The 1,027,666-nt window shown below is 46.5% G+C and overlaps 2 protein-coding genes across 2 annotated transcripts; one reads left to right on the top strand and one right to left on the bottom strand.

Moving 5' to 3' along the window:
• Window positions 1-160,796: 160,796 nt before the first annotated feature.
• PGRMC1 (progesterone receptor membrane component 1) lies at window positions 160,797-230,866 on the top strand. Its single transcript, XM_085608052.1, has 4 exons — window positions 160,797-160,945; window positions 161,308-161,607; window positions 213,003-213,158; window positions 228,499-230,866. The coding sequence occupies exons 2-4, from the start codon at window positions 161,319-161,321 to the stop codon at window positions 228,600-228,602; spliced, it is 549 nt and encodes a 182-aa protein (XP_085464178.1). The 5' UTR covers window positions 160,797-160,945; window positions 161,308-161,318; the 3' UTR covers window positions 228,603-230,866.
• A 161,802-nt stretch (window positions 230,867-392,668) lies between these two features.
• On the bottom strand, window positions 392,669-1,009,013 carry LOC146829386 (A-kinase anchor protein 17B-like). Its single transcript, XM_085608051.1, has 5 exons — window positions 1,008,658-1,009,013; window positions 662,811-663,604; window positions 470,363-470,481; window positions 468,664-468,898; window positions 392,669-401,272 (listed from the first exon to the last, which is right to left on the bottom strand). Exons 1-5 carry the CDS (start codon window positions 1,008,749-1,008,751, stop codon window positions 399,452-399,454), a joined length of 3,063 nt encoding a protein of 1,020 aa, XP_085464177.1. The 5' UTR covers window positions 1,008,752-1,009,013; the 3' UTR covers window positions 392,669-399,451.
• Between the last annotated feature and the right edge of the window lie 18,653 nt (window positions 1,009,014-1,027,666).

The following is a 1,027,666-nucleotide window of genomic DNA, read 5'->3' as shown; positions in this document are numbered from 1 at the left end:
CGACAATGGACCCCAATTTCGATCCGAAAAGTGGAACAAGTATGCGGAACGCAATGGGATTAAATTCCTACATACCGCTGTGTACCACCCGTCGAGCAATGGACAGGTAGAACGTTTCAACAGGGTGCTCATGGGGTCCATCCAAGCAGCCATCATGATGGGGAAAGATTGGGAGAAAGAGATACAGAACACGATGTGGGTCTACCGCATCACCCCCACAGGCACGGCGTATAGCTCATTCCAAATCCTGAGCGGGAGACACCCCTTCACTTAATGTGTGTAGGGAGAAGACGATCACCAGCAAATGGTCTCCAGCGGTAGTACAACACAACCTGGAGAAGGCCCAGAGAGTGTACACGGGGTACTACAACCAGAGAAGGAAGGTCAAAGAAGCCACTCTTGAGAGAGGGGAGTGGGTGAGAGTCAAGTTAGCGGTACGAAGGAAGAAGGGAGACAGCAAGTACAGTCCACCTCTACAGGTGAAGGAGGTGTATGAGAGAGCCGCCTTACTCAGCGACGGGAACGTGTGGTCCCACGACCGCATGGCGAAATGCAACAAGATCCTAAAATGGCCAGAGGAAGGGAACGAGAAAATACCCCAAGAAACATATACAAAAGACAAGGAAGGGAGTAAACTTCCTGAAGGAAGAGATATACAGGAGGAAGAGAACAGCGAGGAGCAGGAAGATCCGGGGATGAAGGAGTTGGAAGAGTTACCGGTGGAGGAAAGCCGCAGCCCGGACAGAGTGGGGCGGGGTGACCCCCGAGGTATGGAGGGGAGCCCAGCTGGAAGTAGCGATCCTGGAAATTCCTGCACCCCGGTAAGGCGCACCCAAGCCGGCAGAGCGATTGTGAGGCCTAGCCGCTTCAGACACTTTGAGCTAGAGTGCACTCTAGTCCTCGCACGCTACGTGGCTACGTAGCGCGCGAGGGCAGAGCGCGCAATAATGCAATGCGCATGCGCGAACTGCGGGAACGCCATAGAGCGGAGCCGCGGCAGCGAGTAGGTCGTGCTTGGCCCGGCGCTCTCTTGTGTATGACCAATAAAGTATAATTGGAGTTCCTGCAATCCCTGGAGTCCTGTGCTTATTGAGGGAGGTAACAGCAACATTACAAAGAGGGCGTGAGATATCAGCCAGTTGCAGAATTACAGTAACAGAGATTAAGGCAGACAGGCATGATACTGAGAGGAGGCTATACTCAGATATGGAAGGTATAGAAAGGATGGAAGGTAAGACAAGAGTCGCTGAAAAAAAGGAAAGGAATTAAACAGAAGTCAAAATAAGATTTTCATGCAGGGTTTTAGCAGTATAGAGGGAGACGGCTTTCTGAGATAGCAAGCAATCAGAGTATGTAGGCTGTATAGAGAATAAGAGTCAAAGTACTTTTCTACCCCCCTGCTTTTTCCAGCAGGCATGATATGTAGCATTCATGACCAATCTGTAGGGTATTACCATTGCAATAACTGCCCTTAATTCCTGCTATCATTATTATTATTATTAGAATTTGTATGGCGCAGGGAATCATCCCCAAGGGGATCTCTTGGCGCCTGAGTAGCAGACGACAGATTGAAAGTGATCGTTGAAACATCCAGGTTTTCAGCTGTTTCTTAAACTGTGCTAGATTGGGACAGGCTCGAATCTCATCTGGCAATCTATTCCAGAGGGTGGGGGCTAGGTGGGAAAAGGCCCGACCCCCCCCCATTTTAGCTTTCCTGAATCTCCGTGTGCAGAGCAGTTTCCGAGTCCTCGATCTCAATTGACGCACAAGGGTGTAAGATTTTAGTTTCTTCATTAGGTATGCGGGGTCCGTGCCCTGAAGTACTTTAAACACTATACACAGGAGCTTAAAGACTGCTCTCTTCCTAATAGGAAGCCAGTGCAAGAGAGGTAGTGACGGGGTGCATACAGGTTTGTTGAGAGCAAGACGCGCTGCTGTGTTTTGGACAACTTGCAGCCTTGATAGTAAGTCTTCCCGTGTTCCTACTAATAGCGAGTTTCCATAATCTAGTCTAATGACTAGAAGCGCCTGTATGAGGGCCTTTCTGGCCGCTAGGGGGATCCACGGGAAGATCTTTCTCAGCATCCGCATTATTCCAAAGCAGGTGCCTGAGACAGTCTTCACATGCTCCTCCATGGAAAGTTTATCATCAATTATGATGCCCAGGTTCCTCACTTGCTTTTTTGGTCCAGGCGCTTCCCCGAGTTCTGTAGGCCACCAGTCTGCAGACCACAGTTCCTCAGCTTTCCCAAACAGCAGGATCTCCATTTTTTTGGAGTTAAACTGCAAGAACTGCCCTTAATTCCTGCTATCTGCAGTTGCCTTGCGCTCTGTTCAGCTTTTTTAGCTGTGGCTTCCTGGGGTTGAAGGGTGAGGTAGTCCTCAGGATTTCCTTGAATTGGTTTGTAAACTACATCGAAAGAGTATTCCTGTAACTGCATGAACCACTTTTCAATGAATGGTGGTTACTTGGATGCTGATCCATGAAATAATGGGACCTGTATTCGGTGCATACATGGAAGTGGTTTCTAAAGAGATACATGTGGACATCTTAGCAAACCTGCAGAATTGCTATTGCTTCTTATTCTATGTGTGAATACATTTGCTTTGTCTCTGTCAATGAACTACTGTCATAGGCTACACAGGCCCTCTGTTTGTTCGTCTACTGTTGGAGCAGGATGACACCTAGGCCAAAACGACTGGCGTTAACTGACAGTTGTGTGGTTTTTTGGGGATGGGGAATTTCATTGGGGTTTCTTTGGACTGTGTTTTTTTCATCTCTTGGAACACCTGCTCTTGCTTCTCCTCCCATACCCATGCAGCATCTGATTTCAACATGTCTCATAGTGAGTTTGTCAGTGATGTCAAGTTCTGTACAAAAAGCCCACAGTATGTTGCCATGCCTAGGAAGCTAAGAACCTGAAAGATGTTCTGAGGAGGTGGCACTGGCTTGATATCATTGGCTGTTGTTGGGTTAGGAGCTACTCCTTCAGCAGTGAATCTATAACTGAAGTATTATGTTTCGGACTTGAGGAATTCACACTTTTTAATGTGCAGAATGAAGCCACTTTCATTTATTCTGTTCAGTAGCACCTGTAGGCAGTCATAGTGTCGTTCAACAGCATGTCCATAAACTAAGACGTGATCACTAAAGTTCAGGGCCACTGTAGACCAGAGAGCACCTCTTTTTTTAATACAGAAAAATATTAGCCACATTTTAGATGCCAAGTTTGAGACCTGTATACCTTTAGAGACCATTAGGAGTGGAAATCTTCATGATGTAGCGAATTGTCCTATGTAGTCAGGGCTGGTGATATTCAAACTAAATGTCAGTCTTGGAGAACAACTTGGCTCATTTACCTCTGCAATTATGTCATCAACTGTTGGCATGATGTATGTCAAGCTCTGTGAGTCAGGCTGTGGAACCGAAGAGAATCCTGCTCCCTCTCTGTTGGTTGGTAGGGACACTATGTGACACAAGCAGTGAGCCTGAGAGGAAAATGGGAGGGAAGTGAAAGAGAGAGAAACAGGTGATAGTCGTCTACTTCTGAGGATGGGTGCAGATAGTATGATGAAGATTGCATAACATGGCACATAAACAAAATATGAGATACAGGATAAAGATGTGAAGGGTAAGGATTCACACATCAAATACAGGGGTGTAGATTACTGAATTTCATGGCAGAGCCCCGCACTGACCTGGATACTGATGTTGAACAACTGGAGACCACAGAATCCCACATTCTATAGAATGGTAAGGAAGGGAAAACGGAGCAGTACCACAGACAGGGGGGAAAACAAGAAAGATGCAATATACAGAACTATACAAATAGGACGCCATGCAACTGCTGGACATGTTGCTAAGCATTTAATGCATGCTGCAGCACACCTAAACTACTCTCTCTACCTACAAATCCCTGGAAATGGTGAGCTTAATCCTGAAGTGACTACATGTACACAGGTTAATAGTCTAGCTCTTATTCTTAGACCCAGAAATCTTTCTCCTCCCCTCCTCTCCCCTCCCCTCCCAACCCAACTTATGGCCTTTTATTCCTGATAATACCTGGGACTTGTAGTTTACACGATTTATTCCTTCTCAGTCTCTGAACTTTTCCACACAAGGTCTCTTGACAAATTTCCCTGAATTTCAGATCTTTCTGCTGGCTTATTTGACAATGTGATTGTCTCACTTGATTTCCTTGTTTGGCATCCGCATGTCCACACATATTCGGACTACAACGGGCTGTACTGTTTGCATGCTATAACTATCGGGATTACACAGGGAGTGCACCCCTCTACTTTCTTAATGATTCTGGTTGCCTCTAAAGCAGGGGTCTGCAACCTTTTATGTAATCAGAGCTACTTATGTTCAATGAATATCATCCTAAGCTACTGTTCTTACTATTGTAATAGTGAGCATATCAGACAAGTTTACATTAGCGACCACCCTAATCAAGATTAATAGCAGTGATCACCTCGGTGCAACAGACAGGGTTGCCACCATAATGTAAAAAAGAAAGGTTTTATGAATTTGAAATGCCTCTATATAGGTAATACATAAAAGCCATAGCTATAATACACCTGGTACTAAGGTCCTAAAGTTTATAATTTTTCTCAAATCACCAGCTTATGATTTCTGAAAATATGTACATTTTGATCTCAAAAACACTCTTTTCAATTTCGATATACATATAATAATTCAACTTAGCAAAAGCTTATAATTTAGTACTCTGGGCTGGACAAAGGAGAGCTACTGACAGGTAGCTGGGGCGCCACCAGTAGATCACAAGCTACTCGTTGGTGAAGCCTGTTCTAAGGTGTTCAGTTCTTTCTCATCTTGCTGTCTCAAATATAGATCTAAACAGTAAATACATCAGAGGGTCCCTGTACTCAAAATATAACGGGGCAAAATCGCAGTGAAGGTACAATTCAAAAAACACACAAAAAACCCCAATAAGAGAAATAGTCTATCTATCCCACAGAAGACAAACAGTCTGCTATACCATTATTTTTGTTTTTATTATAAAAAATATAAAGTTATGTATCAATTTTTCTCTTTGAATAAATCATTTCATTTTTCTGTTCAGAAACATAACAACAGGCCAGCTATTAATCAAGCTAGGATCGACGAAGCAATACAACTATTGAAAGGTACATCGACAATCACAACATCACATCAAAACAATAACAATTAGTGCAGTGTATACAAATGTGAATAATTCAGTGAAAACATACAAAACAATCAAATACAGATGAAAAAATAATACAAGAAACATGAAAGAGAGAGGACGGGGAGTCCCTAAAAAGGGGAACATAGGGAGAAGTCAACAAGGGGTGGAGGAGGTAGGGCTGGAAGGCTGGAAGGAGCAACAAAAGGGTATCTGAGGGGAGTCCACAGGTGCGGGAGGATCATGTTTTGCCTGTGGGCAACTGGGCTATTGGAAAAGGTGCGGCCTCTAATGCGGTATCAAATTGCTAGGTCTTGCTCTCCCACCTGAATATAATCAAGTTATGCAGAGTTCTTTTACTGAGTTTTAAGTCAGCCAGAGAGATTTCAACTGTGCTCTGGATACACAAATTCCAGTAGATCAGAAATGTCCCTGTGGTAGTTGCTTGATCAATGGTAAACACACCACACACCTTCTCAAAACCAGGGCTAGCCACTCTGGCTTGAAAACCACTGAGTTTCCCTCATTAGCTCTCTCTGACTTGTCATTGGACGGAGTTAGTATTTCAACCATCACCTCTCTGACCCCGCCTCAATCTCCCTAGGACCCATTACGGATAAGCATGCTTTCCTACTCAGTCCTACCTCATCAAGTAATCTGTTGGGATGGGACATTTTGCGCAAGCTTAACTGCAGGGTGCTCTGAACCCCCAATGGTGTCTACGTCAATATACCCCAGCACCGTGAGCTGGAGGTGCTGACTTTGCTCTGTGAGAATACTGTAATTTACTGTGCGTTCCCATTCCGTGTATATCTGAGCTGATGTCTGCAATTCTGAGAGTGACTAATGTAATGGTCTGTAGTGAAAGCTAGAAGATGGGGACAATCGGAGGGAGGAAGGATCCCTGACTTGATTTACCTGCTATTGCTGTAACCTAAGGGCCTCACAATAATTAAAGAACTTACCTCCTACCTGAGTGGCTCCAGACTCGTGCATGAAGATCCTGCTCTCTAACTACAGCATTTTGGTGATGAGTTTTTGAAGGACCTGCATGAAAATGAAGCACGACTCTGGTAGCAGTTGGGAGGATTCTCTGCCAGAGTAGGAGAACTGTCAATCAATCAATCAATCAATCAATCAATCACGGAATTGTAAGCACGCTACTCACCCGTGAGGGTCTCAAGGCGCTGGGGGGGGGGATCCGCAGATCTGTTTAGCCGAAGAGCCAGGTCTTGAGGGTCTTCCTGAAAGTGTTCAGGGAGGGGGCGCGTCTGATGTCTGCCGGTAGCTCGTTCCAGGTCTTGGTTGCAATGTGAGAGAAGGATCTTTCGCATGCTCTGGCTCTGTGGATGCGCGGGGTTTCGGCCAGTGCGAGGTTGGAAGATCGGAGGTTTCTTTTGGATACGTGGAAGTTGATTCCGTTGTTGAGGTATTTGGGTCCGTTGTTGTGTAGGCATTTGTAGGCGCGAGTGAGGATTTTGAAAGTGACTCTTTTCTCCACGGGGAGCCAGTGGAGACTTCGTAGGTGTTGACTGATGTGTTCGTGTCGGGGGATGCCGAGGACAAGTCTGGCAGCGGTGTTCTGTATTGTCTGGAGTTTGCGGTGTAGGGACTTGTTGATGCCGGCATAGAGTGCGTTTCTATTGTCCAGTCTGCTGGTGATGAGTGCGTGGGTGACTGTCTTACTTGACTCAGGGGGGATCCATTTGAAGGTCTTGCGGAGGATGCACAGGGTGTTGAACCAGCTGGAGGTGACGGCGTTGACCTGTCGGTTCATGGTGAGTGATGAGTCGAGTACGATGCAGAGGTTCTTGGCGTGGTCTGAGGGGGTAGGTGGGCTTCTGAGGGCGGTTGGCCACCAGGTGCTGTCCCATGCAGAAGGGGTGGTACCCAGGACGAGGACTTCTGTCTTCTCGGCGTTGAGCTTCAGGTAGCTGTTGGTCATCCAGACTGTGATGTTGTGCATTCCTTTATGGAAGTTGAGTTTGGCAGTGGTGGGGTCTTTGGTGAGGGAGAGGATGAGCTGGGTGTCGTCGGCGTAGGATACGATGTTAAGGCGGTGTTGTCGGATGATGGCTGCGAGGGGGGCCATGTAGATGTTGAAGAGGGTGAGGCTCAGTGATGACCCCTTTGGCACTCCGCAGGTGATTTTTGTGGGGTCAGAGAGGAAGTGTGGGAGTCTGATCCTTTGGCTTCTTCCGGTGAGAAATGATCGGATCCAGTCCAGAGATGTTCCTTGTATGCCTGCGTCGTGTAGTCTGGCGACTAGTGTGCGGTGGGAGACGGTGTCGAAGGCTGTTGATAGGTCAAGTAGGATGAGGGCTGAGGAGTGGCCTTGGTCCAGGAGGGTGTGGATGTCATCTGTGGCGGCGAGTAGGGCGGTCTCTGTGCTGTGGTTGCTTCAGAATCCGGATTGGGACGGGTTGAGGAATGGCGTTCTCTTCAATGAATCGTGTCAGTTTCCTGTTGATTGTTTTCTCTGCAACTTTGGCTGCGAAGGGGAGGAGCGAGATGGGCCGATAGTTCTTGAGGTCGGTGGGGTCAGCTGTGGGCTTCTTGAGGAGAGGTCTGACTTCTGCGCGCTTCCAGTCATCTGGGAAGGTGCCTGTTTTGAAGAAGGTGTTGATGGTGCGTTGTAGTTCGGGTGCGATGGCAGCTGTGGCTCTGTGGTAGATGTGAGGGGGACAGGGGTCGGTGGGGGCCCCCGAGTGGATGCTTTTCATGGTCGAGGCGGTGTCTTCAGCCGTGATCGGTGTCCAGTTGGAGATGGTAGGCTGGCTGGTGTTTCTGGGGGGCGGGGGGCCATCTGTGGCACCTGGTGGATGGTCTGTGAAAGACAGCGAGTCTTCTAAGACCCTCAATGTTGCCTGGTGCAGGGTTCCACCTCTAATTCACTTTGGGTTCGCTATTAAAATAATGAGGCAAGCGCTGGAAACTGGAAGACAAGAAAAAGGTTTAGTTCTCATGAGGAGATCACGTCAACTGCAGACACCGGGATGTCTGAGGGAGGTGTTCTGCTGATAACTCCTTTGGCTCTTCCTTTTATACAGGTTTGACACAATGCATTTGTTTCATCAACATGGTTACACAAGCTTGGAGTCCCCGCCCCGGGCAGGTTGTCACAAAAGCCCAACAGTATTTCTCTTCCCACCCAGGTCAAACAGACAATCTTATCTTGCAGCTGGACCTTGCTTCAGGGTCTAAAACATGTGAGACCGGCCAGATCTAAGAGTCCGTTCTGTTGATAAAAACAGGTCCCATTGTTGGTAAAAACAATTCTTACTGTTTGCAGTGCAATAAATCATGTTGCAGGAGTCTTTTTGGTGTTTGGAACCTGTTTGTGTAACTAGGTGTAGTGAGGGGTAGTGTTCAAAGGTTTGCCTGTAAACAGAGATGAGAGGAAAAACGAGTTTGTGGCAGCAAGTGGTGCTGAGGTTTGTTGCGGCAATAGAGTTTCTAGACCCCAGCACACATACCAGGTCGGTCAGAGGGTCAGAGGGATGCTAGTAAGGGCAGGGTGAAACAAAGGTGGCCAACAGAGTACAAAATGGCTGTGATAGATTAAAATGACTGTAGCTTATGTGCACATAGAAATTTCCACCAGACAAGATGGCGCAGGCAATGTTCACGATTGTCGTTTTGCTTTTAACAGGTCGATGAAGTTGTCGTAGAGGTTTTTGATCTTGAGGTGGAAATAGGTTCCAAGCTTGTCACAGAGGTCTTGGGATGATGTCTGTGGCTTCACTGCGTGGGTTGGTGAATTCTTGAATGACACTGAAAAGGTCCTTGGAGTTGGTGGAGTTGGCCAGGAGTTTGTTGTGGATGAAGTTCCTTTTTGTGGCGCTGATCTGGTTGTGGTAGTCCGTCATGGCGTCCTTGTAGGTGGTGTGATTTGCAGTTGTCTTGGTGTTTCTCCAGTTCTTCTCCAGGCGTCTGCAGGTGCACCTGGCTTCTTGGAGAGCGGTGGTGAACCAGGCAGCTTTCCTGATGCGTTGTCTGTCGGGGTTGCGTAGCGGGCGAACTCGTCTGTGCAGTCAGAGATCCAGGTGTGGATTCTCTGGCTGCGTTGTTTGCGTCGGGTGCCCAGGTGTGGTACCAGGTGATACCGTGTCTTGGGTGAGGGTGGAGTTAAGTTGCTCTTCAGTAACCTTGCTCCAGTTCCTTCGCGGTGGGCGTGAGGCTAGTTTGGGTGCCTTGGGTTTGTTGATGGCGAAGTGTACGCAGTGGTGGTCGGTCCATGGCGGCTGCGTTGTGTGGCTGAATTGGATGCTGTTTCCTGCCGCGAAGATGGGGTCGAAGGTGTGTCCTGCTCTGTGGGTCGTTGTGTTGACGAGTTGTTTAAGTCCGATGCTGGTGAGGTTGTCATGAAGGATAGTTGAGTTGGGGTCACTGGGGTTGTCGAGGTGGAAGTTCAGATCTCCAATGAGTATGTAGTTTGTTGAGGCGATGGCGTTGGGTGCGATCAAGCCGGTAATGGTGGTGGCGAAGGGTGTTCGGGGGCCGGGGAGTCTGTAGATGAGGGTTCCTCGGAGTGTGGCTTTAGGGGTGGTTTGGATCTGCAAGTGCAGGTGTTCGGCGGAGGGGAAGGTTTCGCTGGAGGTGGTGAGGCGGAAGGTGCTCTTGTGGGCGATCGCGAAGCCCCCTCCTGGGTGGTTGGGGCGGTCTTTTCTCTGGATCTTGTATCCATCTGGGATGGCTGTGATGATGTCGGGGATAGATAGATGGGATAGATGGAACTGTGAACATGAAGGACTAGTCTGGAGCCACCCAACCTCAAATCAACCATCAAGTGATATCAGCACTTGCTGATGGGAAGGAGGAGCCCAATGAGGTGGAGGGCAAGGTTTCGTCAGGACAAGACGCCAGCTTAGGGGAGTTTAAATTGAGATGATGTCTCCCAGTGAATAGCTCAGAGTTAAAGATAATCCTAAATAGACAATGTTATAAGGACATTGTGTTATACCCTTGAATTCGTAGAATGTTGGGGTTTACAACTTCTATTGCTAAGGTTGGAATGGTGGGGGACCTTCTGATAGGCAGAGGGAGAGAGCGGTTGTAACAGTTCGACTGCGGGGGGTCTGATGGTGACTTGTTGTTACTGACCTTGGAAAATAAACCTTTTAGAATGATTCCTGGCTCCAGAATTGTACCTCACCACAACATAAATTGGCAAGGAGCTGGTGGTAGTCACCGTCTGGTCTATACCCATTTGGCTGTCGCATCTCAGCTTACAGGGGGTGCGCCTGGGGCCCAGGAACTTGCTGTTGTTTCGACAACTGTCAATCTGCTCGGCACATCCGCATACGCACATTATTCCTCCGACACTGACTACCTGAAGAGTTTCTGTGTAAAGGCTGGTGCCTCTCCCTCTTGGTTCGCCCCCTCAATCAGCCCCACTGGCTTTTAAAACAGCTGGCAGCACCGTTGGTGGCCATTTGGATGGCTGGGGCACAACTTAGTGTGAAAAGTAAGCTGTGGTTTTGGGGTTACATTGACTCCAGCTCAGTTTTATAACACAAGCCCTAAGTACTATTGAAACGACGTCAGTTAGTGTGTGTGGCGACCATTTTAGCAGAATAAGCTGTCTTCTATTCAGTTACTTTGAAGCCAAGAACTTGTATTTTGTGTTTTTTCTCTCAAGGCAAACTGCTTCAGTGGTTGCGGTGACAGGCACACCTTGAAAATACTTTATTTGGTTTGGTGCTTGTGGTGACATACACAACATTTCTGTTTTTATCAACTCACAGTACCAGCAGCCAGCATATTGCTCAAGACTTCACTTATGTTCAGGGTTGGTGTTTGATGTTCGCTTTGCAAGTTTGACTTATACATTTTAATTTCTTCATTCTTCAGTGCCATTGTGAAATTCGGCAACAGTTTTTCTGTTTCGTTTGTCAAGAATCCAGAAAGATCCGATCGGTGGTGAAGCTAAGTGTTGCTGTTTTCTACAGTGACACACACACCTTTTGATCACACTTGTGTCACTCATTGACGTGATGCAGTTGGTAAATCCACCTCTGCCATTTTTAGAAAGTCCAGCGCTACCCCCGAAACAGTGGAGAAAGTGGTTTGATGCTTTTCGGTGGCTATTGGTGCATCTCGTTTTCAACTTGGAAGAAAAAAAAATATTGTTACATTCATTGGGGTTTGAGGGCAGAGAGGTTTTTAAACACCTACTAGATTGTGAGGTGGTGGATGGAGAAGAACTTGCCGAATATCAAGAAGTTGTAAAAAAATCAGAGTTCAGATTTGATGTGCAACCTCGCTTAGTTGTGTTGCGCAATACATTTTTAAAGAGAACACAAGCACCAAGTGCATATACATATGTGAATGATTTCCGTAATTCAGTTCACAGAATTAGTTTGAAAATTTTAATAACCAGTTAACCAAAGATCAATGTATTGGTCATTGTTACGATAGACACACCCAATAGAAATTACTCACAATGGGCAATCCGTCTTTGGATGATATTATCAAGGTTGCTAAGAATATAGAACCTTCTCAAATTTTTATGAAAGAGTAAAATGATTCCCAGAAGGTATTAGTAATATGTACATTTGTTAAGCAGAACTAATGAAAATCCATATATTTATTAACAAGGTTATTATACACATTTATACAAAGCAATACACATATGTAGGTACACATATATAATCCAAATAACTGATTATATACACAGTGGATCTTATGTTTGGGGGTAGAGAGTTCCATGGGTTGGCTGCCTGTACAGAGAAGGATATGCCTCCTATGGTTTTTTCTTTTATGGAGGGATTTTGAGGCGAGGTGCAAATCTAGAGCGAAGGTTCCTTTGTTGAATGTATCTGGTGAATTTATTCCTGATGAAGAGCGGCCCTGTTCCATGTATCGCTTTGTGGGTGATGCAAAGCAGCTTGAATGCTTATCTTCTGGCAACCGGTAACCCAAGTAGGGCCTTCAAGGCCGGAGAAATGTGGGCATGTGGCTTTATATGTAAGAGTAGTCTGGCAGTTGAGTTTTGAATTCATTGTAGTGTTTTCATCGTTGTTATAGATGATCCATGGTAGAGGCTATTGGCGTAATTGAATTTTGACAGAACAAGAGAGATAGTAGCCTGGACCTTGTGTGAAAATCCCAGGTAGGGAAAAATGCATCGCAAAGTTTTTACAGTAACAAAGCTGCTAGGTTGTCCACTTGGGTATTCATTAATAGCTTTGATACCATGGTAATTCTGAGTCTTTTTATTTCCTTAGATACTTTAGGAGGAGTTCCCAGATCATCAGGCCAGGCAGCGAGCGGGTCATAATTTTTACAATTACAACACATGTGAGTATTTCCGTTTTGGAAGCATTCAATTTGAGATGGCTCCATGTCATCCACTGATCAATGGTTCTGAGGCAACTGAACATTTGTGAGTTTTCACTGTCTTTGGAGCTTTCCATTTTAAGGAGTAGCTGTGTGTCATCTCCATAGTTATGGCATGTGAGGTGAAATTGATTGATCCGTGCTTTTAATGACTTCATGTAGATGTCGAAAAGCATGGGTGAGAGGCTAGAGCCTTGAGGGACCCCTGCTTTTGTGAAGTAAAGTTTGGATGAGAAAGGGGGGTATGGATGACATTAGTTCTGTTTTGAAGGTAGGATGTGATCCAGTCAAAAGCAGTCCCCTCTAAGCCAGCTTTGGGGAGTCTTTGTATTAGAGTGTCGTTGTCAACCTTATTAAAAGCAGCTGGGAGGTCCAAAAGAAGTAGTTCAGCAACCCCGTTCCAGTCAACTGTGTTCTTAAGGTCATCCCAGATGGCAGTGAGGGCAGATTCTGTGCCTCTTCCCGGAATTAATCCTGTTTGGAGAGCTGAAAGTATGGAATTATTTTCAATGAATTGTGACGTCTTGGCGAATGCTGCTCTTTCTATCAGTTTGCCCAGAAAAGGTCCATTTGTAATTGGTCTGTAGTTGTCGGGGTTTAGCGGGTCTGGGTTCGTTTTCTTTAGTAATGGGCGTATGTATGCCTTTTTAGGTCATCTGGAAATATTCTTGTAGTCAAGGAATTGTTGATTCTTCTTCTTACTGGTGTGGCAGCAGAGGTAGTTAGAAGAATTTTCTGGAAGGTTTGTGGTGGACACGGGTCAAAAGGCCTACCAGCAGGCCTGCTTGCTTTGACCAGGTCCATAAATTCATTGTGTGATATTTGTTGGAAGGAATGCATAGGCTGGGTTAGCCTATTCTTGGAGGGATGTTTTGGAAAAGGGTCGGTGCTAGTGTTTTTTCTTTGTTTTAAATAGGAGTTCAACGTGTCTGCTTTGGTTGTGTAATGATTTGCCAGTTTGTCTGTGAAATCTTGAGTAATGGGATGAGCTGTTTCTAGAAAACTTGGTTTACGAAATTCTTTGAGAATTTTATAGAATTCTATGTTTACACATTTTGCTTTTTCTATGCCACTCTACACCACTGCACTTTACGGTGTGCCACTCAACTCTGCACCACTCTAGTCTACGCCAATGGACTAAGTACCAGTTTACTCAAAACCAGTGCACTCTACGCCAACTACCCCGCACCACTCACAGGCACCCTGGATCCTGGGTGGAGATTACAACTGTGTGCAAAACATAGCACTGGACAGGTCCCACCTACCCCATCCGACATCCCCCATTGTAGTGCAGGCAAAGCGGTTTACAGCATGGGCACAGCACTGGTCCTTGGCGGATGCTTGACGAACCCGGAACCCTACCACCAAACTCTATTCGTTCCACTCCAGACCACATGACCTTAGAGTGCGCCTGGACTGTTTCCTTTGGTCCCCTACCATCCTACCTATCGTCTCAGACACTGACTATTTAGGTAGAACCATATCAGACCACGACGCCCACACGATAACGATCCGATGGCGCCCGCCACACCCTCCTGTCCCTAACTGGCGCCTCCCTAGGGATAGTCTTGACGACCCGGTTTTTAAACAAACTCTAGCGGATCACATCCGCCATTATTTCCAGGAGAACACAGGCACGGCCACTACACGCGTGCAGGAGTGGAATGCTTTCAAGGTCGTAATGCGGGGTACCTGCATTCGCCACATCACAGGAGTCCGACGGGTTCTGGAGCGGGATATCCAGAAGGCGGAACAAACGTTGGCCGAGCTCACCAAAGAGATCAACCCGGCTAACGCCACGCCGGCTCAGATAGCTAGCACCGAGACTGCCTACGCGGAGGCGCTGGTAAGTATGCGCCGGTATAATTTTGCGGCATATGCAGCTCGGGTCCACAAAGAAGGCGACCGGGCGGGCACGTTATTGGCTTGGCTTGTCAAGCAGGATTCGAGCCTCCCGCCCATCACGGCCGTTCATAACGCTCAAGGCACTCTGTTATACTCACAGGACCTGATCCTCAAGGCCTTCCAAGAGCACTACACGATATTATATGCCAGCCCCCTTCCCCCGGTATCGGATGATGTCCTTTCCGAGTTTCTAGACCACTTCAGGCTACCCCGCATAGACCATGACACACGCCAAGACCTCGACGGACCTATCAGGGTGACCGAGATTAGGCACGCAATGAAGGCGCTGGCTACCCACAAGGCTCCTGGTTTAGATGGCGTTCCACTAGAATTTTATCACTCCTTTGCGTCCCAATTAGTCCCTCAGTTGGAGTCACAATTCCAGGCAGCCCTAGACGTGGGGGCCTTACCCCAATCCATGCGCGAATCAGTCATAGTGTCCCTTCTCAAGCCGGATAGAGACCCACATCAACTGGGCTCCTACCGACCCATAGCCTTACTGCCAGCAGATTATAAAATTTACGGGAAGGTCCTGGCGGATAGGTACGCTACGGTCCTCCCGCAGCTAATCCACCCAGATCAGAACGGATTTGTCCCAGGCAGGCATACCTCTTATAACATCCGGTGGCTGTTCCATGTACAGGACCAGATACGGGAGCGGTTTCCCCGGGCAGCGTGTCTGGTGCTGGACCTCGAAAAAGCTTTCGACACTATCTCATGGGCCTACCTGTTTCGGGTCCTACAACGCATGGGCATAGGACCCAGACTGCAAGCCTATACTCAGCTCAGCTACTCCGAGCCTAGCTCCAGAGCGCGAATAGGCTCCCTCATTTCGGACTCCTTTCCAGTCCGCCGTGGCACCAGACAGGGATGCCCACTCTCCCCCTTGCTTTTCGCAATGGCGATGGAGGTGTTGGCGACTCTGCTCCGCCCAGCGTTGAGGAGTGGGGCATCCCAATCGGTGATTCTACCCACTCAGTATCGTTATACGCTGACGATGTACTTATATATGTCCGGGATATTACAGCCGACTTAACTCCTATATCACGTATCCTACAAGACTTTGCGGAGGTGGCGGGACTCCGGGTCAACTGGCCGAAATCCACTGTCTATCCCCTAGTGCAGGCTATGCCCCACTGTCAAATACGAATGGGTAACGTGGACATCTCGTGGAGCCCCCAAGCGTTTCGCTATTTAGGAGTTAGACTATACCATACGCCGCAAGATATCTATGAGTGGAACTACCGCAAATTGATGGGTAGCATTCGATCCTCGGTCCACTTTTGGAAAGATCTTCCACTAGCGGTCATGGGGAAGATAGCGGTCGCAAAAATGATCCTCGTCCCGCGCCTGCTATATCTCTTCTCCAATCTTCCGGTGGTCGCCCCACGATCTCTATTTCGCGAGCTCGACACCCTGCTGGGGACCCTCATCTGGGGCAATGGTCGCCGGCGTATTGCTCTGGCAAAACTGCAACTGCCCCTCGACCAAGGTGGGCTAGCGACCCCATCGTTTGAGGCGTATTTCCTGGCCGCCCAATTGCTGTGGGTGTCACGCTGGACGGCGGGCCGGGCACAGGGGGAGCTGATCACCACGACAGGGTGCATTCAAACCCCTACTATTCACCGCATGTTGCTGCCAGGGGCAGCGCCGCTGCCAACTAAGCCCCTCCAAGTAATGACTGCGCGCGCCTGTCTGGCACGTGTTTATCGTATGGACCGGGATGTGCCCCTGTACTCCCCACTTCTGCCACTGATAGGGTTCCCCAGGGTCCGGGTGCATTATACGGAGAGAATGCTGCAAACATGGACGGATCACGCCGTGACAGAGGTGGGGATGATGTTTTTTGAGGGACACTTGCAGACTTTTGACGCACTGGTTGACGATTTCGAACTTCCCAGGGGACAGTTCCTACGGTATAGACAGCTCCTCACGGACTGCCACAGGCAGTGGCGTGCGATTGACACGGAACCCCCCACACACCCGGTCATCCATTTTTTTGAAAACATAGTTTATTGGTTTTTTGTACAACCACATATAGATCCATACAAACTGTTTTTGCCTAGTTTTCCACATGCTCCCCGAGGATTAATCACAAACCCCCGGTAGTCATACAGTGCATAATACAAGGTCATGTAAATCTCTCCAGAGCTTATGCGTGAAACAAACAAAAAACCCCTCCATACCAAATACCCTACCCCTAAACACTATGAAAATTATAAATTCCCTCCCCCTCCCTCAGTCCTCACCAACAACTCAGGTGGCCGCCTCTGTCCTCTGGTATCCTGTGGAAATTTAGTTTGTATCTGAACATTATCTGCGCCATCTTGTCTCTCCCCAAGCGCCACACGCAGAAAACGCGCGACGGCCATTTTAGGCACCATGGTCTCATTGCCGATCGCCAGCGCGTCCCTCAGGCGCTGCAAGCATCCCCCGCGCGCCGGCCACCCCCGTTCTCTAATACATGGGCCACGAACCCTCTCCTTCTGCGCGACCCTGCCATGGAACCACATCCCGCGCCTGACCAACACCTCCTTTCATCCCATACATGGTCATACATCCTTTTGATAACCCCCTTCCTCTGCGCCCGATTGTCCGAACCGATCCCAGGCCATCACCTAGCCCTGCGGATGCAGTTTATTGCCCCTACTGTAAGGGAAACACCTCACATCAAAGGGATTACAGTAGATCAAGGCCCCCACCCCCTGAGACCCGACCAGTCGCACACACCCCCGGGAATTGGCGGAATGTCCAGCTGTGTGATAGCCATCTCCTACTGTGGGTGGGGTGGGGACTTCCACTGTAGATATGTGTGGGAACGAGCTTGAAGTGGGGATTCCAAGGATGTCTTTCCGTACATCAAAGTCTCAACAAGAATGTGTAACGTGTAATAAAGCAATAAACCTGTGTATAAGAGGCCAGGCCTCAGAGATGTGGTTAGAGCACCTCGAGACGATACCTTGCTGTCCGATCTGATGTGTTCTGCTCCGACGGAATAAAACTTTGTTTCCTGCCTTCCAGTCTCCGGCGCCTGCCTCTTTTGTTGGTTAATCATCGAATGGTATAAGAGGCGATTACCGCCGGGCAATACTTGAAAGGTTATCGACTGAAACTGCCGCTACCATTTAACAATTGGCGTCCCAAACGTGGGGCCCATCAGCGACACGTGGATCCAATGAGAGAGGTCCCAACGACAGAGTGAACGACTGCAACGATCGGGAAGAGCTCCTGCCCGATAGACCCTCGTCTGGCAGCCGATCATCCGAACTTCACTGGTTCCGAGCAGACCTCTCTCGAGTGATTTACGGTCCTGACTGGGAACCATCAGGATTGCCGCGGCAAATACGGAGAGTAGAGGATGATCGGGCGCTGGAGGCGGAAGACGAGAAACTGTCCATGCGGTCCGGGTAAGGTCGTATAACACGACAAATTGCGAAACGATTGATTGATTGATTGAAAATACTAGTAGTGCTTATTTGATTGTTCTTTTTGAGATATTCGCTGCCTACAAACGGGGAAGAGTAGAAATACTCTCTCTCCCTTTGCAGATAGTGAAGGGTAGGTAATGCGGACTTTTGTCCCCCTTTGTAACCTGTCGTGCCTATTTTTCTCCCCACTGATTGATTGTCCGAACATTGATTGTTTTCGACGAATAGTGCTTTTTGAGATATTCTCTGTTTGCAAAGAACGTAGAATAGAAATATTCTGTCTAGTCTTTGCAGATAGTGAAGGATAGGTAACGTGGACTTTTGTCCCCCGTTGTAACCCATCGTGCCTATCTCTTTCTCACCATTTGATTGAATGATTGTCCGAACATTGGTTGTTCGATATTGGTTCTTTGGAGGTATTCTCTGCTTACAAATAACGTAGAATAGAGATATTTTGTCTAGTCTTTGCAAGCAGTGAAAAGATAGGTAGTGCAGACTTTTGTCCCCGTTGTAACCCGTCATGCCTATCTTCTCCCCACTGATTGATAGTTGGTTCTGCCCGGACCGCTTATTAGAGATGAACCATCCGGCTCCACTGGAAGGCACCCCTAATAAGGACATGTTTACTAAATATGGACTAGTCGCTGTAGCTTATAGCAAACTATGGCATAAATATACAAAGAAGGACTCCGAAAGTCAGTGGCCACTGATGGGATCCTTTGATGACCATAAAATAGAAACGCTAGAAATAGCTCTACGTAGCAATAAAACGACGCCCACTATGCTCGACAGTTTCGGCATGTGGCGCAAAGAAACAACGCAACGGAAAAAGAGAGAAGAAGTAAAAGCAGAAAAAGAACTACGAAAGGCAGCTCACCTTGTCGCTAGAAAGTTAGAGGAAGAAATAAAGGAGAGAAAGGAAGCTAAACAAAAACAAGAATCTGAAACGTCAGGCCAGTGCCCTGTTAGGACCCCCTCTACGCTCTACCCTGAGTTGCCTTCCAAGCAACGGGCGAACGATGAATTGCTATTAGGTCCTCCGATCATCTACATGCCCCCTCCATACACTCCCTCCCAACCTATAGTGCAGCACCCACAATCCCCGAACGCAAGCGAAAGCAGTACCAGGGCCTCGGTCTACACGGCCTCCGCGCCGGCCGAGCCTCTTGTGCTGAACACAAAGTTAGCAATAACGTTAGATGACCCCGAGACGAGAAAGAAAGATTCCGCCAGAATGAATCGGCTAACAAAGGGTGAACGAGCCGGAATCGATAAAGTAGTGAGAACACTAGTAGAACGGAAGGAAAGTGAGGAATATTTGACAGATGTGTATAACTCGTTTGCCGACAACCACAGACGACACTTTGTCGTACGACTTTGTTATCACACTCTGAATGCCTATGAGGATAGGTACCAGGATAGAGGTCCTGAAGGCTTAGCAACCTTGTATAGAAAGGTTGATATTGGGGAAGAGGGAGAGGGCGATGTGACGGACCTCTTCACACGTACACTCGAAGTCTTCCGACATCTTAAAGAACACAGGCAGACGACCAAGACAGAAACCCCCATAGCGACTGAACCCAAGGCAGGAAAAGCTGATACCATGATGCCCATCAAAGAAGCCGCTCCTTACTGGGTCCCCCCAAGAGGTCAGGGAACACACGATGACATCAACCACCAAGATGCGAAGGGAAGAGTTGTATATAACTGGGTCTATCAGCCATGGGACCGACAAGACATCCTGACCTTTAGAAAAACCCTACCCGACTTAAGAAAGAACCCGACTGCCTTTTACACAGAACTAGGTACGGCCTTAGGTTCAACTATAATGACCTTGGCGGATATCGATTTGTTCTTCGGGTTATGTCTGCCGGCTGATGTGTGGAAGCAAATCCGGAAAGTCGACCATGCTGAGCCGTTCGGATATACCTGGGTACAACTCGATACCATAGACAAGCAGCGAGAACCTGGACAGAAACCTCTAAAGGCCATATTGGAACTCCCAGACAAGATTGTTCAGAAATTAAAGACCCTAATCCCAGAAAGGAAGGTAGACTGGTCGATAGTGACGGCTTGCCGCCAGAAACCCCAGGAGGATGTATCCGAATACTTCTCTCGATTCGAGACAGTGTTTTCCGATTATAGTGGCCAGGACATGACCACTGCAACCGGACATCACCTCTTTGTCCAGAATTATGTGAAGGGTCTGTCACAGGAAGTCTCCCAGAAGTTACAGACCAGCGAGAGTAGTTAGGCAGCCTCCAAACCCGCGGCTATCCTCCAGATGGCCCAGTACTACGAACACCAAAAGAATGAGAACGATAGGGCGTCCGAGAGAAAGAAAAAGGAGCTGAAGGAAAGGGTAAAATAGCTCTACGTAGCAATAAAACGACGCCCACTATGCTCGACAGTTTCGGCATGTGGCGCAAAGAAACAACGCAACGGAAAAAGAGAGAAGAAGTAAAAGCAGAAAAAGAACTACGAAAGGCAGCTCACCTTGTCGCTAGAAAGTTAGAGGAAGAAATAAAGGAGAGAAAGGAAGCTAAACAAAAACAAGAATCTGAAACGTCAGGCCAGTGCCCTGTTAGGACCCCCTCTACGCTCTACCCTGAGTTGCCTTCCAAGCAACGGGCGAACGATGAATTGCTATTAGGTCCTCCGATCATCTACATGCCCCCTCCATACGCTCCCTCCCAACCTGTAGTGCAGCACCCACAACCCCCGAACGCAAGCGAAAGCAGTACCAGGGCCTCGGTCCTCACGGCCTCCACGCCGGCCGAGCCTCTTGTGCTGAACACAAAGTTAGCAATAACGCTAGATGACCCCGAGACGAGAAAGAAAGATTCCGCCAGAATGAATCGGCTAACAAAGGGTGAACGAGCCGGAATCGATAAAGTAGTGAGAACACTAGTAGAACGGAAGGAAAGTGAGGAATATGTGACAGATATGTGTATAACTCGTTTGCCGACAACCACAGACGACACTTTGTCGTACGACTTTGTTATCACACTCTGAATGCCTATGAGGATAGGTACCAGGATAGAGGTCCCGAAGGCTTAGCAACCTTGTATAGAAAGGTTGATATTGGGGAAGAGGGAGAGGGCGATGTGACGGACCTCTTCACACGTACACTCGAAGTCTTCCGACATCTTAAAGAACACAGGCAGACGACCAAGACAGAAACCCCCATAGCGACTGAACCCAAGGCAGGAAAAGCTGATACGATGATGCCCATCAAAGAAGCCGCTCCTTACTGGGTCCCCCCACGAGGTCAGGGAACACACGATGACATCAACCACCAAGATGCGAAGGGAAGGGTTGTATATAACTGGGTCTATCAGCCATGGGACCGACAAGACATCCTGACCTTTAGAAAAACCCTACCCGACTTAAGAAAGAACCCGACTGCCTTTTACACAAAACTAGGTACGGCCTTAGGTTCAACTATAATGACCTTGGCGGATATCGATTTGTTCTTCGGGTTATGTCTGCCGGCTGATGTGTGGAAGCAAATCCGGAAAGTCGAACATGCTGAGCCATTCGGATATACCTGGGTACAACTCGATACCATAGACAAGCAGCGAGAACCTGGACAGAAACCTCTAAAGGCCATATTGGAACTCCCAGACAAGATTGTTCAGAAATTAAAGACCCTAATCCCAGAAAGGAAGGTAGACTGGTCGATAGTGACGGCTTGCCGCCAGAAACCCCAGGAGGATGAATCCGAATACTTCTCTCGATTCGAGACAGTGTTTTCCGATTATAGTGGCCAGGACATGACCACTGCAACCGGACATCACCTCTTTGTCCAGAATTATGTGAAGGGTCTGTCACAGGAAGTCTCCCAGAAGTTACAGACCAGCGAGAGTAGTTAGGCAGCCTCCAAACCCGCGGCTATCCTCCAGATGGCCCAGTACTACGAACACCAAAAGAATGAGAACGATAGGGCGTCCGAGAGAAAGAAAAAGGAGCTGAAGGAAAGGGTAATGATCGCACAGTTGCAAGGGGTGACCATAGGAAGGGAACCTCCCAAGGGAAACTACCAACGACTGCTCCTAGAAAACTACCCCCTAGAGACCATGCACCCACACCCTACGCTAGACGCAGGGACTTAGACGAGAATCAGTGTGCGTTCTGTAAAGGGTTCGGACACTGGAAATCCCAGTGCCCGGTCCTTCTGGATATGAACAAGAATAGGGACACAAGAGACATAGCAAACAGCCCCAGAAATAGAGGACAGGGACGAGGGTACAAGAACGACACCACCAACGACAGGCCAGACAGACCAAACACCTTCGACCGCCCCCGACAGAACCAGTGCCAGCAGTCCGACTACGAAAACACCCATGACTTTGCATAGGACCGCCAGGGGCAAGGGAGGGATCCAGTCGAACTCCGTGTTGACCAGCAAGGTCCTTACGTCACTGCTAAGGTCCTGGGCACAAAGTCTCCATTTTTGGTAGATACTGGGGCGACACGTAGTGCGCTATCTAAACGGCTGATCCCAAGGGCACCCTTGTCTGGCTCACATGTAACCTCAATAGGCTTTGATGGAACGCCCTTCACTAATCCCTTGTCCGCACCAATCTCCTTTGACTTGGAAAATAACACCACTGACACGGCATTTCTGCTCTCCTCCAACACCCCCGACGCCATTATGGGTCTTGATTTACTAAAACATTTCCGGGCTACCATCAGATGTTCCCCAGACGGAGTTCGAGTCATACTGCACGATAACCCAGATCTGTTCAGGCCTTGTCTCGCACGACGTATGTTCTCCATAACCGATGCTGACCTGTCCCTACTTGACACGTTACCCACACATCTATGGGCTAAAACCGACTCAGACGTAGGACGCATGGTGATCGACCCTGTACACATAACTGTCCGACCGGACGCAGTGCTCCCAAAGCTTCCACAGTATCGGATATCGCCCGAAGGCGAGAAGGCGTTGGTGGAAATCATCCAGTCCCTAGTCGATGCAGGAGTGGTAGAAGAAGTAGTTAGTAATGTTTGCAACAGCCCTATCCTACCCATTGTTAAGAAGCAAGGCGAGGGAGATGAGAAAGCATACCGCTTCATTGTCGACTTACGAGAGGTTAACAAAGTAGTCATACCTCAGTACCCCGTAGTTTCAGATATCACCACCATCCTCACCCTGATTCCATCCACTGCCACTACCTTTACCGTTATTGATCTCAAGAACGCATTCTTTTCCATCCCCATCCACCCAGACAGCCGCTACCGGTTCGGCTTCACCTTAAAAGCCCGTTCGTACAGATTTTGTAGGGCACCACAAGGCTACACTGAGAGTCCCAGCATATATAGCCAAGCCCTCAAGAGACAACTGGATGCAGTTCAACTACCGGACGGAGTGGTGTTAATACAGTACGTCGATGATATTCTTTTGGCGGCCGACACCACTCCGCTTGCAGTCACAGCCACCATCCACCTCCTCCACTTCCTCGCGGAGAACGGTCACAAGGTCTCCAGGAAGAAGTTGCAATTCTGCCAACCCCAAGTGACATACCTAGGCCACCTCCTATCCAAAGATGGGAGGAAGCTTACACCTGACCGAATTCAGACCATCCTAGAAACCCCTGTTCCCAAAACTCAGAAGCAAGTGCGGTGTCTGGTAGGCCTCACCTCCTTCTGTCGACAGTGGTTGCCAAACTTCAGTCTTATTGTAAAACCTCTGCTTTCCCTGTTGGCTAAAGATGTCCCCTTCCCCCTCCCCTGGACACCCGAATGCCAATACTCTTTCAAAGAATTACGAGATGCCCTTTGCTCAGCACCAGTCCTAGGAACCCCAGACTACACTAAACCTTTCTCCCTCTTCACCCACGAAAGGGAGGGATGCACGTTGTCTGTTCTAACCCAGTCCATAGGTCCCAAGCAACGCCCTTGTGCCTACTTCTCTGCCACTCTTGACCCTGTAGCCAGAGCTTTGCCCGCCTGCCTTCGAGCGGTAGCCGCCGCTGCTGTCTCTATCCGACAAAGTGAGGGGATCGTGCTTTCAAACCCCCTCACCGTGCTAGTACCCCATGCAGTTGACACCCTCCTGAACCAGACTAAGACTCAACACCTGACTAGCGCACGACTGACTGGTTATGGACTGACTCTGCTTGCACCCCACATCACGTTGAAACGATGCACCACTCTGAACCCAGCCACTCTGCTACCTCTCCCTGACAATGACACCAATGCGTCCCCTATACATGACTGTGTGTCGCCTAGTAAACCCACCTGCGTGAAGTCGTAGTCCCAATCCACAGGAACGACGAGAATACCCCCCACACTCTTGAGGCCAGTCCACGGAAGCGTGAACCTGTTTACACTCTAGCAGCAGACTGACCCTGAGAGATGTGGGGACAAGGTTTGGAAGAGCTCACTTGAATCCCCCAGCGGGCGTTTCCTAATAAGCACAGCAGAAACAACCTGCAGCAAAGACAATAAAGACAATAAGAGTAATTACTCTCTGCTCTCTCATAGGGTTGTAAAACTATCAAACTGTCTAAGTTAAGGTGAACTAAACTCTACCCCGTTTCCCTCTTACCAGCTGGACATCTCGTTAAGCTGCAAACAGCGACTCAGCTGGGACTTGGAGGAAGCAGCAAGGCAGGGGAGGAAAATCCGCCAGGCAATGAACAGGAGATCGGGGCCACTGTTGGAAACTAAAAAGGAGGAATACTACACGGGGTAAATTCAGACTTGGAGGCTCAAATAAGACTCTACAAAAGAGTATAAATGAAAAGAAGAGGAGGATTTCTTTAGGCTTCAGAAACCCTGTGAGTCAATATCGAAAGAAACAAAATGTGACCAACAGGCCTATGTACAAGCACCAAACAAGTGCCAAGAAATTACTTGAGGATCCTCAAAGGAATTTCCTAAACGCGCACTAAGCGCGTGTAAAAATAAATACAATCCCCTTCAGCAGATTACAAGGCGCGGTGAGCTCGAATACAGGAAACAATGTATCCGACTGACTCTGCTGACGCCTAAGGCTCTGGGAATGCAACCGCTCTAACCGAGCGTAAAGGAATGAGGAATGCAACAATGTTGCAAGTTCACCGCGGTCGCGTTGCTCAGTACAACACACACGACTGCATCCAATTGGAGACGGGGAGAATCAGGGATTAGATACACATACCAGGTTCTGAGAGGGGCATGGACAAAGGAAAGGTTGCAGAACAGCAAAGGGGCCTGGACAAAGGAAAGTTTGCAGGAGAACAGCAAAGCGGGCTCCCTAGGACAACAGGAACACAGCGAGGAGGGGCGTGGACTGAGGACTCTACGAATCTGAAAGCCAAGCACCGGTTTGCTGCTGAGGAGAGCTATTTAAGGGAGAAACTCAGTGGACACTCCCTCCACCACTTGCACTAAGGGAGCGTCTAAAAAGTACAGGTTGTTATAGCTTGCACTAAGGGAGCTTCTAAAAAGTACAGGTTGCTATTCGCTTCTTTCCCTGAATCCCCGCAAGGACACAAGAGGCTTGTCGTGTAACACTGTGTGACCCTCACCGATGAACAGACCAAGAGTAGGGTTGACCTCCGAGATACTGCCTTCCCAGATCCTGACGGAGAGCTGTGGGTAGATGGCTCATGCATCAAGCTCCCCGACGGCACCACCTCAGCCGCCTATGCAGTCACCACGGCAGGAACAGTTGTGGAGACAGCCCGCATCACACAGCGATCCGCACAGGCGGCTGAACTGATTGCTCTCACACGAGCATGCATCCTAGCAGCGGGGACAACCGCAAACATTTACACCGACAGCCAGTACGCCTTCGGGGTGGTTCACCACTTTGGGCTCCTATGGAAGGAGAGGGGATTCCTGACTTCCCATGGCACACCCATCCTACATGGAGATCTAGTCTCCGCTCTGACCGAAGCAGTCCTACTCCCCATACGGCTAGCTGTGATCAAATGCCAGGCACACAAAAAGGTGACGGACATTATAAGACAGGGAAATGCGCTGGCTGACATCACTGCCCGAACCACAGCCGAGAATAGGTCAACAACATGCATGTACGTGACCAGGTCACAAACTGAAAAATGGAAGGATGCTAGGGAAACCATTAGAGACATACAATTGGCCAGCTCACCACACGAATTGACTGAATGGGCACGGGTGGGATTGAAAGACGATGAAGGCTGCTGGCGAACTAGAGACACAAACAAATGGTTGCTACCTGACTCATACCTGATTCCCATGCTGACCATGACACACTCCCCCGCACACATAGGGTCTGCCCCCATGATTGAACTCATCTCAAAAGTCTGGCACAACGACAAAATCCCAGACTCAGCTAAACGCCTAGTCCAACAATGTCTGATATGACGCCAACACAACCCTGGTAAAGGAACTGCTGTACCCCGGGGAGGGTTTGGGGTTCCTAGTCACCCCTTTGAGGTCCTACAGATGGACTACATTCAGTTAGAAAGGTGCCAAACCCTGAAGTACGTGCTTGTCGTTGTGTGCGCCTTCAGCAAATGGGTGGAAGCCTACCCAACCCGCGACAACACTGCTATGACTACCGCAAAAGTACTACTGAAAGAATTCTTCCCCCGTTACGGCCTTTGCCGAATTTTGTGGAGCGACAACGGCCCCCACTTCGTAGCCGAAGTTATCCAACTCATCTTAAAGGGGTTGGGTGTAAAACAGAAGTTTCATGCGGTCTTCCACCCCCAATCTGCAGGCTTGGTTGAGCGACATAATGCCACATTGAAACTCAAACTAGCCAAAATAGTTGCCACCACAGGACTGAAATGGCCAGACGCCCTCCCACTAGCATTGCTATCAATGCGTTCCACTCCTACCAAACACCACTTAACCCCCTACGAGGTCGTCTTCGGGCGACCCATGAACCTTTGGACTGCACCAAAACCAGCATCCATTCACGACGTCCCGGACGTCCTCATGTCTGACTATCTGTACAATCTAACTAAAACGGTGTCTGTTATCCATCAGCAGGTGCTGCAAGCCATTCCCGATGCTTCCAGGGGCCCCGGACACGACATCCAACCCGGTGACTTTGTCCTAGTGCGCAACTTCCAGCGCACCAAGAGTCTGATAGCCCCGGTGGACGGGCCCCCTGCAAGTCCTGATCACCACCCGAACAGCTCTTCGAGTGGAGGGGAAACGTAATTGGCTGCATGCACACCACTGCAAGAAGGTATCATCGACCCTGATGACCACCGACAACATCACCGCCCAAGAGGAACTTCTGGACAAAGACCGACCATCCCTGAGCTGCTACCCGAATACAGAGACACTTGAATTGACTGAATATCCCGATCCCACTGTGCCATCCAAAGAAGGGTATAACCTACAACGAAAGGAGGGAACTTCGGCTAAGCAGACCACGAACTAAGTTGAAATCTCAGAGCGGTAGCCTAGTCACCTCAAAGGCCTCCAGGAGAGAAACTAAACAAAGTCTGTGGTTCTGCCCGCTACCGAGTCCCTTGAAGGTGATGGAAGCGCCCGACATGAAGATGATGGAAGCAACCGGACGTCCGAAGATCCACTACAAAAACCCAAAGACTGACAAAATGCACAGCTCAAAGACTATTGCACTTTTTATTACCCTTCTCCTTTGCCTCCTTCTCATGGTCACTTTCTGGATCATGGAAGAAAACGCACCCGCTCATAAGACATTGCTGACCACTGCTCAACCCACCACCATGAAAGAACACCATCTGACTTCACTTTCACCCCAACTCCGAGAAAGACGTAAGGAGTTCTGGAATAACTCTTTTGTGCAACTGCTCCACCAACACAATCTTGCCGCCAATGCCACTAACTGCTGGATCTGTGGATTGCTACCACATGCCACTGGACATTCTATCCCTTTCATCCCTTCGCCCTTCTCTGTCCATGGCTCCTGCCTCGCTTGGCTAATCCTCCTGCAAGAAAGTTACAAGGACAACGCCATTTCCGGCAAAACTGTGTCGCACTTCTATCATGGGTTCTGGCTGAACCAAACTGGAAAAACCTCTGCCCCCTTTTGTCCTCTGAGATCAAACACCTCTTTCCATATGGACATCCCTGCCAAGGAGCGAGTTGAAATGCAGGTGTTCAACAACCCAGCCAGACCCACCTTCTCTTACCTCCGGAAACGAACGGCCGCCACCCTAACAGTGGCCCTATCCGTTGTCAACATCACAGGTCTGGTGTGCCTCGAAGGCCTAGGAACACAGCCGGTAGGCCACAGTTCCTGTCTCATCACCCGAACATTGGACTCAGTTGACCCACCCTCCTTTGTTACCTCCCCAAATATGTACTTCGTCTGTGGTACTAAGGCCTACACCTGGCTTCCGAAAGGTTGGGGAGGCACCTGCTACATCGCTTTTATCCTTCCTCCAACATATGTGGCTCCAGCAAACCATCACCGGCAGAAACGTGCAAAGGACATTGTACAAGCCGACTCCACTGGAGCACAGTTCATGGATGCAGTAAAGGGACTTGTTCCACTGTGGGGTCCAATGGCAAACAGCCGTGCCATCCGGCACCTAACCCAGGCAGTCGAAACCACAATGAACATTACAGCCGGCATCCTCACCAACCACACCGCTGAGCTTCAGGCCGTCCGCCTGGTAGCTCTTCAGAACCGCCTCGTTCTAGACGTGGTTCTGGCTGATCGTGGAGGAGCATGCCGCATCATTGGGTCCAGCTGTTGTACCTACATACCGGATAACTCACCCTCAGTCTACAAGGCGATTGAACACCTCCACAGACTTTCCGCAGAGGTTCATCAGGAGCAAGAAGGATGGTCGCTTGGGAGTTGGTTTTGGGACACTATTAAAAGTTGGGGGTGGAGGTTGTTTACATTTATCATGATACCAATTGTGATACTGTGTGGGTGCTGTCTGGGGATTCAGTGCTTGCCACCTTTATGTTCACTTTTCACGAACTACATCTGCCCTAAGACTCTGAACTTTGAAGCAGAACGAATGAAAGCCCTGTACGAAGTAGAAGTACGTGGTATTATGGGGATAGATCCGAACTAAACAAGCTGGCGAGATATGTTAAAAGGGAGGACTGTGGAAATTTAGTTCGTATCTGAACATTATCTGCGCCATCTTGTCTCTCCCCAAGCGCCACACGCAGAAAACGCGCGATGGCCATTTTAGGCACCATGGTCTCATTGCCGATCGCCAGCGCGTCCCTCAGGCGCTGCAAGCATCCCCCGCGCGCCGGCCACCCCCGTTCTCTCATACATGGGCCATAAACCCTCTCCTTCTGCGCGACCCTGCCATGGAACCACATCCCGCGCCTGACCAACACCTCCTTTCATCCAATACATGGTCATACATCCTTTTGATAACCCCCTTCCTCTGCGCCCGATTGTCCGAACCGATCCCAGGCCATCACCTAGCCCTGCGGATGCAGTTTATTGCCCCTACTGTAAGGGAAACACCTCACATCAAAGGGATTACAGTAGATCAAGGCCCCCACCCCCTGAGACCCGACCAGTCGCACACACCCCCGGGAATTGGCGGAATGTCCAGCTGTGTGATAGCCATCTCCTACTGTGGGTGGGGTGGGGACTTCCACTGTAGATATGTGTGGGAACGAGCTTGAAGTGGGGATTCCAAGGATGTCTTTCCGTACATAAAAGTCTCAACAAGAATGTGTAACGTGTAATAAAGCAATAAACCTGTGTATAAGAGGCCAGGCCTCAGAGATGTGGTTAGAGCACCACGAGACGATACCTTGCTGTCCGATCTGATGTGTTCTGCTCCGACGGAATATAACTTTGTTTCCTGCCTTCCAGTCTCCGGCGCCTGCCTCTTTTGTTGGTTAATCATCGAATGGTATAAGAGGCGATTACCGCCGGGCAATACTTGAAAGGTTATCGACTGAAACTGCCGCTACCATTTAACAATCCTACTTTCCGAGGAATATCTATGTGTTGAGTTATATGATGTACCCAGCTTGTTCCGGGGCTATCCCCTCATCCCCGACTCGGTCTCCGCCATCAGCATACGGTTCATAATCTCGTAGTGCCTGTACTAACGCCTCCCATGCAGCTGCCGCTTCTAGCGCCTTATCGTCGTTGCGTCTGCACTCCCATTGATACCGTAACGCGCCCTCACTGGTGGCCCATTTAAGAAAGTCCCCTTTCCATCGTTTACTAGTGGGACCCACTGTTGCTTTCCAACGTTTCGTGATTTCTTGTTTCGCTAAAATAAGTCCCATATCTATGAATTTGCTCGTGATCTTAGTTTAGGGCGTGTGTGGGAACCAGTGCAATATACTAACGGCCATATCAAACACCAGCCGCCTCTCTGTCACCTCGCTCAGGGTATCTCCCACCTCTTTCCAGTAAAGATCCATCGCTGGGCAAGACCACAGCATATGATCCAATTCCACCCCAATTCTCATGCATCTGGGACATGCCGCCCCCGCAACCTTAAAATATCTCTGGATTTTCCCAGGTGTCAAGTAAGCTCTGTGAAGGATATAGAAGTGCACTTGCTGGAACCTTGCGTTCCTCGTGCTCTTCCAGGCTCGTCGCACTTTCTGCGCCCAGGCTGTCTCAGGGATAGCTTTACCTAGATCAGTTTCCCACTTCTCCTTCAATTCAGTTAGGGGCGGTAGGTTTTCCAGAAGCATTCTAGAATATAGGCACGTGATCGCTTTGAAAGTCCCTGCCGTCATCATGGTGTACTGGCAAGCCATCGACGTCTTAGGCTCCATCAGCCCCTCCTGCCAGTGTACCTGCATCGCTCTGGTAAGCGCTGCGTGCAGCAAGAAGCCTCCCCTTGGTAAATCAAACCTCTCTTGGAGAGTTTGGTATGTCAGCAGAATCCCGTCTTCATACAGTTCTCCCACCACCTGCAGTCCCGCTTCTTCCCAGAGTTGTAATTGCGACCAATCGCCCCCATGTGGTAGTGCCGTCAGCATCCCCAGCGGCATCTCCGGCGCATACAGATGTAACATTCCCGCCCGCCGTTGGGACCGGTTCCAGCAGAGTCTGAAGGTTGTCTCCTCTGTGAGGAGGTCCCTGGGCTCCAGTCTCTGCTGCAGGGCAATATAGGAAAGGACATGTCGTGGGGTACCCCCTCCCTTCGTATCCTCCGGGCCTCGGAATACCCGCGCCACATTCTGGGTGAAGATCTGCAATTGAGCCGGCAAGTAGTATAATTCAAAGTCTGGGACCGCCAGCCCTCCCTCAATCTTGGGTCTTATAAGCGTTGCCTGCGCTACTCTACGCCTACCCGCACCCCACAAAAAAAACACCACCATCGATTTCAGCAACCTGAACGTGGAGCCTGGAATCCACACCGGGAGTGTCCTAAAATAGTATAATAATCGAGGGAGTGCCACCATTTTCAAAAGGGATATGCGGCCTGTCACCGACAACGGAAGGGTGGCCCAAAAGGCCATACTCCCTCTTAATGCTCTCACACTGCGGCCCACATTTCCCTCTAGTATATCTGCCATCGTGTGATAGATGTGTACGCCGAGGTAGTTCAAACAGGTAGGTTCCCAGCGCACCGCGCGAGCCATGTCCGGTCTAGTTTCCCCTTGCCTCACCGGGAACATGCATGTCTTAGCCCAATTAACTCTCAGACCCGAGATGTCCCCAAAACCCGAGAGTAAGCTCTCTGCTCCCGCCAGTGCCCTATCGGCGTCTTCAAGGAATAGTAAAAGGTCGTCTGCATAAAGCGATATATGCTGCCGTCCGTCTCTGCTATCTAGGCCCCCGTAATAGTGACCTGTCCGAATATTAGCCGCGAGGGGCTCCACCGCCAAGGCAAACAATAATGGGGAGAGCGGGCATCCCTGCCTCGTCCCGCGTTCAACCAGATACCTCGGGGAGATCAATGAGCCCGTTCTCACTCTAGCCACTGCCGAAGTATATAATATCTTCGTCCATTGTAGATAACCCTCTCACACCCGGTCATCCATGCGATCCTACAGATGGGGCCTGGACGCCACTTAGTCACTTGGATCTATAAAGCCATACGGACTCTAAGGCAACCCACACTTGCACCCCTCAGAGAATACTGGGAAACCGACTTCCGCAGACCACTACATGACAGGGAATGGGCCAGGGCCCTTGAGCACACCAAGAAGGTATCCCGCAATTACCGCTTTAAGAATATACAATTGCACATCCTGCATAGGGCATACCTCACTCCCGAAAAACTACAGAAATATTTCCCTGACAGCTCGTTTGCTTGCCCCAGATGCCTGGAGCCCACTGCCTCTTTCATACACATGTTCTGGGATTGTCCGACACTTCACAGTTATTGGTACGCGATCCACACCGCCCTTCGCACGGTTACGGGGTTACAGGACTTATACACATGGGAGGCTAGCGCCCTGGGTATCCTTAGGCGGCACAAGCATGAGAAGGTGGAGAGGCGGTTTGCTTCCCTGGTGCTCCTCCTGGCCAAACGGTGCATCACCATGCACTGGAAGACACCGGAGGGGCCTCCTCTAGCGGCATGGGTGGGCGCAGTCAAAAAGTGGGGTAAGGCGGAGGAAGCATTACTCAGAGCGGAGGAAGCCCAAGGACGTCGCAAACACCCGATTTCCATGCCCTGGGCCATGCTAATGCATTCCTTCGCGCAGGAAACAATAATGGTGGCGGGCCCACAAACGATTCGTCCCCCAAGGGCCCCTATGGCCCATGAGCCCACCCAGGGAGACGTACAAGGGGTCCAGGCGCCCGGCGGGTCATAATTGTGGAATGCGACTGTTCCTTCATTATGCCTTCACACGGGCAGTGATCAGCGCTCCCGCCTCCCTCCTCCCCCCCGCGCCCGCGAAACCCCAACAATATACCCTGCAATGGTACAGCTCTCAGGCGCAAGATTACTACTGCTCATCATCCACTACATAGTGCACCCCCCAGTTCACATATCCCCAGTTTGTTGATGGTTAACATGTGGCTGCAATCCCATAGCCTCTACGGTAAAATACAAAGGGAAGTAGGCACACCTAGTGGCCCCTGCAGGGCGCGGCGACCACCACATGTGCTAGTTGGGTATACCTAGGCACAGGCCCCGAAAGCCTGTCTGCAGCTCATAAACAGAGTGGAGACCCACATACCCTAGGCTCACACGCTCCGAAGTCCACACAGGCCGCGATTGAGCGCTCCTGTTTGTAGGCCTATATCAATCGCATTACCAGATGTGCTATTGTATGTACTGTTTTTATAAATGCCAATAAAAAGTGTTTTAAAAAAAAATAAAAAATACTCCGCACCACTGCATTCCACGCCACTATAGTCTACTCTGCAACACTCTATGCCACTGCATTCTATGCCACTGCACGCTACGCCACTCTATTCTACTCTGTACCACTGTACTCTTCGCCACTCTACTCTGCACCACTCTACTCTGCACCACTATACTCTATGCCACTCTACTCTATGCCATTCTATTCCTTGCCACTGCACTCTACGACACTCTACTCTGCAAGATTGCACTCTCAGCCACTAAACTCAGTGCTGCTCTACTCTGGACCATTGCACTGTATGCCACTGCATGCTAGGCCACTGCAAGCTACGCAACTCTACACCATTGTGCTCTAGGTCACTGGGCTCTACACCATTCTATTCTACCCTGCACCACTGTACTCAATACCACCAATCTCTGCACCACTCTACTCTATGCCTTTGCACTCTATGCCACTGCACTCAACTCTACACCACTCTACTGCAATCTACGCCATTACATTCTGCATCACTTCACACCACTCTAATCTATTCTGCACCACTGCAGTCCACACAAATGCGCTGTACACCACTGCACTCTACTCCACTGCACTCTACGCCATTCTACTCTATACCTCTGCACTCTACCCTGCACCACTATACTCTACCCTGAACCATTTCACTCTATGCCACTTGACTCAACTTTTAAACAATCTACTCTACGCCACAGCACTCTACTCTGCACCACTCTACTCCTCTCTACTCTGTCACTGCACTCTACGTCAGTGCACGCAACACCATTTTTACTTAAAACCAATGCACTCTACGCCACTGCACTCTACCCCAATCTACCCTGCACTATTGTACTTTCAAAAAAATAAATTATGTGGATGCAGCATGATCCTCAGATACAAAAAATAGCCCTTTACAATTTACAAGAATGCAAAGAAAATCAAATGTAAAGATGATACGAAACCATTCAGTTCTTCCAATAACCCCTCCCAAAGTTCTATGAAATATTAAAATCAATACAAAATGCATATCTACTCCTCCCAATTGTCCCAGATTTTAGCTATTTTTTTCATAGACCCTATACGTCTTCCATATAGTCCTTCGTATGTATGCACTCTGTGCATTTTGTTAATCTCCTGGGATATTGAGGGAAATGTGTCAGATTTCCAGTTTGCTAATATTAATGATCTGGCTGCCATCATGGAGATAAATATTAACTCACGCTGACTGAAAGATATATCTCCCGAGTGGGCTAGTATCCCAAACATTGGTCTGTATGCGTCTGGTGAAATATTAAGCATAAGGTTTGCACTAATTTCCACAAATACGTCTCGCCAGAACCCCATAACATGACTGCAGGTGAATATAATATGGAGACAGTCCCCATTCCTATTGCTACATCTAAAACAGTTAGGCTCAACCCCTGGATAACGTTTATGCATTTTAGCTGGAGTGTGATACAGCATCCATTTACTTAAAAAGGAAATACTTCCTCAATTGGCAGCTCGCACTGCTTTAGCGCTGATAAAAAAATATTTCCACTGCGAAAAATCCTGCTTACGCCCTGTTGTAGATTTAATTTGCTGTAAAATCTCTGCTATTAGCATCTCTTTACTTTTAGAATGCAGGAATCTGTACCAGTTTCCTGTGCCCATAAATTTAGACAAGAAGTAGGCTGTACTAAGGGGTTTTGTAAAGGTTGCCTCCCTTATCACAAAGTCCGCACAACATTTCTGGTTACGAAGAAAACTAAAAAGAAACGAGGGAGCAGAATTCAAGTTAACCAGTCTCTGTCACTGCGAGAATTCATTATTATGGAAATAATCTTAAATCCTCCAAAACCCCAGCCTACCCCACCTATTGCACATATGAGTAGAGTAGATAAGCACAAACCCAGAAGCCTACAATCTGCTATTTTCAACTGGGAGTGAAGCCTAGGAATTTCCCATTTTTCCCACATCCAATTAAACCTTTCTATAATAACACGTGGCGTCTTATATCTTGACATCTTTGGAAGACATGGGATTTGTAAAAAAGGAGCTAAACCAATTTCAGATGGTTTCACCATTTGTTCTAAATAAAAATTAGCATCAGTAGGAATACTAGAACTCAATCTCACAAGCCAATTGAGAAATGAAGCCCGATAATAACACTTCATATCAGGCAATGCCAACTGTCCATCCTCAAGATCCAGCTGGATAGCATACATTTTTTAATATGGGGTTTTTACCCTGCCAAATAAAATATAGAATAGCCATATCTATGGATACGAAAAATGACTAGTAAAAATGTTTGCAAACACAAATAATAACAATGGCAGTCTACACATTTTTAGGTCTCGTGTGCCTTGCAGGGCAGAGCCCTGCTCCGCCTCAGCGAGAGATTTTGTAAGAGAGGACTTTGAGAAGAAGGCTTTAAGCCCCGCCTCTCATTTCCATTGGCTGGCGTCACCGTTTATGCTAAGCGGTGGCCGACCATTGGAAATTAGGGTTTTCTGTTCACGCCCTTTGTCTCCGAGCCGGACTGGCTCGCCTGCTTCATGGCTGATGTGAAGCACTTTCTTATCTTTATGGGGCCATGTGTTTGAAACACATGGCTCCATAAAGACAAGAAATCCCCATGCTCCTGCTGCTGCGCTGTCCTCCTTTCATTTTCGGGACCACACTTTTTTTTCAGCTGTCAGCAGGAGCTTGAAGCTGTTCCCCTATTTCAGCTTTAAATGAGGTTTGATGTCGTGTGTGCTTGCTCCCACTGCATTGTGCCTCAGGTTGTGAATGATGATCAGCAGTACGTGTCCCACATAAGTGTGCCTCGAAAACACTTACAAATCGTTTAGAAGGCTTTGCTCTGGCCTGCACTGGTGGGTAAATAGTGACAAGCCTTAAGTAAACTGAGCAAGCGCTAGATGCGTGCGATGCCCTGTGAACTCAGTGGGGGGAGGGGGCACTAGTGAATGAATACCTTTTGCTTCACAGCTTCTGACTGCTTCCACCGTGAGCAGACTGAACGAGGTTTCTCAACAGTGACGCTTATTTACCTTGCAGGCTTGGGCAGGGCGCTTCAGGAGGGCCTGGAGGGACGGGTACCCCACCTGTTCTCTCCGGTGTGATTGCTCACTCCTGTCCTGCACTGCGAGACGGCTCCGGCGCGGATCATTAGACAGAGCTGTGGCCACCTCGTCCCCGGGGCGCTGGCCACGGAGGGCATGATCAAGGGCCTGGAGGTTTACTTTGAGAATGGCTATGGAACTCGAGGAGACGAGCTGGATTGCTTCTGGCAGAGCCCCCCAGCCTGTCTGTACGCGCAGACACAGCCCATCTGCGGGGGAGTGCCTCTGGGGGCAGAGTGCGTCAGAGGGGGCAGGGACGCTATAAGCTGACAGCTAGAGAAGAGCTCGCGGCCTCCCACTACACAGCTTCAGGCTATGCCTGTAATGTTGTGCCTGTGATGCAACAGGCGCAGAGCGTAAGCGTAAGTCACGTGACTTACAATTCAATAAAAGCTGGTCGCGCACGTATGTACGCCACTAGGGCTACGACGGCAGGCTCAGCAGTAACACCAAACTGGCTCTTGTCATTTGTGTAGGCCGCAGCCCCTAGTCGTGCCCCACGGGCAGTCCTAGGCCCGCTTGTACCGCAGCGGCAGCCCTAGGACATCACAAATTGGCGACGAGGGTGGGCGTGCCCTCGCCGACGAACCGCGTGCTGGTGTGGCGGCCACGAGCACTGCCTTCGACTCGCGGCGCTCGTGCCCCGGTACGTGGTGTTCGGCACCGCCCCTATCGGTGCATGGAGCGGAGCGCCCGCTGATTCAGGCGGAGGCGCTGCTGTCGGGGGGCGCTGTCCCGTGGAGAAAGAGACACGGTGACGCGACGTGCATCGTCCTACCGCCCAGGTGATCTTGGCCTTGCTGCCTGCGGTGCCACTTCGCTTCTGGGCCCTGCTATCTGCAACCACGTGTAGGCCCCTGCAATCTGCCACCAAGTGACACCTCAGAGAGGGAGCTGCATCAACGAGCCCAGTGAGTACCTGGGTGTCCCTGACTACGAGAGGGAGGGGAGAGAGCAGGCCCCCCATACGAGGGGGTCGGACTGTCCCACACGGCAGACAGGCCCATTGAGTGGAGGGGCAGAGGACCTCACCTACAGCAAGTGTCCTGGTCCCGGCAGAAGAGGGACGTGAGCCCCAGAAACGTGACCAACATACACACGCCACAAAGCGTCACAGAGGTCAGGAGGGGCCTAGTCACAAGGCACAGCAGTGAAGATGGCCACAATACCGCCCATTGAACCATTCATAGTGGTGGGGTCGCCCTCATCGCTGGCGGCCAAATGGAAGGACTGGGTGGACCGCCTGCGTATCTTCTTTGAGGCCACCAAGGTTCACAAGGACCAGAAAAGGGCAATGCTGATACACTTGGGAGGAAAAGACATTCACAATATCTTCAAAACGCTAGTAGAGGCCACTCCCAAGAGCCACCACACACTAATAAATGCCCTCAATGAACACTTCGAACCGATGGCCAACCAAGACTACGAAAGGTTTATCTTCCGACAAGCACGCCAGCTTCCTGAAGAGTTGTTAGACACGTATCACGCCCGCCTGAAGAACCTAGCGTCCACGTGTGGGTTCTGTGATGAAACAGAAGAAATCAGGGGACAGATCATCCAGGGCTGTGCGTCGGCCAAGTTGCGAGAGCGCATACTAGAAGAGTCCGGGAAGCCCCTGGCGGAAATACTAACCATGGGTCGGACCAAAGAGTTGTCAAAAGCGGGTGCGGCGCACATGGAGGCGGCTCTCCAAGCACCGGTAAAAACCGAACCGGTAAATGCGGTAACGACCAAACCCCCACAGAGGTGGGGCAAGAAAGAAACGGGAACCTCCACACCTGGCGGCCGAGTGCCTCGCGAAAGGCAAAAGGTGTTCGGGGTGCGGACGGTTTAATCACTTTGAAAAAGTGTGCCGGTCAAAGAAGTATCGCAAGCCCCGCCAAGTGGCAAATACTCTCAAGGAAGATGACCCAGGACCCAGCGATATGGACAATGATGAGGAGGAAGAGAGGGTAGTGCACAAGATCCACATGATTGGCACCACCACCCGAAAGGCGAGACGCCTACAACAATGCAGCAAGCGCGTAGGATCCCAGGAGGTCACCGCAGTCGTGGATACCGGGGCCACCATCAACATCATGGCCTCCGCCCAACACAGCACCATGAACCCAAGACCAGCCCTCCACCCCTCGACCATAACTGTATTTGCATATGGCCAAGACGCTCCTTTGAGGATACGAGGACGGTTCCGAACGACCATATCCCACGGCACACAGTCCATCACCACCAACGTCTACGTCACCGAAGATGGTCAGGGGATGCTTCTGGGGTGCCGAGCGGCCGAGGACTTGGGAGTCGTAACATTTGCCTTCGGGGTGCACCAGGAATCCCTTCAGCACCTCCTGGCCGAATTTGCGGATTTATTCCAGGGGATCGGGAGGTTCAGAGGAAAAGAGATCCACCTCCACATTGATCCTACGGTCCAGCCTGTCGCATTACGACACCGGCGGATTGCGGCCCTTCGTCGAGGAGGAACTCAAGAAATTGGAGGCCGCTGGGATAATTGAGAAGGTGTCCGGTCCCACCCCGTGGGTGTCCCCGATCGTTGTCACTCGGAAGCCCAAACAGCCAGGTGCGGTGAGGATCTGCGTTGACATGAGTCTGCCCAATGTTGCGATCAAGCGGGAATGTCACATTACCCCCACGATAGACGACCTCATTGGGGAAATGGCAGGAGCCTGCTGGTTCTCCAAATTGGATCTGAGGTCTGGATACCATCAGCTGGTGTTAGATGAGGCTTACCGCAATATCACCACATTTTCAACGCATGTGGGGCTTCGGAGGTACACAAGGTTGAGGTTTGGGGTATCCAGTGCCGCGGAAGTATTCCAGAACATCATACAGGAATTGATTGCAGACATCCCTGGTGTCATCAATGTCAGTGATGACATTATGATACATGCCAAAACCATCCAAGAACACAATGAACGCCTCCTTCAAGTACTACGCTGCCTGAGAGATGCAGGCCTCACCCTTCACAGAGATAAATGTGAATTCCTACGCCAAAATTTGCAATTCTGTGGCTACACGTTTTCCATGGAGGGAGTCAACCCAGACCCGGAAAAAGTTTGGGACATTAAAGAGGCCGTCGCCTCCACCAACGTCACCGAGGTCCGCAGCTTCCTCGGCATGGTGAACTACTGCGGGAGGTTCATCCGGGACCTGGCCAACCTAACACTACAGCTGAGGGAACTCACCAAAGAGTCCACCACCTGGAAGTGGGGCCCCGAACAAGCCCAGGCATTTGAGAAAATCAAGGAGGCCCTCTCGGAAGCCACCACACTGGCATTCTTTGACCCCAGGAAGCTAACCCTAGTCGCAGTGGATGCTGACCCGGTAGGATTGGGGGCGGTGCTCCTACAAAGACGGAACCCGAATGAAGACTGGGCCCCTGTGGCGTTCGCCAGCAGATCCCTCACTGAAACAGAACAAAGATACTCCCAAATCGAAAAGGAATCCATCGCTATTCACTGGGGGTGCCGCCACTTTCACCTGTATGTCTACGGGAAACCATACGTAGTGGCAACGGACCATAAGCCGCTTGTAGCCCTCTTCTCAGGAACCTCGGCCAAACCACCACCACGGATCGAGAAGTGGATGCTACAGCTCCTGAACTACAATTGCAAAGTAGAGTACCAACCCGGCTCCAGGAATCCGGCTGACTACCTATCCCGCCATCCCCGGGATGCCACTGATCAGGAAATGGAAGATACAGCAGACACCGAAGAATACGTCCGGTGCGTCACCGCTCGATCCTGCCCCATACCAATTTCCATGGAAAGCCTACGGGAAGCAACGAGCCAAGATGAATGTCTGCAACGTGCCAAGGGAGCCCTGCGGAATGGCAACTGGCACCAGGCCAAGGAGGAATGGAGGAGTCTGACGGTCAATGCACAACGGATTATGGACAGCCTGCACCATGTCTGAGATTAGCTCACCGAAGATGACACGGGGTGCTGAGGGGACACCGGCTGGTGATCCCGACATCCCTAACCCATCGGGTGGTGGACCTTGCACACGTTGGGCATCAAGGTATGGTCAAAACAAAGTCGCGGTTTCGCACTAAGGTGTGGTTCCCGCTGATGGACGACCTCGTAGAGGCCACGGTCCGGGCCTGCGCGGCGTGCCAGGTCACCGGGGAGACACCCCGACCTGCAATTGTCATTGTGGAACCTCGGCCGAGAGTTCCGTGGTCCCGAGTGAGTTTAGACTTTGACACTCTCCCGGATGGGCGCCATACCCTGGTAGCCATCGATGACCACTCCAAAGACCCCGAAGTTGAAATACTATCAGCACTCAGTGCCACAGAGGTCATACCAAAACTCGAGAAAATCAAGGCCGCACATGGACTCATGCAAGAACTGAGAACGTATAACGGATCCCCTTTCCAAAGCCAAGAGTTCGCCTCGTACCTGCAGGCTCTAGGCATTCACCATCGCAGAATCGCGCATGACAAGGCCCAGTCTCTAGAGCTGGCTATATTCACCTTTCTCCGGAGCTATCATCAAACGCCACACACGACCACTGGCATAGCCCCAGCTCATCTGATGATGGGACGGGTAGTCACCGACTCAATCCCTCATCACCCGGAGTGGCAGCCGGAAACCCCAAGGACAGCCTCATTGATGCCCGGCGACGGAAAGCGCATGCTCATGTCAGCCTCCGGAGCCACAAAGCCACACATCCAAAGAGGGGATGTTGTGCTTCTCAAGAACCGAATCACCAGGGGCAAATTTTGTCTGACCTTTTGAAAAAGAACCATGGACGGTGGTATCCGTCAGAGGAACCTGCGTCGTTGCCACTCGAGGGAGAGAGAGAATAACAAGGAATGTATCGCATTTCAAGAAATATCACCCTAAAAAGGTCCAGGCCGTCCCCCAACCAAGTGGAGAACAGCCTCAACACGAGACCGGTGGAAGATGTCAGGCCTAGTGGAGAAGAGATGGGCCGGTCATGGAGGATGCCGGAGAGCCCGAGAGCCCGATGTCAACTCCACATCGAGGACCTGCTTGCATAGCGGTGAACAATGACTCCTATTCTCAAGGGACTTTGACCCCTGCCGGTCTGCTGGATGACGGGAGCGGGGACTCCCAAGGCCGTGGTAGGTCGCAATACAGCCTGAGGGGCAATCCTGAGCCCTCCTGTCGGTTGAAAGACTACTTCACGTAAGACTGTTTTATTTTACCTTGTTTTGGGGTTCGAACATTCCTTTATTGGTTTGCGCTGGGCTGGGAGCTAACCCCGAGAGTCTAGCAGTAATGTTGTTTTGATGTTTGTTGGGGAGGAATGTAATGTTGCGCCTGTGATGCAACAGGCGCAGAGCGTAAGCGTAAGTCACGTGACTTACAATTCAATAAAAGCTGGTCGCGCACGTACGTACGCCACTAGGGCTATGACGGCGGGCTCAGCAGTAACACCAAACTGGCTCCTGTCATTTGTGTAGGCCGCAGCTCCTAGTCGTGCCCCACGGGCAGTCCTAGGCCCGCTTGTACCGCAGTGGCAGCCCTAGGACATCACATATGCCTCTGACCCTGGCACGCAGTGTTCGCACGGCACTCTGTACCCCTGGATGCGGATTGCCAAGGCCCAGCAGGTCCAGCGAAGCAGATGCGGAGCTCAGTACACAGATGAGCACTGCCCGGCCGCCACATCCCTCACTGTCACACAGTTGCCACTCACCTATCTGACACACAGCCGCCACTCACCTCACTGTCACACAGTCGCCCCTCACCTATCTGACACACTGCCGCCACTCACCTCACTGTCACACAGTCGCCACTCACCTATCTGACACACAGCCGCCACTCACTTAACTGACACACGGCTATCATTCACCTCGCTGCTAAGCGGGCACCACTCACCTGACCGCCCCCGCAGCACTCACCTCAAAGCCACGCAACCACCACTCACCTCACTGACACACAGCCACCATTCACCTATCTGACACACAGCCACCACTCACCCCCACTACTCCCGGCGGAGCATTCACCTCACAGCCACGCAACCATCAATCACCTCACTGACACACAGCCACCATTCAGCTCACTATCCCCACAGCATTCACATCACATCACATCCACGCAATCACCAATCACCTCACTGACACACAGTCCTTATTCCCCTCACTGCCATGTAGCCACCGGTTACCGTACACCTCCACTCACCACACTGAGGGTGTGACTTAACGGCTAGAGCGGCCGAATTTGACCCTGGGAAACCAGGTTCGAGTCTGGCGGAGGCTCAAGCATCCTGTGATTCTGGGCAAATCACGTAATCTCAACTCGCCTAAAAAACATGAATGTGTACATCTGTAATGCAACTGGTGTTCATGTAAAGCGCTCCGATGTCGAGTTAGTGCTATATAAAACAGAAACAACAAAAAACTTATTCTAAACAACTATCCCTGGCCGGGCTTGGCTCCGCTATTCCCTTGTGACTTTTCCCTCAGCCGGGCTTGGCTCCGCTGTATGGTGTGGTCGGGACTCCATCCCCCAGCAATCCCGCTTCTGACGAGGACACCGCTGACGCTACTTCCAGGTGCCAGGAGGCGCATAAAGGCCTGTGTGGGGCCGAGGCCCTTGTGGAACTTATTCTAAACAACTATCCCTGGCCGGGCTTTGCTCCGCTATTCCCTTGTGACTTTTCCCTCAGCCGGGCTTGGCTCCGCTGTATGGTGTGGTCGGGACTCCATCCCTCAGCAATCCCGCTTCTGACGAGGACGCCGCTGATGCTACTTCCAGGCGCCAGGAGGCGCATAAAGGTCTGTGTGGAACCTCGTCCCGCGGGACGCGCGCGGGACAAGCCCGGGGCCGTCTGTGGCCGTCCGGGGCCAGAGGAGGCTGGGCTGGGCCACCCTACTGATATTATTGAACTGAGTAAGAACGTAGATTTAAAGTTTGTTAGGATATTACTATATGTGACCCATGTCCATATATGCTAGATATTATCTGCTGGTTGCTCCTACTGCTATCTAGCATATATTTTGAGATTATCTAATCATGACCAGACGTCGAGTAAAACCTTTAATGGATAAAACACATAATTCTATAGATACGTATCTGACCAAAGCAGTTAGTGCTCTGGCGGAAGAAATAGATCGTACTGAAAGACGTATTTCAATGGGAACAGGTACAAGGGGTGGGGAACAAGTTAGTTTGATTGCAGAGATCCACACAACTAGGGAGGAAGGACTGACTATTACAGATTGGGTACCGGATATGACATCTGACATAGCTATGGCTGACATGGAGAACTTACATGTCTCACGGATTTCAATTACACCGAATTTATCTAACTCACCCCCCTCGCCCCGGCTTATAAATTCAACTAAAGGGGGCAAAAGGAGAAATACAGGCCAGGGAAATAGCAGGTTAGCCAAAGAAAAGCAAACCGTCACAAGAGGGACTTCGATAAAACAGAAAGCTGCATTGAATAATGAGCAATTCAAGTGTTCTTTCAGTATGGAGGCTCTTATTGAGGAAATAACAGAGTTAATCCGGCCATTACATGAAAAAATTGATAACTTGACAAGAGAGGTACATAAACTTGATGGGTACATGGATAAATTTAGATCACAAGACCAAATAGTTAATCCAAGAGACCAGATTAACGTGATTACAAATAATGTCCCCACCAATTTGGCAACCAGTAACTCGCCAAACCTAGCGATGGCTGGCCCTAGTATAGGTATGATTACAGCCAGAAATTCAGATAATGGAAAAAATTTAGAGGTACCAAATAACTTACCTTACGAGAAAAGAATTATGCCACTGACAGGTAAGGAAAATCAAAGGAAAGAGACCCTGGAGCAGGCAAGAGGGTCACGTAGCATAGATAATCCCAAAATTACTGATATATCAGCAGTCATTAACTTACCACCAGAATGCGGGGCATATGTCGCTGTTCTCTCTAATGTACCTAAATTACGGGAAGGTCAATTAGAAACCAATGAAACTCTAAAAAATAAAACACTGTATTGGTTATCAAAAAATTGTGGCTTTCCCACAATGGGGGCTGATCAGATAATACTTACTCAAAGAGTTGGATGGATAGGCCCATTACCAAAAAAATTTGATGGTGACTGTATAATAATTAACTTTAGGTCACCAGGTTGGGCGTACAAATCCCGCAGATGGGGGGAGCATACTATTCTAATACCAATTCAATGCTCCCATTAGTATCCTGACCTACATGTTTTTCTATCCCGTTGTCTAATAAATTCCAGCCCTTGAGCCCTATGGAGGATAATGATTGACGTGAGAGACATGAGGGTGTATCCCCAAATGAAGAAACAGATAGGAGGGTATTTTATAGACCAATCGAAAGGGGAAATGAAATCAGTAAAGAACAACTCCCATATATAGACCCCAAGCAGGTGGATATAGGTTGTGATAGCACTGGGAGTAAAGACCTCGTTGTTATAAATAATTTTAATGAGATAGTAATTGGGTTACAGAATGTAGTGACCCAGGTGAATGTAGCCGCAACTACAAATCCTACCATTAGCCAAAGAATGCCAACAATAATACAAGGGGGTTATACACTTATAACATGGAATATTGCAGGCCTTGGTAAAAAATTAGATGCCCCTTTTTGGCAAGACTTTATCTCCTGTGGCAATGATTTTATTTGCCTACAGGAAACGTGGAGTACAGTCCTGGTTGTAGTTGAAGGATATTCCTCATATTGCTTGAGTGCGACACCTTCCATAGCAGGAAGAGCTAAGGGAGAATTGCTGCTGCTTATATCAAATAAATTACTTTGGTGCAAAATTATAAGCTACTCATCCATTCATAATCATAGCCAAGTACTGAGATTCGAGTTCCCAAAGGGCAAGGACTTGGTTTTAATTAACTATTAGAATTCTACCTTTACCAATGATAGGGGAGAATCATTAGATGCATTGGAAAAGGAGATAGATAGGGTATTGGCACTCTCTGGTAAACTTGCCATTATTCTATGGGCTGGTGATTTTAACATACGAGCATGTCTTTCAACACAAACTAACTGATGTGGGTTTATGAAAGCCAATAGTAATATTAATGGGAACAATGATGACTTGTTACACTTTCCTCACTGTAGATATGGTATGATTTTAAATATGATAATGGCAAAATTCGACCTCGATTTATTAGATTGCTCGATGAGAAAGGGCTATATTAAATGCCCAACTTTCACTGGGCGGAATGTTTTCAGTAACATAGATCATATTTTAATTTCTAAAAATAGTTTCTATACTGATCTATGGATATCTGAACAGGTGGTGAGTGACCACAATAGCATTTCTATAGTACTTTTAGACTGGGGTAATAAACGAACACCGAGGAATGTATCTTGGATATTCTCCCTGTTAGGCCTAATGGCATGAGAATTAAGTGGGTCGGAGTAGATCCACCCAAAGTTCAAAAGGAAGTGGTCACAAACTGTAGAAAAGAAATTGATTATTGCCTCAGTGAAAAGGTCCTCCCTGATATCCTGTTAGATGCATTCTCTGATATAAACAGATCAATTAGGAGTTTACTAACCAAAAGTACTACAAACTCGAAAAAAAACTGTCTCGAGGTGGTTTGACTCAAAATGTACCCTTGCATTACAGAAACTGAAATTGGCGCTGGGGACCAAACCCCGAAATCAATTGTATATACATGAGTTGCGAGTTGAATATAAGCAAGTTATATTGGCCCACAAAAAAGAGCTTCGAGCGGATGCATGGGACAAATTAAGTCTGGCAGCCAATACTAATAACAGTAAACTTTTTGGGGAAACTGTAAATAGTCCCTTCCTAAAAGACAATTGCACCCCAGAATTAACGTCCTATGTGAATTGTACAGAATGGATCGAACATTATACTAATATTTTTAACCCAGACAGGGTGCTCCCAACTGAACTTTCAAATGACGATTTTACGTGGCCTACATTGCCCATGTTAATTGACGTGGAAGAAGTACAGAAAGGGCTAGTATAGTAAGGGGGGAAAAGCACCAGGTCCGGACGGAGTCCCAATCGATTTATATAAGAACGAAATGGATCTATGGGCCCCAATCCTTACGAGGGTTTTTAATATTGCGGCTCTAGGGAATTTCCCAATATCTTGGGGTCAATCATTAATTATCCCACTTTACAAAAAGGGTTCCCGCTCTGAAGCCTGTAATTACCGTCCAATATCTTTATTGGATTCTTCAATAAAGGTTTTGAGCAGGGTTTTCTTAAAAAGATTGGAAACCTGGGCCTTGGACTATAAGATTTTATCTCCTGTTCAATATGGATTTAGGAAAGGCCTAGGTACCTTAGAACAATGTGCGAACCTTGATTTGCTAATTAATAAATATACATCAGTGAAAGGGGGTAACTTGTTTTTATGTTTTGCTGATTTAAGCAGCGCTTTTGATTTAGTGGACCACTCCCTTTTGTGGACCGTACTGCTTGAATCTGGGGCCCCGAAAGAGATAGTATTCTTTTTGGCACGAGTATTTGAGAGACTATCCTGTAGCGTACGATATGGGCCAACCGGTGAACAAACCCCATTTTTTGATGTAAGAAGAGGTATCAGGCAGGGGTGTGTTTTGGCCCCCCTTTTATTTTCTTTATTTATTAATCAAATAGCCACGGTTTTAAGTCAGATTTCAGCAGATGCACCAATGATAGATAAAAAGGCAGTACCAGTATTATTATATGCCGACGATGCTGTTTTATTATCTCGTTCCCCGATAGGCCTTCAACGGCTCATTAATAATTTTACAGATTTTATTAAAGGCAGGAAACTCTTAATTAATAAATCAAAAACTTTTACTATGACATGTGGCAAGAAGTCGAACTCATCAAGGTCCTTTTTTTAAGATGGTTTTAAAATTCATGCAGTTAAATCTTTTTGCTATTTAGGTATTACTTTTGCTGGAAGTGGTAAATGGACCAATGAACATGAAAATATCAGATATAAAATGATCAGGAATACGAATGGCATATTTAGGTTTGCAGCTATATTAGGGGATCGGAGGGTAAAGGACATGGTGAACATATACAACGCAAGATGCATCTCCTCAGCCCTGTATGGGACTGGAATATGGGGCCATTGTCCCGCCTCCACTGAGTTAATTCATCTGGAAACTGGTCTTAATTATATTTCCTACCTGGTTGCTTTGCGCCCCTTACTTTTATGGCGTTCCATCTGGTCTAAGAGTGAAACTGAGTTCACACAGTCTATAATTAAGGACTGTTTAAAGTTGGACCTTTGTTCCCGTATACCGTGGATAAGTTACATCAACCACTGGTATAACCTTTTATTTGATTTTAATATCCTTGATGAGTCCGAATATCCAATAACATTATCTAAAAAAGAGATAAAAGATTCTTTTATGTCCTACAAGAGGGGGGAACGAGTAAAAAAATTAATTGGGATCCAAAGAACACTTGTGTTTTATAGGCAACTTGAACTCAAAAGTGGGCTTCAGCCGTATTTGGTAGATGTGTCAAGATCTTCGCATCGATTTGTATTAACACGCCTTAGGCAGGGAATTGCTCACCATCTCGTAGCCTTCCCGGTTATGGGAAAAAGCTCCAAAGTAAAGTGCCCATGTGATAATATTTCTAAACAGAGTTGCTGCCATTTCTTACTATTTTGTAAATTTTATGTATCACTTAGGAAATGTTATTTAAAGCCGATCTTATTAAAATATAATACCCGACTAACTGTAAATGCTATGAAATTACTATGTAAGTTTGAGAGCCCAGATATTTGTTTTTATGTAGCAAATTTTATAATGAAATGTAGAGCTGCTAGAAAGTCGATAGTACTATGAAATTCTGCTTTAAATTGTAAATTTGCACATAAGCATGTCACTTTATAGCGAATTTGCACAGTTTCATGTACTGTAACAGTTAGATGGATATTTGCACATCTGGATTCTGGATTCTGGATTCTGGCATCTGACACTTTATAGCATAACGCACTTTGATGTTTTTTTCCACGAACATGTGTTACAATAATTGTATAGGTCGAGGAATACTGATAAATTTGTGTTTATAATGATTATACATGAAGAGGAGTACCGATATTTTAAATTTTGAATTTTACATATGTTGATATAATTGTTTAGCTTATATGGTTGTGTTATGCAAACCAAATAAAAGCTTTTGAACTGAACTGAACTGTCCTACAGCTATCTAAGCTCACTCCTTCGGAGCCACCACTGGCATCCCTGCCATGCAGCCCTCACTCACATCACCACCCCAGTCTTTACTCATCTTACCACCACAGAGCCTTCACTCACCTTACCTGCACACATCCATCACTCATTTCAGTGGCACGCCGTCGCCGACCCCACTCGCCCCACTTTGTATTGCAGTCACCACGCACCTCACTTCCACACAGCCACCCCACCTCACCGCCATGCAGTCAAAACTCACATCGTTGCCTAACAGCTACTACTCACCACAAGCCATCACTCACCTCACCGCCACGCAGCTTTCTAATGTGGTTAAAGAGGGACGCTCAGAGCACAAGTCCGTGATTGTTAGATTTGAGAATTTCCGATTGACAACTGCACATTTTACAATATGAAAAATTGGAATTATATTTACAAATAAAATAAAAAATGTCCCAATACAACCAATTAAACAGTAAGACACCTCACGAAAATGAATCAAGTTGATTGTAATATTCTACTATTAAAGGAAACAAACATTTGCTACACGTCTACTAGTTCCACATTTACGGACGTGACAGGGACAGTAAATATACTGGCTTAATTCCTTCTACGAAAGGCATGCTGCGTACAATAATAATGCATTAACTTGTTTTTCGGGAAGGTGCCCCACACATTTACTACTTAGCGCAGTTTTTCTTCTAGCGCTTGCTTTTGTTTGCTGTTTGGAGCGCTGTAAATTACAGGTGCCACTATTGTTATATAATATCGGAACCCCGACTCTTATAAATAATAAATGTATTTTCTTACGTTTGAAAAATAAAAAGGGGTACGTGTAACGCAGTAAAATTTAATTTTGGTAGAACATGTAACACCTTTAGTAGGAAGACAGACCGTTGAACAATACATAACCTACAACGGTTATTTCATAATAAGTGGAATAAATACCGTCTTAATTACATTTTTTACCTAGTGAATTGCTCTTGACAGTTCTGTCTATAATGCTTAACGCGCTGTGCTGTTGGCGGGAATGGTCGTCGCGGTGCACGCGTGCTCATATTTGATTCTGACATCTTTGTGGTTTAGGAGCTTCTGTGCTATGCCAGTGCTTTAAATGGGCCGGTACTGTCAGTTACGGAGTACCGGCAATTTTTTACTTTTAGAGAGGGAGAGTACCGGCACTTCTCAAGACAGACGTAATACTTTTAATTGGAAAGTACCGGCACATCTCATTTCAAGCTCTGGCTATCACTTATTTTGTGTTATCCTTAAACGAGATAATAGAAGGCTGGCAGCCTCCACATAAGGCAGTGGGTTTTGTAGAAGATCTAATTAAACACTGCTTCATACATTTGTGTGGAGAGTTGACAGCTCCTTGGACTTCCCGGGCGAGGCATGCACGTGCTGTAGCATGTGAACTGTCGTTTCATGGACCTCCGAAGGATGAAAGTTCGTGTCTGTCCTGATCAGAACTAGGGCGTAGCACACAGTCTTCTGGAGCGGGTGCATTAATCCTCTCTGCTAGTTCAACGTTCTTCTTGGACTATGAACTGGTCAGGTTCAGTACCAGTGCACAGAAGGCAGAGCGCCGGCTGTGTCTTTTGCGGAATGTGCACTCTGCCGTGGTCCTCCTGTGCATGCACAGGATAGGGGTTTTAAGGAGGAAAACAGAGAAGGGAACATAAAAAACAAGCATTGGCATAGCCAATAGGTCTCGCCTTTGGGACCTTATAAGTGTTTAGCCATGCAACAGTTGATGTTGTTGCACCAAAGATATTGTGCTGGATAACTAAACACTTAGGGTCCCAAAGGCAAGACCCATTGGCTATGCCTAAACCCTCTACTATAGCAGCTAGAGGTGTGGTGGGTGTTGACATGAGCCACTTGGCTGATAAGGCACTAAAATGTTGACTCTTTTGAGGGCTTCGTCTGTCTTCAGGTTTGCAGAACAGAAAGAGCTGAGGCGTGTAGGCCTACGGCTGACAACTGAGCCAAGTGCGTGAAGGAGACAGAGGATTGAATGAATAAAATGTGGAAAACCAGAAAAGTAGAGGCATCAAACAGATAGAGATACATAGAAAGATAATAAAGTAAAAAAATCAAAGAGGGAAGAAAAGAAATAGATTGCTAAATATAAATGGTGAAATGAGGAAGGGAAAAAGGAAGGAACGAGGAAGGATACAAGTATGAATGGAAGGATAAAACAAAGAAATGTGAAGGGAAGAGTGGAAGGAAGTGTGAATCAAAAGAAGGGTGCAAAGAAGGAAGTGTGGAAGGAAGAATTAAAATAGGGACAGAAGGAAACGGGGTTGGAGGAAAAGAGAAAAACAAAGAAGGGTGAAAGAAGGTTTGGAAAGATGAAAGGACGAGTGAAAGGATGGATGAATGAAAAGAGGACTGGAAGACTGCTGGAACAAAAGATGAATGGAAGGGTGGAAAGATGGAAGAGTGCATGGAAGGGAGTTGGGTGGTTGGATGAGTTGAGAATGGAAGAAAGAAAGAATGGGTGAATGGATGAACAGTGAAAGTATGATTGGGAGGATCGATAGAGGACAGGAAGGAGGGAAGGGTGAAAGGATGAATGAGTGAATAGATGGATATTAGGTGAAAGAATAATTGAAGAGAACGTGATTGATAGAAAAATGTGTGGGTGGATGGAAAGGTGAAATAGTGGACAAATGAGTCGTGGATTGATGAAAATCATCATCTATTCCCTTTCAGACCAACCCCTTCCACAAACAGTCACCCGTGAATGCGGATCATTTCACCTAGCAGTATAGTGTACTACTATTGATATGTTGAATACAAGCCATATTTTCTAAGGCTCCTCAGCTGGGCTACAATCTGGAGTATCTTGTGCTTGACATACTGCAAACATACCTTATAGCACTAATGTGCTCTGTGCTCGGGCCCAGCCTGGTGCAGCCAAAGATGTGTTTGTTGTGGCTCCATTCATTCCAACTAACACGTTATAGCGCTTTTTTCATAGCACTCAAATGCACCTCAGTGCTATTTCATCATAACTTTCAGCCATGCAACACAGCTAAAAGTTATGGGAAAAGCGCTATGACGGCAGGGTTGCGTAGTTAAGAATAACAAGCTAACGAGGAGGGAGGGGGGAAAAGGGGGGGAGAAGGGAGGGGGGTAGTGAGAGTAGTCAGCAAGGGAGTGGAGGGGGCTTAATGAGCCATGACAGAAAGGCAGATGGAGGCTGCGGGCATGCACGCCCACGTGCACTCAAACTTTAGGCCACCAAAAGCCTCTGGTGGCACTTTTAAAAGCCACTTACTAAATGTCTCGAAGAGACAGCATGCGCTGTCTCAGACAAGACCTAAAAAGAAAAGACGAGTGAGCATTAGACCGAAGGGGGAGCAAACACTCCCACTATATAATTGATACCTATGTGACGCGCAGCAGAAAGGTGGCAGGCAGTGATTGGTATAGCGCTACGTTGTCATTTGCAGTGATTCGTATACCACTGAGTTGTCATTTTCGAGGGTCTGATTCTTGTGTGCAGCCACTGTTGGCGATTACACCTATCCATAGTTTTTGGTGGCCTTAGTCAATACTTTACCAGAGAGGAGCCTCGAAGAGCAGGTAAACCCCGCTTAGTTACTTGTATATAGCGCCTCTGAAATGGTCACAATAATATGTATGCACATGATGAATCGATTACGGCCGCGCTTGTTTTAATTAGAAGGGCATTGGCACGCAGTGTGCCAGATGGTGGGCTGGCTGCATTCCAGCTTCAGGTTACTTGTTTCATCGGCTTGGAATGTGCCTCTTTATCACCTCCTGCGCACTCTGTTTAAGTTGCAGCATGACATGGGAGTTTCTCTAAGCCTGGGAATGTGGAATAAAAGGGATCTGTGTCTTTTTAAGCTGCGGGGAGATATCGGCTGTCGTTTCCTTTTCAAAGAAGTTTTGGCTGGTCACACAATATTATTGCAATCACGAAATAAGCACAATAATATTTGATTTGCCACAAGAAATATTTCTCAGAGGTACGTACACACTGTATGGAGCTTGTGTCCAGAATTGCGTACTTTTGGACTAGGATGTTGAGGACTATAGCATTGAAAATGCAATAGGTTTTGCATTTTATTAAGTTAAAGCCATTTGCTTTGCTATACAATACCATTAGCAAAGCAAATGGCTTTAACTTAATAAAAGGCGAGACCTATTGCATTTTTAATGCTTGTTACTAGGGCTATAAGTGTCACGGGGACGTTCTGCCGTTGACTTAACATCCTATGAATTTTACTTAAGGTGGATTTAAAGTTTTGCTTAAACAAATCCTCTCTATTTGTGGTTACAAATGTTATTAGGTATCTTACAGGCATACCAGGGGAGAACTGAGGTTGCATAGTAATAGGCAGTATATCCACAGTAAAGTTAAAATGAAGAGATTCTGAGCATGATTTATCTTGTACCCTCCCATTTTAGAAAACTCTTCTATTTTTGTGACTGTGTTTACTTTTATACGCAGCTAAATAAAGCACCATATCATCTGCGAACAGCTTTCATTTTGATGCTGCAGGAATCGGAGCTTTAATATTAAATTGATACTTGCATAGCGCACTACTCACCCGCAAGGGTCTCAAGGAGCTTGTACGAATACCGCTGTGGAACCCATCCTGGCTTTCCCTGTGAGGCGTCCACTCCTGGGCACCCCCAAGGTGGAGGCCAGGCATCCTTAGCGTTGTGGGGGCCGTTGTGGAGATTAAGCAAGCTATTGCCCAGAGTTGCAGAGTGGGACTCCATGATTGGAATGGCACCGAGGCGATAATTATCAGGTCCGTGGAATTTTTTAGCCCAAGACCCGTCGAGAAGGGGAATTGAACCCTGGTCCCGGGCTAGACCTCTGCATCAGGGTCTGCCGCTCTAATCATTGAGCCACACTGTCTGGGGTCCTGACAGATAGTGCAGGCTAGTGGTTCAATAAACATTGAAAGCAAAATTGGCGAAAGGGCGCAACCCAGACGAGTCCCAAAGGTTATAGTGATATTTCCGGCTGGTTTGCCATTTATGATTATACTCGCCTTTGCTCCTTCACATACATTTTTTACCACTGAAATTAACGCAGCTGAAAAAGCAAGTCTATCAAAAACATTTTACTGGAAGCGATCAAATGCTTTTTCTGTGTCCAGCATTATAATAGCCGCCTCGATGTTCTGTATTAAAAAGTAGTCTATCGCCTGAATTAAATAGTGTGCATTATCTGCCATCTGTCTCCCCAAAAATAAGGCCATTGCGATCCCTATCAATGATCGTCGGTATTACTAGGGCTAAACGATTTGCTAAAATCATTGTAAAAAGTTTATAATCATGGTTTAAGTGGCTGATTGGTCGGTAAGAATTTGCATCTACACAAATTCTGAGAGTGGATTGACATTTTATACACTAATCCCAAGACTAGAGTCCGAGTGAATGGCGATAAATCGGCTGAGTTTCCCATCCAAAGGGGGACTAGGCAGGGATGCCCGCTGTCCCCTTGCTTTTTTCGCTTGTTCTAGAACCCCTTGCATGCCTGATTAGAGCACACTGAGACCTTAAAGGGTTCCAGGACCCCGCGGGTCAGTTGTCAGACGAACGCATCTCACTCTACGCCGATGATATTCTGTTATATGTCACTAACCCGACTAAGACACTCCCAATTATTATGACGGTCACCTAAGAATATGGTAGACAGGCAGGATATAAGATTAACTGGTGAAAATCAGTCCTCTACCCAATAGCAGGCCATGTTGACAGGCAGTCCATACCGGCACGCCTCCCAATGGCCGAGGAGGGCTTTAAGTATTTGGGTCTCTACATCTCCGTAGATGTGACAAGCTGACTCTCCCATAGCATTCAACGAGTCTTAGCAGATTTCGGGTGTGACGTGGCTCGATGGCGATGCCTCTCCCTGACGCTGCTCAGGAGGGCGGCCATGTTTAAAATTATCACCCTGCCTAAGTTACTGTATGGTCTCCAAAATACATATCATAAAATACCAGATGCAATCTTCAGTACCATAAACTCAGAGCTACACACCTTGCTGTGGGACAGAGGACACCCCCCGAGTGTCGCTCCGAACGCTGCAGCGTAGCCAGTATAACAGAGGAATTGCTGTACCAGATATCAGGGCATACTACAGAGCGGCACACCTTGTGGTTCTCAACAAATGGGGACACGCGCCACAGGACCACCCCTCATATGCCCTAGAGAGACTCTAATTTCACAAACGCTCACACCTCCACTACATATATGGGGGCCAAGGGCTTGGAAGCCTTCTACCCTCAACGCAGAGAGTGATTGCGGCATGGAGGGAGGCCGATCGGGAGATGCGCTGGTACAAACGGCTAACAAAATCCACACCACTATGGGAGGGGAATCAGTGCCGCGTATGACGGAACTACTCCGTCATGAGCACACGGCGCCCGTGGCTCGGAGTGGTTCCGTCATGAGCAGGGAACGGGTTAAAGCTTGTTTGTAGTTGTTAAATCCTATCCTTCTCTACCCGTTTTTGCACTTTCAAAAAAGTACTTACTTTACGACTGAAGAATGCTTTTAAAGCCCCCCAAACAGAGAATTCCGTAGCCATATCCATATTCTGCTCTAAGAACCATGGCAAAAAAATTGAACAAACTGTATTTACTGTCACTATTATTTCACCCTGCAGTCACCGTTTTTAAACTGCACATTTCCCCGGTCCACCGCCGATTCTTCGGTTTGCGTGGAGGGAATCTTACGTGCAAACAGGAAGTGATTGCTACTTCCGGCAGACCCAGTAAGTCAGCTGACCTGCAGCTGACTCTTCCCCCTTCATAATGAGATGCCACTCGCTTCGCGCAGTGGACGCGCTTGAGGTGAGACAGACCTCGTAACTGGTTGAATCTAGGAGTGCCTGGGAAAGGGCTCCTACCTCGCACCTTCACCATTTTAAAATCGCTCACATTTTTAAAATTGAACAAACTGTATGCAAAATTGAACAAACTGTATTTACTGTCACTATTATTTTACCCTGCACTCACCATTTTTAAACTGCACATTTCCCCGGTCCACCGCCAATTCTTCGGTTTGAGTGGAGGGAATCTTGCGTGCAAACAGGAGGTGATTGCTACTTCTGGCAGACCCATTGGGTCAGCTGACCAGCAGCTGACTCTTCTCTCTTCATAGTCAGGATGCCACTTGCTTCGCGCAGCGGACACGCTTGAGGTGAGACAGATCTCGTTACTGCTTGAATCTAGGAGCGCTTGGGAAAGGGCTCCTACCTCGCACCTTCACCATTTTGGAATTGCTCGCATTTCTAGGATTGAACAAGCTGTATTTAAAAATTGAACAAACTGTATTTACTGTCACTTTTATTTCACCCTGCACTCACTGTTTTAAACTGCACATTTCCCCGGTCCACCGCCGATTCTTCGGTTCTTCGGTTTGCGTGGAGGGAATCTTATGTGCAAACAGGAAGTGATTGCTACTTCCGGCAGACCCAGTAAGACAGCTGACCAGCAGCTGACTCTTACCCCTTCATAATCAGGATGCCACTCGCTTCGCGCCGGACCGTGGCCCAAATCCAACAGACAGACTGATGTTCACATCCTGCCAGTTCGCCGAGACTGTACCATAATCCAAACAGGCGGCAGGGTGGGGAAATGTCTCTGTTGTGGCTTTTCTGTTGACACTACACAAAGACTAGTAACTATTCCCTCGAGCAAAACAAACAAAACCTGTCCAGTGGCCCCAACTGCCAAAGATTTTACCTTTCTAAACACTAACTGCTGCTCACTCCCAAAGCACAAAGCTGACATTTTAATCTGACCAACGAGCAACCCGACGCACTGTTTCTAACGGAGACCTGGCTGTATGAGAGCGCGGGCCCTGATGTTGCCGCAGCTCTGCCATCGAACTATGCTATAGTTAGGAAAGACAGAGGTCCCAAAATTGGAGGGGGTATAGCCATCATATTCAAAAAAGATTTTCAGTGCAAATTCGAACCCCTAGCCTTCACGAATTGCGAAGCAGCACATTTCAAATTGGCCCTAACCCCTAACTTTACTTTTTCGGGTATATTAGTTTACCGTCCTCCCGGACCTACAGCTTCCTGGGTGGCTTCTTTTCCTACCCTTGTAACCTCTCTGCTCATGAGCTCTGCCAATGTCTCAATTCTGGGCGAACTAAACATACACCTGGACGACCTTACTAATCCAACCTGCATGTCTCTGATTTAGCTGCCATGAACATTAATCTTCTTAACACTGGCCCTACACAAAAGGCAGGTCACTTACTGGTCCCCATTTTTCCAATTTATCCTGAATCTGCTGCTCTCCTGCACTACCATTATGCTGGTCCAACCATTTTTTAACTAAGTTCAGTTTAAACCCACCGATCAATCTTGAGACCTCCTTTCCCTCCATACGGGTACTTAAAAGGGACAGGAAAGACCTCAACCTGACTGCCTTAAACCACCTCTTATGCTCCCAAATACCCATCACTGACTTAAGGGTGAATGCGCTCTCTGATACCGTACACAAATGGCTTTTGAATGCTATAGACACCTGTCTTCCCCTTTCAAATAAAAAGATCGGCAATCATCGTCCACCTGCGCCATGGTATACCGACACTCTTAAAAAAGAGAAAGCCCAGGAGTTAGACAGATGTATGATAGCTGAAAAGGAAGTCTTCATAATTCGAGGGTGCCCCAGGAAGTGGGAAAAGAAATGGAAAGCATGGATACAGAGGGTCCTTATGTACATCCCCACTGGCGGATTTGGCAATACGACGGAAAGAACTTAAAGAAGTGTTAAAACTAGGAATGTAATTCATTGTACGGTTTTTAGAAAAATGTTTTTATGATGCTGCTGCTATACATATAACCCTGTATGTGCATCTGATAAAATCAATAAAATGTTATCCCCCCCAAAAAAAAGAGAAAGCCAATTGTAAAGTGCTAGAACGGAAATGGAGAAGAGACTACGTTCCCGAATCTAAAAATATATACAAAAAGGCCAAAAAACTGTACCATAATGGGGGCGGAGCTTGGCTCGCACACAGAATGGCCGCCTGAGCCCTGAGCTCCGATGCGCGGTGACACTATCCGCCTATTATCCTGCCCCACTACTGCCGGGATTTTGATTTTACTGTGGCGGCCGGAGAGCGGAAGCTGGTCCGCGCTAAGCGGCTGAAAAGCGAGACCCGAAGGGACGCTGTGGCGCTGGTTGTTGCCTAGCGGAGCGAGGTACGGAGGAGGGCCGCCGATCCCCGGGCTCTGGTACCTGAGGCTGCCTGACGACGTGGCCGTGCGTGCGGCTGGACTGTGGGCGGGGTCCTGGTCCCGCGCGTCGCCCTCGCTGCTGCTGCCTCGGAAAGTGCAGCCTCTGGCCACGAAGCAGTGGAGACACGGCTGGGGCAGCTACGGCGACGCTGGAAGGTGCGGAGGAGGAGCGCTGGGGCAGTGTTTGCGACTGCAGCTGATATTGGTGCGGACCTGCCATTGCGCTGCAGCGACCGAGAGGAGTCACGGACCACGCAGCAGAGACCAGATAAGTGGCTGCGACCGCCGTCCCTGAGGAGCGGTGTATTCATCGGAGCGCTATCCGGCTGGGCGGTGGGCCCCCTCTCCCGTGCACACAAGTGCGCATAAGTGGTGGGCCTGGGCTGTGACACTAACTGCACTGGTGGGGCACCCTGGGGCTAATACTAAGCGCAACGGATCCAGCGCAGACACGGCACTTGGGAGTTGCGGCCTCGTGGGGACCACTCTAGCCCACACCTGAGGGACAGCGACTACCACCTTGCGGGGGTGGGTAGGGGGTGGCCGCCCTACGGACTGCCATTGGAGTTGGGCTGGGTTGCGCATGGAAGGTCCAGGCCATTAAGGAGTGGAGATCTGCCGGTGACTGCCGGTCGGTGGCTACGCATAGGCCCCTGGCGATAATTTGGCGGCTGCGGTTAGAGGTGCTGGGTCGCGGAGCAGTGCAAGATGGGCAAAACCGACAAGTCACAGACGAAATTAACTTTTGAGCAAAAGCGCCCCAGGACCCCGGTAGCCACTGAGGGGGCGACCAGCAACGCGCCCGGGGAAGAACAGGATATCCGGAGCTTGCTCCTCACGATGGAAATAGGGTTGCAGACTGGCATAACCTCCCTTGGGGCCAAGATTGACGCCCTTTCGTATCGTATGGACCGCATGGCGGAGCGTCTGGACAAGCATGCGGAGCGACTGGACCAAACGGAACAGCGGCTGGTAGAGGTGGAAGAAGTGCAGACTGCATTGGAGGCGGACCGTGTGAAGATGGGGCGCCTTATACAGGTCCTGCAGGATTAAATGGAGGATGTTGAAGCCCGCTCGCGACGCTGTAACCTGCGCATCACGGGCCTGCCGGAGTCGACGCCCACAGGACGGATGGAGTGCTACGTGGAGAAGATGCTTGTTGAGCTGCTTGGTCAGGGAACATTCTCTACTATGTTCGTGGTGGAGCGAGCGCACAGGTCCCTGGGGCCCAGGCCTCCTCCGGGTGCGCCACTGCGACCGATCATAGCAAAACTGTTGAACTACCACGACAGAGACGCGGCCTTGAGCGCGGCCAGGGAAAAAAAGACGCTGTCCTATGAGGGGTCGACCATTGCACTATACCCGGACTTTACGGCCCGAGTCCAAGAGGCTAGGCGGCAGTTCATCCCGGCCAAAAAGCAAATGCGAGATATGGGACTGGACTATGCAATGCTGTATCCTGCCAAGTTGAGAGTTAATCGGCAGGGGAAAACTCATATTTTCCTGGACTCTAAGACATTGCAGAAGGCGCTAAATGACTGGAGCAAGGAGAAGCGGCGAAGTCCAGAGAAACCGTCGCAGGGAGGCGAGGCGGAGAGCTCACTTGACCAGCAGGACTAATGTTGGTGACCGTACAAAATATGTGGGTGTTTCCTCTGGGAGCTGGGTTCTGGTGCAGCGGTGAAGGCGGTTGGGGATTACGTGACCTAAGCGGCGCAATGTGGGGTGTACATCATCAAGAACTTCTGAGTTAAGGGCAGAGACTGATGGACTGCTGGGGAGGCGGGGGTCCGAGGTGATTGAGCATATTGGTTTTTCGCGAAACCTGGGTTTGGTGGCTGCGATACTTGAGGCCTGGCTGGTCTATCGGAGATGTGCCTGGCAGCGGAGCTTGGGCTCGGCAGTGCTAGATGCAGAGTTAACTCATGTCCCGGTGAAGGAGTGAGGCCTAGTTAGCGGTGCGCGGAAGCTCTGATGCGATGCAGGGTTAATTCCCTTTAGAGACTCAGCACTGAGCGACCTCCGCCCGCGAGTGTGAACCACAGGAGTTATTGGGTTATTTGGTTTGGGGAGGGTAGGGGGAGGTGTGGGTAGTCCCTAGATAGGGAGCGGCTTGTCCGAGTTGGGGGAGGGCTGCTGTGGGTGGGGGGTCTGGGAGGGTGTTTCTTTTGGTTTTGAGCCGAATGTAGTCATGAAGGGTTCATTTCTGTCCATTGCCCACTCTCGAAATTGTGCTAAACACTATTTGCGTGAAGTAACGATGCAAAGACAAGCGAGTAATGTCGACTGAAGCTGCACGTGGGGGCCCGATGGGTTCCTTTAGAGTTGTGACTTGGAACGTCCGAGGCCTTAACGATTACCGGAAAATATGCAAGGTGTTGCACTACTGTTGGACTTGGCCCTTCTGGCAGGTTCACCCCTGAAACTTTTTGCTGTTAATTGTGACCTGGTGTTAGTAATTTTTGGCTTCTGCGCACTTTACCGCTGTGTCCCAGGGTAAAGTGCGTGCGTGTAGTGAGGTTGGCCTGCCCTCCCATAGGAATGCATGGGGGAATGTGTGTGACCCTGGTAGTTCCTAATGCGTGGGGAGTGCAGGTGCGAGTTTGGTATGTGCAGACTCGTGTAATTAAATGCTGCGCGATTATGTGTGCGGCGTTACTGTAGCTAGTATGGACGTGCCACTTCTAGACGCTGGCATAAATGTGCAGTGACTGCCTGGCGTGTGATTGGCTGGCTGAGGTCATGTGATGGGCTAGGGAATCCCCAGAGTCAGGATGAGTCACCCAGTGGTGAATGGGGAGATCAGCAGCCAGATGGGTGGGAGGAGTACACCTAGGACCTGAATAGGGCTGGGCTTTCCCCACACAATGCTGGCTCCGCCCCCTGTGGTGCGACTGATGACCCTGGCCTGCTCTCTGAATAGGGCGAGGGGCTGAGCAAAACAAAGTGCTCAGGAACCGGTTGTAACTGGTTCGCCCCTCCCCTGCACCTTGAAACAAAGGTAAACCTGTGTATAAAATGGGGCTGTGACCCCAAGTAAAATGTTCGTCTTCCTATCCTACTTTGAGGGGGGCCTGCTGCTGCTGGGCGCCAGGAGAGACCGCCACTAGGAACTGCCTCCCTGCTGGAGGGCCCTGTGAGCTGGCCCCTGGGCCCAGTCTTTGCCCCCTGAATCTAGAGCCTTCCTCTGGACCTTCCCCATCCTAGCGCCTTGAAAGCGCTTCCTTTGTGGTGCAGAGCGCTGTGGTTGGGCCAAGGAGGACTGCTAGGTGCCTGTAGCGTGAAGCTGCACAGTGTGGGGACCCCCCGATTTGGATTGCTTTTAAGCGGGTGCCCACCCCGCATCTGTGTCGTTTTGTTGGCAGATTTATTATTTGCGGGTGCCCACCCCGCATTGCCGCCGTTAAGGACTTAATTCCGATAGCGGGTGCCCACCCCGCATTGCGGTGCCCGTTGGCGGGTTCCCACCCCGCTTATGCCATAGTTCGACGGGAGCGTACCCCGAATCACCGCCGTCGCTGAAGAGCCCTGGGTCGCCGCGCTGCATGCGGCGACCCGGAAGTAAAATAAGGCCCGCCTTGGTGTGGGTGGGGCGCTCCCCGAACCAGGAAGCGGACGGGAGCCTACCCCGCGCTCCTGGGATCGCCGAGAAGAGAAGCGGACGGGAGCCTACTCCGCACTCCGGTGAAGACGTGCGGCGGCTTCCCCTGCAGGGCTCCCGCGAGTGGTGAGAGCCCTGCAAAGTCCAGAAGCCCTGCGCCGAGAAGAGAAGCGCCGCCGGAGGGGAGCAGAGAGCCTCCCACCGTGACCGGAGCAGCCGCCAGAGTCCCGGTGAGTGGGGCCGCATGGTGATAGAGCGCCTGACGCTCCAACGACAGGGCGCATTGTTTGTTTAGAGCCTCCCTCGGCTCTACAACGTGTGGGGGCAGTATTGTGAAAGAGTCCCCCAAGTGGGACTCCAACGTTACGGGGGCAAATTTCTTTGTCTAAGAGCCTAGAGAGGGCTCCAACGCGCACCACATTGTTTATTTCAGAGCGCGAGGACGCTCCAACGCGGGGCACATTACTTTACGAGCCTAGAGGGCTCCAACGCCCCCCCCCCCGCATTGTTCGTTTTAGAGCGCGAGTGCGCTCCCACGTGACTGGGACATTGTTTGATTCCGAGCCCATGAGGCTCCCACGCTTTTGGGGGGCGTATTTGTTTTAGAGCCCAAGGCTCCAACATAGGGGAGCATTCCTTTTGTGTTAAGAGCGGCCCCGGAAGGCAGCGGGCCGCTCCAACGTGACTGGGGCATTATTCTTGTGGAGCTTATACGCTCCCACGGGTGGCATCAATGCCCAGAGCCTAGGTGGCTCCAGCCCAGCATAGTGTGTCCTAGAGCTTGCGCTCCAACGTGTGGCATAGTTCATTTTTCCCAGCTGCTCAGCACTTAGTGGGCAGCTGCAACGTTTAGGTGGTGGCCTGTGCGCTTTGCCTTGACTGCATGCGCAGTCTTGCCCTGACTCTGTGGACAAAGGGCGTTTGAGCCCCAGAAAGGCCAGGTTGGCCTGGGGACAGTTTTCTTGCGTTGTGCCCTCACCTAGGGTACATGATTGTTTTTACCTATGTGTGTTGGCGCAAAATGCATTTCCTTTATGCTATGTTTATTGCTAACTGTGCCTAGGCGTAGGAGAGGGTTTTTCCTAGTATAGGTTACAACTAGTAAGTTCATGGTTCCCTGCGTAATATTTTCCTAAAGTGGTTACGGTTGCATAGGTGGTACTTACCTGTTAACAGTGGTTACTGGTTGTGCACTACATTTTCTAATTGGTGCTACAATGATTGTATGTGCTATGTTCTAAAGTGTTATTCCTACCAAGTGTTAGTTCTAAAAGTGCTTATTCCTGACAGTGGTCCATGAGGCCCTGTCCCATGTAGATAATCCCCCTGTAAATTCTGCCCGTGCCAGTTGGTACAGTGTAAATTGTGTGAATATTATCTAATGTGTTTTGGTATAATACAAAGGCTATTTTTATATAATACCTTGTGTGGAGTTTCTTTTGTGGTGGGCCTTGGGTGTTGTTGCTGGGTGCGCGCGTAAACGCTTTACACATTGCCTCCGGGATAAGCCTGACTGCTCGTGCCAAGCTACCAAGGGGGTGAGCAGGGGTTATCTTTGGCGTGTAACTCCCCAGCCCTGACTAGAGTGGTGGTTTCTGCCTGGCTTTGGCACAAGCCCTAGCCATCAGAAATCCCATTTCTAACAACTACCTTAATAGGCATCATATTGATGTGGCTTTCCTACAGGAGACGCATCTCCCTGACCAGAGTCCCATGCTGCGCGCAAAGGGGATACTGGGGAATGCACTGGCGGCTGGCTTCACCACGCATGCTAGAGGTGTCATGATTTGGATTAACCCTAAATCGGCATATACGCTGCAGTTGCTGGCGGCGGACAGTGGGGGCAGGTTTGTGATAGCGCACTGTCAGGGCGGAGGCCTTGATCTTTCGCTAGTTAATGTTTATGGACCACACTACGACTGTCCGGAATTTTATGAATCCTTAATTAACGCAATGCGGCGCTATGCATTACCTCATGTATTGTGGGGCTGGACTTCAACATGGTCAGATGTCCGGGGCTAGATAGGTCGGGGGGTCAGGGTAGAGCCCCGGCTGCTGCAGTCAAGGTAGTTGATAGAGCACTGACGAGTATGGCACTGGTGGATGTTTGGAGAACGCTTAACCCAGCGGAAGGGGGCTTTACACATTACTCGGCATATCATGACCTGCACACGCGGATTGATTACTGGCTGGCGTCGGTGTCTCTTCTCCCGCAGATACATGCTTGCCAGGTTCTGCCGCGCACTCTGTCGGACCACTCCCCTATAGTACTGACACTCTCCCTGCCGAAAAAGACTATTCCGCCCTTTACGTGGCGGTTTCCCCCGTACTCGCTGCTTGATCCCCTCTTTAGGGAGGACATCGTGGAGGCGATAACAGGGTATTTTGAAATTAATGCTGGTACGGTGGATAGTTTTCAAACTGTCTGGGAGGCCTTTAAGGTTTGCATCAGAGAGGTGGCTATGGCGAAACACTCTGGGGTACTTCGTGACATCCGAAGTCGGTTAGCGGCACTGGAGTGCAGACTGGGGGAACTGGAGGTTCGGCAGCAAAGTGAGCTGGGGGGGATACTGCAGAGGAGTTGAAGAAAGCGCTGGCAGATTATCATGAGGCGGCGGATGCGGAGGTGAAGCATTTGGGGAAGTATGCTACTGCCAGGGTTTATGGGGAGGGGGAGAGACCCGGTTCCATACTTGCAAACGTGCTGAAGGTCCGAAGAGGTAAGGCCAATATCACTAAGATCAGGTCGGAAGGAAGGGAACTGCTAACGGACTAAATGGATATAGTCGAGCGTTTTAAGTCTTACTACACAGAGCTCTATGCCTCGAGACAGACTGGAATGGATGACGACATACGAGACTATCTTGACCATATAAAACTGCCCTTCCTAACCAACTCGCACAGGGAATTCCTGGCCCTCCCCATAGAGAAAGATGAAATACTTGAAGCTCTGGCGAGCATGAGGACGAACAGTGCACCGGGAGTGGATGGCCTCACGGTCACGTTCTATAAAACCTTTATAGACCTGCTGCTCCCGCATATTTCGACACTGTTCGATGATATCTGCGTTAAGGGCCAGATGCCGCGCTCTATGTGCGAGGCCATCCTTGTGGCTATCCCCAAACCTGGGAAACCACCGGAGGAGTGCAGCTCGTATCGGCCGCTCTCCCTGCTTAATGTGGATGCCAAGCTGTTTGCAAAGGTCCTGGCCACACGTTTGGCGTTGCTCACTCCGGAGCTGGTTGCCCCGGAGCAGGCGGGGTTTGTACCAGGCAGGAACCTTACTTATAATTTGCGCACCGTGTTTGGTACTATCCAGCATGTTCGGCCGGACTCTAAGGCACTCGCGGTCTTTCTAGATATGGAGAAGGCGTTCGACTCTGTTGAGTGGGCCTTTATGAGCCAGGTTTTGACCAGAATGGGGTTGGGGCCGGTCTTCTTACAGATGATTGGGGCGCTTTACAGGAGCCCTACTGCGAGAATACGCCTCGCGATCGGGTCTCCGATGCGATTCCAATTATTAGAGGGACACGACAGGGATGCCCCCTGTCGCCCATCCTATATGAGATAGTTGCGGAGCCTCTGGCGTGCGCACTGCAGGAGTACCACGCCCTCAGGGAAGTGAGTTTCCCTTCCTATAAGATTGTGGTCTCGACGTACGCAGACGATACTCTGCTGTACGTTCGGGACCCAGAGCATAATTTGTCGTCGGTTCTGCGAGAGGTTGTGCACTTTGGAGCGCTGTCTGGCCTACGCGTTAATTGGTCCAAATCTATTGCTTTTCCATTGACTCCGGCTACCGCAATCTTTGAAATGGATTACCCGCTCCAGTGGTCTGACGACCCGGTAAGGTACCTTGGAATACAGTTGCATGTTGACTCTGAAATAGTGGTGCGCGAAAATTACGGTAGGGCCATAGATAAGCTGGAAGACGACGTTGAAAGTTGGATTGGGCTGCCTCTGTCATTGGTAGGCAGAATATCAATAATGAAGATGGTGATATTACCCCGATTCCTATTTCTGTATGCTAACATCCCTATTGTGCTGCCGCGCTCCTTCTTCGCCAGGCTTAATAAGTCTTTGCTGCGATTGGCATGGGCGGGTAGACAGGCGCGGGTCAGTTGGCGGGTGCTGACATTGCCTTGCGATATGGGCGGCCTGGGGGTGCCAGATCTGGAGCTGTACTACAGAGTGGCGCAGGGTGCCCAAGCACATAGCTGGATACACGGTGAGGAGTCGGTCCCATATCTAAAGCTGGAGAGATTGTTTGCCGATCCGCTGCCTCTTCCGGCGATAATATGCGAGCCGTTGGACCGCAGGGTGGGTTTTCTGGACTCGCTCAACTCCACTAGGCACGCTTGGCATTGTATATTGCAGCAAACTGCCGGGACACTGCTATATTCTCCATTGATGCCCTTGGAGTGGGCGGTGTGGCTGCCTCCTTGCAGGGATAAGGGAGTGATACGAGCACTTCGTGAGCTTGGAGTCCATACGGTGGTGGGGGAGTTGTTCGTGGATGGCGCGGCTAAAACTTGGGATGAGGTGACAGGGGCGGCTGAAGCCCCTACTCTATTGCAACGCTTCCAGTTCCATAGGGTGAGGGGGGCATTGAGACAGCAATTGGGAGACGACATGGAGGAGCCCCCTGAGGTCCTAGAACTGACTTACCTCATTAAACACAAAAGCCCTCGCAAGTTGATATCTCACTTATACAACATTGCGATGTCACAGCGGTCCCAGCAATACACCAAGGCTAGATTAGCGTGGCAAAGAGACTTGGGCACTGTTATAGACGATGCCATGTGGTCCTACTGCTGTGTAGGCACTCGTCGTATCTCTCTTCACGGCAAGCATAGGCTGATCCACTTTAAATATATAAATAGAATTTATTACACGCCGGAAAGGCTGCATAGGTACGGGTTACGGGAGGAGGCGTCATGCGAGAGATGTGGCCATCCAGTAGCGGATTTCTATCATTTGGCGTGGGATTGCCCGGGCATCTTTAAATTCTGGGAAGCTATTTTTCAGGAGATAGGTAGAATAGCTACGCTGGAGCTCCCCCCTGATCCTGCAGTTGCTCTACTGGGCTATTCTATGGGACTACCTAAGGCGGCGCGGAGGCTTGTAGACATGGGACTCCTGGTGGCAAAACGTAGGGTTGCGATGTGCTGGATGAGGGGGCCTCTCCCGACAGTGCCGCAGGGGGAGCGAGACGTGCTTTACTGCTGCACGCAGTCGGACACTTTCAGCGAACTTCTCTCGCCGCGTAGCAGACCGAAAAATTTCTGGGGCCTATATGCAGAGTACCTTAAGAACCGCGCGACGGCGGACACTGGGCAGGGAGCGGAAGGCGAGGTGGATGTGGGGGATGCTGATGTCTAGTTAGCTTTTACGATACCTGTCTTATATCTGAGGTAGCACTGTATTTGAGGAGCGGATATCCTTTTTTGCGCAGATAGGGCGTAAAGACTAGGGCTATCATCACGGTCAATGTCGACACACTGCTGGGAGCAAGGAGTAGAGTAGTGGGGAGGAAGCATCTGAAAAGGGACCACAGGGTAGGACGATGTACAGGAATGGGAATTGCGGATGGGTTGCTGATTAGGAACTACTGTAGGCTCGGGTGAAGGTGGGGAGGGTGTTGGGCGTGTTAACTGAGAAAATTGTGATTTATGGTAGAGAGAAGTATACCGAAATGATGTACTGTGCTGAAATATTGGCGGTGCACAGCACACTGCAAATTTGACGACTGTACTAACAGGTTGCTGGGATCCGGTATGAGTGGTGCTGCAATAACTTTCATGAAGCGGTGTTAGCCGGCCTCCGGGTTGTAGGCGAGAAGCAATGTACATCACAGTGTGTTATCAGTACAAAATAAAGTAAATTAAAAAAACTGTACCATAATCTTTGTAACTCAGCCCGTGCTACGTTAGTCTCTACAACCATCTCTGATGCTTTGCACTGCACGAAAACACTTTTTGGCATAGCCAAGCAGCTGGCCGGCTCAGAGACCTTAGCGAGACCCCCCCCATCTCAATAAAAGTCAATGTGAGGATCTCTCTCTCTTCTTTGTTCAGAAAGTAGAAAAAATGTACTTAGACATTTCGGTCAATTACTGCGGCAGCCCCTCTTAGTCACAGCCTAAACTCTCCCTCCAGCTCACACCTTCTCCACAAATGGCTAACAATACACCCCCTGACCAAGTCAGAGCGCATGATACTCCACCAAATGTTCTGGACTCTTGGCCCCTTCTCAACAAAGACTCTTTTAAAGTTCTCTTAGACAGTGTGAAATCCGGCTCACCTAATGACCCTATGCCGATCTCGGTGCTCAAACAGTTTGAGACACCTCATCTGCGTGTCATTATGGATCTTCTAAATGCCTCCCTACTCAAATCCTCAGTCCCGTCAGCCTGGAAGCATGCCATGGTGACCCCTCTTCTAAAAAAGCCCAATGCCGACCCGACACACTTTCCAACTATAGGCCTATCTCCTTACTACCGGCCTTCTCGAAAATCGCGGAGAAACATATCCACTCCCAGCTTTCCAAATTTGTAGAAACCAATACAATTCTCCATCCATCTCAATCTGGTTTCCGAACAGGTTTTTCTACAGAAACGACCCTATTAGGGGTCACGGAACGGCTGCGGCATCATTTGGACGCTGGTGATACTGTCGCGCTCATACTATTAGACCTAAGCGCGGCGTTCGACACAGCATCTCATTCAATACTTGTAAACACGCTGGAGTCACTCGGCATCTGTGGCACAGCTTTAAAATGGCTAACTTCCTTCCTGGATAACCGTACCTTTCAAATCTTTTCCGCAATTGCCAGCTCTGACAAACACTGCTTACCTTATGGGGTGCCCAAGGGTTCCATCCTTAGCCCCTTACTTTTTAACCTATATGTCAGACCCTTAGCTGACATTGCAGAAGAGGCTGGGTTAACTCTCTTTTCTTATGCTGACGACTCCCAGATTATCTTCTCTCTCTCTCTAACCCCTTCAGGTTGGATTAGGGAAAATAGCTTCATGGATGCACACCAACTATCTAAAACTAAACGGCAAAAAAACGGAGGTCCTGATACTTGGCAAAAACAAAGATTTATGGGGCCCACTACACTGGCCCAGTGAGATGGGTGCACTTCCCCGGCCATCTAGCTACGTCCGAAATTTAGGCGTAACCATTGACGACTCACTCACTATGCACAACCAGGCAGTCAAGGTTGCGGCCACGTGTTTCACCGTTCTAAAGTGGCTCAGAAAGATAATCTGGATGCTGCCAGAGTCTACCCAGAGAACAGTAGTCCAAGCTCTTATCACTTCACGGCTGGACTATGGGAATGTTCTATATTTTGGGTCTTAACAAGGCTGTGACGCGTAGGTTACAAATGGTACAAAACCCTGCGGCAAGACTACTCTGCAGGGTCCCCAGAGCCTCTTCCATCTCCAGCCACATACGGGACCTACACTGGCTCAGTGTGTAGAACCGGATTAAGTTCAAAGCCCTGAGCTACATGTTCAAAATTAAAACTGGCATGGCACCACAGTATCTGCAATCTTTGGTTAACCCCTATGTGCCTGCCCATCACCTCTGCTCATCAACCCATGAGAATTTCATTGTACCCAGATTTAAACTATCCAGGATGGGAGGCAGATCTTTTGCCTACCTTGGCCCCTCTCTTTGGAATTCACTCCCCCAGCTATCCAGAAAGAAACAGTCTCCGCCCGCTTACGAAAATCCCTGAAGCCCTGGTTGTTCAACCAATAATTCTCCCCAAGCTGCTAATATTCCAGCCAGTCCATTCCGGCACCTGGAAACCCTTTTTGGGTAGCTGTTGCGCCTTACAAATTCAACTAATAAATCAAATAAATAAATAAAATATTATAGGCCTACCTGGTTCTCCTTTTGCCATATCGTATAGGGTATCTAAAGCCCCCAGTGAATCTTCTTTTGGGCCATTATAACTCACCAGATTAATCAGTTGATTTGCCACACCTTAATCTACATCCATACCCAGTGCGCACCTGGATCTCTGTAAACCTTAACTATTTCGCATGGCAGATCTCTGGTAGTTAATATTGCAACCCCCTTAATGGGAGCGTTTGAAGATGCATAGACCGCATGTTGAATGTAACATGAGTTATTAGACAAAACAGCTTGGTTTTTTAAATGCATCTCTAGAAAAAAATATTAGCTTGGAGCGCTTTGAACCAAGCTGGCATAGCTTTCCCCTTATATTTATTATTAAGTCAATTGGCATTGCAAGATATAATTCTCACACGTCTATCTGCCATGTTCTGTCAGTGACCCAATCTAAACCTCTTGTTGTCTTCGCTTTGCACCCACATTTTCTAAAATCTCTGCTGCATATTGTTTGAGAAACACTATGGGCCAGATGTAGCAAGCGAAATAGTGATCGCAAACGCTGCAATTCGCAGAATATCAGCGTTTGCGATCGCAATTTAGCTGTGTGCTATGTAGGTAGGCAAATACCTACTTGAAAAATAAGGAATCGCAAACATTGCGATTCCTTATTTTGCGTAAGCATTTAGAGAATCATACTTTGCGATGCCCTAAATGCTATGCTAGTGGGCATCTCAAATTGCAATAATGCCTTAAGGAATCGCAAATTGCCACCAACTTCATGTTGGTGGTAAGTTGCAATTTCCTTTGAAAAATCACTTTTTTGCTTTTTTCAAAGTGCCTTGTGGCACACATACATGCCCTTAGGGCATGTATGTGCGTTACATGTGCATACATGCACAATTCAGGGGTGCTACAGGGTGTCCTTCTGGAACCCTTGCACCCTTGAATTTTCGCACGCAATTTGCGAGTACCTACTACTAAAAATCGCTATTAAGCGCTAAACTGCTTTTACCTGCATCTGGCCCTATATCGCTTTACATTTATTTTCGTCCATGTGATTTTCTCATATTTCACCCCACCCAAACCCAGTGCATCCCCTCTGTACTGTTTCTGAAGCACCACCCGTCCCTGGTCTTAAGATCCAAAAAGAAACGTGATAGTCACATACTGCCCATCTGGATTTATCTGCAGTGTCCTTTTTGCCTACGTGGAACGGAGAGCCACTCTTCTCTCTTAACGTCTCGTCTTCGGCGTTTAACGGCTGATGTCCTCGGAATCCTTGAGGCTTGTATCCAGCTGCCGAGATGAAATGCGGATTCACTAAACAAGGGGCCACTCCAGAGAGGTCAGTTTGACCCAGGTGAACCACTAAAATCAACACCAATTCGCCGCCCGTGGTCCACGGCCGGTTAGTGGCTGTGGCGGAATGCCTTTGCGTATTGTCGAGTTTCGATAGTAACATATGCGACGGATTCGGGGAGACCGATGTTGCGAGCGGCTATACGCCGGCCATCTCGCTATCTTTGCCACTACACTCTATGCCACTTGACTCTACAACACTCCACTCTATGCCATTCCACTCTCCTACACTACTCCACTCTATGCTTCTCCACTCTACAACAATCTAATTCGCTCTACGCCACTCTACAACACTCTACTCCACACTACGCAACACCGTCTTCACCACTCCACTCTGCTCTACACCACTCCACAACACTCTATGCCACTACACAACACTCTACTCCACTCTGACACTCTACACCACTGAACTCGACTCCACTCTACGTCCTTCCACACTACGGCACTTCACTCTCTCCATGACACTCCACATCACTTCACTCCACGCCACTCAACTCTTCACCACACCACTCTATGCCATTCTACGCCACCCCATAAAACTCCACTTTACGACACTCCACTCCACAACAGTCTCTTTTATTCATGCTGATGTTCAACATGGCTAAAACATATTAGCAAAGCCAATAGCTCTTGCATAGGTGAGACCTACTGGGTTTGCCAATGCTTGTTTATACCTGAGGCCACATCTGGCCTTGGGATGCATGATGTGTTCAGATGCAGCTTACACCCTTCCTTCAAAACATTAAACCACTACATCCATGAAATGTCAGTTTGTGTGATATCACTGACAATACAAATTATTATTTGGAAGAATAAGGAATAAAACTATTCCTAACGGCTAGAGCGGTTGACCTCGAAGCTGGGGAACCGGGTTTGAGTCTCTGCAAGGACGCTCAACATCCTGTGATTCCGGGCAAATCACTTAATTGCCCCGTGCCTAACAAAATCAATGTGTACGTCTGTAATGCAACTGGAGTCATGTAAAGCACTCGGATACCTTCGGGCCAGGTTTGCGCTACATAAAACTGCCACAAAAAAAAAGAAATTTTGAAAATTTCAGACCTCTGGTGTGAGCCACAAAGAGGAAAGTAGGCAGGAATGTCAAGTGGTATAACCTGAGATATTGCAACACTACAACGATGAGACCCACAACAAAGGCTCCACTTTAGATGCAATAATTTCCAGAAGTGACATTTTCACCCTTCTATCTATCACGCCCATTGACTGGTCTGATCACCATCTAATACATTTCAATCTCAAGGTTCACGCCTGACCCTACCCAGCCCCTTCCAACAAACGCACGCAATGGAGTTAGAATCTAGGATCAGTGCCTAATTATATCAACTGCATCGCCTACACTCCACGGATGACCTCACTGCCCACTACAGCCCAGTGATGACAGATGTTCTTGACAAAGTGGCCAAGCTTAAACTCAAGAGACCTAGACAATCCAATCTAGATCTTGGTTCAAATTAGATTTAAACAAAGCGAGGAGGCAACTAAGACTGACCTGAAGGCTCTGGAGACAGAACCTCTCACCAGCAGGCCTCTCACTCATCAGTATTGAACAGCTCTCCTAAAAGAAACACATCTTTAGAGAAAAATCTGCTTTTTTTTGCAACCAACTAGACCATGGGAAGAACTGACAGAGGTAGCTCTTCAATATATTAAAACAACAAACTACCCTTACTCCATACCAGGAAACAATAGCCACCAATGAACGTTGCGAAGAAATAGCTAACCTCTTCACCAAATACATTGCGAAAAGTGAACAATCTTTTATGCATGATATTAGTGAGCCACATCAGCCCTCCTGCTCTAGTGACACACAGGTCACCACAGAAACCCCCACCCATCCCCCTAAAATTCTACTAAAGACCGGGGAGGCCCATAAAAAACTCAAGACAAGAATGATCTCCTCCAACTAAAAAACAATGCTAAGTGGACTGAATTCTAAGCTATAACAGAAGGTGAAGTATTTAAGAATATTGTGAACTTGAAGCCCACATTCCATAGTTCTGATCCCCTCCCCTCTGCTCTAGTACAGAACCTCAACCACATCATCTCTCCGTTCTGGACCAAAATCATGAACACCTCCCTCTTCTCAGGCCGGGTACCTGAATCCCTCCAACTTGGCCAAGTCACATCCATTCTTAAAAAACCAGGGCGGATTCTAAAGACCTCAGTAACTTAAGTCCCTATCACCAACCTTCCTTTCCTAGCTAAAGCTATTGAGAAGTCCTGCTACAACTCAGCCAGCACATAGACGAATTCAACCTCCACGACACCTTCCATTCACGATTCAGAAAAGGCTGCAGTACAGAAACTCCTATGCTCAATAGATCAGATGACATCTCAGAACCTTAGATTAAGGCGACTCCTGCCTCCTAATCCTACTCGACGTATCGGCGGCATTCGAAATAGTAAATCATCCGGTTTTACTTGAGACCCTCAAGAATCACGTAGTCAGTTATGGCACAGTCTTGAGATGGCTCGCCTCCTATCTACAACATCCTTCACAACAAATAAAAGTCTACAATTGTCTCAATCAGCCTGCACCAGTTCCACAAGATGTACCACAAGAATCAGTTGTCTCTCCAGCCCTATTTAATCACAGTTGTTCTAAACCAAGCAGGGTTAAATATCACCTGAGATAGGCTGGACAAAGTTCCGATTATAACATTCCACCAGCGGTTACATAAGGAGGAGTACAAATCCAGCTGCCTGTTGGCATGGTTGGTCTGGTCAGACAAAGCACATGCCCCTATCCTGTGGCTCCGAGACTGGCAAGCACGACTTATGCACACATAAGAAGGATTCAATAATCTACACTCCCAACATATGCAGGACCTGTACTCACACACCCAAACAGCAGATACACAGCATATAACTGACTATATCACAGACCTCCAGCTAGGCAGACTGACCCCAGATCAGAGGGAAGAGTTAATGGTCCCACTGAGCAAAGAAGAAATCATGACGGTGACCGAGGACATGCTGTAGGAGAAAACGCTGGGTGGGCAGGGGGGATAGACTACTGGTGGAGCAGACAAATTGTTGGCAGTGTATAATGCACCCTACACAAAGGGCATATTGCCTGATTCTATGAGAGAGACGCAGATCATATTGGTACCTAAGCCACACAGAAACCCTCGGAATGTCTGCTCCTACCGACCAATGTCAATGCTAAACGTGTATGTTAAAATACTAAGTAAAGGGCTAGTGAACTGACTCCTTTCAGTGATCACGACCATAGTCCACAAAGATCAATGTAGCTTCATGCCGCACAGCAGCATCTTACATAATATTTGGATGCTGACACACGTACTTCACACGGTGGGAAGGTCCAACCATGATTGCGCCCTGGCGCTCCTCAACATTGAACAGCCCTTCTTGTGGGACTATTTGTAGGAAGTTCTCAGGGCAATGGGCCTAGGCTAGGTATACATAAAGTGAGTTTAACTGCTATACAAAAGACCATTTGATTGGGTCCGGAGAACACTTATACTTCAGACCAACTCACAACGAGCCTGTCACATGGATGGGTTAGGCCTGGGAAGAAACACTGCCATTTTACATGCACACATTTCTTATGTTGCCTTCTTTTCTACACAATGACTTTTGACACACATTTGTTTGTGTGACAGTGCAGGATTAGTTTCTCTAAAACCATATTGCTTACATTTCCACTTCACACTATCACGACACCTTGGACCTTTGCAACATTTAGTACAATGTCTAAACGTCCATTGTGAAAATGTTGTTTGTTGTTCGTCTGTAAGGCGACACAGCTATCACAAGAGGATAAACAATGACAGCCTGGCTGAGGTCTCGGCACTGAAGCATGGATGCAATAATTATATATACACACACATTTTGGTGTCCAAATCAGAGGAGCACTCTGCTGTCACTGGGAGGTCGCTGTTTATCGGAGTCTCAGCCCAGCTGATTCATGTTTACCCTCTGCAAGGAGGAATGTCCAACTTGTGACCAAGACAGGGACCTGAATACATTCCCCCACAGGTAATGGGGAGTTAGATGATCCAGTAGGGGATTTCAGCAGATCACCCGCCGTAGGTATCTAGGTTAGGAAGCGCATAGTAGGAGTACACTATACACAGGACTTATATGCCAGCATATATATACTGCTTTAGCACAATGGTGGAATTGTTTATCCCTTTCACTGTTCTTATATTGCTAATGACTTCCAATGCTTCTGTCTATTAATCATTGCAGTGTATATCTTCTACTCCAGAATCACAATGGTTCAATAAATACTGAAACGCCCCTTTGTGTATTTCTTGTGTACGCTCGGGTGACTGAGCGAAAGGGTTCTAAATCTCTTACCACGATTCCTTGGTGAGTCAGGGTTGTCATGTTCTGAGGTTGTCACATCCACATGGTATCATCTTAGGTTTAGTGGTACTTATTGAGGCACTGTCAGCTAGCAGGACTATAGGCCAACATATCCTGAGGTGATGCATAGAATCAGTCTGGCACCATCCCAATGTTTATGTTGTCCCACAAATGCACAGTTCCCACTGAGATAGTGGAAGCTGTACGACAAGCCAGGGGACGCAGCAGGCTGCTCGTTGTTGCTTCTACTGATTGCTTTGGCAGGCCGTAGATGGTGCTGTGTCCCTGGGGTATTATGGTTGGACAAACAGCCAATGTGGTATCCATCAATGTGGACGACACGCTGGACTACCTCTGACACCCGATTTTCTTGGTGCCGATCCTGTCACTTGCACAGAGTATATTAATGTTAATGTCAATGATATTTATACAGCGCAGCGGTTACCCGGGGGTGTCCTGGCGTTAGTTACAACACCTTTGGCAAGAAATGGAAGTACGTTTATTGGGCAAAAAAACAGGTTTTCAGGCTTTCCCTGAAAGATAAGAGGGCCGTGAAATTTCTTAATTGAAATGGCAAGACGTTCCAGGCTTTGGCCGCACCGTACGTAAAGCTTCTGCCTCCCAATCGCACTTTTTATATGTGTGGCACTGAGACCAACCTGGCCCCTAATGAACAAAGTGGTCTTTTCGGTATGTACCAGTGGAACTGCTGTTTTAAATAGTCAGGTCCTGTACCTTGCAGCGCCTTAAAAACCAGACAAAGGGCTTTAAAGCTAACTTGGTTCCTTACCGGAAGCCAGTGCAGTTTTTTTAATTTCCTTGTCAATAGGAGCAAACCGAGATGTGCCCGAAAGCAGTCTAGCAGCTGCATTCTGCAGCATTTGAAGTTTATTCAGGAGCCTTTGTTGAACATTAAGATACAGACTGTTGCAGTAGTCCAATCTCAACATTACAAGAGTCGCGACTATTGTTTGCCGGCTGCTCGGGGGCAGAAACCGCAATATTTTCCTGATTGTTTTAATCACATAAAAGATTTTTTACGCCACTGAATTTACCTGGTGACTAAAGGTAAGACTGTCGCCTATTATCACACCCAGGTTTTTCACCTTTTTGGCGGGCGAGGAGAGAGAACCCATCGAATCTGGCCACCAATTCGGAGTCCAGAAGTTAGTATTGTTGCCAAACAATATGACCTCGGTTTTACCAGTGTTGAGTTTTAGGCAGTTCTCTGCCATCCAACTCCCCACTGATATCATACAGTCTTGAAATCGATTGTCGAGTACTGGGAGGTCTCTGGCCTGCGAATAAATCGAGCAAAATGTAACTCTTCCCAATCGGAAGATTATAAAATCCGGGGATCCCGCAGCTACATCAACTGGATATTCCCTGGGAAATCACTGATTTCAGATACCTAGGCATCTGAATCATGCTAGACGAAGCAAATAGCCATAGATTGAATGTGGGGCGAGTGCTACCGGGGCTCCATGAGTCAATTCGATGTTTGAATAAGCTCCCACTGTCTGCTATGGACAGGATAGCGGTTGCCAAAATGGTTGTTTTCCCTGGGTTTTTATATGTCCTACAGAGGGCCACTTGTCCAATTCCTAGCCATGTGTTCACACTTCTTAACCAAGCTTTGACCAATCTGATAAGGGTGGGAAAAAAGAGCAAAGTAAGCTGGACACCCTGAAATAAGAATGGGAAAGGATGGAGTGGAAGTACAGAATCTGGAATTATATTAAAGAGCTGCCCACCTACAGCATGCTGTATATTGGCTAGATTAGGAGGACAACTGGGAGAAAAGACTACTGAGGGGTACCCATGAGAAGGACTCACTACCGGCTGTACTGATGAAGGGTCGGGAGATGCCACAAAATCTAGTGCATGTTCTACACCACATTGGTAACATGTGGCATAGAATCATCATGAGAGTGCTTCCTTATGCGAAGGCCTTGCCTTTATGGGACATCGCCCCCATCGCAAACATGGCTAAGACCATGTCAGGTGAGAAATGGAAAAGATGAGGATTTTCAACGCTTGCGACTTATACCCAGACAATAGATATATCACATTTGAGGACGCGCAGATGTTTAGGCGGGGCAGTTCCTTCAATACACAAAGCTCGCGCATCTAGCCTGGGAATTCTGGACCTCCTTTCCTGACGTCCTACCGGAACCCAATGCCATGACTACGCTGCTAACCCTCCTGGGATGAAGATGCCTGATCACACACTTATACTGGGCGCTGCACACAGATAAACCAGATGAACCATTTCCAATTCAAGTCAAATGGTATGACGTACTTGAAAGTGAACTAACAGACAAAAAGTGTCAGGAGGTGTGCCAGGGAGTCCAGACAGTCTCTAGTAATGTGCAATTTAAACTTATACAATATAACTACATCCACATGCCATATCTCGCCCTGTCAAAACTGCACAGGATATATCCAAACTACCTCTGCCAATTGTGGCCGATACGGGCAGGCAGATGCAGGCTTTAGACAAATGACATAGCAGCTTCAGGGGATCCACACTTTCAGGTAGGAAGTGGTGCTGGAGAGAGGCAAGAACATAAAGGCAGGGACCATATTAACAATCAAAAGCTCCATTCTCAATATCCTCCGAAGGGGAAAAAACTAAAATAAGTGAAGGTCAGGTTTTTCAAGCCAGGCATGCAACTGGCCAAGAGACGCATAGCCATACACTGGGCTAGCCCTAGAGCACCCTGAGACCAGTGCATGGAGGGCGTACTTGATAGACTGGGCAAATGCGGAGGAGGTGCATACACAAATAGTATGAGGCGATGAAAAACTAATAGAAGACCTACAAAAAACGTGAATTGAGATCATACTGGAAAATCTCAGACCCGCTGAGGACTAGACCCCCTGAATGGTCTTGGGGTACTCGAGAGAACTTGAACAATAAGAAGAACCCTATACAGATACGCACCCCAATAAGTAATGGATGCATAGGAGAGGTGTAGGTACCATGGGCCAGGCCAAGGTGCGGCTGGGTGATCCAAATATAGTGCAAACACACTTGCAAAGTAGGTGAGACAGCTGGACCCGGGGTAGGCAGTGGAACTCAGCTGGGATTGTTGTAGAAGTAAGCAGGGAGAAAGTCTGATCAAATTGGTTTTGGTTAAATAGTTTTGAATATGTACATGGAGATACAGAGAACACTGGAAACGGTAACAACTACTTAGTAAATATAATGTGTGTGTCCTGTCTGGATAATTGGATCCTGTGAATTGTCATCCGTCTAAGTACTCCTTCGCTTCCCTTTGTATACTTAAAACTCGATAACAAACATCTTTAAAAAACGATAAAACCACTTTGTGTTGAACATTGCCAAAACTAATATTCTGACTTTTAGTAAAATAAACAGTAAGCACAGCTGAATTATGGCGGAAAGGATCAAGCAAGCCAAAACGTACCAGAGTCTAGGAGTCTGGCAAAATAGTATAGCTGCACATCAGTCATCTCAAAGCAGAGAAAGACAAAGGCAGTTTTTTACGCAATGCCATGTTAGGAGGATGTGCTTTGAGCTGCTCAGCCTCCTTGCTAACTCAATTATTCACATTTTTCTGTCAAAATTAATTCCTGTCCGTGACATATGGGGAAGTTGAGTCTGTGAACAAACTATGCGAGGGCTTGGAAAAATCAAGAGCTATGCAATAAGATTGATCTCTGAGCTACTATCTTTAATGACAATAAGCAAACTAAGATTGGAGTATGGGCCAGTAAATATGTTCTCAGTCAGCAGTTTATAAATTATTGCCACAGATTGTGCCACTCTGAAGGGGACTCTCTTTAATCAGTCCTGTGGAATGAAATGAAACACCTAGATTTACTAAAAGCTCCCTATGGATTAAAAAAACCTGAACATATTTTTGAAGGAATTGGAAATGACAAAAGAATGGGAAATCACTGCAGAATATAAACAGCTTAAATTGTTGGCAAGAGAAAGTTGTTGTCTTTAGGAGAAAATATAGAACATTCACTTATGTCCCGGATCACTACATACAAGTCTTTGTGACCACAGCCTTACCTTCAAAAGCGTATCAAAGCAAGTGCGAGTCACCTGCCTCACTACTGTCCAGACCCCTGGAATGAAATGCTGATAACAACCCCAGCCAGCATGCTAGCTTGTTTGGAGACCATGAGTGAATGCTACAGTGATGATTTATATAAGCAATTAGTATCTAAGGTTGCACCTCAGCCTACTCTACTGGTGTCTGTGGTTAGCTCCCCTGTGCATTTGGATGCATCAGTATCCCCTTACTTAGATTTCCCGTAACCATCCACCACTGTAACTGTGATTTGATTTCTTATGTTCCTGAAATTATTTCCTCCTTTCTCTCGAATACTGGCGAGTAGTGTCTGGGGAGATGTCAGAGTAATGGCCAAAGATGACATCTCGCCCTCCGCACCATGAACACACATGATGATATGTGTTCCTGGATTCTATCCACTTGCAAGACGAGGCCTTCTGAAGCTTGAACAGAGAGTTTTGAAGAATCTGAAGACGCACTGCTATCTCCATGGGTAGGAAGACTTTGCCCAAGTCTATTCTGAACCTTGCTCTGATTAAGATCAGATCTCTTGAAGGTACTAGCTGGCACTGAGGGATGTTTAGAAGGAATCCTTAGAGTAGTTATGGGCATTAGCTGTTCCTTTGATGGTGCATGTATCAACCAGTCTAAATAGGGAAAGATTGAAATTCCTTGTAAATACAATGCGAGCAACCAGGGGAGCCAGCATCTTCATGAATATATTTGGAGCAGAGCGCAACCCGAAGTGAAAGATTCTAAATTGCCAAAGACACTCCTGCATGCAAAATCTCACATACTTCTGATGCTCCTCAGACATTGGAACATACTGTTACACATCCATTAAATTCGAAGGTTTCACATATGTGTTCAGTCTCTTTACGCCTTTTGCAATCCTGATTTCCTCCATTCAACTTGGTATCAAGGAATAGAATTTAGTAAACTCATTTCCCTTCTGCTCCTCTAGCGCTGGAATAATCGCTGTCTTTCTTAGTAGAGACTGTATCTATTCTTCAAGGCTACCCGCTTCGCTTGGCCCTTTGGGGAAGATGAAGGTATGATGCCAGGTTCTAACAAAGGGGAGATGAACTCTATCCGATATCCCATGCTTATTATGCTCAGTGTACATAAATCCAAGAAAGACATTCCCGGACATCCAGGAAGTAATGGATCTTTCTACCAACCTGTAATCCCTGACTATCACCTTCCAGGTAGATGGCATAGTCAGGACCACTGCTCTCTGTTGTGAGCATTGCCTCTGTTTCTTTTGGAATTTCGCAGTGAAAAATTAAATTGAAATTTTGAAAACCCCTCAGAATTCTGACTTCTACGTGGGTGTCTGAACACCTTTTTTCTGCCTAAAAGAACTCGATGATTTGGACAGCTTTTTCCTAAAGGAGAAAGAATGTCATCTTTCTTCAAAAATCTTGGTTAACTTACCTTCTAGTTCAGAGCAAAACAGTCTTGTTCCTCTAAATAGCATTCTCAATGCTGTTGATCTTTGTGCAGAGACCATATCCCAGTCTTCGAGAAAAAGATCGCACATAAAGCCACTGATGCACCGTAGGCTAAAACTGAAGCTCTTATTGCATCAACCTACCTCTGAAATAAATTCAACTTGTTTTGACTTATTTTCCAACAATTCTAAACATTCTTGACCCTCTTAACAGTGATTGAAAAGGTATAAAATCCGTATAATCCTGCCCACAACACCAAGTAAGACCCAGAATAAACCTTTTAAAGGACTGTACCCACTTTCTTTTTAGCTCAATCTTTTAAATTGTTGTTTCTGCTGTGGAAGGTTTGTTTGCGAGGCTGGACACCACAGAATCCACATGGATGGTATTGGTATTGGGTAATTTTTCTTCCATTCACCGAATGGACATAATTTAGCCATAAACCTGGGTAGGTTAATTTTATCCGGGTCTTTCCACTCATTCAAGATCACGTCCAAAACATGCTGCTGCATTGAGACCCCAACACTAGATTTTCTTAAATTGCATCAACGTGTCCTAAAAAGATTCAGTTCCTCCACAGAAAAGCCCATAATTAACATGACTGAGCAGTGGTGGCAACAGTTCTCTCGAAATATATTTGCCCTTCAGATCAGGAGGAGGAGGAAAGAAACCACCAGTGTATTCGGAATCAGACAAATCAGAATTCAAACTGCTTTGATCAGTAATGTCCTTTCCATCTCCCTCATTCTTTAGGATTACATTTTTTTATTGACAAAGAATAAAGCAAATAGTTCACACAGCAAGTCGCCTACAACCCCATCTGGGCCGGCCGCATAAATCTGATATAGAATATCAAACTGCGCCCGAAGCATTAACGTGGTGACCTCTGGGTAAAGGGAAGGTACACAGCATGTCGCCTACAACCCAGAATGAGCCAGCCGCGTGAGGGGACAATCCTGGGGGCAAAATGCGCTAAAGAGTGTACGATATACCCAGTGGGGAATAACCACTATTATGCCAATGATTTGCTGTATGTAGTGGAGACATACCATTTGCTCAGAAGGATGAAAACGAATTAACATAAAATAACGTACCGAATTAAAGAAGAGACCCCACCCAACCCACCCTCTCTCTTTCCGATCCTGGCCGTCTGAGTGTGTGCAGATGCTAGGGAGACCATCATGCTTCAGGGGACTAACACTGTGGTGTCATAGCTTCTCTCTAAGCATGTGGCACTAATTTAAGGTATGCCCGGCAGGTCAGTTATCTTAATTCCTTAGACAGGATACTGATAAATGGGGACCGTATTTTCGAGTACGTTGAGGGATCTGCACTAGCAGGCATTGACAATCATTCCATGCCTAATAGCGTCCAAAGTTGATGGAGCCATTGTCTGTGTTCTGGAAGTTTATTCGAGCCCAAGTTTGCCAAAAGGATCCTGTGAGCAGCATTAAGGGCCATGGCTATCTGTCGCCCTCTGATGGACCGAAGCGGGTAGGTGAGAGCGTTGGGAAGTCCCAGGAGTATGTAAGCGGGGAATCGTGGGATCTCAGTCTGGAAAGCACCGCCTATGTCATTTAACACTAGCTCCCAAAATCTCGTAAGCTTGGGTCAGTTCCACAGTAAGTATATTAGTGAACCGGGCTTTCCACAGCCTCTCCAGCACTGGCCATCCCATAGTGCATTCCACTTTTGAATGCGTGTCGGGTATAATACCATTAAGAGGTAATTTTATAGGCTGTTTCAGTGTGACCCGAGTTGAAGGCTGTGTGATGGGTCCTGAAAAATATGTCCCACACTCTTTGTCAGAGAGGTTGCGTCCAAGTTCCGTCTCCCATCGTCGTTGACCAGGCGTCTTTTGTGTGTGTAATGTTTTCATGAGGAAGCGATAGATTTCAGAAATGAGTTTCTTATCGTCTGATTTAAGGTACAGCCATTTCTCGACGGGGTCATGGGTCTTCTTGTGTTGGGGTGTATGTTGGGACCAAGTACCCAGTGGGCGAGTTGAGTATGCATAAACCTCTTGCTCCAACAATGAATATTGTGATTTGAGATCGTCAAAGGGAATGAGGCCAGTGTGATCGAAAAGGCAACCCACCCTTTTGCACCCACCTGCCAACCAACGCTTAGCAACATGTGACGATAACCCCGGAGGGAATTGCGGATTGGCGAACAGTGGAGTCATCAGAGAAGGGAACGACGAGAGACCAGCGGAATGCCCCACCTTGTCCCAGACCTTGAATGTAGTACTCGTAACCGGAGAAGAGTAGAGACCCTAGGATCTATGAGCTCGCAGGAGCCAGGCCTCCCTCCAAATGTGTGAACCCGCCATTGTTTGGTCCATGAAGAACCAGTGCTTTTCCGGTATGGGACGGTTCCATTCTACCCGAAATCTCAGTTGGGCGGCCTGGTAATACCGCAAGATATTAGGAACCGCCAAGCCTCCCTCCAGTTTTGTGCACTGTAGCAGTTGCTACTGCAGTCTGGGTTTCGTCCCACCCCAGATGAAGCAATCTATATCCCGTTGGAGCTGCCTAAACTCTCCAGGCAGAGGAGAGAGAGGGAGCGCCTGGAAGACAAAGAGGGCTCGGGGAACCACATTCATCTTTACTGCGGCAATCCTACCAAGTAGGGATAAAGGCAGACGCCGCCATCAGTCTAAATAATTACGGATTTTGGCCCGTGCGGTTTTGGGAAGGCTCCGGTCTAGCACAATACCCATATATGGGAGTGCGGCATTCACCCATTGAAACTCATACCATGTGCGGAGAGTTGGTTCTGTGTCCGGCTGGGTGGTGAGATTCAGAATTTGCAATTTTGAGAGGTTCGTCTTGAAGCCTGAAACTGCCCCGAATGCCTCCAATTCAGAAATGATTTCCGCTAGAGAGGAGAGGGGCTGGGCAACAGAAAAAATAATATTGTCGCGTAGAGGCTGACGAGATGCAGATCCGCCCCAAACATAATGCCCGTAGCCTTGGGGTTATCCCGCATCCATTGAGCAAATGGTTCCATGTATAGGGCAAAAAGAATTCGAGAAAGTGGGCAGCCCTGCCTGAGGCCTCGTTCCACTCAAAACCCTTTCAAACTTACCCCATTTACCCAGACCGTTGCACTGGGCACGCTGTATATGCTGCGTATCCAGTTCAAATACCGGCCTCCCAACCCAAAATGTTTAAGGGTCGCAAACAGATAGGGCCAGTGCACCCTGTTAAATGCTTTTTCCACGTCTATTGTGAGCAAGAGTGCTTCCTCCCGGGAACGATGGACTTTGACACACACGCTTGGTATTGTCCCCACATTGACCCGAGGAGATCAACCCTGCATGATCTGGGTCGACCAAGCCCGACATCAGGGGGTTGAGGCGATGTGCCAGAATGCCTGCAAACACGTCGACATTGAGCAGAGATATCGGGCGATAGGTGTGGAAATCTGGAATCATTTCTGATAGCACAAGCTGAAGCCATCTTGGTTGTGGCATCCTTTTTGTTGGCTTTTTAATTCTCCCATCCTCTGCTGCTCATCTTTTTCCCTGCCTGTGCTGTCTATTTTAGTTGACTTCTTGACTCAGCTAAAATCAATATGCATGCTAAGAGTTTGTACCTGCCAGAACACCTGGTCTCAGACTAAACTGTCAATCTCTTACTGCTGCCATAAGCACTCCTGCTCTCCCTCCCACTTTGCTGACTAAGTGATCTCCCATCTGCGCATGTTTGTCGGTAACTATTCCTGTGTAGGCCTATTTGTATCCACATGCTTACCAGTGCAGAAAAAGCGGTATATAAGGCCTGTGTTCTGTAACTTCAATGTACTACCTGAGGTAGCATTTGAGAGTGCTATGTGGACGTGTTATTTGAATTCCAGCTTCAGTGCCAATCTCTATTTTGTTGGTCTAAGGACCCGTGGACAGAGAAGTATGACCCCTGCACCGGTGTGCTCATTAAAAGGCACATGTCCACAGTTGGCGCCCGACACGTGGGTCCTCATCGGAGACGCGGCCCTCCGAAGGAGTGGTCTTGACAGAATAGTGGAATATTGCTGAGGAGAGGTCCTGCATGAGGAGACCCTTCTCTTTGCAGCCAAAGTGATTTTTCCGGTTTTCTTGATTTGACCCTCCAGGTGTTGGCCGGTCCCGACAGAGGTATCCTTTGGCGTTATTTTTGCAGTGACCATTAGGTCGACCAAGAGATTGGCAGTTCGAGGTTGGAGACTCTTGTTTGGTAAGGTCGCTGAAGCGGCACTCTTGTTTGCTTGGCCAAGATTTTGGTTTTGTTTGTTTGATTTATTTTTTGCAAAATAATAAAGGTAGGTAATGTGGAGATTTTTCTCTACTTTTGAATATTTTGAAAAGTAATATTTTACAAAAACTTGGTAGCATGCCTGTTTCCAGCACACTCCGTAGGCTGTGTTGCTGTCTTGGTGGTACCAAAACAGATTTAGAAAGAAGTCAGCCGGCTCCCCCAGAGGGGACACCTAATAGACATATGTATTTCAAATACGGTATTTCTTCCATAATGTATAGTACACTGCAGAACAAATATATACGAAAAAGTATCCTGATCTACAATGGCCAGTGAATGGGTCATTTGACTTAAGATTCAATATGTAGAGCAATGTTTATTCAAGAGAAAAAGTCGACAAGATATGTTTGATTGTGTACGAATGTACGTGAAAGAAGTGCAAGAGAGAGTGAGGAAAGAAGAAGCGATAACAGAAAAAGAACAGCGAAAAATGATATATCAAAAAGCATTGGAATTAAAAAATAAAGAGATGAAGGCAATAAAAGAACAAGAGGAAAGGGAGCGTCGTTTAGCGGTGACTGGCCAGTACCCTGTTCGGCGCCCCATTTATCCCATACTTAATAAACCTCAGGATGATTTCATCTTGTTAGATCGACCTCTGCCCATGTATAAATTTCCCTTTGCCCCTGAGAATGATCTTTCTGAAGAAGAACATCTTTCTTCAGATGATAAATTCTTAGATAAGCAAGATAAGCGGCAGACTCGCTCTACTTTGACTGTTGACGAAAAAGCCACTATCAGATCCACTGCTCACAAAGAAGCTCATGAGACTACTTCTGCCCCAGACCTTGTAGCGATGGTTCAGCAGTGGAAGGATTTAGAGCAGTTATACTTTGCAGAGAAGTTTACATGGGAGGTAATACCTGGTTTTAGAATTTTTTTCTAAAAACTTAGAGCCCAAATGATATTAATTCTGATTATAAACAGTTAAATGATGGAACTTTCCTTTTGTCAAATATACCTGTTTTAATTAGGCGAGTAGTTAAATTAAGACATGATACACTACGTTTAAAAACGGAGCAAAAATCAGCTGGTAAAGTTAAAACTGCACAAACAATTCAGACCCTAGTGCAGAAAGAAGAAGTTTTGGGGACAGACAATGACCCTAGTGATACTGTAGTTACTGTAAAACCAATGCGTGAAGCTGCGCCTTTGTATGTTCCTCCGAAGGGTACGGGAACAAGTGCTGATAAAGATTCAGATAATGCAAAGGGATGTTTTGTCTATAATTGGGTCTATACTCCTTGGAGTAGAGCAGATGTTATGGCTCTTAAAGCTGCTTTGCCTGACCCACGGAAAAATCTGTCCGCTTTCTATCAAGAAGTGGAAGGTGCCATTAGCTCCTGCCACTATGACCTTGCCAGATATTGATATGTTTTTTGGACTTATTTTCCCCCCTGATATGTGGAGAACAAATCGGAAAATAGATGATAATGTAGCATATGGTGATACTTGGGAGCATTTACAAGAAATAGATGCGGCTAGGGAGCCTGCGCATAAACCACAACAGGAGATATTAGATCTTCCCAAAGCTATTGTGACTAAGTTGAAAATTCTCATACCCCCTAAGAAAATAGATTAGACAACGTTAGCATCTTGTAAACAGAAAGCGGATGAGTCAGTTTCTGATTTCTTTACACGATTTGAAGAGACATTCCATGACTTTAGTGGACAGTCATTGACAGATGACACGGGTAAGCATCTGTTCGTCGAAAAATTTGTCGCAAACATGTTGCCAGAAATAGCTAGTCGCCTAAAGGCCAGCGAGAGTTCATGGACTATGTCTTCCCTAGTCTCCCTTTTGACTATGGCCCAGTATTATGAGCGTCAGGAATTGGAAGCAAAAGGCAAAGAGGATAAGAGGGTAAAGGAGTTAAAAACGAAAGTTATGTTGGCTCGAGTATATGGTCCACCATTCAGAAGTGGTGCTAGAGGCGGACGTGCCGTATATACCCCTGGTGTGCCCCCTTTCTCTCGATCAACTTTGTCTTCTGATCAGTGCGCTTATTGTAAATAGATTGGACATTGGTGTTCTGAGTGCCCCCTTTTGTGGGGTCAGCAGTATCAACGGGGTAGAGGAAGTATGAGAGGAGGCCCAGAGAATTCAGGAAATAGGGGAGGAATAGGAACTCGTCCCAGGTTTGAGGCAGTTGAACATGGGCCAAATTATTCTAATACTTTTGATAGACTAAATCAATATCAAATGTCAGATTATTCGGCTGATGGTCTTGGGGATTCTGATTATGCATAGGAATGCCTAGGATGGGGTAAGGAACCGGTTGAGGTCCCAATAGATCAGAAAGGTCCTTATGTTGATGCAAATGTCTTGGGCTCTACTGATCGGTTTCTGGTTGATACAGGAGCTACTCGTAGTGCTCTGTCTAAAAAATTGGTTCCTAGGGCTCCCCTGTCTGGCGCAATGATAACATCAATAGGATTCGATGGGACACCTACATCTAGCCCACTGTCACAGCCACTTGCATTTAGTCTTGATAAATTCACTGCAGCAGATCCATTTTTGCTTTCCCCTACCACGCCGGATAACATTGTGGGTATTGATATGCTCAAACATTTTCGTGCTACAATACGTTGTTCCCCAGAAGGTGTGTGTGTTATTTTAAATGATAACTATCCAATGGTTGACAGGTCTTGTCTCATTAAAGAAGATATCGCTTTGGCATTATTACCTAGTACTTTATGGGCTACATAAGATACCGATGTGGGACAAATGGTTATTCCACCAGTGCATATTCAAGTGAAGGAAGGTGCTTCATTGCCTCGACTGCCCCAATATAAAATATCTCGGGAAGGCGAGGGAGCATTGACGCACATTGTTCAGGATTTGATCAAGGTGGGGGTTGTGGAAGAAGTCCCTTATAACATTTGTAATAGCCCTATCCTTCCTATTTTGAAAAGAGACACTGACACTACAATTTACAGATTCATTATTGATTTACGAGAGGTTAATAAAATTGTGGTGCCCCAATACCCGGTAGTCTCTGACATCACAACACTTCTTACTATGGTTCCTCCTACTGCCACTGCTTTTAGTGTAATTAATTTGAAAAATGCATTTTTTTCAATACCTATTCACCTTGATAGCCGTTATTTGTTCGGCTTCACTTTTAATAATAGATCATACAGATTCTGTAGAGCTCCACAAGGGTATATATAGAGTCCTAGCATTTATAGTCAAGCACTGAAAAGGCAGCTTGATTCTTTTCGAGTGCCGAAAGGGGTGGCTCTTATTCAATATGTTGATGACATCTTGTTGGCCGCCGATACCCCTGAACAGTGTAAAGAAGGATCATTTCTTGCTTCTCATCATCACAAATTCTCTCGGAAGAAATTGCAAGTTTGTAGACAGCAGGTTACCTGTTTAGGTCACCTCCTGTCTAAGGAGGGACGTGCACTCACACCAGTTCGCATTCAGACCATTTTAGACACACCTGTGCCCTGTACTCAGAAGGACGTCCGTGCATTGATTGGCCTTACTTCTTTCAGTAGGCAGTGGATCCCTAGTTTTTCGTACATTATTAAACCCTTGTTGGCCCTTTTGACTAAAGACACTCCGATGCCTCTCCCATGGACTACTGAATGCCAGAATGCCTTCCAACAGCTACGTCAAGCTCTTTGTTCTGCACCAGTATTAGGAACTCCAGACTACACTAAGACTTTCACACTCTATGTACACGAGAGGGAAGGTTGTGCTCTCTCGGTTTTAACACAAACACACGGTGATAAACAACGTCCATGTGCATATTTCTCAGCTGTCCTTGATCCAGTTGCTCGTGCACTGCCTGGTTGTTTCTGAGCGGTAGCAGCAGCGGCTGTGTCCATACGTCAGAGTGAGGGAATAGTTTTGTCACGTAGATTGTTTGTGTTAGTACCTCATTCAGTCGATGCCTTGCTAACTGAAACAAAAACACAGCATCTGACTAGTGCTCGCTTGACAGGATATGAATTGACACTTTTGGCCCCTCATATCACGTTGAAAAGATGTTTGACTCTGAATCCTGATACATTATTGCCACTTCCAGCTACCCAGTCTCAGTCACAAGAACTGCATGACTGTATATCCCTTACTGAAGAACACACAAAGGGCTGTGTTGACCTACAAGATACACCTCTTTCTAGTGTTGATGGGGAATTGTAGGTTGATGGATCCTGCCTGAAATTGCCTGATGGCACTTCATCTGCTGCTTATGCAATTACAACACTTCAGACAGTAGTTGAGACAGCTTGTATCCCACAGAAGTCAAGCAGCCGAGTTGATAGCACTGACAAGAGCATGTGAGCTTAGTACAGATTTGCTTGTTAACATTTACACTGATAGCCAATACGCCTTCGGCGTGGCTCATAACTTTGGGCAGCTATAGAAAGAAAGAGGCTTTCTCACTTCACATGGGAGACAAATAGTGCATGGAGAATTAGTACATAATCTCATTGGCCTACCCTAAGAAAGTGGCAATTGTTAAATGTAGCGCACATAAGAAAGTGATCAATAAAATAGGATCAGGCAATGCTTTGCAAATTACACAGCTCGGGACACCACAATGCAGCGAAGTACCACATCTATGTATGTAGTTAAATCACAGGCTGAACGTTGGCATGATGCCAGGCAAGAGGTGCTGGACATGCAACACTCTGTCTCTGTTGATGAATTAGACCAATGGTCCAAGGAGGGAGCATTGGATGATGAGGGCTGTTGGAGGAATAAAGAAAATACCAAATGGAAGTTACCCACAGCCTATTTACACCCTATGATTCATATGGCACATGGGCTGACACATGTTGGAACATCCTCAATAGCAAAGCAACTTATGCAAGTTTGGGATCATCCAGAGATTGTCAGTATGGCTAAGAAAATAGTCCAGTCCAGTCTGATTTGTCTCCAGTATAATCCTGAAAAGGGAACACGAACTACAACAGGAGGGCTTGCAATACTAACTGCACCTTTTGAGGTCCTGCAAATGGATTATATCCAGCTTGAGCGCTGTAACAACCTGAAGTATGTCTTGGTAGTGGTTTGTGCCTTTAGTAAATAGGTGGAGGCATACACTACGAAAGATAATACAGCTCTTACTACAGCAAAGGTGCTCCTAAAGGAGTTCTTTCCCCGATTCGGCATTTGCCGAGTTTTGTGGTGTGACAACGGACCCCATTTTATTGGGCAAGTTGTTGACTATCTCATGAAAGGGTTGGGAATTAAGCAGAAGTTTCATGCTGCTTTTCACCCACAATCAGCAGGACTAGTGGAACGTTACAATTCTGCCCTGAAACTAAAATTGGCTAAGATACAGCCTTCCACATCTTTGAAATGGCCTGATGCAATGCCTTTAGCATTGCTATCTATTAGATCAATACCACATACATGATCTGGCCTCACACCGTATGAGATGGTTTTTAGAAGGCCAATGAATATTTGGGGGATTCCTAAGCCACGCCCTATACATGATGTACCCTATTTATTGATGAATTTCTATTTGTCTCAGTTGACTGACAGTTTGTCTTCTATTAATCAACAGGTTCAGGAGACTCTTCTAGACAGGTCGCAAGGTGAGGGCCACTGCTTGCACCCTGGCGATTACGTGGTAATCAAGTCCTTCCAGAGAACCAGCTCCCTAGGACCGAGGTGGCGAGGACCGGAGCAGGTACTATTGGCTACCAGGACTGCAGTTCGAGTGACGAACCGGAAGAACTGGGTCCATGCGACACACTGTCAAAAAGTGTTGCAAGACCTAGTAAGCCCAGCTGCATTGGCAGATCACCGCAACATCTTGGTCACCGAGAAAGGACAAGCCACGTCACCTGAAGGATCTGAGGAAGTCTTCCCGGACCACACGATTCCTGGTACATCCCGATATCAGCTGCGACCCAGGAAGAAAGACACTTCGTTGCTGAAAAAGACTGTTTGAGCCACTGTCCTGGGTGGTTAAAGAGTGACGCCAAAGGGGGGTAGTCTTTTAGTGACTATTCGTCTCAATGTTAGTGAAGAAATCAACGCCTGGCCAGGACCTTAGGGCACCATCTGTTTTGTTGTTTGTCGACGAAATTAATATGCCTAAGGAGAAGAAACCAACTGCTGCAAGAGTTTGTAGCAAAAGAACAATAATTGCTACTGGACTTACTTTGACTGTTATTACTGTTGCTATAATAACATGGATTGTAGAGGAAGTAGCTCCTGTCCGAAATCTATTGACTGCTACTACTCCTGTCCCCATTGAACATCATTACTTTACTCTTCCTTATCATGAGCAGAAGCACAGAATGTCCTACCTCAATAACTCTTTCATTCAGATGTTGCACCATACACACAATGCTACAAACGTGCCAATTGCTGGGTATGTGGAATGATGCCAGCTCATCAGAAATAGGGAGGAACACCTTTTATTCCTTTGCTGTTTTCACATAATGGCTCCTGCAGAGTCTGGTTTGCACTATTGCGGGCTTTTCATATCACTAATATTACTAACTTTGATGTAGGAAGACTTAACGCTCAGTTGAATAAAGTCTGTTACACTGATGAGGAAGGAGATCCACAAGCTAAAGGAACTGTATGGGAAATGGAGGAGTATCATCGAGGAAATTCCTCTACACACTATGTTTTCCCCAACACTCGAACCATCAAGGGAAATGGGCCTCCTGTTATTGCTGTTACTGGAGCTCGATCGGATCTTTGTGTAAACAGTATTGGCAATATCCCTGTGGGAAAAAGTGACTGTACTTTAGTGTCAAATATTACTGGAATGAATAATAGCAGTTTTTTGTCCTCACACAACACCTATTTCATTTGCGGAAGTAAAGGTTATTATCATCTACCTATTGGTTGGTCCGGCATCTGCTATCAGCGGCGGTTTCTTCATGAGGGCATGGGGGCGTTGCCCCTCTGCCCCGGCCCCATATTAAACAATTACATTTCCATTTATTAGTCACAGCATGGCCCAGGTGAACTTTGCCGTTTTGTAATGTAGAGTCAGGTGCGGGTGGGCGGAGTCAGACTGACGTGGGTGAGGGGGTGGAGCTTGAATGTTGGCTGTTGACTGATTGTGACGACACTCGGACGCCTTGGGTGGAAGTACGCATGTCGGCTGGGCGGTGTTTTGCTCTGCCCAGTCCCGACATGTGCACTTGATGCCTCGCCTACCTGCAATGATAGGAGCCCGGGATGGATTATATCTAGAGCTCCCAAGTATCCAGATGAGCGTTGGCAGCTCCCGACTGAGCCAATACTCGTGCTGCTCTCCTGCTGTTTATGGCAGTGGAGTAGCGCTGTCAGGTTCCTCAGTTCCGATGTCCCCGGGGCTGTGTTGATGCTCTAAAGGGGCCCACCTCTGGATGACCCCAAGTCCGGCTTGAGAGTGAACACGGACTTTTGGGGTAATCGAGCGGGGGAAGGAAAGGGTGGGGACTGCAGGGAGGGAGATCTGAAAAGCAAAGAAAAGACAAAACACCATATGAGACCCTTATCTATGTATATAGTCTGATATGCGCGTTTGACATGAACACCAGCATCATCTACTCTGGCGCGCCCTCTCACCTGTAAAGCAAAGAAGGTACGTCTAAACATATAGGGGAGAGCAAGAGGCAGTGTCCAGAGGTTTCAGGCAACTTATACCAAAGAAAAGAAAGACCACACATATGGATCAACACTTCAGTGAGAAAAACACATGGAACACGACATGTCTTAGTACTTTCATCTTGCATGTACCCACTTGTGTCTGAACCACCATTCTCAAGCCCAGCAGGTATGGCACCACCCCTTCGTGTTGAGGCTCTCTCCTATGTCTAATAAACGAAACACAAGAAAAGAAACAATAATGAGGACTGGCAGCGGGAACGTGCCTTTTTGCATGTCTTGCTTCTGCCAGTATATGCAGGAAACATGCATCAGAAATCCCACACTCGTCTATGCACACCAAGTGATGGTAGGTCTTTACTGCCTCACAAGACAGCGAATAAACAATAAGGAATTTTGCAACAGATAGCTGTGAGTCATGGGGCTCTCTCGCCACGAGAGAAATGACCGGGCTGAGACCCACTCCCTAATGGGTGAGTGGCCGTAAGGTAGAACCGCTCCTCTGCATGAGACAACCGGTCTCTCCAACAGAGGGGCGATAACGTTTCCAAAGTTAAGTTGCTCAGTGAAACACCCCAAATATTCCGGTCCGCTGAGACTCTTGGTCTCGGAACTCGGTCCTAGGAGGAGCCGTAGTAAGAACCAGTGACAACACGCCGACCTCGGTAGTGTGGATGACTCCGGGGGTGTGTGCAGTCCTCGCTTCCTAATTCCGTCTGCCTCCGTGCTCCTTATTCCAAAACACAGTGCTTTCTCGGGCGCGTCTACTCCAAAAGAATCATCGGCTCCGAAGGAGTCGACCTTTCCCTCTTTACGTCCACGACGGGCGTTGCGTGAGTCACGTGGTACGTCTCTCGCAACGCACGCTGGGAATTGTAGTCTTGGCACGGACGTGGCCTGCCTTCCGCGTATACAGTACATGGTAGGCGGCGCACTGACTCTCTCATCCTGACAAGCGCGAGGATTGGCTCTAGAGTCGTGGGGAGTGGGGCTGCAGCTCGGCCGAGTTGGTGAACAGTGAAGGCCGTGACCGGACTGGAAGGTGAGTAGTACGCCTGCTAATTTTTCTTCTTTAAAAGTGCCTTCCTGGTGCCTCATGTCATTGTAGCTCGGCCGTGCTTAAGACACATTGAGCTCACATTGTATGATCCAACATCTATGAATGGCCAGGTGTTTACTGATGGAAGCGGGGGAGGAAGGTGGGGGTCGGTTCGTAAATCGCCGCAAATCGCATTTCCTCGGCGCTGCTAAGGCTGTCTAGGATTGTACGGAAATAGTAAAAAGCTAAATACTTACTAAATTTGTTAATGCATTATTTGTGTTTTACAACTGACCCAGATATAAAGTGTGCTGGCTTTCTTTATCTCTCAAACCATTTTGCACAATTTTGTATTGTTCTGCCAGGTGCTAGCAATGTCGGAGCAACCAAGTAAATGGCAGGCCTATCTTCATTGGGCCCATTCTCAGTTTATTAAGTGGAGTCATTTCAAGTCACACATTACACTGATAGTTGAAGCGATTTCACACCCTGTTCATGCTAGAAAAACACAGGTAATTACATCAAGCAACCTTTAATCCCCATGATCGGCTACTAAATTTCTTTATTGAAAACTCGAGCCAGTCTGCTGTATGAAAAGGACAAGTGGCAATTAAAATTATCATCAAAATCTACAACTCTACTCACTTTTAAAGATCAGCAATCAGAGATTAATTTTAAATAAAAAGTAGCAAAGCTTCCCGTAAATCTGCAAGAGGCAATACACGATCAACCATTGCCGCCCTTAGTTCATAGTTCTCAAGTGGGCACATTGCATGAGGCTGACTTCTAGCCAGTCCTGGTCACGATCATACATGCAAGGTGGAAGATGAAACTATAAGTCCCTGCTTGCCTTCGGTTATTGGTGGAAACAATGGAGTTGTGCAAAGCATGACAGGGAAGTTGGCAGGTCGGCATTGTGAAGATTTGACATGTATTTTAACCGTATGAGTTGAATAGCAATAGAAGTTCTTTCCATAAGGCTTGGTGTTCCCAAATATCTCTCTATCAGCAAATTATGTTAGTCCAGTGCATTCTGGGACATGAAGTCCTCGCTTTCTTTCATTAGATGTTGCTCCCAAGTTTTGCATTCAACATTTCTTTCTGTTAATACCATGTGCTTACCCAGAAGGCCCTAGACCCTATGCTTGCCGCCTGACGGGCCTCCGATGTAGCATGTGTAATTCTTCTAACACAGCATTGCTGGAAGCAGGAGCTGGTAAAGATATGCAGGTTGATTGACATTCTCGGACATGACATGCAGTATGCTATTGTGAACGCATCCTGAGCCCAGAATGTGTTGGAACAGCAGGAACAAGGCCTTTTCATTGCTTGTTATATCGTGCTGAAATATATGACCCCCTGATCTCTGCACAGCTGTAGTGACTTGGTGAAAATGAAATGCTTTTCTTCAGACTGAATATATTATGGCAGGAGCACTGCCATAATATATTCAAGCCAAAGGTCATGCAACATTTTCTGGCCAAACAATGTACTTACGTGTGGTATTGAAACTTAAAAAATCCTACCTTTTTTGGTCACAGAATGTTGCTATGAATATTATATCTGCCAGTCTGTGTTTCAAAAATAGTAGTTGCTCTTTGTGCCTTTTGTATATTGACACATAGCTGAGGGAAGAAGTGTGTGGCTTCCATGACAAGTGACACTATTGTTGTTTCTTATTTATCTTAAACAGTTACAACAATTTACAAAGCCAATTGTATTGTCCGGTTTTAGGTGTATGTCAGTTGTTGTGTTATATATCTGGATGCAAAGACATCTCAGAAATAAACCAAAATACCGAGCAGTTGGCACATTATGGGAATCACAGAAATGCATTTCATATGTTCCCTTTTAGATAGCCCTCACTTTTTTCACCCTACTCCAAAGTTGATGTCACATGTAATGCAGGACAATGGGTAAGCACACACTTTAAAGTGCTGAAGATGTCGCGCTGGACAATTTCATCATTACAGTAACAGTTTAACATATTAATGTAGTAAGATATGGGGCCGTTTTTAAGGAGTTTAATATTTCAAGAATATGCGTTCCCGTTGCTTTAAAAGCCTAATTTATCACATTCATTTGCTTTAAAATGCACCATTTACCAATTTTTTTTAATTGGAAGGAGGCCCTACCATGGACTCACCTTCGACCCCACGCTTGTCCATTAAGCTCGATAGTGTCTCTCACGTACATAAAAGTCATACCCAACTGTTACGCATCACCACTTTTAAATGTCACCAGCCGCCACTGTCTGCTTTGTGTTGTTTTTGCTTCCACCTGTGTTTTTGGCACCTGCATCTTACCATAAAGACTATAAACTGTATAACGATATTTCTAAGAGTGGATTCAAGAGGACAATAAACAATGATGAGCTGGATCAAACTGATACTGCACTACAGCAGTATATTGACTTTAATTTGCACTATTCTTCTTTGTTGGTGCGGCCTTAAACAGCAGAAAGATCTGACGCTTGACACATGTTGTAGAGGATGTAACCAATCAGACAGCAATGGCGCTTGGAAATATCACAGAAGAACTACAAATTGCGAGAATTGTGACGCTCCAAAATAGGATGGTCCTTGATGTCATCCTGGCTGACCGTGGTGGAGCATGTCGCATCATCGGGAGTAGCTGCTGCGTTTATATCCCTGACCACGCTCCTTCTGGTTTTTTTTTTAAACAATTTTTATTTTCAAGAACAGTGCATTGGTATACATCAGTCATCATTCCCACAATTACACCGTTCACATATGTTATCAGCAGCTGTAATTCACATACGTTTGAACAAAAACATGAGAGATACATGGCCTCTGGCCAAAGACCAACTAGCATCAGGGTACATTGCTGATGGGGAACAGTTAATCTTGACATGACAGATAATATAGGTCTAAGAGTCATGTATTGGCTTGCTAGGAGGTGGTGGGGACACCATCTCAGTTGTCAACTGGTCCAACAGAGTTTGTCTTTCACGCCTCAGTTCAATCATAGGGGAGATACAGATGTTCCCCCTGTACTTGTTCCATCGTCCCCGCTTATGGTCCTATTTCCTGAGGCATCCCCGACCCTTAAACACCATTTTTTCTGCGATCATTGCACTGTCCATATCTTTCACCCAGTCACTTATTAGCGGGTTCGCATCCACCCCCCACTTCTGTGCAATGTTACGCTTTAAGATCATGAAGCCCATCGAGGCCCAAGCCTGTTCGGCCCGGGAGAGGTCTGTGGCCTCCCAGATGTTGAGAATGCAGAGTTGCGGAGATATCTCTATGGGCTTATCACATGTTCTCACCAGTTGTTGGGTGACCCTGTCCCAATAGTGCTGAATCTGCGGACAGTCCCATAATATGTGGAAAAAGGTACCTGTCTGGTTACAGTGCCTGAGGCAAAGGGGGTCAGGGCGCCTACCCAGTCGAAATAGGAGTTTGGCATCGAAGTAGACTCTATGAAGAATTTTCAACTGGATAAGCCGTAACCGCATGGGAATGGCGACCTCCCTGGGGGAGGCTAAAGCATCACGCCAGTCATCTTCAATTTGCGGGGGTTGGAGAAGAGGGCCCTATTGTAACCACCCGGACCCATGAGCCAGCGGTCTGTGCAGAAATTAGGGTCGTCGTGGGGGCCGAACACCCAATTATTGACCGCGCTTAGCTGGGAAGCCTGATAATAGAGTCGGAGATCGAGCAGAGCTATGCCCCCATCATACCACCCCATAGTGAGTTTGGACATTGCGATTCGTGGGGTACGGTCTTCCCATAATAGGCCACGCACTACACCATCTATCTGAGAAAAATAAGAATCTGGGATAGGATTAGAAGTGTTTTGCAACGCGTAGAGAAAACGCGGAAGCGCAAGCTTCTTAAAAAGGGACGCCCAACCAAGGAGAGTGAGGGGGAGAGACAGCCAATGAAGGTCGTCAGACTTGAGGCGTTGGAGAGGCCCGAGCAGGTTGTGTTAAAAAAAGAGATCCACATCAAGGGTGACAAAAATGCCCGAATATCGAAAACCGCGAGTGGCCACCGGTATTTCATAGCCCCTTGGGTTGGGTAGGGGATCACCCGAGAGCGCATATATCTGGGACTTGGACCAATTTATCTGATTTCCGGAGTGGGCACCAAAGATGTGAAAAATATGCAGCACGCGCTGTAGGGATTGTGCTGGGGAGGCCAAGTATAGGAGAACATCATCGGCGAATAAATAGATGCATTCTTCGTGGTCCGCTGACCATTGAAGCCCCCATGTCTCCGGGTCCCCTCTGACCCAGACGGCCAAGGATTCCAACACCAGGGCAAAGAGTAATGGGGACAGAGGGCACCCTTGCCTCATATACCGTCGAAGGGTGAAAGTGGCCGAGCGGTGATTATTGACCACAACGTGAGCGGTTGGTTGCGTATACAGTAGATTAATCCAGCGTATCAACTTGGGACCGAACCTTATGCGGGACAACACGGCGAAAAGAAAGTCCCATTCGATAGTATTGAACGCCATGGTGCCGTCTAAAGATAATAGGATTGCGTCTTCTTTGATAGTATTAAGTCTACCGAGGGCCCCGTTTACCCGTCTTAGATTGCGGGCGGTGTGAGAAGTTGGCCTGGCATATGCTGTCCACTAGTTATAGGGGACACCTTGCACCAGTTCAATTCGACTCTTAAGGTGATAGGTTAAAAGACAACCTTTAAAGAAAGCTATCCTAGTGGTAGCTGTGGAGAGCAGCCTCCAGGCTAAGTCTTGAAGGAGTGTTAAGCTTATTGTTTTACCATAGATAACCTCTTGAATAACCAAATGAAAGAGTAGTCCACACAGGTATATATATAAAATATATGTATTTATTCTAAGAATAATCCCACTAGTCTCTTTATGAAACTGGAGGTAAAGATACAATTCAAACAAGCATTGATAGTTACAATAAATAGCACTGGAATCATAGGGCCCCGGGGGGGGACAAAACCATATATTAAAAAAGTGGTATAAGAACCACGACAATTCTACAGACAGTGCCTAGGGCACTTAGAGTCGCTGGCCCCTTACGAAACCACCCAAGGTAGTGAGGAAGGGGACCCACGGGAGACGCGTGCAGTGGTATAAACTACTGTCGGGATCGCTATTAAACCGTATGGAGAATGTCGCGGTTGGAAATGGCAAGAATCTAAACACTTCTAGCAGGAGTTCAAGTTCAGCAACTTAGAGTTAAGCTCTTGGAGGGCCCACACCCACGACAGTACCGAGGTACCACTGTTACCTGCCCCAGGGAAGCCGGGTGCATAGGTCGTTTTCGATGTCGGGTCGCGATCTCGTTTTCAATGGAAAAAGGTGAAGAACTGCTGCTGGCGTGAAGCGCAGTCCATGTCGTGCAGATTGAAGATGTAGATCTTGAAGGTAAGGACCTGAAAGCAGAGAGGACAGAGTCTGGGTCACGGCACAGTGACCAGGGGGCTGAGGAGAAAGAGCCCTTCAATGTCGGGTGCTTCCAGGGAGAAGATGGGTAGCTTGGATCGGCAGCCACGGGGTCCAGGAGGCTTCAAGGAAGGCCAGCTTCTGGAGGGCGAATGTCCCACGAAGGATGATGGCCGCTGCGGTGTTAGTGTCCGGATTGGATCCACTAAGCCTTGGCAACCGCAACCCACGCAAGGATAACAAAACAGCTACGGTGCAGACCCACGAGAACTGGGCAAGGTCTCCAGCGAGGAGACTGTAGAGCAGGCCTGGAGCAACCAGGGGAGCCCTTTAAAATGAAGATTGACCTCCGCTAGGGCCCACCAGTCGAGAGACAAGGGACCGTGGGAGGCAGCAATTTGGTGTGCGTAAAGATGCGCCCACGGGTCACCGGAGTGGGCTAGGGCGTCGATCTTTGGCTCAGATGATGCTGAGAGGTTGGCTCAATAATGGGCCAAAGCACAACTCCCCCACTGGTCGGGGTCGTGTGCTGTGCAACAGGTGGCCGGTGTCTTGGGGTATTGGGGATCTCGGCACCCACGGGGTCCACGGTGCTGAGCTTTGCTGTGCACACTCACTGGCCTCTGGGATGCTTGGAAACCCACCTCAAGGTAGGCAGAAGTCTTTGATGTCCGTAGGAGCAGTGGAGTTCCAACCGGGTCACTTGCAGTGTTTCAGGTGCCTGCCAAGCAGGGGGGTAACTCCTTTACCCCAAGGGAGATTTCTTCATTCAGCTGTGCGGCAGCAAGTTGAAGGTTCAAGTCTGTGAAGTCCAAGATTAATCTGAGGCTCTGGGGACCCTGCACCCACCTTTATCCAAGGATTAGGGGAGTGTCTAAATCAGAGCCCACCAATGAGAGTTCAGGCGGGAAAGGGTGGCTACACCCTCTCCCCTTTGGGTGTTTTCCCACCTGGGCAGGGGACAGGATGCCCCTGAACCGGTTTGAGGCGGTGTATGCAGAAGTAGGCACTGGAGAAGCCTACGTGCAAGTCTGAAAGTCATCCTATGGTGCACCCACCCAGTTCCAATCCACATAGTCTGTCTGGGGAGGTGGGAGCACCTCCCTGCAACAAGATCCCTATTGTCCAGCCGCCGTGGCTAGAGTTCTGCCCAGCAACAGGTAGCCAGAGTCGTGTGGGTGGCGGGTAGCATCCATTTTGTACTACGTGTGCACTTTTAAATTGGTGTCTAAAATCTGCCGCTTTTACCATATCACCCCTCTAGCAGGGGAGAATCATGCCCTCACTCCCATGGTTGGATTGGGGGTGTGATTCCTACATGTTTGACACCAAACACGACATGGTTCAGTGCAGCCACTCTCAAGTTATCACGCTATTGCGATTACTTATAATGCGGTTAAGAGTATATGGTATGGGGGGGGAGGAGCCAAGATGGCGACCGGGACGGCAGCGTAGACTCCCGGCTCCGTGAACCTCCGCATCCCGCACGGATATCCTGCAAGAGATCCTCAGTCTGCGCTATGCGATCGTGTTTGTGAATGAGAGTGGCACCCGATCGTGTGACTCCGAGGTTTCTGGCTGCGGTACCGCCGGAGAAATGTGCATTTGAACTTTGCGGCCCGTGCAGCCCTGGAGCCTGGACCTCGAGTGGACGCCTTGGCCGGGTGGCAGTTCAACAACAGCGGCCTGTGGTGACTGGGTGGAGTCGGTCCACCGGAGCGGTGCTAACCTCGGCCTGCATTTCGCCGTGGTCGCTCCCACTGCTAAGCGTAGCGGACCGAGGGCATGCCCGGGGGTGCAATTCTCAGATTCTCCGGTGATTGCCCCTGCCTTTGACGGTGAGCTGCCCGGACGCCGCCCGTAGCTCGCCCTGATCCTTGCGGGCTGCTCCCGGATTTTCGCGGGAGCTGGTCCGTGGTGGGGACGACTGTTGCCCGTGACCACGCAACGGATAATTTTTGCCTGCCCCCGGAACCCTGTCTCCAGCGACGTGGACCTCGAGGCGCTTGTCCCTGGGTCCCGGCCCCAATACGGGTCGGGCCTCCCCGGCGGCCATCATGTTGCGATGCAGCCTACCATCCTGTCCACTGGGTCGCAGCGGGATTGGGAGTGTGGGACTTTTGGGAGTGTGGCGGAGCGCTCGCGGAGAGCTGTGCTGGGGTACGGCGACCTCCTAGAGGCCCTTGGTGCCCTTCATTTCTCCTTGGTTCGTGGCGTCGGGGTCTTGGGGAGTAAACTCGATGGTGTGGCATCAGTGTTGGGACAGTGGCGGCCTGCCTGTCCTCAGGTACACAGGGACTTCCCACACTGCACACAGGAGGACAATGTCGCGGCCACCCCTGCGATTAGTGCACAGCTGGACACTCCGGACAGTATGCTACCGTGTGATCGGCTGGCTGAGGTTTTGATCTGTTCCGGAGGTATTGGACCTGAGTGGGAGGTGGTGGCCTCGTCCCGTGCACGGCCTCCGGCGACCCAGGGACAATTCCAGCAACAGTTGTCTACTTTGGCTGATTCCGCCTTCCTGGACCTTGTGTGCAGTGCAGATCCTGGGGCAGCACTGGGAAAGACGTCCCTCCATGATGCGGACTGTGTTGGTACTCAGAGACTTCCACCCCACCTGTGTGCGTCGCTTCCCGGTCGTTTTTGGACACTTCTATACCTGGGAACATCGGACATGGCGCTGGGTCGAGGGGTAGGCATGGGCAGAATTGCAAAGAGAGGTCAAGGATAAGGCTGATCCTTCGGGGGTGGTCATCTAGTAGACGGGCGGACTCAGGGGTTGCGTACTCTCATGACATAGCTATTAGCATATTAGGTGCATATATGCTCCCCATCTCTCTTTGATATGGTCGCTTTTGTGCTGCTTATTGTTTGCTGTGGGGAGACCTCACCGTGCGGGAGGGAGAAGCCGGGGGTATGTTTTGAAGGCCCTCCTCCAGTTTATTATACTTTCTCTACCCCCCGTCTGGTGGGGTTCTTTTCTTACTCCTTTTTCCCTGTTTCTTCTATATTTCGGGTCTAGTTCCAGGGCGACAGGCACACTGCTGGGGGGGGGGGGCCGTACTCATTTGCAGAGGTGCAGGGTGGGGGGTTGGGGGAGGGGATTCTTTAGTCTTTCATCTCTTTTTCCATGGCCTCCTTTTTCTTCTCCGCTTCTTCTTGTTTTTTTCTTTTCTGGGATCAGCGTGGTACACCTCCTTTGTTGTGAATCGTTGCCTTTTCATGTGTGCCACAGTTTCCGGGGTGTTCTCTGGGCGTTAGGGCGGGGGCCTGCAGGCGCAACTGTTTATGATATTCTTCCCCATCCTGAATTTCCTGTGTCTGCGCCATTGATCCAATAGATTGCTGTTTATTGCTTACGTCTATTATTCTGCCTGCCTCTTATCGCTGTTGGGAAATTGTTGGCACCTGATCCTACTGTCTCGTTCCATTATAAAATGAAAAAACCTTTTTCTCCTGGTGTCCTACCTGTGCTGCTCACTGGCCAGACTATACTAGCATGAAGATTCTGCTCTCCGAGGTGCCGCCTGTGTTCACATTTGATTTTTATTGTTCTGATAGCTTAGCGGCCGGCCCCGGGGGGTTGTAGGCCCATACTTGTTATTGATTGAAATGTCAATAAAGGTTTTTCAAAAAAAAAAAAAAAAAAAAAAAAAAGTGTATATGGTATGGCTGCACTACAAACAACCCAGCAATAGTTTTACGAAAGTTGCAGAGGGGCCCTACTCAGGTAGGGGTTCCCCCTCACACATATCTCAGCACCCTGCCTTGTAGGATTAGCAAGGCCTGCCTTAGGGGTGACCTATGAGGATATATGTGTTGTATTAAGTGGGATACAGGATACCTATATCCCTGTAAGGGGTGCAAGCACCACCTTACCCAGACTACAGTAGTGGTCTGGCGGTGTCAGTTGGTATGGCTGTCCCAGGGGTGGCACAATAAGTGCTGCAGCCCCTGGTAGGCCTCTGAGGGACCCATGCCCTGGGTACCTAGGGTACCATCTACAAGGGGCTGATAGGGTGTCCTCAGTATCCAATTGGTATGTACCTAGGGTACTCACATCAGTTTAGAGAGGAAGCAGATAGGCTGGGGTCCTGGATAGCAGGGCCACAGCCTGGCTAGAGTCAGAAAACAGTCAAAACATCAGCACAAAGTTGGGGGCAACTATGCAGTCAATGCAACTCTCCTACAGGCCGTGTTTCTGCCCGGCATGAAGCCGGACTGATCCGGATGAATCACGTCCGTGATATACAGAAGGAGTCGATTGGCCAGGAGTTTGGCCAGGATTTTGACTTCAACGGTCAAGAGGGAGATGGGGCGGTACGATTTGCAGTCATCAATCGGTTTGTTCGGCTTATGAATGACCACTATGGCAGCAGTTCGGATATCGGCTGGGAAGAGTCCCAACTCAAAACATTCTAGATAAAGATTGAGCAGGTGGGTGCTAATATATTGTCGCCATGGGTTTGAAAAGCTCGATGGGAAGCCCGTTTGGGCCCATTGCTTTGCCGGACTGGACAGACTGAATGGCCTTTTGGATCTCAGTTTCTGTGATATCGACTTCTAAGACCTCGCAATCCTGTGGGGAGATGGTGGTCACATTAATTGTGGCCAAAAGATCAGCTGACAGTGGGGCTTGCGATGATTGCGAGCTGTTGTAGACCTCCTCAAAATGAGACGCAAAGGTGTCAGCTCTCAGATGAGGGTCTGTGAGAAGCGTACCATCTGAGCCAGTAATCACATGGACCCACCTAGAAGTCTGTTCCTTACGTTCTAATCACGCCAGGAGTTTTCCAGGTCTTTCCCCCTGCTCATAGATCCTATGCCTAGAGGATAGGGAGCGCATTGTGGCTTCCTCCAGGAGTAGCTGCCTATAGTCCTGCCTCTTGATTTTGAGGCGATGTTGAGTAGCATGGTCAGAGCCGCATTCCTCCAGAACCAGTATATCCGCCTCCAGCTCTACCATCCTTTTGGATCTCTCGACCCTGTGTCCCACCATTAAGGACAGTGCCCTGCCCTTTATTACTGCGCCAAACGCGCCCCAGAGTGTCAATGCAGAATCGACGGAGCCCACGTTTTCGGCTAAATAATATTCAGTCTTTACGGAGAGTTTCTTTAATATGTGGAATCTTTAATGCCCACGGCTGTATTTTAATGGTGCAGAGGTGTCTAGCTCGTTGTATCCCATAAGTCGTGTGGACGGGAGAATGATAAGATATCCTGCGAGCTAGACATGTGGCACTTGTGAAGGCGTGGATGTCCTGAGCGTGTGTAAATATGTAGTCTATACATGATTGGCTACCATGTGCGCCTGACTGAAATGTGAAGTGTGTATGCAATGGGTTAAGCCTTCTGCAGATGTCCACCACCCCCAAGGGCATTAGTAAATTCATAGATTCGCGAGCCCCTCGATGGATCTTGTCGGGATGGGAAGCGGTCCCGAGCGCCGTCCATTGTTAAGTTAAAATCACCCCCCAACATCAACGTACCCAGGGGCTATTCCAGTAGTAAAGCACCCACGTCACGTAGAGTCAGTCTGAGTAATCCTGGGGGAGCATACACAGATACAACATTAAGGACATGTCCCTCCCAAGAGCCTGAGACAGCCGAGTATCTACCCTGGGCATCAGTCCAGGTATTGTCGACTATATATGGACAGTGTTTGGCAAGAAGAATCCCCACCCCCCTGGAGCCCGAGGAGAATCCAGAGTGGACTACCATTTGGTAACCTTTCCTATTCAAGGCCCCGCATGAGTTACCAATTAAGTGTGTCTCCAGCAACATCACTATGTCGATTTCTTGCCTTTTTATATAGTTCTGTACAATCCCACTCTTGATTTTTGTCAGCAAGACCGTTTACATTCCACGTTAATAGTTTGACCGTACGGTCAGGTGTCATCAAACGAGTCAGTGGAGAAAGTGTCTGGCCAGATAGGCCTGTCGATCTGGGGGACGCTGCGGTACCTCATCATCGCGTAATAGAGTATTGGTGGGAGCCAGAGGCGGCGCACGTGAAGCTTATATGTACCAATTACAGTGGAACCTGGAATAGTCGTGGAGAGCCAAGCGAATTTACATACCGATTCAAAACACAAAAGAACTATAACAAACCCCCCTCCCCCCTGTTTCCCTGTGTACACCTCCCCCCCACCCAGCCTCCCTGTATAACGGGTCTAAAAACACCCGCCACCCCCAACTGGCAGAGTGCCTGTTGCCCACCCTCATCGAACTCCGGGAACATGAACAACCCCACTCCCTTGGGCAACAAACAAAAAGTCAGGTGGTTGGCCCCAACCCAAAACCCCGAGAGTAAAACGTGCTAGACAGTTATCAATTAACTTAAATGACAAGAATGTAAAGGTTGAGATCCAGAACCTTTTAGTCCCAGAGAAGAGATAGAGCATCAAGAAAACCATCAAACAGCTTAGGGAAAAACTACGGTCAGAGCGGAACCCTAAGTACCCGCCGATCACAAGTGTTGGAGCAAACTCCATTCGGACCCCTCAATAGTTCTGTGTTCACCGTCATCTAGGAGAGTTTTGGGAACTTGAGTCAGAGAGAGACGGAGATCGTCTTTTTCTTGATGGCGATCTGTGGTATCCTCAGTCACCAGTGTGGATTTATGCGACTTCTTACCAACTGTACGCCAACCATCGAGCCAGTCCCATGCATCCTCAGGCCTGATAAAGAACCAGAGTTTACCATCTGATTTGATCCGCAGCTTGGCAGGGAATAACATGGCGTACTTGATTCCTTAGTCTTTGAGCGCTCGCTTCACCTTCAGGAAGCTCTGGCGTTGTTTCTGGGCTCTTAGGGTGAAGTCTGGGAAGAATGAGATCTTGCTGTTTTCCACAGTAAATGGGGGTGCCGCTCTTGCCGTTTGCAGGAACACGTCGCAATCGCGATAGTTAAATACTCGGGCATGAAGCGGGTGGAGGGCCCCGGCTTAGGTCTGCCGCCGGGAACTCGATGGGCTCGTTCAATTCAGAAGCACTAGGAAAGGGCCCGCGGCTGAAGATGTTGTAAAATGAGCTCCTCGACGAAGAGGTCGGCAGCTTGCCCATCCGCCCGTTCCGGGACACCCATAATGCGGACATTATTGCGCCTCATACTTCCTTTGTATTCATCAAGTTGAATGGCCATCGCCTCGTGGGAAGTGCGTAAGTCGGTAACTTGTTTTTTGAGGAGGGTGGTGTCGGTCACCAGCTCCGCGGTGGCGCTCTTGATAGTAGTTACGCGTTCAGCCGTTTTTCTCATGTCCGCTCTCAATAGGGCCATTTCTGTAGCGACCGTTTCAATCCGGGTTTCGAGGGCGGTACGCACAGTGGTGATTGCCGCCAGGAGATCCCTGTTGGATGGCTCTGAGGACTCACTCTGGGTTTCCGCAGTGGTCGGCCTCTCCTCCAAGGATTTTTGCCACGCAAACCTTTTCAGTGTAGTCTGTGCTGCTGTACGCCCACCTTGGCCTGACACCATGTTCGCTACCACAGAGTTGGGGCGATGATGGGGCAGGGAACAACAGCTACTCACCACCACCTGCCGTGGGGACCCCCACTCGGCCTGTCGGGTTTGGCACGTGGCTCCCTAGCCCCGCTTTGATGTGGCACAAGATTGCACCCCTTCACAACCAGGGACTCCGGACGTTCACACCACCACGCGCCTAGAGGCCTCAAGCGAGCGCCACTCGTGATTCACTGGTGCAATGCCTCTCCGCTCTCACGACCCCTGGGCCTGACCGGGAGCCCTGTAGTGCACGCAATGTAAGGCGGTCTGCAGTGAGGCCCTGAGCTCCGCCGTGATCTTCGCAGTGCGTTGGTAAGTAATAGTTTGGTGTCCGATAAAGTGAAACCTGTACAAGGGTGCAGTTTGGGCACAGCCATTCGCGTGAGGGTTGTCGCTGGCTCCCCGGTACACCCACAGGAGTGTGCCGGTAATTTGTGTAATGGCTGCTATGGTAGCTGGAGTCACAGGGAGAGCCTCATCCGGGTTCCCAGGTGATCGTGGATGAGGGGCCGTGCAGCCGGGGGGGGGGGACCAAGTTCAATGACGGCACTTGTGTCCCCCACCTGAGTGTTTGCCGACCTGTTCCGATGCTCCACAGGTCTGATGGTGGAAATCCACTTCTATATGAGGTGAGGGACCGCTCCGACGCCCTTGCGTGGTAGGCCCCAGCCGCGGCCTTGCGTCGCACTCCCACGCCGCCAATCAACACTCAAAGCCGGCATAGCCGCTCCAGGAAGTGTCGGTGCCTGGAGCCTCCCCTCGGCGGCACCCACAATTTTCCCCGAAGTCGGCTCGGACCCTGGGCTGCAGATGTGGCACGTGTGGCCCCCCTCGGGGTGGAAGATGGGCCGGGGCAAATCAATTAAGACGGATGTTTCGGGAGTGGCGCATCGGAGCTCAGCTACCGTGCGGCCATTCCCGTCGGCAGTTGGCCACGCCACCCCGCTCCTTCTGTTTTTGATGCAATTTCCAAAATGCACAAAATAGCCACTGAAATCCACCAGGATTCAGGGACATGGACTTTGACTGGATGGCTATGGAACATGTTTACTGTATGGAGCTGGAAATTATTGTCAGCCCTATGTATAATTTTTGCTATTCTTTTTACTTGTTGCCTATGTATTCAATGTGGCCCAATGCTCTGTTGAGAGTGCTGTGTGGACGTAGTCCCACTCATGAGTGATTAATAAACTTGTTATTTGAATTTCAGCTTCAGTGCCAATATCTATTTTGTTGGTCTAAGGACCCGTGGACAGAGAAGGGTGACCCCTGCACCGGTTTGCTCCTTAAAAGGCATGTTTCCACATAGGAGCTGCACTGTTCAGGGTCTTTCCCGGATTTCGGGATCACAGAGATGGAAGCTAGCAGCATGGATGCGGTCAGTGAACCGGTCTCGGCAAAGGAGTTGAAAAGGCGGGTCAGAAAGGGAGCTAGTTCAGAGCAAAATGTCTTGTAAAAGATAGCACTAAAGCCGTCTGGACCCGGTGCTTTCAAGGGCTTCAGTCTTGCGATTGCGGCAATCACCTCCTCGATCTTGATGGGTTGGTAAAGCGCGTCTGAGTCCAGCGATGGCAATGGGGTGATCGCAGCGGACTGAAGGTAGAGTAGTGGGTCAGGTACAGCTAAGTGATCTCTCGTGTATAAATTGGTGTAAATTGCCAGGAACTCTGCCGCTATATCTGGGGCGTCGTGTGCAATCAGGCCCGATTGTGTATTGATAGCTTTAAGTGTGTTGGCATGCTGAGTGCTGCGTAAGCAGTGAGCTAGCATCCGACCCCCCTTGTTAGAACTTACATGGAATTTGTGTTTGAAGCGGAGCATAGCAAATTCTGCCCTGTCAAAAATCAAGGCGTTTGAGTTGAAGTCGTACCTGTTCCAATTTACGCCAGATTCGGGGAGCACCTGTACGTTTGTTGATGGACTGAAGTTCTAACACTGTTTTCCTGTTACCCAGCTCCTCTCTTTTATCCTTTCTAATTTTGTTATCATATGCTGATTTTGCACTAAGGGCACCTCTGGCAACTAATTTGAGGGCTTCCCAGTCTGATGAAAGAGGGACCCAGTGTCATTAACCCCTATATAGTCAGAAATCACCTATCTGATTGAGGACACTATATCAGGCGAGTGCAGCAAGGTTTCGAGCAAGTGCCATGGAGGTCGCTGGGAGATGCTCGTGGGAACAGAGAAAGTGAGTGTAATAGCAGCATGGTTGGAGAGGGAGCGGGGTGCAATGGAAGAGTCTATAGTGAGTTCCCACGCCGCAGGGCAGGCTAAGAAATGGTCCAGGTGTGCATAAGTCCTATGGGCTTTGGAGAAGAATGTGTAGTCCTGCTCCACCTGGTGCTGCAGGCGCCAGACATTACGTAGCCCACAGTCGGTCAGCCATGCTAGCCCCTCTGGAGTGAATGCCCCTGTCTGTCCTATCCGCTGTGCAGAGCGGTCCATTCCCCCATCCATGAATAGATTGAAGTCGCTCCCTACAAAAAGTGCCCGGTCTGGGGGCTGGAGTACCCCTGCCAGTGCCTCGGTTAAAAAGGTCTCTTGGTACTCGTTGGGAGCATTAAGCGAGGTGATAGTGAAATGGAGCGTCCCTAGCTGCACACGTAAAGCCAGTAGGCGGCCCTTAATCTCAAAACAGGTACCTAGGACTGACCTTCGAAAGCGGCTAAAGAAAACAACTGCTACGCCCCTCCCCCTCCTCGACGACCAAAACTGCAGTGGGAACTTCCTGGAATGCATTCTGTGGATGTCCTGCGCTAAAAGGTACGTTTCCTGGAGCAGGCAAATATCCCCCTGCGAGTGCTCCAAGAGAGAGAGTATCGCCGCTCTTTTTAGTGGGGTTGTTAAGGCCTTTTACATTTATACTAAGTAGTTTGACCTTCATAAAACAGGTGACAAGGCGAGCTAAGCTTGTGTAGGAAAGTGAGCCAGGGGACTAGCTAAATGGTATCTGAGGGCTCAATGGGAGGGGTGCAGCCACCAGTAAGTGCACACATCGCTATTCCCAAACGTCGTCAGTCAGGAGAGCCCCAAAACATTACCCCAACCCCTCAACAAAAAACAGAGAGTTATAACAAACCAGTAGACCAAAGAGTCTTTCAAAACTTGAAAGTCTGAGTCCAGTGGGGCAGCCACGGCTATCGCAGCCAACTCCATTCGAGGTGGGTCCAAGCCTCCGCCCCTACTACCCTTCTAGACTTAAGCAGTACCTCAAGAGGGGGGATCTGTTTCTTGTTTCTCTCCCCCAGTGATGGAACGCAACACCCTTGAGCTCTCCTTTGCCATGGCTGCTGGGTCTGGTCTATAGGGCGGTGGATGCTGCGAGGTCTTGAAAAAGTTGAAGTGGGTAGCTGCGAAATTGTAGCTTCTGGTCTGATCGGGCTGCTCTAAGGATCGCCTCCTTTTCTGTGAAGTTGTGGACACAGACCAAGATGTCTGCTGGCCGATGGGGCAGTGCCCTGGGAGGGCCGACTCTTAAATCTGTCGAGCTTGATGGTCTTAGAAGAGTTTACTCCGATGATGATCCCAAATAGCTCCTGCACATATCCTTCCAGGTCTGTTCCCTTGATGGAGCAGGTAAAACAACATTTTGTATACCTTCTCTATTTTGCATGAAAATACTAATGACGTCATTAATTTACATATTAACCTATATTAACTGTGTGCCGTGGTATACTAATCAATAAAGTGCACCTTGATAAACATGAATTACACGCGGGACTAATTGCTTGCATGGCAGAATAACTTTAATGACCAACTGTGGTACGCATATTAACAATAGAAGGTGTGGTGATAAGAATTGCATGATTTGTGTTGCTTTTGTGACGTTTTGCATTCCTGCTGGGACCAAACGGTGAGTATTATTGCTTTAAATGTCGCTATAAAGTAGGAAAATACTAATATATAATGTGATTAGTGTGGGTTTAAACATTAGAATCTTCAATGCCATATATTAATTATGTTTTATGTTTCTTTTGCTTAAGTTGGCATTCGGGCCTACCAGGCCATGCGTTCCTGCTGGGACCAAACGGTGAGTATTATTGCTTTAAATGTCGCTATAAGCTAGGAAAATACAAATATATAATGAGATTAGTGTGGGTTTAAACATTAGAATCTTCAATTCCGTATATTAATTATGTTTTATGTTTGTTTTGCTTAAGTTGGCATTCGGGCCTACCAGGCCATGTTATTCAAAATGGAGTTCGGAAGTGGCCACCTTCCTGTGAGCGCGATGTCTACTGCACAGACTCGGATGGCTCCGAAGATCTCCAGGCATCCTCAATTTCAGAGCACAGTGTTCCTTGTCAAGAATAGGAACATGGAGGACTGCCAGATTTCAGTCAGTATGACTGACACGCAAGAACAATAGCCACCTATAACGGAAGGTCGCATTGTCGATACATCGGATCCTTTCACATAAGAACTGCATGACCTAAGGGAATGACATAGCAAATTTTATGAGAACCCAGGACCACGGGAAATAAGGACAAATATTGTAACTTCAGAGGGTTCAACCAATCAAAACATCCCCAATCCAGTAAAATGTTACACGTTCCCTAGAATTTATTATAAAAGGATAGTAGAATAGGGAGGGAGTGTGTGCGTTCCGGAGGGGTGTCCCGAATTTGCGTGATCGACTTGCTTGCACGATTGCTTGGTCCTTTGGATATCTTTGGGACTGTGCTGTGCTGAGCAAAGGAACATTTCGGACTTTTTGAATCTTGGCCTGCATTCGATTGGGACGATTTATCAAAAGAGATTTGAATTATGTAGAGCTAACAGAATTAGAGAAAAGACCCCGATAGCAAGAATAGGTAAATATAAATGTCATGCTAAATTGTGTTGATTAATTAAATTGGAACTTTGTTGACCGAAATGCTAAATTATGCAACTAAAAGCAATTAATTAGATAAACTAAACATTGATTAACAGAGAATGAGTTTGTGGTTCTTTAAATAGGGCATTGAATAAGAATTCCGAAACTTTAATGTGTTTTAGCTGGTTCTAAATCAACCAATCCAACTAATTGGTCCATCGACCAAGTGGTGGAGTGCCTTGATGTTAAGGTTAGGATTCTATGATTATTGATTTATATATGTAAATATTGTAACACATTTCCTTCCCTATAGGTAATAAGGTACCCCCCACATGTCCAGCGGATTCCTCATCCTCCTGTGTGCAGATTCGGAGTGAGACGTATGAGTGTTGGTGTTATGGGCCCCACCAATGAATGTGTGTGTGTGAATGAGTAAGTGCGGTGACGGATCTGTGACGCAGGGAGGATCTGTAAACATTTCGCACCCTTTCCGCTGGATCAGTTTTCCCGGTAGCAGAGTTATGGTTTTATTGCATTGGTTTGGTGATTATTGCTTATTGATTCTTGATTTCTGAATTATTGATTATTGATTGCGGATGTTTGGTTGATTGTTGATCTATGTTCTAACATTCTGTGTTGAAGCGTGTCGCGTTTTATGTTGTTTTTGAAGACTTCTGGGATGTAGGAAATTGGATGCCCTGTAGGTACACGGGGAAAAACGTGTGGCAAGTGAAGTCGCACGGTGTATTGTCTTGTTGCCCTATAGGTACACGGGGAAAACGTGTGACGATAGGAGTCGCACAACGCATTGTCTGGGTTCTAATTGGTAACATCGTCGTGTGTTATCGGTAGGGATTTTCTGTGTGAAAGTGGTGTATGGATAGCGAAGGCCACCTGTGAAATTTCAGCCTTAAGAACAGGAGTCAATTGTGAGCTCTGATTACGCTTATCACTGGAAAGGTAATAGGTCTCCCCTAAGCTTGTAAGAAGGGTAAAGTAGAGGGAAGTGCTACTTTATCAACGAAACAGAATAATTCTGTGGAAGGGCAGAGGTAAGCGCTGTTCTCGAGAAATACAGAATTCTTGTGCGAATGGACTACATTTTCTGTATAAATGTGAGTAAGTGAAATAGCACTCGGTTTTATCGTGAAACTCTGGCCTTAATTCTCAGGAGCAGTGTAGTCTCCACATGTGTTTTATCTCCAGAGAAACGGTTAGCCATTGCTTGTTAGAAGAGTAAGGTAGAGGGAAGTGCTACTTTATCGGCGAATGGAATAATTCTGTGATAGGGCAGAGGTAAGCACTGTTCTCAAGAAATACGGAATTCTTGGGTAAAAGGTCAAAACTATTCCTTTGGTTTAGCGAAGCGGATAATGGTGGTGTTTTTATGTCGTTACTAACAGAGATTTGAGTGAGAGAGAACGTAGAGAAAGTTTGCCGATAAAAATTGTAAAGGAGGGGTCAGCAGAAGCAGGAGTAGCGAGAATAGCTGACATCTGAAAGACCGCGCTGGGATTGGCCAGCCATTAAGAGACGTAAACGCTCCGGATTGGTGCGTTAGTGTAAGCCGCGCTAGGAGTGGAGAAGAGCCAGAGTGACGTAGACGCTCCAGATTGGTGCATTAGTGTGAGTCTCGCTGGGATTGGAGAATTACAGAAGTAACATAGATGCTCCTGATTGGAGCGTTAGTGTGAGTCGCGCTACGATTGGATAAGACCACAGAATAGTCGTAGAGGAAATCTAGCGATACAGAATAAGGAAAATGATGTATTACGATCCACCAGAGAAAGAGAAAAATCAAGAATTTATTTAAAAAGGATAAGCCAATTGTGACTAGGGAAGGACAGATACTTCCCCCCACTGAAATCGCCCGCATCCTTTATGGTGGTGAAATATGGGTACCATACGTGTATTTGGTTAGATAATTGGGCAAAGTATATCAAAGAAGATGGAGTATTAGCATTTTCAGAAAATGGCTCCTTTAGTTTAGCGGTATTAAGGAATTTAAGAGAAAGGATGATGAGACTAGAACCGAGACCTAGACCTACTTAGTTTGAAGCGTTAACAGAATGGGAAGATGAGATGTATGAAAGGGAGCGACAGCGGAGTGGCGGAAGGTATAATTACCTGTTTGGGAGACCGTGTGGACAGGATAATCATGATGACAGAATGAGGAGATGGCGGAGTGCAAATATGGCTGATGGGATGTTCCCTATGAGAAATGCTGAAGAGACTGGTAGTAGAAAGTGTACAGAGAAAAGACACAATACAGGGTCAGAAGGCTACAAGTATGGTGTGAATGAGTTGGAGGCTAATGTGCCCGAGGACATGTTTTATAAAAATCCTCCCCCGTACCAACCAAATTCCACTTTCTAATGCCAAGTGCACCAGTAAAAGAAGCACCGCGAAATAAGAGATTTGAGCCGACGCCACCTGATATAGGGAAAAACAATCCATTTGGGGAATCTGAAAATACACAGCCCATTAGGATGGCAAATGAAAATTCAGCTGAATTGGCTAGAACTACCCTGGAATTAACTGAAAAGATTAGGGAATTAACTAAAAATATGGAAGCCGTAACTGTTCCTGTAACGATAGGACTAGTGATGCCTTTCTTTGATAAACAGGATAGTGAGCATTGTCTAACGATCCCTTAAAACAGTAATAAACAAACTGAAATGGGGAAAAGAGATTCAGGAGAAAATCCATGGGGACAATTGGTAGGAACTTCTGGGTTAAGTACTCCTAAAAATTTGACAATGAGCCAAAGTCCAACAAGTAAAACATTGATGATAACAGAATCGGCACCAGAATCCCCAGAGAGAAGTATAGAACGAGTAAGGAATGAAACAATCCCTGTAGGTCCCACTTCTGATTAACTAAGTGATTGATTAAGGAGCTTACAGCGAAAAGATACCGAACCTCGACCTTTAGATGTGGCGAAATTAAAAATAACTTTGGAAGAATTGATAGTAGGGACTATTCCCACAGAAAAGTTAAAGGCATATCAGGATGAAGAGCTAATGTTTTTTATGTAAAAGTATAACATGGAGGGCGAAAGGTTTGCATGAAAAACTGGAAGAAGTAGCGAGTGAAATGGGTATTGATTTTGAGAAAATAAAGTCATTACAGAAGCCATACAGAATAGACTTTGCTGAAAAAGACATTGAGAATTTGAATACCGCAGGAAGATTGACACAAATTAAAGAACTGATTGTTTTGGTAAGAAAGTGGGGCGACGTAGGCAAATGGAAGAGCAGGTGGCTTCGGAAACGAGACGATGCAACAGACAAGGCATTTTCAGCTTTCCCAGTAAGAGAAAAAGAGACAGTGGTAACTGAATGCCCTATGAGGGAGATCCCAGGAGGAGGTAATGTGCATGTTCCTTGGACTAGACAGGACATTCTATCATTTACCAACGATTTCCCCAGACTTCACGAGAAGCCTGTGGAATGGTATCGGCAGGTAGAAAGGTTTGTCAAATTATCAAAAGTACTATGGATAGATTTGAATGGTCTGTTTGATATAATTGTGCCAGCAGATCTATGGACACAATGTAAAATTACAGTAGGTTGGCCCACTCAGGAATACCCTAGAGATCCTAAAACAGGTGCCCCTGATCCAGAAGTAATGAGAAAATACGAACAGGTAGTTACTTTCTTGGAAAATAAAGTACCTCCAAAAGAAACTGACTGGGTAAAAATTGATAGAACTCACCAGGAAGTAAAAGAATCTGTACATGCTTATTATGAGAGAGTTATTGGCTTTTAAGCAAAACAGTGATGATGAAAATTTGAGTGAGAAAGATTTAAGTCATTTTGTATATCGATTTGTGTATGGGTTGCGACCTGAAGTAAGCAAAATGATAAAACAGCATACTGTGGATTGGCAAAATAAAAAGATAGACGAAGTATTGAGGCATGCAAAATATTTTAGTGACGAGATCGAAGCTAAGCAACATCAGTTAAAAGAAAAGGCCATGTGGGCTCAGGTTAAGGTGGCGGAAAGACAAGAGGCCCACCGAAACCCAATATTGGGAAAGGAAAGGGACAGGTTAGTTTAGATGAAGCTAAAAAGAAGTGGCCGTGTCATAATTGCGTAAAGGTAGGACATTGGAAATCAGAGTGTAAATTACCCCCGAGTACTAATGGCGATAATGCATCATTAAATCCACAGGTGCAGAATGAGGTGAGTTGTCAACCGCAGCGACAGCAGCAGGTTGTTGCCCAACAGTGTCAGGTGCCAAAACCACCTTTTCCACAGACCGTAAACCCTCAGAGATACAGTAATGAGACAGGATTCTACACCGAAGAACAGGTAACTAAGCTGCCGCGCGCTAGTGCTGTTTCACAGTATTGGCTGCAACGCAATGAGAGTGAGTCAGAAGAGGGTTATTGACGGTGCCGAGGAGAGGAAGAAGAGTGCGTACTTGGCGCAATCTGGTAGTAGACCACACAGGCCCTTTTGTGGACGGAAAGATAAATGATGAAAACATTACTTTCCTAATAGATACTGGTGCTACTCGTTCAACTGTTAGATCAGCTGACGTTAAAAATCTTCCTCTCTCGGATGACACAATCCAAGTAGTTGGAGTTTCAAACAGAGAGATAAAAACGTATCTTACTGAACCAGTTAAAGTTAAAATAGGGAAATTTTCCGACATGCACCGCTTTGTCATATGTGACACTAGCCCTGTGAATTTGTGAGGGAGAGACTTGTGTAAGATGAATTGTACCATCTTCTGTACTCCTGATGGCATAGTTTTTGAGACTCCTGATGAGGATGTATTATACAAAATGACTATGGCCAATATGGAACCTGAGGTTACTGAGGCATTTGCTGTATTTGACCCTGAGGAATTGCCTCAAGAGCTGAAGAAAACAGTGAGACCCGAGGTATGAGATTTCACGGGAGAAGACATGGGGTTAATGAGAAATGTAGATCCCGTAAAAATTACTGTAAAAGAAGGAATAAGTTACCCAAATATTCCCCAGTATAAATTGACCCCTGAAATAATTGCAGGAGTAACACCTATAATAGAATGATTGAACAAGGTATTTTGAGAGAAATTATGAGTAGTCCATGCAATTCACCAATTATGGGTCTGAAAAAGCCTAACGGAACTTTCAGGATAGTACAAGACCTGAGAAAAGTGAATAAAATTGTTGTATCGTGTTGTCCTATCGTAACAAACCCTTCTGTGATCCTATACCAGAATCCTCATGATGCAGAATGGTACACAGTCATTGATCTGTGTCACGCTTTCTTTTCCATCCCATTGCACCCTGACAGTCAACAGATTTTTACGTTCCGGTTTGGCGAGCGTACTTTGGCATGGTGCCGAATCCCACAGGGGTATAAAGTCCATCGATATTCAATCAGATTTTGAAGAAGTCCCTGGAAGATTTAAAAATGCCTGAAAGTTCAGTACTAGTCTAATATATCGATGACCTACTGGTGGCATAGAGAACCAAAGAAGCCTGTGTAGTTGATACTGTTGCGTAGTTGAATCATTTGGCGGATGGAGGACTTAAGGTATCCCCATCAAAATTACAATTTTGTCAAAAGGAAGTACAGTATTTAGGCCATAACATTGAAAAAGGGCTGAGAAAGGTGACTGCAGATAGGATCAGGATATTCAAAGGAATGAGAGCACCCATGACTCAAAGAGAGGTGAGAATGTTTCTTGGAATGGTTGGATATTGCCATCAGTGGATCAGCAACTTCTCACTGATTGCAAAACCTTTGGTACGCTTGACAAAGAGTGATGTGAAAGACCCCATTGATTTGAATAAAGAGGAGATGAAGGCTTTTAAACAATTAAGAGACGGTTTGTGTGAAGCCCCGGCTCTCGGAATGCCTGACTATGAAAAGGAGTTTGAGCTCTATTGCAGCGAGAGGAATGGGTGTGCACTTTCTGTACTGGTACAGAAACATGGAAAATTGAGGCGACCAATTGTATATTTTTCGGCTATACTAGATCCTGTAGCTGTGGCGTTGCCTGGTTATTTGAAAGCTGTAGCGGCTACCTGTAAGAGCTTGGAACAGAGTGAAGGAATTGTGATGGGATATCCTGTGAGAGTGTTTGTGCCTCATGATGTGGTGATCCTTTTAACTAGGAGTCGCACCCAGTTTATGACACATAGTCGTCTAACTAAGTATGAGAAGGTCATTTTAGGCGCAACGAATGTGAGCCTTGTGATGTGTCTCAATGTGAACCCATCAACGTTGTTACCTGATGCTGAGAATGTGGAAGTCAGGGATGATGTGGATCATGATTGTCTGGAAGTGCTTGACTTTTGTACCAAACCACACCCTGATATAAAAGATGTGCCTCTGAAAGAAAGTGACTATGTGATGTTTGTGGATGGGTCATGTTTGAGAACAGACAGAGAGATTTTGAGTGCAGCGTACGCAGTGTGTACTGTAGCAGTTGTACTGGAAGTGTCTTGCCTGAAAGGAGTGAGATCAGCCCAGGTTGCTGAACTGTTTGCATTAACAAGAGGGTGCAAGTTGGGAAAGACTCTGAGAGTCACTGTGATTACTGATAGTCGGTATGGCTTTAGTGTGGTGCATGACTTTGGGCAGATTTGGTCCCAAAGAGGGTTTATGACATTGAGTGGAACTCCTATAAGGAATGCTGAAGTGGTTGGAAAGTTGCTTGAGGCGATACAGCTGCCTAAGCAATTGGCAGTAGTAAAATGTGCTGCCCATTCAAAAACCGCAGACTATGTGTCGGCTGGGAACGAGTTTGCAAATGATATGGCACAATATTGTGCGCGCAATCAGAATTCGGTTAATCGAGGCAGAGAAAAAGAAATGAATTCATGTCCCTTACTTTTTACTAACACTGTGAATACATGGGAGGAGGTGAGGCAGTTACAAGAAGAAGCAGGAGATGAGGAAAGGAAACATTGGATAAAATCAGGATGCGCACCCCGAGAGACAGATCACATTTGGGTTTATCGGGATGGAAGACCAGTCATGCCTGATAACATGGTCTCTACCATGGCACAGATGTATCATGGACAAGCACATGTAGGAAGGGATGCTATGATTAGGCTTTTCAAAAAGACATAGTATAATGCCAAGTTTAGACTTGTAGCTGAGAGCCTGTGTCAGAGATGCCTTATATGTCAGCAATACAATCCTGGAAGAAAAACAGTGGTGAGCCTAGGAACGATAGGACGGGAAGGAGGACCTTTCACCAGAATGCAGATTGAGTTCATTGAAATGCCCCCCTGCAATAGGCTGAGGTATGTTCTAGTAGTAGTTTGCTTATTTTCACACTGGGTGGAAGCGTACCCGAATAGAAGGAGTGATGGAATTACTGTAGCAAAACTCCTATTGAGAGAATTCATTCCCAGATTTGGTTTTCCAGTCACGATCGAATCAGATAGAGGAAAGCATTTTCATAATGCAATCATGAAACTGATTTGTGAAGCATTGAATGTACAGCAAAAACTGCATTGTGCTTATCGCCCAGAGGCTTCTGGAGTGGTAGAAAAAGTGAATGGCACCATTAAAAATAGATTGGGGAAAATGTGTTTGGCCACAGGTTTGAAATGGCCCGATGTCTTGCCTCTAGTGCTCATGACTATTAGATCTATCCCTGATAGTAATACTGGATTGAGTCCCCACGAAATTGTAATGGGGAGGGCAATGAGACATGTTTTCATTCCTGTCAACAAACTACTGCCTATATCTGATGACTTGGTGTTGGATTATTGCAAGGGGTTGGCTGATTCCCTTCATTCTGTGTTTCATCAGGTTGGACCGGATGCAACCACTCTTGAAAAGAAGCCAGCTCATGATTTACGTCCAGGAGACTGGGTAAGAGTTAAAGTGCATAGAAGAAGAAATTGTCTGGTCCCACGGTGGGGAAAACCACATCAAGTAACCATGACCACGACGACAGCTGTGAAATGTGCCAGAGTGAAGAATTGGATTCATGCGAGTCATACCTTGCGAATTCCTAATCCAGTGAATAACCCTGAAGAGGAATACTTGGAAGAATCTGAAACCAGTTCCGAGTCAGATTCAGAAGAAACAAAAACAAGACCAACTCCTGGAAGGGGGGAGTTAGAATCAAGTCCAGTTATAGCACCAGAGAATCTACCATTAAGAAGGAGATTGGAGATTTCTGACACTAGCTCAGAGTCAGATACTGAACAAGTACAGGTACATGAAAGTGTAAAAGAAAACAGTGAGGAAACTGTCAAGGAAATTCTAGATAAAGAAGCTCCACATGTAAAAACGAGAGAAATTCCACCTGAGGTCACAGAAGTAGAAGGTGAGGTACTAGATACAGAGAGTAAGGGTAAGATTGTTGCGGAAGACCCTCGAGGAGGTGTAGGGAAACCACACATCCAGGTAGAAGAAGGGACAGTTAGTCAGCAGGAAGATTGCGTGGAAGAAATACGAGGAGGGACTAAATTAGATAGAGAACAAAAAGTTGTGGAGAGAAAATCTACCGAAGGTAAGAGTCAAGGTGGAACTGAATCTGAGGACAGTGAAGAAGAAGTACAAGAAGGTCGGTGTTGAGGAAAAGAGCATGGAGAACTGAAAGAAGTGATAAGGGAAGTAAGTTGAAAAGGCAAACAAAGAAGGAAATTTGGCCAAACAAGGTAAAAAGATTAAGATATCGATTGACACGAGTAAAGTCCTCTAGAGCAGAACAAGTGAATGAGGTGTCTAGTCAAGAAAAATCAAAGGACGTTGATCAGACAACCTTGGATAAGGGAAAACGGACTAAGAAACCCAACCAGAAGTATAAGTCACCAGAATGGACATATGTGGCACTTCCTGAAGTGCAAGAGGAAGCAGACAGCCAAGGAAGTCTAGGTGTGACTATACCAGAAGTGGTTGAGGAAGACGAAGATTCGGTAATCCTGAGAGTTATCTTGTCCGACATCATAGAAGATGCGGATGTTCAGGAAATTCTGAACCAAGACTGTGAGAACGAAGAGAAGAGTGATCAAACTCCAGATTGAAGGGATGAAGGTTTCACAGAGAGATTGAATTACTGAGTAAAAACACATACCCGAAAGGAACCAAGTAGGCGCTTAGAGCCTTGGGTTTAGACAAAACTAGTTGTGAGTAGACGAGGCTAAGTCAAAAGACACTGATCATTTCTGAAATGGCAAACACAGAAGGTAGAAAATCTACATGTGTGTTCCTTTGAAGATGGTGCAAGGTGTGTTGTTGCTGTACAGGATTACTAATGCTTCTGTGGAGTGTATTAGCTTTAATAGTCTCATTTAAAGTAACGTTCGAAACAATAGAAGGTCATAGTGAGAATAAGACTAATATAGAAAAGATTCATGATACTCATCCAACTAGAGTAATAGATAGAACTGATTTACATAAGGATAGGTCCATAACTGATTTTTCTAACAAAGTTTTCTCAAAGTTATTATATGAATATGTAAAAACTATGGATGTGAGAGACTGTTACGTCTGCATATGGAATAACTTGTAGTGTATTAGCAAGTTTGTTTTATAAAACAGGGAAACTAGAATATTATTTTTCTGATGTGGATAACATTTTTTCACAAGTACCCGTAGTTCCTGAATTGAATAAGGTAAAACCTGGTAAAGTTTTAGGTGAATTTTTCTTAGAAACTAGAGAATTAACTTTAGAAGCAGTATTTAAAAATAATCTCACTTGCAGTCTGAAGAGAGAAGAAAAGACTTTTTTAGATATGGTAGAAGAAAGGAGAATCAAGACGCAAAGGAAGATACCTGAGGGAAAGGGAGAAAAAACGGTCTAGGACGTTGAAAGAGAAAAACATTTGAAAGGGCCAGTCCGGCTATGGCTTTAGATTGGCCTCAGAGAGGGAAATTGTGTATTAGAAGAAATGAAACTGTGTATGATAACTATTTTATAGGTGCGAGTGAATGCCATGATATGTATAGGATAATGGAGGGATGGGGATTTAAAGGAGGAAAAGATCCGGTATTCCCATGATTATATTTTATCTGTGGGAACAAAGCTTATTATCGATTACCGGACCATTGGTATGGCCCATGTTACCTAGACCTGGTCTTCCCAAAGATATTTCATGTGGGAAGGGGAAAAGATGGTGCGCATGAGATAGGTAGACAACTAACACGTAGACGGAGGTAAAGTTGGTCAGAAATTGTAGGGGATATTTTTGGAGCACTGATACCAGCCGTTGGAATATCTCTGAATTCACACAAAATTAGAAAATTGTCTACAGTAGTGGATCGCTTATCAACAAGCACTGCTGGAGGGTTTATATTAGTAAATACAGAAATGGTTGCCATGCGAGCCATGGTGATGCAGAATCGACTTGCCCTTGATATTATTTTGGCCAAAGAGGGAGGAGTTTGTGGAATGTTGAAGGTGCAACATTGTTGTACTTATATTCCTGACAAGAGTCATGATTTAAAGAAATATATTTGAAATATTACGGACTTGCATGAGGAGATTGTTCCATTGGAGGTTGAAAGTGTATAAGAGAAAATTGGGAAAGGTTTTTCTACTATTAAAAACTTTTAAATAAAACTAGGTTGTTCATTTATTAGTAAGATTCTAATTCCAATAACCTGTGTGATAATATTAGTATTAATTCTGAGGTTAGGATATTTATGTATTAAAAGAAAAAAAATTACAAAATAACATAAAAAGAAAAGTTGCTAAGAAAAGAGAGAAAGAAAAAAAGGAAAGAGAAATGGGAGACATAGAACTAGAAGTATGGAAAGAGAATATGTATAGGAAAACAAGAGAGGAGGAGACAGGGGAAACATTGATGTGACATAACAAGACTTAAGAGAACTGAATTCATTTCCATAAAAAAATGTATAAAAGTTTAGGGAAATTTGTGGTGATATAAATAAAATCACCAAAGGGGGATTGATGGAGCAGGTAAAACAAAGTTTTGTATACCTTCTCTATTTTGCATGAAAATACTAATGACGTAATTAATTTACATATTAACCTATATTAACTGTGTGCCGTGGTATACTAATCAATGAAGTGCACCTTGATAAACATGAATTACACGCGGGACTAATTGCTTGCATAGCAGAATAACTTTAATGACCAACTGTGGTATGCATATTAACAATAGAAGGTGTGGTGATAGGAATTGCATGATTTGTGTTGCTTTTGTGACGTTTTGCATTCCTGCTGGGACCAAACGGTTAGTATTATTGCTTTAAATGTCGCTATAAGCTAGGAAAATACTAATATATAATGTGATTAGTGTGGGTTTAAACATTAGAATCTTCAATTCCGTATATTAATTATGTTTTATGTTTGTTTTGCTTAAGTTGGCATTCGGGCCTACCAGGCCATGTTATTCAAAATGGAGTTCGGAAGTGGCCACCGTCCTGTGAGCGCGATGTCTACTGCGCAGACTCGGATGGCTCCGAAAAACTCCAGGCATCCTCAATTTCAGAGCACAGTGTTCCTTGTCAAGGATAGGAACGTGGATGACTGCCAGATTTCAGTCAGTATGACTGACCCGCAAGAACAATAGCCACCTATAACGGAAGGTCGCATTGTCGATACATCGGATCCTTTCACATGAGAACTGCATGACCTAAGGGAATTACCTAGCAAATTTTATGAGAACCCAGGACCACGGAAATAAGGACAAATATTGTAACTTCAGAGGGTTCAACCAATCAAAACATCCCCAATCCAGTAAAATGTTACACGTTCCCTAGAATTTATTATAAAAGGATAGTAGAATAGGGAGGGAGTGTGTGCGTTCCGGAGGGGTGTCCCAAATTTCCGTGATCGACTTGCTTGCACGATTGCTTGGTCCTTTAGATATCTTTGGGACTGTGCTGTGCTGAGCAAAGGAACTTTTCAGACTTTTTGAATCTTGGCCTGCATTCGATTGGGACGATTTATCAAAAGAGATATGAATTATGCAGAGCTAACAGAATTAGAGAAAAGACCCCGATAGCAAGAATAGGTAAATATAAATGTCAGGCTAAATTGTGTTGATTAATTAAATTGGAACTTTGTTGACCGAAATGCTAAATTATGCAACTAAAAGCAATTAATTAGATAAACTAAACATTGATTAACAGAGAATGAGTTTGTGGTTCTTTTAATAGGGCATTGAATAAGAATTCCGAAGCTTTAATGTGTTTTAGCTGGTTCTAAATCACCATCAACCAATCCAACTAATTGGTCCATCGACCAAGTGGTGGAGTGCCTTGATGTTAAGGTTAGGATTCTATGGTTATTGATGTATATATGTAAATATTGTAACAAATTTCCTTCCCTATAGGTAATAAGGTACCCCCCACATGTCCAGCGGATTCATCATCCTCCTGTGTGCAGATTCGGAGTGAGACCTATGAGTGTTGGTGTTATGGGCCCCACCAATGAATGTGTTTGTGAATGAGTAAGTGCGGTGACGGATCTGTGACATCGCCGTGGGAGCCCCCCGATGCGAATATTGTTTATCTGGGATCTGTTTTTCAGGTCCACGGCTTGGGCCTGCAGGTCCAGCTGTTGGTCCTGCAGGCGGATGATTTCTTGTTGTAGGGACTCCATTTCCGCGTCTCTGGAAAGGGAGCCTTCTTCCAATGCAGCCACTCTCTCCCCCACCTCATCAATGTGCCGGCATGCCTCTCTGAGCTCCATAGCGAGATCTTTTTTAATTGTTTGAAGGTCCTCAAGGAATTTACGAGTCACCGAGCCGTCCACTCCCACATCTCCACTCGACTGCTTAGGTTCCTCCATGGGGGCTTTCTCTTAGTGGGCTGTCGGGCCCTTAAGCAGCATGTCCTTAACAGATCGGTCTTTCTTGCTTTTGGCGGTAGCCATGATTTCGCGTCACTGCCGCAAAGGAGAAAACAGATGGGGGGGCACTAGGGTGGGAGTGCAGCAACAGCCAGAGCACTGGGGCCACAGAAACCCAGTGCGATGAGGCAGCCTGGCTGTAGCATGTTGCAGGCTGTGGGCTCAACTCTCCATAGAATCGGGAGGAAAATGACCATCAATAGGCCGGGTAGGCCACACTCGCTCCCCCTCCAGAGACCATCAAACTAGGGTGAGGGCTTCAGATATCAGCAGGGCCATAAGGCCCTTCTGATATCTGCAATAAAACAGCTTTGTAACAATAAATTATCAAAAATGAAAATACATTTTTGTAAAATTCATAGCATAATTGTGAGGCAAAAAAGGCAGTCACATAAAATTCTGCAGTTTTAAAAATGTTCAGAATGAACAGAAGACCTCTTCATCAGAAGTAATGGTGGAGATACCACGTGCTGAGAAAAATCAAAATAAAGTAATAAAAATCAGGAAGGAACACAGTTGTAGTTATTTCCTGCTGAAGGAGGCTGAGCCGAACCTGTTCAAGGAATCTCGTCTGTTGCAGTAAGCGCAGTCGGTGCCGGTCCCATAGGCAGCCCACGTGGGTCCCTAGCTCACTGTTGTACCGCCGGTAAAAAACAGGCACCGCAAGGGCCTAAAGCAGCGCCAATGGAGCGCGGGTGAGCTCATTGCAGGGCAATCCGGCAGGGGACTCCAGGCAGGAAGGACCCAGGTGCAGAGAGGCCCAGGGGTCACCGGGTGGGCCAGCAGTGCACACCGCCTACTCCCACGATGAAGAGAGTCTGGGCCCGGCCTGGCCACACACACATCCCGGCCGCTATAGCCTCAGTGTTCAAATCCTTGTGCTACCTCCAGGGAACTTCGGGGGTGCCGACGGCCCAACCGCCATCGCAAGAGGCGATCCCAGGTGCGGGGAAGTATCAGGGAGACAGCACACTCACCGCTGTCCAGCTCTGCGTTACCGAGCCCTCCATGACTCACGGGCCTCATTCGACGAATGCGTTGTCCGGGACCACCGATGCTAGGGCTTCTGGTTCGGGGGGAACAGCATGCCCCTCTCATCGCTCTCGCTTTCCCTCTGGGGTACAATCCACGGATGAGAGGCAGTTCTCAGGCGCCTCTGCCTATACTCCTCAGGGGACTGCTAGAAGAGTCGCGCAGGTTGCAGCGGCCCTGTACGGAGCCCTCGCGGCAGGCCGCCGCTCCCGCTCCTCTCGGATCGTGCCGATTTAAGGTTTTATCGGCGCTGCTTGTTCCACTAGCCTTCGCCGCCCTCCGTCCAGTGCTGAGAGGCCCCCTTTGAGCGCGATTGAGATGGGGGGAAGCTATTTTCGGTGCTTTTAATTGGGCAGGGACGGAGCTTGAGGCAAACACGTCTACTCACTCCACCATCTTCGACACGCCCCTCCCTTATTGTTTAAAGATGCCAAAGTATCCAAAATTATTTTTCTGATCCTTTCTTCGTCTCCATTATCCCCCTGCTTTCAAAAGGAGCAGAAGGAGATCTGGCAGAAAATGAGGAGAAGGAAGGGGATAGGTCTTCTTCTTGCCACATGCTTGACTATTACAAGTTACAAAAACAGTGTAATGCCAAAGCGCTCACCTTAAATGTAGTAAAAAAGGCGCCATTCCATCAAGACGTGACACCAACACATGACATAACAAGCATTTGCAATGCAATAGGTCTCGCAGTTACGCGAGTTTAAGCTATTGACATTGTAAAAAACAATGCCTTTTATTTAGGTTTTAAAAAGAAAACAAAAATAAAAGGCATTGTTATTTTCAATGCCAATAGCTCAAACTCGCGTAACTGCGAGACCTATTGCATTTGAAAATGCTTGTTGCTTCTCAGCATCTGGTCACCCTGCACTGGAAGGGATGTCTTGCTGAACTGATTGAGAGCATCAGCTTCAACAGCTTACAGGTTCACAGATGGTGCTCAGCAAGTAGGGGCACAGAAACTAGGAAAGTAACCCATTACGCTGCATCAATTGTACCTCTCTAGTGAATTACTAACATTGGCAAACATTATGTAGTTCCTGTGGTCAGATGTTTCTGTGGAAGCTTATTCATATGTAATAATGTTTTTCCAAATCATGACGATTTTTTCAAACCAGCATAATTTCTGGTGTATCTCGATGGATAAAATGGATTGATTCAGCAAGGAAAGTGTGGGCCATATCACATGAAAACATGTAGCAAATATGTCCTATCCAAGTCTAGGACAGATGAGACGCACACAGACGCAGTGAAACGCGGCCACTGTAACGCGTGGATTTATGTTATGTAGTGTGATAAAAGGTCACTACGGCTGGTGGACCCCTCTTACACAGGAAATGTGAGCACAGGTCAGTGGGAAAAGCCTGAAGCCAAGGAAAGTCTTCATGTCTGTGTTCAGAACTTTCAAAGTACGTTGTTATCGTAATGCAAAGTCAATGAAACAGAACATTTTAAAAATGGGAGGGAAAAAACAACAATGCAGTAAAGGGATCATATATCCTCGCGATAATCTACAACACACCTTACATCCCACCACACTGTCCTACGTGGAGGGTGGTGCCATTTACACTATGAACTGAGGCGACCTCGAGCGTTCTGGTGAATGTGTCAACGGACGGGCCTGTGCCAATTGGGTTCAGTTCTCGCTTTCCCCAGTACCTTTAAAAGTGACCTTTTAAAGAACGGGAAGGATCACTCCTTTACCTTTTGAAGTCTCGCATGAGCTGCCGTCTGGCCGGGGTTGACATGGGACCCCTGCTATTTTTGCAGCTTCTGGGGCTCAATGCTGTTGGGGGGTCAAAGGGAAGGTGTGGCAGCACGAGGCAGGCAGGTTGGTGAATACCACGCACGCCGACAATTAACAACGACGTCCGCACATCAGAAACAGCATCATTAGTGAAAGCGCGGTGGGAGCACGCGACGCCGTGAGCGTGCACATATGCTGCCCGGGCGCAAGCTCACATCGCCAGACAAGAAACGCCAGTGAGCGTGCACATCGGCTGTCGGGGCAAGTGCACATCTCCTGTCCCCCTTCGGCACCCAAGTCGACAACAATAGATCTCGCCAAGGCGAGCAGCGCATGCACTGTGTCGCTAGGCGAGACCTAAAAAAGAAAGAATGGGCATGTGCACTGGTGATCGAGACGCGCAGGGTCAAGCTTAACGTACATGCGTGGATTTCTGCACTCAGGAGAGCACTATTCTTGGTCACCACTGCGTGGAGGCAAATATTATCCCCTTACATGCAGAATTAAAAATCAGCACCCAGAGTCGACTGATTTGCTATAAAAATGAAAGTAAGTATTCTTATCCCCATATGCTAACCCTGCCAGAATGGTTGAGCACTTTTATAAATATACTTCCCCTGCTGAGACGCAAGCATTGGAAGCAGGGTTACCCCTAAGCCTGGCAGGAGAGGAATCCCTTAATTAATGTAGGGGGTCATAGATCAGATAAAATCCTAGCACTTCCTTGTTCTTGTCCCAGTAGACAGGGCACACAACAGGAAGGCATGGGTAATGCTAGGGTAGTTACATCACCCAGCTGAGGGCAGGAGGGGTAATGGGAAGCATTCATGTTTTGTTTTCTATCTCTGAAAATGGGTACATGAAGAAACGATTGGGACGAGAAACGTACACGTAATATTGCTTTACATACATCAGCAGTGGCCTTATGAACAGTGCACGATAATAATGTTTCTTGGTTCACTCATGTTAACGTTGTGCGGGCATGGGGGTATTCTTGTATGCAGGAGTGCAACTAGACCCGAACTTGGGGAGGTACGGGGGGGGCTAACACTCTCAGTCAGGGCTGGCCCTAGCACTAGTCGCACATGGTGCAACAGTCTTTTTTAGCGACCCCTCTTCCATTTCCTCCTTCTCTATGAATTCCCTCACTACCACTCACCAACAATGCACCTCATCTCTCTACAGCACCTTTCTCACAAACATTTCATTTTTTTATGGCGCTAATCATAGTTTACACGCACTCAGTTCTGTGGTCTGCATGGTACACGTTCTTTGTAGCAGGCACATTAACCCTCTGCACTGTGTGGGTGGCAGGAGTGCCCATGTGAGTGCACGGTGAAAGATGCAAATATGTGAGAGTAGGGTAAGAGGAGTGACTTCAGGGTGAGTGAGGTGACCATATGAATTTGGGTGCAGCTGTAAGTGCAGAGTAGGATGAATTCACGCATGGTTAGTGATGGGCTTGTTTGAGTGAGATTGCAGATGGTGCAGTGAGGGGGACAGGTGAGTGAAGTGTTACATGAGCGCAGGGTGAGTAGTGTGCTCGTGTGACTGCAGGATGAGGTACAGGGTGAACATCGCAAGTGCATTGTGAGTGCAGAGTGATCACTGTGAGTGCAGGGTGAGCGGGTGAATGTTGTGAGTGCATGGTGATCAGTTTGAGTGCATTGTGATCACTGTGAGTGTAGGGTGAGCGTGAAATTGAGGGGCGAGAATGAGGAGTGTGTTGTCTGAATGCAGGGTGCATTCCCAGACACTTGAAGTAACTCAGCTTGTTATTCACAGGGGCGTAGGTTTTCAGATACAAGTTAAACCTTTGCTATTATGGCATTAATCAGGGATAGAGGGTGAAGGAAATATATAATGTGCTGATCCTGCAACAAACTTCTAATCTTATGGTTAGGGTTGCCAGCTCATTATTTTGATGTCCCAGACGGTAAAAAAAATAAGCAGTCACCTAAAGCTGTATTTTCAGCACTTATCTGTGCATACTTCGAACAGCAATTATAAATAGAAAGCACTTTTAATTGTGCTCTAGGGCTGCCTGAATGATACATAACTGATAATTAAAGGAAACAAAGACAGAAAAGTCACATTACAAATGACTACTTACTTTTTTTATTTATAACCCTATTTAGTGTCAAGACGAGGTCTTTGTGGGCTTAAACAACACATGGCTTTCCTTTTTAGGTCGAGCCTAGCGTTGCAGCATGCATGCGTTGCTCGCTCTGCGAGGCATGCAGTAGTAGGGTATGCTGTAGAAGTGCTGTGGAAGCCTCCGCCCATATTTTTCATTGGCTGGTGTCATTGTCCTTGGTAAATGCTGGCTTCCATTTCAATATGAGGCTTCTTAGTCCCTCCTTGTTACAGCCCTGTCTCCTTTTGTGACCGCCCATAATGACTGGATCTTTTATTTGCGGTGTTACGCGGTCTGCTTTATAAGTTGGCGAGCACTATTTTCTTTAATGCGCTTCCCCTATTGCACCCATGACATTGCAGCACCTTTAATGTATTTATTTACTTTAGAGCACGATCCACTCCATCTATAGCGACTGCACTTATTTATTTATTTTACGGCGGGGTCCGCTTTAAAGCGGCCACGCGCTTTTAATAGTTATTTCGTTAATTTACAGCGTGGTCCGCCTTCAGCGGTCACGCACCTTTATTTTCTGCTAAACTTGCTCCCTTTACAGTGTAGTATTTACTTTTTATTTTGAAATCAGGGCACGCTTTTATTGTAGCGGCCGCTTTTTCAACAATGCCTTCACCACACCCGCCCCCATCGGTACCGGAAGAAGTCAACTGCTCGCAGTTGCAGGATGCCACGGGGTCACTTTCGGAGTCAGATTTCACTTAAATGAGTAAGTAGAAATGTTTAGGGGTGGGGGCTCGACTGGAACATTCCAAGATAGTTTTAAGCTGAGTCACAAGTCGTAACCTTTATCATTAACGTCGACGTAGTGTTTCTGTTTAGTAACTTTGTCTGTGCACAACACTGCACTGTAAACTCGCTTTAGCAGCGTGTGGATGAGTAAATCATAGCTTATGTAAGTGTGAAAAAACATCAAATGAGTCATAGGCATGTGCGCAGCTCGGAGGGTGTAGTTATTAGCTTTGTGCATGCCCCACTGCTGTATTAACAATCGTGTGCTCAATTTTTATATGCCCGCTACCAGTGTACTCTTATTAGTGTGATCACAACATATAGGCTGTAAAGTACATTCACTGTGAGGTTAATTTGGGCGTGCACACAATATCACTGTGTGCACGCAGTGAATACTTGACCTGTTCAGGGCTTACAATGCTAAATGATGTGTAAGTGAAAAGGGGCGCTTGTTTTATTAGCTAAGTTAAGTGTAATGCAAACGTGTAATACTCTCCTGGTTTAAAACAAATGCTCACTTAAGCAAAAAAAACTCATTTAATTAGTCAAAGCTAGAGCCTAGATGAATTGGGGTTCAGATGTCCAAAAACAAAAAGCATATGCCAAAAAACACATATCCGGCAGACAACCAATGGCTACTGGTGAACTGGAACTGCCAGCAGGAAACCCACCCTTACAAAAATAATTCATGCATTAGTACTTAGATCCAGAAAGTACCTGGAATTGGTAAGATGTCTTTATTTTGTCACATTTCTGTTCTTTTTGTTCAATAAATCTAATGAATATGCATGACGTGTTTACGCATGGATGGCACATGTGCAAATTGAGTATCTGAATATGCCTTCTATGCAATATTTTATTATTAATGCAAATTGCGCTTGCTGGTTACAAATGTGCGGTCCTACTGTAGAGACAACCCCAGTTGTGTCTTAGCACTGGTGTTTTTATTTTACCAGTGGAATGTGTCTTGTGTTGTCAGCTGAACGTAAACAACCATATGTACAATACCACATATGATGTAACTGGATCTATTATAAGCCATTTGTAACTGGCCAACTGTAACCTACACCCCTGGGGTCTGCCGCCCACTAACCATGATAATTCTTTGCAGAGCGCGGCTGAAAGGATGTGATATGTGGATGGGCATAAACTCTCAAGCTATTTCTATCAGATTAACTTATTTTTAGAGTGAACTGTAAATGTTTTAGCGCGTGAGAGACGTGACCCTACGGCAAATGTTCTAGCGCTTTGAGTTTAAAACGTTTTTTATTGAGACAAAACAAACCATGGGGGAGGGGGATAGGAGGCAGGATACATGGAATACAGTCAAAGAAGAAGGGATGCATCTCCAGAGGGTTGGCAATAGGTGGCGCGGTGGCTCAGGGAAGAACACAGTAACTGAACGCTAGAATTACAAGCTGTGGAGTCCCACGCGCGTATCCGACACCCCAAAGCTGAGCAAGAGCATCCCCCCCCATCAACACCTTAACAGAACACAATCCCCCCCCTCCCATCCCCCCTCCTCCCAGTAACAAAACAACAACACTCCCCCCTCCCCCCCGTCCTATGGTCCCGCATCAAAGCAGCCCTAACCAGGAAGCCCCGCTCCCCCCCCCCTCCCCGGGGGTCCCCATCTCACATGTAAGCTAGTCCGCCGGGGTCACCGGCGGCCTCAGCCTGAGAAGCCTAAGGTACCTCGGGCAGGTGAGCTCCCGGAATTCAGTGGACAGCAGCGCTAGAAAGGGTTGCCATAGCTCTTCAAATTGGTCTATCTCCCCCGCAACCGCAAGCGACAGCTTCTCCATCCCCAGCACATGCCAGAGCCTATGCAGCCAACCGGTGATGGAGGGGACGGTGGATGTGCGCCAGTGGATCAGAATGTTCTGAACCGCAGACCCCAGCGCTATTGCAATCTGCCTACCCCTGCGGGACTTCAGTGGGTACATTAGGTCATTGGGGAGGCCCAGCAGGACATACGCCGGGAGTCGCGGCAGCTCTATCCCAAAGTGCTCATCCACCTCGTCCAAGACTTCTTTCCAGTAGGCGGTCAGCACTGGGCAATCCCATAGAATGTGTGTAAGGGTACCTTCCTGCCCGCAGCTCCGCCAGCACCCCTTGTCAGTGTGTTTATGCATTTCATACAGTCTCTCCGGGGTGTAGTACCAGTATGTGGACACCTTAGTGAATGTCTCCGTAAGGCCCGTGTGATATGCAGAGTGCCGAGCCCGATACGCAATTTTGTCCCATTCCCTGTGGCTGAGTGTCCTACCCAATTCCCTGTGCCAGCGCTCCCTCCCCGGGTTGTAGTAGTGAAACGGCGGGGGTTGTAGGTGTTTGTACAGATCAGTGATCAGTTTAGCGTCGGAGGTCCGAGTAGCCAACCACCGCTCGTACGGTGTAATTGGACGGGCAGCGGTGGCACGCACCTGAGGGCCCAATGCCGAACTTGCATGTAGCGCAATCTGTCCAGCTCCGTCAGGCCGAACTCCTGGCGGAGTTGCTGAAAAGGAACCACGCCTTCCGGGCCATAGATCTGGAAGAGTGCCCTGCAGCCCGCCCGTACCCAGTGGGAGAAAACCCCCGGCTCCATCCCTGGGGAGAAGTCCGGGTTGCCCGTAATGGGCGTAAGCGGCGAAGGGAAGGTGGTGAGGCCCCGGGTCTCGCAGACCGCGTCCCACACACGCAGGGGGACCCGCGTAACAAAGGAAGCGTAAAGATTAGGGGGGCGATGCGTGCGGCGCAAGAATGGAACCTCTTGTAAGGTGCGGCCCGCCACTGCCTGGTCTTGGAAGAGCCAATGTTTGTCGGACTCCCACCTGCTCCACTCCACCAGATAGCGAAGCTGTGCCGCCTGAAAGTACTTACGGAGGTCCGGAATGCCGAGACCCCCCGCTTCCGGAGCAAGCGTGGAGAGGACCCTCTTCATGCGTGGCCTGCGGCCCTGCCAGACAAAGCGGGAGATGTCAGCCTGCATTTGTCGGATCCAGCCCACCGGGGGTTGGAGCGGAAGGGCTCGGAAAAGATATAGTATCTGGGGCAGCACCGTCATTTTGACCGCCGCGATTCGCCCCAGCCAGGACAGCAAGCCTTTGTTCCATCGGCCAAGCTCGTCCTTGATCTTCCTGCTGAGGGAGGCATAATTGGCCGTAACCATCTCCGATAATGTAGGCGCCAGCAGAATCCCCAGATACGGCACCGTGGACGAGGACCACTGCATGGGGAAGAGCCGTTGAAGATCCCTCCTGGTTTCCGCAGCCAGGGATACGTCTAATGCCATCGACTTGCTCATATTCATTTTGAAGCCGGCCACCCCCGCAAAGGCGTCCAACTCTCGGAGGCAAGCAGGCAGCGACCTCCTAGGGTCGTCCAAAGTCAGCAGGACGTCATCCGCGTAGAGACTGACGGTGTGGACGTACTGGCCCATCCGGACCCCGACAGCATCCGGATTATTACGGATCCTCTGAGCAAACGGCTCCATGTAGAGGGCAAACAGGAGCGGCGAGAGAGGGCAGCCCTGCCGCGTGCCGCGCTCGATGGCGAAGCCACCAGAGCTACACCCGTTTACCCGCACCGACGCTGAAGGATGCTTATAGCAATTAAATACCATGGTGCGGAACTTATCGCCGATTCCCAGTTTTTTGAGGACCCGCTCAAGATACGGCCAGTGAACTCTGTCGAAGGCCTTCTCCGCATCAACGGACAACAACATCTGCTCCCCCGAGATCCTTGAGGCCTTCTCCAGAACATGCGTCACCCTCTTGGTGTTGTCAACCGTCTGTCTACCGGGCACAAAACCAGCCTGGTCCGCCTCCACCAGGTCGGGGAGGTGTGGACCCAGCCTGGATGCGAGAATCCCCGTGTACAACTTGAGGTCGACATTTAGGAGCGAGATGGGCCGGTACGAGCCGCAGAGGGCCCGGTCCTTCCCAGGCTTCGGGATTACCGCGACCGTCGCCCTCAGGAGATCCGGAGGGATGGCTCCCGGTTCGGAGAAAGAGTTAAACAGCCGCGTAAGAACAGGGGCCACGGTCGTGCAAAAAGTCTTGTAGAATAGCGACGTGTACCCGTCCGGGCCCGGGGCCTTGCCATGTTTCAGCCGCGCGATAGCCGAAACCACTTCCTCCACATGGATGTCCCGCTCCAGGTGGTCAGCCTGAGCCGGGTCCAGCACCGGGAGGGTCACCGACTCCAAATAGCTATCGGCCTCCCGTGGCGAGGAGGGCTCCTCAGCATACAGCGCCTCGTAGAAGCCGCGGAAAGTCTCCGCTACCTCCGCGTCCCCGGAGACAACCCCCCCATCCGCACCCACCAGTTCTTTCACCACGCTGCGCTGTTGCGCGACCCGAAGCCGGTGTGCTAGGAGCTTGCCACATCTGTCCCCCCCAGTGTAGTAGGCATGTTTCAAGCGTAAGGCGGCGTACTCCGCCCTATCAAGATCCAGAGCGGAGAGGAGCTTCCTCGCTGCCTTCAACTGCCTCCATACTCTCGGCGCTCCCGTACGGCGGTGGACCTGCTCAAGCTCCCGGACTTGAGCTGTCAACTCATCCCTCTTCAGTTGCCGCTCCTTATTCTCGGCTGCAGAGATAGAGATGAATTCCCCCCGTAGGACGGCCTTCAGTGCCGCCCACTGTGTCGCCTGCGAAGTGTCAGTGTTGCTGTTGTGAGTGAGATAGTCCTGTATGACCTCCCCGACGCGTTGTACCACCGATTTTTTGTGTAGAAGTGTGTCCCGGAGGCGCCACGCCCCCCGAGAGGGGGAGGCCGCCGGCCACCGGAAAACGCCGGTGACTGGAGAGTGGTCAGACAGGGTCAGGACCCCGATGTCCGCCGCCGTGGCAGCGGCACGCATCGGTCCACTCACCAGGAGGTAGTCCAGCCGTGAGTAGGTGCGGTGTGCGTGCGAGAAGAAAGAGTAGTCCCTATCCGTGGGGTGCAGGGAGCGCCAGAGATCGTGCAAGTCCATTTCCGCAATCCGGGCCTTCCCAGCCTGGGACAGTTCCCCCGTCTGCGGAAAGCGTTGCGCCGATCTGTCCATCCCAGAGTCAAAGACAATGTTGAGGTCTCCGCCCAAGATAACGTGTCGGTCTGGGGAAGCAGTGACATCCACCAGCGCGGAATCTAGGAAGCGCTCTTGATGCTCGTTTGGGCTATAAACGGAGCCAACCGTAAATGCTATGCCTCCCAGGCGCATGCGATACGCAAGGAGCCTCCCCTTCTGTTCAGCACACTTATGCAACACCTCCCCCCGAAAGGAGCTCGCTAGGAGAATGGCCACCCCCGCCGTCTTGTTCGCTGCCGAGGAAAAGAACTGGGTGGGGAACTTAGCAGAGCGCATCCTATGGCAGTCTCGGGGCAATAAGTGTGTCTCCTGCAAAAGGCAGATGTCCGCCTGCGTCCCCTCCAGCAACGACAGGATCGCTCTGCGCTTCACCGGGTTATTCAGACCCTGAACATTAAGGGTCACTACCTTTAGGCCCGGCATTCCTCGCAGGGATCGGGAGCGCCATGCAATGGATAGGGAATCAGCGGGTGGGGCGCGCGGGGCCGCAGCGCGGGACAAGCCAAAACAAAGCGGGCGTAGACAACATCGGACGGGACCTTCCCAACCCCAAAACAACCCCCTCCCCCACCCAAAACCCAACCTCGGCAACTAGCCATCCCCAAACTCAAACACCCCATAGTCTCAGTCAAGCCCCAAAACGGGCAAGTCCGTAGAAAAGAGCAAAGTGGACGTCCAGCCACTCACCTCCCCCCGCTCCCCCCAACCCCCCCGCCCCGTGCCAAGCATGTTAAGAAGCTAAAGACATCTCCCCCCGGAGTGTGTGTTAGGCCGTCAAGGCCACGCTAGAGGAGCCGGTCGAGTCCCCGGCCGCCGCCCTCAGGGCGTCAGCCCTGTCCGCCCTAATGGTAGGGGAGTCCGGGCGCCCCGCGCTGGTCGCTGAGCGCCGCCTCGTTGACCTCCGCCGATTCCGTCCCTCCGAGGACCTCCACGACGGCGTAGCTCCCTCCTCCTCCGCTGCCGTGAGCCCCAGGACACCACAAATGTCTTGCAAGGAGCGTAGCTGGTGTAATACTCCGTTCCACCGAAAAATCAGGCGGAAGGGGTGACCCCAAGAGTACGGCGTCTCATGCTCGCGCAGAAAGTCAGTGGCAATCCTAAAGGACCTGCGTTTCTGCAGAGTGATGGCGGAGAGGTCCTGGTAAAGCGCCACCGGCCGATCCCGAAAGGTCAGGGGCTGTTTCCTGCGGGCTTCAGCCATGATACGCTCCTTTAATGGAAAGTCGGGCAGGAAGGCCAGAATGTCCGGTGGGGGTGCCGATGGCTGGCGCTGACGGCCAACCCTATGCGCCCTGTCGATGCTGATGGGAAAGTCCGCGGCCTCCCCCAGGATCTCTCGGAACAGGGCCCGCAAGTAGTCCCCCAGATCGGACCCCTCATCCGCAGTCGGCACGCCACGCACTCGGATGTTGTTCCTCCGAGATCTGTTCTCAAGGTCCTCAGAGTGGGCCTGGAGCTCCACACACTGTTCCCGGAGGCGAAGAACGTCCTGCTGGAGATGGACTATCTCCTCCGCTCGCTGGTGGCCCTCCGTCTCCGCCGCTTCCACACGCTCACCTAGGCCCTCCACTTCTCTGCGCACTTCTCGGACCTCGCTGGCCACCTCCCGCTTCAGTGTCTGGAAGTCCTCCCTGAGGGAGCTAAACAGTTCCTCCATAAAGGCCCTCGTGACAGGTGGCTCCCCTCCAGTCACATCTGCCGGAGCCCGGGAGGGCCCCGGTGAGGGCTGTGTCCTGTCCCGCAGGTGTTGGGCCCTGCCAAGCATGTCCGGCAGAGTACGGTCCCCTTTCTTCGGGCCTCCTTTTCCAGACATCGCCAGCGCCGCAGTCGGGCACCGATCCAGGCGCCCCAGGGATGCTCAGCCGCCGGCAAGCACTCGGCCCGGGTATCCCCCACAAGTGAGGTCGCTGCGTCACAGGTGACAAAATGGCGGCCTAGTCCGGTCACCGTCAGCCGCAGGAGCTAGCGTGAGACAACCAAGGGGGCCGCAGCGGAGGGGTCCCAACAGCTCATCCCTCCGGTAGTCAATCCAGCAATAGCGGGAGGTCGCCCGCAGCCAGCAGCCAGGACTCCAGCGGAGGCCGCCACCACCGCTCCTTCGGGGACAAAATGGCGGCCGGGCGGAGCAAGCCAAAACGACTAGGCCCGGCGACACCTCCGGGGCCTCCGAGGCACCCCGCAGTAAAATAAGTGCCACCACCGGCCCCCGATTGTCACGCACAGGGGGCCAGATGATCCGACCCCATCAGAGAGTCCGCCGTACCTCGGCTAGGGGTCAGGGCTTCCGCAATGCAAGGTGTCGCCATCACCAGTCCGAGTGCCGGGGCACCCGTCCCAAGCCTTCCACACCGTCGGGCCCCTTCCCGCCAGGCTCCTTCAGTCACCGTCGAGCGGCGGGCAGATCCCCTCCAGACCGCAACTTTCAGCACCAGGCCCAACCGAGGCGTCCGGACAGCTCTCCAATACGCTCCGCCCCTCGGGCTCGCCGCCGTCGTCCTGTGATCTCGGGCGAACTTTTGGGGGGGTTCCCCCGGGGCGATCCGAACCAAAACAGCACCGGTGTATGCCCCTGATGTTCCGCCACGCTCCTCTCCCGCGCTGAGCCTCAGCGGGGGGAGAGAAGCATAAGAAAAGGGCTTTAGCTTGGCCGGGCCGGAGGAGCTACGGGAGGAAGCGTCCGCTCACCCCGCCATCTTGGCCACGCCCCCCTGTTCTAGCGCTTTGGAGGCATGGCCGTGTGGTTAAATCAGTGTTGGTTCAGGACTTCCCGTTTCCAATCCTGGCTACCCAAGTTGACCAACAAGTGTGATCTTTGCCAAAGTAACACAACCTGGGAAAGTAACCATAAGTAGTCTTAATAAGTAGCATTGGTCCAAGTTCAGCCACGTTGTAGCGCTATGAAAGAGAATGGAGTCCGCTCTTTAGTGCCCTATATAACAAGCATTTGCAATGCAGTAGGTCTCGCATTTACGCGAGTTTGAGCTATTGACATTGTAAATGACAATGCCTTTTATATTTGTTTTCGTTTTTAAAACATAAATAAAAGGCATTGTCAAATGCTTGTTCTTTTGGCAAACCTACTTTATATTCCTTTTTAGGTCTCAGCTGGCAAAAGCAGCACGCATGCGCTGCTCTCGGCATCCGAGAGCTTCTTGGAATCGATACGGTCGAGGTAGGGGACTTGAAGCCCCGCCCCCTCTTCCCATTGGCTCGCGTCATAGCTTAGGCTAAACGCAGGCTTCTCATTGTAAAGGAGGCTTCTTAGTCCCTCCTTGTTGCCGCCTTGTCTCCTTTTGGCCCCGCCCACCAGGATTGGATCTTTCACATGCGGTTTGATACTGTCTCCTTTAACTCTTTTCCACCACATTTGAGGCCGGGCTCGGCTGTGCTGGGCGCTTTCACGTTTGCATATGTTTATTTATTAAAATATTTTGTAGCGCGGTCCGCTAACAATTAGCGGCCACGCTTTTCACATTTGCATATGTTGTTTATTTAAATATTTTGTAGCGCGGTCCGGCCGCGCTTGGTTATTTACTTTATTAGCCAACCCGTGCTCGTTCTCCGAAGAGCCGCTGCAACACTCCGAACCACACCTGCTTCAACCCACTACTGCCAGCAATTCCCCAAGGCAATGACTGGTTAATACTTTCTTACACCATTTCTCAGGGAAGTCGCAGGGACAACGGTGTGATTTAAGCTGCCGGAAACTCGATCTCAAAGTGTCGGTAGGAGCAGACGTTTTTAAACAAAACATTGCTAAATCGTGTGCTCGCTGCTGCTGCAGCAGGCCAATTAGACGAGCTGGGAGCTCGAGCAGGCTGTCGCCAGGCCTAGATGCAAGAACAGCAAACATGCTGGAAAGCAAACAAACGGCTGGACAGAGTGTAGCCGTCGAAGGGCTCTGCGGTGCCGCTGACCGTAACGGGCCAGAGCTTGAAATAGTCTGTGGAGTAATTCACTCTGACATTAGTTAGCAGGAAAGTCTCCACACAGAAGGAGGATAAATAAACCGCTGCTAACATTCGGAGCCACTTTAAGTTGCAGTTAAGCGGCCGAGCCAGGTGTCAGGCAGGGGTGGACCCTCCTGGGGTCACTGGTGGCTCCTTGGTGTCCTCAGCCATTTTTCTGCCTTCGAGCAGGAACATTATTTATTTATCCTGGCGTGACGAAATACTCAAAGTATTTCGTAAACAAAGCGCGGCACTTCTCCCAGAGCACACACTTCTAATTTCCTGTATGCAGCAGACAAAAACACGACCCATTCCATACACACCCGCCCTTTTTTTTTTACTAAGCTCGATACGACCGCAAGATGCCTTTAAAGAAAAACCTTTATGAAATAATGACATGGGGTGAAATAAAACCATATTTCAGTGTGATTACAAAGATAGTGGTGGTAGCGTGAGGTTTTCTGCTTCATGGCGCCCTTACCCATGTACGTGTCATAGCATTAAAGTGTAGCAATACACGTAACAGTAAGTGCTTTACTAAAATGCTAATCCATTTTTTTCTATACAGCACTTTACATTGGGGATTGGCACGTTTCGAAGAACACCCAATTTTGGATAAACTAAATGGGACCTCTTAAGACAAAGTCATTTGCCCAGGCCCACACTATTTGTCAACTGCGTGAGCTGGGATTACCAAGATCGACGTTTCTTAACTATATAAACTGTGAAGACCATGAAAAGCATATCATTCCCTGGTGAAATGTGTGCCAGTGATGTAACTTAAAATGTTGGGAGTCTCAGGTATGGTGATGACCTAAGAACAATAGCTATAACTGGAGGTGCAGTGGACCTCTCGGTCAGTTGTGCTCTGGTATCGCTGCACCTGCTGCACTATTGATAGCTACGCCCCTGATACTACCTACTCTACCAGCCACAATAGGACCACAAGTTGTAATAACACTGCCCGGTAGGGGCACTGAGGGGCTGCCAAGTCTCCACCCTGTTCAGGGTAGCGCCTCGCAGCGCTGGGGCTGCAGGGACATATGCTATGCCCGCAGTGATGCCTGTATGAATTCCAACAAACATGGTCGTCACGATGGTCAGAACTGGACCTGTCCTATTACTACTGACCCTTCTGCGCTTCTGTGCAAGGAAAGGTTTTTAGAAGATATGGACAGTAATTACAGCACCTCCTCTGGACACTACTGGCCTTCGTATTACCATTTCAGACACTCACACAAAGTTTCTGAGCTGCCGAAATACGAGAACTCCAGTAAAAAAAAAAAGCGCAGGCACGCACTAGCATGTGCAGTGAAACATCATGCGGCTTCAATTAAAGCAAAAAACAACATTACATGCAGCTGAGCAGCAGCAGGTCCCTTGTGCATTGAATCTACTGAAATAAGTGGGCAGAACGACCTATTAACCTTAACCAGGGAAAACGCTGCTAACTATTGCCAATGCTTTACTTGGTTCCACACGTTTTAATGACCAACAAAATCAACCGAACAATGAGTGCATTAAGATTTTCACATTTAATTATGAAACATAAATGGAGATATTCTAAAATCCTGACTAATGTCTATTTGAAAATCATGGAGAAAGTATATACACAGATTTTGTCTTCAGAAGTGCATTTTCACAGTATTTCTGTATGTGTAAAGAAAAACACAGCAAGGTGGTAAGAAAGCCCTGGTTGGGAACGGGACTAAAAGGGTTCCGTTTCCCCCCGGTGCAGTCTAAACTCGTCGTTATGCCTTCCATGGGTCAAAAGAGAGGATGTGGCCTAATGGCTACAGCGTCGAACTCGAAGCTGGACCGGGTTCGAGTCTTGGCAGGAACGCTCAACATCCTGTAATTCTGACCAAATCATTCATCTCCCCGCGCCTACTAAAATGAATGTGTTGTCTGTAACGTATTGGTGATTATGTAAAGCGCTCTGATACCATGGGTTCGAGTTCGCGCTATATACAACTCAAAAATGGACGAAAGTGCAACAATACTGCAGATTTTTAAATCCATTCCATTCATAGACTTTATTTCGGCCGCAGAGGCCATAAAAGCAACATAAGTTATTACAATTCACAATTTAAAATAGCCAGATCAAAACGCAGTTGTGAAATATGATATAAAAACATTCATAGAGTAGAGAAGAAAAATGATAAAACTTTCAGTTTAGTTACAACATTTCCTATGTTTTATCCACATAGCGTTGAGAAACCGGGAGACTGCTAACACAATTGGAGGGTGGGTGTCATACTTCAAGACTCTCAGAGCCTTTTCGCACTCCCTAAATACCAGGTTACTACATATGGGCTTAACCCAACATTTTCTTTGTTGATGATATAAAGGACAGAAAAAGAAAACATGTTTTTCGTCCTCTAGTCTATAACCACAGGCCGGGCAAACAGTGGTGTTGTTAGCATCCCACCTAGAGGTGAAAGACCTGAGCGGTAAACTGCCCATTCTCAATTGACAGTACAGCTTCCTAGCAGCCGGGGGGGGAGATCAAATCTAAAAATTCCTCTCTCCTGTAGTTGTCTTTGATTTGGAGGAACTGAGCAGTCAACCTGCCAGTACCAGAACACTCATGCAGGCGCGAGAGGTGGAAATTTCTGAACTGTTCAGCCAGTTTTGCCTTCGATAAGGCCAAACATGAAGCCTCCGGAGAGGCCCATAAATCAGGAAGGCCAATCTTGGCACAGGTATCCCTAACAAATCTCAACCAGGAGATATTCTTGTTTTTGATTAGGGGCCAAACCCCCTTAAATTCTTCTCGGTAAGAGCCCAACTCTGCGTTGGACCAGAGTCTCTTCCAGTATATCAGTGGACGCAGTGTCACCACCTCCTCCATGGGTATCAACCCAAAATCCAACCTAATAGGGACCAACGGAGAGCTAGGGGGTAAACCCAGCAGACTCCTCATGAAGGAATTTTCGGTCCCAATCAGGCTGTGAATTCCAGAATGACCCCACAGTTCTGCTCCATAGATGGAGGCTGCTCTTACTTGGGCTTGGAAGATTTCTATTGCTGGTGCCACTGGCTTGGAAACAGAACCTCTGAAAAGTTTGGAAATTCCCCCAGTAGTTTGGGAAAGTTTTAGTACGGAGTTAGCGATTTGTCCCCCCCATCCAAAATCTTCTTGTAATATAATCCCCAGATATCCGAACGTTTTTACCCGCTCAAGGTGAATACCATTCAGCACTGGGTTTGACCGTGTGTGCTTGGGGGGGTTGAGAATCATAAATTTAGTTTTCGCTAAATTAATCTCCAGGCCTCTTTCAGCACAGAAATCCACAAAACCATCCAAAATGCGCTGAATGCCAGTTGATGTTCGCGACAGCAACAAAGTGTCGTCAGTGAACATCAACGCTGGCACCGTACCCGTGGCAAGTGTTGGCACATCCGTGTCCCTGATACCTTCCAGATGTTTGATAAGGCCGTTAATATATAGACAGAATAGCGTGGGTGCTAGCACGCATCCTTGACGGACTCCATGGTTAACAGGGAAACGATCGGACAACTCTCCATGTTTCCCGCATCTGACCTGGGCGAAGTTTTCCGTGTGGAGTCTTCTCAGGGCATCCAAAAGATATAGAGGAACATTGAGTGCCCGGAGAACCCTCCACAAGTTTTCTCGCGATACCAGGTCAAATGCCGACCTCAGGTCGACAAAAATGAGATAGAGGCTGCCACCCTCTAAACTCTCGGTCTTCCAATGTAAGACCTTAAGTCGGAATATCTGGTCAACAGTAGAGGTACCCTTTCTGGAATCCTCCTGCAGGATACTTAGGATGTTATTGTCTGTCTCCCACGTCTGCAATCGATCCAAAATTATACGTCCAAACAGCTTCTGGGTAATATCAATTAAGCTGATGGGCCTATTATTTGAGGGTTGCAAAGGGCTGCCTTTTTTGTATATTGGCACAATCTCCGCACCGCGCCAGGATTCTGGGGGTTCCGCGCCCAGCAGAATGGAGTTAAACAGGGTGCAGAGATATGGCGCCCATATCTTTGGTTCCGACCGATAAAGGTCGCCGGGAATTTTGTCCAGTCCCGGTGCTTTGTTGGGTATCAGCAGGTGTATAGCGGTTTCCACCTCCTTTGTCGTTATCTCCGAAGCAGCCTCAACTCGACACACTGGTCTGGAGGGAGAAGTAGCTATGGATAGTGTACTATAGTTTGTACCTGAATAAAGGCCCCCATAATGATCTTCCCATGCTGCTGGGGCTATATTAGGGGATGAAGTGGTTCCTGTTTCTTTTCTGCCATTGCTAACAATGGACCAAAAACCTTTGAAATCCTTGGACTGCAAAGTTATTCTTAGCTCCTCCCACATATCGTCCTCCCAGGCCTTTCTTGCCCTTTCCAATGTTAGTTTATACTGTACCCTGAGTGTTTTAATCCTGACTTTGTCGATGGCCTTAATAGCCATAAGCAAGTCGCTCTTCGACTTCCTACACTCAGCAGTATACCACATTTGCCTTTTGGCCGAATGGGCCCTCACGTTCCCAATCGGACAAAATACTTCCGAAAGTTTGTTTACTAGCTGAGAATGAATGTCTACAGGCCTGGTCTCCCTCTCTGTGGAAATACAGTTACACCCAGCTTCAGCCATTCCACTAAGATGAGGCAGAGCAAGACTATAGATTTCTGCCATTTTGTTTGGGCTAGCAACAATGTAGGGCCATCTTACTCTGCGTCTGTTATTATGCAGGATAAGAGGTTGTGCTATGGGAGATACTGGTGTGTCATAGCTACACATGCCCCAGCTACCTAGTTTAAGTGTCATAACTAGGGCGTTATGATCGCTGTCATCCCGTTCTGACACCCGGAAGTCGAGCACCTTATCCCACGATCTTGTTTCGATAAGGATGTAATCTAAAATAGAAGTTTGCCCAACTCTGTTGAAGGTAACATGTCCAGGTCTATCAGAATCAAATCTGCCATTGCATGCCCTCAGGGATAGAGAGAGAGTGAGAGCAAAAATCTGGAGAACCAGAGGAGTGCAGACTTTGACCGTAGGAATCATGGAATCTGGAATATTCCGGTATTCATTTTCCGCCGCTGGATCGTCTAAGGACGACACACTGAGTGGTTCATATTGGCAATTAAAGTCGCCACCCATTATCACGGAGTATCCAGGGTCCAGAGACAAGATGTATTTGTTTAGGTGTTCTATAACCTTAGACTCCCGGCCACCCTGGGAGGGTCTGGAATAGACATTCAGGATAGCCAGGTGATTGTTTCTGGGCAGCTCAAGTAGGATACATTGGATGTCATCTGAGCTAGTATGGAGCTGCCTTGCTGTAGCACCCAGGTGCAAAGCCACCCAGGTGCTAAGGCCCCCTGATGGTCTCCCCCTACCGCTTGTTACTGCTAGTGTGTTGTAAGACACAAAACCAGCCCTTTGGAAATTTTCTAGAGCCCATGTCTCTTGCATTAAACAGACATCAAAAGTATCTATAAAAGTGCCCCAGTCTTCGCATATCAATTTGCTCTTGAGACCTGCCACATTCCATGAGAGCAAACTAATACTCGACTTTGGGTTACTTATGGCCGAGATCAGGTCACCAGCAGATCTATTGGTAGCTGGAGAAATAATTGCACTGTCCAAGGTTTTCTGCACGCGCCCATTTGCCGACCCGTCCATTACTGCCAACCCCCCCAACACTGGAGATATGTATGACTCATTAGGGGGACTCATAGGGTTTTTCCGAGATAGAACCTCCACCACAGCCAAACTATGCGATGTTTCTAGTGGAAGGAGTTAGGTTTCCGAACCAAAGAACCTGTGTTGGTAACCGGTAACCCTTTCTTTTCCCCAGTCGAGACAGTCATCACGCTATAGTTTGGACGTCAGTCCACCTGATCAAGGACACTAAATCTGGTATTGTGGTTAAAAACTTCGAGTGGGGGCGGGCATGATTGATCATAGACTTGGTTTACATTAAAAGGGCAGAGGAGGGGTCCAACCTTACCGATTCTCGAACTATCCACCCAACCCCTGCGGGAATCATCAAGGCCAAAATTCGGAGGTCCCGGGTAAAAATAAGTAAGTGGGAGAGCTTTTATAGCTGAATGGGGACTAGCATAGCTACCAGACTGTATTGTACAAATGTACCTAACAGTACTAGGATCTCTAAAATTAATTACAACACAGTGGCCCGAGGCGTCCTTGACTCTTGGGCCTACCCAATTTATCCGCCTTGCGAATATTATCTCGCTTCTACACTGATTCGGGAGGGGTTTGTTACGGTTCATCCAATGCATACATTTATTTTTTAGGTCGGAAAAAGCCTCCCTAGATCCATGTTTCAGGGTGGGGACACCTACGAGAACCACCACATATGGTACAGATTCAGGTGGAAGATCCAGGCAGGGTAGTTTAGGATCGAGAAGATGCCCTGCCTGCTTATGGGAGGTGGAGTCAGGTTCTCTCGACTCGAGCAGTGGGTTGGCAGTAACATGACTCCCCCCACTCCTTAGATTCCCTGCAGAAGTTGATGAGATAGGGTCATTGGGGGCTACTTGGGAGTCCATACCCGAACCGTTACCCTGCAAAGTAGGTAGTTCCGTTGTATCAATCAATACATTGGGTAGATTGGGAACAGAGCGAGTTGACTCAGCTGCATATTCTTTTGTCCCCGCCCCATCCCGTGTCCCCTTAGCCCCAGACAATTCAGCAAACATCGATTCTAAGTTAGAAAGTCTATTTTCCATAGAGTCAAGTCTGTTGCAAATAGGGCGACAAGTCGCAGTGAGTAACTGTTCCATTTTGGACCAAAAGTCTGTACTGGGTACTAGACCCGTCATGCCCTCAGATCCTTCAGCCGTTAGGTCTGTGATAGCCTCGGGATCAGGATTTCCAGCGTTTGCCGTTTTTGAATTTTTGATCTTTTGTTGGACAGAACTGTTCCGCCCCGCTTGCGTCTCACGACCTGTTCTGTCCGTTTGGCATGGGTTTCTTCAATACGTATGGGTAAGCTGGATCTAGTTGTTCCTACAGGATTCGCGGGTGAAAAAAAGTCAGGCCCAGTGGGGTCACCTCGTTCAAATAGACAGCAGTCATTACTGTTTACCATTGTAGCAGCATTCCCGTTGTCACTCGAGACCGATAAATTAGAGTCCAAGGCTGAGGTAGGCAAATTTGTAACTATGGGTGACTTTGCTAGGGGAATTTTGCCCAATGAAGAGCGTTTAGTAAACTCTTGGTCGAGGGAAAGTCTTTTTTCCATTAGCTCAATTTCCTTCTGTAAGACCGAGGTGGCCCTAGTGATAAAGTTATCCAGAGTTCCAGCCACTCCAGACCCATAGAGAGACTTCCGGCCCTTCCTCGTACCTGCGTTGGCCATTACCTACTGTTAGAAAGTAAAGTGGGGGCAATAACAGAATAATGTGCCTGGTAGGCCTCTCACACACTGTCACTCGCCATCCAATGCGAGACGGATTAGATGGTACTTTCGCTCGCGTAATGCTAACCTGGAGAGCCAAGAGATGTGCCCCGTCCCGTCCCGTCCTCTGGCGTACTCTGACGGGCTCAGACGGGCCCGCCCTTTGCCCGGGCTTCGCCCGCGCTGCGTCCCGCGCTGCGTGAGTACGCCAACGTGATTAAGTCTCTTCTCAGGAGGCGGAGTCAGGAGGAAGAGGCAGCAGCAGGAAGGTGGAGGGCTGCTGGACCTCGCAGTCCTCAGGTCAGGGCTCCTTTCGCGGCAAATTCAGGCTCCCGAGCGGCACCCGTGAAGCGGGGGCCGCGAAGCTTAAAGTAGTCACCAAGGGCGGAGTCAGGAGGAAGAGGCAGCAGCAGGAAGGTGGAGGGCTGCTGGACCTCGCAGTCCTCAGGTCAGGGCTACTTTTGCGGCAAATTTAGGCTCCCGAGCGGCACCCGCAAAGCGGGGGCCGCGAGGCTTAAAGTAGTCACCAAGAGCGGAGTCAGGAGGAAGAGGCAGCAGCAGGAAGGTGGAGGGCTACTGGACCTCGCAGTCCTCAGGTCAGGGCTCCTTTCGCGGCAAATTTAGGCTCCCGAGCGGCACCCGCAAAGCGGGGGCCGCGAGGCTTAAAGTAGTCACCAAGAGCGGAGTCAGGAGGAAGAGGCAGCAGCAGGAAGGTGGAGGGCTGCTGGACCTCGCAGTCCTCAGGTCAGGGCTCCTTTCGCGGCAAATTCAGGCTCCCGAGCGGCGCCCGCGAAGCGGGGGCCGCGAGGCTTAAAGTAGTCACCAAGGGCGGAGTCAGGAGGAAGAGGCAGCAGCAGGAAGGTGGAGGGCTGCTGGACCTCGTAGTCCTCAGGTCAGGGCTCCTTTTGCGGCAAATTCAGGCTCCCGAGCGGCACCCGACCCCTCGGCTTCTCACCAGCATCATGCGCACCAGATTTTTAAATCTTTTTCGGTGCACAAATGCGGTCAGGTAGTAAATCCCAGGTTAAATTTGTGCATGGAGATAAAACCTCAAGTATGTACGAGAGATAAAACAGCAAGTCAGTGAACATTTTGTCTAGATTTGTATTGCCGACTAGAGAGCGCCGGGTCTGGTGGCTCAGTGGACTAATGTCTTTTTACTTACCGGTAATCTTTATTACCCTGATTAGGGTCCTCCCCGTCCCAGTCCTTACAACGTGAGGCAATCCTGCCTCCACCCAGCCAATCACGCCAGTATTCAAAAGCTTACATAAGCCCCTCCCACCTACCGCCATGCCCGTTATCAACAAGACTCCGACACAAACACAGCGGGAGGGTAGAGGACGGGGAGGACCCTAATCGGGGTAATGAAGATTACCGGTAAGTAACAAGACATTACCCCCTCATGGGATTTCCCCGTCCCAGACCTTACAACGTGAGGAACTCACAAGCAGAGAACCAACAAAGAATGCAGAACACCAGGGATCGATGCAAAGCGCAAATCTGTAAAGATCAACGAACAGCAGCGTTCAAGACGCCAACAGAAAAACAGCCAGCAGAGGCATGTAAAACAGCAAGCCGATAATGTAGCACAAATACGTGACGGGACAGCCAGGTGGCCGCCCAACAAACTCCTGTATAGAAACCCCCGGCGCCCCAGCCCAGGAAGCAGACACAGAACGCGTCGAACGACCCAGCACCAGAGACAGAGGAGGCAGATCCAAAGGACTGAAAAGGCAGGCAGACCACCAAACGCACCCACCGACCAACCGTAGAATCGGAAACCTACATCCCCCGAGCCACACCCCCACAGGAGACAAACAGGGCAGGAGAAAACCGAAAACTCCAGGGAACGATGGAGGGAAAAACCATAGAGTCCAGCAAACAACCAAGGAAGGGGGAACAAGGGACCCCCCAGCAGGCAAATCAGGAAGAATTACCTCCAGCTGCCAAAGGAAACGGGAAGAAACCACAGGCAGAAATGCCGGAACAAGCCACAAAACAACCCAATCCGGCAGGAACTTCCAATAGGGAAAAGAAACGAGCAAAGCACCCAACACACCCAACCGACGAGCGGAGGTGATGGCCCGCAAAAAAGCCACCGTAGCGGACAACCAGAACAAGTCCGCTACCAGCAAGGGCTGAAAAGGGGGCAACAGCAGACCCCCCAAAACAGCAGGCAAAACCCAAGAAGGCACGAGCACAGGAGAGACCGGCCCACGAAGCCGACAGCTCAGAAGAAACCGACTCACCAAAGGGGCAAAAACCACCAAGGAGACCCCAGGACCCCGACAAGCACGAACCGCTGCCCACTGAGCAGACAAAGCGGAAGGGGCAAGGCCCTGTAAAAAAACACATCCCTGAGAAAATCCAACACAGAAGCAAGATCTCCCAGCACAGGAACTACCCAATGGGAAGAACACCTAGAGAACAAAGAACCCCAATGACGACCACAGCACCCAAGGGTCGAAGGCCGACGCGACAACCGGATGCCACGAGCCACCACAGAGGAACAGCCCAAAGACGCCAACGACAGCCACACAAGAGCCAGGCCGTTGGAAGCAAGCAACAAAGACAGGTCAAAAATCAGCTGCGGACCCAAAAGCGAAGCCGGAGTCAAGGGAGTCCGGCCAAACCCGACCCCCGCCAGCAGCAGCAGGAGCGGAAACCAAAGACAGCAAGGTCAACAATACAGACACCTACACACTCCCCCTACACCCCCTGACTATTCGGGAGTAGAAAATGGGAGGAAAGGCACACCGAAAGCCCGAAGGCCAAGGAAACGTGCAGGGGCAATGCAATTCCACACCAACTCGAACCAAACAAAGAAAAAGCGAGCACCAGATGGCACAAAACAGAGGACAAGAGGAAACGGCCCAAGCAGCGTCTACGAACGAAAACGCAGACGTTCCCGAACAGAAACTCAAAGCCAACCGCCCAGAGTGAGCCGTGGGAGCCTGTGCCACCAGAGGCACAAGACATACCAATGAGCCACAGCGTCGTGGGAACAAAACACGAAAGCCAGCAGGAACAGAGACATGCAACTGGTCCCCCCAAGAAGGCCCAAGCAACAATGAGCCACCGGAATGTCAGCACAAATCAAAAGACCCGTCGGCCACCAACCCCAAGGACAGGCGTCCAAGGACAACAAGAGGAGAGAAGGGAGCTGAAAACGCACCCCAAACACCAGGTTGGGAGAGCAAAGCCACTAGGCCAAAGTAGGAACCAGAACAGGGGAGAGAGGAACCAGAGCCACGTAACCTGCATGGAAAAGGACCCAAGGAGTCAATCAGAAGAAACACCAAGGACAGGAGGAGCAGGCAAGCCCAAGGAACCACAGCCGTGGAGGCAGCCACCACCCCCTGGATCCACAACCAACCTCGGAGGGCAGAAGGGCGACCCATCAGGACCCGCAAAAGAGTCAACCGGGAAGAGAACCGAGCCGGAGGGAGAAAACAGCCCCCCGCAAAGTGACGAACAGGCCCAGAGAAACTGAAGGCCCAGAACAGGAACCAGAGGAAAAATGGCCAGAACCAATCCGAACCCCAGAAACAGGAACAAGGCCATCAACGCCACCATCGCCAGAATAGCCACAAGGAGGGTGGAAGCAGAAACCGGACAAAAGCCACATAGGGAATAACCTACAGCACCTGGCCATCCCAGGCGGACTCCCATCCAGGTATTGACCAGGCCTGACCCAGCATAACTTCTAAGAACAGAAGAACAGGTGTTAGCAGGGTGGAATTGCCATTCAGCAGAAAACCCGCACAGCAGGAGCCAGCACCACGGAAAAACCTGGAGAGAGGCCGAAAGGCAACACACAAAACAGAGAAAGGAACCCATCCACAGCAAACTGCAGGAACCGCGGACCAGCCGGATGGATGGAACGTGAAAAACAGTCAACTCCCAAATCCAGGGAAGCCAAAAAACAAACACCCACCAGGAAGAGGGGAACGGCAGACCGCAAGGGGAACAACCGCCCAGCGGCACCAACCGGTACAAAGCCCCGGGACACAGAACTGTGCAGAAAGGAACCAACGGGCGCGAGGACCAGGAACAAAGAGGAAGAGGAACCCTGGCTCCGCTCCACCACCGGAACCACCACAACAGTGCCCAGAGACAAAATCAGGCCGACGCCCAAAGAAGAAGGAAAAACGCAACACGGGCCAAAGGAGAACGGAGCAACTATGAAAACAGCCCAAAAAGGGGGACGGCCCCGGAAAGGAATCCGGCAACCAATAGCTAAGACCAACAGGACCCACCAGTCAGAAAGCAGACCGGACCAACAAGCCAGGAGCAACGGATCCGAGCCCCCAAAACCGCAACAGAGACCGGAAACCCTCTACCAGACAAATACCAGGAGTGGGACACAGACCCAAAGAAGAAGAGACGCAACCGGAACCACCAGTTCACGGAGACCCTATCCAGGGCACAACAATATCCAAAGCCCCGGACGACCAACACCCAGGGGGAGCCGCAGGCGCAATGGAGGCCGGGAACCAAACAGAACACAGCCCCTCCCACCACCCGACCACGAAAGGGCCGAGAGGAAGACAGAGCACAACCACACAGACCGTCAGTAGAGGGAGCCAAAAAGCCAAGGAGCCACAGAAAAACAGACAGTGGACCAAGGCACCAGTGGCACGGCAGCAGAGGAGAAGACTCAACCCACCGAGCCAAAACAGGAAGGAGGGCCTGTAAACAGCCAAACAACACCACACAACCCATGAGAAGGATCAGTGAAGTATAGACCGAACAAGAGCCAGCACGCACCCCAAAAGGAGAAGCAGCATATGGAAATGCAGGAAAGTGAGAGACAAAGTCCGCCAGGCGAAACCGCCATCCCAGAAAACACGGAATACCCGGCGTATCTGCCGTAAGCCATGCATCAGTCAGGATATCCAACAGGACACCATGGAAGGGAAGGTCAACCACCACAGAGGAACCATACTGTGCAGAAAAACCCAACAACAGCCAGGGATTTACGGCCAAAACCCAGCATCACCCGAATAAAGACCTTATCCTCAGGACAGCGCACCGCAGGCCCCGGCAGCACAGACTGGACAGCCGAAATCATCAACTGTGTAAAATCACAGATTGAAACTTTACCACCTCACAGCAATTTGACAGCATGGGCAGGTTTTGAAACCCTTCACAGTATCCAGCGCAGCGCAAAAACGTCATCCACTTGCAGAACCAGGAAACTATGTCGCATGGAAACAGCCCAAGCAGGCACAGATGAAGATGCCCCTTCACACATGGTGAGCGAACCCGAGCAAACCAAACAGGAACTCACCACACAACAAAGGAAGTGCCCAGCAACCTCCAAGTAACACTGCCCCTAATCACCAAATCACGCAATGTGAGACTGGTGTAATTAAAGGAAAAAAATATAAGGGCAGCCCTGTAGTCTCCACCCACAGCCCCAGGTCAAAAGACCATGGCCGTGGGGGCCGGACGCTGCACTAGAGCCACAGGGCCGGAACGACCCGGGGCATGGACACCACGAAAACTCCCCGATCCAGCCCAGCACATGAACGGGAAGAGTCCCTGACCCCAGAACAGGAGCGCAGCCGACCGGGGGAGCGGGTGCGCCGAGAGAAAAACACACAATAAAAAATACAGAAGTAAAAAACGGCAAATGAAAACTCACGTGAAAATCACACAGTAAATAATGCAGAAGCATAAAACTGCAAACGAAACACTCACGGCACCGACCTGAAGTAAATCCAAAACAGAAAGAGGAACCGGGAGCACCAGCGTTCCGACCGCTGCTGGAGCAGAAAAAAAACAGGCATGGCGGCAGGTGGGAGGGGCTTATGTAAGCTCTTGAATACTGGCGTTGTGATTGGCTGGGTGGAGGCAGGACTGCCTCACGTTGTAAGGAGGTAATGCAGCCACTGCAGAAGCCTGTGTTCGACCTCATGCTCACAGGTTTGAGTCCCGGCGGGTCACTCAGCTTTTCATCCATCTGAGGTCGATAAAATGAGTACCATTGAGTTGGGAAACAATAAACATCTGTTATTGAGCACCAAGAGACCTATGGGTGAACGTGCGCTATACAAATACTTATGTTATGTTATAGAGCTCCAAACTTGGTAGCCCCTGAGTCAGCTGCCACAACACTAACCAGGTTTATCCGTTGACCCATTGAGGCGTTATGCATCTTCTATCACTTTACTTGGTTTATCCATCTTTAACTGGGCAGCAAAAGGAATAGACGCTGTTCAGTAAGGGGCAGAAAGCAGCATTTAACTTAATGTATGCACATTTCCACAGCTTTCCAATGTATTAATATGTTAAAAAAAAAGGCACAATAATAAAATAGGATTTACAAAGTAATGCATAGTTTCTTCTGGGCTCTTTAGGCAGTCGGAAAATAAAGGCATGGTGTCTATTTGGTGGCCAGTTTAGTGATTTATCAAATTATGAACATTAAATACAAAAATATTTATTACAGATTTCAGAAAGCCAAATTCAAAACTTGGTGCAAGTTATATCACCGAGATTGATGGATGATTGAAGCTATTGTTAAAGAGAATCAGTTATATAATTGGTAAATCAGGGACAATGAATGGCTGAGAAGGACACACAAATATTTTGTAAAAGGTGAATAAATAATAATGTCCTCAGTAGGAGTTGTTTTGGAAGGTTCAACTCAGTAATACTGCACCCAGAATTCCTGACACTGGAGCGTGTGGTACCTCCGAGCTGTGGTAATACCACACCCAGGGATGTGGAATTCCTATAGCCCGACGCCCAGGACATATTGTTTGAGGTCAAGGGCAACAAGTGTTCATGTGTATTTTGTCCTTGGGACAAGTAGGCCCAACCCCCTGCAGCACAAACCCTTTGGCTCCCGCCTTGATTACGGGAACAGCCTGTATGTGGGCATACCAGCCTATGAAACACGTCGCCTACAAGCAATTCAGAATCAGGCTGCCCGTCTTATTCTTCATTTTCCTCGCACTCATCACATTTCCCCTGTACTTAAGTCCCTCCACTGGCTCCCTGTTCATCAGCGATCCCTTTTTAAGCTGGGCTGCTTGGTTTTCCTGGCTCTTGCTCGTTCCGCTCCGGTCTTTATCTGCTCTCTCATTTCTTCTTATAGTCCTGCCCGCCCTCTTCGTTCTTCCTCCTTGGCCCTCCTCAATGTTCCCCGGTTTCGCAAGTCCAGAACGGGAGGCACCCGATTCTCTGTTCTGGCCCCCCGCTTTTGGAACAGTCTTCCTATGTCTTTGCGTGCTATCCCTATCTACTCTCATTTCCGCAAAGCCCTGAAAACCCTCTTGTTTTCTCAGGCTTACTCCTGTTAATCTCTCTGGGTTATTTCTGTGATTGCTGGCCGGAGTTCTCAGCGCCTGGAAGCCGCGTGGCCACAGTGCGCTTTATTAAAAACTATTTTCATTCATTCATTCATTCAGTTTGCAGTATCATATTATGAATCAGAAAAGGGAACTGTCTGCAGTTAAGGTAATATTTTTGTGCACAAGTTAATGCTGTTCAAATTTGTATTTAAGGTTCATTAAATGAAAGCCTTTATTATTAGGGTGAGCGCTCTAAGTAAATATTGTAAGCTCTGACTATATTACTGACAGTGGTTCCAGTACAAAAATGTGTACACACGTTTTCAAACTTTAGTAATATGAGGCTATGTATAATGCTCCCAGAATGCTCTCTGATTTCATGCAAATATTTGCAGAAACTTGAAAGCAATATTGATGATTCTTTGCTTTCAAAATAAAATGTTCATTAAAAAAATGAAAGCAAGAAAAAAAAACATTTAGCTAAACTACTGTAAAATTTCAGGTACCATTTCTTTGCAGCATCATTTAGTAACATGTGTTGATGCATGCTAGTATTTTCCAAAAATATTCATAATGGAAAATCAGTGTAACCAGTTTCAAAAAGATTATGGGAAACAAAAATAAACAAGCATTGGCAAAGCCAGTAGGTCTGAAATTGGTGGTCAGCTTTTTAGTTTTGTCAATGTGTGACTTGTTTTGGCATGGTTTTTGTAAAACCTTATTGGTGTGTAGGCTGCCGGGCCCTCAGCATTATAACAAACATTGGCAAAAGAAAAAATAGTTTTTGGTCTCAAAAAGCACAAATTGCCACAGTAGTTACTGGCACTGAGCAAAACTACTTTGTGTGCTGATATGCTCCTTGTGAAAGAGCAGAAGGCTGTTACAGTGAAGCCAGCAGATACACAGAGAGAAACAGAGGTTTAATAAACACAAAAGGTCATGGTCAACGCCAGACCAAATTAGGGGCCCAATTATTAAAGATAGTCTCAAAAGTGCACCCATGGTATATGTCCTTGCATTAAGTGCCGCTATACAGCTTTCGTGAATTCCCAAGAATTTACAGAAGTAGGAAAAGAAATAGTACTTCAAGAAAATATTTGTGAACTGCATTTTAGCATGAGCAAATATGCATGTGTAAATTTGCTCATGTGAAAATCTGAGTATTGGAAAATTTACTTTCCCTACAACCACTGTTTTTCCCAACTCTGGAAGAAGGTTTGAGTCTGCCATTGTCAGGAGTAAATTTCCAACATTTCTCAGAAAGGGAAAGGATTAGAGAAAACTTGCTGAAAACCCTTAAAACATGCGACTTAAAAGGGCATTCTAACCCTGGAACTATTGCTTACCACCACTACCTTCAGACCCAGTAAGAAGGCGCATGGTGTGAGAGTGGTGAACTATGCCGATGACACCCAGATCTTCTTTTCCTTGGAGGGAGACCAGTCGATCTCCTTAGCATCCTTTCATGACTGCATGCAGGATACTGCCCAATGGTTAAGAAATAACTCACTCCAATAAGACTGAAGTCCTATATTGTGGTGTGGGGAAGGTCCCCCTCCTTTTCCGTACAACTTTTGGCCTCCCCCAGCTACATCTGTTCAAACTCCAGTTGGAACAGTACGTAATTTGGGAGTGATGTTGGATGCGCATCTGACCATGGAAATGCAGGTAAATAAGGTGGTGGGAAACTGTTTTTCCCTAATTAAAGCACTAAGGAAAATTCTTCCGTTACTGCCAAAGACGACCAGGGCGCTGGTCGTTGGTAGTATCATTCTTAGTAGGCTCGATTATTGTAACGTCCTACTATTGGAGGCCCTGAAATTTTTGATTGAGCGCCCCCAAAGAGTCCAAACTGTGGCAGCTAAGCTGGCATTGATGAAACCTCGCCGCTCGTCTGGGTCATTAGCAATGGCAGAACTTCATTGGCTACCCATACTGCAGCGGGTTCAGTTTAAGTCCCTGTGTTTGGTCTTTAAGGCCCTTCATGGCCTGGAACCTAGACCTCTTCATGGGCTCTTCACATGGTACACAACATCAAGGTGCCTTCGATCGGCCACTGCTTGTTTGGTGAAAGTCCCGAAAACTCAGAGTTAAATCACGAGGAAGAGCGTTCAGCTCGGCGGCTGCCAAACTCTGGAACAGCATTCCTTTGGAATATAGACAGATGTCTGATCTGCTACAGTTTAGGAAAAAGATCAAAACATGGCCGTTTCCCAGAGTCTAATGTACTCGGGAGTCGCTCTGCCAGTCCATGTTGTCTTCCCCCCCCACCGCCTGTTGAGGATTTACGTACTAGCGCCAAGATACCCGTTGGGTGATAGCTGCGCTCTACAAGTTCCGCATACAATACAATACAATACAGTATGTAGATCTGCGGAAACGTGGTAGCATAAGGGGATTGCAAGTATTCAAACACTACTATGGTATGAGCCCTGGCATAATCAGAGAGGCTATATCAGCGTTCTTATATAATGAGATTGCTGACAAAATTTGTCGCTGCAATACATGGCACCAAAGGGACAGGTGGATTTCGTTACAGGACAAGTAGATTTATGAAGCAACCTGCTCCATGGACAAGTAGATATTTTATTAAATTCCACATCTCTGCACACCATTACAGGCTTGCCCTTGCGGAATGCAGGATAAGCGAGGCAAACCATGTTTGTGCATGGATTGCCACACGGTTCTTCCACATTTCAGGCACATTCCCCATGCCCATTTTGCCAGATATTTTCCTGGTAATATGTGTGCAAGGAGAACAACCCAGCAATGTGATGTTCCTTGCCAGCTTCAAGCTCGGATTCTGTCATAACCATATCTTTACCGCTAAATCAGTAATTGCCATCGTCAAGTCAGGATGAAGACACAACTTTGCACAGAAAAACCTGGTGATTCAGGCCATTTGCTTTGTGCATCTCTTCTTGCATGGTCTTACAACAGTGGACACCGTATCTGACATGAACTGTATCCTCAAGATCTCCAAGTGTTTTTAATAAAAAAACTGCGATGACTGTATAGAAATGTGTTCAGATCTTCACTAGTGACAGAGTCTTCTAATCCACAAAAAAGGGGCCAAGCATCATCCTGCAAACTGCCCTCTGATTTCACCACTTGATGGGACGGGGAATTTACTTGCCAACATACAAACATTTCTGATTTTCTCTTCATGTCAGGCAGAAGAGAAACAAGTAATCCCAAAGAAAGAGACGGGATTTAAATACATTTTTGACTTCTAACAATTAAATCCTTTTAAACACTCTCCTTCAAAATTATGACAGTAGGTAGAATACATTTAACATTAACAAAGCTATTCTAACAGAAATTAGATTGAAGCAAGTCTAGCTTTTAGCCACTCTTCCGTTTACAGTATATTTGGTTGATGGTTTCTTGTGCAGGGACTCCTTGTTCTCCCAACAAACTAGAAATGAAATTTTACTGTGTGCTTATGGTCTCATTCTTTTACACCGAATGGCCATTGGTCACCACTGAAGTTTAAAGGAGCTCTTGGAATTTTCAAAAGCTAACCACTTTAAATAGTATACACCAAAAACAAAAATAATGGTTTTTACTAAAAAAGAAAACAAGCATTAAAAATGCAATAGGTCTCGCCTTTGATTTTAAAGCCATTTGCTTTGCTATACAATACCATTAGCAAAGCAAATGGCTTTAACTTAATCAAAGGCAAGACCTATTGCATTTTCAATGCTTGTTATGAAATGCATTCTCACACAACGGCAGTAAATGTTAAATGCAAATGTATGGAATAGGCAGAGTGGGGGCCAAGAGGGTACTGGAACCAGAAAAAAACTAAGCCATGGTAACCAGTTTACAAAGGTATGTAAATATCCAAATGGTCTTTATTTATTTATTTTTTAAACCTTTTATTGGATTTTAACATGTTACAAGTCATACAGTAATCAGCTTAATCATATCAATATCACAGAATACCAATAACAGCTGTATGATAAGGGTAGTGGAGTAAGCAATCACATAGTGGAGATATTGGTGGGGGAGGGATATCCCTCCCATCTTCTCCATCGGAGGTGCCGGAGGGTATCGGGCGGCAGTTGGTGGTAGAATTACCGCCGTTCTCCGACCCGTTTGCTCATCTCTAATCCTAAACCCCTGTGTAGGGTATCATTCATAGATAATCCAGTTTTCAAACTAAACTTGGGGGTGTGTAACTCGGGAACTATGAGGCCAGGGGGAGGAAGAGGAGGGAGCCGGGGGTCGCTGAAAGCATGTGTCAGGGTAGAGAGGTCCCATATCCGTACGCAAGCATCGTGTACTTGAGCTACTCTTGGCCAATGCTTTGATTCCGGGGGGATGACCCGGGTGGAACAATCGCCGCTTTGGAAAGGGGAGGGGAGGGTTGGAAGACCGGACACGTGCGCGGACTGGGACGCAGGTAAATCTGGTGTCGCCTGGGAGTTTTGCGCACGTTCAGTGTCATTCGTGTGTGCTTGTCTAAAGTTCTGTAGGAGTGTCGCCCATTTTAAGGATATAGGTCGCCGCCGCATGCCGCGGGCTTCCTCTTGCCGAATAAGATCTTCATCAGCTGCGGCCCACTTCTGCACCGCTCCCCACCATGCAGCTACCGGTGGCCCCTCTGCTCCTCGCCAATACATTGCTACACCGCGCTTGGCCAACAGCACGGCTAGCAGGGCAAATTTGGTCTTCACTTTCTTTTATTTGTTGCGTTTAAAAACGCCTAGGGCACATGCCTCCCAGGTGTGGAAGTCTGTGAGACCAATGACTGTTTGTATGGTGGTGTGCACCGTCGACCAGAGGGTTTGTATCACTGGGCATGACCAAAACATATGAGCAAATGTAGCATCTGGGGTGTGACAGCGGGGGCAGTCAAAGTGGGATGTCGGGTAGAAGCGTTAGAGCCGCGCCGGTGTGAGATAGGCTCGGTGTAATATGTTGAACTGGATGTTTTTGAACCTCTGATTGCAGGACACTTTTTTGTGGTGTTCTAGGGCCATCCGCCATTCACAATTATGAAGGGCGCGTCCGAAATCCTCCTCCCAGCGGAGCCATAAGTGGGTTAGCGGCACCTGTTTGAGTTCCATAATGGATTTGTAGATCCATGTGATATTGTGTCTGCCCGCCCCCATGCGCAATAGCGTGTGCAGCACCTGGTGAGTATTGGGTGTCCCGTTCCCGAGGTCCCAGGTCCGCTCACAGTCCGCTATCAGCTGCCTATGCAACAGGAATTGGCCGACTGGAAGCCCAGTTTCTTCGACTAGGTCTGCAAACGGGATCAAGTGGCTGTTGGAGAACAGGGCCTCCATTTCCGTGAGTTAGAATTCGGTCCAGATTCGAAGCTCTCCCGCAGTGTAGAACCCACGCCCCCTAGGAAGGCCAGCCAACGGTATTAATGGGGAATACAATGGTGCTCCCTTGGACATGCGGTGAACTCGCATGACACAGGCTCTGGCCACCTTGACCAGCAGCGGATGGGCTGGATCGGGTCTGGTGCCTGGTAGGAGCATTTGGGTAAGCTCCGGGACCGTCACTCGCCTGTGCAGTGACACCGTTTCCCCAAGGTTGCGGTGCGCCGTCCACCGTGACATCCACTGTAGCTGCGCCGCCAGAAAATAGGCTTCAAAAGATGGGATGCCCATCCCTCCCTGCTCGCAGGGCAGCTGCAGGGCTGATTGGGCCACTCTGCTACGGCCCCTCCCCCAAATCAAGGAAATGAGTAATGAAGTGAGCTCCTGGAAGAAGGCCCGTGGCGGGACAACTGGAATATTGGTGAAGAAATATAGAAGCCGGGGTACCATGATCAGTTTAGGTAGGGCTACCCTCCCAATGGGGGCCAGGGGTAGGGTCTGCCAGAAAGCCACTTGACTTTTAAGGCCCCGTAGGGCCCGATAGTGATTGCCTTCCAGGAGGTCTCGGTGTTCATGATATAGTCTGACACCCAAGTACCGCGGGGCGTCGCCCGTCCATGCCAGCACGGCGTCTCCAATACGTACATCCCTATGCGGGGTGTGTGGATGCAGGGGGTAGAGAGAGGATTTCTGCCAGTTCACACGGAGCCCTACAGCTTTCTCAAAGTGTACGAGTGTGGTCCAGAGGGTGGTGAGGTCCGCTGTGATGTCTCTAACGTAATCCAAATGGTCTTTAAAGACCTGTGAAAAACTCAGGCATGCAGGAGATAAGACACTGCCCAGCCGAACCCAAGCAATTTGAGCTGCAGCAGCCCCAGCTGAGACACACACACAGCAGGGGTCGGGGGCTGAAGCCCTTTTAGCCGTATAGGCGTTGCACGCCTGCTTGTATGCTACGTTCATGTTTAGAAATTAGAACTTTTATAAAATGAAACTCAATGCTGACGTGTGAAAACAAAACATTTTTTTCATTTTAACTCGTTCCGTGCTCATGACGGAACCACGCCGTCATGAGCCACGGTTGCCGTGTGCTCATGACGGAGTGGTTCTGTCATGCTGCGGCTGGTGGCGGCCACGCCGCCCACGCGGCGCTAATTCCCCGCCTGTGCCGGCCATTAGCGCCGTGGGCGGAGTCATGACGGAACCACTCCGTCATGAGCACAGCCCAACCGTGGCTCATGACGGAGAGCACCGCGCCACCGCGCTGCCCCCCCGCACCCCCAGCGCTGCGGCGGAATTTCCGCCGCAGCGAAGGGGTTAAAGTGTATTTAGCAAATATTTACCCGATTGCTGTGTCATTGACACACTAATACCCCCGTTACGGGTGTTCTGATAATTGGTGTGATAGCTACGGGTGTTCTGGTAATTAGTGTGATAACTATTGCACGTTATAAAATCTGAGTCTGCAAAGTCTGAATTTATCAGGTGCGATAAATACCACCCAATTACGAGTTTTGAAGGAGTAACATAGCAGCCCAAAATCTGCATCCGCATTTTTGCCCAGGTAAATACCAGATTTTGTCACCTATGTTATTTTTTTTTAAACTCATAATTGTGATATATACGTTAATAAATTTTATGAAAATCTAATAACACAAAGGCATAAAAAGCATGGGCACTTATATTCAGGGTACACACAAGCAGATCGCATTAAAAGGCATTTTAAATCTGTGATTGAGCTATTCCAATTCAAATGCAACTAAGCAGCTACGTGTTCTGCTGCGGTGGAGTCTTTTTAACAATTAAAAGCGATAGTGCATGGCAGATTATTTTTCGGACCTGCACTAAAGCCATCCTTGAAGGTAATTCCAAATCCAAAACCTGCATTTCTGGGTTCAGTCGCTCCCTACACGGGACCAGGAAAGAATGTGTGAACTTTGCTCTCCTGACAGCCCTGGGCAGCGACATGGCCTCTATCCAAGGCATGGCCACAGAAAAGGGACTCGCAGCTCACGAGCCCGCGCGCTACCTAGATCCTAGCGACAAACGTCAAAGCCAAACCATTAAATGGTTGCTAACCCAACGCCATCTTAAAATACCTTGTCTGTATTTATAAATCACCACGTGCCTAACAGAAATATACTTTTCACCAAAATAAAGGGGTTAACTTTTCCTATTTAAACGTAACATTTGTCAAGGTTAGTGCAAAAATCTTTAAAAAAATATTTGAATAATAATTTATTTTGAGAATAATAAACTAATTTGTCATGAGAATATAAAAATCTAATGGTTGTTTTTGACGGTAAAGAAACACCTGGAGTTTCAGACAAGAATACAGTGTCACATAAGGCGATGAAGGGTGCTCCTTTCTTTTCCAATGTGTCTACTATTGAGCTTTTGCGCCCCCTACGTCGGTCGTGCTTCAGTCGTGAAACTGCGCAGCTTTATTAGTCATTCTGTAGTGAAGTCCATGCTCCGGAGTTTACTGCTCGCCTCTTCCACCACAGACTGAGATCACACCAGGGAAAGTAGAGGCAGAGGAGTAACGATCAGGTCAAAGTATCTGCAGTTGGTAGCACACCTTCAGGTAAGGGGACAGTATATTTTAATGCAATAGCCATTTACAGGCTGCTGCAGGTATTTTTGGACTGACAGCATGCACAACATTGTTGCAAATAATCATGATTTTTTACGTGCAAACATTGAGTAGTATGTAAATAATCGTGGTTTATTACGTGCAAACATGGTGTATAGTATGTTTTGCAACCGTTTTACACGGCGGCTCAATGGAGGGTTTGTACGACGCAGAACCATCACCGAGGCGGGGAGTGGGTAGATCAGAAGGTTTGTATATTTAGGTGTACTGAAAGTTATGTTTACGCATACTTCCAATGCCGGGGTGCTTGCAACCCCTCCCACACGCATTGGTCTTGTGCTTGTGTCCCGCAGGCACCAGTAAAATGGCAGAGGAGGAGGTCGAGCCCAGCACTAGCATTCTGCACGAGATCTTCACCTCACCCCTCAACCTGGGCCTGCTGGGTGTCATCCTCTACCTCATCTACAAGATGGTGCGGGGGGACCGGCCCCCCGAGGTGGAGGAGCGGGAGGAGCAGCTGCCCAAGATGAAGCGGAGGGACTTCACCATCGCCGAGCTCAGCGAGTTCGACGGGACGCGCAACCCCCGCATCCTGATGGCCATCAGCGGCAAGGTCTTCGACGTCACCAAGGGCAAGAAGTTCTACGGGCCGGGTAAGAGCTGCTGCTGCCGCGAGACTCGAACATGCCAGGGAGTTGTGCAATAATTGGATCATCTGGAACCTCATATGACCTGCTGCTTGGCGTCTCAGTCAAACAAGCATTGGTAGAACCAATAGGGCTCACCTAATTGACCCATTAGCGTTGGCAATTTTTTTTTTTTTAGTTGTCGATGATGTGCATTATCAGCAAATAAAAATCAAGCATTTTGCATAGGTGATAAGTTGGAGTTTAATTTGGTAACAAAAGGAAACAGCATGTGTGCTTACATGTGCCTACATGCAAGCACATTAAAGTTATATATTTGACCAATAGGCACACACACCGTTTAAAAACAGACCTAAAGGCAATATTCTGCTCACGTAGATAAATCACAGGTGCCAAGGCATACAGAAGCCACACGCGCTATATACTACACTATCATAATCGCTACCACTGGAGTAGTGCGGCAGTGGCAGGTCAAATTATGTGGCAGGGTTGATTCAATTATACATCAAGAAGACGCAAATTAAGTGGCGTAATACGGCACATTTTGTAAGAGTATTACTTTATTTTGTCATTTTTATACATCGTAACTCTCCACAAAAATATTTCATCTTGTTTGTACCATTTTAACACTATAATGCAGCACTATAACTGAAAGATGACTAGTAAACCTTTGAAAATGGCTTTCAGCTGCGCAGGAGCACGTGTCGCCACCCTTTTATTATTTGTTGGTCTGTTTGTGGTAGCTTTTTTTTTGTTGCTAAAATCTGCAGATTATGCAACAGATGGTCCGTATGTGGAAACGGCCAGGGCCGGAGAATTGCATAAATTCCATTGGCTCTGATCTATGAGGGGATCAAAACAGCATTCAGAGATAGAAATGTGGGAAAGAGAAAGTGGCAGAGAAAAAGATAAAAACGCAGAGAAAAGGATGGACAAATTGTGAGGAATAGAAGAAAAAAAGGGGAAAATAAATTACAATTGAGTGGAAAAAAGTATGTGTATCCAAAGTATAAACCGAGCGTTAGCAGAGTTAGCATTAGCATACCTGGTACAAAACTTATCAGCGATTCCATCTTTGCCTCCTCTGATTGGAAGGACATGAATTACAAAATGAATAGCAGGGCCATTCTATGAAGTGTTAACAGCTGCGTGAAGATTAGCTGCACGAAATAAAATACGGCGGAATACTGGGTGAAAGAGGCAGAGTACAAAAGTAAACACAAACGTACCAAAGGCTGTCTGCATTTCTCATTGCAATTTGTGCCACTCTGGATTACAGGTTTTGTGTGCTGTGCAAGGAATGGTAATTGTCGAACATATTGCATTACAAGTCCCATGTTCAACAGCCGTGCTGGTGTGCCATTAGGTTCTGTGTAAGTATTTAAAAGTGTATCAGGTGCAGCCTGTAGCTCTGGGATAAGTCCTTGGATTGGGAGCAGCAATATATACATTGTTCATCACTGATCATTACATTGAGGTCGTCCGACCAGGTCTGTCAGAGGGAGAGCGGATAGGTGCAGTCACCTGCATACCAGCATAGATGTGCGTGATGAGCTTGCAAGGGGAGGGGTTAGTAAGCATTTCCTCCAGCACTACTAACGTGGGGGGGAGGGTCTGCAGGGAACTTGTCTTGGAGGCCTCGCAGCGACGCTCGGAGCGGATAGTAGGCCATGGTGTCTAGAAGCGAAGCAGCAGTTTTAGAATACCTGCTGGTGGGCAACAAAGCTGCCCTCTGGATTTACTGTGCCAAAGGAAGTTAGCTGAGTCTGGTGAAGTCGCGCCCAGGACCTTGTGTCAGCTGCAAGCGGCAGCAGCGGATGTCCCGGAATCCGAACGGATGGGGCAAACAGGTGGTCAAGGCGCGCTCTCCTCCGCATCTCACTTCAAGCCCACACCGTGCAGACCACTGTATTCACCTGATGTCGCACTCATCTGACGGGGCCATAGTGAGCTGTCTGAAGGGGGCATTGGGCCACATGGTCATTCTCTGGGGCAGTGTGAGGCTGCTATTGGATGAGGTGTAATAAGTAGTGAACGAAATGCCCCTGGGTGTTAAAGTCTAAGTCAATTCCTCCCTGATCTAAATGGAGCGTCTGCATTGCCCATTCCACTAGTGGTTGTTTGCCAGCCCATGCCAGTGATATAAGGTGAGATTGGAGTTTCTTGCGGAAGTATGCTATTAGTGGGAGAGTGTAAAAAGCGTTCTGACGGTGCAGAGTCCAGAAAGAAGAAGGGGAATCAGGTGGGTTTCTGTGCAGCTTTATTCTAATCAGTCAAAATTATACGGGAGCACAGCCATCCTCGGAGAAGCGCAACTGTTGAATAGCTAATTCTTCAGAGTGGAACGGAGGTTCAACAATGCAACTTCAAAGATAAACATACAGAAAGTTGCGCACGCTGATGGTTACATGGAATGCGGAACACAATAAAGTAATGAACATCAAAGAAAGACATAAGGAAATAAGTGAGCAATACAACATTTAAATGTAATGATGACCCTTTATATCATCTCCTTTTTTATAAAAAGAAGAAATGACCTGTAAAAAGAAAATGAGATTAAGACATAATAATCCTTAAACCTGACAGGGATAGAACAATTGTGATATGTCCTAATTGACCCTGGGGGAGAAGATCAAGCAATTGAGGTGATGTCTTGTGGTGTAGAGATGGGTTGATCAGAGTGATAAAAGTTGTCAGATGAAGTACCTACAGGAAAATGAGAACAATCTTAAACATCTGCAAAAGGCTGCTTAGAAGAGAGAATTCTGTTAGCTTGTTCAGGTAATAATTTGACTACAGCTCTCTTGTTCCACCAACCCTTCTTATCTACAAAAAAAAGAGTGACCCTTTAGAAGTTTTAAGGACCTGAGTGGGAGCAGAAAATTTAGAAGCACCCTTCTTGACTTTGATAGGATTCTTAATCAAAACCCAATCTGCAATTTGAAAATCATGCAAAACTAAAGCGTGAGATAAATTAAAATGTTTTTTCGGTACGTTCTGTTGCTTCAACACTTTTTTTTTTTTTTTTTTTTTTTTTAAACAGAAGTTTGTCCTGGCAGGCTAAACATGAATCATCATCATTTTTCTTAAGGAGCCTAATCCAATTGGGTAAAATGTTTCCATTAGGATTCCTTTTTTTCAGTAATCTAAATGGCGAAATGCCTGGAGTGGAATGTGGAGTGACTAGGTAGGACCAAATTTTTTTTTCTAAGAAAAAGTTCAACATCCATATTGCAGGCCAAAGCAGATTGTATACCTTTCTTAATAAATCTGTTCATCCTTTCGATAAGGCCATTTGAAGACGGTGAGTAAAGAGCAACCTTGAGGCGTTTGATGTCATGAATGGCTAAAAAATCTTGCATTAATGTTGAACAAAAATGGAAGGCATTATCAGTAACAATTTCTCTGGGTGATCCTTCTGATAGAAGCACTCTGCTAAGAAAATTAATAACTGAGCGAGTATTGGGTGTCTCACAAAAGTCAAAATCTGCCCATTTTGAATGATCATCAATGAGAGCAATAATGTAACATTTGTCATGTGATAAGTCGAAAGGGCCAGCAAAGTCAATTGCAAGTTTAAACCAAGCTTCCTCGGGTACAGAATGTCAGGGAATTTTAGTGGTCTTCCAGTGTTTATCAGAAAGTAAACCGGTATCACATTTGTCAATCCATTGAGTGATATTTTTATCAAGCGCAGGCCACCAAAAGAATTCTTTTAGTTTCCTTGAGGTGGCACCTATACCCAAATGTCCTTCATGTACCCTTTGAAAAAATTTAAATCGAAGGGACATGGGAGGAACACATAGATCGCCAAGCATAATAACATTGTCCACAAAAGAAAGTTCATCAGAAACTCGAGCGTGTGATTTTAGGGGAGCCGGAAGAGAACGCTCTTTAGGCCAACCAAAAATTATCATATTCTTGACAGCTTGAAGTGTGGGGCCATTAACAAATGCTTGAATCTAATCTGAATTTGACAGTGTGCGAGAAAAATCGTCAATGGAAGCAACAACACATTCTACATCATCATATTTTGAGTCGGAGTAATCATCTAGCAAAGGTAATCTAGAATGGCAATCTGCTCTGACATTGTGTCTACCAGAAATATGCTGAATGCTAAAATTATATTCTTGCAATCTTGAAAGAATACAAACCAGTCTTGCGGGTGCTTTGCCAGTGCCTTTGCCATTGAGTAAGTGTAGGAGTGGTTTATGGTCAGTCAAAAGAATAAAATGGGAACCCCAAATGAAACTTTAAAATTTTTCAACAGCCCAAGCACAGGCGAGCGCTTCTCTTTCGATAGTGCTGTAATTCCTTTCAGCAGTAGAGAGAGCTCTGGAGGTAAAACCTATGATATGTTCTTTGGAACCAATCCACTGGCAAAGTACCGCGCCCAATCCATACTGACTGGCATCAACAGAGATGGAACACTTAATAACTGGGGTGAATGAAGACCATGCAGGCGCTTCAATTATAACCTTTTTGTTAAGATTAAAAGCAATATCCATTTCTGGAGACCAAAGAAATTTAACCTTCTTCTTTAAGAGAACACGTAGGGGTTGAACAATTTGAGAGTAACTTTGTATAAATCTCGAATAATATTCAGTCCTACCTAGAAAAGATTTCAAGGCATCTTTGTCTTTGGGAATTGCAACACTAGAAATTGCTTGTGTTAAGGAAAATTTTGGTTTGATCCCATTGGCAGAAATTGAGTGTCCTAAATAATCAAATTCTGTTTAGAAAAATGTGCATTTATCTTTGCCCAAAGTAACCCCAGCATCTTTGAAGCGGGATAAAACCTCTTTTAAAGTGTGGATATGTTCTTCCTTATTCTTTGAGAAAATGAGGACCTCATCTTGGTAAGCTTGAACAGAGTCAATGTTTTTTAATAAACAATCCATACATTGTTTTTAAAAATGGCCGCAGAGGCCAGGCCAAATGGTAGCCTCAAATATTTAAATGCTCCAAAAGGAGTAATGAAAGTGGTTAAGTCGGAGGATTGAGGAGATAATGGAATCTGGTGATATGCACTGCGGAGATCAAGCAAAGTGAAGTAATTTGAACCACTGATGCCAGTTAATAGGTCTTGAATTTTGGGCAGGGGATGACGATCAATAATTATGTTCTGATTAAGGAAGCGGAGATCGGTACACAGACGGATACTAGAATCTTTTCCTCACACTAACAATGGGACTGACCCATTGGGATGAATTAGTTGTTTCAATAATACCTTCTGAAACCATTTGGTCTAGTAGTTTCTTCAGATCCTCTCTCACACTTAGAGGAATGGATCTAAGTTTGTGTGTGATGGGTATGGCATTGGGCTTGAGTTTAATCAAATGCTCAATTTTTTTTATTTTACCTATGCAAGTGTTAAAACCTTCTGGAAATTCTAAAATTATATCATCAATGAGTGGCTTCAAATCTTCAGAAATTAAAGAAATTGAAACATCGTTGAGTTGTACCGGGTTTTCTGAGCCCTGCACCAGCTTTAGACCCATTTTAGCGAGATCTCTCCATCCAATAATGTTCTTAAATACCAAACAATTCCTCCCTGAGCACTAAAATAGTAAACAAAACAATAAATGTAAGTAATTTTATTCCTTTGTAAGACCAAATATTTCGATTATAGGTACAGTCGTGTTTAGTTAAAGTATTCCCTGTTCAAAGGAAATCCTTCTTCAAATTATAATTCATCATATATCCAGAACAATTGTAAATACAGCCGTGTTTAATTGCAGTTCAAAGCAAGTCCTTATTCAAATTAGTTAATCACGTATCCAGAAGGTCACCAAATCCAACAGAATTCTTGTTTCATTGAAATTATATACAGTACCAAAGTACAGCCATATACTCCAAAAGCGCAGCCAACACATGTTTTGTCATGCACTTCTTAGTGCATCATGACTTCATCAGGGCTGCAACCCAAAATAAATAACATGAGAACATTGTACCTCTATATGTTCATCTTTATCTAAATATATTTTAACATTAGGACCTAGGTCCAAAATCAAGATTATAAAAAGATAAAGTATAAAGACTAAGTCCCAAATCACCCATAGTGATACCATGGAAAGTATAAGAGAAACAAGTAAAAAAGTTCTGTTGTCAATTGATCATCCTGGTGCACACAGAACCCAAGAGGTAAATAAAGATACTAAAGGTCAAAAATACAAAAATCACCTTCCATATCAATACTCGTATTTGCTCTTAACACTTAATCCAACAAATAAAAGTTCACCAACACTCTGTAAAAGAAAACCGATCGTCCATAAGCCACTATCTTCACTACAACCATCTGACATCTTAAATCCATATTACAGGATTATCCCTCACCATCACTAATAACGGTAATGCATTCCTCTTCCTCAATTCCTAAAGCATGCTCCTGGTGCTTTTCATTAACCTAGTTGGTCAAGATCACCTTGTAAAGGAACTCAAATATGACGCCCCCATTCACGTACGTATTATAGTACTCCTGTTTCAAAGTACACTTGCAGTATATACATTGTCCTTAACGTTAAAATATGGTCCAATTGTTCCAATAAATTTTTGTCGTTCATTGCTTTATACCTTACCTAAAAGTTATCCCAAAACACTTCCTGTACCGATAGTAAATTCTCTCAAAACTCTTGGTATGTCGATAACTTAAGTTATAACGTAGTGTCTGTAAGACAAAGGGACATTTACCCCCATTGTGAGTAGTGCACCCCCAAATCCTCTTTATGTCCACATTCTCCGTTATACCACTCTTCTCACCTTAATTCAATATTCATCAAGTCTCACAATCCGTTAAGTCTTCCGGTACTCACGAGTACGTGATCTGTGAGAGAACACATGTAATGCCTTCAAATTAAATCTGCCTCATCATAACACCACTAATATTTACCATCTCCTACCAAGGAAACCCCAAACTTTAACTCACCAACTACCGACGTATCCTTCCCCACGACAGTATCTACTTCAAATCGTGTACTACTCGTGCGCCATTTTGACATCCCTTTTATACGAATAGTCCCGGTGGGCGCCATGTTTGAGGATATTCGTAAATACTTAAAACCTAGAAATTGCTACTATTGTCCTCAAGCCACAATCCACTATTTCTTGTTAATTACCGCCCCCTACACTACCAGTCCCATTTATCAAGTTTCCTACACCAGTTAAATATATTTCCTAGCCGTACATTACGTTCGTACGAACTGACTCCATCTTCCATTTCTAGTATGTATGCAGCCGTATCTCTTAAAACGAGAGCAATCCATCACTGTAATACCTTACTACATTAGAAAATATCTTATGCCACTAGTTATTCACTCCTCTTTATCCTTGAACGGAATAATTGCAACTCAAGTAAGAACCAAAACGTTTTTTTATATTTATTAAAACGGAAACGACACCGACCGACCGTTAAAATGTATTTAGATACAGATGAACATATAGAGGTACAATGTTCTCATGTTATTTATTTTGGGTTGCAGCCCTGATGAAGTCATGATGCACTAAGAAGTGCATGACAAAACACGTGTTGGCTGCGCTTTTGGAGTATATGGCTGTACTTTGGAACTGTATATAATTTCAATGAAAGAAGAATTCTGTTGGAGTTGGTGACCTTCTGGATATGTGATGAAATAATTTGAATAATGACTTGCTTTGAACTGCAATTAAACACGGCTGTATTTACAATTGTTCTGGATATATGATGAATTATAATTTGAAGAAGGATTTCCTTTGAACCGGGAATACTTTAAGTAAACACGGCTGTACCTACAATCGAAATATATGGTCTTACAAAGGAATTAAATTACTTACATTTATTGTTTTGTTTACTATTTTAGTGCTCAGGGAGGAATTGTTTGGTATTTCAGGTTGTGCCCACTGTGTGGGTACTTGTGGGGTTGTTTGGTAACTAACTTCTCCACCCTTTGAAGCACTACACAATTTTAGTGATTAACTTTGCCCGAATATTTAGTAGTGCGCCCAAGTCTAGATCTGGTTACCAATAGTGTTTAAGTTTCAATAACGTTCTTACCTTTTTAATAGCAACGTAAATTTTAGTGTTGATACATTTACCCAAGCAAGTCCGGTCCGCAATAAAGAAACCCAGCATATCTATGTCACCATATGCTTAGGGAATAATGTCTAACGGTTGTAATGAAACATTTGAAGACTAGGAAGTATCAAAAACAGTCAGAGATGATGGTTACAGGTGCACCAGAATCTGCCATCATGTTGAGAGACCTATTATCAATAATGACTTAACAAGTGGGATCTTTAACGTGTTCAGAGTTAGACAAATCTTCACTAGTATCAATAAATAAAATGATCTTTTATGGAAGCTTTTGAGAAATTAAATCCACGGTATTAATGTCAAGACTCTATAAGTAAGAATCAAGAGAAGAGACATTCATTTCTGAATTTGCAATTGAAGAGACTGCAGAAGCAACCACTTGTTTGAGTTTGTTCAAACAGTGTAAAAATGTCCCATTTTGTGACAATTGGTACACTTCCTACCGAGTCCGGCACAATTGGGACTGTTACCCAAATGTTTCTTGGCACCACACCTATAACAAATAGTGTTAGTTTTCTTATGAAAAGGTTAATAAAATTAGTTTTTTACAGCTATAGCATTAATTACAGAATCATTTTGTACTAAATTGACAGGAGAAACAATATCATTTGAGATACATTTAGAAGAGATGATGGCCCTCTCGATGCTTTTAGCCATGTCTATAACCTCTGATAATGTGCGGTCTCTACAACTCAGGAAACGTTCCCGTATTTTTTAATGAAAACTGTCCACAAATTGATTTCGAATGTACATGTCAAGTGATGCACCAAAATTGCAGTCTGCAGCCAAATTCCTAAGTACTCAGATAAATTCTTCAACTGTCTCATTTGGATCTTGTTTACGCTTCATAAAGTTAAATCGTTCCAGCATCACATTGGGTTGTTTTTATTAAGTCTCTGAACCGCATCTGTGTAGACATTCCAACCATCTCAGTTACCAGGAGGGGGGAATAGAGGCAGGAAGATTATCAAATACTTGACGCCCAGCGCTCCACAAGTGATTGTATAGTATTGTTAATTTGCGTTTTGGGGAGTATTCCTCCGCATCAATTGCGACCAAATAACTCTCAAAACTGCGAAACCACATTTTCCACGATTCTTTCGGTTTACCAGATACCGGAAGAAAATGGTTAAGGTGTACAAATTGAGTATTTGATGCAATATTGAAATTAGTAGGAGGGCTGCAGATTTATTTGTAAATTACTTGCCAAAAGGACTGCAGACTTATTTTTCAAAAGTACTTTGTAAAAATTGTAGAATTATTTGTGAAATACTTTGACAAGAGTCAAATCCAGCAGGTTAAATGAAGTAAAAGTCTTCAAATGTTAAAATGACAATTAAAGGTAATTTTAGTGAAAGGATTACCTTTTATTCTCTATTCTTGAAATTGATGAAAGTGGTGATGTGAATCACACACAACTTCAATTGACGATTTTGCCGATCGTGTGGAATAAACGATCGTGTGTTGACAGGAACAGCTGATTTTTAATTGTGCACTAAAAACAATTGTGCTTTGAAATTGAAGAAAAGATGGCCACCGACGTTGAAACGTAATGACATCAATGAAGGCTAGAGCTGATTATAAAAACTCACATAGAGTGCTTTCAAGATGGTGGCACGTTGCGTGATTGTGGCATCACGTTTGATGAAGTATGCGATGTTGAGAGAAGTACGTCATGCCGGTTGAAGAAAGACGTGAAAAATGACCAATTCCTTCAAAATTGCACCAAAAATGAAACGAAGGTCACATCCGGCTCGGAGAAGAAAGAGAAGTAACAGCGAAGGGTGTACAATCCGCTCGAATACACCCGATCTGTTTGAGGGTATCCGCTCGCAGCCTCAAACAGGTGTTTGAAGGAGGACAAGGCGTTATGTGCAAAAATGGTGAAAATGCTGCCCAGCTCGTCGCCAAATGTAAAGAGCGCTCTGACGGTGCAGAGGCCGGAAAGAAGGCGGCGAATCAGGTGAGTTTCTGTGCAGCTTTATTCTATCAGTCAGCATCACACAGGAGCACAGACGTCCTCAGAGAAGTGCAGCTGTTGAATAGCTAATTCAACAGTTGAAGCTTAAGAGTGAAATGGAGGTTCAACAATGCAACTTAAAAGAGAAACATACACAAAGGTGCGCACGCTGATGGAGTTACATGGAATGTGGGACACAATAAAGTAATGCACATCAAAGTAAGACATAAGGAAATAAGTGAGCAATACAACATTTGAATGTAATGATGACCCTTTACAGAGAGGCAGGTCGATAAACAAGTAAAGGAATTTGGGGAGTATTACCATTTTTGCTATAGCGACCTCCCGTTGAGGTTCTGCGTTAACTTCGACCAGGCGGCTACCCCTTTGTTAAGCTATGTCATTAATCTGCCTTAGTTCTCCCTCCAGAGTTCATCAATATCCCAGCTGAGCCAGACCCCCAGATAGCGACCGGGTCTCGTTAAGTTAATTCAGCACTATGTTTTATAAGTTATTCATTTTGTGAACAGTACATTACATTTAGCTAGCTCTGAATGACACCAGGCACATTTTATTGGTGTCTGTTCTCAAGCATTTCATCAACGATGGTATTAAAATATTTAAGATGTCAAGGCACTGCTAACATAAATAAGATAATAATATAAAACTGTATTGCATATAACACTGCCGACCCCAGGTTTATGCCTAACAACTGCTACTCACACAAAGCAGCTAGCTATATACAGCACCCTTACATTTCTTCTCCCTGCTACAGAAGCTGTTCAGGAAGAGAGCATCAAGAACAGACTTGAGTGTATTTATTTTAATCTAAGCAGCTCATCTCTGAGACTCACCTGCAAGTAATCCTGACTGGTAGCAAAAAGCAGATCTCAGTGGGAGCCATCGCAGGTCTCAGAGGCCACTTGATAGCAGTAGGACGACTGGACAAAGCTTTACTGCTGAAGCAGTCTCTCAGCAGAGGAGCAGGTCAGGGGAGAAGCAACACTGAGGGCAGGGGGAGACACACAGAAGGGAGAACAACACTGGGGCCAAGGGAAAAGGACATGGGCAAGAGAAGAGAGCAACACTGAGAGGGTACAGCATATGCACACAGGCAAGAGAGCAGCATGGAGTGCTGTGAATTGGAGAAGAAGCACATAGGCAAGAGAGCAACGTGAGGTGTGAAGGAAGAGAAGCAACCAAACAAGAGACAGTAACATGGAGCAGGACAGGAAAGCAACACATGAAGGAGACAGATTGAAAGCACATGGTCTTACATGGAGTGTGTAGCTAAAAGAAAACGAGCACTGGCAGTGTGTTGCATTGTGATGTATTGCAGAACATATTTGCATATGTTCTCTGCACATGCTAGGTTGTTATTTGTAGTGCATTCTAGGTTGCAGGTGAATGTTGATCTTGGAACCCCTGGATGCACTACGGCAGTTGTACTAGATCCGTCCTAGCTTCAGGACGTTATGCTGTGCTGTCACGATTAAATCTTTTATATAAAATGCATTATTGGATCTCAACAATGGCGATGAGTTGGTGAGGTATCCTGTCATATTCTGAGCACAGGAGTGCATAACCTCGCCTACCCACAGATTTTACTGGACTTTTCATCGCAATTTGGATCAAATTGGGAAGAGCATATTCGTATGCACCGGCGTTCCTGCACTTTGGATTTATTAGTTGGAGTTTTGAATGATATCAGTACCTCTGTACTGTGGATTGCCCTTTTCGCAGTAATTTCCAGGGGCATGGCCATCAAAGTGAGTTTAATTTCAAATTACCTCGAACTTCAGTTTTCAGTTGCAACAACATATTCCATAAACGGCTCTCCAGGTTTCCACAGCGACAAATGCTAGTGGAATGCATTTGCATGAGTGGCAACAACGTTGCTACATCACTGACGTCTCGCCGACCAGCGTGTGCATGTCATCACGTATGCATCGGCCATCTTTGATGTAATTTTCTTTTGGCAAATACAAGCTGCTGTTCGCCGAGAGCTAACATGAGGATAAGCTAACGTTTCATCAAATTGGCCAGTAAATGTTCATTTTTTTTACTATTGAAAGAACCTTTACCACACACCCAATTTTACGATATAATAACTTTGTGGGGGAAATGAATATGATCAGAAAAAGGACAAAAGTCTAGACTGACATTCCATCCTAGTAACGCAAAAGCTATATTGAACCCCAGCATTTTCGGGTTGGCAACCTTAGTAATTGTGTGCTAACATGCAATTTGAACCCCCAGCAACATTTTTAAAAATGAAGGGCGAACCTTCCATCCCATGGATGAGATGGAAGGAGAAGTTCTTCACTTACATGAGAGCCATAAACGGAGAACGCATGGGAGCTGAACGGAAGAAAAGCTACATTGCCTTGTCCCGGAAGGCCAACAGTTGTTAAGAACATTACCTCAAGTCAGACCTGAAGAACAAAACAAATCTGATGTTTACAAACAAGCCATTCTAAGAATGAAATTAAGATACAAACCCACTACCAGTGTGGCATTGAACAGATTAAAATTCTGCACGAGAGCTAAAAAAAGAAAAGGAATCGTTTGACGAACTTTTGACTGCACTAAGGGCCTTGTTTATGAACTGTAATTTTTGTAATATCACTGATGAAATGATTTGTGATCAAATAATAGTACACGTTAAGAGCAATAAAGCCCAAGAGCAATTATGAGGTATGGGTGACCCCAAGTTGCAAGATACTATTGCTTCGGCCACGGCATTGGAGCAGTCCGAGAAGTGGATGTCAGCAGTTGAGAATGTCAGTGTGCAACTGAATGGTTCTGAGGAACTGTGTGTTGTGAGAAGGATGGATGAGTGTCGTAATTAGGAAGTTAAGCACCTACACTTCTGGTGCCATCCCACGTGCTAATAAGTATGCTGGTGCTAGGAGTTTCAACAAAACAGAAAAGCCAATTATTTGTTATAGATGTGGTAGTGGTACACATAATTAGCATCTTTTACTGAGAGTCCTGCTATCGGCAGAGAGTGCAAGAAATGTGGTAGTGTGGGTCATTTTGCATGTGTTTGCAAGGATTTGAGAAGCAGTTGGAGTCAGAATAAGGGAAAAGGGTCATGCACCACTGAAGTGTGTTCAGTTCAAAGCAAATGCCGGAAGTGTGCAAACGACAAAAGGGGTATTATTTGATCCGTTTTAGAGTTAGGAAGGAGTGTGACGGATGATGCAGTTAAAGGTCCTCCAAAATGTGTAGTACATGTGTCTGGTGTGGACTTAAATCTTATGGCAGATTCAGGTTCTCCCTGGACTATCAGTAGTAGGGAGCACCTCAAAGAGCAGTTCAGGGAGAATTGGAGTTTGCAGGATTTGCATCAATCTGATAATATTGCTGAGAGCTTTGATGGCTCTAAGATTTTAATGGACAGATATAGGTGTGTGGAGATAGAATTCAAAGGAAGAAGTTAACAAATTAAGCTTAATGTGGCTGTGAAAGGGGTGAACATGTTAGGATGGAGGGACCAGTGGAAATTGGGCATAATACTTAATCCCCGGTCCAAGGAGTCCGTGATGTTGTGCCGGCAAGTTGTGATGAACAGGTTTCATTTGCGGGAAAATGCGATGAAGAGATTTGGATTAAGGAATGTTTTAAGAGTGTGTTTTCAGAGGGTTTAGGTAAATTAAAAGATTTTACACACAAGATCAAATTGAAGCATAAAGCTGTCCCTTGAAGACAAAAGCTGAGGGGTGTACCAATTAATGTTAGAAGTGAATTGGATGAAATGCGGAAAGACTAGATCAAAGAAGGGATTATTGAGGAGGTTGAGTCAAGTGAGTGGGTTTCTCCCAAAGTTTTGGACCGCAAGCCTGATAAAAAGTTGCGTTTGTGGTTAGACCTGAGGGCATTGAATGCCAATATATTGATTGATTGTCATCCTTTGCCTAACATCAGTTAGGTTGGAGGGAGCACAAGTCTTTTCCACGTTAGACCTCAGATCATAGTACCATCAGGTTGTCCTTCCTGAAGAGTCCAAAAGTCTGACTGCATTCATCACGCCTCGGGGTTTGTTCCAGTTCACTAGAATGCCATTTTGACTTGCTTCTGTTTTTCAGAGAGCAATGTTTAATATTTTCAAAGACATTGACAAATATATCAAGTGCTTCCAATGTGACATCTTAATATTCTCTTGGAATAAGGAAGATAATTTGAAACACATGATTGAGGTGTGCGAGAGATTGGAAAAACATGGCTTGACACTCAAGGGTAATGAGTGTAAGGTGTTCAGGGATTCGGTGGAATATCTGGGCTGTTCCCAGTCTGGGAACTGAGTGGTGCCAAAAAACTAATGTTGAGGCCATTGTGTGTGCTCCTGAGCCCACAACTAAGGAACAGTTACTCTCATTTGACGGTATGTGTGAATATTCTACCTAGTTTTTGGAATAGTTTGCCATAAAAATGGAACCACCTAGAGAACTGTTAAGGCTAAATGTAAAATACGTATGGTCAGACAAACAACGGGTGGCGTTTGAGAGTATTAAACAAGAAATTGCCCAAGCCCCTACTTTGAAACCTTTCTGTACGGGGAAGGAGTGCATCATCACAGTTGATGTTAGTATGTATGGTGTAAGTGGTGTGCTAGCTCAGAGGTGTAGAAAGGAAGAATGGAATGTTGCTTTCGCCTCTCGCACGTTAAGTGAGACAGAACACAGGTATGCCGTAATTGGAAAGGAATTGGTTGCTTGTGTGTGGATATTGAACACTTCAGGAATTATGTGTGGGGCAGTAGATTTATCTTAAGGACAGATCACAAACCATTGGTTAACATTCTTTCTCCGGGTGGTGTTTGGAATTCTACCATGCACATTGACAGACTAACATCGAGATTGCAGAAATACTGTTTTGAAACCGAGTATGTGCCAGGCAAGAAAAATGTGACTGCAGATTTCCTGTTGAGGTTACCATGTCCAGAGGGAGATTTTAGTGAAGGTAATGAAGAGGAGATAGTTGCCACCATTAAGAATATTGCTTTCAAAGAGTTTGAGGAAATGTCTGAGGAATTGTGGAGAAAAAGTGAGATGGAGGATGAGATCTGGCAAAACACCAAGCAGTGCGTTTTAGAAGGTTGTCCCAGGAAAGGTGAAATCAAGCCGGAGTGGTTACCTATGTATAGAGTTTCAGACGAACTCATGCTTGAAGGAGTTTTTTTTGTTCAAGGATGGTAAGTGTGTTCTACCGGTTGTGTGCAGTAAACCATTCTTAAGTTGTCACACAAGAGACATCCATGGATGTCTGGCATTAAACGCTTTATAAGCGTTCACTTTTGGTGGCCTGGCAAGGACAGAATGATTGATAGAATGGTGAGGGAGTGTAATGTTTGTGCAGGAAGCAAGAAGATGCTAAGAGTCAGAACTCCACCCATGAAGACTAGTGTGTGGCCGGAGTTATGATGACAAAGTTGGCTTTTGATATTTCTGGACCTTTCAGTTCTTTACCTAAAGATTCCCGTTTTGCGTTAGTCCTAATTGACTATCATTCTAAATGGCCAGAGGTCAAATTGGTGGCACAAGCGACTACGGGGGTGGTAGTTGGGTTTTTCAAGGACGTTTTTGCCAGGGAGGCATGCCCATCTGTACTGGTTACTGACAACGGAGTTCAATTGGTTAGTGAGGAAATGGAATCTTTCCTTAAACATTGCAACATTGAACATAAAACCACTGCATTATACGAACCACATGAAAATGGTCAATTGGAAAGGTTCAGTCGTGTGTTGAAAAGATATGTTGGAGAGACTCCTCGTCAAGGAAGCGATTGAAATAATGCTTTGAGGGAAAGGTTATGGCTGTACCGGATTACTCGACATACTACCATTGAAGTCAGCCCATTTAAGTTATTAAAAGGTAGAAGTCCGGCATCCTCTTTGTGTCGTCGGTGGTTCAAGAGGTTGAGTAGAGGAGTAGAAGTGGAATGTAATGTGATGGACATTTCTGAAAAAGTGAGGAGAAAACAGGGCAAATCCAAACAGTGGTATGACAATAAATGGAGAACGAAGTCGCATGAAATTAAGGTTAGAGACTTGGTGAGGATTCTTAAACCGGGTTTCGTAAACAAAGGTTTGCCCAGTATTGGGAAGGCCATGAAAGTGTTCAAAGTGTTTACTAATCGCGTAATTACCCAGGATGGCAAGGTATGGAATGTGAAGAGAGTTACTAAGTGCAAGGTCAGGAATATAAACGGTGAGTACAGGAATGGGAGCGAGGACACGGGAGGAGTCTAATAGTTCTTGGGTGAAGTTTGACAAGAGGGCACCAGATGACCATCATGGTGTAAATACATATGAAGGTACAGAATCTGGTAACGTTAACCTGTTTGAAGGAGTTACTGATTCTGTGATTTTGAGAGTCAAAGGTGAAAGACGAATTAGACAAGTGCCAAAGAGATTTGATCATTTTGTAAAATAATTGTTATTGGCTATTTGTATTGTTTGGTTTTGTTTTGTAGGGGAAGGATGTGTTGCATTGTGATGTATTGCAGAGCATATTTGCATATGTTCCATGCAAATGCTATGTTTTTATTTGTAGTGCATTCCAGGTGAATGCTGATCTCGGAACCCCTGGATGCACTACGGCAGATGTGCTAGATCCTTCCTAGCTTCAGGATGTTAATGCTGTCGCGAATAAATCTTTTATATAAAATGGATTATTGGATCTCAACACAAAGGCTATAGATTTCGCCTATGCAAGATCTATTGGCTTTGTCAATGTTTTAAAAAAAATATGTTGCACAGCAGGACAGCAGGGGATGGCAAGAGGTGGGTAAACAGAACACACAGCGGAAGGATGGTGGGGTGGGTAATTAGAACTGACTGTGAGAGGATGGCAATGGGTTGGTAAAAGTACAGACCGTGCATAGAGGGTGCAGGGTGGGTAAACAGAATGGACAGCTAGAGGCGGGCAGGTGTGTGGGGGCAAAAGAACGGACAGAATCCTCTGGTCCATGTGCAAAGTATTTGCAGTACGAAATGTGCAGTATTGACATTCTGGAGGAATACCATTAATTTTAATATTTGTAGGGCGCAACGAATCATCTCTTGGCGCCTGGGAGGCAGATTACCGGAAGGGTGGTGCTCTAACAAAACAGCCACGTTTTAAGAAGCTTCTTGAATTGTGACAGGTTAGGACATGCTCGCAGCTCCTCTGGTAGGCTATTCCAGTGGGCAGGGGCTAGATAAGAGAATGCCCTCACTCCCATCTTGGTTGTTCTGATTCTGCAGGTACGGAGCAGCCTTTGACTGCTCGATCTCAGGAGGCGCCCTGCGGAGTACCATTGCAGCTTCTCAGTTAAATATGTCGGTCCGTGTCCTTGCAGGGCTTTGAATACCACGCACAAAATTGATCTTTTCCTAATAGGAAGCCAATGAAGGTGCCGTAATAGAGGTAGTGATTGGGTTTGTGGCGGCTTGTTTAAGGCCAGGCGTGCTGCCGTGTTTTGTACAACGTGTAGCCTTGATAACAGATCTTCTCTGATCCCTACCAGTAGAGAGTTCCCATAGTCTAGTCTACTGACTAGAAGCGCCTGAATGAGAACTTTCCTGGTGTGAATGGGGATCCAGGGAAAGACCTTTCTTAGCATGCGTATTATGCCGAAGCACTTGCCCGAGGTGATTTTTACGTGCTCCTCCATCGAGAGTTTGTCGTCAATCACCACACCCAGGTCATTAGCACATTTGTTTGGAATTGGGGCTTCCCCTATTTCTTCTGGCCACCACTCCGTGGACCATAACTCCTCAGCTTTGCCGAATAGCAAGATCTTAGTTTTACTAGAGTTCAGTTGTAAAAAGTTCTTGTTCATCCAGGTAGCGGTTTTAAGCATGCAGCACTTGAATTTTTCTCTGGTCAAGGCAGGGTCTTTCCCAATGGGGACTATCACCTGTGGTTCGTCTGCATAGGAGATCGTACGGAACCCGCATGATCTAATAATAGGGGCCAGCGTGGAGACATAAATATTGAACAGGGTGGGATCCAGATGGAACCCTGTGGTACCCCCTTGTCCACCACTGTCGTTTGAGATACAAACTTGTCCATTTGTGCACACTGTGTTCTTTCTGTCAGGAAGCTATGTATCCAATTGCAAAATATAGTCATTTCGATAACGGGTGGATGCGAAATAGAATTAGCATATTCCAGGAAATACTTGATCCATTGAAACTAGTGTTGCTGTGGTACCAAACGCAGGAGATAGGAAATTCTGTGGATATGTAAAGTACCATGTGCTACGTAAAGGGGACAAATACCAGTTGATTCTATATGTTGCATGCACATCATTGGCATTAGAGTGCGCATGCTTTTAGATAGTTTTGTAGGTTCAAGGACATGCCTTCTGTGTTATTCAAAGCAGTTCATCTGTTGAGTGGTAGAAGAATGTACCTTTTATAGATATTTTGGTTCATCCATCTTCAAAAATACATTCTACCCAGCACATACATATAAAACAGAGCTCTTTTCAACTGTCTAAGTGGTATCCGAGCTACAGTAACTACAACACACGGATGCCAGGTAGTGTCTCATAGGAACGTTGCACTAGTAAGTCTAATCCTTCTGTAGAATCTGTACCTGGAGGCATTGGTTAGGAAATGGGCTTAGGTTTGGCAACAAAAAGGAGAAATATGAAAACCAAAAAATATATCTATCTATCTATGAGTCTGTGTAGATGAAATATTGGAGCATGCAAAGAAATGTCGATACAGCGTGTTAAAGCCCATTGCCGAACTTGTGAAACAGTATGTAAAATGAATGCATAACAATAGCCTTTCGTATCTGTGCTGTTGAGTTTATTTTACATCGTCTGTCGCCCAAAGTTCTGGCAAAAACACACAATCTCAGTGATGCAGACGTTTTCTGACACGATCATCAACTCGAAAAAGTCAGAAGAGAACCCAGTGCTTTATAAACCTCCGAAATAAATCTGGTTCTGTGGTCATTGTAATGTTTCCGAAATTAAATGGGAGTCCTATCACCCCAACAACACATGAAGCTTATGTAGATAGCTAAGAAACGAGGACAGTCGTGTATTTTCAGCCTAGACAGATGTTGATCTTCTGCATCTTGCACCCTTTTTTAGTTATATTAGTTAGTGAAATCGAACGGACTTGTGTAAACAAGTTTGAGTTGATCAACAGGAAATATAGAAATAAGATCAGGTGTGACAGATGTGAGAGCTTTGCTTACAGTGGCTGAACAGGGAATCAAGCCTGACTAATTGCACTTAACGAGGAAAACAACAAGCATTTACAATGCAATGGTCTCGGCATTGTTAAAGTTAGAGCTATTGGCATTGCTCATGACATTATTTTTGTTTTTGTTTTTAAAACATCTCTCTCTCTCTCTCGCACGAAAATAAGACTTATTTTGGTGAGAGAGAGAGAGAGATGTTTTAAAAACGAAAAAAATAATGTCATGAGCAATGCCAATAGCTCTAACTTTAACAATGCCGAGACCATTGCATTGTAAATGCTTGGTTTTGTAGATGCTCGTGGCGGCAGCAGGAGGCACGACGCCCCCGCGAGACCATTGTTTTTCTTTTCAGAGGAACCCATCATTCGGGTCAAAGACATTCCACAGGGGAGGGGGCCGTTTGCAGCACGCGATATCTGCGGCACAATGAGCAGCGTGTTTGCTTTGGGAATTCAGAGTAATTAAAGAGGGACGGGGGGGGGGTGTCCTGGGAGGGACAGTCCAGGTAAAATACCACACCAAGGACCACTGCAGTTATTCCCTTCAAAGTCATTGTGTCACGCCTCGGAGGCCATAGCTTTGACCGTGGCGTGAATTGACAATTTTAGTTCGGAAAAAAGCCCGCTGCACTTCAAGGTAAAGTTCATGATGAACCGGCTTTTCACACTACGAGGATCATAGCTACACTTTGAAAGGCAGACGGTTTAGACGCTTGCATACAATACATGTTGTGCCCCTGCACTCAATGCCGAATGGATGTTTTATGATGGAAGTCGAGCGCTAAGCGCCTCTACCACATGTACGAAGGGAGTCTGCGGGGGTGCAGTCCGTAACCTGTTGGGGTTTTAACAAAAGCCCTCTGGAAACGCTGGCCTGGCTTGAGCTGTGCACCGGAAACACATTGCGCTAGATGAATACATACAAAAGCCAGCTTCCTATTCCACCGGTTTCGTCACTTATTGCACGAGGCGGAAAACGTGTCGGTCGCTTGCAAAACTCCTGCGAGTTCACCCCCTACAAAGCCCAGAGGATTCATACACAAATGCACGCACACATCTATTTACCACCATGGCGCGTAGAGGATAATTACAATTGCGTTTTTCCATTTTAAATGTTTTTCCTGAACTCTGGTCATAAGAGCACTGTACAAACCAGCTTTAAAAAACGCATACGAAGGAAAGATCTGTAGGGGTGATAGCCATTCTAATGTTGCGGCCAAACTGCCCCAGGAGTCGCACCAGGATTTTGAGTTATTTGAAAAATGTCGTCTGTGCTCTCCAGCAGTCTTTGCCATAGCTGGAGGCGGAGGGCGTGGACACGCAAACCCACCCTCTGCAAGCTTAGCTTACCTGGGCTCGGAGAGGCCCGGGCGGCACTGCCGCGGCTGTAAATTGAGCCCTCCCGTACCAGCATTTCGGGCTTCCATTGTGACTGGTTACATCTACCGCACGCACCGTTTCCTGCATACACCGTAATACTGGTGTTTCCGCTTACTGAACATCACTATGCATGTGGACGTTACCCCCTTGAACCCACTATATGGATCTTGTTTTTCTTCCTCCAAACTTATGTTTGGCCCATGTTGTTGATGTCCATGACATTATCTGAAATCATTTCCTATGCACTACCGTTCTAGTTTTTCGCTTTCTCGACCTCTTTCTGGATGGTGTTGCCACTTTTAATTATTTTATTTCGGACCGTTTTCCTGCGTCTTTGTTACTTCTGTTCTGCTTTTCTCTCACTCCGTGTACACCTGGTCGCAGCTGCCTTCGCCCTGCATCATCTGGTGGGTTTGCTTCCTGGCATTCATTCCCTCTTGTGACTGTCCTCTTCAGTCCTCCTAATCTCACCTGTTATCTTTTTATTCTCACATCCCTTTCCCTGTTGGACCAGCTTCTGATTTCCTTGCTATTCCTCTAGCCCCATCACCGATGTTCTCTCACAGACCCTTCTGTCACCCCATCCTCTTGCTGCCCTGCAACGTGCGCCTGCCCTCCTGCCTCTGCCCCAGGTGCTGCTTGCCTCCCTCCGCTGGCGCCTGCCATGCTGTCCCTCCCTGCCTTGCTCTCTCTGTACAGCTCCTCCCGCCCTGGGGCCTCACCTGTGCTTGTGTGCGTGTGGGGGAGGCGCCCTCCCTCGGGCGCACACATGACAGCACAGGCACAGCCCCTGCCCCGGGGCGCCCATGATGCAGGCCGAGCTGGCGGAGCTGCGCAGCCGGGGCACGGCTTGAAGCAAGGAGCCCACCCCCGCCAGGTGTGCGTCTGGTAGGACATGGTAAGTGCCTCTGCGGCCCCCTGAGGGGAGGGTGTTGGGGTATGCGCCCACCTCCCCCTGCCCTGGTATTAGGATAGACGGTACTTAAAAAGAGGAGGAACAGGGGCTGTTTATGACAGGTCCAGCATACATAGCCCAGAAGTACTCAAATAAATAAGAAAGTATGCTGTTCCTAAAGAGAATTATTAGTGAAAAAAGAGATAGATGAGTCCCTGATGTCAGGAGGGAAATCCTCCTTTAGGAAAAAGACCCTCACACACCCGGCAGACTAGCTGTCATATGTCGTCAGCATGTGGCCCAGATGTAAAGTGTCATCATCGGGTCTGCTCCGAATCGGGGCGGCGCTGCAATCCCCGATCGGCGACCCCAAAGGCGCCTTTTAATGGAGATCTTCATTCCATAGTTGCCGGTGGGTGAATGCAAGTGAGGGCCTTAAAGTGAAAAGAGTGTGGTGAGTGGAGTGTATTTAAAAATAAGTAGTGAGGAGCCTGAATAGTGTTTATTAAATGACTGGGGTCCCACTCTTACAATAAAAGCAATACAGTGCGTAATATTACAGTTAGATTGACTGTATTACGCTGTGGTCATAGATGGTCAACATGTTTCTTGCTTAAGTATAGTAACCGCAATTCTTCAGGACCAAGTGATTCACACACTCATTGGTAGTGGTAGTGGCTAATATGGCACTTACCACACATACAGCACCCTAATAAGTGGTGACTAGTGCAGGTTTAGGAAAAATGCCTGAAAAAGAAAAACAGGGACACAAATATACATGTAAAAAAACAATCACATCGCGACAAGCATGATAGGTCTCATCTCTTAACAACTACGATCATCAGTTGTCATGCAAATTCACTACTACCAAGTGTTCAACTATGAGGTGGAACTAGTTGTGAACACCCTATAGAAGTGGGCTAAAAAACGGGAGAAATCAAAATGATTATTTTTGACCATTTCCCACTGTGACTGGTGCTGGGGCAGAAAATTGAGAACGCCGGATGCGTGAGGTGTCTGGTGGCATCGGGGCAGAGACAACAGTTAATTGGGTTCAACCACTCACCCTTAACTGCAGGGCTGAAAAATCCAGCGAGCTGGCGCTGGAGGCAGACACCAGATAGTACAGTGTCCTAATGATACACAGAGCGGCGCCCAGCGGGTAGAAGGTACATCCGCAAGAAAAAGAAATAGAGAGCTGATCATTTAGTAGCATGATCACATAAAAAGGAAATCCGCATAGTATGAAGACCCAGGTACCACGAGGGGATACTTACAGAAGTCCGTAGTACAGGACGCCTATCCACCTACCCTTGATCCACGCCGACTCGGGGGACGAATCTCAGAACTCCCGAAGGGATTATCTAGCGTGGATCAGCCAATCCGGGCCGTGCACTAATTGATACGTCAGAAAGGTACTGGTGGAGAGACTAGCGCGCGAGGTCTACTTCCGGTAAAGGAAAGGGGAGGGATATGTGCGTATGGCAGGACGCGCCGCGTAAACCACAGAATGTGATGACGCGGGGTCACGTGTGACAACAGTGTTACGTGATGAGCCCTTATTGGTTGCTCTTGCTAGGGTTGTTATGGTAACCAAGTGAACTCGTATCAGTCCGAAATGTTTGGATTGGACTTAATTCCACGAATCGAGCCGCGAAAGAATCTTTATATATATGACAAATGCGTGTTGTTTGCACATGGAGTAGTGTCATCGTTGTATTGCCAGTTCGCATATTTTAAGTAGCCAGTTCGAATGTTAAGGAAATTGGCAAGCATATATCATAGGATCTCAATGGGTATCTAATGCAAAGAGATCATATTGTTGACAACTTGCATGTTAGGGAAACTGACATAAGTGTATCAGAGGATGCCTAAAGGTACAAGTCTTAATATGCTCTGGTGTCTAAGAGTCATATGCTTGAACGAGGGTGGATCCACAAAGGTATAAGACGTCTATTGGAGACAGCTAGTTCTGTCACGTCACATATTTGTGAGGCTGTTCCACGGGATGTCCTCGTTCAATCCATCGGTATTAGAGGACAGTCTCATCACCCACCTCTGCTCCAGGGTGAATAGTTTAGTTTTGGTGACATTCTTAGGGGACTGCAGAACTACCCACTTGAAAGAGTCAGGGGAGTGGTTATTTTCACAGAAGTGCTTGGTCATCCTAGTGTTCATTTTTTTGCATCGGAAATTACTCCGATGCTCAATGATTCTCGTCTTCACTGATCTGGTCGTCATCCCTATGTAGGGTAAATTACACGGGCAGGTTATTAGATAGACGCAGTAAGCAGTGTTACAGTTGGTGTGCGTTCTGCATTCCCACGTGGTCCCGTTAGGAAAGACGACGTCTTTGGTTATTTTAGTTTGAGGACATACCACACAATTACCACAAGGGTAATGACCCCTAACGGGAGGAAGGTTCCATAAGGTCGATTGAATGGTATTCACTGGTGGTTTGGGTTTAGGTCTGGTATGTATTAATCTCTCCTTCAAATTGGTGGTGCGTTTGAAGGCAAACCGGGGGTTAGGTATTGTAAGTTCCCCGGTGTGGAGGATACCCCAATGTTTCTTAATGATTTTCTTGAGTTGTGAAGAGTTTGGGGTGTAGGTGATCACACAGGTAAGGCAGTCGTCAGTTTTTTTCTCTCTTGGTTCAAGTAACCCTTCCCTGTTATTGTTACGGGCACGTTTGTAGGATCTCTGGATGTCCCGGTTCTGGTACCCCCTCTGGAGGAGATTGGTCATAAGGGTTATAGACTCCTTTTTGAAGTCAGTAACAGTGCTACAATTCCTCCTAATACGGAGGAATTGACCAAAGGGTAAATTTTGTTTGAGCGCCCCAGGGTGGTAGCTGTTAAAATGTAGCAGACTATTTCTATCAGTCGGTTTGCGATGTAGTGTGGTGCTCATTTGATGATCGTCTAATATGATCAGGAGGTCCAAAAAGGGAAGCTGGTGGTCAGAGATGGTACTCGTGAATTTTAAATATGGATTTAAAGTATTAATCCATTGGCAAAACTCAATGCAGTGTGCTTGATCACCCTTCCAAAGGATCAAAATATCATCAATGAACCTCTTCCATAACAGGATATTAGCTCTGTAGGGGTTCGATTCGTTATGGATGGCTCGTTCCTCAAATGCTGCCATGTAGAGGCAGGCCACACTAGGGGCAAAGGTACTCCCCATCGACGTGCCCTGTGTCTGATGGAATAATTGGCCTTCAAATTCAAAGAAGTTCTCTGTAAGAGCTAGAGTGGCACATTCAATAATGAAAGGGCGGGGGGTAGGTGATACCCATTCCAGATTACTCAGAGCATCCTCTATTACATCAAGGGTAGCCCTCTGGGGGATATTTGTATAGAGGGCCTCAACATCAAGGGTGATGAGGAAGTCAACCTCTCCCTGATGTTGGGTGTCCTCTAGAAGCCTGAGTACATCGGTGGTGTCTCTTAAGAATGAAGGGGTGCTTTGGACTAGAGGTTTGAGAAAGTAGTCTGCAAACTGGGAAAGGGGTTCCAAAAGGGAACCAATCCCAGAAACAATAGGTCTCCCTGGGGTCGGATTTGTGCCCTTATGTATTTTGGGGAGACAATAGAAGTAAGGAGTTCTTGGTTCGCCAATGACTAGGAAGTTAGCCTCTTTTTTCGTGATCCATCCCTGAGTTTCGGCCTGGAAGACCATGCTCGTGATCAGGGACTTGAGCCTGTTGGTGGGATCCTCCTGGATAGGAGTGTAGTATTTCCTGTCCCGTAACTGGCGTTCACACTCTGTGCGGTAATCACAGGTTGACATGATAACCGTTGCGCCACCCTTATCTGCTTGTTTTATGGTGATCAGGGGGTCGTCATTAAGTGAGCGTGGTGCTGCTTCTTCCTCGTTAGTGATATTGTGGAAGGTCGCAGTGGGTTTAGCTTGCTTCCAATCTTTAAGAACGGCCTGTTCATAAGTTAACACCTCGTTAGGGACCATCCCGCTGTGTGGTGTAAAGGTAGACGGTTTATGGAGGCCAGAGTCTTCACATTGACCCTCTGGTCCATCCTGAAAGTAAGCTCTAAGACTCTTTCAAGTGGGTAGTTCTGCAGTCCCCTAAGAATGTCACCAAAACTAAACTATTCACCCTGGAGCAGAGGTGGGTGATGAGACTGTCCTCTAATACCGATGGATTGAACGAGGACATCCCGTGGAACAGCCTCACAAATATGTGACGTGACAGAACTAGCTGTCTCCAATAGACGTCTTATACCTTTGTGGATCCACCCTCGTTCAAGCATATGACTCTTAGACACCAGAGCATATTAAGACTTGTACCTTTAGGCATCCTCTGATACACTTATGTCAGTTTCCCTAACATGCAAGTTGTCAACAATATGATCTCTTTGCATTAGATACCCATTGAGATCCTATGATATATGCTTGCCAATTTCCTTAACATTCGAACTGGCTACTTAAAATATGCGAACTGGCAATACAACGATGACACTACTCCATGTGCAAACAACACGCATTTGTCATATATATAAAGATTCTTTCGCGGCTCGATTCGTGGAATTAAGTCCAATCCAAACATTTCGGACTGATACGAGTTCACTTGGTTACCATAACAACCCTAGCAAGAGCAACCAATAAGGGCTCATCACGTAACACTGTTGTCACACGTGACCCCGCGTCATCACATTCTGTGGTTTACGCGGCGCGTCCTGCCATACGCACATATCCCTCCCCTTTCCTTTACCGGAAGTAGACCTCGCGCGCTAGTCTCTCCACCAGTACCTTTCTGACGTATCAATTAGTGCACGGCCCGGATTGGCTGATCCACGCTAGATAATCCCTTCGGGAGTTCTGAGATTCGTCCCCCGAGTCGGCGTGGATCAAGGGTAGGTGGATAGGCGTCCTGTACTACGGACTTCTGTAAGTATCCCCTCGTGGTACCTGGGTCTTCATACTATGCGGATTTCCTTTTTATGTGATCATGCTACTAAATGATCAGCTCTCTATTTCTTTTTCTTGCGGATGTACCTTCTACCCGCTGGGCGCCGCTCTGTGTATCATTAGGACACTGTACTATCCGGTGTCTGCCTCCAGCGCCAGCTCGCTGGATTTTTCAGCCCTGCAGTTAAGGGTGAGTGGTTGAACCCAATTAACTGTTGTCTCTGCCCCGATGCCACCAGACACCTCACGCATCCGGCGTTCTCAATTTTCTGCCCCAGCACCAGTCACAGTGGGAAATGGTCAAAAATAATCATTTTGATTTCTCCCGTTTTTTAGCCCACTTCTATAGGGTGTTCACAACTAGTTCCACCTCATAGTTGAACACTTGGTAGTAGTGAATTTGCATGACAACTGATGATCGTAGTTGTTAAGAGATGAGACCTATCATGCTTGTCGCGATGTGATTGTTTTTTTACATGTATATTTGTGTCCCTGTTTTTCTTTTTCAGGCATTTTTCCTAAACCTGCACTAGTCACCACTTATTAGGGTGCTGTATGTGTGGTAAGTGCCATATTAGCCACTACCACTACCAATGAGTGTGTGAATCACTTGGTCCTGAAGAATTGCGGTTACTATACTTAAGCAAGAAACATGTTGACCATCTATGACCACAGCGTAATACAGTCAATCTAACTGTAATATTACGCACTGTATTGCTTTTATTGTAAGAGTGGGACCCCAGTCATTTAATAAACACTATTCAGGCTCCCCACTACTTATTTTTAAATACACTCCACTCACCACACTCTTTTCACTTTAAGGCCCTCACTTGCATTCACCCACCGGCAACTATGGAATGAAGATCTCCATTAAAAGGCGCCTTTGGGGTCGCCGATCGGGGATTGCAGCGCCGCCCCGATTCGGAGCAGACCCGATGATGACACTTTACATCTGGGCCACATGCTGACGACATATGACAGCTAGTCTGCCGGGTGTGTGAGGGTCTTTTTCCTAAAGGAGGATTTCCCTCCTGACATCAGGGACTCATCTATCTCTTTTTTCACTAATAATTCTCTTTAGGAACAGCATACTTTCTTATTTATTAGGATAGACGCACAGGTTGCCAGCGCCTGGATGACAATGGGCGCACGGCTCCTTTAAGGGGTGGCTGTGCCTCCCGGTAGCTGAAGGTCATTAAAACACAAAAGCGCTCGGCGCCGCGGTCCAATATAGCGCATGCGCCCTGGCACGAGGACTGGGCGCACAAAGAGAGAGGAAGGCAATATGGCGAGGATGCCTGGCAGCGCGGACTGCGGCACCGGCCCAGTGGCTGCAGCAGGGGGCGCCGGGGGAGGGGAGCCTGGCCCGGGCGAGCAGCACCCCCGCCTCCTCCTGCTTCCGCAGCCCGGCAGCGCAGGCGAGGAGGAGGAGGAAGAAGAAGAGGAGGAGGAGGAGGACGACTACGACATCCAGGAGGTGCGAATGATGATGATGAGGACGATGACATCGAGGAGCTGCTGGACGACGACTACGATGAGCTGGAGAACAGCCGGGAGCCTGAGCTCAAGGAAAACAACATTCACCATCACTGACAATCATTAACAAGCCGAGGGCACCGGAAGACACCACCGCCTTTCTCCGAGGCAGAGCAGAAATGCCTCGGAGAAACTCAGCGTCCTTTTCGGATTCGGGGGCGTGTTTTGCTGTTATCTCCTCCTTGAGACTTCTTGCAAAAAACACGCCCCCCGATCCGAAAAGGACGGAGCCTAATCTGAATGACTGACCTCTTCTCCAATGGCTGGCCAGCATTCAAGAGGCCAGCCAATGGAGAACAGGGGAGAAGAAGGGCGGGTTCAAGCCCCTCTTCTCCAAATCATTAAATCTCTCGACTTCCGGTTCTGCCTTCGGCAGACCGGATGGTCCCGAGACCTAAAAAGGAGGTGAGGGGAATGCTTGCAAAAAATCTAAGCCACTGGCAATTGCTCAGGCTCTCTATGCCCCATCAGACAGGAACCACATTATGTAAACCAGACTTGTCCTTCTCCAAAAAAGACGTTGTCCACTGTTTTACAAAGAGTATAGATGCCAATAACTATTAATGATTTAAGCCGGTTTGTGAACTTTGTATGTTGCGATGTTTTTGCAATGTCAACATCCCCTTAACCATACTACTCGGGAATAATATAATTTTGTAGACCAATTTCAGTGTGAGGACTGATAAACCTACCCTTTTTCCTGACTGGTCATCTCATTTGAGAGATCTAGAGTTTGCATTGTGGTTATAGACACCCACCCATAATATGGAGCATACCATTGAGTTCGTGCTTGGGCCACACACACTGCTAATGTATATTTAATTATACTTGCCTTTTATTTTTTGTAGCTTTAAATTCAACAGTGTAGGCTCTGATCAGTCATCTGAGAAAAAAAACAAAGTATCGCACGTGATTGGTATAAACTCCCTGTGTATTGCTTCGTGGATTTGCTCAATTGTCTCTGTAAAAGCGCATATTCATTATGTTTACTGGCTCTGCGGAGCAGATCATTCTGTCCTTCGATATGTTGGGCCGGCCCTCTTTGAAAAGATGCTCACTTAGATTGAATCCATCCACTTGGCATTTGTCCCATTTAGCTGGTTTTAGACCCAGATTTTCCCATCTGAAAGATCTGAGACAACAGTACATTGTAGAGAAACATAAGCCTCTCTAAATCTTTACATAACCAAGTTCTAGCAAGCTTATAAATAGTATTATTCAAGTAGGGTACAACCGTCAAAAGGAGACTTTCAGACTAATGGAAGCACTCCCTATTCCTAGACAGTCTGTATTAATGCATTGCCTTCGCTGAAACTTTGTGGTTCCCTATTTTGCAGCATAGGATTGTATGTTAGCGCTGCCATTGAACCAGAAATGTTTGTGGGACACTTTGCACCGACTTGTTCTCATGGTTTCTGACAGACTGCAATCAGACCTGCCAAGTAAAACAAAAAATCCACTTTGTGATGAGGGGTTGGGGGACCTTGTGCTGAGATGTACCTAATAGGCACTTTTGCCCCCACCCTCAAGACCCCCTACTAAAAAAGGAAAAAACTTGCTGAGGCTGGTGCAGATGTCCTTGGGGTGTTTTCACACCCCTTGATGGACGTTGGCAGTTCAAAAGCATTGAAAACGAGCTGGAAATTCACTGTTTACAGTGGGTTTCAGCTCCTTTTCCCTGCCACTGTGAAAATATCTGGTCCTCACCGGGTGCATGTGTGGAGGGAGTCAATATTGTGTGTCACACAGTAGCATCCTACGAGTTTGCAGGTCTTTTCTATATATTTTTGTTTCATCATGGGTTGATACGCTTCAACCAGATTTAATCTGGATCTCCACTGTACCCTGGCCCAGGTGCACTGACTTCAAATATGTCTCATTCACTTGATCAACTTGTTTACGGCATCCAATATGACTCCTTGAACTCCCGACAGGTACCTAAGTAGTTTAAAGAGGCAAAGGTGCTTCCATTGTTAAAGTAAGATAGATTTAGATAACCACCCAACCCACAAAGTTTAGACCAGTAGCTCATCTCAAAAAGCACATGGCAGGCCTAGTGAGAGGATTTTTTGAGAAAAAAATACCTTAATGGTTGCCAATGCAGATTTGCGTCCCTAATGCATCACAAAATATATCCTTAGTACTTAAGTGGAGGAGCTGTGGCTGATAGTAAATGGTGGTGTCAGCTTGCTGATTTTATCGCATTTGCCTGCAGTGTTTGACACCATTCACCATGCTGTTGTCTATACCATGCAGCAGGAAGACTGCTTTAATGGATTGGCCCTCAGATGGAAGTACACTGACCAAAGCCCTACCTGAAAAAGTCTGAGGTGATGACACTGTGAGGACAGCTGTATCCGAAGTCTCTGAACTGACTAATTGAACTTTGATCTCTCCGTGAGAGCCCGTGTTAGTGCAGTGTTCAGCCAGTCAAAAAGAATGTTTATATAGACCATTGGTCTTTAAACACATAAAGTCTCAAATTCCATAATTACAATCCCTTAAATAAGCTATATCAAAGGAATAAAACCTTACATAAAATTCCATAAAAGACCAACTTCATTAATAGCGCGGCCTTTCTATGCAGAGTACATTTCATTGTAAATTACCTAAAAGCTATAATTCTATACATTTTTAAGAACTTTTTTTAAAACTTGGAGCATAAACCTCTCAATGGCACATGCTATATCCAAAGAGCCCACTTCAGTTTACGGATCCATAGCTTGTGCACAATTTTCAATACTGTATTTTAAGAAAATTGGGCGTAAACACATTTTCCCTACCTCAAGGACCTTAAACCAATCTAATAATATGTGCAAAGTATCACATTTTGTGCTTTATATACAGGTACCCTTCCCTTCAGTATCAATCATAGCCCCTTTTATCCGATCATTGGCGTAACAGGGATTGATTTTAATCCTTCTCCTTAGTAGTTCATTTCTAAGCCAGCAATTGGGTACTACATTTATATGCAGATATTGCTGTTCATTTTGGCATAACTTAATCCTAAAACCCACAAATATTTTCCCCTCCAGATACTGTGGATCATGGTCTCGGGATATTTCTTTCCCTAATGCCCCAAGATCCCTCTTTGCAATCTCAGTTTGTAAATTCTGCGGGCACAACTTGACTTTTGTGTCTCTGTAAACCTTTGCTATGGTTTCCCTGACCCCCGCTTCTTACTCAAATTCACTCTTCAGTATTTCACTTTTGCACCATTGTGTTTATTTTTTTGCTATTCCCTGCAGCCGAGGCGGTGACCAGAATCTTATTAGTGCCATACGTGGCATTATGTCTCATGATACCATACCGGTCTCCATTCTTACCTCCTGAAGCATCGTGGACCTGGGTAGGGACATTACGTTTTTGAGGTATTTCCCCTCTTAAACATGCTACCCATGTTTGCAACTTACGAATAATAATTCAACTTCATATAGGAACTGCAGTGGTATTATGGCTGTATAAGCTTTCAAAACGGGTCTATCTGACATTTTTCCGTAGTCTTTATGAATTTTTTTCAGACCTCTAACTGAAGCAAGTGCATCCGTATGGGTGTTCCATTTTAAGGCTTTCTCGAACCACACCGCTAGATACTTGTATTCGTTTATCATTTCCAACTTTGTGGAACCTAAGAACCAGCTAGATCTTGTTTGCTTTTGACAAAACTCAGGACCTTAGTTTTGTCCATGTTTATTACGAGTTTTTTTGTGACTGCAATGTTCACGAAACACTTTTTTAATTTTCTTTGCAGACCTAGCTCTATTTGATCCAAGATTACAAGATCGTCTGCATAAAGTAGACATGCAATGTGTTTCCCATCTAGCTTTGGGCTGGCACCCCAAGCCGCACCCAGAGCAGATGGTAGATCAGCTGTGAATAAGGAGAAAACTAAAGGGGCCAAGACGCATCCTTGGCCTAGCCTATTTCCATTTATAATCTTCTGCGACAAGGTCCTCTCTGTATCCAAAATAACCCGAGCCCAATTGTAGCTTTGTAGCTCTTTGATTATGGCTAGGAGGCCTTTAGGAATGTCCACCTATTCAACGTCTTCCCACAATCTATTTCAGTCAATGCCACTCGGAAGTCGACGATGCAGCAGAACAAACTGTGTCCCCCCCCCCCCTACCCCCACCGCTCCACCGACGTTGCGCAGTGGACCAAATGGGAGAAGCAATGATCTACTGTAGAGTGGCCCTCCCAAGACCCCTCTGTTTGGGAGGCACAGTCTGATTTTCTTCTGCCCATTCCTTAAATCTTTCCAAAATTATTTTCGCAAAGACTTTTTCTCCCACATCCAGTAAATTAACCTATAATTTTTCTGTGCCTTTGTCTCCCCGAATATGGATCGTCTTTTAATTGCCCCTTTCCAGCTTTTGGGCATCCGGCCCTCCTCAAGAATAGCAACAAACATTTTGGAGAAACATTCTGCCCACCAATCAGGCCGGGGTCTTTATAATCACCTCCGGGAGGTTATCCCGACCAGCTGTTTGGGTCAAAGTTAAATGTCCCGTGATTCGTTTGATATTACTTGCTGTAAAGAGGGGCCCAATATCCTCCACAGAACCTGCCAAAAATGTGGTTCTTTGTCTCACTGGGTCTGTCCATTTCCCAGACGCTCTTGCTTCAGCCTGACCTGCGTTGCTCCCAACCCTGCATGATTCTTCAGATTTTTCATGGTTGTTCCCTTCCAACAATTCCGTCCCCTTGATCAGTCTGATTCCTTCTTTGAGTAGCTCATGCTCTGCATTTACAAGTGCTGACTTTGCCAACCATGAGTACAACAAGATTTTTGATTCTTCGTTCCCTATTTTATTTTTGATAAATCCCACTTGTCTATGGTCTTTGGTCCCTATATCACTCAGGCTTACACACACAGAAAAGCAACCGGGACCGATTTTAATGGGTTTTGTTTCTTGGTTTCTTCCACCTTTCCCTTGATGTATTGGTTCAAAGTATAGCCACAGATCATTCCCCTTTCTGCTTTCTCTTTCTTGGGAACTTCACCTAGCCCCCCCCCCCCCCCTTCTACCTTTTAGTTATATTTCCTTCTCTTTCCCCATTGTATCCTTGAAGACTTTTTTTTTTCATTCAGTGCAGTGTTAGAAATTGGGTTACTGGTTGGCTGGGGTGTAAGCCTTGGTCAAGCAGCAACCACAATCCTAGTCAGAGTGAGGCCCAAGCAAACCCCAAATGAACTTGTGCTCGACCCTCCCCCCCCCCCCCCTCCCCTCATAGCTTGACACATTTGTACAACACTTCAAACAGCAAAGCAGTGACAATACCACACAAAGATTCCACACCACGTTAGAAAAATAGAGCTTAATTTAATAAATAAAACAAGACAAAAACGACAAAAATCAATCAGAAGAGCCGAAGTTATGAACTTTTAAAGAATAAACTTTACGATAGAACCTAGAAATGGCGCCAACCGTGGCTATCTGGTCACGCTGTTCCAGGTCAAAGACAAAAGTTTGGAGCGCAGGTCTGATGTAATCCCAGATTAGTTATGCTGAAGGTTTACTGTCTCAAGTTTTGTGCCAAGAGTCCTATTAGCATCGGAGAGGGTCACCAGTAGCAAAGGAGACCGTCGCAGCCGGTACTCGGTGTGGTGCAAAGAGCAGGCCGGGAGTTGCGGGAAGGCTGGTGCTTCATACTGGCAGTCCCCTGCAAGCGGTCGAGACGGACTGGCGGCGACTCGTGCTGTTTTTCAATGCGGGCGATGCGAACGGGGCTGTTCGCGGTCGCAAAGAGCCCAAAAGCTTGAATTCCAGAGCTTTGGAGCCACACCAAGGGTCAAGTACCTGAGAGACATCACTTTGGGGTCAGGAACTCACAAAATATGGGTCCAGGAGTAGCTGGTAAGCCTTTTATGTACCTGAGGCTCAGATCTAGAGGCCAGTAGACTAGCTCTATAAGTTACTCTGGGGTCAAGATAAAGTTGCAGGTCCAGGTCTTCCCCAGGTAAGCACAGCAGTTCCTTTAGAGCAGCAGTCCATGAGAGTGGCAGTCTTTGTAGCAGCACAGCATTACGTCTTTCCTGGCAGACTATCCACAGGTCCAAAAGTGTGCTGAAGAGTTGTTGTCTGGGATACATCTTTTATACAAATTTGTGCCTTTGATGTGGGGGGAAGCTTCTAGAGGCATGCCTTTGAAGGGCACAGAGGTCCTGCTTTCCCTGCAATGGCTGCAGAGTAACTAAATGGGGTATGCAGCCTATTGTGTGGAGACAGTATACAGCCTAATAAGGTGTAAGTGTGGCTTGGCCAAATCCTGCCTCCCAACCTGCCAGTGATGGCCCATCCAGTCACACCTAAGTACCTATTGTTTGTGGCTGTCTAGGAGAAATACACAAAGCCCAAGTGCCAACTACACCCAGTCATGTGACCAAGGACTGGCAAATGGCTAAGGCAAGAAGATGCCAACATTCTAACAGTGGTATTTTCCGAATTGTAATTTAAAATCCAGCTTTACAATATTACATTTGGATTGCAGAGATGCCAAACATGAACCAGTTATCTCTTCCCATTTGGAAATTACACTTCTAACTTGTAGTAATGCAACTCGAATGAAGAGCGGTCTTTCAGTAGTGAAAAAACAAATGTGAGTTTCTCACTACCAGTACATGTAAAACTTGAAAGTATATGTCACACTTTTTAAATTCATTTCACTATGACCTCTGGGCTGTCCAGGGCCTACCCTAGGTATGCCAAATGTATTAAAAGTGATGGTTTGGGCCTAGCAAAAGGTTTATTTTGCCAGGTCGAAATGGCGGTTTACACTGCACACACAGGCTCTGCAATGGCAGTGCTAGTCACCACAGTCTACATCACACGAGTATAAGAGTGCTGCTTATACATTTATAGGAAGCTGCCAGTATCCTCTCATCAACAGCAGTAGCAGCTCAGAATAGTACTGTCACACATTGGCTACCACACGGGGGGCTTGTACATAGCAAAACTGACGACTAGGATTGCATGTCAATAGAAGGTCCGAATAAGTCCTGCCGCACAATCGCAGATCAGCATGCTGTATTCTACCTATTTGTGGGGCCATCATTAACACTTCTAAAGCTATTGTCATTCTCCCTGTTGTTTCTCAGATCAACATTGATATCAGTGAATTACTGAACTAACAAACGAACTCTAAACAGGTCTCGACCAATGCCAGGGCTTAAGTTAGTACAAGGAGGTGTAATAGCTAGTGGGAAGTAGGACAGACGAGTCTCCCTCGGCGCTCATTGTGCTAGTGGGAGAAAGCTTGTATAGTGCCTCTAGTCGAAGAGTTGGAGAGCCCTACGTTTTTCCCGACTGAAGCATGTACATTCTATATGCATGAGGTATTGTGTTAATAGCCGCCATATGCGCTGGATTTTTTGGGCTCAGTTAGTCAGGTTTTGGGATATTATTCCAATGCCAGAAAGTGCCATATTTGCGTGAACCATTGTGCAATCTAGGGCAGTGCAGGTTGCTTCCACATGACTACAATGAGCTGTCACACTGCCAGCAATAAACTGGGTCCTGCATGCTACAGCGCGGTCCATGTGAAACCAGTGCTTCTCACTGTCACGCACTAACCATTCTAAAATATATCTCCGGTGAGCTGCCCAATAATATTCCAAGAGATTTGGGCATACCAGACCACCCCTATCGCGAGGTAGCATCAGCAGAGAGTGAGCTATTCGCAGTTGCTTCCCATTCTATATAAAGGCATGTATGTCTCTTTGGAGACCCAGGATATCATCTTGCGGGATCTGCGTGGGCAGCATCTGAAACACATGGAGGACGTTCATTTTTTTACATTAATAAGTCCCAAACAGGAGATGTGTGCCAATTTCTTTCTCCGAAAATCCACCAAGATGGAGCGGCCAAGAGACGGCCAATTTGCTTGGGACCAGGAAACAAGCGTCTCGGTGATGTAGAGGCCCAAGTACTTGATGGAGTCCGGGGACCATTGAAATGGCACATGGTTCTGTAAATCTTTAAACTCCTGGGCTGGGATGGTGAGATAGAGCACAGATGACTTGGACAAGTTAATTGTAAAGCCACAGATGGTTTCAAAGGTCTGTAGGCATTCCACAATACTAGGGAGTGATGCCACAGGTCTCGTCAGGGTGTGTTAAACGGTAGCGGCAGTTTCAGTCGATAACCTTTCAAGTATTGCCCGGCGGTAATCGCCTCTTATACCATTCGATGTTAAACCAATAAAGAGGCAGGCGCCGGAGACTGGAAGGCAGGTTTTATTCCGTCGGAGCAGAACACATCAGATCAGACAGCAAGGTATCGTCACGAGGTGCTCTAACTGCATCTCTGAGGCCTGGCCTCTTATACACAGGTTTATGACTTTATTGCAGAGTTATCATACATGGCACATTCTTGAGATTGTCTTGGAACATGAAAGAACATCCTCGGAATCCCCACTTCGAGCTCGTTCCCACACATATCTACAGTGGAAGTCCCCACCCCATCCACAGTAGGAGATGGCTATCACACAGCTGGACATTCCGCCAATTCCCGGGGGTGTGTGCGACCGGCCGGGTCTCAGGGGGTAGGGGCTTTGATCTACTGTAATCCCTTTGATGTGGGGTGTTTCCCTTACAGTAGGGGCAATAAACTGCATCCGCAGGGCTAGGTGATGGCCTGGGATCGGTTCGGACAATGGGGCGCAGAGGAAGGGGGTTATCAAAGAGATGCATGACCATGTATGGGATGTCGGTCAGGCGTGGGATGTGGTTCCATGGCAGGGTCGCGCAGAAGGAGAGGGTTTATGGCCCGTGTAGGAGAGAGCGGGGGTGGCCGGCGCGCGGGGGATGCTTGCAGCGCCAGGGGAACGCGCTGGCGATCGACAATGAGCGGGGGAGAGAGTGGGGTGCCTAAAATGGTGGCCGTGCGTTCGCTGTGCGTGGCGCTGGGGAGAGGCAAGATGGCGCAGATAATGTTCAGTTACAAGCTAAATTTCCACAGTCCTCCCTTTTAACATATCTCGCCAGCTTGCCTGGCCGACATTCACCTTCGTTAACCCTTCAGCTATAATATCGTTAATGTTTTTCATACATTCCTTAAAGATACAGAGTTTTTAGGGCAGGCAGGAGTAATCTGACACATTTGTACATAGTTACATACAGTTGATAAAGTAGGCGAGGAGGTAGTACATACAAAATTACATCAGCTGCGCCGCATGTCAGGCCCAGGGGTAGGAGGAGGGGAGCTTGTTTGAGCACAAATAGGATACTGTAAAGCAAAAATGTTTCTGGCAAAACAAGGGATATTTCGTACATTACTTAAGGCCCAGACTTCGTGTGGATCAAAAATAGTCAGTATAGTCGTGTGCATGGCTGGTGTTGTATGAATGTCATTATACAAAGTTAGATTTTCTTAACTTCTCAGTGTACAGTCGGAAGTGACTGATGCAACATCATGAAAACTCGATAGGAAGATAGTTAATATAAAAAGGTGGTTGGGAGAGGATTTCAACTTAACATGGGTTCTTCTTTCCAGTGTCCTATTATAAAGAGCCATCACTGGTAAGCTCTTATTGTTGTTCTTCTTTTGTTGGCGCTGTTGAGCACCGGCGGTGGAGCTAAGGTCCAGCTCAAATCCAATTTCTCACGTGGCAGGGTGTGACCATTCGCTGTTCTCCGATCACAGTCCTGTTCCCTTAGCACAGTTCATCATAGGTACTTTGAGACAGGGTACCCGCCCTTTTTTTTTTTGTTCTTCGGTAGTTAAGTCAAATTCAAAATCCATATAAAAGAGAGAGAGAGAGAGAAGGGGTGTGGCGTGCTTCGGGATGCCGGGGGAAGAGGGGGTGGAGTGGGATCGGATCAAAATGCGGACCAAGGAGAGCAGAATCTTCCAGCACTGGGCCCATCAATCGGGCCCGACGGGTTGGGACTTCAGGCACGCTGGTCAGTGAGCAGGGGGCCTCGATATAGCCCTTCGTTCTATCGCTTATCATCCTGATAACGGTGCCTTGTCCTACGCCCTTTTTGCTTCGTCGCTTCCCCCTTGGTGGATGCCATAGATGTTCCATGGTCCGCAGCCAGGCTGTGCGTCACGTCCGACCCCTCTCTTCCGATGGCAGCACGTTATCTTTAAATGAGTACAAGAAACAAAATCTTAGAGAGTTGGCAGGGAAGACATTTACACACTTCATCCTCTCTCCCAACCACCGAGTAGTTGCGGAAATGCTTTTATCGGTTGCTGTATGATTGATGTCTATTAACTCTGATATTAGTGTGCGTGTTACTAATCTATTAATCATTGCTGTGGTACAGGTTTCTGCGGGTGTCCCTGTCCATCGTCTGGCCTTCTAGGTGTCGATTCCTGCGCCCTATAATCGTTGCAGGAAGCCTGACATCTGTCAACCTTCTGGTCTATTAAAAATTCGAACCGGCTTCTCCGGTAGAGACTCGTTCATCTCAACACAAGTTTTGTTAATACACATTTTCCTCCGAGGACTGCTAAGTTTATGAAAAAGTGCGAGGTGCTACTGTCATGGGTTCACAAGTATCCATTTCGGGGAGGAACATAAGCTAAACATTATTCTTGCTGGAGACAATAGGTAACCCTTATCAGTTTAGGCGATGTATTTTTTTTTTTTTTAGAGAATAAGGTCATCAGCTGTTTCGTTCGAAATACTCTTGAGACGGCTAGTATAGGGCTGGGGTTATTTTGGGAGAACGGGGTGCTTTAGACATTCTATTTCGGGGTAATTGGGTGGGGGCAATTCTGGGCGGTGTAGATGGTGTTGTTAAAGCTCTAAAAACGAAAACCACTGACATATAGTCCCCGTGATGAGGGCCAAATTGGGAGACATCAGTCGTCTTACCTGTCCTTTCTTTCTCAGCCAATTAAGCTCAACATTTGTAGAAAGGAGAGGTAGTAACGTGGTAAAGTACGGTCGTTTTGTTTCTGTCAATTTGTTCGAACACCACCGTGCTTCAGGCCAATTATATACTTACCGAGGAGGTATGTGTCGTTAATTTATTCAAAAAGAAAGAGGGCAAGAAAGCCTTGAGGGAGGGAGAGAGAGTGAGAGAGAGAGAGAGAGAGAGAGAGAGCCGTGTGCATCAAGTAGGCTATTTGGCATATGTACGACACAAAACGAGAGAGAGAGACATGGGTACGATAATAGGCCACTTGGTGCACACACAACATGGAGTAGCATGGGTCTGTTCTATGTAAGAAAACACAAGCGGGGGAAGACATAAATTCGGTGATCACGTACACACAAATACCGGATAGGGTGTGACAGTACATGCATCAAGCGCAGAAACTTAAGACGGAGACTCAGGGCTACGTTGAGTATGGGGACCTCTCCTTTCCTGTCCTCTTTCCTATGCATGCTGCGTATTTTCAGTATTTTGTAGTTTATCTTGGGGGGGTGTCGGACCTTTTACTCTCCTCCCTTTGATCGATGGACGAGCACTTCAATCATACGGTGACGCTCTCTTCAAGTGACCCAAGCATGAAATGCATACACATTCATACCGTATAATCGTAGCACACACGCACAATCATACCATACAGTTTTTCATGTTCCCAATGGTGGTCTGCACTTTACGCACTATCCCACAACGTTTGTCTATGTTTTTCCTGATATTGAACACGGTGCGGTCCATGTCCACTCCATTCTTCAGTCGGAACTTCGTCGTGACCTATAGAGGGGAAAAAGAGGGGAGGGGATGTGCAGTATTCAAAGTACCTTAGCGCGCGTAGACACAAAAAAGTTCTACTTACCACGTACCAGGCTAGCCGCAGGAGTGGGTAATACCACAGACCTATTATTCTTTTTGTCCGAGACAAAGATGCTATATTTCATTCATCTCCTAAATTCGGGTTCCCTGGTCGTACATGCATTTCTCAATCGGTCGTGTATTATGGTGCAAGATACCATACCTTGCGTTCGGCATATACCTTAAGCTATGGTTGACCATTGTTTGACAACTCTTGGAAAAAGACAGGTGTGATGGGTACAAATTCCGTTAATCAAAAAGATTCAGGCAAATGGGGTCTGCATTATCTGTTTTCTATTGCTTGGGAGTAACAATCATTTATTCAAAAGAAAAAAAATCTTTATCAACCTATGTGATTTGTCATGACACTGATTCCGTAATTCTTTCAAGAAGCCCTTTATTTAAAACAATGTCAGTATACAAATACGGGCCTACAACCGTTCAGGCCGGCCACGGCGTGAGAGGCGTCGAGTATCATGAGCAACACTATCTTAGCATAAAAGAATAAAAATGCTAAATAAAAATGGGTAGGTCAGCAATCAGTAAGGTTGTACGTACGTTCGGTCAGTACCCTTCCCGTCCCTCTGCTCATCATGTGTGGAAATATCACATACATATCCTTTTAACACAAATGCCACGTGACTGGAACGCCACAAGGAGTTGTAGGCCTCTCCTACATCGGTGCCATTTTGGGGCGAGGTCGGGCCAGTGTACAGTCTAAGTCTTTCCATGAATTAGCTGTTGGACCAGAATTCCTTTCGGTAGTTCGAGAACTTTCGTTAGCGCCAGCTTGCGTCAGCATGGCGTCACCGCGATCTTGTAGCAATGCCGTGGTCCGTTCTTGGGGCGGGGCAGCAGGCGGGTTCTTCCGCCGACGCCTTGAATCAGTCTTTCTCACTGCACCAAGCGGAGGCAAGGTGGCTGCCGCCCGGGGCAAAGAACAATGGCGGCGGTTTGTCCTTACCGGAAGTCCGCGGGAGTCGAGTGCCAATGACTCCCGCAGACTCTGCAAAGCTGAGGGGGCGTTTTGTCAAGGGTGGGGCCCACGCCCAAGCAGACAAGCTTTCGAGTCCAGAATCGTCTCACGGTGGGCTAGGCCTGGATCCGAAGAACCGACCGCCGGAGTCCAAAGGCGGCAGCAGCAGCTCTTCGGTACAGCCACCGGGGTGGGTCCAGTAGCAGCGACAGCAGCAGTTCGGATGGTATCGCCACCGGGGTGGGTCCAGTAGCAGCGACAGCAGCAGTTTGGATGGTATCGCCACCGGGGTGGGTCCCCGATTACTCGGCTGCGGGGGCCCACTCCACGCGTCGGGCGCTAGTGGCAATCCTGGTGAACCCGTGCTTGGGTGGTTGTCCGGCGGTCGAGTGCAGGGGCGCCAACTCAGCCGAACGGCGAATGAAGTGGCAGGGTGCAACTCAGCCGGCCGGCGAGTAAAATGGCAGGGTGCAACTCTGCTGGCCGGCGAGTAAAATGGTTGGGGTGCCCTCATCTGCTGGTGAGCCTCCACCTGGGGAGGCGGGGGAAGCCCGTCCGCGTCGCTTCCCCCCGCCAGGGCACCCTTCGCTATTGAAGGAAGAAGAAGAGAATGGGAAGATCCGCACGGCGTGGCAGACTCCGCCTTGGCGCTGCCAGAGTCTTGGCGCTTCGTGTAGCCTCCGGCCTATTCGCACAGTCGTCCGCCACTGATGTCGATGGATTTTGCATGGCTTTTATAGCCCAAAGCCGACTAAAAGGACCGCCCAAAACAGGCCAATGTTGCAACTTCGAGGAAGGAGAGGCGAGGACGGTGTCACGTGGACGTAAATGCTTTGGGATGCAGGTCGCAGCAGACTGTCATGTAAATAGTTGTTTAAAACGTGTTTTAACCTGTTCATCTTGTCGGAATGTTGTTATACCTATAAGTTATTTAAATGTTTAACCATACTACTTTGTTGGAGTGTTGTACATATTTGCAATCTAGTTAGTGTAATCGGAAAATGGCATTGTCCAATTGCGCGTGATCCTAGTCAAGTTCGGTGACGTTGATGGTGGGTATCAACAGACTTCCGGTTGTGTCTACTGGGCGGGGTGGGTGGTAGGGCAGACATGTTTAGGCAGCGAGAGCGATGGAGCCGGGCTACCTCGTGGCCGTCTTGACCGTGAGCTTGGTTCCTTCCCCTAGTTCCATATATCCCACAAAGGGCTATTTCCTAGCGTTTCTTTAGTTTTGTAGGGTCAAAAAGGATCCTACCAGTGGCCACTGACTCTCGGGGTCCCCCTTTGTATATTTTTATGCCATAGCTTGCTATAAACTACGGCGATTAGTTCGTATTTTAGTGAACATGTCCTTATTAGGGGTGCCCTCCAGAGGAGCCGGATGGTTCACCTCTAATAAGCGGTCCGGGCAGAACCAACTACCAATCAGTGGGGCGAAGATAGGCATGACGGGTTTCAACGGGGACAAAAGTCAGCACTACCTATCTTTTCACTGCTTGCAAAGACTAGACCGAATATCTCTATTCCTCGTTATTTGTAAGCAGAGAATACCTCCAAAGAACCAATATCGAACAACTAGTGTTCGGACAATCAATCAATCAATCAATGGGGAGATAAAGATAGGCACGACGGGTTACAACGGGGACAAAAGTCTGCGTTACCTACCCTTCACTATTTGCAAAGACTAGACAGAATATTTCTATTCTACGTTATTTGCAAACAGAGAATATCTCAAAGAGCACTATTCTTCAAAACAATCAATGTTCGGACAATCAATCAGTGGGGAGATAAAGATAGGCACGACGGGTTACAACGGGGACAAAAGTCTGTGTTACCTACCCTTCACTATCTGCAAAGGGAGAGAGAGAGAGAGAGAGTATTTCTACTCCTCCCCGTTTGTAGACAGCGAATATCTCAAAGAGAACAATCAATGAGCAATACTAGTATTTCAAACAATCAATCAATTATTTCGCAATTTGTCGTGTTTCACGACCTTACCCGGACCGCGTGGACAGTTTCTCGTCTTCCGCCTCCAGCGCCCGATCGTCCTCTACTCTCCGTATTTGCCGCGGCACTCCTGATGGTTCCCAGTCAGGACCGTAGATCACTCGAGAGAGGTCTGCTCGGAACCAGTGAAGTTCGGATGATCGGCTGTCAGACGAGGGTCTATCGGGCAGGAGCTCTCCCGATCGTTGCAGTCGTTCACTCTGTCGTCAGGACCTCTCTCACTGGATCCACGTGTCGCTGATGGGCCCCACGCTTGGGACGCCAATTGTTAAACGGTAGCGGCAGTTTCAGTCGATAACCTTTCAAGTATTGCCCGGTGGTAATCGCCTCTTATACCATTCGATGTTAAACCAATAAAGAGGCAGGCGCCGGAGACTGGAAGGCAGGAAACAGAGTTTTATTCCGTCGGAGCAGAACACATCAGATCAGACAGCAAGGTATCGTCACGAGGTGCTCTAACTGCATCTCTGAGGCCTGGCCTCTTATACACAGGTTTATGACTTTATTGCAGAGTTATCATACATGGCACATTCTTGAGATTGTCTTGGAACATGAAAGAACATCCTCGGAATCCCCACTTCGAGCTCGTTCCCACACAGATCTACAGTGGAAGTCCCCACCCCATCCACAGTAGGAGATGGCTATCACACAGCTGGACATTCCGCCAATTCCCGGGGGTGTGTGCGACCGGCCAGGTCTCAGGGGGTAGGGGCTTTGATCTACTGTAATCCCTTTGATGGGTGTTTCCCTTACAGTAGGGGCAATAAACTGCATCCGCAGGGCTAGGTGATGGCCTGGGATCGGTTCGGACAATGGGGCGCAGAGGAAGGGGGTTATCAAAGAGATGCATGACCATGTATGGGATGTCGGTCAGGCGTGGGATGTGGTTCCATGGCAGGGTCGCGCAGAAGGAGAGGGTTTATGGCCCGTGTAGGAGAGCGCGGGGGTGGCCGGCGCGCGGGGGATGCTTGCAGCGCCAGGGGAACACGCTGGCGATCGACAATGAGCGGGGGAGAGAGTGGGGTGCCTAAAATGGCGGCTGTGCGTTCGCTGTGCGTGGCGCTGGGGAGAGGCAAGATGGCGCAGATAATGTTCAGTTACAAGCTAAATTTCCACAGGTGAGTAAGATGTCATCTGCGTACAAGCTTATCTTATGCACTTGACCACTAAAGGGTATGCCGTTGATCGTGTCTGCGTCATTCGAAATGTCAGTGGGTAAACAAGGGTGAGAGTGGGCACCCAAGCGATAGGGTTCGTGGTCTGCCTGTTGACCAGGACTCGAGCTACGGTGCTACGTAAGAGACCTTGACCTTGGAAATAAACAATTCCCCCCCGCGAAGCCAACCTTGTGTAGAACTGCCTGAAGATATGTCCAGTCAATCCGATCAAATGCCTTCTCTGCATTGAGTGAGAGAAGCCAGGTAGATATATCAAATCTGTGAGATTTTTCTTCCAGGTGTGCTATACTAAGAACATTGTCAGCCCCTTGTTCAGGGCTAATGAGGCCCGGTAGATAGGGCTGTAGTCGGGTAGCTAGAATTTTGGTGACTGGCTTGGCGTCCGTGTTGAGCAAGGCTATCGGGTGATAAGAGGAGCATAGGGACCGATCCTTGCCCGTTTTAAGTATAAGCGAGATCTCCGCCTCGGCCATTGTAGGCGTGAGGCCCGTGTCTTGGGAGAAAGAATTAAACAGACGGAAGAGGTACTCTTGGAGTTGAGCCAGAAATAATCGATAGAAGATCACCGGCAGCCCATTTAGGCCTGGCGCCTTAGCCAGGGGAAGGGCCCATACTGCTGCCCGTAGTTTGTCAACAGTGATCAGGCTACTTAGAAGAGTGACATGCTGTGGCGGCAGAGGTTCCCAAGAACAATCAGCAAGATATAAGCGAAGCTGTGCAGGCAGGGGATCTTCCCGGGAATAGAGGTGTTGATAATAGTCCTGGAAGGCTTCTACTTTGTCCCTCTCTGTCGTGACCCTCCCCAAGCTCCCATACCGTATTTTAGCAATGTGGTTTTGGCGCGTGGTTGTCATATTCTTTGTGCTAGAAGCTTCCCCATCTTCGTAATATCACTGCCAGAGAGCATGTTCTGCCTTTCCTAAGCGGTGGGCGCACAGTTGGCCTCACAGTATGGCTAGCTGTCACTTGGTCCGGCAGGTGGGGGCATCCTTATCTGTGCACTCCAATAGCTTAATCTCTGCTGTCCGTGTTGACTCTATTAACCCTGCTTCTCGCCTTCATGCACTGGCAATAGATGTTATTGTTCCCCCTGATTGTGGCTTTGAATCCATCCCAAAGTGTGTTGAGGGAGGTCTCGGGGAACGCATTAGTCTGAAAATAGTCAATAATTCCTTTATGCATCTCCTCTACATCTACGGGATCACGCAGGTGGTGTGGGGGTAAGCATCAGCACGGTGTGTGCCCCGGGCATTTTGCCGTATCAGCCCAGGCAAGTTCTACGTGTGCATAATCGAGATAGAAATGTCTGAGAGTTCTGCGGCACTTAGGCAGCGGAGAAGAGGGAGGGTGACAAAAGCGCAATCTATGCGAGAGTAGGAAGCGTGGGCATGTGAGTAGAAGGAGTAATCTCGCGTGTCAGGGTGCTTATAACGCCACACATCTACCAGCCCACAGTCATCCATGTCCCTCTTTAAGCGCATGGACATTGCTCCGGTGTTGTGGAACGTCGTCCCGCTTCTGTCTAATGAAGTGTCCCACACCAGGTTGAGGTCCCCACAGACTATCATGTCGCCATCCACCCCTTCAGGTTGCTCGCATAGAATATGCCTAATGTACGTATCTTGGGAAGTGTTTGGGTCATAAAGGTTGAGTAGTATCAGTTTGCACAGTCCCCGGAGTAGATGTAAAGTTAGGTAGCGCCCCTTCCTGTCGCAGACTTCTTTTATAACGGAGGTATAGACACTGCTTTGCAGAGAATGCCCACCCCCAACGTCTTCGAGGACGTGTATGCCCAGTGTTGCTTGGGGTATTTAGGGTGAGCCATTTGGTAGCAATCGGACCCCATTAAGTGGGATTCCTGGAGAAGCAAGACATCTGGGCCGTGCTGCAGGATGTAACGCCAGATTTGTTTCCGTTTATTTGGGGAGTTTAGGCCCCGCACATTCATAGAGATCAGCTTGAGGTCACCCATTATAGGCTGAGGGTTGTGGGGTGCACATGAGACGCGGTATTAACAGGAGGGTGAATACATTTGGGTGTGCAACCAGTTTGAGCATGGGGGGCTTAATCCCGTTCGACCCCCTCTGTCTATAATGATAGCCGATCCACACTTCCGCCCCCATCCTGACAGCTACTCCCAAGCATGGTCCCGCCCAAGGCCAAGAGTAAAGTGCAAGCCCTGGCCAAGTCCACCCCCTCCAAGCCACACAAGTCAGTGCCCATCGCCTCCAGCTCGTAATGTACCTTATACGACCTGTAACAGTAAACCTAATATAACCAAAAATTACAGTCGTCTAACCTGGCCCAATCGTGACCTCTTCGTCATGCGGAGGTTGGCACCGAGGTGTTCCAAACCCGACGGAGGAGTCACCCTCCAGAAGATAGTCATGGGGAGGGCAGCCAACAGGGGTCCCACAGGAGTGTCATATGTCATTATTTGTGGCTCTCATTATCCAGAGGCCCACCCGCTCCAGCAGCAGGTCAATTCTAAAGAGTGTAGCGTAGCCATTGTTCTGTGTTATGAATGCGTATATTCGCCATACACCTGGGGTCACACCGAGTCAGCAGCGGAGCATGACGGGGAGGCGCCGCGTCTGAGCATGCGGCGATGCTGAATAATGTCCCGCTTTGTTTCTTGACAAGATGACTCTGCTTGTCCATTATCAGGTTGCCGCGGAGGGACTGTGGACCATTTAGACTGAAGACCTCACCTGGTGGGGCTCAAAGGTAGAGGGGCACGATCTTTCTGAGAGTCATCAGGGAGCTCTAGCAAGGCCCTGGCTTCTGCCAGCGACCGCAGAACCCGGCGTTTGCCTTCCTAGCAAAACAGGAGAGCGAAGGAGTGGCCCCACTGACATCGAATCCCTTGGGCACGGAGCTTGTCGGTGACCTGTTTGCAGTCACACCGCTTCCTAAAGGTGATAGAAGAGAGATCTTGAAAAAGTTGTATTATATCTCCTTGAGTCTTAAGCTCCGTCTTGCCCCTGGCTGCCTGCATTATCGCCTCTTTCTCTGTAAAGAAGTGGACTCTGGTCAGGATATCTGGAGCGCACTCCGCGTGTCCAGCAACAGCTGCGACCCAATGGGCCCTATCTAAGGTGGGCGGAGAGGCCTCCTCATTCCCCGAACCTCTAGGAGTAGCTCTGCCATAAAGGCCATAATGTTGGTGCCCTCCGCTACTCGCGGTACTCCCCGGATGCGTATGTTCTAGCGTCTCCTATTTTTACGAGGTCTTCTTGCTTAGTTTGTAGGTTAATATTGCGTTCCTCCAGCGCTGCTACTAGACGCCAGAGCATCTCCTGGTCCTCAGACCTCGCTTCAACGGTCCGCTCGAGGTCATCTACTCTTTCTCCTATTTCAGTGACGTCCCTGCGGATGTCGTGCAGGCAGGATTTGAATTCATCCTGGATGGAGGTTATATCCATCCGAAATTCTTGCAGGAAACGGTCCATATATCCCTGAATGATGGGGGCAGAGGACCCGTTGTCCATCATTGGTGAGCATGTGGGGGAGGAGCCACTGCCTCTGTCTGTGGGGCCTTATTCCAAAGGGATACCACCAGGTTGTCCTTGGGCGCTTTGGAAATTGGCATAGTGGGTTGACCAGGTTGGCCACAGTCTCTGGTCCCTCTTCACCTCGGCGTGTTCAACGTTTTGAGGCTTTGTGTGAATTTTGGCTCTCTGAAGGGTGGCGCTGTGCGGATCTCACCCCTCTGTAGCCGCCCACCTTCTCTGGTTTAGCTGGGACCGGGCACAGTGTCTACTGCTTCCTCTAGGGCAAGGTGCCTGAGGTCTCATCCAATGATACAGTGGAGGCCCACTACCCGCCTGACGCAGCGGCCAACCCCCGCCGACTGTACCCCGCACCAGACTTGTTCCCGTGGGGTCGGACAGCACAGCGGATTATCCTCCTCAGTCGGGCAGGGGATCAACTACATCTTTCCAGCTGTGCCAGGGGATCGCCACAGTTCTGTCCACAAGGTTCTGCCAGTTTGCTCTGGTGGGAAGGTGCCTCCCCGCTGGAAAGTTAGGGTAGAGGCTTTCTCCAGGCCGCCTGGCTCTAGTATGGCCTCTCCTTCCTTTCTGTCCCGGGGGGCTTTTAGGATTTGGTCCTAAATAAAGCAAGGGCCCTGCTCTTGAAGGCAATCTGCTTTCACCTTTGGGTGGAGTCCTGGTCTTCGTCGGCGCTCGGCTGCTGCAACCGGCAGGCATGCAATCGGGGCACCCTCACCGCCGAAGCGAGGGACTTCCAGTCTGTGCGTGCAGCAGTGCGTCAGCCACCACAGCCCCAGCAGGCCTATGTCGCGCCGGAGCCCTGCTTTCAGCCGCTGCACAGCTCAACAGTCCCTGGGGCCAAATTGCAGGCTGTCGCTTCCAACCGTAGCTCAGCAGCCTCCGGCTACATCAGATCCTTTTTGTCTGCTCCAGCAGCTGGGAGACGTTGCACGGCGATGACAACGTGGATTGATGGCATTCCGAGCCGCTCACAGGTCTGTTGTTTGGGCGCCCGCACTGCCTCCGCATTCATCAGCACCGCCGAGTCACAGCAGGACCCCCGGCTCTGCCGTGAGTGATCGTCTGCACTATTGGCCCAGACTGTCAGATCTTCGGTGCTCTGGGATTAGAAGGCTCACCTGCAGGTAGGGCAACAGGGCAGCAATCCCCTCTGCTCCGACAGGCCCACGCCGTGTTGGGGCACCCACGGCAGCACCCGGTTCTTCCACCATTCAGCCACGGTGTGCCACTCTGTCTGGCCTTACAGAGTTTCCCAGCGTTAGGCTTAGTGCGAGGCTGGGCTCAGCAGACTCCCATATGGCCCTCTTCGGCAGTGGCTCAATCGCTCCCGGGACCATGATGGCAGCCGTTGCCTCGCCTGTCGTTCAGAGCCTCCAGTCGCACTAAATCTTTCATAGCCACTAGCGACCCCTCCAGCAGCTGCAGAACATTGCACAATACTCACTTTGCGGTTGTGATGGCGATGCAGGCTCTCCACGGCAGTTGGCAGCGAGCAGATGGGCCCCAGGGAGACTGAGAGCATGGAGAGCACGTCTTAATCCATTGCCTTCCAGCCCACGCCTCCCTCCAGTGTTATTATTATTATTTTTTTTAAGTGTTATGTCAGGAAATATTATGCATCCCACAATTTACATTTTCAGAGGGTATGATGATCTTTTTCAGTTCTAGCATTTGCCCTCAAGAATACTCTGTTTTAGTGTTATAAGAATTCAAAATTGGCTTTCCCCTTAAAGGCAATTAAACTTTGTTCTTTACGAAATACCTCATATAGTAGGGTGTACCATAAGACGCTTGTCTCTTTCGAGTACCAAAGAACCATTTGACGGACTGATTACTTTATAAAAATGTACGTAACTTTACAAGAACATGTTCTATATGTGAATGTGTGTGTTTTCATGCATGTATAGGAATATGTAGTAAGCGGGCTCTTTATATACTGAACCAAAATGAGGTACACAGTTTATAGTGTCTTGGCGAACACCAATTGGTTTACAGAGGCAAAAATGATAAACCAAACGCTCTCTTGTGTGGTAATTTGGGCAAGCAGTTAGGCTTATCAGAGGGTAGTGTCAAGCATTTGTTGTAATCACAACACTCAAGAATAAATCCAAAACCAATTTAGAAAAGATAACTCGTAATTTTATACCAAGAACTTCGGTATCAAGTAACTACTATTGTTAGATATGAAATTTAAGTAAATAGTTTAATTCAATGCGTATTTATGCAGCAATGTTACCCAATGAGAGAAAAGGCATATGATGCATAGTTATTTCTGACCGGTTTCTGGGGGTCTCCTTCGGGACTTGGGGTGGTAGGAGGCCAAGGTCCAAAGTACCACCACCACCAGCAGTTACTTGTTACCTGGCCTGGGGCATCCAGGTGCAGAGGTGCTGGTTAGATTGGTAGCTGTGTGCGCTACACTGGTGGAAAGAAGGGGATCACCTAGAAAGAGACTGCAGAAGGGGACTTGGGGACAAGTTCTGGAGCTCCCAATAGGGCTCACATCACAAGAATCCTGGGGACAAGAGGGCACAGCCAGTTCGTTGGTACCCGGGCTTGCAAACTCAGATGCGGGGTAGAAAACTCAGCTGGACTTCTGGTGTCCTAGGTCCTAGCGGTTGTCTGTCTTCACTAGTTGAGGGTGTAAAATCAGGACAGCTGGGCCACTCTGCAAGTGGGTCTCTGTGGTGCTGACATCCCTTGATGGCTGCTCGGTCTCTGTGCAGTGGGAGCCCGGATTGGAGACTCTCAGTCTGCGTTTGCTGCAAGGGGTCCGGTGCAGCTTCGGTTGGTCCTGATGTACTCACTTGATTGGTAGACCATTTAAAAAATGTTTTTATTAACACAGCAATTGTAAGCATTTAATAACATTTGCATTACACGTAATGGAGTACTCATCTTGACCTACATTACAGTATTAACAAATCATATCTGGGAAATATACATTGGTACGTCTCAGAACGGGATCCCAACCGTGAACCGCTGCTGTCCATCTCGTCATTATCTACCTCGAGGCCATAGTACCTTAACCCTGGGGTCCAGATTGGTAGACCGATCTGACCTTCAGGAGCACAGGATCATCTGCCTGGGGGTTGGGATGCTATGTCGAGCTGGCTGGGGAACGACAACTCAGTAGATTGGACTTTGCGGTTTCGGTGCCTGCAGACTACAGGGGAGTAGCTCCTCTACTCCAAGGGAGATTGCTGGCAATTTGCTAAGGGCTGGCAGTCTCTCAGAGTTCTTGGGAGATGATCAGCTTCAGGACAAGTCACTGGTTACGATTGTCGAGATTGGTGCAGGCAGGCATAGTTTGGTGCCAAAAGTCCACTTTCCTACAGTATATATGCCATATTTCTAAATCAACATCTCAATAACCATTTAAATGCTGCCCTGTTGCAATACATTTAAGTACAATCACCTTTTTTTATGTTTAGAACAAAGTGCACAAAATGGTTTACATCCATGGACATTAGAACATTGCGTTCTTTATCACATTGTTCACCGAGGTCTATGATTCACCCATAAACATATTCAGTGTGAGCTATGGTGCTACCATCAATAAATAAGCAGGCCATACTCCTATTATGTGCAATTTGCATTAGGTGCTTAAAATGTTATGGAATATAATAGTGCTTTTAGAACTGGCCACCCAAATATTATTACTAATCAAAAGTACTGTTTTTCGGTCGCAGACCTTTTTAATATGAGAAGTTAATGTTTGAGATCAGAAGTATTGGTAATGTTTAACTTACTTAAAAGCTGTTTAGACACAGTACCTTCTAACCTATTTTGAATTGCAAAACCTGTCTGAAAAGTCAATAAAGCATTCCATGATTAGACCCACTTTGTTCTGTGCTCAGCATGAATGGCTTTCTTGGTACAACCTTTGGAGTTTGAACCTGGAGGTTTATGGCCAGGGGAAAGCTTCACTTCGGGCCAAGACCAAAGTGAGCTAAAGTTCTTGAATTTATGAAAAGCACAAGTTAACACAACATTTTTGTTCCTTTAACAGAAGGTCCTTATGGTGTGTTTGCGGGGAAGGATGCATCTAGGGGCTTGGCTACCTTCTGCCTGGATAAGGAGGCCCTTCGTGATACGTATGACGATTTATCTGACCTCACTGCTACTCAGCGAGAGACCTTGAGTGACTGGGAAGCACAGTTTTCTTGTAAGTGCATTTGTGTCTTACCATTACATGGGCTGCTTTCAGGTATTGACTTTAAATATTACACTTGTCTGTGCTCTTGACTCCAGGCAGGATAATTTAAAAAATGCAGTGTCAACATTTTGGACTTATGAACATTTTTGCTTTTGAAAGTTTCATTTTTAAGACCTACCCTCCCCAAACAATACTACTGCCTATCCTTATGAAACATGCATAGCCTGGATGTATTTAACGCACTGAACTAATTTAGCGCATCACAGAATTAAACTCAAATAGCTTTGATCTAAAACAAGAGAGCAAATGAGATAACCATGTACTGGCTGACTTGCACAATGTGAAACCAGGGAACCTTGCATCAGTCGCAGCTTCCACTTGACCACATTGTGTGATCCTAGCAGTTCTTAATTTAGTAAAATAATGAGTGCAGACGCCCAAATCTCTGCTCAGAAGCCCATGGCCGGTGGTGTTAAAAGTCTGCATAATCTGAAATTTAAAGCATGCTTCTTTAATTCAGTACCAGACACTCCCTGCCCCTTAATCTCACTTATGCAAGTTCCTTCTTTCTCCCTTTGGGATGGTTTTCTAGCTTTCTCTTTCACTATCTTTCCAATTGTGCTTTCTTTTTCCCTCTCTTGCTCTCGGAAAAATATGTGCCAGTCCATAAAAATGAATGACAGTAGCCCCCACCAGCAACCACAAGCGCACATTAAGCGCTAGATCCTAGGCAAGTACCCACTTTTCCTCTATCATTACGAGAGCATCTTGGAAAACCCTCAGATCGGTGTGTGTGCCTCACAAAAACAGGCTTTAATGTTACTCTTTCTATAGTAAAACCCTGTGTAGGCCATGTATTAGGGGCAAGATAAAATGGAAAGAACTTGCATAGTACACAACTACCCTGAACCATTTTGGAGCTAGGACACCAACAAACCAAGTCAAAGAAGTTATAGAAGAAAGCAAACAAGTTCATAGTGTAAATAACCATGTCTTTATGGATTTTCTATTAAACAAAGTGTGGTATTTCAAAGACGCTGTTTCCAATGGCAAATAGTTCTGGAGTTTTGTCATCAAGAAATTGAAAGATTTACCTCCCCAGCGGCTAAGTCTCACTCTTGAAACCATCACGTTTTTATGTGACATGGGTTTAGATGGCATCCAGGATTACACCAATAGAGCCTAGATACTAGAATTGTTGGACATCTATTATGGAGAGCTTCGTGCGCAGGCCAGAGCACTTTTAACATGGCATTCTTCCGTAAGGCTAACCAATGTAACTTAGCTCCTTGGAAAACAAATGATGTTTCAGTGTATTAAAAAAAGGGTGGACCACAGCATTCTGTGCTACCTGTAATCTATTCCAGTATGCCTGACCGATTCCTAGGTGGAGTGCATTACAAAGTCAAGGCGAGAAGACATTAAAGCTAAGACCGTTGTTTTTTGTGAGGAACCGGGGATAAAAGGAAAAAAACACATTCTAAGGATGTTTAAGCATGAAGACGTAACTCAACTAACATAACTTGATAAAGTCAATGAGTCATCAAAGATCAATCCTAAGCTCCTAGCTGATTTAACTGGTGCAGGTAGAGTGCCAAACTCGGCAGGCACCTAGGAGTTGGACCATGCGGACGAGATAACTGATTTATGTCTTGGTTCACTAATACCATCATCAGAGCAGAGGGGGTGGAGTTTCAAGTTTATGATTTGAATCTGACACTTTTAATAATTGCGACTCATTACAATAGTACAGTTTAATATTCTAAAGTAAATTGGGTTTCTAAGACCACATTATCAAGAAATAAGTGGCTTCGAATTTTGAAGAGTCTTTATCTTATATGTACTGGCCTCTCTGAGCCAAGCGACAAAAGACCCCTCACTGACCATCCCTTCCAATGCCCTTAAGATCAGCACTGCTTGTGGCAACCTTGCAGGAGACAGGAATCACCCAATTGCAAAAACAATGGTTTAAAACCTTATCTTCCACTATTTATTTTAAAGATCGGAAGCTCTGCGGGCAGGAAATGTGACCTGCCCGCCCCCATCAACAAAATCTGACCCTCGCCAGCAGTGACACAAGCCCCCATCCTGCAAGCCCACTGGGAAAATGTCTGGTGCCCAGTAGCGCCTTCAGTGCCACCTTTCTTTTGATGGTGGTTGTTCACTAAGGTGAGACACCAGTGGATTAGAACAGTCCATTGGAACAGAATCCACTGGTTCTGTTCGGGACAACTCCAGGGGACTGTTTTCTACTATGGAGTTGAGATAAATATTTGTGTACAAGTGCCTGCACAATACCTTAATAGCAGCGATAGGCACACCATATTGATGTACAAGTGCTGCTAACATCCTACCACCATGGGCAGGCTCAAAGCACACCGAGGTCAGGTCCGTTCACCAGACCGTCTGGATCAAGGGCCCCCGCTAACCCTGCCAGCTTAAGACTCCACCGCTCTGTTGGACGCTATTTTACAAGTAAGGCTCCCTGTTCTCCGTTTTTACTGATTTTTACAGAAAAATACAGACAGAAAGCAATGTGTTATCTGTCTGCATTAATTTTTTTTAAGTGGATAAATATAGAAAAATGTGCTGCTTTTAAGTGACTCTCCGTACTGTCTTTCATAAATTATAGCCCAACAGCTGAGCAGATAGACAGCGTGGGAAATTAAAAAACAGGATGAAATTTCTTTAAATTACAGCACGTGTCAATATACTTTTTCTGCTATGATGCTAGTATTTACTAGTGGATGTATTGTCATGTAATATTTGGCAGCTTAAATAGCTAAAACACGACGGATATCAAAGTATGAGTGCATGTCTATCAGTTAAATAAATATGGAAACTTCATTTATACCCAAAACACAAAATAAATATGGATATATACAGATAAAATGGCCAAAAACTAAATATGGATAGATACAAACAGAAATGTTAAAAAAAAAATACCATAAAACTGCGAGCCCTATTTACAAGCCATAGAAACCTTGCACACTTCAGTGGAGTAACTGATTGAGGAGATGGGGTGGACTTTGGCCTCTGCTGGGAAGATCAACGGAAACTAGCAACCATAGCCTCAGAAACTGAACGCTATATCTCAGACATGATGCCGCAGTTGGCAGACCAGGTTAAGACCACTCACGACCTACTGGACTTAATGCAGCAACTGGAGTATCGGGCAGAGGATGCTGAATGTAGAGCCAGCAGAAATAACATTCATGTAGTGGGCATGCCAGAGGGTTCAGAGGGATCCGAACCTATGATCGACTTTCTGGAGAAATGGGTGAAGTTCTTTACACCACCACTAACCCTCTCCTCTCTGTGGTAAGGGCTTCCCGGTGTCTGCCTGCAGGCCTCAGCCTGGGGCACCTCCCCGTCCAATAGTCGCGAAATTGCTCAGCATAATATAGTAGCTCCATCACAATATTGTTGTTGGACCAACAATGGCTTATCTGCTAATACACAAGCAGCATGATATAATTTGCGTACCTGGAGACCATTATGCTCCCTTTGACTATTACCACTACGCAGTTCATGGTCACTTCCCCCACTTCAAGAGTTCGCTTTTAGAGCACATGTTTGGCCATTCAGCCATTGGCTGCAGGCTCCGGTTTCTGCTTGAGAGTTACTGGTTATATCCCCCTGTTAATCTCTACATGGCACAAGCGATACAGAATTTCTTTTCTGACCAAGGACGTGAGGGTGTCCGGGCGAAGGGCTGTTTACCCTATATATTATAGGCATGACAACATGGACCGTCACCGAACTACCAGATTCCTGACCCTAAATGTATGGGGGATGTATTCGGCACACCGTTGGTACTCTGTATATGCACACATCAAATGACCGCAAGCACATATCTGCTTCCTGCAAGAGACCCACCTCATCAGTGAACTTCAGTGGCTTAGCAAGCGCTTGAGAGGCCAAATCTATGGTACAATGTACTCCTTTTATGCACGAAGAGCCTTGCTATGGATCTGTCCAAAGACCCCCGTTCAGACTCTTTGAACGGTGATTGATAAAGAAGGAAGATATGTGTTTGCAGAAGGCCAACTAGACGGTAATCCAGTCCTTTTGGGAAGTAGGTACGGCCCAAACTCTGAGCATGTGGCCTTCTGGGCTGCCCTATCCCGGATCCTCGCCAAATGGGTGGGCATCCCGTGATTTCTGGGGGCGACTGTAATAATGTCCTGGAACTTTCCCTTGACCGCTTCCATCCTCGCGCACCAGCCCATCAGCATACCCAGTGGACCCAGCAATGGTCCCTCGTAGATGCCTGGAGAACCCATAATTCACACTTTCATCTATTCTCGCACTACTCGGCCCACATGACTTATATGACCATTGTCAGCATTCCGTCCATCATTTGTTTGTTGTAACGCTTTTCGCCCTAAGTGGGATGGGTATTCCCAGACGTGGGACCCGTGCTCACTACGCCACTGGAGTCAAGCTATCCTGGCTGATGACGGCTGATAGCCAGAAACCGGTCCTAGGATGCTTGATTCTGGTCCAGAGAAGACCTGGCTTGGCAGTTCGGGCTGGACTGTTCCCATGAGGCACAGGGTCAAGACTGATTTGCATATGGCCATGTCTAAACTGGGGTGGCGTAGTGGGCAAAAGAACGATGGATTTAACCCAGATCTCTTGACTGGGGGAGAATGTCTGCATTGTCAGCATTCCGTCCATCATTTGTTTGTTGTAACGCTTTCCGCCCTAAGTGGGATGGGTATTCCCAGACGTGGGACCCGTGCTCACTACGCCACTGGAGTCAAGCTATCCTGGCTGATGACGGCTGATAGCCAGAAACCGGTCCTAGGATGCTTGATTCTGGTCCAGGGAAGACATGGCTTGGCAGTTCGGGCTGGACTGTTCCCATGAGGCACAGGGTCAAGACTGATTTGCATATGGCCATGTCTAAACTGGGGTGGCGTAGTGGGCAAAAGAACGATGGATTTAACCCAGATCTCTTGACTGGGGGAGAATGTCTGCATTGTCAGCATTCCGTCCATTTGTTTGTTGTAACGCTTTTCGCCCTAAGGGGGATGGGTATTCCCAGACGTGGCACCCGTGCTCACTACGCCACTGGAGTCAAGCTATCCTGGCTGATGACGGCTGATAGCCAGAAACCGGTCCTAGGATGCTTGATTCTGGTCCAGGGAAGACATGGCTTGGCAGTTCGGGCTGGACTGTTCCCATGAGGCACAGGGTCAAGACTGATTTGCATATGGCCATGTCTAAACTGGGGTGGCGTAGTGGGCAAAAGAACGATGGATTTAACCCAGATCTCTTGACTGGGGGAGAATGTCTGCATTGTCAGCATTCCGTCCATCATTTGTTTATTGTAACGCTTTTTGCCCTAAGTGGGATGGGTATTCCCAGACGTGGGGCCCGTGCTCACTACGCCACTGGAGTCAAGCTATCCTGGCTGATGACGGCTGATAGCCAGAAACCGGTCCTAGGATGCTTGATTCTGGTCCAGGGAAGACATGGCTTGGCAGTTCGGGCTGGACTGTTCCCATGAGGCACAGGGTCAAGACTGATTTGCATATGGCCATGTCTAAACTGGGGTGGCGTAGTGGGCAAAAGAACGATGGATTTAACCCAGATCTCTTGACTGGGGGAGAATGTCTGCATTGTCAGCATTCCGTCCATCATTTGTTTGTTGTAACGCATTTCGCCCTAAGTGGGATGGGTATTCCCAGACGTGGGACCCGTGCTCACTACGCCACTGGAGTCAAGCTTTCCTGGCTCATGACGGCTGATAGCCAGAAACCGGTCCTAGGATGCTTGATTCTGGTCCAGGGAAGACATGGCTTGGCAGTTCGGGCTGGACTGTTCCCATGAGGCACAGGGTCAAGACTGATTTGCATATGGCCATGTCTAAACTGGGGTGGCGTAGTGGGCAAAAGAACGATGGATTTAACCCAGATCTCTTGACTGGGGGAAAATGTCTGCATTGTCAGCATTCCGTCCATCATTTGTTTGTTGTAATGCTTCCCTGATTGAGCATCTCTGCTGCTATCATTAAGCGGAATACACCACTCAAATTCATGCCATCGGCGACAAACCTGGATGTCAGAGGTTCAATCCTTGTCAGTCACAGATAAAGAAATCGCACAAGATGGGGGCCCACCCCTGCGAACCCAAGTAGACATTCGGCAAGCATTCTGCTTTTATTACACCGCATTATATTGGGCGCTACCAGTGCCATCCCCCGAAGGCTATTCAACAATTTCTACATCCTTATTCTTACCATCCACCGCCATCGTACGTGAGGAGCTTGTCAGCTTGATTACCGTAGATGAGGGGAAAAGCAGAATACATGATTTGGCCTGAGATAGGACCCCTGGTTTGGACGGCCTACCGTTCGACTACTAGGACTATTTATCCATCCTTCTCGTGCCCAAATTGGTTGAAATTTATAGTGAGTCCCTTACCACAGACTCGCTAACAGCTTCTCAAGATTCTCTTTTAGTTCTGTTGCTCAAACCTGACGGGGACCCCTCCCAGCTCTCCTCATACAGACCTATAGCTATATTGGGCGCAGACTATAACATCCTTGGATGGGTGCTAGCTGAGCGGTATGTGTAGTTACTACATAAGCTGATCTATCCAGATCAGAACGGATTTGTATCGGGTCATAACGCACATAATACCATCAGACAACATTTCCACATCATGGATCAAGCGTTATTGCGCTATCCCCTAGTGGCTTGGCTCATACTGGACCTAGTAAAGGCAGTGGATTCCTTATCCTTGGACTACTTGTTGGCTAAACATCTCTTAGCTTATACAAGGCTGCTATACACGAACGCTACTTCTCGAGCACATGTAGGCAAGCTGATCTCAGCCTCCTACTCAGTAGGCCTCGGCAGCGGGTCCCCTCTCACCCATCCTATTTACCCTTGCCATGGAGCCCTTGGTGCAGCGACTCCAATTGGGGATGACGATGCCGAGGCATTCTGCTTGACAGCGCGATACATGTAGGTTCGCAATATGAGGACGGCATGCTACTATATCTTCGGGGCGCTTCGAGTGACGTGGAGCCCATTTTGGCAGCCTTTCCAGACTTCGAACAAGTAGCGGAACTACAGATGAACTGGGGGAAATCATCCGTTTTCCCGCTTAGCCGCAATGCCCCACTGCATGTAATCCGACTGGGCACCTAGTCATTGACCTGGGCGACAGTAGCAGGCCTGTATCTCAGGATCCGCCTTTACTACTCTCAGCTGGATCTATTAGACGGCAGTTTACAGTGGGCGTTTACGGCCCTCAAGGCTCACATATGGTTTGGCAGCAGTTGCCGCTGACCCTGGCGGGTAGAGTATTCTCTCCAAGATGATTATCCTTCCCTGTCTACTATACTACTTTGTCAGTGTCCCGGTATTTCCTAAGCAGCAATTCTTTCTTGACTTGGATCAGGAAACAATCTTTATGAAACCAGTGCAGAGGATGGTCCTCTCCCCTTGCATGTGATACAACTACTTCATCCCACCATTAAGGTGGACCGTTCGTGAACCTTCCATGTGAGAGTAGCTCGGGGGTGCTTGGCGAGAGTCTTCCAGCTCACAAAGCACGCACTCCCCAACTCCACCGCTTCACGATGTTCCTGGACTGTTGAGCATTTTACTGCTGACCAGATGGCAACCTGACATGAGCATTGCATTGACCCGGTGGGGGAGTTTGTTTTAAGACGCCCGTTTACTCCCGTTTGATCAGTTGTGCCAGGAATACAACATTCCCCGACTGACTTTCTTTTACACAAGCAGTTATTAGGAGTCCTCAGGTCACCCTATGGGGTGTGATTGAGGCCTCCCACCCACACAGAGATGCATACACTGCACACCACGGGATAAGGACGGCACCTTTTCACTTGGTTTTACAAAGCCATTTGGGAACATACTGAGGTTCCACTAACTCAATGCCGGCAGGAGTGGGAGGAGGATTTGGAGCGCTCCCTATAAAACAACTGAATGAGCACAGGCACTCGAATATCCCCACATTATTTCAAGAAACACACGATTTAAAAGCATTCAATATTTGATACTCCATAGAGCTGACCTCGCACCTTCCCTATTAAACTTTATGTTCCCAACAGCCAACCTTACCTGCCCCAGATGTCAAGCCCAATCATTAGACATTCAACACATGCTTTGGTCATGCCGTCATGCCCCAGTATAACCTGCTTTTATCATTCAACACACGCTCTTAGCCACCGTCACAGAGCACACAACACTCAACTCATAGGAGGCCACAGTATTGGACATATTTCCCAGGAGGGAAAAGCACAGTTCCCCAGATTCGAGGTCGACCGCCCTAGTCGTTAGGCCAACCGCTCTCCCAATGTAGAAGCTTTTCCTGGCTAGCAGTATCTTGAGATGTAGAAGCTAAAGCAATGAAAAGTTGTTAGTAACTTACATTCAAGCCTCTAACCGTCATTACTAATGGCCCTTTATTTGACGCACTATAATTATAGCGCACAGCGAAATGTAATGTGGGCATTGGTACTGAAGTATGTGTATTGGTACCTTTTTGCACACAATACATTCACCCATCAAGCGTGGGTCGTTTAGTTTACCCTAGGGGCCTCCTTTCATGTAGCCTCGCTTGCATGTAGTCTCGCTTGCATGTTGTCATGTACAGTATTATCTCATCTGACCGCTTCCCCTCCGCCCCCTATATTGTGAATGGGTAGCCCTACTTTCAGACAGTGCTGCATGTGTCATGAATGGCCCTTCCATGTCTCCAATCCTATGTATACCCCATCTTCCTCTTCAGCTTCATTAGATCTCCGGTTATGCTGTATTTTAGAAAGCACACCACTTCCTTTTCTTCTGATTTGCGTCCTCGCCACCCTCCACACCTCTTGTATCTTCAGTTGTCACTGTTTGTGGGGCTTGCTTCTTCTTTTTTCACGCCATGATGCACTTGATAACTAAATCTCATGCCTCATGAGGCCCCATATTGTTTATTCCCCTACTGACCCCAATCTAGCACATAGTGATAAGTAATTATCCTAGTCCTGTAATATATAGGTGTCCTGTCTTGTGTATCTGAAAAAAACTGTTAGTTATAGATTCCTTACCTTAGAATTACCTCCAGGCATCCAACTGGCTCCGGAAAGTTTTTCGTCAGCAGTACCCCTGGATGTCGGAAGGTGGCATCTGCCGCCTCCGCGCCCGTCGTCTTGGTTACCGGGATGACGTTGCGGTAGCTATATAGATTGCGCCCTCACGCGCTGACGTCAGTTCTTTCTTTTTCCGCACCAGCAAGCGCAGATCCGGAGAGAGTGGGACCCCCAATCACTTTTTGACTGAGTTTTTTGCAACTTTTGTCGACTTCGTTTGCGGGACCAATTGCGGAGTCATCATCACTCCTCTTCTAAGTCTTCGCACTCTGGGTCAGGTAAGTCGAAGCACAAGAAGTCGAAGAAGCATCGTCGCTCTTCGACTTCCCCTCGTCCGTCGCCCGACGCAACGAAGGGTGTGGGTGGTTTACCCCCCCGGCATGTGGAGCCTTCAGGGTCGACTCCGGCTTGTCCTCCTTTCCCGGGAGCGACCCCTGACCAGCTTCGACTATTTTATGAAGCGATGCACGCCATCTTTGGGCAGCCCGACTCCACCGGTGCGCCTTATGGCCCGTGGACTCGGCTGGGGGCCCTAGGCCTTCAACGCCGGCGGCTTCGGCACCGCAGGGCTCCCTTGGATCCAGGCCTGGATCCGGATTGGTGCCGGTTGACCTCGTTACACCTCCACCGGCACCACATCCGCAGCGATACTGGCTGGACCCCCAGCTGGTGTCGACCCCGGCTTCCGCCCCGATGTGGACACGGAGCTGGACCGGCGTCGGACGACGCCGGATCCGGGGCCAATGGGTACTTTTGTCCCTGTGTTCCACCCTGGCTATTTTCAGCCAGATTGACAGCCAGAGGAGGATGGGAAAGAATGGGAGGGGTCTGGTGACCCTTTGACAGACCAGTTGGAGTACGATCCGGACAGGAGAGAGGAACTGGGGGATGCCAATGGTCTGGATACCTCCCCAGACCTAGGCATGTTGTCTCCTCCTACCGTGGCTACGGAGGAGGGAGCGTCCTACACAGTGGTGTTGTGTAGGGCAGCCAAAACTCTCAACCTCGAGCTTCCTATGGTGGCAGTCAGGACTAACCTCCTGACAGAGGTACTTCAACCGGCAGCGAGCTCTTAGGAGCCACTGCTCCCGTTTAATGAATTCCTCACGGACATCCTTTTGGTCACCTGGTCCAGGCCCAACACAGGGGCTCCTGTGGACAGGATGATTGCCTGACGCCACCGCCCGGCCCCGGGCGACCCCTCTTTCCTCTCCTAACACCCCACCCCTGAGAGCTTGGTGGTTCAAGCCTCCACTTCTAAAGGTGCCTTCCCTACCGCACCACTGGAAAGGGAATCCAAAAAGCTGGACCACCTTGGGAAGGAAATGTTTTCTTCCGCCAGCTTGGGGCTGCAGTCGGTAAACACCGCATGTCTGTTGGGCCGTTACACTCACTCTGTGGGGGATACGGTGGCGCAGGTGCTGCCTCAGTGCCTAGAGGAGGCCCAGGCCATACTCTCCCGTGCAGTTGCCGAGGGGAGACACAGCGAAGTTTTATCTGCTGTGGGCTGGATACCACCAACGCACTTGGCAGGACGATTTCAACGTCAGTAGCCGTTCGACGCTACGCCTGGTTGCGTTCGGTTGGTTTTTCTGGGGATGTCCAATCCACCCTTATGGACATGCCCTTTGATGGCCGCTGCCTTTTCGGCGACAAGGCAGACAAACGCGCTAGAGCGCTTTCAGGAATCTCGGGCTACGGCCAGGTCCTCGGGCCTCTCCACCACATACCCTGCGCAGTCTGCCTTTCGTGGCTACAGAAGGGGTGCCCCGCTACATCCCGCCCAGAGCCACAGGCTGGCGCATGCTGTTGAGCCCCAGCGCTGCCGGGGATGTGGGACCACCGGTGTGGTTCTGTGGGCCAGTGAGCGGGCCAGTCCACCACAGCCCCCTTTGCAGCAGCCTCCAAACCTTCTGAGTCCGATCTTTCAGGGCCACCAATCGCCAGTGGGCGGCAGGATCCACCATCACCTCCCCTACTGGCGCAACATCACGTCGGACAGGTGGGTTTTGCAAATAGTCCAAAGGGGCTACTCCCTCCCCTTCGAGACTACACCTCCCTCCATGCCACCTCCGTACCATCACATGTCCGAGGATCACCTGGCCCTTCTCCAACAGGAAGTTTCAGCACTCTAAGCTAAGGGTGCCATCGAGCGTGTTCCTGCCCCAGAAGTAGGTCGTGGTTGCTATTCCCACTACTTTCTGGTACCCAAGAAGGTCAAAGGCCTGCGGCCTATCTTGGATCTCAGGAACGTCAACCGCTTCCTCCGGAAGGAGAAGTTCAAGAAGTTGACGCTCGCTCAGGTCTTGTCTGCCCTCTACCCTGGAGACTGGATGGTAGCGTTGGACTTGCAGGATGCTTACTTTCACATTCCCGTCCTGCCGACCCACCGGCGTTACCTGCGGTTCACGGTAGGCCACAATCACTTTCAGCTTCACGTGCTCCCCTTTGGCCTTATCAGCGCCCCTCGGGTGTTCGCAAAAGTGATGGTGGTGGTCGCAGCTCATCTACTCAGATCAGCGGTTCCAGTCTTCCCCTATCTCGATGACTGGCTGTTGAAGGCGGGCTCGCCCCAGGCTGTCGTTTCCCACCTCCAGACAACGGCCAGCCTCTTGCATTCGCTGGGGTTCTCCATCGAGGTGCCAAAGTCACACCTGACCCCCTCTCAGATGCTCCTCTTCATCTGAGCGGTTCTGGAAATGACCAGTTTCAGTTTTATCCTCCTGAACAGCGAGTCCGGTATATTCGAGCTATGATTCCAATCTTTCAGCCTCCATCCCGGGTTTCGGTCAGGATGACCCTGAGGCTGCTGCGCCTCCTTTATCCTGCTGGTCGATCATGCCAGGTGGCATATGCAGGCTCTGCAGTGGGACCTGAAGTTCCATTGGGCGCAACATATGGGGAATCTGTCCGATAGCGTCCAGATCTCGGAGGGCACTGCACGAGAATTGCAGTGGTGGCTCACGAACCAGGATTGGATCAACGGCAGATCTCTCTCCCTTCCCCAACCAGAAAACACAGTGGTGACAGACGCATCCCTTCTGGGATGGGGCGGCCACATGGGAGAGGTGGAGATCATTGGCCTCTGGTCTCCGGCGGAGTCCGGGCTCCACATCAGCCTTCTGGAGCTTCGGGCGATCCGTCTTGCACTCAAAGACTTCCTTCCCTCTGTCCGGGGAAGAGTAGTGCAGGTGTTCACAGACAACACCACCGCCATGTGGTACTGCAACAAACAAGGCGGGGAGGGGTCGTGGACCCTATGTCAAGAGGCCCTCCGCTTCTGGACATGGCTGGAGCATCAGGGCATATCCCTGGTGGTTCAACACCTGGCAGGTTCACTGAACGCCAGGGTGGACTAACTTAGCCGCAGGTGCATGATAAATCACAAATGGCGTTGTACTCCGGGGTGGTGCAAGGTCTCTTTCAGCAGTGGGGAGAGCCTTGGTTAGATCTATTCGCCACCGAAGAGAACACGCAATGTCAGCAATTCTGCGCGTTGGAATTTCCAAGGAGGCCCTCATTAGGCGAAGCTTTTCGTTGCAAGTGGAGTTGCGGTCTTCTATATGCCTTTCCGCCTATACCACTTCTTCCCAGAGTGCTGAAGAGGATCAAGCGCGACCGGGCCCAAGTAATTCTTGTGGCTCCGGATTGGGCATGAAGAGTCTGGTATCCCGAGCTGCTCAACAAGGCCATCGATCCTCCGATCAGACTGCCTCTTCATGAGGATCTTCTGTCGCAGCAGCAGGGGGCAATCCTCCACCCGAACCTGTCCAGCCTCCACCTCCTTGCGTGGAGATTGAGCGGCGGCAGTTGACGTCGTTTGACCTGCCTCCCGAAGTCTGTGATATAATCTTGGCAGCCAGGCGTCCCTCCACTAGGACAGTATACGCCTGCAGATGGAATACATTTGTGGCATGGTGCACAGCAAAGGCTGTGGATCCCCTTTCTGTCCCTCTTTCTGAGGTTCTCTTGTTCCTCTTATCATTGGCCCAGCAGGGCTCTACTCTGGGCACTCTTAAGGGCTACCTCTCGGCCATTTCAGCCTTCCTCAGGCTCACTGATCAGCCTTCTCTTTTCAAGTCCCCTGTTGTAAATAGATTTCTTAAGGGCATTACACATTTTTTTCCTCCTGTTCCCTTCGTAGTGCCCCAGTGGGACTTGAACTTGGTTCTGACATATCTTAGGTGCGCTCCCTTTGAGCCACTACATAACTGTCCTATAAGACTTCTCACTTTGAACACTCCTTTTCTGGTGGTCATCACATCTGCGTGCAGGGTGAGTGAGCTACAAGCTCTGTCTTCCAATCCTCCCTTTCTGGCTGCTCATCCGGACATGGTCGTCCTTAGAACTAGACCTTCCTTTCTTCCCCAGGTGGTTACTTCTTTCCACATTGGCCAAACCATCACCTTGCCCACCTTCTTTCTGCCTCTGTATCCTTAGAAAGTGGAAGAAAGGCTCCACAATCTGGATCCAAAACTTGCACTTTCTTTCTACTTGGATCGCACACAACCATTCCGGGTGGACAACCAACTCTTTGTGGGTTACGTGGACGCTAAGCAAGGTCGGGCCGTGCACAAACGGACCATCTCCAGGTGGGTCGTTTTGTACATCAAAGCCTGCTATTCTTTGACTAAGAAAGAGCCTCCAGTGGGCCTGCGCGCCCATTCCACCAGGGCGACTGCAGCCACTATTGCTTTGGGATGAGGAGTCCCCCTAAATGACATCTGTCAGGCAGCTACGTGGGCATCACTGCTCACGTTTACGAGACACTACTGCCTGGACAGCCAAGTCTGGAGAGACGGCTTCTTTGGCCGTTCTGCTCTCCAGGACTTTCTGGTATTCTAAGGTAAGGAATCTCTAACTGTTTCTGTCAGATGAACAAGTTACTTACCTTTGGTAACGATATATCTGTAAGAAACATAAGTTAGTTATAGATTCCTTACCAGCCCACCCATCCTCCCCGTTCTGTGAACTGACTTCTAGGGTTAAGGACATCCTTTTAGAGCCCTAGTTTTGTGCATCAGTGGTCAGCATCTTGCATGGCTCTGCGCTTCTGTTGTGGAAAGACGTGTACAGAACTGACGTCAGCGTGCGAGGGCGGAGTCTACGTAGCTACTGCGACGTCATCCCAGCGACCACGATGACCGACGCGGAGTCGACCAACGCCACCTTCCGACGCTCAGGGGTACTGCTGATGAAAACTTTCCATATCCAGTCTGACGCGTGGGGGTAATTTGAAGGTAAGGAATCTATAACTAACCTATGTTTCTTACAGAAATATCATTAACGCAGGTAAGTAACTTGTTCTTTGGGTATTGTTGCCTGCCCGCCTGTTATGTATGGTCCTCTTCCCTCGGGTTGTGTAGGGGCTGCTCTCTGTTATCCTGGGTTCCCTCCCTCTGCTGTGTAGACACCCCCTGTGCATTATCTCTCTGGAGTGTCCTGAAAGGCCCCTTCATTAAGGTAATGTAGGAGGAGGCTTGGCATCTGTTTACAGCTACAGCAACATAGTTGTTAAGTCTGGCTTTATGTTCTATTTCTATGATTGTTCTTACTTAAATGCCCCAATCCTTTCATCATTCCTGCTGGATGCGTTCAGCAGACATGAATCTCCATACAGTACAGTGTGGCTCTGCTTCCACCTTACGTGGGAGAAGGACTGAGCAGAAGGCACGTGTTGCAAGTGACAACTGATGCCAGCTTACCGGCCCGACAGTTACAGTATTAATCAGTGCAACTGGAATTCTGCAGCAGGAGAGTGCCAAATTATGGGGCAGGGTTTGCTAAATTATGCTGCAAAAAAAGAGGGAAGTATTCTGCCAATTCTACAGTTTCCCAGTACAAGAAAACAAAAGATTTTCCCCGGCCCATCATGGCAGTTGCCACCATTTGCTCCCGTCTGCACCCAGCCATCTACAGCCCGATTTGGGCGCTTATGCTGGGGTACACTCTTGTGCATAGCTGGAAACCACAACACGTGGCTATCTTAAGGGAAAAAACTGGTAGAATTTTCAATCCGTTCTTTTTAGATTTCTTTGAAACCCACCACATGGGGCAGCATGCTTTGAGTTGCAGATATTCACTCCATTGGTGCTCAGTACAGGCTGAACTGTCCTTATTGCACAGTGCTGATAAGCGATTGATGCTACAGTATTTACATAATTATTGTTCTGTGTCTTTCTGCTCGTACATAGTCTGCAAAATATATTTTATTTTTTTTGACAGTCAAATATCACCATGTCGGAAAGTTGCTGAAGGAAGGAGAGGAGCACACCGAATACACGGACGACGAGGACACAAAAGACGTCAAGGACCGAAAAAATGACTAGAAAACCACAAAGAAGAAAGTCTATTTTTATACAATGACGAGCAGTATCACAACAGTCCCATGTTTTTCATTATCCATGTTTTTAAAACACTAATGTTTTGCTGTGGTTCTTGTTCCTCTTGTTCTGAACCTTTTTCTTGCTTGCACTAGACAAAATCTACTCTCAATTCACGGGACACTTTGGTTAGATTCACAGCATTCCAAGAGTAGTTCATATTGTGTAGATTTGTGTTGGAAATAATACTGTTCGTTCCATTGGTAAGATTTGCTTTAATATTTTGTCAGCTCTGCAGTCTACAGCATGGATGCCCAGCATTGATCCATCCGGACCGAATCCACACCGTGTTTTCAGGACATCCACCATTTACACTGGATCCTAGTAGGAACCATTTACATGGTCTGTGGTTATCTGAAAATCTGACCTGGATCAAGCCTTTATGAATACAGGCTGAGCACCCCCTTTTGGCAAAAATGTTTAAGAGGAGAAAGCTGCTTTTTGACTATAGAAAATGCTGTTTTTTTCAATGAAGTAAAAGTGGGAGGGTGGGCTCTTTTGGGGGCAAAGCTAATAGATGAAGTAATACTCTCAAAATAGAAATTGCATGCTAAGTGACTAGATTATTTGGCAAAAAAGATTCCAGGTTTTGACTAAACCTTCCCTGTTCACAAGTACGCATCAACACCTTTGTTTGGAGACCAGAGGTTAAACATCATGCCACATGCTCCGTAGACTACACAGTTTTTCTTCCTAGCTTTCTCTATAAAATCTGTTGTAGAACACAGCACAAGATGAAGTATAAAAGTGGTGAAATAGTTGGATTTTTGATTTGTGACTGCCTCGATTTGTAGGACTCTTCAATGACTTCTTGGTTCGCTTTGTACATTCTCCAAAGAGTTTGCTGAGAGCAGTCGGTTACTCTTTCATACCTTATTTCATCATTGCTTTAAAGGGTTATACATTTTAGTGCCATTAGAAAAGCTAGATTGAAAGTTCTGTGCTGTGGCATGGACATGCCTTATATTATTATGTGGCGGCTTGAAATAGCATAATGTGACGTGTGCTCGAGTCTAGCAATAGGTGCTTTATAGCGCTGTTTGTTGCAAAACGGTACAATTGTAATGGACCATACAAATGTAATAATGTATTAAGCAAGTGCTAGTGTGGGCATACAGTTTGGCATTACACCTGTCTGTACTAGGATAGTGATGTTCGTGTTGTTCTTCTGATTGAGCCTTTGGTGGCCTGGAATGCTGTAGAAAAAGTTGCGGAGGTTTCCTTTTCGAAGCAATTAACACAAACTGGTAGTGAGGGACTTATGTCAGTGCTTAAAGGACCACTAGCCAATTTGATGGACAGCACCTCGCCACAAACATTTAGATACACTAAAAATTTATCATGTGCTCTAATTGAATTTTTTTTTTTTATCTTGTACTCTTGGAGGAAAAGCAAGTGCAGGATTGGCACTTTTTATTTAGTTTCCAGTATTATTAAAAAGAGTACATCATTCTTTCTGTTATTTATAGGGTTACTTTACCCCAGTCTTAAGTGGTCCTATAATTACATTTTTAAGGGAGTACTCCGCAAATTTGCAGGGGTGCGTCAGATGGGTAGTGATTTGAACCATGTGTTGGTGTTTGGCACATCAGTGGCTCATCTGTTCCTGCTTCCCTGGCTAGAACTTGACCAGTGCTGGCTGCCCGGCATTGCCCGTACCACTGCAAATGAGTATCGCAATTTTTCCCAATTATTTTAAAAAGAGACCACGGGCATGCCCTGGCATGCTGTTTATCCAGTGTCTTTTGCTTTAACTGCACATTTGGGTTGAGTTGTGTTCTATTACTCCATATTCACTTAGGTTTATATTTCCCTTGAGCGTTCACATTCCCTCTTCTTTTTGCTTGTGGAGCCTCTTGAAATTGTGAATTGTGCCTTTTGTTTTTACCAATTAGCAAGTGTCTGATGTATGCAAATCATTTGGGGACCTGGTGGGTAAACACTGATTTCCATTCCTCAGCATGCCGTGGGCCGAAGTAGTACTCTTGATAAAAAGGATGATCGGTTCATATGGCAAAAAAAGGACAGAAATTTTGATCAATATTAATGTTAGTTGATGATTGTTTGTCAAGAAGTGGTTGAAAGTTAAATGTTAAAGTTTCATTGTTGTTGGTGCTGCTTACAGATAGAAGGAGAAAGCCATTTTAAATACATTCAAATTGCACATTCTTGTACCTATGAATATTAAAAGGCTTTTACCCAATGGAAAACATATATATTTTTTTCTTCTTCTTTCTAGATGTATTCTTGATTAAATGTCATGGTAACTTTTCTACATGGTTCGGTAGACTGTACATTGTTTGGTGAAAAGCAGTAATGCCTTTGTCTGTGACATTTGTAGGGAATGGGGGAATAGAAGGTATTAGAGAATCGTCACCCCTACTAGACCATTTGCAATTGGGATGTTCAGGAAAGTTGAAAATGAGTCTGACCCGCATCCCTTAAAGAAGCGCTCTCATGGTTTTGATGACAAGATCCGAAAAAAGCGTTTCTCATTGATTTGGTATGAAAGTCCATCAGGACTGTGTCTCAATACTGTCATCCTAATTCTGCAAAGTGTCTAATTTCCTTTGGATTGCACTATGTGGCAATCGCAGCCAGCATGATTCGCGGGCGGTTGGAGGGGGATCGTGCGCGGGAGGGTTTAATGTAATAATAAAAAAATAAATAAACTTACCTTCCTGCCGGCCGGGTCCTGCTTCGTCTCTGCTCTTGCTGTCCAGCCTCCAGTAGAAAGCAGGCAGCCAGGCTCCCAGCCCTAGGCCAATCGCAACGCTGCAAGCAGGGTTGTGATTGGTAGGGATGCTGCCCAGGCAGGGGCTAATGTTCTCCCTACATGTAGAAGGGCAGCGTGCGCATGACTGGTTTGGTCGGCCCCAGAGGGCCCACCAAATCAGTCATACCCACTCAGGAGTGGGCACACCACTCCTCCCCAGCCCTGCTCGCAGAGCAGCCCCGCCCGCCCCCGCCACCAAACCCTTCTGCTTTCTCGCAGTGCGAGAAGCAGAAACATACAATGGTAGTTATTACCATTTTATGTTTCTGCTTCTCGCACTGCAAGAAAGCAGAGGGGTGACGCCCCTCCCCCCTAGGGGAGGAGCAGCCCCTGCTATGGTGAGAAGTGACGTGCAATGGATTGTAGCACTAACAACAAGCCCCGCTTTGCACATATTATTCACCCTTACCAACCAACCTCCACACCCCCTCCTCTCCCGTCCTTGCATGTTTTGCCGCTTCCTCACCCGGTACCTGCCTTTTCTGCCTCTGGGAGTCCTACAGGACTGCCAGTGTCAGTAAGAGGTCGAAGGTGTATGTATGTGGCTCATGCACCTGTGTGTTTATGGTCTTTTGTATGGCATCTGCTAACTAATAGAATGACCTCTTATCATTGCATGTGAACATGCCCAACTTTGGTTTTCCCCATGATGGGAGAAGCATCCGAAGGGTGTTGATTAGTTCCTTAAACTGCATTGTAATTAAAGATTACAAAACAGTTTTTTTAATTTGAAAATAAAAGTTCAAAGATACCCGGCAAAAATTCAAGCCAAACAATATTCGCCGTCAAGCAATAGAGAACGGTCACAGTATCTTAGAAGAACATAGTTTCCACAGCTCAGTTGCAGGGTAGAGTGATTTTGTTTTTTTATGTTCGAGGCATATGAGCTGCAGATTATACACTGTGCATAGATCGCCATCTGGTGTTGGGCCCGGATGTTTGCAGTTTGTTTTTCTTCTTGGACAGTCTTTGGAAGTCACGAGTTCGGTGACTCCTCCTTCGGTCCGTACTGCGCATGGGCTTCGGCTCCATCCTCAGATTGTTTTTTTCCGCCATCGGGCTCGGATGTTATACTTCGTGCTCCGGTTTCGAACCTTTCCAGTTCGACCTTCGACGAAAAATCCTCATCCATCGAGACTTTTCAGACGAAAATCGGCTTCTTCATCTCTTTTCGGCACTTCCTCGATTCCAGGCAGCGGCCTTCGGGCCTACCTCGACTCCGGTCTCGGCCGATGGAAAGGACTCCCTTCAAGAAGTGCCCAAAATGTGGGTCTAAATTTCCCCACACCGATCTCCATCAGGTGTGCAACCTCTGCCTCTCTCCCGAACACGAGGCCCGAGACTGCCCCGCCTGCAAGTCTTTTCGATCGAAAAAGACCATTCGGGATCGACGAGCTCGACGCACCATGGCGCACTCATCGACCTCGGCTCCACCTGACATCTTCGGAGAAGACACCGGAGCTTCGGGACAGCAGCACACCGAACAGGAGGACGACGTCGTCCGCGCTTCCGAAGCCGACGACTCCGACGTGGAGGAGATCACACCGGCGCAGAGGGTCGTGAGTACTCTACCCCCTCCCGCGCCCATACCAAAAGAGACTCCGGTTACCCCTTCGCCCCCGGGCCTAGGGAAAACCAAGCATACTGCTTCCATCACCCCACCTTCGGGCCCGGTGAAAAAGCATCATAAGTCTCTTGGCGGCTCGGGCTCGAGCCAGCCTCCTAGCGGCGCCGAAAAACACCCTTCGGCGCCGAAGAAAACCAGCTCCGTTCCGAAGCCATCGGTGTCGAAACCTGGCCTTTCGGTGCCGACCAAACATAAGTCCCTCGGCACCGACGCTTCCGTGTCGAAGCCTGCCTCGGCGCCGAACAAAAAATCGGAGGCCCCGAGAAAGCATGGCGCGGATAAACCAACGAAGCCCTCGGTTCCGAAAACATCGGCACCGGTAGAGGAATCGGTGCCGGAGGAGCTTTTCACGCCAGATCCTCTCCAAAAGACTTAAACCAAGGATCCAAAGACTGGACATTTGACTTTGTCTTCCAAGAAAAGACAGTTGGACAAGCCAGCTCCTCCTCCACCACCAAAACGGAAGGACTCTGCCACATCCCCATTCAGAGTACCCTCCCCACCACCTCCTCCTCCTCCACCTCCTCCACTCCCTCCATCTCCGCCCCCACCTTCTCCACCCTTGCCTCATTGCTCTCCAACCCCGTCTCCGGACCCTGATGACCAAGGGGATCCATTCTATTATCCAACAGATGCCCCGCAGGACCCCACCCCTCCGGGAACACCTGACCCATGGGAGGATTATCACAATCCAGATGTCCCAGATGTGCCTCAGGATGATCTTTATCCATCCAGGCCATCTCCACCAGAGGACTCCCTGGGGTTCCATCACCTCTTACAACGGGCGGCACATTATCATGGGGTGGAGTTACACAGTGATCCAGTTGAGGAAGACTTCCTACTTGACACGTTTGACATAGCAGATAAATCTACCGCTATATTACCCATGCTTAAGGGGGTGACCAAACATGCGACAGAGGTTTTCAAAGACCCCGTCAGAGCTAGGGTCTTAAACCCCAGAATAGAAAAATACAAGGCAGCCCCCACAGATCCTGCCTATATTAAAGGACCTGCGCCCCTAGACTCATTAGTGGTATCCACAGCTAGGAAGCGCTCTAATTCTCAGTCCTCAGGTGAAGCTCCGCCACCCGATAAGGAGTCCAAGCTCCTAGACGCATCAGGCAAACGCACTGCCTCGCAAGCTGCCAATATGTGGCGCATCGCCAACACGCAAGCGTTGCTGGCGCGTTACGACAGAGCACACTATGATGAACTGGAGGCTCTTATGCAACACCTCCTGATCTCCCGAAGCACCTCCGGGAGCGACGCCTTGCTTTTACGAGACTGCCTGTCTCTTTTAACTTTGTTCTCTTGCCAGCACTGGTGCCTTCCGCGCTCCTACCTTAGCGCCCCTGGATCGCAGCCTCGTCCCTCGCCCGCGCCCCAGACCGCCTCTGCTGACCGCCCCTCCTCACCTGGTTCCCGGTGCGAGACGGGCTGGTTCCTCCATCTTGGGCGGGTCTGGGTGCCGCGGTGCAGCTCTCTGGCTCCTCCCCCCCCGGCAAAGTACTTCTGGCTGACGGCTGACAGCACGCCCAGCCCTGCATCTACTTCTTGATCTCCCGAAGCACCTCCGGGAGCGACGCCTTGCTTTTACGAGACTGCCTGTCTCTTTTAACTTTGTTCTCTTGCCAGCACTGGTGCCTTCCGCGCTCCTACCTTAGCGCCCCTGGATCGCAGCCTCGTCCCTCGCCCGCGCCCCAGACCGCCGCTGCTGACCGCCCCCTCCTCACCTGGTTCCCGGTGCGAGACGGGCTGGTTCCTCCATCTTGGGCGGGTCTGGGTGCCGCGGTGCAGCTCTCTGGCTCCTCCCCCCCGGCAAAGTACTTCTGGCTGACGGCTGACAGCACGCCCAGCCCTGCATCTACTTCCTGATCTCCCGAAGCACCTCCGGGAGCGACGCCTTGCTTTTACGAGACTGCCTGTCTCTTTTAACTTTGTTCTCTTGCCAGCACTGGTGCCCTCCGCGCTCCTACCTTAGCGCCCCTGGATCGCAGCCTCGTCCCTCGCCCGCGCCCCAGACCGCCGCTGCTGACCGCCCCCTCCTCACCTGGTTCCCGGTGCGAGACGGGCTGGTTCCTCCATCTTGGGCGGGTCTGGGTGCCGCGGTGCAGCTCTCTGGCTCCTCCCCCCCGGCAAAGTACTTCTGGCTGACGGCTGACAGCACGCCCAGCCCTGCATCTACTTCCTGATCTCCCGAAGCACCTCCGGGAGCGACGCCTTGCTTTTACGAGACTGCCTGTCTCTTTTAACTTTGTTCTCTTGCCAGCACTGGTGCCTTCCGCGCTCCTACCTTAGCGCCCCTGGATCGCAGCCTCGTCCCTCGCCCGCGCCCCAGACCGCCGCTGCTGACCGCCCCCTCCTCACCTGGTTCCCGGTGCGAGACGGGCTGGTTCCTCCATCTTGGGCGGGTCTGGGTGCCGCGGTGCAGCTCTCTGGCTCCTCCCCCCCGGCAAAGTACTTCTGGCTGACGGCTGACAGCACGCCCAGCCCTGCATCTACTTCCTGATCTCCCGAAGCACCTCCGGGAGCGACGCCTTGCTTTTACGAGACTGCCTGTCTCTTTTAACTTTGTTCTCTTGCCAGCACTGGTGCCCTCCGCGCTCCTACCTTAGCGCCCCTGGATCGCAGCCTCGTCCCTCGCCCGCGCCCCAGACCGCCGCTGCTGACCGCCCCCTCCTCACCTGGTTCCCGGTGCGAGACGGGCTGGTTCCACCATCTTGGGCGGGTCTGGGTGCCGCGGTGCAGCTCTCTGGCTCCTCCCTCCCCGCCACGCTCACTGTCCATCCCCCCCCCATGTGTCCCTATAACATGGCCTCCCACCCTCGGCAGCGCAGCGGACGAGCGCAGCGGGCGCGACGAAGGCGCGCCGAAGTTGCGCCTAAGTTAAGCCCGTCTGTGCCCGTCCGCGACGGGCCGGGACCAGGGGCCACACACCCTGCTCCTCACCTGGTCTACACTGCAGCTCAACTCACTGCTCTGTCGTCCTTCCTCCCTCCTCCTCTGTCGTTACTCCAACATTTGGATTCCCATGGCATTGCCTCCTCTCCCCCCTCCCACCCTGTACCCATCACTCTTAGGCCCATTTCCCGCTCCTCCGACTCCCTACCTACCCCTCGTTCCCTTCCCGTTCCCTCTCTCGCCTCCGCCTACCTTCTTAACACCCGTTCGGCAGTCAAACACCAATCAGCACCTTTCAACCTTCTGTCCACAGATTCCCCCGACTTTCTGTTTCTGACTGAAACCTGGTTTTCCTCTGATTCCCTACCTGATCTTTTGGCTATCCTCCCCGATTCCTACTATGCGCTTCGAGCTGACCGCCCGGCTGGCAAGGTTGGGGGTGGTGTGGCGATGATCATTAGGTCATCTCTTAAATTTCAACTTCTTACCTACCCTCCTATACCCAACGTTGACCTCTTGGTGGCCCGCTCACTCAATCTTTCTGCCCCTCTTACTGTTGTTCTTGTATATCGTCCCCCCCAATCCATGCCCTCTTTTGTTGCTTCCCTTCAGGACTTATTGGCCACTTTGGTGGTCAATAACTCCTCTGTTCTCCTGCTCGGCGATTTTAATTTTTGGCCGGGAGACATTAGGGAAGACTCTCACTCCAAAGATTTCTCCGCCACTCTTCACTGCTTGAACTTCATATCTCATGCCACAGCTCCCACCCATGTTCAAGGACACATTTTGGACCAAATTTGGTCTACACGCTCGGTTATTTCATCCCCTTCCATTCTTCCTTGTGTCTGGTCGGACCACTCCATCATTTCTTTTTCTATTCACTTGGGTGTGGTTGACAAGCTTTCTTTTCCTAAAAAACGTGTAGCCCGGAACTGGAATCAGGTTGATCTTGATTCCCTTTCTCTCACTTTGGCTTCTTCTGCCCCGGCCCTTAATGATCTCCCTTTAGAATCCCAGGCCGAGCTTGTTAACTCCTGGCTTTCTTCCTCCTGTGACCTAGTTGCTCCACTTAACAAGATCAAAGCGGTTCGTCCTTATGACGCGCACAAATGGTTTTCCCCAGAGTTAAAAGCACTCAAACTCGACCTCAGGAGGGCGGAACGCCATTGGAGACGGAATTACAACTCCTCTCTGCGTGTCAAATACAAATCACTCCTTAACGTATACAAAAAGGCGATCTTAGTGGCAAAAACCTCTTACTTTACGGAGAGAGTGGCTCTTGCCGCCAATAAATCTCGGGAAATTTTTTCCCTGGTCCACAACCTTGCCACTTCTGACCGCTCCACCCCCAGTCTTCTTCCCTCACAGTCCCTCTGCTCATCACTCAACGATTTCTTCATAGACAAGATCCTGAAGATTAAAGCCAACATTCCCGTGGTGGCCCAACCTAGCTCTACCTGTCTTTCCTCCCCCCCCTCGCTCTTCCTTTGCCTCTTTTCCTGCTATTTCTCTTGAATTATTTTTTAAACTCCTAGCTAAAGTTAGGTCTGGTTCCCCTGCGGACTGCGCGCCAGCTCGCATCCTCAAAGTTCTCTTCACCAACTGCCCCGCCCCTCCTCTTGCCTTTCTCAACTCTTCTTTGGTCTCTGGTTTAGTTCCTTCTTCTTTCAAATCTGCCATAGTCCTTCCCATCTTAAAAAAAACTGGTCTGGATCCCTCTCTTCTTTCTAATTTCCGTCCTATTTCCCTTCTTCCCTACCTTGGTAAAATCCTGGAAGCCCACGTCACCTCCTGCCTCTCCACTTACGTTGAGGAGAACGGCCTATTGGCATCCCATCAGGCGGGCTTCCGCCCGGGCCACTCCACGGAGTCGGTGGTTCTCGCGGTTCTGGACGAACTAAAGGGAAAAGCCGATCTTAACCTTCCCCAAGCTCTGGTTCTCCTCGATCTATCCGCTGCGTTTGACACGGTCGACCATTCCATCCTTCTCGACCGTGTCAGATCAGCGGGTATTCGGGGCGCAGCCTTTTCCTGGCTTGCGTCCTTTCTCCGTGAGAGATCCCAGGCGGTTCATCTTTCCGGCTTTTCCACCCCCTCCCGCCCGGTCACTTGTGGGGTTCCTCAGGGCTCTTCTCTTTCTCCCCTTCTTTTCAATCTCTATATTCAACCTCTTATCACATCTCTCCTTCAGCTGGGGGTCTCTGTGTACAACTACGCAGATGACCTTCAACTCATCTTCGATCTGTCTTCTTCTCCTGATTCTCTTCCTAAGTTCTGTTCCACTTTAGTCTTTATTTCTGAGTGGATGAGTGCTAATCACCTGAAACTCAATCCGGACAAGACGGAGCTTGTCCTCACTGGTGGTCCCTCCAACCCCTGGTCCCCCGCTTATTGGCCCCCTTCTTTCGGTCCCCCCCCCATTCCTGTTGCCTCTGTCCGTACTCTTGGCATCAAAGTCAGTCATGACCTTTCAATGCACAACCAGATCAGCTCCGTTGTTTCCTCCTGTTTCTTGTCCCTCCGTCTTATTCGGAAGATCTCACGGTTCTTCTCTACTGACGCTCTTAAAACCATAGTCGTGGCCCTTGTCACCTCTCGCCTCGACTATGGAAATGGCCTATATGTGGGTATTCCTGCCTCTGAATCCCGCAGACTTCAGGCCATCCAAAATCAAGCTGCCCGACTTATTCTTTCCCTCCCTAAATCCTCTCACATCACTCCTGCGCTCAAGTCTCTTCACTGGCTCCCTGTCCGCTTTAGATCCTTTTTCAAATTAGCCTGCCTAGCCTTTCAGGCTCACTCCCGTTCTGCTCCGCTTTTCATCACTTCTCTTATCTCCTCTTATGCCCCTTGTCGCACTCTTCGTTCTTCCTCTATGTCTCTTTTGCACATCCCCCGCTTTCGTAAATCCAGATCGGGTGGCACGCGGTTCTCAGTCCTGGCCCCTCAGTTCTGGAATAGTCTTCCCCTTTCTATTCGTTCTATTCCCATCTATTCTCACTTCCGTAAGGCCCTCAAAACTTTTCTTTTCTTCCAGGCGTTCCCCTCCTAGTCCTTCGAGCTGATCCAGGGAGTTCTGACTCAGGTCCCCAGCGCCAGGAAGCCGCTTGGCCGCAGTGCGCTTTATCAAATACCTTTTTTCATTTCATTTCATTTCAAATATAAAGATAAGGCTAATGAACTAATACAAGAGGGAAAGATTATTACCAACACCTCTATTAAATGTGCCCTTGACGCAGCAGACACAGCTTCCAGGACTATCAACACCAGTGTTCTACTTCGCCGCCACACCTGGCTCAGGATCTCAGGCTTTAAACCAGAGGTCCAAGCGTCTATACTAAACCACCCTTTTGACCAACAACACTTATTTGGCCCAAAAGTAGACGAAGCCTTGGAAAAAATGAAGAAGGATACAGATACGGCGAAGTCTATGGGAGCACTACAATCGCACACCCCTAGACGCTCCTTTCGCCGTTCCTCCTTTCGAGGCTCTGGCAGAGGCTACTCTGCCGATAACGCCTCCACATCCTATAAGTCACCTCCTCAAAATACCTTCACAAAGGGCTATCAAAGAGGTGGATATCGGGGAAACAATAATAAAGGCAGGGGCAAAACCAACACCGCCCGTTCTGCCACACAATGACTTTCTCCCGCTCCCCCCCAGACCATTCCACTCCGGTCGGGGGCAGACTACAAGATTTCCTTCAAACCTGGGAGACCATAACATCAGACAAATGGGTGACCCAAATTATTCGGTCAGGGTACTGTCTCGAACTAACTTCTACCCCCCAAACATTCCACCCAGACACCGTGCGATGTCACAAGAACATACCACACTTCTGAAACAAGAGGTACTCTCCCTCCTACAAAAACAAGCTATAGAGCAAGTCCCCATCAATCAGCAAAATTTAGGGGTCTACTCTCTGTACTTTCTAATACCAAAGAAGGACGAGACCCTACGGCCCATTCTAGACCTCCGGCCTCTAAATGCATATATCCATTCAGACCATTTTCACATGGTAACTCTCCAACAAGTTCTCCCACTCCTCTGTCAGGGCGACTTTCTCGCTACACTGGACTTGAAAGACGCATACTTTCATATTCCAATACACCCTGCTCACAGAAAGTACCTCCGATTTGTGGTGGACGGCCAACATTATCAGTTCAAGGTTCTCCCCTTTGGGGTCACAACCGCACCACGGGTGTTTACCAAATGCCTGGCAGTAGTGGCGGCACACCTCAGAAGACAGAACATTCACGTCTTCCCCTATCTGGACGACTGGCTCATAAAAGCTGCGTCCCACCACCAGTGTGTGCAGCATACAAACACTACCATCCAACTACTACACCAGCTAGGCTTCACGGTGAACCACCAAAAGTCCCACTTGATACCGTCTCACACAAAACAATACCTCGGTGCCACTATAGACACCTCAAGAGCCATAGCCTATCCCAACTCAGCCAGAATCGCAAGCATACAAGTCTTGCGCCACAGATTCCTTCTTCAGCACTCTCTCCCAGCAAGAGTGCTCATGAAACTAATAGGGATGATGGCATCTTGCATCTTCATAGTGCCTCATGCAAGACTTCACATGCGTCCACTCCAAGAGTGCCTAGCACGCCGGTGGAACCAGGCCCAGGGACAGCTAACGGATCTGGTGTTGGTGGACGGTCGCACCCATCGCTCTCTGCAGTGGTGGAACACCACAAACCTTTCCAAAGGGCGACTGTTCCTGGACCCGGTTCCTCAGGTGATTCCCACCTCACAGTGCAAGGTGTATGGACGCCACAACAGAGGTTACTCCACATCAATCATCTGGAGTTATCGGCGATCTTTCTAGCCCTGAAATCGTTTCAGAAACAAATCTCAGCCAAGGCAGTCCTCATTCGCACAGACAATATTACTGCAATGTATTATATTCAAAAACAGGGGGGGGACACACTCTCCCCAGCTCTCTCGCTTAGCACAGAGCATATGGAGATGGGAAATCCCACAAAAAATATTTCTCCTGGCACAGCACGTCCCAGGTATACAAAACACCATGGCAGATCTGCTCATCAGACAAACGCAGCAAATGCACGAATGGGAACTGCATCCACAAGTTCTTCACCCATTCTTTCACAAATAGGGGCATCCTCAGATAGACCTCTTCGCCATCCACGGAAAAAAAATGCCCAAGCTTCGCCGCCAGATGCCCACACCCATTGTCCAAAGGCAATGCGATATGGATGAACTGGTCAGGCAAATTTGCATACGCCTTTGCACCTCTCCCGCTAATTCCATTAGTGGTAAGGAAGCTACAACAGCACTCCCTCACACTCATTCTGGTGGCCCCAACATGGGCCAGGCAGCCGTGGTACACCACACTACTACAGCTCTCGGTGGTGCCACATCAAAAACTGCACCTGTCCCCATGCCTCCTAACCCAGACCCATGGAGAAATCAGGCACCCGGACCCAGCTCAGCTCAACCTTGTGATCTGGCTCCTGAAATCTTAGAATTTGGATACCTTAATCTTCCCCCTGATTGCATGAACATTATCAAGGAAGCCAGACGTCCTACCACTCGAGCATGCTATGCCGCAAAGTGGAAAAGATTTGTTGTTTACTGCCGTAACAATACAATCAACCCTTTAGATATATCCATAAAGCACATCATATGCTATCTGCTCCATCTTCAAAGGTGTAACCTGGCGTACTCATCCATCCGTCTACACCTAGCAGCAATTGCTGCTTACCTGCAAAACAGACAGCATTTATCACTTTTCAGAGTACCTGCTATTAAAGCCTTCATGGAAGCCCTTAAAAGAGTAATTCCACCCAGGGCACCACCCTCACCTGTGTGGAATCTAAACGTAGTTCTTACAAGGCTAATGGGTCCGCCTTTCGAACCAATGCATAAATGTGAGCTACAGTTCCTTACTTGGAAAACAGCTTTCCTCGTAGCTATCACTTCCCTTAGAAGGGTTAGTGAGATACAAGCGTTCACTATACAAGAACCCTTTTTACAAATACATCACAGCAAGGTGATACTTCGCACAAATCCAAAATTTCTGCCCAAGGTCATTTCCCCCTTTCATCTTAATCAATCAGTGGAATTACCGTTTTTTTTCTCGCAACCCCAATCTGTTGCGTAAAGGGCTCTACATACACTTGATGTTAAAAGGGCTTTACTGTACTACATACAAAGAACGCAACCTTTCAGAAAGACTAAACAGTTGTTTGTCTCCTTCTCTCCACCGCATAAAGGCAACCCCATCTCAAAATCAGGGATAGCTAGGTGGATTGTAAAGTGTATACAAATTTGCTATCACAAAGCAAAAAGAACATTATCTATTCCACCTAAAGCCCACTCTACAAGAAAGATAGGGGCTTCTATGGCTTTTCTAGGGAACATACCCTTAGATGACATCTGCAAAGCAGCCACATGGTCAACACCGCACACCTTCACAAAACATTACTGTGTAGACATGCACTCCAAACAACAAGCTAGTGTGGGCCAGGCTGTACTAAAGACACTGTTTCAAACCACTGCAACGGATACCGGTGGTCGCCGCTAGGGTTGGGTACTGCTATATAATCTGTGCACAGTGTATAATCTGCAGCTCATATGCCTCGAACGGAATATGCTACTTACCAGTATGCATCTGTTCTTGGCATGTAGAGCTGCAGATCTATACACGCCCACCCGCCTCCCCGGCTACCTGTATCCGTTCCAGTCTTATCTTATTTAGATACAACACACATGGGTTTCTTACTATTATCACTACGCTCCATCTTTTTTCCCTGCTGGCGAAAAACAATCTGAGGATGAAGCCCATGCGCAGTACGGACCGAAGGAGGAGTCACCGAACTCGTGACTTCCAAAGACTGTCCAAGAAGAAAAACAAACTGCAAACATCCGGGCCCAACACCAGATGGCGATCTATGTGCAGTGTATAGATCTACAGCTCTACATGCCAAGAACAGATGCATACTGGTAAGTAGCATATTCCTTTTTGTTGATTCAGTGTGGGGGAAGCAGGAAGAGTACAACTTGTGAAAGGGAGCGTGGGAAAACCTCTGTGGTGGTAACAAACCATTAATAGAATCAGCTGTACAAAAATGATATGTTGATTGTTGTCACATGAGGCTACTGCATCCATGTGTGAAGAACTGGTGGGATGGGGTAGTGGCTGACCTCTGGGCCCCTCCTAGCTTTAAAGTTCACTTGTCATCAAACAAGCTGCCTCACTTTGTCCCCGGTCTTTGGGACATCACTGTTAAGTGGTATCCCCCATATGGTCTAGAGGGCCATCTACAGTGTGGTGATCTCCAGGGACTGGGAGGGCCACCAGCAGCCAATAGGATGGTCATGCCGGCTCTGGGGTTTTGAAAGTCAAATGGGGCCAATCTTTCAAACAGCGGGTGGTCAGGCAGATTAGTATCTTTAATTTTGTGCCTTCATTTCTCGATGGAGAGGGCTTCACTTGATGACCATGCATATATTCACTACCACCTATAATATACGGAGTAAGTACTTGTCCTTTTTTCCGTTGATTTAAAATGTTGAATGCGATTGAATAGGAAGGGTAAAGCTTCATTCTAGAGAGTTTTACCTAGTGTCCTAGTTACCTCCCAGTTTCTTTCAAAATGTTGTCAAGGGAAAGCTCAGAACATCTGGCAAAGTGAACTCTCACATCTTCTCCAGGACCTTTACGACAGAATCTTATTGCAACTTTACATTACATTTTCTTCCATGAGGTTGAACTTGGTTTCATTGTATTAAAAAAGCTGGTCCTATTTTTCTTTGAGGGCGGTTTTAGCCATTTCCTCCGCCCTCTTGAGTCTAATCCTATGCAGGACCGCAGCTTCCTATGCTTTTAATGCCGCTTCATAGTACATAAATAGCAAATATTTTGAGGTCTCACCTTTTGTGTTTGGTTCAATAAGCTCGTTTTTGGGCCTCAGGTCAGTTTATGAAAATTAAGGTGCCAGCTTACTCAGTGGGTAGATTTCTGGGGGTGCATGGGTTCAATCGCAGAGTAATGATTTCTGGACGCAATTGTATACAACTGATACAAGACTTTTTTGTCTTGGTCCCTGTTCTTAAAAGCAAGCATCAGCTGAACTCTGTGCCCTCCCAAGGAGGTAATGCTTACCACCACATTGTCCCTAAGGAATGAAGGGTATTCCCCAATGGCTGTCCGATATTCAGTGTTGAAATGTTCTGAACAAATGCATATCTATAATAAAACTGGGGCAGTGACATCATTATCACATTGATCCTTATGCTTAAAAGGAGACTATAAAGAGGTTGCAAGGGACAAAACTCTAGTATCCGCTCATGAGCGGTGTCCCGTGGTCTTTCAATTTTTTGGCAGCATTTTAGGGCACCTTAATCTTAAAGGGCCATGAAATTGCAGATCTTGTACTTCTCAAGGGCAACTTTGGTGTTCCTTATGGGAAACAGTCGGAACAATTCGGGCAAAGTCACACATGTTCCGACAACGCAAGCGCTACCATGCTTGCCTTAACCACGCATATGCGTGGTTAAGGCAATGTGGGGTCTAGCTGCTGCTGGGCCAAAGCTGGAAGGATCGGGAGAGGACACGGTGAGGGTCAGGTGAGGGTACGTGGGGCCAGGTTTTGGGGAGTTGTTTGTAAGGGTTAGGAGGGTAGTTTTCAGGGCAGGGAGTCGGGATTGTTTTTTGGGCGGAGGGGAGGTTGGGGTAATTTGTAGGGCTTAGGGGAGGGTGGGCTAGTTTTTAGGGCTAGGGTGGGGGGCAGGTAGTTTTTTTAAATTGGGGGTTAGGGTTTTAGGCCTCAGGGCAGTGGAAGGGGTGGAGGCAGTTTTAGGGACAGCGCAGAGGTAAGGGGGATCGGGGTAGTGTATGTTAAGGGGCAGTGTTTCAGGACTCAGGGGAGGGGAATAGGTAGTTTTCAGGGAATGTTTTGGGCCTCATGGCGGGGGTGAGCAGGTAGGGGGTTTGTAATTTAGGGCTTAGGGCGGGAGGTTGAAGTAGTGGCAACCTTAGCCACGCAAACCCCCTTACTATTCATGCCTTTACCACGAATTTACATGGTAAAAGCATACGTGGTTAAGAGGTATTCGTGGTTCGGGCTGCATGGTAGAGAAGCGCATGGTTTAGCCATGCGTGCCTCTATTATACAACCGTGCCCTGAGAATGGGGAGAACCTCATTTTGTTCCCCCCATGTCTATTCTTAAGTGCTTAGCTGTCGTTGACCATGTCTATGGATGCCCTGATTAGTGGCAACAGACCTTAATTTTCGGGACTTCTTGGTGCTTACTACCAGCCTCCCCTTGTGTCATAATGTCCAGAGGCTTGGGGCAGGAGAGACTTTCTCTTTAAATGTATTGTTTGCACACATTTTGTGCAGCTATTAACGACTTTATCCTGAGCCTCAATGAAATATGATAGAAACTGTACTAAACTTACTGGTACATGTAAGGGTTACTAGAAAATGTCAGCAGACATTTAATGTATAGTATAGATGGTGTTGGTAAGCTGGAGGATGATTAGTGGCTATTGAGGATACTTCCACATCCCATCCCCCACTTCTTTATTTCAGGTAGTCAGGAGGGAATTGCCGTGGCATTCCACCAGATAAGCCATTGGTGGGCTCCGTTTTACACCTTGCCTAGAGGCAGGGACTCTTGGTATATCAAACTCTCCTCTGAGGATGTATCTATGTGGTATTTGTATAGTACGAACATAGCCAAAGGACAGCAAAGCGCTGCACATGGTCAAAGGTGAGGATTCAGACATTTGCTGATTAGAGCAAATGCTGGTTTCTGAGAGAGAAGGTGAATGGCCACTTTGTCCTGATGGACACATACCCTTGCCTGTTCCTGCTTTTTCATTTTTTGTTTAGCTCTTTTTTTGTCTTTAGTCTGATTGTGTCCTGACTGCGGGGGTGATGTGCTTGTCAACAAGATAGGTGGTGGCGCCAGATGGGATGGCTTTGTATATGATACAGCGGGTTGTGAAGAGGATGACAGCTGGCAGGGGAAGCTAGTGAAGTTCTGTCAGGGTGGTGATGTGGTCATATATCTGCTGTTTCTTGAGACCTGCTGTGGCATGTAAGATGTACTTAAGGGGGCCTGTGTGGGAGTCTGGAAAGCTGTGAAGCAGGGCCTTGCCACAATCCAGATGTACAAGGGATTAAACGTCTGCTCTGAAGTCGGTCTTTTCTTCTTCAGTAGCGATAGCTGGTACACCAGGCATTTCTTTTTTGGGTGACGTGTTCTTTGGGGGTGAGTTTGGCCTCCATAGCAAATCCTATAGATTTGGACGGATTTGAACCACAACTGTCACCCAATGCTAAGTTTATGTCCTTGAGATTAGTCTGGATTTGACGTTTCTTGTCCTTGGAGAATAGTTGAAATTCTGTCTTGGTGGGGGTCGACCTTCTGATAAGTACAATTCATCCTCGGCTGGATGAGGTGCAGACACTGCTTCAGACCTTTGGTGTCTGAAGCAGAGGACACTTTCAAGTAGTGCTGTGTGTCAATGGCATATTTTTGCATTGTTATGCTGTTCTCAGTAAGTAGAGTCCAGAGGGGTTCCATGTAAAGGTTAAAGATAACCAGTGACAGCGTGGATTCCTGGGTAATTCCATAGCTGATTAGGATTTTCAGGGGATTTATGGTGCCCATTTGAAGGAACTGGTGTTATTTGGAGGACATTGCCGGTGAATCCCATTTAAATACTTTAGGGTGTAAGTTGAGGGTAAGATGTTTGTTGGTAATGTAGGTGGCCAAGAGGTCGCGCATTATCAGGAGGTAGGGTCCGCCTTTATCTTTATCTGTGGCAAATAGGTCGTCATCTGTGATTTGAAAGGTAGCTGCCTCTGTACTGCAGTGTGATCTGAATCTGTATTGGTTGTGTTGCAAGAGACGGTTGACATTGATGTGATCTTGTAGTTGTGCTTTTTCAGTTATATTGCCAATTAAGGGTAAGCGAGTGATTGTCCGGTTGGTAGCTAGATCATCAGGGTATATTGTGGGTTTCTTCAGAAGTGGGGGGGATATGACCTGTCTTGAGAGCTTCTTGATAGATGCATTCAGTGAAAAAGGTGTGAACTCTAGTGTGTAGGTATGGGATTATTTCTCCAGAGAGGGCTTTGATGAAAGATAGGTGAGATATCTTCATAAAAGCTAGCTTGAGTTGCTTGACTATGTCGGCAGGGTCTGCAAGACACGGTGGTTTCATGGTTGACCGTTTTGGGATGTTGTGTGGAACCGTGGGGTGTCGTAGGAGATGCTGGCTTGCCATTGTCTATGTGCTGGTGGATAATCTGGTTTTTTTCACAGAAGAGATTGATGGCATTGTATGGGTCTATGGCGTTTGGGATTGGAGGGTCAGATAGGGTGATGCAGTGCCCTGCTCAGTATACCGTAATGGTGCTATAAGCAAGTGAATCATTTATAAGAAGGGAAATCTCATGTGAATGCACCAGTAATCAGAATGGACTATCGTAACCTGTTTCACCAATACAGATTACTCTGGGCTTTAATCTGAGGAAGATAAATGGACCCCAGCATGTATGAATGACCCTTTGATATTGTAGAAACTCATTTACTATCCTTGGGCTTCAGCAAATTGCCTAACTATGTGAATATGCACTGGAGCAACACTGCAGCTCACTGAATCCTTATTGTAGAGCTATATACAGACCCCACAAATGCAATGTTGGGTGCTACGGTGGGGGATAAAATCACACTGGTCCCTTCGGAAAAATTAGATGATTACTGCTGAAGTCTCTTGGCCAGGACTTTGGCATAGAACTTGATGTCTGCATTTATGAGGGAGATCAGGCAATCTCAAGGGAATTTATCCGAGATGTGTCCTGTTTTATGGATGACCACAATGGCTGCCAAGTCAAGTTCAGGAGGGGACTTGACATTTTCCATGACTTCCTGGTACATGAGAAATTAGTAGGGAGAGAGAATTGATTTGAATTTGTTCTAATATTTGAGTGGGAACCCATCTGACCCACTTCAATCTCTTTTAACATTATTGGTTGTTCTAAGACTTTTCTATCTACCACGCCTAGCGGCTCAATGAGGAGATAGTCATTGAGTGGATTAGAGCATTCATGAGCAAACCACTCCTGTTGCACATTCAGATCTTGATAATAAGTAGCAAAGGCAATATCTGTTGCTGTATATCTGTTTCCCTGTTGGGTCTCATTGATCAGGGATCACACTAGAGGCAACATCTGTGTTTGCCAGACAGAGTAGGTTCCCAGACTTAAATCAGATTGGTCGCACACTGCTACACCTACCAGTCGTGTTCCCCCAATGAAAATGGTCCCTGAAGGTCAGCGTCGGCGGATACACCTATGCTCAAGAGTGCGTGCAAGTATGCGTGGCGTGTGCCATCCCTGGACACGTGTTTCGAGGTAGTTGCCTCTCGTCAGCAGGGAGTAGGAAAATGAGAGTGGGGTTGCTGTGTAAGCTGCTAAAAACATAATCAGGTCTAGTACCTCTCTTAGCGCGCAGGTGCGTAACCATGAGTCCGTCGACTCCACCGGCTCAAGGGAGCCTGAATATAAAGTTACATCAGATTGGTCGCACACTGCTACACCTACCAGTCGTGTTCCCCCAATGAAAATGGTCCCTGAAGGTCAGCGTCGGCGGATACACCTATGCTCAAGAGTGCGTGCAAGTATGCGTGGCGGGTTCCCAGACTTGTCCTCCCACCCACTCATAGATTCATCTGATTGAGGCAATCCTGCACTGCATAGCATCCTCCAAGGAGAGTTTGTGGAGGGAGGCTGTTAGTCACTAGTAGACAGTCAATTCTTTCATCCAATTCAGCAGGGTAGTCCAGTTCGAGTGCAATACCCTTTGCTTTTAGAATGAGCACTTGCTAGTTGTTCTCTTTTTCCTCATAGTGGATTTGGCCTTGCCCCATATCGTGGCTTTTCGAGTCACTCACAGCGTCCCCAGGGATTCTATTGATTCCCACGCTGAGTTCGAAATACGTTTTCAGTTCTTGCAATAAGTATTGTAAGCATTGTACGCAACTAGACACCATGCATTCATAAGCCACATTCGGTGTAGCCCTGCCCCAGGAGTCCGATTGGGACTGGGGAGTGATTTGAGATTCCCCAGGGTAGATTATTCATCACTGTTGTGCATAGCTCTTCTGCAACTGGAGGAATAGCTCATTCTAGACACGCGTCTGTGTGCCAATGAGATGTGGGTGTATTCGACAGCGCATGGGTGCCCTACTCGCCAAACATTGCAGAGGCCCAGGAAGGTTGTCCAGTCTGCCAGCATATGGAGCTCAATTGTGGCTTTGACTCCAGAAGAGTCTAGTATTGCATTAAATTCTCCACTTATGATGGATAGATCCTGAAGTAGTCTGATAACCACCTTTCTAGAGTCATCAAGAGAGGGTATTGCTATTTGGAGGGGGGTGATATACAAACTAATGAGGTTACGATGTTTACCTTTTAGTTGGCCCCCTACCTCAACATATCAGTAACCTGAGTAACAGACATTGGTTAAGTTTTATGGAATAGGACTTGTGGTGTTCCTAGAACCCTTAGTATAACCTGCATGAAATACCTTATCATAGCCTTCATTGGCTAGGATAGGGCAATGTGACCCAGAGATGACGTTGTATGACATTACCACAAAAGCAGTCACATGAGTGATAGTGATTGAATGAACACTAGTTCCCTACTGATGGGTTTCTGAGCCAGGTGTTGTGCATGCACCCCAGTAGCCTTCATGCAGGTATTTCAAAGCTTTATTTATCAACTGAATTGGGAGAACTGTGTATAAGAACGAAACCTAGCAAACCTTCAACCAATTGGTCTTTGTAGCCCAACCCCCCCCCCCCCCAACAGCCCCCAATTCCGCACTTCCACTCCGGAAGTATCTGTTGCCCTCTCAATTCCCCTTTACCAAGCTAAACGGATGAGTCTAGTGAAGGCAGAACTCTCCCCAAAACCTTGTACTGTATAAAGATACCATAATGCTGGCAAAGATGGAGTTGTGTGAGAAGAGAAATCAAAGATGGAGTGTGGCGGTTTCCCCTACCAGGAACTGAGTGCACAGTGCTGGACCACTGTACTAATTCATCCTGGAGCAATGACTGATGATCTTGGGATCCAGATGGTTCTTGAAGCAGGAGACCCTCTTTTTCCCCATTTTGTGGCCAGCTCTGTTTGGTCTCTGTAAAGTCTGATACTATGGGGGCCTCCGTCTTCATGGTTTGCTGCTGCCGGTGTGACTTCCATTACGGCAGAGGTGTGTATATTCCTTCACGGGGGGAGAGTCTAATGGGGGTAAGGGGTGTGACCGGCATTGTGTGTTATTTCTTTCTGTTCTGCTGTCCAGTCTCAGGGGAGTCCAAAAAAGGAGGAGCAAGAGTTGTGAAGCACTTCAAATTTGTCTGGTAACATAAATATATAGGTGAGGTTCATCACCTGCATCTTCTGTTTAACCACATCAAAGGCTAGCAGGTGTAGTCCGGAGCAATGAGGATACAGTGGTCTGGAAAGAAGGTTCCCCACCACTGTGGAGCTTTTAAGGATCACATCCCTGTATTTGTAGTTCAACACTTGAGTGATGAGGGGAAGCACCAGACGAAGGGTGTTGTGGTAGCCCTTTCTTGGTCAAAGCCGGTCAGAAACTTGTCTGATGGTACCAGAAGCTGGTCCAAGTTTCCAGTATCTTTTCCACAGAGGATCCCTCAACTCCGTCTGGGAGCCAATAAATCCTAGCCAATAATCATAAGGGTCCTCCATGCCATGGTCTCAGTGTCTTAAGGTCAGTGTGGCAGGAGACAATGGATTTTAGTTCCATAACTGTCTTCCAGTCCAGCAATGTAGCCTTACATTTAAAAAAACCCTATCCAGTACATTGCATAAGTGTTTCCATGGAAGTGTGACTTTCTTGACAACTTCTCTTATCCTTGTTTCAAGACCTGTTTAGGACACTTGTATTGTGTAGAGTATGATGTCTGTGCTTGATGACTCAGTGGATTGTTGGCTTGGGCGGTGTCCTGGTTGACTTGGGCATCTCTAGTGACAGAGAGGTAAATTTGTGTATTTTAATTTGCGCTTGTGAAGAAGCGGGGTGGTCTCTCCAGAAGTTTGCATCTCTGGGCGGCAAGAGTGGCGGCTCGTTGGGTCTTCATGGCCTGCAGTGTATCAGTTAAGACATTGGCTTGGCATCTAAAATTCCTCAAGACAAGGTGTCATACGGCTTTATACTTTCTCAATAAAAACTGTGCGTTTGTTGGACAACATAAACATTCAGTTGGTGCGAGTCTGATTCCCCTCACCCCCTCAGGAGATGTTGGCCTATAGTTCTGCTAGCTCACTGTCCACCATTTGCACCCCTAACCTTACAGGGTAACAAATGTGTGTGTAACCTCAGAACATGACAACCCTGACTCCCCAAAGAATCATGGTAACAGATCTAGAACATTTTCGTGTGGACTCTCATGCTTACCCAAATGAAATACGCAAGAAATTTACACCCTGCAGTTTCAATATTTATTGAAACTGAAATTCTTGAGTAAAATACATGTGCTGCACTTACAAATAGAATGAAACCTATTGCCATAATTAGCAATACGAGAACAGTGGATAAAATGAATAATTCCACCATTGTGCTAAAACAAATATATGCTGGCATATATGTAGTGTAATATAGTATAATGTATAGTGTGCTCCTACGTAACGCTCCCTAACCAAGTTTTGCCTAGGGTGGGTGATCTACCAAGAATCCCCGCCGGGTGATCTAATTCCCCATTACCTGCAGGCAAGTGTCATCAGGCTGTCTATCTTGGTGTAGAGGACATCCCTTGTGGAGGTGACAGGAATCAGCAGAGCTGGAATTCCGGCGTGTCACGACCTCAAATTCTCAGCAGAGTGCTCCTCTAACTTAAACAAGGAAGTAGATTTGTGTGTATATGTAATAAACAGTGCCCATGTAGGCATGTTTAGGTCTTTGTCAGGCTGCAATTGTTAATGTTTGCTAGATAGGGTCGTTGCGTATCGGGCAACAATAAGTTGTGACATTTGTGCAGTGAACTCTATACATTGAACTGAATATTCAAGGTGTCATGATAGTGTGCCTGCAAAGTTGAAATGTAAGCAAATGCAGTTTCAGGGAATCCTATCCTGCATTGACACATACACAAATGTATGTCAACAGTCACCGCGTTGTAAAAAGAAGGCAACTCAAGAAACGTTAACATAAAAATGGCGTAGTTTCTAGCTCTTTGCACAGAAGGCAAAAAAAGCTATCACTACAAAATGCAAACAATGTTAAAACATGGGCTGTAATATCTAAGAACCCCTAAAAGCTAAAATAACCTTTGCTTTTTTAACACAAAGCATAATGAACGCTACATTAAAAAATAAAAATTAAAAAAGCAACTCAGTAAAAGCATATAAAAGCAAGTTTTAAAAGCAATTTGAGTATTAAAAACAAAGCCGAATTTAAAAAATGTCTCACGACTCGAAATGGCCAGATTGTTTAAATGTGCCGAGAAGTAGACAAAACATTGCTGTTCGCAGCTACTTCAGACGATGATCCCACAGGCACCTATCGAATCAGAACAAGACAACCCGTCTATACTACCCAGTGTTTCTGCAGCCTGAGGGGGACTCCAACTACCTGTTCCAGCCTCCATTTCTAGCCCCGGAGGCGCTTTAAGAAGCCGCGCGGGCGGGTTCGGACCGGGCCAGAGCGAAGCCCGGGTCATGGGCGGGCCCGTCTGTGCTCGTCATTGTCAGAAAGAGGCAGGCAGGGCCACCCTCCCCCCTGCTGGTTGCCATCCTTGTCTCCATCGCTGTAGGATCTGGACCTTCGGACTATCATATGGACCCAAGGTACTGTGTTTATTATTGAGGCCTGTAGTCGGGATTGCTTCCAGGAACTGCTCTCCTCTAATTTTGCTCATTGTAAAAGTTACCTACTACTGTCCTGTGGGGCAGGTTTTGTGGGGTTCTCAGCTTGGCAGTCCTTCTTAATGTCACCTTCTGTTATACTCAAGTATTTTTAAGTAGCATAATTAACATTGCTTTGGGTCATTAGGGCAGATGGGTAAAAGGAAAGATCATGAGAGGGCCCCAGGCCATGACAATGCTAAGAAGAAGAAAAAATCGCTTGACGCCATTTGTCACGAAACTATGGATCGTATCGATTCAATCCTATCAGAGTGCCAGGAGATAGCTGATCCTACACTAAACTCGTCTTCCGATGTAGGAAGTTTGGCTAGCCCCGTCACATGTAGAGAGCTCGCTTGTCGACCTGGAGCTGGGTCTCCTGGCTAATCCTTGCCCCTTACCACCCAATCTTTAATAGTCAAACCAAACTCTGTTAAGACAATCCCACGTATGTTTAAATCCAATCTGAAAGGAAAGAAAAAGGGCTTGGTTAAGGATAAGGGAGCTTGATTCAACCGTGAAGAAGTGCCAAGAGGACATATGTGGGCTGCCCTCTCTCTCCGACAAACACGAGGAAAACAGTCACCCAGGCCCTAGTCAGCAGCAGACTCGACTACGGAAACGCCCTCTACGCCGGAGCCTCGTCCAAGCTCATCAACAGACTGCAAAGAATCCAGAACGCCTCTGCACGCCTAATCCTCGACGTCCCGCGCCGCGACCACATCACCCCCCACCTGAGGAACCTGCACTGGCTCCCCGTCGACAGAAGAATCTCCTTCAAGCTCCTGGTCCATGCACACAAGGCAATCCACAAAACCGGTCCAGCCTATCTCAACAGCAGATTCTCCTTCTACGTACCCAACAGGAAACTCCGCTCTGCTGACCACGCCCTGGCCACAGTCCCACGCATCCGTAGAACCACTTCCGGAGGCAGGTCCTTCTTCCACCGTGCCGCCAAGACCTGGAACACCCTCCCCCTCAACCTACGACAAACCGAAGACCTGCTGACCTTCAGGAGACGACTCAAAACCTGGCTCTTCGACCAGTAGCAGCAGCACCCCCCTCCTCCCCTCAGTGCCTTGAAATCCTCACGGGTAAGTAGTGCGCTTTACAAATGTACTGATTGATTGATTATGTTGTCCAGGTTGAGTGTCCTAATAGGTTTGATGCTTTAACAGCTGATGAAGGTGGGGTAAAAGAGCCTAATCCCAGTGAGATCAGAAGTGGTCATTCCAACGAATTAGTTGTATTAAGGACCTTGGTTGAGTCACTGAAGGAAGAGGTGGTTGCGCTTAGAAGGGAAGTTGGGATTCTTACACAGAGGAATACCTGTGGGGATGGAAACTAATCTTGTTATGGACCCCTTAAAAATTTTTGTTAATATCACCCCTAGTTATAGATAGTGGCTCGATGCAATCCCAGCACGAGCCGGCTGAAATACAGTCTAGAGCCCCTCCGTTAAAATTTTTTCATCAACCTCAAGAACATGTGGAGACACCTCTTTCTAGCCCTAGGGACCGAAGAGTAATAAAACATACATATAAGGGAGTAAGCTTCGGGCTGTCAAGATCTGGGCACCCGGATAGAGGCGAGGTGATCCTGGATGAAGGATATACAGATATGCCAAGCTATGAAGCCGCTCATGGGACAGGGATAGTAAGGGATGGTGTGTACAGAAGGCTGGAGGGTAGAAGCAGCTCTGACACAGTCTACAGTACAAATGTTCCAAAACTTTATAACAGGGGCTATGAAGACTCTGATTCTCTAAAAAAAATAAGGTTATACATTGGTTCAGGTCAGCCAGTCATTGTCACTCAATTATAAGGGATGACATTAGACATGCTGGCAGATTAAATATTCTGGGAGTGGAAAAAGACATAATTGTAGTAAGATTTTTTGATGAAGCCATGGTATCTGGGCTCTTGGCTATTGATTCTCGTACCTTTCCCCCGCAAACACTACTATCCAGATCAGGCACCAACACCCACAAGAAGATGGAGTGACTATGTACAGATCCCCGAGGGTAGAACAAAGAATTGGCCGAGACTAGGCTAAAAGTAGTCACCGATGACTGAAACATGAGGGTGGTTTGTTACCTGATCCCAGGCTGGTCCTTCTTTTACCCGTAACCAACTCTCTGTTGGGAAGTAACTTATCACTCAACCTTGTCCCGTGCCTGAAGCTACAACTGAAATGTATAACAAGTCTCAGAATATATATATATATTCTCAACCTTTGCCATTGATGCCACTTGGAAAAAACGGGGCCGTCCGGCGGGAGGATTGGTGGTTTGGGTAAAGAATGCTGTAGGGAATAAAATCAAGCGCCTCCTTGTGGACTCCCAGGATATTTTGGCTTTCGAGCTGTCCCTACCTGGTGGTTGGAAGGGGACATTTTTTAATGTTTATAACAGGGTGGACTTGGCTGGGGAAGAAACACTGACCCTTTGTACATTGGATGATGCCTTAACCAAATACTTGGATAACACCCCAGCAATAGTTGCTGGTGATTTCAATTGTACTTTCGAGCCTTTAGCTGTAGTCGCCCCAGACTTGACAGAAGATTGGGACAGGGATTGGTCTATTCCTCCATTAAGCTTACTTAAGGTCAAATGGACGAAGAGAAAAGGTCAGTTGTTTGCACTAACACTCCAGCATGACCTTCGAGCAACAAATGGGAGAACTAGATCAGACCCTAACGGTGCCCATACTTTCAACAGACCTAATCACACAAGTCGAATAGATTGTTTAATCACCTCCAACCTATGGCCTGTACTAGATGACATGATCGTGGTAAACAGACACGATAGCGATCACAACCCACTTGTACTTTCACTAAGTATCCCAGATATTGCACAGCCAACTTTAAATGGACATCGTGACCTGGGAGTGCTCTCATCTTCAAATAATCAGCGATCAGTCAAGTAGAGCTGGGTGGAGAAGCACCCGGAGGCGCTGGATCTTGTCAAAAAAAAATCACAAATTTACTAGAGTCCCTAACTAAAATCCCTAGTAAAGATGCTGTTAAGAGTGTAAATCTATGCCACGAGCACCTTTTCAAAGAGGCTAGAGAACTACTTAGCCGGCCTGCCAAACTAGGGGAAGTGTTGTCCATTGCAATGGTTCTAGGCACAAGTCTAAAAGTACATGGTTTAATCAGGACTGCAGTAGGTCAAAGAGGGAGCTTATCAGTGCTATAAAGCGTAAGGTTCACCATGAAATTGTGACTGCTAGAGCCAAGTACAGGCGGGCCATTGACAGTGCCAAAAAGAAGTCGGAGAGCTCACTATGGCTAGCTTTACACACAGCATTAATTGGTAAAGATCAAAGTTCCTTCTGGAGAGAGGCAACTCATTGGCTCAAGGGAGAAGAACCCGAGTTGGAATACAACATACAGCCTGATGAATGGACTGCCTACTTTGGGTCTCTCTATGCCAATGAGAGTGACAGTAGTGGTGAGATGGGTGAGTCGCCAGAGGAGGGGTTGAGTGGGGATTTTGAGCCCCTGATCTTTTCCATAGTAGAAACCCATGTGGCAATCTCTTCATGTGAACCCGCACGTGCCCCTGGTCCAGACAGAATCCCCAATGATCTGTGTAAAGAAGACAAATGCCTTTGTGGTCGGTACATAAATATGTTATCTAACCTGGTTCTGTCTGGAGCTCCTATTCCGCAATTGTGGCAGGTCGCGGAAATGGTGCCCATTTACAAGAAAGGAGATAAAACTAAGCCATCAAACTATTGGCCGATAAGCCTAATAGATTCTCTCCAAAAGATCTTTTGTAAACAAGTCCTGGGGAGGCTCCATGCCTGGATGATGGAATCCCATATTTTAAGTGACCTTCAGGCAGGCTTCCGTTCTAAAGTTAGCACCCTAGATCAGGTGTTCTGCTTCCTCTGCATTTATTGGAAGGAAGTGGACCTTAAAGGGGGCAAATTATACGTGGCATTTGTTGACTTGCGCACAGCTTTTGACTCCGTGCCCCGGGCAGAGCTGTGGAGAGTACTGAGAGAATTGGACATACCGGCAAACCTCTTAGACATCCTAATCAGATTACATGCCGCAAACACAGCCCAGGTCAGGTGGAGCCCAAGAAATGAAGTAACAGAAACATTTCCTGTAAATTGTGGAGTGAGGCAGGGATGTGTGCTGGAGCCCACCCATTTTTCTCTTTTTATAAATGGGATTATTGATTTTCTGGACAGGGATTGCTGCGATGCCCCGAAAATGGATGATCGAAAAGTGCCGCTTTGTTATTTGCGGATAATACTCTTTTAATTTCTAAATCCCCCCCCCCCCCCCCCCCCCCCCCCCAGGGTCTTCAACAACTTTTAAATGATTTTATACAGTTTTGTAACGATAGGGAGTTGTTCTTAAATGAGGGAAAAACCAAATATGATTTTTAACAACCGAGGGTCAAAATTCTCCAGTATATCTATTCATGCAGGTAGCACCCTACTTGAACAAGTTGACGTTTTTGATTACCTAGGAATACGTGCATCCCCATCAGTAAACTGGGATGCACAAAAGGAGAACGCTAAGCTACATCAGATATTCCAATGTAATCATATTGGCAAAATACACAGAAAAACCTAGTCACGGAAGATTGCTCCTGCACTTTAAATTTATAACTCTAAGGTTCTGGGGGGCCTAATGTATGGTATAGAGTTGTGGGGGACAGGAAACATATCGTCTTTAATAGCTGTGCAGAATCGTTTTCTTAGATCTCCGGTTGAACTCCCCGCTAGCACCCCTCTGAAACCTTTGTATATGGATCTGGCACATAAATAATTTAACACAATAACAAAGAGAGGGTGAGGGAAAATCACTCTTGTTCCCCCTAGGAAATTAGTTAAACAACAGAAGAGTGACCAGGGAAAAGGAACAAAAAGAGAGCAACAGCGTGGGCAAAAACCAAAAGGATTTGTTAAAAGAACCCTCACTCACCAACCTAGTTGGTGACATGCTTCATCATTGGGTTCCCACCAGAGAGGCCGAGTGCCTCCCTGGTGTGCTGCGATGCCTGAACTACAGCGGAGCTGGTTTTTGAATGGGAAGGTGGGTGTGAATTTAAAAGGTAAATGGTTTTAACCAACAACTAATTTAATCAAGGCAAACCAAAGACCAATAAAAACAAGTGAGATGGACTGGAGCCGGTTGGTTAGGTTAACCCAAGCTCGTCCAATTTATAATAAGGTCGACATGTTTCTGCTTGTCATGCCAGTTGGCTAAGCATTCATCAGGACCACATGGACCCCCACGGCGGTATGCGCACGCTAAGGCGCACCCTAACCTGTGGAGATCAACTGGTAAAACTTACAGTTCTACCGAAAAGCCATCCTACTATTCCGGGGCTAGTAAGGTCTGTAAGGGAAAGAGAACAGACAAAACACACATGAAGAACAAAGAGACATGACTTTGTTGATTACATTACTGTCCTTTACACGATTGAGTGAACAAATAATTTGGTAATCCCATGCTGTGGAGCGGGAGTGGGTGTCAGATAGCAATTCCAGCCAAAAAACGCCCAAATAAGAGTATTACTCGTCTTGGCAGGGAGCATATAGAAACAACAAAGGAGTTTCTATGAAGCTCAGTACACTAGTTGTGCCTGCGTCCTCTAAATGGTATTCTGTGAATTCAGCAGACATTGTGCAATAGTAGTGGCTATTTAGCCGCTGTGTATGCCGGAAAGGTAGCGGACTCGTGAAAGTGATAGGCATGCTGAAAACGAGCGCCTATGGTGTTTGCCAGGCGCCATTGTTCCAGTGCATGTCTTGCAGTGAAAGATATTAAAAACAGCAGCATGGAAAAAATGATCCTCTTACTCATGTACTTGGTACAACTAACATCATGGGTCCGAGAGGGGGGTAGTGAGCTATAGTATCTGTAAGGGGGGAAAGCAAACAGATAATTACTCATGTTCTGCAGAGATACTGTATAAAAGGTGAGGGGAACCTAGAGCTGTGAAAGGGGGTCCCCCAACTTACTTCCATGCTCGCACACTCCCGCGATCAACCTGGATCTGTCCTGCTCTGCCCGGATGTTGGTGAGTAATGTGGAACACGGAATTAAATACTCCGTGGCTCCCGTCAGATGATTTCCCCTACGTGCGTAAGCGTGTGATGTCAGCGGTTGGGGGCGTGTGTTTAAATGTGAAAACCAATGCGTGTGTTCGTATCGGGTCACAGGGAAGAAGGCGTTTAGCATTGTGTAAACAATTGAATAGACAAACTTTATCAATCGGGACCACATTACTATGTAAACCGGAAGATAGATAGTGCGTCAGGTTAATGAAGGAGCTCATTACCATATTGAGACTACTTACTGAGAATATGGTTCAAATCATGAATTTTTTTTTTTATAAAAACTTCATTAGGGGTATGTGAGTGTAAAAGCATCCTCAAATGCCCTAGTGTTGGGGGCTGGTGAGGGAAATAAGCAATCAAAAGATGTTTAACCCCTTGAGTGCCCCGCCCTTTCCACGCCCTGTGCCGGGCGTTTCATTAGCGGGCGGGGCTCATGACGATATAGTCTCGACATGGGCACAGCGCAACCGCGGCCCATGACGAGACCATCTCGTCATGGGCACTCAAGGGGTTAAAGCTAAGCTAAACGGAGGCTATTCAGGCAGTATTCCAAATGGGTCGACTGGGTCAACAACTCAGTGCTTTAATATTGAACTCCATGGGATATTGTCATTCAATCCAGTAAGGTGAGTAGATAAACCCAGCGTTGTTCTTTCTCAAAGAGTAACTGTTGGATGTTCGGTCCAGGCTTCAATTTTTCAATGACTGACCACCTCAAGTCATTTGTTGTGTGGTTCAACAGTAAAAAATGTTCTGTGAGTCTTGTGCTTACTTTGCGACAACGAATGGTACTGCGATGTTCGCAAATACGCTGTTTGATTTTCCTACTTGTCATGCCGACATATTTCAGTCCGCATGGGCAAGTTATTAGGTATACCACATCAGTGGAATTGCAATTGGTATGCATTTTCTGTATCCATTGTTTTCCTTGTTCAAGTATTAAGTATTTAGAGGGGGATGTCAGATGACAGACACTGCATGAACCACAAGGGTAGTGGCCAACAACTGGGGGGAGGCCCCACGCACTGGCATTCCACCCTTACAGATACTATAGCTCACTACCCCCCTCTCGGACCCATGATGTTAGTTGTACCAAGTACATGAGTAAGAGGATAATTTTTTCCATGCTGCTGTTTTTATTATCTTTCACTGCTAGACATGCACTGGAGCAACGGCGCCTGGCAAACACCATAGGTGCTCGTTTTCAGCATGCCTATCACTTTCACGAGTCCGCTACCTTTCCGGCATACACAGCGGCTAAATAGCCACTACTATTGCACAATGTCTGCTGAATTCACAGAATACCATTTAGAGGACGCAGGCACAACTAGTGTACTGAGCTTCATAGAAACTCCTTTGTTGTTTCTATATGCTCCCTGCCAAGACGAGTAATACTCGTATTTGGGCATTTTTTGGCTGGAATTGCTATCTGACACCCACTCCCGCTCCACAGCACGGGATTACCAAATTATTTGTTCAATCAATCGTGTAAAGGACAGTAATGTAATCAACAAAGTCATGTCTCTTTGTTCTTCATGTGTGTTTTGTCTGTTCTCTTTCCCTTACAGACCTTACTAGCCCCGGAATAGTAGGATGGCTTTTCGGTAGAACTGTAAGTTTTATCAGTTGATCTCCACAGGTTAGGGTGCGCCTTAGCGTGCGCATACCGCCGTGGGGGTCCATGTGGTCCTGATGAATGCTTAGCCAACTGGGCATGACAAGCAGAAACATGTCGACCTTATTATAAATTGGATGAGCTTGGGTTAACCTAACCAACCGGCTCCAGTCCATCTCACTTGTTTTTATTGGTCTTTGGTTTGCCTTGATTAAATTAGTTGTTGGTTAAAACCATTTACCTTTTAAATTCACACCCACCTTCCCATTCAAAAACCAGCTCCGCTGTAGTTCAGGCGTCGCAGCACACCAGGGAGGCACTCGGCCTCTCTGGTGGGAACCCAATGATGAAGCATGTCACCAACTAGGTTGGTGAGTGAGGGTTCTTTTAACAAATCCTTTTGGTTTTTGCCCACGCTGTTGCTCTCTTTTTGTTCCTTTTCCCTGGTCACTCTTCTGTTGTTTACATAAATAATTTAAACATAAGGCAATGTACAGATTGATAATGTTCTTGTTTTATGCTATGGACTGTAGAAGAGCTGGAGACCTACCGAGAGACTCTGTTAGATCTGCTGAGATTTCCAAAAACATCATCAATAAACTGGTTTACCACCCTACGGAAATCTCTGGCAAAATTGGACATGGATGCCTACTGGACAAACCCAGAAACCATGAGTCAAATCTCGAGAGGAAAAAATGAAAGAAGCATTTTGGGTTTCAAAAGAAGGTCTTTCAGCCCCAATATCCAGCCTGACTGAAGTCTTCCTCAAATCTAAATGTTCTCCGTTCTTTGAAACAACCATTCACGAAATTGTTCCACCGATGGCATGGAAAGTCTTTCTGCAGTTTCGTTATAAAACACTTCCCACCAATTTGTTTTGTTCACAATGGTCCAGCAACAACTATTTGATCGATTTTGTGTCCCACTTGCAAAGTTAGTTCTGAATCCATAGTCCATGTACTCTTTTTTTTGCCCGACCTATCAGTCGATGAGGAAGAAATTGATTTTTCCTTTATGCTCCTTAGTAGGCCGGGGGCATTACCTAGAGGTCTTAAGACTTTTGTGTACTGATACTAGACAACCTATTGTATTTGGTCTTGCTAGATTCTAGCATGCTCTTTGGATTAGGCGTAGAAAATTATGTAGCTGAGACACTGCGTTTTGGAAAGCCTTGTCAGAGCAGAATGTAATTTAACTTTTTAAAACATTTGTTTTAACTTGCAGTTGTAGGAACTCTAACCATCTCAATTTGTGTCATACAATTTGCTTTTTTGCACATATGCACTTTATAATTGTCCTGGAGGCCTTGTCAATTTGAATTTGTACTAATGTTTTTATGCTTTTTATTCTATATTCTTTTATCCATACATTTCGGTGTATATTTTTTAGAAAATAGTGCTGTATACTTTTTAGGATCTGTGAGATCGTATTAAAGTTGTTGAAAATTGAAATTGAAAAAATGAAAACACAAAAAAGGGGGCCCGAGGACAATTAAAGACCAGCAGGGATTATCTCCCGAAGAAACAACAAAAGAAACCCTGAGTCTACTGTTCTGGAAGAATGCTAGTGGGTTGTCCCCTTTTTTTAAGGACGGTTTCCTTCACCCACCCGAAGTTGGCACGCTTCATCATAGGGTAACCTCCTTGCACTATGAAAAGTCATAGTGCGGGCTACAAACCCCTCTCTGAGAGGGAGGAGCTCAGGGATGTTATGTTTGTGTTCTAAAGGTGTACTAAATACCTTAAGTGAAGTTGGTGTGGTAAGGGATGTTCAACGAAAATGAATGAGTTAAAACTAGTCCAGAGGTACGCAATTGGATTTATTCTGGCGTTCCCAGCTCAGGATTAAAATTAAACTATAACAGGGAGGAATTAAACCTATCAAAGAGTGTAGTGTGAATCATAGGTTGGCCTGTTTCAGCCCTAGTACCCTCGTGAGAGGTGTGGTGGCTTTCTTCGGGACCTCATGAGTGTTACTACCAAGTATGTGTAACATAAATGATAAAACCAAACAAAACAAGTGGTTGGAGAGGTACACCACTCGGTCAAAAATCTACTGGCCAAAAGTGCCTGTAAGGAGACAACATGTTGCAAATTTCAAACCTACATTATGTGTTGTAAAAAACATAACATTCAGTCGAAATAGTTCTGGTTCACAGAAAGTTTGTGGAACCTGTAATGAATAAGTATTGTTTACTGGGGCCCAATACCTCCAAACATGTTAAGCATGATTATTGGAGATGTACCAACAGTCAGACAATCTACCCCAACTTTAGCCTTGGCACAAAAACTCAAGGTGGCATCAACTCCTACAAATGTAAGATGACAGATGGATATTAAAAACTCGAGAAAGAAAAGAATCAATTGCAAATCAATTCTCACCTGATTGTATGATTGAAAAGAAGGATTTACAGGATCACTCTGGGAGAATCATGCAAATGTATGTTTATCAAAGAAAACCATCTTCATTTGTTGGTATTTACAGTGGAGTGCCACATGTTGACAGACACATCAAATCAGATCTATAGAGCAAATATGATCCCCTCCAGCCCCCCTCAGCAGCTGCTGAAGGAGGTGCAGACAGTGCTGAATCTGCAGAAGTCGAGCCGAGATCCAGTTCACCAGGAGCAGGAACATCACTGGATGGCTCAAAAAATGCATTTAGGAGCAATGAATAGTGCCATTAATGGACCGATCAGTAGGGCAATATCTGGTGACTGAACTGGTTGCGTCACCAAGCATATGGCCAAAGCACACACAAAAACGCACAGAAGACTGGAATACGGCTGCATGCAGTGTAGCCATACAGGCCAGAAGGACCAGAACCATTGTTCATTTAATTCCTGAAGTGCTCTACTCCCACTGTATTAGAGATGTTAAAAATGCGGTGCACCAGCTCCCCAAAATGGTGTGGAAAATTAGTGCAAAGTAGCGACTGTATCTCAGAAGAGTGCCTTGCAACTTGAAGATCAAACTTCTCCTGAGCAGATATTAAGACCATTTCCTTCTGGAACAAAGCACCTTCAAGTCTGCTTAAGGCATCAAAACGCACATTCAAAAGCTTAATCAAGAGCCACAGCATTTTTCCCCTAACTGTACGGGCAGGCGGAAAAGTTCTCTTCCAGGGGATCCTCATCAATAGTCATAAGCATTAGAATACTCCCGCCCATGCGCGGGAATATTCTAATGCTTATGACTTTGATGAGGATACCCCTGGAAGAGAACTAGGATTACAGGTAAGTAACTAATCCTTTTGTACAACAGGTCACGACCACAGAAACCACCACCAGATAGTCATTCCCGTTTTTATGCCACAGCAACTCTGATTCTTCAACATCAAATAACTCCCATTGAGAGCAATTTGAAGGTCCGACTGATCACAGCAGCTTGAGAACCCTACAGATTGCAGGACAAGTTTGCTAAGGATGCATTAAATGTACTGTGCATCAACACTTCCCTACTCTCTAAGGAATGTCCTAAAGTACTATAGCAGTCTGTGCCACGAAGAAAAACTTCAGTCTCTCCATTCCTACAGCGGTATTAAAGGTAAAATCCATGACTCGTTTTCTTATCCTTTCCCTGGCGCTTCATATCTTCCTACTTGGTGGTGGTGTAAACAGTATTGAAAGTGGAATGTCGATATTGGCAGAGAAATAAAGCAGTGGATTATCCAATTCATAGAAGGTGTTTTAGCAACCGTGAATGGTCATTTTTCTAACTTCTCTATGTGCAACATGGTGTATGTCGCATCCTTCCTTGCCATTTTTTTTTGTTGCTGTTTAGTGAGATTGTAAGGTAAAAACAGATACATGGAATTATGGTGTCTCCATGGTACACGACCGGTGGGAAGTGTCTGGAGTGTCCAGCTCAGTTACATGATAGTCCTAAACTGGGATTGCCCATGTTGTTAAGTAGACATGTCATCCTGTATGATTTCTATTGCTGGCGAGACAGTACCATTATCAACTACTGCAAATGCCCTTTGCAAATTTGCCCTGTCAATCTCTGCCCTCTCTCAGCAGTTTCCTGCTGGGAAACCTTCCAAACTTCCTTGTATATTGCATACAAAAATGCTTTTGACACAGTTTTTGAGGACCTATGAGAAAGTCCTGTAGTCCCATGTCATCAGAGAGATGGGACTATTGTTGTTTCACCTGAGACAATGTTGAGGTTTTTAGCCAGTGTTGTGAAGGCACAACTTTCCAACACTAAGTTGGTACCACCCCCAAGTGTTGTGTCGTAATGTGGGTCAGGTCAGCTGATCGTAAACCCTTTTGTATCACCCATTAAACGTGTCTGACATCCGTTAGGGTCTGAGGACCACAATAACCATCTCCCATGATTAGTACCCGATGAACTGTATCTGCCATTGCGAAGCACTGTGTCCAGTGTTTCATCATTGTAATTAGTAAACTGCTGCCAGTCAGCAAAACATGCAAATGCGGGTATCTTTGGTGTGTTCAAATCCTTTATATTATCCAGGCCAAGACATGTTTGTACAGCCTTGTTCAGAAAAATAATTTGTGGTATAAGGTATGCTCTAAAAAAAGCCTCATTTCCCTGAACCTGCCATTCCATAGTTCCCCAAATCGATTTCATATCTGCTGTGAACCACCAAAAGCCAAACCCTTGTGTGGACAGCTGGGAAAGAAAAGATGCATTTAATCATAATAATTAGCACTTCCAGTATACAGTTCATCTGCATTATAAAACGTTGAATGCTCTAGATCTTACAGAATCTCATGCACTGTATTAATTTCCCAATCATCGGAGATTGGACTAAGGGTGATAGTCATTCAATGATAATTTGAACAAATATAGAATTTGTAAAACTTTAGGAGAAAATATGTTCTACGATACACTAATCCAAAATATTTCAGCAGGAACTGGAACAGCAGAGATGTTCACCAGGGAAAGGTCTCTTCGCACTTTGGGTGATGAATAATGGGGTGTTAAAACCATGTTCAAAAGCAGAGTGTTCTGGAAGGTAATGTCCATTCAGAATCAAGAAAAGACTGTTACAAAACGAATCCAAAGGAACAGGAAAAGTAACAAAATTGTAATCCAAAGATATAGCCATGAACTAACATAGTACATCTTCTTCAGCCAAAAGTACAGTACACGCAGTCTGCCTCAAAGAGATGGAAGAGATGAATCTGATGCATCAGAAGAGAAGTCATCATAATTGATGAAGTAGCCAGAGATTGTTCGATCTATTATTCGCAGCTCTGGAACTTCTGTAAAACTTGGAGTTTGCTCGGACCGTGGTACACTGACGTAGACATGATCCATTTTGGGTTGTAGAACAGAAAGAAATATGTGTTTTGGTACAAGTTGATGTAGCAGGTAGAAGAGATTCCTCATCACTAATGATCCCCAGCTGGGGAGTAGAAGCTTTATCAATCAATCAGGACATTTGTAAAGCGCACTACTCACCTGTGAGGGTCTCAAGGCACTGGGGGGTTGGGGGGGGGGGGTGCTGCTACTGCTCGAATAGCCAGGTCTTGAGAAGTCTTCTGAAGGTTAACAGGTCCTGGGACTGCCGTAGGAGGATGGGGAGGGTGTTCCAGATCTTGGCGGCAAGGTGGGAGAAGGTGAGTCGTCTGTTGAGGTATGCTGGTCCGATGTTGTGGAGTGCCTTGTGTGCGTGGGTGAGGAGCTTGAAGGTCATCCTCTTGTTGACGGGGAGCCAGTGCAGGTTTCGCAGGTGGGATGTGATGTGGCTGCGGAGAGAGATGTCGAGGATCAGGCGTGCAGGGCGTTTTGAATGCGTTGAAGTTGTTTCAGGAGTTTGGCCGAGGCTCCTGCATAGAGGGCGTTTCCGTAGTCCAACCTGCTGCTGACGAGGGCCTGGGTGATCGTTTTTCTTTCGGTGGGGATCCACCTGTAGATCTTGCAGAGATGCGGAGGGTATTGAAGCAGGAGGACGAGACGGGGTTGACCTGTTTTGTCATGGAGAGGGTAGAGTCGAGGATGAACCCCAGGTTGCTCGCGTGGTCGGTGGGTGTTGGTGCTGTTCCCAGTGCGGTCGGCCACCAGAAGTCGTCCCAGGGCGAGGGGGTGGAGCCGAGGATGAGGACTTCCGTCTTGTCCAAATTTAGCTCCACTCGGTGACGGCTTTCATTCCTTCGTGGAGGTTGGTTTCGGCGGTGAGGGGGTCCTTGGTGAGGGAGAGGGTCAGCTGGGTGTCGTCGGCGTAGGAGATGATGTTGAGGTCGTGCAGTCGGGCGACGTGGGCGAGCGGTGCCATGTAGATGTTGAACAATGTCGGGCTGAGGGATGAGCCCTGGGGTACGCCGCAGATGCATCGGTGGCTTCGGAGCGGAAAGGGGGGAGGCGGACGCTCTGGGTTCTGCCGAAGAGGAAGGAGGTAGTCCAGTCCAGAGCCTTGTCGCGGATCCCAGCGTTGTGGAGGCGTGTGCGTAGGATGTGGTGGCAGGGGCCCTGATGTCATCGGTGGCGGCAATGAGGGCAGTCTCGGTACTGTGGTTGCTGCGGAACCCGGACTGGGACGGGTCCAGGATGCTGTTCTCCTCGAGGTAGCGGGTCAGTTGATGGTCGTCTCGATGACCTTTGCCGGGAACGGGAGCAGGGAGATGGGCCGGAAGTTCTTGAGGTCCTTAAGGTCAGCCTTGGGTTTTTTGAGTAAGGTGTTGATCTCGGTGTGCTTCCAGCTCTCTGGGAAGGTCGCTGTCTCGAAGGAGCTGTTGATGGCTTTCCGGAGATGGGGTGCGATGGTGGTACTGGCCTTGTTGAAGATGTGGTGTGGGCATGGGTCTGACGGAGATCTGGAGTGGATGGTGTTCATGATTTTGATGGTGTTGTCGTTGTTTATGTTGGCCCAGGAGAGCAGGGGATCGGTGCGGATGGTGTCCGTGGGGACGGAGGTCTCAGTGGTTGTCGGGGTGGTCGTGACATTGAAGCTGGCATGGATGTTTGCGATCTTGCGGTGGAAGAAGGTGGCAAGGGAGTCGCACAGGTCTTGGGAAGGTGGGATGTCGTTGGTGTTGGAGCTGGGGTTGGAGAGTTCCTTCATGATGTTGAAGAGCTCTTTACTGTTGTGTGCATTGTTGTCTAAACGGTTTTTGAAGGAGGCCCTTTTGGCGGATCTGATGAGGTGATGGTGTCTGCGGGTGGCGTTCTTGTGGGCTGCGTAGCTGTCCGGTGTCTGTTCACTGTGCCATTTCTTCTCTAGCTTTCGGCATGTTTGCTTGGAGGCCTGGAGGTCCTCAGTGAACCTGGCTTTCTTGCTGGTGTGTCTGTTTGAGGGTTTCTTGATCGGGCGAGGGTGTTGGCGCAGTCGTCGATCCATTGTCTGAGGTTGCGGGCGGCGGTGTCGGGTTGGTGGGTGGGCTCCGGGTGAGGGTGGTGGTTAGCAGGTCTTCGGTGACTTTGCTCCAGCAGCGGCGGGGGATCTGTTGGGTGCGGTGGTGCGTGGTGGGTTTCCGGAAGGTGAAGTTGATGCAGCGATGGTCGGTCCAGTAGAGTTCGGTGGTGTGGTTGAAGGAGTCGTGGGAGCTTGCGGAGAAGATGGGGTCAAGCGTGTGGCCGGTAGAGTGGGTGGGTGTTGTGACGAGTTGTCTGAGTCCGAGGTTGGCGAGGTTGTCGATCAGGGTGGTGGAGTTGGTGTCCTTGTTGTTCTCGAGGTGGAAGTTCAGGTCCCTGAGAAAGATGTAGTCTGAGGAGGCGAGGACGTGTGTGCTGATGAGGTCGGCGATGGATTCGCTGAACTGTGGTCAGGGTCTGGGGGGTCTGTAGACGAGCGTTCCCCTGAGGGTGGTGTTGGGATCGGTGTGGATCTGGAAGTGCAGGTGTTCGGCGGTGCTGAGGGTGTCATCGGTGTTGGTCGAGACTCTGATAGTGTTCCTGTGGACAATGGCGATTCCTCCTCCTACTCCGTTGGTGCGGTCCCTGCGGGTGATCTTGTAGCCATCTGGGATGGCTATGGCGATGTCGGGTGCCGAGGAGGGGTTCAGCCAGGTCTCTGCCAGGAAGGCGACGTCTGGGGAGGTAGAGTTGAGTAGGTCCCAAAGTTCGAAGGCGTGTTTGCGGGCGGAGCTGGTGTTGAGATGCTGAGGTGGTTGCGTTCTTTCACGGTGGGTGGGTTGGCGGATCGGATGCTGGTGAAGCTGCAGTTCCGGCAGGAGAAGGGTCCTTGGGTGCGCTTCGGGTGGCCAGGAAGCAGGTGCGTGATCATACGGTGTTGAGTGCGTGGAGGGCGCTGGCATCGTAGCGGAGGCGGGCGTCACGGCGTTCGTGGGGGCCAGGGGTTCTGGTGCTGGGCGCAGTCCAGGTGCGGACGGGCACAGGCGGGCTTACCTTAGGCGCCTTTGGCAGGCCTGCTGCGCAGCGGGCGCCATATGAGGGGAGTTGGGAGGAAGGAGCAGCTGGGAGGCGGGAGCGGGCGGTGAATGGGCGAGCAGGGGGTGGGCCGCAGGGGATGCAGCGGTGGGACACACGATCGGGAGCGGGTACAGAAAGCAAGGGGAGAACAGGCAAGATGAGGTGAATGAGAAAAACTCAATACAGAAATGGGGAAAATCAGCTAACATAAATGCAGAATCAGAGACACAAATACAGTAATGGCAAATAAGCAACTGGGTAATAAGGAGCATTACGGCAGTAAAGGAAGAGACAAAACTAGGGGAAACGATTAACAATGCAGGCGTAGAGACACAATAACAATAATACCAAAAGGAGACCAGGGGCGGCGAACTTACGACAGCGGGCTGGGAGGCACGGACACACAGGTGGTGCTGTGCGGCGTGGGGAGCGACCTAACCTGTAAACAGGGTCAAGGGTCGCTTTATCAGTGATCAAAGCATCCAAAGGGATTTCCTTTATGGTAGTGAGAGGAGACCGGTAAATACACAAGAGTCCACACAGTCTACTGTATAGAACCAGCCACATGATGTCGTTTGATGACATCTATTGAAACAAATCACTTGTTTTTGCAGTCAGCAAACGGCAGTCAAAGCATGGTTCTGGTACCTTCAATAACCAGGACAGGTACCGGCGTTCTGTAAGATAGCCCTAATTCTTTTTGTCGACTATTTTCTCCTGGACCTATGTCCCCAATCTTAGGGATCCAACCAGGAACCGCTGGCACTTCCTTCACTCCTCCTTTGCTGTGTGTTTTACTGGGATGTTGCTTTGTGCATCCCGGAAGCTGTTTAGTTCCTGTAAAACATCTAAACGTTCATTTATTTCAAATGGTATTTCTGCCTCCACTGTGCTGGGACCGTCTAAGTCTAGTACCCACATCCTAACCCTGGACAGGAGCTCATAGTGAGTCCAACCACCCAGAGATTTTCGAGGCAGATTGTTTAAGGGGCCACAGTGGTCCAGATAAATGCAAGCAATAAGCTTTTGCGAAATCAATAATGGTGTCTGTGGTGGGCGTGCTATGGTGGAACCCTTCATCTGTTGGCAGATGTCACATTTAAGGAGGAAGTCCATAATCTATGTGTAAAGACCTGTCTTCCAATATTGTTGCTGTAATAATGAAAGTGTAGCTGCCACCCCTGCGTGTGCAGACGCTAAGCCCTCAGGTGCTGCTTGTATTAAACCTAACCGTTGTTCTGAGTTTGGTATTACTTTATCCCCCACTATGGGAATATTAGGAAATGGTATGTTTTGCGCACTAAACTGGTAAGAGTACTTTGTAGGAAATCCTTTCAGCAGGTGGTTGCCGTCGCGTACAGCATTGACAGTCACCATAATGTGTTATATTCCATCTAGGTACCCTATATAGGCACTGGGAACATCATAACCTTTCACCTATATGCTTCCCTACATTACATACAGAACGGTTCTTGGGTACTGACCTTTTGCCCAGAGATGACACTACATTCAAAACGCGGGTTTTCCCTAGTTTGATTCACATACATTATGCATGAGGCTTCTTGGAAGCACAGCAGGATTACCATCTCCTGTATAATATCTCTGTATAAAGTTCAGGCCTGACGTCATCCTTTAGGCCGACGCAGTAAAACAGCAAGGTAGGACCTCTGGGTAGACCTATGGGTATAAATACATCACATCTTGCTTAGGAAGACAGAGGAGACCGTGACTTCCCGGCTGACACACTGACCAGAGACGCTGGGGTTCCTGCATGCAGACGCTCCAGCTATCAGTGGTCTAACATCCCTCGGGGGGTGTCCAACTTGAGACCAGGACGGGGTCCCACATTCTCTAATTCTCAGTTAATGGGGTGGACTAGGTCCTAGAGGGATTCTTGGCATAATACCTACATAGATGCTAGGTATACATAGGTACATCTAGTTAGGGAGACATCGGAGGAGTACGCACTTTTTATAATGTGTTTTACATACATGTATATATTTATGATTTCTGCAAGATGGTAGAACTATACCATCCCTTTACTTTTGTTATATTGCTAATCATATATCTCTGCTACTGTCTAATGGTTGTTGCAGCTCATATATTCTACACTAGAATAACAACTGTTCAATAAATCCTTATTGAAACATCTAGCCTGTTTATTCTGTGTATCTCTGAGACAAACTAAGTGAGCACGAGTGACTGAGCGAAAAGTAGTATATTGTTTCCACGATCCTGGGGGATCAGGGTTGTCATGTTCTGAGGTTGCCAAGAACTATTCTCTCCCCGATAAGAGGAGATTCTAGTGGCACTGTGAGCTAGCTGATACAGACAGGCTAACAAATCCGGTGGGTGTGCACAGAATCAGTCTGCCACCAATCCCACAGTTTAAGTTATCCTAAATGCGCAGATCCTGTATAGGATATATAAGAACTACACAACATGGTGCCGCCAACGTTGGTTGGGTATTTATTTAACAGTAGAATCTGAGTAGTTCAGTCGTGCTATTCTCAGAGACCCCTACTCACAAAACACCAGAGACGTCTGGAGTGGGTAGGCACAAACTCCGCCACAGCTGAGTAGGCTAAAAAATCCTATTTATCAGCTGTTGATTAATCAAGCTTGAAAGACACAGTGTTCCTAGAATTGTGCATTAAAACAGTTTATCTTAGTATCCTTGAACAAAGTTCTTCTTTACAAAAATGACTGAAACAAGAGATAACGAAAGAGTAGATCTACATATCTCAGCCGGAGAAGATGTGGATGCAATTGCGATGGCAGATAAATTCAGACATACAGTCCCCCTGAAACTGTAAGAAAATGGTTTATCAGCTAGGGGTGTCTTAGTAGTTTTCGTGATTGAGGCACACGAATCGAACAAAACAGAGGTATTTTATTCATGGGTTACATTCCAAGCAACAGATGCAAGAACACAGACATTTTACTACTGTACAGAAGGAGATGCACCCACGGAATATTGTCCTTTTGAGGACATAGAGGTTCCACTCACGTACCAGGAACATTTATATTGGTTTAAAGGCGCCCTACCCCACATAAGAGGAAGAGGAAGATTAGGCCTGCTCGGAGGAGAAAGGGCAACATGGCTGATATTAGCGGCCTACACACCACATCTTGACATTGAAACAATGCCACCAGGAGACTTACTCATACAACATAAAGATTTAATAAAAATCTATAGAAACTTGACGCAATTCGTCATGAGGACATTCACTGTCCAACCAGCATTAGTTGCAACAAATGGAACACAATCTCAGGGTACAGCAACTAAAATTACACCACAAACATTCCATGCAATGATGGGAAAAATGCCATCTAAACGTGAATAAATGCCATTCTGGGTAGCTCAGAAAATAACTCCGCTCGAGGCAGTATTCCTGAATACTACCCTGTATAAAAAACACAGAATGCTAACAATCTGCTTGCCCTTTGGGGATAACACCACAAGTAGAGGATTGTACCACTTGAGGAACAGTCTTTGCTGCAATTTATACCAGGACTCATGGTATTCCTTCATTAGCGGTGGTACCAGATGTATTAAGACAAATACAAAACGAGTATGGAGCAGAGCCTGCTCTGAACTTGGGGATGAAGTTGCTAGGTAACTATGCCCAGGTATCAGCCATAATATTAGCTAATATTAAAGGGGAAACAGCGTCAGTGTCTATCCGCCAATGCCTAAGGGAGTTCAGTCCTTTAGAACAGAAACATGAACTACCAAAAATAATTGAAACTGCATATGCAGAATTAGGCAGAGACAGTTTGGGTGGGAAAGCTTTGAAACCACAACTGATGGGCAGTCCTGAAAAGGACACTTCCAAGCAGACACCTGATTCTTCTAAAAAGAAGTGGAATAATAAAAAATAAAAAAACTTTATAGGAAACAGATCTCAATCCCAAGGTAGACCTCCTCCGCAGGAGCCCTCCGAAAAGAGGTACAACCTGGGGAATAGGGATAATATTAGGAAACCTGACAGGTATCGGGATACTGATACATGTTCCTCTCGTTGCTTTCAGGGTTCGAAAAACTCAGAGAGGGAAGGACCGTCAGAAAGACAAGAAGAGCGTACTAAGTCCAGAGACAAGCTGCACGCTCAAGATTAGACTTCTTAAAAAGGAGAAAAACCAAAGCAAAAGCCACAGTTCAAAAAGAAGAAAGTTGCAGGTCTTAAGATCAGACATGCCCAGAATTCTGAAGACTCGACTACTGAACGGGGAATGGGCTCGGACAATGCTAGACAGTGCGGCAGAAGTAACAATAGCTCGCAAGAACCTGATGGAATTTCTGGTGACAGCGGACTTGAATGATTATATCACGGTGGAAACACCCATTACTAGAGTAAGTGTTCCACCTAAAGTATATGAAATAACGCTCCAAATGGAGGGGGACACAAGTAGGAAAGTGAGAGGTCTCTTTTGGGCGAACCTAACGTTTGGCTATGACATTTTGTTAGCTGAACAGGATTGACCGCCAGCATTCGTCATGGATTGCCCTAAAGGAGAAACGATAATTCTACCAGCATTCTCTGACCTGACATGTGCACAGGAGTAGGCGGTAGCATAAGCTCCAGCTTTAAACAAAAACTATGTTGGATGGGATGAGGATTCAACCCACCACATAATTCCTTTAAAAAATACTACAACTGCACAGAGGCACTATCCAATAAAGCAAGAAGCGAAAAAACAAGTCGGGGAGATCTTAGAACAACTCGAATACCAAGGGGTGATTGAAACTTGCACCTCGCCAATGAACAATCCCTTGTCAAAACCAGACAACACATATTGTCTAGTTTTAGATTGCAGACATTTAAACACTTGCACAAAGACGTCTGCAGTCCAAAATGCACACAGTGCCACATTAATGAATAACATTATGCGGAAAAAATACAAAACAACACTTGATATCTCAAATGGATTTTTCTGCCAAAATATAGAGCCTGAAAGCAGGTATTTGACAGCATACTCAGTGCTAGGGTCACAGCGGCAATTTTGTTGACGCCCCCAAGGGTATGAGAACAGCCCGGGTTGTTTTCGGCCAGAGTAACTGAGATACTTCAAAATTTGGATGAAGAGGCATTGTCCTATGTGGATGATATTTATCTGACGGACGATGACCTAGAGGAACACTTGAACAGAGTGAATACCATAATTTTGGGATTTGTATCAGAGTGCTATAAATTTAACTTTAAGAAATCAAAAATTGCCCACCTCAGTGTCCTGTTTTTAGGATATGAGCTTTCAAGTGAAGGGAAAAGCCTGGCAGCCAATTTTTTTGAAAAATGCGCACTGCTCCAACCTCCAAACTCATTGAAAAATTTACTGTCAATTCTGGAATTCCTAAATTTTGGTAGAACATACATTTTGGATTACGCAGAAAGAGTAAAACCTTTCTACGACTTAATAAAACCTGATTTTTCAATCAGAAATTGGACACAGGAACACGCAGGTAAACTTCGTTCCTTACAAGCTGACATGATAGCTTCCAAACACTTACAGACACGCATAAACGTATGCAATCTGTTGATCTGTATAATTGCGGGTCAATCAGGGTACACCTATCTGACATATAATGAAGGTGAAACGGTACCAATTGCATACAAATCACATTTGTACACAAATGCTGAGATGCGCTTTGCATCTACTGAAAAGATTCTAACAGCAGTAAAGACTGCTGTAGTGAGAGAAAGAGCATTGGCTCAGGGGAAACGAATAATAGTGACTCCAGTTACAGCCTTAGAGGCTGCGACAAAGGCAGGCGTTCCTAATGCTTAAGCCGTACATCCAAGATGGATACAATGGGCTAATTCTCTCACCGCAACAGATGTAGAATACAGGTACGACCCAAATTTAAAGACACAAGCATTTCTGCAATATGAACAAGAATATCCTCTACCAAACGAAATAATGCCTCTAGATCAGTATGAATATATCATTTACACTGACGGATCTGCTCAGTCGGCCGTAGGGAGGGAACAATATAGTGCAGCATGCACAATCATTAAAGGTCGCATGCGGGATGGAAAGTTCCGCCCAAGTTGCACAAAAACACAGTCTCTAGTAGACTGCACGGCACAGTTGGCAGAGTTAAAAGCGCTGATACTAGCACAGGTAAATACGGATCGAGAATTCCCCACTCCAATTGTGTGTGATTCCTTTTACTGTGTGCAGTCTTACAATGAATATTTGCAGCACTGGGTTCGGGGTTCAACGATGCAAAAGGTGGCACAATTAAGCTTAAAATGCTATTGGAACAGGTAGTGAAGTTAGAAATCAAACTACAGAGGGCTCACGTGATTCTCACACTGAGTCATCTGCGTGATGGCGTTCACGTTGAAGGGAATTCATTGGCTGATGAAGCCGTGAAGGGGGCTGTTTGCACGGTTTCCATAGCTGCAATCACTTGTCCTAAAACGAGAATAGACGGAGAGATTATGGTAGCTGTCATTGCTTCACGCAAAAACAGCAAAGCACTACCTAAGAAGTTTCCACTCAAGTACTCCTACAAGTTAGATGCCAATAACATTCCATTTGCTCAGATTCCTAGAGTGGGGGATAGAGTAATTCCAAACATGGATTGTAGGTTAGGTTTAATCCTAGCGGCACATGAAGGGATAGGTTCTACACATGCAGGACTTACGGCGATTGTTTCTTTGTTGAAACAACGCTACTGGTGGCCTGGGTTAACAAAGCAGACTAAAGACTATGTCTTGAAATGCGACATCTGTCAGCAGATGAAAGGTTTCACCGTAACACGTCCAGCGCAGACACCACTGTTAATATCTGACAAACCACTAGCGTGTGTTTATTTGGAACACTGCGGCCCCTTAAAAAGAGATGGGCCTTACAGGTATATCATGGTAGAAGTGGATTCCTGCTTGAGAATCATATGGGTGTGGCCCCAGCGCTCGTCTGACGCTCAAACTGTTATAAAAGATTTGCTAGTCTTTATAGGGACATACACAATTGGCACATTACATTCTGACCAGGGCCCTGTGTTTAGCTCTCGGGCTTACAAGGAGGCCATGCGAGGATTGGGTGTAGCATTGCGGTACTCATCTCCCTACCATCCGGAGGGAAATTCGGTTGTGGAGAGAAAAAACCGAGACTTAAAGCAATCTTTAACAGCTAGAGTATTAGGCACGGGTGAAAGTTGGGTAAAACATCTTTATGGAGTCCAGTGGGCTCCTACAAATATGCCACTCCTTACGAGGTCCTATTTGAGACAAGAATATGGGTACCTGATATTGATTGTGAAGGCGCAATGGCGGATGAAAAGCCTATTGACATCCATGATCGTTTGGCTGTTTTACAGGATTTCAAGGAATCCAGGACACAACAAAGTAATGTCCACCTGAAGCAGACCGCTACTGGGGAAGTCAAATCAGTCACGGCAAGACCTGTCTGGATCCCAAAAGCCAGGGATCTTGTCAGAGAGAAAATAGCGGACAAGAAAGAATTTGGGCCATCCTACAGAAAGCCTGTACAGGCTCTAGCAGTGGAAGGAACAAGAACTATACTTCTGCCGCCTCTTGCCGGAAAAAAGGAGAAACGATTTGTCTCAATTGACCTAATCAAACCACAGTATGTGGCCGATACTAAGTAGTAGGCCACATGGACTCCAAAGTAGCAGACGCCCTCCTCTCGCTACAATTCAAGAGGTTCAAACAGAAAGACTCATCACATTCGAAGAGCCTCCTGTAAGGAATGATGAACTACGCAACAATGCCATGGAACTCGTTCCTCTTGAGAAGTTCAACTTCAAACTCAAACTCAAGACAACAAACAAATCGCGATTAGACCAAATACAGATGTCTATGTCAACATGCCTCGACAAGAGCAAAGTAGGATTTCAACAAATCCCGATGCAATTCCAACAATTGATTGAACAGCTTCTGGCTACTTCATAAACTTGGATACGTATTCTTTGGATCCAAGTAAACCTGAAATGACGCCAGCCCAAAAATCACGCACACAAGAAGTTAAAGACTTTCTGAACTTTCTTAAAAAGACTTACCTGGTATCACTGTGGGTAGAACTATGGATAATTACAGGGATCCTTTTCTGGCTATGCCTAGTGATAGTTTTTAGAATGCTTATTAATGGAAAATACATTCGACAAAGCTCTGAAGCCCAAAAAGTGAATTTAATTTTAAAACCACATCAATCATCTCATCGAGAAAAAAGAGACTTGTCATCAGTGAACATTAAAGCAGTTCCTATACCTGGTGGTATAGTTTGGGACAATGTTAATTTCAATGTATTCGGCCCGACCGAATGTTTGAAGATTCCACATATATTTAAAATATCATTGAGTGATATCATTACCTCAAGTACATTTTCTGATGATTGGGATTTTGAAACTGTAAATAACATGTTGTCTGATTTGGAAAAATCTGCTACATTTTCTAATAGTGAAACATTGGAAGGCACGTCAGATTACGATACCATGTATTGTTATCAACATTATGGTCATCATTTTTTGCATAAATCGGCCAATCCTACAAATGTGTTCACACACCACCAGTGGAAACATTGTCCAACACCGCCAAAAGGCAGTTCAAAAACATTTACACAAACGTTTTCATATTTTTCAGGGTTTAATATGTCTGATCCAGGCAGGAACTGAGGCTTTACTTCTCAACTAATACGGGTTCGGACTCCTCGCCAGGAACACTGTGGGAGGCCGGCAAGGTCGTGATAACAGGGGTGGCTAGAGGCTTGGTCCCAGCGAAACGCATGGCACAGAATGCCCGACTCATGCAGCTGGAGGCCCAGGCGGCGCAGCTGGAAGGAGCCCAAGCTACCAATGATAGCGATGACTCCGCTCGGCAGCTTACACTGATCCGCGAAGAGATCTGCCGGATCTCGGTGTAGTCTGCTAAAATGCTTTGGCGCTCCTCTGTGGTGCGTGTGTATGGTTGGGGCGATAAAATGGCTAACTACTTCACAATTTAGTGTCCTATCCCAAAGCCAATCGCATTAGTCCTGAGATTCGGGATGAGACCGGGGTTCACCAGGTCACTTCCCAAGCCATCGCCCAAACTTTCGCCGGATACTACGCGGCCCTCTATGCGGCCCGACCTCCTCAGACCTCCTTGGCGGATTTGTTGGCCGAGACCGTGACTCAGTTGCCCTGCCTTTCCCAGACGGCCTCGGAGACTCTGGATCTTCCTTTCACCCCGGAAGAGATCCATGGGGCTATTTCACGGTTGCACTCTGGCAAGATGCCCGGGCCCGACGGTTACCTCCAAGAATACTACGCGACCTACCGGGACACATTGGTCCCACATTTAGCAGATCTGTTTAAACACGTAGTGGACAAGGGGTCCTTCCCGCCAGAGACTGATGTGGCCACTATTGTAGTCCTCCCAAAGACACAGCCGCCCTCCCTTGCCTGTGCGGATTACCGCCCCATCTCCCTTATCAATACAGAGGTCAAAATATTCCCCACTGCGGTGGCCCAACGACTCCGCCCCCATTTGCAAGACTTGGTTCACCCAGATCAATGCAGCTTCATGCCTGCCCGGGGCAACCGGCATTGCATACGCTGCCTCCACCTTGCCCTTGCACACCGCCATCACCTCACCCCGTATATGGCCTTGCTTTTCATAGATTTTGAAAAAGCATTTGATATGATGGATTGGAGGACGTGTTGGAGAGGATGGGTTTTGGCCCCCCATTCCTACGCCTTATCCGGGTCCTCTACTCTAATCCCAAGGCAAGGGTCCTCATTAATGGCGTGCTTTTGGAGACATTTCCCATCCAGAGGGGCACTCGCCAGGGCTACCCACTCTCGCCGCTTCGATTTGCATTGGCGATGGAACCCCTGGCCTCCCTTATCCGTCAAGATCCCCTCATCTGCGGTTGGGCCTGGGATCCCAATCAGATCGACAAGATTGCCCTGTACGCCGATGACGTCCTTCTTTTCCTAGCGGACCCAGAGAGCTCCGGCTCAAGATGCTAAGAAGCCCTCTCTGCCTTTGAACGGGTCTCCGGCCTCAGGCTCAACCCGGCGAAATCCACACTGGTCCCACTAAAATCATCCCAGGCGTGCTTCGTCTGGCAAACGACTATTCCCCTGCGCAGGCAGTCATTCAAGTACTTGGGAATGTGGGTCGCCCTCCTCCTGGAACTCGAGTGGGCCCTGAACATCACGCCCTTGGTCACCAGGGCCAAGGCGGACCTCAGGAAATGGCAATCCCTCCCTCTCAACCCGCTTGGCAGGAGTGCCCTTTTTAAAATGATGGTCCTCCCCTGTTTCCTATACATTTGACAAAATATTACCACTCATCTCCCAGGCAGTTGGTTTCGGGAATTGGATGGTGCCTTCACCCGGTTTTTATGGGGAGGCCGCGAATGTCCCTAGCACATTGCCGCATACCTCACATGGGGCATGGGGGTGACTAATCTACACCTCTACTACCTGGCCACGAGGCTCATCGTGATCCACGACTGGTTCGCAGGCGGCTGGTCCGACCCGGCGTACCGGGTGGGACTCAGGTCAATGGACTTTACACAGATCCAAGCCTACCTGTCTGGGAGCCCCGTGTCACAGGCTCTTCCCCCGTCACCAGGACGGTGCTTATGGCCTGGCGAGCAGCCTTACGCCACGTAAATTGGGACCGGAAACTCACCAGACAGACGCCTCTGTGGAGTGGGGCCTGGCTGGAGGAGGTCTCGTCTCTCCAGGACTTCCGTCGATGGGATCACGTTGGGATCTCACTATTGGGAGATGTCTGGGTGGGGGACCATATCAGATCATTTGCAGACTTACAACAACGTTACTCCCTCCATTCCTCCCAATTTTACAAATACCTACAGTTAGGGCATGCCCTCCACGCATACATTCCGTCTCCCACCTCCTTCCAAGAATTTAGCCCCTTGGAGGCCCAGGTGATGATAGGGAACCTGGGCAGAGGGGGTGTGTCGCGGATTTATCGCTCCTTGGTGAACAATGGCCCCCATCCTTAGACCTGCTCCGTGCCCAGTGGGAAGGGTGGCTGGGTCCCCTGGAGGACGCAGATTGGAGAGACGCCCTTATGGGCCCCAAGACCTTGCCAACCTCCTTCAAGTTGCGTCTAGTCCAACTCTATTACCTCCATACGGCATACCTCACCCCAGCACTCCTGTACAGCCCCCGCATGCGGCCCTCCCGATCCTGCACGTGCTGCAGCCATGCTCCAGTAGATTTTTACCACATGGTTTGGCAGTGTCCCATCCTTGCGCCGTTCGGGGGGAGGGGGGTGGAAGTTGAACTTACACACACCCTAGGGTGGGAGGTTCCCCACGACCCGCTACGCTTGATCCTGGGGGTGCTTGATGGGCCTTGATGGATCCCGGGCCGATAAGCGCTTCCAGGGAACGGCGGTGTGAAGTGCGATATAGCGGCACTCTAGTCCCAAGCCAAGCCACCTACTATGCGGAAATGGAGATGGGTAGTGGAATGGTGTGGAACCCAGGCGGAGCCCCTCTTCGAGGCCCAGGGTTGCCCCCGAACATTTTGGCAAAATATGGGGCAAATGGTTCAACTTAATGCCCGTTTGAGGGGTTCGCGTGTGTTGTGTACATGAATATTTATAAGCAAGTGTTGTACTCATTCTGCAAGTGCCTTATGAGTCTCTGCCGTCTTCTCTCAATTGTACTTTATCTCAATAATGTGTCTGATTTGCTACCGATGTATCTTTGTTCTCAAAAATCCAATACACATGATTATTAAAAAAAATATGTCTATATTATTATAAGGTTGCACCAACATCAGCAAAGGAAAATATGCTAACTAACACCAAGCAAATTTACTCTTCATCCTTTATTGCCCAGTTGTCCGAACAAGGATTCAACCTATGGAAAGACACAATCGACTTAAAATCAGTCTGGGGTGTCAGAGAATGGCAAATGCAGGTAACGCAAGCTTTATTTAGAGCATGCCTCATCCCTCAACAGATCATGGTTTTGAACGAGACAGTACAACAGACGTCTTGCCTTGGACTAGCCAAGAACAAAGACTTGAACACTGCCAACACCATCACACACCGAGGGTAATATAACATCACAGAAAGGGATTACAATAGATGACATCATACAATACAACAGATCTGACCCCAATTTGAAGAAATGGTTGATTTGGCCCACATACACCAATGGTTGTCAGTCAAGATTCATGGGTAAAACCACAGGGTTTAGTATACATAGGCCAGATCCGCGTTATGTACAGAGAGAACATCCAGGGGTAGTGACATCCTACAGTGTTGGGAAGTTGTGCCTTGATTGGCTAAAAACCACAACACTCACACAGGTGAAACAATACTTATCCTTACTCTCATAAAATGTAGATCCTAGGGATTTTTTACTAGTTCCCAGGAAACCACGTCAGAAACGTTTCACATATGCTGGCATTTATGCTGCCTACAATGAAATCTGGAAAATATCACAACAAGAGGCCGCAGAGAGATTACGGGAAACAGACCGTATAAATCTAGAAAAATCTCTAGCAGTGGTTGACAATGGGTTAACTACATTGACCTCCAGTATATATTCCTAAGGCAACATTGTATCTTCTGCAATAGACCTACTGGAACAAGATTTAGCCATATTACAATACAGGCAATCTCAATTACGTTCTATTATGTTATTAAGCTGGACACTGCAATCTTTGCGTGCAGGCTATGTGCCTTGGCGTTTTATCAACAGCATGTCTCTGTTTTCTGAATACAATCTGACAGATAAAGAGATAGAAATGGCACAAAGGGGAGCAAAATATACACTGTTGCGTATCGAAAAACTGGATAGATTACCATTCACAGTGGCAGAATCACCGACTACGGAATGGCTAATCCATGGCCACATAACTCTACCGGTCACTACTTTTCAGTTTTAGTATTGCTTCGAACAAAAGCAGGCAGGCAGATATGAAAAAATGGGTAAGGAATACATTTAGGAATCATGGGAATTACCATACAGATTTCGATGCTGGAGTGGGGATGGAGAAGTGTTTCTAAGCGGTACCAACTGTAAGAACGCTTTTAGTGGATCACTCATATGTCAGGATATAATGCTGCACGGGGCTTGTAATGGTTCTGTAGCAAACCTGTCCTGTCATCGGAGGGGTTCCTCAGCTGCTGTCATTACGCCAGCATTCGGGCTACTTTCAAATGGGAGTTACTTGATGCTGAACAGTCAAGGCTGCTGTGGAATGCTCCCGGGCATTGCATATCTGGTAACTGTGAGTTACAGGGTTGCTTGTTGTATGCAAGTATTGTTTGCACCAACACATACAGTCAGGGAGGTGCAGTTATGGCCTTCACTGAATGTTTCTTTAATACGGTTTGATACTCCAAGCAGTATGAAAGCCATGCTTCTACAGAAGTCTATGCCCTAAACCTCAGCTCGAGAGACTTTTGATCTCCAGATCGCAAAGTTTTCGACTGAGATACAGACGCTTATTCATACAAACTACCCTTACCATTTCGCAGAAATGGTAAATCGTATCTTTAATATGTCTGATACAAGTGGCATTGTTCACCTATTTAAGACCATAGGTTCAGGACTTGTAAGCACCTTTCAGACGGTACTTGGAGTTATTCATTCACGCCGTATTCGGAAGCATCTTTGGAGGACTTCCGCTGATCCTGTTTCTAATAGCAGGATTCCTGATTGTTTTCTATCTGCTACACAATGGATGTCCCAGTCACCAAGGAGATGGAAAAAGCACTCCTGAAGCGGAAATACTGTGATCGCATGGTACAACATCTAGGCACGCCTCGCCTAAGAGAACTAGACTGCAACTTACCTGTCCTCCAATACCTGTGTTGCGGACAACAATGTGTGTTAGACCTTTGTTTGACACTCCCATCATGTGCTCAACCGGATGTGAATGCTCTACTGGACCCTATAACGGCCCATGTTCTGCAATGTCCTCAGCATATTCCAATGTTGATGGAGGCATTCCTTGAGCCACCACAGGTAGTAACAGCACCTGTTGGTATGGACACCGGCTCCTTCACTGACTCCCAGGCTTTGGACAGCGCACAGGCTGCTCCAGCGCCGGCTCTGGACAGCGTGGAACATCATCTGTGCTCAATTGACGTTCTCTGCGAGGTGCTACAAGGGCCATCTACTGCCGAAGCAAGCAACGAAAAGTTGCGTCTTCCAGCCAGGACACATAAACATTTGATTCGTTTGGTTCGTCGTGTGCTGGAAAGAAATTCCCCCTTTTTTAAAACAAGCTCAAAATTTGGAACTTAATAGCAAAATTGATATTCTTTTCATTTTTGGGGCATACATGGCTTTCTAATGCTTACAGTGCTTTGACTCAGGTCTATATTAATCACATCATTATTGTGTCTTGCAAGGACCATTATTTTTTGTAAAAAACTGACAGCCAATGTCCTTATCTACCTTGTGGGTTCCCTTGTTTGATTTAAGGTATGAGAGTAAAGGCTTCAATGGCACCCTGGGCGGCTGAGATGTGAGGGGGGGTGGGTTGAATAACGGGAGGAGATTGCACCGTGAGCCCAGAGTTAGATGCTGATCTATTCTAATGGCTGTTAGTTGCCAAAGAAGAAGTGGCTGGTTTATGGCTGGGTGGGCTGTTGGGGAAACATCTTGTGTTAAGTTAACAGTCCCTTGGGACAGCTGTGTACGTCCTGGCACAAGCATGGTAAGGCAATCTTGACGGTGATGTTGTGCTTGTATTGTCCATGGGTTGGGGACGGGAAGTTCTTGGAAGTGTTGTGCGTGTGCAGTGATCGGTGGGGATGGGAGTTGGATTGGGGGTCAGATTGGGGGTCCGCAGGCAGGATGAATGTTGAATCGCAATCCTATGACACAGTGGTTTAGGTTCCCCAGTTGGAAAATCAGAGGTCTGGGCACCTGCACCATGCGAGATAGGGTGCTCTCCTTCCTGAAAAGACACAACATCATGTGTGCGTGCTTGCAGGAAACTATTCTAGATGACTCAGGAGTAGCGATGGTGGCAAAAAAGTGGCGGGGTCAGGTATTTCACTCCTCCTATTCTGCATATGCTAGGGGTACGCTGGTTTGTGTGGTGCATGGCACCCCGTTCACCGTTCAGTACATGGAGGCAGACATAGGGTGTCACTTTGTGCTCCTGCGTGGACAGCTATGGCCGTGACATAGCTATACTGAATACATATGCCCCCAACACGGACGAGCCTGCCTTCTACCAGGCAATGCAGGACTTAATAACTACAGAGCTTGGCATACCTTTGATATGGCTGGGCTATTTTAATTGTGTTCTTGACCCTACACTGGACTGCCATTCCCCCAGAGCTAGCACAAAGCCCCGTATGACGAACCAACTGCGAGCAGTGATGAGGGAAATAGGCCTACAGGAAGTTTGGAGAGCACCACACCCAGCCCAAAGGCTTTTCACTTGTTTTTCCCACACACATAACACACACAGTAGGCTTGACAGTGTATTAGTGTCGAAAACGCCTGCATTTCCTGAGGCTGAGGTAACACACTTGGCCCGCTATCAATCAGACCACACAATGGTGTGCTGCGCGGTGCGGTGGAATACCTCCGCTCGGGGTCCCTGAAAGTGGAGGATGCCTCCTGACATACTAGAGGACCAGGATGGAAAGGAGACTCTCTCTCAGGCTCTCTCACACTATATGACCCTTAACTGGAATGGGATAACCTGTAGATCCACTGAGTGGGAAGCACTGAAAGCAGTGATGCGGGCAGTGGGTATGGAGCTCACATGTGGAGTACCATGCCAGCTGCAGAGGCAGTTGAAGGACAAGAAAGATACACTGGCGGAGACCCAGACCAGTGACCAGGTACACCATACTGACTATGCCCCTGAGCGCGTGCTGCACTAACAGATCAGCGACATTTGGGATAGGCTGGACAAATACACGCTCACACGATACCCCCAGCAGCTCCACACTGAAGGCAACAAGTCCGGACACCTACTGGCCTGGATCTTGCAAAGGGAGTGGGCCCCCTCGTTAAAGACCTGCTTGAGCAACTCAGCGGGAGACTTAGTGCATTCTAGAGCAGACATACTGGAAGTGTTTCAGCAACACTTGCAGAAGGTGTATGCTGTGGACCTGTTAGTTTGGACTAACCATTTTATCCTATTCTTGGGAGATTTGCAACTGACTTGCTTCCCACTGGCAGCCAAGAAGGAGCTAGAGGCATGACTATTGGCCCATGAATTCCTAAATGCTTGAGGCATTTCGAGAGCTGCCTAGGTCCAAAGCGCCGGGAGGGGGACGGGTTCCCAACCAAATACTATCAAGCTTATTTGGAGCAGTTAATACAGCCGTTAGTGCAAATATACAATGGGGAGTGAGTGGGGAGTCCTGCCTCCTTTTCTTCGGGAGGGGGATATTTTCATGCTCTTGAAACAGGGGGGAGACAAACGTGACCCAGCGGCATACCGTCCACTCACCATGAATAATTTCAACGTTAAAATTTTATGTATGGTCCTGGCGAGGCGACTGGCCCCTCACATGTCACACCTCATACATGGGGACCAGTGTGGGTCTATCCCTGGCAACTATACAGGCATGAATCCCCGGCGTTTATCGCATGTCATGCATGAGGTACAGGCCAGAGATGAGGACCTGGCGCTGGTGTCCATCGACCTCAAGAAGGCATTTGACACTGCAGATTGGGGCTACTTTCAGGAGGTGCTGAGGGTGACGGGCTTTGGCCCGCATTTCTGTCAGTGGGTACAAATTCATTACACTGAGCCATGTGTGGGGCAGAGCAGGTCAGAGAAATGGACGCTAGAGCGTGGAATGCAACAGGGCTGCCCCTGTCGCACTTACTATTTGCCCTGGCCATTGAGCCCATGGCGGTGTGGGCCTGATGTGAACTCGGGCAGTAGGGTATCCGCATTGGGGAAAGCTCTCATCTAATATCGTTATATGCTGATGATGCTTTGTTCTATATTGCATCCCCCCGAACGGCGGTCCCTAAATTACTATAGCTGCTGGATGAGTTCACTGACTACTCCGACCTGTGCCTGAATAGGTGCAAGTCCTTGCTTTTACCGTTTACTGGGTCTGCGTTGTGAGACTGGACACTTCTGAAATCTAGGCATACAGTTGCTCTTGCGGAGACACAGCTGCTACAACTGAATGTGATTGGGGTGGTCCACTCCTTAAATCGGTCAGTGGCTTTCTGAAACATCTTGCCGCTATCGCTTATGGGACGAGTAGCTGTGGCCAGGATGGTTGTCCTCCTGCATTGCTTGTATGTGCTTCAAAACTCACTGTGCAGCATCCCCATGGGGATGTTCAGGGAGCTGAGTTCATTACTAGTGGCCCTCTACTGAGTGGGCCGATACAGCAGGGTGGGCATGCAGGTCTTAACGAGGCGCTTTGAAAAATGGGGTCCTACAAGCCCCCAGATTGGATTTGTATTACTATGCGGTGCACCTGCAAAACGCGACTCGATGGCTTGACGAGGGAGACAACTGGGAAAAGTGCTTGATTGGAGGCTGTGCCCTGTCAGAGAGGCTTTCGGCAACTTCCATACGTGGTCAGGCAGACAGCGACTGTGTGGCAAGTATTTGTGGAACACGTTTTTGGGCATGCGCCGTTCCACCAGGAGCTAAATGTATAGCCTCTGGCCCCGGTACGAAAAATGATAGAGAGCATGTCTTTCCAAGATTGAAGGGAGGGGGGGACTGTCAGCTGCTGGCGGACTTGTACCTGCACGAGACCTTCATCTCTTATGAACACTGATGCGAGGCGTTTGGCATGGGTCGGGGACAATACCTTCAGCATGCAGACCTCTTGAAACTAGCTAGGGTGAAACAGCCAACACTCCCTGACGCCCCACAGACGACTCAAGCACTGGACATTATGCCCGCATGTGGCAAAGGATGCCGACTGATAATTTGTTGTACAGGGCCATGAAGGACTGATGCGGTTACCCCAAGACCCACCAGGGCACGGGCCGCTTGGGATGCAGACCTATTGGCTTCCATGGATGACAGGGCTTGGAAGGTCGCATGTGCCCTGACCCATACAGTATCCTGTAATGCATGTTTTAAAATTATACACTTTAATTACTTGCACCACGTGTATAAAACCCCAGCAAGACTGTGCCGCATTGACCCGGACCACAATGATGCGTGTCCTAGATGTGGAGTAGAAGGGGTGGACTTTCTGCATATAGCCTGGGGGAGCCCCGAGGTGCGCCAATTATGGACACTGGTGGAGTAGCTGGTATGGGGAGGAACTGGCCTTCGGATTGAGGTCACCCCACAGCATTGCCTACTGGGGCAGGTTCCTAGGCCTAAAAAACACAAGATGGCTTACAAATTGCTGCAACTACTCCTGTTTCTAATGAGACGCAGGATCTCAATAGTGTGGATGAGTAGAAGCTCCCCCTTGATGACTGACCGGTGGAGAGACGTGCGAGAATGATCGATTGCTGAGGAAGTACACATGAAGGCTAGTAGGAGGGACAAGAAGGTGGTCGAGGATCTCATGATATTGAGAGAGCGCTGTAGGGACCTCCTAACAACAGAGGGGGCTGAGAGTGAACAGAACGACTCAAAGGCAAACAGCAGTGGGACGGAACAGGATTAGCGGGGCAACCCCTGAAGAGATCGCCCCCAGGCCTCTAGCTCAGAAATTATTTACGAATGGAAATTAACAGCCTTGTTATCTTTTTATCTATTGTGTAAACTGCTATTGGTCACTCTCTGCCCGCTCGCTGGTAAATGTGCACCCACTGTGTTGTTATTGCAAAATAAAACAAAAAATAAAGGTCATAGGAAAAAAAGAATCCTGTGTTTTTCCTGGGGTCCCGTATGGGGAAACACTGCTTCAAGCGGACTTGTTTTTGAGCAATCCAGAACGGATCTTTTCCCATGACTGCATTGATTGTTTGTGGGCTCCTGCCTGGTGTGTCAGGTTTGCCGAACGTGCGGACGCGCGGAAGCCTAAAGAAACTTCAAAAATGGCTGCCTCCCGCCTCTGACGCATGCGCGGGAGTCAGCCAGGAAGTTAAAAACTTCCAGATTCCGGCAGCTGACGCTTCGCGTTCCGGCATTGGAATCAGGCTACGTTTCTCCACGTCACTTACCTGGCATTCCCGTATTTCCTCGCTGCGTCGGCGTTGGCCATCAGCAACTCCTCGTCGCTTCGGCGTCGGCTTTCCTTGTGGTCGCGGCATCCTCTTCGTTGGATTCAGATCCCTGCAGTCTCTCACTCCTTCTAGGTCCTTGTTCTCGCTCTCCAGTTCCACAAGACTCGTTACCCTGTATATAAACAACACAGAAGGCAAGCCAAAGCTATTTTACTGCACTTTTTACAACAGTGCTAATATATTGTTTACTGAACTTTGTGTTCTACAAATTGCATATACTTATCTAACTGGTGTCCTGTGCTGCGGAGATCAGCTCTCTCTTTCATTTTGTTTTCCTCCTGAAATTAAGAATACATATATTACTTTTTGATTGTTAAGAAGATTAACTGTACTGGAGCAAGTACAAAGTAAAGATTATTCTGGGCATCAGACATTTATGAGTTAGGTGAATTCTCACACTCCATTTAAGTTCATCACTGCTGCATTTTCCCAAAAACACTCACTTACTTACCTTACTGTTATTTCTCCCTAGATGTTTACACTCTCTCCCTCCCCCAATGAAAGTCACACATGGAAGAAGGGAATTAACCAGGTAGACATATATGCCAGAGCAAAAATGTAGTGTTTTTCAGAAGGTACATATATGCTCACCTCTCCCTCTATTTCTTTCTAACAGATTTGCATTTGCTTCACCATCTCTGGTTCCATCAATCCTGATTAGACTGGGGTGCGACGCGGGACCCTCTCCTTTCCTTGTTTTCTTTCCCTTCTTCCCCAAGTTACTATTGATACTTTGACATTGTTGGGTGAAATATGCACATTGGGGAAGTATTGGACTATTCTTCATTACGTGACATTCCTGCAGAAATGTGAGTACACAGAAGTTACTATTAAACCTTGTCAGATTGACAGAAAGAACTCAAGAAGCTGTTTGATAGACATTCTTTTATGCAGTCTGTTGACTCTGAGCTATTGAATCTTAAACAGGGTACAAAGGATCTTCCAACTTATATCTCTACTTTTAACAGGCTAGTAGCAGAGGCTGGTTGTCCTGAAGAAAAATGTAGTGCCCTTTTTTTATAGAGGGTTGAGAGATGAGTTAAAAGATCTCCTTGCGCAAGTAGTCGATCCTCCTGAGTCTTGTACAGCCCTTATAGATCTAGTAGTTAAGTTGGACCACAGAATTGGTGAAAGAAAGAGAGAGAGAGGAAGGACAGAAAGACGTGTGTTTGTCTGTAGAGAGAGAAAGTCAGAAGTCGAAAAACAACCGGAAGAACCAGAACCTATGCAAATAGGGAGCGTTAGAGGACCTCTTAGTGGAGAAGAAAGGCAAAGAAGGCGTGATAAAAAGTTGTATTTATATTGTGGACATCCAGGTCATTTCTTAAGAGATTGTCCTGTTAGGCCAAAACAAAAGAGAATGTCGGAAAACTAGCAAGCCCGGGTTCTCTTGAGACAAAGACTTTGGGTAGTTCAGGTTTCATTGTCTCCCAAACTGAGCCTGTAATGTCATCTTCAAATCACTTTCTCCTCTCCTCTTGTTTTATATGGGGAGAACAAGTTATAGATAGCCAAATAATGGTGGATTCTGGTGCCTCAGGTAACTTTATGGGCCTTCAATGGGCGCATAGTAAGAAGATTCCTATGGTGTCAAGACCTCGTGGGAGGAATTCACAACCATAGATGGTAGCAGTCTTAAATCCGGTCCTGTTTCACAAGCACACAACTGATTTAACTCTGGTTATTGAAGAAATACATCAAGAACTTATCGCATTCGATCTCATTCAATCTCCTCAGTTCCCAGCATTAGTGGGGTTACCCTGGTTACGTCAACATAACCCCATCATAAATTGGACGGAAACTAGATTGGTCTTCAATCCTGAGTTTTGTCAAGAACATGTTTTCTATAAGTTAAATAATTCTGAGAAAGTAGGAGCTCTCTCTAGACTTGAGGTATCCTCTTTACCTGTTCTATACCACGACTTGAAAGAGGTGTTTGATGTGGAAAAGGCAACCAGCCTTTCGCCTCACAGACCTTATGATTGCAGAATTGAGCTTTTGCCAGGTGCTCGTATTCCTTGTAGTAGAATATATGCTTTGACCGAAAAAGAGAACATCTATTTACGAGAGTATCTGGATGAAATGCTTAGAATTGGATTTATTCGCCCTTCTAGATCACCAGCCTCCTCATCTCTCTTCTTCATTCCCAAACGTGAAGGAGGGTTAAGGTGTTGCATAGACTATAGAATGCTTAATGAAGTTACTATTAAAAACAGATATCCTCTACCATTGATTTTTTCCCTTCTTGATCAGATAAAAGATGCTAAGATTTTTTCCAAATTGGATTTACGGGGAGCTTATCATTTGGTGAGAATTAAAGAAGGTGATGAATGGAAAACGGCTTTTGGTACTAAGTTTGGGATGTATGAATATTTGGTCATGCCAGTCGGACTATGTAACGCTCCCTCAGCCTTTCAGTTTTTTATTAATGAAGAGATATGCTGGACCTCTTTGTCATTTCTTATATTGACGACTTATTGATTTATTTCTCGTCCCTACGTGAACATGAAATTCATGTGAGGAAAGTTCTTGAGAGCTTAAGGGACAATCATTTGTTTTGCAAATTAGAAAAATGTCATTTCCATACCTTCCAAGTAGCCTTTCTAGGGTATATCGTGTCCCCACAAGGAATTAGTATGGATCCTCAGAAGGTTGAAGTTATCACCCGTTGTCAAGCACCAAAAAACTGTTAGAGATGTTCAGAGTTTTCTTGGCTTTGTCAACTTTTACAGACGTTTTATTGCTAACTTTTCTGAAGTGGCCTCTCCTATCACCAAACTCCTTAGGAAGGGAGTTACTTTTGTATGGACCCCCGCGGCAGAAGAGGCTTTTTGTAAACTGAAGGAAGCATTTACACAGGCACCCATTTTAAGACAGCCTGATCCTTCCCGACTCTTTGTAGTGGAAGCCGATGCCTCCCAGTCAGCGGTGGGAGGAGTTCTTTCTCAGGCAGATCCAAAGTCAGGATCTCTTCACCCTGTAGCATATTATTCACGTAAACTATTACCAGCTGAGATGAACTATGCTGTAGGGGAAAAATAATTGTTAGCTATAAAAAAGGCTTTTGAGGAGTTGAGGCAGTATCTTTTAGGTGCCAATCACAAGATAACCGTTCTCACCGATCATCGTAATTTGCAATTTCTTAAATCTGCAAGGGCCTTATCTATGAGGCAGCTACGCTGGACGCAGTTCTTTAGTGACTATGATTTCATTATACAATATCAAGCCGGAAAACAAAACGGGAAGGCGGATGCCCTATCTCGATTAGGTTTTGAAACAGACGAATCCCAAATTGAGTCCCCACCCATACTACAGCAGGAGCGCATAATAGGAGTTCTTTGTTCCGAGGAGGAATTTCTCAAATCAGTTAAGGAGGCACAAGAGTCTATAGATCTTGAAAGGTTAGTGGGCCCACATGAGCTTGTTAAAAACGGGACTTCTTTTTTGTTCAAGGGGGTTTAGTTCTTCCCACACATAACTTGCAGTAGCAAGCGTTAGAGTGGAGCCACACCCATCCTCTCTCTGGACACCCAGGATATAAAGAAAACTATGGAAATCCTGAAGAGACTTTTTTGGTGGCGTGGCATGGGGAGGGACATCAACCACTACATTCAAACATGTCAAGCATGTGCACAGGGAAAAGCGTCCCATCAGGCCCCTGCAGGGTTGTTAATGCCATTACCCACTCCACCTAACCCTTGGCATACGATTTCTCTTGATTTCATTGTTGACCTACCAAGGACTGCTCAAGGGAATACCACACTTCTTGTCGTGGTCGACTTATTAACAAAAATGGCTCACTTTATTCCGTTGAAAACGTTAACCCACTTACAAAGTTTTGGCTTCCCTGTTCATTCAACACATAATACGACTACATGGTCTCCCCTCTGTTCTAGTGTCTGATAGAGATGCTCAATTTGTATCCAAGTTCTGGAGAGAGGTGTGTGATTTATTACAGATTGGTGTAAGATTATCCTCCAGCCACCACCTACAAATAGGTGGCCAAACTGAGAGGGTTAACCAATGTTTTGAACAATACATACGGTGTCAGTGTTTACATTCTTCCTTAGACTGGGACGAAATGGTTTGGATCGCTGAGTTTTCCTACAATAACAGTTGTCATTCCCCTACGGCTTACTCTCCTTTCTATTGTTCTTACGGTTTTCACCCGTGGACCATGTTAACACCCCTTTCATCTTCCTGTCCAGTTCCCGCAGCCTTAGATTTTGTAAAACACTTGCAGGATATTCACAAAACAGCAAAGATGAATCTAGACAAAGCTAAGGCAAGGTACAAAGAAAGAGCTGATCACCATAGACGTCAGGAACCGAAGTATACTCAAGGAGACGAAGTATGGTTGTCCACCAAAAACCTCACATTAAAAGGGTTCTGTAAATTCAAGCCTCGCTATATTGGTCCTTACAAGATTTGTAAGGTTATAAACCCTGTTGTTATGAAATTAAGTCTTCCGACTGTTCTAAGAGTACATCCGGTTTTCCATGTCTCTCTCTTAAAACCTGTTTTACCTGGTACTCGTGTCACAGATACCCCAGCTCCATTGTTAATTAACGATGAACCAGAATATGAAGTTGAAGCTATCGTTGACTCACGGAGAGTCAGGCGCAAACTCAAATATTTAGTACAGCGGACAGGCTACGGTATTGGGGAACATACATGGGAACCTGCTAGTCATATACACGCTCCTCGTCTACTGAGGTCATTCCATCGTCGATATCCCGATAAACCCAGACGGGCGGGAGGGCTTCTAGGGGGGGGGGGGTGTACTGTCAGGCTCGCCGAACGCTCGGAAGCCTAAAGGAACTACAAAAATGGCTGACTCCTGCATCTGACGCATGGGCGGGATTCTGCCAGGAAGTTAAAAACGTCTCGATTCCGGCCACTGACACTTCGCGTTCCGGCATTGGAATCAGGCTACGTTTCTCCGCGTCACTTACCTGGCATTCCCGTATTTCCTCGCTGCGTCGGCCTTCAGGAACTCCTCGTCGCTTTGGTGTCGGCTTTCCTTGTGGTCGCGGCGTCCTCTTCATTGGATTCAGATCCCTGCAGTCTCTCACTCCTTCTAGGTCCTCGTTCTTGCGCTCCAGTTCCACAAGACTCGTTCCCCTGTATATAAACACAAAAGGCAAGCCAAAGCTATTTTACTGCACTTTTTACAACAGTGCGATTGTATTGTTTACTGAACTTTGTGTTCTACAAATTGCATATACTTATCTAACTGGTGTCCTGCGTTGTGGAGATCGGCTCTCTCTTTCATTTTATTTTCCTCCTGAAATTAAGAATACATATATTACTTTTTGATTGTTAAGAAGATTAGCTTTACTGGAGCAAGTACAAAGTAAAGATTATTCTAGGCATCAGACATTTCTGAGCTAGGTGCGTTCTCACACTCCATTTAAGTTCATCACTGCTGCATTTTCCCAAAAACACGCACTTACTTACCTTACTGTTATTTCCCCCTAGATGTTTACGCTCCCTCCCTCACCCCAATGAAAATCACACATGGAAGAAGGGAATTAACCAGGTAGACATATATGCCAGAGGAAAAATATAGTGTTTTTCAGAAGGTACATATAGACTCACCTCTCCCTCTATTTCTTTCTAACAGATTTGCGTTTGCTTCACCATCTCTGGTTTCATCAATCCTGATTAGACTGGGATGCGACGCGGGACCCTCTCTTTTCCTTTTCTTTCCCTTCTTCCCCAAGTTGCTAATGATACTTTGACATTGTTGGGGGAGATATGCACATTGGGGAAGTAGTGGACTATTCTTCTTTAGTTGACGTTCCTGCAGAAATGTAAGTACACAGAAGTTACTATTAAACCTTGTCAGATTGACATGTTGTAGCCAGTCAGTCAGTCAAAGTACTTTATTTCGATAAATAAATATCATAAAAAGGCATAGGAACAGTACAATAAATATTACAAGCAATCAACAATTCATACTTTCTAAAATGTTTAAAAAGAGGTCAGTTGAATAAAACATCCTAAAAACATAATTTAGCACATTAAGTTTATATTCTCTCAGATTCACAGATGTGGCATTTCATATAAAAAGTTAAGTATTCAACCATTCATAACATTGTAATATTCGGATTAATAGAGAGCTTCCTTTTCTTAACCCTAACAGCACCCACTAAAAAACTAGCAACATGGAACATGATCCTAGGGGTCTGCAGTAACTGTAAATACAAGAGGGCAGGTTTAACCTGTATAAACCCAGCCTCCTTTAAGATTGGGATCAAGTATTTCTTTCTTAGTGCCGCGTAATGGTCACAGAACATAAAAAAATGCATTGTGTTCTGGGTCGAAAAATTGTCACAATTACACGGCATTCCTTTTTCAGGAATACACCAAGTTGGAAAATGGCCAAGGGTTAAATGAATCAGATTGAACCGAAAACGTGTAAGGAGAAACCGGTGAAAAGGTTGATTTACAATAGATAAGTATAATTCAGGGCCAATATGAGTACTCAAAATGATTCTAGCCCGCACCGATGGTTTCTCATATTCTACTTGTTCTCTTTCCAGACATAACAAATCTCTCATCATGCCTTTAATCAGGCCAATATCTTTGACAGTTATCAATTCCGGGGAATAGAAAAGATCTGGTCTCCCTATTTTAACAAGGCAATTTTTGATGTAGACTAACCAAGCTATTTTATTTACTTTATCCAGCTGCAGGCAGTCTTTTAAAATAATATGGTTGAGGGGAATTTCTTGATTCAACCAAGTCTTTAGCCAGGCTAAAACGGGGGCCATTCTAATCAAATCTGAAATGTAACCCACACCAAGTTCAGTATGAACAATATGTGTGGAAGTAGACTGAGGGAGAGAGAGGACAGATCTAAAAAATTTGTTCTCCGTGACCTCTATACTTTCCATAGAGCAATTACCCCATATCCCACTTCCATATGTGGCAACAGCAAGACATTTTGCTTTATAAATTTTTAACAAAGTTACAATAGGCCTTGCTCCTAGTTTATTCATAAAACCCTGAAGAGCAGAGGATGATTTAACAAGGGCAACGTTTCTATTTTTTATCTGGGGACCCCAGGAACCTTTCTCGTCAAAAGTGATCCCCAGATATGGAAACGTTGCTACTCTACACAATTCTTGCTTCCCACAAATGAAAGTTTTGGAGAGTTTATTTTTATTACACTTACCCATAATCATTACCTGAGACTTTTTAACATTGATCTTTAAGTCCAGGGAAGTCATAAAGACCTCAAAAGCGTCCAATAATCGTTGGAGGCCAACACCAGTACGGGAACGCAAGACAGCATCGTCCGCGTATAGGAGGACTGGGATACCAAGTTCTCCTATACGTGGAATGTCATGGGTGGCATCTTTTAGTGTGGGTTCCAAGGCATTTATGTAAATAGTAAAAAGGAGGGGTGCCAAAATGCACCCCTGCCTAACTCCCCTTTCTGAGTTAAAGTGGCTTGTGCATCGCCCCGCAGTGGTAACTCTAACTGAAGCAAAACCAGATTGGTCGCACACTGCTACACCTACCAGGCGTGTTTCCCCAATGAAAATGGTCCCTGAAGGTCAGCGTCGGCGGATACACCTATGCTCGAGTGTGAATGCAAGTATGCGTGGCGTGTGCCATCCCTGGACACGTGTTTCGAGGTAGTTGCCTCTCGCCAGCAGGGAGTAGGAAAATGTGTGGGGTTGCTGTGTAAGCTGCTAAAATCGTATCAGGTCTAGTACCTCTCGTAGCGCGCAGGTGCGTAACCATGAGTCCGTCGACTCCACCGGCTCAAGGGAGCCTGAATATAAAGTTAAACCAGATTGGTCGCACACTGCTACACCTACCAGGCGTGTTCCCCCAATGAAAATGGTCCCTGAAGGTCAGCGTCGGCGGATACACCTATGCTCGAGTGTGAATGCAAGTATGCGTGGCGTGTGCCACCCCTGGACACGTGTTTCGAGGTAGTTGCCTCTCGTCAGCAGGGAGTAGGAAAATGTGTGGGGTTGCTGTGTAAGCTGCTAAAATCGTATCAGGTCTAGTACCTCTCGTAGCGCGCAGGTGCGTAACCATGAGTCCACCCATGAGTCCGTCGACTCCACCGGCTCAAGGGAGCCTGAATATAAAGTTAAACCAGATTGGTCACACACTGCTATACCTACCAGGCGTGTTCCCCCAATGAAAATGGTCCCTGAAGGTCAGCGTCGGCGGATACACCTATGCTCGAGTGTGAATGCAAGTATGCGTGGCGTGTGCCATCCCTGGACACGTGTTTCGAGGTAGTTGCCTCTCGTCAGCAGGGAGTAGGAAAATGTGTGGGGTTGCTGTGTAAGCTGCTAAAATCGTATCAGGTCTAGTACCTCTCGTAGCGCGCAGGTGCGTAACCATGAGTCCGTCGACTCCACCGGCTCAAGGGAGCCTGAATATAAAGTTAAACTACCTCGAAACACGTGTCCAGGGATGGCACACGCCACGCATACTTGCGACCAATCTGGTTTAACTTTATATTCAGGCTCCCTTGAGCCAGTGGAGTCGACGGACTCATGGTTACGCACCTGCGCGCTACAAGAGGTACTAGACCTGATACGATTTTAGCAGCTTACACAGCAACCCCACACATTTTCCTACTCCCTGCTGACGAGAGGCAACTACCTCGAAACACGTGTCCAGGGATGGCACACGCCACGCATACTTGCATTCACACTCGAGCATAGGTGTATCCGCCGACGCTGACCTTCAGGGACCATTTTCATTGGGGGAACACGCCTGGTAGGTGTAGCAGTGTGCGACCAATCTGGTTTAACTTAATATTCAGGCTCCCTTGAGCCGGTGGAGTCGACAGACTCATGGTTATGCACCTGCGCGCTACGAGAGGTACTAGACCTGATACGATTTTAGCAGCTTACACAGCAACCCCACACATTTTCCTACTCCCTGCTGACGAGAGGCAACTACCTCGAAACACGTGTCCAGGGATGGCACACGCCACGCATACTTGCATTCACACTCGAGCATAGGTGTATCCGCCGACGCTGACCTTCAGGGACCATTTTCATTGGGGGAACACGCCTGGTAGGTGTAGCAGTGTGCGACCAATCTGGTTTAACTCTAACTGAAGCAGTTAGATCGGTATGTAGATCTGCTAAGAGATTAACAAGAGCCTTGTCCAGTCCCAAGTCAAGCAGAATTTTCCATAATTTGGAACGGTTTACAAGGTCAAAGGCTGACGAGAGGTCCATGAACCCCAGGTACATGGACCCCTCCTTAGCCTTCGTGTATTTTTCTATTAATAAATACAAATTCAAGCCTTGATCTATAGTGCTCCTTTTCGGTCTAAAACCATACTGAACGTCTGCTAGGACCCCTTTCTCTGTAAGCCAATCATTCAGTTTTGTTAAAATAACCCGGCCCAATATTTTCACCGATGAATCGATCAGTGAAATGGGTCTGTAACAGGATGGGTCTTGCCTATTCCCCTTTTTAAAGACTGGTATAATTATAGATTTCTTCCAAGAAGGCGGGATTTTATCAGATGAAAGAGTATTAAAAACCTTACATAGTACTTTAGACCAAAATTTCGGGGAACTTTTAAAAACGTCCCCAGGTACCCCATCTGGGCCCGGGGCTTTATTTTTCATGGTCAGGTCTATAGCCCTTTCCACATCTGCTACTGCAAAGATAAAAGCATCCTCGGCAGTGCAGATTTCCCCGACTTCGACTTCTAAGATGCCAATGGGAGGTCCAATATTACATGTTTCAGAGTATATCTGACTAAAGTGTTTAATCCAGCCCTCATCTGGGATGTTTGCCTCTAAGGGAGTATTAGTGTCATCAGAAAGGAAGGGCTGATTTATTTTTTTCCAGAATAAACCACTATTTTTTAGGGTTTCTGGATCTAAAAGTTGAGCCAAAGCATTATCTTTCAGGACCCTCTTTCTTTCTAAAATAGTTTTTTGTACACATTCCTAGCATTTGCTATGTCTGCTCGATCTTTAGGAATTGTTTTTAATGCTTTTAGTAGTACTCCATGCGCTTTAGAGCATTTCTTATCAAACCATCTATTGCCCACTAGCGCCTTCTGGCTAGATTTATCCTGGAGACTACGATTAATTTCTATGCAGATATGATCGAATGCTGATATGACCTCCTTGGGATCTGGACTTTCCGCTAAACATATAGAGACTTCAACCTCCACTTTGGATAAGACCTCTTGAAGAAAGATTTCAGGGACTATTTTTGTCCACTTCAGCCTACGATTCTGGTCTTTGACTTTAAGGTTCGAGCCCCCGCTAACTTTTACTGATTTGAGAGAAATTAGTTCAGTATTCTTTAAAACAAGTAAGACAGGATTATGATCACTAAAAACTGACACCTCTGTATAATAATTTAACACGTTATTTAACAAAAAAGAAGACAAAAAAATATAATCTATAATGGTACCCTTATCTTTGCCCTTAAACGTAGGGGACCTATTATTTCCATCTCCGCAACCAGACTCATATAAGTTCCATTTTGCAAGAAAAAGCTCAAGATAATCACCCTGCCTAGTGTGTTCTGGGTGAGCAGTTGAGGAAAGGGGAGGGCCTTCATCATCCCTCCTAATGCATGGTAGGGTACATAGGTGTATATTAAAGTCCCCTAATACAATTAATTCAAAGGTATTTACATTTATACTATAGACTGACAGAAATTTATCCAAGTCATCCAAATTTTGACTGGTGCATTCATTAGCATGCGAGTTATAAAAATTGACAAAAAGAATCTTGGCCTTATCCTGGGTATAAAGCTCAACAATTAGACAATTTTCGGAACCCGAGGGGCACTGAGTTAGAGTACCTTTAATATCCAGTTTGAAAAGGCTTAACAGGCCCCCCTTAGATCTTCCTGCCAAACTACTAGTGGCTGGATTACAAAAATGACAATAGCCATCCAAGGAAAAACTGTTCATTTGATCCCAAGTCTCTTGCAAAGCAATAATATCAAAAGATTTTAATGTCATTTCCCATTCGGCTATCCCAATTTTGTTCTTTAGTCCAGCGATGTTCCATGTGGCGATCTTGAAGGACGGTGCTAAAGGCTGAGTAGAACTCCCCAAGACATTGGGCAGTCAGTCATTTTCCTCCAAAGAAGATAGAACAGTATATCGATTGTGAAGAGGTAAAATGTTATCGAACTGCCTATTAACCAGCTGAACACGATTTGGCTCCCCACTGATTTGAGACCGGGACATATTCACAAATACATTCGGGGTACATCCAGCTAGCCCTCTTCCATTCTCATTTAAAGGATACCCTTGCACATGTAACGGGCGACATTGGGTATTATCCAGATGGTTATAGAAAAAGCCAAGGGATCTAACACAAACCGAGTTTTCCAGGGTTGGCAAATTGGCAGCTCTGAGGAGAACTGTTGCCACATGTTGTGGGTGTTTAAAATTTATGATAATACAGTCTCCTCTTATATTTTTTGGGCCATTGCCAATCCAGCTAACTCTACGGGTAAATAATATGTCATTAGCAAGGGCACATGGAAATCCACAATTCTGATTCAACCAGGCAAGCGTTTTATTTTTAAGAGCATCATAAGTTTCTAGCTTAGGATCATTCAAACGAGAATCAACCCCTGGGACATTTGTTAGTACCACAGTATATGGTACACACTCCGGTGGGAGATTAATAAAGTTATTCCTCCTGGATTTACTTCTCCCAACAGTGTCTCCCCCTACTATAGTGTCCTGACTACTCCTTTGTACTATTTGTGGTTGTCTAGATGTGTTCTGTGCTCTAGCAGATCCTACTAACGATAAGGTCGAGAATGGGGCATTCTGCGCAATTACAGCTGATGGAGCCTGAACAATAGCCCCTGAGCCAACAACCCTATTACTGACTAAGGCATGTGTAACTGGACCCACTAGATGATTACCCGTGGAGCCCGATGAGCCAGAATGAGGGCTCGACGAGACGGTGGACCGGGTCAAACAAGATTCTACAAGACCTTCCAGTCTGGTAACCCTAAGAAGCACTAATTCTACCTTTGCCACCAGGGGACTAATCAATACTTCCAGTTTAGACTCAAGGATGGTAACCAAGAGATCAATCTGACTTGAATGCAAAGTACTTCCCTCTATACTATTTGTAGGCTCAAGAATATTTCCCCTATTAAGAGTTATTGAGCCAGGTTTTTTAGTCTTCCGACCCCCTGCTTTCTTAACAGGACCCTTCCTACAGGCACGCACCGCTCTCCTTGTGGGAGATTGAATTGGAGGGGACCTTAATGGAGGTGTCAGGTTCTGGACTTGAATAGGTTCGATACAACATTCCTGCTCTACCACGGGTACATCAATAGTTGAATCATCCTCATTATTGGAATTAGCCAGGGCACTAAGAGGCATTGATGAGGGAGATAAACACTGCCTTGTGGGAGATGTTTCTGGGCTGACCCTACTTAATGATAATCTCCTATCTTTGTTAATTTTACTAACTACTTTGACAAGATAGTTATCCAGTGTCCTTGAGTCATTGTTTGTGACCATTTTAGAGGACCTAAGTTTGGACATAATGGGGCCAGCATACACAGGCTACCTAATCAATAGTACCACAGTAACTTGTCCGTTTGCCTGTCCAATTGTTTAGATAACCCTCGAGATAAAACAAAGCCAACAATTGTAGTATACACAAAAACAATATTAAAAATATACGTTACTACCAGTCCGGGATCCAAGTTGCTATACGACGATAGTCCATGGCCCTGCCCTGCCTCCTCCTGCCCCGGACGGCCACAGACGGCCCGCCCTTTGCCCGGGCTTCGCCCGGCGCGTCCCGCGAAGCGGGCCTCTGGGCGATTTGTAGGCGCCTCCTGGTGCTGGCGCCGCGTCAGATCGGCGCGCCGTTGCTGGGGCTGCCGGGAGTTGGAGTCCCGGGGCGGCGACGCGAGAGATGGAGCTTGCTGGCGCAGGTAATGGCACCCCTGGACTCTTGGCGGTGGCGGTAGTGGCGTGGTTCAAGTGGAACAAGTCTCCACAGGTGAGTTTAGCAGCTTCCCCCCCGCTCCGCCGGCCTCTGGGCGATTTGTAGGCGCCTCCTGGCGCTGGCGCCGCGTCAGATCAGCGCGCCGCCGCTGGGGCTGCCGGGAGTTGGAGTCCCGGGGCGGCGACGCGAGAGATGGAGCTTGCTGGCGCAGGTAATGGCACCCCTGGACTCTTGGCGGTGGCGGTAGTGGCGTGGTTCAAGTGGAACAAGTCTCCACAGGTGAGTTTAGCAGCTTCCCCCCCGCTCCGCCGGCCTCTGGGCGATTTGTAGGCGCCTCCTGGCGCTGGCGCCGCGTCAGATCAGCGCGCCACCGCTGGGGCTGCCGGGAGTTGGAGTCCCGGGGCGGCGACGCGAGAGATGGAGCTTGCTGGTGCAGGTAATGGCACCCCTGGACTCTTGGCGGTGGCGGTAGTGGCGTGGTTCAAGTGGAACAAGTCTCCACAGGTGAGTTTAACAGCTTTCCCCCCGCTCCACCGGCCCCTGGGCGATTTGTAGGCGCCTCGTCAGATCGGCAGGCCGCCGCTGGGGCTGCCGGGAGTTGGAGTCCCGGGGCGGCGACGCGAGAGATGGAGCTTGCTGGCGCAGGTAATGGCACCCCTGGACTCTTGGCGGTGGCGGTAGTGGCGTGGTTCAAGTGGAACAAGTCTCCACAGGTGAGTTTAGCAGCTTCCATGTTGTAGCCAATTGTGGTTGTGCAGCTTGAGCAGCCCTTACAGGATTTAACGTTAATGATCGCATAACAAATTGTGTCAGGCTTCTATATATTCTAACTAAACTGTTATATAGTGTTTGTACTTGTGCTGCTGTAAAATTAGTAATATTTGAATGTGATGTGTAGCCGCTAAGACTGGCCATGTTGCTCCATCATTGCTAAGGGGACCAAGTCTAACTTCTATATTGTGTGGTAGGGTGCGCCATTAACCCAATTTTGGTGTTCTTGCTATGTTAGTGGTATTTCTAGATCTTTGTAAGCTGTGTAGTTACCTGGAACGTCAGCTGCAATGTATGTGTGGAACAATCTTGATTGATCATTAGCTGCTGGGACTTTAACCCATGAATAGAACACCTCTGTCCTACATGCTTAGTGACTCTCAACCACAAAGGTAACATCCCCACCTATGAGTGAGAGGCCATGTGGTTGCAGCATCTGATTAACTGCATGTCTGCAGTTTTTAGCTATGTTTATTGTTGCTGGTTCGACCATCAGAGTACATGAAAATTAGAGAGGGTGCCACAATGGAAAAATCCTTTGAAAAGTTCAAGCTTAAACAACCTACAACCAATAGGTAGGGGATCCCTTCTAAGCTGAGGAGGATTTATTCCCTCACACCTCAGACGTCTCCATTTGGTCCGTTTGGTAGGTGAGTAGGGTTCTTTGGATATACAAAAGAAAATTCCTCAGGAGATCCATTAAATAGGAGCCCAAGCTATAACGTTGGTGAAGCCATGTCGTAAAGCTTTATACTTTCTCAGTAAAACTGTGCATTTGTTGGACAACATTTACATTGGGTTGGTGTGAGTCTGATTCCCAACACCCCCTCAGGAGATGTTGGCCTATTATCCTGTAACCTTACAGGGTAACAAATCTGTGTGCAACCTGAGAACATGACAACCTTGACTCCCAAAGGAATTGTGGTAACAGATCTAGAACCATTTTGTTCAGACTCTCATGCATATCCAAAGGAAATACGCAAGCAATACACTACCTGCAGTTTCAACAGTAAGATGTTGGAATAAAATGCATGCGCTGCAATTACTGACAGAATGAAACATGTTATCATAATTATCAATACAAGAACAGTAGAGAGAATGAATAATTCCATTGTGCTGAAACAATGAATATATGATGGCATATATGTAATGTAATATATAATGTAGTGTGCTCCTACCTAACACTTCCTAACCTAGTTTAGCCTAGGGTGGGTGATCTGTCAAGAATACCCACCGGGTGATCTACCTCCCTAATACCTGCAGGCAAGTGTCAGGCTGTTCGTCTTGGTGCAGAGTGGGACATCCTTCGAGGAGGTGACAAGAATCAGCTGAGCTGTAATTGCGGCGTGCCAGCAGAGAGCTTCTCTAACTTAAACAAGGAAGTAGATTTGTATATATAATAAACAGTGCCCATGCAGGCATGTCGAGGTCTTTGTCCAGCTGCAATTGTTTATGTTAGCTAGATAAGGTCGTTGCCTACCGGGCAACAATAAGCTGCGACATTTGTGCAGTGAACTCTATACATCATACTGAATGTTCAAGGTGTCATGATAGTGTGCCCACGAAATTGAAATGTGCACAAATGTATGTCAAAAGTCACTGTGCTGCAAAAATAAAGCAACTTAGGAGATGTGAGCATAAAAATGTCATCATTTCTAGCCGGGCCACGTGACAAAGGTTTGTATCAGTGGCCCGAGGGCAGCAGGGCGCTATGTGTGCAGAGAACCACGGGTAAAGTTCACACAGAGAGTCTGCGGTCCCCTGATGATACTACTTCTGAGTTTCAATTAATTATGACCTCCTCAACTCACCAGGGGCTGGGGGCATATATAAGTGTGAAGTAGTCATACTGGTTTCACCTGATTATTTGTTGCCTGTCAGGGCATTAATCTCTGGCTATTCTATGGTGGCCCCTCAGTTTACATGGGGACCAGTATCAAGGATCTGGCGCCAGTATTATAAAGAAGGGAATTTGTACCGTCTACATCAAGCACATTTTCCCTGCGTTGGGTTGACGGGCCTGCTGGGCAGTTTAAGCCTATTTAGGGCGAAGACCTTCGACCTGACCAGCATCCTGTAATGCTGCCCAACCCAGATATAGATAGCTAGCTTAGTCCAAGTGAGAAAGTGCTAAAGCAGTCATTGTTTCTATTCTAGAGAAATCTGTGTTTGATAAAACTCTGTATTTAGTGCTGCAAACGTGTGTTAAAGACTCCTAAATGTGGTGCAATATTCAAAGGTTGTAATCAAAGCATGCACTTAGGTGAAATTGTGGAAACTGGCATGTTCGCTAGTTTGCCATTGGCCACCATTTATATATACCTTGGCGTTCCAAGTGATGTCTTAAACAACTCGAGCTTTACTCTGTGATTCATGTTACTTGAAACACCTCTTTGGAAAATAATCCATTTATTGACAGTTACCATCTATAATTCGACTTGTTGTCTGTCTTACTACTATGGAGTGGTAACAGGACAGTATGATTATTGCCGTTGGGAGTTAAAGCAGATTTGTATCAAGAACATACATGAACTTGGCACACAATTCATGTTTTTTTAAAATAATTCTAATTTACATATGGACATGGAGATTCCGATTGTAAAACCTTTACTTCAAAATTTTAGGATTTCTGGACAGACGTGAACTACTTGGCGGGATTAGTAAGAGTCCATGGTTTCAGTTTTAAGCGACTTGTACAAGAGATGATGGCTTTGTTAATGTTCTTATCTCTGTTTACCCTTAGAGTAAAACCCCAGTGGTTTATTTAATCTTTTGCCTCTAATCTTTAATTAAAAAATGTGAGGTTTGCATAAACCCAAAGAGCATGTCTCGTAAGGAATTTGCACAAGCCCCAAGCCCATTGTCCTAAATGTACTGTATTGCCTTAGTTTAGGAAAAGCTGTTTGAGTGCACACTTTCTAGGATGGTCCAGTTGGTACAGGTCACCAAACACACAAAAGGCGACTGGAGGATGTTTTTCAATAGGTCTACCAATGCAATCGTTCTGGGTAGCATCCCTATCCATCATTCATTTGCCCCCCACGCCATCTCAGACTAAGCAAATCTGTCGACCCTGTTCTAATAGGAAGAGTCCAGCACCTTTGTGTTATTGATGTACCAGCTGGTATAGACACATTATGTTTGGAGGTTTGGATGTGAGTAAAAGCTATTTACTGATTATTTCCTTTGCATGTGATTAATGCCTGTCAAAAGGTAGGTACACGTGCTCAGCCAAACAAGCTTTGTTATAAAGGCTTACATGTGGGGCCTCTTTTCTAGTAGTAACGCGATTCCTTCATCTGCATAGCAAAGGTTTGCATTATTTAATTTTTACCAGAATGTTGTCAATATTTAGGGAAAAGTTCTGCTTTTTAATAATGTAGGAGAATTGTCTAGGGCTCATCCGTTAATGTATGTGCGGCCGCTTCAGTAATGCACCAAGTGTGCTTCCTAGATTTCACCTATGCAAGAATAGTGTTCTAGATTGCAACCTCAGTCCTGGTGTACACACTAAGCTTTATGGATCTGCTCATATCTATATGACCATTTTCTACAAGTTCAGGTAAAGACGTTGTTACTGTCCTTTCTTATATATCTAGGAGACCAAGAAATTTGAAAGTAGCCCAGCTGTCATTGGTGCTACAAAGATGTGTCTGTAAGATCACAGTGCAAGATGGACTCCCCCCATGAGGATCAGGGTCAGTGCGGATTTATATGAAGCGGCAGACTGGGTAAAAACGATGGATTGGAATGCAACCCAGAACGATTGCCATTGGTTAACCTATTTGCAGGCATTTCTCCCATCACCTTTTTGTATGTTTGATGTAAAACCCTCAGTGGCCACGAATATGCCCAGGCACGGTTCGCTGGCTCACTGTTCCACGCTGTCTAAGTCTAAGCTATACCTCACTGATGAGTCATACCAAGGCAGAAACCAGTCTGAAGTTGCTTGTGGTCCCTTCTGAAGAGGGACTTATTTGCCAGATCTGAATGGACTGTTGCCAAGAACAGCAGTCAGTAATGATTTGTATATGGCAGGCCTCTGTCAAGAGCAGCACAGTGGCATAAAGAATGATGGGCTGTAATGCTACCAAGGGCAATATCCAATGGTCTCGTGCCGGCTGGAACAGCATATAAATGCTACCCAAGCCAGCTGACATCAACTCCTTTCTTTCTGTGCCTTACTATGTGGATCTGGACCTAGCTCCTAACTTTTGCTCCTCAGGCACCGTGATCCATGCCGGTTGCTGCCACATTCCTGCCGAAGGAGCAAGCCAGTCCTATTGTCCAGTTCAGCTGCAAACCGAATCTGTCTCGACCTCGAGTCAGAAAAGTCCCGACGCAACCAGCCCCTATCTACTCTGACTTGGACAAAACAGAAGCTGACAATTTGTTGTCCCGGTCCCAGTAGTTCAAAATCTTGGTGTTTGACTGGACAAGAGTGTTTCTTTGAGTCATCACATCTCTAATGTGGCCACCTAAAAATCCTAGGCTGTTTTTCCGTTTTCGGGCCAACAAACTGTCATGCAGGCCTCTGTGATTTCAAGACTCAGTTACATTGTGTATCTTGGAGTATTGAAAAATCTGCTCAGACGACCTCAAATACTTTGGGACGCAGCGGCAAGCTTTCTATTACATCCCCCAAGTTCTATTCCACTGCCTGCTTCGCAAACTGCCCTGGCGCCCTGTTGAACACTGCGTCCAATTTAAGGCACTGTGTTATGTAGATTAATGTTTGTCAAATTGGGGGCAGAGCTTGCCAGGCTCAAAGATGGCGGCTGGTTGAGCTAGCTCCGCTCGCTGTCTTTAACTATCCGCCAAAATTTGCATTAAACCTGAGGCCCGCCGACCGAAATACTGCCAGGGCAGTGCAGGGAGTTTGGCGCTACTAAAAGACCCCAAGATCTGCTTGCAACTTGAACCCTGGGCCCTGGAGTACATCGCTGTGCGGTCGCCCTCCATGACCCTGTAAGGGGTGCAAAGCGGCAACAAGGCTTCCCTGGACATGTGGGTGTGCTGTCGGCTCTGCTCCTGGCCGACTAGTTACAAGCCTGTGCCCCGCACGTCGCCCCTGTCTCTGGTGCTGATGTGGACCCCGACCGGCTGAGTAACTGGCCCCAGAATGCACCTGGGGCTGTGAGGCAGGCTGGGATGTTGCGCGGACCGCAACTATTAGATCCCGGGGGCGCGGCCTATTGTGGGCCCATGTTTACTGCCGCTGAAGCAGCCAATCGATCCCCCTGATCCGGAGTGTTGCTGGTGGTGAGTGCGGCACTGATGGCCCTCCCGCGCCCTGCCCGGTGCCTTACAGTCCAGAGATGATGGACGGAGCGTTGAAACTTTTCAGACACTCACCCCCAGTTGCAGATCTGGGTTGAATCCATCGTCATTCTTTAGCTCACTTCGCCACCTCAGTTCGGACCCAGCTATATGCAAATCAGTCTTGACCCTGTGCCTCATGGGAACAGTCCAGCCCGAACTACCAAGCCAGGTCTTTCCTGAACTGGAAACAAGCATCCTGGGACCGGTTTCTGGGTAGCACCCTTCTTCAGCCAAGCTAACTGGAATTCAGTGGCAAAGTGCCTTACAGTGTCCCTGTGCCCTGCCTGGGCTGCCCAATCACGGCCCCGCGCTTGAGCGTGGGTGCGGGAGCCCACCTAATCCTGTCTCCTGGCTGGGTATCTCTGCTCCTGTCGGCTTTCGTGCAGTAGTGCCACTCGTTGGGAGAGCAGCCATCCGCTCTGGTTAATGGACAAGGGGGGGCTCTCACTTGGAACTTGCCCCCCCCCCTCCTCAGGATACACTTCAGCATTGGGTTTGGCTGCATCCTTGCCCTGGCACTAAGTTGGTGAGCAGCATACTGGTCACTTGGGCAGGGGGGGTCTCTTTCACCGGACTACACACATCCCTCCTTGTTGGGCTCTATTTGCGCAGAGCGTGACTTTTGCTGGGGCTATTTTCAGTGTGGGTGCTGCTCTTTGACGCTCTCGGCCTGAGTCTGGTGTCTGGGGCATTTCTATCCGCTCCATTTATAGAGTCAACCCCCGATTGCACCGCCTATCATCCTGTGACCATGCTGCGTGCGGCTCCCTGGGGTCGACGACAGGCGTTACTGTCCTATCTGCATGGGCAAGATTTCCACTATGGGCAAACCGGACAAATACCAACCAAAGTTGAACTTCGACCAGTGTAAATCCAGGCACAGGGAAGAGGCCTCTGAGAAGTCGGCTGCTGGGTTGGAGACATTAAGCAGATGTTGGCCACTATGCAAAAAAGTCTATCCACGATCGATGGTAAAATCGACTCCCTATCATATAGAATGGATCGGATATCTGAAAGTCTGGACAAGCAGCCTGGATATGTCAGAGCGGCATATTTGGGAGGTTGAAGAGGCGCAAACTGAAGCGTACAATACCCAAAAGGAGATGGAAAAGGTCTTGACGGCGCTACAGGGTAAAACTGAGGACTTGGAAGCCAGATCCCGACGTAGTAACTTGCGTATTACTGGTCTTCCAGAATCTACTGCTATTGGGGTCATGGAAGTCTTTGTTGAGATACTACTTACTTCTGTGTTGGGTCCTAAGACTTTTTCATCCATGTTTGTGGTGGAGCAGGCGCACCGGTCCCTGGGACCCAGGCCTTCCCCGGGTGCACCTCCACGCCCCATCATTGCTAAGCTACTCAACTACAGGGACAGAGAATTGAGATATGAAGGTTCATCACTCTCGCTATTCCCTGACTTCACTCTTAAGGTCCAAGAAGCCAGAAGGCAATTTGTCCCAATGAAACAAAAACTGAGAGAACAGCACATTGAATAAGCCATGCTGTACCCAGCGAGACTGAGTGATAGTTAACGGTTCGGCAAAGATTTTTTCAGAGCCCAAGTCTCTTCAAAAGGCCCTTAAAGAATGTAGGGTGGGGGATTCGAACAAAAAGGCCTTGTGCACTGGAGAGGGGGCTGCGGGATCGAGTGGGAACTTAAATGATAATGTCTAGCTTTGTATTAAGGCTTTATTGTATTTGGATATGTCTTCCTGACCCCCCTTTTTTCAGATATCCGCATAACATAGATGTTCAGTCCGTTATACCCACTATTTGGCCTACAGTTTAAGTCCACTATGTTCCCTCTGGACCAAGCGGTTGGGACCAACCAGTGATTCGCACAGACAGGGGGTTATTTGAATTCCTACTTTTGGTCTATTTTATCATTTGTCTTGAATAGGCGTTCTCCCCAGGTTGTTAAATCACTCCTTATTAGATGTCGGGATCATGTTTGTTGTGAGATGCTATGTCTGGCAACAATCGCCTCCACGGGTTACCCCCGGATGGTCTGTTGACCTTTTTGTTTTGTGTTTAGTCTCTTGTTTCATAGCGAGTGTTCAGGATTGCTATGGGAGTGTGGGATACAGGTTGCATATGCTTAGTTGGGAAAAGCATTGTGTGGGGGGGGGGGTTTGTTTTGTATTCACAGCCATTGTACACACTAATGATGCGTTAGGATCAGCAGAGAACTTTACATATTATGGTTTGGCAGCAAGAGATGCTAGGAGACTCACCGCATAGCCAACCGGGCAAAATCCAGTTTATTACTTGGAATGTCAGGGGATTAAATGACTTCAGAAAGCTATGCAAACAACTGGCCTATCTTAAGCGTCATGAGGTTGACGTTGCCTTACTGCAGGAGACACACTTAGCCCCCAACAATAGCATGCTTAATAACAGGAGGCTTCAAGGCACGTTCAACTGGGCGAACTGGAGTCGGAGCTCCCGGGTGTAGTATCCCCAGGTGGTGGACTGTAGGAGAGTAGGATCTGCACTTTGCCCCCACTTTATTTCTGATGTATACACTGGTTTCTGGCTATAGTCTGGCTGGGTCCCTGCTAATCAGGGCCCCAGTCTCACTGATCTCTCTAAATAACTTGGTGTGCATATTAGATGCACTAGTGATTGGATACTGTGGTACCTTATGAGCCCCTAGTATATGGTACCTTAGGTACCTAGGGCATTGGTACTTCACAGGCCTACCAGGGGCTGCAGCATGTATTATGCCACCCCTGGGAAGCATTCTCAATCTGACACCACAGGCCTGCTACTGCAGCCTGTGTGAGGTAGTGTTAGCACTCCTCACTGAGGTATAGGTTCCTATATCTCACCATACACACACATATAAACCTATCAGCCACACCTATTGCAGGCCCTAACAATCCTGAGGGCAGGGTGCTTGGTTTACTCTGTGAGGGGGTGCTTCTGCATGAGCAGGACCCCTCTGCAGCTGGCAGAGTCTATTCTCTGTTGCTGTTTGTGGATGCGGTTAAACCATATACTCTTAAGTGCATTATAACCTCGCGGTAAATGCTAACTTTGGAATGACTGCATCAAAACATGTCGTGTTTGGTGTCAAACAACTTGGAATCATACCCCCACACCAGTAACTGGGGTGAGAGTATGATCCCACCCTTCTAGAGGCGATGACATGTACCCACTGTACTAAATGGTAGAAATCTTCTAGAGCCCTGGCATCACAAAGTGGATGCCACCAGCACAGACACTGGGCTGCCCTCCTGCTGCTGACTGAAACTCGCAGTGGAGGAAGCCCAACAAAAGGTATTCTGTCACGGGGAGGTGTCACCACCTCCCAGACAGGATTTAGTGTATTGGGGCTGGGTGGGTGCACTCTTAGAGTGCTTTGAAGTCCTGAACTGGGGGAGCAGTAGGCTCCTCTGTGCATATGCCAGCTCAAACTGGTTCAGGGGCTACCTGCCCCTGCTCTGGCGTGAAACTGGACAAAGGGAAGTGGGTGTAACCGCCCACTACCCTGACCCTCCTAGAGGAGTGTTCATAGAGCTAGTCCCTCCCCTATCTTCACTATAAAATAGCAAGCATTGCCAATGCAATTCAGATTACCCTGGACGACGCTCTACAAAGAAGAATCCTGGCCCTTCGACGTTCCACTATCTCTGGAAGACTGAATAATCTCCCTTGGAGTCAAGGAGTGACTCCCCTGCTTGGCAGGCACCGGTAGCGGCACGTGGTGAGAGTGCTGCTGGGCGCTGACGTGGGGCGTGGGAGGGGCAGGGTGGGGGGTAGTAAACTATGGATTATGGCTGATTAGAGGTAAGTAAGCATATAAATAAATAAAACGAATTTCAATGCGCGCGCTGTATCGCCAAATGCGATGCAGCGCACACAACGAATTTCATTTTATTTATTTATATGTTTACTTACCTCTAATCAGCCATAATCCGTAGTTTACTACCCCCCACCCTGCCCCTACCCCGCCCGACGTCAGCGCCCAGCAGCACTCCCACCACGGGCCGCTACTGGCAGGCACCTATAACTTCAATCAACGGTTGCAAACTTCATCGCTCCCGCCGGAGTCCGAAGTCCCTGCATCCCCAGAAGTGGATTTCCTGACCTCTCGACGGCCATTTTGAGTCCCCAGTGAAGCTGAGGCATCTGGACCCCACGAGTGACGAGGAACAGCAATACCTGGGAACCGTGCACTGATTTTGAGTGCAAACCCTAAACAACATTCTACGAACTTGTGCTTTGGACCATTTGTAGTCCAAGTCCCAAGCAGGTTTTGTTCCACAAATCAGCGGCCTACCCCATCCCGAGTGACCGTGGGCTCCTGTGAAACTTTTCCTGTGAAGGCATCTTTGCAGTTACTTGCCCATTGGCTAGTGACTCACCCGAAGACTTTCCAACCAACTTCAAGGGCTCTCCTGGTTGCTCCAGGCGTGCCCTCATTTACCCTCACTGGGTAAGTCCATCAGACCTTGCTGGTCTGCATCACCGACTATCTTTAGTCCACACAAGACTTGCAGTTGCCATGGCTTGTTAGCTCCAATCTGGTTTCCGACACCGTCATCAGCTGCAGACGTTGTGGGACACTCCGAATCCAGCTGCTGGTCATCGCCGATCCCTCCTGGACCTCGTGAGCGAAGAGACAAATCACCATCGACGACCTGAAGCGACGCGACATCCGTGGTCATCCATCCTGCTGGCCACCGGTCACTGGCAAGTGACTTTGAACACTGTCCCCTCAATTTTCAGGTCCTCTTCATCTTCAATCCACCTTCGGATTCCAGCGGACACCTCTCCAGTCGTCTCAAGCAGCAAGTCTTCATTGGCCTCCATTGAAAACAGCATCGCGACCCGACACCAAAAGACACCTATGCACCCGGCTTCCCTGGGTGAGGTAACTCGTGCACTCCGGTGCCCAAGTGTGTGTTGGCCCTCGAAATACTTAACTTGTAAGTGGCTTGCTTGTTGACTTCTTCGAAGTGCCCTAAAACTTTAAAATACAAACCGTGACTTGCTCCATTGTAACCTATAGGAAACCCGCGGCTGTGTTTAGACACTGCACGCGTCTCCCGTGGGCTTGCTACTTACCTGCTAACACTGCAGTAGTGAAGCCCCAGCGATTCCCAAGGCCCTAGGCTTTGTCATTTTGCAAGTCGACTTTGTTAAACCATTTTCTTAGTATATGGTCTGGTACGCCCCTAGGGCTCCAGCCATATTTGTGCTTAATTTATAAAGAACTGTTGACATTTGAATGTGTATCTGGGTTCTAATCTCATAAAGAGATTAGTGGAGTGTATCTAGAAATAAATACATATATATTTGATATATATACCTGTGTGGTGTCCTTTTCATTTGGTAATTCAAGAGTTTATAAGGTAAAACAAGCTGCTTTACATTCCTCAGAGACTTAGCCTGAAGGCTGCTCTCCACAGCTACCACTAGGATAGCTTTCTTTAAAAGGTTGTCTTAAACCTATCTACCATAAGAGTCGAATTGGACTGGTGCAAGGTGGCCACTATAACTAGTGACCAGCATATGCCAGGCCAACTTCTCACATTGGTGGGCAGCGTGTGGGATTCCAGCTTGCCATTGTTTTACCAGAAAATCTCTAATTGAATTACTAACTGAAAACCACTAAAGGTACTCAAGGTACATATAAAGTCAAGCTAGTATCAATAAGTTCTACTGAACTTAGAGCTGTTTGTGAAGGGATAAGCACACCCTTGCTACAGCTCAAGCTAGGTTCAGTAGGCCTCAACTAGTGTAGGTAGTACAACACTGCACAACACTAGTATGTCTCACCAAGGTGGAGCCAGTGGATCCACCCCATCTCAGTACAAAGACATAGCCTACACTGACCTGAAGGCCTTATGCTTTGAAAGACAACTGAGGGTGGGCAGGAGTCCCTCCTCACAACACCTGATAGATCTGTTAGTAGCAGATGATCTGAAACTGGCTCTAGGAGCTAGTGGGTCTGCATCAGGGAGTGGGTCAACCATAGTCTCTGGGTCTGATGATGGAAATCAAGATGACCGGGAGTCTGTGATTGAAGGGCCAGACTCAGAAGGGTCTGAACAGAACAGAGGAATTCTCCTTAAGAGAGCTGACAAAGTGGGAGAAAGGCCTAGGTCCCCCTCAAGGGACTCTGACCATTCATACCACTCTGGAAGAGAATCTGTTCCACAGAGGAACTCACACTATCCCAGAGAGACTTCCTCTGACAGAAGGTTCAAGATGCTCCAGTATGAGGAAGCTAGGCTTGCCCTCAGAACCAAGCAATTGGCCTTAGATAGGGAAGCCTTCGAGCTCCAAAGAGCTTCTAAGAAGGAGGGGTTAGATACCCCTGGTGGCAGCAACAGTGTCCCTAGAGGCAGAGATTACATTCCAAACCATAGGAACCTGTCCAAGGTTGTTCCTCCCTACCAGAGTGGGGATGATATCCACAAATGGATAACTGCTATGGAGAGGGCCTGTAGAGTTCAACAGGTCCCCCAGACACAGTGGGCAGCAATCTTGTGGCTCTCCTTTTCAGATAAAGGTAGAGACAAGCTCCTCACTGTTAGAGAAGAGGATGCTAATGATTATGAAGCCCTGAAGAGTGCTTTGATAGATAGGTTTGGCTTAACCACTGAACAGTACAGGTTGAAGTTCAGAGACACCCAGAAAGCACAGACTCAGGATTGGACTGACTTTGTTGATTGTGCAACCAAGGCTCTAGAAGGTTGGCTGGTTGGTAGTAGAGTAACTGATTTTAAGGGATTGTATAATCTTATAATGAGAGAACAGATCCTTAATAATTGCCAAAACCAGTAGTTGCATCAGTACCTGGTGTACTCTGATCTGACCTCTCCCCAAGAATTGGGAAAGAAGGCAGACAAATCGGTCAGAACCAGAGTGAGGCAGAAAAACCAGAACCAAGGTGGTGACACTAAGAAGCAAGATCGTAAAGGCTCAGATAAAGGTGGGGATAAATCTAAAGACCAGAAGTCTTCACAAGGGCCCCAAAAATCTGCATCTGGTGGGGAGTCACAATCTGCAAAGGGAAAAGGCCAAAAGAAGCCCTGGTGCAAATTCTGTAAACAGAAAGGGCACTGGACTTCTGATTGTACCAAGTTCAAAGACCAAACCACCACCACTCCAGCCCCTAAGGCAACTATTCCCCCTAGTGCAGTCATTGGTGGAGGTAATACTCAGAATAAGGGTGTAGTAGGGTTGACCCTGGGTTCTGATGTGGACTCTGGCCTAGTCAGAGTACCAACACAGGCATTGCTAGTTTGTGAGGGAGACCTTGATATGTCCTTCCTAGTGAGCCCCAGTAATCTGGGCAAGTACAAACAGCAGCCTATCATAAATGGCAAACAGGCTTTGGCATTTAGGGACACAGGTGCTAGTGTCACCATGGTGGCAGAGGATCTAGTGGACCCTGCACAGATCATCCTGGGTGAAATGTACCAGGTAACCAATGCAAGCAACACCAGGACCAACCATAGCCTGGCAGTTGTGAATTTCTCCTGGGGAGGGGTAACTGGCCTCAAAAAGGTAGTAGTCAGTGCAGACCTCCCTGTCGAATGTTTGTTGGGCAATGATCTGGAGACTTCAGCCTGGTCTGAAGTAGAATTATGGAGTCATGCTGAGATGTTGGGCATACCTGCAGAGGTATTTGCTGTGACCAGGTCACAAGCCCAAATGCATAAAGCTGAACCAGCTCTGGATCCTGAAACTATGGACCAGATGCTACCCAAGAGGAGGAGCAGTAGGGTTAAGGCTGGGCCGCCCCCTCTGTCTCAGATCTCAGATTCCCCTCCTGAGGGAGGAGAAGCAGATTCTGAAGAAGGAACTGCCCCTGGTCAGGTTGAGTTCTTGGGGGCAGGGGGACCTTCCAGGGAAGATCTGAGCAAAGAGCAACAGTGCTGCCCCACTCTTGAACCCCTCAGACAGCAGGCTGCTGCTGAGGCTGCTGGGAGTGCTAGTGGGTCCCATAAGGTTTATTGGGATGAGTGGCTCCTATATTCTGAGGCTAGAGATCCTACCTCTGGAGCCACCAGGAGGTTGGTAATTCCTCAGAAGTTTAGGGGGTTCCTCTTGACCCTAGCACATGACATCCCATTAGCAGGACACTTGGGCCAAAACAAGACCTGGGACAGGCTTGTACCACATTTTCATTGGCCACACATGTCTGAGGACACCAAGGAGTTTTGTCGCCAAGCCAGTGGCAAGACAGGTGGCACAACAAAGGCCCCCCTAATACCACTACCTGTGGTGGGGGTTCCCTTTGAAAGGGTAGGGATTGACATTGTTGGTCCCCTTGACCCACCAACTGCATCTGTGCACAGGTTTATACTGGTGGTAGTGGATCATGCCACCAGGTATCCAGAAGCTATACCCCTAAGGACTACCACAGCTCCTGTGGTAGCAAAAGCCCTCATTGGAGTTTTCTCCAGAGTGGGTTTCCCTAAGGATGTCATCTCTGACAGAGGTTCTAACTTTATGTCAGGATATCTAACTGCAATGTGAACGGAGTGTGGTGTCAACTACAAATTCACTACTCCCTATCACCCACAATGCAATGGGTTAGTTGAGAGATTCAACAAAACCCTAAAGGGAATGATTAAAGGCCTCCCAGAAAAGTTTAGGCGAAAATGGGACCTTTTACTTCCCTGCCTTCTGTTTGCATACAGGGAGGTTCCACAGAAGGGGGTTGGCTACAGCCCTTTTGAACTTCTGTTTGGGCACCCTGTTAGAGGACCATTATGTTTGGTGAAGGAGGGATGGGAGTTACCTCTCAAACCTCCCAAACAGGATGTGATGGACTATGTACTTGGTCTCCGCTCCAGGATGGCAGAGTATATGAAGAAGGCCACTAAAAACCTTGAGGCAAGCCAAGAATTACAAAAAGCTTGGCGTGACCAAATGGCTGTCCTGACTGTTTACCAGCCAGGCCAGAAAGTGTGGGTGTTGGAGCCTGTGGCCCCAGCAGCTCTCCAGGACAAATGGAGTGGCCCCCATACAATTGTTGAGAAAAAGGGAGAGGTCACCTACTTGGTAGATCTTGGCACTCCCCGGAGCCCCCTTAGGGTGCTCCATGTCAACAGACTTAAGTCATATGTGGACAGGGCTGACATGAACTTGCTCATGGCAACTGATGAGGACCAGTGAGGAAATATGAATTTTGTGATCAATTATGTCCCCTATCGTAGACCCCAACGGCTCCATGTGCATGCTATAAGTACATGTATGTTCCCTCCAGTTCCAGTTTTGAAGACGCAAATATATGTGCGTCCACCGTCAACATGTCCTCTTTCAGATCCGCCATGAATGGGTCAGATATTCCATTCCTAAGTATGAAAGGCCACCGACTTTATGTGGTTCACTTTCCACATTTTACAGATTCAGGCGAGTAGGCCCAGAATTCTGTCATCAAGCCTTTTCCTGCCTTCTGCCTCTGAAAGCTCCAGTCTGAGCCTGCATCTGTATCCATGAACTTTGTCCTACTCCCTGCGCGGCTAACGGTGCCTGATCCAGCCTGTTGCCTGCCAAAAAAACTGTATTTCACCTTCAAGATTATCTGCTCCGCTCCTCATCCGATGCATTCCTGTCTAGTAGTTTAGGTAAACATTCCTCCAGCTACCGTGCAAAGGGCCAGGCCTCGCTGTCCTCATACAAGTAATTCATAGCCCCTGTTACCATGGAATATTCCTACCCCCTCACATCTCATGTAGACACTTAGACGCTTGTACACGCGTTAACAGTCAGTATAGAATAGATTCTATCCTAGAGACCTTTTCCTTTTGGATAACACAGTTCTTTAAACATAGGATATTAGATATGATTTGGGATTAGGTTGACATGACCCCCCAGACTTCTGTCTCCACATGTAGAGCTAAATGTCAAGTCCCCTTCACCCTCTAGTTGCACGTCAATCACACGTCATGCGGCTGCGCGCGCATCTCTGCCAAATATTTCTGCTGACATTGCAGGATTCTCTTATGGATCCACCCACTTGTGACATCATGTATAATGACGTTTACTAAATTACGCCCATATGTCCGCCTCTATTAGTTACGTATGCACATTTTATCTGTATTATCAGCTGTTACGCCTCTTGCATCTGTTTCACTGTAATGCATTTCCTATAAAACTGATTATCTGTCAATAATGTATGCCCTTCCTTCCTGAACTTTCGTGGTGATGGAATAGAAGCCTGCAATTCGAATTGTATTTCCTTTGTCAAGGAATAAAGCCTTTTAGAACCTCTAATACCACGGATTCTGCCTCTTATATTTACTGAGTTATTCTTACTAGATTTTACCGCATAAAAAATAGTACCGGTAATGAAATATTTACCACATAAATTGGTGCCCGAATAGGGACACTTTCTCATCTCACGCGCCGGAGGTGCGTTGCAGGCCCGGTCTCCTGCCACAGCTGAACGGTCAAAAACGCGTACCTGCAGGATTTCCTGTATCTCCCTCCGGCCAAGCGGAGGCGACTGAGGCTGCGATTAACACCCAGACGAGGCGGTGAGAAGTGCGAAGTATCCCGACCAGAGCCTAGCTGAGAGAGCAAGATCCGAGGTATACAGAGGCCCGCCAGGTTCCGAAGTTCCGAGTCCAGTCGAGTCGAGTCCAGTCCGGTCCAGTTACAGTTCCGTTCCGAGGCCTTCCGTTCCGAGCTACCCGGTGAGTACCATTACCGGGGAGGCATTTAACGTGCACATAGTCTGTGCCGGTCAAGACGGGTTTGGGTACACAAATCCGGTCTGCACTGTTTCAGCAGTGTATCTGTACTGTTTAGCAGTATATCTAGTATGTCTTGCATATAAATAAGTATTATCTAGTGTTAATATTATGTCAGTAACTAGTTTTCTATTAGTTATCATCGTTCGTAAAACTGTTAAGTGTTAAATGTTTCAATACGTTCTATATATTGTGGTGTGAATGACTGTTCATTATTGTGTTTTCTGTATAAAGTGTGTTCTAGCAACCATCTAAAAATGCCGCTCTTTTCGAAACTAAGACAGATCAAAACTAGAAAAGGGGTACTCGAAGAAGCTGTTCCCATCCCACCTAGGGACACTCCAGGATACTTTATGTATCATAAGCATGGCCTAGATGCCGTCTTATTTCTTGATTTATGGGTGGACTACACCAAGGATTTGCCAGAAAGTCAGAGATGGCCCGCAGCGGGGACCTGGGATGCAGATTGCATCATGAGAGTAGAAGAAGAATTATGGAAAAAGAAAGCCAGACAGTCACAGAAAGATGCCATTGAATTATGGCTTAAAGAATCACATAGACGTACAGAAAAAGCGCTCAGACAGGAAGAGAAAGGTAGAGAGAATTCAAATAAAACCCGAGAAAATCTATTAATTGAGGAAGGTACCCGAGTAAAATCAGAACAAGTAGATAGACAAAGAAACACTCTTATGAATGGTATGTATCCTCTTCTGGCCGAAGGGTTACCTAAGGCTACCCCGGAAATACCAAAAGACTTGACTCCTCCACTGCTCCCGATAAAAGCACATCCCAAAACACATCCCAAAACAGCAAAGGACGTTTTCCTTTCCTCCTATTTAGATGACGTAGCTCCCGAGTATGCTAATGCCATACCACACACACCACTTGCCGATGGTGTTCAACACCAAGAGCATTCGTCTGTACCCCCGCAACAACAAACTCCTACACAAGTCCCAACAGGTCCGTCCGTTTCCACTGTTTTTCCCGCATCTACAATTTCCATTTTACGTCCAACGAATCCTTTCTTGCCCAACACCTCAGATGGTGCTACAGGAGGTACGACAGACATGTTTGCCACACCGCCGCGAAATAAACAAACCCTTAGAGATTTAGCACTCCAACGTACACCCCAATTAGCGACATCCGACATGTTTAAAGAACAGCTTGTCGATTGTAGATATGACCCAGTACCAGGTAAACAGGACAAATTACTAATCTCATCACTACGTATACGACGAGCTACATTGTATTTAATGACGATACCAGGAATGGTTGAACACCTAGACGATATATATCGCTTTGTCCAAACAGGGCGAGGTCCAGAGAGTATTAACGAAGCTATGGAGTACCAGAAAGTGGATGTACAAAGACAACTACTCCGTTTTTTCATAAATTGCGTAATTAGGAATCAAGACAGGCCTGGGGCAGATCATGATACCATGCAAAGACTTGCCAAATGGGGTCAGAACATATCAGAAGAGAAACATGATAGACAGGCGTGTATAATCGCCATGTATCGAAAGATCCGCAAGGAAGTAGAACGAATACATAAAGAAAGACGAGAAGCAGACAGAGTTGAATCAGAGGAAGAGGAGGAGCAAGAATCAGAACAATTAGACACGATAGCTTATGTAGGTAGAGGAAGACCCCATAATAATACTAGAGGCTTTAATGATCCGATACGTCCGATACGTCCAGAATGTAATAGACATTTTCCAAACCCTATGTTAAATACAAGATCCCCTGAACACTTATTCCAAGCCGCTGATAAATCACTCCGAGATCGAAGGGGGTACCACATGCTCGATTCCATGGACGAACAAGAATTAGCCAGGTCAGCAGTACAATGGGCTGACAGTCCCAGCGAATACAATGATGATGTACTTGCACACACGTTTCTGAATCTTGACCCATACGAACAGCGTTTAGCTAGTATATACATGATTCAACACCTCCTTATATTATATAAAAGCCAACACTCCGATCCAGGACCCTTACCTGACATATTGACAGAACTACTCACGAATAAATGGAAAGGGTCAGGTACTGATTTGATTAAAGAAATTCTAGAATTTCGAAACCAATATTTAACTTTCGTATGCCCGGAACACGTTCCAGTTCCCATAATGGGAAGAAAAATGTATCACATAGATAGACAGAACCCGTTACGCGAAGTACACCCAATCAGAGGTGACGGTAATAACTTTACACGCCTGTTTGTGTACACGCCTATAACTAAAATGGAATTATTAGAAATGAAGAAAGTAGTACCCAGCCATGACAAGGATCCAGCAGGTTTCCACCGTGAGATAAAAGACATGTTACTCATGGGTGAGTATACCTACCCCGACATTATGAAAATATTAAAAGTCCTATTACCCGCCGGTGTTTATGAGAAACTCAAAGAAAAGGAATGGGAGGTGGGAGACCAAAAGATAGATTGGACAGCATTAGAAAACGAAGAAAGGGCCCGAGCTGCAGGAGCAGGGCTTGGGGAAAAGACTACAGCACTACCAGGACTACTAGTGCAGGTACTGCCACGTTTATTAACTACGAAAAAGGAAGACTGGGGTGCAATATCAGCCTGTAAACAAAAGCCAGATGAAGATACTAGTGATTTCTATTCCCGATTTGAAAAATGTTTTGGTATAAATAGTGGCATAAAAGCCAGTAGTGAGTCATATCCACATCTGTTTGTGACAAAATTAGTTGAAAATTCTCTGCTGCAAGTCAAGAATAGAGTATTGAAATTCGAAAGTACCTGGCAAGGTAATACCCCATCACAGATGTTACAGATGTTACAATATCACCACAATAGAATTAGAGAAGAACAAGAACATGAACAAAGACGTATGAAAGATACAAAAATGAAAATGCTTGTTGCCCAGTCAGTTCCAGCCGATGGTCATCAAAAGGGTGATTCCGCAGGTCCAACGAAAGGGACATGCAACTATTGTAAACAACAAGGTCATTATATACACGATTGCCCAGTCCTGAAACATAATATTGCTACAGGTAGAACCCAGGAAAGACCACGTCCACCTAGACAGGATCAGAATCAACAACAAATTCCTCAGCATGCACAACCTAGGTTAGCTCCGCAACAATTAGCTCCGCAACAGGCAGCTCTACAACAGACCGTAGCACCACCACAAGTGCAGCCTATTGCTGCAACACAAGCAACGACACAACAGATGTATCAATATGCACAAGCAGATTATCCCGATTATCAGCGATACACATGAAATAGCCTAGAGAGGGAAGTTGGTTTACCCCTTATTGAGGTTCCAGTGGACCAAGAGGGACCTTATGTACATAGTGAACTATTAGGGGAAGACAGAAAGTTTTTACTTGATACAGGGGCAAGCAGAACAACTATAAGACGTAGTGAAGTTCCAGGGGCACCCCTCTCAGGCTCACAAAATATTTCCCTTGGATTCTCAGGAAAACCTATAATCAATGACGTAACACAACCTCTTCCACTTACGGTCGGTCCATTGACACGTACTACAGATTTATTGCTTACTAAATCATGTCCAGAAAACTTGTTAGGTATAAAAACATTGAAAGCTCTAGGAGCCATTATATGTTGTTCTCCGGAGGGAGTACGACTATTCTTACGTGACTTTAAAGGTCACTACGTGTCCAGAGACATGGATCACCGGCTGCAGAATTTACCTACACATTTATGGGCACAAGGCCCCACTGATGTTGGTTGCATGAACATTACACCATATCGTGTCACACTAAAAACAGGAGTAGTACTACCACGAATGCGACAATACAAGTTACCACCAGATGCTGTTGTGGCTTTGCTGCAAATCATTGACGAGCTCATTGCACAAGGAGTGGTTGTCGAAACCGACTCCAATGTATGTAATTCCCCGATAATTCCGATTCTTAAAAGAACGGATCCAAAAGCACCACCAGTATATCGATTAGTTATTGATCTGCGCGAACTAAATAAATGTATTGTACCACAATACCCTGTGGTCCCAGATATCTCTTCATTACTCACAGCTATTGACTCAGAAGCAACGTTTTTCACTGTAATTGATCTCAAGAATGCTTTCTTTAGCGTCCCAATAGATCCGGAAAGTCAATATCTGTTCGGATTCAGTTTAAATGGACGAAGTTTTAAATTCACACGCGCACCTCAAGGATTTACAGAAAGCCCCAGCATCTATAGCCAAGCACTGAAACGAGAACTTGACAGTATCCACATGCCAGTTAACACTGCCTTGCTTCAATATGTCGATGATCTGCTGATCACCGCCCGAAGCGAACCTGAATGTGAAAAAGCGTCACTGATGGTTTTAAAATTTCTGGCCGACAAGGGGCACAAGGTGTCCCCTTCTAAGCTGCAATTCTGTGTCCAGCGAGTTGTTTACCTTGGGCACTCGCTGTCCAAGGAGGGAAGGCAGCTTACACCTGATCGCATCCAGTTAATTGCTAACATGCCACCACCCAAGACACAAAAGGAGGTGCGGGCTTTTATAGGCCTCACTTCATACTGTAGGCAGTGGATCCCTCAATATGCATTTCTAGCAAAACCACTCATCCAATTGACAACACAGGAGGCAGCCGCATCGACTGTCCTCCCTTGGACTCAAGAACATACACACGCCTTTGAAAGCTTAAAGAAAGCTTTATGCCAAGCACCTGTTTTAGCAACACCATGTTACAGTAAACAGTTTACACTCTTTGTTACAGAACGCGACGGTACTGCCTTGTCAGTACTCACTCAGGAACAAGCAGGATCACACAAACCATGTGCTTATTTCTCTAGTACATTAGATCCAGTAGCTCAGGCTCTTCCTGCGTGCCTGAAATCGGTGGCAGCAACAGCTTTAGCAATCAGACAAAGCGATGCCATAGTGTTAGGACATCAATTGACAGTACAAGTACCACACGCAGTAGAGGTTCTCTTGAACCGCACACAAACACAACACTTGACTATAGCGAGACTCACTGGTTACGAATTAACATTGTTTCAGCCACACATAGAAATCAGACGTTGTAATACGTTAAATCCTGCCACACTGTTGCCAGTAAGCGGAACAGATCCATTGGCACATGATTGTGTCGAAGTCATTACTATCACGACGAAACCCAGACAAGACTTGACAGATATCCCTTTGTCAGATCCAGACTTGACATTGTATGTAGATGGGTCATGTATGAGAACAAGTACAGGAGAGTTAGTGGCCGCTTACGCAGTCACAACAGACACTGAAGTCATTGAAACAAATTGTATTAACACTTTGTCAGCTCAAGCAGCAGAGCTCATCGCTCTGACACAAGCCTGTATTCAAGCCAAAGATAAGAAAGTCAACATATACACAGATTCACGTTATGCATTCGGAGTCGTCCATGACTTCGGCGTACTGTGGCGAGAGAGAGGTTATTTAACTTCTCACGGTGCCCACATCCAACACGGACCCCTCATTCAAGCCCTATTAGACGCGATTCATCTACCTACTGCAATATCGATTGTGAAATGCAAAGCCCATACAAAAGTTACCAATATCATTTCTCAGGGTAATGACCTGGCTGAGAGAACAGCTAAACAGACAGCTCAGAACCAGACTCATACAACTGACGCGACAAAGACAATAGTTCCGACACCAACACATTGCATGACAGTTAAGGATCCCGCCCTTGATGTAATTGACATACAGACACATGCTACACCAGAAGAAATAAAGAAATGGACTGAATTAGGAGGGATCCAAACGGATCAAGGATGGATGACGAAGGAAAAATCTATATGGTTTCTTCCCGACTCTATGGTTCAAGTCATCATTAACACAATACATAGTCCAGCGCACCTAGGAGAAAAAGCTATGCTAGACAGCATTCAACACATCTGGTTTAACAAACATTTACGAGCCGCAGCTAAACAGAAAGTACGTACCTGTATGATATGTTGTCAGTTTAATCCAGGTAAAAGCATCCCCGTAGAGCAGGGTGGATTCCAACCTCCCGATCATGCTTTTGAAGCCCTCCAGATGGATTATATCCAGATGGAACAATGTCGAGGATTCAAATATGTTCTCGTAGTTGTCTGTGCTCTTTCTCGTTGGACAGAAGCCTACCCGGTTTCAGATTACACTGCCCCGACTACTGCCAAACAGTTAGTTCGAGAATTCTTCCCACGGTACGGTTTACCACGTGTCGTCTACTCAGATAACGGCCAGCCGTTCTCATCCGAACTGATGAAACACGTTTCCCTTTTGTTAGGCTACCAATGGAAATTCCACTGTGTCCGACATCCCGAGGCAGCAGGTCTCGTGGAACGTCATAATCAAACCCTGAAAATAAGATTGTCCAAAATATGTAGAGAAAAAGGTGTCGATTGGATAGTAGCCTTACCAGTTGCGCTCTTTTACATGAGAATGGTAGCACATTCTCGAACAGGGCTATCCCCGTACGAGGTGATCTTCGGTAGACCACCAAATATGTGGGGGACGCCTATACCTCGCAAAATCACTGATGTTGACTGTAATATGCTGACAGATTACCTGGCTTCCTTGATGTCTGCACTACAATCTTGTCGTTCACAGGTAGCTGCAGCTTTTCCTGATAACACTGAGGTGAAGCCCCATGACGTGGTTCCAGGCGACCTGGTTCTAGTCCGGAATTTTGACCGGAAGACCCAACTGGAGCCTAGATGGAAATCGCCAAAATTGGTTCTACTAACCACAAGGACAGCCGTGAAGATTGAGGGACGTAAAGGGTGGTTGCACTCGAGTCATATCAAGAAATTTTATGGACTACCATCCAGTGTGAATACTCAACCCTGCATTCCCTCACAGACAGACTCTAAGCTCCCCTTGGTTGATCAGTCAAAAACGGAACTTTATAAACTGAAGTTAAGGTCTAGTAAGTCAGACAATTTGATTGTTTAAGTCCTCTCCAAGGTGAATCGGTTGAATTTGTCTCTGACATGTATCCTCTAGACCGGAATCGAGAAAGAAATCAACAGATGCAGCTTAAAAAGCATGCGTATTGTAAATCACTTCGTAGTCACTGCACAGTAACATTATTAATTTTGTTTTTTCTAAGTCTTCTGATCATCATTTCCAGCATACTATTGCACATGTATTACCCTATTTTTAAGCGTGCTTACAATGTAACTGCAGAACATTCTTTTAGCGAGTTACCTCCGCATGAGTTGTCCTATAGATTTGCGCTGCGCAACAACACATTCATTAGTATGTTACATCATTCCCATCAGACCAGCAATGCCACAAATTGTTGGATATGTGGCCGACTCCCTCCCTATCAGAACTATAAGGGAGTTTTGCCCCTCTTTCCATATCCGTTCACACACAATGGCTCCTGTGGGGCATGGTTTAGTTTGATTAATTCCCTAGATTCAAATTCCGCAGTTTATCAAGACAACTGGGTATGGGGAAACCTGAACCTAGTTTTGCTTAAAGTCTGCTACCCTAACAAGGAGGGACTTCCCAAAAGAACAGGAACTGATCTAGAAAATGAAGTATATGGATTAGGTAATTTTACACTTAACCTCATGATCCTGAACGTTGAATCTGAAGCTACACCACTCTTGCCCGCCATGTCAGTATTCCCAGTAAAAGGGGAATTATGTGTAAGAAAGAATGGTTCCATACACATGGGCCATAGTAAATGCACCACTGTAATAAAATTCAGTGATCAAGGCAAGTCTACATTTAGAGCTTCCCGTCATTCCTACTTCATATGTGGCCAGACTGCATATATACGTCTACCTCTATATTGGGATGGTACCTGTTACATAGCATTCCTTCTGCCACCTGTTTTCCTAGCTCCTCCTGATTATCATAGAAATACCCATTTAGTACACAATAGACAGCAGAGAGATCTCCCAATTGTCGATTACACTGAAACAGCATGGGAACAATACACAGATTTCAATAAAGGTTTCTTTCCCTATATAGGTACAGTCACTAATAGTAAGCTGATACGTAGATTAACCAGAACCCTTGAAGCAGTAGTGAACGAAACTACTTCCGCCTTAGGCAATTTAACAGAAGAGCAGTCTGCTATGCGGATTGTTGTGCTTCAAAATCGTCTTGTCCTTGAAGTCATCCTGGCCGATAGGGGCGGAGCTTGTAGGGTCATCGGATCAAGTTGCTGTGTTTTCATACCAGAAAATTCACCGTCAGTATATAAAGCCATAACTCGCCTTCATAAGATTGTGAGCCAGATACACCAGAGTCCAGGCACCTGGACTTGGTCCGGTTGGTTTTGGAGCGTGTTGTCAGCCTGGGGATGGAGAATCCTATCCTTCCTAGGTATTGGCTTTCTCATACTATTCAGTTGCTGCTTATGTCTACAATGTGGGCCAGCGATTTGTGGTCTGTGTGCCACATCGTGTATCCCACATCCAAGTTCTCGTTCAAGATCCCGGAAGAAGAAAGAAGAACAAATGATGCTATATGAGCAGATCGATGGATTGATGAAGATCGATATCTCCTGAGGGTCCGTAGGGGACAAGGAGGGAATGAGGAAATATGAATTTTGTGATCAATTATGTCCCCTATCGTAGACCCCAACGGCTCCATGTGCATGCTATAAGTACATGTATGTTCCCTCCAGTTCCAGTTTTGAAGACGCAAATATATGTGCGTCCACCGTCAACATGTCCTCTTTCAGATCCGCCATGAATGGGTCAGATATTCCATTCCTAAGTATGAAAGGCCACCGACTTTATGTGGTTCACTTTCCACATTTTACAGATTCAGGCGAGTAGGCCCAGAATTCTGTCATCAAGCCTTTTCCTGCCTTCTGCCTCTGAAAGCTCCAGTCTGAGCCTGCATCTGTATCCATGAACTTTGTCCTACTCCCTGCGCGGCTAACGGTGCCTGATCCAGCCTGTTGCCTGCCAAAAAAACTGTATTTCACCTTCAAGATTATCTGCTCCGCTCCTCATCCGATGCATTCCTGTCTAGTAGTTTAGGTAAACATTCCTCCAGCTACCGTGCAAAGGGCCAGGCCTCGCTGTCCTCATACAAGTAATTCATAGCCCCTGTTACCATGGAATATTCCTACCCCCTCACATCTCATGTAGACACTTAGACGCTTGTACACGCGTTAACAGTCAGTATAGAATAGATTCTATCCTAGAGACCTTTTCCTTTTGGATAACACAGTTCTTTAAACATAGGATATTAGATATGATTTGGGATTAGGTTGACATGACCCCCCAGACTTCTGTCTCCACATGTAGAGCTAAATGTCAAGTCCCCTTCACCCTCTAGTTGCACGTCAATCACACGTCATGCGGCTGCGCGCGCATCTCTGCCAAATATTTCTGCTGACATTGCAGGATTCTCTTATGGATCCACCCACTTGTGACATCATGTATAATGACGTTTACTAAATTACGCCCATATGTCCGCCTCTATTAGTTACGTATGCACATTTTATCTGTATTATCAGCTGTTACGCCTCTTGCATCTGTTTCACTGTAATGCATTTCCTATAAAACTGATTATCTGTCAATAATGTATGCCCTTCCTTCCTGAACTTTCGTGGTGATGGAATAGAAGCCTGCAATTCGAATTGTATTTCCTTTGTCAAGGAATAAAGCCTTTTAGAACCTCTAATACCACGGATTCTGCCTCTTATATTTACTGAGTTATTCTTACTAGATTTTACCGCATAAAAAATAGTACCGGTAATGAAATATTTACCACACCAGGAGGAGGAGAGTGACCCTCTCCCTGACCTGCTCTCACAGAACCCTGATGATGGATCAGTTGATGGTGTTGCTTTGGCAAGAAGCCTCACTGAACATCAACAAACTGAATGTAGACAAGTGCTACATCAGTTTAGACATATGTTTAGCCTGACCCCAAGTCAGACTTCCTGGTGCACCCATGAGGTGGACACTGGAGACAGTCTGCCTGTAAAGAGTAAAATCTACAGGCAACCTGACCATGTCAGGGATTGTATCAGGACTGAAGTCCAGAAAATGTTGGAGCTAGGTGTTATTGAGCCCTCAGATAGCCCTTGGGCTAGCCCAGTAGTCCTTGTCCCAAAACCTCACACCCAGGGTGGTAAGAAGGAGATGAGGTTTTGTGTTGACTACAGAGGCCTCAATGCAGTCACCAGGACTGACGCCTACCCAATACCAAGGGCAGATGAACTAATAGACACTTTGGCCTCAGCCAAGTATCTCAGTACATTTGACCTTACAGCTGGCTATTGGCAAATCAAGTTAGCTGATAATGCCAAGGCTAAAACAGCATTTTCGACCCCTGGTGGGCACTATCACTTTGTGGTAATGCCCTTTGGTTTGAAGAATGCACCTGCCACATTTCAGAGGTTGGTGAATAAAGTCCTGACTGGTATGGAAACCTATTGCTCAGCTTATCTTGATGATATTGCTGTCTTTAGTTCCACCTGGCAGGATCACCTGGTCCACCTCAGGAATGTACTAGAGGCCCTGCAGAAAGAAGGCCTCACTATCAAGGCCACTAAGAGCCGGATAGGGCAGAGTCAGGTTGTGTACCTGGGCCACCCTGTAGGTGGAGGCCAAGTTCAACCATTGCAGAGCAAGATCCAGACCATAATGGAATGGGTAGCTCCAACCACCCAGACACAGGTGAGAGCCTTCTTGGGCCTGACTGGGTATTACAGGAGGTTTGTTAAGGGATATGGATCCATAGTGACCCCCTTAAATGATCTGACCTCCAACAAAATGCCAAAAAAGGTTCAGTGGACAGCTAGCTGTCAAAAGGCATTTGATGACCTCAAGCAGGCAATGTGCACTGCCCCCATCTTACAGAGTCCAGATTCCAAAAAGAAGTTCATTGTCCAAACAGATGCTTCAGAGCTGGGTGTGGGAGCTGTACTGTCTCAACTTAATGATGAAGGTCAAGACCAGCCAGCAGCTTTCATAAGCAGAAGGCTGACCCCTAGAGAGAAACGTTGGTCAGCTATTGAGAGTGAGGCCTTTGCTGTGGTGTGGGCCCTGAAGAAGCTGAGGCCATACTTGTTTGGCCCTCACTTCATAGTTCAGACTGACCATAAGCCCCTCCTATGGCTCAAACAGATGAAAGGTGTAAATCCTAAACTGCTCAGGTGGTCCATTTCCCTACAGGGGATGGACTATACAGTGGAACATAGACCTGGGACCCAACATGCCAATGCAGATGGACTCTCAAGGTATTTCCACTTAGCCAAAGTCAAAAAATTATTTATTTCGGCCAATTTGGCCATAAAAGAGTACAGAGTAAAACAGAAGAGGAAAGAAGGGGAAAAGGGAAGGCAAGTAACATTTAAAATCCATTTGTATACACATGGCAATATTTTCGTACAGGCAAAAATACCATCCCATTAAAAAATTTAAAAATGCGACAAGTTCCAGACACTCATTTCAAAAACATTAAAGCTAGCAATCAATATCAATTAATTTACGCCGCTTGCACCACATAGCTAGCAAAAATTTAGAGAGTGCAAAAACAATAGGGCTCAATGAACTAGATTTAAAAATTCTAAAAGCATTCAGGCTTAAAACCCAGATTTCTGCACAATGGGATCAGAAATATTTTCTTGGTTTAGAATATGTTGGACAAAAGAAGAGAACATGAAGCTCATCTTCTAAATCACAGCTACAGCCCGGACAAGACTTATTAGAGGAGGCCGTCCACTTACTTGTGACGGCCTTGAGGGGTAAAGTGCCATGTCGCCATTGGATAAAAAGTTTACGCGCTAAAATCGGGAAGACAACATCCATGAAGTCCTCAAAATAATAAGAATTTTTAAATTCTAAAAAAGAATTAGTGAGGGAACCCACATTAGGGGCCGTGATTAAAAGTTCCAGCTTTTGCCCTTTGTAAATTTTGGTAAACATCTTCCGTGATATCCGGCCACATGCCCTATCTGGGTCTTCCCACATGGATTGTAGTCCTAGACTTAGAAGTTCACGCTTAATAAACGCAAGCCAGGGGATTTTGCTTACACAATTGAGACTAAGGATCTGTTTGAGTTCGTCCCTATAGTTTACAAGATCTGGAGTGGTCCATAATCTGTGCCAGAACCTTAAGGGCTTTACTGCTAGCTCGTTTGCAATAGGCGACAGTCCCAGGTCTAACCTCAGCGGTGTTAATGGAGTGCTCTGAGGAAGCGATAATAATTGCCTTGCAAATTTGGACTCAACTTTAGTAATTTCAGGGGCAACACAGTGACCCCAAACCTCACCCCCATAGAGAGCAGCTGCCCTTGCTTGCGTCTTATAGACCTCCAGGGCAGGACTCACTGGTCTAAAGCTTGATGAGTTGGAAACCTTTAAGATAGCACCCGACAGCTGTGAAAGTCTCATGTGGGATTTGGCCTTTTGCGGACCCCATGACAAATTTTCATGAATTGTAACACCCAGGTACTGGAAGGTCGTAACCCTTTCCAAGCATACATCCCCCAATGATGGATTAGCGCGAGTATACACTGGCGGGTTAAAGATCATGAATTTTGTCTTGTCAGCATTGATCTCAAGGCCTCTGCTCCGACAGAAGTCCCCAAAGCCGTTCAATATCCTCTCAATCCCCATGGGAGATTTGGAAAGCAGGAGGGTGTCATCCGCGAACATGATCGCCGGCACCCTCCTGCCAGCCAGTTTTGGTGCGTCATTGTCAGGGACACTGTCCAGATGAGAGATTACCCCGTTGACATAAAGGCAGAACAGGGTCGGTGCTAAGACACAACCCTGTCTCACCCCCCTGCCAACGGGGAACCTTGGTGACAGGGTCCCATTCTTGCCACAGCGAACCTGGGCAAAGTTCCCCCCATGCAATCTCATAAGTAGCACTAAAACCTGGTGCGGGAGGCCCAGATCCTGGAGGACAGCCCACAGTTTCCCCCTAGGAACTAGGTCAAACGCGGACCGGAGGTCCACGAAGACCATATAGAGGCTGCCACCCTCTACCTTTACCGTCTTCCAGTACAGTAGGATCAGTCGGAAGATTTGATCCATAGTGGACGTATTCCTTCTGAATCCCACCTGGAAGGGGCTCAGTACATCGTGATCCTCCATCCACGTCAACAAATGGTCCAGGACCAATCTTGCAAATATTTTTTGTTGGACGTCGATTAAGCTGATTGGCCTGTAATTGACTGGGAGCAGAGGTGACCCCTTCTTAAATATCGGGACTATCTCTGCCCCCAGCCAAGTACTGGGAATTTCCATGCCTCTCGAGATAGCGTTAAATACGACAAGGACACTTAAAACATGAAGACTCAACTGGTCAAAGTTAGTTTAATGTCCCTGCGTTTGGGGGGGGGTTGTGTAGGAGAGTAGGATCTGCACTTAAGTTGCCCCCACTTTTTTTCTGATGTATACACTGGTTTCTGGCTATAGTCTGGCTGGGTCCCTGCTAATCAGGGCCCCAGTCTCACTGATCTCTCTAAACAACTTGGTGTGCATATTAGATGCACTAGTGATTGGATACTGTGGTACCTTATGAGCCCCTAGTATATGGTATCTTAGGTACCTAGGGCATTGGTACTTCACAGGCCTTCCAGGGGCTGCAGCATGTATTATGCCACCCCTGGGAAGCATTCTCAATCTGACACCACAGGCCTGCTACTGCAGCCTGTGTGAGGTAGTTTTAGCACTCCTCACTGAGGTATAGGTTCCTATATCTCACCATACACACACATATAAACCTATCAGCCACCCCTATTGCAGGCCCTAACAATCCTGAGGGCAAGGTGCTTGGTTTACTATGTGAGGGGGTGCTTCTGCATGAGCAGGACCCCTCTGCAGCTGGCAGAGTTTATTCTCTGCTGCTGTTTGTGGATGCGGTTAAACCTTATACTCTTAAGTGCATAATAACCTCGCGGTAAATGCTAACTTTGGAATGACTGCATCAAAACATGTCGTGTTTGGTGTCAAACAACTTGGAATCATACCCCCACACCAGTAACTGGTGTGGGAGTATGATCCCACCCTTCTAGAGGGAATGACATGCACCCACTGTACTAAACGGTAGTAATCTTCTAGAGCCCTGGCATCACAAAATGAATGCCACCAGCACAGACACTGGGCTGCCCTCCTGCTGCTGACCAAAACTCGCAGTGGAGGAAGCCCAACAAAAGGTATCCTGTCACAGGGAGGTGTCACCACCTCCCAGACAGGATTTAGTGTATTAGGGCTGGGTGGGTGCCCTCTTAGAGAGCTTTGAAGTCCTGCAGTGGGGGAGCAGTAGGCTCCTCTGTGCATATGCCAGCTCAAACCGGTTCAGGGGCTACCTGCCCCTGCTCTGGCACGAAACTAGACAAAGGAAGTGGGTGTAACCACCCACTACCCTGACCCTCCTAGAGGAGTGGTCATAGAGCTAGTCCCTCCCCTATCTTCACTATAAGATAGCAAGCATTGCAAATGCAATTCAGATTACCCTGGACGACGCTCTACAAAGAAGAATCCTAGCCCTTCGACGTTACACTATCTCTGGAAGACTGAAGAATCTCCCTTGGAGTCAAGGAGTGACTCCCCTGCTTGGCAGACACCTATAACTTCAATCAACTGTTGCAAACTTCACTACTCCTGCCGGAGTCCGAAGTCCCTGCGTCCCCAGAAGCGGATTTCCTGACTTCTTGACGGCCATTTTGAGTCCCCAGCAAAGCTGTGGCATCTGGACGCAACGAGTAACAAGGAACAGCAATACCTGGGAACTGTGCACTGATTTCGAGTGAAAACCCTAAACAACGTTCTACGAACTGGTGCTTTGGACCATTTGTAGTCCAAGTCCCTAGCAGGTCTTGTTCCAAAAATCAGCGGCCTACCCCGTCCCGAGTGACCGTGGGCTCCTGTGAAACTTTTCCTGTAAAGGCGTCTTTGCGGTTACTTGCCCATTGGCTAGTGACTCACCCGAAGACTTTCCAACCAACTTCAAGGGCTCTCCTGGTTGCTCCGGGCCTGCCCTCACTTACCCTTGCTGGGTAAGTCCATCAGACCTTGCTGGTCTGCATCACCGACTATCTTCAGTCCACACAAGACTTGCAGTTGCCGAGGCTTGTTGGCTCCAATACGATTGCCAACACCGTCATCAGCTGCAGACGTTGTGGAACACTCCGAATCCAGCTGCTGGTCATCGTCAATACCTCCTGGACCTCGTGAGCGAAGAGACAAATCACCATCGACGACCTGAAGCGACACGACATCTGTGGTCATCCATCCTGCTGGCCACCGGTCACTGGCAAGTGACTTTGAACACTGTCCCCTCAATTTTCAGGTCCTCTTCATCTTCAATCCACCTTCGGATTCCAGCGGACACCTCTCCAGCCGTCTCAAGCAGCAAGTCTTCATTGGCCTCCATGGAAAACAGCATCGGGACCCGACACCAAAAGACACCTATGCACCCGGCTTCCCTGGGTGAGGTAACTCGTGCACTCCGGTGCCCAAGTGTGTTTTGGCCCTCGAAATACTTACCTTGTAAGTGGCTTGCTTGTTGACTTCTTCGAAGTGCCCTAAAACTTTAAAATACAAACCGCGACTTGCTCCATTATAACCTATAGGAAACCCGCGGCTGTGTTTAGATCCTGCACGCGTCTCCCGTGGGCTTGTTACTTACCTGCTAACACTGCAGTAGTGAAGCCCCAGCGATTCCCAAGGCCCTAGGCTTTGTCATTTTGCAAGTCGACTTTGTTAAACCAGTTTCTTAGTATATGGTCTGGTACGCCCCTAGGGCTCCAGCCATATTTGTGCTTAATTTATTGAGAACTGTTGACATTTGAATGTGTATCTGGGTTCTAATCTCATAAAGAGATTTGTAGAGTGTATCTAGAAATAAATACATATATATTTGATATATATACCTGTGTGGTGTCCTTTTCATTTGGTAATCCAAGAGATTATAAGGTAAAAAAAGCTGCTTTACATTCCTCAGAGACTTAGCCTGAAGGCTGCTCTCCACAGCTACCACTAGGATAGCTTTCTTTAAAAGGTTGTCTTAAACCTATCTACCATAAGAGTCGAATTGGACTGGTGCAAGGTGGCCACTATAACTAGTGACCAGCATATGCCAGGCCAACTTCTCACATGGACGCTATTAAAAAACATTGGAAGAATATAGCGAGGAGGCTGACAATGAAGTTAACCATATGGGGAAGTGTGCAATTGATAAATCCCTTTCGCAAGGGAGACAGACAAGGAGCGGTGCTGGTGGCGCTAGCTCGACACCAAAGGGAGACAAAGGGGGTTTCATAGCTGATAGAAGATGATGGTACTATACACAATGACCCTTCTGATATTGCGAATAAATTCAGTAAGTATTACAAAGATGTGTATAGCTCACATATCACAGTTAATGAGTCTTCTGTGCTAGATTACCTAGAACATGTGCAGCTGCCATAGCTATCTAACTCCCACAGGGAATACCTAATGAGGCCACTGGACTCTACAGAGATCTGTATTGCCCTGAATTCAATATTCAATGCGAGATGGCAGTGCTTCGGGCATAGACGGCCTCACTTCTACAAGGTCTACATTGATATGTTGGTGCCCTACCTCAGCAGGCTTTTTGAGAAAATAGGTGACACTGGTGTAATGCCGCAAACAATGAGCGAAGCGCTCACAATCACATTGCTAAAACCAGGTAAATCCCCCAATGTTTGTTCATCCTATAGATTGCTTTCACTCCTCAACGTGACATGTCAGACCCAAAGTCAAGGCCGCTGCCATCTTTTTAAATGCAGAGAAGGCGTTTGACTCAGTTGAGTGGGCTTTCACGATGGCAGTGCTCCGTAGAATGGGTTTGGGAGAGATTTTCCTCAGATTGGTCTCCGTACTATACCAGCGGATAGCTAGGGTGAGAACTGGAAATCATGTTACATCTCTGTTTTCAATATCTCAGGGCACTAGACAGGGGTGCCCCTTATCCCCGGAACTATACACCATCGTGGCAGAGCCCTTGGCGCGTTCTCTCAGGGAGTATCATGGGCACCAGGGAATTCGCTTTCCAAATTACAATCTGATAATGTCAGCCAGCGCTGATGATATGTTACCATACACACGGGACCCTGCTATCAACCTTCCCCCTCTGATTCGGGAGGTGATAAGATTTGGCGGCATCTCGGGGTTAAAAATAAATTGGAATAAATCTATCATTGTCCTACTGACACCTGTTATGGTTCCTTTTGATTTAGAATTCCCATTGTAGTGGACCACTGACTCCGTGAGATACTTGGGTATACAGGTGCACACAGACTCGGAGTTAGTACTGCGTGATAATTACGGAAAAGCGATAACCAAACTAGAGGAAGATATTGAGAAATGGATTAGGCTACCACTTTCTCTTGTGGGTCGCATTTCGCTGATGAAAATGATTGTACTGCCTAGATTATTATTTCTCTTTAACATCATTCCTATGGTAATCCCGAAATACATCTTTAAAAGGTTAAAAGCCTTGATGGCCTGACTGGCGTGGGCAGGGAAATCTCCCTGGGTTAAGATGGACACGCTTGCACTTCCATATTCTATGGGTGGGCTGGGTGCCCCTGATCTCGAACTTTACTAAAGAGCAGCTCAGAGCTCACATGCCTACTCCTGGTGCTAAGGCCCACACACTCTCCCACACCTCCACATATAAAGGACAGCAGTCGACCCATTGTGGCTCCCTAGGCAACATACTCAGCCCCCCAATAGACACTAAGGAGTTCTTGACTCTATTAACTCGACAGTTCATTCATGGCATGAGTTACGAAAAAGAGAAGCAGGTACTTTACTATACTCCCCGCTGCTCCCCCTGGGCTGGTGTCAATGGTTCGCGTTGAGTGTGGAGGTTGTGGTGATTCAATCGCTCAAGGGCGTTCAGACCCATAATATGGGAGATTTTGTTTCTGAAGGTAGAGACCGCACTTGGGCGAGCTTGCTGCCGTGGGGCAGTGTGCTAAAACTCTCCCACAATTTCATTACTTCAGGGCACGACACACCATGAAGGCACTGCTGGGGGACCAGTATCTGGAGCCTCCCGCTCTCCCTTCTCTCACCTACCTCCTTTGCGCTAAATCTCCATATAAGTTGGTCTCTAATAAACACAACATGTCGCAGGAGTACAGTCGTACAAATTATTCTACGCCTAGAGCACAGTGGCAGCTCGACCTGGGCGATCCTATAGATGACAGTAAATGGAGGTGCTGTTGTGAGGTCACCCAAAAGTGTCCTTAAACGGCAGACATAGAGTGATCAACTTCAAGTTTCTTAACAGGGTATATTACACTCCGGAACGACTCCACAGGTGTGGGTTGAGAGACTCAGACTGCTGTGAGCGCTGCGGTACAGGTGGCGCAGATTTGTCTCATGTGACATGGTCTTGCCCCCAGATTGCTGCCTTCTGGAATTTAATATTTCAGGAACTGGGGGAAATGGTAGGAACTCCACTCTCCATTGACCCCCTGATAGCCTTATTAGGATATACAAAGCCCCTGAACAAAGATGTTAGGAAACTCATTGGTTTGGGCTTGCTCTTAGCAAAGCAGCGGATAGCGTTGTGCTTGGAACGCGGCCCTCCCCCCTCAAAGTCTGAATGGGAAAAAGACATGATGTTCTCTAATACACAGTCTGAAATATATAGTGAGCTAATGCCCCCACAGAGCTGACCAAAAAGTTTCTGGGGTCTGTATAAACAGTACCTTGGCAAGATATGTGGGCGAGACTGATGATTAGAGTTATTGCGCTGAATTATGTCACTCATGTAAGGGCGAGATGTGCTGCCATATACGCCTAGTTGTTCTCTATGTACTAGCAACTTGGATGTTGCAGTTGCTCCTTGAGTTAGGAAAGCCAGACAGGGAGGACAAGCCTATTTTTCTTAGGTCCAAAGTTATGGAATTCTCTCCCAGCTGAGCTGAGATTGTATAATTTAATCTCTGCTTTCTGTAGGAAACTCAAAACCTGGCTCTTTTAAACTCTGCCATCCTCAGAAGTTCGCTTCTCTGTTTCTGGTACCTTATTGTAGGGTAGCGCTGAGAAACCCTTGATTGGGTAGCCATGCGCTGTACTAATAATAATAATAATAATAATAATGTCAGGTCTGGACATGACCTATTGTTTAGGAAGACTAGTTTGTAGTAATGTGTGGCTCCAGTGCCTTGCATGAATGAGATCTACAAGCTTCTTGGGTGATGTCCGGACATCCCTCTAGGATGTCTTTTGATGGGTCTCAATTATTCGGCAAAAAGCTGACTCCACCCCAGCACGCTTTAAAGGCAGTATAGCCGCAATGCACTTCCTCTGTCACTCCATCCCCGCAAAGGCTGTATCCCCAACATTTTCTCCCCTTTTGATGCATCGCTAGGAGTTTTGCTTACAGGCAGCGCTAAGACCCTGCACCCCAATAACAGGCATCAGAGTCCTTCGGAGTTGAGGTGAACAGAGCCCTAGCCCGCAGGGACAGCAAACTTCCCATTCCCCCACCCCTCCAGCAGCCCCCTCCAAGCCCTTTGCAGCACACTGTTACTCCTACTTTTCTTATGTGCACCCCTTTTGAACTGCTGCACAACTGTCCTCTGCATCTCCTGATCCCAGTGGCGGCTGGTGACTTTTGAAAGTGGTGAGCGTAAAAGTTCTTTGCAACTTTCACGGCATGAGCAAGGTAGCCACACGGTCCCAGGGTCTGAACTGCAAAATGTAAAACAGAAATCCTGGGACCAGTTCTGTCTTCCCCACTTAACCAAAATGTGTGATCCTAGGCAAATATTTTATCTCACCAAGCCTCCCTTTTCTTCGTTATCACATATGAGTGCACCTTAAAATACACAAGTTCAGGAGTATATGCTCTGTAGAAAGACATGTTCTGTCTGATTTCATCGAAAATAACTTTGCTTCTTGTTAATGTTGCTTTATGTATCAGAAGAAACTAGGCCAAATATACGGTAAGGACATCATAAAGATTTTGGGGTACAATTTTGAATTTATGATCCAGTTTCAACTCTTTCATGCCCTCTTTGGCCAGGTAACTGACAGCACACAGGCGTTTTAAATGTGTTTACATCTAATATTCATACACAGTGACGTGTTTTCGATATTGTAAACAGCAGCAGCTCACTAATATTACTGCGAATAATCTGTGCACCATTTCTCATATGAGAGGTCCTGGGCCATAAGGCTCCCTGGGGATGCTTCTGAGAAGCTCCTCCTCAGTGAGGCTCCCAAACTCACCCTTGGCACGAGGGCACAGTGGTGAGGAGGCATCACAGCCCGACCGCTAGAAGGCGGCCCTCTAACTTCATCTTGAGCAGCACCGCCTCCAAATGGGCAGAGTAAAAGAGAGGAGACGCTTATTCTAAGTAACGTCTGATCCTGTACTGCATCTTATTAGGTCTCGGCTAGCGAAGGCTGCGCTTGCGCAGTCTCGCTCGCGAGATATAATGACTTGGAGAAGAGTGGCTTGAACCCGCCCCTCTTCTCCCCTCTTCTCCATTGGCTGGCCTCTTCAATGCTGGCCAGCCATTGGAGAAGAGGTCTGTTACTCCGAACAGGCCCCGTCCTTTTCAGATTCGGGGGCGTGGTTTTTGCAACTTTTCTAATTATCTCCTCCAGCCAATGGCAAGAGGAGAGAACAGAAAAACACGCCCCCGAATCCGGAAACGCCGCTGCCTTTCTCCGAGGCATTTCTGCTTCGCCTCGGAGAAAGGCAGTTGTCTCTCTCTGATTCTGTCGTGTTTCTTGTTCTTTTTAGGCCCTTGCGCTTCCATATCAACGAGAACGCCATTGCTAGGGATGTAACACTATTCTAATGAAACAGAATATCAATAATTTATTTAGCCTGTCAATGCGGTATTCAGATATCCATTTAGGAGTTTGCCTTCTGCACAGGAAGCTTCCCGGGCGCTGACATTTGAAGGTGAAAGCTTATTCGCAGTGAAGGAAAATCGCTATTTGTGTAATGAGAGGCCAAGCGTCACAACTATCAAGGTCAGATGCAAAATAACAAAGTAATTCTTTGCACGCGGCACAGCACAAGTCGACGAAGACAGTATGAAATGTAAGAGTGGGCGTCTGTGTGAAGTCAGTGGTAAGCGACGCCAGAGAAAAGTCAACATCTATTGCGCCAATTGCAGTGCATTCACAGCTTCTGCTAATGTTTATTACGATTATTTATCTTATCGCAGGCAGGAATCCTAATTCAACGTGCCTGCATCGCTGAACGCCAAGGATTCGAGCAGCTGGCAGTTTGCACCAGAACAGGACGAGTGATAGGACTTGGCAGTCTCTCGATGCCCGGCGCTCGCGCTGAAGGAGTAATCAGAGCAAATGCCAACATTTATTAATGCAGCACACGTTACAGCCTGTTAGAGAGGAGCGCTGCGCGAGGACCTTCAGCATAAAACAGCAATATTGATTGAAATAAACTGCAGTGTGAGTTTCAGCATCCTCGCTCAATACATGTTATATAGCTTCATATTCCATCACAAAGCCTCCCAGGCCCGAGAAACTCGGCAGAGCGCTTTCAGAAATGTCACATCGTGATCTTGGATGATGAACACTTGTCTGTCTGAAGCCTCCCATTTAGCGGTCGATTTAAGGGAATAATAGCCGCAAATGGAAGCTTTTGAATTCTGCCGACTATGTGTATCGCTGCGTCAGTAATTATAGCACACCGAGGAACAAAGAGCTGAGAGGGGCGCTTGTAATTACAAGAGCGAACCCACTGTTTACCGCGCTAACGTGGGAGACCGCAGGACAAACCGTCGCTGGAGGAAGGCACCCCAGGAAGCACGTGTGGCTTCTCATACTAATTTCATTTCTAGGACACTAAAGACCATTCTGGACCGTCGTAACTGTGCAAACCAAAATATAAAGCTGAATTTCGGTGCACAGGTCACACTAGTCTAGGGTAACCAGACGTCCCCGTTTTCCCAGGACGGTCCAGTCGTAACTGATGTTCTCCTACCCGCCAACAAGAACAACAGTACCATTGCCACACAGCAGTGTCAACAAACAGCAACATTTTGCCACCTGCCAGCAACACCAAACTACAGCTCTTTGTCTTATTTAGACCCCTTTGAACCTAGACTCCGGTGCTTCCTCGCATGTCACGTCTTTAGTCCCTGATTTCCCCAACAGCCACTCTAAGATATGTGTGTGTGTGGTAGGCTCTGTGTGTGTGTGTGTGTGTGTGTGTGTGTATGTGTGTGCCTCTGTGTGTGTGTTTCTGGTATTATTTATTGGATAATCTGTGAGCAGTTCTTTTTAGCCCTTCAATTGTGTCTCGTTTTAATCTAAAACTTGAATAGATTTTTCTGCATAGTTTATATCAACCAATTATTAGACACAACATTTCCATAAATTTTAGCTATCTCTAATTAAATAAGTGTTAGCGGGGCCAATAGGTCTAGTTATTACTGAAAATTAAAGCCACGCCGTTTGGCTTTGCTTTCTCGTTCGTTTCTTCCCCTCGCTTTGATTTATATCGCTCGCTATTCTCACCACTTTCTCACGCCTTTCTTGCAGCTTTCATTTTGTTACAATCTGTTGTTCGGCCGCACTCCCATTTCTACCAATCAAAAGTGTATTATTATATGCTGTGAGGCATGCACGGTACCCTAAATATAAACACTGGGGCGCCGTAATCAAACTACTCAGCACATTAAAGAAGCCTCTTTGTTTTTCAAGCACGTAGAAGGTAATCGCGTTTGCGAGGTCTTCTAGTTAAAGTTTTTTTTTTTTTAGCAGTAACCAATGGGAGAAAGCACACTTTCACTCTCAACCAATCACAGCCTTCGCTGCTATCAGGGCAGGAGTTCTGAGCTACAGAAAGCGATGCGTTCCTGACGCATTATCAGGCCGGGTGGCTGTCTTCGCCGGAAGTCTACCCTGGACCTGTCACCTGTGGCCGGATGCTGAGAGCAGCAGAGAGGGGGCCACAGTCAATACAGAAGCTGCGGTCCCCTTCACATGGGTAGACCACGGTGTTGTTTGAGCTGCCTCTGGTCTTGATGTCGTTGAGAGGAACAGACAGAAGGTGAACGGCGCAGCAGGTATTACTGTTTTGGTTCCTTCAGTGTTTTGTGGGATTGTCTCATTTATTATGTCTGTCCCGGAGCAAGGCAGCGAAAGATGCTAAAGATCCCGCTTTCTGCTCATAGATGCGTGTCATTGAAAGGATTAATGAAATGCACCTCAGCGCGTCCAATTTGTCAGAACATTGTGGTACGGGTGGGCTTGGGTGTCAGGAATTGTCCCGCAGAGCAGAACCCTATTGCTCTGCTCTGGCAATGAGCACAAGATGTATTCAGGAGGATATGAGTGGCCAGCATGTATTTATGAAACCTCTGCATTCAGAAAACGTTTGTTACAAAGCTGCTTTACCTTTATAGATATTTAATTCACTGCTACTTTGATGGGGGCTTAAACCAACTTTTACGTTAGATAGATTTAGTTTATGGCTAGTCAGCCCCAGTAAATTTAAGCATAGTAATAACCTTCGTCTATATATGCTACAAAAATGAAAAATGCAACTAAATGACGTTAGAAATCCTAGTGAAGTTGGAACCAACCTTTGTAATCAATTTACAACACGCTGCATGTATTGGAAGTTAGATACTCCTGCATTTATTAATTGTCTTTGTAGTAAAACAGATAACACCGCGCTTGAGACTAAATAGACTGTCATGTTTCATTAATCTAGGTTGGCTGGCATTACACTTTATCTGTTCCCCATTTAACCGTGTGAATTTGATGTAATCCTAACTGAGAAAGTGATTTGTTTTGCGTGGTCAACCCCATTTTTTAAGGACCGATAGATACAGCTGTTTTTTAGGTCTCGGCTAGCGAAGGCTGCGCTTGCGCAGTCTCGCTCGCGAGATTTAATGACTTGGAGAAGAGGGGCTTGAACCCGCCCCTCTTCTCTCCTCTTCTCCATTGGCTGGCCTCTTAAATGCTGGCCAGCCATTGGGGAAGAGGTTTGTCTCGCAAAACAAGCCCTGTCCTTTTCGGATTCGGGGGCGTGTTTTTGCCGAGGTTTTCTCTGTGCGTGTTTTTCTCTCCTCCAGCCAATGGCAAGAGGAGAGAAAAATAAAAGCACGCCCCCGAATCCGAAAACGCCACTGCGTTTCTCCGAGGCATTTCTGCTTCACCTCGGAGAAAGACAGTGGTGTGCTTGTTTTTTAAAGCGGTAGCCAATCTCTAAAAACATGCTTTCACCCAATTCGAGACTGCGCTGTTCCCCAGGGGCGGGTTAAAGAACAGCGGTGGTGCCTGTAAGCTCCGGTTGTGCTCGTGCTCAGTCGTCTGTCTCCCCGAGGTTCGCCGTGGACTTGGTGGGCAGCATTCTTGTGCAGGGCAGGACGCAAGAGTAGCGCTGTCATTGCCCTGGTGTGAGCTTGTAGCTGCTTGCGGTCAGTTTTCCCCCATCTTCTGCTACTATTGTCTGGCTGCCAGATAAGCAAAGCTGTGCTGGGATTTTCCTTCTGCCGTAGAGACCACGTGTTCCATTGCACACTGCTCTTTTGTTTTTCAGTTTTCGATAAGGCGTGTGAAACCAGAACATAGTAACAGTGGCATTTCTGTTCTTGGTTAGTCAGGCGATGAGCATTTGAAAAGATGGGGCTAATGGGGTGGTGGCGTTATGGTGAGCCAATAGATTTTTATTTGTTGCTTTATTTGAGAGTAGGTTTGCTGGTGAGGGTTGTTGAGCACGCGTGTTGCAATATGTTAAACTATGTGGAGACTTCTTTAAGATTCCTAAATTTAAGATTGACTTTGCAGTACCACTAATTGGGAGTGCTTCTGAAGATGTAACATTCATTTTCCGTCTTCTCCATTAACTTGCAGCACCTCCATGTTTTACTTTTTTTTTGGTTTTTTGTTTGTTGTTGTAGTGTTTATATATCGCGAACTCGACCCGAAGGTATCAGAGAACTTTCCTGCTTATTGGTCCATCCCCCTTATCTGTGTGGATGTGCAGTTCATACCTTTTGGGGGTTGCTCTGAACATGCTTGCGAGTTGGGGTGTACTGGCGGCCTTCGCGGGGTAGGACTTTCAACACGTGTTTTGTTGAAGGCGGGGCACATTTCGCAGAGATTTGAACCAGGTAAGATTGTGCTCTGCTCTCGAAAAAAGCGTGTGCAATATATATTCAGAATTCTTTCTCTTCAAGCGCACTCGGCATACTCCTGCAAATCACGGGATGTTTGGGAGATGCAGCTAGAGGTGCTATTTCGCGCTGCTACCCAATTCCTAAGTATGCTTGAATCGGTTAATATTGTCACTGACTCGTTTCTGGACCCCCGCTTTATTCCCAAGATGGCTACCTTGTAGACCAACGAACGAAATCTTCAGCTTGTCGTCCGTTGTCTATTTCCACTCGATCTCCGCTCTCAAACCACTAGATCTCTATGCTCTTTTGTTTTCATTCCGTGTCACACAAGGCCAGACTAGAACGCTCCCGGGGGAAGGGGGGAGGGAGAGCGAGAGGGCAGTCACCGCAACCTGTGCTGCTTTTGCCTTTAGTCTTTCACGTCTTTAGTCCCTAATTTCCCCAACAGCCACTCTAAGATCTGTGTGTGGTAGGGGGGGGGGAGTGTGTGTGTGTGTGTGTGTGTGTGTGTGTGTGTGTGTGTGTGTGTGTGTGTGTGTGTGTGTGTGTGTGTGTGTCTGTGTGTGTGTGTGTGTGTGTGTGTGTGTGTGTGTGTGTGTGTGTGTGTGTGTGTGTGTGTGTGTGTGTGTGTGTGTCTTTTTTTGTAGGTGGCTCTATGCGTGGGTGGCTCTGTGTGTGTGTAACTCTGTGTGTGTGTGCAGGTGGCTCTATGTGAATAGCTCTGTGTAGGTGGCTCTGTGTGGGTGGCTCTGTGTGTTGGTGGCTTTGTGTGTGTGGCTCTGTGTGTGGGTGCAAATGCAATAGGTCTCGCATTTGAGAGCGATTAAGCTATTGACATTGTAAATAACAATGCCGTTTCTTTAAATGTTTTAAAAACAAAAACATAAACAAAAATAGTTTCAGGAGCAATGCCAATAGCTCTAACTTTAACAATGCCGAGACCATTGCATTGTAAATGCTTGTTCTGCCTAGAGTTGACCAAAAGACATGAGAATATTTCATGAAAATCAAGGCTCGGGTGACTGACAAAGTAAACTGCGCCACTGCCATGTAAGTTTCTAATGATGAATGAATGAATGATTACGGTCTTATATAGCGCATAGCTACCCGGAGGCATCCCAGCGCTTCAACTCGACTAGATCTCGGAAGAATCAGGCAAACAGGAAGGTTTTCAACCTCTTCCTAAACCTAAGGTGGTTAACTTCCATTCTGATAGGATCGGGAAGGTTGTTCCAAAGGGTGGCGGCTTGAAGAGAAAAACGCCTGCCTCCCATTCGCACTCTCCTGGTTTAAGGGATTGCAAGCAGCTTCTTGTTATCAGATCTTAGGGCACGTCCAGGATGATATAAGTGGAACATTGATTGAGTCAAGGATGGTCCTATTTTATTAATTGCTTTATGGACCATAATCAAAGCTTTAAACTCTACTCTCTGCTGGACAGGCAGCCAGTGGAGTTGACGCAACGCTGGCTTAGCCGAAGTCCGGCAAGGGACATTCAGCAGCATTCGAGCAGCGCAGTTCTGCACTGTCTGCAAGGTTTTAATAGTTGCTTGTGTGGTGCCTAAATACAACGCATTCGAATAGTCCAGGCGTGAAAGAATCAACGCCTGCACTAGTATTCTCCTGGCCTCAAACGGAAGAAGCTTAATTATCTTCCTAAGTAGTCTAATGATGGCATAGCAAGTCCCTGCCACCTTGCGAGCCTGAACACCAAAGTTTAGGGCTGGGTCCAACCAGACGCCTAAGCTCTTAATTTGTTCTTTAGGTGAAGGCGGAAGGCCAAGATTAGACGGCCACCAGCCCTCTACCGTATTAGATGGTTTATACCCCAGCAACATCACCTCAGTTTTTGCTCCATTCAGCTTTAAGAACGATCGATCCATCCATTCTTGTACTTTGTTGAGACAAAAGGAAAGATTCTCAAATGGAGCATCCTGGGAGGCCAGGGAGATGATAAGCTGCGTATCGTCTACGTACGTTACCAGCTGTACTCCCCAGGGCAGCACCACCTCAGCCAAGGGCCTCATATAAATGTTAAATAGGGTAGGGCTGAGGGATGAGCCCTGGGGAACACCGCACTGCAGACGCATTTGGGGGGAGCAGGCATCGTCCTCAAAGACCGCAAAGGTCCTATCGAACAGGAAAGAGCGCTGCCATTTTAGTGCGCCTCCCCCGACACCTACTTCCATCAGTCTGTGAATCAAGATGGAATGATTCACGGTGTCGAAGGCGGCGCTAAGATCTAATAACAGAATGGCTGCGCTGTTTCCATTGTCCACAATCTTCCTAGCTTCCTCAACAACAGTAATTAGGGCTGTTTCCGTGCCCTGCTTAGCTCTAAATCCTAAGTAACCAAGGATTTAAAGATTTTGAAAATTTCCCTGGGGGCATTGGAGGCCAAATCAATTTTTTCCTGATAGTAGGTTGACTGGGCAGATTTAATTCCTTGTTTGTATTTCTTCAGGGCCAATTTATAGGTGTCCTTACTAACTTCTGAGTAGTTTTTCCGCCATTGTCTCTCCTGTTGCTTACATTGGCGTTTAAGGGCTTTCAATTCTAGAGAATACCATGATTTTTTATGATTGCCACTTCTGTGAGAAAGTTCGCTTTTGGGGAGGGTGGCATCCAGAGAGGACGTTACCCATTGGTTGAATTGTGTATCAGCTACCAAAGGGTCCTGGGTGAGTGTTGGTAGTGTTTCCATCAGTTTCTTCCTCCAACTCTCAGTTGGAAGTTTAGACCAAACCCGTATGGACCTCTTCGTCATGTTGGAGGGTCCAGGCAATACCGATGGGGCAAAGGAGAGGAGCAGCAATTTATGATCGGTCCAGGGAGTATCAATTAATTTCTCAAAGCTAAGAGTATCCAGATTGGTATAACAATGGTCAAGGGTATGTCCAGCTCTATGGGTAGGGCCTACCACTAATTGCCTCAACTGGAGCACTTCCAATCCTGCATTCAGACTGATGCAAGCTGGTGAGTGTGCCTCGTCTGAGTGGATGTTAAAATCACCCAGTAATGTGAAATTAGCGGTGGTACTAGTGTAATTAATAGCGCTAATAGAGAGGTCCTCGCAGAATTGGCCATAGGGACCTGGTGGCCTATAGAGCAGGAGGCCCGACAAGGTGCAAGTGGAGGAGAAGGAAATAGCAAATGTTAAGCTTTCCGCACCTTTTATAGCTGCATTTTCAACCCTGCATCCCAGTGTGGATTTATAAATAATGGCAATCCCTCCCCCCCTACCCTCTGGGCGGTCGTGTCTCAAGATAGAATAGTTGTGGGGTAATGCTCGAACGAGATCTGAGTCTGAGCTATCGCTCAGCCATGTTTCCGTCAAAAATAACACATCTAGATCTCGTTCCTCTAAGAGCAGGGAAATCTCGGTGGCATGCCTTGGTAATGAGCGACAATTTAATAATGCAAGATGATACAGACACAGCCTGTCTCGAGTGCTGATGGAATTCTCAAGGGTGAAGTTGTAATTACATCCGGTACAGGGTGAAATATTCCTTATATGTGTTCGTAATTTACTACAGAGCAGGCTGTCCGTACCTCTGAGTCTAAGTAGCTCATCCCGGCTGTACCTAATCAGAGGACAGAGGCGGTCTGTTCTGGCAGGAGCCCTGGCCCCTGGGCCCGTCCTGGCCCGGACGGGCCCAGACGGGCTTTCCTTAGGCGCTCCTTTGGCGCGAGGATGGCGCATCCGCTCTGCGCTCTAGAACTTGCAATAGTGCGCCTCATACAAAAGGAGTATTTCCAGAGTTCAAGTCTCTAACTTGCCTAACCTACCCCTCATGTACTCTCATGCTGGCTTGAAATATGTATTTATATCAATGTGAAAAAAGATACCCTGCATCTCCATTTTTTCCTATTTAGATATCGTGTTTTCTAAAAAGTGAGTCCTTTGTCTGGATTGATCCAAAACGATCTGAAAGCATTCCGAAGCCATTGGTGACTCTTTTGAGCTAATAACAACATTGGAAACCCCCAGCATTCACCTGAGTGTGACCCCTCACCGAGACTCTGCAGAACAAGTGCGGCGATGAGTCTAGAAAATACCAAACGTGCCATGCCCGCGTGAGGATCGCTGCTTTTTTCTTTCGTGAGTCACAACCCTCACAGACTAGCTGTCTAAACACTTGTGCCAGAACTCTCACACCCCTCACATCAGGTAGGGTGTGACAGCAGTCGGTCAAACCTGCCGCAAGCACTGCACACAGGAGTTGAGGGGCCTCTAACAACTCATTTTAAACAAGGAGGTGTGCTTGAGTTGAGGGCTGCTGAACTGTAGACAATGGTCTGATGTGGCATAATGGAGGCGATTGCTTATGTACCAGTGGCATGCCTAGCATAGCTAGAATTATAGACTCTGTCCATGCTTGCTTCTAGTTATGTGTTTCATGAGATGCAAGCACAGAACATCTTTCCTTTGCTTGCTGCCTACCTCTTTTGACCGATTTTATTTTCTACTGTTCTGCAAATGTTCCTTTCCCGTAAAGTAAAGTAAACATTAGATACATGGCTAACACAGTGACATCCTTTCACAGAATGCAAGATACATCGCTTCAGCAATGAGTGAGGTAAGTAAAAACGTACGTGTGCTCAGCCACGCTCTCTGAGAAAAACTCCATGGATAGGAAACTGCTGGCCCCACCCAGCCCCGTGCGTTAACAGACACTGAAAAGGTGTCTTGAACGGTCTGTGTCTCCATGTTAATTTGAGCAGGTGCACGCAGCTGAAAAATAAGCAGCCTTTATTGCCTTCCCGAAAAACACAGCCAAATGACACGTGAAGGAAAGCAGAGCGAAACTGCACACTTGCCGATCAACGTATTCAGCGGACTTCCCAAGTACCATCGACAGCCTTTTAACACCCATTCGCCTCAGATTTCTGCTCTCCAGGCATCCTGCGTCGAGGAAACACGGTCGGCAGCCATCCCATTAAGCTAATTGGATAGATCCTTGACAGAAATGTTGTAGGGCTTTCATTAAAAGGAAGAGCGACGTGGAAGACACACGGACACGTTCATGAATTGGTGGGCACGGGGAGATGAAGGAATTTGCCCAGAATTAGAGAATGTTGGGCCGATGCCGGACCTGGTTCCTGTTCCCCAGTTCCAAGCAGCTCTGACTGTTAGGGCACATCCTCTCCAGAGACGAATGTGAAAATGCAGAAGAGGTTGAGATTCAAATGACGATCAGGTACATCGCACCATCATTGGCAACCCTCCCCACCCCACCACACGTAGCATGCATGCTAATAAATAAACACACCACACATTATTTTTGTTTGGGTAAAACTGCTGCAGGTTTATTACATAGACAGTTATGTAATCTGGTGGGTTATCTTACGGGCGATCCAAGGGCAGGCAACCATCTGGGCTGCCTGCCCGCCTGATGAGCCAAGCAGCAATGGGGCGAACCCCATCTGTGCTGCCCCTTCTGGTGATCCTCTTCCCGGATCACGTGACACATGGTCCCTTATTACGCAAGCCCCCGGTTGTTCAGGCCCACAACCGCCCGAAGGACTAACGGGGCGCCGACACGGTTTTCCAGGAACCTCCCATTAGGCTCCTGGGCTTTGGCTCTGGCACCCCCTATGGTGCCGCGCAGAGGTACCCTTCTGTACCCATTTGCTTCCAGATCGCCCTGTAACTCCGCCTGCAATGAAAAAGGACAACATTATAACATTCTCTGCCTCCTGCCTGCCACAAACCACGCCAGGTAAGTGGTAGGGTGGGAGACAGCGTGTCCAGCGCGCAAAAGAGGACGTCCAGATGGTGGGGGAGGCATATATACACCTCCCCCTGTCCTCGCGCACAGGAAGTGACGCTCGCCTTGCGTGCCGCAAAAAGGCTGGGTGGGGACTCCTCCCTGAGTCCCTGCCCATAAGGGGGGGTGTGGGGTGCCCCGATGGCACTAGAGGGCTGCCCTCTTAGTGGCCCCCTGTGGGGGCCGCGGGCAGCCGCAAATTAGTACGAGGTTGAGGTGCCCACGGAAAGGTAGACATGCAAAACGACAGGCTGAAAATGGGTCTGAATAAATTGCAAAACAGGCGACTAAAACATAGAAGATGGGGTGGGGGCTCAGGAGCACAAAGGGGAGGAGCCTCGTTTGTCTTCACTCTGCAGCCGTTGATCTTGCTTCTAAGTTAGTCGATACAAGGCCTATACCTCTTGCAGACCTCTAGGCAGTAGTAACGGCAAGCTGAACTATTAGCTGATGGTTCCTTATCAGCGTCGCGCACATTTAAGGGTTAGAAAACTAAAACGTACCTGCAGCCGGGCTCATTATACTTTCGAGAAACACGGAGCAGCTCCAACAGCATCATGAATGTTGCGTCTGCCACCGGCACTTTCCCTAGTTCTCTTTCACCAAACCTGTCACAAAAAGCATTCTCCAAAACACAGCACCACAAAGTTTAAGAGGGTGGCATGACTACAGAGTCTGCAGCTCCGTCCTTCACCTTTCGCAGCAGCCATTGAGTGACGTTACTGACGTGATACTCCAGCAGCGTGAACCTAACCAATCCTGGAGCTGCTCATGAGAGAAGCCACAGGATTGGTTTGAGCAGGCTAACCCAGCGTTCCATGTGAGGCCGGGTGCCTATGTCTGCAATACTGCTGCAGTTTTAACACTGCCTGAATTGCGACAGCCAGCTAATCTGACATGCGTTCTGGAAGCTTCCAAAGTCATTCTGCCGCTGCCATCAGCCTCGTCCTGTCCCCGCCCCCGTTCCCACCCACACACTTGAGTTGTGGTAAAATGGTAGCTGCCTTTTTAGTTAAATTACATTTACCTGCTGTGCTTGCAGCAGGGGGGCGACGCACCTCCGCCCTTTGGGAGGAACTGCCCCAGCCTGATCCTGAAGATGGTCTTTCTCATTGTGATAACTTCAGCTCAGCACAAGCGATCTTCAAGCTCTGTCAGTCCAGCCACTCTACACCACCTTCCTCCTGGATTAACTGGTGCTCAGCATTAGAGCGGCCTTTCTCTCAATGGTTATTACTCCCTTATCTGTCAAGTTGGCAGGGTATGCCCAGACGTGGGTCCCTTGCTCACTTTGCTACTGGATTCAAGCTAGCCTGACTGATGAGGGGTAGTTCCCCGAAACCGGTCCCAGGGTTCTTGTTTCCGGTCCAGGGAAGACCTGGCTTGGCAGTTCAGGCTGGACTGTTCCCATGAGGCACAGGGTCAAGACTGATTTGCATATAGCTGGGTCTGAACTGGGGTGGTGAAGCAAGCTAAAGAACGATGATGGATTCAACCCAGATCTGTGACTGGGGGTGAGGGTCTGAAAGTTTCACAGCTCTGTCCATCATCTCCTTGTGTTTGCTATAATATATGTAAGGCACCTTTAAGGTACCCTTCCTCAGTCCAGGAGACATGGTGTAATATACATATTTTATTAATTTTTTCTCTGAGTTATATATAGTGCGAACTTGACCCAAAGTTATCAGAGTGCTTTACATGAGCACCAGTTGCGTTACACAAGGACACATTCATTTTTGGTAGGCACGGGGAGATTAAGTGATGTGCCCAGAATCACAGGATGTTGAGCGTCAATGCCGAGACTCAAACCCGGTTCACCATTTTGAGGTGGACCCCCCTAGCCGTTAGACCACATCCCCACCCAAAGGTTTGGACATATAAGTGCAAGGCTATATGTCCCTATAGCAGCGTTCCCCATTGAAAACTACTGTATGTGCTAGTGGTCCATAGGATAACATGGGCTACCACCTAGGCACTCTTGAGATTGGCAGCTCGATTATGGTACCACTAAAATATATCATGTTTGGTATAAAATAATGTAACCTTCTCACCCCTGACATGATTCTCGTGTCCTCGGTGATATGGCGGCATGCACCCGGGTGGTACCTTAGAAGTTGCCAACCTGGTTGCCCCCAGGTTTACTGTGCACTGACTGATCATTTGCGTTTTCCAGCACATGTTGCCACCAAGGCAGGATTCTGACCTCCTGCCAGGCAGTGTGATAACTCCCATGAGTCAAGAACAAAGGCTGGGTAGGAGGAAGGTCAAACCTCCCTCTTCCCTAGCAGGGTAGTGGATTGGCACACCAGAAGGGTGAGCTTCAAAGGCTGTACCACCTCTGATATGCATCTGGGCTGTCGCACTGATGAGGACACAGCCCTCCCCTTGCCCCAGGCACACTTGCACTCGGCCAAGGCAGGCAATTAGCTATGCAGAAGGTATACACCTCCAGGAAGGCTGACCACACCTCTAGGTTGGGCAGCCTGACCTGTACACCTAAAATTGACTTCTCCAAACTTTAGGAGGGCAGAAATAGTGGGTTATGGGTAGAAAAGGTGACCTAAACCACTGGATGTGGTCACCTCAGGGGCGGACTAGTGGCCCATTGGCTACTTGCACCCACACCTCCAACTCTCCTAAATCTAGGATTTAAGGGGCCCGTCTGACCTCGGAACCTCAGATCTGAACAACTTACTTCAAGGAAGGACCAAGAGGAGACCCATGTCTCCGACAACAGGACTTTGCCCGCAGAACCAGAGCAAAAGTGGGATACTTTGTCCCTGAGGCAATAGACTTGGAACTGTGTGAATAACCCTCGTCCTTGGCTAAAACTTGACACTCCCGAAGAGAGAGATCCTTGCAGAAGTTAAAAACACCCTCAGTGTCCCCTGGGCTAGTGGCACTATTCCCCTGCAAATGGCAGGTAAAAACACTCACCGGATCCAAAGAATCGCTGGTCATCAGGCCCTCAGTGGGATCACCCAAATCCAGGTGATCGACTGCATTGTGGGAGCTGTAGTCTCGCCGTCACGAAGTTTCAAGCCGCTACCTCACTTCCCCGGAAATAGTGAAGTTCCAGAAGCTTTTTGTCTTTTTTCCCGCTGCCAAGACTTGTTGGTCACCAATCCAGTAACTGCCCCCCACACTCTACGCTGCATTTACAGAGTACACAGTGCAACCATCATCCGACGTCAGCAGCTGTGTACTTGTTGCATTTTGTTTCTTGCAGCACTGTGTAAGTAGTAAAATCAGCACCACCAGTGGCTCCCATTGAGCATTATGGACAGCCAGAACAACTCTGCATCTGGACTCCACAGGATAGGTAAAATGTATCTGATTTTTGTGGCCTGGTCCTGGGGTTCGCATGACCTTAACCCTTTAAGGGTTCCAAGTAACTCGACCTGCAAGTGATCGTTTGTCACCAGTTGATTTTGCCAATGAACAAAATGTTTTTTGGTCTACGTATTTTTCTGCACTGAGTTATTATGACTTCAAAAATCTATAACTCTGGTTATATGTATGCTATTCTGTTCATTCTAGTGTCTAAATTTAGATAATAAATACATTCTAATTTTATAAATTGGTGTTGGATTTCTCACTAGTCGTGTCCATTACTTATACCCATGTTGATACTCTGATATGCTTGCCACATGTTCCTCTAGTAAAGCCTGACTGCCCTTTGCCACACTACCAGGACTGAGCAAAGTATTTATTTGTGTGAATCTAAGGACCATCTTTGGAGTATTGTGATAATATTACATGTTAAGGCTATCCAGCCATACCACATAGTATTCTACTTTCCTACAGTGAGCCATGCGTTAAGTTCAGACATACATTATAACTTTATCAAGCTTTTAATCTAAACCTGAGAAAACTGAATACATTTAACTTTTTTGGCAAAATCCACATGTAACAGGTGCAGAAGATTTCTGATTCTTCTCAATTTGAACTTGGTGTCTTCAAACAAGTACAGTACGAAAAGTTCAGGTCAGCCTGGTCCCTGTTCTGCAAGCAGCTACCGGGAGAGAAGCTGCCAAGAACCGAAATAAGACTATAATGGACTGCTGTACAAACACAAGTAGATTTATGGCATTTAAAGAGAAGTCCACGCCGGGCTCTTTTCACTGCTCTTAGCTTCAAAGACACATTTATTAATATAAACAGTAAAGCTGGAGGAACGAGAATGAACAAGAAGTGTTTGTATCATGTTTTCTCTGAAACTATGCAGAAATGGATTCCAATTTCTCTCTCTCTCATACTCATATATACGTCACTGCTAGCAGAAATAGCTTTGTTAATGCTGATCATAAAATCATGACACTGCCAACTCGAAAGATATTATTTGTGTGGAGGTAAACAGCAGCTTTTGTTTTTATATTTCAGTGTAGCAGCTCAAGAAAACAATAATTGACAAAGCCAGTTGGTCTCGCCTTTGTTTTTTAGTCATGCTGCACAGCAACCAAGATTGGGAAGGCAACACAGGGGGTGGTGGAGGCAATGGGGAGAGGCACACAGATGAGCGCAGTGGGGAGGGGAAGAAGCACGCGGATGATGTAGAGCATCACAGAATGCAGGGGGAGAGAAGTACCCGAGGAGACAGTTTGAAAGCGCATACACTCTCATGAATGAATGAAAAATTTGTAAAGCGCCTGAATCACCCCCACAGGGGTATCTCTGCGCTATGTAGCATTGGTACAGTATATCAGTTGCGGAAAAGTTCAGTTTTCAGACATTTTCTAAAAGTAAGGAGATCGGTACACTTGCGGAGATAGGGAGGTAAGGAGTTCAAATATAGGGGAGCCAAATAAGAAAAAAATCTTGCCCCCGGTACGAGACTTCCTAAAATGGGGGTTAATGAGAAGGGATTTGTCTCCTGAGCGTAAGGATCTGCACGGTTGATAAGGGAGGAGTTTACCTGTTAAATAGCTCGGTTCTTTGTCGTTCAGTGCTTTATATACAATGCAGAAGATCCTAAACTTTATTATTTGACATATTGGGAGCCAATGTAGCTGTCGCAAAAGAGGCCATGAAGATGTTCTGGGTGGCATATTCTGTACCAAATGGGCTGCAGTATTCTGGACCACTTGAAGTGGGGTGCTTAACACCGAAGAAAAAGGTATTACTTGAAAGCAAGCACTGGAGAAGGGATGCCAGCCAATCAGAGATGGAAAAGAGGCAATGCTCCATTGGAGGAACAAACACAAGATAGACAACCTGGAACACAAGGCAGACAAGTGACAGGAAGGCCAACCAATGGTAGGCAATGAGTGGCCTCGAGTACCTTTTTTGTCCTTGGTAAGCCATGGTATGTCTGGCGGATGGACTGTCTAGTAGGCTCAACCTGAAAATGAACATAGATTTTTACTCTGCTATGTTTTCGAAGAAAAGAAAAATGTTTGGCTTGTAGTGTGAGGGTTCTCTGTTATTTTTGTAATGTGTCTCATGAGTAAATCGGCTTTTGAATAATACATCCTCTCAGAAGTCTCCCCCGCTCCAATTTTAATAAACAGCTCTTATATACTTCTTTTGTTGTGCTTGCTGTCTTGTTCTCCAAAGCTCACAGAAGCTGCCCATCTCCCATGCCTATCCTGGTCATGTGCAGATCATATAACGGATTATAGGTGCCATGCCATTGGTGAATTGTGATGCCCCTCTTACCCTGGTCTCCACAGTGCCCCATAGCTGCTCTTCCACTCATCATAAGCAGCTCATACAATTGGTTCCCCAACTTCTCCTGGTACACTGTGCTGCTCCTCTTCCTCTGTACACCTCACCCCGCACTTCAGGCAGCTCCCACAGGGGGTTGGCATCTAGCTGCAGTTGTTCCATACTACAAAGATGCCAGCACTGCTCTCTCTGTTATAGTTGGAGGGCAGGGCCTTCAAACAAGTGTCTGTAGCCACTCAGTTTGAATGTTCTTAACTCATATAGGGTAAATTAGACCCGTAGGGGCATATTTACAAGCCCCTTGCGCCGCCGGTGCATCACTTTTTGTGACACACCAGTGTGGTGCTCCATATTTACAAGGACATGTAAAGCCACCCTGCATGGCTTTTCGTGTGCTTGTAAATACGGCCCCTTTTCACACAGCACTTTGCGTAAAAGTGGCGATCCACGGGTGTTGCTGTGGGTGTTCCCTAGCAACACCCATGGATTCTGCTGCATTCCCAGATTTCAACGTTTCGTGAACCTGAAAATGCATCACAATACTAAGCCTCCCCACGGGAGGCGTAACGAGGCGCAACGAGGAGAAATACATTTTTTTCTCCTTGTTTTTTTCTCTTTCAATAGAAAAAGGAAAACACCTCTTGTGATTGTTTTTGTGCAGGAAGGTGTCCCTTCCTGCACAAAAACAATCATCCCCACAATGCAGGCACCTTTGCACCATAGTGCAAGTGTGCCTGTGTTGGTGCATGGCAGCCAATTGTGCACCAGTGCAGAGGAGAGCTCAGGGATACGTCATATTGTTGTAAATATAATGCATCCCCTTGCTTCAAAAGTAACACAGTATGGCACGGCCAAATGGCTTGCGGCACCGCGCTGCGTTACTTCTTTGTAAATATGAGCCTTAGTTAACGGCACCAGCAGGTAGGTTCTGTCGAGGATTGGACCATCCTCCCACTGTCCCCATCTCCCAGCTTTCACTCCACACAACAAACCATCATTCTATTACTTTATTCAGTGCCAGCATTCCTTAACATCAGCTCAGACATACGGGGAATTGGGACATACAAGATACTATATACTCTTTATCCATGGGCTGAAGAGTATAGTGCATGCACTGCTTCTGTGATTACACAACCAGCAGGGCATGCACTTGAGCATGGTAGTGGCTCAGTGAGCGCAGCATTCTGGTCTCTAGCACATATTAATGTGTAGAATCTCATATCATGTTTTAATGAGAAGGGGGTCTTCAACTGCACTTGTTCCTGCTGAGTGCTACCCGACATGCACTTTTAAAGTACAGGATGGGATGACACAGGGCAAATGCGGGCGCCATTGAAGACTCTTTATGCCTAATGCACTGCTGCTTGTAAACACTGACCAGGTTAGAGGCAAGCTCTACCCTTCAGATCTGTGGTGCTTGGGCACAGCGGCGGAAGAATAAAATGAAGTTACTGCCTAATCAGCCAAGTAATGACCCTATGCAGTATCATCAGTGCAGCAGAAAATACCTGCAACATTCTTGGGAGTGAGTGAACCTGGCCGCACCCAGCTGCTGCCGGCTGTCTTATGTGGTGGCAGTCTGTTCTCTGAAGGGTCACATGACTCTCAAAGTTTCTGCTTCACTTGCAAACAGCTTGCAGTGTTTGCTCCCCTGCAGTGCTAGGACTCAAAGGGTGCACTGTTTTTCCATAGGGTTACTGTTACTAACTTCTCACAGAATTTACTTGGAAGTCTAGCCACACACCTTCATAGAACTACCTCTTAGCCCATCATTGACCTTAAGCCAGTTTACTCATTAGCTCACATTCTGTGTGACAAGGAATTGTTATGTAAATGTAATGTAAATGTATGTGTTTTTTGTAAAGCGCACTGCAGCCGAGGCGTCGTGGCGCTGTAGACCGCTGGGGAACCCGTCCTGGCTATCCCTGTGACATGGTCCCTACTGGGTATCTCCAAGGTGAAACCAGGCATCCCCGGCGAATGTGGGGGGCCGTTGTGGAGATGAGGCAAGCTAATGCCCAGAGTTGCCGAGTGTGATCCCTGGTTTAGAGTAGGCACCGAGGCGAGAATTATCGAGTCCGCTGGCCCTGGTCCACGACCTATACACACCTCTACCATATGTACACTTTAAAAACTGAATGGCTGTCCTGTTGGCTGATTGCAAGATAGGAACAAATTAGCAAACCAGAGAAGGACTTGCCATATTCTATAGACAAAAAGTCAACAGCTCCATCACTTCAATGAACACCAGCAACCATCTAGAACACATGACCTTCAAACTCAGCTCCATGACCACCACCGACTGGCCCTTCTCTACCCTCAGCATAGATCAGTATTCAACTTCTGCACCCTTCTCTGGCACTCACTTCAAACTCCTTCATTCTACTCGGTTACCTCAACTTTCACGTAGAGAATCACACCAGTCTAAACACTTGAGCATATTGGGTCTCACCCAGCGAGTGAACAACCCCATCTATGTAGCTGAACACCTCCTCGACTCTGTATTCACCAACCTCAACAACATCACGGTGGACAAGCCCGTTCCCCTCACCTGGACTGATCAATCCCTTGCCTGCTTCAGCCTGCATCTGCTCAACCATCAAGCACATAACAGATCACAACCTCCTTGTACAACTGGGACAAGATACCCGAAGAAAGTTGGACCACAGACCTTTAATCTCAACACCCACCCCACCACAACGATTTATCTGGAAACTGCCAAGACTGTGTGCTTCATCCCCTCAGGAACGCCTTCAAATACCGGCCCACACTACATTTTTACCAAAGCACTCAACCTCATATGCACAGCCTTCACACCAATCCTCAATAACTCTTTCACCGCCACCACCTTCCCAGACCCGTGGAAACACAACACCATCTTACTGCTCCTGAAGAAACCATTGGTGGACCCAAAGACACAGGCGAACTTCAGACCCTTTCTTTCATCCCCTACTTGGCCAAAGTGTTAGAAAAACATATCAACAACCGACTGGGTGACCAACTGAAAGCCAACCACCTCGTTGACCCCTCCCAATCTGGATTCAGACCTAACCACAGTACCATGATCACCCTCATCTCTGCCTAATCATGGACAAGGGGGACACAGCGATCCTCATTCTACTTGTACCTTCGACACCGTCTCCCACCCCATCCTCACCCTTTGCCTCCACGAAACCGGAATCCGTGGTGCCAGCAGATCAGGTCCTTCCTCCCAGGATGCACCCAAATAGTCAGCTTAGCCCTGTACACATCTACTACCTCCAACCTGATCTGCAGCATCTCTCAAAGCTCCTCCTTTAGCCATAACTCTACTGAACCTCTATGTGACCCCTCTCACCATCATCCACACTCACAAACTCAGCATCATCTGACACCCAGCTCAGCCTCTCCATCTCTGAAGTCACCTCGAACACCCAGGCAAATGTCATTAGCTGCATTTCCAAGGTCATGAACTGCATGAAAACCAACTGCCTGAAACTCAACGCCAACAAGACAAAAATGGTCCTATTCGGAGAAGAGACTTCTCTCTGTATTCAACCATGTGGCCCTCAGAGCAAGTACCAACGCCAGGCTCGTCCAGTTCGGACAGGAACCTAGAGATCATGAAAAACGATCAAATCTCACTATACAACCAGATCAACATGGTCACCTCTACTTGTTTCCACACACACAATCTCCTCAAGAAAGTCTACAGATGGCTCCCCCCAGACACCCGAAGATCCATCACACAAGTGCGACTCGCCAGCAGACTGGACTATGGTAACTCCTTTTATGCTTGCATAATCTCTCAACTCAATAAGCGACTCCAAGTCATAAAGAATGCAGCAGCCAGACTCACTCATAAACTTCAACTCTGCTTGCACATATCCAAACACCTCAAGAACCGCCACTTGCTCTACAAACATCCCTTATTCAATCTCCTCACACACACTTACAAGACACTACATAAATTAGGCCCAGCACACCTCAACAGCCTCATCCAGTTCCACACACCAACCAGGCACCTCTACTCAGCTAACCGTCTCCTCACCCACGTCCCCGGCATCTGCTGAGTAAAAGCTGTGGCTGCATCTTTTTCTACTTAGCCCACCAAACCTGGAACAATTTCCCCTTCTGCATCAGTGCCAGCTCTATCAAAGATTTCAACAAGAAACTGAAAACCTGGCTCTCCCTATATGCTCCACTTAGGGTAGCTCCACCCTTCTTAGGGCATTTAAACCCTCCTGGGTGATATATGCCCCATACAAATAGGAATAACATAACATCCCCAAAAAGCTATAGTTGAATGGAGCTGGTCCACTACCGCCACATTGTCATTAAAATGTTAAAGACATTCATACAAAACAGTAGCTGAAGAGGGATATCCTAAAGCCCCTCTACATGTATTTTTAATTTCATGTTTTCATTATTACAAATGGACAGCAGACAGCTAAAGCTCTCTTTAGGTCACACCTAAAAATGTAATTTTAATAACGGTCTTACTAGAAAATGACGCAGTGCACCGCTGCAAGCCGTCTTGCAGTGCAGGGTTGCGCTGTATTTACAGCAATACGATGCATCCCTGTGCTTTCCTCTGCATTGGCGCATAATTGGCTGGCTAGCACCAACGCAGGCATGTGTGTGTTGCAGGGATTATAGTTTTTGTGCAGGAAACACAAAAACAATAATTGATGGTGTTTTCCTCCTATGTGTGCAGCAGAAGGCCCCTTCTGGCCAGAGTAATGTGTGAAAAGGGGCCATATTTACAAGGCCATGAAAAGTCACTCAGGGTGGCATTGTGTGGCCTTGTTAATATAGCTCAGCATAGTGTGCCACTGAAGCATCAGAAAAAGTGACGCTCCAGTGGCGCAGGAGCCTTGTAAATATGCCTCTTAGTTTGTAAGTCTTACTTTACGCAATTACAACATTCTATATAAATATGAAGGTGCAGAGACGCTTTGGTATTGAGAGCAGATTATGTCAAAATATCCCATTTAGCCTTCCAATTCCCATTCCTAATGCTACACCATAGACACATATAAGAATGAGAATATTATGAGGTTATTTAGTGTTACGCAGAATCAGGATATCCATCAAAAATGGTGGATACTTCGTGCACCCTGTGAACAAACAAGTATTATATCCCAAAGTTAATGAATTGCATATATCAAAAGGTCCATGGCTTTATGGAAGGTCCATTGTTTTTAAAAATGTTTTTTAAGAAATTATGTTTTAGTACCACACATATGCCAGTCTGTGCCAGTACACCAGGGAGCTCACATCCAACAAGCTTGGATTAAGATGACTAATAGCACTCAGGGGGCTCGCATCCAAAAGATGTGGTTCAAGATGTCTCCTTGATCTCAGGGGGCTCACCGCCAACAGGCTCTACCCCACTCCTCTTTATTTTGCATTATCCCTGTCTCTAGCTTTCACTACCTTAGCCTTAAAGCTTACCAGTCTCTCTTTTTATACCTCCAGCTTCCTCTTGCTGTATCTTTCTTTCTAATTTGATTCACCAAATGCAATGGTGACAAATCGAGTAGACGCATTTTGGTGTTCACTGCTGCCATGGGGTATTTATTTGTGACAATGAATGCCCAATAATAAAAACTAATAAAAACTACAATTTCAAGGGCTATCTGTATATGTCTCAATTTTATCTTGTGTACTAGTCCACTTATCATCCATTGGAACCATATCACCCTTACTGAGTCTTTTCCTGCAATGGGACGAACAGGATGGTTAGATACTGAATTACACATAAAATATTGTTGTTGCAAGACAAAAAAACTATATCCAAGCCCAAAGAGAAATGTATTTATCAATGATTGTTCAAGCATTACTTTGGTACTGTTTCGCAACTTGAGTTTCAATTTGTTTTTAACCTTTTCCTGTTTCTGAAAATTTTGCATATCATTCAATAATGTTTAGTCTCATGGTGAACTTGAATTTGCAGAAAATGGGAAATAAATCACTGCTGTTACAGACAGGGGATTCCAAAGAGCATTTGACCACAAAATCTTTAAGATGGCACTGGGCTTTAAAACTCAAGTAGGGTTGCAGTAGAGACCATGACCAGTTTTGTCAGGGCACAGACGGTCTCATTAGGTGTCTGCTGTGAAAGGTTAAAGGACCTCAGCAAAAGCAGTCACATATTGAGTATATGTGTTTCCTAAAAGTCAATTTGGATTTGGGACATACTCATTACCACCTTAAGCATGTGGCTTTGAAATGCTGGTGCGGCTGATCAGTCAATCATGTCATGCTTATGCTTCTGAGAGAAAGAAAGGCATGCTTGTACTTTTAGATGCTTATGTTTATATAACGTATATATGTTGTCTGCATTTTTTATTTAACAAAGGGGAGATGTAGTGTCGTGAGATCATGTGCAGTCGGTCCCTTGTGGTCGCCGACAGACTCCTTACGTAATCAGCTGCGGTGTGTCTGGATGAAGTCAATAAAGTTTATGATGCAATGCGTTCAGTTGATGGTTGCATGCTGAAGAATAAAGACGTCTGCTACTAAGCTCTGTGTGTGGTCATTTATGTGCTCCAGAGCTGGGATGGAGGCGACAGAGCTCACAGCCCTGTATAACTCCACAAATGCCATCTTGTGTCCTCTTTCTTTGCTGCTTTGCAGCCAGTTAAGTGCCTCATTCCCTTCATTACTATATGCGATTTGGCATAATTGATGCTTGCATGATTGTATTTTACTGTTTTTGCAAGGTTTGAATTTGCATAGTTTTAAGTTCGTGGGTGAGCGCCCTTTTTTCTTTACGATTAATCTCTTTACTTAATGTGTTTTTTTCTGGTGCGACACCTTTTCAGAATTTTAGGTTTCAGTAAAGAGAGAACTTTTGCCTCCCGCCTGCGCAATATTGCCGCGTATGTCGTTTCTGGTGGAGTGGGAGCGGGAAGCAAGGACGCGCGGTCCACTTCAGCCACAGTTTTTTTTAGGTCTCGCCTACGTAGCACGCATGCGCTGCTTAGGAGGACCTTTAGCCGTCGTTCTGCTCTGTTTCGAAGCACACACTCGTGCTTGTGGCGGCATCCACCTTGCGGGAGCGCGCAAGGGCGCACCACAAGCACGAGTGCAGTGCTTGAAAATGAGCAGACTGCTTGCGCTTTCACTTTCGTCCGCTCTATCAACCCCCCTCCCCCCTTCCGCCCCCAACCGCTGCTCACCACAGGGCTGCACGCGCCACCAAGCGTACTCTGGTCTCCGTTGCAGCGCCGACGCCGCAGCTCCCCATCTTTCACCGGCACCCTTCTTTCCAACCAAGCATTTCTTTACGCTACTACACTCAATTCACGCCCCTCTCTCTAATAGTTTAAATGTCCTGCATCGTCCCTGCCAAAATTCACTTCTGCACGTCATTTATCTATGTCTTCCCTCTTCTACTGTACTCTCCCACCCTCATCGCGCTCTATCAACCCCCCCTTCCGCCCCCACCCTCTTGTGTCTCAAACAAGTGGATGTGAAAAGAGGGAGCATAGTCACATTGAAAGATTCCAGCTGATGTGTGCACTTCACATGGCAATGGCAAAGTGTGCCCCTCGTGCACGCGCGTGCACACACACACACACACATTCGATCTCCGCGACCCCTACTTCAGGCTTCTTGTTTTAAATGTATTTTCTTTTGAGGTTTTGAAGTCATTTACTCGGGAGGTAGGTGCACCCTTTCTATTAGTTATTCTGCTGCAGGTTTCGGTGCGCAGTCATTTTCTTTGGTATCTTGTTTACAAAAAGAGGAATTTATTGGGGATTTCGAAACTTGCATTTTACTGCAGCGATATTCATTCAGCAACTGCCGGGACCGTGTAGTAAGTATACCGGTGTGGCCTGCGATTCTCTGCTTCTCGTATACTTGTTGGTTCTACCAGTGAAACTATATCACCCCTGCGGCGAGCCGATGTATTTAATGTCTGCAATGCAACTCGTGCTCATGTAAAGCGCTCCGATACCTTTGGGTCCAGTTTGCGCTATATAAAATTTGTAAGATGATGTTCCATATACATTCAATAGGTGTAACGTAACTCACTATGTAAATAGATTTATTTGAGGTATTCCTTGGAAAAATTACGTCTCCATCTGTTAGGGCGCTATGCGATGGTATACATGTTTGCTACATTGATGGGCGTGGTACCAAGTCATGACTGACACATCCAGACAGTTTTGCCATCTTTAGCCAGGAGGACTGCACCGGTACTTTCGATCCCTCACTTCTAATGAGAAGAGTGAAACTACAAGTCCTACCATGCACAGAGTTAGATGTTCCTTGAAATCTATGACTGTTTGAGCATGGCTACGCACGACATATGCAAAACGGCAACACTTCGCGCGCTTCGAACTTCTATGACGTAAGCATTTCGATTCAACGCGCAGCAGACCGTAGGCAGGGTGTTTGTCCAGTTGTGAGTTTCTAAGATCAGACTAAAGTAGGTCGAGGATAACCCAGTTCATCCGTTTTTAAACAACGACAAGCAAAGAACAAGTCCACCCAGTGGCCCAGGGACGTGTTCTGCAATGCTGATGAGAGCCGAGGCAAGCTCCGGCATTCTGGCCGAACTCCTTTGACCCTTGGCACTAACTGACTGGAAGCACTCTTACCTGCTTCAAAACCCGATCCCTCTGATGCTTCAGTTATGTAAGAAACACAAGGGTATGGTCCATCACAGCGCATCTCCGAGGAGTTAAAAGGAGTGACCAGGCTTTCACCAGGGAGTGCACAAGTGTGTTCTGGGAGTGCTGCGCTCGTGAGGACACAGGTGGACCAGGCAGATGGGGAAGACTGACGCTTTTCAAGTAATTATTTACGCTTTGTCTATCAGGGGACGCCTGCGCATGAAGCGGCTGTGAGCTCCCAATAGCACTGTTAGGAGGTCAAGCAATGAAAACTGAATTCTTTTATGATGCGCTATGCTCAGAACGGACGCTGTATGTACCTTAGAGTAAGGATCCGTTGTTTTTTGTCAGAAAGTATGTGAACAGTTTAGATAAAACTTGAAAAAACTTGGAAACATCGTTCCCAATAGATTTCACCCACTCCAACCTGTGCTTAATAACATCAGGCATCATTATCAACAGTCTATATTCAGACTTTAAAGTCCCACCATTTTCCTCTATACACCTACCATCTTCAGCACACTAAAGTAATATAATAGCCACTTAAAGCACTTTACAAAACTCCTCAACAAATAAGTAACATTCCATTGTCCAAGAGCATTGCCTACAGCAAGGAGACAATCTGCTACATTTCTTCATCCTACGGTGTATCCAAATAAGTTTCACCAGGTATCACTTGCGCGATGGAGGCAAATCCCGTTTTCCTTCTTCGGCCTATTTAAGGTTTAAATTCTGTCTCCCTATATTCATTTTTGTGAGGGCGTTTGAACTGTGGAATCAGGTGTAGGCATTAGTCCGCGCTTGAGCTGCACAGAAAAGGACTTGGTACAATTCCTAGAAAAGTTTCTGTTCTATGCGCGCAGACAGTGCCGAGAATAGGGAGGTGTTTTTCATAAGGGTGCACTGACGTCACTGCCTCTGTGAGCCCTGTCCTCAGGGGTGGCAATGGCAATGCCAAGGACAAAAGCTGAACAGTGCCCTCAACCATGAGCACTGTTTACTCCCTGCAGTTCCTACTGCGACAGGGGGCATTAAACGTTTAGTTTTATAAAACAAATAATTTCAGCAGTGAAAGACTCTCGTCCAAATACATAAATGAACAAGCATTTGCATTGGAATAGGTCTCGCATTTACACGAGTTTGAGCTATTGACATTGTAAATGACAATGCCTTTTATTTTTGTTTACGTTTTTAAAACATAAATAAAAGGCATTGTCATTTACAATGCCAATAGCTGAAACTTGTGTAAATGCGAGACCTATTGCGTTGCAAATGCTTGTTTGATATGCACGGGGTTGACTTGCCTGCATGCGCGCCTTCTCCCCATGCGGCTGGCTCAGTGTGGGGCTGCTGAGTGTACGCGTAGGCGGCACGTTTATCCTCACCTTTGCCTCCGACCCCGTGAGCTGTCTGGCGGCGCCCAGCTCATGCTGGTTTGGCAGGGTTGAAATCATTTAGAGGCATTTTACCACCCAGAGTGCTACAGGCAGCTCTCTCCACATTCTAAAAAGTTTACTTTTCCTGTCTTGGGTCCTGTGATAATTTGGAGTGCACACCTCCTTGTGACTCTTCTTAGTGAAGCTTTATATATTTATTCTTTCGGAGGTGCGCGTTTGTCAGCTAGGCAGTCTCTTGACATGCATGATCCTTTTGAAGGGGAGATGGATCAGTACTATGAGGACCCGCAGGGGTCCCTGGAGGAGGATTTGTTGGAAGCATTGGATGCTGGAGTGCAGCAGTCAGTAAATAAGGCCTTAGTTATGGCTCTGGGCCCTATTACTCAACATCTGCATGGCAACACTAACCAATATGGTTGGATATCTGCACCTCTCCCTTTTTACCATTGGTAAGACCCTTCTCTCAAAGGGTTGGATCCCTGCACCCCCTTTTTTCACCAGTGGTGAGACCCTTCTCTCAAGCAAGACAAGTCCAAAGGAAAGTCTCCCAAGGGTCTCCACCAATGTTCCCTCTAATTCATGTTCTCTTTCCGCAGCAATAGAATGCTTGAGAGCGCACTTTCCTCAGTCATCTGCAGAATCCAAAATAGCAAGGAGTCACGATACAGGCAACTGTAGTAAGCGAGATGCATTTTTTATAAGGCAGGAGGAGTAAAGTGACGTTGAAAATAGGATCCACCAAGATTTTATCTTTTATAACTTGAGGCAATGTAGTATTTACTTTCCCTTCTGCTGCGACTCATAGGTAGCACAATAGAGGCTTATTTTCAGTGAAATCAATGCTAAATGAGTTTAAACTAGATGCTAACCACCACCGCAGCACACTGTGTAGCTATCCTGCAATTTGTGGATATACAAATATGTTCTATTCACCCAAACATTGTCAATTTCCTATGCAGAGTGAGCGGGAAAACATACTTGGATAATCTGATATTAAATAAACAACCAATAAACATATAACCCTAGAAGAGTATTTTGGACTAAGGTCTTTCAAATATCTCCAAGAAGATTTTATGGACACTCATGTACAAATAACCTTTAAAATATCTTTAGAGGAGACAAGAATCATGCTTTCTCAAAGCACACGAATCGTAATTACATTGGAAGAAATGTTAGGCAATATGTGTAGAAGCTACAGTGCTGTGTTCTGTTACTAAAGCTCACTTTCTTTCCTTAATACAAGCATTGTCTTTTTTACGGGAAAACTGCTAAAGTATGTCTGTGACATAAAGAAAGCTGTATTATTCCCTACAAAGCAGAAAAATCTGAAAGCGAAAGGCATCATTATTTCCACCTGCACAGAAGACAGGTGGAGTAGGAAAGGCTGCTTTGCTTTCCATTGAACAGGCTGATGGGCAGTTGTTTGGTTCCCTATTGAACAAAAAGGGTGAGCCTGCATTTTTCTCTATAGAAGAAAGAAGGATGGTATATGCTATGTTACTGCCTATAGAATATCAGAAAGGTGGAGCAAAGAAAGTCTGCATTATTCCCCACCAAATGTAGGAGGTAAGGATTTTGGAAAGTTGGGAATCAGAGCAATTTGACTAATCAATCTAGAATGCAAACTAGCCCACTTCTCTTTCAGCCCTGCTTGTCTACCGGGCTACTATGCTGAACACTTCTCCATTCTCACCAGCCACCCATCTTTACGTATTCTGAAATAGCATGGATGACCTTGACTTAACACATACAAACTAAACAAAGACTGAATCAAGCTCATTTGCAGAAGAAAATAGAAATAGACTTATGAACCATACCGCACATTTTGAGAACCTGGACTTCTGTCCTAGGAAACGACAAGTTGCGTTCAAAATCTTATCATTAAGGTGTTGAGTGTTCTTGAGTTAGGGGGAAGGCAGCGATAGTAAAATAAAACAATGATACAGGTACATTTACATATGTAGATATAGTATCAGACTGAGACAAAGTGATATATGCACTTATTGGACATGGTATTCTAATTTAGCTCATATAAGAACTGAACACAAAACTGTGTCCTTTGTTGTTAAATGGGAGGTTAGGAGAGTTTCTCTCCTGGGGCAGACATGAATAATGTATAATATGAAACCTGGGCTTAAATGCCAGCTTCCTCTCTTGACCAAATCGTGGGATCTTAGACAAATCACCTTACAGGAACTCATTTTCCTTGAATGACTAATTTGAGAACACAATAAAGAAATTCATTTCAGAATATACGCTATACAAAATATCACTCTTATTTGGTTTAAAAGGCAATAATGCTAATCCACAAATACCAACAATATTGTTTCTAAATTTATGTTCAGAAACTATTACTTTCAAGGTCATAATAGTCACACTAGTGATCTTTTCTAATGTATTAACATGACACATACACAGATGTCGAAGAAATAGCCTTTTTTAATGTGAAGGAATCTTCATATATTTCCCATGATTTACATGCCAAATCTTTCAATGGTGGCTTGTGGCTGAGGCTTAGCTATATCTAAGAATATGCAGGCTTGCTCACCTCTACAGAAGCAATATCCAGCATTATAACAGCGGGGCATCATGGTAGCTATGCTTCTCAAAGAGTAGCAGAAGAACATTGAACAGCTGTAGTTCACTGTGGATGAACAAGAGGTTGTTCTACAAAGAGTACCATAAGATCCAACAACCTTAATTTAGCCGAACAGATGTGACTGCAGTTGAGTTGGGCTTTGACAGACATCCGGGCACGACTATGGTCGGACTGCCCCAGGCCTGATCTCCCCAGCAAGGTGACTAAAACCCCCAAAGTGGATCCCACCATGGTTACTTTTCTAAAAACGTATTCAAGAGACCCCAGGAAGGGACTTAACCGCACCTGGCGCAGCTGCCAGGATAAGTTGCTTGATGTTACCGTCACTCTCACGAAGATCCTGGAGTTGGCTTTTCAGGCCACAGATTCCACAACCCCCATCGATCTGGGTATTTTGGTGGGATGAGCCCAAAGGTCTATGTGCCAACTAGGCAATGAGAACTCTGCAATTTCCACCGAGCATAGGTGCTCCATTCTTATCAAATTTATCCTAAGCGTAATGGTTTGGCATCTTCAGATGCAGGACCAGTAATGCAAGGACTTCTATTTGGGCCCAGTTTCCAAGGAACTCCCAAAAACTGTAGCCACGTACAGCCTCAGGGTCCCTCAGGAAGGTGTTTCTCCAGTCCCTTTTTGGCAGAACCGCATGCTTCAGGGGGTTTGCTTTCAGCCTGGTTGACTATCAAGGACCACAACAAGACTACTAAAAGCGAGGTAGAGGTGGTGGACATGACACCTCTTATAACTCCACCTTCTATCCTTCTCGCAACCAAGGTGGCAGGGATCACTTCCAGAGAGGTCGCTTCAGAGGACTGCAATGAACCTCCCAGGATTCTAGAGCTATGGGTAAGAATTATTACTCTTCAGAGGTTGCTTTTGTGTCGGGGGCAGAACTGGTTTATTCCTACACAATTGGCAAAGGTTAACCCAAGATGTAGGGGTACTTGAGTCAGTAGAGGGGTTCAGGTTGGAGTTATATGACACTCCTTCCAAGAATGTCAACCCACCGTGATGTATTTTTCCCAACAAGAGCGACATTTTATTACCTCAAAACTTCAGACTTTCCTTGAGAAAGGAGATATGGGGTGACATCTCCTCACCAGACCAGTTTTCTCAGTTCTATCTTTCTAGTAGAATAGAAAGGGGGAAGTTTGTGTCTTATGCTCAATCTGAAGAACTTCAATTCTTAGTTAGTTTACCAGCACTTCAAGATGGAGGGCATCCCTCTTTTGTGAGACATCCTTCAAGAAGGAGATTGGATAGTTTGGCTATATTTAAAAGATGCATATTTAACCATACCAATATTTGCCCCTCATCATTTTCAGCAGTTTCTGTGGTTAGGTGACTGCTAAGAAGTCAAAGTCCTTCCTTTTGGCCTCGCCTCCGTGCTGTTTCACAAAGATCATGAGGGCAGTGGTACAGTCCCTTCGAGCAAGGGATGTACACTTGATTGTCTACCTGGACAACATCATTATTATGGCCCAGAGCCCTCAAACATTTTTTAGTCACTTAGAATGGACGATTCTCCTTCTTCAGGATCTGGGTTTCATTATCAATGTCCAGAAATCGGTTCTTATCTCAGCTCAATGCCTGGAATTCCTGAGTTTTCAGGTAGATTCGGGCTTCATGTATCTAGTTCTGCCCCTCGAAAGGTCCGAAACATCAAGGAGTTGAGGTCTCCATTGCATATGCAGACGATCGATTTTCTGGTGGTTAATAGCTCGGCTTGTAGGGCTTCTAGCTTCTTTGATTCAAGCCATTTTCCCGGATCCTCTCTCCTACAGGGCCCTTCGACGCCACAAGATCCAACACCTCTGCAAGGGTCTCAGTTACTCGGGACATGTGAATTTGTCATAGGAAGCCACAAATGAAATGTCATGGAGGCCTGGAACGGCAAAGCCATCTTTGGATCAGCTCCAGAGATGATTATTGAATCGGACGTCAGCCGGTGAGGCTGGGGTGTGAGATGTGGCACGATCTCCACTGGGGCCGTTAGGCCAAGTCGGAGATGTCCCTTCCTATCAATTGTTTGGAGCTACTTGCGGAGTCTTTTGCAATTCAGAACCTCTCTACCAACAAGATGGATTGTTGCTTCCTTCTGCGAATGTACAACGTCTCCGCAGTTTGGTATGTGAACCAGCGGCGGTTTTTGAGCAAGGGAGCTGGGGCTCCGTCTCCTTTACTTTCACCCCTTTGATCATCCATTGGCAAGTATTAAACAGATCCTTTTAATCTGCTTTAAAAAAGAAATGTGTAGAGGCATCTTTCTTGGAGCCGGTACTGTGATCTCTCTCATGCCACGCCGATGCATTCACTAAAGCTGCTACTTGTGGGCGGGTCCACAGGCTACAGTATTTGCCGGGCTGACGAGCTCACAGCCCTGAGGCTTGTGAGGTCATCAGCCTGGAAAAGGCATAGCCTTAATGACCAATCTCTACCCACTGATGACGTGGGGATTAAATTTGCACTGGGCGTTTTAGCCTGAAGCCCTAATTCACAGGGACTTCACGTCAGTCAGGTAGTGGAGAGGATGGTCACCCCACCTTCTCCTAACTCGTCACAGGGGGGCTGGTTCCGTCCTGTGAGGAATTGGGAAAGGGTGGGATAGAAGCTGGAGACAGGCGGCAAGATGAGAAATCGATTCTGTGCAGTTTGTCATTACACACTGCGCAGACTCGAGGTGTCTCTTCCCGCGCTGCCGTTAATTCCAGGACAGTGTGAACGCCACTCTCTGGATCTCCAGCTCCGCTGTCTGCAGGGGCATGTCGGTGTCACCCAGAAACTTTCCTGAGCAGTGACAGTCCCGAAGTTCCAAGCCAGCAAGAGAAATAAGTAAGCAAAAGAAATGCCTAGCTGGTATTGCTGCAGGCACTTGCACCCTGAATTCGCTGTAATTCTGTAAATAGAATAATGGGAACAAACCATATTGCCCTGACAGCCTTTGTTAAATCAGAGTATGTCTGTACTGAGCGAGTTACTTGCTCTGACTGTTATACCGGAGTCTGTCTTGAGTTGCTTGCTATAAACAAAGTATTATTTGTTTTCAGCTCCGTGAAAGGAGATGAGCTGAGCAAACCTCTCTACCCTTTCAATAAAATACAAGGCAGTGAACCCAGGGGGTGGGGAGGAGAGCAGGCGGGCAGAGGGGAATCCTGCACTGAAACAACACTGCCTGTAATTTAGCTCACAGCATAGTTGTTGGGCCACAGCCAGGATCACAGACAGCTCACTCTTCATAAGTCTGTCAGGCCTAGCAGCAATTGCATATGCCAGTTTGCAGACCTCACCACAGAGTTGCAGAATGGAGTAGTCTTATACTTGTACCTAGTAGGCAAGTGCAGTGCAAACTGAGGGGCATATTATCAAGCACCGGCGTTCTGGTGTGAATCTGGGCTTCTATTGGAATTCTCGGCAGCATATTATCAAGCCCATTATCGCTGCTTTAACATTTATCTTACAACATCAGCAGGCACCCTTAGCCGAACAGTGGGCAGTCACAGTGTCCATAGTTGTAAAGGCAATCCTCATGCCACTGGCTGCACAAGAAGCAGACTCTCCTCTCCACTATATGGTACGGATTACAGGTAAGAAATTGCTCTTACTGTTATTTGGAAGCAGGGGGGCACGTAAACAGGCTTAGGGAACTGGAATGTATATCAGAGCTCCCGACTCCATGCTCTTTTACACTGGAAACACTGAGGTTTTCAGATCACTCATAATTAGGTGGACTCCACAGTTGGTGTTGCCTCAGTGCGCCTTATTAATATCTCGTAATTGTAGCAATACAGTGACTTTGGGCATACTTCATGTGAGTCCTGGTGATGGAGAAGGCCACATCTTAGAAAAAAATGGACTGGACTGGCCTTTCAGGCATTCTGGAACTGCAACATGGGCCAGTGTGTGGGCCATTGTTGTGGTCCGCTAGACTGTGACGTGACCTGAACAAACAGCCAACACAATGGCCCTAACATGCTGACCCTTCTGGCAGTGCCAAAATGCCTGAAAGGCCAGTCCAAGGCTGCATTTTAAGGCAAGAACTAGATAGACAGCATTGGTGTAGACTATGTATTTGTGAAGTTGTGTAGATCATCTTTTCGCAACAGGTAGATGCATATTTGAGTGTTAATCTGCATGGTTAGGAGACAGTCTGAGCACTTTGGGTACAGTCTCATACACATTTTCAAGGGAAGTTTGCTGCAAAATGGTGGATTTGCAGGATATCCACATCAAATTAGGTGACATTCTGATGTATATTTTGGGCTCAGCTTATGTTTTTTTGGACATACTGAAGCATATGTGAGGGGCTATCCAAAGGGGAGCAGCCTCCTGCAAATTTGAGGGGCATTCTTTTATATTTTGCATTCTTTTGAGGAATACAGGTTTATTTTGTGGCTGATTTCATAAGACAGTTTGTGATGCACCAGGTGAATTTCAGGCGTGGTATTTTTGAGATGCATAGACCATTCTGCATTACAGGCACAACAATCCAATTTTTTTTAAATCACAAAACTGTAAGAACATTTCCATTTTCAGAGGCTGAATGTGTGACACTCGCAGACAAATCTGTCTTTTATGCCAATACAATTTGCATACCTGTACTGGGAGTCAATGCTTTCAAGGGGAAAACAAAAGTACATGCTATGATGTAAATAGCTGTTGTCAAAACGAGTCAGGATTGCCTGCTGTCACATAGGTCAGGGATCACTACGTGGCTATAGATTGGCTGCAGGGTACCGATTCTACTTGTAGTTCAGTAGTACACTTGTAGATTTAATGTTATGATATACAACATGACAGGGTAGTTCAGATGTTTCAGTTCCTGCTGCGTAAAACAGTTTATTATTTTAAAGTCACAGTTAAAATCCAGATACTCCACCTTCCATCTGTCTGACCTGAAGACAATGAGTGTCAATATTAAACAGTTGCCAGATGATGTCTTTGTAAGATGAATGGGCCAGTGCTAAGCTTTCATTTAACATCTACAGCATTCTGGGTATTGTAGATTTATTTAATTCCAATTGCCCTGTTACTGTACCAGATTACACAATGTTTATATTATATTGATGTTTAGAGGGCTGACATTTTGCAGTGGCCTTCTTAGAAATGTTTGGACACCGGCACTTAAATTCTATGTACAAATTAAAGCAGTGATAGAAGCCCTCCAGTGAATATTTTAATGTCCTTAAGGCCTGTCTGTAACACTGTGGCTTTTTTACAAATGTATTTTCACCTGTATTGTAAAAAGTACAATTTGTATCATTGTTTAAAACCTTCTTGAAAAGAACATTTGCAGAAAGCCCGAAGAAAAATTAGGCTTTCTCATAATGCTCAGCTACTTTAGATCAGGTCGCCAATTTGAGCCCCACCATTTTCAAAGTTCACTGGCCACCACTGATGTGAACAAGTTGGGGGGACCAAATCCCGCCTTCTAGCAGAGATAGCAAAGGACTTTGGCACTTTTGCTTTCCACATCGCTTGTCGTGGTGGCGAAATATCTCCCAGGCCAGCACAATACACTTGCGGATTGGCACTCCTGTCATCTACAGTATTTCAGCAACTGGAAACTTCACCCAAAAATCTTTCACACGAATCAACGCAGGTGGGGCCCATGTTTGGTGGAGTTGTTTGCCTCTTGTCTCAACTGACAACTTGCATCCTTTTTCAGTTGGCACCCAGATACAGAAGCACAGACCATGGATGCCTTTCTGCAGGACTTGTCTCCCGGCCTGCGTTACATGTTTCCCCCATTTATGATTCCCAGGGTTCTTTCCCAGGTGAGAGAGCAGAGATGATTCTAGTGTTTGTTCTGGAAAGCCTAGGCATAGCTTCCGGTAGTCCTCGATTTGGCATGTGAATACCCGGTCTTGATTCCATGCTGTTGGTACCTGTTGCCTGACCCAGTGGGGAAGCCTTACCCTTAAATCCTCTCTGAACAGCTCTCTCTGTAAGCCTGGAGGGTTTCCAGGAGAGATGGAGTCTCCCAGCCATTTCTCAGGATGCTGTGACCTTCTACGGACAGACATGGTCCGCTGATACGCAAACTCTACACCTCAGCATAGTGGCGTTGGTGTGCTTGGTCCAGTTAATGTGGTGCAGAACCTGTTAAAGCAGATTGTTGTTTATTCGTCATTTTTTTCCTTCTTTGGCATCTGTTGGTATAGCCTCTTGGTCAGTTAACAATTTTAGGTCTGCAATTTCTGCGGGTCATATCCTTTTGGATGGTAAGCCAATTGGTGAACATCCTACTGTATGAAAGCTCTTACGTGTATTCCTATGCCTAAACCTTCCCAACTGAAGTATTCCGTTCTGTTGGACATCAATATTGTTCTAAAGTTTTTATAGAGTTGGCCGGATAGCAGGTATTTATCGCACACGCAGCTGTCATCCAAATTGACAATATTTTTATTCTTAATTTCTTGTAAAAGAGTGTCTTATGTTCGGGTGGTAGATCTATCCGGTAGAGTGTTCTCTTGAAAGTATTTCCTTTGCTACCACTAGGAGAACAAAGACAAATTCCTGGTCTGTTTCTTACTCAGCAATCCCTGGTAATAGTACAGTCTGTGTGGTGCAATGTTTGAAGGCTTATGAGGCAAGTACCAGTGAATTCCATTCTAATATGGGGGACAGTTGTTGATTGCATTACAAAAACTCTTCAGATCTGTAGCAGCTGCACCTTAGCCAGGTGGATGCGTTGGCTGTTGTCAGAGGCTGACAATACTTCTGTTTTTGGAGCACATTTGGCTAAATGGCCGATGGCTCAAAGTCTTTTTGGTTAGGGCTCAGGTTGGATGATATCATGAAAGCTGCCGCCTGGTCGTCCAAGTCCACTTTCAAATCCTTTCATTATAAACCTATTGTGGATGTTGCCTTAGTGGTGGTGGCTCAGCTTTGAACAAGAATAATCGGAGGCTCTAGTCCTGACATAGAATAAAACGTTTTGTAGCATTTGTGAAAAGAATTTTCAATTCTATTAAGGACAAGGGCAGGGCCGGACTGGGAACGAAAACCGGCCCTGGCAAAGTGCTCGGCCGGCCCCCCGGGGATTGGGGGTGCTGCCGTGCTCTTTGCTAGGGCTGGTTTCGGTCGATTTTGTTACAGGGGCCAATTTTGCAGCTAAGCTGCAAAAACGGCCCTGTAACAAAAACGGCCCCGAAGGGCCCAAAACCGGCCACCACCCGTGCGGCGCACCGGGGGATTGCCCGGTGCCCGCTACGGCCAGTCCGGCCCTGGACAAGGAGGTGAAGATTATCCCACTATAGGCTATGTTTGTTTATATAGTTATACTGCTAACATTTGCTGTTTGTTATTGTACTTAATGCCCACCATGTTATTCGTATGCGGTGATGCAATTTTCATTGTGCTGGCCAGTGTTAATGGCTCTAATGTTTCTTTTCCTCACAGAAAACGATGTGAAGTGACCACTTCTTGGATTGAAATTTTGCAGTATTGTGGGTTCTCACTCTCAGGTTCTTGGCCTCAACAGATGTTTCCCTCTTTTATGGAGGTTGTCAATGCCCAGGAGCAAGGGCTTCAAGTTGGTCTTCTGTTGAGCCCTAGTTTCTTCTTCACGTTCGTAAGGGTCCTTTGTTGTAGGACTCCAGAGTTGATGAACAGTCATTTTCCATACCTGGGCAAAGAAAGAGAATACAGGATGGCATTTTTGAAGGTACATAAGGCTGTGGACTATGATTGGTACATGTGACTATGGGTATTTATGTGAAATGTAGTGTTTTCAATTTTACATTTTGATTAGTAAAGAATGAGAAGCATAATTTACGCCAACATGTCCTTAATAGAATTGACACTTTTTATCCTGAATGCTAGAATTATTTTTTATTTTTGCTTCCTGAATCTGCTTTTATTTTGTCTTTCTTCACTCTTGCTGGAGGTCAGTTGAGGTCCTTTCCGAGCCCCATTGAGTGGTCGTCCTTACTCTACTACTGCTGTCTTAGGTGGGGTTTACAAGCTTTCAGTTTCTTGGCTGCGTTTCAGCCTTTTGCTCATGCACAGTCAAATAATTGCAGGCACTGCACTTATGAACAGCAGGCATGCCAGTGGCAAGCCAAAGGCAAGCTCATTTGGGCCTCAGGTCAGAAATGCTGCTAGTTCTTCCATTCAGGTAAGCTGTTAGACTCTCTTTGCTTTGTGGTATGCCTCTCTTGACCAGAACCACCCTACAGATATGGCTGCAAGATACTCTTCTCTGTCTTAAACCTAATCACATTACTCCAAACGTCGGTTAAAATGGCGGTGGTGTTGCTTGTATTTATAGATCACATTGTAATGTGTTTACTTCTTCTACAGTCATGCTTCACCTCATCACATTTTTATCCCTAGCAATAAATGCAGATCTGTCAACCAATTTTAAAAGTATTCTGGAATTGTCACCTATTTAGTTTCATTATTTTCTGAAATGCTGTCTGCCTCTTTGCTTAATAACAACGACTTAGTTGTGCTGGGCGATTTTAACCTCCACATTGATGATTCTAATGATGTCGTGCCACAAAATTGCTAAATATCTGCCAAGCACAAAATATGGACATATTACTATTTGAACATAAGCACTAATGGGCTATACCATTGACCTAGTATTTCTCTTTTGCCCATTCTTTGAATTTTGTATGCTCAAAGCAGCTGGCCTGGACTGACCATAGGATCATATACTTTTTTTATTCGACTCTTGCACAATATTCAGTCTGGGGATCAACCAGTCACTTTGTAATGTGATTGGTCAAAACGACTGGTCCAATCGCTGGGAAACATCTAGTCCCGCATTATCTCTGGATGATCCATCAAACACCAAACTTTTTAATGACTGGTTCTCTAGCTCATCGAATACCTGAGTCCCACTAAATTGTGCATGTACTGTTGTCTAGCCCCTACAGCCCCTTTCTTCTCTGAAGACATAGTCGCTGCTAAAAACTTTGCCAAAATCTGGAGAAAAAGTGAAGGGCGAAGTGAAGGGTGAGGATTTCTTCATAAGACAGAAATGCATGAGTATAAATCATTGGTCCGCAAGGATAAAAACAATTATTTTCATGAGCATATTGTCCAACCATGATGTTTTCTCACTTTCTCACAGCCAGGCCTCCTTAACTGCAGCTGCATTCTGTATTCAATTCGAGTCAGAAATTGTGCTTTTTTCAAGACAAGATCTCTTTACTTATCAATTCATTGCCGTCTTTTCCACTGTTTCCTTCTCAACTACACCCACATGTTCCCTCTTGGATTGTTCTATTATCTCCTGGAGTTCTATCAGCTTAGCTACCACTGACCAATTGGTGCTTAAACTTTTATCAATTTTCTCAGGCTAGCCACTTGATCTTTTTCTGGTTCGACAGCTACAAAAGAGGCCATAATGATTGTTCCTGACCTTACAGTTCTTTGCAACTCTTAACTATCTTCAGAGATTGTTCCTAAATCCTGGAAAGCGTCCCTGGTCATCCCATGCCTAAAAGAAAACCTAAGGCAGACCTCTCCATTATGTTGAATTAACAAACGATTTTTCCAACTCCTTTTGTTTGCTAAAGTTCTTGAACATATAGTTAACTTACAATTGTCTTCTTATTTAGAAGACCACTCTTTCTTGCATCCTTTGCAATCTGGCTACCAGAAAAAGAAATACGTCAGCAGTGACACTTTCCTTGTGAAAGTTTTGAATGATATTCTGATGATTTTAGATTCTGATTGCGCTGCTGCTTAGATTTTGCTTGAGTTATCTGCTGCCTTTGATTCCGTGCCTCATAACATCCAGCTAAAGCAACTTGAAGACATCAATGTCAGAGGCACAGTCTCTAGTTTTCCTCTTTTATAATCCCATCGCACTCAGGAAGTGATTTTTGCCAATTTTATTCCTTCTTTCAAATCCATTAATGTGGGACTAATGCTGACAGCACTCAGATTATTCTCAGACTTGATGGAGATATGGTGTTGCTTCAATACCATTTAAAACTTGTATTAGGGGCGTGGCCAAGATGGCAGAGCGGTAGGACGTGCTTTCACCGGCTCCTGCCCGCCGCCCGCCCGGAGCAGCATTGTGCGGCCCGTGTGGCACGCGACCAGCTTATCGAGACCTGGGCTCCCTGTCCGGGGTGCTCCGACCCTGCAGGAAGCCTCTGGTGGTGGCGGACAAAGCGAGGGCGAGAGGTCGGCGGTGCCGAGCAGAGCTAGCGCCGGCCTTCCCAGTGCCGGGAGGCCTCAACAGGGCGGTGAGCCCCGCCGGGCTGCACTGAGGCCGGCTTCGGAGCTCATGGGAGGCCGCGGCCCTGCGCCCCATCAGCGGTTGCCCTTTGGAGCTTGGGTGGCGCGGGCGCCTGGGGCAGCCTGCCCGGCCAGCGACGTCACCGGAGCGAGCAGTGGTGCCCCCGGTAGGGCTGCGGGGCCAGCGAGATCTCCGGACTGAAGAGTGCAGCCCTAGGGGGCTGCGGCGGCAGAGGGGAGTGCGCCGATCGGGGCGCACCATCGGCCCCCGGGAGGGGGCTGCCTCGGCATTGCAGTGATGACGGCTTCGAGGTCAGTGGGGGCTCCGGGAGTCGCAAAGCATCAGCACGGCCTATGAGGCCTAGGAGGCGACATCGGGGCTCGAGTGGTGGAGGCAGTGGCCCTGCTGCGTGGTGGTGGCGGCTGGAACGGTGCAGGTCGGGGCCTTGGTGAGCAGTGGCGGCGGTGCAGCGGCCGCGACAGGTACAGAAGTGCGGCTGACATCGGGAGTTGAGGGCAGAGACTGCGAGGCCACGCCGGTGGCGCGGGATTGCTCTGGTGGTGCGGCGCCCCCCCCCCCCCCTCATTGAACGCTTGGCTCCCTTTCGGTGTGCCCTGGGGTTGGGGCGGAGCGCGGCAGTTGCGGTGCCTCCTCGGGCAGGCGCGGTGAGGAGCAGTCGGTACGAGGGGATCCCGGGGGGTCCCGGGCACGCGAGTGATGGAGACCCCGAGGTGGCCCTGTAGCGCGACGATGGTACACAGAGGAGAGATCCTACCAGAGCCGGTCTCGGACAGAAGAGGCGACTAGCGGTGAGTGGCAGAGGTGTGCGGCACCCCAGTGCTTCGCCAGGCTGTAACTGCTGATGCTCCTGTGAAATTCCTGGCCCAGAGGATCGGCCGCTGGAGTTGCGCGGCAGGGCGGTGCGGCCCCTCTGGTGGCGGAGGACCCCTCTCTAGTGTGCCTAGGGGCGTTGGCCCGTACTCTGGGTTCTTACTGCAGCCTGGACTCGACTGACTGCGTCCCGGGCCATGCTTTGGACCTAGCCGGGCTGGGCCCTGCTGCTGGGAGTCGGGCCGGGATTGCGCACACGTCTTAGGGGCCCCTGATTGTGTTCTAGTGGACTCTCCCGCGGATTCTTCCTGACGGCAGCGCTGGTCTCCGAGGGGGCTCGGCCCTCCCTGGTTGAGTGCCCCGGGACACCCAACGGAGGAGGGTGAACATGTATAAGACTAGGCCCCCCAAGGGGAAGCCTCTGAAAGATATTTTCGGTCGGCCTCAGTCGCCCGCCGCCATGGCTAGCGTGACACCTAACATTGCGCTTTCCGGGCCTTCTCCGGGCACCGGGAAAGAGCCCATCACAAAGGCTTTCTTGGAGTCCCTGTTCCTTACCTTACGTGCAGATATCCAGTCGGTAAAAGCCGAGTTTGCTGCCGAACTCAAGGACTTGCGTAAGGATGTCGATGGAGTTGGAGAACGGGTTGCCACCCTCGAAAGAGAAAAGCGACACGGCGGTGACTGACACGGCCCTGCTTCAACAAGAAATCCTCAGACTACGGGATCAGAACATGGATATCCAAACACATCTGGAGGACCTCGAAAACCGGTCCCGAAGACACAACATCCGGATCAGGGGGGTCAAGGCCACTGAGGCCACCAGGGACCTGTTAGCTTTCGCCGCGGCCCTCTTCCGGCACATCCTGGGGGGTGCGCCGGACACGGACATTGTCGTGGACAGAGCCCATAGGGTGGGTCCGCCCCGGGGCCCCAATGCTCCACCAGCGGACATCCTGGTGTGCGTGCAAGACTTTAAAACCAAGGAATCTGTTCTCGCCAGGGCCCGAATCCTCCATCCTATTTCCTTCCAGGGCCACACTCCTGTCCTATATCAGGACCTGGCCCTAATCACCGTCCAGAGGCGACGGCAGTTCCGCCCCGTCACGGAGCATCTCCGACAGCGGGGGATCACCTACTCATGGGGGCATCCATTTCGCCTCACATTTCCCCACGAAGGGAGGCTCCACCAACTGCGATCTCTGATGGATGCGTGCCAGCTGCTGGGCCTGGTGGCGCCAGGAGATGTAGACGATGGCGGAGGAGTGGCGTCGGGTTCAGAGACTCCTTCATCTGGATGGCAGAGGCAGGTTAGACGGCGGCACTCTCGTAGGCCGGCCCAGTCGGAGATCGTCCAGAGTCAGCAGGCAGCAGTGACCGCAGCAACGGAGGCGGTGCTGGGAGCGATGACACGGCCACGTGCAGCTAGAGTGCGCCTCGGGCGAATGCACTCTTTCAGCGTCTGTGCTGGCTCTGGGTGGGCGGCGGGAGGGGGGATGCTCTTCCGGAGGCTACGATATGGACCCCTGTTTACTGACTGACCAGTTGTCCTGGGACGACGGACTAGGTTTCTTGTTGTGTACGGTTGGTAGGTTGCTTAGGTTCGGGGGGGGATACCCTCTTTAATTTTTGGTGGGGCTTTTATGTTGAGTTGGGAATTGCGCCGCTCGTCCATCCTTCTTCCCTCCACAGACAGATGGTTTTCTGGTAATACGCTATATCCAAAATGTCTCTGTGTAGTATCCCAGCATAGGCGCTGCGCGCTACGCCTTAGCATGTCTCTCCTCCACACACTGAATGCCCCAGAAACCACTTAATATTTTGACCCTTAATGTGCGGGGACTTAATAATCCGGTTAAGCGTAGGGCGGTCCTTTACTTCTTGGAACACTCAGTCGCAGACATATGCCTCTTGCAGGAAACACATCTCACCCCTAAAGACCACCATAGGATGAAATTGCGCGCCTTCCCCACGCAACTCTTCTCCTCTAACCCCACCAAAACTATTCTGGTCTCCCGTTCCTTTCAAGGTAGGGTCCTGCAGAAGGAGGCTGAGATAAGGAGCCGCTTACTTACCTATCAGTTCCTGGTGGCGGGGGTCTCCTTCATAGTGGGCTCTGTCTGCGCCCCAAATGAAGGTCAGGACAAATTTTTCCACACCGTCCTTACTGAAGCCACGGCCAACACGGAGCGCCGCCTTTTGCTGGGTGGGTATCTGAACTTAGTCTTCGACAACATATGCGACGTATCAGGTGGGAGCTCTCTCTCAGGCGGGCCTGGCCCGCCTTGGCGATCTTGGCTTAGTTGATCTGTGGCGCCATTTTCATCCCCGCAGCCGAGCTTACACACTTCTCGGGGGCACATAAAACATATGCCAGACTTGATTACTTCATTAGCTCCCTCCCACTGCAGGCGCTCGCGACGGGCTCCGAGATCCTTACTGCATCACTCTCAGATCATTCCCCAGTTATGGCCACCTTCCACTTCCCCCGAGTCCATCAGCCACTGCGGCACTTGCGGTTGCGCGACACGCTGCTCCACTCTGCAACTACAGTTGAGCAAATCAAGGTAGCAATTGCCAACTATCTCACCCATAACGCGAACCCGGATATGTCTCTAGCGACAAAATGGACAGCTCTTAAAACCGTCCAATGAGGGGATTTCATAGCCATCTCGGCGGCCAGTAACATGGAATGCAGCCGCAAACGGGCAAAGCTCACCCAGAGGGTGGCAGAACTGGAGCAGATGCACCAACGCACCGGCGCTGCCAGAGCATGGCGGCGGTTGTGTGTGGAGCGGAAGCAGCTAGCAGCCCTAGACCAAGATAGAGCCGAATATGCGGCTCTGCGGCTGCGCCAGTCCTTTTACGTTGGCGGCGATAAATGCGGTTGTCTACTGGCCCACAAGTTGCGAGCGACCCGGCAGCGCCAGGGGGTACAGTCCATTCGTCGGGGCCCAGGGGGAGACCTCATGTCAGGCGATGGGGAGATTGCGGAGGCCTTTCGGGATTTCTACGTGACTCTCTATTCAGGCGACTCCCTGGACCCATCCCACTGCTCTGCCTACATAGAGACCGCGCAGATACCGGCTCTTACCCCGGAGCAAGCTGACCACCTTGATAGGGATATAGGGACAGAGGAGGTCATTGCGGCAATCTCACGTCTAAAATTTGGCAAATCGCCCGGACCGAATGGTTATTCGGCAGCCTTCTACAAAACCTTTTGTGCACAGTTGGCTCCCTTGCTGAGAGACCTGTTTAACACCTTCTCCCAGGATGGCGCCATCCTGGTGGAGATGCTAGAGGCATCAGTTGTGGTCATTCCCAAGCCGGGGAAGGACGCGACATGGTGTGGTGCGTACAGGCCGATCTCTCTACTCAACATTGATCTTAAATTGTACACGAGTATCTTCGCAACCCGACTGGGGCCATACAAGCCCCAACTCGTGGAACCGGATCAGGCAGGGTTCATATCGCAGAGGCAGACGAGTGATAACACCAAGAGAGTCGTCCACCTCATTGAAAAAGTGTTGCGCACAGACGGGGAATACATGTTATTGGCCATAGATGCTGAGAAGGCCTTTGACAGGGTAGACTGGCCATATCTAGAGCAGGTCCTGCAGAGGTTTGGATTGGGGGAGAAACTGCGCACACGAATCCTGAATTGTTACCAGCTGCCCAGGACCACGGTCCGGGTGAATAGACAGACTTCTTCCTGGTTCCCCATTAACAGAGGCACGAGACAGGGATGTCCCCTCTCCCCCCCCCCCTCTTTGCACTACATATGGAACCGTTAGCTCTCCGGATCAGGCATCACCCCCTTGTAACAGGCATTACATTTGGCAGAGATGTACATACCATCAGCCTATACGTGGACGATGTCCTACTGTCTCTCACCGACCCGGTCCAGTCGCTAAGAGCGCTTTTCATCGAACTTCATGGTTTTGGGCAGGCTTCCGGTTTTAAAATCAACATGGAAAAGTCGACGGCACTTAATATTTCCCTTACCCAAAGCACGTTGGCTAGTCTACAATAGGAGCACTCGATACAGTGGGCGGCCTCCTCGGTCCCCTACCTGGGAGTGCAGCTAGGCCCTACCATCCGAGACACTGTCACCACTAATTATGATCGGCTCCGTGCCCACATCCGCAGTGAACTGGGTCAATGGAAGCATCACACCCTCTCTTGGTTAGGCAGAATCGCGGCCACCAAAATGACCATTCTTCCCCAGATCTTATATCTTTTTCAAATGCTTCCTCTTCGCCCTTCGACTGGCTGGATTCAGCAAACTCAAACAGATCTGGCGCAGTTTATTTGGCAGGGCCGCCAGCCAAGATTTAAGCATGCTATAGCAATCCTACCGCCCGAACGGGGAGGTGTGGGGGTCCCAGATCTGCAGCTTTACTTTTACGCCACACAGCTCCGTTATCTTGTGGAGTGGAGTCGTTTGGAGTCTGAGAAGCATTGGTTGTTCCAAGATCAAGCGAGCGCGGCAACGACCCTGCAGGGTGTCCCCTTTCTACGTAGGGCACATAGGCCACCGAATCTCTATGCTTCCTATATTACGGGTACGATTTTGGAGGCGTGGGATCGTACCGCAGTCACACATGCTCTGACAACCTTTCCCTCCCCCTTAACACCACTCTTTAACAACCCAGAATTCCAACCGGGCATGGCGACGAAGGCTTTCGCACAATGGCGGCCCTCTCCCTGTAGATGCCTCGGGCATCTGTTTGACACGGATGGCATTCTTCCCTTCCCACAGATTCGTACAGACTATGGCCTCCCTGAGACCGAGAGGCTCCCATACCTTCAGCTCAGACACTGGGTCTTGCAACCCCAAGTGAAACCTGGCGCCCAGCGCACCCTCACTGCTTTCGAGAAATGGCTTATTACTAGATCGTCAGATAAAAAGTTTATCTCTGATCTGTACAAGCACCTCCTGATTACAAACACGCATACATACAATGCGGGCCGGACACGCTGGGAACGCGAGATTGGCAGATCTCTTACTCACAAGGAATGGGATGACATATACCACAGGGCCCGACATTCAGCACATCACGCAGGCCTTACCGAGACAATGACCAAGGTAGTTACTTACTGGTACTACACACCAGAGCGCCTCCACCGTTTTGACCCCCGCCAGAGTGCTCTCTGTTGGAGGGATTGTGGAGAGGTGGGCACTTTAGAGCATTTATTGTGGAGTTGTAAGCACATTCGGCCGTACTGGGCCCAAATACTGGACGACATAGATGCTCATCTGAACACGCAGCTCCCACGCTTCCCTGCCTACATACTGCTGGGCTTACCAAATCCATTGATGTATCCCCTTAAATCCCGACGGGGGCACCTGATCGCCATAGCCTTGGGGGCGGCCACACAGAACATACTGGCGCACTGGCGCTCCCCCTCCCTGCTCAGGATGGTTGCATAGACTGTGGATGGTACTGGGGATGGAGAAGCTTACTCTGGCAGGCAGAGACTCTGAGTTCCCAGAGCTCTGGCGTCCCTTCCTCACTCTCCTCAGAATTGAATTTAGAGAACTAACATGCCCCCGCTACCTTAGATTGCTGCGTCTGGAATATACACAGATTCCGCAGAAGGCCCTCCCACGCAGATCTACTAGACTGAGATGATCCGCTGTGATTTCGGGCTCTCCTTTCCTTTTCCGTGGGTTTATAGTTGATGGACGAGAGGGGGGGCGGAGGGTGGACACGTTTGGGGAACTTTTTGGTTTATGTTTTTGAAAAGTTATCTTTTATTCCTTCCAATATTCTGTTTCTTACTACGCTCTCTTTAGTAACCTCGCTCCATGCTTCTTACCTTGGTAATGTGATTAGTAGCGGCACTTGTGTCTGTTCTACATTGTACTCAGGAGTCGAGATCTGATTTCTCCCCTTTTATGGTTGATGTGTGAAAACTAGTAAAAGATTTAAACCATAAAACTTGTATTAGTGAACTGTCCAATTGTATGACTCAGACTCGCAATTTAGGGATTATTTTTGATGATCTTCTCTCTTTCGACATTCGTATTAGCAATCTGACTTCCCCCTATTTTTGTCTGCTGAGACTCATCACAAAAATCCTGCCTTTCCTGCTCAATTCCTCCAGGAAAGTCCTGGTGCAAGCTTTAATAACGTCTCAGCTCGATTACTCTAATTGTGGGTTTTCCGTCTCACCTAACCCATTGTTAGTGCATAATGCTTCAGCCCTCCTGATACTAGGTCTCAGCAAACGTTCCCACATTTCTGCCCATCTGACCCAGGTGCACTGGACAAGTTCCAAATGGAGCAGCACATTAAAAGCTCTTCGCCACTGTCACAAAGCCTTTCATGATCTCTGTCGGTACCAATAAATGTTGTCTTTATTCTTATTTTACATGCCTCCTCGTGTTATGTGTTTAAGTTCCCGCAAGTCCCGGGATTCAGGAAAGCCAGTCTGGCTGGTCGGTCCTTTGCGGCAGTGATGACAAAGGCATGAAACGCTCTTTCCCTGAAACTTCAGTTTGAAAAGTCTTACAAAGTGTAACAAATTACTATAAATGCACCCTTTTTAGCACCGTCTGTAAGAGACTTTCCTATGTTTTCAGGTTAAGCCAGTTCCAGAACACCCTTTTCCACAGTAATCATGTGCTTCAATAAAATTTAAAATCAGTCAGTCGATCAGTGTCCTGTTTCAGTAGTGAGATATGTGCATGCTACAGAAATGTAAGAAATATTTCCTGAAAAATCAATAAAAATTAATAAAAAAAATAAAATAAACAATACATCATATATATTCGGTAAGCAATACCGTTGACATTTCTGGAGGGTATTTGTTTAACAAGGTGCCAAACTCGACTTCTGTGAAGCAGCTAACAGTTGCATTAAGCGCTATATAATAAAAGGTTATACATCAGTCACTCACTTTTCTTTTCTTCTGCTATGAAAAGTAGTCATGTTTCTTAACACTTCTAAAAAAATGTGCAAATGCCTGTGGCCCTCACAACAGTGTAACACATGTAATTGTAGTTTTCTCCATAATGAATTAGTCTTAAGTATTGATGGTCTGAATCATAGTTTTGCAACACAACAAGGCCAGGAAGACTTATTATAAATCATTTATTACAAATTATGATTCAATCGATATTAGTTTAACACAAAATAAGGATACACTGCATTATCTACTTTCTACAAATACATTGTTCTAGTCACATCTGAAAAATATCAGGAAATGAAAGACTTAGATCAGAAAAACAAATCGTTTTTCTTGCAAGAGCTTACTCTACTAAACTGTTGAAATCTTGTAAAATAATATTGTAATAACTATGTTAGAATATCATTAACAATAAATGTATTAATATGCAGGAAGGCTTAATTTTGCAAAAATAGCAAATATTATAATATCGATAGTGTCCAAGAATTTGCTATCTGTCCCATCTGGACTCTTGGTTTTCCACCAAAACATAAAATCTATGCTGCATTTTCAGCTGTAAATAATTTCATATATACAGAAAATATCACCAAATATCAAAATGTTTGTTGAGTGCAGATTTGAATCTAGTTGGAGTATAGCCAAAATGCCAGACATAAGTGTCAGTAAACTCCGATTGTGACATACTTAAACTAAATGTGTGAAAACGAAACGCTCAATTGTCATCCATATAACCTGGGTCAGCATCCTTCACCTAGTGACATAATGTGAAACCGTGGCATATGCTAGTATGTACACAGACTGATCGTAAAAAATAAAACAAACATTGGCAAAGCCAGCAGGCCTGACGTTGGTTGCTGGCCTTTAGGATCTATCAATGCCTGTTTTTTTTGTCATGGTTTTTAAAAAAAATGATTGTTGGAGAAGCTACCAGGCCCTCGGCAACCTAGAAAATAATTGACTAAAAAGCAAAAATATTTTGTTTGTGTAAAAAAGCTCATATGTTGCAATTTTACTCCCTGGCAATGAAGATGTGGATGTGGTCTTTGTGAAATAGCAGAATGCCAGAAATCACAGTGAGGTTAGCTAATGGCTGAAGAGGGCTGACCCATTGCCCCATGAAGAAAAGTGTGAATGAAACATAACCAAGCTAATACATAAAGAGTGCTAGCCGAAAGTCTCCTCAAGTAACTATGTTGCGTCAAGAATCTTCAGCTCTTTGAATTTGTCGACTTTGGCAGAGATTAATGTGATTAAGATGAACGTGCTTCAGTAAATTCAATATTTCCTTCAAGATACATTTTTGTCATGTAACCCCTGAGCTTGCTTAGTGCTGAAGGAAGCTTCAGAAATGTATATTTAGATTCATCTTGGTACAGGAAAAATCTAATAGGATACATTTAAAAAATCCCTTCAAAAAGAATGCCACCTAAGCTTTTGGAGCAAATATCTTGTCTTGTGAAGTTTTTCCAAGTGGTCATTTGACCCGAGCCTAACATTGGTGTCTCCTGATGAATGATGAGGCCTTTAACAGACTCAGATTGAGAAGCATCCACTAAACAACGTTGTATCATTGTATGTGTTTAGATTTCCCATTATATTAGGGCAGTCCTGTTGTGCTGGACAGTACCAAAAATACAACAGCTACACTCAATATGGAAAAGGAGTGGTAAAATCCAAGCACTCATAATTGATCCAATGTTTGCCATGAAAAGATCTATGATCATTCTCTACAAACTATGGAATCATAAACTTGCCTCATTAATTATTAACTTACGTTTCTTAAATAGACAAGTGAATTTTCATGACCTTGTTCAGAGAATTGGAACCATTTGATCAAGAAGCAAGGCGTGAAAACTATTATCTCTGTGCTTGCCGAGAGTTCTGAGGCTTTGTTAACCTAGGAAGAGAGTTTTGCTCAAGTATCAATATGTTCTCTGCTTTTTACAACACATAAGCATTAAATGCACTTAAATGTCTTGCAAAATAAGTAATTCTGGGGATGCAGATGGCACAGTAGCATAAAGTAACAGACAGTGCCCAGAGGTCTTAGGTTCAAGATCTACTGAAATAGGCAGGGTGAGGAAGGATGTGGCCACCTAAGGATGACCCAAGTTAGAGTAGGCCAAATGGATAGATAGATCCTGGCGCCACTGGTGCATGTCGGATATAGTGAACTGCGATGGCAGCTGAAAGAAGATGAAAAGGTGGCAAGAATTCTTGGTTAAGTTTAAGAAACAAGTTTGCAGAACAAACCAATGTGTTGGTGAAAAATGCTGGATGGTCTTGGGCATCTGACTGGCTTGAACAATTTAGTTTGTTCAATGGCAACTCGGATTGGCTTGAATGAACAAACATTACACATTCTTGGTGGTAAGAGATTTCCCGATTGCTACAATCTCTCTGTGGCACAAGTGGAAAAAATACACTGAGCTTTCAAACGAACATTGGATTGGAAGTATGATGGATGTAAATGTTAGAACATGTCACATAAAATGTACGACTTGAAGGATAACATAGGTATATAGAAGATTTTGCAAGACCAATATGGCTGAAGAAATAGCATAACACTGTGGGATTCACTGTATCTTATAACTTGCTGTTATAGGCATAATTATCTCTTTGCTCATAACTTGTTTGTCCCCAGGGCATCATTGTTCATGATACTGAAGTCAGTTTTCAGAATGAACAAGTCAGATGAATACTGATTAAAATGCGTAGGTTGCATGAAAATGTTATTAATTGTAATGCTTTTTCAGACTCCTTTTGAATACCTGATTTTTTTTACAACATTTTTATCATCCTGAGAACCTTACTGATATAAACCAGCTCCACTGTGATGTAGTATTTTCAAAAGTTTAATATGGTTTGCCTCTATTAATTAAAAAAAAGCTTGTACAGGATTTTTTACATTTGACAGTGTCTCTTAGGACACCACTCCATGGGGCCTCATGTAGGTAGCCAAATACCGGTCGGTAACGGCCGATTTTCGGTAAATATGCCATTACCGACCGGTAGTCAGACAAGTGAGATGTAGGAGTCCAAAAACATCATTTCGGTAAATATGAGGCGGTAAATAGCGAATCATAATTACCGATTCCTAAAATACCGATTCATATTTACCGAATACATATTTAACGAATCGGTAAATATGAAGTGGTAAATATGAAGTGGTAAAACTGAAAATGACATGTAGGAACAACCGGTAATTAAGAAATCCATGAAAATCGGTAAATAAGAGTCGGTAATTAACACGGACTAAAAGCAGGTGGTAACCATCAACAGTGCATATAAGCAATCCCAAAATGCAACAGCGTGGACAACATGGCCGCTCTGTATGTCATTGCAAGGCGCCTACGTCTACAGGCAGCAGGTCTGAGGATCTGGAGACGGGAGGAACGCATCTACAGACAGCGCATCACACTCTTCCAGCTGACTGATGCAGAGATACATGAGAGGTACAGGCTACACCCCAAAACCATCATGGACCTGATAAGGGACCTGCACCCACTCCTGGACCAGCCAACTAGAAGGGCGCATGCCATACCACCACATGTGCAGGTGCTCTGCAGCCTACATCTACTGGCATCCGGCAGTTATCAGGTGGTGATAGCTGCGGTGGGTGGTGTATCCCAGAGTTGCCTGTCCCGTTTCTTCAGGAAGTTCCTGGATGCCATGATGCAGAGAATGCACCACTACATCAGCTTCCCAAACACACAGGCTGCACTGCAGAAAACCAAAACAGACTTTTATCACATGGCACAGTTCCCCCATGTCATCGGCTGTATTGATGGTACACACATCCCAATCTGTCCACCAGCTGACACAGAGCACATCTACAGGAACAGGAAGTCCACCCACTCCATCAATGTGCAGGTGATCTGTGATGCAGGGAACATCATCACTGATATTGTAGCGAAGTTTCCTGGGAGCACCCACGACTCGTACATCTTCCAGAACAGTGGGATCTACACACGACTGAGTGCCGGAGAATTTGGAGTGGGATACCTGCTAGGTAAGTAACAGTGACGCCCCTTGAAACCTGCAAATCATAGTGCATAGAGCCATGCGACTGATGTTTCCCTTTCACTCACCTAGGCGACAGTGCATATGCCTGCCGGTCATTCATCCTCACTCCCTACCTACACCCATCAACCCAGAGTGAGAGACGATACAACGTGGCACATAAAACAACACGCAATGTGGTGGAGCGCACGTTTGGACTACTGAAGAGCAGGTTCCGCTGCCTCCACAAGAGCGGAGGCGCCCGCCAGTACACACCCATCATCTGTTGCAAGATCATTGCCACTTGTGCAATGCTGCACAACCTTGCCACGAAGAAAGGTACAGATGTGGAACTAACATATTTTGAGGACAACGAGGATGAGTCAGGCCAGCCAGAGGGCAACGCAGCTAGAGTGCCAACTGCAATAGATGGGAGAGAGAGACGGGCAGAGATCACATGCAACTATTTCTGAGTAAGTAAGGGGACACAGCCAGTTGTGGTAAGTCATGACGTAGTTTTAATGCGGCACCACGCCATGCACACAAGAACAAGACAATCTGGCAACATAGCATATATACAAGGAGTAAGTCCAGGGTTACGTCACCCATTGGGAAGTGGCTAAGCAGGGCTGCATCAATGTTTGCGCATACGCGCTGCAGTGGTGGATGGCACGGCTTGTGCATCCTCACTAGAGCCAACCCCAAGCCGCCTGCTGCTCCTGCGTCCTTCTGGAACAGGGGGTGTGATGCTGCTCCTGCTGCTGGTGTCGATGCTCTCCGCAGCATCCCCTGCAGCAGTTGTCGACGCCTGACTAGTTAATAGCACCCCTAGTGCACTTGTCACCTGCACCATCCCCCGAGACAGGTCGCTGCAGCAGTGTGTCAGGCCCTCCTGCATCGACACAGAGCGCCGGCAGAGTAGAGAAGTGGCAGTTGCCAGACGGTTGAGTGCCCTGGTGGTAGTGTCCCTCCTCTGCCGTTCCCGGCGCCGTGCTTCTATGTCAGCATCTAATTTGCTGCACAACTGCTGGATTGATTGGGACATGTCCCGAATGCCCGCTGCCATAGCGCTGATGTTATTGTCCATGTTGACCAATGTTGTTTTCATGACCCGCATGTGCCTCTGGACTGACATGACTGCCTTTGTTTGCAGGCGCTGTTGTTTCAACATTTGGCCCTCGAGCCCCAAGAAGACACCATGGCTGTCAATGGGTGCTGGTGGACTCTGGACACGCGACCTGCGGCGCCCTCTTGCTCCCATCTGTGCTGCCTGTGAGGTGTAGGGCACAGTGGCATGGCTCCCTTCCTGGGGCCTGGTGAGTTCTTCAGGGCCCATGCTGTCGTCAGACGAGGTGTCTAAGGCTCGTAGCCTGGCTGCTGAACGCCTCCTCATTCTCACACCTGCAAGCGGAGATGTGGCCGGTGACTCAAACATGAGTGGCGATCCTGGCTCTGGCTGAGGTGATGCTGGCTCTGGGTGAGGTGATGCTGGCTCTGGGTGAGGTGATGCTGGCTCTGGGTGAGGCGAGGCTGCCTGTGTTGGTGGGGCGGCTGCCTGTGGCCCTGCTCCCTGGGCTGAACTTGTGCTGGCCAGAGGTGATCTTTGTGGCCGGTGTGCCCTCTCTCCTGCAGCATGCCCTGTCCTGCATGATGTCACATCTGTGGACAGAAATGCAACATCGGCTCAGTGTCCCCGAAGGGCTGCATTGCAAGCATCACAATAAATCATTTAACATTCCAATTTGTCCTCTGCCTCCTTGTGCCTCATGTGTGTGACATGCCTTGTTGCCCTGTGCCATTCACTTCATGGTTGGTGTTTCCCTGACTACATCTCCCAGAATGCATTGCCTGTCTGCACTGACACATGTGGACTGGAGTGGGATTGTCGTTTCACAATGGGGGATGTGGGATAGGGGTAGGGGGGGCTACATTGCTGTGCTTTCGTCTTACCTTGTTGTGTGGCGGCTCTGGCAGAGCTGTCGGCATCCCCAAGACCCACAACGCTCTCATGCTCGATTGTGGCCCCAACCAGCTCCTCCAGTTCGGTGAGGGCAGGTGCCCTGTTGGTTCCACCTCCAGTCTGGCTGGCCTCCTTCTGGATGTCGCCCATCTTCCTCTTGGTTACAATCCTCAGGTCATACCAGCGCTTTTTAAGGACCTCTATGTCCCTGTGGGTCACTCCCACAGCATTGACCTGCGCCTGGATGGCCAGCCAAATGTTGCGCTTCTCAGCCTCAGGCACTTGCAGGGATTGCCTCCCAAACAGCTTCTGGTGCTGCTTCACCACCTCCTCCACCAGCACCTGGAGTTCCTTGGGGCTGAATTTCAGCTTCCTCCTCCTTTCCCCTCCATCTCTCTGTGTCCTCTGGCTGGACATGATGTTCTTTTTCCGCTCGCACAGGCACTGGCTCCCTGCCTCTGCTCTGCACTCCAAGCCTCTCCCGTGTCGGCTAATTATGTACACCTGCCTGGGTGTGGCCACTTCCTGGTTGAGTGGGGTGTGGTTGCACGGGATTAGCGATTTCATCAAGTCATGTGATTTTATTTACCGATTCCGTAACAACCGATTCGGTGAATACCACCTCGGTATTTACCGATTCGGTAAATACCACCTCGGTATTTACCGATTTGGTGATTTCCGATTCATGATTACCGAATGTTACCGATTCGGTAAATGTTACCGACTTTTTACCTACATGTAACTTACCGATTCTTAAATACCGATTCGGTACGGCTCGGTATTTAAGAAACGGTAATGTTTATTTACCTACATGAGGCCCCATGTGCGCAGCTTAGGCTTGAAGCACCATCCACCTATGAAACATCATGAAAATGAGGGAAATAACTTAGAGAGCCATAAGTCATAATGTTGGGAAAACTAAACTATATATCAGGCCTGGGCACAGCGGAACTCCGCGAAGTGACAAAAAAATCAGCGGAGTTCTGCAAGTGGTGGAGTGCAGCGCAAACTGCTGTTCGTGCTAATCTTCCTGCCGCTCAAGTAGAAATTCTATCTGAGCAGCAGTTTGCGCTCGCCAACTTACCGTTAGCGGGGAAATAAACTCTGCTGTACTACACTGAGCGGCGTTTACTACCCGGCGAGCTGACCGTAGTGCAGAAAACTCCGCAAACTCTGCGAACGGAGCAGAGTTCAACACCCATTCCTACTAAACATGTAACAAATGTACACACAGTGTGCCCCCTCGTGTGTTGGGAATAGATGCGTTATAGAGTCCCATGGAGCGATAAATCAAGTCCAGCCAGACAGTCTTAAGGCAGGGATAGGCAATTAAAGTTGTTGTGGCACACTTTCTCTCGCTGTTGATACAAAGGTGTTTATCAGTATCATTGTGAACCAGATGACCAACATTGTCAGCAAGGAGTACACTGCCTGTACTAAATAATGTAGGAGTCAACCTTCTTCAGGAACTTCATCTGATTTGGTCTGATCAGATAGCTTGACACATGCCTGGATGAATTCACTGCTTAAAGCAAATACTGCTAGAGGAATTTAAGACTGCAAAAAAGCTGTACGACTACTCCTTGCATAGTACTCTTGAGGAGGAAGGAGATCATTACAAATAAAAAGGCCACAATCAGTGTTTGTTTTCCAATGCCAGTTAATAGCTGAAAGCAAGCATATGGTGTTTACATAAGCGGAAGACAATCAGCTTCCACTAAGCTTTAGGTAGCTTATGCTTAGACATAGTGAAATATTATTAAAGTCTATACATGGAACTTCTTTACCTTCACCTCCTGTACAGCCTTCTATCTGTTGCATGGGAACTGTAACACAGTTGCTTGTACCTGGAGTGACCCCATGGTGAAGAGAGGAACACGTTGTAACTCAGAATAAATAATTATATTAGTCTTTTTTAATAACCACATTTTATTAATTTTAAACTGAACATTACACAGTCAATTTCTATCACCTCAAGGTACAGTACAGTAAGCAGTATCTAACCAAATATTATATAGACTTATGGCCCCCCATTCAGACCGTGGAATTCCTACCACTTGCCGCAGATTTAGTTGTGCTTTTGCGCGCACCACCTCGCCTCGTAGATGGATTGTTCTAACCGGGCACAGCAGTCCACCCCTCTCCTCCATTCCATCAACGAAGGGGTATCCAGCAGCTTCCATATGCAGGCAATGTCTCTTTTGGCCACCAAAGTGGCCACCTCCGTAAATGTCCTTTCCAGACTCTGCCCCCCCGGCCTCTCCAGCAATTCTAGTAGTGCCACTCTGGGAGTGAACTCCACTATGCGCCCCAGAACCTGGGATAGCTTCCTCCCAATACCATCCCAGAAGGAAGCAATTACAGGGCAGGCCCATACCATATGTAAGAAGTTGGCTTCAGCTAGTGAGCATCTACCGCAGTGGGCATATGAGGTCCTCCCAGTGTGAAGTTGGCACTGGGGGGTCAGGTAGGTCATGTTTAGATAGTTGAGTTGAACCACTCTCAATTGGGCAGAGATAGCTAGTTCCATTAGGGCTATACAGGCCTCGCACCAGCCACCTTCATTCAATTCCCCTAATCAGGCCTACCCACCTCTGGCAGAGGATGGAGAAGCAGCCAGGTGCCCAGAGAAAGGCCGCAACTTTTGATGTTATTGTGTGGAACCACCTCCTCAGAATTCGGTGGGAAAAGTTGGCAAGAACATACAGCAGGAGTGGGAGGCTGATTATTTTTTTTAAAGTCACTCTCCCCAAGGGCTTTAGGGGCAGGCATTCCCAGTGACGGAGGTCCCTTTTCAGGCCAGCCATCAGTGGGCTAATATTCAAGCTCCACGTCAACTCCGGGAGGTGGGAGATATATTCCCCAGTATTTAAAGGAGAGGAGACGGACTGTAATCGTGGGACACCAAGTGTGTCCTTCTACGTTTCCCTCAATAGGCACCAACACAGATTTACTCTTGTTGACCCACAGTCACGACGCCTTTCCATACAAGTGTAGGATTTCTAGGCATCTAGGTTCCGAAGATCGTGGGACAGAAAGCAACAGGTCATCGGCATTCCTCTGTTCCATTGCCCAAGGTCCATCTATCCACTCTGGCATTGCTTCTAGAGAGTCTCACCACGGGTTCAATCGCTAAGGTGAATAGAAGTGGGGAAAGTGGGTATCCCTGGTGGTTGCTCCTACGAATGGGAAAGGGCAGGATTAGCACTCCATTCATCCGCACTTGAGCAGTGGGGGTATTATAGTGGAGACCTATCAGTTTGGGAAACTGAGGTCTGAAGCCAGCTCTTCGTAGGACCCCCATTAAAAAAGGCCATGTGACTGTGTTGAACGCTTTTTTGGTGTCGATCAGGAAGAGTGCCGTGGGGTGAGTGATATGATGTACCTGGTAAAGTGTCAGTTGTACTCTACGGATGCAGTGTCAGGTGCTCCTATTTGGCATGAATCCACATTGATCTGGGTGTATCAGATGGCGAAGGGCTCATACCAGCCAGGTCGCCAGGACCTTTGCAAATACCTTGTCTGCGTTTATCAGTGAGATAGGCCTGTATGAGGTGCATCGGTATGAAGGTTGGCCTGCCTTTAGTATCACTATGATGGTGGCAGTGTCCATCTTGGGGGGGAGGGCGGAAATGATCTGTGTTCCACCTCCTCCGCGCAGCATGCTAGGACGCGGGGAGCAGGACGGAGTGATAGCGCTTAAGATATATAACAGAATAGCCGTCTCGGAAAGGAGCCCTGTCTGATTAACTGTCCAATAACGCATCGCTGAGTTATTCAAGCATGAGAGTCTAGTCTAGTTCACGGACCAGGGATTGTGGGATTGAGGGCAGAGGAATATTATCCAGTAATGGGGAGTTGAGTTCCCTTGGTGACCTAGGCGTTTCTGTATACAGCGTCTGGTAATAGTCTTCACATACCTCTGTTCTCTCTATTGTGCATTCGTGGGTACCTCCTTTGGCGTCTCGTATTGCGGGCATGATGCTAGACATTGCGTCTCTAGTGGCTAGCCAGTATAATAGTTTGCCCAACTTATCTCTGTGTTCGCACACTCGTTGGGTGGGGGCTCTTCAGCATTTGCTGGCTTTCTCCAGTGACACTTGTTTATGTCATGGTCTCGTTAGGACGAGCTTGCGGGTTATATCCGTCAAGGACCGACCACTCGCTTGTCGTTCCAATATCAGGATCTGCACTTCTAGCTCTGTCACTTGTGCCAGTCTTTGGGACCCTTGATTCTGTATATAACCCTTAATACTACCTCTAACTGTAGGTTTACTGGCCGGCCACGGGGTTCCTGCCTATTCTACCAAGAAGCAGTTCAGCTTAAAGTAGGCTGTCACTTTCTCCTCTATGAAATCAAAACAGTCTTGGTCCAGCAGGTGCCAAGCATTAAGCTGCCACATTGGGCATGGTCTGAGATACCGTGGGGGTGTAGCCGGATGTGAGCCGCAGAAGAGGGCCGTCTGTGAATAGGAGCTAGATTTGCTCAATGTGTGATTGGGATTTATGAGCGGCTCATGTGAATGTATACTCAAAGAGGTTGGGATACCATTTTCGTCATGCATTACACAATCCCATCTAATCGGCCCATGAGGAGAGGTGGGAAGGTAGTGTGCAGCGGGTTGTCCGAAGGGGAAATTGGTTCGGAAGTATCTAGTTATGGGTCTGGGACCGCATTAAAGTCACCCCCTATAAGTTTGGTTCCTTGGGAGAGGGCCAACAGGAGACCCCTTAGCGCTTGGAGTGTTGATGGGAAGCATTGTTGGGGAACATATGTTGAGATATAGTTATAGTGTCTGGCTTCAGAACAACTTTCAATCCCTACGCACCGCCCCTGAGTCTCCATGTGTGGCAGAGACTGTTAGTAGGAATTCCTTGTGTAGCAGAATTGCCACACTCACCCCTCCCCCTATCCCGAGATCCCTGGAAGTATTCTGCAAGGAACACCCAGTCGTACCCAAAGCGATTTAGAAAAGAACAGTACGTGTCCAGCAAATGGCGTTCCTGGGGCATGACTACCTCTGATAGGAGATGTTTCACATACCTCATAACGGCCTACCATTAATTACGATCTAGTAGGCCGTTTATGTTTCATGAAATGACCTTGATCATTTGGAGGTGTGGGGCAGAGCCCTAAGTGGGCTTTCTCTTGAGGGAGGGGCCGGATGTGCTGATTTCTGGTGCTCATCTAGTAAACTTGAGGTGCATGATCGTTCAGGTGTAGACCAGCAGTGTGTAGTGTTTTGACTGCATGTAAACTCAAATTGAAACAGGGAAACTAAACAACAAACCGCTCCAACTTTCCTCCTTCCACAGACTTCCACCCCTGAAGTATCTGTCATTTTACCCTTAAACATCTACCACTGTAGATGGCTGCCGCCTGTCCCAGTGGAACCCGGCACCTGACGTAAAGGGTTCTGGTGCCCGACAGCAAGTTACAAATGTGAATGACAGAGATAAGAATATTCCCCCATTCTACCCCTCAAGCATTGTTTTGACAGCCAAACTTATCCAAGCAGTCTCTATGGCGCATGCGCAAGGTCTATAGAATGGTCCGGGTGTGCCCCATCCGAGGTCCCCACATGTCAGGTGATGGACTTGAAGTTGTCAACCTCAGTACAAAATAAGTCCAGTGTGTCTGAGAGGGCAGCCTCAGATATGGTAGCCCTTGCTACAGTTCCACTGCTCCGTGGGTTTGGGGAAAATCATTGGTTCCAGGACCCAGGCACCCTCCATCCTGAGCAGTGTCTCTTCCCTCTGGGCAATCTCGTCGGCCTACAGGAGGGTAACTTGTCTCCGATAGGTGGTGACCTCTCCTTGTTCTGCGGGAGCCTGAGGTCAGGAGCTTCAACACCCACACCCATGCCTGCCCCACGATATTGAAGAATTAGGTTGAGGAATGGTATATGAGCTTGAGACATGCAGGGAAGAGCAGCATTTACTGGAGGTTCCAGAGTTTCTATTTAATCTCCTCAAGGGATCGTCAGGACTGCTGGACTACACAGGTGTAATCTGGAAAGATTATAACTTTGGTTTTTGGAGCCTGAGGTCCTGGTGGGTTGTGGCTTCCTGCAGGATGGCATTGTAATCCTGGTGAATGAGAATATGGACAATGATCGGCCTGAGAGGGGTACCTTTTGGCAGTCTTTTAGCTAAGAATCGGTGAGCCCTTTCCACCACAAAGTAAGTTGACAATTTGTATGAGAGTATTCAACTCCGAAGCCACTCCTCTAGCAAGGTGTCCATGCCAGAGGCCTTTAAAAATTCAGGGGGTATATTACAGTCTTAAAGATGCCTCAGCAAATACTAAGGTTACTTTCAACATTAAGACCAGGCACCTTCATTTTATCTCCAGAGTCAAAGCTAGCATCATTAACAAGCACTGAAAGTCACTGCAGAGTTTACCGAACTGAGTACTGAACGTTTTTTGCAGTTCAAATGGTACATGTGTTATTCTGCCAGTCACATACAAATGTATCTAAAGAGGCAGGAGGAAGATTGCAGTTTACTTAAATTTTCTAGTCACAGATGGTTAGGTAGATGGTGAAAAAAGACCGAATGAGCAAAATTGATACAATAAAGCAACAGATCAAGCCTTGGAAGGATTGCACTCACTATGATTAAAATGCTGCCAGTGCGCCTTAAGGTGTGACTTTATGCAAGAAGCTTAAAAGAGACCGCAGGGTTGGTTCCTTTCTCTCTTCAAATCGACTTTCCTTCAAAAGATACCAGGGTTGTCTATGGGTGGCCATTAAACAATTGCTAGGTCTATGATTCTGAGTGTTTTGTGAAAGAATTATAGGCTTGATTTAGAGTTAGGCAGACGGGTTACTCCATCACAAATGTGACAGATATCCCATCCACTGTATTACAAGTGCCCCATATGCTATGGCACTTGTGATGAGGCTGATAGCCATCATGTTTGCGATGGAGTAGCAGTCTTCCAAACTCTAAATCAGGCACTATATTTTTAATCTGTGACTAGAGATCTGCACCATATAAAAATCCATGCTCTCCTTCCGCTGCATCTGCTGTTGCTGAATTCTAGCCTGTTTCTGCAGTCATGGAAATGAGGGGAGTATGTTTACCGGACTGTAGTAATGGGACTGTCTTTCATTACCAATGTTTTAAAAGAGCATCTTGGACTATTGATGATTTTTTGAATTTGGGAGATCAACTATAGATCACACAATCTACATACTGATTGCGTCAAATCTGGTATGAAATGGTCATCATTTAATAACAGACAATTTTGTTGTTTTTGTTGCAGTTCTCAAAGTTCTCAAATTTTGACAAAGAGTGGGATAACACTTTAGTTGGATGCAGGATCTTCCAAAGCTCATTTTTGCAGACAGGGAACATGTTAATAGTCTGGTGGAACGAATGCAAGACTGTAAAGACTGTAGCAGGTACCTTCATTGTTACCCAGTTCTCAAAATATTTTTTTTTCTTTAAAATGGTTACCAGAAGGACTTCCAAACTATGGTTATTTTGTTCCGCAGATACTGAGATGTGGTATGGCAAGGCATCTGGTCTTACAAAAGAAATTACTGGTATGATTGACTTTAGTTAATTTCTGTAGACTTTGAATCATTCCTGAATGAGAACATAAATAGTCAAGATTAACTCTTGAAGGTATGTCCCTTTCAGACACAAAAGAATAACTTTAGACTAGAGGGGCAGATCAGATGCAATCTTTCTGAGCTAGAAGAGATTTGTGTTCTGGATAAGCATACAGTCGGTATTTGTTTGCTTTAAATTTACTGATAAAAATACTAGAGTACAAAAAATGCCATTCTTAGGAAAACTGAATAATATGGGCTTTGAAGTACAGTTAAAAACTAGGAACTATCAATGTTTCAGATGGAAAATATAGTTGTATATTCATTAGAAAACTGTATCTTTTTTGGCAATATTGTTACAGGCACCAGAGCTATAAGTAGCACAAAATTCCTCAATGTTTGTTTTATTTATGACGATTTTGAATAACCAGAAATATGCTTGCTGAGCGAGCAAGTCTGTATATTAGCTATGAAAATCTCCCAAAATATGTGTTTATGCTCTCCTTGAAGTTACTGTAACTGAAGTTATAGCAGGGGTAGCTAAACTAAATAAATGCAGAGCATTGACTCATGAGGGATTTTTGTAAACATAATTAAAACACATTCTATTACAAATTCTGTATCCAGAGATGTCTAACCATTGGACATTGATATGAGTGGCATTAATAAGCTAGCAGCGTTGCTGTGAAAGTTACTTTATATGCCGCTCTAAGCTTTATTTGCAATTATTTCTTTCCAATGAGTGGTTTATTTCCACACCATCTGTACAACTGCTAGAAATGTATTTAGCTAGAAATGTATTTACTAAAGCAAATTGTTAAAGAAACTGGTAATAACATATAGGTGATAGTGAAAAACATATTCCAAGCAGCCACTTTACCAATAGTTTTTATATTTTTACAACCCCTGTTTCTCCTCCAAGTGGTGCACCAGCATTTAAACATTGCTAACTCTTTGAAAAATGAATTATTATGCTCCAAAGCTCCTATGTGTTATAATATTGTAAATAGTTATATTACATTTATTTTTGGGCTACTAACTTATGCTGGCAAAATCACCGTCGTCATAAAAACAGCGCTGCCATTTCAAATAATCATTAAAGTTTTTTGGACAAAAGGAGAATGGTTTTATATTTTCCAGACTGTTCCTTACTATTGGCTGGTTTAGGCACTCGCAGCTGTCAGAGCAATATTCACAAGAGGGTTCCTCACAATGCTTGCATGTGGCGGCACATACACTCGTGTCTTGTTGGTTAGCGCGTAGTCCTCGATGACATATCTGAAATGGATGGTCCGCTGCACCAAGCAGATGTGGAGTTAGTTTTAACTTCACTTTGTGTTGAGTCCTCCTGCTCCTCTCAATCACTCTTTGCAGATATGCTTTTTTCCATGAGTCCTTCTGGAGGTTGCAGAGGTGATTGTGGTAAGCATTGTCAGGGCAGCAATAAGCACCCGCTGTTGAACAATTTCCCTCAATCTTTTTACCATTTATATTTCCTTGAGCTATCTCCTCTTCGTCGGTAGAGTCAGTCTCACTGTTTTGCTCTTCAGACTGCTGTATACTGTTGGGCCTTTTCCATTTTTGCCTACGTTTGCATCTGCAGTGGCCTTTGAGATTACTGTACATATTGCTGAACTGTAAGCCAAAGCCAGGGAACATTTCTTCTGGATCATTTGTTTCATCTGTGCCTGTGTTAGGAAACATGCTGGCTCTTCTTCTTTTTGGGCAAATGGTTCGCTTCTTGACTGGCACTTTCTTACATTCTACTTGGCAATCCTCCTTGCACACTCGTTTAGGCTTCCTTTCTAAGTTCTCCAATTCCTCACTAAAGTATTCGGAATCACTGCTTATCTTCTCCAAAGCATCCTTCAGCTCGCTGGCCTCAGCTGCCTGTTGGTAGGACATTTGGGTCTTGTTTTGTCTGGCTTTGCAACTTGTAAGAGGAATCGCACTGGGTTTTTTGAAAGGGGTGTTTTTCAGTTTGACACTTGTCAGTTTGTTTTTAGCATGTGCCCATTTCCTGTGAAGATCTTTAGTAAACGTCTGGCAAGATTTACTTCCCATGAGATTCTCTGATTTTGGAAGAGTAGTTCTCCATTTGCTTTTCAGTTTTGGGGATGGCTGCTTAGGACTGGGTGAAGCGTTCATTTTAGTGTATGGTTGCCCACAGAGATTCATCAAGCTGATCTGGAAGCCATTGCCATTGTTAAAGACCACCCGCTGCCACCACGCATCACTTTCTGTATTATTTTGCACCAGGCAGACCCGTGCATAGGCTGGATACTCATAGTAATTTAACAAATAATGAATGAACTCATCTGTTTCATATATTTTGGGCTTTTTATAACAAACTGCTTCATTGGTGCCTCCGGAGCCACACCCACTGTAGCTATGCCAATTTCCTCGACCAGTCTGTGTTTCTGTTTGATGGTTGATTTTATGCATTGCCATTTGTAAGGAACCACAATTATAGCTACGTTTGCGTTGCTCTGCTTTCGCTGGTATTCTCTCAGGGCTTTGACTCTCCATTTCTTCACTGGATGTAGTTATCGACAAATCGTATGACGACACCGAGGATGAAATAGAAAGGCATGATTTGTCTTCTATATCCACCTCTCCTTTTTGCTCATTCTCGTCTTCTTCCTCCTCTCCCTCCCCTTCGTAATTTGAGTCGTTTTCTTCAGTGAGTGAGTGAATCTCAGAATTTACTTCCCAATCTAGCTCATCACTCAGAACGATTTCTGAGATCCTTTCTGCATTTTTCACACTTTTCACTTTAGTTGATTGGCAGGTGTCTTTATCCACGTCAAAATTCAGAAGCAGCTCTTTACTGAAATTGTCCAAAATGACATACTCCTTGAAACAAAAGAAAAAAGAAAAAGATTGAGCATGATACAAGTCAAACATATGCAGGGTAACAAGCTATGCATTAACACTGACGTCAAATTTTACATTTATCTAGAGAACATGCATAGTAATGTAAAGACTCAGAGAAATTTAAAAAATCTCCTTTCTGCCTGAGAAACAGCCTATTTGAATCCTATAGTTGCTACTATGATGATTTTGCACTTTACTGAAGATTTATATTAATATAGCAGAAAACGTGTAAGCATCTATATTAGTTCCTGCTATGTAATTGGCAGGTAATCCCAATTCAGCCAGTAACACAAATCAGGATTACGAGTTTAGCAGGTATACCACACTCTTTATTCAACGCCTTCCCAACCTCTGGACATTTCTCTAGGAAAAATCTAGAAAAATGTCCTTGAGTATGAGAAAAGAAACTGCAGCAATTGGTACAGAATAACTTGAACCCCTGGGACTTCTGCACGGTATTCAATGTTCTAATGTTAAGAATTATCTGCTATTGCTTTAGTTTAGGGTTCAAGCTGCTAAACTCTGGACCGCACTTCCAATTCAGTTGAGTTCGAGTCCACATATGATCATCTTCAAGAAGAAGCTTAAGACCTGGCCCTTCTGACTACTGCATCTGCTGTTCTCAGGCTGCTGGTTTAGTTAGCTCTAGGAAGTCCAGGTTGGGTGGCCATGCGCTCTCCAAATGTTTAAAAATAAAAATGGGATGCAATGCCTTGCTGATGGGCCTTTGTAATCAAGATCTGCTGCATTTGTCAAGCTGTCTGATGTCAAGCTCACTTCAATCAGACCACATTTCACAAATCCCAATGACCATGGACTGAAAGTAATGGAAGTCAAAACCATCTTTAATATACTGTGGCAGGCATACAAGGCAATCCACATACAGTGTCCTGTATACCTCACTGAGAAATGTGGATAGCCACCACAGGAACGTGATCCTCCTCGCCTGGAAACCCTAGACCGTGAATTAAATCAGTTTCTATTGTAATCATTCCCTTGTTGTGACATGAAAATGTAGAACTACCTTCCCGTAAAGCTTAATTTCAACTGTGTTTCTGTTTTAAAATATCTCAGACTCTGCTTATAGCAACAATTGCACCTCTAGGGCTATCTGTTGCCTCGTTGTGTCTGTCACAGTCTGAGAGTAAGGTTCTGATTTAGAGTTTGTCAGAATAGTTACTCTGTCACAACGTGAAGAACATCCCATCCGCCTTATTACAGGTGCCATAGATAATATAATGCACTTTTAATAAGGCGGACGGGATTTCTATCAAGTTTGTGATGATCTAACACAGCCCCCAAACTCTGAATCAGGCCCAAGTCTCTCATTATGAGAACGGCATCTTTGTTGCCTAATCGTACAACCACTTAATTTCTGGGATTCCCAGTACTGCTCTGAAAACTCCCGCCATCTACTGCACCTCTTCAGAATTAAGGAGGTTCCTTGTTTGATTCCTTGCATTGCCAAATGGATACTCTATCTGCAATGATGTATGCTATCATGCAGTGTAGACCACTCTAGGGTGAGATTAACAGTTTTTTTTCTATTCCCTTCTTTGTGTAAATATTTGGCAAAAGACAAGCAATTTGTAGAGAGTGGCTGGACAGGCTCTGCTTGATTTTAGAATTATGGCATCCGCTGGGAGTGCGTAGGTGTTTTGACCTCTCTTTAACCTACCTACGCCGCAATACCCATGTACATCATAGCTCTCACTTTGAGACGGGGAAGGGAAGGGCCGTTGGCCATGGTTTAGGTTTCCTGGCTTGGTACCTGAGAAGAATTCCTCAGTTTTAGCCAGTAAACAGGGCCATATTCCCCTTTGGAAATGAATGCAACAGTATGGTAATTCCTGTTCTAATGAGAAGAAGGCTGCATTACGTCAAACATCAAGGTGGAAAAAAATTGATTGCGAAAACACAAGCCTTTAGGACATTTGTAGGTTTTTCACAAGTGGCTCCAGAAGCAGCAATCCATTTGGTTATTGTACTTCTTCCCTCCCCTTTCCCATAGCACCCAACAAGGTGATATCAAAGGTCTGAAGGGAGATATATAAGCCCTTTTATTCCTGTATCTTACATGCTCTATAGATTCCACGTGAGTAAACATTCTGCAGGAGGTACATGAGCATTCTATACTTAATGATCTGAAAATAGCATATCCTGCCGGTAATCCCCTTGAGATTTCTCATGGTTCTTTTGAAAAACGTTCAGCCCAGCTCTAGGGTATCTCACAGGGCACAGAATTCCGAGGTGGTTTCTCTATTAGGACTCTGGGTCTGCGCCCTTCTGAAATTCCTACACTTTTACCTAAAATAACTAAATAGATCGATTTATTTAGATATATGATCATATATCTAAACAAAAAGAATGCATTTAAGTCTGGGCTATCGGTCCCATGCTGACTGACCCACCTTGCTCTGAAGAACTAGACTAGAAGTGAAGATGCTGTATTTGTTCCAAAAGACAAGCAGGGCTTTGGTTCCCTTGCGAAGTTGATTCAAATATCGAACTCAAGCACAAAGAGAGAAATATGTGCTCATAGTAAAGACAGTTATGGAGGTAAAACTGGCCCTATCTGCATGGCCTTAACATTATTGCCAAAAACATGGATTGATTTACAAAAATTAATGCTAAAAATGTTACGGTAATGCATGTCAGTAATTTAGTTGCTCTTTTTTCACGTTTTACTTAATCTTGCATTCCCCAAGAGAGTTAGCTATTTCATCATGTTGGGTTTCTGTTTTTTGTGCGCATCTTATTACTCTTGTATAATCAATACTTTGAGTCATTCCTGGTGTTTATGTGGGGCTTTAATTGAGAGCTCTGGCGCTGAGGCGAAAACTGGCAAAGAAAAGTGACTTTTGAAGTGGGTTTGCCTAGCTGCAGGCAGCAACAATGCAACTCCAGTTGCAATTGAAATTCTGTGTAAATGTGTGTGAAGGGGGTATACAGATGTCAAAATATTTATAAGGCAAAAGTAAAACAAAATAAAGTGCTTAAATATGACTGAGTGTATGTTTGTGGGTGGTGAAGTAAAGGAGATGCAAGGAAGTGCCTTTGGGGGAGAGTGAAAAGAGGGTGCTGAAGAGGAAAGAGATGAGGGTGAAGATGTGCAGGTGGACAAGAACAAGATGTGCAGAGAAAAACAGCATACATAGTTAATATAAAGCGCACATAACTGAAGACCAATACTCCTTCTACAGGCCTCAATAATATTTATTTCACAGTCTTACAATGTCAGAATTGAAACATTTCCAATGTTAATTACTTATAGCAAAACATTATTGTTACGCATTTATCTTAAACAGCTAACAATCATTGACAAAGTCAAAAGTACTGGCAGGTTTTAAGTGTGTGCCAGGTGTATTATATATCTGGATGCAATAACATCTCAGAGAGAAACCAAAAAAACACTTGGGTGGCACGCTATTGGGATCACAGAAATGTGCCTTGTCATTACCACTCAAAATTGACCTGAAGGGACTGCAGAGGTGATGCTGGTGACGGTGGTAAGCTGCGGCGGCCCGTGGTGGACCTAAAGGGCGGCCTTGCAGGCTGTGGGAAATGCAATCGCCGGAACTCCCGACCCCCTGACAGGAGTGGGGTTTCCCCACCCTGGTGCTGCGGGAATTCTGTGCTGGCTGGGGTTGAGGATGCTTATCCCTTGCAGAGACTGCTGCGGAGGGCGGGTGCGAGGCCGTAACCTGCACCAGAGGAACGCGCCCTGCCCCCGGTTTGGAGCGCGGCCTGCTGTGGGCTGTGATGGGTGGCTTGTTCTCTTTTGGTGGGCGCTTTGTCCCTCCATCGATGTGCGGATCATAAGTCATGTGGTCAAAAACTTTTTAGAATATCCCGGATGCCCCTTGCTGCCAGCTGCTGGTGTTGAGGGGAGCACCCAGCGATGAATCGGCCCATCAGCCTTTATGGAGCAGGAACCGCAGCATTAAGGGATCCAAGGACTGGTGGAGGATCACCCTCGGACGTCGCTGTGACTGGCTGTGGCCGCGCAGCCATTCTGAATCCGTGGGTGCCAGCTGTCCTGTGAGTGGGGGCATACAGGTATTGAGCTGGGATCACTTGGTTGACTGGCCTGCTGCAGTGATTGGGATCACTGCAGGTCAATATTTGGAGCAATCCTGCATGGGGACCCGCATGGGGGCTGCCCTGATGGAAGGAGGTGTGCAACTCCCTGGAGGTCAGTTGGGGCCCTAAAGTGAGTGACTTAATTTGATGAGGGCTGTCTTCTGGAAGGTTCACGTTGAGGTCATCTATGCTGGTTGCTTGGTGCTTATTCCGGTGGATCGTCTGGATGTTTCTGTGGCACCTGAAACCTGACCTTGCATATGCATGGTAAAACATTTGTAAAAGCTATTAAGCCTTTTCAAACAAACTTGGGAATACCAGCTACAGCAAGCTATTACCAACATCATGTAATGTGGTCAAAAGTCAGGGTACTAGACGTTTGTTCTTTCATTAAGTATTGGGAGGAAGGATATGAGTCATGCCGGTATATTGTGAGTCAAGAGAGGTGAGCTATGGTAGGAATCCTGACAGCAGGGGTGGGAGCGGGATCTGGAGTGAGACTTTATTATGTCTGTAGCTGAGGAGGTGGGTTCAGACATGAAGGTGCATAATAGGTCCAAAGCACAAGGCGGTGATGAATTGCTGGTGAAGTTCTATCACACCTTCGCTCCTGACCTAAAGGAAAAGTTGCTGGAGGTGAGGCGGAAGTGTCTTCTACTGCCAACCATTAGAGACGGGGCAGTGTGCCTGAAGCTGAAGCCTGGGGGGAACCTACGGACCCTGCAGCATATAGTCTCCTCACTATGCTTAACACCAACCTTAAAATATTATGTGAAATACTGGCAATAAGGCTGGCTGGGGTGGTTCGAGATCTGGTTCATGAGGATGTAGCACCACACACAACCTCCCCAGATTAGCCCATGTTCTGCATGATACCTTGGAAGGGGCCAGGAGCAAGACCTCTGACCTCCTGGTTAGGGTAACCGCTCTCCCCTCCGTCCTTAAGGCACTGCCCCAAGCGCCTTCTGGTCTCCAGACTCCAGGTAAGGTGTTTAAGGCTTTCCTCCACCCGTAGGCTCCTGGCTGCGCCTCATCCCTGGTGGTCCAGTGGGAGAGCCTTGCTCTTCTGCTGGTCCGCTCTGCCAGCCAACTGTTTGTTTTTCTGTTTTTGTCCATTTGTGCCTTTCTATTTTTGTCTATTTGTGCCTTTTTGTCTGTCTGTGTCGTTTATCTGTTGCTGCTTCCACTGTTTTGTTTTTTATTTTCCAGTTTGCCTTTTTGCTCCCTTTTCCTGCTGCTGCTGCCCCCACGGCCCCTCCCCCCCGGCCTGTTCCCGCTCTTACCTCCCAGCTGCTCTGCCTCCCCGCCCCGTACTTTATGCCGGCCGCTGTGTGGCCGCGCCGCTGGCGCGGCAAAGGTGCACCAAACTTAAGCAAGTCTTCGCCTGTCAGTGACCTGACTGCAACCAGCACCAGGGACCCTGTTCCTCCGACCTCCCGACCTCCCGCCGCTATAACCCAGCAACCCTCCACATTCTAAGCCCCGGACGCAACAGCACCTGACGCTGAGCATCACCCTAGGCCCGTTCTCCTGCTGACACCGGTGCCTCACCTTCACACACCTCTGGACCCAGACAGCCACCGCCAACCTACCGGACGCCAGCGCACCCAAACCCCTGAGCTGCATCCTCCTCAACGTATGCTCCCTGCACAGACACGCAGTAGAAATCTGGGACCTCCTCAACACCCTCTCGCCTGACGTCACCTTCTTCTCAGAGACCTGGACCAACACCAGCTGCGCACCCGACATCGCAACCGCCATCCCCCACGGGTACAATATCCAGAGGAAAGGCCACCCCAACTACCCCGGAGGAGGCCTCGCCATCGTTCACAAAAGCTCCCTCTGACTGACAACCTCCATCTCGAACGACTCCGTGCCCCCTATGGAAGATATCCACTTCCAGATCAAGGTTAACCCCAGAACAACCCTACGTGGAACTCTCGCCTACAGACCTCCCGGACCCCACGCCCTGTTCACCAACACCATCGTAGACCACATCGCGCCCCACGCCCTCGCCTCCATGGACTACATACTGCTCGGAGACCTGAATTTCCACCTTGACAACATCAGCGATCCCAACTCCACGCCCTTCTAGACAAACTCGCCAACATCGGACTGAAGCACCTCGTCACAACCCACACCCACAAGGTGGGACACAACCATGACTCCATCTTCGCCGGAGGAATCAACATTAGCGTCAGTCACACCATACAACCCCACTGGACTGACCACCACTCTCCTTCACGAAACTCACCTCACTCAAGCCAACACCACGCCCCCTGCGCACAAACTGGAGCAAGATCACTGAAGAGCACCTCGCCCCCACCCTCACCCGCACTCCTCCCCCCACCATGACCAACACCAACTCTGCAGCCAATGAACTCCGATGGATCGCAGACTGCGCCAACATGCTTGCACCCCCTCAGAACTCCGACAGACAACACACCACGGAAGCCACCTGGTTCACCATGGACCTCCGAGAATCCAAGCACTCGTGCCAACGACTCGAGAAAGCTTGGAGGAACAGCAAAACCCCGGAAACACGCACCTCCTACAGGACCGCCACTACAGCACACCACTAACTCATCAGATCTACGAAGAGGAACTTCATCCAGAACAGAATCCTCTCCATCTCCCGTAACTCCAAAGAACTCTTCAACATCATACAAGAATTCACCAGACTCCCCAGCTAAACCTCTGACGTCCCTCCCTCCCAGGACCTCTGCCACAAGCTCGGCTCCTTCTTCCACCACAAGATCAGGGCAGTCTACAACAACTTCGACGAACAGGACCTAGGCACCGACACAACACCTTCCACAAGCAACTCCACTCAGCCGACCTTCCTCAACTGGACCCCTGTCACCACAGAAGACACCACAAAGACCATGAGGAGCATAAATTCCAGAGCTCCCACTGACCCCTGCTTGCCACACATCTTCCACAGGGTGCCTCTGCCATCGCACCAGAACTACGACGGACAATCAACTGCACCCTCGAAACAGGCATGTTCCCCAATGACTGGAAATATGCAGAAGTCAAACCCCTCCTAAAGAAGCCGACGGACCTCAATAACAACAGGACCATCTCCCTCCTCCCCTTCAGCGCCAAAATCACTGAGAAGATCATCAACACCCAGCAAACGAACTTCATCGAATCTAACGACACTCTCGATACATCTCAATCCGGCTTCCGCAGCAGCCACAGCACCGAGACCGCCCTCTTAGCTGCCATGGACGACATCCGCATACTCCTTGACCAAGGCCATACTGCAGCTTTCATTCTACTAAAGCTCTCAGCAGCCTTCGACACCGTTTCCCACCGCACACTAGCCGCTAGACTCCACGACACTGGCATACATGGAGCTGCCCTAGACTGGATCCGCTCCTTCCTCGCCGGGCGAACTCAAAGAATTAGACTCCTGCCCTTCCTCTCCGAGCCCACCGAGATCAGATGCAGAGTACCTAAGGATCCTTCCTCAGCCCCACGCTCTTCAACATCTACATGGCCCCCCTCACAACTATCGTCAAAAAACACGGACTCCGCATAGTAACCCGTGCCGGTGACACCCAGCTCATCCTCTCCCTCACCAAGGAACCCAACATCACCAAGCACAACTTCCAGGAAGGCATGAAGGACGTCGCAACCTTGATGAGCAATAGCTGCCTGAAGCTCAACTCAGAGAAAATGGAAGTCCTCATACTCAGATCCAGCCCCTCCGTGTGGGATGACACCTGGTGGCCCCCCACCCTTGGCAGCCCTCCCACACCCATGGACCATGCCTGCAACCTCGGCATCATACTCGACTCTTCCCTCACCATGAACCCACAGAACAACTCTGTATCCTCCACATGCTTTAACAACCTCCGCATACTTTGCAAGACCTTCAAATGGAACCCCCCTGAATCCAAGAAGACCGTCACCCACGCACTCATCACCAGCAGGCTGGACTATGGGAACGCCCTCCAAGCTGGCATAAACAAATCTCTACTACTCAAACTCCAGACCGTCCAGAATACTGCAGCCAGACTCGTCCTCAGCATCCCACGACAAGACCACATCACCAAACACCTACAATACCTCTACTGGCTCCCTCTCAAAAATAGAGTGACTTTCAAGCTGCTCACACATGCCTACAAAGCACTCCACAACAACGGACCACAATGCCTCAATGAGAGAATCTCCTTCTATGCCCACAAGAGAAACCTCCGCTCCGCTGACCAAGCCTTGTTCGAAATCCCCTGCAGCCACAGAGCCAGAACAGGAGGCAGATCCTTCTCCTACATCGCAGCGAAGACCTGAAGCCCCATACTGCAAGCATTCAGGAAGAGCCTTGAAACCTGGCTTTTCAGATGACCGGAGCTGCCCGAAACCCCCCACCAGTGCCTTGAGACCCTCACTGGTGAGTAGTGTGCTCTACAAATCCCTGATTGATTAATTGATTGAAGGGGAGGGTGAGAAGGCCTTGGTCTCCCTAAACCTTGAAAAGGCATTTAACACCGTGGAGTGGCCTTTTTGATGGCGGTGTGGCGGGGCATGGGGTGTGGACTCAATTTCTGTGCTTGGATACAACTACTGTATACAGCTCCTTCTATACCCATCAGGCTTGTGGTGAACTTTCTGATGCTTGGCCGGTGGGACAGGGTACTCATCATGGGTGCCCTCTTTTGCCCCTCCTGTTTGCCCTGGCAATTGAGCCTCTTGTGCTGTTCCTGCATGCAGAGCTGGGACCGTGGGTGATCAGGGTGGGTGATAATGTTCATGTTGTCTTGCTATATGCGGATGACACATTGATATATGTGTGCTTGTCTGGGGTGTTTGTTCACATTCTGATGCATCTCTTTGAAGATTTTGGTGAGATTTGGGGTTTTAAGATCCATGCCCGCAAGTTGTTGTTGTTCCCTCTGGGCGAATTGGTTGGGAAACAACTAAATCAGTTGCCAGATGTGGGTCTTCCAAGAAAATTGAAGGGATTTCAGTATTTGGGGAGCTGGGTCACACACGCTGAGGTACCATATCAGCGACTGAATGTAGATAGGGTGCTAACGGGGCTGGAGAATTCCATTAAATTATGGAATAGGTTCCCTCTATCAGTGAGGGGTAGTGCAGCCGTGGCAAAAATGTATTTTCTCCCTCACTGCCAATACATTGTGCAAAATTCCCTGTTTCCCCTGGAGGATCAGTTCTTCCATAGGTTGGAGATCTGTTGGTGTCTCTTTTGTGGGTGGGTAGGCGCAGCCAGGTGGCACTCACAACACTGAAGAAGGACTTGGAGGATGGGGAATGGGCGATCCCGGATGTGCAGTTCCACTGTTACGTTGCACACTTGCAGCATGCAGAAAGGTGGCTTACAGTGTCAGACAATTGGGAGAAAGGGCTTCTGGGAACTGAGTTCGGAGGTGACACTCATCCTCAACTGTTAATGCGAGGAGCCAGGTCGGAGCGCCCTGCTCCGTACTTAGTCACACATATGGCTGGTATATGGGAAAAAGTGGTTTACAAAGTAACTCGGAGAGCCCCCTTCAGTAGGGAATTAAAACTATGGAATTTGACGTTCTTTAGGAATATTGACTCAATTATGTCTAAGGAGCAGTGGCCGGAGGGGGATGTGTGGGAACAGGGGATGTTTGCCTTCATCTCATTTGATGGATACTTTTGGGATAGGACAAGGCCATTTCTTATACTACGCAAAATTGGAAACTGTGGCGAGGGAGTCTGGTCGGATTTTCCTGCGGCGCCCCAGCCCTCTGCGGTCCTGGATGGTCTTTTTGGATGGGGGGAGGAACACCACTTAATTACCCATTTTTAAAGGGTCCTTAGGTCAGATATGCAATCGCACTAATTTTCTGCGTATGGAGTCTGGAAAAGGAGATTCGGGTACACCTCTCTCATATTCGGGCTGGGTGAGCGTGTTGGGCCTTGCCCGCACTGTATCTTGTAACAACATGCTAAAACCTTTACAATTTCATCTTCTGCACTGTACATAAGTTACTTCACATGGCCTCAATAAAATAGACCCCACTAGGGGGTCACATATGCGCATTGCGGGTAGGTTGGGGCCACCATCTCACATTTGGCATTGGAATGTGTGCAGGTTTAGGCTTATTGGGAACAAGTGGTTACCGCATATAGAGTTGGTTACTGGAATTCATGTTCACTTGGCTTCGCTTGATTGTCTTCTGGGAGTGGTGGTGTGCCCCAGGGTATGCACGATCTTCTATAGACTAGCCCAGTTGGCCTTATTGTTGGCAAAGAGGTGGGTGGCCATTGGTTGGATGGTTACGAGGGTCCCACTGTTAACACATTGGCTTTGTGATATGTTGGCGAGGGAGGCGGCAGAGGAACAACACAGGAGAACATCACACACAGAGGAGGAGGAGGGTGAGGCTACACTGCTCTGGGCCCAGTTGCTGGGTATGTTTCAGGACAATGATAAAACATCCTCTGGGGATGGTTCTGAGGGGGAAGATTGACACCTCCTAGTACTATTGGTTTTTATCTTTGCAACCAAGTGTGTAATACTGCTCCTTTGTATACTGCTAAGCTCTTTGCCTTGGTTCAATATCTATTTGCCTTACCGTGTTATTCGATGTGTAGTTGGTCTCACTTGCAGATTCTACCTAATGTATTTATTGACTGTACCTGCCTCTGTAATATATTTGACATAAAAAAACTATTTCTATATGACTTATTGCAGCCAGCAGCTGAGGGTCCCGGCCAAAGCCTGATTACAGCATTTTCTTCCTGAGTCAATACCGCATGCATTTCAAGGCACTGAGCATGCACAGCCAGGGCCTGAAGTTGTCAAGCTGTACAATTTGCAAATTACAGAAACTGATGCAGTAAGATTTGGGGCAGTGTTTAATGTGTTTAATATTTCAACACTATACATTGCCACTGCTTTATAAATCTTGCTTTCCAACTAAATTCATTTGCTTTAAAATGCACCATTTGCCAATGTTTTTTTACATTTTTTCTCAGGAGGAGGACTTCCCCGGACCCCACCTTTGTCCATTAAGCTTGCTCGCTTTGATAGCTACATAAAAGTCATACCCAGCTTTTACGCCACACCACTTTCAAATGTCACGAGCTGCCACTGACAACATGTTCATGTTTATTGGACTGAATGGAGAAAGAAGCCCAGAATCTCCATGACATTGTGATTGATGGTCCGGAAGTGTCAGTGGTGGTCCAAGGCTCTTTCATAACAGTTTGCACACACTACTCAATGTACGACCAGACAACAAACTCTTTCAAAATAATACATTCTTTAAGTTTCAGTTCTGAGACACTGACTATTTGGTTCACAATTGACTTCTACTTTTTGATCCTCAACTGAATAATGTTGAAAAAAAAATCCTGACCTCCTTTATCTAGATTTCCACCAATTAATCCAGCCTTCTCAACACTAGTTTTGGTCCCGTTGAGAGATTCATTCATACTTTTACAAGATGAAGCCTTGTCCAAACCACATATTTCGTCTTCTCAATAACAGCAGAAGTCTAGGCATTCACTCAAAAAACAAACACTGGCTCAGCTAATACATTCTGCACAATTCCCAAATCCTTCCTGCACTTAGGAAATGCACAATGACATGGATTTATCATAAGAAACGAGGATACACTAAGCAAAAACTCTCGGAAGCTTGATGGTTCAGAGTACTGCTGGGGGTATTGCACCCAAAATGATGTTGTGAAGGAGATGAGAGAACGAACAGAAATGAAAGAGTTACAAAGTGTCCTTCATCATATCTATCACAAAACTGTGCCAGGGTACCAGACTAGGTATCCCTGAAAAGACTCACTAAAGGCCCAGAGGGTTCAAACATGAAGAAGGTACAGAACAGTTCAACGGAAACTACAGACACTCATAGAAACGGGAAATACTTCCAAAGTCAGGCTGCTGCACCAGCCACATTAGGACTAGCCCTATAAGCAGCATTCTGGGTTTCCATCAACTAAACTGCAGGAGCATGTCTCTCTTTCTCCCTTACTGGAGTCTCCACAGTTGTAAGCATACTATTAACTTGTAGTTTGTGAATACCAAAAAAATAGTAAACATACAGAAAAGTGTACGTTTTTGTGAATTGGGTCCTCTGCCTTTAGCACATGGTAAGAATTCACAAAGTAAAAGCTGTCCATAGTGAATGCCTGCTCATTAAGCTACACAGATGTCTTATTTTACTACTCCTATAGAACTTTGGAATTAATTCAGCCATGTAACCTACCTCACAAACATTAGAGTGGAGCTTAGAAGCATCCAGTTAGAGGAATTGAGTCTCTCACCCTAAGTGGTGGCTACAAACAGTACCAATTTCAATTTCTCTAAAGATACTGAGATAGGTGTTGGTCAACGGGGAAAGCAAAATCTCCTGTCTAATGTTACAGGACAGATTAGGGACACCAGCAGGACTCCTAAAAGTTGAGCAGAGGAATCAATCCACAAAACACAGGTGGGTAACTGGAGGGATCTACAGAACAAATACACTGACTGGTGCTTCCATAGCATGACGATACCAGAATTGGGGACATGCCAGTGACGCCATAGAGAAGGGTTAATTAGCTACTTCATACTTTTTCAGACTGTTGAAGACTTGCTGAAGCTTCAGTGCTTAGAGCAAGATAGTATGATTTCACAAGAGTGAACTGGCTATATGAGGTGCTCTTTGCCCAGATATACCCTTTTTGCACATGTGTCCAAAGAGTCACCCTTCACAAAGCATTTTTCTCCTAGAAGATTTCCATAAGCTAACCTTCTTTGGATCTTGAAGCCAAACTGCAGTAGCAGAAATATAGTAGTAGTTTGGCCCCAGTACACATAGTCACAGATCCACTAAAGATTTCCCCAGAAGCCTTGGATGAGAAAGTCTGCCCAAGGTAAAATTTAAACTGATGGTGGTCTATACACTTCTCTATGATAGAGACTCTTTGTCAAACAGAGCACTGTGCCAAAATACAAACTTTCTTTAGGACATACTGAAAAGAAGACGCAGAAAAACACTGCAAAACTGTTTTGTTACAATTTCACTTTGGGTAGATCATGGACTGGTTTAGCGATGTTCTTCTGCATATGTTCTCCCCTATGTCCCAAAGCAAGGTTGAATTCAGGCACACATCTCTCTGCTTGACTTAGAGCCACTATTAAAGTCAAGTGGAAAAGCAGTTTGCTCAACTTTAGACATGTTAATTAAAGAACCACTACCTTATGAACAGAGTATAGACGTGTTTGCCTGAGTTTGCATGGGAAGCTGAGTGCCCTGCCTGTGTGGTGCATGTATGAATGCTGTCAGTAAGTTGGAGGCTGTAAGGCTAGGCATGATTCTTCCACCTCTAATGAGGGACTAGGGGAGGGAGGGATCGGCAGAACCAGAGGGCAGGGGGTGTATCTGGGTCAGTAAGACTGGAGGGGTGTACATTTCAGATTGTCGAACATTCACGCAGGCATATTTATTTAAAATGCTTTGTTCAAACAGGGTGCATGAAAGGGGCTTGAGGGGCATAGGAAGGGGAGAGGAATGTGGATTGAGAGGGGCACTAGGTGGGAGTAAACACAATATTTTGTAAAATAACTAACATTTTGAGGAATTTCAAAAGAGAGCGGGAGGCAGTGTGTGTGAGTTTTTTCTGTGTGTATGTAAAAATTCCTGGGGAACTCTAACAGACACCTCACCATACTCGACTGAAACCACCTGTGCCCAACTATTTATCAAAATATACATTTATTAAGGGGGTTTAACACCCTAAACCCCACCTGAAGCTACGCCCCTGCCAGAGGGCATGCTAAACCCTGAATATATTTACCATTCGAGGTCTGCAAACCGGGTTCCGGGACATTGGATAGCCCGGTATTTGGCCAGTCGCATTTGCAAACTGATGGACAAGGATGTGAGGAGCCGCCTTAGGGCGTATTGCCCAAGACCGTCTTTGTACGGTAAAGTTGCTCTGACGCCTGAAATTGATGGTCACATTCATTTCCAAGTTCATCAAAGACCCCAATAAAGGGATAGACCGTTCCTGGAAGAATTGCCAGGACAAGCTGCTGGATGTTCTTGGTCCTCTAACCAAGATCTTGGATATGGCCGAGAAGGCAAAAGACACTAGCAATTTATTTCCCCGGAAGTCCTCTCGGGTGGGCACAGCGGGCTGTATGTTTCCTGGGCAATGCCAACTGCATCCTCTCAACTGAGAGACAACACTTCCTGTTAATCAAGATAGACTGAGAATTGGCTACCTCTGAAGCAGGAGCAGTGGCAGATGGTGGTCTCTTCAGAGAACAGTTTGTGCAGGAGCTGGGTAAATTTTTTTTTTTATTAAACTTTTTATTAAAGCAAGCACAATTTCAGTGATACAATACATTTAAGAGCTGGGTAAATGTGTTACCACCTTCCCTTTGTTGGATAAGATCCAACTATCTATCAAATGGGTTTTCGGCAAGCGTATTTTTGAAGAGGGTGGTAGAGGCAGGGAGCTTCTTCAAGCCACCCATATTCCCCAGCTTCCCAGAAGGTACAGGGAAATTGCAATACCAATTTTAGAACTAGTGATGCTTCGGAGACTTCTTCCCAACCAGAGGTGGTGGCTGTGGATGTGCGGATAGAGGATTTTTCCACGGCATAGCCAACACCCCGGGTGGAATTTCAGGTAATGAGTACCCCTTCTTCCCATCTAAAGGTGGGAAGAATTTGGGTCTCTTCACAGCCAAATGGAGGGAAATTACCAGGGATGCTTGGTTGTTACAGATGATCTGAGGCTTCCTTCCACATTGAGTTCTAAGGCACACCAATACAGAGTCACAGGCCAAGACTATATGTTTTTCCTTAGACGGACAGCCAATTGATTAATCAAGAAGTCATCTTTCTCTTACACAAAGGGGCAATCTTCCCCTCTACTTTACACCCTTGTAGGTTTCTCAGCACTCTCTTCTTAGTAGAGAAGAAAGACAAAGGCATGCGTATTGTAATCAATTTGAGAGCTGGATGGCTGGGAGGTGTACCGCCATTTCAAAATGGAATGACTACATCTCTTACAGTGAAACAAAACAACAGTATCTCAACTGGTATCGTTAGGAAGGACGGTTAGGCATGCAAGTACAATACATTACACAAAGGGAAATTGGAGACTCTAAACCGATTTTTTTGAAATTTGCATTTAGCATCATATATTTAAGAACAGATTTAGAAAATATTTACATACAGTTATAACAGCACTGAAGGCAAAAATGCGTGAACAACCCGAATTGGACTTGGTGCTTAATTGTGTAGGTGACACAAATAGTGGCAACTCAAGTGACAATGTGTGGTCAGCGGAAAACATGGCGCAAGGTGCGGATGTGAGCAAGTATGTACAGTGAATATGGTGGTTCCAGACAATGATTTACAAATTGGAGGAAAAATGACAATAATTTCGTTGAAGCACCGATGGTGCGCCTTTAGTTGCGCTGAGAAGTCGACGACGTTTCGATCCAATTACTCAGGATCATCATCAGGACAGGGTTGTATGATATGAACGGTGCTGGGAGGACACGGTCCCTTGTCCAAGAGTGGCGTTTAGAGCCGGGGGAGTCAGGTATAGGTGTCCGGCGCGTCCCGGAGATCCTTGGTGAAACAGGTATCCAAGGTTTAAGTAATCCTGCGAGCCGTGTCACGGGGGGACATCGGCGGGGGTAGAGGCTCCTTGGTGTTCGAGATCTTGGAGGTGGAGTCAATCCAGTTGCTAATTTCTCTAAATAAACCTTTTAAAGGGGTACTATCTCTCATGATTGCAAGGTGGGTTCAATGGCTTATGTCGGAGGCTTGCATTGATACCTCTGTCTTTGGGGCCCACTCGGAAAGTAGAGTCTTAGCTTCAAAAGCATTGGCAATTGGAGGTCATTTGAAGGACATCATTCAGACGGTTGATTAGTCATCGGATTCCAAATTCAAGAAGTTTTATTAGAAGCCTAGGATGAGGCGGCCTCATTGTCGAGCAGTTTTCACTTTCTCACTAGGAACTGTATGTTTGTTAGGACAACATCAACGTTGGGATGGTGCTAGACTAATTCCATACACCCCTTCAGGATATGTTGGTCGATAGTCCTGTTAGCTCAAGTGCCCCATGAGTACCCCTAAACCCAGTCAGGTAACTATTGGTTTTGGCAAGCTCAGAACAGTAAAACCCTAACTCCCCAGGGAACCATGGTAACAGATCTAGCACCATTTTGCCAAGTCACTCATGCATACTCAGGTAGATACACAAGAAATACACAAAGGGGTGTTTCAATATTTATTGCACCACTGTGATTCTTGTATAGAATATATGCGCTGTTATTATTAATAGATAGAAGCAAACAAAAGTGATTAGCAATATGAGGACAGTGAAAAGAATGAACAACTCCACCATTGTGCTGAAGCAGTATATATATGCTGGAATATAAGTACTGTGTATAATGTACTACTATGCGTTCCCTAACCTAGTTGCATAGGCCGGTGTTCTTCCAAGAATCCCTTACTTGATGATCTAACTCCCCATTAACTGAAGATAAATGTACCCAGGTCACAACTTGGACATCCCTCCTCACAGAGGGTAAACAGGAATCAGCTGGGCTGAGACTCCGAAAAATAGCGATGACATCACAATGACAGTAGAGTGCTCCTCTGATTTGAAAATGGAAATATGTATGTATTTATAATCCATGCTTCCTTATCGAGGTTTCAGTCAGGCTGACATTGTTAATTCTCTTCTGATAGCCATGTCGCCTCATGGACGAAATAACAAATAACATTTGTTCAAGATGTCGTGATAGTGTACTTATGAAGTGGAATGTGTAAGCAATATGGTTTCAGAGAAACTAATCCTGCACTGTTATGCAACCTAATGTTTCCTTATTGCGCAAATGGAATTTAAAAGGTACTACCCGATACTCACATACATACCCATCAACTAACGCTTCATATCTGCCCATTTGATGGTATTGTAGACAGTATTGGAAATGGAATGCCGCAATTGGCAGAGTAATGAACCTGTGGATTATCCAACCCACGGAAAGTGTTTCAGCAACGGTGAAAGTAAACTTCTCTGGTTTTGCCATGTCTAACATAGTGTATGTCACATCTTTACATGGCATGAGTATTTGCTGTTTTGTAAGGTGGTAAGGGGAAAACAGGTTTGTGGTATTTTTATGTCGCCATGGTACGCGGCCAGAAAGTAGTGTCTGAAATGTCCAACTCAACAGCAAATTAGATCTAAGCTGTGACTACCATGTTGTGATGCGGGCATATTATGTTTGATAATGTCAATTGCTAACGTCACTTTGTTTCCCAAGGAATATATTCTAGAAGACAAGGTTTTCATACCGTTGTCAGCCACTGCTAAAGCTTTTGCCAAATTGGCCCTGTCAATTTTTCGCTGCCTTTCAGCAGCCTCCTGCTAAGAAGATTTCCATATTCCATTGTATTTTGCATTTCGGAAGCGTTTTTGATGTCGTTTTCGAGGACCCAAAAAGAAGTACTGTTCTTCCAGGTCATCAGATAGAAGGGACAAGTGCTGTTTCACGTGAGACAATGTTGAGGTTATAGCCAATCAAGGCACAACTTCCCAATACTGTAAGTTGTCACTGTCCCCCTGAGTGTTCTGTCTGAAAGTAACGCAATTCAAGTCTGCTGATCTTAAAACACTTGTTACCCAGGAACCGCGCTTGACCTCCGTTGGTGTCTAACGGACAAACTAGCATCCCCTCTAATTGCTGTCTGATGAATTGTACATGCCATTACATAGCATGGTGGCTATTGATTTCTCATTGTATTTAGCAAGCTGTGGCCAGTTTTCAAAACATGCAAATGATTTTATCAAGATATGACGTTTGTTGCACAGTTTTGTTCAGGAAAATCATTATTTGTGGTATAAGGCATGCTCTCAACAAAGACTTGTTCCCCTTAACCTGCCAATCTTTCGTCCAATCTTTTGTCCCCCAAATTGATTTTACATTGATAGTGTCACTCCAAAAGTCAAACCCTTGTGCAGACAGCTGGGAAAGAAAAGAAGCAGACTATAACAGTTTGGTGTCTGGCAGCATATTTTTCTTTGCAAGTGATGGTGTAAGCTTATAAGAAGACACTGGATCAAGGGGACATGGCTTGGCGCCAATGGAGTAGGCAGCAAGCTTGCGAGCTCACGGCGGTCTGCCATCTGAGATCATCCTGACGCCCTGAGCTGGACCGGGGCCCCCACAGTGCACCCCCGCAGCTGCATAAAGGGAGCAGTGCGCCCCACAGAAGGAGAAATCCCAGACGACAGGCTGAGATCGGTGAAGCTGTGGGAGCCGATCACGGCCGTGAGGCGAGCCAAGATGGCGGCGCATAGCAAAAAGTAACGGATCTGGGCAGAAAACCAGGAAGGAGCTGTGGCAGATCGTAGCAGTGGGTGTCCCCCCTTCCCGCATCACTGCAAGACCTGGAATGCACCCAGAGGTCCCCCCAGAAGTAATGCCAGAGGGGTAGAGTGGGAGCTGATGTGGGCTTGACTGCGACCCCGCGTGTCAGGCCCGAGTGCTGAGCCGGGCGGTGGCCGGCGAAGGAGGGAGAAGAGGAGATGACGGCCGCTTAAGGGATGGTGAACACAGCACTGGCCCCATGAGTTGAGAGGGTGTTGGCAACGTCAGGTGGAGGGAAGCGGAAGCAATGCCAGACGGTCTGGAAGCGGAAGGAACAAGCCCCCCTCCTTGAGGCTGACGGACACTGGAGGACGGGTGCGATAACGAGGAGCGAGCGGTGCCCCTTCCCTGTGACACCTGCGACCTGCTAGACCCCTGGCGGCCCTGTGATATAAGGCCCCAACGAGAGACCAGAATGGTTGGCTGGAGCCCCTACGGAGGCCCTCCCACCGTACAGGAGAGCACACGGTGAGGGGCGGCTGGAGCACTGAGCGCCGCAGGAAAGCGAAGAGAGCTGGTAGGCCCGAGAGATAGGCCCGAACTAGGCGAGTGAGCCTTACAGTACTTGAACAGCCGGTGATTTGATCAAGGGATGGACAGAGTCCCAGCGTGGGGTAGCCGGAGAAGAAGCAGAGCAGCTGGACCCCTCCAAATGTTCCGCCCCCCACCTTGTGGAAATCGCAAATAATCTCTGTTAGCATAAGCTGCAACCATCTTGTTGTGGCATCCATTTTGTCAGCTATGTAATTCTTCCATCCTCTGCTGCTCGTCTTTTTCCCTGCCTGTGCTGTCTACTTTAGTTAACTTCCTGACTCCGCTAAAAGCAATATACATGCTTAAGAGTTTGTAGCTGCCAGAACACCTGGTCTCAGACTCAACTGCAATCTTGTCATATATACAATTACAGAACGCAAGGAACTCCTTGCGTCTTCTACCAGGAACTGCAGCACGCTAACCTTTGAATACGATAGGGTAAGTGCACTCTGCACGTTCTTGTGATGCTATATAAGGCTACTTGGAACCCAATGACACATTGTGGAGTGTTCACATCACATGGTTTTAGTGTGTTTTTTATCACCACGCTTAGCGTGCACCATCACTATAGTTGCACATTTTTTGCATATGAGACGCACCGTATAACTACAACATTTTATGTTTGACATTCTGTAATCATATTGGTCTTCTTTCCCACAGGTAGACCGAGTTGCAGGTAATCTTGTTAAAAAATGCTGTTTTAAAACTTGTTATGCAGCCTATAATGTAGATAGAATCCAATAGGTCCTGATGAATCGCCAGAGTAATTCTCAAACAGGGCGAGAAACATGTTGACCCTAGATGAGGCAGTGTTGACTACCTAGCACATAACTCTGGGCATCCACACTCCACCTCACACTATTTTTAATTAGGTAAGAAGGCCCCAAAATAAACTGATTAAGTGGGCACTCCCCTACCTATTGTAACATTCTCACTTATTCTTTCATCTACATCACAATAGAGCCCCCTACCCTCAATCACCTAACGGCTGTCCGGATAAAAAGATCTCCATAAGAGCGCTCCTAAAAGAGCCCGTTGAGCATTGCACCAGCCGGCCCAACGCAGGAGCAGCCCGATGATGACGCTTCACATCCCAATGGGTGCGTGATTCACGACACCTAGACGGTTGTATGAGGGCTCCAATATCCGACTAAGTACTACACAGACTAGTCACCTGTATACTCTCTTGGTCCGTCTCATTAGCTTTAAGGAACAGCTTTGGTATCAATTTGTTAATCTCTTAGTGCTGCCATAAGCACTCCTGCTCCCCCTCCCACTTTGCTGACTAAGTGATTTCCCATTTGCCCATGTTTGTCGGTAGTTATTCCTGTGTAGGCATGTACCTTCTATTTGTAACTACATGCTTACCAGTGCAGAAAAGTATAAAAGGCCCGAGGTCTGTGTATTCAAGCCACTACCCCCTGGAAAACCTGAGGGTGTTGTATGGACTTGGTCTCACTCATGAGTGAATGAACTTGTTATTTGATATTCCAGCTTCTGTGCCAATCTCTATTTTGTTGGTCTAAGGACCCGTGGACAGATATGGGTCAACCCCTGCACCGGTGAGCCCCTAAAAAGGTTCATTTCCACAGTTTGGCGCCCGACTCGTGGAGCTCATCTGAGACGCGGTCGTCCGAAGAAGTGGTCTTGACGGAGGACTGGAATCTTACTGAGGAGGTACCCTGCATGAGGAGACCCTTTATCTTTGCAGACTGAAGTGCTTTTCCGGTTTTCCCGATCTGACCCTCCAGGTGGTAGCTGGTCCCGACTGAGATCTCCTTTGGCGTAAGTATTGCAGTGACTATTAGGTCGACCCAGAGCTTGGCAGGTGGAGGTTGGAGACTTTGGTTTGGTAAGGTCGCTGAAGCAAATCTCTTGTTTTGGATTTGCTTGGCCAAGATTCTGGTTTTGTTTGTTTGTTTATTGCAATAAACGAAGGCAGGTAATGAGATTTTTCTCTACTTTTGATATATTTGGGCTAAATACTATTTTACTATAATATTATATTTTACTATAATATTTTTGGCATGCCTGCTCTTACCACACTTCGTAGAATGTGTTGCTGTCTTAGAGGTTCCAATATGTATCTAGAAAGTAGTCAGCCAGCTCCCCTAGAGGGGACACCTAATAGGTTTATGTATATTAAATATGGTATTTCTTCCATAATGTATAGTACACTGTGGAACAAATATACAAAAAAGGATTCTGATCTACGATGGCCAGTAAATGGGTTATTTGATTTTAAAAAGGTTCAGTATGTTAAGCAGTTTCTGTTTAAACGAAAGAGTCGACAAGATATGTTTGATTGTGTACGAATGTGGCAGAAAGAAGTGAATGAGAGAGTGAGGAGAGAAGAAGCTATAGCAGAAAAAGAACAGCGCTAATCGATTTATGAAAAAGCATTGGAATTGAAAAATAAAGAGAAGAAGGAACTAAAAGAGAAAGAAGATAGGGAGCGTCATTTAGAGGTAACTGGCCAGTACCCTGTTAGGCGCCCCGTTTATCCCATACTTAATAAACCTCAAGATGATTCTAGTTTGTTAGACAGGCCTCCGCCCCTGTATAAATTCCCTAGTGCCCCTGAGAATGAAGGTTCTGATGAGGAGCATTTTTTTTCAGAAGAGAAAGATATGGATAAACCAGACAGGCGGACAACTCGCTCTACTTTAACTACTGAATGCAAGGCCACTCTTAGATCCGCTGCCCGTAAAGCAGCTTGTGGGAGTGCCTCTGCCCCAGACCTCATAGCAATGGTCAGATTTAGAGCAGCTATATTTTGTAGAGATGTTTACTTGGGAAGTAATACTCAGTTTTAGAAAACATTCTGGTGCTCTAGAGCCCTCTGATATAAATTCTGATTATAAACAGTTAAGTGATGGCACCTTTCTTTTTTTCACAGGTGTGCGATCTAATTAGGCGAGTGGTTAAATTGCAAGTTGACGCATTCCATCTACGATGAGGGAAAAAGACAGCTGGTAAAGCTACAGCTGAGCAAACAGTTCAGATCCCAGCGTGGCAAGAAGAAGCTACAGGGACAGATAAAGACACTAGTAATCCTGTAGTTACTGTGAAACCGATGCGTGAAGCTGCGCCTTTGTATGTTCCTCCAAAGGGAGGGGGAACAAGTGACGATAAAACTTCAGATAATGCGAAGGCATATTTTATTTATAATTGGGTCTATACCCCGGGAGTAGAGCAGACGTTATGGCTCTTAAAGCTGCTTTGCCTGATCAGCACAAAAATCCAGCCGCTTTTTAAGAAGAAGTAGAAGGAGGAGCTATTAGCTCCTGCACTATGACGTTGCCTGATATTGACATGTTCTTTGGACTTATTTTACCCCCTGATATGTGGAGATCAATTCGGAAGGTAGATGATAATGTAGCTTATGGTTATACTTGGGTGCATTTAGAGGAAATAGTTGCTGAAGAGAGCCTGCGCAGAAACAACAACAGGTGATATTAGATCGGCCCAAAGCCATTTTAACTAAGTTGAAAACTCTTATACCGCCAAAGAAAATAGATTGGACTACATTAGCATCTTGTAAGCAGAAAGTGGATGAGTCCGTTTCTGATTTCTTTACACGATTCGAAGAGACATTCCATGACTTTAGTGGGCAGTCATTGACAGATGACACGGGTAAGCATCTGTTCGTCGACAAATTTGTCGCTAACATGTTGCCAGAAATAGCTAGTCGCCTAAAGGCCAGCGAGAGTTCATGGACTACGTCTTCCCCTGTCTCTCTTTTGACTATGGCCCAGTATTATGAACGTCAGGAATTAGAAGCAAAAGGCAAGGAGGATAAAAAAGGTTAAGGATTTAAAAACGAAAGTTATGTTGGCTCAAGTCTATGGTCCCTCATTTAGAGGCGGTGGTAGGGGTGGACGTGCGATGTATCTCCCTGGTGTGCCCCCTTTCCCTCGAGCAACTTTGTATTCTGATCAGTGTGCGTATTGTAAAGAGATTGGACATTGGCGTTCTGAGTGCCCCCATTTGTGAGGTCAGTAGTATCAGAGGGGTGGAGGAAGCATGAGAAGCCGCCCGGGGAACACAGGAAATAGGGGAGGCATGGATAATCATACCAGAATTGAGGCAGTTGAACACGATCCTAATTCTTTTAATACCTTTTATAGGCGAAACCAATACCAAATGTCTGATTATGCAACTGATGGTCCTAAGGATTCTGATTATGCATAGGAATGCCTAGGATGCGCTAAGGAACCGGTTGAGGTCCCAGTAGATCAGAGGGGTCCCTATGTCAATGCAAACTTCTTGGGTTCTACTGATCGCTTTCTGTTTGATACAGGAGCTACTCGTAGTGCTCTGTCTAAACAATTGGTTGCAAGGGCTCCCCTGTCTGGCACAGTGATAACATTGATGGGATTCGATGGGACACCTTCCCTTAGCCCACTGTCACAACCATTTGCATTTAGTCTTGATAAATTCACTGCTACATGTCCATTTCTGCTTTTCCCTAACACGCCGGATAACATCGTGGGTATCGATATGCTTAAACATTTTCGTGCTACAATACGTTGTTTCTCAGAAGGTTTGAGTGTCATTTTAAACGACAACTATCCAATGGTTGAGAGGTCTTGCCTTACTAAAGAGGCTATTGCTTTGGCATCGCTACCTAGTACCCTGTGGGCTACATCAGACACCGATGTGGGTTAAATGGTTATCCCACCAGTACATATTCAAGAGAAGGAAGTTGCTTCGTTGCCCCAATTGGCCCAATATAAAAACTCTCGAGAAGGTGAAGAAGCATTGATACATATTGTTCAGGATTTGATCAGAGTGGGGGTTGTGGAAGAAGTTTCTTACAATACCTGTATTAGCCCTATTCTTCCCATTTTGAAAAAAGACACTGATTCTAAAGTTTATAGATTTATCATTGACTTGAGAGAGGTCAACAAGATAGCAGTGCCCCAATATCCGGTAGTTTCTGACATCACAACACTTCTTACTATGGTTTCTCCTACTGCAACTAGGTTCAGTGTGATCGATTTGAAGAATGCTTTCTTCTCGATACCTATTCATCCTGACATCCGCTATTTGTTCGGCTTCACTTTGAATAATCGCTCATTCAGATTTTGTAGAGCTCCACAAGGGTATATAGAGAGTCTTAGCATTTATAGCCAGGCATTGAAAAGGCAGTTTGATTCTTTCACTGTGCCAAAAGGCGTGGCTCTTATTCAATATGTCGATGACATCTTGTTGGCTGCTGATACCCCTGAACAGTGTGAAGAAGGAACAGTGTTATTGTTATCATTTCTTGCATCTCATCATCACAAAGTCTCTCGGAAGAAATTGCAATATTGTAGACAGCAGGTTACCTACTCAAGTCACCTCCTGTCTAAGCAGGGACGTGCACTCACACCAGACCGCATTCAAGCTATTTTAGACACGCCTGTGCCCCATACTCAGAAGGATGTTCGTGCACTGATTGGTCTTATGTCTTTCTGTAGGCAGTGGATCCCTAGCTTTTCCTACATTTTAAAGCACTTGTTAGCCCTTTTGACTAAAAGACACTCAGATGCCTCTCCCATGGACTAGTGAATGCCAGAATGCTTTCCAACAGTTATGTTAAGCTCTTTGCTCTGCACCAGTATTAGGAACTCCAGACTACACTAAAGCCATCACACTCTAAGTACACGAGAGGGACAGTTGCGCTATCTCGGTTTTAACCCAGATACACAGTGATAAGCAGCGTCCTTGTGCATATTTCTCAGCTGTCCTAGATCCAGTCGCTTGTGCGTTGCCTGGGTGTTTTCGAGCGGTAGCGGTGACAGCTGTGTCCATACGTCAAAGTGAGGGAATAGTCTTGTCACATAGATTGCTTGTGCCACATTCAGTTGACGCCCTTTTAAATCAAACAAAAACACAACATTTGACTAGTCCTCGCTTGACAGGATATGAATTGACACATTTGGCCCCTCATATCACACTGAAAAGATGTTCGACTCTGAATCCTGCTACACTATTGCCATTTCCAGCTACTCAGTCCCAGCCACAAGAGTCACATGATTGTATATCCCTTAATGAAGAACAAACAAAGGGTCGTGTTGACCTACAAGATACGCCCCTTTCTAGTGTTGATGGAGAATTGTGGGTCGACGGGTCCTGCTTGAAATTGCCCGATCGCACAACATCTGCTGCCTACGCAATTACAACACTTCAGACAGTAGTTGAGACAGCTCGTATTCCACAGAAGTCAGCTCAGGCAGCTGAGTTGATAGCGCTAACAAGAGCATGTGAGCTTAGTACTGATCTACTTGTTAACATCTACACCGATAGCCGATATGCTTTTGGAGTGGCTCACGATTTTGGGCAACTCTGGAAGGAAAGAGGCTTTCTTACTTCACATGGGACAGAAAAATGACTTTACATATAAACTACTAGAGAATATTGCCCCACATATACTAACCTCAGATTTTTTTCTCCTATTAGGAGATTTTAATTACCATGCAGAGATTTTATCCGATCCTGATACCAACCAGTTTATTACTAATATGAGATCTCTCGGACTTGTACAACTGGTGGATAGTCCCACCCACTCTGCAGGGCATACACTTGATCTAATATTTACAAACTCGCCGTGTACTATGGTGGAACCCCCATTCCCACTATTATGGTCAGACCATGAACTACTGAAATTTACCATCCCAGCTCAGAAAATAAAAAATGAGCTAAAAACGAATCAAAATAGAGAAGGTCATGGCGGAAAGTCACTTCTAACTTTTAACCTTCCGCCCATATGCCAAGAAGATAACACCGATCTAGTTGAAACTTCTCTTGAGGGAGCCATAACATCTGCTTTAAATAAAATTGCTCCCTTCACTAAAGTTAGATTCAAACCCAGAACCTCATCCTGGTTCACGGAACAACTGAAGAAATTAAAACTCTTCTGTAGGACCGCGGAACGGAAATTGAGGAAAAAGTATCCACCGTATCTATTTGGAAAGCATTAAACAAGCAAAAAAATCATTCCTCCTAATCCAAATAGAAAAAGCAGCAAATTCTAATAAGGAGCTTTACAACATCTTAAAAGAGTTCACATTGCCCCCAGTACAATCATCGATTTCCATCTCACAGAACAGAATATTTTGATGACAAAATAAACATAATTCACAGCTCCTTTCCACTTCACAAAGCTATCAATATCTCACAAAATCACCCCTCTACTCCCCCTAATTCCACCCCCACTCTGGAAGAATTCTCTCTATGCAATCTGGAAGAAGTGATCAGAGCCTTGAACAAAATTAAATCTGGCTCACCTGTGGATCCTATACCACCGCGTTTCCTTCCAATAATGGCACCTGTAATTCTGGACCACCTGACAGATCTATTTAACAACTCTGTTGTCCCTAAAATATGGAAGGCCGCCAGAGTCAGACCTATTCTAAAAAAAAACTACCGCCGATCCAAATCTTCCAATAAACTATCGTCCTATCTCGCTCCTCCCTTACTTTGGGAAGATGCTTGAGTCGCTGGTCAACAGACAGCTCGTCACTTACTTAGAAAATCATGGTCTCCTGGACTCGTCACAATCTGGCTTTAGGGCCGCACATAGTACTGAAACAGCACTGGTAGAAGTCACAGATAACATCAGGCTAGCATTGGACAGAGGACAATCATCTATTCTCGTCCTGTAAGACCTATCGGCTGCCTTTGACACCATCTCCCACAGCATTTTTGACTGAAGACTCTGGGAGATTAGTGTCAGAGGGAAAGCCTTCAAATGGCTGAGAAGCTATCTAACTGACCGAGTCACTGCTGTTCAGATTGACAACATCGTTTCCAGTAACAGACCTGTAAGGATGGGAGTACCCCAAGGCTCTATTCTGAGCCCGACGCTCTTTAATCTTTACGTAACTCCGTTGGCCGAGGTGATCAGATCCTACGGCTTTGATGTCGTATCATATGCCGACGACACTCAGGTCCTGATCACCCTCGGTCCGGACCCCATTGACACGAAAATACGCTTTAAAAATTGTATGACCCACATTGATAGATGGATGAACTCAAACCATCTCCAACTAAACGGAGGAAAGACTGAAATAGTCGTCTTTGGCAAAGCACATGAATACTGGTCTAGTGACTGGTGGCCCCAAACCCTGGGACCCTGCCCAGAGCCAAAGCAATCTGTCCGGAATCTAGGCATCCAAATAGACAATAAATTGTCTATGAAAGATCAGGTCAATCAACTAGTTGGTTCCTGTTTCGGCATCATGCGGAATCTACGCAAAGTTTTTAAATGGCTCCCGATCGAAGCCAGGAAACCATTAGTTCAAGGCCTGACCATTAATCGCATGGATTATGGCACTGCTTTATTGTCTTCTGTATATGAAGACCTCTTAACTAGGCTCCAAGTCCTGCAGAACACGGCTGCTATGCTGAATCTTCCTTCGGGATCCTCCTCGGCCCCTAACCTAAGACTTCTCCACTGGCTTCCTGTCAGAAAACAAATTTGTTTCAAGATTCTCTGCCTAACTCATAAAAACATTTATGGCAATGGTCCCGGTTACTGGAAGAAGAAACTCAGTTGGTATTGCCCATGCAGGGCTCTAAGATCCAGCAATAAATTAATTTTAACTTCCATCAAAATCTGTGCAACCAGAATGGGGGGGGGCGGGGGAGATCCTTCTCTTTCCTCGCGCCTGCTTTCTGGAATAAATTGCCCCTGTACCTGCGCGCTATCTCAAGTCATAATCATTTTTGTGGGGAGCTAAAAACTTGGCTGTTTGACTCCTAAACGGCTCTGCTTAAACCAACACCTGAGCTTCCGCAAGCGTCATGAGACTTTCGGGTGATATGTTTGCTCTGAATAAATATTCCTGATTTGATAGTGCATGGGGAATTAGTACACAATCTCCTTACGGCCTTGACATATCCCAAGAAAGTAGCAATTGTCAAGTGTAGCGCACACAAGAAAGTGACTGATAAAATAGGACAGGGCAATGCCTTTTCGGATCACACAGCCCGTGAGACTGAAATGCAACGAAGTACTACATCTATGTATGTGGTTAAGTCACAAGCTGAACGTTGGCATGATGCCAGGCAAGAAGTACTGGACATGCAACGATCTGCTTCTGTTGATGAAATAGACCAATAGTCTAAGGAGGGAACATTGGATGATGAGGGCTGTTGGAGGAATAAAAATGACAAAGTGGAAGTTACCCGCAGCCTATTTACATCCTATGATTCACATGGCACATGGGCCGGCACATGTTGGAGCGTCCTCAATGACGAAGCAACTTATGCAAATTTGGGATCATCCAGATATTGCCGGCACAGCTAAAGAGATAGTCCAGTCTTGTCTGATTTGTCTCCAGTATAATCCTGGAAAGGGAACACGCACTCCAACAGGAGGGTTTGCCATACCTACTGCACCTTTTGAGGTTCTGCAAATGGATTATATCCAGCTTGAACGCTGTAATAATCTGTAATATGTTCTAGTGGTGGTCTGTGCCTTCAGTAAGTGAATAGAGGCATACCCCACAAAAGATAATACAGCTCTCACTACAGCAACGGTGCTCCTAAAAGAGTTTTTCCCTAGATTTGGCATTTGTCGAGTTTTGTGGAATGACAACGGACCCCATTTTATGGGCAAGTTGTTGATTACCTCATGAAAGGATTGGGAATTTAGCTTAAGTTCCATGCTGCTTTTCACCCACAATCAGCAGGGCTAGAGGAACGGTACAACTTTACCCTTAAGCTAAAGTTGGCCAAAATACAGGCTTCCCCATCTCTGAACTGGCCTGATGCACTAACCTTGGCATTGCTATCCATTAGATCGATACCACATAAACGATCTGGCCTCTCACCGTATGAGGTAGTTTTCGGGAGGCCAATGAATATTTGGGAGATTCCTAAGCCACGCCCAATACATGATGTACCCTATGTATTGATAAATGAATATTTGTCTCAGTTGACTGACAGTTTGTCTTCTATTTATCAACAGGTTCAGGAAACGCTTCCAGACAGGTCGCAGGGTGAGGGCCATGCTCTACGGCCCGGGGACTTTGTGGTGACAAAGTCCTTCCAGAGAGCCAGCTCCCTAACACCGAGGTGGCGTGGACCGGAACAAGTGCTTTTGGCCACCAGGGCGGAGGTGCGAGTGACCAATCGGAAGAACTGGGTCCATGCAACCCACTTTCGGAGGGATCCACATGACCTAGTGAGCCCAGCTGTGTTGGCAGATCATCGCGACATCCTGGACACAGAGAAAGGACAAGCCACGTCACCTGAAGAACCTGCGGAAGTCTTCTCGGACCACACGATCCCTGGTGCATCGCGATATCAGCTGCGACCCCGGAAGAGAGAAACGTCGACGCTGAAAAAGACTGTTTGAGCCACTGTCCTGGGTAGTGAAAGACTGAGTTACAAAGGGGGGTACTCTTTTATTGGCTACTCGTCTCAACCTCAGCGAAGAAACCAACGTCTGCCCAGGACCTTAGGGCACCATCGGTTCTGTTGTTCAACGGCAAGATGAACATGCCTGCGGAGAAGAAATCAACTGCTGCAAAAGTTTGTGATCGAAAGAGTATGTTTAATATTGGACTCACTTCAATTATTGTTCTGATCGCTACAATAACATGGGTTTTGGAGGGAGTAGCTCCTGCTCGACAACTACTGACTGCTACTTCTCCTGTCCCCATTGAGCACCGATATTGTACTCTTCCCTATCATGGAAAGAAGCACTGAATGTCATATCTCAATAACACTTTCATACAAATGTTGCATCACACCCATAATGTTACGAACATCACCAACTGTTGGGTGTGTGGAATGATGTCAGCTCATCAGAAAAAGGGAGGAACGCCTTTCATTCCTTTGCCGTTTTCACACAATGGCTCCTGCAGAGCCTGGTTTGCACTATTGTGGGCTTCTCATATTGGTAATATTACCAACTTTGATGTAGGAAGACTTAACGGTCAGTTAAATAGAGCCTGTTACCCTGATGAGGAAGGTGATCCACAAGCTAAAGGAACTGTATGGGAAATGGAGGAGTATCGCCGAGGAAATTCCTCCACGCACTATATTTTCCCAAACACTTGAACTGTCAAGGGTAATGGCCTTCCTGTTATAGCTGTTACTAGAGCTCAAAAAGACCTTTGTGTGAGCTGTATTGGCAGTATCCCTGTAGGAAAAAGTGACTGTACTACAGTGCTGAACATTACTGGAATAAACAATAGTAGTTTTATGTCCTCACATAACACCTATTTCATTTGTGGAAGTAAGGGTTACTACCACCTACCTATTGGGTGGTCTGGATGATGCTATGTGTCATGTTTGCTACCACCTGTGTTTTTGGCACCTGCATCCTACCACAAAGACTATAAATTGTAAAATGACATTTCCAAGAGTCGATCTAAGAGGACTATAAATCATGATGAGGTGGATCAAACTGATACTGCACTGCAGCAGTACGTTGACTTTAATTTGGGACTATTCTTCTTTGTTGGTGCAGCCTTATACAGCTGAAAGATCAGACGTTTGACACGTGTTGTAGAGGCTGTAACCAATCAGACAGCCATGGCACTTGGAAACATCACGGAAGAACTCCAAATTGCGAGAATTGTGGCGCTCCAAAATAGGATGGTCCTTGATGTCATCCTGGCTGATTGTGGTGGAACATGCCGCATTATTGGGAGCAGCTCCTGTGTATACATCCCTGACCACGCCCCTTCAGTTTTTGAAGCAATTTCTAAACTGCACAAGAAAGCCACTGAAATCCATCAGGATTCAGGAACATGGACTTTGACTGGATGGCTATGGACTATGTTTACTGTCTGGGGCTGGAAACTATTATCAGCCCTATGTATATGTGTTGCGATACTTTTTACCTGCTGCTTATGCATCCAATGTGGCCCGATGTTCTGTTCCCTTTGTGCTTCTACCTGTACCTCATGTATACCAGCTAAACGAATTGTTAAGAATGTAAATGCCTGACTAGTAACTGGCCAAAAAATAAGAAAGTTGATGTTAATTGATATCCGTGATAACTTTCATGCTCCTTCTACTGCATAGCGATGTCTTCAGCATATGCTAAAAGGGCCGTCTGTGGAAATCGCAAATAATCTCTGTTAGCATAACCTGAAACCATCTTGTTTGTGGCATCCATTTTGTCAGCTATGTAATTCTTCCATGGGAACACTCTAACAAAGGGTTTTTAGTGGTCAGGGAAATTACTTGGCGCTCTAATTAATAGACGCAAATGTCTGAATGGAAACTAAATCAGTATGGTGCAGCTAGGTGAGGGGAGGAGCCCTCTAAGCCCTCAATTTTGTGTGGGTAAATCCCTCGCAATATAACATAAAACAAAAACCTAGGCACACATAATAGTAGGTAAACAGTATGTAAGTAAGTACAAGAACTACAGTGTAGTAGCCATAAATGAGAGAAATATCTTCAGATGTGTAGAGTATTGTTCTGTCTTTACATTTTTCTTTAGTTTAGAGCCAATGAACAGAAGAAAAACAGCCGACACGTGTTTCGTCGCATTTGGAAACTTATTGAGTGACTTCCTCAGGGCTGTATATAAAGGATGAATGTCTTGGTCGTCGCTCAGCCGGTGATAATTCCAACCCGGCTGGGCTAAACACTCAAGTAGACTTGGGTTGCTCTATAGATATCAGACGTGCCGTGAAAAGGAACATGCGGCACGTTCTAACAAAGATTTGGATTGGTGGACCAGAGTTATGAGTCACTAATGTGCAGGAATCAAAAATAGACGAGTAGGGTATCTGTAGCCTGAGTAGCGGGGTGCCGTGAGGGAGACTCTGTTAAGGAACGGATAGTTCCAAAGACATGGGAGATCTTCGGCGTGTAAGCCACGGATCCCTCACGGCCGATCACTGTGTTCCCGGGTTGTAATTCTTCCATCCTCTGCTGCTCGTCTTTTTCCCTGCCTGTGCTGTCTATTTTAGTTAACGTCCTTACTCAGCTAAAAGTAATATGCATGCTAAAGAGTTTGTAGCTGCCAGAACACCTGTTCTCAGACTCAACTGTCAATCTCTTAGTGCTGCCATAAGCACTCCTGCTCCCCTCCCACTTTGCTGACTAAGTGATTTCCCATTTTCCCATGCTTGTCTGTAGTTATTCCTGTGTAGGCCAGTACCTTCTATTTGTAACTACATACTTACCAGTGCAGAAAACTCAGTATAAAATGCCCAAGGTCTGTGTATTCAAGCCACTACCTCCTGGAACACTTGAGGGTGTTGTATGGACGTGGTCTCACTCATGAGTGAATAAACTTGTTATTTGATATTCCAGCTTCCATGCCTATCTCTATTTTGTTGGTCTAAGGACCCGTGGACAGATGAGGGTGAACCCCTGCACCGGTGGGCCCTAAAAAGGCTCATTTCCACAAAGTTGGAGAGAGGACCACCTGCCCCGGAAGAGGAGTATAACCCCGAAGTGCGGGCCCAGCACTACTGCCACATAGTAGACCTAAACACTTGAGCAACTACCCGCCAAGCAGGTTGGGGGAGGGGACCCCTCAACTTTTGTGAAGGCCCAACCGGAAGCAAGTGGGGCCACTGGACTGAGTGCCTAGGGCACACGATCGCCCTTGCAGTGGGCGTGCAGGGCCTGAACGTGGCGTAGCTACAGTACACGCTGTGGACAAAAGCCGTGCCTGAGGGAAGGGGCGAATAGCGGGGGAATTTGCAGCAGAGACGGATACGGACGGCAGTCCTGGGGGTGCCCTATGAGCGCACACAGCACCAGAAGCACTACAGACAGAGGAGACACCATGGGGAAGGTCCTCAAGAAGAAGGACAGAGAAACAGACGGACAAACAGATGGAAGAGAGGGGGAAGGCCCAATTCCAGACGGGCAACCCCAGAGACCCTACGCTGCAGGACATACTGCAAGCCATCACCTCATCCAGTGAGCGCCTGGAAACCAAAATAGTCTCGCTGAGCTTAGATCTGGGTCTACTCAGAGAAGACCACAAAAAACTGGCGGACCGCGTCAAGGAAACAGAGGGCCAACTCTCCAAAACGTTGCCAGACATGGTAACCACGAAACAACACCTAGCGGCGCTAGAGACAAAAGTAAAGACGTTGGAATCTTGAGCTGAAGACGCCGAAACCAGGTCACAAAAGAGCACCCTCAGAATCATCGGCCTGCCGGAAAAAATAGAGGGCTGCAATATGCTAGCCTACTTGGAGAGATGGCTGTGGAAGAAGTGCGCCAGACGGCCTATCGAACTTTTTCGCCCTAGAGCGGGCGCACCCAGTCACGGCAAAGCCACCTATACCTGGAGCGCCACCGCGGGTGGTGATAGCAAAACTGCTCCACTTTAGGGATAGAAACCATATCCTCACCCAAGCGCGCCTCAAAGGATACATAAGGGTGGACAACTCGGTGGTGAGACTCTTCCCAGATTTTTCCAGGGAAGCTCCGCGGCAAAGAAGGTCTTATCGAGAGTTGAAACAGAGGCTGCGTCAACTAAACTACAAATATGTCACGCAATACCCGGCCACGCTACGAGTCACCACAGACAAGGGCACAGAGTTGTTCAGGACCTCGTAGGAGGCAGCCGACTGGTTGGAGAAACGTAAAGGGATGGCGCCGCTAAGAGAGCCGGAGAAGGAGAATAAACCCCTCTAGGGATTAGCAGACCGTGAGAGAGAACCTAGCGCCGACACAGGAAAATGCACAGCTCGAACGCCAGAACGCAATGCATGTGGTGGCACTGATCAGCAGCAAGGGGAGAAGTCACGTCTCCCACGAAGGCAGTGAGACGGCAGCGGACTCCGGCTCGGAACACAGATCCAGCGAATCTGAGACATTGAGCGTGGTACTTCCAGATGTAACGCCGCAGACGGCCGACGACATCGCCTAGCTGGGAAGAGCAGAGATCTCTCAAATGCAGGTCTGGAGTGAAGTATGATGCACTTGACCCAGCAATGAGGTACAGGGTCTGTTGATGGGGGGGTGGTGTGGGGGTCCTACGGGGACACTGAAACTGAGAGGCGGCTGCAGAGACTGGGAGAGCAGCGGACGAGCAGCCTACCCCCTTGCAATTGACTGATGAAACTGCAAGCAGTCACTTGCGGACCTTGTACTTGTGGTTTGGATGAGGGATGTTTTCCTGCACATCCTGGGGAGCCGGAGGTGGGGGAAATGTTTAATGTTGATGCGGGGGGGATAACTTGAGTTGCAACACATAGGGAACCATGTACGATGGAGTGAGGAGTGAAGACAGGTGACACAGGTCACGGAGAGAGGTGTTTGGGGCCTAATACTATACCCTAATGGCTGACAAGCAACAGTATAAATGCATGACTTGGAACATCAGGGGCATGCACACAATGACGAAATGCCACAAAGTCCTTTCTTATATCCGGCGGTGGGGAGTCCAGATAGCCCTGTTGCAGGAGGCGCATCTAACGCAGAAAGAAGGGCATGCCTTGCAGAGACGATGGAGGGGTCCGCTTTTTTACACTAGTTACTCGGCGTATGCAAGGGGGTGCTCATATGGATCCAAGCGGGGGACCCATGTCAATTGACAGATTATGTGGTACACCCGGAGGGTCGCTATGCAGTCATAAAGGAACGATAAGAGGGGCGGGAAATAAACATAATTAATGTCTACGCCCCTAATGTGGAACAGTCAGCCTTTTTCGCAAAGCTGAGTCACTGCATACCGCACTACCTGACGGGCAACACTTTAATGGTGGGCGACTTTAACAGTGTGGACAACACGCACCTGTACCGATCCCATCCACCACTCAGAAACTCCCAAGCAGCGTGCACCTAACACGCATTCACCACCTGGAGACATAGCTGGGGACTGATAAATGCTTGGAGGACCTTGCACCCTCACGATAGGAACTACTCCTACTTTTCAGCAGTTCATGAGGTACATGCACGCTTAGATGCCATCCTAAGCTCTGTAGACACACAGCCCAGAATATCTTGCGCGAACAATATCCGATCATAACCCACTTGTTCTGTCTTTACAATGGGGACACCCTCTGGCAGCGATTCCTACTTGGCGACTCTGCCCGGACACCCGGACAGGTCTTCCGAGAGGAGATGAGGGGAGAAATCATCACTACTTTGCGGCCAATGAAGGGATGGCCTCCTCGATGAACGCGGAGTGGGACGCCTTCAAGGTGGTCCTGAGGGGCCAGTGTATAATCCGTACCACGGGTGTCAGGCGTGTCCTCCTGGGAGAAGTAGCAGACGCAACCCTTAGAGAGCTAGAGCGCCGTAGACCAGGGCACTAGGTGCTGCAGCAGGCACTCTTAGAGGCCAAGGAGTAAGTGGCAAGGCAGACAGAAAGGGTTAGATGTTCTGACTATAAGAAATATTCAGAGCGCACCCATGCTGAGCAAGACAAGTCGGGGTCACTTCTGGCATGGCTGGCGAACCCGGTGAGTAGGAGCTAGGCATTACAAGCAGACAACAATTACTGAAATCTTTGCCCGTTATTACGTGAAGCTATATAGGAAATTGCGAGAAGACAACTCCATAGACGCAAGGGAGTACCTTGCAGACCTGCGGATGGCGCGGGTAACTTCTGAAGTGGCAGAGGAGCTGGGAATAGATATTACGCAATGAGAAGGGCGAGTCCCCATTGGGAGTATAGCTAGGAATAAGACCCCGGGCACAGACGGCATGCCGGTCGAGTTCTACGCGACCTATTAAGAAGAGTTGGCATCCCGACTGGTCACAATGTACCAGGAGGCCCGGGAAGCGGGCGTACTGCCGGAGAGTGCTAGGGAGGCCCTTATTGTACCAGTGCCCAAACCCGGAAGAGAACCGCATGACTATACGGCATATAGGCCACTATCCATGCTAAACATGGACTACAAAATCCTAAGCAAAATCCTTGCGATGCGCCTTCTCCCCCACATGCCAGGGCTGGTCCATGCAGACCAGGCAGGGTTCATCCCGGGGCAGAATATAGCCATAAACATTAGGCGACTCATGGTCATAATAGATTCAGACTGATATGACAAACGGGAAGCGGCAGTGTTTGCAGTGGACATTGAGAAGGCTTTTGACAGCCTTGAGTGGCCTTATCTCTATGCAGTCCTTGCTAAGATGGGATTGGGAGGAGGTTTTCTGGCATGGGTACGGCCTAAGGGCAGGTGTGGAGCAACACTTTATAGCTTTATATGCATATGACCTCTTACTTTTCCTCAGCAATACGGCGGATGAACTGAGAGTAGCGAGGAACGAGTCCAGTTTTTACCCTCTTGCGCCCAACACCCCCCTGCCGCCTGAATTGGAGCACCTGAAATGGGAATCTAGCTGCCTGCAGTACCTTGGAGTCAAAATATACCATGGAGCGGCAGACTTATTAGAGGGCAATGTGGGTGGAGCAATCAGATCAGTGAAGTTTGCAATGGAGTTCTGGGGAACGCTACCGCTTTCTGTGGCTGGGCGGGTAGCCGTTTCGAAGATGATAGCACTTCTGCGCCTATTATACTACTTTGGGGCCCTCCCGGTGTGGATCCCACAACCCACATTCAAAGATCTTGACATAACAATCACGTAATTCATCTGGGGGCCGGGGTGTAGGAGAGAAGCACTGACCTCCTTGCGGCGCTCCACGGCAGAGGGGGGCTTAGCGGTCCGTGATTTTGAGGGCTATTACATAGCTGCTCAGCTGTACTGGATGATTCAGTGGCTGGCGGTGGATCGTGACCCAGGGCGGGAGCATTGCCTAGCCGCACCGAATACTGCAACTTTTTCAAAGATACTGCTACGACTGCAGCCCAACACATCCGAAGACACAACGGAGACCAGGGTAGTGGTGCGCTGTTGGGCTAGGTACTTGCGACGAGTAAGTGCCAAGACCCCCTATTCCCCAGATATACCCATCACACTGCTGTGCTATCTGCCACAGAGGGAGTATTGGGCAGGGCTAGAGGACCGGGTAGAGACAGGATTAAAAGTGATGGAGGACCTGTACCTAGACTCCACATTACTACCCTTTGACGAACTACGGGCTGCGTACGACTTGCCGGGAGGCCACTTCTTGAAACATGGGGCCCCCACTAGAGGGATTGGCCTCCACTGGGGACAGGGAGGTACGGAGCCATGGGCCCTAGCAGGGTGCAGATATGTGGCGCTGTCTGCGGGGAGGAGTAAAACAGTGTCTTGCCTCTAAAAGGCCATAAGACAAGACATGCAACAACCACTGGAGCGCTTGCAACTACAATGGGAAGAGGACTTGGGTAAACAGATACCAGAGGTGGAGTGGGATAGGATACTAGAGCAAACCCAGTAGACATCCAGAAATGCGCGCTTCAAATTAATACATTTTTATGTCTTCCATAGAGCGTACTTCACCTCGTCCCAAATCAGGAGATACTTTGGCACGGACACAGCTGCGTGCCAACAGTGTGGAGACAGAGGCACACATAATCCACATGTTCTGGAACAGCCCAACATTACAACCCTTTTGGGAGGAAATAAGACAAGTAGTAGGTGATCTCATTGCTAAAGAGCTCCCGGACGTTCCTGAGCACTTCCTGCTAGGGTGGTTCCCCCGTACGGCCAAGAATAAGATGACAGGGAAGTTCCAGGACCTGACCTATGTGCTGGCTAAAAGAGAGATAGCCAGGAATAGAAAAGCACAGGGGCCCAGGATTACTTCCTGGAAAAAAGAACTTGAGAAATGGGCAGGAGCAGAAGGCAGGTTATTGCTCAGAGAAGCCAGCAGGGGGATAGGCACAATAGATAGGGCCAGAGCGTGGGAAGGACTGGTGAGCGAGCTGATAGCCGGCAGGCAGGACAATGGTAGTGGGGCAAGCACTCCGCAACCAGCGGAACTAGAACACGGGAGCGGGTGAGGAGAAAACCGAATATGGCCCCAGCCAACGATCCGACACATATTGACACCGGAAGCCTGACTCATGGGAACCCAATAACACGCAGGATTGTAAATATCCACTTAACGCATCTCACTGGGGGGGAGGGGGGACATTTCTTTTAAATGGGTATGTTAAGTTAAGCACACCAGGGTGTAATGATTCTGTGTAATGTGTGCAACACATATGATGTATGACATGACCATTGAGCAATGTATTTGTATACTGACTATGTCTTGAAAATCAATAAAATCTGGTTGGAAAAAAAAGAAGACACTGGATCAAATCTATCATAACCAGTAAAATAAGCAAACTTCTGTGAACATTTTTTGAACTACACTACACTGTGGTGGTGTAGGGCAATGTTCTCATTGTGTGCAGTTAAACATAGCACAGGAAGTACTTGCTTTATGCAGGAAATGATGACCATTATGTTGGAAACTGAACAATTCATCAAATTAGATATACCTTCGTACAGGTCATCAGAACAAAACACAATAGAATACCCAAGATCTGCTAGCATTTCATGCACTGTACCAATCTCCCAATCATCAGAGACAATACTATGGGTGATGATGTCATTCAATAATAATCTATACAAATGTGGAATTTGTAAAGGTTTTGTAAGACCATACACATCATATGATACCCTATCCCAAACAATCCTTTATGTGATGAAGAATGTAGTTTCAGAACTAAGTTCACCAGTTGTACAGAATAAAATTCTGGGAGATAGTGTCCATTTAGAAGCAAGAAAAAAACTGTCACAAGCCCAATCCTAAGGACGAGGAAGAGTAACGCAATTGTAATCCACAGGTGTAGCCATGGAGAAACAAAGTACGTGCTTTTCAAAGATAGAAAACACGCAGTCTCATCTATAGCGGGAGAGATGGAGGTGCTGGTGGCTCAGATGAATCAGAGGAAAAGTCATCAAAGTCAATGAAGTAGCCAGAGGCAGTTCAACCTATTTTTGGCATCTCTGCAGGTTTTGTAGAACTGGGAGATGACTCAATCTGTTAAACACTGGCGTAGAAAGCAATTGTATCAGGATTCTGAATTGAAATCCGTGTTTCTCTACAAGTTGATCGTATAGTAGCTGTTGCAGTAATAGGTAGAAGGGATACTTGATTGTTTTTTTTCTGCTATCCCCATCTGGGGAGAGGAAGCTTATTCAGTTATTAAAGCTTCCATGGGAACTTCCTTTCATCAGACCAATAGTGACAAATCTCTTGCTTGTGCAGCCGGCAAGAGGTGGAAGAAGTACCGCATGTCCCCCCTTACAGCTGCGCATGCTGCTGAGTATTGATGCTTTGTCCCTTTGGCAGGCTGCGCAGAACTGTCAGTATAGATGATGTAATCGTACTGATCTATAGGCATTATTTCATTAGGCAGAGGATATTTGAGTTCATATTTCAGAAAGACTTGTGTTTGTAATGTAGTGTCAAATGTGTAGTCTACATCTGTTGGGAGTAAGTAAGTTAGCCCAGTGTACCATCGTGGATGCAATGCTTTAGCGTTTGGAACACTTGCTTTTGTGATGGCCTCTAAGGTCGGTACTGGGGTTACAACAATGATTTGTTTACCATGAGCCAGGGCTTGTTCCCTCCCCACAGCAATCTGTACTGTCAGTATTTTTTCTGTTGGTGCAAAACGCATTTCATCATTAGTATATCGATGCGATTTATATGCAATTGGTACAGTGTCACCTTCATTGAATGCAAAGTAGGTATACCCTGAGGCCCCCGTGATTACGCGCAGCACCAGTTTTGATGTCTTTACACATGTGTAAGTGTTCTGAAGCTAGCATGTCAGTTTGTATGGAATGTCAAATATTTGTGTGTTCCTATGTCCAATGTAAATTTGAAAAGTCTGGATGTATGAGGTTGTAGAATGGTTTAACTCATTCTGCATTTTTTGGAATGTATGCTATGCCAAAATTCAGAAATCCTTATATGGATTGTAACCTTTTCAGCATGGTTGGAGGTTGTAAGAACACACACTTTTCTAAGAAATGTGTTGCAAGGCTATTGCCTTCACTTGAAAGCTCATATCCCAAAAACAGGACATTGAGGTGGGCAATCTTTGATTTTTTTAAAGTTAAATTTGTAGCCCATGTGAGCAAATCCCACGATTATGCGATTGACTCTTGTCAGGTGTACCGAGAGGTCAGCATCTGTCAGATATATGCCATTGACATAAGACAATGCCTGTTCGTAAAAAGTTTGTAATACTGCTGGTACTCTAATTGAAAATAGCCCGGGCCTATTCTTATACCCCTGAGGCAATCCACAGAATTGCCTGTGAGACCCTAGTGCAGTGAATGCAGTCAAATATCTGCTTTCAGGCGCTATATTTAAGCAGAAAGATCAATTCAACATGTCTAGTGTTGTTCTGTATTTCTTACGCATTATGTTGCTCAGTAGTGCTGTGCCGTGTGCGTTTTGTACTGCAAATGTGTGAGTAGCTGTTTAAGTGTTTGTAATCTAATACTAGACGATAGAACTTATTGGGTTTCATATTAATCGATAAGGTGCAAGAATTTCCATTACTTGTTTTTTAGCCTCATTCTTAATGGGGTATTGTCTTTGAGGTTGTGGGGTAGACCTTTGTGGCATTTCATGATAAGGGGAACCGTCATCCCACCCCACATGGTTACGGTATAATGCCAGAGCCTGTGCTAATGCCCACTCCTTGGCCTATGAGTGTTTTATGTGTTCTGGAACGAGGTTGGAGAAGTCAGGATAAATTACTGTTTCTCCATTTGGCCAGTCCATGAACAATTCTGGTGGCCAATCCTTTTCGGCCAAGAGAATGTCATAGCCTAATGACAGGATCTCCCAAATGAGAACTTTAATGGGTGTTTTTATGTCCCCCTCCATCTGGAGTTGCATCACGGTATTTCCAACTGGATATGGTCACTCAGCGCTACTGCCGCCAAACAGTACATTAGGTTTTGGCAAACTATTGTGACCTCTGCATGCTGTCCATCATGGTCACAGCCCACTCCCCATTCAGAAGCAGTGTACTCAATATCTGTGGCATGCTTGACCTTAAGTCCAGCTCCCTGACTTTTTTTTAAATTGAGGTCTGTATGTTTTAGGTTTATCTTCCTGTTTAATTATGTAGTCAGATGAGCATTGTGAGTCCTTCTTCGGTATCACGTATTCCAGGCGGTCCAATATTATCACAGTTAAGCAGGTTATAGTGCTTCTCTGTGGCTTCTGTTTGAGGAGATCCACCCAGTCATTTAATTTTGTCATTTTTTTTTATTATTATCCCATGTTATTTTTGTGGGAGACTTAAGGGCTTACTTCGAGTTGTCTTTTTCAGAACTCATCTTCAGTTGTGGTTTACCTGATTTGGCTCCCAAATATCTTTACTTAGTGTTGTATAGGTTTCTTCGATAGTTTTAGGTAATTCGCGCACCTGTTTCCCGGAGCCAAATCCCTTAGATGATGGCTTATAGCCAACGCTGCTGCTTGCCATTGGAGATGTTACTCAATATAATTGCAGATACTGAGGCAGAATTGCCCATCAGTTTAATAAAAAAATACAGGGCAGGTGCTTCTCTGTACTCATTCTGAATCTCTTTCAGTCCTTCTAGTAAAACAGCTAATGAAGGGGTAATCTGTGTTCTGGTATATAATGCAGCAAAAACTGTACCCCAAGTGGTGCAGTCTTCCACGGAGGGTCATCCCCATTGGCAAGCATACAGTTAAAATCTTGTGTTTTTCCTGGAGTCCCGTATGGGGAAATACTACTTCAAGTTGACTTGTTTTTTGTGCATCCAGAATGATATCTCCTCCCGTCTGTCTTTGGTGTTTGTGAGCTAATGCCCAGAGTGTCCATTTCTGGTTGCACAGCTTGAGCGGTCCACGCAGGATTTAATGTCAATGTTCACATAACTGTGTCAAACATCTGTATAATGTTACTAAGTTTTTATATATGATACGCACCTGTGCTGTTGTCCAATTATTGACATCAAGATGCGGTGTGTATCCGGCTAAGACTGGCCATGTTGCTCCCTCATTGCTAAGGGGGCCAGTCTAATGTTTTCAGTTGTGTGTGGTAGGGCACCATAAAACCAATTTCTGTGTTCTTGGTATGTTAAAGGTATTTCTATTTCTTTAAATGGTGTGTAGTTGTTTGGGACTTCAGCTTGTGTGTAGTTATGAAACAGCTTTGTTATGCCGTCTGCTGCTTTGAATTTAATCTATGAATAGAATACCTGTTTTCTATATGCTTCGGGAGCCTCAACCACGAAGGTAACATCCCCACCCTTAAGTGTGAGACCATGTTGTATCAGCTTCTGAGTAACCGCATGCCTGCAGTTCTCAGTAATATTAAGCACGTTAGGATTGTCTGTATCAGACATAATTATATATGGAATTCAGAGAGGGTAACACAACGGGAAGATCCTTTGAATGGTCCAAGCTTGAACAACAGCCTACAGCCAATACATAGGTTTTATCTTCATCCACAGGGCTATCTACATACCCATAACATCGCTAATCTATACACACTTTCCAAGGCTGCTTTCTATTATACATAAAGAGCATCCCAAAAGATTAGCGGAGGTGGCACTTCAGCTGACACAGAGGATCACTGCATGGTGAGACTTTACCATGCAGCGGACTGACATTTCCTTGAGGGGTATCCAATTTGTGACTATGACGGGCTCCTACATTCTCTCCTACCAGGTAATGGCATTGGATCGTACCTTGGGGCCTTGGGAGATTCTTGGCTACACACTCTAGGTACACAAAGCGTGGGGTTTTCACAGTAGGAGTACGCCTGATTACTATCTTGTTTACATGCCTGCGTATATACACTGTTTTATCACCATGGTAGAACTGTATCTACTATTTACGCTTTTGGTGCTTGTAATCACTTTTATCTGCTTCTGTCTACTGATTATCACAGCACATGTTTTCTATACAAGAATAACATTGGTTCAATTGGTTCAATAAATATATTGAAAATGTTCCACTGTGTGTTCTGTATACTTCTCTGAGCATGAGTAAGCACGAGTGACTGAGCAAAAGGTTCTGATCTGTTTCCTTGAACCTGACGGGTCTGGGTTGTCATACTTAGTGGTTGCCAGAAGCTATTCGCTACCTATTAGGATATGGGGGCTTTATAGTGGACCTGTGAGCTAGCTGGTCTCTAGGCCAACAAATCCTGCGGAGGTGCCCGGAATCAGTCTAGGCACCTCACTCAAAGTTTCTGTAGTCCACAAAACGCACAGGTCCTACGGATGAGTGGGAACTACACAACACTACCACCATGGACGTCTATGGTTAGGAGGTGTGTAGGGGTCTCTGGGTATGCAAGAGAGAAGTATAAGGCTTCTATTAAATAAGAACCAACATTGGGGGCGCCATGTTGTACGGTTTCCACTTTCTCAGTTGGAACTGTATGTTTGCATGGAAAACAAACGTTGGGATGGTGCTAGACTGATTCCATACACCCCCTCAGGATATGTTGGATGATAGTCCTGCTAGCTCACAGTGCCCCCATGAGTACCCCTAACCTTAGTCAGGTAACTAATGGTTTGGGCAACCTCAGAACATGACAATCCTGTCTCCATAGGGAATTGTGGTAACAGATATAGAATCTTCTCGCTCAGTCACTAGTGCATACTCGGGTAAATACACAAGAAATACACAAAGGGCTGTTTCAATATTTATTGAACCATTGTGATTCTTGTATAGAATATATGAACTGCAATGATTAATAAACAGAAGCAAACAAAAGTGAGTAGTAATGTGAGGACAGTGAAAAGAATGAACAATTCCACCACTGTGCTGAAGCAGTGTATATATGCTAGCATATAAGCGCTGTGTATGGTGTACTCCTACTATGTGCTCCCTAACCTAGTTGCCTAGGATGGGTGTCCTGCCAAGAATCCCTTAATGGATGACCTAACTCGCCATTACCTGAAGGTTAGTGAAGGCAGGTCCCTGTCTTGGTCACAAGTTGGAGATCCCTCCTTGTAGAAGGTAAACAGGAATCAGCTGGGCTGAGACTTCAATATTAGCAAAGACCTCGTAATGACAGCAGGGTTCTACTCTGATTTGAACAGGGAAATGCTTGTGCATATATGATCCATGGTGCCATGTTGAGGCTTCAGCCAGGCTGACATTGTTTATTCTCTTCTAATAGCCATGTCGCCTCATATATGAAATAACAACATTTGCGCAATATATGATCAGGCCTTGTACTAAATGTTCAAGGTGTCGTGTTAGTATACTTACGAAATGGAATTTGTAAGCAATATGGTTTCAGAGAAACTAATCCTGCACTATCACAGAGGCAAATGTGTGTCAAAAGTCATTGTGTAGAAAAGAAGGCAACTTAAGAAACATGTGCATGTAAAATGGCAGTGTTTCTTCCCATGGTAGTGTTTCTTCCCGGACCTAACCTAGCCATGTGACATCATTGTTGAGCTTTGATTAAGCATATCTGAGCCTCTGGTCCCGACATAGAATGCAAAATGTCCTAGCTTCCGTGAAGTATAGCTTCAATTATATTAAGGACATGGAGGCGAGGATTATCCCGCTAGAGGGCAACCATGGTGTGCTTACTCGCACTACACAATACCTGATGTTTTCACTCCTGTTCATTAATTCTCAACCTAATACTTGTAGATGCCAATGTTTGGTTAGTTATAGTTCTTGAGTACTGGAATTCTGGATTGCATGATGTCTAATACAGTGGATGTATTGAGTAATGTTGGATTTGTGCTTCCTAGGAGATGAACAGAAATAAGGTAATCTGTGGAAAAGGTTTGGTTCCAGAGTTCAACGCGCAAAGAAAGAGGAAGTGCTGTTCATTGAGCATGTTATTACATTAGGCCAGATCGTCATAATTGGTAGACTGGATAAATTCTACTCGGACTCAGGGGAGCTGTAGTCCTTCGTTGTTATAGTTCAAGCTGCTTCGAATACATGGCTGCTGAGCTAAAAGAATAAAGAATGAGGGTATAACCCTCACCTTCGAATCCATAATAGAATTAAAACGTTCCTTCACTGTAGCTATGAAATTTTATATCGCCTTTGTCTCTGGAAACACAGGTAAAAAAGGAACCTTGTGTTGATGTTGAAGCAAGCACTAGTTCACGTAGTATATGCTGCTTGATTCTGCTACTCAGCCCTAGCATCTTCTGAGACCCACACAGAATGGCAACACAGATTAACACATGCTTGTGTCATAAGAGAAATTATGCGACAGGCAGGTTTTTAAATTACGTTTTTAAGTCAGTCACTGTCTTCTCTGTCGAAAAAGTCCTCTAGTGTTGTTTGCCTCACATAACTGTATTAAGGGTTGCGAACATTGTTGGCTGAGCTGGGCTTGCACAAGCCTTGTATAACCTTTGTTTTTCCGTATGTGTAATAGCTTTTAAGTGTGTGTTTATTTTATATGCCTAGTGTGTTTATTTACTTTAACCAAAGTTAGAATCTTTATTGAGTTCTGTTTTTATTTTTTTTTTAAAGTGCCAAATACAAATTGCTACCTACAGTTGTTATCAATAGTTTTGAAAGAAGCTGCCACGCCTTTGCTCTGTGGTCAGACTGCGCAATGGTCAGGCAGACTGTGCGTCAGGAGAATATGGCTTCTCTTCAGTGGTGCAGCATGATCTGTTAGTATACCACAGCTCCTTATTTCATGCTTCTCATTTTCCCACGCGACCTGTTTTCTGTTGTGCCTGCAATGTGGGGGGGTGGGGTGGGGGGAGAGGGGGTTTCAAGGAGCCAGTTCTAACGTTCAATATGTAAAGAAATTCTGCAAGAGGGTACTGCCACTATGGACCCTAGTTAGTTTTATGTTATGCTATGTTGTTCCTAATGAGACAGGCTACAACTGGAACTTAAAAGCATGGAAGTGGGGTAGGGATATGAAGCTACGCATCACATTGTCTATTCAGCTGCAACAGTATATGATAATCCCATGGCAATGGCATTAGGAACTGAACTAGCTACTGTGTTTTAGACCAATGAATGTTCCTGAATAATGTTGCTGTTCTCTAATTTACAAATACAATTAATGCTTAATATTTATATTTTTAGTAAGGGTCATTTTGTTTATCTTTTTGGTCTGGTGGTGTGTTGCGCATCTGAAGTGCACTGCAAAATCACTCATGGCCAACAACTCATACACTTATTTGTTTCTGATCAATTTTACTGCTACTTTGCTATTTTAAATGCATTTCTGGTGTAATTGCTCATTTTTTAGATAATAATATGCTACATCCGTGCCAAGACTGGCAGTGTCATCTTTTTTTTTTCCAACTGCGAGCGAGAGGGCTCTGTCCGATGTAATTTAGCCACTGTGGTGTATGTATAAACTTGAAGAGGAATAGTTAGTGGTGATGGTCAAGGGATACCAGTTGTGTTTGTGCACAGCACTTATGCAATTGAGGATCTGTCAACGGGTATCCAAGATCCTGTTCCTAGGCAGCGCATACTTTTGCATCCCAGGTAGGGAGCAAGGCAAGACTTGCATGGTAGAGTTTAGATATTGAGTGATCTCCTCCAGTGACTGCGATGAGTAGTGTCAAGGGTGGGAAATTATCTGGTTTTATGGGATGGCTGGGGATCTGGGCCCTGAATGCCCCCGTAAACGCCGCAGCACCAACTGGTCCATTAGAGAAGCGGTTTAGAAACGGCTATCCTCCGTTCGCGACAAGACATGTCCATTTGGGAAAAGATCCCCAATAGTGTTCAGGGAGTACCTGTCAAGGGTCGGTCGGAACAAGGCCTCCTGCATAATGAGCAACCAGGGGTGCACAGTCAACAGGAGGGTGGTGGAGTACAATAAGTGGCCACCTGTCAGTCGGGTCAGCTGCTTCCAAGCCCAACTGGTTGTGGATATCGGGTGCTTCGGGTGGTAGCCTCGCCAGTAGCAATGCAGGCCATGGTGTCGGGTCAGCGAGGTCGGCCCCAGGCCTGGTATAAGGTATCAGAGCATCGGGTTGGTACTAGTGGAGAGCGAAGCTGCACTGGGCTACCAAGTAGTAGAGATGGAAATTAGGGACCAGAAGCCCCCATGCTCATACGGCAGGGCCACTGTTTCCCAGCTACTTCTCTGCCTCTTGCCCCCCAAAATTAGACGTGTGAGTGTGGCGCAGAGTATTGCAAAAACGCATTAGTCAGTGGGATAGGGATGTTATGAAACAAATATAAAAAGTGGGGTAGGACCACCATTTTGACAATGGCTATATAGCCCGCCATTGAGAAGGGGAGCTTCAGCCAGCGTTCATCTCATGTGGTCAACTTTTCCAGCGCTGGACCGTAGTTGAGGCGTATTATCTGCTCCTTGTCTCTGCGGACATGTATTAGTATTAGTGGGAAGGAGACCGTCAGTGTCCCATTTAAACGAATGAGTGCTGTGGGCTGTGTATACAATAGTGTGAAGAGGGCTGTGAATCCCAGTGGGAGACCCATTTTGTGCAGTGCAGCGTGAATGAACGGCCATTCTAGCAATTCAAACGGCTTTTTGGCTTCTAATAGCGCTGCTGCGGCCGGCACAGTAGGGGGAGATTCTGTGTCTTACTGCAAAAAGTGTCAGCAGATTCAGGGCCGTGGATCTTTATTGAGAGCAGTTGGTAAGAGCCGCATTGGTGTGGTCTTTCCCAGGTTTAGGGAGCGGTATTATCATTGCTTCACGTAGTGTGGGTGGGAGGATAGCCCCTAAAGAACCTCCTGATTCCAAGAAGTGTGGGGCCAATAAATGTTTGTGATGTTTATAAAAGATGCCTGAAAACCCATCAAGGCCCAGTGCCTTTAGAGTCGTCCATGGCTTTTATCGCTTGAGTTATTTCTTCCACTGTAAAAGGCTCCCCTGAGCCATACCATAGCTATCTGTTCCAGGTACCTTGTTCTGTCAGCGATATCATCTGTAACCCAGGAGGTGTATAGGTCAGTGTAGTAGGTAAGTATTTTGTTCTGGATACCCAGTGTGTCTGTGACGTGAGTACCGCCTGAACGCTGAAGGGCGGTTATGTAAGATTAGCCCTTGGGGTTGTAGCATTCGAGCCAACGTACAACCCTGTCTTTCCCCCTCCCCATACTTCCTGGCTGTAGCATATTTTCACAGATAGTGTGTTTCTCTCTCGGCCGCCACGCTGAACTCGGCTAGCAGGGAGGCGCAACGATGTATGTGCAGCAGTGAACCATGCAGTGCCTGGCTTCGATCAATCTCAGACTTTATTTTCCTGCACGGAATTATTTATCTCGGCGTTGGTTTGTGTGTGCTACATCGGACCTAAAGTAACATTCGGTGAGACTTGAATCCCGAGAGGGTTCTCTATTCATTTTAGTTTTCGCATATTGTTTTGGTCGCTAAGCACCTTACACTATTTGACCATTGTTTTTCAGCTGAAGATGCTGACACTGGTTGAGCTTTTCAAGCTCATTTTACGGTAGGCTTTTCTCAAGAGCACTTGTGGTTGGTGGTGGTTATACTGCACAGTACTTTTGAGTTTGCCGCTTAGCACCTTACATTATTTGACTGTTGTGTCGTTTTTTTCAGCCAAAGGCGCTGACACTGGTTGAGCTTTTTTTTTTTTGAAACCGTTTATTACAGGTCTTAAAAGTATACAAGTATGGGCCCACAACCTTCCGGCCGGCCGCTAGCAATAGTAGGAACATACGACATATATTCATGGAACACGTGGTATTACAGGAGGAGCATTTCTCAATAGATAACAATGTCGAAAACCACATCATCCAGGCCCCATTATGCGGTTTCATTTTAAATTAAGAACAACAAAAATTAAAACCACACCCACAAGGCAACCCATAATCAAAAATAGCAGCACGTGCTCCCCAAGAGGGGGGATCCCAACTATACACAGAAGTGTGAAGAGGGGGAAGAGAGCAAAGCGAGGACTGGGGGAACCCAATGCCCGGCAGCGGGGGAATGAGTCGGCTAAGGGGATGGGGCTGGCGAGGGATCAGGCAGCAGCGGTGGCACGCAGATACCCCCTCGGTAGGCGTTCCAGGGGCCCCATACTTTCACCCATGTCCCAGGCTTACCCCTCGCCACATACACCACTTTTTCGCGAAACATGCACCAGTCCATGTGTTCTTTCCAGGCCGAGACCGTCGGGGGCCTCTGGGATCCCCACAGTTGAGCAATATCACGCTTGGCTACCATATATCCCAGAGTCACCCACCACGTCTGCGGCGCTGAGTAATCAGTCGGTTCCCACACATTCAACAGGCATCTTCTCGCTTCAGGCAACAGCGCCACATGCGTAACCAGACGCAGCACCTCATGTACACCACGCCAGAACCCCTCTACCTCCGGGCACTCCCACAAAATATGCAAAAAGGTCCCCAAAGCACCACACCCACGCTTACATAACCCATCTCCGGCATAGCCCATACGCAGAAGCTTTGGCCCCGTCATGTAGACCCGGTGGAGTATCTTGAGCTGGACGAAGCGAAGGCGAGCCGGTATGGCCACCTCCTTCGGGGAGGCCACCGCGGAGGTCCAGTCCTCGTCGTCCAACTCCAGCCCGTCGGCAACCCAAGCCGCACGAAGGGCAGTCAACAGGCCCGAGCGGTCGTTTATCAGCTTTTTGTATATAAGTGAGATCGTGCTGTCCGGGACGTGCCCATCCAGCACTCTATCTTCCAGGGGGGAATATTCCGGGATGGAGGCAACGTCCGTGAAGACGGAACCCAGCGCATGACGGACCTGCAAATACCGGAAGTATTCACTGCCCTGCAACTGAAATTCCGTCTGCAGCATATCGAACGTTTTAAATCCTCCCCTCGTCCAAAGATCCCCCACTTTACTGATACCTATTATGTCCCACTTCTCAAAGCCCTTAGAGGTCCACAGGGAACCTAACCGCTCAGACGCGTATAGTGGTGATGCCCGGGTCAAACGGTCCTTCCACCCCATAGCTGCATTGGCCGCGTGCCAGACTTGCACCATGACACGCGTGGGGCCCGTCAGACGAGCGGCGGGCGCGCTAGAATAGAGCGCTCGATTGTAGTCGCCACCTGGCAGGAGCATCTTGTCCATTTCAAAAGCCGGGTTTAAGGCGGGCCCGTAGAGGCCATGGTTAATGGCAGCGAGCTGGGAGGCCCAATAGTACCGTTTAATATCCGGGAGGGCGATCCCCCCGTCAAACCATGGGAGCGTCAGCTTAGCCAGAGCAATGCGCGGCCTCCCGTCCCAGAACAGGCGGCGTTGCAGACTCTCCACCTCACGGAAGTAGCGCGCCGGGACCAAGTCCATAGTGTTCTGCAAAGCGTACAGAAAACGCGGCAGAGACATCATCTTGAACAATGCCGCCCGGCCGAGCGGCGAAAGCGGCAGGCGCCGCCAGCGTGCGACATCTACCCGCAGACGCTGGAGGGGGGGAAGCAGATTCCGTTCATACCGGGCCTCCGGGTCCAGAGTAATGAAGACACCCAGGTACCGAAATCCCTGCGGGGCGATCTGGATCGGACAGCCCCGCGGGAGAATAGGAGCCTCCCCAGAGAGAACATACACACACGATTTAGCCCAATTGATGACGAGACCGAAGTTACGACCAAACGAGTGTAAAACATCAACTAGGACTATAAGTGATTTGCGTGGGGAGGCTAGGTACAGAAGGATGTCATCAGCGTATAGGGATACGCGATCCTCATACTCGGGGGTCCAACGGAGACCACGGATGGAAGGCTCCCACCGCAGCCACTCCGCCAGGGGTTCCAAGGCAAGCGCAAAAAGAAGCGGCGACAGGGGACAGCCCTGCCGCGTGCCCCGGCCCAGCTCGAACGGGGCCGATACTCTTCCGTTCACGACCACCTGTGCCAATGGGCCCGCATACAGCAATTTGACCCAACTGATGAATCCTGGGCCAAACCCGAACTTAGCAAGCATCGCCCAGATGTATGGCCACTCAAGCGTATCAAACGCCATGGTGGCGTCTAAGGACGCCAAAATGGCCGGTTCCCTTATGAATGGGACGCGCGCAAGCACCCCATGCAAACGCCGCAGATTAAGGGCTGTATTGCGATGGGGAATGAAGCCAGACTGGTCCTGATGAACCAGATCTCCCACCACACCGACCAGCCGATTGGCGAGTACCTTAGCGAGAATTTTGGGCTCCGCATTCAGTAGTGAGATAGGCCGATAAGAAGTAACCCGATCCCGAGGCCTCCCTTCCTTGTGGATCACCACGATTGTAGCCAGACGCTGGTCAAGCGGGAGGGAGCCCACTGATTGGGCCGCAAGGAACATTGCGCGGAGGTGAGGCGCCAATGTATCCGGTCGCAGCTTATACAGCTCGATAGGGATACCATTCGGGCCCATGGCCTTGCCAGAAGCGACCGAGCGTATGGCGAGGGCGATTTCGTCGGAGGTGGGAGCGGCGTCCAGCGACACCCTGTCCTCCCCGGACAGGGAAGGCAGTGCGATATCTCTGAGCAGGGCACGGGAGTCCTCTTCCGAGCAAGAAGAGACCGGGGAATACACCTCGCGGAAATACTCCGCGAAGCAGGAGACAATTTCTTCTGGTTCAGTTACACACACACCATTCGTTTTCTCAATCAGCGGGACCACACGATTCGCTCTTTCCTTTTTATCCAACCACGCTATCAGTTTACCAGCCTTATCACCCACATCATACAGCCGCCCCTGTTGCTCTCTACTAAGGCCCCTGGCCGCCTCCGTAACGAGGGCCCTATAAGCCGCCTGCTTGAGCTGGAGGACATGTAGTGTAGCGTCCGTCACCCCATCTTCTAGATTACCCTCCAGCTCCGCTATTTCAGCCTCCACCCGGGTCACCTCCTCCCGCTCGCGCCTCCGGGTGTGGGAAATAAGGGATAGGGCCTCCCCTCTAAGTACTGTTTTGAAGGCCTCCCACAGGGAGATAGCTGAAGGCACTGACCCCACGTTCTCCTCAAAATAGCGCTGGAGGGATTTAATCAAGTCAGCGCGAATGGTGGGGTCGCGCAGGTACCAGGAATTGATTGGGACCACCCTGCTCTCAGCCCTCGGAAAGACATCAACATGCAACAATAGTGGGGAGTGGTCCGAGATACCCCGTGCCAAATGGCGCACCTCCCCCACCCTCCCGACATGGGCCGCCGGGACAAGGACATAATCAAGCCGTGAGAGACTACCATGGGCCCCCGAGTGGAAAGTGTATTGCAACTGTGTGGGATGTTTTAAGCGCCAGCAGTCCACCAATCCCAGTGTATCCAAGAGGCCGGATAGCCACGCCTGTGCCCGGGGGAGGTCCCTAGGGGGGTGACGATCCACAGTTCCAGAAACCACTGCGTTGAAATCCCCCCCACCACCAGAAGCCCCCCCGGAAGGCCAAGGAGGAGGCGCCCCAGATCTGCAAAGGTGGTCGATTGCAACCCCGGTGGGACGTACACTGACACAAAGACAACCACTTTGCCCTCCATTCTCCCCACCAAGACAGTGTAACGTCCCCTGTCATCATGGAGCACCTCATCAATTTCTAACGGGAGCGAGTTCTTTACCATGATACCCACACCCCTCGAGCCCGACGTGAAGCCCGAATGGGCCACAAGGCGGTAGCCACGCCGATTCATGGCGCAGAAGGAATTGCCAATAAGGTGTGTCTCCTGCAGGAAGACCACATCAGGCGAGAGTCGCTTCAGATACTGTAGGACCACACCTCGTTTGATCCTGTCCCCCAGTCCATTAACGTTCCAAGACAACAAAGTCAATTCCCTACCCCCCATCATACACAAAGACCATCATTCGTCCCCCCGAGAGCACAGTAGAGCCTACACAAAAAAAGGGTTGCCTTGCGATAATAACAAACAACGCCCCATCCCTGCCCACCCACCCCAACAAAACTCCCCCCTCCCTGCACCCCTGCATGAGCCCAGACAGCCCCCCCAATGTGCAGTGTGCCTGTCGCCCCATAGATAGTTAAACTAACTAGACCCCCAGAGGAGGAGGGAGAACCCCCAAGAGACCCCACACAACCTCCATAGGAGGGGAAATTAAGCAATCCGACGTATAGTCAAAAGTGGCATCATTTTTGTCCCGAGCGAGGCCTAATATTAGTCCCTCAGTCTTGATCCGGCGAGCCCTCTCCCCCGGCCGCTCCCCCCCCGCCACCCCGATCTCCAGACAGAGTATCCAGCCAGTCCCCGGCCGCTTCGGGACGATCAAAAAAGTGTGTGCGACCTTCCACCTCCACTCGCAGCTTAGCTGGGAAGAGCATGGCGTACTTGATGTTTAGGTCCCGAAGACGGCGCTTGACACCAAGGAAGCTCAGTCTCTGCTTCTGGACCGCAGGGGTGAAATCAGGATAAAAATTAATATCCATATTATCAAGTCTAATCGGTCCCTGTAGTCTGGAGGATTGCAGGATAGCGTCTCTGTCCCGAAAATTAAAAATCCGGGCGATGAGAGGTCTCGGAGCGGCTCCGACCTTGGGCCTTCCCCCGGGAACCCTGTGGGCTCTCTCCACAGCAAAGAATTTACTCAGCCCCCGTGGCTGGAGATGGTTGACGATCAGGTCTTCCACGAAAAGGTCCGCCGCCGCTTCCTCACGTCCCTCAGGCACCCCGATGATACGGATGTTGTTACGCCGGGCCCGACTCTCGGAGTCCTCCAGGCGACGATCCATCAGCGCACTCGCCCGAGCAAGCCGGCGCACCTCCGTTTGCAGGGCCGCCACATCTGTCGTAAGGCCCGATGCGGTGTGGGCCAAAGAATCAACTCGGTCGTTGGTCTTGGAGAGATCGGCCCTTTATCAGGCCAACATCTACGAGGACCGAGTCGATCTTCTGCGCCAGTGTGTCAAAACGCTGGCCCACAGAGGCCTTCATCTCGGCGATGGCGCCCATGACATCCCGCAGAGTCAGATCCGTGGGCAGATCGGGGGCATCAGTAGGGCCCTCAGGGGACTTGCGGGGCACCTCAGGAGATCCCTTCTGGAGGGTATAGCGATCCATGCTGTTGGACTGTTGGGCTGCGCCACGCCGGGTCGATTTTACCTTTGCCCGATCGCCATCTTGTTTCGTGGCCATGGTCCCAGTCTCCCGATCGCACCAGCCACGTCGTGAAGGGCAGGCAAGCCGGTCCACGGGCTCCGGGGGGGTGCCACCCCAGATCTGCGGGGCGGATCACAGCCGGCGGGCAGGCGGGGTCCCCCAGAGAGGCCACACCAACACACAAAGCCCCGTGACCCAACCTCGCATAGACAGCAAGGAGGGTACGAAAGTGAAAGTGCGGGTTCCGCAAGCCACCAAGCCCTGCCCGCCGCTGTTATTCACTTCGTCACTGGATCGCCCCACAACGCAAATCCGGGGTTCGGCTAGGAGAAGGCCGCAAACCTCAATCGGTGGTAAAGTCGGTGTCCGAGGTCCGATTTGGAAGCGGAAAACGGGCGCCACCTCAGCTCGGGCTCACCAACACAGTCCCCTCATCTGGGACAGGATATGTTCAGGATAGTGATAGGAGGTCGCGGAGGTCCTCGGGAGCCTCGCACCTACGCGGCCATCTTGGTTGCGCGCTAGGCTCCTCCTGGTTGAGCTTTTTAAGCTTGTTTAATGGTAGGCTTTTCTCATGAACACTTTTGGTTGGTGGTGGTAAAACTTTGTAGTACTGTGAACCAAACACTTTGGCATGTTATAAATGTTATAAATGTTACTTAGACATTCTTTTGTAATAGTGTCACTCAAATTGTTTTGCTCGGGAATTCTTATGCTTTGGTTTGGGAACCTTCATGTAATGCATGTGTGCAGTCATTCATAGATTATGGATTATGTACTCTTGAGCTCCTCTTTATTAGTGTAATGTGGCTGTTTACTTTGAAACCAAAGGCAGGACGGGTGACGGCGGCCGTGAGTGATTAAACATTAATTACAGAACAAGGTGTATATTTACAGACACCCGCATGGTAGTCGCAGCACTCAGGATCAGTGTAACCTATCGGGTCCTGATCCGAATTTTAATATTGTTGCAAAACTAGCAAGGACGTTACTAGCACATATTATGCTGTAACATTGAAACAATTGAATACGGTTGGATTACAGTACATGTGGATGGACCTTAGATAAATGTATGTGTATATATAAACACATTATACAAGTGGCATCATCATTGTGTCTACACAGACTTTTAAAAGGCTGAGCAACTTTGCTCAATAAGTGATGCACCACCATTGTGATAGCTAATAGGGTTTATGAATTATATATCTGCTGTAAGAGAGACAAATATCTTTAAGTCCTGATGAAGGTGGTGCCCCAATAATTTATCACCACCGAAACGCATCGATGCTCCGTTTTTGGTATATGGTCACATCGAAGGAACCTCTCCATGTCCAATAGTATCATGAAGTGATGGACTGATGTTTTGCTATTGAGTGATTCTTTTTGGAGTAACGTTGTCTTGATGTTTTGATTGTCTCACACCTCATTTTTCTCTCAAGGTTCTTTATATGTTGATTATCAGACTGATGTATGGTACAATCTTGTTTTTAATCTAAAAAGACTTTTTAATTGAAACATTATATATTAATAAATTATTGTTTTAATGTATGGACTTTTGAGTTCTTTATCCTTGTGTACATTATAGTTGTTTTTTGGGTTCATACAGGAATGTGTATGTGTATTCTGAGAGTGCTTGAATGCGTACTATAGCGATATAAAGAAAGATAGTAGAAAATAGATTCACAATAGTTCCAAGAGAGTCCTTACTTCCTCCTCTTTATTAAGCCAGCGCTTTTGACTGAGTATTAGAGAAATGATTGTAATTATGTATATATGTCAATGTTTCAGGTTCCCCTGATGAAGTGCTAGTGGACAGCCCGAAATGCATTGGGAGCATCTTTTATTTTGATCTTGCTGAATTCAAGCATTTGGAACTCTTTTTTAATTACATCTGACTTCACCAGTGATCTTTGGAAAAAAAAAGTCATTGGCTGTTTCTTCAAGTTCGGTCATTTGTTTGGAAGGAAATATACATTGAAGTATTGAGGACTCATCATATTAAGAAGTGTGTTATTGTTAATAATCAACATCCCAATTGTTTAAATTTATGTACACTAATTAGTGACATGCAGTAGTACACTCAGGATTCTCAGATACACATCCGAGGCATTTGCTTTCAATTTGAATTTGGTGGCTAGCAGAGCCACTCACCTGGTGCACACTTTATTCAATTAATTTTGGATGAATTGTTTATTATGTTTGAGCAAGTTTAATTGAGTGCAGTTGAGCTATATTTGTGTTATTACACTTTTAGAAAATTGGCATTTTCTTGCCTTTGGCAGTTAGTGCATGAGACCTGTCTCTGGTCACATGACTGGGTGTACCTGACAGATGAGATTTGTGTATTCCTTCTAGACAGCCACACACAATAGGGTATGCCTGAATGGGCCATTGCTGGCAGGATGGTAGGAAGGAGCTGGGCACAGCCCCACTTACACCTGATTAGGCTCTGCCCTGCCTCCACACAAAGGGCTTCATACCCCCTGTAGTTAGTCTAGATCCAGGGCAGGGAAGGCAGGATGCTTGGGGACTTCAAAGGAAAACACCAGAAGCTTCTACCCCACCATTCGCACAAATGGTTATAAATACTAGGACTCAGACACCAACTCTTCAGTACACTTCTGGATCTGTGGACACTCTGTCAGGAAGAAGGACTGCTATACTGCTGAAGGACTGCTACTCTTCTGCACTCCTTCTTTGTTGTGCTGCCTGCTGCCTGGGTGAGAAGGACTGGACCTGCATTTCTTGAACCCTGAACCCCAGAGTGACTCCAAGGCTAGTTATCTGGCCTCATGACTAGAGCCTCAGGGACAGAAGGCTCCAACAACCTTGCACCTGCACCTGGACTCTGCCATCCGTGAGTCTACCTTGCAAAGTGGTGCCACCCCCAGTCACAAACCTTTGGAAGTGGGCTTAAGGTGCTTTGGAGTGTCTGTGGATTCAGAGAAACCAAAGCATCTTCTCTGCTGCGCTACGCAACCCAGAGCAGAACCAACATATCCTGGCTACTAGTGTGGATTGGACCTGTCAAAAAGACCCACATCTTCGGCGCAGGCCCTCGCATCCAAGTTCAGGCCAGCACCAGACTCCGCATCATAGCCTTCGCTCCTCGGAACCTACGTATTGCATTGGTTGTGCGACGTGTCTTTGACGCGGATCCTTGCAACCCAACACAAACCAGGAGTAAAGGTACTGTGTTCAGCTGGCCTAACTGGGTCCCTGCAGCTGGCCCATGCTCCATCGCTGAGGGTGTAAACTTGTGACTTTGTCCCGGTCCGGCACGATCAGATATCTACACTTGGAGCTTTACGTCTTTTGGAGTTACTTTTACTAAAATCCTATGAACTGAATATTAACGAGTCTACTGATTGTATTTTTGTAATTTTGGTTTTGCTTTATTTATTAAAATCGACTCTATTTTTCTAACTCAGTTGTGGGCTTCTTTTGTGGTGTGTTTTCACTGTGTTACTGTTTGAAGTGTTGCACACAAATACCTTACACATTGCCTCTGAGTTAAGCTTGACTACTCTGTGCCAAGCTACCTGAGGGTTGAGCATAAGATAATTTAGGGTTTGCTTGTGACTTCACCCTGAGAAGAATTGTGATTGATGCTTGAAAAGGGTTTCACCCCTCTCAACCAGTAACCCAGTTTCTTACACCCATCCAAATCTTCCTGGTACATATGTGCCCCAACAGGTTGCAGTATAGAAATCACACACTCAGTTAGTGGACCCATAGAGCATACTGCTTAAAAGTACAGAGAAGTCATGCAACGGGCCCTCAGAGGATAGCCAAAATATAAATAATATTATGTGCACCCCACTTCAATGAATCAGGGATCGCATACAGATCAGCGGAGTTTGAGTAAATTCTCTAGCTAGTATGAGGTAATACTTTGGCAGATTTGTATGCATCCCATTGGGGCACGTATTAATAAGGAAGGTTTGGATGGGCTTATGCTTTTGGTTTGGTCCTGAAGAATATCCAATGGGATGCTTTCAGTGACACATATTGACAGCAGCGGTTGAAACGTTGATGCATTAGAAGATATAGCTTGTACTATTCACACCTAGTGGGGAAGAATAGAATGACAGTAACCCGACTCAGGGTGTAATCAAGTGAAACGTAGCCAAGCTTTGAAAATATTTGATCATTGATCTTTCATAGGTTGAAAACATTTGATTATTGATCCTTCGTAGGATGAACCATTTTTTTTGCACTGCACAAGCACTTTATTTGTCACTTTTGCGCAAGAACATCCTGTTCGATCATGGTTTATTATTACAGTAAAGGAATGTACATTTGTTACATGAGAATACATATTGCATACACGTTTGAAACAAATATTGAACCTTTTGAGTATCATTATTAGAAAGTAATGTGTTTGACAGGGGACCAGTACACAGCTTACATTTTAACTGGCAGCTGAATGAGATCCTTTGTGTGATGGGACATTAAGCATCTAGCTATTGACCTTCTGTCCAACTTCTAAAGGCTTTTTATTACACACAGACATTTTTACACTGAACTCAGAGTTTGTCCATAAAATACATAGGCAAGTTTTGTTAAGAATCCCCTTTGTATTGCACACCAAAGAGAGGGTTTTGCTTTGTAAAACTTGGAGATAGCAGGGGATGAGACGGTTTCATTGGCTTGCTGAGTTTAATATTAACTCTGAAAACAAAAATATGAACACAAATATGCATTTATGCATTCTCTCATGTAAGAATATCGCCTGGTAGCAAGAGCACATAGAAGGCGTTATAGGGAGGCAGTCTTTACATGTTTCAGGGGGTGATCCATTAGCACCAGTTACTGGAATCTGTTCACTTGTAACATATGAACTTTGCAGCTCTGTAGCTTCTAATCAAAATATTAAACATAATAAGTTCATTGGACTAATGCATCTAATATAGAACTCTGTGTGCAACCTGAGGTTCATAGGTTCAAGTAGCCTCATCCTTTTATCATCCAGAGGTTAATAAAATAAGTACCTTTGAGCTGGGTAATAATTATAATCCCTGATATCTGTGCCTATTCTCAAGAAGCAGCGCCTAACCTTTGGGCATTCGGAAAGTGCATGGATGGTGGGCTATCCTAGAGCAGAGAAGTGCCCTATGCCACACAGCTAGATTGGGCCAGTAAATTACTGATTGTTTTTTAACCTTTTTTGAGCCCACTTTTCACATTATGTAAATTGTAAAGTGTCGTCCATCCCTACCCCGTGGAGTTCTAAATTGCATAAGAATTTTTCTGAAAAAGAATAATTAAATGATGTAGACCATCTTATTCGTGATTTCGGTCTTAGTCTGTTAAATAGTTGGCAGCACAATAAATGGTCAGCTAGATATTTCATTTTTCCTGTAACTTTCTAAACGTGGCACTTTCAAAATAGTAATTTAAAATGTGACTTTACCATTAAAGAGGATTTTTCATTGAAATCTCATAAATACCAAACATGAACTGCTTATTTGTTCCCAATTAAAAGCTAGCATTTATTAAATGTAATAAGCAACTCAATGTTATCCTAAGGGACAGGTAGGCCTCACAGTAGTGAAAATCAAATTTAGGAGTTTTTAACTCCCAGGACTTGTTAAACCCAAAAGTACATGTCCAACATTTTAAATACAATGCACCCTGCGCTATGGGCTACCTAGGGCCTAGCTCAGGGGTAATGTGTATGTAATAAAAGGAGAGTTTAAGGCTTGGCAAGGGGGTTATAATGCCAAGTTGAATTGGCAGCTTAAAACTGCATTCAGGCTGCAATGGCAGACCTAGAACATGTTTTAAGGAACTAGTTAAGTGGGTGGCACACAGAGTGCTGCAGGCCAGCTAGTAGGATTTAATTTACAAGCCCTGGGTATATGGTATACCACACTACAAGGAACTTTAATATGCCAAACAGGTGTAAGCCACTCTTAACATGTTTATGGGAGTGAGCACAAGCACTTTGGCACTGGTTAGCAGTAGTAAAATGTACACAGTTATAAGGCCAACAAAAACAAATTCAGGAAAAAATTGGAGAGGTGAAGGCAAAGATTTTGCTGGTGACCCTGCAGTGAGGGCCAAGTCCAAGAAAGGATTAGAAATGTTTCTCTCATCTAAGCATCGATGACTAAAATATATGGATATAATATGCATCATACAGCTGATGTTGTTGGCAAATGATGTGTGTGCAATTCTGAGTGGGAATCCGTGAGTATTAACTTGTGTACAGTACTTTTCAGTTATGCCAAAGACAAAATCAAAACAAAAAAACAATATCAGAAGTGCATATGCATGACATTACAGATAGTTATCTTGGCAAGTGAGATGGAGTTTTAATCCGGTTTCACTAATCACTTATATCTTGTTGTATTGCAGTTTCATGAGAGTCACTTGCATATGAAAGACACCAAGAGTTGGTTACATCCTAAAGGTAAATCCTTTCAGCCTCAATGTTAGATGCAGGATTCAGTGGTGTAAGGAGGGAACCAAGGGCGCTTACAATGCCAAGGAAATGGGCTTTTCACTGACTGCTGTTTAGTTGGAAAATACTGAAATAATCATGGGCATCTGGGCTCCAGTGCACCTACTGCACACCTGATGGTAATATACCTCTGGCAGGATGTTTATAGCTGATTAATAAAAGCTACCTTATTTGCCTTTAGATATTTTATTAATCTGCAGACACCCGTGCCCAGCAGAGTGATATCTGATGTCTCAGTTTTTTCACATTCCCCCTACCCGCTTCTACTATGTCTCACATATCATACTCTGTTCATGCACAGGGTGAATGGCCATATTTTGATAAATGAATTCATTAAAACCTCTATCTCCTCACACATATGAGGCAATCATTGATTTTGCATTTACATTTAGTTCACTTTTTTATTCAGAAAACATGGTTTTAGGTTCCATGTTTCCTGAATCACATGGAAGCTGATTCTGTAAGTCATTTGTGGTCCAGAGGTCTGCTTAGGTGCGCACATTTCCAAATTTACAGGAGTAAGTCCAAGTTTGCGAATCACAAAACACTTGTAAAACACATATTTGTATGTGTGAGCAATTATATTTCTATGGGCAGAGAGGACTTCTAGATTGTTACTGCCCTCCAACGTGTGTTAACAGACCTTCTCCATGGCACATTCTCTCTTTTAAGGACAGGAGTACATTTGGGATGGATAGGCCCATGTAATACCCCTAAAATTGGGTTGAGCCAAAGCAAAGAGGAAGGAATTTTGACATCATTATTGAATTTCAGTTGTCACTTGCTCTCAAAACTGATGCAGCTTAGTTTTTATTTTATACACACCTCTTTAAGGTCACAACCACCACAAGAACACACTAAAATCATTCTTTTTAATAGCAAACTTATTTGTTATTAGAACACAACAATCTGTCGCATGTTTAAAAGTGTCTTGTTTTCCATTCACGTTTTCTTGCACGTTGTCAAGGGATGGACCTGGTCAATGGATTCTAGTTCAGGTTCTTGTCTATCCAAGGTTAGAACGATTCATTCTTGAAGGCAAAGTGCCTTTCCACTACTAGTTAAATGTGTTAAAGACAGCTGTTCACAAAAAAGGGTTGCTAAATGCTGGAGGAAAAGCCTGTTGCACATAAAACACCAGGACGATAGAAGATCAGGGGACGAGATGGCAGAGCCTTAGCAGACTGTGAAGAGAATTCTTGAGACAAGATTGAAGATCTGACTATTGGCTGACTTAAAGGAAAATCCAAGGACCAAAATAGGGACAAAATATAGAGACTAGAGGGCATAGAAACTCCGAAAAATTCTACGGCTGCGTATTGATGCAGTGAAAGGAAGGAAGGCAGTCCTTAAATAGTACACAGAAAGGAAAAGGAAATGGCATAGAAGATCACAAGATGACAGCAATGAAAGATTGGGGAAAAAGAACACAATAAAGAATGCACCTCCATCTTGGAACTACCAGGCGGAATATAGAAAACTGGAACTGGATTTAATTATTTTAAAAGGTTTTTACAAGTTGTCCAGGAAAGTCATGAGGCTGCTGGTGAGTCAAGGGACCAGTCCCTTTCCACCAACCAGCAGAATAGAACTCTAAGCACACGCAGAAAGCCATCTCCGGGAGCGCCAAACATGGTTCCATGATCAGAGCAATCCACGGTCTCTCTGGACTGCTGGTAAGTCTTATCCCCAGACTTTAAAAATGCCAATAACCCTTCTCCAGTGGGAACCCGTCGATCCCACTGTCTTCCTACAGGAGCCCACTGGTACTGTGCTTTAACTGCATGAGTGGGGAGGGCGGCGGTCTTTACATGTTTCAGGGGGCAATCCATCAGCACCAGTTACTAGAATCTGTTCACCTGTAACATATGGACTTTGTAGCTCTGTAGCTTCTAATCAAAATATTAAACATTAAACATAATAAGCTCATTGGACTAATGCATCTAATAAAGAACTCTGTGTGCAACCTGAGGTTCATAGGTTCAAGTAGACTCATCCTTTTATCATCCTGAGGTTAATAAAATAAGCACCTTTGAGCTGGGTAATAATTACCATCCCTGATATCTGTGCCTATTCTCAAGAAGCAGCACCTAACCTTTGGGCATTCGGAAAGTGCATGTATGCTGGACTTTCCTAGAGCAGAGAAGTGGGCTTTGTGCATTAAGTGTGGCGCCCTGGTGAAAGGCTTCGCCCTCACAGAGTCTGCACTGCAAACTATGCAACACTGCCCAAACATGAACTACTTTACCAGAAGTCCCTGAACTCTTGCAAGTGTTGGTTATGGATGTGGCCATCTTAGACTGTCAGGTATAATTTTCCTCTTGTTTCATGGCATCCTTGCTAGACAGTCATGTCGCTGAATTGTTACAGCTAGCATCTTTGCTTCATGGATTGTGATACTTGTTTGGGGAACAAATATTATCTTGCTAAGAATTGCACTCGGTGATTAGTTTGTAAAAACATCCTAGCTGTAGATCCGGAGTTATACATTTTTAAAGGTTTTACCAAAAATTAGCAACTAAAAGACCAAATCGCCAAACATGAACATCTAGTCACATGAGAACAGGTCAAAGTTGAAAAATATGGCTGACCATGATGGAGCATGGGTCGGATACAAGTAGTGGATTGGGCCCGGTCGGCACTTACCTTCGAACTTAGTAGAAATTATAAAGAAAACGTTCTGAGAAGGTAAAGTTCAACTGGGCAAGCCTGCAGGTGGTATCTGAGTAGGCAGAGTCATTGTCAGGGAGCTGCTGGACAAAATTGTTGTGAAGATTTATATGTTCAGATGTAGTCTCTTTTTTGGAAGTTGAAAATCTCAGCAGGATGAAGCTGGAGACTGTAGCCGACGAGAGTTCTAGGTAGCTGGATGAGCCTTTGGCAAAGGAGCGTTGAACAGGATTTGCTGTTGCAAAGAACAACGTAGTGGGAGCTACTGTGAAGTCAGGCTCACCGGCAATTAACCTTGGGCACATAGACAAGCAGGTTGGTCCCGCTCTTCCCTCAGTTCTCAGAGCAATTTTAGCCCAAAATATTTGAAGTCCCAAGTTTTGAATTTTGGCAATCTGGGGACCTTTACCACCACCATTAAGGTTGCAGGGCGAAGTGCCACCATTTGGGACGTTAAGACTCACACAGGCTGGCTCCAGGTGCGGGTTCAAAATGGTGGGAGCCTGTGATGTCCCTGTGGCTCTGAATAGTAGGCCAGAAATCTAGCCCTTGGAGTCACTCTGATAGTCCTGGGTTCATGTCATGAAGCAGGGCTCAAGCAGCAGAGCAGGCCTCTGAGCGTTCACGGCAAGCTCCAGGGAGCAAAGCAGTCCTTCCAGGTGCGCCAAACCAGTCTTGTGGAGTATAAAGCAAGCCACATGCAGCAGGAGGTCCTTTGAGAGTCCTCCCACAGGTCCAGAAAGTGAACTGAAGAATGTATCTGATGGCCAGATTTTTATATCTGGTGCCTTTTTCAAAGTAGGAGAAGGTTCTAAAAGTGTTCCTTTGAAGTTCTTGGAATTTCCTGACTCCCCTGCCTTGGTTCTAAGGCTGGCAGCAGGGGCCATGCAGTGGTGACAAACTCTCAATGTGAAGGCAGTGCACAGCCTATTCAGTTGCAATGAGGGCTGCCCTCAGCTCTGCCCCCGATCTTTCAAGCAGATGGCCCACCCAGGCACAACTAATCCCTCTACTGTGTGACCATTCGGTAGGAAATCACAAAGTTAAACTGCCAAATATACCCAATTATGTGATCTAGGACAGGCTGCAGGCACCAAATAGCAAAGGGCAGGAAAAAATGCCAACTTTCTACGCGTGGCACTTTCAAAATTGTAATTTAAAATGCGACTTTACCATTAAAGAGGATTTTTCATTGAAATTTCATAAATACCAAACATGAACTGCTTATTTGTTCCCAATCAAAAGCTAGCATTTATTTAATGTAATAAGCAACTCAATTTTATCCTAAGGGACAGGTAGGCCTCACAGTAGTGAAAATCAAATTTAGGAGTTTTTTTACTACCAGGACTTGTTAACCTTAAAAGTACATATCCAACATTTTAAATACAATGCACCCTGCACTATGGGCTACCTAGGGCCTTGTTTAGGGGTAATAAAAGGAGAGTCTAAGGCTTGGCAAGGGGGTTATATTGCCAAGTCGAATTGGCAGCTTAAAACTGCATTCAGGCTGCAATGACAGACCTAGAACACGTTTTAAGGAACTAGTTAAGTGGGTGGCACACAGAGTGCTGCAGGCCCGCTAGTAGGATTTAATTTACAAGCCCTGGGTATATTTATCACTTGAAGTTGGGATTTGATGACTTTATGTTATATCAAGTTGAAAGCATTCTATTCCACTTTCTATCTGCCCTTTCCACTGCTACTACAGCTTTCAAAAGTGCCAGTCTCCCCTAGGATCGCCTCATTTTTGTTGAATTTACTAGCACAAGGCCGTGTTATAAACTGCTTTATCAGTAAATGGAAAATATGGTAGACAGATATTTTTAATAATCTGATTTCATGTTTACATTGCCTTATTATTTTTTAATGGATTGGATTGTACTTTATTACTTGTAATGAAATGAAATTGAGGCATGTTTTATATTTGTACAATTGCTTTTATGGATTTTTTTTCATGACTCAGAATAAAGCGATATAGGACTCTGACTAACTGCTATGCACACATAACAAAGGTTGTATTGCACCCTGCTTGCACGACAACAAGTGTGTATTTTGTACCACTGGTAAGATCGGCATACACTGCAGTGAAGTCTTCCTCTGTGCATACCAGTTCACTGCTGTCCATGACTATTGGCGCTTAGGCCTGTTTTGATGCACTTGTTAACATCATATGCTGCCATTTCTGTGCAGTCTGTGACAAACAATTAGTTGAAAATGTTCCTGTTTTGATGCACTTGTTAACATCATATGCTGCCATTTCTGTGCAGTCTGTGACAAACAATTAGTTGAAAATGCTTGAAACAAATCAACAAATGAATGATTTGAAATGTGTGTGGAATAAGTTTATTGGTTAACTTTGGTTAGGCGTGAATTTAAGAATCTACAAGTTGTTTGGGACAATATCTTGATTAAGTCAGGTGGGAGGTAAGGATAAAGTAAGGCGAGGCCAAAATGCAATAAAGCTTGATTGTAGAACTGGACCTAAGAGAGATGTGGAGAGACAGAAAATCCTAAAATACTCCTTTTGGTTGTACAGTTACTGCACTTATATAAATATTGACTCTCTTTTTGTATGCAGCTCACTTCTGTGTAATATGTCAGAATCCAATATTGCAGCATTACAAACTCTGGCTACTCCCAAGTACAGTAATGCCTATGTTACAAACAATGAAAACTAAGGAAATTGACATTAATCCTTTAGATCGGGTGCTGTACAGTACATAAAACAAAACCGCAGAAACAGATTAACAAATATTTTGATATAAGTGGTGGTAGAGCAATTTCCCAGGTTATGACAGGAGATGTCTTCAAATGGGCCAGTCAGAGTGTGGAGGTTTATAACTCAAGCTTCTGATTCAAAAATACACCAAACTCTGAGGAGATAGAACAAATGCTTGCGAACAGTAGGGCCAATCCCACATTACATATACTAAAACAAACAGGAGGGGATCAAAGTGAATGGAGTGTTGGTACTTATGCCAAAGGTAAGAATTTACAGAATATGGGTCTGATTCACAGTTAACTTAGACTTTTGAGTAAATTTACTACTTTTCGGTATTCACAAATTCCAAATTTAAATATACATTTTGTTTTTAGTTACATGTCTCTACTTCCAGAATATAGCAATTGGCTTACTCTGTGGGTGATGTCTCTCCATAGACCACTCTTACTCCTCCCTATTCTCATCCCCTTTTGAAGTAAGTATGCCCCTTTTCCCACCCACTCGAACCAGTTCCACCCACATTTACCACTAAAATGTATACTTATGTATGCAGAGGCTCCACGGTCAGGGTGGAGAGCTCCGCATTCATAAGTATACGCAATTGCGGAGGCGTAAACTCATCACGTAGTTTGTGAATTGTAATTGGTAATACGTTTTGTACTACAAAGTGCAGTTTGTGAATCAGGCCCTCTTTGCGGAGGAATGCACCACACAGAACATATTCACTCTCACTAAGGAAGGAAAAAAATAGAGACTTTTAGACTTTTAACAATATTTGCACACTGCTCAGGATTCAAACAGGAACCGTCCTAAGATATTTAGGTGTAAGAGCCAACAAAGAAGCTCAACAGCAGAAATTAGAGGATGCCTCACAAGCTCAGAAGACATGTAGGCTATGACAATTCTTAAATTGAATACAATCTGAGGATGATGAGGTTGGTGGTGGCTTTTAACTGACCTTTTTAGTGAACCCACTGACAAACCTTTTCAGCATATTTTCCTAAGAGAAATAGTGCAACAAACAACAAAGTAATAGGAGGAATACTGGGATTAATCCCAGCCCCTGGCAGTTGCTTGGGCTGCATTCTGGCCCAACATTTTAAGTCACTATGCCACTCTAGACAGCGACAAGCCATATGCAAATCAGCTTTCATCCTGCTCAAGACAGGAACACAAGCAACTCCAGGCTGATTTCAACTTGCTTATGCTTCATCATTGAGGTATAACAGGTAGCTGTTTGGAAGCGTGAGTATGTGGGTGGAACTGTAAATGTGCAATGCATGTTAACATACTGTGCTTCTGCTTAATGGAAATGTAGTTTATTTTATTTTGCCTTATTTGTTGACCGACAGCAACATTTTCAAACAAAATTGAAATTTGTCAAAGAGCGCCGTCAAAATAGTGAAACTTTGTGTTACATATATTAAGCTGAATGTTGGTTTTACAGCATATGGAAGGGTGTAATAACATGCATGATGTTTCGTTTATTGGTCTTGTGTGCGCTAATTGTCCTCTGTGCAACACTGAAAATAGTACATTCAGAAATAAAGTCAGACTCAAAAACGTATGCTAACAATTAATACATGTAGATCATATACATGCCTATGCACGAAACGGTGGTCACTGACTGAAGTTAGTTATGTTACTAAAATGATTCGTACTTGCACTTTCTCCAAGAGTGTTGTAAGGAGTTTCATGGATTCCACTCTTCTCTGGGCCAATACAAGTTTCCTTTCTTCCCATTCCGCTGTGCCGTCTATCCACAAATCTTCCACTTCACTCTGGCATACGGTTTCAATAGGTTTTTCCTCTAGGTCTTTCTCCTGTAGTGCTTCACATTCATTTTGAGTCTCCTGAGTCTCTTCACATGCAGTTCTTTCTTCATCATTTCCTTTTCTAAGCAAATAAAGCAAAGTTTTTGTTTCACATGCAATCATTCACACGTGCAAGTCATTTTGCTGCACAACCCCCTACAAAGCATAAGAAAGTATTTCAGCTTTGTTAGTGCTATAAAACCTTGCTGTTTGTGTCTCTCTTGCTTTACCTGTCATTGTACCTTGGTATGGGTGTTTGGCAATCCCATCTTCAATGTTCATTTTAAACATCACTCCACCACTGTACTTTGGTCTGAGGTACTGTGGTGGGACTGTAGTGGGTGAGAACAGAAAGCACTACGACACGACCCTTCCTCTCATCAGCAGATTATAAGAAAAATTGGTAGTGGTCTTCTCTGAATAATCTAATGCATTGATTCAGTGGAACACCTAGAAATGCTGGTTGCGTCAATTCATGAATCATTCAAAATATGTATTCATATTAATCTGTATGTACAGACCAGGATCTCTTTATTGATGTAGCAAAAAGCATAACATGAATGATCAAAAGTCATTAATAATTAATTGACGATGCCTGTACAACTGACCAGTTGGACAATAAAATCTATTAAATAAAGTTGTTAAAAAAAATAATAATAATGAATTGATGATTCAATTAATTTTCTTTATATCTTGGGAACCTCTTCTTAAACCAATGATATTGCCACACACATTGAATTTAGTTTTTCAACGTTTATGAGCACTTTTGAGTACACTTTCATAGAAAGTAAAACATATTACAGAATAATTTACTATTAAGTTTATTTACAAAGAGTAGACATTATTTGTTATGTTTTCACGAGTTATCCCATGCTATCTGATATTTAGGCACACCACCACACTGGTCCACATTTGCCTCTTCCAGAACACAGGGATTAGAAAACAAATTCACTGCCCCAAGACCTTTAACCTTAAATTTCAAGGTCAAGGGTGACAAGAGCTTCCCAGACATATAGTTCGAAGTTAATATTCCATAAGCAGTAATTATTGTTTGTTTAAAGCAAACGCTTTCTGGGTCCCTGGAATAGATTCCCTAGCCTGGACCCGTGGAAAGGGATTGGCAGGGTTTTATGGTGTATGAATGAAACTTTGAACCTCACCTGGCTTGACCTGCAATAAGTGGGCACACTCTTTCTTCGGGGATACCCAATGCTGTGGGATGAGTTTATAAATCACCCAGACCATGAGGTTTTGTACCCTCTATTAATGTATCATAGTTCACTCAGGTATTCATGGCAAAGGACATTTCCGTAATCAAGCTGTGATAGAAATGGGATTTGAGTTGACTATGAATGACTGAAATATACAAAAATTACTAAGAATGACTGCATGATGCACAATAGAGCGAGACTTTGAACTTCATTGATACCGAAAGAAACCGGACAATGAAACAGTCAATAATTTGCAGGATGGTTTCATTCACATTTATTTGAGGAAACAAGTTCATATCACAAAATCATTGCCAGTCAATGTGAATTTGCCTCACCTTTCATCTTTCTCTTCCTTTTGATCTTCAAGTTCTTCTTCCTCCAACAGCTCTAGGTTTTCAAGATTTCGTTGATTAATGACCTCTTCACTAAAATGATTGGTTGTATCAAGCATGACCTGTGATAAATACCAGACAAATTGTTTATATGAGGAATTAATCTTTCTCTAGCCCATAGCTTTTTTTCTCTCACACATTAACACATTTAGGGCCTGGTTTTGATTTCAGCTGATGGGATACTGCGCCACAAACGTAATGTACATCTCGTCCGCCAAAATACAATTGCCATAGGATCAGTGGTGGCCGGCATTATTTGTGGGCGGCGCGGAGGGTGAGGAGGGGCATGGGGGGAACAACACATCTACCTTGCCGCGCCGGTCCCGTGTATCTGCTCTCCTCGTCAGACCGAGGCACAGGAAGCACAGAAAAGGCTCCCCTGACCAATCACAATGCTGCAATGCAGCTTTGTGATTGGTAAGCACCCAGGCTCCCCTGAACAATCACAATGCTGCAATGCAGCGTTGTGATTGGTTTTGAGTGTCCTGGTTTGACGCTCAACCAGGGAATGGGGGCTTGGGCTTGTTCTCCATTAGGGCTGTAACGCAGCCGTCACGGAGAACGAGGAAAGTGCGCCCGGAAGGTCTGACCAAACAGCCATTGAGCACTTAGGAGTGGGCAAACCTCTCCTCCCCTGCTCTGAGAGCAGAGCAGCCCCGCCAACCTGCCTGCCCGCAAAGCAGCAGGAAACATAAATGATAATAACTCAAAGTTATCATTTTATGTTTCCTTTACTTTGCAGTGCACTGCTTAAAAGTAGTGGTGCGACGCTCCTGCATATGATATAATGCACTTGTATTATGGCAGGCAGGATATCCATCTTGTTTATGACTGAGTAACCTGTCTGCCAAACTCAAAATCAGGCCCTTAATTTTCAGAGCTATCAGCAAGCAAAAATCAGAAGGGAAGAATTCCATTGATAGTATTGACTTAACAGCAATTACTGAAGCTGTGTACCTGTAATAGTATTTCAGTCTTTTACATGTCTTTGATATAAAAATGTTTTATACAGATAACTGTTAAAGCCCGAAGCTCCTGCATATCCACAAAAAGATATAAGGAAACACAGTGTGGAGTGGATTTGAGACACATCATGTTCGGTCAGGGTGGAACCCAAGACCATACTCTCCAAGGGGGATTCCTCCTCTACCTCGGCCTGTAATGCTTAACACTTGCTGAGCAAAAATCACATTTGTTGGTATTGTATAAAATTGACTACCAGATAGTTCATACTCAGATTGTAGTTCGTGGAACGGGATGGATTACTTTCCTATCCCTCTAGGCATCCCCCAAGTAGGACATCCCCAACAGGTGCCATTTTCGATGACCCTATATGCTCCTTAGACAGTGGAAGAGATCCGAGTCCGAGAGCGGAGTACGCAATGTCACCTTGCCTCGCCACCCCAATGCACCCATCGCCCTCCTCCAAATGAGGACCACCGCCTGGGTCGGGAGGGGGGGGAGGAGGGAGCACACTCCCCCCATAGAGTCTTCAGGGGTATCCATCTGGGATGATGGTGGTGCGGTAGCCCCTCAAGAACCTCTCCAGGTTCTCCTGCATGTACAGGACTACATTCAGTGTAACAAAAATGCCCGATATTGGAGGCCCTGGGTTGCCCAATGAAATGGCCAATTCCCCACCATTGGCGAGGTGTCAGTCCCCAGTGGAAATGCAACAGACTTAAGACAATTTATTCGGAAACCCGCATAGGATCAAAAAAGTATTAACATATCCAAGATTCTCGGTATTGAGTGTGGCGGGTCCGCCAGATAAAGGAGAACGTCGTCGGCATATAGGGAGACTACGTCTTCCCAGCCCGGGTCCCATAGAAGCCCCCTGATTTGTGCGTCCATTCTGATCCATCATGCCAAGGGTACTTTGAGAAAGGCTGAATCGATCCAATATTACCCCATTCACTCAGACCCGTGCCAATGAGTCTGTATGTAGTAGGCTTATCCAGGATAGAAAGTACGGGCTGAAACCCATCTTCTGGAGGACGACCATCATGTATGGCCATTCTAGGGAGTCAAAGGCCCTCTCGGCATCCAAGGCCAAGAGGTCCTCAAGCTCCTGTAGACACAAGCAACCCATCAATCTCCTCAGATTATGCCTTGTAGCTCTATACGACATAAAGCGGACTGGCCTGGAGCAACAAGGGAGTCGATCACTTGTATTAGACGATTTATAAGAATCTTGGCCAAAATGTTAGTCTCTGTAGTGATCAGTGAGATTGGCCGGTATGTGGTACAATAGTCAGCCACCTTTCCCTCTTTATGAATATAGACAATTATGGCTTCTCGAAGGTCAGGAGTCGGGGTGCCTGCTTCCCTAGCCAAATTAAACATGGACAGGTACAGCCTCACCACTTTCGAAGTGACACATTTTTTAAATTCTACAGGGAAGTCGTTTGGACCGGGTGTTTTACAATTTTTCAGCTGTGCAATAGCCGCCAAAACTTCACCCACAATCATCTTTTGTTCCAACGCCTCAGCCCGGTCCAGATCCATGCAAAAACAGTCAAGGTGTCGAGAGATCACCCACAAAAGCCTCTAGGCCCCCTCAGTCATGGGTGGCCTGGCCTTGGTAGAGCCGTTCTGGATATTTCACAAATTCTTGTCCAAAAGCCCGGGGTATTTACCGCAGGGCCATCCCTTCTGTTCTAATGCCACTAAACCAACGTTGCCCCTCCTCCTTTCTTGCCAGCCAAGCTAGGAGCTTGCTGGCCTTATTGCCAACCTCATATATCCAACCCTGAGTGACCTAAAATTGGGCTCTTGCCTGTCGCACCAGTGCTTCATATTCCCACCTAACTTCCCCAATTCTGTGCACCCAATCCCCATCGGGGTGGCCACATAATCGGCATCGAGCTGCAATAATTGCTCCTCTTAATTTCTGGCAATCCAGCTCCCTATCCATCCTCAGGCCCACCCTGCGTGCAATCAACTGACCCTGCAGGACCATTTTATATGCTTTCCATAGGTTGTGGCCAATTGGGCAGTACCCTCATTTTCTGTGAAGTGGCTGGCTGTCGCCATAGCCACCACTGTTTTGGTTTCTCTATCCTTCAGCTCTCATGCACTAAGTCTCCATGTTCCCTTTCGGGTTGGGACATCCATGCAAACCTTGGTAAGCAGTGGCGAGTGGTCTGATAAGCCTCGGGAGAGGAAGGCAGTACCAGAGTACCTAGTCCTCTAAAATGAGGGCTCTAAAAAATAATCTAGTCACCCTGTCCATGTCCCTGTTCAATGTCAGATTGAGGTTGCCCCTAAAAATGATCAACACATCTGGGGAGCTTGTCAGCCAGGCCCACCTATGCTCTAAACTCCTAGATTGTAAACCTTGAGGGAACTACCATGAAACTAATAACACAACAAATCCTCGGGTCTGTGATAATGATGTGTGACAAATACTTATAACGGTATGAATTCTGACACCAAAACTCCCATGGGAAGAGATCCCTTTAAGGACGGATACCCTCACTCACTATAGGTGACATGCTTCATCATATGGGTTTCTCCTCCCAGTGGAATACCTAGTTCCACTGAGAGCTACAACTCCCTCAATGTGAGGAAGGAGCTCAGGGATGTTTTTATGTAGAAGATGCTACACTAACGGGGATACTAAAATCCCATGGTGGATCAGGTTAAATGAAAACGCAGCGCAAAAACAGAAGAGAAGGTGAATTAAAACTACCTAGTGGGAGCAAAACAGACAATCTTTATTCACTTGCTCGCACTGGTAGGGTTAAAAAGCAGCGCAAACAGCAGTGTGGAATTAAACTGCTGGGTTTTGACTCAAGGTCGACACGTTTCAGCCTCAGTGATCTAGAAAAGTATCTAGGCTTACGTCAGGACCAGAAAGGAACTACAAAGCTGCTGCTAAAAGTGAAAAAAAATGTGTAAGAAAGAAATACTAAACCAATAATCCTATGTTTTCTTCGGTATTACTGGACATACCCAAATTTATGGATATTAACCCTCACCTCTACCTCAGGGAAGGGGGCCAGCTCTATCTGTCGGTACCCCGTCGTGTTAAAGGAGCTGCGGCTGGAGGAACTACCATGACCCAATGACCACATCTCCCCATAGCAGCGGCTATGGATAGCAGCTTGATAGTCTTGTGCATCCTCCCAAGTATGGAGGGCTTCCAGTGGTAAAGAGTGGAGAATCTAGATGCCCACCCCTCGGATCCCTTGGTGTATCCCAGATGTGCCAACACTTTGTATCTGCCTCCACCCAGGAACCTGCAATTATTTCCCGAAATAACCCTGTTGACAGGGAAAAAACACGTCCTTTTAAATATTAATAAGCCACACATAAATTGGCCTTGTAGCCCACAGGGTAGGGTGTCTAGTCTTCAAAAGTGGAACATGTAGTAATGTAATGCTACAATGTCCCTACAGTGGTAAGCTCCGAAATGCCAATATATTTATTTTGCAAACTCTGGTTTGTGACAAGGAATGATAAAAAAATCAAATTTAATGGTGATGGTAGGTTTTTAATAAATATCTAGGAAAGAGAACTTCTAAAAAGGTATCTTTTCCCTTTCTGAAGCTCCTGGGTCTAATTTGCATTAGCCTACCAGCAGCTCCCCTTACCAGTACTTGAAATTAATAAGGTGTGAACACTGCTTGCAGAGCAGAGACATTGGCTTATGCCTGGTGACAGGATAGGCCTTGGGTGAGGTATGTGACACCTGTCAGGCAAGGAGGAGCAGCTAGGAGGGTTCTGGATTTTAATTTACTTCACCGGGACAAGGACGAGGCCTGTCCATTCACAGGCCATTTTAAGGGAAAACCTGAGGAAGTGCAGCCTTTTGGGTACCTCCCTGAGTGAGGAGGAGCTGGTCCAGAAACAGGTTGGTGTAGCTGCGGAGGAGAGATTGGCACATTTTTTTAAACACACCCCTGGCTGGCCCGAAGGCGCCCTTCAGAGTCAGAAGGCCTGTGCCATCTTGGATTTCCCTGTGGGATAGTTTGCAGGAAGGCAAACAGGATCTGCTGAAAAAGCGGAAAGAGTTTTACTCATTGGTTAGGGTGTGTCCAGGAGCGACACCTAACCACTGTCTTGTGAAGCCTACAAAACTGGCATCTCACCCACAGTTCAAGGGAACACTTTCTGCACCTGTGGAAGAACAGAATAGGACTGAACCTGTTGTCTTAAACGTGTCAGGAAATATGAAGGGCTGGACCTGCTCCCACTTGTACCCATGACAAATAAGTAGATTCTAAGGGTCAGTTGGCTGAACGTCTGTGTAGCTACAGGGACTTCAAATGCTGCAAGAGGCATTTTCCCTGGAGTAACCAGTGACCAGTTGCAATTGGAAGAGGACTAGAACGTGTTGGTGATTTCTGCTGGACTGAGTCCTGACCGCTAAGAGCTGTTCTTTAAATCCTGGAAGCCTTTGTGGTATACAAAAGAACCTCATCTGAAATGTCTAAAAAATGTGGGCTTTCAAAACGTTTGGACTTCCAGACCTCTGGAGAGCTGAGAACAACCACCCAAGACAAAACCTTTCTGGGCAAGAAAATCAGGTTTGTTGCTTGATAGGCCAGTTCAGCGAACCCAGGCGGCAAGCCTTTCCGACTTCGGTGCAACCTTTTGAGATACTGCCTGCTGCCTTACACCACTGGAAAAATCCGAGCTCTAAAATAGAGGGTAAAACCAAAGTTAGAAATCTTGACCGGCACAAATGCCAGAAATATCTGGACAGACTTCCCTGGGTCCGAAATTTGACTTTTCGTGTTCTGAGCTTTTCTCACCAAAATCAATGGCTTCAGCGGGACATCGCTCAATGCCTATTAGACTTTGCAAGTTTACAGCCGGCTGCCTTGCTCCCCTGGTGGATTCTGATTTCCATTTAAGAGACTAAGTCAAATGAAAAAAACTTTGACAACTACGAACCTGTTTGGTGTAACTGACTTGCACTTCTTCGCGGTCGGTCTGAAATCATATCTAGGTCCTGGTCAACCGCGAACAGTGATTCCTAATTGGCGCTTTACTTTTTCTAGGGACCTTTTATCTTAAATCTTCAAAAAATCATATCTCTGGTTCCCTTTATTGGATTTTTGGCATTATGCTTTTGTTTTTGTTTTATAAACTGAAGTGGGAATTTTAATGTTTTGTATTTTTGACTATTTATCTGTTTGGTACTACTAATTGCTTTATACATTTCTCTAAAATAGGCCGGCCTGTTCTGTGCCATATCTACCACGGGTTGAGCTCCAGGTTTAAATTATTGAAACCTTTGCTTGGACCTAACAGGTCAGTGACTTTATTTCTTGTGGTAGACTGCTTACCACCCCAATAATAAATCACTTCCTATCACAGTGTTTTTAAAGTGAATGCTCTTTTGTGCTACAAGATGTAAGTTCAGTTCATAAACATATAAACAAAATATCTCTCAGATAAATATATGGCGTTCAAGCCTTTTGCTGTGTTGCTGCCTGGGTTGAAGTCTTTTTTGTGCTTACGCTTTATTGTCAGTAGAAATTATTAGGCACTGAGGTAGAGTGACCAGGTGTCCCGGATTTACAGTAATAGTTCAGTTTTTTAAACAGCTGATTTTAGCAAATTTAGCATGTCTCAGTTTTCAGAAAGGGTCTCGGTTTTCAGAAAGGGTCAATTGAAAACAGAGTGTTTATGTTTTCGAATGCTGTAATTCACATTCATTAGGCTAGGGTTTAAAAGTGTGAGCCCTGGTCAAGCAGCAACCACATTCCTAGTCAGGGTAAGGCACAAGCAAACCCCAAATTAACCTGTGCTCAACACCCTGGTAGCTTGGCACAAAGCAGTTAGGCTTAACTTAGCGGCAATATGTAAAGTATTTGTGCAACACTTCAAACAGTAAAGCAGTAAAAACACCACACAAAAAGGAACCACACCAGGTTAAAAAAATAGAGCAAAATGATTTAATAGATAAAACAAGACAAAACCAACAAAAATCCAATTGGTAGATCCTGAGTTATGAATTTTTGAAGTATAAACTGCAATATAGAACCTAAAAGCATAAAGCGCCAATCACGGCTATCTGGCCGCACTGGACCGGGTCAAAGTTAAAAGTTCAGGCCGACCGTGATGGAGCGTGTGTCAGATACAGTCCTAGATTAGCCCTGATGAAGTTTTACCTTCTCAAGCTTTGTGACAAGAGTCCTGTTCGTGCTGGAGAGGGTAGCCAGCAGCAAGGAGGGCGTTGCAGGTGAAAGTTGGTGTGGTACGAAGAGCAGGCTTGGCGTCAGATGGGTGGCTGGAGCTTCGCGGTGGCAGTCCTCCACACGCTGTTGATGCTGCAGTGCCAGGAGATGCGCTGGTGGTGGCTCATGCTGATTTTCGGTGTGAGCAGTGCGGTTACAGTGCAAACAGGCTCGTTCACAGTTACAAAGAGTCCAAAAGCTTGATTTCAAGAGCTCGAGCGCCACACCAAGAGTCCAGGACCTAGGAGGCACCACTTGAGGGTCAGGAACTCACTGAAGACGGGTGCAGGAGCTGTTGGGGAGCCTTTTATGTCCTTGGGGCTCAGATCAGGTGGTCAGCAGACTGGACCTTTGAATCACTCTGTGGTCCTGGCTTCAAGATGAAGTTGGAGGTCCACTTCTTCTTCCCCAGGCAAGGGGGCAGCAGGTCAGCACAGCAAGGCAACATATTCTTCAGGGTTGCAGTCCAGCAGAGTCACAGTCCTTTCAGCAGCATAGCAGTATTTCTTCCTAGTAGAGCACCCTCAGGTCCAGAAGTGTACTGAAGAGTTGGTTCCTGAGGTCCCCTTTTTATACCATGGTCCCTGGTCCTGGAAGGTGGGAGAAACTTCTAGACAGTGTCTTTGAAGAACCCTCCTGCCCTGGGTCCAAACTGGCTGGAGTAACAATGTGGGGTCATTAGGCCCTTTGTTTGAAGGCAGAGCACAGGCTATCCAGTTGCAAATAGGAGTGTGCTTAGCTCCGCCTTCCCACCCTGCCAGTAGAATACCCATTCAGGCACACCTAATCTCCTTATTGTGTGATTGTCCTGCAGGAATTCACAAAGTCTAACTGTCAGCTACACCCAGTCACGTGACCCAAGACAGGCTACAGGCATAAAAGGAACTTGGGCAGTAAAATGTCAACTCTGTGGCAATTTCCGAGTTGCAATTTAAAATCCGACCTCACCATAACTTAGGTTTATTTATCTCTTCCAATTGGAAATTACATTTGGAAATGTAATAAGGCAACTCCAATGTTATCCAATGGGAGACGTTGTCTTGCAGTAGTGAAAAACAAGATTAAGGTTGGGGGTTGGGTCGTGATGGGTGGGACAGTCTGTACAAGTTGTTCATGATATTTGGTAAGTTGCTCCCACTATCTGAACTCTCATTCCTGGCCATTGCACACTGCCCTCTTGGATGTCCATGGTCTACAATAGGGGTCACGTATATGTATTAAATAGGAAGGTTTGGGTCTGGCACAAGGTTTATATTGCCAGGCCGAAATGGCAGTTTAAACTACATACACTTGCTCTGCAAAGGCAGGCCTGAGATATGTTCAAAGGGATACATAAGTGGGCTGCTCAATCAGTGCTGCAGAGCCACTAGTATCCGCAGAAAAGTGGATGAGCTCAGGAGAAACTACTTAGTGTCATTTGGTATCCAAAACAAAACATATGTGTTTGAGGTGCCAACTTAATTACTTATGGTGACATCAATTCAATAAAATCATAAAACCATATATTTTCAAGCCCCATTGTTGGCGATACTTTATTTTCCTTTGCACTTTTTTAAAATTGAACAAAACATTACAACAAACAATTGACAACTTCACAAATATATACAATTGTTATTAACACAAAACAACAAAATCAAGGTAAATTTTGTTCTCTCTCACTCACAATCCTTCTCAACACATGTAACAAATATAATGGTGGTTCTATTAGTCCTATTACAGAGATTTAAATGCAACCAAAAGATAACGTGGGGACATGTAATGATTTCTTTATATCTCCCAATGCAATATCCTATCAAGAATTGGTTAATTCATAATTTCCATCAGTGGATTTATTACTCCAAGAAAGGAAATGGTCGACACGTTTCAGCCTTTGAAATCTTTAAGGCCTCATCAGGACCACAGAAAAAGGGATTTACCAAATAGTCCTTGACATTCTCGAATTAAGTGTAAACACGGGATAATGATTCAGCCAGACACGTTAATGTTCACTGGTGTACAGGGCAGATAGGTGAAGCTGGAAAAATAAATGCTGTCCTCTATATATTATGTTCCATCTGTATGAGCCACACGTTTGTATAAGTAGGAGAGTTGCATGGGGTGTAAAATCCATTGTGAAGCAAGGAGAAAAGCCTTTCTCAGCACCAACCCTAGTGTGAAGTTCGCGGATCAGAAAGTCTACCTAAAAGTATAGAGGAGAATTCTCAGTGCTAGCGTATGAGAGGGGTAGGCCTCACAGCAGTGAAAAACGAAATATGCTGTTTGTCACTACCAGGACATGCAAAACAAACAGGTACATGTCCTACCTTTACTTACATTGCAACCTGCTCAAAGGTCTCCCTGGGGCCTACCTTAGGGGGGTGACCTATGGGTAATGAAAGGGGAGTGTAGGACCTGTCAAGTAGTTTTAAATGCTAAGTCAATGTGGCAGTAAACTGCGCATGCAGGCCTTGCAGTGGCAGGCCTGAGACAGGTTTAAAGGACTTCTTCAGGTGGTACAAGCAGTGCTGCAGGCCCACTGGTAGCATTCCATTTATAGGCCCTGGGCAACTGTTATACCACCTTACTAGGGACTTACAAGTAAATTAAATATGCAAATTGGGTGTAAGCCAATATTACCATGTTTAAAGGAGAGAGCTCAAGCACCTTAGCACTGGTTAGAAGTGCTTAAGTATGCAGAGCCCTAAAGCCAGCAGAAATGAAGTCAGCAAAAACAGGAGGCTAGAAGGCAAAATATTTGGGGAATACCACACCAAGGATGTCAGGTTCAACACAGTCTTATGAGGCAAATCAACTGAATTGGAGTAAGAAACCATTTCAGGTCTCTCGTGTTCAACCTTCATTGGTCCCTGTACTTCTGGGTTTTTAGACACATTCAAAGACTGTTATTTAATCGACTGGTGGTGTGAAAACTGATTATGGAATGTAATAACCATACAACAGATAAACATTCAGGTCATGCATATCAGAATATGAGTCTTCTGAGTTTTCCTGATTTGCGTTCTTTGTCTAGTCTTCTCTTTTTTCTTGTTGGAAGTGTTTCCTTTTCCTGCTTTCTCTGTTGTCTATGTCTTCGCTGAATTAGACTCCTGAATAATCTGTAAATGTTATGGCAAATTGCACAACTGTGGTGTTCTACTACTGGGAGAAAGTGACTATCTATTGTTTGCAGCTATCTCAAGTACATTTTTTTGCAACATACATGGTCTGCATATTTTGGAAAATCAGGTACTCATCTTCAGTGTTTACCACAAAACCTATGAAGTTACATCAAGGTCTTGGCCATGTCTGATGTGCTTCCACTTTGTTGGGATCAACATTATGCTTTCTGTTCATACAGTGTGACCAATATACTATGCACTACTTCAAGATTGTAATTGAACTATGTTCTCAGTTTGTCTATCTCCTTCAACATTTTATTGCAGTGTTCATCCAGAATCCTTCCAAACACAAAGATATCACCAAGATACACCAGCATAAAAGAGTCATGTCAACAAAGGTCTTCTCAATCTAATAATGGAATCTCAATGGGGAACCTTAGATGCCCTGGGCCTACATGTGAATATGTAAACTTGAGGCTTGCAGACGAAGGCCTATCTTTATTTGGTGATCTCATGGGAATTGGGCAGTAAGCTATCTTGAGTTCTATGACAGAAACTATTTGACTGGTTGTTAAATAGCATAAGGGATCATCACCTATGGCAGCTGTGTACTGATCAGGTACAGTTCTATTCAGGGTGTGGCAGTCAATGCAAACTCTCAGGCCATCTTCGTGTAGATCACAATCAGGTAGGAGTAAAGACTTCTGGATAAATTGATGTTTATCGTTGTGTCACATTAACAAACACAGCAAGCTTGATAAAATGGTGAATACGTTAATGTGTTACTCTGGAGTCGAAACTTTCAGGAATGCAATGGACCTTCTTCTGTATAAACTCATCTAGATCACAGTCTGTACTTCCAGCACCTTGCCTGAGAGGAACATAAATGAGGGAAAAGGGGAAATTCTACATAAGTAACCTTGGGACACTTCTTCGAGGAGGATGGCCTAACAGGATAAAAGAGGTAATCAGTGTCTATAATCTTCCCAGTTAGGAAATATTTATTTTGAGAAATACAGATTGCTTCCCTAAACCTGACTTGACTAATTGGAGTTACTATGGTGACCTTTCCCTGTAATGCCAATGTAACAATTGAGGGCCTAATCAGCACAGGTAACCTGTTTTTAGGTAGACTCTGAACCATAGCCTTTTAGTATTGCATTTCAGATAGCTTGTGAAGAGCAGCAAACAACTAGAGAAAATTTACTGAAAACCCCCATCTCACACAATAAGTCAAGACTTTGACTGTTTTTTCAAGAAACTAGATGCCATGAAACACATCTCAACACACTGCCCTTTGTATTACAATATCCAAAGATGTTACTTCTCACAGTCGGGCAGCCATATTTTACACTCCACCTTCCTGTTACTTTACCCGATCATGCGTACCTCATACAGAGTAAAAAGTAACAAACAATTCCCTGTGTTACATTACCCTAAATATATTACATCACACAAGGAAAGGAAAACAACAATTCAGGCTCAAACTTGAGTCGCATATCAAATCATAACTATGGCTAGAACTCTTTTGCCACTGTCACTGCAGCAATGAAATGTTGTCCACCATCAAACACAAAATCAGCAACAACTACCAGTTATGTTTACTGGGTAACAGATATTTCATCACAATAACACTGGTTACCCAAGAGGTAAGTGAGGGACAACTTGAAGTAACTGCCCCAACACTGGCAATATTTCATGCCCAGTTGCGGCCAACGAGAAGCATAACTCTCCTCCTCACAATCAAACAACAAATAAAAGAGTCCCAAAAATCAGCAGCTAGAACAATATGGTGCAAACAATAAGTGATGTGACAAACACTAAATATTCGTCTATTTAAGAACATCTTTTTCTTGTAATTAACGAGCATCTAATAAAACTGATAACAGCACAGCGGACTACTGCCGAGCCTAACTGCTATAGGTATGACATGCCCCGCTTCGTGACTGTTTTAATTAATCATGAATTATCGATTCTACGATATTAATTAGAAAATTACTATATTAATTGTTGGCTATAATTATTGCTGAACGCATTGTGTACATAAAATATTGTGTGATGTACTTTATTGGCATTATTGCAGAATAAAGTAATTTTGACTTGACTCATCCTCACAGTGTAGAAGATCAAGGAAGGACCATATAAGTCAAACACAATTACGAATCATAACTACACTTGTATGAGTGCTTATGAAGACGAGCCCCATACTCACCCGTTTCTCCATTAAAATAGTCTTCTTTGTCCCAAGAGACATGAGACCTAGCAGTAAAATTATGATGTGGCAATCCGCAACAAGTTACCAATAATACCTCCACCTCCAGATGTTTTCACATATACGACTTGATTGTTTTCTGATTAGCATATCGTCAAACAATGTGAAGTAATGTTCTACAACATGGGCATATAACATCCCACTCATTTGTTGAGAATACAAGCATTCATATCAATTTAGCTCTCAATCATACAATCTTGAATGTCTAAAATTCAGCTTTGCAGATTTCAAATCAAGAAATGTCTTCTATATTCTGAAAGCCTGAGCTGAGGCTTGATGAAATACAACTATCTTAATTATTCCAACTAGAGCGGTGTCACAGTTTGTAACATTAATCATGGGAACATAATTGCCCACCATCTTTCTTTCTTTGGTTCTAAGGGGATATGCTAGACCAGAAATCCTTCAGGTAAGATTTCTCCTTAATTTGCTCTCACCACTAATCACTGTCATTTGTGACTTGCAGGAATGCACGCCCTCTCCAATACTATTTTCCTGGTTCTCTGTAAAATCTTCAGTGATCATATACTTTAGAGCATAACATTTCCCACAGCTCCTCCTAGTATTTTGCAAGGATTTCTTCACTTATTTTAAACGTGCCTGTTGCCAAAGAGGATTCATAGTTAGATCCACTCTTTTCTCCGACTAGCCTTTGTAGTGTTTCAATGTGTTTGAAATGGTTCCATTATACATGGTGTTCACGTTCAATCATCAATAGGAGAAGGAGTAGAGACCAGCAACTTTATGAGACATTGGAATCTTCAACCTGATGTAACCAATGTACTCATTAAGAGAATCTACAATACTGTGTTGAGACAGCCACTTTAGTGGTTCAAAGAATAAATGTGTCATGTATTTTCTTTAATATGGCTCATAGAGGAGGGTGGATTCACTCCACATTTCCAGTAACCCAGCCGTCTTTTTCCCCTCAATCCATATAGTTATGCCCATCTTCTGCCTAAACTCTGCAACTGGAACAATATTTTTTCAGTAGATCTGGATTCACTGTGCCATGTTTTGGAGTTCATATGTCTCTAACTGTAGGGTGCACCTTGAATAAACCTCTTGCTAATTTCCTCATAACGCAGAATTAGTTTGGCTCAGTTTCATATGGTGTTCACTGTCTCTCTTGTAGTCAGTGGTTGCCTTGCAAAATGGTACAATATGACTATTATCATCACATGACGACAGAATGTCCATAGTTTTTGTTGTTCTTGTCATTGTCTGTCTTAGGTAACTCTCTGGGCTACTTTGCCCTACAATACTTATGGTTCTCCCTCTGAAGTTTGTGAACCTGTGCCTTGATCAGAATTTGAAAAACACACAAGATGATGGACGGAATGTTGCACATTGGCAAAACATTCACCCCAGTCACAGAACTGGGTTTAATCCATCGTTATTTTGCTCACCAGGCCACCCCAGTTCAGACATGGCCATATGCAAATCAGTTTTGACCCTGTGCCTCATGGGAACAGTCCAGCCCGAACTGCCAAGCCATGTCTTCCCTGGACCAGAATCAAGCATCCTAGGACCGGTTTCAGGGTTTTAACCCTCTTCAGCCAGGATAGCTTGACTCCCGTGGCGTAGTGAGCACGGGACCCACGTCTGGGCATACCCTTCCCACATAGGGTGAACAGCAAAACACACAAGATGATGGACGGAATGTTGCACATTGGCAAAAACATTCACCCCCAGTCACAGAGTTGGGTTTAATCCATCGTTATTTTGCTCACCAGGCCACCCCAGTTCAGACATGGCCATATGCAAATCAGTCTTGACCCTGTGCCTCATGGGAACAGTCCAGCCCGAACTGCCAAACCATGTCTTCCCTGGACCAGAATCAAGCATCCTATGACCGGTTTTGGGGTTTCACCCCTCTTCAGCCAGGATAGCTTGACTCCAGTGGCGTAGTGAGCACGGGACCCACGTCTGGGCATACCCTTCCCACATAGGGTGAACAGCAAAACACACAAGATGATGGATGGAATGTTGCACATTGGCAAAACATTCACCCCCAATCACAGACCTGGGTTTAAACTGGAATGGCATGGTGAGCAAAAAAACGATGGATTTAGGCCCAGATCTCTGTACTGGGGTGAATGTATGACATTGTTCTGCATTCTGTCCATCAATTGTTCATTTTGCATTTAGTCACCCCGAGTGGGACGGGTATGCTCAGACGTGAGTCCCGTGCTCTCCATGCCACTGGAATCAAGCTATCCTGGCTGAAGAGGGGTGAAACCCCGAAACCGGTCCTAGGATGCTTTTTTCCAGTCCAGGGAGGACCTGGCCTGGCAGTTCGGGATGGACTGTTCCCATTGGGCACAGGGTCAAGACTGATTTGCATCTGGCTAGGTCCAAACTGGAATGGCATGGTGAGCAAAAAAACGATGGATTTAGGCCCAGATCTCTGTACTGTTCTGCATTCTGTCCATCAATTGTTCATTTTGCATTTGATCAGAATTTGAGGCAGGATAAGTTTCAGTTTTCTTTGAGGACAAGCATTTTGTGCAAATATTCACAATCTCATCATCTCATCCAGCTGACCCTGCACAGACCCCGTTCCAGTAGTGGTCTTAAACCCCAAAGGATAAGAGTCTAAATGTGTCTTTTTTGGCCTGGGTTTTTCTGTAAATTTGACGAACATCTGCTTCTCAATCAAATTTCCTAGAGTTATTCACAACAAATATCACATCTTGTTAATGTTCTAATCATAGGAAAGTTATAATTTAAAACATTTTAAAAATATTTCATAAACTCACTTTCACTATTTAGCTTATTTCAGTGATTCTAGAGCATAATTTATGCCTGAAAGAACATAAATACAAAGAAAACCTCATTTTACCATCTTTTTCCTGGAGTAGATGAAAGGCCACCACACTCCGATTACTTAAAGTCAACAATTCAACCATGACTTAATGTATTTACTCATTGTATGCCCTCTATCCTACACTTATGATTCAAAAAACGAAAACGGAATTTAGATACTAAACCAGACTATACATTTGTATAACAAGATTTTGATTTTAGGATTGCCCTGTTAAGATGGCAGCTATGTATCATGCTTTGTTATGTGCTCCTGAAGAACAATACAGACGATTTCACCATTTCTCCATGGTTATCCATCCAATAACATCTACATGCAGTACACAGATATAAACTATTATCACTGTTTCTCACAGAATGAAAGTAGGATCTGCTTCTTATGGTTACCCCCACGTTTTGCTTGATGTAATGTTGTTTTTGACTAGTCTGACTGGGATCCTGCTAATCAGGACCCCAGTCTGTCTGCTTTCTCCCAAAACTGTTATGCTATGTACCTAGGTACACCCCAGATTGGATACTGGGGCACTCTTGTCAGTCCCTAGTATATGGTACCCATGTACTCAGGGCATACCCCGGAGGTCTCCAATGAGCTGCAGCATATATTGTGCCACCCATGAGAGACCATTCAAAATGGACCTACAGGCCTTCCGTTGCAGCCTGTGTAAGTTGGTGCATGCACCACTTACTTAAGATATAGGTTTACTATATCTAAGGGTCACTGCACTTAAAACCTATAAGTCGCCCCTCTAGCAGGCCTTTACAATCCTGAGGGCAGGGTGCTTGGTTCTAAGTGAGAGGGTGCCCCTGCATGAGCAGGACACCCCTGCAGCCTCCGGAGTCCATTCTCCTGGGTGGTCAGTGAAGCAGCCATACACTAATATAGAGGGGCATTACGTGACCGGGCAATGACCATCTCGAAAACGACTGCAACAATCCCTAACATGTTTGGTGTCAAACATGTTGGAATCATACCTCCCACACCGGTCACCGGTGTGGGAGGTATGATTCCACCCACCGGGAGAGCCCTCCGTTAAGCTCTCAGTGTTCCCCGTACCAGCTTTCTGGTCCCCGACAGCACAAAATGGTTGCTGCCAACCAAAGACACATTTCTGCCCTCCTGCTGCTAAGCCAATCTCGAGCAGGGAAAGGCAGGACAATAGGCATCCTGTCACAGGGAGGTGTGACCACCTCACAGACAGGATTTAGTCATGTATTAGGACTGGGTGGGTACGCTTGCCAAGTGGCTGAAAGTCTGCATGAGGGGCACATTTGGTGTCCCTGTGTACAGCCCAGTTCAAACCAGTCCTGGGAGCCATTGGCTCCCGCTGTGGCGCGAAACTGGATAAAGTATATGGGAGTAACCCCACCCCTGCCCAGACCCTCCCCTGAGAGGGTCCCCTGAACCTTCCCAACTCTTTCCTTAGGGTACTTACTAGCTTACCTGGGTGTAGGTCTCTAGATTCGTCGTGGACAAGATTCAGAACTGAAACCACTGCACTTCGATCGTCTGGGCACTCTGGACTTCGCTGGGCTTCGTTTGGGCCTGACTTTGTCTCCCTCTCAGTCTGCTGCCTCGTCTGTGCCTGTGCACCATACAGGATCCATGTACGGCCTGTGGAGCATCCAAGACACCTGAAGATAATCTCCCTTGGAGTGAAGGAGTCACTCCCCTGCATTCGCAGGCACCGCAACACTGCTAACTCGTCTGCTGATCGCGAGCTTCTACGGACTCCGAAGGGTTCAACAACACAGGAGGAGGATTTCTGCGTCCCTCGAGACCTGAGGTGCCCTCTCACCTAGTTTGAGGTCAGAATCCCTCATGCACCGAGTACTTTTGCAAGTGCAAATGCTTGTTAGCAATTCTGCAGCAAGTACATTGGGCTCCAAGTAGCCCCAGCCTCTAGCAACTTCTCTTGCAAAGATCTTCAACCACATCACACTGTGTGCTCCGTAGCCTGTTGTTTTGTAAAGCTGCATGAGGTCCTCCTGCAACTCCAGTGTCTTCAATCTGTGGGTTCAGGGGAGGGTGGGTCAACTATGTCTTCTTTGGACTCTCATGATTGCTCTGGGCTTGCTCTGACTCCCCTGCTTGTGGCGAGTCTCCTGGACCTTGCTGGTCCACTTCCTGCAACTTCTTGACCTCATGCGTGGGTTGCTTTTACCAAGGCTTGTTGGTGCTCCCGCCGGGCACCCTACTCCTCAGCACTCGACATCCTTCATGGGACAGCTCGTATCCGGCTGCTGGTCATCCTCAGCGTCGACTGGTCCCTAAAGCTGCAGTGTAAAGGTCATCAACATCTATCCTGAAGCACCCGACATCAGTGGGCATTCGTCTACCGAACCCCTGGTCACTCTCCAGTTACCCAGACTCTGTCCCCTCTGCTTTCAGGTACTCTTCATCAAGAATCCACATTTGGATTCCCATGGACACATTCCCCTCTTCCAGCAGCGGCACTTTCCTGAAGTCCTCCATTGGGTTAGACGGCGGTTTCCACCACTTCACACCTATGCACCCAGCTTCCCTGGTAAAGGTAACTTGGGTCCCACAGTATCCATGGATGGGGTGGCTCTCCAACCTTCTGTCTTCCACTGGGTTTCTTCAGGGTCCACTGGGAAGTGTCCTTAATCTTAAAAAATCCAACCATGCCTTGCATATAGACTTGTACGGAGCACACAGTTGTATATTCACACTGCACACGCTCTCCGTGGGGTCCCTATCTACTCACCTTGGGTGGTTCCTTGGGGTCCCAGCAATTCTATGTCCTCTCGACATTGTCCTGACTCAAGTCGTGGTTCTTATATCACTTTTTTAGTATATGGTTCGCTCCCCCCCTGGGGCGCGCTTTGTATTAGTGCTATTTACTGTAATTTATTTGCTATAGTATTGTGTGCTTTGTGTACATCTCTGTGTGGGAGATACTGGAACATACTAGGGAGTATTATATAATAAATACATATTTTTATAAATACTTGTGTGGTTCGCTTTCATTTAATCTATGGTATAAGATTGCATCCTGGTAAAACAAGCTGCTTTACACTCCTTCAAGACTAAGCCTGAAGGCTGCTCTCCACAGCTACCACTTGGATAGCTTTCTAAGGTTGTCTGAGACCTCATAAATTACCATAAGGGCTGCCTGGACTGGTGCAAGGTGCCCACTTACATTAGTGTTACAACAAACAAATGATGGACGGAATGCTGACAATGCAGACAGTCTCCCCCAGTCAAGAGATCTGGGTTAAATCCATCGTTCTTTTGCCCACTACACCACCCCAGTTTAGACATGGCCATATGCAAATCAGTCTTGACCCTGTGCCTCATGGGAACAGTCCAGCCCGAACTGCCAAGCCATGTCTTCCCTGGACCGGAATCAAGCATCCTAGGACCGGTTTCTGGCTATCAGCCATCATCAGCCAGGATAGCTTGACTCCAGTGGCGTAGTGAGCACGGGTCCCACGTCTGGGAACACCCATCCCACTTAGGGCGAAAAGCGTTACAACAAACAAATGATGGACGGAATGCTGACAATGCAGACATTCTCCCCCAGTCAAGAGATCTGGGTTAAATCCATCGTTCTTTTGCCCACTACACCACCCCAGTTTAGACATGGCCATATGCAAATCAGTCTTGACCCTGTGCCTCATGGGAACAGTCCAGCCCGAACTGCCAAGCCATGTCTTCCCTGGACCGGAATCAAGCATCCTAGGACCGGTTTCTGGCTATCAGCCATCATCAGCCAGGATAGCTTGACTCCAGTGGCGTAGTGAGCACGGGTCCCACGTCTGGGAACACCCATCCCACTTAGGGCGAAAAGCGTTACAACAAACAAATGATGGACGGAATGCTGACAATGCAGACATTCTCCCCCAGTCAAGAGATCTGGGTTAAATCCATCGTTCTTTTGCCCACTACACCACCCCAGTTTAGACATGGCCATATGCAAATCAGTCTTGACCCTGTGCCTCATGGGAACAGTCCAGCCCGAACTGCCAAGCCATGTCTTCCCTGGACCGGAATCAAGCATCCTAGGACCGGTTTCTGGCTATCAGCCATCATCAGCCAGGATAGCTTGACTCCAGTGGCGTAGTGAGCACGGGTCCCACGTCTGGGAACACCCATCCCACTTAGGGCGAAAAGCGTTACAACAAACAAATGATGGACGGAATGCTGACAATGCAGACATTCTCCCCCAGTCAAGAGATCTGGGTTAAATCCATCGTTCTTTTGCCCACTACACCACCCCAGTTTAGACATGGCCATATGCAAATCAGTCTTGACCCTGTGCCTCATGGGAACAGTCCAGCCCGAACTGCCAAGCCATGTCTTCCCTGGACCGGAATCAAGCATCCTAGGACCGGTTTCTGGCTATCAGCCATCATCAGCCAGGATAGCTTGACTCCAGTGGCGTAGTGAGCACGGGTCCCACGTCTGGGAACACCCATCCCACTTAGGGCGAAAAGCGTTACAACAAACAAATGATGGACGGAATGCTGACAATGCAGACATTCTCCCCCAGTCAAGAGATCTGGGTTAAATCCATCGTTCTTTTGCCCACTACACCACCCCAGTTTAGACATGGCCATATGCAAATCAGTCTTGACCCTGTGCCTCATGGGAACAGTCCAGCCCGAACTGCCAAGCCATGTCTTCCCTGGACCGGAATCAAGCATCCTAGGACCGGTTTCTGGCTATCAGCATCATCAGCCAGGATAGCTTGACTCCAGTGGCGTAGTGAGCACGGGTCCCACGTCTGGGAACACCCATCCCACTTAGGGCGAAAAGCATTCCGTCCATCAATTGTTTGTTGTAACGCTTTTCGCCCTAAGTGGGATGGGTATTCCCAGACGTGGGACCCGTGCTCACTACGCCACTGGAGTCAAGCTATCCTGGCTGATGATGGCTGATAGCCAGAAACCGGTCCTAGGATGCTTGATTCCGGTCCAGGGAAGACATGGCTTGGCAGTTCGGGCTGGACTGTTCCCATGAGGCACAGGGTCAAGACTGATTTGCATATGGCCATGTCTAAACTGGGGTGGCGTAGTGGGCAAAAGAACGATGGATTTAACCCAGATCTCTTGACTGGGGGAGAATGTCTGCATTGTCAGCATTCCGTCCATCATTTGTTTGTTGTAACACTTACATTAGTGGACATCATATACCAGGCCAGCCCCTCACCCTCACATTAAATCAGATTTCGTATCAACAATGCCTTTAAGATCAGTACATGACATCTCTGTGTGCTGTACATTAAAACAACATTACTGCACCACCCACAAGATGACTGACCAAACCCACTCCCTGTGCTTTGCAGCCAGGTGAAGGACACTGGCTTCCTTATCCAGACAGATGGTCACGTAGCCTATGTCTGGCCTGGACTCAACAATGTAATTAAGCAGTTTTGACTTAATCTGACAACAACACCCCCTTCCCCCCCCCCCCCCCCCCCCCCCCCCCACCACCAGGATTTTGCTTTCCCATAACTATCACCAGCTCCGGTAGCCAGTTACAGTCTGCAATTGTCTCCCAAACACCTCCAACACCCACAAAGCTTGACAGAAACCGGGCTTGTTCGGTCTACTTATGAAGACCACATCATCCTTTTGAAGCTACATTGGTAAGAACATCAGACCAGGGAGTAGTTGAATGGCTACAAACCGACAATCTGGACTCAAAACATGCTTGAGTGGGAAAATATTGAATAAGCTGACTGCAAGGGATACTAAACTTCCTATGCTGTATCCTTTTGACATTTATGCAGCAGTCACATCCAAAATAGAAATTTTACCACAGTATAATATGCTGTATCAAGGAAGTCAGATTGTACAGTGAGTTCATGGTGTCAGTATTGGAATGGGCTCACCAAAAACAGAATGTTCATTATGTTGACTCATATAAGTCAAGTAAAGCTACAATAATAAGAAACCACATGGAGTTTGTTCACCCAAGATCTGTAAAGGGAAATAGTACTGAAACACTGATTAAGTACACTTTAATGGGATTATAACACTAGATAATTCGAAAGAGAATTAATATATCACTCACATCTTTTGAAAGATCCAATCCTCTTTGTATATTGTCTACTTATTTAATGGTTATTCATAAATCACAAACTGAATATATTTTGAAATACATAGCATTTCTAATTTCTCACTTTGAAAGAAAGGGAAGGCTCTCTTGCCTTCAAGAGGAAACATTTTGCAGCAGTAGTTGGGCCAATTCAATGTTCTTGCACTGTTTAGCAATTAAGTCTGAGTTTTATTGATTTTGATCTGGTCATCAGAAACTGGCCACTATGTTACTCCTTTGTAAGAACTACCTTCTTTATGTTTACTGTAGGAAAATCCTCTGGCATTGTATGGAAGGAGGGGCGATTTTAGAATTGTGATGTCAAGTGGGGCAGAACTAAAACACTGAAATTCTCAAATACAAGATTCCTGAAACGCCATCATCTTTCAACAAAGGTAATATAGTCTCACTCTTAGAGGTATTCGGTATTCCACCAGAAAAGTGACTTAATCATTCGAATACAAATATATCATAGCCAGAACATTTACTACAACAATATCTTAAAGGTAGGTATACAAAGGTAAGCATAGATTTACTTTTCCAAACTATCTCTCTCTCTCTCTCTCTCTCTATATATATATATATATATATATATATATATATATATATAAAATATATATATATAAATATATTCAGATATATGTATGTATATATATCTATAGATCTACATATAATCAGATTATATATTAAAACATGGTGGAAAGTAATTAATTTCATATGTAATCAGCATTGATAAAGGTGAAAACTGAAACGCGTCCGTTCGCAAGATTCGACTACTGTATTTGCTCCCCACGGCTCGCATCAGAGTGAAAGGGCAGGTCACCGACCCCATCCCCATTTCTCAGGGCACCAGGCAGGGGTGTCCCCTATCCCCCATGCTTTTCGCCATCAGTATGGAGCCCTTGGCGGCCCGGCTCTGTCAGCATCACACACAATGAGCATCAGCTATTCAGCTCGTGCCCTCATCATTTCCATGTACGCGGAAGATGTCACAATCTACGTCCATGACCCCCAGATTAATCTTGCGTCTATGACAAGGGAGGTGGTGCAATGCGGCTGTCTATCCAGAGTCCAAGTTAATTGGAGTAAGTCGGTCCTTTTTCCCCTCACAGACGCTACTAGGCCTTTTACTCCGGATTATCCCTTCGTTTGGGCATCTGGCCCATTTAGGTACCTCGGTGTTCGGCTGAGTAGAGATCTGGACCAACTCTGGAGGTCCAACTTCGGCCGGGCCATGGACTGGCTGGAGACCAAGATCCGTATATGGCAAAAGCTTCCTTTATCACTTGCGGGGCGTATCGCCATAGCTAAAATGGTGGTGCTCCCAAATGTTTTATATCTCTTTCTGAACATCCCGGTTCTCCTCACGTCGCAGTTTTTCCGCAAGTTGCTCTCCACCATTATCACTCTGATCTGGGCCAGTCGCCAGCCACGCATTGCCAATGATATTCTTACGTTGCCATTGGTCCGCGGCCGAATGGGCACCCTGGAATTTAAGCTCTATGCGCTGTGTGCCCAGGCAAGCTTCCTCCACTTTTGGCTCCATCCTGTGCCCTTCCAACCCCATGTGGCTGTCTAGGTGGATCTCGCTGTCCCATGGCCACTTCAGGCTGCGCTTTTTCTCCCACCGAAGACTTCGAGTTGCGAGATAGACACGGTTGAGTGGTGGCATTGGGCTTGGGACGGGCTGCGGAAATACACCGGCGCCGACCCATTGTACGCTCCCTCCATGCACCTTGTTGACAGTAACGTCGTTCCCACAGCTGCAGACAGCTGGCATGGCCCACCGCGCAGCCCTCTTAGGTCTCCAAACTATGGTGGACTTTTACCCCGATAATGCGTTCTTCACCGTCCGTAACAACGTTACCCCATTGGATAAACTATTGTATTATCAGATCAGAGCGACCTGCAAATCGGCAAACCCCGCGTTCCCTCAGTCAATGCTGCCCTTGAATTTGTTCACACCTCCACTTCACCGCACAAGATGGTCACCAGACTATACGCCCTCACTTTAGCTGCATCCCCCATCAGCACCGAGCGTGCCCACACCGCTTGGAGCGCAGACCTTTGGCCAAGATAAACCTCAGGAACAATTGCTATACTGCTGTTACCAGACTAAGTGCCTCTCTCCCAATTATCGCCTGCGCCTCATACATTTTAAATACCTGCACCGACTCTACCGCTCCCCTATGTCATTGCATAAGATTGGTCTACTCGACCACGATAGATGTGCACGCTGTTCTGCCCCTGGCGCAGACTTTGCCCATCTGGCATGGCTTTGACCTAGGGTTTCTGCCTTCTGGCGGGATGTGTGCGCAGCTATCAGCGACAGCACACTTGAGCGTATTGTTCCTGACCCCCTGGTGTGCCTCCTGGGTTATGTTAAACACACATCAGACGCCAACCGCAAACTCACTGCGATGCTTCTCGTACTTGCTAAGCGACGGGTGTCCATTCATTGTGGGAGCAGACTGGCGCCCACGGTGCAGGCTTGATTGAACGATGCAACCCACTGCCATACTCTGATGGGTGAATTTTGGGAGCTGATGCCAGTGGCCAGCAGACCCCGGACATATGGGCTCCTCTCATCTCATACCTTCTCCGCTTGGCTGCCTTAGATGACACACCACCCAACCTCCCCAGAACTGACATACCGGACGCTAGGGACAATGTCATTGCACCTGCTCCCCCATTGAGTTCACCCTTGAGTGCCTCTCCTGCTGTGCCTTGATCACCCCTTCCTGGGATTGCACTATGCTTCTTCTGGCCTGCCTTCCCTTCTTTAGACATGAGCAGTGAATGTGGTGTGGATGGGATTCCATTTTTGTCGGAATAGTAAATCTGCCAATGTGGTGTAATGCAAATGTATATGCTAAGTGAGACTGCTGTCCTGTCGCAATGGCAACCTACAAAGTGGTAGATATTTTTTCAGGCCATCATCCTCTTCTGACAGTGGAATGTACATATACGCGCACATGTGACTGTAATACTGCCGCAATGATAACTTGTAATGTACGGTGATTTCTTTCTTAATAAAGGTTTATGAAATATTTTTTTTAAAAAACGCATCTGCTGTTTGGACATATAGCAATCTGTGGGAGTCTCCATGAGTGCCTGCCTCTTCCTTGGCAATGTTTACTTGGAATATTTTGGTGATATTCACCGCAATGATAGCATAGTACTCTCTTCATTGCCCTTGACAATCCTCCGATGTGAAGGTATCTCCGAACAGCTTAAAACATGGTGGAAAGTAATTCATTTCATATGTAATCAGCATTAATAAAGGTGAAAACCGAAACGCGCCTGTTATGTGATATATATATATGTGTGTGTGTGTATATACATATGTATGTATATATATATTCACTGAAAAAACCATAGGTTTCACACACGTTATAGTTAGGAATTAGCAATTAACAAACCTTGCAAATTCAGTGAAAAAACCATAGGTTTCACACATGTTATAGTTAGCTGGACATTTTACTGTGGAAAAAAACCAATGAAATTCCCCCGTTATAGTTAGTGCAGGCAACTATAACTCAAGCGACCGCAATCCTCTGCTGATGACATATGTGTCTTTATGAAAAAAAAATATTTGTAATATATGTATAGCTAAAAATTTATGGAAGAAGACATAGGTAAATAAGTGTCTAAATACAGTATTAGCATCAGCAGAGGATTGCGGTCGCGTGAGTTATAGTTGCCTGCACTAACTATAACGGGGGAATTTCATTGGTTTTTTATCAGTAAAATGTCCAGCTAACTATAACATGTGTGAAACCTATGGTTTTTTCACTGAATTGGCAAGGTTTTTTAAATGCTAATTCCTAACTATAACGTGTGTGAAACCTATGGTTTTTTCAGTGAATTTGTACGGTTTTTTAAATGCTAAGTTACTTTACGCCATTCGTGGCGTGCGCGCCCACTTAACCCAGTTCGTTCCGTGCGCGCACGGTGCGCTTCGCGCACCGTGCGCGCACAGTGAGCACGCGGTGCGCTTCGCGCACCGCGCGCCCACTTTACGCAGTTAGTGCCGTGCCCACGTTACGCTAGATGGGCCATGTACGCACGATGCGCTTCGCGCACCGTGCGCACATGGAGGACATATGATGCGCTTCGTTGTGAAAGGTAATATTTTAATTTTTGACATGTGTATTAAGCAATGCACAAATGGTGCCCTTCGGGCACCAATTGCACATGGGGAGGGGAGAAAATGGATATTAATTTTTTTTTAAAATAATTTTTACCGTACGCGTACGGTAAGCGTAATCGCCGAAATTATCAAAAAAATGAAAATTCCGTTTTTGGCCTTGGGGGATCTTTGGGGACTCCCTCAACATGGCTAGGTGCTTAGGAGCTGTCTAAACAGCCCCTTTACATGTTTTTGCCCTTTGTTTTTTAACCCCCTCTCAGAGTGCGAGAGAGAAAATGGCGGCCGCCACTTCCTGGTTTCGACCGATTCGAATGTTTACTAAGATCTAACAGCCAATCAGATTCACGCTCGCGCACGTCACCGTACGCGTACGGTAAGCTTACCGTAAGCGCACCGTAAGCTGGCTCAGATATATATATTGATTTAAAGGCTATTTTCTCAGGAACTACCGAACAGATTTACACCAGACCTACAAAAGGCACTTCCTTGACCTGAGGACTACCTCTCTGCCAAATTTCAAGTAACTCTGTTCAGCCGTTCGGGCTGTAGCTGTGTCTAAAGGACCTATGGAAAAATGCATGGGAAAAACGCGTTTTGGGACCCCCCTTTTATCTCAGCCCCCGCTTGACGAATCCCCCCGAGACTTTCAGGGTAGGAGCGGAGCGTAAGACCCCACCTATTTTGAAAATTTCGCGAGGATTCGTCGACCGGCGCCAAAGTTATTCCAAATAGAATGTTGCGGTTTTCCTATGGAAACAGGGTCCTAACTATAACTACCTACTGGCGACCGCCAGTAGGTCATATATATATATATATATATATATACACACACACACATATATATTCACTGAAAACAAAAAAAGGTTAAAGTGACATTAAAGTTAGGTTTGTTAATAATATCTTACCTTAAAAAATTCTCAGAAATTCATTGAAACAAACAAAGAAACAAACAAAAATATAGTTAGGTGAAATGTAGTGTTTTAGACTCAAAAAACGACTGAAATTCACAAGTTATAGTTAAACAAAGTAACAATAACTCCTGCCCCAGCCATGCACAGTGGTGTCATCATTGATTGAATTTCAGATATAATCAGTGATGTTGTCAATGCTGAACATGTCAATAGTGATGTAATATGTGAGGTCATAAGCACAAATATTGCTACATGTATTGCTACATGGCTCAAAAACTACTGAATGGATTCACACCAAAGCTCAAAAAGCACGCTTTCTGGGTAAAGATCTAGCTTTCTGGCAAATTCCATTCAGTCGTTTTGGCTGTAGATAAGTTTAATTTTGTGATAGGAAACTTCTTGGGGAAAGTGCATTTTGGGATTACCCCAAAACTTTACCCGAAGGAGCTGATGTGGATGAGACTTTTTGTGTGGAAAGTTGTGGCAAACGGTGCTAAAGTTATAAGCAAACCAAAAAATAAATTTTCCTATGAAAAGGTGGTCCAAACTATAACTAGCCATCATAAATCTAATCTGGCCTATATATATTTCCTATCACAGTTTTGAGGAATGCAATATTTTTGTACTCAATATTCTGATATATAACCCTGAGAAGGGAGGCAGTCTGGAGAGAGTCATTCAGTATAAAGTGTAGGGGGGCAACCACACAACAAGTTAAAGAAAAAAGATAAAATAAAAAGAGAAGATGAAACAAATGTTTAAATGTCAGGCATAAAAGATAAATATGTTCTTTGGTATATGAATGCAAAATTGTTATATGAAAGTCAACTAAAACTACAATTGGAAAGATATAAGTACTAACTATTTGTTCTTCTGTCATAACACTGCAACTTGGAACTGGACTTGGAGCCATGCTTTTCTAAATTCTCTTTCACCTGGTGGTCACGTGATGTATTAGAAATAGCTACAGAAATGGTAAGATAATGTTCTAGACCAACCGTTTAACCTGACAATCTGCCACAGTTGATTAAGCCCATTCAAAATTGAGCCCACAAATGAGCAAAAGATCACCCTGAATTTACACTTAGGACACTACATATTGAAAAGCAGAACATGGATACAATAGTTCAGGTGCCTATTAATACCTAAACAGGGCAATCTGACAAGTCAGGGGTGGTCACTTTCAACCACAATTCTAGACCTCACTACCCACCACGTAGACAGCACGTTGCTACTACAGAAAACCCACTCAACCATCTACTTTCACAAAGGTGGCTACAAATCACTCTTCCAGCAACCATGGAAGCAGGATTCACACTTTTCTAATTGACAACTCTTCAATTGTCACGTTAGCAAGTGTAATGCTTCTAATTAGATAGAACCAGAGCATCATTTTATGCCTGCTGGCAAAGTGATGACCTCAAAACTCTGTGCCGCCACCACCACCCTCAATACCTTTGTGGCCATGCTTCAAAATGCAAGAAGAACTGCCATTAAAAAAAATGTTATTTATACATATACATATCCACATACCAGTCATTGAATGTCTTGGTACTCTCATTGAGATGTGGTTAGATGACTGATTGACGCCTCAAATCATAAGCCTCTTTCCAGCAAATTACTTCATTGTCTAGGTCAGAGGTACAAGAGTATCTATTGTCATTTAGAAGCCACTGTTTCCTGAAAAGTAAAAAAGGGTATGATAGACTTGGTAATTCTTTAGTTGAACAGTTACCTATGTCCACATGGCTAGACTGGCACTAGCGAGGTGTGGTAAATAATTTAATTACCGGGACTTAATTTGATACAGAAACATAATAAAAATAGCTCAGTAAATAAGAGGCAGAATCCGTGGTATTAGAGGTTCGGAATGGGCTTTATTCCAATGGTCGATTCGAATCGGTTGCTCCAAGTTCCATCACCACGAAGGTTCAGGAAGTGAAGTACATACTTTATTGATAATCAATCACTTTTATACAATAGGCATTACAGTGAAGCAAATACAAGAGGCGTAACAATTGATAGTGTGGATAATATATTCATGCGTAGCAAAAATAGGCGTAACTGGGTGTGATTAAAGAACGTCATCAGATGTGATGTCATAATAGGGTGGTTCCATGAAAGAATTTCGCAATGTCAGCAGAAATACTTGGCAGAAATGCGCGCGCAGCAGCATGACGTGTGATTGACGTGCAACTAGGGGGTGAAGGGGACTTGACATTTAGCTCTACATGTGGCGACAGAAGTCTGGAGGGTCAAGTCAACCTAATCCCAAATCATATCTAACATCCTATGTTTAAAGAACTATGTTATCCAAAAGAGAGGTCTCTTAGAGTAGAATCTTATTCTATACTGACTATACTGACTGTTAGTGCGTGTACAAGCGTCTAAGTGTCTACACTAGATGCGAGGGCGGAAATCTTCCATAGTAATAGGGCTATGAATTACTTGCATAAAGACAGAGAAGCCGGGCCTTTGCTCGGTAGCTGGAAGAATGTTTACTTAAACTACTAGACAGGAATGCATTGGGCAGGGAACGGAGCAGATAATTTCGAAGGTGAAATACAGTTTTTGGCAGGCAACAGGCTGATGTCAGGCTTCGTGAGCCGCGCAGGGAATGAGACGAAGTTCATGGTCACAAATGCAGGCTCAGACTGGAGCTTTCAGAGGCAGAAGGCAAGAAGAGTTTGATGACAGAATCAGGGCCTACTTGCCTGGACTGTAAAATGGCATAAGTGAACCATATAAAGCCGGTGGCCTTTCATACTTAGGAATGGAATATCCGGCCTATTCATGGCGGATCTGAAAGAGGACATGTTGACGGTGGACGCACATGTGTTTGCGTCTTCATAACTGGAACTGGAGGGAACATACATGTACTTATGATTCATACATGAAACCGTTGGGGTCCAAGATAGGGGACATAACTGATCAGAAAAATCCATATTTCCACATTCCCTCCTTGTCCCCTACTTGCCCGTTAAGAGATATCAATCTTCATCAATCCGTTGATCTGTTCATATAGCATCATTTGTTCTTCTTTCTTCTTCCGGGATGAATGAAATCTTGGTGGTGGAATACACGATGTGGCACACAGACCACAGATCGCTGGTCCACATTGTAGACATAGACAGCAACTGAATAGTATGAGAAGGCCAATACCTAGGAAGGATAGGACCTTCCATCCAAAGGTAGATAATACACTCCAAAACCAACCGGACCAAGTCCAGGTGCCTGGGTTCTGGTGTATCTGGCTTACAATCTTATGAAGGCGAGTTATGGCTTTATATACAGATGGCGAATTTTCTGGTATGAAAATGCAACAGCTTGATCCGATGACCCTACAAGCTCCGCCCCTATCGGCCAGGATGACGTCAAGGACAAGACGATTTTGAAGCACAACAATCCGCATAGCAGACTGCTCTTCTGTTAAATTGCCTAAGGCGGAAATAGTTTCGTTCACTACTGCTTCAAGGGTTCTAGTTAATCTACGTATCAGCTTACTATTAGTAACGGTACCTATATAGGGAAAGAGACCTTTATTGAAATCTGTGTATTTTTCCCATGCTGTTTCAGTGTAATCGACTATTGGGAGATCTCTCCTTTCTGTATTGTGTACTAAATGAGCATTTCTGTGATAATCAGGAGGAGCTAGAAAAACTGGTGGCAAAAGGAATCCAATGTAGCAAGTACCATCCCAATCTAGAGGCAAACGTACATAGGCCGTCTGACCACATATGAAATAGGAATGGCGGGAAGCTCTAAATGTAGACTTGCCTTGATCACTAAATTCTACTACAGTGGTGCATCTACTATGGCCCATATGTATGGAACCATTCTTTCTTACACATAATTCACCTTTTACTGGAAATATTGACATAGCGGGCAAAATTGGAGTAGCTTCGGATTCGACATTTAGGATCATAAGATTAAGCGTAAAATTACCTAATCCATACACTTCATTTTCTAGATCAGTTCCTGTTCTCTGGGGAAGTCCCTCCTTGTTAGGGTAGCAGACTTTAAGTAAAACTAAGTTCAAATTTCCCCATACCCAGTTATCTTGATAAACTGCAGAATTCGAATCTAGAGAATTAATTAAACTAAACCATGCTCCACAGGAGCCGTTGTGTGTGAACGGGTATGGAAAGCGAGGTAGAATTCCTTTATAATTCTGATAGGGAGGGAGTCGGCCACATATCCAACAATTTGTAGCATTGCTAACTTGATGGGAATGATGTAACATACTAATAAACGTGTTATTGCGCAGCGCAAATCTATAAGACAACTCAAGCGGAGGTAATTCACTAAAAGAATGTTCAGCAGTAATATTATAAACATGTCTAGAGATAGGATAATATATGTGTAACAATATACTTGCAGTAATTATTAAAAGACTTAAGAAAAACAAAATTAATAACGTCACTGTGCAATGACTACGCAGTGATTTACAGTACGCCTGTCGTTTCAACATTTTTCGGGTGTGTTCTCTATTCAGGTCTAAGGGATACATGTCAGAGACAATTCAACCGCTTCACCTTGGAGAGGACTTAAACAATCAAATTGCTTGACTGATTAGACCGGAGTTTTAGTTTATAAAGTTCGGAATTACTCTTTTCAACAAAAGGAAGTTTTGAGTCAATGGGGGAAGACACACGAGGTGTGGTATTCACATCCGATTGTAGTCCATGAAATTTCTTGATATGACTTGAATGAATCCAGCCTTTCCTGCCCTCGATCTTCACGGCTGTCCTTGTGGTGAGCAAGACCAGCTGCGGCGACTTCCACCTAGGATCCAGCTGAGTCTTTCGATCAAAGTTCCTCACCAGGACCAGGTCTCCCGGAACTACGTCATGGGGTTTCACCTCAGTGTTGTCAGGAAAAGCTGCAGCTACCTGTGAACGACAAGATTGTAGTGCAGACATCAAGGAAGCCAAGTAATCTGTCAGCATATTACAGTCAATATCAGTTATTTTGCGTGGTATAGGCGTCCCCCACATATTTGGTGGTCTGCCAAAGATCACCTCATACGGGGATAGCCCTGTTCGAGAGTGTGCTACCATTCTCATGTAAAAGAGTGCAACTGGTAACGCTACTACCCAGTCAACACCTTTCTCTCTGCATATTTTGGACAATCTGATTTTCAGGATCTGATTATGTCTTTCTACGAGACCTGCTGCCTCGGGGTGTCGGACACAGTGGAATTTCCACTGATAGCCTAACAAAAGTGAAACGTGTTTCATTAATTCGGATGAGAACGGCTGGCCGTTATCTGAGTAGACAACACGTGGTAAACCGTATCGTGGGAAGAATTCTCGAACCAACTGTTTGGCAGTAGTCGGGGCAGTGTAATCTGAAACCGGGTATGCCTCCGTCCAACGGGAAAGAGCACAGACAACTACGAGAACATATTTGAATCCTCTACATCGTTCCATCTGGATATAATCCATCTGGAGGACTTCAAAAGGGTGATCAGGAGGCTGAAATCCACCCTGTTCTACGGGAACGCTTTTTCCTGGGTTGAACTGACAACAGATCATACAGGTACGAACTTTTTGTTTAGCTGCTGCTCGTAAATGTTTATTGAACCAAATGTGTTGAATGCTATCTAGCATAGCTTTTTCTCCTAGATGTGCTGGACTATGTACAGTGTTAATTATAACCTGGACCATTGAATCAGGAAGGAACCACACAGACTTTTCCTTCATCATCCATCCTTGATCCGTTTGGATCCCTCCTAATTCAGTCCATTTCTTTATTTCGTCTGGTGTAGCATATGTCTGTATATCAATTACATCAAGAGTAGGATCTTTAATCGTCATACAATGTGTTGGCGTCGGGACTATTGTCTTTGTCATGTCGGATGTTTGCGTTTGAGCAGTCTGTTTAGCTGTTCTGTCAGCTAGATCATTGCCTTGAGAAATGATATCAGTAACTTTCGTATGAGCTTTACATTTCATAATTGATATTGCAGTGGGTAGATGTATTGCATCTAATAAGGCATGAATGAGGGGTCCGTGCTGAATGTGGGCACCGTGAGAAGTTAAATAACCTCTCTCTCGCCACAGCACGCCGAAGTCATGTACAACTCCGAATGCATAACGTGAATCAGTGTATATGTTGACTTTTTTATTTGTGGCTTGAATACAGGCTTGTGTCAGAGCGATGAGCTCTGCGGCTTGAGCAGACAAGGTATTTATGCAATTTGTTTCAATGATTTCAGTATCTGTTGTGACTGCGTAAGCGGCCACTAGCTCTCCTGTACCTGTTCTCATACATGAACCATCTACATACAACGTCAGGTCTGGGTCTGACAATGGGACATCGGTTAAGTCTTGTATTGGGTTTCGTCGTGATTGTAATAACTTCAATACAGTCATGGGCTAGTGGGTCTGTTCCGTTTACAGGTAAAAGTGTGGCAAGATTCAATGTGTTACAACGTCTGATTTCTATATGTGGCTGAAACAATGTTAATTCATACCCTGTAAGTCGCGCTATAGTCAAGTGTTGTGTTTGCGTTCGATTCACGAGAACCTCTACTGCATGTGGTACTTGAACTGTCAATGGATGTCCTAACACTATGGCATCGCTTTGTCTGATTGCTAAAGCTGTTGCTGCCACTGATTTTAGGCATGCAGGCAAAGCCTGAGCTACTGGATCTAATGTACTAGAAAAATAAGCACATGGTTTGTGTGATCCTGCTTGTTCCTGTGTGAGTACTGACAAGGCAGTACCTTCGCGTTCTGTAACAAAGAGTGTAAACTGTTTACTGTAACATGGTGTTGCTAAAACAGGTGCTTGGCATAAAGCTTTCTTTAGGCTTTCAAAAGCTTGTGTATGTTCCTGAGTCCAAGGGAGAACAGTCGATGTGGCTGCCTCCTGTGTTGTCAACTGAATGAGTGGTTTTGCTAGAAATGCATACTGAGGGATCCACTGCCTACAATATGAAGTGAGGCCTATGAAAGCCCGTACCTCCTTTTGTGTCTTGGGTATTGGCATGTTAGCTATTAACTGAATGCGGTCGGGTGTAAGCTGCCTTCCCTCCTTGGACAGCGAGTGTCCAAGATAAACAACTCGCTGGACACAGAATTGCAGCTTAGAAGTGGACACCTTGTGCCCCTTTTCGGCTAGAAATTGTAAAACTGTCAGTGATGCTTTCTCACATTCGGGTTCGCTTCTAGCGGTGATCAGCAGATCATCGACATATTGAAGCAAGGCAGTGTTAACTGGCATGTGGATACTGTTGAGTTCTCGTTTCAGTGCTTGGCTATAGATGCTGGGGCTTTCTGTAAATCCTTGAGGTGCGCGTGAGAATTTAAAGCTGCGTCCATTTAAACTAAATCCGAACAAGTATTGGCTTTCCGGATCTATTGGGACGCTGAAAAAGGCATTCTTGAGATCAATTACAGTAAAGAATGTTGCTTCGGAATCAATAGCTGTCAGTAATGACGAGATATCTGGGACCACAGGAAATTGTGGCACAATGCACTTGTTCAATTCGCGCAGATCAATAACCAATCGATATACTGGCGGGGCCTTCGGATCTGTTCGTTTAAGAATCGGAATTATCGGGGAATTACATACATTGGAGTCTGTTTCCACAACCACTCCTTGGGCAATGAGCTCGTCAATGATTTGCAGTAAAGCCACTACAGCATCTGGTGGTAACTTGTATTGTCGCATTCGTGGTAGTACCACTCCTGCCTTTAGTGTAACTCGATATGGTGTAATATTCATGCAACCAACATCAGTAGGGCCTTGTGCCCATAGATGTGTAGGTAAAGTCTGCAGTCGGGAATCCATGTCTCTAGACACATAGTGACCTTTAAAATCACGTAAAAACAATCTTACTCCTTCCGGAGAACAACATATTATAGCTCCTAGAGCTTTCAGTGTTTTTATACCTAACAAGTTTTCTGGACATGATTTAGTAAGCAATAAATCTGTAGTTCGGGTCAAAGGTCCTATCGTAAGTGGAAGAGGCTGTGACACTTCATTAACAATAGGTTTTCCTGAAAAACCAAGGGAAATATTCTGTGAGCCTGAGAGGGGTGCCCCTGGAACTTCACTACGTTTTATGGTTGTTCGACTTGCCCCTGTATCGAGTAAAATTTTTCTGTCTTGGCCTAATAATTCACTATGTACATAAGGTCCTTCTTGGTCTACAGGGACCTCGATAAGGGGTAAGTCAACTTCCCTCTCTAGGCTGGTTCATGCGTATCGTTGATAATCAGGATAGTCGTACTGTGCGGTCTGGTACAGCTGTCGTGTCGTGGTTTGTGTGGCAGCAACAGGCAGCGCTGGTGCAGCTGGCACAAACTGTATAGACTGTGGTGGAGCTGGCATGGACTGTGCATGCTGCGGGGCTCCTTGTTCATTCTGATCCTGTCTAGGTGGCCGTGGTCTTTCCTGTGTTTTACCTGTGGCGATATTACGCTTCAGGACTGGGCAATCGTGTATGTAATGTCCTGGCTGTTTACAATAGTTGCATGTCCCTTTTACAGGTCCTGTTGAATCACCGGAATGTGTCGTACCCTTTTTATGTCCTTCAGCTGGAACTGTCTGGGAGACTAGCATTTTCATTTTCGTGTCTTTCATGCGTCTTTGTTCATGTTCTTGTTCCTCTCTAATTCTATTGTGATGATACTGTAACATTTGTAACATTTGTGATGGAGTGTTACCTTGCCAGGTACTCTCGAATTTTAATACTCTATTCTTCACTTGAGGCAAGGAATTTTCTACTAATTTTGTCACAAACAGATGTGGGTATGATTCGCTACTTGCTTTTATGCCACTATTTATACCAAAACATTTTTCAAATCGGGCATAGAAATCACTAGTGTCTTCATCTTGCTTCTGTTTACAGGCTGAAATTGTACCCCAATCTTCCTTTTTCGTAGTTAATAAACGTGGCAGTACCTGTACTAGTAAACCTGGTAGTGCTTTAGTTTTATCCCCAAGCCCTGCTCCTGCAGTTCGGGCCTTTTCTTCTGCTTCTAATGCTGACCATTCTATCTTTTGGTCTCCCACCTCCCACTCTTTTTCCTTGAGTTTTTCATAAATGCCAGCAGGCATTAATACCTTTAATATTGTCATAATGTCGGGATAGGTATACTCTCCCATGAGTAACATGTCTTTAATTTCTCGGTGGAAACCCGCTGGGTCTTTGTCATGACTGGGTACCACTTTCTTCATTTGTAACAATTCTATTTTCGATATGGGCGTATATACAAATACACGTTTAAACTCATTGTCCTCGCCTTTTATTGGGTGTACTTCTCGTAAGGGATTCTGTCTGTCCATGTAATACGTGGTTCTTTCCTTGATGGGCAGTGGGACATGTTCTGGGCATACAAAAAGAATGTACTGCTTTCTTGATTCTAGTATTTCTTTAATTAATTTAGTACCTGAACCTCTCCATCTATTCGTGAGTAATTCAGTCAGTATTTCAGGTAAAGGACCAGGATCTGAATGCTGACTCTGATATAGTATAAGGAGTTGTTGAATCATATAAATCCCAGCTAAACGCTGTTCATCTGGGGTGAGATTCAAAAATGTGTGTGCTACTGTATCATCACCATATTTTCCGGGACTGTCAACCCAATGAACGGCTGACCTGGCTAATTCTTGTTCATCCATAGAATCGAGAAAATGATAACCCCTTCGTTCTCGGAGTAATTTGTCAGCGGCTTGGAACGAATGCTCGGGGGACCTTATATTAATTATAGGTGTTTGGAAATTCCTGTTATTATCTGAACATATCGGACGTATCGGGTCAATAAAACATCTAGTACTATTACAAGATCTTCCTCTACCTACATAGGCTATGGTGTCTGACTGTCCTGTGGGCAGTCCTGATCCTTCCTCCTCGCTTTGTTCGAACTGGTCTACCGCTAATCTCTCTTCGTGTAGGCGTTCTATTTCTTTACGGATCTTTCGGCACATGGCTATTATACAATTTTGCTTATCATGTCTCCCTTCTGATATATTCTGGCTCCATCTGGTAAGAATCTGCATTGCTTCCGGGTCTACCCCCGGTCGGTCTTGATTTCTGATCACACAATTTATGAGGAAACGTAACAGTTCCCCCTGTATCTCCACTTTCTGGTATTCCATAGCTCTGTTAATACATTCTGAATCTCGCCCTGTTTGGACAAAATGGTATATATTATCTAGATGCGCAGTCATTCCTGGTATCTTCCCTAGATACACCGCGGCTCGTCTGATACGTAATGATGCCATGATCATTTCGTCCTCTTTGCCGGGCACAGGGTCATATCTACAATCTATAAGAAGTTCCTTAAGCGTGCGGGCATTTATGAGTTTGGGGGTACGTGAATGTGCTGACTCTTGAAAGGTAAGTTTATTTACTCTGGGTGGCGTAGAAAAAATGTTGGTAGCACCTCCCGTAGCCCCGTCTGGGGTATCGGGCGTGAAAGGATTCGTTGAACGCGATACAGCAACTATAGGTGTGGACACAGCTATAGAAGTAGCTGTAGGAACAGATGTAGAAACAGATGTGCTTGCCGGAACTTGTGTCAGGATTTGTTGCTGTAGAGATACAGATACTGGATCTTGGCGTTGAACCTCCCTGGCAGGCGGTCTATGTGGGGCGGGATTAGCGTACTCGGGAACTGCGTCATCTAAATATGAGGAAAGAAAAACATCTTCTGCCGTTCTAGGATGCCCCTTAGGATGTATTTTTATTGGAAACAATGGGGGTGGCAAGTCTTTTGGTATTTCCGGAGTAGCCTTAGGTAATCCCTCGGCCAGGAGGGGATACATACCATTCATAAGGGCATTTCTTTGTCTGTCTACTTGTTCTGATTTCACTCGGGTACCTTCTTCAATTAATAGATTTTCTCGGACTTTATTTGAATTCTCTCTATTTTTCTCTTCCTGTCGGAGTGCTTTTTCTGTACGTCTATGAGATTCTTTACGCCATAACTCAATGGCGTCTTTCTGTGACTGTCTGACTTTCCTTTTCCATAACTCTTCCTCTACTTTCATGATGCACTCTGCATCCCAGGTCCCAGCTGCGGGCCACCTCTGCCTTTCTGGTAATTCCTTAGTGTAGTCTACCCATAAATCAAGAAATAATATAGCGTCTAAGCCATGTTTATGATACATGAAGTACCCTGGAGTGTCCCTAGGAGGAATAGGAACAGCTTCTTCGAGTACCCCTTTTCTTGTTGTGATCTGTCTTAATTTCGAAAAGAGCGGCATATTGAGAACTGATCTGATACTTGATCTTGAACAAACTTAATACAGTAAACACAATAATGAACAGTCATTCATACCACAATATGCAGAACGTATTTAAAACATTTAACATTTAACATTTAACCGAGCAACAATGATGATGACGATCTAAGGAAAACTTAATCACTAAACATAATACTCGACATTATCTGGATTATTCTGAATTTATATACTTGATATACTAGATATACTGCTAAACAGTACAGATACACTGCTGAAACAGTGCAGACCGGATTTGTGTACCCAAACCCGTCTTGACCGGCACAACCTATGTGCACGTCAGAACGCCTCCCCAGTAATGGTACTCACCGGGTAGCTCGGAAACGGAAGGCCTCGGAAACTGAACTGAACTTGAACCGGACTGGACTCGACTCGGGACTTCGGAAACTGGACTCGACTCGGGACTTCGGAAACTGGTGGGCCTCTGTATACCTCGGATCTTGCTCTCTCAGCTAGGCTCTGGTCGGGATACTTCGCACTTCTCACCGCCTCGTCTGGGTGTTGATCGCAGCCTCAGTCGCCCCCGCTTGACCGGAGGGAGATACAGGAAATCCTGCTGGTACGCGTTGTTGTCCGTCCAGCTGTGGCAGGAGACCGGGCCTGCAACTCACCGCCGGCGCGTGAGATGAGAAAGTGTCCCTGTTCGGGCGCCATTCATGTGGTAAATAATTTAATTACCGGGACTTAATTTGATACAGAAACATAATAAAAATAGCTCAGTAAATAAGAGGCAGAATCCGTGGTATTAGAGGTTCGGAATGGGCTTTATTCCAATGGTCGATTCGAATCGGTTGCTCCAAGTTCCATCACCACGAAGGTTCAGGAAGTGAAGTACATACTTTATTGATAATCAATCACTTTTATACAATAGGCATTACAGTGAAGCAAATACAAGAGGCGTAACAATTGATAGTGTGGATAATATATTCATGCGTAGCAAAAATAGGCGTAACTGGGTGTGATTAAAGAACGTCATCAGATGTGATGTCATAATAGGGTGGTTCCATGAAAGAATTTCGCAATGTCAGCAGAAATACTTGGCAGAAATGCGCGCGCAGCAGCATGACGTGTGATTGACGTGCAACTAGGGGGTGAAGGGGACTTGACATTTAGCTCTACATGTGGCGACAGAAGTCTGGAGGGTCAAGTCAACCTAATCCCAAATCATATCTAACATCCTATGTTTAAAGAACTATGTTATCCAAAAGAGAGGTCTCTTAGAGTAGAATCTTATTCTATACTGACTATACTGACTGTTAGTGCGTGTACAAGCGTCTAAGTGTCTACACTAGATGCGAGGGCGGAAATCTTCCATAGTAATAGGGCTATGAATTACTTGCATAAAGACAGAGAAGCCGGGCCTTTGCTCGGTAGCTGGAAGAATGTTTACTTAAACTACTAGACAGGAATGCATTGGGCAGGGAACGGAGCAGATAATTTCGAAGGTGAAATACAGTTTTTGGCAGGCAACAGGCTGATGTCAGGCTTCGTGAGCCGCGCAGGGAATGAGACGAAGTTCATGGTCACAAATGCAGGCTCAGACTGGAGCTTTCAGAGGCAGAAGGCAAGAAGAGTTTGATGACAGAATCAGGGCCTACTTGCCTGGACTGTAAAATGGCATAAGTGAACCATATAAAGCCGGTGGCCTTTCATACTTAGGAATGGAATATCCGGCCTATTCATGGCGGATCTGAAAGAGGACATGTTGACGGTGGACGCACATGTGTTTGCGTCTTCATAACTGGAACTGGAGGGAACATACATGTACTTATGATTCATACATGAAACCGTTGGGGTCCAAGATAGGGGACATAACTGATCAGAAAAATCCATATTTCCACAGAGGAGGTATGCCATTCTTTTGATATAAAATTACATGAACTTTTTAGTGCAGCATCCATCGCCGAAGTAGTCTCTTGGCACTGACGAACGCAATAAAGGCATGGGTGACAGGCTATCTCTTAAGGTGGCAGGAAGCAATGATTATACTGAGGGATAGGCTTCTTATATAGATTTGTAAGGTAGCAAACTCACCCTAGAAAGGGGAATCAAGGCACACTAAAACTCTCCAGAAAGAGGCCAGAAACAGAAAGGAACTGCTGTGGCAGCTGTTAGAACAGTCAGGTCTTCAGTTTCTATTTGGAAATAAGTAAATTGCTGGTAAGATGGCTAGTTGGGGAGGAGGTTCCAATTCTGAGCCACCAGGTAAAAGAAGGAATGTCCTCCAGTTCATATGCGTTGGAACAACTGCGAGATGAAGTGTAATGAAGCAGAGAATTCTAGTCGGGTTATATATGGTGACCTGCTATACAGATTGCAAGGGCCAGCGCCAAAACGTGCTTTGTGTTTTTGACAGAGGAACCTAAAAGTGGTATATTTGTGAATGGTTAGTAATTGTAGGGCCTTGAGGTCAACCAGGTGCGAGCAGAGACATTTAAAACTAGGCAGGTGACAGTGTTCTGTACAATCTGCAATTTCTTTATGAGGTGCTAAGGAATGTCTGCATAGAGAGTGTTTCCATTAAAAAGATGTTTGGTTATCGGGGCTTTGGTAACAATCTTGTGGGTGTTGATGGTACACCACTTGAATATTTTGGAAAGCATTCTGGCTGAGTTAGTAGATTGAGGCAATTTACCTAGCTCTTTTGTGGAAAAAGTGTAATATTTTACTCAGCATAAGCAACAGCCATTTTGGCTATGGTGTCCATTTAAGTTTCCTTTGTAATTGTTTCGTCTTTCCACTCTGCTTATGTTATCTATTTTTGGTGACTTCCTGACTCAGCTAAGGCAAAGTGCATGCTGAGGGTTTATGGTTGTCAGTGCACCTGGTCTCAGATGTTAGCTGTCGACCATTTACTGCTGCCATAAGCATTCCTGCTCCCCCTCCCACTTTGATGACCACATGGTTATTCATCTGCACTTGTTTGCTGATAGCTATTCCTAAAACGTGTTCTTCCTATTTCTGTTCACATGCTTACATTGCAGAAAACCTGTATAAAAGACCTGTGTTCTGTGACTTCAGTGTACTACCTCCTTGCATTACTTGACAGTGTTGTGTGGATGTGGTCCCACTCATGAGTGATTAATAAACTTGTTATTTATTCCAACTCCAGTGCTGATCTCTATTTTGTCGGTCTCTGAACCCGTGGATGAGAGGGTGACCCTGCACTAGTGTGCCCACTTTTAGGCACATTTCCACACTTTGGGCCACCATCCCTTGCACCAAATCAAGGTCAACTTCTCAAAGAGGATCACATCTGTCTTATCTTCAATGAGCTTAAGATAATTGTCTTTCATACAGCTTGCTACTTGGAACATACAGACAGTAAACGTGACCTTAGCTTCTAAGATGTTTTCAATGATGGAAACAATGAACGGGCATTGTCAGCACAAGAGACAATTTGAACCCAAAAGATTTGAAATTTCCAGCCAGAGGGATTATTTAGACATTAAAAAGGTGGGACTACTTGAGGAGCCCCGAGGAACCTCACAAATGTTTCTTGTTATCTCAGAAGAAAATTCCGGTAGACAGACAGATGGGTTTTGTTTGATAAGCAGGATTTGAACTAATTCACAGCAGATGTCAAGATTATGTAGGTGACTGAGCACGGGCATTTGTATTAAACGCAGCCATGAGGTCAAGGTGGCAGATGCACCCTGTTAAAGAAGGCGGCAAAATGTCACCTGGAGCCACTAAAGTGCTGTCTGGGTGCTGTGGGCTGCTTTGAAACCCATTTGAGAAATGTCAACAAGAGGATTTGCTTCAAGGCATTGAGTGAGTTTGAGCTTTTTAATACTTTGACTAGGTAAGACATAAGGGTATGGGTCTATAGCTGCTAAGGGACTAATGGGACATGTTTCCAAATTTCAGACATGGAGGCAGAGCTAAAAGAGATCAGCTAGCGTAGAAAAGAGAAGGGGAAAGAAATCAGAGAAAACAAAATGGATAGCAGTAAGAGGTGAGTCAAGGAATGGAGCGTATCCACTTGGGATTGAATTTTGAAATTGGTGTAGATACTATTGACTTTGCTCTGTAAAAATCCTGAGAGCTGAGAGAGAGCGCTTGGGATGCAGGAATAAACAGAGGTCAGGTTTCGGGCTGCAAAAATTCACTAATAATAAAGAAGATTTCTCTGGATTCATTATTGCTAGAATGGATGCGGTTGATCAAAAAAATGTACTGGCTATAGCAAATCTGCCTCTGAGATATCTTCAGGACTTATTTGTAGGTGTCATTGTTGTAAGGATTATGAGAGTGCCACCATGCACGTTCTAGACATTGGCAATTATATTTGAAGTCTCTGAGACCCTGCGTGTACCATTTAGTGGAAAGGGATCTGTGTGTAGCTGTGGGGGCATGATAAAAGAAACAAGAACTTGTCCAAAACACTGTATATAACATATGCAGTACATCAACAATATATACGGAGCCAGAAATCACACTGTAGCTGTGGGGGCCTAAAAAGGGTGATAGAATCTAAGGGGTCTACTAGGATGGCTGACGGATGGCTGCCGCCGGGCTGGCGGCGGCAGCGATCAGTCCGCGATTGAAACCCGGAAAAACGCCCGTCACATTAGCATGGCGGTGATGACCGCGGCGGTGAGAAATTCCGTGCGCCACTTTTCCACCGGTAGCAGTCAGCACGCATGCCTGGCGGGTGGAGTTGAACTGCTAAAATGGGGCCGGTGCAGGGCCAGGCTCCGCCGGCACGATTATGATGCCGGCGGTAGCCAGCCATTCTGCTCTGGTGGGACCGCCATGTAATGGCATGCGGAGATTGTCTCCTGGGTCCCATTGCGGGCCCCCAATGTTTTGGGGGGTACCCATGGAGCACTGGGGGGGGGGGTACCATGGGTACCCCCCTTCATATCCCTGTACCAGGTGTCAGGCACTGTGCAGTGCAATGCCTGCCACGCAGTGCACGGATATGCAGGACATGCTCCTTTTGACATCGCGGCGGTGCTGCTGGCAGCAGCAACCTCCGTGGTTGGATTTCAACTGCAGAGCATAGTAATTGGGACGGCGGCTATGCCGCTGTCCTGGCGGCAGTCTATACCCGCTACCATGGCAGTCAGAGTGATTTTCTGACCGCCATCCAAATAGACCCCTTAGGCTTTACTGATTCTGCTGTTGAAATCTTCAATATTTGTATTAATATCAGAGCCAGAGAAGAGTGGGGCTTTATGGAGAGCTTCTTCTAAATTAGCCCTGGTATTACTGTTTCATGGACTGGATTTAGAGTTGGCTGAGAGGGGGAAGAGGAGGAGAAACAGGGGAAAATGAGCCAGGGGTGGATGAGGAAGCGGTGAGACCAAGTAACTGGAAGAGAAGTATACATCTTTAGATTACTGATGTAGGTAAAAATGGCGTTAAATATGTGACCCTCTTCATGGGTGAAACAGTTAACTCTTATGGGTAGTCTGATCACCAACAGGTCATCCAGTAAGACTCTGAATGCAGGGTTGATGGTATTGTTAAGGTGGAAGTTAAATTCTCAAAGGAGAAGAACGTTATCATGTTTAAGAAGGTAAGAAGTGATAAGATCAAGGAGCTCAGAGCTGAAATGTTCTTTGGGCCTAGGGTGTGAGGGGGGTGTCTATAAACAAAAGCACCATGCATTAACAGGTGGATACTGAGTGAGAGGCTGAATATCATGTATTCTAGCCTACCAGAGCTTCTGGCTACCAGAATAGAGCTTGGCCTTAATGAATAGGGGCCAGATTAATCAAGGGATTGCACTGCCCTTACATCACGCAGCGTTGCTTAGTAAATCTAGAGTAACGCAAGGCAGCAGAAGTCGCTGCCTTGCGCTACTCTGGGATCACTGACATAATATCAATCACAACAATATCGTGCTACAGGAACATTGTGTCAAAAATATTGATTCCAAAACTATTGTTTTCCTATACTTATAATGGTAAGTACAAAAATATCGAAAAAATGCTTAAATATACATATATAACACTACTATTAAACAATATATGTTACATTATATTCATTTATATGTACATGACTATATACAACATAATGAATATTGACAAAACAAGTGCAAAACATTAAACAAATTACCAAATTAATTAAATATAAAAAACAAAAAGAATTCTACTAACAATATTTAAAATAATTTATATATATATATAATTTATAGCTATACATTTTAGTTTACAATGTGATGTATTCAACATGAAATCATCAAGTAATACATGCCATCATTAGTAAGATTTTAAAATACCAGTTTGTTTGCAGAAAAAAAACCAGCTGTTAGACAAATTAGTCACTAGCACTTAGGCACTTTTTTTCAGCACTATTATTCACTATCACAATACCAGCCTGGCAGAATATTGGCACACTAGAAATTTCTGGGGGAATTTCTCCCTTCATTGCATTTATTTTCTATTTAAGTACCTCGTCAAAAATTCAATTCGATAGACTAGAGGTGGATCACTAAGTTCCATTTCCATTTACCATATATATGTTACATTGACATCATATACAATGCACTTTAGTAATTTGAAATATTGTTAAACACAGTTAAATATCATTTATATCTACGTGTTAATTTCATTCTTTAATATCAATGTATGGTATTTGACCTTTATACAGTTTATATTTGTAATGTATTTTCTTTATGTCTATCGTTTTGCTGGTCATGTGACGTTTTTAATCATTGCACTGTCACTTCAAAAGAGCACAGAGAATACCCCATTATGTTATGGAAACAAGGCTCGCAAGAGCCGAAACGCGTAATGATGACCACGGAGTAAAAATCTAATTTTGCACGTACTTTGGGTCTGTGTCTGTCTTTGGTGTTCGGAATTTTCGGAAAAGAACGGAAGAAAGTGATATATATATATATATATATATATATATATATATAAAACCTACTGGCGGTCACCAGTAGGTAGTTATAGTTAGGCCTATTATCCATAGGAAAATCGTAACATTCTTTTCCCAATAACTTTGGCATCGGTTGACGAATCTTTGCGAAATTTTCAAAACTCGTGGGGCGCTCCGGTCAGCTCCTATCTTTAAAGTTTCGGGGTGATTCGGCAAGCGTGGGCCGAGAAAAAAGGGGTGTCACAAGACGTGTTTTCTCCATATTAATTCCCATAGGAAACTTTAGACACGGCTACAGCCCGAACTGCTGAACGGAATTGCACCAAATTTGGCGAAAAGGTAGCCCTTTGTCCAGAAAGAACCCTTTTTGTTAAATGGTGTAAATGGTGTAAATCCGTTCAGTAGTTCATGAGAAATTAGTAAAAGAAAAATTTTCAATATCTGGGCGGAGCCTAACGACACATCTCATAGTGAGATCTGATTGGCTGTCAGCACTTCCTCCTGGAATTGCTGGCAGCCATCTTGGGACCAATATACATGATAGTACCCCCTTGAAATGCATTGTAGTGAATTGAAGATTTTGAGGGTTACCGAAAGGAGAACTATAAAGGGTGATAACAGACTTTAGGTACATTAGATTTCATTTGTTGATGGTACTATACTAATTTCAAGAATTTTAGTGTGTTCTAAGGTGATTTTACCCTGTGAAAAACCTTCTGCTGGGATATCATGAACCATGTTTGAGAGAAAACTGAAGCTAAAATGAGAGCATATTTTCTGTAAATTCACATTATCTTTCTCAGTCATGTGATAATGAAGTCTGTCATTCTCAGTAAATCATGTACATCCAACAAGGTCAGAGACTGTCAGTTGATTCCTTTATGTTCTACTGCAGCTTCCCAGAGTGTTCTAAAGAACAACTAGAGCGCTAACAGCCTTACTTATGACAAAAGTATGGCACACCTGAAGCCATCTTGATTGGAATAAACTGGTAACACTTAAAACATTTAATTTAAAAAGGAACAACATTATGGGGTTCATTTTGTCATAGAAATTATGGTTAGTGCTGTAGAAAGAAAAATTAGGACATATTTTAAGTGAGATCTCAAATATCTTCCTGTTATATTTCAACAAGAGCAGCCTGTCAGTTGATGCCTTTGTGTTCTACTGCAGCTTCCCAGAGTGTTCTAAAGAACAACTACAACGCTAACAGCCTTACATATGGCAAAAGTATGGCACACCTGAAGCCATCTTGATTGGAATAAACTGGTAACACTTAAAACATTTAATTTAAAAAGGAACAAAATGATGGGGTTCATTTTGTCATAGAAATTATGATTAGTGCTGTAGAAAGAAAAATTAGGACATGTTTCAAGTGTGATCTCAAATGTCTTCCTGTTATATTTCAACAGGAGCAGCCTGTCAGTTGATGCCTTTGTGTTCTACTGCAGCTTCCCAGAGTGTTCTAAAGAACAATTAGAGAGCTAACAGTCTTACTTATGACAAAATTATGGCACACCTGAAGCCATCTTGATTGGAATAGACTGGTAACCCTTAAAACATTTAATTTAAAAAGGAACAAAATGAGGGGGTTCATTTTGCCATCGAAATTATGGTTAGTGCTGCAGAAAGAAAATTTAGGGCATGTTTTAAGTGAGATCTCAAATCCTCTTCTATTTCATTAGAAAATTCTGACATGCAGACTAAAACAATCACTTTCAATACCAGCAGTAGACTTCCAGTTAACTCCCTGGTGAGCAGTAGCTTTACTACAGTGATCTAGTGAACAACTAGAGTGCTAACATTCTGAATTTATGGCAAATGTGTGACACATCTGAATGCCTTCTTGATGGAATCAAAGTAAAAAACTGAAAGCATTTCCTACTGAGGAGACTGCAGTAAATGAGGAAATTAGGAAACTTCATAACAAATAAGTCTCCCAAGATGGCCACCAGAGGAAAAAAGAGCCCAAATGTAGCACAAATGTAGCCCACATATAGCCCAATGACAGAAGTGTGCAAAACACTTTTTATTTTTAGTTTTTCTACAGTTGTATATAGTGCAGAGTGGTCAGGTATTGGAGCGTTACATCTTACTTGGACCCCTTATTGCGTATTTTGCACGAAGTACATGAGATTGATATTGCAAAACATTGAACTTTACGATTCTGTTAACCTGAAGTTGCTCTGAACCGGGCTTTGTAACACCCATTTTTACCTACTGGTTTTAATTAATTCTCACTGTATTGTATTAGGGAAGAGGATTTACTGTTTTTATGTACACTTTTATGACCTATGTTTCTAAATCAGATCGAATAAAGTTTAATGAATTCTTTGGCAGGACGGAGGCAAGGATTATGCATATCTTTCCTCACTTTATTTGCATAGCAGTTCAAAGAAAACGTAACACAACAATCATTAAACAAAAGACTACACAACCCATGAACCATTAGAGGGGTAGTGTCCAAGGCAACTATAGTCCAATCATATCACAGTCCATCGTATATAATATCGTGACGTCCCTTCTGCTTCCTCTTTCTTCACTGCTCTTCAGTTAAGTGCATTCCTTACATTCTTGGCTTAATCTGACGTTGTTGCTGTTTGTGTAGCGGTGTCAACTGACATGGGAAGGGCACCAGGGGAACACTGCAGCGACGCACAAGAGTGCGATAACCGGCACTAAAGAACTACAGCCCCCATGAGCTTTTTGCGGTCCGACGTGGGTGACGTCAGTACGCGCTGAGGCGTTGCGCAGAAAAGGCTTCCGGGGCAATGGAGAGGTGCCGCTTACTCTTTTCCTGGAGCTGCGCCGGCGACGCGAGGAGGCTGGTAAGGCTGCTACGAGCACCACCCTTCTCTTTACTGGTTCGCTTTACGAGCAGCAGCTCTTTCCTGTGTGGCAAGGGCATTGTGCAGCCTTCACGTTGCTCCGTTGGTCGAACCCAGTTGGGCGGTTCATTGCGGAGCAACCTTCCGTTGTGCACAGGTCACGAAGGATAGAACCTCCCTTGCCCTTTCCGGGTCTGTCCCTTTCAAGTTGCCATCCTGGGATTATTGCAGGGCACAGAGCCTGTTCTGGGCTTATTCGCTACAGGTGCGTTTTCTTGCGTAGGAGAACCGGCATACAGCGGTTCATGCGGGGAAAACGTCTACCCGAGTCAGATTTCTACTGTTTGAGACTTGGCCGGGTTGAAGGAAGTAACGAGGAGTTACTTACTTGGGAACTTATCGTTTATTTACAGCACTCCTATCAGTTCTTGTTTATGCATGAGAGACATGAGATGAATCATAGCCCTCAGCAAAAAGGGGGAATCTAGCCGGAAGACCAACGGACACTCTGGCTATGCTTTTTTCCTGATTGTTATCATGTACATAATTGTGTTCGGCCACTGACCAAGAAGTATTGAGGAAGTGTGCCGGATATACTTCGTGTGTTGCCTGTGGGTGTGTGGTGCTTTGAGGACATTGGAGTCATCCTGTTTCCTTGTGTATTCTTTAGCAGGGGTACAGAGAGTGATCAGGAGGGCTCTTCCGCACCCCTGTCTCAGCCGTCATTACTAACCATTTGGTAGGTCAGATTGCTACAGCTACCGTTTTCAGAGAATGCTGATAATGTGGTGTTGCTGCACTTGCTAACTATAATGCTTTTCCTTTAGATCTGACTGAGCGCTACCGCACACCTTATTGGTTGCCCGATTTTGAAGAGAAGTCTCTTTCTTTACAGTTACGGTTCCTCGAACTGGTACTTGGTAAAGTGCGGTCAGGGTAGGAAAGAAAACTGTACTGTTGTTTGCTGATCTCTGTCTCATTATCTTTACAGGTCTCCCTCCCTGCTGTCCCCTTCCATCCCTTCCCCCGCTTGATCACTCCATTGAGTATGTGTGTAATTAGTCAGACCGTGGGGGTATCGAGAGGTGGGCCATAATTGAGCAACGTACGATCCTGAGGATTCCAGGCCACGACAAGCGGTTTCTTGTGCACGTTATTAGCATTATTGCCTTGGTATTGTTTCATATTCCCTGCACAGCAGGCTCTTGCCCGAGAGCGTTCTGCCCCTCGCAGGTACTCCCGCTGTGCACTCCTGTCAGGCACATCTGGTCCGAACGAGGCAGCTCCGTCGAGCTGAGGAAATATGAATTTTTATGATCAATTGTGTCCCCTATCTTAGACCCCAACGGCTCCATGTACGTGCTACAAGTACATGTATGTTCCCTCCACTTCCAGCTATGAAGACGCAAATACATTTGTGTCCAACGTTAACATGTCCTCTTTCAGATCCACCATGAATGGGTCGAATATTCCGTTCCTAAGTATGCCTTGCCACCGTCTTTATATGGTGCACCTTTCACGTTTTTCAGCTCTGGCAAGTTAGGCCCTGAATTCTGCCATCGAGCCTTTTCCTGCCTTCTGCCTCTGAATGCTCCAGCCTGGACCTGCATCTGTATCCATGACCTTTGTCTTACTTCCTGCGCGGCTAAACGGTGCCTGGCCCGGCCTGTTGCCCGCCAAGACTGTATTTTACCTTCAAGTTATCTGCTCCGCTCCTCGAAAAATACATTCCTGTCTAGTAGTTTAGGTAAACATCCTTCCAGCTGCAGAGCAAAGGGCCCGGCCTCACTGTCTCCGTGCAAGTAATTCATAGCTCCTGTTACCATGGTAGGCCCATGCCCCCTCGCATCTCATGTAGACACGTAGACGCTTATACACGCACTAGCAGTCAGTATAGGATAGCCTCTGCCCGAGAGACCTTTCCTTCCAGATAATACAGTTCCTTAAACACAAGATATTAGATACGATTTGGGATTAGGTTGTTCTGACATCCCAGACTTCTGTCTCCTCATGTAGGGCTAAATGTCAAGTCCCCTTCACCCTCCAGTTATACGTCAATCACACGTCATGCTGCTGTGCGCGCATCTTTGCCATGTATTACTGCTGACATTGCAGGAATTCTCTTATGGATCCACCCACCTGTGACATCCTCATAAATGACGTTTCTAGTACACGCCCTTATGCACGCCTATTGTAACGCCTTTTTCATTACGTATGTGTATTCTTATCTCTCTTCTCAGCTGTTACGCCTTCTGCATCTGCCTTACTGTAATGCATTGACTATATATATGATAACCTGTCAATAAAGTATGCGTTATCCCTTCCCGAACCTTCGTGGTGACGGAATCCGATTGCCTGGTTCGAACCAATTCCTTTGTAAGGAATAAACCCCTTTTAAAACCTCTAATATCACGGATTCTGCCTCTTATTTATTCTGAGTTATCCTTATTGAATTTTACCGCATAAATTAAGTACAGGTAATTTAAATTTACCACATAATTGGCGCCCGAACAGGGACTCCTCCCCCACCCCACGCGCCGGAGGTGCGTTGCAGACCCGGTCTCCTGCCACAGCCGGACGGACAACTACGCGTACCCGCAGGATTTCCTGTACCTCCCTCAGGCCAACGGAGGTGACTGAGGCTGCGATCAACACCCAGACGAGGCGGTGAGGAGTGCGGAGGATCCCGACCAGAGCCTAGCTGAGAGAGCAAGATCCGAGGTATACAGAGGCCCACCAGGTTCCGAAGTTCCGAAGTACCTACGTCACGAGTCGAGTCCAGTCCGGTCCTGTCCAGTCCAGAGTTTCCGAGGCCTTCCGTTCCGTGCTTCCCGGTGAGTACCGTTGCTGGGGACGCATCTAGACGTGCGCATTAGTTTGTGCCGGTCAAGACGGGTTTGGGTACACAGACCCGGTCTGCACTGTTTTAGCGGTGTATCTGTACTGTTTAGCAGTACATCCAGTATTATGCAGTTAGCTAGTTTTATTCTAATTATCGTTTGTTCGTTTTAAAATGTTTTAATGTGTTTTAAATGTTGTGGTATGAGTGATTGTTCGATCTTCATTACTGTGTTTATTGTATTAATTGTGTTCAAGTCCGAGTAAGAATCAAGTAGCAAGGTTTAAGATGCCGTTATTCTCAAAATTAAGACAGATAAAAACCAGAAAAGGGATACTCGAGGAAGCCGTTCCCATTCCACCTAGGGACACTCCAGGGTACTTTATGTACCATAAACATGGCCTAGATGCCGTATTATATCTCGATTTGTGGGTGGACTACACCAAGGATTTAGCAGAGAATCAGAGATGGCCCGCTGCTGGGACATGGGATGCAGATTGCATCATGAGAGTAGAAGAAGCATTATGGAAAAAGAAAGCCAGACAGTCACAGAAAGATGCCATTGAATTATGGCGTAAAGAATCGCATAGACGCACAGAGAAAGCGCTCAGAAAAGAAGAGCAAAGTAGGGAGGATTCAGACAAAGCCCGAGAAAACGTATTAGTTGAAGAAGGTATCCGAGTAAAAGCAGAACAAGTAGACAGACAACGAAACACCCTTATGAATGGTATGTATCCTCTTCTGGCCGAGGGTTTACCTAAGGCCACCCTGGAAGTACCAAAGAATCTGCCATCTCCATTGCTTCCGACTAAATTGCACCACAAGACCGCAAAGGACATTTTCCTTTCTTCCTATTTAGACGATGCAGCCCCCGAATATGTTAATGTTCCGCCGCCACGCACACCACCTGCTAACGGCGCTCGACCCCGAGATAATCTGTCCCCACCTTTGCAGCAACATACTCCTCCTTCCGTTCCAAACCTTCCGCCTGTTCCTCCACTCCTTCCTGCACCTATTCTCCCTACCTTACACCCAACAAATCCTTTTGGACCTGGCACCTCAGGAGGTGCGACAGGAGGTTTTCATACGCCACCACCAGCACATCGATTGACTTATAGGGATTTAGCACACCAACGTACACCTCAAACAGCGAATTACGACATACTTAAAGAACCTCTTACAGACTGTAGATATGATCTAGTACCCGGTAAAGACGACAGAATGATGCTATCATCAGTACGTCTACGACGAGTTGCGAACTATTTAATGATACTACCAGGAATGATTGATCATCTAGACAAAATATATCACTTTGTCCAAACAGGGCAAGGTCCTGAAAGTATTGGCGAGGCCATGGCATACCAGAAAGTGGATACGCAAAAACTGTTGTTACGCTTCTTCATAAACTGCCTGATAAGAAACAGAGATAGGCCTGGTGTAGACCCGGAAGAAATGAAAGCACTTAACAAATGGGGTCAGAATATAGCAGACGGAAAACATGATAAACAGAATAGTATAGAAAATATGTACCGAAGGATCCGAAAAACAGTAGAACAAATACGTGAAAGAGAACAGCCTGAAAGAGAAATAGATGCAGATAAGACTGAATCCTCGGGGGAGGAGGAACAACCAGAAACGACAACGGGACAATTACAATTACCAGCTAGAGAAATGATAGCTTATGTAGGTAAGGGAAGATCTTTTAATAATTCAATGCGTCCGATACGTCCAGAAAGTAAGAGAATTTTTCAAGCAGCCATGTCAAATCCAAAGACCCCTGAACACTTATTTCAGGCTACTGATAAAATACTTCAAGAACGAATGGGGTACCATGTACTCGATTCTATGGATGAACAAGAATTAGCCAGGTCAGCAGTACAATGGGCTGACAGTTCTGATAAATATAGTGATGACGCGCTAGCACACACGTTTTTGAATCTTTCACCAGACGAACAGCGTTTAGCTGGTATGTACATGATACAACACCTCCTTATATTGTATAAAGGCCAACACTCCGATCCTGGTCCCCTACCTGATATACTGATAGAACTACTCATGAAGAAATGGAGAGGTCTAGGTACCGATCTAATTAAAGTAATTCTAGAACATCGGCACAGATACAGTGCCTTCCTGTGTCCACAGCTTGATCCAGCTCCCTCCATGGAAAGAAAAATGTATTACCTAGACAGACAGAATCCCTTACGCGAAGTGCACCCAGTTAGAAATGATGATAATACTTTTAGACGCGTGTTTGTGTACACGCCCATAACTAAAATAGAATTATTGGAAATGAAAAAATTAGTGCCCAGCCATGACAGAGATCCAGCAGGTTTTCACCGTGAAATAAAAGACATGTTACTCATGGGTGATTATACCTATCCTGACATTATGAAAATATTAAAAGTATTATTGCCTGCCGGTATTTACGAGAAACTCAAAGAAAAAGAATGGGAGGTGGGAGAGCAAAAGATTGATTGGACGGCATTAGAAAACGAAGAAAATACCCGAACTCCAGGCCTAGGGCTTGGGGACAAAACTAAAGCGTTACCAGGATTGTTAGTACAAGTATTGCCACGTTTATTAACTACGAAAAAGGAAGACTGGGGTGCAATCTCAGCCTGCAAACAGAAACCCGATGAAGACACTAGTGATTTTTATTCCCGATTTGAAAAATGTTTTGGTATTAATAGCGGCCTGAAAGCAAGTAGCGATTCATATCCACATCTTTTTGTAACAAAATTAGTCGAGAATTCCCTGCCCCAGGTTAAGAACAGAGCATTGAAAGTCGAGAGCACTTGGCAAGCTAATACCCCGTCACAAATGTTACAAATGTTACAGTACCATCAGAATAGAATTAGAGAAGAACAAGAACACGAACAAAGACGTATGAAAGACACGAAAATGAAAATGCTCGTTGCTCAGTCAGTTCCAGCTGACGGTCATAAAAAGGGTGCGACACAGTCCAGTAATTCAGCGGCTCCTGTTAAAGGGACATGCAACTATTGTAAACAGCCAGGTCATTATATAAACGATTGTGCAGTTCTGAAACACAATATCTCTACGGGTAAAACCAAGGAGAGACCGCGTCCACCTAGACAGGATCAGATCCAACAACAAGTACCTCAGAATGTACAGCCTATGCAAGCTTCACAACAGACCGTAGCAGTACCGCAGCCACAGCCTATTGCCACAACACAAAACACGACACAACAGATGTACCAGTATGCACAAAATGACTATCCCGATTATCAGCGATACACATGAAACAGCCTAGAGAGGGAGGTTGGCTTGCCTCTTATTGAGGTTCCTGTAGATCAAGAGGGTCCTTACGTACACAGTCAGGTATTAGGGAAAGACAGAAAGTTTTTAATTGATACAGGGGCAAGCAGAACAACTATAAGTCACGACGAGGTTCCAGGGGCACCCCTCTCAGGCTCACAGAATGTTTCCCTTGGATTTTCAGGAAAGCCTATTGTTAACGAAGTATCGCAACCTCTTCCTCTTGCAGTTGGTCCATTGACACGAACTACAGATTTATTGCTTACAAAATCATGCCCAGAAAACTTGTTAGGTATAAAGACACTGAAAGCTCTAGGAGCTGTAATATGTTGTTCCCCAGAAGGGGTACGACTATTTTTGCGTGACTTTAAAGGTCACTACGTATTTAGAGACATGGATCACCGGTTACAGAATGTCCCTGCACATTTATGGGCACAAGGCCCCACTGATGTAGGTTGTATGCACATTACACCATATCGAGTCACACTCAAAGCAGGAGTGGTATTACCACGAATTCGACAATACAAGTTACCTCCAGATGCTGTAGTGGCTTTGCTGCAAATCATTGACGAGCTCATTGCACAAGGAGTGGTTGTGGAAACCGACTCCAATGTATGTAATTCTCCTATCATTCCAATTCTTAAACGTACTGATCCAAATGCACCCCCAGTTTATCGATTAATTATTGATCTGCGCGAATTGAATAAATGCATTGTACCACAGTATCCCGTGGTTCCAGATATCTCTTCATTATTGACAGCTATTGATTCAGAAGCAACGTTCTTTACTGTAATTGACCTCAAGAACGCCTTCTTTAGCGTCCCAATCGATCCGGAAAGCCAATATTTGTTCGGATTCTGTTTAAATGGACGAAGCTTCAAATTTGCACGCGCACCTCAAGGATTCACAGAAAGCCCCAGCATCTATAGCCAAGCACTGAAAAGACAACTTGACAGTATCCACATGCCTGTTAACACTGCCCTGCTTCAGTATGTCGATGATCTGCTGATCACCGCCCGAAGCGAGCCCGGATGTGAAAAAGCATCACTGACGGTTTTACATTTTCTGGCCGACAAGGGGCACAAGGTGTCCCCTTCGAAGCTGCAATTCTGTGTTCAGCAAGTTGTGTACCTTGGGCACTTGCTGTCCAAAGGGGGGAGACAGCTCACACCTGACCGCATCCAGTTAATTGTAAACATGTCACCACCCAAGACACAAAAGGAGGTGCGGGCCTTCATAGGCCTCACTTCGTACTGTAGACAATGGATTCCCCAATATGCATTTCTAGTAAAGCCACTCATTCAGTTGACAACCCAGGAGGCAGCGACATCTACTGTCCTCCCTTGGACTCAGGAACATACACAAGCTTTTGAAGACTTAAAGAAAGCCTTATGTCAAGCACCTGTTTTAGCGACACCATGTTACAGTAAGCCTTTTACACTTTTTGTCACAGAACGCAAAGGTACTGCCTTGTCAGTACTCACTCAGGAACAAGCAGGTTCACACAAACCGTGCGCTTACTTTTCTAGCACATTAGATCCAGTAGCCCAGGCTCTGCCTATGTGCTTGAAATCAGTCGCAGCGACAGCTTTAGCGATCAGACAAAGTGATTCCATAGTATTAGGACATCAATTGACAGTGCAAGTTCCACATTCCGTGGAAGTTCTTTTAAACCGAACACAGACCCAGCACTTGACTATAGCACGACTGACAGGTTATGAATTGACATTGTTTCAGCCACACATAGAAATCAGACGCTGTAGTACATTAAATCCTGCCACACTTTTGCCATTAAGTGGAACAGACCCATTGGCACATGATTGTATTGAAGTCATTACTATTACGACGAAACCCAGACAAGACTTGACAGACATTCCATTACCAGATCCAGACCTGACACTTTATGTGGATGGTTCATGCATGAGAACAAGTACAGGAGAGTTAGTGGCCGCTTACGCAGTCACGACAGACACCGAAGTTATTGAAACGTATTGTATTGACACCTTGTCAGCTCAAGCAGCAGAGCTCATCGCTCTGACACAAGCCTGTATTCAAGCCAAAAATAAGAGAGTCAACATATACACAGATTCACGTTATGCATTCGGAGTTGTACACGACTTCGGAGTCCTCTGGCGAGAGAGAGGTTATTTAACTTCTCACGGTGCCAACATTCAACACGGTCCCCTCATTCAAGCTCTGTTAGATGCAATACATCTGCCTACTGCGATATCTATCATGAAGTGCAAGGCCCATACAAAAGTCACCGATATCATTTCCCAGGGTAACGACCTGGCAGACCGAACAGCTAAGCAAACAGCGCAGAATCGGACTCATGCAACTGACTTGACAAAGACAATAGTTCCGACATCGACACACTGCATGACAGTTAGGGATCCCGCCCTTGATGTAATTGACATACAGACACATGCTACACCAGAGGAAATCAAGAAATGGACTGAACTAGGAGGGATCCAAACAGATCAGGGATGGATGACGAAGGGAAAATCTACATGGTTTCTCCCCGACTCCATGGTTCAAGTTATCATTAACACAATACATAGTCCAGCGCATCTAGGAGAGAAAGCTATGTTAGACAGTATTCAAAACATTTGGTTCAATAAACACTTACGAGCAGCAGCCAAACAGAAAGTGCGTACTTGCATGATTTGTTGTCAGTTCAACCCAGGTAAAAGCATTCCTGTAGAGCAAGGTGGATTTCAACCTCCCGATCACCCTTTTGAAGTCCTCCAGATGGATTATATCCAGATGGAACGTTGTCGAGGATTCACATATGTCCTCGTAGTTGTATGCGCACTTTCCCGATGGACAGAAGCATATCCAGTCCCAGATTACACTGCTCCGACCACTGCCAAGCAGCTGGTTCGTGAATTCGTCCCACGGTATGGTTTGCCCCGTATCGTGTACTCAGATAACGGTCAGCCGTTCTCATCCGAGCTAGTGAAACACATTACACTCCTGTTAGGCTATCAGTGGAAATTCCACTGTGTCCGGCATCCCGAGGCAGCAGGTCTCGTGGAGCGTCATAATCAAACTCTGAAAATTCGACTTTCTAAAATCTGCAGAGAGAAAGGCGTCGACTGGATAGTAGCTTTACCAGTTGCGCTCTTTTACATGAGAATGATAGCACATTCTCGAACAGGGCTATCCCCGTACGAGGTGGTCTTCGGTAGGCCACCAAATATGTGGGGGACGCCTATACCTCGTAAAATCACTGATGTTGATTGTAATATGCTGACAGATTACCTTGCTTCCTTGATGTCTGCACTACAATCTTGCCGTTCACAGGTAGCTGCAGCCTTTCCCGACAACACCGAGGTGAAGCCCCATGAAGTGGTTCCCGGCGATTACGTGTTTATAAGAAATTTCGACAGGAGGAGCCCGCTGGAGCCTCGCTGGCAAACGCCGAAATTAGTACTTCTGACCACGAGGACAGCAGTGAAGCTTGAGGGTCGCAAGGGTTGGCTGCACTCGAGCCATATCAAAAAATTTCACGGACGGCCTTCTGATTTGAACTCTCAGCCCTGCCCTCCTCCACAGACTGACTCAAAACTCCCCCTGGCCGAGAAAACTGCTTCCCAGGAATATAAACTGAAACTAAGGTCTAGCAAGTCAGACAATTTAATTGTTTAAGTCCTCTCCTAGGTGAATCGGTTAAATTAGTTTCTGACATGTATCCCCTAGACCGAAATAGAGAGAGAGATAGACAGAAACAGCTCAGGAAACGTGCATATTGTAAATCACTTCGTAGTCACTGTATAGTGACATTATTGATTATGTTTTTTCTGAATCTTCTGATTATTGCTGCAAGTATACTGTTGCACATATACTACCCTATTTTCAAGCGTGCACATTCTGCTTTCAATGTTACTGCCGAACACTCTTTTAGCGAATTACCTCCGCATGAGTTGCCCTACAGACTTGCGCTGCGCAACAACACATTCATTAGTATGTTACATCACTCCCATCAGACCAACAACGCTACAAATTGTTGGATATGTGGCCGACTCCCTCCCTACCAGAAATACAAGGGAGTTCTGCCCCTCTTTCCGTATCCGTTCACACACAATGGTTCCTGTGGTGCATGGTTTAGTTTGATTAATTCTTTGGATTCAAATACCGTAGTTTACCAGGGCAACTGGGTATGGGGAAACCTGAACTTAGTTTTGCTTAAAGTCTGCTACCCTAACAAAGAGGGACTTCCCAAAAGGACAGGAACTGATCTAGAAAATGAAGTATATGGATTAGGTAACTTTACACTTAACCTCATGATTCTGAATGTTGAATCCGAAGCTGCACCAGTCTTGCCTGCTATGTCAGTATTACCAGTCAAAGGTGAATTATGTGCAAGAAAGAATGGTTCAGTACACCTGGGTCATAGTAAATGTACTACTGTGATCGAATTCAGTGATCAAGGCAAGTCTACATTTAGAGCTTCCCGTCATTCCTACTTCATTTGTGGTCATACCGCATATATACGTTTACCTCTAGATTGGGATGGTACCTGTTACATTGCATTCCTTCTGCCACCTGTTTTCCTAGCCCCTCCTGATTATCATAGAAATACCCATCTAGTACACAATAGACCCCAGAGAGATCTCCCGATTGTCGACTACACTGAAACGGCATGGGAACAATACTCAGACTTCAATAAAGGCCTCTTTCCCTACATAGGTGTTGTCTCTAATAGTAAACTGATACGCAAATTAACCAGAACCCTTGAAGCAGTAGTGAATGAAACTACTTCTGCCCTAGGCAACTTAACGGAGGAGCAGTCTGCGATGCGGATTGTTGTTCTCCAAAATCGTCTTGTCCTTGACGTCATCCTGGCCGATAGGGGCGGAGCCTGTAGAGTCATCGGATCGAGCTGCTGTGTTTTCATTCCAGAAAACGCGCCATCAGTATATAAAGCCATAACTCGTCTTCATAAGATTGCAAGTCAGATACACCAGAATCCAGGCACCTGGACTTGGTCCGGTTGGTTCTGGAGTGTGTTGTCAGCCTGGGGATGGAAGGTCCTATCCTTCCTAGGTATTGCCCTTCTCATAGTATTCAGTTGCTGCCTGTGTCTACAATGTGGGCCAGCGATTTGCGGCCTGTGTGCCACATCATGTATTCCACATTCAAGTTCTCATTCAAAATCCCGTAAGAAGAAAGAAGAGCAAATGATGTTACATGAACAGATTGATGGATTCATGAGGATCGATATATCATGAAGGGTCCGTAGGGGACAAGGAGGGAATGAGGAAATATGAATTTTTATGATCAATTGTGTCCCCTATCTTAGACCCCAACGGCTCCATGTACGTGCTACAAGTACATGTATGTTCCCTCAACTTCCAGCTATGAAGACGCAAATACATTTGTGTCCAACGTTAACATGTCCTCTTTCAGATCCACCATGAATGGGTCGAATATTCCGTTCCTAAGTATGCCTTGCCACCGTCTTTCTATGGTGCACCTTTCACGTTTTTCAGCTCTGGCAAGTTAGGCCCTGAATTCTGCCATCGAGCCTTTTCCTGCCTTCTGCCTCTGAATGCTCCAGCCTGGACCTGCATCTGTATCCATGACCTTTGTCTTACTTCCTGCGCGGCTAAACGGTGCCTGGCCCGGCCTGTTGCCCGCCAAGACTGTATTTTGCCTTCAAGTTATCTGCTCCGCTCCTCGAAAAATACATTCCTGTCTAGCAGTTTAGGTAAACATCCTTCCAGCTGCAGAGCAAAGGGCCCGGCCTCACTGTCTCCGTGCAAGTAATTCATAGCTCCTGTTACCATGGTAGGCCCATGCCCCCTCGCATCTCGTGTAGACACGTAGACGCTTATACACGCACTAGCAGTCAGTATAGGATAGCCTCTGCCCGAGAGACCTTTCCTTCCAGATAATACAGTTCCTTAAACACAAGATATTAGATACGATTTGGGATTAGGTTGTTCTGACATCCCAGACTTCTGTCTCCTCATGTAGGGCTAAATGTCAAGTCCCCTTCACCCTCCAGTTATACGTCAATCACACGTCATGCTGCTGTGCGCGCATCTTTGCCATGTATTACTGCTGACATTGCAGGAATTCTCTTATGGATCCACCCACCTGTGACATCCTCATAAATGACGTTTCTAGTACACGCCCTTATGCACGCCTATTGTAACGCCTTTTTCATTACGTATGTGTATTCTTATCTCTCTTCTCAGCTGTTACGCCTTCTGCATCTGCCTTACTGTAATGCATTGACTATATATATGATAACCTGTCAATAAAGTATGCGTTATCCCTTCCCGAACCTTCGTGGTGACGGAATCCGATTGCCTGGTTCGAACCAATTCCTTTGTAAGGAATAAACCCCTTTTAAAACCTCTAATATCACGGATTCTGCCTCTTATTTATTCTGAGTTATCCTTATTGAATTTTACCGCATAAATTAAGTACAGGTAATTTAAATTTACCACATAATTGGCACCCGAACAGGGACTCCTCCCCCACCCCACGCGCCGGAGGTGCGTTGCAGACCCGGTCTCCTGCCACAGCCGGACGGACAACTACGCGTACCCGCAGGATTTCCTGTACCTCCCTCAGGCCAACGGAGGTGACTGAGGCTGCGATCAACACCCAGACGAGGCGGTGAGGAGTGCGGAGGATCCCGACCAGAGCCTAGCTGAGAGAGCAAGATCCGAGGTATACAGAGGCCCACCAGGTTCCGAAGTTCCGAAGTACCTACGTCACGAGTCGAGTCCAGTCCAGTCCGGTCCAGTCCAGTCCAGAGTTTCCGAGGCCTTCCGTTCCGTGCTTCCCGGTGAGTACCGTTGCTGGGGACGCATCTAGATGTGCGCATTAGTTTGTGCCGGTCAAGACGGGTTTGGGTACACAGACCCGGTCTGCACTGTTTTAGCGGTGTATCTGTACTGTTTAGCAGTACATCCAGTATTATGCAGTTAGCTAGTTTTATTCTAATTATCGTTTGTTCGTTTTAAAATGTTTTAATGTGGTTTAAATGTTGTGGTATGAGTGATTGTTCGATCTTCATTACTGTGTTTATTGTATTAATTGTGTTCAAGTCCGAGTAAGAATCAAGTAGCAAGGTTTAAGATGCCGTTATTCTCAAAATTAAGACAGATAAAAACTAGAAAAGGGATACTCGAGGAAGCCGTTCCCATTCCACCTAGGGACACTCCAGGGTACTTTATGTACCATAAACATGGCCTAGATGCCATATTATATCTCGATTTGTGGGTGGACTACACCAAGGATTTAGCAGAGAATCAGAGATGGCCCGCTGCTGGGACATGGGATGCAGATTGCATCATGAGAGTAGAAGAAGCATTATGGAAAAAGAAAGCCAGACAGTCACAGAAAGATGCCATTGAATTATGGCGTAAAGAATCGCATAGACGCACAGAGAAAGCGCTCAGAAAAGAAGAGAAAAGTAGGGAGGATTCAGACAAAGCCCGAGAAAACGTATTAGTTGAAGAAGGTATCCGAGTAAAAGCAGAACAAGTAGACAGACAACGAAACACCCTTATGAATGGTATGTATCCTCTTCTGGCCGAGGGTTTACCTAAGGCCACCCTGGAAGTACCAAAGGATCTGCCATCTCCATTGCTTCCGACTAAATTGCACCACAAGACCGCAAAGGACATTTTCCTTTCTTCCTATTTAGACGATGCAGCCCCCGAATATGTTAATGTTCCGCCGCCACGCACACCACCTGCTAACGGCGCTCGACCCCGAGATAATCTGTCCCCACCTTTGCAGCAACATACTCCTCCTTCCGTTCCAAACCTTCCGCCTGTTCCTCCACTCCTTCCTGCACCTATTCTCCCTACCTTACACCCAACAAATCCTTTTGGACCTGGCACCTCAGGAGGTGCGACAGGAGGTTTTCATACGCCACCACCAGCACATCGATTGACTTATAGGGATTTAGCACACCAACGTACACCTCAAACAGCGAATTACGACATACTTAAAGAACCTCTTACAGACTGTAGATATGATCCAGTACCCGGTAAAGACGACAGAATGATGCTATCATCAGTACGTCTACGACGAGTTGCGAACTATTTAATGATACTACCAGGAATGATTGATCATCTAGACAAAATATATCACTTTGTCCAAACAGGGCAAGGTCCTGAAAGTATTGGCGAGGCCATGGCATACCAGAAAGTGGATACGCAAAAACTGTTGTTACGCTTCTTCATAAACTGCCTGATAAGAAACAGAGATAGGCCTGGTGTAGACCCGGAAGAAATGAAAGCACTTAACAAATGGGGTCAGAATATAGCAGACGGAAAACATGATAAACAGAATAGTATAGAAAATATGTACCGAAGGATCCGAAAAACAGTAGAACAAATACGTGAAAGAGAACAGCCTGAAAGAGAAATAGATGCAGATAAGACTGAATCCTCGGGGGAGGAGGAACAACCAGAAACGACAACGGGACAATTACAATTACCAGCTAGAGAAATGATAGCTTATGTAGGTAAGGGAAGATCTTTTAATAATTCAATGCGTCCGATACGTCCAGAAAGTAAGAGAATTTTTCAAGCAGCCATGTCAAATCCAAAGACCCCTGAACACTTATTTCAGGCTACTGATAAAATACTTCAAGAACGAATGGGGTACCATGTACTCGATTCTATGGATGAACAAGAATTAGCCAGGTCAGCAGTACAATGGGCTGACAGTTCTGATAAATATAGTGATGACGCGCTAGCACACACGTTTTTGAATCTTTCACCAGACGAACAGCGTTTAGCTGGTATGTACATGATACAACACCTCCTTATATTGTATAAAGGCCAACACTCCGATCCTGGTCCCCTACCTGATATACTGATAGAACTACTCATGAAGAAATGGAGAGGTCTAGGTACCGATCTAATTAAAGTAATTCTAGAACATCGGCACAGATACAGTGCCTTCCTGTGTCCACAGCTTGATCCAGCTCCCTCCATGGAAAGAAAAATGTATTACCTAGACAGACAGAATCCCTTACGCGAAGTGCACCCAGTTAGAAATGATGATAATACTTTTAGACGCGTGTTTGTGTACACGCCCATAACTAAAATAGAATTATTGGAAATGAAAAAATTAGTGCCCAGCCATGACAGAGATCCAGCAGGTTTTCACCGTGAAATAAAAGACATGTTACTCATGGGTGATTATACCTATCCTGACATTATGAAAATATTAAAAGTATTATTGCCTGCCGGTATTTACGAGAAACTCAAAGAAAAAGAATGGGAGGTGGGAGAGCAAAAGATTGATTGGACGGCATTAGAAAACGAAGAAAATACCCGAACTCCAGGCCTAGGGCTTGGGGACAAAACTAAAGCGTTACCAGGATTGTTAGTACAAGTATTGCCACGTTTATTAACTACGAAAAAGGAAGACTGGGGTGCAATCTCAGCCTGCAAACAGAAACCCGATGAAGACACTAGTGATTTTTATTCCCGATTTGAAAAATGTTTTGGTATTAATAGCGGCCTGAAAGCAAGTAGCGATTCATATCCACATCTTTTTGTAACAAAATTAGTCGAGAATTCCCTGCCCCAGGTTAAGAACAGAGTATTGAAAGTCGAGAGCACTTGGCAAGCTAATACCCCGTCACAAATGTTACAAATGTTACAGTACCATCAGAATAGAATTAGAGAAGAACAAGAACACGAACAAAGACGTATGAAAGACACGAAAATGAAAATGCTCGTTGCTCAGTCAGTTCCAGCTGACGGTCATAAAAAGGGTGCGACACAGTCTAGTAATTCAGCGGCTCCTGTTAAAGGGACATGCAACTATTGTAAACAGCCAGGTCATTATATAAACGATTGTGCAGTTCTGAAACACAATATCTCTACGGGTAAAACCAAGGAGAGACCGCGTCCACCTAGACAGGATCAGATCCAACAACAAGTACCTCAGAATGTACAGCCTATGCAAGCTTCACAACAGACCGTAGCAGTACCGCAGCCACAGCCTATTGCCACAACACAAAACACGACACAACAGATGTACCAGTATGCACAAAATGACTATCCCGATTATCAGCGATACACATGAAACAGCCTAGAGAGGGAGGTTGGCTTGCCTCTTATTGAGGTTCCTGTAGATCAAGAGGGTCCTTACGTACACAGTCAGGTATTAGGGAAAGACAGAAAGTTTTTAATTGATACAGGGGCAAGCAGAACAACTATAAGTCACGACGAGGTTCCAGGGGCACCCCTCTCAGGCTCACAGAATGTTTCCCTTGGATTTTCAGGAAAGCCTATTGTTAACGAAGTATCGCAACCTCTTCCTCTTGCAGTTGGTCCATTGACACGAACTACAGATTTATTGCTTACAAAATCATGCCCAGAAAACTTGTTAGGTATAAAGACACTGAAAGCTCTAGGAGCTGTAATATGTTGTTCCCCAGAAGGGGTACGACTATTTTTGCGTGACTTTAAAGGTCACTACGTATTTAGAGACATGGATCACTGGTTACAGAATGTCCCTGCACATTTATGGGCACAAGGCCCCACTGATGTAGGTTGTATGCACATTACACCATATCGAGTCACACTCAAAGCAGGAGTGGTATTACCACGAATTCGACAATACAAGTTACCTCCAGATGCTGTAGTGGCTTTGCTGCAAATCATTGACGAGCTCATTGCACAAGGAGTGGTTGTGGAAACCGACTCCAATGTATGTAATTCTCCTATCATTCCAATTCTTAAACGTACTGATCCAAATGCACCCCCAGTTTATCGATTAATTATTGATCTGCGCGAATTGAATAAATGCATTGTACCACAGTATCCCGTGGTTCCAGATATCTCTTCATTATTGACAGCTATTGATTCAGAAGCAACGTTCTTTACTGTAATTGACCTCAAGAACGCCTTCTTTAGCGTCCCAATCGATCCGGAAAGCCAATATTTGTTCGGATTCTGTTTAAATGGACGAAGCTTCAAATTTGCACGCGCACCTCAAGGATTCACAGAAAGCCCCAGCATCTATAGCCAAGCACTGAAAAGACAACTTGACAGTATCCACATGCCTGTTAACACTGCCCTGCTTCAGTATGTCGATGATCTGCTGATCACCGCCCGAAGCGAGCCCGAATGTGAAAAAGCATCACTGACGGTTTTACATTTTCTGGCCGACAAGGGGCACAAGGTGTCCCCTTCGAAGCTGCAATTCTGTGTTCAGCAAGTTGTGTACCTTGGGCACTTGCTGTCCAAAGGGGGGGAGACAGCTCACACCTGACCGCATCCAGTTAATTGTAAACATGTCACCACCCAAGACACAAAAGGAGGTGCGGGCCTTCATAGGCCTCACTTCGTACTGTAGACAATGGATTCCCCAATATGCATTTCTAGTAAAGTCACTCATTCAGTTGACAACCCAGGAGGCAGCGACATCGACTGTCCTCCCTTGGACTCAGGAACATACACAAGCTTTTGAAGACTTAAAGAAAGCCTTATGTCAAGCACCTGTTTTAGCGACACCATGTTACAGTAAGCCTTTTACACTTTTTGTCACAGAACGCGAAGGTACTGCCTTGTCAGTACTCACTCAGGAACAAGCAGGTTCACACAAACCGTGCGCTTACTTTTCTAGCACATTAGATCCAGTAGCCCAGGCTCTGCCTATGTGCTTGAAATCAGTCGCAGCGACAGCTTTAGCGATCAGACAAAGTGATTCCATAGTATTAGGACATCAATTGACAGTGCAAGTTCCACATTCCGTGGAAGTTCTTTTAAACCGAACACAGACCCAGCACTTGACTATAGCACGACTGACAGGTTATGAATTGACATTGTTTCAGCCACACATAGAAATCAGACGCTGTAGTACATTAAATCCTGCCACACTTTTGCCATTAAGTGGAACAGACCCATTGGCACATGATTGTATTGAAGTCATTACTATTACGACGAAACCCAGACAAGACTTGACAGACATTCCATTACCAGATCCAGACCTGACACTTTATGTGGATGGTTCATGCATGAGAACAAGTACAGGAGAGTTAGTGGCCGCTTACGCAGTCACGACAGACACCGAAGTTATTGAAACGTATTGTATTGACACCTTGTCAGCTCAAGCAGCAGAGCTCATCGCTCTGACACAAGCCTGTATTCAAGCCAAAAATAAGAGAGTCAACATATACACAGATTCACGTTATGCATTCGGAGTTGTACACGACTTCGGAGTCCTCTGGCGAGAGAGAGGTTATTTAACTTCTCACGGTGCCAACATTCAACACGGTCCCCTCATTCAAGCTCTGTTAGATGCAATACATCTGCCTACTGCGATATCTATCATGAAGTGCAAGGCCCATACAAAAGTCACCGATATCATTTCCCAGGGTAACGACCTGGCAGACCGAACAGCTAAGCAAACAGCGCAGAATCGGACTCATGCAACTGACTTGACAAAGACAATAGTTCCGACATCGACACACTGCATGACAGTTAGGGATCCCGCCCTTGATGTAATTGACATACAGACACATGCTACACCAGAGGAAATCAAGAAATGGACTGAACTAGGAGGGATCCAAACAGATCAGGGATGGATGACGAAGGGAAAATCTACATGGTTTCTCCCCGACTCCATGGTTCAAGTTATCATTAACACAATACATAGTCCAGCGCATCTAGGAGAGAAAGCTATGTTAGACAGTATTCAAAACATTTGGTTCAATAAACACTTACGAGCAGCAGCCAAACAGAAAGTGCGTACTTGCATGATTTGTTGTCAGTTCAACCCAGGTAAAAGCATTCCTGTAGAGCAAGGTGGATTTCAACCTCCCGATCACCCTTTTGAAGTCCTCCAGATGGATTATATCCAGATGGAACGTTGTTGAGGATTCAAATATGTCCTCGTAGTTGTATGCGCACTTTCCCGATGGACAGAAGCATATCCAGTCCCAAATTACACTGCTCCGACCACTGCCAAGCAGCTGGTTCGTGAATTCTTCCCACGGTATGGTTTGCCCCGTATCGTGTACTCAGATAACGGTCAGCCGTTCTCATCCGAGCTAGTGAAACACATTACACTCCTGTTAGGCTATCAGTGGAAATTCCACTGTGTCCGGCATCCCGAGGCAGCAGGTCTCGTGGAGCGTCATAATCAAACTCTGAAAATTCGACTTTCTAAAATCTGCAGAGAGAAAGGCGTCGACTGGATAGTAGCTTTACCAGTTGCGCTCTTTTACATGAGAATGATAGCACATTCTCGAACAGGGCTATCCCCGTTCGAGGTGGTCTTCGGTAGGCCACCATATATGTGGGGGACGCCTATACCTCGTAAAATCACTGATGTTGATTGTAATATGCTGACAGATTACCTTGCTTCCTTGATGTCTGCACTACAATCTTGCCGTTCACAGGTAGCTGCAGCCTTTCCCGACAACACCGAGGTGAAGCCCCATGAAGTGGTTCCCGGCGATTACGTGTTTATAAGAAATTTCGACAGGAGGAGCCCGCTGGAGCCTTGCTGGCAAACGCCGAAATTAGTACTTCTGACCATGAGGACAGCAGTGAAGATTGAGGGTCGCAAGGGTTGGCTGCACTCGAGCCATATCAAGAAATTTCACGGACGGCCTTCTGATTTGAACTCTCAGCCCTGCCCTCCTCCACAGACTGACTCAAAACTCCCCCTGGCCGAGAAAACTGCTTCCCAGGAATATAAACTGAAACTAAGGTCTAGCAAGTCAGACAATTTAATTGTTTAAGTCCTCTCCTAGGTGAATCGGTTAAATTAGTTTCTGACATGTATCCCCTAGACCGAAATAGAGAGAGAGATAGACAGAAACAGCTCAAGAAACGTGCATATTGTAAATCACTTCGTAGTCACTGTATAGTGACATTATTGATTATGTTTTTTCTAAATCTTCCGATTATTGCTGCAAGTATACTGTTGCACATATACTACCCTATTTTCAAGCGTGCACATTCTGCTTTCAATGTTACTGCCGAACACTCTTTTAGCGAATTACCTCCGCATGAGTTGCCCTACAGACTTGCGCTGCGCAACAACACATTCATTAGTATGTTACATCACTCCCATCAGACCAACAACGCTACAAATTGTTGGATATGTGGCCGACTCTCTCCCTACCAGAAATACAAGGGAGTTCTGCCCCTCTTTCCGTATCCGTTCACACACAATGGTTCCTGTGGTGCATGGTTTAGTTTGATTAATTCTTTGGATTCAAATACCGTAGTTTACCAGGGCAACTGGGTATGGGGAAACCTGAACTTAGTTTTGCTTAAAGTCTGCTACCCTAACAAAGAGGGACTTCCCAAAAGGACAGGAACTGATCTAGAAAAGGAAGTATATGGATTAGGTAAGTTTACACTTAACCTCATGATTCTGAATGTTGAATCCGAAGCTGCACCAGTCTTGCCTGCTATGTCAGTATTACCAGTCAAAAGTGAATTATGTGCAAGAAAGAATGGTTCAGTACACCTGGGTCATAGTAAATGTACTACTGTGATCGAATTCAGTGATCAAGGCAAGTCTACATTTAGAGCTTCCCGTCATTCCTACTTCATTTGTGGTCATACCGCATATATACGTTTACCTCTAGATTGGGATGGTACCTGTTACATTGCATTCCTTCTGCCACCTGTTTTCCTAGCCCCTCCTGATTATCATAGAAATACCCATCTAGTACACAATAGACCCCAGAGAGATCTCCCGATTGTTGACTACACTGAAACGGCATGGGAACAATACACAGACTTCAATAAAGGTCTCTTTCCCTACATAGGTGTTGTCTCTAATAGTAAACTGATACGCAAATTAACCAGAACCCTTGAAGCAGTAGTGAATGAAACTACTTCTGCCCTAGGCAACTTAACGGAGGAGCAGTCTGCGATGCGGATTGTTGTTCTCCAAAATCGTCTTGTCCTTGACGTCATCCTGGCCGATAGGGGCGGAGCCTGTAGAGTCATCGGATCGAGCTGCTGTGTTTTCATTCCAGAAAACGCGCCATCAGTATATAAAGCCATAACTCGTCTTCATAAGATTGCAAGTCAGATACACCAGAATCCAGGCACCTGGACTTGGTCCGGTTGGTTCTGGAGTGTGTTGTCAGCCTGGGGATGGAAGGTCCTATCCTTCCTAGGTATTGCCCTTCTCATAGTATCCAGTTGCTGCCTGTGTCTACAATGTGGGCCAGCGATTTGCGGCCTGTGTGCCACATCATGTATTCCACATTCAAGTTCTCATTCAAAATCCCGTAAGAAGAAAGAAGAGCAAATGATGTTACATGAACAGATTGATGGATTCATGAGGATCGATATATCATGAAGGGTCCGTAGGGGACAAGGAGGGAATGAGGAAATATGAATTTTTATGATCAATTGTGTCCCCTATCTTAGACCCCAACGGCTCCATGTACGTGCTACAAGTACATGTATGTTCCCTCCACTTCCAGCTATGAAGACGCAAATACATTTGTGTCCAACGTTAACATGTCCTCTTTCAGATCCACCATGAATGGGTCGAATATTCCGTTCCTAAGTATGCCTTGCCACCGTCTTTATATGGTGCACCTTTCACGTTTTTCAGCTCTGGCAAGTTAGGCCCTGAATTCTGCCATCGAGCCTTTTCCTGCCTTCTGCCTCTGAATGCTCCAGCCTGGACCTGCATCTGTATCCATGACCTTTGTCTTACTTCCTGCGCGGCTAAACGGTGCCTGGCCCGGCCTGTTGCCCGCCAAGACTGTATTTTGCCTTCAAGTTATCTGCTCCGCTCCTCGAAAAATACATTCCTGTCTAGTAGTTTAGGTAAACATCCTTCCAGCTGCAGAGCAAAGGGCCCGGCCTCACTGTCTCCGTGCAAGTAATTCATAGCTCCTGTTACCATGGTAGGCCCATGCCCCCTCGCATCTCATGTAGACACGTAGACGCTTATACACGCACTAGCAGTCAGTATAGGATAGCCTCTGCCCGAGAGACCTTTCCTTCCAGATAATACAGTTCCTTAAACACAAGATATTAGATACGATTTGGGATTAGGTTGTTCTGACATCCCAGACTTCTGTCTCCTCATGTAGGGCTAAATGTCAAGTCCCCTTCACCCTCCAGTTATACGTCAATCACACGTCATGCTGCTGTGCGTGCATCTTTGCCATGTATTACTGCTGACATTGCAGGAATTCTCTTATGGATCCACCCACCTGTGACATCCTCATAAATGACGTTTCTAGTACACGCCCTTATGCACGCCTATTGTAACGCCTTTTTCATTACGTATGTGTATTCTTATCTCTCTTCTCAGCTGTTACGCCTTCTGCATCTGCCTTACTGTAATGCATTGACTATATATATGATAACCTGTCAATAAAGTATGCGTTATCCCTTCCCGAACCTTCGTGGTGACGGAATCCGATTGCCTGGTTCGAACCAATTCCTTTGTAAGGAATAAACCCCTTTTAAAACCTCTAATATCACGGATTCTGCCTCTTATTTATTCTGAGTTATCCTTATTGAATTTTACCGCATAAATTAAGTACAGGTAATTTAAATTTACCACAGAGCGCTCCCGCCGGTCTTTACGCGCGATTGGGAATCCGGTCACTCCTTTAGTGTCCTCTTGATACCCAACCAACCCTCGCCAAATTTTGACACCGCTACGCGGTGATTTGCCCACATGGCCACATTAGTGACTAGTACCACCTGGTGGTGGTAACTGGTATTGCGCCTCAGTCTATTCTTCTAACAGCTTCGGGGAAAGCCCAGCTGTTGGAACAGCGGCGAGGGGGCTGCCTTAAGGATTTTAAGGGCATTTGTTCTCTGCTCACACCCTCTGCAATCATGTCTTCTCCAGAAGACCATTTTTACTCCCCCTCCAGGAAGTGGAGGAGGAATAGCCCCCCAACTTCTCCCTCCAGCAGTGGACCAAGCCCTCTCTCTGGCTATTTCTAAGGCGCTGGCTCCTCTTAGGGATCAGGTTGATAAGCTGGCGAAAAGCATCCCTGGGGTGTTCAGTGACCCAGATCTGGTGGTGGCGGGTCCCAGTAGCTCCCAGATGGGGAATAAAAGGGTTGTTAAGCATAACGCGGGGCACTTGGAAGGATTTGATAAACTTACGGAGACCTTCCTCAAGAGTGCGCGAACGCTAAAACATGCACCCTGCCGGGAGGAGGAGTCCGGAGAAAATTGCGACTCTGTCACCACTATTGTAGACCCCGACGGCGGGTTTCCCTTAGAGGGAGAGGGTGTATCGGAGGACGATTTCTCCTCCGATTAGGATAAGAACTTCGGGGCGTCCCTGGCATCCAGAGTCCCACTCCTCTCAGTCCCGGGTTGGGGACGGGGTCCACTCGGACATGTTCGAGCCTACCCAAATTTACCATCCTTGGTCGGCGGAGTGGACCCCTGACACCAAAGTGGCAAAGTATGTGGTGGGGAAAATCCATCAACCCCTTGAAAGGGAGGTCAGGAATAGGATGAGGGGAGAATGCCCCAGGCCCTCACTGAAGGGGAAGGTGGCACACACGCCTGAAATTGATGAGAAACTATGTACCTTTTTCTCCAAATATATGAGGGATCCCAAGAAAGGAATTGATACGTCTTGGACGTGGTAGGGCCATGACCCAAATTATTCAATTGGCGGAGAGTTCAAAAGAGTCAGGATCCCATTTGTCCACAGATATTGTGGCTGGTTGGGCGCACTACCCTAAACCCTAAGACACTACCCCCTCCACTACCCAAACACCACTGCACTACCCTAAACCCTAAAACACTACCCCAGCACGACACCCTACACTACCCAAACATAACTGCACTACCCTAAACCCTAAAACACTACCACCAGCACGACTCCCTACACTACCTAAACACCACTGCACTACCCTAAACCCTAAATCTACCCCTAGCACATCCCCCTACACTACACAAACACCACTGCACTACCCTAAACCCTAAAACACTATCCCCAGTATGACCCTCTTCACTACACAAACACCACTGCACTGCCTTAAACCCTAAAACACTAACCCAGCATGACCCCCTAACCTACACAAACACCACTGCACTACCCTAAACACTAAATCTACCCCAAGCATGACCCCCTTCACTACCTAAACACAACTGCACTACCCTAAACCACTACCCCCAGCACGACCCCCTTCACAACCCAAACACCATTGCACGACCCTAAACCCTAAAACACATGTCCGCGTGGCCTGGTTTCACTTCTGGTGAGAAAGTGGAAGAGTCTGTTTGGATCTAAAGGAGTTCTGTTGTTGGACGGGGCCGGCGCGACACGTCATCAGAAAACATAGCTAATGGAAAGCGTCCTCCCTGAAGTGTGGAGCAGTGCCATGAGAGGTCAACGAGTGTGCGTCCCACCGCAGTATGACCGTACCGCATGACCCATGTGCCGCCTCCAGGGTACGGGAGGCAGACGCGCCATTGCAGGTCCTCTTGAAGACCGTTGTAGCACTAATTCTACATTTTGGTACTAGGGCATTTTAACTTTGTTGTTCCTGCCAGATATAAAGAGAAGATCCTTTGTTATTCAGTGCCCTCGTTACCTTTTTTGTGGGTTGTGGTGATTGTCACTTCGCTGCCCCACCGGTGCACACGACTGGGCACCCCACCTCGTGTGCCATCTGCAGGGCCTTGGCCCTCTGATCACTGGTTTTGGCTTCTGGAGTGGCAACATAAACAGTTGCTCCCAAAGGACTAGCCTGAACACTTAGGTGAATATCCCCTGCACCAGCATTCCGCGGAAATTCTTTCCTAGCTCTCCCACGCGGCACCGTATGACGTCATCGGAGCCATAAGAGGACATCGTCGGCGTGCTGACGTCAGTTCCACCCATTTTTTCTGTGCCACCGATGCAAACAGGAGGACCGAGACATTTTCACATGTATACATAGTATAATAAATATATATATATTCACTGAAAAAACCATAGGTTTCAGGCACGTTATAGTTAGAAATTAGCATTTAAAATAACCTTAGACATTCACTGAAAAAAACCATAGGTTTCAGGGGCGTTATAGTTAGTTGGACATTTCACTTGTACAAAACCATAGAAATCCCCGGTTATAGTTAGTTCAGCTAACTATAACTCGCGCGCCCGCAATGCACTGCTGATGACGTCACATATTACATCACTCATGACATGGTCAGTGACATCACTCATGACAGCACTGATGACATCTCAAATGACATCACTGATGACATCATCCAGTGAATGTGTTTTTTTCTGAAAATTAAATATGTTTTATATATGTATATGACCGATTAAGTGTATCTTAGTGAATACATGGGTTAGTGAGTAATGTTTAAATATGTAAATATCTGTATCAGTCTCTCACTTTGGGGTCGATTCCGATCCGGGTCGGACAGCTCTCCGAGAGCTGTCCGTAGCCTTACCTTGCGACCGACCCATACCCGGAGCCGGTCCGTCCTGTTGATGAAGTACGATGCGCATGACTGCCAAAAATCCGACCGACACGTAGCCTGTAATTCAAGCTTCATTCTCCGTCCGAGCCGTAACTCCTAACACCCAACCGAGTCGCCCGAAATCAGTATTCATAGCAGTTTCCGCCCGGACAAGTACGTTGCGTACTTCCTACGCACCGGACGGGTCGCCACGTACGGCACGTCACAGCATCCGGAAAAGAAGCATATCAGGTACGATTCGTACTAGAACTCAATCCACGGCTACGAGACGGACCACCTTGCAACGGGTATGAGATGGAGCAACAAGCAGCGAGTACGAGACAAACACATCATGAATCCCATCGCACAGGTCATACCAGTACTCTACATCTATGACCGGATCAGGAACAGACGCAGACGGTAAGTCAGACACCCACCACACAAAAAAATGACACGTACCCGCAAACTGTCACACACAAACAGGGGATCCATATCCTGGCCTCTAACAAGAGGCCACCATAGGGTTGTATGGCCAGCACCACTACCACCCCCACCCATAGGGTTTATGTTGCCCATCACTACTGCCACCCCCACTCATAGTGGACCTGTTGCCCAGCACTACTGCCACCCCCACCCATAGGGCTTATGTTGCCCATCACTCCTGCCACCCCTACCCATAGGGACTATGTTGCCCATCACTCCAGCCACCCCCACCCATAGGGGACCTGTTGCCCAACACTACTGCCACCCCCACCCATAGGGACTGCGTTGCCCATCACTCCTGCCACCCACACCCATAGGGGACCTGTTGCCAGCACTACTGCCAGCCCCACCCATAGGGGAACTGTTGCCCAGCACTCCTGCCACCCCTACCCACCATAGGGGACTTGTTACCCAGCACTACTGCCACCCCCACCCATAGGGGACCTGTTGCCTATCACTATTGCCACCCCCACCCATAGGGCTTATGTTGCCCATCACTACTGCCACCCCACCCATAGGGACTATGTTACCCATCACTCCTGCCACCCCCACCCATAGGGGACCTGTTGCCCAGCACTACTGCCACCCCCACCCATTGGGGACCTGTTGCCCAGCACTCCTGCCACCCCACCCATTGGGCTTATGTTGCCCATCACTACTGCCACCCCCACCCATAGGGCTTATGTTGCCCATCACTCATGCCACCCCACCCATAGGGGACCTGTTGCCCATCACTACTGCCATCCCCACCCATAGGGCTTATGTTGCCCATCACTACTGCCACCCACACCCATAGGGGACCTGTTGCCCAGCACTAGTGCCACCCCCACCCATAGGGGACCTGTTGCCCAGCACACCTGCCACCCCCACCCATAGGGACTATGTTGCCCATTACTTCTGCCACCCCCACCCATAGGGGACCTGTTGCCCATCACTCCTGCCACCCCCACCCATTGGGGACCTGTTTCCCATCACTACTGCCACCACCACCCATAGGGCTTATGTTGCCCAACACTCCTGCCACCCCCACCCATAGGGACTATGTTGCCCATCACTACTGCCACCCCCACCCCCCACACATAGGGACTATGTTGCCCATCACTCCTGCCACCCCCACCCATAGGGGACCTGTTGCCCAGCACTACTGCCACCCCACCCATTGGGGACCTGTTGCCCAGCACTCCTGCCACCCCACCCATTGGGCTTATGTTGCCCATCACTACTGCCACCCCCACCCATAGGGCTTATGTTGCCCATCACTACTGCCACCCACACCCATAGGGGACCTGTTGCCCAGCACTAGTGCCACCCCCACCCATAGGGGACCTGTTGCCCAGCACTCCTGCCACCCCCACCCATAGGGACTATGTTGCCCATCACTCCTGCCACCCCCACCCATAGGGGACCTGTTGCCCATCACTCCTGCCACCCCCACCCATAGGGACTATGTTGCCCATCACTACTGCCACCCCCACCCCCCACCCATAGGGACTATGTTGCCCATCACTCCTGCCAACCCCACCCATAGGGGGCCTGTTTCCCATCACTACTGCCACCCCCACCCCCACCCATAGGGCTTATGTTGCCCTTCACTACTGCCACCCCCACCCATAGGGGACCTGTTGCCCAGCACTACTGCCACCCCCACCCATAGGGGACCTGTTGCCCAGCACTCCTGCCACCCCCACCCATAGGGACTATGTTGCCCATCACTCCTGCCACCCCCACCCATAGGGGACCTGTTGCCCATCACTCCTGCCACCCCCACCCATAGGGGACCTGTTGGCCAGCACTACTGCCACTCCCACCCATAGGGCTTATGTTGCCCATCACTCCTGCCACCCCCACCCATAGGAACTATGTTGCCCATCACTCCTGCCACCCCCACCCATAGGGGACCTGTTGCCCATCACTACTGCCACCCCCAACCATAGGGCCTATGTTGCCCATCACTCCTGCCACCCCAACCATAGGGACTATGTTGCCCATCACTACTGCCACCCCCACCCATAGGGACTATGTTGCCCATCACTACTGCCACCCCCACCCATAGGGACTATGTTGCCCATCACTCCTGCCACCCCCACCCATAGGGGACCTATTGCCCAGCAATACTGCCACCCCCACCCATAGGCACTATGTTGCACATCACTCATGCCACCCCCACCCATAGGGGACCTGTTGCCCAGCACTACTGCCACCCCCACCCATAGGGGACCTGTTGCCCAGCACTCCTGCCACCCCCACCCACCATAGGGGACCTGTTGCCTAGCACTCCTGCCACCCCCACCCATAGGGGACCTGTTGCCCATCACTACTGCCACCCCAACCCATAGGGCTTATGTTGCCCATCACTAATGCCACCCCCACCCATAGGGACTATGTTACCCATCACTCCTACCACCCCCACCCATAGGGACTATGTTGCCCATCACTCCTGCCACCCCAACCCATAGGGCTTATGTTGCCCATCACTACTGCCACCCCCACCCATAGGGGACCTGTTGCCCAGCACTCCTGCCACCCCACCCATAGGGCTTATGTTGCCCATCACTACTGCCACCCCAACCCATAGGGCTTATGTTGCCCATCACTACTGCCACCCCCACCCATAGGGGACCTGTTGCCCAGCACTCCTGCCACCCCACCCATAGGGCTTATGTTACCCATCACTACTGCCACCCCCACCCACAGGGCTTATGTTGCCCATCACTCCTGCCACCCCCACCCATTGGGGACCTGTTGCCCATGACTCCTGCCACCCCCACCCATAGGGACTATGTTGCCCATCACTGCTGCCACCCCCACCCATAGGGACTATGTTGCCCATCACTGCTGCCACTCCCACCCATTGGGGACCTGTTGCCCAGCACTCCTGCCACCCCCACCCATAGGGACTATGTTGCCCATCACTCCTGCCAACCCCACCCATAGGGGACCTGCTGCCCAGCACTATTGCCACCCCTACCCATAGGGGACCTGTTGCCCAGCACTCCTGCCAACCCCCACCCATAGGGACTTGAGGTTCCGTGAACTCTGAACCCGTTCAATGAAGGTTGTCGTATCGTGATGATTTTGGTATCAGCGAACCGCGAATGACAAGTGCGGTATGCATGAGTGTTTTCGTCATGCTACACCGATGGATTCACTGTGTATTTGACGATCTAGTCTGAACCTTTGGGTTTCATTTTGTGCAAAACCGCCATTTTGTGGTTGCCCTCACATAGGCTAATGACTACAGGATGACTGTGGCCAAGCAAGCCTCTAGGGACACATACACTTTAGCTTGAGTTCGTGTTGACTCCTGTTTGACCTGAGTCAACTGACCCTGTTGCCCGAGGCTAAACTTGAGCCAGTTCCTTGTTAAGCAGCTGGTCAGATAGAGATCAAAGAGCAGGACATTGTTGATTCTATGACACACGCACACACCCCTCTATCTTGCTTCTCATCTGTTTCTGCTCCTTCCTTTATGGCCTTATGGCCTAATTATTGACTTGGGTTGAGGTCTTTCATGATGGGCCCGTCCGGCCTGTTCGAGCAAGAATGCTGGATTTTTGCCTTGTCATTTGCGATGGGCTGGATAACTGAAAGTGGGTTTGTCGTTATGTGATGCCTCTGTAAATGTCATCCTCTGATTGGTCAAATTTGTAAGTAATTGATGCTAGCCAGGAACGTGGTTTTTGGCATAAAAGACGATGCTCCGCTCTATGATTTTGAGCAGTCTCCTGAGAACATACACCGTGTTGTACTTCTAGGATCTCTGTTACTGGCTGCAGCTAATAAATTTGATCTTTGATGTCACCAAGAAGAATCCCGTGTCTCTGTATCTAAGACAGGTGGACCCGAAGACTTTGGGCGTGTCCCCTGCGCCGCTGGGTTTAAATCCCGATTCTTCAGTTGGCGCCCAACTCTGGGGCGACTTCAGCGGTACCGGTCCAAGCCTGAAGATCGTGAGGAGCTTCGTGTGAAAATTCTGGAGGGAGGCCTACCACTTCATCGACCCCTGTATGTCGTTGTGGTCTGAAAGTCTTTGCTGCGAAGTTCCCCGCATTCCGACGGCTACGAAGGACTGCTGCCCTGACTGTCGCCCTGTCTTGGAGCCCTTTGATGATTTGTAAAGCGAGACGATAGACAGGTCTTCTGGCGACGTCATCGATATTTCAGTTAAGTATGAGTGGAGCGTCTCCCAGTCCTTAGTTTGTTTTGGTATCCTTCGGGATCGCTTTGATTTTGTACCTGCAGGCCCCAAAGCCGAGGGACTCGTGTATTCACGAGGCTATCGTTTTGATATTCCCTTGAAGTTTAAAGCTAGACTAGTGAGCGAAGATGCCTGGTCTTAGCAGACTTGGAAAGATATTTTGTTGTGGTTGTAATAGGGATTCCCGATTGGAGGACTCGTGTCCGGTGCTTCCGATTGGAACTCCGACCTATGAGCTCTATTTAAAACACGGCGTGGGCCCCATCACGTAAAATGATGTATGGATTAGGTATACTAGGAAGGATGGTGTCCTAAAATGGCCCCAATATGGTAGTTATGACACAGAGATTTTAGATAATTTAGAAGTTAGACTCTTCAAAAAGAAAGCCCGGCCGGCAATGTTTGACTCTTTCTGCCTTTGGCGAAAGGAAGCCAAACAGAAGGAAATTAAGTTAGCGAAACGAAATAAGCGTGAACAAGGTATGTCAATGGTGCAAGCTGCTATACAGTTTAGGGATAATGAGGAAGAACAAGAAAGCGAACAGATGTTTAGGCAACGTCAATTAGCGGTAGACAAATGTTATCCAGCTTTGCCGCCTCAACAGCAAGAAGAAAAGAAAGATCTTGCGAAAGATCCTTTAATGTCGCATCTATTAAATTCGCCACCCCCTTATTCTCAGAGTGCTACCGCACCTCCGCCACTTGTAATTGCGCAACCTCCGGTTGTTTTACCTCTAGTGGTTCCTCAACAGCCAGCTCTCCCTCTACTGGCTACTACTGCTTCGGCGCAGCCTTCTCAAGGGCCGCCGTCTTTGCTACCTCCTTCGTCTCCTACTCCTATACCTGTGTTGTCTGTTCCTTCTGTTACTGTTCCGACTTCGGTTCCTTCTCATTCTGCTTTGTCTCCTGTTCTTTTGTCACCTTCTCCTTCTGCTCGACGGAGAATGACTGATGCGGTTGCTAGTCTTTTTTCTCCTCTAATGGGTTCATTGGGTATGTCTCCTGTTGTAGAGCGTAAGCAATTGCGTAGTCAATTGCCTGGTCCTGATGAACGGACAGTGCTGGATCACTTGGCGCGTAAATGGGTTACCTATCCTTCGCACTATGATCTTAAGGGTGTTATGGATGTTTTCCATCAATGGGAAGCACCGAAACAGAGATACGTATTTGATATGATGTGTTCTTTCCTTCGTGAACAGTGGGAAGATAGTGAGGTAGGGCAGACTCCGCCTGAGTTGTTCCGTGTGCAGTCCGAGTTTGCGAAAGGAACTATAGTGGGTCTTGATGTTGAAAGAGCAGTCGCGACATTGTTGTCGTTTAGGAGTGAGTCTCCTTCTAGGTCATTATTTGAGCCTGATTCTTCAGTTAGGAGAAAGGCGCGTCAATATCCGATGCGTGAAGTTCCTCCCGTTTGGAGACCTGGTGATGCGCAAGCTAATCCACCTGTTCTGCCACATTTCCAGCGCGTTTGGGTACATGTTCCATGGAAGCGTGCCGAAGTCCTAGCTCTGAAGCAGACTCTGCCTGATCCACGTAAAAATCCTGCGGGGTTTTATAAGGAGCTATCTCAAACTGCGGGTTCATGTATTATGAATTTGGCTGATATAGATATGTTATTTGGGAATGTTGTTCCAGAGCCTATATGGGGTAAGATTCGTCATACGGATCATGCGCAGGAATTAGGTGATACATGGAATAATCTTAGAACTGCAGATGAAAGACAAATAGGTGGTGCTAAACCCGAGAATGTGATTGCTGACCTCCCTGGTAGAATTATTGATTATATGAAGACTTTGATGCCTGCTATGCGTGTCAATTGGGACAAGTTGTCTGCATGCAAGCAGAAGAAAGACGAAACTGTGTCCGACTTTTTCACTCGATTTGAAGAGACATTTGTAGACCACAGTGGTCAAGACATGAGTACAGAAGGTGGTCAAAGGTTGTTCGTTGACATGTTTGTGCATAATTTGCTTCCCGAGTTGTGCAATAGGTTGAAGGATTCTGAAAGTGCTTGGGCTGTTTCTTCGTCAGCACAGATATTGGCTACTGCCCAGTACTATGAGAATAGAAATAAGGACGAGATAGAGAAGCGGATAAAAAGACTAAAGAATTGAAGACTAAGGTTCTTTTGCAGCAAGCATACCCGCCTCGCAATACCCAGCGTGATTATCAGCAACCCCAACAATATCAGAGAAACTCACAAAGGTTCGAGTCTTCTCAACAGCGTTTTCCTGTAGGCCCCAATCAGTGTGCGTATTGCAAAGAAGAGGGTCACTTCAAGAATAGTTGCCCTATTTTATTACAGCGCACGAATGGTGTTTCTGGTATGAGAGGTCGAGGTGTTCAACAAGCTCCGCGAGGTCGAGGTCGAGGTCGTGGTATGTCTCAGATTGCGCGTTCCCTGCCGCCGCAGAATTCGATGAATTGTTTTGATCAACAGAATGGCGCATCTGGTAGGACGGCTCAGTATTATGCGGACGATTATTACGTTGAAGGTGAGAATATGGGAGGTAATGATTGCTAGGACAGCCACAGACAAAGAGAGGGAGTTGTTTCAGTTCCAGTAGATCAGAGTGGACCTTATGTTGAAGTGATTGCATCAGGTGTGTCAGAGCCTTTTCTGTTGGATACTGGTGCTGCGAAGAGTTCTATCATGCACTCTAGACTCCCTGGCGTACCTTTGTCTGGCTTAACGAATGTTTCAGTAGGTTTCTCTGGCGCCCCGGTTAGTAATCCGATTTCTAGTCCTTTGTCTCTTTCTGTCGGACCTTGTGAATTCAAAGCACCCCTCATTCTGACGACAGGTTGTGGTGAGAACTTGTTGGGATTGGACTTGTTGAAGAGATTGTATGCGACGCTTTATTGTTCTCCTTCAGGAGTACAGCTTACATTGGGAAAGAGAGTGATCTCTCCGATGTATTTGTCTAAAGACCAACTTCCAGCTGAATTGTCTTCTCTTCCTGATTCTCTTTGGGCTACTGGTCCTAATGATGTGGGTCTTTTGGAGATTCCGCCATATGTTGTGACATTGAAGGCGAATGCTAGATTGCCACGCATTCCACAGTATCGTATCTCAAGTGATGGTGAAAGAGCACTCTTGGCGATCATCTCTGATCTGATTGAGAAAGGTGTGATTGAGGAAACGAGAGGTAATGTGTGCAATAGTCCGGTTCTGCCTGTTCTGAAAAGAACCGATTCTTCTCAGCCTCCTGTATATAGGTTTGTGATCGATCTTCGCGAGGTGAATAAGATCGTTGTTCCACAATTCCCTGTCGTGCCTGATATCACCGCTTTACTGACTTTGATTCCGGCTACAGCCACGTGGTTTTCGGTGATTGATTTGAAGAATGCTTTCTTCAGCATCCCGATTGCCGTGGAGAGTAGAGGTATCTTTGGCTTTTCTTTAGGAGGCCGAAGTTTCCGGTTTAAACGCGCTCCTCAAGGCTATTGTGAGAGTCCATCGATCTATAGTCAAGCTTTGAAGACGCAACTTGATTTGTTGGTTTTACCTGATGGTGCGGCCCTTACTCAGTATGTTGACGATCTTTTAGTTGCTGCTGACAATGAAGAGACTTGTAGAGAGGCTACTCTGTCGTTGTTACGTCACTTGTCTGATTTCCATCATAAGGTTTCTCTTTCGAAGTTGCAGTATTGCCGACAAGAAGTTACCTACTTATGTCACCTCTTATCGAAGGAGGGAAGAAGATTGACCCCAGAAAGAATTCAAGCGATTGCGAAAATGAGTGTGCCTACGACACAGAGAGAAGTGCGTGCGTTTCTGGGTATTACATCGTACTGTAGACAGTGGATTCCTAATTTTTCGTTGCTTGCAAAACCTTTGATAGCTCTTACTGTTAAGGATACTCCGAATCCTATTCCTTGGACTGACGAATGTCAGAAGAGTTTTTCAGATTTGCGTGATGCACTGTGTTCGGCTCCTGTGTTGGGTACTCCCGATTACAGTAAACCTTTCACATTGTATGTCCACGAGAGAGAGGGATGTGCATTGTCAGTTTTGACTCAACAGTTTGGAGATAAGCAACGTCCATGTGCTTATTTTTCGTCGACTTTGGATCCGGTAGCTAGAGCGTTGCCGAGTTGTTTGAGAGCTACAGCGGCAGCGGCTGTTTCAATCCGACAGTCTGCTGGTTTGGTGATGGACAATACACTGACTGTGATGGTTCCACATGCAGTGGATACCTTGTTGTACCGTACCAAGACACAGCACTTAACTAGTGTTCGGTTGTCAGGTTACGAATTGACCTTGTTAGCAAGTCATGTGCATATAAAGAGATGCAACACGTTGAATCCAGCCACGTTGTTGCCGATCTCAACTGAGACAGATGATACCGCACAGCATGATTGTTTTCTTAGGACTGAGGAAGAAACGAAAGGGAGGATAGACCTTAGGGACACTCCTCTTGCAGAATGTGATGGTACTTTATGGGTTGATGGTTCATGCTTCAAGCTTCCGAATGGTGATACGACTGCGGCATATGCTGTTACGACTTTGCATACGATTGTTGAAGCTGCTCGTATCCCACATAATTCAGCACAAGCGGCAGAGTTGATTGCATTGACAAGAGCGTGTGTGTTGTCGAAAGGGAAAAGAGTGACTGTGTACACTGACAGCCAGTATGCGTTCAGTGTTGCTCTTAGCTTTGGACGATTGTGGAGAGAACGTGGGTTTCTGACTTCGCATGGGACCAAGATCCAACATGGTCAATTGATGAATGAACTTCTTGAATCTCTTACTTTGCCGTTGCAAGTTGCGATCGTGAAATGCAGTTCGCATAAGAAAGTCACGGATGATGTTGGTCGTGGTAATGCGTTTGCAGATGAAGTCGCGAAAGAGACTGCGAGAGATGTGATGAGTCGAATGTATGTTGCGGGTCCGGCGAGATGGATTCCAGATAGATGTATGTGTGAAGATACGATTGAGAGTGTGAAATCCATCCAAGCTGAAGCTACAGAGAAAGAGTTGAATGAATGGAGAGAAAGCAAGGGTAAATTGGACTCGAATGGTTGTTGGGTTGAGTTGTCAGAGCATCAGCGATGGTTGTTGCCTGATGCGTATGTACTTCCAGTGGTTACGATGGCTCATGGAAAGGCCCATATCAGTGTGAAAGGGATTTGTAAGTTGTTGGCCCCAGTATGGCAAAATGCTGGAATTCCTAAGTGTGCAGAGAATTTGGTCAAGAACTGTGTGGTTTGTTTTATGTACAATCCTGGTAAGGGAACTCCAACTCCAGCTGGTCATTTTGCTCCTCCCACGTATCCGTTTGAGGCTTTGCATCTAGATTTCATCCACATGGAGAGGTGCAACAACCTGAAGTATGTCTTAGTGGTTGTTTGCTCTTTTTCTAGATGGGTGGAAGCCTACCCTTTGAGGGACAATACTGCCTTGTCCACAGCTAAAGCCCTTATTAAGGAATTTTTCCCTAGGTATGGGTTGCCGAGAATGGTCTGGAGTGACAATGGGAGTGAATTTGTGGGTCAAGTGATGAAGAGAGTGTGTGATGGGTTAGGAATCCGGCAGAAGTTCCACGCTGCCAATCATCCCCAGTCAGCTGGTCTAGTTGAGTGCTACAATGGCACGTTAAAATTGAAATTATCCAAAATTCAAGCGAGCTCTGGTCTACAATGGCCTGATGCTTTGCCGTTAGCCCTTCTGCCCACAAGAATGACTGTGCATTCGCGAATGGGTCTGAGTCCTTATGAGGTTGTGTTTGGTCGCCCGGCAAATATTTGGGGAGTGCCGCGGCCGACAAAATTTAGTGAGATAGAACACCCTGTATTGCTTGACTACCTGTACGAATTGACGGCTAAATTGCGTGTTCTGCATCAACAGGTTCATGATACTTTGCCACAGGTTTCTGAAGATCCAGGGCACGCCATTGAACATGGAGCGTGGGTGCTCGTGAAGAATTTTCCGCGAACCAAGAACGAGCAGCCCCGCTGGACAGGACCTTACCTGGTGTTGTTATCTACCCGTTCTGCGGTACGAGTGCACGGTAAAAAGAACTGGATTCACGGCGTACATTGTAAGTGGGCCCCTTTGCCTCTGCCGTACGACCGGTGGGTCCAAAAAGGACTTCCTGATTCTGAGACTGAGACCGTGCCTCGTTTTCTGCCTTTCAGCGATGCCCGTTTGATTGGAACAAACACTGAGCCAGAAAGCGACGATCTTCTTCAAGAAGCTGTGCCTCCATCGAACCGTTTGAACACTGTTGAACCTGAGCTACTTTTCCGAGAACAGACATTGCCTGGCAAAGAGCGTTATAATTTGCGACCAAGAGTCGCGGGACAAATAACAAATTAAGTTCCTTCTTTGCTATTTTTAAGGTTAGCTCCCCTCCGAGAAACTATTTAGATTTTTGTTTTTCGAACCACCATACGGGTTCAGCTGTAGGGTCGCGGTGCCAAGTCCTTGGAGTGCAAGCCGAAGACGTTAGGTCGATGGTTCTGGTTGGTCTAAGGGTGTTCCCTGGACCGACAGGCGCATTCCTTAGCACGGAACACCCATCCGCCGCGAGCAGCGCGATTAGAGGATGGAGTTTTTCGGGATGGAGAGACCTACTAAAAGAATGAGCTTCAAGAGCAAAATGTGTATAATAATGAGTAGAAAACGTTTTTTAATATTATGTCTGTTTATACTGTTTAGTTTAATGATGTTTTTAATTGGATATGTGACATTCTCTATTCAAGTGACATTCATGCCCACTACACAACCCATGCCTCCTCCTATTGTTTCTTCGCATTCTTTTCACCCTCTGCCCGAACATGAGTCCATTAGGAGAATGGAATTCGCTAATAATTCCTTTGTTCAGCTTCTGCACCAACACCAGCTAGTAGTGAACACAACTAATTGTTGGGTGTGTGGCCTTATGCCCCATACTACCGATAAAGGTATTCCTTACCTGGTCCTGCCATTTAGCTACAATGGTTCTGTGTGGGCATACAGAACAATGTTCATTTATGCCCGTGAAGTTAACCCCCTACGTTCTGTTAAGGATAATCTGAAGAATAGTGCTCTGGTCAAGGGAATAGTCGACATGATTAGAGGAATAGGTTCTTATGAGACTAGCCCGAGAGATGAGACGCTAGTGTATATTGGATGGAACGTTACTGGATATGGAGTTAGTCTGAGTGGGAACCAGCGAGCGAAGAGATCCTCTCCGATTTGGATAGTACCCCATCAGGGTCATTACTGTCTGCAAGGTAATGGCAAGAATCCTAGAGCTCAGTTAGGGAAGAGTGTTTGCATTGAGACATGTTTTTGCATTCCAGACTTCCCCATCGTTTCTAGCAGCTAAGGGTACCTACTTCATTTGCCATGACAGAGCGTATACATGGTTGCCCCCTGACTTCTCGGGCACATGTTTTGTCTCGTTCTTGTTACCTCCTACATTTACAGCTGCGGCAGATTACCACAAGATGAGAGTCGTTAGAGGTGTCTTCAGTAAGGAAGATACCGCAGGACAAGAATTGGGAGATTTCTTGAAGGGTTTTCTGCCGTTTTGGGGACCTATGGTTAACAGCAGGAACATACGGCAATTGACGAGAGTGGTTGAGTCCACCATAGTCAAAACTGCCGGCGCCCTTAGTAACTTGACTGCTGAGCTCCAGTCGGATCGCCTTATGACTCTTCAGACTAGAGTTGCGTTAGATGTCATACTTGCAGATAGAGGAGGGGTCTGTAAATTGATCCAATCGAGCTGTTGTGTTCTCATTCCAGACAACGCTCCGACAGTTTTCCAAGCCATTTCCAAGCTACATAAGATCTACGAGTCCGTACATGTGGACGAAGGAGATTGGTCGTTAATGGGATGCTTCTGGGGATTGTTATCCACCTGGGGATGGAAGATTCTGATGGTCATTGGGATGATATTAGCTATCCTTTTCCTGTTCTGTCTTTGTGTACAGTGTGCTCCTGCTATATGTGGCCTTTTTGCTACCCCGTGTTCGAGGAGACCTGTCCAGAGAGAGTTACTAAGTACCAGGATGATGCTACAGCAACATCTTAATGATCTGATGAATATAGACCTGGATTCAGATTGACGTGAGTTTAGGTTATTGCCTATGTAAGGGCAAAAGGAGGGTCTGAGGTTCCGTGAATTCTGAACCCGTTCAATGAAGGTTGTCGTATCGTGATGATTTTGGTATCAGCGAACCGCGAATAACAAGTGCGGTATGCATGAGTGTTTTCGTCATGCTACACCGATGGATTCACTGTGTATTTGACGATCTAGTCTGAACCTTTGGGTTTCATTTTGTGCAAACCCGCCATTTTGTGGTTGCCCTCACATAGGCTAATGACTACAGGATGACTGTGGCCAAGCAAGCCTCTAGGGACGCATACACTTTAGCTTGAGTTCGTGTTGACTCCTGTTTGACCTGAGTCAACTGACCCTGTTGCCCGAGGCTAAACTTGTTGAGCCAGTTCCTTGTTAAGTAGCTGGTCAGATAGAGATCAAAGAGCAGGACATTGTTGATTCTATGACACACGCACACACCCCTCTATCTTGCTTCTCATCTGTTTCTGCTCCTTCCTTTATGGCCTTATGGCCTAATTATTGACTTGGGTTGAGGTCTTTTATGATGGGCCCGTCCGGCCTGTTCGAGCAAGAATGCTGGATTTTTGCCTTGTCATTTGCGATGGGCTGGATAACTGAAAGTGGGTTTGTCGTTATGTGATGCCTCTGTAAATGTCATCCTCTGATTGGTCAAATTTGTAAGTAATTGATGCTAGCCAGGAACGTGGTTTTTGGCATAAAAGACGATGCTCCGCTCTATGATTTTGAGCAGTCCCCTGAGAACATACACCGTGTTGTACTTCTAGGATCTCTGTTACTGGCTGCAGCTAATAAATTTGATCTTTGATGTCACAGAGAAGAATCCCGTGTCTCTGTATCTAAGACAGGTGGACCCGAAGACTTTGGGCGTGTTCCCTGCGCCGCTGGGTTTAAATCCCGGTTCTTCAGACTATGTTGCCCATCACCCCTGCCACCCCCACCGATAAGGGACCTGTTTCCCATCACTACTGCCACCCCCACCCATAGGGGACCTGTTGCCCAGCACTACTGCCACCCCCACCCATAGGGGACCTGTTGCCCAGCACTCTTGCCACCCCCACCCATAGGGACTATGTTGCCCATCACTCCTGCCACCCTCACCCATAGGGGACCTGTTGCCCATCACTCCTGCCACCCCCACCCATAGGGGACCTGTTGCCCAGCACTCTTGCCACCCCCACCCATAGGGACTATGTTGCCCATCACTCCTGCCACCCCCACCCATAGGGGACCTGTTGCCCATCACTCCTGCCACCCCCACCCATAGGGGACCTGTTGCCTAGCACTCCTGCCACCCCCACCCATAGAGACTATGTTGCCCATCACCCCTGCCACCCCCACCGATAGGGGACCTGTTTCCCATAACTACTGCCACCCCCACCCTTAGGGCTTATGTTGCTCATCACTACTGCCACCCCCACCCATAGGGGACCCGTTGCCCAGCACTAATGGCACCCCCACCCATAGGGGACCTGTTGCCCAGCACTACTGGCACCCCAACCCATAGGGGACCTGTTGCCCAGCACTCCTGCCACCCCCATGCCCATCACTCCTGCCACCCCCACCCATAGGGGACCTGTTGCCCAGCACTACTGCCACCCCCACCCATAGGGACTATGTTGCCCATCACTCCTGCCACCCCCACCCATAGGGGACCTGTTGCCCAGCACTACTGCCACCCCCACCCACAGGGGACCTGTTGCTCAGCACTCCTGTTGCCCATCAGTATCCCCAGGCAACTACACAACACATGAGGAGGGCTGAACCACAGTGAGACAGATGTGGACACAGTGCCATACAAAAGTAACCCATCAATGTGCCCCCAACCGAGTCGCCCGGAATCAGTATCCGTAGCAGTTTACGCCCGGACAAGTATGATGCGTACTTCCTATGCGCCGGACGGGTTTGTCACGTACGGCACGTCACAGCATCCGGAAAAGAAGCATATCAGGTACGATTCGCGCCAGAACTCAATCCACGGCTACGAGACGGACCAGCTTGCAACGGGTACGAGTCGGGGCAACAAGCAGCGAGTACGAGACGAACACGTCATGAATCCCATTGCACAAGTCATACCAGTACTCTACATCTATGACCGGATCAGGAACAGACACAGACGGCGCAGACGGTAAGTCAGACACCCACCACACAAATAAACGACACGTACCCGCAAACTGTCACACACAAACAGGGGATCCATATTTTGGCCACTAACAACAGGCCACCATAGGGGTTGTATGGCCAGCACCACTACCACCCCCAACCATAGGGCTTATGTTGCCCATCACTACTGCCACCCCCACTCATAGTGGACCTGTTGCCCAGCACTACTGCCACCCCCACCCATAGGTACTATGTTGCCCATCACTCCTGCCACCACCACCCATAGGGGACCTGTTGCCCAGCACTACTGCCACCCCCACCCATAGGGCCTATGTTGCCGTCACTCCTGCCACCCCCACCCATAGGGGACCTGTTGCCCAGCACTACTGCCACCCCCACCAATAGGGGACCTGTTGCCCATCACTCCTGCCACCCCCACCCATAGGGGACCTGTTGCCCAGCACTCCTGCCACCCCCACCCACCATACGGGACCTGTTGCCCATCACTACTGCCAACCCCACCCATAGGGCTTATGTTGCCCATCACTACTGTCACCCCCACCCATAGGGACTATGTTACCCATCACTCCTGCCACCCCCACCCATAGGGGACCTGTTGCCCAGCACTACTGCCACCCCCACCCATAGGGGACCTGTTGCCCAGCACTCCTGCCACCCCACCCATAGGGCTTATGTTGCCCATCACTACTGCCACCCGCACCCATAGGGGACCTGTTGCCCAGCACTACTGCCACCCCCACCCATAGGGGACCTGTTGCCCAGCACTCCTGCCACCCCCACCCATAGGGACTATGTTGCCCATCACTCCTGCCACCCCCACCCATAGGGACTATGTTGCCCATCACTACTGCCACCCCCACCCATAGGGACTATGTTGCCCATCACTCCTGCCAACCCCACCCATAGGGGACCTGCTGCCCAGCACTACTGCCAACCCCACCCATAGGGGACCCGTTGCCCAGCACTCCTGCCACCCCCACCCATAGGGACTATGTTGCCCATCACTCCTGCCACCCCCACCCATAGGGGACCTGTTGCCCATCACTACTGCCACCCCCACCCATAGGGCTTATGTTGCCCATCACTCCTGCCACCCTCCCCCATAGGGACTATGCTGCCCATCACTACTGCCATCCCCCACCCATAGGGACTATGTTGCCCATCACTCCTGCCACCCCCACCCATAGGGGACCTGTTGCCCAGGACTCCTGCCACCCCCACCCATAGGGACTATGTTGCCCATCACTCCTGCCACCCCCACCCATAGGGGACCTGTTGCCCATCACTACCGCCACCCCCACCCATAGGGCTTATGTTGCCCATCACTACTGCCACCCCCCACCCATAGGGACTATTTTGCCCATCACGCCTGCCACCCCCACCCATAGGGAGTATGTTGCTCATCACTACTGCCATCCCAACCCATAGGGACTATGTTGCCCATCACTCCTTCCAACCCCACCCGTAGAGGATCTGCTGCCCAGCACTACTGCCACCCCCACCCATAGGGGACCTGTTGCCCAGCACTCCTGCCACCCCACCCATAGGGACTATGTTGCCCATCACTCCTGCCACCCCCACCCATAGGGGACATGTTGCCCATCACTCCTGCCACCCCCACCCATAGGGGACATGTTGCCCATCACTACTGCCACCTTCACCCATAGGGCTTATGTTGCCCATCACTCCTGCCACCCCCACCCACAGAGACTATGTTGCCCATCACTCCAGCCACCCCCACCCATAGGGGACCCGTTGTCCATCACTCCTGCCACCCCCACCCATGGGACTATGTTGCCCATCACTCCTGCCACCCCCACCCATGGGGGACCTGTTGCCCAGCACTACTGCCACCCCGACCCATAGGGACTATGTTGCCTATCACTCCTGCCACCCCACCCATAGGGGACCTGTTGCCCATCACTACTGCCACCCCCACCCATAGGGCTTATGTTGCCCATCACTCCTGCCACCCCCACCCATAGGGACTATGTTGCCCATCACTACTGCCATCCCCCACCCATAGGGAATATTTTGCACATCACGCCTGCCACCCCCACCCATAGGGAGTATGTTGCCCATCACTACTGCCACCCCAACCCATAGGGACTATGTTGGCCATCACTCCTGCCACTCCCACTCATAGGGGACCTGTTGCCCAGCACTCCTGCCACCCCCACCCATAGGGACTATGTTGCCCATCACTCCTTCCAACCCCACCCATAGAGGATCTGCTGCCCAGCACTACTGCCACCCCCACCCATAGGGGACCTGTTGCCCAGCACTCCTGCCACCCCCACCCATAGGGACTATGTTGCCCATCACTCCTGCCACCCCCACCCATAGGGGACATGTTGCCCATCACTCCTGCCACCCCCACCCATAGGGGACATGTTGCCCATCACTACTGCCACCTTCACCCATAGGGCTTATGTTGCGCATCACTCCTGCCATCCTCACCCATAGGGACCATGTTGCCCATCACTCCAGCCACCCCCACCCATAGGGGACCTGTTGCCCATCACTCCTGCCACCCCCACCCATAGGGACTATGTTGCCCATCACTCCTGCCACCCCCACCCATAGAGGACCTGTTGCCCAGCACTACTGCCACCCCCACCCATAGGGACTATGTGGCCCATCACTCCTGCCACCCCCACCCATAGGGGACCTGTTGCCCAGCACTCCTGCCACCCCCACCCATAGAGACTATGTTGCCCATCACTCCTGCCACACCCACCCATAGGGGACCTGGTGCCCATCACTACTGCCACCCCCACCCATTGGGCTTATGTTGCCCATCACTCCTGCCACCCCCACCCATAGGGACTATGTTGCCCATCACTACTGCCATCCCCCACCCATAGGGACTATGTTTCCCATCACGCCTGCCACCTCCACCCATAGGGACTATGTTGCCCATCATTACTGCCACCCCCACCCATAGGGACTATGTTGCCCATCACTCCTGCTACTCCCACCCATAGGGGACCTGTTGCCCAGCACTCCTGCCACCCCCACCCATAGGGACAATGTTACCCATCACTCCTTCCAACCCCACCCACAGAGGTCCTGCTGCCCATCCTTCAGTTGGATGCCTACAACAATGTTGCAATTTCAAGTGTTCCATGAAGGTGAAGATTTGAACGATGCGGAAGGCGTGTACGAGTCGTACTTTTGAATGGATTGGCCAGATTCATAGAATGCAACCGTGTTGGACCTATCACTTGGGACACATGGCACAGAGTCTGCCTCTGCAGCACAAATATAAGGCTGGCTGGCCCCCAGGGAGCTCACTTGCCTGCACTACATGCTACTGGACCACATCCCTGCTACCACTGCTGCTGTCTCTGCATCCTCTGGCTCCTGCTATTGCATGTACTCTGGAGAGGGTCCCAGCCTTCACTGAGGAGGAGAACCAGGCCCTGCTGGACTGGCTCCTTCCAGAGTACAGAAAGCTCTATGGGAAACCAGGGAAGCAGGTGAGTGTGCATTCCACTGCCTTCCTAATTATGTATGTTGTCTGACTAGCAGTACTAGCAGTGTGTACACCAGTGACAAGCATTCTCACTGACTACTTTCATCCCCCAAAGTGTGTAGGTACATGTAATGAATAGTTTTCCTGCTGCTAAAGTGCATTATTGCAAGCTTAAACTATCCAGGCATTGTTAACATGTCAGACATGCATGTGATTTTTCCTTCCCCATGGTTGCACTACCTGTGTAATTTATTTCCCTTTGTGATGATGACATGTATATCCAAATGTGTGCTGCACAAATCTGGGGCATGTGTGTTAATGTACTTTTCACTTTGTCCTCCTCACAGGTTGATGCCCACCAGAAGCAGGAGATCTGGCTGATCATCGCCCGGGCTGTTCCTTCTGTGGGGGTTTACAAGCGCCGGATCCGCAACTGCCAGAAGAGGTGGCAGGACCTTCGGGGCTGGACCCGGAGGATAGCTAGAGTCCAGCTGAAGCTGTCACCTCCACGCAGGAGGGGTGGACACCGGACCCTGACTACCCACATGCTCCGTATCCTGGCGGTGGTCTTCCCGGACCTGGATAGGCAGCTGAAGGCCAGACAGCAACAGGAAGGAGGTGAGTCCATGTCTGATCTGTGTACTATGTCTGACATACAAATAGCAGTCTTTTGTCCTGGTCACACTTCCACATTACGTAGGTCTTGTAGTCCCAAACTCAGGTCCCTCGTTTGTGTGATGCACTCTCCTTATCTGTTCCACAGGTGTGGCCCCTCCAGTCTGTCACTAGGGCACTGTGTCCCTGCAGTCAGCTATGCTTCAGGTACCGGTCAGCATCAGTTCCCGTGAATCTGTTGTGTGTTTCATGGGTGGGTCAATTGTTTACACAATGCCTGATATCCGACATGTGATCTGTGTGTGACCTTGAGATGTGTACCAATTGCTAGTCTGACTCGCAACATGTGGCTGGGGTATTCCAAACAAACCCATGCAACAGGGGACTCCAACTTTTGGGCCTCAGGAGTATGTATATCAAGTATGTCACACTTGCTTCGCCACCTGACTACTGTCCAGGGCCAAACACTGTTTCACTTAGTCCTGGCCAGTCATGCTCCCTCAAGGGCATTTAGAAACACTCTGTAATCCCACTCCTGTGTATGAAATTGCAGGTTGTGCTTAGTGACATGTGCCCTCAGGTGTCTGCCTCTGTGTCATTAGGTTGTGGCTTGTTGCTACGTACAACTGGGGTGTCCATGATTCTGCGATGTGACTGTGAGAGACAAGACCTGTGTGACATATAGGTGTGTGATCATCTGACAGCGCACAATGGTGTATGCAACTGTGTCCTTCATGCAGCTGGGTTACATGCATGGCAGACTGTGATGTGTTAATGTACAGGGATTTGTGTTTGCTGAGACTCATATGTATGATTTGCATGATGTGGAGTCTTCTGGGTCCTGGATATGTTGTTTGCATGGGATGGGCAAGTGCGCCGGTCATCTGCAGAGTTAGCTTTACCCCTGAGCTAGGATTGTGAGTCAGTGCATATTGTTGTTGTCTGGATGCCCTGCCCCTGTGACAGGAGACAGTGTTGAATGACTTTCAGGGCATCCCAGTGCCATGGCATTTAACTTGCTATGAGTGAGCCTGCATTGTGTTCAAGTGTGCACCATGCACCCCATTGTGGCATTACCCATCAGGACATGAGTACATCTTAGTGTGTGTTGCTGGCATGCATCCCAAGCATGTGAAATGAGTCTCTGCCCATCCCTTCATCCGGACACCTGTACTGAGTCAGTAGCAAGAGATGTGCTGTGTGTATAGTGACATACTCCTACATGTTCACTTGCAAGTACAATTAATGTGTGGGTGGTGCATGTTGGCACATTGGGGTGTTTATTTTATTTTAATTAATGCGTTTTTATATAGTGCGGACTTTACCCGAAGGTGTCAGCGCGCTTCACAATAGGAACAGTAATTATACATAAGGAGATAAATTACAAGTGAGCATGTTACACAATCAAACGTTACGTTACATGAGGCAATAGTGACAATTGTGCAAGTATCAAGAGCAAACAAAATACAAGAGGTAGCAAACGATACGTTACAAAAGGAAAAAGTGACGTGTCCCAGTTACAAGAGCATACAGAGTACACAAAGGTAAAAAAATTGCCTGGCAGACACTCAAAACACTAAAACAAAAGTTACGTTACATGAGGCAGTGGTGGCTGTTGTGCGTGTATCAAAAGCAAACAAAATACAAGAGGTAGCAAACGATACATTACAAAAGGAAGGGTGACGTGTGCATGTTACAAAAGAGTACAAAGTACAAGTAGAGGTCTAATACTGAACTAAGTGGCAGACACTCAAAACACACTGGGAAGGCACTTCTATAGGCATGGAAAACAGAAATGTCTATAATGAAAGGACTTCCTTCAGAAAATAGAGGGCATGAATTAAGTTTGGAAGTGTCTTTGAAGGAGGAGAGCTTTGAGGTCAGTTTTGAAGGCCTGGGAAGAGGTGGTGGTCCGGAGCTGAGGCGGAAGTGAGTTCCAGATTCTCACCGCGTTGCCTGAAAAGGATTGGGCCATCGATCTTTCCTTCTTGAAAGTGGGAGGTTCAAGCAGTAAATTTTCTGCATTACGTGATGGTCTGGAGCCTCCAGAGAGTTTCAGTTTATTCGCCAGGTAGCGAGGGGAGGAGGAGTGCAAGGCTTTGTGGGTGATACAGGCAGTCTTGTAGATAGATCTTGCCTCTATGGGAAGCCAACGGAGGGTGGATAAAAGGGGTGTGATGTGGTCGATTCTGTTGGCCCCATATATGAAACGAGCTGCTGAATGGAGAACAGACTTCAGGGGGGACAGGTGGGATTTGGGGAGGCCAGTAAGAAGAGAATTGCAGTAGTCCAATCGGGAGAGAACCAGCGATTGGACCAGGGTTTTAAGGTCGTGCTCCGGGAAGAAGCGACGAATCCCCCAAAGAAGGCGCAGTTGGTATCGAGCAGACTTTGCAATGGAATTGATGTGGGAGAGTAGATTGAGTTTTTTGTCGAGTATGACACCAAGGGATTTTGCGCTCTCGACAATGATGGGTTTATTGTTCACTAGATTCATCTGATCCATCCATGATTGCACTGGGGGAGGAGAAAGTGAGGAGGAGGGGAGGAGGAATTCAGTTTTGGAGGGATTCAGGATCAGTCGATGAGTTAACATCCAGTTTTGAATGGAGTCGAGAGTAGAGCTTAGGAGGGAGAGATCGTGAGTGGAGGCCACCTTAAGGTAGATTTGAGTGTCGTCCGCATATAGATGATAGTGGATCCCGGATTTGCTCAGGAGATTTCCCAACGGTTCTAAATATAGATTGAACAGTGTGGGTGCAAGTATACAGCCTTGAGGAACACCTTGACCGACCGCTAAAGGAGATGAAAGACTGTTTGCATCCAACATGCAACGGACATATGTGTGAAAGTCAAGGAGGGATATGTGTGCCATGGTTGATGTTGAGAATGACAATTGTCTTATCCTAAACAGTGTTGGCACTTTGAGCTGGGTTCAGCTGATGATGCCAGGGCTTCCCCTGTGATGTGATGTACTCACTGTGGTGTGTGCAGTCGGTGCAGGTGACTGATGTTGTTCTCTTACTTCCTATTCCTATCCAGATACATCCACGGCCACAGGAGGGGACATCTCCACGGACCAGGAGGAACCACAGAGCCTTACAGGGACAGAGGGAGAGGAGTCAGGTGGACCCAGTGGCACGGAGGGCGAGTGGAGCCACACAGAGGAGTCGTCAGCACCATCACCCCCAGCTGAGGGCCACAGCAGCTCTGAGGATGACTCCCTTGTGGAGGCGGGTGTCAGCAGCCACCAAACCCCAGCTAGTGATGCTGCCCTGCCCCCGCCACCACCACCACCCCCCTCCCATCAGCTCCCATCCCAGAGGTCCCTGTGGGCTCCCATGTTCGTGAGCATGTCTCCTTTGTGCCAGGCACCGCACCCCCTGCCCCTGTGTCCCCTGCTGCCCTGAGTGAGGAGTCTGTGGACTTACTTCGACAGATCCATGTAGGGCAGACGTCGATGCTGAAGGTCCTCCATGCACACACAGGCCTGTTGACAAAACTGGTGTCATTCAGGGAGGGCATTTCCTCGGGCATGTCTGCCCTACAGAGGACCAATCAGTCCATGGCCTCCTCTCTGACGGCAGCAGTGTCCATCCTCCAACAGTCCCGCACCCCTGCACCACCCACGATTCCTAGCACCCTACCTGTCCCAAGCACAGAAACCCCCAAACCAAGGTCTAGACGTGCACACAAGCAAGCGCAGGGGACTGATTCCACACTCACAGGGGCTGGTTTGCAGACACACACACAGTCATCCACAACCACTCAGCAGTCCTCCGAGACCTCTCCCTCCCAGCCCCCTTCCCTTGCCTCATCTGCAACCCCATCCCCCCAGAAGCTCTTCCTCTGTGACCTTGGCCTCTTCCCCACCGACCCTGCAGATCCTGATTACAAGGGGAAGAGGAAGTCCCCACACACAGAAGGGAGTGCCCCTCAGCCCGGACACCCTCCCCCAGGTGCAGTCAGACAGAGACCCCCACCCACAAGTCCCCCCGGCGCCAGAAGAGCAAGACCCCCCCGCCACCACGCAGCTCCAAGGCAAAGTCTCCGTCCTCCATCCCCCAGGCCACCACTCCAGAGGTTCCCCCACCACTCCCTGCCCCAGGATCCCTCACCCACAGATACACCATACCCAAAATACTAAGGCCATCCCCCCCTAGCACTTGCTCCTCCACTCCTGGTCAGACAGTTAGTGCCACTGATGTGGGGACCGTTCCCCCCCTGCCCTGACGACCTCACCTGTCCCCCATTCCGCTCCCATGGATGTAGGCACTGCTTTGGAGTCCACGACCACCCCGTCTGACTTGGGCACTGCAGTGGTGAGCCAATCCACTCCATCTGACCTGCCCACTGGAGTTGTGCCGGCACCCCCACCATCTGACTTGTGCCCCACAGTTGTGACAGCACCCACCACTTCAGTCAGCTCCACTGCAGTTGCAAGTGTCTCGATTGCATCTCCCACCTCTTCACTGCCTCCTTCTGGTGCGCTCTGAGCCGGTCCCTGCAGTGCCTGGCCTGCCCCCATGTATGCCCCTCCGAGGGGATGACCCCAGTCCTTAGCAGTGCAGGCAAGCAACATGTGACAGTTGTCACTCTACTTCACTCCTTGGGATTTGGACATGGACTGGCCATTGGCCTTTTGTTTGCACAGACGTTTAACTTTTAAAATGCTGAATAAAGCTTTTTTATTTCTCCCTGGGAACTAGATTTCGCTGTACATTATGTTGATGAAGTTTAACATGCCCTTGCACCTGTGATGCTTTGTTTACAATGTTGATTTCTGATGTGTTGCTGTGAGGTACTCCCTGTGGTCCATGAGATATGTATCCTATTCTGGTGGGTATCCATGTCATCCTTTGCAGCTACCTGGGTGTGTCAGGATCTACTATTTGTGGACATCTCTCTATGAGCATTTCATTTGCATGGTCACATCTGTGTCTTGCACCTCTGCACATATGATGTGCTTCACATTGTCCAATTTGTCACTTCCACATACTTTGTGCTCATCAACACTGGACCAACAGGTGTGGGCATCATTGTAATAGGAGCAACTGGGGCCTCTGTGCAACTTGCTAGACATATGTTTTGGGTATGTGCAGATGACTTAGGGGAGACTCACATACCCAGGCTGTTGTGACCCGAGCCTTCATTGCGTGGTAACTGATGGCTGACTGAACAAGTGTTCTGCAGACATAAGTGGGACTTGCGGTGAATATGTTTGGCACAGCTGGGCTCCCACAGGAGTTGGGTCCCCTCAAGTAAGTGTGTTGTCCAGTGACTTGGCCTGGGCCCATGGTGTGTGTTGTATGAGCATGTGTGTGTGTCCACATCCCCTGTTCATACACAGACAGTGTTCCCTTGATATGTTCCTGTTGTTGATGCTTGCTGAGTGGTACTGGGTTCATCCCACTACTTTTCCAATGGGCTACCAGATGTGTGGGTGCATGACACACTACTGTTAATTGGTGTATCATCATTGGGATTTGTCAGTTCTTAGTGGTGATGATGTTGTCAGACACAGATGGGACACAGGGTTCCTCAAGGCACCTGTTTATTTGCTAAATCATGTAGTTGTCCCTAGGTGGTAGTTTTCAGTGATTGAGACATTTGTATGTGTGTGTGACTGCTCCCACTTGTCGGGTTCATGGCTGTGATGCTGGCAGGTGTCAGCATGTGTGCCTTGTGGTTCTCCTTGGCATCTGCATTGTCCTGGGACTGTGTCAGGGATTCTGAAAGTTACGTGAGCTTTGAGATCATGGCCATGTACCACATGTGCAGTATGTCTGTCGTTCCCCAGGGTTGTGAACTGTCCTTGTGTGATGTGTCTGTGCACCTTAGTTCCTCCCAACATTCCTGTGTTTGTCATGGGTACATGTGCAATGTCACCTGTCCATGTGGGCTTCACAGATACACATTCTTGCAGTTCAGGATGTGTGGTGTTGAGGGTGGACTGATGTGAATGTTTGCATGGGTGGTCCCCTAGCTCCCGTTTGTCCATGGATGAGGGGCCATGCGGAGTGATTTGTGTTTGTGTATGTGTGATGTACGTTTGTGGCATAGGACACATGTCTGGGTTTCCTAGTTTGTACGGCATCTGCCTTTGTCATCACAGTGGAGGTGTCATGCATGCTTGCGTCACCCCAATGTCTGTTCCCTGGGGGTAGTGGTGTTGTGTGTCAGTCTCTTGCTGTGTTAGTTGGTGTTCATTCCAGCTTGTGTCACATGTGTCTGTTGTGATCCCTCTCATCTCCCAATGCCTGATTGCCCACTGAGGGTGTCCCAATGATAGTTTACTTTTGTATGGCACTGTGTCCACATCTGTGTCACTGTGGTTCAGCCTCTCTCATGTGTTGTGTAGTTGCCTGGGGATACTGTGACACACACACACACACACATGCTGTGTCAGATGTGCAGTGTGAGTTTGCCTGTTTGCATTGGTATTGCTTTTGTGGGCCCCTTTGTCTGGATGCTGTTCCTGTGATTTTGCATGCTGTCCCTGTGAGTCATATCACATCATTGTGCGCATTCATCCTGGTTGTTAGGTGCCATTGCTGGCATGGAATGTGAGTTTGGGATCTGACACCTACAGTCTACACATGTTGTTTTGATTGGTGTGTCTGTTTTCGAGATGTGTGCATGCTTGGTGATGGTCACTTCTGCTGTTGTGTCATGGTACGCTGTATGCATTGTCAGCCCCCATGTGTGGTGCTTGTCTGCACATGGCCGAGAGTGTGTTATGTTTTAACAGCACTGTTGGCCTCACCACATCTGTGTGTGTATGGGACACAACCACTAGTTTGCCCCAGAAGTGTTTGATGTGTTGGGTGCAGGAATCATACATGCTGTTTGTTATTTGCAGCTTTGACCATGATGACACTTACCTTTTGGTAACTGTGATGAGGGGGGTTTAGTCCCCATCACCACAATGCTCAACATCTGCTGCATTTTGGAAGCCCCCACTTAACTTCTGTTCTACACAGTGAGGGGGTGTTCTTTTTACATTGCCACAGTGCTATGGTGATGCTTGCCTTGTGTATGTCACACTCATGTGTTGGTCACACATGTGCTGTTACTTACATTGTATGCTCGTAGCCATAATCACTATTGTGGGCATTTGTCACAGACTACACACTGTTGACATGATGTTAGGGGGATGTATTTTGCGGACATAATTGATGTTGGAGTATGCTGGATGTGTTGCGCACCACCCATCCTATGGGTGGGGGTGGCAGGGGTGATGGGCAACATCAGCCATATGGGTGGGGGTGGCAGGGGTGATGGGCAACATCAGCCCTATGGGTGGGGGTGGCAGTAGTGATGGGCAACAGGTCCCCTGTGAGTGGGGGTGGCAGGGGTGATGGGCAACATCAGCCATATGGGTGGGGGTGGCAGGGGTGATGGGCAACAGGTCCCCTGTGAGTGGGGGTGGCAGGGGTGATGGGCAACATCAGCCATATGGGTGGGGGTGGCAGGGGTGATGGGCAACAGGTCCCCTATGGGTGGGGGTGGCTGTAGTGATGGGCAACATAAGCCCTATGGGAGGGGGTGGCAGTAGTGATGGGCAACGTAAGCCTGATTGGGGGTGGCAAGGGTGATGGGCAACATAAGCCCTATGGGTGGGGGTGGCAGGGGTGATGGGCAACATAAGCCCTATGGCTGGGGGTGGCTGTAGTCATGGGCAACATAAGCCCTATGGCTGGGGGTGGCAGGGGTGATGGGCAACTTAAGCCATATGGGTGGGGGTGGCAGGGGTGATGGGCAACATAAGCCCTTTGGCTGGGGCTGGCTGTAGTGATGGGCAACATAAGCCCTATGGCTGGGGGTGGCAGGGGTGATGGGCAACAGGTCCCCTATGGGTGGGGGTGGCTGTGGTGATGGGCAACATAAGCCCTATGGCTGGGGGTGGCAGTAGTGATGGGCAACATGAGCCCTATAGGTGGGGGTGTTAGTGGTGCTGGCCATGCAACCCCTATGGTGGGCTGTTGTTAGTGGCCAGGATGTGGATCCCCTGTGTGTGAGTACCATTTTGCGGGTATGTGTCGTTTGTTTATGTGGTAGGTGTCTGACTTACCGTCTGCGCCGTCCGCGTCTGTTCCTGATCCGGTCATAGATGTAGAGTACTGGTATGACCTGCGCGATGGCATTCATGATGTGTTCGTGTCGTACACGCTGCTTGTTGCTCCGTCTCGTACCCGCTGCAAGCTGGTCCGTCTCGTAGCCGTGGATTGAGTTGTGGCACGAATCGTAGCTGATATGCTTGTTTTCCGGATGTTGTGACGTGCCGTACGTGACGACCCGTCCGGCGTGTAGGAAGTACGCATCGTACTTGTCATGCCGGAAACTGCTATGGATACTGCTTCCGGGCGATTTGGTTCAGCGTTAGGAGTTACGGCTCGGACGGAGAATGGTGCTTGAATCACAGCCTACGTGTCCATCGTGTTTTTGGCAGTTATGCGCATCGTACTTACTCTACAGGACGGACCGGCTCCGGGTACTTGTCGGTCGCACGGTAGGGCTATGGACAGCTGTCCGACCGGCTATCGGATTCGGCCCTTTAGTTTACTCTTATTCTACAACTAATTGAATTCAGCCTATTCTCTTCCAGGACATGGACTTTTTAATATTTATGTCTTCTGGATATCCTGTATTAATCACTTTTACAAAGATGAATATTTGGCCCATTTACTTTTGTGCCTGGTAAGTATTATTAAATCCTCTTTTACTAAACAATTTTTTTCACCTATAGTTTATCAAATCATAAATTGATCTTATACGTATTTTGTTATCTTCTAGAATTAAAAAATAATAATGGGCTGTGCACACAGCATGAATGTAATCATTGTAACCAATGGTAGGCAATAATTCCGTTTGTTACTATCAACCCAATATCAAATTATTATCGATCTCTGATATAAATCCTCTCATAGCATCACTTTGAAAATTCTATTTAATAATAAGATCCTAAAGCAATTGACCTTTTCATGCCTATGATTTGATATTAACTCCACTAAGAAAATATGAAATATGATTTGACATTGGCTTTTTGAATCTAATAAACCAGTACTCAAAAGTTAATTAGGAAGTAACTGGTCTGTTTGAGTCTGCCACGATAAATTCTGCTTCTCATATAATTCATATTGTTTTAATATTATTATGATCACAAGCTTTTTTAAAGAATCTGCTCAATGTTGGAATTTGAATCATTTTTGTCTTGTAATCTCTTCTGTCTCTTCTCCTTTTGATTTCCTTACTTTTCCTTGTTCTTTTCTGTTAGATTTGGGAGTCTCTGGTTGGCACAGGTAGATACTTGGGACAAGCAGGGACCCTCTCCTCTAGTCAGGATAAGGAGATTACCCTCTTAAAATAACCCCTGCTCACCCTCTAGGTAGCTTGGCGCGAGCAGACAAGACTTATCTCAGAGGCGTTATAGGTTAAGCATTTGTGAACATATACAGTAACTCAGTGACAACACCACAAATGGACACCACACTAGATTTATATAAAAAATAGTGATCTTATATATAAAGACTTAGCACAAGACCAAATAACGACAAAAATGACATACACAGTTCAAGAATATGGTTTCAGAAAAAGTTCTTAGCTTAGCAACAAAATCATCCACCTTAGCATCAATTTTTAGCCAACAGTACCTGGTGATGCGGTAAAAGTTCGTAGCGGTGCTTAGGCGTCGAAAAACAAGTAGCGGCGTCAGTCCTGAGACCTTGGGGAGGTGAGGCGACAACTCTGCAGCATGCGGCAGGCGTGGCGACGAATCCGGTCTGTGTAGAGCGTGAGGCGGTACTTGTGTGGATTTCAAGGCGTAGCTTTTCCGGTAGGATTTTACTCACTAAGGCCCTGATGCGACAAAATTCGGGCCGCTAACAAGCGGGGCGGCAATTTTACTAGCGCTGATCTTAGTTGGCTCTGCGACGATATTCGCAGCGATAAAATTCGGCACGCTAACGAGCGGTGCGATGATTTTGGCTGTCTCTGCGACGATTTCACCCAGCGGTGGCAGGCTCTGCGATGATGTTCGCAGCGATAGGATTCTGCCCGCTAACGAGCGGAGCGGGGATCTTGGCTGGCTCTGCGGCGATGACCGCAGTAATCAAATTCGGCCAGCTAACTAGCGGGGCGATGATTTCACCAGTGATGATCTGGCTCAGCGGCAGCAGGCTCTGCGATGATGTTCGCAGCGATAAAATTCTGCACGCTAATGAGCGGTGCGACGGGAATTTTCTCGCTAAGCCGGCTGTGCGTGAAAAAGTGGAGATCCTTGGTTTCTTTCTTCTTGGTCAGCTTCCCAGCAGCAGGCACAACTTCCAGAGGCCCCACAACTGGTTCCAGCACTCTAGGAAGGACAGAACTCACACAGCAGAGTTCAGGGTGAAGTCCTTTTGTTCCTGGGACTTCTTAACAGGAGGCCAGCTCTACTCAGGCCCTTGGAGATCTTTTAAGCACACGTTGAAGCAAAGTCTTTTTGTAGTCTTTTCTCCTCTCCTTCAGCAGCCAGGCAACCACTGCAGGCCAATCCCCCAGGTCAGGGATAGTACTCCTCCTTACAGCTTTCCCAGTTCCTTCTCCTCTGGCAGAGGTTTCTTCTTGTTAAGCTGGAACTAATTTCTTGGGAGCAGGGTCCCAATACTTATACCCCTAATTCCTTTGTTCCTCTGGGGTAGAGGGGCCTTTGCCCAGCCAGAACCAGTTCCTGAGCACTTTGTTGACATGTCTCTGACTTTCCATTCAGGGTGCAGGGTAGAGACATCAGACGCTCCACAGGAGGTGGAGCCAGCATTGTGGTGGCAGAGCACAGCCCTATTCAGAGTCCAGGTGTACTCCTCCCACCCATCTGGATGTAAATCTGTCTATTCACCACCGGGCTGCCCCAGCCTGTCTCCTGGAATTCCCCAGCCCTGTCACTCACAGAAACCAGACAGCAGATACACATCATAGCAGAGGCGGGCTGAAATGGTTAGGCAAACAAATACCAGCTTTCTAAAAGTGGTATTTGCAAACACAGAATATTAAAATAAACTTTACTAAAATATGTATTTCATTATTCTGATTTCAGGCATACTAAACTCGAATTTCTACCATGTTCCCTGGGTCTGTTAGGATCATAGAATGTAACAATTCTAACAGCCCATTCTGGCCTATGAGAACAGGTAGCCTTGCAATAGTGAAAATGAAAATGGCTGTAATTCACTATTAGGACATGCCACACACATCAGTGCTTGTCGTACCTTATGCTTACAATGCACCCTGCCCTGGGGCCTACCATAGGGGTGAGTCACATGAAATAAAGGGAAGGTTTAGGGACTGGCAAGTGGGGGCACTTGCCAAGTCAGCATGACAGTACCAGACTGCACGCAGGTTCTGCAATGGCAGACCTTAGACACATTTTACAAGGCTGCTTCTGTGGGTGGCACAACCAGTGCTGCAAGCCCACTAGCAGCATTTGGATTCACAAGCCCTGGGCACTCCTGGTGCACTTTACTGGGGTCTGACAGTAAACCAAATAAGCCAATCATGGAATCCAACCAACATATACATTTTGTACAGGGAGCACTTGCACTGTGGCACTGGTTGGCATTGGCACAGTGCTCTGAGCAGCTAACACCAGCAAAATACATGAGGCACAGCAACAAAAAAGTGGAAGGGAGACTCACGCCAAGGTGCCAGGTCTAACAATTTCTATTTGAAAAATTATTGTCTTCATACACTTTGTTTTTTGCTTTTCTAAACACACCTCACATAATGTGTTGAATTACATATTTTTTTAAAAGACTCCACAGTGAAGCTGCAACACTTTGAATGCAATTGTTACAAAACACGTTCGCCTTTGTAGCATATTTTTAAATCCTGTTTTTCAAGCTCTTTTTTTGAACAGCATGAATAAAATGTAATACTTTTGAACATCTAAATAAATGTATAAGACTCTAATTTGTCCTTCAGACATTTATAATAGTAGAGCTTAAAGGGGGCTCTACAAACTAGAGCCTCATTTAGTGGGTCCATCAATGTAGGGTATACCACTTTATTTACTATTAAGGTTTGGGACATGGGAACAAAAGCCTGTATTTTTTCCAGGCAGAGGTAGCATTCCTAGCTACCAAAGTCCATTATTTCACCAACAGTGGCTGTTTTTCAGACGCGTGCATGTGTTTTTTCAATATTCCATGACACTTAGGTCAGATATACTCACTCCAGAAGACCTTCTCAGACACTTCAGCCACTCTTATCATGTGTCTTTCTTCTGACACCCCCTACACAACTCTCAAACTTTTTCTTTCACTCCCATACACTCCAGACCAGATCTTAGAAATCCTCAGTATGCCATAAGAGACCCAAAGGATCTGCTTCTCTTCAAACATCCACAATTGGATGGGTCTGTCAGTCCTCAATCCACATGCAAGCATTTACAGCTAGACATTAAACACCACCTGATGTCCCTCAAAGTCTCTCAGTATATCTTGAGACACTGCCATCCAGCCCTCAAAATACTTCAGCTGGCATTCCAACAACCCATTCGATCAATACAAACCTTGGTTGGCCCTACACCAGCCGCCAAGCCCTTGAACCATATTCAAACACCCTACCTAGTCATTACGCACCACCAGATGCCCCTAGACACTCCTAGTATACATTCAGACAATGTCATCAGGCTCTCTGTGACCCTCTGTCAGCATACTGACAATCCAACTCATCAATGCCTGCCACTAATCGGTCCTCTGCCCACTTTCAGCTATCCCCTGATGTTGCTTAAACAATGTCAGAGGCCCTTAGTTTGCCTTTAGATGCCTGCAGTGGGTCCTTAGACACTACTTAGAGACTGATTGTCTACCTTTAGACATACACAGTCGTGATTTAGAGATCCTCTGCGAGACATGTGATACCCGCTGCCTGCATTTAGATACTTCAAGCTTGTCCCCTGGCTGTTAGAAATGGGCGTCTCTGGTTGGAACAGGTATGCACTTGTGACAAGCAGGGACTCTCAATTCTAAGTCAGGATAAGGGGATCACCCTTTCAAATAACCCCTGCTCACCCTTCAGGTAGTGTGGCGCAAGCAGTCAAGACTATTCTCAGGGCGCTATAGGTTAAGCATTTGTGAACACATACAGTAATGCAAGGACACACCACAAATGGACACCAGTCAAGGTTATATCAAAAATAGTTCTCTTTATATAAGGCTTAGCACAAGACCAGAATAACGTTTAGAAATGACCACAGTATTATTTCAAAGTTCAATGTTCTTGCAAAAAGGCTTAAAATGCAAAAATATGCTTCTTTTACTCAATTCTTCTTTTCAGGCTTTGTATGGTTCGTACCTGGGTGTACGACTCGTCCGCATTAAAAACAAAGAAAGTACGAGTCAAACAATCGGTGCGGACTCCGGGGTCCGGGACGTGCACACTGCGGTGCGAACAGAACAAAGTACCTTTAGTTCGTGGGGTCCGCGACGGACAGTGCGGGACAAGTTGATGGGTCCGGGTCGTAGTTCGGCAGCGTACTCGGTCTGGTGCGGTCGCGGCATCGGGACGCGGCGTTGGTACGGGACCTTCAGGGGTACGGGCGGATGATACGGATCAGCTTGCAGAGTCCGTGGCGTCGGCGTTCGGGCCGTACCTTCGGTGCGGGTTGTGGAAATATGGATTTTCCTGATCAGTTATGTCCCCTATCTTGGTCCCAACGGTTTCATGTATGAATCACAAGTACATGTATGTTCCCTCCAGTTCCAGTTATGAAGACGCAAACACATGTGCGTCCACCGTCAACATGTCCTCTTTCAGATCCGCCATGAATAGGCCGGATATTCCATTCCTAAGTATGAAAGGCCACCGGCTTTATATGGTTCACTCATGCCATTTTTACAGTCCAGGCAAGTAGGCCCTGATTCTGTCATCAAGCTTTTCTTGCCTTCTGCCTCTGAAAGCTCCAGTCTGAGCCTGCATCTGTGACCATGAACTTTGTCTCATTCTCTGCGCGGCTCACGAAGCCTGACATCAGCCTGTTGCCTGCCAAAAACTGTATTTCACCTTCGAAATTATCTGTTCCGCTCCCTGCCCAATGCATTCCTGTCTAGTAGTTTAAGTAAACATTCCTCCAGCTACCGAGCAGAGGCCCGGCTTCTCTGTCTTTATGCAAGTAATTCATAGCCCTATTATTATGGAAGACTTCTGCTCTCGCATCTAGTGTAGACACTTAGACGCTTGTACACGCATTAACAGTCAGTATAGTCAGTATAGAATAAGATTCTACTCTAAGAAGACCTTTCTTTTGGATAACATAGTTCTTTAAACATAGGATGTTAGATATGATTTGGGATTAGGTTGACTTGACCCTCCAGACTTCTGTCGCCACATGTAGAGCTAAATGTCAAGTCCCCTTCACCCCCTAGTTGCACGTCAATCACACGTCATGCTGCTGCGCGCGCATTTCTGCCAAGTATTTCTGCTGACATTGCGAAATTCTTTCATGGAAACACCCTATTATGACATCACACCTGATGACGTTCTTTAGTCACACCCAGTTACGCCTACTTCTGCTACGCATGAATGTATTATCTACACTATCAATTGTTACGCCTCTTGCATTTGCTTCACTGTAATGCCTATTGTATAAAAGTGATTAATTATCAATAAAGTATGTACTTCACTTCCTGAACCTTCGTGGTGATGGAACTTGGAGCAACCGATTCGAATCGTCCATTGGAATAAAGCCCATTCCGAACCTCTAATACCACGGATTCTGCCTCTTATTTACTGAGTTATTCTTATTATGTTTCTGTATCAAATTAAGACCCGGTAATTAAATTATTTACCACATGAATGGCGCCCGAATAGGGACACTTTCTCATCTCACGCGCCGGCGGTGCGTTGCAGGCCCGGTCTCCTGCCACAGCTGGACGGACAACAACGCGTACCAGCAGGATTTCCTGTATCTCCCTCCGGTCAAGCGGGGGCGACTGAGGCTGCGATCAACACCCAGACGAGGCGGTGAGAAGTGCGAAGTATCCCGACCAGAGCCTAGCTGAGAGAGCAAGATCCGAGGTATACAGAGGCCCACCAGGTGTCCGAAGTGTCCGAAGTTTTCGAGTCGAGTCCAGTCCGGTCCAGTCCAGTTCCGTTCCGAGGCCTTCCGTTCCGAGCTACCCGGTGAGTACCATTACTGGGGAGGCGTTCTGACGTGCACATAGGTTGTGCCGGTCAAGACGGGTTTGGGTACACAAATCCGGTCTGCACTGTTTCAGCAGTGTATCTGTACTGTTTAGCAGTATATCTAGTATATCAAGTATATAAATTCAGAATAATCCAGTTAATGTCGAGTATTATGTTTAGTGATTCAGTTTCCTTAGATCGTCATCATCATCGTTGCTCAGTTAAATGTTAAATGTTAAATGTTTTAAATACGTTCTGCATATTGTGGTATGAATGACTGTTCATTATTGTGTTTATTGTATTAAGTTTGTTCAAGATCAAGTATCAGATCAGTTCTCAATATGCCGCTCTTTTCGAAATTAAGACAGATCACAACAAGAAAAGGGGTACTCGAAGAAGCTGTTCCTATTCCTCCTAGGGACACTCCAGGGTACTTCATGTATCATAAACATGGCTTAGACGCTATATTATTTCTTGATTTATGGGTAGACTACACCAAGGAATTACCAGAAAGTCAGAGGTGGCCCGCAGCTGGGACCTGGGATGCAGAGTGCATCATGAAAGTAGAAGAAGAGTTATGGAAAAGGAAAGTCAGACAGTCACAGAAAGACGCCGTTGAGTTATGGCGTAAAGAATCTCATAGACGTACAGAAAAAGCACTCCGACAGGAAGAGAAAAATAAAGAGAGTTCAAATAAAGTCCGAGAAAATCTATTAATTGAAGAAGGTACACGAGTGAAATCAGAACAAGTAGACAGACAAAGAAATGCCCTTATGAATGGTATGTATCCCCTCCTGGCCGAGGGATTACCTAAGGCTACTCCGGAGATACCAAAAGACTTGCCACCCCCATTGTTTCCAATAAAAATGCATCCTAAGGGGCATCCTAGAACAGCAGAAGATGTTTTTCTTTCCTCATACTTAGATGACGCAGCTCCCGAGTATGCTAACCCCGCCCCACATAGACCGCCTGCCAGGGAGGTTCAACACCAAGATCCTGTATCTGTATCTCTACAGCAACAAATCCTGACACAAGTTCCGGCAAGCACATCTGTTCCCACATCTGTTCCTACAGCTACTTCTATAGCTGTGTCCACACCTATAGTTGCTGTATCGCGTTCAACGAATCCTTTCACGCCCGATACCCCAGACGGGGCTACCGGAGGTGCTACCAACATTTTTTCTATGCCACCCAGAGTAAATAAACTTACCTTTCAAGAATCAGCACATCCACGTACCCCCAAACTCATAAATGCCCGTACGCTTAAGGAACTTCTTATAGATTGTAGATATGACCCTGTGCCTGGCAAAGAGGACGAAATGATCATGGCATCATTACGTATCAGACGAGCCGCGGTGTATCTAGGGAAGATACCAGGAATGACTGTGCATCTAGATAATATATACCATTTTGTCCAAACAGGGCGAGATTCTGAATGTATTAACAGAGCTATGGAATACCAGAAAGTGGAGATACAGGGGGAACTGTTACGTTTCCTCATAAATTGTGTGATCAGAAATCAAGACCGACCGGGGGTAGACCCGGAAGCAATGCAAACTCTTACCAGATGGAGCCAGAATATATCAGAAGGGAGACATGATAAGCAAAATTGTATAATAGCCATGTGTCGAAAGATCCGTAAAGAAATAGAACGCCTACACGAGGAGAGATTAGCGGTAGACCAGTTCGAACAAAGCGAGGAGGAAGGATCAGGACTGCCCACAGGACAGTCAGACACCATAGCCTATGTAGGTAGAGGAAGATCTTGTAATAGTACTAGATGTTTTATTGACCCGATACGTCCGATATGTCCAGATAATAACAGGAATTTCCAAACACCTATAATAAATATAAGGTCCCCCGAGCATTCGTTCCAAGCCGCTGACAAATTACTCCAAGAACGAAGGGGTTATCATTTCCTCGATTCTATGGATGAACAAGAACTAGCCAGGTCAGCCGTTCATTGGGTTGACAGTCCCGGAAAGTATGGTGATGATACAGTAGCACACACATTTTTGAATCTCACCCCAGATGAACAGCGTTTAGCTGGGATTTATATGATTCAACAACTCCTTATACTATATAAGAGTCAGCATTCAGATCCTGGTCCCTTACCTGATATATTGACTGAATTACTCACGAATAGATGGAGAGGTTCAGGTACTAAGTTAATTAGAGAAATACTAGAATCAAGAAAGCAGTACATTCTTTTTGTATGCCCAGAACATGTCTCATTGCCCATCAAGGAAAGAACCACGTATTACATGGACAGACAGAATCCCTTACGAGAAGTACACCCAATAAAAGGCGAGGACAATGAGTTTAAACGTGTATTTGTATATACACCCATATCGAAAATAGAATTGTTACAAATGAAGAAAGTGGTACCCAGTCATGACAAAGACCCAGCGGGTTTCCACCGAGAAATTAAAGACATGTTACTCATGGGAGAGTATACCTATCCCGACATTATGACAATATTAAAGGTATTGATGCCTGCTGGCATTTATGAAAAACTCAAGGAAAAAGAGTGGGAGGTGGGAGACCAAAAGATAGACTGGTCAGCATTAGAAGCAGAAGAAAAGGCCCGAACTGCAGGAGCAGGGCTTGGGGATAAACTAAAGCACTACCAGGTTTACTAGTACAGGTACTGCCACGTTTATTAACTACGAAAAAGGAAGACTGGGATACAATTTCAGCCTGTAAACAAAAGCAAGATGAAGACACTAGTGATTTCTATGCCCGATTTAAAAAATGTTTTGGTATAAATAGTGGCATAAAAGCAAGTAGCGAATCATACCCACATCTGTTTGTGACAAAATTAGTTGAAAACTCCTTACCCCAAGTGAAGAATAGAGTATTAAAATTCGAGAGTACCTGGCAAGGTAACACCCCATCACAAATGTTACAAATGTTACAGTATCATCACAATAGAATTAGAGAGGAACAAGAACATGAACAAAGACGCATGAAAGACACGAAAATGAAAATGCTAGTCTCTCAGACAGTTCCAGCTGAAGGACATAAAAAGGGTACGACACATTCCGGTGATTCAGCAGGACCTGTAAAAGGGACATGCAACTATTGTAAACAACCAGGTCATTACATACACGATTGCCCAGTTCTGAAGCGTAATATCGCCACAGGTATTACAAAAGAAAGACCACGGCTACCTAGACAGGATCAGAATGAACAAGGAGCACCGCAGCATGCACAGTCCATGCCAGCTCCACCACAGTCTATACAGTTTGTGCCAGCTGCACCAGCGCTGCCTGTTGCTGCCACACAAACCACGACACGACAGCTGTACCAGACCGCACAGTACGACTATCCTGATTATCAGCGATACGCATGAACCAGCCTAGAGAGGGAAGTTGACTTACCCCTTATCAAGGTCCCTGTAGACCAAGAAGGACCTTATGTACATAGTGAATTATTAGGCCAAGATAGAAATTTTTTACTTGATACAGGGGCAAGTCGAACAACCATAAAACGTAGTGAAGTTCCAGGGGCACCCCTCTCAGGCTCACAGAATATTTCCCTTGGTTTTTCAGGAAAACCTATTGTTAATGAAGTATCACAGCCTCTTCCACTTACGATAGGACCTTTGACCCGAACTACAGATTTATTGCTTACTAAATCATGTCCAGAAAACTTGTTAGGTATAAAAACACTGAAAGCTCTAGGAGCTATAATATGTTGTTCTCCGGAAGGAGTAAGATTGTTTTTACGTGATTTTAAAGGTCACTATGTGTCTCGAGACATGGATCCCCGACTGCAGACTTTACCTACACATCTATGGGCACAAGGCCCTACTGATGTTGGTTGCATGAATATTACACCATATCGAGTTACACTAAAGGCAGGAGTGGTACTACCACGGATGCGACAATACAAGTTACCACCAGATGCGGTAGTGGCTTTACTGCAAATCATTGACGAGCTTATTGCCCAAGGAGTGGTTGTGGAAACAGACTCCAATGTATGTAATTCTCCGATAATTCCGATCCTTAAACGAACAGATCCGAAGGCCCCGCCAGTATATCGATTGGTTATTGATCTGCGCGAATTAAACAAATGCATTGTGCCACAATTCCCTGTGGTCCCAGATATCTCGTCATTACTGACAGCTATTGATTCCGAAGCAACATTCTTTACTGTAATTGATCTCAAGAATGCCTTTTTCAGCGTCCCAATAGATCCGGAAAGCCAATACTTGTTCGGATTTAGTTTAAATGGACGTAGCTTTAAATTCACACGCGCACCTCAAGGATTTACAGAAAGCCCCAGCATCTATAGCCAAGCACTGAAAAGAGAACTCGACAGTATCCACATGCCAGTTAACACTGCTCTGCTTCAATATGTCGATGATCTGCTGATCACCGCTAGAAGCGAACCCGAATGTGAGAAAGCATCACTGACAGTTTTACAATTTCTAGCCGAAAAGGGGCACAAGGTGTCCCCTTCTAAGCTACAATTCTGTGTCCAGCGAGTTGTTTATCTTGGACACTCGCTGTCCAAGGAGGGAAGGCAGCTTACACCCGACCGCATTCAGTTAATAGCTAACATGCCAATACCCAAGACACAAAAGGAGGTGCGGGCTTTCATAGGCCTCACTTCATATTGTAGGCAGTGGATCCCTCAGTATGCATTTCTAGCAAAACCACTCATTCAATTGACAACACAGGAGGCAGCCACATCGACTGTTCTCCCTTGGACTCAGGAACATACACAAGCTTTTGAAAGCCTAAAGAAAGCCTTATGCCAAGCACCTGTTTTAGCAACACCATGTTACAATAAACAGTTTACACTCTTTGTTACAGAGCGCAAAGGTACTGCCTTGTCAGTACTCACACAGGAACAAGCAGGATCACACAAACCATGTGCTTATTTTTCTAGTACATTAGATCCCGTAACTCAGGCTTTGCCTGCATGCCTAAAATCAGGGGCAGCAACAGCTTTAGCAATCAGACAAAGCGATGCCATAGTGTTAGGACATCCATTGACAGTTCAAGTACCACATGCAGTAGAGGTTCTCGTGAATCGAACGCAAACACAACACTTGACTATAGCGCGACTTACAGGGTATGAATTAACATTGTTTCAGCCACATATAGAAATCAGACGTTGTAACACATTGAATCCTGCCACACTTTTACCTGTAATCGGAACAGATCCACTAGCTCATGATTGTATTGAAGTTATTACAATCACGACGAAACCCAGACAAGACTTGACAGATGTCCCATTGTCAGACACAGACCTGACGTTGTATGTAGATGGTTCATGTATGAGAACAAGTACAGGAGAGTTAGTGGCCGCTTACGCAGTCACAACAGACACTGAAATCATTGAAACAAATTGCATAAATACCTTGTCAGCTCAAGCCGCAGAGCTCATCGCTCTGACACAAGCCTGTATTCAAGCCACAAATAAAAAAGTCAACATATACACTGATTCACGTTATGCATTCGGAGTTGTACATGACTTCGGCGTGCTGTGGCGAGAGAGAGGTTATTTAACTTCTCACGGTGCCCACATTCAGCACGGACCCCTCATTCATGCCTTATTAGATGCAATACATCTACCCACTGCAATATCAATTATGAAATGTAAAGCTAATACGAAAATTACTGATATCATTTCTCAAGGCAATGATCTAGCTGACAGAACAGCTAAACAGACTGCTCAAACTCAAACATCCGACATGACAAAGACAATAGTCCCGACGCCAACACATTGTATGACGATTAAAGATCCTACTCTTGACGTAATTGACATACAGACACATGCTACACCAGACGAAATAAAGAAATGGACTGAATTAGGAGGGATCCAAACGGATCAAGGATGGATGACGAAGGAAAAATCTGTGTGGTTCCTTCCTGATTCTATGGTCCAAGTCATTATTAACACTATACATAGTCCAGCCCATCTAGGAGAAAAAGCTATGCTAGACAGCATTCAACACATTTGGTTCAATAAACATTTACGAGCAGCAGCTAAACAAAAAGTTCGTACCTGTATGATCTGTTGTCAGTTCAACCCAGGAAAAAGTGTTCCCGTAGAACAGGGTGGATTTCAGCCTCCTGATCACCCTTTTGAAGTCCTCCAGATGGATTATATCCAGATGGAACGATGTCGAGGATTCAAATATGTTCTCGTAGTTGTCTGTGCTCTTTCCCGTTGGACAGAGGCATACCCGGTTTCAGATTACACTGCCCCGACTACTGCCAAACAGTTGGTTCGAGAATTCTTCCCACGATACGGTTTACCACGTGTTGTCTACTCAGATAACGGCCAGCCGTTCTCATCCGAATTAATGAAACACGTTTCACTTTTGTTAGGCTATCAGTGGAAATTCCACTGTGTCCGACACCCCGAGCAATGGGATGAAGAAAATTATCAAGAAGTACTGGAATCTTGTTGTGAGCGAACTGCCGACCATCGAGGAACCCATCTTCGCGTTTAAACGTGCCAAGAATGTAAAAGACAGTGTTGTTAAGGCATACCTTGAACCACCAAAACCTCGTGGTCTCAGAGAACAGTTGGGGCTACCATCCATCGTGGGCCATTACAAGTGCGGACAGTGCAAAGCCTGTCCTTTGTCAATAGAGGGCTCCTCCTTCCTCCATAAAGACAGAACTTATAACTCAACTACATTCACGAATTGTAACAGCTCAAGTTTAATATACGTGATAAGATGTCCTTGTGATCTCTTATACGTGGGGCAAACAACGCAAAAAATAAAAGTAAGGATACTACAGCACATGAGCCGCATCAGATGCGGAACTCAAGGGGCCCCTATGGTGGACCATTTTCTGGCACTGAGCCATCGACCTGAAGATTTGAAATGGTGGGTGCTAGAGAAGGTCAGTCTCGCGCCAAGAGGGGGATCAATAACTGTGAATCTGAAGAGAAAAGAGTGTAGATGGATTCACTTCCTCAATACTGTCCAGCAAGGACTGAACAGCCTCGAGGAAACATCCAGGGAAATGGGGCAACTATGATACTCCATCTTGCACTCCTTGTTCCACAACCCCAGGCCAATCTGCATTTTGTATACTTAATTTGCTTACTTTTCATCCTGTATCTTACCCTGTGATCTGCTGTCACTCCAAGACAGATCTCAAATTGTTTTTTAATTTGAACTCGATTTATGTCTTCTTATCTGCTTCCTAAGGCATATGCTTTGTAAATAATGACTGTTGTGTTTATTACATTTCGATCCACTCATGCTTCTCTACACAAGGGTTAAATTGACTACGCATGATCCTATGCCCATTAGCACTTGATCTGTCAACCCTGTTGTTGAACACATGTACTGGCAGCCCACAGCCGTTAACGCGCACTTGATTTCAGCTGACCCGCCTCACTGATGTTACTGTGGTTGCCACGCAACCCCACTCGTACACCACTCTGCTGACTTCGATTAGCGATAGACTCGCTTATGATCCGTAGCAATTGCAAAACGCTCATTTCGAACCTCTGTTGCAATTGCTCATGATACGATCCATTCTGTCTCTACACTATCATACAGATTGACAGTTTTGTGATTCATCCTGGGCATAGCACACACCGCGCCCACCGGGCCGCCTCTCCCGGAGATGGCCTCGTTTGCCAGACCACGCCCCCATAACACATGATCGTCCTCAGGAAAGTGGGATGTTTTTCGGATTCAGCTGGAGTGCAGCGCTCTTCGCGCACCATTGGTCGGAATTCCAAGACGCACCGTTGGTTGCTATGCAACGCCACCTACGCGTCACCATGTTGACGTCAGACGGGACAGCGCGGCTCTCCTTCATGTAGCGGCCTGCCTGTCATTCGCAGCTTCTCCCGACTCTGACAGGAGCTGCTGCAGCGTGAATTGTTACCGCTCTCATTCCCAAGTAAGATTTCCTCCCTGTAATAAGTGCCCACGGTCCCGCCCGGCTACGAACCATTCTGATTCATCAATTGTCCTTTCAGAATCAAATAGAAGACGGCTCCGACGCGATTTTTCACCGGATTCGTCCTCACTCATTTGATTTAAGCCCCCTAAGGTGAGCGGTTAAAACTAACATTTAAATTCTGTTTTTTCCCCTCCCCACATGGTCGATTATCTAGCGATAATTCTTGAACTGGTCCTTTTTGACCGCCTTTTCAACCACTTATGCACATGTTTGAATTACATGTCCTCTGTAACCGGCCAACTTACAGGCCACTACCCTTAATTCTCAGCCCTCACCCAATTTCTATAATTGTTCAAATACATTGTCTCTTTGCCTCACGACGATACAGGCCTAGACCTTATGTTGTTCAGTTATAGCACCACGTACTTTGCCTTACAGAGACCACATTTGATGAGGAGCTCTGCGCCTTTGAACAATTCCTTACCAGGCCCTCCTAGACCGCTGGCTAGGTGAGTGGTGTCCCGTATTTCTCGGGATCACATAACCACACGATAATAACACATATCTGACACACGCTTTACTTGCTCTTGCAGGTTACCTATCTGTATTTTAATGTCCTGATGAAGACCCTGCGTGACGAATCAAAGTCGCACTTTTTGGGTTGAAACGTCGACGGAAAATGCTAGGACCAGTGCGAGACCTGCTTTTCATATAATTTCTGATTTATCCATGAAACAGTGTCATTGTTTGCCCTCGATACTGGCCCTTCCCTCACATACTGTACATATAACAAAGTTCTGCATTTGTTCACTGTATATATTATGCACAATTTGGTCACCTATGTCACTCTGTCACAAATTCACTGACTCACTTTACAGTTTATCAGCTTGGTAATCCTGCATTTCCAATGTCATTTGTGCTCTGCTATATAAATGATGTAATTTATATATAAAAATGACATTATATTCTTCAAAACAAGCCTGATCTTTGATTTATATTCTAAGATTGTGTGGTCAGCTTGATTGATTTCCCTTTTATCCTTGACTCGTCCTTTTTGACAAAGCAATTGTTTTACCTATACCCGACAGAACCACTGTTTTCTTATAATAATCCTACCCAGGTTCTGAGGGACACAGGGTCACCCCATTGTTTATATACGACACCCCGAGGCAGCAGGTCTCGTAGAAAGACATAATCAGATCCTGAAAATCAGATTGTCCAAAATATGCAGAGAGAAAGGTGTCGACTGGGTAGTAGCATTACCAGTTGCACTCTTTTACATGAGAATGGTAGCACACTCTCGAACAGGGCTATCCCCGTATGAGGTGATCTTTGGCAGACCACCGAATATGTGGGGGACGCCTATACCACGCAAAATAACTGATATTGACTGTAATATGCTGACAGATTACTTGGCTTCCTTGATGTCTGCACTACAATCTTGTCGTTCACAGGTAGCTGCAGCTTTTCCCGACAACACTGAGGTGAAACCCCATGACGTAGTTCCGGGAGACCTGGTCTTAGTGAGGAACTTTGATCGAAAGACTCAGCTGGATCCTAGGTGGAGGTCGCCGCAACTGGTCTTGCTCACCACAAGGACAGCCGTGAAGATCGAGGGCAGGAAAGGCTGGATACATTCAAGTCATATCAAGAAATTTCATGGACTACCATCGGATGTAAATACCACACCTCGTGTGTCTTCACCCATTGACTCAAAACTTCCTTTGGTTGAAATGAGCAATCACGAACAATATAAACTAAAACTCAGATCTAACCAGTCAGGCAATTTGATTGTTTAAGTCCTCTCCAAGGTGAAGCGGTTGAATTTGTCTCTGACATGTATCCCTTAGACCTGAATAGAGAAAACACCCGAAAAATGTTGAAACGACATGCGTACTGTAAATCACTGCGTAGTCATTGCACAGTGACGTTATTAATTTTGTTTTTCTTAAGTCTTTTAATAATTACTGCAAGTATATTGTTGCACATATATTATCCTATTTCTAGACATGTTTATAATATTACTGCTGAACATTCTTTTAGTGAATTACCTCCGCTTGAGTTGTCTTATAGATTTGCGCTGCGCAATAACACGTTTATTAGTATGTTACATCATTCCCATCAGGTTAGCAATGCTACAAATTGTTGGATATGTGGTCGACTCCCTCCCCATCAGAATTATAAAGGAATTCTACCTCTCTTTCCATACCCGTTCACACACAACGGCTCCTGTGGAGCATGGTTTAGTTTAAATTAATTCCCTAGATTCGAATTCTGCAGTTTATCAAGACAACTGGGTATGGGGAAATTTGAACTTAGTTTTACTTAAAGTCTGCTACCCTAACAAGGAGGGACTTCCCAAGAGAACAGGAACTGATCTAGAAAATGAAGTGTATGGATTAGGTAATTTTACGCTTAATCTTATGATCCTAAATGTCGAATCCGAAGCTACTCCAAATTTGCCCGCTATGGCAATATTTCCAGTAAAAGGTGAATTATGTGTAAGAAAGAATGGTTCCATACATATGGGCCATAGTAGATGCACCACTGTAGTAGAATTTAGTGATCAAGGCAAGTCTACTTTTAGAGCTTCTCGCCATTCCTATTTTATATGTGGTCAGACAGCATATGTACGTTTGCCTCTAGATTGGGATGGTACTTGCTACATTGGATTCCTTTTGCCACCTGTTTTTCTAGCTCCTCCTGATTATCACAGAAATACTCATTTAGTACACAATAGAGAAAGGAGAGATCTCCCAATAGTCGATTACACTGAAACAGCATGGGAAAAATACACAGATTTCAATAAAGGTCTCTTTCCCTATATAGGTACCGTTACTAATAGTAAGCTGATACGTAGATTAACTAGAACCCTCGAAGCAGTAGTGAACGAAACTATTTCCGCCTTAGGCAATTTAACAGAAGAGCAGTCTGCTATGCGGATTGTTGTGCTTCAAAATCGTCTTGTCCTTGACGTCATCCTGGCCGATAGGGGCGGAGCTTGTAGGGTCATCGGATCAAGTTGTTGCATTTTCATACCAGAAAATTCGCCATCTGTATATAAAGCCATAACTCGCCTTCATAAGATTGTAAGCCAGATACACCAGAATCCAGGCACCTGGACTTGGTCCGGTTGGTTTTGGAGTGTATTATCTACCTTTGGATGGAAGGTCCTATCTTTCCTAGGTATTGGCCTTCTCATACTATTCAGTTGCTGTCTATGTCTACAATGTGGACCAGCGATCTGTGGTCTGTGTGCCACATCGTGTATTCCATCACCAAGATTTCATTCATCCCGGAAGAAGAAAGAAGAACAAATGATGCTATATGAACAGATCAACGGATTGATGAAGATTGATATCTCTTAACGGGCAAGTAGGGGACAAGGAGGGAATGTGGAAATATGGATTTTCCTGATCAGTTATGTCCCCTATCTTGGACCCCAACGGTTTCATGTATGAATCACAAGTACATGTATGTTCCCTCCAGTTCCAGTTATGAAGACGCAAACACATGTGCGTCCACCGTCAACATGTCCTCTTTCAGATCCGCCATGAATAGGCCGGATATTCCATTCCTAAGTATGAAAGGCCACCGGCTTTATATGGTTCACTCATGCCATTTTTACAGTCCAGGCAAGTAGGCCCTGATTCTGTCATCAAGCTTTTCTTGCCTTCTGCCTCTGAAAGCTCCAGTCTGAGCCTGCATCTGTGACCATGAACTTTGTCTCATTCTCTGCGCGGCTCACGAAGCCTGACATCAGCCTGTTGCCTGCCAAAAACTGTATTTCACCTTCGAAATTATCTGTTCCGCTCCCTGCCCAATGCATTCCTGTCTAGTAGTTTAAGTAAACATTCCTCCAGCTACCGAGCAGAGGCCCGGCTTCTCTGTCTTTATGCAAGTAATTCATAGCCCTATTATTATGGAAGACTTCTGCTCTCGCATCTAGTGTAGACACTTAGACGCTTGTACACGCACTAACAGTCAGTATAGTCAGTATAGAATAAGATTCTACTCTAAGAAGACCTTTCTTTTGGATAACATAGTTCTTTAAACATAGGATGTTAGATATGATTTGGGATTAGGTTGACTTGACCCTCCAGACTTCTGTCGCCACATGTAGAGCTAAATGTCAAGTCCCCTTCACCCCCTAGTTGCACGTCAATCACACGTCATGCTGCTGCGCGCGCATTTCTGCCAAGTATTTCTGCTGACATTGCGAAATTCTTTCATGGAAACACCCTATTATGACATCACACCTGATGACGTTCTTTAGTCACACCCAGTTAAGCCTACTTCTGCTACGCATGAATGTATTATCTACACTATCAATTGTTACGCCTCTTGCATTTGCTTCACTGTAATGCCTATTGTATAAAAGTGATTAATTATCAATAAAGTATGTACTTCACTTCCTGAACCTTCGTGGTGATGGAACTTGGAGCAACCGATTCGAATCGTCCATTGGAATAAAGCCCATTCCGAACCTCTAATACCACGGATTCTGCCTCTTATTTACTGAGTTATTCTTATTATGTTTCTGTATCAAATTAAGACCCGGTAATTAAATTATTTACCACAGGGTCAGCGGCGACACTTCTCGGCGCCGTACAGCATACGGGGAGGATCAGCGTACTGCGGCTTCTCGGCTCTGAGTACGGCACGGTGCAGTACGTTGGCAGCGTACGGACCGTACCTGCGGGACAGCGAAGCTTGAGTCCGGTGTACAGGGTTCGGCAGCGAGGGATGTACATCTCGAATCGGCGGGGAAGGTTAGGTGCAATGCAGCCGGGAGGGATACGGTGCGTACTAGCGCTTTTGGTTCAGCGTAGACACACGGTGCCGGGCGGCAATGACACGGCTTTGCGGCGGATGTAGTACAAGGCGTACTGGGGCCAAATCCAGCGGGAAACAAGCAAGAATTGTCCAGGCAACTCAGTTTTTGAAGGCAGACGAGTCCAATGGTCCTGGGACTCAGTTCAGGGGGCAAGTTCTTCTTCCAAGCCCTTGGAGATAGTTGAAAAACAAAGTGCAAAGTCTCTTTCAGTCTTTTCCTCTCCTTTCTCAGCAAGGCACCAACTGCAGGCCAATCCCCCAGGTCAGGGAAAGTTACTCCTCCTTCAGCTTCTTCCAGGTCCTTCTAGTCAGGCAGAGTTTCTTCGTGGTTCAATCAGGATCTGATTTCTTAGGAGCAGGGCTCCTACATTTATACTCAGTTTCTTTTGTCTTTACAGGCCAGGGGGGCCTTTGCATAATCCCAGTCCAGTTCTTTTCAGTGAGGAGCACTTTGTTGTGGAGACTCTGGCTTCTTCTTTCAGCAGGCAGGGCAGAGACATCAGACGCTCCCCAGGGGGTGGAGGCAGCATTGTGGAGGCAGAGCACTGTCCTATTCAGAGTCAAGGTGCACTCCTCCCACCCATCCTGGTGTAATCTTTCTATTCACCACCTGGCAGCCCCAGCCTGTCTCCTGAAACTTCCCAGCCCTGTCACTCAAGCTACACACAAAGAAGATAGCCCTCCCCTCCAGAGGCGGACTGAAATGGTTAAGCAAGCAAATGCTAACTTTCTAAAAGTAGCATTTGCAAACACAGGATATTAAAATAAACTTTACTAAAAGATGTATTTTATTATTCTGAGTTCAGGCATACTAAACATGAATTTCTACCATGCTTCCTGAGCCTGCTAGGATTATAGAGTGTTATAATCTAGCAGCCCATTCTAGCCTAAGGAGAGCAGGTAGCCTTACAATAGTGAAAAACGAAAATGGCTGTAATTCACTATTAGGACATGCCACACACCTCAGGGCATGTCCTACCTTATCCTTACAATGCACCCTTCCCTAGGGCCTACCATAGGGGTGACTAATATGAAGGTAAGGGAAGGTTAAGGGACTGGCAAGTGGGGACACTTGCCCAGTCAGCATGACAGTACCAGACTGCATGCAGGTTCTGCAATGGCAGACCTTAGACACATTTTACCAGGCTGCTTCTGTGGGTGGCACAACCAGTGCTGCAAGCCCACTAGCAGCATTTGGAGATACAAGCCCTTGGCACCCCTGGTGCACTCTACTAGGGACTGATAGTAAACCAAATAAGCCAAACATGGAAGTCAATTCACATAATACATTTTTCATAAGGGAGAGCATATGCACCTTAGCACTGGTCAGCAGTGGTAAGGTGCCCAGAGTCATAAAACAGCCAACACCAGGTCAGAAAAAATATAGGAGGAAGGCAAAAAGTTTAGGGATGACCCTGCAAAAAGGCCCAAGTCCAACACTGGCCAACACTCGGAGGTCTTCAAAACATCTTGAAAGACGGTCAGCTTTCCCTCAGTAACAGCTGCTACTTAAACTCTCCTGACCTAATGTTAAAAGCCTTCAGTATGTCCTCTAAGACTACCTGCATGTCCTCTGAGACCCTCGGCCTGTCCTGATTCACCCCTAGATGATACTTACACTGACTCACCTGGCACTTAGAAGTCTTCAATGTAGCAGTCCCCAATATAGCAGTTCCTCAAAGATTGTCTAGACCCTTGATTGGTCTTCGTGCACTGCCTGCCAACTCTCAGCGATTCTCAACTCGCCTTCTGACATCACTTATTGACTCTTAGAAGCCATCAGCCACCTTTCAGACAGGCACAGCTTGTTCATAGACACATTTATCCTGCTCTCTAAGAGTTTCAGAGAATTTCTGTGAATGTGATCTATGAGACACCCCAAGCTGGTTCTACAAAAACCCCAAATGACCTTAAGAGACTGTTGTCATGCCCTACGATACTACCAACAGGCCCATAGAGGCCCTCAGCCAGGCCTTAGAAATATTTGATCTGCCCTGTGACACCATTAGTCCACTCTCAAGACACCTCTGGACAACTATAAAATCACAAAAATTAATATCAGTGATCTTCAACATGTACCTAAGAGACAGTAAGGATCAAAAGACTTCAGAAGCCCTTGTGCTGTCATTGGCTACCGTTGCATCCTTTAGCCCAACTACTGGCTAGGTATTAGATCTGATCAGATATCTGAGATACCCTCAGCCTGCCTCCAGACTTTCGAAGAAGGCTTTTGGAGAGCCTCAGTTAGCCAGTAGATGCTTTCACTCTCCCTTAAGATACCACAGACCCCTTTCAGAAACCATGACTGACCCTCAGTGGCACCCTGCAGGATGTCTGCCTGCTCCTTAGAAGCTTGAATTTAAACCACAGGCTCACCAAGCAATCCCTCCATCTGCCTTCAGACACCAGCCCAGTGTGCTCTTAGACACTTTCAAAATGTCATTAGAATGCATGAGGGTGCTCCCAGAGACCCTTAGACTGCCCCTACCAGCAGCTTGTCCTTATGCGTTCTGAATCAGCCCTCATAGACACTGGTTCCCCTTGAAAACCCCTAATTCTGTGTTCAACCACCCCCCAGCCGGTCCTAACACTCCCCCAGCCAACCCTTAATAGACCAGCAGTATGCCTTAGACACCTACAACAGACCCTTCTTTCATCTTCAGAGACCCCAGGTGGACCTCAGGTTACACCACCAGACAAAACCCGCCGCACTCCTGAGAACATTTCCAGCCTTCATTCATGGTCATTAGAGACCATTTCTGCTGGCTCCCACGCATCCTCAGAGAACTGGCACAGAACTGGTAAAAAATGTATAGGTCTACAGCGACTGAGGGGCAGGCTGCCCCCCCTTATCCTATCCTATGTCTAGGTACCCCCATGCTCTGGGTCCCGCTGTATTCCTCAACCCAAGCAAAGGATAGGGCTCCCTTTTCCTTCCTTGCATTAGCCCTTGCTACAGCATTGTGGATATAAGTTTGAATTTCAGCAAGGTAAGCTGAGACTTTCATTCTTCCTAAGTGGGGAAACCGTGTACCACAAGTATTGGTAATATTAACTTCTCTTCTTTGAGGCATTTAAAAACAACAGAAGCCACTTATATAACACAAGTTGTGCATATCATCAACTTGTTTATTTAACCTCAAACTATTCCCCTGCGAGTCTACCAGGTCACGATGCGGTATGGAATCATGGGTTACCCAGGATCGCCTGCCAAGAGCGCATTCTGATGCCACATTTAATTTGCAGACTCGGTGCCTATGAGGAAATATTGACTTTGCATAATGTGTCCTGCAACCAGCCGACTGCACACAATGCTTGCCCCTCAGGCTCCTTAGGGGTTTAAATACAGGACAGCCCGAACCAGCGCTTGATGGAGGGGACATATTTACTTTCTCAGATCGTAAATTCAACTGTAAAGCTATGTTCACTGAAGCAGCATGAACTGAAAGCAATCCCCTCTGAATAGGAAATTCCAACTGTACTCCTGCTGAACCCATTGCTCTCGGTCACAATGGGTTTATTTCTAAAAGCAGACCTCCCTAATCTGTGCGCACCCGAGCTAGGTTTTGATTACAGAGGGCTCACTTTCAAAACAGCACGCTGACCTACATCCCCATCTAAACGTGCTGTGCTTTGCTGCGAAGTAATCCCTAAAATTGTGTTTTTTTTATCAAAAAGATGTCTGCTCATCCCTGTATCAACTCCGAATAATCCTTGTCAATACCACTAGATGCTGCGTTGTCTAGTGTACCCATGTGCAAGAGGGGGCGCACTCGTTCAATATTAAAACATAGCTGAATTAGACCAATGCAAACTCCATCTTCAACAGATTTCATAGATAAACAAACAAGCAATTGCAAAGCCAACAAATCTGGCCAGTGCAAGAGCCTGATGTTTTCAATTATTTTGGGGGGCAAATATAACCAGTATGGCAAAATAGAATGAAACATAAAAATAAAGGATTTATGTAATGTCGAGATGACCAAGCCAATCAGGTAAGTTGATTAGTTATATTTATTGGAGCTAATATAAGGTACATCTATACAAGCCTGGGACAAACTGCCTCATTGAGAACGTGGAACACAAGTCCTGTGTTCCACATTCCACTAGCGACAGCAAGTTACCACACATTTCCCTTCTTTAAAAATAAATAAATAAATAATTAAATAAAACTCTTATAACCCCATTAAATAAAACTCTTATAACCCCATCGTACATAGGTATGAACCAAAACATATAACTTGAAACATTTCCCAGAATTACATTTCACCCAAACATACATTCATTAATAGTATCGCTAAACGCTACCATTTGATATACAACTTTACAATATAATCTTAATGCTATACAGGAATTGTCCAGACTCTTTGTCCAAGACACTCGTCACATATTATTATGAACTGATACCATATGACATATTACTTTACGATATAATCTTTATGCCATACAGGAATTCTACGAGACCTTTGTCCAACAGATTTGTCACTTTCCCCATCCCTTGACAGAGTAGCCTTCCTTCCAACAGTTATGTTGTCAGAACTGTTAGGTAACGCTACTCCACTGGATATTGAAACTTTCCTATTTGGCATCTCTCTATCAGGCCACAACCACTCAGGAACCTTCACTAATTTGGAAAAACTCCATACATTTCCATCAGATAGTTCAGCAACTTGACTACCTACTCGAAGAACTTTCAAAGGATCAGAAAAACGAGATTCACCAGATTTGACAAACCTCCCTTTTTTCACCCGAACCCAATCATTAACTTTGACAGGTGTGTTGATAACTTTATCCACATACCCATTTGACACAGTACTGTCACCTGAAGATCTAACCAGTAAGTTCCTCATCCACGCTTGGTTTAAATTGGATAAACATTTCCTTCCTCTCATCTTTTCAAAAGGTGATAAATCACCAATGCTTCTAGGAGTATTTCTATAACTCCACAAAACCTCGCTAATGGCTTGATTACAATTTTTTCCATTAACAATGGCTAACTGCAAACCCTCTTTAAAAACCTTGATCCACCTCTCAATGATTCCATTACCTTGAGGGTAATACACAGAAGATTGTTTATGAATAATACCATGCCTGTCCAGATAAGATTTCATTTCAGTAGAAATCAACTGTACCCCATTGTCGGTTATTAAATGCTCAGGAAAACTTTCCCTTTCAAATACCTCATTCAAAAATTGAATAACTATCTTTGACGTTATGTGTGGCACTATTTTAACTTCAGGCCAGTGTGATAACTGATCAATGAGCACAATTGCATAAACAGGATTCTGACCTAGACCTATGGGACCAGCAATATCTAACGACACACTCTCCCAGACCCTTGATGGTTTGGAAGTGGGACGATGTTCATACGATACAATTTTTTGTGATTTATCGCCGATACAACATTCCATACAGTCTCTGACTCTCCTTTCCACCGCTTTATCCATGGCCGGCCACCAAAATTCACTTCTAATCCTACGTTTCATGCTTGTCATACCAGGATGTCCTTCATGCGCCATATCCAAAATGGTTTGTTGCAACTCGGTTGGAACCACTAGCTGTAACTCTCTCATTAAAACATCATCCTTGATGGATAATTCATGCGAAATCTGATAAAATGATCGCATAGCCTCAGGTACCTCACTCTTTTTAGGCCATGATGATTTAATATATTGCATAACACCCTTATGTATAGCATCATTTACACAAGCTACCTTCCACTCCTTTTCTTGAACACAACCATTTGATACTTCACAAATAGAAACTACTTTGTCTAAATTATCATCATCCTCATCAACTTCATTGTCATCATCCACTGGTAATCTTGATAAACAATCTGCCAAAACATTCCTTGCACCTGGAAGATACTCAATTTTGAAATGAAAATCTTGTAATTTATACTGCCACCTAGCAATTCTTGAAGTAGCTTTCCCACAACCTTTTGTAGTAAAAAGATCCACCAAAGGTCGATGATCTGATCTAACTCTAAATTCTGTACCATATACATATTTCCTAAAATATTCAATACCCCACAAACATGCTAGAGTCTCTTTATCCAATGTAGAGTATTTCCATTCTGCTCCTTTCAATGGTCTGGACGCAAAGCCAATTGTAACCAAATGACCTTCCTGAATCTGCATCAAAACAGCACCTAAACCAACATTGCTTGCATCTGAAATGATTATTGAATCATATGCAGTATTAAATGTGGCCAAAGCAGGTGCAGATGCAATTTGTTTTTTTAAATACATAAATTCATATCCACAGTTTTCATCCCAGTTAAATGAAACATTCTTTTTCAACAAATTCCTCATGTGTGTGGTTTTGTCAGCAAAACACGGTATAAACCTAGCATAATATTCAGCCAGACCTAAAAAAGATCTAAGTTGGTCTTTGTTTTGCGGATTAGGTGCTTGCTCAATAGCCCTAATTAAAAATTTTTTAGGAGATACCCCATTTTTATCTATTGAATGGCCTAGATAATCAACCGATGATACACCAAATTTGCATTTTTCTTTGGTTAATGTCAAACTATTGTCCTGAAGAATGCACAGCACCTTGTGTAATGTGTCAGCATGTTCATTGGAATTAGAAGCAAAAATTAAAATGTCATCTTGAAAGTATAGAACATTTTCCATGTTCTTAAATAATTTGTGCATCAGCCTTTGAAATACAGAAGATGCCGAAATTAAGCCAAAGGGCATTCTTTTGTATCTAAAGGCTCCCTCTGATGTTATAAATGAAGTTAGATGTTTGCTATCCTCATGAAGAGCAATTTGATGATAAGCATTAGATAAATCAAGGGTAGAGAATATCGAAGCCCCTTTTAATCTTGTGAACATGTCTCCAATATTTGGCAAAGGATGTCTGTCTACCCATACACTATCATTCAGGTCCCTCAAGTCAACACATAACCTAACCTTGCCATTAGGTTTGTGTACGACGGACTTAACTATAATGAGGATTCTATCTCTTCAATAATGTCCAGATCACACAATCTCTTCAGTTCATCTTTAACTGCATCTCTTAAATGTAAAGGTACATTCCTTACTTTATGCACCTTTGGTACCGCATCATGTTTTAAAATGATTTTATGTGTAAAGATTTTTAGTACACCTAATTCTGTTGACGAAAATACACTTGGAAATCTTTTTTCCCATTCAGATGCTGGATCCACATTAATGTGAGCAATTAAATCTGAATACCCTAAAACTTGTTCAGGGTGATTAGGATCCAAGGTGATCATCAAATCTCTCTGCTGAGGCCAACCCAGAAGACATGAGCCTTCCTTAGCTACATAAACTTTAGATTGAATAGTTTTCCCTTTAAAAGTTAAATCAGATGTGAAAAAACCTACCACATCAATAGGTTTCCTACCATACCCTACTAAATTAATATCTGGAGGTGATAGACATACATCGCCAAATTCTTTAAGCCACTCATCCCCAATAAGTGTGTGTCTTGCCCCAGAATCAGCCATGACTCTTACATCCTTATCTCCAATTTTTATAGTGCAGAACGGAGCATCCCTCATGGTACCATTCACTTCATACACAGCCAGAAGATACTCTTCCTCTTCAAAATCATTTTGAACTTCTTTGACATTTTCATTAATTTGAGATTTTTTTTCTAAACTTTTGTTTCTTATTCTGTTCTTATTTCTACACATTCTTGTGTAATGACCTTTCATTTTACAATATCTACACACTTGACCTATGGCAGGACATTTTCTGTCATTTGCTAAATGACCAGGAATACCACATTTAAAACAAATATAATCTTTTTTTCATGAATTCCCTGAGTATTTAGTCCTGCTTTATTCATCTTGTTTTCATTAAAATTAGGTTTTTTCACCAAATTAACTTCTGCCGCTTTTTGTTCCGCTAGTTCTTTCAAACCCAATTCCATGTCTTCAAAACGATGAGAAATATCAAGAGCCTTGTCTAAAGTCAAGCCTTCTGCCGCCAGCAATTTTTCTTGAAGTTTTACATTTGCCACTTTGTGTACCAATTGATCACGTATCATTTGGTCATGAAACGTTGAATAGTTGCATTTAGACGCTAGTATTCTCAAGTCATTGACAAATGTATCTATAGTTTCATTGACAATTTGACCCCTACTCAAAAATTTATGACGTGACACTACCTCATTAATTTTTTTTTATGTAGTGTTTATCCAATTTTTTAGTTGCATCTTGATAAACATCTCCTTCTTCGTCTGATGAAAATACAATTTCTGTGGTTGGAAGATGACTCAATATATGTCTGCCCTCAGCTCCGAGACAATGTTTTAATATAGCAATTTTCCTTTTTTCTGTATAATCCTCTCCTCCTATGGCTTCCACATATGCTTCAAATCCTTCTTTCCACCTTTTCCATTCTAATGTTGGTTCACCCGGTGATGGCAGGAAAGCGGGAGGAGCATTAAAACCTTCCATTTGCGTATTATTAATACGTTTTCAAGGATTTTCTTAGTATGCACAAATGGAATCCACAAGACTATTTATTAATGCACATCGATTGTGATTTGGCAGCATGAAATGAATTACTATGGATGTGGCCACACTGTTTTGAAACTGTATTGCTTTCATGACATATGCATATGCTAACCAGTTCCTTTTGCTATGTTAGAATTTAATACAACTTCCGATTTGCCACTTTGACTCAATTAATTCTTGTGGATTTGAACGCTAGCATACCACGTCTTGAATCACGTGTTGCATGTTGTCCAGTTCCAATTCAATATGAAATGCCCACAAATCACTGATTATAGCTGTGTCGGCGATGTATACTTATCTAGTACATCGCCGCATTTATACGGACGCACGCAGCCTATTTCAAAGTAAGGCTGCCGCTGGGATGACGTACAAATTCAGTCTCGCACATGCGTTGTATGCAGCCAGTTGCGCATGCGCGGTGTCTAGCCAAAGTCGATTTTTAGATTTTAATTAGATTAAAAGCTCACCGACTGCTTCTAAATCTCCGGTTACCAGGCACACTTTAGATGAGACGGCGGAAGATTCCGAATCCGCCTTCAGACGTCGTCCGTTGCACAGCACAATGTTCGTGGATGACAGCTTCGTGATCTGTATTTAACAGGACTCCAGGCTTGCTCCCGTGTTTTCCAAACGTCGCCAGTGTAATGTCGAGATGACCAAGCCAATCAGGTAAGTTGATTAGTTATATTTTTTGGAGCTAGTATAAGGTACATCTATACAAGCCTGGGACAAACTGCCTCATTGAGAACGTGGAACACAAGTCCTGTGTTCCACATTCCACTAGCGACAGCAAGTTACCACAATTTACCCACCACCTAGTTATCCCAGCCCTAGCACTGAAGTGCACTCCTTTCCAGGCAGCAGTGCACATGTGATGAAGGTAAAATGCTGTTACAGTGCAAGACAGCCAATGACTAAAGAGGGCTGATCCATTTCCCCAATACTATATGCTGTGGTGGGTGGACGTAAAATATGATTCACACTTGCAGAGCCTAGTAGATTAAGAAGGCTGATTGAAAGCCCTGTATGCCTGTATATGTATATCCATTTTTATTACAGATTTTTTAGAAGACAAGAGGCTGGCGAGCCAGCTAAAGCTGTCTCTATGCCAGACATAAAAAGTCTGCATGAGCTCAGCCTTACTGCATTTGAATGGGTTAATTGGTAACCCAATGAAAGTAATTCAAGAAATTGAGGATGACATAGCAGCCCTGTTTTGGTTAATTATACATCTGCATTTAAACTGACCCAGAATCATGAACACAATTAGTAGGATGACCTCCTAATACTAAGAAATTAACAAACTGACATCACAGCATTATTGTAACTTACATAGAGCATAGTGTTAACTTGAGAATGTAAAGATGTGGAATATGGAGGCTTGCTCTTAAAATGTTGCTAGTGAGTAGAATGTTCCACGAGGTGTATAGGTTAGCAGCCTTCATGGATGGGACGTCTTCCATGTACCTTTGTACCTATAAAACAGTTTGATACAGGAACAACTGCCTCAGGTCATACTTCTCTTACAATGGCGATGACGATGGGGTGAACCCCACACTGCTGTACAGAATTTCCTGTCTTTCCTGTTAGAATTTTCTGGAGAGAGGAGTGCGTAATGGATTCGGTTTTCATGACTCTTTGGCCTACCCTGTGTTTTAACAGGTGTTGCTGTAAATGGTGGGGACATGTGAATTGAGGGAAATTTATCCCACGTTTGCTCAACGTACTGTTGTGCTTATTTACTTTTACATTTTAGGTGAGCAGTTAATTTCCTTACCGACTTGCTGCATCGCGCCCTATGGCCCGCTCGGGAGTTGCTTCATTTCTATGGCCTGAATTATGGTCTTTCTCGAGCTGGATAACTCGCACCTGGAAGGTTGCTCGTGAGTCTGGTTCTTTCAGCATGCTGCGTCACAGAAGATCGCCTACTCGCTATGGTGCGCCGTGCGTTTGCTCGCATATTTGGCCTGGTGAAGAAGCTACAGATGGTGCTGCGCCTGTCGCTGTGAGATCAGTCACAGGCATACTTGGTGAATCTCCGCTGGCACTCTTGGTAAATCTTTGCAAGTTTCTGTATCTTTGCTGGTTTACCTGGGAAACCTCTGCCTTTGGCTAAGCTCAGTGACCGGCACACTTTTGATTCCCGCTTGTCACCAGGGGCGGCTCCTCCATGTGGGCGGAGGAGCGTAGCCCCACTGCTTTCTCGCAGTGCGAGAAGCAGAAACTTAAAATTGTATTTTAAATACCATTTTATGTTTCTGCTTCTCACAGTGCGAGAAAGCAGAAGGCAGGGTTTGGTTGGGGGCGGGCGGGTGGACGGTCCTGCTTGAGGGCAGGGGGGTAGTGGCTTGCCCACTGTTGTGGGCGCTGACTGTTTGGTCAGCCCCAGGGCCGACTAAACCAGGCATACGCACTCTGCATTTTCTCATGCAGCCTACATAGAGAAAATGGCCTCCCCATAGACGCCTGTGGGGTTGGCATCCCAGCCAATCACAACGATGCCTTTGCAGCGTTGTGATTGGCTTAGGGGAGGGGAGGGAGGCTGCCTGGGGCTGCTTCCAATTGTACAGAGGAGGACGCAGACTGAGGACGCGGGACGGGACGGCAAAGGTGAGTTAACTTCACTTTTTTTTTTTAAGTAAACCTCCGCTTCCCCTGCTCGACCCCCCTCCCTGCGCGTTCACCCCGCCACCACACCCGCGAGTCATACCGGCCGCAACTGCTTGTCACGCCTGGATTATCAAACATTTCACTCTAACCTCAGTGACCTTCACACAAGTTGTAGTGCTTGTCCCTGCTTGTCACTAGTAGATGTGTTTCTCAATAACTGCAGTGACAAGTCCACTTATTTTGATTCTCGCTTGTCACGTCTTCAATAGGTATGTCTTAAGCATAACCTCAGTGACAGGCAAACTTGCATATCAAATGACATTTTTGTAAATTTACTGTGTTTGGTAGCATACTATGTCAGGGGGTTCTCGGGTGTGAGTCACACACAGTAGTTGGTCACTTTGCAGTTGTAGTTTTTGTATCTTGTGTGAGGTATCCCATTATTCTTCACAACAACGTACTCATATTTTTGTAAAAATGCAAAACATTATGCCACCACTCTTCTTTTTGTTTTCTCCTGGTGAACCAACAAGCAAGTGGTCAAAGTCGAAAAAGGTCTTCTTCCCTAAAGCCCACATCTGTGGAGTCTCGCTGAGTGCTGAAAGGAAAGCCTTGTTGGTTTTGCACTGTTTTTTGCTTGAAGGCCAGGAGGTCTTTGAACATTTGCCTGAGCTTGTGGGAAGTGAATCGGAAGATTTGAATGATTTTGAGGTGTGTTTATGCAAGTTAAATAAACATTATCTGCAGAAGTTAAGCATGATTTTGGAACTTTATCATTTCGGTAAAAGAGATAAAAAACCACAAGAGCCTTGTGAATCATACATTACAGACCTGCACAATTTGGGCGCTACATGCAAGTTTACCAGTGCCCTAGAAGAGCATTTATGTAACCTTACTAGGTTGAAGTATCAAGAAGGTCAAAGATGAGCTTTGGCAGGAAGACGATCTTAAAGTCGACAATGTCTTGCTTGTAGCCAATGCCCATTGAACATTCACTTGAATGCGTGGAAGTTAATGAAAAAGGTAATGGCACAGTGGTTGGAGAGAAAGCTCAGAGTGTAAACAAAGCACTTAGCAAACGTTCAGAAAGCCCTGCTGCTACGTATGCAAAGAAAACTTTCAAAGGGAAGTGTTTTAGATGTGGAAGTAGTAGTCATCTAGCTAACAACAAGTCATGACCTGCAGTTTCTGTTAAGTGTCGCAGTTGTGGGAAAGTGGAACACTTTGCTAAATGTTGCAAGACCCTACAGAAGACTAAACGGATGATGGAAATGGACTTAGCTGATGATGATAGTGATTGTGACTACGATGCCTTGCATTGTGGTGAAGTGGTTCTCCAGGTGGAACAAAATAAGGGTAAATGTCCCAATGATAAAGTCTTGGTCAATGGTGAGCCCATTCAAATGCTGTTTGACCCTTGGGCTAAGATTTTTCCGATCCCAAAAGAGTTTTATCTAGAAAAGTTAAAGGGTCGAGTTAAGATATTTAAGTCAGATATCAGAACCTTAGCATATGGTGGCCAACCAAGCTATTTCTTGGGTAACTCATGCAAAGGGGACAGTATTATAAGCTGGTTCTATCAGAAATACCTCAATGTCATGCTTGATCTGAACAATGAGCCTAGCATTGACTTAAAAAAGACGTTACTACACAAAGAGGTGAGGCTTAATGAGGAGCCTATTGAGGGGGAGCATTAGGAGTTTAAGGAAGTCTTCAGTGATGCTAGGGTGTCTCACTGACTACTCTCATAGGATTGTGCTTAAGGACAATGTCACATCTATTGTATGTAAAATGAGAGGGGGTGGGGTGCTATGGCCCTAAGAGAATCCATGCACTCAGAACTTGACAAGGTGATGAGGGATGGTATAATGGTAGCGACAGAAGCGTTCCAATGGCTTACTCCGGTTGATCCAGCGAGCAAGGCATCTGGAGACATAAGGCTCTGTGTAGACTTGCGTGGTCTGTCAGCTGCGTGAGCCTGTTGCATCGGCTCGGATCTCGGCCTGTGCTGACCCAAGGAGGGGCAGTACTGGGGCCGGAGTGGGAAGCAGTACTTTTGTGTCATCATTTGATCCATAACAGGGGCACTGTTAACAGAGCACCTAAAACTGTCGTATTACACTTTGCATTATTGCTGCTAACAAACTATCGAACTGTGCCTGACGAACTACATGCTTGGTGCACTACGCATTGCGTTATTTTTCCCTTGCAGATTACCTGATTGTAACGTGGCGCATAGCATTATTTCTTCAGTGCACAGTATCTGGTTATAATGTGGCGCAGTGTATTATTTCTTCATTGCACCGTACAGGATTGTAGCGAGACAAATTGCTTTGTTTCTTCCTGGTACAGGGCATGCTGGCAGTGATACACATTGCATTATTCCTTCAATTGCAAAGTACATGACTGTGGCACTGCGCATGGCATTGTTTCTCTGTTGCTCAATACACGAGAATATCGTTACGCATTGCAGTATTTGTTTCCTTTTGCAATACGACTTGCCTAACCTTTTGGAAACGGTTAGAAGTGAGCTTAACTGTTGGTTAGAAGCGGTGGTTGGGATTAGAACCTACCAACCCACGGGAAAAAATACTACCCATTCTTATATGTTGATTTTGTATCGTGTGCTCGTATCATATAATTTCTTATATAAAGATTATACTTATTCATAAAAACTCGTGTGGAGTCTATTTGTGGTGACATCATTGGGTAACTGTGAGCGTGGTTGCACATACTGTACACTCGTGCCTTGGAGTAGGCCTGGCTGCTCGTACCAAGCTACTAAGGGGGTTTAGCAGGGCTATCTCAGACCGTGTCCTTACTTAGCCTAACGTTGAAGCGAGGGGTCGGGGACACCCACCTCCAGCATTTGGTAAGCAATAAGGACCCCCACTTCCAACACTGAGGATATCTCATCCTTACTGTATCCCTCAAGTTTACCTTAGTTACAGAGGTGGCATATCTTACATCAAAGTTGACTTTTCTTTTCATTTCTCTCTCATTTTGAACTTCTTACGACATTCTTTTACCTGCGGAATTGCCTACATTCTTGCAATTCATTCAACCAGGACACAACATCGAGTTGGGTTTTCTGCCCTTGAACAGTTCAAAGGGTATTCTGTTTGTTGTGGAATGAGGTGTAAGTCGATACAGTTTCCCCCTCTTGGCAATCACAACCCTCTAATCTTTGTTCTGAGAACTGGCCATATGAATGGACCCTTTTAACACCCTCATGAACCTCTCTATCGCCGTTAGTCTCGGGTTGATAGAGCACGCATTTCCTGTGATTGATTCTACGCAGTGACAAAATCTCCTCCATTACCTTTGAGGCCAGTTGTACCCTGTTATCTGTTCAAATGCATTCAGGTAGCCCTTGACTACAGAAAATGTCATAAAGAAATGCAACAACCTCAGGCATTTCTATGTTTTGTGTGATACATATCTCGGGCCACCTAGAAAACATGTCCATTAACACATTTACAATTACAACATATAGAACTGACCCGACTTGCACACTACAGGTCCTAGTATATCCAAAGTGGTCTCCTGCCAGGACCTCACCAGAGTTTCTCTCATGACCATAGGTTGTACCCTGGTCTTGCACACTTTGTCACTGGAGCAACACTCCATGCAATCCCTCACAGCCTTTCAACTTGCACATCTATCTTCAGCCACCAGAAGTATATCCTGATATTTTCCTTGGTTTTAGAAATCCCCTGGTGGCCTTGTTGTCCCAAACAAATACGTTTATCCTTGAGCAGTTTGGGAAGTACCAATGTTGTACCTCTCCAAAGAAGGATGAACAGACAGTTCATCTTTTATATTCCAGTACTTCTGAAATTCCACACCCACTTTGTTCTTTCCCAGTTAGCCATTAGAGACCAGCCCAATAGCATCTTGTAGGATGACATCATTAGTAAACAAATCTTTCCATTCTCTTTCTCCAACAATCTCCTCAGTGATTTCACACACTGTAAAATCTTCCATGCCATCCCCTATCCCTTCTTCTTTTCCAGCTCATACAGACACCAACCAAGACAAGCAGTCAGCTACCCTATTCTACATTCCAGGAATATATTCAATCCTGCAATTGAAACCTTGCAGGGCAATCACCCACTTACAAATTATTGTCAAAATCACATCCAAATTCTTCTTTAGAAACACGCCATTCAAGGTGTTATGGTCAGACCTAACCTCAAAAGAGCCTCCTCACAGAAACTTTGTATGTTTTTTTATCGCCCAATTAATGCTCAGAGCTTCCTTCTCAATGACCGAGTAATGGTTTTCAGGTCCAACTATCGCCCTAGATAAAAACATAACAGTCTATTCTTTTCACCTGTTTCAAACCTGCCCCTAAACCCTTTGCACTAGCATCTGTGACCAGAATAGATTGGCCTTTTAGTATCGAAACGTTGCAACAAAGGGGCATTGTTCAACACATTTTTCACATCACAAAACTCTGGGTTAAATTGACGAAAAAGAAGAGCCAAACACCAAAACATCGTCTTAGTAGATCTTAACACCAGCTACCTCTCCTAAGACATTCTCCCTTGCTCTTTGAAAAACAGAGGCAGCTGACTTCAACCCAAATGGTAATCTTGTGAACTTGAATAATCCACAGCACTGTGGAGACTTTACTTCAAATTCGGTGCTCACCCTACCCAGGCACTCCTCAGCAGAGCCTTAGGGTGCACCACGCGTCCGAGACTCGCCGCTTCACGACGACCCGGCGCTCTTCACCAACACCCCGCTTGCACCTCAACACGCACCCTGCGCGTCCGAGTCTCTCCTCTTCTTCAGGTGCACACGATGTCCAGGTGCTCTTCACCGACGCCCTGGCTGCACCACGACACGTACTCTGCGCGTCCGAGTCTCACCTCTTCTCCAGGTGCACACAATGTCCAGGCGCTCCTCACCAATGCCCTGGCTGCACCATGACACGCACGCTGCGCGTCTGAGACTCACTCTTCTTTTGGTGCACACAACGACCAGGCGCTCCTCACCAACGCCCTGGCCTGCACCACGACACGTACCCAGCGCGTCCGAGTCTCACTTTGTCTCCCAGTGCACGCCACAACCAGGCGCTCCTCACCAACCCCTTGGCCTGCACCACGACATGCACGCAGCGCGTCCGAGACTCAGCTTACTCCTGCATGCCCACGATCACAAGGCACAACTTCTGAGGGTCTCAAAATGCAAAAGCACGTGCACACCGTGTTGCTTGGGACTTCTCCGGAAACTTTTATGATTCTGTATTTCCAAACAGGGAGGCAGCTCACCTCGGGCCCTTGGGGTTACAAGACACAGCACAAAGCCCAGTCTTCATCAAGCAGGGGGACCCAGCGCCTCCAAGCACAGTCCCAAAAGCCTCTCCCTTAGTTAGAACAGCAAACTGCAGACCAGCTTCATATCACGAGGCAAGGATTGGTCTTTCCACAGCAGTCTCTTCAGTTGCTCCTTCTTTAGCAGAGGTTACTCTTGACCACATAATGGGTCCAAGCCTTCTCAGTCTCAATCCATATCTGTTACATTTCCACGTTCAGGGGTTTCAGCTCTCATAGTTATACCCCTTAATGTCTTTGAAGTTCGTTTGTGCTCAGGAGTCCCCGACTTCTCCCTAAATCAGTTCTGGGTGTCTCCCTCCCAGTGTCACCTCTCTCCCTTTGATACGGGGGGTCTGAATCCTTAATCACTCAGTAGGCGATGGGTCAATTGGTTTATAGCACCAGCCCAGGCCTTTTCACCTCCCAGGCTTCTCCTCCCCCTACTCTCCAGATGCAGGGCAGCCTGGTGCCATCTCAACCCCTCACCTAGGTCAAGACCTCTCCCAGCTCCTCTCACCTTTCAGTTCCAGACAGATAATCCACATTTCAGCAGAGACACATAGAAATGCCTAGAGCACAAAACTCAGCCACTTTCTAAAAGAGTGGTTTCTGAACACACAGTGACAAAACCACCTTCACAGAAAGATGTGTTATGACACTGTGAGTTCATACATGCTAAACTTCACCTCTCTATTATAAACTGACAGGAAACTAGGCTAACAAACACAACACCCAGCCTCCCCCATTCTTTCCTATGGACAGGATGGCCTTTCAGCAGTGAAAAACGAAATGGAGTGTTTTTCACTGTCAGGACATAACACACCTTAGTATATGTCCTGCCTTTTACCTACACTGCACCCTGCCCAGGGATTACCCGGAACCTACCACAGGGGTGCCCAATGTGTATGAAAAAGGTAAAGTCAGGCCTGACAAGTGGTTGCACTTGTCAGGACAACATGCTAACTTAGCACTCTGCGCGCAGGCCCTACACTGAGGGCCCGAGTTCCCTTCTCCGCGCACCTTTGCATTACTAGCCCTGGCACACACAGTGCACATCACTAGGGACTTTACTAGTAAGGCAAACATACCAATCATGGCCAACCAATCACCATTACATTTTACGTAGGGAACACTTGTACTTTGACACTGATCAGCAGTGGCAAAGTACCCAAAGGATCTAAATTGGCATCTCTATGTCAGGAAAACGGTCTAGGGGGAAAGAAAAAAGTTTAGGGAACTTTAGCCAAAAAGGCCAAGTCCTACACTCAGAAAGGTAGTACCACAAAGTTTTCCTCTCCTTTCAGGGCAGTAAGTTATTTCACAAAGTGGTTAAGCTGGATGACAACCGCATTTGGAATCTAGGTAGGTTTGCTATTGTTTCTCCTGGTCTGGCTTGTCACAGAGTTCCCAAATTTGAGCATGTTGTTCGCCCTGCTCTAAAGAGTAGTAAGAGGCCTGTGGTGCATCCTAGATTTATGGAGGATTATGCTTAGTAATGTTTTTCCTATTTTTAATTTCCTAGATTTATTAAAGATTATGTATAGGAATGTTCTTTGCTTATTTTAATTTTGTATGCTGTATTTCCTTTCTGTCTATACATTCTGTTTATGTTATTTATTATGGCTATTATTGGGGGAAGGTGTGTGGTTAGTAGTATTACTGTAGCTTAGGTAGAGCACAATGGTAACTTGAGAATGTAGAGATGAGGAATATGGAACCTTGCTCTTAGAATGTTGCTAGGGAGTAGAATGTTTTACGAGGGGTATTGGTTGGCAGCCTTCGTGGATGGGACGTCTTCCATGTACCTTTGTACCTAATAAAACTGTCTGATACTGGAACAATTACCTCAGGTCATACTTCTCTACGCAAAGGCATTAGGCCTGGCTCTAATGTGCTAATGCATGCAAAGACAGTTCTCCACAAATCCTGTTTGCATGTGTTAGGATATTATAAACAAAAATGTGAGGAGAGAGAGAGCTGTGGAGACATGAAACAGCCTGATAGAATGGAGGGGAGAAAGAGAAAGAGGAAGAAGGCACGGGAGAAAGAATGAAGAAAGGAGAGGGAGGATAAAGGGGAGGGAGTGTGCAACAAAATTAACAGGAAAGAGAAGGGGAGAGAGAAAATAAGTTAGAGAGACAGAATAAAGGAGAGAGGGAATGGAGGAATGGTGGAAATGCATCTAGTTTGAAGCAGTATGCCCAGAGAGCAAACTACTATGTCTGCCATCGTCCCAAGTTCAACATGATGGCCTGAGAGACTTAAGCACAACCAGGGGTACAGGCTGTCGGCAGGCTTTCAAAATGTAGTAGACACAGTACTTATAGTAGTACATTTATATCTGTATATTACCCACTGGGTAATTATAGTTAGGATTGTGTTTCCATAGGAAATGTATTTTTTTGTGTTTCACGAAACTTTCCAAAAAGTGCTACTTTTTGGTTAGATGGCACATCGAAAGTTTTGGGGAGATCCGTCAAGCGGGGATCGAGAAAAAGATGGGGTTTTTCCTATTAATTTTTCCATATGTACTTCAGACACCGCTACAGCCCAAACCACTGAACGTATTCCACCAAATTAGGCAGAAAGCTAGATCCATCTGTTCAATAGTTTTTGAGCATTAGTGCTTAAAGTGTTAGTTTATATCACACCACGAAGGATTCGTGGACTCCACTGATCTCAAGCTGAGAATACCCTCCTATAAAGCACTGCCCCCAACGCTCCTCTTTTTAGTTTTACATTGTCATGGTCTGAAAACCATTCCTAAAGGATCAAGACCCATATTATGAACATATTCAGCACCCCTCTGCAGTCTCAGAAAATGTATTTGTTTTGGTTTTGCTGAAACTGTGCTGCCTACATTGCATACATTAATTAAGAGAAAGTATGCATTTGTCCATGACCTATATGCAGTACAGCTCAAAAACACAAAAGTCAACCAGTGCTCCGTTCTTAAGCAAAAACCAGTGCATTAAGCTGTTCAAAGGATGCTGAAGGTCATGACATTTTACTGCTTCAGTTGCTTATTCACAGAGCAGCACAGTGGGCTGCCACCAAGGGACCTACAGGTAAGACTATGCATATGGATTTCTTATTAGCCTTCTTCCCTATGACAAGGCAGAGCAGGAATAGTTTCACACTGTAGGAAAGTGCCAATAATGATACAGTGAGCTAGTTGGTCAACATTATTTATTTATTTATTTACTTGAGTTTTATATAGCGCTGGGTAGACCCGAAGGTATCAGAGCGCTTTACATGAGGAAAGTTACATAGGTTACAAGTTACACATTGTTACAGATGATACATCAGTTACAAGTTACATCAGTAGGTTCGTGGCGTGTAGAAGGGTAAGGGGGTAATGTAAAAGGGTAACGGGGAGGGAAATAAAGAGGAGAGACGGAGGAAAGTCTGCCCAATGTCCGGCTGGGTAGGTGACAGCTGAGGGGGAAGTCCACAGCTCATCTCCTCTATAGCTATCAAAGTAGCTCCACAGGGCATCGCCCAACATTTTAAGTTTCAACGGTCGTTGGCAAGATTCACAGGTTCCATGTCATGATGGGTGAGCGGGATGGGGGTGGCGGGTGGGGGTAATGAGCGAGGTCTGGTCGGTGTCCACTATGGGAGCTGTCGTATTCATACCATCTGTGCGGCGTGGCCGGTGTCCACCGCTACACTTCTCTCCTGCTGACCTGCTATTGAGTGCTCTCCCTCGGGGTACGGCCTCATCGATTTGTTGGGCTACTGTCCGAAATGCATCAGGTGCCATTTTAGGGTCAGTCAGGGTCGGGCGTTCCCTACAGCCATTCCTGCAGTGAAAGCCGGTTTCCACAGGGGCAGAGCCCCTAGCCAGAGGGAAGCGTTGAAGTTACGTACCGTATATGATCATTGCTTTCACCATCTTTCCCAGTAAGTTGCTGAGACACTAAACTGAAAATCTGGGCCTCCACTTGGACTAATTATTGCTTCTCATCTTAGAGTCAGGCAAATGCAATTACCAGATTAGTTACTGCTTCTCAGCCCTTGTGTGCACATAAAAGGGTAGAGATTTAGCTTAACCAACATTAGCCAACAGGCTCATGGTGGTCACTTATGTGAGGCACTTCCTATGATTTTGAATATTGTTTGTATAGGGTCCATTGGTACCATTGTTGCTTAAGCATCACACCCTGACATATGGTCTAACTCCGTTTTGTACCAGAGCAGTATTGAACTTTGATATGGGTTACAGGGTCTCTATTTAGAGTGATCACTTAAAAGAGTACTAGGTTGAATGACGTTGGGGCTGTGTTGCTGTAACTGACTTTCTGGGGGGGGGGGCTCACCTCTGTCTTATTATCCCCTAGAGCTCCTGTTTTTGTGGTAGTTTCACATCAGCCAATATATTACATTTATTAAAAAGGTTTAAACCTAATTATTTCCCATAATTCACAGTGCTTATTTAATTTAAAGGCTATTTAACTTCCTGTAGGACCGGGGGTCACCAGGCCCTCTGGGGGTTGCGTGGCGCGAGCAGGTAGGCACCCGAAGGCTTACGTGTAGAGTGACCATACAGCACACACATCCACTGAGACAGGAAACGCACGCAATGACTGACACCACACCAGTAGGTTGAATAAAAACCAGTCAGCTTTATCTAGATTAACGTCAGGTTCTCAAAGCATTTCATGAGGCATAAATCTGGCATTACATTAACACGTCAAACATGGCATTGAACCATAGCGCTGCACATGGCGATTCATTAGAGCATTACACATGGTATTGCATTACAACGCTAGACTGGGTATTTCATTAGAGCGTAAAACATTGCAATTCATTACAGCGCTAAACTGGGCATTTCATTAGAGCATTAAACATTGCAATTCATTACAGCTCTAAACTGGGCATTGAAGCACAACGCTAACCATAACATTTGATCAGAGTATTTCAGTGGGGCATTAACTTGTCCACTCCTTAAGGTATCTATCTGGGCCGTGGAGACAGTTATTCGAAGTGAAGTGGGTATGAGGCCCTCGGTATGATGAGGGGTTCCCCAGGCTTTCCTTATGCCCCAAATCCCTCCTCCTTCGAGGTGCTCGCTTAGCCCTTCACAGGGCGAGGATCGAGGGGGCCATGGCGGCTTTAAATCCCCCCTTCCAGGGCAATGGGGGCCCACCGGCTAAACAAGTACCGGCTAAGCAAGTACCGCCGGGAGGGGCGGGTCCCGGGCCTCTCTCCGGCCTTCCGTCCTCCTCCCCAGGGGTTACCTTGGGCTTCGGCCTCACCGGACCCTTGCGCAGCTCCGCGGCCGGGCGGGGGCTCACCCTCCTCGGAGCCCCTCCCGCCAGCCGCGTGGGTCTCCCGGCGATGTCCGGGCCGAACGGGTCTCAGGGGATCACTGCGGAGCCAAGCAGGCCTCGCGGGGGCGCGCCCGCAGCCGCCAATGGCAGCGCAGCCTGCGGGGGCACGATCACTGGGGCCAATGAGGAAGCGGCGGGGGCGGCGCTCAGGAGATGCGAGTCTCCGGCTTCAGGCCTAACGCGGCCTCTGCGGGATTGCTCGGCCTAACGAGGCCTTCACTGGGTGTCTTCGGGCCTAACAAGGCCCCGTAGCTTGCAGCGGGCCCCGGGAGGTGAGCTTCGTGGGGCCCAGGGCTTAGGTTCTTTTTTTTTGGGGTGTCGTGCTGGCGCCCAGCAGAGGGCAAGCGAGCCAGCCACGGACAGGTTAGTTCAGAGGGGCAGGCCCCACGACGGTGGTGCTTGGGTAAACGGTGGGCGGATCCCAGGGGGGGCAGGGAGCGCAGGGGTGTCACAGCACTGTTACCTGGATGATCCCCCAGTAGTTCTGTGGCGAGTTTAAAAGATCCTCTTCGGCGCTTGTTGATTCCTGCGCCCTTGGGGGTTAGTTTCTTGAGGGGGGGGGGGTTAGTTTGAGTTGGTGACTGAAAAGAGTTCCTCGTCAGGCTTGGTAGGTCGTCCCTGGGATCCCCTCCCGCTGGGCCAGATCAGTGGGCTAGTTCAGTGTTCTTCACTCAACTTAGAAGGCAGCACCTAAGCCCTGTCACTTCCAGTGGTATAGGTCCCTGACTAGGCCTTACCGCCTAAATCTCCTGCGTCGGTTCCCCCAGGTCTACGTCGCCCCAACTGACTGAAAAGTTTCCCTCCTTTCCTTAAGTATGCCCAGGTCAGGTGACCACTCTCTAAGGCGGCAAAAGCAGACCCCACCCTTATTCTAGAAGGTTCCAGCAGGTTCCAGGAGCTTCCCTACTCTAGCTATGGGAGAAAAAAGGCGGGCTGGTGTCGCAACAATGTTGTAGGGTCCCAGCCAGCTCCTGGCAACTAGGGTGCTCCTAAAAAGACCACTCCGCAGTAGCAGGGGCCTGTGGCAGCCATATTGGGAGAAGAGAGCACCTGCACCTTAGCATTGATTAGCAATGGGAAGGCGCTCGGAGACCTAAGGCCAACGAAAAAGAGGGTGGAAAAAATGAGGCAAGGGCAAAAACTCAGGGAAAGACCACCCTAGGGCTGACAGGTCTAACACTTCCCATTCAAATACAAATGTTTAAAGGATGGTTAACACAACCTTTTGTGTTTCTTTCAGTGCTGCTAAAGAAAAAAACTTTCACAATGACAGTGCTGCTCTCAGAGCATTAATCAGCCCACCTGCCAATTTCACCCTTGCATGTCCATTCTTCATGTAAGTATCTCCCAAAGAATCATCTCCAGTGTGTGAAAATAAAGCTTTTATACCCAGAAGCCTGTCATCAAAGCATTCCACTGTTTCACAATGCAGTTTATTTTCTTTCTTTAAATTTGCCATGCTAAATGTAGTGTTGAAGAAAAGCACATCTTAGAATAAATATTTTTAATTTCGTTACAATGTGCTTTGCATTTAAAATTTCACTTGTAATACTACACTTTTTGCCATGAAATCTATTAAATATTAGCATTTTAGGCCCAACAAAAACAGACATCATTAACAAACATATCCCCAATCTCAGCCAAAGAATGAATACTAAATGGATGACGCTCAAATACTCCAAATCTTTCTAAAGATTTCAATGAATAAATTATGTAATATACAAATACATAAAAAGTAGCAAGTGTCATGTCATCCTATTTTGCCATGGAGACTTAAACGGCTGATCAGGGACTGATTAAATCCTGTACTATAAATCACAGTCTCAAGACCTCAAACACTCACCATGCAATGTTAATTGAGTTTGTTTGCCCAAACATCTAAGTTCCAGAGTTTATTAAAATTCTAGGGAGTGAAGATTCCAACAAAACAAAATCATTTTTTAAGATTACTAAACCAAATTTTGAAATGCTTCCGAATACCGACCTTAAAAAGCCAAGCGGAATCTAAGAGATTGAAAGGAATTGAAGCCGTAATCATTCAGTTCATTATTCAGTTTTACTTGTCTCTCACCCAGAAACTGCGAACCTTTATTATTGTGTAAAGAAGGACATTTTGTATCAGGCTGTTTAAATGTGTGGTTAGAGTGCATGTATCAATTGCAACTTTATTTCGTAAATAATCTACAGCCTGCTTTGAAAAACGGTCTAAATGGGTTCTGACTTTTAAGTGTTTTTTCCTCCTTATATTGTGTGTTTCTGGGAACCTTCGTGACTTGAATATTTGGCAGGAAATTCAGAGCAGCAGAGGATGTTCTAAACTTAAATTTGTATAGATAGCGTGACTGCTAAAGTCACGGAAACAGGAACGCTGCGCTCTGAGGAAATGTGTGCAGACTGGGTGGGAAAGGACGGAAAACCAGGAAGCTTTTTCTATTGTTATTATTGTATTGAAGTTATGGCTGGTTGCCAAAAATATTATTATAGGAATGGACTTGCAGCGTGTGTAATTTGAGACTGACAAGTGCTTCTTCTCTTATGGTGCAGTCACTCTCCCAGCTATTTCATTTAGGGAATATTTAATAAACATGCTTGTCCTCCTTTGTTGCAGATCTGGTGATTTTAGCCACATAAAGGATTTTTTCCCGACATCGTGGCACAGCCAACCAAGAGATCCCCTTTGATCTGGCCTGCCACTGGGGAGGTGACCCTTTGGACAACTAATTTAGACGTGCCCATTTCGAGGAGGAAGACAGATGCCCATTGAGACAAAATGTCTGTCTTTTGGATGCCAGGGGCACCGGTCTAGGGGACGTCTGCAGCGGCCAAATAATGTAGGAAAAAAGGGCTATCGCCGATTCGTTGTGAATTGATCTACAACTGTTATAAACTGAGATGTGTATTTAGTTAATCCTGGCAGACCTTTGTTTAGTTGACATGTTGTATAAATATGAAACAGATCATGAGTTATCTTGCATTATCAGAGGTACCAACAGTTTTTTAGTGTTAACTCCACTAGGACAGGAGCCTTAAAGAATAGTAAGAGTTGGATCTACTAGGATACCAGGTAGATTTATTCCGTGTAATATAGATCCATCTGATTTGAATGTAGGTGTGTCGTGTGAAACTCTTGTAAGTCTCCTACAACTTGCCTATTTAAGGTTAACTGAAGGTGAGGCAAAATAAAAGGGACTAGTCTGTCTTATAGTCCACGAGTATTTTCCCCACAAACAGGAATAGTAAGATTTTCCAGTAGATAAAAAAAAATTGTGAGGTCATGCCTTTCTTTAAGAAATCTTCCCCAGGGAGATAGGGAGAGAAAGGGACTCCTTTAGGCCACAAGATTTCCACATTGCCAGGAGACTCGGATAGGATAAAAAGGCATTGTCAGGAATGGGCAGAAGATACAAAGACTTCCCGGGTTCCATTGCCCCCAGATGGCTCTTTTGATAGTACAGTGATAGCCCATGTAATATCCTATATCTAAGGAGCATTTAAAAGAGATAAAAGAACAAAAAGATTAGCATCATTAGACATGTGGAAAATATTCAGTCATGATTCCCATGTGGAATCCGCAGCACCACCCCGACATATTCTGAGATAATTAAAGGGCCCTTATGCCGTCAGGGTATGTATCCATCATTGTTAGTGGAAGATAAGGAACCCACTACCTCAATAGACTCAGTGTACACTGATGTTCCAGTTGTAATACCCCTGACTCATAAACAAAATGACACCAAAGGTTGATGATTTTCTAAACATGGGGGAGGTTCTCTTAAACCTGAAGGGAACAGTTTCCCTAACAGGAGACATTTCAGTAAAATTTAGACAGGACAATAATGGAAAATTGATGGAACAAAATTCAAATGACATATTGGAATAGGCTGGCAGGATTCCCTAAAACTCAAATGAAGGGAATGGATACTATACTAGTTACCCACATGTGAAGTTTGACTTAGGGGCACGATCAAAGATGTATCAGGAAGAGGATAAGGGTTATCGTGACATGACCACCAGTGTAAAGGGAATTCAGAACACAACTGAGAGACTAAGCCATAGTGCTCATGATTGTCCAAATATCTGTAAATCTATATTATATAAGACAGATGAAAAGCCAGTTGTAAGGGATAAAGGATATGATGTAGAAATCAAGAATGTGACAGGAGAAGATGAGAAAGATAATGAAGAGATAAACTCAGTGGGGAGTGAAATCAGAAGGGTTCTTGACCATGAGCGCACGGAATTGTAGCAAGAGGCTGAGAACAGAAATGCAAAAATAATTAGAAGATTAGAGGAACATAGTACCTTTAGAGAAAAATCAAGAGGAGAGCAGATGTTTCCCAGTAGTATAACAAGGTCTGGGCATCCGTTTCAAGCAGAGGGTATGATAGAGTTAGGAAAAATTTCCTCTCGGGCAGGAGCAAGATCCCTTCAGGTACAAAATATTCAGAATGACAAGTTTTATTCAGAGAAAAGAAAGGGAAGGAAATAGCGACTTGACACCCAATGATATAGTAGCGAAGGGAGAAAACAGTTGGTATAATGTTGTCCCATTCACGAATAACCTCGCAGGGTGGACAGAAGGTATGGTGTCGCAAATGAAAGTGTGGCCACGAACAGGATCTTTTGACCCTGAATTGATGAATATGGCTGATTTATGCATTTTTCAAGGTTATGGGGACCCAGACTGGAATTATGATTACATGCAACGAAGTTTGTGTGTGAGGAAGAAATATGCCATAAGGTCTGAGATACCTTATAAGGAACATGGGGAGAGGAGTTGGCCTAACGGCTAGGGCGATCGACTCCGAATCCGGGGAACCAGGTTCGAGTCATGGCAATGACGCTGAACATCCTGTGATTCTCGCAAAATCACTTAACCTCCCAGTACCTAACAAAAAAAATGAATGTGTTGAATGTGTCCTTATGTAACGAAACGGGTGCAATGTAAAGCGCTCTCTTACCCGATTCAGGCCAAGTTCACGCTATATAAAACTGTGTAAAATTTTTTTTCTAAACATGGTGGCAGGAATACCGCAGTAACGCAGATGCAACTGGTGTATAAGACACATGGAGTACAGCCTGTCTATGTTCCACGGCAACACATGGATAAAGAAAATCTTACAAAGGGCCTGTCTCCATTACATGAAGGAGCAGGGTGATAATAATAATAATATCCTTTATTCAGCGGTATTCACAGCCATAAAAGATACACAAACAACGAATAAGAATAATTACCAATCCATTAAAACAATATAATATTACTGTGCAAAATCGCGAAAATTCCTCTAAACATCTATCATGTCTCAAATTTCTTGATTTTAAAACTGCTCATAAAAATTTGCACGAGCCTGGCTGAACCCCAATTCTTTTAAATAAGATTTAAGATACAATTGTCGGGGATAGGTAAAATATTTACATAAAAATACTAAATATAGGGTGTCCTGTGTAGGCCTAGTGTCGAAGCCACAGGGACCTCTATCTTCTGTGTGTAAAACAAAACCTGCTGGGGATGCCACTAAATAGTGAAACATATTTGATCTAAAATGGATAATTAAAAATCTACCGTGGGTACTGGTTAAAATGAAGGGATAAGCCTCAATTTTTTTTCCTGTTGCCTCACTTTGTCATATCTCATAAAAATGTCTGCTCTTCCCAGGGCCGAGCAAGTTTCCTTAACATACCTTAGCCACTGAATTGTAAAAGCTTGGTCAAGTGAAAGGCAATCCACCATTACTGCTCGATTAAAAGATGCCTCCTTATTAGACCAAACATTCACCGAGCCCAACAGGGTCTTAACAGCGACTAGGTCAGCTAGGTTGATGCCTAGTTCCTCGTGTACAGAAAAGGCAGGGGTACCCTGGGGGACTTTCAGCATCCGCCTTAAAAGTTTGTTTTGTGCCGTCTGTAATTTGTCAGCTCCCATGTACTCCCAAACCTCACTGCCATACAGGACCTTGGAAGTACAAAAAGATTGGTATAATTTTAAAATAACCCCTGGGGACCATGTGCCTATTTTGTGTGCATAATTAGCAATTGCACCCATGGATTTTTTTCATATCCCTTAGCTTCCCCTCCTTCATGGTTTTCCAATTTAATTTATCATCGAACAAAATGCCAACGTATGAAAAAGCTGGAACCTTAGCTAGACTATATGTACCTACCTTGTGAGTTTTTAGTCTAGTCCCTCCACTTTCTAACCCCATCACAAATGATTTAGTGAAATTAGGGGGCAGGTCTAACCCATTCATAAAGGAGACAAACCCATCTATTAGGACTTGCAGCTCCAAAGGTGTACGCGCTATAAGGACATCGTCATCTGCGTACAATAGAACAGGTACTGGTCTCCTGCCTATTCTCGGTGTATCGGTCTAGAATGATGTTAAAGCGGATTCTAAACCACTGATGTATAACATAAAAAAGGGGCAAGAATACACCCTTGGTGCACGCCTCTAGAGCAATTAAAATTATCAGTAAGTCCTCCTTTTTTGGTGAACCTGACTGCAGCTGTGGTGTGGGCATTTATGATTGCAGGCTCAACTCCTAACTCACCAAGTATCAACCACAATTTGTTACAATTCACTCGACCGAATGCTGCAGTAAGGTCCATAAAACCCAGTGTTGGACTTGGCCCTTTTGGCAGGTTCACCCCTAAACTTTTTGCCTCTCTCTTAGCCTTTTCCCTGTGTAGTGAGTGTTGGTGGTTTTAGGCCTCTGCGCACTTTAGCACTGTGGGCCAGTGGAAAGTGCGTGCGCGCTCTGAGTGCATGTGGTGAGATTGGCCTGCCCTCCCATAGGAATGCATGGAGGATATGCGTGTCCATGGTAATTCCTGGTATGAGAGGAGTGCAAGGGCGAGTTTAGTATGTATGAACTCGTGAGAATAAATGCTGCACAATGGTGTGCGCAGATTTATGGTGATTGGTGGAGAAATGCCACTTTTAGAAGTTGGCATTTCTGTGTGCTATGTGTCTGCTTGCCCGATGTGGAGTGCATGTCTGGCTTGTGAGTGACAGGAGCTGAGGGGTGTGGGTGGCTCCAGGAGATAGGGTGAGTCAGCCCAGTGGTTAATGGAGAGATCTGTATCTAGATGGGAGGGAGGAGTTGCACCTGGGACCTGAATAGGGCTGTGCCTTCCCTCCACAATGCTGGCTCCGCCCCCTGTGGTGCGTCTGAGCACTGAGCCCCCACCGGACAAAGGGGAAGAGGAGCTGGGTAAACAGAGTGCTCCAAATCCCCCCTGAACCAGTTGCATCTGGTTCTCCCCCCAGCCCTGTGCCTACACACAAAGGAAATGTCCTATAAAAGTAGGGGCTGGGACCCCATGAAGAACCTCTGTTGTACTGTTCCTGACCTGGGGGGGGGGGGCTGCTGCTGCTGGGCTCCAGGAGGAACCGCCACTAGGGACTGCCTCCCTGCTGGAGGACCCTGTGAGCTGGCCTGCCTGGGCCCAGCCTTTGCCCCCTTACTCCTGAAGGGCTTTCCCTGGAATCTGGACTACAGCACCTGTGAGCGCTTTATTTTGCATTTTGAAGAGCGCTTTACTTATTCTTACAGGGCGCTTGACTTTTGTCCTTGTGAGCGCTGTATCTCTGTCCAGGAGGACAGCTGGTGGCCTGCAGCACGAAGCTGCCTCGTGTGGGATCCCCCCCTACTTGGCGTGGGGGAAAGCGGGAGCCCTCCCCGAGTTATTGCCGCCGTCTTTGATTTACGAGGAGGGTGCCCACCCCGCTATTATGTTTAATTTGGACAGCGGGAGCCAACCCTGTTTTGCCATCCTTCACAGGTGCCCACCCCGCATAGTTGCACCTTTAAATGAAAAGAAATCACTGCCGCAGCCCGGGGAGAAGAAGCACCGCAGCCGCAACGCGGAAGACAGACAGCCTTGCCTGGACGTGGGCGGAGCTTCACCCTAGGCCTCACGCCGGAAACAGGAAGCTGAGAGGAGTCATGGAGGCAGGGCTCCTGCAGCCGCGGTGTGAGCCCTGCATGTGGTGTCTTCCGAAGCGGGGCTCCCATAAGTGCGAGAGAGCCCCGCGGTGCCGGAGGAGAAGACCCGAGTGCAGGACCAGCCATTAGTAGTTCAGAGGAGACTTCGCCCCACGCCAGACGGACCCGGTGAGTGGGGACGATTGGGAGGCTGCATTTATTGAAAAGCACCTCTCGAGGCACATTGTCGGTGCCAGGGGTTTCTGAGCGGACCCGCAGGAGAGCGGGCTGCTCCAACGGGGGGGCACTTTGTTTGGAAAAGCTCCAGTGGGGGACTCGTGGCACAGTGGTGCTAGCGTCATTTTCTGTGGGGGCAAGTTTCTGCTTGGGAGTCCCAGATTGGGTCTACTCAGACACGGTGGTGCCCGGGCTCATTTTCTCTACAGCTGCCCTGCCGGACAGTGGGCAGCAGCAACGGTTGGCTAGTTTTTGGACTCCCCAAGCAGCACAGTGAGTGCCAGGACTTTTGGGGCATTCCCACAGCTGCCCAGCGAAGCGCAGGCAGCTGTAACGTTTGGGGCACATTTATTTTGTTAGAGTCCCAGTGGGGGACAGAGGGTGTCAGTGCCCATCTTTGTTATTTCACAGCTGCCCAGCAAGTAGTGGGCAACTGCCACGTTTAGGCCAGCATTCCTTGTAGGCATTTCTGAGTGAGGTAGGAGTGAGATGCTCTCCTCTGTCCAGCGTAATTGCGGGCTTGTGGATTCTGCTGTATTTGCAGCTAGGCCCTGAATATGACGAAGGGCATTTGAGCCCCAGTGGAAGGCCATATTGGCCTGGGGACAGTTGGGTAATGTTAGGCACCGTGATTTCTGCGTAATGTTTGGCCTAATGTGATGTCTACTGCGTGATGTGATTTATGCTCACTGTTATTGCCTCAAAGTGGTACCTTGTGCGTAATGTGTTTATGGGAATGAGGTTTGGGGCCTAATGCCTTTTATGCCTAGTGAGATAATGCTGAATTACGTACCTGTAGTGTCCTCCGGGAGGTGAATAACCAGGAACAACAACGTACGTTGAAAAGGTAGGTTTATTTGCACCTCATCCACCAACAGTCGTCCATCAACTCCTTTCTTTAGAATCCTTCTCTGCGCCCCTCTAATTCACTAATAGAATCAGCACATCATTATAACTTCCAATTCTAGATAAAACCTTTATGGAAGGAAGGAAGATGCGCGCTACCACACATCTTCCACCTCAACACTAGAAATTAGCAAATTACAAACAATTTTATAGCGAGAGATAAACACATACAAAATCAGAAACCAAAACAGCGTAGCGTAAACACACCATGCAACATATGACCCGGATGAACATAACATCCTACCTAAACTGACTTACGACCTAACGTAATCCTTCATGTATACAGGAAGTCTGCGTACCCTTTGACTTATTTCTCTAACATCACCCGAGACACTAGGCAGGTCAGAGAAAGAAGATGAGCAATTAGGGAACTTGGAACCTGAGTCAGATCTGTTGCTACCAATCCGATCAGATGAAGCAATGGGATTTACAACCACAATACGACTTTTGTTCTAAATCCTCCCATCACCCGTCTTAACAGCAGTATTGAATACTTTAATCACAGGTCTTACATTGGTATATTTTGACCAAGGTTGGCACCCCACAGGAGCTTTTATTTTAACCAAATCTCCCACATTTACCACTTGGAACTGAGAGCACTTCTTTTCATCAACATAAGATTTCCTCAAAGACTGTTTCTCTAACTCTCTGTCCCTCCAATTTCCTATTTGATTATCGACAAAACCCTTGTTCAATTGCATCCAACCGGGACATAATAAGATATTGGGGATTCTCCCTTTAAAGAGTTCAAAAGGAGATCTTCCAGTGGTTGAATGGGGAGACACCCGATAAGCCAAGATTCTGTCTTGAAGTGATTCCTTCCAATTCAAACCAGTAGCTCTCGCCAGTTGAATACTTTCTTTAAGAGTCTTGTTGACCCTTTCAATCGCATCATTTGTTTCAGGATGATAAATTGCACACTTTTTATGACATATACCACATTTGTCAAGGAAATTTTTAAACTCATTCGAAGTAAATTGTGGTCCATTGTCAGAAAGAATGCTGTTAGGAAAGCTCTCTCTCTTAAAGGTGTCTTGCAAGAATCCATTAACACATACAGTGGACACATCTCTAATCGCACATACTTCTATCCACCTGGAGTAAAGATTCAAAACCCCTATCAAGTATGGAGTATCACACCATGTAATGGACCAATAATGTCAATTGAAATCTCATCCCAAGGATGATTAGGTAACTTCCTGCACACCATAGGGGTTTGTTTTGTCTTCAAAATCTTGTCACTAGCACAGCATTCAGAACATTCCCGAACCAACCTCTCAATCTCCATATCCATGCCTGGCCACCAAAACTGCAATCTCAACAATTCTTTGGTCCTGCCAATTCCAAGATGGCCAACATGGGCAAAGTTGAGTAACCTCTTTCTTATACCCAACGGCGGAACCAAATTAGTTCCCCTAGTAAGCATGCCATCAACCACTGATAGTTCATCCGAAACCAAGCTCCATGGTTTCTCCAACCGTTTACTCTCTCCCAACATCTCAATCACTCTTCTAATCTCCTCGTCCTTGTTGATTTCCACTTTCCAATCATCCTGAGTGACAGTACCCTCAGTGATCTCACATACATCAACGACCTCACTGTCAGAAACAACATCATCCTCATTGTTCTCACTGAGACCAACCAACCTAGATAGACAGTCTGCCGATCTATTGATAACACCTGGAAAATAATCCACATCAAAATTAAATTCCTGAAGAGAAATTATCCATTTCCTTATTCTAGATGAAATGGAGTCAAGGCCTTTCTTAGAAAACACCTCCTTTAACGGCTTATGGTCAGTCAAAACATTGACCTTCATTCCCCAAACCATGTTTTTGAACTTCCTTAAGGCCCAAAATATGGCTAGAGACTCCTTCTCTATAACCGAGTAATTCCTTTCAGCCCCTCTAAGACACCTTGAGGCACAGGCAATCAGACAATCCCGACCATTTTTATTTCTGAACCAGCACAGCACCCAACCCTTTTTCACTAGCATCCGTCATAATAACAGTAGGATCACCAGGCACAAATGCATGAAGAGCAGGAGCTTTACTTAGTTCCTCCTTGATGGAACTGAACTCCTTCTCACACTCACTTGACCACTGAAACATCACATTCTTTACAGTAAGTTTCCTCAAATTGTGGGTTTTACCAGCATAATCTGGGATAAACTTACTGTAGAACTCTACCATGCCCAGAAAAGACAAAAGTTCTTCTTTGTTGAATGGTTCAGAAATGTTCATGATAGAGTTCACCAATTCCTTCTTAGGGAAAACACCATGCCCAGTTATGCAATGGCCAAGATAATTTACTTCTTCCACACCAAATTTGCATTTGTCCTTTCTAAGAGTAAATCCAGCTTCTCTAAGACGTTGCAGTACAGCTAGCACACGCACATTGTGCTCATGAAAAGTGTTACCAAAAATCAAAAGATCATCTTGATAACATTTTACCCCAGTAAGACCTTTGAGAATGTGCAACATTATGCGTTGAAACACAGAAGCCACGGAGATAAGACCAAACGGCATTCTACGAAATTTAAAAGTGCCCATGGGAGTTACGAAGGCAGTTAGGTCTTGAGAAGAGTCATCTAATTCAACTTGGTGATAGGCTGATGCCAAGTCCAGAGTAGAAAAGTACTTCGCACCCCCCAATGTACTAACCATCTCATCTATGTTGAGTAACAGAAGCCTATCAACAATGACCTCTTTATTCAATGCACGTAAGTCAATGCATAGACGAAGCTCACCACTGGCCTTCTTGGCTACGACAATGGGAGCCAACCATTCCGTGGCTTCAACCGGTACAATTATACCTGCATTTGCCAATTTATCAATTTCCTTCTGTACACTGTTCACTTAACGGAATTCTTCTTACTTTAGCAACCACAGGTACTGCCCCATTTTTTAACTTGATGTGATGTTTATACCCCTTACGACAACCCAGAGTGTCTTTAAATATGTCAGAAAACTGCTCCAAAAACATGAGAGAAGGATCTCCAACCGCTTGTACCTGAACCTGAGGAGAGGCATTAGGGTTCAAACGTACCCCAAGTAAACGTTGGTGAGGCCAACCCATAAGAGAATCACCATGCTTAGCAACGTACACTTTCCCAGCGATCATCCTCCCACAGAGTTCAATAGTAGCTACAAAGTAACCAGACATTTTAATAGGTAAACCACCATAACCCACGGGAGAGAGATCATTCCTAAGAAGTTTGACTTTGTTAGCAAAGTGTTGCATAAAGACATCGTCACCAATCATTGTCAAATGTGAACAGGAGTCAAATTTGAAAACAAGTGATACTCCATCTATATTCACCATATGAGAGGGGTGATCTCCCTTGCTTACATCAACCTGGAAAGTGACAACTTTTACCTCAGGTTGATATTTAGTAGACAGACTGTTATCTTTATTACTTTTGCTTTTGCAACATTTTGCGAAATGCCCTTTCCGACCACAAGTGTTGCAAATGGCCCGCAAACCAGGACAATAAGGTGAATTTGCAAAATGTCCAGATCGACCACACCTAAAACAAACAGGCTTGCCACCAGTAGAGGAGTTGGCTACATTAAGAGTCGTAGGGAGACTCGTATCTCTTCCCTTCACCTCTTTCTTTTGTACTTGACACACCACCTCTTCTACCTTAGTTTCAGTTAATGCACTTTTACTCTTCTCACCACTCAATTCGTCAACGCACTTCATCATGTGCTCAACTTGCTTAGCAATTGTTATAACTTCTTCTAGTGGAGGTTCATCCTTCAACCAGAGTTCCTTCCTGATATTATCATGTGCACATTTCAAAACGAACTGATCCCTGATCCTCACCTCTACCGCAGGACCAAATTTGCATGAAGATGCAAGTTTCCTCAGAGCTGAAACAAAGTCTTCTGCAGATTCATCCTTCTTTTGTCCCCTTAGACCGAAATGATACCTTTCCATTATAGTACTTAGCCTTGGTAAATAATGTCGATCTAATTGTACAATGCATATTTCATACTCATTCAGGTTTCTTCGTTCAGAAGCACTTAGATCCGGCAAGTGTTCTAAAACCTCTTGCCCCTCACCCCAAGACAATGCAGCAACAATGAAAGTTTACGTTCCACACTTAAGTTTGTACCACATACCCTCGCATAATTTACAAATATTTCTTCCATTTTTGCCACTTCACACTAGGTTCACCTGGGCTCGTCAGAAAGAACGGAGGCTATGTTACGTTCTGCATATCGGACTAACCTGTTGAGTAAAAACTATATAAATGTACTATGAACGAACTATTTAAAACACCTAAGTATCTAGGCTTGTTACACAAATTCTCCCACAGATTAAATGCTGATTCAATTGAATATAACTGGCTCTTGCATTTTCTACTCTTCCATTCCACACAAAAATATAATATGCCAGTCTCCCAAGAACTATGAATGAAAAGTTGTAATTGGCCAGTCTGTTATCCTTGCGTAACGTCTCAAGTCAAACTTGTGTTCCTGTACACTTCCATGTGGGTATAAATGTCACCTGTAGTTTCTAAGAAACGATGTTCCCTTCAATTTCCCTTTTTTTCCCCCTTTATTCTTACTTATTCATGCCATAGACACTGGCACCTGCACACGTTCAAAAAATGAAAAAAAACGATCACTTGGAGAGCAGGCGTTAGCTCCTACTTCACTCTTGCCCACACTCGATGAAAATCCACGATGATCTCTCACGAACTCTGCAGCTTACTCCACGTACTTTAACGTTGCCATGTGTGTCTTCCCAATCACACAAAATGGCTGCCAATAATGACGTTGTCACTCCCCATTGGACAGAGTCAAGCCTCGTTTTGGATTCATACGTTGTCACTCCCCATTGGACAGAGTCAAGCCTCGTTTTGGATTAGTGGCGCGCACGCTCAGATCCCTCGCGCTCGTAATCGAGATGATCTCGCGTCAGTCTCGCGCAACCAATATTCCACCACAACTTAACTAAAATAAATCGATTTCCATCCAAAAACGCACCGCTACACCCAAAGTGCGACTCGACTCACGATACCTCCAGAAGATGCTTGTATTCCGACTTCTCTCCTGATAGATGAGTCGTTAACCACTCCGAGACTGTCACCAGAAGACTTGAGCTTGGACAGAAATCAATCGGTGTTGAGGTGCCACTTCGCCCGATCGTCGCCAAATAAATGTAGTGTCCTCCGGGAGGTGAATAACCAGGAACAACAACGTACGTTGAAAAGGTAGGTTTATTTGCACCTCATCCACCAACAGTCGTCCACCAACTCCTTTCTTTAGAATCCTTCTCTGCGCCCTTCTAATTCTCTAATAGAATCAGCACATCATTCTAACTTCCAATTGTAGATAAAACCTTTATGGAAGGAAGGAAGATGCGCACTACCACAGTGCCCTTGTTGTAGCTCTTGCACCTAGGTCTCCTGTGGTGCACGTGTCTCTGAGCGCCCTGCCAAAATGGAGTCTGCCTTTAATTTTTATGGTCTGTTTAGATACAGTATGTGAGAGTTGGTGGAGTTCTGTGAGGAGAGAAACATAGCAGTGAGTGGGTCAGACACCCCGTCAAAACTTCGGGAATACCCGATCCAATGGCAAAAGGATGAATGGGACCGTGAGCATAATGGGGAGAAGAGGGTCCTGGCCGCATGCCAAGAGGGTGATGGGTCTGAGGGTGGCCCTGAGGAGTCTGAAGAGGAGGAAGAAAATGACAGGTCAGGGACGCCAGTAGATAGGGAGTCCCTTGCTGGGTCCAGTGCCAGGGTCAGCGCCCCATCCCTTTTCCTGTCCCCAGAGGAGTGGTAGATAGGAGGGAAGAAAGGGAGCATCAGCTGGCTTTGGAGAAGTTCAGGTTAGAGCATACCAAGGAGACAGCGCAGCTGAGTGTGGAGGAGAAAAGGTTCGAGACTGAGAGGGTCTTAGCACAGGAGAGGATGGCGAAGGCTGAGGGGGCTTCGCCAGGGAAAAATTAGCTCTGGAGGGTAGATTATCCCCTGAGTGCAGTTGTAGTATTCTGGAATACTCAGGAAGGGTGGGATGCAGTGGTGGTAGCAATACAGAGTCCAGTGCAGGAAGTCCCATTCCCAGTTCCCAGAGTATGGTACCTGGTTCCCCAGAAGAGGAGTACAGGTTGAAGTTCGGGGCAGTAAGAAACTGTCTCACCAGTCTTGGGCAGAGTTTGCGGATGAATGTAATGATGCACTGGCTGATTGGGTGACGGTTAACACGGAACTGGATTTTCATGGATTGTTCGATCTGGTTATCAGAGAGCACCTGCTCAGTTGTTGTTTTCCGGGGTTGCGCCAACACCTGCTGGAGTGTGGGTTTTCTGATCTGGGGGAGCTTACACAGAAGGCAGACCTCTGGAAAAGTGCCCGAGGTTCTGAAGAGGCATTGGGGAGTGATCCCGAAAGTAGTGGCTCAGGTATCTTCCAGTCTTGTATTTGGGAAGAGGTTCAGAGTAGCCCAGCTAGGTCCCAGTGTAATGGGAGGGGTGTAGGGGCTCACGTCCTGTCTCAGTGGAGTAGGAGTGAGTGTGGGACTGTATGTCCCCAGGTGCCCGAAGCCCAGTCTCAGGACCTGGATGGTTCCCGACGGGAACACCAGGTTGGGGGCCTAGGCTGTCCTGTTAGACCATTTGAGGAGGATCTCCTAGTGTCTGGAGAACCTGGAGCATCTGTAAATAACGCTTCAGTGGTTCTGGTGTCTGGCGGTGCCACTTCAGTTGGGAGGGTACAGAAGTCCAGATTGAGGGGTGAGAGGGTGATGTGTTCCCCAGTGGTAGAACCAGTGGATCAGGGACCAGTCAGAAGGGCTGAGTCCCCTTGGAGTGACCATGGTGACACCACTTCTATTCTGGGGGATCTTCACGCACTTTCAGGTGGACAGGGGATGGGAGATCTGCGCCAGGCAGACTGTTACACGACACGTGAGTTATGTGTTACCCTCGGGGGATACTGTGTGAGTCCCCAGAAGTCCTGGCGTGCCAGGCAAGCACTCAGCCAAAGGGTTTAGACCCAAGGTTGGGTGGCCAGGTTCAGGATCTGCCTGACCTGGAGGGAAGGACGTCTGTAACCAGTGTCCTGCCCGGTTCATCTTCCACGGGTACCGCTCCAGTTGGGAGTGTGCAGAACTCTGGAAGGGGGTGCAGAGGGAGGGAGTCCTCACCTCTGACCCCGGTGCAACCTGAGGGGTTAAACCCTAGGTTGGGAGACCAGTTGTTGGAGAGAGTGAACTGGTGGGAGAGTTGTGGTCTGAGGGTGCCTCTCAAAGGAGGAGAGCGCGGGACCCTAGAAGGAGAGGTAGGGGAAGGAGAGCCTCGCCCGTGACTTCTGGTCAGCCTGAGGGTGCGGACCCTAGGCTAGAGGATCAGTGGCAGTTTAGAACTGCCCTGATGAGAGGTAGAGTGGAGAATGGTTACTATGTGCCAGGGGTTACTACCCCCCACTCTGTGGATGGGCAAGGACCATTGGCATCTGGATGGCCTAGGGCCTGGTCCTGGCCGCGGACAGCTAGAGAGTACCAGTGGGGTAGCCCAGTTGGTCCAGAGAGCTTTTACAGAGGGAACCACGTGGCTTCAGAGTGGCGTAGAACCGGAGGGTGTCTCTGCCGTTGCGGGCCCGCGTCCGTTTTCTATCGCCCAAAGCAGGGAAGCCCATCAAGGAAGTGATTGGTCTACCCTGCGTTTTGGCCGGAAGGGGTTTGTGTTGGACTTTGCCCTTTTGGCAGGTTCACCCCTAAACATCTTAGCCTTTTCCCTGTGTAGTGTTGGTGGTTTTAGGCCTCTGCACACTTTAGCACTGTGGGCCAGTGGAAAGTGCGTGCGTGCTATGAGTGCGTGTGGTGAGATTGGCCTGCCCTCCCATAGGAATGCATGGGAGATATGTGTGTCCATGGTAATTCCTTGTATGAGAGGAGTGCAGGGGCTGTGCAATGGTGTATGCAGGTGACTGGTAGAGAAGTTGGCATTTCTGTGTGCTATGTGTCTGCCTGCCTGATGTGGAGTGCATGTCTGGCTTGTGAGTGACAGGAGCTGAGGGGTGTGGGGGGCTCCAGGAGACAGGGTGAGTCAGCCCAGTGGTGAATGGAGAGATCTGCACCTAGATGGGAGTGAGGAGTTGCACCTGGGACCTGAATAGCACCCCACATAGTTGCACCTTTAAACGAAAAGAAATCGCCGCCGCAGCCCGGGGAGAAGAAGCGCCGCAGCCGCGACGCGGAAGACAGGAAGCCTTGCCTGGACGTGGGCGGAGCTTAACCCGTGGCCTCACGCCGGAAACAGGAAGCTGAGAGGAGTCGTGGAGGCAGGGCTTCCGCAGCCGTGGTGTAAGCCCTGCGTGTGGTGTCTTCCGAAGCGGGGCTCCAATAAGTGCGAGAGAGCCCCGCGGTGCCGGAGGAGAAGACCCGAGTGCAGGATCAGCCAGAAGGAGTCCAGAGGAGACTTTGCCCCGCGCCAGATGGACCTGGTGAGTGGGGCCGATTGGGAGGCTGTATTTTTTGAAGAGCCCCTCTAGAGGCACATTGACGGTGCCCGGGGTTTCTGAGCGGACCCGCAGGAGAGCGGGCCGCTCCAACTGGGGGCTACTTTGTTTGGAAAAGCTCCAGTGGGGGACTCGTGGCACAGTAGTGCTAGCGTCGTTTTCTGTGGGGGCAAGTTTCTGCTTGGGAGTCCCAGAGTGGGTCTCCCCAGGCATGGTGGTGGCTTATTTTCTCTGCTGCTGGCCCGCCGGACAGTGGGCAGCAGCAACGGTTGGCTAGTTTTGGGACTCCCCAAGCAGCACAGTGAGTGCCAGGACTGTTGGGGCATTCCCACAGCTGCATTGCTAAGCGCAGGCAGCTGCAACGTTTGAGGCACATTTATTTTGTTAGAGTCCCAGTGGGGGACAGAGGGTGCCAGTGCCCATCTTTGCGATCTCACAGCTGCCCAGCAAGTAGTGGGCAGCTGCCACGTTTAGGCCAGCATTCCTTGGGGGCATTTCTGAGGGAGGTAGGAGTGAGATCCACTCCTCTGTCCAGCGTAATTGCTCGCTTGTGGATTCTGCTGTATTTGCAGCTAGGCCCTGAATATTTGGACGAAGGGCATTTGAGCCCCAGTGGAAGGCCAGATTGGCCTGGGGACAGTTGGGTAATGTTAGGCACCGTGATTTCTGTGTAATGTTTGGTCTAATGTGATGTCTACTGCGTGATGTGATTTATGCTCACTGTTATTGCTTCAAGGTGGTACCTAGTGCGTAATGTGTTTATGCTAATGAGGTTTGGGGCCTAATGCCTTTTATGCCTAGTGTGATAATGCTGAGGTCATTATTGTGCCAGTAGTTACTGGTTGTGCTACACTTACTATTTGTGCTACAATTACTGGTTGTGTTCTACGTTTATGATAAATTTTACTCTTACTATTTCTACTAAGTGATGATTCCGACAGTGGTCCATGTGCCCCGGGTCTTGTGTATATAATCCCCTGTAAATATTGCCCAGTGCCAGTTGGCACAGTGTACATTGTGTGATTAGGATCTCCCTTGCCCTGACTAGAGTGGTGGTTTCTGCCTGGCTTTGGCGCAAGCCTTAGCCAACCAGAGTTTCCATTTCTAACACCCAGGAAAAGGGATCCTTCTTTGGCGATCATATATTTGGAGATTAGAAAATAGAGATTCAGGCACTGGTCTACTGTAGATTTGCCTATACGAAAGACATATTGCACCTCCGAAATAATTTGGTTGTTATCTGCCCACTCAGAAAGTCTGTTTAATAAAACGCAACCCAGAACTTTAACCATGGAATCAATAAGGGAAATGGGGCAATAGCAGTAAGGATTATCCCTATCTCCCTTTTTGAAGATCGGGACACTAGTGTCGGTGGACCATGAAGGTGGCATAACTGCTGATCCTGAGGCATTTAATACCCAGGTTAAAACCGGTGCCCACACCTCAATATTGTTCAGGAACAAATCCAGAGGGATCCCATCGGGTCCTGGGGCTTTGTTGCGGGACAGTCCCTCAATTCCTATCCTAACCTCGTCAAGGAGGAAGTTAATCGGCATCTCACACGGCAAGGGCTGTAAATCATTAATGACTCCCTCTTCATGACCATAGTTGTAAACAGCCTGGAAGTGAACCTTCCATTGGTCAGAGATAATATTATGACATAAATTCGGCTTGTCTGGTTTTGAAAAATAGGGACTGTTAATGACCTTCCAGAAAAGAGTGCTATCTCTTAGATCGCTTGCTTGTAGCAAATCATCCCAAGCTTGTTTTTGTAACAGGCTCCTCCATTCCTTAATGGCCCTTTTATCAATACTCCTACAACTAGCCACCCAGGATCTGTTACATGGGATCTGTTTCAGGGACAATTTAAGGTTCCTGTGTGCCTTGGAGCACTCACTGTCAAACCATCTTGGGTTTTCCTAGCAGGTAAAAGCTACCGGGGCGGTTAGCAAACTTGCAACTGACTGGGCGATAACAATAAATGAACTAACGATTTCTTCTTCTGAGGATGACATATGTAAACGCTTTACTATCCCCTGTTACTGCAATTTAAAAAGAGAATGATTAAAACCACTAGTATCCACCTGTGACCACCGTAGGCGCCTCCCCATATCAGTTGCTGATAGTGTGCCCACATTCCCACTGCCATTTGGATGCCCTGTACCGCAAGTACCAGATTCAGAGGGTTGTGGTCACTAAAGGGACTATGTAAAGTTTTAAAAAGAGACATGAGACAACCCAAGGGTGGTGAGACAAAAATAAAGTCAATGGTTGTGGCACATCCCCTCCCTTTATAAGTTGGCGTCTGGTCACAGTTTGGGAGCGTAGGTACCTTAACTAGCGTGAATATTAGACATGGGGTATTTAGAAGTGCATTTAGTTCACGGCCATCTGGAGACTACTCTATGACCCTGCATATGGAAAGGGATCGCGAAAACTGACTAATGTTTGGGCATAAGTGACAATTAAAGTCTCCAAGCAAAATAAGATTCTCCTGAGAGAGATCATTGCCTTGTAGCGTTTCCATGAGGCCGCTTAGCTTAGACAGACTACAGCGGCTCTGCTTTTTTCTTCTGGCGTTGCAAAAATTAATTCATGTTAGGCTCAGCGCTCTCCCTACCACTAGTTTAAGGCCTTGTGCCACTTTAGAGTCCCAATTCACCTGCTTCACAGCCCGATGGCTATAAAAATAACTAAACCTCCCCTCACTCTGCCCAAAATGGAACCCTCTGCTGGAAGGAACAATGTCTTGTATCCTTCAATGAAGAATTTATTTACCACCTCCCAGGTGTCCTGAATACAGATGATATTAAATGATCTTATAAATTGAATCCATCTGAGGTCTTCAAATTTGGAGGCTAAGCCTGCCACATTCCAGGAGATGCGATTTAAATCTGCCCCGTATTCCAACTTGAAGGATTTATAATGTGCTGTGGCTTCTGCATGGGAGTCTATTGGGCTGATGGAATTAGGGCAGCTAGAATGATGACCTTCCTTTACGCCAGACCCGGACTCACTAGGCTTACTTTCCTGTGTTGGTAGTTCATCGGGCGTACCTGCGCTATACTATTACAATTGCCCTAAATTTGTCAATCTAAGCCATTAAGATCTGACAGAGGGTTTCATAGGGGTTAGGTGTGGCCTCTATTCCCCCAAAACACAGACACTCCCATCCAGACTTGAAACATGGCTATATTTTACAGAGTTCGGAGTAGGTCTATAGAAAAAACCCAATGGGAGAGTCTTAATGTCAGAAGCATAAAAAGGAAACTGGAAGGAATGTCTCAGTATGTTTCGTGCAAGCTCTGGGAATCTGAATGAGACAATCACACTATCTCCCTCGATTGTTTTCTTGGATCGGCCAATCCAAGAGACCCTCCTGGCCATCAAAATGTTGCTATTATCTGCTACCTTGAATCTAGTATGTTTGCCTGACCAGTGTGTGACTTTATTAATTAATTTGTCCGTGGATTCCTCATTGTAAGTGCCCAGACCTGGTACCCCAGTCAGAACCACAGTATAGGGGCAGCAAACTGGAGGGAGATCAATAACTGGTAAGCCAGGGCTATTTGTAATAAATGAGCTTTCCTTAGATGTCTCACGCACACATAGCAAAGGACGCTGGTCACCATAGCCCTTATCGCCATATCCCCTGTCCCCACCACTAGCTGGGGGGTTAGAAGATCCCCAGGTCCGTTTCATGTATCAAAACTCCTTTCCCCCTCAAGTGGTTATTAGGTAGAGGTATAGACTTTAGGTTGGTTAACGGGGGCATTCCAGATCGTACTGCCTGTCCCTGGAGATCTGGGTGGGGTGGGGGACTTTATTAATAGTGTTCAACATTTTTTCTACTCTAACAAGTTTATCTCGAGAGTCTGATAGTACTTTATTCAATTTGTCCCACCAATGAGACAGCAGACCCGTCATCACCTCAGTGATTTTTGGCTTTAAAAAATTCCCAAATTCCTCCGTATCTGTCCATTTATTTGTTATGGGTTCCTCCCCTCTGCATTGGGACTCATTTTGCTTCTTGGTTCTTCGTAGTTTGGGAGCTATTATCGCTTTTCTGCCATTACCTATAGGGCCAGGGGGGAGTACTAAGTCTCTCAACTATTGCAGCAGGTAATGAAGGTAATACAACACCTGTAGCGCATTCCTGATTTTCCCAGGGGTTTGAAGTTTGAGAGTTTACGATTTCAATGACTGAGTTTTCACCAGACAGGGATAATGAGGGGCCAGCGGACCCCAAAGATAATCTATTCTCTGCTCTATCTCCTTTGAGATAGCCCCCACCGCTTTCGCCAAGAAGGAGTCAATAGTGTCTTTCTTGTTGCAATGGGGAATATTATCGGTGGGCACTGCCTTCCTTTTCCCTATATCGGTCAGCTAGCGAGCATCCTCCAAATGTATAAAGTACAAAAAGTCAAGCCACTAATATAAAGGCAAGCAGAGCGCTGTCAAAATAGTACTAACTGTGAGACAGCTGTCGATGCAATGTCTCCACTATTCTCCAATGGTGATGAAAATTCCTTTCCCCCGATGAAAAATGGTATGGCACGTCCAAAACAGCAACTCTGGTTGACTCCAGCCAGGAGTAAGGGCCCGGCGTGGCCTCAGTCGGCCTCTGAGGTGCGCAGATGGGCCCGCCCTTGGCCTGGGCTTTGCCCAGGCACATGCCGCGCTGCAGGAGCCCCAAGCTGCAGATAAAGCGCCTCCAGGCACAAGGATGACGTGTGGAGGTGGTGGTGACGGCTACAAGCAATTCTGAGGCCTGCAGGCTCCTGCTCCTGCCCCTGAATCGGTATCGGGCATCAGCTTAGTGAGTTATGACCCTGCAGCAAGGACCCGCCTCCTCTCTCCTCAAGATATTGAAGGAGCAGGGAAATGGATTAAAACATTTGAAAATGCAACTGCTGGGATACCTTTAGCTCTTGGAGATGTAAAGAGCTTGTTAAGCTCCACAGTAGGGGATGAGGTGGACAGCATAATGAGAAGTGCAGGGATACAAGGAGTAACTATTACTAAGGGAAAACATTATGGGTCTAGTTTTAGAATCGTGCGCTCTAGGGTGTGGACTGAATTAAGGAACAAGTACCGAGTCCGACCAGGCATTGGGGCATTGATGACACAAACTAATACTCCGGGACAGTCCTGTACAGACTACCTAACGATGATGAAGAAAAAGTGGGAAGCAGATATAGCACCTGTAGACATGGTGGTGGTTGTAGATCATTCTAAAATGTTTAAAAAACGGGCGCTACCGAGAGACATTAAAGGCCATTTAGATCAGGTTGTGGTCTTAAGATGTAAAACCCTACAAGTGCATAATATACATTTTTGTAGAATATAGGAAGAAAATGAGAGGAAAAAAGAAAGACCAAAGTAATAGAGGCCAAGCTGGTGAAACAAAAAATACCGAAAAGTGAGAAAAAAAAGACAGGAAAAAAAATTACTGTGCAGGTTCCTGTTGCGAACAGAGAGCAAGGAAGGTGTCAAAGAGAGGGGAGACAGATGCCAGTAAGGAGACAATTTAAATGTCATTACTGCGGTAACATAGGACATTTTATTGCTGAATGCTGCTTTAAGAAGAGTGATGAAGCACAGCGAGTGATAGGATAGGGAAAGGAAAGGGACGACAAAATGTCAACATGTCAGGGCCTGCGCCTCTATGTGGTCCTTACCAGTATGTCTCCTACCCTCAACAACAAATACCTCCACTACCACAGTTTTATATGCCACAACAGCAATTTACTAATGTACCTGTCCACGGGACGCCAGCACCTGAAGTGCAGACAGGAGGCCAGCCTCACGTACAGACTACCACAGTGGTGGGCACAGGGAGTCAAGGAAAAGGGGGAGTGATTGTTCAAGGTGGAAACCCCTTTTATCATACTACTTGATGGGACGCACCAGGGAATCCCAGTTTTTCTGTGCTATCTAGGACTTTTGACCCAGAGGAAGAGCCAATGGTAGAAATCATAATGGGAAGGAGATATGCTTTCTTGGTTGATACAGTGACAACAAAATCTTGCCTCTCAGAAGGTAATGTTCCATTGTCCTCTGCCAACCTCGGATACATAGGTCTTCACTAGTGAAGTACAGCGCTTTCCGTACACGACATATTTAACCATAGAGGTGGCAGGAGTGCGAACGCCGGAACATCATCTTTATTTTCCAAACTCACAAGATAATTTATTAGGAAGGGATATTATATGTTTAAATTAAACATGACAATAAGGTTTTCCTCTGAAGGGTCCATAATACCAGGTCAAACGAAATGTGGGATACATCTGCTAAGAATACTAGAGAAAATATGGTTGGAAGGGCAGAGCTGGTGCATTATAAATTGCCTGCAGATGCAGTACCTAAGGTTATGAAGACTGAGTAAATACTTTAAGGAGTTGGATGGAATTGCCACCTAGACTAATTTTCTGGAGGTAAGTTAGTGGTGACGAAATGGGGCCAAAGGACATTTCTGACTCAGAGCGTTTTTCAGACGATCCCACCAGGACTGTGGTAGTTTACACATACACCGCACCCTTGTTAGTGAGTGTTTACTGTCCTCAGACCACGTTACCAGTTATGCCATCCCCCTCCCATGATATTGTCCCGCCTTGTCTCTGACCATCAGCTCCAGACGCGGTAGGACTGATATTATCTGCAGAACCATTTAAGATAAAGTTGAAGCCAGGTGCACAATTGCCCCATGTAAATCAGTATCCACTGTCCAAAGAAGCAAAATAAGGTATTAGAGGGATAATACAAAGACTGAAGGATCAATTTATCCTGTGAAAAAAGCTACAGGTAATACTTGGAGGACGCTACAGGATTTTCGCCCCATTAATGCCATAGTATTAGCAGAGTACCCCATAGTGTCAGACCCATCTGTGATATTGACTAAAATACTAAGTGACACGAATATGTGACGTTATCCCGCAATCAATTACCCCGCATACCATCACCGGGCATTTTTTATAACGCAATTACAATGACCCCGCAAATTATCACAACGCAAACCTTTACAATGACTATGCCTTTACCACGCATGCCATTACAACGCAAAGGCATGCATGGTAAAGGTATACTCATTGTAAAAGTTTTAAAGGTAAGTGAGAGTACCCTACCCTACACCCTAATGTAGTACCCCTGCACAACCCTCCCTCGACACCCAGTCCTTTTCCTACATTTACACTACCCAGCACAACCCCCAACACTACCATAAACCACTACTCTGCACTACACAAACACTACAACAGTACCCTAAAATACTACCCTCAGCACAACCCTACACTACACAAACACCACAACACTACCCTACATTACACAAACACTACCCTAAACCCTAAAACACTACCCCAAGCACGACCCTCCCGACCCCCAGTCCGGTCCCTACACTCAAACACTACCCTGCACGACTCCCGACACTATCCTAAACCCTAAAACACTACTCTACACTACACAAACACCACAACACTACCCTAAACCCTAAAACACTACCCCCAGCATGACCCTACACTACTCAAACACCAAAACACTACCCTAAACCCTAAAACAGTACCCTACACTACACAAACACCACAACACTAACCTAACCCCTAAAACACTACCCCCAGCACGACCCTACACTACACAAACACCACAACAATACCCTAAACCTTAAAACACTACCCTACACTACACAAACACCACAACACTACCCTCCCTAAACCCTCAAACATTACCCTGCCCGACCCCCGACACTGCCTTAAACCCTAAAACACTACCCTACACTACACAATCACCACAACACTACCCTAAACCCTAAAACACTACCCCCAGCACGACCCTACACTACACAAACATCACAACACTACCCTAAAACACTAACCTGCACGACCCCACGACACTAACCTAAACCCTAAAACACTACACAAACACAACACTACCCTAAACCCTAAAACACTACCCCCAGCACAACCCTACACTACACAAACAGCACGACACTACCCTAAACCCTAAAACACTACCCTACACTACACAAACACTACCCTAAACCCTAAAACACTAACCCAGCACGACCCCCCACCCTTAAAAAATTAACCCAATCCCCCTTACTTCTCTCTCCTCGTGGTTCCTCTCTCCTCCTGGTTCCTTCTTGACGAAGTCTGTCGTCTGTCTCTGAGGGGCGGTGCACGTCGTAGTGAGGAAACGGAAGAACCTCTGTTTCCTCACAACGACGTGGATCGCCCAAATTGTTTTCTTCACAACGCGTGTGCATTTACCATACATGCCTTTACAACGTAATTCGTTGTAAAGGCATGCGTGGTAAATGCACATGCGTTGTTAAAAAATGCGGAGTGATGGTATGCAGGGTCAAAGTCCTCGCGGAGTAATGGTATGTGGGGTCAAAGTCCGCGTAAAAAAAGTTTTGTTGTAAACGTGGATTACCAGTAACACAAATAGTTTTCTGTGGTGGATCTAAAGAATGCTTTTTTTAGCATACCTTTACATCCTGACAGTCACTATTTGACTGCCTTCAGTTTTGATGGTGAATAACTGGTGCACTCTAGACTCTCACAGACTATAGTGAGTCTCCATCTGTGTTCAATAGAGAGTTGAGATACGATTTGTTAAATTTCCAGTCAGACAGTACCGTCTTGCAATATGTAGATGATCTACTAATATGTATTAAGACAGAATATGAATGTGTTTTGGACACTGTCAATCTCTTAACACTACTTGCTACTAAGGGATACAAAGTTGACAGGAAAAAAATTACAGTTTGTTCAACAGGAAGTGCTGTATTTGGGGCAAGTGTCGTCTGCAGAAGGCAAAAAGATAACAGGTTCTAGAATACAAACTATACGTGATCAACCTCAGCCCAAGACAGTAAAAGACATGCAAAACTTTCTAGGTCTTTGTAATTTTGTTCACCATTGGGTATTTGATTATGCTACCATCATACAACCACTATTATATGTAGTGAAGCAAGCTAAAACGGACAACACAGACATACAGTGTACTGATGACAGTGTAAGTGCATTTTAGACATTAAACAAAGCAATTGTTCCAGCCCCAGTGCTAGCAAATCCAGACTATACAAAGAGATTGTTAGATTTGGCATCTTTTGGCGTGTTTCTCCTGAGCTTTTGCTTTCTGACCTCTCGGTTCTGACTCTGTTTTTGCTGGTTTCTGCGCACTTTTCGCACTGCTGATCAGTGTTAAAGTGCAAGGAATGACTGCTTTGCTGGGTGCTTTGCTGGGCTGACCTGCAGTGGCTGATTCTGTCTTGGGCAGTGAAAGGCCTGGACTGGACTTTTGGCAACCTAATTTGTGAGTCTCTCCAAAGGCTTGAGGTAGAGTTTGCCCCCTGTTCATGAAGTCTCAGGAACAGTAAAGACTTCAAGTTCTTCGACCCGCAGCACTGGGGACTGTGTGGTTTGTGCTGCAACCTAAAGAACACCATCTCGACGACGTCTACGACGCCACTGCCGACTCCGTGTCCTGAGGGCAGCGCAGAGGGCACCACCGCAACGCCGCCACAGAGCCCCTGCTTTCACCGGGATCTGTGGGCACCGCACTCCACACCGGCTCGCTTTACGCCGAAGCTTTGTCACCGCAGAGAGCACCGTCGCAATGCCACACCATGACCCTGGTCTCATCGACAACGCCTGTTGACGCAGCCACCGAGCCGCTGCTCGCACCGCGTCCTGTGGGCACCGCACTCTGCACCGCCTTGCTTCACGAGGATGCCTTGGCCTCACTAACGCCGCCACTTCCCACCGAAATCGACACCACTGCTTGCACCGTGGTTCGAGGGCACCGCTTGTAAGTCACACGACGCACCGCCCTCATCCTGCACCGCAGCCTTGGCCTACCGACACCAGCGCCATCGACTCCAGTTCGTCAGCCGACGACAGCGCTTTAGCAGCGACGACGACGCTGCTTGCACCGTGACCTGCTAGCACTGTAGCGAGCACCCCCCTCATCTCGCACCGCGACCCTGGTCTCACTGACGCCGTCACCGAACCGCTGCTTGCACCACTACCTGGGGGCACCGCACGGCGCACCGCTGCACTTCGCACTGCAGCACCCGACGCCTGCTGGCGCCAGCGCTCCTGATTCCATCAGAGAGGAGCTCGACCTGCAACGCAAGTGACTTCACAGGGCCGCAACGTCCTGCATTTCTCACAGGTACGGTTTGCGGGTCTCCCCGATACCGTAGCTGGCCGGCGACCTCGCGATCAGCCGGAACTGTCGGATTTGTTGTTCACGACGCCGTGGTAGCCCGGACTGAGCTATCCACACAAGGAACTCTTTTTAATCAACGTACTTTTGAACTGTGAACTTTTAAGTAGAGTATTGTGGATTTGTATCGTTTTTGGTCTTGTTTTAAATATATAAAAATATTGGATATTTTTCTAAACTGGTGTGGTGTCCTTTTGTGGTTCGTACACTGTATTACTGTTGGTTCCGTGCAAATGCTTTACACACTGTCTCTAAGATAAGCCTGACTGCTCGTGCCAAGCTACCAAGGGGGTGAGCAGGGGTTATTTTAGGAACGTAACTCCCTTATCCTGACTAGGAAGAAGGGTCCCTTGCCAACTAGAGACCCCATTTCTAACACTGGTTGTCAGCGGTGAGGATAGGACTTGCGTTACAGTGATTGGTGTGCACTACTACCATATCACGCCCATTTCGTGCCACATACTTTTGTTTTTGGCCTATTTTTAACCTTGACAGCTTGAATTTTCTCACTCATCATGTCTGAATCAAGAGCATCATCAGTTGCATCCATGGATATTGCCTTTGAGGAGGATAGGTTGGAGTTGAAAGTGATTTGCAAAAACCTAAAGATCCAAGTCAGAGGCCTCACTAGGAAGAAGGAGCTGCAAAAGGCAATGATGGCCAGAGTAGCAGCCAGACAGGCCACTGAGCAGTCTGGTACTCTTGGTGGGGAGGCGGAGGAGCCCATTTCTAGGATGGATGCGCTTTTGGGAGGGGGGGATCCCTCCAAGCCGGGTAGCAGTGATTTGTCCCCAGAGGAGCTGGAGGTCAGGAGGGAAGCTAGGAGGCACAAGATAGAGCTTAAGAGACTCAAGATGGAGTCACAGAGGATGGTATTAGAACATGAGCGTGAGCTCAAGGAGCTGGAATTGAAACGTAAATCCAGCACGGATGGTGGAAGCAACTTTTCAGATAAGGCAGATAGAATTGTGCACATTCCCAAGAATGTAGGTAAAGAGTACCAGAAGGGGGATGACATACAACGGTGGTTTCAAGGATACGAGGCATCTATTCATATGAATGGGGTCCCTGAAAGGAACTGGGGGGCGGGTTTGTGGCCTCTTTTTCCAGAAAAAGCTAGGGACACCCTGATAGCTTTGGGTAAAGGCAGAGCCTTATCTATACTGACATGAAGGGCACCCTCCTCACCAGATATGAACTCACTCCTGAGAAGTACAGGGATCAGTTTAGGTCCAGTAAAAAGTCTGATACCAACACTTGGTTGGAATGTGTAGATTCATTCTACAGGTCATTGGATGGCTGGCTGAGGGGCAGTAATGTGACAGATTATCTGGGGCTTTACAATTTGATTCCATGGGAGCACTTGTCTAGTCTATGTTTTGCAGATCTGCGCACAGCACCTAGTTGATAGTAAGCTGACTGACCCCAGGAAGCTTGCTATGGAGGTGGACCGCTGGGTGAGTACCAGGATCCACAAGAAAGCGTTTGGGGGAGACTCAGCCAAAGGTGGGCAGGGTCCCCAGCAGAAAAGTGAGGGGAACAAGGGTAAAACACCAGAGTTCTCTAAAGGGCCCCAAACTAACACCCAGGGTACAGGTTCCCATGCCCCCCGGAGATAAGAAACAAGGGGTCTCGTCAGGAAGGCCTGCTGAGACCGGCCCGCAAGTGTTTCGCATGTGACCAGGTGAGTCACATGAAGGGGGACCCCAGGTGTACCAAGGGGGCACAACCACTCACCAGTGGGCAGTCCAAGGTGTTGGCTAGTGTAGCGCTTGGGGAGGAAGAGTACCCACAGGAGGCTGGGACCCCGCAGAAATGGCCCTCGTCTCACTAGGGGACAGTGAGATGGTCTCAGGAAACCCGGTTCACCCTAACACAAAGAAATACAGCACCTGGGTGGCCATCAATGGGAAAAGGGTGGAGGCTCTCAGAGATACTGGAGCCAGTTTGACCTCAGGCCGGTGTCACCTGGCCTCTGAGGAGCAGGTTGTCCCAGGGGCATTCCACCAAGTAAATGCTGTAGACAATTCAGAGCGCCAGTGTCTGGTGGCGCAGGTACCCTTTGAGTGGGGGGGGGGGTCTCAGGTCCCTTGAGGGTGGTTGTGAACCCTTCCATGCCTGTAGATTGTCTGCTAGGTAATGGCCTGGAGCAATCCTTATGGAAGGATGTTGAGCTCAGGTCTCACTTGGAGATGCTTGGGCTGCCAGCGTGGGCATGCATGTCCACTAGGTCAATGGTGGCCAGAAATGGTGATCAATAGGACTTAGGGCCTGAGACAGTGGCCCAAATCCCTGCCAAGAGGACGGGCAAGGGGCGTGGGAAACCGGCCCCTGAAGTTCCCACAGACCGGAAGGAGGCGGACCTTGAGGGGGACGCCCCGGTGCCTACAGGGAAGCAGGTAGCCAAACTGGGGGACATTTCTGAGCTGACCCATTGACAGCAAAAAGGGGGTCCCACCAGGGAGGAATTCTGCAAGGAGCAGAAAGAGTGCCCTTCCCTCGAGGGTCTGCAGCGGCAGGCTGCAGACCAGGCAGCTGGTGATCAGTCCGGATCACATTGGATCTACTGGGAGAATGATCTCCGGTATAGTGAGCCTAAGGTTGCGGAGCCTGGGTCAGCCCGTGTGCTGGTGGTACCCCAGCGTTTCAGGACCTTTCTACTGGGTCTGGCTCACAACATGCCTTTGGCAGGACATTTGGGGCAGGACAAGACCTTTGACAAGCTTGTCACCCACTTCTACTGGCCCCAAATGCAAAGGCAGTCAGATGGACATTGCAGGTCTAGCCAAACTTGCCAGGCAAGTGGTAAGAGTGGGAGGAAGGTCAAAGCTCCTCTCCAACCTTTTCCAGTTGTTGGGACACCCTTTGAAAGGGTAGAGATGGACATTGTGGGGCCACTGGATCCCAAGACAGCCATGGGCAACAGGTACATCCTGGTCTTGGTGGACCATGCCACCCTTTACCCGGAGGCAATCCCTCTCCGGACAACGACGGCGTCAGTGGTGGGCCGGGCGTTAATTGGGATCTTTCCCGAGTGGGATTCCTCAGAGAGGTGGTTTCTGACAGGGGAACCAATTTCATATCCAAGTATATGACATCCATGTGGAAGGAGTGTGGTGTAACCTACAAGTTCACCACCCCTTACCATCCACAAGGTAACGGTCTGGTAGAGAGATTCAACCAGACCTTGAAGGGCATGATTATGGGTCTAACAGAACTGATGAGGCGTAAGTGGGATGTCCTCTTGCCGTGCCTCCTCTTTGCATACAGGGAGGTACCACAGAAGTCTTCTGGGTTCAGTCCGTTTGAGCTTCTATATGGTCACCCTGTGAGAGGACCTCTGAGTTTTTCAAAGGAAGGCTGGGAGGCAGCTCCCAGGATAACTCCCCAGGATGTGTTTAGTTACATCCTGGTCTTCAGAAACCAAACTGCCCGCTTCAGGAAACTCGCTCAGGCGAACTTAGAAGCAAGCCAGGAAGAAATGAGGAAGTGGTATGACCAGAATGCCACTCTGGTTGAATTTCATCCTGGATAAAAAGTGTGGGTAATGGCCCCAGTGGAACCTTGTGCCTTGCAGGACAAGTGAACTGGGCCATTTGAGGTGGTGGAGCGCAAAAGTGATGTCACCTACCTGGTGGACTTGCGGGCTCTAAGGAACCCTTTGAGGGTCCTTCACGTGAACCGCCACAAGCCCCACTTTGAGAGGTCCGAAGTGAGCATGCTCTTGGCGACAGATGATGGGGTGGAAGAAGAAAGTGAACCTCTCCCTGACCTCCTGTCTGCCAAGGAGGGCGATGGGTCAGTGGAAGGTGTGATCCTCTCCCCTACCCTGACCGCCGAGCAGCAGAGCGACTGTCACCAAGTGTTGGGACAGTGTGCCCTGCTGTTCTTCCTGTCCCCAAGTGTTACTCACTGGTGTACCCATGACGTGGACACCGGTGACAGCCCACCCGTGAAGCACAAGATTTACAGGCTGACTGACCGGGTCAAGGCCAGCACCAAAGAGGAGGTCTCTAAAATGTTGGCGTTAGGGGTGATCGAGCCTTCCAACAGTCCGTGGGCCAGCCCAGTGGTCTTGGTCCCAAAGGCTGCTGCATCCGGTGCCACTTCAGAACTGCGGTTTTGTGTGGATTACCGTGGGGTCAATGCCGTCATCAGGACTGACGCACACCCCATCCCCAGAGCTGATGAGCTCATTGAACGGTTGGGAGCTGCCAAGTTCATCAGCACGTTTGATTTAACGTCTGGGTACTGGCAGATTGCTTAACCGATGGGGCCAATTAGAGGTCAGCATTCTCAACCCCAGAAGGACATTACCAGTTCCGGGTGATGCCCTTTGGGTTGAAGAATGCCCCTGCCACCTTTCAGAGGTTGGTCAACCAGGTGTTGGCTGGGCTGGACGATTTCAGTGCCGCCTACCTGGATAACATCGCAGTGTTCAGTTCCAGCTGGGAAGAACACTTGCAGCACCTCGGTGAAGTGTTGAAGGCGCTGCAGAGGGCAGGCCTCACGATTAAGGCCAGTAAGTGCCATATCGGGCAGGGTTCGGTGGTGTACTTGGGACACCAGGTAGGAAGCGGCCAGGTGGCACCCCTACAACCCAAGATCGACACCATTCTGGCTTGGGAGCCCCCCAAGACCCAGACAGAGGTGAGGACCTTCTTAGGACTCACCGGGTTTGTTGAGGGGTATGGCACCATTGTTGCCCCCTTAACCGAGCTGACTTCCAGGAAGCAGCCCAAGAAGGTGATGTGGACTGAGTCCTGCCAGAAGGCTTTTGATGCCCTGAAGGCCGCCAAGTGCACGCCACCCGTGCTCAAGGCACACGACTTCTCCAAGGAATTTGTCGTGCAGACTGACGCTTCAGAGCATGGAGTGGGAGCGGTGCTCTCACAACTGAACGAAGAGGGCCTAGACCTGCCGGTAGTCTTCCTTGGCCGGAGACTACTCTCCAAGGAACAGAGGGGGAATGCCATAGAAAGGGAAGCTTTCGCTGTGGTCTGGGCACTGGAGAAGCTGAGACCATACCTGTTTGGGACTCACTTCCGGGTTCAGACAGACCACAACCACAGGCCCCTCAGATGGTTGATGTAAATGAGGGGTGAGAATCCAAAACTGCTGAGGTGGTCCATCTCCCTACAGGGAATGGACTTTACGGTGGAACACCGTTCTGGCACAGAACACGCCAATGCAGATGGCCTGTCCAGGTTCTTCCGCCTTAGTGAAGAGAACTCCCAGGAGGTTGGGTAGTTCTCCCTACTTTCAGCTGGAGGGGACATGTGTTAGACTTGGCATCTTTTGGCGTGTTTCCCCTGAGTTTTTGCTTTCTGACCTCCTGGTTCTGACTCTGTTTTTGCTAGCTTAGCGTTTCTGCGCACTTTTCGCACTGCTGATCAGTGGTAAAGTGCAAGTGCTCCTGTGGTAAATTGTGTTATGGATTGGTGTTTCCATGATGGATATCTGATTTACTTGTTAGTCTGTAGTAAAGTACACTGAGTGTGCCAGGGCCAGTAACTCAAATGCTACCAGTGGGACTCCAGCACTGATTGTGCCATCCACGCGAGTAGCCCTGAAAAGGTAACTCAGACCTGCCATTACAGTGCCTGCGCGCAGTTTGGAACTGCCATGTCGACTTGGCCAATGCACACACTTGCCAGTCCCTAGCCTTCCCCTTTGCTTACATGTCAGACACCCCTCTGGTAGGCCCAAGGTACCCCTGTGGGCAGAGTGCAATGTATGTGAAGGGTAGGACATGCCCTGGTGTGTGTGGCATGTCCTAATAGTGAATTACAGCCAATTTCGTTTTTCACTATTGCAAGGCTACCAGTTCCCCATAGGATAGCATGGGAGGTTTGTTTATAACATCTTATAAACATAACTGGCCCAGGGAATTCGGTAAGAAAATTGAATTTAGTATGCCTGAACTCAGAATCTAAAGATGCATCTTGTAGTGAAGGTGATTTTTAGATTCTATGTTTGAAAATACCACTTTTAGAAAATAGTTATTTTCTGGGTTTTGGATGACAGAAGGCTGGGGGGCCACAGGGGCTCCAGATGGTCTAGGTAGGTCAGGAAAGGGGTGAATAGACCTGGGCAGCTACGGGGGAAGGGGGAGGAGATTTCCTAGCACCTCAAAGGGCCTGGTCTGCCTCTGACAAGGCCGTCTCCACCTCCTGCCAGGAATTTACACCAGAGAAGGCAGAACTGGTTCTGGCCGGGCACAGACACCCTCTGCCTGAAAGATCAAAGGATTTTTAGATACAAATACTGGGTCCCGGACCCCTGAACTGTAGAACTCATCTGGATCAAGAAGACTGACAAGAAGGAGAGCCGGAGAAGTTGCGACAAGGAACGACTGCTTTGCTGGGTGCATTGCTGGGTTGACCCGCAGTGGCTGCTTCTGTCTTGGGCAGTGAAAGGAATGGACTGGACTTTCGGCAACCTAATTTGTGAGTCTCTCCAAGGGCTTGAGGTAGAGCTTGCCCCCTGTTCACGAAGTATCAGGAACAGCAAAGACTTCAAGTTCTTCGACCCGCAGCACTGGAGACTGTGTGGTTTGTGCTGCAACCCGAAGAACACCAACTCGACAACGTCTACGACGCCACTGCCGACTCCGTGTCCTGAGGGCACCGCCGCACCGCAACCCTCGTTTCACCCACGACGCCCGTTGACGCCGCCACCGAGCCGCTGCTTGCACCGCGACCTGTGGGCACCGCATTCCGCACCACCTTGCTTCACGCCGAAGTTTTGGAACCGCAGAGGGCACCGCCGCAATGCAGCACACCAACCCTGGTCTCACCAACGATGCCTGTTGACGCTGCCACGAGCCGCTGCTTGCACCGCGACCTGTGGGCACTGCACTCCGCACCGCCTTGCTTCAGGAGGACGCCTTGGCCTTCCTGACGCCGCCACTTGCCCCCGAAATTGATGCCGCTGCTCGCACTGTTGTTCGAGGGCACCGCTGACGCCGGCGCCATCAACTCCAGTTCGTCAGCCGACAACAGCACTTAAGCACCGACGACACAGTTGCTTGCACCGTGACCTGCTAGCACCGTGGCGAGCCCCGCCCTCATCTCACACCGCGACCTTGGTCTCACCGACGACGCCATCTGACGCCGTCACCGAGCCGCTGCTCGCACCGCTACCTGGGGGCACCGCATGCCGCACCGCTTCGCACCGCAGCACCCGACGCCTGCACCAATTCCATCAGAGAGGAGCTCGACCTGCAACGCGAATGACTTCTAGGGCCGCAACATCCTGCATTTCTCATAGGTACAGTTTGCGGGTCTTCCCGACACCGTAGCTGGCCTGCGACCCCGCGACCAGCCGGACCTGTTGGATTTGTTGTTCACGACGCCGTGGTAGCCCGGACGGAGCAATCCACACAAGGAACTCTTTTTAATCAACGTACTTTTGAACTGTGAACTTTTAAGCAGAGTATTGTGGATTTTTATCGTTTTTGGTCTTGTTTTCATTATATAAAAATATTGGATATTTTTCTAAACTGGTGTGGTGTCCTTTTGTGGTGCATACACTGTATTACTGTTGGTTCTGTGCAAATGCTTTACACACTGCCTCTAAGTAGCTTGTGCCAAGCTACCAAGGGGTTATTTTAGGAGCGTAACTCCCTTATCCTGACTAGGAAGAAGGGTTCCTATTTGGACAAAGGTGCAAGCCCTTGCCAACTAGAGACCTCCATTTCTCACAGAGATTTACTCAAAAATACCTGGTTGGTCACAAACCTGTTGCCTATTTAGTGGACTGTTAGATCCAGTAAAGTGAAAGGTCACTTTCCTTGTGAGCGAGCGCTTGCAGCAGCAGCTTGCAGTAGCAACTTTTGCTTTAGGAAAAAGTAGTACTATTAAGGCAGGATTCCCAATAACACTGTATGTTGAGCACTCTCCATTTGCTGTGCTGCAGAAAAGTAAAAGTACACTGACCACTCAAAGAGCGACAGGTTCTGAAGTAATACTGTCCAACCGTTCCATCAGCATTGAGCGAGTACAGTCCTACAACTTTTTTAGTGCATTCACCAGAGCCCACTGATCATGACTGTAGTATAACATTGGAGGAGGACGATCACCTGGCCCATGAGGACTACTTGTCTGATGGCCGACTTTTGTTTATTGATGGTTCCTCATGGATAGACCAGGAGACAGACAAAAGGCATACAGGTGCAGCTGTTGTTGAGGCTATGGACACACCTACTGATACCTTACACTTACTGCACCACTTACCCTTGCCAATATTCAGCCCAAGTGGCTGAGTTAAAAGCATTGATAACGGCCCTACAGGCTTGTCAGGGTCAGCCAGTAACAATATACGCTGGATTCAGCATATTTAGCTTCCACATTTCACTCAGGACTGAAGAGATAGGAACAACAAGGATTTCTCAATTCATATGGGACACCAGTAGTGCACCAACATCTTTTAGCTGACCTTATTGCTGCATTACAAATACCATGTCAAGTAGCAGTGGTTAAGTGCCAGGCACATACAAAAGGAACAGATTTGGTGTCTAAGGGAAATAAAGCTGCTGATACAGCAGCGAAGGAAGGTAGTTTATATGAAATGAACATGCAGTATTAACACTTTTGATTCAGGTGATTAAGTTGAGATAAAACACTAGGAGAATATTTCTACTGAGGCATTATTAGACATTCAAAATGCAGCACCACACCATGAGAAAGATCTCTGGAAATCGAGGTCGGGGGGGGGGAGACTGGATTTCCAGATCTCCTTTATAGAGGAAGATCTCTAGAAATCGAGGGGGGAAGTGACTGGATTTCCAGATCTCCGTTACAGATTGTTACCCGTACAACATCTCACACATAGAAAGCCACACTTTTTCCCTATTTCACTACAAATACCATAATGCCTTGGGAGGGTGAGAGAGATTGTGTGTGGTCCCCTGCTACCTGACAACGAATCAGATCACTCGAGTAGTTCCATGTGACCTGACAACGAATCAGATTCCTCGATTGGTCTCCTGATGCTTGACAGCGAATCAGAGCATTCAAGCTCTTCAAATAGAGATACGCCTCTTCCCGTAATTGCTTGGCTTCTTCGATCCGTTGAGAACCCTGCCTGTTGCGAATCTTATCGTTTGTGACTCCTGCCTGTGAAAGTTTCTACGATTCTTGTGGAATTCTGCAGATCCTGAAACTCTGCTAGCCGTAGAGGAATATCTCTCGTCACCCCGCTTCCTTGGAGCGCTGCGTGTATCCGACAGCCTCTCGCTCCTACCTTGTTACAAATACACCTTGCAACCTTGTAACCCTGCAAGCCGCTGACGGCTCATCTAAAGGCTCTACCAACCCCTGGCGTCCTATCGCCCGCTACGGATACAATTGAAGACTCTCAGACCGGAACAAAGACAGAACTGATTGAACCACTTGCTACGAACGTCATATTTAGCGAGTACCTTGCGAAGTGCATCACAACTTGATACGATATTATTTTGCTGGCAAATTACGTTAGCGACTTCTTTTCTTTTTCGAACTCAGCATCCTTCACATAAGGACTTGTACTTGTTTCTTAAACTCGGCTTCCTTGGAAAGACGCTCTGTATGATTGCAATACAGGGACTACCACACGAAGCCACGATCGGGTGTTAATACACCGGACTCTTTTGGACTATACTTCCAGTTTCTACTTGTTGACCTACGTTGTCCTATCACGGGTAAGAAAAAGACCATACACAATCCTTCTCTTAATTTACATAGCTCTGATGTATCTCATTCTGTACGCCTATGGTAGAAATTATTGACCTGTTCTTTTATCTTTATACAGCAACTCCTATGGGCTACTATCCCTTGGTTCCCTCCCACGCTGAGTTCCTTTGACGTTCCTTTGAAGTTCCGTGTCTGCTCATCGCTCCCTGGGGGTATCTGTGAGCCTGCTGCTATTATACTGTAGGGGGCTTGAGATATCTTCAGGGAAGGTGAGACCTAGCTTCGCTCCTGAGGATTGCGGATTGGTGCGGCCTGCAGTCGCGACAGAAAGCCAAGCCCACGTTTTTTACAATCCCCCGAGCGAAGCATGGATAAAGTGACACTAGAAACAGGAGCTGATGCTCCTGAACTAACCCTGTCTGATCTAGCTAATGCACTAGTCACTTTACAAACCGAATTTAGAAACGTAAAAGCAGAGAATCAAAGACTGGTATTAGAGATAGATATGTTACGTAGGCAGACAACCATAGTTACAGACAGTGGCTCCCCTTATAAAAAACCCTACATTCAACCTGCTCGTTTTCATGTTCTATCATTCCCAAGTACATCCACACTAGACAACACAACACCTTCCCCCCCTGTGAATGTCACGGTAGTAACAGCTCCTCAAACTCCATTAGCCATGCCAGAGAGATTCTCTGGTGACAGTGGTAAATTCGCTGTCTTTATGAATCAGTGCCACCTACAATTTTTGAGTAAGGCGGCTGCTTTTCCCGATGACGCTGCAAAAGTGGCATTTATAATATCCTACCTATCAGGGAATGCTGCCTTATGGGCTGTTCCTTTAGTGGAAAATGACGACCCCATCTTATACAATTTAACCCTATTTAAAGACAGCATGAAACGTCTCTTTGCCAGACATTCTTACATGCAGGCTAGCGACAACGAATTATTGGGACTAAAACAAGGTTCCAAAGATTTACTAACCTACATAACAACGTTTAACCGGCTAGTGACTGAGACACAATGGCCAGAGGCTAAGAGAACTTCGTTGTTTTACAGAGGGTTGAGAGACGAACTCAAAGATATATTGTCCCAAATAGTAGATCCCCCTGAGGACTGTGCCTCTTTTATTGACCTAGTAGTAAAATTGGAACACCGGCTGCACGAAAGAAAAGGGGAAAAGGTCAAAGTAGACTATCCTAGATTCCAAATACCCCGACTAGATAAAAAAGAAGGAAAAGAACCCTGTGAGCCAATGCAAATCGGAGGCCTACGTGGCCCGTTATCATTAGAAGAGAAAGAAAAGAGGAGACGGTTGAATCTATGTCTTTATTGTGGGAAGGAGGGACATTATGCTCAGGAATGTCCTGTCAAGACTCGCACCGTCAAGAAATCCCCCTTGAACAAGACAATCTCTGTAGTACAATCGGAAAACTAATAGACTTGGAAAACACCGGGACCGCTCTTCCAAGTCCATCCTGTCTGCAGGTCTCATCTTTCTTGGCCAATGCTTTCACATCGATATCCAGACATTTGACCATTTCAGTAGTGCTTATCTTGTCCCCACAACATAGAAAATCGTTGTCAGTCATGGTTGATTCCGGTGCTACTGGCAATTTTCTTGACATAGCCTTAGCCAAAGACTGTGGAATCGAATTCCTCAAAAAATCACAACCCGAACAGGTAAGAGCAGTTGACGGGTCTGCTCTTTCCTCGGGAATGGTAACATACCACACCCCTGAGTTGCTTATGATTTGTGATAACGGGCATACTGAAAAAATTATGTTTGATCTGATTGACACTCCACCCTTTGGAGCAATCGTGGGTGTCCCCTGGTTACAACAACATAACCCCCACATAGACTGGGTAAACAGAACCCTCACACTGAACTCCTCTTATTGTATAGATCATTGCTATAAAGATATGATGCACATGCACGTCCCTTTATATTGTACAGGTTCTACTTATCCTTCTATTCTTCCTGTAGAATACCAAGACTTTGTCACGGTGTTTGATGAAATCAAGGCCGTAGAATTACCCCCTCATAGATCTTTTGATTGCCGCATAGATCTGGTCCCTGGGGCAGAATTGCCTCTTAGCAGAATCTATGCTCTCACGGAACCTGAAACTAAATATTTGCAGGAATATCTCAATGATATGCTCAAGAAAGGGTTCATACGCCATTCGACCTCTCCTGTGTCCTCCCTCATCTTTTTCATACCTAAGCAGGAAGGTGGCTTGAGAGCTTGTCTAGATTATCGCGCCTTAAATAAGGTGACGATAAAAAATCGGTACCCTCTTCCACTCATCTCCACTCTTCTAGATCAAGTACGCAAGGCCAAGATTTTTACTAAATTGGATCTTCGTGGGGCATATCACCTGATCCGTGTACGCGAAGGAGATGAGTGGAAGACGGCATTTCGAACTAAGTTCGACTTGTATGAGTATTGTGTTATGCCCTTTGGGTTATGTAATGCTCCAGCAGCATTTCAATTCTTCATTAATGAAGTGTTGAGGGAATATCTCAATGTATTTGTAATAGTATACATCGATGATATTCTCATTTACTCCCAAGATGAAAAAGAACATATAACCCATGTGAAAAAAGTACTTCAATGTCTACAAGACAATCACCTATTCGCTAAATTAGACAAATGTCTTTTTCATGCAGATAAGGTCGACTTTTTAGGGTTTGTGATATCGGCTGATGGGTTACAAATGGACCCTGCTAAAATATCAGCCATCCTCCAGTGGGCAAGCCCTCAGAACGGGAAAGAAGTGCAATCCTTCCTAGGTTTTGCCAACTTCTATAGAAGATTTATAGATCATTTTTCCGAGCTGATACGCCCTATCACCAGACTACTAAAGAAAGGAGTTTCCTTTTTATGGGATGAGGCCGCAGAAACAGCCTTTCAAGAGCTAAAGAACAAGTTCACATCTGCCCCCATAATGCGTCATGCTGATGAGAATCAACCATATTTCATTGAAGCAGACGCGTCACAATATGCAGTCGGAGGAATACTTTCTCAAAGAGAACCCAAGTCAGGCGTTCTCCATCCCATTGCTTATTTTTCTAAGCCACTCTTACCTGCTGAACAAAACTACACCATTGGTGAAAGAGAACTGCTGGCCATCAAGCTAGCCTTTCAAGAATGGCGTCATTATCTTCTTGGTTCACCTCATGTAGTCACGATCTACTCTGATCATCGCAATTTGCAATTTTTTAAATCAGCCCGGGCCCTCACGCCCAGACAAATGCGATGGGTATCATTTTTTAGCGAATACAATTTCATCATATCCTTCCGTCCCGGAAATAAACATGGTAAGGCAGATGCATTATCAAGACTAGGTATTGAATCCAAACACTTCCTTGACAAATCTGTGCCTATCATTCCTGATAGTAAAATAGCGGCGATAGGTGACAAGATCCAAGAGGTCCCTGACTCATTTATGACCAAACTCTCAGTGGAGCACTCCCATTTATCTCCAGAAGAATGGTTAACTGATCCCCACAATAGGATCGAGAACGGATTCTTTATGCATGAAAACAAAATTTACGTACCTTCTCAAGAACTTCGTGCCACCCTATTGCAATGGTGTCATTCTCTACCCTTAGTAGCTCATCCGGGTACAGAAAAAACACTTCAATTATGCAAGAGATGGTTCTGGTGGAGGGGAATGAATCAGGATGTTACCGCCTTTGTACAGGCTTGTCCCACCTGTGCAAGACAGAAACCTTTACATAGTGCTCCGGCTGGTCTATTACAACCATTACCTATCCCACCGACTCCATGGCATTCTGTTAGCTTAGACTTTATCACTGACATGCCTGATTCCAGAGGATATACAACTATCCTTGTTGTAGTGGACATGCTCTCAAAGATGTCGCATTTTATTCCTTTGAAACAAATACCTACGGCCAAAGAACTAGCCAACATTTTCATTGAACAGATAGTCAGATTACATGGGTTGCCTTCAATCATTGTATCAGATAGAGGCCCCCAATTTACTTCCAGGTTCTGGCAAGGGTTATGTCACGCCTTACACATAGACCATCGTTTGTCATCTGCCTACCATCCTCAAACGGACGGCCAAACAGAAAGGACAAACCAAACACTAGAGCAATATCTTCGGTGTTTAATAAGTACCCTCACAACTGATTGGGTGCAGGCATTAGCTCTCGCTGAGTTTGCTTACAATAATTCCATGCACTCCTCCACAAAGGTGTCTCCCTTCTTTTTCTCTCATGGTTATCACCCTAAATTCTTGCCGCTACACCTTCCTGAGTCTCTATCTGAAATTCCTGCAGTTACCGAGCATCATACAAATTTAAAGACAATTTGGATTCAAGCAAAACAAGAATTACACGAAGCCAAGATACAAATGAAGACACAAGCAGACAAACATAGACAAGAGGGCCCCCAATACAACACCGGGGACCAGGTATGGTTAGCTACCAAAAATCTCCGTCTAGCTGGAACCAGGAAATTGCAACCTAGATACATAGGGCCATATAGGATTGAAAAGGTTATCTCCCCAGTAGTGATGAAACTTGAGTTGCCCCAGGAAATACAAATACATCCTGTATTTCACATATCCTTATTGAAACCCTATATCGCACCTTCCTACCCGGAACCACCTCCTCCTCCCATAACAGTGGAAGGAGAACTAGAATATGAGGTCAACAAAATAATTGATTCCTGAAGGCGGCAAGGGAAACTACAATACCTAATAGATTGGGTGGGATACACGCCAGATGACAGAACATGGGAATTGGCAGAACATGTTCATGCGCCCTTACTTGTACGTAGATTCCATGCCCTTCATCCCAACAAACCCCGACCTGTTAGGCTGCCTTTAAGGGGGAGAACTGTTACCCGTACAACATCTCACACGTAGAAAGCCACACTTTTTCCCTATTTCACTACAAATACCATAATGCCTTGGGAGGGTGAGAGAGATTGTGTGTGGTCCCCTGCTACCTGACAACGAATCAGATCACTCGAGTAGTTCCATGTGACCTGACAACGAATCAGATTCCTCGATTGGTCTCCTGATGCTTGACAGCGAATCAGAGCATTCAAGCTCTTCAAATAGAGATACGCCTCTTCCCGTAATTGCTTGGCTTCTTCGATCCGTTGAGAACCCTGCCTGTTGCGAATCTTATCGTTTGTGACTCCTGCCTGTGAAAGTTTCTACGATTCTTGTGGAATTCTGCAGATCCTGAAACTCTGCTAGCCGTAGAGGAATATCTCTCGTCACCCCGCTTCCTTGGAGCGCTGCGTGTATCCGACAGCCTCTCGCTCCTACCTTGTTACAAATACACCTTGCAACCTTGTAACCCTGCAAGCCGCTGACGGCTCATCTAAAGGCTCTACCAACCCCTGGCGTCCTATCGCCCGCTACGGATACAATTGAAGACTCTCAGACCGGAACAAAGACAGAACTGATTGAACCACTTGCTACGAACGTCATATTTAGCGAGTACCTTGCGAAGTGCATCACAACTTGATACGATATTATTTTGCTGGCAAATTACGTTAGCGACTTCTTTTCTTTTTCGAACTCAGCATCCTTCACATAAGGACTTGTACTTGTTTCTTAAACTCGGCTTCCTTGGAAAGACGCTCTGTATGATTGCAATACAGGGACTACCACACGAAGCCACGATCGGGTGTTAATACACCGGACTCTTTTGGACTATACTTCCAGTTTCTACTTGTTGACCTACGTTGTCCTATCACGGGTAAGAAAAAGACCATACACAATCCTTCTCTTAAATTACATAGCTCTGATGTATCTCATTCTGTACGCCTATGGTAGAAATTATTGACCTGTTCTTTTATCTTTATACAGCAACTCCTATGGGCTACTATCCCTTGGTTCCCTCCCACGCTGAGTTCCTTTGACGTTCCTTTGAAGTTCCGTGTCTGCTCATCGCTCCCTGGGGGTATCTGTGAGCCTGCTGCTATTATACTGTAGGGGGCTTGAGATATCTTCAGGGAAGGTGAGACCTAGCTTCGCTCCTGAGGATTGCGGATTGGTGCGGCCTGCAGTCGCGACACAGATCTGCAACTTCAGGTACAGTTATAATGCCCCAGTCTCTACTTATACCAGACCTTCGACAACTTCATTTCCCAACACACAATTCTAAAAGAGTAATGATGGATGAATTAAACAAAAACTGTTTTATCCCTAATCTAGGACCATTAGTTGACGTATTCCTAGCTTCATGTCATGTGTGTGATCAGAACTCTAATAAGAGATCACCAAAAATGCATTCATCCTCCAGTCCAAGACCAATAGGTCAGTTCATAGAGTTACACATAGACTTTGTAAATATGATACAAAAATGTAACATATATAGGTACTTGTTAGTAGTGGTTTATCCATTTTCATGATCAATTGAAGCGGGACCCTGCTCCAAGTGTGATGCTGACCAAGCAGCCAAATTCCTTGTGGGAGAGGTCATACCGAGGTGGGGATTCCAGTGGCAATATGCAACGATAATGGCAAACACTTCGCTAACACAGTATTTCAGCAAATTACTAAACTACTAGGAGTGGAACACCAGTTTACCACCTAGAGAATAACGGAATAGTTGAGAGGATGAATAGCTTATGAAAAAGTAAAGTTTAAAAATTTGTGAGACATTGAAAAAGAATTGGTTTTACTGCCTTCCCCTTGCTTTGTATGTGTCGGGAAATGGCACTTCAAAGGATAATCATTTGACCCCTCACCAAGTCGTAATAGGTAAGCATTCTATTTTTCTTTTAAACAGAACAAAATGATTTGTTCTGATACTAAGTCTGCATCAGAAAGTGTTTGGCAAGAAATGAATGCTTACATGTCTGCTTAAGAAAAGCTGTACAGGTTTATTCTAAACAGGTTCAGCTTCAATAAGCCGACAGTACTGCCTTTGTCTTCAGCAATAAGCATCGGTTCCTGGGTCTTCGTGTGAAATTTTGTGAGAACATTGATGGATCCCAAGTTTCTAGGACCCTACAAAGTAATACAGAGCATGCCAACAGCAGTAAAAGTGGAGGGGATGCAGAACTGGGTGCACGTAACAGACCTCATTCCATTTTCGGTCTCATTCCAGCAGAGAGTGGAGGAGGCAATGGTCCAACAGTAAATGAGAGAATGAAGAGACATTTAAATGATATTTTTGGTAGTATAATAAAGAGTTCAGTGGTAATGATTATTACTCGGATAAATTGCTATTGTATTATGTAGATGCAAAAGACCTCACCCATAGGAAATAAATATAACGCTTTCACAGAACTGTTTTTCATTAAACAGATATACATCCTTAGCATGCTTCTTTACTAAATAATATGTGGTATAAACATATGCATAATATAGGTATCAACATACAAAATGATAGTTGTTATGTATGTTCTCTTATTCCTCATGCCATAGTGTATCCTAAAGAAGTGCCTGTTAATATAACTGTTGGACTTGGCCCTTTTTGGCAGGTTCACCTCTGAACTTTTTGCCTTAAGCTCTGACATAGTGGTAGTGATTTTAGGCCTCTGCGCACTTTAGCACTGTGGCCCAGTGTAAAGTGCGTGTGCTTTCTGTGGTACATTTGGAAGGTTGGCCTGCCCTCCTATAGGAATGCATGGGGATGCCCTGATCAGTGTGTGTCAGTGGTAATTCCTGTTATGAGAGGAGCTGTGTGGTCAACTCTGGTATGTCTGAAATCGTGTGAATAAATGCTGCGCAATAGTGTGCGCAGATTTATTGTGGTTATGTTAGAAATGCCACTTTTAGAAGTTGGCATTTCTGTGTCCTATGTGTCTGCCTGCATGATGTGAATTGCATGAGCCAGGATGAGTCTGCCCAGTGGTGAATAGGGAGATCTGCATGTAGATGGAAGGGAGGAGTTGCACCTGGGACCTGAATAGGACTGTGCCTTCCCTCTACAATGCTGGCTCCACCTCCTGTGGTGCGTCTGATGTCCCTGGCCTGTCCTGTGAAAAGAAGGAAGGAGTCATGTACACAAAGTGCTCCTGAACCAGTTGCATCTGGTTCCCCCAAACCCTGTGCTGTTACACAAAGGATGTAGTAGTATAAATATACGGGCTGTGACCCCATGAAAATGTTCTTGGACTTGAATCTGCCAGGGGCGTGCTGCTGCTGGGGCCCAGGGGGGGGGTTGCCATTAGGGCTTGCCTCCCTGGGCCCTGCCTTGCCCCTGGACCTGGAAGACCTTTTTGGGACCCTTTTTCTTTCCTTGTCATCTCCAGGACCTTCATGGGACTTTGGCTGCACTTTTGCACCCTGGGAGCGCTGTGCTTTATTTCTTGTATTTGCCCCAAGAGAGGAGAGCCTGGGGGCTGCGCAGTACTGAGCTGCAGCCCCTTTAGGAGGGAATCCCCACCATAGGGATTCCCCCGTGATGATTATGGCAGAGGATGCCCACCCCTCATTTTGCTGCATTTCGCGGGTGCCCACCCCGCTCTTATGCCACATATCTTCCTTATTCTAATGGGGGGAGCCCACCCCGCTTCGAGCGTTTCAAGACGCGGGTGCCCACCCCGCTCTATATTTAAAATCAGGAGGGAGCCTACCCCTCATTGTCCGTGTTATATTCATTTTTAGACGCGGGTGCCCACCCCGCGTTTTTCTGCTGGGAAAGTTTCACCGCTGCGGCCCGAGTCGCGGCAAAAGCGGAAGTCAGGCAACAATGTGCCTGGTGGCGGGCGGGACTTCCGGCTTTGTGGAGGAAGTCCCGCGCACGCCCCGGCAGCCTGAGGAGACGTCTTGGAGCCCCATAGGCTCCATGCTGAAACCCCGGTCCCAGGAGAGGGACCGGGCGAAACGCAGAGTACCGGCGAGAAGAGGAGCCTGCATGCAACACCCCAGTGAGTGGAGCTGCCGCATTGCCCCTTTGCGAGTGCCCCCCTAGTCCTGAGCGGACCCGCGAGAGGAAGCGGGCCGCTCATACAAGTGAGGGGACTATTCGATTTCTAGGGGCGCCTTGTTGGTGCCGGTCCAAGACCGGCCTATTTCCTGAGCGGCCCCCGCCTGATAGGGGGTCGCTCCAACAAAGGGGGCCCATGGTTGTTTAAAGGACCAGAGGGGCCTGTGAGCATTTTTCAATGCCCCCAGTGTGGGGCTGATCTTCACAGCGGCGCCGCAGTTGCGGGCCGCTGCAACGTCTGTGGCATGTTTATTTTAAGAGCCCCGTGTGGCTCCAACGTTTGGCCTGATGATCTTCAGAGCCCCGTGTGGCTCCCACGTGGGGCATCATTCGTTTTCAAGGGCCCGTGTCCCTACCAGTTTGCCCAGTCCTACAGCTGCCCTGCCTGATAGAGGACAGCTGCAACCTTTTGCACATTTGTTTTAAGGCCCACTGAGAGCCCATGCCGCATCTTAGTATTCCCATCTGCCCAGCAAGTAGTGGGCAGCTGCACCGTTTAGGTTTTTCTTTCCTTAGGGGACATGTTGAAGTTGGGAGTGAGACGCACTCCTTAGCCCCCATCCTTTCACAGCTGCGCAGCACTTAGTGCCAGCTGCAACGTTTAGGCCTGCACAGATTGCGCAACCCTGACTTTCGCTGCATAGGCAGCGCACCCTGACTTTTGGACATAGGGCATTTAAGCCCCTTAGAGATGGCCAGATGGCCAGGGGGGACTATTAGGTTTGCAGGGCGCCAGGCCCTAGTGTGGTTTATGTGGTGCTAGGAAATGTAATTTATATAGTATGTTTTATGCACCCTGATTTATGCTTCTAGATGTGATTTTATGATTATGAGGTTTTACCTACTGTGTTATATTTTATTTTTATCTTCTATTGTGGTTTAGGTATGAGTAAATCCCTACTGCGGTTTATGTTAGTAAGTTTATTTCCTAATGCGAGTTATGTTTAGGAGATTATTGTCTACTATGTTTAGGTTTATGAGGTTGGCACAGAATATATTTCTCGCCTGATATGATACTGTGCGTAATACGATTCATGTTGCAGGTTGATGCCAAGTATAGTGTGCCAGTAATTACTGGTTGTGTTCTAAGTTCATGATATCTCTTACTTTTACTATTTTTAACAAGTGATGGTTCTGACAGTGGCCCACGTGGCCCTGTCATGTGTAAATAATCCCCTGTAAATATTGCCCAGTGCCAGCTGGCACAGTGTATATTGTGTTATTACCATCTAATGTGTTTTATGATAATACAAAGGCTATTTTTATATATAACCTTGTGTGAAGTTCCTTTTGTGGTGTGCCTAGAATGTTGTTGCTGTGTGTGTTGCGCAAATGCTTTACACATCGCCACCGGGATAAGCCTGACTGCTCGTGCCAAGCTACCAAGGGGGTGAGTAGGGGTTATCTTTGGCATGTAACTCCCTTGCCCTGACTAGAGTGGTGGTCTCGACCTGGCTTTGGCGCAAGCCACCAGAGGTCCCATTTCCAACAATAACCAACTGTTTATTGCATCTTTCTTGTAAAGGATAAGAGCACAGTTACAGCCACCTCATGTTAGTCCTGTGACTGCTCAAGTTAATACAACTAGATTTGATACAATCCCTGAAATTTTTACAAATTCTGACAGCTAAAACAGAGGTAATGAAAGAAATATCTAGAATGAACGGAGCAGGGCAGAAATATAGTTTTGTAAATTGGGAGGGGGCGATATTGGAACAAGGTATTCTAGGGAGATCTAATCCATCATCCAACTGTAGTAATCATTCTACCAAACCACTGCCCGCAGGTTGTGCATGCAAGCCAGTATTAGGTTTTGAAGCATCAGTAGTTGCCAATAACAAATGGTTTACTGGAGCTAGGTTCAAATATAGGGCCATATCTTTATGGAATGGCACAGAAACAAATAGTCCTTTGAGATTTGAAGATGTAAAATGATCATGTCAGCAAGTATGAGATGAAAACATACAGAGATATACATGGAATGGAACTAAACGTCATCCTAAACTAACTGTGAAATGAATGGGATTATCTCTTTGCTTTCAGGGAAATGGGATTGTTAAAGTGGGACGGATTCTCAATTGTGGCTGAACTATACACAACGCCGATATGTAGAGGGGTGCCTCCAGCCTTATGGATTTATTCTGGCAGTGTGGTGCTCGAATATACACTCAACTATCCCTCGACTGGAGTGCAATCTGCTCTCTGGTGTTTCAGCACACCCATCTATGGTAACACCAGCAAAAGGAATAAAAGATTTGCCTTCTATGAGTAAAGCATCAAATCTGCTGCATTACAGAAGAAAAAGAACGGCTAAGTACTTTGGAACCTCAGCGTGGCAAGATGTGCCCAAAGAGTACAGGCTGTTTAATGATGCCCACCATTTTTGGGAAGTCTGTTACCCATATTTCAAGCAAAATCAACTGCTCACTGGGTGCAAATTACCCAATGGTAATTGATGAAGACCATTAATGCGACAGAAGATGGCTTTAATTACATTAAAGAGGAACAGGGTTCAATCAGACTTATGGTAATGGAGCATCAACATATATTGGACTTGATGACAGTGATCAAAGGGGGTGTGTGCAAGAGGATTGGTTTCCTATGCTGTACTTTTATACCAGCAAATGATAAAGATGAAGGAAACCGGACTAAGGCCATATTGACTTTGCATAACTTGCATACACAAATACAGAAAGAGGAGGGTGCTCCAGATGAGTAGTTCACTGGCTGCTTTGACTGGGTGCCATCCTGGATGTCGGGGTTGTCTAAGGCCTTGTTGCCTATAATAGCTCTGTTGCTATTGATGTGCCTAGTATTTCCGATTATCTTAGCATGTTGCAAGAAGGTTTACAGTTAAGGTGGGAGGTATGTTTTCTATAATAAGAAATAAAGAGATGCGAAATATAGAAGTAGGAGATATGTACAGGTGTACTGAAGAAGTATTTGAAGAATTGACTAGAGAGGGGAATGAAAGCAATCAAAACCCAAACTTAGCTTATTCCCTAATCATTCTGTTCAATATTCTGTTTTAACTGTCTTTCACCTAGAAACTTTGAAGCATTATTATCAAGTAAAGAAGGAAATTTTGTATGAGGCTGTTTAAACGTGTGGTTAAGTTGCACATTTATCTGGTAAATAATCTACAGCCTGCTTTAAAAAAAGATCTAAATGTGGACTGACTTTTAAGTGTTTTTTCTCCACATATTGTGTGTTTCTGGGAACCATTGTGACTTGGATATTTTGCAGGAAATTCAGAGCAGCCGATGATGTTCCAAAGTTAGATTTCTATAGGTAGCGTGACTGCTAGAGTCACAAAAACAGGAAATGTGTGCAGACTGGATGGCAAAGAACGGAAAAGCAGGAATCTTTTTCTATTGTTATTATTGTATTAAAGTTATGGCTATTTGCCCAAAATAGTATTATAAGAATGGACTCACATTGTGTATAATTTAAGACTGACTTGTGCTTCTCTTATGGTGGAGTCACTCTATAAGCTGTTTCATTTTGTGAATATATAATAAACATGCTTGTTCTCCCTTTGTTGCAGATGTGGTGATCAATTACTTTAGCTACATAAAGGATTTTTCCCCGACAAGATGTTCTCCCACCAAACCACCATGGCAGAGCACAGAAATTCAAGAGCCACATTGTAGAAGCATATTGGAGCACAAATTATTTTAATGGGTTGGCTGCTACATCCACCAAAGCCATAATAGCGCCTATGCATGCATTGTCATCCATGGATCCGTCCAAAACTGTAGCCCTGTCTGCTGTAATTTATGCTCATTTCATATTTGCACTTTTGGTGGACTCAGAAGAACACAAAGCAGATCCCACATCTGTGGGTGTCACGGTTAAGGGTATTTTAGGGTAGGGTTTTTTGGGTGGTAGAATTTCTATTTATGAATTTGGCTTTATAAAGCACTGAAGACACAACAGTAATAGATAACTATGTAAAATAACATTAGGAAACAGATTTGAGGAGGTATATCTTTATAAGAAAGAAGAAGGTCAGACTGTATGGGATGGATAGTACTGAAGGAGATATATGGATAAGGGATGGGAAATGGGAGTGGAAGTAGCCACAGGGAACTGCAGACATAGATGATTTCTATTACGAAGAGCTCCTTTAAGACATGAAAGTATAAGACCAGAAATTTGTGCATAGTTTTGCAGCACCACAAAAGATGGGTAAAGATAGCAGATTGAGAATGACAACAGTCAACTAAGTCCGATGAAATAGTTCAACTTAATAACCTAGTGAGATTTGTTATTGCAAGCAACTTAAACAGTAGTGCAAGACAGTCAGACAAGCAAATTAATCCAGATAAAGAGATAATATTTTTTTCCACAAGGATGTAATTCACCTAACTCAGTTTAATTACATGAAAGAAAATTACAAATGAACCTACCTTCATATTGCATGGCACACTTTTCCCGTCTTCTCCTTTAAACATCAGTTGCATTCCTCGCAGGGACTCCATTGCCTTCCTCAAGCTTTTTGAGTCTTCATACTGGATGAAAGCTTCAAAAGTATCAAGACATCCCAAAATGGCATTATCACAACCTTCTCCAGACACTTCCATGCCACAGGATTCTAGCATGGGTATATCAATAACCTTCACTGTTCCAAATGTTTCAAAAACGTGTTTTACAACATCTGCACTTGGCTTTACACCATTGCAATCAGTTGAAAGAAACCATTGGCAAGGCAACCCTTCTAAATATAGACTAGATGGGATATCTTGCTTTTGTCCATCTTCGGGTTCCTCATTTTCCTTCAATTCCTTTGTTGCTTGCAGTGAAGCCTCCCAGCTTTCTTGAGATGGGAAATTAATTTGAGCTTCTTTAACTTCCACTTTCAAGAACTCCGTTAGACCATTCATCTTGATGACACTTTCATGCAGTTTTGCCAAAAAAGCCTGGGCCAAACTTTTGGTGTCTGCCTCCCCTTCTAGTCGAATGAATTCCTTTGTGCTTTCTGAAACCTTTATATTGCTAAACTGATCCGGAGAAACAATGTCCTTCAACTGGTCTATTATGTCTTGGTTAGAGAAAGTCATAGTTGCATCTTTTAATTCTGGAAGCATGACTCGGATAGTCAACCTTTGCACTGGTTTCAGGTATAGCGACTGAGTGGCGCACAGCTCTATTTCATCAGATGTTTCACATATGATATCAGGAGCTATTGTTTTCTTGCAGAAATCTATGAAAGATGATAATAATTACAGTAAATAAATACATCTCTCAGACAAGAAGCAAAATGACAAGGCAAATATGACTTTTACTTTCAAGTGTAAAAAATGCAAAATGAAGCCCTTATGCAGAGTTTAGTGGCCAGGGTAAAAACGTGGCAGATGTTCCATCCACTGTATCTAGAGTACTATTCATTATAATGCATGTGTAACATGGCGGATGGGGCACCCACTACTGTGGAAAACGTGTAATATTTTACTTGGCATAAGCGACAGCCATTTTGGCTGCGGTGTCCATTTAAGTTTCCTTTGTAATTCTTTCGTCTTTTCACTCTGCCTGTACTATCTAATTTAGTTGGCTTCCTGACTCAGCTAAAAGCAATGTACGTGCTGAGAGTTTGTAGCTGCCAGAGCACATGGTCTCAGATGCAAACTGTCAATCATTTACTGCTGCCATAAGCACTCCTCCTCCCCCTCCCACTTTGCTGACCAAGTGGTTATTCATCTGCCCTTGTTTGCTGAAAACTATTCCTAAAACTTGTTCTCCCTATTTCTGTTCACATGCTTACAGTGCAGAAAACCTATATAAAAGCCCTGTCTTCTGTGACTTCATTGTACTACATCAGGCAGCACTTGAGAATGCTGTGTGGATGTGGTCCCACTCATGAGTGATTAATAAGCTTGCTATTTATTCCCAACTCCAGTGCTGATCTCTATTTTGTTGGTCTTTAAACCTGTGGACAAAAGGGTGACCCTGTACCAGTGTACCCCTAAAAAGGTACATTTCCACACTACGTTTTGTTGGTGTATCCTGTCTGCCAAACTCTAAAAAAAGTCCACAATATATACTGTTTGCACAAATATAAAGCCAATCACTGCCATTGTTATTAAATAACTATGGTATATAATATACATTTAATCCAAGATCTTCATTAGAATATTAAAAACCAAATTCAGCATTGATAGCATTCTTTAGGCAGTACTATCCAGCAGCTCTCACCACCACCATGCACAGTGTTGTCATTAATGATGTAATTTCAGATGTTTTAGTAATGTTATCGATGATGTTATGTTATGTTATGTTATGTTACTGCGATTTGTATAGCGCAAGAGTTGCCTCAAGGGACGTCCCGGCGCTGACAGCATAACAGCTAACACAGAGGGAGAGGGAGGCTACACGGTGGGGAACAGGTACGTTTTAATGGCTTTCCTGAAAGCCAAGTAGTTAGTGTGGCTCCTGATGTGGATGGGCAGTGAATTAAAGAGGTGGGATGCCCTGCTGCGGAAGGAGCGGCCTCCTGCCCGCACTAGGGCCCCTCGCCCGGTGCTGGCCAAGTGAGCGGAGCTGGCGAGTGGGGACGTAGGGGTTGACTAAGTTGGTCAGAATACTGGGGGAGTTGAGTTTAAGGGCTTTAAAGGTGATGCAAAGGGCCTTAAACTCCATTCTCCTAGCCACCGGCAACCAGTGTAGCTGTTTGATAGTGGCGGACACTGGGCAGGACTTCCGCAGGCCAATCAGACATCTGGCTGCTGCGTTCAGGGCCCGTTGGAGCCGCGCAATCTCGGTCTTATTAGCCCCTATGTATAGAGAGCAAGCATAATCCAATCTCGACATTATAGATGACTGAATGATGGTCTGGCGCGTGGGTGGGTCAAAAAAGCCCAATAGGAGTTTGAGCCCCCGTAGGAGCCCGAAACAAGTCCCTGCTACCTTTTTGGTTTGGACTTGGTAGCTGAGGGATGAGTCCAGCCATACCCCCAAATTATTGACGGCCTGCTTGGGAGGGGGGGGGGTTGCCTAGACTTTCTGGCCACCAGAGTTCACTCCACAGACCATGGTCCTTCCCCACCAACAACACCTCAGATTTGCTGGCATTCAGCTGGAGGCCGTTGGTGGTCATTCACTCTGCTTCCGCAGCCAGGTCGCCCCGAAATTCCAGGGCGTCCTTCTTGTTGTCACTAGAGAGTGCCACCACCAGCTGAGTGTCGTTGGCGTAGGAGACCATGGTCAGACCCCTATTTCTAGCCACCGTGGCCAGTGGTTGAACATAAAGATTGAATAGTAGGGGACTGAGGGAGGAACCCTGTGGGACACCTTGTTTAATAGGGTGTGTGCCAGAGGCAAAAGGGGGAACAGTGACCACAAGTGACCACAAATGACCTCTCACTGAGAAACGATGTGAGCCATTTCACGGCCGGGCCAACAATCCCTGCTTCCTCCAGGCGTTGTAACAGGATGGCATGGGACACTGTGTCAAACGCGGCACTGAGATTTAAAAGGATCAGTGCCGACGTTTGCCGATCGTCTAAAGCAGACCAAAGATGTTCGGTCACAGCCAGGAGGGCAGACTCCGTGCTGTGACCAGGTCGAAAACCGTTCTGGGAGGGGTCCAGTGTGTTGTTCTTGGTCATGAAGTCTGAGAGGAGTGAGTTGACATGCGCCTCTGTGATCTTGGCTACCCAGGGGAGTAAGGAGATTGGGCGATAGTTTTCAGGTTTGGCCGGCTCAAGCAGAGGATTTTTAAGTAGAGGTAGTACCTTGGCCTGCTTCCATATCTTGGGCACAATTGCTGTGGAGAGGGATAAATAGATTACCTGCCTCAGGGAGGGCATAATCACGGGAAGCGCTTTCCTAAATTGCTCAGGTTTAAGAGGATCAGCGGGTGAACCAGATTTAATTTTCCTGCAGAGAGCAAGCAGCTGGTCTTTGGAGATTGGTGGAAAAGACACCAAGGTATTGGCAATTTGCTCGCATCCTGCAGCTAGAGGTGTGATAGCAGTAGTGGGAAAGGATTTATAGATGTTATCTACTTTCCTAATGAAGAAAGAGGCGAGGTCCTCGCACTGCTCGTTGGACTGGATCTTCTGTCCTGTATTGGTCTGCTGAGCCTTAAAACTGGAGAGTATCAAGAATATGCTCTTTGCCGGGTTGTCGCTGTTACGGATTTGGTCGGCATAGAATGTTGCTAGAGCCGATTGAATGGCTCTGTGGTAGCCTTTGACTGCTGCTCGATAGTTGTCTTTCGCAGCGGTGTTGAAATTCTTTCTCCAGATATGTTCCATCTTTTTGCGCTCTTTGCGCAAATTAGCTAGGTCGCTATTGTACCACGGTCTAGTTCTGGATTTACGATTGAGTGACCATTTCTCAGGGATAAGGCCATCAAGTGGCTGACTGATCCAATCTGTTAAGGCCTTGTATGCCTTATTAGGATCATTGGGGAAGCTCGGGTAAGTGGTAGACAGGCGGGCCTGAAAGGAATCCCAGTTAAGCTTGTGCCAGGGGCGTTTGAAGTGAGGATGTTTGGGCCTTATATTGTGGGGGGATTATCTCTTGAAGGAGCATAGGGACCAAGTAGTGGTCAGACCACCCCTAGCAATGGGGGTGAGAACTGACAGTGTAGGTATATTAGAGAAAACTGGGTCCAGCAGATGACCGGCCGTGTGAGTAGGGTTCGACACCAGTTGAACCAGCTGGCAAGCTGCCATATCTGCTATGAAATTTGTCACGTCAGGGTCGTCTAATCTGTCTAGATGAATATTCAAATCCCCAGTGACTGTAAAGTTGGCGGCATTAACGACGCAACTCTGCCACCCCTGATCGACAACTTCGCCAACCTCCGCCTCAGACAACTCGTCACCGCACCCACCCACGCCGCCAGCCACACGCTGGACCCCGTCTTCTCCACAGGCACCCACATCACCTTTGACCACACCACCGAACTCCACTGGACCGACCACCGCTGCATCCACTTAACCTTCAAGAAACCAACCACGCACCACCGCACCCAAGAGCTACCTCGCCGCTGCTGGAGCAAAGTCACTGAAGACCAGCTGACCGCCACCCTCACCCAGAACCCACCCACCGACTCCATCAACCCAGATGCCGCAGCCCACAACCTCAGACAGTGGATCGATGACTGCGCCAACACATTCGCCCCGCTCAAGAAACCCTCCAACAGCCACACCAGCAAGAGAGCCACCTGGTTCACCAACGAACTCCAGACCTCCAAACGCGCATGCCGGAAACTGGAGAAGATATGGCTCCACGGACGCACACCGGACAACCACGCAGCCCACAAGGACGCCACCCGCAGACATCACCACCTCATCAGATTAGCCAAGAGATCCTCCTTCAAAGACCGCCTGGACAACAATGTACACGACAGCAAAGAGCTCTTCAGCATAGTCAAGGAACTCTCCAACCCCAGCGCCAACAGCAACGACATCCCGCCCTCACAAGAACTGTGCGACTCACTCGCCATGTTCTTTCACCGCAAGATCGCTGACATCCACGACAGCTTCAACACCACGACCGCCCCGACTACACCAGACTCCACCTCCCCCACGAACACCACCAGCTCCAACCTTCTGACCTCCTGGTCCAACGTCAATGACGACGAGACACACAAGGTCATGAACTCCATACACTCAGGATCCCCATCAGACCCGTGCCCACACCACATTTTCAACAAAGCAGACGCAGCCATCGCACCCCAACTACGGAAGGTCATCAACATCTCCTTCGAAACAGCAACATTCCGTGAAAGCTGGAAGCACGCCGAAATCAATGCCCTCCTCAAGAAGCCCAAGGTGGACCCCAAGGACCTCAAGAACTTCAGGCCCATCTCCCTGCTCCCGTTCCCGGCGGAGGTCATCGAGAAAATCGTCAACATGCAATTGGCCCTCCACCTGGAAGACAACAACATCTTGGACCCGTCCCAATCCGGTTTCATACGAAACCACAGCACCGAGACAGCCCTCATCGCCGCCACAGACGACATCAGGCGCCAACTAGACAACGGCGAAACATCAGCCCTCATCCTCCTAGACCTGTCAGCCGCCTTCGACACGGTCTGCCATCACACTCTCAAGACACGCCTCCTAGAAGCCGGAATCCAAGAGAAGGCCCTTGACTGGACCACGTCCTTCCTCTCTGGCAGAACCCAGAGCGTCCGCCTCCCACCCTTCCGTTCCGAAGCCACCAACATCATCTACGGCGTCCCCCAGGGATCTTCCCTCAGCCCGACGCTGTTCAACGTCTACAAGGCCCCCCTCGCACAAGTGGCCCGCCATCACAACCTCAACATCATCTCCTACGCCGACGACACCCAGCTCATCCTCTCCCTCACCAAGGACCCACACACCGCCAAAACCAACCTCCATGAGGGAATGAAGGCCGTCGCCGACTGGATGAGGAGCAGCCACCTTAAGCTGAACTCGGACAAGACGGAGGTCCTCATCCTCGGATCCACCCCCTCAGCCTGGGACGACTCTTGGTGGCCGACCACAATGGGAACAGCACCAACACCCACCGACCATGCACGCAACCAAGGATTCATCCTCGACTCCTCCGTTTCCATGTCTAAGCAGATCAACGACGTTTCCTCCTCCTGCTACAACACTCTCCGCATGCTCCGGAGGAATTACAAGTGGATCCCGACCGAAAAAAGAAGAACGGTGACACAGGCCCTCGTCAGCAGCAGACTGGACTACGGCAACGCACTCTACGCAGGAATCCCAGCCAAACACCTACGACGACTACAACGCATCCAAAACGTCTCAGCCTGACAAATTGTCAATGTCCCCCGCTGCAGCCACATCACGCCCCACCTGAAAGACCTACACTGGCTACCCGTCAACAAGAGGATCACCTTCAAGCTCCTCACCCACGCACACAAAGCACTCCACAATGCCGGATCAGCCTACCTGAACACCAGACTCAGATTCTACACCCCCATCCGCCGGCTCCGCTCCGCCAGCCTCGCCCTCGCCGATGTCCCCCGCATCCAACGAACAACCTCCGGCGGCAGATCCTTCTCCTACCTCGCCGCCAAAACCTGGAACACCCTCCCTACCCACATACTACAGACCCAAGACCTACTCGCCTTCAGAAAACTCCTCAAGACCTGGCCCTTCGAACAGTAGCAGCACCTCTCCCCCTCCCCCCCCCTTCAGTGCCTTAAGACCCTCACGGGTAAGTAGCGCGCTTTATAAATGCACTGATAGATTGATTGATTTAACTGCCAATATGCTGACTGCCTCTGCAAGAGCTACCTTAAAGTCTGCAGATGGCCCAGGGGGCCTATAAATCAAAAGCCCTGACAAGGTATAATTTGGGCTAAGTGTGACCTTAAAGAGGGCACATTCGCTTCCGGGTATAGTCTGCCTAGTGAGGGTGCAGGGGTAGATAGATTTGTGAATAATCGCCATGTCATGAGTGATGTAATATGGAAGGTAATTAGCAGTGCATGGTGAGGGTGTGAGCATACGTGCTTTATTGCCCAATCTAACTAAACAAATGTTATTGTTTACTGATCAAAAGGGCACAATTTAGGCTTGTAAAGTTGGTTTTTTCTTCTGAGTTCTTTTTGACACACCAAAATAGTAAGTCTTTTCAGTAGGGCAGATTCTTTTGATAAATGGATATATACAACAGGCAGCAAATTTCGTATTTTATTCTGGCTTCATTGAGTGTAAGTCTTTTAGTATGGGCAACATGTGATCATATTACTTGTGGAAGATAGGAGTTTGGCAGTCATGTGAAGAACCACTTTCAGTAAGTAGAGTAAGTAGGGATTGTATTAAGTATGCAAATATGGTACTTCAAAAATCACATTAAGAAATGAGCATGACACGTGGCGGCAATTTCAGGTGTGGTTAAAAGTAGGTATTTCATCTTTTTAACCTGGGGGAGGTGATAGTTGGCAGTTTTTATCAATTTTGTTGATGTGTGGGCCGATTTGGAGGGTAGAGGTCATAGTGAAATTCCAACGATAGGCTGGAGAGAAATTTCGTCCATTAATCAGTGGAGGGAGAAACCTGTTTGTGGCATCGACATGAGAAGTAGAAACTCATAATTTCATGGTGTTAGCATTTTTAAGTTTGGCAGGCATTAATGAAGAATAAGTGTATATTTTACTCATTACTTTCTAAAGAAAGGTTATGTGTCATTCACATACCAATGAATAGAGACACTCCTTCCTTTAAATATAGTGCTCAGCGACTTAAGACAAAGATTGATAGTTATGGTTGTCGAGATTGAACTCGGAGAAACACTGCAAGACAGTGGTGCTTTTCCAGTGGTATGCTTTCCAATTTTTTTAAATTTCATGATGGTTTGCTAGAAGGGCACTTGTCTTTGGAAACCCATTTTATCTAACAGGGTTGAGATTAAGGTTGTGTCAATTGCCACTGGGGGATTGGGAAGAATGACAAGACAGAGATCTCATACATGGTGGGATGTAGTCACATAGGTTTTTGCAGTAGCTTTTCAGTTCTGCAGCCAGTGCCGAGGCCAGATTGATAACCTGCTAGTAGGTGTTCACTGTCTTCCTTGTTGATATAAGATATTGGTTGATTGGACACAATTTTAATCACTTTTCTGAGCCATGGGAGGTTAGAAATAGGTTCAAGTGTGTTTACAATGTTGATGTCACTGTTTAATTTTTTAATATGAGCATGATATGGGCACGTGTGTGTGAAGCATTAATCATAAAGTACCAGACTTGAACAAAAAGGTGAAATGTGTTTTTATGATATTGTGGGGAGGTTGTCAAGATAGTAGTTATTTGACTTGAGATGTCTTATTATTTTGGAGCGATCGTTGCCACTGAGGAAGGCTGTTGCATTAAGGATATTGCCCATTTCCATACCCTCTGGTTACAATCCGCCCACCTCTCCACAGGTTTAATGGTAAACCTTGATGTAGACAGAAAGTGCTTGGTACTATATCTGTGTTAGGTTTTTAAATGCACAGCTTTAAAAACAACTTCCCTATATAGAAAGGGACATAATTGTGGAAAGACGAGAATCAAGAAATGTTCACCGCGGTCAGGGCCAGCCCCGCAGGCAGCAAGATAGTCCACACCGGATGCAGGGAGTCTCAGCACAGTCGCGGCGTGCCGACCTCAGGGCCACGCTGGAGCTGCTATTTTGCAAAGAGGCCGCCGGGACCAGGTACCCCTCATCAGCAAGCACACCGGTGGCCGTCGGGACCAGGTACCCCTCATCAGCAAGCACACCGGTGGTTCCAAACGACGAAAGCAGGACTCCCCAGAGGTGAGGAGCGCTCGTTTTTCAGCGCTGAAATATTGTCCAATAGACGGATATTGGACGGAAGAGGGCTTAGCCGGGCAGAGCATCTCTAGAGAGTGGCCATCTCGCCGTGCGCTCAAGCCACGCCCCATAGTACAAGTACAAATGACTTTATTCAATTGTAAACCTTACAATCATAAAAGCGCAATTCATAAACATACAGTTAAAATCAAACCATCCATTTCATTTGTGAGACAAAAATTTACATAAACAATTTAAAACAAGAGTAACAGGCAGAATAAACATGTTAAGAATATAAATAATTATAACGAAGTAAAAAAGTTAAAAATACCTAACGGCAATAGCAGCATAATTATCCCTCCATACTTTTCCTGAAAGTAATTGCTAATTTCAGAAAACTGCATACAAATAAGGTGCAGTCACATTTCAGGTGTTTAAGGTAGTAAAGTGCTGGTTTGATCTGTGCAAATTTCAGTTCTTTCAGGCATGGTTTTAGATATAGCCTCCGAGGTACTATGTAATAAGGACAAATAAATAAAAAGTGTGCCAGATCTTGCGGAGACTTCCCGTCGCAGCCGCAAGCTGGCAACACTTGACCTCGATGGGCCCCACTCGGTACCGCCAGTAAGAGATGAAACAGGTCAAAACGGAATCTTGTTAATAGGTAACGTTCGTAGCCAGTCATAGGCCATGATAGATATGGTTCCATTTGAAGACAGGTTTTAAGTAGAACATGTTTCCTAACACTGTCTTTCTGGAGCTCAACCTCCTCCCGGGCAAAATACCTGGTTGTCATGAATGTATTTTTCACAAAAGTGACATCTGATTTAGTAATGAAATTTGCGGTTAAAAACAGGTCAGGCCGTCCTATTTCAATAAGACGATCGTTAATATACGTCAGCCACGGGACCTTGAACCTACCATCCCATGTTAAAGCTTCTTTTAGTATATCATGGGTAAGAGGTATGTCGTTATTTAGCCAACAGTTCATCCAACACAATAGGGGATTTGCTGCTATTCTAGCACTAAGATAGGGCACACCTAGCTCCTCGTGTACCGAGAAGTTTCCGGTTCCCCTTGGCAGCCTCAGTATCTTCTTCAGAAAGTTATTTTCTACAACCTCCAGGTCCCGCGTCTGGCTGTAGCCCCAGAGCTCGCTTCCGTAGCAAGCAACGGCAACGCTCTTGGCCTGGTATAATTTAAGCAAGGCAGCCACCGGGCTATTGCCCATTTTTCTCGCGAAGCCAAGTATGGCTGCGTTAACGCGGGTTACCTCGCCCTTCTTCTTAAGAACAGCGGGCCCCCAAGATAATTGATGATCAAGAAGGACCCCGAGGTATGAAAAGGTTTTGGTGGTTGGAATTTTTTCCCCATTTATGTTAAAAAGATTAGATTTTCGTGACCCTAGGCCTGTCTTCATAACATAGGACTTAGAATTGTTAATACTTAGGCCTCGAGACTCCATGAAATCAAAGAAGGAGTTTAAAAGTGTCTGAAGGCCGATTGCTGTCCTTGAAATAAGGACAGCGTTGTCCGCGTAGAGCAGAACTGGAACGCCTTTTCGACCTACATAGGGGTAATCCGCCCCATTTCTTAGCAAGTATTCCTCCAACTCGTTGATATACAAGTTGAAGAGGAATGGAGCCAGGATACACCCCTGTCGAACACCCCGGTTAATTCTGATATCCCCGTCACTTTCAGGTCTTGGGTATATCGAACGTTAGCTCTTGTATCGGAGTGCAGGTCAGCCAGTAGGTTAATTAAATTCTGCTCAACGCCCATCTTTAACATGGTGTCCCATAGTTTGCCTCTGTCCACACAATCAAATGCGGACGATAAGTCCATAAAAGCCATGTGGATGGTTCCCTGCCGGGTCAAGGTGTATTTACCTATAATCAGATATAGGTTCAGACACTGAGTTACTGTCGAATGGCCAGGTCTGAAGCCGTATTGTATTGGGGATATAACATTATTCTCATTTGCCCATGCAGTTAACCTGTTCAGGATTACACCCCCTACCACTTTGGCTACAGAATTGATTAAAGATATTGGCCTGTAGCATAACGGGCTACTACGATCGCCCTTTTTAAAACACGGGCACTATAGTCGATAGCCCCCACGACTTTGGACATCCAAAGGCCGCAGCTGCATTTACTACAGCAGTAAGGACAGGGGCCCATAATGAGATACAAGATTTAAAAAGGTCCGGAGGCAAGCCATCCGGGCCTGGAGCCTTGTTACTAGTTAGCCCTTGAATGCCCTTTTCTACTTCATTAACTGAAAAGCACAAAAGATTCTCCATAGGAGTTAAAAAGTCATTTTCTGCCTGTTGCTCATTGCTTTTAAAGATTGCACTAAAGTGAGTGACCCAGTCCTCCTCTGGGATATTAGTACCAAGTGCGGTGTCACTGGGATTGTCAAACAAGGGTTTATTAATAATTTCCCAGAATTTGCTGCTATTGCCCAGGACTGATGGATCAAGCAGAGACTCCCAGGTACCAGCCTTAATTTCTTTTTTCCGTTTAGCAAGTGATTTCTTGTAAATCAGTCGCAGGTTTTTAATTTGACCTGAATCTCTGGGTTTGGTTTTTAGCGCCTTTCTCAGGTCTCTGCTTGCCTTAGAGCATGTGTGGTCAAACCATTTAGGATTGTTTCTAACTTGTCCCTTCACTGGAACTATTAACATAGATCCTACTGATAACACCACAACCTCAACAAGCATTGGCATAGCCAATAGGTCTCGCCTTTGGGACCTTATAAGTGTTTAGCCATGCAACAGTTGATTTTTTGCACTAAGGATATTGTGCTGGATAACTAAACACTTATAAGGTCCCAAAGGCGAGACCTATTGGCTATGCCAATGCTTGTTTTTATGTTGCGTCTAAAATTAGCTGGTGACGTTGAAGGGCTGAGGTGAGTGATATTTAGGGCTGCGTCTCCAGAGCCGATGCTCTGCTTCCGCCCCCCAGCTGCTGCCTCGCTGCTGGCAAGTAATAGGCTGGTGCTTTATTGCCCTCCTGTGTAGCGTTCCACTAAATTTAATTCCAAACTGTATCATATAATTTATATTCCAAATGAATCGATACTCGTAACACAGCCATCGTTCACCGGAAATGTGAAAAGGCCCCAATATGAAAGAGTGAAGGTTGCAGTTTGAGTTTCCCCCAGGGTCAGAAAGTGGTGGGGGGAGGGGGCTGCCCTGGGAAGACCTTTGCTTTGCATCTGAGGTGAGACACGGTTAATTTGCTCTCAAAATGCATCCTAGATTGGTGACCGGATTTGCAAACCTCAAAGGGGGTCCAGCTGAGGAAATAGAAGTAGGACTCCGGTTTGACAGACTGTGGCACGGAATGACAACAATCCTCACCGATGTTGAAGGGCTATGTAATAAAGTTGAGCTTTCATGGGTGTGTTACACAAACTTCACTCTTAAACCTAACCGGAAGTAACAAAAGTGCCATGCTTGTAACATTCACAAAGATAAAATAAATGTACGTTTGGCATTCTTTTTCATCACTGACAGTCAATTACAGCTGAGTCTGTGGAATTTGCACGTGACAGCAGTTATCAGTGTTCCTTTTTTATAATCCTCTTTATTTAAATCCTGTTGGCAACTTTCCATAAGGCGAAAGAGCACTGAAACATTTGGAAATGTCACGCAAAACAGAAAAAGGTCAAAAGCGTACAGTGCCCCTCCGAGGTTGTCACATTTTGTGAATCGTCATATAACCTATGCTGAGGAGGAGGTTTTGAAATACCTAATGAGATGTACAAATAGATTCGCTGTTCTGTAAAATTAAAATAATGTGCAGTTGACTGCTTTTAGAGTGCGAATATACACTAACAAGAAGATACTTGTAAACTGCTGAACACTTTGGGTTAACCGCACGTCTGAAAAAGTGTATTAAACATTGTTTTGTGCCCAGTGTGTTTGCAGGGAAAAGAGGGTGGGAGGGACCTGACGGGGAATTGTGAGGAGGGAAGAGGCCAAGGGTGAAAAATACACGGAGAGAGACCAGTGGAAAGGCAGTGATACACAGCACTACAGAAACCGGGGAGGGGAGAGGCATGAAGCGTGGGAGAGGCGGGTGAACCGTGAGGAGGACAAATAGGAAATAGAGAGCACCGGGGCATTAGGGAGTGACAGACACCGAGGAGTGAGTAGGGGCAGGGAGAACACAGAAGGAAAGGGGCGGGGAAGTGGGGGGTGGAAAGGGGGAGATGGAAGCCTTGGCGCCCCTCGAGCGTAGGAAGTAGTGCTGAGAGGAGTGTGGGCAAAGAGGAGGGGCTGGGGAGAGAAAGGGTACAGTGAGGTGAGAGGAAGGGGTGAGCAAGAGATTGGGAGGGAGGATGCAGAGGGAGGCGGGGCTGGCAGACTGAAGCCAAAAGGAGTGAGGAGCAGAGTGGGGGCCTAGACATGCGTGAAAGTTAATTGAGGTGTGCGCGCGCGACGGCAAATGGCAAAAAGCAGGCTGGCGAGTGGTGTGGGATGTGCGGGCACCATGACGAGAGAGGAAAGCCAGATGGCGCCTCTGCTCATCATTGTGCGCGTAACTGCACGCTCTATGCCAGCCAAAAGCGTGTGGTCGGACTTTTAAAAGCCCACACACTAAATGTCTCCCCGGGCAGTTCATGTGCTGGCTCAGGCGCGACCTAAAAATAAATGAAAAATGGAGGGCAAGGGGAATGGGAGGGAGGTAGAAGAAACAGTACCTGATGAAAGCGGATGCCCACTAATAGAAATTATTCTGCAGTTTAGCGGTGCTCCTGAGCAACAAAACAGAAGTGATGTATCAGGTTGTGAACCAATTAGCAGACTGTAAAGAAGGTCAATGCTGGAATGCGCTACTCCTACTCCTTCCATGGGGAAGCATAGGATTCTGACACATTCACAGCTTTACAAAACTTTGTAAATCTGGGAATGTCTCAGGTTAAATGGATGTTGCGTGGGAGCATCCTAAGCAATGAATTCCCCTGTCACTCAGAACAATGTGTGAAAAGTGCCCATATTTGCAAGGCCACGAAAAGTCACGCAGGGTGACTTTATGTGGCCTTGTAAATATAGGCAGGCCCATTGCACCTCCAGTGCTTAAAAAAATGTGACGCATCCCCAGCGCAATTGGCTTGTAAATGATGCCCTTGGAGTGCAGTCCGACATACGACGGTAATGGTGAAAATAAATAAATAAATAAATAAATATCTGCCACTGTATGTCGGACGACACTACCCCCTCACCCAGCCCCGCCTCACCGCCCCACAGCGTTACCTCTGCGAGCCGCCACTGGACCTTTATCTCTCAAGGTTATTGTTCTTTAACTTTTAGAAGCACCCTAAAACAATGCCCTGAGAAAGAACAGATCTCCTTGATCAAAATTATAATCTCTGTCGGCAGTTAATCTTTATTGGGATATTAATGACAGAATTGTAATCTTAATGTCTTTGGGGGGGTCGGGCAATACGTATTTTGAGGGCAATATGGAAAAAAAATCTATTGTACTGATCATTTCTTGATAATTGATTACCTCTGCGATATCAAACAATACTAAATGATATGCCAAACTATAACAGGGTCCCCAACAATTGAAATATGTCTTGCCCGGGACCCCACACATAGTTAAGAAGACACAGAGTAGAAAGACTGAGTGGGGCAGTGGCAGACAGAGGGAGAGAGGTTTAGTGAGAGAGAGAAATACAATAGCCAGAGGTCAAATAGAGAGAAAGTTCACTTTCAGAGCGGGCCACTTGGAGGGTGGGGGCCCTGGGCAATTGCCCACTTTGCCCATGCGTTAAAACGTCTCTGATGACTGTGTAATACTGTATCTAATGTCAACATTAACACCACATGCCAGTAGGTATGACTTGATTTCTCCATCAAGCCATCCCAGAGTGTCAAATAAGTTTTAGCGCCACATTTTGTGTCTCAGGCGGAGTGCCCAGCATCCTGGTCATTAGGAAGTCATGAGGTTTCCCTTTGGGTAATGCTAGGCGATCACTTCTTTTTCGAGGACTTACAAGGAAACCCTTTTATACTAGCTAAAAATTCGAGATTTAATATATTTTTATTTGCTGTCTGACAAATGCCCTGCTACAATATTTTTCACAGGTTTTTTTGATCCTATGTCAAGTTTATTTTTATATCGATTCACATAGTGCTCAAAGCTGTGTGCAGACAGAGCTAGAATTTCAAAAACGTGCATCCTGTCAATTACTCCCATATATTCCCAAAACGTGCTGCTTAATCGCAATAAGTGCAGAAAGCCCTCTCATGGTATCAGGCGTTGTTCTGAATTGTTGATGACGTGTATAATGTTACAGAACAGAAAAGCTGACCGAGAACCTTGACAGTAATGTTCAGTTGTTAGTTTTAGGAAATTTTGCTCAAAATCCCGTTTTTAAATCCTTACTGAAATCTTGTGAGAGTGGTTGCTGGCGTATAGTATACCCACGTGGATAAAAAGAAATAATTGGATATATTGGGCGAGACCACAAGTTATAACAGAAATATATGGCTCATTTTAGAAGTCTGCAGTTTATGAAACTCATCATGCAATGTTATGTTACTTGTTGTATAGCAATGACAACAAGCGCCGGCCGTGAAAGTGATCGCGGCCGCGATCAAATATCAAAGCGGCCGCGAAAATGAAAGTAATCGGAGAAGCATGGCGCGCGCGCCCGCGCACATGCACTGTGGGTCTAGGCTGGCCTGGTAGCACTTTTTGGAGCCCTCTCAATAAGTCTCGCAGAGCATCGCTTACGCGATAGCTCAGACGAGACCTAAAAATGGCTAAGGTTTGCTCTGGGGACGTAGATGGCAACACACAAGCCGCAAGTTCCTCACCACATGACTTATTGATTTCTGTGTACAGGTTTTCATGATTTACCAAATACCATTTCAATCGACGTTTACCATTTATACATTTTAAAATTCCTCGGCCTTCACAGTTCATTCGCTGTTCAAATACTCCCCCACCCAATCTGATGGTTAAGGGATTATGGTCACTGTAAATGTTCGTTTGAATGGTGAATCTGGAGGCCTGATTGGCAAGGTCAGCAGATAATAATATATGATCTATAAAAGACCCCTGACCTAAGCCTTTAAATGTTGGGGCATCAAAGACCTTGGACTCAGGCACCATGGACATAGCTACAGATAGGTTATTTTCATTCAACAAATCGTTGAGACAAGTTCCACGCCTGGAGTGGTCAAAATGAAAACCATTCACACTATTACACCCCAGAGATCCCATGGGGGTAACTCCTGGGTTACCACATGGGTGTACATTAAAATCACCTGCGATCAGTAAGTTACGTGACAGTGTACCTGCTCCCTCTCTCAGCATCTCTTTCAGAAGCAGTATATTACATTCCCCTTGGCTGTTTATAGCATTGTAAAAATTAATTAAAGTCAGAGCATGTTTGCCTCTCTTCAATTCGAGCACTTGGATATTCCGATTTGCATGATACCGGTTACTTATTTGGCAGAAAAGTGCCAGATTAATGAAAATAGCCAGGCCCCCCTTTGCTCTTCCACTAATTGAGGGGGCTGCTGGCCTAAGAAAGCTTTGGTAGCCCTCAATGAAGGCATTATTATCTTCCATCCATGTCTCTTGGAGGCATATAACTGCGTATTTCTTAACAAATGTCAACCAGACAGAGTCACATATTTTATCAGCCAAACCTGCTATATTCCAGGAGACTAAACTCGCATTACAAGCATCACCAGACTCCATTCCAGTGACGACTTCTGTGGTTATAGGTTCTAATAACCGATTAAGTTGTTCTACGTGTGTGTCTCCCATAGTTTCTATTGTAGAAGAGTTTGGTTCTACATGGGTTGGAGGAAAATTAAAAGCCTCGGGCAGATCAAGCAGTGTACTAATGTGCTCATGTAATACGGAGCTGTCCGTTAGAGAGTCTACATCTAGCTCTACCTGATTGTTGTTATCTAATTCAACGGTTGAAAAGGGAACAATTGCTGCTTGTGTAGCCCTAATTTCCCCATGTACAGGATTACTTTGCGTGTGACCAGAATGCGTTGGTATGGCTGGGGCAACATGTAGTCAGTCGACCCCCTCCAAGCCATTCTGCTCATAAAAAACATCAAACCTGTTTGAAGTAGGTACATTGTAATAGGTGTTAGGGTATATTAGTTGAGTGGCCGCGGTGATGATACAACCCATGTGAGCCCTCCCATCTCTCATGATAAGTTACTGGATGGTTGACCTGTCTGGTCTCCCAGGGTATATCTCTCCTATACTGTCTTTGATCTCCTGCAGTGTAATGTCCATGGTTCCTTGGAGTTACACCATTGTGATATAAATTACAATTGTCATAGGTTTTCTCCTGCTCTAAAATGGGGTATGGATACACTTTATTTAAACTGTGATCACCTGAGGGATAGAAATAACTTAGATCCATAGTACGGATCAAACTGCTAATCGGGCCATCCTTCCAGCTAGTAATGTGCCTTGCTGCACGATTATCCTAAGTTGACAACAATACAGTCACCCTCAGTGGATTTAAATCTGTGACCCACCCAGTCGACCCTCCTAACATTTGTTATTTTACCACTAATGTGGGGAGGGATCGGTCTATGGGCGGTTAACCAGTGACTCACTTTGTTTTTCAAATCCCCATAGCTCTCTACCTTGCCTACTTCTAATTGCGGTACACCTATCATTACTATGGTGTATAAGTGGGATTCAGGAGGAAGATTAATGTGAATGTTTTTTTTTAGTTGTGTCAGCTTAGGTGTTTGCGCTGGTCGTGTATTTATGGCTGTATTTTCTGTTGATATAGGCCTTTCAGGCTCAGCCTGATCATCAAGTGAGGCAGGGGGTAAACCTTCCGCAGCCCATTCACTCTCATCGCTACCAGTTGTGGAACCATCTGAGATAGTGGGCAGAGTCGACGCTACTGCCGTTTCGTTATTTACACATATAGGCGGATTTGGAACGTTATGATCTATAACACCCAGGGAAGGGGTAGATGCCTAATTAGAACTATCATTTTCAGTATTTTTCTTAGTTCGTGTCTTTTTAGTGTTAGTTTGCTTATGGTTGCCGTTGGCCGGTAAAAGGCTGTCATTCTGTGTGGGTGCAGTAAGAATTTGTAACATGCTCGTAGTGTCCTTTTTTTGGGACTTCTCAAACTTCACTAAGGTTTGCTCTATACTAATGATTCTTTCGCTTATAGGCTGCAAAAGAGATCTGACTAGATGTTCCAGTTCTGTCAGGTATAGTTTATCTGACGTACTCGCCCTTTCGGTCTGGCTTGTCTGGTCTGTATAGGTTTTAGTATACTCTGGCTGTGTTTCGTTGGGCAATAATACGCCCTGATTAGAAGATGTTGTAATCAAATTGGGTGTTCTAGTAATTGGTTTAGCCAGTCTAAAATTTAACCAAACATCCTTTGCTGAGGGCTTATGATTACCTAGAGGTCTATATGTTTTCCTCACAATAGATTTGTTTTTTTTCCCATAACGCCGTTTCGTCTTTTTTGGGGAAAGCGGTTTGTCTACTGCTATTATATTTACAAGAGGTGAGCTTTCAGCAAGTACTTTCCCTGGGGAGTTTAGTGACATAATTCCTGGTTGAGACAGGCACAAATTGTCCCCGGTATTAGAAATAAACAAAGGGCTTCCTTCTATGCTATTTAATGGTATAGGTGAGGCTAATGATGCATTTTTCCTACTACTTTGGCCACTGGGTAACCCTGTAAAGGATTGCAGCAAAAGTGATTCCTCCAAATTAATAGAGGACTACGCAGTGTTGTTATTGGCAGTAGTATGCAATGAAAGATTAGGAAAGCACATATTTGGGGTCATTGAAAGACGCCTCTCCGTATTTTGTATAGCATCTGCAACTACACCTATAGTCTTTTGTAACATCAAGTCAATGGCTGTAAGAGACGGTAATGGTGTAGATGGAACAGTCTTATTTCTAGTCCACGATCTTGTAGCCACAGGAGTCTTTCTTACTTTAGTCATCATGTAGGAGAAGTCCGGGGGGACAATTAGAATACTGGGCACTTATGAAGGGCTAAGCTTAGCAGCTATAACAGACCACACATGCAATAATATGACCAGAGAAAACACTGACACTGTCACCTTGTGCTGTGTCCCAAGATGATGGCGATGAAAGGGGGGTGGCCCGTCCCGTCACCTTCTGTCCCCTGAGGGCCACAGAGGGCCCGCCCTTTGCCCGGGCTTCGCCCGCGCGCGTCCCGCGACGCGGAAGTAGCCGCGGACTTTTGTGCGCCTCCGGGCGCGTCACTGGCGTCAGGGCCCGCAAGGGAGTCTGGGGGCTGTAGTCTCCCCCCGCTTCTCGGCCGCAGTATGTATTAGCGGCGGCGAGGGAGACACGGCGCAGGATGAAGCCCAGGAACGATGGCACCAACACTGGGCAATTATGCAGGAAACCAGGCCCCCAGCAGGTAGGTGAGCTTCTATCTTTTCAAATCTTCCCCATAGATATTAAATGCTTAAGTTGAGAAGCATTAAGTTGAAAAGCATTAAGTTAGGATTCACAACTGAATGCAGAAAGCGGGTTTGTCTGTACTAACAAGACTTTCCTACTACCCATAACAACACTTCTTTGCAAACTTAGAATAACAACAGATTGAAATAAAATATTGCTCTAAACGGACAGCGGCGGTTACTGTATTGGGGCGTCGGGCGTTGACCTACTATTTATTTGCCCTCCTCCTGGCAGCTATAGTGCCTTCTTAGTTCCTTTTTGAACAATTGAATATATTCTTTATTTCTTGCCATGCCACAGCATTGTATTCAGCCGCGGCCGAGCATGGTTGTAGCAGGGGACTGGGTTACGAGTCATACAGGAGGGTTGTGGGGTGGGGCTTAACAACATTGAGGTCAGCTCAGCGGACAGAGCAGAGCACTCACAAGTGCGCATGTCAGGTTGGCCGGTTGCCTTTTGCAATTACAATTAGTGAGCCGGGGGAGGCTCACAGCCGCAGCCCCCCATACCCCGGACACCTGATGAGCGCTGGGTTTCCCTGACTCTGCCAATACTGGCGCTGAAGGAGAGCAGCACCTGGATTGGTTTAGAAGGGCGGTTACTAGGCATCTCGGACAGCACGGTGGTGGGGGAGAAGGATTCAGGTCCAGGCCAGAATAATGGGCAATCCCTGTATGGCTTTTATGATTAATCCATGCAGTGATTGGCCATTTCTGTTACTTGCTCTTTTCCCCACTTTTTGCGTGCAGCGTGCCAGTAAAGGCAATGTGCTCGAAGCGTGGTGGAGCAGAGCAATAGCAACAACAATCTCAGTTCTGCACTGCAGCTCCTGACCTGGACTACCTTCAAATTTCTCCATCCCCCGGTAATTACTCTGGGTCAATGCATGTAGTAAGGGCCAGGAGCATTTCATGACCATGCATATAGAAGGGAAGAAATCAAGCCCTGTTGCAGCCTCTTGTGAGGGGTATCAGACATCTACGGAGTGGGTGCCTCTTCGTGCGTCTCTTTCCTGTTTACACATCAATTACCATCTCCGCAGTGGGATTTATTACAAAATGGGGTAAACAAAATGGGTTTGTTCAAGCGCAGAGTGCATGTTCTGCTCATAATGTAGCATGTTTTATTTCTTGGCTTTTAATGGACAGCAAAGGGACCCTAGTAACTGCATCGACTCAGTAAAGTGCCCTTCAGTGTTAGGTTTGATAGAGGGCTTTGTGGGTGATGCATTAATAAAAGTCGCAGAATAGACTTTTTGCTGTGGTGCAAACAGTGCCCTCGGTCCCACCCTCAGATTGGGAATCATTACTGATAGTCTAATATTAGGCGTATCCTGGGCTAACAACCCCACGCTCCCCTGGAAACTAAGGTCACACCGATGTCAGAAACCTACCAAACGCTACTGCTAAGAGAGAGACCGTACCACCAGCTGTGAAACATGTGGCTTAAACAACATATATGCGGTGAAACCTTTACTCTTCTCGATGCAAAGTTATGTTTTGCAAAGAGCATATGTAATTTCGCACACATTTGGAAGAAATGATAAACGAGATACCCTGTTAGACAAATAAAACTACAGAGCAAAAACAAATAGGCGCTTACTTAATAATGTTTCTACAGGTGCTCGTATAATGCAACGTAATTTAGAACTGCGCCCGCAGTGTTTTAAAATGGTCTGTGAATGGACGCTGTGTTTTTGCGCCATGTTGTGTCAAGAGAGCCTGGATAAGCCTTTCCTAAACAAGATGGAACTGTTATCTCTGGGTCCCCCATTACATTTCACATTTTCAAAATCAGCAGCTGCAGCAATAGGAATTATTTGTAACTGGCAAACCAAAGTTTTATGCCAGGGACTAGATCAGTGAATTCATCCAAGTTTACAAATACAATTTTTTTTTTTTATGCAATGTAAATTTTGTCTTGGTTGTATCAATTCCCACGTAGGGCCCGATTATGAGTTGCGGCGGCAGGACCTCCCGCTGCCGCACCGCCAATCCCGCATGAGAACCGCCTTTTAGTCATTGGCGGGCGATTCTTTGGCGTTCCCACAGTGATGCCTATAAAATAGGCACCAAAATGGGAACATCAAAGGAAGTTCCACCAAGGCATGGACTGTGAAGTTCATGGCATGCTGGAATTGGGGGTGCATGCACACAGGGGGGCACATATTGTTCCCCCTGTGTGCATCCACATGCAGTGAGGCACAAAGGGGCCCTACTTTCCTCACTGCCACTGTTTTAGTGGGGGAAAGGCCTCCATGGGATCAGTGCCGGTGAGGAAAGTTGTAATATGCTTAGCGGGACAGCGGCGGTCCCGCAAAGCATATTGATGCCTCTTGACCTCCACACCAATGCCAAGGAATGGCGGTTTCCTGGCAAAGTCAGCGGTCCCAGGGAGGCATGACCGCCATGGTTGTAATGTGGCAGTCGAAAGACCACCCATGCCGCCCCACCACGAGTCTGGTGGTCCAAGGACCGTCAGACTCATAATTAGGCCCAAAGTGTAATACGCTTGGTTGATAATAATCCCTACTTGTAAAGCGCAAACATCTCACCCATAGGTTTCAAGACACTAGGGCCTTCGGGGAGATTAAGTGAGCTATTGCCAAGAGTCACATGATGCCGAGCTGAGCTGCTGCCGGCGATCAAATCGTGATCTGCGGGCCGGAACCAGCCATTCTGGCTGCTGCGCCACACCTATCCCAATGGTTGCGCTGTATGGTGGCGCATTTTTTAATCGATTGTCAAATTGTTATGTGTATGCCTCTAACTGCACATGCCAACCTTGTGATGCACATTTCATTGGATGAACAATGCAAAAATGAACGTACAATTTGCAGAGCGCTTGTTTCTGTATTGATTAGGGAGGTGTAATGTCCTTCTTCTATATATTGAGCTCAGGCGCGCCTAAAAGCTATTGTGCATTCGAGAAAACATCGTGGTAGGCGTCCTTAGGAAGAGAAAGTCTTGGTAGCAGATGTGCGTAGGGCTGTTTATTTCCTGTGTAGTCAAAATACTTCTACTGGAACATTACTGTAGAGCAGACGTGACGTGGTCAGCGGACGTGCATGTTCACCCTTTTACCGCTTCATACTGTCCGTCTGTGTCTTGAGCCTCGCTTCAGTGCACTCGCTGGAGCCTATGAAGCCGTCCAATACAGCGCATTTCATTAAATGTAAGGCGCTGTTTTTGCAAGACTGCATTTGTCACTTTAAGAGTTCTTTCCACTAAGGTTTTGTAAACTCTCTCGAACCCCTGTGGTTACAAGTTCATCAGAGGGGAAGCTGCCATTTTCTTCACTGAACTTTACAGCTCAATATATATGGTCTCCTTGTTTATGTTCTGACAAATTGCTTTTGCTGCCTGAATAAAACACAGTGGTTTGCTGAAAGCAGGCACTCGAAATGCGAGCAAGAAAACCATTCATCAGGACACAGAGAGGGGTTGGAAACAGATGATAGCTGGCTGCGTTTGATAAGTGGGTAGATATAATGGTGGTAATCATGAGGGGCTCAGGCTGTAGTCTGTGAATTTTGGGGAAGGAAATCCCAGCCTTCCCTTTGATGCGCCCTCTGATCTTGTGACGCTGACCTGATGTTTAGCAGATCTGCAGTGCTTCTTGATTTGCACCTCACGCAACCCCCAGCCATCGTTTGTATGACTCCAGTGGCTGCGTGGTATGGCATTGCAGTGGCAACAAGCTGTATTTTGGTTCCAGCACTGCCACTGCAGCAGTCCAAGTAGTTGGCGGGCCAGCATTCCTTCTGCAACTTGCAAGCAATAGAACGCCTTCTAAAAATAGAATATATACAGAGGAATGCTAAACCTGGCCCCAAAATGTTAGCTTAACTGGTGACATCCAGATAATATTTCCTGCCTTAAAGTTGCCCTGAATTCAAAAGGCATCCCCTGTACTCAGAAGTACAAGCTGCCCAGAGTGCTCAGAAAGTTTTCAAAGTGTGCTCTACTTCGACATGCATGATGCACCTCCTGCACACTGCAGCTGCGACAACACAGGGACAGCGAGAAGAACTCCGCAGTGAAATGCAGTTATCCCACTTAAGTGAACAGCAGATGTGCAGCTTCCATTCTGGGCCTGAGGGTGCTGTTGAAAAGGTGCAGCACTTACCATCAGTATCCTCAGGCCCACAAAGGAAGTGCATTGGGTCAAGGTCTAAGGATCTGGTGCGCCAGAATTAAATGTGCAGTGTTGCTGGAACAATTGTCAAACAAGGGGTGCTGCTATCAATGTAGCATCACTGAACTCACAGGGCTTGTAAAAAATGCAAAGGTAGCACAATGCACAACTGGCACAAATGAGGTACATCCGTTCATCAGGAACTTGGAAAGGGTGTAGTATGTAACTGGAGGTGGTGCATTTTGGGGCACACTGTCACAAATACATCACTAAAGGATGGTGCAGTAGTGCCCTGTCATTCACAGAGAGCACATTTCCAATGAAATGACCACCACATGTTCAAATCATACAGTTCTACTGGTAATATTATAAAGCAATGATCTGCCTACTCTTCTTTCAAAAAGGGATTCGTCCCGATCCTGGCTTATGATAGTTAGGCTCGCTCGCGACTTTTACACCCCACCTCTTTTAAATGTCACCAGCTGCCAGTGGACGTGGTGTAAGGCATTTACACAAAATCTGGACACTACGTTAAGTCATTTACAATAATGAACTACACAAAACACGCTGTAGGTTTTTGCTAATGCATTAACTTTTGACTGCAGTATAGAAAAACTGACAGATATTTTTTCAATGTTATTGGTAAAAACTGTCTGGCAAAAACAACATATGTTCCACTGGACAGTCCTCAAAAGCAAGTTTAGCAAGGAAAGGAGCGTCGCTCATTGTAAACATGGCCATGTTGCTCCGGGGACAACAGACGTGTGCACCTGCTTTTCGAACCCTGGAACACAGAGGCTTTAAAGAAGGGGCCACTGATGCTTGTGCAGCACCTTCTGTAATACTGCTAGCGCTGGCTCACATGTAGCGCCAGCCCAATGCAAATGAGGGAATCATTATTGTCTTTGTACCCCCGCCATATTACTGAGGTGAGTGCAGAGGCAAACATGACCTCGTGAAGTGTACTGATAGCGAGCCACAAAAAAGGTGGTGCACTGTTAGTACGCGCCCTGAGGATAGCCCTCTGGACATCCACCTGCAGGTAGATGAAGTTACTCACCGCATCTGCCTGCAGAGGGATCTCTCTTTCCTCTTTAAAGTGCAGGCATGTTGCCGCCTGCACAGAAAAACACGAGGAGAGTTTGGGCTACCCTGGGGACAACTCATTAATGGTAATTGAATGCAGAGGCTCAGCTCACACGTAATAGTAGTCAATGTTCCTGGTTGCGGTTGGCGCACCTGCTTGAAGGTGCACTGTGGCGCAAACAAGGACAGTGCACCTTTGAAGTAATACCACTTGGATTCCCAGACATCTGATTTCCTTCCTGGACAGGGGCTACTGATTTGGGTTTCCCCAATGGCAGCTGGTGACATCTGAAAGTGGTAGGCGTAAAAGTTTGGTATGACTTTTATGTAGTGAGCGACACGGGCAAGCTTAATGGACAAACGTGGGGGCCAGGCTGGATCCTCCTACAGAGAAAAAAATATATGCGCATCTTCAACCACCTCGCTTTCCTCTTTAGCACCCTCTTTTCACTCTTCCCCGAATGTACATCTTTGCATAATCCTCACTTCACCACTTCCAAACATACACTGCAATCACATTTAAGCAATTTATTTACTTTTGCCTTCGCCCTGTAAATATTTTGCCATATGTGCACCCCTTCACACAAATTTTCACAAAATTGCAATTACAACTGGAAAACATGATAATTGTTCTATGTACCCTGCAGAGAGGCCAACCCACTGACAGGCACTCTACTTTGGCTTCAGGGTCAGCATCAGAGCTATCAATCAAAGCCCCTCATAAACACACGCACAGCTCAAAGTATACATGGAAAAAAAACTGAAAGTAATGCAACATGATTAAATAGCTAAGTCTTGAGGAAGGCAAGATTAAGTAAAACTTGAAATAAGAGAGGACTTAAATCACTGACATGCATTGCCTTAACGTTTTTAACACTCATTTGTAAATTAATCAATTTTTTGGCATTAAGGTTGCTTTGCGCTTGACTCGGATATTTGGATCAACTTCACAAGGGAACAAGAAACCTGGCCCGCTCGTCTTTTGGATCCATTTTGCGGGGGGAACAAATGCAACAGCTACACTTCTAACGGAGCCAGCAACTTGCAGCCAGGACCTGGGGTGTCACAGTGGGGCATGTTAGGGTGGCGAGGGGTCTCAGAACAATAAACATAGAAGATTAGCCATCCAACACTTAGCATTACCGTGGACAAGGAACCAAAAAACACACATGCCTGCATGATCCACTTCTATGTGTGACGAATGGGAAAGGGTACGAGCAATGCATGTGAATGATGGATTACTGCTCTCATGCAGGAACGGAGACTGCAGTGCCTGAAACAATGACGCTGAAAGCGTCAATGACCTATAAGAGATACTGCCATAGACTACAATGGCATTGATTCATTATGAAGGGTTTTAGAACAGTAAGCCCTGTTTCATGCCTCAAAGTTCAGAAAGTAGATTTACTGCCTGGCTTCCGTCTCCTGCTTCAGAGCAAGGCAGGGCAGGAAGCCTGGGACAGACAGCCCAGACTTAAATACATCGATTTGTTTAGCGATACAATAGTATCTCTTAATAAAGGATCTATTTAAAATTTGTACAGGAATGTGAAGGAAATAATTTTAGGGGGGCGCAGCCCCAGAGCCCTAATGGAGAATTTGCCCCTGGGTTTTCCATTCCATAATCTCAGTCTTTTGTTGATTCACCAGATACCCAGTGATCTCTCCGAATTCTTCTGTTGGAATGGGTAAATACAATGTCAATGAATACCATGATATGTGCAGGTCTGACCATGGCAATACCAATAAATGCAAAGTCAACGTATGCCATAACCTGTGTCCTCATAACAATTTCAGTGCCCCTAAATTCAATGTCAATAATGTATGCTATAATCTATGCCCAAATGACAATGTTGTTACCAGTAGAAACAGTTTTGATGTACGCTATGATCTAGGCACGAATTACTTTGTCAATATCGGTAAAGTCAATACACTATGACAACTGTACGCTAAATGTTGAGAATGTCGATAGAAATTATACAAGTGACTGCCATTTTATTTTCAGGCGCTCCAATGAACTTGTATCATTGCTGTAAGATTCACCCAAGGTGACCTCCCCATCAACCAGGAGTCAGAAATACGTGGTCAGGCAGGTCCTGCGACGCACACTCATGCCTATCGAATGACATGTCACAGGTGGGGTCTCTCTTAACCCAAAGACAAGCATGGATGCAGGGAAAACCCTGATCAATCCAACAGACAGATAGTTGCACCACAAACACGTCAGAGAAAATTGGCCCCAATAAAACACATTTGTCCAAAGGCTTGCGTTCCCCCAAAAACCACAAAGCTAGATACCACATGTAGATAGGAATACTCAGCCATTCAGGACACGACATGCCCACCACACATACTGAACACGCGCTCCTCATGCCCGACATCTGGACACATACACACTGGCACACACTAGCTCTCCCCTGAGGGCGAAAGCCATCTGTGTCATTATCAGATGTCCAAACTTGTTAAGACTGAGATGCTTTTTCAGGAATGCAGAAATCACTTTATTGTACCTCATTAGAAGTATATAATGTCAGCCAAAACTTTGTATACCAAGAGACTTTCCTTAGACTCATTCTGTGGAGACTCTCCTGGCCACTGCGTTTAATTAAACCAACTTGTTCCTGTTTTGCCAAATGCCTCTTGTCTTTTCATTCCTTGAAGGTAACTCATATCCGAGCAACAATTCTAATGTTTGTAAAATGACCGGGTATGAATTTACCAAATTTCTAGTGTATATCAGTAGATCGTCTGCGTACAGAGCCACTTTCTTTAGCCAGCCATTGTTTTCAAATCGGAGTATGTTGGGAATCGTTCTTAGTCTACTGGCTAGTGGCTCAATATACAAGTTAAAACGTTATGGTGATAGGAGGCACCCTTGAAATAGTCCTCTTTGTATCATTATTTGTTTAGTCAGTTTTCCATTCCCTTCTACCTTTGCTGTTGGTTCCTTATACATTTGTCTGATCTTGAAAATTCTGTTCCTAGGTCAAGTTGCTTAATCACACCATGCAAAGAGAGCCAGCTCACTCTATTGAAGGTTTTTGCAGCATTGAAGGTTAATATTGAAAGTGGTGTTCCTCCTTCAATTGCCATGTCTGTTTCTCCCACCAAATTGTGAGTCAATTTGTATACTTGATAAAGGTGTTTTGAGTGGAAATCTTATAGTTGCTGTATAGCAGTGAAATTAGTCTGAACGAATCATAACATCTAGGGTCCTTATTATGTTTTAGTAATGCACAAATTGTGACTTTCTCCCAAGATAGTTGTGCCGTTTGGTTTTCTGTGAAAATCTCAACTAATAAATTAGTAAGTACCGGAGTTAGTTTGTCTGCCAGCACTATGTACAGCTTGTTTGTTAAGTCATACGGACCTGATGCTGTCCCTTTTTTTAAGCTCTTTTATTGCTGCCTTCATCTCTTCCCTACTTATCTCTTGATTCAGTTCTTGACCTAGATATGAACCTAGCTGTGGAAGTAGATCCTTCCTGAACCAATCAATTATCTGGTCATCCGAGATCTCTAGATCCTCTGTGTAGAGCCACTGAGAGAAACTTGTGAATGCCTGCTTTATGTCTACTTCTGCTATACACCAATTCCCGGTTTCTTTGTTTATAACTAATGCTCCCGGTTTTAAGATATTTATGTTTTTTGACATTTCCGTCTGTATTCATCCATATTTATTTTTTGCTCATTTGATCTGTATTTATCCATATTTATTTGGGGTTTTGTGAAAAAATTAAGCTGGAATTAGTATATTCCCGCATTTATTTAATCAGTAAATATGCACTCATGCTTGAATGCCTACTAAGTTTCAATGCTGTAAACACACGCAGAGGCTAAATCAATGCATTTATAACAGAGGCTCTCCCCTCCATGGGGAGAGCCGGCGATATGGCGGGGAGTCGGGGTCGAGTGGGGTGGGGGGTTGTGTCGCCCTGTCCTTCCGGGTGAGGGCAGTGGGGATTGGTTTGCCGCATTCACTGCCCCGGAAGCACTATAGTGCTTCCGGGGTAGGCGTTCCTAGAACCCGCCTCTACTTAAGCGGCCGCGTCAGGGCAGGCGGATCTCTGCTTCCTACCGGACCCATGATGCGGCCACTATGGACTCCACTCGCTGCACAGCAATCGGGGGTAGCAGCATCTTGGAGCTGTTGAGGCCCCCACCATCCCTGAATTTTGCTTAATAAACCTCCCTGGGAGCAGCGCAGGTTACAGAGTTTTACTCACCTGACCCGAGCATTTTAGGGCTCTCAGGCGTGGTTCCAGGGAGGGCAGGGGAGGTACCCACAGGTAATCTTAGGTCGTGTTGAGGGGGCATTACATGCAGCATTCAACTGTTTTTGGTGGCAGCATTAACGTTGGTTTGTAGCGGTATTTAGTCATTTTGGGACACAGCCGAACACGTGGTTGGTGGCCCCTTCCCGGCAGTGGGTCTTTCAATCCTTGAATTCGGGGGAATTGTGTGCGGTATTCAGCCATTTTTTCTGGTCAGCGGTGTTGTTTTTTGTGTGCTGCTGACAAGTGGGGAGTTACCCGGTTCTGGCAGTTGGTTTTGTGAATCTGGGGCATTGCGTTCTCTCGCAGCTTTTGTGTTATGCTGTCGGACAATTGGTCAGTTACCCGGTCTCGATCTTGGCAGTAGTAATTGATTTGGCAGTGAGGGGCAGCTCTGGATTATAGTGTGGCCTAATATTAAAAGTTCTTGCGACTGGGAAGTTATTTGATATCTGGCAGAGTAAGATCTTCTAGTGTAGGGTGCTGCTGGCTGGTGGCTCTGTTGATCAGTGCGTGGTGATTATATTCCAGGATCGTGTTTTGGGCCCAGTAGGTTGGTAAATGGGGGAGTTTTGTTTTGTTGCAAAGTTTGTGGATTGGTACAAGCATGTCTGGGTAAGCAAAGCAGGGTGCTAAGAGGGCTCCCCCAGCAAACAGGATGGAAGAAATGATGCTCAGAATGGAGCACATGATTGAGGCAATGGATGAAAGGCTGACACTGCTTCAGACAAGGGCCGCCCATGGGGGTCAGCCGGTCGATCCAGGAGTCCCGGATAGGCCTCGTAGGCCAGAGGTAGCTCCCAGGGCAGCTTTCGCTCCAGTCAGGAGGCGTGGTACCGGACAGGGGACAGGAAGGGGGCGCGATGCCCAGGCTGCACCTGATACAGCGCCAGTTGTGGTCATCCAGACTGTGAGATGGATTAAGCCACGCCCTATTTACAACACTAAGTTAGCATAAACGAGATCATTGTTAGCAAGCAAGCTTGTTGTTTCTGCTGCGCTGCACACGACACTGTTGTTATGTGTTATTCGTTTTAGAAATGCTGACTCGACTTTGCCTTACAGGATAACAAACTGTTGTTTCACATTCTTAACCGTGAAATGTGCCCTTGGTCTGTACATCATGCAAAGAACGCGTCTGGGTCACTAGAAGGTACAGAGTGTTGTGTTTAGATTGATCGTACCACTTGTTAGACATATCATGCATACAGCTGCCAATATCTGAAGGACAAGCGTCTTTAATATTGCAGAACAGTTTGGTTTTACATTCATTCGAACAGAAGAGCTGATGCATGCGAGAGCTGATCCTTTGATGTGATTCTACTAAGCTGATCTATACGGTATGGGGTCCCCCCTGTTAACCTAAGAGACCTTCTAATAGTCTAATAATAATAATGTATTAGATTCTAGTGAAAGGAGTGTGGCTGTATACCACTGTTATTATTAGTATGATTGCTCCTTTCATTTTGTATGGTATTGTAATAATGCTTATGGTTCTGATCTGTACTGTTAGTCTGCTAGTGTTAACCAAAGTACTGCATCTTAGGACGCGAGGTTTAGAAAATAAACTCTTTAAACTTTACCGTGTCTGTATTATTATGTTGTGGACTAACAAATAGATACGAACAGGTATTTCGGATTCCCACCACTCCTGAGAAATATCTAAGTCGCTTGTTCTGGTTTGTCTATACATTGGGACCGCCTAGCTAGATCTAGGCTAACGAATGGGATACTAAGCTAGTCGGATAGGGGGTTCTGGGTTCTGAGGGGAGTTTTCTGGTACACCACAATTCTCTGAGGTCCCGGTCTCCTGCGCATAGTTCTGTACAAAAGCAGAATCCCTGCAACATGGCGCACCTAACGTTTGGTCTTATGATCTGAGACGCTTTAGTAGTACTTGAGTTTAGTCCACAACTACCCTCACTCTCGTTTCCGGAAAACTAGAGTGACAGTATAACCTACCTAGGTTTAGACTAAAGGTTCAATCAAGCTTGAAAATGAAAAAGGTTATAATTTTTAAGCCCAAGTGCTACTGTAAATATCGTTGTTACTTTTTAGGGTGTCCTTATGGCGGTTAATATTCCCGCTCATAGTAGGGTTCCTCTGCGCACTCATTTGAGGGCGTATGGGGTACCTGATGACGGGATGGCCGTGGTCTTTGTGGTGAGTGCTGATACCACCTACCCTTATGAGTTGTTTTACTCTTGGGTGACCTTTGCGGAGGTGGATACGGACGATAATTTGTTCCACGAATATACAGCCACGCCTGTGCCTGCGGTTTATGCCCCATATAGGACACTAGAAATTCATATTTCTGCCTGGCAGCATACAATTTGGTTTAATGGCGCCCTCCCCCATGAGGTCGTATCGGCGAGAATGGGCCCATTGTCAATTGCAGGGGCCACTTGGCCGGTACTGGCCGGATATACTCCACACCCACGCTACCTGGCGGTAGGAGTGGGTGATTTACGAACGCTACACACAACCCTGATCACGGTCCATAGAGCTTTAGTGCAGTATGTGTCACGCACGGTTCAGGTCGGAGCACCTGCGGTTGCTGGACACGGGGCAGATCACCATCACGCGGTGGTGATTAGCCCTGTTATGGTTAATGCGGTTGTCGGCAAGCGCCCCCTCAGTAAGGGTATATTTCCTTACTGGCTTGCGGAAAAATTTGATCAATTGGAAGCCGTGTTTCCAAACACTACTCCTGTGGATAAACACAGGATACTCACCATTACTTTGCCGAAGGACCTGGTCCCTAAACTTGTTGATTGTGACAATTGGGGCAAGGTCTTTGCTGCGACCTATTCGAAGTGCTACGGCACTCCGTCTAGGTCTGTACTACCCTCCGTCATCAAGACAGTTCAAGAAAGTCATGGTGCGGAGGCAGCTATTGAGTTAGGGTTAAGGCTTGTCGACAGTTTCGATGTGGTTTGTTCCATGATAATGGGCAACCTCAAAGGAGATGCCATGCAGTTCCAAGTTGGTAATATGCTGAAACTTGTGGCTGATGCCGATAAACCAAGGGAGTTCGCAAAAATTATTGCGAAAGCCTATAGGATGGTTGGACCTAGTGCCTTAGGCGTGAAACCCACCATCAAAATTCCTGATGTAGTGCAGCAAACTAAGGTGAGTTCGTCAACAAAAGACGAAAAGCCCAACTTTCCTAAACAAAGTTGGCGAGCCAAAAAACAAGAGAAGCAGCAACAGAAACAGGTTTCTCGTCCTGCCTTACCCGTACAGTCGTATAGTGAACGCACTTATGATTTGCGCGATCGTACTCGTATTAAGTCACCTGATAGATTTCAGGTTTCTGAACAACGCTCTCCTCGTTCTTCACAGGAAACATCGACTTCACACACTGGTGGTGGAGAGCGTGGGAGAGGACGGGGCACTCAAGGTCGAGACCAGCCCCGCCAGACTGACGGTAAAGGCAAGCAGGAAGACGCTGCCAGACCACGTCCACCGTTTCAGAAAAAGAAAGTTGCTGCTATCTCAGCGAGATATGTCTCAGATGGTCAGAACACAGCTTCGGAACCTGACATGGGCACTAACGCTGCTAGACAGCGTGGCGGAGGTTACAGCAGTGCGGGAAGCATTGCGTCCATTTCTGGAGGCGACAGCAACTGACATTTATGTGACAGTTGAAACTGCTGATACTCGCGTAGCTCCCCCAGAAAGATTATTTGAGTTAGTCCTTACTATTGAGGGTGACATACAACGCAAAATTAAAGTGGTTTTTTGGGATAATCTTACCACCACCTATGATATTCTTTTGGCGGAGAAAGATTGGCCTCCGGCTTTCATTTTGGACGCCCCAAGGGGAGAGGAAGTTATACTTCCTTCCTTTGGGCACGCAGTGCCTATGGAGGAGTCTACTAGGTTAGCCAGGGAGTGGGCACAGGTGCTTGCACCTGCGTTATATAGTAATCATGTTGGCTGGGATAAATGTTCTCCCAATCACGAGATTCCATTGCGATCCGATCCCCAGCCTCAACCCCAATATCCCATGCGTCGCGAGGCAAGACCTCACGTCGCGAGCATCCTTGAACAATTGGAATATCAAGGAGTGATTGAGACATGTGTGTCACCCATGAATAATCCTTTATTCGCTGTAACGAAGCCTGACGGGTCGTACCGCCTAGTTTTGGATTACCGGCATTTAAACTCACATTGCCGGACGTGTGCGGTACAGAACGCTCATAGTTCGGCTCTCGTCGATAGTTTTGTGAGAAAACGTTTCAAAACTACGCTCGACTTATCAAATGGCTTTTATTGCCATAACCTGGCCCCTCTTAGTTATGAGTGGACAGCATTCACCTCGGTTGGCAAACAAAAATTGTTCAAAAGGCTCCCGATGGGCTATAAAAACAGCCCTGGAGTTTTTGCCGCTCGCGTGGTCTCTCTCTTGGAGATGGTAGACCCGGAGGCATACTCGTATGTTGATGACATCTATCTGACAGACGACGAATTGCTTCCACACCTTGCTCGTGTGGATAACATAGTGACTATGTTTGCAGACTTCGGTTACAAGTTTAACTTTAAGAAGTCCCACATTGCTGAATTTACAGTGTTGTTCTTGGGGTACGAACTCAATAATGAGGGTCGAGGCTTGGCTCCGCAATTCCTTGAGAAATGCGCACGCCTTCGTATCCCTACGACACTGAAAAAACTTCAATCCCTGCTGGGTTTTCTGAATTTCGGTCGATCCTATATTCCTGATTATGCCCAGCGTATCAAGACGCTTTATGCCTTGATACAACCAACTTTTACCAGATCTTGCTGGCTGCCAGAGCACTCATTGGCATTGTATACTTTGCAAACTGATCTTCTTACAGCTAAATATTTAAAGACTCGTGATAACCACACCAACCTGGTCATTAGAATTGTTCCAGGCGCGGAAGGTTTCACATACTTAACGTTCAATGAGGGCGACACAGTCCCCATTGCTTACAAATCTCATCTGTACACTTCGGCTGAGCTGCGATTTTCAACTGTTGAAAAGGTCTTAACAGCAGTTCAGATGGCGATCCTGAAAGAACGAGCGCTCTCACAGGGAAAGCGCATGCTGGTGGTAACACCGTTTCCTGCTCTCGAAGCAGTCACTAAAGCTAGTGTACCAAATTCTAAGGCTTTGCATCCAAGGTGGATACAATGGGCAACCTCCTTAGCTTCGCCTGACGTCGAATACATCTTTGACGCAGCGTTGCAGACTCAGGAGAGTTTGGAGTATGAATTTGTTCATCCTGCTCCTCTGTCATTGCGCCCCATCGAGGAATACCATTGAGTCATATACACTGACGGGTCGGCGCAACCCGCAACTGGATCAAGGCACGCTTATTCAGCAGCTTGTGCAATTGTAGTCGGTACTTTCGTAAATGGAGAGTTCCAATCTGATGCAGTGCATACGCAGTCATTGGGTGATTGTACCGCGCAATTGGCGGAGCTTCGTGCTCTAGTGCTTGCACTTGAGTTTACTGATCACAGGGTCACTACTCTTATAGTGAGTGATTCTTACTATTGTGTTCAATCTTACAACGACAATTTGCTTTTTTGGATTATGAATGGTTTTCGTGATTCCAAAGGTGGCACAGTGAAGCATAAAACGCTTTGGGCTCGAGTGGCAGAACATAAAGGGAGTCTGCCACTTGTGAATGTAATTCACACTCTTGGTCACCAACGAGTTGGTGTCCATGCTGTCGGTAACAGTTTGGCTGACGAGGCAGCTAAAACAGCAGTGGCAACATACTTAGTAGCAGCAGTTACAAGATCAAAATCTAAGATTGATGCTGACATCTTGGCAGCTATTGCTGCTTCTGAGACAGGGACAAACTTCCCTAGAGGTTTCCTTTCTCGATACCATTATCACTTAAGTCCTGATAACGTCCCGTTAGTGAGGATTAATGACGTTGGTGATATATTGATTCCCAACGCGGACTGCAGACCAAATTTGATAACAGCTGCCCACGAAGGTGTTGCGTCTGCGCACGCTGGAGTGTCAGCAACTGTGTCTCTTTTACAGCAACGTTACTGGTGGTACGGTTTGTATAAACAAGCGCGGGATTATGTACTTAGTTGTGACATTTGCCAGCAGATTAAACCTTCTTCTGTTGCGCGTCCACCTCCAACGCAGCTGCTTATATCTAATCAACCACTTGCGTGTGTTTATTTAGATCACTGCGGTCCTTTTACCTCTGATACTGCGTACAAGTACATCTTGGTTGCAGTGGATTCGTGCACACGTTTTCTCTGGGTGTGGCCACAAAGGAGTGCTGATGCCAGGACTGTCATCAAAGCATTGCGTGTCTTTATAGGGAGTTTTGCGTGTGGTACCCTTCACTCTGATCAGGGCCCGGCGTTCACCTCTAAGGCGTACAAAGAAGCAATGAGAAGTTTGGGGGTCCAAGTCAAATTTTCGTCTCCATACCGGCCTGAGGGCAATAGTGTTGTGGAACGGATGAACCGTGACCTAAAGCAATCGTTGACAGCCAAGGTATTAGGTACAGGCCGGAACTGGCTTGCCCACTTGTATGACGTCCAACGTGCACTTAACAACCTCCCTAGAAGGTCTCTGGGTGGGCGGACCCCGTACATGATGCTCTTTGGAGTGAGAATGTTTGTTCCGGACCTTGACGGTCTAGACATGGCGGCGGCTGCCGCGCCTTTTGACCTCGATGACCACTGTGCTGTATTACAGAATCTACAAGAAGCAAGAGACACTCTAGCAAAGGAACACGTGCCCTCTACATCCGAAGAAGCGCTCCTGATTCCGGTAGTCGGCTGGCTGCCTCGAGTTGGTGATCTGGTCCGTGAGAAGGTGGAGAACAAGAAGGAGTTTGGCCCCTCTTATCGTGCACCAGTTGTTTTACCCCCACTTCCTGGTCGCAAGGAAAACAGGTACATTTCAATTGAAAATGTCAAGCTACACAGGGTGGCCGATTCTCCATAGTATGACACCTTCGGTTTCCTGCCCTTCGATGCTGAGAAACTCTGTTGTGGTGCCACCCTCTATCATCGTGCCTGAGGTTTCCATTGAGATGCTTACAGTTTCAGATCTGCCTGTGCCACCTTCTGCTGGTGGTTTGCCTGGTGATCCGGAGTATGCTTATCCTACAGAAGTCGCTTTGCCCCTATTAAATACAACGACACTTACCCAGTCCCATTCTTCCTTTGAAACTGAATCATTGACTTCCACTGTCCCTTCCAAAATTTCTATATTTTTTGCCTGGTTCAAGAGACATTTTTTGGTTGCACCTTGGACTTACATCTGGTTGGTGCTGATTTGTATTTTTTTATTCATGAAAATTGGCTTTGTGGTAGTGTTTTTTAGACTTATCAATGGACACTACCTGAATGAGCGTTCTACAATTCAATTAATTGATGGAACTTTGGCCCCCCATTCCTCATCACACATCATGAAAAGAGACCAGACGTTTGTGAACATCACCGCCTGGCCTGTACGTGATGGGATTGCATGGGATGCAGTGAACTTTCAAATTCATGGTCCCACCGAAGTTATTAATGTGCCATCGTGTTTCTATGGGTGATGTAGTTAAACAAAAACATCCGCTCAGATGATTGGGATGTACAAGCAATAGAAGCACTGTTTTCTGATTTAAAATATTATGCTGCATTTGATGCTGAAGATCTTTATTTAAATACTGCAAACTACGATGAACAATTTTGTTTTCAACATTATGGCACACATTTCCTACACAGAGCAAATACTTTTCATAATTTTGTTTCACTCAATGGGAATATTGTCCTGTCCAGATTTTAGTGTTTCAGACCCTGCTTCTTTTTATTTTAAGGTGGCGGTAGAACCCACTTCTAAGGTTAGATTGACACACACAAAATTATTATATTCCAAATCCTTTATGGATGAATTGGCTATTGGAGGTTATGACGTTTGGAAAGCTAATATCGATCTTAAATCGGTTTGGGGAACTAAACCGTGGCAGGTACAAGGAACAGAAGCTTTGCATCGTGCCTGTCTTATCCCAAACCATATATTATTTTAAAATTCGTCTATTTTTCAGACCACCTGTTTTGGATTGGCTATATCAAAAAAATTAATTTCCCCCTCGATCCCTGATCTGGGTGCTTATCCTGGTTGGGAAAATCACTCAGATCTGTCCCTTACTATGTTGCAGTCCCTTGTTTCCAATGGCACCTTCAATATTTCAACATTGAATCCTGAGGGTTGGTTGGTATGGCAAACAAGCTCAGATTCCTGTCAACGTCGGTTTCTGGATTTGGCTCCAGGGTATACACAACTTAGGGTTGACCCTCGTTTCACATCTTCACACACGGTGACTACCTACTCTGTAGGTAAGTTATGTCAGTCATGGCTGCAACATTCCACGTTAACTTCAGTTAAGCTTCATTTATCACGCTTAAATGACAAAATAGATTTGAATGATTTTATTAAGGGTCCTGCAAATGGCAGGTCTAAACGATGGGCTTATGCTATTTACAATGAAATTTGGAAATTGTCGCAAATTGAAGCTGCTTCTAGATTACGTGCTATTGACCAGGCCAATATGGAAAAAGTATTGGCTTTGATAGATAATAGTATTAATACTTTGTCTTCAAGAATTTATACATTAGATAATATTGTTTCTTCTGTCGTAGAAATTGTGCAAGATGATGTATCTGTGTTGTATCATGGTCAAAATCAGTTGCGTTCAATTATGCAGTTTGCATGGACATTGCAAACGTTAAAGGCAGGGAAAGTCCCTTGGGATTACATGAATATTTCATCATTGTTCCTTCCTTTTAATTTGACAGACAAACAGCAGTTCATGTCCATGAAAGATGCAACTTATGCATTGCTGCACATTGAAAAATTAGAACCTTTACCGTTTTCTGTTGCGGAGTTAATTTCAGCCGTGTGGCTTGTACACGGATTAGTCCCTTTACCTTTTAGTTTGTTCAAATTTACTTCGTGCATGAAGCATTATGCCATTGGCAGATATGAACAACTTGGTGATGCGTTCCTGCACGAAGTTTGGTCACTTCCGTTCACTTACAGATGCGTAAGGGATGGCAAGGAGGTTTACTTAAAAGGTGAAGAATGCACCACCGCTCCTGATCACTCTGTGGTTTGTAGACATATACAATTACATGGTGCTTGCAATATACACGCTCCTAATTTAGCTTGTGTCCTAAAGGGGATTCCAATGCCAGTTATAACGTCTTCTTTTAAGCTGCTTGCCAACGGTAGTTATTTGCTTTTAAATAGTGAAGCTTGCTGTGGGATGCTAGTGGGTATTCCTTACATAGTCACTGTTTCGCAAAAAGTAGTTTGCTGTAATAACGTCCTTTTCCCACCCCCGCAAGGCCGACTCGATATATCCATCTGGCCAGCGATTCCAACCTTGAACGCAGAGTTAAATAGGATGAGCAGAATAAGGGCTCTTTTGTATAAAAAAGAGGTTGCGTTGACTTCGTCCCGTGAAACATTTCTTCTTAATGTGGCGAACACACGCACTGAGGTACAAGCGCTTTTAAATACCGACCTCCCCCTCCATTTTGGAACCTTGATTCAAACTATCTTTAATGCTTCGTCTACGACTGGTCTTGTTCATTTTTTAAAAATTGTCGGCTCGGGCCTCGTGACATCTTTCCAGACTGTTTTTGGTGTGATTCCCGCATTTTTACATTCTGTTTTTTCAAGTGTCTTCGGAGGGTTCCCTTTGCTCCTCGCTTTGGTGGCTGGGATCCTCTTGTTGATTTGCGCACTTCGATATGGCTGCACACCAGGAGTTGAAAGACAGCGTGCTGCGCTTGCTCCATCTTCGTAGCCGGATGCTTGATTACTACGGCACCTTACCACTGGCGGTATTAAGCGTCAAGTATGGATTGTCTTTCCGGTTTCCCTTTTTTACGTGTGTGCAACCTATCTTTCATTGCCTAGATTGTCCCTTCCAATGGGCTCTGGACTTGTGCCTGTCAAACTTGGCGTCACCTGACCCGGATTTTGATGAACTAATGTGTCCCTTAGTGACTCATGATTTTGATTGTTCTGGTGTCGGGTTTATGGCTTTGGGTGCTGCACACGGAGTCCTTGGTAACTGGGATATCGGAGAGGCGACTATTGAATTCCTTGAAAGGAGTTATATCGAGGAGACTGACAGTTGTCCTATCATGGTGCTGGATGCTCCGATACTTGATGAACACGTGTGTTCCTTTCCCTTGTTAAATTGGATGGCGGATGCTTTTGCGGAACGCTCCAATGATTTCCTCTTGGAAGCTGTTGCAACTTACGGTGCTTATACTTTTATGGATTGACTGATTGATATTGTCACTCCAGGGTGCATCCAGGGCTGTTAATTTTCTACGAAAGTTTTGCTGATATTTTTATGACATCATTTTTTTTTTTTTTAAATGAATTTTTTTTTTTCCTTTTTATTCTCAGACTTTACACTTACCTTAAATGGACTTATAGTTCATGCCCTGGGTTCCGTTCTGAATCACTTGAACTCTGCGTTCTTGATAAGTGTATCCCTATTGGTTAGTGCTCCGATCATGGGGGGGGTGTGAGATGGATTAAGCCATGCCCTATTTACAACACTAAGTTAGCATAAACGAGATCATTGTTAGCAAGCAAGCTTGTCGTTTCTGCTGCGCTGCACACGACACTGTTGTTATGTGTTATTCGTTTTAGAAATGCTGACTCGACTTTGCCTTACAGGATAACAAACTGTTGTTTCACATTCTTAACCGTGAAATGTGCCCTTGGTCTGTACATCATGCAAAGAACGCGTCTGGGTCACTAGAAGGTACAGAGTGTTGTGTTTAGATTGATCGTACCACTTGTTAGACATATCATTCATACAGCTGCCAATATCTGAAGGACAATCGTCTTTAATATTGCAGAACAGTTTGGTTTTACATTCATTCGAACAGAAGAGCTGATGCATGCGAGAGCTGATCCTTTGATGTGATTCTACTAAGCTGATCTATACGGTATGGGGTCCCCCCTGTTAACCTAAGAGACCTTCTAATAGTCTAATAATAATAATGTATTAGATTCTAGTGAAAGGAGTGTGGCTGTATACCACTGTCAATATTAGTAGGTTTGCTCCTTTCATTTTGTATGGTATTGTAATAATGCTTATGGTTCTGATCTGTACTGTTAAGTCTGCTAGTGTTAGCCAAAGTACTGCATCTTAGGACGCGAGGTTTAGAAAATAAACTCTTTAAACTTTACCGTGTCTGTATTATTATGTTGTGGACTAACAAATAGATACGAACAGGTATTTCGGATTCCCACCACTCCTGAGAAATATCTAAGTCGCTTGTTCTGGTTTGTCTATACATTGGGACCGCCTAGCTAGATCTAGGCTAACGAATGGGATACTAAGCTAGTCGGATAGGGGGTTCTGGGTTCTGAGGGGAGTTTTCTGGTACACCACAATTCTCTGAGGTCCCGGTCTCCTGCGCATAGTTCTGTGCAAAAGCAGAATCCCTGCAACAAGACAGTGGGAGTAGGTGTTGTCCATAGTCAGGTGGTTCCCCCTAGGGATGTGGTGGAAGAATCGGGCGCCGGCACAGCACAGGCAGGACAGGTTGGTGAGGGAGCAACAGGGGGTGCTGGTTAATCAGCTGGATTTAGTCGCAAATTTGGCTAGTGTATGGTCATGGTTGGTGAGGGCAGGTCTTTGGTCGGCGCCAGTGTTAGGCGGAACATTGGAAGGAGTGGCTGAGGCTGATGATGTTGAAAGGGCAAGGAGGTTAGTGGCCAATGTTGATGGTTTGGGCGGACGGATTCCTACCCAGGAAGGGGTTGCACTTGGGGCAGCAGGTCAGAGTCCGGTGGTGGCAGGGAGCCCACAAGCCAGTAATGTGCCACTAGTACCATCGGTGGCAGTAGGAATGTCGGCTCCGCCTAAGAAAAGCACGCCAGCAGGTATGTTACAGGTATGTTACAACCCTTGCCGAGTGTAGAGAGCCGATGGAGTCTTCAGCTTCCCAGAAGAGACTTGGAAAAGGGACCTGTCGACGTTGGCAGTGACATCTTTATGGAAAGTATCTATGTCTACACTTTGGAGTTCAGTAAATTTTGCACCCTTTATGAAAAATTGTCTATTTGCACTACACAGAACATACTAGACTCCGAAAAAGCTAGCCAAACTGGGAGACCGAGGAAAGAAAGCATGTTATAAGTGAGGCTTGGAGATAGCCGATAAAGTCCATATGTTTTGGCAGTGTCCCCTCATCCAACTCTTTGGCATTAAGTGGGTAGGGCTCTTTCAGATATAATGGGGAGAGAGATGAAGGTAACCTTACAACTAGTGATCTTCAGAATCTTAGACGGTGGGGGGTCTACTATAAGGCTGCGTATGAGACAGAGAGTAATTTTATTAACTTTGTTTCTACTTTTAAGGCGGGAGAGCTGCATGAAATGGGTATCTCACATATCACCGGGGCTTTGGGGGTAATTTCTGCACAGAGGTTCAGTAAAGTTGATCGCAAATGCATGTCCACCAAAAGGACAGAAATGTGGGGACCACTGGAGCAGTGGTGGTTAGGAAAGATACAGGAGGCATATATAATTACAATTCTACAAGGCAGAATCTCCGGTGTCCCATGATTTCGACTGATAAACCAACAATTGAAGATTACTGGGGCCAAATTTAAGAACTTATCTAAGATCCTACCTGATATTGGAAGAGGTCTCGTTGAGGAAAGGGTGCTCAGAATGAGATAAGCGCGACGGTTTACAGTTAGCATCTCACGTGAGTTTAAACCTCCAGTTACAAATGAGGACATAAAAATAAAAGAATCCAACTTACAGGCAAAGCATTCTACAAAGGATTAGAGATTGCACACTAAACTTAATTTATATTCTCTGCTGGTGGGGTGATTTTCATTTCTAGGCAGAAAATCTCGAGGCGACTGTAGCAAACAGGAACCTGTCACTCTGATCGGTTCACTCATAGCAGGGCCTGTAGTCTATATAGTGCTTAAATCTCAGGAATCAAGGCGTAGTACAAACTCACATTGCCCTTGCCTAGCTATGACTTAGTGGGAAATCGCTGCATTGGGGTAATCAGACCTGAAGTTTTACATCGATTTTCGCAGCAGTTCAGCAACCCATTCAGCTGTTTCACTATCGTGCTTCAGCATTTCAACTGTATTAGGGAGTGAGTAAAAGAAACAAATATAATAACTAAATTGCTAATGTCCAACTTTAGTGTTTCTGGTAACACATGTGACATTTTGCAGCAAGTCTCACATGCTTGAGCTACTGGTTTCTTAAGGGAACTCTCAATGCTTGCGATCAACTGTTGCACACATAGAAGTGTGCTGGTGATAATCCACGCAGCTTCACAGGTCAACCCATTCCCAATAGCTAGCAGCAGAGACACAAATCAACTCCAAAGTATCACAATCATTGCAGTTTCAACTGTTGAGCGCCACACAGGTTTTTTTTTAAATGGGCAGGCAAGGGAGTAGTCAGAAAATTAAAATACCCCACAACGCTCTCATGGCGCCAAGTAAGTGAAGCAAATCATCACGTCCCTCCCCAGAAAAGCTTGCTTGTCTTTTCCATCCAAGCATATATCCATTTATCTTTTCATTCTCCCATCCACCCACTGATATTCACCATTTCACCTTTATATTCTGACATCAAGTCAGTCTTTCATCCAGGATTAAATATGTCACCATTCCATCCATCCATTCTCCCATCAATCTGCTCATTCATATCCAAATCTAGCCTTTTATCTTCAGACCTATCCATCAGACATATCCATCCATTCACTCAGTTATCCATCCTTTCAATTATCCATTCCTCTTTCATCCATCCATCCTTTAATTAATTCATCCATCCTTTCACTCATGCATCCACACTTTCACTCATGCATCTATATTCCACTCCATACATTCATCCTACTTTTCACTCATCCATACATCCTTTCACTCATCCATCTACCCTTTGGCCCAATTATCCACTCATCCCGCCATTTACCCTTTCAACATCCATCCATCCTTTCACTCACGCATCCATCCACCCTTTCACTCATCCATCCATTCTTTCACTCATCCATTCTTACATCAATCCTTTTACTCATCCATCTTTTCACTCATTCATCCATGCACCCTTTCACTTGGTCCATCCACACATCACTCAATGATCCATTTATTTACCCTTTGACTCTTGATCCATCATTTCACTCACTCATCCATCAATCCTTTCTCTCATCATCCATCCATCTATTATCCATCCATCCACCCACCTTTGCACTCATTCATCCATCTGTTCACTCATTCATCCATGAATCTATCCATCCACCTTTTCACTCAAAAATCCATCCACCATTTCACTCACACATCCATCCATCTACCCTTTCACTCATACATATATCCATCCTTTTAGTTACTCACTCATCCAGCCACCCATTCACACTTTCATTCATACATTCGTCCACCTTTTCATCCAGCCATCCCCCTTCCCTCATCTTTTCTTACATCCAACTTTTCACCCGTCCATCCTTTCACTCGTCTATCCATCCATCCATCCATCCATTCAATCACCCACCATCAATTTACCTTTTCACTCATCATCCATTCTTTCACTCATCATCCATCCATCCTTTCACACATCCATCCTTCCTCCCTTACATTCATCCATCTTTACATCCATCCTTTTACTCATTTCACTCATTTATCCATGCATTTATCCATCCTCAGCTTCACTCACCCACACATCCACTATTTCAATCATCGATGCATCCACTCACTCACCTTTGTTCCCTTTTGCAATAACTATGAGCCATTGTCTGCCGAGTTGCAGTCAGAAGAGGCCCACCAAATCAACTACCCCCAGTGCAGCTTCTAAAGCAGGGTGTTGATGATCCCCCCTTGGGCAGGTATTGTCAGGTACTGAGTAACTGCACTACTTCAATTTGAAAGTAAGAATACCAGCACTTCTCACCATGGGTGCAATATTTTTAATGGGAGAGTACCTCTCATCAAGGGAGGGGTGCAATACTTTTAATAGGAGAGTATCTACATTTCTCCAAAGGGGGCAACACTTTTATTGGGAGAGTATAAACATTTCATGTCAGGGGTGCAAAACGTTTAATGGGAGAGTATGGGCACTTCTCGACTGGGGTGCAATACTTTTAATAAAACAGTACAATCATTCTCGCCAGAGGTGCAAAACTTTTAATGGGGGAGGATTGGCACATCTCGCCAGGGGTAGAATTCTTTTAAAGGAAGAGTACCAGCACTTCCATCCAAGGGTGAAATGCATTTAATGGGAGAGTACAATCACATCTCACCTGGGTTGCAATACTTCAATGGGAGAGTACTGTTTAAAATTCTGAATTATTGATATTTGAAGGACATGTTGCACAAACAACACGACCTATATATTCAGTTTTTCTTAAGTATTTTTTCAAGCTCAAGGGCAAGTGCTGCTTGCTTTAGTCTGAAACAAAAAGAACAATTGATGGACAGAATGCAGAACAGTGTCATACATCCACCCCAGAACAGAGGTCTGGGCCCAACTCCATCATTTTTTTGCTCAGCATGTCATTCCAGTTTGAACCCAGCCATATGCAAATAAGGTATATCCATAGATATAGGAACATAATAGGCAGTACATGCAGTATATAGGTGTAGTCACCATGAAAGTAATCAAAAACAGTCCAATTTCAAAATTCCCTTTCTTTTATTTTCCAGTCCTTTTCTTACAAAATCAGTGAACACACTGGCAGACGACACATGTTTTGTCCTATGGACTTTTATAAGGCCTCACAGATGGACAAATTGAGAGTGAGCCAGAAGAAACGTGAACACGGTACTTGGCACCCTCTAAATTGAAATGTCATGTAGCTGCTGTACAATCTTCTGTGCTAACAGACTGTGTACTCATAAAAATCTTTAAGGTTCTTCCGAATCCCAACTCCTTGGCATGTAAGTAGAACCCTGAAGTATCCAGGAAGTGTAATGTGTCGACCCAAAAAAGTATAATTGGGCACGCCCTGCCTGTGGCCTTGATAAGCCTGTGCTTCACCTATCTGCGTCACAGCAATTCCTCACGGAGTCCCAAGATATGCAAATCAGGCTTGACCCTGCGCCCAATCGGAACAGTCCACCCCGAACTGCCAGTTCAGGTCTTCCCTGGACTGGAAACAAGCACCCTAATACCGGTTTTGTGGTTTCACCCCTCACCAGCCAGGATAGCTGGAGTACAGTGGAATGGAGAGCACGGGACCCACATCTGGGCATACCCGTCTCACTCAGGGTGAAAAATGCAAAAATTGATTAGTCTAGAGGCAGAAATGAACGATAGCATAGCCTCTGGTGTTGCACATTTTGTGCGCTGGGCAGGGCAGCGGACGCTAGGTTTTGCATTTCTTCCACTAAAAGATAAGACAAGCATTTGCAATGCAATAGGTCTCGCATTCACACGAGTTTGAGCTATTGGCATTGTAAATGACAATGCCTTTTATTCATGTTTTCGGTTTTAAAACATAAATAAAAGGCATTGTCATTTACAATACTAATAGCTTAAACTCTCACAAATGCGAGACCTATTGCATTGCAACGAAGGGCCTTCTCGACCGCTTGGTAGATTATAAATATCAGAGGAAGAGACCACCTGTGACGTCTTCAAAGTAGTGATAAATGGAGCAGTGAAAAATATGTGTAAGTGTTGTAAATTACACAGACACAAAGTGTGAAGTGAGAGTTACACATGATCTGAGCTATAAACACTAACAAAGCGCTCCAACACCTTTCGCTCTGTGATTAAACTGTTGTGTTTTCGCTCTGTGATTAAACTGTTGTGGCTCAGGAGGAAGAGCGGGAGGGGGGCTATTTCCTGCCCTCTCCGTGATTTCAGTGTGTAGTGTGGCATTGTGTCATGTCATTGCTATCTTTGGCCTAAAAAAACAGTCCAGCTGTAGTAGGGTTCTGGCTTCACATCCTGGTGCAGGGCGGGCTGTGCTTTATAGCAGGCATGGAGGGAGGGAGGGATGGTCTCTGCTGCAGCTTCGGCCTCATACTCTGCCCCAGCTATTACTAGTGAGCGAGAGGCGCGGAGGTGGTGGTATTGGTGGTGGTTGCATTGGTAGCGGTATTGGTGGAGGTATTGGCGGAGGTGGTACTGGTATTGGTGGTGGTATTGGTGGCGGCGGAATTGGTGGTGGTGGTATTGGTGGTGGTGGTGGTATTCAGGGTGGTATTGGTGGTGGTGGTATTGGTGATGGTGGTACTGGTGGTATTGGTGGTGGTGGTATTGGTGGTGGTGATATTGGTGATGGTGGTGGTATTGGTGGTGATGGTGGTATTGGTAGTGGTGGTATTGGTGGTTATGGTAGTATTGGTGGTATTGGTGGTGTTGGTGGTATTGTTGGGGGTATTGGTGGCGGTGGTATTAGTGGTGGTATTGGTAATATTGATGGTGGTATTGGTATTGGTGGTGGTATTGGTGGTGGTATTGGTTGGGTTGGTATTGGTGGTGGTATTGGTGGTGGTATTGGTATTGGTGTAGGTGGTATTGGTGGTGGTATTGGTGTTGGTATTGGTGGTGGTATTGGTGGTGGTGGTATTGATGGTTATGGAGGTGGTGGTATTGGTGGTGGTATTGGTGATGGTGGTATTGGGGGTGGTGGTAGTGGGGTGGTATTGGTGGTGGTAGTGGTATTGGTGGTGGTATTCATGGTGGTATTGGTGGTGGTATTAGTGGTGGTGGTATTGGTGGTGGTATTGGTGGTGGTGGTGTTAGTAATGGTGATGGTGGTACTGGTGGTATTGGTGGTGGTGGTATTGATTGTGGTGATATTGGTGATGGTGGTGGTACTGGTGGTGGTATTGGTGGTGATGGTGGTATTGGTGGTTATGGTAGTATTGGTGTTGGTGGTATTGGTGGTGGTGGTATTGGTGGCGGTGGTATTGGTAATATTGGTGGTGGTATTGATGGTTGTGGAGGTGATGGTATTGATAGTGGTGGTGGTGGTGGTATTGGTGATGGTGGTATTGGTGGTATTAGGGGTGGTATTGGTGGTGGTAGTGGTGGTGGTAGTGGTTGGGGGTGGTATTGGTGGTGGTAGTGGTATTGGTGGTGGTATTGATGGTGGTATTGGTGGTGGTGGTATTGGTGGAGGTGGTGGTATTGATGGTGGTGGCATTGATGGTGGTGGTGGTATTGGTGGTGTTGTTGGTGATATTGGTGGTGTTGTTGTTAATAAAACAGGCTTGAGGTTTGAAACAGACACGAGATAATGCCGGGTTAAAGTGATTGAAAGCAGGCGCCCGTGTTACGGGGCGTCTGTGCTGCTTAAAAAAATACAAGTGGTTTCAGCTGAAGCAGCGCATGTCCGACCTGCAGTAAGAGAAACTCAATAAAGTAAATAATGCTTACAGACTAAATAGCAGGTCCCGTGAAACAACCGACGTAAAGGGGCCAGTCGCCATGGGAGGGCACAATTGAAGACCAGGCCATACTAAGGAGGGAATAACAAGCGTAGGAATCCAAAGGTAGCATTTACAAAAGATAATGACCCGAGCCAATGAAAAATATGGGAGGAAAGTGGGCGCCGCTTCTCTCCCATACTCTACTACAGCAGTCTCGCAGAGCGAGCAGTGCATGTGCGCAGCCAATAGGCTCGACCTAAAAAAGGAGTATAAGTGGAATTTTCTACCAAAGTCGCAATGTCTGAGTGTGATGGAAAGAGCATGCTGGCCGAGGAGGTGGTCTCTCCGTAAACCTTCAAAAATTATTCTATATATAGACCACATGTAAAATATTCGACTGCACAATCGAGTCATAAGACTTGAATAGGCAATTCTAAAAATAATGCATCCCTAACAACCTCTGCAAGACCCCCGAGGAATGGCTACTGTTCGTGTCCTGTTCTATGTCATCAGGTTCAATACAAAGGACTCCAAAATGCACAGCTATTTCTCTAAAAAATACAAACCCTGATGTTGAACAGGACTATTTTTATGGTGGATGGGGACCTTGTGCACAAGCAAAATACAGTTACCCAAACAGGATTGGGTGAGTGGCTGGAGAAGGCGAACCCACTGTCCTATGCTGTAGGCTGTGGTGGGGAAGCAAAGTGTGAATGACAACAGCCAAAGGATGAAGCCAACTGAAGCCTGTATGTGTGTGTGCATTATAAAATATAAATCTGTGAAGATAGATTAAGCTGTCTCAAAGGCCAGATAAGATATAAATGACCTAGGACCTAAGGTCAAAGATCACAACAGGACATGGGGGTAAAATGTCAAAGTTCACAACAATGGTTCAGATATTGTTTTGTTATGGTATGTTTTGAGGATTTGTATAGTGCGCTTATTACCCGAGGGGTATCCACACACTGGAATAAACGAGTAGGCTGTTCAGGCTCCAATTTGAATAGCCAGGTCTTCAGAAGCGATGGGGAGGTCCTTATGTGGTGTGGAAGGTCATTTCATGATTTAGCAGCGATGTAGGAGAAAGAGTATCCTCTTCATTCACTCCTGTGGACATGGGTATTTGCACGAGGTGGAGTGTGGCTGATCGCTGTTGCCTGGTGGGTCGATGGAAGTTAAGGCAGTGATTAAGGTAGGCAGGTCTGACATTGTGGAGAGCTTTGTATGAGTGAGTGAGCAGTTTAAATTGTTATTGGTAGCCAGTTTAACTCTCTGAGGGTGGGTGTGATATGTATGCTGCAGGGTATGTTGAGGATGGGTCTGGCGGCAGCGTTCTGGGTGGTCTGGAGTCTTTGTATGAGTTGATTGGTAATGCCGGCGCAGAGTTTGTTGCTGTATTCTAATCTGCTGGTGATGAGGGCCTGGATGACCATGTGTCTGGTGTCAGTGGAGAGCCAAAGGAATATTTTGGAGAGCAAACGTAGACTGAAGAAGCAGGAGGAGGTGACGGATCTTCACTTGTATGGCCATAGTGAGTCTGACATCCAAGTTGATGTCAAGGTTTTTAGCATGTGGAGAGAAGGGGTCCCATGGAGAGCTCTTTTTCCAGAAAATCAGGACTTCTGGTTTATCTGAGTTGAGTTTTAGACAGTTTCATTTCATTCTGTTTACTACGTTTGACATGCAGGTGGTAAAGTTGGTCCTGGTGATGTGGTTGTTAGTGAGGAACAGAATGAGCTGGGTAACTTCTGCAATGGATTGTGGAGAGAATATCTGAAAGGAGGTCATATCAAATATGATGTTCTCCCTGCTAGTGTTGGTTTTTCATGTGGAGTAGAATTGCATTTGTTTTTGAGCAAAGCTTGAGTGATTTATATGGAGGGAAGGAATTAGCATGTAAGTATTTGAATAGTATTCTTGTGGGATGGATTGCGGAATATATGAGAGATTAATGCTGCTAAGCATTCTTAGTGTTATGTAACCCTCTTCATTTTTTATAAAGGGCTTCGACGAACCATGGTTGATTTCGATTTTTGCAATGGTGAGAAGCTCATGTGTGCACTACTGAGAGAATAATATTGTGTTCATTTACATGTGGTCAATGTATGTTGTATGGGATTTGTCTAGTTTATATGCTGGTGGGTGCTTTAATTTGAATAGCTGCAGCTGATTAAGTCTTTCTTGGGGGTATGGTCAGGTTTTTCTGGAAGTTGGTCTGGGGTCATAGTAGAGGTTCTGTAGCGTGCATCGTATAGCAGATTCAAAAATGACAGACCATTCTACTTCAACTAGAGTTTGGTAACTTTCTGATCAGCAACAACAAGATCTAGAATGAGACCCATGTTATGAGGAGGGGAGGTTCAACCAATTAATCAGTCAGGGTTGGTAAAGCGCAACTACTCACCCACTAGGGTCTCAAAGCACTGGGGGGAAAGAGGACGGTCCGTTGAGTTCGAGCGTTGCTGAGGTGTAGTAAACTCTCAAGCATGATATACGCTTTGTATTTGAAATGTGCACATTTAATGCTGAAGGCTCATTAAAACGACTTAATCTGTGATATCATTAGATTGTTGCAGAAATACTCAGAAAACTGACCAATCAAGGTTGGTTTAAGCTTGTAGGGGTAATATGTAATGGGTAGGTAGATGGTGTTGCACGGGGAGAGACAGTGCAATCTTAAGGTATCAAAATGGGGACATTGTGGTGGGGGAATTGCATTACATTTTAGTGAGTCTTTATACATAAAGGCAATGCCTCCCACTGCTTTCACTTGGCTGTCTTTTCCCATTATTTTGTAAACTAGTAAGACTATGATCTGTTGTGAGTGTTTGTTAAGCCATGACTCAGTTACGCAAATTAAGTCAAAATTGTGTTAGGTAATATGATTTGCAATATCAGAGTTACATGCATTTGCTGACATTTTGAAACATGTGCAGCTTAAGCTTGTTGTTTCTCCTTGGGTTACTGAGGAAGAGATTGACTGAAAGATTGATGCAGATGTGTGGTTAGCGTCTAGAGTCGAAGAGAGTGATATAAGACGCTCATGTGCAACTTCAAAATGATGGGCAACTATGTTATGGACAACTAGATAGTGTGTAATAATGTTGGTTGGCAGTGTTAAGTCTGCCAAACTCAAAGTTTAGCTCCCAGTTTTCAGTTGTGTGTTTTAAAATTACTTGTTTTCCTACTGTTTTATGTGAAGAGACCAAGGGCAACATGTACAACAGGTTTTATTGGTTGCTAATGGAGAATCGTGCCCTATGCGACTGCTGAAACGCCTTTTGGCATGTACTAACCCTACTTTGCGAGTCGGTAACCTATTACCGATTAGCAATATAGTGTTTGTGAGTCGCTATTAGGAAGGGGTGTGTCAAGGGTGCCCCTTACTAATAGTGAGACACAGGGGGATGTATGAATGTTTTTCAACTGGAATACCGTCCCAAAACAATTGCAGTTTACCGCCTACTTCAAGTACGTGGCAAGCCAGTCGCAAACAGGAAGAGGTCACCATGGGACCCCTTCATCTTAGTGATTGGCAACAAAAACGTTTTTTATAAGCAGTCAGTGGTCCCACAGACCACTGCCTACTCTTAAACAATCATTGGCAAATGCAATACGTTTCGCCTATGTGATGAATAATATATATTTATATTTTGTAACCAAAATAATTACACTTTGGTGAATGAGGCATTAATCTAGACAGGTAATTGCTAGAGACCTTAACCTAGTTTTATACTAATGTGCAAACTTTCAAAAGACATTTCTAAAGCATTTTCATAAGGAATAAAAACATAAACTCTATTTGTATGAGTCTGCCATTTATAATATTTGGTATAGCTATAGGCCTATGAAGGGTGCTGAAGGGGTGGCAGCGTTTGCAAGGTGCCCGGCGCCCAATTAGCATTGACACATTGTCAGCGGTACTTGGGACACTGGGGAGCATGTGTAGATCCACAGGGGGAGGTTCATCTCTTCAAGGCGACCTTTACCCTGGCCTTCTACGGTGATTTCAGGGTCGGAGAGCTGGTTGCGATTAACAAGCAAGACTGGCACGTGGGGCTCCAATTTGCTCATGTCCAGCTATAGGGGAGGCTCGCTGTCAAGGAGGTTTGCCCCTGGGGAAGTTGCAGAGCTTGTTGGAGGTTCTGCTAGTTAAGACTCACACGCCCGCAGCTGAAATTTTGCATCTGGGGGGGCAACAACCTGGTGTACTTGGGTAGTAGGGGCGTTGTCGAGGCACTGATCACGGAGAAAGGATGGTTGGCAAGGAGGTGCCCAAGGGCAGTCTTGGCAGGGTCCCACATCATCCTAGGTTCCCGTGGTAGGGAGGTGTGTCAGTCTGGGCCCTGAACCACTTGGTGAAAAGGATTGACAAGTCGTTTAGGGTCCCAAAACTCCAAACCATTTCACATGGGTGCATCCGGGGGCAGAGGTTTTTCCTGCAGGACGGAGTTCACCTCTCGAAGCCGGGCAATTAAACTTTTTTAGAAAACTTAGCATGGTTGGAAGGGACACGGGGCAGGGCATGACCTTAGGATGTCTTTGTGAGGGGGGCAGATAGTCGGTCAAAAAAAAACTATGCTGGCCTGTGGCGGTGAGGTCATGATCGGTGGGGCATTTTACGGTCCTTAGTAGGCATCACCATGGTTAATGAGGATGCCTAGGGGGACAGTGGTCTCTCATAGAACTCCAGGGGGCGCTTAAGGCCAGTAGACTGGAGGGTGAAAGGGGTGGGGAAGTGTCCGTTTCCAGTAGGCCTTTGGGTCAATCCCCGCACAGGAGCGGGGACGTCAAGTTGGCATACCAGCACAGCCCCTTGGGGGTAGTATTTGAGGGCGCAGGGGGTACCCGAGGGAGATAACCTTTGGGCCTCCTGCGGAAGGTCACTCCAGGGGGACGGATGGACCTAGCACGTAGTTTGACCTGTCATGACCTTGCCCGTAGGCTCAATTCGGTATGTGCAGAAAACAAAAAGTTACATAATTTAGTTTTAGGTTAGGAACGGCTATGTATTAGATGCTATGCTAAGGATAGCCATCCATAAACAATTGTAAATACATTGTGTAAAAGTTCGGTTGATGTATGAATATTCTGAACTGTTTTGGGGGGTATTCTGCATATTGTAAGTATGACATTTTAATATATTCTGACCCCTAACCGAAGACAATTGTGGTTTTGATGTTTATCTATGCCTCAGGGGGAGAGTGGACGGGGCTTTGGTACCCTATGGGGCCCATGGTTTGGGAAAGGATGTCAGATTGGGGCGAGGACTCAGCAATACCGGGCCATATGGCAAGACGCCAACCGGGACTCGGGCACGCCGCAACTATGGCGGTTGTGCCGGTCCCTGCCGCTGTAGAGGGCCAGGGCTGGTGACGGCGCCGATTACGCGGCCGGCACCAGCCCTGACCTTCACTTATGATTGGCGGATTCTGGCATGCCCCAGAAGCACTCAAGTGCCTCCGAGATATGGGAGGTAGGTCGAGCTGGATTCTACCGGTTTGGGGATGACGATCACGGCCCCCTTTAAAGGGGCTGAGGAGCGGCGGGACTGTCTTTTCCCTCGCTGTTCTGCTCCCGATCGGCTGCTTCGACTGCGCATTGAAGATTGCTGTTTTTTCACACCCACCATCCCCTGATGCAGCAGATTTATTGATTTCATTGTTTGTATTTTGTATTAAAGGTCTCCTAATTTTCTCTTTCAGAAGTAATCTGTTTTTCAGGCAGTCATTACTGTGTATATAACAAAGAATTTTCATTTACATGGCAGCGTCATTGTCGTATTTTAGACTATGGAATCCCTGGTCTGCAGTAAGGTCATGATTGGTGGGGCATTTTACAGTCCTTAGTAGGCATCACCATTGTTAATGGGGATGCCTGGGGGGACAGTGGTCTCACATCGAACTCCAGGGGGCGCTTAAGGCCGGTAGGCTGGAGGGTGCAGGGTGGGGATGTTTCCACTTCCAGTAGGCCTTTGGTCCAATCCCTGTACAGGTGTGTGGGCGCCAAGTTGGCATAACAGCACAATCCCCTTTGCCCCCCACAGTGGAAAACTGGGCTAAAGACCTAGGGGAATGGGTCACAGCGGAGTTAATCCGAAAGAGGCAGGTTTACAGGGATGTAAAATTGGAAGACGACACGAGGGAATGGCAGATCATGATATTAGAAATCCCCAATAGAGAAAACCCCCTCTCACAAGCAACGGTAGGAACACAGACGGACGGAGGTGAGCCGGAGATGGGATTCGATCCAAAGAATGATCACAGATTGTGATCTACAAAAAGCCTAAGCGGGTGGTAATGGCTATTTAGAGATACAAGGTGCAGGGAGATGCTTTCCAACGTGACCCGGGGTGGGGGGAGGTGGGACGTTTTTTAGTTGAACAGTTGTGAGTTGTTTTAGGAGATTTATCCTTATGTCTGAATACAGTGCGTGGTGGTTAGCACCAGATACCAGTTGTAAATAGGTTCTTAACAGAGGGAATTATATTGTCTCAGTCTGTGTATCAAGAACTAACGAAAGTGTGCAAAATGTAACTGCTGTCACTACTGTATTGAGACACTGTATGGATGGAAACTTAATAAAAATATAATTAAAAAAAACAAAAAACAGCACTGCCCCTTGTGGGGTAGTAATTGGGGGCATAGGGGTGCCCGAGGGAGTTAACTATCTGGGCAACCAGGCTCCCTTTGCAAGGTCACTCCAGTGGGAGGGATGGACCTAGCACGTAGTTGGACCAGCCATGACCTTGCCCATAGGCTCAATTCGGGATACGCATAAAACAAAAATGTACATAATTTAGTTTTAGTTTAGGAATGGCTATGTATTAGAAGCTATGTTAAGGTTAACCATTCCTAAACAATTGTAAATACATTGTGTAAAAATTCTGTTGATGTATGAATATTCTGAACTGTTTTGGCGGGTTTTCTGCGTATTGTAAATATGACATTTTAATATGTTTTATCATTTAATAAAATACGGCTGGGTTGTTACGACCCCTAACCAAAGACAATTGTGGTTTTGATATTTATCTATGCCTCGGGGGATAGAGGAGGGGTTGTGGTACCCCATTGGATACCCTGGGTGGGGAATGGATGTCAGTTTGGGGAGGGGACTCTGCGATACCTGGCCATATACAATTGAGCAGCTACGTAATTTCTTTATTACTAGTGACATGACAACTCCGCTGTAATGTGGAAATTCGAGACAGGCTTCTATAGAGGTTTTGCAGACTTCCATGTGTCAGATGCACAGAATATGTGTGTTCCAGGCCATGCACAATCGAAATTAAGGCCGGCGTGAGCGCTGGTAACGCGTTGTGCAACACTCTATTGACCCTCCTTCTCCAAGAATTCCCTCACTACCACTCTCCAATAGCGCACATCATCTCTCCATATCCTCTCTCTGATATACATTTCATTTTTTTATGGTGCTATTCATAGTTCACTCACACTCAGTTCTGTGATCTGAAAGGTACACATTCTATGCAGCAGGCACATTAACCCTCCGCGCTACTTTGGGATGAGTCAAAGCTGCCACTAGACAAAATTCTGACCTCCCACGAGTAGGAACATTATTCACCACAGTCATCTTGACATTGTAATTGTTGCCTAAAAACTGCTGGACACACAAGGAAGTTCTTGTGCTTTTAAACTAGTAGTTCCGAATTCAGCACCAGGTGCTGCTGCTGCCCTAAAGCCGGCCCTGCCGAAAATATACTGGCAGGTGGGTAAAAGAGTCACCAAAAAAGATTCAATTTTCACCTCTGATGAAACCAACACAACTTGCTTGAGTTGAACTAGGACAGTTCAGTGCATCTCTGTTCAAGACCTGAATTGTGTTGGAATAATGTCAAACAACAAATGTTGTATTAAGTACTAGTAGCTAATTTCCCACTTTGTCTCTAGATGCATCTATATAGCTGTGGTTTGCACACCTACCCTGCCCTTGGCGTACTAGGGACTTTCCCTCCCCTAGTAGGCATTATGAACTAGCTTGAATAATGCCCCCTTCCCAATACCTTACTGTTGAGCTCGACTATATCTGGCTTGAACCAAATTCCATAACCCAATACAAAATTACAATACAATAAAATGATAAAACTATTATGTCAACAGTTGCATGTTCAGTTGATAGTCTCTGTTCCACTTCTGTTTCCTCTTGCACTAACCCAACTGCCTGAAGAGCAAAGAGATATGTGGAAATACTATAATGCTGTACTTCTCTCAGGGACTGGACGCTATAAATATTTTTTCGAGCTTCCAACGTGATTGCCTGAGGAAAGGGTGACTACTACCGATACTACTCTCAGCGAATTTCTATGGTTAAACAAAATGAGAGAATTTCCCCCATCACCTTTTTTGTGTATGTCTCCTCCCATTAGCCTAGGACCCCCAAAGGAAGAAAAAAACCCTTGTAAATCCTAATATTTCTTAATTGAAGATGGAGAATAACACAGATGTACAATAGGCAAGGCAAACAACTTTACAGGAAAACAATGGACTTCATCTTGTTTAGGGAACTTCACACAACAATCTGTGTAAGAACCACCATTTTGGTGGGTGGTGACTCCCAGTCATGGGTTGGCTGCCAGTGGGCGGGTTGGCTGCCACTGAGGACCTCGGCACAGGGCATGGCCAGAAGCCAACCCACTGCCACACAGGTCAAAGGTCATACCCTGCTGGGGGTTTGACCCCCCGCAGTGGGTTAGGCGCAGGCCCTGGCTCCAGGCCAGGTCCTGAGGCCTACCCCCTCCCACTCACAGCCAAAGGCTGTGCACAGCGGTAGTTGGCCCCAGACGTATCGTGAAAATATATTACGTTACGTTTAAAAAAACATAGAATTTTACCGAAAAACTAAAAGTTGAAGTGGAGTTATCCATAAGTAAGCATTAGGATTTTAACTAACGTTATATAATGTTTGAAATTGACTGAAAAAAACATAAGCTAAAGTGGAGTTATACGCAGGTCTTTTAATAATAAAAAGAATGTTTTAAAATCAAAACTCCACTGAGACTTACTAGTTATAAGTAAATGACACAAGTTAACTTGCACCAATATGATGCGCTGCTTATGAAATCACAAATTACATCTGTCGTGACATATGAAATCTATTGCGGTGCAAGTCAGACTTGTGTCATATGCATAACTGGTGCATTTCAGTCTTTTTTGTTTTTTTTTAATTATTATTATTAGTAGAACTACTCATAACTCCACTTTAACCGTTATTTTTTCCAGTGAATCTGTCTGTCAGTCTCTCTATCTATTTATTCTTTTTAGGGGTCCCCACCACTTTTATCCATGTGTCCTCCTCAAATCCGCGTATAATGTCACCAGTGAGCTGGTCTCGACACTGCCTTATGGACAGGACACTTCAGGGGACAATGACTGAATCACAACAGGAAGCAAGGGACCTGGGCCTAAGACATTTCTGGTAGCTGAACTTAAAATAATACAAAGAAATGCAGAAACAAGTACAAAACAAACAAAAACACAAGCTCTGAAATATTTGATTTAATCAACAAACAAAATATATACAAAAATTGAAATTCTGATTTTAGTGATATGGTAGGAGCTTTTCAAAATTTGGTTTTATTTTTAAAATATGAAGCATTAAGATAGACTTTAGCATATTACTATATCTTTTTTGCTTCTAATGTATGCTCTCTTTCTGTTGGTGCACGCCTATGGTTCAATTGAGGCCGCTATTTGTCTATGCTAGATTTGGCTTGCTGTACTTTTGCTGCTGCTAAAAATCAAGCTAAGGATACAAACACAATTTTTAGCCTCCAATTTGATATTTCTCTGCTTTTATGGAGCATGTTAAAATTTTCAGTTTTAGTTTTTAATACACATATAAAGTTTGAAAACAATATGACTCAGCACCCACTCAATATCAACATTTCAAGTAATGCAGAGTTCAATGAAAGATTAGAAATTGAATCATGACTAAATTACACAATGCAAAGACTCCCGGAACCTTTTTCTTAAAAAGTTAATTTCTTCCTAGTTGTGAACGAAAGCAAATGCTTCAGAATTTGGAGTACTATCAATTCTTCCTCATAATGTGGATGTGAGTACAGGGTTGATTCCATGTCAATATACGCTAGTGATGGTCCTTCAAGTAATATTTCTATAGTAGTCAGGGTGCAACAACTGGAACAGAATATATAATTAGGGCACTCCTGTATGTTCCAAGCACTTCTATACCCTTTTTCTGTACCGTCAGCAGCGTTTTCTATCCCATGTGGGCAGGGACCAAGGATGGCCCAATGAGAACAGTCACTCACACGTTGCATTCTATCATGCAAGGCCGGTTCGAAAGAAGGTTTTACCTGGACCATAACAACATAATCAAGATATATACGAATTAAGCCTTAAAGAAGTCAGTTTGGATGAAACGGGTTGGCAACGGAATAATAAGAAAAGATGTTTTAAAATGAAAGAATTACGAATAAATAAATCAACTTTTTAAGAAAAAGGTTCTGGGAGCTTGTGCATTGTGTAATTTATTCATGATTCAATTTCTAATCCTTCATTGACCTGTACATTACTGAATATGTTGATATAGGGTGGGTGCTGAGTCATTTTGTTTTCAAATATTGATTTCTACAGGTGTTGAAGACTAAGATGGTTGTTGTTCTAGATTTGTGCAACACTGTGCCTAGAATATAACCATAGCCCACAAAATTGATAGGTGTGATTTGTTTTTGTGCCTCAGTCTCTCACATTTAAAGTTTATTAATCTGCTAAAATGATCTAATTTTTTAAACAGTTGTGGTCCCCCTCCGCAAACCAGTGATTAATTTGAGCCACTGGTTCCCATTGCTCTGCACCAGCACTTAATTGTCAACACTGGGACTTATTTTAGGCTGCCACATTCCTGACTCCTGGCAAGGTTCTCTCCTCATCCCTATTCATAAAAAAGATCCCCAGTCTAGCCCCGATAACTACCGGATGATCGCTCTCCTTGAAGTTAAAGGTAAGGCCTACGCAAGTACTCTACTTCAAGAATTGACCCCCTGGTTGGAAGACCACAAATTGATACCATATGCTCAAACCGGCTCTCAAAAGGGCTGCCACATTGACGACAACCTGATCTGTCTACCTCACATGATCGAGGGCACAATCGCTGCAAGAGGAAAGTCGCTATATCTGGGGTTCATCGACTTCCGAACAGATTTTGACAGCATTGTCCGCCACAGACTGTGGGAAAGATTAAAGAACTGGGGCATCCCGCAATCCCTATTGAATGCTCTTATCGCTCTGCACACTGACACCTGGGTAAAAATAAGAGTCACTCCTGGATGGTTAACAACCAATAATCATGAGCAACAGAGGCTTAAAGCAAGGGTGCATTTAGGCCCCACTACTCTTCAATCTGTACCTAGCCTACCTGTCCGAGTGGCTGGCTCTCTCTCGAGCATTTCCGCCCAAAATTGCATCTACTAGAATTTAATGAATGCAATATGCAGACGATACGATTCTCCTCAATCAAACCCAAGTGGGTCTCCAGAGGCTCTTTGTCTCATTGGCCTCGTACTGCAGACCCAGCGCTTTAGAGATCAACATCGCCAAAACAAAGGTAATGACAGTATCGAGACAACAAGCAAGAAAGTGCTTCTGGTATATCGAAGGAAAATCCATAGAGGTAGTGGTCGCATATAAGTACCTGGGAGTCTGGATAGATCATAGAGAAAGATCGGCACCACACATGGCAGCAATGCAAGGAGTGGCCCACTGCCTGTAGGGGGCCTTCTTAAGAACCAAGAAAGCCCTGAATTCTCCAGATTTCTCTATGTTAATTTGTGTGATAGGTGCCAAACTTGTACCGACATTAGCCTTTGGTGTGCTGACTTTTGAGGACAAAATGTTCACATGACTAGACATAGCGCAATCAGCCTGTTTTCGCACAGTGTTCCATCTACCCAACTCGACCTCTCATGTCCAAATCCGCATGAAGTTTAGTCTGCCATCTCAACATTGGATTATAAAAGCAAGATTTATTGCCTACTGCTTAAAAACCAAAAAGGCTCGTGACCTCACATTAAAGAGTTGCATCTGGTCTCTGTTAAATAATCCTAGAACCACTTGAGCACATTTTTAACACATTGATTAGATGCACTGGAAGCCCATAATATATGGTCTAGCTCGCTACCCAAAAGTGTTGACTAAACAAGCAAAGATCTTGTCAGCGGAACACAGTGCACTAGCTGTGAAAAATCTTTCCAATGGCAGTTGGGCGTCAAAACTCTACGATCGTGAAACCCTACCACACTATTTACCATTCACCATGAAGCCATCAGTGAAACATCATTTAATGAGACTACGTTTTGGCCTAATTCCCCTGATGGTGTATAAGTATGGGCAGAGGCATAAAGAAGATATGCCCCCACAATGTCGTTTTTGCGGCAATGGGGAAGAAATTCACGTTATATGCATTTGTAAGACCCTGTGTCCACTTTGGCGCATCCTCAATGTGTGGACATGCCAAGAGGCCCTAGAGGAGTGCATGATGGGTGACTCTGCTCATATGGCCTCCCGTTTGGTAAAATTCATGTCTGCAATCAAATCTATTCTCCATGCAGAAGATCGCTATGAATTTTAGCCATGCCAGACACAAACTCTTTCTAACAGAAAATAAAAATTGTTTTAAGTATCTTTTTGTAAGAATTACAATGATTTTAAGTAATTGTGCAATAAAATGTATCTTATTTTATCTTAGGCTTCCACATGTTGGCACTTGTTATCTAATTTAGAGATAAGCACAACAACAGTTGTTTATTGATTCAATATACATTTCAAGTGACTAATACCTGCTGCCGAAGCTATTCTTATAGCTTTAGGGGCCTGGAGTGGTCTGAATTGTCACACTTGTAGAAGTGTGACAGTTAGTAGTTGTGTTTTTAGTATAATTGCATCATTAGCAGGAACCATGGTTAGTGAAAGTAACAGTGGCCTCCTGACAAGGGCCCTGGCACTTATATTTTTACAAACTAAGCACTGCCGCAAACCCCTAGGAGACCGCCTACCCCAGATCAAGGACCACTTCAACTAGAGTATGCAAGAAACAAAGAGTTGCGATAATGAACATAAGATCCAGACAAACATAGAAATAAAATAGCAAGAATGCATTTATTAAAGAGTATTGAATGGTTGGTGGTGGAAATAGTATTACTTATAGCAGAACAAATGACAACTTTCGTAACGTCTGGATAAAAAACAAAAGCATAAGAAAAATGACCCAACTGAGAAGAAAATCTCTTTACCATTTTGATAAACGGGTAAAAGGTTACAAGAAAATATTGTTTTAAAATCAAAATGTGTATCCTAAGACTCCAGCAGCACAGAATCAGCAGACAGACCACCAATGAAGGGACGATGTCAGTTAGCAGAAGAGGACCCAGTAAAATTACCATACGAGAAACTCAAAATCAGTGACAAAATCGTTTCTGTCTTTCAGGAACCTGTACAAGTCAAGGACCGTAGAGTGGCTAGTCGGTTTGGGACCAAGTCAGCCAAAGTAGAGCCAACTGCAAAAGGTGTGTGGTCTTGCACTTTGATGACCTCTAATGTCTAGTAAAGCCTTGACTTATGATATCTTCTTGGGCATTGCAGTCAAATGGTAAAGTGCCTATCCTTGCACCATTTTGATTGGTGTCAATATCCAGCTCCTATTGTGTTTCACTAAGAGACAACAGCATTGGCACGTAGAAGCTTGTTGTGTTATGTAGAATAACAATGACCATCACTGATCCTTTCCAACTGATTTATTCCTAACACTTCACACCACTAAAGAAATTTAGGACACCCCGATACCCCCAGATTAAAATGGCTTCTCCTCACAGTGAGTTTCCAAAGCAAAAGAATGTTGTAGGTTCAATGCATTCTTTCAAGAACACTCCAGAGGCATGACAAAGAAGAGCTCACAACACATCTCACCCCCGACAGTCACAACAACAAAAATATAAGAAAGATATCCCTTTCAGAGTAACAAGAAAACAACTAAGCAAAAGTTACTACAAGGAAACAGCCACAAAACAAGTATAACACATACTGATAAATAAAATGCCTAAGGAATTTATTTGAAATCCTTCAGCCACCCAGGATGCTTAATAACTCTACCAGGACGTTTGCCACCAGCAACAGTGGGTTCATGTTGCCCCCATTGTAACCTTAGAGGGTGCATCCAGGATCTCTTCACTCATTGCAAACTTCTTGTAGGACTCTGGTTCTCCATGTAGTGCAATAAAATTAAGTACACTGTGCGGAGAGTCTAGTGAGACCCAGATTGGTATACAGCAGAAAAAGTAGATAATACTAATGCTCTATTTGCGGTAGTATGCACAGTGGCAATAAATGAGACCCTTGAGAATAAATCTGAGACCAATGTATAAAAATAACACAGATTTTTATGTAATTTCTCAGACTACGAACTTTGTCCTACAGTAAGCACTTTTTAAGTTATGAATTTTTCAAGTTTGCAAAATGAATTACTTTTGTGCGAAATTAAGCACCATTGAAGTCAATGGGAGAAAAGAGAAAAAGCATATAAATTCACACAGTTGGATTTCAAGATTCACCTCCGGAATTCAAGTACTTAGTGAGGCCAGGCCCAATGTTCCACCAGCAGATTCTCAGGAGCGTTTTGAATTCGGCCGGGAGCAGGGTGCTGAGGTCGTTGGTAGCTGGTGAGCTAAGAAGAAGGGGGACACTTGAAAACACACTGCACAAAGGGACTTGAAGGTAAGTCCGAGGGGTCCCATTCAAGGGACCAGGCCACAAGGTACTCAGGACCACGGGAGCACAGCTGGATAGTCGATACCAAGGTTGGTCGGTGGTCGGGTCAGGTACAGAGCAGATAGGTCACCCGGGAGGCACACGTTAAGATGTCTTTGCGGTCAGGATCATGCAGCTTGGAGAGGCAATTTTGGGACAGCTGGGCCACTCACAAAGTGGGTCTCAGGGGTCTCGACGTCACTTGACGAATGCTTGCTTCCTGGGCAGTTCGAGTCTGAAATGGACTCTTCGTCTTGCTTTATGTTGTAGGGGCTCCGGTACCCTAGGTATTGGTACGGTACGGCTCTGGTAAATCCTAGTGTCTTTAAACTTTGTGGGGAGACAGATCTGATCCTCTGATTGGTTCGAGTGTTGCATTGGAGTTGCCTGGGAACAGCAAGTTAACAAACTGGACTTCGCAGGTTTGGTTCTTGTGGACTGCAGGGGAGTACTACCTCTACTTCAAGGGAGATCTTTGGCGTTCTGTAGAAGGATGGAGGAGCTCCGGGGTTCTTGGAGGACTCACTGTTGCAGAAACCCACAACTGTTGAGTCCTTAATGCTGCAGGCAGGGATTGGCGCCAATTTTTGGCAGCAGGGCTTCAGTCTTTGGGTCAGCAGCTCTTCTTTATCCTTTTCTTCTCTGTGTCTGTCAAGTATACATTGAGGGTCTAGAGATGCCACCTAAATAATACATTTAGGGGCGTTAAGGGGGGGCAACAGGTAGGAGCCAATGAGCTACCTACCTTTAGTGTGTCTATATCCTCTAAGTGATCACATCCTGTGGGAAGGGACAGTACCCTGACACTAATTGTCCAATTACCCCTCAAACCAAGATGGAGGAAAATAAAAAGTGGGGTCCACATCACCTGCCCCACCTTAGGGGTGGTGCTGGCTGAATGGGGACCCACCTCGGAATTTACCTTATTTTCCTGCCTTAGCCGCCAAATGTGGAGCAGGAAAGGGTAGTTGGCATCCGCCACTTGCTGGAACTGCCTGGGTTGCATTTCAAACTTGCCATCGCCTTTGAAGCTTCTTGCCTTGGAATGCCATCCAGTCCTGGGAGAGGTGTGAAGCACCTCTGCCCAGAGCAGGCTCAATGGCGTAACAAAACTTGAGGGGGCCCTCCTGTGAAGCCCTCTCAGGCCCATCACTTATCACCGTGCCCCACCCCCAAAAAATCTGGCATATTGTGAATTGAAACCTCCAACATTTAATGAAATGCCTCTATATTGTCTTGCTCTAAGTTCTAATAATAAAAGTGAGAAGGGGGGGCGTGGCCTAGCTTCGAAGCAAGATGGCTGCGTAACTCTTCAGCTCCGCCGAAAACCTCCTCCCCGGCATAAATCCGGTCATCTAAACTGACTTCTGGCAACGGAATCGGAGTCCCTGGAGCGAGCGGTGCATGTGTGTGTCTTTCTGAGCCCCAACGCTGCCTCTAAACGTTAAAAACAGGTCCCGTCGTCTGGGGCCTAGAGACACTCCTGACTCCTGGGGCTAAAGTGATCCTATGAGCCAGCGCAGCGCAACAGCGACGGCGGCCGCCTCGTAGCGGAAGTCGCCGGTCGGCGGAGCGCCCTGTGGCAACTAGCAGCATTGCAGCGTCTGGGGTTACGGCTGCCGATCGTGGGAGGGGACACACCGCACATCTCCTTGACCCCCCCGCCAGGAGGCTTCAACAACGGAGGATCGGGCGGGGACTCCACTGGGACCCCTCGAGAGCTGCACTGCTTCTTGGGTGTTGGTGTGCCCTTCTGGGACCCTCGGCTTCGCTTGGCAAGTGGACGACGGGGCTCCATCGACAGCCCACATCCACGACGGATCCCCCTCTGCAGCGGGCGTGGGTGCGAGTCCGCCGTGTTGGGGTTGCGAGAGGAAGAGCGCCAGGTGACTCAAGCCGCTGCGGAGTGGCCCTGCGACGGGGCACACGTGGAGCCCTGTTGCCTATGGTAGGAGAGTGAGACAAGCCGCGGCGGGACGGGAACACTCGGCTGGGCCGTGCTGAATGCCGCGGGAGTGTGCCATTGTGTGGTGAGGCGGAGCAACACCAGCGAAGCTCGGCTTTGTGCGCTAGAACCGACCCTGGCCTGTGTTTGCGGCGGCGCTCCGCCTCGAGGGGGCCACTACTGCTGCCCTTTGTGACTCCCCCATGGGTCCATATTAGCACACAACAGGAAGTAGACTGCCACGCAGTGGACCCGCGCCAGGAGACTTGAAATCGACTGCTGGGCCCCTGGGTGCTAGTGTGCGTTCGGCCGGGCCTCTCGGCGGCGGGACGGCGGAAGAAAAAACGGGAGGGTTCCGCTTGACCTGCTGAGTGGGCGGACAGCTGCGGGACCCCGCTGCTTGGCGATCCAGGTGCGCGCTCTGTACTGGGTGACCTGCCTTAAGGGACTCTTTCCACAACCACCCCGCTCTGGTGCCCTGCTTTGGAGGGGCTAGCTCTGTGTCTTCGTTTGACGGGCCAGGGGCCCCACCATGCCCAATTCGAAGGGCGCGAAAACGTCCCAACAGAGCAGACTGGACCGTTACACCTGCCTGAGGGTGGACCTACCTGAGCGGAAGGGAGTAGGCGACAAACAACAAAGTGGCATGGAACAGGACCCTTCTGAACCCACCATGAAGGATCTACTGGCGGCAATTACTGGGGTTCGAAAAGCCATTGATGCCCTGTCCTCTGAAGTGTCTTTAATCAGGGCGGACCTCGCCAAATATAGGGAAAAGGTAAAGCAACTCGAGACCACCACTGCAGATCTAGTAGCGGACACCTCGCAAGTACAAACTGATGTCAAGGAACTCCAAGCGTTCCGCAAATTCACGGAGGATAAGCTCGATGACTATGAGGGGAGATTAAGGCGTGACAACATACGAGTGCTGGGGGTGCCAGAGAAATTGGAGGGCCCTGCTGTAGACCTGTTCATCGAGGACCTTATCGTAACGAAACTACAACCAAAGGGTCTCTCCAAGCTGTTTGTGGTCGAAAGGGCACACAGAGTGCCCGGGGGTCGCCCGCGGTCGGGAGTTCCACTCCGCCCGATACTGGCCCGATTATTGAACTATCGAGACAGAGATACAATTCTCCAAGCCGTTAGAGTCGCCCCCCCACTCCGCCTGGATAATGCGGTTGTTACTTTCTTTCCTGATTTTACTCGCACAGTGCAGATGCGTCGGCGCTCATTCCTGGATGTTAAGCGAAGACTGCGGGCCAGAGATCTGAAATACGCCATGCTCTTCCCCGTGCGTCTGCGTGTCGAGGCAGATGGGCAAACCTATTTTTTCGATCTTCCAGGGGCCGCATCTGACTGGTTGGAGACCCAACGGAGAGCGGCCCCAACGAAAGCTGAACTGGACGGGGTGCCTGCGTCGGAGATCCTTGAAAGACTTCGAAGTCACCGTCTCCTGTCATGGGCTGGAACCTGACCATGACTCCGTGATACTCACAGGTGCTGAACTATACACTTTGTTCTGGCATAAAACTCTGCTCCTTATTTTGACTTTCCTTATGCAATGCACCGATAACTTGCTATGATAGGGGGGGAGGGTCGGCGGGTCACCACAGCCCCCCTCTACATTCTTCTTGTTAGCTTTTTTCTTTTTTTGGGCGACAGGCACTCTGCATTTTTTAAGATGGGTAGTTTCGAGCCCAGAGCGCAGGGAAGCAGGGCGGGGGGTTGTTGGGTGGGATTGTTTTTTCTTGTTATTTGTTGTTTGCATTTACTCGACGGCATAATCTGTGAAACACAGTGTCACACTTCCTTAACACGCAAATGAGTACGCAACGGAACAAAGAAGTCAAAATCTTAAGTTGGAATGTTAACGGGTTAGGGGACAAAATTAAGAGAAGCGTGGTGTTGCAACACATTAAAAGACTGTCACCTGACATCGTCCTGCTTCAGGAAACGCATCTAATCGGCAACACGTGTAAAGCGATGCACAGGTGGGGATACTCCATGGTGGCACACGCGGGCTTTACATCTAACTCAAGAGGGGTGGGCATTATGCAAAAAAAATCATTTCCATTATCTGTTACATCCACACATATGGATGACCGTGGGAGATATGTTGGGGTCACGGGCATGTGGGAGGGCCAATGCATTACTTTCCTATCTGTTTATGCGCCCACTGGTCTACAGCCGGCCACATTCACCGACCTCAGTGCTCTGCTGCTAACGCTGCCTGATGGGCACCTTGTCCTCGGCGGCGACTTCAACTCTGTCGTATCGGGCGAGATAGATAGACACCCGCCCCGTGCACTACCCCCCACTGCACACTGTTTTTCTAGCTTTCTGGAGGCAATTGGCTTTGTAGACGTATGGAGATCTTATAACTCGGACAAAATACAACACACCTTTCCCTCTGGTGCGCATAACAGTCTCTACCGTCTGGATTACATAATTGTCCCCGCTTCCCAGGTCGCTAACATCCACGAGATCCGGCACCTTGCCAGAGGCATATCTGATCACTCTCCCCTATGGGTTCACATAGTATTAGACCACACACGCATAGGACGCATTGCCCCTATAAACCCCTGGCACTTTAAAAACCCCAAAATACGTAAAAATTTGATCAAGTCCATTGACGACTAATTTGTGGAGAATTAACATACTGTTGATTCCCCACAAACGCTTTGAGAAGCCTTTAAAACTGTAGTCCGGGGCCAGGCCTTATCCCTTATAGCGGGAGCCAAGAAAGAACGGTTAAAGGACATCTCAGACGCTGAGCAGGAGATCTATCGACTAGAACAAGACGCTAACTCTGGTGCCGCGCCTAAAACGCTTCATGCACTCCGGCTGCGCCAAGACGTATATAGGGCTCTGGTCACTGACCGGGCCAAATTAATATAGCAAGAAAGTGTCCGGATTCAAGGACTTCGGAAAGTCTTACCGGGAGTTTCTGCAGAGACGCCCAGGAACTGATGATAATTCCTCGACTTCCCCCAATCACCACCCAAGCATATCAGACTCTATACTACGGGGATGACCGGGGAAAGAGGGGAAACAAAACAAGGGAAGAAACAAGGGGACGAGCTCCAGACGCAGTCTCTATCTTCGATCTGTGCACGTTGGAGTGGCTAAAATAAAGAAGGAGTGGTTAGCTGACACAGAAGGAAGAGACTTCCTATCCCCCTCTCCCAGACCTGTACTATACCTTATATTCCCTCCCTCTAGTCTTGAACTGCAGTGAAACGAGACAGAGATGTTCCAGGAGCTGTAAAAGCAAGGAGAGTGACCTAAGGACATATATATATATCAACCCAGCAAAGAGCAATCTACTACCCACTAACTTAATGTAAGTGTAAGCTCACCTAGATTTCCTCCTCTATTGCGTGGAACTGTTCACTCAGGGATGTGTCGGGTCACAGACAAAACCTTCTGACAGGTGAGTGGGGTTATACAGTGCAGGAAGTAATTAAAGAAAAAAGCGACCTTAACTTGTTACCGGAGATCAGGAGAGTGAGTTCATTCCGGTGTAATCACAGTTGAGTCGCTGTGAGAAGATGCTGTATTTGGCGGCTGATGGGAGTCGCTGTGAGAAGACGCTGTATTTGGCGGCTGATGGGAGTCGCTGTGAGAAGACGCTGTATTTGGAGGCTGATGGGAATCCAGGATGCAGCAGAAGGAACGAGGCAAAGTGACTTTAACTTGTTACCGGAGATCAGAAGAATGAGTTCATTCCGGCGTATATACAGTGGGGTCGTGGCGAGGAGTTACTATGCAGAATACCGGATGACTACGAGGCATTGGGAGGCAAGGAAACCATTCGTGCCGTACTACGTGGAGAACCCCAGCCTGACCTACCACTCGGGACGCTGAGTTCACACCCAGGGGAACGCAGATCCAGGCGGCAGATAAAGACCCTCTCCCACGGTACTGAACACTACAACGGAATCCTTACCTCGTGAACGAGAATTGCCACGGAACTAACCATTCCAGAATATTCAGGATACTGGACGACCGGGACGGCTGTCACGGGAGATGAAAGAACTTAGAACACGGAGATTCCAAACGGGATGCAGGAAAGCTTCGGAACTTGGGGCTTGAGAAACAAACGAACGCAAAGCGCTACTTCCGGGGGAAGCCAGGCTTTTGTTACTGCCTGACTTCTCCGCGCATGCGTGTTGTCAAGGCGCCATCTTTGGATTGGCGCTTCGGCAATCCTGACAGTACACTCCTCCTAACGACCCCCCCACGGGTCTGGGTTTATCAGGATGTTGTCGGTGGAAGAGGCGAAGCAGTCTGGGAGCATGTATATTACTGGCTGGTTCCCATGACCGTTCGTCAATTCCGTATCCTTTCCAATGGACCAGGTACTGCAGTCTTTGTCTGACTCGTCTAGAGTCTATGATCTTTTCCACTTCATATTCCGGTTCTTCATCAACAAGAAGGGGTGCTGGGGAGGATTGCAATCGAGTCCCGGGCTCAACAGGTTTTAACAAGGAGGTGTGGAAAACAGGATGGATCTTTAAGGCTGGGGGTAGAGCCAATTTAAGGGCCACAGGGTTCACTACTTTGACAATTTCATACGGTCCTACGTATCTTGGTTTGAACTTACATGACCCCTTCAAAGCTATGTTCTTTGCAGACAACCACACCTTCTCTCCCTGTTTATACTCAGGCCCTGGTCTTCTATGAGCGTCTGCTCCTTCCTTATACCGAGCCTTGGCTTGGTTCAGGTTGTCCTTGGCTGCTCGATGCACTGTTTGCAAGTCTTGTATCATGTCTAGGACCTTGGGAGTAGAACAAGCAGAATATTCTGGTTGACAGACAGTTCTGGGGTGGTACCCGTAAGTGCACATGTAGGGAGTGGTCTTAATAGCTGTATGGTAACTGTTATTATACGCTATTTCTGCCACCCACACTAATTCGTCCCATTCTTTCGTTGATTGCATGACTTGACACCTGATATACTGCTCAAAGCACTGATTAACCCGTTCCGTTTGTCCGTCCGTCTGAGGGTGATGACTAGAGGACAAACGAGCGTCAATCTCTAATAAAGTACACAATCCCTTCCAAAATTTGGACACGAACTGTGCACCTCTGTCTGAAATGACGACTGATGGGAGTCCATGTAATCGCACTATTTGTTGTAAGAAGATGTGGGCCAAAGTTCGAGAGGTAGGGAGTTTGGATAATGGAATAAAGTGTGCCAATTTTGAAAACAGATCTACCACTACTAGTAACGTGGTGTGACCCTTAGCTGTGCGTGGTAAGTCAACTATAAAATCGAGAGACAAGGTATGCCAAGGGCGAGGAGGTGTGGGCAAGGGAAGCAAGAGCCCCAGGGGTCTTTGGGTGGACGATTTGCCTTGAGCGCATATACTGCATCTCTGCACATACAGTTTGGTGTCTTTTGCCATATCAGGCCACCAGAATCGCCTGCGTAAGATTTCTAGTGTTTTCACATACCCTGGGTGACCTGCAAGAGGATGTGAATGGGACCAGTCTAGCGCTTGTTCCTGTAGCTCAACTGTGGGTAGTACCAAACCCCCTTCAATATAGGCACAACCTGCTTCATATGTGACCGAGTGTGCACCACTTATGCCCTTCATATCACTAGAAGTCTGTTCCCGCTGGACCCATGCCAGGAACTCTTCTTCTGAGTAGGTTCCCCCTACTATCTTCTCATGGGCTATGATCAGGGGTGGTTCTGTGGGTGTTTCTTCGTGGTCATAACCTAGGCGGGATAAGGCGTCCGCTTTCCCGTTCTTCCTACCAGCTTGGTAACGAATAAGGAAATCAAATTCGTTAAAGAATTGTGACCATCTTAGCTGTCGGAGAGACAATGCTCTTGCTGATTTCAAATACTGTAGATTTCTGTGATCCGTCAATACTGTGAATGTGTACTTTGCACCTAATAAGTATTGCCTCCACTCTTCAAACGCCTTTCGTATGGCCAACAACTCTTTGTCCCCTATAGCATAATTAATCTCGGCTGGAGTAAGCTTGCGGGAAAAGAAAGCTACAGGATGGAGTATTCCGGTTTGAGAGTCATATTGGGAGAGAACCCCCCCTACAGCTACATTGGAAGCATCCGCTTCTACTATGAATTCATGAGCCGGATCTGGATGTTTTAGAACCGGAGCTTGGGTAAAAGCTTCTTTCAGTTTCTGAAAGGCCTCATCTGCCTCTGGGGTCCACAAGAATTTTACCCCCTTTTTTAACAGGGCAGTAATAGGGGAAACCAATCGAGAGAAATTACAAATAAACCGTCGATAAAAGTTGGCAAAACCGATGAAGCTTTGTGTCTCTTTCACGGTCTGAGGTGCTGCCCAACGGTTAATTGCCTCAACCTTTATCGGATCCATCCGAAGGCCCTGGGGGGAAATGATGAAACCCAGGAAGGGCACTTCTTGAGCATGGAAAGTGCATTTTTCTAATTTACAATACAGTTTGTTGTCCTGTAACCGTTCAAGTACACTTCTTACATGGTTCTCATGTTCTGCCAGGGAGCGAGAGTAAATAAGCAGATCGTCAATATAAACGATCACATACTTATCGATCATGTCCTTGAGGGTCTCATTAATGAAAAACTGAAACGCCGAAGGGGCGTTACACAATCCAAACGGCATCACTAAATATTCGTAGAGACCGTATTTAGTGCAAAATGCCGTTTTCCATTCGTCTCCCTCTCTTACGCGGACAAGGTGGTAAGCTCCGCGTAAGTCCAGTTTCGTGAATATCGTTGCACCCATAACCCTATCAAGGAGATCAGAAATCAGGGGTAATGGGTACCTGTTCTTAATGGTGACAGAATTAAGTGATCTGTAGTCGATGCAACATCTCAGACCTCCCTCTCTCTTTGGTATAAAAAAAAGAGAGGAAGAGGCCGGAGAGCGGGAAGGACGGATGAACCCCATTTGTAACATCTTGTCCAGGTACTCCCGGAGATATATATTCTCCTTCTCGGTTAGATTGTATACACGACTGCATGGAATACGGGCCCCTGCCTGTAGATCTATTCGGCAGTCATACTGCCTATGCGGGGGAAGACTGGTTGCTTCTTTTTCATCAAAGATATGATGTAGATCTCGGTACACCAAAGGTAAAGACCCTTCTTCCACATCTCCTGAGACTACTAGGTCACTTCCAGAAACCATTAAAGGTGCTAGGTTTTGAGAACTGGATGTATGTCTGAATGTCAAGGTTAAATCTGTCCAATTGATTAAGGGATTATGTTGACGTAACCAAGGTAGCCCTAAAATCACGGGGAACTGGGGAGCGCGGATCAAGTCAAAAACCATGATTTCTGAATGTTGGTCTTCGATTACGACCTTTAAGGGTGTTGTCTGGTGGGTTACAGGACCTGAGGTCAGGGTACTGCCATCGATGGTGGTCACCTCTTCCCAAACAGCCTTGGCTACCTGATCTATCTTGTGCCTTTTGGCCCATAAAAGATCCACAAAATTCCCTGACGCTCCGGAATCTATCATCACGGGGACCATGACCTGATGCTGACCCCAGGTGATACAAGCCTTGACAAAAAAATGGCGAGCTTGACCTACAGGTAGTTCGGAGGCGGAGACAATGCATCCTGAAGTACCCGAGACACCTGTCTCCTTGGATCTCGGGCTTCTTAGTTTTCCGACTGTGACCCGGATTTTGGTCGTACTGGACATTCTCTCAGGAAATGGCCCGGCTTCCCACAATACAGACAGAGTTTTTTCTCCCTGCGTCTCTGTTTTTCGGCATTGGTCAAGGGCCCCTTTACTGACCCAATCTGCATGGGTTCTGCTTCTTCTAGAACCTTCTCTGCATCAGGTCTTTTCTCTCTGAAGGGCATCCATCTATACTCCCCCTTACCCTTCTCTCGCTTTCTTTCATGCAATCGGTGGTCGATTTTTACCACCAAATCGATCAGTTCTGGACATGTATCTGGGGGATCTACTACTTGAGCGAGAGCATCCTTCAAATCCTCCCTGAGACCTTTATAGAAAAGAGCGGTACGCTTTTCTTCGGGCCAACCTGTTTCAACCACTAGTCTGTGAAAGTCGGTTATGTATCCGGCCAAATCCTTCGTCCCCTGCTTTAAATTCAAGAGTTCAGTGTCCGCCGAGTGTGTAAAGGTATGTCTATCAAATAGTTTCCTCAGCTCACGACGGAAAGCCTGGTAGTTATATAACAAAGGGTCATCTCTCTCTATAAGAGGTATGGTCCAATTAGCGGCTACCCCACCCAAATAGGACATAACAAACGCTACCTTGGCTTGCTCTGTGGGAAAGCATGAGGCTTTACACATAAAGTGTAGCTGACACTGGCTAATAAACACAGGGAACTTGGCAGAATCCCCAAAGAACCTCTCGGGGGGAGCTAAAGGTATGGTTTGGGGTGTTGACACCTGTATCACTGGGGAAGTAGAAGTGCTTGGACCTATTCTACCTACATCACCTGCCTCCTTCCGATCTCCTTGTAGGGCATCTACCCTGCTTGCTAAAGCCTGAGTCTCAACTTGGAGATTACCTATCATATGGGCTAGATCTGCTAAAGAAACCTGACTCAGTTCCATGGCGCCTGGGCAGAAATAAAAATTATATCTTTGTAGGCTTTGCGTTCTGTCCGGATTCAAGGACTTCGGAAAGTCTTACCGGGAGTTTCTGCAGAGACGCCCAGGAACTGATGATAATTCCTCGACTTCCCCCAATCACCACCCAAGCATATCAGACTCTATACTACGGGGATGACCGGGGAAAGAGGGGAAACAAAACAAGGGAAGAAACAAGGGGACGAGCTCCAGACGCAGTCTCTATCTTCGATCTGTGCACGTTGGAGTGGCTAAAATAAAGAAGGAGTGGTTAGCTGACACAGAAGGAAGAGACTTCCTATCCCCCTCTCCCAGACCTGTACTATACCTTATATTCCCTCCCTCTAGTCTTGAACTGCAGTGAAACGAGACAGAGATGTTCCAGGAGCTGTAAAAGCAAGGAGAGTGACCTAAGGACATATATATATATCAACCCAGCAAAGAGCAATCTACTACCCACTAACTTAATGTAAGTGTAAGCTCACCTAGATTTCCTCCTCTATTGCGTGGAACTGTTCACTCAGGGATGTGTCGGGTCACAGACAAAACCTTCTGACAGGTGAGTGGGGTTATACAGTGCAGGAAGTAATTAAAGAAAAAAGCGACCTTAACTTGTTACCGGAGATCAGGAGAGTGAGTTCATTCCGGTGTAATCACAGTTGAGTCGCTGTGAGAAGATGCTGTATTTGGCGGCTGATGGGAGTCGCTGTGAGAAGACGCTGTATTTGGCGGCTGATGGGAGTCGCTGTGAGAAGACGCTGTATTTGGAGGCTGATGGGAATCCAGGATGCAGCAGAAGGAACGAGGCAAAGTGACTTTAACTTGTTACCGGAGATCAGAAGAATGAGTTCATTCCGGCGTATATACAGTGGGGTCGTGGCGAGGAGTTACTATGCAGAATACCGGATGACTACGAGGCATTGGGAGGCAAGGAAACCATTCGTGCCGTACTACGTGGAGAACCCCAGCCTGACCTACCACTCGGGACGCTGAGTTCACACCCAGGGGAACGCAGATCCAGGCGGCAGATAAAGACCCTCTCCCACGGTACTGAACACTACAACGGAATCCTTACCTCGTGAACGAGAATTGCCACGGAACTAACCATTCCAGAATATTCAGGATACTGGACGACCGGGACGGCTGTCACGGGAGATGAAAGAACTTAGAACACGGAGATTCCAAACGGGATGCAGGAAAGCTTCGGAACTTGGGGCTTGAGAAACAAACGAACGCAAAGCGCTACTTCCGGGGGAAGCCAGGCTTTTGTTACTGCCTGACTTCTCCGCGCATGCGTGTTGTCAAGGCGCCATCTTTGGATTGGCGCTTCGGCAATCCTGACAGAAAGACTAGGCCGGATCTACGACTGGTGAGACAAAGCAGGGAAACTGATTGCTTGGCTTGATAAAAAGGAGCATGCTAGTCGGCTTGTCCCAGAGCTCAGAGGAACTGACGGCAACCCTATAATCGATCCCCAAGATATAGCTAACCGATTTGCAACCCATTTTCACACAGTATACAGCTCGGTGGCCCCATATACAAACGCAGATTCCTTAGATCTTCTAAAAGTCATCTCTCTCCCTACTCTCCCAGATACTGACCGCCTATTTCTTGATAGTGCCCTCTCCACTGAAGAAATTGCATTAGCGATACGTGCGCTACGCCCGGGTAAAGCCCTCGGCCCAAACGGTATTCCAATTGAGCTGTACAAGCTTCGCCCTGACAAACTAGGCCACTATTTGAAATCCATGTATACCAACAGTCTGGAAAAGGGAATACTGCCCCTAGACCAAAGAATGGCGACCATTGTCACGATATACAAAGACGGGAACCCCAAAACTGACTGTGCCTCTTATCGGCCAATTTCATTGCTGAACGCTGAGCCTAAAATCCTAGCTAAAGTACTCGTCAACAGATTAGCTAAAGTCATAGGAGACCTAGTGCATCCTGATCAATCAGGATTCATGCCTCGGAGGAACACTGCCCTAAACCTGCGCAGAGTGCACAGGGTACTGGGTAGGGCACCGACCATTCGCGAAGATGCAGTCGTGGTGTCCCTAGATGCTACGATGGCATTCAACACCCTTGAATGGCCATATCTCTTCGCAGTACTAACAAAATTAGGATTTGGCCCGATATTCATCAGATGGGTGAAGTTGCTTTACAGCGCACCTATGGCGCAAGTGGTTGTGAACAACAAAAAATCAGAAACCTTCACACTCAGTCGCGGCACCCGCCAGGGCTGTCCCCACTAGCCCTCGAGCCTCTTGCAGCATGGATCCGCAAAGATGCAGTAATCCGAGGGATGCGGTGGTCGGCAGACTGGGAGGACCGTATTTCCCTACATGCGGATGACATCCTCCTTTATCTCACCTCTCCCAAGAGATCCTTGATTGTGATATTTAACATGTTAGACGTTTTTGGGAGATATTCTGGATTTCGAGTTAATTGGCAAAAATCACTCGTATATGTTCTCCGTGGAAACTCTCCCCAACTGCCCCGAGACTGCCCCATTTCAATAGTTACTGAAGGCTTTAAATATCTAGGCATATTCATCTCTCTTGACCCAGCGATCAGATATGCCCGCAACCTGGTCCCTCCCCTGCAGAGGCTTAAAAGCGACATCATTAACTGGAAACTACTTCCGATCTCTCTATTAGGTAAGGCAGCCCTCTTTAAAATGATGTCCCTGCCCCGTTTCCTCTATGCATTACAAAACTCGGCTGACCCCGTCCCAAACTCCTATTTCAAGGAAATCGAAGGACTCCAGAGGGACCTTCTTTGGAGTAGGAGACCGCGCATTGCTTTACCAAAACTCACACTCAGCTGGTATGACGGTGGAATCGGGCTACCAGACATAAGGAAATACTACTGGGCTGCACACCTCACAGCAATAAACCACGGCACCTACGGTCGCCCTGACGCTCCGGGGTTCCGTATGGACCGCTGGATCCTTTCTAGCGGGGCCCTCACCCGAGCACTGTATTCCAAACCTGACAGATACCCACTGACGGGGCCTACCAAGCACACAGTTAAGATCTGGCATGCCGCAACCCAATCCTTGGGCTGGAACAACAGATTAACACTTGCCACCTCACTGTGGGATTCCCAAAAACTAGGGGACTTGGGTAACTCCAAAGGCTTCGACAAATGGGACCTGATTGGGATCTCCACTATTGGAGACCTATGGGAGACAGGGGGGTAAAACCTTTTAGCACTCTCCAAAATCAATACGCGCTGGCGGACTGAGTTCTTCAGATATCTTCAGGTCCGCCACGCATTACAATCCGCACTGCCTTGTGATGCCTTCCCACCGGATAGCTCCCCATTAGAGGACAGACTGCTAGATGGACATCTGCCCGAAAGGGCTATATCCTTAACTTACAGAAAACTTATCAACAACATGAGCGATCCCCTAACTCTACTGCGGGAGAAATGGACGGGAGATGGCATCGAACTAGATGACGAAAGTTGGCAGACGGCGATCTCATCCCCTAAAACAGTTGCAATATCAGCGCGGCTCCGGCTTGTGCAGCTGAAAATCCTACATAGAATATATGTAACAGGTCCCCAACTGGTGGTCAGACGGATGGGTCCTGTAGACGGGGATGCGCTCAGCCGGGCACTTTCATGCACACCATATGGCACTGCAGGCCAATCCAGGAATTCTGGCGTAAGACACATGCAATCATGAGCGAAATACTGGAGGCTGAGCTCCAGCCGGAAGCGCCCAGATGCCTACTAAATATCTGGGAACCGACAGACCTCACCACCTATGCCACACAGTGGGTCACACTCGGCTGTATGATAGCCAAAAGGAAAATTGCGCAGCTCTGGGGGGCCTCACATGCACCCACAATTACGAACTGGAAAAAAGACCTTGACTGGTGTATGCAAAGAGAGAAGTTTGTGTATACGGCCCATGGCTGTCCCCGTAAATGGTCCAAGATATGGTCCCCTTGGAACTTATACTGTGGAAACATTTGTACCCCTCCTCGCATACACGATGATGATGTCTCCCCTTCTCCGTGATTTCCACTGCATAAGCTTACTGTATTATGATGTATCTTGATTTGTGCGGTACCCTCCATATTGACTTTGTGATACTATGCCTTGTTGTCGAGTCTGTTTAATAAAAAGATTTATAAAAAAAAATAAAAGTGAGAAGCACTCTTAACATATGAGCTATATCATTTGTAACATTTGTACTGTCAAGAGCAGATTATTTAACTGAGACAGCAATCAGAAGAATGCCAAGAAGCGGCCCTATTGTCTCAGGAACAGCCTATCGCTGAAAAATAAAGAACAACTACATAGGGTCTGAATTAGAATTGACATTGATAGAAAATAACTAGAAAATTTGAAAGACAAACTTAACCTGCAATTTCACAGACTCAGCTGACAATATACACAAGGAGTACACAAGATATAACTCAGTATCCTGCCAACTCCAAGAGAAATAAACTGGTGTGAACTATCTGCATGCCACACACTTGCGTCTGTCAGGGGCCGTTCATGATAATAACCGCTCTATAGTATTTAAAATGAACTGAGGAAGTAATTTCAATTTCTACCATCATGGCTTTATTGGTAAGCAGGACAAAAACAGGCAGGCAAACGAGGCTGAGGATGAAAACTGCTTAGATGCTTCAGAACATTGATGCAGATGTTTGTCTGTTTGTATTTATCATGTCTGTAGTGTAAATAATGCTAATTACAAGATTTAAGGCACACATATTACAGACAAATAAAAACAGCACCATAAATAACACATAATGTAAAATAAAATAAAACCATATTACCAAGTACCTGAAGACAGAATCTATATTAATTGTAGTTGATGAAGCAACAGAAAAAGTGCAAATACTTTCCAAGTGCACAACGAAACAATCACCAGTTCAGCAATAAACAAAAAACAAGTGTGTTTTGTAAAACAATCCCCTTTTCTTCTTGCATCAAGGTGAAAATACTTTCAAAGTGCATGATAAAAACAAGTCCAGCAGTATGCAACAATGAAGCAAAGTTAGTCATAAAATTCCCTCTTTGGTTTGTGCATGAAGGTGCAAATATTTCAAAGTGGCTGTTAAAACAATAAGAAGTACTGCAGGCAGCAGCATACATAAAATAAACTACTTTAGTCACCCTATACCCCTTTGGTGTGTGAAGGAAGGTGCAAATATTTCAAAGTGACTTGTAACACTATAGCAAGTTCAGTAGCATAAAAATCAAACCAGTTTAAACAAACAATTCCCTTTTTGAAGGTGCAAAGATTTTAAAGTGATTGGTGAAACAACAACTTGTTCAGCAGTATAAAAATCAAACCAGTGTAAGCAAACAATTCCTTTTTTGAAGGCGCAAATATTTTAAAGTGACTGGTCAAACAATCACAAGCACAGCAGCATAAAATTCAAACCGGTCTAGTCAATATAGGCCCTTTTGTTTGAACATGAAGGCACACATTTAAAGTGACTGGTAATATAATAACAAGTTCAGCAGCATAAACATCAAACGAGTCTAGTTAAACAATGCCAACTTTGTTTGTGGATGAAGGCACAAATATTTTGAAGTGGCTGGTAAAACATTAACAAGTTCAGTACCATAATAAACAAACCCATTTACTAAAAATAAGCCCCCTTTGTCTGTGCAAAAAAACAGAAAGTGTCAATGAGGGGCATATATGTCAGGTTGAATCGAATAGATTTCTTCTTGCTTCTATAAACACATATTGTGGAAGCCTATATATACTAGCACAATATTTAAAATATGATATCCTGGCAGAATACCATATTACTTACTGTGTCCAGACAACAAACACCCAGTGTACACAAAACGACCAAGCTACAGCCCAGAGACGGTTTCCACAATGCGGTAGTAGGTTGATACACAGAGAACCTCACACAGCACCATAAATAACACGGGCAAAGTCCAATGCACTTTTTGGAAGCCCAGGATGGGAAACCCAAAATCATGCACAGTAAAAGCATTACACACTTTCTCCAGTCAAGCTCATATGCCCAGTAAACACCATCCTCAGCCAGGGTCAATTTATGGATGCCATGTTCTGCCTTTAACAAGACATACCAGACAAAGAACAATGTCTGCAGGGACATCTTAAGGATTTTGGGAGCCCAATGTCAAACGTATTTTGGGGGCCTCAGTTTGGAATAGATTTAAATTTATGATTCAAATTTAGTGATTTCATGCCCTCTCTGGCCAGGTCACATACATTGCACAGGCACACTAGTCCAAATTCTAAATGTGTTTACATCTAATATACAGGAATAGTGACCAAAGCAGCAGCTAATTAATATAACGAATAGTTTCTTACCTGTCGGTGTAGTTTTGCAGCTTGAAGATCTTTCTGGATTCACTATGCTGTGCATTATTCAGCGATCTTGTGGTTGGGTCCGGATTCGTAGTCTTTTCTTTGTTTTTTTTTTTTTTTTTTTTGTAGCCCAGGTTGGCGGCGACGACCACCATTTGGTGCACCTTCCGTGACGTCGTCGTGCTTCCTGCGGAAGTCCCACCCTTGGGGCGCCATCTTCGGGTTCTTTTTTCCTTTCCTTTTTTTTTTTTTTTTTAACCCTAGGCGATTGATTAATCCTTCTTGTCCATTTTTCTGTACGTTTTCATTTCTTTGATCTTTTCCATTTCACCCCCTCTTCCTCCAGCCTCATTTTCCTGGCGGAGGTGGGTGGGTTCGCTAGTGAATCCAGAAAGATCTTCAAGCTGCAAAACTACACCGACAGGTAAGAAACTATTCGTTTTGCAGCGTGAATCTTTCTGGATTCACTATGCTGTGCATAGACTTTGTAGCGGTTTTCCTAATTTTGTGGCGGCTGGGTGGAAGATGAGCGTTGGTCGTTGAAAATGTGTTGAAGCACCTTCTGTCCAACCTGTGCTTCCTTGTTCATCTGAATGTCCACGCAGTAGTGTTTCGTGAACGTGTGCACAGATGCCCAAGTTGCCGTGAGACAAATGTCCTGGATGGGCGTGTTCACCAGGAAGGCAACGGTGGCCCCCTTCTTCCTTGTGGAGTGAGCCTGGGGCCCCTCCGCTAGCTCCTGTCCAGCCTGTTTGTGGCAGAATTGAATAGTGAGGGCAATCCACCTAGCGATGGTGCCCTTAGTCACTGGCCTACCCATGAAGCTAGTAGCAAAGGACACAAACAGCTGCTTCGACTTCCTGAGTTCCTTGGTTCTCTTAATGTAGTGCATCACCGCTCTTCTTGCTTCGAGGGTGTGCAGGGCCTTTTCTGCGTTTGAAGTCGGGTTTTGGAAGAAACTTGGTATCTGAATACTCTGATTTATGTGGAACGCTGACACCACCTTGGGCATGAAGTGTGGGTCCATCCTCAGGACTATCCTGTCCTTGTGAATTTGAATGTAGGGTTCCTGTAGCGTTAGTGCTTGAAGCTCGCTCACCCTGCGTAGTGAGGTTATGGCCACTAGAAAGGCCGTTTTCATCGTCAACATTTGCAGTGTGGCCTTGTGAATGGGTTCAAACGGTGCCTTCATGAGCTCCGTCAGAACCACGTTTAGATTCCATGCCGGCGGCGGCAACCTTTTCGGAGGGGCCATTCTTTTGGCTCCTTCCATGAATCTCTTCACCACCTGTGAGGTGAAGAAACTTCCACCCTTTTCACCTCTGGTGTAGGCAACGATCGCCGCCAGGTGTACCCTTAGGGAGCTCGAGCAGAGGTTACTCTTTAGAAGGTGTGTGAGGTACCTCAGCACTGTTGAGTCCCTTGTCATTCTGTTTTGCAGGCCCTTTTTCCTGCACCACACAGTGAATCTCTTCCATTTTGCGCTGTAGCATTTTCGTGTAGTTGGTTTCCTTGCCTCCCGTAGCACTTGCATAGTGCTCTGAGGCAATCTTAGGTGTGCGAACTCTAGGTCTTCAGGAGCCATGCCGCCAGGTTGAGGGTCTCTGGCTCTGGATGCAGGACCTCTCCGTTTTGCATTGAGAGCAGGTCCTTCCTCCTCTCGAACCTGTATGGATTGCCTTGTGCCATTTCTTGAATTTGTGAGAACCAGGTCTGCCTTGCCCACTGCGGAGCCACTAGGATCAGAGTCATGTTGCTGGTTCTGCACTTGTCGAGCACTCTGTGCAACAGGGGTATCGGTGGAAAGGCGTAGGCAAATGTCCTCGACCAGCTTATCCATAGGGCATTTCCCTGGGATTGCTGATCTGGTTGCCTGGACGCGAAGCTTCGGCATTTTGCATTTTGGCATGTTGCAAATAGGTCTATTGTGGGAGTTCCCCATCTCCGGAAAAGCTTCTCCGTTTCCTGGCCATTGAGCTCCCACTCGTGCGATGCCGAGGTCTGCCTGCTTAGCCAGTCTGCCTCCACATTGTCCTTCCCCGGTAGGTGAATTGCCAGTAGATCTATCCTGAGAGGTATGGCCCATCTCCAAATCTCCTGAGCCAGAGAGGAGAGAGGGAACGACTGTGTCCCCCCCTGTTTGTTGTTGTAGAACATTGCCGTGGTGTTGTCTGTTTGGACCAACACCCTCTGGTTGTACAGGTGCCTCTGGAATGCCTTCAGGGCTAGCAGGATTGTCTTCAACTCGAGGTAATTGATATGGCGAACCGCATCTGCTGGAGCCCACAGACCCCTCACTCTGAGGTTGTCCATGTGCGCTCCCCATCCCTTTTGCGATGCGTCCGTGGTAATGGTCATTGTTGGGTTTGGTGGTGTCAGGCTTCTCCCTGCTATCATGTTGTCTCTGCTCCACCAAGTTATCTCCTCCTGCACTGCGTGCGTAACAACCACTAGATCCTCCCAACTTCCGTTTGCTTGTGACCATTGCTGTTGCAGCCATTCCTGGAATGGTCTCATGTGCAGGCGTACATTCGGCACCAGCTGGATACACGACGCCATCATCCCCATCATCTTGCTCACTGACCTCACTGTCAGAGCTCGCCCCTTCTGGTAGTGCCGCGTCTCCTTCAGTAGGGCATCTGTCCTCCTATCGCTGGGCACCACTGTACAGTTCAGGGAGTTGATTTTTGCCCCCAGGAAAATCTTCACCTGCTCCGGTTCCAGCGATGACTTCCCCCAGTGAATCGAGAACCCCAGATTCGTGAGAGTGCCTGTTACGCGTTTTGCGTGCCTCTCGCAGTTCTCGCGTGAGTTTGCCTTGACCAGCCAGTCGTCTAAGTAGGGGTAGACGTGGATCCCCTGCCTTCGTAGGTGGGCCGCGACCGCCGACAGGCATTTTGTAAAAACCCTTGGCGCCGATTTTAATCCGAAGGCCAGGGTTGTGAACTGGTAGTGTTCCTGGTCGATGTTGAACCTTAGAAGGCCCTTGTGTCTTCTGTTTATTGTGATGTGCAGGTAGGCATCCTTAAGGTCCACGGTGACCATGAAGTCCCCGTGTCTTATTTGGGGCAGTACCTCGTGCAGCGAAGTCATTTTGAACCTTTGTGTTCTGATGAACTTGTTTAGGTATCGCAGGTCCAGGATGGGTCTGAGGTTTCCGTCTACTTTCGGGACCACGAAGTAGTTTGAGTAGACCCCCTTGTTGCGTTCTCTGAACGGCACTGCCTCTATGGCTCTCTTTTATAGAAGTTTCCGTGTTTCTTCTCTGAGTAGGCCCAGTTCTTGAGCCGATCTCTGCCTTCCCTTTGGCTTCCTGTTTGGCGGTCTTTTCTCCAAATCTACGCAGTATCCGTACTGCATGATGTTCAGTATCCACTTGTCTGTGGTTATACGCCGCCACTCGTGAAGGTAGAACCTCAGCCTTCCGCCTACTGGTGTTGTATGCTCGTAGGCTTTTGATCCTTCTCTCTCCCCCGATGTTACTGTTTCGCGCCTCACTCTTGGGGGCATGTCGAGGGTAGGCGTCCTCTTGCGTGCAGAGTCACTTTGATGAGGGCTGGACCCCCCTCTCCTCCTCTGGCCACGTCCGTTCCCTCTCCCGCGAAAGGACTGGCCCCGAGGTTGGTACTGCCAGTTTTGCTTCTGTTGACCTTGTCCGTGACTTTCACCCTGCTGCCCCTGCTGGAACGTCTGGTGCGACGCCCCCTGCTGGCTTCCTCCCCTACCGTAGGGTCTCCTCGAGGGATTGCCTCGCCTCATTCCCCTCAGCTGTAGGGCCCCCATGGACCTCGCCGTTTCGTTTTCTTTTTTCAGCTGGGTGAGCTTCTCGTCTACTGTTGCTCCGAACAGTGTCTCTCCGTTGAAGGGGGTGCTAAGGATGTTGTTCTGCACCTCCGGTTTGAATCCCGAGATTCTTAGCCATGCATGCCTTCTCTCGGTGACCCCTATGGCCATGAGTCTTGCTGAAGTCTCTGCTCCGTCCAACGCCGTCTTTATACAGGAGTTGGCGATGTTTTTGCCTTCGTCTACCAGGTGTGAGGCTCTCTGGCGGTATTCTTCGGGGAGGTGCTTTACTAGCTCCCCCATCTCGTCCCAGTGCTGGTACTGGTGTCTATTGAGGAGTGCGTTTGAATTCGCCATGCGCCAGTGCATTGCGGCGTTCCTCTCGACTTTTCTTCCAGTGAGGTCTATCCTCCTGCTCTCTTTATCAGGTGGTGGGCCCGAAGTTGCTGGTACGTTGGCCCTTCTCCTGGCCGTGGAAGCTATGATGGAGTCGGCGGTCACGCTGCCCTTGATGTAAGGGGGGTCCAGGGAAGAGTGCTTATACTTCTTCCCAGTCCTGGGCGTGATCGACCGGCAGGTCGCCGGTTCCTTGAAGGCTTCTCTCCCCTGATTCATCACACTTTGTAGCATGGGGAGGAACTGGCTCCTCGTCTGGATGGGGAGCAGGGTCTCGAGCAGGAAATCGGCTTTCGGCTTCTCTTCGTCGAGTTTGACGCCGAAGGCTGTCGCTGCGCTCCTGACCACCATATTGTACACCCCGATGTCGTCGGGTGGCGAAGGCCTCGAAGGGTACGTGTCCACGGGCTCCTCCGGGTTTTCGGTGTCGAGATCCTGCCATTCGATGTCGTGGCTGGTAGATGGAGCTGAGCCGTAGAACGACTGCTGGTCTTCTTCCTCGGCTTCGCCGTCATAATAGGTGTCGTCTTCCTCTTCGAGATCCCTCGTCAGGCCCTCGGTGTCGAATTCGTCCTCGACCTCGACGACGTCCGTCGATGAAACCGTTGGAATCTTGAATTCCTTCATCTTGGCGTCGAACTCCTTCTTCCTTTGAAGGATGTTCTCCATTTCGGCCTCGAGCCGCCTCTTCTTTTTCTCCATCTCGGAGATGCTTTTGGCGGGTCTTTTCGACGAAACTTGCGTCGACCGTTCTTTCTGCGTCGATCGCCCCGATTCCTGGGTTGTCTTCGACGACCCTTGCTTTTCGGCGTCTTTCGGCACCAGGGAGTCCTTTTCGAAGGATCCGCTCGGCCTCTTGTCCATGGTTCCCCCTTTGGTCGTCGAAGTTTTTGGCGCCGGGGCTCCCTTCGTGGACTTAGACTCTGATTTTCTCGAGTCACCCTCGTGTTTTCGAGGTATTTTCTGTTTTGCGCTCGACGATTCTCTTACCTCGTCTTCTTTTTTCTTGTCGGTCTCTACGACCGTGAAGTTTTCGGCTGTCTCGGCGACGTTGTCCTCATCGTCAGTGGAGAGACCCAGATCGTAGAGCGACGGGGCCTTACCCTTGCCATCCATGCTGGCGTTGGCTCTTCTCTGCCGATCTCTCACCCTGAGCGTCTTCGGCGCGAAGACTGAGCAGGCGTTGCAGTCCTTACTCTGGTGTTCGACCGGTAGGCAGAGATTGCAGACTGGATGCTGGTCCTTCTGCGCGAACTTGTGGTGGCAGTTTGGGCAGAACTTGAATGGCGTCTTGTCCATTGCGCTCAGGGCCTCTGAGTGCGCATTCTCCAAGGTCGTCGAAGAAAAGGGCGCTGAACCTCCTTTCTTCGCGCTCCTGATGAAATCTCTTCCTTTCCTGTGATATCCTCGTAGTATTTATCGACGAAACTCGCTTTTCTTTCTTCTTCCTTCGATTGTAATTCTGGAGCTTCCCGATGACGATCCAGACCCAACGGCGGAAAAAAGAATCTGAAGATGGCGCCCCAAGGGTGGGACTTCCGCAGGAAGCACGACGACGTCACGGAAGGTGCACCAAATGGTGGTCGTCGCCGCCCACCTGGGCTACAAAAAAAAACAAAAAAAAAAAACAAAGAAAAGACTACGAATCCGGACCCAACCACAAGATCGCGGAATAATGCACAGCATAGTGAATCCAGAAAGATTCACGCTGCAAAACTGCAAATTATCTCTGGGACATCCATTTCGCATATGAGAGAAGATCCTGTTTTGATATAAAAAAAACTTTTATGGATTTTGCATGAAACATAAAGACAACATTCCTCTGCAAGATGCCTGTAAGAGGCTCTCACACATCACCCACATTAAGAATAAATTCAAGGAAAGGGATATTTAAAACGATCTGTTTAAGAATTAAGCAAGGTCATCGAAGCAGGACTTTGTGACTCTTGGGGGGGGGGGGGGGGGCTGAAAGGCTGGGGACTTGGGCTGGAGCCCACTTTGCCCATGCCTTTAAACGTCTCTGAACGTCTGCAGTACAACCTATAAGCCTTTATGCCCATAAAAGGAAGTCTTACCCTCTCCCTGCAGCACCTGCTGCACATTTCTGCCATGTGGCCCTGCATAGGAAAAGCAGCCTATGCTGCTATGGTTTCATGATAATATGGGAGGGGCAGGGAATGAGGCATCAATAATACTGCTGCCAGCCCGCTACATTCCCCATATAACCTGCGCAGTCACCAGCACCATTCAATGAGTCTACTGGGTAGTTGTGACAGGGTGACTGAAAATATACTGCAATTTGGTGGATGTAGTAGTACGAATCGCATTGCAGGCTGCTTCACTTCGTTCACTACACTGACATTGGTAGCAGTGGCAGGCGCAGAGTAGATGCTCGTTCCCTCAAACGCAGTGCGGTTTCCCCTGCGCGGTGCGTGCATGACCCACCCTCCTGGTGGGTCATGACCCACCCTGAAGAGAGACCACAGTGCATGGTGGACACCATGCAGCAGCAGCACGCAGGCAGGCGATGCATGCCTTGCACAAATGTGAACATGAGGCACTGCACAGCTGCACGCGCTGAACCTTTGTCTCCAGGGGCATATTAAATTAATAATGACCTGCCGCCCATGGTCATATACATACAGCAAGTGCAGTACATGGGCACGGCAGCAGGCAATTATTAAAACAAGCAGAGACTGTGCGTGGAGCTTCTTGTGACAGTGTCAGTGACACTGATGTTGCTAATATTTGAACGAATTGGCCCCGTTGGCATCATCCTCCAACCTAGTCAGAGGCTGTGCTCTCAGCTCAGAGTCAGTTTGCATTTGTGATGAGGGAGCCACCTGGACCTAGCAGGCCCCCCGCACCGCGGGAGTTGTTGTTACGCCAGCGAGCAGGCTTTGTTCCTGGCCTCTGAGAAAAAATGCCCTCCGCCCATGAAGTCAGAAGCATGTCTGGTGGTGGCAGGCTGGTCAGAGACCCCACCAGTGCTTGGTAGGTTTTCAAAGGATCCTCTAACGGGTCTCCTGTGTGCAGTTATTAATAAATCCAACACTGGCATCAGTGAGGATTTATTAAAACAAGACGTTTGGTACCAAAGATCTTAGGGTACAGTGAAGCCATCATGGAGCTATGAAACTTGTAATGACAAGTATCCAGCCTATGTACTCTCGATGGCTCTTTCTGTGCATTTACAATATACAAGAATGGACTTGGTATTGTAGGGTTATATCTGCTCATGCAGATATGTCCACACATGGGATATTGCGCACCCTGCCTAATGGCTGTTATGCCTTCAGTAGGGGTGACTTACCTATGCCTCATGCAGTGTAATGGGGAATGGTACACATATTGACTCTACGGCTCTCTCTGCACCAAGGCACGCAGCTTGCATAGTCTTGGTGAGTGATCTATGGGGTGGCACAATTGGTGCTGCATCCTCAGTGGACCCTCTTCAGTACCAATGCCCTAGGTACCAGGGGTACCATTTACTAGGGACTTACAGGGGTGCTGAAGTTCTGCCAACTGTGGTACAGTTTTAGGGAACTGGTACTAAGAACCTAGTCAGCAGGGGCCCAGTACACCTCAGTCAAGGTTGCACAAAAACAGGCACAAAGTGGGAGGTACTACAACAAGAATCCAGTTTCTCACACTTTTTCCTCAAGTAAAACATCCTTCACAATCTTATTAGAACATTTCACTAACCATGACATGCTTCAGCCATCTCCAGTGTGTAGGACCACCACATTTTTCTGGACCTCTCTAATTTTAAAAGGGCCCATATATGCAGAGATGTCCTATTTCACAAATCTGGGTTTTTTTAACTAAAAGCCATTCACCAACAGCCCAAGGTCTCAGTTTAGTTTTGCGTGCTTTACTATACCATAGCTTGTATACCTTCTCTGATGCCTCTCACTTCTAGACCATACAATTTCTGCACTCTGGTAAGACAAAGACAATGCTCCCAACCAGAGTTGATTTAACTTGTAAGTTGCCTTCCTACTTCCCATGCATTCAAAAGGAGATGTATTAGTCACACTATTAGGTGTGGTGCTGTGCACCCACAAGGTATTTCTTAGCACATCACACAATGACAGTTTCCACTGCAAAGCTCTTTCCATACTGGCTTTCATAAGTTTTTTCATTGCCTCAACCAAACCATTGGCTTGCGGACAACACAGAGCTGTGCGTTGGTGTGTAATATGTGAACTTTTAATGAAACTGAAACTACACATCTCTTCGGTAGCAAATTGCACTTCATTATCCATAACAATTGCTTCTGGAATGCCACATCAAGCGAATTGCAGCAAGACATGAGTAGACGCAGAACTCACTCACTTTGCCGAAACCCATTTGGTGGTATAATCAACGAACATGATTTACAAAACGCTCCTTAGGTTGGAGCGAATCAAGAGGGCCCCCAACATCTAAACCCAATTTTCTCCATGGTTAAACAGACACCATTGACAAAGGGGATTTTTGTACCACCTTATTCCTGTCATTATGAACACAAGAAAGACAATCCTTTTCCACACGTTTCACCATACCATCTATACCAGGCTGCCAATACAATTCCCTCATTCTCGCCTTAGTTAGATTCCTTCCTAAATGCCCCTCATCAGTAATGTTCACCAACTCTTCTCTAATGGAATCCAGAGGAATCCTCCAGCCACCTCTTCCAAAGACACTCTCCAACACATACAGCTCAGTTTTGACAGTATGATAACTCATACAACAGACATCTAACTAAACTGTTTGCAGCCAGGAACTCACCACAAAACTCGCAATTTTACTATACAACCCTCCTAGGATAGCCCTGACACATTCTTTCCTCACCATTTCTGACTCCAATTGATAGATTCGACAGCCTTGGCATCACTACCACACCATGGTTCATCACTGGAGTTCTGTTTTGCCAGTGATAACATCAAAAGACTGTCAGCTACTTTATTCCCCAACCCCGACACATATTGCACTTCAAAATTGAATTCTTTCACACATACCAACTACCTCCAAATATGTGGTTATAAACTCTGAATCTCTTTAGTAGAAAAAATGTGGACTAAAGTTTTGTGGCCACTCTTAATCACATAAGGAAGACCCAACAAATAGAATTTAAACCACTGAATACCCCACACACAGGCTAGTGCTTCTCGTTCAATGACTGAATAATTTGTCTCAGCCCCTCACTGTCAACAAACTGTGACAACACTGACCCCAAACCTTTAAGGCTAAGGTCTGTCATGAGCACACCTATGCATATCAAAGTGACCCAAAGTTGACTTTCAACTCAAATGCTCCTTAATCAACTAGAAAGTCACAAAGCAATCAGAAGCCCACTCAAACTCAACACCCTTCTTCAACAGAGATCTTAATGGATGAACTTTGGTTGCAAAATTGCTGATAAATTTCGAATAATATTCAGCTAGACCAAGGAATGATCTTAACTGCTCTTTAACCAAATGGCACTGGAGTTCTAATATTAGCTCCAGTCAAATCTTGTTTGGGTTTAATACCTTTCCCAGAAATAGTGTGTCCAAGACATTTCATATCCCAACGTTAAACTGATATTTTTCCCTCTTCACCATAAGTCCATGAGTTTGTAACCTGTTCAAAACTTCTATTAGTGTCCCATCATGCTCTTTTTTTTTTCTTATCAAACATCAAGATATGATGAAGTTTGTATTCCATATAACTTGCAAGACTATCTTCATAATACGTTGAAAGCATGTGGTAGCAGATTCCAACCCAAACGGCATTCTTACAAAACGATGAGCGCCAACACAAATGACATTAATAAGTTGGACTCCTCACTCAAAGCAACCTGTTGATAAGTAAAAGATAAATCGTTACACTGAACAGACGTGCTCCATGCAAGAGGGAAAGCTATTCTGAGAAGTTGGGCAATGGTTGTCTATCCACCCAAATGCATCTATTCAAATCCTGCAAATCTACGCACATGCTTATACTCTTACCCCCAACCTTAGGAGCTGGAACCACTGCTGGCAACAATTTGAGCACTCAATCTCTTCAACTACACCCATACTCTTCAACCTCTTTGTACTTCAGAGGTGCTATCATCATGAGAGGCACCTTGAGAACTTTGTGAACAACAGGTCAAGCTCCATTCTTGAGAACAATCTTATATTCAAAATTCCTTGGCAGCCCCAACTTGTCTCCAAACGCACTTGGAAATTGTGAAACAATGTCACTAGCATTGCTAATGTGAGAAATCATCAGAATTTAAACTGGAAAATTAGGATTCAATGTGATGCCCAAATCCTGTTGGGACCTCCATCCCAGCAAGTTATCGCCCCATTTTCGCCACATACAGTTTACCAAATGTTCTCTCCCCTTGAAGCTGATTTTCATAGGTGCATAACCAATCAAGTCTACTGCCACACCCCCATAACCCACCAAATGTATGTCAGTTTTTTATACAATATTGTCATTACCAAACACATTCTTCCAATTCTTATCGCCTATACGCATAAAAGGTGAACCTGAATCTGCTAATACATTGATTTCAGCATCATCGAGGGTAATTTTACTGTCAGGCATTTTGAGAGATCCTTCATCACATTCACATGGTGCTGGACTATCAGTTACATGGAAAACAATTTGCCTTACACCATCCACATTCTCCTTGATTTGTATCACCACAGAATTGTCCACCTTCACTTTCTCATCACTAGTTCTACACACAGATCTACACACATGGGTATAATGACCTTCCTTGCAATCTTTCCTACATACAGAATTCCTGGCAATGCAACTTAAATTGTTGTAACCATGAGTTCCACTACCACATCTGCAGCAATGGAAATTTCTCATATTCAATTTTAACAAGTTACTCGCTGGCTTTTCAAGTTTATTCATTTCAGGTCTTATTGAAACCTCATGGAGTTCACTCAAGACTGCCGGTTTACCACCAACGTCACTGAGAGGTGTGCTCCATGCTTTTATTGATGGCTATAGCCTTCTTCAGGTCGGGATTCTTCATGAGAAACTTCTCTTGCACAAGTACAATATTTGTGCACCAAACCAACTGATCTCTAATAAGGGAATCAGTCAGTTCACCAAAATCAAATGTCCTAGCTGTTCCTTAAGGACGCCACATTTCCAATTCTTTCCGTCTTCGCTTGTACACGGGAATCTAATTTGTGACTCTCAAGAACAACATTTATCTGTGTCCCAAAATGTAACTCAGTCATCTTTTTGTAATATTTCTTTTATTGAGTTAACATTTATTTTTTATTTTATTTTATTTTGTGTTTTAAAGAGCGCAAACTAGACCATTTAGGGTATCAGAGCGCTTAACAGGAATCATAGCAATGTACAAAAAGGCTTGGAATCACAGGAATAAACAATCGATTAAGGGGGTGGGAGGTGCTAGGTACATAGGGGGATAGAAGGGCACATATGTACAGTATACAGTTAAAACTTCTCAAGACAGGGCCCCCTTGCAGGTTACATGGGGGATAGAGGGACACATATGTATATTTTACTATTACAAATACTCAAGACAAGGCCCCCGGTATCTTGGTGGGGTGACTGGGTAATACGAGGGAGGCAATAGTCGGAAGTAGATCAGGGTCTCAAAGGTGTTTGAAGGCAGAATTTAAAGGAGGAATTTGCCCATAAGGAAGGTTTTGGCATCCTTTTTGGAGCGAGCAAAAGAAGGAATTCTTCTGATGGCGGGTGGGAGAGAGTTCCATATTCTTGGAGCGGCCCCAGTGAAGGCCCGATTGTAGGTTTTTTTTTCCCGAAACCGTGCAAGCTGGAGCAATAGGTCTCTGGCTGACCGAGAGTTTCTGGTACCTCTGGAAACCATAAGTTTCTGTGCAAGATATGCGGGGGAGTTTGAGTATAAAGCCTTGTGTGTAATGAAGGCTTGTTTAAGCTATATTCTTGCCTCGAGAGGAAGCCAGTTCAGAGCTTTCAGGTGTGGAGAAATGTGGTAGAATTTCCTTGTGCCAGTAAGCAGTCCGGTGGCCACGTTGAGGCAGGCTTTTAATGGTGCCAGGGATATCTTGGGTAAACCCGAGAGGGTAGAGCAGCCATATTCCAGTCTAGAGATGACTAGTGCTTGGACTGCCATTTTTAGGTCAGAAGCATTGAGAAAGGGTTTCAGTTTCCTTACGTAACTCAGGTGGAATCTAGCTGCTTTGGACATTGAGTTGATGTGGTCCCGCATGTTCAGGTTGCAGTCAAGGGTAATACCCAGGGATTTGGCCGAGTCCACAATGGTCGGTGGGCCATTTAAGGCTGTGATAACCTTAATCCATATTTGGATATCCGGGTTGGTTTTTGGAGGGGAAATTAGGAGAAATTCGGTTTTCTTTGCGTTGAGTTTATTGGAGGCGAGCCATTGGACAGTCAGTTTCAGGGCTTCGTTCAGGGAGAGGATCTCCTCGAGCGATGAGGTTTTGATGTAGATCTGAGTGTCGTCAGCGTACATATGGTAGGAGATATTCGCAGTGTGCAGTATTTCGGTAAGCGGTTCAAGGTAAAGGTTGTAGAGGGTGGGGGACAGGGTTGATCCTTGGGGGACTCCAACCGTGACCAGAGAGGGAGCAGATAGGTTGCCATTAATTAGGAATCTCTGTGATCGGTTTTGGAGGAAGGACCTGAACCATTCTAGCACAGAGCCTTCCAAACCCATCCTGAGTTTGAGGCGTTCAAGTAAGTTTTCATGGTTGACCGTGTCGAAGGCCGAGGATAGGTCAAGAAGGATTAGGAGACAAGTTTTGCCTTGGTCAAGGGATTGGAGGGCATCATCGATGTGGAGCATGGTGGTTTCAGTGCTGTGCCCAGGTCTGAATCCGGATTGGAGGTCGTCGAGTAGGTGGAACTTGTTGAAATGTTGACTTAGCTGCTGTTGTACACACTTCTCCAGCACTTTGGCCGATAGGGGGATGTTGGAGATAAGCCTGAAGTTGTCAGGGGAAGCTGGATCCAGCGACAGCTTTTTCAAGATGGGGAGGACTTGCCCGGCTTTCAGAGAGTCTGGAATCGATCCCTGCCGGAGGGAGGCTTTAATTATTGCAGTCAAGCTAGGAATAACGGCTCGAGCGGCGGCAGCTAGGCAGTTGGAAGGGAACGGGTCATAAAATGGTTGTTCGGGTTTAAAGTTGATAGGATTTTAGAGACGGAATCTTCATCATAGCGTTTGAAGTCGGTCCAGTGAGCTTGATTTTTAGGTGAAGCCTGTGGAGGCAGCGTGGAGGATGGAGGCAGGTCAGGAAGGGGTTGCGAGTATGTGGCGGAACTGATTTCCTTACCTAAGGCTGCGATTTTGTCAGCGAAGAAAGCGGAGAATTCATCAGATGATATTAGTCTCTTTGGGGTTTCTTTTGCTGATTTGGCCAGTTTATTAGATTGATGTTTGACCAGCTCGAAGAGCTTGCGGGGTCTGTTCTTTGCATTCCCCAGTTCCGATCTGAAGAATAATTTTTTTGAGTTGAGGATGTTCCTGTTGTATGAATTTCTGACCTGGCGGAGAAGTTTTAGATGTGCGGCAGAGGGGTACTGTCGCCAGATTCTTTCAGATTGTCGTAGGGATCTCCTCTCGTTGTTTAGGGGTCCAGTGAACCAAGGGTTTCTGTCTTTGATTTGGGTTCTTTTCAGTTTTAGTGGGGCTAGGTCATCCAGAATGATCGATATGGTCGCTGAGTAGCGATCGTTGAGGTCACTGACCATTGTGATATGCGGGGTGGAGGTCAGATTTGCAGCGCGCCTCCAGTTCCCTATGGTCCAGGTTCTTGGTGTCTCTGATCCAGCGTTTAGCAATCACCGGTTGCGGTGCCCTTGACGTGTGGGTGCAAGGTAGTAGGAAGGAAATGGCGTGATGGTCAGACCAGTCACAAGGGTCTATACAGATAAGCTTGACTGTTGATTCTTTGGAGATGATCCAGTCAAGAGTGGCCCCTTTCGAGTGAGTTGGGAGTGAACAGGCTTGGGACAGGCCTTGATCGGCCAGGAGGTCTTTGATGGCGTCGACATGAGGATCCTTGGGATCGTTCCAGTGTAAGTTGAAGTCACCCAGGAAAATATCTTTGGCGTTGGAGGAAATCTTAGATGTGATGATTTCCATGAGGTGGTCAGTGAAGGAGTCGTTCAAGCCTGGGGGGTGGTAGAAGATGTGCAGATTACACAGTTGTGGTATCCGCCAGAAGTTTCGTGACTAGAAGGTTAGAGCGGTAGTTGCAAGCGATGCCTCCTCCTTTCTTGCTAGATTGGCTGTCCAGCCTTGCAATGTAATAGTTGGGAGGAACTAAGAGGTCCAGGCAGGGAGATGATGATTCATTAAGCCTTAATTCTGTTTGGATTGCTAAGTCAAAATTTTTGTTCAGGATGAGGTCGGCAATATCGGCGCCCTGTTTAGATGCTGATCGGCAGTTGATTAAGAGACCAGACAGAGAGGGGTCGGAGGGAGTGCCAGGAGTCAAGGCGGATAGGTGAACAGGGGCTAGATTGCTTTTTTTTAAAAAACATATTTTTATTTGTCAATTGCATACACATCGCAGGGCTCTGTACACCAGAGACATCTGCCGAATCAAACCATACAGTGACTTTTGTAAGTGACAGCAAGATAGATAATGAAAATAAACAAAATAATACAACCAACCCCCCCCCCCCAACTTCCCCCTCCCTCTCCCTCTCCTCTGAAGTCTCACCAAGTCCACATAGTCCTGGCCACAGCCTTTATGTACAGCAATAGAGTCGTAGCACGATAACACACGCCCCCCCGAATCTCCCCCTGCCCTGCACCGCCACATCCCTGTGTACATCAGAAATCATCCCAATTAATGAGCTTCTACAGCCACTGGTGGTTCCAGCCACAGACCCCGGTAATCCGCCAATCTTTTCCATATTTTATATTGTTTACGCGGACATCATCTGGCCATAAAGACAGACTTTTCCGGCCCCATGCAAAAGTCTAAGCCATTCTTCAATGCGGCCACCGATGGGGCCCGCGGCGCTTTCCACGCCTTGGCAATATCTCGCTTTGCCAATGTGAAGCCTAGTTGCATGAGGTGTCTTTTGTAGATATTACCCCCTATTCCTTCCATAACATGGAGCAGAGCTAGCCGCGGCGTCCGCGAGAGCTCCCACCCCAGGACCTCCGATAGGCAGGAGAACACTCCCCTCCAAAAGCGATCCAGGGAGAGGCACTGCCAGATAGTATGCATGAATGTGCCTTCCTCCCGACCACATCTAAGACACTCCGGGGAGGCAATCAAGCTCGCTCGATACAGTTGAGCGCGGGTAAAATAGACCCTGTGCAAGTATTTGAATTGGATGAGGCGAAGGCGCATCGCTATAGCCGCTCCCCGTGGAGCCGCAGGGCCTCCCTCCAGTCCTCCTCCTTCAGTGTGCCCACATCCTTCTCCCAGTCCCCTCGCAGCTTCTGAAGTGTGGTAGAGCAATGTGTGACTAGGGATTGATAGATACGGGAGATCTTTTTGGTCTCTAGATCCCCCATAAAGACCCTCGCCTCCAGTGGACTAAATTCAGGGAGAGATTCCAAACCCTCCAGACTAGGGGACAGCGCATGGTGAAACTGGAGGTACCTATAGAATTGTGACTGGGGCATACGAAATTCCCTCTGTAGGTCCCGGAAAGACTTGTGTCGTGCCCCTCATAACATCTCCCAGAGTCGAAATACCAATATCGTCTGTAAGGCTGCCAGGCGCCCATTATTCCAAAGGGGTTCTCCCTAGTCAGGGTATTCCACCAACCCATGCGGCGCAACGCCTGCCTCCATACCAGGAATACCACCCGCGTGGCCGACGGCATCCCACTCTGCAGCGGCGTCGAATACAAAATGGTATGTAGTGTATTGGACCCCATAAGTCGTCGTTCTAGCGCATATGCTGGGTCTCTCCTGTCGCCATACCACCATTCATTGAGGACAAGTAGGTGTGAGGCCTGGTAATACGAGAGGATGTCTGAGGATGCAAGTCCTCCACAATAAGTGGATAGAAAGCATGTTCGCAGAGCCACACACACATTACCCCCCTCCCACAGAAACTGCCCAAGCACAGAATTCACCAGCCGGAACCATCTAGGTGGGATCGGGTTTGGGTGATTCTGTAGCTGGTAGAGCAGCTGAGGAAGCGCCACCATCTTGAAAATTGCTGATCTGCCGTACAGTGTCAAAGGCATACGCGCCCAGGACTTAAGATCTGCACGGACTTGCTCCCATACCGGGGACAGGTTCCGCTCCCAGGAGATGGCTGGCACGTCCGTGAGGAACACCCCTAAGTATTTCAGACGCCCAACTGCTAGCTGGATCGTATTCGCCCAATCGCCCACACTCGGTCGATCTCCCAGAGACCACAGTGTAGATTTGCGGGGGTTCATATATAATCCCAAAGTCTATCCAAGAATCGGCATGATCCGCAGGAGGCGCGGCCTGGTCCTGTCCAACGCTGTGAAAAAAAACAGGACATCGTCTGCGTATAGCGCAATCCTGTCGGACAGACCCGGAGCCCACTCGAAGCCCCGAACCTGCGCATCAATGCGCACCCATGCCACCAACGGCTCCATGGCTTGAGCGAATAAGTATGGAGATGGGGGCATCCCTGCCGAGTACCCCTCTGGATCGAGACTGTGGAAGAGACCGTACCCGCCACCCGCACCGTCGCCGTCACATCTGTATAGAGGAGCATGAGGTAGGAAAGGAAGCGTGGGCCAGGGTTAAGTCTGTGCAGCAATGCAAATAGGTTTACCCAACTGAGGGAATCAAATGCCCTGTCATGTCAGTTAAAAGGAGTGCCGCCGATTCCCCCGTCTGTCGAGCAGACGCCACCACGATATTCGCCCGCCTTATGTTATGCCTGGTCGCCCTCTGGGGCATGAACCCCGCTTGATCGGGAAGTATAAGTGTCGAGATGTGAGGCAAGAGGCGATTGGCCAATGCCTTGACCAGGATTTTAGCCTTCACGTTTAGGAGAGAGATGGGGCGATATGAGGCCTGTTGTTCGGGGGCCTGCCGGGCTTAAGGAACACCACCACCTCAGCATGCCTCCAATCCGGGGGAAGCAGGCCCTGTTCCCGAGCCGAGTAGATGCCGACGTGCACTCTTAGTTAAACGTGTTTCCTTACTAACTATTCATGTGCTTCAAACACCATGGCGTCTGTCCGAGGCGTCATACAGGTAACATCCAATCGAAAGTGCGTGAAGAGAAACCCTTCCGCTGGTGTGAACACTGTTATCACAGCAAATAAATTGCTATCAGCCAATTTCTTCAAGTATTCATAATGAATCAATTACGAAAAAGTATTCAATGTCTCCAAAATGTATTGCATTCTTTTCATGCAACAATGATTATTTGAAATCAAATGGTATTCAAAATCATTCGTTGATCATCCATATGTGACATTAGTACATCCAAACCCAATGCATTTCGGGTCTCCTCCAGACCCTTCATCAGGGGTCATATGTCAATACTATAAGTAAAACAGAAAAAGGCAATTTTATCTCACAGCCCTCAATGGCTATTGTCCAGCATATTTACACAAAAATACGTGAAAATAACTTATGAGTGATTGCGTGAAAAAAATATACACATGCAACGAGATAGTGCCACACTCTGCGTGAAAACATAAATATGCCAAATAAAAAACATGTCTTACGCGAATCGTTGCTTGCACTAAGTGCTAATGATTATAATACGAAACCACAGTCGTGGTATCTGAAGAAATAACAGTCACGGTATTAGAAAAAATAATAATCGCGGTGTTAAGAGAAAATAATAACGGTCGCGGTGTCAGAGAGACCAATAATACTCAAACCTCTTAGTGTCGGAAAACGTTTATCAAGTTAGAGCCCAAAGTCCTCGCGGTAACCCACACCGTGTAAAAAAACTAACAAGCTGAACGCAGAAGCGTATCAACCATGATTCAAACTCACCGGGTTCAGTGAATGTGCGTGGCTTCCTCAGCCAAGAGCGTGTACGTGACGTTAGTGACGTGTTTATTTAAATTACCTCTGAAGGTAGAAAGCGGATCACGGTGTCTCGTCATAGAAATAGAAAGCGGTGCATTGTAAGTCAAGGTGAATACTGGCAGTGCGCTTAAAATAACCCAACAATAGATGTGGAAAGGCTACTTAATGGTTAGTAGTAGATTCGCGTTGCAGTATAAGAGGAAATTAATGAAGTGAAAAACACAAATTAATTAAATGTAAAGAGAAATTCACTACAGCCTGTAGATCTGAAAAAAATGCATAATGATAAACAGATGTTAAAAACGAAATACCACCATGTTGTGAATAATCATCAAAATCAATGCCTTTTGCGGAAAATATTTACAAAAAACAACTGTATTCAATCCGATCATTCAACCCCATTGGTTGCAGAGATTGCAATTTTTTGGTCCAGAAAAATTCGGAACGTGCTAGTGATTTGGAGGGATCAATGTCTTTTGACGGCTTTTGACCCACATAGATTTTATCACAGGGACATTTCAAAGCGTAAATCACATTCATAGTGTCACAAGTGCTAGAATGTCGGGCTTTGCGAAAATAGAAAACTGAGATCCGGTTCAGTTTGTAAAATGTCCCAATGTTTCATGATAGTAGATTTGATCATTGAAGACTGTGTGGAGTGTTTCAATATGCACACTATTCGATTGGTTTGTGATTTCTCTGTGCATTTCAATAGATTAGTGCGATCGCAGTTTTCTATTTTCGCAACGCCCGATCTTTGCTATGCAACGGTCTAAGAATCTCAAAGAACTGCTGGCTAAAGGATCTACGGACCCCAAAAGAATGTTTAAAGGCATGCAAAAATGTATGAATTGCATACACTGCAACAACGTCATGATAGGTGATCATTTTAACCATCCCACTAAAGGATACAAAATCAAATTGCGACATTCTAGCACTTGTGACACTATGAATGTGATTTACGCTTTGAAATGTCCCTGTGGTAAAATCTATGTGGGTCGGACAGAAAGAAAGGTTAAAATCCGAATAGGAGAACATAAAAGCAACATCCGTTTGTTGAATGAAAAGTCAACAGTAGTATTACATTGGAAAGAAGCCAGACATAACATAGCGCAACTCCGTTTCACTATTCTGGAAGCGCAAAAGCCGTCAAAAGACATTGATCCCTCCAAATCGCTAGCACGTTCCGAATTTTTCTGGACCAAAAAATTGCAATCTCTGCAATCAATGGGGTTGAATGATCGGATTGAATACAGTTGTTTTTTGTAAATATTTTCCGCAAAATGCATTGATTTTGATGATTATTCACAACATGGTGGTATTTCGTTTTTAACATCTGTTTATCGTTATGCATTGTTTTTCAGATCTACAGGCTGTAGTGAATTTCTCTTTACATTTAATTAATTTTTGCTTTTCACTTCATTAATTTCTTCTTATACTGCAACGCGAATCTACTACTAACCATTAAGTAGCCTTTCCACATCTATTGTTGGGTTATTTTAAGCGCACTGCCAGTATTCACCTTGACTTACAATGCACCACTTTCAATTTCTATGACGAGACTCCGTGATCCGCTTTCTACCTTCAGAGGTAATTTAAATAAACACGTCACTAACGTCACGTACACGCTCTTGGCTGAGGAAGCCACGCACATTCACTGAACCCGGTGAGTTTGAATCATGGTTGATACGCTTCTGCGTTCAGCTTTTTAGTTTTTTTTCACGGTGTGGGTTACCGCGAGGACTTTGGGCTCTAACTTGATAAACGTTTTCCGACACTAAGAGGTTTGAGTATTATTGGTCTCTCTGACACCGCAACCGTTATTATTTTCTCTAACACCGCGATTATTATTTTTTCTAATACCGTGACTGTTATTTCTTCTGATACCACGACTGTGGTTTCGTATTATAATCATTAGCACTTAGTGCAAGCAACGATTCCCTTAAGACATGTTTTTTATTTGGCATATTTATGTTTTCACGCAGAGTGTGGCACTATCTCGTTGCATGTGTATATTTTTTTCACGCAATCACTCATAAGTTATTTTCACGTATTTTTGTGTAAATATGCTGGACAATAGCCATTGAGGGCTGTGAGATAAAATTGCCTTTTTCTATTTTACTTATAGTATTGACATATGACCCCTGATGAAGGGTCTGGAGGAGACCAGAAATGCATTGGGTTTGGATGTACTAATGTCACATATGGATGATCAACGAATGATTTTGAATACCATTTGATTTCAAATAATCATTGTTGCTTGAAAAGAATGCAATAAATTTTGGAGACATTGAATACTTTTTCGTAATTGATTCATTATGAATACTTGAAGAAATTGGCTGATAGCAATTTATTTGCTGTGATAACAGTGCTCACACCAGCGGAAGGGTTTCTCTTCACGCACTTTCGATTGGATGTTACCTGTTCCCGAGCCTCCTCGACCACCGCCCGATAATAAGGGGCCAGCTGAGTATTATAGCATCTGAAGAACTCACTCAGGAACCCATTGGGTCCAGGAGCCTTCCTGGAATTGAGCTTACCCAAAGCCGTGCCCAGCTCCTCATCAGTCAGGGGCAGCTCCAATTGGTCACGCACCTAGTCCGACACCGCTTTGGGTGGTAGATCGGCTAGGAATTTATCGACGGTGGACGCTGGCAAGCACTCTCGTGGGGCATATAGATCTGCATAGTATGTGGCGAAGCACTCTGCTATAGTGGCGGGGTCAGTAATCGGCACTCCCGCCTCGTCCCGAATACCCGGAAGGGCCTGGGAATGGAAGGTGCCCTGACAGAGCCGATGGAGCATCTTGCCGGACTTATCCCCCCATTGATATACCCTGCTACGTGTCGCCAACCAACTTGGTGGGCCTCATCCATCAGGAGGGCGGCACAGGACTGTTGGGCCAGAAGTAGTTGTCTCACATGCCGTCCATCTCCCTCCTCACGATCCCGGCGTTCAAGTGCCTCTATGTCGGCCTCCGCCCGAGTCAATTCCTCCGTACGCTTCCTACAAGCCGCCGCACACCAGGATATGTCCACGCCTCGCAGGGTATGCTTCAGAGCCTCCCATAGAGTCGCAGTGCTAGGCTCCAACCCCTCATTTAAGGTTAGGTATTGGTCAATGGCCTCTCTCATATGTGTATCATATTCTTCATTCTGTAGATGCCACACCAAGAGGCGCCACCGGAAGGGTTGTTGCCCCCTACCCATATAAAGCTCAAGAGACACCGGGGAGTGATCTGAGAGGCCTCGGGTAGAATCACAGCCAACACCACCCTAGTAACCATCACTTGAGGAATAAAGAGGTAATCGAGCCTGGAGAAGGACTTATGGACCGCCGAGAGGTACGTGTACTCCGGTCTGTCGCCATGGACACGCCGCCACACATCCACCCAGTCTAGGCCTGTCTCCAGCGAGTATAATGGGGCTAGATTGCTTTTGACCACGCTTCTGTTGCGGAGGGTAGCTGATCTGTTGGGGTTGATAGTGACCGTGCAGATGGCATGTTCGGCACTCACGTCAAGTAGACAAGGGGTAGCTGGGGCAGAGTTGTAGTCTCGGAGGATGGCAATGATTTCATTTTCAGTGAGGTCAAGCGGACTTGGGGTGGCAAGGGTAGAGTTGTAGGAGAGGACGAGAGCTAGGATTTCCTCCTCCGAGAGGTGGGATAGCTGCTTGCGAGGGCGAAGGTGTCTCAGGGTTAGCGGAAGTGGGTGTTTGGGGAACTCTGTGAAATGGGGGTGAGGAGTTCAGCGGGGGCTTGAGGTTAGCAAGAGTTCTGCAAGGTGAAGAAGGTTCAATTGATCAAGGATGGAAATATGGATGCTCTGAGTTAGTTTGGCGGCTCTGGAGTGCAGAGTTTCGAGATCCTTACAAGAGGGATGCGCTAACGGGTAGGGGGGCGATGGTTCAGAAGCAGTGCTATCAACCAGCATAGGTGGAAAAGTGGAAGGGCTAGCTCGACCTGTATCATAGGTCATTGGAGGCGTACCAGTCACACAGTCGAAGTGGAGAGCTGGCGGGGAAGAGACCAACGGACTAGGGGCGATTCTGTTGGCAAGGCCGGGAGATGTGCTAGAGGGGTTGGGATGACCTGTGTTGGAACCCTTTAGAGGGGTGGTTTGTGGGATGTGAGGGTTAGCTTGACTTGTATTGTGGGTCTTTGGGGGTGTACTAATCTCACAGTAATATTGGGGAGCTAGTGGGGAGGAGAACAAAGGTCTAAGGACGATTCTGTTGGCAAGGCCGGGAGACGTGCTGGAGGGGTTGGGATGAACTGTGTCGGGAAACCTTAGAGGAGTGGTTTGTGGGCGGCTAGTCACGCTAGATAGTCTGGTCGGAGGCTCGTCGGGGGGGTCTTAGTTACCCTGCTAGTGTCTTGCACATACAGCAATGGAGAAACAGCTTCCCAACTATCCCTAATCAACCCCCTCACCCCCCAAATTGTGAAAAGCATGATACAGCTATCACATATCGGTCACCGGTGATATATAGCATCAAGACAATACAGATGCATACATTGTTTCAGTAGGTAGAACAACTCAAATAATCCTCCTAGCGCAACAATACATAACTACTCTTCTTCAGGCTCTTCCACTTAGTTCTGTAGTACCTGCTGTAATCTAACCTCCGCTATATCCCATCCCATCATTCTGCCTTGTCCCTTTGCCATGTAAACTAATTTGTGTCTCATCCCACTCACATAATCCTACATCCATTGTTTATGAGTAGGTAATCAGGACGATATCTATCGTTTGGATAACTGGTGTCATATGAACTTGTATGTTAGGGAGACTCCCATCTGCAGTCCAGCCAATCCATATGGGATAAAGCATCGATTAATGTGCATTTAACTGAAACCCAGAGTGTATCCCCACGACGACAACTGTATTTTTACTGCTCTCCAGGGCATCTATGGATTCCATATAGTCAATAAAATGTCATCAGCATATAAGGAGATGATCTCCTGTTTGCTCTCCAACAGTATACCATCACCCTCATGCCTAGCTCGTATTACTAGCACCAGGGCAAAAATCAGCGGTGAGAGAGGGCACCCCTGTCGGGTCCCTCTCTCCACCTGCCAGCAGTCTGACACTCTACTACCTATCCTAATCCTTGCCTTAGTGTCCCTATACTGTAATCACACCCATTTCTGATAGTCAGTACCTAAGTCATAACATTGCAGGGCCTGATCCATGAATACCCAATTTAACAGTGTCAAAAGCCTTATGGGCGTTCAAACTAGCAAGTGCACAGGGAACCCTCCCCTTTATAATCTGCTCCACTATTAGGAACACTTTCCTGATATTAGTGGTGGTAGTGCAACCAACCATTAACCCTGTGTGATCCGGGTGCATAAGCCTCACTGCCACCTCAACCAGTCGGTGTGCCAGTATTTTCCCCAAAATATTGGCATATACATTATTCATCGACAATGGTCAATAAGATTCAGTCAGAACAGTCAGTTCCCGATTTTAGGAGGACCACTATGTAGGCCTCCTTCAACGAGGCGGGAAACACCCCTATGCCTTACCGTACATAGCTAGTAGTGGTGCACACAATAAAGCTACATACTGTCGGAAGAATTCAACGGATAGTCCATCATTCATAGGTGCCTTCCCCATGTTAATTTGTTTTATGGCCCATCTAATATCTAATTCTGTGAATGGTACATTCAAAGTTGCCCTCACAGAGGCATCTCCTGTAGGCAGTTGTGTCTCATCTAGGATTGCGTTTATACCCGCCATATCATTCCCACCTGGTTGCACATATAACGCAGAGTAGAACTCCACAAAACGGTGTAGAATATCCTCTTGTGTCATAAAGGTTACACTGTCTGCATCTTTAACTGTCACAACTGCATTCCCTCCCTTCACCTCTATTTACCAGCCATACAAGTAGTCTGCCCGGTGTATCACACTGTTCATGCTAGATCTCAGTGTATGTTTTATAATAATGATTGCTGAGAGTAACTCAAGCCTCTTCATCTTCTCCTTGTAACTTATGTATGTCCCCCCCACATCTCTTCCGTGTGTAGGGAATGCCTATCTATAACTTATATCTTCTATTTAAACGCTGCAGAAGCGCAAAAAGATATGTGAGTCGAAAGTTTTATCAATATCAGCTAATAATAATGCCGCTGGAACGTCTAGGTGGTCTATCGCTGCAATGGCATTGTGGACATGGCAGATATTATGTTGTGTGGCATGATTTGGCCTGAAGCCTGCCTAATCTTGATCTACCAGATCTGCCATATATGGCAGGATGCAATTTGAAAGAACTTTGGCCAGCAGCTTGGCTTTGACGTTCCAACAATGAAATGGGGCGATCGGATGTGTGTTGATCGGGAGGTCGGCCCGACTCAAGAAACACTGCAATTTCGGCATGTCGCCACTTGGGCGGGAAACGTCCCACTACTGAGGCAGCATTTACCACCACAAGGTAGTGTGCGCCTAATTGAGGCTGAAATACTTTAAAAAGATTTGCATCGGAAGCCATTTGGGCCTGGTACTTTGCCCATCGTAAATCCACCAGGGCAGCATCCAGTTCCTCGATGGTAAGGGGGGGCATCTAACTCAGTATGTGCGAGTCAGACAGCGCCTTCGGAGGCAAGTTGTCTAGAAAGTGCTGTACAGTGGATTCAGGTAGGGTCTCTCTAAGGGAGTATAGTTCAGCAATATACTCTGCGAAACTGGATGCAATTTTAGATGGATCATTAAGCACCTTACAGTCTGCATCGCAAATATTGGGTATATTATGCGTGTTAAGCGCCTGTTGGCATGTTCGATGCAGTAATGTATTGTATTGTATTGTAATTGCATTTATATAGCGCTTACTACCCCTGACGAGGCGTCGAAGTGCTTTTTCGGTGAGTAGCACGGAACCCATAAAGGATTTGTGTTGAGTTAATATAGTGAAATATGAAAGTAATTTATGTGCTTGATTTATCACCCCTTTGGTATATTCTGTTGCAGGAGGCCAACCAGGCCAGTTTTGCCTCATCCAGAAGTGTTCCAGCATATAGTTGTTGTGTAAGGAGCAATTGTTGACGCATCTGCTTCCTGTCCTCCCCTCTACTCTGCTGCTCAAGATCTATAAGTTGAGCCGCAATCCTGATCAATGTTTCACAAGGTTTCTTCCACTGAGCAGTACAGAAGGAAATATCTACCAATCTTAGGGTCGGTTTCATGGCTTCCCATAATGTCTCTATGAACTCCACTGTCCCACATTATGTGCGAGATATTTGGCTATTGCTTGGTGCATATGTGATCTGTATTGTTGGTCGTGCAAGTGGCAAGTCAAAAGACGCCAGCAAAAGGCGGGCAATCTGCGCCTATCCGCAGTTCAAATACCACAGGGGAATGATCAGATAGGCCCCTGGGCAATATCTCAGCAGTCGCTATTTGATAAAAGTATAAAAGTAATTGGCAGGTATAAATATGTAATCCAGTCAGAAGAATGAGTCGTGAACACTGGAATAGTATGTGTATCCCTGGTCTGTTGGATGTAGTCTTCTCCAAGTGTCCACCCATCCCATCCCATCCCATCCCATCTATCATGGTTTGTAAGAGTGACTCACGCACAGCCCTCAGCCTCCCAGCCATTTGCCATCTGTCTTGGGTCGAGTGTAGGAAGTCGTTCCAGTCATCCCCAATAACAATCAACCCTCCGGGTGTCTCTACCGGAATTGTCATCAGGCGCTCCACAAAAGACCAGGCCATTGGGGGGTGTAGACTCTGCCCAGGACAATTTGTTCCCAATGTATTGTGCCTGAGACAAAGATATACCTTACTTGGGAATCGGACCAGGATTTAATGTATGTCAAGGGGACCCTGCAGAGTATCAGAATTGTCGCACCCTGGGATCCTCTGGTGAATCCCGAATGAAATACCTGTACAAAGCTGAAGAGGGAGAGGCATGGTGTTTTGATACCTAGAAGGTGGGTTTCTTGTAATAACAGAACATCTGCTTTGTATCGTATGGCCTGGACGGAGTATGGCACCTCTTTTTATCTTGTCTAGGATGCCCCGCACGTTCCAGCTAACTATCCAGAATCCTACCCCGGGGCCTACCATCATGTTAATTGACATACGGTCTGGTGGGTCTGGAATCTAGAATCGGACCTGTGCATGGCTTTGTCTGTGGAGATATCATAGGCGCAATAGAGAGACATGGCACATACAGAAACTTGAAACAACCTATCACCCCCTAATATGAGTTGTGAGGCACACAGGATTGGGTCTTTCAATCTGGCTTGTCACAGGATAGCATCCCTGTCATGGAAGTTCAGAATCCTGGCGATTATAGGTTGCTGCCTGGCACCTGGAGGGGGTTTTTGGAGTAAGGCCCGGTGAGCACACTCTATAACAAAGCATTGGTACACAGAGTTGAGTAGGAGCCAGTCTGTTAGCCATGTAGCAAGGAATTGTTCCTTATCATTTCCTTTGCACCCTCTAGAGAGCCCACCAAGCGGAGGTTATTTCTGCGGGCCCTTCCCTCTGAATCCTCCACCCTGGTTGCAAGACCTTTCATGATGGACTCCAGAGATTATACTTTTTTCTGTAGGGAGGTAATTGTGTCCGCTACACTTGATATTCTCGTCTCCGCCTCCGTTATTCTATCAACTGCCTTGCGAAGGTTTTGGAGGATCAGCATAACATCTGAACCCACTGCACCAATCTTAGCCTCCAAGGTATCTCTCGACTGGGTGATGGCGGCCACTAATGCAGCGTTGTCCAGAATGGCGTGGGCCTGACCCGCAGGGTGAGCCCCCGTTCCTGTGTACGGTCCATCGTGCTCTGTTTGGTGCACTGTATCTTGTCACGTGTCACATTTACAGTAGGTGGGGGCCCTGGCACCACTTTGCCATCTGCTGTACGGGGTGCATCCAGGCCGGCGGGTGGCAATACCCAGTGAGAGCCAACGGCCGCAGCAAAGCCGGGGGGCGGCTCCGTCCAGTTCCGGCCTGGATCTGTTCAGTCTTCAAAGGCTGGGCGGGCCATCTATTCACAAGCTGCACCAGGGCCTGGCACGGCCGCCTCTGCAAGCTGGCACCCCCCCAATGGGTGCCTCAGTAACAGCATTCGTTCCTTTGTTAGGCTAGGATTTATGGCTTAGTTCTGGGTCTGTCTTCTGGAACAATGGGTACAGGCCATATCGCTTAGGGTGGTCTGGAGCGGGCCTCCACTCTTCATCCGCGTCACCTACCGCTACTCTCTGACTTCAGCAGCCACCTACACCCACCGGGAGCAGCTCCGCAGGCCTCCCGCTGCGTCCCACTTAGGCCTCAACGGTTGGCGAGACGCTCTTGTGTGTCGCCCTCTCTCTGCCACCTCATTCAGTACAACGCTGTCTCGCCACTCAATGAGCCGCTGCCCACAGCATGAACGCGGCCGCTCGAATCCTCTGCTCCCGTCTCAGCGGACATCAGTGTCAGTCCAGCGCGGGCCTTTCCAGCACCCAGTACCGCAACTTGTGGCCGCAATCGGTCAGCCCCCCACCTGGGCAGGTCAGTACCGAGGCATTTCCGCCCCACCAGGCAGGCTTGTGGGTCCACCGAGGCCACCAACAACCTTCGAGCAGGGGAGGAGGAGGGGCAATCCAGCCGCAACGCGGGCCCGGATCATCTGTACGGCCTCCGCAGCGACTCGCTGGAGGTCAGCAGTCACTAAACACCGCCACAGGTGTCTGTTGATGATAGAATCTCTCCGTGGGGCAGGGGAGTGGATTTTGGGCCAATGTGACAGGATATATAAAAGGATATAATTTCGGGCTACAAGAGCTCTTCCATGTTGGACTGCCAGGCCACGCCACCCCAATTAAATCGCCTTTTAATGGCGAAGTTGATCAGAGTATGGCATAGGAAACTATCCTGTGCCTGGTTCGGAGCATAAAGGTTAAGAAGCATCAAGGTGTCTCTTCCCTTTTCCACAGTCAAGGTGAGAAACCTCCCACCAGATTCCCAGATTAGGTTGAGAACTTTTGCATAAAAGCCACTTCTGCAGACTCCCAACGTCCTAGAGTCTGTATATGCCCAGTGTTGCTGTGGGTATTTATGGTTGGCCATGAGGTGGCAATCAGCGAGGAGCAAATAGGGCTCCTGCAAGAAGATAATTTCATGCTCATTCTGTAGGAGATAGTACCACAGATGGGGACGTTTGCTGGGGGAGTTAAACCCATGGACGTTGAGGGAAAGTAACTTTATGGCATGTATGGTGGCCATGGGGAGGGAATAGTGCTCGGTGCATCTGGCGGTAAGCAGAGGGCCAGATCCAGGACAGGAACTGGAAGGAAAAGAGTCCCCCTCCCTGTCACAGTAATTCATTCATGGACATGGCATTGGCTAAGAGAACTAGTGAGGGTAGGGAGGGAATAGGAGAGAGCAAAGGGAAACTCAAGGGGCCAACAGGACCTAACCATGTGAACCGCTTCATAGAGGGTCAAGGGAAAGATACCAGACCCACTGAGGTGTAACCCTCAACAGAGTAAAGCTTGTAGTGGGGGCGGTGGAGGGATGGAAGACCACAAGCGTCTCCAAAATACAGTGTGTCCAGTAATTCGCTCCTGTGAAAGAAAAAAGACAAGTGGAGAGAGGCAATCAGCAAATAAGTGGAGTTCTGGCTCCGCCCCACGGGCCCTGCTAACTGAGCCACATAACTGAGGACCGAGGAGTAGCAAGAACTAAACAAGAGTGATGTCTAGGTCTGTGGGCCAGAGTCAGTTATCTTTGGCTGAGGAGTGAGACCGTTCTATGTTCATCTTCTGGAAATGAGCAATTATATCTGCCTTAGCTGCGCCCGAGGTAGGTACTGACTTGGCACTGCGGCTACGCCCCCTTGGTTGAAGAGTATGCCACAGGGGTCTCCAAGGATCTGGGCACGCAAAGGGAAAAGGTAGCACGTCCTCATCAGCGGGGTCCCCGAGAAAGATTTGCAGAGTATGGACTTGATTTGATATACGATGTCTGCCTTGGCCCTTGCCGCACAAAGCACAGACTCTTTATCTTGAAAGAAATTGATTCTAGTAAGGATATATAGGGCGCATCAGGCCGGCCCAGGGCTGCAGTTACACGATGTGCTCTGTCCAACTTCAGAGGGGATCCCTCCGGGTTCCCCAATATGATCATAAGAAGTTCCCTGGTGAAAGTCATAACATCCTGCCTCTCCGTCCCATGTGGAACGTCTCTGATTCGGAGGTTATTATGTCGTCCCTTATTTTCCTGGTCTTCTTGCTTGGCCTGGAGCTCAATCTGTTGCTCCTCTAACAAACTGACCCTTCTCCAAAAGGCCTCTTGGTCCTCTGCTTGGGAGTCAACAGTGTGTTCCAGGTCATCTACTTGGTCACCAACCGCAGAGATGTCTTTGCGCAAGTCATTGACTCAGCTTTTGAAGTCAGTCTTCAAGGAGTTGATCTCCTGCCGAATGTCCGCTAGTCATTTTTTCAGGTAGTTTTATGTTATGGAGAGGGCAGTAGCCGCTCTGATATGCTTTGAAGACAGGTCTTTCCGACCAGCCATGTTCGATGTGGTTGATTTGGATGCAAGAGAGACCACTGAACTGTCCCTGGCAGATCTGCCCCTGGGCATGCCGGGCAGGGTCCCCGCGCAGCGTGACACAGGGGGCTTGGGCTAAGAAGAGAGAAGCATTGGCCCACTGAAGACGTCAGCAGCAAGAAGCGGAGGAAGAGGACTAGGTCGTGTGGCTCAGGGTCGAGGTCCTCAGTGGAGCGCCACAACCCAGGAAGAGCAAAGGGCAGGGCACACCCCGGAGAGGTCGACAGGCCAGACCCGCTGTGATAGAGAAGCAGCCCATGCCAGGGCTGCAGTCACTAAGACAGGCAGGTATGATATTCAGCAACTCCAGTGCCCAGCGCAGCCCAAGAGAGAAAGCATTGACGGTGCTGTGGACGGGATGGGGTCACAATTTCTCTCACCCGAGTGCAGTCGCCCCAGACCCCACCACCGGAGAGGGGAGCATGATGAGGGCCCAGGCAGGGACACCGGCAGCGATAGCCTTAGCTAGGCGCCCCCAGTGGCGGGAGAGAGCCTCAGCATGCGCCGGCAGCCAGCAGTCCACAGAAACAAAATTTGCTGGAGGCACCAGCCTGTCTCACCCCCGACAGAAAAAGGTATGTCGTAGTGCGTCCAGCAGGAACTTCGGCGCACCAGCAGGTACGGCATAGGCCACTCCGGAACACAACCTGCCCTTGGAGGCCTGTGGAGGGACAGTACCACAGTGCCCCAGAGAGTGCCCAGGAGCAAAGTAAAGCTAGGGAGAACCCCCTCTCAGAGTCACTCATCCCTCCGTCTAGGCCAAGGGCAAGGGGTCCGCAAGGCCACAACAAGTCTCAAGGTGGGCAGCCCCCATTGACCTTACTACTCCAAGTCACAGAGGCAACGCTCGCTGCCAGGGGTTTCATTGAGGGAACGCCACCAGTCTGCACAGCACCACCAGTCCGATCTCCAGCAGTCAAGATGAATGGGACCTCCTCCAGGCTGGGCAACTGGCAGTGCTGCGGGTGCCCCCGTAGAGGACGAGGAGGGTCCAGAAGGGGGCGGGAGGCAGGTTCTCAGGCAGCAGAAGCCCAGGTGTGCAAGGTATCTCCCCCAGCTGGGAGCACCAAATCCATGGAATAACGCATACAGCAGGAGGAAAAGGGGGCGTGTCCCTCCAACAGCTGCTTACCACTCCCCCGACACACTGCAGGCCGGGCCTCTAGTCCCCATACGCTGAAGCAGGATGGTGCAGCCGCCATCCCCAAAGTCAATGGCGGGCGTTGCCGGGATGTCCGCACCGTGCGGCTTTTGGTCACAAGCAGCACACTGAGGGTCTCAATGCAGCCCGAGCAGATTTCCACCGGTGTTGCAGTCCGAAGCCAATGGAGCCAAGATGGCGCCAGCGGCCCGCGCGGCTCCAGTAGTATCAGACGCGGTCACCTCTGACAGATCGCAGCTGATGCCAGGGTATGCTGGGGTGGCTCGGCACCTCCGCAGACAAGGATAGGATGAGGATAAAGCTTTCTGAGGCTTTTGGGGCCTCAGGGCAGAAGGAGCTCCATACTTGTGCGTGCTACGCCAATCATGGCCAGGCCACACCCTTCGCGGATATATTTTCAATGCTTTTTTTTATAGGTAGTCTTCCTATCATCATTGTATTAGAGTCTCCATTTTCTCTCTAATTGCTTTCATTCCTTTTTTTTACTCTCTAATTTCTGGTGAGAGCCATTTACCACTGACTCTGGTTCTTGGAATGAGTGTCTCTAGTGCCGACTCTGACCAGTCCTCAAAAGCCAGGTAGACAGTGGCAATGTCCCCATCCTGGACTGAGTCCTGCAGAACATATTTCCAACGTGTAATATCAAGTTTAGACCAAGGTTTAGAAGGTTTAGTGAGGGGGACGCTGGAATTAACTGAGCCTAATCTAGTACTTTAAAACTCAATCAGTGGATGGTCTGGCCATAGAACAGGTTGTGGGGCATTTATCGTCATATTGGACATATTTGTAAAGAGTACACAGTACATGTGTAGGAAACAAAACTAGCTGAGCAAGTTGAATCGCAGTTAAGTCTTGCTTGAGATTTAGGTCCTGTGCATAATGTCATCATCCATGTGCATATTCAAGTCCCCCAGCAGCATGAAATTGGCTCATTGAAGGCTAGGGAGTGCTACGATCTCCGGTATGTCCTGCAGAAATTCTGTGGCAGGCCCTGGTGGTCGATATAGAAGCAGGCCTGAAGATGTATTCGTGTGTGAGAGTTTGAGGGAAAACAGCAGGTTTTCACAGCCTGCGATGTGCACTGAAGACGATCTAAAATCTCTACCAATGCCCCAAAGCACCTCCTGAAATGTGAGCTGCTAACGTAGATGCGTTCACAAGTAATGTGCAAATGCGCAAAAAATACAAGAGAGCGTACAAAGCAGTTTTTCACAGTTTTAAAACAACTCAATTGGCCCGACTCTCCCTCTCTTTCTGTTAAAAACCCAAATTCTGTGCAAATAGGCAACTCATGCTAGTAACATAAAATAAAAGGTTTCAGAATTAAAAGCGCTGCTCACTTTCCTGTCATATGATATTGTAATGTGCATAAGGTACCACAAGGCGTACCGCCCCTTCGAAGAAATCCAGTGTATCCAGTTAAGTGCGTATGTATTTAGTAACACTGTAGAAGTACCCCCGATCTCTCCTATCACCCCTATATATTGGCCATCAGCTGCTTTTAATTCCATGTCAACTCATAAGGGCACGCTAGTATCTACCCACAAGACCCCGCGTGCTGAGAAGGGGATGCTGGCATCACAAAGCCTGCCTCCCCATTGGGCTCGTATCTTGTCATTTTCCTGGGTAAGGAGATGTGTTTCCTGCAGCATTATTATCTTTGCTTGCTGTCCACAGCCATACGACCAGATCCTTTCGCGCTTAATAGGATTCTGAATCCCTTTCATGTTCCAAGATAGTATTGTTAGCCTCATGTGTGTGTACTGAATAATCTTCTGTACTCATGCACTGTCTTGGTAACCAAGTTATAATGTAGTTGGCAGTTTCTGCTTCTTCTCTTAATTTCAAAACCGTGGTAACCCCACTCTCCTCTCCTGTGTGGTCCACAACAAGCTGGCCTCCACGAGTGAGACACATGGTGTCATTCCCCCGTCCAAAAAATGCAAACAATCTTCCCCATTACAACACGATGCTTCCTGGGTTCCTTGATGTAGGGGGCCCCAGGAGCAGGGTCACCATTATTCTCACACATATCTAGGCGGAGATTTACTCAAACTGCCTGCCCCATCTGACGTACAAGTATGCTCGATCAACTGTAGTGTACCCTCCTCCTCGGATGCTCAGAATAGTGCCAGTCTTCTCCGGATGGCCTCCTCAGCGTGCTTGAAGAAATGTATTTTCCCCTGTAGGTCCATTTGCAATTGCGCTGAAGGTAGCAGAGCATAAGCCAGCTCACGGTCCCTCTGCTTCTTCTTTACTTCCATAAACGATCTGCGTTTCTTTTGCATGGCCACTCCATAATATGGATACAAGGAAATTCTGTTACTATTTCATTCCATATCACCTTCATGATGAGCTGCTGCTAGTATGCCTATCTTATCCTTGTATCTCAACATGCAGGCGATCAACATGTGTGTAGTTGCACTGGGCTTAGGCCTACCCCCCTGCGTTCTGTGTGGTCTGTCCACCGGCAGGCCCCCCTCGACTACCATTCCCAACAATACCGTGGGGAGCCATATTTCTAAAAAGTGCTCCACTATCGAAGACTTTGTCTCCTCCAGTAGCCCAAGTAGGCACACATAATTGCAATCTGAAATCTGTCCTCCAAGTCAGCCAGTTTGGCCCCGTGCTGTTGTAGGTGCCGCCCGTGTTCTGCAAATTGACTGGTGTGGGTTTCTAACAGTTCCTCTGCTCCATCAGCTCTAGTGCCTAAATCCTTCACTCTTTCTCGCATATTTTCGATGTACTGGTGTAATAGAGCTAATGTGATTGCTACACCAAGAATTTTTTAAGTGATTGCCTTATTGCCTTCTAGTTTCAAGTTTTTAATATCCCGAGTAGATGGCGGGGTAGCTTCTCCCGACATTTGTTCCTACCCGGGAGGACATCCTTGAAATATTCTGGCAATGTCCTCTTCAATCTTGTGGCGGGATTTTGAGCCCATTCCCGGGCCCCTTTTCGGTATGGGCAGCATCCGTGCCCGGATGTATAGTACTTTAAGTTGCACAGGCCAGATCCTCAATGAGGTCAACTTGTTGGTAGTCTACAACACATAAGCAATGATCTGTCCTCACCGGGCTCTACATCAGAGGCTGCAGTGTGTATCAGTATTTTGTTACTTTCTTTGTGCACCCAAATCACTCAGTGCCAATGGTGCCAATTTCCTTATGTCTGCTACGCAACCAAGCTGAGCAGGAATGCAAACACTAATATCCTCTTCAACCCAGACAGGTAGGAGAGGCCCCTTCTATCCCATCAAGGGTTTCAACTGCCAGCCGATCACTATTAAGCGATGGGCTCCCCTTGGTCTTCATGGGTAATTGCTTCCAAAGGGCTCCTATGAGTGTGCGGGCTGCTCACCACTCCATCCAGGTGCCTTGCTGGTGGTACCGTTAACTTTTTAGGCCCATCATGCATAGTGGGGGAGGGGGAAGGCAAGCTCCCATCCCCATGCAATCAAAATGCAGGTATAGTGCAAAGGAGGGGATGGGGCATGCAACCTCCACTGCCACTCTCAGTAATTCTGCAAGATATCTGACCGAGCCCCATTGGAGCAGTCCTCGCTGGCTCCAAAGAGCCGCCAGTGCTAAACCTCCTACCTCTTACTGCTGCCTCTGCCGGAGCTGCTTCTCGTCTCCCTCGCTGTCCTGCACCGGTATCCGAGCCTGTGTTGCGGGCCAGGGCGTACACCTCAGAACCAGGGGCGGCTGGTGACATTTTTAAGTGGTAGGGCGTAAAAGTTCTGGATGAGTGCCTGGTGGCGTGCGAGCGTAGTGAGTGAGCTCAACCCCCATAAGGATGGTTCGGAGGGGTTCTCCCTCTGAATATTTTTTTTAAAAAAGTGGGCAAATGGGGCATTTTCATACAAATTAGAGGAAACAAGAAGGCTCAACGCCCGAATGCAGGAACCGTTGCTGCATCTTTCTAGCTATTTGGCATTTACATAAGGAAACCCAGTGTCCGCTCTCTGAGATTTCAAGATCAATTAATCTTTCGTACCAAACATTTAAGGATAGTAATGAATACCACAACCTGAAATGTGATTATGCACCAAATAACTGGTATTATTATGTAAACAAATAGTATTCAGACTATCTACCACGAAATGATGAAGGATTGAGTAGGTTCTATTGGTCTTTCCAAGTTTTAACCATTGTCAGTGTAGGTATTTAACCCACAGTGCCAGTTTACTAAATTTACAAAAAAAAATGGCTTTTTAACCACAGACACAACTCTCTGAGGCATGATAGATAGCAATAGCTGCACCAGGGGTCTTGAGGAGTCTGGAGATCAGGGATTTCTTTTTAATTGTTTTATTTTCAATTTTGCAAAAAAACGCACAACATAAAAAGCAAATAGTCACCATTGGCACCATAACAACATGCAACTTGAAGTGATGATAGAGTGCTGAAGAGAACAGGGATTCTCCACAGCATGCAGCTCTCATTAAAATCCTTCAAAAATATTACCAGCAATACCCACACACAAAGACTTATCTTTTTCATTCATGACTGGAATAAAATCCATGGCCAAAGATTGCTAAAACTCATCCCAGTACTTTGCTAACTCATGGCATGCCACATTTATCACAAACTCCCAATGCCTTTGACAGTGTCTGGAGCCTGCCAAGATGCCCAGCCTGGTCTAACAGCCCATCTCACGCATGGAGCCCTAGCTCAACCTTGTTTTACTACATTCCCCCCAGATTCTGTATTAGACACTACAAACATGATGAATGCCTCAGTCCATGCTGCAGTAGAGTTCTGCCCTAGATAATACCACTGGCACCCTTCCTCTATACTTGATGCCCTCTCTGGGGCAGGCCATGATTTCACAACTTGATCGCCAAGCAGACTCCACGAAATTATGGATGAAGGTACATGATGCATTAAAGTATAGTTCATTTTTAGGCTATAAAATTTAATATGTTACCAAATCATGCAATCAGATTTGTTTGACTGTTATTGTTATGTAACACTGAGAGTGTTTTTTTTTAAGTGCGCGCTGTATATATCAACTCTCATGAATATTTTAAGCTTTTATTGACCTACCCAGAGACTCTTGCACAAGTTAGTGATATACCTGCCTTTTATAGTAGGGAAATACAGCTACCAACTAGTCAGCTACATGTTTATGCTGTCTTTGTAATAAACCAGAAGTATTTAATGGCTTGTATTTCTGCACTATTTGGCCACCTTTACAGTAACATAAGTATTAGTCAGACAGATTTCTTCAGACCATTTACCGAAATAAAGATTCTTTTAAAACGTAGCATGTAAACAGTCCAGCAAAAGCATAGCAGAGATGCCAGGGGACACGGTGCAGACAAGGAAAATACCCCCCCTCCCACCGTTATAGCAGTTAGATTAGTAAAAAAAAATACAACAACAGACAGGGTTTCATTGGCACCTTAGGACTTCCGGCCCTGCTACAATAATGGTTATTACGGTCATTTATCTGAGCATAACCTCCATTTTCGACAACTACTAGGTGTGTTTTAGGACCAAGTTACAGATTCAGGCAAAACACAGAGAATAAAGCATGCAAATAGGCTTTGCTCCCACCGCGCGCATGTTATTTAAAACACTTAGGGCCATATGTAGCTAGGCCAGAAATACCGATTCCTAATTACCGAATTTTACAGAATCGGTATTTAGAAATCGGTATTTGCTATGTACCAAAAAGTTCGGTAAAAATTACCGAATCGGTAAAATTCGGTAAATGAATACCGAATCCACAATACCGACCGGAGTTTCGAATCGGTATTTACCGATTCGGTAAATTCCGATTTGGTATTTACCGATTCGGTAAATACCGAATCGGTATTTACCGAATCGGAAATTCAAATACACATCATTTGAGGAATCAGCCAATCCTGTGCAAACCCAATCCCACCCAACCAGGAAGTGGCCACACCCAGGCAGGAGCACACAATCTGCAGACTCTGGAGAGGCTGGGAGTGCAGAGGAGAGGAACAGAGCCAGTGCCTGATTCAGCACAGAAAACCGACACAATGGCCAGCCAGGACACAGATGGAGGGGAAAGGAAGAGAAAACTGAAATTCAGCCAAAAGGAACTGCAGGTACTTGTGGAGGAGGTGGTAAAGCAGCACCATAAGCTGTTTGGAAAACAGTCACTGCAAGTGGCTGAATCTGAGAAAAGGAAGATCTGGCTGGGAATCCAGGCGCAGGTGAATTCCATTGGAGTGACCCCCCGGGACATTGACGTCCTCAAGAAGCGATGGTACGACATCCGTATCATCAAAAAGAGGAAGATGGCGGAACTGAAGAAAGAGGCTAGCCGGACAGGAGGAGGGAGGAACAGGGCACCTGCCCTGACAGACCTTGAGGAGCTCGTGGAGACTACAATTGAGCCTGAAAGTGTCGTGGGGATTGGGGATGCAGACAGCTCTGCCAGAGCCGCCACAAAACAAGGTAAGACGCATGCACAGTATTGTGCCCCCCCTACCCCTATCCCAAATCCCCAATTGGGCATTGAGAATCCCACTCCAGTACAGGTGTTAGTGCAAAACAGCAATGCATTATGGGAGATGTAGTCTGTGAAACCCCAAACATGACATGAATTGCGCGGAACAACTAGACATGTTACACACATTAGCGATAAGCAGGCATAGGACAATGAGAGAGTGTTACAGAAATTTATTATCATGATAGCAATGCAGGGCTGCAGGTACACTGAGCTGATGTTGAATTTCTGTCCACAGGCGATACTTCGCGCAGGACTGCACAGGAGAAGGGAGAGAGGGCACCCCGGAAGGACAGCTCAGAGAAGACCACCACGAGTTCTGGCCAGACAACAGCACCACAGCCAGCCGCACCACCACAGCCAGCCACGCCACCACAGCCAGCCTCGCCACCACATCCAGCATCGCCACCACATCCAGCATCGCCACTCCAGCTGGCCTCACTCGCATCTACACCACCTGCATTGTTCAGGTCTAGGAGGCGTGCTGTTGCCAGAATACATGTCTCAGAGTCCTCTTCTGACGAATCAAGGGCTGCGGAAACATCCACTGTGCCACTGGATGGTTGCCATGCCGGTGTGCACTCCGCCTCTGAGGGAGCACACACAGGTGCCAGAGGTCGCCGCAGGGCTCGGGTACGCAGTCCACCTCCACAGGGTGAGAGCCAGGGGGTGTTCTTAGGGCTGGAGGCCACCATGGTCAAGGTCCAGCGCCTACAAGGAAAGGCAATATTGTCAGTCCAGCGCCAAATGAAGGGCCTCAATGCAACAATGGGCAATATAGACAGGGGCATATGCGCAATGGCTGAGGGCATGAGGGAGATGGCTGCGGGCATGCGGGACATGTCCCAGTCCGTCATGCTGCTTTGCACGAAGATGGACGAGGACAGAGCTGCACGGCACAGGGAGAGGCAAAAGAAAGATCACCACACAAGGGCAGTGAACCGCCTGGCAACTGCCACTTCGCTGCTCTGCAGGCGCTCCGTGGCAATGCAGGAGGGGCTTGCGCACTGCAGCAATGACGTGTCAAGGGGGATGGTGAGGGTGACCAGTGCACTTGAGGTGCTGCTAACAAGCCAGTCGGCCACAACTGGTGCTGTTGATGCTGGGGACAGCGAAGACACCACCAGTAGGAGCAGCATTACCCCCCCTGTCACATACACACGAAGGAGCAACAGACGGCATGGGGCTGCCACTGGTCCCACAGCCAGTGAGGAGACTCAATCCCTGGCATCCAGCACTGTAGTGCGTGGGCGCAGACACTGATGCTTCACACAATTGAAGGACACAGTTGGGTGAAGTAACCCTTGACTTCAAACTCTTGTTTTCACATGATTGATAGGGCCATTTATGGCGTTGTGTTGTGGCGTAGTGCCGCTTGATTAAAACTACGTCATGGCATACAACTACTGGCTGTGTCCCCTTACTTACTTAGAAATAGTTGCATGTGATCTCTGCCCGTCTCTCTCTCCCATCTGTTGCTGTTGCCACTCCTGCTGCGTTGGGCTCTGGCTGTGCAGACTCATCGTCATTGTCCTCAAAATCTGTTATTTCCACCTCTGTACCTGTCTTCGTGGCAAGGTTGTGCAGCATTGTACAAGTGGCAATTATCTTGCAGCAGATGATGGGTGTGTACTGGCGTGCGCCTCCGCTTTTGTGGAGGCAGCGGAACCTGCTTTTCAATAGTCCAAACGTGCGCTCCACCACGTTGCGTGTTGATTTGTGTGCCACATTGTATCGTCTTTCACTCAGGGTTGATGGGTGTAGGTAGGGAGTGAGGATGAATGACCGCACGGCATATGCACTATCGCCTAGGTGAGTAAGAGAGTAGCATTAGTCACATGCCTCAATACACATTCTTTGCGATAAGTATTAGGGAGTGTCACAGTGATCTACCTAGCAGGTATCCTTCTCCAAATTCTCCGGCAACCAGTCGTGTGTAGATCCCACTGTTCTGGAAGATGAAGGAGCCGTGGGTGCTCCCAGGGAACTTAGCTACGATATCAGTGATTATGTTGCCTGCATCGCAGATTACCTGCACATTAATGAAGTGGGTGGACTTTCTGTTCCTGTAGATGTGCTCAGTGGCTGCTGGTGGGAAGATTGGAATGTGTGTGCCATCAATACAGCCTATGACATGCGGGAAGTGTGCCATCTGGTAGAAGTCTGTCTTTGTTTTCTGCAGTTCAGCCTGTGTGATTGGAAAGCTGATGTAGTGTTGCATTCTCTGCATCATGGCACCCAGGAACTTCCTGAAGAAACGGGACAGGCAACTCTGGGATACCCCGCCTACCGCAGCTATCACCCCCTGGTAACTGCCAGATGCTAGTAGATGTAGGCTACAGAGCACCTGCACATGTGGTGGTATGGCATGCGCCCTTGTTGTTGGCTGGTCCAGGAGTGGGTGCAAGTCCCTTATCAGGTCCATGATGGTTTGGGGGTGTAGCCTGTACCTTTCATGTATCTCAGCCTCAGTCTGTTGGAAGAGTGTGATGCGCTGTCTGTAAATGCGTTCCTCCCGTCTCCAAATCCTCAGTCCTGCTGCCTGTAGACGTAGGCGCCTTGCAATCACATACAGAGCGGCCATGGTGTCCACGCTGGTGCATTTTGGGATTGCTTATATGCACTGTGGCTGTTTACCACCTGATTTCACTCTGTGTCACTTACCGACTCTTAAATACCGAATTTCATGGAATTCGTAAATACCGAATTTACCTACATCTCTTGTGTCGTTTTACCATTTCATATTTACCGAATCGGTAAATATGATTTCGGTAATTATGAATCGGTATATTTGGATTCGGTAAAGATGAATCAGTATTTACCGATTCATATTTACCGAATCCTTCTTTTTGGCTAAATACCGGTCGGTAACGGGAAATTTACCGAATTTCGGCCGTTACCGACCGGTATTTAGCTACCTACATATGGCCCTTAGTATACGCTGATTGGCAAAGTCTGTGAAAATGTTACAGGGCTGCTCACAGCCCTTGGAGGTGAACGTTAAAGGACTTTGTTTAGCACATGTAAAAGGCTTTTGACACAGCGAGGATTCACCGTGCAGGAGCAAAGTGTGTGCACCCACCTAGCAGGGAATGACACACAAGGGTCAGGCAGAGGTGTTACTGCAGGCTCAGCCCAGACAGGAGATCGGGGGTCTGCAGTCAAAACGCAAGGTACATTCAGACTGAATGGGCTCCCATTTCGCGTATACAACAACTGCGACACAATCTCGCGGCATACCCCGGTTTCAGCGTCCGATGCTGCAAGAGGTTAAATGTTATACGTCTCAAATACTTGATCATAAGCTCCTGCCTAGCCCTCCATGTGGCATCAGTCCTTGGACTACAACTACCTGGCCTAGCTGCCAGAAACAATATTGTATGCGTACTTCCGTTTATGCCAGTACCAGACGATACCCTCTTTTTAGCGCCCCGCCCAAGGACATTTACCCTGGAAACAGTCATTCTAGTGCCACTTCTACACCCGAGATATATTCTCGTCTCTCGTGATCTCATCCGTTCTCCAATTACCCGTGCTACACCCCATTACTGTCTCTTCTCATCTTTGCCCATCTGAACTGTGGCACCTTTGTGTTTGACCCTGCTAGCCCGTGGTACAAACGGAATAAGGTTTCCATCTCCTGGCATTGCCCGCTGGCCTACCTATGTAGCAGTCTCTGACCCCAGGGTCTGGATACATTTGTTTACTCTGTGTCAGTCGCGGCTCACGGGGGGGGGGGGATGTCGCCCAGGGGTGGGAGCCAGGGGGGGAGTGTTAAAATAAATTAAAAAAAATCCTTATCCTACCTGAGGTCCTGAGCACGTCCGTGCCGCCTCGGTCCGTCCGTTGGCGCCTACAGCCCCTCTCAGGCTCTCAGCCAATCCTGGCGCTGCCAGCAGCGCAAGGATTGGCCTAGGGCACGGTTACTGCTCGCCCGTCTGCCCATTAGGAGACCGAGGTTTGAGCCTTTGCTCAACCCTCGGTCTCCTAATGGGCATGCGCCAGCCAGAGCAGACACTAGTGCGCATGCCTGGGCACGGAGCGAAAATTCGCTCACCTTCCCCAATCATGCGCACTTGTGCTGCTGCCTGTTGCCCCTGCTCCGTCTGACAATGATGTCAGTCAACATGACACCGGACCGCCCACTCCCTTCAGACTCTGAAGGGGGTGGGCGGTCCGACGTCATGCTGACTGACATGATTGTCAGTTCTCCCTCTGCTTCTTTGAACTTAAGTAAACTGATTCAGTTTACTTAAGTTCAAAGATGCCGACGCTGCGGGCAATGATGCGGGCAACGCTGCGGGTGGGGGGGCTACGCCCCAACGACCTAATGGACGCACCGCTACTGCTCAGAATGGTCGCCCACCACTCACCTCTTCAAACGCCAGCACTGCAACCCGTCGGCTACAACGGCGGATCTGTCTCAAGTCTCTTGCGGCCCCAGCACCGCATGCACAAAGGCAGCTAACTACCCAGGCCGTTGGGTTCAGAACCCCCGCATTTGACTCCGTTGGGAGGGGGTCATATGTTCAGGTACCTGGGGGGCCCATAATTACAGTGTATGGGACTGAGTTGGGTCCCAATGTGGCAATTCGTCAGAACTCGGAGATGGGTACATCCGCACAGTCGGCCATCTTGGCTCCACCTTGTGACTCAAGCATCTTGACTGACATATCTTATGAATCACTTGGTTCGCCATCAACTCTACCTCAAGACTCTCATATGTTTCTTTCCTTAATCCAGACATTATGCAAATGTACACCCTGTTTCCTGGCTGGAGAAAACTTCTTCTCCCAAACAATGACTACTAGATACGAGTCAAATAGTTTATTTCACCTTTTACAGGGGAGAAGAGGCCCACCAGCATCATTCAACAAGCCTTGGCATAGCCAATAGGTCTCGCTTTTGGGACCTTATAAGTATTTAGTTAGGGTGCCGCTCGCAGCCGTGGGATTTGTTTGCTGACTCTTGGCGCACGGGACTGCGAGGACCAGCAGCCCGGTTCTCTTATCAGCTGTGTCCTCTTCCCTTTGACTCCGCCCTTGCCTGCAGATTGAAAACTGCTCGGGCCCCCGCTTTGCGGGAGCCGCTCGCAGCAGTGGGATTTGTTTGCTGACTCTTGGCGCACGGGACTGCGAGGACCAGCAGCCCGGTTCTCTTATCAGCTGTGTCCTCTTCCCTTTGACTCCGCCCTTGCCTGCAGCTTGAAAACTGCTCGCAGCCCCCGCTTCGCGGGAGCCGCTCGCAGCAGTGGGATTTGTTTGCTGACTCTTGGCGCACGGGACTGCGAGGACCAGCAGCCCGGTTCTCTTATCAGCTGTGTCCTCTTCCCTTTGACTCCGCCCTTGCCTGCAGTTTGAAGGTTTTGTCCCGCCCATTTCTCATAGGGCTTATACCAACTCTTCCCCCGCTTCGCGGGACGCGCGCGGGCGCGCGCCGGGCGAAGCCTGGGCCAAGTGCGGGCCCGTTTTAGCCCGTTCGAGACCGTTCGAGACTGGACTGGGCTATTTCTCTTTTCTGGTGGGTTTGGCATCTGTGTCCTCATACTCTTATTGTGCTGTGATTTCCAGGTTATAGTAAGTAGGCTTTCATTTGCTCTTCTATAATTGATAGTGTATAGTTTATATAGGTATGGCAGCTCGGGAGCTGAGAAAGAAAACATTGATCCTCAGGAGCCAGCTCACTGGTACCCTGGATAATTTTATTACCAGGGCTAACTCTGTGATTGATCAGGGGATAACCTTGATGGAGCAACGTGTATCACAAGATCTGGTTTTGGCCAAACGGGCGTCCATGGGACATATTGCCAACGCACGCACCCCGGACCGTGTTTGCTCCAGGAGTTCAATGTTAGTCCCAGTCATTGTACATACTACGCCCCTAGCACCCGATCAGATCTCTTCCCCACCATTGGCCTCCCAACTAGCAACTGAGGTCATCCCGTTCAAAGAAACTCCTAATATGTCGGCCCTACTAGGGAATTCCCAAAAAATTCACGTCCAGAAAAACATCAAGGGTATTAATTCTAAAAGAAAGTGTGCTGTAACAAATGCGGCCGGTGGGAAAAGAATCTAAACGCGTTAAAGCTCACGCTGATAGAATAACTGTAGACGGGGGCGGAGCTTGCCGGCAGCAGTGGCGGACGCGTGAGCGCAGCGCTCTCCACCGTAGCCCTCTAATAATCCTGCTACAGATCCTGCCCTGCGGAGCTACACGGAGTATTAGGCGGGGGAGAGCTCCCTGCAGCGGACGGAGCGGTGTGCGGACCCCGGGGGCTGGCTGTTAATCTGTGCGGCGCGAGGAAGGTGTGGGGCGGAGCTCCGGGCAGACTGGGCCGTCATCCCCGGACTGCCCTGTGAAGATATCTGCATTGCGTGGCGCGACGTGCGGCCTGGCTGTCGACTGTTGGCTCGCCCTGCCGCGACTGTACGAAGCCTTTGTGTGGTACGGAGCGCCCCCCCCCCCCCGGGGAGCAGTGCGGTCCCGGACGCCCCTACAGAGCACGGTGGGGGCCCCGGTGAGGAGAGCTGGGCGATAGGTGGGGTTGGCCAGCGCGCCGCTGTGGACGATGTCCTGAGCCCGAGGCGCTTCGCGGGCCCTGGTCGGTGGTAGCCTTCCCATGCAGGAGGTCTACCTGAGGTGGGTGTCTCCGCATTGGGCCTTTCCTGGGGTGCCTGAACAGGAGTAGCGGCCCCTTACAGCCTCGGACCCACAGCGGAGCAGTGTCTGACGTGCCCCCCCCCCTACCGCGGCCCGCGGTGTGATCCTTGATAACCGGCGGAGACGGCGTTGTGTCCGGGCCGGTGGTGACTTTTGGTGTGGTGGCCCTGGACCGGCGCGGAGGCGCGGCCTGCTGACGTCCCCCGGTGGTGGAGCCCCCTTCCCTGACACTCGGGGGCAGTCACACGGAGGTGCGGAGCCCGCGCTGGAACTCGCCGGACGCGCGGTTGGGCCCTTGGGACCGGCCCCGGGGTGACTGCTGAGGCTGAGGCGGGGGTCGGTCCTGGCCTGCTGCTCTCGCTCCTCGGAGCTGCCCGGCATATTGCATAATCTCCTACGGAGTCGGGGCCGGGGGACGCGGTGGATGCGCAGAGACCTTGGGCCGGTGGAGGTGTTGCCCAACCGCGTCGCCATGGGCAAGGGCGACAAAACCCAGCCTAAGTTATCCTTTGACCCACGGAAGCCGAAGGGGTCTGAGGTTGCGAGGCCGGAGGCGCCCGCCGGCGGCGCGGCCGTGGAGAACTCAATGTGTGCGGACATTAAAGGAATGCTGGCGGCGATGGAAAAGGGCCTGCAGGGCAGTTTGACTGCCATTGACGCCAAGCTGGATGCCCTCACATACCGCATGGACCGCATGTCGGAGCGGGTGGACAAGAACTCGGAGCGCCTGGACATGGCGGAGAGGCGGGTCACACATGTGGAGGAGGCGCAGACGGAGTGGGATGCAGACCGTAAAAACATCAGCAGACTGCTTCAGGTCATCCAGGACAAGTCGGAGGATTTGGAGGCCCGCTCGAGGAGATCCAACATTCGTATAACTGGGGTGGCGGAGTCGACTCACACTGGTCGGATGGAACCCTTTGTGAAAAGCTCTTGCATTCCCTGCTTGGGGCGGAAGTGTTCTCTCCCATGTTCATTGTAGAGCGTGCCCACCGAACGCTAGGGCCTCGACCGAGGCCGGGAGCGCCACCGAGACCGATAATAGCTAAGCTACTTAATTACAGGGACAGGGATGCAGCCCTGCGGGTGGCTAGAGAAAAAGGGAAGTTGCAATTCGAAGGAATGAACATCTCCCTCTACCCTGACTTCACGGCGAAAGTGCAGGAGGAACGGAAGCACTTTGCCCCGTACAAACAACAACTTCGTGACCTCGGACTGGACTATGCAATGTTGTACCCGGCGAGGCTTCGGATCAACAGACAGGGCCGCTCGCATTTCTTCACGGACCCGAAGGAGCTGCAGAAATCCCTGAAGGAATGGTCTAGGGAACAGCGTACCAGTCCTCGGGGACAAAACGACACTTTGGCTGAGTCCTCAGGCATGGAGGGGCAGGATTAGTCCGCTGACGGTGGGTCGGCTTGGCGTGTGGCCCGGCAGTCTGGGTCTGTGGTCTGGGTGGGGGGGTCCGCGGCTCCGGCAGGTGGCTGGAACGCCTAGTATTCTACGGACAACTGTGGACGATGGTGCTGTACACAAGGACTTCGCTACTGAACTTTGGTGAGATCTTTCTGATTCTTTGAGCATGAGCAGTCTTGGTGGGCTTCCTCGCATGGAACTCCTGGGGGCGGCTTTGTAGTCCTTCACCTGCAGATAACTTGATTGCTTCTAGTCCACCGGGGCCCGAGGGCCCTACGTGGGTCTGCTACTGATATTTGCGTTGCTGGCTTGTGCCTGGGACTAGGAGCAGTGGGGGGGGTTGGTGGCTCCGACCTCTCGGGGTCACCGGGAGGGTTCCCCCGGGTGTAGGACTCGGCCCCGTAGGGGGATACCGGGGGATGTCCCAGGCCCTAACGGGCATGTCAAGTGAGCAGCTCCCGCAGTATGACTATTTGGGGGCAAGGAAACGGGGGCGCTGCGTAACTAAGGGTTGTAAACAGGTAGTGTTTGTACCCAGCCAGGTAACCTCTGCCCCAGCGCTGTTTGCTCACATGGTCCCTGTGGGGGCCGGTTTGGGGAAAGTTCCAGATGTTTGTTGTGGGGCGGGGCGGGGGGAGGGGTCGGGGTCCTGTCTGGCCAGGTTGGGGGTGGTCGGCTGTGGGTGGGGGGTAGCGAACATTGGGGGATGTTTTTGGGTGGGGGGTTGGGGGTACGCATGGTACGCTGAATGGTATGCTTCAGTTTTGTCTCTGCAAGTCTTGACTGTGTTGCCAGGTGTCTTCTATGGGGTGGCGCCTCGCGGGGGGTACATCTTTGCTGTCTTCATGGTGCGACATGGCGGCGATGGTAGCCTCTGGTGATACGAATGCTGACGGCGGCAGCCTGTCTCTGAGAGCGTTGACCTGGAATGTTAGAGGGCTGAATGATTTTCGCAAGCTGAGGAAGGTGCTAAATTATCTCCGCAGGCACCGCATAGATCTGGCGCTTCTGCAAGAAACGCATCTCCCTCTCATGAGTAAAATGCTCTCTGCGAGGGGATTGGCGGGTACTAGCGCTGCGGCGGGCTTTACTACGCATTCCAGAGGGGTGGTCACATGGGTGAATCCGCGAGCGCGTCTGATTCTGACGGTATTGGAGGTGGACCCCGAGGGGCGCTATTTAATTGTCAGATGCGTCGGGAACGGTTATGACTTAGTGGTCGTTAACGTGTATGGACCTAATTATGATAACCCAGAGTTCTACATCACTCTAGCCGCGCATTGCAGGCGATACCCCCACGCCAATATGGTGTGGGGGGGCGATTTCAATTTCACATTTGACCCGACCATGGATCGCTCCTCGGGGCCGCGGTGGGGTCCGGCGGCTGCCGCATTGCACATGCAAGCGGAACTGACCAGGCTTAATATGGTGGATGTCTGGCGGCATAGACACCCCGGGACAGGGGGATTTACACACTACTCTGCGTTCCATGACGTGCATACTAGAATTGACTACTGGCTGGCGTCGCAGTCGCTGCTAGCGGCGATCAAGGGGTGCGTGGTCTTACCGCGTACGCTGTCTGAGCACTCCCCGCTTCTCTTGATCCTCGACACACCGGCTAAACGCATCCCACCGTTCACGTGGCGGTTCCCGCCCTACTCCCTGTTAGACGAGGTATTTAGGGGCGAATTGGCAGGGGACATTGACACCTTCTTCGAAAAAAACTTGGGTTCTGTCCAGAGCTTTCAGACGCTGTGGGATTCGTTCAAAGCGTACGTGCGAGGCATGGCTATGGCCAAGCACTCTGGCGTTCTCAAGTCCATACGGCAGAGACTGAAGACTTTGGAGTCGCAACTAGCGCAGTTAGAAGTGCAACATCAGATGGCTGCGGACTCCGACACCGCAGCTCGGATTCAAGCGTTGGTCTCTGAATACAATGTGGAGGCGGATAGGGAAGTGCAGCACATGGGCAAGTATGCTACGGCCCGTACGTATGGGGAGAGTGAACGTCCGGGTTCCCTGCTGGCGAGGGTACTTCGGAATTCCAGGAGGCCCCTGGTCGTGGGCGAGCTTGTCACCTCTACAGGCACAGTGGTTACTGGAGAGGAAGAGATACTAGAAGAATTCAGGGGGTACTACGCTGGTCTTAACACATCTAAGTCCTCTCAGATGGAAGAGGAAATTGAGGACTACCTCAGCTATATCAAGTTGCCCTTTTTGTCCAACTCGCAGAGGGAATTCCTGATGTTGCCTGTGCAGGGGGACGAGATACTTGAGGCCTTGGAGGGGATGAGGTCGGGTAGCGCCCCAGGGGCTGACGGACTGACGGTGGCCTTTTATAAGGCCTTTAAGGACAAGCTCCTCCCACATCTAATTGCACTCTTCGACGACATTTGTCAGGAGGGGAGCATGCCTGCTTCTATGAGAGAGGCCCTGCTTGTCACTATATTGAAACCCGGGAAACCTCCTACTCAGTGCGGATCCTATAGACCACTCTCCCTGATCAACGTTGACGCCAAGCTGTACGCCAAGGTTTTGGCTACGCGTCTTGCGCTGCTGGCCCCGGAGCTCGTAGCTCCGGAACAGGCGGGATTCATACCGGCTAGAAACCTAACCTATAATATCCGTACAGTCTTGGGCACCATGCAGTATGTGCGCCCGGAGTGCAAGGCCTTGGCCCTTTTTCTAGACATGGAAAAGGCATTCGACTCTGTGGAGTGGCCCTTTATGGTGCGGGTACTGAGGAAGTTTGGTCTGGGTGAACCCTTTTTGCAGATGCTTGGGGCACTGTATTACCGACCTACTGCCAGACTGAGGATAGGAGACCGGGTTACAGAGGCCTTCGAAGTCAACAGGGGTACCAGACAGGGCTGTCCCCTTTCACCCCTCCTATATGCGTTGGTGGCGGAGCCCCTGGCGTGTGCGATACGGGAATACCATAGTCACGAAGGCATTAATTTCCCCACCTATAAGATCGGTATATCAACATACGCGGATGACACCCTCCTGTACATCCGGGACCCGGAGGTGAACCTTTCGTCGGTGCTGCGGGAGGTGGTCAGGTACGGTGCCCTGTCCGGCCTTAAGGTGAACTGGAGTAAGTCGTTGGCGTTCCCACTGACCCCGGTTACGCTACCATTCCCGATGGAATACCACCTACAATGGACGACGGATTCGGTTCGGTACTTGGGGATACGGATTCACAAGGACCCGGAGATCCTCCTTCGGGAAAACTACGGAGTAGCATACGCCAAGCTGGTAGAGGACGTGGAGGTGTGGAATAGGCTCCTCCCCCTGTCACTGCTGGGCAGGATAGCCATCATGAAAATGGTGGTCTTGCCGAGATTTCTATTCCTCTTCAGTAACCTCCCTATAGTGCTGTCCAAGGTCTTTTTCAAGCAGCTGACCCAGACCCTAATCAGGCTGGATTGGGGTGGTAAACAGCCTAGAATTCGGTGGGAGGTGTTGACGCTGCCATACGACATGGGGGGGTTGGGGGCTCCGGATCTGGAACGATATTACAGGGTAGCACAGGCGGCTCACCTGCACTCGTGGATCCACGCGGACCCTGCAGTTCCTCACGTACTGCTGGAGCGACGGTTTGCAGACCCGCTTCCCTTGCCAGCGACGGTCTTCCAGCCGGTTGATCGCCGCGTGGGCAGTTTGGACTCGCTCAAAGCTACGAATCATGCCTGGCAGGCGTTAATGAAAGCCCAAGACTGTGCATTACTGTATTCCCCGCTGATGCTGGTGGAGTGGGCGGTTTGGCTCCCCCCTCTGCGCGGGAAAGGGGTGCTGCAGGCGTTAGGTCATCTGGGCATCGTCAGGATGGCAGATCTGTTTCAGGATGGGGTGGTAAAAACATGGGAACAGACCGGCGGGGCTCAGTCTACTCCCACGCTCCTACAGCGTTTTCAATTCCATAGGGTCCGCAGCGCTCTGTCGGGCCTGTTGGGACCGGGCATGGTGGAACCCCCAGAAGTCCCGGAGCTCACTTAGGTTATTAAAACGGTGACGCCGTCCAAATTGGTTTCGGCCCTTACCAAGATGGGGGACCAGCGCACGGAGCGCCAGTGCACCAAGGCGAGGCAAGACTGGCAGACTGATCTGCATATGGACATTTCTGATGAGATGTGGAAATACTGCTGCGCCAGCACCGGAAAGGTGTCGCTGAATGGTCGGCATAGGCTAGTGCACTTCAAGTACTTGCAACGGGTCTACTACACCCCGGAGAGATTGCATAGGTACGGGCTCCGCCAAACAGCGGAGTGTGAGCGTTGCCATTTTCTCGTGGCGGACTTCATACATACGGCCTGGTACTGTCCGGGAATCGCTAAGTTCTGGGCGGAGGTATTCCAGGAACTGAGCCGAATTTTGGAAACAGAGATACTACCGGACCCAGCGTTGGCGTTGCTGGGGTACTCCAGGCCGCTCCCACCTGCATTGCGGCGCCTGACGGATATAGCGCTATTACTGGCTAGGAGAGTTGTGGCGATATGCTGGATGAGGGGGGCCACTCCCCACCAGGAAGCGGTGGGCCAGCGAAATGCTGTACTGCAGCACACAGGCGGAGACGTACAGCGAATTGTTACCGCCGAAAAGTCGTCCCAAGAACTTCTGGGGGCTGTACAGTACGTATTTGACTTCCAGGGCCACTGAGACGGCTGGCCAGGGGGAGACACAAAGCAAGGGACCCACTGAGTGTGACTTGGATGAGAGTGGCACGGGACATGGTCGGGACTCTGGGGGCGTGTGATCGTGAAGGATTTTGGAGTGATTGTTGGGATGGCTACTTATACGAAGTGAGTGTGGACGGGTATGTGGCAGACTGGTTCAGGACACTAAAGCGGGGGGATTCGGGGGTGACTGTCTACTGTAGGGTCGGATGTGGACTGCTTGCGGGAGGGTGCTGCGGATGGTTGTGCGTAGATTATCGGGAGACGGCTCAATGTGCATAGGGACGGGAGACGTGGGGAGATAGCCAGCGTACGGCGGGTGGGTTGGGGTTAGGGTTCAGTTTAGAATTTCCTGGGTTCAGCCTGGAGTGCAGGCATCGGAGCCTATTTTTTTTTTTTTTTGTTTTTTTTTTAAGCCTCGAATACATAACCATAGTCGGAGTCAGAGACTGGGGACTGGTGCAATTATTATTGATGCTCTGTGCATGATTGTGTTTCTGAATATGCGGTATTATTGAAACGCCGCCGGTCCTCCGGGATGTCGGCTGAATGGCTGTGTATGAGTCCACCTGACTGCCCAACCGTCAGGCAGAGCCCTTTCACGGCTGGGTTGATTGTAGATGATTGGTCCTGTACTATTTTTTACAAGGCAATAAAGGTTTTTGAAAATTGAAAAGGAAAAGAAAAGAAAAAAAAAAGAATAACTGTAGACAAGGGGGGCTGTGTTCAGATCAACCAGCCTGCACAGGGTCTATGCCCACTGAATGATGACTTGGATATTGGTCATGGTTCTGCGGATGTGTCCTGTCCTGCCCCGCGCCAAATACCGCTGCGATTTTAGACCTTATCACGGAAAAAATGGGTGATTTATTTAGGGCCTGGTTTGGTCCAATAGAGGAAAGAATGGGTTGTATTGAAAAAAAGCTTACGCAACTAGACCAAGATATACGGGGCTCTTTGTCTAAAACGAATTTCAATATGCTGGAGCAGGGTAACATTGTAACTACTCTTAGATCTGATGGGGCACTAGCATATAAACCTCCTTTTACTGCTGTAGATGTCATCGATCACAATAATATACTGCCGCCGAGAACCCAGGTTTTGTGTGAAACCCCTCTTGTCAGTTTGACCAAGCATTTACCGTCTGGCCTAGGGAAACTAAACGAGAGCGGCCAAATCCCACCCGTTGCAGCTGCTCGGGTGGTTCCTAGACCTGACTTACCGCCGGAAACTAGCCCGTATGTGGTGGTTTTAACTGGTATTCCCACACTAAGTAAAACAGACCGGGAATCGTACAGGTCTCTAAGAAATAAGGTAATGTATTGGCTAAATCTCAATAGACCACTACCTTCACATATTACAAGTGAAATACTGATGGTACGAAGGATTCCTTGGGTGGGTCCCTCTCCCAAAACTATTGCAGGGTCTGCGTTTTGGTTAATTTTAGGGACCCCTGCACTGTTGAGTATATTTGCAATTGGAATCAACATAGTACTGGGTCAACAATTGGGTCATACCCCCTGTCTTTCTTTTATCCCCTGGGTAATTTGAATGAGCAATATGGTGAGTGGACTTCAGTGTCACACCGTCGTAGGCCCAGGCCAGAGAGGGGTTTGCATGGTCAGCAACTTGTGCATACTTACCCAATTCTACAGAATAGGTTTAGTACCCTGGATGCGATAGATTGACTGCATCGTAGTAACACGAATGAAGGTACAAGAATTCCTTTGGGTCGCAAAGTTAACCTAGGGGGACAGGTAGAGTTGCTTAAATGGAATTCATCAAGCCCTCAAACAGATTCACACATATCAACAGGGGGACCCATACTGGAAATAGGCAATGTAAACTAGGACATCTCAGCACCACCTCATGAAATGCCATCTTCCCAGTTGAATTCTTTGGAAGGGGTTAACCTGGGAAGTTCGCTTCTTCCCAAGGTAAAGAAAATGTCTATTTTGTCCTGGAATGTTGCGGGTTTGCCAAATAAGTTAATTTGCACAGAGTGGGGATCCCTAGTAGACCACAAGGATATTTGTCTCTTTCAGGAGACTTGGGCCAGGGAGGATCATTCCAGAGAGGGTTTTGCAACATTTTATGTTCCTGCTAGGTGGGCCGGCAGAGGGCGGCCGTCAGGTGGTCTTGCAATTTGGGTAGCTGTCCACTTGGGCTGTACAGCAGAGATTATGCCTACGCACTCTACAGATCTTCAGTGTATACTCCTCAAATGGCCTAACGCTTATAAACTTGCCATTGTGAATGTGTATTCTCGTCCAGTTGGTTTGAATTCGGATTCGCCCACCATAACTGACTTGTTACATTTTATTAGCACACTTCCTGGCAATTGTCGCCTTCTTGTGGCGGGAGACTTCAATTGCCAGTTTGAACTGCTATTGGGGGTGAGCGAGGGTGCCCTTCTGGGCGAGGACGACCATTGGGGGATTCCACCATGCTGTCCACCATGTTTAAAATCGTGGTCTCCTCTGGCGGTTCAGATTATGTCCTTCACACTAAATTATTCCTTGAGGGCCTGTAACGGGCATACCCAGTCTGATAGCCCTTCAGTGTGTACCTTTAATAGGAAGGGGCAGGAATCACAGATAGACTACATGCTAGTGGAGGCGAGCATGTGGTCTAAGGTCCTTGATTTTAAAGTAATTACAAGGGCCGACAGTGACCACAATGCTCTTTGTTTGGATATGGTGTTCCCTGGTCCCAAGACAATTTCTACTCCAGGAATGGAGGTCTTGGGGGAAGGAACCTTAGTTTTATCCAATAATAGGCGAAGGGTAAAATGAGCCAAAATAGTAAATTCACAAGAGAAAATAACAAAAATGTATGATCTGGTCCATTCACGACTCATTGAGGTAGACAGTTTGATCAGTCAACCAAAGTCTGTAGAATATAATGAGAAGTTAGGCTCCATCCATGCAAATTTAGTCACTGGGCTAGGAGACGTCTTCAATCCCCTGGTACCCATAAGGAAGTATAAGTCACCTGTATCGGCTTGGTACAACTCTGCATGTAGAAAAGCTAAGACTGAGCTTATCCTTGCAGTAAAGTCTGATAATGAGAAAAATAAAATACATCACCTCAGACGGCGCTACAAAGATGTGATGACACATGCAAAGAGAGAATGGGACTGGGATAGGTGGCAAAATTTAACACGGGCTTTGGATTTAAGAGATGCACGCTGCTTTTGGTCCCTAATTAATACAGGGTCAGGGGAACCTAAAGCTGCAGTAGATCCAAACATTGACGCCTCAATTTGGGAGTCCCATTTCAAGGCTCTTTATTCTGAAGAACCCTGTACACAAATTTGCACTGCCCCAATGGATTCAAAGATACAACATGACCCCCTAGAGTTTACGTTGGGTGAAGTGCACAAAGCAATAGGGAGACTTGCGAGGGGAAAGGACCCAGGTTTAGATAGACTTCCTGGCGACTTATTTAAGCACGAACCTGAGATTTGGGCCCCCTATCTACTTATTCTTTTTGATGCAATTGCAAGGGGTATGGAGATTCCTCGTACATGGCTGGGAGCGGAGATAGTCCCAATTTTCAAAAAGGGTTCTCCTCTGCTCCCAGCCAATTACAGGCCAATAAGCCTGATTGACGTCCCTCAAAAACTTTTTGCACGCCTGGTATTGGACCATCTCTTGGACTGGATTGAGGAACATAAGGTCCTAAGTCCACTGCAAGCAGGGTTTAGGAGGAACACATCTACCATGGACCAGGTCTTTCGCCTTGTTCTCCTCTATTGGAAAACGGCAAAGATAGAGGGTGGCAGCCTCTACATGGTATTTGTGGACCTCAGGTCCGCGTTCGACTTAGTACCCAGGAAGAAATTGTGGTGGGCACTTCAGGAGTTGGGTGTCCCACCCCAAATTTTGCACCTATTGATAAGGCTGCATGAGGGGAACTTTGCCCAGGTCAGATGTGGAAGGAATGGGGCACTGTCATCCAGGTTCCCAATTGGCAGGGGGGTGAGACAGGGCTGTGTGCTCGCACCGACCCTGTTTTGCCTCTATGTCAATGGTGTAATTTCGCACCTTGACAGTGTCCCAAATAATGATGCACCAAGGTTGGCGGGCAGGGGGGTACCAGCAATCATGTTTGCAGAGGATACCCTCCTGCTCTCCAAATCCCCGATGGGGATACAGCAGATATTGGATGGGTTTGGGGATTTCTGCAGATCTAGGGGCCTTGAGATTAATGCCGACAAAACAAAGTTTATGATATTTAATCCTACGGCCTCCACACGTCCAAACCCGACCTTGGGGCCTATAAGGTTGGAAAGGGTTAACACGTTCCAGTATCTCGGGGTAACACTACATGAAAATCTTTCCTGGGGACCACAACAAGTAAAATCTCGTTTAAAGTTGTCCCAACGGGTGGGTGGGATTTTGAAGCTCTCTAATTCATCTACATTTAAGCCAGTTAGTCCAGCCTTGGAGATTTATAAAACTCAAGCCAGGGCTGCAGCACTATATTGGGAGAGATGTGGGGTCATTCTGCCTGTTCTGAAATCTCCAAATTGGAATCTAATTTTGTCAGACGCCTGTTGTCACTCCCACAAAGTACCCCACTCCTCCCGTCAAGATTAGATCTGGGACTCCTACCTATAGGAGATGAATTAGCATTGAAACCACTAAGGTTCTGGCATAGGCTATGGACCACTCCGGATCTGTCACACTATAGACAGGAGCTGGAGCAGGTAATGAGCCTCTGCAATGCAGATAAAATACCTTGGTTGGCTTTTGTAAAACAAGAATTCCAACGCTTGGGTTTGCGCGATATGTGGAGTGATCCAGAGAGGGGGTGTTCAGCGTTATCCCGTAGGACTTTGGCAGGGCTCTTCAAAGAAAAGAGCTTGAACTCGGCACTATGTACTTCTAAAGCTGGCACTCTTACTGTATCATTTTTGGCCTCCAAAAGTTCCTATAATTTTGAGGATTTTATGGATATTGTTTTCCCAATTGTATCGAGATAACTTTTTATTCAATGGAGATATGGCACTCTCCCTCTTAGAGCGTTCACAAGCAAATGGTCAGCTTCACTAGACAAGATCTGCCCAGGTTGCAATTGTAGCCCGGAAGATGAAATGCATGGGCTCTTTTTTTGTCCCGCCTATAGTAAACATAGGTAGTATTGGCTGATCCCGCTATGCAGAAACTTAGGTTTTAAAAACTGTCTACAATCATTTAGAATTTTAAAGACTAGTACCTTAAATTCGGTGGTGTTTGCGGTAAGCAAGTTCTTGACAGCCATGTGGACAAGAAGGCGTAAACTAATATCAAGCTAAGGCAAATTGGGGAAAACTGTATGTTCATAATTGTTTTAATCACAAATATGGATACTATGGTTATTTGTAAATTGCAACCCAATGGACTTTTTTGACGTGATTTTACATTTACTGTACATATTGTTAATGACTTTTATTGCTGTATCTTTTATGACCTATAATGGTCGAAATAAAGAATTTATGGATGGATGGATTTAGTTATGCAGCACAATATCCTTGGTGCAACAATAACTGTTGCATGGCTAAACACTTATAAGGTCCCAAAGTCGAGACCTATTGGCTATGCCAATGCTTGTTTAAAGATGGCCTCGAAACAGGCTCTGTTTTGTGCCCTGGCACAGACCGTCCGTTTTTTCCCGGACTGCAGTGACAGCAGGCACATCCATGTATGCGTGCTCACACTGCTCACTTCTGCTAGTGGAGAAGTTACGGCATGACGTCATGCCAAGTGAGCGTTGTAGGGGAAGGGAAATCCTTGCTTCTTACATCTCCCTTGTGCCAGCTTTTTAAAACATAAGACTCCGAGCGCTGTTGCGAGTGAGGAGGCCCTATTGAATAGGGCACACTGCAAATTGCCACTTCTCTTTTTGAAACTCAGGAGCTGCAACATTGTCGTGGTGTCACCAGGGTTTTAAGTGGAAGCATTTTCAATAATATGTACAAGCCATAGTTGCTGCTTATTTATCTTATGCAGCTAACAACCATTGACAAAACCAATAGTCCTGACTTCTTGTAGGTGTGATGTTACTTGTATCATATGTCTGGATGCAATGACAGAAACAGCAAAATACAAGTCTGTGGCACACTATGCTAAGCACAGATTTTTTGCCTGTGCGTTTTAAGCCAGACCCTTAATTACATTGGCCACGCTCCTTGGCGAGACCCTCCAGTTTTTTCATCCCACTTAAAGCCCTGGCTCCACCACTGCAGCTCTCGAAAGTAGTCTCACAGCTGTGAAGTTCTTGTTTTCAGGCCTTGAAGAGGCAATACAAAATTGTCTAAAAGCAGCAATCAAAAGGTTTGTTTAGTGTCTGCTTTAGGTAAGCAGTGCCCCAAACAAAGTCACTAGAGAGGATTGGCCCTTGTGAAGCCCGGTACGCCTGAGATGAACTCAGTTAGCTTATCTGACGCACTACTTTCCGTCGGTGATGCAGACTTTCCTGTGCCTTATTCAAGTAGATTTGCGAAAAGACCCCGTCAGCAAAGCGTGGGATTGTGAGGCGATAAAATCAGCATAAGGTAGTCAATACACGATCCACTTTCAGTAATGCGATTGCATTGCAAATGTTTTTTTTCTATGTATTCATTTTTTAAGCAATAAGTTGGGTGCTGTGATAGCTTAAAAACTTTAAAAAATTAGAAAAAAAAATGTTTTCTATTTATTAACTTTTTTTAGCAATAAGCGCAGGTGCCGCGATTGCTTAAAAAGTAAATAAATAGAAAAACAACATTTGCAATGCAATAGTTCTCGCATTACTGAAAGTTTGAGGTATTGGCGTTGCATTATTATTAGCATCGCCAATAGCTCAGACTTTCGGTAATGCGAAACCTATTGCATTGCAAATGCTTGTTGACTCAATGCGAGCAAAAGGTTGCTTCTCTGCATCATCAGAACTATCTATGCAGCTGCACTGAATAACATTACCACAGGGAGATTACAGGACCCCAGGACGGGCGCAGCTGTCACACACAATCATACTTATGGTGACAATCGACAGACATATGAGGACGTGCACGTAGTAGGTATGGGGTGGATTAATGGATAAGTTATGGATGCATGGATACGTTTATAGTTGAATGGGTGTATACTTTGATGAATATATGGTTGGATGGGTGTACCTGCATGCAGCGGTGGATGGGTGGGCACTGGGCAGGGGTGGCAGCACACGTGGATGGATGCAAGTGTGAATGGGTGAATGAATGCTTGGGCGTGGGCGAATGGATGCATGATTGGGCACGGGTGGATGTTAAATGATGGATGTCGGAAGCAGCTCATCACCAGTTGAGGGAGTTCTGTTAAATAAAAATAATCACCAAGTGGCCCCCCGTGCGTGTCACTTGAGCAAATCTTGTGTATTCAGATCACGTTCAGAGCATCAGATCTTTGAAACTGACAAGTCACAGGGTGAAGTTGACACTCTGGAAAGCAAGTAATGCGCGCTAAAAAAGAGTGGGCATGCTGATGAAAGGACGGGACTTTGGCAGAAGGGTAGGCAAGGTTTGCTAAATTGAAATGAACCCCTAGGCTGCGGCACCTCCATGGAGAAGGGGCGAATAGTCACGTCACTGCAGGTTTCTTGCGTGTAGATGTGTTTAATTGTACGTTTAAATGGAGGGTCCTGCACAGCGCTCCTACAGCTGATGGGGGTGCAACGTTGCTGTGTTTTATGCAGGACTTAATAGAAATTGGATCAGTTCAGATATAATTAATAATTAGACGTGCTTTGCAGAGCTAGCAACATTGCGCCTCCCTAAATGTCACGCTAAGTGTGCTGAAACTAAGGGAATATCACACCTAGGTGAAATGACTGAGAAAACCCTTCTGTGGACCATCAATGCAGGTTCCCGACTACCTGCAGTTTATTCAAAGTGGGAGAGGAACATTAGTCAGTGAAAAACATTTAATCAATAAAACATGATCCGAATCAAGCCATGCAGCTATGAAAATCGAAAATTGTTACACAATAATGTTATTGTTTTGAACGTTTGGCATTGAAGCAAATACCAAGCAGAGGGAGTTGTGGGGAGAATAGCTCCTCCATTTTCTATGTTCCGATAATGTTTTCTAAATGATTGCATTTAGATGCGTTTCTGAAATTGCCAAATAAAGACATAGCCGAATGTGCCCTGGGCTAGCTGTTCTGACGTCATGGAACACTTGCATTATAATTGTAGACAAACAGTGCTCGTCTGCTTCCGCCTATTACATACACCATGTTGTGCAAGCACATTTAAATTGGCAGTAGGACATGTACACAGCTGTATGCTGTTCATCTGGTAAGAGCCCTGATTGGACAGAACACAAATGAGCTGAAAAGTAGTGGTGGCAGAAGGCGTTACAGAAAATAAAGGTGAAAAAAGTGCTTGGTTTAAAAAACACACGGTTATTCTATCAGTGGTTACGGAGAAGCTATGAAGCAGCACAAATCAAAGAAAAAAAACAACTTGCAGATGAGAGAACATTGCATGGTAAGAACGATAAACAATAGATCTCGCATTACTGTCAGTTTGAGCTATTGGCGTTGCTAGTAATAATGCAACCCCGCTAGCTCAAACTTTCAGTAATGCGAGAGCTATTGCATTGCAAAGCCATCGCGGCACCCGCGCTTTACCTTTAAACATCTTAAGCTAAAGCGCAGTTGCCGTGATGGCTTCAAAAGTAAAAAAATAGAAAACAATTACTTTTTCTATGTCTTTAATTTTGAAGCAATGGCAGCACCCCCGCTTTAGCTTAGGAAGTTTAAAGCTAAAGTACGGGTGCTGCCATTGTAGACAAAAAGTCAAATAAACATAAAAAGAAAGGCATGCAGCCACGTTCGGTGCCACACATAATAAAAGAAAGTCGATGCCGCCATCATTCCTGCCAAGGCATGCCGTGCTGCCTACATTAAAAACAAGCAATGGTCGCGGGGAAATGCAAAGATGGGGGTTGCAGCGGGAGAGCGAGGCGGAGGCGCGCGCCAGCAAACGCAAGTGGTGCGCGTGCAGCAGCGCCCAAAGTGATAGTAATTGCACGTTCACGCGAGCGTGAACGCAAGCATTAGGCCAGCAAATGCCGGTGGGAAGCACTTTTAAATCCCACTTACAAAAGTCGAGCAACAGCGCATGCGCTGCTGTAGGCTCGACTTAAAAATGGAGGAGCTGGTACATACACTGGTTGGCACCATCCTGCATTTAATAGGAACAACAGGGCAAAACAATCATTTAAAAGAACAAGTTTACGTGATGAATCAAAATAAACAACTAATATAGGGGCATATCAACAACGAGGCGATAGAAAACTATCGCCGCTTTTGCGGCCGTTTTCGGCCGAAAAGCGGCGATAATTTTATCGCCTAATTAGCAAGGTCACGCTAACACGTGAAACCTTGCATTAGCGCACAAAATCTTAACGCCCAGCTTTGCATCTCTAATGAGATGCAAAGTGGGCGTTCCTGACATGACAGGGGAAATGTCGCTAAGCGATATTTCTCCTATCATCAAGCCCCACACTATGAAGTATAGCGGCAAGAAAAGTAGCGATAACCCCTGTTATCGCTACTTTCCTTACGCCTGCTTCAGGACTGACTTAGCCATGATATCCTATGGAGGGTGGATATCATGGCTAAGTTTGTGAGGCCCTATCAACAAGCTAACACCACATTTGGGGCCTCATGTAGGTAAATACATTTTACCGTTTCTTAAATACCGAGCCGTACCGAATCGGTAATTTAGAATCGGTAAGTTATATGTAGGTAAAAATTCGGTAACAGTTACCGATTCGGTAACATTCGGTAATCACGAATCGGAATTCACCGAATCGGTAAATACCGAGGTGGTATTTACCGAATCGGAAAATACCGAGGTGGTATTTACCGAATCGGAAAATACCGAGGTGGTATTTACCGAATCGGAAAATACCGAGGTGGTATTTACCGAATCGGAAAATACCGAATCGGTATGTACGGAATCGGTAAATAAAATCACATGACTTGACGAAACAGCTAATCCTGTGCAACCACAGCCCACCCAACCAGGAAGTGGCCACACCCAGGCAGGTGTACATAATCAGCCGACCCTGGAGAGGCTTGGAGTGCAGAGGAGAGGCAGGGAGCCGGTGCCTGTGCGAGCGGGAAAACGAACATCATGTCCAGCCAGAGAACACAGAGAGACGGAGGGGAAAGGAGGAGGAAGCTGAAATTTAGCCCCAAGGAACTCCAGGTGCTGGTGGAGGAGGTGGTGAAGCAGCACCAGAAGCTGTTTGGAAGGCAATCCCTGCAAGTGCCTGAGGCTGAAAAGCGCAACATATGGCTGGCCATCCAGGCCCATGTGAATGCTGTGGGAGTGACCCACAGGGACATAGAGGTCCTAAAGAAGTGCTGGTATGACCTGAGGATTGTAACCAAGAGGAAGATGGGCGACATCCAGAAGGAGGCCAGCCAGACTGGAGGTGGAACCAACAGGGCACCTGCCCTCACCGAACTGGAGGAGCTGGTGGGGGCCACAATCGAGCAAGAGAGCGTCGTGGGTCTTGGGGACGCCGACAGCTCTGCCAGAGCCGCCACACAACAAGGTAAGACGAAAGCACAGCAATGTAGCACCCCCTATCCCTATCCCACATCCCCCATTGTGAAACGAGAATCACACTGCAGTCCACACGTGTCAGTGCAGACAGGCAATGCATTCCGGGAGATGTAGTCAGGGAAACACCAACCATGACGTAAATGTCACAGGGCAACAAGGCATGTCACGCACTCGAGGCACAAGGAGACAGAGGACATTTTGGAATGTGAAATTATTTATTGTGACGCTTTCAATGCAGCCCTTCGGGGACACTGAGCCAATGTTGTATTTCTGTCCACAGATGTGACATCATGCAGGACAGGGCATGCTGCAGGAGAGACGGCACACCGGCCACAAATATCACCTCTAGCCAGCACAAGTTCAGACCAGGGAGCAGGCCCACTGGCAGCCGCACCACCAACACAGGCAGCCTCGCCGCAGCCAGAGCCAGCATCACCTCACCCAGAGCCAGCATCACCTCACCCAGAGCCAGCATCACCTCACCCAGAGCCAGCATCGCCACTCATGTTTGAATCACCGGCCACATCTCCGCTTGCAGGTGTGGGAATGAGGAGGCGTCCAGCAGCCAGGCTACGAGCCTTAGACACCTCGTCAGACGACAGCATGGGCCCTGAAGAACTCACCAGGCCCCAGGAAGGGAGCCATGCCACTGTGCCCCACACCTCACAGGCAGCACAGACGGGAGCAAGAGGGCGCCGCAGGTCGCGTGTCCAGAGTCCACCAGCACCCATTGACGGCCATGGTGTCTTCTTGGGTCTCGAGGGCCAAATGTTGAAACAACAGCGCCTGCAAACAAAGGCAGTCATGACAGTCCAGAGGCACATGCGGGTGATGAAAACTACATTAGTCAACATGGACAATAACATCAGCGGCATGGCTGCGGGCATTCGGGACATGTCCCAGTCAATCCAGCAGTTGTGCAGCAAATTAGATGCTGACATCGAGGCACGGCGCCGGGAACGGCAGAGAAGGGACACTACCAACAGGGCACTCAACCGTCTGGCAACTGCGACTTCTCTACTGTGCCGGCGCTCTGTGACGATGCAGGAGGGCCTAACACACTGCTGCAGCGACCTGTCTCGGGGGATGGTGCAGGTGACAAGTGCACTAGGGGTGCTATTTACTAGTCAGGCGTCGACAACTGCTGCAGGGGATGCTGCGGAGAGCATCGACACCAGCAGCAGGAGCAGCATCACACCCCCCGTCCCAGAAGGACGCAGGAGCAGCAGGCGGCTTGGGGTTGGCTCTAGTGAGGATGCACAGGCCGTGCCATCCACCACTGCAGCGCGTATGCGCAAACATTGATGTGGCCCTGCTTAGCCACTTCCCAATGGGTGACGTAACCCTGGATATACTCCTTGTATAGATGGTATATTGCCAGATTGGCTTGTTCATGTGTTCATGGCGTGGTGCCACATTAAAACTACGTCATGACTAATCACAACTGGCTGTGTCCCCTTACTTACTCAGAAATAGTTGCATGTGATCTCTGTCCGTCTCTCTCTCCCATCGATTGCAGTTGGCACTCTAGCTGCGTTGCCCTGTGGCTGGCCTGACTCATCCTCGTTGTCCTCAAAATATGTTAGTTCCACATCTGTACCTTTTTTCGTGGCAAGGTTGTGCAGCATTGCACAAGTGGCAATAATCTTGCAGCAGGTGATGGGTGTGTACTGGCGTGCGCCTCCGCTCTTGTGGAGGCAGCGGAACCTGCTCTTCAGTAGTCCAAACGTGCGCTCCACCACATTGCGTGTTGTTTTGTGTGCCACGTTGTATCGTCTCTCACTCTGGGTTGATGGGTGTAGGTAGGGAGTGAGGATGAATGACCGGCATGCATATGCACTGTCGCCTAGATGAGTTAAAGGGAAACATCAGTCACATGCTTCTTTACACTATGATTTGCAGGTTGCAAGGGGCGTCACTGTTACTCACCTAGCAGGTATCCCTCTCCAAATTCTCCGGCACTCAGTCGTGTGTAGATCCCACTATTCTGGAAGATGTACGAATCGTGGGTGCTCCCAGGAAACTTTGCAACAATATCTGTGATGATGTTCCCTGCATCACAGATCACCTGCACATTGATGGAGTGGGTGGACTTCCTGTTCCTGTAGATGTGCTCTGTGTCAGCTGGTGGACAGATTGGGATGTGTGTACCGTCAATACAGCCGATGACATGGGGGAACTGTGCCATGTGATAAAAGTCTGTTTTTGTTTTCTGCAGTGCAGCCTGTGTGTTGGGGAAGCTGATGTAGTGGTGCATTCTCTGCATCATGGCATCCAGGAACTTCCTGAAGAAACGTGACAGGCAACTCTGGGATACACCACCCACCGCAGCTATCACCACCTGATAACTGCCGGATGCCAGCAGATGTAGGCTGCAGAGCACCTGCACATGTGGGGGTATGGCGTGCGCCCTTCTTATTGGCTGGTCCAGGAGTGGGTGAAGGTCCCTGATTAAGTCCATGATGGTTTCGGGGTGTAGCCTGTACCTCTCATGTATCTCTGCATCAGTCAGGTGGAATAGTGTGATGCGCTGTCTGTAGATGCGTTCCTCCCGTCGCCAAGCCCTCAGTCCTGCTGCCTGTAGACGTAGGCGCCTTGCAATGACATACATAGCGGCCATGTTGTCCACGCTGTTGCATTTTGGGATTGCTTATATGCACTGTTGATGGTTACCACCTGCTTTCAATCCGTGTTAATTACCGACTCTTATTTACCGATTTTCTTGGATTTCTTAATTACCGAGTGCTCCTACATGTCATTTTCATTTTTACCACTTCATATTTACCACTTCATATTTACCGATTCGTTAAGTATGTATTCGGTATTTTAGAATTCGGTAAATATGATTCGGTATTTACCGCCTCATATTTACCGAAAAGTCGTTTTTGGACTCCTACATCTCACTTGTCTGAATACCGGTCGGTAACGGCATATTTACCGAAAATCGGCCGTTAACGACCGGTATTTGGCTACCTACATGAGGCCCTTGGTGAGATTATCGCTGGGTTTCCAGCGATAATCTCACGTTAGGCAGTTAGCGCTAGGATTTTTATCGCTTTTGAGATAAGCATTACTAATAGCACGCTATCTCAGCGATAAAAATCCACGCTAGCCGGCGATAATTATCCTAGCGCTAAGTGCGCTTAGCGATAATTATCGCCGGTTGCTGTTGATATGCCCCATAATAAGTTAACATATAAAAAACTTCCAGTTATGGCCAATCCGAAATGAAGTTAAAAGAAGGATTGATGAAGTTCCAAACGCCAAGACGGAACTCTGCACATGGTTAATACATCTCCAGATATATCCAAATAAAGTCGTTAAATAGAATAAATATCACATATTTTCACGTACCTTGCATCAGGAATCGTGAGTAGGAAAGAAAACCAGCTCAATGTGACGAAAGTTGCTGAATACAATGCAAGCTTAATGGACAAGCAAGATGGCCACCGGTGTGATCACACGTGCACGCAACTTCCATGTGAGTTCCTGGGGGATGACTCACAGTATTGGCCCAGAAAGCCTTGCGCAAGCGCGTGCACATCATCAAGGCGACCTCGCTACTCTTGCGCCAGAAGGCTGAGCGAGATGAACGTGGTGGTCTGCACGAGTGTGAGGAACGGGAGGCCGAAGAACTCGAACAAAAATGAAGTAACGGTAACTCAATAGAACTGTCACCAGAGGGAATAAAAGAGATAATAGACACCAACCATTAGTCCAATAGGCACAAACATCCATTGTGTGAGTCTAATACATTTCCGTATACCATGGTTTCCGAGAATCAAAGAACAAAAAAAATGCACGTAATCCTCAGGGGTGATGATGCAACATAAACTGCCCCCAGCACAGGAATTTCTCGTCGCCAAAAATCTGGTATGTAGAATAACGATGTCCAACGCTGCTCCTTTCCAAGATATTTATTCATAACATTGTACGCTACTAAAGAAATACAGAATACCGCCATTGTAAAACAGCTCCTCACAGTGAGTACTACTCCTGTATAAAAAGTCTGTAGGTTCCATGCATTCCTTCAAGAACAATCCAGAGGTGACATCACCATGCATGAAAAAGAAGGACCCACAACAAAGCTATAATTACTGCTTGCATACAACTCCGGCCTCCCAAACTGACTCAATGAATCATCCTTGCTTCCTTCATTGTAAAGGGGCTGGAATGGTGCATGGGATCCAACAGCATGGCAGTTCATTAATCAAAACAAAGCAGAAGCTCTCGCTGTTCCTGGGGTAGTTGTTAATTTCGTTGCTCTACCCCTGACATTAGTCTTGCAGGTATTCGTGCAAGCAAGAAGCTGTTCAGTTAACCACTGAATGAGAAAATAGTTAACTTTTACCATTTCAAGCAAGTTTTAAATCCAATGAATTATTTTAATTGTTACCACTCTTACAACTGCAACGCAGAACAGCTGGCAGAATCCCTGAAAGCCCTTTCTCGTGAAAAATAAATATAGACCGCGAGAGCCTCGTTGTGGAAAATGCTCTCTTCCTCTGGCCTTTACTGACAGCTAATCACAGAATCTGCTAGCTACATGGGTGCCATGGCATTGCAAAGAAGATCTTCCTGGTGTTTTGAATTTAATACCTACTATGTCTAGAGGATTCATATGAGCTACACAAACGATTCAGCCCATATTTTAATTTTGTGCATCTGTGTTATGATGGTAATTGTGTGATGTTTGCACTATTGAATAAAACAATGTTAACCTACCTTTTACACTTTTAATGCCAAAGCGTAACTTGCTAGATGCCGTTTTGAAAGCTCCTTTGTGCAATGCCATGCCACTTTCTGATTGAACGGTATTTTAACTGGAACTTACTTACTTGGGTTTTTCAAGTATGAGTGCTTGACTAGCAAAGCATACTGCGGTGCGGGGTGACAATGATTGTAAGTTTTGCAAGTATTAGGTGCCCCTTTCCAGGAAGGAGGGAGACAGTAAAGTGCTTGGAAAAGGGCACTTGATTGTGTCTCCCAGAAAGGAACCTCTCCTTATTTAAAATCTTTAAAATGTTTCATTTTAGTATGTAAGACACTTCAAGAAATAGAAGCCAGTATACATTTCTTTTCTTCCTAGCCACAATCCTGAATACTGATTCTTGGCTGAATAAAATTGCCAGCACAAACCGCTCCCTTCTTTTGGCATAATTAGATCTTTTCACTTTATTGAGGTATGTAACACTGGTATGCACAGATTGATTTAACTACATTTTATCTCAAAATGGAGTAGTCTCATTTCTAATAAGTTTCTTTTTCGGGGATGCGCCAGGTGTTTGCACCTACTCCTTGCCCTTCTGTGTCACAGAAAAGACAACAGAAGCATGAGCTGCTTCCCCTTTAATGCACATTGCACAGATGCATATTTAACTTTCAAAAGGGCATACCTTCATTTGCGATTTGTGAGAACGCCTTTACTCATACTCCTTCAACATGTTACCAATGTGAATAGGGGCAAAGAAGCTCCTAACCGTTAACTTAGCCAGAGTGACATGGGCCTTACTGCAAGAAAGAAAATGGGTCCCCTGGCAGTTTTTTTTTTATAATCGGAGTGTAATGGGCCACTCATGTCTCTGGGCCTCCGGTGCCAGTGGACCTTCTGCACCAATAGAATCTATGCCCATGCTCCAGAGAGACCACTAAGAGGCAGTGCACAGTTTGTTTTCTCTGGGGGGAAGCTTTTGAGATGTAGTTTGTGGTCCCAATGAGATCCCAGGCGTCCCACGGTAGACAGATGCAATCTTACTGTGCACACACCTGGAAGGGGGGGCTTCCTGACCTTTAAAACAAAAATACGCCTGGTCTACCTACAGTGAAAGAGAGAGCAATATTTGAAACGGCTGCTCCATCTCTCACGTTTGAGCTCTCCCCAATAAAGGCACAAACTCTCAATTAATGTCAGCTCTGGGGAGGTTGGGTCCATGTGAGTAGCTGAAAGTCGTGTGGCCAAATTGCTTCAACCAGTTTCTTACCTGGTCTGGGGCAGAGGACCACCTGTACCTACCGGACCTGCTGGGGTGGTTGTTCTCACACTGATGCTCTTCCACCTCGCCGGCTGACTGCCTCACATCTGAGGCTTTCTGCAGGCCTTGCCAGGTCTGGGGCTGAGGCCAAGCCCCTCGGTCCTTGCTGGGGGACTGTCCCGTGTTGGGCGTTCGTCTGCCACGTCGGCCGCATAACTGATGTTTCTGGACTGTGGGGACACGCCCTGGAGAGGAGCCGCCGTGCTTGGGACTACGTGTGCCCTGATATCGCAGATTGGCTTCAGCGCATCTGACAATAGTTGCGCCCTGTGCTTCCTCGAGGACGAGTTGAAGGGGGGGTGCCGCCCGCTCGGCTCTCGCATAGGAAGCTTGCGGGACGACGCGAGTCTGTCACTGGTGGGATCATTCAAATGGGTTGATTTGTTGCTGGGGCGCTTAGTGCCTGCCGTGCTTTTCCCGAGGTTAGATGTGTGAGATTGCGTCCAGCCCCCCATTTTGGGGCAACTCTTCCACCGATCCCACATGCTTGATTATTCCCAAAATGGCGATCCGCTGCCCAAGTGAAAGGGAGAGAGGTCTTTCCATGCACAGGTTTTAGAAAGTAAAGTAGGACTATGTTTCTTGGCAGACACTCACACTGAAACTGAAGAGTGACTCCAAACTCAATAACAAGGATAATCTACCAAATCTAAGAAGTCGGCCCAATTTGAACAGTAATTTAGGTGTTCCACACCTAACACATGTAAATCATTACAGGATCAACTACAGGCTATATAACTGAAATGATGGAAGGATTCACTGCTCCTACCCTAGCAGTTCCTGCTATAGCCCTCATTACCAGCTGGTCACAGGTGTGCCTTCAAGCAGGGCTACTTTCAAATTGAACATGTCAATGAGAAGCTCATTAGTTGACTTTTCCACTGTTCGGAAATAATTGAAGCTCTACTGTTCACTAAGCGGCAACCCCCACCAGTGTGACGTTCTAACCCATGCTTTGGAATCATCCTGGCACAATACCTATTTTCGTGGGCCGGGTGAGCACTAACTTAGTTCTACCACCCTTTCCCCTCTCTTGTGCTATTAGCCAGCTCCTTATTTTTCTATAACTGAGAAGCGCTGGCCAACCTGATACTTGACACATCTGACATCCATTGAGGGTTAGCAATGCTTCTGATAACCCCTGTGTTTGCCTGGGGGGAGCCTGACAGCTAGTCCTTTGAGAGTAAGTTTTTGCTCGTCACTCCTTTGAACTTCCCTTTCCCTCCCCTTCCAGGCATAATCTTGCAACTAATACTATCTCAATACTAATATGTCTCCAGCAATGTTCCCCCATAAACTCCTCGACACTGCACTTATGAGGTATGGCCCTAACTCGTGGAGCATCATGTATCCGAAAAATATCTCGTACGCTAACAAGAATCTCAAACGTAAACTACTGAAATAGCACCCAGAAACTCTAATAGCGGATACCTACAACAGCATTATTAATGCCACTAACAAAACTGACTTTCATTTTTATTCCAAACGCCCGGCTAAAAGGAAAAACATCTTCCTTCTCCTCCTTCCAGTCACTAAAACAATCAAAATTCCTTATGGAATAAAACTGACGACATCCCATTACCTGATTTTTAGAGGGGAAATTGATATATCTATTTTCAGGACTGGCAATATACTCATAAAAGCCGCTGACCCTCACCTCAATATCTTCGATAGACATTTCTGTACATTGAGCACTTCACTCACACAACAGGGCCAAACACCTCTAACTCCTCTCTCACCTGTACCGCAATTGATCTACTCTGAACAGTCCTGCATTCTTCCTCCTAACAGTACACCATCTATCTCTGTGGCCCCCCCTTGACACTTTCATCAACTTTGTCACGTCCACCAACACACACCGCAGATCAATGCTCTCAAAAACTACTTCTCTCGATCCCTCCCTATCTTCAACTTCACTAAAATAAAGCTAGATGATACTCACGCCAAGCCTAGCGTCGCAGGCCCCTCCCCTAGTACTGCTTCCACTAATTCTACACCTGATGCCCTTCTTTCTAGCAATAACTCTACTCCACTCTCTCAGACGAGGGACAATCCCAGGTCCTTTGACACATATCATCCCTATAGGTTAGAGCTCTCTGCCCCCCTTTACTCAGGATGAGCTGCATATTCTCCTAGTCTCAGTTTACCCAACACTCGGTCTCCTTTGGACACAACAAACAATCTTGATTCCCCCTCCAACACTCACCCCAGACAATTGCCTTCTAGATGGCTACCTCCTGCTCTCACCTAGACGTTCAATCACTCTGCAACAAATGAAGCCCACTGCAAACTTTGCGATGAGGCCCCTGTCCAGAGAACATCATCAACTAATTACTCAGCCAACACTCCTCCCCCTTCCCAAGGCAGACCCTAAGCATCCCACCCAGACTGTCTTAAATCCTAGTCCGAACGACATAGACCACCCCAATATCGAGGCGATCCCCTCTCCTTCTTACGCAGATCTCACTGTGTTTTCCCACACCCTCAATGCGGGATGCACCTCTAACGCTCTCTCTCACAGATTCTGAACCGCATGGATCATAAACTCAACTCTCTTATGACTGACTTAGCGTATCTTAGACAGGATCTCTTAAACCAGGACATCCTTGCCCGCTCTCACACTTACAAACCCTCTCATTCAGGTTATTCGAATACCTTTCAATGCCCCCCGGCCCACCATTCCCCTACGCCGGCTGGCCCACAGGCCCCACCGCATACACTGCCCTCTCTCTGCTCTGGAAGTGAATACTCTTAGCGAATCCTACCTTCGTAAGACCCAGGCTATTGTCCATAATCCTACCTCTACAATCCCAGTAATAGTGAGCATAAATAGAACCCACGTAATTCCTGACTTGCCCAGACCTCCTGTGCAATACACCACCATCCATACCCAAAAATCCACTAAGGATAATCCCTGCCCTCTTTCTTGCATGCTCGTCAACTGTAGATCTGCAGCACAACACGCTACTGATATCGCTGAAACCATTCTCAGTGAGGGACTTGATATTGCTTTCCTTACAGAAACTTGGCTCAATGACCACTCAATTCCCATTCTTTACCTACTTACTCCTTGTAGGTACTCCATAATTAGACATGACAGTACTTTAAGAATCAGGTGGAGGTCTAGCCATAGTCCACAAAGCGGAAATCCAACTTTCCATTCTAAAGAATGCTGAATACCCGACTTTTGAATACCTTGGCGTTGAACTTAAAGATAAAGACTCCCCACCTACCAAACTTCACACTATCTACCACCCGCCTGTTGATCGCCCCCTCTTCGCTGAAGAGTTATCTGACCTACTTACTTAGTTCTCCCTTACCGACTCGATGGACGTGCTCTTGGGAGAATTTAACATTCATTGGAACAACGCAGAAGACTCCACCACAGTCAGGCCAAATCATGAACCTTCTTGAGATGAATGACCAAAGGCAACTCTGCAACAAACCAACTCACATCAAAGGTGCTACTCTAGACGCTATTATCACAAGTAACAAACTGGTCTCCCTTAGTGCCATCTTACCCATTGACTGGTCTGACCATCGCCTCATACTGTTCAACATCAAGACCATCGCCAAACCTTACTCGGACTTAACAAACAAACCTAAGCAGTTGACCAGAAACCTCAGACAAGTCCCTTCTACGGCGCTGGAATCTAAGATTCGTTTACAACTTCAATGTCTCTAACTCTCTCAAATGCAAACGAGCTCACTGCCCACTTCCACAAGGCGATAACGGAAGATCTCAACCAAGTTGCACCGCTCAAACTAAAGCAGCAAAGATCAATCCAATCTAAATCATGGTTTAACTCTGATCTCTAAAACGAAAGAAGACAACTCAGACTAGCAAAAAGGGCATGGAGACAAAACCGCTCATCATTACATCTAACTCTCCTAAAAACTCAGGGGTGTGGAATTTAATAAAATATCTACTTGTCCATGGGGCAGGTGGCTTCATAAATCTACTTGTCCTGTAACAAAATCCACTTTCCCCTTTGGTGCCATGTAGTGCAGCAACAAATTATGGCAGCAATCTTATTATATAGGAGCTTTGATATAGCCTCTCTGATTATGCCAGGGCTTATACCATAGTAGTGTTTGAATACTTGCAGTCCTCTTATGTTGCCACGTTTCTGCAGATCTACATACTGGGGCTGAAAATAGTGGTAAGCAATAGTTCCAATGTTAGACTGTCCGTTTCAGTCTGTGCAAACCTACTAACTTGTATGTTGGGAAGGATTATCTACAGCTCTTCTCTATTCTTTCCCCATACTGAGAAATGTTGGACATTTACTCCTGACAATCGCAGACGTAAACCTCCTTCCAGAGTTGGGGGAAAAAAGTGGTTCAATCAATCAATCAGGCGTTTGTTAAGCGCAACTACTCACCTGTAAGGGTCTCAAGGCGATAGGGGTGGGGGGTGTGCAGGTTCCAGTCTATCAATGAGGGGGTCTGTCGAGGAGCCAGGTTTTGAGGTTTCTTGCGAAGATGGGGAGCGATGTTGTCTGTCTGAGGTGGAGCAGAAGGGCGTTCCAGGCTTTGGCCGCGAAGAAGGAAAGGAGCGGTCTCCTAATCTGGTCTTTCTGGTGCGGGGGACCACGACGTAGGAGAGTTGGGCTGATCGTAGGGTCCTTTGGCGTGCGTGGAATTTGAGTCGGCTGTTCAGGTATGCTGGTCCGGTGTCGTGGAGGGCCTTGTGTGCGTGGGTGAGTATCTTGAAGGTGATTCTAGCCTCAACGGGGAGCCAGTGGAGTGTACGCAGGTGCTGGGAGATGTGGCAATGTATTGGCAGGTTGAGGACCAGTCTTGCGGCGGCGTTCTGGATGTTCTGTAGCTTGCGGGTGAGGTTTTTGTTGATCCCGGCATAGAGTGCGTTGTCGTAGTCGATTCTGCTGGTGACCAGAGCGTCAGTGACGGTATTCCAGTGTTCGAGCGGGATCCATTTGAAGGTCTTACGAAGGAGGTGGAGGGTGTGGAAGCAGGAAGACGAGACGGAGTTGATCTGGCGGTCCATTTTGAGCTCGGAGTGCAGGATGATTCCCAGGTTGCGTGTGTGATCCGTGGAGGTTGGCGGGTTTCCGAGGACTGGGGGCCACCAGGTGTCGCTCCAGGTGTCGGGGTTTGGGTCCATGATGAGTACTTCTGTTTTGTTGGTGTTTAGTTGTAGACAGCTGTTTTTCATCCATTTGGCGACGGCTTCCATGCCTTCTCGAAAGTTGTGTCTGGTGGTGTTGGGTTCGTTGGATAGGGAGAGGATGAGTTGGGTGTCATCTGCGTATGACACAATGTTGAGTCTATAGATTCTGACGATGGAGGCGAGTGGAGCCATGTAGACGTTGAAGAGCGTCGGGCTGAGGGAGGAGCCCTTGGGGACTCCGCAGGTGGTAGGTGTAGGGTCCGAGAGGAAAGGGCGCAGTCTGACCCGCTGCGTTCTGCCGGAGAAGAAGGAGCGGATCCAGTCGAGGGACTTGTCCTGGATTCCTGCGTCGTGGAGTCTGCATAGTAGGGTGCGGTGAGAGACTGTGTCGAACACCGCAGAGAGGTCGAGGAGGATGAGGGCTACTGTTTCTCCTTTGTCCAGTAGGGTACGGATGTCGTCTGTTGCAGCAAGGAGGGTGGTTTCCGTACTGTGTTTTTTTTTTCTGAAGCCAGATTGGGAGGAGTCTAGAATGTTAAGCTCTTCGATGAATGTGGCGAGTTGGCAGTTGATGGCTTTCTCGATGACTTTCGCTGGGAACGGGAGCAGGGAGATGGGTCTGTAGTTTTTGAGGTCGGTGGGGTCCGCCGAGGGTTTCTTCAGGAGGGGGTTGACCTGGGCGTGTTTCCAGTCGGGGAACGCGGCGGTCATCAGGAAGCGGTTGATGGTGTGGTGGAGCATGGGTGCGATGGTGTTGGCGGCTCTGTTGAAGATGTGGTGGGGGCAGGGGTCCGTGGGGGCCCCTGAGTGGATTGACTTCATTGTCTTCAGTGTGTCTTCGGTGGTGAGGGCTGTCCAGTTGTTAATCGCTGGTTTCCGGGTGTCGGGGGTGGTTGGTGAGGGTTCAGTGTGTTAGTTGTCTTCGTCAAAGTTGTTGTAGATACTCTTGATTTTTGTGATGGAAAAAGGTGCTGACTTTGTCGCAGAGGTCTTGTGAGAGGGGGGATGTCAGTAGACTCCCTGGTGGGTTGGGCGAACTCCTTGATGATGTTGAAGAGTTCTTTGCTGTTGTGCGTGTGGTGGAGATTTTGTCTTCAATCTCTTTTCTCCTCGTTTCTCCGATGAGTTGGTGGTGGGCGTTGGTGGCGGCTCAGAAGTTTTTATGGGCTTCTGTAGATTTTTTGTTCCTCCAGGCCTTTTCTGAACAGCGGCAAGTGCGTCCGGACTCTCGAAATTTGGATGGTAAACCATCCGGCTTTCTTAGCTCGGGTATTGTTGTTTTTCTTGAGGGGGGCTATGGTGTTGGCGCTGTCCGAGATCCATCTATGCAGGGTTCGGGCGGCGGTGTCGGGGTTGTCGTTATCCGCGAAGGTTGGGTTGAAATTGTTGAGTGAGGAGGTGAGCTGGTCGTTGGTGATTTTGGTCCAGTTTCTTCGTGGGAGCAGGTGCTGGTGTCTGCGGATGGTGGGTGGTCTGAAGTTGAAGTGGACGCAACAATGGTCAGTCCATGGGAGTTCAGTGGTGTGGCTGAAGGTGATGTAGTTTCCTGAAGTGAAGAGGGGGTCGAGGGTGTGTCCTGCTGAGTGCGTGGGCTCGGTCACGATCTGGCGGAGTCCAATGTTGTGGAGGTGTTGTCCAGGAGGGATGTGGTGTTGGGGTCCAGTTGGTTGTCGAGTTGGAAGTTGAGGTCTCCCAGCAGGGTGTAATTGGTGGATGTGATGGCCTGCGGGGAGATAATGTCTGTGATGGAGTTGGTGAAGGATCCTAGGCTTCCAAGAGGTCGGTAGATGAGGGTTCCTCGGAGTGTGGCGGTGGGTCTGGCCAGTATCTTAAAGTGAAGGTGTTCCATCATGTCTGTGGGCTCGTTGGGGAGTTAGGCAGAGGGTGGATTTGTGGACGATGGCGATCCTGGAGATCTTGTATCCTTGGGGTATGGCGATGTCCGGTCCCAAACTGGTGTTAGTCCAGGTTTAGGTGAAGAACGCTACGTCCGGGGTGATGCTGTCGAGGAGGTCCCAGATATTGGTGGCGAGTTTGTGGACGGATCGGACGTTGAGGATGCATTGCAGGGTCTTCGGTTTGGTTGTGTTCTTGTGGCCGGGTTGTGCTGGGTCCATGTTCTTGCCGGCGCTGCAGGTGTCCTGGCAGCGGTGGCAGCTGAAGGGTCCGTGGGTGTCAGCTGGTGATGCTAGCTTGCAGTTGTTGTGGCCTGGGTTGAGTTCGTGGAGTGCTGCTGGGTCGTATTGTTGGCCGGGCGGAAGTTCAGGGTTCCTGGCGCTGGTCGCGGTCGGGTCATGGACAGACGCAGACGGGCTTGCCTATGGTGCGCCATTAGGTGGGGGTCAGGGAGGGCTGGACAGCTGGGAGGTGGGATCGGGGAGGGGAACTGCATTGGGCTGGTCGCCCGGGGGGGGCCTGCGGGGACAGCAGCGGCGGGAAAACAGATGAAAAGGAGGCCAAAAGAGCAAGAAAAAGAGAGAAAAAGTGGAATACAGAGAAAAAGTGAAAACAGAATAAAGGGTGAAACGGAGCAGAAGGCAGAGAAAAAGAGGAGAAAAGAGTGAAGGGTCAAGAGGCTGAAGGGTGAAAATGGAGCAGAAAGGAGAGGAAGAAGGGGGCAGAAAGCAGAGTGAGAGAAGGGGTCAGGGGTCCACTGGACCACCAGGGATGAGGCGCAGGTGTGACCTGCGGGTGGAGGAGGGCCTCGAACACCAGCACTAAGGGAGTGGAGGGGCTCACAGAGGGCCTCACTTAGTGGTGGAGCTGGGAGGGTGGGAGAGCAGACTTACTGACAGTGAGTCAGTGGTCCTGCTCTCCTGTCCCCGCAGCAGCCGCTATTAAGTAGGGGTCTGGGGCTTTTTAAAAAAAAAAAAGTAGGGGTCTGGGAGGGCTGGACAGCTGGGAGGTGGGAGGGGAACTGGATTGGCCTGGTCGTGCAGGGGGGGAGGGGCAGCAGCGGCGGGAAAACGGATGAAAAGGATGCCAAAAGAGCTAGAAAAAGTAAAATACAGAGAAAAAGTGAAAAAAAATAAAGGGTGAAACGGAGCAGAAGGCAGAGAAAAAGAGGAGAAAAGAGTGAAAGGTCAAGAGGCTGAAGGGTGAAAACGTAGCAGAAAGGAGAGGAAGAAGGGGGCAGAAAGCAGAGTGAGAGAAGGGGTCAGGAGTCTACTGGACCCCCAGGGATGAGGCGCAGTTGTAACCTGTGGGTGGAGGAGGGCCTCGAACACCAGCACTACAGGAGTGCAGGGGCTCACAGAGGTGGAGCTGCGAGGGTGGGAGAGCAGTCTTACTGACTGTGAGTCAGTGGTATTGCTCGCCTGTCCCCACAGCAGCTGCCATTAAGTAGGGGTCAGGGAGGGCTGGACAGCTGGGAGGCAGTAGCGGGGAGGGGAACTGGATCGGGCTGGTTGCGCTGGGGGGAGGGGCTGTGGGGGCAGCAGCGGCTGGAAAACGGGTAAAAAGGAGGCCATAAGAGCGAGAAAAAGAGAGAAAAAGTGAAATACAGAGAGTGAAAAAAGAATAAAGGGTTAAATGGAGCAGAAGGCAGGGAAAAAGAGGAGAAAAGAGTGAAGGGTCATGAGGCTGAAGGTTGAAAATGGAGCAGAAAAGAGAGGAAGCAGGAAAGCAGAGTGAGAGAAGGGGTCAGGGGTCCGCTGGACCACCAGGGAAGAGGCGCAGGTGTAACCTGCGGGTGAAGGAGGGCCTCGAACACCAGCACTACGGGAGTGCAGGGGCTCACAGAGGGCCTCACTTAGTGGTGGAGCTGCGAGGGTGGGAGAGCAGTCTTACTGACAGTGAGTCAGTGGTCTTGCTCAGTGGTTGGAGGGAAAGTGAACTTGCAAACACTCAGATTTATGCATGAGCAAATATATACATGCACATTAGCTCATGCTAAAATGCAGTTTACAAATATTTTCTAGGAGTACTATTTCTTATCCTACTTCTGTAAAATCTTGGGTATTCATGAAAGCCATATAGCTGCACTTAATGCAAGGACCTATACCATGGGTGCACTTTTGAGACTTTCTTTAATAATTAGGCCCCTAATTTGGTCTGACGTTGACCATGACCTTTTGTGCTTATTACAATTCTATGTCTCTCTCTGTATCGGCTGGCGTCACTGTGAGTGACAGCATTCTGCTCTTTCACAAGGAGCATATTGGCACACAAAGTAGTTTTGTTAAGTGCCAATAACTACTGTGGCAATCGGAACACAAAGTAGTTTTGTTCAGTGCCAGTAACTACTGTGGCAGTGTGTGCTTTTTGAGAGCAAAAAACTATTTTTGCTTTTGCAAATGTTTGTTATAATGTGGAAGGGCCCGGCAGCTCCCACACCAGTAAGGTTTTACAAAGACCATGCCAAAGCAAGTCACAAATTGACAAACTAAAAAGCTGACCACCAATTTCAGACCTACGGGCTTTGCCAATGCTTGTTTATTTTTGTTTCCCATAATCTTATTGGAACTGGTTACACTGATTTTCCATTATAAATATTTTTGGGAAATACTAGCATCCATCAACACATATTTAAATTATGCTGCAAATAACTTGTGCCTGAAATTTAACAGTAGTTTAGCAAAGTTTTATTTTTTCCTGCTTTAATTCTTTTTATAAACATTTTATTTTGTAAGCAAAGAATAATCAATCTTGCTTTCAAGCTTCTGCAAATATTTGCATCAAATCAGAGAGCATTCTGGGAGTATTATACATAGCCTCACATTGCTACACTTTGAAAACGTGTTTAGGCATTTTTATACTGGAACCACTGTCAGTAGTGCAGTCAGAGCTTACAACATTTACTTAGAGCGCTCACCCTAATAATAACGGCTTTCAATTAATGAACCATAAATAAAAGTTTGAACCACATTAACATATGGGCAAAAATATTACCTTAACTGCAGATAGTGCCATTCCCTGATCCATAATGTGGTGCAGCAAAAGGGTTTGTGCTGCAGGGGGTTGGGTTTACTTGTCCCAAGGACAAAATACACATGAAACCCTGTTGCCCTTGATCCCAAACAATATGTACTGGGCGTAGGGCTATAGGAATTTCACAACCCTAGAATTGCTAGGTTAGCATACAAGAAGCATATTTCAGAGAAAAAACCTCCTTCTTCCGTATCCAACTTGACCATGCAAAGAACAGGCCCTGGGAGCACTTTAACATTGTAAAACAACAAACCACGTCTTTCCCACACAAAATAATAGCCTCTAAAGAAGGATGTAATGAAATTGGCAGCTTCTTCACGGACAAAATTGCTAAAATCGAGCAATCCTTCCCTCAAGTCACTATCCCTCCTCTCTTGCTAACCACTCCCACTGACACTCCTCCCACCCCCGGCAGTCCGACCACCTGAACTTTTAAATAATCATTCAACCCCAAATGGAACATACGACAACCTTTTTAACCACCAACTGGACAAATTTCAAGCCCATGACTGAGCTAGAAATCTTTAATATTATTGCAAAATTAAAGCCTACTTCACACACCAAAGATCCAGTCCTTGCAAAAATAGTACATAACCTAAAAACCACATCATCGCCCTGTGTTGGACAAAAATCATGAATACTTCCCTCGCTTCTGGGTGTGTTCCGGATTCCCTCCAACTAGGTCGAATCACACCTATACTCAAAAACCCCAGGGCGGACCCTAACGATCTTAACAACCTCAGACCTATCTCTAACCTCCCGGTCCGAGCTAAAACCATGGAAAATAAGCATCTGACAACAACTCAACAGGCTAATAGGTGAATACAACCTACTTGACTCCTTCCAATCTGGTTTCAGGAAAAGCTGTAGCACAGGAACCGCAGTGCTCAACATTGCAGATGACATCCATCGATCCTTAGAGAATGTAGATGCTTGCCTACTCATCCTACTTGACCTTTCAGCTGCTTTTGATACAGTCAATCACCCATCCTTACTGGAATCACTGAAGATACGCTTCGGTTTCAATCGCACAGTTTAAAAATGGTTCAGATCTAACCTACAACACCCAACACAGCAAATCAAAATCAAGTCTTGCCTCTCAAACCCTACACCTTTCACTCTTGGTGTCTCCCGGGGCTCAATCCTCTCCCCCTCACTTTTCAACCTCTTCATGGAACCCCTTATCATCTCGAAACAAGCAGGGGTCAAATATCACCTCTATGCAGATGACAATCAACTCTACTATAAAATCAAATCACACATTGACATCTTTCATCTTAACGTCACACAGAGTAAGATTGTAATTGTAATTGTAATCAGTCTTATATAGCGCGTAGTTACCCTCGGGCATCCCAGCGCTTGATCAGACACACCCTGGCCGAGACCTAGTCAAACACATCACAGAGGAAATAAGTAGGATTTCAACAGCTTCCGGAAGCGAAGAGTGCCAATTTCTGAACGCAACTCCAACGGGAGCGCGTTCCAAAGGGTGGCTGTGTGGACCACAAATCTTCTACCGCCCGTACGGGCCTTAGACACCCTAGGAACCTGGAGAAGGAATTTCTGGTCAGAGCGTAAGGCTCTGGAGGCTTTATAGGGCACCACCAGCTTTCTTAAAATAGGGGGGCCTTTACCCTGCAGGATTTTATGTGCTATGCAGAGGGACTTAAACTTGACCCTCTCCCGCACAGGGAGCCAGTGCAGAGTCTTCAAAGCTGGTCTAGCCGACTGTCTCCTAGGCACATTGGTCAATAACCTGGCCGCGGCGTTTTGTACTTGTTGGAGCTTCCTCAGCGTTGCTTCCGGGGCGCCAAGGAGGATCGCATTACAGTAATCAAGCCTTGATATAATCAACCCCTGAATGAGTAACTTCCTTGAAGTGGGAGGAAGAAGGGGCAGGACTTTGCGAGCGGAACGATTCAATCTTGGTTTTACTCCAACCATCTAAAATGAAACTCCATCAAAATGGAAGTTATTCTTTTCTCTCCTAAAAGTAATCGCCTTCCAATCAAAGGCTGTATTAATGACCTGAAGGCCCTAAATTGTTCACTCACTGTATCCAACTCTGCTAAATCCTTAGGCTTCACCCTGGAGAAAAATATGTAAATGAAAGATCAAATCAAAAACTCAGCCAAAGGAGTGCGTTACACACTAAAACAGGTAAAAAAATCAAACCAATCATTCCATCGGACGATTTCAAATGGGTTGTTCAATCTGAGGTCCTCTCCAAACATGACTATGGGAATGCTATCCTCACAGGGACCCTGAAAACTCAACTTGCCACCCTCAGATCAGTACTAAACATGGCAGCCTGGCTCATAACAGACTTTAAACAGTGTGAACACATCACACCTGCCCTCAAGTCCCTAAACTGACTTGTCATCGAAGGAAGATGCATCTACAAGACTGCCTGCATCACCCACAAAGCACTTCACTCTCATTCCCCTGACTATTTAGACAACAAACTCACTAAAGCAGGAAGTAACAGGTCTATGAGACGCTCCACCGCTCTTCTCGTGCCCCCCAAATCATAAAGGAAAACTACCCAGAATCGCTCTTTTTAGGTAATGCTCCTAGCATTTGGATCTCCCTCCTTACGGACCTACGATGTAACCCCCCCTTTCCCGGGATTCAAAAGAGACCTGAAACACCATCTCCTCAATAAATACTTGAACCGATGAACAAACTAAACCATGGTTCAATTAGGTTCTCTTGATCAGTTCAGACTCCGTTGATCAGGTTTTTTTCTTTTCTTTGTGGTTCCCTCTATTGTTCCAATTTGTTTTGAATGACCTCATTTCAGTAATTTCCACCCCATGGCCATACAATTTTTATTTTTCTGTGTATAAAATTCCTGTGTGCTCCTCACGCTCTGTAGAACTATACTTCCCTTGTTTTATATTTTATGTAACTTGAACCTATGATTATTGCACGTCTTATGCCCAGTGACTGATTATTGCCTTGCTCTTGATCCTATAAAGCGCTCTGATACCTCAGGGTCCAGCTAGCTCTATATAAAACCTTTTAAATAAATAAATAATCAGCTGTATGTTTCTGGTCTGTGCTGATGTGCTCCCAATGCAGACCAGGATCATGGGCCTGGTTACTGTAAATATAGCTGTAGATACAGAATCCTATGCCCATGATTTCCTAAGCAAGTCAAATTTGTACATTTATCCTGAACATTTAGTATGGCCCTGGCTCTCTTGGACCTACATTGGACATCCCTTGCAATAATCCATGTCTCTGCATCAATGTGTTGGTTAGTCGAAAGATTCATACAGCAGGCTTTCACTTTAAGCTACAACTTGTGCACAATGCGGCAGTATCGACAGCGAAGGGTCAGTGGCGGCTCCTCCGCTTTTGCGGAGGAGCGTCGCCTCACTGCTTTTGAGCAGTGCAAAGTAAAGGCAATCTAAAATGATAATAACTTTGGGTTATTATCATTTTAGGTTTCCTTTGTGGGTGGGTCAGCTCTGCTCGCAGGGCAGGGGAGGAGTGGTTTGCCCACTCCTAAGTGCGCAATGACTGTTTGGTCAGCCCTCTTGGGCCGCACAAACCAGTCATGCACACTTTCCCCGTTCTCCATGAAGGCTGTATTACAGCCTGCGTGGAAAACATGCCCAGGTCCCCATTCCCTGGTTGAGCGTCAAACCAGGAAACACAAAACCAATCACAATGCTGCCTGCAGCGTTGTGATTGGTCAGGGGTGCCTGGCTGTTCTTTTACCTCGAGTCCCACGGCCACGAGGAGCAGGAGCAGAGATGCGGGACCCAGTGGCAAGCTAAGTGTATATATATATATAGTTATTTTTATTGCGCAACCCTGCGACCGCCACCCGTGAGTCATGCCGGCCGCCACTACGAAGGATGTAAATGGTTTGCCAAGGTACATTAGGATTATAAAGAAATAAGGAAATAATAGTGTCAGTACACCCTTTTTTGGTTAGCTGCGGCTATACATATGCTCGATAACAACACTAACTGAACAGAACGTTTTGTGACAAGCAAAGTCACATTAACTTAAATACACAATGAAATCACCTAATACATATTTGGTTGATAAAAGTAATTATAAATAATGGTGAAATTTTTTTAAAAAAATTAGACCAATCAACTAAAGAAAATCAATCAAATTATATTCATCAGTTGTAATGATTAATTACAAAAATACTAAATACTAAAATATTAATTTTGTCCACAAACTGTCAAGGAGAATGTTTTGTTTTTCAAATCACATGATATTAAACCATGTAATATACAAGCATTGAAAATGCAATCGGTCTCGTCTTTGATTAAGTTAAAGCCATTTGCTTTGCTAATGGTATTGTATAGCAAAGCAAATGGCTTTAACTTAATAAAAGGCGAGACCGATTGCATTTTCAATGTGATAAATAACCATTAGTTGCTCCCTCCAACCTTTTTATATGCATACATAAGTGTGTCTGTGTGTGTGATGCACACATGCATATGTAGTAAGGCACTGTCCCTGCATCTGGGAATTAGAAAGCAAGTGAAAGCTGAACGCGCCTAATGCATAGAGATATCTGAAAGCTCCTAATGTATGCATTGACAAGACGACAGCTGCAGTGATGATGCACCTAATCCACGGTGCAGGCCTCTCAGTCAGTGGGCTGCGTGACGCACGCATGTGCTACCATTTTTTTTTTTTTGCATATTTATATAGCGCACACTCGACCCGAAGGTATTGGAGCGCTTTACATAGCACCGTATTTACATTACACATTCAGGCACGGAGAGATTAAGTGATTTTGCCCAGAATCACAGGATGTGGACGCGACCTCGAGGCTCGAACCCTGGTTTCCTGCACCAGAGTCGGCAGCGTAGCCGACAGACCACATCCTCCCACAATCCCCCGCAGACGGAGATACGGCAGGTAAGCAGCACCGCCTGTGCCGGTCAGGCTACGCAGAATGACGCACGTGTCCCCAGATCGAGTCACGATGGAGTAGGTGGACGTTCAGTGGCCTCTGGCGCGCACCAGCATGGATGGTCATAGGGAATGGGGGCAGGGAGCTGTGTCTAGAACTCTTCACAGCTGTCAGTGCAAGTAAAAGCTGGTTGCTGTTTTGCTCATGGGTTTGTGCCGATTTGTGTGTCTAGGCGTGGGAGAGTGTCTGGGGCTGTGAGAACTCGTGGACTGGCTGGAAAGCGTTAGCTAGAGTCTCACATACAGGTCTGCGATGAGAGGACAACTCTGAAAGGATGTCTCCAATATTCATCACCTTCATTTATTTAAAGAGTAACGACACCCCTGCTTGGAGAACGTAACAAAAGACGTAACACGATCGTAAAAAGTCTTAAACATGTAAGGCCTGGTTCCCAGAGCATATTACACACTTGGGGGCTTGCAAAATCGTTAAATCAAATAATAATATGAAATAAAATGGCACCAACCCGTGGGAAATTTGGTTTGCTTGTATCTCAAGTGAAGGTTTCACGTTAAGGAATACCACAACTAAACAAGTGATCTGTCCCTCGATGACCCGCCTACCTCCCGCACAGGCGCCTGTAGAGCCCCCACTGCTCCCCAGACCGCTTTCACTTTCGTCCTTTACGAAAGCTTTCTTGTCTTTATGGGGCCATATGTTTGAAACACATTGCCCCATAAAGATAAGAAAAGCTTTTACCACAAACGTAAAGGAACCGAGCCAGTCCAACTGGGACGGCTCTAAAAGAGAAAAGTGTACGTTACTAGACGCTCTTTTCCAATGGCTGGCCACCGTTTAGCATAAACGGTGATGCCAGCCAATGGAAAAGAGGGGCGGGGCTTAAAGCCCACTAGAGAAATCTCCTCAAATCATTAAATCTCGCCAGCGAGACTGCGCATGTCTGCGCAGTCTTACGCCAGGTGAGACCTAATAAACGAGAGCTACAAATTGTTTTTGATAAAATCGGAGCTGTGCTCATGTGATTTGACACACGAAAGAAGTGCAGTGATACATTATGTAAAAAAATTAAAGTTGGTGCTTCTTTATATTTCAGTGAAGTACATGGGAACGCGGCAGCTAATTCTATTTTTGTGTACAAAATCATTCTTTTGTTAGCATTTAACCATAAAAGCACAACAAATAGTAAAAAGAAAAATTAAATACAACATCAATGAACATCTTTTAAAAATTTGATCTGATAAGTATTGCCACCTTTAAAAATTCTCCCATTCTATAACACACCTTCACATAGGATAACATTTATAAATATAAACAAAAACTGGGGCCAATTATCAAAATTAACATCCAGTAATAGAGGACAATAAATTTAACGTGTGGAGATCTTAAAAATAGCAGTAAACAATTTAAAATGCATCTTTGTATTTTCGGACTGATTATCACCACAAAGACAAAAACGTAGTTCATCATGTAAAATCCAGGGTTTAGGAAATGATAGAGAGTGGTGCATTATACACCTTTAATACTTTTTAAAAGTTTGCACTCATACAAATTATGGGCCTAGCCCAAGCACGATGGAAGACCCTTTTAATATAAAGCCATGTAAAACGATTTGAAACTAGTTTTCAATAATTCATGTTTTTCCATCTCCAAGGCTTTTCGAATGAGAAGAGATTTTCTAAATAACAATTTTCTGTCTTTAAAAATGTTTTTAGGGAGATCAAGTATCTCTAGTTGTCCAATATCATTTAAAGATTTCTTAACATAATATAATCAAGGAACGTTATTTATAGAACATGCTTTTAGACCATCAATGATAATTTCCTTAGTTAAACATTAGGATTAGTCCAAATTGAGGCCCATAATAGCAAAGCAGCAACATGAACTGTATCTTCTGAATATGGTAAATCCAAATCTGTGTTGCCTATTCTGAAACAGGCCAATACGTTTTCTACAGAGGCAATTTTCTTCAATCTGCAGATATCTTGCATCAACTGTCCCCCAGACTCGGGCACAATAAGTGTCCATGGACACTTATTTACTTTTAGAAATAATTGTAATTTTGTCAGTTGGTTTCCTAACCATCTTTGAAACAGAAGATGATGTAGGACCAGAAGATTCAATGTATTTGCGTTTTCTATATTATAACAGATCGGTCCACCAAGTTGTATTTTTAAAACAGACAAGTATGAGAAACAGAGAACTTTTTTCATCATATGCTCATTCACTATAATTTAAGTTTTAGTTTATCTAGTTCCCAAAGTGAACACATACAGCTTCGGGGCCGATTCCGATGTCGGACATCGGTCAGGAGCCGTAACCGACCGACCTGCTGTCGTCGGTTACGGCCCTGCAAGTATGATGCGACTGAACAGGTTTCGGTCACACTCGTATACTCCACAATGCAACCATGCATTCCGAGCGGAATGCATGCTTGCGAAAAGCAGGGGTGCAGTTCATCCCTGCACCCTGTGGCCGGTACCCCAAGGTGCCGGCCACAGGGTGCAGGGATCCACAGAGGGGCACCATAGGTGCCCCCATGCTGCCATTTGGCAGCCTCGCATCCATGGGGGCCCTACTGGGGGCCCCCGAAGACAGTTTGCTGCTGCCTTTTTGTGCGGAAAGACTGGCACGAAAAGGCAGTGAAAAACTGCCATCGTTCTCTCTTGGTCGTACAGAGGCAGCCGGGGGAGTACTGAGGGATTTCCGGACGGCGGACGGGCTCTCTGAGCCTGTCGTCAGCCATCCGGAAATCCGAGTCGGATTCCTTTCCGACCGAGCCCACCAAAATGGCTCGGTTGGAAAGGAATCCGGCCGACACGTTCGGATTCAGTCGGAAGGGCTCCGACCATCGTTCGGTGCCCTTCTGGCCGAAACCGGAATCGGCCCCTTCGTGTAATTAGTTCTGAGATCTAAATCAGCCATAAAATATACTTAAGAACATATGAAACACTTTAAGTCTGTAATACGGGCATGGCGGAAGGGGAACCTTCCGTGCCCTTCAAGATGGCGGCGTCCCGATCCACAGAGGAGGAGGTCAGCGGACTAGGCACGCCGGCCAACGCGGAACAAGAGAGCCGGGAGGAACACGGAAGGGGAGAGAGACGGCGAGGAGAAAGGAGGACCAATGAGAGGCAGAGAGAGCGAAGTACAACGAAGCGGCGAAAGAGCGAGACCCAGAACCTGTGGGAGAGCTGTGTGGTGAAAGGAACCGGTGGAGCAGCAGAGAGGAAGAATCGAAGGGCCAGGGGCCCCCAGCGTGTATCGCCTCTGTGTCCAGACGTCCCCTGGAGGAACAGGACGCCGAGACACCCCACGCTGGAGGATCGTAGCTTCAGGTCAGTGCCTTTCCTGCACTATTTCAAACGGCTGGCTGGGAGGGGAGAGCAGGGAGGATGACCTAAGTCGGGCACTAGTTAGGACCGCTCTGTTCCTCACGTCCTCAGCCCCTCACAAACCGCGGTGCTAGTCCGATCTGGTGGAGGGTCAACACCACAAGATAGCGAAGTGTAAGCCATAGTACTGACCGGTGGTTGTTTTGTGTTTTCTTTGTTTCCTCGGGGACGCCAAGCCAATCAGGGAACCTACAAACAGGGCTGAAGGGAAGCTGTTTGAAGAAGAGGGACCTGAGGAAGCGCACACCGGACCTATTATACTTTGTTGAACATTCATTACTGGACATCCCCGTTTCCCAGACTGTGCCTCTGAGTTACCACTGCCCTGGTCTTTTCTTTATCCTCAATAAACGGACCGAATGTTCCTACCTTCTTTGGGTCCTAAGAAAACGTTTGAATTTGTGCTGACTACCTTAAAAAGAGGATCAGGTGTAGGTCCTGGGAGGGCGAAATACTCACAAAGTCGTTAGCTGTTTGAGAAAATAATACAGCATTGTCTGCATTTAGCATTACAGGGATGGATTGCTAATCTGTGTATCTCTGGCCAAAGGTGCTATGTGGTGACTAATTTGATTTGTATACAAATTAAAAAGCCGTGGAGCAGGACAAACCTTGCCAGACTGCCCTGTTCAACTTAAAGCAATTAGTCCACATCCATCTCATAACAAATGGGCATAACTTTAATCTATTTACCTTGTCAGTTACAGAGTTGCGGACCATAAACATGAGGTGGAGAGAACCACTTTGTGTAAAGCTCTTGATCCACCCTAGAAGTATTCTGCTTATAATTTTCACAGTAGACTATTTGAGTGAGATGAGTCTATAGCATTTGGGGTTAGTCTATTTACTTTATTATAAACAGAAATAATAATAGAGGATCTCCATGATGAGGAAGTAGGTGATACACAGGCATTACTAAGAATATTTGTCAAGCGAGGTGCCCAAAGATAAATGATGGATTAAAAAAGATCCAGTGGCACACCATCAGGGCCTGGTGCTTTATTTGAGGGTTTTTCACAGTTGCCAGGACTAATTCTGCTAGTGTGAAACGTAGGGCTTGATGATTGCTTACCAGCTAATGTGTGTCTGTGTGTTTATTTTATATCATATATTTAAGAAAAATGTGCAATTCATTGGTGAGAGGCTATTTATACCTGCAAACCAAAAATGTTATCTTCTCCTGAAATAAATTGGTTAGTAATCACTTGCTAAAAGCCACTTGAATCATCAGGAAGAGAGGGTGCTGTTCATTTATTCCAAGACACATCATGAAGGTGTGATGTATGGTGTTTTATAGTTTTTTTATGTGCATGTCTGCAATTTTAATCTGCCATCTCTTGGACTTTGGTTTAGGGCCACGCTTAGTTTACAATTGGCTTTACTGCAACTAGAATCAAACCAATGACTTTAAGAAGATTGTGTACAATTCAGGGAAATGGTAAAAGCGTTTTTGATAATGTTACTAGACATCCCTATGAACTTCTAATAACAAAAATATTAGGACTGGGGTATTTAAGGCACATCTTAGTGCCACATATGGAAATAGAGATAATCTTCTCTATCGTAAGACTTTGATTGGCTAATTTCCAACTTCCTATCCTACGGTTCACCCGTAGTGCTATCTATCCTACTGCATCTTACATTTCTACTTTTGCTGGAAGAGAATCATCTAGTATTATTGATCATATTTTGGTGTCATTCTGATTGATTTAAAACTTTGACTTTGGAGTTATCTTGAGTATTTTAGTAATCATAACTAAAACACTCAAGAGTACTTCAAAGTAGATCAAAGTTTTAAACCAATAAGTATGACTCAAAATGTGGTCAATAATGATAGCTGACTCTCACCTCCCATGGCGGCATGGGTGGGGGCAATTAAGAAGTGGGGAAAAGCGGCGGAAACGTTGCTTCGCACGGAGGAAGCCCGGGGACACCGCAAACACCCGATTTCCATGCCCTGGGCGATGCTCATGCATTCCTTCGCACACGAAGCGCTGCCGGCGGCGGAACCGCAGATAGTTGGCTCCCAGGAGGCCTCCACGACTCCGGGGGGCGGCGACCAGGGGGCCCGGGCACCCGGTGAGCCCTAACCTTAAACTGTAGCTGGTACCCTGTTCGGCCCATGCTCGGACAGGGATTTATACTCCCGCCATCGACTCCTGCCCCTCCCCTCCCTCGAACCTTCCCCGCGTCTGCAAGCACCTAGCATCTCCGACAGGCAAGGACACTGCTCTCCGACGTTCGATTCACAATGTCTATACTTCCAGATAGGGTGCACGCCCCAGTTTATATGTCCCCAGTTTGTTAAGAATAATTAGTTGGCCGCGCTTCAATGACCTGAGGGACACCTAACTCAGGGGACAGGGATACATATAGCAGCCCTCATGTAGTGCGGCATCCACAGCGCACGTCCGTGGGATGGGCCCAGACATAAGATAAGGCAGGGACCTTTGACACTCTGAGCCTGTGAGATCCGCTGACTATACTAGCAACAGCTGTACACGGTGGTCCAAGGGCACATGAATACTGTGAATCCGAATGTGCATATATCTGCAATATGTTTAATATAAATGCCAATAAAAAGAATTACAAATAAAAATAAAAAATAAATAAAATAATGATAGCTGACTCTCTTGCGGCAAAAGTACAAACGTAAGATGCAGGAGGATAGATAGTACTAGTATTATGCAAAGAACAATTAGCTGACAACTCCAGCAGCAGAGGAGTATGAGCATGGAATACCATAGAACTGAAATACATGTCACAATACCGTAAGTTGTTGCGGTGGTCAGACATTATGTCTGAATCACCCAGTTTGACATTCAGATCCCCTGCTAATATAGTATTGGCAAATGCCACATTAAATTTAGAGTTATTTTCAAATAAACAATCACAAATAAACAGTTTCCTTATATTATCCATGTTAGAGGCAGTAAACTAATCATTATACAAATTAATAAGTAACGGAGTAGATATCGCGAGGCAGGCGCCTTAAAATGAACGTACCTGACACTCCGGCCCCACCCCACAGACGAGAGCCACTGCGGGGAAAATGGCGGAAGCGGAGTCGCCGACTGTTATGTCCAGCAAGTTGAATGCGGTCCTTGCAGCGGTGGAGAAACTAGGGAAACGCTGAATCACACCCGTGCGGCATTAGAAGGTAAAATTGATAAGGTGATCATTGATCTGACCACCGCAAGTTGACGGACCGCACGGAAGCGCTGGAAACCACGACGGCGTAGATGAAACAACGGGTGCTGGCGGCGGACATGCGCATACAGCAACTCCTAAACAGAGTGGACTTCCTTGAAGACAGGGCGGAGGATGCCGAAGGCCGGGCCCGACGAAATAACCTAATAGTGGTGGGGCTGCCGGAGGGCAAGGAGGGGAGACAACCTGTAGCCTTTGTTGAGTCTTGGCAGCGCACCCTACTGCCATCGGGATCCCTATCCCCGCACTTTGTAGTGGAGATGGCGCACCGGGTGCCGACCAGACCCTTGCCATCAGGGTCTAACCCTAGACCGCTCTTGATCAGGCTATTGAATTATAGAGACAGAGACACGATTTTGCAGGAAACCCGGGAACTGCACGACATTCAAGTAGACAATCAAAAGGTGATGTTTTTTCCTGATTACACAATTCAAGTGCAGAAACAGAGACATTCTTACATGGCAGTGAAGAGGTGCCTCAGACAATATGATTTAAAGTATTCACTGTTATTTCCGGCGTGTTTGAGAGTTGTGGCAAACGGCAAAATGCTATTTTTCACCACCTCCGAGGAAGCTGAGGGCTGGCTTGACACCTACTGCCCCTCGGGGACTTCGCCTCCACCGGATCGTGTCAGAAACAACCTTGCTAATGGAATGTCTCGTCGCCGGAGCCCAAGGGGGAAAAAGCTGAAGCAATTACAGTCTACACAGGTAGCGGTTCCGGATCTAGAACCAAGTACTATGTGGCCAACGAGACGCTCTGCAGGCCGTGGCGACCATCAGCGGGTCGCACATGGAGGATAATGAATCTGTCACTAGCCAGCAAGATCAAGGCAGCGATGCTGACATCCTCTCAGACGATCCACTCACCACGCAAGACTCTTATGATCTGCCGGTTGTCACTCCACAGACTGCAGATAATATAGTTTGATTGCTGTCGTCTTATCATTTCGCCTGAATTCCTTTGGATTTGATGTATACGCACGCAAGTATATGGTTGTGAGTTGTATACCATTGTAAAATGTCAGTCACGCAGAAAATTGTATAATCTAATGCTCCTTATACCGTTGTCCTACATGGTCGCTTTATGTCTTGTACAAAGGGGATGTGGCATGATGCATGATGCCTTGTGGTCTCTTTCGTGATGAGCTTATGGGGCGCTATTGGTGGGCGTTGCACGGGCGGGTTCATGATGGGCTGGTCACTGGGGGGGCCTCGGGGGATACTCCCCCTTTTCTTTTTCCACTAGACATTTAAAGTTTGCGACACGCAGCTCACCCCCCCCCTAGATAGAGATTGTATGATGTTTCCATATGTAGTTTGGACGATTGCCTGTTGCACATTCGCCCTTTTAGTATTTCTTTTACGTTTATATGGCTGCAAATTGCATTGTAATTTGAATGGCTTTGTTTTTTTGGTTGTTCTGGCTGCTATTTGCTCTGCTATTTACAATGCCATGTTTTGCTTGCTGGGCTGGGTAACCGGCGACATAGGTCGATATGGAGAGGTGAACTCTGGACTTGCATATGCGCGCATACACTTCCCCATCCTGCCTTCTGCCCCGCTTGGATTATTCCTTCTGCTACCCTTTATATCCTTATGGCATCTATTAAGGTTGGGACCTGGAATGTAAGGGGCATCCATAGTCCATCACGCCGCTATCTCATTTATTCCTATCTAAAACGTCATCACGTACAAGTAGCCTTATTACAGGAAACACACTTGCAAAAATCGGAAATAGCACGTCTACACAGACGCTGGATGGGTCAATTGTATGCCACTGGCTATTCAGCATATGCGCGTGGAGTGTTGGTGTGGGTTAGGCCAGGGACTCCCTTCCGCGTGGTAGATTCCTGCATAGATGCGGAGGGTAGATATGTCATAGTCAGGGGTGTTTTAGACGGGAGGCGGGTTATCCTTGCATCAATATACGCACCCAACACGGAGCAGGCGGCCTTCTTAGATCTGGTCTCTCTTAGGTTAGCCGAATGGCACGATGTCCCAATGATTTTGGGGGGCGACTATAATAGTGTAATGGATGTGTCGTTGGATCGCTCCTTTCCTCCCCTACCTGGCACAGCTACACATGCAGCTGCGAAAGCGTTGAACCAATGGGCCGCACATTGGCGCTTAACTGACATGTGGCGCCACTGCAACCCACATGAAAGGGTATACTCATATTACTCGGGAGCGCATGGTCTCCATGTGCGTTTGGATCGCTTTATGATATCAAATGATCTTCTTTCAAGTATATCTAATTCCTATTATATGGGGTGGACGCACTAGGATCATAATCTGCATATGGTATAATTACAATGGGACGACACAGTGCCACCAATACCTGTATGGCGATTACAGCCAGATGTTCTACTTGACGCTCCCTTCCGAGACTTACTGGCCACAAATGTAGCACAATATTTTGATGAAAATGCAGGCACGGCTTCTTCATCCCTGCTTGAATGGGATGCCCTTAAGGTGGTAGTGAGAGGTCACTGTTTGGGTACACAGGTGGGTCTCAGGGGTGCAGCTGGAAAAGGAGCTAACCACATTAGAGAAGAGACTGGCGGCCGGGGAACAGGATGCGGTGGAGGGATCCCAGGGCTCACTTGATGGCTATAGGGAGGAGCATGCGAGATTGCTACAACGGCTGCGATGTCTCAATTATGCAGCGCACTCGGCGAGAACGCATCATATAGGAGACAAAGCGGGGAAATTGCTCATGCTCACATGGCTTACGCGCCAAGACGACTCTTCAACCCCCATTATATCTATACGCACAGAGGCCGGGGCGCCGCCTACACTCAGCGGAATATACACAAGGCATTTGTGGCCCACTATAGGGGCTTATACATGTCTCGCCGACGAGTTGCGGGTCCGGAGCTACAGCTCTACCTGGACGGGATAGACCTACCGGCACCTACACATGCACAGACGGAGGAACTAAATGCTCCATTCCTTGCGGAGGAAATACGGGACAGTATATACTCCTTAGCGAATTCTAAAAAGCCTATGCACATATTTTAGTTCCACAGCTGCTGAAGGTATACGAGACGGAGATGGAAGAATCCATGCTTACTGACACGCAAAATGAAGCATTACTAGTATCCCTCCTTAAGCCAGACAAAAACGCTGAGTCGCTGGGCTCCTACCGACCCGCGCACTTCTCAATACCGATTATAAAATCTTTGCGTCCCTACTTGCCAAGCGTATATCGCCCTTAGTGAAGTCATTGGTACACCCAGACCAGAATGGATTTGTGCTGACCAGGAACACCTCACTTAATCTCCGTAGATTTTTTAGGGTACAGCAGTATGCGACACACAGATGGCCCCGTTCAGGGTGCCTAGTGTTAGATCTGGAGAAAGCCTTTGACTCGCTGGAGTGGCCTTACTTGGCGGCAGTGCTAAACAAATACGAACTAGGTGACCTCTTTTTAAGTAAGGTTCAGCTGCTAAATTAACGCACCACTGTCTGTGTTTGCACTGGCAGGCTTATATCGGCTCCAATTAGAGTGCGGAGAGGGACGCGCCAGGGGTGCCCACTGTCCCCGCTGCTTTTTTCCCTAGCTATGGAACCGTTGGCACTATTACTCCGTAGAAGTGGCGAGGAGTGGGGCATACGACTGGGAGACGGGACGCATGCAGTGTCTCTGTATGCTGACGACTTATTGCTATATGTACGTGATGTAACTGACATCCCCACTTCCATTGCGGAGGTACTGAAGGCATTTGAGGAAATATCGGGCCTCCGGGTCAATTGGGCCAAGTCTGGAGTGTACCCCTTTAGTGCGGACACGGCGGAAACGGACGTGATCATTAATGGTTCGTCTCTCCCATGGTACCCCACTACCTTTCGCTATCTTGGAGTCCTCATATATCGGATACCAGATGATTCACTAGAGGGCAATTTAAAGCGGTTCCTAATATGGAACTGTATTACAAAGCAGCCCAGCTGCAGTGGGTAACGAAATGGCTTAATGGCACTAGCCTGGAAGACCCACACCCAAATATGTCACCTGTTCCATCCGGCGGCTAGACTCCCGCGCCCATTTCAATTACATTTGAGTTTGGTGCATAGGTGTTACAAGAGAAGTTTGTATCTTACCCGAGCGACACTCCCTTATGCCCCGATATTGCCGATCCTGGGGACCCCTAGAGGGTGATCGGGCACCTCTGAATCCACTCTTGTGCATTGGCATGCAGCAGATGTAGACACTGGGGGATCTATACGAGGAGGGCGAACTTTTGACATTTGAGGCACTGGCGGAGAACACTGACTTACCGGCTGGACAATTCCTATTACATACCTCTCGTGCGTTATCAGCCTTTCTGGGAGATTTAACGTCTGAACCCCCAACGCATCTGTTGTTACAGTATCTGCACGTCATGGGGGCGGTTCTCACATAATACACTGGGTGGTGTCAGCCGTGCTCACGCATACGCTGAAACCAATGTTGACACTTCGCATCCGCTGGGAAACGGACAGAGGCCGACCCTGGACGGATAAGGAATGGTCTACAATCTTAGCTGGTGCTACATATATACCCAGAAACTCCAGATTCAAGTTAATTCAAACATATATAATACACAGGGCGTATCTATCCCCAGACAAAATGAATAGATATTTTCACACTATCACGCCAGAATGCCCACGCTGTCGGCAGCCCGACGTGGACCTGCTCCACATGCTTTGGTCTTGCATCTCCCTTCAAGGTTACTGGAGAGAGGTCGCTGCAGCCCTGACGCATTGTACCGACACCTCATTTTCGCCCACATGGGAAATCTGCATTTTAGGGGTATATGTCAGATCTAAAAAAAAATAGCGTCACATCGCGATTCAGAGACCTAGGTTTAATAACTGCCAAGCGCTTAATTACAAAACGGTGGAAGCAGGCTGATCCCCCAGATATAAACAGCTGGAAAAGCTCACTTAAGGTATGGGCGCAGACCGAGAGTATGGCGCTACACAGGGAGGAAACGGCGGGGCTCTGCATGTACCCCATAGCTCAACAATGGGACGCAATGCTTACGGCCTTCAGCACTGACGTGAGCGGGGAGGGCAATGACACTTAGTCAGTGACTACATGATATACTAATTGAAGTTCCCGGGTGGTGGGGAGAGGGATGGTGGTGGATGTTTGTTGCAGTCCACTAGACGATACCCCTTGGAGGAAGTCTGATTTCCTGGGGGCCTGTTCTTTCCTGTCCCGATGCCTAAGGCTGTGACATTAGCCTCCTACATCCACATAAGTCCGAGTTGAGTCTCCCGAGAAGCTATTCATGCCATATCCGGTCCCACACTCAGTAAGGCAATGGTTAACATACTTTCTTCAGATAGCAGCCCTTTAGTTTTGTTGTTCAATATGTTAATTTAGATAAAATATGCTTTATTGCTGTGTCTGTTGTTATAATCATTCATCATCACTTTTCCTCATCGGCAAAGCCCGCTCCGTTGTAATGTTGAACAGGCCACATGTATAGATCTCCAGCGCCTGATGACGTTGTGTCCATTTGACACAAGGGACTTAAATAATGTGGGTAATATTAGTATGTGAAGTTAGCAACATGTCCCTTTGTTTTCTTTTTAACTTTGCTCTAGCGTAGGCACTTGGAGGCTGCTGAGATATGTGGTGGGCAGGCAATCAATGTATGAGGAACTGTTTATTAGCAATAAGCTGATGTGAGTTTATGCATGTGAAATAGTGCTGCGGTAATAGGAGCAGCTATCTTATTATAATGTTGTTATGATGACGATTGCATGCGGGTATATATTGTATTCTTGACAATTTTCCTTTGTCATGTTTTGTAAGGGAATGGAATAATATGAAAAAGACCAATAAAGATATTTTTTTAAAAAGAAAAAAGTGGAGTGGCATAGAGAGTGTTACGTAGAGTGGAGTAGAGTGTTGTAGAATTGAGTGGCATAGAGTGGAGTGGAATAGAGTGGACTAGCGTGTCATAAAATAGAGTGGAGATAAGTAGCATAGAGGTAGTGTCGTAGATTGGAGTAGTGTCTTAGAATGGCATAGAATGGAGTAGAGTGCTGCAGAGTGGGGTGGCATAGGGTGGAGTAGAGTGTCAGTGGAGCAGAGTCTAATGTAGTAGAGCATGTAGTGAAGTGGAGTGTTGTAGAGTGGAGTATGGTATAGTGAAACAGAGTGGCCTAGAGTGAAGTGTTGTAAAGTACAGTGATGCAGAGTAGATTGGCATAGAGTGCAGTTACGTGGAGTGCATTAGTTTTGAGAAATGGGATTTAGAGTGCAGTGGCATAGAGTGGTGGCGCAGGATTGAATGGAGTAGTGCGACGTAGAACGCAGTGGTGTAGAGCGCAGTGGCGTATAGTGCAGTAGAGTGGAGTGGTGCAGGGGTGTAGGGTGCAGGGGCATAGAGTGGTGTAGAGAGCAGTAACAGAGTACAGGGGCATAGAGTGTAGTGGCATAGAGTGCAAATGGCTTAGAGTATATTTTTTCAGAGTGGAGTGGTGCTGGTCAGAGTGGAGTGATATAGAGTAATGACTAGAGTGCATTGACGTAGAGTGCGATGTTGCAGAGTGGAGTGGCCAAGACTGGAGTGGTGTAGAGTGCAGTGCTGCATAGTAAAGTGGGGTAGAGGGCATTGGCATAGAGCAGAGTGCCATAGAGAGGATTGGCATAGGGTGTACAGGGGTACAGAGGAGTGGTACATTGTAGAGTGCTTTGGCTTAGATTGTAGTGGCATAGAGTGCAGTGTTGCACAGTAGGGTGGCGTGGATGTGTAGGCTGCATTGGCGAAGAGTGCAGTAATGCATTGTAGACTACTGTGGAGTGGAGTGATGTAGATGAGATTGCAGTGTGGAGTGGTGCAGACTGGAGTAGGATGACGTGGAGTATGCATGGTATGAGAGCGTAGTGCCATTGCAGACAACAGATCATCAATTGAAATGACAATTACATTTGCACTCACGTACAATTTTACTGAGTATACAGCACACAAACTATAATGTGTGAAAATGTGATCACCCAATGAATAGATTTGATTGTCAGCACAGTGCATTACAGACATTTACATTTTGTTGTGTGCTAGAAAAATATCGTACAGCCTTCCTCAAGGAGACCCCCAGTAGTCAAAATGTTTTTCTTTATACTCTTGTTATTAAACCACACTCGCCATACAGTGGATTCAGTAATTTAATTGCAGCAATCATCTTGTATACATTTGCCTGGACAAGCAATACAGGAGAAGGCCTCATTTATACATTTGCTATGGAGTCTGTTTGGTAATTAGCAGTGTCAGCCAACGAGCATCAGCACATTAAAAGCCTCAGCCCCCCCCCTTTCCACTTCATCTCATTCCCGAAGTTCAGCACCCAGGGAACACATTCCAGGGACCCCAAACCTTTTTCCTCTATCTGGGGCTGCCCCTAGTTTGGTAAACTGCTTGCTCAGCTTGCTGTCACCAGTCTTATGTCCTCAATTCGTGGAATGTGGTCTGCGTCCCAAGCAGGTGCAATATATTATTTGGTCCCCCTGCGGCAATCAACAGCCATATTTTCTGACATTTCGACGAGGAAACCACCCCCGTTATGGACAGAAGAAGCCATTTCGGGTCCAATGAGACAGTCTGCTCTAGCAACTGTGTCATTCACTGCGCCACTGTCCCCCAGTAGAACTGTTAGATGCACTCCAAGATTATGCAGTATAATGAGACCTCCTGTCCACAACCCTGCAGGTAAAGAGCAGAGTCACCCCCTTCCTATCTTCTGCAGCAACACCCTGAAGTAGTATGATCTATGTAGGATTCACAGTTGTACTAGTCGTCGGCAGCATGATTATCACATAAATCCTTTCAATTTGAAGTCAGAAAAATAAAAATAAACCACCAAGCTACCTGGAAGACACAGCCTGACATTTGACCTCTCTATCTGAATGCACAGAAAATGTGCCAGATAAGAACAAGATTTAGGGGCCTGTTTACAGAAATCGAGTTTGTGGAAGAATGCAGTAAAAGTTTGGAGAGACCAACATGAGTTGGACATCCAAAGCAAATAAGGCCAGCAAATAGAAACCCAGAAAATGTGAGATACAAACCACAAAGCCAATGGTAAGCAATGGGCGTAATGCCTTCCCAAGTCAAATTTCTGAATGCCCCCAAGATGTCTTTAGAAAACCAGACAGTTGCGCTGTATAATAGGCTGTGACATAAAAAGTACATACAGCACCAATAAGATAACACTTACAAGGAATCAGAGGTATCTGTTATAAGCATGGTGGAAATCTAAAAAAAAAAAAACGAGCACACTCGCATGCCTACAATTAAGATAAGGTTTAAAAAGAAAGACAAGCATGGCAATATCAGATAGGGAGAATGGGGGAAGCAACAGATATGCTAGAGGGCAGGAGGTGCGTGACACAGAGCATGGAGGCGAGGATTTGAAGGGAAAGCAGCACACGGAAAGCAAGAAAACACTTGCACTTATGTGAAGTGCTTACAGAAAAAGAAAACAGCATTGGCAAAGGGTTTGCCTATATGAGAGCTATTGTCTTTGACAATGTCTTTTAGCCATGTTATACTGCAGTGTGGCTGCTTATCAGCACAGCTTGAAGTTAGTGGCGTAGCATAGAGTAGAATGGCGTAGAGGAGACTGGCCTAGAGGAGAGTAGAGTGAAGTGGCCGGTGAGTGTAGTGGTGTAGATTAGCTCAGAGTGGAGTGAGGTAGAATAGAAATGCGTTGAGTGGAGTGGAATAGAATGAAGTAGTGTAGGTGGAGTCGCGTAGAGTAGAGTGCAGTGGCATAGAGTGAAGTGACGTAGACTGGAGTGGCACTGACTGGAGTAGAGTGGAGTGGCCTATCGTACAGTGACATAGGGTACAGTGGAATGGAGTGGCGTAGACTATGGTGGCTTAGTGTAGAGGGGAGAGGTGCAGAATGGTGTAGAGTAGAGGGGCATAGAGTGCTACAGAGTTGCATTGTGTGGAGGGGAGTGGAGTGGTGTAGAGTGGTGTGGCATGGCAAATAGTAGAGTGGCGTAGAGCAGATTGACGTAGAGTAGCATGGTGTAGAGTGGCATAGAGTAAAGCGCTGTGGAGTGAAGTAGAGTAGAGTTGCGTTTAGCAGCATTGTTTGGTGCGGAGTGGAGTGACAGAGTTGCTAATAGTAAAGTGGCAAAGACTAGATTGGTGTAGAGTGGAGCAGAGTGGCATGGAGTAGGGTGGTGTAAAGCAGCATAGAGTGGGGTGGAGTAGAGTAGAGCGGCATGCAGTACAATGGATTGGTGTAGAGTAGGATGGCATATAGTGGTGGAGAGAGAGTGGAGCAGTTTAGTGAAGTGGTGTAGAGAGGTGTAGAATAGAGAGGAGTAGAATAGAGGGTGTAAAGTAGAATGGAGTGGAGTGGAATAAAGTAGCATAGGGTGACATAGAGTGGGGTAGTATAGAGTGGAGTAGAGTGGTCTGGAGTGGTGTAGAGTGGAGTTGCGTAGATTAGAGTGGCATAGAGTGAAGTGGAGTGGCATACAGTAGAGTGCCATAGATTAGAGTGGTGTAGAGTGCCATAGAGTGGCACTGTGTGGAGTGGAGTGGCATAGAGTAGAATCTAGCTCTACAAGGTTTGCTTTCCCATCCACGGGTGACACTAGTAAACTTAGTTCAATCTGCCAATGCAGAATGTGAAAGACACGTTTTTTGAGCACTGCTGAGCTCCACCCAATACATAGTTGAAGTTGGGTCAATGCTTTTGGGTTACTAATGGTCTCAGGGACACTGTGGTGATCAGAAACAAACCTTTTCTGTTCTTCTCAATCATACACACACACGATGCGATAAAAAAAAGAGACACTTGAACCAAAAAGCGCGTTTATTTCAACAGGTGCACCCTGTTGCTCAACACATCCAAAATAACAGCACAGAAAATGATTAAAACATCACAAATGCGGGTGGGACCCAGGGGTTTGGGGGGAATTTCAGTATATTTTAGTATAAAAGGAAAAATGTCAAGATGATGCAATGTGACAATGATTTGGCAGTACTCTCTGGGTTACAGAGATCTGCATGATACGTGTTCTTGATAAATAAAATATGTTTAAAAAAAAAATCACAAATGCATGTTGCTAACAATGAGAATAAATGAACATTTCTAACATGATTTAAAATGTCATCTAAAAACCTAAAACATACTTATATGCTCTACACCCGAAGAGCATGGAAAGTATAGTAACTTGCAACTAGATTTTATTAGGGAGGATGAGCGCACTGCATACCTTATTTACAGCAAAATGCTGTCATTATTAAGAATCATAAAGGCTGTATCCCCTATGAAGGGCAAAAACACGCATTCAGCATCAGAATCAACACCTCCCGGGTTCAGGCTCGATATCAGCTTTCAGTAAGAAGTGTGATGCAGCGGCAGGCGCGGTGCGTCCATAGGGGCGTGGGGGCGTAGCCCCCCCGCCCGCGCCCGCAGCTCCCTCCTAGCTCCCTCTGTGTATGGCAGTCAGCATGACGTCGGACCGTGGGCGGTCCGGCGTCATGTTGACTGACATCATTGTCAGAGGCATTTGGGAAAGTCAGCACAAGTGCGCATGAGTGGGCATGGAGCTTAATTTTTACTCCGTGCCCAGTCATGCGTACTTGTATTTTTGCTGTCTTGCGCATGCCCATTAGGAGCCCCTCGGTCTCCTAATGGGCAGGCGGCGGGCGAGGAGTAGGCGGTGCCGTCAGCCAATCCTGGCGCTGCTGCAGCGCCAGGATTGGCTGAGGGCCGGGTTGCAGTCACTTGCGTCACGTCACGTCACGTGGACGTGGTGTTTTGGACCGTTTGAAGGGGCAGAGAGAGGCGCCAAACGCGGACCAGGAGAAGAGGCGGTCAGGTAAGTGTTTTTTAATTTTTAATAATACATGAAGTGCAGCTTTTACTCTTTTTTCTGCTCGAATCCTTTTTCAATATTAGTGAATATTTTTCTCTGACCATGAGATGCCGGGTGGCCTCTGGGTATAGTTTATTTTCTTGAAAATGTTTGTTCAGTGCCCTACGGGTCTTACTAATCAGCGAGAATGCCGGAAAGCATCTTGGGGTGAAATTAATTTTTTGCTAATCAGTTTTGTTAAGTAATGATGCCATCTTCATTGGGCGCCGTGAGTGACAGAGTCAATCCCGTGCCCTTTGTACCTGCTTGTCAGGAAGCTGCACCCAGCCACGCGGGGCTGGAAGGGAGCGCTCCCAGGCATTGTTCCCTGACATAAGGAGTGAGGGAAAGTATTTACATTATTACTAGCGGAGTTTAGCGGGTCAGACGCAAATAAACTGTGGAGGGTTACATTGAGAGTATAATTTTGAAGACAAGGGGGCTGCTCAGGAGAGGTCGCTATTGCAGCAGGCAGCAACAGAGAACGCTGCTATGGCAGTTTGTCGGGTACAGTGTTATTGTACTGTGTTCTGCTTGCTGCCTATGAGTTGTCTGGTGATGTGCTTTTACAGTGTATTGTAGGGTGCTGTGTGGTTTATTTCATGATTCTTCGATTCCTATCCTTCGATTGGCATGTATGTGGATGGTACAAAATTAAGCAAAGTCACCTAAAGACAGCATTTATAGCCCTTATCTGCACATACGTCAAATAGCAAATATAAACAGAAAGCACCTTAAATTGTGTTAGAACTGCGTTAAGATCCCTGACTAAAAAAAACAAAGGCAGAAAAGTGATGTTACAAATAAATACATACGATTTTGTTTGAAGACTTATTTAGTGTCAATTCTGGGCCTTAGCAGACTCTTAAAATAACAACAAATGGCCGGTATTTTTATGTCTTGGAAAGGTGGCAACCCTGCCCCCTTGAGGAACCCTTGAGACTGCGCGCGCCCGACACGAAGGGATCCCAACTAGATCCGAGAGTGAGGCACAGAAGAATCTCATTGGAGTGGAAAGGGTCTGGTGCTCTACTTGTGGGTTATTTTATGATGCATCTGGAGTTTATCATTCTTGTGCTTGCTGTCTGTTTGTTCTTTTATGATGTACCTGTACATTGTCATAGCAGAGAGCTCTGTTTACTGGCTTTCTTATGATTTGTCTATGATGTACCTGTGCACTGTGCATTGCTAGCGTGTAAGTTCTTTTGTAATATAGTTATTTACTTTAGTTGGAGGGTCCTCTGGTCGCGCGTTATTTTATGACGCATCCAGGGGCGGCTGGTGACATTTGTAAATGGCGGCATATGTACTTAGCTGGGATCAGAGTTGGGAAGGTCTAATTTTGATTGCAAGTGTTTTGAAGAAAATCCATGGAGGGGAAGGGGTGTTTTGGTCCTAGTTTGAGAGTGCGTTTTGACGCGACTTTGTTACGGGGCACTTTTACGCCCCGCCATTTTCAAATGTCACCAGCCGCCCCTGTGCAGCGGTAACATCTCTAGCAGGCAGAATCCTTTTCCGGTCTGGCAGTATCTTGCTCAGGATAATCTGGGGCAAAGGACCTCTCATGACAGATGGTCAAGTGGCAGTCCTTATATACTGTATCTTATCTAAGAGGAAATTTGTAACACCAGCTTTGGAATGTTTGTTATAACCAATGAGCATCATGATGCTAGTTTAGGAGTTGGATAAGTGGGGTGGCGTAGAGTGCCATTGAGTGGTACTGAGTGGAGGGGCATAGAATACAGTGATGTAGAGTATAGTGGCGTAGAGTGATGTAGACTAGAGTGGCGTAGAGTGAAGTAGACTGGCGTACAGTGGAATGGAGTGGCATTGAGTGAAGTGGTGTAAAGTGGCTTGGAGTGGCGTAGAGTAGAGTAGCATACTGGAAAACAAGTAAAGACCACAGGGTGAAGATCAACTTGTATGTTAAGTCAGGTAAAATGAGAATAATAAGTTAGCCTTAGACATTAACTAGGGGAGCCAGAGCCAGCAACTAAAACTGCCCTTTCTACCCTCAGTCTCATGTGGTTCAAAGACAGTTTCTAACAACAATTAGTCCTGTTTGAAGTTAAGTAATTCAGCTCCAATAGAATGTATCTGGAAACCCTGGGCAACTATTCACATGGGCAAAGGAATCACAAAGGTTAATTTAATCAGTTCGATATATTTCTGGTTCACGAAGTGCCTTGTCTGTTGAATCTGAAATTGAACATCGTTTAGGTAATCCTATGAATCTTTCAGGTAAGGGTAGATGCAGTGGGGGTAATGCCCTAACTGAAATGTACAGCCCTTCTATGGGTATTGAAGTGGAAGGAGTGCTAGGTCCAATCAGAAGGACAATGGAAATTGTATCTGCGTGGAAGTAATCCTCTGTCAGGATGGGGGTGACTAACAACTCAAAGCTTAATGCACTATAATATTGTTTTCACAGTTCCCAAAACTAACTGTGGTCCTGCAGAGTTTTATCAAAGGCTGACAGTGGTATCTCTTGTTTTATTAGCTTTGCTGAATGTTAAGCTTAACCTGGCTAGAGGTACTTCGAATGCCGAAAACAAAATTGCAAGTCAATTAAAGAATGGAGCAGATGAGATTTAGACAAAAGTAGAAACTGAGGTGGCATTTTTGTAAACTCAACGGCACTTACTGATCAGGGGTGAAAACATGTTTTCAGGTTAATACATAGCTTACCTTTAAATTAGGCTTCAAATATAGGTTACTTTGGTCTAAAATGGGAAATTCAGTGGAAATGAATGACCCGGCTAGGTTGTATGTGGAGCAGTTCTCCCTTGAAAGTAAATGTCACTTTAGCCTAGAAAGAAAGGGTATTGTTGTGCTTAGTAGAAAACTTGAACTCTCTTCAATCAATAGGAGGAAGCTGTGACTGTTGTCAGTGGGTTCTATCACCTGTGATTGAGGTTTTGGTGAAGCTTTTTCTTTAAACGATGAGAGCTACAGGTGCAAAGGGAAAGCTGCAGTAGAGTGCTCTCACCCAGGAGCAGGTCACAATTATTGACTAGGAGTATTCTACAGCCTTGGATTAGTCTGGAGGTTGATCATTGCAAATATTTCAATAAATAAGGAAATACATGAAACAAAAGATCTGCATTGAACAAAGTGCAATCCAAAGCCCCAGACTGATGCAAAAGCCTCTTTCAAATGCTTCTTTTGAGCATGTCGAAATAGTCTTATAGCAAAACAAATGCAGAAGGTAAGCAAGAAAATTAAGCTGTCCATGATTTTGCTCAAAGAACTTTTCTTGTTCAAAGTAGCTATTTTTTTCTCAAACCCATGGTTCTTTGCAATTTTCCAGACTTAGGGGCCGATTACGATGTTGTGCGGAAAGCCTCCGACTGACAGTCAGATTCTTCTAGGCCGTGTGGTAACCTATCCGCCCGACTTGTTCGGATTCCAATCCGCTTGACCGATTACAATGTTCGCAATCGGATTGCAAACTGTTGGGTCATTCCAAATCAGTTCCAACCAGCTCACGGAGAATGCGTGTCGGTCAGAACTGCATCATATACCTCTACGGACAGCGTTTCCGACCAAGCGAATACGATGTTGGATTCTAACAGCTTTTCTGAGTCGGGCTGTCCGAGACGAAAAGGCTATCGGAAACTGACTTTGGGGGCCCTTGGCAGGCTCCCCTTCATCCTGGGGCCTCCGTATGGAGGCTGAGGGGGTACCCAAGGGTACATTGTAATTGGTCATGCAGAACTGCCGACCGCGAGTCGTTTGGAACTGATTCTGAGGAGTCAGGCGGAAAGTTCCTGCCCGACACCATAATGAGCCTCTCCATTTTTATAGGCACAAGGGCCATATTTACATAGTTGTTGAGAGTTGTTAAGCAGTTATAAACTCAGTTGCCTATATGCAGAGATGAGTGTATAAAACCCCTGGTTAATATAATTCAAAGGTCCAAGGGAAAGAGTGTAATTGCTTCCAACCAGTTTTAGCGGTTAATGTAAGTATATACGTTTATGACATCTACAGCTGATAAAACATAGCCTGGTTGCCAATAAATATTATCAAGATTTCTTAGGATATTTTTTGCATCGCAGATGTATGATGGGAGGTTCTTCATGTATGGTTGTAGTTCGCTATCAGTGTCTTCTAATCTAGAACAGATTGAATCAATCCTTGCAATAATAAGTCACCCTTGGTGTGGGCAATCTGGTTTGTGCACTTTTGAAAGTATGTACATAGTTGCAATTATTGGGTGTTTGATACATAAATGTTGTTTTTCTTCAGGAGTATTAAACCTTGATTGTAAGGTCCAGAGTTTCTGAAACTTCTTAAGGGTGTCTGACATAGGATTTATAGATACTTTTTGATAGCAGGTGGTATTATCCAGCTGTCGAATACCTTCTTGTAGGTAATTTTCCATATGTAAATAACCACATTTCCTCCTTTGTCAGCCTCGTTGATTATTATTTCTGGATTGTGATATAGATCTTCTAAACCCTGTATTGTTCCCTAGTCCGATTCTTAGGAAGGCATTTGGTCACGGGATGTACTTTTTGTGTTCTTTGTCCAAACCATGAAGTAGTGCTGTGTAAAAAGCTGAATAGAATTCCCCGGAGGTAAGTCGGGTGTGAAGGTTGATTTCGGGGCAAACTTAGGGGCCAATTAGAATTGAGGAAGGCCCGTCACCGCCAGCCATGCGGTGGTGGTCCTTCCGCAATCGTACCGCACTTTCCCCCCGCCACATTACGATGGCGGAGAGAATCGCACTAGGAGCGTGGCGGACGCAAAGACCGTCCGCCACCGGTCCGCCTAAAGCAATCTCACAGATTGCCTGGCGGACGGTCCTCAAGGCCAGATATGGTGACGGTGCCTAGCAGGCACCGTCCACCAAATCATGATGCGGCCTATAGCCGGCATTTCCATGGCGGCGATGCCGTAATGGAAAGGCTGGTGGGGATTGGTGACGGGGGCCCGTTGCGGGTCCCCCATGTGTAGGGGGGCGGTGAGGGTGCACTTTGGGGGTACCCTTGGTACGCCCCTACATTTCACAGCACCACGTGGCCGGCACCGTGTGGTGCCTGCCATGTAGTGCTGTGAAATGCAACACCCAGCATTTTCGCATCGCGGCGGGTGATGCTGTCAGCCGCACCCGCTGCAATGTTAAAATGCAGGATCCGTCCGCCATGGTGGCAGATGCATCCTGATCCGTTGTGCGTGACTGCTCCATGCATGGCGGACGGTCCCAGTTTACTCCAGGATGGCAGACGGACTACGGTCCGACCGCCATCCTAATGAGCCCCTGACTTTCCAGAATATGAGGTATATTTATTCCTTTTTCCTATTATTCCTATTTCCACAGGTGTTTTACTTATATCTGTGAATGGGTTATTTAAAAAGTCATCCTCCGTTTCAACTTTAAGGAAAATTGGAGGAAGGTCTAAAGTAAATCTTATACGTTTTATGTGTGGCTTTAAGAACCGTGCAGCTTCTAGTAAAAGCTGGCCTGCAAATTGTAGGGAATGTTTTAAATGTAAGAAGGTCAGACACTTTTTCACTATTTTCCATCATGCTTTTAGGCGAGTTAGCTTGGTGGGAGAAAATGAACCATTTAGGGAGAAGAATGTGAAACTTGTGTTAAGTATTCAAGATGTTTTCGCTGGTGAAGAAGAGAAACATGGTGATGCTATCAAGAATCATATTTTGGGGTGGACGAAGAACGATTCAAAGTAGGAAAATGTATTATTATTTTTCAGTGCAGAATTAATTTAATAAAATATTTGTTTTGTGAAAAACGAATCAACAAGTGGGGACACAAGGGTAATTTGCGAATGAAGTTAGATCCCAATTCCACAATTCTGGTATATTATATGAGTGTAAGAAAGGGTGGTGAGGAAGAGCTTTTGAACACTTAGGGCCATATGTATCAATGTCAGGTTTTAGATTCTCAAATAGCGAATTTTTGAGAAACGCTATTTGAGAATCGCAAAACGCGATGTATGTAGGAATCTGCAATAAATTTTGCGAATCCTACATATTCCTTAATTGCAAATTGCGATTCGCAATTAAGGAATACCTCCCCATTCATTCCTATGGGCCTAGAGGCCCATAGGAATGAATGGGAAGACATTCTCAATTTGCAATTCCCAATTAGAGAATCGCAATTTGAGAATGCAATTACAAGTGTGCCAGGATGTCAAAAAGACACCCTGTTGCACCCCTGAAATGAGCATGGGTGCACATGTGGCGCACATACATGCCCTAAGGGCATGTGTTTGCGCCACATGCCACTTTTAAAAATGCAAAAATGTGAATTTTTGAAAGAAATCGCAAATTACCACCAACCTGTAGTTGACAACATTCTCACCCTATGGAGGTACATAGATGACATTTTCCTCATTTGGATTGGCCAACCTGATGAAATTTTGGAATTTCTGAAACACATAAACTCTTTGGATGATCATATAAAGTTCACTCATTCCATCAGTCCTCAAAGTTTGCCATTCCTGGACGTCCAGGTTACATTACTCAACAACAAACTGACAACTAATCTATTCGTCAAAGCCACGGACAGGAACAATGCTTTAATGTTCACCAGTTGTCATCCGACACCACTCAAAACTCATTTGCCATATTCTCAGCTTCTAAGGGCTAAAAGAATCTGCTCAGAATCAGAAGCCTATGTAAGTTCTGAAGAAAAAATACTACATAAGTACAGAGACAGAAAATATCCCGAGGTCACATTACAAGCAGCAAAAACCCGAGTGGCCACCAAAACTCGGGCAGAACTTCTAAGAACCAACATCAAATTAACTGACGAACAGAGACCAGTTTTCGTCTCCAAATACTCAACCAGAAGCAAGGCCATTAAAAACATCATCCTCAAGAGTTGGGATATGATTCGCTTTGAACCAGACTTTCATGGCATTTTCAACACCAGACCACTCTTTGCATACCAGAGAGCTAAAAACTTAAAGAACATTCTTGAGACCGAACCTATTGATACTTCCACCAACTACTGCGGCACCATACCGTGCCACAATTGCAGTCATTGTCACAACATAATTCCGGGCAATATCTTCAACCATCCATCGTCAGGAAAAGCCATCAAATTGAGAACCAACGCCACTTGCGATTCTATGAACTTAGTGTATCTACTCAAATGTCCCTGCGGACTGCCTTATGTAGGCAAAACCGAACGAAAGATTAAAGTTCGCTTAACCGAACACAAAAGTACTATCAGAAACAGATCAACTAAAGCACCATTAGCTGCTCACTTCACCACACACCAGCACAACGTGAGCCAACTGAAGTTCCTTGTTTTGGAGGTTGTCCCACTGAAAGCAGGCGTAGATAACAAGAAACTACTACTCCAAAGGGAAACAGTGTGGATCAAGAGACTGGATGCCTGCCAGCCTAAGGGGCTTAATGACAGACTGGAATATAGTTGTTTCTTATAGATAATCGTTTTCCCAACCCATATACATTCATTTGTTTTCTGTCTGAAACCACATGCTTACATTGTGTTTTTCCACGTTCTCACCTTCCCTACTCTCCCCTCTTCTTCTGTTTAAGTGGTTTCTCACTGCAATTTTTCGCTTCGTTTTCGTCTGACTTTGTACACTCTATTTTCCCCCTGTCTATAATCTCTCTGGTAGAATTTTCCCTACCTTTTTTATTTTTATTTATTTTTATTTATTTTTTCTTATTTTTTCTTAAACTTCTGGTCTTTGTTATTTACTCCAGCTGTTTTTCCACCTTTTTTTGTTTCACTTACTATTCACTTATACCTTCTGTCTATTTTTCATCCATTCACCGTTATATCAGCAAGGCTACTACTGTGTATGTATACCACCCAGAGCCCATTTTAAGATGGCCGCCACTTTCGAGTATTAGTGTCGTGTAAGCTCACGCAAATTTTCGGCTTTTATCCTCACCCGAAACGTTGGATTGATGTTTCACAACACTTTCCCGTGTACTTTATGATGTTTCTAACTTGATTGAGTATTTACAGATACGACATTTCCACCCACCCACACTTTCGTGAGTCCGTCTTTTACTCTCACGGTAGTTTATTTCCTTCCGCATCACCCTCGTTTGTTCACCAACCTTTGGCAACACGGCGCTTGGCGCGTTGCGACTCTGACCCATCGGTAAGCGTTTTTCCTCCTCACCCTTACTCGTATGGCTATTTCTTTCACTGGTACTTCGCTAAAACTCCACCATTTGAAGTTCCAGTTTCCGATTGTCACCAACTTTACACGCACGCAACGGTTCTCGGATCTATCGGGTGCTTTCCGGTTTTTTTCATCTATGACACGGTGATTTCTCTTTAACTCCTGACAACACGATATGGTCGACACTGGCTCATTTTTCGCTTCTTTTCCTTTTTTTCAGTCGTCAATTTAGACATGCATGTTTTCATTTCACCCACATAGAACGTTGTATTTATCTGTGGTTGCGAGCTCCCCTTCCTGATATCGATTTATTTACTTGCAGATTCTTCGCTATCCCCTGACGAAGGGCTCCGCCCGAAATGCATAGGGATAATGCATAGATCCATGGATGTTGTTTAAATCGTTTTCCTTAATGCTTCGTTTCACAAAGGAGTTACTATGAAGATTTAATATGTGACCCACTAAATAAACGACCTTTCAAGCATGATTACCTCGATTACACGTGTTTGAACTATACGAAACGTACTGATGTAATTAGAATTTAGGAGTTTTTTCTCCAACCGGAGTGCCCCTGGAAACAGTGTAAGCCCCCCTTGCACTCCTTCGTCTGTTGTTCAAATTCTAGTCCCTACCGGCCGGAAGGGACTATTTCCTGGCACCCTAAAATACTTACCATTGGTTTACTTTATTCACTTGATGAACGTTGCACACTCCGAGTGCCGCCATCTTCTATTCATTTTGCTTATCAACGTACCTCTGGCCACGTTTGGCGGGCACCGATCGTTGAACCATGTCTTATGAAGAAATCGCAAGCACCACAGCCAATCGGGCTGATACTTTCGGGTTTTCCCAAGATGAAACTACCCGCATCTACGCTTTGATTCAGGAAGCAGACCCCTCATCCACAAGCGCCTTTTCCAACCCCAGCATGTTGAGACAACTTCTATATACCTCTAAGAGAATTATCAACCAACGCCTACACGCTGGAACTCTCATCAGATACCACAAAGACCAACGCATCCCCAGAGGATTACGAATTTCTTTGAAGCCTACCCTCTGTCGGAACAACCCGAAATTCACGGAACGATGGTACGCCATCCTCAATCGTTGTTCACTGGATTTAATTCTTCTCATTGTAGAAGAACTCTCAAAAGTCATCGATGATCTAGACAAAGAAATTACACAGATCTCACGCAACCTAGAGAATAACATGTCCAAAGAAGATCTCGATAAATCTCTTGCTGACATCAATATACAATTAGATAAGTACACCAAAGAGATAAATGATAGAAAAATCAGAAAATATAGACGTGACACCATGGACTATAAACTGGGTGAGGTTTATAGTTGGGCAGAAGTTTATGCCCAACGCAGACAACAAAGACCATACAACAACCCGTCCTCGGATGAAGGGAGTTCTACAGATGGTTCTACCTCTCAAAGAGGGAACATTAACTATGGCAGACCACCTAGGAACACTGCATCACCGAAACCATCTGATAATGTCCCCCTAACCGCAGCTTCGACTTCTGGTGTTTCTTTTTTAGAAACAGGCCAAACCGTCAACGTCGAACCAGGCGGGGCAGAAACTCCAAGAGAAACAACAACTTCAATCGCTCAAGCCACCAGGAGCAAAAAACCCTCGTGATCAACATCTCTAAAATCAACTTATCTCAATTACAATTGTCCACCCTGGAACGTGGGACTTCTTTTGTCCCAACATATAATTCCACCGAATTGGAAACCGAGATAAGTTTATACAAATTCTTGAGAACCTTGAGACTTCGACACTTTTTTTCTAATGTGTGCCCTCCAACTAGCACACCCACACGACATGATTGCAAAGAGTTAAGAAGCAAAAGCACATTTGTGGCTCCTGTCAGTCACAAAATACTTGACTCCTTTGAAACCATCACTTTGAATTCCATCAGAGAGATCTTCAAAAAACCCCACTCTAAATACAATAACTTCAATCTTAAGGAATCCAGAGCACTCAACCAAATTGTTAACAACCCGGAAATCACGTGCTGTAAAGCTGACAAAGGCGGCGCACTTGTTGTCATGGACAGTGACTTCTACCACACCAGTGTAAGTGAACATGTCAATGATAAGAATCTATACATGAAATTACCCAATGATCCTACTGGTGTCTTTGCCAATACGCTTAAAGTCATTCTGGACAAAGCACTCACTATGGGAACGATCACAGACAAGGACCACAAATATCTCACACAACCCCATCCTAAATGCCCTAGCATCCATATGCTCCCTAAAATTCATAAGGATGTACACAAGCCTCCTTTTCGTCCCATCGTTTCAACAAAAAACTCTATCCATGAGCCTACCGGCAAGTTCATTGATCTTTACCTACAAGACATTGTTACATCCATGTCTACTTACCTGCGTGACACCACTGATTTTCTGAAGCGCCTCCAAGAGGTCACCATTGAACCAGACAAAGTATACACTCTGGTAACCATAGATGTATGTGCCCTGTACACATCGATTCCGCACAATAGGGGCTTGGAAGCCATAGAATCTTTCTTACTACACCATCCCATCGATGACACTTTGAAAGTTCTGATACTTGAACTTCTGCAGTATACGTTGTACCACAGTTACTTCTCATACAACAACGAATACTATCTCCAACTCGTTGGAACATCAATGGGAAATTGTGCTGCTCCCAGCTACGCCAACCTGTTCATGCACCGGATGGAACTAGATCACATCTTGAGTCACAACAAATGGATCAACAACATTCTCACCCTATGGAGGTACATAGATGACATTTTCCTCATTTGGATTGGCCAACCTGATGAAATTTTGGAATTTCTGAAACACAAACTCTTTGGATGATCATATAAAGTTCACTCATTCCATCAGTCCTCAAAGTTTGCCATTCCTGGACGTCCAGGTTACATTACTCAACAACAAACTGACAACTAATCTATTCGTCAAAGCCACGGACAGGAACAATGCTTTAATGTTCACCAGTTGTCATCCGACACCACTCAAAACTCATTTGCCATATTCTCAGCTTCTAAGGGCTAAAAGAATCTGCTCAGAATCAGAAGCCTATGTAAGTTCTGAAGAAAAAATACTACATATGTACAGAGACAGAAAATATCCCGAGGTCACATTACAAGCAGCAAAAACCCGAGTGGCCACCAAAACTCGGGCAGAACTTCTAAGAACCAACATCAAATTAACTGACGAACAGAGACCAGTTTTCGTCTCCAAATACTCAACCAGAAGCAAGGCCATTAAAAACATCATCCTCAAGAGTTGGGATATGATTCGCTTTGAACCAGACTTTCATGGCATTTTCAACACCAGACCACTCTTTGCATACCAGAGAGCTAAAAACTTAAAGAACATTCTTGAGACCGAACCTATTGATACTTCCACCAACTACTGCGGCACCATACCGTGCCACAATTGCAGTCATTGTCACAACATAATTCCGGGCAATATCTTCAACCATCCATCGTCAGGAAAAGCCATCAAATTGAGAACCAACGCCACTTGTGATTCTATGAACTTAGTGTATCTACTCAAATGTCCCTGCGGACTGCCTTATGTAGGCAAAACCGAACGAAAGATTAAAGTTCGCTTAACCGAACACAAAAGTACTATCAGGAACAGATCAACTAAAGCACCATTAGCTGCTCACTTCACCACACACCAGCACAACGTTAGCCAACTGAAGTTCCTTGTTTTGGAGGTTGTCCCACTGAAAGCAGGCGTAGATAACAAGAAAATACTACTCCAAAGGGAAACAGTGTGGATCAAGAGACTGGATGCCTGCCAGCCTAAGGGGCTTAATGACAGACTGGAATATAGTTGTTTCTTATAGATAATCGTTTTCCCAACCCATATACATTCATTTGTTTTCTGTCTGAAACCACATGCTTACATTGTGTTTTTCCACGTTCTCACCTTCCCTACTCTCCCCTCTTCTTCTGTTTAAGTGGTTTCTCACTGCAATTTTTCGCTTAGTTTTCGTCTGACTTTGTACACTCTATTTTTCCCCCTGTCTATAATCTCTCTGGTAGAATTTTCCCTACCTTTTTTATTTTTATTTATTTTTATTTATTTTTTCTTATTTTTTCTTAAACTTCTGGTCTTTGTTATTTACTCCAGCTGTTTTTCCACCTTTTTTTGTTTCACTTACTATTCACTTATACCTTCTGTCTATTTTTCATCCATTCACCGTTATATCAGCAAGGCTACTACTGTGTATGTATACCACCCAGAGCCCATTTTAAGATGGCCGCCACTTTCGAGTATTAGTGTCGTGTAAGCTCACGCAAATTTTCGGCTTTTATCCTCACCCGAAACGTTGGATTGATGTTTCACAACACTTTCCCGTGTACTTTATGATGTTTCTAACTTGATTGAGTATTTACAGATACGACATTTCCACCCACCCACACTTTCGTGAGTCCGTCTTTTACTCTCACGGTAGTTTATTTCCTTCCGCATCACCCTCGTTTGTTCACCAACCTTTGGCAACACGGCGCTTGGCGCGTTGCGACTCTGACCCATCGGTAAGCGTTTTTCCTCCTCACCCTTACTCGTATGGCTATTTCTTTCACTGGTACTTCGCTAAAACTCCACCATTTGAAGTTCCAGTTTCCGATTGTCACCAACTTTACACGCACGCAACGGTTCTCGGATCTATCGGGTGCTTTCCGGTTTTTTTCATCTATGACACGGTGATTTCTCTTTAACTCCTGACAACACGATATGGTCGACACTGGCTCATTTTTCGCTTCTTTTCCTTTTTTTCAGTCGTCAATTTAGACATGCATGTTTTCATTTCACCCACATAGAACGTTGTATTTATCTGTGGTTGCGAGCTCCCCTTCCTGATATCGATTTATTTACTTGCAGATTCTTCGCTATCCCCTGACGAAGGGCTCCGCCCGAAATGCATAGGGATAATGCATAGATCCATGGATGTTGTTTAAATCGTTTTCCTTAATGCTTCGTTTCACAAAGGAGTTACTATGAAGATTTAATATGTGACCCACTAAATAAACGACCTTTCAAGCATGATTACCTCGATTACACGTGTTTGAACTATACGAAACGTACTGATGTAATTAGAATTTAGGAGTTTTTTCTCCAACCGGAGTGCCCCTGGAAACAGTGTAAGCCCCCCTTGCACTCCTTCGTCTGTTGTTCAAATTCTAGTCCCTACCGGCCGGAAGGGACTATTTCCTGGCACCCTAAAATACTTACCATTGGTTTACTTTATTCACTTGATGAACGTTGCACACTCCGAGTGCCGCCATCTTCTATTCATTTTGCTTATCAACGTACCTCTGGCCACGTTTGGCGGGCACCGATCGTTGAACCATGTCTTATGAAGAAATCGCAAGCACCACAGCCAATCGGGCTGATACTTTCGGGTTTTCCCAAGATGAAACTACCCGCATCTACGCTTTGATTCAGGAAGCAGACCCCTCATCCACAAGCGCCTTTTCCAACCCCAGCATGTTGAGACAACTTCTATATACCTCTAAGAGAATTATCAACCAACGCCTACACGCTGGAACTCTCATCAGATACCACAAAGACCAACGCATCCCCAGAGGATTACGAATTTCTTTGAAGCCTACCCTCTGTCGGAACAACCCGAAATTCACGGAACGATGGTACGCCATCCTCAATCGTTGTTCACTGGATTTAATTCTTCTCATTGTAGAAGAACTCTCAAAAGTCATCGATGATCTAGACAAAGAAATTACACAGATCTCACGCAACCTAGAGAATAACATGTCCAAAGAAGATCTCGATAAATCTCTTGCTGACATCAATATACAATTAGATAAGTACACCAAAGAGATAAATGATAGAAAAATCAGAAAATATAGACGTGACACCATGGACTATAAACTGGGTGAGGTTTATAGTTGGGCAGAAGTTTATGCCCAACGCAGACAACAAAGACCATACAACAACCCGTCCTCGGATGAAGGGAGTTCTACAGATGGTTCTACCTCTCAAAGAGGGAACATTAACTATGGCAGACCACCTAGGAACACTGCATCACCGAAACCATCTGATAATGTCCCCCTAACCGCAGCTTCGACTTCTGGTGTTTCTTTTTTAGAAACAGGCCAAACCGTCAACGTCGAACCAGGCGGGGCAGAAACTCCAAGAGAAACAACAACTTCAATCGCTCAAGCCACCAGGAGCAAAAAACCCTCGTGATCAACATCTCTAAAATCAACTTATCTCAATTACAATTGTCCACCCTGGAACGTGGGACTTCTTTTGTCCCAACATATAATTCCACCGAATTGGAAACCGAGATAAGTTTATACAAATTCTTGAGAACCTTGAGACTTCGACACTTTTTTTCTAATGTGTGCCCTCCAACTAGCACACCCACACGACATGATTGCAAAGAGTTAAGAAGCAAAAGCACATTTGTGGCTCCTGTCAGTCACAAAATACTTGACTCCTTTGAAACCATCACTTTGAATTCCATCAGAGAGATCTTCAAAAAACCCCACTCTAAATACAATAACTTCAATCTTAAGGAATCCAGAGCACTCAACCAAATTGTTAACAACCCGGAAATCACGTGCTGTAAAGCTGACAAAGGCGGCGCACTTGTTGTCATGGACAGTGACTTCTACCACACCAGTGTAAGTGAACATGTCAATGATAAGAATCTATACATGAAATTACCCAATGATCCTACTGGTGTCTTTGCCAATACGCTTAAAGTCATTCTGGACAAAGCACTCACTATGGGAACGATCACAGACAAGGACCACAAATATCTCACACAACCCCATCCTAAATGCCCTAGCATCCATATGCTCCCTAAAATTCATAAGGATGTACACAAGCCTCCTTTTCGTCCCATCGTTTCAACAAAAAACTCTATCCATGAGCCTACCGGCAAGTTCATTGATCTTTACCTACAAGACATTGTTACATCCATGTCTACTTACCTGCGTGACACCACTGATTTTCTGAAGCGCCTCCAAGAGGTCACCATTGAACCAGACAAAGTATACACTCTGGTAACCATAGATGTATGTGCCCTGTACACATCGATTCCGCACAATAGGGGCTTGGAAGCCATAGAATCTTTCTTACTACACCATCCCATCGATGACACTTTGAAAGTTCTGATACTTGAACTTCTGCAGTATACGTTGTACCACAGTTACTTCTCATACAACAACGAATACTATCTCCAACTCGTTGGAACATCAATGGGAAATTGTGCTGCTCCCAGCTACGCCAACCTGTTCATGCACCGGATGGAACTAGATCACATCTTGAGTCACAACAAATGGATCAACAACATTCTCACCCTATGGAGGTACATAGATGACATTTTCCTCATTTGGATTGGCCAACCTGATGAAATTTTGGAATTTCTGAAACACAAACTCTTTGGATGATCATATAAAGTTCACTCATTCCATCAGTCCTCAAAGTTTGCCATTCCTGGACGTCCAGGTTACATTACTCAACAACAAACTGACAACTAATCTATTCGTCAAAGCCACGGACAGGAACAATGCTTTAATGTTCACCAGTTGTCATCCGACACCACTCAAAACTCATTTGCCATATTCTCAGCTTCTAAGGGCTAAAAGAATCTGCTCAGAATCAGAAGCCTATGTAAGTTCTGAAGAAAAAATACTACATATGTACAGAGACAGAAAATATCCCGAGGTCACATTACAAGCAGCAAAAACCCGAGTGGCCACCAAAACTCGGGCAGAACTTCTAAGAACCAACATCAAATTAACTGACGAACAGAGACCAGTTTTCGTCTCCAAATACTCAACCAGAAGCAAGGCCATTAAAAACATCATCCTCAAGAGTTGGGATATGATTCGCTTTGAACCAGACTTTCATGGCATTTTCAACACCAGACCACTCTTTGCATACCAGAGAGCTAAAAACTTAAAGAACATTCTTGAGACCGAACCTATTGATACTTCCACCAACTACTGCGGCACCATACCGTGCCACAATTGCAGTCATTGTCACAACATAATTCCGGGCAATATCTTCAACCATCCATCGTCAGGAAAAGCCATCAAATTGAGAACCAACGCCACTTGTGATTCTATGAACTTAGTGTATCTACTCAAATGTCCCTGCGGACTGCCTTATGTAGGCAAAACCGAACGAAAGATTAAAGTTCGCTTAACCGAACACAAAAGTACTATCAGGAACAGATCAACTAAAGCACCATTAGCTGCTCACTTCACCACACACCAGCACAACGTTAGCCAACTGAAGTTCCTTGTTTTGGAGGTTGTCCCACTGAAAGCAGGCGTAGATAACAAGAAAATACTACTCCAAAGGGAAACAGTGTGGATCAAGAGACTGGATGCCTGCCAGCCTAAGGGGCTTAATGACAGACTGGAATATAGTTGTTTCTTATAGATAATCGTTTTCCCAACCCATATACATTCATTTGTTTTCTGTCTGAAACCACATGCTTACATTGTGTTTTTCCACGTTCTCACCTTCCCTACTCTCCCCTCTTCTTCTGTTTAAGTGGTTTCTCACTGCAATTTTTCGCTTAGTTTTCGTCTGACTTTGTACACTCTATTTTTCCCCCTGTCTATAATCTCTCTGGTAGAATTTTCCCTACCTTTTTTATTTTTATTTATTTTTATTTATTTTTTCTTATTTTTTCTTAAACTTCTGGTCTTTGTTATTTACTCCAGCTGTTTTTCCACCTTTTTTTGTTTCACTTACTATTCACTTATACCTTCTGTCTATTTTTCATCCATTCACCGTTATATCAGCAAGGCTACTACTGTGTATGTATACCACCCAGAGCCCATTTTAAGATGGCCGCCACTTTCGAGTATTAGTGTCGTGTAAGCTCACGCAAATTTTCGGCTTTTATCCTCACCCGAAACGTTGGATTGATGTTTCACAACACTTTCCCGTGTACTTTATGATGTTTCTAACTTGATTGAGTATTTACAGATACGACATTTCCACCCACCCACACTTTCGTGAGTCCGTCTTTTACTCTCACGGTAGTTTATTTCCTTCCGCATCACCCTCGTTTGTTCACCAACCTTTGGCAACACGGCGCTTGGCGCGTTGCGACTCTGACCCATCGGTAAGCGTTTTTCCTCCTCACCCTTACTCGTATGGCTATTTCTTTCACTGGTACTTCGCTAAAACTCCACCATTTGAAGTTCCAGTTTCCGATTGTCACCAACTTTACACGCACGCAACGGTTCTCGGATCTATCGGGTGCTTTCCGGTTTTTTTCATCTATGACACGGTGATTTCTCTTTAACTCCTGACAACACGATATGGTCGACACTGGCTCATTTTTCGCTTCTTTTCCTTTTTTTCAGTCGTCAATTTAGACATGCATGTTTTCATTTCACCCACATAGAACGTTGTATTTATCTGTGGTTGCGAGCTCCCCTTCCTGATATCGATTTATTTACTTGCAGATTCTTCGCTATCCCCTGACGAAGGGCTCCGCCCGAAATGCATAGGGATAATGCATAGATCCATGGATGTTGTTTAAATCGTTTTCCTTAATGCTTCGTTTCACAAAGGAGTTACTATGAAGATTTAATATGTGACCCACTAAATAAACGACCTTTCAAGCATGATTACCTCGATTACACGTGTTTGAACTATACGAAACGTACTGATGTAATTAGAATTTAGGAGTTTTTTCTCCAACCGGAGTGCCCCTGGAAACAGTGTAAGCCCCCCTTGCACTCCTTCGTCTGTTGTTCAAATTCTAGTCCCTACCGGCCGGAAGGGACTATTTCCTGGCACCCTAAAATACTTACCATTGGTTTACTTTATTCACTTGATGAACGTTGCACACTCCGAGTGCCGCCATCTTCTATTCATTTTGCTTATAATGAATTTCACAAATATCCATTCCAGAATATCTTCTGACGTGAATGTTGTGCCAAAAATATGGACTCTATAAAAATAATGTGGAACAGAATATCAAAGGTAAAAATGTATATGTGTAAAATGTGGTTTATAGATATTTTATTTTTTCATATCATTTGCATTAAAACAGCTGTTACAAATATTGTTTTTTAATAAAATTAATATGTATTAGTACATTCATTTTAGGTGTTAGTGATATTAGTATCATTGTTATAATGTTTTTAAATATAATTTGGAATTTTAGATGTGCTATTTAATTTTTTGTATGTAATTAGTAATTTATAATATAGTATTGGGTTGTTGGGTTTGCAGGGGGATAACATGGGAAGTTAATTCAATTATTTATTACTTTTTCCTGTGGCATTTTAATTGTAAATAGAAATATTTAATTGGTTATTAGTTATAGACATTGTTTAATTGGTATTTCACTTATTTATGTTTATTTTAATGTAAAATTTCTTTTTCAATTATTTAATTAGTAATTTATATTTTAGTAGTTGCTTGCTTGGTTTGTAAGGGGGTAGGTTGGTGAGCTAATTGCATTATAATTTTTTCATTTTTATTGTTAATTTTTAAGTGTAATTTATATAATTAATTACGGTTTAGACTGTCGTGGGAATAGTAAATATAACCTCTTCAAAGTCCAATATCTTCCTTACTTCTGCTTAAAGTGGATTAGGAGTACTTGGGGCCTGATTTAGATATCGGTGGATGGTCACTCTGTCATAACAGTGATGGGTATCCCGTCCGCCATAATCTAAATCCTGTAGGCTATTATGCGGTTTAGATTTAGGCGGATGGGATATACGTCACGACGGAGTAACCCATCTGCCGATATCTAAATCAGGCCCTAAATCTAACCCCTACAAAGTCCAAAACTTTCCCTGGCTTTGTGTACATTGGAGTGATAACAGTAAATGTACTGTGCAAGGTGTAACAGTTTTCCCATTTTTTTTAATTGGAGGTATGTTAATTATTTTCCTATTGTTTAATTTAAAAAAAATGTAAATGTTCAATATTTGTTTTTTAAAATATATATATATTATTCATTAAAATGCATTTCTCTTTGAAGTTCTTTTTGTATTGTTCAATTTGTGTTTACTATATGTTCTTTAATGTAGTTATTGTTATTATTATTATTTTATTTTTAAATTATTTAAATACTGTTTTTATATTTTACATCTTTTATATTTGTATATTTAGTTTAAACTATTTAATACAATTATTTGTATATGTTCATTTGAATATTATGTTAGGTTTGATATTTTTGTTTGCTGTATATATGCTACTTTATTTTTATTTTATGTTACGGTTAATATTTTAAATTAAAAGTAGTTACAACACGTTTAATGTTTTATTTTATATATATTATCTACTGGCGGTCGCCAGTAGATAGTTACAGTTAGGACCTATTTTCCATAGGAAATCCGCAACATTCTATTGGGAATATCTCTTTGGCGCCGATTGACGAATCTTCGCGAAATTCTCCAAACTTTTGGCCAGCTCCGCTCCGCTCCTACCGTGAAAGTTTTGTGGTGATTCGTCAAGCGGGGGCTGAGAAAAAGGGCGGTCCCAAAACACGTTTTCCCCATGCAATTTCCCATAGGATCTGTTGTTGCAGCTACAGCCCGAACCGCTGAACGGAATGACACCAAATTTGGCAAAGAGGTAGTCCTCAGTTCGGACTCGTGCCTTTTGCATATTTGGTGTGAATCTGTTCAGTAGTTCCTGAGAAAATTAGGGTACAAAAGTTAGTGATATCTATGGCCGCGGAGGATCCGCGGACCCTACCCGCACTGTAAGCGCACCCTCCCCGAACGGAGAGCGCACCATCCCGATCGCGCTCTGAATGCTAATTGGCGGTCGAGCGTCTCTCTACATTCGAAACCAGGAACTATTGGCGGCCATTTTCTGCCTCGGTAGAAGCGAGGCTGAAGAAGCAAGGGGAATAAGTGTGTAAAAGATATAAAGGGGGCAGAGTGGAAATACTCTGACCCTCTAGAGGTGCTTAGGGGTTCCCAGAAGGACCCCCTGGGGCCCCCCTTTTTAAAAAAAAAAAGCGACGAAATGCGCTCACGGTGCGCGCATCCTATCGCGGTGGATGCACGGATCCTCCCGCGGTGGTTTTGCAAATCCACGGCAACGTTTTTGAAAAACGACAAGAAATCATTGGTTGTATAACAACTTTCTACACTAAAAGGTAGGGTGTATATTTTTGTTTTTTAAAGGTATGATTGTTATTGGTTAATAAAAACAGATTGTAAGGAACATTATATATGATAATAAGAACTATTAATCGGCAAGTTTACTAAGGCTATGCATGGTAATCTGTATCTTTGCTTTGCCGATCTAAGTAGCGCTTTTGACCTAGTTAACCATTCGCTCCTTTGGTCAGTTTTGTTAGAATTAGGCGCCCCCAAGGAAATCATTTTCTTCCTCGCTAGATTATACAATAAGATGCAAGCGTGTGTTCGATATGGGGTCAATGGGGAGTGTACCCCGAATTTCAGTGTGAAACGCGGAATAAGACAGGGCTGTGTTCTCGCCCCCTTGTTGTTTACTTTATTTATTAATGGGGTGGAAACCGTCCTGAAAACAGTTAAGGCTGATGCACCTCAGGTTGCCGGGATTAGTGTGCCAGTTCTGCTTTACGCGGATGATGCTGTGCTCCTATCCCGGACACCTATTGGTTTGCAGCGCCTGATGGACCGGTTTTCTGAATTCATAAGGGAGAGGAAGTTGCTGATAAACAAAAGCAAAACCCACACCATGATTTGCAGTGCCAAGACTAACAAGAATCATGCTTTTTTATAGAAGGTGTGAAAGTGCAGCAAGTAAATAATTTTTGCTATTTGAGTGTCACTTTTTCGAGTGATTGCAGTTGGGCCCAGGACTTAATAAGTGTTAGGACCAAAATGGTCAAAAGTTCTTATGGCATATTTAAATTCGCCGCAAAGATAGGGGATAGGCGAATCAGAGACATGATGGAGATATACAAGGCTAAAAGTGTCTCCATTGCCCTATATGGGGCAGGTTTGTGGGGTTACTCTAATGTTGGTTGTTTACAGAGGGAAGAAAACATCTTCCTCAAGAAATTAATGTGTCTACCTGCTTCTGCCCCAACAGAGTTGATTCATAAAGAGGTTGGGGCCGCCTATTTGAGTGACCTTGCTTCATTTAGGCCTTTGTCGCTTTATCAAGCAATTTGGCACAAGGAAGAGACCGAGTTCAACCAACTTGTTATTAAAGATTGCCTCAAATTAGATAATTGTATGAAAATCCCATGGCTCAAGTATGTTGTTGAGAGCTACCAGGCTATTTTTGGGTTGAACTTGTTGCTAGATTCATGTCCCCCCCGAGTTCTTGTCAAACAAGATATGAAAAAATCTTTTATGTTGTTTAGAACCCAAAAACGTTTAGCTGGGACTGGACCCCTCACTACTGTTCAACTTTATAACAAATATATTGTAAGCGAGGGTTTCCAGCAGTATTTGAACATGGTAACCCGACCAGCCCACAGATTTGTCTTAACCAGATTAAGGTTAGGAATGGTACATGTCTTGGTGGCCTTCCCCCAACAAAAAAGGGACCCTGTCGGCCCTTGCCCGTGCGATGGTCATTCAAAACAAAGCAGCATGCACTTTATGCTTATTTGCACTCTCTTTTTGAACGCAAGGATTACATTTTTAAAACCCTTGTTTTTAAAATATGGTATTTCTAATATGGAAGATGCAATGAGGTTGCTTTTTAATATGAATTCTCCAGATATATGTTTTTATACTGCAAGTTTTATCTGTAAATCTATTTATTACAGGAGAAGTATGACTTTTTAAATGTGTTTTTATTTTGTTTGTATTTCTGCATTTTGCCGTGTGCTTTTATGGTCATTACATGTATGAATCGAATAAAGCTTCATGAACTGAACTGATAAGCTGATATGTTGAAAAGTCAAGCACACTTCCTGTCTTGTGTAGGAACATTGTGTGCTGAACTTGTGACCTATGAGCTCAGTGCAGGGTTCCATGACCTGTTTCTATGGTAAGAGGCAGAAGGCAGATTGGGGGAAGGGTTGAAATGTATTTTAGTTGGAAAGGGTTGAAATGTTTAACCAATAGAAATGTGTGTTTGCTTTTGAGCTTATGTGCGAAGGATTGTGATTTGATGTTTACATGTATATGTGTGGAAAATGAAAGGGAAACTTTTTCATTCTTTGTTTTTGCTGAGAGGTGCACAGTGCAGAGATTCTGTATAAGAAAATATGGTGAGTGATTGATATACTCCTTAATCTACAAAAGAACTTGAAAGATGAGTTACTTAATTGTGAGGGGATTATGTAGACTATTTTGCTTTTAATGTGTTTGTAGACCGATAACTGTGCAGTTTTTATATTTTGGTAGAATTAGAAACCAGTCATTGTTTATGAATTTGTGAAATGAGTTATGTTATGTTTCTATACTAAAATGTAGCCCTACTTCTAGATGAAGAAATGTGTTTTGATATAGTGCAAGGGATAGTGTTGTTTGTCTAGAATCACACAGTGAGTTTGTGTGCATTTGGGAACCACTGTGAGAGAAGCATTGGGTAACATCGTGTATTTGCTGACAGATAACTGTTTTAAAACCAGTCAGGTTGTCAAGTTTAGTAGCATTAGAAGACAGTTATGGCTTATGCTTTCATTAAATGAGTCAGGCTTTGACACAAAAGTGCAGTCCTGAAATATGTAGATTGTGTGCAGTTCCCTTACCACTTGCACTGTAGTGAATGAGTTTTGGTAAACTCATAGGGATAGTGGTGCTTGTCTAGAATCACACTGTGAGTTAGTGTGTATTTGGGATCAGTGTGAGAGAATCATTTGGTAACATCATGTATTTGTTGACAGATAACTGTTTTAAAACTTGTCATGTTGTGAAGTTTTAGTAGGATTAGAATCCAGTCTTTGCTTATGCGTTGATTAAATGAGTCATGCTTTGACACTGATGTGGTGTACTTAAATATGTAGATTGTGTGCAGTACCATTAACTCTTCCAGAGTAGTGAATGAGTTTTGGTAAACTCCTAGGATAGTGTCGCTTGTCTAAAATCACACTGTGAGTCTGTGTGCATTTGGGTAAGGATTGTGAGAGAAGCATTTGGTAACATCGTGTATTTGCTGACATATACCTGTTTTAAAACCGGTCATGTTGTGAAGTTTTAGCAGCATTAGAAGCCAGTCTTTGCTTATGCTTTGATTATATGAGTCAGGCTTTGACATAAAAGTGCAGTCCTGAAATATGAAGATTGTGTGCAATTCGCTTACCACTTCCACAGTAGTGAATGATTTTTGGTAAAATTTTAGGTATAGTGGTTGTTGTGTAGAATCACACTGTGAGTCTGTGTGCATTTGAGAACCACTGTGAGAGAGGCATTTGGTAACATCGTGTATTTGCTGACAGATAACTAATTTAAAACCTCTCATGTTGTCAAGTTTTAGTAGCATTAGAAGCTAGTTTTTGCTTATGCATTGATAAAATGAGTCAGGGTTTGACACTAAGGTGCAGTACCATGTACTATTCTGTTCACTGTGGCAGAACTGAAAATTTTAAAGTTTTACCTAAGCACTGTCCTAGAAGTAGTCTGATTATTTAGTCAGTTTCTAAGTACCAAATAGACTGCTTCAAATGTCTATGCAGTATGCATGTAGTGTTCTAACATACTATACACTTGTCTTTTACACCTTCCATCCATACATACACTTCCAGGAAACATCCTGTCACTTCCTTTGCAGTTCTCTAGAGACCCATTCAACAGCATGTACTAATCCATTCACTGTGCCAAAACCCAAACACTTATAAATTCACCAAGACACTCTCTTTCCAGTACTCTAATGATTCAGTCACTGCCTAAGTATTCATGCACAGAGCCAGGTCTTAGCATATGGACTTCTTCAAACCCCTATCCACTATGCATGCAGTCCTCTTAAGCACCTACACACTTGTCTTTCACTCCTTCAATTCCCCAGTCAGTATCCGTTCACTTCCAGCAAACACCCTGTCACTCCATTTGCACTCCTCTAGTGACCCATTCAGCATAATGTACTAATCCATTCACTGCGCCAAACCCTAATAAATTCACCCAGGCACTCTCATTGCAGTACTCTAATCATTCAGTCAGTACCCAAGTACTCATCCAGTGACCCAGGCCTTAGTATATGAACTGCTTCAAACCCTTATCCACTATGCATGCAGTCCTCTAACCACCTACACACTTGTCTTTCACACCTTCAATTCTCCAGTCAGTATCCATACACTTCCAGGAAACACCCTGTCACTCCCTTTGCAGCCCTCTAGTGACCCATTCAGCACCATGTACTAATCAATTCACTGTGCTAAAACCCAAACACTTATAAATTCACCAAGATACTATCTTTGCAGTACTCTAATCATTCAGTCAGTGCCTAAGTATTCATTCACTGAGTCAGGTCTTAGCATATGGACTTCTTCAAACCCCTATCCACTATCCATGCAGTCCTCTAAGCACCTACACACTTGTCTTTCACTCCTTCAATTCCCCAGTCAGTATCCATACAGTCCAGCACTTGTGACTGCCTTTGCACTCCTCTAGTGACTCATTCAGTACCAAGTACTAATCCATTCCCTGTGCGAAAAGCCTAGCACTAATAAATTCACCTAGGCACTCTCCTTGCTGTACTCTAATCATTCAGTCAGTACCCAAGTAGTCATGCAGTGAGCCAGGCCTTAGCACATGGATTGCTTTAAATGCCTATGCAGTATTGATGCAGTCCTCTAATCACCTACACAGTTGTGTTTCACACCTTCAATTCCCTAGTTAGTATTCATACTCTTCTAGCAAACACCCTGTCACTCACCCAGTGTGTCTCCTTATAGTACTGTAATCATTTAGTCAGTTAGCATGTAGTCTTTTAGTGAGGTAGGCTTTAGGGCATGAACTGCTTCAAAGTAGTATGCACTATGCATGTAGTGTTTTAACCATTGTCACACTTGTGGTTCAGGGCTATAGTTTCTTAGTCAGTTTTTATATAAAATGTGTCTGTACAGTAATGGAATAGTATAAATTTGAAAGTTATTAATATACATTTATTTGTGATTCTTTTTTACAGGTACAGAACCGGAGTGTTTCTCATCTGTTTGCACTCTTCTCGTGCAAGATTGTTTGGATGAAGGGTCCTTAGGTGTTTCATCATACTTGCTGTGCCGCACGAGTATTTTTTGTTAGGAACCCCTCGTAACAGAACTCTTTGGCAAATCTTGCGAATGAAGAAGGTGGCATTGGTCTTTGTTTGCCCCTTGGAAAAAGTTTAAAATTTCTTCACCCCTGAAGAAAAACGTTGTGGGCGTGGTGCCTTCTGCAAAAAAAATTCCTCAGATTCGGTAAATATTTTAAAGCGGCAACATTTACAGTTTTTGTAAGTTAAACTTATAAAATTTTGTTAGCTCTATACATTTTATATATCTGTGATTTGTTTCTTGTAGTATTTTGTTAAGAATACCATGTTGTTTTTTTTTTAACAATCTTTTTGATTTTCCAGGTCTGTCGTCGACATCCGTGGTTCCCACAGGAGTGTTCCGCTTTGTTGTTTTGTATTATTGTTGTTACATTTTGTTAATTAGTTTATTGTTTATATTTATGTTAATAAAAATATAAAGTTTGAAAATAGTTTATCGTTTATATATTTATTATTATACAAAATAAAGTTTGAAAAAAAAAGTAATAATGTTTTTGGTTGTTCTCTTAACTGCTGTGTGACTCTTTTTTGTTCTTATTACTGTTATTTGATGGAGACAACCATGGTGTTAAATTTTGGGGCACTTATCGCTGGAATACTACTGATATCTGCAGTTTGCACCAACTTCTGAATAGTGTGACCCTGGGTGGGTCAACTTTATCCAGAGTCAGGATATAATTATGTTACAGGAGACGTGGGCTACTGCGAACTTACATGTTAATGGGTTTCAGTGCTACAATATTCTTGCCACTAAATCTAGAATGGGCCGCCCCTCGGGAGGTTTATCCATTTGGATCAACATCTCCGTTGGAGGCTCTTCCAGGGCCTTGCAGACGAACAACCAGAATTTCCAGGCTATTTTATTTAAACAGAAAACGAGTCTTTTTCTGGTCAATTTTTATAACAATGATTTTAGTTTATCATCTAATTTACATTTTAAGAACCTTTTTAATTTTATTACCACTTTGGAGTCCAGGGCCGATTTTAACGATACTTCTGGCCTCGTATTGTGTGGTGATTTTAACGCTAAACTATTCGATTATTGCCCAACTATTAAGGACTGCAATTTGGACTCGGGGTGCCAAAGGGGTGCAGAATTAACTACCTTTTTGAGCACACATAACTTGGAGAATGTTATGGACCGTTTCCCTACTGTCCCACTAGTGCCCACATTTAGAGGAAGAGACTGTTCCTCAACAATTGATTACATTTTTATTTCCCCTGGGCTGGCAGATTGTATTAGTAAGGCTATGGTTATTCCAATGTCCCAAGGGGATCATAATCCTATCAAGATCAGCCTGAAGATCATCCATCGACCAGTTTACAATAAGGAATGTGGTGCCAGGGACCTCTCCACTGGTTCAAACATCTACAGATTAAAATGGAGGGGCATTAATGTAAAGACAACTGTTCAGACTCTGGTCAAAGATAACCTCCCTCTATTCCTCTCATGTTTGTCTGATTTAAGCCCTAACCCTGGGGCAGTAAACGACTTTGTTAAGATTTGCTCAGCTCTTCGAGCACAGCTTACGATCCCACTGCGCGCCTCTACAGACGACCAGGGATGGTTTGATCATGAGTGTTCTCTGGCCAACCGTGACTTGCGACTAGTCTTATCTGCTAGCCCGAGGAATCTCTCGGACGTAAAAAACGCCAGGACTCGATACAAACTGGCTATAAGTAAAAGGAAGGAGGAGATCCTCGAGGAACGTTGGGAGGTACTAGCGCAAACAGCCGCCCGGGGAAGGGGGGACATCTTCTGGGGTGCTGTTAAAGACCTGCGTTGCTCGGGCCAACTTGCGACTCCAATGGATTGCACTATCCCTGGAGCCGCATGGGTGGACCATTTTTCTAAGATCTACGCGACCCCACCCTCTGGGGCGGCAACCCCAATATTTAATAGCCCCCCACGGGCCGACATATTATTATCTTAGGTGGAAGAGGCCATCGCACAGAGCGCGGGGAACAAAGCCCCTGGCCCAGATGGCCTCCCAATCGATATTATTAAGACTCACCCTGACTTATGGGGCCCACTTTTGCTGAATGTTTTTAAGAACTTAATTTTTACTTCTCCACCACCATCAACTTGGTCATCTAGTATAATAGTGCCTATCTTTAAGAAGGGCGACCGTTCCCAACCGGCATGTTACAGGCCTATCTCCCTTATTGATAACACTTTAAAGATTTTAGGGAGAGTATTGTACAATAAAATTTTATCATGGGCCGAGGATAACCAAATTTTAGAGAGCTGCCAGTTGGGTTTCCGCAATAAAGTAGGAACTGCGGAGCAGTGTCTTAATCTGAACCATATTTTGGGCAAATACACCGTAGCACGTAATTGCCCAATTTATCTGGCCTTCATGGACCTATCCACCGCTTTCGACCTTGTCAATAGGTCACTATTATGGAAGGCCTTATTAGATTACGGTCTGGACGAATCCTTGGTACATTTCCTGGCCTATTTGCACAGAGATTTGAAGGCCTGTGTCAGGATTGGTATTGGGGGCGAGGTCTCTGAGCTAGTTAGAGTTAATAGAGGGGTTAGACAGGGCTGCGTCCTTGCTCCCCTCTTATTTATAATATATATCAATGGCCTTCACAAACATCTGGTTTCTCTAACTACCGATGTCCCGACCATAAAAGGTAATCATCTCCCCGCTCTGCTTTACGCAGATGATGCGGTCCTTATGGGGCGCACCCCAAACGCTTTACGTATCTTAGTGAATGGCTTTGTTGCACATATGGATTCCCTAGACCTGAAGACTAATTTTAAAAAGTCTTTTGTAATGTCTTGTGGCCCGAAGAGGCGTCATATTGGCAGTATAGTCGTGGGGGCTGAAAGATTGGGCTTTACTAGCAGTTTCCCGTATTTGGGCGTGGTCTTTGCTGCGAACAACTCCTGGAGTGGGCATATAGCCCACGCCAGGAGTAAGTTCTCAAAGTCCATTAACTCCATTTTGAGCCTCCCCCGTCCAAAATTAACCGGGGCATTGCCTGCTATCCTAAAAATATACAAAACTCAATGTGTCCCGGTTGCTACTTATGGTGCTGAGGTTTGGGGAACTGCTAGTTGTTCCGACTTAACTACCGAGGAACATAGATTTTGTAGGAAACTTCTCTGTGTTCCCATCACTTCCCCACATTTCATATGTCATAGGGAATTGGGGTTGCATTTTATAGGGGATTTTATTCGTGCACGTCCAGCCCTTTTTTGGCTGGCGATTTGGAAAAATCCTGCCGCCATTTTGACTAGGGATATCATCGAGGATTGTCTACGCTGCGACAGGGGCCAGGCCATCCCCTGGTTATCAGGGGAGTCTAGCGTATTCCGCAGCGTGAACCTTGAAAATACCTTCCTAAAACCTACTACCACTGTGCTCCCCACTAAATGTGAACTTAAAAAAGCACTCTATATGTTATTTGACGCTGAAAGGGTAGCAAGGGAATCTTTGAAACCTAGTGTCCATGGATATCTAGCCCGTAATCTTACAATTTACCCGACACCCAGCTATTTAACTCTCCCGTTGAGCCTTTGGGAGCGTGGCCTTATATTTCGCCTTAGGGCAGGCACTATTAAATATGCACTTAGCTTTCCTTTATGGAATTTTAATGACCATTGTGTTGAGCCATGCCCTTGTGACTCTCAGAGTAGGCAAACAATTTTACATTTTCTATTTTTTTGTAAATTTTATATGAAGTATATTAAATGGTTTTTAACCCCGTATTTTAAAAAACTAAAACCCCTTAGCCTGGAACTTGCTCTTTCAATGATTCTGTCCCTGGATGACGATGAACTTGTCTTTCGGGTGAGCTCTTTTCTAAAAACTGCGGTTCGTGCCCGGTTAACAATGTCCTAAAGTAATATGGTTTACTCCTCGTGCGCAAAACTGCATTTTCTGTTTAATTGTATGATTTTATAAATGTTTGTCTTTTTTCTGTACTTTTATGGATTGTAATGATCCGAATAAAGTTTTCATTGATTGATTGAATAGTGTGTTAGATTTATCTCAACTTTACTTCCGTTAAAGTGCTGATAATGAAATGGAGAGTAGCCGTTCCCGTGCAAAAAGACATGAGGTGCACCTTTGCGATTTATTCTAAATACTAAACTCCTGTATTGTATTGCACTGAGGTATTGGCTGCACTTACAGTGTACACACGAAATCTATTAAGAAATCTCATTGTATTTATATTGATTGGGAATAGTGCGTCAGGTGCTGGATCTTGACGAGATACACTGCTCAGTTCGTATATTGTTCTGCACACGAAAAAAATCACATCATAACTTTCACACCAATTGCAATGCGAAACAAATTCCGGCGATAAGACACGTTAGCACCAGGGATTTTACACTTGCTTTCTGCTGGTGTTAAGCAGGACAACTACCTGCACCATGAAAGGGAACACAGCCAAGAGCCACACCAGAACACCCACAGGTGCCATAGAGTCAATGAGCATGATACAGGGATACCCATGAGGGCCAGAAGACTCATCTCAACAACTCCAGGACCGCAAATGCCCCCTAAACCCATATCTTAGTAAGTGTGTCCCTGTGGTCATTGTCTTAGCATGATAGGCACGAGCCCTGCAACATCATAGTGTGCTGTCATCTCAGCGTTGGCAGTGAGCCTGGATGTGTAGCTTCGTACGCATCCTCCTGCATGCACAACTGGTGTGTGCTGGTCTGGGGTTCACAGGTCAGTGCAGGGGTGTGCCTATCCGGCAAGGGGAATGGGGTGTCTCGGACATGTGCGTGTACAGAAAGTGCGGTAAGTGTGTCTGTGTGTTCTGGTGTGGCCTGTTGTAAGAGCCGCAGCAGTCGATGTTGTAAAGTGGCATGCACCACCTCCAAACGGCACTGTGATGTTGTAATTGGAATGTAGCAGGACATGCGCAAATAGGCATTACAATGGCGTGCTGTACGAGTGCACGAGATACAACAGCTCACCGTACAAAAGTGTGGGGGCTCGTGGGAGTGAGGAGCAGCCGTTTGGCAGCATAACACACAGTGAACTCAACCATGTGCCACATGCTGGGCATCTCATCCATGATGACCACGGTCGCAGACATCCCACAACACCAACGACTGGTCTTTGTACACATTCTGTATGAATGCAGCGTGGTTTTCACTTCTATGCTCGTTCAGTGGTGTGATATTGGCGGGTTGTGTGACTTGTGCTCCTTGTTGGTGTGTTTCATTTTGGCCATTGTTATTCTATATGTGTGTTGTACTTAATTGTGCATGTGTGCCATTCTGTCCATCTCCCCCCCACTCTCTGCTTCTTCCTCTTCCTAGTGCTGTTGTGTCTATAATTTTGTTGCTGCACACATAAATACATGTAAAGAATAAATTAGAATAGTTCCTTGATTCTTTTAGGTTTCAAAACTTCTCTATTGGTTTCTTTTTAATTTTCCATATGAACCGTTTTTTTTAATATTCAACAACACATAGAAGTCAGAAGTGCAACGTATTCTATCAACACACTTTCTAGAACATTCTACAATACGTGCAGGTTAAAAGTTCATAAATTTTTTTAAACTTTACGATATTTTTATGTAACATTTTCTTGAACATTTAACGATACGTGCAGGTTAAAAGTTGACGATTGCTTTAAGTTCGAACAGTGCCTTCCAAAGCAAGTAGCAGGTGTGGTTGAGCTGAGCAAATTTTATCCTATGATATGTACTCCACGTTGAAACTGCTTTTTCTTAACCAATCACAAAGATGCTTTTCCACAAAACTAATGTGTACCCTACTTTTAAAAAAGAATGCTTTTCATGATATCTTCAGAGATACGTTATAGATAGGAATTAGCATTTAAAAAACCTTTGAAATTCACTGAAAAAACCATAGGTTTCATGCACGTTATAGTTAGGAATTGGCATTTAAAAAACCTTTGAAATTCACTGAAAAAACCAAAGGTTTCAGGGGCGTTATAGTTAGGAATTGGCATTTAAAAAACCTTAGAAATTCACTGAAAAAACCATAGGTTTCAGGGGTGTTATAGTTAGCTGGACATTTCCCTCGTACAAAACCCTAGAAATTCCCCTGTTATAGTTAGTTCAGCTAACTATAACTCGCGCCCCCGCAATGCACTGCTGATGACGTCACATATTACATCACTCATGACATGGTCAGTGACATCACTGATGACATCTCAAATGACATCACTGATGACATCACTGATGACGTCATCCATGTGATAAATTAGTGCATCTTCTCACACCCTAATATAACCTTTGATACACCGACTCAAAATTTCGGACGGCCATTTTGACAACCATAGATACTCCAATACCAATAACTACTCACCCACTCATTGACTTTTAGGTCTACATACATCTCCACTCACTCACCTGTACAGTCACTCATACTTACAGTCACTCTGTGCATTTATACACCTATATAGACACTCACACACCGCCAATCATCCATTGAGGTACTGATACATCTAGTCAGTCATGCAAATAATTAATCACAGTAAAATTTACTCACCTATACAGTTAAAAACACTCAAGTTCACTTACTCATAAAATACTAACAAATTCTGTGTCTTCCTGCAGAAAAACAAACAGCACATGACACAGATATCCTTGCACTATGGCGCATACAGCCACTCCCAAAATCACACACTCTCACATATAGATAGTTCTATACTCTTACACACATATACACTGCGTTTCACATATGTAGTTACTGACACATGTACAACTGAGATATACATTCAATCACTAACACACCCATACATACACTCACCCAACCATACAGTCCATCACAGATGCACTCTTAAAAACATGCACCCACTGAATCACCCACTCACACATCTAGTCACAGAGTCACACACACCCTACCCACACAAACCCTCAGGCACCCATACAGATACTCAGACAACCAATCAATAACCCATATAGACACTCATATAGCTATTCACAAAACCATGCAGCCACTTATACACCAACACACAGACACATACAGACATTCACACAGTTTAGTCACTAGTCTGCAGTAAGATACATTTAATGACTCACTTATAGACTTAGTTACGCACCTAGAAAATCATCCATTCACACACTTGTACACCCACTTATTTTTCAACAGGCCTTTCCCTATATATATTAAACATAACAAAACTGTTCAGAAACACATACTCAATGGATGATGTCATCAGTGATGTCATTTCAGATGTCATCAGTGATGTCATCAGTGATGTCACTGACCATGCCATGAGTGATGTAATATGTGACGTCATCAGCAGTGCATTGCGGGGGCGCGAGCTATAGTTAGCTGAACTAACTATAACAGGGGAATTTCTAGGGTTTTGTACGAGGGAAATGTCCAGCTAACTATAACACCCCTGAAACCTATGTTTTTTTCAGTGAATATATATAAAATACATTGGCATAAGTTATTAAAACTGTTTTAATTTTTTTTATTTTTAGTACTTATTGTAAATATATTACAGTGCAAAAATACTATGATACAGTGCATAGAGAACAAAAAGGATGCTAGGTTTCGAGTGTGGGACACAGTACATTAGATCTGGCATCAACATGAGAGGTATCCAGAATTACACATCAGGTGATCTAGAGAGCGGGCAGGGAGTAGCTCAGCGTATATAGCGTTTTGCTCCTGGCAGTAAGTGAGGTCAGCTAACCAATCCTTGAATTTTGGCGCCCTGCCCCTACCCCATCTGCATGCAATTTTACACTTGGCGTGGAGGAGGCCCGGAGCTAGGAAACGCGTAATGTTGGCTTTGTGCCCAGGGAGGTATCCCAGGAGGCCCATTTCGGGTGTAAGTTCAAACTGCCCCCCAGTCATGTCCCCAGAGCCGCCGCCACCCCAGTCCAGAAGCGCGCCACAGGTCTGCATTCCAATGCAACGTGTAGGAAGCCCGCCCCGTCTCTCCCACAGCGGTCGCATTTATCACTATCACGCAATTGAAGTTTGTGCATTTTCACAGGAGTATAATACATGCGGTTAAGGAATTTAAAATGTATGATCCTAAATCTGCTGGTAGCTGTAATGCGCTCAGTCTGCTGGCAACAGTATGCCCAGCCTTCGTTATGTTAATGTTAATGTTAATGACATTTATAGAGCACACTGTTACCCGAAGGTGTCCTGGCGCTATGATTGAAGTCATACTGCAGGCCCGAGCACGGAAAGGATCCAACTAATAATTAGGCATTGAACAACCATGTTTTCAAGGCCTTCCTAAAGTCCAGTAGCTTTGACATGGATCTGAGAGACAGAGGAAGGTCATTCCAAGCTTTGGCTGCACCAACCAAAAAACTTCTGCCACCCCAATTAGCTTTTTTTACGAAGGGTACAGAAACTAATTTTGCTTCCGATGAACGCAAAGATCTTATAGGTACATACCAGCGGAAGCGCTGAGTCAGGTGATAAGGCCCGTTTTCATGAAGTGACTTATGGACCACACACAGAGCCTAAAACAGAACTCGCTTTCTGACAGGTAGCCAGTGGAGCCTTTTAATCTCCTCCGAGATTGAAGCATATTTTGAAATGCCAGAAAACAGTCTAGCAGCTGCATTCTGTAAAAGTTGGAGCTTTTTCATAAGACCATCCTGAATATTTAGATATAAGCTGTTGCAATAATCAAGTCTTGACATGGCTAAGGCAGTAATAACTGTTTTTTGGCTGTCTTTCGGAAGGAAAGGCAATTTTTTTTGCATGATTTCAGTGTGTATGAAGTGGACGAGACCACTGCATTAACTTCATCCTTAAAGGAAAGTTTGTTATCTATTAAAACTCCTAGGTTTTTTACCTTTCTATTAGGAGTTGGAAGAGGACCAAGTGAGTCCGGTCACCAAGCTGGAGTCCAGAAATTAGGATCATTGCCAAAAAGTATAATCCCCGTTTTATTAGAATTTAGCTTGAGGCAGTTTTGGGCCATCCAGCTGCTCACCGCTGTCATACAGTTATGAAAGCGAGGTGCTAACTCCTGAGTTCGATCAGGAAGCAGTGATACTACAATCTGAGTATCAGCTGCATAGGAGGTCAGATTAAACCCGAAGGATTCAATGAGGGGGGCAAGCTGCAAGACATGTATATTAAAAAGAGTAGGACTCATGGACGAGCCCTGAGGGACTCCACAAGGGAGGGAAAAGGATTTTGCTGAACAATCTCCAAGTGTGACTGTCTGAACTCTGTTGGCTAGGAATGATTTAATCAATTTCCAAGCCACTCCCTTTACTCCAATCTCCTGCAGCCAGACCATCAGTAAAACATGATGGACTGTATCAAATGCCGCAGATAGATCCAACATAATTGTCTGTAATTGGATGGCCTAGTTTCATTTCCCATCCCTGTTGTGCTTTCAGGGAACCATTCAATCGTGACCCGATGGTTGCCCGGTCTATGCGTGATACAGCGTGTGATGCCCCAGCCAGCAGTGTCAGATGCAGTGGGAGCAGTGTGGGGGGCTCCTCCGGAAACGCAGGTGTAGCGGCTACGACATCCAGTCGCAAGTGAATGTAGAGGAAGCGGTCCATGGTAGTGGGGGGAGTGTCGCCGAAGAATGCTGCTGCGCCTTTGAATTGCCCTTCGTGGTACAAGTCTCCCCAGGTATTCGTCCCAAACTTGAGGAACATGCGCTTGCAGATGCCTTCTTGTGTAACGGGCAGGTTAGGCTAATCTCGCAGAGGAAGTAACAAGGAGTAAAGCATAGGTGCCTGGGACCGTTTAGCTATGGCGCGCCACGCGTTGTTGGTGCATGCCACTGTGGACCTTGGTCCCCCAGCTGTTTTATTATCTACGCCTAGAAGTCCTGCGAGTGAAGCGGACGCCATAAGCCCTTGTTCAACTGCCACGTGAATCATGAAGGGTGGGGGTGCAAGCCAATACGCAGCGTAGTGTGCCTGAGCGCTGAGATAGTAGAGTTCAGGATCAGGTGCTTCTACTCTGCCCTGGGCGAACGGCAGCATGAGGGTACTCCATTTGATCCTAGGCTGTTTCCCTCCCCATGCCAGGCGAATAAGCTGACTCTTCAGTCTGGTAAAGAAGTGACAGCCGGGGGAAAAGGGGATGTTTGTGAACAGGTATAGAAATTTGGGCATAATGACCATTTTCATTAAGGCCACTCGACCCGCAAGGGAAAGCGGAAGAGCTATCCATCTGGTGATCAAGCTTTCTATCTTATCGAGGACCACTCCATAGTTTGCCCTCTTAAGTTCATCTTTGTCTTTGGTGACGGTGACACCGAGGTAACGGACCTCATCATCACACCACTGCAACAGGTAGTCCATTGGGAACTGAGCAGTACATCCGATGAGCGGGAAAACTTGAGACTTTCTCCAATTTATTGTGATGCCCGAGAAGGCCCCGAATGTTATTATTTCGCGGATCATTGCATTTAACCCGTTTATGGGGTAACGCACATAGAGCGTGATATCATCCGCATAGAGCGAGATTAAGACGGGTCGAGTTGGGTAGTCTAGCTCATATTGTTTATGGTGCTGTCGCAGCATGGCAGCTAGCGGCTCCATCGCTATCGCGAACAGCAGGGGTGAAAGAGGACACCCCTGCCGCGTGGCCCTGAATATGGCAAAGGCTGGGGACCGTTCCCCGTTCAGGAGCAGTGTGGCACTAGGAAGGCGGCAGAGCAGTTTAATCCACATCAGGAACCCAGGCGGGAATCCCATATGTGTTAAGACGGCAAATAAGTAGCCCCATTCCAGGGAGTCGAACGCTTTGGTGACGTCTAAAAAGACCGCCACTGCCTGTTCGTCCTGATCAATACCGTGCATGATAGAAAACAGGGTCCGCAAATTGTGGGAGATTGACCGGCCCGGTATAAAGCCTGCTTGGTCCGGTCTGATAAGATTATCCATCAATAGCGTGAGTCTGTTAGTCAGCACTTTGGCAAAAATCTTTGCATCACAATTTACTAAGTACAGGGGCCGGTACGAGTCTGGGGATTCCGAGGGTTTCCCGGGTTTTAAAAGTGAGACTAGCATGGCCTCCCGCATAGTGGGTGGGAGCGATCCCGCTTTGGCCGCGTCTTCATACAGGGCTTTTAGGAAGGGTGCTAGCCTGTCTATGTAGGTTTTATAAAATTCTATTCCGAGGCCGTCAGAACCCGGTGCCTTCCCATTCCCTATTTGCATGATGGCCTCCCGAATTTTGTCTATGGTAAACTCAGATACCAAAAATTCCCTCTGCCGTCGCTGAGCCAGGCCAATTTTATCTGCTGTAGGAGTCTCCTCTTGGCGTGTCACCCAGGACATGTATAGTGTCTGATAGTGTGTGGCGAACACCCCCATGATGGCCGGTGTGTCACGGTGGGGCATCCCCTCCCCATCACGAATCACTAACACATAGTTCGCTGTCTTTGGCGGCCTGATAGTTTCTGCCAACGCTTTGCCAGGGCGCTCACCCTGACCATATTTACGCGCTGTGTGATATTTTCCCTGGAAGCGACACTCCCTCTCTGCCTCAGCTTGGTACTCTGTGAGGAGTTCACGGATTTTGGCTAGGGCAGGCCATCGCGTGCCTCATGGGTGCCGTATTCCAGCTGCCTGAGCTGGTGTTCTAGACTGGCTATGGTTGTGCGGATATCTTTGAGAATGCCCCCCGTTTTGGCTATGCAGTGTCCTCTAACGCTGATCTTTAATGCTTCCCATACTATGGTCGGGGAGGGGACTGAGTCTACGTTTAGCCAAAGGAACTCCTCAAGCATTTCCCCCAACTCCGATTGGAACACCTGATCAAGGAGTGCTGTAGGTAGAAGGCACAGCCTGGGCTGGGGTGGCAGGCCCAGAGGGTTCAACAACATGAGCACAGGGGAGTGATCAGAATAGGTACGCACAAGATGACAGGTGGAGAGAGCATGCACTGCCATACCCTGCGACACAACCCACACGTCCAGCCGAGACCAGTTATTGTGTACTGCCGAGTGAAATGTGCCTTCCCGGTGTGTGGGGTGTTGGTGGCACCACACATCTACGAGCAGATTGTCCGCCATTATTTGCTGGAGTTGTTGTTGTGCTTTGGAATAGTGACGCAACAGTGGGTGAGAGCGATCCCATTGGGGGATGCAGTGTTAGGTTAAAATTGCCCCCCCATATGAGATGGGTCGAGCCTATATTTACTATGCGCGCCCATAAGGTAATATAGTAGTCTTCATCATCTGTATTGGGTCAATAGCTGTAGACCAGTGTGACTGACTCGGACGCCAACCTGCCCCATGTCATGCAATACCTCCCCTGTGGGTCGAGTGCAGATCCCTCTTCTGTGTAGGGAACCGTTCTTTTAATAAGGATTGCAGTGCCTCTCAAGTATGCTGAATACGAGGAGAAGTGTCTATGAGAGGCCCATCTAGAGGCAAACTGGGGCTGCTCTGTTGAGAGTGTGTGCGTTTCCTGCAGCATGGCTATGCTGACGCAATGCCTATCCAGATAAGCCAGTATATGTCGCTTTTTTCTAAGGTTGCCCAGACCCCTGACATTCCATGTTAGGAATCCCATGTGTGCTCCTGTGCGGTCTTTTTGCCCCTCACCCACCATTACCTAAGGAACCTTGCACGAGTGTGTAGAAAGCACGTATGCCTGTCTCCAAGTTTGTGCTGTTCATATGCGTCCAGTTATCCACTGTAAACTTAAGTATGCCCACCCATGTTCCCCCCGCTCCTCTCACATCGGCGACCCCAACTTGCCGTGCATTATTCCCACCCTCTGAAACCCTCCCAACACACTTGTCAACACCCCCATAGACTGTCTGTTCCCCAACTACCCTCCCACATCAGCAACCCCAACTGCCGTGCACGGTTCCCTCCATCTTAAACTCTCCTAAAGTATCTATGAAAACCCGCACAATCGGCGTCACCAGTGCCCCGAGTGGACAATGCGTCATCAATGCTGTGGAATTACATAGCAGCAACAACACTATGACATGCTTGTTCAGTGACATGTAGACGCTGACAATAAGAAGATCAAATAGTGTTCGGGTCCTAAGGTCGCTGGTGATGTTTTCCTGAAATGTCCCCAACAGACAACAAAGGAGGCAACAGCCTAACATTACAGTCCCCAATGATGGGGGGGAAGGGGAGCACCCACGGAGACGTGTGCCCCAAGGGGCGTGGCAGCACCTCCTGCACCATTGTTCCGTGTAGGAGGGGGCCCCGGAATGTAAGTATGAGTTCTTACTGGGTTCTCACCGTCCATATTCAATCTGGCAATAGTTCGGGATGTCAAACAAGGACAAAATGTAATGTTACCTGCCGCTCAGAGCTTGCGGCTATACCTGCAATGTCCGCAGTCAAACCTGCGGGGGTGTTAATCGAGCACCCAACCATTATCCTCAGTCCTCATCGTATTGTGTTGGGTCTTCCCTGCCGTTTGATGGGGAGCGCTCCGCCCTCTTTGCAGCCAGCACTGTTTTCTTAAAGAAGTCCGCCGCCTGTTGTGGTGTGGTGCAAATATGGTGCTTGCCATCAGAGGTAAGCCGTAGACGTGCGGAATAGAGCATGGCGTATTCCACTCCTTCTTGCTGTAGCTTCTTTTTGATGGGCACAAATTTCTTACGCGCCTCCTGGACATTGAGAGTGAAGTCGGGATATAGTGATAGAGCATTGTTCTAAAATATAACGTCTTTCATCTCCCTTGCTTTACGTAGCGCTGTATCGCGGTCGCGATTGTTGAGCATTCTTGTGACTATGGGCCTGGGCGGCGCACCCGGTGGGGTTTCGGCACCAGCGTGCGATGGGTCAGTTCGACGATCAGCATTCTTGAAAAGGTCTCCTGACCGAAGCATGTGGTGAGCAGCCGTTCTACATAGTCTTCCAGCCGTCCGGTGTTGGTCGTCTCAGGGACGCCAGTGATGCAGATATTGTTCCGCCCGGAGCGGGCTTTGATGTCCTCATTTTTCGCAGCAATCACCTTCAGCAGCTTATTGATGTCTGTGAGCTGCCCAGCCAGCTGCACGTGGTCATCTTAGAGAGTGGAGATTCGCGTTTCCGCCTCTTTAATTCTGCCGTCTTGCTTTTCGATCTTTTGGGTGATCTGGTCTATTCTGGCGCACATGGAGTCCATCAATGGAGGCAAAGCTAGCTTTCATTGTGTTAAGTAGCGTCTTCATGAGGCTCCGCCTAGTGCAGTTTAAGTACCTCCACAGGGTGTATTTTACAAGAACACGACTGTGGCGGGCGGGATTGATTGCATCCCCGGAGTGTTTGCGTTGTGGTAGGGAGGAAGGCACATTCCTGCATACTATATGGCAGTGCACGTCTTTAGATACATTTTGGAGGGGAGTGTTGGCGTGCCTCTCGGAGGTACTGGGGATGGAGCTCCCTGATCGCCGCGGCTGGCTATACTTCACGTCATGGAAGACATAGGGGGCAACATCTACAAACGACATCTTATGTTGTTAGGGTTTACACTGGCCAAGCGGGATATCGCAAGGGAGTGGAAGGCGTCACGAGCCCCTTCCATGACGGTATGGAAGAACGGATTAGACTTTTGTATGGGATTAGAGCAGCCCGTCTTTGTGGCCAGGGGGTGCCCACACTAACATTACAAGATCTGGAAACGATGGGCGGACTATCGGGGAATATGGCTAGAGCCACCGGTGGAGGAGGCGACCAGTACATTGGGGTAGTTGTTAGTAGGAGCCAGTGGCCATGGAGGGGATACGTGGGGGTGCGAGCAATGCAAGTGGGAAAGTTGATTGGTGGAAGTGGGAGAGCGGGATTAGGGGGAGGTAGTGCGATCACAGGGAGTTGAGGGTGGGAGGGGGGAGTTAAGGGAGGGGAAACTAAGTGTTCTCGCATATAATTTTGTCATTTGTCTGTATGTAAATGTATAAGAGATATGGCAGACGTCTCTGGAGTACAGAGCCCTGCGTTGTGATAGTCAAATTGACAAAATAAAAATAAAACATGTTCGGAGGCGGCCAGGGGCCTCTATAGAGAGCAACAGGGGCGACTGTATGATGTGGGTGATAAGGCTGGTAAACTGCTTGCATGGTTGGATAAAAAGGAGAGAGCGAGTCGTGTGGTCCCGCTGATTGAGAGGATGGATGGTGTGCGTGTCACCGAGCCAGAAGACATCGTCTCTTGTTTCGCGGATTATTTTCGCGAGGTGTATTCCCCGGTTTCTCCCTGCTCGGAGGATGATTCCCATGCCCTGCTTAGGGATATCGCGCTGCCTTCCCTTTCGGTGGAGGACAGGGTGTCGTTAGATGCCGCTCCTACCGCCGACGAAATTGCCCTCGCCATACGCTCGGTCGCATCCGGCAAGGCCATGGGCCCGAACGGCATCCCTATCGAGTTGTATAAGCTGCGACCGGATGTACTGGCACCCCACCTCCGTGCGATGTTCCTGGCGGCCCACTCGCTGGGCTCCCTCCCGCCGGACCAACGTCTGGCTACAATCGTGGTGATCCACAAGGAGGGGAGACCTCGAGACCGGGTTACATCCTACCGGCCTATCTCGCTCTTGAATGCGGAGCCCAAAATCCTCGCCAGGGTGCTAGCCAACCGGCTGGTCGGCGTGGTGGGCGACCTGGTCCACCAAGACCAGTCCGGCTTTATTCCCCATCGCAACACGGCCCTTAATCTGCGGCGCTTGCACGGGGTGCTCGCGCGTGTCCCGTTTGTGCGGGAGCCGGCCATATTGGCGTCTTTAGACGCCACCATGGCGTTTGACACGCTCGAGAGGCCATACATCTGGGCCATGCTGGCGAAGTTTGGATTTGGCCCGGGGTTCATCAGCTGGGTCAAATTGTTGTATTCGGGCCCATTGGCGCAGGTGGTGGTGAATGGAAGAGTATCGGTCCCATTCGAGCTGGGACGGGGCACACGACAGGGCTGTCCCTTGTCGCCGCTCCTGTTCGCGCTGGCCTTGGAACCCCTGGCGGAGTGGCTGCGGTGGCACCCTTCCATCCGTGGTCTCCGTTGGACCCCCGAATATGAGGACCGCGTGTCCCTATACGCTGACGATATCCTTTTGTACCTAGCCTCCCCGCGTAAATCATTGATTGTCCTGGTTGATGTTTTGCGCTCATTCGGCCGCAACTCAGGCCTTGTCATCAACTGGGCTAAATCATGTGTGTATGTGCTTTCCGGGGAGGCTCCCGTCCTCCCGCGGGGCTGTCCGATCCAGATTGCCTCACAGGGGTTTCGGTACCTGGGGGTTTACATTACTCTGGACCCGGAGGCCCGCTACGAGCGGAATTTGCTTCCCCCCCTCCAGCGCTTGAAGGAGGACGTCGCGCGCTGGCGGCGCCTGCCGCTTTCGCCGCTCGGCCGGGCGGCATTGTTTAAGATGATGTCGTTGCCACGCTTCCTGTACGCTCTCCAGAATACTATGGATTTAGTCCCGGCGCGCTACTTCCGTGAGGTGGAGAGTCTACAGCGCCGCCTGTTCTGGGACGGGAGGCCGCGTATTGCCCTGGCGAAGTTGACGCTCCCATGGTACGACGGGGGGATTGCCCTCCCGGATATTAAACGGTATTACTGGGCCTCCCAGCTGGCTGCAATTAATCATGGCCTTTACGGGCCCGCCTTAAACCCGGCATTTGAAATGGACAAGATGCTCCTGCCTGGTGGCGATTATAATCGAGCGCTCTACTCTGGCGCACCCGGCCCCCGCCTGACGGGACCTACGCGTGTCATGGTACGAGTATGGCACGCGGCTAACGCAGCTATGGGGTGGAAGGACCGTTTGACCCGGGCATCACCGTTGTACGCGTCTGAGAGATTGGGCTCCCTGTGGACCTCGAAGGGCTTCGAGAAGTGGGACACGATCGGCATCAGTAAAGTGGGGGACCTCTGGACGAGAGGGGGATTTAAAACATTCGAGACGCTGCAGACGGAGTTTCAGCTGCAGGGCAGTGAATACTTTCGGTACTTGCAGGTCCGTCACGCGCTGGGCTCCGTCTTCCCAGACGTCGCCTCCATCCCGGAGTCTTCCCCCCTGGAGGATAGAGTGCTGGATGGCCACGTTCCGGACAGCACGATCTCCCTTATTTACAAAAAATTGATTAATGACCGCTCGGGCCTGCTGACTGGCCTCCGCGAGGCTTGGGTTGCCGACGGGCTGGAGTTGGACGACGAAGACTGGATTTCCGCGGTGGCCTCTCCGAAGGAGGTGGCCATACCGGCTCGCCTTCGCTTCGTCCAGCTTAAGATACTCCACCGGGTTTACATGACGGGGCCAAGGCTTCTGCGTATGGGCTATGCTGAGGATGGGTTGTGTAAGCGTGGGTGTGGTGCTTTGGCGACTTTTTTGCATATTTTGTGGGAATGCCCGAAGGTGGAGCGATTCTGGCGTGGTGTGCATGAGGTCCTGCGAGTGGTTACGCATGTCGCGCTGCTGCCTGAAGCGAGGAGATGCCTGCTGAATGTGTGGGAACCAACTGACTACTCGGTTCCGCAGACGCGATGGGTGACTCTGGGATATATGATAGCTAAGCGTGACATTGCTCAACTGTGGGGATCCCAGAGGCCCCCGGCGGTGTCGGCCTGGAAAGAACACATGGATTGGTGCATGTTCCGAGAAAAGGTGGTGTATGTGGCGAGGGGTAAGCCTGGGGCATGGGTGAAGGTATGGGGCCCCTGGAACGCCTACCGCGGGGGTATCTGCGCGTCACCATTGCTGCCTGCGGCCTCACCAGCCCCATCCCCTTAGTTGACTCCTTTCCTAGCCCCGAGCACGGAATTCCCCCAGTCCTCGATTTGTTCCCCTTCCCCTCTTTAGACTCCTGTGGATGGCTGGGGTCCCCCATTCGGGGAGCACGTGCTGTTACTGTCGATTGCAGGTTGCCTTGCGGGTGTGGTTTTTGTGTTGTTTGTGTAAAATGAAACCGTATTGTGGGGTCAGAGTGATGTGGCCCACGACGCTGATACCTCCTGATTTTGTTCCTCTGCAACGCCAAGTGTTTTTGTATGTATGTCATATGCTCCTGTCATTCTAGCGGCCGGCCGGAAGGTTGTAGGCCCATACCTGTATATTCTTGAGATTGCAATAAATGGTTTAAAAAAAAAATAAAAAAAAAATAAAAAAATAAAAAATAAAATATGTTTAAAAAAAAAAGAAAAGTAGCGTCTTCATTTGCACTTTATCTGCGTCTCTGTTCGCCTGGCCCAGGCCGTCTGGTTCCACCTCAGGTGGCTGTCCTCTGGGCGTCCTGCGGGAGTCGAAAGTGAGCTTGGGTTGTTTACTGTCCGGATTCCCCATTATGGCACCGGCAGTAGCCGGTGGGTCGGTGGGTAGAGTCACAGGTGGCTTCTGTACTGATGCACTAGGCGCCGATAGGTGCATGCACGTTTCGGCAGCTTTGGAGGCTATGTTGCTCGCCAGGTGGGTTTTGATACTGATCAAGCGGGCTGAGGTTTGTGAAATCCGTCCGGGAAAAGTGCTCCCCGACCTCCAAGTGGGGCTTGCGTGCAGCTTTCTGTGCGGACCCCCGAGTGGCGTGAGGCGCGCAGTGTGGTGCCAGGCCTGGGTGTCTTCTGGCCCACTCCCTCTGGGTTCTTGCTACGTTGGCTGGGATGGCGCTCGGTTTTGTCGCCATATCACTGCCGCTGCAGCCCAATTTGTGCGGCATCAGTATATTTCTTGTACATACAATGAGACTTGTTCTCCGGCTCCACGCAGCCCAGGCAAGGGTAAGTGGCGCCTACGAGCACCAGGGCAGCCGATCAATGGGCGTTGGGCAGGACACCGGGGCGCTAGCTTCCCAGGCCTCGTTATTGTCGGTAGTGTGTGTCCGACAGCGGAAGGCACGGGGTCAACGTAGGAGCTACACCTCCTGGGCCCTGAAAGGAAGTGTCAATGAAGTCTCTGGTTGGGTGTGGTACTGTGGCTGTGCGTGCACCTTCAGCAAACTTCCAGACGTTGAGAGAGGGTAGGCCAGTAATGCACGCTGAGTGAGCAGTTCTGGGCGCAGCAGGGGCCCCGGTCCAACTTCCAGTAATCGCACTCCCTCCCGCCGCACCGGTGCCAGGAGTCGGGGGGGATCCAGCCAATAGCATCTGGGACCCGATGTGCCAGAAGCATGTAGCGTGAGTCGAGCAGGCCTTACAGTGATTCACAGTGTTGGTAGCCAGTCGGGCTTGGGATGCCGGGGCGCAAACGGTGAGGCCTCAGGCTCCTGATTCTGCGCTAGGGTCCGTGTAGAGCATTGGAGGCCTAGTCCGTCGCCGCCGCGCCAGTCCTTATCACAGCCGCACTCGGCTTGCAAAGAACACGGCCCCTGCGCCAGTTGCGGGCTCCAGTCTGTCAGTCAGTAGTGTTTGAAGCACCCACACAGCCCCGGCTAGGGCCAGGGGGTGCCAACGAGGGTGCGCTTCTCCGTGGGTGCAACTCACGCGCAAGGAGGCGTAGCGGTAGGCCTAAACCCCCGGCCTTGCGTGCAGTTGTCGCGGGTGCCGCTGAGGCAGTCCGAGGCGGCAGCGCCCAGTGTCCGTCGCGCAGTTTAACTTTCCCCGGCCTCGCCGTCTCACCTTTTAGGAGTGCGCTTGGTGGCTCTTAGGTTTATTGTGGCAAGAGGGATGGGCCCTCGCAGTTATATCAGCCCGGCCCAACCTCCCAGCGGCGGGCCCTCTCCTTACGCGGCCTGGGTGATCCCGGCCCGACATGCAGGCCCTGGCCGCTTCTCTTGATTTCCCCAATGCGCAGCAATCGCCTCAACCTGAGGTATGCCCGTGGCAGTCGGGTGTCGTGTGGGGAGAGGATCCCTGCGGGCGAGTGCGCCTGATCCATGCGGCCAGCGGCTGGGCCCGACCTCATGCGACCCAGCCGTTCGCGCCTCGTTGCATAGGCTGCGAGCTGCACCCAGCGCTCTGATGGTCTTCTGTGGCCGGGGTGTGGCCTCCAAGCAGACGTGCCGCCACCGCTGACCTTCGGCTTCAGTGTAGGGGGGTCACACAGTGAGATTGCCCCGTGATTATAGGATAATTGCTGGATTGTGGCTCCGGGGTTGATGGGGCCTCACTACAGTGCGGCCATCTTGTCCGCATGCCCCCTAGTGTCTCGTAAACAATATTTGTAACAATATTTATGTCAAGCAATATTTTTGTTCTTGAAATTCTGTCATTCAACCGCTCTAATAGTGGCCCCTCATGGATATACATTTTTCCTTACTGACATTTAAGTAAATGGTTAAAGGATCTCTGGAAATTTTGGACTGAAAGAGAAAGGCAGTGACAGTACTGTATTAAGATGGACGGACTGAACAAGCTGCGTGCTGCCTGATATCAATGTAATTATGATTGCAGGTTTTGTATGATGAATGAGAATGCTTTGCCTGCCTGGAACTTTGGCTGCCTTAATGCCATTAACATAGGCGAAAGATAATTTCATTTTGTAGCTTTCTGAGTCAATTGTAATGTTATGAGAACCAGTAAAATATGCTTTCAAAGGTTTAATTGGTCAGAAGAAAACACAGTGTGGAGATGTACTCCAAAGTGGAATTTTGCAATACCATTGATGGTGCAGATGGAATGGAGGTCTAGGAGTGCTCAAGGAAAAGCTGTTTCTTCATCATTATAGCAGGAGGTTACTGTTGTGTTAAGATGTTTCTGTAATTAAAGAAGCTACCCTGCAGTATGCGTGGTTACTATAGATTTTGGCGACGAGTGAAAATTATACCTTAAGATTATGCCCTAAAAAGGCAAGTTTTTAGGCCCTTTCTAAATTTTAACAGGCTGGATTCTTTATAAGCAAGGTTGGCAAAGAGTTCCACACTTTAGTTGTTATAGTGGTGAAGCTCCTGCCGCGCCACCTAACCCAACTGACCCTAGGAAAAGCGAAGTTTCCAAAGTCAGCTGACCTAAGGGATCTTGCTTGAGTATATGGCTTTAGGAAATTTGCCAGCTGCATTGGCCCTTAGTTCTTAAGTGATTTAAAGGCAATGCAAAGTGATTTGAACTAGATCCGTTTAGCTACCAGCAGCACGTGCAAATGGAGTAAAGCTGTCGGAATTTGGAGATTCCCAGAAGTACTCTTACTGCTGCGTATTGAGCAGTATGCAGCTTTTGAATGCTGCACTTGGAAGCACTGGTAAAAAGGGCATTAGAATAGTCCAATCTTGATTATATCAACACAGAAATAACCGTTTTACTTAAATTCATTGGTATTGAGGGGAGAATCTTCCTCAAGGTTTTGAGGATTAAAAAGCAAGCCGAAGTAATCGAGCTGATTTGTGCTTCAAAAGACAGCTTAGTATCAAAGATGACTCCTACATTTTTGGCTTTAGGCACTGGTTTAGGTAGAGGACCAAGTTGAACCGGCCACCAGCTATCAGTCCAGAATGAGGGTTGTTCCCAAACACCAAAACCTCAGTCTTGGATGAGTTAAACTTCAGACAATTGTCTGTCATCCAATTGGCTTTATGGCTCATGCAGTCATTAAAGCTGATGGCTGTGGGTCCAGATGGATTGCTCACAGAAACAATCTGTGTATTGTTTGCGCACGACACGAGTGCAAGACCATAGCTTTTTATTAATCTGGCGCCAGAGGTGTAAAATAAAGATTAAAAGCATTGGGCTCCTTGAAGATCGCTGAGGAACTCCACACAGTAGCAAAAAGGAAGGTGAGACATAGTTTCCCAACACAACCACCTGAGACCGGTTAACCAGGAAGGAGCCCAGCAAGGGGAGCGCCTTTTCCCTGATCCTGATAGAGGCTAGACGGTTCAGCAGCAGCTCATGATTAACCGTATCAAAAGCTGCTGATAAGTCGAACAGGACCAGGGCGGCACGGCCCCGCCATCTAAAGTCTGCCTGAGCTCCTCAGTAGCTGTAATAAGGGCTAGCTCCGTGCTGTAATAAGCACAAAATCCAAATTGGGAGGGATCCAGAATTGCATGGTCATTAATAAAAGAGGACAGTTCGATGTTAATAGCTTTCTCGATCACTTTTGCAGGAAAAGGAAGTCTTGATATAGGTCTATAGTTGTGAGTCTCCTTAGCATCCAGGTTGGATTTCTTTAATAATGGAAGTGTAGAGGCTTTCTTTCACTCCATTGGAAAGTGCTCTGATGTGAACATAGTATTAAAAATCGAGTGAGAGAAATAGCTATAGTTTCTGGAGACATGTGCAAAATGTTTGGAGGGCAGGGATCTAAGGGAGAACCTGATTTGGTTGCACCAATAATTTTGGTTTTCTGTTCCGTGGTCAAGGCAGTGAAGGATGAAAGGATTGGGATAGCCGACTCTGGTGACTCTTGTGTCTTATCAAGAGTCGGGAATTATATCTTATTAGGTTGAACGGGGGTCGGAGCTAAGCAATTCTCCTGAAGCACAAAGGAGTTAAAGACAGACTTGACCTTGTGCTGAAAGGATTTAGCTAAAGCGTTGCAGAATTCCGGGCTGATGTTAATATCTGGTGCCGCTGGCAGTTTAGACAGATTCCTTACTGTGGTAAATAGAGCTTTAGGGCATCTGTTGGCCGCTATTAATGTCTCGGTAAAAAAAGGATGCCTTTTCACTGAGGATGAGTTTCTTATATGTTTGAAGGGATGATTTATATTTCCTGTAGGTGGATGAGTTATTCTTTAGTCTCCATTTCTTCTCTAATTTACGGCATAATTTTTTCTGAGCTCTCAATATGTGATTAAACCACGGTTCAGATGGAGAACACCTAGAGCGTCGACTATATTTAGGAGGGGCTAGTTGCGTCATGGCTGAATCCAGCAAAAAATCATATTTAGCTGCCGCTTGATCGGGATCGGAATACTTTAGCCTCTAGTTTATTTCAGGAGCGACTAAGAAAGGGTTCCCTGCGGACCTCAGAGCATCTTTTGCGAGGCAGTGATATTTCAAAAAGGATTGCCTAGTGATCAGACCAGATTATAGGCAAGGATCCAGTCCATCTTAGATGAGGGTTATCTGAAAAAATCCCATCTAGACAATGTACAGCAATATGAGTTGAACCATTAATAAGTTGACATAAACCTGCACTTGCCCTTTGATTAATAAGTACTTTGGTATCCGGTCAGTGACCTTTTCTAGAGGAAAATTAAAATCGCATAACACAGGGAAGTTGGAGTGTTCGGCTTTGCGAGCTAGGAGAAGACCTAGATTGTCAATAAAGGAGACCATAGATCTAGGTGGGCAAAAGAGTAAAATGCAGTTGAAGGAATATGGACTACATAGTTCGACTTTAAATTCAAAGGCTTTACAGTCCAGATTATCCAAGTTCACTTTAAAGCAGGATTTAAAACTTGATTTAAGAAGAAGGGCTATACCACCGCCTTTTCTTCCTGCTCGGTCTGCTTTATGAATTTTAAAACCTACCGGTATGGCAAAGAGTAGATCTGGGTTAGAGGAGGCGTCTGACAAAATTTCAGTATAAAAGCAATGTTAAATTGATTGAGTTCTAGAAAGTATCGGAATGCAATGGCATTCTTAACTAAGGACATTTTGTTGATAAGTGCACCTGATAATAACAGTCTGGATTCCCCATTGGGAGGAGCTGTCGTGGTAATAGGTATTTTAGGTGGTAATGGAAGGTACTGTAAAATAATGCCACAGTTAGAGCATTGCAAAGTGCCCCGAGTTCTGTATGGATCAAGACATGGACCAGGACATGTCTTACCTGACCATTTCAATTGCATTATAGTGTCCCTTGTGTACTGAACCTTAAGTTTTAAAAGAGAGATAGCTGGTTAGATACCGACAGCGTGGCTAGCACTGAACACGGTCCCAGAGCGCCGACGGGTGCAGAAGGGCTTGCCTTTGGCGCACCCAGGCTTCCATCCTATTTTATAGTAATTGGCCTGAAATTGCCTGGAAGGCTAGACCGTCAACCTTCCCCAAAATGGCAGTCAGTCGTAAGCAGGAACTAAAACAGCCAACTCTCTCCGCAACAAACGAGACACCCCGCGGTGGACCAGAGAGTTTGAATTAGTGACAGCGGGTAGGGACAGATTTATATTTAAAACAGCGTTGAAAATATCCCAAATTAGACTAAAAACTATTTTCACACTCTTCCCAGAACATCGATAGTCTCATCATCATGGATAATATTCAGCTGTCTTTGGCAAACGGACTGGTATGGAAGGAGGAATTGAATAAGATGAAATGGGCTAATAGAGTAACAAAACATTCACTGACCGATGTATCCCCATTTGTAGCTCTTATGGACAGAGAACCAGCAACAAAGGAATACCCTATTTCGATGCATAAGAAGGATCAGGTATGGGTGGATCGTGACTGCATGATGGCAAAAGTGACAGATTTTCAGAGACGGAAAATAATGAGGTACGATAACAGGAAAGGGGTAAAGGTTGTGAGTGTGAAGTGTGGTGACTGGGTGGAAGAAAGGCGAAAGTACTTTTTCCCAGCCACAGAAGGTGATTAAATTAATGAATTCTGTTGTCAGATTGGATGATGGTAGAGCATGGAGTATAGGAAAATTGTGTAATATTAAAATCCTGGATATTGGTGAATGAGGTCGTACCTCCACTTAATCTTATCTACTGTAATGATCATATTGAAAATGTACAGTTTCTCTCCTTTCAAGTTTTATAATGTGTACCCGAGTTGTGGGGGAATCAGAAGTATCACACGTTTGCATGTCATATCCTCGACCTCATGATTACAAGCACAAGCTAAATCTTACAGCAGGTGACGTTTCAGACTGAAAGGGGCAACATTTACAGCATGTAGTTTGATTGCATACAGTATTACTACACATGAGAAATCAAAAACCTAAATTATAAGTAGCTGAGGAAACTGCAAAACATGGTGAATTACAATGGAAATATGCACCACCTCCAAAGAAGTGGTAAGTAATGTAACTTGAGATGTGAGGTACATAAACATAATTTTAATGTTTGGATGTCACAACATGACAGAATACAAAGTAGTACAACATGTATGAATAGTTGAATATATTATGAAAATGACCAAGCAGATCTTCTGACAACATTGTCTTAAATAGCATAACAGGTAACACCTGTGCAGAAACTCCACACTAGTCAGATGAACTAATGAATGTTTTGGATTTATTTATTTTCCAGTATTGAATCTTTTATAGATGCACATGATGAGAGTCCCACAGTAACATAAGAAATAGCAGTAATACAGCATTACCATAGACCCCCATAGAGCTGAAAACTCACTTAAGTAACTTTTCAGCCTCATTTTAGAACATTCACATTTCAGCCAATCACAGCTGAGACCTCAGAGTTCCCTTTCCCCACAGAGCCACCATACCTCAGATTTCTAAACGCACGTCGTGTGATAAGGAGTCTCCCCGAGCTCTGATCAGTTACAGTATTTTCTTCTCAACTTTTGACCTCCGGGTCTCACCTTTAGCAGGTTTCAAGGAATTTCTTGGATTTTATACTTTTGACCTTCCTGCTTGTGAGATGCCAGAGCCAAAAAAAGGGCTGTTTAGGCCCTGTAAGACCTTTGGGAAGTGTACGCTATTCTCTGAAGTGTCTGTATAGCCTCTATCCTGCCCACAAACCCAGGGAATTCAAATATTGCCACTCGTTTTCAGCTAAAACCCTCTAAAGATAGGGAGGGTAGGCTGTTACTCTGGCTACAGAAGAAAAAGGCTGCTTCAGATTTGGAGTCTGAACCTGAGAAAAGGCCCATTCTTCCTCAAAGAAAAGAAAGGATGGCAGTCCCTCTTCACATCATGGGGACTCTAAGAGATCTAAATCCCAGGATAAATCTGAGCCTAAACACCACAGGAAATCTCAGTCAGAGGCTTCAAAACCCTCTTCAGCTCTTGCGTCTGCCTCTCTGACTCCTCTCAGAGACCAATATTCTCAACCGTCAACAGCGTCGCCGTCGAAAATGTCACTCTCAAGGAAAACAGAGGTTCCTGTACCGTCGACATCTGCGTCGTTGAGGACTATAAGGACAGTTAAGACGTCAATAGCAGCAACGGGGAGGGGAGCTTCGACGACGGTAACAACGTCGTCATCGACGAGGCCTTCACCATCGATTAGAATTTCACCGTCGACTAGCGGTTCGTCGACAGTTACAGCAACGACGTCCCCGCAGACTTAAGCCGTCCATGCACCGTCGACGGTACCACAGACGATTGCATCGACGGTTGCACCATCAATGAGCCCGTCAATGGGGGAAAATCAGTCTTCTTCAGCTCAGGCTAATTCAGGATTACTCAAAGATATCTCCTCTACCTCCTACTCGCCTTCTGGACTTCCAATAGTCAAAGGATGAAGGTATGTTTGACCCTGCATACAGTCCATCGCAGTTAAGGGTCAAGTGCCAAGATTCTGATGAGGACATTGAAGGCAATGATCCATCTTCTTATCCTTCAGGGGAATTTTCATTTGAGGAAAGAGGCACATCTGTCATGCAGAGGCTAGATTCCTTACAGGAATGCTAGCCTTCCCTCCTCCCCGATTAGGCTCACCAATTACCTCAATGAACGTTCCAATGTCTCTGGTGCCTGATCTCTGTCACATGCTTAACAATTATTACAAGCGTTTTCCGGACGCAAATGCTCCTCAGAGGCCTATACCTGCTCAAGAGGTATCCCCTATTCTTCCTGGTCAAAGTACTCCCAAATCCACAAGGGAGAAGACCCTTCCTCCTCCTATAGTCGTCAAGGAGGACACTCAGGATGCTCAGACGGAAGAAGGTGAGATACAAATAGACACAGATGCCCATAATGAATGGGATGACTACATAGCCCCTATGCCACCATCTCCTAATCCTCCGGCAGATATCGGGGGATTTCATGATCTTCTGGAGTGGGCTTCCAAATGTTTTGATTTACCAGTGCCAACCAAATAGACTGAATGTTTTCTATATGATTTTAAACCAGGCACTCAAAGTTCAGTGAGAGCAATTCCTATAATTGACTTTCTATAGCAAAAAGGACTAAAGTTGATGAAGACACCTGCCTCAGTTCCAGCGGTTATTCCAAAACTGGACAAAAAATATAAGGCTCCTGATGACCCGCCTGCGTGCCACATTGGTCACCTGAGGCCGGACTCTGTGATCATGCAGGCAGCACAGAGTACAGCCAAGAATCCAGCATCTCCCTGCACTGCCTCACCGGACAAGGAGGGTCGTCGCCTCGACAATATTGGGAAGAGGTTCTCGGCTTTGGCGGCTACCTAAGTTAGAGCCTCTAATGCCATGTCCATTTTGGGGAGATATGACCGGCAGATGTATGTGGTCGGACATCTCTACTCTGTTGGAGTATCTACCAGAGGATAAAAAGAAAGTGGCAAAAGATATTCTTTTGGCGGGAGAAAGCGCATCTTGAGAGCGCATTGAGATAGCTATGGATGTTTCATCCACTGCATTTCGACAAATGACAAGAGCGGCTGTCCTGCATCGCCTGTGATGGTTAAAGGCAACCACCTTTCGTCCTGAAGTCCAGGCCAAGGTTTTAGATATGCCTTTTGATGGGGAATGCTTATTTGGTAAGCACATAGACGAGGAGTTACAATCTATCAAGAAGGACATGGATACAGTCAAAGCCTTAGGCAATCTCCAGCAGCGCCGCTTTCAGTTCTTTCAGGCCAGAGGTTGGGGATAATTCTTATCCCGTCCCCAATTTCAGCAGTGGTACCAACCATATCCGCAGACTACCTACCAGCCATGCAACCCGTCTTTTCAGTCAAACACCGCTCTGACTTATTTGAGACTGGCAAGACGCAAGAGGCAGCAATGTGCTAGAAAGTCCCAAAACTCCCATGGGAGACAATGAAGATCATCAAGCCCCTGTTGCCATAGTCCCACACCACGATCACGTCTTCTTCGCATCCTTTCAGAAATGGAATTCCATTTCTTCAGATAGATGGGTTCTAGACATTTTCCAACATGGCCACACGGTAGAATTCATTCAGCATCCTCCAAATGTTCCACCGCGCAAAGATCTGCACCGTCACCTTCCATATCTCAAGAAGTAAATATATTACCAAGGCCATAGAGGAAGTACCCCTCAACCAGCAAAACCAGGGGTTTTATTCCCACCACTTTCTCATCAAAAACAAAAATGGGAAATGGAGGCAGGTCATAGACCTCAGAATGCTGAACAAGTTCATAAAGAGTCAATATTTCAGGATGCTCTCTCTCTTTAGGAGATTTTTCTTCTATTGGAGAAAGTGGATTTTCTGACGTCTCTCGATCTCCTCAATGCCTATTTTCATATTCCTATGCACCCTCAACATAGAACATTTCTCAGTTTCAAGGTGGTAGGGCGCCATTATCAATTCAAAGTGCTCCCTTTTTGGTTTAAAGTCCACTCCCAGGGTGTTCACAAAGTGCATAGCACCGATAGCAGCCTTCTTAAGAAGTTCAGGTCACCAAGTGTTCCCATACCTGGACGATTGGCTCATGAAGGCTCCGTCTTTCCAAGCAGCTGAAATTTTAACGAGAGCCTGTCAGATTCTCTTCCAGTCTCTAGGTCTTTGCATCAAACTGGAAAAATCGGCCATTATCCCGGTCAAATTGTTTGTTCTTTCTAGGTGCGCATCTCAACACAGAAGTGGGCAAAGCCTTTCCCACTCAGGAAATAATAATGCACATTATGGATACGACAAAGGTTCTTTCATCAAGAAGGTTCGCTTCTGTGAGGCAGTACAAGTCCATGCTCGGGATGATGTCCTCTTGCATCCCACTCATTCCCAATTGCCGACTTTGCATGCTACCGCTGCAGGAACAGCTCGATGCGCAGTGGGTTCAGTCTCAAGGGTCATTCAACGACAAGGTTAGTTTTGCAGCATTAATGACGGCTGCCATGGCCTGGTGGATGGTCGGGGACAACCTGTTGCAAGGTCTCTCTTCCATTCACTCTGTACCACAGCTGGTGATGACTGGTGATGCGTCCATGGACGGATGGGGAGCTCACCTTCAAGAATTCCAGGTTCACGGCAAGTGGTCCAAAAAGGAATCGGAGTCTCATATAAACATTCTGGAGCTCAAAGCAGTATTTTTAGGTCTGAAGGCCTTCCTGCCTCGCATCAAAGGTGCGTCAGTGCTCGTCAGGACGGACAACACTACGATGATGTTTTACCTCCGAAAGCAAGGCGGAGCAAGATCTAAGGTGCTTTCAATTCTTGCTCAACAGATTTGGGTCAGTAAAAACACTTCAGTCAGAGTAGATATGGAAATGGCTCCTTGTCAACTACATCTCCTTGCGAGTGGAGCATGTGCCAGGGATTCACCACGAGAAGGCAGACTCTCAGCAGAGACTCCAAACAGTGCCACGAACGTGAACTCAACGACCAACATTAGAAGGAGGTGTTTCAATACTGGATGTTACCCAACATTAAATCTGTTTGCTACGTTCCTCAACAAACAGTGTCCTCTTTTCACAAGCAGACATCCTCATCAAAATTCATGGGGAGACGCTTTCCAGTTTCTTTGGATGCGGATGTTCGCCTATGTTTTCCCCCGTTTCCACTCATTCCTAGAGTACTTCAAAAACTGAAGCAAGAGCCTTGTCGGATCATTCTTATCGCTCCAGGGTGGGCAAGACAGTTCTGGTACACCAATCTGCATCGCCTATCAGAGTGTGCCCCGATTCTCTTCCCTCAAAAGGAGGATCTTCTCTACATGAACCAGGGACAAGTGGTTCATCCACTAATTCCTTCTCTTCATTGGTCAGCTTGGCTCCTCACCACTCTGAATTTGGGGATTTCAGGCTTTCCGAAGAGTGTACTAAGATACTTCAGAACTCTTGAGCTTCATCTACTTTGAAATGTTACACAGCTAAATGGAAGAGATTCTGTACTTGGTGTATTTAGCAAGCATTGCATCCATTCTCTTCATCTCCGGAGCAGGTGCTGCCTTATCTCTTGCACTTAGCGAAATCAGGACTTTCTTTCTGTCATAAAAAAGCTGGTTGTCTGCTTCTTGCGAAAGCACAAGCTCACTCTAGCAGGAAAGTGGCGACTACCTCAGCCCTGTTTGCGGGAGCATTACTCCTGGACGTTTACAGGGTGACCATGTTGGTGAACGCTCACACATTTACAAAGCATTACTGCCTTGATAGCTGTAAAAAGGCCGATATCGCTGTTGGACAAGCTACACTCTTTGCTTAAGGTAGGCAGCTTTTAGCCTGCTATGTTCTCTATAAATTGTGTGTAAATTTGTATGCTTATTATTCTCTTCTTGGTTTTCTGATGCTACAAGTTTACGCCATGGTGGGATGGTTCCCCTCCCGCCACCATTTCTTTTCTGTTCTTGTGTTTTTACTGCTTACTAGTCAGATTCAAGCATGCGAATCTATAAAAGATTCAATACTGGATAAAAAACAAGTTACTCACCTGTGGTTCTCCAGTATTTATATCTTTTATAGATTCACATGCGGCCCTCCCTCCTCCCCGATTAGGCTCACCAATTACCTCAGAGTTTGTATACCTTTACACTTGTGCTTGAAATTTGAGGTATGGTGGCTCTGTGGGGAAAAGGAACTCAGGTCTCAGCTTTGATTGGCTGAAGATTGGATGTTCTAAAATGAGGCGGAAAAGTTACTCAAGTGAGTTTTCTGTTCTATGGAGGTCTATGGTAATGTTGTATTACTTCTATTTCTTATGTTACCATGGGACTCCCACCATGACGACGAGGAAGTTTCAAGCATGTGAATCTATAAAAGATATCAATACTGGAGAACCACACTGTACAGGTAAGTAACTTGTTTTTTACATTGGTATATTGCGCACATCTCCATGGGGGGTTCCTGGCACTGAGAGATTACCTACAAACCATAATTATATAAGATGCCTATAAGATGCCATTAATTAAAAAGTGATCAGCCATGTAGTGCCCAATTTGTCAAAGAATGAGTGCCAGTGCCTGAAGCTCTGCTGAAGCAAGAGGCCGGCGCTATTAAATATCTGCACGCTGAACACCAAGGCTGCCTAGTGTTGAGTCGACCTCATGCCTCTTTGGTCCACTACCAGACACTCCTTGCCACTTTATCTCACTCTTACAAGTTCTTGCTTTCTCCCTTTTTTTCAGTTCTTCTGTTCCTCCTTCTTTCCCCTTTGTGTGTTTTCCCATGTTGCTCCCAATAAATGTCAGATGATGAAAAATAAGTGCTGGTCTCCAAAAAATGAGTGCAGGTGGGCTCAACCGGCTCAAATTAAGCACTACAGCCTGGTCTTAAATGTTTTTACGAAAGTCAATGTAAGCTAAGAGTTTCACTGATTTGACGGCCTGAAAAAAGAATGCATGCAAGGCGAGATTTGATAGTCTTAGAAATAATTAGCAACCAGGCAGTGGAGGAACTTAAAATTCTTATCGGACAGTAGTCTGCAAATATTTTATGTAAAAAGATGGGACTAATCTTGTTAATTGTAGTGCGACAGAGGCAGATACATTTGGACATGGGATCCAATAGAAATAGGTCGAAATGGCTAGAAATGAAAACCTAATAGGGCACACTCAGCAGAAGGTGGACTACCACGTTCTGCACTATCAGGAGGCATTCAATGATGTATGCCACCGCCAGAAGATGGGCAAGAGGACGCTGTCATTGGTAGTTAAGTTGATGCATTAAAGCCTATCTCAGCTTCAATTACATTTGAACTCATAAACAAGAGAATAATGCACTTTAAAAAGAAATTACACAGTACGTAACATGTTAGGGTTAAAAAGATTTATTTAAAAAACGTCCTCGCTCTGCGGCGCTATCCTACCTCTTTTCCTAACCCTCCTACGTAATACATATTCAAGTCGCACTACACAAACCCACGCCTAAACTCAAATATCCCCTGGCAACCTCCACCACTTAGAGCCAACAACAAATAACACATCCCCTATTTACACTTTGCTATCCTACCAAATCCACAACTAACCCTATCCCCTTGCATAGCCCACCACCCGAACCTTCAACGAAACCATCACCATCCTCCAAGATCTTAAATCAAAACTATCACTTTACATAAGTCCAGAATGTAGCTCACTCAGTCATTGGTTAAGCAGAGGTCAGCCACAGCCCTGAGAGCTGTACAGCATGGATAGACTTCCTGCGTGTTCTGGCTGGGCAGCTCTTCTGGAAGGAGTGGGTAAAGATGGATGTGAGGGAGTGGTACTGCTCCTGTCCCAGACCTAGACCACCAAGTGGCTTCCACAAACCATCTGCCCCCTCATTCTCTCCAGAACATGTACATAATTGGTGTGCAGATAATGTCCATTTTTTTGTTGGCTTCACAGGTCACAAGTGGCCACTTATCCCTATGTCTGCTTCTGGGTGGAATCCACACGTTGACCTGATCAACCTCTTTCGGGGACACTTGATTTAGCTGGTGGACATTCATGTTCCTCTTTGGCTGTATTCTGTGTTGGAGGGCAGATCGTATATTTTAGTGCTGAACAACAAGCAACTCCTTCATGGAGTCCCTGATCTAATGGAGTACCATTAATGCCCTTGAATGCTCCCCCATAGTGCGAAGTAGGGAACCATGCCATGCCTCAAAAATATGTCAAATTGTCAATTTCTTCGCTTTAAGCCACTAATTAGGGCATTATAGATATAGTTCTGTGAATCAATAAGATTTTCTATAACTAAATCTCGTTTAGGCATGTTCAATTTATCCTGAATTAGATTTACCGAAGCCTCCAAGGGTTTATTGGCTTGCCCAATTTTTTTTGTTAATGCCTCAAAAACGAGCAACTTCCAGAAAATACCTTCCAGAGCTCAGCTTCAGGAGTAGGTCTAGCTCTATCCCTCTTTTACGCTCAGAGCACATAGTCATGGCTTTGTACTTCCCTTTACCCTTAAGGAGAGTGGCAAGCAGATCTCCATCAATTTTGTTCTTACTTACATCCACAGCAGTTTGGTCCATGGGCATGCTGGAAGTTTGTGAGACTACAATTGTGGCAACACTGGAAGTAGAGTGGTGGTGGATGCTGAGGTCTCAGCTGCACGTGTGCTGGACACTAAGGTTCCAGTAGCACCATGGGTGATAGATGCTGAGGTCCCAGCAGCATCAGGTATGGTAAATATCAAGGTTCCAGCCAGTGGTGTCTCCTTCAAATAGGAGTTTGGGTTTCGCCCTGCCCATTTTTGACATCTCATCAAAGTACAGTAAACAGTGCAGACTTTTGCTGTATTAGTTACATCAAACTAATAAGCTTTCTCTCACAGCTGCCTCACACTCGCCTCAGCCTTTCTCCAGGTGAAGCTGAGATGTCCTCTGCCCATGTGTGGTAATGTGACTTTGCAAGCTCATACTTATTCACACCCAAGTGTTTGGGAGCGCTGCCATGGTCTTCAATGTCAGCCCTGCTTCTGGTGGTGGTTTACAACTCAGCTTGAAGCAGAAGGTGTAGCCAAGGTCCATTCTCTGTAGCCAACTCCACTATTGCCCATCTGACCACAGTCTAGTGTGGGGTTTGTAAGTTCATTGACCCCACTACAACCAGAGGTGAGGCCACCAACTCCATCCTCCTCTGATACAAAATAATGTGAGGTCTCAATGTTTCCCTCCTCCAGAAAACCCTGTCCTGCTGCCCCTTGCCCCTAACTCCATCCTAAACTCCTACTCTTAGTCCCAGCACAGCTGCTGCTGCCAAGATTGTGGAGATAGAATCCGGACACAGCTGCTTTCTGGGAGGTAGCTAGTGTAGAGGCCAAGTGTGCAGGGACTGAGAATGTAATTGAATGTCTGTGCTGTTGGTGTATGAGCGAGAATACGTGTGAGTCCGTGCCTGAGAGTGTGTGTGCACCTGAATGTGCAAACATGTTTGAGCGTGCCTTTGGATATGTGTTGATGTATGAGTGAGCATGTGAGTGCAGGTGTGTTCATAGGTGTGTTCATTCAAGGGTAGGACAACACTATGCTGTGTAATAATTCTGATTTTAGCTGGCCATTTCAAAACACCGAAGAGGTAATTGATTGATTATATCACCTTATTTACATCAAGAGCCTTTTTTAACATTTCATTTGAAAGTGTGTTTACCATAATTTTACATTATACTTGTGTGATTTTCGAGCCCGGGTTCAGGTTCTGCCATTGGCTCCTGTTACTACCCAATCTCACAAGTTAGGCCTGTGATGATAGATGTGTCATTGCGAATAAGTGATGGGATGCTGACATGGCACTTGCCAGACAATGATATATATACACATATTGCAATTGTAAATTGTATTTATATGGCACTTACTACCCCTGAAGCGGCTCTGAGGCACTTAACAGCAATTAGTATGCTACTCCGGAACTCAAGTTCAGAGTTAGATAGATAGTAGATTAGTGATACGTGCTTTGTTTTTCCTTGTGGGTTAGTTTTTGTTAAGTTTGTGCTCTTGAGGTTTTGGTGCATATTTTAGTTTTCAATGCATTCATTTTGAGGTGGCTTCATGTCATCCATTAGTCAACGGCCCAGATACATACGAATCCCTTTGGCACACACTATATTTACGATATATATTAGAGTTTACACAATATTGTGTTATCAATCATCAACTCTTGGGTGTTTTCAACTCCCCAAAAAGTTTTGATGTTCCAAAGTTTTGACTCCAAAGTTCATTTATATTGGATATTTTCAATGTTGAAACAGCAGATTCTTCCCAGTAGCCAACACTTGTTTCGTCGAATGTACATACTTCATCAGGGCTACAATAATTAATAGGAAATAACAGGGTTGACATTCCGGGCATAACATAATGCCACACAAATTAGGCAATTCCATTGCCACCACCAGTAGCATCTTCTGACTAGGGTGGCCACTGAAGTTTTTAAAAGAATGTTTTTGAAGATTTGAGGTGGACATGGGTCAGAGGGGTTCGATTTCACAAGATGCAGAAATGCAGTTGATGATAGTACCTTGAAGGAGCGTAGAGGCTGTTTTTGCCTTCCCCTGAAGTGTTTTGTTGTACATGGGCGGGCGTGTTGTCTTTTTGTGTTAGTTGAATAACAATCCATTGTATTTGCTTTAGTTGTGTAATTGCCAGTTTGACACAAAAATCTGGAGAAATGGGACTGGTAGCTTATGGAATTCTGTGAGCATTTTATACAATTCTTTATTGGTACACTATGACAATACTGATGGCATATCTTCCCCAAGCCATTATTCAGTTATGAAAAGTATGTAAGGTACTGTGTCTGTTGATAGGTCTAATATGTGGTACTTGCTTTTTGAAATGGAACAAGCATTTATCCGTAAGCAGACTAAAGAATGTTTTTTGAGGTGGTGCGAGTTTGTAATGCTAAACAGTAAGTATTGTCCTTTGAAGTTGTAGCTGTTGTGCTATTAGTGGTGGTCTTAACTACTACAGGACAGTAAGAGTGTTTTTATCATTATCTTCCACCAAAAGGCTTAGAATTTTTTTTCGGGTCTCCATGTTTGAGTGGTGCTGAGACTTTTTTTTAATTGATGGGATGAGCTGTAAAGTTCTGTTCGAAAGGTAGGCACGTTCTGTGATAGACAAGAAGTGTTGTGGAGGTTCTTCCGTTTGCTCATTTTGAAAGTGGAAAGTGCATCGGTGAGGACTGGCGGTGAAGCATGAGTGTCATGTTTAAGGCTCTGAATTCTGCTATAGATGGTAGACTTGTGAGTAAGTGTTGTGGATTGAGTGGTTGGTGTACTTCTTGCTTGGGAAGTATGAGTTAGAGAATGTGTGTTATTTAGGTTGAGATTCAGATCAGAGTGAATGTGTGTAGGTATGTTGGGATGGGTGGGTGTTTTTTAATGTGTTGGTACAGATGCATTTTGTATGTGTTTGGTGTTATTTTAGTGGGCTAGTGTTAACTGGTATTTTGGTAGTGATTTGAGGTGTAGGTTGTGAATGTGAAGGAGTGTATGTTGAAGGAGGTGGGGGTAGGGATTGGGTGTGAGAAGAGAGTGTCTGAGTAGCATGAGAATGACGGGTTTGAAGCGATGGTATGAAAAAGTGATGTTGTTGGTCTGTATGTTGTAGTAGTATGTTAAAAGGTTGAAGAAAGGGTTCAGAGGGTCAACAAGGGCAATGTTAGAAGTAGGCTGAGGATATTGGAATGTTTTTGTTTTGGAGAGGGTGGGTATTTGTGAGACTGTGGGTGTGTGCTTTGTAGGTTAATGGTATATAAACAGTGTATTTTTGGTTGTGTTGTAGTACAGAGCTGTGATTTCGGTAGGGGTGTATGGATGTAGGAGTGTATTACACAACTAAGGGGGTCATTAGGATCTGCCCGCCAAAAACCACCGCCCGCATTCAAACTTCCCTCCGCCACATTACCATGGCGGGGGGACCCCGGCGGACGGAAAGACCGTCCGCCGGTTTTCCGCCCGGTCGAAGAGTCGACTGGGCGGAAAAGCTGTTAACATGGTGGCGGTGTCTGGGAGACACCGCCATACATATTAGCATATCTTCGGGGACATGCCTTTCCGTGGCGGCAACGGGCAGGCGGTTCTCGCCATTGGGGGACCATAGCAGGCCCCCAGGGATTCTGAGGGGTGGGGGGTGCACATGGGGGGTACCTATAGTTCCCCCTGCTGTTCCATGCACAACATGGCAGGCACCGCGCGGTGCCTGCCACGTTGAGCATGGAAAAGCACGACATGCCTTCTTGGCATTGCGGCGGGCGGTGCTGAGAGTACCGCCCGCCTCAATGTCAAGAATGCAGGATGCGCCCGCACCAATGGCGGGCAGTCCCATTCTACGAAAGGATGGCGGGCGGACAAAGTTCGCCCGCCATCCTAATGATGCCCTAGGTATTGTTTGGTGAGTGAGCGGTGGGTGGAGTGACCTTATATGTTGGTAGAGTGTGCTGTGTGTTTGTTGTGAGTGTGTGCATGGCTGTGTTTGTGGCTGCTCCCTGGAGAGTGTGTGTAGATTGTGAAATGAGCATCATTTCTGGCTCTCAACTCTTCATGGCTTGGACAGGCCCAAACAAACAATCACCCTTGTCCTCTCTACTCTCAGCCGCGATACCCCTGGCAGGGGGAAGCTTATAAAGGCTGGTGGTGAGGACACTTGGCCCTCTCTCAGACTCCTAGGCTCAGCTGCAGGTCCAGCCAAGTGGCTACACAGCAACCACCAAATGAGTACACCTGGAGTTGTGAATCTACTATAATGCAAGAATATCAGCACCTCAAAAGATGCACTTTTCCTCACATGAATGGCCCTAATTCACCAAGGGATGGGACAGCCAGGCTTTCTATGCAGGCTTTGTCTGCACCTGGCAAGGAGCATTCTAGTAGTAAATCTTTTATTTCGGTATCAAGCCATAAAAAGTCCATGTCAATAAATATCATACCAGCTTCCTTTTCGAAATAAATCAAAAACAATAATAGATTAAAATTGATATTAATTATTTGATTACAGTTCTTGACACTTCTATATGCGGTACATATTTTCCCTAAAGCGAACTGCATTATCCTCTTGTACAAGTAACCATCATAAAAAGTCCATTTGGTCTACATATGGCTTCAACTCTAATTACGCTACATTTTTTTAAACATTGGTGTCCAAGTGACTCGTATCATTTGATATTCATCATAATAATTACTACGTACATAGCACACAACACAGCTGAATAGTCAGATGTTTTTGATGCAAATCACTAGAATTAGTTTCATCAACTTTTAAAGGATGAAAGGCAGAGTCAGACCTGCTCAGTCTGAATCGTTCAGCTGCATGTCTCTGAGAAGACACTCAGACTGCTTAACTTTTTATTTCTTAGAGTAGATAGTATCACTGGATCTAAGATGAGGACTTTAATTTTGTATCCATATGCAACCTGGACACTTCATCTTTATACGTGAAATCCTAGTGCCTCCTCTGGGTATTTTGATGCCATAAAAAATACTTTTCTGCACCACACCTCTGATCGCCCTGGACTGCACAGATTGCATGTGCCTGAATCCCCCATCAGCTTTCCCTAAGGTCTCCCGTTACTGATCACTCCACTTGCTAATGGGAGAACTCATTTCAGCACAGCACCCTGGAAGAAACATCACTGTATAGGTGAGCCACACAGGGGTATGGGGGCATTGAACCATGACCACCTGGAGTAGCGCAATTTAGAGTCCATCCTTTATACTCTATCATTACGTAATTTTGCATTTATATTTGACATATTTACTGTGTGCCTTAGTAATATTAACGTGTGTGAACATTTAAACGCATTAATGAAATGTAACCACTGAGAAACTGTAGCTTTATAAACATACATGTTAATGTTCATTTAAATTCTTACTTGTATTAATTATTCACGCTTTCTATTTCAAGTTATATTTGCATATCTAAACATGCATTATTTATTTCATGTTTGCATTTATTATGAAAGTTATATTTGTGCATGCATAATCATAAATTTGAAATACACATATTTATTTGAAGTTAGCGTGACTAAAGGCCTTAATTTTTAAATGTACACGCTTGGTCAGCGTGTTCTTTCTTTTGCAGGTGCGTTCTCAAGGTTTCATTAGCCAGAGAAAGGGAGTATTGTTGTATGCATCAGTTTATTGGAAGTAGGGTCTGAGAAGAGAAATCTTGGCAAGATTCGTATGACCTAATGAACATATGAAGACTACTATTCACCGCACATGAGGAACAGGAAGGATGCTCAAGGTTGCAGTAACTGTCCAAGTTCTGTGGAATGGGAAACTTGGGTGATGTTACAAACGCACACCATGACAGGCGAAATGATTGGTTCCTGGTGGGGTGGGAAGAGATACAAATGTTGCTGAAGGTTCTGTTTGTTTAATAATGTTCATACTGTTAGAAGTCAGAGAAGATTTTCCCTAAACTTTTAGGGGTACAGACTTCTCTGCTTCCTTTATTCTTGCAACCGTGACGCTTCATGCTAAACACTTATTCCAATCCTGGAAGGCTTCTAGTGGAGTCTATACTATGCTGACACCTCGCATTTCTGAATTTCCTTGAGACCCCACTCTACAAGCCATTCTAAACTCAGATCCTTGATTAGATGAACTTTAGAACTTATTCATGTTTAGAAGAGGGAATCGGAGTTTCTTTACAGGACACCTATTTTGAATCCTCCGCTTCTGTATTGCTGTGGCTGTGATTATTTTCTATCTTATTCTACTGAGACTGAACCTATTGAGATATTTCACTTTGCCAGTTGTAATCTTGTATCTTTTTAACATTCTCCTGAAAAAAGAAAATATATATATATTGCGGATTTCCTATGGAAACACGGTCCTAACTATAACTATCTACTGGCGACCGCCAGTAGATAATGGATATATATATATATATATATATATATACATACAAATAAAATTCCTTAACCTAAGTCACTGATTCCTGGTCCTTATTTTGTGGCTGAATGGGCTTCATGAAAATTGAATTGTTGTATTGTTGCTAACTCTCTTGGCGTCTCAGTCAGCTTAAAAAGATCCATCAGATGAGATTGTATATCACACACCTGCTCCCTCGCACCTCTCAGCAACCCACAACATCACACCCAGTCACACATTTCCCCCAGCACACTTTACCTTGTACTCTCACCTGTTAAGGGGTGGGTCCATGACGTAGCTCACTCTCCCGGTATTAAAGCAGTGCAATGGGACGACTAGAGGCTGTGTTAACTGAACTGCGAATATCAGATTGGCCAGTGTTTTCACTGTGGCTCTGTCTTCTGCAATCAACAGCTGAAAGACAGTGAGAAGCAGAGGCACAGCCCCGAAGGTGTCTGATGGAGCGCTGGGGGAGTGGGGGGGGGGGGGCAACTTTACACACTTCAAGGAAGATCATGACTTGGAGTAATGAACATTTCTAGTGAGTAATCTGAACATTACCCTCCTCATCTGTTTTCCTTGTTCCAGTCCTCACGGTATGTACATATACCCATGCATAGTAAAAATTGACATACACCAAGAAAAACAGAACAAAGACAATGCAAACCCACTGATGATTTGTTACACTCTTAATCAAGCAAAACTACACATAGGGAACTGCAGACAAACAGCTGTACCTAAGGAAGAAGGAATCACCACCCCCACATGCGGTTTATAAAGAGAAACAAATGTATGAGTAGGTGCCCAGGTTGCTGCAGCACAATTTCTGTAAGGGAAGGCTCCCTTAAACGTCGCCCTAGAATAAGATATGCCCCTGTTGAAACAACCCTGCATAGTGGGCGAAAGAGAAACAGCTCCATTCTGATTGGCCAAAACAATGGTCATCCTTATCCACCTACTTAGGGGGGAGGTGTATGGACGGTGAGCCTTCTTTTCTAAATCAAAGGTGACAAAACATAAATTACCTTGTCTGAAAGATGATGCTTGTAGAAGTAGATGGAAAGTGCTGTATGAAGAGCTATGGTGTGCCCTACGATTTCCTGGTCTTAGATCTTGAGAAAGATAAGAAGCCGCCGCCTTTGGTAAGAAAGATGGGTTGGGTCTTTACATCACTTCATCTTCAAAAAAGCTATTAAATTGATTATTAGCTGGAAAAGGACCCCTACAAAATGAAGAAATTGCAACTACGAAAAATGACTCAAAAGGAAATCCCTGTAAAACAAAAAGCACAGCAGGAATATGCCAAGAAGAGGTAGGAGAATGTAGAACCAGTCTCCTCACATAAAAACTATTTAAAAGACAGTTTGTCAGGGAATTGCAATTCTACAATTAACATACAAAGAGATTCTTGATTTCACTAAAGGCAACGGAAGCTCACATTATGAAATAAATAATCTTTTATAGCTGCCCCAACATGCAGCCCTTTAAAGAGCTTAGAAAGGGGGGCGTGGCCAAGATGGCGGCGAGGTAGGACGTGCTCTCTGGAGCTCCTTCCCGCTGCCCGCCGAAACTAGCATCTAACAGCCTCAAAGGGGACCAGGGAAGGCTGATAACACCGGCAGAAGGCTTCCCCGGTGCTCCTCTGCCCTCGGTGGCCGCCGCGGTCAACAACTAATAGCGGCCTGGCGCGGGCGGCGTGAAGGTCGAACCGGCCTACAACTACCAATGCTCAGCGGAGGCTTCGACAAAGCGGCGGCCCTTGATGGGGCCCGCCGAAGCCAGGTTCTCCTACAACAGCCCCAGCCTGGCGACCTGGACGACACACGGATCGCCCGCCACCCCGCCTGGGAGCCAGCCCTTCCAGCTCCAGAGATCGTGGGGGCCAGCGCTCTGGGGTGGAGTGGACCCTGCCAGCTGCACGGCGCCCGGAGCCCGCCGGATGCCCCTGGAAAGTTCACATCTCGTCAGCCACGTCTGGCTGGGATCGAGGTGAGATGCCTCCCTCTCCCACGCCGACCACGGTTGTTTTGGCCCTGAGACATCGCCGCCTCACACAGCGAGTGACGCAGTTAAACCCCCGGCCTCAATTTTGGGAGAGGAGGCCTACGACGAAACCCAGGCGGGCCCGAAGGCAGACAGACCCACGGAACAACCCGCAGCACGACCTGGTGTGGGGGCCCGATCCCCCGTGGCTTGGCCTGATCTAGCGCCCCCATTGACTGTTCTTGTGGGGCCGTGGCGGCTTCCACCTTGCTCGCACCGGGACCAGATGCTCCTCTGCGGGGACGAAGAGGCCTACACCCCCCCGATCCGGATTGCGAGTGAAGTAAGCAGGAGCCGGGGGTGAGACACTGTGACGCTGGCATACCGTGACTTTTCCGTTTTGCCGACAGTCCAGCGCCACATGCAGCAAAAAGGCATCACAGGATCCCCGGCTCGATTTTGGTGGCAGCGGCCTGCCGTCCTAGCTGACCTGGCCCGGAGAGGGCGGAGCCACGTTGCACATAGTAGTGGGGCAGAGAGTGGAAGCCCGAAACTAGGCGGTGGACGCTGACGCCTGTGGGGAGACGGTGGGGTGCTCCCTCCTCGTGGAACACCTGGAGGAGACCGCCGCGGCCCCCTCCTGTCCCGCACAGCGAACAGTCACCTCTCCGTGGGGACAGTTAAGCCCGCATTTCCCTGGGCCGGACCGTGGGGACTGCGAGCTGGGACTGCAGACGAGACAGGGGGAACTTTGTGGCCCGGCCTCGCCCTTTTGGTGCACACCTATCCTTCCCTCGCTGTGGCCCTGATGAGCGGACTTGCAACGGAGAGCAAAACCATTTAATCCACACCCCAACCTGACTTAAAACCTTAACCTGCCACTAGAGCGCCAGCGACGAACACGGAGAAGAGGCTATCATTGGTCTGAGTGGACGGAGTGGTCATCGAAGTGGTCCCTCGTGCACGCCGGGTAAGGTGTTTAGCTAATAACCCGATAACCTCTAGACCAACTATATTCCCCCAGCTGCGGAGGAGCAACCAAACCTAGCAAATCTATACTCCATCCACCCTACAGAACTTACACGAACCGTGAAATGTCCCTGCGCCGTGTGGGCTTCCAATCCCGGGCTCAGGACACGCAGAAGACCCTTCGCCTAGACGCGTGCAGAGTCTCCCCTGTGACTGGCAGAGATAGAGACGCGTGGCCCAGCTCAGCACTACTAGAATCGACATTCCAGCGTCCTTTTAACACGTGGGGGCAGGGTTGACAAATACCTCCCAGTGCTGACCACCTACCAGAGACCTCACGACTATGTCTTCATCCAGGACGAGAAAACAGAAACCTTTGAAAGACATCTTTGGACGCGCACACTCTATTCCCAACCTGGCGACCGCGACCCCCAAAATGGCGGCTCTGCAGCAGTCTCCCAGCACCAGGGATGAACCTATCACCAAAGCATTTTTGGAATCGCTCTTTCACACTCTCAGAGCCGATCTGCAGACTGTGAAGGCGGATCTCACAGCCAAGATATAAGAGATCCGCAGGGATGTTGACGAAGTGGGGGAGCGCGTGGCAACATTGGAGGACAAGAGTGACACTACAGCGACATATGTGAATATGCTCCAACAGGAGATACTCTGCTTACAAGACCAGCACCTAGATGTCCAAACACACCTGGAGGACTTGGAAAACAGGTCACGCAGGCATAACATTCGGATCCGGGGAGTGAGGACATCGGACGACGCCAAGGACCTCTTTGCATTCACAGCGGGCCTGTTCTGTCACATCTTAGAAGCTCCTGATGACGCTGAGATCGTCCTGGACAGAGCGCACAGAGTTGGCCCACCTTGAGCGCCTAACGCCCCTCCAGCGGATATCCTTGTGTGTGTTCAAGATTTCAAAACTAAAGAAGCTATCCTCACAAAAGCGAGATCCCTCCATCCTATCTCTTACCAAGGGCACTCCCCGGTATTCTATCAAGACTTGGCCCTGATTATCCTGCAATTGCCTGAGATGTTCAGTCACCCGGCAATTTCGCCCGGTGACTGAACATCTCAGGCAACAGGTTATCCCGTATTCCTGGGGCCATCCATTCCACCTCATCTTTCGATTCAATGGCAAGCTCCATCAGCTACGCTCACTCATTGACTCTTGCTGTCTACTGGGCCTGGCGGTACCAAATGAAGAAGGCGACCACCAAAGCACCAGCTCAGGGCCCGAGACCTCTCCATCGGGATGGCAGCGCCAGAATCGACGCAGACGGGTCCGGAAGCCAAACAAAACAGACATTGCAAAAGGCCAGCAGGATGCACTAGCTTCCGTGGCAGACTCACTAGCCGGGACGAGTTCGGTGCCGAGTGAGCAGTTAGAAACCCGCATTTCATCGAAGCTGGCTCTCTGATTCCCGGTGGGCGGCGGGGGCGAGCCGAGACCCCCCTCTTGGTCACACGACGGCCCCCACCTTGACGACCTTCTGGTTATTCCAGGATGACGGACATCTTTCTTGGATCTTGACCTTCCTATTTGTTTTTATCTTTATCTTCCTAGTTTGGAGATTCGTTGTGAAAGGGTTTTTTTTTTTTTGGGGTATGGGTTCCTTCGTCCACCCTTTTTTGTTGCTCCCAGGGGACTACTTGGCACAGGATCTGATGGCCAGCTCTATCGTCCCCCTTTGATCAATATAGCCAGCAGCCTGCATCGCAACCTGTATCACCCCTGGACCCCTGATGCCTCACGCCTCCCTTAAAGTCCTCACTCTCAATGTGAGGGGCCTGAACAATCCAATCAAACGTAGGGCTGTCCTTCATTACTTAGAACACACGAAGGCCGACATATGCCTCCTACAGCAGACTCACCTTCTCTCCAAAGACCACCACAGACTGAAATCCCGGGCCTTCCCAACACAGATGTTCTCCTCTAACACCTCCAAATCGTCCGGGGTAGCTATACTGGTCTCCCGATCCTTTACTGGCAGGGTCATACAGAAGGAAGCAGAGATTAAGGGCCGCTTACTCACATATCAGTTCTTACTAGGAGGGGTGACCTTTGTAGTTGGTTCTATATACGCACCTAATGAAGGGCAGATAAAGTTCCTCCTTAATGCACTCAATGAGGCAGCTGCAGCCTCGGATCGCCACTTATTACTGGGCGGTGACCTAAATATTGTCTTTGATAACGTCATGGACCGCTCCGGTCAAAGAACGAGTCAAGCAGGCGTTCTTACGTCTGCAGGACGGGCTCGCCTCCAAGACCTGGGGCTGTTTGGCACCACTTCCATCCGAACAGTCGCAGCTACACTTTTTATTCGGGGGCGCACAAAACATACGCGCAAATAGATTACTTTCTTAGCTCCTCATCACTTCAGGCACACGCACTGAGCACCAAAATTTTAACGGCCTCCCTCTCAGACCATTCCCCGGTCCTGGCCACCTTCCAGCTCCCACCATCGCTGCGGCCTCTCCGACACTGGCGCCTGCGCGACACGTTGCTACACCACCCATCTGTAATAGAACAGATCCAAAAGGCCATCACGAACTTCATCACCCTTAATGCTAACCCAGACACATCCCTAGCGACACAATGGACGGCACTGAAGGCAGTCATAAGGGGGGAATTTATAGCTATATCTTCGGCCCACAACCGAGAGAGAAGCCGCAAACGGGCAAACTTTCCCAGAGAGTCTCAGAGCTCGAACAGATGCATCAAAGAACTGGCGCCCCCCCGTGCTTGGAGTCAGCTTTGTATAGAACGGAAGCAACTCGCAGGGTTAGACCAGGATAGGGCCGAGTATGCAGCTCTCAGACTCCGTCATTCATACTATACGGGAGGAGACAGATGCGGCCACCTCCTAGCAAACAAGCTGCGAGAGACTAGACAGAGGCAGGGTGTCCATACTGTTCGAACCCGTGGGGGCGGGTCAGTCTCTGACGACGCGGCTATAGCCGAAATATTCTGAGACTTCTATGCGGACCTCTACACGGGTGACACCCTAGATGCCCAGAATAGCACCGATTACATAGCCACAGCCCACATGCCCTCTTTAACCCAAGCGCAGGCTGACCACCTGGATAGAGCTATACAGACAGAGGAGGTTATTTCTGCAATCTCGTGCCTCACGTTAGGTAAATCGCCCGGCCCAGACGGCTACACGGCTGCCTTTTATAAGACATTTTGCAACGAAGTAGCCCCGATTTTGACGGGTTTGTTTAATACCTTTGAACAAGCAGGGGCTATTCCCGGCGAGATGTTGGAAGCGGCAATAGTTGTTATCCCTAAACCTGGGAACCTGGGAAAGACAAGATGGCTTGTAGCGCGTATATCCCTATTGAATATAGATATCAAATTATACACTAGCATCATAGCGACTCGACTAGCACCATATATGACCCAACTGGTTGAACCGGATCAAGTGGGCTTTATTCCGCAGAGACAGACCAGTGATAACACTAAACGCATTCTGCACTTGATCGAAAAGGTGGCACGTACCCAGGGAGAATACATGCTCTTGGCCATTGAAGCGGAGAAGGCCTTCGATAGAGTGCACTGGCCCTATCTGAAGATGGTCCAGAAGAGTGCTGGCTTTGGTTATAAGCACTGCACTTGGATCCTCAATTGCTATCGCTCTCCTATGGCGACAGTTCGAGTTAACGGTCACATCTCCTCTCGTTTCCCCATTGAGAGGGGCACTAGGCAGGGGTGCCCTCTGTCACCCCTTCTCTTTGCGCTCTATATGGGACCTCTGGCACTTAGAATCCGACGGCACCCCCTTATTTCTGGGATTAAGTTCGGGGGGGACGTCCATACCATAAGCCTCTATGCAGACGATATCTTGTTCTCCCTCTCAGATCAGATAACAGCTTTGCGCTCCCTCTTTGTTGAATTGTATAGCTTTGCGCAAGGGTCGGGCTTTAAAATCAATATGGATAAATCTATAGCTCTTAACATCTCACTCTCTTCGCACACTCTCGCCCACCTACAGGAGGAGCATCCAATGCAATGGGCATCTGCTTCAATTCCCTACTTAGGAATTCACCTAGCACCTACTATTCAGGCCACCACTGACATCAACTACTCTAATCTCCGATTCCACATACGAAAGGAACTAAATAGGTGGAAACATTGCACAATGTCTTGGCTAGGCAGGATCGCAGCTACCAAAATGACTATTCTTCCCCAGATTCTGTACCAATTCCAGACCCTTCCCCTTCGCCCTCCATTGGGCTGGATCCAACAGACCCAAGTGGACTTAGCATGCTTCGTCTGGCATGGCTGTACACCCCGATTCCGACACCCGGTTGCAGTTCTTCCGCAGGAGAAGGGGGGAGTGGGGGTGCCTGACCTTCAACTATACTTCCATGCTCAGATACCTAGTAGAATGGCATCGCCTGGAATCGGAGAAACACTGGCTGTTTCAAGACCAAGCGGTGGCAGCCAGGCCATTACAAGGTATTCCCTTTCTCCGCAAACACAGACCGCCCAATCTTTATGCTTCATATATCACAAGCACTATTATGGAATCCTGGGAAAGCACTAACGTTACCAGCCAACTAACCACCTTCCAATCACCCCTCACACCGCTATTTGATAACCCAGAGTTTCACCCCGTCACAGGCATACGGACCTTTCAAGCCTGGCGGTCCTCCTCTTGCAGGTCCCTGGGTCACCTTTTCGACATAGATGGCATCATCTCATTTACACAGCTCAAAGAACACTATGGCCTTTCAGAATCAGAGCGTTTGCTATATCTGCAAATCAGGCACTGGGCACTTCACCCGCATGTCAAACCACAGGCACAGCACCTTCTGACCCCATATGAAAAATGGCTTGTAACACGCACCTCTGATAAGAAAGTTATCTCCGACCTATACAAGATGCTTCTAGCTACTACCACACACACATACAATGCAGGCCGAGCCCGCTGGGAAAGGGACTTGGGTAGATCTGTAAGCCACAAAGAAAGGGAAGTCATCTACCATAGGTCGCGGCATTTGACATACCATATGAGTCTCACGGAGACCTTGACCAAGATTGCCATCTATTGGTATTACACACCAGAGCGCTTACACCGATTTGACCCTCGCTAGAGCGCCTTTTGCTGGAGGGGGTGCGGAGAGGTGGGTACTCTAGAACACGTTCTCTGGAGCTGTACCTGTATACAACCATATTGGTCCCAAATCCTTGATGAAATAGACCTCCACTTTGAGACGCAGCTCCCGCGTTTTCCTACTTATGTCCTCCTGGGCTTACCCAACCCATTGACATATCCACTTAAATCCCGGAGGGGTCGGCTGATTGCTATTGCCTTAGGAGCAGGGACACAAAACATTCTGATACACTGGCGCTCCACCCAACTCCCAACACATTCCGGATGGCTCCAGTTAGGATGGCTGGTGTTAGGCATGGAGAAGCTAACCCTCACATTAGCTGGCAGAGGGTCTGAATTCCCAGAGCTGTGGCGGCCCTTCCTAACCTTACTAGTGTCCGAGTTCCGAGAGTTGACATGCCCTCGTTACCTCCGACTACTCCGCCTTCCAGACACAGAGATTCCAAGTAGCAATTCCATGAAGCATCGCAAACAACGGCGCTGATCATTAGGCTGTTTTCCCTTTATTTTTTTCGTTAAGGGTGGACGAGGGGAGGGAGAGGAAGGGGGGGGAGGGAGGAGGGGTATTGTTGGTTTTTATTCATTTGTTTCCTTCCTTTGTTAAATTTTGTAGGCCCGCTCCACGCTTATTGCCTTTGGTAATGATATATCTTGCGATCTCGTTGTCTCACTTGCACTGCCTCCAAGGAGCTGAGGGTCTTGTCTTTTATATTTGTTCGAAAATCAATCAAAGATTTAAACCATAAAGAGCTTACAAAATTCAAAACAATATATAACTCTATGTCACTTTTTCACTTTAAGCTGCGACGAAAAAAGTAATGCTCCTTTGGCTTAACTGAGAAAAAATCCTTACTTCAAAGAATTACCTAAAAAAGAGGAAACCGGGTGATACTACCAAAAAATTCATTCTACAGTAAATAATAATTTACCTCTGTAAGAAAAAACATCAAGTTAAGTACATAATCACAATAAATCATAGTAAACAACTACCTCAAATTCAGAATTGTAAGATAATTAAATGGGAGTGGTGGGATGGATAATGTTATCCTCTGTTGTCTTTAATGAAATCAAGATTCTCTTTGTATGTTAATTGGAGAATCACCATTTCATCACAAAACTGGATGTACCATTATGCATGTTTAAAGGTCCCTAGCGCCACACTACTCACATGCTCTACTGGCTTAAGGTAAAAGCTCGCAAATGTGTTAGCACTTGACCAATCTGCCACTTTCAAAATATCTGCAAGTGTACCACCTGCCTAAAACACTTTACTGGCCATTGCACCCCTAGAAGACTGGGACCAGAACTTGGATGAATCAATTCCTGCTTCAGACATCACTGCTCTCACCCACCATGAAATAATAGCTGTTAAAACTGCCCTATAGGGTTTAACATAGGAAATTACTTGATGATCCTCACCATCTGGTATGAATTCCAGCATTCTTTGTTCATAAACTCTCATGCAATCACTACACATAATTTATTCCAGTCATTGAAAAAGGGATAAACAAACCTCTAATGCCTTAACATCCGATAATCTTCTGAAAGATGTTAGACAGAGTACAGTTGCCAACTTGTGTGAATTCGGTCTCCTGGAAAGATGGGCCAGGAGACAAACAACAGGTAAAAAAGAAGATTAACATTCCGTAAAGGGGGGCGGGGGTGGCGTGGCCAAGCCGCCGACCAAGATGGCCCAGTAGGCTTGAGTCTCTGCCACAAACTCAGCAATCCTGCATATTTCTAACAGATGAATAGTCATCATCCGGAGGCCCAGTGGAAAAACTGTCGCCGACGACACCTTGCAATAAAGGGGGCAGGAACTGATGCTCAATTCCTACAACTGGCTGTGGACCTACGGCCTAGTGTGGTGAGATGAGAGACGCGCATTCAGCGCCGGGACTCAGATGAGACAGGGCCACTGGCCAGGAAGAACTTGCACACTGTAAAGATCACTGTAATCCAGTTGCAAAGAAATCCAAAGAATATTTATTTAGGTAGATCCTTTACACCTCAGCCTGCCAACTCAGCTGTAGCCCATCCAACTGCTTTGCCTTAAATACAAACATTGTCAAGAAGCAGTCTTCAGAACAACGCTATGTCACTTAAAATAATATAAGTGCAGCGATCTGAATGAATACTTACAATGGCTTACAAGTACAATATACAGCATATTACAGATCTTCCTCCCAATAACTAAACAAAAACAAATATAATACTTAAAAGAATAAGAACGAAACTTTGTCTTAGCACTAGTCACACTTATAGTAAAATATAGTCTTGTAAGTCCTTCGGCTTGGCACGCTGCCTCATGCTACTTGCCCTGCCGTGATACTTTACAGGTAAAGATTCCTCACCATTAGTCTCTTTGCAATTGTCGGAGATATGCTGAGGGAGCTTAGCATCTCTATTTAAATTCCCCACCCGGTGATCTGTTCTTGTGGAAATTAGCCTTTTTAGGGGCTCACCGGTGCAGGGGTTCACCCTTATCTGTCCAAGTGTTCTTAAACCAACAAAGAAGAGATAGGCACTGAAGCTGGAATTAAAAGAACAAGTTTATTCACTCATGAGTGAGACCACGTCCATACAACACCCTCAAGTGTTCCAGGAGGTAGTGACTTGAATACACAGACCATGGGTCTTTTATACTGAGTTTGTTAAAGAGTAAGCATGGAGACTAAAATAGAAGTTACAGTTCTTCACAGAAATAGTTAGTTATCGACAAACATAGGCAGATTGATATCATTTAGTCAGCAAAGTGGGAGGGGAAAACGAACTGCTTACATCAGTAAGACATGATGGACAGTTACATTTTCAAACAGGTGCAGTCTAGCAGCTACAGGCCTCTCTGAGCTCATACATTGCTTGAGCTTAGAATAGAAGGAGTTAACTAAAGCTGATAAATAGAAAGGCAAGCAACAGTGAAGACGGAAGAATCACATGGCTTATCAAAATGGATGCCACAACCAAGATGGCTTTAGCTCATGCTAACAGCAATTATTTGCAATTTCCACAGACGGCCCTTTAGCATATGCTGAAGACATCCTCCTATACTTTCGAGGGAGTACGGAAAACATTGTGCACATCTATCTGCATTAATTCAGTAATTTCTTGGTCCATTGCCAAGCGAGCATTTACATTTGTGACATTTCGTTTAGCTGGTATACATGAGGTACATGTGGAAGCACAAAGGGACAGAGCATTGGGCCACATTGTATACATAAGCTGCAGGAAAAAAGTATCGCAACAAATATACATAGAGCTGACAATAACTTCCAGCCCCAAGCAGTAAACATAGTCCTTATCCATCCAGTCAAAGTCCATGTTCCTGAATCCTGATGGATGTCAGTGGGTATTTTGTGCAGCTTAGAAATTGCTTCAAAAACTGAAGGGGCGTGGTCAGGGATTTAGACACAGCAACTACTTCCGATGATGTGGCATGCTCCACCACGGTCCGCAAGGACAACGTCGAGGACCATCCGGTTTTGGAGCGCCACAATCCTCGCAATTTGCAGTTCTTCTGTGATATTCCCAAGGGCCATAGCTGTCTGATTGGTTACAGCCTCTACAACACGTGTCAAGCCCCTAATTTTCCTACTGTTTAAGGCTGCACCAACAAAGAACAGTCCCAAATTAAAGTCAACGTACTGCGGCAATGCAGTATCAGTTTGATCCACATCATCATGATTTATTGTCCGCTTAAATCGGTTCTTGGAAATGTCATTAAACAGTTTATAGTCTTTATGGTAGGATGCAGGTGCTAAGAGCACAGGTGGTAGCAAAAAGGACACAAAACATGTACCCGACCAACCAATAGGTAGAAGGTAATATTCCTTATTTCCACAAATAAAATAGGTGTTGGGTGATGACAAAAAACTGCTATTGTTCACTCCAGTAATATTTAACACCAGAGTACAATCACTTTTCCCCACAGGAATACTGCCAATACTGTTCACACAAAGGTCTGCTCGAGGTCTAGTAACAGCTATAACAGGAGGTCCATTACCCTTGGCAGTTCGAGTGTTAGGGAAAACATAACGTGTGGAGGAATTTCCTCAGCGATACTCCTCCATTTCCTATACAGTTCCTTTGGCTCATGGGTCTCCTTCTTCATCAGGATAGCAGACTTTATTTAGCTGAGCATTAAGTTCTACACCAGCGTCAGTAATATTAGCAATTTGAGAAGCCCACAACAGTGCGAACAAGGCTGTGCAGGAGTCATTATGTGAAAACGGCAGAGGAATAAAAGGCGTTCCTCCCTTTTTTCTGGTGGGCTGGCATCATTCCACACACCCAACAGTTGATAGTGTTCGTAGCATTGTGGGTGTGATGCAACATTTGAATGAACGTATTGTTGAGATAGGACATTCGGTGCTTCTTCTCATGATAAGGAAGAGTGAAGTAGTGGTATTCAATGGGGACAGGAGTAGTAGCAGTCAATAGATTTCGAGCAAGAGCTACTCACTCTACAACCCATGTTTTTACAGCGATCAGACTAATAATTGAAGTGAGTCCAATGATGAACATTGTCTTTTGATCACAGACTCTTGCAGCAGTTTATTTCTTCTCCGTAGGCATATTCATCTCAACATTAAAAAACAGGTGGTGCCCTAAGGTCCTGGGCAGCCGTTGGTTTCTTCACTGAGGTTGAGACGAGTATCACTAAAAGAGTCCCCCCCTTTGCTACTCAGACTTTCACTAACCCAGGACAGTGGCTCAAACAGCCTTTTTCAGCAACGAAGTGTCTTTCTTCCAGGGTCGCAACTGATATCGAGATGTACCAGGAATCGTGCGGTCCGGGAAGACTTTCTCAGATCCTTCAGGTGACACAGCTCGGCCTCTTGGTGGCAAGGATATCGTAGTGATCTTTCAGCGCAGCAGGTTCCACCAAAGCAGACGGCACCCTCTTGCAGTGGGTAGAATGGACCCCGTTCTTCCGATTGGTCACTCAGACTGCAGTTCTGGTCACCAGAAGAACTTGCTCAGGTCCCCGCCACCGAGATTCCAGGCTGCTTGACCTCTGGAACACCTTCACCATCACCTGGTCATCGGGCGGCAGATCATGACCATCGCCTTGCGTCCCGTCAGGAAGAGCTTCTCGGACCTGTTGATGAATAGAAAGCAAGCTGTCAGTCAACTGTGACAAGTAGTCACTCATCAACACCTGGGGAACATCATGTATAGGGCGTGGTTTTGGGACCCCCAAATATTCATGGGTCTGCCAAAAAACAACCTCATAAGGTGTAAGGCCAGATCGAGTATGGGGTATCGATCTAATGGAAAGCAATACTAAGGGCAGGGCACCAGGCCATTTTTCACTCTAATCTAACAGGCACCAAAGACACAGCACCTGTACCCTAAACTCTAGTCCTTCCCTAACTCCTGTGTTGCCCTGCTGGCGCACTGCTCTTTCGTCGGGGCCGCAGATTGTACCTAGTGTGCCCAGGTACCTCCTTATCAGCAAACAAAGGTGCAGACTTGCATTCACTTGGGGACCGGGACTCGGAGGTCTCATACACAGAAACTGGAGTATCTAAAGCAACCCTTGTTTCAGAGGGAGTCCCCTCAGGCGAAACCTCCTTGCTCTTGTTATCGGTCTGTGCCTCTCATAGCTAGGCATTAAAAAAAAGGAACGACGCAAGGAATCAACTCTCCGTCCTGATTTGTGACCCCGTTTTTCACCCAAGAATAATCCGGCAGTGGTAGGGGTACACGTTTCTTCCGGCCTTCCACCTTCACCACTGTTATAGTGGCCAGCAACACCTGGGCTGGGTCCCTTCACCTCGGCGCTAAATTAGACTAGCACCTAGTCCCCTGGTTGGATCTGATATCCTGGCCCCTCTGGCAATAGTTGTAGGGCAGCAGATATCTGTTAGTGAACAGAACGGAAATCTTTAGACACAACATACAAATAATCAAAAGAGGATATTCAATTTCAGAAACGCCCCTATATTATTCTTCTGAAGAACCTAAAAAAAAAGGAATTTTATAACAACTATTCTTTTAACAAACTTGTACTTATAAGTCATAGAAATCATGATACAGCTTCTACTTTGCGAACCTTCACTATTGTGCAAAACTGCAGACACCTCTAAAATTACTTTCCTTGCATAAGAACAACCATGTTTTTCGCTTATGACCACGCTCTCATATTATAGGTGTAGCGGGAAACTCTAAAACTGTGAATGTAACGGAGATCCATATTACATGAATAACTGATAAATTAAACATAACCTAATAGGTACATGAATTTTTCAGCAGAACTTTGTGGCAGACAAGAAAACAAGCAAAGAACATTCTGTTCTTAAAAATGTGTGCTTAGGGCATATGGACATCTTTCCTAGCATTGTGAACCATATGCATCATACTTTTCACGATCTGGGCCATGTAATATCATATTCAGGGGAGAAACCTATTTACCAGCTCTAGCAAGGGCTGTCAGCTCGATTACATAGACTAACTGATGAGGGACTTGTGATACCTCTGCAACTTATGTAGTGCTGTAATAACATCAACAATAATGGTGTTGCCACCTGGGAATTTGGAACAAAAACGTCCAACATATAGTTCCCCTTAAAGGTCAAATAAGGGAACATCAGTCTATTCTACCCATCCTTTTATCCTTATCCAATTCCAATGTAATCAGTTTACAGAAAGGAGGGGTAGTAACATGGCGTATTTATTTATTCATTTTGTTAAATCTAACAATTTGTTCAAACAGTATTACTTAATAGCCAACTAGACGTGCACTGGTGAGGTGCTTTGTCTCTATTTATTCAAAAACATATTCACAGCATCCTGTGAAATGAATGACTAAAGCGAGCCCAACCGATTGTCTCATGGCCATTCCTAGACAGCTCAGACAGGCGAGAGAGAGAGAACACAACAACAAGCTGCCCAGCGTACTTTCCACGCAGAATAGCTCACAATAATACACATAATAGGCACATAAACCAAGAAAAAAGGACACAATAATACATATACCAAGCAAAAAAAAACACAGTGTGTTACTTAATTTTACTTACCCTTACTTTGCCCAGGAGCCAGTCTCCTACCCCCCTTCAACAGTAGGCAACCTAAGTAGGTGACCTCCTGTCTATAATACTTGCCCCATTTGGCAGCTGGGCACAAACAGAGTTGTAGGAGGTAAATAACTAGGGGAAACCACACCAAGGAGGCCATGTCCAATTCTATTGGACTGTACCACTTTGTAAATTTTGCTGTACAAGCACATTGAGCTAACTAGAAAACATTAATCCAACGACCAACTACCAATTCCTTTAGCTTATTGTGCTGTTTAACATGATGGTGCATTAATGCAAACTTTATTTTATTGCCTCCTCATCTGGCACTGGCACAGCAACCTTAAATTGAAACCATTATTCTGCATGCATTGCAAAGATGCTCTCTGTGTCAGGAGCTGCACATGGCCCACAGACGCTGCTGCCCCTCTTTCTCTCTTATGGCTTCATAGAACCTGCCTGGTCTTTTGCCAAATATAATAAGCAGAGCTTCCCCTTTCTCTCTACGCTCTGGCCCCCTCCTTCGGAATGTCTAGCAAGGTCGAAGTGCCAGAGCAAGCCTGCCAGAAATAAACCCTCCTTTGTTGGCTCTGGTCTCTCCCTCCTTCTTTTTTATAGAGAAAGAGAGCACATTCCTACATGCATTTTTAAAATACGTGTCTTTCTAAGCACAGAAATACACAGCACTGTTTAATTTAAACGCGCATTCTTCTTTACATTCTTCAAAAGTTGCTCTTTTTCTATGTTAAAAACGAATGTACGTTGTTACTAGTATTTCTGATCAAACCATATTTTTATTTATGTATTATTATTTATTCATTCTTCAAAATTTACAGTGTAATTCTTCCAATGGCATCTGCAGAACACAATGACGACAACAAATCAAATTGAGCTCATTCCAGACATTTTCAAGAAGGGGCCACACACTCATAACACACAACGCAGCTTGCTGAGGCAAGCTATCCTTACACAAAGAGCACAGTCGCTACTCACTCAAACAAGTACTTTACAAGCATCACCACCGGTGTCAGTCCACAAACCTCATAGTCACTCAAACACACAATCAAACCACTAATCAACACCAGGACATAAAAACAAAAGGCAGCCCACGGACTGTACTCAAACCAAACCAATTGTAAATCATATTTGAAAACAAAAGAGCTCTCAAAAGCAGTCCAGAGACTGCACCAAGACAAGTAAACAGCCCAAAGACTGTTCCATGTTCAAGAAGACAGGCTCTAGCCCCAGACCTTTTCCAAAATATGCTGAATTACCAGTTGGTCTGCAGAGTGTTCGCAAACACTCTGTGTCTTTAGCAAATCTTACTTATTCCAGAAGGCATGCCTATTACAGGGGTCCGCAGACCCACCCAAAACAAGATAGGTTAAACCCCCCTAGCCTTTGCAAGAAGAGACCGAATTACCAATTGGCCTGGCGGAACACTCATGAATTTTACTAAATGCAGGCATGTTCTTCCAAGTACACTCATTCAAACAAATATCATAAGGAGAAAAATCCCCACATTACCTGCCTTTATTTATTGCAATAAATAAACAAACAAACAAAACCAGAATCTTGGCCAAGCAAATCCAAAATCAAGAGTGCCGCTTCAGCGACCTTACCAAACAAAAGTCTCCAGCCTCCAACTGCCAATCTCTTGGTTGAACTAATGGTTACTGCAAAAACGTGCGCCAAAGGAAATCTCAGTCGGGACCGGCCACCACCCGGAGGGTCAGATCAGGAAAACCTGAAAAGTCACTTCGGTCTGCAAAGACAAGGGTCTCCTCGTGCAGGGTACCTCCTCAGTAAAATTCCTGTCCTCCGTCAAGACCACTCCTTCGGACGGCCGCATCTCCGATGAGCCCCACGAGTCGGGCGCCAAAATGTGGAAATGAGCATTTTTAGGGGCCCACCTGTGCAGGGGTTTACCCTTATCTGTCCACGGGTCCTTAAACCAACAAAGAAGAGATTGGCACTGAAACTGAAATTCAAAGAACAAGTTTATTCACTCATGAGTGAGACCACATCCATACAACACCCTCAAGTGTTCCAGGAGGTAGTGACTTGAATACACAGACCATGGGTCTTTTAAACTGAGTTTGTTGCAGAGTAAGCATGGAGACTCAAATAGAAGGTACAGTTCTTCACAGAAATAGTTATCGATAAATATGGGCAGATGGATATCACTTAGTCAACGAAGTGGGAGGGGAAACAGAACTGCTTACATCAGTAAGACATGATGGACAGTTACATTTTCAAACAGGTGCATTCTAGCAGCCACAGGTCTCTCTGAGCTCATACATTGCTTGAGCTTAGAATAGAAGGAGTTAACTAAAGCTGATGACTCAAGCAGAATTGAGAGGCAAGCAACAGTGAAGACAGAAGAATCACATGGCTTAACAAAATGGATGCCACAACCAAGATGGCTTCAGCTCATGCTAACGGCAAGTATTTGCGATTTCCACATTCTGACAGCATTTCTTAAAACTTGAATTACTCTCATGGGTAATAGGTACTTGGATCCCAGAGTGGTTGCTCCTTTACGAGGATTTTTTATCCTAACCAAGTCACCTACTCTAATGATTGTCCCTTTTACTGCTTTCCTTACATCAAAATACTTTTTGTTTTCAGACATTCTTTTCATCTCCTTTTTACATTTCTCCTGGTCATTTTCAACATTTTTCAACTCCGGTGATTTGCTCAAGATCCATGAGGGAGTTAACATTGTATTCAGCTTTCTTTTGCGAAGCAGTTCAAAAGAGGGTTCTGCCAGTCATGGAATGTGGAGAAAGTCTGTAGGTTTTAACTTTGTTTAAAATATCAGTTTGCCAACACTTGTGATATGACACAGCACGTTGAATGGTTTTCTTGAGTACCCTGTTGAACCTTTCAACAACACCATTCGTTTCAGGGTGATATAAGGCAGACTTTTTGTGATTAATCCCTCTATCAGACAAGTACTTGTCCATTTCTCTTGACGTGATTTGGACCCCATTATCCGATAACATGGTGTTAGGAAAGCTTTCTCTCACAAAGATATCTTCAAGGAATTTTATTACATCTCTTGTCTCCACAGAGTTGGTAATTTTGACTTCTGGCCACCTAGAGTAGACATCAATAGGAACTATGATGTATTTGTCTGTGCTGGTATGCTTAATGGGACCTAGAATGTCTAAAGCAACTTCTTCCCAACCCAGTTTTGGAAGTTCTCTCAAAGTCATGGATTGAACTCTCTGTTAGAGAATCTTGTCACATTTGTTGCATTCAATACATTCTCTCACAGACTTTCTATAGAGACGTCCATCCCTGGCCACCAGTAAGTTTGTCTTAAAATGTCCTTAGTTTTAGAAATACCTGGGTGGCTCTCATGAGCAAATTCAATCAATTGGTTCCTTAAGCTGGTTGGAGGGATCAGCCTGGTTCCTCTCAACAAGATGTGGTTCTGACAAGATAATTCATCTTTTACTCGATAGAAGCCAGATAAAGTATCATTTACTTAATCACATGTCTTCCAAAACCGTTTTTGATACAATTTAAGTCGGACTGTAGAGTTTCATCTTTTGACAGTTCACTGATCCAAACATCTTTTTTTATTATGTTGTCCGTGATATTGCAGACAGCATATTCATCAAGTTCCCTAAAACTGTCCTCTAATATTTTCTCCTCAGCGTTCACTTTTGAGATCAGACAGGAGCAACAGTCGGCTATATTGTTTTTAGCACCTGGGACGTATTCTACATGAAAGTTAAATTCTTGAAGGGCAACAACCCATTTTCGTATTCTTGAGGATATGTTGTCTAAAACCTTCTTCTCAAAGATTTCTTTAAGTGGCTTATGATCCGTCTTAATTGTAAAACTCTTTCCCCATAAAACTTGTGAAGTTTCCTCACAGCCCAGAATACTCCCAAGGCTTCTTTTTCTATGACAGAATAATTGGTTTCTGCCCCTCGCAAACATCTGGATAAAAACAAAATGGTTGCTTCCACTCCATCAAGATCTTGCATCATGACTGTAGCTAAACCTGTTGCACTTGCATCCTTCATGATAACTACATCCCGGTAGGGATCAAAGCTCTTCAAAGAGGACGCTTCAGAAAGTTGTCTCTTAATGAGTTTGAACTCATCATCACATTGAGTATTTTAATAAAAGTCGCATATTATGTGTTTTGCTTGCAAAGTTGGGGATGAACTTGGTATAATACTCTGACATCCCAAGAAATTTCACAACTTCATCTTTATTGCTGGGTCTGGCCAAGTTGTTGATGGTGTCTGCTAGTTATTTCTTTGGATTAATGCCAGAGCCAGAAATAGTATGACTTAGGTAATCAATGCTGGCTATATTGAATTTGCATTTCTTCGCTTTGAGTGTTAAACTATTTTCTTTGATTTTATTTAAAACCATTCTGACTCTTATCATGCTCTTGTTCAGTTCTTCCAAATAGGAGTATGTCATCTTGATAGATCTTTATCCCATCCTCGTCGCCATTGTAAAGATCACTGTAATCCAGTTGTGAGTAAATCCAAAGACTATTTATTTAGGTAGATCCTTTACACCTCAGCCTGCCAACTCAGCTGTAGCCCATCCAACTGCTTTGTCTTGAATACAAACATTCTCAAGAAGCAGTATTCAGAACAACGCTATGTCACTTAGAATATTATAAGTGCAGCATTCCACATGAATACTTACAGTGGCTTACACGTACAATATACAGCATATTACACACACCTGGGCCAAAACAATCAGCAGCCACTGCCCAAATAAGACTGCGGGGAGTGGTGGGATCAAGGGAACCAAACTGAGGCCGTGGGAGCAGCTTGACACATCTCACACCCGTGATAAAGACCCGAAGCCGGAAAGACGCAGATGAGGTCAGCGGGCAGCCAGACTAGCGAAGCGGTGAGCCCAGCAAGGAAGAAAGGGTGACCCACCACATCCCCAGAGGTCCCGCAGTGACAGGGGCTGCGGGCTAACCTTGGAACGCCAGGACGGGCCACCTGAATTGCGCCGTGTCTGGGAGTGATTGGGAGGGGGACAGAAGACCTCAGTCTCCCGGGATTAACTGCACCATCGCGTGAGGCGTTGAGGTCGCGGGCCTCTTCTCCTTCCCCGGACCATGCTGCACCAGAAATAGAGGCCAGGCGGCAGAGAAATGGGACATCAAATAAGCGACTGACAGGGCTCCGCCATACATTCCGTACCAAGATACCTGCATCCACGATCAGAAACCGGACCTCTGCCAGAGGCACAGATGAAAAGGGGCCCATAGGATACAGAACACACGCGACCTAGGGGCAAAACACTAGCACCTCCCCATGGTAGGATATTGGACTGTGGCCAAAAGCGGTAAACAGACCGTGCCGACATAGCGTAAACCCACTGGAGCGACATACCAGAGGAAGCTGGGGCACGTAGACCCGTAGGAGCTGTGGTAGATACTAGTGTACACTGCTGTCTGGTACGGCGGCTGCGAAGTACAACTGGGTAGCTTGCCCCCACCCACCCACATTCCACCTACTACCTGGAGCCACAAGGAACATAGACTATGGTATGGGGAGACCCCAAGCAACGGCGCCTTAAATTTGATAAGAGCAAGAACACTAGCACCGCGCAACAGTCAGAAATGGCTGAGGGGGTGAACTGGAGGCACCAGCAGAACGGAAGACGGAAATGGCCATACTTATGACTGAACTATGATCTGGATTGCGTACCATGGATGAACGCTATAACGGCCTGGACAGATGGCTGGACACGATGGGTGAGCGGAGAGACCGGCACAAGTCCGATTAGACACAGCAGAGGGTAGAATCTCTGAATTGGAAGATTGGGGTATCGCAAGTCGCCAAGAAGCTGGACCGGCTAGAGAAAGTCATGAAAAGCATGGCCCTCAAAAACGAAGATATGGAGGCGCAGGGAAGGAGAAACAATATTCTTATAATAGACCTTGCAGAAATCACAAATACTGGCCAGCTGGACAAATTGGTGGAGAACTTGCTGGTAGACCTGTTTGGCAGAGACTCCTTCACATCCACCTTTGTAGACCTAATCCTGGCTGCCCACCGAGACCACTCATCGGCCACTTACTGAACTTTAGAGACCATGATACAGATCTGCGCTTAGCGCACAAGGAACCACTACAATGGCAAGGATCCACCTTGACTATATTCCCCGACTTCATGGCAATGGTGCAAGAAGCGAGACGGAAATTCGCTGGAGTTAAAGCTACACCCCGAAATCAGGGACTGAGATATGAAATGCTATATCCAGCACATCTCTGTGTGGACGTAAATGGCATACTGCACATCTTTGAACACCCATCAGCGGTACAGGACTTCAGCCGATAATACACAGCAGAGTGCCCTTCTCAAACTGGGAGCCCTGAGGGAGACTCGCTGCCAAAGGAGAGAAATGGGTCCGAGCTGGAAATGGGATCGGCAAAATAGGGACAGGAATACCCACAACCATAAACATGCTATACAACGTCCGACGGACTGGCGGGAAGTGCGATATGTGACGAAACGTTAGACATTGCACCCAAGGCCTTGAAACAAAGTAACTATGACACTGATTCGTGCAATATCATATTACAAGAACTGGGGAAGCAGGCGGGGCGTTGCACCCCCCCCCCTACGCACCACAAACTAAACCCAAAGTTGTCAGGATTAATAATTAGAATGATACAACTGTTGTTTTTTTCTGAGGGGTTTTCTCGGACACAGGAATAGGGGGATAAGAGGGGTAGGGAGGGCTGGGGTGTTACCACATGTTAGAGTTGTATGCTAATCTAGCACAACTGTTAGAACACAGCCCTAGGCCTTTAACTCATACTCGCACCAATCTTAACACAATCTAAAGAATACCATTAAAGTGCACCCTTTCGGAGACATCACACTAAGAACTTGGAACACTAGGGGGCTGAATAAGCAGCGTAAGGGCAAGCAGGTTCTGCGATACCTGCAGAGACACCAGGTAGACATAGCCTTCCTACAAGAAACACACCTGTCACCAAGAAACACACACCTTTGCCTCGGCATGGGGACAACACAGTTTCTTCTCCAACTATAGATCATACGCCAGATGAGTTTCCATCCTAATACACAAGCGCATACCTTTTCATGAACTAGACCAAAACTCAGGCGCACAATTCCTAACAGTAACGGGGCAGCTACTCGGGCACCGGATAACACTAATGAACCTTTATTTCCCAAACAAGGACAGCCCGGAATTCTGTGATGATCTTCAGACGGTAATAGACTCCCAGGAAACAGACTACGTCGGTCTAGGAGGCGATCTTAACATGCTGCTCCAACCAAATCTGGACAGCACTGCCCATACCCCATTAATTAAAGCTAGATCTAGGAGGGCGCTGCAGGCAATGTGGGACACGTTTACACTAATGGATGCCTGGCGCCAGAGTAACCCCATGCAACATTCAGCATATCATGACACATGGACCAGACAGGACTATTGGTTACTAACACCTAATCTCCTCCTCTGGGAAACCGCTATCACCCACCTCCCATGCACATTATCAGACCATACCCCCGTGCTACTCAAATTGCAGATTCTGAGAGCGGAATGGATAGAGAGGCCGTGGCGATTCCCAAATATGGCTATACATGATGAAGTATTCCGGTCGGAACTCTAGACCACCATAAAGGAATATTTCGACATTAGCAAAGGCTCGGTGGGCTCCTGGTCAGTACTATGGGATGCCTTCAAGGCATATATTAGAGGGATATGTATATCCAAACATGCAGGCATACTGCGGTCGCTGCGAGGTACGCATGCCCATATAGAGGACGACTTAGTGGCGTTAGAAAATAGGGAGAGCAACGGTCTAGAGACAAATTATCTCCTAAAGCATGCCAAATTGCTAGACGAATTCTGGGAGGCGTCGGATAGAAAGGCACACTAGCTTGGGAAATACGCCTCTGCCAGAAGATATGGGGAGGGGGAAAGACCCGGCAGAACGCTGGCCAACTTACTGCGGCCCCCTAGGGGACAATCATATATATATCTAGCATTAAGCGCCAAGACGGTACACTCGCCTCCAACACTGCCAATATCCAGACCACTATACTAGAGTACTACACTGATTTATATGCCACTAGGATGACATGAGACACACAGCACCGCATACAATACCTGGAGGAAATTGCAATGGTTTGGCTCCTTAAGGCAACTTAAAGCCACCAATCTTAACTGTTCATTTTCCAAACCTCCAGGGCCGGCTTTGGAGACATATTTCTAACATCAGCTGGAATCTTGGGAGGATGGGATCTTGGAAATATCCCAAGGGATCCAGACCAATTACCGGAGGAGGGGAAACCAATATTGGCAACAAACAAACAAACGGGACAGCTAACCGAAACCTCCACCTGCTAATTCCTAATTTGCCGAGGGCTTTCTGTGCATGGTAAAGAGAGTGACCATATAAAGTAGAACTTTTGGCTACAAAACATGCATTGGATGCACAGCCCAAGGTTCTTTAAGAATCAGAAACTTGTTAGAAGAGAATTCTGTGGGGAGGCAAAGAGACCAGCCATTGAGCTCTCAAACTCTTCTGAATTTCCTGAAATAACTGGGGACAAAGACATGTGGCTACTGAGAATAGGAACACACAGCTCAACCTGTTCACAAGTCAATTCTCCTTTGCTGGGAGATAAACTGCTGATGGAGAGCTTAGATTCTTCTTGTCCAAGTCTCTTTCAGTTCTGGCATGTGTGATATCCTCGGTATTCAGGAGCCCCCAAAGATATTGTGACTGGATTGTATGCCCTGATCTGAACTGCATGACTCTGCAGAAGTGGAGCAAAGGACCACAGGGATTTGTAAACAGCGGCAATCTCATTCCTATTGGAAGGAGACTTCAGACCTGCCACAGAGAACAAGCCCTAGAATGAGTGTAACCCACTGTGGCTTCCTATCTCAAACAACTTGCATCTGTTGTCACTACAAGTCATTAGGAAGGAGAAAATGGAACACCTATGGCTAGAACTGAGGGATCCAGTCACCACTAGAATTTCCGGGACACTGAAGAAGAGGCAGGAATCCGTTTTCGTTGTCCCTTTTCCCTTGGATCCCAGTGTGACAGGAGATGATTCACCAGAGGATATAAATGTAACCTGGCACAAGGTTTTAAAAGAAGTGCAGCAGACGTGTCTCCCTGAACCATCAACCATTGTCTTGCCGGAGCCTGCTAACATTGAAGAAGGCATCTCAATTGGGGCATCAACTTCTACTGACTCATAGGAGGAAGTAAAAGAGATCCTATATCCATCCAGTAAAGGGGTTCCTATGAATTGGAGCTCCTGGGCATGATGAAAATGGGACTTTCCTTCTTCTTCAAAAAGCTGTGTCTTGTGAGAATCTTGCAAGCCAGGTAAACTGCTTACAGGAAGTTGTAAAAGGAGGTCAGATTGACCAATCATTTGGGCATGGCAACTATAAAGTCTCTGAGCACAAAGATTAGAATGTTAGTGAACACCCTTCGGGCTGATTCAAGGCTGAAAGGCGGGATTCAGCATTGATAGTGACTGCCCATAGTGAAAACCTTAGGTAGCTTTGGGAATCTAAATGCACTGGGGTGTGTAGATAGGTATCAATAGGATCCACGAAGGCCAGGAACATTCATGAGGACAGTAGGGGCAGGGTGCTTTGTGTCATAACCATTTTGAATCTCTGGCACAGGTTAAAGTCATTCACCTTCTTTAGAATTGGTAAAAAATCTCCAGAAAGTTTTTGAACTAAAAGAAAAATCAAGGAATAACATGGTTGGTCATTTTCCTTTTCCTGAACTGGCATTACTGTTTCTTTGTTGATCAAGTCCTGCATTCCCTTCAACAACAGCTGACAGTGTAGTAAGCATAGAGGTGTAGATTGTGCCAAGACAAACTCCCGAAAGAGATTGGAAGTCAATGCTATAGCTATTTTATAATACTTTAAGCACCCAAGAGTCTGTTATCATTGAATGCCAGGTCTCTGATGAAAATTGTAGAAGACATCCTTCTTCCTCAGCATAGTCACAATTTTGGGATAGTAGGAGGGGCTTGGGAGATGGCAGGATGGGGCTAAGATTTTTCAGCAAAGAGACTCCCCCGGTCACGAAAGGGCTGACTAGTCTTCTAGACTGTGGTGGGTCAAATGCCCTGCAGTATCCAAAACCTCTACATCTGAAGGAAGACTGACTTGCATTAACGGTCCTGTCCTGTGCTGATTTCTTTATTATATCCTCTAATTGTTATCCAAACAGCTTCACTGTATGGAACAGAAGATGACTCACAACAGCCTTTTGGGAGATATCCACCTTTCAGGATCTCATCCTTATCTATCTTCTAGCTTCTGTATCAGAACCGAAAGTTGATGCAGAGGCACACAGTGCAGATAAGGGAGATAGAAACCTAACTTGATATCCATAATGTAGAGCCTTGATGTACAATAATCTCACTGTTGTATTTCTTTGCCAATTCTTCAGAGACTGCATTGTATATGTAGTGCAGGTGCTAACCTGTAAGCCACATTTTGGGGCTGTGAATGACCTCTTGATAGCCCCCTTAACTTTCTTGTCTGTAGCGTCAGCTGGTGCCACATCTTTCCAAATTATGGTTCCTCTCTAAGACAGGTCAGCCATAAGAAATCAACTTTGACATATGTAGGAAACTATTCCTAGAATCTATGAGAGGATTAACTTTTGGAGAGGAACCATAGAAAATCTGTTTTCTCTATATCTGACCATTCATTAAGAAGGGACACCTCATGGCTTTATAGACCGGTAATTAATCGGGCCACATGTACGAAATCTACAATTGCGATTTTCTATTTGCGATTGTTACCGAATCACAATTAGGAAATCGCAATTCCTGATGTAAGAAAACATACATCTTTCAAATTGTGATTCCTAGTAGGTCATGAATTGACCGACCTCATGAATATTAATGAGGTGGGTTGCAGTTTGCAACCCTTTTGGAATAATAGGAATCACAGAGATGGTGGCCTGCTGGGGCAACAGACCGCTATGTCTGTGATTGCTATTTAACAAAGCAATCTTTTTTTTTTAAATGTCGCATGTTACCTTGAAGGAAAACGTTGTGCGTTACAAAACCAGAAAATTAAACTTTAAAGTTTACTTTTTAAGGGCAGGTGTGGTCCGTAAGGCCACTGCCTGCTCTTCAAAAATATTTTTTTCCATTCTCAAAGTGGAAAGGGTCCCATTGGGACCCCTTTGTATTTGCAAATGGACAATCCACATTCAACTCGATGGATATGCAGTGAAAATATTTGAAAAACACTTGTGAAATATGTACAGGTAAATCAGACGACTGGGATCAACCAGTATCAATATAGATGTATAAATTCATTTGTCTAAAGAAACTATTGGAAGCCCATATTAAATACCTTTGGACCCTTTATACGTTCCAGTACTGAGAGCACTGTCTGTGAATGTAATGCTCTGGTCTTGTAAAATCTTGGATTGGTGAAGATGCAATTTTAGCCTCGTTCATGTATAAATGTTGCGTTATCACAATGTATATTTGATTTACCTTTCCATATTTTACAGGTGCTTTTCAAATATTTTTCACTGCATATCCATAGAGTTGAATGTGGATTGTCCTTTTTTTTTAATCGCACCAAATGTGAAAGTTTAAAAAACGTTTGTGTTCAATTATTACTAAAACAAATTTGAGGTCATGATTATTGAGTAAAATGTACCTCATGCATAAGTAAAGATGTGTTTAAATCTCACAACCACCTGATGTTGTTTTGTGTATACAACTGAAGCCCTCTAAGGCAGTGGTCCCAGCCCATAGCGGTGCTGGCACCCCATGCCATCCGATCCTTTTCAGCTATTGGTGTCAAGCTAGCAGAGTTGAAAGAGTGGCCAGGGCAGGTTCATGGGGAGGACATGTCCGTAGAGCAGATAGAGGGTGCTGTGTTGTTCCAGTTCACCGAGTTCTGTCGCAATGGCAGGGTCCCCAAGGTCTGAGAAAAATAAATCCGTAATGTGGAGAAAGTGGCTGACCCAATAATATAAGAAAGGTTGGAGAAAGCCAACCCACCATTGTATAGGCATAGTACGCATTTTCAGAAGGCGATTTGTGGCGGGCCACAGGCCCAAATAAAATGTGTCAACTCAGACTGTAGTGTGCGGAAGAAGGATAGGGGAATAGGGTAAGGGTAGTTGAAGGGTAGGGGAATAGGGCAAGGGTAGTTTTGTAAGCTCTAAAGCAATCATGGTAGCAAGATCATTTTAAATAGTGCTTCCCTGAAGCAACATTAAGAGGGAGAGTGGGCCATGTCCCTCCTGGCACCGGCAGTGAGAGGTGCGATGTTAAGGTCTCAACCTGCTGCAGGGAAAAGGCGATCTGTATCCCCAAGTATCAGAAATTACCTGTAGACCATTGGAATGGGTCGATATTTCATGACAGCTCAACCGGACAATGTAAGTAGACTTGGACCAGTTCACCGTGAAGCTGGAAGCATCGGCCTTGACTTGCAGCATGTGTAGGATGTGGGGGTCGATTTATTAGGTCTCCCACACAGATAAGCAAGTCGTCCATGTAGCAAGACCTGGTCCTTAGGTCCATCAAACCAACAGAAGTCACAGAGCTGTGCTTTCTGTTGGATCCATTCTGCCAGTGATTCAAAGGTAAGTGTAAATAAAAAGGACGAGAGAGGACAGCCCTGACTTGTGCCCAGCTCAACGGGGATAATCTGGGAGGTGACTCCATTTACAGATACCCTTCCCAGGGGCCAGAGTATAGTGTTAGAAATACGCGGCAAAAGATAGGACCAAAGTTCATCCGCTCCAGTAAGCGGAACAAGAACTGACAGCAAACAGATTTGGAGGCCTTCTCTAAGTCATTCGAGACAAGGGCACAACAGTCTGTCTTGCCTTAAGAAAGAGCAATCGCGTTGTGCACCCGGTGGAGGCAGTGGCGAGTGCTGCTCCCTAGCATAAAGCTGTTCTGGTCTGGATGTGTAGAGGAGGTAATTACATTCACTAATCGTTTTGCCAGCACTTTGGCAAGAATCTTAGATTTCATGTTCAGGATGGAAATGGGCCTATAACACCTGCAGTCCATGGGGGTTTCAGTGGTTTGAGTATAACAGAAAGAGTGGGGCCACGGAGAACGTAAGGAGGTTTGGCCAACCTCAGTGCTTCTTCGTACTTTGCAAGAAAGTGGGTGGATGGAAAGGAGGTATATTTTTTATGCATTTCCAGTGGGAAGCCGTTGGGACCTGGTGATTTACTGGTGGGAGTGCCTGTGATTTTGGCTGCCCTGATGGGTTCATCCAGGTCCTGTCTGTCGTAGACTCGATTCTGCGAGGCAAGGTGTGCAGAGGTCCATGTCCAGCTGTTTCTGGCAGAGTGCAAGCCTCTTTAAATCCGCTCTGTGTTTCAGCTGGGCTGTGAGGTTAGCAACATAGGCCTCACCTGCTATGTGCAGTTCGTGTTGTAGAGAAAAGATGTCCTTGAGTCTATGGCATCAAGCAGCTGTCTGGTGAGAGATAATCTGGCCACAAAGGGTCGCCTTCAGGGTTTCCCACACTATGATAGCAGAATTAACAGAGCATGCGTTGATGTAATAATAGTCGGAGATTTGTGTCTGAAGGAAGTCTGCGAAATTGAAGTCAGTAAGCCACCATGCGCTAAGGTGCCAGTGGCTTAGTTGCTGGTGTCTGGAGGATCTGAGAGCAGGGTCATTGGGGCATGATCTGTCAGTGGGCGTGGGTGGATGCTAGCATCGATCAGCCTTGTAGTGTCCAGTGAAGGTATGAAAAGATAATCATGCCTAGTAAGAGGTTTGTGAGGGTGAGAATAGAAAGTAAATTCATTAGTCTGTGGGTGAAGCAGGCGCCAGGAGTCGGTGAGGGTTAACAAAGTGGCCCAAGCAGCTAAGTCTTATGTAGGATGGGCAGAGGGGTTACTAGAGTCTAACTGAGCGTCCTCACTGAGTTGAAGTCGCCCCTATAAGGGTGGCGCAGAGAGGGATTGTAAGTGTAGGGGTGCAAGGGCCTATTGTGTATCGAAAACAAAAGTGGGGAGGCATAAATGAAAGCGATCATCCAGTGGATGCCCTCGATATCAACCTCCACCAGGACAAATTGGCAGATTGCGTCACAAGGCCATCTTGTTACAAGCAGAGGAAGCTGCTTGTGTAAAAGAATGGCACTGCCCCAGGAGCTGGCTGTATATTGGCATGGTAGACTCTGGTGTAACCCCGCTGCAGGACGGGGCAATGATTTCCGAATAAGTGGTTTTCGTGCTGGAGCACCACTAGGGGTGTGTGCCATTTAAGGTATTGTAAGACAGCCCCACGTTTGATTTTATGATTGAGGCTGTTAACGATCCAGGAGGAGGTGGTAATCAGCGTGTCTATATTTGTCATAGGGGATGTGTATTAAAGGGGTAGGCAAAGAAAAACGGGCTCAAAGTGCAGCAGTAGACTAAAATAAGAAACAACTGAATGAAAATCAAAACCATTAAAACCTCTAAACACCGCAACAGACCAACCCCCCACCCCACACTAAGTGGAGAGCAAAACAAAGGAAAGTCCCTTTGAGTCCCAGTCCCGCTGAATCAAGCTAGAGCTAGTTAAAGGATATGGCAGTACTGGCAGTAATCATAAGAGAATAGAAGCATATAGTGCCCATGGCATGTCTGGCCTCCTTTGGAAGGTCCCAATCTTCTAAGGAGCAGGTGGCTGAGGAGGGTGAGCAGGGCAAGGGTGATTGCCTCAGCAGGTCTCCTCCCTTGGGAACCAGAGAGGGGCATCTTTGGGTATTATGGTGGGTGCGTTGTGATCTGTGCACTTGAGGGGCACTGGCCAAAGGAGCATACATCAGAGACCCCTGGCGCGTAGTTATTGCTCGACACTGTTGTATGTCCTCCGCCGTTGTTGCACTGCACAGGTGTCATCCAGGAAGATCATCACAAGATTGCCCTGGTAACAGAGTTCAATCAGCCTGCGGGCCTCCCGGAGAACGGTGTCTTGGTCCTGATACTTCAAAAACTTAGCGTCCTGGAGCATGGAGGGGCCGGGAGAGTGAGGTTGGGGGAGGGGGTGGCAGTGGGGCGTTGGTACAGTGGCAAGAGTGAGTTGTCAACTGTAGCACTGCTCCGCCCTGCTGAGACCCCTTGGAACACACACCCGTGGATACTGAGCACAGGCAGTGAAAGGTGCGTGCTGCAGCTGTCAATACATATGTCTCTCTCTTCTTCCTCCCTCTTGTCACGTGCCTTGAAGTTACTGTGCAATAATAAGTTTGATGGACAGAATGCAGAACAATGTCATACATTCACCCCAGTACAGAGATCTGGGCCTAAATCCATCGTTTCTTTGCTCACCATGCCGTTCCAGTTTGAACCCAGCCATATGCAAATCAGTCTTGACCCTGTGCCTCATGGGAACAGTCCAGCCCGAACTGCCAAGCCAGGTCCTCCCTGGACTGGAAACAAGCATCCTAGGACCGGTTTCGGGGTTTCTAGGATGCTTGTCTCCGGTCCAGGGAGGACCTGGCCTGGCAGTTCGGGCTGGACTGTTCCCATGAGGCACAGGGTCAAGACTGATTTGCATATGGCTGGGTTCAAACTGGAACGGCATGGTGAGCAAAAAAATGATGGATTTAACCCAGATCTCTTGACTGGGGGTGAATGTTTTGATTTGTTCTGCATTCTGTCCATCAATTGTGTGTCTTTTGCTTTCTCGCCCTAAGTGCGCCGGGTATGCCCAGACGTGGGTCCCGGGCTCACTGTGCCACTGGAATCAAGCTATCCTGGCTGAAGAGGGGTAAAACCCCGAAACCGGTCCTAGGATGCTTGTTTCCGGTCAAGGGAGGACCTGGCCTGGCAGTTCGAGCTGGACTGTTCCCATGAGGCACAGGGTCAAGACTGATTTGCATATGGCCAGGTCTAAACTGGGGTGGCATGGTGAGCAAAAGAATGATGGATTTAACCCAGATCTCTTGACTGGGGGTGAATGTTTTGTTTTGTTCTGCATTCTGTCCATCAATTGTGTGTCTTTTGCTTTCTCGCCCTAAGTGCGCCAGGTATGCTCAGACGTGAGTCCTGGGCTCACCGTGCCACTGGAATCAAGCTATCCTGGCTGAAGAGGGGTGAAACCCCGAAACCGGTCCTAGGATGCTTGTTTCCAGTCCAGGGAGAACCTGGCTTGGCAGTTCGGGCTGGACTGTTCCCATGAGTCACAGGGTCAAGACTGATTTGCATATGGCCAGGTCTAAACTGGGGTGGCATGGTGAGCAAAAGAATGATGGAATTAACCCAAATCTCTTGAGTGGGGGTGAATGGTTTGATTTGTTCTGCATTCCGTCCATCAATTGTGTGTCTTTTGAAGTTACTGTGGACACACCCTGCAGCTTTACTTTGCCCCTTTTGGAAACACTGACAATAGGCGGTGTCTCTAACCATTTGCGCAGAGTTCCGCTTTGGTGGAGTAGGGTGCTGTGAGAAAGACAAATCTGTCAAAGCATCTTTAGTCTATAGATGATATAATGGAGCCCTGCCTTGACCCCCAAAATCATGAGCACACATTTTAGTATTTTACTACAAGCTAGAATTATCTGCTATTCTTCTACAGTTCATATGTGTAGGAATAATCTGTATTATTACGACTAACAGTGAACAAATTGAAGAACAATTTGCATGCTCGATTTTTCTGTTTTCTAGTTTTATATAACACAAACATGCCCGAGAGCTTTAGAGCTCTGTTTATGAGAACCTGATGTTACACTTTCTTTATTCAGGCATAAGGAGATTAAGGGCCCCTTTATATCTTGGTAGTATGTTTACTCTGGCTCAATGGCCACAGAGTATACATGCCACCAAGATAACAGTCCAGCTTCCAAAATTAAAAGCAGGAGGACCTTAGGTTTAACCATCAGACTACTCATCTCCACAGTGATCAAACTCTCCGATGGCCCTGTGGAGTAAGAGCCATTAGAGGCAGACCCGTATTTCCACCCACCAAATTTAGATGAGCAGAATTAGAGGTTCGTTTTCACAATCCGGTCACCATAAGGAAAACCCTGGCAGTAAGGGGCAACGAAAACTGCTGAATGCTTCCCTCGTCATGTGAGTGGACTACCATGAACAGGAGAGCTTTTCCTTTTTTCTTTTCAAAAAGAAAATCCTGCTTTGGGATTTTCATTATTAAACTTTAAAAAAAACAGTTAGTTGCCGGGCTCCACCATGTTGATTGAGCTCTGCACCAAACTAAAACAATCATTAACAGTAACTGCCATGAAGGTGGTTCCTGCCAATTCTTTAGAAATGACCACCAGCTTAGCTCACTAGGGCCTGATCTCTAAATGAGGCCTTAAGTAATTTGTCCAGATTCACAGGATGATAAGCAGAGGCCAGGATTGAACTTGGTTTCCCAGCTTAGTCAGCAGTTCTAAACATTGGGCCACATCTAGATGTAATTATAGTTCATCACACATCCCTAACCAACATGTCTGTTTTCTCTACCTATATTATATTTACCTGGTATACAGAGTAGTTAGTTGCATAGCTTTTATTTGGGTGTTACTGCTGAGCCATGCATTGTTTCTATATTACTTAAAGCTATTACAGCTCTAATCAGAATCCCTTCTATAAGCATCCGTGCTCCATTTTTCAGTGTCTGTATATACTTTTAAGGTGTGAGTTTTGACAGCACAGCTGTAAAACAGAACTATTGCAAAAAGTTCAAATGAGTTGGCTTTGGGTCTGCACCTTTCGACCATTGGCCTTTTTCAACCAGCCTCTTTTACCCATTGGTCTGAGTCGTTCACAACCATGTTTTGGCTCAGCTCGAAGGAGTTTTAATCTCCCTAGTAATGATAAAAGCGCCGGGACACTCCTTTGGAGTAGCCGTTGCGCTATAAAAGTCCCATTTAACATAACATAACATTTAACATAACATAACATATTGGCTATTTGGGTGAATCAGGCCTTGCTGTGCACAACATAATCTCAACATATACAAAGTCCTTCCACATAAGTCACTCTGAAGGGAAGTCACGTTCCACTGCAGCACCGATACCCACCTGAAGTTGGTACATTATATAAAGGCCTCGGATAACTTAACATGTGTATTTGTTAAACGCACGCTCACACAGAAGAGTATCTTGGCGTTGAATAAGAGATGTTTATTGTTACCCAACAGTATTCATTTTTATCCACCTGAGAAGATTGAAAGGCTGAATGGGCCTGCCAGGATTTGAACTTGTGAATATGCATTCAAACACAGGACGCATTAGTCCACTTAGCCACCAGAACTGGCATACCTATGCATGGTAAGCAAGGGCTAAACCAACATTGAGGGCAGCTTCATTTGTTCACTAGGCATGCCTGATTGTGACATAATAGCCATAAGCAAATAATTCTACCAAATGCCCAAATGTACACATCCCGCTCTGCAGCACACCCAAGCCAGTCATGCATCGGTAACAGTACGACCCCAATAAATTAGGGAGCAAGATAGCACAGCACTTGTGGCTAACATGAACGGCCCCAAGGACACTGAATGTGAAGAATCTCTTCGCACTAGGATATCTCCACTAAGATTCAATAATAGAGGGGATAATTGACTTAAAGTGCAATAAGGTAATTCTACAGCTAAGGTTTGTGCGTGGGGGATTTATAAGGAGGGGTGAACATAAAACTCATTTCTAATCAGAAACATAGACTCTAACATACTGTTGACTTTAAAGAAGCAAGTACTCAATCTTGAATCTGTAACCTTGGCTACTAATGACGTGAACAAGCTCGACTGATTTGGCAGAGTACAAGTTTACCCAAGAGCTTGAAAATAGATATAATTACTAAAATTACATGGTGTGTCAATTCCAACAGGGAATGAGCTGGGTTCTTTATAGCAAGATGGTGTCACTAATGTTACTGAAGCTGAAACCCATACATATAATAACACAAGAGGATAAGATAGCATTAATTGGCTATTTGCTAAACTGTATTCCATACTATGGGCTTGATCTTCGTGCAGGCAGGCCACAAATAATGAGTGCAAATTATGCACTGAATTCTTGCAATTCTGCGACGTGACATATGGACTAGTAGGTAGCAAGGCGAAACCCCATTTGTAGATGGTTTTAAAACATCTTGTCTAATGAATATGTGTTAGGCAGGTTGCCGTTTGCAATCCATCTGTGATTGGCTGCGAAGTATGGACGGTGCCTACAAGGGACAGCAGTCCTCTTTCCCTGCACTTGCATTCCCAAACTGGATTTTGTGTAAAGCAGCCCATGTCCTTTAAAGGGGCAGATGGTGCTTATAAAAATGTTTCTAGGATGCGTGGCCAAGGGCGTCAAGAAGGCGGTCGCACTCTAACAGTGCTCCGGACCCCCTCTGTCATCCGCCTGGCATCCGCCGCCATCAGCTGCCATTCCTTCTGTTACATTGCACTTACTGCCTCCCGGACCTCTTGGGCTGATCACGGAGCCGTTTCGGCGGTGTTTCTGCTTCCTATGGAGCCAACTCTGCCCAGGATTGTACGACACGTCAACGTGGTGGCCTGTTGGTAGGCCGCTCCGGAGCCGTGTAGGCCCGGCTGCCTTTCCCCCCGTGGCGCCTTCTACGACTGGCCTTGCCCGCGGACCGGTGGTGCGGAGAGAACTGGAGCGGGTTGTTGAGCGCCGGCGGTGAGTCCGAGCCGGGGCCGCCCTGCCAAGGGGAAATCGGGGCCTTGAATTGCCGGTGCTGCCGGCGGCACGTACCCGCCCAGCGGGTGTGGGCCTGCAGGGGTGCGGACCTCTACCTCCCGCATGGCCTTCTGTGCGCCTGGCTCTTCCTGCCTGAAAATCACTGCCGCGGCGGGCTCTCCCTGACTGGGGCTGCGGTGCTGGGACGGCCTGGTGCCTGAGGCCCACCTGGTGATTGGGGCTGCATCGGCGCTGATAGACCTGGGGCGCTGGCGCTGTGCTCCTGCTCGGCCACTAAGTCGGGTGGCGGCGTGCTGTGGGGGGGTGCGGCCCTGGGTCCTGATCTGGGGCTCGGAGCCCGGGCCGCCCACAGCGGGACTTCCTCTGGTGGGTGTGGACACTCCGGGGGCGCGCTTTCTCCCCTGAACTGGGTCTTGCCTGGGGGCCTTCCACCGGTGGTGTATTGCCGGCAACGGACTTCGCCTGGTGGAGGCTGACGTGTTGGGACGGCCCGGCCTTATCGGCCTGCTGCTGCCACGCTTTGACCTGCGGACTGGGACCGGCGGGGGCCCACTGACGTTCGGCAGAGACGGTGCCCTTTCCTTTGACGGTGGTGGGGGGAGCCGGCCATCATATCAGGTGGCGGGGCGGGGTGGTGGCTGGCTGGCTGCCCTCACCCCCCCTCCCTGCCGACACTATAGTGCCTTCTACCGTTGCTGGCCCGGGACCGACACGTTGGGTGTGGCTGTTGGATGTGTATATGTTGGCTTCCGGAATAGTGGAGTCCCCTTGAAGTGCCTGTCCCAGCGGCAGTTGTTTGAAGTGGACTGACTCCTACTGGTCGCCCTTGCCTCCGGGTGACGCCCGGACCCGACACCGCACGTGGGACAGGGATCGGCCATCATTTCGGGTGGCGGTGCCGAGGTGTGACGCTGTGGCCTCCGCTCCCTCACCTCTTACTCCCGGTGTGTGGGTTGCGCTGGAGGGCTACTACTGTGACGGACAATTTAGCTGCTTCCTCCGCCTGGTTCGGCACTAACCGCATGGGCCTGAGTGTTGCCGGCCTGGGTGTTGGAGGTCCCCTCCCTCTCTCTCCCCCCGCGATCCCACGGCTACTATTTGATTCCTATCTGGGGAGTGATGGGCAAGACTCGCGCCCCGTTGACCACTGTCCCCCCGACTCAAACCAAAATGGACCAGTTCACCACGGCGGAGCGGGATTCAGGCGGGGGAGCTTCTGCTGCGTCGGGGGTTCCTGGGGGCAACCTCTCCACCGTCCTCCAGGCGATCAGCACGTCCCAGGCCTCTGTTGAAAGTAAGATCGGCGAAGTGAGGGTGGATGTGTCCCTCATCCGCCAGGACCTACGCTACGGCACGCATCACAGAGGTGGAATCCCATATTTCCACCGTAGAAGATATCAGCCAACTCAAGACTCAGGTTGCCCGCCTCCAAACCCAAGCCTCCAAGCTCCACCAACGGGCGGAAGATGCCGAAAATAGATCGCGGAGGAACAACCTGCGCCTTATTGGATTTCCCGAGGGCGCAGAGCAGGGTCACGCCGACACGTTTGTAGAGACCTGGGTGCGTTCATGGATGCCCAAGGCGGACCTTTCACCCTGGTTCGCTGTGGAGCGGGCCCACCGCTCCTTGGCTCCCAAACCACCACCCGGAGCTCCTGCCCGTTCCATAATCTTGAGGGTAATGAACTTTCGAGACCTGGATGCTAGCCTCAAAGCGGCCAGGGCGCACGGTCCCCTTCAGTTCCAAAACCATTGAATTATGGTATTCCCAGACTATTCCAAAGGGGTGCAGACCCAGCACCGTTCCTATGATGATGTCAAACTGAAGCTCTGTTCCATGGGACTACGGTATGGTCTCCTCTTCCCCGCCCGGCTCAAGGTTATTTTCCAGGACAAGACCCTTTTCTTTGACACTCCCCAAGAGGCCTGGAGCTGACTCACGGAGGAGCGGCCTCCTCGGCAGGGGCCGGAACCCTCCCCCGTCTGGCGGGGTCCCTCGTGGCCCTGCTCAGCCCTGCCTGTGCCCCGGAGACGCCGGACCAGGTCCCGTAAGAAAAACGATCGTCGGGGGGCATCATCTCGATCGCTGTGCGCGGCCTCGCCGCACATCTTATCCTAAGTCATGCGTTGGGGGTCTGCCTCCCCTGGCCCGGCTGATCCTCCGATCAACCTGAGCAGTCTCCCTGGGCCCTGGGACGCAATGCGGCACACTGTGTCGGACTCTGACCTGTCCCGGAGATCCGCAGATCCGGTACCGACGAGAACGATTGAGGGGACCACACATGAGGAACTTTGTTCTCGCCTCCTGGCAGCTTCTACAGAGACACTGGTCTCGGCACCTTTGTAGTTCTGCTTCATGTTGGTTGGTCCGGGTGGCGTTGCTCTGCTTTATGGGTCCTATTGGTGGTTCCCTGTTGCTGGAGTGTTCTCATGATATTTGCAGCTGATGACGATTATCTATCCGACTCTATGGAGGGGGGTCCATCTCCGCTTTGTCCATGTTCAGCTAACCGTTTTAGCGTAGCATTTAGACTCATTGGTGGGTTGTTGTTATAAGTTGCTTTTCTTTCCAGGGTGACAGATGCTTGCTTCATCTTCAGATGTGTAGGGTGGGGGGGTTGGGGGCAAGGGAGGGGGGTAGACCGTTGTCTCCCACTTGTTTGTTGGTTTCCGCCACCTACGGGCCGCTGTTTTTAGTTTTTCTGGTCAGAGATCTATGCATGTCCGCTCATGATGATGACCTGGGACTTAATAAATCGCACTACTTTCACCCACTGACACCGACCATGGCCCGATGCCTCCCTTGGGATTCGGGTCCACCTGCGCTTGCGGCCCCTTCACCGCACACTTTCCATCCAGATGGCGTCCACCCTAAATAGACCCCTCCATGTCTTGTCATGGAATGTAAATGGCCTCCTGGACCGCATAAAACGCACTGCCGTCCTTCGTAGCGCTCAGCGAAACGCGCCTGACATCCTGTTCCTACAGGAAACGCACCTTCTGGGTTCACAATGCAATTTCCTCGCCCGGTATGGGTTTGATAGGGTCTGGCACTTCGGTTTTACACGGGGTTCCCGAGGGGTTGCCATACTGCTCTGGAAGGGACTCCCCTTTACCCTGGCGCAGGCTGAGATAGACGCCCATGGCCGTTATGTGGCACTGACGGGCAAAGTCGAGGGACACCCCCTTAACCTCCTATGCGTGTATGCCCCCCCCGCCGCCATGGCCTCTGCCCTTTGCCGTCTCACACTAGTTATTTCCTCGCTTCCCCAGGGTCTGATGGTCATTGGAGGCGATTTCAACGCCGTTCTGCAACCCTCCAGCGACACGTCAGGTGTTCCCTCAGCACCCCACATTGCCTCTGCTAGGCGCTTGTCTGATTGGTCTTCTGCCCTGGGTCTCTGTGATGGTGGGTGTGGGACCCCCGTCGCGAAGAATACACTCGCACTTTGGCAGCCCATCGCATCGCCTCCTGCATCGACTTATTCCTGCTACCAGCTCCAGACTGCCAATTGATGTCCGGGGCTACTATTCTTCCCCGAGGCATCTCAGACCATTCCCCCGTCTCCCTCCGTCTCGGGAACTCTCCTGGTGGTACCCGCACGGTGTGGAGGATGAATGCTTGGTACTTACAAGATCTCAAATTTGTCGTGGCCCTCAGGCAGGAACTGGGGCATTTTTTCTCGACCAACACAGGTTCGGTTCCCTCGCCGGGTACGCTATGGGAGGCCGGTAAGGATACTATACGGGGAGCGGCTAGAGAACTGGTCCATGCAAAACCTGCGAACGGACCGCCCGACTTGTGCAGCTAGAGGATCACACAGCATAGCTGGAAGGGGCCCAGGCTAGCTCCGACAGTGATGGTTCCGCTCGGCAACTTGCTCTGATCCGTGAAGAGATTTGTCAGATCTCACTGGAATCAGCTAAAATGCTATGGAGGTCTTCCGTGGCACACGTATACTGTTGGGGCGATAAAAACGGTAAATTGCTCCATAACTTGGAGTCCTACCCCAAAGCCAACCGTATTATTCCCGAGATCCACGATGAGACCGGCAGCCACCACGTCACCTCTCGAGCGATCGCCCAAACCTTTGCAGGATACTGCGCTGCCCTTTACGCGGCCCGACCCCCGGTGCCTCTCTCGCTGCCCTGCCTCACTCAGGCCGTCTCGGAGACTTTGGATCTTCCCTTCACCCCAGAGGAGTTACAGGGGGCCATTTCGCTTTTACATTCGGGCAAGACGCCAGGGCCGGACGGCTACCCCCAAGAATACTATGCCACCTACCGCGACACATTGGTTCCCCCCTTATTGGACTTGTTCAACCATGTGGTGGACACGGGGTCTTTCCCCCGAGACGAATGTGGCCACCATCGTGATCCTCCCGAAGACGCAGCCACCCTCTCTGGCATGTGCGGACTACCGCCCCATCTCCCTCATCAATACCGAGGTAAAAATATTCGCCACTTCCGTAGCCCAGAGACTCTGCCCCCATTTGCACGATTTGGTCCACCCAGACCAGTGTGGCTTTATGCCGGCCCGGGGCACCAGGCACTGCATACGCCGCCTTCACCTCGCCCTAGCACACCGCCACCAGCTTACCCCGTACCTGGCCCTGCTTTTCATTGACTTTGAAAAAGCTTTCGATACGGTGGACTGGAGCTATCTGGGGGACATGTTGGAAGTGATGGGTTTTGGGCTCCCATTTTGGCGCCTTATCTGGGTACTGTACTTCAGTCCCAAGGCGAGGGTCCTGATTAATGGCGTGCTTTTGGAGACGTTTCCTATTCACAGGGGCACTCGCCAGGGCTGCCCGCTCTCGCCGCTCTTATTTGCGTTAGCAATGGAGCCGCTGGCTTCCCTTATCCAGCAGGACCCCGGTATCCGTGGCTGGGCTTTGGACCCGTATCAGATTGACAAGATCGCCTTATATGCCGACGACGTTCTCCTTTTTCTGGCGGACCCTGAGAGCTTGGGCCCACGTTGCCTGGCCGCTCTTTCGGCCTTCAAACGAGTCTCTGGGCTCCAGCTCAATCCAGCGAAATCCACACTGGTCCCCTTGCACCCATCCCGGGATTGTTTTGACTGGCAAACGTCCAATCCCCTGTGCAGGCAGTCGTTCAAATACTTGGGGGTGTGGGTCGCTCTCCTTCCGGAACTCGAATGGGCCCTGAACATCACACCCCTGGTCTCCAAAGCCGAAGCAGACCTCCGGAAATGGCAATCCCTTCCCCTCTACCCCCTTGGCAGAAGTGTCCTCTACAAAATGATGGTCCTACCCCGTTTTTTGTACATTTTACAGAACATTACCCTTTACCTCCCAGGGAGCTGGTTCCAGGAACTAGACAGTACCCTCTCTCGGTTTTTGTGGGGGGGGCGGAAGGCCGCGACTATCCCTGGCGCACTGTCGCATACCTCCTTACGATGGGGGCATGGGGGTCACCAATCTCCACCTATATTACCTGGCCACGAGGCTCCTTGTGAGCCACGACTGGTTTGCGGGCGGCTGACCAGACCCGGCATACCGGGTGGAACTCCGGTCAATGGACTTCCTGCAGCTCCAAGCATACCTGTATGGGGCTTCCATACCACGAACCTTCACCCCCGTCACTCGAACAGTGTTCATGGCCTGGCGTGCGGCCCTACGTCACTCACGCTGGGACGGGACTCTCACCAGGCAGACGCCCTTGTGGAGTGGCGCCTGGCTGAAGGAAACTTCGTCCCTCCAAGGCTTCAGTCGCTGGGACCACATCGGGATTTCGCTCCTCGGAGACGTTTGGGTAGGGGACCACATCAGATCGTTTGCGGTTCTCCAACAACGTTACTCACTCAACTCCTCCCAATTTTATAAATATTTACAATTAAGGCATGCCCTAAGAATGCACATTCCGTCTCCCACCTCCTTCCCGGAATTCAGTCCCCTCGAGGCCCAAGTGATGATGGGGAACCTGGGCAGAGGGGGGGTATCGCGGATCTACCGTTCCCTCATCAACAATGGCCCCGCATCCCTAGACTTGCTGCGCGCCCGCTGGGAGGAGTGGTTGGGTCCCCTAGAAGACGCTGATTGGAGAGATGCCCTTATGGCTCCCAAGACCCTGACAGCCTCCTCCAAGCTGCGTCTGGTCCAACTCTATTATCTCCATGCGGCATACTTCACCCCAGCGCGCCTTTACAGGGCCCGTTTGCGGCCTTCTCCATTCTACGCGCGTTGCAGTCACGCGCCTGCAGATTTCTAACACATGACCTGGCAGTGCCCCGTCCTGGAGCCATTTTGGGCAGGGGTGGAACTGGAACTCACGCAGACCCTGGGATGGGAGGTTCGTCACGACCCAGTGCGCCTGATCCTGGGTGTGTTTGACGGTCTTGATGGCTCCCGGGCCGATAAGCGCTTCTTGGGCACAGCGTTGGCGGTGGCGAAAAGGGATATAGCGGCACTCTGGTCCCAGGCCAAGCCACTGACTAGGCGGAAATGGAGAAGGGGAGTGGACTGGTGCGGTACCAAACAGGAGGCCCTCTTCGAGGCACGGGGCTGTCCCGAGCTTTTTGATAAGGTATGGGGCAAGTGGTTTAACCTGCGGCCCTAGGGGGTGCAAATGCTTTTTGGCTTAAATTGATTGTAGGTTAATGTGTTCTTATTTTCTTTGCAAATACCTTACAGGTCTATGTCCTTTTTCTTTCCACTCGGTCTGTTCAATCATTGTGCATGATTTTACTGCCAGGGATGTTTTTTGTAATTTGTTCTTGAAACCAATAAATTTGATTATCAAAAAAAAATGTTTTTCTAATTTGGGAAGGCATCGGATAGAGCAGGCAGTGCTGACCTCTGCCTGCTCACTGCTAAGGCCATCCAACATGATTCCCAAAGAGAAAGCTGTTCCCTGGACTATGGTTCCCCTCAGTGAATCCGTTACCATCCCAACCTGGGGTCTGTAACTTTTTAGTGGTTTGCAACCACAACTGGGGGCCAAAACTTATTGATACATTTCATTATGAATCACAATTAAGAGGAGACAGCCCTTTCAGACCCCCTCGTAATTTATATTTTAAATAAGTCTTGAACTCCTTTTTCAATTGAGAAAGACTTTTTTGAATCACAAACGGGTTTTGTGTTCACAAACCCTGTGAATTTGTGACTCACAAGGATTGCAGTAGAAAACGTATTTTGTGCAGCAGATCTATGTCCAAGAAAATCGGGCAGATGAATGACTTCTTTCTTGCTACACATTCTGCACACCATCTGAGGCAGGTTATACATTCCTAGAGACCGAGAGAAATCTAACAGACATTATAAGGTCCCTTTCATGAGTGACCACAGGTAAATGCCTGACACAGGTTCAGCTGCGATGGATCTTTTGCAGGTTGCCTACTCTACTCTGAGATGCACATGAGGTGTGTCAGAAGAATCTAGGATGTTGGGTTTACTGTTCATCATTGATGCTAGATTCACCTTTAATTCTGGTATTGAAGCCTAGCAGAGAAGCATCACATTATGACTCGGTGTGGAGTGCATGAATCACTGCTACCATTTATAAATCAAGATCAATCATGGTTTTTTCCTGATAACTCCACCTTCCTCAATGTAGATTGTCTCTCACAGGAGCAGCACCATTATCAATGTAACATATAATCCACTGCTATCCCTCATTATCCAAATGTGGGTGAACCATGTGCCAAAACAGGTGTGACATCACCTGACACTACACATTCATGCAGTATTCCTTTCCTGGAACAGGACACTATCATGGTTGGATATAATAACACTACACCTTTTCAGCTCAGATGAACACAGACTGAGCATCTTCTAACTAGGTGTACCTGCTGGAGTGTAGGAGAGTAGGATCTGCTTCTTATGGTTAGCCCCACTTTTTGCAGATGTTTCACTGTTTTTCGACTTTAGTCTGGCTAGGGCCCTGCTATTCAGGACCCCAGCCTAACTGCTTCCTCTCTAAATAGATTCCATGTACCTTAGGTACATCACAGATTGGATTCTGGGGTGCCCTTATAAGTCCCTAGTATATGGTATACTATGTACCCAGGGCATAGGTACCCCAGAGGCCTACCAGGGGCTGCAGCATGTATTATGTCACCCCTGGGAAGCCCTCCAAAATGACACCACTGGTCTGCTACTGCAGCCTGGGTAAGGTGGTGCAAGCACCCCTTACTGAGATATAGGTTCACTGCACATATAAACCTATCAGTCACCCCTATGGCAGGCCTTATCAATCCTGAAGGCAGGGCGCTTGGTTTTATGTGAGAGGGTGCCCATGCAAGAGCAGAGCCCCTCTGCAGCCTTCAGAATCTCTTCTCCGGGGTTGTCTGTAATGCAGCCTGACCTTATACTCTTAAGTGCATTATAACCAAACGGTAAATGCTAACTTTGGACTGGCTGCACGGAAACATGTCGCGTTTGGTGTTAAACACCTTGGAATCATACCCCCACACCAGTAACTGGTGTGGGAGTATGATCTCACCGTTTTAGAGGGAGAGACATGACAGAACCAGTATACCCGGTACAAGCTAACAGAACCCTGGCATCTTAAAATGGATGCTGCCAGCCACAGACATGGGTCTGGCCTCCTGCTGCTAACCAAAACTCCGGCAGGGGAGGCGTGGACAATAGGTTTCCTGTCACAGGGAGGTGTTACCACCTCCCAGACAGGCCTTAGTGGATTAGGGCTGGGTGGGAGCCCTCCAGGAGTGCTTTGAAGTCTGCACCGGGGGCACATTTGGTGTCCCTGTGCATAGTCCAGCTCAAACCGGTTTCAGGGGCTACCAGCCCCTGCTCTGGCGTGAAACTGGACAAAGGAAATGGGTGTAGCCACCCCTTTTTCCAAACCCTCCCATAGGTGGGTCCCCAGAGTTAGTCCAACCCCTTCCTTGGGTATAAAGAAGGAACCCCTGACTACAGGACTTTAGATTACACCTGGACGAAATTGCTACAGAAATCCCGGAACTTCGACGATATACACGACTAGATGACTGAAGAATCTCCCTTGGAATAAAGGAGTTACTCCCCTGCTTGACAGGCACCAAAGACGCATTTGTCCGGTTTGCATCTCCAAAGCTCCCGCCGGATGCCGAAGACCTTGCAACTCAGGAGGTGTGGTTCCATACTTTCCAGAGGCTGACCCGAGTCCCCAGCAAAGCTGAGACCCATAGCCCTCGTGGGTACCGTGGAACCGGAACCCCTGGACACTGTGCACATTTGCAAGTGCATCAGCTTCTCGACTTCCTTCGAGACTGTGCATTGGGTTACTTGTGGCCCACACCCCGAGCACCTTTTCCACCGAAGATTGCTGGCCTACACTCCAGGAGTGTTCCGTGAGCCCGCCCTTTGTGTGTTCGCTCGAGGTACCTTCGCGATCCCTGGTCTGTTGACTGGTGGGTCCCTGTGAAGGCAACTCTTACTTCCATTGGGCTTCCCTGGTTGCTCCAGATGTGCCCTGACTCTCCATCACTTGGGGAGTCCCCAGGACCTTGCTGGTCCGCACCGAAGCATTTCTTCTCTTACTGCGTGGGTTGCTGTTGCCAAGGCTTGTTGTGTCCAATCCGGGCACCGACGCTGCAGCACTCGACATCCTTCGTGGGACAACTCGAATCCAGGTCCTGGTTTTCCTCAACGCCGCCTGGTCTTCGTGGCTGAAGAGTCAAGCTTCCCCTCTTCGCACCTGAAGCACCCGACATCGGAGGACATTCGTCTATCGTGCCCCTGGTCACTTGCAAGTGACCCAGACTCTGTCCCCTCTGCTTTCAGGTTCTTCACATCTTCGATCCAGGCTTGGATCTCTTCGTACACTTCTTCTCTTCCCGGCATCAGCACTTTTCAGTCTCCTGCCATTGAAAACAACGACGCCACCCAACACCATTTGACACCTATGCACCCGGCTTCCCTGGGTGAGGTAACACGAGTACTCCGGTGCTCCCATGGGTGTTGGCCCTAGAACCATCTAAGTCCAAAATGGTTTGTTCCTAGTCCACCTCTAAGTGTCCTTAAACTTTAAAATTCTAACCACGACTTTCCCCATAGAAGCTAACGGGAGCTCACGGCTGTGTTCTCATACTTACACGGTCCCCGTGGGTCCTCTGTGTCACTACCCAGGGTGGTTCCTTTGGGTCCCAGCAATTCTACAGGCTCTATGCCTTGTGTCTCATTAAGTCGTGGTTCTTATACCACTTTCTTAGTATATGGTTTGGTCTGTCCCTAGGGCCTAATATTTGAAGTGTAACTTATGTGCTTTTGCCTCTAGCCTCATAAAGAGACTAGAGGGATGTGTATATCAAGCTGCTTTACATTCCTTCAAGACTTACCCTGAAGGCTGCTCTCCATAGCTACCACTAGGATAGCTTTCAATAAAGGTTGTCTTTAACCTATCATCAATAAGGGTTTGTTTGGACTGGTGCAAGGTACCCACTATAACTAGTGGATAGCATATACCAGGCCACCTTCTCACAGGGAGCACACACCAATACAGATAGGACCGGCACCCTCAACTGTAATGATTTATTTGTCCATAATTGTAAGTACCAGTGAGCCCCCTGCTCTACCTACAACAGTACAAAGTCCAGCACTATTCTGTTATCATAAAAAAGGGGAGTCCTTGAATCCAGTATACAACCATAAGAGGCCAGAGTTCCCCGACTCTAATATTAAATCTAATTTCTATTGATGGCCAGCAGTCTCCCTTAACCTTTAGCAGACAATATGTACCAGTTGTGCACACATCGTATTTTTATTCATGTTGACCCTACCATTGTGAGTTGAGTAGTAGAGTGACTTCCACCTCCAGTCACCTCTGGGTCAAGCCATACACAACTTAGCTGAGTGCAATAGATTTGGCACAACACCCATCTCACTTGGTCTGAATTGTAGTTAACACGTGTGGTGGTTTGCAAAAGTGGCTAAGTGTACCATGTGTCACATGGAACTATGTTTATGTGTTGTTGGATTTCAATATGGATGCAATTTACTATCTGATTAATTTCTTCAGGGCAGAAACGGAGTACCAGATAACAATTGGCCTTGCAGTTTATTTCTGTATTCCCACCTACACTACTCAATATAGAGTTACATAGGTTGGGTATAGACAGCTAGAAGTGCCATAATGGGCATGATTAAACCCCTGTGATGTCGCCACACATTGCTGGAGTGCAGAAACAAGCTTCCCTTATAAAGAAATGAAGGGAGTGACGTCATATCTCCCTTGAACCCATCCTTTTCCGTTTTTTAATCCTGTATAATATAGGATACATATCTAATACAACAAACACATCTGTCCCATCTTAGTGCAATTTTACTTCACTCAGACCCTTTTCTCATTTTCCAAGAAAAGGATTTGATCAAACTACGATCTAGAAGAGTGCACCTAGCACAGTTCAGTGCTGGCAAAGGAGCACTCCTATGATGAAGCATGTTACCATGTGTAGGGTGAGGGGTTTAGAACTTTAAAAAAAAATCTAACCAGAGAGAAATGATCAGACCTGTTTAGTAAAGAAAATGCTGCATTATGACAGACCAACCGAGTCCTTGCAGTTGTTGATTCCTCATTAGCGGCCAAGATTTGTTGGATTTTGTAACTACAGAATCCACTTTCTTGTACTCTGTCATGGCTTTTGATCCTTAGGTGACACATAAAAAAGGTCATAAGGATTACCATATTTAACATTGCATGTGCTTTGGACTATTGATGGCACCCATAAAAAAGTTAGATTCCGTAATATTTGCACTCCAATACTTCAAATACCATTACACCGCTCTTCACAATGGAAAAAAGCAGACAAAGTAGTTTTGAAAGTCTTACAGTAGATATATAGTAAATATTATACAGCCAGAAGTATATAAGAGGGAAGTTTGTGATTCCCAAGGGGTAGCATAGAGGGTCTGTTTGCCAGCTCTGCTGACTGCTAAATGATGGTTTTAGACCGGTCATCCTTAGGGTAGTCTTCCCCCAAACCTTTTGCCTGCTTAACTTTTCTTTTTGCTGTATCTTTCTGTTGGCCTTAGGACTCTTTGAGTACTTTATCACTGTTAACCAGTGCTAAAGTGCATGCAAGTCTCCCCTAAGCATGATGACATTGGTGTATACCCAATGAGCATATTTTTAGTTTACTTATAAGTTCCTTGTAAAGTGGTATACCATATACCCAGAGTCTGTAACCTAAATGCTACTATTGGGCTGTCACTGATTGTGCCACCCACACAAGTAGCCTTTCAAACCTGTCCTAGGCCTGCCGTTGCAGGGCCTGTGTGTGCAGTTTACTGCCACTTTTACTTGGCATTTAAAACTCCTTTCCAAGCTTTAAACTGCTCTTTTTTACACTTGTCACCCCTAAAGTAGCCCCTAGGTAGCCCTAAGGGCAGGGTGCTGTGTAAGTAAAAGGTAGGATATGTACAATTACTCTTTACATGTCCTAGTAGTGACAAACAGTTACATTAGTTTTTCACTACTCTGAGTCCTACTACTTTCATAGGCTAGCATTGGGAATTCCTTAATACACTTTTAAGCTGTAATTCCTGATCAAAAAGGAGTAGCTGCATCATGTTTTATATCTTGGAATTTTAATGATAAATCCTCTTTAATGGTAAAGTTGGATTTAGCATTACTATTTTAGTAAGGTCACTTTTAGTAAGTGGGCATTTCTCTGCTCTTACTGCTTTGTGCCTGCAGCCTGTCTCCAGTAACGTCTGGGGTTGGTGAGAGCTACACTTTGTGGATTACCTCTAGACAGCCGCAAACACAGGAATGGTGGGTGTGACATAGAACTCATCTGTATTGATCTCCATTCTGATAGCTCTTCCTGGGCAGGAAGAGAGAGGGGGAGCTGACACTTACACCTGAATAGGCAGTGTCCTGTGTCCACACAATGGCTGATTACCCCCTACTGATAGACTGGAGCCAGGGCTAGGAAGAAAGGGGGACCTATACACTTCAAGGGCCTGCTCTGAAGTCACCCCCACCTTAAAGGAAGAACTGGGTATAAGTACTGGGCCTCTGACTCAAAAGGCAGTTCACTACTAGACCTGTGAAGAATTCATTCAGGAGTAAAGACTGCTGTGCTCCAAGGATTGCCACTGTGCTTGATTGCTGGTCTGGAAGAACTGCTTTGTTGTGCTGCCCTGCTATCTGCTGCTCTCTGCCCTGCTGAGGACAAGTATTGGACCCATCTCACTTGAACCCAAAGTGACTCCAAGAGCTTGCTGGCTTGCCCCCTGTTCTGAAGTCTCAGTGCCATCAAAAACTTCCTTCAACCCTGCCTCAGCACCTGAACTCTACTACCTGTGAGTCCTGCCCAGCCAAGTATTTCCAATCCATTCATGGGCCTTTAAAAGGTGACTTCTGCTGTCTGGAAACATCAAAATCAATTCAGTAACAACTTTGCGCCAATTGGAACCGATGCATTGCTCTTCGATGCAGACACAAGAGTTGATCGACGCTTCGATGGCCACACAGTTCAACGATGACCCAGCACCTGCATCGTAAAAGGGTTCATTGATGACACCTTCATCACCTGTGCAGATCGGAACCAACACATCGAGCCTTCAAGATTGACACTTACTCCATCCGAAGAAATTTTCTAGCGGGACCTGGGTGAGTCCTGTAGCTGGCCTGCCCTCCATCGCGGTCAGCCTGAACTTTAGATTTACCCACGTACAGTGTAACTTCAAGTAACCCCTAAGAGCTATATGTTCCTAAATACTACTTTTTGATTTATTCTTTAAAACGTCATAACCCCGGTTCGACTTATTGGATTTGTTTTGATCATCTTGTTTTAACTTATAAAAGTATGGTCTGTTTTTCAAACCCTGTTTGGAGTATTGTGGTATTTTCATTGTATTACTGTGTGTTGCACAAATACTTTACACATTTCCTCTTTGGATAAACCTGACTGCTCTGTGCTAAGCTACCAGAGGGTGAGCACAGGTCATCATTTAGTGTGTTTCTAGCTCACCCTGACTGGAGTGGAGGTTCCTGCTTGCACAAGGTGCATACTGTGACAACCAGAAACCACATTTCTAACATTAGAGATCAGCGGTCAGGATAGGACTTGTGTTTCTGCAATGCCAAATAGTAACCCATTGTTCACTACAACTCTAAACTAAGACAAGTTTGAATCTTTTTCAATTCTCCCTAAATTGGCATCTTTGATTTTTCCAATAGTCTTTTTTCCCAATACCCATTTTTTTCCTGCAATGTCTGTAGCCTTATCTGGCAATATGGAATTTGAGCTGGGCAATCTGGAGACCTACACAGTGGCCCAGCTCAAGGGATTCTGCCAAGAAAGGAGAGTGTTCACTTGGGGAAGTACCAAAAATGCAGAGCTTAAAAAGGCCTTAAGAGAATGGGTAGTAGCCCAACAGACCAACACATAGGATGAGGAGGAGGGGTCAGAGTCTGAGAAGGAATTAGAGAAAGACCTGTCTGAGCTCTTGTTATTTAGGCTACTGATGTGTCTTCAAGGAACCTGACCCTAGAGGAGCTGGAGGACAGGAGAGAGAAGAGAAAGCTGAAGCTAAAGCAGGCAAAATTGAAATTGGAGAAGGAGCAGGCCCTTGCCATGCTAGAAAAGGAGCAAGCTCTGGAGAAGAGGAATGTCTCCTGAGCTCAGCATGAGAGAGCCTGATAAAAGAGCTGGATACCCTAGGATATGGTGGGGGTGACATAGACAAATTGATTTGCAGTTTATGAAGTGGCTCTAAGAGTGCACAAGGTCCCAGAGGAGTTCTGGGTTGGCATTTTATGGAGGTATATGCCCACAGTGGGAAGGGACACACTCCTTACACGAGAGGTAGATGACCAGACATGCTACACTACTATGAAGGCCATCCTAGTCAGTAAGTTTAGACTGATCCCTGAGAGGCATAGGCTCAGATTCTGGGGCAGCCTCACGTTTGCATCATAAACATGGGTGGGTTTCTTGGATTATGGCATCAAGGCACTGATGGGCTGTGTGAGGGGAACAAGGTTGAGGATTATTCAGGGCTGTACAACCTAATTTTAAAGGAGCACATGCTTGATGTTTGTTTTCCAGAGCTGCACCAACACCTGGTTGATAGTAAGTTAACTGATCCCAGGAAACTTGCGGAGAAGGTGGGCATCTGGGTCAGCACCAGAGTGTCCAAGAAGGCATCTTGGGGGGCGGAGACTCTCAAAAGGGTGGTCAGGGTTCCCCACCAGAAGAGGGAGAGGGAAGATAAAAAGGCAGAGTTCTCAACAGGCCCCAAAATCAACACACAAGGTCTTATTCTCATTCTTTTCATCAGAATAAAAACTACCCTGATAAAAGTAAGCAGTCCAACACTCCCAAGTGCTATTAGTCCTTTGGGTATGGGCACTCCCAAGTGTCTGAAAAGAGCACCACCTCCCACAGGAGGAACGATGCCAGGGGTGCCTAGTGTAGTGCTTCCCACATAGGGCGAACAGCAAAACACACAAGATGATGGACGGAATGTTGCACATTGACTGGGGGTGAATGTTTTGCCAATGTGCAACATTCCGTCCATCATCTTGTGTGTTTTGATGTAGAAAGAGGACCCACCAAGGAGGAGATCTGTAGGGCACAAAAGGAGTGCCCAACCCTTGAGGGCATGAGGCTGCAGACTGAAGCCCAAGCAGCAGGGGATGCCTCTGGGAGTCATCACATTTACTGAGGGAACAACCTTCTTTACAGTGATCCTAAGGCTCCTGTTCATGGGACAGCAAGGGTTCTAGTGGTCCCCCAATGCTACAGGGCCTTCTTACTGGAGCTGGCTCATGCAATTCCCCTAGAAGGACATTCTGTAGGACTTGTCAGACCTGCCAGCCCAGTGGGAAGACAGGGCAGAGGTTGAAAGCCCCCTTAATCCCTTGCCTATCGGCACACCCTTTGAACAGGTGGGCATCGACATTGTTAGGCCTTTGTATCCCCAGACTTCATCAGGCAACAAGGTTATCCTGGTTCTGATGGATCCGTCCACTAAATACCCAGAAGCAATCCCTCTGAGGATCATGACTGCACCTGCAGTGTTAAAAGCCCTGATGGGGATTTTTACTTGAGTGGGTTTCCCCAAAGAAGTTGTGCCTGACAGGGGCACAAACCTCATGTCTGCATACGTGCATTCAATGTGGAAGGAGTGTGGGGTAACCTACAAGTTCTCCACTCCTTACGACCCACAAAAAAATGGTCTTGTTGAGAGATTCAACAACACCCTAAAGGGCATGATTAGAGGCCTACCCGAGGCCCTGAGGAATAAGTGGGACATCTCTTGCCAAGCCTGTTGTTTTCCTTCAGGGAGGTACCACAGAAGAGAGTGGGCTACAGCCCCTTTGAGCTTCTGTATGGGCACCCTGTCAGAGGACCTCGGAGTTTGGTCAAGGAAGGATGGGAGCAAGCTCCCGGGAGGATTCTCTAGGATGTAGTGAGCTACATGCTGGCCTTCAGGAAACTATTGTCGAAGTTGTGGAAGCAAGTTTCAGACAACTTGGAAGCCAGCTAGGCTGTGATGAACGAGTAGTATAACCAAAATTCTACCACTATGGAATTTCAGCTTTGCCAGAAAGTGTGGGTTATGGAACTTGTGGAACCCATGGCCCTCGGACCGTTGAAGAGGGCCCTTTGAGGTAATTGAGAGCAAGGATAAAGCCGCCTACCTGGTGGACCTCAAGACTCCCTGGCAACCCCACCGAGTACTCCATATTAATCACCTCAAACCCCACTTTGAGAGGTCCAAGCTCACCATGCTGTTGATGACAGATGGAGAAGAGGAGGAGAGTGAACCTCTCCCTGACCTCTTAGACTCCAAGGAGAAAGATGGGTCTGTGGAGAGAAAAATCCTTCCCCCGAGTCTAACTCCTGAACAGCAGAGAGAATGCCAACAAGTGTTGTGACTACCTTATTCCTGGGACTACCCACCTATGTACACATGATGTAGACACAGGAGAAAACCTACTTGTTAAGAATGAAACTTACAGGTTACAGGTTGTCGGATAAGGTGAGGACCAACATTAAGAGTGAAGTCTCTAAAATGCTGAAACGGGGGGTGATAGAACCCTCTGGTATGCCCTGGTCCAGCTCATGTGGTTTTGGTACCAAAAACTGCCCAAGCAGGCACCACACTTGTAGTAAGGTTCTGTGTGGATTATAGAGGGCTAAACTCAGTAGCAAAGACAGGTGCTCATCCTATCCCCGGGCTGATGAGCTGATTGACCAGTTAGGGGCTGCCCAATAGTTAAGTACCTTTGATCTTACATCAGATTACTGGCAGATCCCAAAGGAGAGGTGAGCCTTCTCCACTCTAGAGTGCCACTATCAATTTTGTGTGATACCCTTTGGACTCAAAAATGCCCCTGCCACCTTCCAGAGGTTGGTGAACCAGGTCAATGCTTGCATGGAGACCTTCTCAGCTGCTTATCTGGATGACATAGCTGTCTACATTAACAGCTGGAAGGACCACCTCCTTCTCCTCCAGGAAATGCTACAGGCTCTGCAACAGCCAGGCCTGACTATCAGGGCCAGTAAGTACGAGATAGGGCAGGGGTCTGTGGTTTACTTGGGACACCTGGTGGGCAGGGTAAGGTGCAGCCACTCCATGCTAAGATAGAGACTCTTATGGCGTGGGAGCCCCCCAAAACCCAGACTGAGGTCAGAGTATTCTTGGGCATCACTGGGTATTGCAGGACATATTTTCAAGGGATATAGAACCATTATTGCCCCCATGACAGAGCTGATTTCGAAAAAACAGCCTAGAAACGTGATCAGGACAGAGGCATGCCAAACAGCATTTTACTCCCCGAAGCAGACCATGTGCACAGCTCTTGTGCACTGGGCCCACAACATCTCCCAGGAGTTTATCGTTCACAGAGATGCCTCAGAACATGGAATAGGGGCAGTTTTATCACAGATAAATGAAGCGGGCAGAGACCAACCTTCAGCTTTCATCTCCAGGAGGTTATTTCCCAGGGAACAGACGTGGAGTAAAATTTTTGTAAATTTGATACTTGTATAGCGCACTACTCACCCGCAAGGGTCTCAAGGCGCTTGTACGAATACCGCTGTGGAACCCATCCTGGCTTTCCCTGTGAGGCGTCCACTCCTGGGCACCCCCAAGGTGGAGGCCAGGTATCCTTAGCGTTGTGGGGATTAAGCAAGCTATTGCCCAGAGTTGCAGAGTGGGACTCCATGATAGGAATAGGCACCGAGGCGAGAATTATCAGGTCCATGGTATTTTTTAGCCCAAGACCCGCCGAGGCGGGGAATTGAACCCTGGTCCCTGGCTAGACCTCTGCATCAGGGTCTGCCGCTCTAATCATTGAGCCACACTTCTCCTATACTATAGAGTACGATAGAAAGAGCAGGTTTTGCTGAAGTTTGGGCACTAAAGAAGTTGAGCCATACCTGTTTGGCACTCACTTCCTGATTCAGAGTGACCACAAGCCCCTCCGGTGGCTCATGCATATGTGGGATGAGAGTCCAGTACTATTGAGATGGTCCATTTCCCTACAGGGTATGGACTTCCGGGTGGAACAGCTACCAGGGGTAGACCACGCCAATGCTGATAGTCTAACCGGGTTCTTCTACCATAGTGAAGAGCACTCCCTAGAGGTTGGGTAGATCTCCCCACTTTAAGCTAGGTGGGGGGGACAGAGTTAGACCTGTCATCCTTAGGGTGGTCTTCCCCCAAAAATGTTACCTGCTTACCTCCTCTTTTTGTTGGTCTTAGGACTCTGATCACTTTACCACTGCTAACCAGTGCTAAAGTGCATGTGCTTCTCCCCTAAAAATTTAGTTACTTTGTCGCAATGATATTTTGTTAAGTGAACACTTCATTCCATCTACCCAGGAAATATGTCCAATTCTCTGAATCATTTCATTGCTTAGAGCGAATACTCTCCTCAATCTTGAATCTGCTTGAAAAAACAAAAACTCAACCATGACCACATACTCGACCTTCTGCCTGTGATACTTTTCAAACTTCCCATAAAAGTAGAGGTAGCATTGAGAGAAAATAAGTGCAAGGGAAAGGACATGGTAGGCCTAAAAAAAGGTGTGGAGCCTGGGATCCACGTTGGTTGCCTGTGTTTGAGGGCGGGCACTATTGCTCCTCAGGAGCATGTGAGAGAAATTATTCAGGACTCCTTTTTTTGTAAAGGAGCTATTTAAAGTCCCTGATGTTTTCGACCTGAGTGAAAGTGAGCCCCCAAACGATGTACAGCATAAATCATTCACACTTTTTTAGAAAAAGAAAACATTCTTACAATGTAATTCCCCCAGTCCATCAGGAGCACCAAAAACAGGGGAAAAACTGAGAGAAAACTGGTAATGTCGAAAGCTGAAAAATGAGAGCAAGGAAACTGAGAGTTGCTCCTGATTTGAGCTCGCTAGAGAACAATATGAAAAATTTAGCGGTACCAGCCCTGCAAAGTATCATGCATCAGGCGTGACTAACGCATTTCAGTGTGGTGGTCCTCATCACCACACTGAAATGCAAAGTCACGCATAATGAGCATAGCGCCTGCCTTGGCTGTCGAGCTGTTAAAGTGCTGCTATGACTGAACTAAAGTTGGTGTGGCAGCGCACACGACGTGCGCACTACTGCCGGTAGGCTTGGGGGTCTGGCTGAGCTATAGCTGATACTCTCTGGCTGCTACAATGCATCAATTAAGGAATCAAGTCTCCCGTCACAGCATTACATTTTGACTTAGACTACTTCACCAGGCAGCCGACTCAGGTTTGACACAGACTTTCTTAGGTTCTGCGAGATGTGACGTTACATCCTCCTAATACGGGCGCATATAAAAGTTTTGAGAGGCTGGCTAAGTTGTGTCACGTGACAGCGCTGCTTGCAGGCACCGCCCGCGGCAGTAAATTTAAATCAATGATGAACCACTCCCCACAGACCACGATGACCCCTGCAGCCCACTGGTTGCGCAGCTGCGCCTGCTGTGAGTCTGATGGGCATCGGGGGCGTGCGCACGTTTTCCATTCCCAATGGAGTCGAGTGAGAGAAGTTGCAACTAGACTCTGGGGAGGCGGGCAGTCGGCCCTTAAACCAGAATTCCGTGCGCTCCTCTCAAGTAAGTGTGAGACCATCTTAGTGTCAAATTTTCTTTTTAACGCTTGCCTGGGAAAATATGCAGAGTAAATGGAGCGTATCAAACTGCGCTTCCTCTGCACGTTCTTGCGTCTTGACAGTTTATGGATGCAGAAACTAATTACTGACGTTTCCGGAGCACATTTTAACTCCCTGCACTGAGAGAGAGCTGTTAATATTTGTTTAAATTATGTAGTTGAATGGGGTCAGTCCACTGCTCCATGTCTGCAGCTACTGGTTTCCCAATTGCTGCACTCTGCAACGGCTAATACTTTCAGTGCTAAATATTAAAATAACATTTAGTAAGTAAAATGCAAACCATAGAGCCTTTATCATTATGCGTGACTTTGCATTTCAGTGCTGTGATGTGGACCACCACACTGAAATGCGTTAGAGTCACGCCTGATGCGTGATACTTGGCTGGGCAGTTGCTGCCTTCCATGCCGGTAGCACTGCTCCACGACTATGGTTCTCTCAAAAGGCACAGGCCGGCTGACAGGGCTTGCAGTCAAGAGTGGTGAATCTGCTGCCATTGCAAATGACGCTGCACAGTGAGCCCGACTCCAGCACTGCATACAGTACTGAAAAGGCAAGAATCGAGCACAGGTGACTGCAACGAGTGGGTCCACTACTGTTGCAGCTTACCTTGGCAGGTATGCGGCACATGTAACGTGCCCTGGGGACAGACATTTAACAATGCAGTGGGGGTATAGTTCCCAATAATGCACTTGTGAGGGAGTGTGTATTTCCAAATAAACAGCTTTGTCAAATAAGCAATAAAAATCCCCTACCCACGATTTTGTATCTAAAGGCTCAAGACTTTATACCCTAGCAAACCATTCAGCTTTCTGATAAGAAATCTCCACCACATTTTTTTAATGTCTTTATTTAACAGTTTTTGGTTACAGCAATAAGTAACAAGAATGGCTCAGTTCTTCATCATCAGTTTCACATCAACACAGTGTTATTAAGAGGACACTGAAAAGCTCTAGTGTAGATAATCATTCCTAGGCCCTTCATAAGGAGGGGAAAATACTTATACACTTGATACAAATTGCTCCCCACAGTCATGTAGGGGTTGTCGGTCTGAGCCGATTTCCGCCTCTCTAGGCTAACAGGGTGAGCATGGGAGGGGAGTGGAGAAATATGTTGATTCTTCGGGTTATCTTCCATGTCTCGTCATTGTGTTTCCTGTATTCCTGTCCCTTGATGATTTTCACCCAACTGGCCAGATTTTCCTAGGTCCCCATCTGCCAGTGTCTAGCATCTCCCACCACAACCCTAAGTCTCTTTCTGAATGTTTATCCCTGCACACCTTATGTAGCCAACGTTTCCCTGCTATCCCCCGTTAGCTCCATCGCGTTTAAAGCTCCCGGTTTCCAAAATGAAAGACTTGCCTTTAAATCTCGGTTTTTATTGTTTTATTCAAGGATATTGTGTATTTAAATCGTTCATGTTTATTGAATTGTCGCTCAGAAGTAGAATAATTGAGGTTGGTAAGACATTACATTAGTGCAATTGCTACATACCTCCATAGAAACGAGATCAACAGTAACCTTTAATTTGAGGGTAATTGTTAATTTAATACTGAAAAATTGTGATTTCTTCATTAGTGGAGGTATTTGTTATCCCTTACTTTCCAGTACAGAATCCCATCCTCTCAGAAACATACTTGTGTAAAGCTGCAAGCTCATGTCTCACAGACTATAGTGTTTCTTCAGATGAATTGGTAAAGTGTGCGAAATTGACAGTTATTTTGGTGGGGTCTAGAGGTAGTTCTGTCACCTGCCTAAGTCAAAACAATAATTTCTCACGGCCTGGTTGAGATGAACTAAATGGAATTGATTGGGTAGAGTACTCAACTTTAAATTTTAAAGCTCCCACACAAATGTACATAAGACTCAAAATCCTTTCCTGGAATTTGGCTGGTTGCTCACCTGAGTTTCAAAAATTGTGCACCCTGATTTCTTTGACCATAGATATTATTTGTTTACAGAATTCTTGGTGTACAGCGATTTTAGACTATAATAATTTTTTTGTAATTAACTGCCTAGCAAAAAAATCCAGAAAAGGCCATGCCAGTGGAGGGATTGCAGTACTGCTTACTGCAAATTATTCCTGAACCTATAAATCATTTAGTCACAGTCGAAATTTAGTACAGTGTTTAGTGTTCAATTGAAAAAAGAACTTGGGACAGGCGCTTGACACTGTTCTCCATGTCAATTTATACATTGCACCTGGACCAAAAAACTATTTCCTCATTGAATCTCTGTTCCAGTATGTTTACCAAGTAGCTAAAAAAAATATATTAATAAAGTAGTTATTGTCAGGATCATAACGTTAAGGTCTTAAATCATACAATAGGTCAGTTTTCAGATACAGAGAGGAAAGAGGCAGTACATATCCCTAGCCCTATCTTTCCAAGATCATATAGGGCAGACAAAAGGTGAAACTCCTTCTTGAACAGTATAGGAATAATGGGGCAATGGTCATTAATGGAAGATTTGAAAAAGATATCCCCGCTCATTGCACTCATTGTCATTCAAATTGTAGCTCTATAATTGATTGATATTGTTTCCCGGTCCATTTTAATTTGCTACCTGACAAAGAGATCATAAATACTCCTTTGATTGATCACAACAAAATGTTAACTTTCTTAGGAACAGTTGCCCCAAAGAAATACTTACCTTGGAATATGGTGGGAGAGAAAGTACACTTCACTACAACTAAAGGGAAGGTACACTGAACAGCTTCCAATAAAGAAAAATTAAGGGAGGAATTAAACAATGCGCTAAAAGGGAGAGCAAGGATTGATCTCATTAGTTAGGTTTGATCAGGTTATGGCAAAGTTCATTGTAAAACAACCTTTGGCACAAGGAACTCATCGGATAAAAAGAGGACTGCCAAGTGGTCCTTGCAAAGGTTCTTCTATAAATAAACTGAATAATAAGTTGCAAATGCGACAATTCATATATTTCTCCATGTTGAGAGGAAAGTAAATAATGCATTAAAAAGAAGATGGGCTAGATGGAAAGCTTCTATGGTTAAACAGCAATCCAGTAAGATTTAGATAGACCTCTGTGAGGCCATCACCCTTAGAGGTTCAAGAAGCTTCTGGAGAATAATCACACTGGTCAGTAGAAGCAGGGTGATTCTAAAAATCTGCTCGTTATGAGGTGGAAACCTGATGGTACTATCCTATCAGGGTTGAACGGACTAGCCAATGATGAAGCATGCCACAACAATGTGGGTGAGGCTTTTTTGTCTGTTTCTTTTAATTATTGCTCCCGCTTTCCCCAGCAACATCCCCAACCTCTTAGGTGTGGATATTACTACAGTATTTTTGTAAGGGATTGATGTATAATATAGAAGACATACAGTAGTGTGAAACCCTCTATCTCTCTCTTGGTGTAATTCACACTTGTGTTTTTGGGCATATGCTTATATAAAAAATGTACCCATTATACCAGATTGCCAAGGTCACGCCTATTGGCTTTGCCAATGTTTGTTATTCTATGTAGTATTTTCCTTTTTTTAATCGCTACAATCCTAGGCACCTTGAAGCTGTATGTGTTAGTTTTTGCCCTATGTAAGCGTGAATAAACACGATTATGCCAATCAACAATCACGCCATTGATTGTTTATTTTCTGATTCACAAGCCTATACTCTTTTTTTAGTTGTTCGGACTCTTTTTCAAAACATTGTCGCAAGTAGTAAAAATAAAATGTACGTGTCTTTCTTTAACAATCTTGAGCAACGTATCTCGTTGAGATCCTTTGACTATAGAAATTATGCACTTTTTTAATGATTAATTCAACTATTTTACCTAGCCATAACTCATCTCTATATGGAATTGGCTGAATGAAAAAAGACACATTCTTCTGCCATTTCAGCCTTTATTTACATTTCATTTAACTAAAAAAGGATTTAGTGCCTATAACAGCACCAAACCTGCTCTTGAAGTGGTTCAAAATGATCTCTGTGTGAATCATGCTCAAGCGCTTATTCATAGGAATTATCTGCCATCTTTGATGCTTTCTGTCATACAGTCCTGATTTCCTGGGCTGTGTGAGGGTGGTATTGGAGAAACGGCCTTAGATCAGCTTACCTCATTTTTGGAAAACACATCATACATTGTGCCTCCTAATGATACCTCCTGTGGTGTGCTTATAGTCTCTTCCCTGGGACATACTTCGATATACTCTAGCTCCTGTTGCTTGACTTATTACCTGCTTTGAGCTTTTATTTATCTATTAACTAATTAATATTCCATTGCCGTTTTATATAGTGAAAATGTGGCACAATTGCAATAGAGTGTTTTAGAAGAGAATGGAAATTTGGAATGGATGACGAATCACGCATATGAGAACAGTAATAACGAGATCAGTGCAGACAGGTAGACGCAAGGCAAATTAGGGGATGTGGCTGTAGTTTTATGAAAAAATATTGACCAAAAAAATATTGCTGTACAAATATATCAAATTTACTATTCTAACTCCGGTCTAACAAACATTGGGGAAAAGGCAATAAATTGGGAGGGAGTTAGGGAAGATTTAATATTCTAATTACAGCCTAACAAATGTTACTGTTTTAATTACAGTCCAACAATCATTGGGTAAAATCCATATATTGGGGAAGTGCCTACATTGGGGGGAGTTAGATTTATTATTCCCACTGCAGGCTAACAGTCATTGGGAAAAGGGAATACTTTCAGAAGTGGTGGAGGGGGTTCGGATTTGCTATTCTATCTTCACTATAATAATTATCAGGCAAAGTGCATATATTTGGTGGGGGGCAGAAATACTATTCTAACTCCAGTGTAGCAAACATTGTGTAAATTGCACACATTGGAGCGTTGAGCTACAACCCACCCAAATAATATAATAATAATTGAAAATGATTTCCTAAATGTAAATAAAAACAATAAAAAACCTTAACATACCAGAAACTAAAACAAAGAATAATTTTTGAAAATTAACAAAATAATCAAATGTTTTAAACTAATAATATTTAAAATAAATAGTATCCTTCAGTACGTTTCCTGCATAACACATAAGCATAAAAAATGTAATAAAATCTGTTATGATGAAAAAATGAATTATAGAATATTTTTCGTTACAAAAGAAATACTTGCTTCACCCAACAAAACCAAATGAAATACATGAAGAAAATCAAACTTTTAAAATGTAAATAATTTAACAATTAATAGAAATTAAACATTAGTTTATAAATTATAATGTCCTACATCACAACCCATAAAAAATGCATTAAATAATAATAAAAACATATAATCATGAGCGCAGTCATTCGTGTGAGAAGTAGCTAGTAACGCCCAATATAAGTTAGTGCATGTTTACTTACTCTACAGGGCCTATTGGACTTCAGAGCGTTTGCTCAGGGTTTACCCAACACTGCCAGCGAGCTGTGTTAGGTGCGGAGATACCCAGCAGATTTCGGACATGTTGCATGGGACTTCTAGCGGTTGCGGACGTTTTGGGGTGGGGTACAACAGGAAGTGCACAGAGTGTCAAGGTGGCAGTAGACCACAGATTCTGGCAGTGCGTATTAGGGCTGCAGCCTCTTCCCAAAAAGGGGAACAAATGGAGATACAATTTCGCACAGTTGGGCCTAGTGCTGGCGTGGTGACGCATTGCCTTACACTGGGTCAGCCCTAACCCCAGACTCTACCAAAATGGAGAAATTACTATTTGGAGTGGGCAGCTGCGGAAGAGTGTTGGCCCCAGAAGGTGCGCCCTGATGAACATGCTGAAAGGGACCTAGAGTGCTGGGGTAACATGCTGGAAGCATTGGGTAGGACTGGCATAGACCAGGGTAGCGGTTTGGTGTTGGTCACGCCGGAGCGAGGTTCAGTGGCCTAATACCCGACTCAGAGGCTGGACAGGTGGAGCAGCTGACACCCTTGCCCGTACACTCATCTACCTCCTCCAGAACTAGCGGGACTACTTCTGCATCATAGCTGGTCTGGAACTTATGCATGACTCCCTCATGACCATGTGTGAATAGATGGATGCTTGGCTCTTGGATGTGTCCCACCTTCAATTCTTTGTACTTCGTTACCTACCACATTTATAGTATGTAATTGCTTGACGATATTATGCTGCACTGTTGATTTTTGTATTGACTTGAAATTTAATACATTTTTTTTAAAAAACATTATATAACCACATATCCTATTAAATAGTTAAACATATAGAAAATAATTTCAAATAAAAAAAATGCTAATACATCAATCAATTATTATAAATGTATATGTATTTCATCCATCCCCAAAAACCACAGAACTCCAAATTAAAGATTAACAAATAAAAAACCATAACAAAGTAACCTATTAATCAATAAACCTGTATTAATATATAATTAAAACACTACCCACCAAATCACCCTATTAAAATGTAATAAACAATGTAAAACTTCAACAAATAAACAAAAACAATAAATAATTCAATTAAAATGAACATTGAATTAAAATTTACATACAATTTAAAAAATAAGCACTTCTGGTCCAGTCCCCACTAAACCCATTAATCCAAATAAAAAAATACACATTAGGATAACAATATTTCAAAAAAATTACGAATAACATGAACAATAACATAAATAATGAAAATAACATTATAATTAACAATATATTAAAACAATATTCTGGTAAACTATATTTTAAACTTCAATATTTTTGTGGGTGGGAGGAACGCATCTCGCTAGATGCGGATGATATTCTCCTGTACCTGACAAGATCGCATTACTCAATGGCGAGGGTGCTCCACATTTTTTAGCTCTTTGGCAGCTATTCTCGGTACAGCATCAGTTGGGCTAAGTCGGTAATATTCCCACTTTCGAGCCCCGCCCCCAGGGTTCCGGCTAAATATGCAGCCCCGGTAGTAAAGGAGGGGTTTAAATACCTGGGAACATACATTGTGAGAGATCATGAGGCGTTCATGTGGAAAAACCTTGAGCACCAGTTGGAGTGCCTTAGCGCCGATGTATGTCACTGGTGTGCCCTTCCGTTGTCATTAATGGGTAGGGCGATTCTGTTTAAAATGATGGTCCTGCCTTGCCTTCTCTATGTTCTCCAGAACACCCCATATCGACTCTCCCTAAAAATTAAAACAAAATATATCCCAGGAAGTCAGACTGTTACTATGGCAAGGGGGCTCACCTAGGATCACGCTTACCAAGCTGCAACGAGGGGTGTACGATGGGGGTTTAGCGGTCCGAGACATCAGGCTTTATTATTGGGCCTCCCAGCTTCTGGTTATAAATGACTGGGTATATGCAGACCCGAGTGAACCAGCGTACAGGGTTGACAGAGCCGGTATGCCCAGGGGTCACTATGCTTCACTCCTGTACTCCAGAGAGGAGGACGGAGTGTCCAATGCACACAAGAGTAGTTGTAGAGTGTTGGAGGGAGGCAAACAAACTATTGGGCTGGTCCGGGAAGTTGACTAGCCGGACCCTACTATGGGAGGGCAATCTCCTGAGGGAGGTAGCTGCATTAGTGGGCTTCGGAAAGTGGAAACTAATGGGGATTGAACACCTAGGCGATGTGTGGAGAGGAGAAACACCACTTACCTTCGAAGGTTTGCAACAAGAATACACTCTACACCACATGCAAAAATACCACTATCTCAGGCTAATGCACGCCCTGCCATGACACATCCAGCATGGCACCCCCATTCTGGATTAATCACCTCTGGAAGACAGAAAAACCAGCTTCCACAATTTACCGTTAACTTGTAAATAATTTACCAGTAAATAATATACCAGACCTCCTAATGGCCCTTAGAGCAGCATGGACAGATGATCTGGGGAACATGGACGACACTGATTGGCAGGAGGCAGTACAGAGCCCCAGAGAGATTGCAGTACCGACGCGATTTAGGTTAGTACAACTCAAAATACTACACCGTACATACTACCCCTGCATGCACCTACACACCTGGGGTAAAACGCACATAACGCTCTGCGTTAGGGGGTGTCAGCAAGAGGCACCTTTTTTCACATTCTGTGCGAATGCCCGTAGATAGCCAGTTACTGGCAGGGTGTAACAAATGTAATGTCCAGAGTTACAGGTCCCTATGGACGCCAAATGGCTCCTCCTAATGATCAAAGGCGACTCAGGCTGGCCCAGATATATTGGAATTTGGCTTGCCTTAGCAGCCGGGATCGCCAAAAGGAACATTGCCAGGAGGTGGGGGGCACCCTTGCCGCCTTCTTTGGGTGACTGGGAATGTGACCTTGATTGGTGCCAACGGGCGGATGAAACGGCATACAAAGGTAGAGGGTGCGTCAAAAAGTGGGAGAAAATATGGTCATATAGAATGGGGATGGGAGTAGAGGATCAACAACCAGAGAGGGAGAAAGTTTGGCCCTGTTTTGCTGAAAGGGGTTATCTTGCCAATTGTATGTATAAACTGCCATGGGTTGGGTCTTTTAAAATGAATGCTACCAGTGTCCTTGTATCCCTCTGAGAGCCAAATGTGGTAGGATTGAGATGTCAACTGTGTACAAATTGCTGTAACTATTGTTATGAATGGTCAATTGAGCAAAAGTTAATAATTAAAAAAAAAAAGATATATATATATATATATTTTCACTGAAAAAACCATAGGTTTTAGGGAAAGTTATAGTTAGTTGGACATTTCACTCGGACAAAACCAGAGAAATTCCCCCGTTATAGTTAGTTCAGCTAACTATAACTTGCGCCCCCGCAATGCACTGCTGATGACGTCACATATTACATCACTCATGACATGGTCAGTGACATCACTGATGACATCTCAAATGACATCACTGATGACATCATCCAGTGACTGTGTGTTTCTGTAAAGTTTAAATATGTTTAATATATATAGGGAAAGACATATTGAAGAATGAGTGGGTGTATAAGTGTCTGAATGGATGATTTAGTAGGTGCGTGACTGACTCTATAAGTGAGTGATTAAACGTATGTTACTGAATGCATGGGTTAGTAACTAAACTGTGTGAATGTCTGTATCCGTCTGTCTGTTGGTGTGTAAGCAGCTGCATAGGTTTGCAAATAGCTACATGAGTGTCTGTATGGGTTATAGATTGGTTGTCCGAGTATCTGTATGGGTGCCTGAGTGTTTGTGTGGGTGGGGTGTGTGTGACTCTGTGCATAGATGTGTGAGTGGGTGATTCACTGGGTGCATGGTTTCAAGAGTGCATCTGTGATGGACTGTATGGGTGGGTGAGTGTGTGTATGGGTGTGTTAGTGAGTGAATGTATATTTCAGTGGTACATGTGTGAGTAACTACATATATGAAAGGCAGTATATATGTGTGTTGGGAGTATATAAATGGCTATAAGTGAGTGTGTGATTGTGAGAGTGGCTGTATGGATGAGTGTGTGCTTGTATCATTGATTGTATAAGAGCGTAAGAATGTGCTAGTATTTGTATGAGTAATTGAGCTGGTGTGTGTGTATAACTGTATAGGTGAGTAAATGGCAGTGTGATTAATTATTTGTATGACTGAGTAGGTGTGTGAGTACTTCTATGGATGAGTGGCGGTGTGTGAGTGTCTATATAGCTGTATGAGTGCATATGATAGTCCTGTACTGAGTGACCATAAGTATGAGTGACTGTACGGCTGAGTGAGTGGATGGGTGTGTAGACCTAAGAATCAGTGAGTGGGTATGTAGTTATTGGTGTTGGAGTGTCTATGGTTTTGAGAATGGCAGTCTGTAATTTAGAGTGGGTGTATCAAAGGTTATATTAGGGTGCGAGAAGATGGATCAAATTATCACATGGATGATGTCATCAGTGATGTCATTTGAGATGTCATCAGTGATGTCATCAGTGATGTTACTGACCATGTCATGAGTGATGTAATATGTGACGTCATCAGCAGTGCATTGCGGGGGCGCGAGTTATAGTTAGCTGAACTAACTATAACGGGGGAATTTCTCTGGTTTTGTACCAGTGAAATGTCCAACTAACTATAACTTTCCCTAAAACCTATGGTTTTTTCAGTGAATTTCTAAGATTTTTTAAGTGCTAATTTCTAACTATAACGTGCCTGAAACCTATCGTTTTTTCAGTGAATTTCTAAGGTTTTTTAAATGCTAATTTATAACTATGCCTACAGAGATAGGACATGTGAAGAAAGAAAAAAAACACACAGAAAGAAAAATAGAAATGCAGAAAGAAGCAACAGAAGTCCTCAAAGACGAAGAAAAGTGCAGGAAGAATGAAAACGTGCAGAAAGAACAAACTGAAGAGCAGAAAGAAGCCTTGTTGCAAAATCATCCTGTACTCTCAACTTTTTCAGACGGATACTGGTGGTAACTGAGTCTAACTAACCAGGCCTGGATCCTGTGCTATTCTAAAAGACACTTAGAATACAGTGAAAACACCTACATACACTAGGGAACACTATGCGTTGGGGTCCCCCTGTGATTAGCATGACCTCCTCTGTAAGACCCTAGTATATAATAGGGCATGGGGATTACAGCTACGTCTTAAAACGCGCCACGGGGTGCGTTTGCACACTGGTGAAGGGAGGGAGGCCTGAGATGACGTGTGCAAACACGACCTGTGGCCGTTTTAAGTTGGGAGATTAAGTCCCCTTGAATCCTGAAGGTCCCCAGGGTCCAACTAGCCCACTAGGTACCTCCAGTAAGCGCCACAGAGCTGCGTTGCAGAGAGATGTAAAAAGGGGCACGGCCAAGTCCACCTCTCTGCAACGCAGCGCAGTGGCGCTTACTGGAAGCACCTGGTGGGCTAGTAGGTCCCCAGGGACCATCAGTATTGAAGGGGAATTATTTCCCAAACTTAAAACGCGCCACAGGGCGTGTTTGCACTCGTCACCTCAGGCCCCGTCCCCTCCCTTCCCCACTGTGTAAACGCGCCCTGTGGTCCCTTGAATCCTGAGGGTCCCTAGGGTCCAACTAGCCCACTAGGTACCTCCAGTAACCGCCACAGAGCTGCGTTGCTTTGAGGTGTAAAAAGGGGCGTGGCCTCAGAACACCTGTCTGCAACGCAGCTCCCTGGAGCATACTGGAGATACCGGTTGGGCTAGTTGGCTCTTAGGGACCCTCAGTATTGAAGGGGAATTAATTCCCCACCTTACAACTCGCCAGGGGGCGCGTTTGCACAATGGTGAAGGAAGGGGGCGTGGTCTGAGTTGACATATCTGCAAACACGCCCTGTGGCGCGTTTTAAGTTGTAGAATTAATTACTCCTCAATCCTGAGGGTCCCTGGGGGCCAAATAGCCCACCATGTACCTCCAGTATGCGCCAGAGAGATGCGTTGCAGAGAAGTCTTCAGATGCCACACCCCTTTTTACAACACTCAGCAACGCAGCTCCGTGGCGCTTACTGGAGGTACCTGGCGGGCTAGTTGCCCCCAGGGACCCTCAGGATTGAAGAGGCATTAATTCCTCAACTTAAAACGCGCCACAAGGCGTGTTTGCACACATGTCACCTCAGGCCCCGCCCCCTCCCTTCACCACTGTGCAAAAGCGCCCCGGATTAACTTCCCTTGAATCCTGAGGGTCCCTGGGGTGCAACTAGCCCACCAGCTACCTCCATTAAGCGCCACAGAGCTGCGTTGCAGAGAGGTGTAAAAAGGGGTGTGGCCTCAGAACACCTCTCTGCAACGCAACCCCCTGGCGCATACTGGAGGTTCCTGGTAGGCTAGTTGGCCCTCAGGGACCCTCAGTATTCAGGGGGAATTCGTTCCCCACCTGCAAACACGCCAGGGGGCGCGTTTGCAGAGTGCTGCAATGAGGGGGCGTGGCCTCCGGCGCGATGCCGGTCTTTTATTTTTTTATGTCTTTTTTAAGAAGGGGGGCTGTGTAGCCCTGGGGACCCCCATCCCCCAGGGCCTGCCTCAAGTTTTTTTTTTTAATCCAAAAATTGGGAAGGGGGCCGCGTGGCCCCCCTCCCGAGGCCATAACCTGGCCCGGGGCATGGCCATTTGTTTTATTTTTATTTTTTTGGGAGGGGGGCTGCGTTGCCCCCCTCCTTAGGCCATTTATGGCCCCGGGGACCCCATCCCCGGGGGCCGGCCTTTGTTTAAAAAATTTTTTTTAAATAATGTTAATATTTGAGGAGGGGAGCCGCGTGGCCCCCCTCCCGGGCCTCTAATAGCCCCGGGAACCCCAACCCCCGGGGCTGGCCCTCTCCGTTGGGGACCGTGGGGGGTCCCCAATCCCCCCACGGCCCCGCCGGCTCCCCGCGTCCCTCGGGAGCCGGCATTGCTTTTCCACATGGGGAGCTGCTAAGATGCAGCTCCCCTGTGGAAAAGCAATTTGGTTTGCATTTTGAAAGAGAGAGCAGGTTTCCCTGCTCTCTCTTTCAGAATCCAAACCAAGTTTGCTATGGCAGGACGGGAGCCCCGGGACACTGCAGGAGGCGGCCCTGGGGGGAGGTGGTCCCAAGGCCATCAAGGGCTCCAAGAGGGGGCCCCCCTACCAACATTTTCAAAGCCTCGGGGGGTGGTGGTCCCCGTCACGGACCCCCTCATTGTTAATATTTAGAGCCCCTGGGAGGTGGCGGTCCCCGGGGCGTGTGGGGGGGGGGCTTGAGCCCCCCACACAGGTTATTTTTTATTTAACAAAAAGCCCCAGGGGGTGGTGGTCCCCGGGGCTGTCGGGGGGCATTGTGCCCCCCTGCAATCCAAATTAAGTAGAGCCCCGGGAGTGGTGGTCCCCGGGGCTTGTGGGGGCCTTACAGGCCCCCCCAACATTAAAGTAAGAAGCCCCGGGGGTAATCAAACTTAAGTAGAGCCCCAGGGGGTGGCGGTCCCTCTGTGCCCCCCTTCACATTATCAATATTCAATATTGCCCCCGGGCTAAATGGCAAGGAAGCCCACGCTTCGTTTTTGCTTTTTTATCGGCAGGATCTGCGCACCCAGCGCGGATTTTGCCCATTTAAAAAAAAACAATGGGGACCCTTGTGGGACCCATAAGCAGGCCTAGGGGGTCAGGGTATTTCTACCCTGCCCCCTTTTTGCGTTTTGCGCATTTGCTTTACTGTTTTCTTGTGCCTCGGTTCCACCGAGGCACAAAATGGCTGCTAACACTTCCTGGTTTGGAGTGTTGACAGCCAATTAGCATACAGGTTGTCATCGGGAGGGTGCGCGGATCCAGCACGGCCATAGATATATATATATGATTTTACTTTTGATTTTCTCAATAACTACTGAACGGATTTACACCATTTAACTAAAAGGCACGACTCTGAATCAAGGGCTACCTTTTTGCCAAATTTGGTGCAATTCCGTTCAGCAGTTCGGGCTGTAGCTGTGACTAAATGTTCCTATGGAAAATTGCATGGGGAAAACATGTTTTGGGACCCCCCTTTTTTCTTGCCCCCGCTTGACGAATCACCCCGAGACTTTCAGGATAGGAGCGGACCGGAGCACCCGACCAGTTTTGAAAATTTCGTGAAGATTCGTCAACCGGCATCAAAGTTATTGGGAATAGAATGTTGCGAATTTCCTATGGAAAATAGGTCTCCATTTATCAGCCACGAAGCAGACATGGAGTTATACAGGACTTTATGATTGATACATGGTATCTTGTAGTGAACGATACATGGTGTCTTGTAATTTGTTATTCCTTTACTGGGGAGACATTGAAGAATTAGAACAGAAAAGATGTGGTCAAATTTCTTTTGCCCAGAAACAAAGCGAGTGACTGCATGGAGCAGCCACGTTATGCTGATCCTAGAAGATGAAGAGGAACTTACCAGCCACTCATCCGTGTAGTCACAGGCCTGGAGGACAGATCCTTTATATCAGTGTCCCACGTCTATTGTAGCAGTCCAGAGCTTCAGATTTACATTTGACAGGCTTGCTTTTTACATTTCAAATGTACTAAATATATTTCATGGCCTACAGCTGATACAAAATGAGCTCAGTTACTAGTCAAGTGACTGGTTCTTGCCACCTTACCTAGTTTCACTGACTTCCTGTCAAAAAGAGAGACAACTTTAATCTTTGTATTTGCCACAAAGCTGCATATGCACAAGAACATAAGTTTAGCATAAATGTTTTCCTCTTTCTCTCCCTTTCTCTTGAATATCCCCAAAATGAAAAAGATTGGCAATGGGGTGTCTGACCTTTCCTACCATGCATCTAAAATCTGGAATAATTCCCTGGTTATCTTATGCTCTGTTTCCAGCCTTTTAAAATTCAAAGAATCTCTCAAAACTTGGTTGTTCAACAATCAAACAATCTTGCACCTTCTACATGCTCGAATGTTAGCACCAGGTCATGCTCACGGACTAGACTGGATTTTTAAAATAATAAATAAATGCATTAATATATAAACAAATGAAAGATTATTTTTCATACACCTGGATATTTGGCAGTTTCCATATGGGTCAGTCTTTATTGTCAAGTGTTACTGAAACAAACAAAGTATGAGGGTATGTCTTAGAAATGGGGTTTCTGGTTGGCTTGGGTATACACCTAAGCCATGCAGAACCCACCACTCTAGTCAGGGCAAGGGAGTTACACATCCAAGATAACCCCTGCTCACCCCCTTGGTAGCTTGGCAGAGCAATAAGGCTTATCCCAGAGGCAATGTGTAACGCGTTTGCGCAACCCATTCACACAGCAGCGACACACTAGGCACACCACAAAAGAATCTCCCCCAAGTTTATATAAAAATAGCCTTTGTAGTATCCCAAAAAAAAACATTAAAACCATATTACCTATATTACACTGTGCAACTGGCACTCGTCATGACTTCACAGGGATTACGTAAATCACTAGGCCAATCGGACCACTGCCATAATCATTACAGTTAGGCCGACCAGTAACCACTGGTAGGATTGCATTTAACACAGAGCATTAGGCATTACCATGATCAGCAGTGCACTATAGGAAAACACTTTGTAAAGTGCACACATTAAGATTACTTCCCCACTGGGACTATCCCTTCAATAGGCAACATTACATCAGGGCATAACACAGCACAGATAACACAAGCAGGGCCATGGGGTAACTACCCCTAGATTGCACACATCACATAAGTCATCATCTCAGGGCAGGTGATGTGAGGCGATTAGAGTGAGGCAAATACATGCATCATAGATGCTGTGCCTACTATGCAACTCCTGTGTCCCTACTCATTATCCTGCCAAGCAATGCCCAAAAGTGAGTGGCAGCTGCCCACGTCGTAGGGCGCAGCCGCCGAGATGAAGACAGAGGGGCTCGGTCAGGGGGAGCAATCCGTGACCCGGTAATCCCTGTACTACCAAAACAATGTCCCCCAAAAGGTCCACACTGGAACCGTGGCCCGCTGACGTGGGCTCAGCTGTTGCCGCAGATGCAGTGGAAAGGGAGGGGGGCCGCCGTGCCCTTCCCACCTCCGTAGGCTCAAACTCACCGGGGCCCTCCTGACAGCTGACTCACCACCGGGCTGCACACAATACACGGTGCATCTCTGGTTACTTGGTGCTTGTCGGCTTACCACTTCTGAGGATAGTGGGGGGAGGCCTCCTCTGGCTTCAGCGACAACTCCCAGGGTCCTCAGGGGCTGCAGCATGGAGACCTGGCGCAGCTGACAGGCTCCGGCTCCCTTGTCCTTCGGGAGCTTCCTCCGTAGTCGGCCTTTGAGGGGGGGCAGGGCTGCAGCATCTCCACTCCGGTGCAGACCTCCGCCGGCCCCCAGCTGATGGGAGGCCACAAGAGTCCGCTTTCTCTCGCTGTCGGGCCCCACCCACAACCAGGCTCAGCCTCTGCCTGGCTTCAGGCGAGGTTGCTCTTCATGGCATGACTGCGCCTGCTGTATTCGCGGTGGAGCCCCCTTCTCGGGCTCCTGACAGTCAAACTGAAAGCACCCAGCACGCGCTTCCCGAGCCTCAGTGCTCCTGAAGGCGTTCTCCTTCCTTCCTTGCAGATGGGCTCAACACAGCATGGGGCCACGTCAGCAGAGCCCCCTGCTGTATTATAGAAGGTACAGGCGGCTCAGTGTGGGAAAGGCCAAACGGTGAATAACAGCACTCACCACACGCTGTCACAAATCAGATACGGCAAGCCCCAAAGCCATAGTGAATCAAAGGGGCACAACATCAAATTGTCCCCAGGGAGGCCAGCACAAGAAGTCTTTTAGGCACATTGGTAGTCCTTCCCCCAGCCCCAGAAGGTAGCAGTACAGCACTTTCTGCAGTCCTGTTCCATGGCGGTTCCTCCTGGTCCCACGCAGTATCGTCTGTTCCAGTTCCACAAGTTCAGTTCAACAGACATAGGGTCACAGCTCCAGTACTTATAGCACAAAAAAGTCTTTGTTTTGCCCTGGCACAGGACCATGAGCCCAGCTTAAACCAGTTCCGATGGCCCTATAAAAATATAATTACAGTGCACAACACTCCCAATTCAATGTGTAAGCCCTGGCTCCACACACACCACAGGGGGGCGGCCGTCATTGTGGAAGGCAGGCACAGCCCTATTCAGGTGCAGGTGCTACTCCTCCCAACACTCCAAATGCAGACCAGGCCTATTCTGGTGCCAGGGAAAACTCCTCCCACTACTCTAAATTCAGCCAAGGACTATTCAGCCTAGCGTTGAGTTACCCAGGCAGGACACACCTCAACCCCCCCCCCCCCCCCCCCCCCAGGGACTGGCTGGAGTGAATGCTCATCCCGGCTCCCCCTGTCAGTCAGAACCAGACAGTCAATACACAACAGGCAGGCACAAAGACACATAGCACACAGAAATGCCCACTTCTAAAAGTGGCATTTCTAAAACAGTAATAATAAATCCGCTATCACCAATAAGCAGGATTCTATGTCAGGACACGGAGGCGAGGATTAGGCTTCTCTTTCTTCTATTTATTCCACATAGCAGCCTTAGAAAACAACAGTGAAACAACAGTAGGACTTCATTTCCCATGAAGCCTATGGAGAAAAACAACAATGCAATGCAATAGTCCATTGTCCAATCAGGCGCCTCCTGGGACCATAACAACCCCTGCTCTGTGCTGGACATCCTCTTTCTTCGCTGCTAGCAGCCTCCCTCAGATAAGTGTCCTTCCCTTCAGTCGCGTTTGGGCTGGTGGTTGGGGGCACTTTTTATGCTTTAATATTGTAGGAGCCTGCGCTCCGCTTGTTTCACTTGCTGTCCCTTTTGGGCATTTACTGTTCATATTTCACTGGAGGAGGAGGAATCCCAGTATTTCCCACTGCCGGATGAGTTCTGCGATGCGGTGGATTCCTCCATTGTGAAAGCGGTCTCCGAGGCGGTGGCTCCTTTGGAGAAGAGATTGGAGAAGCGATTGGTTGACCTGGCAAAACTCCTTGAACCCCTCCCTGCGAGGGAAGACGCTCCGGGACCTTCGGGTTCCTTACCTTCAAAGTTGAGCCCCACTTCTCTTCCGGAGAATCTGCGTAAGTGCTCCCGTTCCGACGGAGTTGATTCTGGCGCATTTGGGAGGCTTCGGCAAGCCTTTTTGGACGCCCAGACTCCAGCCTTGCCGGCGGATCCTTCCCTGACTGATCCTCCGCCTGTCAGAGTCCCGGAACCCATGCCTTCCTCTCCTCCTTCGGAGAACTCCCAGGGTGCGTCAGATGGCGAATCGGACCAGGGCAGGTTGTGGCGTCCTTCCCCTTCTGTGGAATGTCCTCAGTCTTCAGCTTCCCAGGGAGGTGTTCCCTTGGATCTTCTTGACCCGGAGGACCTTTCGCATCCCCGTTCTTCGCAGTGGGTTCCCTGCGATAAGGTGGCCAAGTATGTGGCGGCGTGCCTTCGGAAACCCCTCGATCAGGACGTCTGCTCACGCCTTAGATCCGAATGCCCGCGCCCATCCGTGGAGGGGAAAGTGGCGGTGACCCCCCGAAATTGATGCCAGAATGGCCACTTTTCTAACAAAATTTATCAAGAACCCGAAGAAAGACATTGATAGATCCTGGCGTGCCAGTCAGGATAAATTACTGGACATCTAGTAAAAATATTTGATATGGCTGAAGACGCCAAGGCATCTGGTGCCATGATCTCCCCCGAAGCTTTGTCCAGTTGGGCTCAAAGAGCCATTATTTTCTTGGGGAATGCGAACTACGCCATTTCTACTGAAAGGCGCCGGTCGCTCCTTATCAAATTGGACCCCAAGCTGGGTGAATTGGCGACTTCCGAAGCGGGCCCGGAGGCACAGGGCGGTCTTTTTGGAGACCCTTTTGTCTTGGCAAGTTTGTGTCCACCTTTAATTCTTTGGACAAGGCGCAGTCCACGGTGAAGCGCATTTTCAATGCGCGGGTTTTCGGAGGGGCCGGTCGTGGTAGGGGGCGTTCGGCTGGCCAGTTCTCGCAAGCAGCCTCCGGCAGAGGTCAGCCATCCCAGAGGGGGCAGTACCAGGACTCCTCACGCTTTGGTGGCTTCTACTCCACCAGAGGTCGTTCCCGGCGCCGAGGCCAGCGCAAAGGTGGGAGAGATTCCGGCGGAACTGCCAACGACGGTGAGTTCTATAATTGTCTCATGTCAATGTTTGGGGGGCAGGTTAGCCCGGTTTCTGGACAATTGGCGGGCTATGACCTCCGACGCTTGGGTGCTGCAAACTGTTCAGGGGTTTCACATAGAGTTTTTCGGTTCCCCTGTCCAACTCTCCCCTCCGCCCCGATAAGGTTCTCGGGGGCCGAGGCAGACTTGATACGCCTCGAGCTCCAGGAGCTCTTGCGCAAAGGGGCGATTTGCCGCTCCCATCCCCAGCCCGGGGCCTTCCTGAGCAACATTTTTCTGGTTCAAAAGCAGGACGGCGTTCAACGACCGGTGATAAACCTTCGAGAGTTCAACAAATGGCTCGTTTACCTGCATTTCAAAATGGAGAGGATTCACCTCCTTCGCGATCTGTTACGCCCCGGTGACTGGATGGTCCGTTTGGACCTCAAGGATGCTTACCTGACGGTCCCCATCTTCCCTCCCACCGTCTATTCCTACAGTTCAGGTGGGATGACCAGATTTTCTAGTTCACTTTGCTTCCCTTTGGCCGGTTGTCCGCCCCTTGGTGTTTAACTAAGGTGTTGCATCTGGTGGTGGAAGCGTTACGGGCGCAGGGCATGAGGATGATTGTCTACCTAGACGACATGCTCTACCTTCATCAGTGCCCTCGGACCCTCTTGCTCCAGCTCCGTTCGGCGGTGCTTCTGCTGCAATCTTTAGGGTTTGTCATAAACCATTCCAAGTCTTGCCTCCACCCCACTCGCTCCATCACCTTTCTCGGTTTTGTGATCGATTCTGTGGCTGCGACTCTCAGTCTGCCTTCCAGAAAGATGACGAAGACTCGTCACAAGATCCGACAACTGCTTCGGAAACAGCTGACGTCTCTCCGCAGTATTGCCAGGGTGGTCGGACTCCTGTCAGCCTCGATTCAGGCCATCTTTCCGGGCCCTCTGCATTTTCGGGCCCTTCAGCGTCTCAAAGCGTACCACCTCCGCAGGGGTTTGACGTATGCTCAGAAGGTCCCGCACTCCGAAGAGGTCAGGGTCGAGCTTCATTGGTGGCTCGCCCACATGGACGCATGGAACGGACGTGCCATTTTCGGTTCCCGTCCCGACCTGGTGATCGAGTCCGATGCCAGTAGCTCCGGTTGGGGAGCACGTTGTGGCGAGCTCACTACAGGAGGAGGTTGGTCCGCCGAGGAAGGCTCCCTCCACATCAACTGTTTGGAGCTCATGGTCGGCTCTTTCGCAGTGCGCTGTTGGACGAGGGACAAGGCTCACTCGTGTGTCCTCCTCAAGATGGACAATATGGCGGCAGTTCACTACATCAATCATTTGGGGGGGGGACGCGTTCCAAAGCCCTGGCAGACTTGGCCAAGGACTTTTGGGAATACTGCCTGGCCCATCAAGTGTCGGTGATTGCAGAACACTTACCGGGGTCGGCCAATCAGGTAGCCGATTGGCAGTCTCGTCATCTTTGGGACTCCAGCTTGTGGAAACTTTCCCGGCCGGTGTTCCTGACTTTGCAAGACCATTGGGGTTCTTTTTCTGTCGACCTTTTTGCTTCTAGTCTGGACTTTCAGATTCCCAGGTATTTCAGTTGGTGGCCGAATCTGGGAGCGACGGCCACCGATGCCTTTCTCCAGGACTGGTCACGGAAACAGGGTTATGCATTCCCTCCCTTCGCTATGATCATGAGGTTGGCGATGCAGGTCCGTCGGGAGGGGGCGGATCTGGTTCTGATAACCCTGATTTGGAAAGCGCAAGCCTGGTTTCCAGTTCTGATGGAACTTTCCTGGGCTTCTCCAATCCGTCTACCCCGGCTCCCTCATCTCCTGCTCAATCCCTCGGGCAGCCCTCATCCCCTGATAGTGAGCGGCTCGTTGGCCATGATGGCGTGACGGATTACAAGTCTCGATGGCAAGTCCCTGGGCTTTCGCGCCACGCTGCAGAACTCCTCTCCAGAGCATGGGCCGATGGTACCATTAAGCGATATCGATCGGCTTGGTCCCAATGGATGGGTTGGTGTCTGCAACGGAGTCTGGATCCCGTGGGGGCAGATGTTGTTCACATCCTGAATTTTCTGGCTTCCTTGGCTTCAGAAGGGTTAGCTTGTAGAATGATTAATACGTTCCGCTCTGCGATTTCAGCGGGACACTCTGTGGTGGCGGATCATCCGGTGGGTGACCATCCCCTGGTGCGGAAGCTCCTTCGGGGAATTCACCTTTCTCTACTTCCAGAACCACGGTATTCGGTCCTCTGGGATGTTAATAAGGTCTTAAGCTTTTTGTCGGCATGTCCCAGCAACAAATACCTCTCACGCAAGCAGTTGTCTTCAAAGCTGTCCATGTTGTTGTACTTAGTGTCCTGCAGACGAGTTTCAGACATTCGAGCCCTGGATATTACAGGGCGATGCTTCACGCCGGAAGGCGTCACCTTCCATGTGTCCCGGTGTACCAAGACCCAGTCTCGGGTTATTTATTACCCGGCTTTCCCGGACTGCCCACAGCTCTGTATTGTCCGATGTATCAGAGCTTATGAGGCTATGACCGCGGACGTTCGCCCTCATGGGGAGTGTCAGCTTCTGATTGCTTTACGGAAGCCTTTCCGGGCGGTCTCTTCCCCTACGATCGCAAGATGGGTTCGTTGGGTGATGATTGAGGCCGGCATCGACACTAAGGTCTTCGAAGCGCACTCTGCTCGGGGTGCTATGGCTTCGAAAGCTTTCACGCTAGGAGCACGCTTGGAGGCCATCTTGAATGCGGCTGACTGGTCTTCTGACTCAACCTTTAAGAGGTTTTACTTCAAGCCAGTCACCTCCATTGCGTCCCTGGTGGTGGATAAGCTTTGAGCTAGCCTAATCCTCGCCTCCGGGTCCTGACATAGAATGAAAAATGTCTTAGCTTTCGTAACGGAAAGTTTCAATTCTATTAAGGACTCGGAGGCGTGGATTAGTCCGCCCTTAGGATACTCCTAGATCCACCCGGGTTCATCAGGATGTGTCGTCAGGCATAAGTAAAGCGTTTTTCTTGTCAGTGGTGATGATGGTGTGTATTGCTTTGACTTCTGTGCTGGGGACTTTAATCTGCAGATTTTATGACTTCCTTTTTCTGCCCGCAGGGACAGAGTCGTCGAAGCAGGACTAGGAATGCTGGCAGTCGGCTTTGTCGCAGGAAGAAAGAGGATGTCCAGCACAGAGCAGGGGTTGTTATGGTCCTAGGAAGCGCCTGATTGGACAATGGACTATTGCATTGCATTGTTGTTTTTCTCCATAGGCTTCATGGGAAATGAAGTCCTACTGTTGTTTCACTGTTGTTTTCTAAGGCTGCTTTGTGGAATAAATAGAAGAAAGAAAAGCCTAATCCTCGCCTCCGAGTCCTTAATAGAATTGAAAGTTTCCGTTACCAAAGCTAGGAAATTTTTCATTTATGGCTACTATTCCAAACATACCAAACTTGATCACACTACCCCACTTAGATCAGGAATTACCACTGAAGCACATATCCAGGAATCCCCAATGCATTCCTATGAGAGGGCAGCCTCATAGCAGTGAGAAACCAAATAGGCTGTTTGTCACTACCAGGACATGTCACACAGTTAAGGCGCATGTCCTACCTTTTACCTACACCGCACCCTGCCCTTAGGGCTTGCTAGGGCCTACCTTAGGGGTGACTAATATGTAGTAAAAGGGGAGTCACAGACGTGGCAACCACTTTATATGCCAAATAACAGTGGCAGTAAACTGCGAGCGCAGGCCCGCAGTGGCAGAGGCCTGAGACAGGTTTGAAAGGCTACTTTGGTGGGTGGTGCAAGCAGCGCTGCAAGCCCACCAGTAGCATTTAATTTACTGGCCCTGGGTATATGGGATACCATTGTACAAGGGACTGACAGGTAAATTAAATATGCCAAACAGGTGTAGACCAATCTTACCAAGTTTACCATAGAGAGCCCATGCACTCTAACAGTGAACAGCAGTGATAAAGTGCCCAGAGTCATAAAACCACCAACAACAGGTCAGAAAAAATTCAGGAGGAAGGCAAAAAGTTCTAGGATGACCCTGCAAAAAGGGCCAAGTCCAACACAATGTAAATTATTTCTCCCAGGCAGATATTCTGCAGATATTGACCCGGTGGGAGCTAAAGGTGATGCAGCATTTTGGCACTGCCAAGGTTTCTTGTTTACAATTCTTATTAAATTTTAGTATGCAAAGCAAGTTAGACTTGTTTGGGTGACTGGCTGGTAACCGGGATATCCTGAGTGCTGCTAAGCAAACACCAACAACCCATTGTTGAACAAATGACACATTGATTATTCATCCTTGCAAAATTATTCATAAACTATTATTTCAAAGTCTGAGCTGAGGTCCCTGTGCACTGAATAAAACTGGATAAAGGCTCAAAAACTAAATGTAGCCTGCCAGAATAAAAGCAAACTCGGAATACATTATCTGGAGAGAACGGGCAATGGCAGATTAGAACAAAAACAGAACAATAGAAGACCTGCCCTGTAAAAGAAAAGAACATAACACAGAGGAGCAGAAAGAGCATAGTTCTAATAGCATCAGAGCAGGGCTGAATCATAACTCAAATACTTTCATAAAAGTGGCACTGTGAAATACTACATGGTTCCCATTTCAGACAGCATTACAAGTGAAGCACATAAGCACAGTACTATTTACTATTTCAGTACAGTAATATTGCTTTCGTACTAATACAAGGGGACATTATCTGGCTATTCTGTTTCTCATACTACACTCATACCACAAAAATGTATTTACAAAGTTCCTTTAGTCTCACAGCACTGTCCTTATGCCATCTCCATATTAATTAGACTCACACAGTGTACAGAGTAGCGAGAAATGAGAAAGAAAGAAACAAGGAGAAATGGTGGGGCACTACAAGTGTTTGGACAAGAACCCTCAATCACCATAGGGTGACATGCTTCATCATAGGGTCCCCTCCACATGCTGGGACTGCAAGGGACCCAGTGTTGGCTACGACTTTCCCGCAGGAATGGAGCAGGAGTGTTATTTATAGCACGTCTACATAGTAGTAACTCCGGGATAGAGTGAGGGGCAGAGTGAAAAAGAAACTAGAGTATTAAAACGATCTCATTAGGAGCAAAACAACTTTATTCCTGTGCCCTAAGGGATAGAGATTAAAAGCATAATGAGACATGGTTATGGATGTTCACCCTGTACGAGGTCAACATGTTTCTGCCGTTTATGACTGGGATGTACAGAGCATTCTTCAGGACCAACTTATTCAGTCACTCTGCTACATAAAACGTGTACAAAACATATAGTATCGCTCTAATATAACACTTCAGGTATACTCAGGCCTGTACTCTTGACCAGCTGTGCTCAATAGCAACGGATTCTTGAGTGAGTCAGGTGGCCCTGAAAAAAGAATACTAATAATAAGCACATATCATACATATGCATTATAACAATCAACGTTAATCACCAGTGTCAACCACCACCACAACCAAAATGTGTAAATATTCCCTGAAGACACGATATTCAACTTGGCGTGCTATATCAACATCTTGTATCATGTTAGAAAATTTGTAGACAGCACACTATTGTGGGAGACCATGAGATAGTGGCATCTACTAAACATAACATAGTTATAGTGTACCACTATAACAGAGATAGATACACCCATTATTGGGCAATTTAAAAGACAAACTGAAAGCTTAGGTGAATGTATGACATTGTTCTGCATTCTGTCCATGAACTGTTGTTTTTGCATTTGTCACCCCGAGTGGGACGGGTATGCCCAGACGTGGGTCCCGTGCTCTCCATGCCACTGGAATCAAGCTATCCTGGCTGAAGAGGTGTGAAACCCCGAAACCGGTCCTAGGATGCTTGCTTCCAGTCCAGGGAGGACCTCGCTTGGCAGTTCGGGCTGGACTGTTCCAATGAGGCACAGGGTCAAGACTGATTTGCATATGGCTGGGTTCAAACTGGAATGAAATAGTGAGCAAAAAAACAATGGATTTAGGCCCAGATCTCTGTACTGGGGTGAATGTATGACATTGTTCTGCATTCTGTCCATCAACTGTTGTTTATGCATTTGTCACCCCGAGTGTGATGGGTATGCCTAGACGTGGGTGAGTTGCTCTCCATGCCACTGGAATCAAGCTATACTGGCTGAAGAGGGGTGAAACCCCGAATCCGGTCCTAGGATGCTTGCTTCCAGTCCAGGGAGGACCTGGCTTGGCAGTTCGGGCTGGACTGTTCCCATGAGGCACAGGGTCAAGACTGATTTGCATATGGCTGGGTTCAAACTGGAATGGCATGGTGAGCAAAAAAACGATGGATTTAGGCCCAGATCTCTGTACTGGGGTGAATGTATGACATTGTTCTGCATTCTGTCCATTAACTGTTGTTTTTGCATTTTTCACCCCGAGTGGGATGGGTATGCCCAGACGTGGGTCCCGATGCTCTCCATGCCACTGGAATCAAGCTATCCGGGCTGAAGAGGAGTGAAACCCCGGTAGGAGTTATAATCTCAATGTAAACTTAATGGCAGCTGGAAAAGATGCTGATGGTGCATATGTGGAACACGGCGATAGCCAAACTAAAGCAAAACATGTATAGCGGCAGGACCTAGACACAGCAAAAGGTTTCTAATGTACGTAACGAGAGGCCGCATCCAGCAAAGCAACATAATGGAGCATATATCGGGTCACAACCCTCATCTTATGTGTCGTCTATCTCGCTGCAAGAGACCTCTGGCGGGAGTGTTTGTCCGAGGCTTGGGTGCTCAATAAAGGGTCAAAATCTTGACCGGGTAACTTCGCTAAACATGCCTGGGAAATTTAGTTCATAAGGATACTTGCTATAAACAACTTTAGTAGTCGAGCAAACGGCTGTAGAGAGTGTAACTGACAGTTGTTACATGGGTTAAATAGGAAACCCATCCCTGTGTAGTAGAACTTGCCCTGATCTCTAATGCAACAGTACTACATATATTAACAGGTCTGGATAATAAAGGGTGTCAAAAGATGACAAGGGTCAAAATAAAAATTAGAACAACCCATGATCCTTCTCGGTATAGACCATACGAGTGAAGGACAGAGTGGCCATCGCTCAGAGCTGTATTGAAATCTAATATGTCTGTGCACATATCCAGAGTATGGTAGGTATTCGCTTAGTGATATATGATATCAGCAAACTTGTGGTATATCGTAGACACTAGTAGAGTAGAACTATATAGTGTAGTATAGATATACTGCGGTTGGATATAATGGTCAAAGTATGTGATGCAAGGGTTTTATAATGCACACCATGGAATGTCATCATTCAACCCGCTAAGATGACATCCTAATCTGAACACCCAGCGCTGTTCTCTACGGAAGAGGACTTTGTCTAGAGGTCCTATATCCCTACAATAGTATGGTTGATCCAGGACCACCCACATAATATCTTCTCCTGTGTTCAATAGTTCGATTTAATCTTGCGAGTCGTCATGCCCACATACATCAGATTACAGGGGCACTTGATCAGGTAAATCAGCCCCTCAGAGTTACAGTTGGTATGGTTGGTTAGGATCCAGGGAGTTTTTAAACCTAGGTCTAGTTGTTTAGTACGTTGTGTAGAGTGGCAAACAACACAGGAGCCAGAGGGAAATGTCCCTTTATGGGTTCACCTGTCCATAAGGTGAGTGAAGTGTCAGGGGTCACAGTATGCCATGGTTTGGTATGTGCCAGGACATTTGTCAAGTTACTGCTACGCTTGAAAGCGAAAAGGGGTTTCTCGCAAACCTTATTGCCCTTATTCAAAATATGCCAGTTGGTATTGATGACTTTCTTGATGGTCTCAGTCAAATGACTAAATGTGCTTACACACACCAAACGCTCAGATCGAGATTTCGGGTAGATGTCTAGTATGGCCTCGCGGTTATTAGTACGTGCCTGTTTGGAGGCTCTCCGGACAAAATCTGGTGGAGATTGTCGTGGTAGAAGGTTATGGGTAAGGTTAGTAGCATTTTCTTTATACTTCCTCAGTTCTGTACAATTCTCAGCTGCAGAAACTGCCCTACTGGGAGATTATCACGAAGGGCTCGTGGATGAAAGCTTTTGTAGCTGAGCAAGGAATTGCGGGCCATAGGTTTTTGGTATGATTCAATAGAAATCAGACCTTCTTTGGGATACAATTTAAGGTAAAGGAATGGAAGTTCTTTCTCACTATATGTGCACATGAATTTGAGATGGATATTCAAAGAATTAAGCCATATAGAGAAAACCTCTGGGGGCAAATGTACTGCCCATGGAAGTACCAGTCACCTGCCAGTATAGTTGGTCTTCAAAGGAGAAAATATTCTCTCTCGTGGCCAGGGATGCCCATTCCATGACAAAGGATGTTGGTGTCTGATCACCCCGTGGGTGTTGTATCAACAGCTGTTTAATCGTCTGTAGGGTATCCTCTTGTGGAATGTTTGTATACAAAGCCTCCACATCAAATAAGGCCAGAAGATGTTTCTCAGGATCGAAAAGGATCGTGGTCAAAAAGGACCAGATGTGTTTCGTATCCTGGAGATATGAGGGCATTTCTGCCACTATTGGTCTAAGGAACAAATCCACGAATTGAGATAAAGGTTCTAAAATAGAACCAATACTGGACACCATTGGTCTGCCCGGAGGTGGCCTCTGTGTTTTGTGTATCTTAGGTAAAATATAGAACGCCGGAATCTTAGGATGAGTCGGAGTTAAAAAATCTGCCTCAGTGCAGCTAGTACGTTTGGACCATCCAGCTTAATTCGCCCCTTGTATTGAGCAAAATATTTAACTTTAATAGTCTTGTGGTTGGCCTCCAACAGTATTTCATCTCCCTCCCTGGACAACCTTATCAACTTTGCCCCTAGTACCCTTTTTGAACCTACTTTAACATGCCAAGTCACACTAGCATCACCAAGCTATCTGGCTGGCTTAACACGGGCCCTGTTAACATTTCTGAATTATGAGGCAAGTCACATGATTTCTCTACAATATACAACTCTAAAAACCATTCCCCATATATACACACCCTTGAGTAACCTTTGCTCTATGAGCCACTAGATCCTTGTAGGATGCAAAGCAACCTTCTCTTCCTCTTGTTTTCGGACTTTTCGTCTGTCGGCATCCCTACACTAGAATATACTCCACCAAGGCATATACACTATTTCCTCTTAATCCAACTTCAGGACTACATACAAAACCCAACTGTCACAGCTTTGAGTGAAAGTAGATGACAAACCCCCCTCACCCTAATATATAAACATCAAAAATTACCTACACCTGGAGTAAATCTGGTAAAGATATAATATAACGACAGTAGGTTATGCACTGCCCTTCATTGACCACCTCATATTGTCACCACTTCTATATGTATCCAGCGGAATCTTGCTTTGTTCTTTAGTATCACATACATTGCTCTGTGCAGTGTTTCTAATAGAAAGGCGTCAACTATAGATAAATACAACTTCCACTATATATACAAATACTGGAAATCAGCTCTTTACATGGGTTTTATCCTCATTAGAATGTAGCTTATTCAATACAAGGAAAAGCTCCTCAAAACAATCATAGGTCTATGGCAATATATTGTGTAAAATGCAGAAACAGAAAAAGGTATTTGAGAATTCTTTGAAAGTCTGAACCAATGCTTATGTAGAACTGTAGGAAAAGTGGCAACGGACATCAAAAGTGAATGTAGACAGTATATAACTGAAGCAGAGCTAGAAAGCAGTTATAACAGACTAGGAAAGAGCTGAAATATAACTAGTAAAATTTGTATGAATTAAATTACTTACATAGTGTGGACAGCTGTGTCATCTTTCATTTTTTCTACTTATTCCGGTCTCCCTATGTTTATTTACTCCACCATGCTCATAATTACTTGAGCCCATTCAGGGCCAAGGGGCATACCAAACGTGTTCACCGACCATAGTAGAGGGTGGCTATGCCATACTCCTCTCTAGGCTATGGGTAAATTGATTGTTGGCAGAAGCTGAAATTTCATTGAACATCATAAGCTTTTTAACTGAACCCTAGGAATGAAGACTATAAACAAGCTGAACACAAAATCTGTTGATTTTACAATAACTGGTGTCTTTCATTGTCACCTACATATTGGTAGTAAGTTCTAAAAAGTAGCACATTTGTAGAGCATTTTGTGTTAATTAGTGGTACGGGATCAAAACCCCACCACAAAATTTAGTAACCTCAAAATGTACCTCATTTGGTTCTAATCACAGTTTACTGAACCGTAGATGAACATCAAATAAGTAGAGTAAAATAGCTCATTAAGTAATAGGGCCAACTCAATAATTAAGTTCTAGTACAATGAAAATTAAAAGTGTTTTTTTTTTTTTTTTAAATAATATAGGCGATAGAGTAAGACAGATATACAGAGTATGTAAAATCAGGAAATATTAAAATCCCAAAATGAGACAGCATCCCTAGCAGCATAGAAAGCCTCAGGAAAATGTCTGGCTCATCCCCAAAATCAAGGGATTCTTGGATAGGAAATTAGCAGTACTGCAAACTCATTGTGGTGTGAGCAAATGTATCATTTCATGAGCAAATCAGAACACCAGAAAAATAAATGTCATTACCTTAACACATAAACACCATTCCAATTCTTTAAATAATTATTCAAGACCCTTAAGCTAACGGCAGCTGGAGATGTTCAAAGAAATATGAAACCTTTGACCATAAGGCTTTCCCTAAATGAATAGGGCCAGTTAAGGCATGGAAAATATGGATACTTGTTGCAATCTTTCATCCTCACCATAGAAGATTTGGTGCTAACAAGAAAACTATTGAAGTGGAAATAAACTGTAATGGATCAGCTCTACTAGGCTCTGCCAAGACTGTGGCGAGAGGATGTATGTGAGTGGGAAAGCAGGACTGAGTGTCAGATATGACAGCCATATTGTTCAAAAAGGAAGGTTTGCACACAAATGTGGCCTAAACAAGATATTAGGAAATTCTTAAGAAATTGGTGTAAAATAAAAAAAGAAGTTTAGTCTATATATGAAAACTCATGTGTAGAATTTCATAGTGATTGTCCTTATTGATGCACAGAAAATAAACCTAAAAAAAGTGGGCAATGTGTATTCTAGGCTCCTGGGTGACAAGGCAGCACAATATGAGGTTTGCCTCCATATTCTGGTCTGAACGCGACATTCCACAGGTAATGTTTTTTTTGCAGATTCCTGTTGCCCATCCCAAAGATTCGAGGAAATCCATGTTCAGCCCAGCCAAGAAGCTGTACAGCTAAGTGTGGAGAGGAACTGGCTCTTTACAGGGAGGACAAACCTAAGACGTAGTGGTCTGAAGCATGCCTGGAGGTCTTCTTGAGGGAGAGAGCTGCCCAGGATAACCTTACGGCCTGGCTTGCCAGTACCAAACTGAAGACATTTGCTTTGTAAGAGGGACAAGGACTGTCAAAAGGTATTTTTAGAACAAAAAGTGTGATACGCCTGCATTGCCCGGACTCAAACTTTGCCAGCAAGATTTTGTGTGAACCCATATCACCCCCTTTCCAGCCTTAGACGGACTGGCTGGTCTTCTTGACCCAAGAACCATTAGAAAATTACTCATTAAAGCGCCAGAGATAGTGTGGTTTAAAATCATAAATGAGTTCTAACCGTAAGTTCCCAATCTTTAAGCTGCCAGTAGGAACTAGCCTGTCCACAGGGTGGCACTGACATCATCGGAGAGGATGTAGTTTAATGGTCAGAGCATCCGACTTTGAAGCTGAGGAACCAGGTTCAAGTCTGGCGGGAGGCTCAAGCATCCTGTGATTCTGGGGAAATCACTTAATCTCCCTGTGCCTAAAAAATGGGTGACTTCACTTCCTCATTGTTACAAGCTAATTCTGACTTTTCTGGTAATGCTTTTTAACCATCAAGAACTAACCTAAAAGGCAGGAGATCAACTGTTTAACAAATGAAAAGGACTTAAAACAGTAACAGAATGAGACAAAACTCTGTATGACCAGTCTTCACCAAGCAACAAACACTAAGGGCCTAGTTCCTTCAAACCCATCTGATTACCCTGCCTCATTAACATTAACAAGTCCCTTACATTGTTGGTCGCACAGTTCAGCTATGATGTGTTTAATGCTGTACCTCTTCTGAAAAATGTTTCACCAGAACTAAAATTAAGTAAACACCATTGTCAGTTACTAAAGTGTAGCAAAATCAAATGGTGACCAGGCAAAAAAGGTGCACTCCTAAGCATACCCAAAGTCAAGTTCAGAGAAGTGTTAGAACCTAGTGGTGTTCAAGGGGGGAAAAGAGGCCACCAAACACTTTTACAGAAAGCTCAGTGGTTCCATAAATGAATAAAAGAAAGACCCCCAGCAACCATATCATAAAAGTCCAATAGTACAGTCCAAAAATGTTTCAAAATCTTTATTGCAATCTTCAAAGTAGATCTAAAGGACTTCTTGTATTCAAACCCACATAACTCCATGTACACATTGAATTTGAACCAACACGTGTTTCGTCCTTACTGCACAAACACATTCTACTTCATCGGGGCTACAAGCAAACATAAGAATACGCAAGCAAATTCTCTTATACAACAAATGTATAGCAACCCACCATCAATCCAATAAAGTGCAAAACATACACGCCTAGGGCCTTATTCCGATATTGGGCGGACTCACGTGAGCCTGACACCGTTGCGGAATCGGGTTGCCGGTCCCACTGGCAGCATTACAATGCGACTACACATGATGCGGTCACATACTTCCATTTCTGTAAACCGGCCATAGCACAAGGTCCCATAGAGAAATGGCAAACTCTGTTCATCCCTGCACCGCGTGGCAGGTACCTTAAGGTGGGGCATCATAGGTGCCCCCTCGGCCCCCAACCGGAGGCCGCAGAGAGAAGGGGGTCCTGCTATGGGCCCCCAAAGTAGCTTTCTATCAAGCTTTCCATATCGGAAAGCCCAACATGGAAAACCTGTCAGAAACAGACATCGTAATCTCGACTGTGGAAAAGCAGTCCATTGGGATTACGGTCGGTAGCCCATCGGAATCCAGCCGGAATGACCAGCCGGTTTCACTTTTGACCACCTGCATTGTAATGCAGCGGTCGAAAGTGAAACCCACCGTGGGACTCGGAAAGCCTCTGACCTGTGGTCGGAGGCTTTCCGAGTCTCATCATAATGAGGTCCTTAGTGTGAAAGAAGGTTACATACATTAGTAATCTGTACCCAGCAGCTCAGGAAAACCCAATATATCAGACAAAAATCCAACATTTCATTATACACATTACTAAGTGTCACCAAATATTGATAAACCCCAACCAGTGTTTCCATCCACTCGTGCACAAGTAAATCAGATCAGAACCAAAAGCACCCACGTGTCAGGAATTGATATATACCTTATCCAAGTATTGTCAAAATATCTGCTGCATCTAGAAAGATGGGAAAAAACTGATATGACAATGCTTTATGTCCCTTAGTCACCATAATTTGTACTCACTTGATATCCATCAATACATTATCTCCTTCTAACGTCAATAATCCAAACTGCAATGTGGCATATATAGTAGAAACGTGATTGTCAATATCTCCTATAAATAAATATTAAAACATCATAAGTACCCTCACCTTCAAAGCCATCACTAATTACCTAAAACATATCCTCATTAAATAACCGCCCTGTAAAGCATAACCCATCCAACCATAATACGTGTCTCTAACAAAACCAAAAGGATGTACGAGGAGTCAGTAATTCTCCCTGAGCTTTAAACCAAGTAAACTAAATCTTGAGCTAGACCACAGTCCCTGTAACCCAGACATCACACACGATCAGTAACAGCAGCCCAGCATTGAAGAAACATTTATAGCATTCAACATCTTAAACAGTGAATTTCTAATTTAATTAACAATGCAAACAAAGTCAGCTAAGTATTTAATAAATGGAGAGTACTCCATCCAGCCTCCACGTGTAAACCGGCGTGTAAGTAAAGTGCCATGTTGCCTACCATTAAATATTTACTTCCAGAAATTGAAAAGGGACCACAGAAAAGTTTCAGCACTCTGTCCATCATTTCTTCTTGTTTGCTTTGTTCGTCCTAAGTTGGCAGGGTATGCCCAGACGTGGGTCCCTTGCTCACTTTGCCACTGGATTCAAGCTAGCCTGGCTGATGAGGGGTGTTACCCCGAAACCGGTCCCAGGATGCTTCTTTCCGGTCCCGGGAGGACCTGGCCTGGCAGTTCGGGCTGGACTGTTCTTATGAGGCACAGGGTCAAGACTGATTTGCATAAGCTGGGTCCAAACTGGGGTGGCGAAGTGAGCTAAAGTACGATGATGTCTTTAACCCAGATCTGTGACTGGGGGTGAGTGTCTGAAAAGTTTCAGCACTCCGTCCATCGTCTCCTTGTGTTTGCTTTGTTCACCACAAGAGATCTACGTCTACCTCCATAATGGAAGAAATGCAATAAATGACGGTCTACAAATAAAAATGGGCTCTGAGATATTAGAGGTGTCGGCCCTCATTGCTGCCTGAATACTTATGAAGATAGAAAAGGGACCACAACGGAGATCTACACGTAACATCCAAAATGGAAACAAAAATGAAAGACAGACCAAAATGAACTTAACAGAGGGTTATTTACATATGTAGGGCATTGGCCATTATTATCTTCCAGAACGTTAAATCTGTGTACACCCATTAACTTACAGAGATATCAAAAGAGATAGTAAAATAATTCAACAATGGATTGAGCATATCAGCACGAGGTCTTAAATTTCCAATGCTTTTACATGTAAAAAGCATCGACCATGGTTGCCTTCTAAACCCCCTAATCATTAAGTAAACACACATGCACAAACTCACTAGAGAGATAAAAAAAAGGACCATAACAATAATCAAAAACGAACTAGATTAGCATCTGCACAACAACCATTATTTCCACAACCACGTTTAAGTATGGCAGGTTAAGCATACGCCATGTCACAATATTATACTTAACACTTCACCAAATACAAGATAACAAACAGTACTCAACCAGTACTGCTCACTAGAGTTATAAAGTACGGCCTTAATGAAAATGGACTGAGGTCCTGAAAGTAACAACGCACAGCCTTAGTTTCCAACATATCCTACCAAAAACCATACTGATATTTATTTAAGGACATTCATAGTCAAACCTAATTAGGTCATAACAAATCATTGTGCTACTTATGTATCCCGAAGACCAGGGGGAGAGGGAGGGAAGGAGGGTGTGTGTGTGTGTGTAGAGAGAGAGAGAATGTATATATAAATAACCATCCATAGTCATACCCATTCAAGCAATATCAAATTATTATTAGAAATGTGTATGTAGATCAACATACCAACAATAATAATCATGCAGGCAAAAGAAAACTGATTGAAGAAAATCAGTATAGCACAACTTAAACCCTAAATATCTCATCACACAGAACCCTATAACAATCCTTCATCATATATGCAGTATTTTTCAAATGACCACTTCCTGTATAATGTTCCCGCTAAACTATGTATATCTGCAAAGGCGAAATTTATGTTAAACTACTTCAGAGATTGGAATAAATGGATGGCTTGTATCCCCTCCAAACATAATCATGCCCCCCAAAAATATAGCAATTATTGGCCAATATTCAAACATCTTTCCACAGATTTCAATTGCATTATCCACAATGCTTCACGTCGTCCCAGTTCCAGTTATCTGTTACAACCTCTTATATCATTCTTAATATGATTGATGCCATGAAATGTAAAACTTGAATGCCCTTTCTGGGCCTCACATTCCATAGCGTGTACTGCTATGGGGTATTTTGTATCTTGCTGTTTCATTGCCCTGAAGTGCACAGTTATTCATTCTCTTAATGGTCTTATAGTACTGCCCACATAAACTTTCTGGAATTTGCAAATTATCACATAGCCTGTACCACAGTTAATGTGAGTATTAATCAAATATTCACGAAAATCACAGTAACAAAACTTCTTCTTACTGTCATCTGCCCACGGACCCATATTGCAGTGTCCGCATTTGAAGAACCCCTTTGTCATATCAGTCCACCATGAAACATGTAGGTCTGGTACTGAGTAACTTGGACTAATAATATTACGCAAGGAATTACCCTTATGAAAGGTTATGCTAGGTAGGACTCGTAGACAAAATGTTATCCATGATGAGTGAGTACCAATGCTTATGCAGAATGTTCTAAATCTTACTAGAAAAGGGATTAAAATCTTTGACTAAATTTAGCATCCCATATTTCTGTCCACAATGCAGTTTTACGGTCAAGTTTACCTGATTTTTTACTGGCTCTTGTGATTTCATCATTCTCATAACCTATCACCAAAATTCTGTTATCAATATCACATAAAGTATTCAAGAATTATGTTTCTTCACTGCAGTTGCGTTGTCCTCTTACCATTTCCGCGTTTGGGATAGCATTTATCTGAGACCTGGGGTGGGAACTTGTAGCATGCAACAAAGCAATATGTGATGTATTTTTCCAGTGTATTCTGATATGAATCCTGTTATCATGCATGTATAACTCCACATCCAGAAACACTATACGTTCATAGCTGTATTCAAATGTAAAGTACATATTAAATATATTCCAGTTCAGATATTCAAAAAACAGTTTCAAATCAACAACATACCCTGTCCAAATTATTTTACAGTCATCTCTGTACCTTCCCCAGTAATAGATGTTATTGCTCCAGTTAATGGACCCTGGCCCTAGAGTTGAGCCAAACCATCCCATAAACAAGTTGGCATAAGACGTGGCAAATCTGGAGCCGATCGCAGTACTCCGAAGTTGTCTGTACCATTCACCAGTAAACAGGAAGATATTATTTTCAAGAATCAATTTAGTCATTGTTATCAACATCTGTATGTTCCAGCAATTCAATAGGAATGTCTCTCAATTAGATAATAGCTCAAAGCTGTAATTCCATACTCATTTGTGATATTCACGTACAAAGATACAACATTAATGGCAACTAAGAACATACCTGGCCCCCATGTCACATCATTAAGTAAATTCAAGATATATTTTGTTTCCCTAATATATAATGGGAGATAAGAGACACAGCAGGGCAAAGAAATATCCACAAATTCAGATATCCTTTCCGTCCAGCCTCCAGTACCTGCGACAGTAGGTCTAACTGGTGGAAAAGTTTGATCTTTGTATATTTTCGGTAAAGTTTACAAACAGGGATACCTAGGACGATTAATAAGTAAATATTAGTATTCTTCATCATGTGACAAACCCAAACAGTGCCAATGCTTCAGTTTAGTATTAATCTCTTTAGTAACATGCAAAATAGGATTATAGTCCAATTCAATATAATAAGATAGCTCACTAAGCGGATTATAAAAATCATTGTCATAAACAGTGTTATTCATAAGTACCATGTTTCCTCACTTGTCTGCCTCCCTGATTATAAAATCCTTATCCTGTTGCAGTTGCTTCATAGCAGTACGGTCCTTGACAGTTAAATTATCTTTATATGACAATGGATAGCTTATATGGGAGCCAGTATCCCATTTGTCAGTCTCTGAAATAATTGCTTTATGAAAACGATCTATGTTATTGTCACTTTGACTTATGTTTCAGTCCACTATCCATACTTAAGTTCGTAAACAACTCAAGATGGATAGGAGTTTAGTTGTGTCATACACATCCTGAATAGTCAGTTTATTTAAAAGGTGTTCTGATACATCCATTTTATTCTTCATTGGGTGTAGCAAAAAGTATTACCTCAATTTCAATTGAAGTATAAACCTATAAAAATCAATCTTAAGATCATATATGTTACAACCCATAGTGGGACAAAGAGTCATACCCTTCCTTAGTAGAGTATACATATCTCTAGTCAAGTCCTTACTTGATAGATTAACAACATTAATATCAAGACCAGAATCTACATGCAGAGTCACTGTTTTTTCTTGTTCCAGGACCTTGTCTGAAGGCCTTTCCTTTTATGGAACTCTTTCCCCTAGTCCCCTTCTGGTTTTTCTGTATTGTTTGTTCTGGATCTGGAATTCATATCCCAATTTCTTCCCCTCCACCTTCGGCAATCTTCCACATTGCCCCAGTTCAGGAAGAACTTCAAGACCTGGCTTTTCGGGTGACCCCAGCACTCAATGGAGCCACCCACCCCCCCCAGAGCCTTGAGACCCTCAGGGGTGAGTAGTTGTGCTTTACCAACCTTGATTGATTGATTGAATTTTCCACTGAATAGGAACCCTATTCAATCTAAGGTATTGTTTTAGGATGGCACCATCATACCATTTTGACATTTCTGCTGGTTACGGATTACCATTGTATGTAACATTCTTTCACACTATATGTGTTTGTTTTGCACCTTTACATTTCCAATCTTTATTCAATATGTTTTTTTAAAAAGCATAAAAGAATACACAGAAAATACATCTCATTTTAGAGTAATACATTCTCAAAAGATAAAATCATCTAACTTAAAATCATTCCATGCCCCTTCAAAGTTACAAGTTACATCAAGAAATCACAAGCTAAAAACTGACAATTACAGTCAAATGAAAGGCTTCTCCAATCCATTTGCCGACAATACTATACATAAAGTGACCTAGTGCATTGAAATACAATAAAACAATCCATGAATATAAACATCTAAAAGAAAAAAAAAAAAAGAACGCACACAAAACAAATAATGAAATGAAAACAGCCTAATCAACTTCTAAATTTAATGCTTGAAGGGCAGAATACTAGAATCATTTCATATATTTCCCAATTAATCCGCCTGGTTGACTACAGTGGCCATAAATCTATATATTGTTTGGAAAACCACATCTGTTTACAGCAGCTGCTAATGCTCCAGCACCCCCTTACCCTCTCTAATGTTGAGGTTCCTCATTAAGAGTTTTAAAATGCATGTTCACATGTTCTCGTTTAAGTTACAGACAAAAAACTATTGTGACTGAGGAGTTATTAACTATCAGATCTCTAGTGGTATAAACCCCTGAAGGAAATGATACCAAAAGATGAGCCATGCCAAACCTGAGTCTTGTCAAATAGAACCTCTGGTGACACTGCAATTTGGCTAGATATGATTCAATATTAGCAGTTGTAATCAAGGTTTGCACCTTTTTGAATTGGTGGTGGATTTGTATAAATTTGTTGTATAGGTGATTTTGCTTAAGTATGTTTATGGTTGCTTGTAGCCCTGATAAAGTTGAAGGTATTTGTGCCTCAACTATGAAACACGTGTTGGCTCATGCTAAATGTTTACATGGAACTACAGGGGTTTGAATATGAGAAGCTCTTTGGATCTAATTTGAAGATTGCAATACGGAACTTTGGAAAACCTTGACTATATTATTAGACTTTCATGATATTGTTGCTTGGGGCGGTCTTTCTTTTATTTAGTTACCACTATATTTTATTTTTAATCAATATTAAGAATAGTCTTTGAATGACTATTGGAGCTATTTCTTGTCGAATTGTACAGATTCAGGTTTATGATCTGTACTTTGGCACTTCTAGGATTCAGCTACAGCCCTGCCAGTGAAAATAGCTGTTAGGGCTAGTCAGTGAAGGAACTTGCCACCTTTAATTTCACACATATTCTGCTTTTATATATCAGGCGTCCAACCTTGTGTGCAGCAAAGCGTACTCAGAAGGGTCTTACTAATATTTAAAAGCAGAGTTTCTCACCTGTCAAAAATAGTTATTGTGATAGGTTTGACAGTAGAATTGTAGACTGCAGCATGCAGGCTACACAGGGTAGGGCAGAAGCCATGTTTTAAAGGCCTACCTTGTGGATGGCGCAATAAGTGCTTCAGTCCACAAGTGGCATTTAACTTCCAGGTTCTGGGTGAGTTTGGTACACCATATCCTAGAGACTTGTAAGCAAATTAAATAAGTCAATGAGAGGTAAGCCAATTTAACCATGTTTACATGGTGAAATTGTCAGAGTCCTAAATTTATTTAAAAAATACGCTCTAGAAAAAGGCTTAAAAAATCTGGGCTGACTTGCAGAAAAGGCAATATTGGTACACTCTTATTTTCTGCTTCAAAGACCAAGCCTCATTATAAAGGCAAATCTTGTAAACACACTCCAATGGTTTGCTCAATCTCACTTAACAAAAAAATCACTGAAACATTGTGCAATGTGGGGCTCATACTACTGCTACTAAAACTTGTTCAGAAGCACAAGTATTAAAAATATTCTTAGCATGTATTGGCGTCCTCCAATGAAAAAGACCTACCTCTTTAAATGCCACATATCTTAATTGGTGCTTGCCATTCTATAAAAGCAATTTCCATTTGAAATAGAAAATAATAGAATGACCTGTATAAACCACAAAACACACACCAGATTTCTCTACGCACCTGACTTTAGCACTCAGCACTTTGCCAATTACTTCTCCAGTAATGACAGTGTAAGGTGACTCCAGCGTATGCCATGAAACTCTTCACACCAATATACTGCATTTGAACACAAGAGTGGACCTGAGTAACTTGAATTCTAAGAGCTGCTTCAGTAGCATCTTTCAGAACTAAAATCATAATCTTGAACTTACCTCATACTTTTTTTACCTCCTCAGTCTCACCTTCATCAAACTGCACTATTATATTTCTGGTTGACCCCTTACTATCCATACATTCTTTTGCTTAGTACCCTTTGGATTTACAAATATTTCAGTCCTTTTTGATAGTAGGAAAGCTATTTAAAAAATTCAATGTGGAATCCACTTCCATACCAAATGTCTTATCTTTTTTTCTATCTTGTTTTGAGGTTGTCCAATCACACTATATACATTACTAGAATTATTTTAATTTCTACCTTCACTTACAGTTTTCAGCTAGGTGACTGTTATTCGCTTTTGCTGTAAATATCACTCATCTAAGTTTGGGTTACCTATCATCCAGTAAGATTTCTAAATTATCTCATCCATCCTATACCCAAAATGACATGTTGTCGGTAAACTTCTCAGGTCAATAAGGAGCTCTTTAAAAGTTTCAGTATTTACTTGAACTTGAGTATAGAATCAATATATTTCTACGACTACTCGGGAGCACGGCTTAATATGTCTTTCTAATCTGATCATAGAGTCCTTAAATTCATACTAGCCATGTTCCTCTGCTGTAGTAATGGTCCTCTGATTCTGGACACTGCAGTGAAATATTCTTCCTACACCAGCATCTTATCTGCAACAATTGCAAACAATGACACAAAACATCCTCCTTCATTCTCTTCCAAAGTAAGGTATAGGTAACGCACTTTTTATAAAAATGTTTGTGGAGTGTAAAATTGTCACTGCATCATCAGACTAAAAAAGATACAAAAAGATTGCCCCCCTTAATGAAGTGAGCAACATTGGGACATTAAACTATTAAACAGAAACAGCAAATTAACACTGACAAATACAATAAAGTTAGCACATCACAAGCTAAGTCTTCCTTTTGTGAGTACCCACCACAGGAATACAAAATCACAACAGACTATTGCTCCTGGGATGGTAAAAGAATGTCCTAACATGCTTAATACCATGGGATTCTAAAAACACCTTCATTTCTTCTGGCAGTAGCTGGCCACCATTATCAGTTACAATTTTGCTAGGGAAACCCTCCCTCATAAATACTCTATGCAAAAACTGAATCACAGAGGAGATATTTGTTATTAACAAAACTGACTCTGGCCACTTAGAGATGTAATCGATCAAGAGAATTGCAAATCTGGAACCTTTGCACAAACCTTTTAAGGGTCCAGCTATGTCTAAAGCCAACTTTGACCATGGAACAGAAGGTATGTCCACCAAGCCAAACAGAGGCGGTTGGGTTACCTAGGTTTTATCACTCAATATCGGAGGACCACAATCCCTGACAGACTATTCTATGGCTTTAGCCACGTGTGGCTACCAGAAGTCCTCATGCTCTCTGCGTTTAATTGCTCAGATGTCAATGTGTCCTCTTTGTGCTAACTTCAACACTTTCCCCCTCATGACACAAGGCACCACCAATTGTTCAAGTCTACGTAAAAGACCCTTGTCACACAGTTCTGAGGCCACCTGAACAAACGGTGGAACATCTTGGGTCAACATTTTTTGACTGGGCCAACCACGCATAACCTATGACATGACCTTAGAAAAAACAGCATCTTTGCCCATCTTGTCTCTCCCCTGACTCTCCACCAAGGCTAACCCAATCACAATGCCAATTTGATTGGTCATTCATACTTTGTCGTCATCATCCTCCATTATACTCACTTTATTACATGTCATCTGACCCATCCAATGGCCTTCTGGACAAAACATCTAAAACCACATTCACCAGGAACATATTTAATCTTGTAGTTGAATTTCTGCAATCGATACTACCACCTATCAATTTTTGGTGTGGCCTGGCTCCAGCTTTTGTGCTAAATAAATCAATTAGGGGGTTGTGATCTGTATGGAGACCAAAAGGGCCCCCCACACACATAAATGTGAAAGTACTGTGTTCCCCACCACAACACTAATGCCTCCTTCTCAGCAGTAGAGTAGATGTGTTACACCCCACAAAGTTCCCTTGAAGCAAACACCACAACTTCCTCTCTACCATCATACCATCTTTGGATCAGAACAGCACCTAAAGCATAACTACTGGCATCAGTCACAAAAACACACATGTCCTTGTTCTCCAAGAGTTTAAAAGGTTGTTCTAGCATATGTATCATACCCAAAGCACTTTGGCAAACTACACTCCATTCATACAATGTACTTTTTTGAGTAAACGTCTCAAAAGACTTGCTTTATCAGCAAAATGGGGGAAAGATTTGGAGTAAAACGAAACCATCTCCAAGAAGGACCTTAACCTTTCTTTGTAGGTAGGGGAAGAAGCCTCTCCGATGGCTCCCAATAACATCATTTTGGGACTAAAACCATTGTTGGAAATATGTTTTTCAGACAATCCACTCCTGTTTGCTCAAATGTACACTTATAACACTGTAGCATTAAACCACTATCAGGCAAAATATGCAGAACCTTGTTTAATCTTGTGTTGAGTAATTCCAGATTATTTTCAAACATGAGTATATCATCCTCATTGATCTCTCTTTTAGCACCGGCAGTGTTCCCACTGCTTGGAAGCAGGCTACCATTATACCGATTCTTAAAAAACCTTCCCTCGACCCTACAAAATCAGAGCACTACCGACCCATCTCCCTTCTCCCGTGGATGGCCAAATTAGCCGAAGCTCACGTGAACCGTATTCTATCTTCTCACCTGCAGGAAGCTAACATACTGGACAATTCCCAGAATGGATTCCGAGCGGGCCACAGCACCGAGACTGCTCTCTTGGTTGTGGTGGAACATATCAGGAAAATGCTGGACCAGGGTCAGACGGCGGCACTGATCCTATTGGATCTTAGTGCCGCCTTTGACACGGTCTCCCATCAGATCCTTTTACAGCGTCTTGTGGAGGCAGGAGTTGGAGAGATGGCACTTGAATGGTTCCGCTCCTTTCTCACGGATCGAACCTTCAAAGTATCTTCACCGCCCTATGTCTCTGCCCCTCGCCCCATTCTCCAGGGTGTCCCGCAGGGTTCGGCTCTCAGCCCTACCCTATTTAATTTGTATGTTCAGCCGCTGGCGGAGGTAGCCCACAGTTTTGGTCTCACCATGGTGTCATACGCCGATGACACGCAGCTGGCGGTGGCACTCAATGGTGATTCCAATATGGATGCCTCTACCTTTCAGTCAGCTCTTAAGGCAGTGGCAGGTTGGATGGCGAAAAATCGACTCCAACTCAATGCCACTAAGACCGAGGTTATCATCTTTGGCAGGGAAAGTGGGCTATGGGGAGACCATTGGTGGCCATCTGAGTTGGGTCCTGTTCCCATTCCTGTAGCTGAAGTCAGAAATCTCGGGGTGTGGCTTGACGACAAACTTTCTTTCACTCCCCACACCAAACGTGTAGCTGGGATCTGTTTCGGCGCCCTGCAGTGCCTTCGGCCCATTTTCAAATTTTTTGATGCAGATACCAGACAGATCATAGTTCAAGCCCTGGTTCTCACCAGATTGGACTATGCCAGCTCTCTGTTTTGGGGCGTGAATCAGGCAGAACTAGCTCGCCTTCAGCGGGTTCAAAATGCGGCGGCCAGGATGCTGGTCGGCCTTCCTAAGTTGGTCTCTGCTCGTCGGACCATCCAAGATCTCCACTGGCTACCAGTAGGTCAAAGAATTAAGTTTAAAGCTCTTTGCTTAACTTTTAAAATTCTTAAGTTAGCCTCCCCTCCTATTCTCACCCAGACAATCCTTCACTATGCCCCTTCCAGAGCCCTCCGATCTGCAGGTTCTAATCTAGCCATTGTTCCACGTTTCAAAAAAGCAAGAATGGGTGGACGTTCTTTTTCGGTGCTGGCGGCAACTCTTAGGAACTCTTTGCCTGCCTCACTTCGCTCCATCCCAGACCTGCTCCCTTTTAGGAAGTCATTAAAAACCTTCCTATTTTCCACAGCTTAGTCTCATTCCCTTCTGGTTATCTCTGTTGTGTTGTGTTTTATCATCTCCAAAAGCGCCGGGACGCCTCTTGGCTGCGGCATCTGTGCGCTATATAAAAATAAACTAACATAACATAACATCCTGGAAATTCTGAACCCCAAAACCGTCTTTAAACATTTTTTTCATGAGCCTCTAGACGCCAATGAAGCAGATGCCAACCCAAATGACGTGCTTGAAGTGAAAAGCTCCTTCAGGAGTCACACACAAGCATCTTCATTCTTCATACAACACTACCTGGTTATAAACATCCGACATATCCAGTGTGGTGAACATTGAAGCACCCTTACGAGTACTCAACATTTTATGTTAGGGAGAGGATTCTCTATTGACGCAAATATTCTGATTCTTATCACACAAATCCACACACAGCCGCAGAGAATTATTGCTCTTCCATTTCAGAACAGCAGAAGAAACCCAGTCTGACCCTTTAGCTTCCAATAAATCTAATTCACGTAGTTTATCCAATTGTCTGCGCAAATTATCTCTCTTAGACAGTGGAATTCTACACACTTTATGTGCAATGGGTGTAAAACCTGTTTTGAATAAGATTTTGTGCTGAAACCTCTTCAATCGTCCTAGTTGTTTAGTGAATACTGCTGGAAATGTGTCCACCCAATGATTTATGGAAGACATCCTCAGACAAGCCAATATGAACTTGGTCATTACCCAACCTAGATGATTCGGGTCAAGAATTATATGCACCAACGCAAGAATCTTAAAGTTACAGGAATTGGAGTATGCTGGACATTTCAGGGCCAATAAAAGTGAAAGGTGACCCCTAATCAGTCATTAACTGTACATTGATGCCATTAATCAGGACATTGGAATATGGGGGCTTTCTACAAAGAGGTTTCATCAATAATTCGACACCTTCCTCCACTTGGGCTACCACAGGTTTGCAAAATTATCTTTGCAGTTACAAGTAAAGCCTAATTATAGTAATACAGGACAGTTCTTGGCAGATGCAATATCAGTTTGACTACTACATCTAAAACATATATTGACATTACTGTTTTTTTCCTTTTTGCCATCCATTGACGTTCCATCTTGATCAATATTTTTACATCTTTGCGTTCCTCCTAAGCTTGAAGTGTCTTCACTTGTTCCGGGATCAACTGGAGTAGACACCTCTTTGAAATAAGCATCTGAATTCTCAAACGCTCTAGCAATTGTTATAGGAACCTCTCGATTCGGGCCCCATTTGGATAGCAACCATTTTTTAATCTTGTTCCATGTCTTGTCAATGAATTGATCACAAATTATTTCATCTTTAAATTCCAGATAGTTACATGTGGTGGCCAGTATCCTTAAAGCACAGACAACATTTTCAATTGATTCTCCTTATTGTTCTCTTCATTCTAAGAAATGATGTCTTTCTAGAACCACATTTCTGGTAGGGAGGAATCTCTTATCCAGCGTTTAAATGACCAAGGCAAGCTCATCTTTTATTTCTACTGAAGTAATTTCTCCAGATGCTTCCTCCTGGTCCAACTGCGTCCTTACCACTAGTATGGGCAATGTTTTCAAGACTGATCTCCACTCGGCACCTAGATTATGTGCTACTAAAGCTCAATGGAGTCTAAGTATGCCTTAAATGCCTTTTTCCCCTGAGGTCAGTTTAAAGGAGGCGTATCAGGTGTAGATAAGAAAGGAGAAAGAGCACTGATGCCATCCATGGTGTGCACACTGATCACTAATATAATGCCATGTACAGTTTACAAAACAGTACGTAGAGGCTGTAGCCTCATACTAAAGCTTGGCATAGTAAGGATAAAGGTAAGATTTGTTCAGTGCCCGAAGGCTTGCAATGTATTTCAAAGTAAAATGATATCTGCAGAACCGATTTCCTTGATAAATGAATGAACTCAATCCAAAATGGCTGCTGCAATGTGCAGCATGATGTACACACATATACTGGCCAAGATAAGCAACTGCATTTATGGCCAAATAAAGAAGGTCCACATGACGTTCAGGGTTACACATATGGGTCACCAGTTAGAATGAGTCAACATGTGCCGGGCAGTAAAGAGTGCGCACACTTAAAACTAATGGTGGATATTGTTTTTTTAAAACGCCAATCCTATCCACAAACCAGCATTCTGCCGAGAACGACACACCAAGCTGCCGGAGACTATCAGTAGGATAGCAGAAGCAAGACAATGACCCAGAATGCTATCAAAGGACAACAGGCAGAAGGCATGGACGAAAGCAGGTAACTAGTGGTTCACACAGGTCACGCAGGTCCAGGACCACCTCGTTGTCTCTAAATGGAAGATTCAACTCCAGAAATTTATGGGTAAATGTGTTTATTCTTTAAGAAACAAGCCCACGAGAGACCACCAGCACATCGCTCACCATTTGTCTATCGAACCCCAAGTAAAACAACTTTCCATATTCTACCCACTTAACTGGATCCCAATAGAAGCTTAGCCTGCTGTTAAAGAAATCCTAAATTTAACCTCTGAATTGCTTCTCTCAGACTCCTCTCTTCGGCCCGGTAAGGGGAATACCCTACTCCTTACAAGAAAGGGTAAGTACGCATGTTATACATTTAAACAATAAAATACACCTACAGACTCAGTGCTAACACGGAAGACACACATAAACATTCATACTCACCCACTCACGTATTATCACGACATAATATTTCCCTCAAAATACACAACACAGGTGCTTCCAACAACAGTTTATACAACACAATCCACAGGGGCGTAGCTTCTGGGGGGTTAGGGAGTTACACCTCTCTAATAAATGTATATTTTGATAAATAGTTGGGTACAGGTGCTTTCAGTCGGGCATGATGAGGTGTATGTTGGATTTCACCAGGAATTCTTACATACACACAGAGAAAAACACACACACACACTCTCTCTCTCCCCGTTTAGAAATTCTTCAAAAATTTTGCTTATTTGACAAAATATTGCGTTTTCTCTCACCTAGTGCCCTTACCAATCCGCATTCCTCCCCCCTTCAATTGCTCCTCATCCACCCTACTTATCCTACAATGCATTTTAACAAAAAATGCCAGCGTAATTGTTGGAATATCTGAAAGTTACACCCCCCAATCTTACTGACCAAGCTACGCCCCTGACAATACACGCCTAAAACATTAACGATAAAGCACCTACTTGCAATAAAACGAACGACCTGGCAAAAATAAATATTTTGTGGAAGGCAGAAATGCTAGCAGTCGAACAGAACAAAAGGGATCAAGAACTCTGCCAGAAATTAAGCAGTGCGGAACCAGGTCAGGGTGAACCCAGAAAAATTAAATACGAGTCAGAACAGAGCCTGGGCAAGGCTTTCACCTTCTGGTGTAGCACAATACTGGTTATGTTCTGATTTTGTTTTTATGTTCCAGCATCACTCTGTTTTTTTTCTATTGTTGTTGACTATTTTAAATCATGTTTCCCAATCATATCTCGGTGTGAATAATGGGCGAGGGAGGACGAGTGTGGATTTTAAAAAAAACTATTGAACTTTTTCTCTGTGTTTTTCTTTCATTGCCACGTGATACTACTTTCTGTATAATGCATTTTCATTATGGAGATGGAACACATTGTTTGTTATGACCGAAAATTGTCCTTTAAATATATATTTTTGTAATTTAGAACCATATAGCGTTGTAATCCACTCTAGTTCCAGAACAGTTCTCTTTTATTAAACCAGGAACACCCCAAAGGGGAGTCTAGAAGCTCAGAAACCCTTAACTAGCTAAGCCTGGGGACGTGGGGACATTTGGCAGCGCCTCTCTGCACACCTCCAGGAGCTTGCTGGAACAGGTGACAGACAACTCTTCACATAGCAATTAGAGCCGTTCACTGGGGAATGGGGGCTCATTCTGCACTCAGTGCCCAGATGTGGCCCCATCATCAACGACGATTTGCACGGAGGCAAGGAGCACACGATGAAACGAACACAAACTCAGCTGTTTACGAAACATGATAGTGGTCCTGGGTATCTGGGGGCAACCCTGCCCACTTGATTTATCAAAGAAAACAACAAAGCAGGGAACAAAGCAAAACACCTTTGGACGAAACAGAGAGAAAAGAATACGGTTTTATCACTCATACCCACTCATTGTTCAAACACTAGGACATGTGGAAATATCTTTGGCCAATTTACAGAGTTTAAAACTGTCAAAGATAATACTCCAGGGGGGTGTGCAATCAGAATTAAACATGGACACTGATCCACCACCAGGACAGTGCAATTACTGCCATGTGTTCCGACTGACATTTGCCAAGAAAACAAAACATTTACACCAACTAGTGCAACACTGACACTTGCACGGATTGCTGCAAAATGTGAGGGTGTGCACTGGACGTTTATGGCAAATGTTTTGCATTGATTTTTCATTGCAAACGGCAGTGCTGGCCTGTACTGCACTTGTGCAATGTTATATTTATAACTTCTTAAAAAAATGCATTGCATGAGAATGCACGCCAAAGTAAATTCATGGCTAATGCACCTGAGCTGTTGACAAGGACTGGCTACGTTGGCAGACACACACACATCTTTTCTGAGCAGTGATTTGTGTGTACAAGCAATACTGACAACTCCACATTGTGCCATAGTACTCTTAGTGAAACACGAACGGAGGATTGTATTAAATTGTGGTCTACATCAAACTCCTGTGAAGAAGTGCTGACACAGGCTTCGCACAACACAGGACATGGACATGTGTACTCACAAAACCATCCTTGGAGTACATAAAGTAGCAATCTTGTAGTACTCTTTTAAGTACTCTTAAATGTCTTGTGACTTGGCACTCAAACATGTTAAATGGAAATAAAATGTGAATATTCCGGAAATATAGATTAATATAGAATAATAGAAAGGACTGCTCCCTCTTTGCTGTTTTACAAATTAGGAGTTGGACGGTTCGGGACCATTCCCCAGACATGTGAGAGTACATAAAAGAGTACTCCTGTAGTACTACTTATGTACTTATTAACACTTTTGTGACTTGCCCCAAAAATACATGATGGTAAACTGATAACTATGCATAACCAAATGCATGCTATGTATAAAAAAATTACTCAGTACAGTTTCCATTAACTATTTGTGCTCCCTACAGTATGATAACCTCATTTTGCAAGTTACCCCAAAAATCCTCCCCCACTATATTCCTAAAGCCCTCCATAGAAAGTTGACCTTGAATTCAAACTAGTGATTGTGCTGTCTCCTATCTTTCTGTGGCATGACCCTCGCCCTAGCCTCCATCCTCGGCATGCCTTACCTTCTGCCAGTAGGCGAACTCCTACTCCGGTCTGCCTTACTTTCCATGATTGTACTTCTGTATACTGCCACACCTCACCTCCACTTTGAACCCATACCTCCTGTGGCCTACCTGTTCATCCCAGCAACCATCTGCAGGAACTCACACCAGCAATCCCATCCACCAGCTACTAATGTAATCTCCCACAAAGCAACTGGAGTGAATGTATTGAGTGGTTTCCTTGAGAGAACCCGGCTAACCCAAATAACCAGCAATAAATAATAACACTGCAGCAACTACTAACCTTACGTTCTGGAGTAGGGTGCTAACTTCTGTAAAGCGCTTCAACACCTCAAGTAAGCACTATATACATTTAGCGTTAACGCAATACAATGCAAAACACTGCAGGTGCGGTTTCCAACAATCAGAAAAGAGCGTTAAATCTCGACAGACCAGCTTACCTCGAGGCGCGTGGCAGGCCTGGGTGCGGGGAGGCTCGCGCACACAGTCTTCAAGCAAATGGTTAAGTTCTTCGAAGTAGCACGTATAATCCATCCCATTGAAATAAGGATGCACCAAAAGCTAGACGATTTAGCGACGCATATTCCCGTTGCCTTTAACAAATTCGACGTACTGTGAGGTGGTTCCTCGTCGGAACGCTGCGCAGAAGCACCGAAATCACAAACGCGCGAAGAAGTAAACAGCAGCGCGCGACAGGGCAGCGACTGACACGCAGCTGTTCATGGTTCCAGAGCCTGCGCCGGGCACGAGCCGAGGTAGCAACCTGTGCGCAGGGAGAGCAGGACTGACACACCTCTCTGCCTGTGCAGAGCCCGCAGCTAATCTTAGGATGTGTCAGCCCCGCGGGGGTTTACCCAGGTAGGAACCAGCCTGCTTTTAATTTCTACCTCCACCGCTGCTCTCTTGCAGCCCAACGCCCAGCAAGAGCCGTCCATATCTGGGAACACGGGCTGTTGTGTTTGGCGTTTGTGCATGACCAGAAATGCCTTGTTTGCGGCCTCTGAACTATTTAACTGGTTGCTTCACCCTAAGAAATTAACAAAAGCTCACACATTTGTTTTGCATGTTATATTCCAGTAATTACTAACGTTAAGAAAAACTTTTAATCCTTTGAAGGGGTTGAGAACCCACTTAAAACAAGCATTAGCAGTGCAAATGGTTTTGCCTTTGGGAACTTATATGTATTGAGCTATGCAGCACATTGGCCTGGGCGCTGAAACATCCACTGTTCTTTAACATGGAGGGAAAATAAGCACCAAACTGCGTGCCACGCCTGGTATGGGAATGCATGGAGAGAAATATTGCCTTTTAGTGGGAAATGGTATAGTTCAAAGCTCTGTTTTTAATATAAAATCACGGCCTTCAGTGATCATATCAGTGAAAACACAAGATTTGAAAAAATATTATTGTCTATGGGTGCTCTTGGAAGACAATTTCTAGGACTGGAAACTAGAGAATGCTAAAGTGATGCTGGTATTTTACTGACCTCTGCTGGTCGTTTTCTATCAAGAAAGTTAAATGGAGGCAGTTGCCAGAAATATTTTTTTTTTAAAAAGGAAAGTCCCTCAGCAGAAAGCAGTTCTGGTATTTTACTGACCTCTGCTGGTTGTTTTTCATCAAGACAGTTAAATAGAGGCAGTTGAAAAGAAAAAAAAGCCCCTAAGCGGAAGCAGACGAGTCCTAGGGGTGATCTCCAGAGCCCACAAAGTACATACACATAAGTATAAACTAAAGTATATAAGTGTATACTAAAGCATATACAAGAGGTCTCGAATGCTCGACCTAACAATGAGGAATTTGACAAATTGGAGGCGTTTTACTTAGAGAACCTTTTTAACCTACACCAGAGCACTCCCACAGAGAACATGGCACTAGAGTTTGGTAAGATTTCACTTGGCAAATTGTGTAAGGAGTTCACTTTACTCTGCTCACATTATCTACGTAAGGCTGGGAATAATGGAACGGCGTTGATTCGTTCTTTAATGTGGAAGATGATTGCCACAAATAATCATAGAAATTTACTTTGGTGCTAACAAAGTAACTCTGTGGTTATGAGCTTGATGGACTTTGGACTCGAGAATATGTTCTCAACTAATTCTATAAAGATTGTAAAAATGGTATGGACGCACAGAGTTTTAAGTATAATCAGTGCTTGAAGTGGAAATATAGACGCGGATACGCACTATCCCAGAGTACCTCTTTACTACATAAGTACGCTCCAGTTGAAAGTTTCGGACTGCTGCTGAAGAGTACAGGTAATCGAAGTGCAGGTACTCAGTGCTAGATAGTACCTGCCCACTTGAAGCAAGGAGTGGGACTATAATTCTTCCCGGGGGACCGGTTTAAGCCTTATTCTTGCCCCCCTCCCCCCCCCATATACCCTACCTAACACCTCTGAAGAAGTTGCCCTGAGTATTCAAATATGTAATGACTATAGACACTACCTTTTTCACTACTAGACCTGTGTTAATTGCGGAGTGGGTTAAGAGTTGTTAGATGACTTTCTGGAATTTCGTCTAAGACTAATTACTATGAAGTCAATGTTTTTAAAGTCACATTATAATATGTTCTTCACATGTATGGTTAAGTTCTCATGCCTTTTACGCCGCCAAGGATATTCCAATCAGAGCTGTACATTTGTTTGCAAAATGTACTGATGTATTGTTTCCAACTTGCACCGTGGTGGTGGTGGCGGTGACAAATGAAGGAATTTTAGGATGCACATGTAAGGGCTCACTACCATGAAAAGATACATTTGTATTGTGTAATAGGGCATATTTTGTGTGTTTGTGTTCACCTTTTGTAATGACACTATGGATTATCGATTTTAATAATAATATGCTGATTACTGCAGGCCGAAAATGTGTTTTCCGGTCTGCATTTGGAAAATATAGACATTACGCACTCTGAGTGTCTCTATTTGCTGCCACTCAAGATTAAATAAGCCAAAAGCTATGCATATGACCAGCACTTGGGGTTTAAAAGGGCATAGGATTTATAAATGAACCTGAAGTAGCTGCATGTACCTGTACTGCAGTGAAAATAGTTTCAGATGAGAATATTGTTTTTGAGAATACTGCTTTTTCATAGTATGTGGCTAGAGAGCACAAAAAAACACACACCTATCAGCAAGTATGCAAGCACCAGTTTAATACATGTGGAAATAAAGAAACCGATAACGATAGCACGCTTTACCCTGCCACACTGATCATTGGTGTCAAGAGGGGGGAATGTAATTGCAGGAGCAGGCTGGGGTTGTGGCGGCTTGAGCGGTGGGGGAGGGGAGCTCACGTCAAGGGTGAAAAGCAAACACGGCAGAAGTGCACGTGCGTTCAACAGGGCAGTAGATGTGTTCACATACGAAGGTGTGCCATCTCCTGTGTGAGCAGCGATAGAAATAAGGGACTTCGTATAGATACAAATTGGGATTTTGTTGTTACCAGAGTCCCTGGTTTGTGATCCGAGCAGCGAGATAGTATCTCCAGACTGGGACCTGCCCATCCCCCAGCCTGCGTGGCTCCTCTGAAATCTGGGGGTTCCGTGGACAGAGGGAGCCCTCAGGAACAGCCACTGTCGAGGCGCTGCCTGCCCAAACTTCAAGGTGCACTGTGCTAGGGCAGTGCCGGAAAACTGTGCAGGGCAGAGGATGCAGCCCAAACGCCACACCATGTGTGAAAACATGAGAGGATGTTTGACAGCAAGTTACCCGTTCATGAACGGACACTAATTATACAAACTCTACACTGTCTGCGATGCGATGCCTCGTAAACATTCACTGCACAAAGAAACTACGTGACGGTGGGGTGCACAAGTGTGCAGATCACGTCCCTGTGCCCAATCTAAACAAGCGCTGAAAGACCAGCGCGGCCCCACGGCCGCGAAAGTTAAAGAGTACTAAGGACAAGACACGCACAGCATTTCCCTTGCAGGAGCGAGCAGGGGCACCATCTGTTTGCAAGAAAATTACAAAAAAATTTCAGCAAAGCTCGCTCCCACAAGGGAAACGCAAAAAAGGTGCATGCGTTGCAATAGAAAGCAATGCAAAGCGGGCACGTTTTAGGCCAAAAAAGATGATCGATTCCAAGAGGTCCCCTCCTGTGCAGCACATGTGCGCTGCGTAAGCGAGACCTAAAAATGGTCGCATCTTTGTCAGGGTAAACTTCAAAAGTCACTAAATAAACTTGTGCTTAACCCTCTTGTAGCTTGGCAAAAAAGCAGTCAGGCTGATGCTTAGCTTAGATGCAATGTGTATTTATGCAGCTCTCAAACAGCAATGAAGTAAAAACACAACATAAGGTCAATCCCAAACCAATTTTAGAAAACTAGAAGATATTTTAATAAATAGAATGACACCAGAAAGCCAAAAATCTAATCAATAGAGTCGGAGTTATGAGTTTTTAAAGTTTAAGGTACAAATAGTCCGAAAAGGAGCAAAGCACCAACAGCCGGTATCTGGATGCGCTGGACCAGGACAAAGTCACAGGTTTCGAGCGGCCGCGATGGAGCATGGGCCAGACACCAGGTTCGCCCTGCTGGAAGTTGTATCTTTTGTCCATGGTGCGGGCTGCATGATACTGTGATGTGAGGCTCTACATCACCCTGCGTTGGGTCAGTTGAGTTGGAGCTGCGCAGCGTAAGGTCCTTGCATCATCCTGCATCAGATCCAGTAAAGACGCAGATCAGAGGCTGTGCAGTGCTGCGATGCGTGGCCATGCATTGTCCTGGGCCATTCTGCGTCTAATCCTGTGAAGCCACCGATCAGGAGCTGCGAGGTGCCGTAAAGTGAGGCCTTGCGTCAAATCATGTGAAACTTTCAGTTGAGCAAGGACACTCTGAGTCCGCCCAAGGGTCTAGGACCTGGATGACAGCACTTAGGGGGTGGGGGGGTGTCAGCTCCGATAGCTTCGAGTGGAATCCTTGGACCTCTTCAGGATTGGTTCGTTGCTCAAAAGGGTTCCACCCCTTGATCGTTTCATCTCTGATAGCTATAATAGCACAAGAGATAGAGCGGATCAAGTGAGGGAAGGAAAGGATGGGGTTAGCGGGGAGGGAGACCTGCAACAAGTAAAGCACACGGTTATACCCGATATCTATGCGTATTCTATACAGTACATATGTCACATGTGAAATGCCTGGAGGAAGCTATAGTACCTGTAAAAGAAAATAACCAGGAATTAATAGAATGTCCTGAACAGTGCAGTGGTTCATGGGGTTTTCTGCAGATTGGTTAATTACCATAGTTTATATTTCCCAACAATGAACCTGCCAATTTTACCAAAAGATTTTTATATCCATGAAAGTCTTTCTTAATTCACTCTCTGATATTCCCTAACCTCCACCGTTTCTCAACACGGCTTCGCCCATGGAATGTCAATGCACTTAGTTACCGGTTCGCACCCCGGCTTCGGCACTCAGTGCTCCTCCTTGTACCAGAGTTCGTTTCCGCCTCACAACTCTTATTTCTCAGAATTTAGCGGGATTTAGTTATACAATCGTTATTTACTGAATATAGTCGTTTCCCTCACGGCGCGTATTCTCTTTCTCGCTTTTACTGAATGAAGCCGTTTCCCTCACGGCGCAAATTCTCTCACTCTCTCGCTCTCATACACGCTGCACACAAGTAGATTCCTTAAACATACTCGCACTCTGCATGGAATGACAGCTTGGTAATTTCCAATCCTGAGGCAGGATCGCGTGTCTGAAGTAAAGGCACGAACGAGAAACAACGTTAGAATTCCACGAGCAAACTTCACGGTGCATGAGCACCCTTACCCAACCGTGACCGCCTCTCGCCTGGCCTCACTGCACCTCAGGAACCGTTAGGAATATCCGACACAGCCTAGCGCGTCTGCTCCCTTCTTCACCACCGCGCGCCTCGGGAAACGTCATCACGTGCCGGAAATGCGTAGGCACGTCCCAGGTGCACCGCACAGACCTCTGGGTGATGTAGTTATTCTTCAGAAAGGTCACCGTTCGATCCTGACAACGAACCCACGGGACGGCTCGTAACAGTACATCCCTCCCCCGAGGGACGTTGTCAGGGTTTCGGCTTATCCGGATGCAGCAAATGAAACCTTCGCACGAGACGCGGAGCGTGGACTGCTTCCGCGAGTTCCCAGGAGTCTTCCTCCGGGCCGTATCCTTTCCAGGATATTAAGTACCACACCTTCCTCCCTCTCTTCTTGGAGTCCATCACTGCACGGACTTCATATTCTGGTTCGTTGTCTATCAAGATGGGTTTTGGGTGTCGGGGTACGGGAGTGTGAGCTGGCTTCAACAAGGAGACGTGGAAAACCGGATGCATGCGCATGTGATTAGGTAATGCTAGTTTCACTGCTACCGGGTTGATGATTTTAAGGATCTTAAAAGGACCTATGTAGCGAGGGTTGAAGATACTGTAGCGCCGAAAGCGTATGTTTTTGGTGGATAACTATACCACCTCACCTTCCTTGTACAATGGTTACGGTCTTCGGTGTTTATCGGCTTGTCTTTTGTATGCGGTTTTGCGTTCTGAACGTTGCTTTGAGTGTCTTTGAGAATTCTTTGGATCCGTTTTACCCTTGTTTGTACTTCTGGTACCTTTGTGGCTTCTCTGGGTAGAATGAAGGGTAGGAACCGAGGGTGAAAGCCGTAAGTGACAAAAAACGGGGCATATTTTGTGGTGCTATTTTGTGCACTATTGTAGGCGATTTCGGCGAGCCATAACCACTCAACCCAAGCTTCGGTAGCACCGTGGACGTAAGATCTTAAATATTGTTTCAGGGTTTGGTTTAGCCTCTTCGTCTGTCCATCCGTCTGGGGATGGAAGCTAGTAGACATGTTTGAATCAATATCAGACGTGAATTGGGTGCCTCTGTCTGTGACTATCGTCTTTGGAAGGCCATGTAGTCGTACTATATGCGTGAGCAATAGTTGGGCTACTTGACCAGCAGTGGGTAGCCGAGGGCATGCAATAAAGTGGCCCAACTTTGTTAAACTATCGATCACCACCATGATTGTGGTACACCCTTGATCTTTCGGCATTCCCACGATGAAGTCCAACGATATGTGTTCCCAAGGCGTATCAGGGGTTGGTAGTGGTCGAAGCAGCCCGTAGGGTTTACCACGATCGGGTTTGGTTTGCATGCATACAAGACATGTCTGTATCAGTGATTGCACATCACTGGCCATTGATGGCCACCAGAATTGTCTTTGGAGTCTTTCTTGTGTCTTTTCTCTTCCGTTGTGTCCCGAGGTGGGGGAAGCATGACACCATTGTAGAGCTTCTTGTCTTAAGCTTGGGGTAGGTATGAATAACTGTTTCCCCTTCATAGGGAGGCCTTCACGGACCTTCCAATCCGGGTGGTCCGATAACCATCTTTTCCATCTTGGCCTCTCCATCTCAGTTTTTACCTTAGTGAGGAATTGCTCGGATTTCACCACACAGATTGCTTGCTCTGGCTGTATAATGGATCTTGCTATTGGTTCCGTAGGTGCGGGTGTGCTTTCTTGTCTTGAAAGAGCATCCGCTTTTTTGTTCGCACTCCCAGGTCTGTAGGTGAGCACAAACCGAAATTCCTCGAAGAACAACATCCACCTGAGTTGTCGGGGGGATAGGAGGCGAGCTGAGGTCATATATTGCAAATTCCGGTGATCGGAATACACTGTAGTGGTATGTTTGGCCCCCATTAAATAGTGCCGCCATTCTTTGAAGGCGTCCCGTATGGCGAGCAGCTCTTTTTCCGCTATGGTGTAATTGATTTCGGATCCGGTTAGCTTTCGGGACATGAAAGCAATGGGATGCAAAAGGCCGTTCTCGGGATCTCTCTGAGATAAGACCGCCCCGATGGCCACTTCGGAGGCATCGGCTTCCACCAAGTATGGCCTTTCAGGATCTGGGTGTGCCAGAACGGGGGCCGTTGTGAATGCCTCTCGTAGCTGTACAAATGCCTGTTGGGCTTCAGGAGTCCAGATGAATTTGATCTTTTTCCGGAGTAGCTGAGTGATCGGGGCCACTATATCAGAAAAGTGGAAGATAAACCGTCTGTAAAAGTTGGCAAATCCTAGAAAGGATTGTACATCCTTAACGTTTGTAGGGGTAGGCCACTTCTGCACTGCCTTGATCTTTCTTTCTGCCATGGTTTGCCCGTGTGCTGACAACATCACCCCCAAGAATTCAACCTGGTCTACGTGAAACTCACATTTACTGAGTTTACAGTATAGCGCATTGGCTCTCAATGCCTCTAATACCTTCCCTACATGTTGTTTATGCTGGTTGACGTCTTCTGAGTATATTAGAATGTCATCTATGTACACTATTGCGAACCTGTCTAAATACTCCCGCAACACCTCATTCAGAAAGTACTGAAATGCGGCAGGCGCATTGCAAAGTCCGAACGGCATTATTTGATACTCAAATAAGCCGTATCGGGTGCGAAAGGCCGTTTTCCATTCGTCGCCCCTTCTCATACGAACGAGGTGGTAAGCACCTCGGAGATCAAGTTTGGTGTATACTACGGCCTTCTTTACCTGGTCCAGTAGGACCGATATCAGTGGAAGCGGGTAGCTATTCTTGATGGTTACTTTATTCAAGGCGCGAAAGTCAATACACGTTCGTAGCTCTCCATTTGCCTTTGGTATGAAAAAAAGGGGTGATGCGGCTGGGGATTTGGATGGCCTAATAAACCCATTCTTTTGGTATTCCTCCAGATAGTCTCGCAAATGCTCATTTTCTTTTTCTGACAGGGCATATATCCTTCCACATGGCACCACCGCTCCCGGGACCAGATCTATCTGACAATCATATGGGCGATGTGGAGGAAGCAGGTTCGCCTGTCTTTCATTAAAGACATCTACATAGTCTCCGTATATTTCAGGTAACACCACATCCTTTTCTGCCGCTGTGGCTATCATGTACTCCTTTCCCAATGATCTTTCTACAGGTCTTTGTTCCGGACGACAGCTGTGGTCACAGAACGGGGAATCAAAGACTATGCTGTGATCTGCCCAATTTATGGTAGGGTTATGTTTCATTAACCATGGTAATCCTAGGATCACCCCATACAAGGGCGTCTTAATGATATTAAAGGTTAACCATTCGAGATGGGTTTCCCCACAGCTGACCTCAAGGGAGGGGGTACCAAATCCTATGGGTCCTGAAAGCAGATTCCTACCGTCTATGGTCAGGACGGTTTCCAAATGTTCTTTAGCTACCTTTGGAATCTCTCATTTCTGCACTACGTCGTCATCCATAAAGATGCCTGTTGCACCGGAATCCAAAAGGGCAGTTACTTCTACCTTTTTTCCTTGGAGACGTAAATGCAGACTCACAAAAAAATGTTTTTTCTCGCCTATCACAGAAGGAATTTCATACTGGCCCTTGGCATTTCCTCCCCCAATCCCTGGGCCTATTAGTTTTCCGCCTTTGGTGCTATCTGTGAAGTAGCCCGCGCAAACCCTCCTTCTCTAGCTTTGGGTTTTGCCAAACAGTCCTTTACGTAATGCCCTTTCTTGCCACAATACATACATAAGCCTTGCTTTCTCCTCTGTTCCCTTTCGTCATGTGTAAGGGCCGCCCTCACTGACCCTATTTCCATAGGCTCCGTTACTGTTCCAGATCACCCCACCGACACGCGTGGTTTATCGCTCCTCACAAAAGGACGGTCATATTTCTTTCTGTCCCCCCTTCTTTCTGAGAGACGATGATCCAACCGTCTAGCGAGGTTAATGAGATCGGTGCAGGATCGGGGTTGAGGGTCTATTTGGGCTATTACGTCCTTCAACTCATCCCTAAGACCATGGTGAAAGATGGCTGCTTGTTTATCCTCGGGCCACTGTGTTTCTGCCACTAATCGTTGAAACGCGTTCACATATACCAATAACTCCCGGTTCCCTTTTTTAATTCTAACAATTCCCTATCTACGGAATAAGACTGGGTTCGTTGGTCAAAAACGCGCTCAAACTCCTCCCGAAACCCGTCCCAATCGTATAAAAAGGGATCATCTTTCCTTACCAAGGGAACCGCCCATTGTGCTGCGTCTCCTGCCAAATAGGAGATCAGAAAGGCTACTCTAGCCTGGTTAGTGCTAAACACCTTGGGCCGGCACGTGAAATGCAGCATGATTTGCGTTAAAAATACCTGTACCTTCTTTTCATCCCCATGGAATCTTTCTGGGGCGGCTAAGGGAATGGGCGTGGGGATTTCTACTGTAACTGGAGTGGGTTGCATTTGGGACGGACCCCCTCCCCATGCACCTCCACCAGTAGTTCTACTCCCTACTGCATCAAACGGATTACGCTGCAATCGTTCTACGCGCTCCTGTAACGCTGCTGTTTCTGCTCTAGAGGCCGCTACCTCAGTTTGGACTATTTGTAACGCTGCTATAATGTCTTCTAGGGTGGCCATTGTTCCCCGAACCAACCGGGAAGTAACAATAGGTAAGGTCGGATATTCTGTCAGCTCCGATAGTTTCGAGTGGAATCCTTGGACCTCTTCAGGATTGGTTCGTTGCTCAAAAGGGTTCCACCCCTTGATCGTTTCCTCTCTGATAGCTATAATAGCACAAGAGATAGAGCGGATCAAGTGAGGGAAGGAAAGGATGGGGACAGCGGGGAGGGAGACCTGCAACAAGTAAAGCACACGGTTATACCCGATATCTATGCGTATTCTATACAGTACATATGTCACATGTGAAATGCCTGGAGGAAGCTATAGTACCTGTAAAAGAAAATAACCAGTAATTAATAGAATGTCCTGAACAGTGCAGTGGTTCATGGGGTTTTCTGCAGATTGGTTAATTACCATAGTTTATATTTCCCAACAATGAACCTGCCAATTTTACCAAAAGATTTTTATATCCATGAAAGTCTTTCTTAATTCACTCTCTGATATTCCCTAACCTCCACCGTTTCTCAACACGGCTTCGCCCATGGAATGTCAATGCACTTAGTTACCGGTTCGCACCCCGGCTTCGGCACTCAGTGCTCCTCCATGTACCAGAGTTCGTTTCCGCCTCACAACTCTTATTTCTCAGAGTTTAGCGGGATTTAGTTATACAATCGTTATTTACTGAATATAGCCGTTTCCCTCACGGCGCTTATTCTCTTTCTCGCTTTTACTGAATGAAGCCGTTTCCCTCACGGCGCGAATTCTCTCACTCTCTCGCTCTCATACACGCTGCACACAAGTAGATTCCTTAAACATACTCGCACTCTGCATGGAATGACAGCTTGGTAATTTCCAATCCTGAGGCAGGATCGCGTGTCTGAAGTAAAGGCACGAACGAGAAACAACATTAGAATTCCACGAGCAAACTTCACGGTGCATGAGCACCCTTACCCAACCGTGACCGCCTCTCGCCTGGCCTCACTGCACCTCAGGAACCGTTAGGAATATCCGACACAGCCTAGCGCGTCTGCTCCCTTCTTCACGACCGCGCGCCTTGGGAAACGTCATTACGTGCCGGAAATGCGTAGGCACGTCCCAGGTGCACCGCACAGACCTCTGGGTGATGTAGTTATTCTTCAGAAAGGTCGCCGTTCGATCCTGACAACGAGCCCACGGGACGGTTCGTAACAGGGGGTCAGGATGCACAACCGCAGAGAGGACCAGGTCAGGTACAGTTGAGTCCCTTCAACATTAGCTACAGATACTATCTATAGAACCATAACAGCTCTATTCATTAACCCCCTAACCGATATGGAGGGTTTTTTAGCCTGTATATTGTTTACATTGAGAATAAACCATAAATGGTTTAAGAGAACCATATATAATTACTGATTTTAGTAATCTACATTCATAGTGGAGAACAGATCATGAGTTAGATCAAGTGGTTTTATAACTATACAGTCTATAACCTAAAAATGGATTCCACGATTATCCTGCTAGTTTAAGGGTTAGCGCTCTAGCATGTGAACGTCACCGGCAAAACTGACGCTGCCCTTGTGGTCCGTCACGTACCCTGGGGGCGTGGTTTTTCGTCTCCTCAAGATAGCCGCGTCGAACACGGACAAGTGCTCTACGCGGTGAACGGGAGAGACGTTATTAAGCGTCAACAGCTTACCTCGAAAGCAGTAAGTCCCTTGGGAGAGTGGCTGTAGCTTTGCTTTTTGATTGGTATTGAAGCGGCAACTCGAATGGCGCTGTAGCGTTTTAGGCAAGCTTTGGGCAGATAAGACAGCTCAACTGGGGCATTACTCTATGAGCCGTCTAGTGATGATGAGTGTTCCCGGTTTTCGATAAAGATATCCGCTTCTTAAAACCAGAAGGGGTGGTTTTTCAGACAACCACGATGTGGAGTAATTGCTCGTTTGTTTCCTAAATACGATTCTGAGGACGAGCACAATACTTCTTTCTACACCTGACACTATGTTTATGAATACGGACAACATGTCCGGCTATATATATCAGTGAGAACAGTTTGCCCTTAGCACTAGACGCATGACGATGGACATCTGTGTTTGCACATGTTTCATCTTTGACAGTACAAGCTACCGCGATTAAGAGAAGGGATGATGCCTAGTTAAACACTTCTTGAGGCTTCACTGACATTAACAATTTAAGAAAAGGCCTCCTGAGATAACGTATAAGAGGGGGTATTTTAATGAATCCTCTTGCTTCCTTTACAGAGAGTGCTAATAGGAAGCTGTTCTCCTCCCCCGCCATTTCGAGTTTTAGATTATAATAAACTCGGTAAGTCGCTGGGACTTTTTCACTTGGTTGTTTGTGATGTCTCCTGATACATTTGCATTATATGGCACCTACAGGTATTAATTATAACCGAGGACTGGTGCGTCAATATGGCAATAGTTTCCTTGAATGGATAATGTCATTCAATTTTGATTGGGGCACTAATTAAAATTACGAGTAAAAGAGCACCCGATTACAAGGATTTAAAGGGGACTCGGAGTGCCCCCCATTACATTTTAAAGTTTGTTCTGAGTGATGGGAGACTTTGCACCATTATTTCTTGTGATTATGTTTTTGTTTTAAATAAGGGGGACTTACTATGTTACGTGCTGTCTGGTTTTTATTTTTGTACAGGTTCCCCTCCACATTCGAAGGGTTCTTTGATAGGTGATATCACCTTCTTTCACTTCTGAATTCACTGAAGGGGAGGATGAGCACCTAGTGTCACAGAAGTGAGAGTCCTGAGGAAAGCCGGGGCATTGTCTATTGCTGGCTGAAACATGTCGACACCCATGCAGAGTGGAGCAGGTGGAGTCTCATTATAAGCTCCTCTACTTAGCATCCACATATCTTGCTATAATTTTTAACCCTGGACAGGGCACCTAATATTAAAATTGTAATAAGGATCCCTTGAGACCAGTTTTTATTTCACCTTTTCTGCACTATTATTCACACCCTTGATTTCACAGTACGTGTTGTATTGTCTTCCCCTCCCTATTGCAGTGTTGGGCAAACACGGAGGTGTGTTAGTAGCCCTATGATGAAGCATGACACAGCTTGCTGTGTGTGAGGGAAGTTTTCTGACGTAAGGTGCGCTTCCTTTTCACTCATGTTTCATCACCATATATTAATTTTTTCCCTCTTCTTTTTGTGATAATAGTTGAGTCTAGGCAGCTAGAAAGCAGGAGAGGCCTCTGGAAGCTTGCTGAGCCCCTGTACCTCAAACAGAAGATACAGCAAACTCACTCTTGGAGTCATTTTTGGCGTCCTGGGTTCAACACAAGCAAGTCCAGTCTTCCTTCTTCTGACAGCACAGCAGTCATTGTTCTGTTTATTCTCAATTCCAAGAGTGTTTTGATGAGGGGTTCTTGGATTGACACTTTTATGCCCAGTTCCAGCCTGTGGGTGGGGGCACCAATTTGTCTAACTCTAGAACTGGTTTTGGCCAGTTCTTCCCTTTTCCTTGGGTTTGGCTCCAGTCTGTATAGTGAAACAGAGGGGGAGGCCCAGGTGTGAGCTGCATTTGCATGTTGCAGGACAGGCATCTTCTGAAGCCTTCAGGCTACCCTTTGAAGTTCATGAAGGTGCGGGCATCTTGTTCTGGACAGGAACAAAGCAATCACAAGGAGATGATGGACGGAGCACTGAAACTTTTCAGACACTCACCCCAGTCACAGATTTGGGATGAACCCATCATTGTTCTTCAGCTCACTGTGCCACCCCAGTTCAGACCCAGCCATATACAAATCAGTCTTGACCCTGTGCCTCATGGTAACAGCCCAGACCGAACTGCCAAGCCAGGTCTTCCCTGAACCGGAAACAAGCATCCTGGACCAATTTCAAGGTAACACCTCTCATCAGCCAAGCTAGCTTGAATCCAATGGCAAAGTGAGCAATGGGACCCACGACTGGGCATACCCTGCCAACTTATGGTAAAGAAAGCAAACACAAGGAGATGATGGACAGAGTACTGAAAGTTTTCAGACACTCACCATAAGACTATCGGCATTGGCGTGGTCAATACCAGGGCGATGTTCCACTTTAAAGTTCATTCCCCGTAGGGAGATGGACCACCTCAACATTTTTGGATTATCACCCGTCATTCCCATTGGCCATCTGAGGGGCCTGTGGTCTGTCTTTTCCCAGATGTGATTCCCAAACAAGTGTGGTCTAACCTTCTTCAGTGCCTAGACCACCTCAAATGCTCCCTTCCTAATTACTCTCCATCTCTGTTCCCTGGGAAGTAGCTTCCAGCTGATGAAGGCTACAGGTTGGTTCAAACCCTCATCATTTAGCTGTGACAGGACAGGCCTAACACCATGCTCTGAAGCATCTGTCTGCACTAAAAATCCTTTGTTAAAGTCAGGGGCCTTTTTTAGGAGCTTTCTCCCACCCCTCCTTTACTAGACTGTGAGGTCCATGCACAGGGTGATCAAACTGAAGCTCAAAGGGACTGAGCACCACTCTCTTTTGAGACACTTTCCTGCATGCAAAAAGAAGGCATGGCAAAAGGATGTCTTACTTACTCCGTGTGGGTTCTGGTAGGTCCATAATCATTCCTTTCAGAGTCTTATTGAATCTTTCAACAAGCCCATTGGTCTGGGGGTGGTATGGTGGAAGAATGTATAGGTTACCCCACACTCATCCCACTTGAACTTCATGTAGGCAGACATGAATTTGGTGTCCCGGTCAGTCACAATTTTTCAATGCTTCATGGTCCACCAAGACCAGGATGATCCTGTTTCTGTGGGCAGTTTTGAGATTCAGAGGCCTAACAATGTCTATATCCACCCTCTCAAGGGGGGTTCCCACTGTGGGAAATGGAAGCAAGGAGTTTTGTGCTGCTTTGCTCCTGACTTTCCACTGGCCTGGCAGGTCATGCAAGATTTTCAAAATGCATCAGACTGTATATTCATCCATGGCTAGTATAAAAAGGTGGCCTGCCAGTTAAAGGTTTTGGCATGACCCAGATGTTCTGCCAGGGGAATATCTTAAGCCAACTTCAGTAGGAAGGCCCTGTAGCACTGGAGGACCGCCAGCAACACTGGATTGTTCCAGGCTCAGGGACTTTAGGCTTGCTATACAGGATACCATTCTCTCAATAGATAAGGTGATCATCAGAGGTGTCTCCATTTGCCTGGACCTCAGCCTGCCCCAGTAGTCTCTCAAGAGTAAGGCACTTACTCTGTGCTTTGCATAGCTCTGCCCCAGATGTCCACCCTTCAGTTTGCTACCTGGCTAACTCAGAAGGACCTCCAGGGCAGCAATGTCATCTCCTATAGGATCTGGGGCGCCACCTTCAGGACCAAACCTCAGGAATCTCTGGGCTGGTTTTCTCATGCCCTTCCTCTACTTGACAGGTACTTAGACCATTTTTCCAGCTCCATGTCCTTTTAGCTCCCCTGACAGGCAGTCATGGACCGTGTGGTCAGTGACATCCACTCAGGCAATCCCAACATCTGTAGGTGACATCTGAGCTACACCGCTTTCCAGATGGTGTACTCTAGGACATTCCCTAACAGACAGTCAACAGGCATGCCCAGACTCACAGCTAACCTTACGGAACCTGAAACCCCCCTATACACCTTTCAAAGAAAGCTAGAGCCACTGGTCACCTGGTTATCTACTGTCACAACCTCATTGACTATATCAGGGACTACCTGCTCGAAGGACACCAGATGACACCTAACAGTAGTTATACTGGGTCCTGGGATAAAGGCAAGCAGGTCTAGTCTTCCTTCTTTAGACAGAAGGGAAGCCCTTCTCAATCTCCCTGGGTCTGTGAGTGTTCTGATGAGAGGGTCTGGGGATGCCTCTTTTATGCCCTTTGCCAGCCTGTGGGTGGGGTCACCCATTTGTGTAACCCTAAAACAGGGTCTGGTCAGTTCTTCACTTTTCCCTAGGTTCGCTCCAGTCTGTCTAGTGAAACAAAGGACAAGCAGGCTCCGGTGTGAGCTGCATTTGCAAATGACAGCACAGGCATCTTCTGAAGTCACTAAGGAGCTGGGTACAGCCCTCATGCTACCCTTTGAAGCTCAGAAAGGGTCTGACTACAACCCCCAGGCCATCCTACGTAGGATAGCAGCACCCTTACTCACACCCAAGGCCCTTCTGTCCACTGTCTGGAAGGAATACACATCCCACCACAAGAGAGCCATTAACAGTCATGTGACCCTGGTCACTGGCAGAAAGCATATTTGGTTTAGGCAGAAAATGCCAACCTTCTAAAAGTAGAATTTTCAAAATAGTAACTTAAAATCCAAATTTACCATAAAAAGAGGGTTTTAATTTACAATTCAGATGAGTGAAATTAGCTGTTCCCAAACTGAAATCATCACTTATTAAACGTAATATGGTAAAATCAGTGCTATGCCATACAAAGCTAGCCTTGCCACACTGAAAAACAACTTAGATATCACTGCTGGGACGTGTAAAATTTAAGTACACCATGCCATATGAGCTGTTAGGGCCTACCTTAGGGGTGACTTGTAAGTATTAAAAGGTTTAATTGGCAGTTGAAAACTGCATACATAGGCTGCAGTTGCAAGCCTGTGACATGTATTACAGAGCTACTTTAGCGGGTGTCACAATGAGTGCTGCAGCCCACTAGCAGTATATAATGCACAGGCTCTGGGTACATGTATTACCATATACTAGGCACTTATAAGTAAGTTAAATGTTCCAATCAGGTGTATAGCAATTGTACCATGTTTTGGAATAGAGAGCACAAGTACTTTACCACTAGTTAGCAGGTGTAAAGTGTGAAGAGTCCTAAAACCAACAAAAAACGGTTAAGTAAAAATCAGCCCTTGAAGGCAAACATCTGGTGAGATACCACACAAAAGACGTCCATTTCTAACACTAACCTTTTTACACTTTTGATATTCTGAATTTTGAGTCAGAGTGTTGAGCTGGGCTTTCTCGACCAGAGCACCCAGATCCTATTTCCTTGGGTGGAAGGTTTGTTTCAAAATCTGTCTATTTGGTTTTAATGATTTCTTAAACATGCATTACATACGCAACATATAATCACAACAGATATAGGGGAAAGGCCAAAAGCTATAGAAAGCAACTGAGAGTATCATCTTCATCACGAGTTCTATGGCGCAACACCCCTATAAGAAAGACATACATCGTTTGTTGTTGTGTGCAAGTCATCAACAGCTTAAAAATCGGCCATCTTATTGAGGGTGTTACAGAATAATATGAAAGTTATAACATAACAGTAAATATAACAAAAACAGAGGTATTATGGTGCCAAAATACGATAGGTGTAGTGGGGGGGCTAAATGTCTAAGCTTCCCATGGTGATTGCCGAGTGGTGATCGCTTGTGGCTGAGCCTCTAGGTCCCTCGATAAGGAACATGTTGAGAGCTCTAACCCGTGGTGAGCAGGCGGTTAGCGGAAGACCTTCAGAGAGGTAGCTCATGAGCGGAGACCATGTATACTCGAATTCCTTTCTGGTGTCATCCACTATGACTGCCATGCGCTCAAGAGCCAATACCCTCCACAGCCTTGCATGCCATTGGGTTAGCGAGGGCGCTTCTGGTCGCTTCTAAGCAGCTGTAAGTGTCAATTTAGCAGCCTCCAGGCAGAGCCACATAACAGAGCGATCACTTCGTGTTTGACGTTTTAAAAGGGGGTCTCGTATCCCTAGCAGGGTATGTTCAAGGGTCTGAGGGACCGGGTATCCTAAAAGAAGCTTAATTTGGGAGAGGATCTCCTTCCAGAAAGGTTGAATAAGGGGGCAGTCCCAGCAAATGTGTCTAAAGTCGCCCATGAGACCACACCCTCTCCAGCATCTGTCTGAGGTATTGGGAAAAATTCTGTGTAGTTTCTGAGGGTATAGATACCAGTCGTACACAACCTTATAATGCGCTTCCCGTAAGTACATTGAACGGTTACATTTCGTAATATCGTTGTGCAGACGCTCCCATTGCTTGTCCCCGGGTGGGGTGCCTTGCAGGGTGTCCCAGAAGCTTCTGTATCTTGGGGCGGTGCGGGGACTTAGGCCTTGTATAAGTGCGTAGAGGAAGGAAATGCACCCCTTGGAGGTAGATCCTGATTGAGCAAAGTTTTCGATGGGGAGCAAGCCTCTGGTGGCGGCCTGCTACACCAAACGTTGTCTCACCCATTGTTTAAGCTGTAAGTAGTGAAAATGTTCCTTACTATTTAACTGTATCCAAAAAAGGAGGGAGGGGGGGGACCAGGAGCAGGTTAGTGGTCCAGTGCCTGTGCTCCGAAAAGTCAATTGGGTAATTACTGTAAGGCACTGTTCCAGGGTCGGTCTGATTGAAAATCAACCCAGACCGTACCTCAACAGAGAGAAAGTAAAGAGAAGGATCTATATGATAGAGGTCTAGGGTGGGGTACTTAGGAAGGGGGGAGACAGCATGAGTGTCTCATGTTGCCCTCACACATCCCGAGGGATGTCATGCTTCATCATCGGGCGGTGCTCCTCGTCGGGCCGGCGGTGCAATGCCCTACGGGTCCCCCGAAGGGTCTCTTTAGCGGAGATCTTTTAAGAGCGCTGCCGTTTGGTGCATGCGGGTATGTGGAGGGGAAGTACCAAGGTCAGTGGTGCTAGTGGTGTGTGCAGGAATAAAAATACCTAAGGGTTACCAGGGAAGCTAGTTTAATAAGAAGGTACCCTTGGTACATTAAAATATGTGGCAAAAGTGTTACTAATTAAAACGTGATGTGTTTAGTAGTAACTAAAGGTACAGGTCAAATGGTCGACATGTTTCGCGCCTAGTGGTGGTCAAAATGATCCGGGGCGCTTCATCAGGACCAGTAGAGGTGAAAAGTGTGGGGAGAGGTGCCCAGACTATGTGTAGTGGCGGGGGGTAAAATATCGCCCTCCCACTCGGCAATAAAGGGGGGGGGTTTAGTGTCTCCTAAACAGGTGGTGTCTGCAGGGAGAGGTATGTTATGCCCCCTTTGAATAAGACCTAGATCAAAGGGAAGATAAAAGAAGGAGAAATGCAGAAGTTAAAAACATATGCGGACTGGCCTTGTCGGTCCGCATAAGTACACAGTGATCCTGAGAGATCACACTTTTA

The sequence above is a fragment of the Triturus cristatus genome, chromosome 5_2 (assembly GCF_964204655.1).
Source record: "Triturus cristatus chromosome 5_2, aTriCri1.1, whole genome shotgun sequence".
NCBI classification, from domain to species: domain Eukaryota; kingdom Metazoa; phylum Chordata; class Amphibia; order Caudata; family Salamandridae; genus Triturus; species Triturus cristatus.
The sequence above is the reverse complement of the archived record's forward strand: the minus strand, read 5'-3'. Positions and strand labels throughout refer to the sequence as shown.

Excerpts from the sequence above, each read along its gene's own strand:
- PGRMC1 (XM_085608052.1), top strand. The coding sequence starts at position 161,319 with ATGGCAGAGGAGGAGGTCGAGCCCAGCACTAGCATTCTGCACGAGATC. Across the intron at positions 161,608-213,002 it reads CAAGAAGTTCTACGGGCCGG|AAGGTCCTTATGGTGTGTTT; the intron begins GTAAGAGCTGCT and ends TTCCTTTAACAG. Across the intron at positions 213,159-228,498 it reads CTGGGAAGCACAGTTTTCTT|TCAAATATCACCATGTCGGA; the intron begins GTAAGTGCATTT and ends TTTTTTTGACAG.
- LOC146829386 (XM_085608051.1), bottom strand. The coding sequence starts at position 1,008,751 with ATGGATTATACGTGCTACTTCGAAGAACTTAACCATTTGCTTGAAGAC. Across the intron at positions 468,899-470,362 it reads AAGGAAGAGAAAGATGAAAG|AAAAGGAAATGATGAAGAAA; the intron begins GTGAGGCAAATT and ends TTATTTGCTTAG. Across the intron at positions 401,273-468,663 it reads CACTCTTGGAGAAAGTGCAA|GAGTATGTCATTTTGGACAA; the intron begins GTACGAATCATT and ends TTTTGTTTCAAG.